Here is a 1,148,217-nt window from a genome sequence, read left to right as displayed (position 1 = left end):
TAATGAGGAAGCTAACTACATACAATGTTCTTGATAAAGGAGCACCTGCTGTTCTTTAGCCTATGGAAAGCTGTTCATGTCAAAATTACAGCGCTTAAAAATATGACTCCTATCAAAAAAATGGCAAAAAGACTAAAACACATATCAGAAGGACTATAACATGTCTCAAATAAATATACCACGTAGTAAAACAAACATGATACGCTACGAATTGAATACATTTCTTAATGAACGATATGAACACATTTTCTACATAGAATAAGAAATACACCAAAATATGTTAACCCTATGGAAATGAATGTGGCCCTCAATGAAAAATATATAGACAGCACAGCAGTGAATTGATGTATGTGCATTAGAAATAATATAACGGTCACTGCAGTGAATAACACTTTTAAAGAGGAATGTGACATATGATGGAATGAACATGATACACTGACATGGATGGGTAAGCATAACGATGAGATTGAGAACATGAACACACACTAAGAAGAGCTTGGGGTGTTTAGGGTTGAGGCATTTGTGACACTCGGACATGCAATTGAGGAGCTTAAGACTCATGGACTTACAAAGGGAAAATTGTGGGGCTTTTTTATACAGATTGGTGAGCCTAAGCTCTTGGACATGAAGGGGGAGGTTTACCAAATTTCCACACAACGCAGCACAGCCTCCCGCGAGGCTGCGCTGCATTGCCAAACAGGAAAGGAGCTGATATTTTAAAAGTTATAGCTCTCTCCTCCCCTTTTCCTTGCACCAGCGCTGATTACAGCTGCCGTGTGCAACGCACCACCATAGCGCTAGGGTGTGTGTGTGTGTGTGTGTGAGTCTAGCATAGGTTTTGTACAGGAAAGATACCCTTCCTGTACAAAATACTATGCTTAGATATGAGAGAAAGCTGTTCTCACTTTGTGTGCATGGTGTGCAGTGCAGCACGCATGCATAGTAGGCAAAGGAAGGAGACATGAAAGCATTTCTTCTTCCTTGCGCCTAGTTTAAAAAGGCAGAGTTTTCTCACGCTACTCCCAATCTACTGTATTTAGTAAATTGGGTTTAGCATGAGAAACCTTAGGTGGTTGCATTCACCACCCTTTGCACGCCCCCATGGCTCGAAGTGATGTGAAGCAGCACTATGCGCTGCTTAGCATTACTTTTAAGTTATTTCTAGAGCTACACAAGTTTAGCGCCGGAAAGTACATTAGGAAAAAAAGATTTTGTGCCATTTTGCGTCACTTTTGTGATGCAAACATGGTGCAAAACCTTAGTAAACTTCCCCCAGAGTGTAAATGACTGAGGGGCATATTCACAAGGAGTTATCGCCGAATTAACGGCAGTTTATGGCAGCCAAAGTCATGATAAATGTACCTCCCCATTCCCAGGCTAGTGCTAACAGCCCAGAGCACCAGTTTTCCCACGATAGCAGCTGCAAAAAACATCGCCACAGAGGACCCCCGCAACTATGACTAATGAGATGCAGAGTAGGTGTTTCAGTGCCAAAAGCTGCGACACTACACCACAACATTCACAACGACCAGCCAGATCAGCGATAAGAACACAAACCACGCAATAAGGCACGTAAGCAGCAGGAATATAACGCCTATTCTGACCTGGTGTAAAGTCAGAACACAGCCTGCACCACAAGAGGGAGCACAGCCTACAGCCATACCTGAAGACAAACAGATACCATAGAGCAACTGAACATGCAGCACAGACACCCAAGAGTGCCACAACACCCACCAACACCACCCCTAGGACCACCCCTCCCTGGCACCCCCTGACCAAAGACTTGCCACATCAGCTACACCTAAACATGTACAAAATATTCCGCCTTATGTCGCACAATCACAACTGGTGACATGCATGTGCAGTCACAGAAATGAGCATTACACATTCACTTTCGAAGCAAACAATGAAACCTAATTAAAATTAAAACTGAAATGAAATGAAGACAAATGGCAGCTCCCCTCTGGACAATCCTTAGGTCACAGCCTGCAAGACAAAAAACATAATGAGAAGGTGTGTCCTGTGCACATCAACGGACAGCGAGAGAGAGAGTGAAGGAGAGAGAGAGAGAGAAGAACAGAGGGGAGGGAGAGACAGAAGAAGAGAGGGGTAGAGAGAGAGAAGAAGAGAGGGGTGGAGAGAGAGAGAGAGAAGAAGAGAGCAGTGGAGAGAGAGAGACAAGAAGAGAGGGGGAGAAAGAGAGAAGAAGAGAGGGGTGGAGAGAGAGAGAGAAGAAGAAAGGGGTAGAGAGAGAGAGAGAAGAAGAGAGGGGTGGAGAAAGAGAGAGAAGAAGAGAGGGGGAGAGAGAGAAGAAGAGAGGGGTGGAGAGAGAGAGAGAAGAAGAAAGGGGGAGTGAGAGAAAGAAGAAGAGAGGGGGAGAGAGAGAGAGACGCCCCTGCGCATCCAGGCCACACTGCTCACCTGCTGCCACCGGTGTGTCTCGAACCACTTGCCGGTATGTATAGCAGTACACCCGGTCACACATCAGGAGTCAGAGCAGTCATCTGAAACAGAGTCCAGATTCATGACTGGCCCGGTACACACACTTGCATAAGACAACATCGCCCCCCCATGCACACCCAGGCAGAGGCATCCCAGCCCCTCCCGCCACCCATCGGAGCATGCCTGCCAATGCACAACCGGGCCTCACTGCTCACCTTCTGCCACAGGCATGTAGACAGCAGCTCCCACCACGTGCAATTGCAAACCACAAGCCCGACGCCTATAGAAATGGCACCCTCCATACCATGCAGCCACGCTGCACAGGCCACCATGTCTCACGCCTAGTGCTGGGTCTTGATTACATCATGGGATAGGAATTACCAGGGCACCCGGCAAAATCTCAGCCTGCACAGCCGCTCAGCTCAATGGGTGCCACTAACTCTGTGATTCCGGAATTAACGCCATGTGGTGGGAGGCCAGTACTGACTGCTGGCTCAGGCCTACACTGTGGTCCTGCAAGGCACACAAATCCTGAGCATTCCGGACCATCGGGACGGGGAATCATCGCAGGCTGCACACCCGCTCAGCAGCTTAAGGTGCCAGCATGTGCCACAAACCCTGTTCAACCCCAGCAAGCACCCCATGGCGGGGTGCCTGTGCTGGCCGCAACGCAGCATGTGCCACAAACCCTGTTCAACCCCAGCCAGTGCTATGTGGTGGTAGGCCCTTGCCGGCCTCAATACCCAGGGTCTGTCATCCAGTCATCACTGGCAGAGGGATCTGTGACGTCGTCGGCCCCTATATTAGTGGGGTCACATGGCCTGTGACGCCTGTGCCGGATGGGTGTGGTGTGCGTTCAAACCTGCCCTCAAGGAGTGGCTGTGACATGCTCCCAACTAGACCAGTGACCTGCACACCAACGGCGAGTATGCCTGTGACGGGTAGCAATGAGGCCCCCCGGAGCGTTAGCGGAGTGGTCTGGCCTGCCGTATGCCAGAACAGCACAAGGCTTGCAAAAATGACTTGTGGGCACTGGCCATGGTTCAGTCCATATCTGGACAAGAGAGTGGCTGATGCATGTGTCCCAGTTGTGGTGTCCACGGGACCAGTGACACAAATTGCTATGTAGCACCCTCTGACTTGCATCCCACAGGATGGGCATCATTGACTTAAAGGAAATCACTATCCCTACATTCATCCACACATACATACATGAATGATGAAAGACATGACATAGCAGTGCGTAACTGGATGTTTATTGCACAGCCAGTCCAGTTATGCAGCTTGAGCTGTTCAGGGCACTGCCATCCACGCAACACAATATGCGCCCATGGAGGGCCAGCCAGAGTCCATCCGGGGATGAGAAGTACTGCATAAGAGGAGGGGTGCAGTCCGCAGTCTGGTGGCCGCGTCTTTGGTCATTACACAGGATGTGGCAGTCCATGTCGTTGTCCAAGAGGAGTGCATCTGAGTGAATTGGGGATTAGTGGAAGGTCATAAGGCCATGTGCGGGACCAAGCAGCAACAGGCCAGGTGGCAGAAATGAATGCTACTAAGTCCTTCTGATCACAGGCCCATCCACCTCCTCGTCCCCAGATGTGTGCTCTGCCCCATCTGTGAGTGTTGCTGTACCGGCTGTGGCACTGTATGCAATTGGCACTTAAGGGGCCAGAGGCGGATTGTCGGCCGCATTGTGTGCCACTGACACTTCGGGGGCCAGAGTGGTTAGGCCTGCTGCACAGAGATGTGGATGGTGTGGGGGGAGCAGCATTCATCATCGCCATGCCTTGTGGCAGCAATGCCATGATGAGGATCTGCACGGCATGGTAGATCCCAGCTACATTCCGCTGATGTGCAGATGTGGCTACCATCCTTTCTGTCTGCATCCGCACATGTCCTCCATGAGCCTCTGCATGTGTGCCAGCTCACGGCTGTTTTCGATGGAGCCACTCTGAGCGGACAGGTGTTCTTCTCTCCACATCATGAGTCTAGCGATGTCAGTCAGGGCTCATTGGAGACCAGGGAGTGGGCCTACACACCCAAGGATGTCGTCACGTTTGGTTGCCATGATGCCAGAGCCCAACCGCACCTGCTCTGTAGTCTCCCTCTGGCACTCCTGCACACGGCGTTGGAAGGCCATGTGTTGTTTCTGGGGGTCATGGGGGAGTGCTCGGGCTGTGGGTGCCTCCTGCTGGGTGCTTTGGGTAGTGGGTGGAGTCTCTTTGATGTCGCTGGGCTGCCCTGGTCATGGAGGTGAGTGGCGGATTAGGTCACTGATGTCTTGGATGGTTTGGGTGTCGATTCTGGTGTTGTCCTCCTCGTCATCAGGTAAGAGTGGCTGGGACTGCTCTTCAGGAGGTGTTGATGGTGCCCCTGTGATGTGAAGGGAAGATGGTGAATCGCAATGTGTCCACATGTATGTAGCCGCATGGTACATGTTCACATTCAGACAGCATGGCATTGTACATTGTGACAGTCTGTTGATCTGGGTGAGGACCCAGAGTCATTGTGGGTGTGCACTATACTCTGCTTGATTGTGCATGTATGCCATTTTGCCCAACCCCACCCGTGTTCCCAGTACCTGGTGGTCACTCACTCTGTTGTGGTTGTATTGTGTCCTGTCGAGCAGTTTCCGATCCCCCGACTCCGGCCACAGTCTCCACACTGATGACTGTCAACACCAGTTCCTCCATGTCATCCAACTCGAGCAGTGGTGCTGGGCCCCCACCACCAGTCTGCGTTGCTGCCTTCTGGTTGGCAGGGAGTTTCTCCTTGGTCCTCCACTTGATGTCATTCCATCGCCTCTTGACCTTCTCCATTGTCCTCTTGTGCTCCCCGACGGCATTCATCTTGTCCACGATGGTCCACCAGATTCTATTTTTGGTGCCCAATAACACGCTAGAGGTGACAAACAGTTGTTGATGGTGTTCCATCACCTCCGTGACTATGATCCTGGTTGCCTGCGGACTGAACTTCATCTTCCTCCTCTTCTTGTCTTGCCCTTCCCTGTCCCCAACCTCCCGGGCAGGTAGTCCGGGGTGCTTGTGGGGTTATGCTTGTCCACTGTGCCTACTCCGTCTGCCTCCATGGTGCTTGGGCGATGGTCAGTTTGTGTTTATGGGTGTTTTTTCTACTTTTAGGGTGATTTTTCCCGCCTGCCAGGTGTGTGTTGCAGGCCTGGTGCTGCTTATCGCTGATTTCCTCATCACACTTTGGCCCATCGCAAATTTTTGGTGTTGTTGTTTGTGTTTTCGTCTCCATCGAGGTGGTTGTATCACGGACATTGGCCGAGGTTTCGGCAGACTATCGCATGCTACCGCAATGTTTTGAATTCCACGTTGTTACAGAGTTGTTTTCCCGCGATAGGCTGCGATGTTGAAATTTGCGTTACGCTACTCTTGTGCTAGTTATCACACGTTCTTGTGAATATCCCCCCAAGATCTTGGAGCATAGGGGCAATCAATAAAGAAATATAGCACAATTCAACAGTGTCATTTATTGATAATATTGTATATTTCACAAAATTATTAACGTCTTAAATATCAATACAACATTAAAAAAAGTATACAAACAACAACATATATTAAGCAAATTTGGCAAATAGAATAAAACAATTACATTAGACTACTTTAGATTCCCCGATTTAAACAATATAGGGATAATATTTGCTGACGTGCTCGTGCCCAACCAGAACATGTAAAAGCACATTCTTCAAATCCTGTGTTGGAAAGGAACAAATATACAATTTCTTCCAGAAGTCGAGGAATATTTAGACTATAAGATATCTGCAATTTGTAAACTTCCAGTTTTGTAAAATGAATGCAAATAACAAACATGCATATCTAAATTATCCTTAAGATGAAACTGAATGTTGAGAGTTGACAAAAGCATACATAAGAACCGTGGATGTTTGATTCACATATAATGATTACAATTATGAATGCAGCTCTGAACATTAATACATCTGTTGACCAATTGTTTAAAACGAACTTTAGGCAAGTCATAATTTAATAGATCATGATTAAGAGCTAAATTATTGCCTACATTCCTTTATAGAGAGGTAGAGAGCTGCTATTTTGATATTGCTGGATAGAAAATGCACTTTAACCCCTTGGGTGCTCATGACGAGCGTGCACGTAGCGCTGAAGTCATTTCAGTGAAACCGAAACTGAAATGAGCCAAGAGGCTCATTTCAGTTTCAGTTTTTACGTGCTCAGGGGGCTATCTCAGTCCCCGGGCACGTAGAAAGACGGGAGCGGTATCATTGGAAAGGGGAGAATCTCCCCTTTCCAATGGTATACCTCCCCAGTGGATCCCTGCATTGGGATCAACCCAGGAGGCCGATCCCCAAGCAGGGATCCACCCACTAGACACCAGGGAGGGGGGAGCAGCCCCTTGGGCAAGGGCTTTTGCTCCCCCAAACAGTTTTGATGTTATTTAGTCTTTTTTCCCCACCTCTGATGGGCAGATGGGGGCAGTAGCCCCCAATCTGCCCCCCTGGGGTGGGGGCAAAAAGCCCACTAAACCCCAGGGATTTTTTTTATGCCGCATAATTTATTAGGGTGGGGGCTGCCCATAAAGGGCATGTCCATGCCCCCACCCTGCAAAATTTACAGCCTTTCTGCCCCCCCCTAGGGGGCTGTTGGGTACAATACCCCCAATCTGCCCACCCTGGGGGGGGGGCAAAAAGGCCACTATATGCTATGGATTTTTTTTCATTATAATTTGTGGTGGGGGCTGCCCAATATGGGCATGCTCATGCTCCCACCTACCCCGCAAAAAAAGACAGCTTTTCTGCCGCCCCTGGGATGCAGATGGGGCATTAACACCAAATCTGCCCCCCCGGGGGGGCAAAAAGTCTAGTTGACGCCAGGGATTTTATGGACAAATTTTAATTAGGGTGGGAGCATTGGCATGCCTGTTTTGGGCAGCCGCCCTAATTAAAATTTGCCCATAAAAACTCCCTGGTGTCTAGTGGACTTTTTGCCCCCCCTGGGGGGGCAGATGGGTGCATTAGTCTCCAATCTGCCCCGCCGGGAGGGCAAAAAGCCCACTAGACGCCAGGGATTTTTTGGGGCAAATTCGATTTAGGGTGGGGGCTCCCAAAATGGGCATGCCCAGGCTCCCATCCCCTCCCCCACAAAAACAAAAGGCTTCCTGCCCCCCTGGGGGGCAGATGGGGCAGTAGCCCCCAATCTGTTCCCCCGGGCTCGCAAAAAGGCCACTAGAAGCAAGGGATTTTTTTGGGCAAATTTCTATTAGGGTGGGGGCATTGGTAGGCCGGTTTTGGGAAGCCCCACCCTAATTAAAATTTGCCCAAAAAACTCCCTGGCATCTAGTGGACTTTCTGCCCCCCCCTGGGGGGCATATGTTGGCATTAGCCCACAATCTGCCCCGCCGGGTGGGGCAAAAAGCCTACTAGACGCCAGGGATTTTTTGTGGGCAACTTTAAATTATTGTGGGGGCTCAAAAACGGGCATGCCCATGCCCCCATCCCCTCCCCTGCAAAAATAAAAGCTTTCCTGCCCCCCTGGGGGGCAGAAGGGGCAGCAGCCCCCAAATGCCCCCCCGGGGGGGGCTAAAAGGCCACTAGACACCAGGGATTTTTTGGGGAAAATTTTTCTTTGGGTGGAGGCTGCCCAAAACCCCCCACCCGCAACAATGACAGCCATTCTGCCCCCCCTGGGATGAAGATGGGGGCAGTAGCCCCCAATGTGCCCACTAGGTGCCAACGATTACGCTGGCTTTTTTATGTGTAGGGGTGGGACCTGTCCAGAATGGGCATACCAATGCTCCCACCCCACAAAAAAACTAGCTACAGTGTTTTTTGGCAAATTTTAATTATGGGGGGACATTGGCATGCCCATTTTGGGCAGCCCCACCATAATTAAAATTTGCCCAAAAAACTCCCTGGCCTCTAGTGGACTTTCTGCCAGATGGGGGCATTAGCCCACAATCTGCCCCGCCGGTGGGGGCAAAAAGCCCACAAGACGCCAGGGATTTTTGGGGGGCAAATTTGGTTTATGGTGGGGGCTCCAAAAATGGGCATGCCCATGCCCCACCCCCACCCCCACAAAAATAACAGCCTTCCTGCCCCACTGGAGGGCAGATGGGGCAGTAGCCGCCAATCTGCCCCCCGGGGGGGCTAAAAGCCCACTAGACGCCAGGGATTTTTTGGGGCAAATTTTTATTTGGGTGGAGGCTGCCCAAAACCCTGCACCCGCAACAATTACAGCCTTTCTGCCCCCCCTGGGGTGAAGATGGGGGCAGTAGCCCCCAATGTGCCCACTAGGCGCCAACGATTACGCTGGCTTTTTTATGTGTAGGGGTAGGACCTGTCCAGAATGCGCATACCAATGCCCCCACCCCCCAAAAAAACTAGCCACAGTGTTTCTGCCCCCCTTTGGGGCATATCCGGCAATCCCACCCCCGATATCCCCCCCCAGGGCAGCAGAAAGCCGACTAGGCACGGATTTGTTTTTAGTAATATGCTTACCTGTCGATTTTGGGCCCTAGCGCAGCAGGCACATTGGAAAACCTAACAAACCTGGACATTTTTCCAAAGTAGACATCCAGGGGAATTCAGGATGGGGTAACTTGACTGGCTCTCACCAGGTTCTGTTACCCAGAATCCCTTCCACACCTAAAGATTTGTCCCAAAAAACACATTTTCTTCACATTTCTGTGGGGGAAAGTTCTGGGATCTGCGTGGATCCACAAAATTCCACCCACCCCGTGTTCTCCAAAGTCTTCCAAGAAAAATGGTACCTCCCTTGCGTGGGTAGGCCTAGTGCCCACGACAGGAAATGGCCCAAAATGGCAACGTGGACACACCACATTTTTCACAGTGAAAACTGACCCTATTTTGCAAAGTGCCTAGCTGTAGATTTTGAACCCTAGCTCTGCCAGCACCTAGGGAAACCTAGCAAAGCTATACATTTTTTAAAACTAGACAGCCCGGGGGAATTTAGGATGGGTTGACTTGACTGGCTCTCACCAGGTTCTATTACCCAGAATCCCTCGCAAACCTAAAAATGTGTCCAAAAAACACATTTTCCTCACATATCTGTGGTGGAAAGTTCTGGAATCTGTGTGGATCCACAAATTTCCACCCATCCCACATTCCCGAAATCCTCACGAGAGAAATGGTACCTCACTTGTGTGGGTAGATCTAGTGTCCGCGACAGGCAAAGGCCCAAAACCTATTGAGGCGACCTCAAAATTACCTATCAAAAAACAACCTGGTTTTGCAGGGGGGGTCTAATAAGTTTTTGTCCCCGGGCTTGGCAGCCATCTAGGGAAACCTACCAAACCCACATATTTCTGAAAACTAGATACCAGGGAGAGTCCAGCGAGGTATGGCTAGCGTCGGTCCCCCAACGTTTTCCTACCCAGAATCCCTTACAAACCTCAAATTTAGCTGAAAAATCACTTTCTTCTCAAATTTCTGTGTGGGAAAGTTTTGGGATCTGCGTGGATCAAAAATGTCCTCCCACCCAGCGTTCCCCCAAGTCTCCCGATAAAAATTGTACCTCACTTGTCTGGGTAGGCATTGTGGATGCAACAGGAAATGGCCCAAATTGTACAGTGGAGACTTCAAAATTACCTATAGCAAAACTACCTGGTTATTTGGGGGGGCACCTGAGATTTTGGCCCCGGGCTCGGTGGCCATCTTGGGAAAATACCAACCCCAAACATTACTGAAAACTAGACACCGGGGGAGTCCAATGAGGTATGGCTTGCGTGGATCCCCCAACGTTTCCCTACCCAGAATGCCATGCAAACCTCAAATTTAGCTGAAAAATCTACATTTTCTACATTTTCTGGGACCCCTCCAAGGGAATCCACAAAACCTGGGTACCTTTAGAATCCCCATGATGTTGGAGGAAAAGGACGCAAAATTGGCTGGATACCTTATGTGGTTAAAAAGTTACAGGGGCGTAAGCGTACACTACCGCAAATAGCCAAAAAAAGGCTTAGCACAGGAGGGGAAAAAGCCTAGCAGCGGAGGGGTTAAAGAAGTAGAATAACTTATACTTAAGTAATAAAATAACCCTATGAGATGCCTGTATCTGCCTGTATCGCGCTATAAAATGCCCACCATGTCTAGTGCTTCAGGAGTGTACTTTTGACCAGTGACAACATTTGATAATCATATATTTTAAAACAATAAAAACCGTAAAATAATATCCCAGGAATAATAGCAATGTAACCTTTTAAAATTGCATCAACCTCCTGTCTACCCAAGTAGCTAAAAAGCTAACAATCAGATAACACAATTTTCTACATCAGCTTCTTTAGCTGTCTGGATCTTAGCAAAATCCTTGGTGGGTTAGTTAATAAAAATTAACACCTCCAGATAGATACATTCTGGAATATTGTCCAGGAGGTGATTAATGCCAAACCACTTAAATCAATTTAGACAAGTTTGTCACCCGAACACCATAATCTCGGATTTTACTACATTCATTAGCAAATGTAATCTTTCCAAATACCTCTGAAATATTTGCAGTTTTATTTACAAATCAGTGGAAGTAAGACCTAATAATATCAAATTGTTTTAATGTATTGAACTTTCTCCGAGTCAAACTTGATGATTAAGACTAAGTAGAATCTAGATACTGGCGAAGAACTGATATGTATTAGAAACATAGCAGTGGAGCTAAAACAAACCCCTTTTCAGGCCATTATCCAATGTAATCTTGTTGGATTATTCATTGGAAGAGCTCAAAAGAACCTTTACCCAAGTCTGAGTGCATTTGGATCAACATGGATACCATAACAGGAGGAATATCTGAATTAAATATCTTAGAAAAGACTATAGCATGTTCGACAGAGAGGAAACATTAATGAATGTGACATAAAAATTAATTTTCTACACACATGATATTTTTCTTTCATAGTGGTAAATTCCAGCAGGGCTATTCACAAATCTAACATACACATGAGAGTAATTTACATGTTTAAGATTACACTTAGACTTTTGAATAACATTACTACTTTAGGCCACTCACTATTCACGAGTTTAACATTTCTCAAACGTATTGACTTAAATCTCTCCACCTCCCTGTTGAGGCGATGCAACAGTTTTGCTGCACACAGGAGCAGTGATGCGTCGAAACCGGACTGTAGGGGGAAGTGATGCGTTGACTCCAAGGGAGTTCAGGTCCATGGGTGATGCATTGGGAAAACTTGCAACAGAGATGCAATGCATTGAAATCTAGGATGCGTCAGCGATTGATGTGGCGTTGGCATGCGGCATTGCGGCACTTTGTTCAGGTGCAATCCCTAGATTCGTCGGATCTTGCAGACGTGACAGGCGCTGGGCTGGCTCAGCAGCAGCATGCACCAATGCATGGAGATTCTTCTTGCACGGCGGTGTTGTGTCGGGAAAAACAGCTGCAACAAGAGAGATGCATCAATTTCTTCAGTTCTTTAGGTTCAGGGGAGCTGGGGTTATAGCCTTTGTGTCCACGAGCCTTCAGAACAGGAGACCAGAACACAGGCCCTTGCAGATCTTCTTAAAGCAGGTTCAAAGAAAAGTTCCAGTCTTTGTACTTTCCTTGGCAGTAACAGAAACTGTGGGCCAACACTACACAGCACACAGCAAAGGGCCATTACTTATCATCACAGCTCTTTTAGTGCTTCTCCATTACAAGGTTGCTCTTGAGCCCAGAAGTCATCTAAAGTTCCGGGCTTTTCAAGTGTTATACTTATACCCCAAAATGTCTTTGTTTTCTTTGTGCATGGGTATCTGAGCCCAGTGCAAACCAGTTCTGTCCTCACTGTTGCTGTATGACCAAAGGAGGAGGAAACAGCATCGTGGAAGGAAGACAGGCCCTATTCAGGTGTAAGGAAATCTCTTCCCACTACTCTAAATGTAGCAAAGCCCCATTCAGCTCAGGTCTGAGTCGTCCAGGAAGGGCCAAGCACACCTCACCCCCCCCCCGAGGCTGTCTACAGTGAATGCACATCCCCAGCCTCTGTCACTCCAAAACCAGACAGTCAATTCGCAAACAGGCAGAGGCAGACAGAATGGTTAAACAAGGAAATGCCTACTTTCTAAAATTGAATATAACAAAGAATAGTGGACAACCCAATCTACCCTTGTGGGCATGCGTAATAAAGTAAGAAAGGTGAAAGTGCCTACACAGGATTTATTTGAGAAATTCTGTTGAAATCAAATTGAGTCATCCCGAAAAGTGTCATTGGATGTCACTATTTATATACGATAAAGCTATTGAAAACTATATGTCTCAAATGATACCTTGTAGGCACTTTGACCTTTCTTACTTTCTAAAAGTGGCATTTTCAAACATACAATTTAAAAACCATCTTTACTAAAACATTTGGGGCCATATGTAGGTAATCTCGATTTACCTACTCTTAAATACCGAATCATACTGATTCGGTATTTAAGAGTAGGTAAATGGGATGTAGGTAATTTCACTTTTGAAATTACCGAATCGGAATGATTCGGTAATTACCGAATCGGTATTTACCGATTCGGTAATTGCCATTGATTCCTGTGGGCCTTGAGGCCCATAGGAATTAATGCCAATTACCGAATCGGTAAATACCGATTCGGTAAAACTACCGAATTTGCAAGGGGGACAGGGTGTCACTTTGACACCCTGTTGCACCCCTCAATTGTGCATGGGTGAACATGTTGCTGACATACATGCCCTTAGGCATGTATGTCTGCAACATGGCACATTTTTTAAAGCAAAAAAAATGCTTTTTGAAGGGTTTTCATTATTTACCACCAACTTCTAATTGGTGGTAAATAACGAATTATTAAACCCTTGTAGCACTCATTACAGTGCTACCTACATGTTAAATTACAGAATCGGTAATTTTACCGATTCGGTATTTTACCGAATCGGAATAATTACAGATTCGGCAAAATTACAGATTCTGTAATTTAACATGCCCCTACATCTCACTATCCAAATACCAGTCGGAAATGGCCGAAAATCGGTATTTTCGGCCGTTTCCGACCGGTATTTGCCTACCTACATCGGGCCCTTGCTGCTAAATTCTGAGTTCTGAGAGCCTAAACTTTATTTATTTATCTTGTCCCAATGGGAGGTTATACTTGTAAGATTTTACAAAGTATTTCCCATTCTATCCTATGGGATAGATAGCCTTTCAATAGTGTCACACACACCAGTACACATCCTACCTTTCACATACACTGCACCCTGCTCATGCTACCTTGGGCCTACCACGGGGTGTCTTACATTTCAGAAGAGAGAAAGGTAGGGCCTGGCAAGTTGGTGCACTTGCCAAGTGGCCATGGCAGTTAACAAACTGCAGTGGCAGGTCTGAGATACATTTTCAAGGCTACTTTTGTGAGTGAGAAAAATCAGTGTTGTAGGCCCACTAGCATCATTTGTTTTACAGGCCCTAGCACACTCAATGTGCTTTCCTGGGGACTTACCAGTACATCAAATTTGCCAATCAGCTAGAACCAATGGTAATCACAATTTACACAGGGAGTACTTGCACTATGACACTGATCAGCAGTGGCAAATAGCCCAAAGCATCTAAGACAGAAAAATCGAAATCCAGCACAGCATCAAAAATACAGGAGGTAGAAGCACAAATTCAGGGGAAAACACACCAAAAATACCAAGACTAACAGGAATTTATGACACATACATAATCTGTATCAGTGAACCCCATTGGTTGTGTGCTACCCAAACATATATAGATATACAGATTGCATGATATATTCATGATATAAGGTTAAACTACACATATTATAGAAAAGTATTGCCCACTGGGGCAGGGTAACTGGAATCCGTCCATATGGGGAACTTAACATTCTTTACTGTAAAAGTTGAGTTGGTGAACAGCCATGCAATGACTTGTATAGCTGACGGTAAGCAAACATATGCTGCATTAAGTGAATGCATTATTATTTTTCTCCAGGCTGTGATACCTAGTTGCTTTTCACTTTTATTTATAATGACAAACATGTCCACGAAATAACTGCATACTAAATCTGTTTTCTATGTTTTTTTGATATTGAATAAAAGTCATCTGTGAGAAGTAATTTCTTCTTGTATACTTTTCCTTTTGTATAAGTATCAGAAACCGTGAAAATATATTTTTGGAGGATGTTATAATATTCAAAGAAAAATTGTTTGCCCAAGATTTGACTATGATTACACGGTTGTGACACTGTGTACTGACGCCCTGCCTCCAGAGCTTGCCCGTAACAGAATCTGCAGAAGACATTGGACGTACGAGAGTGGTTTGTCGAGTCCTTTTTTATTTTATTTTATTAATTTTATTAATAAAGTTTTCTATAGCGCGAACTTGACCCAAGAGGGTATCAGCGCGCTTTACATTTAGGATCGTTGCGTTACACGTTACATCAGATACAAGAGCATAGTAAGGTACAGCGCACATAAACAATGTTTCAATAAGTCGTAGGAGGGAGGGGAGGAAGGTGTAAAAGCGGGGAGACGAGGAGGAACTATGCCAAATGTCCGACTGGGTAGGTGACGGTCAAGGGGGAAACCAGGGCCAATCTCCTCATTAGCTGTCAAGCCGCTCCACCGGTCATCAGCCATGTTGCTCAGGTCTCAGCGATCAGGAAAAACCATTTTTTAGTTTATTTGATTAGCGACGGTTATATAGCGCTATCTAGACCCGGAGGTATCAGAGCACTTAACCAGGGGAACGTTGCATTAGAAGGTATATCAAAATGATTATAAAGCGCTGGCTAGACCCGTAGGTATCAGAGCGCTATAACAGAGGAACATTGCATTACAAATTGCATCAGTTGCAATAGCGTAATAATGTACAGTAAACAAACAATGAGGTTGAGAGGATTTATAGGAAAGGAAGGGAGGAAAGAGCCGTAGCAGGAAGACAAGGAAGAAGCGTGTACAATGTCCGGCTGGGTAGGTGACGGTCGAGGGGAAAACCAGGGCCAATCACCTCATTAGTTGTCTAGAAACTCAATCGGGCATCAGCCATGTTGCTCAGGTCTCAACATTCGGGAAGAACAGTTTAGAATAGATGTATAGGCTATGAGGATAGGAGTAAAAGAAGGAGGTGGGGGAGGGCATAGAAACAAACCAGAGATGGAGTTGAGACACAACAGGGAGACAAGGTGAACTATGCCCATGTCCGGCTGGGTAGGGGATGGTCAAGGGGGTGAACCAGGGCCAATCTCCTCTACAGCTATCTAACAGCTCGACCGGGCATCAGCCATGTTGCTCAGGTCTCCGTGGTCAGGAAGACAGGAATACTCAGTTTTGAGTAGGTATATTAGCTACAGTTACATTGAGAAACATAGAATATCAAGTCCCCACGTCAGTGCATACTTCAGCTATCCTGCCCTCCAATGCTAGTATTGCTCGCAAGAGAATTGCATTGACCTATTGACCCATTGAGTCCTACTGGGAAGAGACTCTGGGACCTGGTGGCGATCTGCAGTATCTACCAAGAGGGATGCTGGGACTTGCAGTTTTTTGCCTTCCTCCACAGGAGAGATGCATTTTGCATATAAGTGAGCTTGAGGTGGCACCAGCATATTGTGTTTGGCATCTGAAGAAGGTATTATACGAAACGCATCATGTCAAAAATACGCAACAAACTTACCTGAGTACGAGCCGCAGTGTTCCCTGTTGTTTCTTTAAGGAGGCGACCCTGGTGCATATGTGGCGCACACCACAGCGCGTGAAAGGAACCCATCCTGACGAGTCCAGCACTCAGTGGCACCACATGTGAGAGAATGTTGAGGGATCAAAAAGTGTATGGACTGCTGTGGACATGGGAGGGCAATTATTTGACCAAGATTGGACTGTGACTACATGGTGTGGCACTGTGTACTGACAAGCTGCCTCCTGAGCTTGCCGGTAACGAGTCTGGAGAAGACTCTTGATTTACGAGGGTCGTTTGTCGAGTCCTACTGGGAAGAGACTCTGGCAGCTGGTAGCGATCTGCAGTATTCACCAAGAGGGATGCTGGGACTTGCAGTTTTTTGCCTTCCTCCAATGGGAGGGATGCATTTTGCATATAAGTGAGGACTGTAATTAGCACCAGCGTATTGTGTTTGGCATCTGAAGAAGGTATTATCCGAAACGCCCCATACTAAAAAGGCTCAAATAACTTACCTGAGTACGAGCCGCTGTGTTCCCTGTTGTTTCTTCAAGGAGGCGACTTTGGTATATATATATATATATATATATATATATATATATATATATATATATATATATATCTATAAATATATATATATATATATATATATTACCTACTGGCGGTCGCCAGTAGGTATATATAGTTAGGATTTTTTCTCTATGGGTTTTTTGAAAATTCTATGTCTAATAACTTTGGCGTTTGTGGACGGAATTGGCTGAAATTTTCAGGAAAATGGCACATTTTGTTTCTGAGCAGCCCTTGAAAATTTGGGGGGGGTTCGTCCAGTGGGGGCCGAGAAAAAAGGGGGGTCCCAAAACGTGTTTTTAACATTGAGTTTTCCATAGGGCGGTTGGCCTCACTTTTAGCCCGAACGGCTGAATGGATTTGCACGAAACTTGGCAAAATTGTAGGGACTGGTAGCCCGATGTGCCTTTTGTAGGTCTCAATATATGTGCTCCAGTGGATTTTGAGAAATTAACGTTTAAAAAAAGATATATATCTGTAACAGCGGACCGGTTAGCGCTCTGGTTCGCGGACTTTTCGCGCAACGGAGCTTTGTGAAGCGAAGCTGATTGGTTCTCCGGCGTCTGTCAACATTCCAAACAGTCCGTAGCGGCCGCCATCTTGTCTCTCGGTAGGATCGAGAGACAAGAGGAGGCGAAAGCGAAGGGGCAAATGACCATAAGGGGGAATAGTAGATCCTCGCTGACCCCCTAGGTTTGATGTGGAGGTTTTAAAAGGGCCCCGCGGGGCAAAAAAAAATAATAATAATAATAATCGAACGGCTGAATGGATTTGCACGAAACTTGGTAAAATATTAGGGACTGGTAGCCCGATGTGCCTTTGCTAGGTCTCAATATATGTGCTCCAGTGGATTTTGAGAAATTAACGTTCAAAAAAAGATATATATCTGTAACAGCGCTCCGCTTCGCGTACTTTTCGCGTTACGGAGCTTTGCGAAGCTGATTGGTTCTCCGGCGTCTGTCAACATTCCAAACAGTCCGTAGCGGCCGCCATCTTGTCTCTCGGTAGGATTGAGAGACAAGAGGAGGCCAAAGTGAAGGGGGAAATGACCATAAGGGGGCATAGTAGATCCTTCCTGACCTCTTAGGTTTGATGTACCATTTTGCCAAGTTTGGTGTAATTCCGTTCAGCCATTCAGGCTGTAGACGTATGTAAATGTCCTATGGAAAATTGCATGGGGAAAACACATTTGAAAGTGTTGAAATTTAGAACCAATTAAAATGTTACTTTGGTTTTGTATTTGTGTGTGATGAAAGTTAATTGGTTATGTATATATGTCAAATGAGAGGAAACCACAGCCATTTTGCGATACTACTGTCTGAGGTACATTTGTGAGGAATTTTTGGTGGTGAATTTCTGGTGTTTGATTTACACAGTACTAACACTTCTGCTACTTTTAAAAAGGTGAGTTGTTAATTTGTAAGGGGAACTATGTTGTACACTTGAAGATAATTTGAAAAATGTTTTCTGTTATTTATTTGCAGTCCTTCTGTTATACTAAATACTTGATGAAGTTAGTTTTATATTATGTATTACTAAAAACGATAAATGAAAGTGATTATTTTTTTCTGCAATTTACAGCAAGCAATTTCAAAATAAAATGGCTCACAATGAAGAGACCGTGGCAATTTCTTTTGAATTGTCCACTACATTGATTGAAATTGAGAGCACCAATAATGAAATATTGTCACAAGGAGGACATGACTTGTATGATTCCATTAGATTGATTGAAATGGACAGCACCAAGAATGAAATATTGTCACAAGGAGATGACTTGAATGATTCCACTACATTGATTGAAATTGAGAGCACCAATAATGAAATATTGTCACAAGGAGGAGATGGCTTGTATGATTCCATTAGATTGATTGAAATGGACAGCACCAATAATGAAATATTGTCACAAGGAGGAGATGACTTGAATGATTCCACTACATTGATTGAAATTGAGAGCACCAATAATGAAATATTGTCACGAGGAGATGACTTGAATGATTCCACTACATTGATTGAAATGGACAGCACCAATAATGAAATATTGTCAGAAGGAGGAGATGACTTGAATGATTTTTTTGATCAATCTCTTGATGGCGAATTTATCGAGTGTTTGGAGACCATAGAGTTACAAGAATCATCATTGCAGACTTTTAATGAGGAGATTCCAGATGAGATGATTGAAGAGGAAATTACTGATGAGGACATGTTACTAGTTGTTTCAAATTTAGAAAATTCTGAAGAATAAATTTATATTTAGAAATCAAAAATTGTTTGAGACATTATTTATTTTTATTTTTAATTTATGAGGTTGTAGCGAAGTGATTGTAGTATAAAATGAGACTTATAGTATAGAGTGCAACATTTTTATGTTACATGGTAAGTTTACTCATATTTACTTCCCTTCTGCCACTATATTATCTCCAATGTGTATTTGACATGTCTTCTTCATCTCCGGCCTCCTTTCTCTCACTGTGTGTCTCCGATGCATCTTATCGCTGGTATTTTGTGTAATTACAGAAGAGAGTAAAATAAAATAGTTCGGAACGTGAAAAGGGGGCAAAGTAGAGTACTCCTCACCCCCTAGGCCTTTTTAGGCGGTCCCAAAAGGATCAGTTTCTGCTTTCCTGAGAGATTATGGTATGAGTTCCATATACCACAATAACTTGCATTACAACATGCAAGATATCTATCTCCTATTACCAACTTTTGGAGATATTCGCGCTAAGCGCGAATATCTCCAAAAAGTAACACCTGCCCTGAGCAGTTCTTAGCCATGTTATCCAATGGGAGGTGGATAACATGGCTAAGAGTATTAGCTCGGTAATGCATGAATATCGCTGAGTTTTTAGCGATATTCATGCATTGCGGCCGTTTATTATCGCATTTGCGATAAACCTTGATAATAGTAAGGTTTATCTTCGATAATTTCTGACGATGCTTAGTGGTAAAAAATTGGTTGGTAAGCATCGTTAGCGATAAATATCGCTTAACTTTGGTAATATGCCCCAACGTCTGTTAACGTTCGATTCGAAGGAAATGAGGAAGTGTTGAAAAACATTGTCTGCGCCATCTTGCCTTTTTTGAAATGCCACACTTTTGTCGTGCACGGCAGCCATTTTAGATGTCTTGACCAGACCCACTCTCTGCACGCTGTCGATTCGTAGCATGGCTCCTCACCCTCGCAAGCATCTTCCCCAGGCACTGGTCACCCCCGCTCTCTGTCTTATGCATGGGCAATAAACCTCCCCCCATCTGCGCTGCTCTTCCCTGAGAATCACACTGTGCCCGCCCGACACCTCCCTTTCGCCCTATTCACTACCGCACCCTGTGACACTCCTCTTCCTCTGTGTCCGATTGTCCAGGCTATCAGCTAGCCCTGCAGATGTAGTTTATGGCCCCAGCTGTAAAGAATCACCCCTCTTCAAAGGAGTTATAGTAGATCAAGGCCCACACCCGATGAGATCCGTCACACCACACGTGTTCCTACTATCTGAAAACTATCCTGTATTGTGATTGGGGAGGGGACCGAGCCTGAAGCGGAAGATTCCAGGAATGACTCTTTGTACATCAAAGTTTTTACAATTATGTGTCACATAAAAAATATATAGCACTCCAACAAAGTAGTAGGAATATAAAACTTTAATAACATATAAATATATACAACAAAACAAAAACAGTAATAGATTTATTGAAATTGACAGCACCAATAATGAAATATTCTTGTCAGTAGCGGTCTGTTGTGCGAATAGTTCCAAGGCAGCAGAACGCGCTGAAATCTGGATGTCACGAAGGTGATGTCTAGCAAGTTGCCGCCCAGCAAATAACGGCGTGGGGCGCCGCGGGGGTGAGTGAGTCCAGTAGGCACCACAGCTATTCTTACCGGCATTGCAGAATTACTGCTGGGGACAATGCCTGTGCTGGAGCAGGGTCACAGCAGAAACAAAAAGGATTCTGTTGAAGATGTTGTTGGTTTTCAATTTGAAAACAGTTCTGGTGTCAACTGCTATGCTAATGTAGTGGTTAATGTTTTGTTTTCTCTAGAAAATGTAAAAGAGGGGGAGGCAGTCCAAAGTTCCGTTAAAAGGGCAAAGGAAAGGATCGGTGGTTTGAACTATCAGTCAAAAAGGGGAGGGGGTGCAACAATTTTTCCTACCGGGTCACACTGTGCTTTCACCGGAAGTGAGGTCTGCAGGATTCTAGTAATTCAAAGTGAGGCTGGCGCCGACGTCCCGCGGATACAGTTTCGTCACTCCACGGGTGATCATGGCAGTCATTCCCCATCGGGGGTCGGAGACTCCCGCGGCTCCTCTAGAATCTTCAAGGTCGTGGAGGACTACGGTGGTGGAGTCAACCAGTGACCGGGCCATTTCTTTATGCTGGGCCCGCTCTTGCCAGGTCGACCGCCATTTTGAGAGTTCGGTAGCTACTGGCGATCGCGGGGTCAAATGAGCGGACGGGCTCCACCCTGCCGGGCGAGACGTTGCAGCATGGCCACAGTGGAAGAACTCTTTTCCGGGCGCCTGGACCGCTGAGGGTGCAGCTGGGAAGCCTCCACTGGGGAGGCGGGAGAGGCCTGTTCGCACCGTCTCTCCCTCCCAGTGCACCCCACGGCGTCTCGCTTGAGATTTGTTATGGCCGGACCAGGCGATGAGGACGAGGGGGGGGGGGTCGGAGGCATGTGCAAGACATCCCCCCCCAGGGTTGTTGCAGCAATTATACAAGAAAGAAGAAGTGTCCCGTCCGTCTTCGGGCCGGGCTTCCGGTAGATGTCGGCCGGACGCCCCTGGCTCTGGCCCCATGAACGGGTTTCTTGGTTTATCGGCTGCAGCCGGATTCCGTCGGTCTCGGCCCCCCGACCGTTGGTGGCCGGACCGGAAGAGCATGTGGCGGGACTACCTGCAACTCTCAAGGGCCACCGCGGCCAGACTGGGAGAGAGAGGGGAGGGTCGAGGAGACATTCCCCCCCCCTGCAACTGTTCAGCGTTGTAAAGGCAATTCCCTGGCCGGGTCCCGTTGGTCTCGGCCTCTCCTCCGGCTACACCCTACGTTAGGATCTCCGAGGCGTGGCAGCAGGACCTGCCTTATATGGGCTGCTCCCGGCTGGGCGTAGCCGGAACCCTGCCCCACCTTGGAAGTTTCCAGAGTGGGGGCGGATGTTCTACTGACTTGCATTTTCCCTAGTCTATCGATTTTTTTGGCGTGGCAGGCGGTGGGACAGCGAGGGGTGATTTGGTTTCTCTTACTGTTTTTCTGGTCTCTCACCACTGGCATATTTTAACGTTTTCTTGTTTCTAGGACATTAATAGGTTTTATCATTACGTTATGTTATCGTTTCTTTGTTCGTTGTTTAATAAAAGTTCATGTTCATCAGTGGCCTACTGATTTTCGTTTTCCTATTCTTTTCTTTCCAGGTTGTTTCATGCTAAAGTTTCTGTTAACAGGATACAGTGATCACTTCGTTATTATTGCATATGTCCTTTTCACTAGGGGTGCTCTCTGGTCGGGCCAGATGACGTATGTCTAGTAAATGGTCCGGGTGAAACAGGTGCATCAATCAGTGGGGAGTAGATAGGCATGACAGATTACAACGGGGGAGAAAGGTCCGCATTACGTACCCTTTCACTACTTGCAAAGATTTTCCTACGTTTATTTGCAAACAGGGAATACCTCCAAAAAGAACTAATTCCCAAACAGTCAATGTTCGGACAATCAATCAATCAATGAGGAATGAAATAGGTACGACGTGTTAAAGGCTTGCGTTACCTACCCTTCACTATCTGCAAAGGGAGAGAGAATATTCCTATTCTTCCTCGTTTGCAGGTAGAGAAGATCCTTAAGAGAATTAACATCGAACAATTCAATGCTCGATTGAAACAATCAACAAGGGGTACTGTGAACACAAATGAACGCCGCTTATGTACATACGCATTGCTATTTTCAACAGGTTGTTCCTAATGTTTCTATTTTAGCGAGGTCAAAAAGAGATCCCATTAGTGGCCTACTGATTTTGCTCGATTCCTTTTGTTTTTTTACACGATTTTTCGCTATCTGCAAAGACTAAACAGAGTATTGCGACTCTGTGCTTGTTTGTAAATAGAGAATGAACCAAAGAGAACAATCAATCAAATGGAGAGAGAAGCAGGCACGACGGATTACAAAGGGGGCAAAGGGCTGCGTTAACTACCCTTCACTATCTGCAAAGAGAGAGTACTCCTAATAGAAATGAGGGGTGGGGGGCAGCATTCAAAGCAGATCAGTGTGCATAAACACGAAAATGTTTTTACTTACCACGTACTTGACATTCGACAGCTTATGATATTTGCTATTAAAAAACCATTGAAATTCACTGAAAAAACCATAGGTTATAGACCATATATAGTTAGGAATTAGCATTTACAAAACCTTGAAAATTCACTGAAAAAACCATAGGTTATAGACCATATATAGTTAGGAATTAGCATTTAAAAAACCTTATTTTACTCACACAAAACCATTGAAATTCCATATATAGTTAGTTGCACTAACTATATATGGCGCACCCGCAATCCACTGCTGATCATGTCACATATTACATCATTCATGACATGGTCAGTGACATCACTGATGACATCACTGATGACATCTCAAATGACATCACTGATGACATCTCATTTGACATCATTCTTGTGCTAATACGATAAACCTCTTCAGACTCTAATATAACCTTAGATACACTCAGTGTATACAGACACTCACACACTGCCACTCATCCATGGAGTTACTCACACACCCAGTCAGTCATGCAAAGAAACAATCTCACCTCCATTTCTTCAAGTATACAGTTAAACACACCTTACTTATTGAAACATATACTAACACATATTTACTCTCTTATACAATCCCTGATACAAGTTCACAATGATCGATACAACCACTCACTCATTCAGTGGCTCTCATGCACAGTTATTTATATATGCCAACTCTCACATGTACTGTGTTTTACATATGTACTTACTATGACATGTAGCATTGAGATATCCATTCACTCATCAATACACTCATGCACACAGTCAACTGCCCATGTAGCTGTTTCCACATGCACTCTTGAACTCATACACCTAGTGAATAAACTGCTCACACATCTATGCATAGAGTCTCACACCTTCCAGCCACCCCCACACAAACTCAATCTCCCATAGAAATACTTGGGCAACCAATTAATAACACATATAGCCTCTCGTATAGCTAATGATCAACACATGCAGCAGTTTACAGAACAACAGACATAATGATGCACAAATTAAGACAGTTTAGTCACTAACCCATGCATTCAGTGAGACACATTTAATCACTCACTCATACAGTCAGTCATGCACCTACTAAATCCTTCATCCAGACACTTATACATCCACTCAAGACATATTTTAACTTTACAGAAAAATACAGTCACTGGATGTTGTCATCAGTGATGTCATTTGAGATGTCATCAGTGATGTCATCAGTGATGTCACTGACCATGTCATGAATGATGTAATATGTGACATGATCAGCAGTGGATTGCGGGTGCGCCATATATAGTTAGTGCAACTAACTATATATGGAATTTCAATGGTTTTGTGTGAGTAAAATAAGGTTTTTTAAATGCTAATTCCTAACTATATATGGTCTATAACCTATGGTTTTTTCAGTGAATTTTCAAGGTTTTGTAAATGCTAATTCCTAACTATATATGGTCTATAACCTATGGTTTTTTCAGTGAATATATATATATATAAAACCTACTGGCGGTCGCCAGTAGGTATATATAGTTAGGATCGATTTCCATAGGGAAATCGCAACATTCTATTTGGAATAACTTTGGCGCCGGTTGAGCAATCAGGCTGAATGTTTCAGCAACTTTGCCTCGCGGCTCTCCGCTCCTTCCCTGAAAGTTTGGGGGGGATTCGTCAAGCGGGGGCTGAGATAAAAGGGGGGTCCCAAAACGTGTTTTCCCAATGTTAATTTCATAGGGCGGTCTGTCGCAGTTTTAGCTCGAACGGCTGAATGGATTTGCACCAAACTTGGCAAAATTGTAGGGACTGGTAGCCCGATGTGCTTTTGCTATGTCTCAAGATATGTGCTCCAGTGGATTTTGAGTAATTTAGGTTTAAAAAAATGTATATATCTGTAAGCGCGCCCCGGGCGCGCCACGCGACTTGCGCACGGCAAGCTGATTGGTTCTCGGGTGTCTGTAAACATTCGAAACAGTCAGCAGCGGCCGCCATCTTGTGTCTCGGTAGGATTGAGATACAAGAGGTGGCAAAAATCAAAGGGGGAAATGAGCAAAAGGGGGCAGGGTACACCCCCCTGACCCTCTAGGTTTGATGTGGGGGCCATAAAAGGGTCCCGTGGGACAAATTTTTTTTAAACGTTTTTTTTCGATTTTCGCGGGGGGAGCGCCCGGTACGCGCACCGGGGAGCGTACCAGGGAGCGTACTTAGGTGAAAAATAGTGAAAATAATAGTGTAAAATAATCATTTTGAGTGATTACAGGTAGGGTAGCTCTGAAAAGAGCTTTTGGGTTCTGAGGCTGTTTTAGGTACCTACAAGTGTGTCCCACACACACCCACATGCACACAACCCCACACCCACACACCCACACACTCCCCACACACACTTCACACATGCACATTCCACCCACAGTCGAACACCCCACACCCCCACATCGACACCTTACACATCCACAGCCACACCCACATCCCACACACCCACACTCAAACACACACCTCACCCCCCTTCCACCACACACACACACACATGCACATACACACAAATATATCACAGACACACCCCACACATCCCACACACTCATCTCCCCCCCACACAAACACAGAGACAACTCACAGACACATCCACACATCTCATACATACATACACATCCTAAACACATACCATCCACACCCACACACACCCCACTCACACCTCACACACCCACACTCCCACCTACACTCAAACACCCCACACACTCACAACCACACACACACCTTACATACCAATATCCCCACCCACATCCATATACCCCACACACCTATACACCTCATCCCCCCTAGACACACACACACACATACACATCTCACAGACACCCCCCACACATCCCCCACACACACCTCCCCCACATCTACACATGGGGAAAACTAAGTGAAACACTAAAATAATAATTTAAAGTGCTTAGAGGTAGGGTATCTCTGAATAGAGTTGTTGTGTTGTTTGGGTGTTTCAAGTACCAACATGTAGGTACCAATGCTGAGTCTTAAAGTCAATGTACACCGTCTCCTCTGTAGATAATTTGCATGTTGTTACAGAAGTTATTGTGGTATATGGAATCTATACCATAGTCTGTCAGGGAAGTAGAAACAACATCTTGCACTTGTCTCACAACAGGAATAAGACTGAGGCAAACGCTTTCTCATGGAGCTTCACAATTTTACAAAATACAATTCCTCTATGTAAACAAACTCAATATGCTTCCTACACTGATTTAAAACACAGGTAACATCATCGTAAAGAGTCAAATTTACACCTGTCTCTAAGAATGCAGACAGGGATATGCTTCATGAAGCCTAGTCCACTGCACACTTAGATACAATCGTCACCATCTAGGCTCCCCAGGAAAGCCCAAACATGTACCTTTTTTCCCCATATTTAAAAAGTGACGCATGTATGCGTCAATTTTTAAACCTTTGTGCCACATTATACTCAAAAATGTAAAATACATTTATTTTCCCCAAAATCGTTTTTGATATCAAATTTAGGAAACACAGCACAGATCATATTTACAATCATCTGCCTCACAACAGGGATAAGACTGAGGCAAAATCTTGCACCTGCCTCACAACAGGAATAAGACTGAGGCAAACGCTTTCACATGGAGCTTCACAATTTTACAAAATACAATTCCTCTATGCAAACAAACTCAATATGGTTCCTACACTGATTTAAAACACAGCTAACATCACTGTAAAGAGTCAAATTGACACTTGCGTCTAAGAATGCAGACAGGTATATGCTTCATGAAGCCTAGTCCACTGCACTCTTAGACACAAGCTTCACCAACTACGCTCCCCAGGAAAACCCAAACAAGTACCTTTTTGCTCCATATTTAAAAATTGATGCATGTAGGTAGATGCATCACTTTTTAAACCTCTGCGCCACATTATAATCAAAAATGTAAAAACCAATCATTTTCTCCAAAATCGTTTTTGACATCACATTTAGGAAACACAGCACAGATCCTATTTACAATCATCTGCCTCACAGCAGGGATAAGACTGAGGCAAAATCTTGCACGTGCCTCACAACAGGAATAAGACTGAGGCAAACGCTTTCTCATGGAGCTTCACAATTTTATAAAATACAATTTTATATAACTATATAACTCAATATTTTCTTGGGAAGCATAGGTGGTGAAGCCTGTGTATAAGAGTGCAGTGGAGTTAGACATAGGTCTGATCTTCATTGTAGTTGTGGACAGAGCTGTCTTCCACTATATTTTTCAATACAGTCCTCACCTTTTGTGCACCACTGGAGAATCCTCACCTGATCTGAAACCCTGTATTGATCGTTTGCTTTTTGTCATTGCTTTGTTGTTTGGTAATAGTGGTCTATAATGTGCTACTGTTTTTCTTTAACACAGATTGAAATCGTTATTTGAAGAAAAAGCAAAGATGCCCACAAAGGAAAGGACAAGGAAACAACGTAACCGGGAAAAATCAAAAACAGCAACGGAATTACAGCATTCTTCCACAACAGATACTTCAAAAAACAGGAACAAAGCTCCTGGTAAGACAACTAAGTATTTTTTACGCAACATATGTACATCCAGAAAAAATAATGGACACCATGTAGAAAAAGAAAATGAGAGAGTAAAATTGAAAAGGAAGGAGAGAACTTCAAAGAATCCTAAAACTGGAGCAGGAGAGAATAATATGTATAGGAATAGAAGGCAGAATCAGTTTAGAGACATTCGTGGACGAATGGTTCGCAATAGGGTGGTTTTAAATTTGTTCAAAAACATTAGGAAAGGTAAACAGAGAGCTGCTTTTTATAAGAAAAAGAAAAGTGTAGAGAAGATTGTTGATCAGGCTTTTGAAGTTAGGAAAAAATTATTTATTTTAATAATCAATAGAATTAGGACACTTAACAAGACAATTGATGTTTTCAAATCAAACAGTAGATGGAAAAGAGTAATTAATCGGACTAATTTTTGTAAAGTTTTTTCTGGAGAATGGATGCACAGTGCAAGTTGTGAGCCATTTTTTAATGAGGAGAGTTACTTCCAGGAGAATGATTTAGTGCATGCAGTTGACACCAGTGGTCGAGCGTATGAAGTGAAAGACGGTTGTCCGATTGAAAAAGAGAAACTTGTGCCTAGAGAATCAGAAGAGGTGTTATCTGATGGAGTTTTAGGGAGACGTACTAAGGGTCCAGTGTACACTTGGAAGTGTAGTAGTATTTGTAGTGTGCGACAGGAATCAATCGATTTGTTTTGTAATTTCTTACGTACATATAGTAAGAAAAGTCTAAAACAGAAAATGAAGATGTTGCAAGACTTAGATCCTTGCAGAGTGAGAGAAAACACAGGTTTGCTAGGGCATTCACTGGCTTGTCTTTCTAGAAAAGTCTGTCAGAGTGTTTTTCATCATTTTAGGATGTTAGCAGTGCATCATAACAAAATGAGGAAATTAGTGAGAAGGTTGTATTATGCAAAAAGTCCAGCACTTAAGCTTAAACAATTAAACAGTGCTCTTTTGCATGGAACTGAATTAGATGTGAAGAAGATTTGTGAAAAATTTGAGATTTGTTATTTTGGTGAAAAAGAGGACAGTGTAGAAATTGACACAGAAATTCAAGGTAATGTGGAAGACAATGTACAGATTTCAAGTATAGAAAGGTTTGAGCAGGAAATTACCAGGTTTAAGGTGGAATCAAGTGAAAGGCCTAATTTTACTTGTGTGTGTTGTCGACGAACTCATTATAAGCTTCAAACTAGATTAGTTGATTTATACATAAAAAGTGAAAAGATAAATAATTATGAGTGGAAGGATTTTGCAACTTATTTGTGGGTGGAGAATTCTTTTGATTTGAGTTCTGATCAGCGTATTTGTAAATATTGTTATGACAAATTAAATCAAAACAGAATGCCTGCTAGAGCTGTTCATAATAATCTGGAGTTGATAGACATTCCCCGTGAATTGATAGATTTAAATACATATGAGTCTATTTTGATTCAATGTGTCCATCCTTTTCAGGCAATTGTTCGCATGGAGCCTAAGATAGGGAAATTGCCTCCTACAGATTTGCAGAGAGGATTAAAGGGAAGAGTTGTTTATTTGCCCCTAGATTTGAAAAAAAATATTGATACAATTGGTATAGAAAAAGTAGAAGAGGAACCTTTAGTTATTCTAGTTAATGGGGTTCCAACAAAGAGTAAAAAAATCTGGCAAGATTTAGTGGATGTTAGGAAAGTCAAAAAGGCAACGTTGTATTTAGTCAAAAACAATGAGTACTACAAAGATGTATGTGTAGCAGCAGAGAAAACAGCTACAGATGAAGACAGTGATTGTTCAGGCGGCCAAATTGAAAAAGTTGATGTGTCTAGAAGTGAAGAAATATATGAACATTATACTGTTCATCCTTTACATTCCAAAGAAGTAATGGGGAATGCAATTGACTTGTTTCAAATGAAAACAGCAAAAGGAAGTCCCATTAGTGTATGGGAAGAAAGTTTGGAAGCTCGTTGTTTTCCACAGCTATTTCCTACAGGTCGAGGTGGACGATATGACGATCGACCACTTCAAATTCCTGCATCTGAATATCGAACTGTAAGATTATATGCTGAAGATGCAAGGTTTCGTCAATGCATTCCCCATTTGTTTCATCTACTGTATGAAAGTGACTTGTCTGGGCTTTCTTATGCAGTAAACCATATTCTGAAAAGTGGAGCACATCTACAAAATGTTTCGGCGAGGGACTTTATGGAGAAAGTGAATCTGCAAGATGATATTTTAGAATCTCATCTAATCAATCTCATGGCATGTCAGCGTGGTACAAATGAGTATTGGTACCGTCGCCATGGGGAATTGAAATGTATGCTAAGAAACTTAGGAACTCCTACATGGTTCCTCACTCTTAGCTGTGCCGAGTATGCATGGGAGGACTTACTTCAATTTCTACGAGAGGCCAATGCTAATATACAAAATATAGAATTCAAAACACCTGGAGAACTGTGCTCTTTGGATCCACTGAATGTATGCAGATATTTTAATCATAGATTTGAAGCTATGATGTCTTTTATTACCAACAAAAAAATCCTCCCCTTGGAGAGGTTTTGGATTTCTTTTGGAGAAAGGAGTATCAAGTGAGAGGTGCTCCTCACATACATATGTTGTTGTGGATTAAAGATGCACCCAAATTTGGAAGAGATTCGGATGAGACAGTGATGAGTTTCATTGAAGAGTATTCAACATGTGCTGTTCCGAAAACTACGGAAGAAAACAGTTTAAGGCAACAAGTTTTACGCTTTCAATCCCAACGTTGTGGAAAGTACTGTCGTCGAAAATTCAGAAGCAAGGACAAGTTCTACACAAAATGTCGTTTCAGCTTTCCACGACCAGTGACTTCTAAAGGAAGAGTAAATAATTTGATGTCTTCTCTGCGTCATACTGTGACGAGGAAATCACAAAAAAATACATACAATTTAAAAAGAGACGAAGAGTCCAAGTACATCAACGACTACAACCCAGTGATTTTGTCCAAGTGGAATGCTAACATGGATATTCAATTCGTTGCTGACAACTCTATTGCTGTGGCTCGATATGTGACGTCTTACATCACAAAAAAAGAAAAGACAGAACTAAAGGAAATGTGGGAGGACATTTCACATGAAAAGAGTCTAAGCAAGAAATTATACAGTTACAGTCTGAAGAGGTTGTCGCATCGAGAAATTGGAGCGTATGAATGTTCTGATCGATTGTCGTCAGCAAGTCTCTATGCCAAATCTAGAACCATCATTTGGGTGAGTCTAGGTCTTGCTGCAACACGAAATCGAGTTTTGAAATCTGTACAAGAGATAGAGTATTTGGCGGAGAAAGAACAAGAAAGTACAGATATTTTGAAGACAAACATGTTGGATACATACTATCCAAATAGAAGTCATCACCTTGAGAACGCTTGTCTCTATGAAGTTCTGCAGAGATATATTTATAAGAGGAACATCAGAGAAGATATCAATAATGGAATATATGGAGTCATTGGATGTGAAGGATGTCTAGTGAAACAGAAAAAAGGTCATTTGATTAATCATCGCAAATTGAGTTGTGATAATCCAGATAAAATAGAATTTTCTTATTTGGCTCTTTTGCAACTGTTTAAACCATGGCGTGAAGAAGAGGAACTTCTTGGAGATTTTCTCTGTTATGAAGACTCCTTTAATGCAACGAAGGATACCATAGAATGTCCTGTTTTTCCAAATTATCTGCAAATGTTGAATGAAGAAATAGAGCAAGAAGCCATAATTGCTGCAGAGATTGCGAGAGACAGTTCTCAAGGCAGTCAGAGTTCTGCTTCATTGAGTCAGGATCCACTAGGAGGACCAATTATCCAAAATGAAGCTGCTTATGCCATGGATGAGGTGGAAAGAGCTATGGAACAAGGTCAAGATGATGAAGTTAACTTAGAAGATTTGGTGAAACAACTAAACCTTGAGCAGAAACAGATATATGACGAAGTCACAGAACAGATTGAACATGGATTCAGTCATGAGAAAAAAGAGTGCTCATGTACATCATTTAAGCCTGTCCAACTGTACCTGAGTGGAGAAGCGGGAACTGGAAAAAGTTTTCTGATTACAGCCATTGCAAATTATCTGCAGAAAAGGACTGAATCACCGCTGTCTTGTGTTGTTACTGCTCCAACTAGGCTGGCAGCACATAACATTAAAGGGATTACTTTACATCGTTTACTGATGCTGCCAGTGGAGCATGATAACAAATTGGAGTATCACAAGCTATCAGGAGATGCGTGCTCCGAAGTTTCGAGAGTCCTGAAGAAAATGAAACTTCTTATCATTGATGAAGTAAGCATGGTGTCAAATATCATGCTTGCTTTTGTGCATTTGAGAATGCAAGAAATTCTTAGAACAGACTATGATGTCTTATTTGGTGGAAAACATATTATTGTTTTTGGAGATCTTCTGCAGTTGACTCCAGTGAAAGGACAACCTGTGTTCAAAATGCTCACACATGAAGATACCAGGAAGTGCTTAGCATCGGAAACGTTAATATATGGTTAAACTTTAAATATGCAGAACTGCTTCAAAATATGCGGCAGGCAAATAATGAAGAGTATAAAAATATTCTACAAGATGTAAGGATCGGAAAAGTAAGTCAGCAAGGGAAAGAAGCTTTACATGTACGATTAATTTCAAATTTGTACCCAAATGAAAACATTCTTCCAGAGAACATATTTAAGAAAATTAACGAGAAGTAATCTGGCATATTTTTGTTGCCAACTCTGAAAGAATGTTCCATGTTCAACAACAAAACGTTACAGTTAGAAAATGAAGAGATAGTGAAACTGGAAGCTATTGATTAAATAGAGTATATGGGAGCAACAATTATTGTGTCTGAAAATTTGAAATCAAAATTGGATTCATTAGAGAAGACTATATCTAAAACTGCTGGTTTTGAAAAGACTCTGAATGTGTGTTTGAATTGTCGTGTCATTTTAAGAAGGAATTTAAATGTTGAAAGAGGTCTAGTAAATGGAGTAATGGGTTATGTTGTTGGTTTTCTGAATTACAAAAATAGAGATGGAATTGAAATTTTAAAAATTAAATTTGATGACATTGATGAAATAGAACAAATTTGTCGTTGTTCAGCTAGATTTTTGCTCGTGAAAGACTTATATGTTCGCCTAAAACAGTTTCCTATTTGTTTGGCATATGCGGTGACAATTCATAAGTCTCAAGGTTTAAGTGTAGATAGCGCTTTGGTGAACATTGGAAGTTCTGTGTTTAAAGAGGGTATGGCATATGTGGCATTATCACGAGTCAGAACTTTAGCAGGATTGTACTTGATTGAGTGTGATGAAACAAAGATTTGTGCAGATTTAGATTGTGTAAAAGAATACAATAGGTTAAGAAGAGAGTATGCTCCACATTTGCCTCAATATCCTCTGATTGAAAAACGTGTGGTAGGCCGAAAAAGAAGAAATGAGAGTAATTGCAGTGAGGTATCAGCAAAAAGGCATAAAGTAGATAAAAGTGTAATTGTAAAGAGAAACAAAAAGGATTCTGTTGAAGATGTTGTTGGATTTCAGTTTGAAAACAGTTCTGGTGTCAACTGCTATGCTAATGTAGTAGTTAATGTTGTTTTTTTTCTTCAAAATTTACAAAGACAGATTGTTGAAAATCGGGAACAAACATTGTGCTGTTTATTGAATTCTGTGTTAGAGAAATGTAGTAGTGATAGAGCTAAAATAGAAAGTGTTTCAGAAATTAGAAATCTTCTAGATATATGTTCAGGTCAAAATCACTTTTCACAGAATATTCAGCAGGATTGTCAGGAATTTTTAATGTATATGTTTGATGTATTACAAGATGAAGGAGTAGATATAAAAAAATCTATTTGGCCTTTCTTATCAATGGCAACATGACTGTGATAACTGTGCTTCATCAAGTACTACTAGAATAGACTCTATATTTAACTTTACCAGACTGCAAATCAGTGTCTTTCAATAATCTAGTTAAAGCAGCGGATCACAATATGGTGTGTACCCAATGTAAGTCTGCAATGCTGTCCACATTATTTCTACAAAATTATGCTCACTATGTTATTTTAATGTTCCAACGATGTAGACCTGATGGAACTAAATTGACAACTTCTATTAAAAATTTCGTAGCTTCTCAGTTATCGATATCAGGAAGAACCTTTGCAACTGTAGCTATTATTTTTCATGACGGTCCTTCTACAACATCAGGGCATAACACATGCTATTTAAAAACTTCTAAAGGTTGGACCCAATGTAACGACAATCATTTGACTTTCAAACAACGTTTGCCTTTTGGCTTTATAAATTCATATCCAGTGTTTTTACAGCCAAAATTTAGGTAAAGGTAATTGGCCTATGAAGACGGGAGGAGTACTCATATATACTCATACATCTGACACTATTTGGCCAACCGGAAAGGTGCAAGAATGAGTAAAGAGTCATGACTAAAAAAAGGAGTATATTAAAATTTTGAAAATATTTCAGATGTTCTTGGAGCTTTTCTTGTAGAAAGTCGATGAAATGGATTTCTAAGTGAACAGCAAAATACTATGTAACGAGAAAAGGACCTCCATGATATACTATTTGGCCTCAAGGAAAAGTAAGTCAATCAAAGATTAGCGTACATTTGTCGTTTGTCAGTATGTAAGGTTTTTTTTAAAACACAATCTTTTAGATTGTGTTTTTTTTTCCCGCTGTCATATGATGAGTAATTTGAACTCACTGCTTTAAGTGAAATTCAATATATTCTGAGAACAGCAAAAATAAACTATGTAACATGTTGTAGAAATTATTCTATACTTTGGATTGTGTAAATTAAATTGTATTCCCATTCTCTGACATCCACTCTCCCTCGCTTATCGTTGTTTGCTTCTTACTTTTGACCTCTTCTCTCTATTTTTCGTTCACTACTTCTCTGTGCTCAGTGCCTCACTCTACTTGTGTTAGTTTCACTTGTGTTTATCTACCTTCTATCACTTCTTTTACAACAACTTCACTGCTCCTCTCTTGTCGTTCTTCATCCCATTTCTTTTACTCTGGTTCCGTTACTATCCATCATTTCCTTTCTTTCAATGTCCTTCTCTTTACTTTCATCACCAAATTATTTTTTCTCAGTAGCACTGTTTTAGTCGTGTTCTCCTCTCTTTCCTTTTTTTTGCTCACTTACTTTTTTTCTTTTCTCACTCATTGTACTCCACCTCACTCTGTTTTTCTCTTAGTGTGTCTACCTTATAACTTCCTCAGTCCATTTCCTTCAATTGTTGTATATTATTCTGTCTCCCTTCATCCTTTCACTCTATGACTGTTTTTCACTTACTCTCAGTTATCTTCTATTCCTCATTCTTCTAAATGCATCATTAATTAGACTGTTTTCTGTCTCAGTCATTATCTTTTTACTTACTTGTGTTTCCTGATTTAGTTTTGCTAACTCACATTGTATTAGTATCTTTCTTACCTTCAGTTCATTTCTCTGTACTTCTCTCTCTTTTTCTTAGTGAATCTATATGCCTTACTCATTGTAATTTGCTCTCCTTCTATTTCTTTTTCCCTTTTTTTGTCCTTCTACCTTACTTACTTTATTTCCCTTTCTGTGTTCTTCACTCTCACTTTATTTCTAAATAGAGTGTTATGATGTTTTTAGCTCTTCATTTGTATCTTTTAATTTAAAATACATATTTTACTAATTATAACTTATATTTTTTTTCTCTCTTTCACAGATACCAACTGTAGTAAAAAAAATATAGTTACATTTATTATATGGTAAGTATGCCTAAAAAATGTAGTTTGTTATCACCCTTTGCTTTAAGGTCACTAACATGTTCTCAATCTACCTCACTCCTGTGTTTTTACTCTGCTTCTCTCACTTATTTTTATTCTCCATGTTTACTCCCCTTTCATTATTTACCCTCTCATATTCAACTTCTTTTGATCCCTATTCTTTACTTCACTTACCCTCTGTTCCCTTCCTTTGCTTATTTACTCATTCTCTTTTTCTTAATTATTTACCTTACTCCTACACATACACCTCATCCCCCTCCCAACACATACACACACCTGTAACATACACCACACACACACACCACACCTACACATCATACACACAAAAAAACCTCCCACACACACTCCTCAAAAACACACACACATTCCATACACACACATACATCGAACACATATACACCCCACACTCATTCACTTCTCACACATATTTCACACACCCTCATCTCTACCCACACCAAAACACTCCACACAACCACACCCACAGACACACCTTAAACACCCACACTTTGACCTACACCCACTAACTCCCTGTAAGTCACACACACTGCATTACTTATCCTTTTTTGCTGTTGTACTCAAGCCCATTCAGGTACTGTTCCCTTTACTCTCTTTGTCCTCTCTCTTTGTCACTCACCATGTGTTATCCTAATTCAATATTTCTCCCTCTATCATCCCTCTTTACTTTTACTATGGGTAGCACACCCGGGAGCGTAACAAGGGGAAAACAAAGAGAAACAGTAAAATAATATTTTAGAGTGCTTTGAGGTAGGGTAGCTGTTGTGTTGTGTGGGTGATTTACTTACTGCACTCCTTCCACTCCTTTTCTCAGTACCTCTGTTCTCACAGTTCTTCATTCCCGGTTACTCAGTCCGTCTATCTTACTGTAATTGTCTCTGTCTATTCACTCTTTTACTTGTTCATTATGCTTTCTCCCTGAAGTTCAAGCACACTACGTTATTTACATTTCTTTGCTGCTTCAATTATTCCCTTTCTGTTACTTCTTCTTTTCTTCCTTTAGTTTTTTCTCTCTGTCAATCCACATGTTTTAACTTTATTCGATGTTATCCATCTTATTTCATCCCTCTTTAGTTATGCACACTACTTTTTTCTCTCTCTCCCTTACCAGTGTTATTCAAATCTGGTTCCGTTATTACCTTTTATTTGTACATCATTTTTTCTCTTTCCTTTTACTCTTTACAGCCACTCACATTCTTCATGTGCCTCTGCTTTAGTATTCTTCTTCTCTCTTTCTTTGTTTCACAGCCTTATATTTTTTCATTTTCTCTCTTACACTTTGTTATATCTTTTACACTGTTTTACTATGTATTACACAGTACATCTGTGTTGCTCTCTCTTGCTGTCTGTCTCTTAACATTACTCTCTCTTTCTCTTTCTCTTATGCTCTCCTTCTCTTGTTTTTTTTTTCTTTTTATTTGTTGCGCTAACGGGGCGCTCACCGGTGCGCGCACCGGGAAGCGCACCCATGAGAAAAATGAAGTCAAGAGTGCTAAAAATTTTAGTAATTTTTAAAAAATGGGAGGTAGTTCTGAAAAGAACTTTTTTTTAATGTTTTTGTTGTTTTATATATTTTTTTATTTTACTGAACATTTTTTTTTGTTGTATTTTTTTAATAATTTTATGTTTTTTTGGGGTTTTTTTGGGGGGAACAACGAAAAACAGGCATTAGAAAGGGCTCAACAGGAGCAAAAAAAAAAAATATTTCTTGGGGCTGTTTTGAGCACTTGTGGTTTTCAAATGCTCTATTAATCAAATTGATACTCATATTCGCACATGAAAGTAGGTCACCACAATAAAGGCACACTATCTTCATGTGCACAAAATTCTGTTGGATATTTGGGACCGTCTCCCTCGCCTCTGGTCCCGATAGAGTTACCTGTGCCGATGTACTGGCCACAGGAGTTGGTGGGTTATCTTGGAGGTGACGCATCTCTGCAACGCTGTAATTAAGTGGATGCCACCTCTGCATATGACGGTGCATAGTATAGTTACCATAACTATACTTTTTATCTGTAACTCTAGACAAAACATCTTTACAAATGAGGCATGTCACATGTCGGGCATTGACCTTTTTTTGGCCTTGAGGGTATGAATAAAATTCCCAAATAAAACTGTCTTTGTGGTGGGATTTCCGGGGCTCTTCAGGCAAGAACTGCCTCCGCTCTACTTCCTCTTCCTCTTCTTCTTCCTCTTCCTCTGGGTTTGGAAGGAACTGCGCAGGTGGTCCTTCCTTCCTAGGTGGTTGTGGTGGGGGTGGGGGTCCACCAGCTGCAGCTACTACAGATGCCATTATTTCAACAAGGAGAAACAGGTCTTTCTCTCACAAAGATGAAAGTCAGAGTGAGGAAAGAAGGAGGGGTTTTCATCATTTGGGAAAAAAAAAGTACTAAACCAATGAAAAGTGTTATTTACAGGTCACATGACCTGTTACGCTTACGTTACGCGTCCCGCTCCGCGCCCGGAGCGCTTCGGGTGTGCTGCCCTTCGCGCCTCGTTCGCGCACCGGAGCACTTCGAGTGCGCAAACGCGGCGCGTCATAAGACGCATTACGCGGCAACGCGATACGTTGCGCTTACGCGACGCGTCACGATGTTGTTCTCGAACGCGGCAGTTGTGCAAACGGTACGTTTCCCGGTACGCGGACCGGGTCGCGGCATACAAATTAGCTAACGGGAAGCTACCCGGTGCGCGGACCGGTAGCGAAACTAAAAAAAATATATATATATATATACATAAAAAAATTATATTAAATACATATAAAATATATTTTTCTTTTAAAAGAAGAATACATTTAACAGCTTTTAATATTTGCTATTAAAAAACCATTGAAATTCACTGAAAAAACCATAGTTTATAGACCATATATAGTTAGGAATTAGCATTTATAAAACCTTATTTTACTCACACAAAACCATTGAAATTCGCATATATAGTTAGTTGCACTAACTATATATTTCGCGCACCCGCAATCCACTGCTGATGACGTCACATATTACATCATTCATGACATGGTCAGTGACATCACTGATGACATCACTGATGACATCTCAAATGACATCACTGATGACATCTCATTTGACATGACTGATCACATCACTGATGACATCATTCATGTGATAATACGATGAACTTCTTCAGACTCTAATATAACCTTATATACACTCAGTGTAAACAGACACTCACAGACTGTCACTCATCCATGGAGTTACTCACACACCTAGTCAGTCATGCAAAGAATCAATCACACCTCCATTTCCTCAACTATACAGTTATACACACCTTACTTATTCAAACAGATACTAACACATATTTACTCTCTTATACAATCCCTGATACAATTTCATAATGATCCATACAGCCACTCACACATTCACTGGCTCTTATGCACAGTTATTTATATATGTCAACTCTCACATATACTGTGTTTTACATATGTCTTTACTTTGACATGTAGCACTGAGATATCCATTCACTCACCAATACACTCATGCACACAGTCAACCGCTCATACAGCTGTTTCCACATGCACTTTTGAACCCATACATCTAGGCGTCGATTCCGATCCGGTAAAAAGCGCTCCGAATTGCTGTTCGGAGCGTTTTTCCCCGTACGAATCGCACCTGTAGGCGTCCCCGTACGAATCAGCAAGTACGATCACAAATTAAAGCGTCACTCCGTACGACTCGTAAAAAAGACCGTACAAATCGGAAATCCATACGAATTGCAGTCGGCTGACGCACCACGCAGCGTCCGTACGTAAATAGACCGCGCCTTCCGAACCAGGAAGTACGATCCGTGTTGAACACACTCCGTACGGCTCTTTTGCTACGAGAGCTCTAAACTACCGTAAACCCACACTCCGGCAAAACCGGCACCCGGTACACAACAAGCAGGACATGAACGCCATCGTCCGTCTCATCCCTATCCTGTACGGCCACCACCTCGTACTTAGAAACCGACGACGGCGCAGAAGGTGAGCACAACGAAGTCCAACATACCTGTACGTGTAGCCAGACGGCCACATCGCCATTGCACGATTGTAATGTCTGGGTATGTTGTGCCACATACTCCCGCACATCACTAGTGTAATACGGAGGGAGGCCGTATGTTCGTCATCGATCACGGGGTACGGTACGTCACCGCACAACAGTAGAGTAATACGTGGGCGGGGCCACCAACGTCATCGACCACGGGGTACGGAACGTCACCGCACATCAGTAGAGCAATACGGTGACATGGCGAACCTACGTCATCGACCACGGGGTACGGAACGTCACCGCACATCACTAGTGTAATACGGTGACAGGCCGCACCTACGTCATCGACCACGGGGTACGGAACGTCATCGCACATCAGTAGAGCAATACGGTGACATGGCGAACCTACGTCATCGACCACGGGGTACGGAACGTCACCGCACATCAGTAGAGCAATACGGTGACATGGCGAACCTACGTCATCGACCACGGGGTACGGAACGTCACCGCACATCACTAGTGTAATACGGTGACAGGCCACACCTACGTCATCGACCACGGGGTACGGAACGTCATCGCACATCAGTAGAGCAATACGGTGACATGGCGAACCTACGTCATCGACCACGGGGTACGGAACGTCAACGCACATCAGTAGAGCAAGAGGGTGACATGGCGAACCTACGTCATCGACCACGGGGTACGGAACGTCACCGCACATCACTAGTGTAATACGGTGACAGGCCGCACCTATGTCATCGACCACGGGGTACGGAACGTCATCGCACATCAGTAGAGCAATACGGTGACATGGCGAACCTACGTCATCGACCACGGGGTACGGAACGTCACGCACATCAGTAGAGCAATAGGGTGACATGGCGAACCTACGTCATCGACCACGGGGTACGGAACGTCACCGCACATCACTAGTGTAATACGGTGACAGGCCGCACCCACGTCATCGACCACGGGGTACGGAACGTCATCGCACATCAGTAGAGCAATACGGTGACATGGCGAACCAACGTAATCGACCACGGGGTACGGAACATCACCGCACATCAGTAGAGCAATACGGTGACATGGCGAACCAACGTCATCGACCAAGGGGTACGGAACGTCACCGCACATCAGTAGAGCAATACGGTGACAGGCCGCACCTACGTCATCGACCACGGGGTACGGAACGTCACCGCACATCAGTAGAGCAATACGGTGACATGGCGAACCTACGTCATCGACCACGGGGTACGGAACGTCACCGCACATCACTAGTGTAATACGGTGACAGGCCGCACCTACGTCATCGACCACATCATTCATGTGATAATACGATGAACTTCTTCAGACTCTAATATAACCTTATATACACTCAGTGTGAACAGACACTCACAGACTGTCACTCATCCATGGAGTTACTCACACACCTAGTCAGTCATGCAAAGAATCAATCACACCTCAATTTCCTCAACTATACAGTTATACACACCTTACTTATTCAAACAGATACTAACACATATTTACTCTCTTATACAATCCCTGATACAATTTCATAATGATCCATACAGCCACTCACACATTCACTGGCTCTTATGCACAGTTATTTATATATGTCAACTCTCACATATACTGTGTTTTACATATGTCTTTACTTTGACATGTAGCACTGAGATATCCATTCACTCACCAATACACTCATGCACACAGTCAACCGCCCATACAGCTGTTTCCACATGCACTTTTGAACCCATACATCTAGGCGTCGATTCCGATCTGGTAAAAAGCGCTCCGAATTGCTGTTTGGAGCGTTTTTCCCCATACGAATCGCACCTGTAGGCGTCCCCGTACGAATCAGCAAGTACGATCACAAATTAAAACGTCACTCTGTACGACTCGTAAAAAAGACCGTACAAATCGAAAATCCATACGAATTGCAGTCGGCTGACGCACCACGCAGCGTCCGTACGTAAATAGACCGCGCCTTCCGAACCAGGAAGTACGATCCGTGTTGAACACACTCTGTACGGCTCTTTTGCTACGAGAGCTCTTAACTACCGTAAACCCACACTCCGGCAAAACCGGCACCCGGTACACGACAAGCAGGACATGAACGCCATCGTCCGTCTCATCCCTACCCTGTACGGCCACCACCTCGTACTTAGAAACCGACGACGACGCAGAAGGTGAGCACAACGAAGTCCAACATACCTGTATGTGTAGCCAGACGGCCACATCGCCATTGCACGATTGTAATGTCTGGGTATGTTGTGCCACACACTCCCGCACATCACTAGTGTAATACGGAGGGAGGCCGTATGTTCGTCATCGATCACGGGGTACGGTACGTCACCGCACAACAGTAGAGTAATACGTGGGCGGGGCCACCAACGTCATCGACCACGGGGTACGGAACGTCACCGCACATCAGTAGAGCAATACGGTGACATGGCGAACCTACGTCATCAACCACGGGGTACGGAACGTCACCGCACATCACTAGTGTAATACGGTGACAGGCCACACCTACGTCATCGACCACGGGGTACGGAACGTCATCGCACATCAGTAGAGCAATACGGTGACATGGCGAACCTACGTCATCGACCACGGGGTACGGAATGTCACCGCACATCAGTAGAGCAATACGGTGACATGGCGAACCTACGTCATCGACCACGGGGTACGGAACGTCACCGCACATCACTAGTGTAATACGGTGACAGGCCGCACCTACGTCATCGACCACAGGGTACGGAACGTCATCGCACATCAGTAGAGCAATACGGTGACATGGCGAACCTACGTCATCGACCACGGAGTACGGAACGTCAACGCACATCAGTAGAGCAATAGGGTGACATGGCGAACCTACGTCATCGACCACGGGGTACGGAACGTCACCGCACATCACTAGTGTAATACGGTGACAGGCCGCACCTACGTCATCGACCACGGCGTACGGAACGTCATCGCACATCAGTAGAGCAATACGGTGACATGGCGAACCAACGTCATCGACCACGGGGTACGGAACGTCACCGCACATCAGTAGAGCAATACGGTGACATGGCGAACCAACGTCATCGACTACGGGGTACGGAACGTCACCGCACATCAGTAGAGCAATACAGTGACAGGCCGCACCTACGTCATCGACCACGGGGTACGGAACGTCACCGCACATCAGTAGAGCAATACGGTGACATGGCGAACCTACGTCATCGACCACGGGGTACGGAACGTCACCGCACATCAGTAGAGCAATACGGTGACATGGCGAACCAACGTCATCGACCACGGGGTACGGAACGTCACCGCACATCAGTAGAGCAATACGGTGACAGGCCGCACCTACGTCATCGACCACGGGGTACGGAACGTCACCACACATCAGTAGAGCAATACAGTGACATGGCGAACCTACGTCATCGACCACGGGGTAGGGAACGTCACCGCACATCACTAGTGTAATACGGTGACAGGCCGCACCTACGTCATCGACCACGGGGTATGGTAAGTCACCGCACATCACCAGTGCAATAGACGTATGGGACATACGACTGCTATATCAACGTTAGTCTAACTGGTGTATAGTAAACACATCCACCACTTCCCACCACTGCCCAGCATCAGAGTGCCCACCACTGCCCAGCATCAGAGTGCCCACCACTTCCCACTACTGCCCAGCATCAGAGTGCCCACCACTTCCCAGCATCAGAGTGCCCACCACTGCCCAGCATCAGAGTGCCCACCACTGCCCAGCATCAGAGTGCCCACCACTTCCCAGCATTAGAGTGCCCACCACTGCCCAGCATCAGAGTGCCCACCACTTCCCAGCATCAGAGTGCCCACCACTGCCCAGCATCAGAGTGCCCACCACTTCCCACCACTGCCCAGCATCAGAGTGCCCACCACTTCCCAGCATCAGAGTGCCCACCACTGCCCAGCATCAGAGTGCCCACCACTTCCCAGCATCAGAGTGCCCACCACTGCCCAGCATCAGAGTGCCCACCACTTCCCAGCATCAGAGTGCCCACCACTGCCCAGCATCAGAGTGCCCACCACTTCCCAGCATCAGAGTGCCCACCACTGCCCAGCATCAGAGTGCCCACCACTTTCCAGCATCAGAGTTCCCACCACTTCCCAGCATCAGAGTGCCCACCACTGCCCAGCATCAAAGTGCCCACCACTTCCCAGCATCAGAGTGCCCACCACTGCCCAGCATCAGAGTGCCCACCACTTCCCAGCATCAGAGTGCCCACCACTTCCCAGCATCAGAGTGCCCACCACTTCCCACCACTGCCCAGCATCAGAGTGCCCACCACTGCCCAGCATCAGAGTGCCCACCACTTCCCAGCATCAGAGTGCCAACCACTGCCCAGCATCAGAGTGCCCACCACTTCCCAGCATCAGAGTGCCCACCACTGCCCAGCATCAGAGTGCCCACCACTTCCCACCACTGCCCAGCATCAGAGTGCCCACCACTTCCCACCACTGCCCAGCATCAGAGTGCCCACCACTTCCCAGCATCAGAGTGCCCACCACTGCCCAGCATCAGAGTGCCCACCACTTCCCAGCATCAGAGTGCCCACCACTGCCCAGCATCAGAGTGCCCACCACTTCCCACCACTGCCCAGCCTCAGAGTGCCCACCACTTCCCACCACTGCCGAGCATCAGAGTGCCCACCACTTCCCAGCATTAGAGTGCCCACCACTGCCCAGCATCAGAGTGCCCACCACTTCCCAGCATCAGAGTGCCCACCACTGCCCAGCATCAGAGTGCCCACCACTTCCCACCACTGCCCAGCATCAGAGTGCCCACCACTTCCCACCACTGCCCAGCATCAGAGTGCCCACCACTTCCCAGCATCAGAGTGCCCACCACTGCCCAGCATCAGAGTGCCCACCACTTCCCAGCATCAGAGTGCCCACCACTTCCCAGCATCAGAGTGCCCACCACTTCCCAGCATCAGAGTGCCCACCACTTCCCAGCATCAGAGTCCCCACCACTGCCCAGCATCAGAGTGCCCACCAGTTCCCAGCATCAGAGTGCCCACCACTTCCCAGCATCAGAGTGCCCACCACTGCCCAGCATCAGAGTGCCCACCACGTCCCAGCATCAGAGTGCCCACCACTGCCCAGCATCAGAATGCCCACCACTTCCCAGCATCAGAGTGCCCACCACTGCCCAGCATCAGAGTGCCCACCACTGCCCAGCATCAGAGTGCCCACCACTTCCCAGCATCAGAGTGCCCACCACTTCCTAGCATCAGAGTGCCCACCACTGCCCAGCATCAGAGTGCCCACCACTTCCCAGCATCAGAGTGCCCACCACTGCCCAGCATCAGAGTGCCCACCACTTCCCAGCATCAGAGTGGCCACCAATTCCCAGCATCAGAGTGCCCACCACTGCCCAGCATCAGAGTGCCCACCACTTCCCAGCATCAGAGTGCCCACCACTGCCCAGCATCAGAGTGCCCACCACTTCCCAGCATCAGAGTGCCCACCACTTCCCAGCATCAGAGTGCCCACCACTGCCCAGCATCAGAGTGCCCACCACTTCCCAGCATCAGAGTGCCCACCACTGCCCAGCATCAGAGTGCCCACCACTGCCCAGCATCAGAGTGCCCACCACTTCCCAGCATCAGAGTGCCCACCACTTCCCAGCATCAGAGTGCCCACCACTGCCCAGCATCAGAGTGCCCACCACTTCCCAGCATCAGAGTGCCCACCACTGCCCAGCATCAGAGTGCCCACCACTTCCCACCACTGCCCAGTATCAGAGTGCCCACCACTTCCCAGCATCAGAGTGCCCACCACTGCCCAGCATCAGAGTGCCCACCACTTCCCAGCATCAGAGTGCCCACCACTGCCCAGCATCAGAATGCCCACCACTTCCCAGCATCAGAGTGCCCACCACTTCCCAGCATCAGAGTGCCCACCACTGCCCAGCATCAGAGTGCCCACCACTTCCCAGCATCAGAGTGCCCACTACTGCCCAGCATCAGAGTGCCCACCACTTCCCACCACTGCCCAGCATCAGAGTGCCCACCACTGCCCAGCTCGTACATCAAAAACATACCATTGTCAACCTCATTACCCTCAGGAGATAGACACATTTTAGCAGACCTAAATGTGAACATCACACCAGCTCCCAGGCACCCAGCAGTCACAGACTTCATCACACAAACTACAAATCTGAAAAGGAAAAAATTAGCTTTATTCAGCGGAATCACAAAAGAAAAGCAAATGAGAGTCCTCGCTCATTAAAGGCCAATGGCCAGTCCAATAGAGTCTCTGCAACAGTTTGTGCCTCCATGGGTGTCATCTCACCCAAACCTGCCTGCACATGGCGTTTAATCAGCTGTGCTGACTATGGGGGCACCATCTGTGTAATCCTCCGACACCGCATGGACAGGAGAGGGAAGGACAGGTGGAGTGGGTGCAGGTGAAGTGGATTCATCCACACTGGTTGGGGCATCGCCGAAAGTAGATTCAAAAACCTGGCTGCACACCTCAGCCAGGGCGGAAAAACTACCACCTGAACCCGGGGACACATTGGGGGTGGAGGTACAGGGCTGTGAGTCTGTCCTACTGGGTGTGTGGATGCGTGTGTGAGGTGTCTCCCCTCTCCCTGTGGGTGTGCCTACTTGCCCTTGAGACTGTGTGCGTGGAGCTTTGAGCTTCTTATGCTGTGTGTGTGCGCTGGGTGTGTCTGACCTGTGGCGTGTGCGTGTATGCTGTGTAGGTATGTGAGAGGCAGAGGTGGATGGCTCTGAAGGAGGGGGGGGCAGATGCTGCTGGGTGTAGAGAGGTGCCGTCAGTGTTGATTCAATGGCAGCCACACTCCGACGCTGATCAGACATGGCTGATGACATGCCCTCCATGAACGACACCACCTGTGTCATCAGTTGTGTATGTCCATGGAGGACAGACAGCATGGATGTCTGACCTACTGCAATCTGCCGGAGTAGGTCCACAGTCTCAGCACTAGGGCAGCAGGGGACACAGGGGCAGGGGCTGCGGTGCCGGGAACAAAGGAGACACGGGGGCTAGCACGGACCCTAGGCACACCAAGGACTGGGAGGTTGGGGATGGGACTGGAGGAGGGGAGGGCAGCCAAAGATAAATGAGTGACCATTGCTGCATATTCCACCCCCTCCTGAGAGTCTGACTCGGAGTCGTCGGCATGGTAAGATGTGTCAGTCACATGTCGTCCGGCCTGCAGACTCTCCTCACACTCTGTGCCACTGCCTCCCTCTGACACCTCAAAGCAGGTGGCACTGTCGGTGTGTCCCTCTGCCTGATCCGCGCCTGTGTCTCCTCCAGATTCAGATGATGATGCTGTGAGCAAGGAGAAGAATGAAAACATATCAGTCACCTGTACACATCAGACATATCAGCTGCAAATCATTTGGCCTCATTCCTCAACATGGCATGCATCATGAGTCACATGACACAGAACTCTCCATAATGACAAGTCTACTTGGGGACAAATGTCAGAGACACAACGCTCAATGTAAGGTAGGAGACAAGGTATAGGCAAGGAAAATACTTGTATGAGAGACGCAATCATGATCCACTGCCTGACAACAGGATAGCTGATGATGCATCACAGTTCATTAGCCAACCCTGCCACCCAAATCAAGACCTGGTCATGTTTGATTCGCTTTGACTCTGTGCCACATTAGAAAAGTCCTGGGCGAACTGCCATGTGATGCCATCCTGGGACCTGAAACAAGTGTTCCATCACCTCACACTGCCATCACAGCTTTGTACATCCAAAGTCACATTGTGTGGCAGACCAACAATACTATGTACAAAGAACATGCAACAGATGTTGAGAATATGCACACACGCACTGCCCAGTGTGAGTATGCAGAAGCCCAAAATATAGCACATGTACATTGTGCACCTGTAGCTAACACAAGATAATTAGAAAGTGTACCATGGACAAAGGCCACTGAGGCTGCTTTGTGCATAAAACACTTGTTGAGACTCAAGAACAGTGCCACAATATGAAGAAGGGCAGACACAGTGCACATGTGGTGCTACATTTAAGGTACCAACAGGTGTCACATACCCCCCTACAACATGATGATGTGCAAAGGAAGATGCATACTGAGACACTGCACCATAGGAGTACATGTCAAAAACAAGCATTAGCCAAAGCAAACCTCTAATGTGGAGTAGGGCAAGGCATGTAAAGAAGCAGCTGCTGACAGAGGGACAATCAAATGCCAATGCATGAACTGCCTGTCTGACCACACCACTCAAACTATGGGAGTGTGACCATGCCTTGGAGCTCTTCAGGTACCATTTCACACACACATGACTACAAACAGACATGTACCTACCCCCTTCGTGCTGCTGTCCCTCCTGCAACTGCCTATGGAGGTCTGGGAACACCACTTCCAGGACCCGGAGCATGTTGGGGGTGAAGTGGCGGCTGCCGCCATGCCGGCGTGGAGCTTCCAGCTTCAGCTGGACTCGGGCAATGCGGCGGCTCCAGCACCGGTTGTCCTGCCACCTCTTCTTTATGTTTCAAAGCCTCCTGCGAGGCCCCCCTCTCTCCGGACATCCCTGGCGATGTCCACCCAGATTTCACCCTTCTCATAGGCAGATACCTGTCACAAATGTAAAGTTACAGAACATCAGTATACCTGGTCCATATTCCCAAGACACCCATATGTGCACAAAATACATGAGGACAACAGGGCATCGTATGCCACACACATTTGCATCATTGTCCAGGAGTATGTGGCCTGTGTGCAAACACAACTGCTTTGCATGACATAGAAATTCTACAGATGACATGAGGGCAGCAAAACACTCTTTGAGCATGGCACTCACTGAACAATATATGCTATATCTGGGTGCAATGCAGCACGTGACATGCTGTCACACACCACACTACAACAAATAACTCTCTTGTAACAACACTGTGCACCCTGGCACTCACTCACAACAACATTGCATCTATCCACTATTACTACACAGTGGCTATGATGTCACACACACAACAGGTGCACACTCCAAGGTATTGCACACATCACTCACCTGATCCTCTGGTCTCCCATACAGCTTGCTGAAGTTTGGCAGGAGGGCATCCAGCAGGGCCTTGTTCTCACCATCAGTGAATGCAGGTGCTCTCTCCATGTTCAGCTAATCAGGGTCCAGAGGATTCAGAGACAGCAGCTGTGGTTACCACACCAATGTTGTGCAGGCAAGTGCCCTCCCACAGCCACATGCTGCCTTATATCTGTGCTGCAGAGGGTCTGTGAGTCCAAGGAGTAGTGTGTGATAGGCCACCATAATTTGCATCCTATGTTCCATCCAATCACATCACACCTAAGCCCATGACACACATATGCATGGTTTGAAAATAGAGCCAGAGCTGAACAACAACTTTCGCAACATTGTATACTTTTCCCAAACTGATTCTTCCATGACACCTGTAGGAGTTTAAAAAAACTCCATATCCATGACAACCTGGTTGCATTTTGAACAGTACACTGTTCCCCTAGTTGTTCCCTATGCATTTTTTAAAATTCACACCCAAGTACGGTGACATTGCCATTGCCAATGCTACACATTGAATGGTGTAACGATGCGTACACACGCACGTACCATTGGGGTACGCTTAGCTCGCGTTGAGCCGAAATGCGATAGGGAAACGATGCGTACACACGCACGTACCATTGGGGTACGCTTAGGTCGAGTAGAGCCGAAATGCGATAGGGAAATGAGGCCGACACACGCACGTACCATTGGGGTACGCTTAGCTCGCGTAGAGCCGAAATGCGATAGGGAAACGATGCGTACACACGCAGGTACCATTGGGGTACGCTTATGTCGCGTAGAGCCGAAATGCGATAGGGAAACGAGGCCGACACACGCACGTACCATTGGGGTACGCTTAGCTCGCGTAGAGCCGAAATGCGATAGGGAAACGATGCGTAAACACGCACGTACCATTGGGGTACGCTTAGGTCGCGTAGAGCCGAAATGCGATAGGGAAACGAGGCCGACACACGCACGTACCATTGGGGTACGCTTAGCTCCCGTAGAGCCGAAATGCGATAGGGAAACGATGCGTACACACGCACGTACTATTGGGGTACGCTTAGCTCGCGTAGAGCCGAAATGCGATAGGGAAACGATGCGTACACACGCACGTACCATTGGGGTACGCTTAGGTCGCGTAGAGCCGAAATGCGATAGGGAAACGAGGCCGACACACGCACGTACCATTGGGGTACGCTTAGGTCGCGTAGAGCCGAAATGTGATAGGGAAACGAGGCCGACACACGCACGTACCATTGGGGTACGCTTAGCTCGCGTAGAGCCGAAATGCGATAGGGAAACGATGCGTACACACTCACGTACCATTGGGGTACATTGCGTCAGACATGGTCAAGTGAACGATTGTGTAGGCTGTGTCCCTGTCCACCTTCATGTCACCATTGGGAGAGTTACACCAGGAAATCACACAGCAGGGATGTAGTCTACACTCATGTCAACGATGTGGATGCATACATCAGCATGGCACACATACATCAGGATGTGCCAGGTGTGGCAGACATTGAAGAAGCACAGGGATTGTGACCCTGTGCCTCAGTTGATGTGTGAATAGCTTGCACAACATGTCATCAATCATGATGCACATGTGCATCACATGCATTCAACAATTTCCACCCGATTAACGTCAGCAACATGTTGCGAGGCACATGAACACTCGAATGGCCCACAATTCAGTACAGGGAACTGGCACATGATGACAGGAACATGCCCACTGTCACAGAGGTGTCATAGCCGCACAGCATGACCCTGTGTGACCACGTCATGTGTGTGCCATGTGCGACATTGTGCATGCTGTTAGCATATGCGATGAACAGGTCAGTAACTTATTACTCACCTCAGAATATCCCCACATGTCATCCTGGACATGGCAATTTCCGTAATACCGTACACTTGTGTGTTGGTGTGTAAATCCTCTGGCTCTGCAAGTGTCCTTGGCATTGTGTGTGCCCTGATGACGTTATCTGAGTAGTCATATGTCACCTCTGCGTGCACACGTCAGGTCCTCTGTTTGTTTCTCAACACCAGCGCCGGTCCGGTCTAAGTTAAAGCTTACACATTTTGTACCCTAAATCATTGTACAAACACTTCTGAGCATTTACCTTTTATTGTCATACTCAAGACCGTGCCAATAGGGATGTCACTTACAAAGCCTGTGAGGAATGAAAACGCCTCATGTTGGTGAGTGACCCTCACCGTCTGTGTCTCCACGGTTTTCACGTCAGGCACAACAACAAGAGCTGCTCCAATTGCGGGGACCAGACATATGAATCCAGGTGTGATTTGTCCCACAAGCCACTCAGACTTCAGCAGTTGGCACAGCACCACAATAGCTCATGGTTGGGATGTAGGACGAGTGCATGTGTGTGGGTGTGGAGACATGTGAGCCCCTTATTAGTACATCATTCCCCAGGCCAAACTCGTCAGGTAAACAAAAGAAGTCAGAGATGTGTAATTGCATTAACAAATAACCACGATGCAAGTGCAATGCTGGATGGGATTAGGGTGACAGCGACCACACAGCTCCATCAGAATTGCAGCCGTCGTAGCCAGCACCACGACCTACGGTCCCAGCCCTGCATGTGACACAGGAGGAGTAAGTGCACTTCCTCATGTCCATGATGTCCCTCACCCCACCCACTGACTCAGCGTCAGCTTCTGGCCCACCATACCCGTCTGGGGGCAGTAGCGCCTCTGTTGATATGCCCCTGACGCCATCACTTGCTGAGTGACGGACGCAGGCGGTGTATACGTCCCAGAACCGCTGTGACAGACATGATCGGAATGTTCATCCTGGTCCCCGCTGGTTCAACTCACAACCTCACTGCCAGATCTCCCCCAGGTGTCAGCCGTGGCGCCATTCTGGGGTGGTGCTGGCCCCGATACCACACACTGTACGGCTCCGCTGTGGTAACTGTGTGGCAGAACACCGCTCTTAATGCTGCATGGGAATGTAAACATCAATGAGCTGGCCACACCTCATTACAATTGGCGCTAATGAGTATTGGAAGGGTCATGAAGACCCACTGGCACGTGAGTGTCAGTCCCAAGACCACAGGACAGGTGGACTGGGGGATGCGAGTGTTGTGGACACCTAGCCAGACACTGGTGATGTCTCAACTCAAAAGATGTATTTGGATGAGTGGGCAACGTACAGTGTTGTGTTTATGTGGGCGGTTGGAACCATGGCCCTTCATCTCCCTGTTGCTGCGGTGAGGACCAACTTGTCACTGAGGTCCTTCAACTACACTAACGATACGCTGAGCCTCTGCAGGCCTATCTTGATGAAAGTACTGTATGTATATTGGCAAGCATGTACAGCCACGCAGCATGTTTGTCTGTAGATAGGCACGTTGTCAGACCCCCACGCCCTACCCGGACTGACCATGTTCCCTGTCCTACCACCCCATCCCAGGAAGCATCTGCATCCAGGCCTCAAAACCACAGAACACATTCCCGTTAGCTACGCTGTAGAGGGTATCCAAGAGGTACAGGCACTACGCAAAGATGTCATCATCCTCCCTGACTGATGTTTAGCTACTTGACATCCATCTTTGCCTGCTACCCACACTCTCTGTGGGATATGTTTGTGTAACAGCTGCCAGTGTATGCGTTGTAGGTACGGGCAAAACGTGGCCACGCCCTTGTCGGATGCCAATCTACAACACTGGTTTTGTTCCGGTGTGGCCTGGATAGCCACCACTTACTGGTCAGATCGATGGCACCCAGGGAGGCTAATTAGTCCTAAGCTATGTATGTATTGAAATGTGACACTTTGCTACTGCCTACTGTTCCTTACAGATATTAGTTTACAAAAGGTAAGTAATTAGTCCTTGAAAGTTCTGTGCATCTGCTGTAGGAGCATCTATGTTGTGTCCTTGCTGTGATGGCAGGGTGACTAATGTACACACACCATGCCACGTGTGTTAATGACCCGTTCACATGTGTGATGGCATCACAGACCATCAGTGACAAATGTAATTATCATGCTGTATGATGATGGTCATGTAATTGTAACTGAAAGTACACACCGCAACATGACTAAGGCTGAACAGTGCAAATGATGGCACATGTGGTGTGTGTGTGTATTGCAGTCAGCCGTCTGGATGTGCAGACAACCTCCTACTGACATTGACATGACGTGTCTCACTGACATGATACATTGTCATGCTCACTAAGACCTTTCCATCTGATAGTTTGTATGCCACATCCATTCCACACACTACAGGTATTTTCCTTCTCCACGGAGGAGTGTGTGGGAGCTGGCATCAGTGTGTATCCCACGCCACACTTCAAATTGTCTACATTATTTGAAGCAGTGTTGCTTGTGCCATGTACATTGTTATAGTCTTAGTCAGACAGTTGAAGACATTTCCTTACAATTGTGTCTTGCAGGGCACCCCCTCTGGAAAGGCCGTTGCCTGACTTGGAAGCCATGAGGGAGCGCAATTGCATTCGTTGATATCGGTTCGGCAGACAGTTGATCAAGGACCTGACGGACAAGCTTGAGGCTCACCTACAACCACGCCACAGGTATCCAACTGCACTGACACCCAAGGTAAAGGTGATGGCAGCCCTCCATTTCTTTGCCACAGGTACATTCCAATTTACCATAGCTGATGTGGGAGGGATGTCTCAGACCATGTTTAGCCGGGTATTGGGTGATGTTTTGGGAGCAATGTTGCTCCACCTTGATGAATTCATTACATTCCCTACTCCAGAAGAGTTGACAGATGTCAAGGGGGAATTCTATGCCCTGGGCCGCATGCCACATGTAATTGGTGCAATTGATGGTACACATGTTACTCTTGTCCCACCACAGGCTCAGGAGCAAGCTTATCGCAACAGGAAACACTACCACTCGATAAATGCCCTGGTGGTGTGTCTTGCCAACATGATTATCTCACATGTTTGTGCACGTTATCCAGGATCGTGCCACGATGCTTTCATCATGAGGCGTAGCAGGGTACCACAGATGATGCTGCAGCTGCACAACCACCGGGCATGTCTAGTTGGTGAGTATACACTGTGAGCTCTGTATGTCAGTATGTCACAACTTCATGATCTGCATCATATGATTCACTCTTGTACATGATGTCAATTTCCAGGAGACGCTGGATATCCAAACATGCCGTGGCTAATGACTCCGCTACGCAACCCCAGGACAGCTGCAGACCAGCGTTACAACAATGCTCATGTGAAGACCAGGCAGGTGATCAAACGGACCTTTGGACTCCTGAAGAGCCGGTTCAGGTGCCTGGACAAGACAGGCGGAGCCCTCCAATACAGCCCATGCAAGGTGTGTGACATCTTCACCGTGTGCTGCATGCTACACAACATGGCAGTGGAGAAGGCTGTGCCACTCTACCTGGATCCTGATGAGCTGGAACATCCGCCCGTTGAGGATGAAGGCCTTGGCCAGGATGCCAGTGACGAGGAGGGTGAAGATGATATCCGCGGTCACCTCAGTCGCAACTTCTTTTCATGATGGTGAGTCATTTCATCTTTTATGTAAAAGATGGACTATAGAGTTGTATGGGTAGCATGCTGTGTATGCAACAGACTGTAAGCAAGATCACTTGGATGTGTGTTGTGCTGTGTCACACGTTCAGTTGTAATGCTACACACATACGTGCTATGTGTGCACTTGGAATGTACAGGTGTCATACTACATCTGGCTATTCAACAGACATTGACAAAATGACATTATACAGAACTTGACCCCTTGTGTGCCACTCTCATCCACAGCTCGCCCTGCCTGTTGTCCGTTGGGGTACATCGTGGTCATCCTGCTACTGCTCATTATGATTGCAACGTCAGCCACATCAACGGAGCATGCTTGGACATGTGGAGAAGTCAATTTGGGTAAGGACTCATATGAGGGTGTTTAGCGTTGGTATGTGTAGAAACGTGTGGTACATGTTCATGTGCATGTAGTGTCACCTTGCATACATGCTACTCCATTATGTACCTTATGACATGTATGGCCACTCCCATGACAGGATAGTCACCCCTTCTGTCATCTGTTGTATTTTGATACTCTGGTGAATGCATCAATGTGTGTAGACATTGCCACAGCAACATTGCACATACCATGGCATGACATTGTGTCAGAGGTCACAACCACGGACTCTGTGGGGGATTGCAGCCTCACTGTGTGCATTAGAATGTGACTGGATCCTCACCTCCAGCTTGTGGGCCAGTCCAGTGTGATTACCATGAAACCATGTGGTGTCGGTGTTGCCCAGTGTATGTTCCACATCTTAAGACAACTGTCCTGTGAATCAGTTAACATGGATGCATTGCCCCTTGCAGCAGTATATCATGTCACTGTCATGTTGTTACCTCAGTGCAGGTTGAGAATACTGCTACGCCAGCCTTCACAGTGAGTAGCAGTGATGTTTTGATGCACATGATGCCATGTATGTTTAGCATGACTAAGTAAAAAGTGTGAAAGATGCATATGTGAATTTTTGTGTTGCACCAGTGGAGTGCGGTCATTCACATGAATCTCTGGTCGCCGGCACAATTACTGTGCTATGGTAGAGTCTGATTATGTAGCTTGGATGGACATCACTTGCACTTAATATTTATTGTACCTGCATATCATGTTTAGTATTGTGATGCATACTTGACACACCAAAAGACTGGCTACAGAGTGCCTTCATTGCATGTCGATCATTAGCTTCCTCATCATATGTGATACTAACAGCTGTTGTGGATTTGCTCAAGTTAGCCTACATGGCCCTTATGGCTAACCAATATCAGATACAGACTTTAGAGTTAGCGGTAGTTGGATTTCCATATGTTTCCATGTGTTACTGAGGTCCACCTCATCTGTGCCTGGGAATGTGTTTATACTACATTGATCTTTTTGCATGGGTGCTCACTTGTGAGCGTTATACATAACTCTAATGGATGACAGACTGTCCCAGTTTTTATGTGTCTGTGTCACAGCATCGTATCTCATGTGATGGCATGATTAATCATCATTATTTTTCACCAGTCAGTACACTTCACAGGTGTGACTGGTACAGTGTAGCTAATGAGGTTTTTGAAGTGTCTGTGACATGAGAATGGTGTCCTAATGCTTATTTGCCTCTGTTTCAGGTCTCCCTCCCAGCAGTTCCCATCCTCTCCTTCCCTCGCCTGATCACCCTTTTGTGTCTGTAGTTTGTACTCAGACCAATGGGCTATTTGGAGGTGGAACCCTTAGAGCATCACACCACTCTGATGAAGAAAGGTACGGCCAGTCGTTGACAGCCTTGTAGGTATTCGTAATGCGGCATTACAGGTGACATCATGATTAGTGTAAATTGGACTTATTGACAATGCACATGTATGTTTGTGAAAGCTCCATGGGCTCACAATGTAAATTATCATGTTGTGCATGACGTCTGACTCCTACAGAATATTGTGCCTGCTTGGGGCTCAACACACATGTCCTTCTAATGTGCACATATACTATTTTGAACGTAGTTACCTCATGCTTGTTATGTGTGTAACTGTATATTGACCACACGCATGGGGTGGGTGAAGGCTAGAATACTATGTTGTGTGTGAGGTAGATGTCTTTGTTGGTGCAGTTTGGATTTGAACACACTAGCTCTTGTATATACCTGCTGACGCTGTGTGTCTTGTGCCCCACTTGACCGTAAGGGCCCTGATCCAGTGACTGTGATCTGTGGTGATTACTGTGCCATTTTGTTGTCAGTGATCCTGAGTGAGGCAGACACTCCTGCCTTCACATCCACATGTCACTTTGTGCATTGCGGGTGCCCTTGTGTTATGTGTTTGTTTAGCAATTAGTCACACCCCTCCTGCCGTCATGTCTTCACTCATTGCTGCAGCTGCATACACAGCCACCATGCAGCGCACACTATCCAGGAACACAGACACCTACAGGATGACCCTCCTTCCATCCATTAATAGAGCATGCTCCTGCCACCCTACACACAGACAACACCAGACATTCACCCTCGTGCTATAAAAATGCTTTGTACTCAGCCATAGCTGCTGCTATGCGTGTGTGTGCAACACATACTGGCACGACTATGCAGATTCACATGACATTGGGTCTACGTACCACCAGGTCATGTGCCATGTCCAACACACACACACACCTTACATAGGCACAATATTGTACAGTGTTAGCTTGTCAACACCACTAGATCAGAAAACTGTTAGCTTACAGTCACGTGCCAGAACACAACATGCTCACACCACTTCAACATTGCTGTCACAGTCAGTCAAGTTGGCACATGGGACACACACCATGACCCTGTCTCTTGGGTGTGGTGTGATTTGGCCGTTCTGGGGTAGGTATTTGTCTGATGTGTGTCGTTGTTCTGTATGCGTTGCTCCCATTACAGTAGTATAGTACTTGTAGCTCCATAGGGGTAGGTCACCTAATCAGGTGTGCTTGTCTAGAGTGCTCCAGCCCATTGCCCACAGTCTGTCCTGCCACCGTTATCCTGTGCGGCATTAATCACATACACAGTAATGCATCATGCTGATGGTAGCTCACATACCTGAGGACACAGTTGTAGGTACTCCCTACATGGACTACTACTTTTGTGACACTGACATGTACTCCTCAAAGTGACTCTCCTGGGCCTGCCTGTGCTAGCAGTATTGGGATTCAATCCCCCTCCAGCATTGACTGTCCCACACAGGTGTGTCTTACCATCCATGTATGTAGTTTGTGGAAATTTCTGACCAATGTGTGTCCTCACTCAGATTCTGATCCAAGTGTGTGGATGACTGCTGTTTGTTGTATACCTTGCATTTTTGACATTTGCAGACACATATACATGTATGCTGTTTCAAAGATTACTCACCAAATGCGTATGATGTTTAGATTATTTATTGGGTGATCTTGTGCATGAAACGTGAATCGGTGCTGTACAGAAAGGGGTGGAATCCAAAATTCACAGCTGGAGATGAGATGCCTTACAGTTTCAGTCAACAGAGTCCAGGCCACAGTGCCTGACATCATTGGGCAGACTGTGACCAGCAAGTCCATGTGGGAGAGTCTCATAGGGGATGCTGTTGCACCCAGGGGCAATATGCCAGGTCCAGTGTCCTGGGAGAAGTCCATGGGCCACAGGCCCTCAACGTCTTCGCCGTGGACGACCCACCTTCCTTGGGGGACCCTCATGTGCAGGCATGGACGGTGCATGGGACGCTACGTCAGAGGGTTCCTCCTCCTCCTCCCTCTCCTCCCTTCCTGTGGCTGGTGTTGCACTTTGCCGTGATGTTGCTGGCCTTGTGACACAGGGAGGGGGCTGCATGTTGGCAGCCATCTGACGTAGCACATGGAAAATGTCCCTATGCACCATCAAGAGCTGAGCCTGGTGTGCCTCCACCCGTCCATAATGCAGGTCTTGCCTGGCTATTTGCTCTGCCTGCTGTTCTCTGACCTGGTTGAGGGCCTCCGCAAGCTGACTTACCTCCCTGGTGTCCCGCTGGTATGCCTCAAGGATGTTTGTGGGTTCAGGCATACAGGGCCCTGCAGCTGGCTGGCCAGATTCTCGCCTCCGCCTTGCGCCACTCCCACCACCCTGACCCACATGAGCACGGCCTGCGCTTGTGGGCACATCCGATCGACGGGCCCCCCGAGTGCTGGGAGGGTGGAGGTTGTCACCAACTTCAGGGGCGCCCGACAAAGGGTGTCCCTCATTTTCAGACTGGCTCTCTTGTGAATCATGGGCAGGGCTCTGACCTGTCTGCTGGGATGTGGTGGGAATAGGTCCGGTGGTTGGCAGAGATGTAGCTGGTACAGTTGCTGCAGGGGTTTGGGATCCAGAGGAGCCAGGTTGGTTGGGGTCATCCACAGTGCGTTGAGGGACGGCGCTGCCAGTGGGGTCTGGGTCCTGCTGAGCCTGGGACTGGGATCCTTGGCCCCCCTGGCTGGGGGGGAGATCCGCACGTTGCCCTGTGTGTGGGAGAGACAGACACTGTTAAGGCAATATCAAGTGACATGTGGTTTGGTTATCCATTATCAGCATCACTGTTCCACAAGCTATACATTGTTGACATTGTACAGTTGTGTATTTAGTGGTAGAAAAAACAATTGTACGATGGGGTATTTACATTCTTCCAATCTCTTGACAATGACTGACACAGCAGGTGGGAAAAGCTACCCAACTGCCCCTGTAACAACAAGGTTTCTCAAAATACTCTCCATCTTTTGTTTTTTTGTACTTTGTATAAAGTTCCAAGAAATGTTTTCCTTAAACCTTTATTGGCATCATTTCATACACGTTATTATAAAGAAGCGTATGATTGTTTGTTGTCCCTTTCAACTGTACATATTTGTAATGCCGTCTTAAATTCTATCAGATCAGCTCTGGTGATTCGAAATAGATATTGATGACATTCGGTTTTTCAGAAAAGTATGTAAATATGTATAATGTTTGATTAATTTTATTTGATTTTACAAATTTTGTTATGTTTACTTTTATGGTTTCTATACGAAATCGAAATAAAGTTTTGAAATTGAATTGAATTGACTGACACAGCCATTGCTGTGTCTTGTGTTGCCGGCACCACACGTGTAAAGCATTGGTAAGTTTCACGCAACATCCTGGATACGGTGAAAATTCTTATGTGTGCGTCAAGCATGCACAGAGTTTAGATGCAGCATGTTGATGTAAGAGACAGAGCATCATTATTTAGCATGTCAGCTACTACTTTGGATGTCTTTTGCTGTTCCATGCTGGCCAAACAATGCCAACACCCCTGGACCTGTACACCCACTTCTAGATCATGGCTTTAGAACTTGGCACTTCTCTAAGACGCATCACCTTGTCAATACCCATGTCCATGTTGGTACTTATGTGCATCCACAAAGGTAATGAGATGGGGCACGTGCTTTTTTAGAGAGGCACAATGGACTGGAGCTTCTGTTATGTGCATGTATGAGTTGTATGCATATTCATATGAGTACGTGTTTTGTTGTGGTACATGGCAATTGGGACAGTGTTGCAATCCAACGCCTGTCCCCAGGGGATGAGTTTCTGTAAGGGGTGTGTACAACAGGCCATGCTATTACTTTGTTTGTGAATTGCAAGCGTCCATTGTTCATGATTTGGCTGTCCCCTCATGTGGCATGCTGCCATAATCGTGGATTTGTGTTGGTGCACCGGATGTGTGACCTTGTCCTGGTGTTTGTGTTTGCAATGAGCACAGGAGGGACTTGTGCTGCCTACACCTGTGCCCATTGTGTACTACAGAGCTTTCTGAGATGTGTGTCCTGACACAGTACAGTGTTGACAGCAAATGGTGGGTGTCTTCCAGGCACATAGCAGATGTTTGCTGGTACTTGTGAGACATCCCTTAACATTCTGCTCTATGGAGTTTGTGAGGCCTGTGCAGTGCTTGTGTGCAACTGTGTGTGTGCCCCAGGGAGGTGCGTTGAGGTGACAGAGGGACGAACACTGACTGATGGAGACAAAGGGAGAGGGAGAGGGAGACAGAGGGAGACAGAGACAGAGGGCGACAGAGGGAGAGGGCGACTGAGGGAGAGGGAGACAGAGACAGAGGCCGACAGAGGGAGAGGGCGATTGAGGGAGAGGGAGACAGAGACAGAGGCCGACAGAGAGAGAGGGCGACCGAGGGAGAGGGAGACAGAGACAGAGGAAGACAGAGGGAGAGGGCAACCGAGGGAGAGGGAGACAGAGACAGAGGGAGACAGAGGGAGAGGGCAACCGAGGGAGAGGGAGACAGAGACAGAGGGAGACAGAGGGAGAGGGCAACCGAGGGAGACAGAGGGAGAGGGAGACAGAGGGAGAGGGAGACAGAGGGAGAGGGCGACTGAGGGAGAGGGCGACTGAGGGAGAGGGAGACAGAGAGAGAGGGAGACAGTGGGAGAGGGAGACAGAGACAGAGGGAGACAGAGGGAGAGGGCAACCGAGGGAGAGGGAGACAGAGACAGAGGGAGACAGAGGGAGAGGGCAACCGAGGGAGAGGGAGACAGAGACAGAGGGAGACAGAGGGAGAGGGCAACCGAGGGAGAGGGAGACAGAGGGAGAGGGAGACAGTGGGAGACAGAGGGAGAGGGAGACAGAGGGAGAGGGAAACAGAGGGAGAGGGCGACTGAGGGAGAGGGAGACAGAGGGAGAGGGAGACAAGGGGAGAGGGCGACCGAGGGAGAGGGAGACAGAGACAGAGGGAGACAGAGGGAGAGGGCAACCGAGGGAGAGGGAGACAGAGACAGAGGGAGACAGAGGGAGAGGGCAACCGAGGGAGAGGGAGACAGAGGGAGACAGAGGGAGACAGAGGGAGAGGGAGACAGAGGGAGAGGGAGACAGAGGGAGAGGGAGACAGAGGGAGAGGGCGAGACAGGGATGGAGACAGGTAGATTGTGCTTGCTCTCTTGCTACACTGCCTTACTTTGTCACAAAATGATGCATCTCTGTAAGGTGTGTCAGCAAATAGTAAATATTTAGAAGCTGTGGTCTAGTATCTTGTGTGATCTTTACCTATCCCTGTGCATTGGTCATTATGCTTGTGTGTGTCCCTGGGACATATGGCATGAGAGCAGCCTCTTACCCTACACATTGCACCCTATGTCCCTATGTGCCTCCCCCTTGCAACTACCACCATTTGGTAGTGTACTGCTTGGACTCATGGCCACCCACCCCATGCTGCTGGGCACTGTTGTTAGTCTACCCATGTAACTTGTGTTTTTTGTACACTCACCAGACTCTATTCCATGTACACCCACCGCTGGCAGTAGGACCTTGACCTTCTCCTCCCAGGGCTGGTATACAGGAGGTCTGCGGGGACCACTGCCTCCAGTGTGGTGTGCATTGGCGTAATCCTGTGCCATCTTCTTCTTGACCATCCTCCGCAGATCGTACCACCAGGCCTGGCATTCATCCCTGGTGCGCCTGATGGGTGCAACAGCATTGACCCGGTCTACGATCCTCTCCCACAGGCGTGTTCTTTCTGCCAGGCTGGTCTGTCTGACCAATGCGCCAAACAGCTGCGGCTCGACTCTGATGACTTCATCTGTAAGTATCTCCATCTCCGGTTTAGTGAATTTTGGATTCTTGTGTGTGGTCATGGTGTGTAGTGTATGTGATTGAGGGGTTGATGGTGTGTATGAATGAGGGTGTTTGGGTCAGAATGTGAAGGGGGTGGTGTGGGTGTAGATGAGATAGGGTGTATGTGTGAAGGTATGTGTCTGCAATAGTTTGTGTGCTCTCAGTTTCCTCGCAAGAATGGGTATGTTGCAAAGGATGATGGGTTGTATGTGTGGTCCCTTTTATTGGTCAAATGGTGGGTGTGGCTTAATTTGAATTGTTGGGGTGGGTGTTATATGGGGTGGGTGTTGGTGTTGCCCTCTGTTTGGCTGTTTGGCTGTAACCAGGACATTGATTGTCAAAGGTGTGTACACAGGAGACATGTTCAGTGTGGTAGTGCGACTCGTTAGCAAGGTCCTTGTGGTCGTTTTGGTGTTGGCGTTATGTGTGCTGTGGAAAAGTAAATTTTGCCATGTTCTGTGTCCCTACGTGTTCCCCATCTTATGTTATATGTGCATGATTAATATGCATATGTATTCCCCATGATCGATTAAAGACGCAATTACAGTTGTGTCCATCTCTAGTATGCCAGTTTCCAGTTCTCGTGAAAGCTACGAGTATTAGGCCTATGTAAAGCTACATTGCCATGTTTCTCAGTGTGCACGTTATTTCATTGAAAATCCCCGTTTCTAGGCCTCAAAAGGGCCCGGACTCAGATTCAGCTCCAGTCTCCTGAACCCTCTCCGAGGAGCGATACAGCCCCCACCTGTATCCCTGACCCTTCACTTACTTCCTGCCTCACAGTGCCCGGCTCGGCCTGGCTCTGCCTGCCAGTCTGCCAAGAGTATGTTATGATTCTAGTTATCAGTCCAGCTCTCCTTCTCTGCATTCCTAAGCTACTGAATCGCATCAATAGTTTCAGTCATCGTCTAGCCTTTACGTCTCCATGTAAGAGAAATACTGTATTTATGGTCATTTAATATTCCTCAACACACACTACATGTAGAATAATGCATGCACCAGTCTTAGTGTCTGTTAGCCTTTGCCCTGATAACTTTTGGATTCTATCAACATGTTCTCTAAACATCAGATACTAGATAGTGTTTAGGTACATGTCGCTCTGACTCTCCAGACTTTCGTCTCTCCTTCTAGCTCAGAAGTCATAGCCCCCAGCTTCTCCCTAGTAACACGTCATTGCCAGCTTGCGCGCACCACTAGGTTAGAGGTCCCGGCTCCTTAGGTAGCCCCCTCCATGTTTCCGCCCATTTGTGACATATTCCGTTACGTTTACATCACATGTCTATGTATACGCCCTGTTCACGCCTCTTGTTACACCTACTTTCTGCCTTATCTCTCGCGACTGCTATAGGCCCTGCCTACTGTTACGCCTATTGTATTGAATACCATGTATTTTGTTTAAGTATATATACTTGTGCACTGTTATTAAAAGTTGCCATTCCATTCCTTTGTCCCTGCCCCGTGCAGCGCTGCCATCCTATTCCCGTGCAGGTTGTCCTGTTCCTGTCCTTTATGCTGTATTAAACCTGCAAACTCCTACTACCTCGAATCTTGACTCTTATTTATTGAGCTATCTGTTATTGTATATCTAGTCAAAAATAGAGGTATTATTTATTTATTTACCACATAATGGCGCCCGAACAGGGACTTGCCCTTTCCCCACGCGCCGGTGAAGCCACGCAAGCCCCCTGATCCTCTGCAGCCGTGACGGAACCATACCGGCCACGTGCAGATATTTCTGCTTCAAGTATCCCTCAGGCCCACGGAGGAGACGGAGGTTGCGGTCCAGCATCCAGACGAGGCGGTGGAGGAACGCGGCGAGTCCCGACCAGAGCCCAAGCCGAGAGTCCAAGGTCCGAGGTATCCGGAGGCCCACCCGTAACAGAAGTCCGAAGTTCGTCCGTCCGGCGTCGTAGTAGTCCAGTCCAGTCCGAGGCCTTCCGTTCTTGCTGCCCGGTGAGTACCGTTGCTGGGGTAGTATCTAGACAGGGTCAATTGCATTGTCTCTGGTCCGTGGGTTTGGGTACACAGATCCAACACGAAGTGTCCACTTAGGTGGATGCGGGTCCTGACGTGTCTCTTTATGAGACCGGTAAGTTTCGTACTGTTTTAGCAGTGCATCTAGTTTCTGTTCTAGTCCGTTCTGTTCTCGAGAAATTCATGTATTCTGTTTCCAGTATTCCAGGTAGTATTTTGTCCGAACTGTTATTTTAAATGTCATTCATGTATTTCAATGTCGTGGTATGAAAGTGGTGTACCTTCAGTAATTATCGTGTTCATTGTGTATTGTAATTGTGTCTAGACTCCAGCCCAGTCATGCCATTGTTTTCAAAGTTACGTCAGTTAAGAACTAGAAAAGGTCTGTTAGAAGAAGCAGTTCCTGTCCCGCCTAGGGACAGACCAGGTCATTTTATGTATCATAAGCATGGCATAAGTGCCATATTATACCTAGATTTATGGGTGGAGTACACCAAACAGTTAGAAGAAAAGTATAGATGGCCCGTATCGGGTACATGGGATGCCGAGTGCATCATGCGAGTAGAAGAAGCATTATGGAAAAAGAAAGCCAGACAGTCACAGAAAGATGCCATCGAGTTATGGCGCAAAGAATCTCATAAAAGAACCGAAAAAGAAATCAGAAAAACCGAATTAAGTAGAGAATCCTCAGAAAGAGCCCAAGAAACGGAATTAATCAAAATAGGTGAACGAGTTAAAACCGAACAGTCAGACAGACAGAGGAATGCCCTTATTAAGGGTATGTATCCTCTTCTTGCCGAGGGCTTGCCAAAAGCAACCCCGGAAGCATCCAGTAATTTTCCGCCACCCTTAGTTCCGACCAAGCTACGTCACAAACCGACCGCAGCTGATATTTTTCTCTCGTGCTATTTGGACGACACAGTCCCAGAATATGCAAATCCTGTTCCGCCAGCTCCTGTAAATAATGTAAATCCTGCTCCTCCAGTCACCGGGGCACCTGTTACAGCACCTGTTACAGCACCTGTTACAGCACCTGTTACGGTACCCCCGGTCCAGCCTACATTACAAGTACCCGCTACACTGGTCACTCTGCCAGCACGAAGAGTATCAGTCGACGATTCCAGTTTAGGGGCCGCGGGAGGAGGTCCTCCGGGAACCCCGCCGCCACACAAACGTGTAATGTCAGTCGAGTTACATGAACGTGTGTTACAGCGCACGCCCAAACATCAGTCTGTTGCAGATATCAGACGAGCTCTTACTGAATGCCGTTATGATCCGGTCCCAGGTGATGATAGTATGGTTATATATTCATTACGTGTAAGACGGGTGACCGAGTATTTGGACACCCTACCGAATATGAAAGAAGATCTAGACAGAATGTATCGTTTCATTCGTACAGGACAAGATCCAGAAAGTATTGGTGAAGTCATGTCTCACAGAAAATCTGAGATCCAGTTCATGCTGTTAAAGTTTCTGATCAATTGTTTAATTAGGGAACAAGATTCCCCGACTAAAGATCCGACCGAAATGAAAATTCTGACAAAGTGGAGTGATAATATAGCCGAGGGTAAGCACAAGACACTCAATAGTATAGAGAGTATGTACAAGAAAATACGTAAAGAAATAATAAGGTTACACGAACAACGCAAAGAAGCTCTAGGAAGCGAGAAAGAAAATGACTCTCCTACTGAAGAGGTAGACGACGAGAACACCGCCAGAATAGCGTATGTAGGTAAATCTAGATTTCCAGACCAACATTTACGCCTATAACACAAGAAAACTGTTCCTCTTCCAGCACCAGAACAAGGTTCTCTAGAACAAGTATTTCAAGCTACCGATCACATTCTGAAATCACGAATCGGTTATAGTGAGTTAAGTACCATGCATGAACAAGAACTAGCCCGATCAGCAGTCCGATGGATTACTGATTCTACCACTTTTCCAGACGAAATAGTGGCACAAATGTTTCTGAAACTGCCCCCAGCCGAGCAGCGACTGGTGGGTACGTATATGATCCAACACCTCATTACTCTGTATGAGGGTCAACATTCTGATCCAGGTCCGTTACATGATGTCCTGAACGAGTTACTCCAGTATAGATGGAAAGGTTTAGGCACCGATTTAATTAGTGTCATTCTAGAACAGCGCCACAAATATAGAACGTTCCTAAATCCGCATTTTGTTCATGTCTCACCTCCAGAAAGTAAACCGTTTTATATAGATAGACAGCATCCGTTACGAGAAGTACACCCAGTTAGGACAGCGGGTGGTGAAATGCAACGAGTATTTGTTTACACCCCAGTTACCAAGATGGAACTCTTAGAGATGAAGAAATTAATTCCCTGTCACGACAAAGATCCAGCAGGGTTCCACCGAGAATTAAAAGACATGCTCCGTATGGGAGAATACACATATCCGGATATAATTAAAATGTTAAAAGTCCTGTTGCCTGCGGGCATATATGAAAAACTCAAGGAAAAGGATTGGGAGGTGGGAGAGAAAAAGATCGATTGGACAGCTCTAGAAGCTGAAGATAAGATACGTGTACCAGGTACCGGTCTTGGAGACAAATGTAAAGAATTACCAGAATTATTGATACAAGTTTTGCCTAGGTTATTAGCCACTAAAAAGGAAGACTGGGATGCAATCTCAGCCTGTAAACAGAAACAAGACGAAGACACTAGTGATTTTTATTCCAGATTTGAGAAATGTTTTATAATAAACAGTGGTTTGAAGACGAGTAGCGAGTCATACCCTCATCTTTTTGTTACTAAATTAGTCGAGAATTCAAGTCCACAAGTTAAAAATCGAGTTTTGAAAGTCGAAAGTACTTGGCAAGCTAGTACCCCGTCCCAGATGTTACAGATGCTCCAGTATCACCAGAATAGAATCAGAGAAGAGCAAGAACACGAGAGAAGACGTATGAAAGACACAAAAATGAAAGTACTAGTTGCACAATCTGTTCCTCCAGACAGTCAGAAGAGGGGTCCGAATCAAGCCAGTCATCCTGCAGCTCCCGTTAAAGGGACATGCAATTATTGTAAACAGCCAGGTCATTTCATAAACGAGTGTGCAGTTCTGAAACACAATATAGCCACTGGTAAAACTAAAGAAAGACCACGTCCGCCTAGACAAGAACAAGTTTCACAGACTTCTCAGCCACAGAATGCACAACAGACAGTTACAGCACCGCAGCCTATCGCTGCAACACAGCATGTTACACAGCAGATGTACCAGTATGCACAGACAGAGTATCCAGAGTATCAAGCGTATTCATGAAACAGCCTAGAGAGGGAGGTAGGCTTGCCTCTCATCGAGATTCCTGTAGATCAAGAAGGTCCCTATGTTCACAGTCAAGTATTAGGGAAAGACAGAAAGTTTCTGATTGATACAGGGGCAAGTAGGACTACCATTAGTCACGACGAGGTTCCAGGGGCTCCGCTCTCAGGCTCTAGAAATGTTTCCCTTGGATTTTCAGGAAAGCCTATTGTAAACGAGATATCAAAGCCAGTTACTCTAGAAGTAGGTCCATTGTCCCGAACTACTGATCTATTGCTTACGAAGTCATGTCCAGAAAATTTGTTAGGTATTAAGACACTGAAAGAATTAGGTGCAGTTATTTGCTGTTCCCCAGAGGGGATACGTTTGTTTTTACGTGACTTCAAGGGTCACTATGTATTACGAGATTTTGATCCGAGATTGTCAAATGTCCCGCAACATCTATGGGCGCAAGGTCCAACTGATGTTGGTTTCATGCAAATCACACCCCATCGTGTGACTCTCAAGCAAGGTGTAGTGTTACCACGAATCAGACAGTACAGATTGCCACCTGAGGCTGTAGCAGCCTTATCCAAAATTATTGACGAGCTCATTGCTCAAGGAGTAATTGTAGAAACTGACTCCAATGTATGTAATTCTCCTATCATTCCAGTCATGAAACGTACTGATCCAAATGCACCCCCAGTATATCGATTAGTGATTGACCTTCGAGAACTCAATAAATGTATCATTCCTCAGTACCCAGTTGTTCCAGATATCTCATCTCTATTGACAGCCATTGATTCTGAGGCAATATTTTTTACAGTAATCGACCTCAAGAATGCATTTTTCAGTGTCCCCATTCATTCAGACAGCCAGTACCTTTTCGGATTCTGTTTAAATGGAAGGAGCTATAAATTCACACGAGCTCCTCAAGGTTTCACAGAGAGTCCTAGTATTTACAGTCAAGCACTTAAGAGACAACTAGACAATATTCACATGCCAACTGACACTGCCCTGCTCCAATATGTCGATGATCTACTGATCACTGCCCGTTCTGAACGTGCTTGCGAGCGAGCGTCACTCACAGTTCTGCACTTCCTAGCCGAGATGGGGCACAAGGTGTCCCCTTCAAAGCTTCAATTCTGTGTCCAGCAAGTGATCTACTTAGGCCACTTACTGTCCAAGTGGGGTAGGCAGTTGACACCTGACCGTATCCAGTTAATAGCGAGTCTCCCTCAGCCCAAGACACAGAAGGAGGTACGTGCTTTTATCGGCCTCACTTCTTACTGCAGACAATGGATTCCTCAGTATGCATTTCTAGCCAAGCCACTGATACAGTTAACGACACAGGAGGCAGCCGTATCGACTGTTCTCCCTTGGACATCTGAACATACACTTAGTTTTAATGAATTAAAGAAAGCCTTATGCCAAGCTCCTGTTCTAGCAACACCGAACTACAGTAAGCCTTTTACACTTTTTGTCACAGAACGCGATGGTACAGCATTATCTGTTCTCACACAAGATCAAGCCGGACAATACAAGCCCTGTGCTTATTTTTCGAGCACATTAGATCCAGTAGCCCAGGCGCTGCCTGCGTGCCTCAAGTCAGTTGCAGCCACAGCACTAGCTATTAGACAAAGTGATTCCATAGTATTAGGACATTCCCTGACAGTACAAGTTCCACACTCCGTGGAAGTTCTTTTAAACCGAACACAGACTCAGCACTTGACAATTGCACGTTTGACAGGTTATGAATTGACACTATTCCAGCCACACATAGAAATCAGACGCTGCAACGTTCTAAATACTGCTACACTGTTACCGTCAGTTACTTCAAATCCTGCCACACATGACTGTGTGGAAGTAGTTAACACTATGACTAAGCCGAGACAAGACCTGACAGATATTCCGTTACCAGATCCTGACCTGACACTTTATGTGGATGGTTCATGTATGAGAACGAGTACAGGAGAACTAGTAGCCGCGTATGCAGTGACTACTGACACTGAAGTTATTGAAACACACCGTATTGACACCCTGTCTGCTCAAGCAGCAGAGCTAGTTGCTCTGACTCAAGCCTGCATACACGCCAAGAACCTGAAAGTTAATATTTACACAGATTCACGCTACGCATTCGGAGTTGTACACGACTTCGGAGTGCTCTGGCAGGAGAGAGGTTTCATGACTTCTCATGGAACCAAGATTCAGCATGGTTTCCTTATTCAAGCTCTGTTAGATGCAATACATTTACCGACATCTATCGCTATCATGAAGTGCAAGGCACATACGAAAGTTACTGACATTATTTCCCAAGGTAATGATCTAGCAGATCGAACAGCCAAGCTTACAGCACAGACTCCAGACATACCAGTTAACAAGACACCGACATCCACTCTCGAACAGACTACTTGTATGACAGTTAAGGACCCTACTCAAGATGTCATAGATATCCAGTTACATGCTACTCCCGAGGAAATCAAGAAATAGTCCGAACAAGGAGGGGTCCAGACAGATCAGGGATGGGTGACGAAGGGAAAAGCCACATGGTTTCTCCCCGACTCAATGGTTCAAGTCATTATCAATACCGCACATAGTCCAGCACACTTAGGAGAAAAAGCCATGTTAGACAGTATCCAGAACATTTGGTTTAACAAACATTTACGAGCTGCAGCCAAGCAGAAAGTCCGTACCTGTATGATATGTTGCCAGTTTAATCCAGGTAAAAGTGTCCCGGTGGAACAAGGTGGATTCCAACCTCCTGACCACCCTTTTGAAGTCCTCCAGATGGATTATATTCAGATGGAGCGATGTCGAGGTTTCAAGTATGTCCTTGTAGTTGTATGCGCTTTGTCCAGGTGGACAGAAGCATATCCAGTCCCAGATTACACAGCCGCAACCACTGCCAAGCAGTTGGTTCGTGAATTCTTCCCCCGTTATGGACTCCCTAGGGTCGTGTATTCTGATAACGGCCAGCCATTCTCATCTGAACTAATGAAGCACGTTTCCCTTTTGTTAGGGTACCAGTGGAAGTTCCATTGTGTACGCCATCCAGAAGCAGCCGGTCTCGTAGAGAGACATAATCAAACCTTGAAAATCCGCATTGCCAAAATCTGTCAAGAAAAAGGTGTAGACTGGTTAGTTGCTCTGCCAGTCGCTTTGTTTTATATGCGCATGGTCGCACACTCCAGATCAGGTCTGTCCCCTTATGAGGTCGTATTCGGTCGCCCCCCGAATATGTGGGGTACACCTAGACCCCGAAGTATTACCGATGTTTCCAGTAATATGCTGACAGATTACCTAGCTTCCTTGATGTCTGCCCTACACTCTTGTCGTTCACAGGTTGCCGCTGCATTTCCCGACAATACTGAAGTCAAGCCACACGAGATCCTTCCCGGCACCCTGGTCCTCGTCCGCAATTTTGATTGTTCAAGTCCGCTGGAGCCTCGCTGGAAGGAGCCGAAGTTAGTCCTTCTAACCACCCGTACTGCCGTCAAGTTGGAAGGCAGGAAGGGGTGGGTGCACCTGTCACACGTCAAGAAATTTCACGGACTAAAAACTGTTTCCAAGAACATTTCCAAGGATTGTCAAGATTTTAAAGACTGCCAAGATACTATTCTTAAGGACTGTCCCGCAAATGACATTGATATCAAGCCCTCCCTGTTAGAGAAAACTCCGCAGCAGGAGTATAAAAGTAAGCTACGGTCTAGTAAAATAAGTCAGCCAGTTTAATTGTCTAAGTCCTCCCCTAGGTGAAACGGTTAGACCGGTATCTGACATGTATGAGATAGACCCCCATAGTGAGAGAGTTAGTCAAAACTCTATCCGATGTATCGTTTTTCTAAGTTTTATATTGTTTTTAAGCTTAATGGTTACCTGCACGAGTTATGCATTTCATTTATGTTTTCCAATTTCTCATGTAAATATGTTTTCTAATGCTACAGTAGAGCACACATTTAGTGATCTGCCTCCTCACGAACTATCCTATCGTCTTGCTATGTGCAATAACACATTTATCCGTATGTTGCATTATTCACACCAGACCAGCAATGCCACTAATTGTTGGGTGTGTGGTCGACTCCCCCCTTTCCAGACACCGAAGGGAGTTCTGCCACTGTTTCCTTATCCGTTTTCACATAATGGTTCATGTGGAGCATGGTCCACGTTAACGTCATCCTCAGCTGATATGTCCCTTCTGAACAGTACATGTTTTCCAGACAAGCAAGGTCTTCCCCACAGAACAGGGTTAGATCTAGAAAATGAAGTTTATAATTTGGGTAATTATTCTTCGAATTTCATGGTTCTGAATGTTCAGTCTGATCCTACTCCAGACTTACCTGCTATTTCAGTATTACCAGTCAAAGGCGAATTATGTGTCCGAAATAATGGTTCCGTACATGTAGGACATAGTGATTGTACTACTATTGTCGAGTATAGTGACAGTGGGAAATCTATTTTCAAAGCTTCACGTCATTCTTATTTTGTTTGTGGTCAGACCGCACATGTTCGTCTGCCCCTCGATTGGGATGGAACCTGTTACATTGCCTTCCTACTGCCACCAGTTTTCCTAGCCCCATCTGATTATCATAGAAACACACATCTAGTACACATTAGACATAGAAGGGAGATCGAGTCCCCGATTGTCGATCAAACTGAAACTGCTCTAGAACAGTATACAGATTTCAATAGAGGATTCTTTTTCTTTATAGGACCTATCCAGAATAGTAAGTTAATCCGTAGGTTAACAAGAACTCTTGAAGCAGTAGTGAATGAGACTGCCTCTGCCCTAGGTAACTTAACCGAAGAGCAATCTGCTATGAGATTTGTCGTGCTCCAAAATCGTCTCGTTCTTGACGTCATACTGGCCGATAGAGGAGGAGCATGTAGAGTCATCGGATCTAGTTGCTGCATTTTCATTCCTAATAACGCGCCGTCTGTTTATTCAGCTATAACCAGACTTCATAAAATTGCCCATCAGTTACACCAGAATCCAGGCACCTGGACATGGTCCGGTTGGTTTTGGAGTATAATTTCTGCCTGGGGATGGAAAGTATTGTCCTTTCTAGGTATTGCAGTAGCGATCATATTCAGTTGCTGCCTCTGTATACAATGTGGCCCTGCGATTTGCGGCATTTGTGCTACCTCTTGTATTCCTAGTCCCAAGTCCCGTCCTAGATCCCGTTCCAAGAAATTTCGAGACGAGCAAATGATACTGTATGAAATGATAGATGGTATCATGAATATTGATGTTTCCTGATGGAAACGTAGTGACAAGGAGGGAATGTGGAAAAGTAAATTTTGCCATGTTCTGTGTCCCTACGTGTTCCCCATCTTATGTTATATGTGCATGATTAATATGCATATGTATTCCCCATGATCGATTAAAGACGCAATTACAGTTGTGTCCATCTCTAGTATGCCAGTTTCCAGTTCTCGTGAAAGCTACGAGTATTAGGCCTATGTAAAGCTACATTGCCACGTTTCTCAGTGTGCACGTTATTTCATTGAAAATCCCCGTTTCTAGGCCTCAAAAGGGCCCGGACTCAGATTCAGCTCCAGTCTCCTGAACCCTTTCCGAGGTGCGATACAGCCCCCACCTGTATCCCTGACCCTTCACTTACTTCCTGCCTCACAGTGCCCGGCTCGGCCTGGCTCTGCCTGCCAGTCTGCCAAGAGTATGTTATGATTCTAGTTATCAGTCCAGCTCTCCTTCTCTGCATTCCTAAGCTACTGAATCGCATCAATAGTTTCAGTCATCGTCTAGCCTTTACGTCTCCATGTAAGAGAAATACTGTATTTATGGTCATTTAATATTCCTCAACACACACTACATGTAGAATAATGCATGCACCAGTCTTAGTGTCTGTTAGCCTTTGCCCTGATAACTTTTGGATTCTATCAACATGTTCTCTAAACATCAGATACTAGATAGTGTTTAGGTACATGTCGCTCTGACTCTCCAGACTTTCGTCTCTCCTTCTAGCTCAGAAGTCATAGCCCCCAGCTTCTCCCTAGTAACACGTCATTGCCAGCTTGCGCGCACCACTAGGTTAGAGGTCCCGGCTCCTTAGGTAGCCCCCTCCATGTTTCCGCCCATTTGTGACATATTCCGTTACGTTTCCATCACATGTCTATGTATACGCCCTGTTCACGCCTCTTGTTACACCTACTTTCTGCCTTATCTCTCGCGACTGCTATAGGCCCTGCCTACTGTTACGCCTATTGTATTGAATACCATGTATTTTGTTTAAGTATATATACTTGTGCACTGTTATTAAAAGTTGCCATTCCATTCCTTTGTCCCTGCCCCGTGCAGCGCTGCCATCCTATTCCCGTGCAGGTTGTCCTGTTCCTGTCCTTTATGCTGTATTAAACCTGCAAACTCCTACTACCTCGAATCTTGACTCTTATTTATTGAGCTATCTGTTATTGTATATCTAGTCAAGAATAGAGGTATTATTTATTTATTTACCACAGTGCGTGCGGTACTTGTGCGTGCGTTTGAGTAGAACGGGCCGTTGGCGGGTGGGGGGGTTCGCGTAGGCTTGGCCGAGGGGTGTGTGTGTGGTACTTGTGCGTGCGTTTGAGTAGTACGGGCCGTTGGCGGGTGGGGGGGTTCGCGTAGGCTTGGCCGAGGGGTGTGCGTGTGGTACTTGTGCGTGCGTTTGAGTAGTACGGGCCATTGGCGGGTGGGGGTGTTCGCGTAGGCTTGTTGGGGGGTGTGCGTGTCGTACTTGTGCGTGCGAGTGAGTAGTACGGGCCGTTGGCGGGTGGGGGTGTTCGCATAGACTTGTTGGGGGGGTGTGCATGTCGTACTTGTGCGTGCGAGTGAGTGGTACGGGCCGTTGGCGGGTGGGGGGGTTCGCGTAGGCTTGTTGGGGGGTGTGCGTGTCGTACTTGTGCATGCGAGTGAGTAGTACGGGCCGTTGGCGGGTGGGGGTGTTCGCGTAGGCTTGGCCGAGGGGTGTGCGTGTGGTACTTGTGCGTGCGAGTGAGTAGTACGGGCCGTTGGCGGGTGGGGGGGTTCGCGTAGGCTTGGCCGAGGGGTGTGCGTGTGGTACTTGTGCGTGCGTTTGAGTAGTATGGGCCGTTGGCGGGTGGGGGGGTTCGCGTAGGCCTGTTGGGGGGGGTGCGTGTCGTACTTGTGCGTGCGAGTGAGTAGTACAGGCCGTTGGCGGGTGGGGGGTTCGCGTAGGCTTGGCCGAGGGGTGTGCGTGTGGTACTTGTGCGTGCGAGTGAGTAGTTCGGGCCGTTGGCAGGTGGGGGGGTTCGCATAGGCTTGGCCGAGGGGTGTGCGTGTGGTACTTGTGCGTGCGAGTGAGTAGTACGGGCCGTTGGCGGGTGGGGGGGTTTGCGTAGGCTTGGCCGAGGGGTGTGCGTGTGGTACTTGTGCGTGCGTTTGAGTAGTACGGGCCGTTGGCGGGTGGGGGGTTTCTCGTAGGCTTGTTGGGGGGGGTGCGTGTCGTACTTGTGCGTGCGAGCGAGTGGTACGGGCCGTCGGCGGGTGGGGGTGTTCGCGTAGGCTTGTTGGGGGGTGTGCGTGTCGTACTTGTGCGTGCGAGTGAGTAGTACGGGCCGTTGGCGGGTGGGGGTGTTCGCGTAGGCTTGTTGGGGGGTGTGCGTGTCGTACTTGTGCATGCGAGTGAGTAGTACGGGCCGTTGGCGGGTGGGGGTGTTCGCGTAGGCTTGTTGGGGGGTGTGCGTGTCGTACTTGTGCGTGCGAGTGAGTAGTACGGGCCGTTGGCGGGTGGGGGGTTCGCGTAGGCTTGGCCGAGGGGTGTGCATGTGGTACTTGTGCGTGCGTTTGAGTAGTACGGGCCGTTGGCGGGTGGGGGTGTTCGCGTAGGCTTGTTTGGGGGGTGTGCGTGTCGTACTTGTGCATGCGAGTGAGTGGTACGGGCCGTTGGCAGGTGGGGGTGTTCGCGTAGGCTTGTTGGGGGGGGTGCGTGTCGTACTTGTGCGTGCGAGTGAGTGGTACGGGCCGTTGGCGGGTGGGGGTGTTCGCATAGGCTTGTTGGGGGGGGTGCGTGTCGTACTTGTGCGTGCGTGTGAGTGGTACAGGCCGTTGGCGGGTGGAGGGGTTTGCGTAGGCTTGGCCGAGGGGTGTGCGTGTAGTGGTACGGGCCGTTGGCGGGTGAGGGTGTTCGCTTAGGCTTGTTGGGGGGTGTGCGTGTCATACTTGTGTGTGCGAGTGAGTAGTACGGGCCGTTGGCGGGTGGGGGGGTTCGCGTAGGCTTGGCCGAGGGGTGTGCATGTGGTACTTGTGCGTGCATTTGAGTAGTACGGGCCGTTGGCGGGTGGGGGTGTTCGCGTAGGCTTGTTGGGGGGTGTGCGTGTCGTACTTGTGCATGCGAGTGAGTGGTACGGGCCGTTGGCGGGTGGGGGTGTTCGCGTAGGCTTGTTGGGGGGGGTGCGTGTCGTACTTGTGCGTGCGTGTGAGTGGTACAGGCCGTTGGCGGGTGGAGGGGTTTGCGTAGGCTTGGCCAAGGGGTGTGCGTGTAGTATGTATTGGTGGAGCTTGCAGTGAGGCGAATGTTCCGTACGAATCAATGTTGAAGCGTGAATACTTTGGCCCGTACGTATCTCGCTCAGGCCTTTCGTTCCGAATCGGAATAGTGAGTTTGTACGGCCTGATTACGAATCGTACGGTGGTCTGCACGAGGCTTATTCATACGGGTAAACGAATGTCATTCGTACGGGTCGTAGAAAATCGTACGGAAATCAACGGAAACGGATCGGAATTCGGAGGTCGGACGGTAGTTTCCCAATCGTACGGATTTGGCTACGAATACGATTCGTATGGTGTATTATTTTACCGGATCGGAATCGGCCCCCTAGTGAATCAACTGCTCACACATCTATGCACAGAGTCATACACCTCTCAACCACCCACACACACACTCAGTCTCCCATACAAATACTAGGGCAACTAATCAATAACCCATATAGTTACTCATATAGCTACTGATCAACACATGCAGCAGTTTACAGAACAACAGACATAATGATGTAAGAATTAAGACAGTTTAATCAGTAACCCATGCACTCAGTGAGACATATTTAATCACTCACTCATACAGTCAGTCATGCACCTACTAAATCCTTCATCCAGACACTTCTACATCCACTCATTCTTCAATATGTAAGACATATTTAAACTTTACAGAAACATAAAATCACTGGATGTTGTTTTCAGTGATGTCATCAGTGATGTCATTTGAGATGTCATCAGTGATGTCATCAGTGATGTCACTGACCATGTCATGAATGATGTAATATGTGACGTCATCAGCAGTGGATTGGGGGTGCGCAAAATATATAGTTAGTGCAACTAACTATATATGCGAATTTCAATGGTTTTGTGTGATTAAAATAAGGTTTTATAAATGCTAGTTCCTAACTATATATGGTCTATAACCTATGGTTTTTTCAGTGAATATATATATATTTATATATATATATACATATATATATATATATATATATATATATATATATATATATATTCACTGAAAAAACCATAGGTTATAGACCATATATAGTTAGGAATTAGCATTTACAAAACCTTGAAAATTCACTGAAAAAACCATAGGTTATAGACCATATATAGTTAGGAATTAGCATTTAAAAAACCTTATTTTACTCACACAAAACCATTGAAATTCCATATATAGTTAGTTGCACTAACTATATATTGCGCACCCGCAATCCACTGCTGATGATGTCACATATTACATCATTCATGACATGGTCAGTGACATCACTGATGACATCACTGATGACATCTCAAATGACATCACTGATGACATCACTGATGACAACATCCAGTGACTATGTTTCTGTAAAGTTAAAATATGTCTTACATATTGAAGAATGAGTGGATGTATAAGTGTCTGGACGAAGGATTTAGTAGGTGCATGACTGAATGTATGAGTGAGTGATTAAATGTGTCTCACTGAGTGCATGGGTTAGTGACTAAACTGTCTTAATTTGTGCATCATTATGTCTGTTGTTCTGTAAACTGCTGCATGTGTTGATCAGTAGCTATATGAGTAACTATATGGGTTATTGATTGATTGCCCAAGTATTTGCATGGGAGACTGAGTGTGTGTGTGGCTGGATGGGAGGTGTGTGACTCTGTACAGATCAATGTGTACTTGTATCAATGATTGTATAAGAGAGTAAGTATGTGTTAGTATATGGTTGAAAACGTAAGGTGCTCTATGTTTAACTGTATAGAGTAGAAAATGGAAGTGTGATTGATTCTTTACAGGACTGACTAGGTGTGTGAGTAACTCCATGGATGAGTGGCAGAGTGTGAGTGTCTGTATAGGTGTATGAGTGCATATGATTGTGTTGTAAACATGAGTGATTGTATGTATGAATGATTGTATGGGTGAATGAGTGAATGTGTGTGTAGACGTAGGAATCAGTGAGTACGTATGTAGTAACTAGTATTGGTGTGTCAATGGTTTCAAAAATTATACTCTGTTTTTAACACTGGGTGAAACAGAGGTTATATTAAAATGTGAGGAGATGCATTGTATTGTCACATGAATGATATCATCAGTGATGTGATCATTGATGTCAAGTGAGATGTCATCAGTGATGTCATTTGAGATGTCATCAGTGATGTCATCAGTGATGTCACTGACCATGTCATGAATGATGTAATATGTGACATCATCAGCAGTGGATTGCGGGTGCGCAATATATAGTTAGTGCAACTAACTATATATGGAATTTCAATGGTTTTGTGTGAGTAAAATAAGGTTTTTTAAATGCTAATTCCTAACTATATATGGTCTATAACCTATGGTTTTTTCAGTGAATTTTCAAGGTTTTGTAAATGCTAATTCCTAACTATATATGGTCTATAACCTATGGTTTTTTCAGTGAATTTCAATGGTTTTTTAATAGCAAATATCATAAGCTGTCGAATGTCAAGTACGTGGTAAGAATTTTTTTTTTCGTGTTTATGCACACTGATCTGCTTTGATTGCTGCCCCCCACCCCTCATTTCTATTAGGAGTACTCTCTCTTTGCAGATAGTGAAGGGTAGTTAACGCAGCCCTTTCCCCCTTTGTAATCCGTCGTGCCTGCTTCTCTCTCCATTTGATTGATTGTTCTCTTTGGTTCATTCTCTATTTACAAACAAGCACAGAGTCGCAATACTCTGTTTAGTCTTTGCAGATAGCGAAAAATCGTGTAAAAAAACAAAAGGAATCGAGCAAAATCAGTAGGCCACTAATGGGATCTCTTTTGACCTCGCTAAAATAGAAACATTAGGAACAACCTGTTGAAAATAGCAATGCGTATGTATATAAGCGGCGTTCATTTGTGTTCACAGTACCCCTTGTTGATTGTTTCAATCGAGCATTGAATTGTTCGAAGTTAATTCTCTTAACGATCTTCTCTACCTGCAAACGAGGAAGAATAGGAATATTCTATCTCCCTTTGCAGATAGTGAAGGGTAGGTAACGCAAGCCTTTAACACGTCGTACCTATTTCATTCCTCATTGATTGATTGATTGTCCGAACATTGACTGTTTGGGAATTAGTTCTTTTTGGAGGTATTCCCTGTTTGCAAATAAACGTAGGAAAATCTTTGCAAGTAGTGAAAGGGTACGTAATGCGGACCGTTCTCCCCCGTTGTAATCTGTCATGCCTATCTACTCCCCACTGATTGATGCACCTTTTTCACCCGGACCATTTACTAGAGATACGTCATCTGGCCCGACCAGAGAGCACCCCTAGTGAAAAGGACATATGCAATAATAACGAAGTGATCACTGTATCCTGTTAACAGAAACTTTACCATGAAACAACCTGGAAAGAAAAAAATAGGAAAACGAAAATCAGTAGGCCACTGATGAACATGAACTTTTATTAAACAACGAACAAAGAAACGATAACATAACGTAATGATAAAACCTATTAATGTCCTAGAAACAAGAAAACGTTAAAATATGCCAGTGGTGAGAGACCAGAAAAACAGTAAGAGAAACCAAATCACCCCTCGCTGTCCCACCGCCTGCCACGCCCAAAAAATCGATAGACTAGGGAAAATGCAAGTCAGTAGAACATCCACCCCCACTCTGGAAACTTCCAAGGTGGGGCAGGGTTCCGGCTACGCCCAGCCGGGAGCAGCCCATATAAGGCAGGTCCTGCTGCCACGCCTCGGCCAGGAGATCCTAACGTAGGGTGTAGCCGGAGGAGAGGCCGAGACCAGCGGGACCCGGCCAGGGGATTGCCTTTACAACGCTGAACAGTTGCAGGGGGGGGGAATGTCTCCTCGACCCTCCCCTCTCTCTCCCAGTCCGGCCGCGGTGGCCCTTGAGAGTTGCAGGTAGTCCCGCCACATGCTCTTCCGGTCCGACCACCAACGGTCGGGGGGCCGAGGCCGACGGGATCCGGCTGCAGCCGATAAACCAAGAAACCCGTTCATGGGGCCAGAGCCAGGGGCGTCCGGCCGACATCCACCGGAAGCCCGGCCCGAAGACGGACGGGACACTTCTTTCTTTTATAATGGCTGCGACAACACTGGAGGGGGATGTCTTGCACATGCCTCCGACCCCCCCCTCGTCCTCATCGCCTGGTCCGGCCATAACAAATCTCAAGCGAGACGCCGTGGGGTGCACTGGGAGGGAGAGACGGTGCGAACAGGCCTCTCCCGCCTCCCCAGGTGGAGGCTTCCCAGCTGCACCCTCAGCGCTCCAGGCGGTGGCATCCTAACAACTACAGTGCTGCACAGTTTCGGAACGACCTAGATAACGGTTCTTCCACTGTGGCCATGCTGCAACGTCTCGCCCGGCAGGGTGGAGCCCGTCCGCTCATGTGACCCCGCGATCGCCGGTAGCTGCCGAACTCTCAAAATGGCGGTCGACCTGGCAAGAGCGGGCCCAACATAAAGAAATGGCCCGGTCACTGGTTGACTCCACCACCGTAGTCCTCCACGACCTTGAAGATTCTAGAGGAGCCGCGGGAGTCTCCGACCCCCGATGGGGAATGACTGCCATGATCGCCCGTGGAGTGACGAAACTGTATCCGCGGGACGTCGGCGCTCCCATGCTGGCGCCAGCCTCACTTTGAATTACTACAATCCTGCAGACCTTACTTCCGGTGAAAGCACAGTGTGACCCGGTAGGAAAAATTATTGCACCCCCTCCCCTTTTTGACTGATAGTTCAAACCACCGATCCTTTCCTTTGCCCTTTTAACGGAACTTTGGACTGCCTCCCCCTCTTTTACATTTTCTAGAGAAAACAAAACATTAACCACTACATTAGCATAGCAGTTGACACCAGAACTGTTTTCAAATTGAAAACCAACAACATCTTCAACAGAATCCTTTTTGTTTCTGCTGTGACCCTGCTACAGCACAGGCATTGTCCCCAGCAGTAATTCTGCAATGCCGGTAAGAATAGCTGTGGTGCCTACTGGACTCACTCACCCCCGCGGCGCCCCACGCCGTTTTTTGCTGGGCGGCAACTTACTAGACATCACTTTCGTGCCATCTAGATTTCAGCGCGTTCTGCTGCCTTGGAACTATTCGCACAACAGACCGCTACTGACAAGAATATTTCATTATTGGTGCTGTCAATTTCAATAAATCTATTGGATAATTAAAAAGAAATTGCCACGGTCTCTTCGTTGTTTAAATGTTTTTACTGTTTTTGTTTTGTTGTATATATTTATATGTTATTAAAGTTTTATATTCCTACTACTTTGTTGGAGTGCTATATATTTTTAATGTGACACATAATTGTAAAAACTTTGATGTACAAAGAGTCATTCCTGGAATCTTCCGCTTCAGGCTCGGTCCCCTCCCCAATCACAATACAGGATGGTTTTCAGATAGTAGGAACGCGTGTGCTGTGACGGATCACATCGGGTGTGGGCCTTGATCTACTATAACTCCTTTGAAGAGGGGTGATTCTTTACAGCTGGGGCCATAAACTACATCTGCAGGGCTAGCTGATAGCCTAGGACCGGCCTGGACATTCGGACACAGAGGAAGAGGAGTGTCAGAGGGTGCGGTAGTGAATAGGGCGAAAGGGAGGTGTCGGGCGGGCACAGAGTGTGATTCTCAGGGAAGAGCAGCGCAGATGGGGGAAGGTTTATTGCCCATGCATAAGACAGAGAGCGGTGGTGACCAGTGCCTGGGGGAGATGCTTACGAGGGTGAGGAGCCATGCTACGAATCGACAGCGTGCAGAGAGTGGGTCTGGTCAAGACATCTAAAATGGCTGCCGTGCACGACAAAAGTGTGGCATTTCAAAAAAGGCAAGATGGCGCAGACAATGTTTTTCAACACTTCCTCATTTCCTTCGAATCGAACGTTAACAGACGTTGGGGCATATTACCAAAGTTAAGCGATATTTATCGCTAACGATGCTTACCAACCAATTTTTTACCACTAAGCATCGTCAGAAATTATCGAAGATAAACCTTACTATTATCAAGGTTTATCGCAAATGCGATAATAAACGGCCGCAATGCATGAATATCGCTAAAAACTCAGCGATATTCATGCATTACCGAGCTAATACTCTTAGCCATGTTATCCACCTCCCATTGGATAACATGGCTAAGAACTGCTCAGGGCAGGTGTTACTTTTTGGAGATATTCGCGCTTACCGCGAATATCTCCAAAAGTTGGTAATAGGAGATAGATATCTTGCATGTTGTAATGCAAGTTATTGTGGTATATGGAACTCATACCATAATCTCTCAGGAAAGCAGAAACTGATCCTTTTGGGACCGCCTAAAAAGGCCTAGGGGGTGAGGAGTACTCTACTTTGCCCCCTTTTCACGTTCCAAACTATTTTATTTTACTCTCTTCTGTAATTACACAAAATACCAGCGATAAGATGCATCGGAGACACACAGTGAGAGAAAGGAGGCCGGAGATGAAGAAGACATGTCAAATACACATTGGAGATAATATAGTGGCAGAAGGGAAGTAAATATGAGTAAACTTACCATGTAACATAAAAATGTTGCACTCTATACTATAAGTCTCATTTTATACTACAATCACTTCGCTACAACCTCATAAATTAAAAATAAAAATGAATAATGTCTCAAACAATTTTTGATTTCTAAATATAAATTTATTCTTCAGAATTTTCTAAATTTGAAAGAACTAGTAACATGTCCTCATCAGTAATTTCCTCTTCAATCATCTCATCTGGAATCTCCTCATTAAAAGTCTGCAATGATGATTCTTGTAACTCTATGGTCTCCAAACACTCGATAAATTCGCCATCAAGAGATTGATCAAAAAAATCATTCAAGTCATCTCCTCCTTCTGACAATATTTCATTATTGGTGCTGTCAATTTCAATCAATGTAGTGGAATCATTCAAGTCATCTCCTCGTGACAATATTTCATTATTGGTGCTCTCAATTTCAATCAATGTAGTGGAATCATTCAAGTCATCTCCTCCTTGTGACAATATTTCATTATTGGTGCTGTCCATTTCAATCAATCTAATGGAATCATACAAGCCATCTCCTCCTTGTGACAATATTTCATTATTGGTGCTCTCAATTTCAATCAATGTAGTGGAATCATTCAAGTCATCTCCTTGTGACAATATTTCATTCTTGGTGCTGTCCATTTCAATCAATCTAATGGAATCATACAAGTCATGTCCTCCTTGTGACAATATTTCATTATTGGTGCTCTCAATTTCAATCAATGTGTTGGACAATTCAAAAGAAATTGCCACGGTCTCTTCATTGTGAGCCATTTTATTTTGAAATTGCTTGCTGTAAATTGCAGAAAAAAATAATCACTTTCATTTATCGTCTTTAGTAATACATAATATAAAACTAACTTTATCAAGTATTTAGTATAACAGAAGGACTGCAAATAAATAACAGAAAACATTTTTCAAATTATCTTCAAGTGTACAACATAGTTCCCCATACAAATTAACAACTCACCTTTTTAAAAGTAGCAGAAGTGTTAGTACTGTGTAAATCAAACACCAGAAATTCACCACCAAAAATTCCTCACAAATGTACCTCAGACAGTAGTATCACAAAATGGCTGTGGTTTCCTCTCATTTGACATATATACATAACCAATTAACTTTCATCACACACAAATACAAAACCAAAGTAACATTTTAATTGGTTCTAAATTTCAACACTTTCAAATGTGTTTTCCCCATGCAATTTTCCATAGGACATTTACATACGTCTACAGCCTGAATGGCTGAACGGAATTACACCAAACTTGGCAAAATGGTACATCAAACCTAAGAGGTCAGGAAGGATCTACTATGCCCCCTTATGGTAATTTCCCCCTTCGCTTTGGCCTCCTCTTGTCTCTCAATCCTACCGAGGGACAAGATGGCGGCCGCTACGGACTGTTTGGAATGTTGACAGACGCCGGAGAACCAATCAGCTTCGCAAAGCTCCGTAACGCGAAAAGTACGCGAAGCGGAGCGCTGTTACAGATATATATCTTTTTTTCAACGTTAATTTCTCAAAATCCACTGGAGCACATATATTGAGACCTAGCAAAGGCACATCGGGCTACCAGTCCCTAATATTTTGCCAAGTTTCGTGCAAATCCATTCAGCCGTTCGATTATTATTATTTTGTTTTTTTTTTGCCCCGCGGGGCCCTTTTAAAACCTCCACATCAAACCTAGGGGGTCAGCGAGGATCTACTATGCCCCCTTATAGTTATTTCCCCCTTTGTTTTGACCTCCTCTTGTCTCTCGATCCTACCGAGAGACAAGATGGCGGCCGCTACGGACTGTTTGGAATGTTGACAGACGCCGGAGAACCAATCAGCTTCGCTTCACAAAGCTCCGTTGCGCGAAAAGTCCGCGAACCAGAGCTCTAACCGGTCCGCTGTTACAGATATATATCTTTTTTTAAACGTTAATTTCTCAAAATCCACTGGAGCACATATATTGAGACCTACAAAAGGCACATCGGGCTACCAGTCCCTACAATTTTGCCAAGTTTCGTGCAAATCCATTCAGCCGTTCGGGCTAAAAGTGAGGCCAACCACCCTATGGAAATTAACATGGGAAAAACGCGTTTTGGGACCCCCCTTTTTTCTCGGCCCCCCCTTGACGAACCCCCCCCAAATTTTCAAAGGCTGCTCAGAAACAAAATGTGCCATTTTCCTGAAAATTTCAGCCAATTCCGTCCACAAACGGCAAAGTTATTAGACATAGAATTTTCAAAAAACCCATAGAGAAAAAATCCTAACTATATATACCTACTGGCGACCGCCAGTAGGTAATATATATATATATATATATATATATATATTACCTACTGGCGGTCGCCAGTAGGTATATATAGTTAGGATTTTTTCTCTATGGAATTTTTGAAAATTCTATGTCTAATAACTTTGGTGTTTGTGGACGGAATTGGCTGAAATTTTCAGGAAAATGGCACATTTTGTTTCTGAGCAGCCCTTGAAAATTTGGGGGGGGGTTCGTCAAGGGGGGGCCGAGAAAAAAGGGGGGTCCCAAAACATGTTTTTAACATTGAGTTTTCCATAGGGCGGTTGGCCTCACTTTTAGCCCGAACGGCTGAATGGATTTGCACGAAACTTGGCAAAATTGTAGGGACTGGTAGCCCGATGTGCCTTTTGTAGGTCTCAATATATGTGCTCCAGTGGATTTAATTTTTGGTGGTGAATTTCTGGTGTTTGATTTACACAGTACTAACACTTCTGCTACTTTTAAAAAGGTGAGTTGTTAATTTGTAAGGGGAACTATGTTGTACACTTGAAGATAATTTGAAAAATGTTTTCTGTTATTTATTTGCAGTCCTTCTGTTATACTAAATACTTGATAAAGTTAGTTTTATATTATGTATTACTAAAAACGATAAATGAAAGTGATTATTTTTTTCTGCAATTTACAGCAAGCAATTTCAAAATAAAATGGCTCACAATGAAGAGACCGTGGCAATTTCTTTTGAATTGTCCACTACATTGATTGAAATTGAGAGCACCAATAATGAAATATTGTCACAAGGAGGACATGACTTGTATGATTCCATTAGATTGATTGAAATGGACAGCACCAAGAATGAAATATTGTCACAAGGAGATGACTTGAATGATTCCACTACATTGATTGAAATTGAGAGCACCAATAATGAAATATTGTCACAAGGAGGAGATGACTTGTATGATTCCATTAGATTGATTGAAATGGACAGCACCAATAATGAAATATTGTCACAAGGAGGAGATGACTTGAATGATTCCACTACATTGATTGAAATTGAGAGCACCAATAATGAAATATTGTCACGAGGAGATGACTTGAATGATTCCACTACATTGATTGAAATTGACAGCACCAATAATGAAATATTGTCACAAGGAGGAGATGACTTGAATGATTTTTTTGATCAATCTCTTGATGGCGAATTTATCGAGTGTTTGGAGACCATAGAGTTACAAGAATCATCATTGGAGACTTTTAATGAGGACATTGCTGATGAGGACATGTTACTAGTTCTTTCAAATTTAGAAAATTCTTATGAGGTTGTAGCGAAGTGATTGTAGTATAAAATGAGACTTATAGTATAGAGTGCAACATTTTTATGTTACATGGTAAGTTTACTCATATTTACTTCCCTTCTGCCACTATATTATCTCCAATGTGTATTTGACATCTCTTCTTCATCTCCGGCCTCCTTTCTCTCACTGTGTGTCTCCGATGCATCTTATCGCTGCTATTTTGTGTAATTACAGAAGAGAGTAAAATAAAATAGTTCGGAACGTGAAAAGGGGGCAAAGTAGAGTACTCCTCACCCCCTAGGCCTTTTTAGGCGGTCCCAAAAGGATCAGTTTCTGCTTTCCTGAGAGATTATGGTATGAGTTCCATATACCACAATAACTTGCATTACAACATGCAAGATATCTATCTCCTATTACCAACTTTTGGAGATATTCGCGCTAAGCGCGAATATCTCCAAAAAGTAACACCTGCCCTGAGCAGTTCTTAGCCATGTTATCCAATGGGAGGTGGATAACATGGCTAAGAGCATTAGCTCGGTAATGCATGAATATCGCTGAGTTTTTAGCGATATTCATGCATTGCGGCCGTTTATTATCTCATTTGCGATAAACCTTGATAATAGCAAGGTTTATCTTCGATAATTTCTGACGATGCTTAGTGGTAAAAAATTGGTTGGTAAGCATCGTTAGCGATAAATATCGCTTAACTTTGGTAATATGCCCCAACGTCTGTTAACGTTCGATTCGAAGGAAATGAGGAAGTGTTGAAAAACATTGTCTGCGCCATCTTGCCTTTTTTGAAATGCCACACTTTTGTCGTGCACGGCAGCCATTTTAGATGTCTTGACCAGACCCACTCTCTGCACGCTGTCGATTCGTAGCATGGCTCCTCACCCACGCAAGCATCTTCCCTAGGCACTGGTCACCACCGCTCTCTGTCTTATGCATGGGCAATGAACCTCCCCCCATCTGCGCTGCTCTTCCCTGAGAATCACACTCTGTGCCCGCCCGACACCTCCCTTTCGCCCTATTCACTACCGCACCCTCTGACACTCCTCTTTCTCTGTGTCCGATTGTCCAGGCTATCAGCTAGCCCTGCAGATGTAGTTTATGGCCCCAGCTGTAAAGAATCACCCCTCTTCAAAGGAGTTATAGTAGATCAAGGCCCACACCCGATGAGATCCGTCACACCACACGTGTTCCTACTATCTGAAAACCATCCTGTATTGTGATTGGGGAGGGGACCGAGCCTGAAGCGGAAGATTCCAGGAATGACTCTTTGTACATCAAAGTTTTTACAATTATGTGTCACATTAAAAATATATAGCACTCCAACAAAGTAGTAGGAATATAAAACTTTAATAACATATAAATATATACAAGAAAACAAAAACAGTAAAAACATTTAAACAACGAAGAGACCGTGGCAATTTCTTTAGAATTATCCAATAGATTTATTGAAATTGACAGCACCAATAATGAAATATTCTTGTCAGTAGCGGTCTGTTGTGCGAATAGTTCCAAGGCAGCAGAACACGCTGAAATCTAGATGGCACGAAAGTGATGTCTAGTAAGTTGCCGCCCAGCAAAAAACGGCGTGGGGCGCCGCGGGGGTGAGTGAGTCCAGTAGGCACCACAGCTATTCTTACCGGCATTGCAGAATTACTGCTGGGGACAATGCCTGTGCTGTAGCAGGGTCACAGCAGAAACAAAAAGGATTCTGTTGAAGATGTTGTTGGTTTTCAATTTGAAAACAGTTCTGGTGTCAACTGCTATGCTAATGTAGTGGTTAATGTTTTGTTTTCTCTAGAAAATGTAAAAGAGGGGGAGGCAGTCCAAAGTTCCGTTAAAAGGGCAAAGGAAAGGATCGGTGGTTTGAACTATCAGTCAAAAAGGGGAGGGGGTGCAATAATTTTTCCTACCGGGTCACACTGTGCTTTCACCGGAAGTGAGGTCTGCAGGATTCTAGTAATTCAAAGTGAGGCTGGCGCCAGCATGGGAGCGCCGACGTCCCGCGGATACAGTTTCGTCACTCCACGGGCGATCATGGCAGTCATTCCCCATCGGGGGTCGGAGACTCCCGCGGCTCCTCTAGAATCTTCAAGGTCGTGGAGGACTACGGTGGTGGAGTCAACCAGTGACCGGGCCATTTCTTTATGCTGGGCCCGCTCTTGCCAGGTCGACCGCCATTTTGAGAGTTCGGCAGCTACCGGCGATCGCGGGGTCACATGAGCGGACGGGCTCCACCCTGCCGGGCGAGACGTTGCAGCATGGCCACAGTGGAAGAACCCTTTTCCGGGCGCCTGGAGCGCTGAGGGTGCAGCTGGGAAGCCTCCACCTGGGGAGGCGGGAGAGGCCTGTTCGCACCGTCTCTCCCTCCCAGTGCACCCCACGGCGTCTCGCTTGAGATTTGTTATGGCCGGACCAGGCGATGAGGACGAGGGGGGGGGGTCGGAGGCATGTGCAAGACATCCCCCCCCAGTGTTGTCGCAGCCATTATAAAAGAAAGAAGTGTCCCGTCCGTCTTCGGGCCGGGCTTCCGGTGGATGTCGGCCGGACGCCCCTGGCTCTGGCCCCATGAATGGGTTTCTTGGTTTATCGGCTGCAGCCGGATCCCGTCGGCCTCGGCCCCCCGACCGTTGGTGGTCGGACCGGAAGAGCATGTGGCGGGACTACCTGCAACTCTCAAGGGCCACCGCGGCCGGACTGGGAGAGAGAGGGGAGGGTCGAGGAGACATTCCCCCCCCCTGCAACTGTTCAGCGTTGTAAAGGCAATCCCCTGGCCGGGTCCCGCTGGCCTCGGCCTCTCCTCCGGCTACACCCTACGTTAGGATCTCCTGGCCGAGGCGTGGCAGCAGGACCTGCCTTATATGGGCTGCTCCCGGCTGGGCGTAGCCGGAACCCTGCCCCACCTTGGAAGTTTCCAGAGTGGGGGTGGATGTTCTACTGACTTGCATTTTCCCTAGTCTATCGATTTTTTTGGCGTGGCAGGCGGTGGGACAGCGAGGGGTGATTTGGTTTCTCTTACTGTTTTTCTGGTCTCTCACCACTGGCATATTTTAACGTTTTCTTGTTTCTAGGACATTAATAGGTTTTATCATTACGTTATGTTATCGTTTCTTTGTTCGTTGTTTAATAAAAGTTCATGTTCATCAGTGGCCTACTGATTTTCGTTTTCCTATTTTTTTCTTTCCAGGTTGTTTCATGGTAAAGTTTCTGTTAACAGGATACAGTGATCACTTCGTTATTATTGCATATGTCCTTTTCACTAGGGGTGCTCTCTGGTCGGGCCAGATGACGTATCTCTAGTAAATGGTCCAGGTGAAAAAGGTGCATCAATCAGTGGGGAGTAGATAGGCATGACAGATTACAACGGGGGAGAACGGTCCGCATTACGTACCCTTTCACTACTTGCAAAGATTTTCCTACGTTTATTTGCAAACAGGGAATACCTCCAAAAAGAACTAATTCCCAAACAGTCAATGTTCGGACAATCAATCAATCAATGAGGAATGAAATAGGTACGACGTGTTAAAGGCTTGCGTTACCTACCCTTCACTATCTGCAAAGGGAGAGAGAATATTCCTATTCTTCCTCGTTTACAGGTAGAGAAGATCCTTAAGAGAATTAACTTCGCACAATTCAATGCTCGATTGAAACAATCAACAAGGGGTACTGTGAACACAAATGAACGCCGCTTATATACATACGCATTGCTATTTTCAACAGGTTGTTCCTAATGTTTCTATTTTAGCAAGGTCAAAAAGAGATCCCATTAGTGGCCTACTGATTTTGCTCGATTCCTTTTGTTTTTTTACACGATTTTTCGCTATCTGCAAAGACTAAACAGAGTATTGCGACTCTGTGCTTGTTTGTAAATAGAGAATGAACCAAAGAGAACAATCAATCAAATGGAGAGAGAAGCAGGCACGACGGATTACAAAGGGGGCAAAGGGCTGCGTTAACTACCCTTCACTATCTGCAAAGAGAGAGTACTCCTAATAGAAATGTGGGGTGTGGGGCAGCATTCAAAGCAGATCAGTGTGCATAAACACGAAAATGTTTTTACTTACCACGTACTTGACATTCGACAGCTTATGATATTTGCTATTAAAAAACCATTGAAATTCACTGAAAAAACCATAGGTTATAGACCATATATAGTTAGGAATTAGCATTTACAAAACCTTGAAAATTCACTGAAAAAACCATAGGTTATACACCATATATAGTTAGGAATTAGCATTTAAAAAACCTTATTTTACTCACACAAAACCATTGAAATTCCATATATAGTTAGTTGCACTAACTATATATCGCGCACCCGCAATCCACTGCTGATCATGTCACATATTACATCATTCATGACATGGTCAGTGACATCACTGATGACATCACTGATGACATCTCAAATGACATCACTGATGAGATCACTGATGACATCATCCAGTGACTGTGTGTTTCTGTAAAGTTTAAATATGTTTTACATATTGAAGAATGAGTAGATGTATAAGTGTCTGGACGAAGGATTTAGTAGGTGCATGACTGAATGTATGAGTGAGTGATTAAATGTGTCTCACTGAGTGCATGGGTTAGTGACTAAACTGTCTTAATTTGTGCATCATTATGTCTGTTATTCTGTAAACTGCTGCATGTGTTGATCAGTAGCTATATGATTAACTATATGGGTTATTGATTGATTGTCCAAGTATTTGTATAGGAGACTGAGTGTGTGTGTGGCTGGCTGGGAGGTGTGTGACTCTGTGCAGATCAATGTGTACTTGTATCAATGATTGTATAAGAAAGTAAGTATGTGTTAGTATATGTTTGAAAATGTAAGGTGCTCTATGTTTAACTGTATAGACAAGAAAATGGAAGTGTGATTGATTCTTTACAGGACTGACTAGGTGTGTGAGTAACTCCATGGATGAGTGGCAGAGTGTAAGTGTCTGTATAGGTGTATGAGTGCATATGATAGTGTTGTAAAGATGAGTGATTGTATGTATGAATGATTGTATGGGTGAATGAGTGAATGTGTGTGTAGACGTAGGAATCAGTGAGTACGTATGTAGTAACTAGTATTGGTGTGTCAATGGTTTCAAAAATTATACTCTGTATTTAACACTGGGTGAAACAGAGGTTATATTAAAACGTGAGGAGATGCATTGTATTGTCACATGAATGATATCATCAGTGATGTGGTCATTGATGTCAAATGAGATGTCATCAGTGATCTCATCAGTGATGTCATTTGAGATGTCATCAGTGATGTCATCAGTGATGTCACTGACCATGTCATGAATGATGTAATATGTGACATGATCAGCAGTGGATTGCGGGTGCGCGATATATAGTTAGTGCAACTAACTATATATGGAATTTCAATGGTTTTGTGTGAGTAAAATAAGGTTTTTTAAATGCTAATTCCTAACTATATATGGTGTATAACCTATGGTTTTTTCAGTGAATATATATATATATATATTCACTGAAAAAACCATAGGTTTCACACCAGTTATAGTTAGCTGGAAATTTTACTCGCATAAAACCATCGAAATTCCCACGTTATAGTTAGTTGGCCTCACTATAACTTGCGCGTGCAATGCACTGCTGATGATGTCACATATTACATAACTCATGACATGGTCAGTGACATCACTCATGACATCACTGATGACACCATCCAGTGAATGTGAGTCTTTCTAAAAAATACATATGTTTTATATATGTATATGTAAAAGTTGATGGAAGAATAAATCTTTAAATAAGTGTCTAAAGGGATGTTTTTAAAAAAAAAAATGATTGGTTAACTGGCTTATTAAGTGTATCTTAGTGAATACATATATTAGTGACTAATGTTTAAATATTTAAATATATGTATTAGTGTTTCACTTTGTGTATACATGGCTGCATGGGTTGGTGAGTAGCTACATGTGTATGTATATGGGGTAGAATTTTTTTGTTTTAGTATCTGTATGAGTATCTGTATGGTTTGGTGGGGTATTACTTAGCACATAGATGCATGAATGACTGACTCTCTGTTTGTATGTGTTTTGAAAACAGCATATGTGCAGGACTGTATGGGTGGATGAGTGTGTATATGTGCGTGTTAGTGAGTAAATGACTGTCTCACTAGTGTGATTATCAGTAACTACATATGTTTTAATCTAGTATATGTGAATATTAATGTACATATGTGAGAGTAATAGATTGTAAGAGTTCCTGTTTAAATAAATATGTTTTTCTATAAGTGATTGTTTAAGAGAGTAAGTATGTGTAAGTTTGCTTAGAAGTAAGGTGGTAGTGTGTGTATAGCTGTATATGCAAATAAATGGATGTTCAATAGTTTATTTGCATGTGTGAGTATGTGTGTGAGTAACTTTTGGATGACTGTCGGTGTGTAACAGGATGTATAGGTGTATCACTACATATGATGATTGAGTATATGTATGAGTGACTATATAGACCTGTTGTTGAATGAGTGGATGTGTATATAGATGGTGGAATTACTGAATTGGTTGTTGTAACTAGTATGGGTATCTCAATTTTTTTGAAAATGTTTGTTTCTTTTTTTGAATATGTGTTTCATGGGTTACATTATAGTGAAAGGAGGTCTGTAACTCTGTCACAAGGATGGTGTCATCAGTGATGTCATGAGTGATGTCACTGACCATGTCATGAGTGATGTAATATGTGACGCCATCAGCAGTGTATTGCACGCGCAGGTTATAGTGAGTCCAACTAACTATAACATGGGAATTTCAATGGTTTTAAGCGAGTAAAATTTCCAGCTAACTATAACTGGTTTGAAACCTATGGTTTATTCAGTGAATTTAATACGTTTTTTAAATGCTAATTCCTAACTATAACTGGTGTGAAACCTATGGTTTTTTCAGTGAATTTCATCGGTTTTTTAAATGCTAATTCCTAACTATAACTGGTGTGAAACCTATGGTTTTTTCAGTGAATTTCATAGGTTTTTTAATAGCTAATTTCTATAGCTATGAAATATAATATTTTTTATAATAAATCCAATATTGTATATTTATGTAATACTATTTTTTTAATGTATATTTTTCTTTTTTTTGCCTTGGTGCACTCCTGGTGCGCGTACCGGTGCACGCACGGGTAAGCGCAGTGTTATGGCGCATACCAGTGAGCGTCCCGTTAGCGCCATTGCCGCGAACGAAAACATCATCGTGACGTATCGCGTAGCCGCATGATGCGTCTTATGACGCACGGCGTCAGCGCACCCGGAAGCGCCCGAGCGCATACGATCGCGCAACGTAAGCGCCACCGGGTGCGCACCGGGGCCCGTAGCGTAAGCGCGTCGGGTCATGTGACCTGAAAATAACACTTTTCATTGGTTCAGAACACTTTTGGTTTCCAAATGATGAAAGCCCGGGCCATGTGACCTGAAAATAACACTTTTCATTGGTTCAGAACAGTTTTGTTTTCCAAATGATGAAAGCCCCCACCTTTTTTCTTCATTCTCACTTTGTTCTTTGAGTGAGGAAGACCTGCTTCTATTGATAGAGAAATGGCTACAGTAGCAGCAGCAGCTGGAGCATCTGCACCACCACCACCACCACCACCACCACAAGGGCCACCACAACATCACATTGGTGGTGAACAAGAAGAGGAGGACAAGGAGGAGGAGGATGAGAGAAGGCAGTTCCTGCCTGAAGACAATCCCCCATATAAACCTAAGGAGCACTTTATATGGGAGTTTTTTTAAAATCCCAAGGGATGCAAAGAAGGTAAACGCTGCAAAGGTGACCTGTCTCATCTGTGGCGCTGTACTATCCAGGGGGAACCCTGCCAAAAATTATTCATTTGGGAATCACATAATGATTCGCCACATGCAACGATTGCACCCCAATAACTATTCTGCAGCAGAGGTGAGAGAACTGGCCAGAAACCTTCCCCAAACATCTTCCAGAGCCTCAACAAGCAAAGAACCCACTCCATCGGGTCCAGAGGCAAGGGAGATGATCCCGAGCATCCAAACCAAGTTTGGTAGATACAAAATTGTTTGTATATATTGTGGTAAAACAATTACCTATGGTGAGCAAAGTATTACACTCATCAACGTTGCTGGTGATAACCACAAGTGCCCAAAGAACCCTTAATTTTTTCCTGTTTTTTTTTTGCTCCAGTTGAGCCGTTTACAATTCCCTGTTTTTTGTTTCTCCCCGTAAAAAATATAAAAAAGATATAAAACTGTTCAGAAAAGCCAAAAAAAGTAAAAAATGTTCAAAAATATAAAACAACAAAAATAATTTAAAAAACAGTTCTTTTTAGAACTACCTCCAATTTATAACAAAAAACTACATTTTTTTAAAACTCTGTCATTCTTTTTTTTCCAGGGTACGCGCACCGGTACGCGTACCGGGGCGCCACCCAAAAAAAAATAAAGGAGTGAGCATGAGTGAAAGACACAGAGAGAGTGATGTTAAGAGAAAGAGAGCTAGAGGGAGCCACACAGAAGGACTGTTTATTACATAGTAAGACAGAGAGAATGTGTAATAGGGTGTACGTGAGAAAAGGAAAATCAATAAGGACGCGAAAGAAGGGAAGAGAGAGGAAGAAGACTAAAGCAGAGGTACTGGGAGAATGTGAGTGGGTGTTGAAAGTAAAAGGAAGGACAGTAAAGGATGGGGAATGAGGGGTAGTGACGGAACCGGAGTAAAGGAACAACGGTGAGGGAGGGTGAGAAAAGAGCAGTGAGTGTAAGTAAAGAGGGGTGAAAGAGGGTGGATAAAAGTGAATAGGGGTAAGACATGGGGAGTGACAGAGAGAAAAGACAGAGAGAGTAAAGGAAGGAGTGACTGAAAGGGTCTGAGTGAAGCAGCAAAGGAAGGTAAGTAAGGGAGTGTGGGTGAGTTGTAGGGAGCGAGCATGACGAAAGAGTAGTGACAGAGTGAGGGAAAAGAGACAGCGCCGGTAAGAGAGACAGAGTGAGGGAACGGAAGTGAGGAACTGTGAGGACAGACGGACTGAGAGAAGGAGTGAGAGGAGTGAAGTAAATGAGTAAGGGAACGAGTGAGGGAGCGAGGGAAGGGAACAGAGGGTAAGGGAAGTAAAGCAGGGGGACTGAAAGAAGTTGAATGCGGTAGGAGAGTAAGGGAAAGAGGAGTAAACATGGAGGATAAGAATAAGTGAGGGAAGCAGAGTAAGGAAACAGGCGTGAGGTAGGGTGAGAGAATAGTAGTGAGGTTAAAGCAAAGGTTGATGACAAACTACATTTTATTAGTCACACTTACCATATAATTAATGTAAATTTAATTACTTGTTTTTACTGCACTTTGTATCTGTGAAAGAGAGAAAAAAAATAAGATATAATTAGTAAAATATATATTTTAAAATAGAAGAGACAAGTTAAGAGGTTAAAAATCATAAAAGTATACTAAGAAATAAAGTAAGAGTGAAGGACACAGAAAGGGAAATAAAGTAATGTAGAAGGACAAAAAGAGGGAAAAAGAAATAGAAGGAGAGCAAACTACTAATAGTAAGGCAGATACATTCAGTGACAGAGAGGAAGAGAAGAAGAGAGAAATGAACTGAAGGTAAGAAAGATACTAAAAGAATGTGAGTTAGCAAAACTAAATCAGGAAACAGGAGTAAGTAAAAAGGGAATGACTGAGAGGGAAAGCATTTTGATTGAGGATGCATTTACAAGAATGAGGAATGGAAGATGACTGAGAGTGAGTGAAGGGGAGTCAAAGAGTGAAGGGATGAAGGGAGAGAGGATAATATAGAAGGATTGAGGGAAAAGGAGTGAGGAAGTTAGTAGACAGAGGGACTAAGGGAAGGACTGAGTGAAGTGGAATACAATGAGTGAGGAAAGGAAAATGACTAAGGGAGCAAAAGAAGGAAAGAGAGGGGAAGAGGACTAAAGCAGTGGAACAGAGAGAATGTGATTCGGTGATGAAACTAAAGAGAAGGACACTGAAAAATAGGAAATGAGAGGTAGTAATGGAACCGGAGTAAAAGAAAAGGGGATGAAGAACGATGAGAGAGGAGCAGTGAAGTTGTTGTAAGAGAAATGATAGAAGGTAGATAAACACAAGTGAGCATAACACAAGGAGAGTGAGGGACTGTGGACATAGAGGTAGTGAACGAAAAACAGAGAGAAGAGGACAAATGAAAGGAGCAAAGAAAGATAAGTCAGGGAGATTGGGTGAGTTATAGTGACAGACTGCGACAAAAGAGGTGAGTGAGTAAAGAGGAATTACTAAAAGAGCAAAAGAGGAAAAGACGGAAAAGGGAAGTAAAACAGAGAGACTGAACGCTGAAAAGTGGAGCAAGGGAGAGAAGGGATGCAGACAGTTGAAATGGGAATGAGGGGTTGTGAAAGAAGTGGAGTAAAGGAATGGGGTGAAACAGAGTGAGAGAAAGACAGTGTGAGTGAGTAAAGAGAGCTGAAAGAGGGTGGAAATAAGAAAGTGAGTGTGAGACAATGGGAATACAATTTAAATTACACAATACAAACTATAGAATAACTTGTACAACATGTTACATAGTTTATTTTTGCTGTTGTCAGAATATATTGAATTTCACTAAAAATAGTGAGTTCAAACTACTCATCATATGACAGCGGGAAAAAAACCACAATCTAAAAGATTGTGTTTGAAAAAACCCATATAAACTTACAAATCACATATGTACACTAATCTTTGATTCACTTACTTTTCTTTTAAGCCAAATAGTACATCATGAAGGTCCTTTTTGTTGGAAAATACTCTGCTGTTCTCTAAAACTTCCATTTCATCGACTTTCTATAAGAAAAGCTCCAAGAACATGTGAAATATTTCTCAATGTTTTCATTTCCTTCTTGTGTTCAGTCATGACTCTTTCCTTATTCCTTCACTTTTCCATAAGGCCAAATAGTGTCAGATGTATTAGTATGTTTTAAATTACTAAAAACAAACTCTGAAATTACCGTTTTCCCAACGTTCTGAAAGAAAAGCTCCTACAACATTTTCACAATATTTTAAAATTCATATTTCCATCTCTGCCTCACTGATATTCAACATTTCCTATAATACTGATATCACTTACTATGAGATCCATTTACAGTACCTATATGACAACTAGAATTTTTATATTATCTTGAACACTTTTACTCACAATATAATTTAAAACAGCAGACTAACTTTTATTAACTGCTCCTGTCTTCATAAGCCAATTACCTTTACTTAAATTTTGGTTGTAAAAACACTAGGTATGAATTTTTTAAGTCAAAAGGCAAACGTTGTTTGAAAGTCAAATGAGTATCATTACAGTTAGTCCAACCTCTTCGACATTTTAAATAAATTGTATAATGCCCTGATGTTGCTGAAGGACCGTCATGATAAATAATAGCTACAGTTGCAAAAGTTCTTCCTGAAATTGATAACTGAGAAGCCACGAAATTTTTAATAGAAGTTGTCAATTTAGTTCCATCAGGTCTACATCGTTGGAACATTAAAATGACATACTGACCATAATTTTGTATAAATAATGTGGACAGCATTGCAGACTTACATTGGGTACACACCATATTGTGATCAGCTGCTTTAACTAGATTATTAAAAGGCACTGATTTGCAGTCTGGTAAAGTCAAATATATAAATCTTTGGGTGTCTATTGTAGTAGTACTTGATAAACTACAGTTGTCGCAGTCATGCTGCCATTGATAAGAAAGGCTAAAAAGATTTTTTATATCTACACCTTCACCTTCCAATACATCAAACATATACATTAAAAATTCCTGACAATCTTGCTGAATATTCTGTGAAAATAGTTTTTGACCAGAACATATGTCTAAAAGATTTCGAATTTCTGAAACACTTTCTATTTTTGATCTATCACTGCTACATTTCTCAAACACAGAATTCAATAAACAACAGAATCTTTGATCCCAATTTTCAACAATCTATTCTTGTAAAGTTTTAAGAAAAAAAACAACATTAACCACTACATTAGCATAGCAGTTGACACCAGAACAGTTTTCAAACTGAAATCCAACAACATCTTCAACAGAATCCTTTTAATTTCTGCTTACAATTACAGTTTCATCTTCTTTTTGTCTTTTTGCTACTACCTCACTGCAATTATTCTCATTTCTTCTTTTTCGGCCTACCACACGTTTTTCAAACAGAGGATATTGAGGCAAATGTGGAGCATACTCTCTTCTTAACCTATTGTATTCTTTAACAAAATCTAGATTTGCACAAATCTTTGTTTCATCACACTCAATCAAGTACAATCCTGATAAAGTTCTGACTCGTGATAATGCCACATATGCTATACCCTCTTTAAACACCGAACTTCCAATGTTCACCAAAGCACTATCTACACTTAAACCTTGAGATTTATGAATTGTCACCGCATATGCCAAACAAGCAGGAAACTGTCTTTCACAAGCACAAATCTAGCTGAACAACGAAAAATTTGTTCTATTTCGTCAATGCAATCAAATTTAATTTTTAAAATTTAAATTCCATCTCTATTTTTGTAATTCACAAAATCAACAACATGACCCATTGCTCTATTTTCCAGACCTCTTTCAACATTTAAATTCCTTCTCAAAATGATACGACAATTTAAACACACATTTAGAGTCTTTTCAAAACCAGCAGTTTTAGATATACTCTTCTCTAATGAATCCAATTTTGAATTCAAATTTTCAGACAAAATAATTGTTGCTCCCATATGCTCTATTTTATCTATAGCTTCCAGTTTCACTATCTCTTCATTTTCTAACTTTAAAATTTTTTTGTTGAACATGGAACATTCTTGCAGAGTTGGCATCAAACATATCCCAGATTTGTTCTCATTAATTTTCCTAAAAATATTCTCTGGAAGAATGTTTTCATTTGGATACAAATTTGAAATTAATCGTGCATGTAAAGCTTCTTTCCCATGCTCACTTACTTTTCCGATTCTTACATCTTGTAGAATATTTTTATAATCTTCATCCTTTGCCTGTCGCATATTTTGAAGTAGTTCTGCATATTTGAAATGTAACCATATATTAACGTTTCCAATGCTTCCTAGGCACTTCCTGGTATCTTCATGCGTGACCATTTTAAACACTGGTTGTCCTTTCACTGGAGTCAACTGCAGTAGATCTCCAAAATCAAAAATGTGTTTCCCTCCAAATAACAGATCATACTCTGTTCTAAGAATTTCTTGCATTCTCAAACGCACAAAAGCAAGCATTAGATTTGAGACCATTCTTACTTCATCAATGATAAGAAGCTTCATTTTCTTCAGGACTCTGGAAACTTCAGAACACGCATCTCCAGATAGCTTGTGGTATTGAAATTTGTTATCATGCTCAACTGGTAGCATCAGTAAACGATGTAAAGTAATCCCTTTAATGTTATGTGCTGCCAGCCCAGTTGGAGCGGTAACAACACAAGACAGCGGTAATTCAGTCCTTTTCTGCAGATAAGTTGCAATTGCTTTAATCGGAAAACTTTTTCCAGTTCCCGCTTCTCCACTCACGTACAGTCGGACAGGCTTAAATGATGTACATGAGCACTCTTTTTTCTCATGACTGAATCCATGTTCAATCTGTTCTGTGACTTCGTCATATATCTGTTTCTGCTCAAGGTTTAGTTGTTTCACCAAATCTTCTAAGTTAACTACATCATCTTGAGCTTGTTCCATAGCTCTTTCCACCTCATACATGGCAGTGGCAGCTTCATTTTGGATAATTGGTCCTCCTAGTGGATCCTGACTCAATGAAGTAGAACTCTGACTGTCTTGAGAACTGTCTCTAGCAATCTCTACAGCAATTGTGGCTTCTTGCTCTATTTCTTCGTTCAACATTTGCAGATAATTTGGAAAAACAGGACATTCTATGGTATCCTTGGTTGCATTAAAAGAATCTTCGTAACAGAGAAAATCTCCAAGTAGTTCCTCTTCTGTACGCCATGGCTTAAAGAGTTGCAAAAGAGCTAAATAGTAAAATTCTCTTTTCTCTGGATTTTCGCAACTCAATTTTCGATGATTAATCAAATGGCCTTTTTTCTGCTTCACTAGACATCCTTCACACCCAATGACAGCATATATTCCATTATTGATATCTTCTCTGATGTTCCTCTTATAAATATAGTTTTGCAGAACTTCATACAAACAACTGTTCTCAAGATGACTACTTCTATTTGGATACTATGTATCCAACATGTTTGTCTTCAAAATATCTGTACTGTTTGGTTCTTTCTCCGCCAAATACTCAATTTCTTGTGCAGATTTCAAAACTCGGTTTCGTGTTGTAGCAAGACCTAGACTCGCCCAAATAATTGTTCTAGACTTGGCGTAGAGACTTGCTGATGATAACCGATCAGAACATTCATATGCTCTAATTTCTCGATGCGACATCTTCAGACTGAAACTGTATAATTTTTTACTTATACTCTTTTCATGCGAAATGTCCTCCAACATTTCCTTCAGTTCTGTCATTTCTTTTTTTGTGATGTTAGACGTCACATATCGAGCCACAGCAGTAGAGTTGTCAGCAACGAACTGAATATCCATGTTAGCATTCCACATGGACAAAATCACTGGGTTGTAGTCGTTGATGTACTTGGACTCTTCGTTTCTTTTTAAATTGTATGTATTTTTTGGTGATTTCCTCGTCACAGTATGTCGCAGAGAAGACATCAAATTATTTACTCTTCCTTAAGAAATCACTGGTCGTGGAAACCCGAAACGACATTTTGTGTAGAACTTGTCCTTATTTCTGAATTTTCGACGACAGTACTTTCCACAACGATGGGATTGAAAGCGTGAAATGTGCTGCCTTAAACTGTTTTCTTCGGTAGTTTTCGGAACAACACATGTTGAATACTCTTCAATTAAGCTCATCACTGTCTCATCCGAATCTGTTCCAAATTTGGGTGCATCTTTAATCCACAACAACATATGTATGTGAGGAGCACCTCTCGCTTGATACTCCTTTCTCCAAAAGAAATCCAAACCCTCTCCAAGGGGAGGATTTTTTTGTTCGTAATAAAAGACATCATAGCTTCAAATCTATGATTGAAATATCTGCATACATTCACTGGATCCAAAGAACACAGGGGCATATTATCAAGGGGGTTTATCTCTGCTTTTTTGGCTTTAAAAGCCAAGAAAGGGGAGATAAAATGATCTCCCTATTACCTAGCTGTCGCTAACACCAGTTAGTGACAGCTAGTAGAAGAGAGCGACCATCTTGGGCCCCACTTTGCATGTCAGTGATATTTATCACTAATGACATGCACAGTGGGCGTGCCAAGATGTTAGCGACTGGAAACAGTCGCTAACATCGCTATCTCCTATTACCAACTTTTGGAGATATTCGCGCTAAGCGCGAATATCTCCAAAAGCTAACACCTGCCCTGAGCAGTTCTTAGCCATGGTATCCAATGGGAGGTGGATAACATGGCTAAGAGCATTAGCTCGGTAATGCATGAATATCGCTGACTTTTCAGCGATATTCATGCATTGCGGCCGTTTTTTATCGCATTAGCGATAAACCTTGGTAATACCAAGGTTTATCTGCGAAAAAAATCGCCGCAGCTCAGCGGTAACATTTTGTCTCTAACCAAGCAATAGCGATAATTATCGCTAGTGCTTGGTAATACGCCCCACAGTTCTCCAGGTGTTTTGAATTCTATATTTTGTATGTTTGCGTTTGCCTCTTGTAGAAATTGAAGTAAGTCGTCCCATGCATACTCAGCACAGCTAAGAGTGAGGAACCATGTAGGAGTTCCTAAGTGTCTTAGCATATATTTCAATTCCCCATGACGACGGAACCAATACTCGTTTGTTCCACGTTGACATGCCATGAGATTGATTAGCTGAGATTCCAAAATACTGTCTTGCAGATTGACTTTCTCCATGAAGTCCCTCGCCGAAACATTTTGCAGATGTGGTTCACTTTTCAGTATATGGTTCACTGCATAAGAAAGCCCAGACAAGTATGCATTGACGAAACCTTGGATCTTCAGCATATAATCTTAAAGTCCGGTATTCAGATGCAGGAATTTGAAGTGGTCGATCGTCATATCGTCCACCTTGACCTGTTGGAAATAACTGTGGAAAACAACGAGCTTCCAAACTTTCTTCCCATACACTAATGGGACTTCCTTTTGCTGCTTTCATTTGAAACAAGTCAATTGCATTCCCCATTACTTCTTTGGAATGCAAAGGATGAACAGTATAAGGTTCATATATTTCTTCACTTCTAGACACATCAACTTTTGCAATTTGGCCGGCTGAACAATCACTGTCTTCTTCTGCAAATGTTTCCTCTGCTCCAACACATACATGTTTGTAGTACTCATTGTTTTTGACCAAATACAACGTTGCCTTTTTGACTTTCCTAACATCCTCTAAATCTTGCCAGATTTTCTTACTCTTTGTCGGGACCCCATTAACTAGAATAACCAGAGGTTCCTCTTCCACTTTCTCTACACCAATTGTATCAATAGTTTTCTTGAAATCTAGAGGCAAATAAACAACTCTTCCCTTAATCCTCTCTGTAAATCTGAAGGAGGCAATTTCCCTATCTTAGGCTCCATGCGAACAATAGCCTGAAAAGGATTCACACATTGAATTAAAATAGATTCATATGTATTTAAATCCATCAATTCAGGAGGAATGTCTACCAACTCAAGATTATTATGAACAGCTCTAGCAGGCATTCTGTTTTCATTTAATTTATTATAACAATATTTACAAATACGCTGATCAGAACTCAAATCAAAAGAATTCTCCACCAACAAATAAGTTGCAAAATCCTTCCACTCATTATTATTTACCTTTTCGCTTTTTACATATAAATCAACTAATCTAGTCTGGTGCTTATAATGAGTTCGTCGACAACACACACAACTAAAATTTGGCCTTTCACTTGATTTCACCTTAAACTTGGAAATTTCCTGGTCAAACTTTTCTGTACTTGAAATCTGTATATTGTCTACCACATTACCTTGAATTTCTGTGTCAATTTGTACACTGTCCTCTTTTTCACCAAAGTAATTTAACTCAATGTCTTCACAAATGGTCTTCACATCTAATTCAGTTCCATGCAAAAGAGCACTGTTTAACTGTTTTAGCTTAAGTGCTAGACTTTTTGCATAATACAACCTTCTCACTAATTTCCTCACTTTAGTATGATGTACTGCTAACATCCTAAAATGATGAAAAACACTCTGACATACTTTTCTAGAAAGACAAGCCAGTGAATGCCCCTGCAAACCTGTGTTTTCTCTCACTCTGCAAGGATCTAACTCTTGCAACATCTTCATTTTCTGTTTTAGACTTTTCTTACTATATGTCCGTAAGAAATTACGAAGCAAATTGATTGAATCCTGTCGCACACTACAAATACTACTACACTTCCAAGTGTACACAGGACCCTTAGTACGTCTCCCTAAAACTTCATCAGCTAACACCTCTTCTGCATCTCTAGACACAACTTTCTCTTTTTCAATCGGACAACCGTCTTTCACCTCATATGCTCGACCACTGGTGTCAACTGCATGCACCAAATCATTCTCCTGGAAGTAACTCTCCTCATTAAAAAATGGATCACAACTTGAACTATGCATCCATTATCCTGAAAAAACTTTACAAAAATTAGTCCGATTAATTACTCTCTTGCATCTACTGTTTGATCTGAAAACATCAATTGTCTTGTTAAGTGTCCTAATTCTATTGATTATTAAAATAAATATTTTTTTCTTAACTTCAAAAGCCTGATCAACAATCTTCTCTACACTTTTCTTTTTCTTATAAAAAGCAGCTCTCTGTTTACCTTTCTTAATATTTTTTAACAAATTTAAAACCACCCTATTGCGAAACATTCGTTTACGAATGTCCCTAAATTGGTTTTGCCTTCTATTCCTATACATATTATTCTCTCCTGCTCCAGTAGTAACATTTTTGGGGGGCCTCTCCTTCCTTTTCAAATTTGCTCTCTCCTTCTGTATATTCACATTCTCATCAACATTTTTTTTTATCTACATATGTTCCGTAAGAAAGACTTAGTTGTCTTACCAGGAGCTTGTTTCCTGTTTTTTGAAGTATTTGTTGTAGAGGAGTGCTTTAATTCCGTTGCTGTTTTTGTTTTTTTCCACTTGGCATCTTTTCTTCTCCTCTGCCTTGAGGGCATATTTCCTTACTATTGAAATCTTGATTTCAATCTGTGTTAAAGAAAAAAATAACACATTATAGACCACTATTACCAAACAACAAAGCAATGACAATAAGCAAACGATATAAACACTAGTTTACAACATATCTAAGTTTATATCGCAGCAACTATGTAACTAGGAGTAAGACAGAGTAAAAGAGCTAGAGGAACTAACACAAAAAGACAGAGAGAGTCAGACAAAGAAACAGGTTGAGGGAGTAAAACATAGAGAAGGAGTAAGACAGAGAGAGTGTATAATATGTTGTAAGACAGAGAAAGGATGTAATAGGGAGAGGGAGTAAGTCAAAGAAAGGGAGAAAGGGAGTAAGTCAGAAAAAGGGTGTAACAGGGTGGAAGACAGAGAGAGGGTGTAAGAGGATGTAAGACAGAGAGAGGGTGTTAGAAGGTGAGATGATGTAAAGGAGACTAAAACAGAGAGAGGCTGTAAAGGGGGAGAGAGAGAGAGTAAGTTTGAGAGAGGGTGTAAGAGGAAGTAAATCAGAGAGAGGATGTAACAAGGAGTAAGTCAGACAGAGGGTGTAACACAAAGAGAGGAAGAGAATAAAAAAGTAAGAAAGAGGGAGAGAGGGTGTAAAACAGACAAAAGGTGTAATAGGGAGTAACTCTGGGAGAGAATGTTACAAAGAGAAAGGTTGTAAGACGGAGTAAATCAGGAAGAGGATGTAAGAGAAAGTATGACTTACAAATTGCTGTAAAAAAGAGAGCGAGGAAATAAATTAGAGACAGGGTGTAAGAGAAAGTAAGTCAAAGAGAGAGTGTAACAGAGTGTAACACAGAGTCAGGATGTAAAAAGGAATAAGTCAGAGAGAGGGTGTTAGAAGGGGACAGGTGGAAAAATAGAGTAAGTCAGGAAGAGAATATAATAGAGACTAATACATTGTTGATAATCCTTGGCAAAGAAATGTTGGTGCATAAAGGAATTGTATTGTCTAAATGAGTGAGGTTTCAGTAGTGTAATGAAATGTTTATACATATGACCTGTGCTCTGTTTTGTAAATGTTATTTAAAAAAAGATTTCGGGCACATGAATTGGTTTTACACTATTGACAAGGATTAGATAGTATCTGCATGATTAAAAAAATATATTAGCACATTTTACAATCATGTCACCTGTGTTTCCTCAGATTAGTAAGCAGATTGTGCAGATGAGGTGAGGCCTGTCCAGGGGTGCAGAGGACGTAAGTCCTGTGTACAACAGTCCTGTGGACAGGACTCACCTCCTCTGACCCTTAGACAAGCCTCACCTCCTCCATGCCCCCTGAGCAGGCCTCAATCTATTGGGTATAATAGATGGTAACAGGATGCAAATGAGGTGAGACCTGACCAGGAGTACAGATGAGGTCAGGCCTGTCCTGGGGAGCAGAGGTGTTGAGGCCTGTGTCCAAGAGGGCAGTGGAAAGGACTTCATGAAGCCTCTACCCCACTGCACTCTTAGGCACAGGCCTCACCTCCTTTGCACCCCTGGACAGGCCTCTCTCCCACTACACTCTTGAACACAGGCCTCATCTCCTCTGCACCCGTGGACAAGCCTCAACTCATCTGCAACCCTGAACAGGCCTCACCTCATCTGCAGCCCTGGGCAGGCCTCACCTCATCTACACCCCTGGACAGGCCTCACCTCATCTGCACCCTGTTACCATCTATTATACCCAATAGATTGAGGCCTGTCCAGGGGGCACGGAGGAGGTGAGGCTTGTCCAAGTGTCAGAGGAGGTGAGTCCTCTCCACTGCACTCTTGGATACAGGCCTCACCTCCTCTGCACCCCTGGACATGCCTCACCTCATCCGCACAATCTACTTCCTAATCTGAGGAAACACAGGTGAAATGACTGTGAAAGGTTCAAATATATCTATTTAATCTTGCAGACACTATTTAGTCTTTCTCAAAAATGTAAAAGCCATTCATTTGCCCCAAAATCGTTTTTTAAATAAGATTTAAGAAACAGAGCGCAGGTCCTATGTACAAGCATTCCATTTCACTACTGAAACCTCACTATTTTACAAAATACAATTCCTCTCTCTTGCAAAGATTGATACCAAACATTATCAAAAACCATGACACAAACCAACAAGCAAAAAGCACAATCTGCTTCCTAATCTGAGGTAACACAGGTGACATGATTGTGAAAGGTTCAAATATATCTATTTAATCTTGCAGACACTATTTATTCCTTCTCAAAAATGTAAAAGCTATTCATTTGCCCCCAAATCGTTTTTCCAATAACATTCAAGAAACAGAGCGCTCGTCCTATGTACAAGCATTCAATTAGTAAGCAGATTGTGCAGATGAGGTGAGGCCTGTCCAGGGGTGCAGAGGAGGTAAGTCCTGTGTCCAAGAGTGTTGTGGACAGGACTCACCTCCTCTGACCCCTATACAAGCCTCACCTCCTCCGTGCCCCCAGGACAGGCCTCAATCTATTGGGTAAAATAGATAGTAACAGGATGCAGATGAGGTGAGACCTGACCGGAAGTACAGATGAGGTCAGGCCTGTCCTGGGGAGCAGAGGTGTTGAGGCCTGTGTCTAAGAGGGCAATTGAATGGACTTCATGAAGCCTCTACCCCACTGCACTCTTAGACACAGGCCTCACCTCCTTTGCGCCCCTGGACAGGTCTCTCTCCCACTACACTCTTGAACACAGGCCTCATATCCTCTGCACCCGTGGACAAGCCTCAACTCATCTGCAACCCTGAACAGGCCTCACCTCATCTGCACCCCTGGACAGGCCTCACCTCATCTACACCCCTGGACAGGCCTCACCTTATCTGCACCCTGTTACCATTTATTATACCCAATAGATTGAGGCCTGTCCAGGGGGCACGGATGAGGTGAGGCTTGTCCAAGTGTCAGAGTAGATGAGTCCTCTCCACTGCACTCTTGGATACAGGCCTCACCTCCTCTGCACCCCTGGACATGCCTCACCTCATCTGCACAATCTACTTCCTAATCTGAGGAAACACAGGTGACATGATTGTGAAAGGTTCAAATATATCTATTTAATCTTGCAGACACTATTTATTCCTTCTCAAAAATGTAAAAGCTATTCATTTGCCCCAAAATCGTTTTTCCAATAACATTCAAGAAACAGAGCGCTTGTCCTATGTACACGCATTCGATTAGTAAGCAGATTGTGCAGATGAGGTGAGGCCTGTCCAGGGGTGTGGAGGAGGTAAATCCTGTGTCCAAGAGTGCTGTGGACAGGACTCACCGCCTCTGACCCCTATACAAGCCTCACCTCCTACGTGCCCCCTGGACAGGCCTCAATCTATTGGGTAAAATAGATAGTAACAGGATGCAGATGAGGTAAGACCTGACCAGGAGTACAGATGAGGTCAGGCCTGTCCTGGGGAGCAGAGGTGTTGAGGCCTGTGTCTAACAGGGCAGTGGAATGGACTTCATGAAACCTCTCCCCCACTGCACTCTTAGACACAGGCCCCACCTCCTTTCCTCTATCTTACGAATGTTGATACCAAGCATTATCAAAAAACATGACACAAACCAACAAGAAAGAATCTCAATCTGCTTCCTAATCTGAGGAAACACAGGTGACATCATTGTGAAAAGTTCAAATATATTTATTTAATCATGCAGACACTATTTATTCCTTCTCAAAAATGTAAAAGCCATTCATTTGCCCCAAAATCGTTTTTTAAATAACATTTAAGAAACAGTGTGCAGGTCCTATGTACAAGCATTCAATTTCACTACTGAAACATCACTATTTTACAAAATACAATTCCTCTCTCTTGCAAACATTGATACCAAACATTATCAAAAACCATGACACAAACCAACAAGAAAAAAGCACAATCTGCTTCCTAATCTGAGGTAACACAGGTGACATGATTGTGAAAGGTTCAAATATATTTATTTAATCATGCAAACACTATTTATTCCTTCTCAAAAATGTAAAAGCCATTCATTTGCCCCAAAATCGTTGTTTAAATAACATTTACGAAACAGTGCGCAGGTCCTATGTACAAGCTTTCAATTTCACTACTGAAACATCACTATTTTACAAAATAAAATTCCTCTATCTTGCAAATGTTGATACCAAGCATTATCAAAAAACATGACACAAACCAACAAGAAAGAATCTCAATCTGCTTCCTAATCTGAGGTAACACAGGTGACATCATTGTGAAAAGTTCAAATATATTTATTTAATCATGCAGACACTATTTAATACTTCTCAAAAATGTAAAATTCATTCATTTGTCTCAAACTCGTTTTTTAAATAATATTTAAGAAACAGAGCGCAGGTCCTATGTACAAGCATTCAATTTCACTACTGAAACGTGACTATTTCACAAAATATTATTCCTCTATCTTGTAAACGTTAATACCAAGCATGATCAAAAAACATGACACAAACCAACAAGAAAGAAGCTCAATCTGCTTCCTAATCTGAGTTAACACAGGTGACATCATTGTGAAAGGTTCAAATGTATTTCTTTAAGCATGCAGACACCATTTATTCCTTCTCAAAAATGTAAAAGTCATTCATTTTCCCCAAAATCGTTTTTCACATCACATTTAAGAAACACAGCACAGGTCCTATGTACAAGCATTCCATGTCACTACTGAAACTTCACAATTTTACAAAATACAATTCCTCTATGCAGTAAAAACTTTTTACCAAGCATTATCTAAAAACATGACACAAAGCAACATTAAAAAACCACAATTTGCTTCCAAATCTTCTCCATACAGTATACAAGTTTCTATCTATATTAAATGAATCATTACTCACCTTTACAAATGCTTTGGGAGATTGAGAACCGTGTCAGACACACACACCAATATTTCTTTAGCAGAGCAAAAGGTATGTACTCCAGGCACTGCAGCCATGAATGGCACAGAAAACCTCTAATTCTACACACATATCCCTCATGTTAACCAATTATAACTCTTCCCTCTCTATTTTCAAACCAACACCCTTCCCCCCCTCAGCCCTTTCTACCTGTTACCATAGCAACTCCCTCCTCACTGAGCTCTCAGGTTTAAAAGTTTATTCTACAATGTTGCAAATGAACTCAGCAAGGATGTTTGACCTCTCAATACACCAGCTTATCCGGTGCAATGTTTCTTTAAATGACTTTTTCTTAACCATTCAAATTACTTCTTTCACAGAACAGAACCATACACCCTAACTTTCAGTTTTCAACTATCTGAATCCACCAATCATTGATTGTGATTCAAGAGCACTGAAACTCCACAGTTTTGTTTTTTACAAACTCCTACTGTTCCAATTGCCATTTCATTCCCACACTTCATCTGACTGCACCAGAACCACCTCTCACCATGTATTCTGTCTGGATTATTGGACATAGCTACATCCACTGGGCTTAAAGGTATGCAGCTACCAGAAATTTTCACAACCTTGATTTACCAAATGTAGACATCAAGTGGATTGGCCAAAGAGGATTGAGATGTCTTTAATTAATACCATTGGTGAAAACCTTTTTGCATCTGCCACACCCTCACCTCATAATTCTGCACTGTGGTGGAAATGACTTAGGCACTTTGACTGGGGTAGGTCTGGAAATGCTTTTAATGGACACCTTTGAGCAATTGATGGCACTTTTTCCTCAAACTGCCTTGGTATATTCCAATATATGCCAAAGACAGAAATGGAAGTGGTCCAACCAATTTTGTCCACAATTTGATAAAGCACGGAAACATGTGAATAAATCTGTTTCTGCTTACATGAGAGACTATGGAATGGGTTCAATATACAACAATAACTTGCGTTACAACATGCAAGATATCTACAGAGGAGATGGTGTGCACTTCTCAGATGAGGGGAATAGAATATTCCTCCTGAATTTAAGACTGTGCATTGGAACCTACTTGTAGGTACCTAAATCAGCCACAGAACCCAAAAGCTCTCTTCAGGGCTACCCTACCTCTGATCACTCAAAATGATTATTTTACTCTAACTTTTTTCACTGTTTTTCACCAAAGTACGCTCCCCGGTACGCTCCCCGGTACGCGTACCGGGCGCTCCCCCCGTGAAAAATAAAAACATTTTTTGTTTTTTTTGTTCTATATGGGCCTCCTAAGCCCCCCTAAGAAAACCTAGGGGGTCAGGGGCTATCTACGGTGCCCCCTTTTACCCATTCCCAATGTTGTTTGTCCTCCATCTTGTGTCTCAAATCTACCGAATCACAAGATGGAGGACTCCCGTAGCGCTGCCTGTACGCGTACCGGGGCGCACACCGGTAAGCGCTCCCAAAAAATTAAAAAAGTTACTTTACATAAAAACCACTGGAGAGACTTTCACCAAATATAGAATAGGCCCTACTACATACCAGTCCCTACCATTTCCCCACATTTGGTGGAATTCCATTGAGCCATTTGGGCTGTAGCCCTGTCTAAATATCCTGAGGTAAATTACATGACAAAAACACATATGAAGTGTTAGAATTTACAACCAATTAAAATGTTACTTTCATTTTCTACTTTTATTTCCTGACATTTTATTGGTTATGTACATGAATATAAATGAAAAATAAGAGGGAAACACGGCCATTTTGACTACAACTACCTGAGGTACATCTTTAAAGGATTTTCTCATTTATCTTCATCACCTTTCTATAAGGTAAGTTGTTAATTTGTACGGGGCACTTTAAGTTAATTTGTAAAAACGTTTTCTGATAGTTATTTACTGTCCCTCTGTTATAGTTATAGATTGAGATAGGCTTCTCTGTTATAGTTATAGATTGAGTTAGGCTTCTCTGGTATAATTATGAATTTACTTAGGCTTCTTCACATACACTTTTTTTATATTTCTACTTCCTGCCTGATACCACACACTGCCCAAAGATAACTTCACTGTTAAAAACTCAGAAGTACCTGTCTGAACTTAAATCCAACAGTGCCCTAACTCTGCTGATATATTTTTTTTTTTTGCAATTTACAGCAAGAAAATGGAAGGAGAACAAAACAAAATTAATATTTCTTTCGAAATTGTTATGGAGAACAATCCTGAGGAAAATATTAATGACTTTGACTTTATGGATCAGTCTCTGGACCAAGAGTAACTTAATTGTGTTTAAGAAATAGAATCATGGAATCAAAATGAGGAGATTCCAGATGATGTAATCTTGGAAGTTTTTTTAAATTTTGAAAAATCACAACAATAAATTTACATCTAATAATTAAAAATTGTTCGAGACATTATTCATTTTTATATGTAATTCATGAAATAGTACCAAAATGATTTAATATAAAGTAAGACTTATAGTATACTGTACAACTTTTTTGTGTTACATAGTAATTTTGCTCATAGTTACTTCCTTTCTCCCACTATATTATCTCCAATGAGTATTTCACATCTCTTTTTCATCTCCTGCCTCCATGTTGTTTCTGCTTTCCTGACAGACTATGGTATAGATTCCATATACCACAATAAATTATCTACAGAGGAAACGGTGTACATTGAATTTAAGACTCTGTATTGGTACCTACATGCTGGTACTTAAATCACCCACACAACACAACAACTCTATTCAAAGCTACCCTACCTCTAAGCACTTTAAATGATTAATTTACTGTTTCACTGGGTTTTCCCCTTGGTACGCTCCCCGGTACGCTCCCCGGTGCGCGTACCGGACGCTCCCCCCGCGAAAATCGAAAAAAAATTGTTTTGTTTTTTTGCCCCGCGGGGCCCTTTTATGGCCCCCACATCAAACCTAGTGGGTCAGGGGGGGTCTACCCTGCCCCCTTATGGTCATTTCCCCCTTTCTTTTTGCCACCTCTTGTGTCTCGATCCTACCGAGACACAAGATGGCGGCTGCTCCGGACTGTTTGGAATGTTGACAGACACCCGAGAGCCAATCAGCTTTCCGCTCGCGAACTCGCGGTGCGCTCCCCGGTGCGCGTACCGGGGCGCGCTTATAGATATATATATATTTTTCTGAACCTAAATTACTCAAAATCCTCTGGAGCACATATCTTGAGACAGAGCAAAGGCACATCGGGCTACCAGTCCCTACAATTTTGCCAAGTTTGGTGGAAATCCAATCAGCCGTTCGGGCTAAAAGTGATTCCAACCGCCCTATGGAAATTACCACGGGGAAAACACGTTTTGGGACCCCCCTTTTATATCGGCCCCCGCTTGACGAATCCCCCCCAAACTTTAAGGGAAGGAGCAGAGCACAGCGGGCCATCTAATTTGAGAAATTCGCGACAATTTGTCCACCGGCGCCAAAGTTATTCCCAATAGAATAATGCAGATTTCCTATGGAAACTAGGTCCTAACTATAACTACCTACTGGCGACCGCCAGTAGGTAATATATATATATATATATATTCACTGAAAAAAACCATAGGTTTCAGGCCTTATATAGTTAGGAATTAGCTTTTAAAAAACCTTTGAAATTCACTCAAAAAAATATAAGTTTTAGGGGTGTTATAGTTAGCTGGACATTTCACTCATACAAAACCATTGAAATTGCTGCTATATAGTTAGTTGTACTAACTATATTTAACGCACCCGCAATCCACTGCTGATGATGTCACATATTAGATCATTCATGACATGGTCAGTGACATCACTGATAACATCTCAAATGACATCACTGATGACATCATCCAGTAAATGTGGTTTGCTTCGTTATTTAAATATGCATTATATATATAGCAATTTGCATTGAAGAATGAGTGGATATATATAAATAAATATTTGGATGGAGGATTTAGTAGCAGTGTAATTGACTGTTTACTTGACCAATTTATAATGTCTCACTAAATATAGTGGATATTGACTAAACTGTGTGAATATCTGTATCACTTTGTCAGTTGTTGTGTAAACTGATTCTACAGTTGGTTATTAGCTATGTGAAAGTCTATATTAGTTATTGATTAGTTAACTGAGTATTTGTATGGGAGTGTGAAAGTGTGTGTGGTTCGGTGGGGGGTGTGTGACTGTCCAAAGATGTGTGAATAGTTGATTCAGTAGATATATGAAGTTAAAACTACATGTTCTAATAGTTTGGGTGAGTGAATCTCTTTATGGGTGTGGTGATGAGCAAATATATTTCTCAATGATACATCTCCAACAAACTAGAAAAATAAAAGGCAGTGTATGTGTCAGTTGTTGTATATAAATAAGTATACATAAGACTCAATGATTGTGTGAGTGACTGTATGGATAACTGTATACTTGTAATAATGATTTTATAATTCACTAAGTATGACTTACTATCCAAACGAATAGATGAAGTGGTCTTTGTATAAGTGCTTTGCTAAGTAAATATGTAAGTATGATCCATTGTTTGCATAAGTGAGTAGGATGACTTCATATGTGAATAGGATGTGTGCTGTTGTTTAATGTCGATATAGGTGTATAGGTATTTTTGATAGTGTTCTATTGTTCATTGCCAGCATGTATGAGTGAATCTACAGGTAAGTGATTAGATGTGTGTATACATCTATGAATCACTGAGTGGATTTTTAGATACTTGTATTGCTGTGACAATGGATTCAAATATGATACTCTGTATTTTACAAAGAGTGATGAAAATTTTTAATAGTGTATGAAAAGGTGTATGTGATTGTCACGTGGATGATGTCATCAGTGATGTCATCAGTGATGTCATTTGAGATGTCATCAGTGATGTCACTGACCATGTCATGAATGATCTAATATGTGACATCATCAGCAGTGGATTGCGGGTGCGCGAAATATAGTTAGTACAACTAACTATATAGGAGCAATTTCAATGGTTTTGTATGAGTGAAATGACCAGCTAACTATAACACCCCTAAAACTTATAGTTTTTTCAGTGAATTTCAAATGTTTTTTATAAGCTAATTCCTAACTATATAAGGCCTGAAACCTATGTTTTTTTCAGTGAATTTCAAAGGTTTTTTAAATGCTAATTCCTAACTATATAAGGCCTGAAACCTATGTTTTTTTCAGTGAATTTGTAAGGTTTTTTAAATGCTAATTCCTAACTATATAAGGCCTGAAACCTATGGTTTTTTCAGTGAATTTGCAAGGTTTTTTAAATGCTAATTCCTAACTATATAAGGCCTGAAACCTATGGTTTTTTCATTGAATTTCGAAGGTTTTTTAAATGACAATTTTTAAATGTATTAATTGTTATTTTTTTATACTGATTTACTACATTTTTGCAGGAAGGTGTTCAGAGGGCACGCCCCCTTTTTACAACGTTCTGCAGCGCAACCCCTGGCGCGTTTGCAGAGGAGGAACTAATTCCCCTTGCATACTGGGGGTCCCTGGGGGGCAACTAGCCCACCAGGAGCCTCCAGTATAAGCCAGGGAGCTGCATTACAGAGAGGTGTAATGAGGCCACATCCTTTTTTACACCTCTCTGCAACGCATTCCCCGGGCGTGTTTGCAGAGGGGGAACTAATTCCCCTTGCATACTGCGGGTCCCTGGGGGCCAACTAGCCCACCTGGAACCTGCAGTATGCGCCAGGGGGCTGCATTGCAGAGAGGTGTAATGAGGCCACACCCTTTTTTACACCTCTCTGCAGCAAAACCCCTGGCGTATTTGCAGAATAGGAACTAATTCCCCTCGCATACTGGGGTCCCCGGGGGCCAAGTAGCCCACCAGGAGCCTCCAGTATGCGCCAAGGGGCTGCGTTGCTTTGCCCCGGGGGCGGCAGTCCCCAGGGCAGTGTGGGGGGGATTGTGGACCCCCCACACTTCTTTATCACTATGCCGCCGCGATTTGGTCCCCCCGGTGGGTAATTTTTAAAAAATAGACCAGGTTTAAAAAAAAAAAAAATGTGGGCCTTTTTTGTCCTTGTGGGACCACCTGGGCAGGCCTAGGGGGTCAGGGTGTATCTACCCTGCCCCCTTTTTGTGTTCTTCACGTTTGTTTTTCTGCTTTCTTGTGCCTCAGTCTATCTACACGCACACATATACACATATATATGCATATATATGCATTTATATATATGTATGTGTATATATATATATATATACATACATATATAAACATATATAATCTGCATATCTATATAAATACAAATATAAATGCCTGCATACATATACATATATGCATACATATGCATGTTGTTTACATGAAAGTTTGAAAAATACTATTAAAAGCAAAGCTAAAAAGCCACCTCATTACAAACAGAATGGCTTTAACTTAAACGAGGGCGAGATCTATTGCATTTTCACTGCGTGTTTACTTTGGTTCCATCAAGAAGGCATTCAGATGTGTCACACATTTGCCATAAATTCTGAATGTTAGCACTCTAGTTGCTCATTATATCACTGTAGTAAAGCTACTGCTCACCAGGGAAGTCTGCTGCTGGTATTCAAAGTGCATGTTTCATTCTGCATGTCAGAATTTGTTTTATGAAATAGAAGAGGATTTGAGAAGTCACTCAAAATGTGCCCTAATATTTCTTTCTGAAGCACTAATCATACTTTCTATGGCAAAATGAACCCCCTTATGTTGTTCCTTTTTAAATTAAATGTTTTCAGACTTACCACTTCATTCCAATCAAGAAGGCTTCTGGTGTGCCATACTTTTGTCATAAGTAAGACTGTTAGCGCTCTAGTTGTTCTTTAGAACACTCAGGGACATTCTGTCATTGGGCTATACTTGGGCTACATATGGCTGATATTTGGGCTACATTCGGGCTCTTTTGTCTCTGGTGGCCATCTTGGGAGACTGCATGTCAGAATTTTTTAATGAAATAGAAGAGGATTTGAGAAATCACTCAAAATATTCCCTAATTTTTCTTTCTGAAGCACTAATCATACTTTCTATGGCAAAATGAACCCTCTCATTCTGTTCCTTTTTAAATTAAATGTTTTCAGACTTACCACTTCATTCCAATCAAGATGGCTTCTGTTGTGCCATACTTTTGTCATAAGTAAGACTGTTAGCGCTCTAGTTGTTCTTTAGAACACTCTGGGACATTCTGTCATTGGGCTATACTTGGGCTACATCTGGGTGATATTTGGGCTACATTTGGCCTCTTTTGTCTCTGGTGGCCATCTTGGGAGACTGCATGTCAGAATTTTTTAATGAAATAGAAGAGGATTTGAGAAGTCACTCAAAATGTGCCCTAATTTTTCTTTCTGCAGCACTAATCATACTTTCTATGGCAAAATGAACCCCTTCATTGTGTTCCTTTTTAAATTAAATGTTTTCAGACTTACCACTTCATTCCAATCAAGATGGCTTCTGGTGTGCCATACTTTTGTCATAAGTAAGACCGTTAGCGCTCTAGTTGTTCTTTAGAACACTCTGGGACATTCTGTCATTGGGCTATACTTGGGCTACATCTGAGAGATATTTGGTCTACATTTGGGCTCTTTTGTCTCTGGTGGCCATCTTGGGAGACTGCATGTCAGAATTTTTTAATGCAATAGAAGAGGATTTGAAAAGTCACTCAAAATGTGCCCTACTTTTTCTTTCTGCAGCACTAATCATACTTTCTATGGCAAAATATACCCCCTCATTTTGTTCTTTTTAAATTAAATGTTTTAAGAGTTACCACTTTATTCCAATCAAGATGGCTTCAGGTGTGCCATACCTTTGTAATAAGTAGGACTGTTAGCGCTCTAGATGTTCTTTAGAACACTCTGGGAGGCTGCAGTAGAACACAAAGGAATCAACTGACAGTCTCTGTCCTTGTTGAATGTACATGTTTTACTGAGAATGTCAGACTTCATTCTCACATGAGTGAGAAAGATAATGTGAATTTACAGAAAATATGCTTTCAGTTTAGCTTATAGATCCCCTTCCAAACCACTGTGGGAGAAGCATGAGATAATAGTTTTCTTTCAAACATGATTCATGATATCCCAGCAGAAAGCTTTTTCACATGGTAAAATGACCTTAGAACACACCACAATTCCTAAAATGAGTATGGTACCATCAACAAATGATTTATAATGTAACTATTAACTACAATGCTTTTTAAAGAGGTGCTATCATGTATATTGGTCCCAAGATGGCTGCCAACACTTCTTGGATGAAGTGCTGACAAGCCAATCAGATCTCACGATGAGATGTGTGGTTAGGCTCCGCCCAGATATATGTGTTTTTGAAGTTAATTTTCATAAAAACCACTGGAGCAATTTTCACCAAATATAGAAAAGGCACTTCTGCGTACCAGTCTCTCTAATTTTGCAAAGTTTGGTGTAATTCCATTCAGCGGTTCGGGCTGTAGCCTTGTCTCTTCGTCCTATGGAAATTAACATGGGGAAAACACGTTTTGGAGCCCCCCTTTTATCTCGGCTCCCGCATGACGAATCCCCCCGAAACTTGCAGGGAAGAAGCGGAGCGGAGCTGGCCTAAATTTTGGAAAATTACATGCAAATTCCTCAACCGGCGCCAAAGTTATTCCCAATAGAATGTTGCAGATTTCCTATGGTAGCTAGGTCCTAACTATATATACCTACTGGCTATCGCCAGTAGGTTATAAATATATATATATATATATATATATATTACCTACTGGCGGTCGCCAGTAGGTATATATAGTTAGGATTTTTTCTCTATGGGATTTTTGAAAATTCTATGTCTAATAACTTTGGCGTTTGTGGACGGAATTGGCTGAAATTTTCTGGAAAATGGAACATTTTGTTTCTGAGCAGCCCCTGGAAATTTGGGGGGGGTTCGTCCAGGGGGGGTCGAGAAAAAAGGGGGGTCCCAAAACGTGTTTTTAACATTGAGTTTTCCATAGGGCGGTTGGCCTCACTTTTAGCCCGAACGGCTGAATGGATTTGCACGAAACTTGGCAACATTGTAGGGACTGGTAGCCCGATGTGCCTTTTGTAGGTCTCAATATATGTGCTCCAGTGGATTTTGAGAAATTAACGTTTAAAAAAAGATATATATCTGTAACAGCGGACCGGGCAGCGCTCCGGTTCGCGGACCTTACGCGTAACAGAACTTCGCGTAGCGAAGCTGATTGGCTCTCCGGTGTCTGTCAACATTCTAAACAGTCCGGAGCGGCCGCCATCTTGTCTCTCGGTAGGATTGAGAGACAAGAGGAGGCCAAAACAAAGGGGGAAATAACCATAAGGGGGCATACTAGATCCTCCCTGACCCCCTAGGTTTAATGTGGAGGCTTTAAAAGGGCCCCGCGGGGCAAAAAAACAAAAAAAAATTTTTGGTTTTTTTGCGTGGGTAGCGCCCGGTACGCGTACCGGGAAGCGGTCGGAGGAGCGTACTATGAGGAGAAAAGAAAGACAGGGTATAAACATTTTGGCAATTTTGTTATAAATGGAAGGTAGTTCTGAAAAGAACTGTTTTTTTATTCTTTTTCTTTTTTTTCTTTTTTTAATGAATTTTCTGAACAATTTTTTGATTTTTTTTTGGATTTTTGAAAACTATTTTGTGTTTTTTTTGTGTTTTGTAAGGGGGAAATAACAAAAAAGCAGGGTTAGAACATGTCTCAACAGGAGCAAAAAAAAATAAAAAGGATTCATTGTTTTCTCATCTTGTAGCATTTATGATTTTCTCCAGCTCGGTTAATCAAAGTAATACTCTTCTCTCCATAAGCAATAGTTCCTCCACAATATATACAAACTATTTTGTAGTGTGCAAAAGGAGCTTGAATATTGGGGATTATTTCTCGGCCTTCTGGTCCGGCGAATGAGCTTTGACCCCTGTTGGTGCTGGGGATGACATCTGGGGGGTTGGCAGCAAGATCCCTTACTTGTGCTTGGGAAAGATTATTAGGATGCCATCGCTCCATGTGGCGAATCATTGTATGATTGCCAAAGCTGTATTTCTTGTTGGGGTTGCCACGAGAAAGTATATTTTTGCAAATCAAACAAGACACCTGGGGTGCATTGACCTTCTTTTGTCCAGGTGGAATTTTAAAGAATTGCCATATGTAGTGCTCTTTAATATGGCTCTGCCTTGGTGTTTCTGGCAGGAACTGCCTTACTTGCTCTTCCTCCTCCTCCTCCTCTTCGTCCTCATTATCTTCCTCTCTACCAAAGTCCAGTGTTGGTGGTGGTCCTTTTGGTGGTGGTGGTGGTGGTGGTTGCTGAGAAGCACCAGCTGCAGCTATTACAGAAGCCATTGTGAAAAATAGGTCTTGCTCTCTGGAAATAGAAAGTAAGAATGAGGTAAAAAGAAGGAGGGGTTTTCATCATTTGAGAAAAAAAAATAGTTCTAAACCAATGAAAAGTGTTATTTTTAGGTCACATGACCAAGCCTAACAACATTATGAAACCAAAAGTGAAATGAACCAATGAAAAGTGTTATTAACAAGTCACATGACCTCTCACGCTTATGTTACGCGCTGCGGAACGCGCCCCGGATAGCTTCCGGGTCGCTGCGCTTCGCGCCTTGGTCCACGCCCCGGAGCACTTCCGGGTGCGCTAACGCGGTACGTCATAAGACGCATTACGCGGTAACGCGATACGTCGCGCTTACGCGACGCGCCGCGGATCGCTTCCGGGGAGCTGCGTTTCGCGCCTCGGTCCGCGCCCAGGAGCACTTCCGGGTGCGCTAACGCGGCGCGTCATAAGACGCATTACACGACAACGTGATACGTCACGCTTCCGCGACGCGTCACGATAATGATTTCTAACGTGGCAGTTGCGCTAACGGAACGTTTACCGGTTCGCGGACCGGGTCGCGGCATCAAATTGAGCAAACGGGAAGCTTCCCTGTTCGCGGACCGGGAGCGAAACAAAAAAAATATTTTAAAAAAATTATTAATAAACATATAAAATATATTTTTGGATTTAAAGAAGAATACATTTTACAGGTATAGATATTAGCTTTTAAAAAACCAATGAAATTCACTGAAAAAACCATAGGTTATAGACCATATATAGTTAGGAATTAGCATTTAAAAAACCTTATTTTACTCACACAAACCATTGAAATTCCATATATAGTTAGTTGCACTAACTATATATCGCGCACCCGCAATCCACTGCTGATGATGTCACATATTACATCATTCATGACATGGTCAGTGACATCACTGATGACATCACTGATGACATCTCAAATGACATCACTGATGACATCACTGATGACATCTCATTTGACATCAATGACCACATCACTGATGATATCATTCATGTGACAATACAATGCATCTCCTCACATTTTAATATAACCTCTGTTTCACCCAGTGTTAAAAAGAGTATAATTTTTGAAACCATTGACACACCAATACTAGTTACTACATACGCACTCACTGATTGCTACGTCTACACACACCTTCACTCATTCACCCATACAATCATTCATACATACAATCACTCATCTTTACAACACTATCATATGCACTCATACACCTATACAGACACTCACAGTCTGCCACTCATCCATGGAGTTACTCACACACCTAGTCAGTCCTGTAAAGAATCAATCACACTTCCATTTTCTTGTCTATACAGTTAAACATAGAGCACCTTACATTTTCAAACATATACTAACACATACTTACTTTCTTATACAATCATTGATACAAGTACACATTGATTTGCACAGAGTCACACACCTCCCAGCCAGCCACACACACACTCAGTCTCCCATACAAATACTTGGACAATCAATCAATAACCCATATAGTTAATCATATAGCTACTGATCAACACATGCAGCAGTTTACAGAACAACAGACATAATGATGCACAAATTAAGACAGTTTAGTCACTAACCCATGCACTCAGTGAGACACATTTAATCACTCACTCATACATTCAGTCATGCACCTACTAAATCCTTCGTCCAGACACTTATACATCTACTCATTCTTCAATATGTAAAACATATTTAAACTTTACAAAAACACACAGTCACTGGATGATGTCATCAGTGATCTCATCAGTGATGTCATTTGAGATGTCATCAGTGATGTCATCAGTGATGTCACTGACCATGTCATGAATGATGTAATATGTGACATCATCAGCAGTGGATTGCGGGTGCGCGATATATAGTTAGTGAAACTAACTATATATGGAATTTCAATGGTTTTGTGTGAGTAAAATAAGGTTTTTTAAATGCTAATTCCTAACTATATATGGTGTATAACCTATGGTTTTTTCAGTGAATACATATATATATATATATATATATATATATATATATATATATATATATATATATATATATATATATATATATCTCCAAAACGTAGTTTGCCCAACATGGAGAGGCCAACACAGGTAGGTCAATTGCCAAATTCTTTAATGAAGGTTTACAGCACGGATCAGGGATATGCAAGCTGTGCAGAAAGTATGAAGTCCAGCTCGACGCGTTTCGTGCTCCCTGCACTTAGTCATGAGCTTCTGGCTTCTGGACTGCAGGCAAACAACAGCAGTTCTACCGGCACCTGTAAAATATCACAGTCTCCGCCCATGTGGGCGTGGCCAGCACTCTGGCCTGATGGTAGCTGTAGTGCCTGTCTTACTCAAGTGAGTTGCCGTTGTGCCGCTAAGTAGTTCCTTGATGAATCCCCCGTGGGTTGCACAGTTGCAGTCCCGACCCACACTGCCTCTTATACCTCCATTATCGGCTCCTGTCCTGATACTGTCACACCTGTCAGCGTAACACAGGTACTGCTTGCACAGCGTGGCGCTCTCCGCGACCCAGGCATGGCCGCTCAAATCTCCAAAACGTAGTTTGCCCAACATGGAGAGGCCAACACAGGTAGGTCAATTGCCAAATTCTTTAATGAAGGTTTACAGCACGGATCAGGGATATGCAAGCTGTGCAGAAAGTATGAAGTCCAGCTCGACGCGTTTCCTGCTCCCTGCACTTAGTCATGAGCTTCTGGCTTCTGGACTGCAGGCAAACAACAGCAGTTCTACCGGCACCTGTAAAATATCACAGTCTCCGCCCATGTGGGCGTGGCCAGCACTCTGGCCTGATGGTAGCTGTAGTGCCTGTCTTACTCAAGTGAGTTGCCGTTGTGCCGCTAAGTAGTTCCTTGATGAATCCCCCGTGGGTTGCACAGTTGCAGTCCCGACCCACACTGCCTCTTATACCTCCATTATCGGCTCCTGTCCTGATACTGTCACGCCTGTCAGCGTAACACAGGTACTGCTTGCACAGCGTGGCACTCTCCGCGACCCAGGCATGGCCGCTCAAATCTCCAAAACGTAGTTTGCCCAACATGGAGAGGCCAACACAGGTAGGTCAATTGCCAAATTCTTTAATGAAGGTTTACAGCACGGATCAGGGATATGCAAGCTGTGCAGAAAGTATGAAGTCCAGCCCGACGCGTTTCGTGCTCCCTGCACTTAGTCATGAGCTTCTGGCTTCTGGACTGCAGGCAAACAACAGCAGTTCTACCGGCACCTGTAAAATATCACAGTCTCCGCCCATGTGGGCGTGGCCAGCACTCTGGCCTGATGGTAGCTGTAGTGCCTGTCTTACTCAAGTGAGTTGCCGTTGTGCCGCTAAGTAGTTGCTTGATGAATCCCCCGTGGGTTGCACAGTTGCAGTCCCGACCCACACTGCCTCTTATACCTCCATTATCGGCTCCTGTCCTGATACTGTCACGCCTGTCAGCGTAACACAGGTACTGCTTGCACAGCGTGGCGCTCTCCGCGACCCAGGCATGGCCGCTCAAATCTCCAAAACGTAGTTTGCCCAACATGGAGAGGCCAACACAGGTAGGTCAATTGCCAAATTCTTTAATGAAGGTTTACAGCACGGATCAGGGATATGCAAGCTGTGCAGAAAGTATGAAGTCCAGCTCGACGCGTTTCGTGCTCCCTGCACTTAGTCATGAGCTTCTGGCTTCTGGACTGCAGGCAAACAACAGCAGTTCTACCGGCACCTGTAAAATATCACAGTCTCCGCCCATGTGGGCGTGGCCAGCACTCTGGCCTGATGGCAACCCACGGGGGATTCATCAAGGAACTACTTAGCGGCACAACGGCAACTCACTTGAGTAAGACAGGCACTACAGCTACCATCAGGCCAGAGTGCTGGCCACGCCCACATGGGCGGAGACTGTGATATTTTACAGGTGCCGGTAGAACTGCTGTTGTTTGCCTGCAGTCCAGAAGCCAGAAGCTCATGACTAAGTGCAGGGAGCACGAAACGCGTCGAGCTGGACTTCATACTTTCTGCACAGCTTGCATATCCCTGATCCATGCTGTAAACCTTCATTAAAGAATTTGGCAATTGACCTACCTGTGTTGGCCTCTCCATGTTGGGCAAACTACGTTTTGGAGATTTGAGCGGCCATGCCTGGGTCGCGGAGAGCGCCACGCTGTGCAAGCAGTACCTGTGTTACGCTGACAGGCGTGACAGTATCAGGACAGGAGCCGATAATGGAGGTATAAGAGGCAGTGTGGGTCGGGACTGCAACTGTGCAACCCACGGGGGATTCATCAAGGAACTACTTAGCGGCACAACGGCAACTCACTTGAGTAAGACAGGCACTACAGCTACCATCAGGCCAGAGTGCTGGCCACGCCCACATGGGCGGAGACTGTGATATTTTACAGGTGCCGGTAGAACTGCTGTTGTTTGCCTGCAGTCCAGAAGCCAGAAGCTCATGACTAAGTGCAGGGAGCACGAAACGCGTCGAGCTGGACTTCATACTTTCTGCACAGCTTGCATATCCCTGATCCGTGCTGTAAACCTTCATTAAAGAATTTGGCAATTGACCTACCTGTGTTGGCCTCTCCATGTTGGGCAAACTACGTTTTGGAGATTTGAGCGGCCATGCCTGGGTTGCGGAGAGCACCACGCTGTGCAAGCAGTACCTGTGTTACGCTGACAGGCGTGACAGTATCAGGACAGGAGCCGATAATGGAGGTATAAGAGGCAGTGTGGGTCGGGACTGCAACTGTGCAACCCACGGGGGATTCATCAAGGAACTACTTAGCGGCACAACGGCAACTCACTTGAGTAAGACAGGCACTACAGCTACCATCAGGCCAGAGTTCTGGCCACGCCCACATGGGCGGAGACTGTGATATTTTACAGGTGCCGGTAGAACTGCTGTTGTTTGCCTGCAGTCCAGAAGCCAGAAGCTCATGACTAAGTGCAGGGAGCACGAAACGCGTCGAGCTGGACTTCATACTTTCTGCACAGCTTGCATATCCCTGATCCGTGCTGTAAACCTTCATTAAAGAATTTGGCAATTGACCTACCTGTGTTGGCCTCTCCATGTTGGGCAAACTACGTTTTGGAGATTTGAGCGGCCATGCCTGGGTCGCGGAGAGCGCCACGCTGTGCAAGCAGTACCTGTGTTACGCTGACAGGCGTGACAGTATCAGGACAGGAGCCGATAATAGAGGTATAAGAGGCAGTGTGGGTCGGGACTGCAACTGTGCAACCCACGGGGGATTCATCAAGGAACTACTTAGCGGCACAACGGCAACTCACTTGAGTAAGACAGGCACTACAGCTACCATCAGGCCAGAGTGCTGGCCACGCCCACATGGGTGGAGACTGTGATATTTTACAGGTGCCGGTAGAACTGCTGTTGTTTGCCTGCAGTCCAGAAGCCAGAAGCTCATGACTAAGTGCAGGGAGCACGAAACGCGTCGAGCTGGACTTCATACTTTCTGCACAGCTTGCATATCCCTGATCCGTGCTGTAAACCTTCATTAAAGAATTTGGCAATTGACCTACCTGTGTTGGCCTCTCCATGTTGGGCAAACTACGTTTTGGAGATTTGAGCGGCCATGCCTGGGTCGCGGAGAGCGCCACGCTGTGCAAGCAGTACCTGTGTTACGCTGACAGGTGTGACAGTATCAGGACAGGAGCCGATAATGGAGGTATAAGAGGCAGTGTGGGTCGGGACTGCAACTGTGCAACCCACGGGGGATTCATCAAGGAACTACTTAGCGGCACAACGGCAACTCACTTGAGTAAGACAGGCACTACAGCTACCATCAGGCCAGAGTGCTGGCCACGCCCACATGGGCGGAGACTGTGATATTTTACAGGTGCCGGTAGAACTGCTGTTGTTTGCCTGCAGTCCAGAAGCCAGAAGCTCATGACTAAGTGCAGGGAGCACGAAACGCGTCGAGCTGGACTTCATACTTTCTGCACAGCTTGCATATCCCTGATCCGTGCTGTAAACCTTCATTAAAGAATTTGGCAATTGACCTACCTGTGTTGGCCTCTCCATGTTGGGCAAACTACGTTTTGGATATATATATATATATATATATATATATATATATATATATATATATATATATATTCTTTGAAAAAAACATAGGTTTCAGGGGTGTGATAGTATGCTGAACATTTCACTCATACAAAGCCATTGAAATTCCTCCGTTATAATTAGTTGTACTAACTGTAACTCTTGCGCCCGCAATCCACTGGTGATGATGTCACATATTACATAATTCATGACATGGTCAGTGACATCACTGATGACATCACTGATGAAATCTCAAATGACATCACTGATGACATCACTGATGACACCATCCAGTGAATTGGATTTGGTTCCATATTTAAATATGTATTATATTTATAGCAATCTGCATTGAAGAATGAGTGGATGTATAAGTGTCTGGATGGAGGATTTAGTAGCAGTGTGATTTACTGTTTACTTGACTAATTTATAGTGTCTCACGAAATATATTGGATAGTGACTAAACTGTGTGAATTCTGTATTACTTTGTCAGGTGTTGTGTAAACTGCTGCACCATTTGCTTACTAGCTATGTGAAAGTCTATATTAGTTATTGATTAGTTAATAGATATTTGTATGGGAGAGTGAATGTGTGTGTGGTTCGGTGGAGGTTGTGTGACTGCCCAAAGATGTGTCAATAGTTGATTCACTAGGTATATGATGTTAAGACTACATGTTATAATAGTTGTTTGGGTGAGTAAATATCTTTATGGGTGTGGGGATGAGCAAATATATCTTTCAATGGTGCATATCCAACAAATAAAAATAATAAAAGGCAGTGCATGTGATATTTGTTATATATAAATAAGTATACAAAATACTCATTGAATGCATGAGTGACTGTATGGATAACTGTATACTTGTAATAGTGATTTCATAACACACTAAGTATGAGTTACTATCTATATGAATACATGAAGTGCTATTTGTATACGTGTGCAGCTGAGTAAATGTAAATATGATACATTATTTGCAAAAGTGAGTAGGATGACTGCATAAGTGAATAGGATGTGTGCTGGTGTGTAATGTCAATATAGGTGTATAAGTATATTTGATAGTGTTCTATTGATCATTCACAGCATGTATGAGTGAATACATAGGTAATTGATTAGACGTGTGTGTAGATCTAGAAATCACTAAGTGGGTTTTTAGATACTTGTATTGCTGTGTCAATGGATTCAAATATGATACTCTGTATTTTACAGTGAGTGATGAAAGGTTATACTAGTGTATGATGAGGTGTATCTGATGGTCGCGTAGATGACGTCATCAGTGATGTCATCACTTACGTCATTTGGGATGTCATCAGTGATGTCATCAGTGATGTCACTGACCATGTAATGAATGATGTAATATGTAATATGTGACATCATCACCAGTGGATTGCAGGCGCAAGAGTTACAGTTAGTAAACTTTCCTAGTTAACTAATTAGTGCAGCTCACATCTGTATCACGGATATATGTTTATGTCGATTTTTTCTTTCTTTTAGTATGCCACTGGTAGATTCACCATGAGGAAGGTCCATGACTGAAACGCGTTGGTGACATCTATGTCTTTCAACCGGTGTTTTCTCTATATGAATTTTGGATATCAACATCTATATCCAATTTCACATCCCAGGATCTGCTGATACTATGTTGTCATTGTCATCATATTATTGTTCTTTTTTCTGTTTTGTGGTCATACCTCATTATACAAACTGTCACATCAAATCATAGGGAGATTTAAGCAATGTTTTGTCTCTGATTAACTTTATCAATGATTTATTTTGTGTAATGTAGTTTAAAAATATTGTTTTGAAAGTAATGACAAACCAGTGAAACATAAAAGTAAACAAAAAATCTTCTATACAAATAATAAACAAGATATATTTTTTTGTACACCATGTGTGTCTAGATTAATTTTTCCCTTGTTCGCATATCTGTGTTATAGCTGACTGTACACATTTATCAGTATCAGTAGCACTTCATCCCAGTGCCATTCTTTTGCCATAGTAGTACAACTAACTATAACAGAGGAATTTCAATGGTTTTGTATGAGTAAAATGTCCAGCTAACTATAACACCCCTGAAACCAATGGTTTTTTAAATGAATTTCTAAGGTTTTTTAAAGGATAATTCCTAACTATAACCTGCCTGATACCTATGGTTTTTTCATTGAATTTCAAAGGTTTTTTAAATGATAATTCCTTATTATAATGTCCACCACTTCCCCTATATTTTCAACAAGAAGCCAAATCTGTAATTCTACCTAAAAAAACAGGCAATAGTTCCACTTACCACTAACAAATTGACATCAACGTTTAACTAGTGTAAGGAAGTCGACTATGTACTGCGTGATTTACATCCAACTCACACCCATATTTAAAGAGGAATATGTGATAGAGGTACTAATTATACACTTCCGACACCCAACAAAATCACAGTACCCAGCGCCACCACCACTACAACCACCCATCCTGACCCCTCCCCACTACTACCTCAGAGGCAGCACAAAACAGGACAATGGACCTTCCCAAAATAATATAGCCCCTCAACAGCAAACATCCTCAATGTTCAGAGATGTGGCAACCAACTATGTATAGGGGAAGGAACTTGCATATCAACAATAATGTTCACAATGCTAACACTACCAGTGATATACTATACAAAACTCACTATACAAACCGAAAACTTTTCCGTGTGTAGATATACTATTAATACGTGTTGTGTACTACACAGTGGGTGCAACCATATTATCTCAGACACTGGGGAATATTGCGGTCATGTAACTGTGTGGTCTCTTCACCCCTTGAAGCAGAAGCGGAGTGGGCGGGTCTAATGTACGCAACGTCAGCGTAAGACCATAAATAATTAGCCTACGCCTTGGGCGTGGTTCACTTCTGCAAAGAGAAGAGACTACACCACAGTGAAGGTCCTCACCCTGCCACGTAGCTGCCCCCATGACTACGAGCTTCCTCGATACAGGCCCATTGCGAACTCAGCGCCACAGTACCACAGACTTATTTCTGTATCGACTACTGCCTTTGATCTACACTGCGGACAGCAGAGTTCACAACTTGAATTCAGATTTGGATCTACACTACAGACAGCATTGAAGTTAGCCTTGATTTATTTAAGGCAAATACAATTGTACTCTATGTCCTCAGACTTTGTTAAAATAAGTGACAAAAATTCTTCGTCGATATCTGTGCTGACTACTGCCTCCGATCTACAGTGTGGTCAGTAGAGTTTACAACTTGATACCAGTTGCGGTTAAGACAACATTGAATTCAGCCTCCATTTATTTAAGGAAGAGACAATTATACTATGTCCTCAGATTTTGTTAAAGTATGTGACAAAAAAGCATCCCTCGATGTCTGTGTCAACTACTGCTTTCGATCTACACTGCGGACAGCAGGGTTCACAACTTGAATTCAGCTTTCCATCTACACTGCGGACAGCATTCAAGGTAGCCTTGATTTATGTAAGGCAGAGACAATTTTGTTAAAGGATGCCACAAAAAACATTCCTCAATAGTTATACTGACTACTGCCTTCAAATGTACACTACGATCAACAGAACTTACCACTTGATACTAGTTGTGCTTAAGCACTACAAAGAACCTTGAGTTCAGTCTCGATATATTTAGGGCAGAGACAATTGTACTGTGTCCTCAGATTTTGTTAAAGTATGTGACAAAAAAGCATTCCTCAATATCTGTGTCAACTACTGCCTTCGATCCATACTGCCGGCAGCAGGGTTCACAACTTGAATTCAGCTTTGCATGTACACTACGGACAGTAGGAAATTCAGCTTTGATTTATTTAAGGCAAGGGCAATTGTACTGGATATATTTAGATTATCTTAAAATTAGAGACAAAAATCATTCGTCGATACTTGTGCTGACTATACTAACTCAGTACACCATAAATAATCGCCATGTTACCTTATTAAGGCAAAATTCAATACTCAAAACACATTTTTACCAGTGCGGTCTGCCTGAACTTGCATCATCGCAGGCTCCACACAAACCACCCCTACCTCAGTGCACCACAACTCATAAACCCTTTACGATAGAATCTTCTGTGTATTATTTCACATACAGTGCTCCTACCTTTGTACAGCAGAAGTCGTAAACTGTTTACGATTGAATATCTGTGTATGATATCATAATTACTATTCTACTTGTTACCAACAGCAACGTAATAAAATGGAGTCGTGCCCGTACCTACTTCAACTATCTATCTGTCTGTGTATTTATTATGTTTGTAAAATGCTATTCCTGCGCCCTACCACATTATATTGTGCTATAAATTGCGTATACCACCATCTTACCTCTGACAGTGAGAGTGGGCTATTCCTCCTTTTTTTAGCATATTTATATAGCGCTAAGTCAACCCAAAACTATATCAGCAATTTACATGAGCACCGTATTTACAGTACATATTCAGGCACGCGTAGATTACGTCATTTCTCTACAATAACAGGATGTGGACGCAACTCCGGGCCTCCAACACTGATTTTCAGCACCAAGTTCGACAGTATACCCGAATAACCACAAACGTAAATATATTATCTGCCTTTTATGTTGCAAAAACTGCATCGTAAAGCTTTCATAGCCCTAAACTACTACAGCTACAACACTCTACTGAATGTACAACAAACATTCATATTCGCTGAAATTCGTCATGTCCACCATCTTTTATGTGTGCAACTATGAATGAATATAGAGTCAGTGATACCCCGTACCTTTCATGTTGGCCATGTTGTGGTACTTTACAGATATAATGACACATTTGCGTTTAAGACCCGGGTGACGTCAGCACTACAACACGGACACCCGAATCACTTGATTTCTCATATAGCTCACAACGGAACTATGGTTCAGAGCCTCGCGCAGCATTGCTATACGTTAGTCCAGCCCACTCCGCTTACACTTCCAGAAAAACACAACAACGCTACATGGCCCAGATTTCCATTGTAGTGATTTCTTACTTCCAGGTTTACTTGTCAGAACGGCACAGACACATACACTCGCTCATGCCTCGTATACACTCACACCACACCCATCCCGCAAATGCGTCACTACACATGTGACCCTACCAATAAAAAGACGGGGTGTACATGCACTACGCCATTTTAGAGTTGCTCCCATTGCAAGCGCTGTGATGGCCCGTCCTAGTGGTTCAAACCCCTCATGTAGGCCAAAGCTGCCGAACAAGAGCCCCACCACCACGTGTTTGGCCTCTTAAGTCACTGAGTTATTGGAACCACAAGGACTGACCGAGTTAGGAACCTGTGATGAAGATTGGTGGACAACTATGTCCTTTGCCATAGCGATATCAAAATTCAGCACCAAATATGAGACTTCTTGGTGGCAGAGCAGGACTGCATGATGTAGAACGACCCTGTCCGCAAAAAAGGTGAGCAGTGAGGCCTGGGTGCGCAGCGGGGGGAGTAGATGGGGTGCAGCAGACTGGATAGAAAAAGGCAACGCAGCGATTTATGCGTACACAGTCTTATATACCGTATCTTATTGCATTTGTATTTTTCTTCCTGTAGCAGGAAAGTTTTTATATTCGGTCAACAGTCTGTCGCTCGTGATGATTGAAACCACGTGCATCACTGCGCACCACTTCTTTTCACAACCGGATAGAAAACATTACTACTGTAATAATTTTTCCTAAATCGAAGCCCATTAAACAAGTTGGAACTGTACAAATAGTTGTATTTTTAATGAGGAAAGGTGTGTGAAGGGGCGATGTTATTCTACTGCACATTAAGATAGTGGCAATTACCAATGATAACATCTTTCTTTTACTATCTTTTAGATGTAGAGCTTCGACGTGCACTATGTCCCGGCACATGGTAGAAGACACACCGGTGACAGAAAGGTGAGCTGCGAATATACTTTTCAGTCACTCGCTCACTTCCTCTCTCCTTTGATAAACAAATGATGCACAATCTTATCTTCCTTTTCATCTAACAGGCTGTGTTTCACAAATTGGCTCCTCCCACAACACCTCCAAAGCTCAACGTTTGAGGATTCTGCGATGATGCGTGGCCATCGTAACAATGCATAAGAAGGCTGCTTTGAAACTTGGTTTCACCCTCATTCAAATCACGCCACTGCACAAGGTGAGCAAAGAAGCTTGTTTTAGAAGCAACGAGAAGTCACCTTGGGTGGGGAGAGTGGATACTGTGCAACAACTTGAGTGTGTAGGAATATACAATAACCTCCAGGCAGTGGGAGTGGATAGGTTACAACAGTCTGGGTCCGTAGGAAAGGGCACTCACCTCCGGACACTGTGTCAATGGGTTGCAACACTCTGGGTACGCAGTAATGAGAACTCACCGCTATTCAGTGAGAGTGCATGAGTATAGAAACTGTGGTAGAAAAAGAGTGCACAGAAACCTCCTTGCAGTGGAATTTGATGTAATATAGTATCCTGAGTGTCGAAAAGCATAACACAGAAATGTACGTGTGCGGCTCTATGTATTCTGCTATTAATAACTCTATACTATCTTTCAGATTACTAAACTTGAGGGTGCACTATGAACCAGCACGTTCTTGGACACACACTGAAGGCAAAAAGGTGAGCTACGAAGATTTTCACCAGTCTCAACACTACCTCTCCTGCTCCATCTATTACTTTCTCTCTCTAACACTTTCAATGTTGTTTTTTCTCTCTTTTCTCTTTCCCTCTCTCTCACATGGTGTCTCTTTCTCTTTCCAAGTTATGGACGCTGCTGTCCACTCTGCGGATAAATAAATGAAGGCTGAATTTAATACAGACTACTGTGTAGAAACAAATCAGAACTCAAGTTGTGATCTCTGTTGAACACAGTGTTTACAAAAGGTAAGCACAGCGACCTCGATACACAAAGCCTCCAATTAAATGTGTTCTAAATAAATTATATTGTCCTGCATAATGACGTGATCTCTCACCTAATTCTGACTCATCTCTGATTCATTTTAAAGACCTACTGAAGCATACCGTACATCTGCCGCAGTATGCACTTCCCTACAGATATCTCTTCAACGCGGGCCTATGAGAGGGGTGGGATATATCAGGCACACTGCAGACGTGCAAATATTGCCAAGTATTACCTTAATTTGTGATCGTTGACCTCATTCAGTCACATTGCTCTAATTTCAAACACTTATTGTCATTTTTTTTGCTTTGCAGGTTACCTACCCTCCTTCCATTGGAGTCCATCTCACATTTTGTTTATTATATTCTTATGTTAAAGTTATGTTTTTAGTTATATATTATATTATTATATTAAAGTTACGTTTCTAGTTATTTATTGTTGTTTTAATAAAAGTTAATTTAAAAAAAACATATACGTCTTCTTTTTCTGACAACATTTCACTATTATTTAGTATGACAATCGTATGCTTAGAAAACATTAAACAATTAAAAATAGAAGTGATATTTATAACTAGAATTATAATACTGAGGCTAACTCTTTACCAGAGTCTCTACCTGCGATTAACGGTTCCTATGGAACATTTTAAAAACTCCGGCACAGTAACTGTTTGGATTAGCAACTTTGTGTGGTGAACTTGTAAACTCTGTGCTCACTTAATTGTTCCATGAACTGTTACTATGGTAACAGGGACTAAGCAGTTTGAGGGTAGGGTTGAAAGGTATTGGCTGTACAGAAACCGTTATATTTACCCAGGATCCTCTACATGACAGAGAGGAAAGCAAACTAAGACAAACACTGTGTAGCAGATTTACAGGCCCCTTGCACCACTTTCGCGTCACTTTTCCCATGTTAAAAGTGATGCAATTGTGGCGCAAGGGACTTGTAAATCTGCCCCTACATACATTGCGAGCAAAAGAAGTATACAACTCTTTGAATTCTTTATCGATCACAATTAGACAGTTGCTTCACGATTCACAATGCACTGCAGTAAATACTTCGTGCCTATTTAAATGGGAGACGGGATTGTCGATATTACAAAACTTAGGGGCATATTTACAAGGATGGCGTTAAAATTGTCACCGCTTTAACGGCAGCAAACTACAACTAAAACAGCGATAATAGACTTCAAAATCCTTTGTTATCTTACCAAAAGATTTTTTCAACATTGCTGTTTGCTATGCAAGAATGAAAGCCGAGGCTCTCGCCCTGCTATAGCAAACTTAGGGGCATATTATCAAGGACAGAGTTAAAATGTTCTGCTGTAAACCTGGGCTTCTATTATAATTCTCACAAATTCTCAAAAACCTGTTATTATTGCAGTATGGCCACTTTAACGACACTTTCTTAACGCTAAAGCGACAATAATTTTAACGCTGTCCTTGTAAATATGCCCCCAACATCGCGAGAAATACAGCAATATTTTATGTTCGCAAGTGAAAAGCTTGGTAATATAGGACTGTGGACTTAACATATCAATCCACCTTGCATATTAAACATGCTTAAGTCTACATCTGAACAGATGTTAGGATCCGACATAAATCGCAATTAGCGAGAGTTTTGCTATCGGTCCTCAAATCGGAGGCCGCCTCGTAAATACAATGCTGTTGTCATACCTCCCTCTTCCTTTTTATATTCTCATAGAAACACCCACTTTGCCACTAAGAACACCTACATTGCAACTCATTAGATATACGAGGCGAGCCCTTAGCAAACCGGCTGCTAACAACATGCATTGATGCATCTTAGCGTTATCTTTTAACTAGGGCGATATAATTTTCACCGCATTTTTGGCTTCTTTTTAAAAAATTGCGGCAAAATGGCACTTGTTCATATGCCCTCAAGTTTGCTATGACACAGCGGGAACCTCGACTCCTGCCCTGCCATAACAAACAGCAGTGTCCCAGGGGTAGAGACACCGAGACGCAGTAGGAGCCAATCTTGGGAGGTGGTGTTCCCCAAGGCTTTCGACGGTTCCAGAATGCAGACCACGTGGCACCCCTCCCAAAATATAAAAAGACCCGGAGGGTAGTAATTCCCGGTGCTTAGACGGACCTTTGATCTCCCTCACCCATTTATGTTGTAGCACCGAGGAATGGCGGTCCCTGGGCTACAGGGCTCCTCTGGACCCCCATCAAATGTAATATTTTAGACCCTGGGATTTGGCCCTCCCAGGTAGCTAATTTTTAAACAAGCACAGGAGCCCCTGCTTCATTTTTAATTTTATTACGATGGATCCATGCACCCAACGCACCTTTCTCGGTTTGGGGGGACCCCCTGAACAGGTTTAGAGTGTCAAAATATTTCTTACCTGCCCCCTTTATACATTTTGAACACTTGTTCCACTAATTTCTAGATCCTCGCTTCTACCGATGCACAAAATGGCTGCCAACACTTCCTGGTTTCGAATGTTGACAACCACTTGACAGCCAATCAGCATTCAGCAGGTGATCGGGACGGTGCGCTTATAGTCCGCGCAAGATGCACACATCCACCGAGGCCATAGATATATATGTACTTTCAATTGTCATTTTCTCAGGAACTACTGAAAAAATGTACACCATATAAGCAAAAGGCATGAGTCTGAACCAAGGACTACAACTTTACCAAATTTGGTGTAATTCCGTTCAGCCGTTCAAGCTGTGGCCGCGATGAACGGTACCTATGGAAAATTTCATGGTGAAAACACGTTTTGGGACCACCCTTTTTCCTCAGCCCCCGCTTCACGAATCACCCCAAGACTATTAGGATAGGAGCAGACCAGAGCGCTCCACCAGTTTTTAAATTTCACGAAGATTCGACTACCGGCGCCAAAGTTATTCCAAATAGAATGTCATCAGTGATGTCATTGACCATGTCATGAGTGATGTAAAATGTGACGTCATCACCAGTGCATTGCAGGCGCACGAGTTATAGTTAGTTCAACTAACTATAACAGGTGAATTTCTCTGGTTTTATATGAGCAAAATGTTCAACTAACTATAACGTCCCTGAAACCTATGTTTTTTTCAGTGAATCTCTAAGGTTTTTTTAAATGCTAATTCCTAACTATAACGTCGGTAAAACCTATGGTTTTTCCAGTGAATTTCAAAGGTTTTTTAAATGTTAATTTAATATTTTAATGTTTATGAAACCTATATTTTTCTATTATATTTTTTAATATTTTGGAACTCTATTATACTTATTTTTTTAACTTTGAAAATTATGTAATGTTTTATATCTTCCCTAAAATATATCTATCTCTTTTTTTTTTTTTAGAAAACTGCACTCCCATACCGGTAGAGTACCAAGCTCCATCACCTCGCGAATCTGATCGACCATATTGCTAAACTCGTAAATGATGCACATTTCTTATCCGAATGGGGTTCGTGGCACCGCGTCACGCAGAACATCATATATACATGAAGTCGCCCCAGCTGCTACTTTAGTATCTGACGGGTACGCAGTACCAAGCCACGCGTTACGTCATGTACGTATGGGGTCGAACCTGCTGCGCGTTGCGTATGCGATGAGTGCACACCGCCAGGTCCTGTGTTACATCACAGACGTATAGTGTCGCGCCGGGTACTCCATTCCCTCTTTTTTTCGTCTCAAAAGTATATCTAAATAACTTTAAACAGTATATGAGAGCAAGCGATAATCTAAAATATTTTAAACATTTATATATTTCTAACTGTGCATTCCTAGGACGCGCAGCGGACGCGACTATGGCGCGCCGAAGGCGCGCCTAAGGCAAGCCCATCTGCGCCCGTCCGCGCCAGTCCAAGCCAGGAGCCAGGCACGAGGGCTGAGATAAGGACACCATACTCAAGGGACGTCTTATTCCATCTTAACCGGCCTGTTCCACCGCCATGTTCCCAGGTATTGAGAGGGGACTCCTGTCCCACCCACTGCCCACACTGTTCCTTCAAATGCACTCCCTCTATTAACAAGGATCCTACGCAGACAATTATTAATATGGCCCCGATCAACTGCAGGTCTCTGCCCAAACATGCTCTGGAAATACACCTACTTATTGAAGAACACCACTTAGAAATCTTATTTCTTACAGAAACATGGCTTGCGCCCGACTCAGACGCCGACATAGATCAGGCTCTTCCCCATGGATTCCTTATTCAACATCTAAACCGTCCCAAGGGCAGGGGAGGAGGAATTGCCGTCATTTTTAAAGATTCGTTCTCGTGTAGATTCCTTGATAGCCCCCTGCTAGACTGTGAAAACACTCATTTCACTATTCAAATGTCCCCTTGCATTTCCCTTTCAGGGGTCCTTATCTATCGCCCACATGGAGCCATGGGGCAATTCCATAACTCTCTTCTGGAATGCTCCCTGGCCATGGCTAGTACACGGCCTAATCTCCTTATTCTAGGGGACCTCAATGTCCATATGGAAAATAGTAAAGACAAACTAGCCACAGAATTGATTCTTGACCTGGCAGCCCATCAACTGCACCTACAGAACACCCTCCCCACTCACAATCGTGGACAACTGATCGATCCCATCTTTTGCAACTTTCCTGACCTTGTGGTGGGAACACCAATCCCTGTGCCATGGTCTGACCATCTGCTTATCCCCTTTAGTTGGCGTATTCAGTCCACTTCTCCCCCCTCCCAAGCATCTGGTACACCGTTCCATCCCTGGGCGAAACTAGATTATGACAAATGGAAACAAGCTCTTGAGGACACCAGACCACATCCCAGTTCGAATCCCCATCTGGCAGACGTGGAGTTCTCATCTTGGGTCACTAAATCCTTAGACACAGTCCTCCCCAAAAAACCCCATCGGAAACCGAGGAAAAAAGCTCAATCTCCATGGTTTACCCATGAGGTACGCCTCTTAAAAAAAATCTGTAAGAGAGCGGAAAGAGCATGGAGGAAAGACTTCGATCTTAATAGTAAAAATGATTACCGGCGGACGATCCTCAATTATAAAAAGGCTTTAAAAAACGCTCAAATGTCCTATTTCAATGAAAAAATTAGCGAAGCAGCCTGTTCGTCCAGAGAAACGTTTCTGATTGCGAAAAAACTTTTAAAGACTCCATTACCTTCAGTTACGCACAATCTTTCGGACGATCATTTTTAACCAACTAGCCACATTCTTCGACTTGAAAATACAAAACATTCTGTTGTTGAATATCTTTATTCGGTAAAATTGTTCACCATAAAAGAGTAAATTTTACACATTAAAAGAGTACATTTCACCCAATAAGAAAATATTAACTATCATCAATAGAAACCATGGTTAAAAAACACAAAATATAAAACAATACAGTTAGTATGGACCGTAGTCAGACATTCTCAACAGTTCATTATGTTATAATGGGTGAACCTTCAGTTACATCCAATCTAATCGATTGGTAACCTAGAGTGCAGCTTCAATATCCTTGAGCATGTCAGCCATGCACTGCTCAAGTATTTTGCCACCCCGCATAACATGGCAGTAGAAGATGAGTCCGTAGAGAGTACTCGTAAGGCCAGTCTGTGGCACCTCAGTAAGCATGGGCGTAAAATCCGTTCTGCTCGCGGATTTTGCGGATTTTCGGTAAATTCGCAATCCGCGAACTCTGGCAAACTTGCCGAAAATTCGTAAAATCCGTGCGAAGCGGATTTTTTGCTTGCCAACTAGAATACTATACAATTTCGCGGGAGTAAATACTTGCGAACACGTAGATGCGGCGGGCAGCGACAATCTCGCAATTGCGAGATTGCAAAATTTGCAATTTCGCACAAGAAATCCACCAGCAGGCAGCATAAACCTTGAAAATTATGATTTTTATCAGAATAACTCCTCAGGTTGACATTTGCCTGCACTTTTTCTTTGCAAGGAGTCCATTTTGGGGGGTGGGGGTGGGAGGGAGGAAGTGCCCCACAGTCTCCAACTTCCTGTTCCTGTCCACCTGGCTCCTCCCAGTGCTTTCTTCATGTGCTGGTCACTTTGATTTGGATCTTGACCTGGAAGGATTACTTTTGTGGATGCTGCTGGATATTTGGATTTTTGCAATACTGAAAGCACTCAGCAGGTGCAAAAGTTCAATCTTATCATTAGTAACCATTCCCTGTAGTGCTTCCTGAGGGGCCGCTTCAGAGTTCATTTGCCTACTTGCAACTATTCTATGACCCTGCTCTGACCCTCACAGCAGGCTCAGAGAATAGCTACAAGTATACAACAAAGGTCCTGTTAAAAAAATTACACTGCAACAGAAAGCAATTACAGACAATACTGAAAGCACTCAGCAGGTGCAAAAGTTCAATCTTATCATTAGTAACCATTCCCTGTAGTGCTTCCTGAGGGGCCCCTTCAGAGTTCAGCAAATTACAGATAAGGAAGCAGGTGCCAGCCAGACTGGAAGTTTAAATTCAGTGACACATTAATCAACCCCAAATTAATTCATGTCAGTTGAAGCAGGGCAGGTGTGCTTGCTTATTTTCACCCCCATAATCTACAGTGATAAACCAACCAGAGGGTGGCAGGGATGTACCTGAGGGTGGCATGGGTGTACCAGAGGGTGGCAGTGGTGAAACAGAGGGTGCTGGGAACCTGTGATGATGAACCAGATGTAGAAACAACATAGTCGCGGTCGTTGCGAGCCGACAAGTAAGTTCGCAATTGCGAACTGGTACAGAATCCTCGCGAACCGGCAGAAATCCTTGCGAACACAAAAAAAAAAAAATCCGCAAATTCGCGAGAGTTCGCGGATTTTGCGGATTGCGAATCCGTAAATACGCAAGTTCGCGGATTGCCAATTCGCAAAATCCGCCCATGCTTACACCTCAGCCCCAACCCCCTGCATACTGGTTTCAGCCAGATCTTCCGTGCCACTTTGTAAGCGGGGCAGGCAAAAAGTAGGTGGGCCACAGACTCCTTAGGAGCCGCACAACCAGGGCACGGTCGCGATGGACCACCAGAGTTAAACCACCTCGCGGTGAATTCATACACCGGGAGGGTCCCGTACCTTAGTTTTAAATATAGGGCTCTTTCTAGTGGCTTGGTTATAAGATCAAAAAAGGGTTCCAACTTTCTAGCCCACTTGAACTCTAAGAACCGTTCAGTGAGTGAACCCCCAGCCCCGCTGCGTATTGCCTCGACCTGCACCCAATCCCAATATAACTTCTTGATCACTAATTTGGGCGGTGGCATTTGGGTCTCCCACACATCTCTCAATCCCATTTGGAAAACTAGGTGCCTCACATTATTCAGCCATCCAATCTTGTTGCCAGTATCAAGCAGTATTAGGTCATCCAACCCTTCAGCATATCTGGCAAGCTCCTTGGTCCTTCTTAGACGAACCCAAAAGAGCAGTGGGCGCAACCTCACTAGGTCCTTTAAGGCTCGTCTACCCAAATCTAGCCGCAAGGGGATCAACGGGGTAGAAACAGGGAGAGCCACCACATCCCTCAGAAACTTATTTTCCGCTGAAGTTAGCTCCGAAACGTTTTCAAACCCCCAAAGTTCGGAGCCATATAATGCAGCCGCGAGTATCTGACCCTCATAAATGGCCATGACCGGTGACACAGGTTTACTGGTTGACTCCCGATACTCCCTCAGGGTCACCCCCGATACTCTTTTGTGACCAAGTAACATTTTAGCCAAGTGGTCCTTCCAATTCATTCGACTATTTATCCGCACCCCTAAATAGTCGAAAGAATCGACCAACTCCAGGGGGGCCCCATTGAGCGTGAAATTGTTTTTAAATCTTTTGGAGGGTGAGAGAGCCATCAGCTTGGTTTTCGAGGTATTGATGGTTAGGCCTCTGTCTATACAAAAGGAGCTAAATCGGTGCAAGAGCTTTTGTAGTCCTACCGGGGATTTGGATATCAGTATAGTATCATCGGCGAAGAGTAGAGTGGGGATTCTTTCCCCCGCCAGGGATGGAGCATCCATCTCTTCCCCTCTCAGATGGTCCACCACTCCATTCACAAACAAGGAGAAGAGGGTCGGAGCCATAACACATCCCTGGCGGACTCCACTCCTCACGGGGACCCTATCTGTCAGCTGTCCCTGGGCACCCCATCTGATCCTCACATAATTCCCCTCATGGAGACTTGCAATTAAACTCAAGAGTGGACCGGCGAAGCCCATCCTTTCTAAAGTCTCCCACAATTTAGCTCGAGGGACCAGGTCAAAAGCTGTCTTGAGATCTATGACAGGAAACCATCTTTTTATGTGTATTATATATGTACCTGATGTATGTCTAGTTTCATGCATATGCTATAATGCTGGAATATTTTATCATGTATCGATATAAATGTACTTAAATCCTTTTTATCATTTAAATCATGTTTTACAATAGAAATTAAAATACACTTAATGTGCAAAACGTTTTTTCAGTTCTTTCTTAATTAGTACTTCCAAACTATGTTTGGGTAATGTTATTGTCCATGTGCTAGTGTTCCATTAAGATTTTGCCTGGGTATTTTACTCACATAAATTGAGATCTATGAAGGCCATATAAAGGCTGCCCTTTTTGATGGTAACTGTCTTCCAATAGATAACAAAAAAGCGAAAGACCTGGTCCATCGTACCCACCTTCCGGCGGAATCCAGCCTGGAGGTGGGAGAGGATACTTTCCTCCTCCATCCATTCGCCCACCCTTGAGATGATAACCCTGCCAACCACTTTCTGGATTACATCTATCAGACTGCTAGGTCTGTAATTGTCAGGGTCATCTCTTGCCGCCTTCTTATACACAGTGACCACCTCTGCCCCCTTCCAAGAATCTGGCACGGGATGGCCCCTTGCAATCATGTTCATTATAGTGGCAATTAAGTTGGCCCAGGCCATAGGTTCCGCAATCAAAAGGTCCCCTGGGATCCCATCCGGACCGGCCGCCTTCTTTGGGGTCAAGTGTCTAATAGCCACTGCTACTTCTGAGGCCGTGAATGGATTCTCATCCTCCCCTGAAGGTTCCCCTCCCCCACCGCTAGCTACCCTGGGGCTGGTTGTATCTTCAACTCCGCCATATAAAGCTGAGAAGTGGTTAAACCATTGCTGGCTAGTTATGTGGGCTGCTAGTGGTTGGGATCTCCCCTGCCTAGCTCTATTGATTAAGTCCCAAAATAACATCGGGTTCCTCATGCTCACAGCCTCTGTTAAGTCCTGCCAATGCTGTTCCTCCCATTCACGTTTAGCCAGCGCTAATACTCTCAAATAATCCCTCCTAGCCACTCTAACTAGTAATGGATCCTTTGCGAGTAGGGCAGCTGTCAGATTTTTCCTTTTTCCCTTACACTGGGCCGAATACCAAGGATTGCTTGAAATGGGGGGTGTGTTGTTCAGTCTACGACTTTTCCCTTTTGAGAGAAAATAGTGACTCACGTGGTCTATTGTGGCTTTGTAAACTGAATCAAGGGTAATGGAAGGATTCGGGACACTACTATTCTCCCTGTCCCATACCTCCAGATCCGAATACAGATCCACAACAAGGGATTTCATAGTCCCTAGTTGGTCCTCCTTCAGTTGGGCCTTATCCCATTTCGGTCTACGATTATTGTTATATGGGATAATCTCTTTAGTTAATTTCTTGGGGACACTCGCCCCCCTATCTTTAAGGTTACCCCACTTAAACTTGCTGCACAGAGGATTGTGGTCACTATCCTGAGTAGATACCGCCTCCATATCAATTAGGTCAGTCCACAAACTAACGTCCATTAGGATGTAATCGATTCTGGACGGACCTGTAAGCCTATTAAAGGTCATTGCACCTGCCCTGTCAGACAAGGTCCTACCATTAAGTGCTCTTAGTTTGTGTTCCCTTGTAAGGGCATTAATTTGGATTGCCCTTGCAGACCATTTACGAATGGGGGGCAATGACAAAACTGGGATGGACCATTTAGAGTCTTCTTCCTCAGTACCTAGGGGGTCATCTCCAAGGAGAGGTTCAAACATACAATTAAAATGCCCTCCCACAATAATTTTGGCTGCAGGAGGACAGTTGGCTAATGCTGAATCTAAACTTAGTATAGTTGCTGAAATAGTATCCCCCGGGGCCCCTCTGGCATACACATTGAATAGTTCAAGCCTGTTCCCTTCAATGTGACCCCTAGAGGAGAGATGTAGTATGTCACTACATTCAGAGTCATGGATAACCACATCCCAGTCCAGATCGATTTTTAACCAGACCGTAAGACCTCCCGCTGGTCTGCCCTTCCCTCTACTTACTGCTGGAGAAGAAAAGGTAGTATAACCCGATTTATTTATGGGTAGCAGACTCCAGGTTTCCTGGAACAGACAAACATCGAACTTCTCGATGAATGTGTGCCATTCTGGTATAGCCATCTTCCTTTTTAGCCCTGCTACATTCCAAGATAACAGGTTTATTACCCGGCGGCCCTTAGGAATTGTGACAGGGACCCCCTTGCTCCCCCCCCACCACCCGCCTTGATCGTACAAGTATCCACCACACAGATAGATGGTTTGGAAACATTCTTCAAAACCTTCCCCCTCTCCCCCCTGTGGACCCCTCCCCTTCCAACTCTCTGCAGTGCCAGAACAAGGACATTGAATTAATCAGGTTTTCCTCAATTAGTGAGGAAACTCTAGGGCCCATTCTTCAATCCCTTAAAAGCGAATCTCCTCATGACCCGGCACCAGTCAGACATCTAAAAAAGGTCGCCCCTACTATCTTAACATCAATGGTGAACCTAATAAACGCCTCCATTGAAAATGGAACGGTTCACACCAGCTGGAAGAAAGCGGTAGTGAAAGCCCTAATCAAAAACCCAACCTTGACCCTGGCAATCTGGCTAACTTCAGGCCGATCTCCCTCCTCCCTGGCATCAGCAAGCTGGCTGAAAAATACATCAATTCGCAGCTATCAAATTATTTGGAATCCAATGAGCTGCTTAAAACATCACAGACCGGTTTCCGCCCGGGCCAGGGCACAGAAACAGCGATGGTGGCGGTTGTCGAAGAGGCCAGGAAGATCATTGATGCAGGAGGATCAGTGGCAGTGATCCTCCTGGATCTCAGCGCGGCATTCGACACCTTCAACCATGGCATCCTAGCGCAGCGGCTGGAAAATCTTGGTATTTCAGGATCCGCGTTCTCTTGGCTCAAATCCTATCTCCACAACCGCTCGTTCCAGGTGGCAGAGGGTGATTTCATCTCCAGGGAGACCCCTATACGTTGCGGAGTGCCTCAGGGCTCGTCATTGAGCCCAACGCTCTTCAACGTGTATATGTCGCCCCTGGAAAAAATTGTCGTCCCGTATGGTATTAAACTTCTGACCTACGCGGACGACACTCAACTGGTTGTTTCCCTCAGCCAGCCAGATATCCCCACCATTGACCTGCACTCCTGCCTGGGAGACATAGTCAGTTGGATGAACGCCTCCCATTTAAAACTCAATGGGGAGAAAACTGAGATAATGATAATGGGTAATCAGTCCCATTATCGGCCGGAGTCTCTATGGCCTCCGAGTATGGGCCCTCCCCCAATCCCCAAAACTGATATCAAAAGCTTGGGGATCTGGTTGGATCATAACCTATCCCTTATCACCCAGGCCAGAAAAACAGCTGGAATATGCTTTGGCCTACTACGTACCACCCGCAAGATTCTCCCCCTGCTTCCTTTCCAGTCAAAAAAACTACTCCTACAGGGCCTCATCCTGTCTAGACTGGATTACGGCAATGCCCTATATCTCGGTTCACCTAAAAAAGCTATAGCCAAGCTGCAGGTGGTACAAAATGCGGCCGCCCGGATTCTCACGGGCACAAAAAAACGTTGCTCTGCCAAACCGGCGATCAGAGCACTCCACTGGCTTCCTGTGGAGCAAAGGGTGCAGTTTAAGGCCATGTGCCTAACCCATAAAATCCTCCATGGAAACGCCCCACCTATCCTTAAAGATCTTGTTACTCCTTACACCACGACCAGAACCCTCCGATTCTCCTTTGTTCACCTCACTCAAATACCTAGGATTAAGAAAGCACGCTCCGGAGGCCGGCGGTTTTCCTATCAGGCGTCCAAGATGTGGAATGTTCTTCCACTGGACCTCCGTGCCCAACCTAATCTCCTGTCCTTCCGTAAATCCTTGAAGACGTGGCTGTTCCCCTGACCTTCTTCTTGCTTCCGCCTGACCTGATTCTTGGATTTTCTGTCAGCGCTGGGACGCTCTTGGGCAGCCATGCGCTTTAAAAATCTCATTCCATTCCATTCCATTCCACTGTAATAAACTACTATTATGATAAATATATTTTCTCAAAATCGCGTGGGGTGCGGCCTCCTTGCATGCTCGGTGCGCAATTGCCATGTGACCTTAAAAAAAAGCATTTGATTGCTTCATACCTTTTCCCATTGTAACAGTTGGACGACCCCACCAATTTTAGTCATTCTCTCTACAGAGTTTGATGAGAGACAACATATCTTATACTACACACAACATGCAACAATCATCTTGATCAATATTCATGGTCTGTACATTAGCCTTCCACGTGTGATGGCCATGCATCTCAAACGTTACATCAAAAAACAAATGTGTGTTACACGATGCCCCTGGTTTGTGTGTGTGCACATTATTGTGCTGCCTTTCGGCCTGGGTATTGGTGGCACGATGAAGTATCATCAGAGTGCACATCTTAGATCACATGTTGCAAACAGTAAACAGTAATGTGTAGATTTGTATTGCTGTATGCTCTGTTGTCAGGCTTTACCAATATAGTAGTGTGTTATATGTAAGACTTTCAGATTCACGTTTCACATATATTGCTTGACTGTAATAAGCGTTATCACTGTGTATGACGTAGCCTTACTACTAATCCTCCCTCCATCCAATCCAGCCGCGGCGGCAGTAGGAGTTCCTGCAGGGCGGTGATGTGGGGAGGGGGAGGGGCAGGGTGGGGGTAGTAATGTATGGATTACGGAGTTTAACAGGTAAGTAAACATCAATAAATAAAACAAATTTCGTTACGCGCACTGCATCGCATTTGGTGATGCAGTGCGCGCAACGAAATTCGTTTTTTTTAGCCGACTGATGAGAAGCAGCGCCGCATATCAGTGACGCGATCCACCAGTTGATTCGGATTTGAGGCCTCTGTGCCCTCCCATTTCAGGCAATTCACACCGACCTGGAATCTTGGACTGTCGTGCATCGCACTCCCAACATCCGTCTTGAGAAAGACCCGCCGCGACCTTAGACATAGGTGCCAAAGGGTCGAAACGACGACATTCTTCAAAGGCCTAGTACCTAGGATTCTATCAAACTGAAATAAATAAATAGGAATCTCTAGAAACATACCAAAATATGGTCTTCAGAAAATAAAACACTTGTATATATTTGTACATATCGACTGTATTAGATTGTATCTTCACTGTATATATTTCTTCACCACAAGATCACTATTCACCATTGTCACGCTTTTGCACTTTTAATTTATCTTGACAGTCATTGTACGTACTGTATGAAACATCAATTTGAATGAATTTAATTCAGATAAAGACACAGTACAACGTATTGCTCACAGGTCTCTTTTTCATTCAGTGGAAGGGCCTGGTCTTGTGATTTCAGAGGGGATTCTTTGATTGCATTAAGCAGCAGTTGTAAATTATTTGTGTTTCTACCCGACAGAACCACTATCTAATTAACCATTAATTACCCAGGTTCTGAGGGACACAGGGTCACCCCTTTTTCTTAATATTAGCCCTACAGACATGTGGCATTGGATTTTAGGGCACTGTACATTTGATTTGATTTGATTTTAGGATTTATATGGCGCACAGTTGCCCGGGGGTGTCTAGGCACTCAGCAGATAGTCAACCTACATCTGGATTATGAAAGTGGAATTTAGCTAGCAAATAGCCAGGTTTTCAGTAATTTCCTGAAAGTGATCAATGTCGGGCTGTTCTTGATCTCTGTTGGGAGTAAATTCCACTGTTTCACTGTACCCAGAATGAAGTTTCTTCCTCCCCAGCGTGCTTTCTTATATTTGGGTGTATGAAGAAGTTTACTCTGGGATGAACAAAGGTTTCTAACAGGCTGGTACCAAGAAAAATGTTGTCTCAGAAACCTTGGTCCAGTACCCTGCAAAGTCTTGTAAACTAAACAAAGGGATTTGAATTCTGTCCTTTTTTTCATGGGAAGCCAGTGAAGTTTCTTTAAGCCATGGGCAATAGGCTGGAATTTGGCAATGTCCAGCAGCAATATGGCAGTTGCATTTTGAGCCCATTGTAATTTAATCATATATAGCTTCTGAAGGCCAATGTACCAAGCATTGCAATAATCAAGTTTGATTAAGGCTAATGCTATTACCAGGGTTTTTACTGCTTCGCAGGGAATGAAATTACGCACTTTTCTAAATCGCATTTAGTATCAAAAAGACCGAGGAGGAACCTTTGCTGACCTGATGTTGAAACATAAGTCTTTCATCAAGAATGGAGCCCAGGTTCCGCAACTTACAGACTGGGGCCGGGAGTGATCCCATATTTGAAGGCCACCAGTTCTGTGTCCAGAAGGAGGTGTCAGATCCTAACAAGAGCACTTCAGTTTTGCTCCCATTGAGCTTTAGGCAGTTTGCTTTCATCCTCTGGTCAATATGGGACATACATTGACTAAAAAGTTCTGCGGTTTCCTCTGAGTTGTTTGTGATGGACACCACTATTTGGGTGTCGTCCGGGTACGAGACTAAAGAAAAACCAAACTTCTTAATGATGTCCGCTAGGGGGGCGACATATTAATTAAACAATTTAGGGAGCAATGCTGAGCCCTGCGGCACTTCACAAGGAAGTGAAAACCGCTCAGAGCAGGAGTCACCAATCTGAACATACTGACACCTGTTGTTCAGATAGGATTTGATCAAGTTAAGAGCAGTGTTTTTGACACCTGCTTCTTGGAAACTCCCGATTAGGATGTCATGGCTCACGGTGTCAAACGCCGCAGATAAATCTAAAAGGATCAAGGCGGCCCTGGCACCCACATCCAGTATTGCCCGGAGCTCCTCTACTGCTGTTAGCAAGGCAGTCTCTGTGCTTTGTCCCTGACAGAAACCATGTTGCGAGGAGTCCAGCAGGTCTGCTGAGGAAACAAGTGCAGACAATTGTGAGTTAAGAATCTTTTCAAATACCTTGGCTAGAAAAGGAATCCTGGCGATGGGTCTATAAATAATAGTATTGCTGGGATCTAGATTGGATTTTTTCAATGAAGGCAAAATTGAAACCGTTTTCCAGGTGTCGGGGAAAATGCCTGTGTTGATGATTTTTTTAAGCAGTAAGTGGAGATGTTTGCTAACACTATCTGAAGCCATGTGATATATTTTTGGCTGGCAGGGGTCCTTGGGAGCTCCGGATTTTGTGGAGCTTACTAACAGTGAAATCTGTTCTAGGCTCGGAAGTACGAAGGTATCTAAGACTCTGTTAGGACTTGTGAGTGTTGTGGTGGAGGAAGCTCTTAAACCATTTATTCCCTTATCTGAGAGAGTATCAAAAATACTTTGCACCTTATCCTTGAAAAACTCTGCCAGAGGGTTGCAGAATTCAACACTACTGACTGTTTTTATTGGTTCTGGTAATGTGACTGCCTTTTTGAGGGTTGAAAAAAGTATTTTACTAGAATTACCTGCCTGGTGATTTTGTTGCCCTGCCTGACCTTAGCAGGAATGTCTGAACCAAGCTTCCAACTAATCATGTGTACCATATATGGTCTTTCCGTGGGGTCTCAAGGGTTACTGGTACTTTTCTATCTACAGTGATATCATGCATTGGTCTGACGGTATATCTGTCTCGTTTTGAATATAAGTGGCAGTCTTCTCCGCGCACCTCGAGGGGTGAGGATGAGAGAGGCTCCTCTATAGAGTATCTTTGTCTATTAAACATTTGAACTTTCTCCTCTGCCAACTGACTGATTATTTGGTATTTGGGCTATTGGTAAGTATAGCTCTATATGTTATTTTCTGTGGTACGTCAGTTGGCGACTCTGGTGGGACTCCGCGTTGGTGTCGTCCTCCCGTAATAGGGTAGAAAAGGACAAAGAAAAGGGAAGCTTTGGTCGAGGGGGTGGACTGACCAGAGATTCTGACTTACTCCGCTCTCGCGATCAGAGAGCCTCAGCTGCTAGTGGCCCCTCGCCGGAGTCCTGCGGGCGTAACCCAGGTGTGGACCGTGTTGGTCTCCAGGAGTTAGCAGTGGAAAATCCACAATTGTACCTGCGTGCACCAGGTGAGTGAATAGTTTAGATGTTTGTTGGGATATCCAGTGTTTAAAGCAGTTGACTGTTTTTGATTTGGTGATCGGTGTACCACGGAGAACTTCAGGGGCCTGACGGGGCAGCAGTGTGGCTGCACGGGCTAGGCCCTCCACGGACGTGTTTGGTGAACAATAGGGATATCGACCGGGCCCCTTGGTGTGGCTTGAGTGGGGCAAACCCGGCCGGGCTGTTCTTGGAAAAGCCTGTGGTTATACCTGGGTAGCTTTTGGTACACATCTGAAGCGACGCTAAGGAAGCGGGCTTAGTCAGAATAGTCCTAGGGGTGAACAAAGAGGACTGCGGGATGGTCCGTAGACCGGTCTGTGGTTAATTCCTGCTTGACGGTATCTTGGTAGTCTTTGGACTGCCTGATTTTTGGTATCTATTGGTCTGGAATCTGAAGTGATTAAGTTCTCCACAAACGGGAGTCGAAGGGCTCAGTTCTTTTGGATTTGGGAAAAGGCATGTCATTTTGTTGTTTGATGTATTAGTGTATGTATCATCTGGTTCGCCTCCTTGATTCTGAATAATGGACACAATGGTCAGAATGAATGAACATGGCCAGGTTTGAAAGTCTTTTTTCTGAGTGAAATTGAGTCAACAGGGAATAAGAATGTCGTGTTTCAGTAAATTGTGTTTTAGGTGCGGGTGTCGCCAGAAGGGAACACAATTGGATCAGAGTCAACCTGCCCCACCGGAGGGCAGTCCTAGTCACGATATTTATTGTAAACACAGTATTGCTCCTATTCTGTTTAATACATTGTGGCACAAGTACACTAAGGATAATGTGGAACTGCAGTGGCCCCTAACCGGGTCTTTTGATGAAAAGAAAATACAGTATTTACAGGATCGGTTATTTTCAAGACGCAGTCGACAAGCTATGTTTGACTCTTTGAATATGTGGCAGAAGGAAGCAAAGCACAGACGCATCTGAGAGGAAAAATTATGTAAAATAAAAGCAGGTCAGACGATCACGCAGAAGGCCATAGCATACGATAAAGAGCAAACTGAGTAGAATATTGATTGTGTGAATAGACAGTTTCGTTTGCAAGTAGACAAAAGTTATGCAGCTAGAACGAGCCTGAGAATAAAATAGAAGATTTATTGGACACTCGCCCCCCTCCCCCGTATGCCCCTCAGCGCATATATCCTGCTATTTCCCTAGCTCCAGGCGCGGACCAAGTAGATTTGGCGCCTGTAGTTTTGGCCTTCTCCGCCCCTATGGGTACTCCTTCTGTCTCATCACGTTCAGTTTTAGGGTCGGCTACTTTAATGCTTGATACACTGTCCTCTCCCGCTAGGTCTACAGTTGTTCTATCCCCTCTGACCCCGGCGTGGGCTTCCCAGTCTTCAAGCTTGATCCCTACTTTAGCTGACTCAACCCCCTCTCGTGATCTGAAAGGTCTGAAAGCACGGCATTTGTATACTCGGTCATCGGTAGGGTTAGAAGAGAAACAGATGATTGCAAACCAAGCATCCCAGTGGATGCGAAATGCCGTGTACACAATTGCGGGCCGCCATGTGTTCCAGGGCAACAACAACATGCCCTGGAACACATGGCGGCCCGCCTTATTTCCCCATGGGAACAAAGTTTCCTGGACGGGAGAGCTCCTCAAGTAATATACAACATTTTGGATAGGGCCCATACATTTGAACTAGGAGAGAAAACGTGTATAGGAATGTCGAAACTTTAGTAAAATATAGAGAATGCCTGTTTTTGAAACGTCCAAACTGGGATTCCCAGCATCCTATGCGGGAAGTACATCCAATTCATCATCCTGAAATACCTGAGATACGAGATAACCAGAATCAAGTAATCAAGTGGAGGCACGATTTCAGGAACAATTGGTTTATACCCCTTGGAAAAGGAGCGAGGTCCTATCCCTGAAAACGTAGCTTCCAGACCCTGGAAAGAACCCTACCGCCTATTACAAAGAATTGACTGAGGCAGCCTCATCGGCTGTCATGACTCTGGCTGATATTGAATTGTTTTTCAGATTGCTGGTCCCGGTAGATGTGTGGTGCCAGGCACACGATCAGAATCATGCTACCGAGTTTGGGGGAACTTGGGAGCAGATCAAAGATTGGGATAGGGATCGGAAGCCTGGCGATAAGCCACGACCCGAGATATTGGCCTTACCAGGTCGATTTATCACCTATAGGCATTCTTTAATCCCACCTCGAAAGGTTGATTGGGACAAGTTAACAGCGTGCAAACAAAAGACAGACCAGAGTGTCTCAGACTTCTTCACTAGTTTCGAGGGTGTGTTTATTGATTTTAGTGGGCAGGATTTGGCAGTAGAAGGCAGTATAAGGTTGTTTGTTAACCGTTTTGTCACAAATCTGTTGCCCGAGATCTCTGCGCGGCTCCAGGCCGCGGAGAGTACTTGGACTACTTCCACACCATCGGTCTTCTTGAGTATGGCTCAGTATTACTAACATCGGGAAAATGAAAGTAAGGATAAGACGGAAAAGAAAGCCAAAGATCTTAAAACACGAGTACTGTTACAGCAAATTATTAGAGGACGAGGCAGGGACGGAGGCGGTAGAGGGTCCCTCCCGAGGGTGGCGGGAACTGTACGAGGAAGAGGTCCGGCTGTTGCCCTTGGACCAAACCAATTTGCTATTGTGAACAGGAAGGACACTGGCGAGTTCAGTGTCCGTTGTTGTTGGCCCAGAATGGTGCAGTGAGGGGAAGAGGGAGAGGTCGAGGTGGTATGGATCGAAGTGATATGCGTAGGGAGGTGGCGGTGCATGGTGAGTTAGAACAAAATTACTTTGATAATCAACGGGGAAGACAATATTACAACGAAGACTGTGTGCCTGGGGGAACCGATGGGTATGCATATGCATAGGACAGCCACGGACAGAAAGGGGGCCTGGTGTCAGTACCCGTTGATCAGCAAGGGCCTTATGTGAGAGGGCAATTGATGGGAACTTCTGAGAAATTTCTGGTTGATACGGGTGCGTTGAATAGTTCCATTGCTCGTTCGCTGTTCCCAGGGGCTGCTCTGTCAGGGCAAAATAATGTTTCAGTGGGATTCTCTGGAGTCCAGGTGGTAAACCCCATCTCTAAACCTATCCCGTTCACAATTGGGCCAGTCACAGTGGACTCTCGGTTCTTGTTGACTTCACAGTGCGGGGAAAATTTGTTGGGGCTGGATTTATTAAAAAAGTTACATGTCAAGATTCATTGTTCCCCTGATGGTGTCTATTTGACCATACAATCACCCAGTGAGCATACCTTGCAGTGTTTTGCTAAAAATGAACCCCTCCCACCTGAATTTGCAGCCGTTCCTGCGACATTATGGGCCTCTGGAGATACCGATGTGTGTTTGTTAAAGATACCACCCATTTCCATTACATTAAAGCCCAATGCTCGCTTACCTCACATACCACAATATAAGATTTCACTTGCAGGTGAATAGGCTTTGTTTTCTATTATACAGGAATTGATTGCGAAAGGGGTGGTGGAAGAGACAGCAGCTAATGTATGCATTAGCCCAATCTTCCCAATCTTGAAAAAGGCTCCCCGTCAGGAACACTCATGATCATGTCAGCACTTACCGTTTTGTAATTGATCTAAGAGAGGTTAACAAGATTGTAGTGCCTCAATATCCTATGGTCTCTGATATAACTACTATTCTTACTATGATTCCCCCCACAGCTAAATATTTCTCCGTTATAGACTTGAAGAATGCTTTCTTTAGCATTCCAGTGCATCCTGACAGCCGTCATATTTTCGGCTGTTCCTTATCTGGCCGCAGCTTCAGGTTTTGCCGTGTTCCTCAAGGGTATACTGAGAGTCCTAGTATTTATAGCCAAGCCCTCAAAGCAATACTGGATGAATTGACATTGCCCTCCGGTAGCGTACTTTTGCAATATGTGGACGATCTATTGGTGGCTTCCGACACCGAAGAAGGGTGTAAAGAGGCTACTGTCAAACTGTTATCTCATCTAGCAGTTAATGGTAACAAGGTAACTCTTTCCAAATTTCAATATTGTCGACAGGAGGTGACCTATCTTGGTCATGTACTGTCGAAAGAGGGGAGGAGACTAATCCCTGAACGTGTGACTGCTATTTCTAACATGTCTGTCCCTCGTACCCAGCGTGATGTTCGTGCATTTCTTGGCATAACCTCTTATTGTCGCCAATGGATTCCTAATTTTTCCCTCCTAACTAAGCCTCTCCTATATCTAACCACTAAAGATGTGCATGAACCTCTCCCTTGGACTTAAGAATGTCAGAAAGCTTTTGACTCTGAAACATGCGCTTTGCTCTGCACCCGTCTTGGGTACTCCTGACTACCGAAAACATTTTGTACTTTATGTGCATGAGGTGGACGGTTGTTCGCTTTCTGTATTAACACAAGGATTTGGTGGTAAGCAAAGACCTTGTGCCTATTTCTTGGCGGTGTTGGATAACGTTGCCAGAGCCCTTCCCAGCTGTTTAAGGGCCACTGTTGCAGTCGCGGTGGCTATTCGATAGTCGGAGGGGCTCGTTCTGAATACTGACCTCACAGTGATGGTACCACATGCTGTGGACATCTTACTGAATAAAACAAAGACTCAGCACCTTATGAGTGTGCGTCCTACTGGATATGAATTGTCTCTATTTGCCCCTCACACTACAATTAAACGTTGTGCCACTCTGAACCCTGCCACGTTACTACCCCTCCCTTCAGACGAACCAAATAATGACATACATGATTGTATATTTCGGACTGAAGAAGAAATGAAGGAACGGGTAGATCCCACAGACATTCCTCTATCTGACCCCCAAGGGGAATTGTATGTGAATGGCTCATGTTTCAAACTACCAGATGGCACAACCACAGCTGCCTACGCAATCACGACCCTCCACACTGTGGTCGAAGCTCCTCGAGTACCCTACCAGTCGGCACAGGCAGCTGAGCTGGTGGCTTTACTTAGGGCTTGTGAGTTGAGTGAAGGATTCAAAGTACACCTCTACACCGATAGCCAATACGCCTTTGGCATGGCTCACAGTTTTGGTAGATTATGGGCGGAGAGGGGCTTTCTTACGTCTCATGGCCAAAGAATACAGCATGGACCTTTTATTTTACGATTGTTAACAGCATTGACATTACCAGAAAAGGTGGCTGTAGTTAAATGCAGCGCACATAAAGCGGTGGTAGATGCAGTTGGGGAGAGGAATGCCTTTGCTGACCAAGTTGCTAAGGAAACTGCCAAATCCATATTATCTTCCATGTTTGTGACTACCTCTGCTAGGTGGGTTACAGAAACAGAAATGTTTGACAATACTATGGAAAGTGTAAGGGAGATACAGAAAGAAGCTACGCCTGATGAGTTGGCTCAGTGGGAAAAGAATTTAGAGAGATTAGATGAGAACAATTGTTGGGTTGATCTGACAGAAAAACAGAGATGGTTGCTGCCCAATGCATTGATTAATGCAGTAGTGACCATGGCTCATGGCCCAGCACATATCGGGGCAAAAAGCATTTGCGCACTTTTGGATCCAGTATGGAATAATCCCAATATTGGTAAGACTGCTGTCCATCTAGTTCAATATTGCATGGTCTGTTTACGACATAATCTGGGGGGGCAGGGAACCTGTTCTCAGTGGGAATTTTGCACCACCCTCCTTGCCTTTTGAAGTACTCCAAATGGATTATATCCAACTAGAACATGTGAACAACCTAAAGTATGTCTTGGTCGTGGTGTGTGCCTTTAGAAAATGGGTGGAGGCCTATCCGACCAAAGAAAACACTGCCTTTGGCCACAGCCAAAGTTTTGATAAAATAATTCTTGCCCCGATACGGATTACCTCAGGTGATCTGGACGAATAACGGGGGACATTTTAATGCAGAACTTGTCAAGCATGTTTGTATTGGGCTACAAATTAAGCAGAAATTCCACGCAGCACGACACCCAATGTCCGCAGGGCTAGTCGAGAAATACAATGGAATACTAAAATTAAAAATGGTTAAAATTCAGGAGAGTACAGGGCTAAAATGGCTCGATGCCCTGCCATTGGCCTTAATGTCCCTACGAGTGACTCCACATTACCGATCCAGCCTATCACCTTACGAGGTTGTTTTTGAGCGACCAGCTAATGTTTAGGGTGTTCCAAGACCTAGATCATTCCGCGACATTGAATATCCTATGATGACAGATTACTTGTATGCATTGACTAAAGACCTTCGTTCCATTCATCAACAGGTGTCAGCAGTGTTGAAGCCCCTTGTCGGAGGGTCCCAGACATCTTTTGGAACCAGGCCAGTGGGTACTGGTCAAGAACTACCAACGGAACTCCAGCTTGGACCCTCGGTGGTCCAAGCCCCATCAAATCCTTCTGGCCACACGGACAGCGGTAAAGGTGGACCGAAAGCGACACTGGATACACGTATCCCACCTGAAAAGGCTGCCCCTCCCGCTTCCCTATGATCAACAGAACCAGGATGGAATTTTAACCCAGGAGAGTGAACGAGCCCCTCACTATGTTCCTTTTTCTGATACCCTAGAAGCTGAAGAAGGGCAAGTAGAAGGAGTACCGGGCCCAGGAAGGGGTTTTGCCATCTGCTTCTGCAATTACCCCGGATCCCGTTGCCCCTGTTGGTGAACAAAAGGCTCATGATATCCCTGCTGCCACGGATACGTCCCCTTCTGTTTTGTTCTCTGATCAGGAAACGTCTGGCCATGCTCGATACAACCTGCGGCCCAGAAGACAACACAGTACCCTAGATAAAGATGGTAGGAGATAGAGAAAGACTTGAGAAGTAGGGTCTTGATAGAACCATATCTGGGGCACTGAGCAAGACACTGGACTGAACACTTTGGGAGCTTGGAACTTTTCAGTATTGCTCCGTTCAGAAAGAAAGACTAACACTTGAAAGAGAGGCCCAAGTTGTATGTTTCAGCAAGAAGAGTCTGTGAAAGAGCATAACTCCAACATGGGGATTTGTTTTAGTTGTTTCTAGAGATGAATGACAGGAGCCTGCCTGTGAGGCTCTAGACGGACAAAGGAAAGAAGAACCCTCTGGCAGGTTGGACTGCATTGACCGAATTTAGCTTTGGACTTTTAGCTAGCATGTATCCCTTTTCTCGCATTGTCCCTGAAGAGGAACATCCTTTGGCACCCCTCTATTATCCTGTAAATATGCCTGTCTTTTCTAGTTGGTCCAGAAATGTGAAAATTGCCTTTGTAGTGACTGTAATGATATTGTTTGTGATATTAATGGGAGCGTTTATCTATCTAGAGTTTCATCACCCAATGCATACTGTTCTAGGAACCACTGCCCCGCCCCAGAGCATGTATTCTTTACCTTGGCCCCGCATAAGGAGAGACATCGTCAAACCTATGCTAAAAATGTACTTGTTGAAATGCTCCATCAAACTCATAGTGCTACCAATGCTACCAATTGTTGGGTATGTGGCCTTTTGCCCTCCGTCATGCACAAACACGATCTATTTATATCTTTGCCTCTATCTTACCTAGGTAGTTGCGAAGCCTGGTTTAAACTATTGATGATGATGTACCACCACTATACTGTGGATGCCAAGAGGTACTCGGAAAAAGACTATCAGATGGCCTTAGCCTACATATAGATACATCAGGGTTTTGACCCGGAAGGAATTGATGGGGAAGGATCCTAAGACCCAAATGCTTGCATGAACATGTACATCACTCATGAAAATGTCACTTAGTTGCAAAATGAGATACTGGATTTTGCGGAGTTCAATTTTACTAACCATTTCCAACAATTTAAGAAACGAAAGGTTACCAACAATAGGGCTATTCCCATTTTAAATAGTACTTCTGCTTTTTGAATTCAGGGATGAGGAGTTGTCCCAGTAGGAGAAAGCTGTTGCAATTATACTTATCGATTACGCACATTCAGTAGCCCACCCTTGTAAACACCCCCTAATGTATATTTTGTCTGTGGAGAAATTGCTTACACCTGGCTTCCCCGTGGTTGGGCTGGCCGTTGTTATTTGTCTTTTCTTTACCCCCAGTCTACATAGCTCCATCCAATTATCATAAGGATCACCGCTTTAAAGAACCAGGTCTGTCCCTTGTAAGGCATCGGAGGGAAATAGATACCACAAACATAGATCAAACAGACACTCCTGAACAACACTTTATAGATATAGAGGAGGAGCTTGCCGCGTGATTGGCAGTTCCTGCTGTGTGTATATTCCTTATTCCGCCCCCACAGTTCACTTGGCTATTCAGAGATTACATCGATTAGCATCTGAAGTACATGCTGACACTGGCACCTGGGCCCTGTCCGGGTTGGTTTCGGGGTTTACTGACTGCATGGGGCTGGAAAATTCTGATGATATTAGCAGGAATTGCTGGTATCCTGTTCACTTGTTGTCTCTGTATTCTTTGCGGGCCTGCCTGTTGTTCTTATTGTGCCAATAAACTTGCCTCCGCTGTACCCAAACCTTCCCCTGCAGTAACAAAAACTCAGTTGGTTCAGCAAGAGATAAAAGACCTCAGGCAGATAGATGAAGGAATTTTCGAAGACTAATTCCCCTTATAGTTAGCGACATCATGCTAAAAGGGTGGTTCTGAGAGATAAAACGCGTTTTCTCCATATGTACGTCGTATTGGACATATACAGATTATGTAAGCATGATGTATCTATGTATATTCATCCTGGTAGAGCACAACATAACCTTCTCCTTTAGACTTAGCTAGTAAACGAGAGCATATATTAGTTGTACATGCAATGTATTCCAAGCAGGACGAGCACCATGTAAACGCCATTTTGTCTGGTTCACATTAGGCTCAAACAAGAGATCACGTGTTACCCTCTAAATGGTTGTCAGCTCCTCTCTGCTGAGTTACAGAGAGCAGCTAAATGAATGCTATTCTTTCCTCGCCCTGAGACCCAAGGTCGGCATCTGGCTCCTTGTTGCGATAAGCACATTCCGGGAGGCGCGGTGCCTACCCTCCCCAGCACCAAGACGAAAGGGATTTGTCCTGCCCGACCTTCCCAGGGATGTCTGAACCAAGCTTCCAACTAATCATGTGTACCATATATGGTCTTTCCATGAGGTCTCAAAGGTTACTGGTACTTTTCCATCTACGGTGATTTTATGCATTGGTCTGAAGGTATATCTGTCTCGTTTTGAATGTAAGTGGCCGTCTTCTCCGCGCATCTCGAGGGGTAAGGATGAGAGAGGCACCTCTATAGAGTATCTTTGTGTAATAAACGATTGAACTTTCTCCTCTGCCAACTGACTTATTATTTGGTATTTGGGCTATTGGTAAGTATAGCTCTATATGTTATTTTCTGTGGTACGTCACCTACAGCCGACCCTAATATATTTAGAGTGTCTTTAAGTATGATTGCTAGGCCACCTCCCCGTTTCTCTTGCCTATCATTTCGAATTATAGAGAATCCGGGGGGAATGGCTGAGACTAAGGGCCCCATTAGGATGACCTGCGGATTGACCCGCCAGGCCGGCGGTAGCCACCGCCGGCCTGGCGGGGGCGATCCGCCCACCATCCGTGACGGAATGACCCCCCCACCATATTAGAATGGCTGGGGGGTCAGCGGCAGACGGAAAGACCGTCCGCCGCTTTTCCGGCCCGGTCGCAAAATTTGGATGGGCATTTTCCAATAGCTTTACGTGGCGGAATTGCATGCAGAGCTGCTTTGGAGGCCTGTTGCGGGCCCCGTGGACTCCGGAGGGTAGGGGGTGCACATGGGGGTTACCTATGGTACCCCCCTGCCTTTCAAGGAACAACGTGGCAGGCACTGCATGGCGCCTGTCACGTTGTGCTTTGAAATGCACAAGATGTATTCTTAGCATTGTGGCAGGTGGTGCTTTCAGCACCGCCCACCACAATGTTAAGAATACGGGTGCGCCCGCCACTGTGGCGAGTGCATCCTAATAGCCCCCCCACGTGACCCCTGCCCTTATGGCGGGCGGTCCCTTGTACCGTGAGGATGGCAGGCAGGCAAAGTCCGCCCGCCGTTACTAATGGGGGCCTAGGTCGGGATCCGAGGAGCATCGAAGCATGCAGACACAAGCGCGACATTCCTCTCACAGCTCGAGGCTGCCTCGCGTCGCTTTGGGAATGTTATGCTTTGAATGTGAGAAGGTTGGGAGGTAGAAGTTAACGGGAGTTCAGTCATTCTTGTTTTATACTTGCTGCTTACAAAACATGTTCTGAGGATTAAATAACATCAAGATAATTACTGTCTCTGTCTTTTCATTCCTTCATACTGGTCTTTCCTACAATTACTAATTCTGTAATATCCTTTAGATGTGGGAGCTTGAGGGTGCACTATGTCCCGGTATGTGGTTGGAGACACACTGGTGACACAAAGGTGTGCTGCGAAGATTTTCTCCTGTGTCACTCTCTCACTCTTTCTTTCTCTCTCTCTCTTCCTCTCTCCTTTGATGGACGCATGACGCACAATCTTATCTTTTATCTAACAGGCTCTGATTCACAAATTGACTTCCCCGCCCCCAACACCACCAGAGCTGAAAATGTGTAGAACCTGCGATGATGTGTGGCCATCCTGGCAATCAGCACCCAGTTTGAATTGTGAGCTCCGTTGACTGAGTGTACTGAGGCTGAGGTGGTTCCTTCGGCACGTGGTCAACTCTCTTCGACACACACCGGCGGTGGAAGGTGAGCAGAGAGGCTTGTTTACGCAGCAGCGGGCACTCACCTCCGGCCAGTGGGAGTGGATGGGGTGCAGCAGCCTGGAGGCACAGTGGCAGGCAGTCAGCTCCTGATAGTGTGAGTGCATTGGGTGCAGCAGCCTGGGTGCACAGCAACTGTTATACAACTCTAGGCAGTGCAAGTGTATGGGCTACAGAAGACTGGGGACCATAATATCAAGAACAGTGATAACATTATCTCCGCTTTAGCTACAGGAAACTGCCAATAACGCGGCGATAAGTGGCTTGATAATATGCCCTTGAGAATTCCCATAGACGCCCAGGTTCTGGTGAATGACATCAAACCTAGCCTTCTATGGGAATTCACGAGGGCAGATTATCAAGCCCCTTATAGCCGCTTTTGTGGCAGTTTCCTGCCGCTAAAGCAACGATAATGTCATCGCCTTTCTTGATAATATGGCCCTGGGTGCGCAGCGGCTGTTAGACACCTCTGGGCAGTGGAAGTGGATGGGATGCAGCAGCCTGGGTGCACAGAGCCGAAACACAGAATTACGCGTGTGCAGTTATTTATTTTTTTATATATATATATATATATATATATACTATCTTTCAGATAACGAAACTTGAGAGGAATCACTGACACAATATCGAAATTCAAAAAATCGATATACAAATATAACAAGTTAAAAATATCGATAACTAAAATATCGATGCTGCATACTTATTTCTAAAAATACAATAATATTGATACTACATTATCGAAATTCAAATATATTTTGACAACACAAAAATCTGCAACACAACTATCGTAATACAACATATCAAAGGTTATAAATAAATATAGGACATGTCTAAAATATCGAAAACTAAAATATAGACATCAATATTATCATCATTAACAAAATATCGACAACTGTAAAACACATTAAAACTACTATTTTCAACACTATAATTGTAATAAATAACATAAATACACATGTCACATTAAAGTTATATACAAACATACCTAACAAAAATAATACAACATAAATAAAAAATAAAATTAACTACAAAAACAAAAATATTTACAAACAAATATGATCAACATCTTCAAGAGTTTAAATATATATCATGCAGTTCTTTTTACGAAATACATTCTAAATCTCCTTCCTCAAATGATAAAAATTCATTTTCTCTACTTTTCCAATTTACACACAAGTAAAAGAATTACCAAACTAAAACAAATTCAAATAAACCAATAAAAACACTGAAATAGAAAATTGACCAATGACATACAACAACTAATTAAATACTCACTATATAAAGAACTAAACTGAAAACTATTACACCTTCAACTAAAAAATCAGGAAGGAGAAACTCTGCCGGATTTTCAACACTCTCAAAGACTCCTCTAAAATTAAGCCTACTACAAATAACAAAAAGTAAGTATAACATTTTTTTATAAATAAACTGTTAAGTTAAAATGTAACCTAGATTTAAACTACCTAATCAAATACTTACTTATATATTTTATATCTTTATATTTCCACAACAGATATAACTACAAAAACAAGAAGAACATTATCAACTTGCAAATACAGCTAGCTGCAAAAGTAAGTATACTTCAAAAATTATTTGTTTAATCTAACCTAAAGAGAACTGAACACCTAAAATATCCTGACCCTCATAATAACTCCATTTAGATTTTTTACTTTTGTAAAAAAACATTTATAAAATAAAAGTAAAACATTAATAAAAGTTTATCGTGTCCTACAAAATGCCACCACCACATATAAATGATAAACATAAAATAAAATATACTTTACTTTCTTTTCACAGACCAATTAAAACAGAACAGAATTCACTGAACAAGGAAACATCTACATTCAACTTCAACTAATTAACAGTTGGTAAGTATATAATAAAACTACATTTGTTATTATTCATGCATAATGTATAACATTGTTATACAAATACTTTTATATACATTTCTTCTAGATTTTTAACTCTAGTAAAAAATGTTGATAAAATAAAAGTAAAACATTAATGAAAGTATACTGTGTCCTAAAAAACGCCACCACCACATATAAATGATAAACATAGAATAAAATATACTTGACTTTATTTTCACAGACCACTTAAAAAAGAACAGCATTCACACAACAAGGAAACATCTACATTCAACCTCAATTAAATTATAGTTAGTAAGTATATAATAAAACTGCATTTGTTATTAGTCATGAATAATGTATAACGTTATTTTACATATACTTTTATATACATTTTTTATTGATTTTGCTACTCCACAATGACTGAAGATGCAAAATGTATTACATCTCAAAGAGGGACATTTTGTATTGTGCTATATGGGGTACATTTACACTCAAGAAAAGCAAACAGGGCTTAAAGTAAACTGGAAATGTTCAAAGTATTACTCAAACAAATGTTATGGGCGTGCTACCAACAGGGAAAAAAGCATAATACATAAATCAATCAATCAATCAATCAATGACATTTATATAGCGCGCTACATACCCGTAGGGTCTCAAGGCGCTGGGGGAGGGGGGGGGTGCCGCTACTGCTCGAACAGCCAGGTCTTCAGCTTCTTCCTGAAGGAGAGGTGGTCTCGGGTCAGGCGCAGGTCGGTCGGGAGGGAGTTCCAGGTCTTGGCGGCCAGGTAGGAGAAGGACCTACCTCCTGTAGTCGCTCTTCGGATGCGGGACACGGCGGCGAGGGCGTGGTTGGCTGATCGGAGGTGGCGTTTGGGAGCGTAGAAGTTGATCCGGTTGTTGAGGTAGCTCGGGCCTTGGTCGTGTAGGGCTTTGTGTGCGTGGGTGAGGAGGCGGAAGGTGAGCACAAGTGAGCACAACCATCCACCAACTATCTCTGAAACAGAAGAAAGATCAATTCTTGAAAACATTAAAGAATTAAGTAGCACCTCAGAACTTCCTACAAGAACTATTACCTAAAGTACCTAGAGAAGCAAGAGGCCAATTACCAACAATAGCTTCTATTAAAAGAACAATAGCTAGAACAAAAAAATCTACAAAACCAGCAATACCTGCACCTAAAATTTTTTAAGATGTTATAATTCCCCCAGAACTTAGTATAACACATAATGATGAACCGTTTATCTTCTTTGACAACCAAAATAAAGATAAAAGGATTATTATGTTTGCTACAGCGAACAATATAAATAAACTTAAAGAAAGCCAAACATGGATGATGGATGGCACTTTTAGCATATGCCCTAAACCATTCTATCAACTGTACACTATTCATGGGCAATACCATAACACTTGCATTCCATTTATATATTCTTTGTTACCAAACAAACAGACTACAACATACACGGAAATATTAGCTAAAATAAAGCAAGAGACAAATGACTTCTTCCCCCCAAAAATAGTGATAGCCCTTGAACAAGCCATGATAAACTCCATCCCCAAATTATACCCTCACTCATTTATTCAAGGATCTTACTTCCACTTCAACCAATCTTTGTGGAGACATTTACAGAAATCTACACTTAGGGCCCCATTAGGATGGTGGGGGCACTCCGCCAGACAATCCCAGCAGAAAAGACCCCCTCGCCATATCACAATGGCTGGGGGTTCTGCGGCAGACGGAAAGACCGTCCACCACTTTTCCGCCCGGTCGACATGTCGACCGGACAGAAAAGGCTTCAATATGGTGGAGGTGTCTGACAGACACCGCCGGCCATATTACTATGTGGCCTAGTACATAGCTTTCTGTGGCGGCATTGCCGCCACGGAAAGACATGCAGAGTCTGCTTGGGGGGCCCGTTGCGGGCCCCCAGCGGCACCAGGGAGGTGGGGGTGCACATGGGGGGTACCTATGGTACCTCCCTGCCTTTCAATGAACAACTGGCAGGCACCATGCGGTGCCTGTCACGTTGTGCATTGAAACGCACAACCTGGCTCTGTGGCATTGCAGCAGCGGTGCTCTCTGCAGTGCCCGCCACAATGTTGCAGATGCCCAATGCGCCTGCCAGTGTGGCGGGCGCATGCAAATCGGGAGTGCGGGACTCCCGCAACCTCACCGGGCAGTCCCGGCCGCCCGCCATACTAATGGGGCCCTTAGTGTGGAATATGCAACAAATATTACTTTTGCATATCAAATAAACACCTAATAGCCCTGGCCTGTGTGCCAGTCACAGATGTGGCTGAGCACTATAACATTTTACTAGAAAGTCCATTCTACCACCAAAATAAACAAAAATTAGCTCCCCTTCTAGAATATTTTGAGGTTACCTGGGTGGGGAGATTACACAGATCAAGTCATAGATGTCAACCTAAATTCCAAAGTCGTTGGTGTAATGTGCATCTAACAACACTAAACCAAGAAGCCAAAACAAACAACGCAGTTGAGGGTTGGCATAATGCCGTCCTATCTTCTACAGGACGAACAACTACCCTACACAAACTCTTAATGGGCAAACAAAAAGAACAAAGTTTCCAAGAATTGAGAATGGAACAATTTGTCATTCAATTGAATCCTAAACTATCTAGACAAACTGTTCAAATGTATCAATATCTACAACAACAAGTACAAGTGTATCCTTCAAAAAGAGGCCTAGAGTACCTAAAATGATAGCAAAAACTCAAATATAAACAATGAAAGCATTTTAATTAAAGAACGCCACAAAAAAATATTTCAATAAAAACAAAGCATTTTTCTTTAATAAACAAAATATTTATTTTGTCTAATATATAATTTTTTTAAATATATGTGTAGACAAAATAATTACACAATAAAACAACAAGACAACTACAATAAAAAAATAACCTAATTTCCCTCCCACAATAAAATATAATTAAAAAGACTTACCTTCTCCACTGCTGTAATCCGAAATTCAACCTCCTCCAAAATATTCCTTTTAGTTATAAATCCATAATGTCTAAAAATAGACCCCAACAAAATGCAAAAATACAACTGTGCCAAAAACTCAAACATCCAGGAAAAATCGATAATCCAATAACCATAAAAAAAACTAAAAAGTCGAAAAAAGATTAAAAACCGCTCCAGGAAACTCGAATAATAAAGGATAAGTAAAATAAATATTAGTTGATATAACTAAAATACATTTCCTTTAAAAAAAAAAAATGCAGAACTCCGTAAAACTAAAACGCTTCCTCAAAAAACCTAAAATAGAAAAATAAACATTCCCACCCACACAAAGGTACAAGTAATACACTTTAAAACACCATTTACATACATAATTAACACAATATTAAAGTAAATAAATACAAACACAAATATTCTAACTAGGCCGTATATCCAAAATACAATGATAAAAATGAATACCGAAATAAAAACTACAAACACCATAACTTCCAAAACCTAACTCCACACACCCTAAACACAACACTACTACCTTCAAAACACATTTAAAATAGATAAATTTGAAAGAATATAACTCTTACCTTCTCAGACACGAAACAGCACCCAACCGGGAGCTTCCTTCTTCCCAAATAACCGAAAAAGACAACGAGCGGATAATAAATTAAAGGCCCAAATAAAATATCAACAATAAAAATGTTAAATAAATGACTAAACAATGTATTTAATATTAAATAAACATTAAAAAATTAAAATAGCATTATAATAAAATATTTAAATTTGTACCTTATATTTTAAAAAATATTGTATTTTTTCATGTATTGTAAAATTATAATAATAAATATTATAACATAATAGTATTTAATATTATAATTAAAAAAAATATGTATGGTCAAAACAATTACTAAATGATTGTATTAATTTTATTTATTGTTACAAAACAAATGTTATGACATGTAATGAATATTAATATTAATAATGTGTTACTAATATTAATAATATAAATACATTTACTTTATGTATTAATTTTTTGATGAACTTTATCACAGTATATTATGTTAATAAATTATTTTTGTGAACATTTATAACATCAAAATGTAAAAACAATATATTAAACATAACAAAATATGTACTAATTAAAAAGGTGTCAATTGAAAAAATAAAAATGCATCATAGTATATGTACAAAATATATGCAAATGTAAAATATATTTTGATTCACTATATTATTTAATTTGTCCTATAATGTACTTGTTGCAACATTCATACTGAGAAAAATATAATTGTATTAAATAAATACATTCTCCAGCAAATACTTATATTTTGTGATTATATTTCTACTGTTTAATAAAAAATACTATTTTAATTTACATATGACCTCTATATTATATACAATAAAATATTTGAAAATAAAATGTCTCAATTTTTTTTACTACCTTTACATTGCTATGACTTTAAATTTACTTAAAAATTGCAGTACTTATAATTAATATATATATATATAAAAACGAATATATGTCTGTTTGTCCTTTATGCATTACTACACCATTCATCCGATCGCCATGAAACTTTGAGAAGTTGTTGAGTACACTCCAGGAAAGGTTTCTGGCATAATTTTTATTTAAATATCGGCCCCCATGGGCCCTCATAATCTTTGGAATATTGATGTACGCACCAGACGGAAAAACAACAAATCGTGTATCCACAAGCAGTCGAATAAATAAATAGAATTTAAACACCATTCATCCGATCGCCATGAAACTTTGGGAAGTTGTTGAATACACTCCCGCAAAGGTTCATGGCATAACATTTTTTTAAATATCGGCCCCCCAGGGCCCTCATATTCTTTCGAATACTGATGTACGCACAAGACGGAAAAACAAACAATTGTGTATCCACAAGCACTCGGATAAATAAATAGAATTAAAACAGTATTCATCCGATCGCCAAGAAACTTTGGGAAGTTGTTGAGTACACTCCCGAGAAGGTTTCTGGCATAAAAATGTTTTAAATATCGGCCCCCCCAGGGCCCTCATAATCTTTCGAATACTGATGTACGCACCAGACGGAAAAACACAAAATCGTGTATCCACAAGCACTCAAATAAATAAATAGGATTAAAACGGCACTTTGAAATGCTTTCCATATTTTGTGTTTATATTTCTACTGTTTAATAAAAAATACTTTTTTAATTTACATATGACCTCTATATTATATACAATAAAATATTTGAAAATAAAATGTCTCCATTTTTTTTACTACCTTTACATTGCTATGACTTTAAATATACTTAAAAATTGCAGTACTTATAATTAATATATATCTATATATATAAAAACGAATGTATGTCTGTCTGTCTGTCTGTTTGTCCTTTATGCATTACTACACCATTCATCCGATCACCATGAAACTTTGGGAAGTTGTTGAGTACACTCCAGGAAAGGTTTCTGTCATAATTTTTTTTAAAATTTCGGCCCCCATGGGCCCTCATAATCTTTGGAATACTGATGTACGCACCAGACGGAAAAACAACAAATTGTGTATCCACAAGCACTCGAATAAATAAATAGAATTAAAACAGTATTCATCCGATCACCAGGAAACTTTGGGAAGTTGTTGAATGCACTCCCGCGAAGGTTTCTGGCATAAAATATTTTTAAATATCGGCCCCCCCAGGGCCCTCATAATCTTTCAAATACTGATGTACGCACCAGACGGAAAAAACACAAAATCGCGTATCCACAAGCACTCGAATAAATAAATAGGATTAAAACGGCACTTTGAAATGCTTTCCATATTAAAATGAATAGGTTTCAATAAAAATGACACATTGTAAATTGAATGGTATCATATGGAGTTTCCTTGAATTTCCTTTCTTGGGAGATCGCAGCAACGCGCGATGAGTAAGCTAGTAATATATATAATCTAAATGTAATAGAATATATAATAAATATATTTATTGAGCACAAATTAAAATATTTTTCAATAATAATTATCATAAAAAGTATTATTACATTATATTTAAAAAGTAATCACATACATTTTACTTATAACTTAATTCAACTTAAACATAAAATACTTTATATATTTTTCAATTGTATATTTAAAGATAATAGATGCTGAACACTGACCCTCATAAATGTACTATTCCCACTCCAGTCTAAATTAATTGCGGTAGGTGCTGGACACTGAACCTAATTAATTTACTATTCACACTCCAGTCTAAATTAAATTGCGGTAGGTGCTGGACACTGAGCGTAATTAATTTACTACTCCCACTCAGTCTAAATTAAATTTGGGTAGGTGCTGCACACTGACTTAAATTAAATTACTATTCCCACTCCAGTCTAAATTAAATTGGGATAGTTGCTGCACACTTAACCTAATTAATTTACTATTCCCACTCCATACTAAATTAAATTGGGGTAGGTGCTGGACACTGCACCTACTTAATTCAATATCCCCACTCTAGTATAAATTAAATTGAGATAGGTGCTGGACACTGAGCCTAATTAATTTACTATTCCTACTCCCGTCTAAATTAAATTGGGGTAGGTGCTGGACACTGAGCCTAATTATTTTACTATTGCCACTCCAGTCTAAATTAAATTGGTGTAGGTGCTGGACACTTAACCTAATTAATTTACTATTCCCACTCCAGTCTAAAATAAATTGGGGTAGGTGCTGGACACTCACTTAAAATAATTTACTATTCCCACTCCAGTCTAAATTAAATTGGGGTAGGTGCTGGACACTTAACCTAATTGATGTACTATTCCCAATGCAGTCTAAATTAAATTGGGGTAGGAGCTGGACACTTTACCTAAATAATTTACTATTCCCACTTCAGTCTAAATTAAATTGGGGTAGGTACTGGACACTTAACCTAATTAATTTACTATTCCCACTCCACTCTAAATTAAATTGGGTAAGGTGCTGGACACTGACTTAAATGAATTTACTATTCCCACTCAAGTCTAACTTAAATTGGGGTAGGTGCTGGACACTGAACCTAATTAATGTACTATTCCCACTCCAGTCTAAATTAAATTGAGGTAGGTGCCGAACACTGAGCCTAATTAATTTACAATTCCCACTCCAGTCTAAATTAAATTGGTTTAGGTGCTGGACACTGAGCCTAATTAATTTACTATATTATTTTTACTATTCCCACTCCAGTCTAAATGAAATTGGCGTAGGTGCTGGACACTTAACCTAATTAATGTACTATTCTCACTCCAGTCCAAATTAAGGGGCTCATTAGGATGGCGGACGGAAGGACGACCGCCTTCCTGGAGTAGGCGGAAAAAGCCTTTTTTCTGTCCGCATGCAGCGAACACTCCGTCCGCCATATTAGAATGGGAAAACAAGTCAAATTTCCGTACGCGGCGGAAGAGCACGCTCCGCCGCGTACACCCGACCCAGCGGCGGACGCATCCAATCCAGACACACCGCCGTACGGAATGACGTCTCTGACCGTCCTCAAAATCACGATGGTGGTAAACACACATAAAATCGCTGCGGAAAAACAACCTGCCTGAACACGGCGGAATCACCACAGCGGAGATACACACCACAAGCAGATCACCGTCATGGACCCAGCACTTCACGCATTTCCGGTACTCTTCGTGCTCCACCACCAGCAAGTCATGGACCATCATCGCCGACGACGCAGGTACGCCAACCCACCAATTGCAGTCGGAAGGGGAGTAACTGCCATGGCTGTGACGTTGGAAGGGGGAGTGTCATGTGTGAGAAACTACATTAACGATCACACAAATATATCCACAATTCAAGTACACAACCAGGAATGACAACGACAAATCAGAAATTATGATTTACTAGCTTTATTTAATATAATAGGTGCATAATCTCAGAGTATTCAAGAGCATGGGCACTGGGTACAATAGAGCAGGTACATCACTGGCAGCACAAGAGAGGGGCTAAGTGCATCAACAGTCCATTGCACTGAACAGGTACATCAGAGGCATCACATGAGAGGGCAGAATGCAGTATCAGAACAGCAACAGGGCATTGTGGCCAACAGAGCAGGTACATCAGAGGCAGCACGTGAGAGGGGATAAGTGCATCAACAGTCCATTGCACTGAACAGGTACATCAGAGGCAGCACATGAGAGGGCAGAATGCAGTATCTGAACAGCAACAGGACATTGTGGCCAACAGAGCAGGTACATCAGAGGCAGTAAATGAGAGGGGCTAAGTGCATCAACAGTCCATTGCACTGAACAGGTACATCAGAGGCAGCACATGAGAGGGGCTAAGTGCATCAACAGTCCATTGCACTGAACAGGTACATCAGAGGCAGCACCTGAGAGGGCACAATGCAGTATCAGAACAGCAACAGGGCATTGTGGCCAACAGAGCAGGTACATCAGAGGCAGTAAATGAGAGCGGCTAAGTGCATCAACAGTCCATTGCACTGAACAGGTACATCAGAGGCAGCACATGAGAGGGGCTAAGTGCATCAACAGTCCATTGCACTGAACAGGTACATCAGAGGCAGCACATGAGAGGGCACAATGCAGTATCAGAACAGCAACAGGACATTGTGGCCAACAGAGCAGGTACTTCAGAGGCAGTAAATGAGAGGGGCTAAGTGCATCAACAGTCCATTGCACTGAACAGGTACATCAGAGGCAGCACATGAGAGGGGCTATTTGCATCAACAGTCCATTGCACTGAACAGGTACATCAGAGGCAGCACATGAGAGGGCAGAATGCAGTATCTGAACAGCAACAGGACATTGTGGCCAACAGAGCAGGTACATCAGAGGCAGTAAATGAGAGCGGCTAAGTGCATCAACAGTCCATTGCACTGAACAGGTACATCAGAGGCAGCACATGAGAGGGGCTAAGTGCATCAACAGTCCATTGCACTGAACAGGTACATCAGAGGCAGCACATGAGAGGGCACAATGCAGTATCAGAACAGCAACAGGACATTGTGGCCAACAGAGCAGGTACTTCAGAGGCAGTAAATGAGAGGGGCTAAGTGCATCAACAGTCCATTGCACTGAACAGGTACATCAGAGGCAGCACATGAGAGGGGCTATTTGCATCAACAGTCCATTGCACTGAACAGGTACATCAGAGGCAGCACATGAGAGGGCAGAATGCAGTATCTGAACAGCAACAGGACATTGTGGCCAACAGAGCAGGTACATCAGAGGCAGTAAATGAGAGGGGCTAAGTGCATCAACAGTCCATTGCACTGAACAGGTACATCAGAGGCAGCACATGAGAGGGGCTAAGTGCATCAACAGTCCATTGCACTGAACAGGTACATCAGAGGCAGCACCTGAGAGGGCACAATGCAGTATCAGAACAGCAACAGGGCATTGTGGCCAACAGAGCAGGTACATCAGAGGCAGTAAATGAGAGCGGCTAAGTGCATCAACAGTCCATTGCACTGAACAGGTACATCAGAGGCAGCACATGAGAGGGGCTAAGTGCATCAACAGTCCATTGCACTGAACAGGTACATCAGAGGCAGCACATGAGAGGGCACAATGCAGTATCAGAACAGCAACAGGACATTGTGGCCAACAGAGCAGGTACTTCAGAGGCAGTAAATGAGAGGGGCTAAGTGCATCAACAGTCCATTGCACTGAACAGGTACATCAGAGGCAGCACATGAGAGGGGCTATTTGCATCAACAGTCCATTGCACTGAACAGGTACATCAGAGGCAGCACATGAGCGGGCACAATGCAGTATCAGAACAGCAACAGGGCATTGTGGCCAACAGAGCAGGTACATCAGAGGCAGTAAATGAGAGCAAAATAACGCCGCCACCGCCGAGAGTCACTTACCTGCAGAGAAGGCTCCCGTTGCTTCAGCCGCCACCGCCAAGAGTCACGAGGGCATTTGACTCCGCGCCGCCGCTCCGGGGGACTACAGCACCCGGCAGGCCTCGCGGCGGCGCGTGCAGGGTGACGTAGACGCGCCAGAGAGCGCCAACGGGGCCAATAAAGGAGTGAGAAGCCCGGCAGAGCGGGGGAGACAGCAAAATAACGCCGCCACCGCCGAGAGTCACTTACCTGCAGAGAAGGCTCCCGTTGCTCCAGCCGCCACCGCCAAGAGTCACGAGGGCATTTGACTCCGCGCCGCCGCTCCGGGGGACTACAGCACCCGGCAGCCCTCGCGGCGGCACGTGCAGGGTGACGTAGACACGCCAGAGAGCACCAACGGGGCCAATAAAGGAGTGAGAAGCCCGGCAGAGCGGGGGAGACAGCAAAATAACGCCGCCACCGCCGAGAGTCACTTACCTGCAGAGAAGGCTCCCGTTGCTTCAGCCGCCACCGCCAAGAGTCACGAGGGCATTTGACTCCGCGCCGCCGCTCCGGGGGACTACAGCACCCGGCAGGCCTCGCGGCGGCGCGTGCAGGGTGACGTAGACGCGCCAGAGAGCGCCAACGGGGCCAATAAAGGAGTGAGAAGCCACGCGTCGCGGGACGCCCGGGGCTAAGCCCGGGCAAAGTGCGGGCCCTCTACGGCCCTCATCGGCACGATGAGGCCGGGGCGGGGCCAGATACGCTGCTGGACTCATATGCAAGTAAGACACATAGTCAAAATACTTATTATCATTTATTATTTTAAATCAGGAAAGTAAGGCTGTGAGTTTAACGTCATCATGTCTACAAAATCAAAGGAACCCTCACAGAATACCCTTGATAATTACCTTGTTCAGACCATGAGGAAAATAAATACGCACAGGAGAAGCTCTCTTGGGTTAAGCCAATCCCCAGACCTTCGTTGTTTGTCCCCGACTGCATCTATCCTGATTGACGATACCATCCTGCAGGAAGCTAATCAGGAGAATATAATTAGTAGCCCTATTTTTGTAGGATCAAGTAGCGTTCCTGATAATGTAGTCCCGGCCATTGAGACTTCCAATATTCAGGCCGAAAGTGCAACTGACATTGACTCTGAGCAGGAGAGACATGCACGAGCTTCACCTGATGAGATGACACCTAAAGTGTCACAAGGCCGAGACGTTTATGTACTAAGAATCCTCCTAAGTTGGGTGGCCCACGCACGGGGACAAGAAGGAAAAGGGTTACTACCCCAAAGACAAAGCAAGTAAATGTATCGGAGGATAATCAAAACCATGCTTTTGAGGATGCTTTTTTCGAAAGGATTGCTGACTTTCTCGATCTAAAAATTAATGCTATTGTAAAACCTTTAATATCTAAACTTGACAAGTTGCAAGCAGAGATTAAGAGGTTGGGTGGTCTCCATACTACGGTTGCAGGTGGCGTAGAAAACATTACCACAATAGTTACAAACCTGACCAATAATATAGGGGGAAATGTGGTTAGTGAAGCTGTCTATGATAATGAAGGGATTCAGTTGCCTGTTGAAAATGTATTGCCCCAACCATTAACATCATTGGCCACCACTATTGAGGGCTCTCTTTTAGTTAACATCCCAACAGATGATATCCCCTCTGTCAGCCTACCCCCAGTAACTACTCATACTACAGACCCCCTACAATTTTTAGTCAAGGCCACACCAGTGGTTCTTGTGTTAGCAAATGTACCCCCCTTAGAAGGGGGAACAGTGGAAAGCACTACCTCCCTTACAAGTAAGGCTCTGCACTGGCTAACCAGTAACATGCGGTTAGCCCCAGGGGGAAAACACCACTTGGCAAATGTTATCAAGTCCACAACCAGGGTCCCCTGGCTGGGAAACCGGCCGAAAAAGTTTAAAGGGGACTGTGTGACAGTGAGCCTCTCGAATCATGATGTCCTCCCTAACATATTGGCCAACTTATTTCCTCCTCAACGCAGACAGGGTACTGTTGTCCCTTTAACCCTGAAGTTTTTTTATGGGGAGCAACAGAATGTTACTTATCCAAGGACTCCCGCGCCAGGGTGGGACAGATTTTGGGACTCTAGCACTATACGGGGGCAAGACACAAGGCATAATGCAGTGGCCCACTATCCCCTTTTACCACAGCAAAATTCCTTTGTAGAACCTCTTCAGTTATTTAATCGCTACGCCCCATTGTCCTTCATGGATCAGAATGATTGACTCCCTCTTACAAAAGACATTAGCAATGAGGGTTTTTTGCCTGCTTTGGGACCTTTAGATCCAAAACCCATAGGCTATAGGGTCTGCAGAATTATGAGCTGGAATGTTGCTGGCATCAGATCCAAATTCAACAATAAGAACTGGTTGGAGATGGTCAGATCCAACGACATTCTTGTCTGCCAAGAAACATGGGAAACGTCAGACAGACTTGTCCTAGACGGCTTTTCTCATTTTTCTGTACCTGCAGTACTTAGTAATTCCGGAAGGGCAAAGGGAGGTCTGGCTATATATATTTCCCTAGATGTTCTAGGAAAGCCAAGACAGATCAAAACTAATTCAACAAACATTTTAGCGGTTGAATTAACTATACAAAACTCACAGCCTATTTTATTAGTTAATTTTTATAATTCTCCTGTCAGTCAAATTTTGAACGAGCATTTGGTAACTCTAGATGATTTCCTGTCCTCCCACAGTGAGAATAGTGTTCACGGTTATGATGTGATTCTCATGGGAGATTATAATATTCACCCATGTAACATGGATTGCCGTTTGGAATATGAGGATTTTCCCCCCCACCTCTCCACTCCGCACTTTGAACACTCATCACGAGGAGAGGCTCTGGAATCACTCTTAGCAACTTTTAATCTTCATGAATCTTTTAGTAGTGACATACGCGTGAGATTACCAACATACGTGGGTAACAACACCGGCACAATAGTAGATTATATTTTTTTATCGACCAGTATTTTGTCTGAAGTTTCAAACTATAAGGTAGAAACTTCAGTCTTCAGTGACCATAACCCAGTAATTTTAGAGATTGTATCTCAGGGAGTCCTGGGAAAGAGAGAAACTGAAGTATTATGTGTGACCAATTTAGTCCTGACAGATCAAAATCGCAGGCTGAAATGGGACCAAATCACCCCAATAACCTTTATACAGGATATCCTGTCTAAAGTTGAAGGAGAGGTTGCAATCTGCCTGGATAATAATAACTCCGTTAATACTCTGTTAGAAGCGTTTAACGCTATTTGCCGCCAGGTCAATTTAGACCTGACTACAAGGAAAAAGCCCCATATATGTAGGGGCCCAAAATGGTTTAACTCAAATTGCTCCAAGGCTCACTCAACTCTCTTGAAGGCTTTAAAAAATATACCAAGAGATAAAGTACAGATAGCATTACTAAGAAAAAAATATAATCATGCTATCAGTAAGAGGAAATTAGAGATTGAAAAGGAGGCCTGGAACGATTTGTTGTCGCCCGACATACAGAGAGATAGCTCAAGATTTTGGCCGATAATAAACCATCCTTTTTTTGAGGGATTAGACAAGCAGAGAGCAGATTGCACCATTCCCGATGAACAGTGGGTTACACATTTCAGTAATATTTACAGTTGCCCTGATAATATCCCAGGCCGTGGAATAGAATCTATACAAGTACCAGCTCTTATTTCCCCTTTTAGTATAGAGGAGGTAAAAAAAGCGATCAGCGACACACACTCTAAAAAGGCACCGGGCCCCGATGGGGTTCCTGCTGACTTTTTTAAGAGTGCCCCTGAACTAAGTGCCAAAATCCTTACCAACATCTTTAATGCCACAAGAGATTTTGTTTTTCCTACTAGCTGGTCAAAGTCTACCATAATACCGATTTTTAAAAAGGGACAAAGAACAGATCCGGCCTGTTATAGGCCAATTTCCCTTATTGATCTAGTGTTAAGATCTTGGGAAGAGTCCTTTTAGGAAGACTGACTCAGTTTCTAGAAGGGAAGGGCATTTTATCAAATGCACAATATGGCTTTAGAGCCAAAAGAGGAACTTTAGATCAGTGTTTAAATTTAGAACTGATCATAAGTAAATACGTAATTGCCAAGGGGGGCTCTCTGTACATGGCCTTTATGGACCTCTCCTCAGCTTTTGACCTGGTTAACAGGGCTAAGCTGTGGGGAGTCCTTCTGTCCATGGGCATTCATGCTCCCCTGGTAGGATATCTGGCCGTGCTACATAGAGACCTCAAGACCTCGGTCAAAGTGACAAGGGAAGGAAGATGCACGTGTCACTTTGACTCAGAGAGGGGGGTTAGGCAAGGATGTATCCTTGCCCCCCTCCTCTTTACTCTTTATATAAATGGCCTTGAGGCAGCTCTGACAGAGTCCCATATTGATATCCCACGTGCAGGAGAGACAAAGATACCTGTCCTCCTGTACGCGGATGACGCTGTCCTCTTAGCACGTTCTGGAGTGGCATTGAATAAACTGCTTCTATCTTTTGGGGATTTCATGGCCTCGCTGGACATGAAAACAAACGTAGAAAAATCCCACGTAATGATAGCAGGAGCCGCAGGCAGGAAAAGAAAGATTAAAACATTCTTCTGCGCTGGGAAAGAGGTTAGGAGAGTTCCATCCTTCCCTTATCTAGGCGTGACCTTTGACGAAAAGGGTAAGTGGGGCCCCCAGCTTTTGGCTGCTGGGTTGCTTGGTTTCGCCAAAAACCTTGGAGCCCGTCCCATGGAAAGCATTATAAAGGTCTATAAAGCCAAATGTTTGTCGGTTGCTCAATACGGCTCTGTCATTTGGGGGTACACTAATCATGAATATGACAAGATTCAGAAAGTAGAAAATAAGTTTTTGCGAACTCTGCTTTCCGTCCCCCAATCGACTTCGACATATATAATACACACGGAGCTCGGACTGGGCTATATTACCGACATTTTAAAGTTAGCCCCAGTTATTGGATGGTTGAAAGTGTGGCTCAACCAGGAGCTCACTCTAAATCATAGCATCCTCAAAGATTGTTTAGCCCTGGATAGAGCACACAGTATTCCATGGTTAAAATATGTTCAGATGCAGTTAACTCTAGTTGGCCGACCTGAACTTTTTTCTTCCCCACACACGATAAATCAGGAAGACATAAAGATAGTCAAAAATTTATTGACTGACCGCTATGTCTTGGAGAGGGAAGCCGCAGAGTTAAACAAATCTACGGTTAGGAAACACTGTATGCTAACATCTGTTTCAGGTATGGAACTGTATCTTTTTTTGGTAAATAAAGCATACCATCGTTTCCTTCTAACAAGATTTCGTCTTGATCTGATTCCATTCATTCTGGGTAATTTTAAACAGTGGACTAGACCTGAAAATGCTGAACCATGTGACTGCGATTATTTGTCTATCCAAGACACGACTCATTTTATCCTGTTCTGCGGTCATTACAAAGAGAGTAGGAAAAAATACTTGCTGCCTATACTGTGCAATATGGGTTTTACACAGGTAAAACCAGCTATGTTGTTCTTGCAACTTCTACCGAACCTAAAAGTGACATTTCATGTTGCTAGTTTCTTGGTTGCTGGTGCACGTATAAACAAGCATCGTTTTAAAATTAGGCACCTTGTCCCTGATTAATGTGTACCTTCTATATTTTATTGATTTTATTCTTTTTAAATATCAATGTATATCTTATTTTGTATAACGTGTTTTTAGGGTTTTTTAAACAAAATTATGATCTATACATTATGTGTCTTGATGAAATGTTCTCATGTATTGCTCGCTCTTTTATGATTTTTAATAATCGAATAAAGATATTTGACTGACTGACTGACTGACTGAGAGCGGCTAAGTGCATCAACAGTCCATTGCACTGAACAGGTACATCAGAGGCAGCACATGAGAGGGGCTAAGTGCATCAACAGTCCATTGCACTGAACAGGTACATCAGAGGCAGCACATGGGAGGGCAGAATGCAGTATCAGAACAGCAACAGGGCATTGTGGCCAACAGAGCAGGTACATCAGAGGCAGTAAATGAGAGGGGCTAAGTGCATCAACAGTCCATTGCACTGAACAGGTACACCAGAGGCAGCACATGAGAGGGGGTTAGTGCATCAACAGTCCATTGCACTGAACAGGTACATCAGAGGCAGCACATGAGAGGGCACAATGCAGTATCAGAACAGCAACAGGGCATTGTGGCCAACAGAGCAGGTACATCAGAGGCAGTAAATGAGAGGGGCTAAGTGCATCAACAGTCAATTGCACTGAACAGGTACATCAGAGGCATAGACCGAGACACACCACCAGCACCAGAAACAGGAGTGTGAGACACAGCCACCGATCTACTGGCTGACACATGAGCCATAGACCCAGACACACCGCCAGCACCAGCAACAGGAGTGTGAGACAGAGCCACAGCTGTTGTGACTGACACATGAGCCCTAGACCCAGACACACCGCCAGCACCAGAAACGGGAGTGTGAGACACAGCCACAGATCTACTGACTGACACATGAGCCATAGACCCAGACACACTGCCAGGACATGTCCCTGTACACTGACCGACAAATACCATGCCTGCATCTGACACATGAGAGTGGCGGACACACACAGTGCCAGTACCTGCAATAGGAGAGGGCACAACTGACACAGTGCTACTACATGATGCATGACAGCGTACAATAAACACAGTGCCACTATCTGACACATGAGAGTGTACTGCAGCTGACCCACTAAGACCACTGAAATGATGAGCCACAGGGCTGTATGGGCCAGGAGGCAGGGTGGCTCTGGGAGCTGGGGACAGATGTACTGGAGCGACATTGGGGTGGTCAGGTCTCACTGTTGTGTGTCTCTGTTTCTTTGTGAAATGTATTGCCACCCCGGACATGACTGGACTGGTAAGTGTAGTGGCATCATCAGACATCAAAGGTGGATAATGTGCTTGTGGTGGTCTGCTCTCTGGGGACGTGCTGGACCCTGCCTGCCGTTTGCTGTGGGCCTGCCTTCTGCCCTCTGCATCATGTGTAATGGGGGATGCAACAACAGTGTACTCCTTCCTCTGCTTCTGCGGGGCCTGGATGGGAGTAGAGGTATGGGGGGACTCCACCGCTGACACATGTGTTGTACGTTCCTTAAACATCAGCCTCAGTGCAGCCAGGGGTGATATATGTCTGTCCTTGATGGTGCTCGTGTCCAAGGGAGAACCCTTGGCCATGGGATGTGCCTTGGACGTAGGAGGTGTCCTGTCTCTGGATTGTCCCTGATCCCTGGGCGGTGCCCTGTCCCTGGCTGCAGACCTGTCCATTGTAGTGTCCCTCTCCTTTGAAGCTACCTTGCCCTTGGGAGTGTCCCTGCTCTTGGGAGGTGCCCTTTTCTTGGTAGTGTCCTTGTCCTTGGGAGTGTCCCTGCTCTTGGGAGGTGCCCTTTCCTTGGAAGTGTCCTTGTCCTTGGGAGTGTCCCTGCTCTTGGGAGGTGCCCTTTCCTTGGTAGTGTCCTTGTCCTTGGGAGTGTCCCTGCTCTTGGGAGGTGCCCTTTCCTTGGTAGTGTCCTTGTCCTTGGGAGTGTCCCTGCTCTTGGGAGGTGCCTTTCCTTGGTAGTGTCCTTGTCCTTAGGAGTGTCCCTGGACTTGGGTTGTGGCCTTGCCTTGGGAGTTACTTTTGGTGTGGATGGTGGTACTGAAGTAGCACCCTATCTATGCGACTGTACAATGGCTGTAGACACAGTGTTTTCCAATGACTGAACTGTTCTGTGGAGACCAGCAACATCGCCATGCATCCCCTCCATGAATGCCACCACCTGCCCCAACTTCCTATCGTGGTCTTGGAATGCATTGATCATGTTGGTCTGCCCTACACACAGCTGTCGCAGCAGATCTACTGCCTCTGCACAAAGTGCACTTTGTGTCACAGGGGCAGACTCCGCGGTGCCTGCACCGAAGGCAACTCTGCTCCCCCTCCTCTGGCGAGCAAATACAGTACATGTTGCAGTGGGTGGCAGTGTGGGCCCTGTGGGCTGTGTCCCGACTGAAGGTGTCAATTGCCCAATCCCTGTCTGTGACAACAGTGCTGACTCACCAACACTTTCTGAGGATGAGGACAATGGTGTCTCCACATGTGAGTCCTCAGGGACGGTTCTTTCCCCCTCTCCGTGGCTGCCCTCTTCAGTGTCAGTCTGCGTGTGTGTCATCTCGGATCCGGATGCATTGCCACCACTATTCTCCGTCGTCTGTGTGTCAGTGCCCTCGGCCAAAGCTGGAAGAGAGAGGGAAGAGATGTTAACCTAAGTGCCACACTCACGTTCTGAAGGTTACAAAGTCACACCGTTCCTTACAGTCGATTGACATGTAGCACCCATCCTGTACACGAACCACCCCTACCACACATCCTCACATCATAGATCCGTGGGTGTCTGTGAAACATGTACATGATACAAACAGGGCAAGTGCATGCAGACCACCACACATGTCATGCCATGGGACACCACACCTCAACGGCATGTCCTGGAACCCTCAAATACGTAGCAAGTGGTATGTCCACCTGGCGGACATGGGTGCTACCGCTCACTCGGCGAATGACACCAACATGCAATATATGCAAAAGATACGCACCACGGATGTCACTACTGTGTCTGAGCACGAATACATGCATGCACTCACAAGTTACAGACACATACAGTCTGCTTACCGCTAGTTTGCAGTTGATCCCCTCTCAGCCGGTCGGACAGGTCAGGATGCGTCACAGCAATTATGAGGTGCATTAGAGGTGTCATGGTGCGTCTGGCAAGGCGGACTGTTCTTGGAATGATCCCCAGTGTCATCTCTGCAACATTCTTGCTGAGCCTGGATATGTCGTCCCAGCGCTTGTGGCAGTGTGTGTGTTGTCTATTGCACACCCCCACTGCCCGTACATCACGTGCTATGGTCCTCCACACGGCCTTGCGAAGGTGCAGCTTCACCTACCAGGATGGGAGACAAGAGGGGAACGTCAGTGGACTGTTTGACATTCATAAACATTGCAGAAACATGTATCTACATGCAGCCATGCGCAGTACAACACATGTGAAGGTCCCACAGCACACCGCCAAGCTTGCAGAGGCAAGGAGTCAGTTACCACCTCATGCCCACCAACATGTTACCCACTTCACTTACCACCTGTCCGGGGGCACCGTAGAGCCGTTCATAGTGGCTGAGCACACCGTCCACAAGGACATCCAGCTCCGCTGCGGTGAAGGGACGAGACCGGATCTCTCACACTCTCGACATGGCAAGGTCCAGGACTTTGGCACTACAGCAGCAGTTGTTGGATGGCTCTGGAGCAGCAGGTGGAGGTGACGGTCGCAGGCAGCAGTTGTTGAATAGCTCTGGAGCAGCAGGTGGAGGTAACGGTCACAGGCAGCAGTTGTTGGATAGCTCTGGAGCAGCAGGTGGAGGTGACGGTCGCAGGCAGCAATTGTTGGATAGCTCTGGAGCAGCAGGTGCAGGTGACGGTCGCAGGCAGCAGTGGCTGGAAGCAGTGAATGTGTTCTGAAAATCTTGACACATATATAGGGCCCTGAGCTCATATCAGTGGCACACGTCTGCAGCAATTGGTTTTCCCTGGAAGCATCATTCAAAAAGAGCCAATGACTCGCATTGGTGTGGCGGAGCACGTCTTCCGCAATTTTTGAATGCGCTTACGCGCAACCTGTTCCCATTGGCTATATGTGCACGGACCGTCACGTACACACACCTGCAAGTGCATGTGTACGCTACCGCGACGGTGCATCATTTGAAAATAATCACTCACTGGCGCCGCTATGGCAATGCATGCATTCCGCGGGGGCTGTGCAGGCCAACACATACATTTGATGATGCAATCTGGAATGTCAGTTGAGAAAACCCCTTACAGTGTTATTGCGTCACCCACCGCCAGTCCAGGCTGGTCACCCACCGCCATTCCAGGCCGGGCACCCATCGCCATTCCAGGCCGGGCACCCACCGCCAGGCCGGCCACCCACCACCAGGACTGGATGGTGCCAGGACTGGCGGTGGGTGGCCGGCCTGGACTGGTGGTGGGTGACCAGACAGGACTGGCGGTGGGTGACCGGACAGGACTGGCAGTGGGTGACCAGACAGGACTGGCGGTGGGTGACCGGACGGGACTGGCGGTGGGTGACCGGCCTGGACTGACGGTGGGTGCCCGGCCTGGAATGGCGGTGGGTGCCCGGCCTGGAAAGGCGGTGGGTGCCCGGCCTGGAATGGTGGTGGGTGCCCGGCCTGGAATGGCGGTGGGTGACAGGCCTGGACTGGTGGTGGCTGACCGGCCTGAACTGGCGGTAGGTGCCCGGACGGGACTGGCGGTGGGTGCCCGGCCTGGACTGGCATGGGTGACTGGGCTGGACTGGCGGTGGGTGCCCGGATGGGACTGGCGGTGGGTGCCCGAACTGGAATGGCGGTGGGTGACCGGCCTGGACTGGCGGTGGGTGACCGGACGGGACTGGCGGTGGGTGACCGGCCTGGAATGGCGGTGGGTGACCGACATGGACTGGCGGTGGGTGACCGGATGGGACTGGCAGTGGGTGACTGGCCTGGAATGGCGGTGGGTGACCGACATGGACTGGCGGTGTGTGAGGCAATGACACTGTAAGGGGTTTTCTCAACTGCCATTTCAGATTGCATCATCAAATGTATGTGTTGGCCTGCACCGCCACCGCGGAATGCGTGCACCGCCATAGCGGCGCCAGTGAGTGATTGATTTCAAATGATGCACCGTCGCGGTAGTGCGCACATGCATTTTGCGGGGTGTAACCATGATGGTCATTGACCATACAGCATATGTCATGCTTAATTGCTGTGTAATCGGTCATCTTCTGTGTTGGTGGAAGGCGTCCCCAGATGGCGTATGTACACACACTGCATGTCTCCGCACACATGTAATCTTCTTAGTTGTACGTGTGTGTCAGGACATGTCCGGAATGCTGGAAGAATATTGATGTGAAGTTTATGGACCGTGTCCACGTGTGACATTCATGTCCATTTGTTGCATGTGTGCTCATACTGTTGACCTTGCCAGTGGTTAACAAAGGCTAGTGATATGGGCCCAAGTTGCGTCAGATGTGCATGGCGACGTGTTGACATCTTGGTCTTGGGGACACACGTTTTCATTTCTACACATCTACACAGTACCGCAAGGGTGTGTACACACATTCATTAGCTGTTGTGAGTGTGAGGTTTGTGTGTGCAAGTAACAATGATGTGTGTGTACATGCATTCTGTGTATGCGTGTCTGTTGTTGTGTGCCCGTGCATGTCAGCTGAGGGGGCATTGTAGGTGTGTTCAGGGGTGCATGAAGACAAGGAGGGTGTGTTCTAATTTCATGTTGCTTGTGCACGTACATGTGTGTCTGTGGGGACGCCTGTCCACATATGGGCCCTCAGTCATGTGTTGTTGCAAGATGTTTGAACATGTGTGCACGTTACATTGTACATGTCAGCCCACAGGATGTTCTTTGTGGTTGTACATTGTGTGTGTAGTCAGCTCTATTGCCTCATATATTGGTCCGGTCACACATATCATCACTGTCTGCAACATGTATTTTTAGCATTGTGTTGGTCAAGATGTGATAGTGTTGCACAGCTATGCGTTGTTGGTCATTTGACATCTGCTGCCATCAACTCCCACACAGGAGGGCTCCAAATGTGCATCGACCATACACTGTGCTGTAGGACATGGTTGATGAGGAGGTGATCCGCTAATACCGCCTTGACTGACTGAGATTTCAGGAGCTTGTCACACAATTGTCACCTCATCTGCAGCCACGCAGGTCATATCCTGGAGCTTTCACACCCACAGCAAAGGTGATGGCGGCACTTCATTTCTTTGCGACTGGCACTTTCCAGTACACAGTTGGTCATGCCGGAGGGATGTCACAATCCATGTTCAGCATGGTACTGCGGGATGTTTTGAATGCCATGATGCTTTACAAGGATGATTACATCCATTTTCCACGTCCGGCACAGTTGGCAGCAGTCAAAGGGGACTTCTATGCCCTGGCCCAGTTACCACACGTAGTGGGTTCCATTGATGGAACACATATTGGTCTCATACCACCCCAGGCACGTGAAGCTGTATATAGGAATCAGAAGCACTACCATTCGATCAACGTGCAAGTGGTGTGCCTGGCTGACAACATCATCTCGCATGTGTGTGCCAGATTTCCCGGTTCCGCCTATGACTCCCACATCATGCGGAGCAGCAATGTCCCCCAACTGATGGCTAATCTGCGTCCAGAACGTGCGTGGTTGTAGGTGAGTGTGCTGGAAGGACAATTGTGTTGTCAGTGTGTTGTGAGGACAATTGTGTTGTATGTGTGGCATGGTGTTCCCACAAATCCTGGTAATGAAACTTGTGTCTGTCATCACCCGACCTAGGCGACTCTGCGTACCCAAACAGGCCGTGGCTGCTGAGCCCCATCAGGAATCCTACTACCCCAGGTGAATTGCCTTATAATGATGCCCATGGGAGGACACGTCGAGTGATAGAACGTACTTTTGGACTGCTGAAGTCTAGGTTTCGCTGCCTTGACAAAACCGGAGGGGCCCTGCCATACTCACCAGGCAAAGTATGCAAAATCGTGATTGCCTGCTGCATGCTCCACAACCTGGCCTTGCGCAATAACATTGAACTGATCATGGGCCCTGAAGACCAACAGGTTGCTCGGCCTCCCATCCCACCCATGTCGACTGATGAGGATAGTGGTGAGGAAGAAGGTGTGGACCAGAGGCGTCATCTCATTGAACGCTATTTCCCTTGAATGTGAGTAACTACCGCTTGTGCAGCCAGACAATGCGTGACGTATGTTTGGTGGTGGAGTGTAGATGTGATGTGTCTATGATGCCTGTTCTGGTATGTTATGTATGGAAATGTGTGTGTTAGATGGTGTACATGCAATGTACACCAAACACAGCCAAATCCAACCTTCACGAAGGCATGAAAGAAGTAGCCGAATGGATGAAACAGAGCCGCCTAAAACTCAACTCAGACAAAACCGAGGTGCTCATCCTAGGATCCTCCCCCTCAGCTTGGGACGACTCTTGGTGGCCTTCCGCTCTGGGCACAGCACCCACACCCACAGACCACGCACGCAACTTGGGCTTCATCTTGGACTCCTCTCTCTCGATGTCCAGACAAGTCAAAGCCGTCTCGTCCTCCTGCTTCAACGTCCTTCGCATTCTCAAAAAGATCTTCCGCTGGATCCCAGTCGAGACAAGAAAGACTGTCACCCATGCTCTGGTCATGAGCCGACTGGACTATGGTAACACACTTTACGCCGGAATCACAACAAAATTACAGAATAAACTCCAGCGTATTCAAAATGCGTCAGCGAGACTCATATTAGACATCCCGCGCCAAGATCATATCTCCGGACATCTAAAAGACCTTCATTGGCTCCCCGTCAACAAAAGAATTACTTTCCGCCTTCTCACCCATGCACACAAAGCCCTCCACAATATAGGACCCGAATGCCTCAACACTCGACTATCCTTCTACAAACCCAACCGCCAACTAAGATCGTCCAATCAAGCCCTCGCCACAGTCCCACGCATCCGGAAATCCACCATGGGTGGCAGGTCCTTCTCCTTCCTGGCTGCCAAGACCTGGAACTCACTCCCAACACACCTCCGCCTTACTCAAAACCACATCTCCTTCAGAAAAGAACTGAAAACCTGGCTATTCGACAAATAATGAACCCCTTCCCCAAGCGCCTTGAGACCCTCTGGGTGAGTAGCGCGCTATACAAATGCCCGAACTTGAACTTGAATGCTCCCTGATGTGTGTCCTGTGATCCACTTAATTGGTGATGAGTGTGGATTGTGGGATGTTGCAGTACAGTGTGTTGTGATGGGTGTGAATCACTTTCCTGACCTGTGTTTGTTGTTCTCTCATTATCCCTAGGTCGCTTCCACAGAGGCATGATTCTCAATAACATTGATCCCTGCACCTGGTAACGTTACATTCTAAGACAATCATGTGATTAAAACATGGAGCCCACACATCATTTAGTGTTTACGTGATGTTTATTTACAGGTTGAGGATTGAGTTTGGTGCATATTTACAAAGAAGTGTTGGTGGGGGAGTGAGAGTTGAAGGTCATGGCAGATGAAAACACCGTGGGGACACCACAATGTGTGATGTCCAGCTAGTCCAACAGACGTGTGGCAATGGTTGGCATTGTGGGACAGGATAGTTTGCAGGGTGAATGGCAGGCTCAGACAAGGGTGAAGTCATTGGCGCCCCTTCTTAGAGCGGGTAGATGGAGCAACACCACTGCTCTCACTGGGATCCAGCCTCGGACGGCCCCTCGGTTTTGGAGCCAGAGCGGAGGCAGCTCTTGGGGAAGGTTGGTCAGGGGCCACCTCCCTGTCCGTGGGCTCAGGTGTGGGTGGTGGTGGTGTTGGTGACCGGTCCCGCTGGGCACTAGGGTGAGGGGGTGGTGGTGTGGCGCGGGATAGCCAGTCCCTCCACAGAGCAGTTTGCTGGCCCATGAGGTCCACAATTTGGCCTATGCGGGTATCAATTGACCGCAACAGATGACTGCTCTCTTGCGACCGCTCATAGGAGGCATTGACTCTGGCGATGGCTTCCAGGGTTTCGGTGCCAGGATGGGGTGGGTGTCCGTCCCCACCTCGCCGGAAAACTGCACTCCTGGTTGTGAGCTGTGCCCTCACCTGTGTCCTCTCACGTCCAATCTCCCTGCTTGCATGGGATATTGATGGTCCATCATCGGCTGATGGGTCAGGCAGGGTGGCACAGGCAGGAGTGGTGGTGGTGGTGGTGGTGGCTGCACAGCTCACAATGGCAGGTGTTGGTGTGGTGACACAGGCCGAGGTGGTGGAGGCAGTGATGTCCTGGGAGCCTGATGGCCCTGGAAGTCTGCTTGGCCCTGCATCGTCCTCTGCGCCTGAGCTGGCAATGGGCTCGTCCCCAGAGAGTCCGTGCTGTGAGGGAGCGACTGGTGCTGGCGGTTGCTGGTTTCGCCAGTCAAATTGCGATCACCTGAGGGACACGATTGTCATGATCAATGCTGTGGACATTACATGTTTTGGTAACAACATTACAAATCAATTACCTCTCTCACACACCCCACACACCTCTCGCACACACCCCCCACCCACCGCCACCCTCCCTGTGGACATGGGGGCCTGTTGGGAGTTGTAGTGCTGGTCTCTCACCCCCCCACCCACCGCCACCCTGCCTGTGGACATGGGGGCCTGTTGGGAGTTGTAAGGCTGGTCTATCTCACCCCCACCTACCGCCACCCTCCCTGTGGACATGGGGGCCTGTTGGGAGTTGTAGTGCTGGTCTCCCACACACCCCACCCACCACCACCCTCCCTGTGGACATGGGGGCCTGTTGGGAGTTGTAGTGCTGGTCTCTCACACCCCCCACCCACCGCCACCCTCCCTGTGGACATGGGGGCCTGTTGGGAGTTGTAGTGCTGGTCTATCACACCCCCCACACACCTCTCGCACATACCCCCCACCCACCGCCACCCTCCCTGTGGACATGGGTGCCTGTTGGGAGTTGTAGTGCTGGTCTCTCACACCCCCCACCCACCGCCACCCTCCCTGTGGACATGGGGGCCTGTTGGGAGTTGTGGTGCTTGTCTCCCACACACCCCACCCACCACCACCCTCCCTGTGGACATGGGGGCCTGTTGGGAGTTGTAGTGCTGGTCTCTCATACCCCCCACCCACCGCCACCCTCCCTGTGGACATGGGGGCCTGTTAGGAGTTGTAGTGCTGGTCTATCACACCCCCCACCCACCGCCACCCTCCCTGTGGACATGGGGGCCTGTTGGGAGTTGTAGTGCTAGTCTCCCACACACCCCACCCACCACCACCCTCCCTGTGGACATGGGGGCCTGTTGGGAGTTGTGATGCTGGTCTCTCACACCCCCCACCCACTGCCACCCTCCCTGTGGACATGGGGGCCTGTTGGGAGTTGTAGTGCTAGTCTCCTACATACCCCACCCACCACCACCCTCCCTGTGGACATGGGGGCCTGTTGGGAGTTGTAGTGCTGGTCTCTCATACCCCCCACCCACCGCCACCCTCTCTGTGGACATGGGGGCCTGTTGGGAGTTGTAGTGCTGGTCTAACACCCCCCCCACCCACCGCCACCCTCACTGTGGACATGGGGGCCTGTTGGGAGTTGTAGTGCTAGTCTCCCACACACCCCACCCACCACCACCCTCCCTGTGGACATGGGGGCCCGTTGGGAGTTGTAATGCTGGTCTCTCACACCCCCCACTCACCGCCACCCTCCCTGTGGACATGGGGGCCTGTTGGGAGTTGTAGTGCTGGTCTATCACACCCCCCTACCCACCTCTCGCAAACACACCCCACCCACCGCCACCCTCCCTGTGGACATGGGGGCATGTTTGGAGTTGTAGTGCTAGTCTCCCACCCACCACCACCCTCCCTGTGGACATGAGGGCCTGTTGGGAGTTGTAGTGCTGGTCTCTCACACCCCCCACCCACCACCACCCTCCCTGTGGACATGGGGGCCTGTTGGCAGTTGTATTGCTTGTCTATCACACCCCCCACCCACCGCCACCCTCCCTGTGGACATGGGGGCCTATTGGGAGTTGTAGTGCTGGCTGCTTTGACAACATGCAAGGCTGGGAAGGTAGGAGGCAACATTTGTGTTTGGTCATGGTGTATGCATTTGAGGCCAGGACTTCACATTTGGGTGACTGTGTGGTCCACATGCATGGGTTGGGGGAGATGTGTGTTGGCAGTTGTGCATGGCAGACCATGGCAGTGTGCTTGTGGTCATTGGTTTGTACTTACCAGCCTCTTGTCCCTCCTCGATTCCTTCCAGGCTCTCAGGGTGCAGTATGCCCAGCACCTTCTCCTCCCATTCAGCAAATGGTATGGGCTCCGGGGGAGACCCGCCGCCAGTGTGGTGTGCCCGCAGGTGGTTCTTCACCCTGATGCCTTTCACCCTTGCCTTGAGGTCGTGCCACCGCTTCTGGACCTCGTGTTTGGTGCATGGCACGGTCCCTGACGCATTCACTCTGGTCACTATCCTGTCCCACATGTGGTTTTTGGTTGCCAAGGTGGTCTGCTGGACTAGGTTGCTGAAGAGATGTGGTTTGACACGGATGATTTCATCCACCATGACCTTTAACTCACTGTCTGTGAATTTGGGATTTTTCTTTGGTGCCATGGTGTGTGATGTGCAAGGTGTTGGTGTGGTGGGGTGGGATGTGCAGGTGTGTGGTGTGTAGGGATTGTGTTGGTTTGCGTGGTGTGTGTGTTTGTGTGCAGGTTGTATGTGTGTTTGTGTGTGTCTGATGTTTGTGGTAATGTGGCTCTTGCTTGCAGCTATGCTGTGATGCAAAGGACTGTGGTAGTGGGAGGGATTCATTTTATACTCTGTGTGGTGGTGGTGGTGTCCCAATGGTTTTTGGAAATCAGGTGTTCTGTGGGTGTGGTGATTTAGGTGCATTTTACGGTGCTGGGGGGTGTCATTGGGGCGTGTAGTTGCTGGGGGTAGGTGTTTCAGGTGGTTGGGTGTTCTGTTTAGTGTGTTTTCTATTTACTTCTGTCTGCCATTTTGCAATCGGTTTGATGGCAGGGATGGTGTTTTGTGGTCCTTCCGCAGTCATGGTCCGTTTTCCGAAGTATTGTTTCCGCGGCGGTGGAGGACGGCGGTGAGTTCCGTTGGAATGGTGGCATTATCCTAATCGCGCGGCCGGACCCTCCGCAGGTATAGCGGCGGTTGGGCCTGTTCCCGCGGTCAAGTTCGTCCGTGGCGGTGGGTGTTCTCTTGGTTCCGTCCGCCGCGGACGGTGTTTGATGTGTTCCGTCTGCCGCGGATGGTGTTTGATGTGATCCGTCCGCCGCGGGGGCTTCTTGACATGGTTATCCTAATCGCAACTGCGGATTCTCCACGGTGCGGGCGGGAGTGATTTTGCCGCGACCATGGCGGACGGTACCCGTTTCGTCCGCCATACTAATCGACCCCTAAATTGGGGTAGGCACTGGACACTGACTTAAATTAATTTACTATTCCCACTCCAGTCTAAATTAAATTGGGGTAGGTGCTGGACGCTGAGCCTAATTAATGTACTATTCCCAATCCAGTCTATGTTAAATTGGGGTAGGTGCTGGACACTGAGCCTAATTAACTTACTATTCTCACTCCAGTCTAAATTAAATTGGTGTAGGTGTTGGACACTGAGCCTAATTAATTTACTATTCCCCCTCCAGTCTAAATTAAATTGGGGTAGGTGCTGTACACTGAACCTAAATAATTTACTATTCCCACTCCAAACCAAAATAAATTGAGTATGAGCTGAAATGTAAACCTAAATGATTTCAAAATATAGTAAATGCACATTTTAAAAATGAATACCATTGTTAAAAATGTTTGTATATTAAATACATTTTCTACATATTTTTAAATACACTCCCCACCCTTATCCCCTATAAACTCAACATGCCACTCCTAAATTTTAATTTACATTTCGAAATAAAATTAGTAATTTTGTATTTTAATTATATTTTTTAAATAAATTTGATATGAATATTTTAAAACATTCCCCACCCTTATCCCCTATAAACTTAACATCCTTCTCCTAAAATGTAATTTAAATTTTGAAATGTAAAAAATTATTTTATATTTTAATTTGAATTTTATATTAATTTAATATAAATATTTTAAAACAATCCCCACCCTTATCCACTATAAAATCAACATCCCACTCCTAAAATGTAATTAAAATTTCTAAATTTAAAAAATATATTTCATATTTTAATTTTTATTTCAATTAGTTTAAATTAACTATTTTAAAACACTACCCACCCATATCCCCTATAAACTCAACATCCCGCTCCTAAAATTTGATTTAAATTTCAAAATTAAAAAATGGATTTCATATTTTAATTTGATTTTTTTTATTAATTTAATATAAATATTTTTAAACACTCCTCACCCTTAGCCCCCATAAACCCAACATCCTGCTCCTAAAATTTAATTTGAAATTCAAAATTTAATAAATTAATTTCCTAATTAATTTTGAAATTTTTATGAATTTAATATACATAGTTTAAAACACTCCCCACCCTAATCCCCTATAAACCCAACCGCCCGCTCCTAAAATGTAATTTGAAATTCGATATTTAATAAAACATTTTCCTAATTAAATTTGAAAATGTTATTACTTTAATATACATATTTTAAAACACTACCCACCAGTATCCCCCATAAACCCAACATCCAGTCCTAAAAATTAATTTGAAATTCGAAATTTAATAAATTAACTTCCTAATTAAATTTGAAATTTGTATGAATTAAATATAAATATTTTAAAACACTCCCCACTCTTTTCCCCTATAAATCCAACATCCCGCTCCTAAAATAATATGAAAAATAAAACATTATTATATATTTCAAAAACAATGTACTAATTAACACTAACTATAAAATATTTTAAAAAAACACTAAAACAATATTTTTACATTTCGATATTTTTCATTTCAACATTACTTACCTCGATATTTCACAAAGTACATAAAATCGATATTTTTTTCTTCGATATACAGAACATTGATATTTGCCACTATCGATATTTTCAACTCGATATTTCTGTATATCGAAATAAATTACTCTATATTTTGACTGTGCACCACTTGAGGGTGCAGGATGTCCGGCATGTGGTTGGAGACACACCGGTGACACAAAGGTGAGCTGCAAAGATTTTCTCCAGTGTCAACACTCCCTCTCCATCTCTTCCTTTCTCTCTCTCTCACACTTTTTCTCTGTCTCTGTCAATTCCTTGCTGTCATTCTTTCTTTCTCTTGTGGTAAATAAATAATTAAATACCGGATCTATTTTTCAGGATATACAATAACAGATAGCTCAATAAATAAGAGTCAAGATTCGAGGTAGCTGGAGTTTGCAGGTTTTAATACAGCATAAAGGACAGCAACAGGACAACCTGCACGGGAATAGGATGGCAGGGCCCGGCAGCTGCCGGGGCAGGATCTGGGATGAGCATAAGGGGTAACTTTTAATAACAGTGCACAATATTTATAGTTAAACAATTGCATTACATTCAGTATAGTAGGCGTAGCAGTGGGTGGAGTTCATAGCAGTCGCGAAAGATAAGGCATAAAGTGGGTGTAACAAGAGGCGTATACATAGACATGTGATGTAAACGTAACAGAATATGTCATAAATGGGGCGGAAACATGGAGGGGGCTACCTAAGGAGCCGGGACCTCTGACCTAGTGGTGCGCGCAAGCTGGCAATGACGTGTTACTAGGATGAACTGGGGGCTATGACTTCTGCGCTAGAAGAGGAGACGAAAGTCTGGAGAGTCAGAGCGACATCTACCTAAACACTATCTAGTATCTGATGTTTAGAGAACATGTTGATAGAATCCAAAAGTTATCAGGGCAAAGGCTAACAGACTCTAAGACTGGTGCATGCATTATTCTACATGTAGTGTGTGTCGAGGAATATTAAATGACCATTAATACAGTATTTCTCTTACATGGAGACGTAAAGGCTAGACGATGACTGAAACTATTGATGCGATTCAGTAGCTTAGGAATGCAGAGAAGGAGGGCTGGACTGATAACTAGAATCATAACATACTCTTGGCAGACTGGCAGGCAGAGCCAGGCCGAGCCGGGCACTGTGAGGCAGGAAGTAAGTGAAGGGTCAGGGATACAGGTGGGGGCTGTATCGCTCCTCAGCGAGGGTTCAGGAGACAGGAGCTGAATCTGAGTCCGGGCCCTTTTGAGGCCTAGGAACGGGAACTTTTACTGAATTAACGTGCACACTGTGAAACGTGGCAACATAACTTTACATAGGCCTAATACTCGTAGCTTTTACGAGAACTGGAAACTGGCATACTAGTGATGGACACAACTGTAATTGTGTCTTCAATCGATCAAAAGGGAATACATATGCATATTAATCATGCACATATAACATAAGATGGGGAATACGTAGGGACACAGAACATGGCAAAATTTACTTTTCCACATTCCCTCCTTGTCACTACGTTTCCATCAGGAAACATCAATATTCATGATACCATTTATCATTTCATACAGTATCATTTGCTCGTCTCGAACTGGCTTGGAACGGGACTTAGGACTAGGACTTGGAATACAGGATGTAGCACAAATGCCGCTAATCGCAGGGCCACATTGTAAACAGAGGCAGCAACTGAAAATGATCATTACTGCTATACCTAGGAATGACAATACTTTCCATCCCCAGGCGGAAATTATACTCCAGAGCCAGCCGGACCATGTCCAGGTGCCTGGATTCTGGTGTAACTGATGGGCAATTTTGTGAAGTCTGGTTATAGCTGAATAAACAGACGGCGCGTTATTAGGAATGAAAATGCAGCAACTAGATCCGATGACTCTACATGCTCCTCCTCTATCGGCCAGTATGACGTCAAGAACGAGACGATTTTGGAGCACGACAAATCGCATAGCAGATTGCTCTTCGGTTAAGTTACCTAGAGCAGAAGTAGTCTCATTCACTACTGCTTCAAGGGTTCTCGTTAACCTACGGATTAGCTTACTATTCTGGACAGGGCCTATAAAGAAGAAGAATCCTTTATTGAAATCTTGATACTGTTCTAGAGCAGTTTCAGTTTGATCGACAATCGGGGACTCAATCTCCCTTCTATGTCTAATGTGTACTAGATGTGTGTTTCTATGATAATCGGATGGGGCTAGGAAAACTGGTGGCAGTAGGAAGGCAATGTAACAGGTTCCATCCCAATCGAGGGGCAGACGAACATATGCAGTCTGACCACAAACAAAATATGAATGACGTGAGGCTTTGAAAATAGATTTCCTACTGTCACTATACTTGACAATAGTAGTACAATCACTATGTCCTACATGTGCAGAACCATTCTTTCGGACACATAATTCGCCTTTGACTGGTAGTACTGAAATAGCAGGTAAATCTGGAGTAGTATCAGACTGAACATTCAGGACCATAAAATTCGAAGAATAGTTACCTAAATTATAAACTTCATTTTCTAGATCTAACCCTGTTCTATGGGTGAGACCTTGCTTGTCTGGAAAACATGTTCTATTCAGAAGGGACACATCAGTTGACGATGACGTTAACGTGTACCATGCTCCACACGAACCATTATGTGAAAACGGATAAGGAAAGAGTGGCAGAACTCCCTTCGGTGTCTGGAAAGGGGGGAGTCGACCACACACCCAACAATTAGTGGCATTGCTGGTCTGGTGTGAATAGTGTAGCATTCTGATGAACGTATTATTTCTCATAGCAAGACGATAGGATAGCTCGTGAGGAGGCAGATCACTAAATGTGTGCTCTACTGTAGCATTAGAAAACTTATTTACATGAGAAATTGGAAAACATAAATGCAATGCATAACTTGTGCAGGTAACCATCAAACTCAGAAATAGAAGAAAACATAAAATAACGATACATCTGATAGAGTTTTGACTAACTCTCTCACTATGGGGGTCTATCTCATACATGTCAGAAACCTGTCTAACCGTTTCACCCGAGGGGGACTTAGACAATTAAACTGGCTGACTTATTTTACTAGACCGGAGCTTCTTTTTATACTCCTGCTGCGGAGTTTCCTCTAACAGGGGAGGCTTGGAATCAAAGTCTCTAGCGGGACAGTCCTTAAGAATAGGGCAGTTTTTAGAATTCTGGCAGTCCTTAAAAATGGAACAGTCCAATGTTTTTATGCGACATCCATGGAATTTCTTGACGTGGGACAGGTGCACCCAGCCTTTGCGGCCTTCCAACTTCACGGCCGTGCGGGTGGTCAGAAGGACAAGTTGAGGTTGTTTCCAGCGGGGCTCCAGCGGACTTGAACGATCAAAATTCCGGACAAGCACTAGACTTCCTGGAACGATTTCATGCGGTTTCACCTCGGTATTGTCTGGAAATGCGGCGGCAACCTGTGAACGACAAGAGTGTAGGGCAGACATCAAGGAAGCTAGGTAATCTGTCAGCATATTACTGGAAACATCGGTAATACTTCGGGGTCTAGGTGTACCCCACATGTTCGGGGGCGGCCGAATACGACCTCATAAGGGGACAGACCTGATCTGGAATGTGCGACCATGCGCATATAAAATAGGGCGACTGGCAGAGCTACTAGCCAGTCTACACCTTTCTCTTTACAAACTTTGGCGATGCGGATTTTCAGGGTCTGATTATGTCTCTCTACGAGACCTGCTGCTTCAGGATGGCGTACACAATGAAACTTCCACTGGTACCCTAACAAAAGGGAAACATGCTTCATCAACTCTGATAAGAATGGTTGGCCGTTGTCTGAATACACGACCCTAGGGAGTCCATACGGGGGAAAAATTCACGAACCAGCTGCTTGGCAGTGGTCGCGGCTGTGTAATCTGGAACTGGATATGCTTCTGTCCACCTGGACAAAGCGCATACAACTACAAGAACATACTTGAAACCTCGACATCGCTCCATCTGAATATAATCCATTTGGAGGACCTCAAAAGGGTGGTCAGGAGGCTGGAATCCCCCTTGTTCCACCGGGACACTTTTACCTGGATTGAACCCACAACATATCATACAGGTACGGACTTTCTGCTTGGCTGCAGCTCGTAAATGCTTGTTGAACCAAATGTTCTGGATACTGTCTAACATGGCTTTTTCTCCTAAATGTGCAGGACTATGTGCGGTATTAATAATGACTTGAACCATTGAGTCGGGGAGAAACCATGTGGCTTTTCCCTTCGTCAACCATCCCTGATCTGTCTGGACCCCTCCTTGTTCGGACCATTTCTTGATTTCTTCGGGGGTAGCATGTAACTGTATGTCTATGACATCTTGTGTAGGGTCCTTAACTGTCATACAAGTAGTCGGATCTGGAGTGGATGTCTGTGTCATGTTAACTGGAATGTCTGGAGTCTGGGCTGTGAGCTTGGCTGTTCGATCTGCTAGATCGTTACCTTGGGAAATAATGTCAGTAACTTTCGTATGTGCTTTGCACTTCATGATAGCGATAGCTGTCGGTAAATGTATTGCATCTAACAGAGCTTGAATAAGGAGACCATGCTGAATCTTGGTTCCATGAGAAGTCATGAAACCTCTTTCTTGCCAGAGCACTCCAAAGTCGTGTACGACTCCGAATGCATAACGTGAATCTGTGTATATGTTCACTTTCAGGTTCTTGGCACGTATGCAGGCTTGGGTCAGAGCAACTAGCTCTGCTGCTTGAGCGGACAGAGTGTCAATACGGTGTGTCTCTATAACTTCAGTGTCAGTAGTCACTGCATACGCGGCTACTAGTTCTCCCGTACTTGTTCTCATACATGAACCATCCACATAAAGTGTCAGGTCGGGATCTGGTAATGGAATATCTGTCAGGTCTTGTCTTGGCTTTGTCATAGTGTTAACAACTTCCACACAATCATGTGTGGCAGGATTTGAAGTAACTGACGGTAACAGTGTAGCAGGATTCAGAATGTTGCAGCGTCTGATTTCTATGTGTGGCTGGAACAGTGTCAGTTCATAACCTGTTAAACGTGCAATTGTCAAGTGCTGGGTCTGTGTTCGGTTTAAAAGAACTTCCACGGAGTGTGGAACTTGTACTGTCAGGGAATGTCCTAACACTATGGAATCACTTTGTCTGATAGCTAGTGCTGTGGCTGCAACTGACTTGAGGCACGCAGGCAGAGGCTGGGCTACTGGATCTAATGTGCTCGAAAAATAAGCACAAGGCTTGTATTGTCCTGCTTGATCTTGTGTGAGAACAGATAATGCTGTACCTTCACGTTCTGTGACAAAAAGTGTAAAAGGCTTACTGTAGTTCGGTGTAGCTAGAACAGGTGCTTGGCATAAGGCTTTCTTTAATTCATTAAAAGCAAGTGTATGTTCAGATGTCCAAGGGAGGACAGTCGATACGGCTGCCTCCTGTGTCGTTAACTGTATCAGTGGCTTGGCTAGAAATGCATACTGAGGAATCCATTGTCTGCAATAAGAAGTGAGGCCAATAAAAGCTCGTACCTCCTTCTGGGTCCTGGGCTGAGGAAGACTCGCTATTAACTGGATACGGTCAGGTGTCAACTGCCTACCCCTCTTGGACAGTAAGTGGCCTAAATAGATCACTTGCTGGACACAGAATTGAAGCTTCGAAGGGGACACCTTGTGCCCCATCTCGGCCAGGAAATACAGGACTGTAAGTGACGCACGTTCGCAGTCACGTTCAGAACGGGCTGTGATCAGTAGATCATCGACATACTGGAGCAGGGCAGTGTCAGTTGGCATGTGAATATTGTCTAGTTTTCTCTTGAGTGCTTGACTGTAAATACCAGACCTTTCTGTGAAACCTTGAGGAGCTTGTGTGAATTTATAGCTCCTTCCATTTAAACAGAATCCGAAAAGAAACTGGCTGTCTGGATGAATGGGGACACTGAAAAATGCGTTCTTGAGGTCTATGACTGTAAAAAATGTAGCTTCAGAATCAATGGCTGTCAATAGGGATGAAATATCTGGAACAACTGGGTACTGGGGAAAGATACATTTATTAAGTTCTCGAAGGTCAATCACTAATCGATATACTGGAGGTGCATTTGGATCAGTACGTTTCATGACTGGAATGATAGGAGAATTACATACATTGGAGTCAGTTTCTACAACCACTCCTTGAGCAATGAGCTCGTCAATAATTTTGGATAAGGCTGCTACAGCCTCAGGTGGCAATCTGTACTGTCGGATTCGTGGTAACACTACACCTGGTTTGAGAGTCACACGATGGGGTGTGATTTGCATAAAACCAACATCAGTTGGACCTTGTGCCCATAGATGCTGCGGGACATTCAGTAATCTTGGATCAAAATCTCGTAATACATAGTGACCCTTAAAGTCACGTAAAAACAAACGTATTCCTTCTGGGGAGCAGCAAATAACTGCACCTAATTCTTTTAATGTCTTAATGCCTAACAAATTTTCTGGACATGACTTCGTAAGTAGTAAATCAGTAGTTCGGGACAATGGACCTACTTCTAGAGTAACTGGTTTGGAAATCTCGTTAACTATTGGCTTTCCCGAAAATCCAAGGGAAACATTTCTAGAGCCTGAGAGCGGAGCCCCTGGAACCTCGTCATGACTGATAGTAGTCCTACTTGCCCCTGTATCAATCAGAAACTTTCTGTCTTTCCCTAATACTTGACTGTGAACATAGGGACCCTCTTGATCTACAGGTATCTCGATGAGAGGCAAGCCTACCTCCCTCTCTAGGCTGTTTCATGAGTACGCCTGGTACTCTGGATACTCGGACTGTGCATACTGGTACATCTGCTGTGTAACATGCTGTGTTGCAGCTATAGGCTGCGGTGCTGTAACTGTCTGTGGTGCATTCTGTGGTAACTGGGAAGTCTGTGAAACTTGTTCTTGTCTAGGCGGACGTGGTCTTTCTTTAGTCTTACCGGTAGCTATGTTGTGTTTCAGAACTGCACACTCGTTTATAAAATGACCTGGCTGTTTACAATAATTGCAGGTCCCTTTAACAGGAACTGCAGGATGACTGGCTTGATTCGGACCCCTCTTCTGACTGTCTTGTGGAACAGATTGTGCAACTAATACTTTCATTTTCGTGTCTTTCATACGTTTCCTTTCGTGATCTTGCTCTTCTCTGATTCTATTCTGGTGATATTGAAGCATCTGAAGCATTTGGGACGGAGTATTAGCTTGCCAGGTACTCTCGACTTTCAAAACTCTATTTTTAACTTGTGGACTTGAATTCTCGACTAGTTTAGTAACAAAAAGATGAGGGTATGACTCACTACTCGTCTTCAAACCACTGTTGATGCTAAAACATTTCTCAAATCTAGAATAAAAATCACTAGTGTCCTCGTCTGGTTTCTGTTTACAAGCTGAGATTGCATCCCAGTCTTCCTTTTTCGTGGCTAATAACCTTGGCAAAACTTGTATTAACAGTTCGGGTAATTCTTTACATTTATCTCCTTGACCGGTACCTGGTACACGTGTATTTTCTTCGGCTTCTAGAGCTGCCCAATCTATCTTTTTCTCTCCCACCTCCCATTCTTTTTCTTTGAGTTTTTCATATATGCCTGCAGGCAACAGGACCTTTAACATTTTAATTATATCTGGATACGTGTATTCTCCCATACTTATTTATTTATTTATTTATTTTTGATATTTATAGAGCGCATGCAAAGGCCCGTGGGCGTCTCGGCGCTGAGTATCTGAGTATTTACCCTGAAGAAACTAAGATGGTCTATTGATTAAAAAGCCAGGTCTTGAGTTGTTTACGAAAAGACCATAAGGATGGACTGGCTTTGATCGCAGATGGCAGAGAGTTCCACAACTTGGGGGCTGATACCAGGAATCTTCTATCACCCCATAGGACCGTTTTTGTTCGGGGTATAACAAGATCGCCTGAGCAGGATGAACGTAGTGTTCTAGATGGACGATAAGGAGTCAGATTGCGGATGAGATGAGCTGATCCTTGGTTATGCAACGCTTTAAACACAATGCACAGGGTCTTGAATTTTATCCTGTTTTTAATGGATAACCAGTGCAACTCTTTGATGGTTTTGGAGGCAGAGTGATGTTTAGGGATATTTCCCAAAAGCCTCGCGGCAGAGTTTTGTATTGTTTGTAGTTTATTTAAGACACCCTCCTGTGCATTGAGGAACAGGGCATTGCAGTAATCCAAGGTGGACAGCACAAGAGAAGTGACAAGGGTTTTGCCCGCTTTATCAGGTAAAAAAGGGAGAACTTTTTTGATAAGTTTCAGTTTATAAAAAGCTGAAGAGGTGATCTGGTTAGCGTGTGGATGGAACGTGAGACGCTCATCAAAGATGACTCCCAGATTCCTCACTTTGCTAACAGGCTCGGGAGGAGAGCCCATCGAGGAGGGCCACCAATTGGATGACCACTCAGGTGTTAATTGTCCAAAGACAACTACCTCAGTTTTCTCTGAGTTTAATTTTAAGCAATTGGAGGCCATCCAACTCCCTATTGCCATCATACCGGCCCTGAGATCATCTGCCACTTTATAGCCATTGTTCTTGATGGCTAAGACCAGCTGGGTGTCATCTGCGTAGGATGTAAGGCTCATCCCAAAGGCCCGAATGACATTGGCTAAGCCCGACACATAGATGTTAAAAAGTGTCGGGCTTAGGGATGAGCCCTGAGGTACACCACATGGCAGTGACATGGTGGACGATTGGAATGGTCCAGTTGTAACTACCTGGGTTCTATCAGCCAAAAAGGAGGCCAGGAGTCTGCTGGCAGTCCCCTGTACCCCCAGACCCTCGACACGGTCAATCAGGATGGTATGATTGACCGTGTCGAAGGCTGCAGATAGATCCAGTAGTATCAAAATTGCTGTACCCCCAGTGTCACGGATGAGTCTGATGTCGTCAGCTGCTTTAATCAAAGCTGTCTCCGTCCCATGACACTGGCGGAACCCAAACTGAGTTTCGTCAAGTAGCTGGTGTTCTTCCAAAAAAGCGGAAAGTTGTTTGTTCATAGCCTTTTCGGCTATCTTGGCCAGGACTGGTAAGTTGGCTATTGGCCGATAGCTTTTGGGTTCATCCTTGTCCAAATGTGACTTTTTTAACAGAGGTTTTATAATAGTTTGTTTTAGACTTTTTGGGTAAATACCTGTTTTAAACATGGCGTTACATATGAAGGATATAGCCGGGGTAATCTCTTCCAAAACTGGCTGTAAAACTTTAAAAGGGCAGGGATCAAGTGCTGAGCCTGATCTAATGGTGGCAGTTATGTCCATAACCTGGGCTTCTGTAATTTCAGCAAACTGAGTGAGCGTGGGGCCAATAAGTGTGTTAGGTGTGCTTTCGGAAGAATTTTTAATGTTGGTGGTAAATGCAGAGTATATGTCATTAACTTTACTAAAGAAAAAGTTGGCCAATGTGTCACACAGGAGTTGGGATGGAGGAGGGGTCAAGTTGGGAGAATGACCAGCTAACTGTTTTGCGGTGTCATACAAAAGTTTATACGAGTTTTTTGCAGTTTCTATTTTGTGACTAAAAAATGATTTCTTGGCTTCATCAATCATTTGTTTATATTTGGTTACCATTTCCTTATATTTGGTTTTGGCCTCTTCGGCGTAATCATGTCACGAAGCATGTCTTTTAATTCTCGATGGAACCCTGCTGGATCTTTGTCGTGACAGGGAATTAATTTCTTCATCTCTAAGAGTTCCATCTTTGTGATAGGGGTGTAAACAAATACTCGTTGCATTTCACCACCCTGTGTCCTAACTGGGTGTACTTCTCGTAACGGATTCTGTCTATCTATGTAAAACGGTTTACTTTCTGGGGGTGAGACGTGAACAAAGTGCGGGTTCAGAAACGTTCGGTATTTGTGGCGCTGTTCTAGAATGATACTAATTAAATCGGTACCTAGACCTTTCCATCTGTACTGGAGTAACTCGTTCAGAACATCATGTAACGGACCTGGATCAGAATGTTGACCCTCATACAGTGTAATGAGGTGCTGGATCATATACATACCCACCAGTCGCTGCTTGGCTGGGGGCAGTTTCAGAAACATTTGTGCCACTATTTCGTCTGGAAAAGTGGTAGAATCAGTAGCCCATCGGACCGCTGATCGGGCTAGTTCTTGTTCATGCATGGTACTAAGTTCACTATAACCGATACGTGATTTCAGAATGTGATCGGTAGCTTGCTCTAGAGAACCTTGTTCTGGCGCTGGAAGATGAAAGACTTTCTTGTGTTCTAGACGTGAATGTCGGTCGGGAAGTCTAGCTTTACCTACATACGCTATTCTGGCGGTATTCTCGGCGTCTACCTCTTCAGTAGAAGAGTCGTTTTCCTTCTCGCTTACTTGTGCTGCTTTGCGTTTCTCGTGTAACCTTATTATTTCCTTACGAATTTTCTTGTACATACTCTCTATACAACTGAGCGTCCTGTGTCTTCCCTCGGCTATATTATCACTCCACCTTGTCAGGACTTTCATTTCGGTCGGATCTTTAGTCGGATAATCTTGTTCTCTTATTAAACAATTTATTAGAAACTTTAATAGCATGAGCTGAATCTCAGCTTTTCTTAGAAACATGACTTCGCCAATACTTTCTGGGTCTGTTCCTGTACGAATGAAACAATATATTCTGTCTAGATCTTCTTTCATATTTGGTAGGGTGTCCAAATACTCGGTCACCCGTCTTACACGCAATGAATATATAACCATACTATCATCACCTGGGACTGGATCATAACGGCATTCGGTGAGAGCTCGTCTGATATCTGCAACGGACTGATGTTTGGGCGTACGCTGTAACGCACGTTCATGTAACTCGACTGACGTTACACGTTTGTGTGGCGGCGGGGTTCCCGGAGGACCTCCCCCCGCGGCCCCTAAACTGGAATCGTCGACTGATACTCTTCGTGCTGGCAGAGTGATCAGTGTAGCGGGTACTTGTAATGTAGGCTGGACCGGGGGTACCGTAACAGATGCTGTAACAGGTGCCCCGGTGACTGGAGGAGCAGGATTTACATTACTTACAGGAGCTGGCGGAACAGGATTTGCATATTCTGGGACTGTGTCGTCCAAATAGGACGAGAGAAAAATATCGGCTGCGGTCGGTTTGTGACGTAGCTTGGTCGGAACTAATGGTGGCGGAAAATTACTGGATGCCTCCGGGGTTGCTTTTGGCAAGCCCTCGGCAAGAAGAGGGTACATACCCTTAATAAGGGCATTCCTCTGTCTGTCTGACTGTTCGGCTTTAACTCGTTCACCTATTTCGATTAATTCCCTTTCTTGGGTTCTTTCTGTGGATTCTCTACTTAATTCTGCTTTTCTGAATTCTTTTTCTGTTCTTTTATGAGATTCTTTGCGCCATAACTCGATGGCGTCTTTCTGTGACTGTCTGGCTTTCTTTTTCCACAATACTTCTTCTACTCGCATGATGCACTCGGCATCCCACGTACCTGATACGGGCCATCTATACTTTTCTTCTAATTCCTTGGTGTACTCCACCCATAAATCTAGATATAATATAGCACTTATGCCATGCTTATGATACATAAAATGACCTGGACTGTCCCTAGGCGGGACAGGAACTGCTTCTTCGAGCAGACCTTTTCTAGTTCTTAACTGACGTAACTTGGAGAACAGAGGCATGACGTAAACTGGGATCTAGACACAATACAATACACGATAAACACAATAATGACTTGAGACTGATCACTCATACCACGACATTGAAAACACATTGAAATAACAGTTATAATAACAGTTCGGACAGAAACATTACCTGGAATACTTGAAAACAGAAACACATGAATTTCTCGAGAACAGAACTTACTAGAATTACTAGATGCACTGCTGAAACAGTACGAAACATACCGGTCTCATAAAGAGACACGTCAGGACCCGCATCCACCTAGGTGGACACTTCGTGTTGGATTTGCGTACCCAAACCCACGGACCAGAGACAAATTAATTGACCCTGTCTAGATACTACCCCAGCAACGGTACTCACCGGGCAGCAAGAACGGAAGGCCTCGGACTGGACTGGACTGCTACGACGACGGACCACGAACTTCGGACTTCAGTTACGGGTGGGCCTCCGGATACCTCGGACCTTGGACTCTCGGCTTGGGCTCTGGTCGGGACTCGCCGCGTTACCTGTTCGGGCGCCATTATGTGGTAAATAAATAATTAAATACCGGATCTATTTTTCAGGATATACAATAACAGATAGCTCAATAAATAAGAGTCAAGATTCGAGGTAGCTGGAGTTTGCAGGTTTTAACTTCGGACTTCAGTTACAGGTGGGCCTCCGGATACCTCGGACCTTGGACTCTCGGCTTGGGCTCTGGTCGGGACTCGCCGCGTTCCTCCACCGCCTCGTCTGGATGCTGGACCGCAACCTCCGTCTCCTCCGTGGGCCTGAGGGATACTTGAAGCAGAAATATCTGCACGTGCACGGTATGGTTCCGTCACGGCTGCAGAGGATCAGGGGGCCTGCGTGGCTTCTCCGGCGCGTGGGGAAAGGGCAAGTCCCTATTCGGGCGCCATTATGTGGTAAATAAATAATTAAATACCGGATCTATTTTTCAGGATATACAATAACAGATAGCTCAATAAATAAGAGTCAAGATTCGAGGTAGCTGGAGTTTGCAGGTTTTAATACAGCATAAAGGACAGCAACAGGACAACCTGCACGGGAATAGGATGGCAGGGCCCGGCAGCTGCCGGGGCAGGATCTGGGATGAGCATAAGGGGTAACTTTTAATAACAGTGCACAATATTTATAGTTAAACAATTGCATTACATTCAGTATAGTAGGCGTAGCAGTGGGTGGAGTTCATAGCAGTCGCGAAAGATAAGGCATAAAGTGGGTGTAACAAGAGGCGTATACATAGACATGTGATGTAAACGTAACAGAATATGTCATAAATGGGGCGGAAACATGGAGGGGGCTACCTAAGGAGCCGGGACCTCTGACCTAGTGGTGCGCGCAAGCTGGCAATGACGTGTTACTAGGATGAACTGGGGGCTATGACTTCTGCGCTAGAAGAGGAGACGAAAGTCTGGAGAGTCAGAGCGACATCTACCTAAACACTATCTAGTATCTGATGTTTAGAGAACATGTTGATAGAATCCAAAAGTTATCAGGGCAAAGGCTAACAGACTCTAAGACTGGTGCATGCATTATTCTACATGTAGTGTGTGTCGAGGAATATTAAATGACCATTAATACAGTATTTCTCTTACATGGAGACGTAAAGGCTAGACGATGACTGAAACTATTGATGCGATTCAGTAGCTTAGGAATGCAGAGAAGGAGGGCTGGACTGATAACTAGAATCATAACATACTCTTGGCAGACTGGCAGGCAGAGCCAGGCCGAGCCGGGCACTGTGAGGCAGGAAGTAAGTGAAGGGTCAGGGATACAGGTGGGGGCTGTATCGCTCCTCAGCGAGGGTTCAGGAGACAGGAGCTGAATCTGAGTCCGGGCCCTTTTGAGGCCTAGGAACGGGAACTTTTACTGAATTAACGTGCACACTGTGAAACGTGGCAACATAACTTTACATAGGCCTAATACTCGTAGCTTTTACGAGAACTGGAAACTGGCATACTAGAGATGGACACAACTGTAATTGTGTCTTCAATCGATCAAAAGGGAATACATATGCATATTAATCATGCACATATAACATAAGATGGGGAATACGTAGGGACACAGAACATGGCAAAATTTACTTTTCCACACTCTCACTTTCTCTCTCTCTCTTCCTCTCTCTCGCACCGTTTGTCTCTCTTTTCCTCTCTCTCTCACTGTTTCTTTCTCTCTTCCCTGTATCTCACACTTTCTTTCTTTCTTAATATTTCTCTCTGCCCCGCTCTCACTCTTTGTCTCTCTCTCTTCCTCTTTCTCATTCTTTCTCCCTCTCTCTTCTTCTCTCTTTCTTCCTCTCTCTCACACTGTTTCACTCTTTCTCTCTTCCTCTCTCTCACTCTTTCTCTCTCTCTCTCTCCTCTCTTTATCTCTCTGTCTTCTTCTCTTTCTCTCTCTCTCACACTGTTTCTCGTTTTCTCTCTTCCTTGTATCTCTCTCTCACTCTTTCTCTCTTTCTCTGTCTTCCTCTCTGATTTCCTCTCTCTCTTTCTCTTGTGCTCTCTCTCTTCCTCTCTCCCTCACTCATTCTCTCTCTCACACTGTTTATCTCTTTGTATCTTCCTCGTATCTCACTCTTCCTCTCTTTCTCTCTCCTTTGGTGGATGCATAACGCACCATCTTATTTCTCTTTTTGACTTGCAGGTTGTGATTCACATATTGTCGAGGGATGACACGTCATGGCTGCACATGGTGTTATATGTTGTTGTTTTCTTTTAAGAAAATGTTTTATATGTAAATCCATACTAATATTCATATTTGTCCAACCTCACAAGCATCTTTTTTATTAAAACTGCAACACCAGCCGATTTGTTAGGCTCCACATTTAAAAACATTCCTGTCACATTTGTTTGTGGGGGGTGAGCAGGGATGGCGGACAAGCAGCTGATGCTGGGGGATGTTGGAGTATTGTTGAGTTTCCGACCTGCATCATCGTTGCCTCCATTGCATCTCTTCTCAGAGACCTGCAAACCGGCGGACTGGCTCGTAAAAGTGTGGACCCGAGAAGGCGCACCGGAAGAGCTGTGAGCCCACCAGTGGTTCACAGAGGGAGACTTACGGGCCTAAGAAGGTTGTTGACGGTATGCTAGTGAGGTGGGAAGAAGTTGCGTTACCTGCTGATGTAGGTAGAGGCAGCATGAAAGGGGTATCTCTCACAAACAGAGCTCCAGTATGTTTTTAGAAATGCCTCGGACAGATGTCAGCTGACGGACTGAATCACAAAATGGCTTTTCAATGCTCATATAGTAAGACTTATGAACAGTTTGAACCCAGGCTCGCAGAGGGACAACTGTGGCCCGTCTGCTCGACTCACAGAGGCAGAACTACAAGCCGTCCGTCCGTGGTGATGTTGGGAACAGGGAGCGTGAAAGGGTTATCTTCCTGTTAGTGTCTTGGAGGGGAAGTCGTGCTGCCTGAAGCTCACCTGTTTCTCCTTTATTGTCAATAAATCCTAAACCTTCACTGTGTCCAAATCATCATTACACAGAGCTCCGCTATATTAAATTGCCCCCGGTACCTTTCTTTTTATATTTTTACTCCATGCGAGGCACAAGATGGCTGCTAACACATCCTGGTTTCAAGTGTTAGTAGCCAATCAGAGGACACTTCCTTCTTTGAAGAGTTAGCAGCCAATCAGATGCAAGCCCGTGCTCGGGAGTAAGGCACCGACGAGATATATATATATATATTTTTCCCTTTAATATCTCAAAAACTACTGAACAGATTTACACCATTTTAACAAAACTGCGCTTTCTGGACCAAGACCTTTCTCCCTGCCAAATTTGGTGTAATTCCGTTCAGCAGTTTGACCTGTAGCTTTGTCTAAATTTTCTATTGGAAAATACATTGAGAAAACATGTTTTCAGTCCCCCCTTTTTTCTCAGCCCCCTCTTGACCAAACACCCCTAAAGCAGGCGGAGAGCCCTAGGAGGGGGCCGTGCAACTCCCCTCCAAACATGAGTAAAGCCCTGAGACTACGGGGACCCCAGAGGGCACCCACAGCCCTAGCAAGCCCCCGCTAATATTTTTTAAGAAATGTCCCCAGGACCTACCCACCCCGGGGTCTCATTGAAATAAAACATGGGAACCCACGACCCCAGCGTGAATTATGCTGATTTAAAAAAAAAATATATATGTATATATATATATGTTTTTGGGGCCCAGGGGGTCCTTCAGGGACCCGCTTACCATGCCTAGGGGGTCAGGGTGTTTCTACTCTGCCCGCTTCTCTTGTTTTCTACCTTTGTTTCTTTGTTTTGTAGCGACTCGCTTCTACAGAGCCACAAGATGGCTGCCAACACTTCCTGGTTTGAAGTGTTGGCAGCCAATCACAGTGAAGCTCGTGCACTGGACTTAGGCTCTGCCCAGTTTTCGAAAATGTTAGTTTTCTAATTTTTCTGCAACTACTGAACGGATTTACACCATTTAAAAAAAAGGTCGCTTTCTGACCCACGCACCACCTTTGTGCCAAATTTGAGGTAATTCTGTTCAGTAGTTTCGGCTGTAGCCTTGCACAAAGTTTCCTATGGGAAATTGATTTTTTACTCTTATTTTTTGAATTTCTCAAAAACTACTGAACGGATTTACACCATTTAAAAAAAGGATGCTTTCTGAACCAAGCTCTACATTTCTGCCAAATTTGGGGTAATTCCGTTCAGAAATTCGCGCTGTAGCTCGTCAAAAAATTTCCTAAGGAAATTAACATGGGAAAAATGCGTTTTGGGACCCCCCTTTTCTCTCAGCCTCTGCTTGACGAATCGCCCCCAAACTTATGAAATAGGAGCTGACCTAAAAAGTGCAACTTTTTGGAAAGTTTCATAAAGATTTGTAACATGATGTCAAAGTTATAGGCAAATCAAAAAAACCTTTCCCTTTGGAAACTAGGGGGCCGATTAGGATTGTGGTGAATCTGCATCCTCCGGGCCGGCGGAAGCTTCGATTGGAATTCATAGAGCATATTATCAAGGCCATTATCGTCGCTTTATCGGCAGTTTCCTGCCGATAAAAGTGGTGATAATGTATCGCCTGTCCTTGATAATATGCCCCAATGTGCCTCCTACAAGACTTCAGCTCGAGAAGGGCAGTCCAGGTTTGCGTCAGAAGTATGACAGAGCAAGTGGGTTTTTCATTGTGTTGTGCAGTAATAACACAATCTGGCATTAGGGGAAGGAGAGGGCTACACATTCAGCAGTGTACATTTATGATATCCTATCAATGTGCTCCCACCTCCCTGTACTAGAGAAACAAGACAATTAGCGACAAAATCCAATACGTTTTGCATAGAATATCGACGTGGAAAGCAGGAGAACGTAGTACACGTTCAACACATTTACAAGAAGAAAGAGAAATATTGAAAGATGTTCTAATATAATATATTATACATGAAGATGACATAGATACAAAGCGCTACATTCTGACGGGAACATATTAGATTGGTCTCTGATTTGTTGATCTCCAATATATAAAATTGACTAAAAACTAACTAAAATCGGAAAATCCAGCAGACACAGTCTACACTGCTTGTCTTACCGATTGCATGTGCGAATGCATCTTCTGTCTGTGAAAGAGGTAGTAGCTGGGTAACTCCTCATATGGTCTCATGGATGTATGGCATCCTCTGACAGAGCAAGATGGTACCGTTGTTGAAGGAAAAAAGCAGTGAAACTGAAATAAAGATCTCAGCTGTTGATAAGAGAGTCTTGAAGAGCAGAGGGCTGGCGGTCAAAATAAAAGGAAGTAAAAATCTTGTACTTCAAAACAATGACTACTGAACATTTTCCGAGTTCAAGATGGCTTGGTCATTGATAGGTCACAGCTAACTGGCACAGAAATTGGAACTTTCAATGAAATTGATAAAAAATGCTCAAAAACGAATATCCAGATAGACTGGAGAGACTTTGTAAACAGATGGGTCAATAAATGCTCAGCATTTCAGATGGTATATTTTAACAATATCATCATTTATAGCTAATCTATATATTTTTACATAACTGTCTACATATCTGTCATAACTGGGCCCCTGATTGGCATGGTGGGGGCTTCTTAGGGCTGTGCCTCGCTGCCTTGGTTCATGTCTGCTCTTAGGAGTCCAGCAGGCGTAAGGGCTCACACTGCAGCTCCTGCATTGGGTGCCTATGGGCATAAGAGCAGGGAGGGCTACGCTAGTAGGCTGACACGCATCACTAGGTACCGATGGTGAGTGACCACTCCTGCCACCATCAGTACTGCACAGCAGCCCCTCAACCCCTCTTTCTACCAGGATTCCCCTTTTTTCTTTGCACCCCCTTAACTAATCCTGAGCCAATGTATAACAAATTTTGCCAAAATTATTGCCAAGCAAAAATCTGTGTAGTTCCCATCTCAGGGAAGGATCACTGACATAATATTGATTGTAAAATATCAACACACAAAAATATCAGAAATGTAGGGGAATTATTATGGGTACAGGGGTCCCAGGAGTACTGTATTTGCAGTGTTGTTCTGACCACCAGGCTCAACCCAATGTATTAGGACCATCAGCAGCCTGTACAACATTGCCGACTCAACCAGGATCCTGCGGTGCCAGCAGTGTCGAAAGTGGGGAGGAATGGAAAAATGCTGCACAGCAGTCTACCAATTAATCAATCAGTCAGGGAACTGTAGAACACGCCTACCAAGATGTAAGGATCTGAAGGTGCTGGGAGGGCAGCTGCTTGTCGGTCTGTGTGGGGGATCATTTGAAGAACCAGGTCTTGAGGTCCTTCCTGATTTGGGTCAGCCACACAGATTACCTGAGGTGAAGGGCCTGGATCTTCCAGGCCTTGGTGGCAAGGTGGGAGAATGACCTTCCTCCGGGTCTAGTCTTGTGAATCCTGGATGCGGAGGCAAGTTTGAATTGGGAGGATCAGAGTTATCTGGCCAGTATGTAGAATGTGAGGTGGTGGTTGAGGGATTCTGGTCCTTAATAATGTAAGAGCTTGTAGGCGTGGGTGAGTGAGCCAGTAAAGTTGTCGGAGGTGTTGTGGCTGAGGTGGGGGACTTCAAGTACCAGTCTGGCAGCAGCCTTTTGGATGTTCTGAAGTTTCTTGAGCTGTTTTGTCGTGACTCCGGCATAGAGTTCTTTGTCTTTCTCGAGTTTTCTGGTGATGAGTGTGTGGTTGACCATCTCTCTGGATTCTTTGGGGATCCATCTGAACATCTTTCAAAGCAGGCGGAGTGTGTGGAAGCATGCAGAGGAAACTGCATTGATTTGGCAGTTCATAATAAGCAATGAGCCCAGTATGATGCTGAGGTTGCATGCATGGTCTGTCAAGGTGAGGGGAGATCCCAGAGGGGCAGGCCACCAGGAGTCATCCCAAGTTCCATTGTGGAAGTTGGTTCTGGCAGGTTTGGGTTAGTTGTTGAGGGAGAGGATCAGCTGGGTCTCATCGGCGTATGAGATGAGCTACATATAAATTGGTAGTACTGGTTCCCAAAATAGGTAAAAAAACGCACAATCAATGGATCAAAAAGTGTCAAAATATATAGTAACATAGGGTGAATCAATATTAGCTAAACATTGTAATTTATTCTGAGGTGCTTACTTCGCTCAAATGCACCTACTACCAAAAGATATTACTCACACAGAAGTGCCCTAATGTGTGTACAAACTTGAGAATATAGAGCACTCATGAGCACACCCTCTAGTAATCAAAATCACCCAGAGTACCGGATAGGTAAAATTTCTCCAAATATCAGAGACCGGAAATGCGTCACTTAAGAAGTGGTAATAGTCTATGAAGTCACACACTGTTCTTATTTGCATGACTGTACATTTCATGCAAATAAGAACAGTGTGTGACTTCATCGACTATTACCACTTGTTAAGTGACGCATTCCCGGTATCGGATATTTGGAGCAATTTTACCTATCCGGTACTCTGGGTGATTTTGATTACTATAGGGAGTGCCCATGAGTGCTCTATATTCTCAGGCATATGAGATTATGTTGAGTCTGTGGCTTCTGATGATGGCTGCAAGGGGCCTTGTAGATGTTGAAGAGGGTGGGGCTCAGGGATGAATCCTTGGGCACATGACAGCTGTTCTTTGTGGGTTCTGAGAAGAACGGTGGTAGTCTGATGTCTGGGTCCGGCCAGTGAGGAAGGAGTGGTTCTAGTCAAGAGCCATGTCAGCGTCCTGGAGTCTCGAGATTAGGGTGCATTGGGAGACAGTGCCGAAGGCGGCAAGAGATCCAGTAGGATGAGGTCTGCGGTCTCGAGGAGAGAAAGGATGCCATTGTGGCAGCGAGGAGTGCGGTCTCCATGCATTTTTTGGGGGGGAAGCCAGATTGGGAGATCTCCAGGACATGGTTCACTTAGATATATTAGGATAGTTGAGCGATGATGGCCTTCTCAATGACCTTGGATGGGAGGGGAGGAGGGAGAGGGGTCTGTCGGTCCAAGGAAGCTGGGTTGCAATGGCGGTGAATGCTCTGTGGAAGATGTGGGATGGGCATGGATTGGTCAGGACTCCTGAGTAGAAGCTCTTCTTGGTCTTGAGTGGGTCATCTGTAGTGAATGGGGTCCAGCAGAGCAAAGTCTGTTGGGTTGCGGCTTGGTTGTGTACAAAGGTGGCAGGCGCAGGGCCTGGTCTAGGGTGTTGAAGTCCATATTAAGACTTGAATCCTGGCATGAAAATGCTGGCAGAAAGGCAAGGAAGGGGCCCCCAACAGGGCCTCCAGGCATATCTACCCACGGTGGTGGGCGCAGAATATCAATTGCACTTTTGTGCATGCACTGTGTGGCATGCACAACATGATGCATGCCGCATAGTGCATGCCACATAGTGCATGCACATGCATCAGGCTATCTCACGGTAGTGGTATTGAGAATAGCCTCTCCTATGAACCTAACATACCAGTTTGTCATTTGAGATGTCATCAGTAATGTCATCAGTTATGTCACTGACCATGTCATAAATGATGTAATATTTGACGGTATCAGCAGGGCATTGCGGGGCGCAAGTTATAGTTAGCTCAACTAACTATAACAGCCGAATTTCCCTGGTTTTATACGAGTGAAATGTCCAACTAACTGTAACATCCCAGAAACCTATGTTTTTTTCAGTGAATTTCTAAGGTTTTTCAAATGCTAATTTCTAACTATAATGTCCCTGAAACCTATGATTTTTTTAGTGAATTTTGAAAGTTTTTAAAATGCTAATGTTTAACTATAACGTCCCTGAAGCCTATGGTTTTTTCCGTGAATTTCAAATATTTTTTAAATGATAATTTCTAGCTAAGCCTACAGAGGTAGGACACATGCAGGAAGAGGAAGAAAAGCATAGAAAAAAGCAAGAGGAATACAGAAAGAGGCAAAAGAAGTCCAGAAAGACAAAAAAAGTGTAAAAAGAAGCAAGAGATATGCAGAAAGGACCAACAGAGGTACAGAAAGAGGCCTTCTTGCAAAGTCATCCTGTGCCCCCAACTTTTTGATGACTGGTACTGGTGGTAATGGACTCTGACTAATCAGGCCCGGAGCCAGTGCTATGCTGAAAGACACTTAGGGCCCCATTAGGATGGCGGGCGGACTTTGCCCGCCCGCCATCCTCACGGTACTAGGGACCGGCCGCCATGAGGGCGGGGGTCCCGTTGGCAGCATTAGGATGCGCCCGCCACAGTGGCGGGCGCATCCTGTATTCCCATCATTGTGGCGGGCGGTGCACTCTGCACCGCCCGCCACAATCTGAAAAATGCTTTTTTGCATTTGCATATGCAAAGCGGCAGGCACCGCGCGGTGCCTGTCGCTTTGCATATGCAAATGTGGTGGGGTACCATAGGTACCCCCCATGTGCCCCCCGACACTGGTGGCAACCTGGGGGCCCTGCAGGGGGGCCCCGCACCAATCTCCGCCTAACTTTCCGTTCGCTTATACGACAAAAAGAAGACATACCCGTACCTCCAAGAGGACTACTACCGCCAAGACCCCCAAGGACGTTTCGCCAATCGTGGTCGTGGTGGCTATAGGGGTAGACGAAATTATTCGACTTTTTCGGATTCCTCCTATAGCTCAGGTGAGGACTCCGCTCAGTCTGACCCAAGTGGCACCTACGGTTACCAGGATACATACGGCCCTACTTACCCCCAACCTTTTTTAGGACGGGGAGGATGGAGACCCCCACGAGGACGGGGCAACAACTGGGCATGGGGTACCGGCAGAGGCCAACAAATGGTGGACCCCACTTGGAACAACGACAGAGGGCGCGGCACCAAACAGGTCCACTTCCAACAGGAGGATCATGGAGAGAGATCCACCCGCCGGAAGACCTACAGGTGGTAAGGCAGCCTAGCAACCCTGTTATAAATATTTCGTCACAGAATCTCAACAATGAAGAGGTCAAAGTACTGAGCCGGGGTTTGTCTTTCGTGCCAACCTCTCTACCCAATGAGTTCAATACCATCAGGGAACTCCATAATTTCTTCAGAAAAATCCGACTGAGATATTTCTTTAAGGACAAACCGCATATGATCACAGGAACAACAACTGGCCTTCGAATACCATCCACTTTTGTGCCTCCTACCTATGCAATGACCAGCACTATCTTGGCATATGAGAGCCTGGTCCTCCGGGATGTTAATCGAATCCTGAAAGAGCCCAGGTATATCAAATTTAACATCAGCAAAGCTGAACGCATGGCTTTATCATCCATCAGGGACAATACGGACATCATAGTTAAACCAGCAGACAAGGGCGGGGCCATCATTGTCCAGAATGTAAGTAACTACAGAGATGAAATTATGAGACAACTATCAGACGGGGTCAGCTACAGGAAACTACCGGGTGATCCTTCAAAGGATTTGGCTGCTGAAATACAAAGAGTTACCAAGGAAGGGAGAGATGAGGGTTTCCTGTCAGAACAAGAGTACCAGTATCTCAATCAAAGCAACCCTAGGATACCAACTATCTACACTTTGCCCAAAGTCCACAAAGACCTACAAAATCCGCCAGGCCGACCTATAGTGTCGGGGTGTGGATCAATATTGGAACCACTGTGCCGGTACATAGACTTCTTTTTAAAACCACTGGCTGAACAGACAGAAACTTACCTGCGGGACACCACACACACTATTAACATTGTCGACGGACGCCCTTTTGATCACAGTAAGGAACTATTGGCCACGTGTGATATCGTGTCCTTGTACACGAGTATCCCGCAGGATGAAGCACTTGTTGTGGCTGCTCTAGCATTGGATAAACGGGCAGCTCCTGTACAGGTTCCCACTAGATTCATTGTCCTATTACTCAAGATAGCGATGATGCGCAACTTCTTTATTTTCCAAAATTCGTTCTACTTACAGACCAAGGGTGTGGCGATGGGGGCGGCCTATGCTCCGGACCTTGCGATTATCTTCATGTCCGCATTTGAAACTGCTTTCGTCTTGAATGATATCAATCCCTTCCGGTCAGGAATTAAATTATGGATGAGATATATAGACGACATCCTCCTGATTTGGTCTGGTAATGATGACGACTTAAACCATTTCTTCAGCTGGCTCAACAACAGATCATGTGACATACAATTCACGATCGAATTCGACAAATACAAGGTCAATTTTCTTGACCTGGTAATAATTGCAGAAGATGGGGCACTACATACCAATCTGTTTCGAAAACCAACAGAACGAAACTCTTTGCTGCAATACACTAGCCACCACCCGAGGAGCCTGAGGGACAACTTACCCTTTGGGCAATTTCTCAGAATTCGACGCAACTGTAGCAGGAAGGAAAATTATATGGAGGAGTCACAGAAATTGATGGATCGTTTAATCGAACGAGGCTACCCTAAAAGACTTACTAAAAAGGCTCGTAAGAGAGCATGGTTTAACCCACGAGAGATGCTACTCCAATCCAATGAACGTACGAATAACAATGATCAAAAACTCATTTGCGTTACAACTTTTTCCACGAAGAGCAATGAGATTAAAAAAGTGGTCAACAGTCATTGGCCAATGATATCGAATGACCTGGGGTGCCAAGATCTACCCCTACACTCCTTCAGGAAAGGCAAGAATATACGTGACCATGTGGTATGTTCACTTTTGGGTACCACCCCCAATCCGACCATCACGTCCCTCTGGAACCTTCCTCCAATCTTGGGACATTTCAAGTGTGGCAATTGCAAGGCCTGCCCATCAACTATCCAAACCAAGGAGTTCACCTTCAAACACCATCGTGTGAAACTCAAATCACACACGAATTGCAACACGGAGGATGTAATATACTGCATCATTTGTCCATGTAATTTAATATATGTGGGCCAAACACAACAGCGCATGAAATCGCGCTTCTTGCAACATTGCAGTAGAATACGATGTGCGGTGGAAGCGGCTCCCCTTGTGGAACACTGTCTCAAAAACAATCACGTACCGGAAAGCCTGAGATGGGTTATTTTGGAACAGGTGAAATTGGGACCTAGGGGTGGTAATATTGCTCCAATACTAAACCTGAGAGAACTAAAATGGATGCACATTTTTGATTCAGTACGGAATGGCCTGAACGAATCTGATAGCAGTTTCGCGCAACTAGCGATCCTATGAGTAGCCTGTTAATACCCCTTGAACAATGCCCCTCATATGTATTTTAGTACAGTCTTATTATCTAAACGCTAGTACAGTCTTATTATCTAAACGCAATTGCATTTTACCACCCTGCGTGGTAGGTACATGCACGCATCTTGCATGTTTTCATTCATCTTTCCCTGAATTGTACCATATCCATGCATAATTGTGGACTGTGCCTTCAGCATACATAGCGGGTAGACATAGGCACTCAATTGTAATTGTAATAAGATGAAATCATATGGTATCAGCTCCCGTATGCATACACTCTGAGAGCGACCAAGTGATTCTCACCCTGCTAATTTCTCTTGAATAGTATCATATGCTTTTTCCTAAATGGTATCATATGTACACATGAATGGAGTGTCTTTTACCGCCGTGGGGCAGGTACAGACACACCAATGTAATAATGTGCAATTATATGTGAGAAGCCCCGTGTCTGGGATAAGTTCATGTATACTATCTGATGAGCGCCCCCCATTTTAGAAGCTTCCTGCTAGCCCGGGCTTTTTTAACTTTTTTCATCAATTTTTTCATTAATTTGTTCATTCTTTTTCAAGTCTGTTTTGCTCTTAATCAGTACTGGGTTAAATACTCTGCGACCGAGTCATCGCGGAACTTTTTCCTAAGCGTCCTTCATTGCCTAGCAACTACACAGTCCGTTCACTGTGTCTGCACTCGACGTTATAAACGTAACCACGCCCCCTCGCAGCCACTTCCTGGTTACGCGAGTCGTTTGCATTGAGTGCCTCGAGACCACGCCAGTATTTTGTCCGACCAGGTAAACGAACCCCTCTAACCTGGGCCCTTCGTTATTAAATGTAATTTGGAATTTTTCCAATCTGTGTGAATGCCCATTGAGGCCACGCTCTCATTTATTTTTTCCAGCGACGCAGAATAAGTTTGGTTACACGAGTCCTTCGCAATTGACTGCCTAGAGACCACGCCTGTAATTTATATTGACAAGGTAAACGATCGCCTCCACCTTGGGTATTTCAAAACTCAATGCCATTTGCACTAATCTTTGTGAATGCCTACTGAGGCCACCGGTCTCTTACTTAGTTTTTGTACTTATTTTCTCTAGTGATGCAGATTAATTCTATTTGACATCGCACGTGACGATTTACAAGGGACTGAAGGTACGATCTCCCTCCCGCTCTTTGTAGCACAACATGCCTTGATTGATTTTTCTTGTAATGCCTGGTATTAAATCCTGGGGTTCGCCCTTTTTTTCGTTTAGAATATCTGGCTGTGGTAACGACCTATGGTGAAGGCCACTGCTTCGCACCTCCCCTTCCTAAGGTAATAGCTCTTGTACATATGATAGTCCTCCTAAGATCACTGTATTTTTTAATGTATTGCCCTGCGGACCACACACGCAGAGGTATTCGGGGAATCACTACCCTATTAAGTAGTATTTTTATTTTATTTTCACCCTAGGAGGTCTGCCCACCTCTCCAATGTCCTGATGAAGACCCGCCTGTAAGGGCTATTCAACCTACCGCTCAGGGTCGAAACGTAGACGTTTTTTCTTGATATGTACTCCTTTGGTTATATATGATTCATACAGCCCTATATAGGAGATACTGTCTTTTTTGACTTTGGATTGTGATACGCTCCTTTGTACGTGGCTCCGAATTTAGGAGACCGGTGTATATATATATGTTAAAGAATCTTTATTCAATGATGTATAATTGAGTATTGATGTATTTTGTCACTATTTTCACTTTCATCCCTCACCTCACTTCCTACCCCCCTTTTTCTATGTGGGCACGCAAATGCTTATGAATTGCAAATGAATTTTTCACTATTTGCTTGAACCATTTATTGATTCTTTGGGTTACATTGTGAAATAAATTCAACGTAACCACTGACTTATATGTTGAAATTTTCCTTCTTGAATATTATAATCAACGTATGAATAAGTGTCTGGCTGTCTGGGACCCCTCTTCCTTCACTCTAACTTTCCGTGGCGGCATTGCCGCCGCGGAAAGGCCTCTACATATTGCCATTGTAATATGGCTGGCGGTGTCCATTGGACACCGCCACCATATTAATCTATTACCGCCGCGGTCGCAGGGCGACCGCGGCGGTAAAGCGCCGGACGGTCTTTCCGTCCGCCATTGTCCCCTCCGCCATCCTAATCAGGCGGAGGGGAAAACTAGAGTGGTTGTCGGGCGGATTGCCTCCGCCAGGGTGGCGGTGGCCACCGCCACCCTGGCGGAGGCAATCCGCCCGATATCGTAATGGAGCCCTTAGAATACAGTGAAAATACCTACACACACAGTAGGGTATACCATAGGTTGGGGTACCCCTATGATTGGCATGACATACTGTGTAAGGCCCTAGTACATATTAGGGCTGGGGTATTAAAACTACCTCTAACTCAGAGGTGCAGAAAGAGGCAAGAAAAGTATAGAAATAAGCAAGTGAAGTGCAGAAGTCCAGAACGAGGAAGAAAAGTGAAGAAAGAAGCAAGAGATATGAAGAAAGAACCAACAGAGGTGCAGAAATAGGGCTTGTTGCAAAGTCATCCTGTGCCCCCAACTTTTTGCTGACTGGTTCTGGTGGAAACTGACTCTGACTAACCAGTCTCGGAGCCAGTGCTATGCTGAAAGACAGAATACAGTGAAAACTCCTACATACAGTTGGATACCCCTGTGATTGGCATGACCTCACCTGTAAGGCCCTAGTACATAATAAGGCATTGGGATTGAAACTACCTCTCTCTATCTAGGAGGTACAGAAAGAGGCAAGGGAAGTACAGAAAGAAGCAACAGAGTTGCTAGAAGAGGCAAGAGAGGTGCAGAAATAAGCAAGTGAAGTGCAGAAAGAGAAAATAGAGGTAGAGAAAGAGGCAAGAGAAGTACAGAAAGAGGCAGGAGGGATGCAGAAAGATTGAAGAGAAGTGCAGAGAGAGGCAAAACAAATTGCTGAAAGAAGCAACAGACCTGTGTAAAGAAGCAAGAGAAGTACAGAAGGAGGCAAGGTGCAGAAAGAAGCTAGAGCAGCACAGACAAAACCAACAGAGGTGCAAAAAGAGGCAAGATGGGATGTAGAAAAAGGAAGGAGAGGTGCATAAAGAGGCAAGAGAGGTACAGAAAGAGGTATGAGGGTACAGAAAGAGCAAGAGAAGTGAAGAAAAAACAACAGAGGTACAGAACGTGGCAAGAGAGGTATAGAAATAGGCAGGAAAGGTATAGAAAGAGGGAACATGGGTTCAGGAAGAGGCAAGGGGGAGTAGAAAGAGAAAATAGGGATATGGAAAGAGGCAAGAGATCTGCAGAAAAAAGCAACAGAGGTGCTGAAACAGGCAACTGTGGTGCAAGAAGAGGCACGAGATCTGCCGAAAAAAGCAACAGTGGTGCTGAAAGAGGCAAGTCAGCTGAAGAAAGAAGCAAGAGAAGGTATAGAAAGTGGCTATAGAAGTGCAGAAAGAAGCATGAGAGGTACACAAAGAGACAAGAGGGGTGCAGAAAGAAGGGAGAGAAGTGAAGAAAGAAGCAAATGAGGTACTCAAAGAGGCAAGAGGGATGCAGAAAGAGGCAAGAGCAGTGCAGAAAGAACTAAGAGAAGTGCAGAAGGAAGCTACAGATGTGCAGAACTAGGCACGAGGAGTGCAGAAAGAATGAAAAGAAGTGCAGAAAGAAGCAACAGAGGTGCTGAAAGAAGCGCAAAGGGTGTAGAAAGAGGCAAGAGAAGTGCAGAAAGAAGCAACAGAGGTACAAAAAGAGGCAAACGTGGTGCAGAAAGAGGGAAGACAGGTGTAGAAGGAGGCTAAAGAGTTGCACAAAGAGAGAGGATGGGTGCAGAAAGAGGTAAGAGGTGTGCAGAAACAGGCAAGAAAACTGAAGAAAGAGGCAGGAGAATTACTGAAAAAAGCAACAGAGGTGTAGAAAGAGGCAAGAACAGTGTAAAAAGAAGCAAGTAAGGTGCAGAAAGAAGCAAGAGCAAAGCAGACAGAACCAGCAGAGGTGCAAAAAGAGGCAAGAGGGTGCAGAAAGAGATAGGAGAGGTGCAGAAATAGGCAAGAGAGATATAGAAAGAGGTAGGAGGGGTGCAGAATGAAGGAAGAGAAGTGCAAAAAGAGGCAAGAGAATTGCTGAAAGAAGCAACAGAGGTTTAAAAAGAAGCAAGAGAAGTGCAGAGAAAGGCAAGTACGGTGCAGAGAGAAGCAAGAGCAGTGCATAAGGAACCAACAGAGATACAAAAAGAGGCAAGAGGGGTACAGAAAGAGGGAGGAGGGGTGCACAAAGAAGGAAGAGATGTGCAGAAAGAAGTACCAGAGGTGTAGAAAGTGATGTGAAGGGTGCAGAAAGAGGCAACAGAGGCACAGAAAAAGGCAAGAAAGGTGCAGAAACAGGCAGGGAAGGAGCAGACAGAGGGAAGAGGGGTGCAGATAGAGGCAAGAGAGGAGCAGAAAGAGAAAATTTGGATGCAGAAAGGGGCAAGAAATCTACAGAAAAAATCCAGTGGAGCTGAAAGAGGCAAGTGAGGTGCATAAAGAAGCAACAGAGGTAGAGAAAGAGGGAATAGAAGTACAGAAAGAAGCAACAGAGGTATAGAATGAGGCAAGAGAGGTACAGACTCAGGCAGGACAGGTCCAGAAGGAGGGGACAAGGGTGCAGAAAGTGGCAAGAGATGTGCAGAAAGAGAAACAAGGTGTGCAGAAAGAGACAAGAGATCTGCATAAAAAAGCAACAAAGGTGCTGAAAGAAGCAAGTGAGGTGCAAAAAGAGGCAAGGGATCTGCAGAAAAAACAACAGAGGTGCTGAAAGAGACAAGTGGGGTGCAGAAAGAAGCAAGAGAGGTGCAGAAAGAAGGAAGAGAAGTGCAGAAAGAAGTAACAGCTGCTGAAAGAGGCAAGAGAGGTGCAGAAAGAGAGAAGAGAGGAGCAGAAAGAAGCAAGAGAGCTGCAGAAAAAAGCAACAGAGGTGCTGAAACAGGCAAGTGAGGTGCAGAAAGAAGCAAGAGATCTGCTGAAAAAAGCATCAGAGGTGCACAAAGAGGCAAGAAGGGTGCAGAAAGAGGAGAGAGAGAAGTGCAAAAAGAAGCAAAAGAGGTGCTCAAAGAGGCAAAAGGGGTGCAGAAAGAGGCAAGAGTAGTGCAGAAATAACCAAGTGAAAGGCAGAAAGAAGCAATTAGAGGTGTAGAAGGAGGCATGAGGAGTGCAGAAAGAAGGAAAAGAATTGCAGAAAGAAGCAACCGAGTTGTTGAAGAGGGCACAAAGGGTGCGGAACCAGGCAAGAGAAGTGCAGAAAGAAGCAACAGAGGTACAAAAAGAGGCAATGGTGGTGCAGAAAGAGAGAAGAGAGGTATAGAAAAAGTCTAGAGAGTTGCACAAAGAGGGAAGATGGGTCAGCAAGAGGGTGCAGAAACAGGCAAGAGAACTGCAGAAAGAGCAAGAGAATTGCTGAAAGAGGCAACAAAGGTGTAGAAAGAAGTAAGAAAGCAGGAAGACAAGTGCAGAAAGAGACAACAGGGGTGCAGCAAGAAGCAAGACAGATGCAGAAAGAAGAATGGAAAGTGCAGAATGACGTGCCAGGGGTGCATAAAGAGGCAAGAGAAATGCATAAAGAGGCAAGAAATGTGCAAACAGAGGTACATAAAGACACAACAGGGGTTCAGAAAGAAGCAAAGCAGGTGCAGAAGGAGGCAAGAGATCTGCAGAATGATGCAAGTAAGGTACAGAAAGAGGTAAGAGAGGTGCAGAAAGAGGTAAGAGAGATGCAGAAAGAGGTAGGAGAAGTGCAGAAAGAGGCAAGAGAATTGCTGAAGGAAGCAACAGAGGTGTAGAAAGAAGCAAAAATAGGCAAGTGAGATGCAGAAACAGGCAAACAGGTACAGATATAGGGAAGACAAGCACAGAAAGAGACAACAGGTGTTCAGAAAGAAGCAAGACAGGTGCAGAAAGAAGCACAGAAAGTGCAGAATGGAGCAACAAGGAAGCAGAATGAAGCAACAGAGATGCAGCAGGAGGCAAGAGGGCTACAGAAAGAGGCAAGAGAGTTGATGAAACAGGCAAAAGAGGTACAGAAAGAGGGAACAGAGGTGCAGACAGAGGCAAGAGAGGTACGGAAAAAAGCAAGAGCAGTGCAAAACAACCAACAGTGGTGCAAAAAGAGGCAAGTGGGGTGCAGAAGGAGGCAATAGAACTACAGAAATAGGCAAGAGAGTTGCTGTAATAGGCAGAAGGGGTGCAGAAAGAGGGAACAAGTTGGCAGACTGAGGAAATAGAGGTGCAGAAAGAGGGAAGAGGGGTACAGAAAAGGCTAGAGGGATTCAGAAATTTGGAACAGAGGTTCAGGAAGAAGCCGGAGCAGTGCAGAAAGAACCAACAGAGGTGCAGAAAGAGGCAAGAGGGGTACAGAAAGAGGAAAGTGAAGTGCAGAACATAAGCAAAGGTGGTGCAGAAAGAACCAACAAATAGAAAAAGAGACTAAAGGGGTACAGAAAGGGGTAGGAGAGGTGCACAAAGAGGCAAGAGGGGTACAGAAAGAGGCAGAAGAGTTGCAGAAAGAGGAAGAGAACTGCAGAAAGAAGCAACAGAGGCGCTGAAAGAGGCACAGAGGATGCAGAAAGAGACAATACAGGTGAAGAAAGAGGGAGCAGAGGTACAGAAAGAGTGGTGCAGAAAGAGGGAATAGAGGTGTAGAACGAGGCAAGAGAGTTACACAAAGAGGGAAGAGGGGTACAGAAACAGGCAAAAGGGGTACATAAAGAAGCAAGTGAGGTGTAGAAAGATGCATGAGTGGTACAGAAAGAGGCAAGAGAGTTACAGAAAGAGGCAAGTGAAGTACAGAAGGAGGTACGTGAACTGCAGAAGGAGGCAATTGAGGTGCAGAAAGAGGCAATTAAGGTGCAGAAAGAAGCAATATAAGTGTAGAAAGAAGCAACCAAAGTGCAGAAAGAGGGAAGAAGAGGGTTGGTGAGAGAGGCAAGTGGGTGCTGAAAATATCAAGACAGGTGCGGAAAGAAACAAAATAAGTGCAGAAAGAAGGACAAGAGGTGCAGAAAGAGGCAGAAAGGGTGCAGAAAGATATAAGAGGGGTACAGAAAAAGGCAGGAGAGGTGTAGAAAGAGGGAAGAAGGGTGCAAAAAGAGGCAAGAGAGGTACAGAAAGAAGCAAATGAAGTACAGAAAGAGGCAACAGATGTGCAACAAGAGGGAAGAGAGATGCAGAAAGTACAAGAGATTTGCAGAAAGAGGCAAGAAAAGTGCAGAAAAAGAAAGAAATGTACCAAAAGAAGCAACAGAAATGCAGAAAGATGCAACAGAGGCACAGAAGGAAGCAAGAATGGCTTGCACGCCATTAGTACCAATTTAACACCCACATTTAGAAATAAGTAACAGGTGACCATTCTAAGTTTGCAAAGGGCCTTTCACCATTCTGTAACACTTGTTGCTGTATTATTGTTAAAATGTGAGCCCTTTGACCTAGAAACAAGGCTTTCTTTGTTCAAATCTGCAGATTAGGGAGCAGATGATGAAATATGTGGCTAATGCACAAAATGTATAATTGTGCGAAAGTTGATGCAGCCAAACAGTAACATAATTCTAGTGGCCCACCTCATACCTCTGACTAGGTCCACAAGTGCTCCTCAGGGCTGCCTTCTCTTTTTTGTCTCACTGAGTTCATATTTGAGCTTCAATGAAAGTGAGGAAGACTAAACCTGAGGTTACCACTCAACAAAACAGACTACCATACCACATAATTACTCTCCATAACACATAATCCCACTTCACATAATTCCTATTCACTAAATACCACATACTTTCTATCCACATATTTTCACTGTACAACATACCACATAATTCCACTACACACAACGTACATCCACTCCACTCCAAAAAACATTAGTAAGAAACGTTTGCATTTACAATGTCAATAGCTCTAATTCTCGCAAATGCAAATCCTATTACATTGCAAAACCTTCTTTAACAAGTAGTCGCATTTGCAGAGTGGTGGAGAAAGGGAGCTGGGCCTCTGACCAGCGCTGAGAAATTCTGCTGTCTAGGACTTAGTACCAGGAGGGCTTCTCGGCCCCCAAAGTCCTTCTGGAGTAAATGGGACTACATCCCTCAGGCGCGTTTGCAGAGTGGTGGAGAAAGGGTGGGTGGCCTCTGAAGATGTTTTAGCAATCCCACTGTGTGGGACTTACTGGAGCGAACAAAAAGGGTAGTTGGCCCCCAAGGACATCCTTGGGGGGCAACTACCCCTCCTATTACCTCCAGTAAGCCTCACATAGCAGGATTACTAAGTTCTCATAGCAGGCAATGCCCTCTTTGCCCACCACTCTGGAAACGTGCTCCCTGATGCGCTCTTGGATGAGGATTGAGGTCCCCTTTGCTGCTGGCGTTCCTTAGGGGCCAATTAGCCTATCTCTTGCCTCCAGTAAGCCCCACACAGTGTTATTGCTGAGAAGTGGACACAGGCCACGCCCCCTTTCACCACCACTCTGCAAATGAGCCTCCTAGTGTGCTCTTGGGCAGGGGATGAAGTCCGTTTTCCTCCTGAGGGTCTCTGGGGCCCTACTAGCCCTCCTGTTACCTCCAGTAAGCCCGGTATATAGCTGGATTGCTGAGAGTGCTCAAAGGCCACGCCCCCTTTTTACACCACTCTGTAAACTGAACTCCTGGCGCACTGCTGCTCAGGGGATAAAGTCCACTTTAGTCCTAAGGTCCCCAGGACAGAAGAGGACCTCATCACTCCACCAGCAGTGCACCAAGAGGGAAGTTTGCAGAGTGGTGTAAAAAGTGTTGTGGCATCGGACCACCTCTCAGCAATCCCACAGTGCGAGGCTTACTGGTGGTACCGGGTAGGCTAGTTGGCCCCCGGGGTCCCTCAGGAATGAAGAGGACTTCATCCCCCAACTTAGAACGCACCAGGGGGTGTGTTTGCAAAGTGGTGCAGGGAGGGGGCGGGCCTCCTGCGACATGCCAGCTTTTGATTTTTTTAAAAACATTTTTAGAAGTGTGGCCCCCTTTCTTTTTGTATTTTTTGGGGTCTGGGGACCCCATCCCCCAGGTTCTGACCTATTTTAATTTTTTATTTTTTGTACAAAAATGGGAAGGTAGGCTGCGTGGCCCCCTCCCATGGCCGATTTCTGCCCCAGGGACCCCATCCTCCGGGACATAGCCACAAATGTATTTAATTAAAAAAAAAACATTTTTAAGGAGGGAGCTGTGTGACACTCCTCCTGAGGCCATTCTTGGCCAAGGGACCCCATCCCCTTGGCTTTACCTTGTTCTGTTCTTTTTTGGGGGGGGATGGGAGCCTTCTGGCCCCCCTTCCTAGGGCCACTTTTGGCCCAGTGACCCCATCCCCCAGGGCCTAGACTCCATCGTTTGTTTTTAAAGTTTCGCTGGAGGGGGGCTGCGTGGCCCCTCTCCCCTGGGCCACTTCAGGCCCAGGGACCCCATCTCCCAGGGCCAATCCTTAGTATTGGGGACCATGGGGGAGCACTAATGTCCCCACGGTTCCAGGCAGCCCTTGCCTCCTTCAGGAGCTGCCATTGCTTTGGGTGAAGGGAACTGCTAACATGTAGCTCCCCTTGCCCAAAAGCAATTCTGCTTTGCTTGTTGAAAGCGAGAGCAAGTTTGACAGGGCGGGAGCCACATGGCTTCCACCGTGTCATTGCAAACAGCAATGTCCCAGGGGTGGGAACCAATCCTGGGGGGTAGTGGCCCCCAGGGCCATTTAGGGCTCCAGAAGAGGGGCCGCGTGGCCCCCCTCCCAACTAATTTAAGCCCCGGAGAGGTGGTGGTCCCTGGGGCAGTGTGGCAGGGCTCGAGACACCCCACACTTTTATTTTTAAGACAGCCCCGGGGAGGTGGTGGTCCCCAGGGCTTGGGGGGCCCGTGAGGCCCCTCCACCCAAAATAATAAAAAGCCCCGGGGAGGTGGCAGTGCCCAGGGCTTGGGGGGCAAGAGTCTACCCCACACATTTTTTGAAAAAAACACGGGAAGGAGGCGTTGCACGGGGCTGCAGGGGGCCAAATGCCCCCACATATAATTATCTAAACCCCAGGGAGGTGGCGGTCCTCAGGGCACAGAGTCACAAGATGGCTGCCAACACATTCTGCTTTGGAGTGTTGGCGTACAATACAATACAATACAATTCCAGACTAAGGACTCCAAATGTGTCATGTTAAACAACAAGAAGCACATGCAAAATTGCTTTTCAAATTGCAACACTCAAAATGTTGTGTACTCTCTCACACGCCTGTGTGGCAAGTCCTTCATTGGGCAGACTTGTCAGACCGTCCTATGGAAATTAACATGGGGAAAACACGTTTTGGGACCCCCTTTTTTCTCAGCCCCCACTTCACGTATCCCCCCGAAACTTTCAGGGAAGGAGCAGAGCGGAGCTGGCCAAAATTTTGGAAAATTACACGGAGATTCCTCAACCGGCGCCAGAGTTATTCCCAATAGAATGTTGCGGATTTCCTATGGTAGCTAGGTCCTAACCATAACTACCTACTGGCGACCGCCAGTAGGTAATATGTAAATAAATATATATACATATATATATATATATATATATATATATATATATATATATATATATATATATATATATATAATCTATTGGCGGTAGCCAGTAGATAGTTATAGTTAGGACCTAGTCTCCATAGGAAACTCATTATTTGTTTTCCCAATAACGTTAGTGCCGGTTGATGAATCTTCAAGAAATTTTCAAAACGTATGGCCCGCTCTGGTCAGCTCCTATCTTGAAAGTTTCGGGGTGATTCAGAAAGCGGGGGCTGAGAAAAAAGGGGGGTCCCAAAACATGTTTTTTCCATGTTAATTCCCATAGGAAACTTTAGACACGGCTACAGCCTGAACTCTTTTCATTAAATGGTGTAAATCCGTTCAGTAGTTGCCGAGAAAATACAAAAAAAAAATGTCGATATTTAGAGGCGCGGTGGATCCGCTCACCCTGCCGATCACAAGCTGCATTCTAATTGGCCGTCAACACTCCAAACCAGGAATTGTTGGCAGCCAGCTTGTGCCTCGGTAGAACCGAGGCACAAGAAAGCAGTAAAACAAACACGCAAAACAAGAAAAGGGGGCAGGGTATAAACACCCTGATCCCCTAGGCCTGCTTAGCGGACCCAACAAGGACTCCCAAGGCCAAAAATGATTTTTTTTTAAATCAGCAAGATGCGCAGAGAATCCGTGGATTTGGCACGTAGGGGCTAATGAGTCGGCAGGGGCACTGTGGTGGTGGTCTTCCGACAGACCTATTAGTAAGTATGGGCAAAATCGCGGTCCGCGAAATCGTGCGAAAGCGAATTTGCGATCCGCATAATTCACGAATTCGTGGGTGTTAGAACTGGCTATTTCTGGTAGGCTAAGACTGACGCCAAAGCCAGGCAGAAACCACCATTCTAGTCAGGGCAAGGGAGTCACACGCCATGATAACCCCTGCTCACCCCCTTGGTAGCTTGGCACGAGCAGTGAGGCTAAACTCGGAGGCAATGTGTAAAGCATTTGCGCCAGCGCACAACAGCAACAACATCCTAGGCACACCACAAAAGGAACTCCACACAAGGTTATATGAAAATAACTTTTGTATTGTCAAAACACATCAGATAGAAATCACACATGTACATTGTGCCAACTGGCACGGGCAATATTCATAAGGGATTATTTACAAGACAGGGCCACATAGGCCACTGTCAGAATCAGCACTTAGTAGAAATAGAAATACTGTCAGAAATTAGAATAAAAGATATAAAATCACTGTAGCACAAAATAACAATTATAGATCACATCCAGTAACTACTGGGAACAGGTAAGGACACACTACGCAATACTAATAACCATAGGCCTAGATCATGCATGGACACATAACCTCTCTAGTATAACTATACTAGGCAAAACACAACCACCTAAGAATAAAACACATTTAGGGGTAGAAGCAAGAACACATTACACATGATGCATCAAAAACACATTCAGCGGTGTAGAGAAAAAGGTAAACACATGATGCATCAAAAACATTCAGAGGTGTAAGACAAGGGAAACACATGATGCATACACCTACACATTCAGCGGTGTTCAGAACAAAGCACATGATGCAATAAAACACATTCAGGGGTGCAGCGCAAGAAGACACATGATGCCTAAAACATTCAGAGGTGCAGCGCAGGGAAAAGGAAGACACATGATGCCTAAAAACATTCAGAGGTGCCAGAACAATACAATAGCGCAAAAATCACATGATGCCTAAAACCATTCAGAGGTGCAGGAATAATCACACAATTGCGCAAAACCTACATAAGCCACCACCTGTGGCAGTCCCTAGGCCAACTGGCCTTGTTGGGGCTAGGACGCCCTGTAGTCCAAAAGTCAGGGGCCTAAACGGTGCAGGTGCCCACTACTTGCTGGGCACCTGGGAACCACACAAGACCTAAACGGTGCAGCTGCCCACTAATTGCTGGGCAACTGTGAATCAACAAAAACTGTGCCAGGGGCTGTCACTAGCCCCTAGAATAAATCTGCGCCAACTGCTGAGCCACACAGGCTCTGAAAACACTCGTGTCCACAAACGTTGAAGCCACACAGGCTCTTAAAGAAATATGGCCCATGGGGCCCTCGAGGCTCTCAACAGATCCCTTGCAGGCAGGAGGGGGCGGGCAACAGCAATATGTCCCGACGCCCCCTCTAACTAATATGGCTGTCGGGCCTCGCTGGGCTCGTAAATCAAATATGCCCCCTAAAGCCTCCGTGGCTCTAAACACAAAGTGGCCCTCGAGCCTCGCTGGGCTCGTAAATGAAATATGCTCCCTAGAGTCTCCGTGGCTCTAAACACAAAATGGCCCTCGAGCCTCGCTGGGCTCTTTACCACCAAGAATGCCCGGCACGTTGGCGTCCCCGCTTGGGACTCGGAAACAGCCTCCACAGGCTCTGCACACCGGAGGGGAGGGGCGGGCACCGGCAATGTACCCCACAGCCCCCCCCCCTTCGGCTTACACTCACCGGCTCTCTGGGCAGCGCGGGGCTCTTCTTCGGTCCCAGAGCCCCGCAGGTACCTCCAGCCGCCTCTTCTCTGGGTGCGGGGCTCTCCCAGCCTCACGGGAGCCCTGTGCCATCTCTGCCGCACTTCTCCTTCTCTCCTCGCCTCGCGGCTGCCATCCCTCGGCACCCGGGCTGCGGGGGCAGGACTTCCGGCCGGTCGCGCTAGGATTGGCCGGCCGGCCAACCACTTCCGGGTCGCTGCGGGCAGCGCAGCGGCCCCGCTTAGGCAGGCAGGCGGGGAATCACTTCACCGAGGGGTGGGCTCCCTCGATAATAAATATAAAAATAAAAGCGCTGGGGGCAAAGTACAGCGCTCCTAGCGCTGTAAGCACAAATAAAGCGCTCTCAAGCGCTTGGGGGCAATAAAGCGCTCCAAAGCACTAGACAAATAGGCAGAGCGCTCCCAGGCGCTCAGGGGGAAGCACAGCGCTTCCAGGTGCTATAAATACAAATCCAGCGCTCTCTGCAGGAAAATGCAGCTTCTCCATGCTGCAAAGGTCCCAGAGATTCCCAGGGGGCAAAGCAAAGTCCCCATCAGCCCAGGCAAGGCAGAGGGGTCCCCCAGGAGTCCTCCAGGCATCCAGGGGCTGGGCAGGACCCAGGGATTCCCCTGGGCCCAAGCAGCAGCACGCCCCTGTCAGATTCAAGTCCAAAAACAAGACCATTTTGGAAGGTGACATAGCCCCTTCTTATACACAGAAAAGTCTTTGAAGTCTTTGTGCAGGCAGTGTGAGAACCAGCTAGAACTGGTTATAGGGAAGTCCTTTCAGTATCAGGGACAGAGGTGACAGTCGCCCAGCGGGGTGGTGGAGCCAGCATTGTGGCAGGCAGGCACAGCCTCATTCACTCCCAGGTGCTATCTCCACCCACTTCCTTGGCAGCAGATGCTGCCTTTCATCCACGGGCTGACTCAGACAACCTCCTGGGGGCTCTGCAGCCCCTGTCATCCTCAAACCAGACAGTCAATCCACGAGCAGGCCCAGGCACTCTGGGCCAGGCTCACCAGCCAATCACACACCAGGCACAAATTACACAAATATGCCAACTTCTCAAAGTGGCACTTCTAGACTAGACACAGCCATGCCGCATACACCATTACACAGCATTCAATCTCACGAGTTCGCACATACCAAACTCGACCCTGCACTCCCCACACATCAGGAACTACCATGGGCATACATATTCCCCATTCATTCCTATGTGAGGGCAGGTCACTCACCACACATACACAGTGAGCACACGCACTTTACACTGTACCACATTGAAAAAGTGCACAGAGGCCTAAAATCATCAACACTAGGTACCAGAAACAGACTAGGAAAAAGCAAAAAGTTTAGGGGTGAACCTGCCAAAAGGGCCAGGTCCAACAGTGAAAAATTGCGAATATTTGGGTTTTTGCGAGTTCGCGGGGCTTTTTGCGTGTTCGCGGGACTTTTTGCGTGTTTGCGGGCTGCTTGCATGGCGAAGTTACCCATGCGGTCGTGTATGGGCACACAGCACCCTCTGGTTCATCACTGCTACCCTCTGGTTCATCACAGCCACCCTCTGGTTCATCACAGCACCCTCTGGTTCACCACTGCCACCCTCTGGTTCACCACTGACACCCTTTGGTTCACCACTACCACCCTCTGGGTCACCACTACCACCCTCTTGTTCACCACTGCCAACCTCTGGCTCATCACTGCCACCCTCTGGTTCATTACTGCCACCCTCTTGTTCACCACTGCTACCCTCTGGTTCATCACAGCACCCTCTGGTTCACAACTGTCACCCTCTGGTTCACCACTACCACCCTCTTGTTCACCACTCCCACCCTCTGGTTCATCACTGCCACCCTCCGGTTCATTACTGCCACCCTCTCGTTCACCTCTACCCCCCTCTGGTTCATCACAGCACCCTCTGGTTCAACCCTGCTGCCACCCTCTGGTTCAGCACTCACCACTGCTACCCTCCGGTTCATCACAGCACCCTCTGGTTCCCCACTGCCACCCTCTGGTTCATCAATGCCACCCTGTAGTTCATCACGGCCACCCTCTGGTTCACCACAGCCACCCTCTGGATCATCACTGCCACCCTCTGGTTCATCACTGCCACCCTCTGGTTCACCACTGCCACCCTCTGGCTCATCACAGCACCCTCTGGTTCACCACTGCCACCCTCTGGTTCATCACTGCCACCCTCTGGTTCATCACAGCACCCTCTGATTCACCACTGACACCCTCTGGATCATCACTGTCCCCCTCTGGTTCATCACTGCCACCCTCTGGTTCATCACATCACCCTCTGGTTCACCAGTGCCACCCTCTGGTTCACCACTACCACCCTCTTGTTCACCACTGTAGATAATGGGGGGAAGCACACCTGCCCAGCCTCAACTGAGATGAATTAATTTGGGGCTGGTTAATGTGTCACTGAATTTGTGCTTCAAGTCTGGCACCAGCTTCCTTAGCTGTAAGTGCTTCCTGTTGCACTTATTTGTTTTACGAGAGCATTGTGCCATACTTGTAACTATTCTCTGACCCTGCTTTGAGGGTCAGAGCAGGGTCAGAGAATAGTTGCAAGTAGGCAACTGCACTCTGGAGGGGCCCCTGAGGAAGCACTGCAGGGAATGGTTACAAATTAGCTTGAACGTTTGCACCTGCTAAGTGCTTTCAGTTTTCCAAAATTCGTTTTTCTGCCATTTCGCGAGATTCGCGGGGCGCGAATTCGTGCAAAATCGAACTTGCAATCTGTCAATTCATGCGAATTTGCTGATTTCTTTTTTTTTGCGTGTTCGCGTGTTTTTTTGCTTATTCGCGGACTGCTTGCAGCGCACCGACCCCGAGGTTGCCCATGCGGTCATGTATGGGCGCGGCCATCTTGTTTGCGTGACATGTTTCCGTTTCCGGGCGCTCGTTGCATGCTCGCGTCATATGCGGCGCGCGATTACGTGTTCGTGGGCGTTTTTGCGTTCTCGCGAGGGAAATATCGCGCAAACTTACCCACGCGGTCCTCTATGGGCCCGGCCATCTTGTTTTTCATTCACTCCTATGGTTTTGGGCATGCTACCTCTCTATCCATCTTACATCTTTGTAATCCTATGTTTTTCTGAACTTTAAAAAAAATTTTTTTGCTTATTATCTCTTTCTTCAATTTCCTACATCTATATTTTGTGTTTTTTTAAAACTTTTTGTTACTTTATTACCTACGTTTTTCTTTCGCTCTCTCTCTTATTTTTTCACACCTATTCTTCTTTCCTTCTTCTTGTGCCCAGGACCATGGCTAAGGGAGGTGACAAGGGCAAGGGGAAGGGCCCAGCACCCCGTACCCGGCTCCCTTGCGGGCATTTGAGGGGGGAGAAAGTCCAGGCCAGGGAGAACTTCTCTGCGGGGGAGGTGGCCGCCTTGATGGTTTTTGTCCAAGTCCACCTCCCTAAGACCATGGCAGCAGGTGGGTGGATTGCTTCCAGTTACGGCCTCTGGGAGCGTCACCAGCTGTGGGAGAAAGTGTGCCGTGCATGGATAAGGGGTCTGGGGTCCCGCGCACCTACCAGCAAGTGACGCACCGGTGGAGTGACATCTTGGACCGGGAGCATGACATGCTCGACCTGCTCCGTGTGGAGATCCCTGGCCTTGGTAAGTAGCTATTTAATAACTACTTTTTTTCCTTCTGCTCTGTTATATTGCTAATCTATTTTTTTCCTGAAGAGTACAAATGCTGCTGATTCGATTACATTGCAGGTAAATTAATGTTTAAATAGCTTTTGTCATTGCAGGTGATCGCCTGGTTATTGGCGTCGCTACTATGCTTACGTGTTTGCAACTTTTTAGTCATTTGAGAGCATTACTGCGTAATGCTAGAGACAGTAGACTCAAGTCTAGTCCTTCTTTGTACTCCTGCTGCTGCCACTTTGAAGAGATAGTGGTGGATTGATACGTTGAATATATTATTTATTACTTGTTATAGTAAATTTGTTAATGGTCTGCAATCATGATGACGGACTGTGTCTGTCACGCGACGTCTTGTGCTGCTGAGTGATGGCAGTCGTAGTAGAAACTTTTTGTTGTTGATGTAGTAAGTGAATTACATAACTTTCCTATTAGACGGTCTGCGAATCCTGCAATACTGTACTACTATCCTCCTAGTTGACCACATCAGATGCAATTGATGTTAATTTGTTTCCCCGACATAATTTTAGATTGAGTACAAAGAAATCAAATATTTCCAAAAAAACAATCATCCATGTTGTGTTTCTTTATTTCATGATCACCTTGACCTCCCAGGGGCAAGGCGCCAGCGGCGACAGAAACTCCGGTGGCAGAAGGTGGACAGGAGGGATGTATGACGTTACAACGCAGGCTATTACAACGCCTGCCTTTACAACGCAGTTTTTACATCGCATACCATTACAACGCATAGCGCTTTTGGGTGCTGGATAGTGAATAGTTTAATTTACTATTCCAACTCCAGTCCCCGTGGACACTAGGGAAGGTTATTGGATAGTAAATTAACCTATTCCCTATCCTAGAGCGCCCCCCAGCGCAATGCGTTGTAATGGTTTGCGTTGTAATGACCGCGTTGTAATGGTAGTGCGTTGTAAAAGTTTCGTTGTAAGTGATGTTTACCGGACAGGAGCAGTCCCTTGCAGGCTCTTCTGCTGGCCCCAGTAAGTTGTTCTATTGTTATATTAATACTTATACTTCCCTAACTTTTACAGTTCCTATTCATTACAAACTGGTTCCTAATAATTCTATGGTTTACAAAATAGACTTTGATCTTCTTCTAATGTAGACTACTTTCTACATTCTTATCCTGCCTCTACCATCACTCTCTGTGCTACTACTATTTACAATTATGAGTCGGTCTGTGTAGGTAGCCAAGCTTGCCAATTCGGCAAACGGTGTGAAACAAAACTCTGATACAGCAATAGCTCTAGGCACTGAATGCAGTCCTCTGGGTTGCCCTTGCTGTCTATTCCAGTCTTCTTAATGTAAGTGCTTTGACAATTTCCAACAACAAAATGTCATTGTTTACACCAAGTAAAAGGAAGCAGTTGCCTTTTTGATTTGAGAGGAGCACATCCCATACCGCTAGTGTTTCAGGGACTATTCTGCACACAAAGAAGTATGGACAAGATAAATAGGACATTGTTGATGATAGGTGCAGCTCGACTTTCGACATACCTCAGTTCGAACAGAAGTTGAACCCCCATTCCCCTGACCGACTATCTAGAATGTCTGACCAATGATTTTACGACCCAGAAGAACAGAAGAATACTATCTCCAAGTCCCGGCCTATCTGAGTCACTGAAACATGACTGCCAAGTGCTGTAGTTCAAACCTTTCCGCTCACTCAATCGTGAGCAAAAAACACAGAGTGTTTGTTAGTTTTAAAGTTTTATTTTCAATTGAGAAATGAATACATTATTTCTTTATTTTTAATAGCGTAGTATTCTTATGGATGAAGATGACGTTAAAGTTTAAACAACATTCCCATGAATGAAATTAGTATGACTCAAACTTAATAATAGTTAACACTAACAGACACAGGAAATTAGTAGAATAACTGTGCGTGAGCCCCCACCTTCTTTAAAGTACTTAAAGTACTGCTGGTGGTGACTCAGTAGTAGTTGGTGAACCGTCTGGCAGAAGGGCAATGGAATCTTCTTTCTGTAATGAGAAAAATGGTGCACGTTAAGCAAGCATTCATAAGTTGTCATAAGAAGTATAGCATTTAATGGAATAAGCATATAAAAGGTTAATACCCTCCCCAAAACAGTTACTTTTTTTCAATCCCAGTAATAAAAAATGTGTTATGTAACATTTTCTTCCAATACGAGACAAAATAGGGGGTTGCGTATGGTATCTGAAAATATGACATGTTTTTCCTAGACGTCACAACATCTGATGCGGCACAGATGACCACCAGTGCCGGGGCCAGCAGTGCGGAGGGGTCCACTCTGGATGCGGCGGCGCCAACAGTAGGAGCTTGGGGGGAAGACTCAGCGGCGGCGGACGGTGGTAAGTTATTATACTCCTTACTTATTGACATTTTTTTGAGTAGGCTCGCAAAGGAGTGTATGATGTACTGTACAGTAGTACACAGTACACTAGTATAAGTACACTGTACTGTCAAGAACATTTACTAATTTAGAACTACTTTTTGGGCTATCACCTAGAAGACAGTCAACCTTGACTTTTAATAGCATTAGCGGCGGTACTTCTAGTAACCAATGGCCCCCTCTATTTCACTTCAACTCAGCTGGCAAATTTTTATTGTGAAGCCAAGTCATATCAGATGTAGTTTAGGGATGTGAAGAACGAAAAGTTAAAGAAGGGTGAAACGAAGGACGACCGAGTCTTTATATTTATGACTGTAAAGAATGGTTTTGTTGAATGCAATTCAACATCAGAAAGAAGACGGCGGTTTCCAAAATATAATGAAAAGGGTGTTAGTTGGTTGTTGGCAAAAAGAAATTTTGGTACATTTGAGACATTAAGAAGAATCATAGACGTACTTTGGAAGCCTGGATGTTATCTTCTTTATCCTCCTTGTCGTTAGCAGAGGTGTATGATGTAGTAGAGCAGACGCTGAGTGGATGAAGTATGGCCAGTGGCAGTGCCACCCCTATAGAAAAGTAAGCCATTCCTATCCCCACCTGCATGTACTGCTGAAAGCACTGTGAGTCTGCATCATTATGGCCTGTGTCTGTATTTCTTGGGTGAAAGCTGAGTGAGCTGCCATTATGGCGGCTACCACAAGTTCACGTACTAGTAATTTCTTTTGCAAAACAAGAGAAAAAAAGTAAAAAAGGCCTTTTTTTAGTACTCTCTGACTATGTACGTAGTAGTGAGTCCACCTATAGAGCTGCTGGTGGAATTCCTGAAACTCACAGTGTCACAGGCTTACAAAGACGGTGGAAAGATACATGCCAAAATGTTATACTGTGTTTGCTACTTGCTGGTGTTACTGAGTGTCAACCTTCCATTGAATTATTTTGACTTTATGTTAAAGACTATTGGCTACAGTATTTTTCTTTCTTTCTTCATAGATGCTCATCCCAAAAAGCTCACCCGTAAGGAGATGGCTGTCTGGGCCAGGGCCCGTAAGCTGGAGGCTATTTGTGCCGAGTATCGGCGGTTGTGGGCTCGGGAGCATGAGGAGACATCAACATCTACATCCTCCTCCACTGCCCCCGGCTCCACCAGCCAGAAGCCTCCAGCGAAACGGAGCTGTGGCCCGACAGCCTCCCGCCGCCGCCGCACAGCAGCAACAACATCAGCGCCCCCCCAGATCCTGGATGGTTCGCGTGCGCCAGCTACGCAGACGAGTGGACTACATGGAGCGGTTGGCCGAAAAACATCAGCACCAGCTCCGGGACCTCCGCAAAGAGCAGCGGAACATGCAGCAACAGTTTGCCAAACTACGCCACCGGAGGAAGTGACTGTCCCTTGCCCCTTTTTTAAAGACTGTTGGGGGAGTGGGAATTGGGTGTTTGGGAAAGGGGACTTTTGGAATTTTTGACATTGGTTGGGTTCGGGAGGGGGGGTGAGTTCGGGTAATTTATTTTATTATCGTTGTGCTGAAAACAACACGAATATATATTTTTAATAATTATTTTTCTTACAAAAACACAATATACGCGTTCATATTTTATTTTGTGTGGGGGTTGGCGGTGGTTACTGGACGTTTGTTTTCTTCAAACTTACCAGCATGAATGAAACATCTAGTCCTGAAATGTACCAAAATGCAAGTAACCGAGTTAGTAAATGTAGTAGCCCTACTACTGTACTTTACTAGTAGTACGGTCAGTCTCTGCTCTCCTCCCAACTTAGTCCTCCTAGCCCATTATTCTACTACCTCTCCAATATGCTTATCTTACCTGTGATTTGTGTTTGAGAATCGGGGTAGCCCCAAGTCTGGCTGCATTGCAAATGGTGATTAAGGTTGGTTGTTGACTTGAATCCTCGACGGATGCTATATCATTGTTGTGCTGGTAGCAGTAGTGGTACACACTGGCAGTATCACCATATGAAAAAAAAAGAAATTAAACATTGAGTGGCCTGAGCGTAGCATTAGAAACAGTACAATAGATAGTATGGTACAGAACAGTGCCCTAAATAGTAGCCTAAGCAGTGCCAACGTAAGGTAAGCATTAAGCATTTGATTGTTCACGTTGTGTAGGAGGAGGATGTTCTTATCAATCCACGATGGCGCACATGAACTTCTGGTTGCTTTGACCTTATCCTCCCCAGCAAGTGTGTTGAATTTATTGTTGTTGTCAGTCACACCTCAAAGAAATACAACACAGCCCGGGGGAAGAGGGTTAGGGTTTGAAAATTGGATGGGAATGGTTTTTTTTGGGAACGTTTGGTAGAGAGGAAAAAAAACACAGCATGGACAGTCAAACAACAAATGAAGAGAAACAAATCTTTGGATTTGAAGATATTGATAAATCTTTAAAGGGACATAAAGGAAGTGCACTACTGCATGCCAGAAGTTGTTTACTAAATGGATGGTTATTAGCTTACTGAAAAGTAGTACTACTACTTACTGCAACTTACTAGTAACTACGAAGAAACAAGTTGACAGTACAGGGCTGCAGTCATTACGCAATTTCACTTGCCTCTCTGCCCTCAGAGAGAATAAACATTTAGAACATTAAATTAGTGTTAAACATAGCAAAGACGTATCAAATAGCTGGAGGGATGAATTTGAAGCAGAGATCAAACAAATGCACAGAGTCACACTCGTAGAAGTAAGTTCAAGTTCACAAGAATATCATTTGAAAGATAAGGAGAATTTTGGATACTGTTACGTTTTTTTGTAGTTGTCCCGTTGAATTTGTGAAGTTGATGCATCCAGCCATTCCTCTTATTCGCGGTAGTCCTTCTTTCCATCGGATGCTCCGTCGATCAATCTTGGTGACCAGACACACTGTCCACTGCCTGCCTGATGCGGATTTGCGGATCGCTAATTGTAAGCCTTAGTAGTACATCGATGCCACAGGGTAAAAGCCTGCCTGTAATTGATGATGAAAAAACACAACAGTAAGTGTTAAAGGCAGCTCGGAGAAAAAAATATATAAGGCACGCTGTGTAGTGCTAAAATTATAGTGTCACTTTCAGAGATGACAATCCCCAAAATCTAGAACAACCCACATTACCCTCCCAAAAACGTGCAGAATACTGCTGCTACCTCGCAGAGGCCTAATATAAAATTGTGCCAAAACGCACTCAGAAAGTATGCCCAAAACCCCCCTTTACCACATGGATTTTCTTCAAACCACTTGAAATCAAAATTAGACATTCCAACAAGTGTTCCAAGACCCCACCCAGTCGTAAAAATCTAGAACTCCCGCCCAAACACATGCAATACAATACTGCTAACCCTAACGAGCCCTAAGTTAAGAATAGTGGCAAACGCTTTCTTTAACTAGGCCAAATCCTTTCCCACCATGGATTTTCTTCAAACCACTTGCAACCAAAATTACACATTAGCACGAGTGCTCTAAGACCCGAGAACCCAGTTGCAAAAATCTAGAACACCCCGAAACACATGCAATACTGCTGCTAACCCTAACGAGCCCTAAGTTAAAAAAAGTGCCAACACGCTTTTCAGCGTGGATTTTCTCCAAACCACTTTTATCCGGTATTAGACCTTCCCAGCAATGCCCCAAGACCCGCCAACCCGCCCGCAAAAAAGCAGAACACCCTCAAACAGGCAAAAAGCAAAAATGGAAAATCTCATACTTAGAATATTTTCGGCCTTCTTTCAATTCTGTCCAAACGAGCTGTGCAGCTAGGCCATAACTCCACTTTTCCACCATGGATTTCCTGAAAAACAAATGCAATCAACATTAGACTGTGCCAGCAGTGCTCCCAGACCCCAAAACCCACCCCCAAACACCAGGAACCCCCCCAAACAGCACCCCTAAGACAAGCAAGTGAGCAAAAACGCAAAATCTTTTTCACCTCAGATTTTCTTCAAACCACTTTTATCTGGTATTAGAACTTCCCAGCAATGCCCCCAGACCCGTGAACCCAGGCGGAAACAAGTAGAAGACCCCCAAACAGCCAAAATGCAAAAGTACAAAAATGGGGACTTGGAAATTTTTAGGCAAATTTCTAAAATCACTCCGTGCGCGCTCTGCAGCTAGGCCCTAACTCCCCTTTGCCACCATGAATTTGCTTCAAACCTCTTGCAATCAAAAGTATCCATACCAAGAGTTGCTCCAAGACCCCAAAACCCACCCCCAAACACCAGGAACACCCCCAAGCAGGCCCCCGAAAACACAAAAGTGAGCGAAAACGCTAAAAAGTGAAAAACTTTTTGACCATGTATTTTATCCAAAACACTTTTATCCGGTATTAGACCTTCCCAGCAATGCCCCCAGACCCGTCAACCCAGGCGGAAACAAATAGAAGACCCCCAAACTGCCAAAAAGCAAAACCGGAAAAGCTCCCACTTATATTTACGCCTCATTCCAAAATCACTCCAAGCGCGCTGTGCAGCTAGGCCATAACTCCCGTTTTCCACCATGGATTTCCTGAAAAACAAATGCAATCAACATTAGACTGTGCCAGCAGTGCTCCCAGACCCCAAAACCCACCCCAAACACCAGGAACTCCCCCAAACAACACCCCAAAGACAAGCAAGTGATCAAAAACGCAAAAACGTTTTCACTTCCGATTTTCTCCAAAACACTTTTATCCGGTATTAGACCTTCCCAGCAATGCCCCCAGACCCATTAACCCAGGCGGAAACAAGTAGAAGATCCCCAAACAGCCAAAAAGCAAAACTTTAAAAAGTGAGACTTAGCAAATTCCGGGCCAACCTGGAATTCAGTCTCAATGCGCTGTGCAGCTAGGCCCTAACTCCCCTTTTCCACTATGGATTTCCTGAAAATCAAATGCAATCAACATTAGACTGTGCCAGCAGTGCTCCCAGACCCCCCGACCCAGCACCGCAAATCTAGAACACCCCCAAAGAAACCCCCAAAAACCTGCAATACTGGTATATTCAAAACATGGCAAATAGCGCTCTTCACAAAAAACAAACAGCAATTGGTTTCAACAGAGACCGACAGCCATTTCTGTCCACTGCATGCCATCTTCTCATTATTCATTACCTGTTCTACTTTTTGTCCGCATCTTCTTCGGAAAGTGAGGGTCCCCAGGGCAGCCTCTCCTGTAAATTGTAAAAGTCGGTCTGTCAACAATCAGCAAGCATGTAGTCAGTCAGTTATTTCAGTTCCACTTGAGTGGACTCATCTACGAAGACAAAGTCTGTATTTTTTTTCATAATCCATCCATCTGCCTTGAGGGAAATGGATAGGGGGAGTCTGGAGGAGGAGGATAGAGGAGCATGATTGAGTTGTGAACTTGTGAACATCTGAATGCAGACTGCGGCACCTTCAAATCAATAAGGAAAATAAGATGAAGACAGTGCTGATGATGGACTTATTGTGATTAGGTGATTAGAGTTTTGTTGTGGTAAAAGTAGCAAAACAAAGATAGACACAGAGGAATAAAAGTGAATCAGTACGGAAAAAAAGGAAGTAATTTTCAGGCCTCGGTGTCAAGGAAGCAGAGCTCGTCCTCCAAGTCTATGAATTGAGACGGGAGTAGGTCTGGTGACCAAGAAGAACTTCCGTCAGCGTCACCTAAGTCGGTGTCCTCTTCTTCCTGCGTGCATTCACGTATTTTGTAATCGGGTGGTATGAAGTGCTGATTCATCTTGATTATTGTTAACCTCTCCACATTTTTGGGCAAAAGGCGGGTCCTTTTTGAAGTAACAATGGCACCAGCAGCACTGAAAACACGTTCAGAAGACACGCTTGCGAGTGGGCAAGACAAATAATTTAGAGCCAGGTTGGTGATCAGTCGCCATAGAGAGCTTTTCGTATACCAATATCCCAATGGGTTCTCATTATGACAGACCTCTGTTGGGTCATCCAGATAGGCCTGCACCACCGACTCAAGGTTCTCCAGGGTTGATCCACTTTGCGTACCATCTGCGACCTTTTCATCAGTGGACAGAGCTAACCCTTGCTGAGTTAGCCAATCCCCTTCCGACAATATTTGTTTGCGGCCTGGTGCAGGTGAGGATGATGAAATAGTTGCTGGTGTCATTAACGGCTGTGAGGGAAAGTGACTCCCTTCGGCCACGGATTGAGAAGTGGAACTTGACGCCGGACGGCCTGCTGATTCAGTTGTACTTGTGCTGCCTCCTTGAAGGTTCTGCCGGTCTATTTCGAACCGAGTGGCTGACACAGCTAGCCAATGTTTGTACTTTGAAACATCTGCTTCATAAAAAGGAATGAAAGTATTGGTGGGCAGTGCTTTTTTTGTACCGTGGATCAAGAATAGTGGCACAAATGTAATGTTGTTCTGTATGTATCTTTTTAAGCCTTTCATTGTCAAGTAGGCGCCATAATAACTTCTCCACCAAACCATATGCTTCTCGCTTTTCACCATCATCTCGGAACGTTGAAGACACCTCCTTCAGTTGGTGCTCTAGCATGCGCAACAATGGGATAGCTTTGCTCAAAAAACAGTCCTCCCTGCTGACTTCACGCAAGAAGAGCTCAAAAGGACGAAGCATGTCTGTCAGGCTTGCAATTAGCTTCCATTCCTCCAACTCTAGCATCATGTCTTTGTGAGTAGAACCCAGTTTAAAAACAAACTCATGTATTACCTCTCACTGCTCAGACAGACGCTCAAGCATGTTAAAGGTTGAGTTCCAACGTGTTGCCACCTCCTGGATTAGTCCTTTGACTGGCAGTTTACATTCATATTGAAGGCTCCTCCGCTGTTCCATGCCTTAAAAGAATGGCTGAAAAGTGTGCAGATTCTTCGGCAGATGGTCAGTACTTTGACGACTGGCGCTTCTGTTTTCAAGAAGGCTTGCACCACGATGTTAATACTGTGCGCCAAACACAGCACTCTGAAATAGCCACTGTTATCCATGGCCTTAACTATATTACTGCCATTATCCGTGGAAACATAACCAACTGTGCGGTTTCTTGGATGCAGCCATTCATTGACCTTCCTGTTAAACTCCTCCAAAAGGTTAGGTGCAGTGTGAGATTTCTCCATGGCAAACATGCCTACTGTTGCATGTTTGCGAGTAGCTTGAAAAACTTCCTCCGTGTCAACATCTTTGTGTTTTAACTGTTTTTTGACTAATACACAAAAGGGGCCCCCTGTAGGAGATACGGGCAGATGTCAGGGGAAAAGTACACTACTGTAGGGGAAAAAGGTCCACCCTAATGAATCCGAAGGTGGCCCATAAAGAGTCCAACATTAATAAACATACAACAAGGAACTCACCGAGGGGTAACAGGGAGATCACACGGTACACCACAGGTTATATAAGAAAGTATAACATCTTTATTTTCTTTTTTTCATATTTATTCTGTGCAAACATAATCCATAATATGTCAGATCCTAATACATAGATTGATTAATTCATAAAGCATACTACAATAAATACTTAACACTATCACCCCACAACACCTCTCAACAGACACATCCTTTCTAATCTTTCAATCACAATCAAACATTCACCAATCTACTAAACAAAGATAACACATTCCTCAACGTAATCCCCAGAGTGACTCAAATAATAATTGGATCCTGCAAGATCTTCGTAGCAAATTGCCAAGTTGTTGAAAACAGGATCCAGGACACACGTAAAGCCTTTACGTATGTCCTTGATCTGACATATTATGGATTACGTTTGCACAGACTAAATATGAAAAAAAGAAAATAAAGATTTTATACTTTCTTATATAACCTGTGGTGTACCGTGTGATCTCCCTGTTACCCCTCGGTGAGTTCCTTGTTGTATGTTTATTAATGTTGGACTCTTTATGGGCCACCTTCGGATTCATTAGGGTGAACCTTTTTCCCCTTCAGTAGTTAACTGTTTTTCGACCCCTGCAAAAGAGACCCAGTGTGTAGTGATGCACATGTAATCAAGGGCTTGGCAACTGGTCCACATGTCTGTTGTCATGTGGATCGTGTGAACAGCACTCTTCAGAATAGCTGCGCCAATCACCTCCAGCACATCTTGATGCAGTGCTGGAACAGCAACCCTTGCAAAATAGGACCGGCTAGGAACCTTCCATTTAGGGCAGACAGTTGCCACCAATTCACAAAAACCCACCCCGTCCACGAAAGAGAAAGGGAGAAGGTCCAGCGCTAGCATTTTAGCCAGCTTTGCGTTATACAGACGCACCGTTGGGTGGTTGCGTTCAAATGGCGCATCCGACCGAAACATGTTGCTAATGTTGCGCTGGACCGTTTTACATGATGATGATGATGATGATGCAGACTTTAAACCAGTTAGGCTCATTGATTTAGTTTTTTGCATTGGTGTCTGTCCCAGACTCTTAGTGTGCCTCATACATGTTGCAGGGGTAGAGGGTGTGGGCGCTACCACTGCAGTGCTGCTGCCAGGGGTACTGGGTGTTCCAGAAAAAATGTCTGTCGCTTCTTCACTTCCCCCTGCACGATCAGCCTCTCAACATCATCAGATGAAATATCAAGGGATACATTTGGATTTGTTTTTGTTTTGGCTTCCTTGATTTTCCTCATGTGAGATTCCCAAATGATAGTGTGGTGTTGCTTGAGATGACCTCTCTGGCCTCTGGTACCATAGTTGGTACCAAGCTTACCCCGACTAACGCATGCTTTACAAATCGAACAAACGACCATGTTTTCCGCCTTTTTGATAACAGTAAAGAAGTCCCAAACTGGGGACTGGAGATGTCTGCTGGTGGTGGAGGTGCTACTTTGACTTTCAATGCCAGATGAAGTGGAGGATGGGCGTGGCTGAATTAGTTTCTGTTGTTCACTTACAGCACCACTACTTGAGGTAATGGAGGTCGAGCTAGATGGAGGTCCCTGCCGGCCCTTCTGACGAGAAAATATGGAAGCTGTAGGTCGTGTTGGTGTTGTAGTTAACTGCGTTGTTGGTGGTACCAGTGCCACGCCACCCACATCCCTCTCAGCAGCCATTCGGGCTAGGGTTAAAATGTTTGTCTGCTGCATGCCCGCTGTGGCTGGAGTGACGTCTGTGATGACTGGTTATTCGTCAAACTCTTCATCAGCAGCAGAAGGCACCACTTCTTGTTCATCGTCACCAACCATAAGTCGAAGCCTTGTGGGAACCTTCCTTTTAGGCTTAGCTACCTTTGTCGGCTCATGGCGTGCCTCACTGTCAGACTGCATTGGTGGGTTCCAATCAAGATCAAGGTCATCAGAATGAAGGGGGCTTGAAGAAGAACTTGTAGTAGTAGCAGTCCTCATTAACCTTTTTCTTGCTGGGGATCTGGAAGACAATGGATCATCCTCAGGAGGAGTGGCTTCCTTGGATGATTCTTCCACTTGAATATCAATTTCCTGATGTGCCCCTACTTCTGGAGGAACAAGCGTTGTAGGCAGTTGTGCCGCTCCATGAACCTCTAGTGGCACCTCTCCATGCACCTCTACTTGCGCCTCTCCGTGTGCATGTACTTGCGCCTCTCCTTGCCCATGTACTTGCGCCTCTCCTTGCCCATGTACTTTCGCCTCTCCCTGCCCATGTACTTGCGCCTCTCCTTGCCCATGTAATTGCGCCTCTCCTTGCCCATGTACTTGCGCTTGTTGCACTTGTGGTTGTCGTTGCGGCTGTGATTGTTGAACACTCGCCAGCTGAGTTACACCCGGCGTTGATTGGACGGTACTTTCTTGTGATGAGTCAACATCACTGGTCGATGGTGATTGAGAAAGTAAAGTGGCTGCCTCAGCAGCACTCATGGTCTTGGACCTGACTTGGTGTGGTGGCACTGACCCAAATGAGGCCGAGGTGCTGCTTCCAGCTTGGTCCCCGGCGGATACCGCTGCTGCTGCAGGCGTAGTTTCTTTTTTCCCAAAAAAGGTGTCAGTGGGCACCCCCATCTCCTTGGTAGGTGGTGCCACTTGCTTCTTCTGCTCCTTCTTACTGGCAGTGACACTGTCAACTTTCTTCGCTGAGGCGCTAGGGCCACCTTTCTTTGGGCCCATCTTCTTCAGATGTCAGAACAGCAGGCCGCAGTTGTACGAGTTGCAGAGTTGTCTTGTCTGTGGCCACACGTGACGTTGCATGACGTTGTGCTGCACACACCGCTGCAGGACTTCTTCCTGGCACTGGTGGTTCTCTTGTGCACCTAAAAGCAATGGAAGACAGAGGAACATCAGTTATACACCCCAAAAAGTCAAAAAACACATATAAATCACTACAATCCCATGCCATCCATGCCCTCAATGATGTTTAAATTCAAGACACCCCACAGAAAGACTAGGCCCATGCCCCACTGAGTACCCCTGGGCATAATGGATGAAAGCTAGGCAAAATGGGTGCAGGCCTGAGCACACTGCCTGCCTTCAAAGGGCCCCTTGCCCCCCAGCACATGGCCAGGCCCTGCCTGTACCAGCACTCAAAATGGCCCCCACCCACATGGCCAGTCCCAACAACACCCAAAAAATCGAAAAACACCTAAAAATCACCACAATCCCATGCCATCCATGCCCTCAATGATGTTTAAATTCAAGACACCCCACAGAAAGACTAGGCCCATGCACCACTGAGTACCCCTGGGCATAATGGATGAAATCTAGGCAAAATGGGTGCAGGCGTGAGCACACTGCCTGCCTTCAAAATGGCCCCTTGCACCCCAGTACATGGCCAGGCCCTGCCTGTACCAGCACTCAGAATGGAACCCACCCACATGGCCAGTCCCCAACAACACCCCAAAAAATCGAAAAACACATAAAAATTACCACAATCCCATGCCATCCATGCCCTCAATTATGTTTAAATTCAAGACACCCCATAGAAAGACTAGGCCCATGCACCACTGAGTACCCCTGGGCATAATGGATGAAAGCTAGGCAAAATGGGTGCAGGCCTGAGAACACTGCCTGCCTTCAAAATGGTCCCTTGCCCCCCAGCACATGGCCAGGCCCTGCCTGTACCAGCACTCAAAATGGCCCCCACCCACATGGCCAGTCCCCAACAACACCCCAAAAAAATCGAAAAACACATAAAAATCACCACAATCCCATGCCATTCATTCCCTCAATGATGTTTAAATTCAAGACACCCCACAGAAAGACTAGGCCCATGCACCACTGAGTATCCCTGGGCATAATGGATGAAAGCTAGGCAAAATGGGTGCAGGCCTGAGCACACTGCCTGCCTTCAAAATGGCCCCTTGCCCCCCAGCACATTGCTAAGCCCTGCCTTAACCAGCACTCACAATGGCACCCACCCACATGGCCAGTCCCCAACAACACCCCAAAAAATCGAAAAACACATAAAAATCACCACAATACCATGCCATCCATGCCCTCAAAGATGTTTAAATTCAAGACACCCCACAGAAAGACTTGGTCCATGCACCACTCACTACCCCTGGGCCTACTGGCTAGTGAGGCTTTACAGGCACCCCAAAACTAAAAAAAAACAACATATAACAGTGAGCTAAAATTCCATGACATAAATGAGAATTAAGTTAAAAAAAATCAGAGCAACAGTTGTATCATGCACCCATGACTAACCCTGGGCCTACTGGATACTATGGCTAGCTACCCACCACAATATATATTTTGTTAAAGTTGTGAAAAAAGTTTTAGAACTGGAGTTGCCTCAACTGCAATGCCCCAAACAAACAACACCAACTTACTTGTAAAATCTCAAGTCCAAAAGTGATCCAAACTCCAAAGTCCAAAAAGTCCTCAAATACAAAAATCCACCAGCAACAAGAAAAAGTAATCCTTCCAGCTCCACAGCCAAATGAAAAGTGACCAGGACATGCACAAAGCACTGGGAGGAGCCTGCTGGACAGGAACAGGAAGTTGGAGACTCTGGGGCACTTCCTTCCTCCCACCCCACCCCAAAAAATGGACTCCTGCACCAAAAAGTGCGGCCAAATGTCAACCCGAGGAGTTTTTTCTAATCAAAATCATCATTTTCACAAGGTTTAAGTTTCCTGCGGTGGATTTCTTGTGCAGAATTGCAATTTTTGCAATTTCGGGAACGCGAGCTGTTCAAACCTCCCGCCGGAAGTCAGCTGTGCGCCGTCCCGGGCATTAATGACGTACTCGCGTTGTCAAACTCTCGCCGTGCAAGATGGCAAGCCGCGATTACGTAATTGTGTTCTCTCGCACGATCACGCAGCAAGATCGAAAATGGCGCAGCACACGCAAAACCGGGAGAAAAACAACTCGGCAGGCTCAGAGTCAACGCCGCGGGCGCGATATTGTATTTTTCAAGCGCGACCAAGCAAAATAATTCGTAGCTTGCGAAATTGCGAATTATTGGGTAAATTTGCGCGATTCGCGGATTACGAAATCGTCAAAAATTCGTAAATTTGCCCGTGAAACGGATTTTACGCCCACGCTTACCTATTAGAATAATAGCAGTCAGACTGACATAGTCCTAATGCAGCCACCAGGGAACCACTGTTCTCTGGTGGTGTTACTGCAGTCATGAGGGCGCAATGTCCTTGGCGGGATTGCCACTGTCCTGCCAAGCATGTTGCAAGAATTTTACTCTCTGCCGAAGTTTTAATAGTGGTGGTGGAGGAGGCCACAATGTAAAGTGAATGATTTGAAGTGAAGTTTGGTTTATGGGATACACAGTGACAAATGTGCAAAATACAATCTATATAGCTAGTTCCTTTCATTGTAGTGCAGTCCATCAGATTAATTTTCCCCAGTGTCTACTTAGGAGAGACAGGATAATATTAATATCTGCATTTCATACTTGAGGTGTGTGACATGGGGCCAAATGTGTGACTAATCTGGGATTGCAAAATCGGTCACAAACAGATTTGTGCATGAAAAAATGATTGCCCGCAATGTACTAAATGCACTCACAAACCTCAAAATTGCGATGCGAACAAATACCGACTCGTAAAATTTATGACTGGTGTTTCCTCAACAGCCAAGTTGTCTGTGATGCCAACAACATCATCACAGGTATTGTTGCCAAATATCCAGGAAGCACACATGACTCATACATCTTCAGACACAGTGTCTATACCAGAAAATAGAGAGAGGTGATTTGATGAAAAATACCTACTAGGTAGTGGATTCTCATATCCACTGTGAAATGTAATTGTATTGGTGTCTGCATACTTGTTGTCTACCATAATATTTCCCCCCAGGTGATAGTGCGTATGCCCTACATCCATGGATCCTCACACCGTACCTGTCTCCCACCAACGCACTGAAGAGAGGTAAAACAGGGCAGATAGATGCACCAGGTAAGTCATTGAGTGCACATTTGGCATCCTGAAATCACGTTTCCAGTGTCTTCACAAGAGTGGGAGAGCCTTGAAGAATGACCTGAGACAGTCTGCAAAATAGTGGCTACCTGTGCCATACTCCACAACATTGCCTGAATGTGTGGCTTGCCCATGGAGCTGTCTGATTCAGACTCAGGAGTTGAAGACCCTGACCCACCAGCCCAACAGCCATGCGATGGAAGCTCAGCAGCAGAGGTGAGAAGGCGCACGGAACACATAGCCAGAAATTATTTTTCAAGGTACGTCATTAACTTTGGCAGTCTACACACAACAAATGACACCACGAAATGTGAATTTCACAAAAAGAATATCCATTTATTTGAAAGGCATGTCAATGGAAAATGCTGGACAACATATCCATCGCAATCCATATTCTCTCGCAGCTCTCTCTGTGGTTCCCATTGTAGCAACCATGTGTGTCTGGATTGCCTCAACTGCAGCTGTAATCTGTTGCAGTCCTCATGCTATGTCACCACTGTAGTGGCCCATTTCAATTTGCAGAGCCAGGGTGCACTTGCTGTGTTGCATTGTTGCTGTTGCCAGCCTACCAATTGCCCTGCTCATGGCGTGCATTCCATGTGCTCTGCTGCATTCCATTCTTCTGTGCTGCACTCTCCCCTCCAACAACTCAGGCCTTGTTTTCAGCCATTTGTTGGGTGAAGTTGTTAAACCCCTGGCTCAGCTTTGCATTAATCAGACTTATCTGCTTTTGTAGCAGGCACTGAACCTTTAACATGGCCTGCTCCAAGCCACCAAATACCAGATGAGTGCCTGCTCCACTGTGTGTGGGAGTGTGTCTCCAAGATTGAAGCTGCCATCCTGACTGCTGTGTTGGACACAGAAACCAGACCCTTGTACCCATAGTGCGATATGATGATGATTGCTGCTGTGTTGCTGGTGCGTCATGTGCTGGAGCCTATGACGAACTCTGCGCAGCACTTCCCAGAAAAGAAGAACAAGATGGCTCATCCTGCCCTTCCTCCGTCTGGATCTGCCCCTTTTGTGCATCACTTGCAGCTACCCTTGGCATTCCTCCCAGAGCTGTATCTCTGTTACAAAAGAGTAAACAAAGGGTATATTCTGAGTCACTGTCTCAGTGGTGGTACTTTGTTCACAAGTCATATCAGCCCTTACTGGACTGGTCATGTCACATACTACATTTCCCATAATGCACCTAGTGTGACTTTTGGGGCATGTAGATGCAGTTGGGTCTGGGTGTGGGTCATACATGCTGGGAGCTGGCTTTTAGTTGACATACTAATAGTGCACACATCTCACACTTACCAGGGGGTGGTGAAGCTTGAGATGTGTCAAGGGTCCCATATCACACTACTGCCTCTCTCTCAAGGCTACCTTCCACCATTGCCTCTGCTGCTGAAGCTTCAGGAACATTGGATGGGCCTCCTCCTGTTTCTCATGCTTCAAGATGCCCTGCTGCCACCATCGCCGGTCATACTGCATTTTCTTAATGTCGTCCAGGGACCAGTCAGCCACACCCAGGGCATTTATGCAAAGCTGGATGTTTCTCCAGATTCGCCTTTTCTCTGATTCAGGTACAGTGTGTGATGACCTCCTAAAAAGCTGATTATGGTTGTTGTAACATTCTTCAGTCAATATGTCCAGTTCCTTCTCAGCGAATTTGAGCCTGCACAGCCACTCCTTCCCTGCCTTCTCACTGGAATTCCTGGACATCGTTCTTGTTTTTGCCTGTTTCACTTGCAGTGTTGGACAGTGCTGCTGCACCTTGCCATGTTCTGCCAATTTTGTTCAGGATTCTCCTGGGACACAACTTCCTGGTTTGAGGTCCCTCTCCACTCCCAGAAAGTATATTTTAAAATTTATTTTAATTGACTCTCACTATTTGGCCATGCAATATGGCCTTTCCAACTTTGCTCGCTATTTGTGTATGCAAAAATGCACTTTTCAGCTGTGTATGCTATTTGCGTGTGCTTAGAGAGACGCTAATTGCATCATCACTAAATTGTGATGTGAGACATTAGCGAGTCACAAATTGGGGTACACTTGGGTACGTACGTTTTTTTTTGCGACTCGCAAATTGCGAGTCGCTATTTACCACAAATTGTGAGTCGCAAAATCAGGCGTTCATACATCTGGCCCATGGTATTTTTTTTATTATTCATCTGCCTCTTTGGAATCAGGATGGAAGGAGAAATGCATGTGGAGAAGAGCGGGGCCACAAGAATTAAATATAGATCATTGTCAACTGCAGCTGCCCCGCAACAGACAGTAGCAAACTACCTGACGCACTGGCTAGCAATGAGCATGGCTTCATAATTTTTAGCATAACACACAACTTGCACTCCATAGTACATAATGCCATACTCATTAATGAGAGGTAATTTATTTTTCAACTCAAAGTATCTGTTTATAATTAGTTACCTGAAAAACCTATAGAAGAAAATAACAAAAATTCAAATCACAGTTTTTTTAATCCAGTGTTATTCTGCCTTTTAATACTTTTCTCCCATGCACTCAGTGCTATTTCTGCAAGGCATGTGTGGGTAAAACATAAAATCATAGTCACATCAAATTCCAATGGCCCTAGGGGACCAGCAATGTATTGCTACTTTGCCACCCAGTAATTTAAAACAATAGGTTTGGGCAGAGCATTATTTACAATTAATCTTGTTTGTTTTTCTCAATTTAGCTGTTCATGCTGGTCCAGTGGACCAGCAACGGGCAGGAAATAGCAGCCTGTCTGTGGCAGCAAAGGCTGGAGCATATCCAGCAAAAGTACTGGCAGATGGTGGTCTTAGAAGAGGAGGAGGGGGAAACAAACTCCTCAGCCTCCAACCACTTGGCCATCCCATCGCCGGCGCCGCTGCCAGCTTCCATCAACTTCTGCCACACCCTCCCACACTGGCAATGCCATCAGGCAAGTGCCGTGCCACAACCTGCAGGGATGGACTGCATCAAGAGCTGGCTCATCACAAAGGAGCAGACCATGGACCAGCTCTGGACCGAAATTCAAAATGTACTCTTCTCGCACTTTTTAAAAATTGTTGTTTTGGTGGGAAGCAACTGTTTGTTAGTACTGAGTGGAGAGGGTAGTAAGGGAGTTGGGAGTGACTTTCTTTGGACATTTTGACTTTTAGTATTTTGGGGCTTGGGTCTCTGTTGTTTGTCGAAAGGGGTGGGCATGTTTTGTGGGTAAAGAGGGTGGGTTTCTTTGTAAAACAAAATAGTGGGGGAAACAATTTAATTTCATTTAAATTTATTACTGAAGTGTTTTTTTACTTTTACTTTGCACTGTTGCCTTCAGCTTTTATACAGTCTTTTTATGTGCTTGTAGGAGAGAGTGTAGTGCTTAGTTATAAAGTCACACTTATTTAACTATCTTGACCATTAGGGGAATGCTGCCCTGATTACCTAAATTGTTTACAACAGCCTAGATAAAAACAGTAGCAGTTAGTTACTTACGAAGGGGTCGATTAGGATGGTGGACGGATTGCCCCCTCCGGGCTGGCGGTAGCCACCGCCGGTCCGGCGGGGGCAATCCGTCCGCCATCCTCACAGAAATTACCCCCCGCCACATTAGGATGGCTGGGGGGTCCGCGTCGGACAGGAAGACCGTCCAACGCTTTTCCGCCACGGTCGCCTTGCGACCGTGGCGGAAAAGGTCTAATATGGTGGCGGCGTCTATCAGACACCGCCAGCCATATAAGGATATAAGGATGTGCCTTGGGGAATGCCTTTCTGTGGCGGCAGGGCAAGGCATACGGTCTTTGCTTTGGGGGCCCGTTGCGGGCAGACGTGTAGTGCATTGCTGTTAAAGAGCAAGTTGAGAAACAGAATTGCAGTATTTTGCATAGTTTATTGTTTGTTAACTAAAGTGACTGTCCTGGTCTCTAAAGAACCAGAAAAAAGGAAAGCATCATGCAATTATATCTGGCTAAGTGTGAAAGGGCAAAAAAATGACCGCCCATCACTTAAGCCCCAAACATTGCATTAAATAATCATCTCAAGAAATGTCCCGTAGTACAGTTCAACACACCCTCTCTTACTGTCAGACTCCACATCAATCATCACTCACATTCACTTGATATTCTGATCATTTATTAGTGCATTGGTTACCTGTTTCAATCCAAGCACAGTGGTAGGTGCACTATTTCCCCATTAATGCCAGCAACAGATTGGAATTTTACAGTCAGATTGTCTCGGGCACCTTCTTCACTTGCTTGGTTCTGTAGGAACTGCAACAACAGGATAGCTTGGCCCATCGTACTGTCCTCCTTGCTAACTTACTGATTGAAATGATATGGGATGCACTCGCATTTCAGCATATTTAAACCAAGAGTTTTTCTTTCGAAGCGTGCTAGCTTGGTGAGGGTGTCTTGCCCAAGTAACACCCTGGTAAACACGAAGAGAGGGAATGAGGCGCATGTCGCCCCAACCAAACGCACTGCCAAATGTGCCGCGTTGGCAATTATTGTCGTATAATTAATCCGATTTTTTGTAATTATATTTTCATACAGTATCCATAATTTTAATCATTTTCTTTCAAGTGTAAATCCCCATCAGGAAGTGAACGCCAATTTTCAAACTCTTCTATTGTTCAAACTGTGCCGCAATGGCCTCTTGTAGGAACAGGACAAAAGCGTAGTTCATTAGTGGCAGTGTTTATTCCAATAAAACCCAATGCATTTCAGGCATCACAGTGCCCTTCGTCAGGGGTCACTACAAATAATCAAATAAAAATAATTTTAAAATTCATACACTGTATACAACCCTGGTTCATAATAGTCCATTAGTCAATAGTATGCTGACATATCGTTCATTTACTAACCCTCCTTATTATTACTTTAAGCATTATCCAGTTAACCAAACAGTTAAAACCCACTATGATGTCCCAATTCAACCCACTGTGTAAACACTCGTATTTAGGTAGTATTCCGTTCCTCACTTTTATCAAATTCGTCAAATTTAGGCTGTTTGGTTAACTGGATAATGCTTAAAGTAATAATAAGGAGGGTTAGTAAATGAACGATATGTCAGCATACTATTGACTAATGGACTATTATGAACCAGGGTTGTATACAGTGTATGAATTTTAAAATTATTTTTATTTGATTATTTGTAGTGACCCCTGACGAAGGGCACTGTGATGCCTGAAATGCATTGGGTTTTATTGGAATAAACACTGCCACTGATGAACTACGCTTTTGTCCTGTTCCTACAAGAGGCCATTGCGGCACAGTTTGAACAATAGAAGAGTTTGAAAATTGGCGTTCACTTCCTGATGGGGATTTACACTTGAAAGAAAATGATTAAAATTATGGATACTGTATCAAAATATAATTACAAAAAATCGGATTAATTATACGACAATAATTGCCAACGCGGCACATTTGGCAGTTCGTTTGGTTGGGGCGACATGCGCCTCATTCCCTCTCTTCGTGTTTACCAGGGTGTTACTTGGGCAAGACACCCTCACCAAGCTAGCACGCTTCGAAAGAAAAACTCTTGGTTTAAATATGCTGAAATGCGAGTGCATCCCATATCATTTCAATCAGTATATTTTCCGTTGCCCAGCCCATGGGATAGCACCCTCCTATAACATGCATTTACCTTGTTGAAGACTATATTGATTTTCCCATCAGGTTGTAACAAACATTCATGTTCATTCGAAAAGTCTGTGTTTATTTTATTTGTTTTAGGAGATAACATTGGAGAAATACTGCTGTATATGCTTGTTACACGTTTAAGGGTTCGCAAATGATATTACTTTTGTCGACTGCTGATACTGAGCATTATGTGAATTGTAGTGCGCTGACTCTGACGTATAGTATTTGAAAGTTTACGTAAGGGTGGGCGAGGTTAATTAATGCACCAGCTGTGAAAGATTTAAAAGCCTAAACAAATGTGCAACGCACTTTCATTTCCTGTAACGGTGAGACGAAGGAAAGGTTGCTAAAGACTTGTGGCAGGTACGAGCACCGGAACGAAAGATTTAATAATTTAGAACGCTTCAGATAAAGCCTAAATTTGACGACTTTGATAAAAGTGAGGAACGGAATACTACCTAAATACGAGTGTTTACACAGTGGGTTGAATTGGGACATCATAGGGGGTTTTAACTGTTTGGTTAACTGGATAATGCTTAAAGTAATAATAAGGAGGGTTAGTAAATGAACGATATGTCAGCATACTATTGACTAATGGACTATTATGAACCAGGGTTGTATACAGTGTATGAATTTTAAAATTATTTTTATTTGATTATTTGTAGTGACCCCTGACGAAGGGCACTGTGATGCCTGAAATGCATTGGGTTTTATTGGAATAAACACTGCCACTGATGAACTACGCTTTTGTCCTGTTCCTACAAGAGGCCATTGCGGCACAGTTTGAACAATAGAAGAGTTTGAAAATTGGCGTTCACTTCCTGATGGGGATTTACACTTGAAAGAAAATGATTAAAATTATGGATACTGTATGAAAATATAATTACAAAAAATCGGATTAATTATACGACAATAATTGCCAACGCGGCACATTTGGCAGTGCGTTTTGGTTGGGGCGACATGCGCCTCATTCCCTCTCCTTGCTAACTTCCCATATGAAAACTTCAAAAGGGAGTACCATCAGTGTCAAACATTTGACTAGGCCCCTTCTTTCCACATCCAATGGCCTAGCTTTCCCAACTGCATCCCCTCCTCTTTGAGTGGCATAGTTATTGATCTGTTTGTACTTCTCAAACAGACATTGCAACATGTAAAAGGATGAGTTCCAACATGTTGGCACATTCTGTATCAGGGCTTTAACTGGTGCTCTATTATTATGCTGAATATTACACAACTGCTTCCATGCTTTAAAAGAATGGCTGAAATTAGTGCAGATTCTTCTGCACATGGTCAGTATGTTGCTGACTAGGTCTTCTTTTTTATGGATATCTTGATCCACCACTTTGATGCAATGGGCCAAGCACAGGACCCTGAAATAACCTTGGTCTGACTTGGCCTTGACTATGTTCCTGCCATTGTACAAGGCATCAAATCCAAATCCAAGATATCTGGGATACAGCCATTCATACACCTTGCTGTTAAATTGCTCCAAGATGTTTACAGCTGTATGTGATTTCTCCATGGCGAACATTGCCACTGTTGCATTCCTCTGAACGCTCTTAAAACTTTCTTCAGGGCCAAGACCTGAAGACATCCTTTGCTTTACCCCAGCAAAAGAGATCCAGTGATCAGTGATGCGCATGTAATTAGTCGACTGACAACTGGTCCAGATGTATATTGTTAGGTTGATGGTTTGAACAACACTTTGCTGCACCATTTCTCCAACAAACTGCAGCACATTGTGATGTAGTGTTGGAACAGCAACTCTGGCAAAATAGGTTCTACTTGGTACCTTCCATTTCAGGCTGATGGTTGCCACAATTTCTAAGAATCCAACTTCTTCCACAAAAGGAAAGGGGAGGAGATCCAGTGCTAACATTTTTGCCACCTACCAATTTTTCAAAAATGCGGTTGGGTGGTTCAGCTCGTAGGAGCCCTAGGGCCTAAGCATGCCCGTAATAGTAGCCTGGATTTTCTTCTTTTCTGGGGCTACTGACACAGGCATCTTTTGAAAAGTAGATGGAAGTGGTAGACTCAATGTGCGTCGTGGTGGGGCAGACCCTGTATGCTGTGCTGTCTCAATCTCACTCCAAATCTTGTGCCTTTGTGACGTCTCAGAGGTGGGTGAATCTGCATGCACATTGCTGGGGATAGGGCTGCTTTGCATGAAGATGTCACCATCTTCTTTCTCTACATCATCACTTTCCACCGTGATTGGGCTTGTAGCTAACGCTCCTCATATCTGGAAGACAATGATTTTAGGATCAAATCTTTTTATTGACAAATAATTGGGTGGGTCACATACACAGCAAGTCACCAACAACCCCTTTCAGGCCAGCCGCTAGATTAAAATGCATGTTAAATGGCAGAGCATGTTACATCAAAGTGGTGATCACAGACTAAGTAGAGAATACACAGTATGTTACCTACAACCAAGATTGGACTGGCTGCGTATGGGAGGCAGAGGGAAAAGGTCCTCCAAGTGCAGTAGGGATGCATGAATTATCATAAGCTGCTGAGAGTTACAACACCCATGGCATTGATTTGCTAAGTACTTTTGTAGGCTATACATCTCAAAATGGGAGAACCAATTAGAAGAAGTGTAGAGAAACAGTTAGAATTGAACAAGAAACTGCCCCCGCCCTCCTCCCTCTCCCCTTCCGACTAGCTATTTCAAAGTGTTTAGGATTGCTGGGAAGATCGCGACAGGTCAAAGCCCATATGATTACGATGCCTTAAATTCTTCCTGTTCAGGCAATAGGAGCCTAAGTATACACAAATAGGATCTTTGATCTGTGTAGTTGCACCAACAGCCTGTGATCAAAGAGTGAGGCAGCTACACAACGCGTCAGGCTTTTGAATAATCTAGATGCAAGTGCTGATTTGCCTAAATAAAGAATTCAGCAGAATGATCTGATGCTGAGTGCATCTTCGTGCATGGATAAATCTTGAAGAATATTTTTCGGCTGGTCCAAGCCGGGAAGACCGCACCACTTTGAAATTAAGTGTGGGGCCGCAGAGGTTAAGTACTGTCTAAACCTGCCAAGCACAATAGATTTAAGAAAATAAACTGGTACATTTCATCTGGAGGACCACCAGAGGTTTTTAACAAACATAGAAATTGTGTGCCATGGCGCAGAACCCACTGAAGGGTAAGTATTATATAAAGGACACTACAAGTTCCAGCCTACACCAACAATTTAACTTACTTGAGAGGTCCACTGGAGGGCAATTAATTCAATCACCACACGAGTGTCCTTTGATCTGCAAAGTTGCACAAATAGGGTTTGATCAAGGAGCGAGGCAGCTCTGAAACGCGTTAGGTATTTGAATAATCAGGAAGTTGGGGTCTCTGGGGTATTTTCTTCCTATTTTAAAAAAAAAGTTTAAAATGCTTCTCAAACAAAAATATAAGTCCAGCAGCTGTTTCAGAAGAAAATCCACTCCAAATGCCTCTTAGCTGCATCTCCAGCATAAAAGCTGCTTGTGCCGTCATGCGTGCAAGCCGTGGGAGGGAGTGCCAAGTCTCGTGGGAACTTGCTAGTGGTGTGAGAAGTCTAACGCATTCTCTCAAGATGCACGAGACTCTTGGCACTTGCGGTCAAGTGCCAAAACAAAATAAAATAGCCCTAATTTGGCAGGGCATGCGCAGACGTGGGTCCCTTGCTCACCTTTCCACTGGATTCAAGCTAGCCTGGCTGATGAAGGGTGTTACCCAGCAACCGGTCCCAGGATGCTTGTTTCGGTCCAGGGAAGACATGGCTTGGCAGATCGGGCTGGACTGTTCCCATGAGGCACAGGGTCAGAATTGATTTGCACACAGCTGTTTCTGAACTGGGGTGGCAAAGTGAGGTAAAGAACGATGATGGATTCAACTCAAATCTGTGACTAGGGGTGAATGTCTGAAAAGTTTCAGCGCTCCGTCCATCATCTCCTTGTGTTTACTTTGTTCGCCCTAAGCTGGCATGGTATGCCCAGACGTGGGTCCCTTGCTCACTTAGCCACTGGATTCAAGCTAGCCTGGCTGATGAAGGGTGTTGCCCAGCAACTGGTTCCAGGATGCTTGTTTCCGGTCCAGCGAAGACATGGCTTGGCAGATCGGGCTGGACTGTTTCCATGAGGCACAGGGCAAAACTGATTTGCACATAGCTATATCTGAACTGGGGTGGCCAAGTAAGCTAAAGAATGATGATGGATTTAACCCAGATCTGTGACTGGGGTGAGTGTCTGAAATATTTCAGCACTCCGTCCATCATCTCCTTGTGATAACTATGCACTCTACAAATGTTATTAACATAACGTAACATAACATTAACATTCCACAGAAGCCCCATTACAATGTCTCACTCAATTTACCTCCTGCAAGTGTCCCAAAGCACTGTGCCCTGAAACACTAATTTCCTAATGTATGTGGCCCTTCCTCTGTTTACTGCTGCTTGTTGACAGCTGCTGATGTGTTACTAGATTTGAAATACTAAGTAAATACAATCTCCCTTACACAGAAGCCCATAGCTAGCAGAAGGCCTCTATAAGTAGCCCAAAAAGAGCCTAGCCCTAAAAGAAAATCAAAAAGAACACCATGAACATTAAAAAAACCAATGAATTCACATGAGTAAATACCATGCTTTAAAATCATACTACCTATTCTATGCTGCCAGCCATATACTCCCTGACTAATGAGCAAAATATCTGTGTGCCATATCCTGAAAAGATTTCTACATTTCATATTTGAATATTGAAATAACATAAATGTTTTTGTTCAGGATTTATTTTACTTTTTTAAAATCAGTAAACAGCTTTGCATAATTCATGCACTTAACTTTTCTGTACAATTGTTTATGCTCTTACTTTCAGATGCTTCACACATTTTGCTTCCCCCTTGCAAGATGGGCACCATACTACCATTGCCTGGAGTCATTTTAGGTCTAGTTTAGGCAGTGCTTGCTCTGTCTCTTCAAGACATGCAGCATTCAGTATAAGGGCATTAAGCTCCGCCCATGTTCTACCCATCTTTACAGTTGGCTCATCTTCCTGTCCTTTGTAAATGATGGCTTTTGATTAGTCAATAGGCTTCGTTGTCCCTCCTTAGTACCTCCTTGTCTCCCTTTGTAACCTCCTGTGAAGACTCGCCCTCTTACTGTGCGGTTACTCAGTATGTTTTATTAACTGTCTGTGGGCACTATGTTATTAATTGACTTTCTTCTATCTCATGCAGCACATGCTTTCCTGCCATCTGCAACCACTTGTTTTCAATTTTCCACTGACAGACTCTCCTTCCCTCTCCTCAGCTGCCTCCTGTTCCCTCCTGCTTCTTTAATCAACGCTTTCTGCCTTCTGCTGCTAGTTTTACAATGCCACACCACCCAGCTTTAATTAGCATCAACATCCCTCCCTCCTGTTGCTTGTTATAAATTGCCGCTGCCGAAAGGCGATTTGTAAATGGAACGGTTTAGTAATACATGAGGGCAAAGAAAGACTACACTTGGGTAAAGCACATTTTTAGGCAAACCACATTAAATGTAGTTTTACCGACAGTCACCTTTTCTTTCTCTAAAAACAATAGCTTTGCAGCCTTTCAGATGTTAAAAACAATTTCCACAAAGGTGCAGTGAGGTGCTTTTCAAAGAACAAGACAATTTATAAAGTTCTGCCCTTCTTGTATGTCTGCAGAGACCGGTTCTGCAGACATAGGAGAAGGGCGAACATTTATAAATAAATAATCTTCGAATGCTTATATGTGCAGTAACATCTCCTACATCTTTTAATAACACGCAGCACCGCAACAGAAATCACGTAATCTTCCTTCCTCTGTGAAAGTTTCATTATTTGTACAGCATTTTCTTCCAGATCCTATACAGGAGCCCACTGCTAACCTGTGCCAAGAAACATTACCAGCTCCTTGCGTCTTTTAATAACACACAGCACCGTAGTGTTGGAGCCCTTTTATTTCCAATTAACTTTACTTTACTGTCACTTAATGCAGTTTTCTGGCTTTAATGCAAAGGGAGTGTTTTTCTTTAGCACACAGTTCAGTTACATTCCCTTTGTTCCTGCCCTCCTACCCACTTGCGGTGACCCGTGAGATAACCCCCCCCCCTGTATTGGCCATGTTCACCAGGCTCGAACCCCCTCCCGCTGTACACATACCCTTTGCTCCCGCCCCCTCCGTTGTCCATGTTAAACCTGCTCCTGCCCTCCTCCTTTTGTCTGCATTTTTTTTGTTTCGGTCCCCCTCCCCACTTGCTCCCCGAACTAAGTCACAGTTATTACCATGTAAATCATTTTCAACACATTAATTTTTTTGTTTATCGCGGTCCACATGCAATGCAATGCTCTGATGACAGAGGAAGGGTGCTGCAGAAGCAAACAGCAACAATTGAGACACATGTTATTTGTGCTCAACACAAAAATGGGTAATTTTTCTTGTAAAACGAGATACCACGCAGATTTTGGCAGTAAATGTCGATCAAAATAAAACTACGTCCATTCTTTGGCGCATAATAACAAGTTATACTAGCCCCCAGCCCCTTTCTACCCGCTTATGTACTGCAGACCCATGTTCACTCTTCGCTGCTTGATGTGCAGTGCTTTTTTGTGACGATGGCACCAAAATCAATTTGCTATAATTACACCCGGAGACAAATAAAAGACTCACAGGTGCCCTTCAGCAAATCCTTTTCACAGAAAAGAAACCCCAAGCAGTAGAGGGGTAAGCAGCAACGTGGACACCTCACACCCCTGACTGTACTCTTAGAGAGCACATTTGGGGTGTTCTGCGGTCTTTGTTCAAGTTGATTCCTCGCTAACTATGGTTACAATTCCCACTCCAGACATTGCCGCATCCCTGGCATTCTGTTTCAGAGCAGCTAAAGAGCTACATGATTGTGTCTGAGAGCCCTGATCCCACAGGAACATGAACCAGGCTGGCAAAGAAGGTAGATGCCAAGGATTCCGCAAGCTCCACTGGGCCTCATATGCACAGACGCACACAGATATCCTGGACAGATCCAGGCTGTTTTTAAATCAACTCTCTAATTCAGATCAGTGACCACATGCACACTGTTACCAACATATTAACATAAACAATATGGCGTGGGCAGAAAGGCCGCTTCTTTTAGCCAGACGGCGAGAGGGTGAAGCCAACAGTCATTCCTTCGGCACAGAAGAGTAATGTGTCATGCCCAGAGTATTTGCAGAGACAGAGGATTTGTGAGTGAGTTCAACTAATATTGACTGCTAGAAGTGGGCCCACGGAACACTCGTGGAGTGTAGGCCCACAATCTTTGGTGCAGATGGTGCTCAGAGCTTGGACTATGAATAGCCAATTGCACAACTTCGGGAAAGCTCAGGAAGTATGTGCACTTGCAAATATGCATGGTGTCCAGGAGTTCCGGTCCCACACCTCTCGTTATGGCTACAGGTGTCAGCTTTGCTGTGATCTCGTATCGGCCTTGGAGATGTCTGGAAGGCCATGTCCTGTGTCGCAAATCCTTCAGGATCCAGCGGGAGTCTTGGAAATGTAGACCGGCAAGATGCTTCTTTGGTGCCGTTTTTAACAGGGGAGTCACTCCTTGACCCCAAGGGAGATCCTTCCATCTTTTAGTCGAAATAGTATGTTGAAGTTCCAGGATATATGCTGCAGAGTTTCGTCCAGGGGAATCTAAAGTCCTAGGGACTGGGTTCCTATACCTATACTAAGGTTAGGGGTTGGACCAACTCTAAGGTCCCACCTATGGGAGGACCTGGGGAGGGGGTGATTACACCCCTTCCCCTTTGTCCAGTTTCGCACCAGAGCTGGGGCTGAGTGCTCCAGCAACCAGTTTGAACTGGAGTATGCACAAGGACACCATGTGTGCCCCCAGCACTGTCTAAAAAGCATTCACTGAATGCACCCACCCTGCCCCAATTCCCAAAAAGCCTGTCTTGGGAGGTGGTTACACCTCCCTGTGACAGGAAACCTATTGTTTAGGCCTCCCCTGCTGGAGTTTTGTCCAGCAGCAAGAGGTCAGTCTCGTGTCTCTGGCAGCAGCATCCATTTTGTGATGCTGGGGCTCTTTTAAACTATTACCGGTCAGGTAAGTGTGTACATGTCTTCTCCCTCTAGAAGGTGGAATTCTACCCCCGCCACCAGTACTGGCATGGGTGTAGTATTCCAAAGTGTTTTACACCAAACACGACACATTTTTTTGCAGCCATTCCAAAGTTAGCATTCACCACGAAGTGATAATTCACTTAAAAGTATATGGTATGGCTGTATCACAGAACAGCTACTGAGAAGAGATTCCAAAAGTTCATGCTTGGGTACCATCTCACACAAAACCAAGAACTCTACCTTCAGGATTGCAAAGGCCTGCCATAGGAGTGGCTTATAGGTTTATATGTGTCTGTATTTAATGGGAGATATAGGTAACCAATATCTTAGTAAGGTGTGAATGCACCACCATACCCAGGCTGCAGTGGCAGACTTGTGGTGCCCTTTTGGAAGGCTTCCCAGGGGTAGCATAATACATGCTTCAGCCCCTGGTAGGCCTCTTGGGTACCTATGCCCTTGAAACCTAAGGTACCATATACTAGGGACTCACAAGGGTAACCCAGTAACCAATCTGGAGTGTACCTAATGTACATGGAATCAATTTAGAGAGGAGGCAGCTAGGCTGGGGTTCTGGTTAGCAGGGCCCTAGCCATACTAAAGTCGACAAATCAGTGAAACACCAGCAAAAAGTGGGGGTAACCATATTAAGCTGATCCTACTCTCCTACACTCAATACAACATAAATAAACCCCACATAAGTCCACTCTATACCACATAACAATTCACAAAAATGCACTCCATGCCACAGAATTCCTTTCAACATGTTTTAACTCTACATCACATTGTTCCATGCCACACTATTCAACTCAACACAAATCCATTCCACACCACATAATTCAACACCAAATCCCATTACTCCACTCCACAACACAATTCCACTAACCACCACATATATTAAATTTAGAACACAGAATTCAACATCATACCACAAAATTCAACAGCCCACCACATAATTAAACTCCACTACAAAACAATCTACAACACAAAAATGCCATTCCACACTATTCACTCCACATAATAGCAAAACAGACAAAAGCAACAAATTACTATCCACATAATACATCTACACACCATGCCACCATGCCACATAATTCCACTACACAAATCCATGCCACATAATGCCACAACTAACAATTTCAATCAAACTCACAAAATTCCAATACACACCACATCCATCTGCTCCAGTCCATAAAACATAGGTAAGATATTTATATTTACAACACCAATACCTCTAACTCTTTCTTTTTTTAACACACAAATACACAGATCTGGAGCTTAGCTCCTACCTATTTGTTCTTTTTTGTCACCGAAAACAGAACCCTGTCCACAAAATCCCACTCCACACAATTCAACTCCACACATTTCCAATCCACACCCCATATTTCAACACCAAATATATTATACAACTCAACACAATTACACAACAAACCACATATATACAATCCACACCATACAATTCAATCCACACCACACAATTCCACATCATGCCAAAAATTGAACAGCGCACCACATACATTCGACTACATACCACTCCACAACACAAAATACCATTCTACATAATTACACTCCATAACACAGAATCCCACTCCACATGATTCCAGTGCACTAAATGCCACATAATTACTACCCGCATAATTCCACAGTACCACAGGTCACATAATTCCACGTGACACAATTGCACAACTAACAAATTCAATACAATCCACAAAATTCTACTACACGCCACAAACATACACTCCATAACACATAGGCAAAAGACATTGCCATTTCCAGTGCCAATAGGTGTAACTCAAGCAAATGCGAGACTGAAAGCATTTTTTGTTAAAAAATATCCTAGCAGTAACATAATTAAGGGTGCAGTACCTTATATGGCTAATACAGGTATGTTTACAACTACACAAAGACACCTAGTAACAGCCTGTGGCAATGCACCCTTTTCTTGCTTCAAGGATTTTATTTTATTACTTATGCTACTGCTGAGATATTTTTTAACAACATAAAATCAAAAAAAAAAAATCATTTGCAATGCCAATAGATTAAACTCTCAGTAATGGGAGACCTACTGCATTGCAAATGCTGGTTTGATTTATGGCTGGCTAACTAACGACGTCCTTCACACTATTTATCAGGCCACTGGCCTAATTGCACATCATCTCTACTATTTAGTCTATGGCCAGGTAAATAGCAGAGAGTATGCTAGTTTAGTGGCTGCTTTGTAAATAGCAGAGATGTTGTATTGGTGGCTGGCTGCAGGTTCAATAGACCCATAATTTAAACACCAGAAGATAGACAAACAGGGTTCAGAAATGAATAATTCTGTCTTGGATTACAGAGCATTTACTTGCTCGAACATGGTGTACTCTATGTCAGGTCCATTTCCCTGGCCAAACCACATATAAGTCGTGTTTTCACTGTGTGAGCTTTGCACATTATATGATTCGGTGCCAGTTATTCATGCAGTAGGAACAAATAGTTCAGCAAATTGTGAATACTTCTGCTCAAAATGAAATGTAGCCAGCTGGCAAAACATGCCGATGTTTCATAACTTAATTCAATATTTGAAAACAAGATTTAACAACAACATCTGCAGAAGTTGAAGCAGGCTGAAAGAGTTGAACTGAGGACAAAAACGTTAGAACTGATAAGCTCCACATCAAAAGTTGAAGCGAGGTATTTCCCTCACTGACTCTGCAAAGAAGCACCTCAACGTTTCACCGACATGGATCTCGGGGCGGCTGCTTCGCTTTTGCTGGTTACATGCGTCTCGTACCTGATGTTCATTAATGTCTGGAGGAGGATGTTCCCAGCACACAAATTGCCCCCTGGGCCCACCCCGCTTCCTATAGTCGGCAACATTCTTCAAGTGAAGAGCGGGCAAATGGTGTCATCTCTGCTGAAGGTAAGGCTCTTGGGATGTTTTATGGAAACGTTGCACTGATAGAAGAAACAGAGAAAATCTGTTTTCACTATTTTTGCTGCTTGCGTAATTGGGAATAGAGCAAACTGCTTGCACATTGTCATACATGCACGACCTGACCTGATTTCGCGCTGTTTTTGCTATTTTGTCGTAAAAAATGGGAATTAAGGGGCATATTACCAACGATTAGCGATATTTATCGCTAACGAGGCTTAGCAACGATTTTTTTATCGCTAAGCATCGCCGAAAATTATCGCAGAGATAACTTGCTATTAGCAAGGATTATCTCAGAAGTGATAAAAATCCTCGCGCTAACTGCCAAATGAGAGATTATTGCTGGAAAACCAACGATAATCTCTCGAAGTTTGGCGTTAGCTTGATGATAGAGGCTCACAAACTTAGCCATGATATCCTTCTTCCATAGGATATCATGGCTAAGTCAGGAAAATATCAGGTGTAACCGCGGTTAGCGCTGCTTTTTTTATCACTAACAGGGTTAGTGAAATCCTTGATAATAGGAGAAATGTCGCTTAACAACATTTCTCCTATTATTTTTCTCTGGAACGCCCCCTTTGCATCTCATTAGAGATGCAAGGGGAAGCGTAGAGAAAAAGGGTGCTAACATGCGAATTTGCGTGTTAGCACCCTGTTGCTGATAGGGAGATAATTTTATCTCCGCTTTCTTGGCTTTTAAAGCCAAAAAAGCGGAGATAAATCCCTTGATAATATGCCCCTCTATTTTCTCTGCTTTTCAAATGTGAAAAAAGATCTTGCTCCAAATAGGAAGCAAACATTTTGTATCATAGTTTCATCTGTGAGAAGGGAATTATTTAGCGAATAAATGTTCATATTAAAACCTATGCTAATCTCTTTTAAGTGCTCTGAAAACTATAGATGGACATAGATTACGGGTATGTGTGTTGAGCAAAGTAGCGCAGAACATACATAATATGTCAATATCGTTTTGTCGCATGGCACAGGCACATCACGCATTCTGTGGTGAGCAGACTCATATGAAGAATGGATTGCCACTGAGGAGATTTGCCCCATTTCTGATTTAAGAGTGAGGACGGAATCATATCAGACAAGAAAGCACTTACATTGAACATGAAAAGTATCACAGTAGTGCCATAAATAGTCGTGTCTGTTAAAAGCATATTTTTTATTGTGTTTTGTATCTTCTTGAACATATAAGAAGTTAATCATGAATTTGTCACCACCGTTTATTAGTTAGAAGGGCTAGAATATATGTGACTGTTCACTTAAATATATGTAAAAGTCCAGCAACTCTTCATAGTAAATATCTGTTATAAAGGAAAAGTCCCCTGCATGGGGACGGACGTAAAGAAGTGTACCACAGGTCCCTGCACCCTCTGTGGGGTAGGTGGGCCCCCAACGTTTCAGGGACCCACAACCATTCAAAGAGGCCCCATTCAGCCCAAGGCTGAATATATGTGATACACGCGAGACTCAGGGCCCCGCTACCCATTCTGCAGGGGGGCTCCATCATTTTAGGTTATGTATTACACTGCAGATGTCCACCTTTATTCTGAGTGCATCAGCTTCATGGATATCTGGAACTGACCTAGGCGTGTCTCATACATTTGTGGTCTGATTAAGCGCATCAAATGCAACTCTCTCAGTAGTAAAGAGCTACTGCCCTTACCAAGCGTTAAATAGTACGGGCACAGTGTTGGCAGTGTAAATATTTTGTGTATTATAGTTATCAGTAGTGTGAAAAGTCTTTTTACCTGTGAAAGTGAATGGTGTCTACAGACAAACTTGTGTAAAGTTCAGCTGTTGTGCATTTACCTTGCCTTGGCCCTCATGGTAAATGTGTGTAGTGCCTTACAGTCTGTTACTGCTTGTGAGTGCCGTTGCATGTGTTGAGGATCTTGGAAAACTAAGATGGAGGTGTGGACTCCAAAAATCCACAAAACTCCTACCAACTAGGGTTACCCCATTTATGCAGATAAAAATGATGCATGTGTGGCTGGGCCTAGTGCCTGTGAAAGGAACAAATCAAACTGAGGTCAATGGGAGTCTCATTGGCTCCCATTACCTTGGTTTGATCTGTTCCTGCAGCGGGCACTAGTCACAGCCACACAAGTGACCCAGTGTTTTTATCAGCACGACTGGGGTAATGCTGTGTGGTAGGACCTTTGTGGATTCCTGGCGTTCTGGAAGTCTCCCTCACAGTCGTGTAGGGAAAATGTTTGATGTCAGGGAAAGTTTGAGGTTTGCAGGGCATTGTGGGTAAGAAAACTTCATGGGATCCACGCAAGTCTCCCCACCCTGGAATACCCTGCTTGCCTAGTTTACAAAAATCTCACTGCGAACCTGCCACTATTTAGCAGAAAAATGCCAGACAAGATGTTTAATAAATACATGGTCAAACAGATTTTGGTGTAGAAATCGCGAACTTTTTTTATTATGCCTTATATTTGTGGCGAAACACTGAATAGGTGATAATTATTGCATCCCTTAAGTTTCTCTGTGTCACCTTTTATCAAAATGATATTCAGCACTAAGGTACTTGTATTCGAGGCCTAGGCAGGCTAGAGTCTACAGGAAAACCCTTGAAGATTGGTTGATCTTTCTCAACCAATGAAGCTTCACATTGAAAGCATGATTTCAGACTATTGGATTACCATCCCAATGTCTTAAACTGTATCCAGCTAACAGTATCTGCACCTTGATTATGGCAGAAAGCAACTCCAGCTGCACTTTCTCCTCTGAGACATCTGGACTGACTACCTGAAAGACAGCTTCCTAGTTTGAGTGTATCCTAGACCCAGACTGAAATCTAGTGGTCTGTAACGTTTCCTTTGCTTGTAAACAACCTGTCCTGATGACCACTGACAGCCAAACATCAGATACCTGATCACAATTGTTCAGGTTCCTACCTGATCATGATCTGTCCAATGAGAGTTCCTCAGCTCAGGCATGGTTTGGACTCAACCTAGCCATGATTCACCCATTTATGACACATGGCGCACATGGAGAGAAAGTTTTTTGTCATCCTGATGCCACCATATTTGCTAGAGACACATAATATAGGCTAGAGATTCTGTAGTAGATCATTCAGAAGATGCTGAAACCCAATCACCAAACACTTGATCACAAGGCGTTATTCAAATCTCTGGTTCCTCTTAATTGGTTGTTGTTTAAGAAAATTGTGCATGCATGTTATATATGCATGTATTTAAAAGGTATATTTACTTACCCTTCTTTCAGGAAATGCTGGCCCTGCTCCCCCTAACAGAAAAACAAACACTATGACATTCCCAGTGCTGTCCACGTCATGGCCCTTTTTTTCGAACTTTTAGCTATTCTGCACAACAGCCACCCTGCTGTGCAACACAGCTTAAAACTTTTGACAAAGGCAATAGCTGTCAAAGGCGAGATCTAATGGCTTTGCCAATGATTTTTTTAGGCTAGACCCCTCACAGAGCAAGGTCACTTGAGAGAAGTGCAACGTTGTAATGAAAGTTCTGCATGAATATCCTGGAAGCTCACATAGGCAAACTGATCACCTGAGGGCAAAGCACAGAGAGTATTATGTGGATCAGACCCTGCAACAGCGGGCACACACGTTTTGACACTGTGGTGAAAAGACATTCAACCAGAACAAGACAGTTGTCAGTCTTTTTTGCAGTCTGGTGAGCCAAACTCAATATATTTCTGCCACCATAAGGGTGTTGCTTGTTGCAATGAATAGTGCAGCATAGTGTTTGGAAAACTGTGTATGGCAATAATTGTGCATCATGCTGTGTCAGCACTGTGCCTCATTACTGTGTCTGGCAGCCTTACAGTGCAAGCAGTCACCGTAACCTCCTCCTGCTAACTGGTCAGCTCCTGTTATCTTTGTGTTTGTATTGTCTACCCCTCCCTATTGCTCCGCCTCTAGCGTTGGTTTGCGCAGAGGCGGTTAGTAGCAGCCCTATGATGAAGCATGCCACAACATTTTGTGGGTGTTTTAACAAAGTGTTTGTGCTCCTTTCATGACTGTATATATTCGTAAAAATTCTTCGCAACTGATATTAACCTTACATCCTTTTGTGTATACCCACAGTAATAATGTGCATGCAACTGATGCGAGTGGCTGCACGTTATTTACAACAGGTCCCAGTGCATAGTATATCGCAATCGAAAAATATTCATGTGCTCATTCATTCTTCCTTTTCCTACAGCAAGTCTACTCCATGTGAGTGTAACACACTACTTGTAAACACAAGCAGCAATGCATTGTAATTTGAGTCCATCACGTGGTACTTGGCATTACAAAACTCTTTTGTTTGTTCATGAATTCAATCATCTAGCTATGCGCATGTAGGCAATTTGAAGAGCAAGTCAAAAAAGGGCTAGGACTTTAACAAGAAGTCATTTCATGTAACTGATCCATCTGTATGTGTGAGGCATTATATAAAATCCTTCAGTTATTCATTTTTCCTTTGTCTTGTTGCTAACTAGCTATAGGTGAACTGTAACAAATCTCATGAAAACAAGCTAAGTACTCCATGTCAATAACTCCCTTGCATGGTATGTTGCTCAAAAGTGTCAAAAGTGAGACCGTTTCATTCACTCAATCATATCTTATAGCTAGCCAGGTCTGTCTGGAGTAAAACAAAAACAGATTGAACCAAAACACTGAAACATTCACTGTAAGTGGTCCAGCTCTGCATGATGCAAGGGCAACTCATTCCTTTGATATACATCTGGGCCTGAGTATATACACATTTGTTGTAATCATCTCTTGAAGTTTGCAGCTTTGTCTGGGATATGATTAGAGCAGACGTAAAGTTTGTTTATAGTGTGCATGATCCCCTCTCCGCTTGGAATAAGCCTACTTTAGACATTCCAGTTAAAGTGGTTTCGTCATGCAGAGTACACTTAGCCATTTCTCATTCTGCCTGTCCTCTGTCTGTTCCATTTCGATGTTTTGCTTGGTGCCCGATTTTGTCAAGCCGTTACTACCTAACAGGGGCAGTGGGCTCAATTCCTAGCTTGCGTTGTGGTCCATGGCATCTTTCTACGGCACTGGGGAAGATAAAAGGGGAACCGATTCCCGAAGAAAACTGCTGTAAAATTCACATTTTAACAATAGTGTGATAAATGTTTCAGATTCCCCACTATTATTTACTTTAATGATTTACATATTTTCTTAGACATAAACGAAACAAACGTTATCAAATCTGTGGTAAGACATCAATGAGTGCCATCTCATAAAAGTTATTATGCCTCTTTAAGTGTATGTAAAACTATGAATATCCATTATACAGGTTTCAAAATGGTAAACTATGTAAAATGGTCACATTTTTGCTATTGAGGGGTTCAGTTTTCAATTTAAATTTTTATTGGTTTGGACCTACTCAGAGAACAACAATTTGGGATAGCTACATGAAGATTATAGGGGCATATTATCAAGGGGGTTTATCTCCGCTTTTTTGGCTTTAAAAGCCAAGAAAGCGGAGATAAAATTATCTCCCTATTACCTAGCTGTCGCTAACACCAGTTAGCGACAGCTAGTAGGAGATAGCGACCATCTTGGGCCCCACTTTGCATGTCAGAGAAATTTATCACTAATGACATGCAAAGTGGGCGTGCCAAGATGTTAGCGACTGGAAACAGTCGCTAACATCGCTATCTCCTATTACCAACTTTTGGAGATATTCGCGCTAAGCGCGAATATCTCCAAAAGCTAACACCTGCCCTGAGCAGTTCTTAGCCATGTTATCCAATGGGGGGTGGATAACATGGCTAAGAGCATTAGCTCGGTAATGCCTGAATATCGCGGACTTTTCAGCGATATTCATGCATTGCGGCCGATTTTTATCGCATTTGCGATTAACCTTGGTAATACCAAGGTTTATCTGCGATGAAAATCGCCGCAGGTCGGCGATACATTTTTGTCTCTAACCAAGCAATAGCGATAACTATCGCTATTACTTGGTAATATGCCCCATAGTTTTTTGTAACATTTCTCCTATAAACATGTTCATAAAAATGTCCTTTTAAAATACAGGTAAAAAAGATTTAATACATGTATACATAGTACAGCAAATAAATTCATTCAGAAGAGATTTCAAGAAGGCAATCAAATCATTAGGGGTCGATAGATTATACCTAAAAGATATAGATTTTAAGAAATGATTCCTGGCCTCTACCACTGCTTAATTAGAACAAGAACAAAAACGTGGATTAAGTCTTGGACTCCTCTATTACATTTATCACAGACTCCTGTGTTTTCAGCTGAATCCCTCGAGCTCTTTGTATAGGCCTTTAAAAGTATTATTCCTAGTCCAAACATGATGATACATCTCCATATACTGTGTTCCAAGGTGTATCTAAAAAACATTTGATGGATCTTAAACTCAATAGTGGATACAAGAGATTTATAATGGGTTAATTGGGAGCAATGTGCCTTATCAAGATCAAAGCCTAATTGAGGTGCATATTTTTTAAAAATAGCTTCAAGTGTGCTGGAGACCATGATTGTAGGATACCTTCGGTGCATTGAAAGTATTCTAAGGCTGTCTACCAATTTCAAATAAAAGTGTATACTTTTTGAGAGGTTATTGAGAGGTTGAAATCACACAATAAACCATGAGGCAAAATGCCAAATGGTTTGTAAATGTCATCTTAGAGCCAGAGGTGGCATTTTTTTTACCATATTACAGAGATAACTGATTTTAAATCTTGTCTGAGACTATGCATGTTCTGTCTTTTGTAATAAATGTGTTTACTTAAAGGCTTTGAGTCCATTCATTACTTGGAATTGGTTGGCCTAATTGAGTCATTTCCTTGCTTGTTGTTAGTCAGTGTGTGCCGGCTTCACTTCCTCTTGTGTGTTTGTCCCTCCCATGGAGCATGGCTTAAGTACTACTTACTTGTCCAGTGTCCTTCCACTATTCACACTTTCAGAGCTACTATTTTCTCTTAGATGCAGAACTCCATAAGAGTGCATGTGTTTGTAGGCTGTATCACCCCCTTCTGTACTGTTGCTTCCCCCACCCCTGATGCATTGTTCTTTGCTCCATCATTGCTAAGCCCATCTCTTCTCTCCCCGCATGTCCCGTGGCTTTGCCCTTCCCTACCTCCTCTCTTTTCTTTTCTTGTACCATTATTTTTACTTGCCCTGTCACTCAAGACCTCTCCCACCTTGCTTCTTACCCTATCATTGTTGATTTGCCTGAGATGCCTTTGTTGTTTGGCCCATCCCCTGCCCTCTCTCGTGTTGTTGCTTGTCCCACCTCTCTGCCTCCCTCATGCTATGTTAGCTTGTCCCCTCTCACACTGTTGCATACCCCCTTCTATCCTGCCAGATAAAAAATGATATGACATGGAAAGTGCTGGCTACCTCATAGCCTTTTTATTTTCTAACTTTCCGGTATGCTGAACAGCAGCTGTGTTGCTGTTCAACATGGCTAAAATATATTTTAAAAACAATTCTTTCAGTTTTATATTGCCCTGGCTAGACCCAAGGGTATCAGATCACTTTACATATTTTGAGAGGAAGAAGTCATACAGATAAGCAAGTAACAAAATCACAGTAAGGATACACTTGTATATAGCAATCAAGCATTTGGGTAAAGGTAAAGGGGACCAGATTGAGTCTGCATAGTGAGTAAGATTTGGAGGTCTCTCTGGTGCAAAAAAAAGGGCTTGGGTTTTTGAGAGACATAAATCATCTAGTTATGTTTTTGAAGTAGTTGTTGATTAGTAGAGATTTGAGGTCCTGTTTGAAGTATGAAAAGGAGGGGTTGCAGCGTCAGTCCTTAGGGAGTGAGTTCCAAACCTTGGGGGCATTTCCAGGAAAGAAGTGTTTCTGTGATGATTTATTTTTATGTTTAGGAGGTATGAGAAAAAATGAATTGTAGCTTCTCAGAGCCCAGACTTTTTCTGGTCTCGATAGTTTAGTTTCTCAATATTTGGGTTTTTTAATATGTAGGGCTTTGTTAGTGATACAAGCTCAAGCTTCCTTCCACGAGGAGCCAAGCGAGACTTTTGAGGGCGGGTGTGATTCAACTGTTCGATTCCTCTATGATGAGCCTGAATGCTTTACTGAGAATTATTCTTTGGGATGCAAGGTAGCATTCAGGGGTTCCTGTCAGGATGGCATTGCCGTAGCAAGTTTTGGGAGGATTAGGGATTGTACTACCATTGTAAGATCGTATGGTAGACTAAACGGTTTGATTATCTTGAGATGCTTTCGTGTGAAGAGCGCTCCTTTGGCTGTGTTTTTGATGTGTTCCTTCATTGATGGATGTATGTCTATATGTGATACTCAAGGACTTAATGGAGTTGGATACTGCGGGAGGGTAGTTTAGTGCGTCCACATTTTTGAGACATTTTTGGTTGGGTAGTAGATTGGTTTTTTGGGGTAAGGTGTAGAAGTTCAGTCTCTTTGGGGTTCAGCTTAAGGGGCGTTGGTCTTTAGCCAAGTGTGTATCTCAAATCGTGTGGCATTAACGTGTTGCTGAGTGATCTTATTCTGTAGTAGAGTTGAGTGATGTTGGCATATAGATTAAGCATCATCCCAGCTTGGTTCAGGATAATATGAGGGGTTCTATGAAAAGATTGAATATGGCTGGAGAGAATATGGATCATTAAGCTTGTGTCTTGTGCCTTGTGGTTCTTGTGTGGGGTACAAGAGACAGATGTTGATTTTTATTTGTAGTCAGGGATGTTGAAGATAGGACATGAACCATCTCAAGACTGTGCCATTGATACCCGTGCAGTACTTGAGTGTCTCAAGTAGCACTGGGTGATGAACAGTATCAAATGATGCAGATAGGCCAAGTAGGATTAGGAGGCAGGAGTCGCCTTCATCTAGGTAACTGTCAATGTCACTGATATATTGAGTATAGCAGTTTCTGTGCTACAACCTTTCCTTAATACTGATTAGAATGTGTTGTTGAAGTTAAATTCTTCTGTGTGTTGGTCGAGTTGTAGTAGGACACATTTTTACAAAGTTTTAGCTAGGGAAGAAAGAATGATAATGGTCTGAGGTTATTGAAGTCATTGGGGTCTGCCCCGGGATTTTTTAGAATGAGGGTGATTTGGCAGAGTTGGCGGGAGTCTGCTATGCGCCTGATGAAAGAGACACGTTGATGATTTTTCATTTAAAACAGGGAGATGTTATGGCTGAGATTTTGTACTAGGGTGGAGGGGAAGGGATCATGATGTGGTATGTGGGTTTCAATTTAGCAATTTTTTTTTAATTTCTCCTTTTGTCACAGGTTTAAAGTCTGTTCATTTAGCATTGTTTTTCAGTTGAAGGAGTTTGTTTCTTGCTATATTTAGCTTTTTTGGATAACTTTGGTCTTTAGTTAAGTCTTGGGAGGAAATTTCCATATTGGCTTGTGTGTCAGTGGAGCTGGTGGATTTGGATATCAGACTATTGTCAAAGGTCAGGGATCATTTTATTTTTACAACTTTGTCAGCAAGTAAGTTAGCTACTTCCTCCAGCGTTCATTTGAGAATTTTGCTTCGTGTTGGGAGGTAAGCATAGATTGTTTTTAATTGAATTTAGAGCTCCCTTGGTTGTTTCTTTGCAGGGTTGAGTTTATTTAGAAACAAAATAGCCTTTCCCCTGAAAACGTGTTTCTTGGAGGAGAACTGCTCATATCTTAGGAGTGAGAGGTGCGTCAGTGAAGGGTTCTGTCTCCATAACCTTTCGGTTTGTCTAATTTGTCTTCTTTTGTTGTTTAGTTCTGAGTTAAACCATGATCTGGATGGTCTTCTTCTCAATCGTTTTAGTTTGAGTGGTGCAACCAAGTCAAGAACATCTGTTATTGGTGAGCTATAGTTAGCATTGAGCTCATGAACGGTGTGAAGAAGGGGTAGAGACTCTAGTTGAGTGCTGATGCCAGGAGTCTTCACACTGCTGTGATAGCGCCGCCGCCCCGGGACTGCAACTCCCGGCTGCCTCAGCGGCGGCGCTGCATTTCCACGCCCCATAAGCGCCAGGAGGCGCCTACAAAAAGCGCTCTGCTCGGCAGAGCGGGGGGGAGGCACACTTACCCGTGCTGGGGGACGAGGGAGTCCTCTTCTGCTGACGCCGCCACCGCCAGGAGTCTTCACACTGCTGTGATAGCGCCGCCGCCCCGGGACTGCAACTCCCGGCTGCCTCTGCGGCGGCGCTGCATTTCCACGCCCCATAAGCGCCAGGAGGCGCCTACAAACAGCGCTCTGCTCCGCCTCGCGGGACGCGAGCGGGATGCCAAGCTAAGCCCGGGCAAAGGGCGGGCCCTCTACGGCCCTCAGAGGAGGATGGGACGGGCCACCCCACTTGACTCATTCCAAGGAGGAGGTATAGAGACGCTTTAACTCTTTATTCATCTCGCATTGTACTGCCTATCGTCGTTTTTGAACTTCTTTCTTCCATTAACCATGTCCAAGAAATGTTAGAAACCTGCGAATCTCATTACTTATTAGGAACTACATGTTACTTATGTTGATCAATTGGAATTTTGATTGGAATATTAATATTGAGACTGATATATGCTGTTGCATGTTATACTGTTTAGAAGGCGTTGGTATGTTTGAGGATAACCTTAAATGGGGAGATTAAAACTGCGTTGTTGGAATGTTGCCGGCCTTAATGATAGGAAAAAAAGGGCCCAACTTTTTCAGTCACTACGTCAGGACCCTGTCGATATCCTATGTATCCAGGAGACTCATATAGCTGAGAGTGATAAAGATTTATTAAAGATTCCTGGGTATAAAGTGATTGCATCAACATCCCAAACATCTAAAACACGGGGGGTTGCTATTTTGGTAGAACCTGGCTTGGGGGACCCCAGACGCCGACTGGTTGATAAACACGGCAGATGGGTTGTAGTCCAACTGGAGTTAGGCATCACCATCTGCTCACTCTATGGCTCCAATTTGGACGATCCACAAATGTTTGGTGACCTTGAATTAGAATTGGCCTCCTGGTCCGGCCCCCTTATCCTTTGTGGGGATTTTAATCTGAATCTAGGGAATTCAGTAAATAACCAACTGCCCCAGAATTATAACGGTGGTAAACCCAAGGTTTATAGGGCAGTACGCCATCTGATGGACAGTCATGATCTACTTGACGTCTGGGATATGCTGAGGCAGAACGATAATGGTTTTACTTATTTTTCCTATCCCCATAACAAGTATGTCCGATTAGATTATATCATGACATCGTTGCAGAATTCGGCCCTATTAGATATATTTAAATCCCCCACAACTATTTCTGACCACAACGCGCTCACTCTTGTCTTTGATATGGATAGTTTTAAAAGACCTAATATCCAATGGTCATTTGATCGCAAGCTGCTTGCTAACCCAGAATATATAAATCACATAACATCGTGGGCCCAAGCCTTTTTTGACTGAAATCAATTTAATGCACCTAGGTTCATTGTCTGGGACTGTTTTAAGGCAGCGATGAGGGGGGAGACTATTTCGTTTGTAGCTAAACGTAAAAAGACTCAGGACAGTATTAATACCCAACTTAATTTGGAACTCTCTAATCTTGAAACGCTGCATGCTAGTCAGATTCAGCAAGGAATTTTAACTTCTGATACACTGCAAAAGTTATTGATTTTAAAAACAGAAATTAATAGCTCGTTAATTCAAAAAGCTGCTGAAACATATCAAGCTAATAAAAATAAAATCTATGAATCAGGAGAAAATGTAGGGAGACAGTTAGCCCTTAGAACTCGACAAAAGCAAACATACAATAAAATAAAGTGTATTGAATATGAGGGACGACAATACTCTTCCACCCAGGACATCGTTGGTGTGTTTCAAAAATACTATCAAAAGCTTTATCAAAGAGAAGATGATCATCAGCCTACCAGAGATACAAAAACCTTTCTCAATGGCTGGCTGCATGAACCTGAATTAACTAGGAAAGTCGATCAAGCAGTTAAGGAAGACCTCGAAAGGGAAATTACAATTACGGAGCTAGAGATGGCACTTTCGGACCTCGCTAATGGTAAGGCCGCTGGTCCTGACAAAATTCCGTTAGACCTATATAAGGCACTAGGCAAGCAGATATTACCCTATTTATTAGATCTGTTTTTGGGGGTACAATATCACTCAACATCACCAGATTCTTGGAAAAATACCAACATAGCGATATTCTCTAAAAAGGGGAAACCCCCTCAGCTTCCATCTTCATATAGGCCTATTTCTCTTATAAACTCCGACTCAAAGCTATATGCTAAGATTCTTGCAAATCGGCTGAGTGGGGTCATCCAACATCTTGTATCCCCGTGGCAGCACGGCTTTATACCCGGGAGGGGTACGACTGATCATACCCGCCGGGCCATTTCCCTATTTGACATCATGGGTGCCACGGGGGGGGGGAGATGTCGATGATCCTACTCGATGCCGAGAAGGCGTTTGACCGTGTATCTTGGCAGTTCTTATGGGACATCATGGAATTTAATAACTTTGGACTTGGCTTTATCAAAGCCATAAAAGCTTTATACATTGATCCAAGGGCTAAACTTTCCATCGGCGGCTTTGAGTCGGAGTTTATAGAGATACAAAGAGGCACTAGGCAGGGGTGCCCATGCTCCCCGATAATATTTGCTTTGGTTATTAATCCTTTAATTTTAAAGCTACTTACCTCCCCTGTAATCCAGCCAGTTAATGTGGGCCCCTACTCAACTAAAATTCTGGCATATGCCGACGATGTCGCCGTGCTTACAACCAATCCTGCCGACACAGTTGTTGAAATAGAACAAATTACTCAGCTGTTTGGATCCTACTCCGGCTATTCCCTAAACAGGGATAAAACTATGGTTTTGTGTACAAACAACACTTCATATGATAGCCCTTATAAAGTTAAAAATGCAATCTATCTCGGTGTAAATATATCTCCTGAGGTGAAGGATATCAATCGGCTTAACTTTGATCCCTTGATCAAAAAAGTACAAACCGACCTCAGGAGGGTAGATAACCTACACCTCTCTATAATAGGGACGGCGAATTATATTAAAATGAACATATTCCCGAGAATACTTTATCTGTTTCGGGCCATTCCTCTGATGGTTGATGGTGGTACTATTAAAATACTAGGGCCTCATTTATGAAAGCCTTGCGCCACCGGTGCGTCACTTTTTCCCATGTTAAAAGTGACGCACCGGCGGCGCAAGGCCTTCATAAATAAGGCCCCTAGATTCCACTATATCCAAATTCCTATGGAATTTTGGGAAAATTAGGAGAGCTTTACCATTACTGACTCTTCCTCAACATAGAGGAGGCCTTGGTATTCCAAATTTGACACTCTATCTTTGTTCAACATTGCTTCAGCAAATGGGCCCGCTTTTTAATATTAAACCTACCACTCCGACCAATATAGATTCACATATCCCTTCTATTTTTGAACTTGGATTAGGTGATAGATGCCAAGGGTTATTCTTGAGACAAGTTGAGGCATCATATTACAAAAAGATTAAATTCAAGGTGATTAGTGATTCATGGAAAATATGGAAACTTGCCTCTAAACATCTAGGTATTCCTAAAGTCACTAAATACACGTCTCTATGGCATAGCACGATTCTACCGGCTTGTTTAAAGGATAACATTTCTCGGAAATGGGAGAATCTTGGCATTTACACACTAGGTGATTTTTTTGGACAAGATATCTCCCCATCCTTTGAAGGGCTTCAGCGGAGATTCGCTATTCCATCTACAGATTATTTAAAATACTTTCAAGTCTTTACTAGTATTCGTAACTCTACACTTAACATTAATCTAGATAGTTTTAATTTTTTTTCTATTATTGGGAAACGGTCCACTAGGATAGGAACTCTATATGACACACTTTCTGAATTTTCTGTTGACGACGTAGATCGTGTCGAGCGAGCTTGGGCACTAAAACTCGGAAATCCAGATGTGGATATTGATTCTTCCCTAGCACTCTCAGCAACATTATTTTTAGCCCCAAATCTTAAAGCTCAATATTATAAAACTATCTATAATCTTTATTATACCCCGTTCAAGCTCTTCACGTGGGGTTTGCGGACAGATGATTGCTGTCCAAGATGTGGACAGGCTCAAGCAAATTTAATTCACATGTTTGCTGATTGCCCCAAACTTGATATTTTACAAACTATGATTGGAGGATTTTGGGCTCAGGTTTTTGGTCGGAGTCTTAGAACTTCAGCTACTTTATATCTTTTGGGTCATGATGAATCTTTAGGTTATAATACGGAGGAATGGAGGATTGTATTTTTAGGCACCGCCGTCCTTCGTATTATACTTGCTGCCCGATGGAAAGATCCTGAGCCACCCACTTTTCAGATGTGGCTTAGTCGATTCCTTGCCACAGACAAGCAGGAGGTAGCTATATATAGTACGAGAGGAAGAAAATCCAGAGCTCTTGGTGCCCAGATCTGGGCTCCAATTTCAGATTGGTACTCTAATGTAAGATGTCCCGCCTGATTTGATTTGAATTGATTTGACTTAATTTTTTTATGTAGTTTTTCTTTTTTGAAACCTTTTTTCTTGGTTTGTATTCCTATTGGCTAACAATGCTTTCTTTCTTGCCTTTTTTATATTTTCTGTATTGAATTATCTGATGCATTATCGTTATCCTATGCAGCCACTCTTTTGTAATGAAAGTTTTTGATTTCTACTGATTTTGCTCAATTGAAAAAAAAACAAAAAAAAAAACAGCGCTCTGCTCGGCGGAGCGGGGGGGAGGCACACTCACCCGTGCTGGGGGACGAGGGAGTCCTCTTCTGCCGACGCCGCCACCGCCAGGAGTCTTCACACTGCTGTGATAGCGCCGCCGCCCCGGGACTGCAACTCCCGGCTGCCTCAGCGGCGGCGCTGCATTTCCACGCCCCATAAGCGCCAGGAGGCGCCTACAAACAGCGCTCTGCTCCGCCTCGCGGGACGCGAGCGGGACGCCGAGCTAAGCCCGGGCAAAGGGCGGGCCCTCTACGGCCCTCAGAGGAGGACGGGACGGGCCACCCCACTTGACTCATTCCAAGGAGGAGGTATAGAGACGCTTTAACTCTTTATTCATCTCGCATTGTACTGCCTATTGTCGTTTTTGGACTTCTTTCTTCCATTAACCATGTCCATCTGGGAGGAGCTGAATGCCCTGTGTGGCACTAAGTACGTCCCGGACGTATCAACCCCCCCTATAATGGGTAGAGACGTTCACCAACTAAACGGCACTCCACGGGATGTACCTCTTTCTCCCAATAAAGTCCAATCTCAAGTCAACACACTGTCCCGGGGTTTAAACTGTAAAAGGAAGCATGATGAGGAAAAAGATAATGATAATGAGATTCAATCTAACGCTCAGAAATCGTGCACCAGCCCTTCATCAACCCCCTCTAACCCAACTACATTTATGTCGAATAAGGCTGTGAATAGAACATACAACCCTGTATCGCCCCAACAATTGTCCTTACTGGCCCAGTTTGAGCAATTGTTAATATCTGCAATATCACCTCTGGTCACAAAAATTAATGATTTGGGGGACAGGCTGACCAGCATTGAAAAAACACTTAAAAAGAACTCTCTACCAACTGGGAAAAAAATGCTATACCTATTTGCCCTAATCCTCCCATCAACCATGAAAAGCCTAAGTCCTCTGCATGCAGGAAAGTCCAAACTCTTGAATCCCCTCTTACCACACCTATTCCAACTGGCCCTAACGTTACTTTTAATCCCGCAGTCGTACCTCATAGAGCTCCCAGGGTCGCTCTAGAAAGAAGGCATCGCATTAATCTACCTCCCGAAGCCGCCCCATACGTGACTGTCCTCTCTGGGGTCCCTGCACTTAGCCGGGGCAAACTCAAAACACACCAGGACCTGCTAAATAAAGTCATTATTTGGCTAAAACACAACAGACCGTTGCCACCTGACCTAGATGGTGGAATCCTGAGTGTCAGGAGGGTGGGGTGGCTAGGTATGCTGCCCAAAGACATCTCGGGGGACTTGATTTTAATCAAATTTAAGAATAGGAACATTGTCCCCTACCTACGATTTTGCCAGCCCAAAGAAGGTGATGGCCCCATTTGCATTTGGGACTTGTATGATTTTTATCCCGGCTCCCAACATATTCCAATACCAAGACAAATGACAACGACAATTAATTATAATTCTTGGAGAAGGGGATCCCGTGTACCCTGTGCTATTAACCCTCTAGCCTGTAATTAGTAGTGAATATACACGAACATTGATTAGTTGACTCGTCACATTTATTTAATTCTGTTTTAATAGTTGATCTTAACTTTGTAATGAATTGTTGAGATATCTATGCATGTATGTATTGTTGTTGCTTTTATGGTTTTTAACTAAAAATCGAATAAAGCTAATCTGAATCTGAATCTGAGTGCTGATGCTGGACTCAAGCTCTGTTAGTGGGATATGCTTGAGGTACCTAGCCCACTGCCCTATTTTGTTGGGTGGTGCAGGGAGGGATATGTGGTATAATTTGAGATTGATCAGTATTTGATGGTGATCTAACTAGTCAATTGGTAAGATGGAACAAAGGGAGACAAGTTCACTTCTAGTAAATATTGCATTAGGATTTGAGCCTTTATTCTGGGTCTTTTCATTGCAGAGTTGCTTGAGGTCATTGATTTCCAGGAGGTTATTTAAGTTACAGATTTTGGGGTCTTCAGTGTCATTCCAGTGCAGGTTTAAATCACCTAGGAGCTCATTATTGGAATCAGTTAGTGAGAACTGAGTTATTTGGTCGGTTAGTTCCTGTTAGACCCAGGATCCCAGGTTGTCTGAGGTAGGTACCTTAGGCCAAAGAGGGACCCTCAACTCCACGTCAGGGAAAAGGAAGGACACCTTCTCAGATAGACCCCGCTCCCCCCCCTTGGTAGCTTGGCACGAGCAGCCAGGCTTATCCTCAAGGCAAACGTGTAAAGTATTTGCAACCACGCTCACAGCCACTTAATCATGACACCACAAATGGACTCCACATGAGTTTCATGAAAACAAGTATAAATGTATATAAAACGATATGTGATAAGACCACACGATATAACTCCAACATATGCATATTTGTGATATTCCTCATGGCGGGTTCTTAGGTCAGCCAGTCCTTGTAAGTTCTGGCGATATTAAGGGGAACTTCTAAATGTTCCACTGTAGTCCTAATACAATGCTATGCATTTTGTAATGCTAGACTCAGACACTTTGCAATGTAAACATGATGCAATGCATAACGCAACAATCAGGCACTTTGCAATGTAAAAATAATGCAAAGCGTAACATAACAATCACGTACTTCGTTATACAGAAATAATGCAATGCGTAATACACTCCTTAGGTAGTTCGTTTTTCAGGAAAAATGCAATGCATAATACGCTAATCAGGTAGTTTGTTATGCAGAAACAATGCAATGCATAATACACTCTAGCACGGATCACTGTGCCTTAGACGGTCTAATACTACTCCTGCTGACTCGCGGTTAGCCTCTATCAACAGTTGCCCCCAACACGAGTATGGTTTAACAAAAAGTGCAGCTCCGCACTGTGGCCGCGGTCCTGCCACTACCTTGGCGAGTACGGGCTGCGATATGAGCTGAAGCGAAGGCTCACTCTTCCGGAATGAGAGAGGCCGAGAGTGTCTAACTCCAAGCCCACACCCCTCCCCAGGCGTCGACCCACGTTACCTGGGGGGTGCGACCTCACTCTCCTCTCTTTTTCTAGCGACTTGGGCCTCCAATGCAATCTTTGTGAATTCCGGGCAGTGGGACTCGGGCCCTCCCTCGACGGGGTTGGCTTGAATTCCCGCTCTGGCAACAGCTCCTCCGGGGCTGCCAGTCCGGGCCGCTACTGCTATAAAGACCTTAGGCTGCCACAGGGCACACACACAGCGTCGCTGTGACTCACTTGAGCTGCAGGTGCACAATCACAGGGTACTCCTCATGAAGGTCTCAGGCTGCACGAAGCACACGCACACAGCGTCTCTGAGACTCACTTGAACTCCGGGTGCATGATAACAAGGCAATCCTCACAAAGTTCTCAGGCTGCATAAAGCATATGCACACAGCATTGCTGAGGCTCACTTGGACTCCAGTGCACGATAACAAGGCAATTCTCAAGAAGGTCTCAGGCTGCACAAAGTACATGCACACAGCGTCGCTGAGGCTCACTTGGATTGCGGTGCCCACGATCACAGGGCACTCCTTACAAGGGTCTCAGCCTGCACAAAGCACACACACACCACATCGATGAGACTCTCCTGGAAATATTTGTGTTCCTGAATTTCCGCAACAGGGAGCCAGCTCACCTCGGGCCCTGGGAGATAAGTTACTTCAGGACACAGCACAGCAACGTCCTTTCAATCAGGGGGATACAGCACACAGCAAAGTCTCTATAGCCACTCCTTGGTTAAAACAGCAAACTGCAGGCCAGCCCCAGAACACACAGCAAGGGTCAGTCCTTTCCTTCAGTCTCTTCTGTTGTTCCTTCCTTGGCAAAAGTTCCTCTTGACCACAAAGTACCTTCAGTCTGTTGATTAATCCATTTCTCCAAAAGTTCAGGGACTTCAGCTCTCAGAGTTATACCCCTATATTTCTTTCAAGTTTATGTGTTCAGGGGGAACTGACCACTGTTCAAACCAGTTCTGGGTGCCTCCCTGCCAGTGACACCTCATTCCTTTGATTAGTGGGGGTCTGATTTCTCAATCACTCAGCAGGAGATGGACAATTGTTTTGTGGCAGCAAACCCAGGCCTCTTCACCTCCAAGGGCTTTTCCTCCCCTACACTCCAGATATATGTTAGCCTGTGGCTTTCTCACCTCCTCCCCTGGGTCAAGACATTCCCCAGATCCTATCACTTTCAAATCCAGACAGTCAATCCACAACCAGGCAGAGACGCACAGAAATGTTAGAGCACAAGAACCCAGCCACTTCTAAAAGGGTGGCTTCTAAACACACAATGCAAAAATCCACCTTCATAAAAAGATGTTTTATTACACTGTGTGTTTTAATACACTGTGTGTTTCCCAAGAAGGCCGTCGAGCCCAAGGCCAATAACCCAGGTGACTCCACGTGCAACACCAGGTTGGTTTGTGATAGGTCATTTTGATGTCTCCTCAATAAGTTTTGGGCTTTTGCCTGACGCGGGTACTTTGGCCACCCACAAGAGTGATGTACCATTTTTATCAGGAGACCTGGGGTGAATGCTGGATGGTAGGAAAATTGTGGTTTTTCTGACACCAGAATATTATGACACAGTAATGCAAGAAAAATATATTTTGAGGTTGTCATGGCATAGTGAGTAAAAAAACTTGTTGGGATCCATGAGAGGCACACCACCCAGCACTCCCCATTTTTTGTGCTTTATATAAATATCTAAAGTTGGAACATTTTCCCTAGAGAAAGACTACACCTTAGCACAGAAAGACAGATGAGACAAATATGACTGCCTATCCATCTGTTCCTCAAGTACACACTCATACTGGTTGGATTTGGCACGAGGGTGAGAGAAAGGTTTAAAATCTATATTTAATTAACAGGAAATTTCATGAAAAGGCAATGCACTGTTAATAATTAAAAGGTTAAAAACCTGAACCAATGACTCACAGCTCATGAGCTGTAAAACCATGACAAGGCACCAACCTCTTTAAAGGACATTTCATACTTGACACACACTTTCACACCACCAGCTGCGGCCCCATCACATTACAACACTCCCATCCACAGATAATGTGGAGACAATGTACACCCTGGCAGAGAGGGACAGAAAAGACAAATATTACTTCAAAATGAACAATTCCTTAAGTGCTCACACATACTGGTTGGATTTGGCACAAGGGTGAGTTAAGGTTCAGAGAGTAAAATTCTATTAACAAGATATTTCACAAAAAGGAAATAAACTGTTAATATTTAGAAGGTTAAAAACCTGAACCAATGACTCACAGCTTGTGAGCAGTAAAACCACAGCAAGGCACCAAACTCTTTATAGGCTATTCACACACCTTTGATACATGACACACAAGACCATTCACACGGCGAATGGGCAACAAACCGCAACCTAATTCCATCTAGCCAAACGGGATTCTCCAGAGACACGGGGACAACAACAAATCTGCTGGCAATTTCGCTACTTATCTACAAGGCAGGGGTGACTAAACAGGCTCTCCACCTTTGCTTTGTGGACTTCAAGGCGGTATTTGACAACGTCAACCGGGGCAACCTTTGGAGAAAACTGGCCTCTTGGGGGATCCCTCTACTAAACCTTTTGATTGAACTGCACACCAACACGTGGGTTCAGGTAAAGCTTGGGAATGGCACACACCTCTCTAGGCGTTTTCCAACCACAAAAGGCCTAACGCAAGGCTGCGTTTTAGCGCCTACCCTTTTTAATTTATTTACAGCCGACCTGCCACCTGCACTAGAAGCCTGCAATACCCACGCACCACGTTTGGGGGGAAAAGCGCTGCCCAGCATATCCGATGCCAACAAGGTGGTCCTGGTTAGCCACACAAAGTAGGTCTCCAAAATCTTATCAACACGCTGCACGGATACGCCGAAGCAAACCTACTAGAAGTAAACATCGACAAGACCAAAGTTCTGTCTATAACTGGGGATAAAAAGCCGCACACTTGGTTCCTTGGAGCAAAGGTTGTTGCAAATTGCTCAGAATACAAATATCTTGGAATCTTGGTCGACAAAGGAGGTCGCTTCTCAAACCAACAGGAGGCCGTCAAGAGGAAAGGTATGCTGATAGCTACGACACTTAAACAGCTAAAGTCAAACCTGAACGGTCCCACTCTTCTGCCACTGCTCCGCGTGGCGCAAGTCAAAATAGAGTCTTCTATCACGTATGGCAGGGAGGCTCTAAGAGGTATAGACGCAAAACTGCTGGACACAACCATTGCAAAGGCCTACAGACTTCTCTTTAACCTGCCAACCTACACCTCACAAGCCCAGATCCGGTTAGAATTTGGTCTGACCTGCCAAATGCTTGCAAGAAGAGGGTCATATATAAAGTGCTGGCATAAAATAAAGAATTCACCAGAAAACACATTGAACCATTAGTTCTGGGAAGACCTAAGCAGCTCCTTCAAATCGCCGGCGAAAACATACTTAGAGGAGTCCCTGACTGTTACAAGTCTGAAAGAATTAAGGGAAACCCCGCTACTGCATGCGCAATTCAAGCATGTAGTAAATAAGTGCATTAAAAGACTCTCGCATGTGGAAGACAAAGCAACATTTTCCCACAGGCGTAATGCCTGGATGACTCTGTCCACATACAAATCACCGGGGCTACAAGCATACTTTGGTTTGGGGTACGGCAGGAAAACTAAAGAACCCTTTTTAAAACACAGGCTAGGAATCCTACCATCTATACCACATCTACAACCCTGGCTGAGAAGGAACTGTGGGACAAAATATAGGATGTGCGGTGCAGAGAACGAGGACTTCGAACATCTGCTATGCACCTGCTTAGGCTGAAAGAGGAAAGAGCAGCCCTGCTAAAAACTGCCTTTAATGAACAAAGAATCCGCACACGCAGACAAGCAGTTCTTTCTTGTTTCGACCGAGGTCTTCCGCCATTAAATGGGAAGTTGGTGAAATTCTTGAAACTAGTGGAGCTGAAACTAACAAGCCATGACTTCGGTCCAGACTAGTCCAAAGGAACTATGGCCAAGACTAGACGCAATGAACAACGCTCACCTCCCATATAACACTGTTTTTAGCATTAATACTTTTATAACTAAACTTTCCTGTTTTTAAACTTTTTCTTAAAACTTTTACCTGTGGACACGTGCTTTTAATGTATTTTTGTAATGGTTTTAATTAACCTAAAACAATAAAAGTTTACTTACTTACATTCACACCGCCAGCCGCGGGCCTAGCACATTACAACATTCAAATCAACAGACAGCCCCATTCAAGGGTCCATCACTTTCATATGCCCACATGTCTGACACAGCAATCACATCGTCTGGTGGTTGACATAGTGTGTGTAGTGGCGTTTGACTAGCAGAGTGTGTAATGACCAGCAGCAAGTCACTACTCACACACTGCCAGCCAAATGCCAGCCCATGCACACTGCCAGCCAAACACCAGCCCACCCACACCACCAGCCCATACATACCCCCAGCCAATTGCCAGCCAACAAACACTGCTAGCCAAGCACTAGCCAACGCACACCACCAGCCAATCCCCAACCCATGCACACTACCAGCCCATGCAAACTGCATCCAAGCGCCAGTCCACGCATGCCGCCAGTCAAGCACCAGTCAACGCACAAGTTCAAGTTCGGGCATTTGTATAGCGCACTACTCACCCAGTGGGTCTCAAGGCGCTTGGGGAAGGGGATCATTATATGTCGAATAGCCAGGTTTTAAGTTCTTTTCTGAAGGAGATGTGGTTTTGAGTAAGGCGGAGGTGAGTGAGGAGTGAGTTCCAGGTCTTGGCAGCAAGGAAGGAGAATGATCTGCCACCCATGGTGAATTTTCGGATGCGCGGGACTGTGGCGAGGGCTTGATTGGACGATCTAAGTTGGCGGGTGGGTTTGTAGAATGACAGTCGAGTGTTGAGGAATTCGGGTCCCAGATTGTAGAGGGCTTTGTGTGCGTGGGTGAGAAGGCGGAATGTAATTCTTTTGTTGACGGGAAGCCAGTGGAGGTCTTTTAAATGTCCGGTGATGTGATCTTGGCGAGGGATGTCTAATATGAGTCTCGCTGATGCGTTTTGGATGCGTTGGATTTTTTTTTGTAATTTTGTTGTGATTCCGGCGTAGAGGGTGTTTCCATAATCCAGTCGACTCGTGACTAGTGCGTGGGTGACAGTCTTTCTTGACTCGAGGGGGATCCAGCGGAAGATCTTTTTGAGAATGTGAAGTACGTTGAAGCAGGAGGAAGAGACTGCGTTGACTTGTCTGGACATCGAGAGAGAGGAGTCTAGGATGAAGCCAAGGTTACGTGCATGGTTTGTGGGAGTGGGTGCTGTGCCCAGAGCGGAGGGCCACCAGGAGTCGTCCCAGGCAGAGGGGGAAGATCCTAGGATGAGGACCTCGGTTTTGTCTGAGTTGAGTTTTAGGCGGCTATGTTTCATCCATTCGGCTACTTCCTTCATGCCTCCGTGAAGATTGGTTTTGGTGGTGTTGGGGTCTTTGGTGAGGGAAAGGATTAACTGGGTGTCGTCAGCGTAGGAGATGATGTTGAGGTTGTGTTGACGCGCGATGGGGCGAGAGGACTCATGTAAACGTTGAAGAGGGTGGGACTGAGAGAAGATCCTTGTGGTACGCCACAGATGACTTCAGTGGCCTCTGAGTTGAATGGGGGAAGTCGAACTCTTTGAGTTCTCTCAGCGAGGAATGAGATGATCCAGTCCAAGGCTTTTCCTTGTATGCCGATGTTGCTGAGGCGTTGTATAAGGGTGCTGTGGCAGACTGTGTCAAAAGCGGCGGAGAGGTCGAGTAGAATGAGGGCCACAGTTTCTCCGTTTTCTATTAGTGTTCGGATGGCTTCGGTCGCTGCGATGAGGGCTGTTTCGGTGCTGTGTTTGGCTCGAAACCCGGATTGAGATGGATCGAGGGAGTTGTTGGATTCAAGGAAGGTGGCGAGTTGGTTATTGACGGCTTTCTCAATTACTTTGGCCGGGAATGGGAGGAGGGATATGGGTCGGTAGTTTTTGAGTTCCGAGGGGTCTGCTGTGGGTTTCTTCAGAAGGGCGCTGAGTTCGGCGTGTTTCCAGCTATCTGGAAAGGTGGCAGATTTGAACGAGCAGTTGATGACGTCACGGAGATGGGGTGCGATGATGTAGTCAGCTTTGTTGAAGATGTAGTGGGGGCAGGGGTCGGTTGGCGAGCCCGAGTGGATTGAGTTCATTAAGCGGGTGGTGTCTTCAGTGGTGATTGGGTTCCAGTTGCTAAGGATGTTAGTTGGCGGAGTGGGATCAGAGGGGGGTCGGGAGGGCTGATCGCTGGGGGTATTTTCGAAGCTGTTGTGGATGTCGGCAATTTTGTTGTAGAAGAAGGAGGATAGCGCATCGCAGAGGTCTTGGGACGGAGTGATGTCGTTAGATGCTGCAGTGGGGTTGGTGAATTCTTTGACGATGTTGAAGAGTTCCTTGCTGTTGTGAGAGTTGTTGTCGAGGCGATCCTTGAATGCTGATTTCTTGGCGGATCGAATCAGTTGGTGGTGTTTGCGGGTGGCTGCCTTGAGGGTGGCCATGTTGTCGGTGGTTGGGTTTTTTCTCCATGTTTTCTCCAGGGAGCGGCATAGCTTCTTGGATTTTTTAAGGTCATCGTTGAACAAGGGAGCCTTTTTGCTGCCTGAGTTAATCTGGTGCTTTTTCAGGGGTGCTAATTCGTCGGCACTGTGGGTGATCCATTGCTTGAGATTGGTGGCCGCTTGGTTTGGGTCCAGTGAGAGGGAGGGAGGGTTTTGGTTTAGTGATGTGCGGAGTTGGTCGGAGGTGATTTTGTTCCAGTTTCTTCGAGGAATAGGTTGTGGGCGGTTGTGGTTCAGGGTGGTTTTGTAGCTGAAGTGAACACAGCTGTGGTCCGTCCAATGGAGAGCTGTGGTGCGATCGAAGGAGATATGCTTGCTGGACGTGAAGATAGGGTCGAGTGTGTGTCCGGCTGCATGGGTGGGGGTGTCAACAAGTTGTTTGAGTTTGAGGTTGGCCAGGTTGTCAAGAAGGGTGGTGGTGTTGTTGTCGTGTTTGTTTTCACGGTGGAAGTTGAGGTCTCCTAAAAGAATGTAGTTCTCGGAGGCAAGGGCATGTGGGCTGACGAAGTCCGTGTTGTCATCGCTGATTTGGGTGCGGGTACCTGGAGGCCTGTAGATGAGGGTGCCTCTAAGTGTGGTCCTGGGGTCGGTGTGGATCTGGAAGTGGAGATGTTCGGCGGTTGAAAGATTATCGTCGGAGCTGGTCGTGATTTTGATGGTGTTCCTGTGGATAATGGCGATGCCTCCTCCTGTTTGATTGATGCGGTCTTTTCGGATGATCTTGTAAGCTTCCGGGATGGCTATGGCGATGTCGGGTGCTGATGATGTGTTCATCCATGTTTCTGTGAGGAAGGCGATGTCCGGTGACGCAGTGTCGAGTAGGTCCCAGAGTTCAGTTGCGTGTCTGTGGACCGAGCGGGTGTTAAGCAGGATGCACTTCAGGTGGTTAGAGTCGGAGCTGTGTGTGAAGGAAGTGGGTTTGGTGAGGGTCCTGAAGCAGTTGAATTTGCATGAGATGCAGGCGAATGTGCCGTGGGTACGTCCTGGAGTGGCTTCGCAGCAGTGTAGAGTGCGTCCGGGGTTGAGAGCGAGGAGGGTTGCGGCATCATATGTGATTTTGGTCGGTTGAGAACGGCGGGGACCAGGGGGACAGGCGCTGGGCGCGGTCCTGGCGCGGACGGGCGCAGACGGGCTTACCTTTGGCGCACCTTCGGCACGCATGGGGCGCAACCGCTGCGCGTGAACGCTTCGCGCAAAGTCATCTGTCATATATGGATGGTGGGAGGGGAGGGGCGAGGGAGGATCAGCTGGGAGGCGGGATCGGGTCGTAGGGGACGGGCAGCAGTTTTGCGAGAGGCACAGAGAAGCAGTTAACGATACCAAACAGCAGGAAGCTTGGGGAGCGACTGTCTCTGAGCGCGTCAGGCCGGTCACAGCGCTGCTAGGGGTGGGGGTTAGGCTGTACGGTCAGTGGGAGGGAGGATCAGCTGGGAGGCGGGATCGGGTCATAGGGAACGGGCTTCGAGGCACAACAGCAACAACAAGAAGATGGCGGCTAAAGTTAAACAGGCAACAGGATGGGGTACAGTGAGTAAGTGATGTAAATAATGTAAATAAACATCCTGAGAAGCGAGCGCCACAAAAATCGATGTTCCAACTCAGTCAAATGGGGTCAAAGCCACAACAGCGCGTGTTCTACTTGCCCTGCGCACAACAGTGAACAATGTAAATAGTGATTGCTAATAATAGTGAGATTTGTGAAATCGTCAGCAGCGGCTCCAAATACTCGGCAAAGCTTCTAAATAGTAAAGCGCTATTACACGTGGCGACTGGCAGGCAGGCACTATTAGTTATGAGCACTCGATGATGCAAGAGAGTGGTGAGGCGTTGAGACAAGCGGCAGCTAGAGGATTACAAAAGCGCTATAATTAATTAATTAAATACGCTCTAGCGTAATGTCAGGCAGCAGTTTTGCGAGAGGCACAGAGAAGCAGTTAATGATACCAAACAGCAGGAAGCTTGGGGAGCGACCGTCTCTGAGCGCGTTAGGCCGATCACCATCATCACATTTATTTACAACAATAAAGAAAACACAAACCAACTGGAACTAGATACAAAACTATAACTACAAAAACAACAGCAGTAACTAAAGACATCATTCTAATGCCAACGGTGAAACTGAACAACAACTATATAAAACCATACAGACCAGGCAGTACACTATTAGACTCATGGTTGCTCCCAAAACTCTTTTGAGTGTGATGCAATCTGAAACATGTGGGCACACACAGCCTAGGGTTAGAAGGACAATCAGCACAGTGCATACGACTCTCTTTCCGCATACCTCTCTGGAAGTATACTCTACATCTCTTACAGGGATTGTTTTTTTGGGCGTGGGAGGAATTAAATCAGGAAAATGATGATCTTTCAATCTAACCACATCCTCCACCACTCCAACTCTAGGAACCCTTGCCTGTTCCACTACAACAAGGCTGCCTATCACAGACTCCTGAAGCTGAACAAAAGTCATCTTTGACGCAGGAGTACACTCCTTGAACACAACAAAAGCATTAAAATATGCTAAATTGAAGAGATGGATTGCCAACTTCTTATACCAAATGTAAGCCTTACGAACAGCAATGTAAGGTTTCAACCTTTGATCTACACTTCTGACACCACCCATGTGCTTATTGAAGTCTACAATGCACACAGGCTTGCACACTTCAGCAATCTGATCCCAAACAGTCACAGGTGAAGTACTTTCATCATGGATGGTAGTCAGCATGTACACATCCCACCTGTCCAGAAATGTCATAGCTAACAGTTCCTTACTATGCAAGGCACTGCACTGTCCCCTCTGAAGCTTTTTGCAAATAAGCACTTTTGGGTAACCTTTACTGTTAGAGCGGATTGTGCCACAAGAAAAAGTGTCCACTTTGAACAATTTCTTAAACAATTGTACAGTAGTGTACAAGTTATCAAGGTACACATGGTGACCTCTGTTAAACAGTCCTCTAGCAAGTTCCCACCAAATTTTCTCTGAAACTCCAAAACTAGACGGACAACCAGGGGGTCAATAGTGAAATCCCTACCAGTGTACACCCAGAAATTATAGACATATTCTGTCCTACTCTCAGACAACATATACATCTTAATTACATAACGTGCCTTCTTGCTTGGCATGTACTGCCTAAAAAAGCAAACAGCCCTTGCACAGGACCAAAGACTCATCAACAGCAATTTCTTTCCCTGGAGTATAGATCTCTGAAAATTGATCTACAAAGTGATCAAGAACAGGCCAAATCTTAAAAAGACGGTCACAGTGAGGGTGATCTCCTGGCTATATCAAAGCATTATCAACAAAATGCAGCATCCGAAGCAAAGGTAAATATTGATCACGACTCATAATTGCAGGAAATATGGCAGTTGCCATCAAGAGACTGGTGTAGACCAATATGAAGCCAGGGATGGCCTCCTTATCAAGCCCATCAAAAAAGGTAAACTCAAAAACGTCTTCATCTCATACAGATTCGTGGGAGTCCACCGGGTAGCTCTAGAGCGGGCCTAAGTCCGGCACTGTTATCCCTCAAAAACTGTACAGCATAAAAATGTGTGTGCTTAACAATCTCAGCCAAAAATACATCATCCCTAAACAACTGAAAAAATTTTATAGGCAAAATAAATTCACTATCTACTCTACACCCTGCATCACTACTAAAGGCAGGCAACACGGCTGGACCATGTTTGGATCAACCCAGAGTTCAGCACTTGCAGTAGGAAGCCTTCCAGCCTCAGGCTGCAATCCCGATGTCTCTTGCTGCCCCATCGACACATTAGTGTCCTCCTCTAAAACAGGCACTTCCTCCGCACTGAGTAGCTTCATCTGTACTGAAAGTAGCTTCATCATCAGATGATACCTCGTGGACAGAGACAGAAAACTCTCTGCCAGAATTTTGCTCTCCCTTCTCTCACTCAGATGCACTGTCAGTCTCATGATCCTGCGCAGAGGAAGATTCAAAGAGCATACCAACCACTGGCTGAGCAGTAATTCTACGGATAGCCATAATCCTTACTAATAAAGGTAACTTGTCAAACAAGTCAACAACAACAAACACTTTGTAAAATAAGTAATAAACTAAATGTGGCTTTATCACAGACCTATATACTCCAAAGCTATACCACTCACTTGCCAGAAACAGCTAGACTCACCAACACCTACTCTGCAAGACACAGTAAGGACCAACAATATTCCCCTAAAAAAAGAAAAACCAAAAAAAAACATAAGACAATACAAAATACATTGCAAAGAATGTCATCCTAAAAACACTAACGAAATATGCTGCTATTATGACACAACTTAAAAAAACATTCATGCATGACTTCAATACTAATTCCTTACCAAAAAAAATGCAACTACGGATAACTGCAGATCAACCACTGCTGAAACCGCAAACAAGAATCAAAAGCTTTGCACTACAATAAAAAGGAGAAATAAAAATTATAATCAAATATGCAAAGAATGCACTAGTCCACAAACTATCCACCAGCCAAGCAAAGGTGGTAGGTAGGCCTAAAGCATAAGGCTGATCTGCCCCCACGTGGAGCCGAAACAGCCAAAAAATTCACCCTCATAAAGAGGAAGCAACCCTTGCCCAAGGGGTCACTCCCCATCCCTAACATTTAAAAAACCCTGGTGTCTAGTGGCTTCTGCCCCCTTGGGGACAGATGGGCCTGAAAACATATGGCCGATCTGCCCCCAACGGGGGCAGAAATGGCTACAATAATCACCCCATAAAGGGGAGCAACCCTTGCCCAAGGGGCCGCTCCCAACAACACTAAAACAATCCTTGCTGGCCTAGTGGGCATACAATACAATTAATTGTTTATTTCCGTCGATCTGCCCTTCCAGGGGTTCAGAGACGGCCCAAATAAATGCTCCCCCAAGGGAAGCAAACCTTGCCCAAGGGGCCACTCCCCAACAACACTAAAACAGTCCCTGGTGTCTAATGGCTTCTGCCCCCCCCTTGGGGACAGATGAGCCTAGACTCACAAATCTGACCTGTCCCCAATCCCTGGTGGCCTAATGGGCATAATAATATTTTACTTGAGTCGACCTGCCCTCCCATGGGTGCAGAAAGGGCCCAAATAAATGCTCCCCAAAGGGGAGCTGCCCTTGCCTAAGTGGCCACTCACCAAAAACATATATTAAAAAATAATTGCTGGTAGCCAAGTGGGCACACAGCTACTTATTAATTCTGTGTTTAAATCTCTGATCTGCCCCCCCAAGGGGGACAGACACAACTAAACAAATTGCTCCCCCAAGGGGAGCGACCCTTGCCCAAGGGGCCACTACCCAACACTAAAGGTCATTAAAAAAAAGGGCATTCCGGCCGCACGATCGCACCCCAGGTGCTTTTTTAAACATCCCCCACCCTCCCTGAGGAGAAACTCACCTCCTCTCCTCCAGACGCACTGGAAGCAAATGGTTTCAAGTGCATCCATATCCTTTAAAGCGCCTCAGGAGCTGAAGTCATTAGATGACATGGTGGGGGGAATGCAGGGGGCATCCCTGCCTTCCCCGGTGGGGGCAGCTTAAAGGGATGCCCACGGGGAGAGTGCCAGAGCTGCCCCTGTGGGTGGGTGCTATGACAGCCAGGAGCCGTCTGACGTACCCGCCCACTGTGACATCGGACGGCTTCTGGCCGTCCGACGCACGCAAGGGGTTAAGAGCCACACACGGGGAGAACCCTGTTGCGGAATGGGGAGTGGTTCTATAAAACCATAACAGGGATTGAACAGCATCACACTTATTGGCCAATGCCCACCTCACACACTCACCAAGAACTCTATTGACATTTTCCACAAGGCCATTTCTTTGTGGATTGTAGAGAGAACTTTTGAGAAAAGGAATGGAACTATCACTCAAAAGTGTCTCCACTTCAACAGAGACAAATTGCAACCCATTGTCTGAAAATATATTTTCGGGTAGGTCTTCATTCACAAAATGTCTTTGAGGAAGAGAATTTCAGCCTTGGAGACCGGCTCACCAATACATTTCCAAATGGCCATTTTGAATAGTAGTCCATCAGTACTAAAGCAAAATGAGAATTATGTGAAAGAGTATTGAATGATTCCACCAGATAAATGGAAAGTTGTTCCACGGACTGGAAGAACACTCAATGAGCTTCATCGGTGAAGTGGACGTTTTGAAAGATTTATAGAAAGTGGAACATACACAACAACTTTTGACAAACTCATATATATCTCCATCCATTTGTGGCCACCAGAATGACTCACCTACCCTCTGTTTGGTCAAAGTGGAACCCATGTGGCCCTCATGCGCTTCAGATAAAATACTGTGCCTCAACTCAACTGGGGGAACAAGTTTGTCACATCTCAAAAGTAGACCATCTTCAATAGTTAACTCGTCAGTCACTTTGAAAAAAGCTTGCATATTCAGATCTTAAGATTTTTCTGTAGGCCACCCAGAGACGACCTTATCCATAACTTATTTTAATGCCTCATTGTGACTCAATCCTTCTTTCCACACCTCTTCAGTAAACTGACAGCAATTCTGGACCTCTAAGGCAGCAATGAAACAACACTCATCTTCGCTCCCAACAACCATCTCATCCTTCATGACAATGGGATTCCTGGTCAAATAATCTGCCAGACGAGCCTCCCTTCAGAAATATGAACTACTTTGATATTGAACTGGAGAAGTCTGGCAGCAAATCTTGCAATCCTGGGAGTGCTGCTCTGGTAATTGGTACCATTAAGAATTGAAACTCAGGGTTTATGATCCATTTGCAAGGCACAACACCTTCCTCAGACATAAAACTGAATTTTTCTATGGCCCATCAACATGCCAGAAGTTCTTTCTCTATCACAGAATAGTGGACTTCACCATCTCTTAAGACTCTTGAAGCAAAGCCAATGGTGTATTCAGAATGAACATCCTTCTGTGTCAGCACAGCACCAACACCAAACTTACTAGCCTCGACAGTCAAAACACATTTATGATTGTAATCAATAGGCTTAAGAGCATTCACCCTGGTAAGTTGTTTTTTATATATCGGAAAAGGCAGCAGAACACTCTTCACTCCACACAAGCTCGAATTTGTCTTTCAACAACAAAGAAATGACCCTGACTCTGAAAACGAAGTCAAGTATTAAGCGTGAGTAAAATTCACACAAACCTAGAAAAGATTTCACCCCAACTTTATCAACCGGGGAGGAGCATCCGGAATTGCTTCAACTAAACGTGGGTCAGGATGAACACCCTCCTTATAAACAACATGACCTAGATATTCAACAGAAGATCTAACAAATTGGCATTTTTCCCTTTTAAGAACAACACCAGCATTGTCAAAAGGGGTAAGCACGCTCTTCAAAATGAGATCATGCTCCGAGCGGGAACTCACATGAATTAAAAAGTCATCCTGAAAAACAGATACACTGGAAATTAATTTCAGCAACGTGGACATTAGTCTTTGAGAAACTGAGGCTGCTGACAGCAACCCGAAGGGCATGCATCAGTACTGGAATGTTCCTAACGGTAAAATGAAAGCCGTGAGGTGACGTGATTCTTCTGTCAAAACAACCTGATGATATGCAGATGCTAAGCCTAGCTTAGTGAAAAAGTTGGCACCAGAGATGGTCGACAACATTTCACCAATTTTTGGAAGAGGGTGAGAGTCAACCCATGTCTCTTTGTTAAGGGCCCTGAGATCAACACAAACGCTCAACTCACAATTTTTCTTCCTGGCCACGACCAGGGGAGAAAGCCGCAAGGAGGACTCTACAGGTTCAACTATACCTTTAGACTGCAAACCCTCCAATTACTTCTCTAACTCACTGCACACACTGAAAGGAGTACCTCTCAGTTTGTTGTTTACTGGTACAGCATTGGCCTTAATCTTGATTTTGTGTTGGAAACCTACAATGTTCCCAAGCTCTCCTAAACATACCTTGGGAAACTCATTCAGCAAAAGTTCAATATCATTAGGGTCTCTAATCACCAAGACTTGTTCTTTTGTGCCAGGATGCATGATCATTTTAAACAACCCTTGTTGAAACCATCCAAAATTGTTTAACCTCTTAACAGCAACATACATTTTTCCACAGATGCATCTCCCTTTAAACATCATGGTATCTTTAAAGAAACCTTGAAGATCTACTTTTCTGCCCACATAAGAAAAGGGAGATGTATCAGGTGGAAACAATGTCCGCCCTGGCCAATTTTGTTAAAAAAAGATCTTGAGTAATCATATTGATTTGTGCACCTGAATCCATAAAAGGATACAGTTTTTTATCACCTACTTGCACATATATGTAGGGGGTCAACACATATTTCATCCTGCATGTAGCCCACCTTATCTTTGCCCACAACCATATCACATACTTCACTGAGTAGGTTCTCTATATCAACCTCACAGACCACACTGACTGTCGATTTCCTGGTACTTTTGAATCTTATTGTTTAACAAACCTTTGCAAAATGTCCAGATTTCCCACAAAGCCTGCATTGTGCATTTCTAGCTGGGCACACCAATTCCCCTTTGGATGCTGAGCATAACCACATTTGTTACTTTGTTTAAGGAACATGACGAAGTAGACTATCTAGACATTTTTTCCTAGTCGTATTTGTTGGAGACGGTACTGACTCGATCATCAGTTTTGTCTTCTAGCTCCCTTGCCGATCTAATAGAAGTATCTATACTCCTAGCAATCATGATTTTTTCTGTCAAAGAAGGATTGCCTAAGAAAGCAATTTTTGCTTGATGGATTTGTCAGTACAGTGGCAGATGAACTGATCATGAATCAACTGTACTGTAAAATCTTCGAACTGGCACTCCACAGACAACCTGCGCAGAGTAGATATGTAAGTGTTAACATCTTCACTTTGTTTTTGCCATTTTTAAAAACTTGTGCCTTGACACCACCAAACTGGGAGCTACATCAAACCTATTGACAAGTTTCTTTACAGCTTCTTCATAGACATCTAGTTCAACTTCCCCTTCAATTTGAAGATCAGGTAGATTCTTAAAAGTAGATCTACCCTCAAACCCCAAAGAGTTTAAAAGTAGAAATGTTTTTCTCTCAGGTCTGATCCTAATGCACCAAATGCTACCAAATACGTTTCAAATGCATCATGCCACTGCCTCCATTTAATAGGTGGATCACCTGGTATCTCAAAACACGTGATGGTGCATTCACTGATTGCATGGTAATGTTTTGTGTGCCACACAATGTACCAAAAATGAAAAAGAATGCTGAGATTTACTATCTTTAAAAACTTCAAAAATAACCAAGCAAAAACAAACTTGCTAAGAAATATATGTTTTGAAATTGGCATGAATAGCCAACTATTTGTGTATAACTCAAGTAGTCTTAAAACCTTTGCATCCACTTCTTGAAAAGGCCTACAAAAAGAACCAAGAGAATGCCTGAAGCATAGACATAAAGTTGAACTCTAGTAATAGCTTAAGATGGCCGCCAGTTTGGTTCAAAGCTTATGCAGTAAATAGGCACTTTCCATTAATGCATACTCCGTATACAACATCTAAGATGGCCACCGTCTATTTCCTCTTGTTTCCACCAAGGATCCTGTGAGTTCAACACACATGTGTGTAACCAAATGCATGCATAAATTCAACCCTCCGGGCCTGGGCGAGTGCTCTGCCTTGATCAGCCACCTGCCGATCATAACCCAGGCAACGCAGCGGACCACCAAAACTCCCCAATAGTCGACTGACTGTGTTTGCTGCTTCCTAGCTCTTCACTGCAGCCACAATTAGAGCTCCTACCACATGTATGGCTCCAGCAATCGCAGATCCAAACCCTCGTACAGCCCCCACCAGCACTTCGTCTATCTACGGAAGATCAGGATGGGCCATGACTAACAGTGGAGACATCTCACAGATTAGACCAGGTGAGTGCCACAGGTCCAGCTAACTCTTCATGCAGGTGGAGAATGGGTTCGCCACTTGGGGTACTTAGTCCATCTTGTTGCCACGTGAAATAAGTGGCAAACAACATCGTGGGGAAGTCACATATATTTATTTAGTCAAAGTACAGTACCCCCTACCGCTTCAGGACGAAGACTCAAGCCAACTGCCCTTCTCTGGAACCACAAGAGATCCTGGATTCCATGAGAGAATGTACAGGCACACAACCGTAGGTGGTACGGATAGGAGCAAGACATTACTACAGAATACAATGTTCATTTCTTCCTGAAGTATGGTCGCACCAATTTCTGCGTCATGTTTCATTGCACATCTGCAGTTTAGGAGCATACAGGTTAGGAAGCAAGGGTTATTTTTGGTAGAGTGCATGGTGAGGGTGGTGGTGTATTGAGCGGGTGGTGTGGGTGTTGTGATAGGTCTCGGAATTTTAATTGTGTTTATGATAACCGGGATTGTGGTAGTAGGTTCACTTGCTGGGATTTTATAGTATATGATTCGCTGAGTGGTTCGACATTTATTGAGTGTAGGGGGATGAGTGCTCTGTAAGGTCTTTCGGACAGGCTCCTCATGGGTATGGAGGACTGAACGGTGAGATCGCTGACGTTTGGAGATCTTTTTTAGGAAATGAATTCTCTGTTCTCACGGAAGGATTGAGTGTTGACTTGACTTGGATCACAAGGTCATTTTTTACGATGGAGAGGTCTTTAGCTAGAGAATCAAGTTCTTGCTCAGTTCAGCTCAGGAACAATATAAGAATGTTGAGGAGGTTGCTTACTCCATGAGTGGGTTGGCATGCAGCGGGACGCAAGTCTAAAGCAGGTGAGTGATCATTTATGGGGGGATGAAGGTGACATCATGGTAGGAAATGTGGAGATTTTTTATGGGCTGTTTGGGTTCAGTGATGGGAGTATGGGGTGTGTATGAGGGTGGCTTAGTGCTGAGTGTTCTTGAAATAGGACTGGTGTTCTTGTGTCCGCTGTGTGCAACATGGGACTGTGTTATGATGAAGTCATTGGTTGCGGTGTGTGTAATAGGAACTGCATTGGAGATTATTTGACTCAGATGTGTGTTTGGGGGAGCGCTATTGGGGCAAAGAAGGGGGAGGCATCCAGTAAGTGAATTGGTTCTGGGCAAATGCACCAAGGTGAAGACAATGGGGGTTATTGGGGGATCATATCTGGTTGTTATAGAGAGGATAGGAGTGACAAGAAGTGTTGGTCAAAAATAGTGAGGTGATGATTGGGTTTGTATGTTCCCCATTCTGAAGATAGAAATACAAATCTCACCTCTAAAGTTAAGAGAAGGGGTAGTGGTGAATTTAGTTGCATAGGGAATTTTGATTGGTTTTGTTTTCTTGCATTACTTAAGAGAATTGTGGGGAATTTTATACTCCATGAGTTAGGGTAGAATCTTTCAAATGCTGTGTCATAGAGTTGAAGTAGGGGTGAGTAATCTTGGCTGTCCCTTGTCCTTGTCGTAGAAGTCCCGGTTTGAGATGAGGCGTGTTAGAGTGTAAATTATTTGTAGATGACCGTGTTTAGGGTCCGAGTTCTGGACGGCCAGGGTAGGTGGTTTAGGGCAAAATGTGTGGGTGATGTTCCAGTAGTAGAGTAAAACTGGTGGGATTAAAAAATGTTCTGGGGTGAGTGAATAGCTGTCTGTTGTAGAGCCTCGCAGACCTATATTAATTGCAGTCTTATGGAAGCAAGGACAGCATATTTACACTAAAAGACTAAACAGTAGGGTGGTAGCCAATCCGCTTGTGATAAAGTATTAGAGGACCCAGAGACATTTCAGGATGACTGAACCCTTAGTGGTAACATTTGTGTTGACATGTAGAGCAGTCCTTTTTTTCATTTCTGTTTTTTTTTAGAGTGTGATGGTCCTATCTCCATTTCTTATGTGGATTCCATTTTTGGGTAGAGGCATCAAGTGGGGAGAGGAAGAGTGAGGCCACAAAATGGAAGAAAGACAATGGCCAATTGTGACCCCTGACTGTGATCAAGGGGCCTTAAAACAACCCCAGAGGAAATGGAACTGGCATCAGCCATGGAGACATTCAGAAAAGAGGACCAGTAGGCCAAATCAAAGAGAGAATGCATAGATCTGAAAATGGTGTCAACCTCAGAAAAAAACAGATTTGAGGCAATCTAGCAAGGCATTGTAGTGGTTTAGCAAGACGCAGCCCCATGAAACAGCTTCCATATATCCGATGTGAAATAACATGTGGTGTCATGTACAAAGTCAGAATTCAGTAATAGAACCGCTCCACAGAAGAGGCAGTGGTGCGTCGTGTATGAAGGCCAGAGCAGTAGTGGTCAGACAGGGACTACCAAACAGTCAAATTAAAGCCCCATCCAGAGGTGTCTACATTTCTCAGAGGTGGCTGCCCTCTTCGAGGGCATGACCAGGCACAGCAAATAGTAGTCACACACCGGAACATATTCCCAGTGTACTGCAGTAGTTGGTTTTCGTCCATGGGTGCCCTGTGGGTCAGGAGGCAGGACGCAAAACCGGAGTGTCAGAAGCAGGGTCAAGACTACACCGAAACACTACGGTCTCAGTCACCCCATAGTTAGCTTAAGGAGAAAAGTCCTGTAGTCTGCACAGCTGTGCAGTGCCCCATAGATCCACACAGGGATGAGGGAGGTAATCAGCGCAGCTACCAGGAATCCCATGGCAGCGGCGAGAAAAGCACAGCCCATCCGCTGAGAGCAGATGCAGGCCAAGTAACTGGGGCAGCGAGAACGAACAGAAAAAGAAAAATGCAGAAAAGTGGCATCAGCTATATTCCCATGTACTTCTTGTAGCAATGGTGCAGGTCAGTGGGCTGGATGGCAGGGTATATCCAGGGATATTCACTGATCAGTGATTCCAGTCCCAGGAGCTTCTCTGTGGAGCTCCAACTCTGTGGCCCATTGACAAAGCCAGTAACTCTCATATAGGTGAGAACGATTGGCATTGCCATAGATTGTTTAAAATAAGCTACAATTTCAGATTATTCATTGTTCCACAATCCCCAATAACTCAAAATCTTCAGCGAAATGTAAACAAAATGTAATTTTAACCACTGATTTTTTTAGTGAATTTCTAAGGTGTTATTATCTTAAAGTAAGATATTATTGCCAGGTGTAACTATAACACTACTTAAAACGTAGTTTTCAGTGAATTTCTAGTTTGTTTAATGTAATGTAATATCTTCTTTCCATTCTGTTACACCTGTAAGCCATAGGGAGGTCTTCCCTCAAACGTTTTGATTGTTTTTGCATAATTTTTTGCTGATCTGTTTTTGTTGGTGTGAGGTCTCTGGGCACTTTACTACAACTAATCAGTGCAAAAGTGTAGGTGCTGACCCCCCCAAATATGGTAACATTGGTGTATGCACAACTGGCACATTTAGTTTACTTATACGTCCTTAGTAAAGTGCACTATATGTGCCTAGGGCCTGTAAATTAAATGCTACTATTGGGTCTGCAGCACTCATTGTGCCACCCACTTAAGTACCTCTTTAAATACATCTCAGGCCTGCAACTGCAGAGCCTATTTGCACAGTTATACTTCTATGTCTACGCGGCATTTAAAACCCCTTGCCAAGCCCTTAACTCTCCTTTTGTTACTCCTAAGTCACCCCTAAGTTAGGCCCTTGGTATCCCATAGGGCAGGGTTGTGTGTAAGGAACAGGCATGACATATACTCTTTAGTTTGATATGTCCTGGTAGTGAAATACTTTTTTCACTACCTCTCTCATAGGTGAACATTTGGGATAACCTATTACATTTAAAAAGTATAATTCCTGATTCAGAAAGAATGGAACTGTCCTGTTTGGGACCCATTTATTTATTTATTAATGCATTTTTATAAAGCGTGGACTTTACCCGAAGATGTAAGAGCGCTGTACAATTGAACCAGTTATGTTACATGAGAGAAATGTTACAAAATAGAACAGACAAAAATATCAAGAAGAACACAATATCAAACACAGCAAGCAAGGAATGTACAAAAATAGTTAAATATTACAAATTTACAATGACTAACGGACTTCCTGGTGGGGTCTGAGAATGAGGGAATTAGTTCTGAAAGTGCCTTTTGAATAGAAGAGATTTTGGGAGAGGATGTGGTCCGTCAACTAGACTGCTGACTTTGGTGCTGGAGACCAGAGTTCGAGCCTCTGGGTCGCGTCCACATCCTGTGATTCTGGGCAAATCACTTAATCTCCCCGTGCCTGAATGTGTAATGTAAATACAGTACTCATGTAAAGCCCTCTGTTAGACCTGGCACCATTGGCGTGCGTCTCCCTTCCATTTTTGCTGTAGCCTCATGTATTTTTGCTGGTGTTAGATGCTTTGGGCACTGTGCCACTGCTGTCCAGTGCCACAGTGCGAGTGCTCCCTGCTGTAAATTGATGTAATAATCAGTGGTTCCATGTTTGGCTATCTGGTTTACTTGTCAGACCCTAGTCTAGTGCACTGAGTGTGCCCAGGGCGTGTAAATCCAAATGCTGCTGGTGGGCCTGCAGCACTGGTTGTGCCACCCACAGAAGCAACCTTGTAAAATGTTCCTAAGGTCTGCCATTGCAGAGCCTGCATGCAGTCTGGTACTGTCATGCTGACTGGGCAAGTGCACCCACTTGCCAGTCCCTAAACCTTCCCTTTTCTTCATAGCAGTCAGCCCTATGGTAGGCCCAAGGGCAGGGTGCATTGTAAGTATAAGGTAGGACAAGCCCTGATCTGTGTGGCATGTCCTAATAGTGAATTACAGCCATTTTCGTTTTTTTCACTATTGCAAGGCTACCTGTTCTTCGTAGGCCAGAATGGGCTGTTAGATTATTACATGTTTATAATCCCAACAGACTCAGGTAACATGGTGGAAATTCGAGTTTAGTATGCCTGGACACAGAATAATAACATACATCTTTTAGTGAAGTTTATTTCAATATTCTCTGTTTGCAAATACCTCTTTTAGCAAGTAGGTATTTGCTTGTCTAACCATTGAAACCTGCCTCTGCTAGGTGTGTATTCCTTTGTCTGGTTGTTTGAGTGACAGGGCTGGGGGGTTCCAAGAGACAGGCTGAGTCACCCAGTGGTAAATAGAGAGATCTGCATCTAGATGGGAGGTAGGAGTTGCACATGAACCTTGAACCGGACTGTGCCTGCCTTCCACAATGCTGGCTCTACCTCCTGGGGAGCGGCTGATGTCTCTGCCTTGCACACTGAAAGAAGAGAAGGAGTCCTGTAAACAAAGTGCTCCAGGACTGCACTTGCCTTTCACAATGCTGGCTCCACCTCCTGTGGGGCGTCTGATGTGCCTGCCCTGCACTGTGAAAGGAAAGGAGAAGTCTGGTAAACAGAGTGCTTCAGAACTGGTATAGACTGAGTAAAGGCCCCTCTCCCCTCAGAGAACAAACGATTTTGGGGTATAAATATTGGGACCCTGATCCCATGAAATTAGATCACTTTTGGACTACAAAAAGAAACCTTTACTGAGGAGAGGAACCTGAAGAAACTGAGGAGAGACTATTCTCAAGCAGAAGTGCTGCTTGGGGGATTGGGCTGCAGTCGTGGCCTTACTGCCAAAGGAAGGAGAAAGGAACTTTGTGTACTTTGCTTTCAACTCGTGAAGGATCTCCAAGGGCTTGGAAAAGAGCTTGCCTCCTGCTTAAGTCCCAGGGACAACAAACTTCAAACCCCAGCTCCCCAGAGTTCTTTTGGAAGTGCCTGCTTCTGTTTTGGGCCTTCTGAGGAACTGTGTGTCACAAGGAGCTGGAAGCACGACTCAACAAGAAGAAGTGTGTCGCCATCGCTGGGCCTGCCGTCGTAACTCCGAAGGAAGGTGTCGCCGCTGGAACTGTTGCACTGCACCGCATCGGAGGGAAGCGTGCCACAACGAAGAGGAAGCGTGTCGCCATCACTGCTGCTTTGCAACTATACTAAAACAATATAATAGACATATGGACAAGACCCTAACTTGCCACTTTTAGTCTCTTAATTTGTTCAGTATATGTTTACAATAATTGTTACGAATGTATGATTTTTCTAATTGATTTTATGTGATAAATATTTTTATACATGTTCATTGTTTTCTTTTTAATCATGTTACATGTTGTGTCCCTGTGGAACGTATAATAAAACAGATATTTTCTTAATAATTTGTAGCCATTTGTCCATATGTCTATTATATTGTTTTAGTATAGTTGCCTAGGTTGTTTTTTGTCATAAACCTTTATTCCCTGGCCTTGGAACTATGGTATCCGTATCTTCAGGGGGTCCTTGTTAAATACACGCGGCCATCACTGCTGCTGCCATCGCAACTCCGAAGGAGGGTGTCGCCGCTGTAGTCGTCGCACTGCACTGCACCAGGAAAGGAATTGTGCAACAAGGCTGGAGCATGTAGCCGTCGCTGTGCCTGACGTTGCAACTCCAAAGGAGGGTGTCGCCGCTGGAACTGTCACACTGTACCGCATCGAAGAAGAGCTCCTCGCATCCCCGAGAAGCGCTCCACCATCGGAGCTGCTGCCGTCGCATCTTGGATGTCGCCGCTGTAGTTGTCGCATCATGCGGAAGCTTCACGCATCGTGGGAGAAGAGTGTTGCCGCTGGAGCTGCTGCCATCGCATCGCGGAACAAGGGTGTCGCCGCTGCAGTCCACGCATCGAACCGAGAACTTCTTGCATCCCCGAGAAGCGGGCCGCATCTGGAAGATCTTCACATTTTTATTTCTTTGTATCTGAACTTTGCCGCATTCCCATCGCTGCGACATTGCTTGTCGTGGAAGCGCAACGCAACCTAAGGTACATTGACGCAAAATGTCGCAACTAAGAACTGAAATGAACTAAGCTTAATCTACCATCTTAAAGTGACAATATTGTGTATTTTTGTTGTTTATGGTCTTGTGGTAACTCTATATAAAGTCTACTTATTTTTTATATTAAACCTGTGTCGTGTCCATTTGTAGTGTTGTCACTGGGTTACTGTATGTGGTCACAAATGCTTAACACACAATGCCTCTGGGATAAAGCCTGTCTGCTTGTGCCAAGCTACCAAAGGGGTGAGCAGGGGTTAATTTAGGAGTGTAATCCCCTTATCCTGACTAGAGGCGAGGGTCCCTATTTGTCACAAGTACCTACCTGTGCCAACTAGAGAACCCCAAATCTAACACACTCCAATACCTTTGGGTCGAGTTTGCGCTAGTAAATATGCAACAAAAAAACAATTACTTTATCCCTCTTTTTGTGAATTTCTGGGGGGGTTTGATCACATTAACCTAACTTCTTCACTAAGCATAGCTTATGGCTGTGCATAGTATGGGGTTGGACAAAGGGCCTGGCCTGCACCCAGGCCCTGCATTTAACCCAGGAGAGACCAACCCCTTCTGAATACAACCTTTGGCCGTGCACTGTGGGGTTTGGCTGCTGGGCCTGGCCAACTTCTAACAGTCATGCAACCCACCATGAATATCCACCCCACCTTTTCAATGGTTTTTGTTTTTGCACTATTGCAGTACCACTGCACAACCAGCACAACCAGCTTTCCAAAGTACCATAAGACAGTAAAAGCTTTACTTTTTATGCTTGTGTGATCTTGTAGTAATCTGTGGGTCTCCCGCAGTACCACATGAGAGGACTCACTGGGTCCTGTAGTAGTGCCCCAGTACTCTGGCATAAAAGTCTAAATATTTTAGTTTTAGGGCTAGTCGATCAGGGCAACGCTAACCCCGCCCCTTGTATACATTGTTTTGGGGCCCGGGTGTTGGAAGGATAGGACATCGCTGACTTGATAGTGGGGCAGAGCTGTCACCTACCACACTTGCACTTTAAAAGCACTGGTTCAGCTCACACACTAAGAAATTAATACTAGACTGAGGTTAGGGCAGGGAGGCAGGAAAGTCTTGACAGGTCTGTAGGGGGGAACTACAGAATTTTCTCCTACTTCAAGGTAGGCACCAGGTATAAATATTAGACCCTAGGACCCACTTTTCAATTAACCTCTGAACCTGTGGAAGATGCAGAAGAAGTGGTTCTCTGCCGCAAGAAGGTATGCCCAGCTTCTCTGCTGCTCTAATGCCCTGCTGCTGTGCTGCAAGATGAACTGCTTTGCTGTCATGCTACTTGAGTAAGAAGGACTGGACCAGCACCATGAACCCAGAACCACAAGAGTGACTACAAGGGCTAGTTGGCTGGCCTCTTGATCAGAGCGCCAGGGACAGAAAAGGCTTCAACCATCTTGAACGCCATAAATGTCTTCTGTGAGTCCTGACCTTCCAAGTGGTACCTTCCCAGTACGCGATCCTTGGAAGTAGGGTTAGGGTACTTTGTCAGCCCAGCTGTGTTCCCCACCAGAACCAGCACAGCATGATGCAACCCGCTATAGGACCTTGCATCTCTTCCTCGTAGCTCCACTTCGGAATGGGCGCAGCGCGATGCAACCATCGACCTCACCTTGCAGCTCCTCATCCAATCCATTGCAGGGCACACAACCTGGGAAGGACCCTGCAAGACACCTCAGAACTGCTGCTATGCAGTGCAACGCTCAGCATCAAGGATATATGGTACAATTCTCAGTGGACCTATGCCGGTCCCTGTAGCTCGCCAATGGTCCATCACGGTCTCCTTGAAGTTGTGACTTTGACCCGGTCTGATGTGACCAGATAACCACTGTTGGCGCTCTGTGCTTTTAAGCATTATCTTTACCAAGATATTTTAAATTGCATATCTCTGATTCTACTACTTAGAGTTTTGTTGTTTTGGTATCAAATAATTTAGTAACATGTAGTTAATTTCTCAAAATTGGGTTTGGATTTTGGGATTTCCCTCGTGTTTTCTTTTCATGTTATTACTGTTTGTTTCCTGCATTCATACTTTACACTTTGCCAGTAGGATAAACCTGACTGCTTTTGTGCCAAGCTACCAGAGGATTAAGTACAAGTTAATCATTAATCTAGTGACTTTTTGTGATTCACCCTGGAATTGTGGCTGTGCTAACACATCCCTCAACTAACAACCCAATTTCTCATACGTTGAAAGATAGATAGATAGATAGATAGTTAGAAAGCCAAAGATATTAATAGATTAAGCTGCAGACTGAGATAGATAGATAGATAGATAGATAGATAGATAGATAGATAGATAGATAGATAGATAGATAGATAGATAGATAGATAGATAGATAGATAGATAGATAGATAGATAGATAGATAGATAGATAGATAGATAGATAGATAGATAGATAGATAGATAGATAGATAGATAGATAGATAGATAGATGGATAGATGGATAGATGGATAGCTGGATAGATGGATAGATAGATAGATGGATAGATGGATAGATGGATAGATAGATAGATAGATAGATAGATAGATAGATAGATAGATAGATAGATAGATAGATAGATAGATAGATAGATAGATAGATAGATAGATAGATAGATAGATGGATAGATGGATAGATGGATAGATGGATAGATGGATAGATGGATAGATGGATAGATGGATAGATGGATAGATGGATAGATAGATAGATAGATAGATAGATAGATAGATAGATAGATAGATAGATAGATAGATAGATAGATAGATAGATAGATAGATAGATAGATAGATAGATAGATAGATAGATAGATAGATCAGGAAATTGGAATAAACAGCAGAGTGTCATTTAGTATTTAGTAATATAAATGTAAAATATTTATATAAGCATGACACACAAGAACACTGAAAGCTATCCAGAATGCCATAGAAGCAGGATAAACAAACTGAATTGGTTTATACATAGCTGTAGTCCTCAATCAAAATACATTCCTGCATGACATACAGGAGTACATTTATAAAATTGTCATTGAGTTCATGCTAAAAAAGTGGATAAATGTTTAAAGAACAGTTTCAAATGGACATCCTCTGGTATGCTGTGATATAGTAACCCTCAGATAAACAAAGGCAAGTCCAAAAGTAGTTACAACTCCGTTAGCAGGAGACGAGCACTGAAGAAGCTCAAAGTGTGCCCACTATTCAGATCAAAAGCATCATGCTATCACATCAGAATCTAAAACCAAAGGCAACACTAAAGTAGTAAAAAAGTCAAAGCAAAGCACTGGCACTGAAGGGTACTACCTCGTGTGTGGATGTGCGATTTATGAAAGAGGAAAATGCCGTCACTCACTATGAAGTAGGACAGTGGCTGAAGTAGGCTGACACATTGCCTCATGCTATATGTTGTAGTGGGTGAAAGCAAAATGAGAATGAAAAAAACAACAGACCAATGGATGAAGAGTGCTGCCTGAAAGCCACACTATGTAAGTATATTATACATATAAATAAGTAAAATCAAAAGGTGGTAGCCATGTCAGACCTAAAAAGCTCGCTTTCTGAGTAAAGACCTAGGTTTCTGCCAAATGTGTTGCAATTCTATTGAGTCTTTTTTATTATTGCTTCAGAAAATTCCAATGGAAACTGCACTGGAAAATTTATTTTGGAACGCCCCACCCTGTCTCAACCCCAATTGATAGATCGCCCCTAAACTTTCCCAGAAGGAACTGAGGTGAATTACATTTTAATAATGTTTCATGAAAATTGGTCAAATAAGGTTGGGTGAAATTGTCGGCATTTCATTTTGTGGAATTCGAAAGTAAAATTAAAATTCTGCAGAATTCTGTGGAATTCTGTTAGGGGGAAAGTCAGTGGGCATCGCAAACTTTTATTCATGAATGAACACTTTTCCCACATGTGAGTGTCCTTCAAATGTAAAGTGTGCGCACACTTTCACTGTGCAAGCTGTAGCAAACATGTGCAGCCCCATTAATATTGCACAAAAATAAAGAAAGGAAAGACAACAAAACTGTTTATGCAGCAAATAAACATTTTTATGCAACCTGTCTCTACTCTTTTTGATTGAGTGTTTAGGTTTTTAATTGAACACATAGTAAGTTACTTTTTTATAGAACCTAAATCTTAGTTCACATGTTCGCTTTCCTTTCACATCATCTTCCTTATTTTTGTTAAATGTGTTTTTTTAATTGTTTTAAGGTTCTTGTTTTGGATATCATCACAGACTCATACCATATGTCTTGAACTGCATCTCCTTCTGTCACCTGGTGGTATCTGTATTCGGTCACAACTCTGAAGCCTCACTCCATCACCACTGCCATGTTGCCAAGTTCAGACACGGCACAACAAAATGGTGGATCCGTGCTAAACTCAGAATCACAGAGGCACTGACTGAGCTGAATCTTCATGGGTGGATTGGGTATACGCGCTGGAGATGAAATGATAGATTGATTGGCTCAGTTTCCTGGGGGTGGTGATGAAGCAACATTTTGAATAATGCACCTAGCAACAGAAGCTACTCGTTGCGCTCACCTCTGTTATCAATCATTCTGTGTGTAAGCATTATATACAGTAGACCAAATGTATTGTGAATTGCAGCCTAAAGGTTCAAATTAATTGAAGAATGATGCCATACTTTTTCCTTTTCGGGTCGAGCCTGAAGGCATTGCGCATGCGCTGTTGCAATGGTGATGATCTATTGTGTTTAATAAAAAACCTGACAAGGGGCTTTTAGCCCGCCCATACTCACCATTGGTTAACAACATATTCACTCTCCTTTGCTGCCTTCTAATTTGGCAGGTCACATTACCTCACTTTCTGTAGCTTGGGTTGGTGCACCGCTGAACTACCGATTGATTAAACTTAATTACTGTCCCTCCACTGCAAGCTCTGTGACTGAGGTACTATTTATCCACCAGCTCCCGCCTCTTGCTGTCCGTTGTTTTCAGTGCTTCGGTGCCGTAACTTAATATCATCATACCATCTCCTCCCAAACTCTGCAAACACAGAAAACCACTCTTGTCAAAAGATATGGGTCACAGACAAGCTCTATGGCCATTTAGTCCACTGTGAAATATAAGCATTGGTTCTTTTGAAGTATTTTTGTTTCAATGGAAATTAATGGCACTTTACATTTGTACGTAGCCATTCACTGGGTAATGCTGAGAAGAGGGTCCTGGATTAGGTGGCTTTCAGAAGTGACGGCACAGTTGGTATTGCAGGGAAAGAAACACCGAAGGGACGTTCGTGACTTGGGTAATGGTTGGCATGAGTGATTGGTATACATCCACAGGGGGAGGTTATCATGGGGGAGGCAGGGTGATGCCTAAGATTAGATTGCATGTGTAGTTGAATTCTCCCGCCCTCTGCTTGTTGTTGGTCATTCTCTAGGATGTGCCACATATCCTTGCTGTATCTTTCATGGGGTGTGAGCTAGATAGGCTCCTCTGATTGTGGCTCCGGTGTGCAGGCTCTGCTATTGCCAGGTCACATGACTTTGCCAGGCAGACCCTTGTTAAAAAGCAAACTCTTCACCGTGATCAGTTTTTAAGCAAGATCCTTTAGTCCAGCAGGAGGAGGGGTAACATTGTGTTGCACGGACATGAACAATCCATGTAATAAACCAGAATAATAGATATTTGTTAATTGCCAGGAAATGTCAAATAAGTGCCTTCTTTGGTATGTGTTTTCTCTCTCTCCCCCTTTAATACTGCCTTTTGGTTTTCATTTGCATTGCTTTTTGCTTGTTTACTCCTTGCTTGAGTAATTTTGTACTCCGATGATTTTGATGCACTCGGAGGTGGCCGCCATGGTGCTTTCTTTGATCCCTGGGAACCTTAAATGCTTTGTCTGTTTTTGACTTCTAGTGATCTGTGCCTTCCAATGAAATTAAATATGTATATGTATATTTATATGCAATACAGCACCGGCAAAACCCACATTGACAAAAACCGGTACTGAAACACCCCTGTCAGAGTTTTGTCTGTGTGGCAAATTACTTTGCAATATTTTATCCCCCGTAAGTGTATGACTTTGTTTCTGGCTTTGAGATCAGTGGAAACAAATAAATATATATATATTACCTACTGAGTAGGTAGTTATAGTTGGGACCTTGTTTCTATTTAAAAAGCATTTTTTCTTTTGCCAATTTGATGAATCTTTGCAAAATTTCAAAACTAATAGCCCGCTCAGGTCAGCTCCTGTTTCTAAAGTTTTGGAGTGAATCGTCAAGCAGGGGCCGAGAAAGAGAGGGATCCCAAAACGCATTTTCTCCATATTAATTTCCATAGGAAACTTTTGTTGCAGCTACAGCCCGAACTGCTGAATGGAATTACACCAAAATTGGCAGAAACGTAGCTCTTGGTCCAGAGTGCACTCTTTGTTTTAAATGGTGTAAATCCGTTCAGTAGTTTGTGAGCAATGTAAACATTAACAGATATCTATATTTTAGGATTGTGAGATATGTTTGGCAGAATCCTCCTGATCTCGAACCTGACTCTGATTGGCTGCCAACACTTCAAACCAGGAAGTGTTGGCAGTCATCGAGTCAAAAAGAAAAAGGTGAACAAATTATTAAAAAAAGAAAAGGGGACAGGGTGGAAACACCCTGACCCCCTAGGCCTGCTCAGGGGGCCCACAGGGACCACCAGGACACCAAAAAGCATTTAAAAAAAAGCAATTGTCAGGAATCGCGCTGGGTGCATGATTACCGTTTATAAAAAAAACAAAGCACGGTCTCCATGCTTCATTTAATTAAGCCCCCGGGAGGCTCAAGTCCCAGGGCGACTGACAAAATATGTTGTGGCCCTCGTAGCCCAGGGGACCGCCACCTATCCAAGGCTTTATTTTTGTTAAAATGAGTGGGGGGCTACTACCCCCCATGCATCCCTGTGGACCGCAACCCCCCAGGGCTTTAAGTATTACATGCGCTGCCACGCGGCCAGCACACAGCCCTGGGGACCGCCACCTCCCCTGGGCTCTCCTCTAAATATATTGTAGTGTGGGTGCTCAAGCCTCCCCACACAGCCCTGGGGACCACCGCTTCCAAGGGGCATAAATACATTATTATGTTTGATGCTCCATTGCAGACCCCCGGCCCCGGGGACCACCACTTCCCCAGGGCTTTAAACATGGGGACCGCCACCCCCTAGGCCCGGCTCCAGCAATATCCTGGGGTGCCCACCCCGGGACATTGCAGTTTGCTATGGGATGGCAGGAGCAATGCCATCCCATAGCAAACAGTCCACTCGCTTTGAAAAAGTGAGAGCACTTTGCCCTCCCTTGTTCAAAGTGAGTATACTTTGCTTTTTACCCCCTGGCAGCTGCATGTTAACATCTCCATGGGGTAAAAAGCAATGGCGGCGTCCGCAGGATGCGGGAGCCGACCAGGACCACGGGGGCCTTTAGGCTACCCGTGAGGTCCCTTTAAACATGGCCAAGTCACAGGGGGATACGGTCCCTAGGTCCAAAAATGTCCCTGGAGGGGAGCCACGTGGCTCCACTCCCTGAAAATGAAATATATTTTTATATAAAAAATGGGCAAGTCCCAGCGGGTGAGGTCCACTTGGCCAGAATCGGCCTTGAGAGGGGGGTCTGTTACCCCCTCCCTTTGTATTTTTTTTTAATGGGTCTGTCCCATGGGGATGGGTCCCTGAGGCCCAAAAGGTTCAGGGGAAAGGGGGTCACACGCCCCCCTTCTTAAAATAAAAAATAAAAATGGAAGCCCCACAATGGGCCAGAAGCCCGTCCCTTTCACCACTACTCTGCAAACATGCCTCTTGGCACGCTCTAGGTTGGGGGATGAAGTCCCCTTCCCTACTGAGGGTCCTTAGGGCCAACTATCCCTCCTGTTACCTCCAGTAAGCCCCTCACAGTGAGATTGCTAGGAGGTGGTCACAGACGACGCCCTTTTTCTCCACCACTCTTATGTGGATAGAAAGTATGTGGTATTTAGTGTATAAGAATTATGTAGAGTGCGATTATGTGTTATGGAGAGTAACTATGTGTTATGGTAGTCTGTGTTGAGGAGTAGTAATCTCAGGTTTAGTCTTCGTTATTTCAATAGAAGCTAAACAATAAATTCAATGAGCCACAAAAGAAGCCGCCACAGATGAGCAATTGTGGACACACTCACAGGTATGAGCAGAGCCACTGGAATTATGCAACTTTTCGGTCGTAGAGATTTTCCTATAATTATACATTTTACGCATTTGCCACATAATCCATCATCTGCCGCATAATCTGCAGATTTGAACAAAAAAACGAATTTCCAGCTCAAATGTTACCAAAAATGCAGCAACAAGTGTTACAGCGTGATTAAAGGCCCTTTGCAAAGCTGGAATGGGCACCAATTATTGCTAAATGTGGGTGTTAAATTGGTACTAATGGTGCGCAAACCACTCTTGCTTCTTTCTGTGCCTCTCTTGCCTCTTTCTGCATTTCTCTTGCTTCTTTCAACATTTTTCAACCTCTGTCTGCACTTCTCTTGCCTCTTTCTGTTCCTCCCTTCTTTTTGCCCCTCTCTTGCTTCTTTTTGTACCTCTTGCTTCTTACTTCTGCACCTCTCGTGTCTCTTTCTGCACTTCTCTTGCCTCTTTCTGTATCTCGCGTGCTTCTTTCTGCACTGCTTTTGCTTCTTTCTGCACCTCTCTTGCTTCTTTCTGCACCCTTTTGCCTCTTTATGTACCGCTGTTGCTTCTTTCTGCACTTATCTTGCTTCTTTCTGCACTTCTCTTACTTCTTTCTGCACCTCTCTAGTTTCTTTCTGCGCACCTCTTCCCTCTTTCGCACTTCTCTTGCCTCTTGCCTCTTTCTGCATTTCTGTTGCTTCTTTCGGCACTTCTCTGGCCTCTTTCTGCAACCCTCTTGCTTCTTTCTGCACCTCTGTTGCTTCTTTCTGCCTTTTTCTTGCTTCTCTGTGTACCTCTCTTGCTTCATTCTGCACCTCTATTGATTCTTTCTGCAACCTCCTTGCCTCTTTCTGCACCTCTCTTGCCTCTTTCTGCACATTTCTTGCCTCTTTGTGCCATTCTCTTGCCACTTTCTGTACCTCTGTTGCTTCTTTCTTTACTTCTCTTGCCTCTTTTTGCACCACTCTTGCTTCTCTCTGCACCTCTGTTGCCTCTTTCTGCACTTATATTGCTTCTTTCTGCACCTCTCTTGCTTCTTTCTTCACACCTCCCCCCTCTTTCCTCACCCATCTTCCCTCTTTCTGCACCTCTCTTGCTTGTTTCTGCACTTCCCTTGCCTCTTTCTACACTTCTATTGCCTCTTTCTGCATTTCTGTTGCTTCTTTCTGTACTTCTCTTGCCTCTTTCTACACTTCTCTTGCATCGTATTTTTTTATTTTTGAACAATATTATTTCAGAACAATAGACATACAGAAATGCACCAGTACTAATGACTGTCGTACAACATGTGGGATAGTAGCCAGATTTTGGAGTAACTGTTAGGTCCTTATAATGCCAGCCCACCAGGGTAATATTCTGCTCTTTCATGTACAAGTTATCACAATACATGGTCTAATCACACCCCGGATACCCCTTTCCTCGTGGCTTCCTGTAATACAAACAAGGGCCAGGATACCCCATACCAAACTCACCCTGTACCTCTATGAAGTAGGCTGGCTGAGTATACGTATAATTGACAAAGGACAATGGGTAGCAGTCCCTAAACTTGTAACAGATTTAGCAGGATAACAAGCTGTACCTGCCCCAAAAAATATTTTATGTGTGTCTAAAAATACATTACTCTGGCTGTCCTTTTTTTGTGGATTTGGGGAACAACCTTATTCTCGACAACTGCCAGTGTATTCTGATCACGTTCAAAAACCCAGGACACCCCACCCAAAACCAACAGCAGTAAACTCACAAAAATAGTACATAATATCTTTCTCTTAGTTGACCAAAATATACATTGATGAACAGGTGGCATCACTGTCTGCTCTTCATCAACAACCATTCTGCTAAATGTATGCATAGCAAATGACAAAACGAGGGGGCAAAAGACCAGCAAGAGGAAAATACAAGTTCCCAGTGCCCGTCAGAGCCTCACTGGTACAGGCTCCTATTGTCCATATAAACGTTGGCGCTCTTGAGCGGAGCTTGTTCTGTCCTAAGCTCAGGTTCCCACGTCGACCGGGATAACATACCTCCAAGGGAATAATTACGATATATCCTGTACAATGTTCAAACAGTACACAAGTCTCACATCACCCTAAACTAACTTCGTTGGAACTATAGACTTCTCCTTTGGTGCACTGTTTCTTGGCGGAGGGCGCAGATTGTTTCTAGTGACTCAAGGCACAGAGGGATCCCTAAAAAGGGCCTCCTGGATAGCCCGTATTCCTGGGGGTACTGCTGCATTCAGCACTTCATCATTTTCCTCATCTGTTTTGGTCCAGGTCAGCCTAGCATCACTGAAAGGGATAAATCGAGACACCGTCTCACACTCGGAATCCCCTATTCCATCTTTTGCCCACTGGTCATAGAGCAGAGGCAGGGGCACCGTTTTACAATGGGTGGCATGCACCAAGTTCTTTAGGCCAGTTACCTTGACAGCTGTGCATGTATCCAAGAGGACCAGCTCCACTCCCTTCCAGTACGACTCCAAACTCTTCTTCCGGTGAAAATGACTGATGAGACCAAAATTACCAGGCTTAATGTTGTGTCCAGGCTCCTCTGGTGTAGCTGGCAGGGTATTCCATACCTGTTGGTGAATAGAACGCAAATGTTCAGTTAATTGAGTAAGATAGTCAATCAGTAATGGATATTCAATATCTGAGAACCTCCGGGTTCGCGTAATGCCTCAGACATTCGCCTGGCGTCCAAACATGCCCTCGTACAGTGACAATCTTGTCCTAGGATGTGCTGTTGTTCTTGTCTACAAAAGAGCTAACGGTAATGCATCTGGCCACTGAAACCCTGTTGTCCCCTGAATATTTCCCAATTTCAGTTTTAGAGTACCATTGTACTTCTCAACCAAACCTGCTGACTGCGGATGGTTAGCGGCATGAAACTTCTTCTTTATGTGCAAACCATCACAAATTAACTAAATCACCTTGCCATTAAAGTGACTTCCGTTATCACTCCAAATCAAATTAGGCAAGCTGGACGTATAAATAACTCCTTCAGGAGCAACTTTGCAGTCGCAACAGCTGCATTGTCTTTAGTGGGATAAGCCTCAACCCATTTACTAAAAGCAAAGACCACCACCAAAACATATTCAAATTATTTCACAGGTCTAATTCAATATAGTCCATCTGAAGGACCTCAAAAGGGAAAGGGGGTGGCACAAAATTACCAGGTGGTGCAGGGGTACCATTTCCAGGATTGTGCATCATGCATACCATGCAGTACTTCACTAAGTGTGCAGCGGTTTTTGAAATATTATCATTCTGCCACACAGGGTCTACCAACTTGCAAATACCCCTGGCACTAATATGGGCTGGTTCATTGGCCTTTGTTACTACAGGAAGAACATATCTGGGCACTTCCATCTCTGCTTCCCTGACTTATCAATCCAACATCCCTCATCATTTAATTGTGTTGTACTTTCTTGGCACATTGCTAATTCCTCTATTTTGGCCTCACTTTTTATTTCTTTCACATTCTCAAGTGTGTCCTCAAACATGGTAACTTCAGGCATCCACCTAGTGGGACCTGCTTTGATTTTTTTTTTTATTTTAATCCAGGCTGTTTCCTTAGCTATCTGATCAGCAAAAGCATTTCCCCTACCTACTTTATCAGTGACTTTCTGGTGTGCACTACACTTTACTATGGACAATTTCGCAGGGAGTGTCAAAGCAGACAAAAGCCTCAAAATGAGGTGCCCATGCTGAATCTTTGTGCCATGCCAAGTAAGGAACCCTCTCTCTGCCCAGAGTCGCCCCAAGTTATGTGCGACTCCAAAGGTGTACTGGCTGTCAGTATAAATATTAACAACCAGTCCCTCGCTCAATTCACAAGCCCGTATTAAGGCAACAAGCTCAGTGGTGTGGGCCGATTGATAAGCAACTTGTGATGTCTCAACTACTGTATGCAGCGTGGTGATAACATACGCAGCAGTTGTAGTGCCATCTGGTAATTCAAAACAAGAGCCATCAACATATAGTTCCCCTTCTGGGTAAGATGAGGGAATATCAGTCAAGTTGACCCGTCCTTTCGCCTCTTCTGCCGTCCGGAAGATGCAGTTTGCATGTTTATCAATCTCATCACTCTCAGAAGGGAGGGGGCAGTAACGTGGCTGGATTCACAGTGGCACATCTTTTGATTGTGATATGTTTGTATACAATGTTAATTCATAGCCAGTCAGACTTGCACTGGTGGGGTGCTGTCTCTTTGTCTTGTCTTGTTCAAAAGTCTATCCACAGCATGGGGTACCATAACTGTGAGGTCAGCATGAAGTATGAGTCCAGCCAATTGTCTTATTGAGACAACCACATGCACGACCGCTCTTGGACAACTCGGGAGGGCTTGGGTGGCAGGGTCGAGAACGGCAAAGCAATAAGCACACAGTTGTTGCTTATCTCCAAATTTATGTGTTAAAACAGAAAGCCTGCAACCAGACATCTTGGGGACAAACAATACAAACAACTTGTCATAATCAGGTGTGCCGAGTGCGGGAGCTGAACAAAGCACAGTTTCCAATTGCTCAAAAGACTGCTGACATTCAGACATCCAAGGCAGTGGCTCATGCACATCTTTAGTGGTTAGTGCAAGCAATTGTTTGATTAGTAAGGAGTAGCTAGGTATCCACTGCCAACAGTAGGAAGTGATACTTATGAAAGCGCGCACATCTTTCTGAGTCCGTGGGATGGGTATTTTAACAATGGCACTGATGCGCTCAGGGGTCAATCTCCTACCCTTCTTTGACAGTAGGTGACCTCCTATCGACAACACTGAAATTTAGAAAGAGAAACATTATGTCCATGGTGAGCTAAATGAAGCAATAACTTTACTGTTCTGTCTGTACACCTGTGTTCAGTATCTGTAGTGATAAGGAGGTCGTCAACATACTGCAGCACCAATACATTACCTGAGGGAAGTGACAAAGAATCCAACTGACCCTTTTGTGCCTGGCTATATATACTCAGACTCTCTATATAGCCCCGAGGACCTCGACAGAACCTAAAGCTCCTACCAGCTAGGGTGAACCTAAACAGATATCTGCTATCTGGATGAATTGAAATACTGAAGAACGCATATTTAAAATTGATGACAGAAAAGAATTCAGCAGAAGAAGGAATCATTGTCAAAAGAGTAGTAATGTCAGGGACCACTGGAAACTGGTGAACCACTATTTCATTAACTTCACACAAATCAATCACAAAACGATAAACATCTTCATGCTCATCAAGAGAACCCGAGGGCATCCGTTTAAGAATTGGAAGAATACGACTATTACAAATATTAGCAGTTGTGTCCTCAACCACACCTTTCTTTATCAAATCCTGTACAATTTATAATAAGGCTCGCTCTCCTGCCTGTGGTATGTTTTACTAAGGGATACGAGGCAAAATAGCACCACCCTTAACCTGTATTGAAACCGGTCGTATCTGTAGCAGTCCCACATCTGTGTCCCCTGTTGCCCAAAGATGGTTGGTACATCTGCAAGTTCAGCAGGAAGAGGTACATCCTTGGACAAATACTGTTTAGCGCATACTATATCCAGATCAATTGCCATATAGAACCTGCAGGAGAACAGTAAATCATAGCATGCAGTTTCTTAAATAAATCCAAACCCATCAAATGTTCACCACATTTAGATGTCAGCAAGAATGGTGAATCCACAGTGAAAGAACCAATGGTCAACGCAAGTGGTCTTGAAATGGGGCTTACAACCAGTATACCAGAAAAACCTACAGAAACCTTATCATGGCCAGACAGCTGCCCCAGGGATCATGTTTCAAGAAACAGAACTTTTTTTCGCACCTGTGTCCACCAAAAAATCCTTAGTCAAACCTTGCAGTTCTGCTGTCACATAAGGACCACACTGGTCTACAAGTACCAGAACTGGTCCTCCACTCTGCCACTGGCCTCCGAGCTATAAGACATCCCCGTCACTTCCTCCATATCATAATCATCACGATAGTACTGTCCATCCTGAGGGTCATCTAAATAATTTTTCTCAGAATGACCCTTTGAGTCTGCAGTGTTCTGAGCCCTATCAGCCCCACCATCTCCACTACCTCGTCCACAAGAACCTCATCCTCTGGGGACTGCCACCTTCTGCAAATGCACAGGGCACTTGCTATGTCAATGTCCCTCCTCCTTACAGTACGCACACTGACTTGGCCCCAAAGGCGTGGCATTCGGCTACCTAATAGTGCGTGGAAGCTGTTGGGCAGGACCACCACGTCCTCTACCATTCCCCCTAAAAGCCTGCTGCAACAACACCTTCATCTTTAATTCCTTATGCCTTTTCTCTGTCCTCTCCTTTTCCTCATTATCCCTATGTTCATAATACTGAGCCATATTCAAAATAACAGAGGGGGAAGAGGTGGACCAAGTACTTTCAGTGGCCTGCAATCGTGTCACAATTTCAGGAAGCAAATTAGAAACAAGTCTATTAACAAACAACCAAACACCTCCCTCAATAGACAAATCCTGTCCACTGTAATCCAAAAACATACCTTCAAAATGAGTGAAAAAATCAGACATACTCTTATCTTTCTTTTGTCTACAACTTGACAATTTATCCAATTCTACCTTTCTTGGCAGAATGACGAAATACATGTAGGTAATAATGCGGTCTGGCAATGCCAGAATTTCCGCTTGGGGCTTATCACCTGGCTTTCTTTTCCGGTCCCATGTTTTAATTTGATCCCATGTACCTCTTAATTCCACAACATGAGCTTGTGTAACTGCACCTGCCTACAAATATCAACTGGAACCAGTAAACCAAAAACCATTTCAATATCAGCTAGAGTCATTACAGTGGAAGAGACAGCTTCAGTCAATTCTTTTTAATATGCAGTAAGATTTTTCCTAGGGTCAGGTATATGAGTCTTAAGAGACAAAACTTCACTTTTTTCCACGGAGTATAAACCCATTGCTACGGAAACCTGGCCACCACTGCTGCCGAGTAACATTACCACGGCCATCTATTTATTACAGCAATTCTGGATGATATATGAGATGAACCTCTCTCATCGGAAAGTGAGACACCGACCTGGGACTTTTTTCATGTAGTCTCCCCCTACACTATTATTGTTGTAACATTAGCAAAGACTTGTTCTAACCCCAATTCACAAATATACACTCGATCTCTTATGTCATATAAAATTTGAGTTGCTTCAGCTTCAAAGCACTGTTGCCGAAGACCGGTTAAGGTTGTACACATATGTTTAAGGTCATGCTGTTGTATGAAGGGCTCAAAATCTCTCATAGTCGGCAAAGACATTCTCTACACTATAAATAGGATTACGTGCCCACTGGGCAGCCTGATTGGCTATTACCTTTTTCTCTTCATCTTCAGCATCAGATTGCACTAACTGCCCCATGCATTCCTTAAATTTCGTCCAATCCCTATCCATAAATCCACAGACCGTCGTCCTAATACTTATTAATGTTGGAGGATGAAAAAACATAGTGGGAGAAGCAACAGAAGTAACAGGCATGATTGTTGCTAATTGTTGTGTTGCAGGAGAAAGAGCTGGCGAAAGGGATGATGTGACAATCGATGTGTTAGGGGCACTAACAGTTGCAGTTGCCACAGATGGCAAAGAAACAGAAAAAAGAGGAGGAGGAGGAGCCGAAGCAATAGCCATTGAAATATCAACAGTAGATACAGGAACAGAGACAGTGGAAGCAACTGTTACAGGCGACTGCGATGGCACCGGAACAGTGGGATATATTCTTTGGGGAGCATATGAAGGCGGAGGCCGAGTATCTAACAATTCTTCAACAAAAGTGTCATCTTCTTGAACCACATGTGATTTATCAAAGTGTAATCGAAACCTCCTATCTTCACATTCAACACCCTTTTTCTGCTTTTCCCTGTCGTATGCTACAGCCTTCTGAGTCAATGTCAGCATTTTTCCTTTCCGAGCCTCTTTTTCTGCCTTCATTCGCCTCTGTCTAGCTACTTTCTGCCATGTTCTAAGGGAATCAAACATAGACTGCCTACTTCATCTCTTAAACAGCTGTTCTTGTAAATATTCAATATTTTGTGTTCATCCAAAGTGGCCGTCAACGGCCACTGCAAATTGGCATTGTCCCTCGTATATTTGGCTGAAGAAGGGTGATGCCCTGAAACTGGTCCCACAATGCTTGTTCCATGTCCAGGGAGGACCTGGCTTAGCAGTCCGGGCTGGACTGTTCCCACAAGGAACAGGGTCAAGACTGATTTGCATATGGCTGGGTTCAAACTGGGGTGGTGTGGTGAGCAAAAGAATGATGGATTAAACCCATATCCTTGTGACTGGTGGTGAATGATTGCATTGTCCAGCATTCTGTCCATCAATTGTTATTTTGCATACTTCGTACATTTGTGCCATAATGTACTATACATAATAGGGTCAAGACCATGCTTCACATACATATCAAAATTCGGAGTGCCTTCTGGAGGTGCCGTCTGAGCTTCTTCCAATTGAGCATCAGCAGAACAACAGTAACAGCACAAGGAAAACAACTTACTGAAACAAGCCATTTTTCAAAAGAAAACAAGTGCACTATTTATAACTAGCAAAACAATTGCAAATGCTCTTATCCAAAAGACGGCCCTTAGACCATACTAACTACAAACCAAAATGACACTATATCCAAAAAGAACCACAACAAACTCACCTGATATATGCAGGTCAAACGAATTTAGACCAAATGGTCAGATCCAAGGGTTTCTCCATTCATGACTCCAGTCGGGATGACCACTGGATGAGGCACCGTCCGGTGGGACAGAAGGGGCAGCAATGAGTACCAGAAACTCATTGTGCAGGGATCCCTGATCCGTCCGTCCGACCCGATGATGGCCTTGACCTCCCCCCGTCCACGGAAGGGGATGGATCACTCACACGCAGGAGTCCCTTTTCGGTCACCAACTGAAGGAGGTGATGATTAGGGTCATTTGGGTCACTCATGACCACCTCTCAGCCATCCTTGCCAAATGAAGAGTCAGTCAGACAGTAGAGAACACAAACCAATATTAGTTCATTCAAAGTACACTCAGAGCGGAGCCCTATCTGCCCAGTCACTAGGAGTGCTGCAGAGGGACTGACATAGCAAGCATAAAAATACATAATATACACTTCGAAACCAATGTAAGCACACCCACCATGGAATTTTCCAGAGAGATGCAGCTGGACAGTAAATTACAAAGGAGTACGTTTTGATTCTGAGACCAGGCATATATTATCTACTATTCAAGGTCACTCTGCCTGTGCCCGTCACTAGACAAGTGGGAGAAGGCTTATAGCTAAAGGAAAGGTATGTACTGATAAGAACATTGCATTCATTAGTGTAACAAAACTTATTTATACTTACTCTCTTCTAAAAATCATTGATGGGGCTACCCGGGTCACTCTCAACCTCCTTTAGCCGTCCAATAATGATGAGTCGTGGACGCAGTAGAGAATGCGAGCAAACTAGTTTATTCACAAAGCACACTGCAGTGGAGTCCAATCTGGCCAGCCTCCTATGATGGCTGATGAGGGACTGACTCTTACAAGCATAAGGTTACATTATGTATGTTGCGAGCCCACAAAGGCCCACCTACTATGGAAAAACACTGGTAGCTGTTATAATACAATGGGGGTGCAGAACAGAAGTTTCTATTACGCAGTGTGGCACAGACTAGCTACTGCTCAAGGTGGTCTGGCTTATTCTCCCCACTATAAACAAAAAGGACCTCACCTTTATCACACCTACAACTAACAGGAATGACAATCTAAGGATTCTTAATAATTTCCGAATTCCCTTGAGTGTGTCAACTTGCACTACTCTGATATGTCACGGTGTCTTATTCTCTACTTTAAAAAAAACATCAAACAGGCTGAATTCCATTTTCATCAAAAAATTGTGAAGGGAGAGAGAAGGTACCTCACTGTAGCAACACCCAAGAGAGTTGCTGGCTAGTAATTGCCAGTATACCCACTTATCATCAACGGCTACTCTCTCTCTTTGTGTGTGGGGAAGAAGATAGTAAAATGTTTGTTCTCCCTTTTAGACAAAAATGTAGTGAAAAAGGAAATAGTGAGTGCAGCAACCGTGCTTTCTATTAATCTATATGCTCATTAAACCCCTGTGAGAACCAGTGAACCTAATTCTCACCTTTAGAAACCCGGTAGAGCTTGCTGGCCAACCAATTTTATTCCAAGCTGCAAGCCCTCCCGAATAAAAATGGTTACCAATACACCATCATCTCTTCAATATTACCAACATGTTTCGTTGCTAACATTTATCGCAACTTCATCAGGGCTAGTCGGGGTTCAATATTTTCAATCTTCACTCTAAAATTCTCCCAAACCTGTGGTGATATTAAAAACAGCAGTGAGTCCACATCTGCCTTCCAGAAAGGCATATTCAAAATCACAGTTTTTTGCCACACACAGTTTTACTCAGATTCCTGCACACATGCATTACCTAACGGTCACGGAGTCACCGCATACCTGCAACCGTCAGTACAATGGACACCGTGTCTTTTGATCACGTGTCCGCGGAAAGGCTGTTTAATACCTAGCCCCCTGCAGGTGTAAAACAAGCCAAAAAAGACATTGTGAACTGTCTGCTTCGATTACTGTGATCGCTCATCCCAAACATAACACCCTTAGCACATGAACTGTCCTCATATGAACAATTTGATAAAAAATGTCACTTATATCACTAAATGTAATTATTCAATATTTCTCTCGGTTCTTCAAACCGCAAAATAAATAAAATAAAAAAGAGCTTTTTTTATAATTGCCCCCGGGGGTAAATACCTGGGTCAACATTATTAAATTTTATGGGGGTCCAGAGGGGCCCCACAACCTCGGGGATCGTCACCCCAGGTCTAAAAAGAAAAAATGGTGGGATGAGGGGTCCAAGGTCCCCAAAGCCGTGGGGACCACCACTCCCCGGGGCTTTATGTATTGTGGGAGGGCCGGCTCCTGCAGTGTCCCGGGGTGTCCATCCAGTCCTCCCATAGCAAGGAAATGTGTTCTCTCTTTCAAAATCTAAATGAGATTGCTTTTCCACATGGGGAGCTGCATGTTAGTAGCTCCCCATGTGGAAAAGCAATGCCGGCTCCAAAGCGTGTAGAAGTTGTGCACCAAAGGCGCTGGAGTTGCGCACCCTACAGATTATGAGTCGTGCATCCAGCACGTGCACACCAGGGGGCCACTTTTAATGTTACCATACAAAAATAGCCTCTATCAGTAATTTCTAATATTCCAGGGGACCCTATCCCCTGGGTCTTATAAAAAATATTGGGGACCGTGGAGGGAGCCACAATGTCCCCACGGTCCCGCCGGCTCCTCGCATCCCTCGGGAGCCGTCATTGCTTTTCCACATGGGGAGATGCTAACTTGCGTGTGGAAAAGCAATCTGGTTTGGATTTTGAAAGTGAGAATAGATTTCACTGCTCTGTCTTTCAAAATCGAAAGTTGGTTTAAAATCGGAGGGGGGAGCCACGAGACTCCCACCCTCTCATAGCAAACAGCAGTGTTCCGGGGGTAGGCACCTCGGGACACTGCAGGAGCCGGCCCTTCAGCGTGGCGGTCCCCAGGGCCATCGAGGGCTCCAGGCGGAGTGCCACGTAGTCTGCCTCCCACAATACACAAAATCTCGGGGGTGGTGGTTCCTGGGGCTTGAGGAGGGTCGTTGAAATCCCCACACTTCTAATTTTGCAGGGGCGGGCCTTGGAGTCCCCCACAACCATTTATTTTATAGCCCCGGGGATGGATCTCAGTCTTGTATAGGAAACAGCAATGTTGAGAAAATCTTCCAGTAAGATAACAAAGGATGTTGAAGTCCATTTTCAGTGTTTTTGTTGTACTTTGCAGGCTTTAAAGTGACGACAGTTTTAATTCTGTCTTTGTAAATATGCCACTAAGTTTTGTAATGTCGACAATCTCGTCTTCCATTTAAATAGGCACAAAGTATTTATTGAAGTTCATTGTGAATCATAAAACAACACTGTCTAATTGTGATCGATAAAGAAGTGAATGAGTTGTGTACTCGTTTTGCTCATAATGTGGATAGGGGCAGGTTTACAAGTTCATTGCGTTACTATTGCATTACTTTTAAGATGGAAAAAGTGACGCGAAAGTGGTTAAAGGGTGTTTTAAATCTGGTTGGATTTTGAAAGAGAAAGCAGGGTGCATCTGTAGGGTAAGAGCAGGTTAGTGTAGGGGTAACAATTACTATTCTAAGTCCAGGGGGGTGTATCTGTAGGGTTAGTGCATGTTAGTGTAGGGGTAACATTTACTAGTCTAAATCCAGGGGGGTGCATCTGTATGGAATGTGCTGGATAGTGTATCAGTAAAAAAAAATAGTCCTACCCCAAGGTGGTGCATCTGTAGGGCAGGGGTGGCTGGTGACATTTCAAAGTGGTGAGGCGGAAAAGATGGGGATTATTTTTTGCATAGCGAGCGAGTCTGGACGATGTAAGGGCATTTATCCCATTCATCAGTCGCTGAATCATCTCCCCAAAAATTAGTCCAAGTTTCCATCTTCCACTACATACATCTGTTCAAACATACATAAATACATCTTTCTAAAGTCTCTCCCATTCACTCATCCACCTTCTCATCCATCCATATATCCATTCACTAAAAAATCATCAATTCATTTGTCCATCATATGGAGCACTCATCCATTCATGTACATCCACTCATCCTTTCAGACATATTCTCCCCCCATAACTCTTCACCCACTCATCCATCTATGTATTCTTTCACCGCTGGTGAATCACCAGAGCATCCAACCATCCATCCATCTAGATGAAAGTGCCTTTGCTTGCCTGTATTTGAACCACGTTCTCAATCACTCTGTTAGCGTAATGTTTTGAAGGCATGAGTCATGAACAGGAATTGTCTCAGTCTACATCAAAGCAGGATGAACGTGCCTTCCTTAAGATAAAGTAATTCAGGTTAACAAGGGGCATATTGAATTTTTTTCTCTTATACCCAGAATAGGTTAAACTTTGTCTGCAATAGAACAATCGACTCCAATTGAATGCAGATGGTACCTGCTGAACCTAACGCGGTCCTGTGATTAATTTCGATTTGCAATCAATCCACAGTTTACACTGATCAGATGACACGTGTTTCCTAATCTGCTCAAAAATAAGTTTGGCCATCTAACTGCTCAGAAACAAGCTAACTCAAGCATGCTTGATATTTAACATGTGTATACAAGCCCAAGTGGATGATGAGAAGTAAGGGCCTGGTGGAAGTACATCTCAAGTTTGTATTTATTCAGGTGCTTAGCACCTGAAACATGCTGCCCATTAAAAACCTTCTCCCTCTAGGCAGAGACATTTTAAGACATAGGCAAAGTCGGCCCGGCCACGGGGGGCATGCTTTTAGGGGCTCCTGATAGAGGCAACTGGTTCTGCAAATACTCAAGTCTTCCCCTGATGACCTTCAATATTTTTGACATTGTTTTAAATATTGTTTTTATTTAATATATTCTTTGTGTGGGTGATGTATGGAATGGGAGGTTGCTGCAGACAGTTTGCAGAGAAATGTTGTGTTTATGTTTTATGCAAAATGGATAAAGCACGATTCTTTGAGATCAAAACTGGACCTCACATAAGAGAAATGTGAGGAAGTGACAGATTCCATCTCATTTTCACAGTAATTATTTGCACTAATATTAGTAAGCTGCTTCTGTATTCCTGAATAGTAGATATAAATGCATTAACAATTTGGATGAGCGCGACTTGCACAGTCTGTGACCTGGCCAGAAAGAGTACTAAAGAGCTTGAAATAGTTCATAAATTCAAATGTAATCAAAACTGGTGATATCTTTTTTTTTACCCAGCAAGTGCATTCTTTTAAATTATCGTGCTTCTAGGCCCCCTCCCTCCCTAATTCTGAATGACTCCACTCTCCGCCTGGGATATTTGCTGGTAGTCATCCTTCAATCCAATCACACCTGCTGTCTTGTCTTGGCACTGAGGAGCGGTTAGGTGAATTTTCTCAATGTGCGTGGCTTGGTCTGGAGCCTCCGTTTCACCTTCACACTGCTGTTCCACTCATGGAAACTAGTTGCTTTTGTCACGCAGTGCAGCCTTCGACAACAAACCTCGTGTGTACTGAAAACCTCTCAGCTCCTCCCTGGGTAGGGTCAGGTGGGGTCATGGAGGCTTGTTCCCATTCTATCCTATGACAAGTTAGGAAGTAGGTGGGCTACAGCAGTACACAGCCTCCTTGATTGACAAACAGCCTTGAAAACTCAGGGCTTTTGCTTAAAGCACCCGGGTTGTTTTCAATCAGCGAGGCTGCACTGCGTCATCAGAGGGAAGTGCCTTCAAGTGTTTTACGCTGCCGGAGGCCAGGGCTGAGTTCGGGAAAGCCCTATAAATCCTGCGACGGCAGACGCCAGCCCATGTCCCTTTAGAAAGTGCCTGGTTATGTCTGGCCCTCGCACACAGCGAGGGTCACACTCTATGAATTATATGGAAATTAAAATGTACAACTTGACAGAAATTGATGCAAAATGTAAGGAGGGGCGGAGCCCTGCCGCCCTAATGAAGAAACCGCCCCTGCTGTAGGGTATGTGCTGGATAGTGTATGAGTAACAATTACTATTGCAAATCCAGGGAGTTGCGTTTGTGGGGTATTTGCTGGATAGTGTATGAGTAACAATTACTATGAAAAAGAAAGGAGTTAAAGGAGAAGGAGACACACACTTTCACGGTGAACCCGGAAGAAAAGAAAGTGACGAGAGATGATTTCAGACCGGTTTAAGCTTGAGAGTGTGGTTAATCATTAAATGGGGTCTGGCAGATCAGTGCGTACTTATTCTGCAAGAAGCCTTTCGGGGTCTTGCGAAAGCAAGTCATCTTTAATAATTGCCTCTCGCTGCGTGTACTTGCAAGGTCATCTGATTTGCTCGTAAGCATTGTAAGAAGACGTATTACCGGCCAATCCCTTTCCTTGCACAGATTTTGAAAAACATTTGATTGGCTCTTGTGTGGTTAACTCTACCTTCCTGATCATAATGTTGATTGGCTTGTTTTTTCTATGTGATATTACGATGCCCTCACCATGTACGTAGCCCATTTTGTGACACACTTTATTTTACAAAGCGTTTCAAAAACTAGTTGTGGTAGGGTGTTTTTAACTTAATCTGTGTACTCCGTTTATGAGTTTGTTGATTGTAAAGGTATTTAAAAATATTATTCTATTTTCTATTGTATCATAATTCTGCTGACTTTTCTCTTTTAGCGTGGAGTACTTAGGGCCAGATGTAGGTGGCCATTTACCGACCGGTAAAGGCCGATTTCGGCCGTTACCGACCGGTAAATGGGTTTTCGGTATGTAGGGGGCCTTTATTTTACAGAATCGGTAAATTTACCGATTCGGTAAATTTACCGATTCTGTAAAATACCGAATCCGTAATTTTACCGATTCGGAAAATCCAAATGTAGGTGGGACTCTTCTGAGTCCCAAAGGCCTTACAGATTCGGTATTTTACCACCCAATCCAATTGGGTGGTAAAATACCGAATCCAGGTGTATATGCACATGTGTGCATGCACACCTATGCCATGTGACACACAGACATGCCCCTAGGGTATGTCTGTGTGCCACATGTCACACGTGCCTGAATTCGGGGTGCTAGAGGGTGTCAAAGTGACACCCCCTGCACCCTTGCAACATTCGGTATTTACCGATTCGGTAAATACCGATTCGGTATTTCCAATTGATTCCTATGGGCTTCACAGCCCATAGGAATCAATAGGGAATACCGATTCGGTATTTACCGAACCGGTAAATACCGAATGTTTCCGATTCGGTATTTCAAATTCTGAAATTACCTACATCTCACCCCTTCATATTTACCGATTCATAAATACCGAATCGGTAAAATTCGGTATTTAAGAATCGGTAAATACAAATTACCTACACCTGGCCCTTTGTCCTTTCATTAAATGTATAATTCTTCAAAGAATCCTTGAAAGAAAAATATACAAGTTTTCAAAATATTTTTATTGAGTCTTTTATATTCCTCAAATGGGTGAAAAGCAAAATCTTTTTTTCATTCATTGGTATCATGCGTTGGACCACATTTTTTTATTTTATCATAAGCACTCATTCCTTAAGTTTACATTATATAAGTGTTGCCCCATCATCTTTATTTTAATTTTAGGGCTTTTTTTACTTTCAGATAAAGTAGAATAGAAGTGCTACGACAAACACTCCCTCACTACTTCATCTTTCTTTTTTTATGTACATTTCATGTCATTATTACATTTTACAATCATTTTTAAAAATGGAAAGAATTATCAACATTTGAAGACACAATTATATTATTTTTTTCAAAAAAAGTGCTTGCAAAGATAATCCTCCTGTTCTTCACAAGTGAAAATTGGTAAAGGCACTACTCAATATAAATACTTTTAGCCCATTTTCACTCAACAAGATAAAGAGTATTCTCCTTTATTCCGAAGTATTTCGTTTTTTCATCGATAGTTTATTTATACTACATTTTTCAATCATTAAGAAATACTTGCATACTAAAAAACCTATTATTTATTGTTTGAAATCCTCTGTTGAAAGTCATCCAACTCCAGTTGAAGGATCATAAAGTTATATATAAATTAAAATATACATTAACAATATGATCCCTCTGTGGAAATGAAAGATAAATTCAAGACAATGGCATCTCTCCTAATCATTACTTTGCACGTAGTAATTCCTTAATTAACTTATATTTCTTGTAATGGTTCTTTCGTCAACTCGTTATTATATTCCATTTAAACGTAATCATACCACATTCGATAATCATTTAAATATTTTTGCTTTCTTTTTTTAAAATATCACCAAATATCCATTCAGATAATTTACCTCTCTTCGATATTCTTTCCTTTCTCCGTCGAAATTCATCCAACTCCTCTGGAAGGAAGATAATGTTTAATGTATTTTTAAATATACATTAACAATATGTTCCCTCTGAGGAAATGAAAGATATTCTCATGATGCTTCCGCAGCCCGGAATCATTATCTTGCTTATAGTTTCCTCGCCCATATTGATTCTCTGAAACAAAACTAATTATCCCACGGGTGTGGTTTATATACTTTTTGGTTACTTAACACTCTATGGGATCAATTTATTGCTCCTCCCACTTTTAAGTTACGTTTTTCAGTTGACAGGTGTTCTCATTTCCACTGTTTTAGTGCGTCACATGTTTATGTAAACATGCCTCTTTCCATACATTTTAACTTTTGCACTATTTCTAAAATGCTTTATTTAAACTTGTTTTTATTATTAAAGCATTTCTATAGGTTACTTTTTTTTATACGAGTATTAACATTCATTCCACTTATTTTTTCGACTTATTATTCTATTAACTTCCCTTTTTTTCAAAACTTTGTTTATTATTCCTCATTACCCTAAACCCCTATTTTCCCTGCATCCCGTGCCAGAGATACACCCTATTAAACTTTGAGTATTCTAATTTACATCCGAGTGTTAATTTATTTAATTCCAGTACTCGGAGTTTTAATTCAGTTATTTATCTAATATTTTTAAACTTTCTTTATACACTGCAAGGGATATTCTTATTTGTCTAGAATCACACTATGAATCAGTGTCCATTTGGCAAAATTGAGAGAGAATGATTTGGTTGGTGGATGTGTTTGCAGTTACATAAGTACATATACTCTTGCAGTAAGCCAGGCTTTAGGGTATACAGTGTTTCAAACTCCTATGCATTATGCATGTAGTGGCATAACCACCTTCACATTTATGCTTCAGGCCTACAATTCCCCAGTCACTATCCATATACTCCAGCAAACATAGTGTGACTGCTGTTCTAATTTCATAATGACTAAGCATGAGCGCAAAATCCGCTACGCTCGCGGATTTTGCGAATTTTCGGTAAATCCGCAATCCGCGAACTCTCGCGAATTTACCGTAAATTCGCAATCCGCGAGCGGCGGATTCCGAGGCCAAAAGTTCAAGCCTTCCTGGCCTGTTGTTGTAAGTAATTTACGATGGCGCCGGCAAGCTGCCAGCGCCATCGTAAAATAGTTACTAAATTAGCTTCAACAGGAAGCACTAATAGATAAAATCAAGCAGGCGCTCGTGCATCTGCTTTATTTTATCTATTCGAGCTTCCTGTTGAAGCTAATTTAGTAACTATTTTAGGATGGCGCTGGCAGCTTGCCGGCGCCATCGTAAAATAGTTAACAGGCCAGGCAGCTGTGCCCTCTTCCCAAATATACCATCGAAAATCGGCTGCGATGCTGGACAGAGGCCTTTGCATCCTTGACTGTCACGAGCGCAATCCTCGTGCTGTTCCTGGGGACAGGAGCTTTTATAGCTCACTCAAGGGACCCCTGCGCCCTTCGGCGCTATTGTATAGTAACACACACCTGGTCGCTGTAGACAACTCTCTGGCACTTTAGACAGCTGTAGTGTAGTGTAGTGAAAGCACTATACATTTAGCCAACGAGGTATGGCACAAAACGGTGGCGTCTTCTTGAATAAATATGAAGGGCAGGGTACTTTCTGGCACTGATCGGTCTCTGACCTTTTCTACACACAAGGGGCATGTGCACTCCCATGGAAGCCCCGCCCCAAATCCGCCGATCCGCAAAATCCGAAAAATCGGCGGATTTTGCGGATCCACGATCCGTGAATACGCAAATCCGCGAATCGTGGATCCACAAAATCCGCCCATGCTTAATAATGACTCTTTCAGTACCATGTAGTAATTCATTCACGAAAGTAAAAGTCACCCAATTAAGAATTCACGCAGTGTTTTTACTTATAATAATGTAATCATTCAGTCAGTAAGCATGTACTCATGCAGTGAGCCAGGCTTTAGGGAATGGAGTGATTCAAAGTGCTATGTATTATGCGTGTAGTGGTGTAATAACCTTCACATTTGTGCTTCAGGACTACAATTTCCCACTCACTATACATACCAGGGTTCTCCAACAAGTAGCTCAGGAGCTACTGGTAGGTCACCAGCACCCTGAAAGTAGCTCTCAGAGGTGAAGCCAAACCAAGCCAATCTCATAGATTTTGTGACTATTAAAGAAGGTAGCACTGCTCATTTCACTACGCTTAAGAGTTACAGACAGCCAAACAACTGGCAGGGCCTGTTGTTAACACTAAAAAAACACACCCTGTGGTGGCATATCAATTAATCAATTAGGGATGTATAGAGCTCACTACTCACCTGTAAGGGTTTCCAGGCGCTGGGGGAGTATGTGGGGGGGGGGATTTGTGCAGTTTTGGTCATTCGAAAAGCCAGGTCTTATGGCTCTTCCTGAATACTTTCAGTGTGGGGCTTCGTCTGATGCTGAGGGTTCATTCCAGGTCTTGGCCATGATGTAGGATAAGGGTGTGCCTCCTGCCTGGTTCTGTGGATACAGAGGATTTCGGCCAAGGCCTGGTCAGCGGAGTGGAGGTTTCTTTTGGGGGTGTAGAAGGAGATTGAGGTATTGCAGTCCGGTGTTGTGGAGGGCTTTATAGGTGTGTGTGAGCAGCTTGAAGGTCACTCTTTTTTTGACAAGAAGCAAGTGGAGTGCTTGTTTATGCTGGGTAATGTGGTCTTGTTGTGGGATGCTGAGGATGAGTCTGGCTGCGGTGTTCTGGACAGTCTGAAGTTTGTGGAGTAGAGATTTGTTGATTGCGGCATAGAGGGCGTTCCCGTAGTCCAGCCTGTTGGTGATGAGTGCTTGGGTGATGGTCTTCCTTGATTCGGGGGTGGGTCTATTTGAAGGTCTTGCTGAGTATGTGGAGGGTGTTGAAGCATGTGGGAGCTGCAGCACTGGCCTATAGGTCTGTCACATGAAACATGTGTATCCACTTTAAATCTAAGTTGGGGAGACTTACTGCTGTGGTAATACAATTTGTGGCACACTGCATGTGATGATTGAATTTTACTTCATTAGAAGCATTTAATATTGATAAATGTTTTCCTAGCATTCTACTGATAACTTCACCTGGCTTTTGTTGGTGGTTACTACTGATAATTGTGCTTAGGTTGGTCATAGTGTAATTTTAATACATACCCCCAGCACAACCCCAACACTTCACAAACACCACTAAACTACCCTAAACCCTAAAACACTACCCCGAGCATGAACCTGTACACTACATAAACACCACTGCAGTACCCTAAACCCTAAAATACTACCCCATACAGTAGACGAACACCACTGCACTATCCTAAACCCTAAAACACTACCCCCAGCATGACCCTCTAAACTACACAAACACCACTGTACTATCCTAAACCCTAAATCTACCATCAACATGACCCCTTACTCTACGCAAAGACCAATGCACTACCTTAAAACCTAAATCTATCCCCAGCACAACCCCTTCACTACACAAACACCACTGCACTACCCTAAACTCTAAAACACTACCCCCAACACTTATACAAACAACACTTCATTTACTCATATAGATAGTAACTCACAATTTTATTTACTCACTTAAAAAGACAGTCAGACAGCTACTAAATCCTCCATCCAGACAGTTATATATCCACTCATTCTTCAATGCAGATTGCTATATATATATATAATATATATTTAAATGATAAACCAAACCACATTCACTGGATGCTGTCATCAGTGATGTCATAAGTGATGTCATATGAGATGTCATTAGTGATGTGATCAGTGATGTCACTAACCATGTCATGAATGATGTAATATATATATACGTAAAGAACTGCGTATGAAGGGGCCGTATTTAGAAGGAAAGGAAAAGTCACGCAGGGTAACTTTTTCTCTCTTAGTAAATATGGAGGAGCCACCTGCGCGATCAGTACGTCACAAAAAGTGACTTATTGGTAGCACAGAGAGCTTGTAAATCTGCCGCAAAATTGTTTTAATTTCTGCTCATTTTTTTCTTCCAATACATGCTACAATGCACAGCGTACATTGTAGGAGAAAAATGCCTTCACTGATTGTTTTTGTACAGGAAGGTGTGTCTTACTGCACAAAAACAAACAACACAGATATTCTTGCACCAGGGTGCAAGGGTGCCTGTATCACCAAGGGCCTGCAGTTTAAGCAGCAGTGAAGAGGGAAGGACAGACTCCCAACATATTTATGTACATATGTTGCATCTCTGTGTTTCGGAAGTAGCTCAGCACGCTGTAGCTAAAGAGCTTACAGCATCATGCTACAGCACTTCCTTATAGTTCTGCAGTTATACATTCACCATATACCACAAATGCATTCTCCAGTCAATTATGCAGTACGTATACATTTATGTGAACTTTCACACACTAGCATATACATTTAGCTCTTTCTTTAACCAGGGTAGTTAGTTCTGATAAGAACTTTTTTCGTACTTTTATATATTTATTTATTTTTTGAATGTTTTTTTCTTTTTTTTAAAAAGAAAAAAAAGTCAACAGGACGAACAAAACCATGAAGTTTGAGGGAATAAAAAAAAACTAGCATCATTGGTTATCAATTGCTCTGCAAACTAGTCCACTGATTGCTCCCCATAACAAATTAAACGATTGCACTTCACGGAGTGCATTCTAACTTTCACGAATTGGGGACGTATGTCTGGTGGTGATGTTGAAGGTGATGCCACAGAGGTACTTGGTATTGCCGGTGATGGAGGTGCATTGTGGCGCAGTCTTCTACATTCTTCGTGAGCATAGTTCTCGGGATGCATAGATTGGAGGTGCTTGCGCATACTGGTTGCCCTGGGTGGGACTGGAGAACCCAAAAGAAGTGTTCACACATCCCATTTACATCCTAGGATGCATGCAAACTGGGTAGCCAGAGGGACCTTGGATCCAGAATAACAGTTTGCGGGTGTCCCGGAAGAGAACAGGGACATCCCAAGAAAATGTAAAAGAAATAATCAATGAGTGGCCGGAGCCTCAAATTATTATTCACTGCTCTTTTGGTAAGGTGTGCCCCTTAATGCCCTTTGGTAGGCGGGGGCACTGCCAGCATGTTACTAGGGCTGCAGGAAGTGCAGCAGCATTTAAAAAATCATGTATTAAATCACAGATGACATCTATCTCAATGGAAATTGAGCCAGTGCCTATTCAACCAGATTTAAATTCTAAGACCTCAACCCCCACGCTATACTTAACTTTGGAAGCCTTGTCATATGTGCTAATCGTAACAAACTTCCTTGTACTAGGGAATGATACAATTGAAATCTAATTAAATTTAACAAACAAGGTGATACACAGATTCTCCTGTAAAACCGATATTACTGTATCTGTTTACAAATTCATTTTATTTGTTAGGAGTACCGCCTGGTTTGGCCCTTCAGCTAAGAATATAACAGATGAGTCGGGTCTGATAGCGCAGTGGACTAATGGATCAACTGTAGGGGCCTGCGTTCGACCTAATGGTCACAGTTTCTAATCCCGGCGGGTCCACTCAGACTTCCATCCATCTGAGGTCGATAAAATGTACCATTGAGTTGGTTAACAATATACATCTGTTATTCAGTGCCTTGAGACCCTAGGGTGATACGTGCGCTTTACAAATACACATGTTATGTTATGTTATTGTGATAATCCTTAGGAGTCCTGCATTATTAGGGGAATTACTGTTCAAACTATAATGACCCACACACCTCAGGTTCCATAAAGGCGGTGATGTTAGGATACTTTTACAGACCTTCTGTTCTACAGCCATACTCTTTAGCATGTAGTCCTGATTTTTCAATAACACTGCCCTCACTGTGGAACACGATTTAGCAGAGGCAAATGACTCAGTCAAAACAACTCATCTTATTAGAAGTGGTGACCACCTTCCCCGTACTATTTGTGTTCTTCACACTGAGACTTTCAGTTCCATCTCTGATAGTTCTTCACGAAATTTGAGTTTTAGCCTCAAAACACTAAGTCAAAAACCAGAACACCTTCATCAAGGATAATGATGTTATATTATTTCAAGAAACATGGACAATCGCTGCTGTCTTTACCAATCATAACACCACTATTTAAAAAAATCAACAGACTTCTGCCTATTGACTCAATTGTAAAAGTAGCTGCTAATGTACACAGAGTAGACGGAACCTTAATATGGGTCAGTGAAAATAATATATTAGCAGATGTGTAATACGGTTTTAGAGAAGGTTTAAGTATAATTGAACAATGTTTAAACGTATATGTGCTAATTAATACAGGGGGAGCCTGCACTGACATGGCAGCTCCGAGCTGAGGCTCTGTGGCGAACCCTTTTTCCAACCTCTTGAACAGAGTTCCTCCGCACTATTATCCCACCTTAAAAAAATATTCCGCTACCGGAATACAGACGGATCACCTGAAGCCTCTTATCGCCCTTCTCAGACTTGGATCCGCAGAGTTATCGAACCGCAAAGTCCCTGCCTTTGATCCCGAGAAGATGGTGCCCAGGGAGCTATGGGAATTCGCCCAGTGCCGTAAGAAGTACGCCGCCACTGACCTCCATTTTTCTTCAAGAGATCAGTACCCCCTCCTCTTGGTCTGCCTCTTGAAATGACGACCTGCCTGCTGCCAATGCGCTACTTAAGGGGTGTGCGAGTTCACTTCTGAAGACCCTGGGACCCCTGATGACTGGTATGGGTGGTGGGGGGGCTCTGGTGTCCTCTGCCCCTTCCTTTTGACGTAATTCAGTAGTGCTTGTGCAAATTGGCAATGCTCTCGGTGAGCACTGGGATAGACGCCTGACTCCAAAATGGCACCCGCAGTCAGGTGGCCACTGGAGGCTCAGCGGTGCACCCTGGGGGGGTCCCCCATGCACAATACAGCTCTGATTTCTCTACTCTTGGCAAGAGTTACTCGGTGGAGAGCACAGGTGAGTTGCTATTCACCTTTCTGCAGCACTCCGTGATTTCGTCCTTGTCCTCCAGAGAAAGATTGAGTTCCGCTACTTCTACCCCACGCTTAACGACACCAGCTTGGCATCTAGGTCGTCAGTGGTCTCTCACAAGCAGGGCTTCATCATGGTGGAGACCAATCCACCTCATCTACGCCTACACAGGGATCTACATAGACCCGGTCCAGACGTGCCTAACTTTAAAATGGCGGCCTCTACTGCCTTTGCTGCTCTGGGGTCAGCCACTATGGCTGACCCCAGCTCCTTCTCCGATACCTAGCTGGACTACACCAAGCATCACCATCTCCGCCTACACTTGGATTTCAGCAGCAACATCGTCCAGGGGGGATATTTCCCTGAGCGTGGACTCCCAGCACGGTGGCCTCTCCTCTATCCTCTATTGGGGACTTGTTATTCTATGTTTGACTATGCAACTGTAGCTAATATACCTACTCAAAATTGTTTATTCTTGTTTTCCCAGACTGCTGAGCCTGAGCAACATGGCTGATGCCCGGTAGAGCTGCTAGACAGCTGTAGAGTAGATTGGCCCCGTTTCACCTCCTTGACCGTCACCTACCCACCCAGACATTGGGCATTGTTCACCTTGTCTCCCCGCCATGTCTCCTTCCTCCCCCACCGGCCGTTGAGACCTAGCATTTTGGCTGATGCCAGGTGGAGCTACCTTGACAGCTATTGAGGAGATGGGCTGTGGGCTTCCCCCGCCGGCTGTCACCTACCCTGCCAGACTTTGAGCAGACTTCTCTGAATATCTCCGCCTTAGCTCCCTCCTTCCCTTTTACCTTACCCTTCTACACACCTTTTCCTTGACTTCTATACTCTTTAAATGCTCTCCAGCAACAGATGTAATGTGTAACTGATGTAACTTCGTAACAATGTGGAACCTCATGTAAAGCGCTCTGATACCTCCAGGTCTAGCCAGCGCTATATAATACTCAAATAAATAAATAAATTAGTAAATACACTATTGCCTGAAGAGGAACAATTTTTCTGGCCATTTTATGAATATTAGCAGCACCTCTGATAGAGTAATCCGATTTCAATAACCACAGGTGTTGGCCATGCCATTATAGATTTATTACAACATTTTCATACGTAGTTTTATGCTAAAGTTAGATATGACTGCAATGGCAAGTGCACAGAGCACTTCAGAATAGATAGGGGTTACACCAGGGCAGTGTGCTAGCACACAATTTGTTGACATTATGCATAAATGACCTGAATACTTACCTTACAGTGCTAGGCCAGGATTGGATATCCATCTTGCTAATCTCTGCTCTGGTATATGCATATGATGTCTTGCTGTTATATTAAGAAATGCAACGGCCTAAAAGTAACACCCTTGTTGGTGCATTTGTTAATTTTATGAATGGGTTTCATCTGGATACAAATATTTTGAATATGTTTTTGAGATATGTGGGCCAAAACCAACAAGTCCAAATCCCTGTCAATAAGAAACATGACAATTGACAGGATTAGTGAATTTCCTTACTTAAGTGTTATGTCTGATTCTTCCAGTGATTGGTCTCCCCTATTGAGGAATAGACAAAGACTATTCTCAAAGTCATTGGGTATAGTTTTTTACTTTCCTTGTTATGGGTGAAAAAGAACTTCCTTAAAAAACGGCAGATGAACAGGGAAGCAGAGGAATTGAAGAATCCCAGTGTGCATGGGCATTTCCCTTTGAAAACCGAGCCATCAACCGAGCCCTATCTTTTAGGGCACAAAGGGGCATATTACCAAGGGCATTATCGCCGCATTAGCGGGACTTTTTCCCGCTAATGTGGTGATAATTTTATCGCCCTATTACCAAGCTGTCGCTAACACCAGTTAGCGACAGCTTGTAGGCGATAGCGGGCATTTAGGGGCCCACTTTGCATGTCAGCGATAATTATCGCTAATGACATGCAAAGTGGGCGTGCCAAGATGTTAGCGACTGAAAACAGTCGCTAACATCTCTAACTCCTATTAACAACTTTTGTAAATATTCGTGCTAAGCGCGAATATCTCCAAAAGCTAACGCCTGCTAAAAGCAGTTCTTAGCCATGTTATCCAATGGAAGGTGGATAACATGGCTAAGAGCATTGTCATGATAATGCATGAATAGCGCTGATTTTTCAGCGATATTCATGCATTTCGCAGGATTTTTACCGCTTTTGAGATAAACCTTGATAATATCAAGGTATCTCAGCGGTAAAAATCCTCGGTGCTCGGCGATATTTTTTTCCCGCTAACCGAGCAATAGCGATAATTATCGCTATTGCTTGGTAATATGCCCCAAAGTTCCCACGATCGATTCTTACTGACCAGGTTCTGTCTGGAACTTTTTCATTACCTCCCCTGGCCCACCCTGGTGGGGCACATAGGGGTCAGAGACTCCCTCCTTGTCACTGCGATGGAAAGACTCCCCAGGATATGATGCATTTTTTAATACTGTGCAGTTTTTAAGAGGTTCCCAGAAAATCTTATCTCATTCCCATGAAGTGCAACTTTAGACAGGTTAGACCAGCATTTATTTTTTTACAAATGCTTACTATAAATTATGTGTAAAATGTTTTTAGTTTCTAGTGGTCCGAAATCAGGTTCAGATCTAGCTTCGACTAATCTACATGCTAGTATCTTTAAAAAACTACAATAATATTTGCAACCGTTTTTTAAGATTACCTCGGTACATACTATAGTCTGCTTTTTATTTTAATACCCTAGCAGGCCGGTGCCTAGGAACTGAACTGTTCAAAGTATATTATGTGGTTTTAACTAATCATACTGCTAACGCGGGATTACAGGTTACTAGTTACCTTACCAAATCCCAAACTAAGTCGACTGAATCGTTGGTACCTGTCATTGAGTAAAAGGTAATCTTACAATAAGTCAATCAATTTAAGAACTTACACCACTCTAAAGGACCACTGACCAAATTTTAAGTTTCAAAGATTTAATATAAAGTCAAAGATAACTGAAGATACAAACTTCTCAAAATGAGATTCAGAAGATAAATCGGTATCACTATGAACATGAACTTTTTGAATAGTCTGAGTCTGAAAAACAAAATAATAAGTACAAGCTCGAAAACCATAAGGGTTGCCAAAATGGATACAAGTTGCAACCTCAAAGTCATTACAGAAAAGAAAATTAAGGTTAGTCTGTCCCTACACTATACTAAGTGACATCCCTACTTAGCAAGATCTTTACCCCTCTAGGTGTCAGCCGTGGTGACTTCCTAAGAAGATCACGCACTTCTCTTTGTCTCTTCTCTGATAATGGGTCTCTCCTGATCAGCCTATCTGCCTACCCATCCGCTTCCTTAGGCTCCCAAAATCATCTGCTCTGCTCTCCTCCCGGGTCTCTTTCCCTAATACCAAATCACATTTCCAACAGAAACGCCCCTTGGGACGCCCCTCACGTGGTATATCTTTGCGCGGCAAACTCCATGATGGTACTCTTGAAGACCCTCGTTAAAGTTGACCTTGGTTCCCAGGCTTCTTCTCCAATGCGCCGATACCCCCTAAATTCCTGGAAACTCCTACAGGCCTGCGCAAGGCGCCACTGAACAAAGTCCCTTTCATTCGAGCTGATTAGGACCCTCGCACCTGCATACAGTTCGTCCTGCAGTGGGCCTCAAATTCCAGACTCCACCATATCTTTAGGTCGTAAAACACACTCCAAGCTCTGTGCTGGACACCTCTCGACTTCTTCCCTAACAAGCACATGGCAGTTCAAACGATATGACATTATTTGTTCAGGCCTACTTGATTTACATGAAGCAGGTCCCTGCACTCTTAAAACATTAACTTGATTTAAACAGCAACATTCTTAACTAACATACGTTTCTAAAATAACACATCTATAAAGCATATACTTCAACCCTAAGTTCAATAATACATTTGGAAGAACCATTTCAACCTCGTCTCACATTATTTTAGCAGCACGTTCAGGTTTGCTGTGAATTGCCCTGAGGCCTACACATTTAACTGGATTTCAGAGTTACATTTAATTCGGACATGATTCTTTTAACATGAGAACGTGAGGTTTTCATATTCATTCAACATTTCTACATTAATCTCACACAGTTATACTTATTATTACTCTACTTAACATTTTATACATTTCGCTACTGAATATAGAACACTCTGTATATTTCACTCCTAGATATAAAAACACTTGTGTGCAAAACATGTTTAAACTAACTACGTGCTTGTAAATATGGTGTACTTATACATTTTTTTCCCAAACTTGTGCTCTCTCAGTCCCCCCTTTGATGACCTTCAGGGGTCATCACCATCAAGACACTATAAAAAATGTAGAACCCTTCAAAGTGAAGTCATGGCAGTGCCACCTCTTTTCATAGTCTCCAATGCTTTCAGACTCTTGTATTGAGTGTCCTGCATCGCTGTCAACTCTTCCTCCTGTTTCCTCATAGTTCTCTGCAACCTATTTGCTCTATAACATTGATACAAACGCACCAATCCCCACAAAGTGATTACGCAAATCACAATTATGATGATGGGTTTCAGTATGTACCAAACGATACCCTTTCCTAAGTTGGCAAACCAACCTCCAACTTTACCCATTCCATGACCTACTTTTTCCCACACATTAACTTTTGCCAGATCCTCAATTTCGTAGTGTATGGCAGTGATGTTTCGTATATACTTCTCTAGAGGTTTTGAATTGTCTGGAATGTAAGTGCAGCATTCCTGGACCTTCAAAGCCTTACAGACTCCTCCCTCTTTAGCTAACAGAACGTCTAAAGCAAGTCGGTTCTGAAGAACCATTGCCCTAATCGATTGCATATCCCCTTCTATCAGCATCAATGATCTTGCAGTACTGGCAGATAGCCTATCTACAACTGTAGCTAACCTCCTGATCTTAATGTCATTCAATATCAGTCCTAAGATAGGGAATGCAGCACCGAGTACATCTCCAACTACTTCTGCTGCTCCCAGTCCTCGCTTCCACCTAGTTGGTATTTCTTTCTTTGTCGTTTCTAAATTCTCAACATGATATATTTTAGGGAAGACAACAGCCAGATAGCATGATCCGTACCAATTATCTGGTAGCTTCACATAGGCATTTCTTCCACATACAAAATATACATTTGGTATTGCTTGCATCCCTTTCAAAAAATCCTTAGAGTAATACTCCAATTGAAAGGCATGTTCACAATTGACTTGACCTACATAAAAATTCTCATAATAGGAGTAACTCCTGTGAATGCACAGTTTCCCCCGTTTCTCCTTATCTAAAGCAATTGGACCAATACTACCTTTTCTTTGATGTGCCCTTTCCTCCTTGGTCCAATCTGTCTCCCATTGTCCTGAGGCCTTCAGAATCTTCTGCCTCCTGTATCTAGTATCTACCTGTCCTATAAACTTTTTCTCTATTTCTGACACTTGACAAGTCAGATTGTTTCTTCGAGCATGTGAAGTATCTAACGTTTTCCATGGAATAAACCATTTGTGCAATCTGTCTTCGCTTTTGTAATAGTCCCATTTGTTCAAATGCTTGAAATTCGGGACCTCTGGCAATGTCGAGTCGAAATTCGAGAAATAATACTCAAATCCTTCTCGTCCATAAAATATGCTCAACAACAAAACTGCACGTGATTCCATATGTCAACGGAAGATGATGGTATCTGATACCCTCCTCTACTGAAGCTGGTAATTGCATACAAACGTAACAATTCTTCACTTCCATGGCATCAACGTATTCATAAAGCAATTTAGCATAAGCATTTGACCTAAAATTTCCCTGTGACTCATCTGTGTGTAACCTTTTTATTTCTGCATCTAACAACGCTTTGTCTTTATCATTGATGTTTCCCTTATCATTAATAATGGTAGTTTTCGGTGTTGACACTCCCTTGACCTCCTGGACTGTAGTTGCATCTCTCTCGTGTCCCACTATGTATGAGACAGTAACCACTAAAACTATCAAGGAAATCACTACTCCCAACAATGTGCCAACTATACATTTTGCCCTGCGGTTCGGGTTGCCAGCCTCCATGTTCTCAAACAGTGTGGTTCTGGACGCTCTTCCTGCATCAACTTCTTCCTCTTTTCGAACAAAGTCTTTTTCTCTTGCAAAGTCTCTCCCTTTTGAACACTTGGAAGCTTGACAATCTATTTCCGCAAAACAGTTCAAAATCCAGTAGAAAATAGACAACCCTAGCCCTTCTCCATCCGCTAAAAGGAAACCCCTACCATTTTTTCTTCTTCCACTCGGCGCTAGGCTATCTTGCAGCAATTTTACAATTTCTTTTCAAGAGTCTTATTTTCGTCTGAAGTTATGTATGGCTCAAGGAGGGACACTACGTCTTCATAAATATCCATCCGAAGAAACATTCCCTCAAGTTCTGGGCAGTTCGTACAACAACATGGAAAGTCAACTGTTTCTAGGATTATTCTCCTTATTTCGCTCTGGACGAGTGGACGGACGAAATTGAGAGTTAACGTTTTTTCAATTTCTACTCCTGGTACTATCAGTTCTACATCCACAATTACAAAGGGGTCCGTTCTAATCAAGATCACTTTCTTCACCTTTCCAGTTCTGCGCCCCCTTGAAGACATTCGCAATATGGTATTAATCCACAACAATGAGCGCTCCAAGAATTTCTACTACTCGCTCAAGCATTTCCAAACGAAGAAGAGTTCCCTCCAATATTGGATATCGTGAACAGCAAACTGGAAACTCAACTGTCTCTAAAATCAATTTTCTTATTCCGCTCAGGAGAGGAGGATGAACGATGTTGAGTGTCAGCAACCTTTCGGTCTCCGCTCCTGGCAGTAGAAACCTTATTTGCACTGTGATGATCGGGTTAGTTCTGACCAGGTCCACTTCCCGGATCCTCCCGGTTCTGTGCCCCCCCGACATCTGCAACGAGGTAGGTCCAATCAGGAGTAGAGTATCTTCTACTAGGCACTCGCACCCTCCTTGATCTTCTAAGGCCTTCCTCGGTTCCCTCCTGAGTATCTTCTTCCTGATCCGAGTCTTCAGATATAGGGACAAGGGTTTCTTCCTGGGCCGACCTCAAACTTAGCCTTCTGTCTCTTCCCGGCCAAGTGGCAGCCTCACCTCTTGTTCTCCTATGTCTCGTCCTCACACTCGGTTCTTGATCACTCTGGTACTGATCTGTGTCTGTTTCGTATTCACTGCTGCTTTCTCCTTCAGTTGCGTCTTCAGTCTCACTGCCGTCCTGCCTTCGCTCTTCTTCTGAATCCGATGCGTTCCCAACTTCTTCCGACACCCCCTCAGCTGCCTCAATCCCTTCTTGCGACTCTTCTTCCACTTCCGGGCTTTCGTCTGGGATAGGAGCTGTTCCTTCTAGAGGTGCTGGAACTCTTCGAGTATGGGATGCATGGATCCAATTTGGCAGCCCCCCGCACTTCACCGCGGTGTTCGTTATCAGGATTACCTGAAAGGGCCCACGCCAGCGAACATCTAGGCAGTTCTTCCGGACGTGTTTTTTAACCAACACCCAGTCCCCTGGGTTCAGGTCATGACACAGGTTCCTCGATGCTGGAACTTCAACCGCATGCACCTGAAGGGACACAGAATGGATGGCGTCAGACAGTCCTTTACAATAATCCAAGATCAGATCATCTGTAATATTCAATAGGGCAGCAGTTGGAACTGTGGGAAGTCTCATGGCCCTCCCCATCAGGATCTCGTGGGGAGAGAGACCTGTCCTCCTGTCAGGGGTGCTGCGCATGCTCATGAGCACTAAAGGAAGAGCATCTGGCCAACTCAAAGATGTAGATGCCACTACTTTAGCCAATCTATTCTTCAAAGTGCCGTTCACTTGTTCCACAATTCCTGAAGCTTCTGGTCGATAACTACAATGCAGCTTTTGATCGATATTCAGTGTGGAGCACAACATCTTCACTATTTCGCTGTTAAAATGTTTTCCTCTGTCCGATTCCAAAGAGGCAGGCACCCCGAAGCGCGGTATCAACTCCCTGAGCAACAATTTAGCCACTGTGAGTGTATCGCACCTACGTGTAGGGTACGCTTCAACCCATCTGGAAAATACGCATACAATCACCAACACATACCGAAGGCGATTGACTCTTGGCATTTCGATGAAATCTAGTTGCATTCTATTGAAAGGCCCCCCCGACCTCCCAATGTGACTCAGTGTGACTGGTGTTCGTTTGCCTACGTTCAGTTGTTGGCAGGTAACACATCGCTTACATACTGATTCTGCTGCTATTCTAAATTTAGGGCAATACCAAGTTTGCCTAAACACTCTCATCATAGCATCCCTTCCTAGATGTACTGGACCATGTATTTCTCTTGCCATGGGATTAGCTAATTCTTCAGGTAACACAGCTCTCCCATCTGCTGAAACCCAAAAATCCATTTCACTTCGCACACAACCTGCTGTTTCCCATGCCCTTTTCTCAGTTTCTGGTGCATTCTCCTGCATTACCCTCAAATCTTCCCAGGAATCCACGGTCTCTAACATCATGCTTAATTCTGTCCTTTCTTCTGCACCTTCTATTTCCACTTTTGAGAAAGAATAATTTTGTTCCGCACAATAACGTGCGACTTCATCAGCATATCGATTGCCTTGTGACACAAAATCTGTATTCTTAGTATGAGCTACACACTTTACTATTGCGATGTCAACTGGACCTTGTAATGCTTCTAACAACAGCCGCACAAATTCTCCATTTCGAATGGGCGAACCAGAGGAGGTCATGTAACCCCTCTGAGACCACAACTGCCCGAAATCATGAACCACACCGAAACCATATTGGCTGTCCGTGTAGATGGTGACTCTCTTTCCGTTTCCTGCTATGCAGGCACGAGTTAGAGCAATAATTTCTGCTACCTGTGCGGAATGTACTCCTTCCAGGCAAGCGGCTTCCACAACTCCAGTAATGGTACAAACAGCATAAGCTGCTCTCAACCGACCAGTATCGTCTCTTAAACATGAGCCATCAACAAAATAAATTTAATCGGGGTCAGACAATGGCTCATCCACAATATCTGGTCTGGGTTTCGTGCATAGTTCAGTCACATCAAGGCAATCGTGGTCTTCACATCCTTCGCCTTCTATTACAGTGGGTAATGGCATCAAAGTAGCAGGATTCAAGACAGAGCATCTCCTGAGGGTCACGTTCTCTGCGGCAAGAATAACTTGCTCGTAGCGCGTGAGCCTACTATTGGTCAGATGCTGCGTCTTCGTGCTGGTCATTAACAATTCAACTGAATGTGGTACATACACCACCACTGGATGTCCCATCACAATACTTTCGCTCCTTTCAATGCTGACACCCGTTGCAGCAACGGATTTGAGACATCCGGGCAATGCTGCGGCTACTGGATCTAATGTAGCCGAAAAATATGCAACTGGTCTACGGGCATTTCCGTGGGTCTGTGCCAAGACTGACAAAGCACATCCCTCTCTCTCACAGCAATAGAGTGAAAATGATTTCTCGTAATCGGGCATTCCCAGAGCCGGAGCACGACATAAATCGTCCCTCAGCTGTAAAAACGCCACCAGACATTCTTCATCCCATGGTACCGGATCACTCACCTCCTTGTGCGTCAGTTTCTGTAAGGGCTTTGCTTTCAGTGAAAAGTTAACTATCCACTGTCGGCAGTAACCCACCATTCCTAGGAACATTCTAACTTCTCTCTGTGTTGTAGGCGCATTCATTTTCATTATCGCCTCAATCCTCTCTGGGGACACCTTACGTTTCCCTTTTTCTAACCGGTGCCCTAGATACTGTACTTCTGTCAGACAATACTGCAACTTGCTCGGAGATACCTTATGTCCATTTTCAGCTAAATGGTTCAATAAGGCAATTGAGTCTGCTTTACAGGCTTCCTCTGTTTCTGACGCAACAAGTAGGTCATCTATGTACTGTACCAGAACCGAATTCTGTGGCAGTACTAGATTCTCAAGATTCTTCTTCAACAACTGATTAAAGATGGATGGGCTATCTGTGAATCCTTGTGGGATTCGACACCATGTTAAAACGCGATCTTCCATTTTAAAAGCAAAAAGATACCTGCTCTCTTCATCCAATGGGATTGAAAAGAAAGCCTGGCAAAGATCTATCACTGTGAACCATTCTGCTTGACATGGTATTTGAAACAGTATCACTGAAGCATTCGGTACCACGGGACAACATGAAACAACTATGTTGTTAATCTTTCGTAAATCCTGTACTATCCTGAATTTCCCACTAGGTTTCTGCAAACCCATAATCGGGGAGTTACAAGGACTACCCACGATTTCTTTCAGTATTCCCTGTTGTATCATTGACTCAATCACAGGCTTTATTCCTGCAATCGTTTCCTGTGACAATTTGTATTGAGGCGTTCTTGGAAACTCAGCATTTGGTTTTACCAGAATTTTTACCGGTTCTACCCCTTTAATCAATCCTATTTCCTCTCCGGTGAAATCCCATACCTCTGATGCCACTGCATCTCGTAGGTCTTGGGGAAGATCTTCTACAGTCAGAGTAGGATATAGTTCTACACAAGATTTTGAATTGGCCACCTTAAAAGTAGCATCTTCGTCGGTAGTCTGTACCTCCACTCCTTGCGGGGTGCAGTATATGGTGCAATTCAATTTGCACAACAAATCCCTTCCTAACAGACATACCGGACTCGAGTCACAAACCACAAACTGATGTTCGTTCATGTGGTTTCCAATTTTCACAGACACTGGTTCTGTCAAAGGACTAGTCATTCTTTTATTTGCGACTCCTACCACCTGAATTGTTTCCCCTGACATCGGCAAGTCTGGAACCACCGCTGATCTCAGAGTCGATCGAGTAGCCCCAGTATCCACCAAGAACGTAGTGGGACATCCTGCCACTTCTGCCTCAACAAATGGCCCTCTCTGATCCACTTCTAGGACTGCCCCGAGGGTACAGTCCTCTTCACTGCTCACACGTTGTCCTTTCAATGGATCAATGTAATAACACTTTTCTTCCTCGATAAACAGAGGCATTTGTTTAAAGACCTTTCCCCCTGTCGCTATCTTTGGTGGCTGTGGGAATTGGGCCCGTGGAGCCGAAGTCCCCCCTTTGGCCACCTTACTACTTGGAACTGTCACCTTTTGCGTTGGGACTTCTTGGACCTGCTCTTCTACTTCTAGCTCTCCATTTTCAGGGTTAAAGGGACACTCGCGTCGCCAATGCCCCACCTGGTGACACTGATGACAATTTGTCGTTTTCTTTAAAGTGGCAAAGTCTACCCTAGGTCTCTGCCCTTCCTCATTGTCCTTATTCTGACCGTTTGGCTTTCGTCCCATCCCCTGCTTCTGCTGGCCACCCTTCCCGGCGGACTGCATTTGCACCACCATCAATTTCTCTTTTAGATTCTTGGCTTTAGAATCTATTTCATCACTACAGTATCTTGCATAACGTAGAATTTCATCGAGTGGTTTGTTTTGCCAACAAATTAAATGTTGCTGAATCATCAAGCAAATATCAGGTCTCAACCCCAAAACAAACTTTGACACAAATTGGCCTATATCTTTGGGATCCATTACATCGAGTCCACTGTATTGCTTGAATGTTTTCAACAACCTCTCATAAAACTCATGCACGGTCTCCTTCGGTTCTTGCCTCGTTCAAACTATCTTTACCCAATCTATATCCTGTGGTGGTACCTTCTCTTTCAACCAAGCTATTACCCTTTCATACTTTCGCATGACAATCTCGGATGGTCCATTAGTTCGAACATCCCTCACTGGTTCAGCATTTGGCCATTCGACACTAGTCTTACACGGGGTCCACAGGTCAGATGGGACCACGATGTCAAACAACGTGTTCAAATCAATCCACAATACTTTCGAGATTTTGACAAACCTCTCTACCTGCTTATACCACTCTACTAGATTGTACCTCAACTTCGGAAATGAGTTGGTAAATGCAGCTAAGTCTCCTCTACTCCAGGGCACATGTACATAATTTCCATTTGATATTTCTCGCAAAGGGAATGCCTCCATCTGCATTACCCTTCCCTCAGGGGTCATCACATTTGTACTTCGCCTAACCGTGCCCTTTTTTGACCACCTTTCTTCCCATTTATCCAGTTCTCTCCACACTCTTATTCCAGATATCAACTCCCTTATGTGAGTTTTCAATCCAGTAGTCCTCTTCTCATCTAGGTCTTGGTCTGAGTATTGTAACCTATGGTTACTCTGTAGTGCCCTTGTCCTAGATAAATGTACAGCATACCTGTCGGCCAAATTAGACAGTTTCTCGTGGAATGCTCTAGCTCTCCTAGTAGTATCCTTCGCTATGAACAGCAATTCGTCTTGTTCGTACAAATCGATCCTTTCTAAAGGCACCGTTCCTTCTATAATCTCGTCAAGATCGGATTTTAGACTGGAGACATCAAGCCTTTTAACCTTTATCGCAGCTTTCAGCACCTCTGATCCAGATGTACCTTCCACATCCTTCCCGTCCCAGCTCCTAGCCCTGCGCCTAGGCACTGGTGAGTTAAAGGGAGTCCTCCCCTCTTCCCATCTCTCTAGGTCCCATGCCTTTCCATCCTCTCGGGGTGGATGATGAAATACTTCCTTGTTTCTCATTTTTCCGCCTTCCCCGATCTGCCTGTTTTCTCTGGGTGCATAGTAAGGCATCCCATTGCTCCCCCTTTCCTCACTATTTCCCTGTGATTCTTGATTACTCGAAGCATGGCGGGACCTGTCACTGTTCTCCTTCCTCCAATGTTGAACGTCTTCCCCGAGTGTATGATGAAGGCACCTAAACCTATTCTGAAAAGCCCGTACCATTTCATCTCCCCCTTTCCCCCAGAGACGAGACATTTCCTCACACTCTACAATCCTAGTATTTTGTTCCGGCTGTTCTCCCTGATTTGTAGGATGTGCATCCCCTCTATTCTCTGGACTTTGGCTTTCTCGGCCCTGACTGCTTTCGCTGGCCCCACAATGAGATACAGTCCCATTACCCCTGGTTTCCCATTCTGGTTCTGTTCTTGTCCTGTTACTCGGAGATACTATGGACCCGTCCCATTCCCTCAAATCAGCTCTTAATTCTGAATAGGGTCTTGGTCGTGGTCCCCTTAGATCCATTGGTCCTCTCGGACCCCCCTGTTCTGAGTTGGGACCGACAGTTGTGTCTAATGGGGTATTCCATGTTACCGATCCTGGCAATTGTTTCCATGCATTTGTCACATTATTCCTTCTTTCTATCTCAATCCTTTCTCTATCCAATTGCCTTTGTTGTTCCTCTCTATCTCTCTCAGGGTTATAGATCGAAACTATGGGTCCTATGGTAACAGGCACCTGAAGAGCATCTGGCAATCCCACAGACTCAACCCTTTCGGTGGTTGGCGTTTTCTGCACCACAAACCTTCCCACCACACTCTGTACAGTGTTGTTTTGAGGTATTTCTCCACCTTTGATAGGTGTCCATTCCGATATAGGGAGTGGTGTATACCCCTCTATGGCATTCCCATCTTCCCTTGCGAGCCCTCTATCTTCTATCACCCCCACTCTCGGAGGCGGTCTATCCATTAACAATCTGTTTATCAGATTGTCCTCCGACTCGCTTTCCTCGTCTTCTTCCATGAGGTTTCCTCCTCCTCCTGCCACCTCCCTCATCGGATACATTTTTTCCACCTCAATAGCCTGTACCCTCCAACGCTTTTCCTCCTCATCCCATTTGGAATCTCGCACTGCCCTTACCGATCGCGTCAGCCTTTGTTGACGCCTGTTCAAATTTCGGTCGTGTGCAGCCTTAATCCATGCATTAAGGGCCTCAAACTGTGTTGGTCTAGGTGAGGGTTTCAATGAGGACATGGTTGCTTTTAGCCGATGTAACACCTCTAACTTAAACGTCCCGTATTTCGGGAACTGCATTTCCTCATTCCCTTCCGTAAGCTTATTCCAAGCCCCAATCCATAATATGGTATGCAGTCCCACATTCGTTGCCATATAATGAGCTGGCGTACCCTCCAGCGGAGCCTCTTCCCCATAATAATGTTCACTTCGTTTACGTTTAAAAATCCCTTTCAAACACTTAAAACACTTCATGATTTCTCTTTTCTCCACGTTTGTTTACTTCCTGATGACACTCCACCAATCTCAGCGCCGTTCTCACTAACTGGCCTATCCGTACGCGACTTTCCTCCGACGTCACTCTAGCCGCCCAACCAGAGCGCGGCTCTAGCTAACGTCACACCAACCGCTCAATCACAGCGCGGCTCTAGCCGACGTCACCCGTCCCCCTTCGCAGCAGTTCCCCTCCTTACTCAGCTCGTCTCCTCGGTCATGCACGCGTCCCATTCATACTCTGAAAAATGATTACTTCCGTCCAAGCGATCACCTTTCTTGACTGTACGCCCACAGTCCTTCTGTAGTTGTCACCTTAACTTGGCGAAATGTCTTTCCGTTTACTTCCAGACAATCGCCTTCTCCGATAGGTTACTCACACACAGTAACTTTTGACCAGCGTCCGTTACTCATACACTCACTCTTACACTCCCCCTATCTTGGATCCACGGCGGTCAATGGTACCTCGTGACCTCCGTACTATGGTCGACAACTACCCTGGATGTTCGATACACCCAAAACCACTTAAGCTCTGGCCTGAACTTAAGATTTCACCAGTTCACCCGTTTACCAGGTTACCAGTTTACCAGGTTGCGCGCGCTCACAACCTTCTCTCATTCACACTACAGGCATTCAACTCCGCAAGACATTACAATACAAATACAACACCGCAATCTGTTCACGCATGACCCTTTGTATACTCACTCTTCTCCGATACTGCTGCTTTTCTCGCACCGTCTGCACCTTTCGGCACACGATTCTTCCGCTGCTCGTCTCTCGACGTCTCGGGCCTTGGGGTAAACTAACCTCTCTAGATTACCTTCCTCAAGAAGATAACCATCCTCACTCTGCTACCAACTGCTAACGCGGGATTACTGGTTACTAGTTACCTTACCAAATCCCAAACTAAGTCGACTGAATCGTTGGTACCTGTCATTGAGTAAAAGGTAATCTTACAATAAGTCAATCAATTTAAGAACTTACACCACTCTAAAGGACCACTGACCAAATTTTAAGTTTCAAAGATTTAATATAAAGTCAAAGATAACTGAAGATACAAACTTCTCAAAATGAGATTCAGAAGATAAATCGGTATCACTATGAACATGAACTTTTTGAATAGTCTGAGTCTGAAAAACAAAATAATAAGTACAAGCTCGAAAACCATAAGGGTTGCCAAAATGGATACAAGTTGCAACCTCAAAGTCATTACAGAAAAGAAAATTAAGGTTAGTCTGTCCCTACACTATACTAAGTGACATCCCTACTTAGCAAGATCTTTACCCCTCTAGGTGTCAGCCGTGGTGACTTCCTAAGAAGATCACGCACTTCTCTTTGTCTCTTCTCTGATAATGGGTCTCTCCTGATCAGCCTATCTGCCTACCCATCCGCTTCCTTAGGCTCCCAAAATCATCTGCTCTGCTCTCCTCCCGGGTCTCTTTCCCTAATACCAAATCACATTTCCAACAGAAACGCCCCTTGGGACGCCCCTCACGTGGTATATCTTTGCGCGGCAAACTCCATGATGGTACTCTTGAAGACCCTCGTTAAAGTTGACCTTGGTTCCCAGGCTTCTTCTCCAATGCGCCGATACCCCCTAAATTCCTGGAAACTCCTACAGGCCTGCGCAAGGCGCCACTGAACAAAGTCCCTTTCATTCGAGCTGATTAGGACCCTCGCACCTGCATACAGTTCGTCCTGCAGTGGGCCTCAAATTCCAGACTCCACCATATCTTTAGGTCGTAAAACACACTCCAAGCTCTGTGCTGGACACCTCTCGACTTCTTCCCTAACGAGCACATGGCAGTTCAAACGATATGACATTATCTGTTCAGGCCTACTTGATTTACATGAAGCAGGTCCCTGCACTCTTAAAACATTAACTTGATTTAAACAGCAACATTCTTAACTAACATACGTTTCTAAAATAACACATCTATAAAGCATATACTTCAACCCTAAGTTCAATAATACATTTGGAAGAACCATTTCAACCTCGTCTCACATTATTTTAGCAGCACGTTCAGGTTTGCTGTGAATTGCCCTGAGGCCTACACATTTAACTGGATTTCAGAGTTACATTTAATTCGGACATGATTCTTTTAACATGAGAACGTGAGGTTTTCATATTCATTCCAACATTTCTACATTAATCTCACACAGTTATACTTATTATTACTCTACTTAACATTTTATACATTTCGCTACTGAATATAGAACACTCTGTATATTTCACTCCTAGATATAAAAACACTCGTGTGCAAAACATGTTTAAACTAACTACGTGCTTGTAAATATGGTGTACTTATACATTTTTTTCCCAAACTTGTGCTCTCTCAATATCTTTGTCTATTTATTGCTGTACACATTGAACTTCGTATTAAATGACGACTGGCGATTCTCAGGGAAATTTGGGTAGACTGAAATGCATAGCGGGCTGCTTTCTACGGTTTTCAAAATTTTTTTTTTCTCATCAATTCAGATTTTAAATGTAAATGTATTCCTTTTAACCATTTCTTTGGATATATTTAATCACATGTATTGTATGGTAATCTTTTTAACTATCCTCTACTTTTATGGTCTATCTCGATGGATCAAATAAAGTCTATTGAATTGAATTGAATTGGACTTTCCTGCAAAGGAGGCGGGCCAGGTACATCATGCTCCTGGGGCGTATAGAGGAACCTCAGAAGTCCATGGCATGGGATGCCTTGGCCTGCTAGCAGGGGGAGGGGTCACATAAATGACATGCCTGGGGCACATAAAAGAAGTGGCAGAGGCTCCCAGGATACACATGGGACACGCACAGGTGCATGCCTGGGGAAATACAGGGCCCAGAGTGGACCCATTTCCTACCGTCGTCACCCGTAGGAGATTGGCCAGGCAACCCTATTCCATTTGCTTATTTGCCATGAAATCTCATCCGTTATCCTTCTTACGCAAGGCACTGTTTAGACTTCTTTCTGTATGACGACAATGTGGAAGCGTAATCTGGGAGCCAGTAAAGTTAAACCTGCCAATGCTTTGGGAAGTACGTCTGCTGACGTTTTTTTTTCATGAGCCGTTTGTGTTCTTGATAAAGAGATACAAATAGCAGACCAGCAGTTGTCTTTCTCTGCTCCAGTAGAAACCAGCGTATGTTTGGGGAGTGAAGAGTGCTATTGTAGAACATGTATCAGATTCTGCTGGGGGATGGTCTTGTGCTCCAGGAGACTTAGCAGCTGTTTCTAATGATTCTATTACTTGCTCACCTGATGCAAGAAGTATGGCTCCTACCCTTGAAAGGAATACAAGGGACCCTGGATACATGGACGGTAGGATGATAGATCCCTTGTCTGCACTTTGGACTGATCAGGAATCCATCAAATTAGACTTTGTTAATCGTATCAGTGAGAACCTTTGGATGACCTTAGACCAGTGTCTTCACCCACTCTTATTTCGCCTAGAGGGAATAGAAAACTATATTAAGGAAAATGGGCATAATTGTGGTCTGGGCGGTGCAAAGGGGGCTACTCTGACCGCAAGCCAGCATGATCCGCCCTCACCCACCTAAGCCCCCTATTTTTTTTAATTAATTCTGTCTTCATTAAACAATGTGTTGTAACCTATCCCTGGTATTTCCCTTGCCCCATTTGCACCCCTCCTGCTATGCAGTACTTGGTACTGCCCATGTTACAGCCGGCGCTCGCTATGGAATGTTGACATAGCAGCGCGGCTCAAGTGATGACAGCTGACGGCATTCTTCATGAAGAATTATATTTAATAAACAAACTACCTTCTAACTGCAGAGTCCGGCTTTATTTCAACATTTCTTGGCGACGAGGAGAAGGAGAACTGTGCCAGGGACAGTGGATGCCGTCTCCCTGGGATGAATTTATTGCTGTCGAGGGAGAAAGAGAAGAAAAATAAACAAGTGAAAACGGAGCCTGTGAAGTGAAGCGTGTACAGAATACTGAAGGTTTTGGACAGGCGGAGATAAAAGCGGCACAAGTAAGAGCGCTACCGTTGCATTACACGGGAATTGTCCAGCGCTGTGGTGCTAGGGAAAAGTTCCCAGGGTGGTTTCAAATTTAATTCGGGTGTCGTGTCGGGCACCTCATCCACAGGAAACCCTTTGGCAGTAACCTTTAGAGGGGGAGCAGCGTCCTGGCCCTGGGGATCGGAGAAGGTCGGGTATTAGTCGTGTGTCAGACCGGGCACAGGGGGGCGCTGAGGTGAAGAGCGCTGAAGTTTTGACAGCAGTGTGAGGAAACCCGTCATCCGTTTTGAGGCAGGCGGCGGAATCATCAAAATGTTTTAGCGCGCCGCGCATGGAGCAGCAGTTTCTTCAGAGTTTGCTGTGTGGGGATTTTCGAGGAAAATCCGAATTGTACCTTGGCGTGCTGCGGCGCGTCCCCCGTCTACTTTCCTCACGCCAGGAGCTTCTGTTTTTCTTCGGTCTTGTCTTTGAAATAGACAGTTGACCAACAGAGCGGAAGTGTCTCGGCCAACGTTTGTCCACCGCGCATTTCCCTCTATTCTTTCCGACATCGTGAGGAGAAGTTGATCCTACAGGAAGGTCCCGCCCGGGGGTTGAGGTTAACGAGCTCATTGGTTGGGCATATTTCATCTGAGGAAGAAAAAAGGGGACTGACTAAACCCTGTGCCATGCTGATTTCACCTGACATTCTAAACGTTAGTAAGAGTGTGCTGATATGATAGTTTGTCTACTGTGAATAATTTCATCATTTTAAAACAAGCATATTTCCCCGCAGTTTCGCCATCTAGGTGTGCTACTGAAGTGTTGCAAGAACAATAAACATTTATTATAGTAAAAATACTGTATGGCAATGGCGGGAGCAGGTATGAGCCAGCCTCCACCCTTCCTAAATGAGTTAGGAGAACCTGTCATTCCCTGGAGGAGGTGGGAAGGCATTTTCAAATCCTATTTAATTGCCATAGGTGGTAGTAATTACACCAATATTCGCAAGCAGCACATACTTCTCCACAATTTAGGCACACATGGGAGGAAAATATATGAAGATATAACAGGGAGGTTAGTGGAGGATGACCAAGAAGAAGTGGAGGAAGGAGTTAATGTATATGAAAGCACACTGAGAGAACTAGGGGCTCACTTCAAGGAGAAAATAAATGTGGTGATGGAGAGGCATACGTTTTTTAAGAGGGGGCAGAAGAGGGAGGAGAAAGTGAGTAATTACATAGCAGTACTGAGAGGTCTGTCTGCCACTTGTGAATTTGGGCAACTCACCGATTCATTAATCAGGGACCAACTGGTGAGGTGCACCAATGACACAAAAACGCAAGAGGAATTGCTTACCAAGAACCCCAATTTAGAGGAGGCCATTAACATAGCTAAAGGCCTAGAACATACCGCAAGGTGCATTAGGGAAATGAAGTCACCTGAGGGGACAAACAAGGAGAGAGCAGAAAACAAGTCAAGCACAGAGGGAGAAACTGTCTGTAAAGTAGGGGACAAGAACAAAGAAGTGGTTCGCAGTAGAGCAGGTCCCATGGTGTGTTTCAAATGTGGCAGTCCCAACCACTTGGCAAGTAATTGGAAGTGCCCCGCTAGGAACGTGCAGTGTAGAAAGTGCAACAGGTGGGGACACTATTCGAAAGTATGTAAAACTCCAGGTAAAGCGGTGCACGTTGTTGAGGAATCCACACAAAGGGAAGAAGGGGAAAGATCCTATATCTTCCAAGTAGGTGAAGAGGAAGAGGATGAAGGGGACATGTATCCTAAATGTGATGTTTTTCTGGATGGTGTGATGTTTAGTATGTACGCTGACTCATGCTCTCCTTACACCCTTGTGGATAAAAGTGTATTTGAGGAAAAATTTGCCAATCATCCTGTTAAGTTGATGCAACCTGACATCAGTCCCAAGGGGTATAACAAGGGAATAATCCCACTAGAGGGCATGTTGACCATGAGGATAGCCTTTAAGGATAGACATACGGTAGGAAAGGTGTATGTATCCTCTAGTGGCTCTACTCTACTGGGCTGGAAACACCAAAAGCAGCTAGGTATCACACTAGACCCTAACAACAAAGAACAGGTGTTGTTAATTGACCCCTTAGGCGTAGCAGGTAGTCTCACTGAAGAGTTCAAGGAGGTGTTCAGTGACAATTTGGGGGTCTTCAAAAACTATATGCACAAGATCATTCTCAAGGAGGGAGCGGATCCTGTAGTGCACAAAACCAGATCCATACCTTTGCGCATGAGAGAACCCCTCCAGCAGGAACTTCAGAGACTGGTCAGTCAGGGGGTCATCAGGGAGATTGAAAGTTCAGCCTGGTTGGCCCCGATTGTGATCACGACTAAAGATGGAGGGAATAGTATAAGACTCTGTGTGGACCTGAGAGCCCTCAACGCGAACATTCTGGTGGACAGATTTCCTCTTCCCAGGATAGGTGAAATGCTGAGCACAATCAAGGGAGCAAAGTACTTCAGTGTGCTGGATTTGTCCTCCGCCTACTACCAAATAAAACTTCACCCGGATTCTCAGATACTCACGGCATTCACAACCCCGTTTGGAAATTTCAAGTTCCTGCGCATGCCATTTGGGTTGGCGTCTGCGGCTGCGGCCTTCCAAAGAGTCATGCAACACGTATTAAAGGACTGTAAGAACACTCTCTGTTTCCAAGATGACATACTGATCTATGGAGGTTGTGAAGTGGAACACAATGAGATGGCAAAGGAGGTATTGAAGAAATTGAAAGAGGTAGGATTCACCACCAAACCTTCAAAATGCAAGCTAGGAGTATGCTCTGTAGACTACCTAGGACATACTCTATCCGAAGAGGGTATTAAGCCTAAGCACGACCTAGTCAGAGCTGTGAGAGATGCCCCTACTCCCATGTGCAAAGAGGACATACTATCGTTTCTGGGGCTTGCGGAATATATGGCCAAGTTCATTAAGGATTTTGCAATGGTGTCACAGCCATTAAGAGACGTGATCAAGAAGGACAGTGTCTTCAATTGGGGCAAGGAGCAAGCGGAGGCTATGATGAGCATAAAGAAGGCCATCATGGAGGCCCCATTCATAGGAAAGTTTGACCCGAATGGCGTGACCATCATCTCGACGGATGCCAGCAATAGAGGTATCGGTGCCACCCTGGCGCAAAGAGAGGGGAGCAAAACCAACGTAGTGGCCTTTGCATCAAGGACCCTCACCTCTTCTGAAAAAAATTACTCTACCATAGAGAAAGAAGCCCTAGCTGTCTATTGGGCAGTCTGCCACTATAAATTTTTCATCTGGGGAATTCCTTTCGAGGTGCAGACAGATCATAAACCTTTAGTCTCACTGTTCACAAAAAAAGACATGGAAAGCATGACACCCCGTATAGCCAAATGGGCAGTGGGACTTCAAGCCTACAACTTCAAAGTGTCCTACATTCCCGGACAACAAAACAGGGTGGCGGATTTCCTGTCGAGAGCACCGACAGGGGAAGAAGCAGAAGGTGAATTGAGAGGCGATTCTATTCTGGAGTTACGCTTGGCAGCAGTAGAGAAAAACACTTGTGAAACCCAGATGGAGCGAGATGAAACGCTGAAAAAAGTGAAAAAACATATACTCACGGGGTGGCCCAAGAAGTGCAAGGACATGGAGACGGAGATCCAGCCGTACTGGAATGTGAGGGAGGATTTATCGATAGAAGGAGACTTTCTACTGAAATCCGGAAAATTGGTTCCTCCAGAAGCTTTAAGGAACCAAATAGTGGATCTAGCACACGAAGGACACTTAGGTAGAAGTCTGAGCAAGGCTAGACTTCGTACAGATTACTGGTTTCCAACGATGGATAGTGAAATGGAGGACAAAGTGCGTGATTGCTATGCGTGCAGTTTGAGTGACAAGTCTAAGACCACAAGAAGGGCACCATTGTCACCAGTGGAAGTACCTGATGCTCCGTGGAACAAGTTGGGCTTTGACATAGCTGGACCGATCCATGGCAAAGGGCCCCAAGACTGGTATCTACTAGTCATGGTGGACTACTTCTCAAGCTGGGTAACATGCAAGATGGTCCACAACGTGAACACCAGAGCGATCATTGAGTTCATGAGAGAGGTGTTCTCCAGAGAAGGGGTGCCTGCGACACTGGTGACAGATAATGGCGTACAGCTAATCTCAGAAGAAATGAAGGAATTTCTCAAGGACTGTTCCATTGTACATGTTCGCACGCCCCTGTACTGCCCCAAAGCAAACGGCAAGGTGGAAAGAGTGAACCGCATGGTGAAAGAGTGCATACAGTTAGCCAAGCAAGCGGGACAGAACGTCGAAGAAGCGATAAGAGACATGTTGTGCGCATACCATACCACGCCAAAGTCTACCACCGGTTGCACGCCTTTTGAGTTACTGAGGGGGAGAAAAGCAGGCACCAAACTCACACCGAGTTGGATGGGAAGAAGACTAGAAGAGGAAGCCAACCCCCAGGAGATCAAGAGAAGGATTGAAGCAAATCAACTCAAATACAAGGAATGGTACGACAAGAAGTGGGGGGTTAAGGAGAGAGGATTCCAGCAAGGACAAAGAGTCCAGGTAAAGAAACCTGAGAGACTGAGAATAGGGGGTGACAAGTTTTATGCTCCCGGTACAATCAAGATACGAAACAGGAATTCAGTAGTCATGGAGGATGGTAGATTGTGGAGTAATGACAGGGTAGTACCAGTTGGAGGGGAAGAATCCAGGTCTCACACGACCAGATCGGAGAGTGTAGACATCAGTAGGGATACCGGACCTGGCAGGAGAAGTGACAGACCTAGGAACACCCCCCAGTGACACAAACATTACCAAATGAGATAGCTTCCTGCATTAGAGCCTTCTCAGTAGCAGGTTCCCCGAGGTAATCCCACAGTAGGGACCTGGAGGTTACCGCCCCTTCTTTCCTCCCCTTAGAGGGCAGTTTTCCTTCCCAGTTGCTTCTCCTCCACATTGCTGTTAATTCTCATAGGGAGGATGATGTGTTGTAACCTATCCCTGGTATTTCCCTTGCCCCATTTGCACCCCTCCTGCTATGCAGTACTTGGTACTGCCCATGTTACAGCCGGCGCTCGCTATGGAATGTTGACATAGCAGCGTGGCTCAAGTGATGACAGCTGACGGCATTCTTCATGAAGAATTATATTTAATAAACAAACTACCTTCTAACTGCAGAGTCCGGCTTTATTTCAACACAATGGTTGTTAGTGGGGGGGTGGGGGGATGTCTCCTTAGGCCTCAATGTTTTTAACATTATGAAGAGGTGTGGTCACCCACTAGTGCTTATTGAATCCAGGATAGCATAGGAAATTTCTTCTTTACATTTTTCTGGCAACTGCCTCTATTTAACTCTCTTGATAGAAAATGACCAGCAAAGGTCAGTAAAATACCAGAATCACTTTAGCATTCTCTAGATTCCAGTCCATAGAAATTGTCTTCCACGAGCACCCGTAGACAATAATATATTTTTCAAATCTTGTATTTTCAATGATATGATCACCGAAGTTCCTGATTTTATATTAAAAACAGAGCTTTGGACTATACCATTTCCCACTGAAAGGCAATATTTCTCTCCATGAGTGCCCATACTTGGCGTGTCACACAGTTTGATGCTAACTTTCCCTCAATGTTAAAAAACAGTAGATGTTTCAGCACCCAGGCTAATGTGCTGCATAGCTAAATACATATTAGGTCCCAAAGGCGAGACCAATGGCATTGGAAATGCTTGTTTTCTTAGATTCCACAGTAAAGATATTACGGAGGATAGTCCTTAATAGGCTGGTTACTTCGGTTGAGCGAAAGGGAGACTTCTTGAAACTACAGTACAAGTATTGTGCTGGATTCGGGATTCTGTTAAAATGCATCTGTCTTTATAGACGTTATGGATATTTCCTGTTCATTTGTCTGTGTGGTGTGGTCTCCCCTGTGGGACAAGCTGGATGCTTTTTGGGATTGAAAAGGGGCTCCTTTGTTTTTTGCAAGTTCTCCATTACTATCTCCTGGCTGTTGTCAGATTTGGTAAAAATGGGGGGCCTCATTTATGAAAAGTGACGCATCGCTGCATGAAAACAGCGATGCGTCACTTTTCACTGCGCTCTCCCTGCGACATGATTGATGCGTCATATTTATAATATGACGCATCATGTCGCAAGGAGTTACAGATACGTCAGTATTTCTGACGTATCTGTAGGCGCAAAAGTGACGCATTGCTGGAGTGTGTCACAAAAGGGACGCAACTCCAGCAATGCTTCCTTTCACATGGGGAAAGCCCCATGTGAAAGGGCTTGCGTCAGTCTTACGCCTGCTGTGAGGCAGGCGCAAGATTTTGACGCAACAGCATCCTAAAAGTAACGCAGTGAAATCTCATAGATTTCACGGCGTCACTATTACGAGGCTTTTTGCAGGTGAACGCCCCCTTTGCATACATTATACATGACGCAGGTATAATGTAGCGCAGGGGTTTACAAAGTGACGCATCTGCTTAGATGCGTCACTTTGTAAATAGTGCGCATCAGGAGGCATGTTTTACGCTGCCGATGCGTCACAAAAAGTGACGCATCGGAAGCGCAAAACTCACGCAAGGCCTCATAAATGAGGCCCCCGGAGTTTACCAACCCCTTCAGTTTAGGGCGGGTGTGCGACAATAATGCATGCTCACCCCCAATCTTTTTTCACTGCATGTTACGGGGATGGATGAGGTCCTTATGACCAAAGGTGTGGATGCCCCTATGATTAAAAAGACTCCTATTCCAGCATTATCTTATGCTGATGATGCAGTTCTGCATTCAAGTACGACATAGGTGCACAAGATCCTAACAGAGCATTATAAAGAATTATTGCTAAATTGAAGTTAGAAGTTATGACAAACAAAACTTTGTGATTTCGTGTGATCAGTATGCGTTAAAATGAGGCACATATTTGTTGGACACCACCCCATCACTAAAGTCTGTGATGTCTCTTATCTAGGGGTCCCTTTTGATTCATCAGGATTCTGGTTCCCTAGTAATTTTTCTCATCAATTCGGATTTTAAATGTAAATGTATACCTTTTAACCATCTCTTTGGATATATTTAATCACAAATATTGTATGGTAATCTTTTTAATTATCCTCTACTTTTATATTCTATCTCGATGGATCAAATAAAGTCTATTGAATTGAATTGGACTTTCCTGCAAAGGAGGCGGGCCACGTACATCATGCTCCTGGGGCGTATAGAGGAACCTCAGAAGTCCATGGCATGGGATGCCTTGGCCTGCTAGCAGGGGGAGGGGTCACATAAATGACATGCCTGGGGCACATAAAAGAAGTGGCAGAGGCTCCCAGGATACACATGGGACACGCACAGGCGCATGCCTGGGGAAATACAGGGCCCAGAGTGGGCCCATTTCCTACCGTCGTCACCCGTAGGAGATTGGCCAGGCAACCCTATTCCATTTGCTTATTTGCCATGAAATCTCATCCGTTATCCTTCTTACGCAAGCCACTGTTTAGACTGCTTTCTGTATGACGACAATGTGGAAGCGTAATCTGGGAGCCAGTAAAGTTAAACCTGCCAATGCTTTGGGAAGTACGTCTGCTGTGTTTTTTTTTTCATGAGCCGTTTGTGTTCTTGATAAAGAGATACAAATAGCAGACCAGCAGTTATCTTTCTCTGCTCCAGTAGAAACCAGCGTACATTTGGGGAGTGAAGAGTGCTATTGTAGAACATGTATCAGATTCTGCTGGGGGATGGTCGTGTGCTCCAGGTGACTTAGCAGCTGTTTCTAATGATTCTATTACTTGCTCACTTGATGCAAGTGATATGGCTCCTACCCTTGAAAGGAATACAAGGGACCCTGGATACATGGACGGTAGGATGATAGATCCCGTGTCTGCACTTTGGACTGATCAGGAAACCATCAAATTAGACTTTGTTAATCGTATCAGTGAGAACCTTTGGATGACCTTAGACCAGTGTCTTCACCCACTCCTATTTCGCCTAGAGGGAATAGAAAACTATATTAAGGAAAATGGGCATAATTGTGGTCTGGGCGGTGCAAAGGGGGCTACTCTGACCGCAAGACAGCATGATCCTCCCTCACCTATGCCCCCTATTTTTTTATGAATCCTGTCTTCATTAATCAATGGTTGTTAGTGGGGGAAGGGATGTCCCCTTAGGCCTCAATGTTTTTAACATTATGAAGAGGTGTGGTCAACCACTACTGCTGATTGAATCCCAGCATAGCATAGGAAATTTCTTCTTTACATTTTTCTGGCAACTGACGCTATTTAACTCTCTTGATAGAAAATGACCAGCAAAGGTCAGTAAAATACCAGAATCACTTTAGCATTCTCTAGATTCCAGTTCATAGAAATTGTCTTCCATGAGCATCCATAGACAATAATATATTTTTCAAATCTTGTATTTTCAATGATATGATCACCGAAGGTCCTGATTTTATATTAAAAACAGAGCTTTGGACTATACCGTTTCCCACTGAAAGGCAATTTTTCTCTCCATGTGTGCCCATACTTGGTGTGTCACACAGTTTGATGCTAACTTTCCCTCAATGTTAAAGAACAGTAGATGTTTCAGCACCCAGGCTAATGTGCTGCATAGCTAAATACGTATTAGGTCCCAAAGGCGAGACCAATGGCATTGGAAATGCTTGTTTTCTTAGATTCCACAGTAAAGATATTAGGGAGGATAGTCCTTAATAGGCTGGTTACTTGGGCTGAGGGAAAGGGAAACTTCTTGAAACTACATTACAAGTATTGTGCTGGATTCGGGATTCTGGTAAAATGCATCTGTCTTTCTAGACGTTATGGATATTTCCTGTTCATTTGTCTGTGTGGTATGGTCTCCCCTGTGGGACAAGCTGGATGCTTTTTGGGATTGAAAAGGGGCTCCTTTTTTTTGCAGGTTCTCCATTACTATCTCCTGGCTGTTGTTAGATTTGGTAAAAATGGGGAGTTTACCAACTCCTTCAGTTTAGGGTGGGTGTGCGACAATAATGCATGCTCACTCCCAATCTTTTTTCACTGCATGTTACGGGGATGTAGGAGGCCCTTATGACCAAAGGTTTGGATGCCCCTATGATTAAAAAGACTCCTATTCCAGCATTATCTTATGCTGATGATGCAGTTCTGCATTCAAGTACGACATAGGTGCTCAAGATCCTAATAGAGCATTATAAAGAATTATTGGTAAATTGAAGATAGAAGTTATGACAAACCAAACTTTGTGATGGCGTGTGATCAGTATGCGTTAAAATCAGGCACATATTTGTTGGACACCACCCCATCACTAAAGTCTGTGATGTCTCTTATCTAGGGGTCCCTTTTGATTCATCAGGATTCTGGTTCCCTAGTAATTAAGCGGTTAGGAAATGTGTTGTACATAGTGTTTTTTTTAAAATAAATGTAACATACTGAATAGGCAAAAGCCAATTGTACCTTTCCTAGAAGTGTACCGGATGAAGTGAATCTCAGTTTTAACTTACGGGTCGGGCACATGGGGACATGCACAGATTCAAACCCTACAGGTAGAAGAGATTTGCGTGTGTAGACAATTATTTGATCTCCCACTCGGCTCCCATTGTTATACAGTGCAAATGGAATTGGGGCTGAAGTATGTCAATGACCTTATAAATCTTGCTCCATTATTGTTGTGGTGTTCTGTTTGATTCAATCCGTCGGCTGTTCTCAGTAGAGAAGTTATAGAGGATTGCGTGTTTTGTGATAGGGAGCATTGTACCCCCTGGCTACAATACATCAGGATGATGTGTATCATCTTGGGAAGAACATCTATTTTTTTTAAGTCTGACAGGTGTATCAAGGAGCGAATGGTCATGGGTGAAGAAATCGTTTTTGGCTTTAAAGCAACAGGAGCAGGAGCCATTAGAGTTTACTAAAACCCAGGAGCATATGTACAAGGAGTTATCTCTGCAGTAGCATCAACTTTTTGATGTTACGGCTGCTATTATGTTATCGCCATATGTACAAGTTCTCACTAACCTCAGTTAGTGGCATTTTTCCCACGTTATGGTGTGATTTTCGGAACGCCAAATTAGTTAGCGGTCCTAAGGAAAATGAAATGCAAGGTAGGCGTTCCCGTGCAAAAACGGCCGCTAACTCAACTTCATGATATTTACAATGATTCCTGGTCCGGCAATACTTCCAAAAAACAGTCGCTTAGTCCCGTTAGCAGCTGAATTTTAAGACCAAAAAATCAGGTCTAAATAATGGAGCAAAAACATGTGCATATAAGGGAGACCAAGCCAGACCCTCATTTGCTCACTGAATGATGCCATGGAGGTACTACTCTTGCAGCTTGGAGCTCCAAGAAGACCACCACCACCACCACTGCCATCAGCACCACCACAGAGGCAGCACCAAAGAAGAGGCGGGTCTACCGCCAAGGCATCATCCTCATAGACCTCATGCCAGAGAATGTGATAACCCACTACAGGCTTAGAAGGACATACATCCTACGCATACTGACCCAGATAGCCCCCAGACTGCAGGCACCATCACAGCGCTGCACCAACATCCCTCTGCAGCCAAAGCTACTAGCAGTGCTGCACATGTTGGCTTCTGGTACTTTCCAACCAACAACTGCCAGAGTGGCTGGAGTCTCGCTGTAATCCTTCTCAAGGTTCCTCCCGAATGTCTTAGATGCAATCATCAGCCTGACGCCGCAGCACCTATACGTCCTCAACACTGCGCAAGAGAAACTTGACAACAAGCAAGGCTTTCTAGAGATTGCTGGCTTTCTGCACGTGTTGGGGCAATTGACTGCACCCATGTCCTACTTGTGCCCCCTGCGGACACTGCCCACATTTACAGGAACAGGAAAAATACGGACTCAATGAATGTGCAGGCAATTGTGGACCACCTGCACGCAAATTAGCTTCTGCAGTAATATTCAGAGTTGTTACATGTATTTTGCGATAATTTTCTATGGCGGTTATGAAAAATTATCGCTTTTGCGTTAAAGCGGCAATTTTTTAGACGCTAAGAGCAAGTTGTTCATCACATGAACAGGATTTCATGGAACTACATTACTGCTGACACCATTTCTTTGTGTGATGTTATCTATGTTGGTTATGTGACTTCACTCAATCTGAAATGTGTATGAGAGTTATATATAGATGTCTACATGCACTTAGATCACACATTACAGACTATCCATATTGATTCACGTGTGATAATATTGCATGCATCAGTGGTTTTCATTGTGTCAGACATACTTAGTATGTGTGACAACTTAAGGGACTGTCAATTTACAAATTACTGCGATGTCTGCTACTGTTTTGCAAGCTTGTGACACACATGTAAATGTACATCAGGCCTCCAGTACTTTAAAAAAATATTTAGGATGCTTAAAACAATGTGTATGCTTGACCACAGGTTCATACTTGGTATTATTTAGCCTAAATTTGCAGGTGTGCACAATTTATATGCAAAGCTGCAAAGTCTTACTCAACCAGACCACAACCATGTGCTGAAACCCTGCTAGGTGTCCACGCCAAACATCACCCATGGACAGTTCTCCTGCAGTCACTGCTGCCAGGCCTTCACCACTGTCTGTACCCCCATTCCGAACTCCAACACCTCCATAGCCCTGAGATGCATCCTCCTCAATCTGCGCTCCCAGCACAGTCACGCAATGGAGATCTGGGACCTCCTCCACACACTCTTGCCAGACGTCGCCTTCTTCACAGAAATTTGGACCAACTCCACCTCCAACATCGCCACCCCATCCCATACGGATACAAGATCCAGAGGAGTGACAGCCCCAACCGCCCTGGAGGAGGACTTGCCATCGGACACATGAACTCCCTCCGACTCACCAATGGAACAGCAAGCCCACCATCGAACAGCTCTATTTTCTGATCCTGACCAGCCCCAGAATAACCCTAAGAGGCACCCTCACCTACAGTCCTCCCGGACCTTGACCTGTATTCACCACCTCCATTGTGACCTCATTGCACCCCACACCATCGGCTCCATGGACTACATACTAATCAGAGACCTCAACTTCCACCTCAACAACCTGAGTGACCCCAACTCCGCCAACCTCCTAGACAAGCTTGTCAACCTCAAACTGATACAACTCACTGTCACCCTCACACACAAGGCAGGACACACCTTTGACCCCATCTTCACAGGAGGTAACAACATTCACTTCAGCCACACCACACAGCACCCATTACTGCACCCTACCCTCCAGAAAGAAAGGAAGTAATCCCAGGCGGGTAACTATGCTCCACCAGCGGAATTTGCGTAGTTTTGCCGATTCCGCGCTTGCTGCAAATGCGAAGTTCAGGCCAAATTGCGACTCTGTGGCGGAGCACAGTTAGCCTGTCCCTCCACCCTCCCAAAGTTATTAAAAATAATTAACAAGGCACTTACCTGCCGTGTCTGCCTCGGCTGCCTCCTCCTTGCAATGCCTGCTCTCTCCTGCCTCCTCCTCGCACTAAATTACCCCTATGTTGTCCGTCTTGCGAATCCGCATGCGCACCCACTAGACGTACAATGTAGGGGTTATTCAGTGTGAGGAGGAGGCAGGAGAGAGCAGCCATTGCGATGAGGAGGCAGCCGATGCAGACACGACAGGTATGTGCCTTTTTAAAATATTTAAAATTACTTTGGGAGGGGGGAGTGCGTGGAGCGGAGGATAGTTCCACCACTTAGCATACTTTGCCCAGGGTTAAACTGGAGCAGGATCACCAAGGAACACCAAGGATCACCAAGGAACAACTCAACTCCACCCTCAGCCGCAATGCCCTGCCACTTTGACCGATGCCAACCTCACAGCCAAAGTACTCACATATAGATCTCCAACTACGCAGATGAGCTCGCACCCCTAAATAACCCTGACAGACATCACTCCCTCCCAGGAGCTCTGCAACAAGCTCTGCTCCTACTTCCATCTGAAGACCAAGAGCCTCTATGTCAACCTCAATGACCAGACACCTGACACCGAAACCACTCCACCTTCCAGCAATGCAAGCCAGCACACCATCCCCTCCTGGTCCCCAGTCAACGCCGAAGACACCGCAACAACCATGATAGGCATCCACTCAGGAGCCCCCATGAACCCATGCCCCCATCTTCCACAGAGCTGCCGCTGCCATAGCTCTGGAACTACGACCAACCATCGATTTGAGCTTTGAGACCTGACGGTGATATTGCGCTATATAAAAAAAAAAAAACTATCCTTCCATAAACCTATCGATGCCACCTTTGAAACCGGCATCTTTCCAGATGACTGGAAACGCACAGAAGTCAGACCCCTACTAAGAAAGCCATCAACAGATCCCAGGGACCTCAAGAATTAACTACCCATTACCCTCCTCCCATTGCAGCCAAAATCACTGCAGCCAAATTCACTGAGAAGACCGTCAATGTCCAGCTAACGGAATTCATCAGAGGAAACTCCATCTTCAACCAGTACCAATATGGATTTCGCAGCAACCACAGCACGGATAATACTCTATTCGCTGCCACAGATGACATCCACACCCTCCTCGACCAAGGTCACACCACAGCCCTGATCCTACTCGACCTCTCTGCAGCCTTCAACACCATCTCCCAACGCACAGTCACCGCAAGACTTCAAGAAGACGGCATTCAGGGACCCACCCTCGACTGGCCCGCCCATTCCTCGCTGGCAGAAACCAAAGAATCAGACTCCCACCCTTCCTCTCTGAACCCACAGTAATAAACTGTGGAGTAGTCCAAGGATTGTGGCTCAGCTCCACGTTCTTCAACATCTACATGGCCCCCCACCCGCCATCGTCGGACAGCACAGACTCAGGATACTATCCTACATCGACAACACCAAGCTCATCCTCTCCCTCACCAACGACCCCATCACCACCAGACTCAACTTCTAGGAAGGAATTAAAGACGTTGTCACCCTGGATGAGCAGAAGCTGTCTGAAGCTCAAATCAGAGGAGTCAGAGGTCCTTGTCCTGGGACCCTCCCCCCTCTGCATGGGACTACTCCTGACGGCCCAATGCCCTTGTCAAACCCCCCCACCCCCATGGACCATGCCCATAACCTCGACATCATACTGAACTCCTCCCTCTGTATGAGCCAACAGCTCAACGCCATCACATTCACCTGCTTCAACACCCTCTGCATCCTCCTAATGACCTTCAAATGGATCCCTACTGACTCAAGGATGACAGTCAGCACTCATAACCAGCAGACTGGACTACGGAAACACCCTCTATGCAGGGATCAACGAGTATTTGCTCTGTAAAAACCACCCCTTACAGAACACCGCAGCTAGACTCATCCTCTGCATCCGTCAACACTAACACATCGCCCAGCACCTGTGTAATCTTCACTTGCTCCCTGTTGTGAAATGAGTAACCTTCAAGATACTCATCCACACATACAAATCCATCTACAACACCAGAACCCAATATCTCAACAAAAGAATCTCGTTCCACGAACCCAAGAGGAACCTCTGATCCGCCGGACTCACCCTGGATAGGTGACATGCAAAGTATCTTATGTGTGTCTACAGTTCGTCATGTTTCAGACTGTTCACTTAATGATCTTGAGCTTGTGTAGCAACACTGATGTTGTTGGCTGAGATCTATGCACCATGATGCAGAATGTGTCAGCTATATGCAAATCATGTAGAGGACAGCAAAGTATACAAAGCCATCTGTTCGAATGTTGTGGAGCCCTTGTCCAATGTGAACAGGAGATTGTTGGATGGGCACAACAAAGCAGCACTATAGATTGTGCACTACTTACAACAGCATGACGTACAATGCCAGTAATCACATACGGTCCACATGGAATAGTATCAACACTGTATCATTTCCATTTGAGCCATTGTGTCAGACATAGATACTGCAGTGTTAATGCATAATGTCTTTGACAGCTAGACTTGCGTCTTCGAAAGGCCTGTGTGAACTAACAGTGGACATTAATGCAGCATCAACAACACTTAGCTGTTGGCAAACTCTGGCATGCCAGATCTGGATCCATTGCAGACCGGAGATTCTGGAATGGTGCACTGTGTAAGGTTGAACAATCCATGTGCACATGATCATATACATAGGGTACTCTGTGCTGCATAGCACACACCAACGAACAATGGGTTGGCAGTGCAGACATCCTATTTTGTCCTGGCCTTTTTCACCTCATCATGCATGATGTTTTTGTGACAAGAATTAGCTGGTGAAGGTGGGGCACCTGACCTCGGGGCAGATTTTATGTCAGGGTACCTGTGTCTGTGCAACTTTGAAGGCAATTTGGCATATCCAGCACATGTGTTTTCCAATGGCATAGTCAGAGTGCCCAGCTGTACCCATGCTTGCGTACTCCCGGTTAAGCAAGTATCGCATTTGTTGATGCACTGATTATGGAAGTGCATTGTGTATGGAGGCCTTGTGTCGTTGTCCATGGTTTTGAGATGGTTTTGTGTGGAGGAGATGAGGCACACCAATGGCATGATCACCAGAAACATGTTTAGACTGCTTGTACAAATATGACTTACATGGGATATGTCTCACATGTGATTTGTTTTCTTAAGTTGTCATCCAGGAGACAACCATATGTGTCTATTTTTCATTATCACATGTTATGATTCTCTTGTGTGTATGGTAGATTTCCCTTGGTTCTGTCCTGGGATAGGTTAATGGGGTAGCATACACATGCCTGGAGTTGCGGTACAGGTTGCCCACACAGGACTGAAACACATTGCAGTGATGTTTTCTGTTCATCTTGACCAACATTGTATTCTAGAGAGTCTCTTGTACATTCCTGGAGTGATACAACAAAATGTTACAATGCCACATTTTGTTATATGCATGTTTGTCTATGTGTTCATCTGTTACTGCTGGTGTATGTTTGTCTATTTGTGTAGTTCTGTTAAATTGGTTAATAGCACAGTTCATTCAATTGCCATTGGTAAAGTTGTATGGACCATATACAGACATTTTGGACTATGTCATAGTGCTGCTGTTTGTTGTCATGTCCATCTCACCTAAACATTGTCCAATCTTGATATGATTGTTGGTAAGTTTCTGGGAATCTTTCTCTCTGATCATTAGTTTTCCTTTAGCACTTTCTCATGTGTATGGCTGTTCACTGTTCGCTCAGTGACCATATACATTACTTAGGTCAAAGGCCCAATCTGTTGTTCCATCACCAATCTCTGTTTGATTGATGTTCTGTCCACTATGTGTGAGACCTGTGTGTCTCCCAGTATTTTTTTACCTTTGAATTGACAGATATATGAACTTCTGAGGAGATAGGCCAAACATTCAATACTTTTTTGTTTAGATATTTAATTGGACATAGTGACAATATGTGAATTTTCGGGTTGAAAAATCACTGTGATGGGATGATTGATAATTTTGAATAAGTGAAAAAATTCCTGATTATATTGTCCCTTCTTGCTGTTCCTACAGCAGATGCTGTGGTGTGTATGGCATCTGCCTCTTCATCCTGGCCATCATCTGAATTGTTCAACTCCTCATGCTCTTCAACCAATGGAGTGTTTGTGCGCATACAATTATTGTGCAGAATGCAACATGCCATAAATATCTCGCATATAAGTTCTGGTCTGTACAGGAGTCTGCCACCCGTTACGTCCTGGAACCGGAACCTGGATTTCAGGACTAAAAATGTTCATTCGGCAATGGCCCTTGTGCGTCCCAGTGCACCATTATACTCTCTGTGCCGGTGCGTGTGTGTCACTTTGATGCCATGGGGATAGTGCATATCCTTGATCACCCAAAACAGATAATGGGGAGATCTGTAAATTAATATTTATATCTGCTGTGTTTGCAGAGTGTCTATTTTGGTGTGTGTGCATTGTGCAACTTTGGTCTTTTGGGTTTGTCATGTGTTGCTTCAGACAATTGACCAGCAGCACTGAAAATTATATCGCTTATATTTGACAGCCAACATATCACTATGCTGTCAGCATCTGGATCCTGTATATTACCTCCATTGTGTGACTGTGAGGTTGTATGATTCACTACAAGAGATTGCCGTTTCTTTACAGGCCAGTTGCCACATACTGATCCTCTCCTGTGCACATATTTTATGGGGGCACCATTGTCACATGTGCCTGCTGACACATCTAACTTAAGTTTATGATGTTTACTGGGTTTGGACATCATCTAGATACCTCATAGGGAGCGATTGTGCTGAGGGTAGCTGTGAGACAGATTCCTTATCAGCTAAACATGGAACTCATAGTGGGCTAATTACATCCACCTTATCCCCAAGGTGTGTCAGTGTTTCAGTGACGGGGCACTGTTGGGTACCTGGTGCAATCAACTTACTGGGACATGTGATGACAACGTACATATGCATTGATGTCCTTGTGTATGAGTTGCCTTTGACTCTGCATATATGCATGTTTGAGTGATACACATACATATTTCTGTGTGTGTCAGTTTGGATTCAACACAGATTTAGAGCACCATATTGCTACACCTCACCAGGATTGTCATATGCATGCACAATATGTTTGGGATTTCTATTGTTTACATGCTCTTTCGATTCATGCTCCATTCTTCAACGACACAAAGTGATATTTAATATCTTTGAGTGAATATTTGTGTGCCGTTGTTGCTATCCTCATGCAGCACAACTTGTAATCCCATGATGCAGGGACACATGCTGCATGGTGCATGGCTGACTATGTTTTGGCATGGTAGCTAATTGTGCCTCATCACATGCGTGTGCAGGGGATCTGTTATCTTCTTGTACATAGGACACATATGTTTATTTCCACATGTATGTAGCACAGCAGAAGCATATGTTCTGTGTCATGTGCAGTATTTTTCATCAATTATCTGATTTGTTCAGCAAAATCTATATTCCATGTGCTTCATAGTGGTTTGTGTGTGATTTTGTAGGCTACTTCCTTGTTGTGCTGTCTGACATACGGCTTGGTACTTTTGTATTGTATGTTTGGGTATATTGTTGGGACCAGTTCCAAGGTATTTCTTGTTACATTGCCTACATCTGCATTCTCACATATTTTGGTTTCAGGTTTCAGGCTTCTGTTCTTAGGTATGTGGTGTGTTCATTTTGTACTTACCAACAAGCAGTCCATTTCCATATGTGCCATTTTCAAAACATTGGTTGATTATGGATTGTCTGAAGATGTAGGAGTCATGCAGTTGTCATTCCTTCAGGGTTTCAGTACGTGGTTGTGGTCTGGTTGGCTCAGACTTTGCAGCTGTGCATATACATTGTGTACATCTGCAAATCTAGGCTGAATAATACCAAGTATAATTCTGTGGTCAAGCTTACACATTGTTTTAAGCATCCTAAATATTTTTTACAAGTACTGGATGCCTGATGTACATTTACGTGTGTGTTTCAAGCTTGTCAAACAGTAGCAGACATCACAGGAATTAGTAATTTGACAGTCCATTATGTTGTCACACATATTAAGTATGTCAGACACAATGACAACCACTGATGCGTGCATATATTATCACACACGACTCAATACGGATAGTCTGCAATGTGTGATCTAAGTGCATGTAGACATCTATATATAACTCACATCTACACATTTCAGATTGAGTGAAGTCACACACCCAACACAGATCACACAAACAAATGGTGTCTGCAGTCATGCAATTCCATGAGATCCTGTTCATGTGATGAACAACCTGCACTTAGCGTCCCAAAAATTGCTGCTTTCACGCAAAAGTGATAATTTTTTCATAACTGCAATAGCAGATTATCGCTCAATATATGTAACAACACTGAATATTACTGCAGAAGCTATTTTGCGTGCATAATCATACCGCATAGTCATAAAACAGGCTACAAACCCACAGGAAGTGATGTCAGCATGCATCCTGTGTACTGGATGATTACTGGACACTTTCTGTTTTGAGCACACAGTTAGTGACTGTGGAGAGTGTTGGAGGTGTTTGGAGTTATGTGCTGGTTGTATGTGTCCTGTGAACTGTCCCTAGTGTCTCAGTGAAATGTGGTGTACTTGTCATTATGTGGTTTTTTTTGCGTCTTTAAACTAATCTTGTTGGGTGTCTCTGTCTAAGGGGTAAATTAACATCATTAATAGTTTATGGGGCATGTATTTAGGATTTACTTTATCACTAGTGGTTTTTACTTTATTACTAGTGGGTTTAGGTGTGTTTTGTAAAATGTTGGGTACGGGTAGGGAGGGCAGGATGTCAGAGGGGGCATTGGGGGGCTTCCCCTGGCTGGTAAAGTTTTACCTGCCCTTGATGGTTGAGAGGGGAGAAAGATCCTGCAGGGAGTTTCCATACGTGTATGGAAGGTGAGGTAGGAGCATGTATGCAGCCAAATGCTGAGGACCTTCGGGGTGGACAGGAGTGTCAGACAATGGAAGCACCGATGGCAGGATTGCGTGGGCCGTGAACATGACCTGTTGGACCACCTGGGAGTCATCATTGGTGTATAAGGTGGTAAGTACGACCTCAGAAATCATAAATGAAAAATTTAACAAAGTAGAAAATGTAGACTGGCACACAATGTGAGAAGTGCTATAGGATGATGTCAGTCAGTCATGTAGAATGAAGATGCCAGCTATCACAAATCACTCGTGTTACATTGTGCAAGTGAGACAGGGTTCATTAATAGGTATGGCCATGTTCAGGAATCTGTGCGCCTCTGGCCTGGTCGCCCCCCTGCTCCTCTCCGCGCCTGCCACAGAGCCCCTGCTTACCTGCTGACAGAGTTCCTTCGCCGACGCCGCCAGCAGCGCCCCAGCCTCCGCTGGGCCGCCCGCTCTGCCGGTCCCGTTCCCGCGCCTCCTGCCTGCGGCCCCGCCCCCTCGCCAGACGATTGGGTAACCCCTTCCCGCCTACCAGCTGACCCGCCCTCCCTGCTCCCCTCTTATAACGCCCCCTCAGCGACCGCGCAGCGGACGCGCGCAGCGGACGCGCGCAGCGGGAGCACCGATTGAGCGCTGAAGGTGCGCCAAAGGTAAGCCCGTCTGCGCCCGTCCGCGCCTGGCCCGCGCCCAGTGCCAGGACCCCTGGCCCCCACCGCCGGAAGCCGATCAGACGGACCTACGACGCCACCGACCTCTACGCACTCAACACCGGCCGAACCCCGGGCTGCTACCGAGCCACCCCGAGACGCACCCACGGACCCTTCAGCTGCCACTCCTGCAAGTTCACCTGCAACCGGACCCACGCCACACCAGCACCCACCAAGCCGAACTCCAGCAGCACCCACCTGAAGTGCATCCTACTCAACACCCGCTCCGTCCACAGACACGCCATCGAGCTCTGGAACCTGCTCGACACCACAGACCCAGACGTCGCCTTCCTCACGGAAACCTGGATGAACGCCTCCTCTGCACCCGACATCGCCATCTCCATCCCGGACGGCTACAAGATCATCCGGAGGGACCGCGTCAACCAGACAGGAGGAGGCATCGCCATCATCCACAGGAACTCCATCCGCATCACGACCAACACCGACGACACCATCGCACCCGCCGAACACCTGCACTTCCAGATCCACGTCAACCCCAAGACCACCCTCAGAGGCACCCTCATCTACAGACCCCCGGGACCACGCACACAATTCAGCGAGGACATCGCCGACTTCGTCAGCCCGCACACCCTCCCCTCCGCCGACTACATCCTCCTCGGGGACCTCAACTTCCACTTGGAGAACAACAACGACCGCAACACCACCACCCTGCTGGACAACCTCGCCAACCTCGGACTCAAGCAACTGATGACCACCCCCACCCACTACGCCGGACACACACTCGACCCGGTCTTCTCATCCAGCAAGGACATTGCCTTCAGCCACGCCACCGGACTCCACTGGACGGACCACAGCTGCGTCCACTTCAGGTTCAGAAGGACCACGATCCACCACCACCAGCAACAGGCTCCCCGCAGAAGCTGGAACAAGATCACTGCAGACCAGCTCGCTACTTCCCTGAGCAAGAACCCTCCCGCCAGCACGACAAACCCCAGCCAAGCAGCCACCAACCTCACGAAATGGATCAGCGACTGCGCAGACGACCTCGCCCCGCTGAAGACCCCGCTGAGCAGACCCGGCAGCAAGAAAGCCCCATGGTTTAACGACGAACTCAAGAGCTCCAAGAAGAACTGCAGAGCACTCGAGAAAACCTGGCGCAGAGACCCAATACCGGAAAACATGACTGCCCTCAAGCTCGCCACCCGAAAACACCACCAGCTGATCCACGCCACCAAGAAAACCGCATTCAAGGAACGACTGGACAACAACGCACACAACAGCAAGGAACTCTTCAACATCGTGAAAGAGCTCTCCAACCCCAACGCCGGAAACAACAACATCACCCCTTTGCAAGACCTCTGCAACTCCCTCGCCGCCTACTTCCACAACAAGATCGCAGACATACACAACAGCTTCAGCACTCAACCGACGCACGCCACGTCCAAACCACCGCCCTCCACCACCACCCTCCGCGCCTGGACCCCGATCAGCACCGAAGACACCATCCGCACGATGAACTCCATCCACTCTGGATCTCCGACAGACCCCTGCCCTCACCACGTCTTCAACAAGGCCGACGCTGTCATCGCACCTCACCTGCGGGACATCATCAACACCTCCTTCGACATCGCCACCTTCCCGGAGAGCTGGAAGCACGCCGAACTCTGCGCTCTACTCAAGAAACCTTCAGCAGACCCTACCGACCTCAAGAACTACCGCCCCATCTCGCTGCTCCCGTTTCCGGCCAAAGTCATCGAGAAGACCGTCAACAAACAACTGGCCGCCTTCCTCGAGACGAACGGCTCCCTCGACCTCTCGCAGTCTGGCTTCCGGGCCAACCACAGCACCGAGACCGCCCTGATCGCAGCTACCGATGACATCCGAGCCCTGCTCGACAACGGAGAAACAGCGGCCCTCATCCTCCTGGACCTCTCCGCGGCCTTCGACACTGTCTGCCACCGTACCCTAGTACAGCGCCTCAGCAACGTCGGAATCCAGGAGAAGGCACTGGAGTGGATCACCTCCTTCCTCGCCGGAAGGACACAGAGAGTCCGCCTCCCCCCGTTCAAATCAGAGGCCACCGAAGTCATCTGCGGCGTTCCTCAAGGCTCCTCGCTCAGCCCAACACTCTTCAACGTCTACATGAGCCCCCTCACAGCCATCGCACGCCAGCACAACCTGAACATCATCTCCTACACCGACGACACCCAGCTGATCCTCTCCCTCACCAACGACCCCACCACCGCCAGAGCCAACCTGCACGAAGGGATGACAGACGTAGCCAAATGGATGTCGAACAGCCGACTGAAACTGAACTCGGACAAGACGGAATTCCTCATCCTGGGATCCTCACCCTCCACCTGGGACGACTCCTGGTGGCCCCCCGCCCTGGGCAGCGCACCCAAACCAACTGACCACGCACGCAACCTGGGCTTCATCCTGGACTCCTCCCTCTCCATGACCAGACAAGTCAACGCCGTCTCCTCGTCGTGCTTCAACATCCTGCGCATGCTACGCAAGATCTTCCGATGGATCCCCACCGAGACCAGGAAGACGGTCACCCAGGCCCTCGTCACCAGCCGTCTGGACTACGGCAACTCCCTCTACGCCGGAACCACCGCCAAACTCCAGAAAAGACTCCAGCGGATCCAGAACACCTCAGCACGACTCATCCTGGACATCCCCCGCCGCAGCCACATCTCCGGACACCTGAGAGACCTGCACTGGCTCCCGGTCAACAAGAGAATCACCTTCCGGCTCCTTACCCACGCACACAAGGCCCTACACAACCAAGGACCAGGATACCTCAACAGCCGCCTCAACTTCTACGCTCCCAAACGCCAGCTTCGATCGACCTGCCACGCCCTCGCCGCTGTCCCCCGCATCCGAAGAGCCACCACAGGAGGAAGGTCCTTCTCCTATCAGGCCGCCAAGACTTGGAACTCCCTTCCGACCCACCTCCGCCTGACCCAGGACCACCTCGCCTTCAGGAAGCAGCTCAAGACCTGGCTGTTCGAGCAGTAGCGGACCCCCTGCCCCCAGCGCCTTGAGACCCTCCTGGTGAGTAGTGCGCTATATAAATGCTCTGATTGATTGATTGATTGATTGTACACTCCTGCACACATTAAATGAAGTGCTGTGTCAAGATATGTGTGTGTACTCTCAATGTAAATACAATGGCCATGCGAGCTGCACAATGCAGGATACATGACATAACACACTGCCTCGTGTACAAACATGTCTGGCAGCACTGTGCAAGGGTCTAATCACATGCTGACACTTCACAATGTATGTGAAGTATCCCATCAGTGCAGCAATGTTTCACTGTCAATTGCAATGTGACATGGCTGATTTTGTTTAACGTATGATGAGATTAGTAACATCTAATTTGACAAGATAGACCATCTCCGTAGTGTCGGTCTGCCACATACAAAAAGTGTGATCAGACAACATCAATTGTCGTAACACGCCCTTGTGATAACTGCAGCAATAAAATTGTCTACAGAAACTTGGCCTTGATAATGTCTCACACAAGTACTGTGTGCAAAATGTCCAAATCTGCTAGCAGAATTGTCTTGTGTTTGCCAATTCAGTATTTGTCATGTCTTGTGGGAACAACAGACAAAGTAGACCAAATCATATATGCAACATGAACTGTGACAGCACAGGGCAATATCATTGATTTTGATTAATCTGAGGATGATTATGACACATGTGGTAATTCACGTCTGATACCAACACACGTTTCTTTTCATGCCTCACAGCTGGCCGACCACTGATCACTCAGGGGGATTTTGATGCCTTCATGGACCCACATGCCACTGGTGAGTTCATTCATTTAATTTTGTCGTTGTGAGATGTGAGGAATGTTTGGGTAAATTCAAGTATGTAGTAGTATACAGTCTGGGTGTGTATCACATCTACCTTGCCTCCAGTGTGAAGAATGTTTCAAACAAGTGTGGAGTATGAAGAAATCAGTAAGTTAAGATTGAGCAATGCATATGTCTCCCGGATGTAACTTTGCACATACCCAGTCAGTGATACCCATGCAAGAAATATCAATGGGTCATGTCACTCCAGCACATGCATGTGGATTACACATCGTACCGACAGGAGCTGAGACGTGTGAGTGATGTTGGTGATGACTATGACCAGACATGGAATGCGTTTACATCCTTGACTGAGATAACTATCAATGATGTTCAAATCTTAGTTGCACCAGGTGTCATTCATAGAAACCAGTACTAAGAGTCAGTCACATCCACAGTATGTAAGCTTGTATCCATGATTCCCAATTTATTGCTGCAGAATACAGAGTCACACCTCCTTTGTATGTGTCGACATTAGTGTAATGTAAAGTTAGATCATAACTGTGGCTCCCTGCCATTAATGATTGTCATTCATCTGATGTGCCATATCATTGACATGTTGGTGCATATCACTACCACACCATTTACTCAGTGAAGTTACTTTGTACAGCATTGTGGAATGAAGTACCATAAAAATAACATAAAGAGCTATACCTACCAATAGCCCCAATCCCATTACCAAATAATCAGTCAGTTGGCAGTGAAGAAAGTTCAATCCTTTATTAAGCAAAAATACTCTATAGAGGAGCCTCTCCAACCCTCACCATCAAGTGTGCGGAGAAGACTGTTGGCTCGTATTCAAACATGAGGTTATATAGTTTTCAATTCAACACATATAATCACTGTAGAAGGAAAAACACCAGTTGGCCCTCGAGCTCCAGGGAAGGACCATATATGGCACACATGATTAGTTCAAAGCTTAACTATTTATTACTAAGAAGGTCAGGAGGGATGACTCCCTTTCGTCTTGGTGCCTGGGATTGTAGGCACGGCGCCTCCAAGAATGCGCTTATCGCACCCAAAGCCAGATGCGACCGTGAGTCTCAGGACAGTTGAGTAAACAGTCTACGCTCGGTTGCTCCCAGTAAATCAGATGAACTGGGGCTTGACAACTGCCGGAGACTAACACGTGATCACAGCCCGTGTTCGAGCATAGGTTCGGAAAATGGCGTCTGTATGGTTCTCGGCCTACACTATATAGCAAGAAAAGAGGGTACATATAGATGCATCATGCTAATATAATATGGGCAAACGGCGTACTTCTTTGCTGGTGATTATAGGCCCCCAGATGGGAAACACTCCTTTTACAATGTCAGTAAAATGCTGTTCAGGAGTATCTGTCTGATCTATATCAGTAGTATCTATCATTCTTTTATTTCCCTTAACAAGCATACTTCGTTTATCTAAGCGGTAATCCTTATGATAACTAGAAGGGGCAATATAGACTCGAGGGCACAGGAAGGACAGGTAGTCATGTCCAGCCCAACCTCGTGGAAGCCAAGTATAGGCATTTTCTCCAGAGACAAAATATAAATTAGGAGGGGTTAACAATGGAGGGCTGCTAAAAGTACGTAACTGATGACTGTAATTACATCGGCTTTCTCCTACTGATATGTACCCTAATCCCTGAACACAGAAAGCAGAGGTACTATTTAGTATAGGCACTGGAATAGCCCTGTCTTCAGTAACATTACGGTCTTGAAAATGTTTAAAAATACTGAGTGAAATTAAACTCAACAAAATCCAAAATCTCATTTTCCAACCAAGTGGTATTTTCATGCATTGTATACATATTCATACATGCATTCGGGGTCGAATCCTTGATGAGCCTCGAAGTATGCTAAAATCATTTCATAATCCTTTTCTGAAAACCTTTGAGTGTACACAGTTTAATGCATGGACATCATTGAAAGTAATTTAAACCAAGCCTCACAACTCCCCAAATGAGACAAGATTAGGGATATGAATAAGTCGTGCTTGTGCATAACAGATGGTAAAAGACCACAAACCCAACAATTTGTAGCATTGTTGGCGCTGTGTGTTTGATGAAGCATTTCAACAAGTACATTTTTTACATAAGTCTGACGATGCCTTTCCTTATGTGGGGTTAAAGTATCAAACACATGTTCCGGAAGCGGGGCAGTTGTTCCTAAAAGACTATGCATAGGGTGGCAAAATTCTAAATAGATGAATACTCCCGTCAATGTGATTAATAATATTGCTATAATAACTATAAATGCAATTTTAACACGTTGAGTCCAACTAGAAAAGACAGGCATATATGCAGGGAAATAACGCAGTAAAAAAGGACGTTCCTCTTCAGGAACGAAACGAGCAAAGTGATACATACTAAGTAAAAGTCCAAAAATAAACTCGGGCGATGCAGTCCAACCTGCCAGAGGGTGCTGTGTCCGTTTAGAGCCTCACAGGCAGGCTCCTATCGTTCATCACAAATAATACCTAAGCAAGCCTCTCACGTTAGAGTTATGTTCTCACACAACCCTTGAAGAAAACACAACCTGGGCCTCTTTAAACAAGAAATTCAGTCTTTCCTTCTGAACAGAGCAAGCAAATTATCAAGGCTCACAGCGCGTTCAGTCCAGTGTCTCACTCAGTACCCCAGAAGTGCATCTAACAGACATTTGTGGACCAGGTCTGTACCATGTGCCATTGTTACCACCGCATTCACTAATGCATTGGGCAACAACCACCGTTGTTGTTTTCTGTCAAATCAATCCAACAATCATCTGCATCTAATATTCCCACTTTCTCTTTCCAGTGAGCCAGCTCAATAGGGGTAGCTTCTTCCTGTATTTCTCGGACACTCTCCATGGTGTTATTAAACATCTCTGTTTCAGCCACCCACCTAGCAGAGCTAGTCACAAACATTGAGGCCCAAAGTCGGGCACAACTTTGAGCCACGCCAAAGGCGTACTGGCTATAGGTGTAAATATTTACTCTCAATCCTTCACTTAGCTCACAGGCCCAAAGCAATGCCACTAACTCTGCTGCCTGAGCTGATTGATAGGGTACTCGAGAAGCCTCAACTACAGTGTGAAGAGTAGTTATCACATATGCAGCAGTTGTTGTGCCATCTGGTAATTTGAAACAAAAGCCATCGACATATAACTCCCCTTGAGGGTCAGATAGAAGATTGTCTGTCAGGTCTACCCGTCCCTTCGTCTCTTCCTCTGTCCGAAATATACAATCATAAACATCATTGTTCTTTTCGTTCGAAGGGAGGGGTAGTAAAGTGGCAGGGTTCAGAGTGGCACATCGTTTAATCGTAATGTGGGGAGCAAACAAAGTCAACCTAACCTGTAAGACGGGCACTCGTAAGGTGCTGGGTCTTTGTTTTGTTCAATAATGTATCCACAGCATGCGGTACCATCACTGTGAGATCAGTGTTCAGAACAAGCCCTTCCGATGTCGAATAGCCACTGCGACTGCAGCAGTAGCCCTTAAACAGCTGGGGAGTGCTTTGGCGATGTTATCCAACACCGCCGAGAAATAGGCACAAGATCTCTGCTTACCACCAAATTCTTTTGTTAACACAGAAAGCGAACAACCGTCCACCTCGTGTACATAAAGCACAAAAGGTTTTTGGTAGTCAGGGGTACCAAGGATAGGTGCAGAGCAAAGGGCAGATTTCAAAGAGTCAAAAGCATTTTGGTAATCATCCATCCAGGGTAAAGATTCCTGCACATCTTTAGTGGTTAAATACAGAAGAGGATTAGTGAGAAGGGAAAAATTAGGGATCCACTGGCGACAGTAAGAAGGTATGCCGAGAAATGTACAGACATCACGCTGAGTACGAGGTACAGACATATTAAAAATGGTAGTCACACGCTCAGGGTTAGTCCCCTACCCTCTTTCGACAGTAGATGACCCAGATAGGTCACCTCCTGTCGACAATATTGGAATTTAGAAAGAGATACTTTATTGCCATTAGCCGCCAAATGAGACAATAATTGTACAGTGTCTTCCTTACAACCTTTCTCAGTGTCAGAGGCCACTAACAGATCATCGACATATTGAAAAAGCACATTGCCAGGGGGGCAGGTCCAAATCATCCAACAATGTCTTTAAAGCTTGACTATAAATACTAGGACTCTCTGTGTACCCCTGGGGAGCGCTACAAAACCGGAAGCTGCGACCAGATAATGAGAAGCCGAAAATATGACGGCTATCAGGATGTATCGGAAAGCTAAGGAAAGCATTCTTCAAACAATCACAGAGAAATATTTGGCAGTGGGAGGAATAATAGTGAGAATAGTAGTGATGTCAGAAAGCACAGGGTATTGGGGTACAACTATTTTATTAATTTCACGCAAATCAGTCACAAAACGATAAGTATCAACATAGTCAGGATCACTTCCAACAGGGGCCTTTTTTAAGATCGGTAAAATGGGGCTGTTGCATACATTAGCAGCAGTCTCCTCCACCACACCCCTTTTGGTCAGATCTTGTATGATGGAGAGCAAAGCTTTCTTGCCCGCCGGAGAAACTTTCTACTGAGGTATACGTGGAAGCCGAGCATTTTGTTTCAGAGTAATAGAAACAGGAGGAATCCTTAATAATCCTACATCTGTGTCCCCAGTGGCCCACATAGTCTCTGGGATAGCAGAAATTTCAGGAGGGAGGGGTTCATTTTTGGTGAAACACTGCAAAGTATGCCTGCCCAGGGGATTGATAGTCAAATAAACACCATCAGGTGAACAATGAATTTTTGCATGTAATTTCTTCAACAAATCCAAGCCCAATACATTTTCACCACAATGAGAAGTCAAGAGAAACAGGGAGTCTACCGTAACTGGACCAATTGTGAACGGAATAGGTTTGGAAATGGGGCTTACCACCGGAATTCCAGAGAATCCCACCAAAACATTATTGTGCCCAGACAGAGCAACTCCTGGGACCAGAGAACGAGAAATAAAACTATCCATCGCACCCGTATCAACTAAAAAACTTTTCGGATGTCCCCATCAAATGCGCCTTTACATAAGGCCCTTGCTAATTAACGGGTACTGACACCTGGCCCCTACTCTGTCCTTGGCTGTCCTATGTATACGCAAACCCTTCGGTTGCATCCATCGCACAGTCCTCATTATAGTACTGCCTACCTCTCGGATTATCAAAATAATTATTTTCTGGTCCGACGTGCATCGCCTCCTCTCGTCGCATATTATTGTGATCCACACCACCTTGACCTCTTCCTCTCATAGCCCCATTCTGAACCAGCACCAATGGACACTATAATTGCCAATGCCCTTCATCCTTACAGTAAGCGCACTGGTTTAGTCCCAAAACAACAGCTGGGCCCTCTGCCTCGTCCGGTTCCCGCCCCCCTCAGGACAAACCCTCTACTGCCTTTCTCTCTGCCTTGTCCTCGAACGACTTGCTGCAACAACACCCGCGTCTTAAGATCTTTCGTTTTCTTTTCTGTCTTATCCTTACTCTCATTTTCTCTATGTTCGTAATATTCGGCCATACTCAATATTACCGAGGGTGTGGACGTAGTCCAGGTACTTTCAGCGGCTTTTAGCCACGCAGAAACTTCTGATAACAAATTGGTCACAAAACAATTAATAAATAATCGCATACCGCCTTCCAATGATAAATCCTGTCCACTAAAGTCAATGAATACACCTTCAAATCTAGGGAAGAAATCAGAAACACTTTCGTCTTTCTTCTGCTTACATGCTGTCAATTTATCCCAATCCACCTTACGAGGCGGAATTAAGGAATGCATGTAAGTAATAATAAGGCCAGGTATCGCCAATAGTTCGGGTTTTGGTTTATCAGCAGGCTTATGTCCCTTATCCCAATCTTTTATCTGTTCCCATGTTCCGCCTAACTCCTGAACATGGTCCTGATCATGCACCTGATGCCATACATCAACAGGGACTAACAATGCAAAAAATAGCTCTATGTCAGCTAGGGTCATAACGGCTGAGGAAGCCGCTTCTGTGAGTTCTTTATAATAAGCTGAGGGATTCTTACGGGGGTCAGGTAGTTGTGATTTTAGCGAGAGGACTTCACTCCTCTTCCAGGGGGTGTAAACCTACTGTTCCTGCACTCGTGCCTCTACAGGAGGTCTAGTTACTACATCCTGATCATTTTTTAGTTCCTGTATTTCAGGGTGAAAGATAGGAGGGACTTCTCGCATAGGGTGCTGAGAGTCCCATGAGGAACATTTTTGGTGCATCCGCCCTCGATAAGTTAATAAAACCTCAGCCTTTCTGTACACTTCCTCTGATCTAAGTTCATACTTATGAGCCCTGGCCCAAATATCATACATCACTTGGGGGGAGCATTCCTCCTGCAAAACACTGTTCCCATAATTTAATAAGACATGTGACCATGTGTTTCAGGGCATATTGCTGCATAACAGGCTCTAAGTCTCCGAGCGTGCTCCATATATAAGTTATAGTATAAATAGGATGTCGCATCCACTGAGATGACTGATTTTCAACAATCTGTTCCTCATTTAGTCATACAGTCGAACGAGTAAACAACTTTTGTGTGTCCAAATCCCCCGGAGCACGAGCAGGAGTTGAAACAGCTAGGGATGGGGTCGTGCTCGCGAACTGGAAAGCCCACGCAAGGGTAGGGGAAGACAAAACAGCTGTGGACATAACAGAAGACGGCAACATAACAGGCCATAAAGTAGCCGTCTCAGACACAGAGGGAGATAAAACAGAGGAAGTTCCTGGAAAGACAGGGGAGGAGGAAACAACAGGGGCAGAGGCTGAAGGGACCTGTACTGGAGTTGGGGGAACAATGGGATATATAGGTTGTGGAGCATAAGGGCGAGGTGGACGAGTATCCAATACATCCTCCATCTCATCCTCCGCTTCAGTTCTAGCCACATAGGTCTTATCCACTTGCAATCTAAATTGCCTATCTGCACAATCAATTCCCTGTTCGGTTTGAAGTTTTATCATAAGCAATGGCTTTCTGCGTAACGACTGACCTCCCTTAATTCTGCATAATTTCTCCTCTCGTATACGTCTACGCTTTGCTTCCTTCTGCCATAGGTTTGGGGAATCAAACGTTGACTGTCGACTATGTTTAGAAAACAATCGTTCCTGCAGAAAATGTATCTTTTTCTCATCAAAAAACCCGGTTAAAGGCCATTGCAACTCTACATTACCCTTAGTATATTTATGCCATAGTGTGTTAAACAAGATAGGTGTAATACCATGCTTTACATACATATCATAACTCGGGCTGCCCTCAGGCGGGGCAGGTTGACTTTCAGCCAATGGTGTATCATTAGGGCGGCGACAACATCCAAAACAACTTAATTTACTAAAACACGGCATTGTGATTGTTGTCACGTATTCCTCATTCAATCATAAAAACGTACTTTCAAACATGGCCATGTTCAAACATTTACAACATATTCAACCTCACTCTTATTCAAACATACACAAAGCAAAAATACATATACATACACATATATTCAAAATGACATGTCTCTTTTTTTTTTTTCCAATCAAAGAACAGAGCCCGTCGACTCCTGTTTGTGGAGAATCAATCAATTCAGATTCCAGACCAACAGATACCAAAATCAAGCAGTCCAAAGACTACCAAGAGACCGCCGGACAGGTATAACCACAGACTGTCCTACAGACCATCCTGCAGTCTTCCTGGTTTACCCTTGGGACTATTCTGACTAAGCCCGCTTCCTTAGCACCGCTTCAGATATATCCTGATGGCTACCCAGGTTCAACCGCAGGCCTTTCCGAAACCAGTCCGGCCGGGTGTGCACCACACGAGCCTCACCAGGGCGTTCGATCGGCATCTCTATTGTTCACAAAACAAGTCCGTGGAGCATCTACCCGTGCGGAGACAATGCTGCCCCGTCAGACCCCCAAGATTCTCTGTGGTACACCGACCACCAAATCCTACACAGTTAACTGCTTCAAAAGCACTGCTCAACAGGGCGTTCCAAAAGACACCAAAAACAATCCACTCACCTGGTGCACGCAGGTACAGTTGCGTATTCTCCACTTCCAACTCCTGAAGACTAACACGGTCAGCTCCTGGGTTACGCCCGTAGGACTCCGGCGAAGGGTCACTAGCAGCTGGGGGACTCTGATCGCGAGAGCGGGGTAAGACAAGAATTTTAGTTCCGTCCACCCGCTCAACCAGAGCTCCCCTTTCTTTGTCCTTTCTACCCGGTTATGGGAGGACGACCCTATCACAGAGTTCCACCAGAGTCGCCAACTGAAGTACCATAAAAATACCATAAAGAGCTATACCTACCAATAGCCCCAATCCCATTACCAAATAATCAGTCAGTTGGCAGTGAAGAAAGTTCAATCCTTTATTAAGCAAAAATGCTCTATAGAGGAGCCTCTCCAACCCTCACCATCAAGTGTGCGGAGAAGACTGTTGGCTCGTATTCAAACATGAGGTTATATAGTTTTCAGTTCAACACATATAATCACTGTAGAAGGAAAACACCAGTTGGCCCTCGAGCTCCAGGGAAGGACCATATATGGCACACATGATTAGTTCAAAGCTTAACTATTTATTACTAAGAAGGTCAGGAGGGATGACTCCCTTTCGTCTTGGTGCCTGGGAGTGTAGGCACGGTGCCTCCAAGAATGCGCTTATCGCACCCAAAGCCAGATGCGACCTTGAGTCTCAGGACAGTCGAGTAAACAGCCTACGTTCAGCTGCTCCCAGTAATTCAGATGAACTGGGGCTTGACAACTGCCGGAGACTAACACGTGATCACAGCCCGTGTTTGGGCATAGGTTCGGAAAATGGCGTCTGTATGGTTCTCGGCCTACTCTATATAGCCAGAAAAGAGGATACATATAGATGCATCATGCTAATATAATATGGTCCGCTACTCCTTACGTATCGGAAATCTATTTTTTATCACTTAGGAAGCATGATTGTCTTAGCCTGAGTCACAATGCTGCATTTATCTGGCTGCCTGAGAATAAAGCACAATAGGGATCAAAAATACCTTTTCAAATCATATCTTGTGTGCCAAGGGTGGGAGCTGAATAAATGCACAAAGCAATCTTTCGAGGTCTAGACACTCTCTCGAAGGCCAGCTAGAATGTGTTGGTGTACGCAATCTGTGATGCCCTTTGCATTTTGTATGTGAATATGCACAGTGGTGAGATTTTTTTAATGGGTTCACAAATATGCTGTTCCAATCTGTGCAGCGTTGTGTGCTACACATGGAAACAACAAGACACTTCCGATCGTTCAAATGCATGAATGTGCACCTTACATCACATGAACAATCAGTGCTGAAGATTTTACCATGTGAGTTCAAGATGTGCTACATGAAGCAGCACATATTGATTTGTCTGGAAAGATTGTAAGTTATGGTCATGTGCAGGAAGAGGTAATTTGTGGTCCATCCTCATCTTCCACAGCAACACAGAGATACTTGCAGCATTGTGCTAGTGTGCCAGAATATGCCTAAGGGGATGTATTTCTTCAGGCAGTGTGGGCTCAGACACAGGTCTGCACAGTACTATTGTTTGTATGCTGCATAACCGGTTTCATGAAGTAGCATGGCCTAGCGTTAACCCAAGGATGCCAATGGCTTGCTCCACAAACACCTTGCAAAGATGACCCTCTTTATGTAATTGGCATGTTTAGGCTCTGCAAGGGTGTTGTCAAGCTGTCTCCTTGGGCTCATTACTGGTAGACTCAGGGGCAAATGTGCAAGCCACTCTTACCACCACAACATCACCTATTGTGCAGCACACATTAAAAAAGCCTAATTGCATTGTTAGTTACCTTACATGAAGTTGTCCCTTTCTGTGCATGTAGAAATAAAGTAACATGAATGCCATTATGTCCCTTCCATGTGTGCTGCATGAAGCAGCATGCATGAAAGTGACAGAAGGGCATCTCTAGGATTGTTCAAAAGCAAGAAGAAACACCTTCCTACATGTTGGACAGGCCTCGTAGCCGGGCCGTCCCCCTCCGCACAACAGGGCCCGGACCCCGGCTCTCCCTGAATCCCCAGCAAGAGCCACCCCGACAAACCCCCGAGGTAACCCACAACCCGTTCACAACGGGACTCCAGCTCCTGAACCCTCCCGTACCGGCTGGCCCTGGTCCCCGTCAGCACCATGGCCCCGGCCCGGCAGCCATCTTTGGACACTACAGCACGAGGCCACGTGGCCTCGAATCGACCCCAACCCTGGGCTTGGCCAGGCCCCGACATCGAGGCACCAACCTCCACACAAGAGGTAAAGAGACCACTTGGCAGGTCAATGAAAGAAGGAGGCGTCAACGGCTCTCCTCCGCCAGGTGTCGATCACCCCCGGCCTCCCTGGGCGCTGGCTCCACCCCCCTGCTGGGTGTCGGGACTCCCTCATTCCAGACCTCCCGACCTCCAGGCGCGAGGGTCCGGACATCAAAGGGAAGAAGACCTATAACTGGGGCAGCTCCAGACGAGGAAGGCAGTTGTATCCTGGAGTCGAGAGCCCCCGAGAAGAACTCATCCTTGACGGACTGCTGGCGCTGCCGCAGCCCTGCCCTGTGAACCCATCATCTTGGCCTGCTGGCGCTGCCGCGGCCCTCTGCCTCGTGAAACCATCATCTTGGCCTGCTGGCGCTGCCGCGGCCCTCTGCCTCGTGAAACCATCATCTTGGCCTGCTTGCTCTGCCGCGGCCCTCTGCCTCGTGAAACCATCATCTTGGCGGTGCTGGCGCTGCCGCGGCCCTCGGCAACGTGAACCATCATCTCGGCCGGCTGGCGCTGCCGCGGCCCTCTGCCATTGGAACCATCGCCTCGGCCTGCTGGCGCTGCCGCGGCCCCCTTGTTGTAGACCTTCCTCCTAGCCGGCTGGCGCTGCCGCGGCCCGACCTTGCAGACTCCTAAGCTCGAGAATTGTGAGCTTCCCTCCTGCCACCCCCTGTACTGATCCGGTACCAAGACTGTCCCGCTACCCCCTTTCCCTACAGAGACTAGAATTGAGAGGACCCTCGAGTCCTGGATCTCCTGTACCGCTGATAACCTTGCCACAAGAACCCTATTTAAAGCGTGTTGATCTCATCCTTGTGTGGTGTCTATCTGTGGGGAGGGAAGTGACTTGTCTGTACGATCGCCGGAGACGGCCCTCATCGGAGGCCTCTCCCACAGTATTCGGCCGACCCTCCGGGTCCCCGTCTAACATTGGTGGCCAGCGGCGCGATCCGAACCTACGCATAATCGTACAGAGGGTCACTCGCCCCACGACACACAACCACCATGACAACAAAAGAGAGCGGAACAACGGAAAAATTCCAGATGGAAAAGCTAGAAGAATACAACCACAGAGAACTGAAACAATTTTGCATAGAATTAGGCATTTCAACCACAGGACTGAGCACGAAAGAGGACTTCAAACGAGCCCTGGAATCTTGGGCGGAGACGGGTACGACCGTACCCCAAACACGAAGCCACGAGACACCCGAAACAAGCCCTACGCCGACGGAAGAAAGAAGATCGGGTCTCTCCCCAGAAGAGGTCCGGGAACGGGAAAAAAGCAGGCTCCATGAATTAGAACTGGCACGACTTCGCTTAGATGGAGAGCTCAAATTGGCGGAACAAAAAATAACGTTGGAACACTTACGGCTCCGGGAGGAGCGAGAAGAGAAACAAAGGCAGAGAGAGCTAGAAGAGAAGAAGCTAGCCTACGAACATGAGCGCAACCTCAAAGAACTAGAGATTCGGAAGCAGAACAAGGAGCTCGGGGTCCCCGAGCGCACGAACACTCCTGCCCCTACAGACCCCAAGGTCCACATACCCAAAGATGTCGTCAGAGAGTACTACAAGAACGATGATATCCAGCAATGGTTCAAAGCGTACGAGGTAGCCATGACCTCCCACCGGATTCCCCGGAGCGACTGGGGAGCCGGGTTATGGGGGAGGTTTGTCAACGAAGGGCGAGACGCCCTGCTGCAACTCCCGGACCATCTGATGACATCCTACGACCACATGAAAGCCGCCCTCCTCACTCGATACGGACTCACACCCGAGATGTACCGCCAGCGGTTTCGCGACTGCAAACGGATCCCGGGTACAACTTGGGTGGAGTACGTGAACTTCTTTAGCCGGGCCTTCGAGGGGTGGATCAAGGGCAGCAACGTGACCACCTACGAGCAGCTCTTTGACCTTATTGTGTGGGAGCACCTTTCTAACAACTGCTTCATCGAACTCAGGCAGCACCTCCTGGACAGTAAACTAACGGAACCTCGACAACTCGCCGCCGAAGCTGACCGATGGGAAAGCACCCGAGTTGGCCGAAACGGACCCAGCGAACCGAACAGGACTGCCCAAGGGCCCCATCGCCCCCGTGGAGGAGGAGGCCAGGGTCGGGGTAGGGACACCGGCCCGGTGACTCCCACAAGCAACCCCCCGCCCCCGGCCGGCAGGGGAAACCCCCCGATGCGACCAGGCTTCCGAGCCAACATTACTTGCCACCGATGCCAGCGACCCGGCCACTACGCCAATGATCCCAACTGCCCAAAGAACCCGAACACTATACCCCGCCAGGTCGCTGCTGCAGCCCTTGGGGAAGAGCAAACCCCAGAAGACCAAGAAGAGTACGAAACCGACCAGCCTGAGTGGGAACCGGCCGCCATGTCCCTGTTTTGCTTAGGGGAACGAGACCTGATCCCTCGGGCCCCCCTTCCCGCCAACACGCAGAAGTACAGCCAGTGGGTCAACATTAATGGCCGCCGGGCTGAAGCCCTCCGCGATACCGGGGCCAGTGTGACCGCGGTGCGCTGTCATCTGGTGGCCCCGGACCAGATCTTGCCGAACATTCTTTGCCCTGTCCGGTCGGCCGACAACTCAGAAAGTCTATGTCAAATGGCCTACGTCCCCTTCGAATGGGGAGGAGTATCAGGGATGCTGAAAGTGACGGTCCGCGATGATGCCCCCGTGGATTGCCTCCTGGGGAACGATCTCGAAAGTTCTCCCTGGGCAGCAGTCGAATGGAGAGAGCACCTGGGGATGCTGGGCCTCCCCGAATGGGTCTGTGCCACGACCCGGTCCATGACCGCCCGTGCCGTCCCCAGTCCAGAGGAACCCGAGTGGCCGGAGCCTCCTCCCGCGATTGTCCCAGAGGAGGCCACCCCAGAAGCAAGTCCCCCGGCCCAAACCGAAGAAGGACCCGGTCGGCTCCAGGACCTCCCCGACCTGGCCCAGTGGCGTCAAGAGGGGGGTCCCACCCAGGAACAATTCCGACAAGAACAAAGAACCTGTCCCGCCCTCGAAGGACTCCGGCAGCAAGCCCTTGCCCAGAGCGCAGGGGACACCTCGGGGGCCCACTGGATCTACTGGGACAATGACCTGCTCTACAGTGAGCAAAGGATTGCAGAACTGGGGGCCAGTCGGGTGCTGGTGGTGCCCCTCCGCTTCAGAGATTTCCTCTTGAACTTAGCCCACGATGTACCCCGTGCCGGACACCTGGGACAGGACAAAACGTACGACCGCCTGGTGACCCACTTTTACTGGCCCTGAATGCGAAAGGATGTCACCAACCACTGCAAGGCCTGCCCCACCTGCCAGGCCAGCGGAAAAAGTGGCCGAAAAACCAAAGCACCCTTGCAGCCTTTTCCCGTCGTCACCACCCCGTTCGAACGGGTGGGAATAGACATTGTGGGGCCCCTGGACCCCCGAACAGCCCAAGGACACCGGTTCATCCTGGTCCTGGTGGACCACGCCACCCGCTATCCCGAGGCCATCCCTCTTCGAACCGTGACGGCACCTGTGGTAGGCCGAGCCCTGATGGGGATCTTCTCCCGGGTGGGCTTTCCCCGGGAGGTCGTCAGCGACAGGGGCACGAACTTCATCTCGAAATACATGAAGTCTCTCTGGCAACAGTGCGGGGTCACCTACAAATTCACGACCCCCTATCACCCGCAAGGAAATGGATTGGTCGAGCGGTTTAACCGCACTCTCAAAGGAATGATCATGGGCCTAGAAGAGCCCCTCCGTCGCCAGTGGGACGTGCTACTCCCGTGCCTCCTGTTCGCCTACCGAGAGGTCCCTCAAAAATCCCTAGGCTTCAGCCCATTTGAACTCCTGTACGGGCACCCCGTCCGGGGTCCCCTCAGCCTAGTCAAAGAAGGTTGGGAGAGGCCCCCCCAGAAAACTCCCCCGGATGTATACAAATATCTCCTGGCCCTTCGCAACCAGACCAGGCGATTCAGGGAGATCGCCAAAGTCAACCTTGAAGCCAGTCAGGAAGACATGAAGAAATGGTATGATCAGCACGCCTCCTCCCTCGAGTTCGAGCCGGGACAGCAGGTCTGGGTGATGTCCCCGGTCGAACCCTGTGCCCTACAGGACAAATGGTCCGGACCCTTCAAGGTGATCGGACGCAAGGGGCCCGTCACCTACTTAATCGACATGGAAACTTCCCGGAACCCCCTACGGGTCCTCCACGCCAACAGACTCAAGCCCCATTTTGTGCGCTCAGAACTCAGCCTCCTGATGGATACCGATAATGGGACGGAAGAGGACTCCGAGCCCCTTCCGGACCTGCTGAGGACCCTTGAGCAGGATGGCTCCGTGGAAGGGGTCAGACTCTCCGAGGCCTTGTCCCCGGAGCAACGCCAAGACTGTCAAGCTCTCCTGACACGGTTCGCATCCTTGTTCTCTCTCACCCCTGGGGTCACCCCCTGGTGCCTTCACGATGTGGAACCCGGGGACAGCCCCCCTATTCACCACAGGGCGTACCGCGTACCAGATCGGGTGCGCGCCTGCATCCAGACCAAGGTGTCCAAGATGCTAGCACTGGGAGTGATCGAGCCCTCTGACAGCCCCTGGGCCAGCCCAGTCATCCTGGTCCCCAAGGCCGCAGCCCCGGGCGTTGCCCCTGAGCTCCGGTTCTGTGTGGACTACCGGGGACTGAATGCCGTTAACAGGACCGACGCTCACCCTATCCCCCGGGCAGATGAGCTAATTGACCGTATGGGGGCCGCCCGCTACCTGAGCATCTTCGATTTAACAGCGGGCTACTGGCAAATCGGCCTCACCCCCAGGGCCCAAGAACGATCCGCCTTCTCTACCCCGGACGGTCACTACCACTTCAGGGTGATGCCATTCGGCATGAAAAACGCTCCGGCAACATTTCAACAACTCGTGAACCAGGTACTGGCGGGCCTCGAAGAATTCAGCGCCGCCTACCTGGACGACATCGCTGTGTACAGTCACCACTGGACCGACCACCTCCGCCACCTGCGGGAAGTTTTACACGCCCTCCAGCAGGCCGGGCTCACCATCAAGGCCAGCAAATGTCAGGTTGGCCAAGGGTCCGTGACCTACCTAGGACACCAAGTGGGAAGCGGTCTGCTGGCCCCCCTCCAGCTCAAGATCGCTGCCATCCAGGCCTGGCAACCCCCTACGACCCAAACCGAGGTCCGGGCCTTCCTGGGACTCACCGGGTACTACCGGCGGTTTGTGAAGGACTATGGCAGCATCGTGGGGCCCCTCACGGAGCTCACATCCAAGAAGATCCCCAAAACAGTCAACTGGACTCCGGACTGCCAATCGGCCTTCGAGAAGCTGAAGGCCGCCATGTGCACTGCCCCCGTGCTCCAGGCTCCCGACTACGGCCGGGAATTCATCGTACAGACCGACGCCTCCGATCATGGCGTGGGGGCCATCCTCTCCCAACTCAACACCAAGGGAGTCGATCAGCCAGTGGCATTCATCAGCCGACGCCTGCTGGCCCGGGAACAGCGCTGGAGCACCATCGAGAGGGAGGCCTTCGCCGTAGTATGGGCCCTCAAGAAGCTCCGGTCCTACCTCTTCGGCACCCACTTTCGGGTGCAGACAGACCACCGACCCCTGCAATGGCTGATGCAGATGCGGGGGGAAAACCCGAAACTGTTGCGCTGGTCCATCTCCCTACAGGGGATGGACTTCACTGTGGAGCATCGTCCAGGCCAGGACCACGCCAACGCAGACGGCCTGTCACGCTTTTTCCGCCTCGGCGAGGAGAGTCCCCAAGAGGATGGCTGACTCTCCCTGCCTTCAGCTTGGGGGGACGCATGTTGAACAGGCCTCGTATCCGGGCCGTCCCCCCTCCGCACAACAGGGCCCGGACCCCGGCTCTCCCTGAATCCCCAGCAAGAGCCACCCCGGCAAACCCCCGAGGTAACCCACAACCCGTCCACAACGGGACTCCAGCTCCTGAACCCTCCCGTACCAGCTGGCCCTGGTCCCCGTCAGCACCATGGCCCCGGCCCGGCAGCCATCTTTGGACACTACAGCACGAGGCCACGTGGCCTCGAATCGACCCCAACCCTGGGCTTGGCCAGGCCCCGACATCGAGGCACCAACCTCCACACAGGAGGTAAAGAGACCACTTGGCAGGTCAATGAAAGAAGGAGGCGTCAACGGCTCTCCTCCGCCAGGTGTCGATCACCCCCGGCCTCCCTGGGCGCTGGCTCCACCCCCCTGCTGGGTGTCGGGACTCCCTCATTCCAGACCTCCCGACCTCCAGGCGCGAGGGTCCGGACATCAAAGGGAACAAGACCTATAACTGGGGCAGCTCCAGACGAGGAAGGCAGTTGTATCCTGGAGTCGAGAGACCCCGAGAAGAACTCATCCTTGACGGACTGCTGGCGCTGCCACAGCCCTGCCCTGTGAACCCATCATCTTGGCCTGCTGGCGCTGCCGCGGCCCTCTGCCTCGTGAAACCATCATCTTGGCCTGCTGGCGCTGCCGCGGCCCTCTGCCTCGTGAAACCATCATCTTGGCCTGCTGGCGCTGCCGCGGCCCTCTGCCTCGTGAAACCATCATCTTGGCCTGCTGGCGCTGCCGCGGCCCTCGGCAACGTGAACCATCATCTCGGCCGGCTGGCGCTTCCGCGGCCCTCTGCCATTGGAACCATCGCCTCGGCCTGCTGGCGCTGCCGCGGCCCCCTTGTTGTAGACCTTCCTCCTAGCCGGCTGGCGCTGCCGCGGCCCGACCTTGCAGACTCCTAAGCTCGAGGATTGTGAGCTTCCCTCCTGCCACCCCCTGTACCGATCCGGTACCAAGACTGTCCCGCTACCCCCTTTCCCTACAGAGACTAGAATTGAGAGGGCCCTCGAGTCCTGGATCTCCTGTACCACTGATAACCTTGCCACAAGAACCCTATATAAAGCGTGTTGATCTCATCCTTGTGTGGTGTCTATCTGTGGGGAGGGAAGTGACTTGTCTGTACGATCGCCGGAGACGGCCCTCATCGGAGGCCTCTCCCCCAGTATTCGGCCGACCCTCCGGGTCCCCGTCTAACACTACACATAAAAATCCTCCCCTACACTGTTAGACCCTTGTGCATGGGTGCCTGCGTTTGCGCAGAGTTGATGTACCAAGCACCATGGCAGGGAGAAACACAGGGCTGCATCACATTATCATACATTTGGTGTAGCCTTGTGTTTCAGAAGTGGATGAGCAAGGAGTTACCTCTGGAAGGATGATGCCTATCGCCTCAAATTTCTTGTGCATATCCCCCTCAGTCAGGGTATGTGACAGCACCATCATTTGACACTGACAATCTCATTGTGTTGTGACAGTACATGTCACATGCCATGCAATGTCATGTCAGTGTCACCATCATGTTGTGACTAATCCTTAATTCAACGTTGCCTTGTCCATTTCACTTTTGCAATTCACAATCTTCTGTTAGAGTGTAGGGTCCCATGTAGTCCCCCATGTATTCCAGCCCTTGTGTATCTGAGTTAAATGGAGAACATTGACATAGTTATCTGGACTGAAATATTGTTCTTGTTCTTATTTTACAGACCACATATCGCCACAGGAGGCACGCACATTCAAGGTCTGTAAAGACTGCTATCAGCACATACGGTGCTGGGAGATGGAAGTCTCTGCCTGAAGTAGGATTGCAAATATTGGTGAGGAAAACACTGGCCATATCTGGCCTTTCTAACGTCAGGCATGGGTCCAGATATTACCAAAGATCTGCCCCACAAAGTCAGCCACCACACAGCCAACTTGCTGCCCCAGGACCAGGCACACAAGCAGGTGCCCCGTCAAGGCAACGCATTCAAGGGACTGCCACACTGCCATCTGCAGCATGGACACATGCTGTGGGGTTCACTAACAGGGACCGCTGCTGCATCATGGATATTAATGTACGACTGGCCCAAGGAGAAAGGGATATGTCGGACCACAGCACCCACCTCCAGGACATCAAGGCTGCCTTGGGTCTCCCATATTGAGCTGGACAATTTGTGACCCTTTCCCCTTTTTGCCAGTCCCCAATCTTTACTGTTCTTAGAATGTTGAATTACTGTAGTGTCTTAAGTGTTAGGTAGTGTAGTTGAAGTGTAGGAATAGTTGGTGTAGATTTTTGCAGATGTTTTAGATTTTGCATTCTCTTAATGTAGTATTCTGTGCTACGTTTCCTTTTCCTTTGGATGAAGGGTTGATGTATTTTTTGTTAAATTAAAAAGAAATATATGTATATGTATATATATATATATATATATATATATATATATATATATATATATATATATATATATATATATATATATGATCAGTGAGCAAGGACGTTAAGTCCGAAACGCGTCTGATGGCTTGTACCACGATAAAATAAAAACTTTGGAATTTGAAGACTGACTCTGGCGTATTTTTGCAGTCTGCATACCTGTCAGTGCAGCGAAGCACATCGAAGACAAGTTGGATGGATATATATATATATATATATATATATATATATATATATATATATATATATATATATATAGGGTTAGGGTAGTTGTATTCATTAGTGTTAGTTTAGGGTTGGTAATTTTGTAATAAATGGTTACTGTTTTGGAATTGTGGTTGCACTTATGTCAGAAGTGAATTGATGGAGTGGTGCTTTTTACCTTGTATACAACTTTTTCAATCACACAACAATCATTATAATGTGGACGTAAGATCATGACATGTAAGTTAGCTGTACGGATAGTGTCAAGATCCAGTTGTTTTGTGCACAGGAAACTTGCATGGATTTCAGGATGGCAATTAAGAGTTATGCCCTAGACTAGGGACACTCTTTAGTTAAATGTGAAATCTTATGTGTGACTCACTAAGTTGTACACCACATTTTTAACCATTTACAACACAATGTAGAAACATGGGCTTCAGCAAACATTGACATTGCAACGTGTATCGATCATGAAAATCGATGTATGCACTGTGTTCCCAAAATGCAGCCCCCACCCTGCATTTCACATGTGCCTGGCACAGAATCCAGCTGCCATGCACAGACACAGGCACCCTTGCTTAGTAGTGCAAGTGTGTGAGCATCTGTGAATTTGGATGTTTATGTGCAGGGAGGCCCACCTTACAGCACAAACAGAATGTTGTCATTTTGCTGTTCAAATGTGCGCTGCACAAGGCAGGTCACAATATAAACAGCGAACAGGAAGGTGCAATGAAGCATTGCACCCTGTAGTGCCAGTGTTGTACCCACTTTCCCCAGATGTTACTTTTGGCATTGCCTCATAGTAATGCCACCCTTGAAATAGTGGTACACCTTCTGACTCAATGGTAATTGCAGTGCACTACACACCACTAGACACATTGCTGTCCACTTTTACAGTGAGTAAAACATGAGAGGGTTCCTTATATTCAAGGTATTGTAAGCCACAGTAAGTGGCTGACTGAGGACTTTCACTTTAGGAGCTGTCCATATTGCCAACACTACTTCACTGGAACAGACATTGTGGTTCCAATTGCGGCGTGTATAAATGTGCCATTACATTTCATCATCTATGTGAATATGGTTTGTGCTCTATTTTGATTTGTGACATGCCGCGGCACCCATCACAAAAAGCTGTTTCCACCCCATTGATTGTGAGTAGATCTGACAAGAAAGACTTGCAATGCTAGTTGAAGACACATCTTGTGGCATGAGATTGACTTGGATATATTTCAGCCAATGCCTATTGCCATAATGTACGTAGCGCAATGTTGGATTCTTGTAAGAATATATATATATATGTATGTATTTATATATATATATATATATATATATATATATATATATATATATATATATATATATATATATATATATATATATATATATTCACTGAAAAAACCATAGGTTATAGACCATATATAGTTGTGAATTAGCATTTAAAAAAACCTTATTTTACTCACACAAAACCATTGAAATTCCATATATAGTTAGTTGCACTAACTATATATCGCGCACCCACAATCCACTGCTGATGATGTCACATATTACATCATTCATGACATGGTCAGTGACATCACTGATGACATCACTGATGACATCTCAAATGACATCACTGATGACATCACTGATGATATCTCATTTGACATCAATGGTCACATCAATGATGATATCATTAATGTGACAATACAATGCATCTCCTCACACTTTAATATAACCTCTGTTACACCGAGTGTTAAATACAGAATATAATTTTTGAAACCATTGACACACCAATACTAGTTACTACATACGCTCTCACTGATTCTTACGTCTACACACACATTCACTCATTCACCCATACAATCATTCATACATACAATCACTCATCTTTACAACACTATCATATGCACTCATACACCTATACAGACACTCACACTCTGCCACTCATCCATGGAGTTACTCACACACCTAGTCAGTCCTGTAAAGAATCAATCACACTTCCATTTTCTAATCTATACAGTTAAACATAGAGCACCTTACATTTTCAAACATATACTAACACATACTTACTCTCTTATACAATCATTGATACAAGTACACATTGATCTGCACAGAGTCACACACCTCCCAGCCAGCCACACACACACTCAGTCTCCCATACAAATACTTGGACAATCAATCAATAACCCATATAGTTACTCATATAGCTACTGATCAACACATGCAGCAGTTTACAGAACAACAGACATAATGATGCACAAATTAAGACAGTTTAGTCACTAACCCATGCACTCAGTGAGACACATTTAATCACTCACTCATACAGTCAGTCATGCACCTACTAAATCCTTCGTCCAGACACTTATACATCCACTCATTCTTCAATATGTAAGACATATTTAAACTTTACAGAAACATAAAATCACTGGATGTTGTTATCAGTGATGTCATCAGTGATGTCATTTGAGATGTCATCAGTGATGTCATCAGTGATGTCACTGACAATGTCATGAATGATGTAATATGTGACATCATCAGCAGTGGATTGCGGGTGCGCGATATATAGTTAGTGCAACTAACTATATATGGAATTTCAATGGTTTTGTGTGAGTAAAATAAGGTTTTTTAAATGCTAATTCCTAACTATATATGGTCTATAACCTATGGTTTTTTCAGTGAATTTTCAAGGTTTTGTAAATGCTAATTCCTAACTATATATGGTCTATAACCTATGGTTTTTTCAGTGAATTTCAATGGTTTTTTAATAGCAAATATCATAAGCTGTTGAATGTCAAGTACGTGGTAAGTAAAAACATTTTCGTGTTTATGCACACTGATCTGCTTTGAATGCTGCCCCCCCTCCCCCTCATTTCTATTAGGAGTACTCTCTCTTTGCAGATAGTGAAGGGTAGTTAACGCAGGCCTTTGCCCCCGTTGTAATCCGTCGTGCCTGCTTCTCTCTCCATTTGATTGATTGTTATCCAAGCATTTACTGTTTTAGAATTGGTTCTCTTTGGTTCATTCTCTATTTACAAACAAGCACAGAGTCGCAATACTCTGTTTAGTCTTTGCAGATACTGAACAATCGTGTAAAAAAACAAAAGGAATCGAGCAAAATCAGTAGGCCACTAATGGGATCTCTTTTTGACCTCGCTAAAATAGAAACATTAGGAACAACCCCTCATGAGAAATACGAAACTAGTGAGATGAACTGAGCTCCACACCATGATGGCTGCAAGACAGCTCGGCTCCGCCACCCACCCCGCCCAAAATAACGATAAACTCTATGCAAATATTACAAATATATACAACACACCAGCAAAGTAACAGGGTAAAACATTTTATTAAATAACTATTTACATAACTATTTTATACTTTTTGTTGCCCGATCCGGCTAGCTCAATCGATCGAGCATGAAACTCATGCACTCTGATACTTCAAAGTTTTGAGGAGTGCTTGTAACACTGTCTGAAGCCTATTTGCACTTGCTACAGCTTCACTATTCTCAATGTAAGTGGGGGCTGTTTGAGGACGTGACTGCATTTGAAAACAATGTGATGCGGTGCCACCCTGAACCGCTTGACGGAGGCCCCCGAGGGACGGTGTGATGGCGCGGACTCGGAGGGGGCGCTTGGCTCCGGCCCCCTCCCCAAGTCGTGTTGCCCTGGTGTGGCCTGAGATCGCCCCCGACATAGGTGGCCGGCTCCCGGGGTCAAGCGGAACTTTTTGCCTTTTGGTGACTCTTCCATTCTTGACCTTGTCCCACAATCCGTTTCACCTAAAGACACGCTGTAGTGGGGTGCCCCTTTACCGTTTCAGTTGCCATTCCGCCCGCTTTTGCTACACTGTGCCTCTTCCGCTATTCAGCTGTTTACCGCCCGCTCTTTCGACTACAGTGTCTCGCTCACCATGTACTTGAGTTGCTCCCGCTCTTGCGGTGCAGCGATAGGCGGCTGCCACAGGACTCTCAAAATGGCGGCCGGCTCTTCAGATTTGGGCGTGGTCCACTAAAATGGCCCTGCGACACCTTGGAACTCGGACGCTTGTCTGCTAGAGCTTGGGCTCCATTCTCGAAAGCGTCCCCTCAGCCTTGAAGATTCTACAAAAGTCTTGGGGGCCCCCGACTCCCGCAGGCTTCTGGTGGGGAGCGGCTGCCATGATTGCTCGTGGAATGGCCACGACGGAGCTACGAGATGGTGGTGCTCTCATGCTGACGCCAGCTTCAGTCTGAAACATCCAGAAACACTGTAGACTACCAATTCGATCAGTTCCGGTAGCGCCCCAACGTGACCCGGTAGAGAAGAACTTGCCCTCCCCTCTTTGACTGATGGTTCTTGTTGCCTGTCCCTTCTGTTGTCATTTAACAGAACTATTTAGCCTGCTGAAAGGGGTCGTGTTCCAACCGCTGGTTGGTGGAGACATTTTGACTATATTCTGGACCTGCGTTGTCACGTAATGCGTCATATGACGCGCCGCGTTAGCGCATCCAGAAGTGCTCCGGTGCGCGAAGCGCAGCTTCCCGGAAGCGATCCGGGGCGCGGCGCGCAGCGCGTAACGTAAGCATAACAGGTCATGTGACTTGTTAATAAAACTTTTCACTGGTTCATTTTACTTTTCTTATTCTAATGATGAAAGGCTTGGTCATATGACCTAAAAATTACGCTTTTTATTACTTTCGAACATTATTTTTTCTTAAACATATGTTATAATGTTCCAGGCTAATGTACTTTCCCGGAAAATTTACAACTGTCCTGCAAGTAAAATATATTCCTTTTTCGAGAAAAAGGGCGTTTCTTCGTCCCATGACGGAGCCGTTGAGCAAAAGAGGCTCGGCCTGCTGTCTTAGTCGCCGATACGCCTGAATATCAGATTCTTATCAATCACTTTATGTTGCAGGAGTAGAAAACACAACAGCCCTTGACCATTTATCTTTACTGCGTTCCTGCGTATTATACCTTTTACCCTTCATGTAATTGGACTGCTTTATTTCACTTGCCTTTTACTGATTCTAAAACAGTGACTATTATTAAAAACTTTACCAATGTAAATACTACTATCATGTTTTCTTTTAAAAACCTTTATTGTGAAAATGTCAGTATACAAATACGGGCCTATAACCACATGGGCCGGCCACGGAGCAAACTGTAATCGTATATGATGAGTAGACATTTACACTGTAGAGGAACGTAACGGGCGGGCCATTAGGTTGCAAGAACTAAGGTGTCTAACAGTTGCGGAATCGGTGGACGTACATTTTATAATTAAAATACGACAGGGCCAGTTACAATAAAATTATCTAGATATACATTACATTTGCGGGCAAGTACCATGGGTGACGTTAATTCGAACTTTCAATAGTACAGTAATCAATAACACATCAGAACTTAATATCAATAGGGATGTCGAAATATTCAATCAATTCTCGTCCCCGCCCGCCATGTGCTTCAAAACTGCATACGTATCTCGTGATATCAAGGTTCTGCAACCAGTACACAACAAGGAGTTACGAGTCCCATTTATTCCGGCGCCATTTTGGGCGAGGACGGGCAGGTCCAGGATATAGTCAAAATGTCTCCACCAACCATCGACTATGATGATGTTCATATGCTGTATTTATTAGAGTAACACTCATCTGTCCACATGAAATTAATTTGCCACAATCTAAACATGTCATTTTAATCTTTCCAAAGTTCTTCTAAATATTTGGGACCGTTTCCCTTGCCTCTGATGCTGTCAGTGCCACTTCTTTGGTGAATGTACTGGCAGGTCGGGGGTTCTCCTCCAAATCTCTCTTTTGTGCAGCACTATAATTAATCGGCGCCACCTCTCCATATGACGATTCATGGTATAGTTACCATAACTATATTTTTTTTCGGTTCCTCTGGAGAGTACATCGTGGCAGATGAGGCAGGTAACGTACCAGGCATTTACCTTTTTTGCATGTAGAGGAAAGGAAAAAAAATTCGAGCGTCCGAGTTCTAAGGTGTCCCAGGGCCATTTTAGTGGACCAGGCCCAAATCCAAAGAACAGGCCGCCATTTTGAGAGTCCTGTTGCAGGCGCCTGTCGCTGTAGCATCAAGAGCGGCCGAAACTCAGCTGAATGGCAACTTAAACGGTAAAGGGGCGCCCCACTACAGCAGACGAGCCTCCACCTGGGGAGGCCCGTTCACGCCGCCTCCCCCCCCCCTTCGGGCACCCCACGCCGTTATTCGGAGCAGCATTGTAGGATGGCCACACCAGTGCGGCAACTTGCTAGACACCACCTCGGTGCCAACCGAATCTCAGCGCCTTGTGGTGTCTTCCATTCCGAAAATATTGTTGTGCTGCCTTCGGCCTATTCACCTCAAGTGCGCACGCAACTCAGCTGCATAGCGAGTGAAACACCAAGGGGCGCCCCACTGCAGCCGAGGAACCTTCATCTTGGGGGCGACGCACACCATCACATTGCTTTCCAATGCAGTCAGATCCTCAAACAACCCCCACTGACTGATGCGAACTCACAGGCCAACGGAGCGCCCCACGCCGACTTTCGGCGCAGCATTGTAGGATGGCCACACCAGTGCGGCAACTTGCTGGACCCCACCTCGGTGCCATCCGGATCTTGGCGCGTTGCGCTGCCTTTGGCCCTATTCGCACATCGGTCCGCTACTGACGCCACCTCACAGGCCAACGGGGCGCCCCACGCTGACTTTCGGCGCAGCATTGTAGGATGGCAACACCAGTGCGGCAACTTGCTGGACACCACCTCGGTGCCATCCGGATCTTGGCGCGTTCTGCTGCCTTCGGCCTATTCGCACATCGGTCCGCTACTGACGCCGCCTCACAGGCCAACGGGGCACCCCACGCCGACTTTCGGCGCAGAATTGTAGGATGGCCACATCAGTGCGGCAACTTGCTGGACCCCACCTCGGTGCCATCCGGATCTTGGCGCGTTGTGCTGCCTTCGGCCTATTCGCACATCGGTCCGCTACTGACGCGAACTCATAGGCCAACGGGGCGCCCCACGCCGACTTTCGGCGCAGCATTGTAGGATGGCCACACCAGTGCGGCAACTTGCTGGACACCACCTCGGTGCCATCCGGATCTTGGCGCGTTCTGCTGCCTTCGGCCTATTCGCACATCGGTCCGCTACTGACGCCGCCTCACAGGCCAACGGGGCACCCCACGCCGACTTTCGGCGCAGCATTGTAGGATGGCCACACCAGTGCGGCAAGTTGGTGGACACCACCTCGGTGCCATCCGGATCTTGGCGCGTTGTGCTGCCTTCGGCCTATTCGCACATCGGTCCGCTACTGACGCCGCCTCACGTGCCAACGGATTTTCTACGCTTTTTATACCCTATGCCGCATAACAGGTCATGTGACTTGTTTATAAAACTTTTCATTGGTTCATTTTACTTTTGGTTTCCTAATGATGGAAGGCTTGATCATATGACCTAAAAATAACACTTTTCATTGGATGAAAACTTTTTTTTTTCCCAAACGATGAAAGCCCCACCTTGTTTCTGGATGTTTCAGACTGAAGCTGGCGTCAGCATGAAAGCACCACCATCTCGTGGCTCCGTCGTGGTCATTCCGCGAGCAATCATGGCAGCCGCTCCCCACCGGAAGCCTGCAGGAGTCGGGGGCCCCCAAGACTTTTGTAGAATCCTCAAGGCTGAGGGGACGCTTTCGAGAATGGGGTCCAAGACCTAGCAGACAAGCGTCCGATTTCCAAGGTGTCCCAGGGCCATTTCAGTGGACCAGGCCCAAAAAGGAAAGAGCCTGCCGCCATTTTGAGAGTCCTGTGGCAGCCGCCTATCGCTGCACCGCAAGAGTGGGCGCAACTCAGCTGAATGGCGGATTTTGGCACAGTGTACCAAAAGCGGGCGGAATGGCAACTGAAACGGTAAAGGGGTGCCCCACTACAGCAGACGAGCCTCCACCTGGGGAGGCCCGTTCACGCCGCCTCACCCCCCCCCCCCCTGGGGCGCCCCACGCCGTTATTCGGAGCAGCATTGTAGGATACCAAAACCAGTGCGGCAACTTACTTGACATCACCTGGGTGCCATCCACATCTCAGCGCGTTCTGCTGCCTTGGGACTATTCGCACAACAGACCGCTACTGACGAGCCACCCCCCGGGACGCCCCACGCCGTTATTCGGAGCAGCATTGTAGGATACCCAAAACCAGTGCGGCACCCAGGCAACATCACCTGGGTGCCATCCAGAACTCAGCACGTTGTGCTGCCTTGGAACTATTCGCACAAAACACAGCTACTGACCATTGTTGCTTCTTTTTTCCTAAAAATGTTTAAATGTTTTTACTGTTTTTGTTGCGTTGTATATATTTATAAGTTATTAAAGTTTTATAATCCTACTACTTTGTTGGAGTGCTATATATTTTTAATGTGACACATAATTGTAAAAACTTTGATGTACAAAGAGGCATCCCTGGAATCTTCCGCTTCAGGCTCGGTCCCCTCCCCAATCACAATACAGGATGGTTTTCAGATAGTAGGAACGCGTGTGGTGTGACGGATCTCATCGGGTGGGGGCCTTGATCTACTGTAACTCCTTTGAAGAGGGGTGATTCTTTACAGCTGGGGCCATAAACTACATCTGCAGGGCTACCTGATAGCCTGGGACCGGCCTGGACAATCGGACACAGAGGAAGAGGAGTGTCAGAGGGTGCGGTAGTGAATAGGGCGAAAGGGAGGTGTCGGGCGGGCACAGGGTGTGATTCTCAGGGAAGAGCAGCGCAGATGGGGGGAGGTTTATTGCCCATGCATAAGACAGAGAGCGGGGGTGACCAGTGCCTGGGGGAGATGCTTGCGAGGGTGGGGAGCCATGCTAAGGATCGACAGCGTGCAGAGAGTGGGTCTGGTCAAGGCATCTAAATTGGCTGCCGTGCACGACAAAAGTGTGGCATTTGAAAAAAGGCAAGATGGCGCAGACAATGTTTATCAACACTTCCTGATTTCCTTCGAATCGAACGTTAACAGACGTTATCTCTCCCACACTACCGGTCCCCCTGGGCTTAAACGCCGAGATGGTAGGGACTGCATCCCGTGGACATAGGCCGAGACGTCACTCAGCAGAAAAAAAAAGAAAAAAAAAAGTCTATAAACATACAATAAGTTAAAAGTCATTCATTCTTGTTTCCTTGTAGTACGCTCCCCAGTCCGCTTCCCGTTACGCGAACCGGGCGCACCCCACCAAAAAAAAACGATTTTTTTTTTTTTGCCCTGCGGAGCCCTTTTAAAGCCTCCACATCAAACCTAGGGGGTCAGGGAGGATCTACTATGCCCCCTTATGGTCATTTGCCCCTTCGCTTTGGCCTCCTCTTGTCTCTCGATCCTACCGAGAGACAAGATGGCGGCCGCTCCGTACTGTTTGGAATGTTTACAGACACCGGAGAGCCAATCAGCTTCGCTTCGCAAAGCTCCGTAACGCGAAAAGTACGCGAAACGGAGCGCTACCCGGGACGCTGTCACAGATATATATCTTTTTTTGAACGTTAATTTCTCAAAATCCACTGCAGCACATATATTGAGACCCAGCAAAGGCACATCGGGCTACCGGTCCCTACAATTTTGCCAAGTTTCATGCAAATCCATTCAGCCGTTCGATTTATTTATTTTTTGCCCCGCGGGGCCCTTTTAAAACCTCCACATCAAACCTACGGGGTCAGGGAGGATCTACTATGCCCCCTTATGGTCATTTGCCCCTTCGCTTTGGCCTCCTCTTGTCTCTCGATCCTACCGAGAGACAAGATGGCGGCCGCTACGGACTGTTTGGAATGTTTACAGACGCCGGAGAACCAATCAGCTTCGCTTCGCAAAGCTCCGTAACGCGAAAAGTACGCGAAGCGGAGCGCTGCCCGGAGCGCTGTTACAGATATATATCTTTTTTTGAACGTTAATTTCTCAAAATCCACTGGAGCACATATATTGAGACCTAGCAAAGGCACATCGGGCTACCAGTCCCTACAATTTTGCCAAGTTTCGTGCAAATCCATTCAGCCGTTCGGGCTAAAAGTGAGGCCAACCGCCCTATGGAAATTAACATGGGAAAAATGCGTTTTGGGACCCCCCCTTTTTTCTCGGCCCCCCCTTGACAAACCCCCCCCAAAATTTTCAGGGGCTGCTCAGAAACAAAATGTTCCATTTTCCTGAAAATTTCAGCCAATTCAGTCCACAAACGCCAAAGTTATTAGACATAGAATTTTCAAAAATCCCGTAGAGAAAAAATCCTAACTATATATACCTACTGGCGACCGCCAGTAGGTAATATATATATATATATATATATATATATATATATATATATATATATATATATATATATATATATATATATATATATATATATATATATATATACAAATGTATATTTGTGTAGGATATATGTGTACTTACTTAATGTTTAGCTAAGATGTATTTGTCCTGTCTGCTGATGTGCTTTAAGAGGGTGGGGGGGGGGGTTGATGGCTCAGATATGTTATTGTGTGTTTATTATTAGTTAAGATAGATACTTTAGAGTAGCATTGAGTTAGTACCAGTTAGTTAGGGTTAGGGTAGTTGTATTCATTAGTGTTAGTTTAGGGTAGGTAATTTTGTAATAAATGGTTACTGTTTTGGAATTGTGATTGCACTTATGTCAGAAGTGAATTGATGGAGTGGTGCTTTTTACCTTGTATACAACTTTTTCAATCACACAACAATCATTATAATGTGGACGTAAGATCATGACATGTAAGTTAGCTGTACGGATAGTGTCAAGATCCAGTTGTTTTGTGCACAGGAAACTTGCATGGATTTCAGGATGGCAAGTAAGAGTTATGCCCTAGACTAGGGACACTCTTTAGTTAAATGTGAAATCTTATGTGTGACTCACTAAGTTGTACACCACATTTTTAACCATTTACAACACAATGTAGAAACATGGGCTTCAGCAAACATTGACATTGCAACGTGTATCGATCATGAAAATCGATGTATGCACTGTGTTCCCAAAATGCAGCCCCCACCCTGCATTTCACATGTGCCTGGCACAGAATCCAGCTGCCATGCACAGACACAGGCACCCTTGCTTAGTAGTGCAAGTGTGTGAGCATCTGTGAATTTGGATGTTTATGTGCAGGGAGGCCCACCTTACAGCACAAACAGAATGTTGTCATTTTGCTGTTCAAATGTGCGCTGCACAAGGCAGGTCACAATATAAACAGCGAACAGGAAGGTGAAATGAAGCATTGCACCCTGTAGTGCCAGTGTTGTACCCACTTTCCCCAGATGTTACTTTTGGCATTGCCTCATAGTAATGCCACCCTTGAAATAGTGGTACACCTTCTGACTCAATGGTAATTGCAGTGCACTACACACCACTAGACACATTGCCGTCCACTTTTACAGTGAGTAAAACATGAGAGGGTTCCTTATATTCAAGGTATTGTAAGCCACAGTAAGTGGCTGACTGAGGACTTTCACTTTAGGAGCTGTCCATATTGCCAAAACTACTTCACTGGAACAGACATTGTGGTTCCAATTGCGGCGTGTATAAATGTGCCATTACATTTCATCATCTATGTGAATATGGTTTGTGCTCTATTTTGATTTGTGACATGCCGTGGCACCCATCACAAAAAGCTGTTTCCACCCCATTGAGTGTGAGTAGAGCTGACAAGAAAGACTTGCAATGCTAGTTGAAGACACATCTTGTGGCATGAGATTGACTTGGATATATTTCAGCCAATGCCTATTCCCATAATGTACGTAGCGCAATGTTGGATTCTTGTAAGAATATAGTATTTGTGCTATGAGGGCATGGCTGGTTCACACATACCAGGTCATCGCTTTGCCTATCGGGGACATAGTCCAATTGACAAATGTCCCTGTGTCTGAGTTTAGATGGATTCACCAACCATACATTTTTTGACACTTCTATACTTGACAGGTCATAGGCAACAGTGTGACTTTACATTTTTTATTTGCATGTGCATTTTTTTTTTCTATGTCGGTTTATATAGCGCCAAATCACCGACAGGTCTCAGGGCGCTTTTGACCGCAATGACATAACAGCCCGGGCAGCAACACATTGGTAGAAGACTGGCCCAGTAATTGGTCAAACAACACCCATCGATGCCCAGTGGAGGGCCTGACAGAGTCCTTTGGAGGTAACATGTCCAGAGACATATTGAAGAAGAGGTAGGGTTCAGTCAGCAGGCTGGTTGCAGTGTCATTGGAAACAATTCCAACATTGACAGGCCTTATTGAAGACCAAGGTGAGTGTAGCAGAGTCATGTATTGGACAGTAGAAGATGTTGTTCTGAGGCATGATGGTAAGCATGGATCCAAGCAGAAAATGTCCATTTGGCACAGATGAATGCTACCGCTTACTTCTCTGCAGAAATCTAGAATCATACGCATCTTTCTCCTCTGATGTGTCATGTGCCTCCCATGTGCATGATGGTGTATTGGCTGGAGCACTGTGAGGCTGTGACACATCAGGGGGTGAGAGGTGGTTGTGGAAGTAGTAGAGGCATTCATCTGTTCCACATGATGAGGCATCACTCCAGTGATGATGAGCTGCAGGGTTTGCAAGACTCCAAGAATGTCTCTGTGGTATGCAGCCATGGCTGTCAAGTGTGAGGCCTGCATCCGCTCCATGTTCTCCATGATCTTTCTCATTTCATGCCACTCCTTGGTGACATCGCCTGAGCCACTTTCAGTGGATAGTTGTTCTTGTCTCTGAGTTAGTATTTCAGCAATGTCAGCCATAATATGCTGGAGAGCATGGCAAAGACTGTGGGTGCCTGTAATGAATTCTAGATGGTCCCTAATGGGACTGAGACACCCGCAAACCCCATCTAGTTTGGCTGCCAGGCTGTCAAACCCCAGCCACACCTGACCAGCTATCTCCTGTTGGACCACTACCGCTTGATGTTGAAATGTTAGAAGTGGGTCCAGGGAGGCAGCTGTGGTGGTAGGAGTTTGCTGCTGGGTGTTTTGGGCAGGTGATGGAGCTTCCACGATGCTGCTGGATGTCCCCACTTCCGGAGATGGGCTGCCAATGGAGTTGAGCAGTTCTTGGAGGGTGTCCTGGTCTATGGTTGAGATGTCTTCATCATTGAAGAGTAGAACAGGCTGCTGCACAGGAGGTGATATTTCTCACTCTGCAATGTAAAGGGGAAATGCTGTTGTATGTGTGTCTCAGGTATTGTAATGCACAATGCAGTACACATGGAAAGATCAACAGTGTTAGGAAAAGCTGATTTCCTATATTATTGCATGTTAGGGATCAGGTTTTTCCTTGCATACTTTTCTCACTATGAATATAGGGCAGCGTGGTTTTCAATGGGTGTTGCCGTGTGGACACACAACACCCATAACTCTCACCTCTCCAACCACGTAAAGTGTGTATGTGTGCCTTGATTACATGGCAGTGATTTACAGTGGCTTTTAAGTTAAGGTGAGCCAGTATCACCACCTCAACATCACAGCAAGTGATATTGGAATAGTGATGGGTGCTTAGAAATATGCACCGCTGATGAACACATGTATGATACATGCAATTCTGCTCAGGCTGATTGGATGCCTTTGTTCGTGCAAGGATATTTACACACATGACTGTGTAGACATTTGTTCACTGCTGCTGTTGACTTTCCCCAAGGACTGTGTTTCTGTACAATACTGGTTACTACATGACACCTGTAGATAGTTAGATGTGGAGGACTGCATTTTGACGTATCAGGTAGATGTGATATGTACCAAGTTGATATGCATATGAGCAACATTGTGGATCTTGCTCTGGTAACTACCGTCCTATCAGTTTGATAGACGCCATCCAAAAAATTACATCTAGGATGGTGTTGGCTAAAATCCAGGCCTGGATGGACAGCGAGGACATCCTATCCCCGATGCAGGCCGGTTTTAGAACCTGTGTCAGCACTATCGACCAGGTGCTAAGATGTAGCCTCATCTATTGGAAGGTGGTTACCCTGGGTGGGGGAACCATCTACGCGGCGTTTGTAGACCTAAAGTCTGCATTCGATCTTGTCCCACGTCCCAAACTATGGGAGGCTTTGGCCAACGTGGGTATGCCAAGTGATCTTCTAAATCTGGTCAAAAGGTTGCTGGAGAGAACTTTGCACAAATCAGATGGGGTAGACAGGGACAGGTTATCCAGAGATTTCCAGTGACCCGCGGAGTCCGCCAGGGGTGTGTCCTGGCACCTACTCTCTTTCTATTATTCATCAATAGAGTTGTGCAGTTTTTTGAGGACACCCCGACGGACGCCCCGGTGTTAGGAGGTACAAAGTTCCCTCTTCTAATTTTTGCCGATGATACCCTCATTCTGTCCAAAACCCAAAAGGGCTTACAATTAGCATTTAATAAGTTTGAGTTATTTTGCAAGAATAATGATCTCGAGATTAATGTATGCAATACCAAATTCATGGTGCTTACTAAAAATAGACCCAAGGGGGGCTGTGTTAGCCTGAATGGGACAGGGCTCGAGCAGGTGGAATCAATGACCTATTTGGGGGTTGTACTTGAAAACAGAGCTAGCTGGAAAGCCCAGATTGAGGTACTCTCCCTGAGATTTGCCCACTTGACTGGCTGTCTTATTAACCCCTTTAGAGCTTGTAAATAAACCTCCCCAGTGCTGCGCTGTCCATTGGAACTAGTGCTGAATGGACGTCCAACGGTCGTGCGCAGCACTGGGGAGGTAGTGGCCGTGACGACCGTTGGCCGACGGCAGCAATTAAGGGGTTAAGGAACAGAGAGCCTCTTTAACAAAACGAATTGGCCCAGCACTTAAAATATATAATGCGAAAATAAAGTCGGCAATTTTGTATGGTGCGGACCTCTGGGGTCACTCTGACTTGTCCCATCTAGTCAGAGTGCAAAACAAATTTTTACGTTGTCTGGTTGGCTTGCCCCAATCTACCCCATTGAGACCTCTGTAATTAGACCTTGGTTGCGAATCAATTGAGGATGTGTCACGTTTTAGGATTGTTGCTCTTTGGAGGAGGATTTGGACAACCCCAGAACTTGCCTCCTTCGCAAAGGAAATTCAGGATGTGAGATCAATAGTGGGTTCTGGAAATATACCGTGGTTCAAATGTCTTAAATCCATTTTGGAGTCTATGGGTCTAAGTGAGCTGTGGATGAACCCCAGAACAAATGGTTTTCTTCCTAAAAAGGCATTTAAGGACCTCTACTGGGCGGTTCTAAAAAACCAGCTAGTAGTCCAGTCAGATACAGCCTCTCTGACTGGTCGGTTTTTATTACACAAGCTCGACCCCCCGTTTGAAATGTATTGGGATACTATTACTAAGAGTTTGGATAGGAAATTGTATCACCAATTTAGAGTCGGGGCTCTACCTTTGAGATCATTTACACATAAATGGGGGGGTGACTCCTTAGCCACTTGTCTGTGGTGTTGTGATCAGAAAGAATCTACGGGTCATGTCTTTTTTGTTTGCCCAGCATACCTGGCCCCCAGGAGGAAATGGTTAAAACCAATTTGTAAGAATTTGAACACACGGGTGGGCCAGGAAGCGTTGTGGAAGCTGAGGTCTACAACATCTATTCCGGTGGCTATAGCGGTTGCCAAATTTTTGGGTTGGGTTTGGGTTATTAGAGCTAGGCACCATATTATTACTTGAGAGCTAATTAGCATTGTGATGTTATTAATTGTACTGTATTTTTTTAGAACGTCTGAATAGGTCAATTTAATACTGTTTTATGTATTTATATTATTGTGTGTTTTAAACCTGTATTATTGGGATGACAAACTATTTTAAGTGGTAAAGAAGGATGCCGCATGTAGTCTTTTATGATGAATTTTATCGAAATAAAGACGTATGAAACCTGATATGCATATGAGCAAAATTGTGGATCTTGCTCTGTGTCATAATTCAAATGACACGCACCTTAAGAGGGACTGTATGGGTCAGTGAGCATCAAAAATAACAAATTTCCTTTTCCAGCATTTGCACCAAAGGAAATGGTCCTGATGGGCCTCTGTCTCAAAACAGAATATGGGTCAAAAATGTTGGGTCTGGTCTATGCGTGAGTTACCAAATTTACAGGCTGATATAAAACAACACTAATCAACATAAGTGTATTCAAAGGACATAAGTGTTAAAATTTCATCAATTTATTAGAATTATTGTTTAAAAAAACAGCAAAGCTTGCTGATTATACAATGTATACCATAGTTCAAAACAAATCAAAACATAATATTCATAAAAAAATTCATTAAAAACATGCACCATTACACAGTATTATAAAAATTTATACATTTTCATCAATTTAAAAAAAGAAAAAATACACATGTCGACGCGGCGTTTCGGTGCCAAACACAATCTTGCACCTTCTTCAGGACTTTGTTCATACCATTGATTTCTCATTACTCATGATGACATCTCCAAATGACTGTCTCCTAGATGGACTTGGTGGGTCCCATCTGAATTAAGCTAGGAGTTATTTCCTTCCTGGCAGTATCTTTTCAATCTCTGGAGCTGTTTGTCTCCAAATTAAAATTGTATTTCCTTCCCTGTGTATTCTCACACTTGGGTATACGGTGAGGTCTCCTCGAGGTTAAAAATAGGGACCATCTCATTCCCAATATGTCTTTATTAATCCTTATTGTAGTTGGGGGATGCCTTAGGATGTTGGAGGTTCCCAATGTTCTAAGTTCTTATCTTAGTTCAATCAGAAAGACTCCTTGATAGTTAAAAAATCCTCCTTCCCTCTTCATTGGGGTCAGGGGCCACTGCTTAGGAAATGTTTTTAAATTATTTCCAATTGATCAGTAGTATCAGCTTGGCATGACGTCCTCCCTCTCCGTTCCTTTTCCTGCAGGATTTTTTAACTATCAAGGAGTCTTTCTGATTGAACTAAGATAAGAACTTAGAACATTGGGAACCTCCAACATCCTAAGGCGTCCCCCAACTACAATAAGGATTAATAAAGACATATTGGGAATGAGATGGTCCCTATTTTTAACCTCGAGGAGACCTCGCCGTATACCCAAGTGTGAGAATACACAGGGAAGGAAATACTATTTTAAAAATACAGAGTTTAGGTAACAGGTAATACTATTTTAATTTGGAGACAAACAGCTCCAGAGATTGAAAAGATACTGCCAGGAAGGAAATAACTCCTAGCTTAATTCAGATGGGACCCACCAAGTCCATCTAGGAGACAGTTATTTGGAGATGTCATCATGATTAATGAGAAATCAATGTTATGAACAAAGTCCTGAAGAAGGTGCAAGATTGTGTTTGTCACCGAAACGCCGCGTCAACAGTGTATTTTTTCTTTTTTTAAATTGATGAAAATTTATGAATTTTTATAATACTGTGTAATGGTGCATGTTTTTAATGAATTTTTTTATGAATATTATGTTTTGATTTGTTTTGAACTATGGTATACATTGTATAATCAGCAAGCTTTGCTGTTTTTTTAAACAATAATTCTAATAAAATGATGAAATTTTAACACTTATGTCCTTTGAATACACCTATGTTGATTATTGTTGTTTTATATCAGCCTGTAAATGTGGTTACTCACGCATAGACCAGACCCAACATTTTTGACCCATATTCTGTTTTGAGATAGAGGCCCATCAGGACCATTTCCTTTGGTGCAAATGCTGGAAAAGGAAATGTGTTGTTTTTGATTATAGACCCATTCTTTTTCCAGGTGAAAGGTTAACTCCCTCCTTATTGTGGGTCAGTGAGCATGGCACACACACAAAACATGTTTCAGTTGTAATGAGACATGCACATGGACAATCTTTATCTCTACTTAGACACCAGCGCACAATACTGCATGTGTGCCGGCATCAGTGTGGGCCTGTGTAGTTAGGCCACAGAAATGGAAATTTCACAAGGCTGCATCTCATTGTTGTCAATGATATGCAGCCCTGTGCTGACAATTTGGCTGTGTAGTGGTGTGCCAAGGAGGATAATGCCACACTTGGCTAACTCTCCAGGCAATTTTCCCCTTTGCTTGTTCATGTTGCCCTTATTTTTTTTAATGAAGCATATGAATTTTATTCTATATTAGAATATTGTCAGTCAGTCAGTCAGTCAATCAACTTTATTCGGATACAATCGTAACCATAAAAGCACATGATATAGAACATTACAATGATTAAAAAGATAAAATTCCATATACATATATTCTAAATAGCTAGAAAAAGGTAATATTTGAGCAATAAAATACCAATATACATATATCAAAAGTGACTGGTGCATGGGCGGTCAACATATCAGTAAATACAATTAACAAAATAAAACAATTGTCAGAAAGCATGGGGCTCAAAGACCCGACATTGACCTACGTGCCCTTATAGCAGTCTTGAAAAAAGTACCTGTGTGAAAAATCAAGTTGGCGTTGTCTAAATCTAACATGTGGCGATATGCGGACTCTAGGCTAATTGGTCTTTGCCTATTTAAATATGGATAAAGCAGCTGAATTAGAATATTATTTTATGCAGAATTCCATATTTAGTGACACCACAATTATGTGTATTTATATGTATTCAATGACTACGGTGACGTGCCTCTATCCCCCCAGGGAGTGATGTGTGTGGAAATTTATCTGCAGACAGTCTTGGTGCACACTGAGGGATATTTAGTTGGACATGAGTGACATTAGTGCCCACGCCCCAATCCCCCCAGTCCTGGTTTTTACTCACTCTGTTGCTCATGTAGCTGGTCATGTTCAGCACTATCCTGTCCCTGGACTCCAACCACCGACTCATCCCAGATGACCGTGGACACCTGTTCCTCCAAGGCATCGAGCTCCTCCTGTGGCGCTGGACTCCAAACTTCGGTCTTCAGTGCTACCTGGCGATTGTTGACCAATTTCTGCTTGGTCTTGCACTTAGCATCATGCCATCGCTTCTTGCAGTCACCCACTGTACTCTTGACATCTTCTACAGCATTCACCTTGGCTGCAATAGACTGCCATATTGCATTTTTTGTCCCCAGTGACACTGTGGAACTGACACACAGCTGGGGATGTTTGTGTGTCACCTCCGAAACTCAGGATCTAATTTTGCTGCTGTTTGAACCTGGTTTTCCCCTTACTCTTTCCCTGGGTCTCTGGCTGGTCCTCCTGGCTGTTTGAGGTGTTTGGGGGGTTGTTCTCTCCTGTATTACTGGGTCCAGCTTCCTCCATGATTTTTTTTGTGTTTTGTGAACTTTGCGGATGTTTTGTAGTTACATTTCCAGTGAAACATGAAAAAAGTAGCGTCACGCTGATTAGCGTGCGTTTTCCGAACTCCGACTGGCTGGCCATCACTTTTTTCACATTGGCGGCAAGATTTTTATCGCTATGACTCTGGTATTAACATAGACATTTACCGCCGTGTTGAGAAACTGTCGCCATGTAGCGACGTATTGTACATACATCGGTAACATGGCGATATTTTTCGGCGGTACGTGGCGGTAAGAAAATTGTGGCTAACTAACATTAGCAAAACCTCCTCTGGAGTAGTGCCCTATTTGAACCTACCCTTACATACCAGGGATAGTTATCTTCTTATTAGATCTGGTTCAGAATCATTCGATAGCTGGTCTGTTTCCCCCTCAGACAGTTTGATCAAGCCTCTCTTCTCCTATGCCATGCAGTGAAAAGTCTGCCTCATTTTGCTTTTGTCTGTGGATTTTATTCCTGTATTACAAAATGGCTCTTAGTTCCTATTTTAATGGGTTCGGGTTGGAAAAAGTGTAAATTGGCTCTATTATATTTCCACATTTGGTCACCCTGGAGATCTGTATAAATGTCTGCTTGTTTCTTAAAAATGCTTAGTGAGTAAGGAATGGAATGTTTTTATAAACAGCTTAGACACATTAATTTAATTCTGTTTTATGAGGTTGGAATCTTGTATGATATTGTGATGTTATTATTGGCTTTGACCGTTATATTTAAGTTTGTACAGGGATCTGTGTATGATGCTGATGTTTTGAAGAGTATGATGTTTTATCTTGTGATGTCTATTTTGTATGCTTTTATGATCATTGAATGATGTTTGAATAAAGCTTTATCTATCTATCTATCTACTAGCATTTTCAACTGTTTGGAAAGGTGAGATTTAATAATAGATAAATTAAGCGTGTGGAAAAAAGCGATAGTAACTCCCCCTTCTGTCCTATCTTCTCAATCCAGTGTAATGAACTTATAGTGATCTGGGACAGCAATATCAATATCTGGAAGGGCTGCCAGATGTAACCAAGTCTCAGTGAAAAAACAAATATCTGGGTCACAGGATGTCAAAAGATGTGAGATTTCAGTTGCATACTTCTTAATAGATCTAACATTGCAAGGTATACAACTAAGGACTGACTCTTCATCATTTATGTGTTGTAAAAAGCATCCTTGATCCGGGATCAAACTTGACTCACTATATTTAAAACCCTGTAGCAATAGTGAACAGGGGCTATGTTATTTGGAGACAGTTGGGTGTGGACGAGAGCAGACAAACTTGCCTTTGGCACAGCAACAGCGTGTCTGCTGCACACCTTCATGTCATGTTCACACATCTGGCTTCCTCCAGTTAACCTAGCAACCAGTAGCGCGCTAATCAGTAGAAGACAATAGATGAAAAGATTGCTGCTAGCCTTGAGGCTCGCTCCAGCAATGGTACAGACCGGAGATCAAGCCAGAATGCTCAGCAGTATCAAACTAGTCCAAAAATTAACACACAAGACTTCTCAATTTAAGAGTTAGTCCACTTCCATTAAAAATGCATGAACAGTCTAAAGAACGCCAATAACTATCAGCTCTGCATCAAAGAAAATCCAATTCTATCTAATGGGCAAACTGTGCTAAAACAGCGGCATCCAAAGATATAAACAAGCCTACAAATTAAGCATGGGCGCAAAATGAGTTACGCTCGCTGATTTTGCGGATTTTCGGCAAATTCGCAATCCGCGAATTCCCGCAAACTTGCAGAAAATCCGCAAATCCGCGAGCGAAACGGATCCGGGGGGCAAAAGTTAAAGCTTCAAGCTTGTAACTATTTTAGAATGGCGCCGGCAAGCTTCAACAGGAAGCACTAATAGAAGCAGGTGCCCGAGTTTAACTGAATTCGAGCACCTGCTTTATTTTTATCTATTAGTGCTTCCTGATGAAGTTAACTTAGTAACTAGTTTAGAATGGCGCTGACAGCTTGCCGGCGCCATTCTAAAATAAAACAGGAGAGGGGCAGAGGGCAGAAGGGCACAACAACGAGTGTGGCAGAGGGCAGAAGGGCAGAATGGCACAACAATGAGTGGGGCAGAGGGTAGAAGGGAACAACAACGAGTGGGGCAGAGGGCAGAAGGGTACAACAACAAGTGGGGCAGAGGGCAGAATGGCACAACAACGAGTGGGGCAGAGGGCAGAAGGGCACAACAACGAGTGGGGCAGAGGGCAGAATGGCACAAAAACGAGTGGGGCAGAGGGCAGAAGGGCACAATAACGAGTGGGGCAGAGGGCAGAATGGCAAAAACGAGTGGGGCAGAGGGCAGAAGGGTACAACAACGAGCGGTCTCACAAAAAAAACCCGTGAACACGCAAAGCGCCCCGCGAACACGCAAATCGCCCCGCGAACACGCAAAGCGCCCCGCGAACACGCAAAAATAAAAAAATCCGCAAATTCGCACAAATTTGCGAATTTTGCGGATCGCGAATTTGCAAATACGCAAATTCGCGGATCGCGAATTCGCAAAATTCACCCATACTTACTACGAATCAGCTTAATAGTCACATACTGTTGGCTCACCCCATGCTACTATGACAAAAAACATTGGCGTTAATATCGTTGCTGATATTACTTTCTGCCATCACCATAAGATCACTGGTGCGTGTTATTACCTTTGGAGAGCTTTAGGAAAATTATTCCTTGCCTTTAAATTGAAGAAAGAAGGTTGGTGACCCAGTCCGTCATCACATCCTACCTGGATGACAGAAATACAGTCTTGCTTTACTTATCTTAAAATCTTATCTATTGAATTCAGACTAACCCTGGGCATAGGTCACGTAGTAGCTCTTCGCGTAGCTACGCAAAGTGCACTTCGCACTATACGAGATACCTGTAGCGCTAGGCGAACTGTGTAGTACGCTGTTCGGGGATGATTGCACAGTGGCGGATGCTTGTCCGTACTGTGCAATCATTGAAAACGGCATCTCGCACAGAGCGAGCTGTTGTTTTCTGCCGCTTGAGTAGATTTTTATTTGAGCTGCAGCTTTCTCAATGCGGACAGGTAGTTTCTCATCGCGAGCGGTCGCGAGCATACGCGACCACTCGCACTGAGTAACCTGACCTCCCCGCGCTGAGAATCTCGCCGGGAGGTTTATTTTCCTCGTTCACGGTTGCAAAATTCACGTTGAGGACCGCGAGCAAGCAAAAAAATGACAACTACGGTACGCTACGCGATTTTGCACTGTGCTACATGCAATTTGCATTGCGCGAAGTAGCACAAACTTCGCGAGCGTAGCATAGTTGTCCGCCCAGGCCTAATTCAGACTGTGCAAAATGTATCTACTGCATTCATTACTTTATTCATTTCAACATGCTTCTGTTAAATCCCAGTTGGACTTCCTTTGGACTTCCTTGGACTTTGTTAGTAGTGAATAGACTGATGACTTTTTCAAGACATTTTGTAATGTGAAATGCATCTCATCTCTCAGCGTCAGCCATACCCTCACACATGCTTCATTCCTCTTTCCATGCACTGTTACTTGCATCCATGATTCATCGCACAAGACTGCTAAACAGCATACCAGCAAACTCCTACATGGCCACTCTGTTCTCTTTGTATTCCCAGGCAATATTTCTGTGATGTAAGTCACAATACTTGTTCAAATTACCAAAATATAATAAAGTCAGACAGGGAGGTCGAAAAATGTTGTTTCTGATGTTAAAAGCGTAGTATGCCATGCCCCTCTCTCTTCAGCCTCAAGCGAACGATGCAACCTTCAGAAAGGGGCTTAAATGTCATCTTTTTTAATAAAGAATGAAACTGCCGGTTGCCTGCTGCTGCCTTCTGTAGTGGAGAGTCAGTAATGCCTCTACTCCTATTTCTTAGGTTTATGAGCACTCTGTGCGCTACATTATTTTGCCATAGCAAAAAAGAGTGTACATGATACTAGGCAGCCTATTTATGTACCTGCACAATGGATCAGAGCATCAGCAGTTACATTTTCGGTCTAGGGTCTAGATGGCATGCATACGCTGCCTCTCAAGAGACATGCTCTATCGACTTTTGTGTGCTTCAGCCAACCCATAGCCTTCCCATTGGCTGACACCATTGTCGCTTAATTTGTCATTCTCCCCATTTGTTAAAGCATGCATACATCATGCCTCCTCCGATGTTTAGCCCTTCCCAAGAGCACTGCCTAACTTCTTTTAACCATTGGCAGTAACCTTTGTAGGGTAGTTTCGGGACTACTTTTTTGGCTCTTTAGGAGCACGCTTAAAGAGATCTCACCGCGAAAGAAATCTCATGCCCACTGGATACTTCCCTGTAATTTCCTCTAGGGTCTATATGGCGTGCATTGCTTATTGCAGCCTGACTTCCATTGCACGTTGCAGTCCAACATTGTGACCCACAAAGACCTGCAAAAACTCGCAACACTGCGACGCTGCACCGAGCCTGCTTATTTGGTCCGGCATTGAGCGTGGCATTGACCGGCCCATGTTCCCCTGGCTAAGGCATCCAATGATGGTGCTGTATCCCATCTCATACGGTGCTGGATTGACTGAGCCATGCACCACCCTTCGTTGGACACTTCGATCCTGCACTATCGTGTCTGGTTGAGATGTTCAGACTTGCTATAATTTAAAGATGCCGCTGCCATCTTGTCCAGGACTGCTCCATCTCCACAAAGGTACGAGGCACTATACAAGCACTCCTATTCTCCTTGTGTTCTTTTCTCAGTCACTAGACCCCACTATCTTTCGCCAGTGCCTATCCTTTCAGGGCTGCCTTACTAAACACACACATTTTGTAAGATTGAGCGGGTTACCACTTCTATTCGTGGCATTCATTTTTATTTGCGATACGAGCATCCAGTCTATTAACCTCACCCGTTTATAACCTGCTTTCTTCATATAGCCATCCAAGTACTTCTAATTGCTCTCACCATTAAATTAGTGTGAATAGAAGCTTAGTTGTTACCCTGTGCTCAATGTTTTATGAAATACTAGCAGCCCGTCCCGACCTTGTCCGGGAGCAATCAGGCTTCCCCGACCTCCACCCGCCCCAACATTGCGCAGCAACTTGGCCCCCCGCCCGCCCCGACATTGTCAAGCAGCCCAGGCCCCCGCCCGCCCTGTCCCCTGCCTGCCCCGACCCCCACCTGCCCGGAGCCTTACCTCAGCCGCCGCTCCTCCCCCGCGCTCATTTCACCGCACAGTGTGCAGCAGCTCGGCCCCCGCCCGCCCCGACATTGTCAAGCAGCCCGGGCCCCTGCCCGCCCCGTCCCCCGCCTGCCCCAACCCCCGCCTGCCCGGAGCATTAGCTCAGCCGCCGCTCCTCCCCCGCGCTCCTCATTTCACCGCTCCGCCACTCCTCACCGCTTACCGCTCCTCCCGCCTGTCTGCCGGTCCTCACCACCATTCCGCCGTTTTTCACCACTCCTCCCCCGCGCCATGTCCGCCGCTCCTCCTCGCGTTCCTGGACGCCGCTCCTCCCCACGCTCCTGACGTCAGCACGCAGGTCGCGGCCGGCGCTACTTCGAAGGGACTACTTTTTTTTTTATGTTAATTTTTTAAATAACGCATATTTTTATACTTTATATTGCCTATGTCCATCTGTACACCCTGACCATTACAATGATGTATCGGGTGTGTGGATTGGCGCTGTGGTTCCCGAGTTTACCCGCCTCAAAGGTGCAAAGTTCTTCATTTATAATAGTAGTATAGATATTGTCTTATGTCCAACTTGATTGGTTCATGCAACTGTATTCCTCTTAACACATTGACATGTTCTGGAAGACAGCTACATTTAGCTGTTGATAACAGAAGCACATTCAAGATTATTGTGAACTGATTAATTTGGTTCCATGATCATATTGTATCAGAAAAAACAAGGAATAACATTCGGAGTGGCATCATTTTTCTCCATCCTTTTTCTTGATAAGGCCATATATATGTGTGTACTTTTGGCCTCATGTATGTACATAATACAATTATAATCAATATATGCGGTGCACTAGTAAGACAGTGCAGTAATAGAGTATTCTAATATGAAAGTGTGTGTGCAATAACCAATTGTTTCTTTTAGGGACAACTAGACTGTTGACAATATACAGCTATAGGCTAAGATTTTACTGGGGGAGCGTTAAAATGCATTTAATTGCAGTCCATTCTCCAAAGGTTAGAGGAAAATGAAACATGAGTCCCTTGGTGTCATGCTTATAATGTTGTCAGTTGCTTTGATAAATAAAAAGGGTATCCAGGTGTGAAAGTACAATATAAATGAATAACTTTATGTTATTGATGTATATACAGGATTATATGTGTGTTGTGCAATTTATATTCTTTTTTTTTTAAAACAAATTTTATTGTCAGATTTGAAGATGCAGCACAGGGCCCTGGCACCCAGGGGAAATTTATATTCTTTTGAAAGCAACTTGCTAAGTTACAGTGACTGTGGGCCTTAAGCTTACTTTTATTATTATTATTTTTGTGTTTTATAGAGTGCAAACTTGACCCGTGAGGGTATCAGAGTGCTTTACAAGGTTTACAGAAATTAAGTTTACAGATGTGAACAAAAAGGCATAGACATACAGAAGTGTACAATACTATAGGAAGGGGCAGGGGAGTTGGGTACATAGGGAAAAAAGGGACACGTATGTGTGGCTACAGATGTAGTTAAACAGTATGGAACCCCACAGTTTCTTGGTGGGGTGTGTAGGTGATCTGAGGACCAGGCGATGGTCTTAGCATAGTCAGGCTCTCAGTGGTGGTTCAAGGTAGAGATTAGGAGAGGAATTTTCCCATGAGGAAAGTTTTAGCCTCCTTTTTGAAGCGTGCCAGAGAAGGTATTTTTCTGATGGCGGGTGGGAGAGAGTTCCAAATTCTTGGTGCGGCCCCTGAGAAAGCTCAATTGTAGGTTTTTTTTTCTTTTAAAATCGGGCAGGTTGGAGCAAGAGGTCACTGGCAGAACGGGAGTTTCGGCTTCCTCCAGATGACACTAGTTTCTGAGCAAGATAAGCAGAGGAGTTCACGTATAGAGCTTTGTGTGTAATGCAAGCCAGTTTCAGCTGTATTCTGGCCTCTAAGGGGAGCCAGTTCAATGCTTTCAGATGTGGAGAGATGTGGTCGAATTTCCTAGTGCCGGTAAGTAGTCTGGCGGCCGCGTTGAGGCAGGCTTTTAAAGGTGCGAGGGAGATCTTGGGAAAACCGGAGAGGGTAGAACAGCCATATTCTAGCCTAGAGATGACTAGTACTTGGACTGCCATTTTTAGGTCAGGGACATCAATGAAGGGTTTCAGCTTCCATAGGTAGCTCAAGTGGATGTGGTCCCGCATGTTAAGGTTGCAGTCGAGGATTATTCCCAGAGATTTGGCCGAGTTCACGATAGTCGGTGGGCAGTTTAAGTCTGTAATAGCCTTGATCCACATCTGAATCTCTGGGTTGGCTTTTGTAGGGGAGATTAGGAGAAATTCGGTTTTCTTTGCGTTGAGTTTGAGTTGGTTAGAGGCGAGCCATTGGACGATCAGTTTCAGGGCCTCATTCAGTGAGAGGATCTCCTCGAGTGATGAAATTTGGATGTACATTTGGGTGTCATCCGCGTACATATGGTAGGAGATGTTAGCGGTGCATAGTACTTTGGTTAGCGGCTCTAAATAGAGATTAAAGAGGGTGGGGGACAGGGTTGATCCTTGAGGGACTCCAACTGTGACCGGGGAGGGAGCTGATAGGTTGCCGTTAATTAGGAATCTCTGTGACCGGTTGTGGAGGAAGGACCTGAACCATTCTAGAACAAAGTCATCCAAGCCCATTCTGAGTTTGAGGCGTTTGAGAGGTTTTTCATGGTTGACCATGTCAAAGGCCAAGGATAGGTCAAAGAGGATTAGGAGGCAGGTTTTGCCTTGGTCTAGTGCTTGGAGGGCGTCGTCCACGATGTGGAGCATGGTCGTTTCAGTGCTGTGTCACAGTCTGAATCCAGATTGGAAGTCAACGAGTGGGTGGAAATTGTTGATGTGTTGGCTTAGTTGCTGTTGAACACACTTCTCTAAGACTTTGGCTATCAGAGGGATATTGGAGATAGGTCTAAAAATGTCAGGGAGGCAGGATCCAGCGATGTTTTCTTTAAAATGGGTAGGACTTGGCCAGCTTTCAAATAGTCGGGAATCGATCCGTGTTGGAGAGAGGCGTTGATTATTGCCGTCCAGCTGGGAACAATGGATTGAGTGGAAGCAGCGAGGCAGTTGGAAGGTAGGGGGTCATTAAAGTGAATATTCGGGTTTAAGGTGGAGAGTCTTCATCATAGTACTTGAAGTCGGTCCAGTGTGCTTGATTTTTGGATGAGTCCAGTATGGGTGGCCAGACAGAGGAGGCAGGTCAGGAAAGGGTTGTGAATATGTAGCGGCACTGAGTTCATTTCCTAAGGCTGTGATTTTATCAGCAAAGAAAGAGGAGAACTCCTCAGACGATATTAAAGACTTAGGACTTTATTTTGTTGTTTTGGCTAGCTTATTTGATTGATGTTTGCCCATTTCAAAGAGCTTGCAGGGTCTATTTTTGGCATTCCCCGGTTCCGATCTGAAGTATTCTTTATTTGAGTTGAGGATGTTCTTGTTGTTGGCGCTTCTCGGCTGGCGGAGTCATTTTAAATTCCCCGCAGAGGGGTGCTGTCTCCAAATTTGTTCAGATTGCCGAAGGGTTCTCCTCTCCATGTTAAGGGATCCGGTGAACCAGGGATTTCGGTCTTTGATTTGTGTTCTTTTTAGTTTTAGTGGGGCAAGGTCTTCCAGGATGTTCGATATAGTTGCTGAGTAGTGATCATTGAGGTCACTGATCGAAGAAATATGCAAGGGGGTGAGGTCAGATTTACAACGAGCCTCCAGTTTCCTGTGGTCAAGGTTCTTAGTGTCTCTGATCTAGCGTTTGGGGATCACTGGTTGCGGTGCCTTTGTCTTATGGGTCCATGGTAAAAGGAAGGCAATGGCGTGGTGGTCAGACCAGTCACATGGGTCTATGGAGATAAGCTTGATGGAAGATTCCTTAGAGATAATCCAGTCCAGGGTGGCCCCTTTAGAGTGAGTAGGCAGTGAGCAGGCTTGGGTCAGGGCTTGATCAGCCAAGAGGTCTTTGATGGTGTTGACATGTGCATCCTTGGGGTCGTTCCAGTGCAAGTTGAAATCACTTAGAAAAATCTCTATAACATTGGAGGAAATTTTAGAAGTGATGATTTCCATGAGCTGATCGGTGAAAAAGTCCTTCAGGCCTGGGGGTGATAAAAAATATGCAAATTTCACAGTTGAATTGAGTTGCTGCAAATGAAGATGGCAAGGTATTCGCAGGAGTCCGTGGAGTCCGCCGAGAGTTCCGTGAAAAGGAGGTTAGATCCTCCCTTCCTGCTGGATTGTCTGTCTAGTCTGGCAATGTTGTAGTTGGGAGGGACTATTAGGTCCAGGCAAGGAGATGAGTAGTCGTTGAGCAATGATTCCATTCAAATTGCTAGGTCTACGTTTTTGTTCAGGATGAGATCCCCGATATCGGCGGCGTGCTTTACTGCTGATCGGCAGGTGATTAAGAGACCACATGGGGGGGTCGGGAGGGTGTCAGGGATCTGTGTGGACAGGAGTGCAGGCACAAGGTTGTTTTTAACCACACTTCTGTTACGCTAGGTAGCTGCTCTATTGGGGTTGATGGTGACAGTGCTGATGGTGTGTTCAGGACTCGCAACTAGTGGACACAGGGTGAGTTGGTCAGGATTGTGGTCTTGGAGGATGGCTAGGATTTCGTTTTTTCATTGTGGTCTAGTGGGGAAGGGGTGGCAGTGGTAGGATTGTAAGAGAAGGCGAGTGCTCGGTATTCCTCCTCTGATAAGTGGTAGGATTGCTTGCAAGGGTGGAGGTGTCTTAAGGTTAGCAGTAGTGGGAGCTTGGGAGGCTCTGTGACATCAGCGTGGGTGGATATCAGTGGGGGTTTCAGGTTGGCAAGGGAGAGTTCGCCCAGGAAAAGGAGGTTCATTAGGTCCAAAATGGAAATATGAATGCTCTGTGTTAGCTTGGCCGCTCTGGAGTGCAGGGTTTCAAGATCAAAATAAGAGGGAGGTGCTAGAGGGCAGGGCGGCAGAGGTTCAGGAGCAGTACCTTCGTCATGCATAGGTGGAAGGGGAGAAGGGTTGGCTCGAGTTGAGTCGGGTGTTTGGAGGCATACTAATTTTGCGGTTCAGGTGCATGACTGGCGTGGCGGTGGTCAGAAGTCTCGGGCAGCACTGTTGGAGGTGCTGGAGGACGAGCTATGATGATGGGGTGATCATTGTTGATAACCCTTATAGGGCTAGCTCGATCTGAATTAGGGGACTTTGGTAAGGTACCAGTCTCACGGTCAGTGTGAGGCGCTGGTGGGAAGAGATCAAGGGTGTAATAGAGATTCTATGGTCAGGGTCAGGAGACATGCTGGGGAGAATAGGAAGTGCAGTGTTGGAAGCCCTTCGGAGGGGGGTAGTTGGGTAGATAGGCACGCTAGGCTGGTCATACAGCTGGTCATAGGTGCAGGTGTAAGTTACCCTGTCGGTGTCATGCGCATGGTTTCTGAGGAGGGGGAATAAGTTGGCGAATGTATTGAGGTTATGGAAGAGGCTTGGACCAGAATGATGCAGTTTTTGTAGAGGGTGATGGTGAGGTCAGCTCGCAGGGCCGAAGAGGGCGCTATTGTGAGCTTGGTGCCGTATGGAATGTTCCTGGTTGAGCGGACATTAAGGAGGTGAGCAAAGGTTTTGCGCCAAGAGGCAGTTCTTCTGGAGTAGAAGATAAGGTAATTATTGGTTATGCCGATGTCCGTACTATGGACTGAAAAAGGGGGTTAGGCCCAATCGACGGGACCCAGGAAGGGCCTTTTAACATTAAGTTTAACAAGAAAACCTTAGTATTAATGTGGTATACCGTCTGAATATAATAATGAAGTATTAATGTTGCATACCGTCTTAATATAATAATGAAGTAATAATGTTGTATACCGTCTGAATATAATAATGAGTATTAATGTTGTTTACCGTCTGAATATAATAATGAGTATTAATGTTGTATACCGTCTTAATATAATAATGAAGTATTAATGTTGTATACCGTCTGAATATAATAATGAGTATTAATGTTGTATACCGTCTGAATATAATAATGAGTATTAATGTTGTATACCGTCTGAATATAATAATGACGTATTAATGTTGTATACCGTCTTAATATAATAACAAAGTAATAATGTTGTATACCGTCTGAATATAATAATGAGTATTAATGTTGTATACCGTCTGAATACAATAATGAGTATTAATGTTGTATACCGTCTGAATATAATAATGAGTATTAATGTTGTATACCCTCTGAATATAATAATGTAGTATTATTGTTTTATACCGTCTGAATATAATAATGTCATAAAATGTCATCTTTTTTAATAAAGAATGAAACTGCCGGTTGCCTGCTGCTGCCTTCTGTAGTGGAGAGTCAGTAATGCCTCTACTCCTATTTCTTAGGTTTATGAGCACTCTGTGCGCTACATTATTTTGCCATAGCAAAAAAGAGTGTACATGATACTAGGCAGCCTATTTATGTACCTGCACAATGGATCAGAGCATCAGCAGTTACATTTTCGGTCTAGGGTCTAGATGGCATGCATACGCTGCCTCTCAAGAGACATGCTCTATCGACTTTTGTGTGCTTCAGCCAACCCATAGCCTTCCCATTGGCTGACACCATTGTCGCTTAATTTGTCATTCTCCCCATTTGTTAAAGCATGCATACATCATGCCTCCTCCGATGTTTAGCCCTTCCCAAGAGCACTGCCTAACTTCTTTTAACCATTGGCAGTAACCTTTGTAGGGTAGTTTCGGGACTACTTTTTTGGCTCTTTAGGAGCACGCTTAAAGAGATCTCACCGCGAAAGAAATCTCATGCCCACTGGATACTTCCCTGTAATTTCCTCTAGGGTCTATATGGCGTGCATTGCTTATTGCAGCCTGACTTCCATTGCACGTTGCAGTCCAACATTGTGACCCACAAAGACCTGCAAAAACTCGCAACACTGCGACGCTGCACCGAGCCTGCTTATTTGGTCCGGCATTGAGCGTGGCATTGACCGGCCCATGTTCCCCTGGCTAAGGCATCCAATGATGGTGCTGTATCCCATCTCATACGGTGCTGGATTGACTGAGCCATGCACCACCCTTCGTTGGACACTTCGATCCTGCACTATCGTGTCTGGTTGAGATGTTCAGACTTGCTATAATTTAAAGATGCCGCTGCCATCTTGTCCAGGACTGCTCCATCTCCACAAAGGTACGAGGCACTATACAAGCACTCCTATTCTCCTTGTGTTCTTTTCTCAGTCACTAGACCCCACTATCTTTCGCCAGTGCCTATCCTTTCAGGGCTGCCTTACTAAACACACACATTTTGTAAGATTGAGCGGGTTACCACTTCTATTCGTGGCATTCATTTTTATTTGCGATACGAGCATCCAGTCTATTAACCTCACCCGTTTATAACCTGCTTTCTTCATATAGCCATCCAAGTACTTCTAATTGCTCTCACCATTAAATTAGTGTGAATAGAAGCTTAGTTGTTACCCTGTGCTCAATGTTTTATGAAATACTAGCAGCCCGTCCCGACCTTGTCCGGGAGCAATCAGGCTTCCCCGACCTCCACCCGCCCCAACATTGCGCAGCAACTTGGCCCCCCGCCCGCCCCGACATTGTCAAGCAGCCCAGGCCCCCGCCCGCCCTGTCCCCTGCCTGCCCCGACCCCCACCTGCCCGGAGCCTTACCTCAGCCGCCGCTCCTCCCCCGCGCTCATTTCACCGCACAGTGTGCAGCAGCTCGGCCCCCGCCCGCCCCGACATTGTCAAGCAGCCCGGGCCCCTGCCCGCCCCGTCCCCCGCCTGCCCCAACCCCCGCCTGCCCGGAGCATTAGCTCAGCCGCCGCTCCTCCCCCGCGCTCCTCATTTCACCGCTCCGCCACTCCTCACCGCTTACCGCTCCTCCCGCCTGTCTGCCGGTCCTCACCACCATTCCGCCGTTTTTCACCACTCCTCCCCCGCGCCATGTCCGCCGATCCTCCTCGCGTTCCTGGACGCCGCTCCTCCCCACGCTCCTGACGTCAGCACGCAGGTCGCGGCCGGCGCTACTTCGAAGGGACTACTTTTTTTTTTATGTTAATTTTTTAAATAACGCATATTTTTATACTTTATATTGCCTATGTCCATCTGTACACCCTGACCATTACAATGATGTATCGGGTGTGTGGATTGGCGCTGTGGTTCCCGAGTTTACCCGCCTCAAAGGTGCAAAGTTCTTCATTTATAATAGTAGTATAGATATTGTCTTATGTCCAACTTGATTGGTTCATGCAACTGTATTCCTCTTAACACATTGACATGTTCTGGAAGACAGCTACATTTAGCTGTTGATAACAGAAGCACATTCAAGATTATTGTGAACTGATTAATTTGGTTCCATGATCATATTGTATCAGAAAAAACAAGGAATAACATTCGGAGTGGCATCATTTTTCTCCATCCTTTTTCTTGATAAGGCCATATATATGTGTGTACTTTTGGCCTCATGTATGTACATAATACAATTATAATCAATATATGCGGTGCACTAGTAAGACAGTGCAGTAATAGAGTATTCTAATATGAAAGTGTGTGTGCAATAACCAATTGTTTCTTTTAGGGACAACTAGACTGTTGACAATATACAGCTATAGGCTAAGATTTTACTGGGGGAGCGTTAAAATGCATTTAATTGCAGTCCATTCTCCAAAGGTTAGAGGAAAATGAAACATGAGTCCCTTGGTGTCATGCTTATAATGTTGTCAGTTGCTTTGATAAATAAAAAGGGTATCCAGGTGTGAAAGTACAATATAAATGAATAACTTTATGTTATTGATGTATATACAGGATTATATGTGTGTTGTGCAATTTATATTCTTTTTTTTTTAAAACAAATTTTATTGTCAGATTTGAAGATGCAGCACAGGGCCCTGGCACCCAGGGGAAATTTATATTCTTTTGAAAGCAACTTGCTAAGTTACAGTGACTGTGGGCCTTAAGCTTACTTTTATTATTATTATTTTTGTGTTTTATAGAGTGCAAACTTGACCCGTGAGGGTATCAGAGTGCTTTACAAGGTTTACAGAAATTAAGTTTACAGATGTGAACAAAAAGGCATAGACATACAGAAGTGTACAATACTATAGGAAGGGGCAGGGGAGTTGGGTACATAGGGAAAAAAGGGACACGTATGTGTGGCTACAGATGTAGTTAAACAGTATGGAACCCCACAGTTTCTTGGTGGGGTGTGTAGGTGATCTGAGGACCAGGCGATGGTCTTAGCATAGTCAGGCTCTCAGTGGTGGTTCAAGGTAGAGATTAGGAGAGGAATTTTCCCATGAGGAAAGTTTTAGCCTCCTTTTTGAAGCGTGCCAGAGAAGGTATTTTTCTGATGGCGGGTGGGAGAGAGTTCCAAATTCTTGGTGCGGCCCCTGAGAAAGCTCAATTGTAGGTTTTTTTTTCTTTTAAAATCGGGCAGGTTGGAGCAAGAGGTCACTGGCAGAACGGGAGTTTCGGCTTCCTCCAGATGACACTAGTTTCTGAGCAAGATAAGCAGAGGAGTTCACGTATAGAGCTTTGTGTGTAATGCAAGCCAGTTTCAGCTGTATTCTGGCCTCTAAGGGGAGCCAGTTCAATGCTTTCAGATGTGGAGAGATGTGGTCGAATTTCCTAGTGCCGGTAAGTAGTCTGGCGGCCGCGTTGAGGCAGGCTTTTAAAGGTGCGAGGGAGATCTTGGGAAAACCGGAGAGGGTAGAACAGCCATATTCTAGCCTAGAGATGACTAGTACTTGGACTGCCATTTTTAGGTCAGGGACATCAATGAAGGGTTTCAGCTTCCATAGGTAGCTCAAGTGGATGTGGTCCCGCATGTTAAGGTTGCAGTCGAGGATTATTCCCAGAGATTTGGCCGAGTTCACGATAGTCGGTGGGCAGTTTAAGTCTGTAATAGCCTTGATCCACATCTGAATCTCTGGGTTGGCTTTTGTAGGGGAGATTAGGAGAAATTCGGTTTTCTTTGCGTTGAGTTTGAGTTGGTTAGAGGCGAGCCATTGGACGATCAGTTTCAGGGCCTCATTCAGTGAGAGGATCTCCTCGAGTGATGAAATTTGGATGTACATTTGGGTGTCATCCGCGTACATATGGTAGGAGATGTTAGCGGTGCATAGTACTTTGGTTAGCGGCTCTAAATAGAGATTAAAGAGGGTGGGGGACAGGGTTGATCCTTGAGGGACTCCAACTGTGACCGGGGAGGGAGCTGATAGGTTGCCGTTAATTAGGAATCTCTGTGACCGGTTGTGGAGGAAGGACCTGAACCATTCTAGAACAAAGTCATCCAAGCCCATTCTGAGTTTGAGGCGTTTGAGAGGTTTTTCATGGTTGACCATGTCAAAGGCCAAGGATAGGTCAAAGAGGATTAGGAGGCAGGTTTTGCCTTGGTCTAGTGCTTGGAGGGCGTCGTCCACGATGTGGAGCATGGTCGTTTCAGTGCTGTGTCACAGTCTGAATCCAGATTGGAAGTCAACGAGTGGGTGGAAATTGTTGATGTGTTGGCTTAGTTGCTGTTGAACACACTTCTCTAAGACTTTGGCTATCAGAGGGATATTGGAGATAGGTCTAAAAATGTCAGGGAGGCAGGATCCAGCGATGTTTTCTTTAAAATGGGTAGGACTTGGCCAGCTTTCAAATAGTCGGGAATCGATCCGTGTTGGAGAGAGGCGTTGATTATTGCTGTCCAGCTGGGAACAATGGATTGAGTGGAAGCAGCGAGGCAGTTGGAAGGTAGGGGGTCATTAAAGTGAATATTCGGGTTTAAGGTGGAGAGTCTTCATCATAGTACTTGAAGTCGGTCCAGTGTGCTTGATTTTTGGATGAGTCCAGTATGGGTGGCCAGACAGAGGAGGCAGGTCAGGAAAGGGTTGTGAATATGTAGCGGCACTGAGTTCATTTCCTAAGGCTGTGATTTTATCAGCAAAGAAAGAGGAGAACTCCTCAGACGATATTAAAGACTTAGGACTTTATTTTGTTGTTTTGGCTAGCTTATTTGATTGATGTTTGCCCATTTCAAAGAGCTTGCAGGGTCTATTTTTGGCATTCCCCGGTTCCGATCTGAAGTATTCTTTATTTGAGTTGAGGATGTTCTTGTTGTTGGCGCTTCTCGGCTGGCGGAGTCATTTTAAATTCCCCGCAGAGGGGTGCTGTCTCCAAATTTGTTCAGATTGCCGAAGGGTTCTCCTCTCCATGTTAAGGGATCCGGTGAACCAGGGATTTCGGTCTTTGATTTGTGTTCTTTTTAGTTTTAGTGGGGCAAGGTCTTCCAGGATGTTCGATATAGTTGCTGAGTAGTGATCATTGAGGTCACTGATCGGAGAAATATGCAAGGGGGTGAGGTCAGATTTACAACGAGCCTCCAGTTTCCTGTGGTCAAGGTTCTTAGTGTCTCTGATCTAGCGTTTGGGGATCACTGGTTGCGGTGCCTTTGTCTTATGGGTCCATGGTAAAAGGAAGGCAATGGCGTGGTGGTCAGACCAGTCACATGGGTCTATGGAGATAAGCTTGATGGAAGATTCCTTAGAGATAATCCAGTCCAGGGTGGCCCCTTTAGAGTGAGTAGGCAGTGAGCAGGCTTGGGTCAGGGCTTGATCAGCCAAGAGGTCTTTGATGGTGTTGACATGTGCATCCTTGGGGTCGTTCCAGTGCAAGTTGAAATCACTTAGAAAAATCTCTATAACATTGGAGGAAATTTTAGAAGTGATGATTTCCATGAGCTGATCGGTGAAAAAGTCCTTCAGGCCTGGGGGTGATAAAAAATATGCAAATTTCACAGTTGAATTGAGTTGCTGCAAATGAAGATGGCAAGGTATTCGCAGGAGTCCGTGGAGTCCGCCGAGAGTTCCGTGAAAAGGAGGTTAGATCCTCCCTTCCTGCTGGATTGTCTGTCTAGTCTGGCAATGTTGTAGTTGGGAGGGACTATTAGGTCCAGGCAAGGAGATGAGTAGTCGTTGAGCAATGATTCCATTCAAATTGCTAGGTCTACGTTTTTGTTCAGGATGAGATCCCCGATATCGGCGGCGTGCTTTACTGCTGATCGGCAGGTGATTAAGAGACCACATGGGGGGGTCGGGAGGGTGTCAGGGATCTGTGTGGACAGGAGTGCAGGCACAAGGTTGTTTTTAACCACACTTCTGTTACGCTAGGTAGCTGCTCTATTGGGGTTGATGGTGACAGTGCTGATGGTGTGTTCAGGACTCGCAACTAGTGGACACAGGGTGAGTTGGTCAGGATTGTGGTCTTGGAGGATGGCTAGGATTTCGTTTTTTCATTGTGGTCTAGTGGGGAAGGGGTGGCAGTGGTAGGATTGTAAGAGAAGGCGAGTGCTCGGTATTCCTCCTCTGATAAGTGGTAGGATTGCTTGCAAGGGTGGAGGTGTCTTAAGGTTAGCAGTAGTGGGAGCTTGGGAGGCTCTGTGACATCAGCGTGGGTGGATATCAGTGGGGGTTTCAGGTTGGCAAGGGAGAGTTCGCCCAGGAAAAGGAGGTTCATTAGGTCCAAAATGGAAATATGAATGCTCTGTGTTAGCTTGGCCGCTCTGGAGTGCAGGGTTTCAAGATCAAAATAAGAGGGAGGTGCTAGAGGGCAGGGCGGCAGAGGTTCAGGAGCAGTACCTTCGTCATGCATAGGTGGAAGGGGAGAAGGGTTGGCTCGAGTTGAGTCGGGTGTTTGGAGGCATACTAATTTTGCGGTTCAGGTGCATGACTGGCGTGGCGGTGGTCAGAAGTCTCGGGCAGCACTGTTGGAGGTGCTGGAGGACGAGCTATGATGATGGGGTGATCATTGTTGATAACCCTTATAGGGCTAGCTCGATCTGAATTAGGGGACTTTGGTAAGGTACCAGTCTCACGGTCAGTGTGAGGCGCTGGTGGGAAGAGATCAAGGGTGTAATAGAGATTCTATGGTCAGGGTCAGGAGACATGCTGGGGAGAATAGGAAGTGCAGTGTTGGAAGCCCTTCGGAGGGGGGTAGTTGGGTAGATAGGCACGCTAGGCTGGTCATACAGCTGGTCATAGGTGCAGGTGTAAGTTACCCTGTCGGTGTCATGCGCATGGTTTCTGAGGAGGGGGAATAAGTTGGCGAATGTATTGAGGTTATGGAAGAGGCTTGGACCAGAATGATGCAGTTTTTGTAGAGGGTGATGGTGAGGTCAGCTCGCAGGGCCGAAGAGGGCGCTATTGTGAGCTTGGTGCCGTATGGAATGTTCCTGGTTGAGCGGACATTAAGGAGGTGAGCAAAGGTTTTGCGCCAAGAGGCAGTTCTTCTGGAGTAGAAGATAAGGTAATTATTGGTTATGCCGATGTCCGTACTATGGACTGAAAAAGGGGGTTAGGCCCAATCGACGGGACCCAGGAAGGGCCTTTTAACATTAAGTTTAACAAGAAAACCTTAGTATTAATGTGGTATACCGTCTGAATATAATAATGAAGTATTAATGTTGCATACCGTCTTAATATAATAATGAAGTAATAATGTTGTATACCGTCTGAATATAATAATGAGTATTAATGTTGTTTACCGTCTGAATATAATAATGAGTATTAATGTTGTATACCGTCTTAATATAATAATGAAGTATTAATGTTGTATACCGTCTGAATATAATAATGAGTATTAATGTTGTATACCGTCTGAATATAATAATGAGTATTAATGTTGTATACCGTCTGAATATAATAATGACGTATTAATGTTGTATACCGTCTTAATATAATAACAAAGTAATAATGTTGTATACCGTCTGAATATAATAATGAGTATTAATGTTGTATACCGTCTGAATACAATAATGAGTATTAATGTTGTATACCGTCTGAATATAATAATGAGTATTAATGTTGTATACCCTCTGAATATAATAATGTAGTATTATTGTTTTATACCGTCTGAATATAATAATGTCATAAAATGTTGAATGTTGAATTTTTTTTTTGTTGAATATATGTTTCTGTGAAAAAAGAGAATTTCCACAAAATAAATTCTTAAAATAGTGAATGAAGGGTAAAATAAATAACCCAAACCACTAAAAGCATATAGTGTGGTTTCTTTCAAATAAATGAATAGGATGTCCGTACTATAGCGCAGGTCGGATACAAGCGTTTCGGGGTGTCTTTTTTGGGTAGAGTGCTTGAATGATTTCGCAGCAGTTTTGGAGAGGTTGGGGGGTAGGCCAGGGTGTAGGAGTTTTCCCAAGTCACGGTCAGGCCCGAGCCTGAGATATTGGGCACTATGAGATTAAAAGGAAAGAATAGGTAGCAGAGTGATGGGTCACCAGGTACCTAGGCGTGAAGGAGCTAAAGTGACTGTAACTGGACAATCCAGAGTATTCTTTATAAGTCATCAAGGCAGGGCGGCAACTGGAGCACGCTTGACTATCCAAATGTACATGAGATGAGGAGCCATCAAGGATCTGATATTAGGTGGGGTACCAACTCGGGCACGCATGACGATTCAAATGTACAGGAAATGAAGAAGCCATCAATGATCTGATATTGGATAAAGTCACAAAAATGGGCACTAAAGAGTTACAGTTACAGTAATGCTATATGTCCCAACTTACAGTTGGGACATATAACATTGAACGTGAAAGCTGTTTTCAATATGTTTGTTTCTTTTGCATGTGCAGACCACAGCATTCCTAGCTAGTGCAGGAACATTGTATTATTAATAGAGTGAAGCGAGGAAGAACAGGCAAGGTCAATTAAATTTAATGAGAGAACAAGGGAGTGCTACCAGTTGGCGATAGCTGTCAAAGGGAGGCATTCAAGGACGCCTCAGAAGCAGAGACTGGAAAATGAGAGTATCATACCAAGAGCAAGGAATCTTCATGGGAAATGACAATAACAAGGTTGAATGATGTGAGGTAATGTGTCTTGGCATTTCTGTGTGTTTCTTATTAGTGAACTTTGAAGCCAGAAAGATACCTTTTGACTTTGAGAGGTGCAGCTCTCTCCTGACTTCTGATTGGGTGGCTTTATGCTATACTTGATCTTTTGTTTACAGAACTTCTAGTGAGGTTCTAATGCTGACACCTCTTCTTGCTCCTGGATTAATAGGGTTTCCTTTACTGTTAGTTTGGTGGAGGGACATGTAGATGCTGCAAATCTTTCCCATGTATGGCAAGAAGGATCGAAACCATTCGTCCATTCATCTAATTCTATTATTGATCTTTTGAATTGCAATTTCAGAGATTTTGATCTGTTCTTTGTTGCAAAGGACCAATATTGTACATCAATTTGGTCTTGCCTTATTAATCTTGTATACCTACAGCATGTTTTTGTGATTGATTTGTATTATTTTGGCTTTGAGCTAATAATAAATGCTTTTTCAGCATTTGTCACACTATTCATGGCATTTAATTTTGTCAATACCCCTTTCCTTCTCAGGCTACAACAAAGATCCATTGACTTGTTGAAGAAGAAACGGTTTGGCTCAGAGCGTTTTCACATGTTTAGGTCGAGCCTTGGTGGAGTCTAACATCATATATTGTGCCAAAATGGTGCCTGGTTTAGCACTGCTGGCATTGTAACATAGCTGGTCCTGTCTTGGTGGGCTCCATACCCGTTATACTTGAATGCTGCTTGCATGGAGTGGAATTGTTATTGATGGGCAGATTGCACTCACTTGTGGCCTTGATGTGGCCTCATCCTGTTGAGATCCAGTTGAAGGACGTCGCCCTCTAAGGTCCCCGAGGGTTATTTCCACAACCACCTATTATGCCTTCCCAAATGAAGAGTCGATCAGACAGTAGAGAATATACACTTAATTTATGAGTAGTTCTCTGCAGAGCGAGCCCCGGTCACACCTGAACCCTAAGATGGACTGGGAGGGGACTGCCTCCCCAAGGTGCACTAATACATGATGAACCTTTCTGGAGACCTCGGCCAATGCCTCTTATGGAAAAGTACTGGCTTGAGCAGGGCAAAAGCAAAGGAGGTTCAGAGAGATGAGCTAACACCTGCCAGATGGGCGCCCTATCAGGCCTCCAAGGCCACTGTGCCGGGTCTGATCGTCTCCTAATGGGAGAGCTGAGATATATACACAGAAAGGAATGTAAGGAAAAAGCATCTATTCATTAGAGAGTCATGTTCCAACCTTGAACAAGAGAAGAAATAATAACAATGTACAATTTAGCTGAAGCAAGCAAGAAAGAAAAAAATGAGGCCTTATGCACGTTCAATCCAGACTGTTTGCTAGTGATTGTGAAGCACAAAATAGAAGCACATAGGCCAACGGAACATACATGTTGTTAGGATAACTCAGCGGGTTGCACAATGCAAATACAAATGGCGTATATTTAGCCACTTATGCTAACCTACATAACATGTATAATTGCACAATGGGGAGGGGAATTTTCAAACCCTACAGACCCTCCTTTTAGCATAAGTAGCTAAAAGAAGCTTTATTGCTATCCGGCAGGGTCTTTACAATTCTAAAGGAAGGACACCGATTGCTGAATAATTCATATTGCAAAATACATATAAAGCATCTACATGGAGCATTCAGAAGCTATAATTCGTTAATAATCAAATATTCCTTCATCAATCAACATAATTGACTGAATTTCTTGAACCATCATAGGGGAATATTTATTATCAGGTGTGGGTAGCAAAGCAAGTGCAGCAAGCTGGAAGACAATTAATGTTTAAACAGCAAGTGAGAACAGCCCCTGCAATAGCTAATAGGGTGAGAAATGTCTTCCAACCCCAGGATGTCAGGAGGCTCCAAAGCCACCCTGTGAGGGACCATGAACCATTGTCTTTGTGTAACTTTGTTATAGCAGAATATACAGTTGGAGCGCTAACAGGTATGTACATGCAGCAGCTGCTACCAATGACACAACATGCTCCACCCTAGTCAGTTAGTATGATGTCTAAAACCATCCGATTATGAAGTGAAACAAGTCTCGTAGCTTGGAGCTCGACTGTGATATTAGTGAGTATACCAGTAGTAGTGTTAATGACTTCCTCAACTACCCTGGCAAGGTGGCGTATGTTGCGGCTATTAAACATGGGACCCCACAATGGTACAATACCGTTCATTATATCTATGAATTGCTGCAGAGAAGTATCTGTTTGATCAATATAATCTACATTACCACCCTTATAGCTCGGTGTGTGAATAGATCCCTACGATACAACCTATGAGCCCTATGGTATGCGGACGGGACAATATAAACAGGAGGCAGGAGGAAGGAGAGATAACATTGGCCGGACCAGCCCCTAGGGAGCCACGTATAAGCGTGCGCTCCACAAATAAAATACACATTTAGAGGTGTCAGTAAGGGTGGACTACTAGTTGTATGCAGTTGATAGGTATACTTACAATGGCTCTGTCCCACAGAAACATTTCCTGACCCTTGAACACAGAAGCTCGCTGTTGCATTTATCACAGGAACGGGCATAGCTTTATCTTCAGTAATATTGCGTTCTCATAAGCATCTAAAATATTCAGTGACATTGACTCCTTGAAAGTCTAGTACTTCGTTTTTCAGCCAAGTGACATTCTCATGGACTGTGAACACATTCATACGAGCATCAGGGTGCAGGGTACACTCCTTTCCATCTACCCGGGTGTATAGCCCTGGTGCACCACTATATAGAATAGAACTGCTTCATAATGTACTTGAGTCATTTTCATTGCATCGGCATTGTAGTGCTTGTAAACCATAGATATTAATTAAAACTAGGCCTCACAACTACCTAAATAGGATAAATGTCATCAAGATAAGTAAATCATTCTTGTGCATTATGGAAGGGAGTAGTCCGCATACCAAGCACTTCGTAACATTACTAGTACTGTGCACCTTATGAAGCATTTGGATAAAAGCATTCTGAGTGTACATTTGTCTGTGCCTTTCTTTATGTGGGAAATGCAAAAACAACAGTTGATGGACAGAATGCAGAACAATGTCATACATACACCCCAGTACAGAGATCTGGGCCCAAATCCATCGTTTTTTTTCTCACCACACCACCCCAGTTCAGACATGGCCATATGCAAATAAGCCTCGACCCTGTGCCTCATAGGAACAGTCCAGCCCGAGCTCCCAAGCCATGTCTTCCCTGGACCGGAATCAAGCATCCTAGGACTGGTTTCTGGCTATCAGCCATCTTCAGCCAGGATAGCTTGACTCCAGTAGTGTGGAGAGCACGGGATTCACGTCTGAGCATACCCGTCCCACTCGGGGTGACAAATGCAAAAACAACAGTTGATGGACAGAATGCAGAAAAATGTCATACATTCACCCCAGTACAGAGATCTGGGCCTAAATCCATCGTTTTTTTGCTCACCACACCACCCCTGTTCAGACATGGTCATGAGCAAATCAGCCTTGACCCTGTGCCTCATGGGAATAGTCCAGCCCAAACTGCAAAGCCATGTCTTCCGTGGACCGGAATCAAGCATCCTAGGACCGGTTTCTGGCTATCAGCCGTCTTCGGCCAGGATAGCTTGACTCCAGTAGTGTGGAGAGCACGGAACTCATGTCTGAACATACCCGTTCCACTCGAGGTGACAAATGCAAAAACAACAGTTGATGGACAGAATGCAGAACAATGTCATACATTCACCCCAGTACAGAAATCTGGGCCTAAATCCATTGTTTTTTTGCACACCACACCACCCCAGTTCAGACATGGTCATATGCAAATCAACTTTGACCCTGTGCCTCATGGGAACAGTTCGGGTTTGACTGTTCCCATGAGGCATAGGGTCAAGACTGATTTGCATATGGCCATGTCTGAACTGGGGTGGCTTGGTGAGCAAAATAACAATGGCTTAAACCCAGATCTGTGACTGGGGGTGAATGTTTTGCCATTGTGCAACATTCCGTCCATCATCTTGTGTGTTTTGCTGTTCACCCTATGTCAGAAGGGTATGCCCCGACGTGGGTCCCTTGCTCACTACGCCACTGGATATGTTACAAAATGAGGGGTCAATCCAGAGGGTCAGAGGGACCTGGGTAGTTAAGCAATATAGATAGAGTGGCTATGGTCATGTCCCTGGGTTCAATACATGCTTAAGTATGGGGTTCTGAATAGGGACAAAGTGTCAGAGACCAGATACCGTGAATGTGGCAACATTATTACAAAAATGACAAAACATCGCCGGTCTTGTGATGGATTGTCAAGATTTACCTTATTTAGGAACAAGGAACTGCCTCCAAATTTCGTTTCCTGTAAAGCAATATATGGACACTAGTTGTAGAGTCATTAACATGGGTTCTTTATCAGGCATCGTATCTACCTTACTGGTGATCCAGTAGGATCACAATTTATGTGGTGCACCTAAAGGGAAGAAAGGGGACCATGAGTATTATTATCATATTCCCACAGATCACTGGGCAGTGATTCGGTTAGTAACACAGGGAAAATTACCTGTTTCATAACTTGAGTATGTGAGCCAGGGTCCGTATTATTTCATGACTCTGCCCCTGGGGAACGAAATCGGAGCAAAAAATTAGGTCTCACGACTTCCTACTCGTAATATCTACTACAAAACGGAGTCGGAACGGTAGGGTGGCCATTAGTACCTGAAAAATCGGGTCGTAGAATCGTGTCCCCGGCAGTCTCCTGCTGATCGCGAGCTCGTCTGGCGTTCTGCACCGCATATGTGAAAGTGGGCAAACTTCCGCGTCACATGATCGCGGTAGACAAGGTAGACAGACTAAACCTGTCACTATGGTAACCTGCAGATGCCTCGGAGGGGAGAGAAAAGGTATTTCTATGCATCTCATGTATGCAATAGGGATTCCAGAGTTTTGCCATTAAGTGGACTAAATCCCGATATATGTGGTGCGGCGTGATCTGACAGCTATTGAGTGAATTTTATCATGTAATAAAAAGGGGGTGCCGAATGCGACCATCCTCCTTAAAGAACATTCGGTAACCACATAAAACAATCAATAGGCATGTCTTTCACAGGGTATTATGGTAGTTTTGGATAATTGGCAACCTGTTGTGCTCTCGATGTATTAGTGGACCGCATAGCTGTTTGTTATTTAAGTTCACTTAGTTATGAGGAAACATTCACTAGACATTACCACAATATTGTTGAAAGCTAGACCACGTAACTGCCTCGCAGGGTATTATGGTAGTCTCGAAGGTAGACACCCAGATGTGCTCATTAATTGTTTATTGACCGCCTAACTACCTTGCAGGGCGTTATAGCAGTCTGTATACAGTATGGTGTACGATTGTATTGTTACATGTACATGATTTCATTCTACCTTACAGTGAGGTATGGAACAAATAGTTAGTTAAAATAGGGTAAGGTATAGGATATAGGAAATTCCCTATTTTGTATGTATGGGGGTATGTTACAGATAGAATGACCTTACATAGTTGCCATGTGTATAAAGCTACTGTCCAATTCGTTCAGTCCCTCATTGATAGAGTTAAAACGGGTGATCCACTTCATCTCCCGCAGGTTCAACAATGAGCTGATGTTGCCTCCCCTAGGGCCAAGGTTCACTTTCTCCAAGACGATCCACTTGAGACAGTCCGGTCCGTGTCCCTGTATTTTGCAATGGTCCACCAACGGGGCACCTACAGTTTCACATCTGATTCGACTGTTATGTTGAAGAATCCTAGACCACACTTTCTGTTGTGTTTGCCCTACATATATCATCTCGCAGGGACATAGAATGCAGTAAATAACATCCATGGTTTTGCAGTTTGTGTAGTCCTTAAGGATAATTCTGTGGTGTTTAAAGACAAACTCTTTCGTTTGAATCGTATTGGCACAAGCTTTACAAATACCACACCTGTGGTGTCCGACAATGGGTTGTAGATTCCACGATGATGTTAGTGACGGCGGTGCTGGTGTCTCTAGGTATGAGCAGACCATGTGTTCACGAATATTTTTTGCTTTTCTGAACGAATGCATTGGTGGATCATTCCCGACATCATCGCTGATCAAGTTCCAGTGTTTGTTAACGATTTTCTTAATCTCATTACTTTTAATAGAGAAAGTCGTAACACATATTAGACGGTCCGCCTCAGGTTCCTCTCTTCTGCTACCTTGTAGGAGGGATTCGCGGGGACTGAACCAAGCTCTTTTTCTCGCTCGTTTGACCATCCTTTTTGGATATCCTCGGTCCACCAGACGTTGAATTAAGTCTTCGGACTCTGCCATATAGTTCTCTTTCATGGAGCAATTCCTTCTTATGCGGAGAAATTGCCCAAAGGGCAAGTTATCTCTTAATGCTCTGGGGTGGTGGCTAGAATATTGTAATAAAGAGTTCCTCTCCGCGGGCTTTCTTTATAGTGTGGTACATAACTTCTCTTCGTCCACATAAATAGACAGATCCAAACAGTTAATGGTAGTGGGACTGGATTCAACAGTGAACTGTATGTCGGGGGACCTTTCATTCAGCCACGTATGAAATTCTGTTAGCTCTGTCTGTCCTCCTTCCCAAATCATGATGATGTCGTCTATATAACGCATCCATGTTTTTATCTTAGATCTGTATGGGTTCAAGGTGTTGAGTACAAAATGTCGTTCATATGTCGCCATGAAGATAATAGCTAAATCAGGGGCAAAGGCCGCCCCCATAGCTACTCCTTTTGTCTGTATATAGTATTCATTCTGGAACACAAAAACATTTCGCATCATGCCGATTTTTAGCAATAAGACAATGAATTTTGTAGGTACAAAAACTGGAACTGTTCTTTGGTCAAGAGCCATAGTGATCACTTCAATGGCTTCCTCTTGGGGAATGCTTGTGTAGAGGGAAACGATGTCACTAGTCACCAGAAGTTGCCTTGTTGGGTCAAACGGTAAACCGTCCACAATGGTAATCGTGTGGGTGGTGTCTTGTAGGTAGGTTTCAGTAGCTTCCGCAATGGGTTTTAAAAAGAAATCAATGTATCGACACAAAGGTTCCAGTAGAGAGCCACAACCAGAGACTATCGGGCGCCCTGGTGGGCTGGTCATGTCTTTGTGTATTTTGGGTAATGTATATATAGTTGGTATCAGGGTATTTTTCTGGTTAAGATATTGGAATTCTTGCTCAGATAAGAAACCTTGATCTAGGGTCAGACTGATTTGCAAATAGCCATGTCTGAACTGGGGTGGCGGAGTGAGCTAAAGAATGATGATAGATTAAACCAAGATCAGTTGACTGGGGGTGAGTGCTTTCAATGTTCAACACTCCGTCCATCATACCCTTTGGATTTACTTAGTGCGCCCTAAGTTGGCAGGGTATGCCCAGACGTGGGTCCCTTGCTCACTTTGCCACTGGAATAAAGCTAGCCTGGCTGATGATCGCTGATTATCCAGAAAACGGTCCCAGGATGCTTGTTTCCGGTCCAGGGAAGACATGGCTTGGCAGTTTGGGCTGGACTGTTCCCATGAGGTACAGGGTCAGACTGGTTTGCAAATGGCCATGTCTGAACTGGGGTGGCGGAGTGAGCTAAAGAATGATGATGGATTAAACCCAGATCAGTTGACTGGGGTGAGTGCTTGCAATGTTCAACACTCCGTCCATCATCCCCTTTGGTTTAGACAGGAAACAAGCATCCTGGGACCGGTTTCTGGATAATCAGCCGTCATCAGCCAGGCTAGCTTGAATCCAGTGGGCATACCCTGTCAACTTAGGGCGAACAAAGCAAAACCAAAGTGCTCTCGGTAGAGCTAGTAGAATGGTTCTACTAGGTATAGTGATGAAAGCTCAAAAATGGATCTTAAAAATTAAAAAGAAGCCGCAAGGGCCACGGTGGGTACTGCGTGGCAAAGCGACAAGGCTCAATCTAAGATCATAACAAGGGCACATGCAAGAGCCTAGGAGCGCTAACAAGGGGAGAGAGAGGGGTCAAAACCACAGGGTTGTACATTGTATTATCGTGATACCTCTGCCCATAGTATGTCGATTTTTAGACCGGTGTAGGGGGTACCAAAACGGTTCTCTCAGCATTGTTCTTTATGAAAAATGGCTCTTGTGGTTATGTTGGTGTGGGTCTCTATTATTGACCGGTACATGTAGTTTGGAGTGTGGTCCATTTCACTGTAATGGTTGAACATTTTAGTCGTAGTCCTACCGCACCTCACATTACTGAGGTGTTTGGTAATTCTGGTCTTGACTGCTCTTGTAGTCATCCCTAAATGGCGTTTTTGCACAGACATGTGATGACATATATGCAGTTCTTCGTGTTGAAGTTGGTATGGGGTTTTTGAATCTATGTGTCGGTAGGGCTCAGCTTGATCTGTTTAGTGGGACTTGTTAGAGGACATACACTGCATGATCCACAAGGGTGATGGCCAGTGATGGGGGGCAGACCCCACAGTGATTGTTGCGGTCTTGGAATAGAAGTGGTTGGTCTTGTGTGCACGATAATTTCCTTAATGTTTAGAGCTAATTTGTAAGCAAATCGGGGTTGGCGGGAGACATGGACCCCGTCTTTAATATTGCCCAGTGTTACCTAATGATTTTTTGTATGTGAGTAGACTGTGGTGTAAAGGATGTGACACAGGTCATGATGTCAGTGGATTGCCGCCTGCAGGGTTCTAGTAGACCCTCTCTTTTGTTATTCTTAGGTCTCCTGTATTCTCTTTGTGCCATGTGTTGAGAGTGTTGCCTTGCCATTAAATCCGTTATCAAGTATTGGGCTTGTTGTCTATAGTTGTTGATGGTGCGGCAAATATGACTCAAGCATAGGAATTGCCCCTAAAGAAGGTTGTCTCGCAGGTGTTTGGGATAGTGGCTGTCATATCTGAGTAGACTATTGCTGTCTGTTGGTTTCTTGTACATCGTCATTTGTAGATGTCCTCCTGTGAGTAAAATACGAGGTCAAGGAATAGGAGTTCTATTGTGGAGACAATCTTGCTGAACCTCAAATATGGGTTCAGTGTGTAATTCCATACACTGAAATCGCCGCATATAGTGTGGTACCCTGCCATAGAATCAGTATGTCATCAATATAACTACACCACACCAGGATGCTGGTCTGTCAGGGGTTACTATCCACAAAGATGTGTTTTGCCTCGTAGTTGGGCATGTAGAGGCAGACCAGACTTGTGGCAAAGGTACTACACATAGAGGTGCCCTGAGTCTAATGGTACAGTTGGTCCTCAAATTGAAAAAAGTTCACCTTCAACACTGGTTGTGCACTCCATAATAAATCTCACTGGGGTGGGAGAGGTCCACTCCTCTGCCACGAGGATAGTTTCTATCACTTCTAAGATGGCATCCTGGGGTATGTTTTATAAAGAGCCTCTACGTCTAGAGTGACTACTTGATCAATACAACACAAGGAGATAATGGAAGGAGCACTGAAACTTTTCAGACAATCAGAACCAGTCACAGATATGAGTTCAACCATCATCATTCTTTAGCTCACTTCGCCTCCCCAGCTATATGCAAATAAGTCTTGACCCTTTGACTCTTGGGTACAGTTCAGCCCAAACAGCCAAGCCAGGTCTTCCCTGGACTGGAAACAAGAATCCTGGAACTGGTTTTGGGTAACACCCCACATCTGCCAGGCTAGCTTGAATCCAGTGGCAACGTGAGCAAACGACTCACATCCAGGCATACCCTGCCAAATTAGGCCAAACAAAGAAAACACAAGGAGATGATGGAGGGAGCACTGAAACATTTCAGACAATTAATTGATCAATAGGGGCATAATTTTCAGGTCCTCTAGGAGATTCAGCACATTGGTTCTGTCCCAGAGGAAGGACAGGGTTTTCATCACCAGGGGCTTCAAATAGATATAACAATATTGTGAGAGTGGTTTGAGAATAGACCAGATACCTGATACTATTGGTCTGCCTGTTTGGGGTCTGGTATTCTTGTGGATTTGGACAGGGTGTATAGATACGGTGTCCTGTGGTGGTTATTGATAAGGAAGGCTGATTCATTCTTGCTGATCCAACCCTGTGATTCTGCTGAGAAAACCATTGAGCTTATGAGTGCTCAGATGTTCAGTGCGGTCCTCCCTAATGAAGGCGTAGTAGTCACAGTTGGACAGTTGGCAATTACATTCTAAGGTATACTCATCCATTTTCAGAATGACTCTAGCCCCTCCTTTGTCCACTGGTTTTATGGTAAGGCTCGGGCAGTCTCGCCGATCTCGAGGCATCTGCACGGTAAGGGCCATAGTAGTACTCGGTCAGGCCCACCGTGGCAGAGGGATGTCATTCCATGCCGTCGAGAGGTCGGGTGAAGAGTTCTTGGCTCTCAGGCGGGTGGTCCTCCCGCAAGGGGTCATCCGGCCTAGATCGGTTCCGTGGAGAACCCCCGACTCTGCTACAGCCCTCCAACCAGTCCCACACCTCCTCCGGCGAGAGAAAGAACCATGTTTTTCCATCGCTTTCAACACGTTGTTTCGCCGGGAAGAGCATGGAGTATTTGACGCCCTTGTCTCGCAACGCTCTCTTGACCTCCAAAAAGCTGTGCCGCCTCGCCTGCACCTTAACTGTGAAGTCCGAGAACATGGAGATGCGAGTGTTTTCTAGAAGAAGAGGCAGTCCGGACCGGGCAGCCTGCAGGATAGCATCACGGTCTCTAAAGTTGAAGACCCTCGCGATGATGGGGCGAGGGGGGGGCCCCGGTTTAGGTCTGCCCCCGGGACCCTGTGTGCTCTTTCAATAGAGAAATAACTCGAAAGGTGTTTTGGTTTAAGGTGAGTCGTGACCAAGGACTCCACAAATAGGTCGGCTGAGGGCTCCTCCATTCTCTCCTGGACTCCCAGGATACGGATGTTGTTCCGTCTCACCCTCCCTTCATAGTTGTCCAGCTGTTCGCTCATCTGCTTCTGCTGCTTCTGAAGCTGAGTGACCTGCTGTTGAAGAGTAGAAGTGTCATCAATAAAGGCTGCCGTCTTAACTTCCACGTCCTTAACTTTAGTGTCCATTTTACGCAAGTCGGCACGCAAGAGGGTCACCTCAATGTTCACGGAGTCAATCCGAGTTTCAAGAGAGGAGCGAACTCCGGCGATGGCCTCCATCACGTCTTCTAGGGTAAGTGTCTTTGCCCCTTGCGAGGGGGATGCGAGCTTCGGGTCACTCGAGGGGGCCGTATCTCTGTTATCACACCTGGCGCCCCAGGAGTTTTTGGTAATCTGTCTCTGGGTCGGGGGCCGTGACCCCTTGCCGGACGCCATCCCGCCCGGCTGGTGAGACCTCAAAACCAACAGGGCAAGACGAAGCAAAAGGATAGGATGAAGGCTGGCACCTCTCTACGGTGATGGAGCGGATCAGGAGCACACCATACAGCACCCTCGGAACCAATCGTCATGTCACCGGCAAGGTCCGCCTCGCGTGGGCCACAGTGGCAGGACACCCCCGCGTCAAATGATCCGGACGTTGCACGTGAGGCAACGCAAGAAGCTCAACGGGGTCAGCGGGGTGGTTCTAGGAGAGTTCAGGCCCCATCCGTGGTACAGTGCTACTGTGCATACCTGGCATCCACGTGGTGGTGGGTCCCAGAGGGAAGGGTCCCCCCACAAGCGTTGATCAGAGGCACCAGGCGCCGGGGCGTAGATGGACAAGACGGCCAGGAGCTCCACCGCCACTGCAGACCTGGGCCCGGGGGGCAGGATAGGTGCAGCGGGTATGGCAGATAGATGTCCAGTGCCCCCCTAGGACAGGGATCCACCAGCTCGGCCTCCGAAGGACTCCACAGAGCCAGAAACGGTCCAGCCGAGCAGGCCCAGAGCAGGGCCAGCAAGTGCAGGAAGCCGCCAGGGCCCCGGGGCACACCCCCCGCAGCAGCAGGAAAGCGCTGTCTGTGAGTCGCAGGCGGGGTGGCTACATATCCATTAAGGCACTGCAAGAGCGCCCCAGAGACTCAGAGCACAGCAAGGCCGGGGCGTCTCCTGCAATGCGTCCCTGCAGGGAGACAACCCCGGCGGCCACCCCCAAGGTGGTCGAAGGCGAATGCCAGGTATCCGTCGGAGGTCCGCCCCGCCAGAGGACACGAGGAAAGCAGAGCTCCGCTGACGACAGGCCTCAAAGCCGGGGAGTCGCGTAGTCAGCTCCCCGGCTGGAAAGGGACCCTCCCCGCGTCGCTCCTCGCGGGCCAGAGGCAGCTCCAAAATTCGCGTAGAAGGACTGCCGCGTCTCAGCAGGCAGCGGGTAGGTCCAATGGGCGGCACAGAAGTAGGGCGGGAGCCGATTATAGTCCGGGTCCAGCCGCTCCCGGCGGGTGCAGCTTACGAGGCCGGCCGAGTCTCAGAGATGGCCATTTTGCGGGCCCAGGGGGACCTCCTCATTTCAGGCACAGCCGCCACCAGGGGGCCCCGATCGGGCCAGCACGTCGCCAAAGCAGGCGCAATCGGTTCCTTGTGGGACTCCCCTCGGTGAAAGAGGAAATCCCAATCCGTAGACGGAGCAATGCAGCGGATCGTCGGACAAGGGCCGGGAGTCGCTCTAGCTAGCGACCATCCCCGCCGGCTGTCGGCCACACCCCCTCACCAGAGGGATTTCTTGATCCCCCAACAACCTCAGGAGCTGGGCAAGAGCTTTCCCAGCTTCAGAGGCTGTTTGTTTTGTTTTCCTGAAATGACGAGCAGCGTGCACATCATGCTGAATTAATTTCAGTGAAACCGAAACAAAAATGAACCGAGAGGCTCATTTCACTTCACTTTCTACATGCTCAGGAGGCTATCTCAGCCCCCTGAGCACACAGAACGTCAGGAGCTGTATTGTTGGAAAGGGGAGAAACTCCCCTTTCCAATAGCAGCTCTCCCTAATGGATCCCTGCCTGAGGATCGCCCCAGGAGGGCGAATCCCAAAGCAGTGATCTACCCACTAGGTACCAGGGAGGGGGGAGTGGCCCCGTGGGCAGGGGCCTTTGCTCCCTCCAAATTACATTGGGTAAATTCAGTCTTTCTGCCCTCCTAGGAGGGCAAATGGGGGCAGGAGACCCCAATCTGCCCCGGGGGGGGGGGCAGAAATCCTGCTAGATAGCAGGGACATTTGTTTCCAATTGAATTAGGAGTGGTGGCTGCACAATATGGGCATGCCAATGCCCCCACCCCCGCTAAATTACAGTCTTTCTGCCCGGAAAGCCCACTGGATGCCAGGGATTTGTTTTATTTGAATTTAGGGGTGGGGGCTGCCCAAGATGGGCATGCCAATGCCCCCACCCCTTAAAAAAATAAAATAAAAAAATTATCCCTAGCATCTAGTGGGCTTTCCGGCCCGATATCATTTTGCTCAGGAGGCGTAGGGGAACACTGTTTGGTATGAGATTTGTGCCAGCATGGTGATCCCATGCAAACATGTGTGGAAAATGTGATATTTTTTCAGCTAGGCACTTTTCAAAAAAAGGGTCTGTTTTCACTGTAAAAATGTGGTGTGTCCATCTTGTGTTTTGGGCCATATCCCACCCACCCAGGTGAGGTAACATTTTTATTGGAAGACTTTGGAAAATGAGGGGTGTATGGAATTTGGTGGATCCATGCCAATTCTAGAACTTTCCATCACAGAAATGTGAGGAAAATGTGTTTTTTACAAAGTTTGAGGTTTGCAAGGGATTATGGGTAAAAAACCTGGAGAGAGCCACACACATCACCGTTTCCTGGATTCCCCTTTGTATCTAGTTTCAAAAATGTAAAGGTTTGCTAGGTTTCGCTGTGTGCCAGCAGAGCTAGGGTTCAAAGTCCACAGCTAGACCCAGTGCAAAAAAGGATCAGTTTCACTGTAAAAATGTGGTGTGTGCTTGTTGCATTTTATGCCGTTTCCTGCAGCGGGCAGCAGGCCTACCCAAACAAGTGAGGTACTGTTTTTATCAGGAGACTTCGGTAAAAGCGGGGTGGGTGGTATTTTGTGGATCCAAAAGATTCCAGAATTTTTTATCACAGAAATGTGAGAAAACTGTTTTTTTACAAAGATTGAGGTTTGCAAGGGATTCTGGGAAACAGAACCTGGTAAGAGCCACACAAGTCTTCCTCCCCCCTGGATTCCCCTGGGTGTCTAGTTTTAAAAAATGTATACGTTTGGAAGGTTTCCCTAGGTGCCGGCTGAGCTAGAGTTCAAATTCCACAGCTAGGCACTGTGCAAAGAAAGGGTCAGTTTTCACTGTAAAAATGTGGTGTGTCCAGGTTGCATTGTGGGCCGTTTCCTGTTGTGAGGACTAGGCCTACCCAACCAAGTGAGGTACAATTTTTATTAGAAGGCTTTAGGGAATGCGAGGTGGGTGGAACTTTGTGGACCAACACAGATTCCAGAATTGTCCATCACAGAAATGTTTTTTTTACACAGTTTGAGGTTTGCAGGGGATTCTGGGTAACAGAACCTGGTGAGAGCCACACGAGTACCCCCAACCAGGATTCAATTGGGGCTCTAGTTTTAAAAAACTGTATAGGTTTGCTAGGTTTCCCTAGGTCCCGGCAGAGCTAGGGTTCAAAATATACAGCTAGGCACTTTGCAAAAAAATATTCAGTTTTCACAGTAAAAATGTGGTGTGTCCACATTGTGTTTTGGGCTGTTTCCTGTCTCGGGCAATAGGCCTAACCACACAAGTAAGGTACTATTTTCAAAAGATGCGCATGGTGCAAGCAGTGAAAATGCACCCTATTACCATGAACGTGCTGCCCCCAGAGAAGCTGTGAACTCGTTCTGCCATGGGGGCAGCTTATTCCTGTGGAAACTGGAGCAGCTTCTTTACAGCTGCTCCATTTTTTAGCGGTGGAGACGGCAACACGCCTGCACTTTTGAAGGTGATTAGAGATCCCCTTGCGGGTTGGTGTAGTCAGTGACTGCACCGGCCTACAAGGGGGTGTCCAGGGAGTCCATGGGACCCCCTTTTCCCCCTTCAGAGGGCTGCCAACAGGGGGCGCTCTGACAGCGTACCTCCTTTTAGATGGTGTACTCTCAGTGCGCAGCCTGAGGGCATCTTTGCCTCTGCGCCTGTGTCTGTAATACGGCGTGGATAAATCGGCAAAGAGATTCCCTCATTTGAATGAAGCACGCCCCCTGCAGATAGTGCTTGTGCTTTATGTGTAGCACACACAGCCCTATGATTGTCAGCTTTTTTAAAACAAGATATACGCTAAACCCAGATGTGTACCCTTCTAATGCAGTGCATTTTTAGTCCCCAGGTTATAAAAGTCCTGATGAGACCCTCACATTACAGGCAGGGTAGAAATATCATTGACACCAACTAAAGGACAGTCTCTAGGTGGAAGCACCAGAAAAATAGTCTAGTGACTCCTTTGTTCGTTGCAAAGTGATCAATTAGATGTCCTTCCATATACCAATAACCCTTGTTTTTAAATACAAAGTCCTGTTATTGTCACTTCCTTGTTTATGGTTACTTTACTTGGGGTTCTCTATCACTTAATTCTTATCACTATTCACTTAAACAGTATGGGCTTATATGTTTTGAATTATAATGAAAATAAATAACTCAGCTCAGCAGAACTAAGTTCTCTGACAGCAATAAATTGAGCTTTCGAAGTCTTTTTTCAATTTTTTAAAGTAATTTATTGTATAACAGATGTGTTTTGGTCTATTCACTAAATGTTTCTTCTTTGATTAAATATACACAGTATTATTCTGTGAGAATAAGAAATTGTTTTCGGAAATTAGTTTAATGCAAATATTTTTTATAATTGTTGCTTTTGTGGGTTTCACAATCAGTGCTCCAGGCCCACTAGTATCATTTGACTTACAGGGCCTGGGCACCCATGGTACACTGTACTAGGGACATACTAGTAAATCAAACATGCCAGTCATGGAGAAACCAATTACTGTCATACTTTAGACACTAAGCACTGACACTTTTGCACTGATAAAGTGCCCATAGTCCTAAAGCCAGTAAAAACAAAATTCAGCACATAGTCAAAAAAGGAGGTCAGGAGCAAAAAGACAGGAGAAATGATGCCAAAAGATGCCAGGTCTGACACGTGTCCTCCATTCTGAGAATGCAAAAAGCTACCCAACCTCATGGAAGTTCATCAATAAGGTAGAGGAACCTAGAAAGCCCATCAGCATTTATGTTTTCTGTTCCCTGTAGGAGAATGGACCACCTCAACAGTTTAGGAGTATCACCCCTCATCTGCATTCACCATCTGAGAGGCCTGTGGTCTGTCTTAACCCGAAGGTGAATCCCAGAGTATGGGCTTAGCTTCTTTATCGCCCAGACCACTGTAAATGCTACCCTTTCTATTGCGCTCCATCTCTGTTCCCTGGGAAGTAATCTTATACTAATGAAGACTACAGCTTGATCTAGGCCTTCTTCATTTAGCTTTCAAAGCAAAGCTTCCACACCATGCCCTAAGACATCTTTCTGCACCGCAAATTCCTGAAAAAGTCAGGAGCTTTGAGCATGGATGCCTTCCACATGGCTTACTTTAGGGTTTCAAAAGCAGTCTGGCACGCCTCTGTCCAGATCACCTGATGGGGTTGCTTTTTGGAAGTCAGATCTGTGAAGAGGGCAACAATGGTGCCCTATCCCTTGATGAATCTCCTGTAGTATCCACTGAGTCCTAAAAAGGCCTTCACCTCTCTCTGGGTCATGGGGGTTGCCCAAGCCAGAATGGTATCAAGATTTGGCTGTCGGAGCTGCACCTTGTTGCTCCCTACCTGGTGTCTCAAGTACATCACAGATCCCTGCCCTATCTGGCACTCATTGGCCTTCATAGTGAGGCCTGTGCTCAGCAAGGCCTTCAACACCTCCTAGTGATACAAATGGTCATCCCAACTGGAGCTGAAAACTGTAATGTCGTCAAGGAAGGCAGCACTGAAGTTCTCCAACCCAGCTACGACCTGGTTTACCAACCACTAGAATGAAGCAGGGACGTTCTTGAATGAAAAAGGCATGACCGGGAACTGGTAGTGTCCTTATGGTGTTTTGAATGCTGACTTCTCTTGTGCCCACTTGGTCAAGGCAATGTGCCAGTACCCAGACGTTAAGTTAAACATGCTAAGATACTTGAAAGCTCTAAGCGTACTAATGAGCATATCAGCTCGGGGGATGGGGTGCGTGGCAGTCTTGGTGATGTCATTGAGCCTACAATAGTCAACAGAGAACAGCAGTTCAGGTGTGACACCAGGTAGAGCAGCCTTGAGGACCAGAGCCAATGGACTGGACCAAGGGCTGTTGAAGAACTCAATCGCCCCTAACTCCAGCATCTTAGTGACCTCCTCCTTGATGCTGTTCCTCACTCTATCAGACAACCTGAAAGACTTGTGCTTAACAGGTGGACTATTACTCAGCAACAATAGCATGACTACACCATTGGGTGACTGCTGGAATGATTGAGAACAGAGATTCAAACTGTCCCAACACCTGATGACAGTCTTTTTGCTGCTCCAGGGTCAGTGTAGGGGAGGGGATCACGCGTCTACTAATCCATCTTGATCATTGGAAGACAGGTCGGAGAGAGGTTAACTCTCCTCTTCCACCCTCTATCAGTGACAAAGTACATGGTCAACTCTGACCCCTCAAAATGTGGTTGGAGGCAGATCACATGTAGGAACCTCAAATGGTTCCTAGGAGTCTGCAAGTCTACCTGGTAGGTGACGTCACACTTGTGCTCCTCCACCTACAAAGACCCAGACCAGTGGTCTTTTAGAGCATAGGGCACCACCTACTGGCACCATCATTCATACTTTCTGGCCAGACTGAAACTCACACAGAGTGTTTTTCAGGTATACCCAGTAAATCATGTCTTCCTGGCTAGTTTCCAGATTATCCTGGGGAAGTTTCTGGAAGCAGACTGTCTGGTCACGAAGGCCAGCGCATAAACAAATACATCCTGAGGTTGCTTAGTAGGAGCTTGCTTCCAGCCATCCTTTACCATCTGCGAGGTCTTCTCACATGTTGCCCATACAGACGTTCAAACGAGCTGAAGCCAACCCCCTTCTCTGGTACCTCCCTGTAGGTGAACACCATGCATGCTAAGAGGATTTCCTACTTATGGCTCATGGGTTCTGAGAGACCCATAATCATGCCCTTCAGGGAATGGTTGAACCTTTCAACCAATCCATTCCTTTGGGGGAGATAATGGGTGGTGAATTTGTAGGTAACACCACAAGGATTAGACATGGTCTTGATGTACAGGGACATGAAGTTGGTATCCTGGTCAGATACCACCTCCTTGGGGAAACCCATGTGGGTAAAAATCCCCATCAGTTCACTGGCCATAGTGGGCGTAGTCACTGTTCTCAGAGGGATAGCATCCAGATAGCCAGTGGCAAGGTCCATCAAGACCAGGACGATCCTTTTAACCATGGCTGACTTGAGATCCGGAGGCCCCACAATGTCAATGCCCACCCGCTCAAAAGGGGTGCTCATGACAGGAAATGGTTGCAGGGGAGCCATGATTCTCCCCCCAGATGTGCCACTCTCTTGGCAGGTAACACAGGATCTTCAGAATGCATTAGAGAGCTTCTGCATTTGGTGACAGTAAATATGGATGTAAAGCCTGTCAAAGGTCCTGTCCTGCCCCAAATTACCTGCCAGAGGCATATTATAAGCCAAACCCAGTAGGATGGTTCAGAAGCACTGGGGTATCACCAGCACATGGGCTACCCCAGGTTCACCAACCTTAGGCTTGTGTTACACAAATATGAATTTACCTTGAAAAAACAAAAGACAAGAGGTGTTTGGCAAAATGGGAACTGTTGCTTTAATTAAACATATCAGCTGGTAGCACAGTTACAGAATTGGGGTCGGAGGAATGTCTCAAAGTACATTTGTTTTGAGGGCCATTCTATACATTTCTTGGAGCATCATAAAACAATTTAGAGATCTTATTTTAGGGAAAGGAATGTGCCCATAGGCTTGAGACATAAATCTAGCCACCTGGTAAAGAATGCAGGTGTGTCTTGACCTTCCCTGGACACAATGAGGGCTAGTGAGTAACATGTCCACATGCCTGACATGGAGTGTGGGATCGCCGATTGTATTGTGTAGGATGTGGTCTGATTGGCTGAGTGTTCCCAACTACATGTGGTATCTAACTTTATGGTGTTTCAGGAATCTGCGCACCCCTCCAGCCATATATCTTTTATTTGGGCAGATCCCCGGTGCCATTGTTCTGTTGCTGCCTATCTGTGGGATACATCTGGGGTTTTCCTGTTTGTGTGTTTGTCTACTGGCTATGTGTCAACCCAGGGCCATAACGCAGGCCCCTGCAGCTTCCGTGGTGCGAGGGCCCCCAAGCTGCCCCTTCAGCACAGCACTCAGGCTGGAGAGCCCCTGATTGAGCCAGGAGGGGGCCCCTCCACGTAACTTGCAGGGAGGCCCCCGCGAGGTTTGTTACACCAGTGTGTCAAACCACGTGTGATCCTATCGATCAGTTACCTCAGGCCTAGGTCACAGGTCACACCTGTGACCTAGGCCTGACCACTTATTTCTGACTTGGGGTTGATGGAGAGGTCATGTCAAGTGAACTTGACAACAGGGACATGATTTTACTTTTATAGACGCATGTATCATTGGATACATCACATTTTTTAATATTTATGCTTGCTATACAGGAGATCATTCTCCCAATAGATCAAGTGAGATCAAGAGGCTTCACCAGCTGCCTGGCCCTTCGCCTGCTTCTGAAGACCCTCAAGAGTGCGGCACTCTTTCTGGAGGCACAGAATTCCTCCCTGTGGGGCCTTCTTCCTACTGGCAATGGTCAGCTCAGCCAGGTCCCCCAGTTCGGCCACATCTTCCCCTGTAGGTTTCAGGGTGTCCCCCTTAGGTTCAGCCTCATCCCAGACCGAGAGAATTCCAGGACCATGTTTCCCCTGCCCCTTTCCCCTCTTCTTACTGGCAGGCACCTAGCCACTCTTTCAGACTCCAGATCCTTCTGATCACCCTCTCAGGCTGCCATGGACTTTGAACTAAGCGAGTGACCGACGGACGCCTTTTTCTGCTAGATCACGTAAATCACTTGAATGGCATTTAAAAAGACTCCAACCGACGGGTGAAAGTTGTTTAAAGGAAACCATTGAGGCTCCAACTGCTGGTGGAGAATTGAGAGGTTTTAATCATAAGCCACTCCCTGAATGAGAATCCCTTCATACTTGCAGACATACTAAAGAATCTGCACTTTGGCTGCCTATCCCCTCTCCTGTCCTGAAGAAGACCCACCCTAACCCTAACACACTTTACATTTTGCGCAACTTACGTTGTCGAACCGTCGATGTACCACATATGTCTGCACAACGCTCATGATCACAGTTTAACTTATCAATGGATCCTGTAGCGTATGTGCAAAAATCATAAGGACAAACAGAAACTCTTTTCCCCTCCTTGATTGCACGTTTATTTGTCTTGTTTATAGTGTACTGTCAACATCACCAATCAGCACTTGTCACCTCTTCACCACAGTCACCTATTTCTTTTTGCGAAAGAATTTGTAAATTGCGACAGCCATGAATATTTGATATTTATTTCTAAATACATTATTGAATTCTAACCTTGGTGTGTGTTATGTTATTTTACTCTTTTTTCTCAAATCATTGGTATGTGTTACAGGTACGCTTGATGCTCCTTGAGTATTCAAAAGCAATTGAAACCCCGACAGAACCAATTGATTTGTTTAATAATTAATGGACATTGTGGTCAGGCACACCCATTCTGGCAATCCCAACATTTCCAAGTGTGACCTGAGCTCCACTACCTTCCAGGCTGTATGCTCCAGGTCATTGCCCAGTGAACAATCCACAGGCATGGATGAACTCACAGCTACCCTCAAGGACCCTGAGACCCCCCCCCCATTCATAGGGAACCTGAGCCATTTAACATTGGTGCTCAGTGTCGTCTACTGGAACTTCTTGGTAGACTACAATAGGGAGTACCTGCTCTTGAGACACCAGATGAAAGTGGACAGTTGTCATACTGGCTCCTGTGTCTCTCAGAGCCTCTACCCTCCTCCCATTGAAGGTCACCCACTGCCTGTACTTCCTAGTATTGTAGGGATGAGAGTTCTCTGGATTGTCTCACTGTCACCCAGGGAGACTAGGGTCATCTGAGCTGGCTCCCCACCATTATGTTATATCCTGCTATTCTCAATGCAATGCTTTTCCACCACCAATGGAATGTTCATGTGATGTAGCTATGAGAATGTTGGTGATCTGCTGAGAAGTTACAGTTGGCTGGGCTGAGCACCTTGCGGGATGCTCCTGGTGGGGTTTCTCTATGGTCTTGTTCCTATCAACTTGTAACTAACTTGGAATAAACCATCTTTAAACTACATGATCACTTGTGGACATTGATCATTACAATTTAAACCATCTTTAAACTACATGATCACTTGTGTACTCTGTCTTTTCAACCCTTTTTACAGGGATTTTATGCATAGGTTAAAGTCCTTTTGCATTTGCATGTGTCCTTACTCAATCATTCTGTTTAATGTTTGGAACATGTCATGAGTTTTTACTCACATGTGCTGGTTACCCAGTTACTTTTCTAGTGTGCACAGTGTGTTTTGTTTTCACACAATTTATGTCTCAACACTTAGATTTACTGTAGTTGCTGTTCCCAGTTTAGTACACAACGCATCTCTTTCTCAAGAGATTAGGTCTTACATTCACATATTTAGCTTACGCTTTTTCTCTATTTTAGTGCTTTTATGCCTTCTTTGCTAAATATGTTCAGTTTTATTGTATTTTTATTGCTACTTTTGCACTGTTACCTTTGCATTATGTATTTGTACTTTGCTTAGAGATAATGGTGTTTAGATGAGGTTTCACCTTATTTGTTCCTCATCTTCCCTCTTTTTCCTCATCTTCTTTTCTGTTTTCTTTTTGGCTCCTTTCTCGTGTCTCGTGTGGACTCTGGGTTTTCCTCTGCTTTTCTATTGTGTTTTTCTTTCTCTCCGTTCGTCGCAACCTGCAGCTCTGTGTTCTGTAGTTTCCATTTTCTGTCTTCATTCATTCCTGTTCTGGCCAGTAGGTGTGCTTTGGAGCTGCTTTTTTGTGCTTTCTTCTATTCTTTTCTCTTACGTTGTTGATCTTTTTCTTTTTCGCTGTTGTGGAAGAAGGGAGGATGGTTTATATGTTTGGTTCCATTCTTCTCTTTTTCTTGATTTCTCTTGCTGATGGGTGTTACTTTATTTCTCTTGCTCCTTTGCTTTTTATGGGTGTTCTCTCTTTGCTGTTCCTTTTTCCGCTCTTGCTCAATTTACTTGCTTTCATTTTCTCTGGTTCTCCTTCTCTGTTTCTATCTTTTTGTTTTCTGTATAAGAAAGGAGGATATGTTATATCCTGCTATTCTCAATGCAATGCTTTTCCACCACCAATGGAATGTTCATGTGATGTAGCTATGAGAATGTTGGTGATCTGCTGAGAAGTTACAGTTGGCTGGGCTGAGCACCTTGCTGGATGCTCCTGGTGGGGTTTCTCTATGGTCTTGTTCTTATCTACTAATCAACTTGTAACTAACTTGGAATAAACCATCTTTAAACTGCATGATCACTTGTGGACATTGATCATTACACACTAACTGGGACCAACTCCTCCTCAAGCGCTATGCTCGCCATCCCCAGTGACTGCCCACCAGTGGGGGGCTGTGCCCACTTGGGATCCCCTCTGAAATGTCCTTCCTGACTACAGTTAAAACACTTCTGGGGTCCTTCCCTCCAGGCTTTACTGGCGGGAACCATTTCTTGTTTTCTATAGGGGTTGGGAATTCTTACCCTGAGATCTCCTTACTCTAATTATTTTTGTTCCCTCTCCTTCTTAAGTTGGGGACCCTACCCACCCTTGACTGAGTTTCCCACATACAGCTTAGTAGGAGGCTGGCTCTCAATATAGTGTACTAAAACAAAGTACACTGTGCAGAGAGTCAAGGGAAACCCAGACTAGTATACAGATTCGAAAGTAGGTAATACTAACACTCTAATTGTGGTAGTGTGGGCGAGAAGTTAGGCTTATCACAGGGTAGTGGTAAGCATATGTTATACTCACAGAAGCTATAATTGAGACACATATTCAAGAATGAATCTGAGACCAATTTGCAAAATTAACACTGATTTTGATATAACTGTTAGGACAAAGAACTTCCTTTGTTTTTGACAGGTAGGCTGTCACCAGTGTCCACAACATGTGTACACCAGTTAGTCTGACAACGGGTCAAGGAGAAGAGCTCAGAAAACTGATTTAGGACTTGCCTTCAATCGGCCTGCTGTTGGGCAGTGAAGGTATCTATCTGAAAAGATAGCTCCATCAACTGAACAATTTTTAGGGTTGTTTGAGAGGAGGTCTCTCTGCTTTCTGATCCTCATCTGTGACCATCAGCATGGTCACTTCAGCCTTGTCATGATAGGGTTTAAGTGGGTTTGCATGTATGACCCTCTTGGGGTTCCTGCATGTGCCAAGGTCTACCAGATAGGTGATGTCCTCTTTTCTCTCAAGGATAAGGTAGTGCCCACTCCATATGTCGTGATGTGCTCTAAGAGCCAATGGCTCCAAATCCCACATCTTCTGCCCTGGTTGGAACTTCACCATGGAAACCCTTTGATCCTCCGAGAGCTTCTGGAGCTCTTGGCGTGCCACAAGGTTTTTGTTTGCTTTTTATATGTACTCAGCCATTCTGGAATGGAGGCCGAGCACATAGTCCACAATATCTTATTTAGGCTCTTTGCGAGGCCTCTTCCATGCTTCCTTCACAAGATACAATGCTTCCCTTAGAGGATGACCAAACAGAAGCACAAAGGAGGAAAACCCCACTCCCTTATGTGGCACTTTTCTGTAGGCAAAAAAACAAGCATGACAGTAAGACATCCTATCTCCTGAGTTTTTCAGGGCGTCCATCAATCATACATTTCAATGACCTTTCAACAAGCCCATTGGACTGTAGATGATATGGTATAGCCCACATGTATTTTAGGTAAGCAGACATAGCGTTTGTAACTCTGACTGATACCACCTCCGTAGGAAAATCAATCCTGGTACAGATTCCAAGGAGAGCCCTAGCCAATGCAGGGGCAGTGGTAGGTCTAATGGGAATAGCCTCAGGATACCTGGTAGGATGATCCATTACTACCATTATGAAGTTTCCTGATGCTGTTTGATGCTCAGGGGGGCGAACAATGTCAAAACATTCCCTTTCAAAGGGAAACCCAGCCACTGGAAATACAATAAACAGGGCCTTCAGGTGGCTACCTGTTTTGCCACCAACTTGACAGGAGGCATAGGAGTTACAAAACTCCTTTGCCTTCTGGGACATTCCTGGCCAGTAGAAGTGGTTCACCAACCTACTCAATGTTTTGGTCTGGCCAAGATGGCCAGCTTGGGGGATGTCATGGCCCATTGTGAGGAGAAACTCTCTAAACTACTGAGGGACTACCAATCTCCTAGTAGCATCAGGTTTGGGATCTCCGGCCTCAGTGTAAACAAGTCTCTCCTCCCAGCAGGTCTTGTCGGAGCCACTGACATCTCCGATTTCCTGATTAGCAGCTTGCTGCCTCAGGCTTTCAAGAGTGGGATAGGTTCTCTACCCCTGGCAGAGATCTTCCCTAGCGGGTTCCCATGGGCCCAAATGCTCTGCCGGGTAAGGTTCAAGCTCCTAGGACTTCGTTCCCACTGGGGCTTCCAAGCCTTTTCCTTGAGGAGAGGGGACTTGATCTAGTGTTTGTTTGGAAGTTGTTTCCCAGACTTCTTGCTCTTGGAAAGTTGGTTTATAATTTCAGGCTTCAACACTTCTTGTTCACCCTGGGTTCTACACTGTGCCCTTGTTTTTACACCTACTCATTCAGGTATACCCAGAATGGCTGCATTTTTTTTCTTTCTACCTCAGTCCATGTTGAGAACTCCAAATCATTACCGAGCAGACACTTAACCAGTGGACAGTAACCCCACCCCTTTCTAAGGACACAAACACCATTGGATGTACCTTAAAATGATTGTCAGTATTGAGGACTATAGAAGTCTCTACTGGCAAGTACTGATCTGAGGACACCAGTTCCTCAGTCACGATGGTGACACTGGCACCAGTATTTCGCCGAGCTTCATCTTTAACACCCATTAATATGTATCTCTTGTCTGTATTTGTCCAGATTACGGGGCAGATAGCCAGGGTAGCTACATCCACTCTACCCTCTGTGACTAGAGTTGCCTCGGCAGGCTCTCTGACTTAGTCAGGACCCACTTGTTATCCCATCTGGAGACTTACCAATGTCTTTACTGCATGTGTACTAGGGGCAAATATTTTAGTTTTTACAGCTAAGGTCTCCAGTTCGGTGTCCAAGACCCTGCCAGTCATATCACCAAGCCTTTTTGGGATCTCAGTTTTTTCCCTTGAACCCACTCTTAAACAGTGAAGAGTTTCTGGGCCCACCCTTCTGAACAGGTGTTTGGGGGCCTTTAGAACTCTCCCTTTTGTTTTCATCTTTTTGGTAACCACTTTTCCCTTGTGGGCTTTTTTTTACTTCTTTCTTTTGGTCATGTTTTGGTCACCCATGTTTTGACCCAGTGGTCTCCCTTTTTTTCCATCTCTTGAGGAGAAAGTGGGCCGGGGTCTACCAGAAAAATATGTAGTTTCTCTTGATAACAATACTCACCAGATGTTCTTTCGTGATTACATTGTAAAGCCCATCAGATTCATGCAAATTGTTACCTTTCAACCAGCCATCTAGTGTTTTCACTGAAAAGTCTACAAAATCAACCCAGGACTGGCTCTGGGTTTTTCAACTCTCCCTGAATGTGATTCTAAATTCTTCAGTGGTGAGTCCAAAGCCCTCCATCAGGGTCCCGTTCATGAGGTTATAAGACTGAGCATCTGCCTCATTCAATGGCAGGGGTTTATACCTTTGTTTACCTAAGTACAGTTCCCACAAGACAGATCCCCAGTGCTTCTTGGCTATCTCTCTGCTTATGCAAGTTCTCTCAAAAGCAGTAAACCACTCGGTGATATCATCACACTCTGTATATTGGGGGACCACTCCTTTGGGGAGTTTTGCATCAACAGATTCCTCTCTCTTCCTAGTTAATATATTGCTGCCACCAGAGATGGGTCCTAGGCCCATTTCTCTTCTCCATGTCCAGGAGTTAGGCTCCTAAAGCCAACTTCCTGGCCAATCTTTCTTTCTAGGACAAGCTCCTCCTTTGAGGGAGCTTTTTCTTCTGAGGCAGGGCCTCCATTGCCTGCTAAGCATCTTCCTCTCCTTTTGGCAATCCTCCTGCGATTCATCTACATCCACTTGAAGATCTCCCTAATAACACCATAACCTTTACAGAATTCCCATAACTGCTAGTATGACAACTTCAGGTAACGGGTCAGGTCAAGCTCCTAAAGTTGCTCTTCTGGGTTATTTATTTTTGTAATAGAGTTGGGACCTTTTTCAAAGTTAAAAAACCTTACCGCTTTTCTATTGTCCTAACTAAAGTAAATTTTTTAATTCTAAGACTATGTTTCACAGACTTAACCAAGGCCCTAACAGTCAATTTTGAAAGTTACGAAAAATAGACCAATTGAAAAATACAACTAGCTACACACAATTTCTGGATGTATTCATTTTGTCAATTATTGACAAAGTGGTATCAGCAAACACAAACTCGTAAACCCCACCGCTGATCCACTAATGTAAGAATCCGGCTCATCATATAGTGTACTAAACAAAGTACACTGTGCAGAGAGTCCAGGAAGACCCATATTGGTTTATAGCGGCAAATGTAGATAACACTTACTCTCTATTTGTGGTGGTGTGGGCGATCAGTTAGGCTTATCAGAGGGTAGTGCTAATCATTTGTTGTTCTGATACCGGTTATAAAGGAGACACACACTCGAGAATGAATCCAAGAACAATTTGTAAAAATAACACCGATTTTTATATAGTTCAGAAATAGCTCACTGCGTATACAATCGTATAGTCGGTTCTCAGGGTTCACATTTTGGATTTAGGGTAGTAGCAGACCAAGGTCCAATGTCCTATCAGCAGATCATCAGGAGCATCCCGGATTCGGTTGGGAGTAGGGTGCTGGGGCCGTTGGTAGCTGGTGTTGTACAAAGAAGGTGGCAACTTCAAAACAGGCTGCACAAGGGGACTTACAGGTAAGTCCGGGGGACCCAAATGAAAGATCAGGTCACAAGGGTCTCAGGACCACGGGTGCACAGCTGGTTCATTGGTACTCAGGCCCAGCAGGCTGGATGCAGAGGAGGTAGTTCTCAAAAGACAGAGAGGTCTCCTTTTAAATCCAATCTAGGACAAGGAGTAGTGAACAGACGAAATATAGGGGAGTCCCTATCTTGCCATAGAGTTGGAAAAAAAACATCTACTGAATAGTAGGGAAGGTACTCACAGTCCTTATGTACAAACCATAACCACATGTATAATAAATCACAGAAATGGATAAAACAAGATAAAAAAACAATTCCAAATAGTATATAGAAAAATTGTACAATGTATTCAAAGAATAATGCAATCATAAAACAATTTAAAAAAAATCATTTTTACAAAACAATCTTTAGTGCCATTGAGAACAGTTAAAAATGTGTCAATCCACATAAAGAACGTTAAAAATAATTGTTACAAAGTTGTCGACGCAGCGTTTCGGTTTATGATAGGATCTTCATCAGGACAAGGTTCTTGTAATATCTGTATCGTGTGAATGGTTGCAAATCACCACCACATGGATCAGTCATAAAGTCAACATCTTTCTCTGAATTGGAGCACTATTTCCTTCATGTATAGTATACGCATCTCCTTAATTAGGAATGTTCTTTATGAGTCAAGGGAGCCACCGATTTTGTCTGAATTAATTAGCGTGACCTTCATCAAGTTCCTGCTCCACTTGCGTCTCTTCGTATTTGAGACATCTCAAATACAAAGAGATGCAAGTGGAGCAGGGAGGCCGACCAAACGTGATAAGAGCACGATAAATCATAAACTCAGCTCGTGGAGAACTTGATGAAGGTCACGCTAATTAATTAAAGCGATTGATGAACGGCACAAGTATCATTGCACCCAGCCATGCGCTGTATCTTTTAGACTGTTTCCCATATTAGGGGGATTATTTTTAATCATTCACACAAAATCGGTGGCTCCCTTGACTCATAAAGAACATTCCTAATTAAGAAGATGCGTATACTATACATGTTGGTTCTGCAACTGTCCTGCAACTGTCCTGTTTGTGAGAACAACAAATATCCATGCTCAGGAGAGTACAAGAGAAGTTGGCACAACATGCTCATTCAAATATTGGTCTATTTGACGAGACTGATAAAACCTATAACTACTACACTATTAAATATATAACAATCTTGCTCAGATATTGTCCAAATTAAATTATGATAGCCATGCTATAAGGTCGAACTAGTGGTCTTTAAAACTTTAGTTAGCTCTGCAGAGGGCTGCTAGATTTCTCCACTTCAAGTATTGCAGCCTGGCTATAATTTGCCCATACTGTTGCATTGCATTTGGATCATTTCTACTTAGGATTAATGACATTGTTTGAGGTTTAGATTTAGTAACTATTCTAAGCAGTTATGGCTCTGTTTCACTTATAGTATTGCAGCCTTGCTGAGCAGTGTTATAATGGTCCCATTAAATGTATAATACATGTGATTAAGTACGCTGTGCCAAACTTTATAAGGATATTGCAAGTTAGCAAGGGGTACCAGGACCATATAGAGGAACGAGGCTGAAAGCTGACCTCCTTTATAAGGTTATGGAGTTCCAGGTGACTTGCAACATCCTTATCATGGACGACAGAGGTTACTTTAGTCCGTATATTACATGGTCACGCCATCACCTTTCACTAAACTCACTTAAATCCGTGGTGCATAGCTCTTTCAAGTAAGTGAGAGAGTATGTTTGCAAACATGAAGAATAAATATAGAATTTCTAGTGCAAAAATTAAAACATAAAAAAGCTGTTAGATAATTGTAACAAAAAGATATTACAAGCGGTTCAATACAATTTAGTTTTTTTGTTAATCAAAGGCACAGTAGAAACTTGCTGCAAGATTCTGAATTTTCTATAATTACACATGGAGTGGAAAAAAATAAATGTGCTGCCATAAATATTTCCTTTCTTCAATATAAAGCTAGAAAAACAGAGCAAAAAGCAATAATTTGTTTTTCATTCTTTAAACAGCTGCTTTAATTATGTTCATGACCTGACCGGCCTTATCCTGACTGCTGGCTCTGGTAGCAGGCATTATGACATCAGAACTTAACTGTAAGAAGTTATTACAGTTGAGTTCTGACACCATTTCTTTATAATTGGCAACTGGGCGCATCACAAGTCATTGATTTTATACTGGAGAATGTACCCCCTGCCATACATTGTAAGTATATTGCAACTCACCAAGGAGTTTAATGACCATATACAGAACAAGGCCAAAGGCCAAAGTTCATTTAAAAGGTTATAGAACTCAAAGGTGACCGCAATATCCTTATTATGTACAGCAGGGGGTACTTTATCCCATATAAATAATAATAATAATAATAAAACCACTTATAGAGCGCCTGGTTACACTCAGGACAGTGTGTCCCCGCGCTTAGAAATACTACTGCTCCCTGAAGAGGCCGAGGTCCGGGACTGGTCTGGATCCTAGGCTATAAAGAAGCAATTATTTGCATGGGAAAAGGTGGGTTTTTTATTTTAGTCTGAATCTCATTTCGGAGGGCTCCATGCGTAAGTCAAGAGGGAGATTGTTCCAGTGTTTACTCACTAGAAAGCGAAAGGAGCTACGTCCCATCCTAGTCTTGCGAACGCGAGGAAGTTGAGACAACATCGCTCCGGCAGATCTGAGGTTCCGGGTGGAGCGATGAATAGTGAGAAGGTTTTGTAAATAACCTGGGCCTTTTCCCTGGGCAATGCGGTGGGCAAAACAGAGTGCTTTAAACTTGATGCGCTCCTCAATAGGGAGCCAGTGCAGTTTTCGTAGTGCCGTTTTTCCAGATGCCCGCGCGGAAGGTTGAGTACCAGGCGGGCGGCAGCATTTTGGACGCACTGCAGTTGGTGTATGCCTTTTTTGCTTAGGCCTAGGAGTAGAGCGTTGCCGTAGTCCAAGTGTGGTGTGACTAGGGCATGAATAAGTGTTTTCCTGGCACTGATGGGGAGCAGGTCGAGGACTTTTCGGAGTGTTTTTAGTATTCCGAAACATTTTCCCGTAATTTTGCTGATCTGTTGCTTGAAGGAAAGCTCCACGTCCAGCATGATTCCTAAATTTCTAACAGACTCCGCCGGGCGGGGGATCGCCCCTAATTCTGTTGGCCACCAGGCCTGCGACCAGGCAGAGGAGGACTTTCCAACTACCAACAGTTCGGTTTTGTCGCCGTTAAGGCGTAGACAGTTGTTGTTCATCCACCCTGCCACAGACCGCATGCAGTTGGAAAAGTTAGTGGCATCCTCTGCCTGATTATGGGTAAGTCTAATTATTAGTTGGGTATCGTCAGCATATATGACGATATCCACACCAAAGGCTTCCACAATATGAGCTAGGGGCTCCATGTAAAGATTAAACAATGTAGGGCTCAGACTTGAGCCCTGCGGAACCCCATGTCTCAGCTTGCGAAGAGACGATTTGTGAGGAGGGCAGTGCACCTGGAAACTCCTGTTTTCTAGAAAGGATTTTATCCATTCCAGGGCTGATCCTTCTACTCCCAGGTCAGAGAGGCGAGACAGCAGCGTCGAGTGCAGCTCGGTGTCAAAAGCTGCACTGAGATCTAATAAAACCAACGCTGCCATCTGCCCCTCGTCTACAAGTTGTCTTAGACATTCTGTGGAGAAGAGAACCGCCGACTCTGTTGAGTGGCCTGCTCTTATCCCTGACTGTGTGGAATGGAGAAGAGAGTTCTCCTCAACAAATTTCATGAGTTGATTGTCCACTACCTTCTCCACAACTTTCCCGCAGAAGGGGAGGAGGGAGATAGGGCGGAGATTTTGTAGCTGGGAGATATGAATATTGGCTTTTTTTTTCAGGGGTATAACTTGTGCCGTTTTCCAGACGTCTGGCACGTGGCACTCCTGAAAAGATAGGGTGATCAGGTGTTCAATCTGCTCAATCATGCAATCAAGGGCTCCCTTACAGCGATTGGGAGAGATCACATCAAGGGGAGAGCCGGACTGGATGCCGTTTACGATGGTAAGCAGGTCTAGCCTCTCAGGAACTATAAAGCATGTCAGATGGGACTTGGTAGCAGAATCACTTCTCACTACCGAGTGTTTAGTCGGCATGCTACCTGTAAAGGTGGCGTGTATTAAATCCACTTTTTTTACGAAAAAATGTGCGATGTCCTCACATAACTCATTAGAGTAGGTATCCTGGGCCTCAAGTCTGGTTGGGACCGTAAGCTCTTTATAAATCGAGAAGAGTTCCTTGGTAGGATTTTTAGCAGATTCAATGCGTTCCTTAAAATGAGCGCCTTTGGCTGCTCTTACGAGTTTGTAATATGTTTTTAATTCTCTTTTATAGTTCAGCTTGTCCTCTGGATTGTAATTTTTCCTCCAGCCACGTTCAATATTTGTACATTTGGCTTTAGCTTCTTTAAGTTCTTTGGAGAACCATGGAGCAGTTTTAGTTTTCCTGGCGGGGGGCTTGAGTGTCCATGGTGCTACTGTGTCCAGAGCCCTGGACATCCATTTTTCGTAATCATCCCATGCCTTGAGCAGGGTGTCGCTAGGAAGAAAGGATTCTTTAAGTAGAGCGGATCTAAAGTTTTCCTGCGAGAACTTCTTCCAGTCTCTACGTTTCTGAGGCCTGAGTATAATACATGATCACACCATTACCTTTCTCACAAGCCTTTTAAACAAAAGAGATATGTTTGCAGACCAGAAGAATACAAATAGAACCTCTAGTGCAAAATAAACGCATTACAAAAGTTGTTTGTTATTAGTTGCAAAAAGATATTGGAATCACTTTGCTACAAGACAGTTTATTTCCCCAAATATATGCACTAACTCATAATGTGTAGAAACATGCAGAAAGGTTCTAACTTATTTATAATTACCTCAGAACTGGAAAATATAAATATGTTGCCATAAATATCTCCTTTCTGCTTGTCACTATTGAGCAGAAAAAAAGAAAAGACAGGTTTCTGTTTTGGAGTTAAATATGCTTTGTGTCCTGAGCTGCTGTCCTCACTTGGCTGCAGGCACTGATAGCAGGCTTTGTGACATCAGAACTCAACTGTAATAAATTATTACGATTTAGTTCTGCTGTGTTTTCTTCTATAATCTGTGACATGGTGCATCATAAGTCACTGATTATATATGGAATAAAGTATCACCTTGCTGTACCTTATAAGGATATATGACCATATAGAGGCCCGAGGCCAAAAGGCATGTTCCTTTATAGGATTATGGAACTTCGAAATGACATGATGTATCCTTATCATATATGACATGGGTGATTTTTTCCTTATAATATATGGTCACAACATCAGTTTTCCTTCAAACCACTTAATTCCTTGGTCCGTAGGTCTTTTGTATGAAGGAGACATCATGTTTGCAAAATATGAAGAATAAAAATAGAATCTCTAGTGAAAAATTAAACACATCAAAAAAGCTGTTAGATATTTATTGCACAAATGTATTAGAAGCAGTAAAAAGGTCAATGGAAACTTGCAGAAAGAATTTAACTCTTCTATAATTGAGCAAGAAGTACAAACAATAAACATGTTGCCATCAATATCTCCGTTCTTCATTGCAAATGTACAGCTAAATAAACAGAGCTGTAGAAAGAAAAGCAAGGTTTAATTCGTCTTTCTATGAACAGCTGCCTTAATTATCCGTGACCTGACTAGGCATTTCCCCATAGCTGCTGGCTCCGGCAGTTGGCATTGTGATTTCAGGGCTTTCACTGTTGAGTTCTTATGGGATTTCTTTAAAAGTGGCGACTGGGTGTGTCACAAGTCACTGATTAGAAGGAAAATAGAAACATTTTTTATTGAGCGATTGCATAATACTATGTAATATAAAGAAATTATAGATGCGTTTTTACACAAAGATTGCAGAATCCCATGTATAACCATTCAACAAACGGAAGGTAGTTTCTCACATTCCCTACCAGCGTGCATCTCACTTGCTTAGGCAGCTGAATTGCTGTTCCAGCACGGGAGGTCAAACCATAGCCCTCCCTGTCGAGACTGCCAACTAGTTAAAGTATCTTCCTTAGATACACAAATTTAAAAAGACACAAAACATAACGGTGTACTCATCCCATAAACTGCTTGTCATAGTTAATTAAGGAATGAACCAGCACAGTCAAAATTTTAATCTATGGATTGGTTCAAAACGAACCAGTGCATTATTTATAAAAATATAGGAATAATACCCTATGGAAAGAGTGAAAGAACATGATTGTTAAAAATATATTTTACGTCAATGTAGATCTTATAGCAAATAGCTAAGGGCCAGATGTATGACCCTTCCAATTTGCAAGTCGCAAATTGCATTGTTTTGTGACTCGCAATTTGCAACTCCAATTTACAACTGTGTCTCAGACAGTTTGTGATTCCCAATGGTGTTGCAAATTGCCTGCCTCATAAATATTCATGAAGCAGGTGCAATTTGCGACCCCATTGGGAATGGCTAGCACTCCAGGGGATGGTGGCCTGCTGGAGTCAGCAGACCACCATGTCTGTGACTGCTTCTTAAATAAAGGAGTTTTTTTTAAGTTTTTAAATGCAGCCTGTTTTCCTTAAAGGAAAACAGGATGCATTTAAAATAGAAATATGAAGTGTTACTTTTTTATTTTTAAGAATAGGCAGTGGTCCTTGGGACCACTGCCTGCTCTTAAAAAATATTTTCAATGCCAGTCAGAAGGGGGAAAGGTTCCCCTGGGGACCCCTTCCCATTTGTGGGTGGCCTACCACCCATTTGTAATGGGTGGTAAACTGTGAGTGTTTTGCAGCCGCAATTGGGGCAGCGAAACAATCTTACATTAAAGTGTGACTCGCTATTAGGAAGGGACGCCCTTGACATGCCCCTTCCTAATAGCAGGTCGCAAACCCTATTTTATGAGTAAGTAATAGGTTACTTACTCGCAAAATAGGGTTTGTAAATAGGGCAGACCTATTTTGAGGTTGGAAATGGGCCAATTTCCTGTTTGCGACCTCAAAAATAGGTTTTACAACTGACCCTAAATCCTAAAAGGTCTTGTTTGTCTTAAAGAGCTATCTGCCAAAAACAGCCTTGGAAGACTGGAGATTATGAGGGATGAGGATTGATTTGAAATACATATTATTTTTGTTCTTCCATACACTCTATTGAGCTTAAGGGCATAATTACAAGCCCCTAACGCCACCACAACATCTCTTTTTCTGACATTTTGGTGGTGACAGGGGCTAAGCCTTATTTACAGGGCAGTGTTAAGCCGCTTAACGTGGCTTAAGGCGCTTTGTAAAAAAGGCCCCCTTTCACGCTATGGTTAGCGTGAAAGGGGTGGGCAGTGGGTGTTGCGGTGGGCGTTCCACTGCAACACCCATTGATTTTGACAATACCCCCTATTTATATGTGCAGCCTTCATAGGAGGCAGTGCCAAAATTGAGACCAGGGAAAACCTGATCTTAGATGGCGAAATGAGGAGAAATGCATTGTTTATCCTCATTTATGATTTTTCAATGTGTGATGCCTTATGTAGTGCACATGGAAAAAGCAAACTGCCATGGACTGTTTATGTACAGGAAGGTCTCCCTTCCGGTACATATACAATGTAGAAAAAAATGTCATTATGTGACTTTCATGTATGCTTCATGAAGTAGCACACATAAAAGTGACAAAATTGCATTTTAGGATTGTTTATGTGCAGTAAGGAACATATTCCTACTCATAAACAATGCTCCCCTGCACGCAGACACCCTTGCACTATGGTGCAAGGGTGCCTGCATTGGCACTACACTGCTTAGTGTAGCGGCAGCACAGGGGAAAATACAAGGCTGCACCATATCCTTGTAAATATGGTGCAGCGTTGCGTTTCTGAAGTGGCGGAGTGAGGCATTAACACATGACGGCTAATGCCTCACTTCTCCACTTCCTCATACATATGCCCCTTAGATTTAAGTTTAAATGCTGATTCTGTTGTGTTATCTGAATTTAATAGCTTTTTCTATGTAAGGACAAATAGTGGAATTATATTAGGGTATATATTCTCTTTTGCAGCTGCGTGATATCTATGGCCCTGTGTTCACAGTATACTTAGGTCCACGACCTGTGGTGGTGCTGTGCAGCTACGATGTTATTAAAGAAGCTTTTATTGGCCAGGCAGATGACTTTATGGCAAGAGGACCATTTCCTGCATTCGAAAAGATATTGCATGGATCTGGTAAGTCCTTGAAAGAAAGGGTAAACAGGAATCAATATAAAACCAATATGAATATGTTGATTCTTAATGTGTCTTATGGTAGGTTTGAACAACAGCCATAAAAAAACTCCTGGAGCCGGATTGCATACTTTGAATACACTGATTTATTAATGTTGACACCTGCATTGAAGTGACTAACGATGGAGAATTTCTTTTTTTATGCATATGCCATTCTTTGGTAATTTGCCAATCAAGAATAATGCCATACTGCATTTGTCACAGAGGCATATTTATGTGACTAGTGGTGAAGGGCAGCACAGCAAGTCACATTGCTGCACCACCCTGCGTCACTGGGAAAGGACAGGAATGTGCCATATTCAGGAGATACAGAGCATTCCTGTCCTTTCCTCCTGCACTGGCAGACCAGTGCCAATGCATGTTCCCTTGCAACATGGTGCAAGGACTCCTGTGTTGTAGGCAGGATTGTTTTTGTGCAGGAAGGGGCACCTTCTTCCACAAGAATGATCCATGCAGCACACATAGAAAGACGAAAAACACAAGGAGAATTAGAGAAATATCTCCTTGTTACGCTTCACCTTGGGAGGCACATCTTTTGGATGCATCCCCAGGTTTACCAGGTTTGTTAAATCAGGGAATGCATCAAAAACCATGGGTGCTGCATAGGGACACCAACCACAAAGCCCATGGAACACCTCCCATGCGCAGAGAAAGGCATTGTAGCGATTTGCACTGCATTGCCTTACTCCAGATTTATGAACCCACTTTGTGTGAAGCAAACACGATGCAAGCCTCATGCAAATATGCCTTTGAGTGTATATAGGCTGGTATAAAATTGCCTGCTCAGCCTTCAGCAAACAACTATTAGTCGCTGGTGGTACTCATGAGCCTAAAATGTGGTTTTGAGGCAAAAGTTGTGGAACCAAATCAACAAATGTTATTATTTGCTGCAGGACTTGCGAACACCAACGGTGAGGAGTGGAAACAGCTACAGCGTTTCTCAATCTCGGCCTTGAAGAATTTTGGCATGGGCATGAGGAGCATTGAGGGGATCATCCAAGAAGAGGCCAGCTTCTTAGTGAACGAGATTGGAGAATCCAAAGGTTTTCTGCTTTTTTGTTGTTTACATAACGATGTGGCTGTCAGCTGTTTAGTGTTTTTGTCATGAGGATTGCATGTATTTCACTCTACTTGTTCAGTGTGTGGTTTTAATACGTGAGAGTCTTTTTACAGATGAACGTTGGATATAGGGCCAGATGTAGGAGCCCAAATACCGGTCGGTAACGGCCGATTTCGGCCCTTACCGACCGGTATTTGGGTTTTCAGATGTAGGGGCATGTAATTTTAAGAATCTGTAATTTTACCGATTCGGTAAATATACCGATTCTGTAAAATACCGAATCGGTATATTTACCGAATCGGTAAATCCATATGTAGCTGACACTCCTGAGAGTGCCACAGGCCCTTAAGAGTCGGTATTTTACCACACAATCCTATTGTGTGGTAAAATACCGAATTCAGGTGTGCATGCACATCTGTGCATGCACGCCTGTGCAATGTGACACACAAACATGCCCTTAGGGCATGTATGTGTGCCACATGTCACAGAAGCCTGTACTTGGGGTGCTAGAGGGTGTCAAAGTGACACCCCCTGCACCCTCGCAGGATTCGGTATTTACCGATTCGGTAAATACCGAATCGGTATTGCTCATTGATTCCTATGGGCTTCAAGGCCCATAGGAATTAATGGGCAATACCGATTCGGTATTTACCGAATCGGTAAATACCGAATCTTACAGATTCGGTATTCCTGAATTCAGAATTACCTAAATCTGCCCCCTTCCCATTTACAGACTCTTAAATACCGAATCGGTAAAATTCGGCATTTAAGAGTCTGTAAATGGGAATTACCTACATCTAGCCCTAATGATTTATCTGAAGTGAACAATATTAGGATACAACAAATCTCGTCCCCATTGAATATCCAGACGAACTTCTGTGATCACATACCCGGTAGCAGACTTGTGTAACACTAGACTTATAGAATCTTTCAAGTGAACAATATATGATGTTTTCTTCCCTGTAAAACCCCCTGCCACATAGAATAGTCAGACCAACTTCCTCCTATATGGAACTTGACCACATACACTGTAGCAAACTCTAGGAGCTTCCCAAAACACACTGTGTGCAACAGAACCTCTGCCACCCAGATCTTTCCATTCCATTTCACTGGTTTGCCCAATTCACTGTTGAATCACATCACTTGTACAATTATATCCATCAACCACTAGGTGATCTCCAATAAATATTTACTAACATTATTCTCTAGATATTTACCCTCCCTCCACAGTCTTTTTTTATTGTGTCGTTTTCATTGCTGTATCAGACCAACTGCTCTATGTGCAGCCATATATTTGACAAACATGGTGTCATTAATTGCTTCTTTTAGTGTGTTCATACATCTCTCTTTTATGTCCTTTCCATTCATAATGATGTCCCTGCTCCTTTATGCAAACTGTTCCAGCATATACTTTCCTTCATCATAAAAAACAACTAGAAAAGACATTAAAACATTTGTGACTTTTTTAATCCTGTGAAGACCTGCTGCCAGGCATGGCCGCTAGTCTGATATCTTATCTGCCCAGGTGTGCTTTTCCTCTACCTCGCGAGGCAGAGAAAATGGGTATTAAGCTTTCAATTAAAGCATTCTACTTAAATCATGTCGAGACTTTGTACATGCAGAGAAGATGACTGTTTAATTTCCGCTTTCTTAGTGCTTAATTTGAGGTGGTGGTTTTCAGTGGGACCCACCAGCACTCATTTTTGAAGAAGTACAGAACTTACTTTTCCTCAACAGACATTTACCAAGAGAGGGAAAGACACAAAGGGGGAAAAAGGAAGAGAAAGATAGAAAAACTGTCAGGTGAAAAAACAATCCACAATCAGAATTTGTAATTACTTTCACAGAACTGGAAAAATTGGGTAACTCCGCATTACTCTTTAACACAGAGCTCGGCCAAAGTCCACCTATCGCCGCATGGCAGAATAGTTTTTTCGAGTTCGAGCAATGTGATGATAACAGGAACAACAGAAGGCTCCAGTAAGCAAGCGCAAGTGACATTTGATGTCCCCTAGAATGATTTGCCGTCGATTGGAAGCCTTGTAGCACGATTTTCAAATGGGAGTAGTTGCGGTAGCGGTCAGATGGCTACTTCTCAAGTAGATTTTCTACTTGAGCAACAGAAAAATCAACTTAAATTGCCGCGTGCCCTTGCATATCCCGTGTTGCCATTTGTGCTGATTTCAGCCCAGAATGCGCTACCATTGTTAAATCGCAGTGCAAGCAGCTCACCATGTGTTTGTCTGCCTGTAGAACTCCACCGATTACTGCTTACTATTTATCTAACTCTGTGGAATTCAGTGCAGGTTCGACTCACCCCTGTAGAAAATAGGAACCTGTATGAGTGAGGTAAAGGGGAAGTGTCTGCTGGTGGAATAGTGAGGCATGAGTTGGATTTAAGTCTATGCAGCCTTGGTATTCAGTTCACTGACATTTAATAGCACTGGCTGCAGACTTCTGAGCAGAGCTTTGGGCACTGACACTCATTCTTCTACAACCGAGCACTGCCCTTTCCAAAAACCTAATTACTTCCAAAGGGCACACAACATTTTAACGGCATAACTTTGGCAAATTTATATTTGCTGGACCCACTATTTTTGTTCAATAATCTTTATTCAATCTTTATATATCATAAAAGAAAGGTACACACAAATAGCAATATTATAGGACTCTATATGACAGCGACAACACCATAAAACACATAATTAATACATCCCAGTACTAAAAACAAGATCAAGCATTACACTAAACATAACTCATGACTAAGGTAATGAAAACATCCATGGTTTTTCACTTAAAATTGTGACTGTGGCTATCCCGGCAAGATGGAGGACGCACACCAAAAATGTTCTCGGACCAGCTGTGTCATCCTCAAGCATCCGACTTGCTGCATGTTGCTTCACTCCAGAACTGTTGTCGAGGGGTCCCTGTAGAGCAGCTGGGCAGAATTGGGGCCCAATCCACTCCAGATCCTTATGCTGAGCCCACACCTGGGATGATCTGGCACCCCGCATGAACTTTGCCTGCTAGGGCTTCATAACAGTGGGAGACAAAGACACTTGCAGCATGGGTTCCAGTGGGTGGGGGCCCCATCACGGTGATGAACATTGCATGCATCCCTTATACAGGGGTAAATTCACCACAGCTGCCACAGGAGGAGCCCTGCACCCTGCATCTGAGCTCAAAGGAACCTATGGACTTGAATACCATATTGCAGGTCAACCAAGCATCTCATGATGCGGTTGGACCTAAAATTGAGGAAGTGATGGTTAAAATATCATCACTCCGCAACACTGCTCACAGAGTCTCCAAAACGGAGGAAAGACTCTCATCAATGGGGATGACATCACCTCAGTTAAGAAAAAAGTGACAAAGTTGCTATGCCTCAGCACCACCCTTGAAAGATGAGGAGAAGATGCAGAAAATAGGTCAACATATAACAACCTTTACTTTGTTCGATTCCAAGAGGGCACTGAGTTCCCAGACCCTGTGTACTTCTTGCACACTTGACTGCTGTCATGCTACCGGGGATCCCCCTTTCGCAGTGGTTAATGAGCGCATAGATCGCTGGCCCAATGTCCTCCGCCTGGAGCACCCTGCGCCAACTGATTGCTGGCATTCTCAATTAACGCGACAGGCACGTTATCTAATGAGAGACCCGCAAGGCTGGATCTCTAACATTTCAGTCATCCCAAATAATGATGTTCTCAGACTATACATGTGAGACACAAATGCAGCGGAGATTCTTCGATGGAGTAAAGCAGAAACTCAAGGCTGTTAACCTCCAATGTATGCTCATCTTTGCTGCAGATATGTGGGCATGGGCATAGAGGACCTCTTGAAGGTTGTAAATACAACATTCTAAGTGTGTCCTTCCCAGCCCATCTGTCATCCCAAACCTATGAGGCCCTCAAAGAGAGGCTCACAAACTTCCTCACCGGCATGGCCATTATAGGGGGAGACTTTGATTTCACAATAAACTCTGACAGCACAGGAGCCCCCACAACATAACTCCTGATGAGCGCTAAACAGCTCAATGGATAGCTGAATGCCTTGGGACTATGTGACATATGGTGGACCTGGCACCCCCGAGACAAAGTATACACTCACAGCTGCACAGTATACATTGTCATGTATAGATTTCCTCCTAGCTCCTGCAACTGATGTCCTTCATGTCTGTCATGTAGACATCCTCCTCTAAGGTATTTCAGACCATTCACTCATTGAAGTTCGCATTGGGAGCCACGGTGCCACTGATCAACCCCTCTGGTGGCTTATTGCCTAGTTCTTCCAGGATGATTGTTGCACAGATCACCTGGCAATTGAACTGCAGTCCTAGTTAAACATTAAGACAGGGACAGTGGACTCTGAAGGTACACTCTGGGCCTCCCGCCAAGCTTCTGCTTGTGGTGTGGCCAAGGGCTACAAATGACTGACTGAAAAGGATCAACTGTGGGGGGTGATGGACCCAGAGGCCTGCGTCCTCATGTTGTACCAGCAACATGCTTATAACTCTACTGAGGCTATGCAGAGCCATGTGCACTGGCCAAGTTGCCTTCTGACAGATAGTCTTGTAGGAGGCATGCCAGTGCTGGTGGAACTCCCTACAGCGAATGTGGTGTGGCCAAGGGCTACAAATGACTGACTGAAAAGGATCAATTGTGGGGGGTGATGGACCTAGAGGCCTGCTTCCTCCTGTTGTACCAGCAACATGCTTATAACTCTACTGAGGCTATGCAGAGCCATGTGCACTGGCCAAGTTGCCTTCAGACAGATAGTCTTGCAGGAGGCATGCCAGTGCTGGTGGAACTCCGTACAGCGAATGTAAGAGATTAGGGACAAATCCAGTAAATTCCTCTACTGGCTAGCTACTAGAGACTTGTGTTTTAGAATAATCCCTCAAATCCTGGACTTTACCAGTTCCCTTAAATATAACTAAGCTGAGATAGCAGCAGTTTCTATTGAGTAGTACTATAACCTGTATGCAAACTGACCTTGGCCACCTTGGGTGCAACACTGGCCCATTTTGGCAAAAATACCACTCAGTGACTATCCCAACGGAGTGGGCTGACCTCATCATACCCATCTGCATGGAAGAAATCCATCAAGCTATATATGAGCTGAACTCTGAGAAGATACAGGGCCAAATAGATACCCCTAGAATACTATTGCAAATTCTGTGATATCCTCTCCCTCCATCTTCTCAACGTATATGCAGAGGCGGCCCAGAAAGGCCACTACCCACTGGCTCTAGATGTGGCCTTGATAGAGGTCCTCCCCAAGGCCAATAACCACACTTCAGCTCAGATAGGCCCATATCCCTCACCAACGCTAAAGCCAAGAGTTTCTCAAGAATCATCTCCACTTGACTCAAACATATTATACCAAGCCTGGTCCATCCGGACCAGTGCAGATATGTACCCAATAAGTCGATTATATATTGCAAAACGGGAACCCTGTGCACTTTTACTCCTTGACTTCGAGAAAGCATTTGATTCTGTGGACTGCAGCTACCTGAGGGAAGTTCTGGTGAAAAAGGGTCTTGGCCCTCGCAAATAGAAGATATATCGGCCTGCGGTATTAATGACTACAGGCTCAATTGTTGATTTAACAGAATTCTTTTGGATCCCCTCTCTGCTCCTTTTCGCTCTTGCTATAGAACTCCTGGCCCGATTGGTGAGATGTGATGTTCAATTGCAGGGGTGGAAATGAGAGATCACAGTGGGAGAAAGAATAGCTTTTTATACCAGCAATGTCCTCCTCTTTTTTGTGAATCCAAGTCTTATGGGACTGCAAAGCCTTCAACTCCTCAAGCTCTATGAGGAGGCCTTAGTGCTTCAAGTAAACATGTCAAATCCTTCCTTTGTTCAAATTAAGTGCAACACTGTGGTTAAGCACTGGCAATTATCCATACCTATAAAATGACTAAGCTTTAAATATCTGGGACTCTATTTCTCACACCTCCCAGAGCTGGCCTGGAGCTTTAACATGACACCCCTGATATCCACAATAAAATCATACAATCACCGCTGCGCGATTCTACCATTCACTGTACTGGTCCGTATTGCCTTTTTTAGGTTTCGGCTAGAAAGCGCATGAGCTATCTCTTCCAGACTGTTGTTAGCTTATAGTGGGCATAGATCCCACCTATTACTTACCATTGGTTGGTGCCATTCTCACTCTCATTTCTTCACTTCTTAGTGGTTAGCTGCTGTAAGTGTTCCTCCTGTTCGTGTGTTCATCCCTGCCCCAAGAACATGGATCCATTACTTGTGTGTGTTCTGTGTCTAATTGTCTGCTCTTTTCTTGGCGTGGAAGAACTGACCCGAGAGCGCCTTATTCAGCAGGCTCCCTTGTATAGTTCCCCACCTACCACCTGCCCTAATTCCATTGTAATTGATTTTATATAGCACGTACTGCCACTGACAAGCACTTTCTCTGGTGTTGCCATCTTCCACTCACCGTACCTCTGTCCCTTTGGTTGTCTATGATGTTGCTCTCGATCACCCAACCCCTCCCTTCCATTGTCTGTGGTGTTACCCCTTCTACATTTTCACTCTCCTTTCCTTCAGGGATGTAGCCATGGGAGCTGATCATACCCGTCCAGTCTATATTTTGGTCTGCCCTGACCCCTTCATCACATGCTTTATTTTCTTTTTTGTTTTCTTTTTTTCAGTTTTATATAGCGCAAACTCGAATCGAAGGTATTGGAGAGCTTTACATGAGCACCAGTTCTGTTACACAAAGACACATTTATTTTTCGTAGCCACGGGGAGAGTAAACATTTTCCCCAGAATCACACTCATCACAGTTTAGTGTAATGCATGCATAACACACACACAAACTAAAAGCTGATGGCATGCTTTTTACAAAAAAAATTCTTTTGTTTTTTTGCTTTAAATTCTGTTGCCAATCAGTAAAAAGTTAAAGGCTATTTTGCATGATGGCCAGACCCCTGCACGTGCCTGATAGCCAGATTGATTGTGCCCTTACTACATCCTTCCAGGCTTTCTCTGGCATTCTAGTTCTGTTTACTTGGTGAGGTCTCATGTGAAACTGTCTCACACGTACCCTGCGGAGCCTATAAGTCTAGTGAACTTAAATTGGAACGGTTGGACATCTGGGGAACTCATACCAGGTACATTCTCGGGAGATTGCTAGAGTCTATTCCTGTGTGCAGTCTAGTGTTGAGAAAGCAAACAGCAGATTTACTGGAGAGAAGAAAGGAAGGCAAGCTTAGAGAAAAGTCACGTCGAAGGCATGGGGCAATGAAGTAACCTTATTGGCCATTTTGTTAGCCCATCATTGTTGTGGGAATTGGGGTCAAAAGCTTTTGTTTCGTGATTGCGACCACAGGTCTTCGCAGGACACCCTACATTTTACCATGTTTTGCAATTTTTATGATGTCCCCAGGATACTATACCTTCTCGCTATACTGGAATGGGCTACTTTTACCCAGTAATTGCCCTAATTTATTTGCAAAAGCTTACATGTGATAAAATTCTTAGCATCCTTGGTTTTTTAAAAGTAGCTGTATTGTTGAGAAATAGCTATGATAGCTTTTTTGGCTGAATAGGGCTTATTTAAATAGTTTGTGGTTCTTTATATATATATTTTTATATTGTATGTCTTTTTATTCTTTTTTAATCTGAGCAGAATGTGGTTGGATTTTATTGGATGTGGTATTTTATGGTTTGTACTGCTTTTATGGTTTTTATTCTTAAACCCGAATAAAGTTTATATTGATTGATTGAAATAGGCATGGAGAGTGAGGCACTGGTGGCTGAGTATCATGAGAATGAGCAACCACAGCAGGTGAGAAGTAATCTATGCAGAGTACAACAGGTGCACTAGCACTGGAGTAAATTGTTGTGAGGAGCCCATAGCCGAGTAGGTTTGACTGTTTTCTACCCAGAGGCATGTATACAAAATTGCTGGGTTTGCATTAGGGACCATACCATCCTACCTATACCAATCCACCACCCCAACATTGTGTGTGTCCACTCCTTCAAAATCACAGCTTCCTAAATGGGAAAACGACCCAAGTACGCATAAACACCCACAAACAAATACTGCAATATTAGAATTGTCCATCAAAGAATGGAACTGCAATTCACAAAGGTCAATTTTTCATTACTATATGGATCTCCAAACAACACAAAACCATAATCACAATATCCCTTATCTGGAACACACAAACAGCCAGCCTCCATTAGAAGAAATTGACAGAAGAGCATGCATTCTGAAGAACACCTGGCAATAATGATACCTTCTGCTGTACAGCTTTGAACATATTGACTCTGATCTCCTCTTCTCCTCAACAGTTCAGAAACCCTCCTTCTACCTCATCCATATAAACATAGCTATCTCCCTAGCACCCTAACAATCGAAGGGCCCTTATTCCTTCTCTTAGGGCCTGATTCTGATGCGGTTGGGAAAGCTTTCCCACCTAGGGCCTGACTCCGATGTGGTTAGGAAGGACTCCTAATGGCATTTGCTCCTTCCAAATCGGATCAGGAACGTGTCTTCCCAACCCAGGGGCCAATTATGATGCAGGTAGGAATATAAGCTCCCATTGAAGTCAATGGGAGTCCAACCAAATCTTATCTGGAAGCATCCGGATGCATCGTACTCGGTCGGTCGGACTCTCCCGATCCGAGTGGTTTAGAAGCCATTTCCAAACTGATTCAGAAGGGAAGCTTTCCAACCCGCATCAGAATCTGGCCCTTAGTGTAGGAAGAGTCACATTGGAGTGGGAGCAGACTCCATCTGCCCTGGCTCATGGTCCAAGCGTACTTCTCCAGCAATAACACTCTGTTGCTCTAAATACCTGTGCCTAGCGGTGGAGTTTACAATAGAGCTTGGGGCAAACTGCTTCTGCCCACTCCGTCACTCAACTCATGAGTGTTAAAGTGCCAAGTCCTTGAGGGGCATGATGTATGAGGCATAGCACACTGGGCCTGTCCATTGACTCCATTGTCTTCCTGTGCCTAAGTGAAATACCTTAGGTGTGACAAGCATACTGAGACATGAGTGGTACAGTTTACTGTGACTGGTACTAAACATCCATTACTGATTAGGACAAAGGTGCAGAAACAGAATATCGAGTAAAAAATAATAATTAGCACAAATATCGAGTCATTAATATCGTGGTTCAGAAATATTGACAGCAAGGATATTGTGGTCAAGAACATCGACTTCAGGTAAGTAATATCGATTTTAAAAATATTGAAGTGTTTAATTTCGTTTGCAAAAATATAGCTGTTAAAAATATCATTTTTTAAATTAATGTTATGTATTTTAGTATATAATTTATATGTATGTGAGGTATGTGTTTTTGTATAAAAAATATTTGTATTTGTAATATATGTGTTACATTTTTTGTTGTTATTTATTTTTTTATTTGTTTATTTTCTGTTTTAGTTCTGTAGCGGGTTGTGGGTTTATAGGGGAATAGAGTGGGAAGTAATTTAATTATATTGCATGTATTGATTAATTTTATTTATTAATATTTGTTTAATTGAGATGTTATAGTGTTAAATGTGTAAAGTAATTTTTTATTCATTAATAATTCTGCCCCAGAGACTTGCTCACCTTTCTCTAGAAGCATTTAGAGACCTGAAGGTGATTTGAGCTATACAAAAGGCATATAACATAACATAACAATTAGTTGGTAATTGATTTTAATAAATTAATTGGTGAGTAATTATGGGAATGAGGTAAATAATTGTAGGTATGTGTAGTGGTGTTCATAGCTGTAAAGGGTGGGAAGTAATTTATTTTTAACTTAAGAATTAATAATTGGTTGTTAATTAATTTTAATTAATTAATTGGTAATTAATTATGGTAATTGTGTTTTAAGGTTTGTGTTGTGGTATATATAGGTTTAATTTATTGGAAGATATTTATTTTTAATTCATGAATTAATAATATGATGTTGATTTAAAGTAATTAATTTGTAATTAGTTATTGTAATTGTGTAATTCATTTAGGTGTATGTTGTCATGTTTATAGTAGTAAATAATTAATATATAGTTGTTAATTAATGTTAAATATTTGATGTTTATTTTGAGTTATTGTTTTTTTTTTGTGTTGTTTTTACTTTTAAAGGGGTAAAGGGCTGGTATTAAATACATTTTAATTACTTCATTATTAGTTGTTAATAGTTTTTGATTTAAACATAAGTTGTAATTGTGCTTTATTCTTTTATAGTTTAATTTAGGTGTGTTTGTGCATATTATAATGTTAAAGTGTGTGAAGTCAATTAATGTTAATTTTTTAATTAATAATAATGTATTTATTGATTATTAATTATGTTAACTATGGAAGTAAATTTAATTAAAAATGTTGAAGTGATTTGGTATTGGTGTGGTGTTATAGGGTAGGACATAAAATAAATACATTTATGTATTAATACCTTTTTTTAATATTTCCTAGTTTCAAAGAATAATTTGTTATAAATCTATTTATTATGTTATTGCATACATTATTTGTAGTTTTTTATATGTAATTATTATTATATGTTTTATTTTTTACATATTTAATATATTAGATTTTTCATTTTATAACTATTATTTATTTATTTTTATAATTTTCTAAATTGTCAATATTTAAAAAAAAGTGTAACTGTTTGAGTGTGAATAGTAATTTTTGTCTCTCCGCTATCCAACACTTTCCCTACTATTGCACTCTTTGATGTGAGAATAGTAATTTTTACCCCTCCTCTAACCAGAACTTTCCCTACTGTTGCACTCTTGGGAGTGGGAATAGTATTTTTTTCCCCGCTATACCAACACTTTCCCAACTTTTGCTCTCACTGCAGTGGCAATAGTAATGTTTACCCCTACGCTATCCAACAGTTTACCTACTGTTCTACTCACTGGAGTTGGAATAGTAAATTTAATTCCTCCGCTATCCAACACTTACCCTACTTTTATATTCACTTGAGTGGGAATAGTTATTTTTACCCCTTTTGCGATCCAACAGTTTCTCTAATGTTGCACTGATTGTATTGTGAAATTTAAATTGAAAAATATATTAATAGTTTAATGTTTTAATTTATTAGGAATTTTTGTTTTCTTATATTTTAAATCATTAATATATATTATTATTTTTTATATTATTTTAAACGTTTAACATAAATTAAAAATAATAGTTTATTACTTGTTTTAAAGTAAATATCTATGTATAAATTATTAGGTGTGTGTGTTTATTAGGTTTATTTGTAATATTTTATTAAAATGTATATTACATTTATTTAATTTTGTTACAGTGATATTTAATATTTGATATATTTAATATATATATATATATATTATTTTATATTTATATGAAAGTCAATATTTTATACATTTATATTTTTTACATCGATATTTTTTAGTCAATATTTTTGTACTTACCTGTTTAAGTATTGGAGTCAATATTTTTATTATCTATATTTTTAGTCGATATTTTTTACATGTATATTTTCTACATCGATGGTGTGTCAGTGAACAGAGGCTAAATACAGCTGAAACTTGTCTGGGGTTGTGTTGTAATCTCACTTGGTTTGCCCCGTCCCCCTTCCTGTCTCCCCTTGATATAGCCCTGGCAAGAATATGCGAAGATTCCACAGCTGACTCCAGCTGACTGGAACCTGTGATGGTGTGAAGACGCATGAAAGAAGACTCCTTAAGAATTACCTGTGCGCGTCATCTTTACAACACTGGCGAAGGAAAACTGTGTGGGGACGGTTCACCATCACCCCAAATGCTTACTCCAGCTACAGCCTGTAATTGTTGTGAAAACGTATGACTTACCTTAGCGGAGTTTGTCAAGAAATCATGTCCTCCTGTGACCCTGACTGTGCCGATTTCGAGCTGACTTTCAAAGTGTTGGTGAAGGTATAACTCTCTTCACTTGTCAAGGATTATCAAGGTGAGGAGTACCACGGCACTCTGTCATGAGGGGGAGGGGTAACGTCCAGCCAGCCCCTTGTAGTGTGCACCAAAGTGTGGTAGCCCAGCCGGAACGAAACACAGGAACATTTGAATTTGTTAAGGATTTCCTGGTTCGAGGCAGTGCAACGTGTGACTTTGAGTTTATTGTGGTGCGCTATCCCCTCAAGTTGTCTGCTAGTGGGAGCGCCTGACCTCGGCAACCACGCTGAAGAGGAAAAGGAAGAGTGTCGTCACACTCAAGTATTCAACCGGCGCCCACCGGGGGTTCCTGCACTGGGGAGCTGGGTGACCGTGTTTCCCAGCGCTGAAGAGGCGCATGACCTGAGGTGTCGTGTGTGGGCAGCGGCTGACTTCGGCAGTTGCGCTATAGAGGAGGGCGGCCTGCGGGGTTATCCGGTGGCCGTGGGAGCGGCTAATTGAGGGCAGCTGAGCCCTGCTGGTTTCGGGCCTGCGTTACCTCAGAAGGCGGCTCTGTTAGATGGCGCCTCTCCCTCGGCGCTCTTGGAATTCCTGTCAGCTTGCTGTGGGAATTCTGGGCAGCTTGCTTTCCCGATAAAGCTGCGCTAACTTCCCATCGCAGCGTCTACACTGTTCTCAAGAAGCGCGTCATCTCTGGAGGCGGCACGAACGGGCGGCGCCTCCCCCAGAGCAGCGCTTCACCAGTTAACCCTTACCTCACTAGTTGTTGTTTCCTCAGCCTGTCATCCTTCGCTGACAGCCACAGCTAACATCAAATATCGCTTTGTGGCTGCAGCAGTTTGGTTTGCCTGTCATTTCCTAACGCTGATAGGCACAGCACAGTACTTTTCTTTATGTTCCATGTTATGGGCTAAGTGACTGTAAAATATTAATACAGAGGGGCATAACTGGCAATTACAGTGTTCAAAGTTAAACAAGGATTTCACCAGGCCCCCCCTGTTTTTGCCATCGCCAAGAGCTGTCATTACTTTCCAGACAAGGCCTCCTCATCCTGTCTGTCATTGACACGCGCTGACAGGCACAGCTGGACTTTGGACATTTTATTCTGGCACTTTCCTTTGGTCTCTCTTAGAGGGAAGGGTACGATCTCCTCCTCTGAGAACACCCAGCGGCATATAGATCCTACAAGGAATATTTTTACCTTTCTTCCATAAAATGGCAATTACAAATATGTCGCAGCCGCCGCCTTTGCTTAATGAAGTGGGAGAGCCACAGCTACCCTGGAAACAATGGTTTGGTCTTTTAGAGTCCTACATCATCTCTTTTGGGGGTGAGAAGTTTTCAGCATTAAGAAAGTTACATACTTTACTGCATAACTTAGGTATTGAAGGGCATAAAACATATGACAACATATCAGTGGAGGCAGAAGAAGACAGTGATGATGACGAATCTGTATATCTAGCAGCTGTAAATAGGCTGGAAAAATACTTTGGTAAAACTATCAACGTTGTGTTAGAAAGGCACAAATTCTTTTCAAGGGAACCGGGGAAGAATGAAAAGGTAAAAACATACATTGCAGCCCTTAAAGGTCTAGCCAACACGTGTGAATTTGAGACCCTACAAGACTCCCTAATTAGGGACCAGCTAGTGAGATGTACTAACAACGAAAAAATTCAGGAAAGGCTCCTGGTTGCCAATCCTGACATAAAACAAGCTATAGACATCGCTGTTGTTATTGAACACACTGCAGATTGTATGGTAGCCATGAAGGGAGAAGGGGAGAAAAACACAGAAGTAAATGCCATAAACAAGCAAGAGACCCATAAAGAAAGTAAGAGTAAGAGTAAGGGTCCCAGTATCGTTCCTCCAGGTACCAGACTAAAGTGTTTCAGACGTGGCAGCCCCAATCACCTTGCCAATCACGTTGGAGGCCAAACAAGACCAGTCACATGCCACAGATGTGGGAGGAGGGGCCACTTAGCCAGACTTTGTAAAGATCACCAATCTAAAACAGTTCACTCCATTGAACATGAGCCTCCCCAAGAGGTTAAGTTGGTGTTTAAAGTAGAGGAAGAGGACAAGGCAGGTGGCTTCCCGTCTTGTACCATTACATTAGACCAAAAGGAGGTTACTGTTTTTGCCGACTCATGCTCGCCCTACACTTTAGTAGAAGCAGACACTTTCTCAAGAATGTTTCCCATGTGGCAACAGAAAATACAACCTGCTGACATACACCCAGGGGGGTACAATGGGGACCCCATACCAGTAGTAGGCATGACAACCATGAACATAGGGTTCAAAGGAAGGAACACAGTAGGTAAAATCTATGTCACACAGAAAGGGTCTAGTCGGTTGGGGTGGAAGCACCAAAGGGAACTAGGCATCAAGCTAGACCCCAATAACCCTGACCAGGTACTCCTAGTGGATCAGTTGGTGGGAGGCAAGGAAGTTTGTGATGAGTTCCCCAAGGTGTTCACAGAGAAGCTGTGTTTACTTAAGAATTACCAGCATTCTATCAAACTCAAAAGCAAGGCTAAGCCTGTGGCCCATAGAGTGAGACCCATACTACATTTGATGCAGGCGCCCCTTCAAGCTGAATTGGACAGACTTTTGGCTCAAGGGGTGATTGAACCCATAGACAGCTCACAATGGTTGGCCCCAATCGTTCTCACAACCAAATCCTCTAGCAAGGATATTAGATTGTGTGTGGACCTTAGAGGTCCTCACATTAATCAAGGATGCTAGTTGTTTCAGCATCCTAGACCCCTCGTCTGCATACCACCAGGTGGATTTGCACCCAGATTTGCGTCACTTAACCTCCCTCATTACCCCCTTGGGTGCCTTCCAGTATATTCGCATGCCCTTTGGATTGGCATCGGCAGCCGCTGCCTTCCAGAGGATCATGCAACATGTACTGGAGGGTCTCCCCAATACCTTGTGCTTCCAGGATGACATTCTCATTTATGAGAAAGACTTGGAGGAGCATAATTCCAAATTTGAGGAAGGCATTGACTAAATTGGAAGTAGCAGGGTTGACACTAAAGAAGGAGAAGTGTCGTATAGGGGTGGGGTCAGTCGAATACCTGGGCCACACACTTTCGGAGGATGATATAAAGCCCAAAGTAGACTTGGTTGAAGCCATTCAAGGAACTAAGCCACCAACGAACGTAGATGATCTAAAATCATTCTTAGTATTATCAGAGTATTATGCTAAGTTTGTGAAAAATTGTGCTAGCATTGTAGAACCTCTGAGATTGTTACTTAAGACCAGAACCCCCTTTACATGGAGTGAAAGCTGTCAAGTGGCGTTCACCACAGTGAAGGAAAGCATTGCCTCATCCCCATCGTTGGGTAGATTTGACCCGACCAAACCCACCATTCTTTACACCGACGCAAGCAATAAAGGTTTTGGGGCTAGCCTCACCCAGATGGATGAAAACACGGAACAAGTGGTGGCATTTGCTTCTCGCGCCCTTAAAAAAGCAGAAGTAAACTACTCTGTGGTGGAGAAGGAGGTGTTGGCATGCAGATGGGCCATCAAACATTTCCGTTTCTTTCTCTTCACTGTGAGGACCGACCACAAACCCCTCATGTACGCCTTTACAACCAAAGGGTCTGAAAAAACACAAAACGTATTTCAAGGTGGATTTTGGGTTTGGAGGGGTACAATTTCTCGGTGAAATACATGCCAGGCTCACAAAACGTGGTGGCAGACTTCTTGTCCTGCTCACCAAATGATACCAACGGTGGTGATGTAGTAGTTGAAGACGAGGAGAGGATTTTGAAGTTGAAATGCCTAAGCAAAGAGGAGTGGGAGCAGGGTTTGAATGATGATAAGGATTTGCAAGCACTAAAAGACTATATAATAAAAGGATGGCCCAGTGAGAAAAATAAGGTGACACCCGTGTTGAGTGGGTTCTGGGAGGTGAAGCTCGAACTTAACATTCACGATGGTATGGTGTTCAGAGGGGAAAAAATTGTTCCACCTATATCACTCAGGCAAAAAATTGTTGACTTAGCGCATGTTGGTCACTTGGGGCGTAGCCTATCAAAAAACAAAATTAGACTGGACTACTGGTGGCCTGGGATGGATGCCATGACAGAACGCACAGTGAGGGACTGCTTGGAATATAGCAAGGCTGATAAGACCTAGCAGACAAGGAAACCACATCTATCCCCAGTTTTGATACCAGATAGTCCTTGGTCCAAACTAGCTCTTGACATAATTTGCCCCCTAAATCTCAAGAGTTTGAAGGAAAGATTTACACTAGTCCTGGTGGATTACCACACTAAGAGGGTGGCTTAAAGGTGCGTCCATTAAATTGATACCAAGGGGCTCATAAGCTTCCTTAAAGATACCTTCTTTGAGGAAGGCATCCCAGATATCTTAATAACCGACAATGGGGTACAGTTTGCCTCAGAAACTATGAGGGATTTCCTTTTAGACATGGGCAACGTCCACCAGAAAACTGCCCTTTCTTGTCCCCGTGCCAATGGGTTGGTGGAGCGCATGAACTGCCTGATAAAAGAGTATCTACAACGCGCTGAGATTTTAAGCACATCAGCGTCTCAGACTCTGCAGGAAACTCTCTGGGCCTATCGCACTACCCCAAACCTAGTGAGAGAGGTGTCTCCTTTCACCTCATTGAAAGGGAGAATTCCTAAAACCGGGCTTTCGTCCCCAGTAAAAAGGCAGACCAATTGTCACATTAACCGTGATGAAATTGGAAAGCGTTTAAAGTATCACCAAGATAAGTATGTAGCAAGGTATAACGCTGACAAATATGTGAAAGCTAGCCGGGTGAGGGAAGGGGATTGGGTCCACATAGACCTTCCCAAGCCAAGGAGGAGGGAAGCCACCAGGTTCTCTGAACCTATGTGTGTAACCAGAGTAGGTAGGAATGTGGTTCAGCTGGCCAATGGACAAACTTGGAGTATGGACAGGATTGTTCCTCACAGAGAACTACATGTCCCCCAGGCATAGACACAAATGCAGAGTAGGAATTATGTGGCCCTTAGGAGGTCATCAAGGCCCACAGCTGTGCCCAGGTGGACTAAGGATTACTGTGTCAAATGAAAACCTTTTATGTATTGTTACAACATGATTTTTATCTCAGAATGGTTTTTACAATTGTAACTCTTATGGTCATCGGAGCATGTTCTGTGTTAATGCTCCTTCCCAAGCAGTATAACTGTTGTGTACCCACTCTCCCTGATTTTCCCTTCCCTTCCCTTGGTAAGGAGATGTGTTGTAATCTCAGTTGGTTTGCCCAGCCCCCCTCCCTCCTGTCCCCCCTTGGTATAGCCCTGGCAAGAATGTGCGAAGATTCCACAGCTGACTCTAGCAGACTGGAACCTGTGATGGTGTAAAGACGCATTAAAGAAGACTTCTTAAGAATTACCTGTGTGCGTCATCTTTACAAAAGGTTGCTTCTATTCCTCTTCTGAGGTCATGGCTTGGCAGTTTGGACTGAGCGATTCCTACTGGAGGCTGATTTGCACATGCCTCATCACTTGCCTGTAGTGGCACAGTGAGCAAAAAATATATATTTTCCATTGTGACTTAGAGTAAGTATAATTGGCTTTGATTAATTCAGGTATTGCACCCGTCTCTGTTTTGTTTTTTGAAGTGCTTCATCTTAGTTTGCTCAGCAGCATCTGTAGAGTCATGCATCCTTCCAAATAATGGTAAAAGCAGAAACCCAAAGGTTTTCATTAGTAATGCACCCCTGATGTTGCTAAGTGCCTGGGCTGCCTAATAGTAAGGCTGTCTGGTGTTGATACCACCTCATTCCTCTTTCATCCACCTCCCTGCACTTCCTTTCTTTTGTCGCTGTTTTCTTCAATGTATTTTCCTTCCTTGTCCTTTTTCTATCTTTCTCTTTCTTTAGGTGAAATTTTGATGATGAAAAATAAGTGCAGCTACCCCTAAAGTTGTGCTCGTGACCAACACCTGCATGCACCGACATTTATTAGGCACTTTTGGAAGAATGTCCAGTGGTCACCATCTGCTTGCAGGGTAGTGTATCTGCAGTATGAGGAGAATTTTGATGTTTACTCAATAGATTTTTCATAATCTTTGGGTGCCCCCCATGCAATGGATTGAATGAAGAAATATCTAAAATCATCTGTTTGCATCCATGTTTTATTCCATGAAGAAATGTGAAGGGGGTTTTGTGCAGCCTATGAATGTGGTGCAGGATGACACTGGGAGCCAAGGTCACACAGTTGGTGAGGCCAAATGTGCAGATTTTGGAATGTCAACATTTGGGCCAAGGATGTTTTTTCTCCAGCGATGATCCCATGAACCACTTTCTCAAAATCACTGCCTAGCAAGAGGGTCATCCTTGCTACATAATGTGGTTTCTACTGGACCTCAGATCAATGGATACACCTGATCTTTTTCAACTTGTAGGGCAGGGCCCTGCTGTATTATCAGACATTTTGCCACAGTGGCCCCAGTGCTGTGTCCTAGACATGGTTGATTGTTGACGGACTGCTACTTGAGTGTGGTATTTATGCCTAAAGTTCTCTACATCAATGGAGCCTTATGGTGAGACTCCCTCCTCCAGGGCCAATGTCCATCAGTGGCGGTACCGGTCAGTTTACAGTGTCATGTGTGATTTACATCACTATGAAATGAAGCATCCTTGTGCCTAGGAAGCCATGGGTGGTTCCCGAAAACCTCTCAGTCTATTGGATTTGTTGTGTCTTGCCTTTGACCTGGATTTATCCTTGGATTACAGGCATACATCTTAGCACTCCTTTTTCAACTGTTTTGGTAGTGGAGGGAAGGCTTCTGTTTTGTCACCTTGCGGAAAAACTGAAGACTAACATCATCCATCCATCTTGTGCCAGTCAGTCCATAGGCACCTACATGGATCCCAATGTGCTATATAATTAATACTGTGAGCCATTCTTGAGGATGAACATCAGTAGACAGTTGCTCCAGCATTTGCAGCAACACATTTCAATGTTTGCATACAGCAATTACTTTATTTGTCAGCTTTCTTGCTGAATTGGTGGTTTATTAGTAGCTTAGAGCGAGCACAAAGAGTTCATCTGAGTGTAGTGCTATCAAACCTCTCTAATATAGTACTATCTTCAAAAGTAAATAATGTTTTTTCCACTGTCTTGCAGCCTCAACCTGCATGCTGACTAAAAAAACTCCCTCTACATTCCTAAAATGCAGCACCAGAAGCTGATCTTTACAGGGGTCGATACTGACGACTTGGGCAAGATGGCGGCTGAATGAAACGCCGCAGAAGTCACCTTTTTTACCACTGCTACCTCTTTTTTATTGAATTGAATTGGAGAAGAAAAGCATGATAATGGACTGAAAAAAGAGTTTGAAAACTTACCGTATAAGGCCCGATATTTCGGAGGGAAAGCTGATGAGGCTCTTAGTGGAGATCGCTGTCCGGACTGTGTGGGCTCTAATACTTTTTCAGCTGACGGTGTCCGATTTCAGACTCGTGGTGCTCCTGAGGGTTCAAGGGACACGCCGATACATTGTGTCGGCAAAAGGATCGTCTGCCTGTCTTGCTGGGAACATTGTTGCTGCTATAGCTGACATGACGCTAAAACCAAAACTGCCTAGGAAGGATCTCAGCATGACATAGGTGGGCTCCAAATACTAAGCTAGCCTCTTACGGGTGTTTAATGCATTTGTTGTAAATATTTAAAGTGGATGATGCGCAGATTACAATTTGCCGTTAACATCCCTGTCAGTGTACAGCAAAATCCCCATTCCTCCAGCGATAATTGTGGGTCTAATGAGGTGTTCAGAAGTTCAAGCGCTTGGTATGGTGTCTGCGGCCTATCCCCCTTAGCTGCATTATAGAGCCGAGTGACCAGGTGGCGGCGAGTAGGGCTATTAAGCAGTGTTTGTAGACCGCATAGTGTGGGGGATTTGTTTGGGAAAAAAGGGTATAGTACTTTCATGGTTAATTGGTGGCGATAGTATATGAATGTGAAGAGTGGTGTTATTTTTTAGATGTAGATCAAATCCTCTTGATTAAAATGTTTTACTTCAGGACAAGTTGCTCATTGTCTCCAGCCATACTTGTTTGAACATGTGAGTGCCCAAAGCTCTTGTGTTACTGAAAGGGCTGCATGATGCCCAATGGGGAGTGTCAGAGCATATAATAGAAGCTTGTGGGCTCTTGGTACGAGAGCCAGCCAGGCAGACATTGTACAGTGTATCGTGTTTTTCTCACAGCGTTGTACATCTGTGCGCTTGTGTGTTAAAATATAGCGGAGTGGGGTAGGGTGTGCATCTCCCTCCTCCACTGTCAGGTGGGGATTTTGTGCGTGAGGATGGTAACAATAGTGCACACATTGCTCTTGGGCACAGAGATAATACAGATGCATATCACGAGCTCCAAAGTCACTCTGGTCATATGGCATGGTCATAATGTCCGACCTAATGCGAGGTTGCTTGCCTGCCCATGCCAAACTCATGAGGTGTATGTATAGCATTCTGAAGAAGGATTTAGGTAGCACTATGGGTATATTATTGAATAGATAGAGGAAACACAACAATATGATCATTTTCATGATTTCTACTGTCAGGGAGAGTGGCATCCTGATCAATCTTGACACAAGATCCTCTAGCATTGCTATATGTATCAACACCTTCAGGTATTTCCCCGGATCTCTGACCCATTCCAGCCGGTATTCTAACATGTGCAGTGCGTGCATGGTGTCAGCAGGATTATCATCGACTTTGCCCATTTAATACTGAGTCCCGAGTGCCTTCCAAAATGGATGTATTCCTGATGGAGTGGTGTATAGTGTTCTCCAGGGTCACGTACATAAAGGGCCATGTTGTCTGCATTAGTGATATGCAAATTGGTCCTTGCTGAAAGTGCAGTGCCGAAATCGCGTGCATCTGTCTTATTATGCAGGCCAGTGGTCCCAGGGCTTAATATGAATAAGATCGGGGACAGAGAGCAACTCTGACTGGTGCCCCTGTGGATAGACAGTGGTGCCAATGCGTGTCTATTAATACGCACTCACGCTACTAGGGTTGTGTACAGCAGGCTTACCCATCTCAGAAAGGATTTGGGGATCCCTATTTGTTTTGGAATAGTGAAAATATTGGTCCATTCTATACAATCAAATACTTTGGCGGCATCTAATAATACCGCCACAGCCTGTGAGTCTGAGTTCAGCTGGTGCTATAATGCAAAAATATTGTTTAAATTGTGAGTGGTGGAGAGAGTCAGTAACAATTCCAACTGGTCCGTGAGACCCATGTTTGTCACTAGGGGTTGGAGATTAATGGCTAGAATTTTCACCAAAATTGTTGCATCTATGATGATGAGTGATAAGGGACGGTATGACTCACACTGTCTCAGCTGTTTGTCAGGTTTTCATAGGGCGATAATAAGAGCCTCTTGGAGGGTGGGATGGAGATTCGGCTTGGTGTATACTTCTGTATACATCCCCTTGAAATGGGGCACAAGCAGGTCTACAAATTCTTTGTAGAATTCGCTAGTTGGCCCATATTGCCTTGGCGCTTTGCCATTCTGCAGTGTGAATAGTCTCTCGAACCTCTTCTTCTATTGATCGTATCAAATAATCCTGCTGCCCCTGAAACAGTCACACCAATGATATGTTGTCCATGCAGGGAGCTATCTCTGCTGCTGTGGATATTCCACAAGATGCGTATAGTTCCTCGTAAAATTTGTAGCATGCTGACAGGACCCAGAGGGGGTCGTAATGATCTTTTCCTATTACATCTGAAATTTTTTATCACATGAGATTGCCCTCTAGCTGGTTTTAACCTAGTGATAAGAGTGTAGCCTGGTGGCCCCCCTCTACTGTGCTCTAGCGATATCTCGGCAGGAGATTTAACACAGTTCTTGCATGCCTCGTTGTTATATTCTGTGACGTGTTCTCTTAAATCTGCCAGAGTGGTGGTGCATGACATGTGCTCATAGTCCCTTTCTATTGTAATGTGTGTTCAAGGTTGGTTAGTTGTGTGCATAGGTCTTTGGGTATCCCTGCACTCATGCTGATGCATATTCCTCATAATATAGCTTTGAAGGCTCTTCAGAGGCTATCTGCCCTGCTGATAAAGTTCTTATTTATATCAAATTATTCTTCAATGGCCTGGTGGATGATGTCCTTGTACACTGGAACTAGCAGTGCCACAGCATTCAATTTCTACGTAAATTGTGTTGGTATATGCAATGGCACTACAACATCAGGTATAACTTGTTCTGGCTAGGTGCCTCACATCTGTCAACCAGGTGCTCACCCCTCATGTCACCAGCCAGTAATCTAATTCAGGCCAGGAGGCATGTATAGATGTAATGAAAGTGATCTTGCACCTATTAGGGTTTCTCACCCTCCAGAGGTCCACAATGCCAAATTTCTCCATACCCCCCTTGTGATGATCTATCTCTCAGCGGGTAAAGAGGTGTGCTCAGACACCCCTATATTATTTCGGGCATTGGCATGGAACGCAGCTTATTCTAGATGCTAGTGTAAAATTCAGGGTCATCTGTGTTTGGGCCATATACGTTTACCACTGTAACCAAGGAACTGTATAGGGCACCCTGTAGTATTGCATATGTATACTGATCATCCGCAGCTGTTAGAGTGAAGATAAATGATACACCTTTTTTAATCAGAATCAGAAAACTGCTAGAATATGTAGAATATGATGATGTCAGCCTAATTGCTGCCTATCTTGCCCCCACAATGGCCACCGTTGGTTTCATTAAGTGTGTCTCCTCGTGGAGAGCAATTTGGATATGGTGATGGTCCAGGTAGGTCATCACATGGCTTAACTTGCGGGGTCATTGAGTCCTCTTACATACCATGTTAAGAGAGATATCATGGAAATCCACTGGGGCCTATCCCTTCCCATCATGGGAAGCCAGGGTCATTAGCTCCACCGGCTACAAGCACCTAGTGCAAATTGAAAAGCAGGGGCATGGTCCACCCAGCGTTCAAGGTGACCCGTGACCCTCTGCTATTCTGTTGTAAGGTGTCCAAGTGTTCCGTGATGTGTACTTGCTCTTTGCATCTCTTCTCTATGCAGCTTTCCATATCCAGCTCCATCGGGGGACTTTCCCTGCAGTTTGCTCCCCACAGAGGCCCACTCTGAAGTGTTGTTCTTTGGGTGGCTGTCTCTCTCTGCCTTGAGGCTGCACCTATCTCCTGTATGCCTCTTGCCAGCCTCCACAATAGTCTTAAAGAGAGAAGGATTGCACTCACCGGCCCAGCAAAAGGAGTATTCTGATGTTTCTCAGGCCCTTAGGATCTTTTCAGTCCCGTAGTAGATGTTCATGCTCTGGAGTTTTCCAGATCATGCAGCTGGGCCCCAGGGTGATCCAGTCCTTACGCAGGACTCCCCACACTCTGGTGGTTTTGAATTTGGATCACTCAGGATGTAGGCCGGTGGCCTAGCACACTTTATTTCCCTGACCCCAGCCTGGTGCGACAGGAGACCTGTTGCGTAGCGTCTCCCTCAGCGGCCTCACCTCCAGTCTTATTGGCACCTTCTCAATCAAGATGGTGGTGCTCTTTGTTCAGTCCATATTCCAGGGCCCTTCTCTTTGCCCTTCTCTGTGCCGTACCCCCTAGCAGGTGCCCAGCGCAGGTAAAATGCTTTGCACTCCCCAGCTGCAGCGCATTACTTTCCATGCTCTGGACTCTCCATGTGGTCTTCGCTGCTAGCATCGGGAGTCATCAGGCTGTCTTGTCATGGAACGAGCTCACCAGAATTCAGCCACCCACAACCTGGCTGTGCCACCGTGTCTCCTCCTCCACCAGGCCGCAGCAATAGACAAACTAATACTGCAATCCGCCCAGGGCCACAAGCCAGGGTGTGAGTTGCCCTAAGGTTTGCTTGTCGACTCAGCCAGCCGGTGGCACTATACTGTTCGGCAGCCTGCTCGGTCACTCCCTGGCCTCCAGCAGTTGCATCGAGAAGTCAGCTCCCGCCATATTCTGTGTTGCGGCCTGGTGCGCTATTTCACCATTGGCTCGATTTTATTTCCTTTTCACTGCTATCGATCTCCAATTTCTCTACCGGAGCTTGAAGCCACACCTCACCACCTTGTATTAATGTTTTCAGTCACCAGAAACCGCCAGATTGCAGGATTTTGAAGGCATTACAGCTCACGGCTGGCAGAGCTGCACTACAGTGCGGCCATCTTGCTGTGGGTTCTCTAGCGCCCCCCATGATTACATACATCTTCAAAGAAAATGATGGAATTCATTTGTGTAATAAACGTCTGCAAAGCCAGACTTCTAGTGGCAAAGCAGACTAGAAGGACTAAGTGTACAATAGAAACAACACTGCTTCTCAGGACATTACTACCTTCCATTGCCTGGCTTGTCCCCACCCACATGCCCTTTCTTGTGTTGCCTCCTACCCTGCCCTCACTCCCGCAATAAAAAAACAAGCATTGTCAAAGCACATAGGTCTCAGCAATACGAGAGATATTGGCCTTGTTAGTGTCCTTTAGCCATGATGTATAGCAGCATATATTAAAAAGAAACACTGCCTTCTCCATTTTTTACAGAAGGTATAACTCAAACAATATTCACTCTCATGAGACAGAAATCTTCATAACATCGTTTTATTTTTAGTTTATAAATACTTAAATTTACTTTCAAGCTCCCTATCTTCAAAATCCATATCAAAGTTGAGACTAGAATCATACAATAAAGCATCAGTCCACACATTAAAAACATTATTCATACTCCAAGATAATATCATTATATATATTTACTTACATTTGAGATGTATCACAAAGATGATCTGTTTTGATGTTATTCAGTACATATTAGGTATAAATGTCAATTTCATCTACAATGGATTTTTTCACAAATATATAACAAAAGTCAGAAAAATGCGCCTTCATCAGTATCGGATTTATAACAAAAAGAATTTCGGGGAAATTATGTGTAGCAGCATCATAATGCTTTTTCCCCAGACTTTAAGGCGTGTTGAACAGCAGCCACGCTGCTACACAACATGCCTAAACGACATTGACACTGAAAAAAACAATAGCTCTCGCACTGCAGAGACCTATTGGCTTTGCCAATGCTTGTTTAAAATGATGGTCCTGCCATGGCACTTATATGTGCTCCAGAACTTCTGGCTGATAATTCCAGTCCTGTGGTTTAGGGACCTCACGTCCCTGATGTAAGCCTTTCTGTGGGCGAACCGCCCACCATGCATAGCCTGGACTAAATTTTCACCATCGCATTACGAGGGTGGTATGGACGTACCTTCATATGAACTACAGAGCTACAAAGTTACTGGTGCTCAATGACTGGTTGACTGGGGGTTGGGGAGATCATGCGTACGGGGTCGTACACTCTCTTCTCTGACTTGATAAAGTAATGGGACTATTGTATGGGACTCTCACCCCGCCTTCTCAAATTGACCCGCATTATCTTCCTAACTTGGTGGGTGGCACTGCCCTCCATTGGTTGGTATACCACACCCACACAGCTGATTCCAATGTAAAATGGACGTCGCCCCCACCACACTGCTGGTCACCAAGGCTTCCATGCATGGGACAAAATTTGCATTACAAACCATGGAGACATTCGGCAGGGGAACCATATTAGCCCATTCCAAGTCCTTCAGACCCAATATGGTCTATCAACGATCCAGTTTCATAAATATCTGCAACTCAGACACGCTATAGGCATGTGCAATCACTGTCTTTAAGGGCTTCCTGAATATAACCAACTAGAAGCCAGGTTGCTGATGGGCAAGTTGGACAGAGGTGTAGTCTCTTACATTTACCACACTCTGATCGATAATGCCCTTGATGTCTTCATCCACCCAAGGCCAAAATGGGGGAGCTCGATTGGTCCACTGGATGATGTGAACTGGCAGCTTGCTTGCAGGGCCCCTCCAAAATCACCATATCCTCTCGACTGAGACTAATCCAATTGAATTACATTCATGCCACTTACATTACTCCACTGAAGTATGGTATGCAGGGAAACTATCCAGTCCATCCTGCTTCTCCTACTCTAACATGGATGCAGACTTTTTCAACATGACATGGCTACCCCCCCACCAATTGCCAACTACTGGACATCGTTAGCAAATTTCCTGACTCAGGTCCTGTGATAGCCAATCAAACTGACACCCAAACATACTTTCCTGGGGATATTGGACCATTTAGGAAGCACCGGATGGGAGAGATACTTTATAAGTATGTCAAAATCCAAAAGAGACATAGTCCAGAGATTGAAGATGGTGGATTCACCCAAGCTGACCAAATGGCAAACAGGAATGCACTTGTGGTCAAAGTTGGAGGAAGTCATTTACATGGCATGGGATGCCCCTACAAACATGAACTGATTTGTGGTAAATGGAGAAACTATTAAAGTCTGGGGTCTCTTTGATAAAATGTTTGCTTGTGATAACACTTGCAGCAATGGGGAGGTGATTACAGATGCCCTGGTGAGAACTATTGTTTGTAATGTAAAAAACTAATACAATTGTTTATTAGACATCTGGGGCCAGATGTAGGACACCAAATACCGGTCGCTAACGGCCGATTTCGGCCGTTACCGACCGGTATTTGGTTTGTGAGATGTAGGGGGCCCAAATGTGAACGATTCGGTAAATTTACCGATTCGGTAAAATACCGAATCGGTACATTTACCGAATCGGTAAATCTAGATGTAGGTGGCACTTAAAATAGTGCCACAGGCCCTTCAGAATTCGTTATTTACCATGACATACTATGTCATGGTAAATAACGAATTCCTGTGTACATGCACATCTGTGCATGTACACCCTGCCATGTGGCACACATGCATGTGTGTCACATGGCACACAAACCAGAATCAGGGGTGCAACAGGGTGTCAAAGTGACACCCTGTCCCCCTTGCAAAATCAGTAATTTTACCTAATCGGTATTTACCGATTTCGTAATTGACATTGATTCCTATGGGCCTCAAGGCCCATAGGAATCAATGGCAATTACCGAATCGGTAAATACCGATTCCGTAATTACCGAATCATACAGATTCGGTATAAATTACCTAACTTTTTCCTACATCTGATTTACCGAATCTTGAATACCGATTCGGTAAAATTCGGTATTCTAGAGTCGGTAAATCAGATTTACCTACATCGGGCCCACGGTCTCTAGTTGGCAGAAGTATGCACCCTGTCAAAGAAGGGACCACAATTCTAGTCAGGGAAAGTCACAGCACATTCCCAAATTATCCTGTGCTCTCCTCCTTCCAGTAGCTTGGTGCAGAGCAGGCAACCTTAACTTAGAAGGCAATGTGTAATGTATTTGTGCAATAACTCCTACAACAACACAGTAAATATTCCACAAAATTACTCTACAACAGTTTAGAAAGTAGTTAATGTTTATCTGAGTAAAACAAGACCCAAAACGATCCAAGTCCATCAAGTAGAAGTAAAGATATTGAATTATGAAGAGATATTCCAATAAAGCTCTTAGATGCAGGTAGTGCTAACAAAGTTACTTCAGGTTACTAGGTATCGGTGCAAATCCTAAATTCAGGGCTACAGTGAATCTCTTAGATCTGCCTGACACAGTATCTTGGGGCACAACCTGGGTGGCGAAGCTTTGCGTCATCCAGCATCGGTCACGAAAGGCTGTGTAGCAAGGCTTTGCTACGCCTCGCAGAGCTCCATGTCACATTTGGCAGAAACCCAGCTGCAGAACTGACTTCTGGGGTTGAGAACCTGAAGGGTGTAACTCAGGCACGGTAGGACTCACCGAAGACAAAGTCCTGCAGCGCCAGCAAAACTGCAAGAAGTCTTTTCTGTCACTGAGACTTCAGAAACAGGAGGTAAGCTATCAAGTCCTTGGAGATCACTTTGGAGGGAAGACAGCATTCAGTTCTACTTCCTGCAGAGTCAGAGAGTGGCAAGCAGAAAGGCAACACACAAGAGAGTAGTGCTTCCAGGAAAACAGTCCGGTAGAGTCCTTTGAGCAGCACCACAGTTCTTCTGACAGAGATGTGGAGTAGGACCAGAAGAGTCTAATTTGATGGGGCCAGAGACCCAGTTCTTATACCAAAATGGGCATTTGATGTGAGGGAAACTTCAAAGAGCTGTTTTGAAGTGCTTCATTATCCCTTTCAATCCCAGCCCTCACTCCAGACTACCAGTGGGGGGTTTCCAGTCCTTTGTATGGGGTCAGGCCACCACCCTTTGAAGGGTAAGGGTGAGCCCATTCCTCCCATCCGCCCAGGAAGACCCATCGAAATGCACATAACTGCAAATGGGTGCTAAATCACACCCAACTCTTTCTTTTCTCTGTGGCTGTCTAGAAGAAATGATCAAAGGGATGTGTCACCCACACCAGATGTGTATTCGAGAAAGGCTGTAAGGCACAGAGTGCAGTACAAGCAGAGAATAGTCCACTTTCTAAAGGTGGCATTTTCAAATTAAGGTTAAATCCTTTCTTACCATTAAAGAGGATTTAGCATTCCCATTTTAAAGATAGAGAACATGAAAAAGCTACAACTTTCTGATCAGGAATGAAAACTTTCCTAGCTTTCGTAACGGAAAGTTTCAATTCTATTAAGGAAATGGAGGCGAGGATTAGGCATTACTTTCTTCTTTATTCCAACTGCATCCTGGTTAACAAACAACAATCAACATTGAAATTACCTTCCCATGATCCCATGTAAACCAGGAAGTTCTAAAGCAAACAAGTCCATCCAATCAGATGCCTCCAGCCACTGTAACTGTCATTGTCCCTTGTCGAACCTCCTCTTTCTTCCTGCGACAATGTCGACCATGGAAGATTTTTAATCCTGTTTAAAAGACTCCAATCCTGTAAGTCAGAGACCATCAATGAACACTCAGAAACAATTCAGCAACCATCAGTAGAGAACAACCAAGACTAAGCAACTTGCCATTATAGAGACCAGGGAAAATCAGTTACTTACGTGAAGACCTAGGTCTGATATCCCGGGCGGGTCATAATTCATCAATGGGCGGGCTAATCCTCTCCTCTGTGTCTTCAATAGAATTGAAACTTACCGTTATGAAAGCTAGGAAATTTTCCTTTCTATTTCAGGTCACCGAGGTGAGGATTAGGCTAGTTTGAAGCTTGTACCCCACAAGAGCCGCAATGGAGGAGACTGGCTTAAAGTAGAACCTCTTAAAGGTTGAATCTAATAACCAGTCATCAGCGTTCAAGATATCCTTCTAACACAAAGGCTTTTGAGGCCTTTGGTGTTAATACCAGCCTCCTGCACGATCCACTGAACCCATCTTTCTATGGTCAGGGATGAGACTGCCTTAAAGGGCTTCCTTGATGCAATCAAAAACTGCTTCTTCCTGTGAGGCCGCACCTTCGCGTCATGCCTTAATGCGTATCACCATGCACAATTTAGGTGCCTCAGGCAAAGCCAGGTCAGAAATCACCTGAGGCTGACACTTAGACTGGCGAGTCAAATGGAAGGTGACCCCATCCAGAGTGAAGGACCGTACATATGTCCAGGGCTCTGAAATCCGACACTCTCCTGCAAGAGATCAGACACAGGAGCATGGCCAACTTCATTGATAGTTGCTTATGAGACAGATACTTATTTCTTGGCCATCCCGACAATAAATTCAAAACCTAATTCACATCCCAAAGGACAGAGTACCTAGGTTCCGGAGGGAGGATTAGCCAGATCCTGCGAAGCAATTTCTTGACCAACAGGTGTTCCCAACTGGGAGACCAGCAACAGCCGCCAAGTGGTATCTCTTAACCATACCGTCTTCCCATGCTCAGGAGAGGAGGTCCACGGCTCCTCTTGAAAGGCCTGGGACTTGCTATCTAGACTGGTAATCCCCCGCGCCATAAGTCGGAGACTGTCGTTGATTACCAGAGGGTGAGGATTGCCTGCTGGACCACTTAGTAGAATAGGCAATGGGTGTAGACAGATTGGAGAATCCCAGGAAAGTTCCGTCAGAACTGGAAATCACACTTGCAACTTTCAAACCGGGGTAATCACCACCAAATGAGCCATCTGTTGGCGGACTTGAGTTGTCAGCCTCATGATCATGGTGAAAATGCATAACCTTTTCCATTGATCAATCCTGGAAAAAGGCATTGATTGCCATTGCCCCTGGATCCAGCCTCCAGCTGAATTACTGGGGAATTTGGTGATCGAGTTGTGACATGAACAGGTCGATCCTGAAGGTGCCCCAAAGTGAGAGAAGCGATTGAAACATTGGTGGATACAATCTCCAAAGGCTCAAGTCCCGAAGGTGATGGGATTGCTAATCCGCCACCTAGTTGGATGAACCTGGGAGGTGCACTGCAGTCACCAAGATTTGATGTTCCAGGCCCTACTAGCAGTTTTTGGCAAAATTCATCAGGACTTTGGACTGTGTGCCCCCAGATGGTTGACTGCGGCCACGTTGTCCATCTTGAGCAGTACACAAGATTGTACCCGGTCCTTCGTCCAACACAGGACCACAAATGACCCCCCAGACAAACCACTGGCAACTGACTCAGGTTCAGGTTTCAAGTCTTTATTTCGATTTTTGGCAAATCATAAAAGACACATTTTAATACATTTAAAAAAAAACGATAAATTAGAGGGCTTTAAACAGAAAAAGGAATACGATACATTCATATACAAGGGATAAATATATGTAAATCGGACAAATAAACCAAACAAAACAAACAAGACAACCAAAGCCTACGTAAAATTAATTTTAAAAACAGTTAAGAAAAAGTATTAAATATCTAGAATAAGGAACCTGGATAAACATAAAAATTGGTGATGCACATTAAGTCATAATAGATGGGAAACCATTACAAAGTTGAGGTACCAATCATACTAATGTAGGAGAACGATTGTATAGGCATATAGGCAGGATACAGCACTTTATGAAACACTGTTGATGCGCTCCTGCAACTTTAACATATTTTTTGCCTTATAAGCCAGGCCCATCCCAGATATTTAGCCAGGCTCACTACAAAAACCTCAGAGGTATTGATTTTTAACACCCAAATTGCATCAGCAGATTTTCTAATTGGTAAGCGCTGGAACAATGGTCTGAGCCATTTTTTCCGCGGCACCGAATAACTGGGGCAGGCAAAGAGAAAGTGGCCCTCTGATTCTTTCTGGCCTGAACAGCCTTTACAAAAGATTGAGGCCCCCATAGACCATTTACAAACAAAAGTATTCAGAGGCAGAGCACCCACTCTGAACTGGTGGTACAGTTTCTTGTCCAGCTGCTTAGTGATAAGATCCCAGTAGGGCTCACGGGACATATCTAACTTAAATGTGAGGAACCTGCCCGTAAGACTAATATTGCCGGACAGTGAAACTCGGATTTGGTGGACTGAAGCCCAATACAAGGCTTTAAACTCCTGTTTGGAGGGGAACACATTAGATGAAGGGGCTAACCAGAGCTGTTCTAAGCCCATGTCTATAAGAATCTTTTTTACTGCTTGGAGCCATGGGATTTTTCCAGATCCACTAATTGACCTGACTTCTGCTAGTTCTTTCGCAAATAGGTACAGGTCAGGGGAGGTCCATATTCTCCTCCACAGAGCCACCAGCCTGAATCTAGCCATCTCATTGATTGGTAGGCATCCCGAGTCCAGGCAAAGAGGAATTGAAGGGGTCGACTGTGGTAAGCCCACCAAGTTCCGTAAGAACTTGCATTGGGTTTTAAAGAGATTAAGGAGGTCCATGTAGCCCCAAAGATCTGCGCCATATAGAATGGCGGTGGTAATTTTGGCGTCATAGATCCTGAGGGCTGGAAGGACCCGCTTGGTGGTGGATCTTTTTTGCTCTTTTATAAGGCAACCCGTTAACCGTACAAGTTTGAAATGTTGTATATTAATTTGATCTTTCCATCTCAAGCGGCTGTCAAGGGTAACCCCCAAATAGGTCATTGTCTCAACTTGCTCGAGTTTAACTCCATTCAAGCTCACAGTGCTCCGGACAGGTTGGTTTCTTGTGAAAACCATAAACTTTGTTTTCCCCACATTCACTGCCAGATTATTAAAGGCACAGAACTCCTCAAAGCGGTTCAGAGCCCGCTGTAGACCACTGCGTGTTCTAGAGAGGAGTAGGGTGTCATCGGCGAAGATGAGCAATGGGAATCTTCTCCCAGCCAGCATTGGGGCATCGGTGGGGGTGGTCATAAAAAATTTCACCACTTGATCGATGAATAAGAGGAAGAGTGTTGGCGCCAGGACACACCCCTGACGGACTCCTCTGGTCACAGGAAAAGTTTCCGTCACCTGTCCTTGGCCACCCCACCTTACCCTCGCAAAATTATCCTCATGAAATTTAATTATGAGGTCAAGTAAGTCTGGTGGACAACCCAATTTTTCCATCACTCCCCACAGTTTGTCCCTTGGCACTAGGTCGAAGGCGGACTTTAGGTCAATGAATGCGGCAAAGATGGTACCGCCGCCAATCAAGACCACTTTCCAATAGATCAGGCATAATCTAAACACCTGATCAATGGTGCTTATGCCCGATCTAAAGCCCGCCTGCATAGGAGATAATATGTCCTCAGATTCGATCCAGCCCTGAATCCGTCCCAAGATCATGCGAGCAATGATTTTTTGGATGGAGTCAATGAGACTAATAGGGCGGTAATTCCCTGGCTTGGACCTGTCTCCCTTTTTGAATATTGGTATGATCTCGGCTCCCCGCCATGAATGGGGAATCATAGCTCCTTTAGCTAGTGAGTTGGCTATCATGGTTATGTAGGGGAGCCACAAGGCTGGGTTTGATTTAAACAGATCCGCCGGTATGAGATCCATGCCCGGAGCTTTCCCTCGCAGGGTCAAGCCCAAGGCCAGCTCAGCCTCTGATACTGAAAAAAGGAGTTTCTTCCCGTGGGTATGTGACAGAGATGTCGTACCCGCTGTTGTTATGCATTTAGAGTTGTCATCTCAATTATGAGGTCTCTTTGAAAGCCAAAAATGGCCTGCCTGTTCCATGCCTCCATGTGGGAAAGCCACCTGTTGAGCTTCTCCCTGGCCTCCTTGGTCAAAGGAACCGGCTGGGAGCAGTCAGCCTGTGATGCAGGTGGGAAGCCATGAACCTCTGCAGGGCCAGAAAATTAAGGGGACCTGGGCAAATGGCTTGGATCAAATACAATAACAGTCCCCTCACCCTAAAGATGTTGTGCAGGGAGGTTTGCTGCTTCGCTAGGGTCCGCAATCTTCATGGATGGCAGACTCAGTGTGGCCTTCACTGAATTGATCATGAAGCCCAAAAAGGGGATCGACTGGGAGGGCACTAGATTGGACTTCACCTGATTGATAACGAACCCAAGTGACTGAAGCAGTTCCACTGCGGTCAGCAGCTGGTGGGAAAGGGCCAGAGGACACCGGTCCATGAAAACATGTTATCCTGGTGCACAATCTGTCGCAGGCCCCCCGTCCGCAGGTGCTATACCATTGGCTGCAGAACCTTGGTGAATTACCAAGGAGCTGATGACTGGCCGAAAGGAAGTGCAATGAACTCAAAAGTTTGGTTCCGCCATTGAGGCTAAAGAAACCGTCGATGTGGCGGGAAAATTGGGACCGTGAGATATGCGTCCTTGGGTTCCAGACTGACAATCCAATCGTTGGGACAAAGGACGTCGCGGAGCAGTTGATCCCCTCCATCTTGAAATGGCGGTATACTAACCATTCATTGAGCTCCTGAAGGTTTATCACTGGTCGCTGACCCCGTCCTGTTTCTGTACCGAGAACAGATTGCTTAAAAACCCCACTGGACGTGGGGTTGAATGGAAAATCACCCCGTTGTACTACAGCTCCTGAACTTCCCTGCTGGATGAGAATGGCCTCCCGACTTGAGGTGAGAAGTGGACGGGAAAGGGACAGTTGAATGGGAGAACCCTGGAACTCCAAGTGAAACCCTTGCACAGTCTGTAGCACCCAGGCGTTGGACGTAAGTGCCTGCCAGTTGTCTATGAACTGAGAAAGCTGACCCCCCCAAGCAGAAGCATGAGGAACTCACTGTGGGAATTGGCTGCCCCTCTGCCACGGGGCCCATTGTGCGGCCCTTAGTAGGGTCTAATCCACCAAAACATGAAGAGTCCTGCCATTGACCTCTCTAGGAAGGTTAGCAGAGGCGGACTGAGAGGAACGGCCAGCTGAGTCCCCTTACCATGGCTAGCCCCAAAGAAAACATCTGCACTAAAGATCTGCTTTATGGTTGACTGGGCCTTATCCAGGGAATCAAATGTAAACACTAATTTGCTAAGCTCCTTGATGAATGGATCGTCAAAGAGCCGTCCTCGTGCCACCTGCCCAGATTCTGACGTGGCTAGTTTCCCCAAATTTGTGGCCAGCTTGATTAACCTTTCAATGGAAAAAACACAGTTGGTGTTGCTAAGGAATATGATTGTTCTGTGCCCAACTAGAGCGGACATCGGGCAGAATCAAGGCCACGGATGCCTTAGCGTCCTCTGCCAAATCAAAGATTTGAACTAAAGGGCACGTTATATCCAAGAGTTTATTTTGACATGAATGGAAAGAGCGGTTGATGCCCTTCTTTGGGTCTTTGATATATTTGGTCAACAAGGTCGCTAGACGGGCATCAATTTTGGGCATGACCGCCACCTTGCCCTTCACAGTAGGCCAAAGGCACTCTGCTCTAAGACGGGAATGGATCTCGTGGTCCAGTGATTCACGCATCCTACCGGCCACATAATTTGCTACTTCCTCACAGGGGACTCACTTAGACGATCAGTGTGTAAGAGGTCTGTTTGGACATTTTGTGGGAAATTCTCCGTCAGAGAGTCCCATGCTCACTGTCTCACTGGAACCAAGCTGTACCCAGCTGATAACCCCATAACTAGGGCCAAAACGGTACTGGGTTGCTTGGGTTATGGTTCAGGGAGGATATGACTTGGCAGTTTGGGTTGGACTGTTCCCAAGAGGAACAGGTCAAGAATAATTTGCAAATGGCTGGGTCCAAACTGAGGTGGTATGGTGAGCAAAAGAACAATGGGTTGGAGTGCTATCCTGAGTTATTGCCAATGGTTAGACTAATTGCTAGTAGCCTCACAAAAACAAAAACATTTATAGACTCAAGAAGGTTTCCTTAGGCTCCAAACACGATCCCCCAGGTGGACTGGAACAACAAATAGATAACAAGCACAGAGAGAAGCCCTGAATCTCCTTTTGAAGGGGAGAGTCAAGTCAGAAACACTTTATTCGATTGTTTTAAAATCATAAAAGTATGCTACAGAACCATAATCAATCATACAGACAAGTTTTTAAAACAAGTTAAAAAGTTAAAAAGTTACTATACACATAAAAATTCATATAAAAATCATCTTTGCAAAACATATTTACAATGATCACAATCTTATAATCCTTTAGCAGTAATTGGGTTATAAATACAGTACAAAACTAGAAAAAATCTTTACAATTTTAAATACAGGAGATGCTAGCCACCAGGGGTAAAGTGCAAAACGTGCAGTTTTTGAATTCAAATTTGATACGACTAAGGGTTACATAACCATAGGTCATTTATTCAATACAAGCAATTCAAAATACGCTAATTATTTGATTTTAATTTGAATGGGAGAGTTCCTGGACATGTGACCTGGGTGCATGAACATAGAAACAAGACTGCGAAGGTAAGAGTAAAAAGCCAAGCTAATTCCTAACAGAAACAGATACTGCACTATAAAATCCGTGTCCTGAAAATTAGCTCCAATCTCAAATTCTGTTTTGTATGTCGGCTAGATGTGTGGCCCACAAGGTCCTGTATTATCAGGGGTATGTTGCTTTCAAAACATTTGTTGTTTTTAGATTGTATTTTCAACAGAGTGCATGACAAAGGTAGCAATTATGTCCTTTGGGTCGGTGTACAATGAATCAAAAATTAGCTAGCATTCGCGCCACGAATTTTCAATTCTATTAAGGACACGGAGGCGAGGATTATGCTTCTCTTTCTTTACTGTAATTTCACAGCAGCCAATAAACATACAGTTTAATAAAAATAAACTACAGAGGCCATGATGCTTAGCCTTAGCCACGCCTCTATGAACCCTATAAGATTCCTGGTAACATTCCCAGCGTCCTCTTTCTTTGCACGAACTTGCAGAATAAGTCCAACAACCAAAAGTCTATAATATTCTCCAACAGGGAATAACAGGGAACACCGTTCCAACTTCATTCTTCAACGGAAGACTCTTCATTCGGATTTCTTGTCTTTGCCTAGAAAAAAGGAAATATAACAACACGTAATTCCTGTATAAAAAAGCCTTAAGCATATCAGAACGGGTGGGTAAGCATGATCATACATTTGAACATAGCCGGGTGGGATAATCCTCGCCTCCGTGTCCTTAATAGAATTGAAAATTCTTGGCGCGAATGCTAGCTAATTTTTGATTCTATTACAGGACCGGAGGCTACAGATTATGCTAGTTTAACGCTGTATCAAAAACAACAGATGTAATGTCTCCCACCGGCTTATAGTAAAACTGTGTGAATGTCGATTCAGACGACCAATCAGCACAATGCATGATATCCTGAATGTTAGCTCCTAATAAATATGACTTCGAAGCCATGGCACCACGCACAGAGTGCGCCCCAAACAGTTGAACATCAACACCAGCTTCCTTCATGATAAACTTAAGCCATCTTGCAATAGTAGCGGAGGACACAGATTTAAATGGCTTTTGAACAGCAATCAAAAGTTGCGTGACACCAGCTCCTCGTAAGCTTTCAACCATTGGACCATACATAATTTGGAATTAGTAGGGAAAGCATTATAATCAACCTGTCTAGAAAGGGTCTTTGTATGACCTGTAAGGGTTAAAGAAACTCCCTCCGGAGTAAATACTCTACCTGTAACGTCCAAGGCGCGTACATCCAACGACCTTCTGCAAGCTGACAAACATAATAGCATGGCTAGTTTCGCAGATAACTGTTTTCTGGAAAGCGAATCATTAGCGGGCCAACTATCAAGGAGTTTGATGACCAAATAAATGTCCCATAGCCCAGAATACTTGGGCTTGGGAGGATTCGCGACACGAATGCCCTTGAGAAGTTTGCATACCAGAGGGTGCATACCCACCATTTTTCCGTCAATGTGGGTATGTCCCGCGGAAATGGCCGACCGGAAGTTGTTCAAGGATCTATAGGCCAAGGCCGACCGAAAGTTGTTCACGGATCTATAGGCCAAACCACCGGCCGCTTTGTCTGACAAAAAATTTGCGATGTGAAAGTCCTGCCCCCACGGGATCCAAACACCCTTCCACGCACCAACATAACGAACCCTTCCAGGCTGAAGAATACCTTTTTCTCGTGGAAGGGGCCAAGGCCTGCTTGATAAATTCGCTAGCAGTTCCTGAAACTCCAGGGAAACTCCATTGTTGCCTGAAAGCCTCCATGCCATCAGCGATATTCGTTGAGACAGGATCAACGGATGCTGTTACCGCAGAGGTCCTAGGAGGAGATTCTCCAACCACATGAGCATCCTGGGTAGGTCGCAGCACATTCCCAATAACATCGGGAACCAGGGCTGCGATCTCCACCGAGGCGTCACCAGGACCACCTCCGCCTTCTGTTTGGTAATGTGAGAGGCCACTCGTGGAATCAGACGAAATGGAGGGAATGCATAGTTCACCGTCCCCGACCAGTCCTGTAGAAATGCATCCGTTGCTTCTGCGGCTGGATCTGGCCTCCAGCTGAAGAACCTGGGAAGCTGACGGTTCAGTCTGGATGCGAATAAGTCGATCTGACACAGACCCCATAGATCCTGAAGCCAGCTGAACACTCTGGGAAGCAGCTGCCAATCGCTGTAATCCCGAAGATGTCTCGAGTTCCAGTCCGCTATCACGTTGGACTGACCCGGAATATACTCTGCTATAATCGTGATCTGATGATTGAGACAATAATGCCAAAAATCCTTGGCTATCTCCACCAACATGGACGATCTCGTCCCTCCTAGCTTGTTTATGTAACGCACCGCCGAGACATTGTCCATCCGAAGGAGGATGCAACAAGAGGTCCGATGCGGTGAGAGAGTCCTGATGGCGAAGGAGCCCGCGAGGAGCTCCAGGCAATTTATATGGAGTTCTAGCTCTTGTGCCGACCACCTTCCGCCTGTAGAAACATCTCCACAGCGTGCCCCCCAGCCCCAACGGCTGGCGTCGGACTCGATGACTATCTCGGGCAGAGAGACAAAAATGGCTCTGCCGTTCCACGCTTCCACGTGGCTCAACCACCAACGTATCTCGTCTCTCACCTCCTGAGACAGAGGAACCAGGTCTGAGTAAGCCAGACCTCTCAGGAGATGCTGAACTTTGAGTCTCTGCAACGCCCTGTAGTGTAGAGGGCCCGGAAATATCGCCTGAACGGAGGATGCCAATAAACCCACTACTCTGGCAATCGTCCTGAGTGAGATCATCTGTTTGCTGAGAAGGGATACAATCTCCTTCTTCAGGTCCTTCAATTTGGACTGTGGCAGACTGAGTTGCGCCGACTGCGAGTCGATCACAAACCCCAGAAAATCCATCGACTGAGATGGGATCAGGGCCGACTTGGCCTGATTGATCACAAACCCCAGAGCTTGGAGCAGAGTAATGGTCATCTGAAGATGTCTCGATACTAGATCTGGGCTTTGGGCCATGATCCGGATATCATCGAGATATATTATCATGCGCACCCCCTGCTCCCGCAGGTGCGCGACCACCGGCTTCATTACCTTGGTGAAGCACCAAGGAGCCAAGGAAAGCCCGAAAGGAAGGGCCGAGTATTCGAACCACCGTCCGTTCCACTGAAACTGGAGGAAACGGCGATGAGGGGGGTAGATGAGAATCGAAAGATAGGCGTCTTTGAGATCCAAGCGCACCATCCAATCGCCCGGTTGTAAAAGATCCGTCAACAGATGGATCCCCTCCATCTTGAAATGATTGTAGACCAGAAAATAATTGAAGTCCCTTAAATTCAACACTAGCCTGTGACCACCACCCCTTTTCTGCACTAGGAAGATATTGCTGCAAAACCCGTGTGGGCTGTGCACTCGGCACTCGGCTCGGCTATGGCCTGTTTGCAAAGCAATTCTTCTATCTCTTTGTCTATAGAAATCCTCTCAGGTTGGGAAAAATGGAGAACCCTCGGGTGATGTGCCTGTCTTGGTGTCTCGTAAAACTCCAGTCGAAACCCCTGAATAGTTTGTAGGACCCAAGCGTCCTGAGTCAGGAGACTCCAAGTATGAAGGAAGTGAATGGTGCGACCCCCAACGGCATATGGAAACAATCTAATGCGCTCACCTGATCAATTCTGGGCATGGAATCCTGCTCTGTTGCCTCCTCCTTGGTATCTGCCTTTGGAGTATGGACGTCGTGTGGGTAGAATGTGCCACCACTGGTCGAGTCCCAGTCTCCTCGACCTCGACCGAAATCACCTCTGGGGGGACCTTGATTGGCGAATCGGCCTGGCGAGCGTCCCGACCTCGTCCGGCCCTGTTAAAAAGGTGCTGTTGAAGCACATGCCTAATGCCGGATTGAGCCTTATCCAGCGAAGTGAAGGTGCCAACGTACTTGGAGACATCCTTCACGAAACGGTTGCCAAAAAGGTTGCCTTCCGCAAGGGGACCAGGTTCCGCTGTCGCAAGTTCCGTCAGATTAGAGTCCATTCTCATCAAAAGAGACTTGCGCCGCTCTGTGGACACTGCGCAATTAGCATTGCCTAATAGGCAAATGGCTCGTTGAGTCCAACCAGCCAAGATATCAGGGTCAATCGGTATATTGGATTCCTTTGCTTGCAGGGCCATCTCCAGGATTTTGGCCAGAGGGCCAACGAGGTCAAGCATTTTGTCCTGGCAACCTCGCCAGGCTCGGTCTAACCCCTTTTTAGGGTTCTTAGCGAACTTCTTCAGGAATGTGAGAAGGCTAGGGTCTATCTCAGGAGTCTCCGCCACCTTATGGGCAAGGTCGGGACGAGGGCATTCTGATCTAAGGCGGTTCCGAACCTCCTTATCAAACCCCTTCCTAATATTTTGGTGAAGGTACTCTGCCACCGCCGGGGCTGGAACCCAATCTGACGATCGAGGGTGAATAATGTCAGAGGGGTTGAAGGTAAAGGAAGTATTAGGAGGGGGGGTCTGACGCCGAAGCGACGTCTTTCTTAGTCTTCTTCTTCGGTGGCTGTTCCTCATCCGTATCCGTGCTGTCAGTGCCAGTGGTAGTAGTGGTGTCTGTGTCCACATAATGTTGTTTACTGGTAGCCTTACCACCGGCCGGATAGGCATGGTCCTGCCCAGACGCAGACGGGAGGGAACTTAGAGCGCCAGAGTGTGGCCACTGATCAGTAATAGCTGTCTTGGGAGCTGTCTTAGGAGCTGGTGGAGTCTTTTTAGTGGACTTATCCTTTGTAAAGCCATGGCGCTTTGCAAAGCTCTCCAGCTGCTTGGTTATCGGTTTAAGCGCAGCCGCCAATGCTTGGTGCACAGTCGCAGGAACTGTGCTTTCCACTACCTTGCTGACCGAGGCCTGAACGGAAGCGTCCAAAGCCTCAACAATTTTGTCCTCCACAGCAGCAGCAGGCTGCTCCTCATAAGTTTCTTCCCCCGCCTCCTCATCAAAATACACCCACTCCTCCATGACCACAACAGTGGGGTAAGAATAAAGGTAAGAACAAAGTTCACAAGAGGTAGGCACTAGTAGAGTCAGGGGGGGGGGGCAGCCCCAATGCACACTGTTCAAAAACCAAGTAACCAGTACCAGACCCCCTCAGCAGGTGCTGTAGTCAAATTATTGCAGCCCAAAAGGACGTTGGAGCCAAGAAAACTGTACAAGGAGCGTGTGCTCACTCCAAAAAAGGCAGAAACTATTCTTGCAACCAGTTCAGGTGTCACACTCCACCAGCTCACAGAAAACGCGGTGAAAAACGGTGGAAATGGCAAAAATGGCGTGTGCAGTCCAACAAGCGCCCAAATCCTACCAAAATATAGCCCAATTGGCGCGCGTCACGCTGCAGGCGTCTGCCGTGAGGTTCACGGCTCCACTGCGCGTTCGGGCAATAAGGGAGAGCCCTTGCGCTGCCTGCCGGTGAACGAAGCAACCGGAGGTAAGGAAACTGACCGCGACGCGGTCTAGTACTGGTGCGTGTTAGAAGCGCTTTGCCTAAACAAACCAGAAACTAAATCGGAGCAGAGCTCCGTCCATGCGCGCTGAAGCGCCGCCAGCAAGCCGCGTAGTCGGCTCCTTCAGACGCGGGCAGCACCCGCGAGCCCCAATTAACACAACCAATAAAAGCTAGCAAAAAGCATACATTCCAGAAATTCACAGCGAGCAAGCTGATAAAACAGGTCATAGACGCTGCATAAACAGTATATCAACAAGTAATAACCATTGAAGAAAAAGGTAGTATAAGGAGCATAGCACTTATCTCTTGCTGTGTGAGCAGCAACGAAAGAGGGCCCTGGGAATGTTACCAGGACTCTTATAGGGTTCATAGAGGCGTGGCTAAGGCTAAGCATCATGGCCTCTGTAGTTTATTTTTATTACACTGTATGTTTATTGGCTGCTGTGAAATTACAGTAAAGAAAGAGAAGCATAATCTGAAGCCTCCGGTCCTGTAATAGAATCCATGACTGGCATACGATCTTAGGGCAAATTTACCAATAAAGCCTTCCCCATTAGGACAGAATGGAAAAAAAAACAATGCTAGAGACTAAAGAAATCTTGGAGATGCGCAATTTAGGATGTCCAAGCAGTGGGATCACCAAGGCAGTTTCCCTAAGGCACTCCTGTACTTCCAGAAAAATGCTTGATCAGTTCACACTGTCAAAGCTAAAGCAGGTAGTTGTCAATGAGCTCTAATCAGTAACCATGTAGATAGTTTATAGTTTAAGTCAGTGGCCTTAAAATGATTGATATATTTACTATGTCACCGAAATGTTGATGGCTTCTGAGGATAAAAATGACTGAATTTGGCTAGATGCTACTTGAGTTAACATTTGGCAGGTAGTCCAATAATTGATGCAGTATACAACCCTTTACTTTGAGCCCACAACTGGTTTAAATGAGCCTGTCATCAGTAACTATTGTTTGGATCCAGACTAACTAATATATATTGTGAAAGGGTCTATCAGAGAGTTCTGTCACATTATTCAGTCTTTTCTGGAGTCAATTCATTTCAATCCATACATTTGGAAAGCAATCCTCAAAGGGATAAAATGCTTAGGCCCACCTAGAATCCAAGCAAGCACACTGTCCTTTCTCATGTGATCCCTCAGTGTGCCCACCCCTAGACCTAGAATGCTAAGCTCACCACTCACTCCTAACATCCAAACCACCAGAGGTTTTCCTACCCAAATTATTTATCCCTAAGGAAAGGAAACCCAGTACCTCTTTGCAACGTTCACTAAATACAAATATGGCATGTAAGATAGCGATGTCCTATAACTCACCAAACAGATAATAATAAGTCTCTCTAATTCAGCAATTTATTTATCCAATATTGATACTTTAGCAAAAAAATGGGCACTTGAGCATTTGTAATAGTATCTACCAAACATTGATGTGGTTGTACCATTTTCTGTGAAATCACATGTCCTAAATAGTCAATGCTCGACTTAGCATACTCACACTTCTTGAAGTTGGCAACAATTCCTGTGTGTTTTAATCTTTCCAATACTAAGTCCCCACCAGTACATCCTCCTGGAAAGCGATGACCCCACAGATACCTTTCAACAAAGACTTCAGGATTCATTTATTTAGACTTCCCTGTAGCAGAACCATGAAACAACTGTCTCCAACCCTTAAACTCAAAAGTCTACACAGCACGTACAACTCTAGAACATGTGCCACTATACAGCTTTCTGAAAGCACATGTAATAAATCACTCCCGCTGCAACGTCTCAACATTTTGTGGGTGTAGAGCCCACAGGGGAGGAAAGAGCATAGAACATGGCCAATAATGGTGCAGATTTGTTTATCAGGGCACAATGAATGGTCACGATTTTTAATTATCATCTACCAGGATCCCTTCCTCCAGGCAGGGTGCAAACATACCGGAAGTCTGTGCTGGTAGCTTAGCTGTGTGCCGTTGACCCCAGTCATACAAGTAAGGCACCTGCATCCCAAGCACTTATAAAAATAGATATAACTTACATGGGTCAGTGGGCTTCTGTAAATTACAAGCTTAATCAAAATACACTGTGTGAAATGGGCAGCTTGATAAACGCCTTTGAAATCTACATGCACAATATCGATAACTGAGGCTGTAAAGCTATCCTAGATTCAATATTCTTTTTGTTTCTGAGCTCACTTACTCAACCAGTGTGCACAGTTTACAAACGTGTGTTTACAGGTTTACAGCTTGCACATGGTTACCATTTTCTTTATGTCCTCAACAATGTCTCAAGACCATAGGAAGAGCACTTCTGTGACCTCCTGTGCGTGACGCATTGCGCACACCAGGCCTATCCCAGTCTGAGACTTAAGAGCCCTGCAGCATTTTACATCCACGCAGACCATGTCCAGGTGAAGTGTTTGATTACCCAGTGGCACACAAGGCAGCAAACAAGAAGTGAACAGTGAGGGGAACACATACTGAAAAGGGCCTTTGTGAGAAGAGTTCAAAGCGCATGCACCATCCACTAAACTCACTTCGTGCCATGGACCAGAAGAAAATGTGCACAGTGTTAAATGAAACCTGTTTATAGCAGAATACTACAGCAGAGGTGTGATACATAGCTCATTTCAAAACAAAGGTAAAGGCAAGCTTTCTAAATTCCAATTTGGGCTCCTGAACATTTTAAATGAAATGAAATGAAATGGATGAAATGAAAATGAAAATGGGTTTTGTAAAGCGCATTACTACCCAGAGGCCTCGTGGCGCTAAAATTGCAAACTTCTGGGAGATCTGCTGGTTTATTTGGAGAAAAGGAAAGTTTTAAGGATTTTACGGAATTTTAAAAGATTGGACTCGTTCCGGGTCGTGGAAGGTAAAGAGTTCCAAGTCACAGTCGCATTCAGGGAGAAGGAGCGTTCGCCCCACCTGGCCCGTTTGATTCTGCGTGTAGTTGCCAAAAAGGCCGTGCTTGAACGCAGTGATCTTTGAGGATAGTAGGGTGTGGCTAAGGAACAGATCATTGCGGGGGGGTTTTCCACATGGCCTTATGCATTATGCACATCGCCTTGAATTTTACTCTGGCTTGAATGGGCAGCCAGTGTAAATTTCTCAAGGCGGCGGTGCCTGAGTGACTGCGGGACAGGCCTAGCAGTAGGCGTGCTGCTGCGTTCTGGGTGACTTGCAGCTTTTTGAGTGTGCTGGTCGGAGCACCCAGATATAGAGCATTCCCATAATCGAGACGGGACAGGATGATGGCCTGGACCATCATCCTGCGGGCCTGAAAAGGGAGAAGTGGTAAAATATTCCACAACATACGCATCAGCCCAAAGCAAGTGGCGGAGAGTATTGTGGCTTGCTGGTTAAAGGTGAGAGTATTATCCAGCCACATGCCCAAGCTTTTAATTTGTTTTTTAGGTTCTGGGGGGGGGCCCATACAGAGAGGCCATTGTAGAGTTGGTGTGGGGTCAGCTGTGTTCCCCAGGAACATCAGTTCAGTTTTGTCCCCGTTAAGTTTTAAATGGGAGGAGGCCATCCATTCTGAGACTGCTACTAGGCAACTGTTCAAGTTCGAAGGGGTGTGACCTGGCTGATTCAGAGCCAGCACAAGCTGTGTGTCGTCAGCGTAGGTCACAATTTCAAACCCATAAGGGTGAACAACCTCTGCCAAAGGTTGCATGTAAACATTAAAAAGCATGGGGCTCAGGGAGGAGCCCTGAGGCACACCTTGATTAAGAGGCCAGATTTTGGAATGAATGTCACCCTCCACCACCTGGAAAGTTCGATTTTCCAAGAAAGACTGTAGCCATGAAATGGCGGTTCCTGTCACTCCAAGCAGTTTTAGTCGGGAAATGAGGATGTTACTATTTACGGTATCAAAGGCGTCACTTAAGTCCAACAATATAATTGCTGTGGTGCCGCCTTGATCCATGTATCTGCGGGCTAATTTAGTGACAGTCAATAATGCCGCCTCTGTCCCCAATTTTGGGCGAAAGCCAGCTTGAGAGTCATGGAGCAGTTGGTTAGCTTCCAGGTAAGACATCAGACTGGTGGTAATATGTTTCTCAAGCAGCTTACCTACCCAAGGAAGGAGTGAGATGGGCCGGTAATTCGACATTTTTCCAGGGTCAAGGTTGTTTTTTTTTTAGTAGAGACCTAACTTGTGCACATTTCCAAATTTCTGGAACTCTCCCTGTGGTGATTGACAGATTAACGATGTTTAAAATTACCGATCTGATGGTATCTGCAATTTTCAAAAGATGGCGTAGAGGAGCAGGGTCTGAAGGAGAGCCCGCTGTGACTTTCAGCATGAGAGTTTTCAGCGAGTCTTCTTCAAGTAATGGAAATTCAGCAAGTTGGCATAACGTGGTTGAAGGAGGGGTATCTATTCCCGCTGGATGTTGGCTAACCAGGTCAAATGATGAGGAGATGGCTTGAATTTTTTGATAAAAGTACTCTGCCTGGTTGTCACCGCGAGTCTGGGCTTCACGGGGGTCCTGCAGAGTAGAGGGGGTATTAATCAAAGATTTCGCTATCCGAAATATTTCCCTCGGGGAGTTGGCGGATGCTGTAATTTTTCCCTCGTAAAATAGAGCTTGAGCCAATATAATCTCAGCTTTATATTTTTTAATTGCCTCTCGATGGCCACTTCTATCCTGTTCTCATTAACATATGGTGATATTTTTCAGGTACACCTGGCAGTAATCCATGTGCATATGATTTGAAACATACAGCTTCTTTCAATATTAAACCAGTGTTTAGTGTATTACCCTATGGGAAAGCACCTCTCATGAGGCTTGTAACACTATGTCTTCATGGTAGCACACACACAATCATTTAATTGCACATTCACAGACACTAATCACCATGATCTGGAATCAACATCATTTTCAAAAAGGTCATTATTTATTTGACTAACAAAAAAATAGAATCTGAAATAATATTGGTAGTGCTGAAGAAATACTGTAAAATGATAGGAAACAATAAAATATTGCATTTTTACTGGCATGGAAAGCCACTACTCTCCAGTGGTAGATGGCATGGTTCGCATGTGGTGGGGCGGGTGCATGCACATGGGGTGGGGGGCGAGGGGGAGTGAAAACGGTGCGAAATGAAAACAAATGTATTATAAAAAAACTCTTACCTTGCTGCGCTGGGTCCTGTGTCTCTGCTCTCCTCGTCAGATAGGCACAGAAAGTACAGCCAGGCTCCCCTGACCAATCACAACGCTGCAATGCAGCATTGTGATAGGTAAGCACCCAGGATCCCCTGGCCAATCCCAACGCTGCAATGCAGCATTGTGATTGGTTTTGAGCATTCAGGTTCAACGCTCAACCAGGGAATAGGGGCCTGGGGTTTTCCCAACGCAGGCTGTAATGCAACCTGCAGGTGTTATATTCCATATTGGTACCATAATATAGGCCTCTGTAATTTGATTACCCTTCACCTATATTCTTCCCTACATTACACTTGTCACTGTATACAGGGACTGACCTTTCACCTAGATATTACACTGCATTCAGAACGTGGGTTTTCTCTAGTTCGAAATCTCAAACATTATGAATGAGGATTCTTGGAAGCACAGCAGGACCACCATCTCCTGTATAAAATCTATATATGAAGTTCATGCCAATGTCATCCTTAGGCCGACACAGTAACACAGCAAAGTAGGACCCCTGGGGAGACCTATGTGTATATATACAGCACACCTTGCTAAGGGAAGGAAGAGGAGACCAAGACTTCCCGGCCGACACACTGACCAGAGAGGCTGAGGTTCCTTCATGCAAACACTCCAGCTCGAGGTGGTCTAACATCCCTCACAGGGTGTCCAGCTCAAGACCAGGACGGGTTCCCATCGTCTCTCACTTCAGGTAATGGGGTGGACTAAATCCTCGAGGGATTTTTGGCTTAACACCTACACACATGCTAGGTACATTTAGGTACATCTAGTTGGGGAAGCATCGTAGGACTATGCATTTTTTTATCATGTGTTTTATACGCTTGAATGAATTCATGATTATAGTACGATGATACAACTATACCATCCATTTTAGATCAGGGAAAAGCGGTTAGCTTATAAGTCCACCCTTCGTAGCGCCAAAATAGAATGGGATGAGGGAAACTGGTCCGAAATGACAGCTGCCCTTATACTGCGAGATGCCCGAAAATGTTGGCAAATCGTTAAGCGTGGCTCAGCTGAACCCCTAGCAGCAGTAGAAGCAAACATAGCACCCCCCGTATGGGAGGAACACTTTAAAACCCTGTATAAACCACACATTCGGGACCAATTGGTGACCCCATCAGAAGTTATAATGTACCAACCCAATGAAAGTGTAGCTCCCATGAATGGATTCACTTTGGCAGAAGTTATCATGGCAATCATGGCCCTGGCTGCTGAAAAGGCGCCGGGTCTAGATAGGGTGCCAGGGGACCTATATAAACATGAAGTTAAAATTTGGGCCCCGTACCTTAGGGTGCTGTTCAATGCGATTTTGAATGGCATGACAATCCCCCCAACTTGGCTGGGGGCAGAGATAGTCCCAATTTTCAAGAAAGGATCACCTCTGCTCCCAGTCAACTATAGGCCAATAAGCCTGATAGACGTTTCACAAAAGCTGTTCGCCAGGCTGCTGTTGGACCGCCTGTTGGAATGGATGAGGGAATATGATATCCTGAGTCCCTTCCAAGCGGGCTTTAGGGAGAAGGTCTCAACTATAGATCAGGTCTTTCGGCTTGTCCTCATCTTTTGGAAAACGGTGCAGTTGGAGGGTGGCAGCCTCTACACTGTATTCGTGGACCTGAGGGCGGCCTTCGACCTGGTCCCCCGCAAAAAGCTCTGGGAGGTGTTGGCAAAACTGGGGGTTCCTGAGGGTTTGCTGGAGATGATTGTTCGTCTCCATACTGCCAATTTTGCGCAGGTGAGGTGTGGCAAGGAGGGAGCCCTGTCAAATAGGTTCCCCGTTGGCAGGGGGGTAAGACAGGGTTGCGTGCTCGCACCACCCCTGTTTTGCCTCTATGTCAACGGGGTTATCTCCCACCTAAACGGGGTTGCTAACTCCGATGCTCCCAAGCTGGCGGACGTCAGGGTGCCGGCGATCATGTTCGCCGATGACACCCTGTTGCTTTCAAAGTCTGCAACGGGCATCCAGCGCGTTCTTGATGGCTTCGCGGACTTCTGTGGGGAACATGGTCTAGAAATTTACACCTCAAAGACCAAATTTATAGTGCTTAACCCCCAACCGAAATTCCGCTTTAGCCCTAAAATCGGACAGAGCAGACTCGAAAGGGTGAAAACTTTCGAGTACCTTGGAGTCATGTTAAATGATAGACTGACCTGGAGTACGCACCAGGAGAAAGCACTCCTTAAATTGATTCAATATTTGGGGGGTACCATGAATCTCTTGGGTAATAACAAATCATGCATTTGGCCCGTTGGTCCTCCTAAACAGATCTATAAGGCACAGGCAAGGGGGGCTGCCATGTATGGGTGTGAGCTTTGGGGGCATGCAGTAACATTAGATCTGGTAAAGGAGGAGAACAAATTTATTCGGAGGGTTGTAGGACTCCCCTCCAGTACGCCTCTTGTTCCTTTAAGGTTAGACCTAGGGATGCGACCATTAGATGAAGAACTGGCTCTTCGCCCCCTGGCTTACTGGCGCAGGCTGTGGGCAATTCCCTAATTGGCCAGCTATAGACAGGGATTACAGGAGGTGCTCGCTATGCCTAACGCTGGGAAAATTAAATGGCTGAAATTCATCAAATCAGAGTTGGAGGGTCTGGGACTCTCAAAGATGTGGTCTGATCCTCTAACCATTTGCCCACTTTTTCCCAAAAAGAAACTAGCAAAGGTATACCATGATAGTAAACTAATGGAACTCTTACAGCACCAAAAACCTGGCTCACTAACCGAGTCTTTTCTATGCATTAAGGATACGTACAGCCTTGAACCAGTTCTAGATAAACTGCATCCTCCCTTACTTAGGAAACTATATTTGCAATGGAGGCATGGGTCCCTCCCACTTCGAGCACTCACAAGTAAGTGGAGTGAACAATCAGTCAGCATGTGTCCAGCTTGTAGAATGTCCGATGAGTCTGAACTCCATATACTCTTTTTTTGCCCTGTCTACCGTGGGATTCGCAAGAGATGGATAGTTCCCCTATGCAGAAACTTGGGATTTGGAGAGTGTTTGACTGCCTTTAGAGTTCTGAAATCAAATCTGTCGGATTACATTGTTTTTGCAGTGGCCAAATATTTGGGTGCCATTTCGTTTCTGAGAAGAAAATGCCTTAAGGCTGCCCATTGACTCTAATGTACCAAGGACATGCCATTGTACCATGAAACTCTGCTTTTAATGACCATGGATGATCTTATAAAGTATAAATTTTATCTTTTAATAATTTTATGGATGTTATAAATGTCTTTTATGGTGAAGAATTTTACCGAAATAAAGATTTATGAAATGAAATGAAAATACCATCCATTTACCTTTATAGTACTGCTAATCATTTATATCTTATACTGTCTAACAGTTGTTGCAGCTCATCTATTCTACTTAAGAATATCAACTTTTCATAAATACTTATTGAAAACGCCCAGCCTGTTTATTATGTGTATCTCTCTGAGACAATCTAAGTAAGCACAAGTGACTGAGCGAAAGGGAGATCTTTGATCAACTTGAATACCAAGGTGTGATTCAAACTTGCACCTCTCAAATGAATAACCATTTGTTTCCTGTATCAAAACTCGACAATTCATATCATTTAGTTTTAGATTAAGGATATTTAAACACTTGTACTAAGACATTTGCAGTTAAAAACGCACACAATGCCGCATTAAAATGAATGACATTGTGCCGAAAAAATACAAAACCACCCTGGATATCTCAAATGGATTTTTCTCCCAAAATGTAGCGCCTGAGAGCAGATATTTGACTGCATTCTCAGTGGTAGGTTCTCAGGGTCAATTTTGTCACCTTCCCCAGGGTTGTTGTCGGCTAGGGTAACTGAGTTACTTCAGAATCTGGATGAGGAGCCATTGACCTATGTAGACGATATTTATCTGACGGATGATGACTTGGAGTAACACTTGACCAGAGTGAATATCATAATTTTGGGATTTGCATCTGAGGGTTACAAATTCAACTTTAAAAAATTGAAGATTGCCCACCATAACATCCTTTTTCTGGGATATGAGCTTTCAAGTGAAGGGGAAAGCCTAGCAGCTAACTTTTTAGGAAAGTGAGCATTGCTTCAACCGCCAATATTATTAAAAAATCCTGGGATTCCTGAATTTTGGCAGAACATACAGTTTGGATTCTGCAGAAAGAATAAAACCTTTCTACTATTTGATAAAACTTCACTTTTCAGTTAGACAGTGGACATAGGAACACACAGACACTCTTCGATCCTTATAAGCTGACATGATAGCTTCCAAACAATTACAGACACACGTAAATGTAAGCAACCTGGTGATCCGTGTAGTTGTGCGTCACTCAGGGTTCACCTACCTAACATATAATGAAGGTTAGACAGTACCAATAGCGTACAAATCACACTTGTACACAAATGCTGAGATGCGTTGGGCATGAACTGAAACAATTCTAACAGCAGTACAGACGGCTGTACTAAGAAAAAGAGCCCTGGCTCAAGGGAACTGTATAATAGTCGTTACCCCAGTTCTAGCCTTATAGGCTGCAATAAAGGCAAGCATTCCCAACGCTAAAGCCTTACATCCAAGACGGATACAATGGGCTAATTCTCTCACTGTAACAGGTGTAGATTACAGATACGATCCAAAATCTAAAAACACAAGCATTTCTGCAATACGAAAAAGAATATCCTCTCCCTAATGAAGTAATGCCTCTAGATCAGTATGAATATATCATTTACACTGATTGTTCTTCTCAACAGGCCATAGGGAGTGAACAGCAATACAGCGCTGCTTGTGCTATCATTAAAGAACGCATGCAGGAAGGAAAGTTTCATTATTCGAAAACACAGTCTCTAGGATACTGCACGGTGCAGCTGGCAGAATTGAAAGCACTAATACTAGCACCGGTAACTACGGATCGAGAATTCCCCACACTAAGGGGCCTATTACGATTGCGGATTTCCCGCATCCACCGGGCCGGCGGAAGCCACCGCCGGCACCGGAGGATGCGGGAAATCCGCCGGGGAGCCTTGAAAGACCCACCGCCATATTAGGATGGCTGGTGGGTCTTACTATCTGTCCGCCGGAAAAGCATTAACATGGCTGGCGGTGTCTATTAGACACCGCCAGCCATATTAGGAGGTCTGCGGAAAGATGCCTTTACATGGCGGCATTTCCGCCGTGTAAAGGCATACGGATTTGTGTTTGGGGGCCTGTTGCGGGCCCCCAGGGGTGAAGGGGGGGTGGGGGGTGCACATGGGGGGTACCTATGGTACCCCCTGCATTTGCCTGCACAAAGCAGCAGGCACCGCGAGGTGCCTGCCGCTTTGTGCATGCAAATGCACAACTTTACTTTTTTATCATTGCGGCGGGTGCTGCTTCAAGCAGCACCCGCCGCAATGATAAAAATACAGGATGTGACCGCCAGGGTGGCGGTCACATCCTAATTTGCACGGAGGGACCGCCGCTGCCCCTGCGGACGGTCCCTCCTTCTCTATGGTGGCGGACGGACTCAGGTCCATCCGCCATCATAATCGGCCCTAATTGTGTGTGATTCCTTTTACTGTGTACAGTTCAATAATGAATATTTACATCACTGGGGACAGAATGGGTTTAAAGATTCAAAACAGTGGCACAGATAAGCACAAAATGCTATGGGAACAGGTAGTGGAGTTCAGAAACGAACTACCAAGGGCTCATGTGCCGCTCGAGGAGGTGGTGCAAGCTACTGGGGCAGAGTGATTGTTGCGGGACTGCGAGGACCAGCAGCCCTTCATCCCTGACGCTGGTGCCTCTTCCCGCCCCTCCCACACCAAAATGAAAAGCAGCGCCTCGCGGCCCCCGCTTCGCGGGAGCCGCTCGAGGAGGTGGTGCAAGTTACTGGGGCAGAGTGATTGTTGCGGCACTGCAAGGACCAGCAGCCCTTCATCCCTGACGCTGGTGCCTCTTCCCGCCCCTCCCACGCTGGACAAAAAAGCAGCGCCTCGAGGCCCCCGCTTCGCGGGTGCAGCTTGAGGAGGTGGTGCAAGTTACTGGGGCAGAGTGATTGTTGCGGGACTACAAGGACCAGCAGCCCTTCATCCCTGACGCTGGTGCCTCTTCCTGCCCCTCCCACACGTTCTATATCTCGGGCCACGCCCCCAACGTCGCGGGACAGGCGCGGGTGCATGCCGGGAGAAGCCCGGGCCAAGGGCGGGCCCGTTTAAGCCCGTTGTAGCCCGGAGGAGACCGGACCGGGCCACCCCTCTTTTGTCCGCCACAGAACAGGTCTACGTCCTGGACACACTGTAAGTACTCTTTGTGGCGAAGATTGTACCAGTACTATGGCTGTACGTGAGAGTAGGAGTAAGGCTTCAAGTGGTCACTTAATGGGAACATTGGATAATTTTATACTAAGAGCTAACTCTGTTATTGACCAGGGCATTATACTTATGGAACGCTGGGTTTCGCAGGACTTAGCTATGGCCAAAAGACCCTCTATGGGCCATTTTGCTAATGCTCGCACCCCTGAGCTTGTTAGGGGACCAAATACGAACACCGTCTCAGCGACTGTGCACAACCCACCCATTCCCCAGGACCAGGTCGTTACTTCCCCTGCTGTGCAATTTCAACCACAGGATTCTATTGAGATTTCCTCTGTCTCTCCTCCGGTCAAGTCCCCAGAAAGACCCAATACCCGTCAGTTGCGGGAAAGACGGGAGGGTGTAAAACCTAAGAGGAAGCGGGTCACTGCCAATACTGATGGAGGCAGGAAGGCCAAACTCGCTAAAGGCTCTGGCAACAATGTCACAACATCTAGACTCAAGGGGGCAGAGGAGCCGAGGCCTACTGATATAGTTGATTCACCATTGTTAACTGTAAAAAACTTTGGAGAGATTTCACTAGGTGTAGATACATCCATCGATGGACCAGCGGCAGTGGAGGACCCCCTATAGGTGAAATTGAGCGTCTTATTGAGATTCTCACCCCGACCGCTTGAAGAGAGACTCACCCGTATTGAGCAACAGCTCACAAAGTTTGAGCATACCACACTGGGAACTTTAGTCAATATTATATCAAATGTGTTAGATCAGGGCAATTCTCTTTTGAATACTGCATCAGGTGGGACTGTAACGTTTAAATCTTCCACTGTTGTGGCACAACCATTAGTTGATAATTCTTTTGTACCATCTGTGGGAGATACTGCAGTCTTAAATACATTGTCTAATAATGCTGGAGCGGGAGCGACTGCAGTTTTGAATACAGTGTCTAATAATGCTGGAGTGGGAGCTTCATTTACTTTAAAATAGGGTGAGCGGGTTCCTTCTGTTGTGGGCTCCAAGGAGGAGCCTAGAATTGAGCCTAGAATTGATCTGCCCCCGGAAACAAGCCCATACCTGGTTGTTTTGACAGGGGTTCCTGAAATAACTACTCCTAATTTGGAATCATACACCACTCTGAAAAACAAAGTCACCTATTGGCTTAATAAGAACAGACCACTCCCCCTTCATATCACCAGTGAAATACTAATGGTACGTAGTGTGGCTTGGGTGGGTCATAGCCCCAAAACTGTAACTGATGACTGTGTGCTGGTGAATTTTAGGGACCCACGCACTGTAGAATATATCTGCAACTGGAGGCACTATAGTCCTGGGTCAACCATCGAATCCCACCCACTCTCGTATTTTTATCCCTCCAATGATTTGTTTGACATAGAAGGCGGATGGTCCCTGGCAATACATCGTGGTGTGGGAAGGGCTAAGAAGGGTAGGCATGGCCGATTACCATTTGTACAGAGCCAAATTTTATGCCATAATAGGTACAGTGGCCTGGACCAGGTCGATTGACTAAACTTTAGTGGGGTGGAAGCATTAGGTACTATACCCAGCAGGAACGGCAATATTGGGGGTGTTGTGGAGTTAACTAGAAGTCAATTGTCGGGCGATCAACCAGAATCCCAGGTCTGTATCCAGGGGAGCAGCCTGAGAACTGGTAAGGATGGCCTGGGGAATGTAGAGCTGGTCCACCCACTAGAGTCACCACAAGAATCTTCAAGTGAAGGTGTTCAATTGGGGAGTGATATTATTTGCTCGAATGCTAGTAATTCAAGGTGTATGCTAATAATGTCATGGAATGTGGCAGGTCTACCATACAAATTTAATTGTTCAGAGTGGGGCTTCTTCGTGGATAGAAACAACATTTGTCTATTCCAGGAGACTTGGGCCAGGGAGGAACAACACAGAGTGGGATTTGCAGCTTTCCATGTTCCTGCTCGCTGGGGAGGAAAGGGACACCCATCTGGGGGCCTTACCACCTGGGATGGCTTACACCTGGGTTGCACGGGTGAGTCTATCTCCACCTATTCTGATGACATTCAGTGTGTGCTCTTGAAGTGGCCCAACTCTTTTAAACTTGCCATTGTGAATGTTTATTTACATCCGGTAAGTTCAGCTAAAGAGTCTAATACTATTGAGGAGTTATCACACTTCTTGAACACCCTTAGTAGTGACCTTTATTTTGTGGTGGCTGGTGACCTAAATTGTCATTTTGAGCCCCTGCGGGGGTTGAACGAGGGAGCCCTCTCGGGTGAGGACGAACATTGGGTAATTCCGCCATCCCAGTCACCCTGTTCTAAGTCTTGGTCCCCTCTGGCAATTCAGATTACGGCCCTAACCCTAAACAATTCGATTAGGACCTGTAATGGTCGGACGCCTTCCGACATTCCGTAAAAGTTCACCTTTAACAAGAAGGGCCAAGAATCATGCCTCAACTACATTATGGTAGAGACACGGCTGTGGTCCAAGGTTATCGATTTTGAGGTAATCACTAGGGCCGACAGCGACCATAATTCATTAAGTTTGAAGATGGTTTTTCCTGGGCCCAAGGACAATGAAACTGAAGATGTGGCAGATCTAGGAGATGGGATGATTTTAACTAACAACAGACGTAGGGTTAAGTGGGGGAAAATGGTGGCATCCTTAGATGGATTACCTAAACTATACAACACAATCTTACCTCTGCTAATGAAGGTCGACGCTCTAACTACTCAACCCCTGGCCCCAGACTTTAATGACAAATTGCAGTCTATGCACCAGCGATTGGTAGTCTGCTTAGCTGAAGTTTTTAATCCCCAGGTCCTTAGCAGGAGGAAAAGGGAGCCTGTATCTTCTTGGTATAATGCCTCCTGCAGGAAGGCAAAAACTGAGTTGCTTAAGGCTCTCAAGGATGGGAGTGAGAAACATAAAACCCGCACTCTGAGACTCCATTATAAGGAAATAATGAACCATGTGAAGAAAGAGTGGGATATGGAAAGGTGGAGCAACCTAACCCCCGCCCTAGACTCCAGGGATGCACACAGATTTTGGGCAATAGTTAGTACTGGGTCTGTAGAACCAAAATCTGCTATAGAACCTAACATTGAGGCCGGGGTTTGGGAAGATCAATTTAAAGCCCTATACTCAGCTGAACTGGGTCTGGAAATTATGCCGGCACCCGCAACTCCAACTGCCCAGCTAGACGAGTTGGAATTTACTGTTGAGGAGGTTTGACATGCCATAGGGAAACTTTCCTCGGGAAAATCTCCTGGCCTCGATAAACTCCCTGGTGACCTTTTTATGCACCAACCCAGGATCTGGGGACCCTATCTGCACATTCTTTTTAATGCAGTTCTAAGAGGCATGGAGGTACCCGGTACTTGGCTGGGAGCAGAGATAGTTCCAATATTCAAGAAGGGTTCTCCCCTGCTCCCAGCCAACTACAGTCCCATTAGCCTCATTGACGTTCCCCCCAAAAATTTCTCACGGCTCATCTTGGATCGGGTGCAGGAGTGGATGGAGGAACATGATGTCCTCAGCCCATATCAAGCTGGGTTCAGGAGGAACACATCCACTATGGATCAGATCTTTCGCCTTATTCTACTTTATTGGAAAACGGGACAAATAGAGGGTTTCAGCCTCTATATGGTGTTTGTGGACCTTCGGTCCGCTTTCGATTTAGTGCCTAGGGGAAAACTTTGGGCAGTGCTTTTGGAGTTGGGCGTTCTGTACGAAATACTGAGGGTTCTGATAAGGCTGCACGCAGGGAATTTCGCACAGGTCAGATGTGGGAGGAACGGGGAGCTGTCATCCAGATTCCCAGTTGGCAGGGTGGTGAGGCAGGGGTGCGTTTTGGCACCGACCCTGTTTTGCCTCTATGTGAATGGCGTAATATTGCATCTGGATGCGGTACCCAATAATGATGCACCCAGGCTGGCTGGCAGGAGGGTGCCAGCGATTATGTTCGCTGATGATACCCTCCTGCTTTCCAAGTCACCCGTGGGGATCCAACGTGTATTGGACGGCTTTGCGGATTTCTGTCATTGCCGCGTATTGGAGATTAACGCGGATAAAACGAAATTTATGATTTTCAATCCGCCCGTATCCACCCGCCCGACGCCTATTTTGGGATCTGTCAGACTGGAGAGGGTACAGACCTTCCAGTATCTTGGGGTCACGATCAATTAAAACTTGTCTTGGGGCCCCCAACAGGTAAAATCTCAAATGAAATTGTCCCAATTGGCGGGGGGTTTCTCAAGCTGTCCAATACATCGTCATTTAAACCAGTGAGCCCTGCGCTGGAAATTTACAAAACCCAGGCAAGGGCAGCGGTTCTCTATGGTGGGGAGCTCTGGGGGCACTCCTGCAGGTCTGAAATTCCCAATACGGAAAATAAATTCATGCGGCAGCTACTGGCGCTTCCCCAAAGTACACCGCTTCTTCCGCTAAGGTTAGATTTGGGAGTTTTATCCAGGATGAGCTAGTACTAAAACACCTCAGGTTCTGGCACAGGCTCTGGATAAAGCCAGAACTATTGAACTACAGGCTAGAACTGAAGGAAATACTAAACTGTAATAGTGCAGCAAAAATTCCCTTGCTTGTTTTCATTAAACAGGAATTTGGTAAAATGGGTCTGCCCGCCTTGTAGCATGATCCTGAGAGGGCGTGCCGTGAGGTTTCAGGCAAGTCCTTTACGAGCTCTTTCATGGGTAACAAACTTAATACTATGCTGTATGATTCTCAAGCTGGTACCCTGACTAAATTGTTTTTAACATTTAAAATATCATACTGCTTTGAGGATTTCATGAACGTTATCTATCCCATTGGATTAAGCAAACTCTATATACAATGGAGATATGGTACATTACCCTTAAGGGCTTTTACAAGTAAATGGTCCGCCTCTATGAACAAATCTTGTCCTGGGTGTAGCTGTAGCTTAGAGGATGAACTCCACATACTTATTTTTTGCCCAACCTACAGTAAAGCCAGGAAGTATTGGCTAGTACCGTTATGTAAAAACATGGGTTTCGTCCAATGTTTGCACGCTCTGAGAATCCTTAAGACAGATACGTCTGGACACATTGTATTTGCACTTTCTAAGTACTCGTCAGCTATGTGGTCCAAGCGACGATTTTTAATTGCTAATGAATATCAGGGGTGATTTAATTATCTTTTATGACTGTATGAACTGTACTATATTATATGTGTTGTGGAAATATATGTTTTATCTGTACTCTTTTATGGCAAAAAAATGCCGAAATAAAGATTTCATGAATGAATGATACATACACTGAGTCATCAACGTGATGACATTCACGTTGAAGGGAATTCATTGGTTGACAAAGCCACAGAGCAAGCGCTACTGGTGACCAGGACTAAGAAAACAGACTAAAGACTACGTCTTGAAATGCGACATCTGTCAGCAAATGAAAAGCTCCACAGTAACACGTCCGGTGTAGACACCATTACTAATATCAGACAAACCACTTGTGTGTGTTTATTTGGACCACTGCGGCCCCTTACAATCTGATGAGGCTTAAAAGTATATCATGGTTGCAGTGGATTCCTGCTCTAGGTTCCTATGGGTGTTGCCCCATCACTCGGCTGACTCTCTAACTGTTATAAAAGATTTGCAAGTCTCTATAGGGACATACGCAATTGGCACAATACAGTCTGACCGTGGCCCCGCATTTAGCTCTAGGACTTACAAGGAAGCCATGGGAAGCCTGGGTGAAGCATTGCAGTACTCCTCTCTCTATCATCCCTAGGGAAAAACCGGGACTTAAAGCAGTCTTTAACAGCTAGAGTATTAGGCTCTGGTGGAAATTGGGTAAAACATCTGTATGGAATGTAAAGAGCATTAAATAATCAGCCAGGAAGGTCTCCAGGGGGTGTCAGTCCTTATGAGGTCCTATTTGGGACAAGAATATGGGTACCTGATCTTGATTGTGAAGGCATAGTGGCGGATAAAAAACCTTTTGACATCCATAAACGTTTGGCTGTTTTACAGGACCTGAATCAATCCAGGGCACTAGAGATTAATGTCCAGGTGAAAAGTACCACCACTGGGGAAGCAAAATGTGTCACAGCAAGACTTGTCTGGATCCCTAAAGATGGGGATCTGGTCAGAGAAAAAATAGCAGACACAAATGAACTTGGGACATCATACAGAAAGCCTGTACCTGTCCTGGCAGTTGAAGGAACAAGAACAGGACTTCGGCCACCTCTTGCCGGAAAAAGGAGAACATATTTGTCTCAATAGACCTGACCAAACCACACTATGTGGCCCATACTGAGCAGTAGGCCGCGTGGACTCCAGAGTAACATACACCCTCATCTCACAACTATACAAGAAGTTCAAACAGAAAGACTCATCCCGTTTGAAGGGTCACCTGCACGGAATGATGGTCTATGCAACAGTGCGATGAAACTTGTTCCTCTTGAAACTGAAGTTCAAAATGAGAACTCAACTGAAAGACAAATTTCAATTCGACCAAAGATAGATCTATACGTCGACATGCCCCAACAAGAGCAAGCCACAGTTTCCACTAGACCTGCAGAATTACCAAAAATTGACCGACCTGCATCTGGCTATTTCATTGGCTTTGATAAGTTTTCATTGGATCCGAGTGAACCTGAAACGATGCCAGCCCACAAGTCTCATCTACAGCGATTCAAACATTTCCCGAACTTTCTAAAAAGACTTACCTGGTATCACCTTGGGTGGAACTCTGGATATCTACCAGAGTACTTTTCTTTCTTTTCTGGATAGGCCTAGTAACTGTCTTTAGTATGCTTATAAATAGAACTTATCTTCGAGAAAGCTCTGCAGCACAAATGTGAATGTGATTCTGAAACCGCATCTATCAACACATGGTGAAAAGAGAGACCTATCATAAGTGAACATTACAGCAGTTCCTATACCTAATGGTTTAGTATGGTATCAAATTGATTACAATATATTTGCCCCAACAGAACTTTTAAAAACACTACATCTATTTAAAATTTCATTGAGTGATTTTATTACCTCCAGTACATTTCCTAAGGATTGGGTTGATGAAACTGTAAATAATATGTTGTCTGATTTAGAAAAATGGCTGCTTTTTCTAATAATGAAATATTAGAAGACACAGCAGACTGTGAAACAATGTTTTGCTATCAACATTATGGTCATCACTTTCTGCATAAATCTGATAATTCCCAACATTTTCTCACATACCACCAATGGGAACATTGCCCAACACCGCCGAAAAGCAGTTCAAAAACATTTGCTCAGAAATTTCCGTATTTGTCAGGCTTTAACAGTCAGACCCAGCCTCATATTATTATACGGTTGCACCAACACCAGCACAGAAAAATATGTTGACAAACACCAAACAGATTTATTCTGCTTCCTTTATTGCCCAATTGTCTGAACAGGGTTTCGACTTATGGAAAAACATCATAGACTTATAAATTGGTCTGGGGTACTAGAGACTGGCAGGTACAGGGAACAGAGGCACTATTTAGAGCATGCCTTATTCCACAGCAAATAATGTTTTTGAACAAACGACCTGTCTTGGATTAGCCAGGAAAAAAGATTTGAATACACCTCGGATGCTCACACCATCACACACTGAGGGTAACAGAACATCACAAGAAGAGGTTACACTAGATGACATCATGCAATACAATAGATCAGACCCCGATTGGAAGGGATGGTTGATTTGGCCCGTAGACACCAATAACTGTCAGGAAAGATTCTTGGGTAAAACTAAAGGATTTATTATCAATAGGCCAGATCCACGCTATGTACAGAGACAACACCCAAGGGTAATGACTTCATACAGTGTTGGGAAGTTATGCCTCGATTGGCTATAGACCTCAACACTCACATATGTGAAACAAAACTTATTCTTACTTTCAGAGGATGTGGACCTACATGATTTTTTATTAGGTCCTAGGAAGCCATTTCACAAACGTTTCTATTTTGCTGTCTACAATGAGATTTGGAAAAATATCACAAGAGGCCGCGGAAATGTTGCGAAAAATAGATTCTGTAGATCTAGAGAAAGCTCCAGCAGTGGTCGATAATGGGTTAACAACACTAACCTACAGGATATAATCACTGGGCAACATTGTATCTGCTGCTATTGCTGTACTAGAACAGGATTTGTCCGTATTACAACATGGGTAATCACAATTGCGTTCCATTATGTTATTAAGCTGGATGCTGCAATCTTTGTGCGCAGGCTATGTGCCGCGGCATTTTATAAATAGCTTCGTCTCTGTTTTATTCGTACAATCTGACAGAAAAACAGATGGAAATGGCACAGAGGAGGGAAAAGTATATAATGCTGCGCATTGAAAAACTGGACAGGCTCGCCTTTACAGTGGCAGAGTCACCGTCCATGGAATGGTTAATCCATGGCCACATTACTCTTCTGGTCTCAACTTTTCAATTCCAATATTGCCTTGAACAAATGCAGGCAGGCCGATATGAAGAAAAAGTTAGGGAATTCATCAAGGAATCTTGGGAATTGCTGTACAGATTTCGATGCCGGAGTGGGGAAAAAGAAGTGTTTATAAGCGGTACAAACTGTGAGAATGCTTTAAGTGGATCACTCATATGCCTGGATATAATGCTTCATGGGGTCTGTAACGGTTCAGAGGCAAAATTATCCTGTCATTTAAAGGGTGCTTGGCTGCCATTGTAGTGTAGTTCCTATATTCCCAATAGGCTCTGCGCATTGGAATAATATATCCTGTAGTTTAGACGTAGGGCTGAGGTCGACTAGGTCTCTACCAAATATATTAAACTTAATTGTGAGTGCCAGCTACCTCAGAGGTCACTAGAAACTTTCTCGAATTCACAAGAAGGGATTAGTTTCTGACAACCGCATAAACATGACAACTTTGTTTCCCAAGAATAAGAAATCAATCTCTAGAGTCGCGGAAACAATAGATAGCTATTTTACTCAGTCAATCGTGCATGCTTCGTTTCACCAGAGGTGCTGCGAAATAGAGAGACGGGCGTTTTCAATAAAAAGTATTTATTGAACAGTCTTCTTTCTCAAGCATAAGAAATTTACTGCTACAATCGTAATACTGGTTATAAAGTACAAGGCATATAATACGAAGAGTATTATAAAGTAGTACTGTAAAAGCATGGTATGGTTTCTAAGCCACATAAAATAACATATAATACATAATATACATACAGTGATAAAGAATGACTAAACGTACTCAACTGGTGCTTCTAAAATACGCTTACCCCGGTGTACCTAACCTAAGTCTAGCTCAAGGGAATAAGTAAGTGAGGTGTAGGTTAAGTTTTAGTATTCTTTGCCAAGAATCTATTCCAAGAATTCTCTAATGGTCTAATCAGCTCCGTACCTTGGATTTAGGATGAAGGAGGTATTGTATCTCTCTCTCAGGACTCGATTTCCCAGCAACCCGCAATGGTAGCCTGGAAACACTGGAGCTGGATTTCTCGGCAGGAGAAAGGACAGCGTCTCTCAGTGCGTCAGCTGGAGGGTCGGCTTCCTTCTGCACTTGCTGCTGCAGGGTGCGTCTGGCAAGTAGATAGTCAAACTGCTCCAAACCACTGTGTGTTTGTCTGGGCAAATGTAAGCATATTTATACCTTGAAGTTGCCGAGTTTGAGGTATGATTGGACATAATAATGTAATCAAAGACTCATTTCTTTGAAAACTCCATGATTTCCTTGATACATTAGTATTCAGGCAAGGGGAAGTCCCTAGCTGCTGAAGGCGGGTTTTTCTAAGAAATCAATGTTGATTCTTGGAACTTAGTGGAAGTAGCCATGCCGTATTGGGCTGCATAGGCTCAGTCTAAATATGGTAATGATTTCTATGCCTATATAAGGATCGGGTCATTTATATCTATATATGGGCATAAATTGGGAAAATTACACTAGGGTCCTAGATTCCTACACAACACCATGATCATTCCAGTATTCAGACTATTCTCAAATGGAAGTTACTTAATGCTGAATGTTCAAGGTGTTCCCGGTAATCCCATATCTGGTAACCGTGGACTCCAGGGTTACTTGCTGCACACAAGTATTGTTTCCACCAACAAATACAGCCAGGGAGACGCCGTTATGGCCGTCGCTAATTATTTCATTAATACGGTTTGATGCTTCGTGCGGAATAAAGGCATTGCTTTTACAGAAATCTGTGCCCTTAAACTCCGCTCGAGAGACTTTTGATCTTCAAGTCGCAAGGTCTTCGCCAGAGATACTGGCACTTCTACCTGCAAATTTCCCCTTCCATTTCACAGAAATGGTAAATCGTATCTTTAACATGTCCGATATGACATACATTATCTACCTTTTTAAGACCATAGGTTCTGGACCATTAAGTACCTTTCAGACGGTTATACCAAACTTTATACCCTGTATTTGGAAGCATATTTGGAGGGCTGCCGCTGATCCTGTTTCTAATAGCAGGAATCATGATTGTCATTTTTGTGCTATGCAATGGATGACCCATTCACCAAGGAGATGTAAAAAGTACTCCTGGAGCGAAAGTACAGTGATCACATGATACAACTTCTATGCACACCTCGCCTAAGGGAACTAAGGCCCCGATGTAGGTAATTCTATTTTACCGATTCATAAATACCGAATTTTACCGATTCGGTATTTATGAATCAGTAAAATAGAAGGAGGGAGATTTAGGTAAAATCGGTAATTGAATTACAGATTCTGTAAAAATCGGTATTTACCGAATCGGTAAATTCCGATTCGGTAATGCCCATTGATTCTTATGGGCATTGAACCCCATAGGAATCAAGGGGCATTACAGAATCGGTATTTACCGATTCGGTCATTAACGATTCCAGCAAGGGTGCAGGGGGTGTCACTTTGACACCCTCTAGCACCCCAAATACAGGCATGTGTGCCATGTGGCACACAGACATGCCCCAAGGGCATGTCTGTCTGTCACATGGCATAGGTGTGCATGCACACCTGGATTCGGTATTTTAACACCCAATTGGATTGTGTGGTAAAATACCGAATCTGAAATGCCTTTGGGACTCAGAAGAGTCCCACCTACATCTGGAAGTTACCGAATCGGTAAAATTACCGATTCGGCATTTTACAGAATCGGTAAATTTACCGAATCGGTAAATTTACCGATTCTGTAAAATCAAGGCCCCTACATGTCAATTCCTAAATACCGGTCGGTAACGGCCGAAATCGGCCGTTACCGACCGGTATTTTGTCTCCTACATCTTGCCCTAAGTGCTTCTTGGTTCCTGTCATTTAGACCAGTCTGAAAAGTCTGCATCTTACCTGTACTCGAAGTCTGTTTTGTGGAGAAGAATGCATGTTGGATCTCTGTCTGACACTCCCATCATGTGCGCAACCGAACGTTGATGCTTTACTGTACCTGATAACAGCCCATGTTCTTCAGTGTCCCCAGCGTATTCACATGTTGATGGCGGCATTCCTAGAGCCAATACAGGTAGTATCAGCTCCTGTCGGTATGGACCCCGGCTCGTCCTATGACAACCAGGCACACAGGCAGCCCCAGCACTGGCAGTGGACAGTACTGAAGATCATCTGTGCTCAATTAACATAATCTGGAAGGTGTTACAGGGAACGTAGACTGCAAAGGCAAGCGACAAAAATGTTGCGTCTACCAGCCAGGACACATAAACATTTGACTCATTTGGCCCGTTGTGTGCTGGGAAGAAATTTGACTTTTGGAAAACAAACGGAAAATTAAAACTCCATATCAAAATGTACATTCTTTTTGAGGATATATGGCTTTCAAATGCTTGTAGTAGTTCGGACTGTACCTACGGACATAGTAGAGTTGTAGCTTAAGTGTCAATTTCTAATATTTTCTCCTTTTTAACACTTTTTAGAACCCTTTTTAACCTTTTAAAACAATGTTTTTAACACAATGAGAAACTAATGTTTTAACTATTTCACACAAGTATCTAGTCCACCTAGTAGTACGTTAAGAATTTAACTTTGTCATCCATTCGAAAGAGGAATGAGTGTTATATTCCATATAGGTACCATAATATAGGCCTCTGTAATTTCATTGCCCTTCACCTATAATCTTCCCTATATTACACTTGTCACGGTTTACAGGGACCGACCTTTTACCTAGATACCACACTGCATTCAGAACGCGGGTTTTCCCTAGTTCAAAATCTCATACATTATTCATGAAGATTCTTGGAAGCACAGCAGGACTACCATCTCCTGTATAAAATCTATATATAAAGTTCATGCCCAACATCATCCTTAGGCTGACACAGTAACACAGCAAGGTAGGACCCCTGGGGAGACCTATGGGTGGTAAACAGACAAAATATCGAATTCAAAATATAGAATAGCCATAATATCGAAGTCAAAATAGAGAATGGACAAAATATCGAATGGACAGAATATAGTGGTGAAAAATATTGAATTGAAGGTAAGTAATATAATGTTTTAACATATAGAAAGTCAAAATATCGAAGTATATAATATAGGTATTAAAATATATCGAATTTTTAATCATATCACATTTTTTAAAGTGTTTTGTATGATAGTATATTTGTGAAAAGTGTATTTGTTTGTAATTTATTTAAAGTAATGAATTTTATGTTATTTAATTTTTGCATAATTTAATTCTGTAGCAGGTTGTGGGTTTATAGGGGAATAGGGTGGGAAGTAATTTAATTATATTAAAATAAATATAATTTTTTTAGAAATTACTAATTATTTTTTATTAAATTTTGCATTTTAGTTCTGTAGTGGGTTGTGCGTTTATAGAGGAATAGGGTGGGAAGTAATTTATTTTAATTAATTACATATGTTAACGTATTAATTGGTATTCATGTTGAATTAATTGTTAATTAATTTTTTATTGGAAATTAAATAATTTTTAATTGGTAATACATTTTTATTATTTTATTAATTGATAATTATGTCAATTGTATTAATTTATTTTCCGTAGCGGGTTGTGGGTTTATAGGGGAATAGGGTGGGAAGTAATTTAATTGTAATTAAGTAAATTATTTTTGTTTATTTATTGTTATTGATTTCTTAATTTATTATTAATTAATTGTTAATTGGTGATTAATTTGTATTCATAGGTAATTATTTTAATAACTAATATTTATTTGTATTTTTAATTGATTAATTATTATATAATATTAAATTGGTAATTAATTGTAATAATTTTTTTATTGGTATTGATATTTAATGTAATTTTATTAATATATTAAATCTTTACTTTCCCTACTGTTAAACTCACTAGAGTGGGAATAGTAATTTTTACCCCTAGGCTATCCAACGCTTTCCTTAATGTTGCACTCTCTGGAGTGGGAATAGTAATTTTTACCCCTACGCTATCCAACACTTTCCCTACTGTTGCTCTCTCTGGAGTGGGAATAGTAATTTTACCCCCCAGCTATCCAACGCTTTCCCTACTGTTGCACTCTCTGGAGTGGGAATAGTAATTTTTACCCCTACGCTATCCAGCGCTTTCCCTACTGTTGCACTCTCTTGAGTGGGAATAGTAATTTTTAACCTCCCGCTATCCAATGCTTTCCCTTCTGTTGCACTCTCTGGAGTGGGAATAGTAATTTTTACCCCTACGCTATCCAACTCTTTCCCTACTGTTGCACTCACTGGAGTGGGAATAGTAACTTTTTACCCCTACGCTATCCAACGTTTTTCCTACTGTTGCACTCAATGGACTGCTAATAGTAAATTTTACCCTCCCGCTATCCTACGGTAAAAGTATTGTATATTTTTTATTAATGTTATGTTAATATATATATATGTTTAAACAAAATAAAATTGTATGTTTTTTTATACCTTAAATTAATTATTTAAAATTTTTAAGGTTATTTAAGTATTTTTAAGTATGTTTTAGTTAATTATATTTATTATTTCATTAATATAAGTTACTTTTAAGACATTTAAATAAAATCTATATTTTGACTAACTATATTTTTTAAAACAATATTTTTGATTCAATATTTTTGTACTTACCTGTTTGTAGATGGGGATTGGATATTTTTGTATTCTATATTTTTTCCTCGATATTTTGGTAATTCTATATTATTGTAATCAATAATATGTCAGTGATCCCTATTCCCTATGGGTATATATACATCACATCTTGCTAAGAGAAGGGAGTGAAGACTGAGACTTCCTGGCCGACACACTGGCCAGAGACGCTGTGGTTCCTGCATGCAGACACTCAAGCTCGCAGTGGTCTAACAACCATCGTGGGTGTCCCGCTCAAGACCAGGACTGGGTCCCCTAGTCTCTCACTTCAGGTAATGGGGTTGACTAAATCCTAGAGGCATTCTTGGCTTAACACCTACATACATGCTAGGTACATTTAGGTGCATCTAGTTTGGGAGGCATCGTAGGAGTAATCATCTTTTTATCATATTGTTTTATATACTGGAATGTGTTCATGATTATAGTAAGATTTTGCAGCTATACCATCCATTTACCTTTATAGTACTGCTAATCATGTGTATCTTATACTGCCTAACAGTTGTTGCAGCTCATCTATTCTACAACAGAATAACAACTGTTAAAAAAATCCTTATTGAAAATGCCCAGCCTGTTTATCCTGTGTATCTCTCTGAGACAGACTAAGTAAGCACGAGTGACTGAGTGAAAGGTAGTATATTGTTTCTACTGTCCTGAGGAGTCAGGTTTGCCATGTTCGATGGTTGCCAGAAACTATTCTCTCCTTGGTAAGAGGAGATTCTAGTGACACTGTGAGCTAGTTAGTACATCAGATTCAGAAAAGGGGTCCCCGGTAGCTTGTCTCCTTTCTGGTGAAGAATTGGCTTGGTAGTTTGGTCTGCCCTGTTCCCATGATGCACTGGGCCAGGGACAGACTAATTTGCATATAGCCAGGTTCTGAGCTGGGATGGGGCAGTGAGATAAATAACGGTGATGGATCAAGCCCTGATCTTTGGACTGGGTAAGAGTGGTCTGCTTAATTCAGACACTCTGTTCATCACCACCCCCTTTTCTGAATCGTTTTTGGCCACTATAGGTGTGGCAGGGTATACTCAGACATGAGTCCCTTTCTCACTGCTCCATCAGGATTCATGCAAGCCGGGCCGAAGAGGCTGAAATGCCAGAAACCGGTCCCCGGTAGCTTGTTTCCTTTCTGGTGAAGAATTGGCTTGGTAGTTTGGTCTGCCCTGTTCCCATGATGCACTGGGCCAGGGACAGACTAATTTATATATAGCCAGGTTCTGAGCTGGGATGGGGCAGTGAGATAAATAACGGTGATGGATCAAGCCCTGATCTTTGGACTGGGTAAGAGTGGTCTGCTTAATTCAGACACTCTGTTCATCACCACCCCCTTTTCTGAATCGTTTTTGGCCACTATAGGTGTGGCAGGGTATACTCAGACATGAGTCCCTTTCTCACTGCTCCATCAGGATTCAAGCAAGCCGGGCCGAAGAGGCTGAAATGCCAGAAACCGGTCCCCGGTAGCTTGTCTCCTTTCTGGTGAAGAATTGGCTTGGTAGTTTGGTCTGCCCTGTTCCCATGATGCACTGGGCCAGGGACAGACTAATTTGCATATAGCCAGGTTCTGAGCTGGGATGGGGCAGTGAGATAAATAACGGTGATGGATCAAGCCCTGATCTTTGGACTGGGTAAGAGTGGTCTGCTTAATTCAGACACTCTGTTCATCACCACCCCCTTTTCTGAATCGTTTTTGGCCACTATAGGTGTGGCAGGGTATACTCAGACATGAGTCCCTTTCTCACTGCTCCATCAGGATTCAAGCAAGCCGGGCCGAAGAGGCTGAAATGCCAGAAACCGGTCCCCGGTAGCTTGTCTCCTTTCTGGTGAAGAATTGGCTTGGTAGTTTGGTCTGCCCTGTTCCCATGATGCACTGGGCCAGGGACAGACTAATTTGCATATAGCCAGGTTCTGAGCTGGGATGGGGCAGTGAGATAAATAACGGTGATGGATCAAGCCCTGATCTTTGGACTGGGTAAGAGTGGTCTGCTTAATTCAGACACTCTGTTCATCACCACCCCCTTTTCTGAATCGTTTTTGGCCACTATAGGTGTGGCAGGGTATACTCAGACATGAGTCCCTTTCTCACTGCTCCATCAGGATTCAAGCAAGCCGGGCCGAAGAGGCTGAAATGCCAGAAACCGGTCCCCGGTAGCTTGTCTCCTTTCTGGTGAAGAATTGGCTTGGTAGTTTGGTCTGCCCTGTTCCCATGATGCACTGGGCCAGGGACAGACTAATTTGCATATAGCCAGGTTCTGAGCTGGGATGGGGCAGTGAGATAAATAACGGTGATGGATCAAGCCCTGATCTTTGGACTGGGTAAGAGTGGTCTGCTTAATTCAGACACTCTGTTCATCACCACCCTATTTCTGAATCGTTTTTGGCCACTATAGGTGTGGCAGGGTATACTCAGACATGAGTCCCTTTCTCACTGCTCCATCAGGATTCAAGCAAGCCGGGCCGAAGAGGCTGAAATGCCAGAAACCGGTCCCCGGTAGCTTGTCTCCTTTCTGGTGAAGAATTGGCTTGGTAGTTTGGTCTGCCCTGTTCCCATGATGCACTGGGCCAGGGACAGACTAATTTGCATATAGCCAGGTTCTGAGCTGGGATGGGGCAGTGAGATAAATAACGGTGATGGATCAAGCCCTGATCTTTGGACTGGGTAAGAGTGGTCTGCTTAATTCAGACACTCTGTTCATCACCACCCCCTTTTCTGAATCGTTTTTGGCCACTATAGGTGTGGCAGGGTATACTCAGACATGAGTCCCTTTCTCACTGCTCCATCAGGATTCAAGCAAGCCGGGCCGAAGAGGCTGAAATGCCAGAAACCGGTCCCCGGTAGCTTGTCTCCTTTCTGGTGAAGAATTGGCTTGGTAGTTTGGTCTGCCCTGTTCCCATGATGCACTGGGCCAGGGACAGACTAATTTGCATATAGCCAGGTTCTGAGCTGGGATGGGGCAGTGAGATAAATAACGGTGATGGATCAAGCCCTGATCTTTGGACTGGGTAAGAGTGGTCTGCTTAATTCAGACACTCTGTTCATCACCACCCCCTTTTCTGAATCGTTTTTGGCCACTATAGGTGTGGCAGGGTATACTCAGACATGAGTCCCTTTCTCACTGCTCCATCAGGATTCAAGCAAGCCGGGCCGAAGAGGCTGAAATGCCAGAAACCGGTCCCCGGTAGCTTTTCTCCTTTCTGGTGAAGAATTGGCTTGGTAGTTTGGTCTGTCCTGTTCCCATGATGCACTGGGCCAGGGACAGACTAATTTGCATATAGCCAGGTTCTGAGCTGGGATGGGGCAGTGAGATAAATAACGGTGATGGATCAAGCCCTGATCTTTCGACTGGGTAAGAGTGGTCTGCTTAATTCAGACACTCTGTTCATCACCACCCCCTTTTCTGAATCGTTTTTGGCCACTATAGGTGTGGCAGGGTATACTCAGACATGCGTCCCTTTCTCACTGCTCCATCAGGATTCAAGCAAGCCGGGCCGAAGAGGCTGAAATGCCAGAAACCGGTCCCCGGTAGCTTGTCTCCTTTCTGGTGAAGAATTGGCTTGGTAGTTTGGTCTGCCCTGTTCCCATGATGCACTGGGCCAGGGACAGACTAATTTGCATATAGCCAGGTTCTGAGCTGGGATGGGGCAGTGAGATAAATAACGGTGATGGATCAAGCCCTGATCTTTGGACTGGGTAAGAGTGGTCTGCTTAATTCAGACACTCTGTTCATCACCACCCCCTTTTCTGAATCGTTTTTGGCCACTATAGGTGTGGCAGGGTATACTCAGACATGAGTCCCTTTCTCACTGCTCCATCAGGATTCAAGCAAGCCGGGCCGAAGAGGCTGAAATGCCAGAAACCGGTCCCCGGTAGCTTGTCTCCTTTCTGGTGAAGAATTGGCTTGGTAGTTTGGTCTGCCCTGTTCCCATGATGCACTGGGCCAGGGACAGACTAATTTGCATATAGCCAGGTTCTGAGCTGGGATGGGGCAGTGAGATAAATAACGGTGATGGATCAAGCCCTGATCTTTGGACTGGGTAAGAGTGGTCTGCTTAATTCAGACACTCTGTTCATCACCACCCCCTTTTCTGAATCGTTTTTGGCCACTATAGGTGTGGCAGGGTATACTCAGACATGAGTCCCTTTCTCACTGCTCCATCAGGATTCAAGCAAGCCGGGCCGAAGAGGCTGAAATGCCAGAAACCGGTCCCCGGTAGCTTGTCTCCTTTCTGGTGAAGAATTGGCTTGGTAGTTTGGTCTGCCCTGTTCCCATGATGCACTGGGCCAGGGACAGACTAATTTGCATATAGCCAGGTTCTGAGCTGGGATGGGGCAGTGAGATAAATAACGGTGATGGATCAAGCCCTGATCTTTGGACTGGGTAAGAGTGGTCTGCTTAATTCAGACACTCTGTTCATCACCACCCCCTTTTCTGAATCGTTTTTGGCCACTATAGGTGTGGCAGAGTATACTCAGACATGAGTCCCTTTCTCACTGCTCCATCAGGATTCAAGCAAGCCGGGCCGAAGAGGCTGAAATGCCAGAAACTGGTCCCCGGTAGCTTGTCTCCTTTCTGGTGAAGAATTGGCTTGGTAGTTTGGTCTGCCCTGTTCCCATGATGCACTGGGCCAGGGACAGACTAATTTGCATATAGCCAGGTTCTGAGCTGGGATGGGGCAGTGAGATAAATAACGGTGATGGATCAAGCCCTGATCTTTGGACTGGGTAAGAGTGGTCTGCTTAATTCAGACACTCTGTTCATCACCACCCCCTTTTCTGAATCAGTTAGTACAACAGGCCAACAAACCCAGTGGAGGTGTTCAGAGTCAGTCTGACACCAATCCTACAGAGTATATTGTCTAAGCGTGCAGATCCAGTATACTTTTCATAGGAACTACACGCCACAGGGAGAATAGGGAAAGGGTGCATGACTGGTTTGGGCGGCCCGAGAGAGCCGACCAAACAGTCATTGTGCACTTAGGAGTGGGAAAACCACTCCTCCCCTGCTCCGAGAGCAGAACAGCCCCACCCTCCCACCTGCTGCAAAGAGGCAGTAAACATAAAGTGATAATAACTAAGTTATTATAATTTTATGTTTCTTCTTCCTTGTACTGCCTAAAAGCCGTGGGTGAATACTTCTCCACCATAGCAGAGGAGCCACCCCTGCTGCTCTCTGTATACATTTGCATGACTCATTAATGCCAATACAATGGCCTTTTCTATTTTAGTTGTCTGAAGCACTGCGCCTAGAAGCCATGAACGAGTCAGTTGTCGGTTGTCTAAAAAAGCCTTTTTCCACAGTTGTCAGTTACCCACTCACAAGCTTCTATCCCCAGATTTGAAAGCAGTGTTGTACAATGTATCAAATATGAATAGCATGATTTTAGTAGTCAAATAGGCATGCAACATTTGTGTATGTGAATGGACATTTTTTAGGCATGAAGTAACTGGATTCATTATGACAAAAGGCTAAATTGTATCCATCATTTAATTGTTCAATATAGCACTTACAATATGCCTGACCACCACTTCAGAGTTATGTTGTGAGTTTACGATAATGTAAATCCCATCTACATATATTAGTAAAAAATCTTGGAAATGACACTCTGAAAATTCTGATTTGAAATATAGCTGGATTATATTCTGAATTGTCATGCCCCGAGTGGATCTCATTTCCCAATATGACATCTTAATGTTACAGGAAACCTGTTCTACGAAAGAATCATATATTAATGGCTTTGTTGGTTTCCATAACCTTGCATCCCCGTCAAGTTCTGGTCGTGCTATCGGGGGCCTGGTGATTTGGGTCAACATTAAAGCAGGAGGAAGTGCAAAGATTGTTAAAACAAATAATGTCAACATCCTAACGATAAGATATAAAAGAGGAGGCAAGTTATATTTAAGTAACTACTATAATAAACAATTTCATTAAGGTACCAAACACTAATTTATCATCATTATCTGATCATATATCCTTACTTCAGCATAATATCTGAGACAGTGGGCAGCCAGCTGGAATATGCATAGGAGGTGATTTTAACATAAGACTTCACTTGATTTCCAGGCATTTTTTTCACACAAGAAAGCCGCACTCCGATCTAACAAAGGCTGGTGCAATTGATAGCAACCTTGATGGTCGGGGACGCGAGTTGATGTCCCTGTTTGCCACATATGATCTAATTAATATTATGGACCTCGCAGGCGTGATATAGATACTCCCCCTACATTTACAAGACGAGGTTCTGATTCCACCATTGACTACATCTTTATATATTCATTTTTTATAGACCACATATCATACTGCAATGGGCTTTCCTCCAGTTTCAGTGATCATAATCCCATTGAAGTCCATCTTAAGATGGCTTCTAGGCCAAAGTACAATAAGGCTATTGGGTCGCACCAACTCAATCCCTCAACAGTTGGCCTAAGATTAAGATGGAGATCTGTAGCATCAGAACACCTTTTTCATAATGTTATAGGTGGAAATAATGCCCTGGTACAGGTGCATGCCTCACAGAGACTGACACTAGTAATGCTGCAGTAGTCCCCTTTATAGATCTCTGTGGCGCAATAAAATAAGAGCTTACGGTCCCAAACTCAGAGTGCATTAGTAGTCCAAGGGGGTTTAACCAGGATTGCTTGCATGCTAATAATCATTTGAGATGCACCTTAAAGCTATACCCAAGTACCCAATAGCTGTAGCCAAAGAACGAAAGCTATACAAGTAGGTACTACAAAAAAGAAAAACTGAACTGTTGACTCAACTATGGGATTCACTTATTTTAGCTGCAACCGGGAAAAATGGACGCTCCTTGGACTTGTGAGGAACAAAGGGGTCGAGTGATGGGGTGGAGACTCCATTTCCTACCCTCCCCTGCAACGCTGCTGCTGTCACAATCTCTCGCGCCTGGAAGGCACATAAATTAATCTCGGATCTCCCGCAGCGCGGGACGCGCGCAGGCCGCGGCTGAGCGAAGCCTGGGCCAAGGGCGGGCCCATTTTTTCCCATCATTGCCAGGAAGAGGCAGAGCAGGGCCGCCCCTCTTTTGTTTGCTGTTCAGCGCAGGCTTACCCGGAAGGTTGCAATCTGAACAAGGTACTGTTTTGGTGACATTCCCCATTCCCCTCCTTACATTGTGGAAACACCTGATAACTATTCACTGCCTATCATAGTTGAACTGTGCAGATCTCTTCACGAACCAATATTATCCTGCAGTGATGGGGAAAAGAAAGACCATGAAAGGGGGAAGGGTGGTACGGGCGGTAAAACTCATAAAGGGAAAAAGGCTAGGAAGGCATCAAAACATTCAGCAAGTATTTGGGTTTTAGACCGCATTGACACTCTTATAGAGGAATGTGAGGATCTATTAGTAAGTGAGCCAAACTTGCATACAACGGATAAGTTCCCGATTAGCATAGCACACCTCACCTGGTATAGCTCACACAATTGCCCCGTGATCCCCCACATGTTTGTCAAGCTCAAAAAGGGTCTTAAGGAGAGCAAGGGTGAGAGTCAAACATATTCTGGCAGGAAGTCAGCTCCCACTGTTATTGTCCCAAATTCCCTTGAAACTGGTGGTGCTCAATCACTATTAATTGATCCTGTAGTCACCTGTACTAATAGATACGCCATACTGTCTAACACCCAGGGGGAGGGAAGCATACAGTGTTTGGAACCGCCATTGGCTTAAAGTGCAGAGTAGGTTGAAAATCAGGCTAGGAATCATACTCTAGGTACACAAATCGTTTTCTGTGAAGTTCACTCACTCCAGACCGAATTAGGGTCTTTGAAGGCCAGGATGGAGGACTTAACAACTAGGATTAAGCTTTTGACACAAGGAAGATCTTCCAGCACTTATTGTCCAACCTGCAGCGCCAACACTTCATGCAACCAGCCACTAGCCCAGGCAAAATCATCCACCCCGAGCCAAGGAGACATTGAGTAAAGTGACCCCCTTATGTAGTGAGGTGGTCAAGCAGAACATTCCATCTACATCGATCCCCACTGGAAGTAATGCACTGCTTAACATCAGAACCACTACTGGCTCTCTGCTTATGATACATCGAGTAAGCAGCTACAGCAGGGTAGGAGTACAAACACTTGCACACCCTCCACAAGGCAGCGTGTTAGTCATGAAGGGAAGGGGGATCGTGCAATCATCAAGTCACACAAAATCCAGAGAATCTTTATCGTGAATGTGTTGAAATTGAGGGAAAACAAAATAGAAAGCGTAGATTCACTGACCAACAAGGTCATACATTGGATAAGGCATGTAAGGGGCTGTCGCTCTGTAATAAGGGATGACATCGCGAAAGTGTGAAGGCTCACCTCTCCCACTAACCCCCTGGATTGTATCGAATTAACTTTCCAGAGTGAAGAACTAGTTGAAAGCGTACTGGTACTTGAATCCAGAACCTGTTACCCTGACCACTCGTCTATTCAATTTAGGCAGTCTCTGCCTGCTAGCAAGATTAATAACTACCAAGAGCGATTGGCAACTAGAATAGGTAGTTCCACTCTTGAATGTAATGACTGACTGACTGGTGTGCCCAAATGTCGTACTGGTAGTGGTGAAGACTTGCCAACAATTAGGGAAAGAGATCCAATGATGATTCCGTCCTGTGGAGTTTATAACAGGCCAACAAAGCCTTGTCCAAAATTTAACCTCACAGCCACCTGGGTCCAAAAGGGTCCACTAATTCTCCCATAGGGAATCATACAGAATTAACACTCAGTAGCCAAGACTCTAAAAGGGATACTCTGTTATCGTGGAACATTGCAGGAATCGGCTCCAAACTATTATCTCCAGACTGGCTTGCTTTCATTGACCTTTTTGATATTTGTTATTTCCAATAAATGTGGCTATTAACTCCACAACATCGGGTAGGTTTTTACAATTATTATGTGCCAGCAGTACAAGGGTCAACAGGTCGTCCCTCGGGTGGATTGACCATATGGGTCCGGCAATCATTAGGTATTAGTATTAAGGAACTTCCTTCCAACAGCAATGACATCCAAGCACTAAGGTTAAACTTGGGATCACTAGGTAAAGTTGATATTTATAACATCTATGTGAGGGGTACAAGAGGGAGTAGGTCTCAGGTTTTAGCAGCTTTAGATGATCTCCTCGACTCACACCCTCAAGAAAGTAACATAGTTATAGCCGGTAATTTTAACTCAACATTAAGGAATATAGAAGAGGAAGATGCCCAGTGGGGAATCCCAAAGCTGGAGCGTGTTCCCATAAAGAAATGGACAGAGCCTGTAATACAGATACATTCTGTCTGCCTAGAGAAGGGGCTCAGGGCACTAAATGGTAGGACTCCCCAAGATAGGCTAGGTCCAACACATTTAATAACAGATTCAGGAAAAGTAGGATTGACTATATACCTGTGAGTTTGAAACTCTGGCATACCATTGATGACATGGAAGTAAGGGATCGACTTGAAAGCAACCACAATCCCTTGTGTGTAGCTTTAAGTTGGTGGCTGCCTGAACAATCGTCCTGTAGAGAGGCTGAATTACATTCCCACGATGTAGTCCCCATAAATGATATGAGACGGCTCAAGTGGTCAAGTATATTTGAAAACCCAGGGTCCCTGGAAAAAATTGCAAACGAAGTTGACCATGCCCTAATGAAGCTAAATAGCGTATGTTCAAATAGCATAGGTTTGGAGATCGTCACTCAGTTCCACAACAGTCTTTTTTCACACATGAGAACTTACGTTACCAAGCCTCACAAGCCAAAGAAAGTAACATACCAGAAAACCTGCTGCTGGTACAATAAAGATTGCCGGCGGACAAGAGCTCTTTTCGGGAAGGCCTTTAAAGGTGGCGAAACAGCCGCAGTATGTGCAGCCAGGCAGGCATATAAAAAACTCCATGGCCATAGCAAAACGCTCCTGGGACAAAAAAAGGTGGCAGAATCTTAAAGAGGCTAGTAACAAGAAAGACTGTAAACAATTTTGGAACATTATAAAGTGGGACAGAGGGTACCGCTGAATCTCCACATAATCATGTTTCGCAGGAAGAGTGGGTTAGACATTTTGAACCAAAATATGCATGGAGCCCACTAGAGTCAACTGTGGGAGGGGCAAGCTATGTATTTTATGTAGATGAGGCGTTTAATAGCAAACATGTCGAGTCAGCTCTTGGTGCTGTTGTTGGAGGGAGAGCACCCGGCCCCGACGGCATCCCTGCCGATGTGTTCCTCTATGATAAAACCAGATGGGGAAAGTATGTTATGCTACTGGTTAATGCAATTGCATGAGGAACCCCAATACTGGACTCCTAGAAAGGAGTGAAATAATCCCAGTGTTAAAAAAAGGTGATAAATCATTGCCGGGGAAGTATCGACCCATTAGCCTAATCGACTCATTACAAAAAATACTGGGGAGATTCATCCTTAATAAAATCCAGGATTGGGCTGAGGAGTATAGCATTCTGTCACCTTTGCTAGCCGGCTTCCGTGCATACACAAGCACCATTGATCAGGTGTTTCGTTTTGTTTCACTACACTGGAAGGTGGTGGTCCTGGGCAAAGGCAGCATGTACACTGCCTTTGTGGACCTAAAATCGGCTTTTGATCTTTTTCCCCGCTCTAGGCTATGGGCTACCCTTCAAGAACTAGGGCTGCCCATTGAACTCCTGACACTTTTGAAGATATCACACAAGGGTAATTACGCAAAAATACATCGGACTCCCAGGGTCAGGCGACTGATTCTTTTCCTGTTGAGCTAGGGGTGTGCCAGGGTTGCATTATGGCCCAGATCTTGTTCGCTGTGTTTATTGATGGGATATTTGATTGTATGACATGTGAGAACACAGATGCCCCGATTTTAGCAGGGATTAAAATCTCGATTTTAGGGTTTGCGGATGACACATTGATAATTTTGAAGACTCAGAGTGGGCTTCAACGAGCTCTGACAGTATTTGAGGAATTTTGCTCTGCTCGTGGTCTTGAAGTCAATGTGTCGAAAACAAAACTCATGACTTTTAACCAACACAGAGTTTTTAAAGGTGACATTTTAATGAACAATTGTCCCTTGGAGCAAGTTAGGGAGTTCACATACTTAGGGGTGAACATACAGAGCGACCTAAAGTGGAACCATCAGATTGATATGGCCACACTGAAACATTGCAATAATGTAATAGTGGGTAATAAAATCACCCATCCCACAACAGGAAGGATTATAGACTTGAGACACAATAGTGATTGCAACTCAGCTAATGTAGTGTATGGAATCAAGTGCCCATGTGGCAAGCTCTACGTAGGCAAGACTGAACGCAAGATAAAAATACGAATCACAGAGCACAAGAGCAAAATTCGCAAATTAAATTTAACATCGCCCTTGGCAGTACATTGGAGGGACACAGTTCACACAATTTCCCAACTACGATTTTTGGTCATTGAGCAAGTACAAATAAAAGCAGGGATTAATAACAGCCAAAGATTGTTGCAAAGGGAACTATTCTGGATCAAAAATTTGCAAACAATGACCCCGATTGGACTCAACGATAAATATGACTTATCGTGTTATTTATGAGAATCTGACACTGCAAGTAAGGAAAATAACTATATCCTCTTGATACACTGCCGCATGAATCCATGGCCAACATAGAGAAGGGGTATGTTCAATAACATAGGTACTACCATTAAGAGTAGTATAAATTCAAATCGCAATTAAGCGTAGGTATGAGTTAAATTATTCAAAATAACAACATTTCTAGGGTTGAATATCGGCAGATGAATTAGTATACAATAGATATCACTCGTAACACAGAAGCAGTATCAGTAATTATAAATCTCAATTGCAATTGGGAATTTATTCTGTGGTAGTATTGTATTGTTTGAATATGTTTTTTTGTGAAATTTGAAACAATGTTGAATATATAAACTGACACACCCCAATAATATACACTAACACACAAAATTGCACACATCAGAGCACACAACAGCACAGACGTAATATAGAATTCAAGCAAAGTAGTCCCGACATAAGATGGCGCTTGCACAACGTTGATCTGAAGCCCGGTAGTGCATCATTAGTGTCGATGAACCTAGCAGCGTTGTAGGATAGTTGCCTGATAGTGTATCGTTTGTGTCTATGCATTCAGCAGTGCAGGAAGTAAATAAATGAGGAGCGCGGGACTCGGCGGTTGAAATACTTTTTTCGCACAGAACAGGAGGTGACTCGTTACGGAGAGGAAGGTTTTGATATTAGGTAAGGGTCATAGTTGGAAATATTGCTAGAGGATTGGGAATGACCACGTTGGTCACAGGAATTGACAGAGGTTTTTGTTTTTACTTCTTGCAGAGAACGTTGAACAGTCCAATTAATCAGGTACGCAAGAATGGATATTTGTAAGCTGCCAAGATATTATGAGTTAGCTAACGATTCTTTAGAACTAACTTGGGACATGTGGTTTGTGATTATATCTTTTAGATAACTACAACGCTGGAAATACAGTATGATGACTATCACATCTAAACAGACTCATACACGAGGCATTGTTTAGTAGCTATAAGGAGTACATTAAATATGTTGTTTCTTTTTGTTGTTTAGGGAGCATTAGAACTGTACATCATTGGTGGTAAGCTAATCCTGGAAACTATGATTTGATTTGAGTATTGTAGATGTGGCATGTTAGTTTGGCAATGACTTGGTAATAGGATTAAATAGAGATATATATTCTCACACACAGGTTCGAACATTGAACGCGACGCACACAGGTATGAGAACACCTAAGACATACAACAAAAACCCATGAGCATTCTAAAAACAATAATTACAAGGTTATTTTGTTCGTTTTTTACAGATCCGCCCCTGATGAAGGCACACTGACAGTGCCGAAATGCATTGGGCACTTTTGCAAAGCATGTATAATGTATAGCATTGTAAAGTATAACATGAATTGAAATGTTATTATTGTTTGTAACTGTGAACATAATATCAGTGATGGAAAAGGAATACTAAGTAAATTTTTTCATGAGTAAAAGAGATAAGCTAATACAAAATAAACATAAATAATTGAGAATACATAAGGATTATTATTTGTTGAAAAATGAAATAAGTACAGGTGCTTGGCAACAAGTGGACAGTGCACGGTACGTTGGGCCAGCATACCCAACATAAACAAGCTTTTCTCAACAAGGGACTGACAAACCCGGGTAACCGTAGCACCATTTTGAGAAGAAGTACAATTGAGAATAACGGAGTGCTCCCTAACCCCTGATTAAACACACTGAAAAATTGGCAACTGCCGAGGGCCTTACGTCTTGAGCATAAAAGGTCCTTCACGAAACCTATTAGACCGGTGCTCCAAGTATATGACGCAAAAGTGGTAAGCTCTGCACTATATGGTGTAGAACTATGGGGGCTAGGGAACTTGTCTAATTGTAGCATGTCCAAAAATAAGTTCCTGTGGGGCATTACTAATCTCCCACAAAGTACGCCACTGTGTCCGTTGATTTATGACCTTGGGAGAAAACCCCTTATTGACACCGCAAAGCTATGCATTGTGTTGTATTGGGACAGATTGTGGACAACACCAGAACTGGCACCATATGCCGAGGGTTTTATGAACATTATAAAAGCTAACACTTTCCACAAAATCAGTTGGCTACATGGCGTCAAAGATATCCTAGCCAAAATTGGTATGTCAACGCTTTGGGAGGACCCTACTACTGCTCGTTTTCCAACAAAGAAGGTTTTAAAAGAAAAGTGGTGGGAGATGGTCACATTCAATGCCCTAGAGTCAGTGATTCATCCTCATTTTTGGAATTCAAACTCACTACGAGTTTTGAACCGCACTGGGACACTGTCACCAAACCACTAGACAGGAAACTTTATTTTCAGCTGAGAGCGGGCACACTGCTCTTAAGGTCTTTCACATTAAGGTGGAACAAAGCATGCAATAGCAAGGGTCCTAGTTACTTGGCCTGCACTGAATAATTTGCACACATGTTATCTGTCTGCCCAGCTTATGAAAACCCTCGAAGGGTGTGGTTGAGCCCCATATGTAAACTCTTAGGGCAAAGAAGTAGCCTAGCAGCTGAAAGAATCTTGCGTACTAACACCTCATCCCGAATTTTTGTAGCAGTGGCCAAATATCTTGGGTGGATGTGGATAATCAGGTCGAAATTTAACTCTATTTAAAATGTGTATGTAAAATCAAGTTAAAATATTTCTCTGTTTTAATGATTCTAGACATCTATATTCATCTTTATAACACAGTGTTCCCAAATAGTATGATTTTCTATTTATAGTGTTTTTTATGAATTCTTAGATACAGTGTTTTAGGAAATGAGATGTCCGTGTTAGGTTTGATTAACTGTTAAAGTATAGATTGCTTCAGGAAACCATGAATTATTGTTGGCCTATACAATATGTGTAATTACTCACTGGCTGAATAGGCTTATTTTAGAAATCTGTGTATGACATTTTGATTGTAAATATTATACATATTTGTATGTGCTTTTATCACTATTTTTCGAATAAAGCTTGTTTGGAATTGGAATTGGGAATCTTTTTTGAGCCTTAGTCAAACAGATGAAGCAACCTAAATGTATAGATCCTAAGATCGGGTGTCATATCTCCAGTCAAGACTGGGAGAATCATTATTCTAACATTTACGACCAGGCTAACTTACAGATTCCCTACTGGACACTGATTTTAGTTTAATTCAATTGACCCTGGAGGAGGTCGAGGAGGCACTACAACAGAGTGCCTGGGGCAAAGCACCAGGCCTTGATGGAGTGCCTATAGGCCTCTTTAAATATAACCTGACAATTTGGGTTCCATTATTAGTTAATGTTTTCAATAGCCTTGCTACTGCTCCCATTCCAGAATCCTGGTCGACATCGATCATAGTCCCAATCTTTAAAAAAGGGGACTGTTCTCCGCCCAGTTGTTACAGACCTCTCTCTTTAATAGATACCAACTTAAAAATAGTGAGCAGGGTTTTATATAAGAGAATAAATGACTGGACAAAAGAAAAAGCAATCTTGTGCCCCAGCCAGTATGGCTTCAGACCAAAAGTGGGTATTATAGAGCAGTGCCTAAATCTCAAGTTAATTATAGGAAAGTATACAGTGGCAAAAAGCGTCCCTTTGAACCTAGATTTTATTGACCAATCAACAGCATTTAATAGTGTTAACCGGTCTAAGCTATGGTCTATTTTAATTCTCTTGGTCTTAATGAAGCACTAGTTCGTTTTCTAGCGTATTTGCACAGAGGAATGAAAGCCAGAGTAAGGATCAACATTAATGGTGAGGTCTCAAATGATGTCAGTATTATGAGAGGTGTGAGACAAGACTACGTTTTAGCCCCAATTTTATTTATTTTATACATTAATGATCTCCACCCCTTTTTAACTACTGTTACCACAGATGTTCCTTCGATTAGAGGCTCACTGCTACCTGCTCTGTTGCATGTGGAAGATGCTATTTTGATGGCCCGTACACCAAAGGCTCTTTCTCATTATTGAACAGCTTTGTTAAATCTATAGCATTATTAGATTTGCAGACAAATTTTACTAAATCTTTTATTATGTCCTGCGGCCCCAAGAAATATAAAACATACTCACTGAAGGCATGTGACCAAATATTAATAAGCACAGACACTTTCACTTATCTTTTTATGACTTTTAATGACAGTGGTACTTGGAAAACACACATAGTCAATAGCTGGAATAAATTGTCTAGTGCCGTAGGGTCGCATCTCAGCATGCCAAGCCCTAAAAAAGGTAATGTTGTAACTCCCTTATTGCAGATTTACAGATTACAGTGCCTGTCGTCTGCAACTTATGGGGCAGAGGTTTGGGGTGCTGAGAGTAGCCACTCAGTACAAACAGAGGAAAATAGATTCTGTAGAAAGATGCTGAGAGTACCGATCTCTAAATCTAGTTTTATTTGTCATAATGAGCTAGGCCTCCCCTTTGTTGAGGACTATATTAGTGCCCGCTGCCTGCTTCTTTGGTATGCCATTTGACGAAACACAGAGGGAGCAATTACAAAAGTCATCATAAAAGATTGCCTTGCATGTGACAATGGTAGAAAAATTCCTTGGATAAAGTAAATTGAATCTTGTCTGCACATGATTGGCCTTTACCAACTATTTGAAAACCTGGGAGCCCTTGTTCCATTACTAAGAAACAGCTGCTGGCATGTTGGTACCAGCATGCGCAGGAGGAGAGAATAAAGAGGGAGATAATAATACCAAGAGTCTCAGGCTATCCCACTAGGAATCAGGGACAAATTGGCTCACCCCAAAGTTACTTGACCGGCAATATGAGTGACTGGGACCACAGTTTACTCTTTTGTTTTAGAGAAGGGACTATAAAATATCTATTGAACTTCCCATTAGGCTTCCAAGCTAACTTAGACACCCGTCCCTGCCCCTGTGATGGGAAATCCAGGCATTCGATTCTGCACTTTTAATTTTTGTATCTCTTATATACTAAATCTATCCTTCTTCCCTTGATCAAGAAGCAACACTTTAGTGATTTTAGTGAATCTACTGATGCACTACTTCGACTGGATGATGGGGCATTAGTAATTGTGTCATGTTTCAGAAAATTGCAGTGCTGGCACGCAAATCAATGTATGCATTAGAATGTTAGTTTGTTTATTAGTTTATATTTGTATCTTAAAATCTGTTTGATATAAATTGTGTTGTTTTTATTATATGTTTTTATCATATATTTGATTCTATCTTCATCATGTGCTTTTCTGGTTTAAAATGTTTGGACTGAATAAAGAATCTTTTGATATTGATATTATCATTTTATGTTTCTTCTTCCTTGCACTGCTTAAAAGCAGTGGGGCAATGCTCTTCCAGTATAGCGGAGGAGCCACCCCTGCTGCTCTCTGCATACATTTGCATGACTCATTAATGCCAATACACTTGCCTTTTCTATATTTAGTTGTCTGAAGCACTGTGCCTAGAAGCCATGAACAAGTCAGTTTTTGGTTGTCTAAGCCTTTTTCTCAGGTGCCAGTTACCCACTCACCGGCTTCCGTCCCCACTTTTAAAACAGTGTTATACATTGTATCTAATAATGAATAGCATGATTTCAGTAGTCAAAAAGGCATGCAGCATTTGTGTATGTGAAAGGACATTTTTAGGCATGAAGGTACTGGATTAGTTATGACAAAAGGCTAAATTGTATCCATCATTTACTGAGTTAACTAGTTCAATATAGCGCCTACAATTTGCCTGACCATCACTTCAGAGTTATGTTGTGGGTTTACAATAATGTAAAGCCCAACTACATACATTAGTGTGCTTAGCAAATGTAGACACCATGTCCTTCACCAGGATAATCCATTGGGTCAGTTGATGTCACTCCCTTTCCTCAGTTAATGAAAGTTGAAAATGAAATTTTTTCCCCACCAGTTACAAATATCACCAGCCATCACTGGTTCCAAACTCAAACGGGTCTGGGCTGATTTTTTGGGGGAGTTATTCTCCACAGGGATTTTCTTGGAATGTTTCTTTCCTGCCCGCATTGGTTTTTGCTTTAGGGCCTTGTTTTGATGTGGATTGGAGATTTGTTTGAGATTTGAATTGAACAGGTTGCACATTCATAAGCCTACCCAAAACGTACATGCTTTTCTTGCGGGGGGTGGGGGGGGCTGCCAACCTCTTTTTCCGTGTGTTGTCAGGACTTGTGAGTCCTGTACAGTACATACATTAATAGGGAGAAGGATAGGAATAAGAGTGGAGATAGTGGCCTTGGGTCAAGGGGAAGAATCCATAGTCGCTAGTTGTTCGTGGGCAGTGTGTCTAATAGACTGATCCTGCGCAGGTTCCATGTGGACCATGATCTTTGGATCCGGGTGAACAGAATTTATAACTGCAGATTCCTTCCTTGCCTCCTCCTGTCTCCTCTGGGGCACAGACGGGCCCGCTCTTGGCACGTGTCCCGCACTGCGGGGCAACCATGGAGATTTTTAAAAGTGCCTCCAAATGTGGGCTGGTCCCGTCAGCGGCTCCCTGCTGCAAGTTGAGCTGGGGCTTGGAGTCTGCCCCTAAGCCCTTCAGTCTCTGCTGGATCCCGTGCTGCGGGACTCCCATGGATTTTTATAAGCACCTCTGCGCGTGGGCTGGTCACATCAGTGGCTCCCTGCTGAAAGTTATGCTGGAGCTTGAATTCTGGCCCTCAGCCCCTCAGTCTCTGCTGGTTACCACGCAGCAGGACTCCTGAGGAGATATTTAAAGCACCTCCAGGCGGGGGTAGGTCATTTTGGCAGCTCCCTGCTGCAAGTTTCGGCCCCTCGGTCTCTGCTGGTTCTTGTGCTGTGGACTCCCATGGAGATTTTTTAAAGCACCTCTGGGCATGGGAGGTCATGTCAGCGGCTCCCTGCCGCAAGTTGTGCTGGGTCTTGGAGTCAGCCCCTCAGTTTCTGCTGGTTCCCATATTGCAAGACTCCTGTGGAGATTTGTAAAATCACCTCCAGGGGCAAGTTGGTCATGTCGGCGGCTCCATGCTGCAAGTTGCGCTGAGGCTTAGAGTCTGCCCCTCACCCCATCGGTCTCTGCTGCTATCCCGTAACCCTAAGTTTTGTTTTACTCAATTTAACTTTGTCCACCAGGCCTACCTTGCCCCTCAGCATATCAAGCACATGTCTCCAACGCTCTCCTCCGCTTGCCCCCAATGCATATTACAGGAAGCAGTGTTTTAACCATATGGTTTGGAATTGCCTGGTGTTACAACCTGCCTAGTATAGATTGACTGAGGTGGTGGCTAAGATGGCAGCATATGTTCTTACTCCTATGCCATTTCGTGCTTGTTGGGGTAGTGATCTTGTGTGATGGGTGACAAACACCCACATAGATTTAATGATCTGGCTTTTGTTCTGTTCAAATGCTGGATGGCCATAGCACGAACGGTTTCTGTCCATCTGATCTCCAGTGCTGGCTCTGCCACTTGTTGACATGGACTCAGGCTGAGGCTCACACCCTCCACTTGCTCCACATGAACAGGCTTCCCACACTGGTAACGAATATTGTGAGACCTACCTGCTTAAAGTTAAATCAAAAAATGACTTCCGTCCTCCTTGAGCCCGCATCCACGTGCATAACCCCAGAGTCAATGAATGCATACCTATGGCATGGTGAATGCCCTCAAACTCTGCGTAACTACCGATGGTATCCAGAGTTGCCCAATCAGCGATCCCTACACCTTTTTGTGCAATTGGTTGTTTTTCTGACCCCATTGGGATATAGTTGCCTTTTTCTTGCAAAGGCTGTATGCACCACTCACCCTGCATACATGAGGCTTGTTTTTATATACTGTTTAATCTACACTTCGGGTGGGAGTTCCTCCAGGATGCATCCCTCCTCACATGCACCAAATCCCCCCATGTCTACAGAAATATTCATGAACTTGTTTGCTTTGTTATTTCATTCTGACTTGTTGTACTTGTGTTTATTATTGCCAATAACGACATGGGCACGTTTGTACCACCACATATATTAGTTGGCAAAAACATATTGCACCCACTGAACCTGTGAAGAAGTGCCACCTAGTAGGCCTGGTCAGCTTGGAAGACGGTGAGGGGAGTACACTGAGATAGGTTTATGGATCCAGACACTGCACCCATCCCAGGATACAGATGCAGGCATCTCTGATGCTACCAGAAGCGGAGACTATGCCTGACACGTCATGGGAGCTAAACTTTTATCCTGAAAATGGAGAAACAGGTGATGAGATTTATGGGCATTTCACTCCCTCTTGTATTGTAAAAGAATGCTATTCAGTTTCTTAGGAGGGAGATGAAATAACATCCTACAGGCTGAGTTGTCTGTGTGTGTGAGACATGCTTCACCATATAAACAACATAAATGTAAACTAAAATCAATTATTTGAACAAACTGCTTTCCTCTTGTTTGCCACAATTTCCAGACACCTTATTGACCCGTGTTCCCTTCACATCCTTCCAGTGTGCTAGTGATATGGTCTCACTCTGTCGCTATGTGCATTGGAATGTATTTGGAACTGCTTTAAAAAGTACACTGAATCAGCACAAATTCATTTTCTTTGTTTTATTCAGTTCTCAAAATACAAGCTAGGCCTATTAGATTTGTCAGTGATTGTTTAAATGGGCAGGTGATGTCAAGTGAGTACCTATGCTTACTTCACTTGATAGGAACAGTACCTTCACTTCTCTGCAACGATGCATCACTAACAATGAGAGAGTCCCAGCTCTTCTGATTAGGAAGCATGTACTACTCCGCAATCATTCTGGCAATCTCAACAAAGGTGTTCTTTTTGATCAGAGGAATCCTTTGGCGTTTTGATCAGACACCCAATGAAGAATTTTTTGACCATTTAATGCTCTAATTTAGCGGTAAATCATAGGTGCAAAGGGTATTTGTGGCTGACAGGTTGTGAGTAGAAGGGAAATTAAGCATAGAACTGTGATATTTCCCTGCTCAAATCTCTGTGGGATTTACCGGCAGAGATTCACAAGTGAAAATTAAGTCACAAATGGTAAATATGTAGGGGCATATTAGCAAGAAATAGCGACATTTAATGCTAATTAGAAAAACATTTTGTATCGCTGCCTATCGCTGGATATGTTAGCGGAGAAAACCTGCTATTAGCAACGTTTATTTCCATCGTGCTAAAATATCCAGCGATAGTGGCGAAATGCCTGAATATTGCTGGAAATCCAGCGATATTCACGCATTAACGCCAATGGAGACTTAACCTTAAGATCCACCTCCCATTGGATAAACAGGTAAGTCATGTTTTTAGCAAGCGTTAGATTATAGCGATAATCATGCTTAGCGCGATTTTTTTTTACCGCTATGCCTGCCTTGCTAATAGGCGATAGCTGTGTTAGCGACTGCTTTCGGTCGGTAACAGTTTGGGTACAACCACTTTGCATGTCATTAGCGATAAATATCGCTGACATGCAAAGTGTGCCCCAAACCGGTTGCTATCGCCTAAAAGCTGTCACTAACTGCTGTTAGTGACAGCTTGCGAATAGGCGATAAAAATATTGCCGCTTTAGCGGCAGAAAGTGCAGCTAAAGCGGCGATATGGCCCTTGCTAATATGCCCCCTAGTTTTTATGGGGGGACAGAACCATGTAGGGGGTGGAGCTTGCCTAGGACAAGGCTCAAGATGGCTGTACTCTGAGCGAGCTCCGCGATCCATCTCATCAATCCGACATTATCCTGACATCCGTGCATTAATTGCACTCCAAAATCAGTGGATTGCATAGCGCTGGGGTTGCACTTTCGCTGGATGTGCACATTGCTGAAAACGGGCAACGTAGAAGATTGGAGGCGGGTGCGGCTGGCTCTTGTGGCCTTTGCATCATAATTGCGGGCTTACAGCTGCTGCCGAGACCCTTGCCATGGAAACTGGGGGCCTCTCAGTGCCTGCTCCGCTTAGGCACACCCACTGCTGGGAGCCTGCTCCCTGAAGAAATTCTGCCCGGACAAAGGGTGCAGAGCATCAGGGTCGTGGCCCCGTCCTGGCCAGATGCGGGAGGTCCTTTAAACAAGAGGAACCAGGAGCTCTTTAAACAGGTCCTGCACACATACTCGTAAGTCATATATTTGGAAAAATGGTATACAGTTATGCAGTTCCTAAGTGTGGGGAAGATTTCAGATCTTTAAAGAAGTACCTTTACACGCCCTGGAGGATATCATGCTTCATCATTGGGCCTGCTCCTCGTTGGGCCAGCACTGCAATGCCTGACGGGCACCCACAAACGGACTCTTTAGCAAAAATCTTTTGTAGATGAAGCCATATGGTGCATGCAGCTGAGTGGGCTGGTTAGTGTGGTGAGTATGCAGTAAGGTTTTTAAAATAGGTCTAGGGCAACCTTTTCTAATAATGTTATTCCCAGGGGGGCACTAGCCTAACTAAAAGAAGGTTGCCCTGACTGTATGTAATGATCCTACAGGGCCTGTGTGGTGCATGAGGTTGACATGTTTCATGCCAAATGTAGCTCCTAGCGGGGCTAGTGGCAATTCATCAGGACCGTATTTGATTCAGAGAAATTAGTCTTTACAATAGCACTGCCGAAATACTGGTTCTTTGATTGGCATGATGTAGTAGTAACCTGCTTTGCAGTTGAATACCAGGTCCAATTTGGCCTACTGGTCTGAGACCCCCAAATAGGTGGCTCTGAGTTGACAGGGGCTTTACGGCAGAGCACCTCATTGCTTCGACGTAGGGAGGTGCTGCAACAAACTGTGTTCCTACCCTGGCTCTGTTCTCACTGGGAACATAACCAGGGTAGGAACACAGCTAGTCTGGCTCCATAGCAAACAGATTTAGTAATTATTATGCAGATCTATATTGAACTAGAATGGTAGGAGAAGAGGCTGTAGCCCTGGATAATTTGGAACATGTTAAACTCCCATGTCTAGCTGACCAGCACAGGGAATACCTTATGAGGCCTTTGGAGGCCTGGGAGATCCAGGACGCTTTAAAATGAGAATGGAGTGATGCCCCAGTCTATGCGAGGGTCCTGCTTTTTACCCTTTTAAAGCCGGGAAAGCCTCCTGACGAATGCTCATCATATAGATCGTTGTCACTATTGAATGTGGATACTAAACTATTTGTCAAAGTTTTGGCAAATCTCCAGGCCCCACTGGTACCGGTGCTAGTTAGTCCTGAGCAAGGGGGTTTGTCCCTGGATGCACTCTTTCGCACAATATTTGGCACCATTCAGCACACAAAGCCGGAGATCAAGGCGGCTGCAATATTCCTAGATGCCAAAGAGACCTTTGATCAGTTGAATGGAACTTCATGTTGGCGGTTTTGAGGTGAATGGGAGTAGGAGATCCCTTTTCCCAGCTCATGAAGGTTCTGTATAATTCCCCTATGGCTAGGGTAAGGGTGGGGAACCTGGTGTTCTCTCCTATAAAAACGTATAGGGGTACTCAAATCAAATATACTTTATTCGGTTTTTGTGATACAAAACCATAAAAGTTCACAATACATACAAATTACAATCCAGATTATAGTAAAAACACTTTAAGAGACCAAGATACAGTAAGGCAGGGTCCCAGTCATAAAAATTATTTTTCCACTCCAAGTATCAGAGGAGTTTGTGGTTAGTCTTTGGAGTTCGTGTTTAGTCATTGTTACATGTCCAGATGTTTCCCAAAAATTCATGATGCCACATGGGGTATGATTTCGGAAGAGGCGGAAAACACGGAATTTTGGGATAGAAGTCATGTAAGTCCCATATGGATATTGGGCCGTCTCTTTCTTGAGGCGGCCAAGTTTTCAAGTAAGGGACAATATTTCTGTCTCTAAATCTCACAAGTACCAAGTCCCCAGGAACATCTTTAGGAAGGAAGCCCAACCAGCCCACCCTTCTGACACTCCTTATTGCTCCGTATAAATTACGAGGCAGTGGCCTATTTTTTGACAGCCAGAATTTGGTTTTATTAACTAAGTCATATTGTCTCTCAGTTTTTCCAAGTGGAAGAACAGGTACACCCGCAAGGATGCACACGTATGGGGCCGCTTCCGGTGGTAAATGAATAGAATTAGCTTTGTTGTAAACTACTCTAGGTGCATTCAACTGGGGAAGTGAAACTTTAGCGGGGTATTTAGCTATTTTTTCCCCTGATGCATTAGGGCCATTTGGTTGTATTTGACGCCTTTTATCCTGCACAAATGGTTTAGAGCCTAGGTGAGTAGGAGGTGACTTAGGGCAATTGGATGTGTCACTACATTTGTCAGCCAGCAGGTTTGACTTGATGGCTTTCTCTAATCCAGAGAGCCTATCCCCTAACAAGTTTATTTTTCCTAGCAACGGAGCTATCAAGGAGCTGACCAATTGTTCAATAAGGGGTAGTATGTGCAAGTGGTGAGGAGGTGTTATGGCATCTGGGTGCTCAACAATCGCTGGGGTCATTAAGGAATTAGCAGTGGATGAGTTTAGGCACAATTTTTGGATTTTGGGGTCATTACCACCTTGATTGACACCGTTATATTTCCTTTTCGCAGATGGGACCTGAGGGGGTTCGATACATTGAGTGTTCAGGCTACAGGGTTTGTTCAATGATGTGGGGGGATCTAGGAGTGCAGCCTTGTTAGGTAGTGTACCAATACTTTTGGGCGGAGGGGGAGTTTCCAATGTAACATAGTTGGTTTTACATAGGACGTTTAACTCGTCTAACAGGGAGAACATTTGCCCAGTGCCTGCTACGCTAGTTGAAAGGTCCCCCTTGGAGGTCATGATGATAAAGGAATATAGAGCTGCGATATATGAGCAAGTCCACAGATATGGAGACAAATCGGTTAAAAGGGGTCTTTACCTTCCTGATAGTAGACCTTCAGTGTGGGAGAAAATGGGGGTGGCCCGTCTCGTCCTTATCCGGCCTTCTGAGGGCCGTAGAGGGCCCGCCCTTTGCCCGGGCTTAGCCCGGCGCGGACTCGCGCGCGATCCCGCGACGCGGAGGGCAGTCCTTCGCTTTAAGCGCCTCCGGGCGCTCCCTGATTGCTGGAGGCGGCGGCCAGCCGCCGAGGATCTTGGGGGATGTAGTCCCTTGCCCCGGCGGCCGCGCTGCGGTGTCCTGGCAGCAGCGGCGATGGTGGGGACAGAGGGGCGCAGGATTGGGGATGTGCGAGGCAGCAGGTAAGGGAACAGCACTTTGGCCCCTCGGCACGGACAGAAGAAAGCGATACAAAAGGGGATGATGGACGGAGCATTTGAGCAAATCAAACACTCACCCCCAGTCAACTGATCTGGGTTTAATCCATCACCATTCTTTAGCCCACTCAGCCACCCCATTTCAGACATGGCTATATGCAAATCAGTCTGACCCTGTGCCTCATGGGAACAGTCCAGCCCGAACTGCCAAGCCCTGTCTTCCATGGACCGGAAACAAGCATCCTGGGACCGGTTTCAGATTCATAATCCTCATCAGCCAGGCTATCTTGAATCCAGTGGCCAAGTGAGCAAGGGACTCACGTCTGAGCATACCCTGCCACACTTAGGGCGAACAAAGCGATACAAAAGGGGATGATGGACGGAGCGTTTGAGCAAATCAAACACTCACCCCCAGTCAACTGATCTGGGTTTAATCCATCACCATTCTTTAGCCCACTCAGCCACCCCATTTCAGACATGGCTATATGCAAATCAGTCTGACCCTGTGCCTCATGGGAACAGTCCAGCCCGAACTGCCAAGCCATGTCTTCCATGGACCGGAAACAAGCATCCTGGGACCGGTTTCGGATTGATAATCCTCATCAGCCAGGCTATCTTGAATCCAGTGGCCAAGTGAGCAAGGGACTCACGTATGAGCATACCCTGCCACACTTAGGGCGAACAAAGCGATACAAAAGGGGATGATAGACGGAGCGTTTGAGCAAATCAAACACTCACCCCCAGTCAACTGATCTGGGTTTAATCCATCACCATTCTTTAGCCCACTCAGCCACCCCATTTCAGACATGGCTATATGCAAATAAGTCTGACCCTGTGCCTTATGGGAACAGTCCAGCCCGAACTGCCAAGCCATGTCTTCCATGGACCGGAAACAAGCATCCTGGGACCGGTTTCGGATTCATAATCCTCATCAGCCAGGCTATCTTGAATCCAGTGGCCAAGTGAGCAAGGGACTCACGTCTGAGCATACCCTGCCACACTTAGGGCGAACAAAGCAATACAAAAGAGCCTCCCGCTCCCCGAGGGCAGTCCTTCGCTTTAAGCGCCTCCGGGCGCTCCCTGATTGCTGGAGGCGGCGTCCAGCCGCTGAGGATCTTGGGGGATGTAGTCCCTTGTCCCGGCGGCCGCGCTGCGGTGTCCTGGCAGCAGCGGCGATGGCGGGGACAGAGGGGCGCAGGATTGGGGGTGTGCGAGGCAGCAGGTAAGGGAACAGCACTTTGGCCCCTCGGCACGGACAGAAGAGCCTCCCGCTCCCCCGAGGGCAGTCCTTCGCTTTAATCGCCTCCGGGCGCTCCCTGATTGCTGGAGGCGGCGTCCAGCCGCTGAGGATCTTGGGGGATGTAGTCCCTTGTCCCGGCAGCCGCGCTGCGGTGTCCTGGCAGCAGCGGCGATGGCAGGGACAGAGGGGCGCAGGATTGGGGGTGTGCGAGGCAGCAGGTAAGGGAACAGCACTTTGGCCCCTCGGCACGGACAGAAGAGCCTCCCCAGGGGTACTCATTAGGGGTGTACGTTATTGCCCTTTCTTTATGCTATTGTGCTGAGCCCCTGGCCTTTTATGTTATGTTATGTCATGTTAATATTTATTTGTTAAGCGCACGTACGCCCATAGGCTTCATGGCGCTATTGAAGGAAACATAACACAAAAATAATACTCTAAATGTAAGCCTGTTTAAAAAGCCACGTCTTGAGAGAATGTCTAAAGGTAAGGAGGTCTGGACTCTGCCTTACAGGCAGTAGTGAGTTCCAGAAGATGGTGAAAGCAGCTACCACCCAAGGGTTTTTTCTTAAAAGTCGGAACAACTAAAAAAGCTTTATGAGCAGAGCGGAGGTTTAGTGAGGGATTGTACCTGGAGACAAGTTTCTTAATACATTTTGAGCCTGTATTCTGTAGGGCTTTGAAAATAATACATCCAGTTTTAAACGCGACCCTTTGCGTCACAAGTAGCCGGTGTAATCTCTCCAGGCCAGGTCTGATAGGCTGCCATTTCGGTTGTTTTCAGATGAGCCTGGCCGCTTGGTTTTGAACAAGTTGAAGTCTTTTTAATAGACCTGCTGGAAGACCCAAATACAGACTGTTGGAGAAATCCAGTCGGGAGAGAACAAGGGCAATAATAACATGGATAAGTGCAGATTGCGTTAGAAACTGAGCTTTTTGTTTTATTTTTCTAAGTTGAAAGAAACTGGCAGAAACTACTGTTCCAACATGTCCCTTCAGTGAGAGATCTGCACTGAGCGTGACCCCCAGACTTTTAACCGAGAGGGATTTGGTGGTAGGGTCCCCCATACTAGGTGGCCAGAAGTGTGGGCCCCAACTCAATTCGCTTTTCCCAGGCAAGACCAGTTCTGTCTTGCCTGGGTTAAGTTTGAGATGGTTGAAGTTCATCCACCTCTGTATGTGTATCATAGTGTTCTGGAATTCTGTCACAGCGTCTGCAGTATTAAGGGGGAAAACAAGTTGGAGATCGTCTGCATAATCATAAATAGTAACTTTAAAGTTCCTCAAGGAGTATAGTAGTGGGCGAAGATAAAGATTAAATAGTAAAGGTGACAATGAAGATCCTTGAGGGACCCCACATGTAGTAGAAATTCTGGGAGCTGTGAAGGTACCAAGTCTCACTGATTGCGTGCGTCCTGTAATAAAGGAAGTGATCCAGCTTAAAGCGGGGCCCCTGAGGCCGGCCTGTTTACACGGTTGATAAGGATGTATAATCAACCGTGTCGAACGCGGCCGACAGATCAAGGAGCACGAGGGCCTGATGTATGCCTCTGTCAGCATTGGATCTTAGAGTATTTTGGACAGCAAGGATCACGGCTTCCGTCGAATGACAGGGACGGAAACCAGCCTGGTTTGATTCCAGGTATTCCGATTTTTCAATAAACTTGGACAAGCAAGTGGAGACATGGGCTTCCGAAATTTTGGATATATAAGGTAAAAGGGAAATTGGCCTATAATTAATCAGGTCATGTGGGTCTGCTCCTGGTTTTTTAATCAAAGGAATAAGCAAGGCATTGTTAAAGCTGGCGGGTACCTTGCCCTGTAAAAGTGATTCATTTAACAGCGAAAGAAGGCCCCGTGGAATGGCTAATCCCACCTCTCTGAAGATGTGTGGGGGAAAGGTGTTGTCAGGAGATCCAGACTTGACACGTGCAAGAAAGTCAGACAAGGTTTTTATGTCGATGGGAGGGAGGGTATCTAATATAACAGGGTTATGATAGATGTCATCCAAAGGAACAGGGGCAGGGAGGCTAAGTATACTCTGTTTTATGGTAGTAATTTTATCAATAAAAAATGCATTTAAATAATCGCAGAGCTCTTGTGAAGGGGTAACAGAAGGAGTTGTTCTGTCACTGTTGCAGAGATCATCCACTATATTGAACACATCTTTTGATTTGTTCTGTGAATTTAAGATTTTCTCTGAGAAGTAGTTGTTTTTTTGTTTTAGAATAGACTTTTGATAGTTCTTCCGAGCCAAGCAATAGGTCACTTTGTCATGTGGTAGATACCCATTTCTCCACTTCCTTTCTTTTTGACGAACTTCAAGTTTTTGGATCTTCAGTTGTGGAGTAAACCATTTATGTGCGTCGTTAGGACGTGAGCGGGGGAAATTCACACAAGGTGCATGGGTGTTAACGGGCAGTTGCATCCAGTGTGAGAAAGTCTCCTCCATGATGTCAATATCTTTGGTCATTGAGGGCAGGGTAGTGGCCAAGGTATCCAAAAAAGCAGGTGTGTTAATGCCCTTCCATTTCCTAAGTTTCCCACCCGCCCGAAATGGCTGTTTCGTACTCCCATAAATAGTGAGTATAAAATGTATAGTGAAATGGTCAGACCAAATACAAGGGGCTATGAAGGGTGTGGATAGTGAAAGATTATAAGATCACATTTGATCTAAGCTATGGCCTTTCTCATTGGTGGGGGAGTGAATGTGTTGAGTTAAATTCAAATCCAAGAGTAGGTCCTTAAGTTCTGCTGCCTGAGGGTCCGCCTCAGTGTCATCGAACCAGAAGTTAAAGTCCCCGATTAAAACAATTTTTGAGTAGTTTGTTACAAGGAAGGCCATTTGTTCGGCCAGTGATGTGGAAAAGGTGGGCATGGATTGGGGGGGCGATAGACCAGGACTAATAGTAATGCTAAGCTATCAGTGTCAGTCTTAAAAACAATATTCTCCGTGCTGGTCAATACGAGAGAGGGAAGCCTGCGCTCTTAGGGAGTACCACAGCCACAGAGGGATACGCTTACCTGGATTTAACTTATTAATCTCCACTTATGCTGATGATACTCTCCTGTACATCAGAGACCCAGAGGTTAACCTATCCCCAGTGTTAAGAGAAGTAGTACGGTATGGTGCATTCTCGGCTCTTAAAATCAACTGGGTTAAAGCCACTATTTTCACCCTCGCCACAGCCATCGAATCGATAGAACTGGATTTTCCTTTGAACTTGTCTCTGACTCTGTGCGTTATCTAGGCATCCAAGTACATACTAATTTGGAGATAGTATTCAGAGAGAACTATGGCAGGACAAAATGCCAAACTGGAAGATGATGTTAACAGATGGGTGCGGCTGCCATTGTCGCTCCTAGGCCGTATCTCTTTAATGAAGATGGTAGTGCTGCTCCAATTTCTGTTTCTGTTTTTAAACATACCTGTGGTCCTTCTAACTCACTTTTTTTAAATGCATCAGATTTTTACTGGTACGATTGGCTTGGGCTGGTAAGCAGGCCCGGGTCACATGGGAGATCTTGATGGGTGGACTTGGTGCACCAGATTTGGAATTCTATTACCGAGTAGTGCAATGTTCCCACATGTTTTACTGGCTGCACCAACAATCCCCTCCCCGCACTTGCATATAGAAAAGGTCACAGCTGTGCCCTCCCCCCTAGCTGCTTGTCTGTACCGGACACAATCCCGGCGTGTGGGTCTTGTGGACTCCATAAATGCCACCTCCCACGCATGACAACATTTAATTAAAAGACTAGCCGCCTCAACTCTCTACTCTCCAATGAGCCGGAAGCTTTTCTTGCCCTAGCGTTTTTGGGCATTTTCAAAATAGGTGACCTATTCAAAGGTGGAATGAGACGAAGATGGGAAGACATAGTCTTAGAGAAGCAAGATATTACTTCACTCATGATGTCCCATTTCTACAGAGTTAGACATGCACTCTGTGATATGCTCAGGGAGGATATGATGGAACCTCCAGAAGTTGCCCCCTTTTCCTTGATGTTACGTGCGGGAGTATCCAGGATTTATCTCATGGCGCAAGATTATCTTAACTTTTTTATTAAGGCTAGATTGGCGTGGCAGACTGATTTGGAGGTCATACTCGACATCAACAAATGGCCCTGTTGCTACAAAGTCACACAGCACGTCTCTCTAAATGGACAACACCGACTCATTCATTTTAAATGTCTTAATAGGGTGCACTATACCCCTACTCGATTGTATAGATATGGTCTCCGGGTCACAGCGAGATGTGAGAGATGTGATGCGGAACAAGCAGGATTCATACATTTAGCCTGGCTGTGTCCCGATATTGCTAAGTACTGGGTACTAGTATTCCGAAAGTTGAATGATACCACAGGAGAACTTTTGTCGCCCGACCCCTTGCTAGCCCTGCTTGGCTATTTTAAACATGTGCGGAAAGAAATACGCCAATTGGTGGATATGGGACTGCTGATAGCTAAGCTGGAGTTGCTATGCGCTGAGGCCGAAGGCCCCCCCCCCCCCACTGAGCAGAATGGTCTACCGATATGTTGTACTGCAACACGCAAACTGAACTATATAGTGAGTAGCTTCCTCCTCAGAGACGCCTGAAATCTTTTGGAGTCTGTATCAGAGTTACCTTGCTGTTAAGGACTGAATACTCCCTGAAATTTCAGCTTTCTTTTGTTAGCAAGAGGCGCGCTGTGAGGGAACCCTGGGTGCTACTCGCATCCCATGTCTGCTTTTACTTTGGTCTCTGGCTAGATAAGAGGGGTTTGCATTCTGACTGGAGCGTACTGTTCCTATGCTGTTTCCACTAGATAACTTAGCGTTTGGAAGTAATGGTAGCTCCGATTGGGCTCAGCGGCCAAGTCATCTATCTCACCCACTCTCACTGGTATTGCAATATGGAAGACCCAGGGAGCATCAGCATGTCAGTGCTGAGGTAAGCTGAAGCAAGTGCAGGTGAAGTCTCATTTCTGTCATTCTTCTCATCCCAGCAGAAGATCATAGGCAGTTACTTGGTTGCTGATGCTTGAGTTGGTACTCTGGGTGCATGGGTCAGATCATGCGGCTCTTCACATTTGCATGTTGCACCTGGGTGACTTCCCTCTCCCTCTGCAGTCATACACCAGCATGATGTCTCTTGCTCTTCATGGTAGACTCCTCTGGCATACAAGTTTGCCAACCTGGGCAGCATATGGGTGGGCATCCCCATTGGTGTGGCAGTTATTTACAGGAGCGTGAACCTCACACTTCACTTCAGCGGTCTACTCAACAGGATCCCCCACTGGGCTTTGCTCCTAGACACTACCCTACTCCTCACAGGTTTTCATGCAGGCAGATGATGGTGCTCCAGACTCAGGGAAGGAGTATTGATTCTACTCGGTGATATCCCCTCTCCCATCAAGGAGACTAGCAGACCTCACTCCTCCATACTGGGAGCAATAACCAGAAGTCTTGTTGAGCTTCTCATGGTTAATTTACAGCACAAGTGACGGGTTGACAATTTGGGAGACTCAAGTTCCCCATTTTATAATTAATTTCCAGACAGATGTAATTTAGTGTCTTTCTTTTTTAAATGTGTGTGGTGGGTGTTGCTGTCTTTTGAAATGCCCACTCCTCTGTTATGTTATCTATTTAGGAAGCAGTCTGTCACAGCTGGAGTGACTCCCACCTTAATAGCTCCACAACACAGGCCATGGGAGTGCCTTGGCGATCACACCTGAATGTCAGCCTCAATAATATATGCCTACCAAAAAGATAACAAGACTACAGGCCTTCTGCGCTTATGAAACCCTGTCTCTGTAGTATTTCACCTATCAGCCCCAGTCTCCACTGACCAGTATCAACTAGTCTTTTGAAGTGCACAGGAGAGCCTGGCACTCCATTCCTCCAGTGTGTGGCCGACCATGTTCTCAGGATTGTGACAATCCATAAATCTGTCTGTGAGGCCTCCTCCACTTCCTCATAATTTTCCCAGGTATCTGACAGAATCACTGCATACCAACCATCTAGAGCACTCCATTCATCTAGCTCATTGATGGTGGTGATTCCACAATTTAATAGGAAGAGGAAGAAGTGGTGTGGTAGCTCCTACTCTTACCTGGCTGCCAGGGACTGGAATGCTCTTTCTCAGCATCTTTGTACCTCAAAAGGCATACTGATTTTCAAGCAACTTCTTAAGACATGGCTCTCTGGGCTAGCTTATTAATAACATATTCAGTGGATTTGATTAGCTTTCTATCCAGTGCTGGGACACTCACTAGTGCGTTCAATAAATCCCTTTAATTGATTAAAAGTTGGGATGGGAAACTCACAGAGTTTCACTCCACAGAATTCAATAGAGTTACCTCAATACTCTGTGAGATTCCAGTGAGTTGTGCCAAAAAGCAGAAAAGATGCAAGTTGTGCTGCTTGCACTGCAATTTAGCTCCAGAAGAGTGAGCAGCATTGACAAATCAGCATGAACTGCACCATGCAGTGTGGAAGAGCTTGCAGCCATTTGAGTTAATTTTGCTGCCACTCGAGTAGGAAATGTACTCGAGTGGCAGCAAATCTACTGGAGGAGCATCCCTCTGGCCAGGATAGCCTGCTTTAGAATATTGTGCAAGCAGACACCAAATCTTGCTCGCATTTCTGGGCCCACAATGGAAAAAAGTTTGCTATGTGCCAATTGGTGGCATTTGGCCGGAACTCAACATTACAAGAGTAACGTGGAGCCACCAAGTCACATCAATTCCATGGGCGGAATTAAACATTCTGCCCACCCCTAGTAAAAAGGCCTACTCAAGCTATTGCCTTCATTATAAATACATGATATGTTGCAGCTGCTGAACTGTTAGTAAAGGCAGTAACCATTTACCACCATGAGGGTCTAAAAGTACTGCAATCTGTGACACAGGCCTGGGTATTAGCACATGTTTACCCATGAGCAAATATCAATAACAAGGATGCAACTATCGTTCCAGCAGAGGCAATCAGGGCAGGGGTGTACGTGAGTAATCATATAGGGATGAGGCCTTTACTCTGCTGCACTGATGACAAACAGCCTGCACTACTCGGAGATCTTTGCCTTTCTGGAAGAGACCTGTGTGCCTTCTGAAGATCTGCCACATTGCTGGCTTGACTAAAGGCTATGAAAGTTTGCTGATTGGCTGCCTTGTTTTATGCGGCTGGTCAGCAAACCTTTGTATTTTATGAAACACAAACACCCAAAGTGTATTTTTGTAAAACAAAAAATGCGATCACCCATAGGGGTAAATTATTTTTGTTCTATGTAGAAAACAATTAATTGAACTATCCGCTCTGAAAAGGGTGGATTGTATGAGGTACTTGCTGTGATGGTCCCTCTCTAGTGGGACCATCAGTGTAAGGTGTTTGCCCCTAGAACCAGCAGGAGCATCACTTCCAGAAACATAACAGTCTGTACGACTTGAATTAAATTGAATTGAAGTAGGCAGACCATTGCTTTGCCAGACAGGGTAGTCTACTATGTTTGTGCAGTTTACCCTGTCTGCTAAACTCTAAATAAATCCCAAAGTCCCCCTATAATCTGAAATGCAAATACTGTCAAACAACTACATATACCATAATCTCATGACTTTCCACTTATTTTGGGATTTTTCCAGTATAGTGTCTCAGACGTCTAGTCCTAATGTAATATCAAAGGTTCTTTTCTTGCACAAATAATAACCTTTGTTTCTTTTTTTATCAGGAACTTCTATCGATCCATCCCTTCTCCTCATCCATGCAGCTAGTAATGTCATCCTCCACATCACTGTAGGGGAGCGATTAAACTATGAGGATAAGGTATTCAACAAAATTCTCAATAACATGAGAGAAGGCTTCCACATCATGAGCTCCTTTTGGGGACAGGTAAATGTATTTTGTTTTGTTACATTACATAAAGTGATTTAACACCAAAAAGGCCACTGACAAAAAATATAGCAAGCATAACAGTAACAGGTGAGGAACGTTAATAGATATTTTGATAGAGTATAAGTCTGAAGTTGTCTGTAAAATCATTGGGAGTACCGTTGAATCCTAGCAACTGCACAAACATTCTAGGCATGGTTAACAGTTTCCAGAGGTTCTGGAAGCTGGGACACAGAGCACAGTTGTGGAGACAGTTGCTTCCGAGAGGACCTGTTCAAGGGTTGCCCTTATTATGTTAATGAAGTTCTTCTATCCAACAACGCTGTCTGCACCTCTTAAAAGTGGCGACAAGCATGGGATCTGTTTTCCAGAGGGCAGGCTGGATAGGAAGAACCTGATTCGGATTTTATGCTGATTGTGTGTCCCCTGTAGGGTTTGGGTGAGGGGCGCTAGGCCCTCATAATGCTAATGTGGATAATCAGACACGGACACCAGATTGTGGGTCGGGTAATGGGCCCTGAGCACGTGCGCTCATCCCCTTTTATTAGCCAGGGTCATCTGACCTATGACGCCTGGTGGTGGGTGGGTATTAGGTGTGCTGTTACAAAGGAACTGTGACATTAGACCGTGTCTTACGTTACTACATCCCCTAGACTACCAAGTGTCTAAATTGCCGATTGCTCGGAAGAGTACTGTGGTATGTTTATATTTTTTTTATTATATTATTATATCAGGTAAACAAGGCTCGTGGAGCCGAAACGTCTTTGACATACCCGCACTGAAATAAATTGAAGAAAAGGCTTCTGTGGTCCGTGTCCGTGAGTTTTTCTGGTGTGCCTTGGCTAGCTATCCTGGAGCGGGGCGAAACTGCGGAGTACCGAATATATATATATATATATTCACTGAAAAAACCATAGGTTATAGACCATATATAGTTAGGAATTAGCATTTACAAAACCTTGAAAATTCACTGAAAAAACCATAGGTTATAGACCATATATAGTTAGGAATTAGCATTTAAAAAACCTTATTTTACTCACACAAAACCATTGAAATTCCATATATAGTTAGTTGCACTAACTATATATCGCGCACCTGCAATCCACTGCTGATCATGTCACATATTACATCATTCATGACATGGTCAGTGACATCACTGATGACATCACTGATGACATCTCAAATGACATCACTGATGACATCACTGATGACATCTCATTTGACATCATTCTTGTGCTAATACGATAAACCTCTTTAGACTCTAATATAACCTTAGATACACTCAGTGTATACAGACACTCACACACTTCCACTCATCCATGGAGTTACTCACACACCCAGTCAGTCATGCAAAGAAACAATCTCATCTCCATTTCTTCAACTATACAGTTAAACACACCTTACTTATTGAAACATATACTAACACATATTTACTCTCTTATACAATCCCTGATACAAGTTCACAATGATCGATACAACCACTCACTCATTCGGTGGCTCTCATGCACAGTTATTTATATATGCCAACTCTCACATGTACTGTGTTTTACATATGTACTTACTATGACATGTAGCATTGAGATATCCATTCACTCATCAATACACTCATGCACACAGTCAACTGCCCATGTAGCTGTTTCCACATGCACTCTTGAACTCATACACCTAGTGAATAAACTGTTCACACATCTATGCATAGAGTCACACACCTTCCAGCCACCCCCACACAAACTCAATCTCCCATAGAAATACTTGGGCAAGCAATTAATAACACATATAGCCTCTCGTATAGCTAATGATCAACACATGCAGCAGTTTACAGAACAACAGACATAATGATGCACAAATTAAGACAGTTTAGTCACTAACCCATGCATTCAGTGAGACACATTTAATCACTCACTCATACAGTCAGTCACGCACCTACTAAATCCTTCATCCAGACACTTATACATCCACTCATTCTTCAATATGTAAGATATATTTTAACTTTACAGAAACATACAGTCACTGGATGTTGTCATCAGTGATGTCATCAGTGATGTCATTTGAGATGTCATCAGTGATGTCATCAGTGATGTCACTGACCATGTCATGAATGATGTAATATGTGACATGATCAGCAGTGGATTGCAGGTGCGCGATATATAGTTAGTGCAACTAACTATATATGGAATTTCAATGGTTTTGTGTGAGTAAAATAAGGTTTTTTAAATGCTAATTCCTAACTATATATGGTCTATAACCTATGGTTTTTTCAGTGAATTTTCAAGGTTTTGTAAATGCTAATTCCTAACTATATATGGTCTATAACCTATGGTTTTTTCAGTGAATTTCAATGGTTTTTTAATAGCAAATATCATAAGCTGTCGAATGTCAAGTACGTGGTAAGTGAAAACATTTTCGTGTTTATGCACACTGATCTGCTTTGAATGGTGCCCCCCCCCCTCATTTCTATTAGGAGTACTCTCTCTTTGCAGATAGTGAAAGGTAGTTAACGCAGGTCTTTGCCCCCATTGTAATCCGTCGTGCCTGCTTCTCTCTCCATTTGATTGATTGTTATCCAAGTATTTACTGTTTTAGAATTAGTTCTCTTTGGTTCATTCTCTATTTACAAACAAACACAGAGTCGCAATACTCTGTTCAGTCTTTGCAGATAACGAAAAATCGTGTAAAAAAAAAAGAAAAGGAATCGAGCAAAATCAGTAGGCCACTAATGGGATCTCTTTTTGACCTCGCTAAAATAGAAACATTAGGAACAACCCCTCATGACAAATACAAAACTAGTGAGATGAACTGAACTCCACACAATGATGGCTGCAAAACAACTCGGCTCCGCCACCCACCCCGCCCAAAATAACGATAAAGAACGGCTGCCATGATTGGTTGCAGAATGACCACGACGGAGCTACGAAATGGTGCTGCTCTCATGCTAACCCCAGCTTTAGTCTGAAACATCCAGAAACACTGTAGACTACCAATTCGATCAGTTCCGGTAGCGCCCCAATGTAACCCGGTAGAGAAGAACTAGCTCTCCCCTCTTTGACTGATGGTTCTTGTTGCCTGTCCCTTCTGTTGTCATTTAACAGAACTATTTAGCCTGCTGAAAGGGGTTGTGTTCCGACCGCTGGTTGGTGGAGACATTTTGACTATATTCTGTACCTGCGTTGTCGCGTAATGCGTCATATGACGCGCCGCGTTAGCGCATCCGGAAGTCATCCGGGGCGCGCAGCGCGTAACGTAAGCATAACAAGTCATGTGACTTGTTAATAAAACTTTTCATTGGTTCATTTTACTTTTCTTATTGTAATGATGAAAGGCTTGGTCATATGACCTAAAAATTACGCTTTTCATTACTTCCGAACATAATTTTTTCTTAAATATATGTTATAATGTTCCAGGCTAATGTACTTTCCCGGAAATTTTACAACTGTCCTGCAAGTAAAATATATTCTTTTTTCGAGAAAAAGAGCGTTTCTTCGTCCCATGACGGAGCCGTTGAGCAAAAGAGGGTCGACCTGCTGTCTTAGTCGCCGATACGCCTGAATATGAGATTCTTATCGATCACTTTATGTTGCAGGAATAGAAAACACAACAGCCCTTGACCATTTATCTTTACTGCGTTCCTTCGTATTATACCTTTTACCCTTCATGTAATTGGTCTGCTTTATTTCACTTGCCTTTTAATGATTCTAAAACAGTCACTATTATTAAAAACTTTACCAATGTATATACTACTACCATGTTTTCTTTTAAAAACCTTTATTGAGAAAATTTCATTATACAAATACGAGCCTATAACCACGTGGGCCTGCCACAGAGCAAACTGTAATCGTATATGATGAATAGACATTTACACTGTAGAGGAACGTAACGGGCGGGCCATTAGGTTGCAAGAACTAAGGTGTCTAACAGTTACGGAATCGGTGGACGTACATTTTATAATTAAAATACGACAGGGCCAGTTACAATAAAATTATCTAGATATACATTTGCGGGCAAGTACCATGGGTGACGTTAATTCGAACTTTCAACAGTACAGTAATCAATAACACATCAGAACTTAATATCAATAGGGATGTCGAAATATTCAATCAATTCTCGTCCCCGCCCGCCATGTGCTTCAAAACTGCATACGTATCTCGTGATTTCAAGGTTCTGCAACCAGTACACAACAAGGAGTTACGAGTCCCATTTATTCTGGCGCCATTTTGGGCGAGGACGGGCAGGTCCAGGATATAGTCAAAATGTCTCTACCAACCATCGACTATGATGATCTTCATATGCTGTATTTATTAGAGTAACACTCATCTGTCCACATGAAATTAATTTGCCACAATCTAAACATGTCATTTTAATCTTTCCAAAGTTCTTCTAAATATTTGGGACCGTTTCCCTTGCCTCTGAAGCTCTCAGTGCCACTTCTTTGATGAATGTACTAGCAGGTCAGGGGTTCTCCTCCAAATCTCTCTTTTATGCAGCACTATAATTAATTGGTGCCACCTCTCCATATGACGATGCATGGTATAGTTACCACAACTATATTTTTTTTCGGTTCCTCTGGAGAGTTCATCGTGGCAGATGAAGCGTGTAACGTACCGGGCATTTACCTTTTTTTGCATGTACAGGAAAGGAAAAAAAAATCGAGCGTCCGAGTTCTAAGGTGTCCCAGGGCCATTTTGGTGGACCAGGCCCAAATCCAAAGAACAGCCATCTCACAGGCTAATGGGGCGACCCACGCCGAGTTTCAGCATTGTAGGATGACCACACAAGTACAGCAACTTGCTAGACATCACCTCGGTGCCATCCGGATCTCGGCGCCCCACTGCAGATGAAGTGCCTCTCAACTATGAAACCACCACGGTGACATCCGGATCTTGGCGCGTTGTGCTGCCTTCGGCCTATTCGCACATCGGTCCGCTACTGACGCCATCTCACAGGCTAATGGGGCGACCCACGCCGAGTTTCAGCATTGTAGGATGACCACACCAGTACAGCAACTTGCTAGACATCACCTCGGTGCCATCCGGATCTCGGCGCCCCACTGCAGATGAAGTGCCTCTCAACTATGAAACCACCACGGTGACATCCGGATCTTGGCGCGTTGTGCTGCCTTCGGCCTATTCGCACATCGGTCCGCTACTGACGCCATCTCACAGGCTAATGGGGCGACCCACGCCGAGTTTCAGCATTGTAGGATGACCACACCAGTACAGCAACTTGCTAGACATCACCTCAGTGCCATCCGAATCTTGGCATCTCAACGCCTAGTGGTATCTTCCATACAAAAAATATTGTTACGCTGCCTTTGGCCCCATTCGCACATCAGTCCGCAACTTAGACACCACCTCGGTGCCATCCGGATCTTGGAATGTCAGCACCTTTTGGTGTCTTCTCGTCAGAAAATATTGTTGCGCTGCCTTTGGCCCCATTCGCACATCAGTCCGCTACTGACGCCATCTCACAGGCTAATGGGGCGCCCCACGCCGACTTTCAGCATTGTAGAATAACCACACCAGTACAGCAACTTGCTAGACATCACCTCGGTGCCATCCGGATCTCGGCGCCCCACTGCAGATGAAGTGCCTCTCAACTATGAAACCACCACGGTGACATCCGGATCTTGGCGCGTTGTGCTGCCTTCGGCCTATTCGCACATCGGTCCGCTACTGACGCCATCTCACAGGCTAATGGGGCGACCCACGCCGAGTTTCAGCATTGTAGGATGACCACACCAACTTGCTAGACATCACCTCAGTGCCATCCGAATCTTGGCATCTCAACGCCTAGTGGTATCTTCCATACAAAAAATATTGTTACGCTGCCTTTGGCCCCATTCGCACATCAGTCCGCAACTTAGACATCACCTCGGTGCCATCCGGATCTTGGCATCTCAGCGCCTTGTGGTGTCAGTCAGAAAATATTGTTGTGCTGCCTTCGGCCTATTCGCACATCGGTCCGCTACTGACGCCATCTCACAGGCCAACGGGGCGCCCCACGCCGACTTTCAGCATTGTAGGATGGCCACACCAGTGCGGCAACTTGCTACACACCACCTCGGTGCCATCCGGATCTTGGCATCTCAGCGCCTTGTGGTGTCTTCTACTCCGGAAATATAGTAGAAAATATTGTTGCGCTGCCTTTGGCCCCATTCACACATCAGTCCGCTACTGACACCATCTCACAGGCCAACGGGGCGCCCCACGCCGACTTTCAACATTGTAGGATGGCCACAGAAGTGCGACAACTTACTAGACACCACCTCGGTGCCATCCGGATCTTGGCGCGTTGTGCTGCCTTCGGCCTATTCGCACATCGGTCCGCTACTGACGCAAACTCACAGGCCAACGGGGCGCCCCACGCCGACTTTCAGCATTGTAGGATGGCCACACCAGTGCGGCAACTTGCTACACACCACCTCGGTGCCATCCGGATCTTGGCGCGTAGTGAAGCTGCAGCAGCTGCAAATAAGCTTCAGACAGTGTTAAAACCGCTGCTCAGAACTCTCAACTATGACACCACCTCGGTGCCATCCGGATCTTGGCGCGTTGTATTGCCTTCGGCCTATTCGCACATCGGTCCGCTACTGACGCCGCCTCACGTGCCAACGTATTTTCTCCGCATTTTATACCCTATGCCGCATAACAGGTCATGTGACTTGTTTATAAAACTTTTCATTGGTTCATTTTACTTTTGGTTTCCTAATGATGGAAGGCTTGATCATATGACCTAAAAACAACACTTTTCATTGGATGAAAACTTTTTTTTTCCCCCAAACGATGAAAGCCCCACCTTGTTTCTGGATGTTTCAGACTAAACTGGCGTCACCATGAGAGCACCACCATCTCGTAGCTCCGTCGTGGTCATTCCGCGAGCAATCATGGCAGCCGCTCCCCACCAGAAGCCTGCAGGAGTCGGGGCCCCCAAAACTTTTGATGAATTCTCAAGGCGGAGGGGACGCTTTCGAGAATGGGGTCCAAGACCTAGCAGACAAGCGTCCGATTTCCAAGGTGTCCCAGGGCCATTTCAGTGGACCACGCCCAAAAAGGAAAGAGCCTGCCGCCATTTTGAGAGTCCTGTGGCAGCCGCCTATCGCTGCACCGCAAGAGTGGGCGCAACTCAGCTGAATGGCGGATTTTGACACAGTGGACCAAAAGCGGACGGAATGGCAACTGAAACGGTAAAGGGGCGCCCCACTAAAACAGATGAGACTCCACCTGGAGAGGCCCGTTCACGCCGCCTCCCCCGGGGCGCTCCACGCCGTTATTCGGAGCAGCATTGTAGGATACCAAAACCAGTGCGGCAACTTACTGGACATCACCTTGGTGCCATCGTTCTGCTGCCTTGGAACTATTCGCACAACAGTTTGCTACTGATGACCCACCCCCCGCGACGCCCCACGCCGTTATTTGCTGGGTGGCAACTTACTAGACATCACTTTCGTGTCATCTAGATTTCGGCGCGTTCTGCTGCCTTGGAACTATTCGCACAACAGTTTGCTACTGATGACCCACCCCCCGCGACGCCCCACGCCGGAAATCTGGACGTTGTGCTGCGTTGGGACTATTCGCACAGCCGACCGCTACTTCGTTGTTTTTCTCTAAAAATGTTTATATGTTATTACTATTTTTGTTTTCTTGTATATATTTATAAATTATTAAAGTTTTATAATCTTACTACTTTGTCGGAGTGCTATATATTTTTAATGTGACACATAATTGTAAAAACTTTGATGTACAAAGAGTCATCCCTGGAATCTTCCGCTTCACGCTCGGTCCCCTCCCCAATCACAATACAGGATGGTTTTCAGATAATAGCAACGCTTCTGCTGTGACGGATCTCATCGAGTGTGGGCCTTGATCTACTATAACTCCTTTGAAGAGGGGTGATTCTTTACAGCTGTGGCCATAAACTACATCTGCAGGGCTAGCTGATAGCCTAGGACCGGCCTGGACAATCGGACACAGAGGAAAAGGAGTGTCAGAGGGTGCGGTAGTGAATAGGGCGAAAGGGAGGTGTCGGGCGGGCACAGGGTGTGATTCTCAGGGAAGAGCAGCGCAGATGGGGGGAGGTTTATTACCCATGCATAAGACAGAGAGCAGGGGTGACCACTGCCTGGGTGAGATGCTTGCGAGGGTGGGGAGCCATGCTAAGGATCGACAGCGTGCACAGAGTGGGTCTGGTCAAGGCATCTAAAATGGCTGCCGTGCACGACAAAAGTGTGGCATTTGAAAAAAGACAAGATGGCGCACACAATGTTTTTCAACAATTCCTGATTTCCTTCGAATCGAACGTTAACAGACGTTGGGGCATATTACCAAAGTTAAGCGATATTTATCCCTAACGATGCATTGCAAAGATTTTTTTACCGTCAGAAATTATCGCAGATAAACCTTGCTATTATCAAGGTTTATCGCAAATACGATAAAAAACGAGCGCAATGCATTAATATCGCTGAAAACTCCGCGATATTCATGCATTACCGAGCTAATGCTCTTAGCCATGTTATCCACCTCCCATTGGATAACATGGCTAAGAACTGCTCAGGGCAGCTGTTACTTTTTGGAGATATTCGCGCTTATCTCGAATATTTCCAAAAGTTGATAATAGGAGATAGCGATGTTAGCGACTGTTTCCAGTCGCTAACATCTTGGCATGCCCACTTTGCATGTCATTAGTGATAAATATCACTCACATGCAAAGTGGGACGCAAGATGGTCGCTATCTCCTACTAGCCGTCGCTAACTGGTGTTAGCAACACCTAGGTAATACAGATATAATTTTATCTCCGCGAAGCGGAGCGCTGTTACAGATATATATCTTGTTTTTGAACGTTAATTTCTCAAAATGCACTGAAGCACATATATTGAGACATAGCAAAGGCACATCGGGCTACCAGTCCCTAATATTTTACCAAGTTTCGTGCAAATCCATTCAGCCGTTCGATTATTATTATTATTTTTTTTTTTTGCCCCGCGGGGCCCTTTTAAAACCTCCACATCAAACCTAGGGGGTCAGCGAGGATCTACTATGCCCCCTTATGGTCATTTGCCCCTTCGCTTTGGCCTCCTCTTGTCTCTCGATCCTACCGAGAGACAAGATGGCGGCCGCTACGTACTGTTTGGAATGTTTACAGACACCGGAGAGCCAATCAGCTTCGCTTCGCAAAGCTCCGTAACGCGAAAAGTACGCGAAGCGGTGCGCTGTTACAGATATATATCTTTTTTTGAACGTTAATTTCTCAAAATCCACTGAAGCACATATATTGAGACCTAGCAAAGGCACATCGGGCTACCAGTCCCTACAATTTTGCCAAGTTTCGTGCAAATCCATTCAGCCGTTCGATTATTATTATTATTATTTTTTTTTGCCCCGCGGGGCCCTTTTAAAACCTCCACATCAAACCTAGGGGGTCAGCGAGGATCTACTATGCCCCCTTATAGTTATTTCCCCCTTTGTTTTGACCTCCTCTTGTCTCTCGATCCTACCGAGAGACAAGATGGCGGCCGCTACGGACTGTTTGGAATGTTGACAGACGCCGGAGAACCAATCAGCTTCGCTTCACAAAGCTCCGTTGCGCGAAAAGTCCGCGAACCAGTGCGCTGCCTGGTCCGCGCTTACAGATATATATCTTTTTTTAAACGTTAATTTCTCAAAATCCACTGGAGCACATATATTGAGACCTACAAAAGGCACATCGGGCTACCAGTCCCTACAATTTTGCCAAGTTTCGTGCAAATCCATTCAGCCGTTCGGGCTAAAAGTGAGGCCAACCGCCCTATGGAAAACTCAATGTTAAAAACACGTTTTGGGACCCCCCTTTTTTCTCGGCCCCCACTGGACGAACCCCCCCCAAATTTTCAAGGGCTGCTCAGAAACAAAATGTGCCATTTTCCTGAAAATTTCAGCCAATTCCGTCCACAAACGCCAAAGTTATTAGACATAGAATTTTCAAAAAACCCATAGAGAAAAAATCCTAACTATATATACCTACTGGCGACCGCCAGTAGGTAATATATAATATAAATATATACATATATTATATATATGGTATCTCCCATAAACCCATGCAGAGTGTAACACCACCACCCTTTTTCTTAACTAACCCTGGGGAACCAGCAATCCAATGGAAAAAGTGGAAAAAAGTTTTTCTGAATTATGCTACTGTGTGTGGCCCAAATCTTGGGCTAGAAAGGAAGGTAGCATTATTGGCGTATTAAATAGGAGCAGAGGGGGAAGAAGTCTTAGATCACCTCCCAGAACTAGGGGCACAGGAAGCAAGAGGTCTTAATGAACTGGAAGTAAGCTTCAAGAAATTAGACTTGCACTATCTCCCTAAGACTAGCACCATAATGAAGAGGTACCATTTCGGAAAAAGAGTACAGAAGGAAGGGGAATCTATTGAGGATTTTGTGTCTGATCTAAGAAAACTAGCTGCAACATGCAAGTTTGGTGGCGCAAGTGAGGAGAGGATCAGGGACCAGTTTGTGTTAGCTTGTAGGATGGAGCGGGTACGTGAGGAGTTGTGGCTGAAGGATGACCCACCCCTGAGGGAGGTCTTAATAGTGGCCAAACAAGTAGAACACATGTTGCAGTGTGTCAGTGAAATCAAACAGGACAGTGGCTAGAAAAGAAGCGAAGACAAACCCAAAGTAAGCGAGGTAGTGGCTGAAAGCGAGGCTGTGTCTGTGATCAAGGGGCAGAAAATAGTAGGTAAAGAACAGAAAGAGAACAAAGTGGGATGGTCATTCAGGGGTACCTGTTGTAGATGTGGTAGGCAAGGGCACATGGCCAATGACAAAGAGTGCCCTGCCCTTAAGTTCACGTGCAACAAGTGCGGAAAGAAAGGTCACTTCAGGAAGTACTGCAAAAGTGGACAGGGGTTCAGTAGACAGAGCAAAGACAGGACAAACACAGTATGCGATGAAATTGTTGTGCGTGTAAGTGAAGGTCAGATCTGCAGTCCCAAAGACACTATATGTGATGAAATAGTTGTGCAGTTTGGTGAGGGTCAGGTCTGTGCGTGTTTCGCTGCAAGGAACTGAATTTATTGGGACACAAGGTGACAGCTGAAGGAATCCGTCCGAAAGCGGAGCTCCAGAACACCATTGTAGATTTGGTGCCCCCGAAGAGCAAGGATGAAATCAAGTCCTTTCTGGGAATGCTAGAGTTCTACAGCAAATTTATACGGAACCTTGCAGGAAGGACGTATGCCATCAGGCTATTGTTGAAAAAGGACACGGTGTTCAACTGGAGTCAGGAGTGTCAGAGAGAGTTTGAGGACGTGAAGAATGCACTTGCAGAAGCACCCAGCCTAAAGTCGTACATACCCAATCGTGCGACAGTAGTCACCACCGACGCAAGCGCAAAAGGGCTAGGGGCGGTCCTCACTCAAGTAAGCAAAGACGGAGAAGAAACGATAGCCTTTGCCTCAAGATCCCTACTGAAGTCAGAGAGCAATTACTCTGTGATTGAAAAAGAAGCCTTGGCAGTGTTCTGGGCATTGGGCAAATTCAGGGATTTCTTGTGGGGCACAAAGTTCATTCTTCTTACTGACCACAAGCCATTGGTCGAAGTCTTCAGCAAGAAGGGCCTGGACGCAATCTCCAGCAGGATTAGGCGTTGGGTTGTTGGCCTCCAGGAATACACATTCTGTGTTGAGTACGTCCCTGGAACACGTAATTTTGCAGCAGACTGTTTGTCGAGGTTAGTGAAAGAAGATGAGGTGGACAGAGCACATGAAAATGTGGATGATGAAATAGAAGACCATCAAATGGAAAATGTGTGCGCTATCCAGAGAGCAATAGGTGAAGAAACATGGAAAGGTGCACTAAAGAAAGATGAAGTCTTGGATGAGGTGTGCAAAAGAGTAAAAGGCAGATGGAAACATGAAGATAAACGAGATGATGCGCTGCGGCCATTCTGGATTGTCAAAGATGAGCTGTCCGTAGTCAACGAATGTCTGTTCAGGGGAACGAGGATGGTACCTCTTGTGACTGTGAGAGAAAATCTGGTAGAGATGGCTCACGATGGCCACATGGGCATCACCAAGACCAAACAAAGATTGAGAGAAGACTATTGGTGGCCGAGCATGGACCTTGCCATCGAAAGGAAAGTAAGAGACTGTATTCCGTGTAGCATCAGCGATAAAGTACTGAGACAACTGACGCCCCCAATGGTGTGCAGGCCACCACCATCAGGACCCTGGGAAGAGTTGGCGTTGGACATTGTTGGCCCATTGGCGGGAGAAGTACGCACTCCGTACATTCTGGTGCTCATGGATCTGTACTCCAGGTGGCCGGAAGTTAAGTTGGTGAATGAAAACACAACAAAGGTTGTCATTGAGTTCCTTCAAGGTTTGTTCATGAGGGAAGGATTACCCAGCAGTCTACTCACGGACAATGGGGTGCAACTGTGTTCGAAAGAGATGGAAGACTTCCTCGAAGAGAGGGGAATCACACACAAGCGGTGTGCCTTGTATCACCCTGAGACCAATGGCATGGTTGAGCGCTTTAACAAGACCCTCAAGGAGAGCATTCAGTTAGCCAAGACCAGCGGCATGAATTGGAAGGAAGAAGTATGGAGGCGGTTAGAAGCGTACTGGTTCACCCCACACCAAACGACGGGAGTCACCCCTTTCGAGTTGCTCCGAGCAAGAATATCCAACACCAAACTATCGCCAGGTTGGATGGGGTGGCACAACGGATGGTCGGATCACTCCAAAGAAGCGAAGGGGTTAGTGAGACAGGAAAAGGCCATGGTTGAGAGGAAAGAAAGGTTCAACAGACTCCACTCTACATAGGAGGCTGGGCTCAAAGTAGGGGACGACATTAAGATCAGGACACCTACTGGCAGGGCAAGTTGGTCAGGATACAGTAGGCCCACCAAGATCACAAAATTGTTCAGGAATGCTGTCAAGACCCAGGAAGGAAAGATCTGGAACCTAGGAAGAGTAGTGAGATATCACCCCCCCGGGCAGGACTCCTGTAGAGAAAGTGAGGGTGAAGGCAATTCCGAGGGGAGCATGGGTCCCTCTCCCAGAGAACGGTGGCCGGTCCCTGACCCGGGTGAAAGGACTAGTCGGAGAATGACCAGACCACCCAGACATTTGGAACAGTATGTGATGATGTAATTTTTCTGTTGTACCATTGGTTCTGATGTTTAACCCTATTCTTCATTCCGCAGGGAAGGGGGATGTGTTGTATCTCCCACCCTTATTCCCCCCCCCGCAGCTCCGCATGTAATGGAGCTGCTCGCGGTGACATCACTTAGAATGTCACCGCGACCAGCGTTCCAAGGCGAGCGCCAGGGGACAGAGTGAAGCTGCCACCTGTTGTGGCCAGTGCTGTGGCTGGGGTCGCTGTTATTCCCCTCAGATTTGAACCACAATAAACACCCACTTGACCTCCAGACTTCCTGTGTCTGCCTTTATGATTGACACTACAAGTACACAACAAAGAAAAGTGACAGAGGTTAGTCCAGCTGTTTTGTGCAGCGAGGAGAAGCAATGATTAAATTAAGCGACTGATTATATGGCTGATCCTGGAAGTCATGGAAAGTCATTGCAGTTACTGAGCAACAACCGGTGATTTGAGTGAGCATCCCTGGTGAGTTAAACTGAGGGTGTGAGTATACCAGACATCAGTCGTTGAAGGGCTTAACTGATTAAGCAGCCTTGTGTTGTTGTGTACCAGCCTGAATGCGTAACAGGCGCTGAGGGTCAATGGCCTGCGAGTTGTTAGCATCAAAGGTCTGCAAGTTGTTGGCAGTAACGGTCGGCAAATTGTTAACATTTAAAAAAAAGCTTACTGGCAAGCCGTGGCATGTTGTGTCTATGCCGGCAGGCTCTGGCATGTTCCTGATTCCTCCATTCTGGTTCTGTACGTGACATGCCAGCAGGCTCTGATGTGTTTCTGATTCCTCCATTCTGGTTCTGTGCGCGACGCGCACTACGAGGACAACGTCAGGATTAAGCTTGTTGAGTGGCCAGAGGGGTGATGTCACAGTGAGATGACGAATCATCACGCTTTCACTATTCCCTGGTGAGTCAGTAGAACTATATATTTCTGTATCAAGAACTTTTGCATCAACATGTAGATTTAGAGGCTTACAGGAGGAGATTATTAGGGATCAATTTATAAACAGGACAAATAATATTGAAATTCAAGAGAGGTTGTTGGACATGAAGGATCAGTCTCTACAGAAAACTATAGAAATAGCTAGATGCATAGAAAACACTTCTAGATATGACCAAGCGAAGAAGAAATCTGATGCTGCCAAGGTTTGTTTTGTAGAAACAAAATCCTTCTAAAAAAAGAGAAAATAGCATGAAAACGAACTTGCCTAAACACAACCGAGTTTGTTACAGGTGTGGCAGCATAAGACACACTGCAGAGCAGAGTCTGATAAATGTGTTGCCATCATGGAAAAAATGCTATACATACAAAAAGATAGGCCATTTTGCATGCATGTGTAAAGCTGGTTCTTCATTTTCTGATAAATGGAAGCATTCTGTACATGTAATAAGAGAATGTTATGAGGATGAGAATTCTGCTGATGAAGGAAAAATCGAAGTAATGGTTATTTTCGATTAATTGAATTCCCCTGACATTGAGCCAGTGGGGTACTGTGGTGTCAATTATTATTATGTTTCTTCAAGTGTATTTTATCACACAAGGGTAAATAAACAATCAGCAAGGTGTATGTAGTAGTGAAAGGTAGAGCATTCCTAGGCTGGTGTGAACAGAAAATGCTAGGCATCACGCTAGACCCTAACCATCCTCAGCAAGTTTTAGTCATTGAAGATGCAGAAAAGACCAGATGGAGTGGTACATTTCTGAAATTATTTGGAGTGGAATTAGGGTGTTTAGAAAAATTTGAACATTGAATAGTGCTTAAACCAACAATGCCCCATGCGTACACAAGCCCACGAATGTACCAATTACCCTGAGAGAAAAATTGAAGAAGGAGTTACAAAGGTTGTGTGAAGCACAGGTTATTGAACTGATAGAATCACCGGAATGGCGCATTGGCGCAATGGTTGGAAAAATTGGCTGGTGACCAGGAAAAAATGGAATAAGTTAAATACAATAAGGAGGAGATACCTGACCGTCACAATATGTCTATTGCAGCTAGTAGCACCAAATTACCTAATCCTCATGACATGTCTGTTGCAGCTAGTAGCACCAAACGTGTCAGGCAAGTCCAAAATGGCACAAGGATTATTTATGTCATTAACATTTTACAATCATATTGGCTTTGGAGATATGTGATGTGTCAGGACAGTTCCATGGCATATTTATTAACGTTTGCATTCGATGTATATAGTATAATTTTTTTGCTTTATGTAGCATATAATGTCAATTTCATTCAATGTTTAATTTTGTTTTTTTTTGTTATTTTAAGGAAGATGGGTTGTATCCTAGCAACTGCACATACATTCTAGGCATGGTTATCAGTTTCCAGAGGTTTTGGAAGCTGGGACACAGAGCACAGATGTGGGGACAGTTGCTGCTGAGAGGACCTGTCCAGGGGTTATCCTTATTATCTTAATAAACTTCTTCTTTCCAACATTACTGTCTGCTCCTCTTAAAAAGTACTATTTCATTATGGCTCTAACACTGTTTCTTCATCACCCAACGGAATGACAAGAAGATTAAGTACAAGTGACAATATTTGGTACAGAGGAGGAAAAGAGGCAAGTCTTTTAGAACAGAATGGTAGAGCTTTCCTTAGAAATGGAATAGTTGATATGGCACATGATCTTAAAAATCATTTGGGGTGCACATACAAAAATAAAAAAAACTGTAGTGGGAGTGGGAAATCAGGAGCAAACCTGCAAGGTACAAAAATAATTCTGACCACAATGATACGAATTGTCGCATTGGTTGTTGATTGATTTCTTTCACAGGCCTAGGTAACGATAGTATCTATAGTAAATTTGCAAGGAATTGAGAGCAGGGCTATATCTGTAGTTCTTCCAAAATGTGACAGAAAAGGAAGAATTTCACTCAGTACTCTAGGGTAGTAAAAGAAAATAAAGGACAGAATCTGAAACTTGCAAGAAAGTGGATCTTCAAAACAAAAACCAAGAATTTCAGCCAAATAGACCTTGGGGAGCAACCACGCTCCTTAGTTCACAAAGTGTTTTTTTCAGAACGGCATGCCCCCTCAGACAATTCAAACTTGTGTCTTGTCAGAAGCAGGTTTAAGTCACTTGCTTTTAATCTATTCATAGACTGCCAATAACAAATTGGGAGGTTGAGAAAAAAGGTTCTCGCACACTCAGTTGTAGTGCCTTTTGTTGGCTTGCAAATAAAATTGTCAGCTCAGGGGCAAGATAAGATGAGCAAGCAAATGAAAACACCTAAGAAATGTGAAGGTCCAGGACTCATTAGAGGACAGAGGGTATAGTTTGCTTACTATTGGTCAAAAATTATTGAGACTGTGGCCAAACCTTCTATGTGAGATCACAGTGTTTGGGCTGATTAAGCGGGAAAGTATTGGTGGTAGTATCAAATTTGACTCATAAGTCACTGAGTTACTTTTTTGAACCTACACTATTCATTAATCCGGACCAGTTAGCCAAGAACAAATAAAAAACTGTTATTTATCACTTTCTGAAATATTGGAATCAACCAATAGTATCCATGGATCTAACTGGATGCAAGCATTCATGAAACACCACAATTACTGCTCAGAGAATAACGATGAGCCAAAGACATTAAACATTCTTCGAACTTAGCATTCCGATCAATTACATTTATATTTGACTCCTATCTCAAAGGTGCTAGCTGGTTGTGCTATGCCCGATTTGCCAAACTTTTAATTATTTTCCATGTAAAACCAGTGACCAGATGTCTGTCTCCTGAGGTGAAAATAGACTGCCTGTTCAAAACAGACTTAGGGAGCAAGTAAATAAATAATATTTTTCAATAGCTAATTCAGCACAGGGATCTTCGGCTGTGTGATTTTGGAGAGAAAGGTAGTAGCATGGATATTGGCTGGTGCTCCTCAGCTGCATCAGGATCAACCTGACATTAGTCTTATGTGTGTAGGCACATATCTGGCCCTGCACCAACTAATTCTCCATCCAAAATCCACATTTGGCTGTGACCCCAGTGCACTGAGTAGAGTCACAGACTGTACCTGTTTTTGGGAGATACTCTTTGAAGCCCAACTCAAGGTGTCAGAAGGTGCAGAAGTAATTTCTAAGGACAGAAAGCCCTCACCCACCTGTGGTTGTGGGCTTCATTATACGGTCCCCTTCTACACACATGACAAGTTTATGTACCTGAGTAGGATCCAATGTATATAGAACACTGCTCATGGAGGTTAAAAGTTTATAAGCAGATGTGGGTTACCGCAGATTAGACTGCATAAAATGACCTAATGGTACATATAAATGAAATAAGCAAGCGAATATTACAGCTGACTTAAATAACGGTGATCTGCATCAGCTAGGAAAAACACTGAGACGTTTACAAGGGAAGTGACGAAGCGCAGTGTAAACCATCGTGGCTTAACACAGCGCTCCGCTACTTTGGAAATGCCAGGCTGGAGCAAATTTACAACAATACGGTGCAGCCCTGTGTTTCCCCCTGCTCTGGCTATAATTACAGCTGCCTAGTGCTAATGCAGGCACCCTTGCACCATAGTGTCAAGTTGCCAGCATTGTGGGAATGTTTGTTTATATGCAGGAAAGTGTTCAATCTTGCACATGAACAATCTTATCTGGTGATTTGAAACTTCTATTTGTGCTGCTTCGGCCTACACTGCGGTCAAGTTGGGCACACATTTGGGACTGAGTCTTGATTTCTCAATGGCAGAGTACATATCATTGTACGCAAGGAGAGGAGTAAGAGGAAAATGTGGTTCAGACCGGAGGAAAAAAGGATAACACATTTGAATCTTAGTTTTGATGTATTTATGGCAGAGTTCATATCCCTGTACAGGCCTTATCGCAGACTGCATCCCCTTTCAGCTCTGGTGCCACTAACTCTGTGCCCCAAAATTCATGGGCACTCTCTGGTTGAACTTTGGTGGCATCTGAGTCTATCACCTGGGGATTGTCTTCATCATAATGTAGCTAACACTGACTTGGTGGTAAAAATGAGTCTGTAGCATTCATCTCCTCCATATTGCATGTTTCTGCTTGGTTCTGCCCTCTGCATCATGCCCTGGGAGAACACCTTCCACTGTCCCCCGACACACTCTGCGACATTCTCCTTGAACATCGACGAGGACCCGCTCAGCTCTCGTGACCCTACCTCAGTGCACCGCAAGTCACCGTCCCATGGCTGTGTGCCTGTGCCCACCACAGTGCATCTGGGGCAACTAACTCTGTGCAGCTCTAGTCATGGACCCTTGGTGTTTGAACTTTGAACTTCTGATTTTCTCATCACTGTTGTAGTTGTTGACAGCACCACCACCACCTGAGGAGGGGATTACACTCACCCCATACCCATCCAGCACAGGTGTCACTGGACATGTGAGCCAGGAAATAAAAGGGGCCGGGCGCACATACCCATAGCCAATCCCACCAATTATCTAAGTGAGTCTGTGTGGTCATTCTGTGTGCATAGGGCCCCAGGCCCTACCACATTACATTGTGCTGTGTACAGCGGACGCAACCATCTCAACTCTGGTAGTGGGGTAGACCTGGGACATGTAGCTGTGTTGTTCATCACCCGGGGCTCTGGGAGTGGTTAGGTTTTGGCCTTGCCAAGGAAGTAACTAATCTGTGTGTCTCTGTTGCAGTGTCAGCGCCACCCATCCCGCAATGGACAATGTTGCAATGTAGCATGTCCCCGGATTGCGGGCTCAGCCAAAGGGGCAAATGAGGGAGCGCAAGCCTGCTCGGGTCTGGAAACATTCATGCCATTTGTTGTGTGTGTCGCTATTACTGCAGGATAAGCCAAAGGTCTACCCTCAACCGCATCGCGAGTTCAGCCAGCCATGAACTCTACAACTGTGTCCGCTCTATCCTTACCATTGGCCTACACACATGGGGCCACCCACCTTCCACGCTGATAGAGTGTGGGGGTTTAACCTGCTCATAATTTTACCTTACTCATCTGGGCTCATAACATTCACACGTTGAACAGATAAAACCCCACACTACAACAATTACTACTCTACCAAGTTTATATATTTACTCAGGTCCTATACCATTGACTTACCAATCCTTGTCACTGGTACCTAGGGACCTATTGGATCAAGGGAGTTAGTAAGAGATTAAGTAACAAAATAACATTTCCTGATTAAATGACCACAGACTCGGAAAAGTTGTAACCTTTTATCTATATCAATTCTTAAATGCAGTAGTCCATATACAATTTATCAATGACCTATCAATTAGAGAAATGATTAAGAAAATGAGAATATGCAAAGCAGTTGTGAAACTTAATTTTGGCATTAAAACAGAGGAAGGGAAGAGAGAAGGGAAACATACAATAACATACCCACATTTAATATTTACCTAGAATGAAGTGGAGATCAACCCTGGCCATGGGCTGGGACAAAGGACAGAACCCAGGAATGCAGGTAGCCAGCAGGAAGGAACAGGTTCAGATCAGAATCAGGACAGGTGTGGGCCAAATTGGATCAGGACAGGACAGGACCCACAGCTAAAGGGACGAACGCCTGCATTGGTCCCTCTCTGCAGCTAACAGTCGAACCCCGATTCAATCAATCAATCAATCATGCCATTTGTATAGCGCACTACTCACCGGGAGGGTCTCAAGGCACTTGGGGGGAGGGGTATGCTACTGCTCGAACAGCCAGGTCTTGAGTTGTTTCCTGAAGGCGAGATGGTCCTGGGTCAGCCGAAGGTGGATGGGGAGGGAGTTCCAAGTCTTGGCAGCCAGGTAAGAGAAGGATCTTCCTCCGGCGGTGGCTCTTCGGATGCATGGTACGGCTGCGAGGGCGAGGCTGGTGGACCGTAGCTGGCGGGTGGGCGTGTAGAAGGTCAGGCGGTCGTTGAGGTACTTGGGGCCCAGGTCGTGGAGAGACTTGTGTGCGTGGGTGAGGAGCCAGAACGTGATCCTCTTGTCTACGGGGAGCCAGTGCAGGTTCCTCAGGTGGCTGGAGATGTGGCTGCGTCGGGGGACATCCAGGATGAGTCGGGCGAAGGCGTTCTGGATGCGCTAGAGTCTTTTCTGTAGCTTGGCTGTGGTTCCGGCGTAGAGGGCGTTTCCGTAGTCCAGTCGGCTGGTGACGAGTGCCTGGGTGACAGTCTTCCTGGTCTCGGTCGGGATCCAGCGGAAGATCTTGCGAAGCATACGCAGGGTGTTGAAGCACGATGAGGAGACGGCGTTGACTTGTCTGGTCATCGAGAGGGAGGGGTCCAGGATGAAGCCCAGGTTGCGTGCGAGGTCGGTTGGCTTGGGTGCGGTGCCCAGGGCTGGGGCCCACCAGGAGTCGTCCCAGGCGGAGGGCGAAGATCCCAGGATGAGGACTTCCGTCTTGTCCGAGTTCAGTTTCAGGCGGCTGTCCTTCATCCACTCGGCGACGTCTTTCATCCCTTCGTGTAGGCAGGTTCTGGTGGTGTCGGGGTCTCTGGTGAGGGAGAGGATCAGCTGGGTGTCGTCGGCGTAAGAGATGATGTTGAGGTTGTGCTGGCGTGCGATGGCTGCGAGAGGTTTCATGTAGATGTTGAAGAGGGTGGGGCTGAGTGAAGATCCTTGCGGGACGCCGCAGATGACTTTGGTGGCCTCGGAGCGAAACGGGGGGAGGCGGACTCTTTGTGTTCTTCCGGCGAGGAACGAGATGATCCACTCCAGTGCCTTCTCTTGGATACCGATGTTGCTGATGCGCTGGACTATGGTGCGGTGGCAGACCGTGTCGAACGCAGCAGAGAGGTCCAGTAGGATGAGGGCCACTGTTTCCCCCTTGTCGAGCAGGGTCCGGTTGTCGTCGGTGGCTGCGATGAGGGCGGTCTCGGTGCTGTGGTTGGCTCTGAAGCCGGACTGCGAGGGGTCGAGGGATCCGTTCGTCTCGAGGAAGGCGGTCAGCTATCTGTTGACGATCTTCTCGATGACTTTAGCAGGAAAAGGGAGGAGCGAGATGGGGCGGAAGTTTTTGAGATCGGTGGGGTCCGCTGTAGGTTTCTTCAGGAGGGCGCTGATCTCGGCGTGCTTCCAGCTCTCCGGGAAGGTGGCGGTGTTGAAGGAGGCGTTGATGATGTTCCGGAGTTGGGGTGCGATGGTGGAGTCGGCCTTGTTGAAGACGTGGTGTGGGCAGGGGTCGGTCGGTGATCCGGAGTGGATGGTGTTCATCGTGCGGGCTGTGTCTTCGGTGGTCACCATGGTCCAGGTGCGAAGGGTGGTGGTGGGGGACGTTGGTTCGACGGTTGGGTGCGTGGGTGGGGCGCCGAAGCCTTTGTGGATGTCAGCGATCTTGCGGTGGAAGAACGAGGCGAGGGAGTCGCAGAGGTCTTGTGACGGAGTGATGTCGTTGGTGCCGGTGCTGGGGTTGGAGAACTCCTTGACGATAGTGAAGAGCTCTTTGCTGTCGTGGGCGTTGTTGTCTAGTCGTTCCTTCAGGGATTTCTTCTTGGTGGTGCGGATGAGCTGGTGGTGCTTGCGGGTAGCGTGTTTGAGGGCGGTCATGTTGTCGGTGGTCCGGTCGAGGAGCCAAGCTTTCTCGAGGGTGCGGCAGGTCTTCTTGGAGTCCTTGAGGTCGTCGGTGAACCAGGATGCCTTCTTGCTTCTGGGTCTGCTGGGAGGGTTCTTTAGTGGCGCGAGGTCGTCGGCGCAGGCGGTCAGCCACTGTGTGAAGTTGCGGGCTGCTTCGTTGGGGTCCGTTGTGTTGGCGGGTGGGCTCTGGCTGAGGGAGGTGGTGAGCTGGTCTGCGGTGATCTTGCTCCAATTCCTGTGAGGTACCTGTTGCAGGTGGTGGTGGGTCGTGGATCTTTTGAAGCTGAAGTGGACAGCAAATCCTCTGACAGAGTGCTTTGCCAGCACCCAGCTTCCCGAACCCCGATTGGGTTATCGAATCTTCTGACTGAGTGCTTCGCCAGCAGCTCTGCTCCCTAATTCCTATTGAGTGCGTTGGGTCAGTGACAGGTCAGCTATTCGGACAAGTCGGACAATTTCTCTAGCTAAGCCTACTCTAGTTATACTGTTTTCCAGGGCAGTGTACCACCCCCCAATGTTGCAAGTCTAAGGATCCCCAATTTTGATTGGACAAGATGATGGGACTATGTCATCAACCCACACTAAAATTAAACTTTTCATATTTAATATTCAATTCTCGTTCCCGCCCATCAATTTTATTTTCCCAAGCATGTTTATTCCACCCAAAAATGAATGTTCCAACATAAAATACATTGTTAACAATTGATCTTCCGTTTGGGGTCATCGGGTTATACTCCCAAGCTCATCTTCTGGCAAAACTGTCATTGGCACTGGTTCAATGCCATGGCTTTGGAGTCTTCAGAATTTCAGTTCATGCGCAGTGTGGGTTTTCAAAATGGAGTCTATAGAGCTTTCCCCGTATCATACTCGATACATGTAATAAATAGAAGAGAAACAGTTTGAGAACACAGAATAAATTAATACACTGTATACCTTTTATCTCTACTCTATTCCCATTACTTTATATTTAACTATTGCGTTAGGGTTAAGCAAAACGGACAGCTAGGCAAAAGCAGCAGTGCAAGCTTCATGCATGCTGTAACACAAAGCAGCTCTCTTAGTTATAGTGCGCAGAAGCGAAAGTTTCCCTCCAAGTCGAGAAAGAAGTCAGGTCACGTGAGTATGACAGACGCATGCGCAGTAGGAAATCCCGCATAGCAGCAGCCATCTTAGTGCGAGCGGATTATAGTTAGTAAAGCACATAGACAAGCATCCCCTAGAAACAAATCATGTCATGTAATGCAAATATTAATACACAAAACATGTTAATTAGTACATTACCATTATGTCGAGAGGACTGAATACAAGCAAGTCGCGTTACGTGCAAATCCTTGCCCCATCAACGCAAAACATCACAGTGTTGTTGTCAAGCTTGTGGACATGTGCAGACAGGCATGACAATGGTGTGCCAGCCAGCTATGCCTCTACATCTGTGTCCGCCCTATCCTTACCATAGACCTACACATACGTGGCCGCCCACCTTCAACACACAACATCACAGTGCCGTTGTCAGGCTTGTGGACATCCGCAGACAGGCATGACAATGGTGTGCCGTAGGAGTGCAAGTGATGCAACGGCGCTGCACATACTAGTAAATAGGCTCGGGGGAGGAGCAGTAGTGAGGCTACGTAATACACATTGATGCCGCTCCTTTGCTACAAGCTGTACATGTCAAACAGGAATCACTAAGTCACACATATCACACACCAATGAACCATTGAGCCTGCCAAAGCATCAAGCGGAACCAACTATTGACTCATGTCTCTCTGCACTATCACAGGTGATCAAGGATATGCAATCTGCCCTTGGATGATGACACCCCTCCAAGCCCTGAACACGCAGACCCAGAGGCAGTACAATGCGGCCCACAAACTCACCAGGGGCATCGTGGAATGCACATTTGGTGTGTTGAAGTCACATTTCAGGTGCCTGGACATCACAGGTGGAAGGCTCCTGTACAGCCCAGACATCGTGTGAAAGATGATCGGTGCATGTTGTGTGTTGCACAACATATGTGTACGCACCAATGCCCCATGGATACAAGTGCCAGATGTACACCACTGTATGGTCAGTTACTTCTGTTAGCACAGCAGAAACTACTTCCCACAATGTTGTGGCCTTCGGGCTGCTCCAAAACATATGCACCATGTCAACTCCTGTTTGCTGACATCTAGGATAAGAAGAGGTGGACCCAAACATTTGATGAAGAGTTGCTGGGGTGAGATGGGCCCTATTGATGATATTATGTTGAAAACATGGAACTTTTCATTTCATGACAACCGTATGGGATATACAAGAGGTTTCTCATTCTTTTGGAGTTACTTCTCTTCCTAGATACCTCTCCCAGCATCTATTGGCTGCAGCTGGTATGCCATGTGTGGTGTATGCTAAAGCACGGACCAGCCATGTTATGAGTCTATGACCACTACCTATTATGTACAGCTTAGATACCAGAGGGTGTTGGGCAGGCTCAGTGTCTGTGATGTCCCAAATCCTCTGTAATGTAGCCAACTTACTGATATAAGCTAGAAAATTAACTGCTGGATGTTCACGCTCTTCTTGCAGTTGATCAAGGGGTAGAAGCGCCCCATCATGGAAACAATGTTCCCAGTGCATCTACTCACGCTGCCATCCAGGCCTCATGAATTCCTCATTTTTACTAGCGCCCATGACTCCCTTGCTATGCCACTGAGCAGCTCACTACGAGATAAATATTTCCTTACTGTCTTAAGATGGCATAGTCTGCACACTTTTGTATATCTATTCAGTTGGTTGTTTCAAAGTATGCAGCCAAACATTCTTGAAGAAATAACGTCTTGGCTTAACCCAACTCTTTAATGTCCCAGCACACTGACAGAGACATTACCTCCTCCTGTTTGCCATGGTTCTTGAACTTTTCCTTCTCTGCTCTCAGGAGGAGAACAAGCAGCGGCTTCTACTATAGATAAATGCGGGACTACGGACACCAGAAGGCAATGGGCCGCAAAGGGGCGGGACTATTTTGCCTCATTAGCCTTCAGCCTGCTACCTCTCCCTGAAAGCCCACACGTGAGCAAGGGCGCGTGAGCGCCAGAAACCTGTTGGGATTGTCGTGGCTGAAAACTAGCAACATCCACTAGTTTGTTTAAGCTGTACTGCCTGACGGATTGAAAATAAAGACACGCTTTGTGAGGTACTCCAACGGTGTGCTCATTTCATTTGGAATATATATATAAATATATATATATATGCCGGGACCTTATGGTTGGTGCGGTCTGGGGAGATGAGGGGGTGCCTGCCATGTGTATTCCAAGGTGAAATTGGCCAGTTAAAACTTTTCTCACCCCCGTGATTGTGCCAGTTCAGCCCACAGCATTCTGGGACTTGTAGTATCGACGCACTGGGCGTCCTATACTATCCAATTAACTTTCAGCCATTAAGATCTAGTGCTGTCCGGGGGGCGGAGCCTACTTTCACCCAGCAGGAGGAGAAGCGGTATTTATACCGGTGAACATTTGCCCGTGACCTGCTGTAACCATCTGGCGCTGACGAGGCTAAACATCATGCCGAAATGCATCCGCCTTGATTTTGGTTTGGCATTAAATGTACCTCCCATGTCTCCCCGCCTGTGGCCTCTTCTTCCTGTCCTTGGAGGAGTTCTTTTGATATATATATATATATATATATATATATTAAGCTCTGCTGTCCGCCATTAATCCCTTTCACTCGTGGCTGGGTGCTCCGAGCGCGGTGGCGGACACAGCGCGGATTTTCAATCCAAAGCTCACTCGCATCCACAACAGAGGCAAAGCACTCACAGGAACGGTAAACCTAGATTTTATTCGGTTTACAAATGCATATAAAGGCTTGCTGCCTTTTTCAATAGTGATGGGCGCCGAGTTAATGCTGGTTTTTAAAGAGTGTAACATGTAGTCAACATAGACATAGGACACCCAGATAACTTCGCCAGAATGTCAGCCATTGTTAAACGTAAGAAATAACATGTAAATACCATGCTACATCTATGTGGTCAGACACTGCACATAATATTGCACTGTTAAAAATTCACAAAACATAAAGCCCTGGATGGGCTTTTAAATGGGTTACACAATACCAGAGAAAATAAAATACAAAATCATATCCTGCTTCAGCCCATGTACTGTAAAGACAAACATAAACAATGGCAAATACAACGCATTCATGAAGGGCATGATGGAGAGCAATCTAGGGGAACATTACAGATGTACGGACATCTCCTCACCACTATTCAGACCCCCTGGTCTTTTGGTCTGATTCTCATTGATGTGCCGTGACTCTAATCTGCGTAATTGTTGCAGTCTGTTCCCTCCCCTAACATCCTGTGATACCTGGTCCATACAGAAAAAGCGCAAAAGATCTCTATTGCTGTTATGGAAAATCTCAAAGTGCGGAGCCACAGAATATGTGGGGTCTTTGTTTTGTATGGTTCTGAGATGTTCCAAAATTCTAATTTTTGTGGGGTGGGTTGTACTTCCTATGTAGCGTAGATCACACGGGCACACCAAACAATATACAGTGTGGCTCGTGTTGCAATTCATCAGACTCTTAATTTTGGTTGGTTTCTCCACGCCAGGTATCTAATAGTGTAACACCTTATGGCTGTTCTTACAAGCCTTGCATTTGAGGCATGGATAGAACCCTGCAAGCTTCCCAAATGGGGACTCCCTACTCTTTTTCTCGCAGTGGCTCTGTACCAAACTGCTTCATAGGGATCTTGCTCTTCTATATGTTATAAGTGGTGCCCTGGGTAACTCCTTAACTATCACTGGATCTCATTTCAAAATATGCCAATTACATGCAAAGATCCTCCTGATATTCGTGGCATCACTTGAGTAGTCGGTTATCATCCTCAAAGTGTCATTTTTACATTCAGTTGTTTTTTTTCAATGCTACTCTGCTTTCCTGATATAAAGAGATCTTTCCTTTCTATCTTCTCCACTTTGCATTTTGCTTCCTCCAGAGTGGACTTGGGATATCCTCTCACCTCAAATCTTTTCATACACTCATTAGCTGCGGCCTGAAAATCACATGCCATAGTGCAATTTATTTTTATCCTCAGGAGCTCACCGTTTGGTATACTCTCAATAGTTTTTTCTGGGTGGCAACTTTTGGCATGTAGAATAGAATTCCCTGCGGTTGGTTTCCTGTGCAGAGAGGTGCACAGTCTGCCAACCGCAGGGAAGACTTTCAGGTCCAGGAAGTTCACTACTGTCTGGCTAATTTCCCCTGTCAGTTTGAGGTTCAGGTTATTGTTGTTAGGGACGGTAATGTATTCCCTGGCTGATTCCTTCGTACCCCTATAGACAATGAATAAATCGTCTATATATCTGCTCCAACTCACCACCTTATTAGTCCAGTCTGTGTTCACATTCGCCCAGGCCACCTGCTCTTCCCACCAGCCCACGAAAATGTTTGCGTAACTGGGGGCGAATCAGGTGCCCATCGTGGTCCCACGGATCTGCCTAAAGAGTTGTTCCTGAAAGAGGAAAATGTTATTGCCCAAACAGAATTTAACGAATTCCAATAGCATTGCATTATGTTCCATCCGATTGATGGGATTAGAGTCAAGAAAGCATTTCACCGCCTCCATGCCCTGCATATGATCAATACTCGTATATAGGCTGGAGATATCGAGTGTTATCATTATCATGTCCGCCTCCCACTTTAATGTCTCAATTTTCAGCAAAAAGTATTTTGTGTCCTTAATGTATGATTTCAACTTAATTACAGATGGCTTATGAGACAAAGTAGTCCCGCCCCTTTGTGGCGCATTGCCTTCTGGTGTCCGTAGTCCCTCGTTTATCTATAGTAGAAGGCGCTGCTTGTTCTCCTCCTTATGTTTATAAACCACAGTGGGTTGCATCATCCAGCAAAGTTTTGCCACTGTACTCTTTTCATCCCGACAAATTCACACGCTTCTCGTTGTTGCGTTGATGGAGTATCAGCGCAAGTTATGATTGGTATTACTAACTTAATGTGGAGTTGAATAACATCGCCCTTTCACGCGCCTTTCGTCTCGCATTTAAAAACAACTATTTGTATAGTTTATATTCCGGACGTTTGACCGATTATAAAAATGTTTCTTCTATTGGAAAAAAAATATATACATGCAATAAGATACGCTATATAGAACTGCGTACGCCTAAATCACTGCGTCGCTTTTTTGTATCCAGTCTGCTGCAGCCCATTGACTCCCTCTGATGCGCACCCAGGCCTCACTGCTCACCTTTTCATGGACAGGACAGCTTCTACATCATGCAGTCCAGCTCTGCCACCAAGAAGACTCACATATGGTGCAGAGTCTTAATATCGCTATGGCTAACGACATACCCGTGCTCCGATCATCATTGCAGGTTCTTCACCCGCTCAGTCCTTCTGTTACCACTAACTCAGAGGCAACGTACGTGGTGGTGGGCCCCCTGTTCAGTGGTACTGGCCTACATGTGGCGTTCGAACCACCAGGACGGGCCATCACAGCGCTTGCGATGGGAGAAACTCTATAATGGCATACAGCACGTGCGCACCGTCTTTTTTATAGGTATGGTCACGTGTATAGTGACGGATGCGCTGGATGGGTGTGGTGTGTTTTTATACCAGCTATGAGGGAGTGTGTGTGTGCCATTCTGACAACTAGACCTGGAACTAAAAAATTACTACAATGGAAATCTGGGCAATGTTGCGTTTTTGTTTTTTCCTGGAAGCGTAAGTGGAGTGGGCTGGTCTGACGTATGCCATTGCTGCACGAGGCTCTGAACCATGATTCCGGAGCTATGGGCGTGGTCCTGTTGTGAGGTATATGAGAAATCAAGTGATTCGGGTGTCCATTTTGTAGTGCTGACGTCACCCGGGTCTTAAACGCTAATGTGTCATTATATCTGTAAAGTTCCCGAACTTGGCCAACATGGAAGGTACGGGGTATCACAGACTCTATATTCGTTCATAGTTGCATACATAAAAGATGGTGGACATGATGTATTTCTGCGATTATAAATGTTGATTGTACATTCAGTGGAGCAATGTAGCTGCAGTAATAGAGGGCTGTGAAAGGTTTAAGTTTTAGTTTTTGGCACATGAAGGGCAGCTAATATATATATATATATGTGGTCATTCAGGTAGACTGTAGAACTTGATGCTGGAAATCAGTGTTCGAGTCTCAGAGTTGCGTCCACATCCTGTTATTGTAGAGTAATGACGTAATGTACGCATGCCTAAAAATGTATTGTAAATACGGTGCTCATGTAAATAGCTGATATAGTTTTGGGTTGATTTTGCGCTATATAAATATGCTTTTAAAAAAACATAAGGAGGAATAGCCCACACTGACTGTCACAGGTAAGATGGTTGCATACGCTATTTATAGCACAATATAATGTGGTAGGGCGCAGGAGCAGCCTTTTACAAACACAATAAATACACAGACACAGATAGATAGTTGAACAGGGTACGGGCACGTGTGCTCGACTCCATTTTATTACGTTTTTGTTGGTAACAAGTAAAATATTAATCATGATATCATATGAAGAAAGTCAATCATAAACAGTTTATGACTTCTGCTGTACAAAGGTAGGAGCACTATATGCGAAATAATACACAGAAGATTCTATCGTAGAGTGTTCATGAGTTGTGGTTCACTGAGGTAGGGGCGGTTTGTGTGGAGCCTGCGATGATGCGTGGTTCAGGCAGACCGCACTGGTAAGAATGTCTTTTGGCAACTGAATTTTAACTTAATAAGGCCATGTGCCGATTATTTATGGTGCACTGAATTAGTGGTATGTCTGGTGCTCAGCGTGTGCTCACCCTGCAATGATGCATGGTTCTAGCGGTCTGTACTCACAGCATTGACTGTTGCATACTAGACTGCATGAACTTTGAGGGAAAAAATACCATTGATGGTTATCAATTGCTCTGCAAACTAGATCTACTGATTTCTCACCATAACAAATTAAACAACTGCATTTCACGCAGTGCGTTCTAACTTTCTCAAAATGGGGATGTATGTCTGGTGGCGATGTTAAAGGTGATGCCCCAGAGGTACTTTGTTTTGTCAGTGGTGCAGGTACATTTTGGCGCAGTGTTCTACATTCTTTCTGAGCATAGTTCATAGTCCTGCGACACCTTGAACTCTTTTTTCTCAGAAAAAATTTCCACTATTAAAAAATCCATTCCCCCCACTCCCCCTACTGTCACCACCGGATAATCCCTTCAACAACCCCTTGTCTTTCACTTCCTTTCCTTTCCTAGACTCCTCCTCTCTGGCGGAACTGGCCACTCGTGTGAAATCGGGCTCCCCGAACGACTGCTGCCCACCGTCCGTCTTGCGGAGCATATGTCTTAACCTACCTGACAGTATTTTACATCTACTTAATAGCTCCCTCAGCAGCGGCACCTGCCCCTCTTCCTTTAAGGAAGCCATCCTGGTACCCCTTCTAAAAAAACCTGGGGCTGACATGGCGGAGCCATCGAACTACCGTCCCATCTCCCTCCTCCCTTATTTTTCTAAACTTATGGAGGCTCACGTCACTCGCTGCCTGTCCAGCTTTATAGAATCTTCTGGCTATCTCGTACCAACCCAGGCCGGCTTCAGACCCGCCCATTCCACAGAAGCCGTCATTCTGGCGGTCCTTGACACACTCAGAAGCAACGCGGACGCAGGAAACCCCCAAGCCCTCGTCTTACTGGACTTGTCGGCCGCGTTCGACATGGTGGATCATAACATCCTTCTCCACCGTGTCGGGCAGGCGGGCATCCAGGGCGTCGCTTTTGAGTGGGTCAGGTCCTTCCTTACTGGGAGAACACAGGCGGTCCGCCTCGGCCCCTACACTGCCAAAAAAACTCTCACATCCTGTGGTGTCCCTCAAGGCTCTTCCCTCTCCCCGCTTCTCTTTAATCTTTACCTCCGGCCACTCATCCAGTCACTTCTGAAATGGGACATCGTCACTTACAACTACGCTGACGATCTCCAAATCATCTTTCCCCTCAACTCACAACATGCTGTTAAAACCTTTCATGGAGCCATGTCCCATATTCAACTCTGGATGAACCAGAACCAACTGAAACTGAACCCCGGTAAAACCGAGCTCCTACTTCATGGACTCAGTCCCACCTACTGGGGTCCTCAGTTCTGGCCTCCAGAGTTTGGCGCCCCCCCCGTTCCAGCAAAAACAGTAAAAAGTTTGGGTGTCATCATAGATACCGAGCTCTCCCTCAGGGCTCAAGTTGGAGCGGTGGTCTCCTCCTGTATGCACCAACTTCGGAGGATCCGCAAAATCCGCCACTTTCTTCCCCCAGCTGCACTCACCCAAACTGTCATTTCGCTGGTACTTTCTCGTCTGGATTTTTTCAATGCCATCTACCACGGATTCAACGCCTCCAAATCGTCCAGAACCAGGCTGCTCACCTGATTCATGGAACACCTAGATGGCAATCAGCTAAACCTTTGCTTAAAAACTTGCACTGGCTTCCGGTCGATCGAAGGGCTGCCTTCAAGGTAGCTTGCCTCACCTTTAAGGCACCTCACTGCCTTTCCCCTGTTTTCCTAAAATCTATCATCCGTCCTCACTGTCCCACACGCAATCTCCGATCCGCTCACTGCGACTTGCTGATCACCCCCAAGAGCAAAACTAAGAGGTTCGGCGGACGCCAGTTCTCTCACTTAGCCCCTGTGCTCTGGAACCTCCTCCCTCTTCCGATCAAATCCTGCTCTTCCCTTCTGAATTTCAGAAAAATGCTAAAAACTCATCTCTTCCCCACCCCCACTTAGACTCTGCCACTTAGGCCTACCCCTCACTCTGTTCTGTTTACCAGCGCCAGGAAGCTTCGGTGTCAGTGCGCTTTATAAGCTACATTTAACATTACAGTTCACAAGATGCAGGGATTAAAGGTGCTTGCACATACTAGCAGTGCAACAGCACTATTTTATTATCTGCTTTAAATAAATTGAGGCTGAATTTAATGCTGTCTGTAGTGTGGATGAAAAGGTAAATTCAAGTTGTGAACCCTACTGTGCACAGTGTACATGGAAGCTAGTAGTCAGTATAGTTATAGAACAATGCTTTTCTCACTTTTTTTAACACAATCAGAATACATACAATATAATTGTATCTGCATTAAATAAATCAAGGTTGAATTTCCTACTGTCTATAGTGTAGATGCAAAGGTGAATTTAAGTTGTAAACCCTGCTGTCCGCAGTGTACATCTTAGGGTGAAGTGCATCATCTGCAATTATAGTGGAACTGGAAGATCGAACATGTATGCAGCGTGTATTTTATTATTCAACTAAATCTATAAGCGATATAAAAAATATTTTGAAGGAAGCATACGAAAGGGATATTGTGTAGGGTGTGATAGGTGTTATACTTAGTTTGGTTTCCACTGAGTTAGTGGTAGCTGAAACAACAAGGTTCTGTGGAGCCTGCGATGATGTGTGAACTGGGCAGGCCGTACTGATAGTAATGTTTTTTGTCTTGTGATTTCTGGCTTAGTAAGGCCAAGTGGCAATTTTGTGTAGCTTTGAGGAACGTTACTTTATTTGGTAGTTTACTCTATACATAATGAATGAAGAATCAGTTAAATTCTGCCTGAATACGGCAATGTGGTGATGAATTATGGTGCACTGAGTTAGTAGTACCTTTGGAACTAAGCGTATACGTAACCTGCGATGACGCGTGGTCCGGATAGGCCGCACTGGGATAATGTTTTTTGACTACAGAATTTTGCCTTAATAAAGGCTTGTGGTGATTATTTATGGTGTACTGAATTAGTGGTATGTCTGGTGTTTAGCGTGTGCTCACCCTGCAATGATGCACGGTCTGAACTGGCTGCACTCAAAGAATTTAATGTTGTATACTGAGCTGTATGTACTTTGAGCGGGGAAAAAAAGTTCTATTGAGGGTTATGAATTCTTCAGCAACAAAATTATCAGAATCAGATGATTCTTCCAGTGGCGAAGCCATTTTTGTCTCCAAAAAATAAATTCAGGTTTCCAATGAAGAAAAAGTGAGGTTCAAATTGTGACCTATGATATCCACAGTGTAGACTATCATTAAGTGTACCTTTGCACTTGCAGCGTGAAATTTATTATTCAAGTAAATCTATATGTCATATAAAAAAGTTGTGAAAGGAAGCATAATAAAGGGATATTGTATAGGTTTTGATAAATGTTATACTTAGTTTGGTATTGTAGTCTGCAAATAATAAATCAACAGTGTAATTTATTGTGAGCTCTGATGACCGCAGTGTAGGCAGGTGGAAGCGGTTAGCAAGAGTCCACGGCTATGTGGCATTGATTAGAGCTGCACTGTATTGGTAATTTAGTGTGTGTGCAGGCAGCAATGATAAGTGGTGCAAAGAGCTAGTGGCATCAGAAACAACAAAGTTCTGTGGAGCCTGCAATGATGCATGCTCCGAGCAGAACGCACTGGTAGCAAAGGGCTAGATGTAGGTAATTTCTATTTACTGATTCCTAAATACCGAATTTTACCGATTCGGTATTTAAGAATCGGTAAATAGAATGTAGGTAACAAATTGGTAAATTTTACCAATTCGGAAATATTCGCTATTACTGATTCGGTATTTACCGAATTGGTAATAAGGAATACCTCCCCCTTCATTCCTATGAGTCTGGAAGCCCATAGGAATGAATGGGAAGACATTCACTATTACTGATTCAGTAAATACCGAATCGGTAATAGGGGGAGCATATTCAAGGGTGGCAGGGTGTCACATTGACACCCTGTTGCACCCCTGAATAGTGCATGTGTGCACATGTGGCGCACATACATGCCCTAACGGCATGTATGTCTGTCACATGGCACTTTTAAAAAAGCACAAAATTGCTTTTTTAAAGGTATTCAGTATTTACCACACCCTTGTAGTTGGTGGTAAATAACGAATCCTGTAAGCAAAAATGCACTCACTTGAGGATTCGGTATTTTACCGATTCCTTAAAACCTGCCTCCTACATTAGAAAAGGTTAAATACCGATTGGTAACGGGATATTTACCGATTTTCGGCCGTTACTGACCAGTATTCAGCTACCGACATCTGGCCCTAAGTCTTTAAAATCAAGTTTTCTGATAAATATTGGTTGTCCATTCACAGGAGTAAGTTGAAGTAGATCTCCAAAAACTATGATATATTTTCTACTAAATAAGACATCTGACTCAATATGGTCACTTCGCGATGATTTTTGGTGCACTCAGTTAGTAGTACATTTGACGCTGAGCTTCTACGTACCCTGTGATAATGAGTGGTAAAGGGGGGCCGCATTCTGACCAATGTCTTTTCTCTTTTGAATTCTGCTTGAATACGGCCACGTGACGATGAATTAGGGTGCAGTGAGTTACTGGTACCTTTGGCACTGAGTGTGTACGCAACCTGCGATGATGCACAGGCCACATTGGGAGTAATGTTTTTTTCCTAGTGAATTCTGTCTAAATAAGGGCACTGGGAGATGACTTGTGGTGCACAGAATTAGTGGTGTCTGAAGAACTCAGCGTGTGTGCACCCTGCGATGATTCGTGGTTCGGGTGGGTCGCACTGGTACAATGTCTGTTGGCTATTGGAATGCGTCATGTGCAATTGCCATTCCAACTAAATCGTGAGGCCTCACAATGTAGATCTAAGGCAGTTGTCAGCACAGATATCAACAAATGATTTTTGTGATTTATGTGAAAAAAATCTGAACACTTACAGTAGAATTGTCTCTGCATTACATAAATCAAGGCTGAATTCCCTACTGTCCGTAGTGTAGATGGAAAGCTGAATTCAAGTTGTGAATCCTGCTGTCCGCAAAGTAAATTTTGGCAGTAGTCCACGGAAACATCGACAAATGCTTTTTTGTCACATACGTTAACAAAATCTGACTACACAGTAGAATTGTCTCTGTCTTCAATAAATCGAGAAATAATTCAATGTTGTCTGCAGTCCTTCATCGCTTCTGGTATCAAGTGGTAAACTCTGTTGATCGCAGTGTACACTTCAAGGTAGTACTTAGTACAGACATAGATGAACGTTGTTTGTGGCATCCATTAATAAAATTTACTCTGCGTTTTATAAATCAAGGCTAACTTGCATACTGTCCATTATTGTCTCCGTATTAAATGAATGAAGGCTGAATTTCCTACTGTTCAAACTTTAACAAAATCTGAGGACATAGTACAATTGTCTCTGCTTTAAATAAATCAAGACTGAATTCAATATTTTCTGTAGTGCTGATGCCCAACTGGTATCAAGTTGTCAATTCTATTGACCGCAGAGTAGATTGAAGGCAGTTCACAGCACAGATACCGCTGACAAATTTAGATCCAAAATTGAATTCAAGTTGTGTATCCTTCTGTCCGCAGTGTCGATTGAAAGCACTAGTCTATACAGACATAAGTGTGCGGTGGTGTGGTGCTGAGTTCGCAATGGGCCTGTATCGAGGAGGAACGCGGTCATGGCGGCAGCCACGTGGCAGGGTGCAGACCTTGTCAGGGTGTAGTGTAGTTCCTATTATCCCAATAGGCTCTGCGCATTGGAATAATACCTTCAATAGTATAGGCCTGGACCAGACGTTAACTAGGTCTTCTATTGTCGATATTAGACTTAAAGTTTTGGGTTTGCCAGCTAGCTCAGAGTTCACTAGAAACTTTCTCGAATAGGCAAGGAGGAGTTGAACCTCCCTGGATAGACAAGAAGGGATTTAGTTTCTGACAACCATAGAACATGACAACTTTGCTCTCCCCTAATCAAGAGTGTATCTCTAGAGTCGTGTGAAAACAAAAGACAACTTATTTTACTCAGTCAGTACGTGCATTCTTAGTCTCACCAGATTGTAGAGAAAAGGAAGAGACGGGCGTGTTCAATAAAAGATGGTATTTATTGATCAGTCTCTTTTCTCGTACAAGAGAAATGGATCGATATTATCGCAATACTTATGGTTAAGTAAAGTGCATACAATAAAAGCAGAAGTATAAAATAATACTGTAAAAACATTTATATGGTTTCTAAGCCATATGCAGGTTTAAAATGGATAAAATATATATATATACATATACATTTGACTAATCGTACTCAACTGGTGTTTCTAACTACGCCTACCCCGGTGTACCTGACCTAAGCCTAATACGTGGGCGGGAATAGAAAGTAACAGTTTAAGTTAAGTTTGTTTTGCCAAGTGACTGACTCAAGAATTGTCTGCGAGGGGTTTTTCAGTTCTGTACCTGGAATTTAGGATGAATGAGGGATGGTATCTCTCGTCTCTGGTCTCGATATTCCAGGCTGCCTGCGAGGGCTACCCGGAAGCGCCGGAGCTGGATTTCTCGGCAGGAGAAAGCAGCGTCTCGTTCTCAGCGTGTCAGGAAGGCGGGGCTGCGCCAGCGGGGTCTGCTCTGCTCTGGGCTTCGGCAAGTCTGGCTGCTCCGATCTCGTCACCACCGCGTGTGTTTGCTTAAGGCAATACCGGTAATATTTATACCTGTAAGGTGCCGAGATTGACGTAAGGATGGACATAGATACGTCAATAAGGATGTCATACGACTTGGTCGTTAGCACATTCTTTTGCTGAAGTTCTTGATGAAATCAAAACAATGGCCGCAGGGTTTTTCCCAGGTTGTCATAGGTTTGATTTGTTTTGAGAACTGCGTATGCCTTATCAGGGGCTGGAGGAATATCGCTTGTCTAATTAGATGGCAAGCGTTATGACATAATCAGATAACACGTTCCTGCGCCGTGGTGTGGCTTAATCAGATAACGGTTTCTGCATCATGGGATGGCTGCTAGTTAACTTGTTAACCAGAACAGGGTCAGGAATAGGGGGATCGATACAGAACCTATAGGAATACATCACACCCACTCCACGCTAACTATGGCCATGTTTACGAATCTAGGCATAGTAAAACATACTGTAGAGTATTGTGTATACCTTACCACCCCAAAATACATATAATGCATTTCGAATTTATCTAATATACGAAAAAATAGTCACATGTATTATATGCACTCAAGCTGTAGAATAATGCCAAAGTAATCAAGCATATGTATACATTATTACTAATCGAATATGAGAATTACACATGAAATGGCTCTTAATACAGAAGAAAAAGTTCGAGACCATTCCATCACAGAATAAAATAATTATGAACATACCAGCGGGCAGCTAATGTCTATAAAGTATCTAAAAATAGAAATTTCAGTTCTCTAAGAATAGTTCTTACTTTAAGCAGAAGATAAGTGTCCCGAAAAATCGTAAAAATATTTTGGGGCTGCTGAAAAAATTGCTGTCCGTGAACTGGAGGGAAAATTGTTCATGGTATTTTGTTATTAAATTTGAAGGCCAAATTCAGGGAACGCCGTGTGCTAGCTTGCTCAAAAGTCTCTATTTCTGCTCTGGAGAGAACATCATATCATTTAGACTGTCGAAAAAGCTGTCAACAGCTTCCTGTGAGAGTTCCACTAACTCGGAAAAGGATGTAACCATGCATTCATGTGCATGATTGTCTCCATTGACGTTTTGATTAGTATTGCTGACAGAAGGTCGTACCTGATCGATGCTGCTTTCATCTTGAACTTCACTACCCCTTAATCGTAGCGGTGAAGTCTCCACGAATGCCGTCATCAGGATTGGCAGCCGTTGAGGGCAGCACAAAGCATGAGCCTTTATTGGGCTCAACAATGTTTCTGCATCCATTGGCGCATCCGATTGTAGCGTCAGACAGGTGTCCAACACGCATTCTTCTCCGCACAGCATGCACCTTAATACAGGTAAAACACATCGATGCCACATTGGTCGAAATGAAAGAAACCAAGTCATGTTCAGGTCTCTAAGCCGGGTTAGTCCCACGATTTTTGATATCCGGTCCCGGTATCCAATGGCTCGGATTGTTTCTTCCCTTGTCGCAGGTGTTTTGTCTGTGACACGGTTTGCCATAACGAAATATTAGGACCAAGAATAGGATTCCTGCAATTAGTCCCAAAATGAGGGGAAGTCCGCCAAAAATCGAATGGACGAAGTCTGGAAAAATACCCAGTATGGCTTTGAATGGTGTTAATGCCATTGAGAATACTGTCTTAAATACTTTTGAGACTCCACTGGTATCAGAAATATTTAAGATTTCATTCAGGACTTCTGCGAAATGTATGGGGGAATTAGTTGATAACAATGAGTGAATCTCTGCAGTCGTCCTTGCGACTAGGAGATCATACGTTTCTTTTGATGACGTGAGCCTGGTTGGCGTCTGAAGAAGCACTGTTTTCATTCTGCTTAAAGTGTCTATTCGAATAGAAGTAATTTTCAAGTTGGGCCATGCCCTTGCCTCCCTGTCTGGAAAGGAGCTGGGGAACAATAAGCGTCCACAGCACTTGACCTTCGCAGTCGTAGTTATGAGATAAGGAGTCCCGGGCATAAGACTACAGCATCTGCGGTCCACAATTAGAATGTAACTCCCATTATAGAGTCTTTGAAAAAATGGTTCTATCTCTGTTGCAGGTGTGCCTAGCTGGTGACATGAAAGGTTATTTGAGTTCCCTTCACAGGCTCCATGCAAACTAATTCCATTACACAGAAGTGTACCGCTTAGTGACATCGCACAATTATTGCCACTAAGAAACACTTTCTGTCCTTTATTACTGACACATGCATGTGAATAGGGCAAGTTCCATGTTGTCTTAATGTACCCTTTTCCCAAATTTTCGTACATGCCAGCCTGTATATATTTTTGGCAGTATTGAAACCTGAAGGTTGATATTGGAATATTAATTATCCCATGTATTATCCATTCACTGACAGGTCGTTCTGACATTGTCACTGGTAATCTCTCGAGTTTCTCAATGCTCAGGATTGTATAATCAGCACCCTTTTGTGCTATACTGATTTGTTTATCAGTAAGGTTAAAGATATTGAATAGTGACGTTGTGTTGATTAAACGCCAAGGCACATAGCCTGAACGCAGATTTTGTAACGTCCAGCCAAGCTGTACAATAGAACGCAATTGAGACTGACCGTGTTGTAACAACAGTAAGTCTTGCGATAAAATGTCGATTGCTGAAGACACAATGCTGTCCAAAGAAAAAATTCTGGAGGACAGAGTCATTAACCCATTGTCCACTACAGAAAGTGATTTTTCCAAATTAATACGGTCAATTTCCCGTATACTTTCTGCTGTCTCAATTTGAGTCACCTTCCAGGCCTCGTTATAAGCTGCATATACAGAGGCTGCTATGAAACGTTTCTGACGCTGTTTGCGCGGTCCCATAATGAAATCACGCAAGTCAGCACCATCAGTAAGTAAAGTTAGGTGTTGCTTAATTTCTGTCAGTGTGGAAGTTTGTAGCCATTGAAGGCATAATTTGCCCACACTGTAGGTTGTTATTATCCCTGGGTGTTGTCTTTGGGAATATCTAGGGTCTGGCCTGGTCAATGTGAACCCCTGTGTTTTGTTCAGGAATCTATCTTGACAGTTATTAGTATCTGTGGGCCAGATTAACCATTGTTTCCAATCAGGATTTGTTCTGTTTTGGTTTAATACATAGTTTACGTCTATCTCTTCATCTGTAGAGCTATTGCTGTTCATTGTTGGCTTTGGAATAGACGGTTTATTTAAATCTTTGTTTTTGGCTAGGCCAAAACAGGTAGTTTGTTGAACAGTGTCATTCAAAAATATAATTTGTTCTGGGATCATGCAGGCTCTAAACAATGATTCTATACCTTGTACTTGCCATTCTTTTGTACCCCAAACACTTTTTACTTCAACATTTTTGTCCCAATATTCAAAACCAAAAGTATTCATTTGTTCAAAAAACGAGTCTGAATATATCAATTTCGTGTTTGTTAGCATGGTCTTTGTCCCTGTCTTATTTGACAATTTGAAATAAAATGTTTCAGCATTACTTGTGTTGAACCCTGAAAAGTATGAATATTTGGTAAATTTAGCAGACATCACTAAGTCAGACATCATATCATTTATGTTTTCAAAGTCCCAATCATCAGCAAATGAGCTTGGTTTTACAAAGTCACTTAACGAGATCTTGATTTGGTGTGGATATTTCAGGATTTCAACCGGACCATAAATTTCGTAGTCAGTATTGTCCCATGCTACCCCACCTGGTATAGGATTGGCTGTGAAGTTGACTGAAGAAAGTTCTCTTTTCTCGACGTGTGAAGATGTGTGTGGCTTGAGGATCAAGTTGATTTTCTGACTTGCTGTGTCCATTTTAGCATATTTTCCCTCAATGAAGCGTCCCAAAGTTAGTACCATGATGAGCCAAAGTATGAGGATAAATGCACCAAAGCCCACCCAAAATTCAATCCATGGAGAAACCAGATATGTTTCTTTCAGTTGTTTCAAAAGTTCTTTAGCTTTATCTTTAAAGGTTTTTGATGATGGCTGTGTTTTTGATTCACTTAGGTCTTCAGAGGAATCATCGAAGTTTATGAAGTAGCCGGATGCAGTTCTGTCAATTGTTCCAATTGCTTCAGGATTACTGTTTCTTGCATATTCGTTTGTTACTTCATTGTAGGTTGGTGTGTCTCTACTAAATGTTTTTATTTGGGTTGTTAGAGGTCTGAGTTCCAATGCATTGTTGCATAGTCCTTGTTGTTGTTCTGTAGGCGTTTCGAATGTGATTAGCCTCTTAGTTTGGACCTCTGTATTTGTAGCAAACCTTGGTGTTCTGCTACTTATCGGGAGTCCACTTGGCCTACTGTTTGTTATCGGCCACATGATTGTGGTTTTACCAGGTCGATGGATACAACTCGGTTCTCCTTTTTACCAGCAAGCGGCGGTAGTACAACTGATCTTGTCCCGTTGATAGACAAGACAGGAACTGCTTTTCTGTAAGAAGGCCCAAATTCCTTCTTTACCGCGATCTTTTCTCTGACTAGATCCCCGACTTTTGGAATCCAGACAGGTCTTGCTGGGACAGGTGGTGGTTCTTCAGTGGTTGTTGGCTGCTGTTTCAACTTTATGTTGCTCAGGTCTTTTCTTGTTTTGTTTAAGTCCTGTAAAATAGCCAAACGATCTTTGATATCAAAGCTTTTTTCCTTCACCACTGAAGACTGACTGTCAAGATCTAAGACTAACATCCTAGTTCCAAACAATAATTCGTACGGACTGAATCCCTTCAGAGAATTTCTTGGCAAGTTATTTAGACTACGTTGGACACTTATTAGATGTTTGACCCACCCTGCTCCCGAACCTAATACCTTTGCTGTTATAGATTGCTTTATGTCACGGTTTTTTCTTTCTACAATTCCGTTCCCCTCAGGGTGAAATGGACAAGAGTACCGCAATATAACGCCCATGCTGACCATGGCCTCCTTATAAGCTCTAGAGCTAAAAGCAGGACCATGGTCCGAATGCAGCATGCCAATTGCGTATGTGCCGATAAAGACTCGCAAATCTTTTATAACAGTTCTGGCGTCAGCCGTTCGCTGGGGCCACATCCATATGAATCTCGTGCATGAATCCACTGCGACCAAGATATATTTATAGTTACCATCCCTTTGTAAGGGACCACAGTGGTCCAGGTAAACACAGGCTAATGGTTTCTCCGAGATTAGAAGGGGCGTCTGTGCTGGTCGTCTCACTGTTGATACTTTCATTTTTTGACATATGTCACATTCTAGAACATAGTTCCTTGTTTGTCTTCTCATTTGTGGCCACCAGTATCTCTGTTTTAATAACGATACTGTGGCTGAGACGCCAGCATGTACAGAAGCAAGTCCTTCGTGTGCCGCTATGATGAGTCCTGACCTATGTTCCATGTTTGGAATTGCCCTATCCCCCACTCCAGGGATTCGAGCAAAAGGAACATTGTTTGCATCAGTTATGTATGAGTATTTTACTGGAAAGCCTTTCGGGAGTGTTTCTATCGAATCCTTTTCTGTAGCGCTGACAGCCTGTAATATTTCGCTGTCTATTTTTGTTTTTGACCGTGTGATGGCAGCTACGGAAGCCGTTTGCACAGCTGCCTTCGCGGCCTCGTCAGCCAATGAATTCCCTGCAACGTGAACGCCATCACGTTGATGACTCAGTGTATGTATCACGTGAGTCTTTGGTAGTTCTTTTTGTAAAAGAACTACTTGTTCCCAGAGCATTTTATGCTTGATTGTGCCTCCTTTTGCATCCTTAAAACCATTCTGAAGCCAGATCTGCAAGTATTCATTGTAAGACTGAACGCAATAATACGAATCGCACACTATGAGTGTGGGGAATTCTCGATCGGTATTTTCAAGCGCCATCTTGAATGCCAGTAGTTCAGCTCGCTGAGTTGTACAATCTCCCAGAGATTGTGTTTTGGTGATAGCTGGTTTAAATTTCCCTTCGTGCCAGCGACCTTTAACAATCGCGCACGCAGCACTGTAAGCTTGTTTACCCCCCACTGCGGGTTGTGCTGATCCGTCTGTATATATTATACAGCCGTAATGATCTAGAGGCAGAATTTCGGTCGGCGGAGGACATTCGAATTCATATTGGAGAAATTCTTGTGTTTTTAAATTGGGATCAAATTCATATACCACGTCTGTTGCAGCAAGAGAATTAGCCCACTGTATCCACCTTGGATGTAGTGCTTTAGTATTCGGAATGCTTGTCTTTGTTACTGCCTCCAGGGCTGGTATCGGTGTCACGATTATTATTCGTTTACCTTGTGCCAGGGCTCGTTCTTTTGGTATAGCTGTCTGTGTTGCAGTAAGAATTTTTTCCGTTGGGCTAAATTTCATTTCAGCTTTAGTGTATAAGTGTGATTTGAATGCAATTGGTACCTTTTCTCCCTCGTTAGAGGTCAGGTATGTGAATCCGCATCTTCCTGGGATGACTCGAATCACAAGATTGCGTGTGTTATCACGTGTTTCTAATTTTGTTTTAATTAACATATCTGTTTGTAAGGATCTCAGAATTTCTGTGTGTATTTGAGTCCAATTGGTTCTTTTAAAATCTGGTTTTATTAGATCATAAAGGGGTTTGACCCTTTCTGCGTAATTTGCAATGTATGTTCTTCCAAAATTTAGGAAGCCTAGAATTGACTGTAGGTTTTTTAGTGTTCTAGGTGCTTGGAGTACGGCACATTTGTCTAGGAAATTGTCAGCCAGGCATTTGCCTTCACTTGATAATTCATATCCTAAGAACAGGACTGTTAGATGGGCAATTCTGGATTTTTTAAAGTTGAATTTGTAACCCTCTTCTGCGACCCAAGTATTATGGTGTTCACTCTCTTCAAGTGAGTATCCAAGTCATCATCTGTTAGGTATATGTCGTCGACATAAGATAATGCCTCTTCGTCATATGTTTGTAATAATTCTGTTACTCTCGCTGAGAATAATCCTGGGCTGTTCTTGAACCCTTGGGGTAACCGACAGAATTGTTTTTGAGCGCCATTTATTGAGAACGCAGACAAGTATCTGCTCTCTGGTGCTATATTTTGACAGAAGAATCCATTAGAGATGTCTAATGTTGTTTTGTATTTTTTGCGCACTATGTTATTCATTAGTGCTGCACTATGCGAGTTTTGTACTGCAAAAGTTTTGCAACATGAGTTAAGGTGTCTGTAATCCAAAACTAGACGATATGAATTGTCTGGTTTGGAGACAGGAAACAAAGGGTTGTTCATTTGTGAGGTGCAAGTTTCAATCACCCCCTGGTATTCTAATTGGTCTAGGATTTCTTTTACCTGTTTTTTAGCTTCTTGCTTAATTGGGTACTGTCTTTGTGCAGTAGGTTGTGATTTTAACTGGATTTTGTGAGGAGGAGAGTCCTCATCCCATCCTACATGATTTTATATAAAGCAGGAGCTTGAGCTACTGCCCACTTTCTTGCAAGTGTATATTTTTTATGAATTGGGATATGATTTGAGAAGGCAGGAATAATTATTTCTTCGCCATGAGGGCACTCCCTGACAAACTCGGGTGGCCAGTATTTTTCAGCTAAAAGGATGTCATAGCCCTTGGAGAGATTATCCCAAAATAGTCCCCTTATTTTTCTAGTCTTATCCCCCTCTATACGTAATGTTATTTCATATATTTTGTGAGGTTTGCTAACTCTGGTGTCTGCAGTTTCCACTTGAAGGTATTCATTCATGTCCACTGTCTCCAGATGATTCATAAGGACTTTGCGAGCTATGCTCACTTCTGCTGCGCTGTCTAGCATTGTCTGAGCCCACTCTCCGTTTTTCAGCTGTGTCCTCAGTATTCTCGGCATTGTTGAATACTTTAATACTGGCTACCTTCTTTTTTGGAAATTGTAATTTCTTATTTAGAGGAGCAGGTTCCTTGTCTTTGGACTTGACGTGCCCTTCCCTGGGTTACGATCGTCCTCTTCTTTCCGATTTCTGCGAGGAAGTCTGAAAAGATTGAGAGGGACGTGTATCAAAATCTTGATATCTATCCGTTTTTTTTATATTATCCCTATTTCTAAGGTTGTATTTTTTCCCAGAGGGCTCACTATGGGGAGACCTGTGTCCTTGGTTTGGAGATTTTTCTCTCCGCCGAGGAGACCTTCCTCTGGACTGGAATCTCTTTTCTTTCGGATTGGATTGTTTGTTTCCATCCCAGTTCTTCTTTTGTGATGTTAAATTATTTTTAATAAATATTTTTTCAGTACTTTCAATCAGTTGGGGTTTTACTGGTATTTCACCTAAACTATCTCTACCTAGTTCCTCATAGGATTTTTCTATGATTCTGGCAATTTCAGCTGGTTGGTCTGCTATATCTGTTTCTTTTAACCTCTGGTGGATCGCCACGTTTGCTGCTTCTCCCTTTATATTGGCTAGTAATATAGCCGAGACCTGCTTGAAGTCTTTCAGTAATTTCATACCAAGAGTTAAAGCGGGTTCTGGACCGTATTCGTCTTGAATTTGTTTTAGCACATCTGGTATTACCGAGATGGATGGAACACCATGCGTTTTTGTGTAGATGGAAGCAAAGACTGTACCCCAAGTGTCACAGTCCTCCACGTGTGGTGCGATTCCCATTGGAAGACAGATAGTCAGAATCCTGTGTTTATCCACAGGAGTGGTGTCTGGAAACACCGCCTCTATTTGGGTGATTTTTTGTGCTAACCAGAATGGTATTTGTTCCCTTTTAGCTGGTACCTTACCTAGGCAGGACTGTATGTTCTGTGGTGTAATTTTATTTGTGTTCCCCTGATGAGGGGTCAGCTGTGGAATTTTAATTGCTGGTTGGATTGTTGAAGTCCGCATTACATATTGGACTAATTGTCTATGTATTTTTATTAATTGTTTTAGTTGTACTAAAACATCTGCTGCAGACATTCTTTCGATGTCTGGATGTGGTGTGTATCCGGCTAGGACCGGCCACGTTGCTCCTGGTCTACCTAATGGACCGAGCCTGGTGATGTGATTGTTGTGTTTTAGGGCGCCATTAAACAAGAGCAGGTGCACTTGAAATTTAAGTGGTACTTCCACCTCCTCGAAAGGAGTGTATTCTTCAGGAGGTTCCTCTGTTTTGTAATGGTGGAAGACCTTTGTTACAGCGTTTGCTGCAGGAAAGTGTATCCATGAATAGAACACCTCTCTCTGCCGATATTCGTGTGCCTCTATTACGAATATGACTGTGCCACCTCTAGGTGTCAGTCCATTTTCTATAAGTTTTAAAGTTATAGATTTCCTTATGTTGACCGCGATGAGTATTAAATTCGGGTCTGCTTCTTGCATAGTATTATCAGCTGCTACGAGTTCAGCTGCTACTCTAGCTATCTCTCTTTCTTCTTCAGTACCTGACATTCTACTGTCAGGAAGGTTATTTTGTTTGTTTGCAGATCAGGTTTCTTATGGAAGCAAAGATTAGATGCACAATATTTTGGAACAGTGTATCCTTCAACGTTGACTAAACCAAGAACCATACATAGGAGTTTCCTCCTGCGAGGTTTGGCGGATATAACCTTTCACCCACTCCAGACGTCTTTGGAGTATTATGGGAAAAAAGGGGTCTGAGTGAAAAAGCACGACTGAGTTACTCTAATGTCTTGCGTTAGTTTTATCGCCTTTCCAAACGTTGGGCGCCATGTAGTGTAGTTCCTATTATCCCAATAGGCTCTGCGCATTGGAATAATACCTTCAATAGTATAGGCCTAGACCAGACGTTAACTAGGTCTTCTATTGTCGATATTAGACTTAAAGTTTTGGGTTTGCCAGCTAGCTCAGAGTTCACTAGAAACTTTCTCGAATAGGCAAGGAGGAGTTGAACCTCCCTGGATAGACAAGAAGGGATTTAGTTTCTGACAACCATAGAACATGACAACTTTGCTCTCCCCTAATCAAGAGTGTATCTCTAGAGTCGTGTGAAAACAAAAGACAACTTATTTTACTCAGTCAGTACGTGCATTCTTAGTCTCACCAGATTGTAGAGAAAAGGAAGAGACGGGCGTGTTCAATAAAAGATGGTATTTATTGATCAGTCTCTTTTCTCGTACAAGAGAAATGGATCGATATTATCGCAATACTTATGGTTAAGTAAAGTGCATACAATAAAAGCAGAAGTATAAAATAATACTGTAAAAACATTTATATGGTTTCTAAGCCATATGCAGGTTTAAAATGGATAAAATATATATATATACATATACATTTGACTAATCGTACTCAACTGGTGTTTCTAACTACGCCTACCCCGGTGTACCTGACCTAAGCCTAATACGTGGGCGGGAATAGAAAGTAACAGTTTAAGTTAAGTTTGTTTTGCCAAGTGACTGACTCAAGAATTCTCTGCGAGGGGTTATTCAGTTCTGTACCTGGAATTTAGGATGAATGAGGGATGGTATCTCTCGTCTCTGGTCTCGATATTCCAGGCTGCCTGCGAGGGCTACCCGGAAGCGCCGGAGCTGGATTTCTTGGCAGGAGAAAGCAGCGTCTCATTCTCAGCGCGTCAGAAAGGCGGGGCTGCGCCAGCGGGGTCTGCTCTGCTCTGGGCTTCGGCAAGTCTGGCTGCTCCGATCTCGTCACCACCGCGTGTGTTTGCTTAAGGCAATACCGGTAATATTTATACCTGTAAGGTGCCGAGATTGACGTAAGGATGGACATAGATACGTCAATAAGGATGTCATACGACTTGGTCGTTAGCACATTCTTTTGCTGAAGTTCTCGATGAAATCAAAACAATGGCCGCAGGGTTTTTCCCAGGTTGTCATAGGTTTGATTTGTTTTGAGAACTCCGTATGCCTTATCAGGGGCTGGAGGAATATCGCTTGTCTAATTAGATGGCAAGCGTTATGACATAATCAGATAACACGTTCCTGCGCCGTGGTGTGGCTTAATCAGATAACGGTTTCTGCATCATGGGATGGCTGCTAGTTAACTTGTTAACCAGAACAGAGTCAGGAATAGGGGGATCGATACAGAACCTATAGGAATACATCACAAGGGTGCAGACCTTCGCTGCGGCGCAGTCTGTTGTCTTTGCAGAAGTGAACCATGCCCAAGGCGTAGACTAATTATTTATATTCTTACGTTGATGTTGTTTACGTTGGACTAGCCCACTCCGCTTCTGTTTCAAAGGGCGGGTGAATACAGCTACATGACTGAAATATTCCCCAGTGTCTGAGATAATATGGTTGCGTCCACTATTCAGTTTCAAAGGGAGGGTGAACACAGCTACATGACTGAAATATTCCCCAGTGTCTGAGATAATATGGTTGCGTCCACTATTCAGTACACTACACGTATCAATGGTATATCTACACACTAAAAAGTTTTCGATTTCTATAATGAATTGTGTATATTATTTCACCGGTAGTCTTAGCGTAGTGTCCATTATTGTTGATGTTCGAGTTCTTTCCCTTATACATACTTGGTTGCCACATCTCTGTAGATTGAGGTAGTGTACTGTTGAGGGGATTTATTATTTGGAAAGGTCCGTTGTCCTTGTTTTGCGCTGCTTCTAAGGTAATAGGGAGGAGGGGTCCAGGGGGGTGGTTGTGGTGGTGGTGGCGCTGGGTATTGTGATTTTGTTGGGTGTCTGAAGTGTATAATTTGAACCTCTATCACATATTGCTCTTTAAACATGGGTGTGATTTGAATGTAATTCACGCAGTACATATTCGACGTTCTAACAGTACTTAAATGTTGATGTTAATTTGTTAGTGGTAAGTGGAACTATTGCCTGATTTTTTAGGTAGCATTGCAGATTTAGTTCCTTGTTGAGAATATGGTGAAGTGTAGGAATTGTCATTTAAAAAACCTTTAAAATTCACTGAAAAAACCATAGGTTTCAGGCAGGTTATTGTTAGGAATTAGCATTTGAAAAATATTTCAAATTCACTGAAAAAAAACATAGGCTTCAGGCAGGTTATAGTTAGGAATTAGCATTTAAAAAGCCTTAGAAATTCACTGAATAGGTTTTAGGGGTTTTATAGTTAGCTGGACATTTCACTCATACAAAACCATTGAAATTCCTTTGTTATAGTTAGTTGTACTAACTGTAACTCTCGTGCCCGCAATTCACTGGTGATGATGTCACATATTACATCATTCATGGCATGGTCAGTGACCAATTGGATATATTTTCACTCCTCCTCGACGATAAGCCTGATATTTTTTTCATCACTGAAACATGGCTTAATAGCGACTCCCCCCCGGACATCCTAGCAGCTCTTCCAGAGCCATACTACATCTTGCATGCTAACCGGGCTCAAGCAAAGACAGGAGGAGGAGTAGCGGCAATCATCAAAAAAGAGCATACACTCACTTCTATGTCCGCTTTCACCCTTCCTTGAGTAGACAACTTAATTGTCAAACTAGATTCCAAGACTGGTCCATTAATATGCGTCCTTATCTATAGACCTCCTCAACATACGGCGTCCTTTCCCCTTTCCCTGTGCGAACAGTTAGCTACTGTAGTCACAGATTATTCCAAAGTTCTTTTTCTCGGCGATTTTAACTACTGGTGCAATGATGAGTTGGGTGGCCCGCAGGCCTCTGAACTCATGGAACTGCTCTCGGGCCTTAACTTTTGCCATCACATCACCTCTGCCACGCATGTTAAAGGTCATACCCTCGATCAAGTGTGGAGTAATATTCTTACCATCTCCGCCCCCATCATCTGCCCTTGTATTTGGTCAGACGACTTCTTGATAAAATTTACAATCTCTATGGCAAGCGACGGTAAATCTCCGGCAATTGCTGGAGGGTTTGTTAGGAAATGGAGCACCTTTAACAAACAAGCTTTTCTAGATAATTTAGCTAGTACCATCCCGGCCGAGAATCTGGATCTTGAGCAGGCCGAAATGAACATCTCTTGTTGGCTGCTCGCCGCAAGCAATTTACATGCTCCCCTGAAGAAGTTTAGAATAGCCCGCCGTCCGGACTCTCAGAAGTGGTTCACTGAGGATTGAAGGCGAAAAAATTAGACACCCTTCAAAAGGAACGAAAGTGGAGGAGAAACTACGGCCCCCCAGGCCAAATTCATTTATATAGCTGCCCGTACCGTTTATAAGCAAGCTATTGTCCTGGCCAAGTCACTCTATTTTTCAAATATAATCACCAATTCGAAAATAAATCTAAGGAAATTTGCGTCAATGTCAATAAATTGACTAATATGGAGAGAGTTACCCTTCAACCAATGGCAACACAGGATTTGTGCAAATCACTCAATCTATATTTTTGGGATAACATTTCTACAATCAAAGCCAGCATTCCAGTCACTGCCCTCACTTTGAACACTGACCCTTGGACCCTCACTGATTGTTCCTTTGAGCACTTTCCTCCTCTTAATGAAGATTCCTTACGTACCCTCACCACAAGGGTGAAATCTGGTTCTCCTAGGGATTGTTGTCCGCCGTACATCCTGAAGGAAATCATATCGGCCCACTCTGCCCCTATCTTGACACTCCTTAACGCCTCCCTCTCTCAGGGTGTGGTCTCTAAAGCCTTTAAAGATGCGGTAATCGTACCCTTGCTAAAAAAATCGGGTGCAGATTACTCAGTTCCCTCCAACTACAGGCCGATTTCCCTGCTCCCCTACATGGCCAAAATCCTCGAAGCTTATTTTACCACCCACCTTTCTACCTTTATTGAAGATTCCAACTACCTCGATCCCTATCAGGCCGGGTTTCGGCCGGCCCACTCGACCGAGACCGTCATTACCGCTGTCATGGACTCCCTCCATGACAACGCGGATAAGGGAATTCCTCAGGCCCTGGTCCTATTAGATCTTTCTGCCGCGTTCGACACGGTCGGCCACGCCATCCTCTTGGACCGTGTCGAACAGGCAGGCATTAGGAGCTCTGCCTATAATTGGGTTAGGTTTTTCCTCAGTGACCGTACTCAAGCAGTCCGCCTGGCTCCTTTTATTGCCCTTACAATTCAGACAACCTGCGGTGTGCCGCAGGGGTCATCTCTGTCCCCCCTTTTGTTTAATTTGTACCTTGCCCCCTTGATCCAGTCCTTAGGAAAATTTCCAGTCACTACATTCAATTATGCAGATGATTTACAGCTTATTTTTTCTATCGACGGTTCCTCTAACTCAATCAGGGATTTTCAGGATACCATGTTACACATCCGCCATTGGATGGATACTAATCATTTAAAACTGAACCCCGGAAAAACGGAAATAATCCTCAATGGCAAAAGCCAATCACTCTGGGGCCCTCAATATTGGCCCCCGGAATTGGGTCCTGCAACTCTCCGTGCGGCATCGGTCAAAAGTCTGGGAGTAGTTATTGACAGAAATCTCTCACTGAAAACTCAGGTGGGCATGGTGGTATCCTCCTGCTTCTACCCGTTGCGCAGGATAAAGAAAATCAGTCGGATGTTGACCCAGTCGGCCTTGATCCAGGTGTTGATAGCGCTTGTGCTGTCCCGCCTGGACTACGCCAATTCCTCCCTTGTACCTCGGAAGACATCTCCAACTGGTGCAAAACCAAGCTGTCAGACTGATCTACCACCAGCCCCGTTGGCAGTCTGCTAGACCCATTCTTAGACAACTTCATTGGCTTCCCTTCTCCCAGCGAGTGCAATTCAAAACTGCCTGCATGGTTTTTAAGTCGCTTTACACCTGCAGCCCTCAATTTATTAATACCCTTTTGTCTAGGTACACCCCCTCCCGCAACCTCCGTTCTGCCAGTCTTCACCTCCTGTCCAAACCAGTTTTTAAGTTACATCGCCAGGGCAGACGCAGGTTCGCTGTGCTTGCCTCCAAGCTTTGGAATGCCCTCCCTTTGGGGTTTCGCTCTTGCACGGTTCTATCAGTATTTAGAAAAAAGCTTAGGACCTGGCTTTTCCCCTCAGCCTAGGCTCAACCCTCCGTTATCTGGGTCTTTCTGCTCAGTCAGCACCATGAAGCCCCTGGGTGTACGTGCGCTTTATAAAAGTTTATTAACATAACATAACAGAGTCCAATTTGGAGTGAGGGTGTGAAACAAGTACGCACCAAACCAACCTCCATGCCCACATTGCAGAGGCATATACTTTAACCAAATAAGCTTTTCATGATTATATAAAGAGATGCTAACCCATAGTATAATGGCAAGCGTCCTCCTCCCTCTACCCCTTTGACAGATTACCTTCACTCAACCCTACATACTAGCTCTACACCTATTCATGAGTTCTTGCAAGTTACTGGTGATGGTGTCAGAAAATCCTGATATTTTTCAAAACATTCTGCCTGCACCTTATCCTAATGATCACTCTATTCATTCTTTTGTTATACATGTGATCAAAACCTCATCACAGAGGGTGTCATCACCCCTTTTACAAAGAAATCTTTGGGAGGTCCAGGAAATCATCTAAACTACTGAGATACCTTAGGCTATCTTGCTTTACAAAAGAACTTGAAAGAGTAATCTGTCATCCACTTTCCTCAAAAATAGAGTCAAATGGCCTTCTCTTTACGGGTATGTGAAACTCGTGTAATCTTCTGCAGTGTAATTACGCCAAAGTGCCTCAAAATTATGTGTAACTTTGTGAAATACATCTTGTACTCGAAAAATTGCTTGAAAAGTCCGTTCTTGTAAATCCTCAAATTAAAAATGGATTTTCAAATTGATTTCCGGTTCTTCATGTTTCAAAAAATGCCTCTCATGTTTGGATTTGTAGTAGTTTTCACAATTTTTTAGAATTACCCAAAATCTAACTAAAATGCTGCTCGTTTTCAAAAAAAGACCAGAAAGGTAATTCACACATTAAAATTTCTCCCCACATTTTGTGATGTAACATAATGGCGTAATCTCTGTAATTTTGCATAAATTTCCTTAAATAAATTTACCAAAACTATGCAAATCACACAGTCATAATTAAAATGTCACCCAGATCTTCTTCTCAGTGACTTTCAGGGTTCAGACCCCTCAGAGGCACAGTCAATTCCGCTAAATTTCAGAGAACAGCTACTCAATACCCAGTACCAAGGCATACCAAGTCAAGGACAAGCTGTTCCTTGACAGCCTTTCTAATCTGGTGGGCATCTGCATTATTAAGTAGCCTTTGAACACAATGCACATTTAGCATTCTCTTTAATTTGAGAAAGTCAATTTTCATGTGTAGACTAAAGGATATAATGCAGTCTTTGAGATTGGAACTTAATTTTTGGCAGTCCAAAGTAGAGTTAATTTCAATAGTAAAATGGAAAATGGTTGGTCAAAAGCTCAGATATGCTTCATTCCCCCAAACAGTACAGAACAGTTTTCTAAAACATAAAGACTTTGGTCATGAAAGAAAGAAAATGTACATTAAACACAGTCAAGTCAAGTCATACTTTATTCGATTAGTTAAAATCATAAAAGCAAAATCCATCACATTGTTAAAAGAGAGAAACATTTCATATCTTAAAAACATTATTTGTTAAAAACAATCATTATCATATATTTACATAAGGTGCAGATAAACACGTCCCCGCATATAAAAAACTACATTAGGATCACATTTTGGAGACATTTAGCAGGGATTTTTTGGCCTTGATACGCATAGCAGCGACCAAAAAACTTGCAACCCCAAATATTACCCTGGTACTACTAAAAAGCTGTAGATAAAGGAGTGCAGGCCGGACTTGTATAAAGCCTGCATCTCTCAGAATAGGAACCAGGAACTGTTTCCTACTATCCTCAAAAGACCACAGAACATGATAAAGTGCACCAGTGACTGTTCCGAAAAATTATCACAACTACAGGGGATAGATGGATCTGATTTCCCCATACCGGGTAGTTCCCCAAGGAATACTGGATGATGTTACATCTGAATCCTACAAGAAGATTTCGATGGAACGGACGGGTCACAATTTTCAGGTAGTGTTCGATTAGGGGAGTAGTCAGAAGCATGTAATTAGCGATGACTCCTGGTTTCAGAACCTCCACTACCTCACGTTTCTGCTCTGCTTGACCTAGAAAATTTTCCTTGATCCATAGAACATCACCCTTCTGTATCAAGTTGGGGAAAGAGTATAGATCAGGCCTACCCAATTTGCAAAAAGTATCCTTGATATAAGCTAACCAAGGGATTTTATTTACTTTGTCCAATACCATGCAGTCCCTGAGGATAGAATGATTTAAAGTGATTTCAGTGTTAAGCCAGGTCTTGACCCAGCAAATGAGTGGCGCCAATTGTAACTGATTGCTGATAAAACCTAGGCCTAGTTCAGAATGCACTGAGAGAACTGGCGTCGATTGAGGGACCGCTAACAAGGATCTCAGGAATTTATTTTCTACTACCTGAAGTTTACCCTGGGGTAGGAATCCCCACAGGGAAGCGCCATACATTGCTATTGAGAGGCATTTTGACTTATAAACTTTCAATAGGGCTTCTATTGGGCGTGAGCCCAAACGTTTTGCAAAGCTCAATAAAGCTGAAGTTGATCTAGTGACAGCAATGCCTTTCGAATTTAATTGGGGGCTCCAAGTGCCCCTTTCATCAAAAATGACGCCCAGGTAGGTGAAGACCGGGACCCTAGAGATCTCCTCTCCACTGCACACAAACCTTTTTATTTTAGCAGTTTTTGGCCGTTTCCCTGCCACCATCACAGTCATATGTATCTACCTATATTGCTGATTTTGCACATTTAAAAAAAGCTTTCTGTTTGTGGTGGGCACCTGCACGTAGGAACCAACCACCCGGTACGAGCTCTGTTCAATGCTTGGTGGGCAGGAAGTTCTCGTGCACCGCTTAAGATGCACGGGGCATTGGTGCAGTTGCTGCACCCCCCGTCGGAAGAAGTCACATAAATTGAGCCCCTGACGCAACCGCCTTAGGCTGACTGTATTCTTGATGGCAACATTGAGGGAAAACGGTCTGAGTTGCTCTCCAGACCTTTATTAAAATTAATATTTTTCTTTTGCTAATTTTGCAATTTTTTTAAAAAACTTACTGTTTGTGGTGGGCACCTGCAGGAAGGAACCAACCCCCCGGTACAAGCTGTGTTCAATGCTCGGCGGGCAGGAAGGTCTTGTCCACCACTTCCGTTTGTAGCGCTTCAGACACACGGGGCAGCGGTCTAGTTGCTGCACCCGGTGTCGGAAGAAGTAGCATAAATTGAGCCCATGACACAACTGCGCAGTGTACGTGCGCAGCGGGCGGCCGCTGGTGCGCCGAAGGCAAGCCTGTCTGTACCGGTCCACGCCCGTCAGGGGCCAGGGGCCAGAACCCCTGCACCGGTTCCCCCAGGACGCCTCAGGTATTCTAGTGTGCAACTTCTCCAGCTAAATAACTACCCTAGGGCCAACTGTCTTCATCTTCTATGAGCAGATAATTCCAGATCAAAATGCCCTCCCTTTCCTGCCCTTTGACATTCCTCTCCCATATGCATTCGCCCCCCCTAGGTCTGCTTATAGTATTTTTCTTTTAAACTGCAGATCCTTTCCCAAACACTCCACGGAAATATCGTTCCTTTTACAAGATTCCTCCCCTGAGGTGCTTTTCTTAACTGAAACCTTGCTCAGTGTTAGCTCTGATCCTGACATAGTACAAACTTTACCCCAGGGCAATGCGATTGAATGAGTGGATAGAACCACAGGCAAAGGGGGGGGAATCGCGATCATTTATAAGGACCACCTTACCTGTCGCCTGCTCAGCATTCCTCTCCGGGACTGCGAGAATATTTGCTCCTCCTTAGAATTCTCCCCTCTCCTTTCACTCTCAGGCATTCTAATCTACCTCCCCCCGGGTGCGGTAGGCTCTTTTTGTAACTCCCTTTTAGAAATTGCCATCAATCTAGCTAGCACCTCCGCAAATGTTATGCTTCTCAGCGATCTTAATCTGCATTTTGATGACCCTAGATCCACAGTAGCAGTAGAACTAACAAATGACCTTGCGTCACTCCAGTTGGTGCAAAAAGTTCTTCTCCCTACACACTTGCAGGGACACTGCCTTGACCCAGTGTTCTCTAATCTGAAGAATCTTCAGGGAAATGATCCTATCTAAATTCCCTGGTCCGACCACCATTTGGTGCCCCTTTCCTGGCGCCCCCAAATTCCTATCCCCCCAGTCCATACTTCTTCGACCCTTATCCGTCCCTGGTCCAAGCCCCCCCAGGAGAACTGGATCCATGAACTGGAAAATAATAGATCTCAGTCAGTTCTCTGCCCAGTCACAACGTATAACAACTTCTGCAGTTGGATTGATGACTCGTTGAACCAGATCCTCCCTAAAGTCCGGATTATTAAAAAAAACGGCTCACTTAGATCACCTTGGTACTCCCTGAAACAGAACTGTAAAATATTAGAAAGAAGTTGGAGTCAAGACTTTGCAGCCAATAGTAAGCTCACCTATAGAAGGGCCATACGCAAATACAGAGCGGAAATGAGGAAAGCTCAGGCAGCCTACTACGAGGAAAAAATGTGGCTAGCCGCCAATTCCCCCAGAGAGACATTTTCCATCATAAAAAGACTCCTTAAAATCCCAGTCCCTCCCGTCCCTACTGACCTCCATGGAACTTACTGCAAAAACTAGGCGAGTTTTTTGATAACAAAATTCAGAACATTATAAAAACGCTCTCTCAAATTGATACCGTATTGATGAACTCCCCACCCGACTGCCCCTCCACCAATCATCACCTGGAACGTTCCCCCCTCCTCCTGGAAACGCTCCTGACCCTTATGCCCACCGTAAAGAGCATATCACCAAGAGACCCAGCCCCCATGAACATCCTAACTAAAGTTGCATCTATTATCGGCCCCACATTCACCCATACTATCACCGCCTCACTTTGCACAGTAGTCCCCCCACTTTGGAAGGAAGCAATGGTTAAGACCCTTCTCAAGAAGCCGCACCTCGATCCTGCAGATTTGGGCATCTATCACCCTATCTCTCTTCTACCTGGGATCTCTAAAATCACCGAAAAATATTTGAACCACATCCTCTCCAATTTCCTGGAAACCTCCAACCTGCTACACCCGTCATAAACAGGCTTCTGGCCTCGGCAGAGTACGGAAACTGCCCTGTTAGCGGTTGTGGAGGAAAGCAGGAAAATCTTAGATGCGGGAGGCGTGGCAGCCATCATCCTACTGGATTTGAGTCCAGCCTTCGTCACAGTGAATCACCAGGTCTTCATGCACCGTCTCGGCAATCTGGTAGTAGTTGGTACTGTCCTGAGTTGGCTGGGCTCCTTCCTGAAAGGACGTTTATTCCAGGTTTTTGAAGAGGGCATGAGCTGCAAACCTTGGCCTCTCCAGTGTGGTGTAACACAAGACTCATCACAGAGCCCTACACTTTTCAACGCGTATATGGTGCCTTTGGCTTCAATCGTGGCCCCGTTTGGGATCCATATGGTTACCTATGCCGACGACACCCAACTGGTCGTAGCCTTAAAACAATCCACACAATGCTCCACGACCCTTAAAGCATGTCTTACAGAAGTCGTAAAATGGATGGGGTCTTCCCACCTGAAATTACATGGAGAAAAAACCGAGATCATGACTCTGGGCAATTTTGACAATACGTCACCTGGAACCATCTGGCCAGCATGCGTGGGCCCAGTTCCTACCCCTAAGCCTGAAATAAATAGCCTCGGCATCTGGCTAGACCATAATCTGACATTTCAAGTGCAAGACAGTAGCAATATACTTTGTCCTGATCAGAATGGCGAGGAAAGTGCTTCCCATGCTCTCTCTCCAAGCCAAGAAAATCATTGTCCAGTCTATTCCACTCTCTAGATTGGATTATGGCAAAACGCATTATTTGGGAGCCCCTACCTCTGTGATCAATAACTTACAGATCATCCAGAACTGTGCAGCCAGATTGTTGACGGGAACATCCAAATTTCTTTCTGCTAAACCCGCCCTCCGTCTCCTACATTGGCTCCCAGTGAAAGAGCGAATTAGCTTCAAATCGCTATGCATTGTCCATAAATCCCTACAGGGGAAGGCCCCACCCTGATCTCAGCCATAATTCATCCATATAAAGCAAGGAGAAAGCTTCGCTAGGATGATCTCCACCTAATCTTGACACCCAGAATCAAACAATCCAGAAGTGGCTTTAGACTCTTCTCTTTGAATACAAGCAGACTTTAGAACGCCCTGCCTCTCCACCTCCGAAAAGATACTAGTCATTGCACCTTCAGGAAACAACTCAAAACCTTTCTATTCCCTTAAAGTTATGATTCTGTCTCTTCCACCCGTTCACTAGTCATGCCTAGCGCTGGGAGGCCTTCTAGGAGCCATACACTTTACAAGTGCCCTTTTCATTTCATTTCATTTCATTTCACCTTCTTCAGTTTGTCAGGAACCCCCCATAAAGTTCATGAGGAAGCCTAGTGAGTGGAGAAAATTGATCGTGTGATGCAGAGACATTGAGTTTACAGGAACACGGCCATTAGAAGAATGTCTTCCAGAAAGATGATTGATCAGATGTCTTAGACCCTTAGGAAGGAGAATACAGTCCAGAGAAAAATGGCAAATCACCAAGGGACAGAGTATAGGCCAAAGGAAAGGCACCAGACCTGCCAGAAGCAATGTCTCCATCTCAACTTCAGGTATTACTAATGTAAGGATGCATCAGGATGTAAAAGTAAATGTCTATGAGATCTAAATTGACAATCCAATTACCAGGCAGGAGAGTTTCTTGAAAGAGGAGATTGTCATCCTGAACTGATAATATGCCATGAAAGGGTTTAAATATTTTAAGTTTATTATTGTCCACAAAGAAAATTCAGGCGGCAAAACATTCCTGGGCTTTTCGGCTATGTGACAATGAGACCAACCCACTACAGGAAGCAGGGAAGGTGTGGAAGGAAGGGTAGAAACCTCACCTTCTAATGCCGGTTTGCAAGTGATGAAGTGGAGACTTTGGCTGGCATACCCATGAGCAAAACAGTGTTCAGAGGCCTTCCCCCGGTGGCCGGCAAGGCATTCCTGTCTATTACCAGCCTGGCCAATAAAACATCTTTTGAATAAAACAATTTTACAAGGAGGAAGGGATGCTCGCCAATGTAGAAGGTTGGAAATGTTTCGAAAAATTTGCCAATGAGGAGAACTCCTAAATTATAGGCCTTGTCACCACTCATATCAGTGATTTTAGGATTAAAGTGCATGAGGATTGAATTCCTCCGCTCAGCCATAATTGTTGCTTTAGCATCACTGGGGAGATAAATGGCTAATTGAACCAAGCCTCTGAGGCATGGGTGGTTGATAAGGTTAGGATAGAAGGTGCCTTTTTCTAGCATGTTGTGTAGGCTGATAAATGGGCCTGCAATATTCAGACTGTGATCCTGGAAAGTCAAAACCCTTTCTCAGATTGTGACAGGAGAATAGAAGGAAAGAAACCATATTAGGGTCCACATGTGGAGTGGAGCTTGTCTTATTTACTGAGGGCAGGCCTGGGGCATCCTAACTCAGCATTGAATGTGGAGGTTTGTTCTGTGGTTTGCAAAGCCAGTGTCTAAGGAATTGGGACATGTGGTCAACCAGGGATCAGTCATGAGATTTAGGGAAGTGACATTCACCAGGATCAAAAATAGGCTCATCATTCAGATTCAGAGAGAATGTGCTTTTTTAGAGGAGAAATCTTTGATGGCAGTTGATGCTCAATGTGGAGGGAGATGGTATTAAGGTATCAGAAATATCACCCTCAAAAGTGAGGACCATGTTTAAGTCTGCATCCTCCCTTGTGACTAGTGGGGAGGAAACTAAATACAAAAAACAATGGGAGAGGTAGGGAAATACAGGAACACTCTCTTGATCCCCAATAATATGACAGTAAACAAAAGAAGAGAGGTTTATGTCTCTTGTAAGCCACTTAGATGGAGCCAAAAGACTCGAGGAGTTCACACCCTATTTGGGTTTGAAAAGAAAGCCCTCACACACCGACCTAGTCAGTGTCATGCTTCATCATCGGGCCCCACCGAGGAGACCTAATGCCTCTTCGGTGTGCTGCGACGCCAGGAGACTGCGGAGCTGGTATTTGTGTGATGGGTGTGTTGAGGGGTTAAATTAAACTTAAAAGTGTCTAAAGGGTATCTAAAAAAGTTTATTAATGATCCCTAGGACACAATAAAAAGAGTTCTATGTGTCTGAATTGTAAAGCCAAAGGTAATGGATGGTTTAATTCAGAAATAACTTAGTCAACATGTTTCAGCCTTAGTGTGGGTTTAATTTTACCTAGGCATTCATCAGGACAATGTTAAACCCCAGCGGTATGGACTCTCTAATCGTCCACCCTAACCTGGGGGCGTGAAAGTGAAAATGAAAAAAATGTTTAAAGTGCATAAAAATTGGAAGAGCAAATGCTCATTCCGAAAAATCACTCCTAGTTATGGAGTGTCTTGGCACCTGTGGAACAAGAAGACGGACAGACATATAAGACAAACAAACAATTATTTGTAAAGCTATGCCATAGCGCCTTTCTGTTCAGGGTGCTCCGAGTAAGTGGCAGCAAATGTGTTCCCAGACTAACTACTAGAATTAAGCACCATCCGCATACCCTCTAGGGATGATAAATCTAGTTCTGGGAAGTGTAGTGACGATAGTGATTTAAAAAAGCCGTGAATGGCTTGCAGGGGATTAAAATCACGTGGTATAGGTGTTTCAGAGGATCAATGGACAAAGAGTCAGTGACCCACACACATAAGTTTGATATAAAGGAACATATCTCACTTTAAAGTTAGGCGCTATCTGCACCATGGGTCTCAGGAGGGGGGTTGGAGTGTCCCTGGCACATCCTAAGGATAAAGAAAATAGGCTAGAAACATTCGGAATCGCGTTCAACTTAGCTTCATTGCGTGGTTTTTGTCCGATCGTCATTGCAGCATTACTCACGCCCTCAGCACTCGCAGCCCGCTTGTACACCTCGTACTTCCTCAACCGGACCCCGACGATGGAGAACGGGGCCGGTGGGGACGTTTAAAAAGGCTGTGTAACGTTGTTGGCGCTCTTCCGGGTGGGCGTGGCTGCACCCGAGCGAGGCCGGGGTGTGCTTCCCCGCGGGCGGGGTTTGACGAAAACGAGGCTTGGTTGCGCTCGTTTCCGTGTGGGATATTACATTGTGTCTCCAAAGGGAGGCTTGAATCAATGGGCCAATCAGTGATTTCGAGGATGTAAACACAAGACGGCATGAAACAATCAAATGCCTCTTGGCTGTTCGAAATACATTCGATTTTATCATGAATGGAAGTGATTTTGTCTGGGCTTCATTAATTTTGGTTCAGATCTGCAAATATCAGTGTAAGTGGGAGCGCAGAGTAAACATAATATTCACTGATCGGTGGTGTATATTCATAAGGATCCAAAGGTCCATTTGTAATATTCAACAGCAGAATGTTAATTTATAGTAACAGAGATTTATGTTGTGCGCTACTGATCAGACGGGTCTTTTGGGTACTCATTTCTCATAAATTTCTCTTTTTTTGAAAAAAATATTTTATTGAAAGATTTTTTTCAGGAATTGTTCATGACCTAGTGTTCATTAATATGCGGGGGTCTATCAGTTTAGTACTGTATTCCACGGAATATCATCATTGAGCCCAATGATGTTGGTACCTAGACGGTACACCCACCGCTGTTCTTTCTCAAAGAGCCTGCTAGTGATGTTTGTGGTACCAGTGATTTTTTCAATTATTGTCCATTTCATATCATTTGGAGTATGGTCATGTTCCAAATAGTGTCGGCTCAGTTTAGTTGTTGCTTTTTTGCATCGGATATTACTCCGATGCTCACCAATGCGCTGTTTCACTTTTCTTGTTGTCATTCCGATGTAACGTAAGGAACAGGGACACGTTATTAAGTATATCACATTGTTTGAGTTGCAGTTGGTGTGTGCAACTTGTGTCCAGATTTTTCCTGTTTCCAATGAAAGTGATTTTGAGGTTTCTGTTAGGTGACATATGCTACAGTCTGAGCAGGGATAATGCCCTGTAATGGGGGGAAGGCCCCATGCTGTAGTGACTGAGGGTGTCTGAGGGTCATTCTTCTGTTTCGGGCGGGTGTGAACCAGGGCATCTCTTAAGCTCCGGCCTTTTTTGAAAGAAAACATGGGTTTTTCCCAGTCTTTTTTTGCTGATTTTATGATACTCCAATGCTTGTTTATGGTTTTTTTCATATAGTTTGACAGCCCATTGAATGTTGTCACACAAGTGAGTGGTACCAGGTCTTGGCTGTTGGTTTTTTCTTCTAGCAAGACTTCTCTCGGCTGATTTCTAGCTCTCTTAAAGCCCTTGTTAAGGATTGCAGGAGGATATCCTCTGTCTTTTAGTTTTTCAGTTAGACTAGAGGCTTGTTCCTTGAAGTCAGTAACGCTACTACAATTACGCCTTAACCTAAGGTATTGCCCATAAGGCAGGTTCTCTTTTAGGGGGCGCGGATGAAAGCTGCTAAATTCTAATAGATTGTTCTTTGCTGTTGGTTTATGATGAGTTTTGGTGGTTAGACAAGTGCCAGATATCGTAATTAGTACATCCAGGAAGACAATGTCAGTTTTACTTGTGGTGTTGGTAAATCTTAAATTGTTATCTAGGGTATTGATCCACATCAGAAAGGCTTCCAGATTACTCTCACTGCCTATCCATAACAGCAAGATGTCGTCAATGTAACGTTTCCACAAAAGCATTGACGAGCCAAATTTCGCAGTTGGGGGAAGGATGTGTTGGGCTTCAAACTCCGCCACATATAGCCCAGCCACACTTGGGGCAAAGGTACTACCCATCGAAGTCCCTGAGCATTGAAGGAACAACTTGTCCTTGAAAGAGAAAAAATTCTCTTTGAGTGCTATTGTTGCACAATCAATAATGAATTTTTTCGGTGTTTGATATTTCCATTCAATTGAGTCCAGTGCCTTACCCAGGACTTTGATGGTATCGTCCTGGGGGATGCTAGTATATAAGCTTTCCACATCCAGGGTCACTAACGTGACTGAATTGACCTCGAATGTGATGTCTGCCAGGAGACGTAGTAGACTTTTAGTATCTCTCAGATAGGAAGGGGTTGTCTGTACCAAAGGCTTTAAGAATTGGTCACAGAACCTTGAAAGAGGTTCCAGAAGTGATCCAATGCCGGATACTATTGGGCGACCTGGTGGTGGTAGACGGTTCTTATGTAATTTGGGTAGTGTGTAAAAATATGGGATGATATTTTCATTGGTATTCAGAAATTCTGCTTCATTTTTAGAGATATGTCCATTATCTTCAGCTTGTTTGACTAAAGCGGTAATCCTTTTAGTCAGGTCAGTAGAGGGATCAGTCATCAATGGGGTATAATTCCTGTTGTCATTTAGAAGATCTTCACAGGTTTTTTCATAGTCACTTGTGTTCTGTATGACAATACCACCGCCTTTATCGGCCGGTTTTATGGTTATTGAATTGTCATTTTGTAGAGCTTCTAGTGCCTTATATTCCGCAGTCGTGAAATTCCCGAATACTTTGGGGTTCTGGCTGGCCTCCAAATCCTTAAACACTGCCTGTTCAAAGGCAGTGATGGCTGCTGGTACCGTATAAGGAGGAGGAGTGAATGTTGAATTGGGTCTCAGCCCAGTATCTCCTTTCCTGATCGCTTCGTTAGGGTCTGTTTTTCCTTCAAAAAATGCCTTTAATTTCAGTTTCCGAAAAAATCCGGCAAGTTCGCAATGGAGTCTAAATTTGTCGGGTCTGGCTGTAGGGACGAAACCTAGGCCTTTTTCTAGAACCTGGTTCTCAATTGGTGATAGGATTCGTTTGGACAAGTTGGTTACTAAACTTACAGTCCGCTCGTTCCTGGTTGTTGGGCGCTGCTGCGCGTGTGGTTCGACACCGAGTCGTCCTCGGTCCAGGAGACTCTGTTGTTGTTGCCTCTCCTCCTGCCCCTTCCTCTCCGGCCGCTCTCTAAAAAAGGCGGTCTGTATTGGTTTTGGAATTGGATTGGGGGCATAAAAGCTGGGTTCCAACCCATGAAAGGGTATTGGGGTTGTTGGTAAGGGTAGGGGGCTGGGCCCATCTCCATTTGTGGTGGTTGCCAATGTTGATGGTAATTCGGGTTGCCAGGTCTCCCTCTGTTATTCCTATTCCCACGGTTCCCTCTTCTTCTTGTTTTCTGGGAGGAATCATTGCTCGATCCGCTGGTGTCGGAGGAGTTGTCATCTGATTGATCTGATTTGTTTGTGTTTCTGACTGGGGGGACGAAAGTGGCTGCAGAGTAAGGATATACTGTTTCAAAAGAAATTTTTTTTAGATCCTTTTGGAATTTTGTGGCTTTTGATTGCATTAGATTGTCCTTATACTCGTTCATTTCTTTATTTATTTCGTCCAACCTTTTCTTATAGCCAGTTATTGTGGCTTTGAAGGTGGATTCAGTCTCTCTGATTTCAATCAATAATGCCTCAGATAATCTGAAAGGTGTTTTTATAATTAAGACCAGCCAGTCACGCGTGCAATGCCATGCGATCATGGCCCAATCTTTTCTGAAAGTTGCATCATTGAGGAAGATGCGAGGGGCATTGGTGACTAGTAGGCCCCTCGGTGCTGTATTTGCAATGAGATATTGTTTCATGATAGTACCATGTAAGATCGTCCGAATATGTTCGCGCTTTTTTTCTGTGAGATTTTCCCATTCTGTGGTATTAGCTATGGCTTGGGAAATATGTGGGTCTGCAAATAGAGTAGGGTCGGACATTAGTTCCTCTATTTCAGATTCCGAGTATGTTAAGCCTAGGTTCGCCATGGTGAGATCAGGGCAAAGAGGTAAAACAGGCAATGATACGAAATGAGTTATCTTGCCTGAAATAAAAACAGACTCTCACAGCTGTGCGCTGCTAAGGTACAAAAACAATGGGAGAGGTAGGGAAATACAGGAACACTCTCTTGATCCCCAATAATCATATTATGCAATGATTCCTCCCAGAAAACAAGAAGAAGAGGGAACCGTGGGAATAGGAATAACAGAGGGAGACCTGGCAACCCGAATTACCATCAACATTGGCAACCACCACAAATGGAGATGGGCCCAGCCCCCTACCCTTACCAACAACCCCAATACCCTTTCATGGGTTGGAACCCAGCTCCAATTCCAAAACCAATACAGACCGCCTTTTTTAGAGAGCGGCCGGAGAGGAAGGGGCAGGAGGAGAGGCAACAACAACAGAGTCTCCTGGACTGAGGACGACTCGGTGTCGAACCACACGCGCAGCAGCGCCCAACAACCAGGAACGAGCGGACTGTAAGTTTAGTAACCAACTTGTCCAAACGAATCCTATCACCAATTGAGAACCAGGTTCTAGAAAAAGGCCTAGGTTTCGTCCCTACAGCCAGACCCGACAAATTTAGACTCCATTGCGAACTTGCCGGATTTTTTCGGAAACTGAAATTAAAGGCATTTTTTGAAGGAAAAACAGACCCTAACGAAGCGATCAGGAAAGGAGATACTGGGCTGAGACCCAATTCAACATTCACTCCTCCTCCTTATACGGTACCAGCAGCCATCACTGCCTTTGAACAGGCAGTGTTTAAGGATTTGGAGGCCAGCCAGAACCCCAAAGTATTCGGGAATTTCACGACTGCGGAATATAAGGCACTAGAAGCTCTACAAAATGACAATTCAATAACCATAAAACCGGCCGATAAAGGCGGTGGTATTGTCATACAGAACACAAGTGACTATGAAAAAACCTGTGAAGATCTTCTAAATGACAACAGGAATTATACCCCATTGATGACTGATCCCTCTACTGACCTGACTAAAAGGATTACCGCTTTAGTCAAACAAGCTGAAGATAATGGACATATCTCTAAAAATGAAGCAGAATTTCTGAATACCAATGAAAATATCATCCCATATTTTTACACACTACCCAAATTACATAAGAACCGTCTACCACCACCAGGTCGCCCAATAGTATCCGGCATTGGATCACTTCTGGAACCTCTTTCAAGGTTCTGTGACCAATTCTTAAAGCCTTTGGTACAGACAACCCCTTCCTATCTGAGAGATACTAAAAGTCTACTACGTCTCCTGGCAGACATCACATTCGAGGTCAATTCAGTCACGTTAGTGACCCTGGATGTGGAAAGCTTATATACTAGCATCCCCCAGGACGATACCATCAACGTCCTGGGTAAGGCACTGGACTCAATTGAATGGAAATATCAAACACCGAAAAAATTCATTATTGATTGTGCAACAATAGCACTCAAAGAGAATTTTTTCTCTTTCAAGGACAAGTTGTTCCTTCAATGCTCAGGGACTTCGATGGGTAGTACCTTTGCCCCAAGTGTGGCTGGGCTATATGTGGCGGAGTTTGAAGCCCAACACATCCTTCCCCCAACTGCGAAATTTGGCTCGTCAATGCTTTTGTGGAAACGTTACATTGACGACATCTTGCTGTTATGGATAGGCAGTGAGAGTAATCTGGAAGCCTTTCTGATGTGGATCAATACCCTAGATAACAATTTAAGATTTACCAACACCACAAGTAAAACTGACATTGTCTTCCTGGATGTACTAATTACGATATCTGGCACTTGTCTAACCACCAAAACTCATCATAAACCAACAGCAAAGAACAATCTATTAGAATTTAGCAGCTTTCATCCGCGCCCCCTAAAAGAGAACCTGCCTTATGGGCAATACCTTAGGTTAAGGCGTAATTGTAGTAGCGTTACTGACTTCAAGGAACAAGCCTCTAGTCTAACTGAAAAACTAAAAGACAGAGGATATCCTCCTGCAATCCTTAACAAGGGCTTTAAGAGAGCTAGAAATCAGCCGAGAGAAGTCTTGCTAGAAGAAAAAACCAACAGCCAAGACCTGGTACCACTCACTTGTGTGACAACATTCAATGGGCTGTCAAACTATATGAAAAAAACCATAAACAAGCATTGGAGTATCATAAAATCAGCAAAAAAAGACTGGGAAAAACCCATGTTTTCTTTCAAAAAAGGCCGGAGCTTAAGAGATGCCCTGGTTCACACCCGCCCGAAACAGAAGAATGACCCTCAGACACCCTCAGTCACTACAGCATGGGGCCTTCCCCCCATTACAGGGCATTATCCCTGCTCAGACTGTAGCATATGTCACCTAACAGAAACCTCAAAATCACTTTCATTGGAAACAGGAAAAATCTGGACACAAGTTGCACACACCAACTGCAACTCAAACAATGTGATATACTTAATAACGTGTCCCTGTTCCTTACGTTACATCGGAATGACAACAAGAAAAGTGAAACAGCGCATTGGTGAGCATCGGAGTAATATCCGATGCAAAAAAGCAACAACTAAACTGAGCCGACACTATTTGGAACATAACCATACTCCAAATGATATGAAATGGACAATAATTGAAAAAATCACTGGTACCACAAACATCACTAGCAGGCTCTTTGAGAAAGAACAGCGGTGGGTGTACCGTCTAGGTACCAACATCATTGGGCTCAATGATGATATTCCGTGGAATACAGTACTAAACTGATAGACCCCCGCATATTAATGAACACTAGGTCATGAACAATTCCTGAAAAAAATCTTTCAATAAAATATTTTTTTCAAAAAAAGAGAAATTTATGAGAAATGAGTACCCAAAAGACCCGTCTGATCAGTAGCGCACAACATAAATCTCTGTTACTATAAATTAACATTCTGCTGTTGAATATTACAAATGGACCTTTGGATCCTTATGAATATACACCACCGATCAGTGAATATTATGTTTACTCTGCGCTCCCACTTACACTGATATTTGCAGATCTGAACCAAAATTAATGAAGCCCAGACAAAATCACTTCCATTCATGATAAAATCGAATGTATTTCGAACAGCCAAGAGGCATTTGATTGTTTCATGCCGTCTTGTGTTTACATCCTCGAAATCACTGATTGGCCCATTGATTCAAGCCTCCCTTTGGAGACACAATGTAATATCCCACACGGAAACGAGCGCAACCAAGCCTCGTTTTCGTCAAACCCCGCCCGCGGGGAAGCACACCCCGGCCTCGCTCGGGTGCAGCCACGCCCACCCGGAAGAGCGCCAACAACGTTACACAGCCTTTTTAAACGTCCCCACCGGCCCCGTTCTCCATCGTCGGGGTCCGGTTGAGGAAGTACGAGGTGTACAAGCGGGCTGCGAGTGCTGAGGGCGTGAGTAATGCTGCAATGACGATCGGACAAAAACCACGCAATGAAGCTAAGTTGAACGCGATTCCGAATGTTTCTAGCCTATTTTCTTTATCCTTAGGATGTGCCAGGGACACTCCAACCCCCCTCCTGAGACCCATGGTGCAGATAGCGCCTAACTTTAAAGTGAGATATGTTCCTTTATATCAAACTTATGTGTGTGGGTCACTGACTCTTTGTCCATTGATCCTCTGAAACACCTATACCACGTGATTTTAATCCCCTGCAAGCCATTCACGGCTTTTTTAAATCACTATCGTCACTACACTTCCCAGAACTAGATTTATCATCCCTAGAGGGTATGCGGATGGTGCTTAATTCTAGTAGTTAGTCTGGGAACACATTTGCTGCCACTTACTCGGAGCACCCTGAACAGAAAGGCGCTATGGCATAGCTTTACAAATAATTGTTTGTTTGTCTTATATGTCTGTCCGTCTTCTTGTTCCACAGGTGCCAAGACACTCCATAACTAGGAGTGATTTTTCGGAATGAGCATTTGCTCTTCCAATTTTTATGCACTTTAAACATTTTTTTCATTTTCACTTTCACGCCCCCAGGTTAGGGTGGACGATTAGAGAGTCCATACCGCCGGGGTTTAACATTGTCCTGATGAATGCCTAGGTAAAATTAAACCAACACTAAGGCTGAAACATGTTGACTAAGTTATTTCTGAATTAAACCATCCATTACCTTTGGCTTTACAATTCAGACACATAGAACTCTTTTTATTGTGTCCTAGGGATCATTAATAAACTTTTTTAGATACCCTTTAGACACTTTTAAGTTTAATTTAACCCCTCAACACACCCATCACACAAATACCAGCTCCGCAGTCTCCTGGCGTCGCAGCACACCGAAGAGGCATTAGGTCTCTTCGGTGGGGCCCGATGATGAAGCATGACACTGACTAGGTCGGTGTGTGAGGGCTTTCTTTTCAAACCCAAATAGGGTGTGAACTCCTCGAGTCTTTTGGCTCCATCTAAGTGGCTTACAAGAGACATAAACCTCTCTTCTTTTGTTTACTGAGGAAACTAAATATTCATCATTGCAGCACAGAGTGTAAATACAAACAAAAGTTCTAACAAATGTTTCTGCCCATTTAGTCTACCAGAATTTTTTGTTTTTGAGTACCGCTTTTTGGACTTTTTAAGTGAGCAAGTCTCACTACCTGAGTCTCACTCTGAAAATCCACAGTAACTGGAATGGAATGAGGGTGTTTACAGGCAGTGTCAGCATTTTAAGTAAAGCTGCTGTTTATCATCTAGGATGAGATGCACTAGGCTGGTTACATGTGAATATGCGTGTGCACCTGTGCAGGCTACAGGTGTGAGACTACAATCATCATCAGCTTGGTATTGGTGAACAGGTCAAAACAGCAGGTCTGGGAACACACCGCTCACCTATCAAGCAAGGATCGCCCCTGGCATTCTGGTAATGCAGTCTTTGGTAATTTACCTCGTAGACGTGTTGTCTAGTGTTGACTAGTTTTAGAGGTTTGCTGAATAGGCTGCCGAAATCATCTCAGGTCTGGTACCACTCACTGGCGCGCAGGGCATCAACCACGAGCTCGTCAGCTCCATGACTCACGGGAGTCCATTAGAAAAAACACCGGTGTCTAGAGATCAGCGTCATCTGCGCCAACCTTGGCGAAACACTCGACAACACATCTACGAGGTAAATTACCAAAGACTGCATTACCCAGAATGCCAGGGGCGATCCTTGCTTGATAGGTGAGCGGTGTGCTCCCAGACCTGCTGTTTTTTCTAATGGACTCCCGTGAGTCATGGAGCTGACGAGCTCGTGGTTGATGCCCTGCGCGCCAGTGAGTGGTACCAGACCTGAGATGATTTCGGCAGCCTATTCAGCAAACCCCTAAAACTAGTCTGTAATCTCTACTGACGAAGGTTAATTAACCTGAAACACCGGTGTCTAGAGATCAGCGTCATCTGCGCCAACCTTGGCGAAACACTCGACAACACGTCTACGAGGTAAATTACCAAAGACTGCATTACCCAGAATGCCAGGGGCGATCCTTGCTTGATAGGTGAGCGGTGTGCTCCCAGACCTGCTGTTTTTTCTAATGGACTCCCGTGAGTCATGGAGCTGACGAGCTCGTGGTTGATGCCCTGCGCGCCAGTGAGTGGTACCAGACCTGAGATGATTTCGGCAGCCTATTCAGCAAACCCCTAAAACTAGTCTGTAATCTCTACTGACGAAGGTTAAAGAACCTGAAACACCGGTGTCTAGAGATCAGCGTCATCTGCGCCAACCTTGGCGAAACACTCGACAACACGTCTACGAGGTAAATTACCAAAGACTGCATTACCCAGAATGCCAGGGGCGATCCTTGCTTGATAGGTGAGCGGTGTGCTCCCAGACCTGCTGTTTTTTCTAATGGACTCCCGTGAGTCATGGAGCTGACGAGCTCGTGGTTGATGCCCTGCGCGCCAGTGAGTGGTACCAGACCTGAGATGATTTTGGCAGCCTATTCAGCAAACCCCTAAAACTAGTCTGTAATCTCTACTGACGAAGGGTAATGAACCTGAAACACCGGTGTCTAGAGATCAGCGTCATCTGCGCCAACCTTGGCGAAACACTCGACAACACGTCTACGAGGTAAATTACCAAAGACTGCATTACCCAGAATGCCAGGGGCGATCCTTGCTTGATAGGTGAGCGGTGTGCTCCCAGACCTGCTGTTTTTTTGGTGAACAGGTCGTCTGTCACAGAAGGGACTCTGCATGGATCGATGCTGACCTGTGGTAGTCCTTATAATATTAGTGGACATTCAATGATAGGTCAGTAGTGGTTGCTGAAAAATCTGTGAATGTTTTGACTGTATTATACCTACAGATGAGATCTGTCCTAAAATGCCGTTTTGCTCCACTTAGGTCTGCACAGTCCACAAGGTGTCAAATTGAGTTAAAGCATGCATGTTAATTTTTAATGTGCGGGACACAAGGCACTGCACACACATCTTACGGTACTTCATAAATTGTCATTTTTCTCTGCCTCAGCACATAATCATATTACAGTCCATTGTACCCCCTACAAGGTCTAGTTAATTACTCTGATTCCCAGCAGAAAGAACAAAGTCCTCCACACACAGAAGGAGGATTTACCAGTGATTGATCCAGTTCCTGAGAGTAGCAGGGTGTGGGGAAAATCTGCATCTGATAATTAGCTTGCCACAAGGCATCCGGCTACTCTGGGATTCTCCCACAGGTCACAAAATCCTAGAGCAGTCAACCAGTTTTTAACATACATAAGCCATGGAAACTTACTCTTCCCCGAAATTCTAAGTATCTCCTCAAGCTCACTTCTATATACAGCAAGTTCAGGGGTAGCCCATATCCTTCACTAAAAAAGAAGTGGCCTACATCCTACAACCTGGGTGATTGGTCTTACTCCTAGGTCCATGCGAAGGGGGAACAGAGGGGTACTTATTGGAAGTCCCACTATCTGTCCGAGAAATTTATTTTCGGTGATCAGCATTGGATTTATATTTGATTGGCCCCACATATCAGCACCATACAGTATTGCACTTCTCACCTGTGTTTTGTACATTTCTGAGACAGGGCTCATAGGCTTGTGATGGGTGTCCCTGAAGACTTTGGCCAGACCCCCCAAGATGTGGGTTAGTTTAAGATTTGCCTTAGTGACCCTGGGCCCCCCAGGACATTTTTTCATTTAGGGTGACCCCCAGGCAATCAAATCCGCTAACCCTCTCTAGGGGTGAGCCATTCAGGTGGGGGCCGGCATATAACGTCTTCTTGGAGTTGAAAACCATATATTTGGTTTTCTGTATGTTTATTTCCAACCCCCTTTTCTTACAAAAGTGTGAAAATCCATCCATTATTCTCTGTAGCCCCATAGGGGACTTAGACAGGAGTAGCGTGTCATCAGCAAACATCATGCTGGCACACAGCCCCGAGCAAGCTTCGGGGCATCGATGTTCTTACATTGGCTCAGGGCGTGTACCAGACCATTGATGTAGATGCAAAAAAAAGTGGGGGCCAAAACGCACCCCTGTCTAACTCCCCTATTTACCGAGATTGGAGCGGTAAGATCCCCCCTTCCCATACCTACTTTTGGCATAATTCCCTGTATGGAGCCGACTGATGATCTCTAGGAGATATGGGGGTATCCCCAATTCCCTCAACACTCTCCACAAAGTCTCCCTGGGAACCAGGTCAAAGGCACTTTGCGGATTGTCAAAGACCAGATAAAGGATCCCGATACTACTGATTTCCAATAAAGGAGTTGGAGCCTAAATATCTGGTCCATAGTAGAAGTTTTAGTTTTAAACCCAGCCTGTAGATGGGACATTATATTATTATCATCCAGCCAGGTCTGGACTCGATCAAGAAAGATCTTTGCAAAGGCCTTTTGAGATATATCTATTAGACTGATGGGTCTGTAGTTAGAGGGTTGAAGAGGGCAACCCTTCTTCAATACTGGGATTACCTCAGCCCCCAGCCATGATTCAGGTATGTTCATCCCTTTTAGAATGGCATTAAATAACAGCCACAGGTAAGGTGCCCACATTTTAGGCTCTTTGCTGTATAACTCCCCGGGGGCATTGTCAAGCCCTGCAGCTTTTCCTGTAGGAATGTTTTTGATTACAATTTCTATTTCAGCCAGGAATATATGTAGGGAATCACAATCTGCAGTGAGCACTATGGGAGGAGATCTAGATTCCGTGGCATCGTCGTCTGCTATTGGAGAATACAAGGCTTTGTAGTGGGTAACCCAACTCTCTGCCGCTATGTTCACATCCAAGGAATCCGACCCCCACTACTACCGGTCGCAACAATGTTCCAAAATGTTCTTGGTTCCTTGGATTCTAGGGCTGTTTTTAGCCTATCCCATTTATCTATTCCCCAGACCTGTGAGTAAGTGCAATATAGAATTTATCCCCATGGGAAGGATGTGTGCAAGGGGCCCCCACCCGTGAAATGTTGAATGCAATCAGAAGAGAGACGCACGAGTCCCCACCTGCCTTGTGCTTTGACATAATGCATGGTGTGGCGTTCTGATTGCTGCTGAGAGTAACAGTTAATAGGGTTAGGCCATATAATGAGGTTTCATTTTCCTTGTCATAAAATTGAAAACCAGGCAAACTTATTCGGCACTTTAATCACATGACAGCAATAGTAAAGGCATCCAAAGCTTCCCGGGAGAGGTGATGTGGATTGGAGATCCAGAACTTAGTACCATACATTAATACCTAATAAAAATCAACAAATCCTTGTCGAGCCAGTGCAGTACTTTATGAACACAAAGCTAAATGCTATGCAAAAAAGTACAACTAGGTAAACACAATATACAATTGACGAAAAAATCACATCTAATAGTACTCAAATTCTTATTGCAAATAGCACGTTAAAACCTGTCCTGAGGTGGCTCTGAGATAATCAGTGTGTAAATCATCTACACTAGAGAATCTTTACAGGTTATTACTAGCCCCATGAAACTACTCAAGCTGTTATTATCTACAAGGTGCCTAGTGATCGATTGTACCAGCAGGCCCTAACATGGAAATTCACAATATCCTAAATTAGGCCGATTGCAACAACATTCTTAGAAATTTGGTTTCTGGTTCACAGATGTATACACCCTGTCCAAGCAGAAACCACAATCCTAGTCAAGGTAAATAAGAAACTCACTAAAAGCTAATGGGGCTTCACCCTTTTGCAGCTTGTCACAGAGCAGTCAGACTAAACTTAAGAGTCAATGTGTAAAGTATGTGTGCAACACTTCAAACAGTAACAGAGTGAAAACACCACAAAAAGACTCCACTCCAGTTTCGAAAAAAAGATTATGGTTTCATTAATAAAATTGGACCAAAATGACAAAACCTAATAAGTAGAAGCCTAGATATGATTTTTTAAATCATGAAAGTGTCAATAGTGCTTGGAAGTCATAAGCACTTATGGAAGTTATCTAGTCGCAAAAGACCAGGGAAAAGTCCAAGGTTTAGGCCAACTCTGATGGAGTGCAGGCCGGATACGGGACCCATTAAATGCCCGCTGACAAAGTACCTTGGTCCTGATCACAGCAGCGAGACACGCGGTGTAGCCAAGTGATACGTTGATGTAAATCCCTACAGTTGAGGTTATGCGTCGATATTCTTCATGCATCAGTTTTGAGGATGAAGCACCAAAGGCCAGATGTATTGGTTCTGAGTGTGATGAGCTGGATTTTTCCTCATAGTCGAGGGGATGCGTCTATCTCTCCACAGCGGTGATGAGTGGTTTTGATGAGTAGGTTTCTGAAGGCGATGCACTGGTTCCGAGTGAGAAGTGCTGGCTGTGTTCCAGCAACAGGGGTGATGTGTTGCTTCTGCTTCACTCAAGCAGGGGAGGCGTCAGTTCCACTGGAGCAAACCCCTGGGGCCACTTCCAAAGGACCAGCCACAAAAGCAGATGGTGAGATTTTCATATCCCTGAGTCCCAGGAAACAGGAGGCAAACAAAACCCTTAGAGGCCTTAGAGATCACTCTGGGGTCATGGCAGATCCAGCTCTCCCTCAGCAGATTCAGATAGCAGAAGGCAGTAGGGCAGCAACAGCAGCTTGCAGTTCTTCCAGAGCAGAAGTACAACAGAGTGACAGTCCTTGTAGCAGCACAACCATCCTTCTGGCAGAGGTTCTTTACAGGTAAAGAAGTGATAGAATTGGTAGGGTCAGAGACCCAGTACTTATACCCAGTTGTGCCTTTAAAGTGGGGTTGACTTCAAAGAAGGGTCTTTGAAGCACACAGAAGTCCTTTCATCATAGCCCCGGACTTACGCTATCTGTAGTGGGTAATCAACCCTTTATGAGGGGAGAGGTCACTGCCTATTCCAGTGTATGTGCCAGTTCCTCCGTCCCATCTTGCCCAAGATGAGTCATCAGGATGCAGATGGGCACACACACACACCTAACCTTTCTTTATGTGTGGTTGTCAAGAGGGAACGAACAATGTCAGGCTATCATCCACCCCAGACATGTATTAGAGGCAGGCACACAGAGCTCTAAGAGCAGAGAAATACCAACTTTCTATACGTGGCACTTCGAAAATACTAATCTTTAGTTTAACTTTACCAGTAAAGAGTTTTTAACATTACCATTCCAAAGATATAAAACATGACAGAGCCAGTGCTTCTCAAGTATGAATTACCACATTAAAACTGTCATAAAGAATTTCCTATTTTAATCCAGGAGAGGGAAAAATAAATGTAGGTGTTTTTCACTACCAGGACATGCAAAACTTAAACGTACACGTAATACCTTTTACTTACACAGCACCCTGCCCCATGGGAAGCCTAGGCCCTACCTTAAAGGCAGCCTGTGTGCAATAAAAGGGATGTTTAAGCCTTGGACAGGGTTTTTTTACATTGTCAAGCCCACATGGCAGTATAATTGCACATACATGCTCTGCAGTGGCTGGCCTGAGACATCTTTAACGGTCTACTTGTGTAGGTGTCACAATCAGTGGTACAGGCCCACCAGTAGCATTTAATTTACAGGCCCTAGGCACAGCAGGCAGTGCACTCTACTTGGGACTTACAAATACATTAAATATCCCAACGGTAGATATGCCAATGCAACCATGTTTAGGGGAGAAGCACATGCACTTTAGCACTGTTCAGCAGTAGTAAAGTGCTCAGAGTCCTAAGGCCAACTAAAAGAATTAGCAAAAAGAGGAGGTAAGCATGCAAAAAGTCTGTTGGGAGACCACCGGAAGGCTGTGAGGTCTAACATGTGTCCCCTAGCTGAAAATGGGAAGAGCTACCCAAGCTCTAGGGAATTCTCATCACTAAGGCAGAAAAACCTGGCTAGACCATCAGCAATGGTGTGATCTACCCCTAGTCTGTGTTTCACCCTAAAGTCCATACCCTGTAGAGAAATGGGCTATCTCAACAATTTCATATTCTCACCCCTTATTTGCATTTGCCACCAGAGCGGCTTGTGGTCTGTCTGAATCAGGAAGCAAATCACAAAAAGGTATAGTCTCAAATTATTCAGTGCCCAAACCACAGCAAAGACTTGCCTCTCAATAGCACTCCATCTTTGGTCCCTTGGAATTAATCTCCTGGAGATGAAGGTTACAGGTTTCTCTAGGCCCTCTTCATTAAGCTTTGAAACTACTGCCCAATATAATGCTCTGAGGTATTTTATGCAAATTACATTCCCTGTAAAAGTCAGGGACCTTGAGTACAGGGACTGTGTACATTGTCTACTTTAGGCAGTCAGGTGATTTTTGGCATCCCTCTGTCCACATCACATTCCAGGGCTGATTCTTCAAAGTCAGCTCTGTCAAGGGGGTAACAATGATGCCATATCCCTTGACAAAATTCCTACAGTACCCAGTGAGGCCTAAGAGATCTTTTACCTTAGTCTGGGTTTTGTGGGTGTCCCAGGTCATGATAATCTCTATATAGGCCTGGAGGTGCTGCATCTTATCCCTAACCACCAGATGTCCCAAGTATACCACAGACCATATCTGGCACTTACTAGCCTTGATAGTCAGGCCAGCATGTTGGTGAGCATGAAGCACTTCTTGGAGCTAAAAAGGGTGGTGCATCCATCAGCTAAAGAATACAGCAATGCCATCAAAGTAGGCAGCACTGAAAACCTCCATTCCAGCCAGAACCTGGTGCACCAATCTCTGAAAGGTGGCTGGGGCAATTTTGAGCCCAAAGGGCATCCCACTAAACTGTTAAAGGCCATCTCGTGTTGAGAAGGATTACCTCTCCTTTGCTCATTCTTATAGGGCTATCTGCCAGTTGCCTGATATAAGAGCAAAGGTACCTGAATACCTTACAGCCCCTAACCGGTCTAGCAGCTCAATAGCCTTGGGGATGGTATGAGCATCAGTCTTGATGACTGAATTCATCCCCCTGCAATCCACACAGAACCTGAGTAAATGTTTGCACTCATCCTGTCAGACACCCCCTAAGATTTTTTTATTGGTAGGGACTCTGTCTCCTGGGTCCTCATCATGGGTACACAGATGGGTAGTCCGAGGGATGAGGGAAACAGAGAGGAGAATTACCCCAGCAACTGATGAAAGTCCCTTTGCTGTTCATGAGTCCGAAAGGGGGACAGGGTCACACCTTCCACTGATCTCTCTATCTTCTTGGAGGCTAAGAGGTCAGGGAGAGGTTCATTCTCCTTTTCCTCCTCGCCATCTGTCACCAACAGCATGGTGAGTTCAGACTTCTCAAACTGTGGTTTGAGATGGTTGATATGAAGCCCCTGTTGGGGTGGCTGGGGGTCTTGCGGTCCACCAGGTAGGTGACCTCACCCTTCCTCTCAATAATTTCCTTGGGCTCTGACAAATGGTCTTGAAGGGACCTGGACTCCATGGGTTACAACACCCACATTTTCTCAATTCAATTTATAAAGCTTTATTCGACATTTGTCATAAAAGCATTCACCTAACCCTATACAATAAATACTACATATAAAAATACTTCTAAAAATACAGATTAAACATTAGATGTCGAATAATACATAGTAAAAAGTACATCGAAATTACAACACATTATTACATTTTTAAAAAAGGGTAACATTCCTCTAAGTTAAAAAAACAAAGGACAATAGTCCATGTCGCAAAAGCAAGATTAAGGATATTCATAATTTCATTGTAATGCAATAGCCGTTAATGATCGGGTACGGATTAGCCATGACCAAGCCAAAAATTTTGCTACACCAATCACAAACAATGTTGAGCAATCTGTTTCGAGTATCCTAAGGGCTTCGGAATGGCTTCGGGTACCCAACTTTGAGCACATCGGGTTTAACCACTTACGTCTAGGGGACAAGTACAGTGGACAACAAAACAAGAAATGGGAGATGTGTTCAGTTTCTTCGTTACAATGGTGACAATTCTCATCCCATGCCGGGGACCAATGCTTCTTGAACGCATTCAAAGGTAGTGTACCAATGCGAAATTGAAAATAAAGTTTTCTATCGTATGGTTTTTCAATTAGGTCCCAAAAAGGTTCATAAGAGGGGTACATTTTTGTATTTAAAAAGCGAGATGTTAGATTTACGCTTGTGCTGTCACTAAACATTGTAAAATATACCATTTCCCAATATAGATCTTTTAGCTTTTCCTTAGTAGGGAAGCAAGCTAAGTCTTTGTTGTCCCATAAATAGTCCAGTTTCAATTTTGTAAGGAGCCCCCGCAACTCCCTTAACCATGGGATAGTATGGAAACGATCAAATTTGATGACATCCATCAATGCTGCTGCATAGTGGCTTAATTCTGGGGTCACCATAACTCGTCTCCAATATAGGAGGGGCCAGAGCCTCGCTATATCCTCAACAGATTTTCTTCCCAGGTCTAATTTTAACGGGATTGTTGGTGTGCTTTGGGGGACCATTGCGATCCCTCTTAAAAACCTATTTTCTGCTCGGCCCAGTTCACTCAAGTTTGAAAAACCCCATCGTTCCGAACCATATAAACAAGCCCCCAGGACTTTCATGGAATAAATTTCCATCACACAGTTTACAGGCTTTGTCAGTGAGATACGGTGTTTTAACGAAATAGCGCCTGCTAGCTGTCTAAACTTTAGTAGGGTTGTGGTTATGTGTTGCTTCCAGCTCATGTTTTCTTGCAGAGTGATACCTAGGTATGAAAAAGAGTCCACTCTTTCTAATGGTGTTCCTTTGTATTTTATTACACCCTTAAAAGAGGACTGCAGATTGAGGCACATGAATTTCGTTTTATTGGTGTTTAAATCTAGGCCCCTTTCATCACAATATACACCAAAGGCATCAACTACTTTTTGTAACCCACTAGGGGTGCGGGAAAGTAAAAGTGTATCGTCCGCAAACATGAGGACTGGCACACGGGAGCCGGCTATTACAGGGGCGTCACTAGCAATCTTCTCTAAGTGTTCAACGATACCATTTATATAAATAGAGAAGAGGGTTGGCGCTAGGACACACCCTTGTCTCACCCCACGTTCAACCGGAAAGGGATCAGTTACATCTCCTTGTTTGCCCCATCGTATCCTTGCACAATTATTTTCGTGTAGGCGAACAAGGAGTGTGAGCAATTCCTGGTTTAGGCCTGCGTCCGCCAAGGTCTGCCAGAGTTTTTCCCTGGGGACCAGGTCGAAAGCGGCTTTTAGATCTACAAAAACTGCGTACAACGTCCCCTTCTTCAAGATGACATTTCTCCAATAGATTGTTAGGAAATGGAGGACTTGGTCGACGCTACTAGTTAGGGGCCTGAACCCAGCTTGATAAGATGACAGAATGTTGTTTTCGTCGATCCATTGTTGCAGTTTATTTTGCAGTAATCGGCCCATTATCTTTTGTGCTGTATCAATCAGGCTAATGGGTCTATAGTTTTTAGCCAGGGATCGGTCACCTTTCTTATATATGGGAATTATTTCGGCTCCCTTCCATGAGGCAGGCACTTTCCCTCCCATAGCCACTGCATTAGCCAGCATTGTAAAGTAGCTGCACCAGGACTTCCGATCAGATAGAAAAATATCAGCCGGAATTCCATCCATGCCTGGTGCTTTCCCCCCTGCTACACAATCCAGTACAATACTCACGTCCCTCTCAACAAATAAAGGTGCTTTGTAGTAAACTTGTGGAGGAAGACTAACATTATTAAACATGGGGTTACAGGCATACTGTGGTTGAAAGTATTCTATCCAACTGTTTTTTGCGACATTATTAGCAGGCTGGGGTGCTATGCCACCCTTTGCCCATTTTACTGAAGCCCAGAAGCGCTTAGAATCCTTGGAAGCACATACCTCCTTGAGTTCTCGCCAGCAATCCTCATCCCAACGCTTCTTTGCTAGTTTTTGAACCTGTCTATACTGGTTTCTTGCCAGCCTTACTACTTCTGGCCTTCCTGATCTTAGTTCCCTGCTAAGATTATCTCGTGCTGCCCTACAGCTCTTGTCATACCACCCTCTAGATTCTTGGGCTTTCTTTATTTTATTTGTGGATATTTTTTTAAGAAAAAGACTTTGGATTCTAGAAAAAAGTATCTCATGGGCAGCCATCATATAGTCAATAAAATCAGTCTGTCCATAATGAGACTTAATCTTAGCAACTTCGCCCACCACTACTTTCTTTAGAGTTTCTATTTTAGCAATATCTTCTAGGAGCATACTCCACTTCAAATATCGGGTGTTATTTGAGCTTACAAGGTCCCGCGTAACCATGTGATCCTCTATAGGATGTTCGGGTTTGTCGTGGTAGGTATGTAGCGTCAGGCACAATGGATTGTGATCACTTTCAATCTTATCCTTCACTTCCATATCTACCAATTTATCCCAGGCCCTTACATCCAGGAGTATATAATCTATCCTACTGGCCGACCGACCATTATCGAAGGTATTTTTCCCCATAGAATCTGACAATGCCCGACCATTGGCTGCTCTAAGTCCTCTAGAAAGACAAAAACTTTTCAGTTGGATTGCTACCGTGCTCCATTTCCTAATTGCTGGGATATCTAGTTGGGGGATTCCCCACTTGGTATCCTCATCTTCGGCCAGGATCTTATCCTCCTCACCCAAGGGTTCAAAGGTAGTGTTAAAATCCCCGCCTATTATTATATGGGTAGGGTCTGGTAGCAATTCAATATGATTCTCGAGGCACTTTAGGGTCTCTGATGGTTTACCCCTGGCAACTCCCCTCGAATAAAGATTGAACAGGGCTAATTGTTGACCATTTTGCCAGGTAATATCGAGTGCTAAAATGTCGTTTGAGGGTATAGACCTTTGTTTAACCGAACAATTCAGAGTTTGGCGTACCCAAATTAACAGGCCCCCCGAGGGACGTCCCACTCGATTTCTTAATGCCGGGACGTAAAAGTTCAAATACCCTTGCCTGAAAATTGGTGTAAGCGACCAAGTTTCTTGGAACATGACAATGTCGTAATAGTTAGTAAAGTCGACCCAGTCTGGGATGTTTAGTTTATTAATAATTCCAGCTATGTTCCATGAAATAATTGATAATTTCGGTTTAGCCTTTTGGGGGTATGTCTGATCAATATCAGGGGTTTTTAATGTTTCTGTAGGATCTATTCCTAGTATTACATTATTACTCAATGTTGGTGACATCTCAATTTCCTCCAATATCCCTTTCTGTTCCACCTGGACCCTATTTACTTCTTCTAGGACGGAGGTACGAAATGCATCTGGGGCTAGTGTAGATTCGTCTAGCATGGAAGTCTTGACATGTCCTTGGCCCAACTGCGTATCTAGGATGACGGGGGAGGCACATGCGAGTCAGTCACACTCATTTAGATCAGTTAACACAGAATATTGGTTGTCCAAGTTTAGCCCCCACTCGCATACTGGATTAGACCTGGCCTTTCTATTTCCCACAACTGTCCATTTTGTTCTTAATATGCTCGGTTTGGCTACTAGACCTCTTCTGCTATAGAAGAAATCCAGTGTCAGTGGAACTATTTCAGCTGTCCTACGTTGTGGGGGGAGGATGTTCCGTAGGACATCAGGCAGGACTTCAGGGCCCTTAAAGTTCAAGACCACACAGTCCCCTTGAAATTTCTTCGCCTTAGTACCTATCCACCTAACCCTTCTTGCTGTAAGCAGATCGTCAGATAGTTTTTCCTTGCCCCAGGGAGTTATGTGCATATTACTACTGAGCCACTGGAGAGCCTTGTTTCTTAAGAAATCTGGTGACTCGATCTGTCCAGTTTTCAGCAAGGGTGTGTTTGCTAGTACTAAAATAAGGGGCGAGGCTTCAACAATTAGTTCAACTGGGGCAGTTTCTGGGTTTAGAATCTCAGGGATGGTATTGCCCACTAGTTGGGCTGCATCTGAAACTAGGGCCATGTCAGGAGTATTATCGAGCATGGAGCTGGCTTGTTGGACTTGCTCAGAAGGAGCTTGTAGGCCAGTATTCATATTCACCCCGAGTGATTTTCCCGCAGTCTCCAGTTGTTCAAATTTAGTTACTACTAGATTTGATATTTCTCCCACCCCCTCGTTAGTTTTCCTTAACAGGGACTCCAGCTTGTTGACCTTATTAGCTAATTGGTCAACTTTTGATATGAGAGGTTTCATTAATCCTAATAGTTTGGACTCTAATGTACCCATAAGCTTATTTAAGAGGGTGTCCTCCCCTTCTTCATTTTCATACTCTTCTTCCCTTATCCCATCCTCTGTCCCTTTCTTTGTTCGTCTAGGTGGGGTTGCGGGTTTGTTTTTACAAGAACGTAGGCCACCTCTTCTAGGAGGTGCCTTTGTAATCCCTTTTTTGACTCTTGGAGCGGGGACCGGTGTGGGAGGGGTGTTGCTCTCTATAACTAACTCCTCAATTGTTACAGATTTATCTTGATCTTCTAAATTGATTAGATCTGTAAAGGGGTCAAGTTGTTGGCCAGTAGAGGCCATGGATACATCAATTGCTGGGTGCTCATTTGGGACCTCAATAGGATCGGAGAAAATGAGATCATCAGCGGTAGACTGAGTTACCCCTGATTGATTGATTTGAGCACAAGGTGGCGAATCCCCGATGCCCAGGGAGGACCTCCGATTATTATTAATTTTTGACACAACCTGGACCAGGTAATTGTGCATTGTATTCGCCGGGGTGACAGGCGTTTTTTGCTTGGACATAGTGAGCAAACAATAATTAGCAGCGAGACCCTGTAGATTTATATAACAATAATAGACTGGTTACACTGTGGATATAGGTGTGTTTTACCTTGCCAAAGTTCGGTTTAGAAGATGGGAGTAAGAAGGATGGCCCAGTCCAGTCTCTCACTGTCTAGAACGGGCTAAAACGGGCCCGCCCTTGGCCCGGGCTTCGCCCGGCGTCCCGCGAGACGGGGGTGTTGCGCAATTTGTACGCCTCCTGGCGCGTGGATGGCGTGGCGTGCGCCGCTTTGGCTGATGGGAGTTGTGGTTCAGGCAATCCCCCTCGGACCGCGCTCCGCTCGCCTACAGGGCTCAGATGGCACCAGAGCCGGGCAGCGGGAGGCGGGAAGAGGACTGGCAAGGTTTGTTGAGATCCAAAGATGCTCTCCAGCGAACAGGCGATAAGGCAGGTAGGCAGCAGAGATTTCCGCTTCAAAGGGCTTCCCACCCCTCGACCGGGGTGTCGCGCAATTTGTACGCCTCCTGGCGCGTGGATGGCGCGGCGTGCGCCGCTTTGGCTGATGGGAGTTGTGGTTCAGGCAATCCCCCTCGGACCGCGCTCCGCTCGCCTACAGGGCTCAGATGGCACCAGAGCCGGGCAGCGGGAGGCGGGAAGAGGACTGGCAAGGTTTGTTGAGATCCAAAGATGCTCTCCAGCGAACAGGCGATAAGGCAGGTAGGCGGCAGAGATTTCCGCTTCAAAGGGCTTCCCACCCCTCGACCGGGGTGTCGCGCAATTTGTACGCCTCCTGGCGCGTGGATGGCGCGGCGTGCGCCGCTTTGGCTGATGGGAGTTGTGGTTCAGGCAATCCCCCTCGGACCGCGCTCCGCTCGCCTACAGGGCTCAGATGGCACCAGAGCCGGGCAGCGGGAGGCGGGAAGAGGACTGGCAAGGTTTGTTGAGATCCAAAGATGCTCTCCAGCGAACAGGCGATAAGGCAGGTAGGCGGCAGAGATTTCCGCTTCAAAGGGCTTCCCACCCCTCGACCGGGGTGTCGCGCAATTTGTACGCCTCCTGGCGCGTGGATGGCGTGGCGTGCGCCGCTTTGGCTGATGGGAGTTGTGGTTCAGGCAATCCCCCTCGGACCGCGCTCCGCTCGCCTACAGGGCTCAGATGGCACCAGAGCTGGGCAGCGGGAGGCGGGAAGAGGACTGGCAAGGTTTGTTGAGATCCAAAGATGCTCTCCAGCGAACAGGCGATAAGGCAGGTAGGCGGCAGAGATTTCCGCTTCAAAGGGCCACCCACATTTTCTCCCTGGGTTGAAATTCCACAGGGGTAGAACTTTGGTCATACCACTGCTTCATCACTGCCTGACTGGCTTCTAAGTTGTTAGAAGCTTGATTCCACAACTTAGACATTTGGCTTCTGAAGATCAGCATGTAGCTAACTGCATTCTGGGGAACCTTCCTGGGAGCTTTCTCCCTCCCTTTTTTCACCAAACTCGGAGGTCTTTTTACAGGGTGTCCATACAGAATCTCAAAGGGGCTGAACTCCACTTCCTTCTGTGGTACGTCTTAGTAAGCAAAGAGAAGGCACGGCATGAGGAGGTCCCACTTACACCTTAAGGCCACAGGAAGGCCTTTGATCATGCCCTTCAGGGTCTTGTTGAACCTTTCAGTCAGCCAATTAGTCTGTGGATGGTAGGGGGTAGAGAACGTGTAAGTCACGGTACACTCGTTCCACATTGACTGCATGTATGCAGACATGGAGTTGGTGCCCCTGTCAGGCACTACTTCCTTGGGGAAACCCACTCTGGTAAAAACAAAATCCCATAAGGGCCTTAGCCACTGCAGATGCAGTTGTGATTCTCAGAGGGATGGCCTGTGGCCACCTTGTGGCATGATCTACTAGTCCCAGGATAAACCTGTTGCCTGATGCTGTCTGGGGATCCATATGCCCAACAATGTTTGTGCCCACTCTGTCAAAGGGTGTGGCAATAACAGTAAAGGGATGAAGGGGAGGGGGTTCTCAACCGCTGCCCTGTTTTCCTACTGGCCTGGTAGGTCACAGAAGTCCTACAGCAAGCATTTAAGAATTCTTGGTCCTTAGCCAATAACAGTGGGAGATAAGCTGTGCAAAGATTTTGGCTTGGCCCGAGTGTTCTGCCAGGGGTATGTCATGAGCCATCTCTAGTAAAAAGGCCCAGTAACATATGGGGACCACCAGGGCCCTTGCTGTACTATGCACAGGAGCCTTAGGCTCACTGTAAAGTAGGTTGTCCTCCTAGTAACTGTAATGACTTCAGAGGCATCACCTGCTGCTTTAACATCAGCCTGTTGCCTCATGCCCTCCAGGGTTGGACATTCTCTCTGTGTCCTTCCTTGGAGGGTCTCTCCCTCCACTTGTCATCCGGCAAGCTCTGGCAGGTCACTAAAGGGAGCAATGTCCTCCTCAGTGTGCTCCGGGGCAGCCTCCACAGATGCTCCATCCACCTCAACTGGGTGAAATTCAGGGGTGGGTTTCCCATGCCCTCACCCTTCCTTTTCTTAGCCGCTGGCCGGGCAATTCTTCCAGGCTCCAGCCCTTTTTAGCTCCCAACCTGGGCAGCTATGAACCCAGTGGTAGCACAGACCCACTCAGGCAAACCTAACAATTCCAGGTGTGCGTTGAGCCTCACTTCCTTCCAGGTAGTGTGCGCAAGGTCATTACCTAACAAACAGTCTAAATGTATGGCAGGGCTCACTGCAACTTTAAAAAGACCTGAGGCCCCTCCCAACTCAAATGGAATCATGGCCACTGGATAGTGACCCTCCCTGTTGTCAACCACCACAACCTGGTCGAATGCATTGGTTGTCGCCTGCTCTGGGGACACTGGCTGATTCCCTAACAAAGTCATACAGGCTATCGTGTCTGTCAGAGCCTCAACACCTTGCCCATTTATTTAACCCTATGAATACTTTGCAACTTTTGATGGGACATGGATTTTAGGAACCATCTTACTGTCACCCAACAACAACAGGGTAACCTCACTGAACTCCCCCCTACTTACTTTGGAAAATGCATCCCCAGCACTATACTCACCACCCCTCAGACCTTTCCTCCAGTGGGATGTTTTGCTCTTTTTGGGCACTGGGATACCCCTTGTAGTGCCCATACTCAAAACACTCATAGCACTTGCCGAAGCTGAGACACGCAGAAACAAAACCGGCTCATTAAGGAGGAGAGCCGTGTGAGTCTCAGTGGCTGCACTGCACTCTTGATGCGTGATTTTGCCTATCCAGTCCCGGGTTTGCGAGTGTGGTAGGAGCGAGTACGAGGAAAGAAGGAAAGAAGGAAGCAAGCAGGCGGCCGCTGCAGCAGTGTCCCCCGAGTTTTTGAGAGGGTGAGAAACCACAGAAAGACCGATGCCCGCAATCCCGCTCAATTGGGGCAATTGGGGCAGAGCCGGCTGAAAACGGCAGAAAAGGCTGTAAGTTGCAGAGAGAGAGCGGCTGAGCTGCAGAGACAGTGGAGAGAGAATTAGTGGGCCTGCGCACCTGAGGGCTGTTTCGGAGGATACTGGTGAGCAGCTGCAGTCGTTCCACCCAGGCTGTAGGCAACCAGGAGCGTGAAGCAGGTGAGCAGGGTACTGCGTGGTGTTGCTGTGGGGCTGCTGAGACTGGGGGTACAGATACCTGTTACAGCCATCCACAGCTAATCTTAGCATACCGTAGCATAACCACAGCCCACCTATAGCCTACATACTGCACCAGTACCAGCAGAGTGTGCTAGAGACCAGAGAGAGCACCGACAACGATCAACACCAGTCTGCCTGGAATTTGATTTCAAACCATTACAGAGGCTGCACCCCCGGAGGGATTACCTGCAGCCTGCGCCAAAAAAACACTAAAGACATTTAGTTGTGACAGTGACCGTGAGGGGCTGTGTCTACAAGGTTGTGGTTTGTGGCTGCGGTTGTGGATGCAGTACTGAGCAGGTTACTGAGCACAGGCTCTGCCCAAGGGTCTCAAACTATCTGCTTTGTGTGTGGTCATACTGCACCATCGCTCCACCCTCTGCAAGAGTAGAGGCACAGGGAGGATAAGAATCAAGAACAGAAGTGGTACTATCGAGTGTGAGCTGGAAGGGAAGGCTACGAGGTGCCGCTCGTAGCCGCTGTGAGGAGAAACACTTTTGTGCATTTGAAACTCGCTTGTGAGAGACTTGCCTGAGACCTGCCTGTGACTTGGGAGCCCGTGTGCTCAGTCACTCTCGACATCAGGAGGCCACCTGCAGAGACCGGGAGCGGGACTGCGAGGACCAGGAGCGCTTGCGCTACACCACTCCGCGCACCTGGTGCCTCTTCCCGCCCACCTCCTCCTTCTTCTTAGTCCAGCCTCCTGACGCGTACGCGGGACGCGCGCGAAGACCGGGCAAAGAGCGGGCCCTCTATGGCCCTCAGTGGCTGAGGTAGGCTGGGCTGGGCCGCGTTATTTTCATTTTTCTCGTGAGTTTCGTACAGTGCTATTTCGGAACGCTATATAAGAGATTCTTGTGAACATCTTTGAACAATCATATTTATTTGCATACCTAAGGAATCTGAGAATCATTCTGTGATTATTATATATACTATCTGCGTTATATTTTCTGCGTGGTTGTCTTTTAGTTAAGGATGACTGCAAAGAAATTACGTTCCGGAAGAGTCCTAGGGGGAAGGTCATGTACAAAAACTAGATCTAACCCCCTGAGGAATAAATTTGACAACGGGGTGTTAATGAAGGGACAGATGCAGCTTCTGAAATTATGGGTACAACCCGTTGAAATCCCGGAGATATGCGGTTCTCAGATGGAGCCTCTGGTGGGGGCACCGTCTGCCGTGGAAAAAGCCTCATCGTTACCCAAACCAACATCCTCTGTGGCTAATCTTCCTGAATATACTCCAGGGGGAGAAATGCCTGATATTAAGATAAAAGATACGATTGTACCTCGATCTAATAATTCTTTCGGTACAAAATGTCCCGATATTATAAAAAAAGGAGAATCCCTTTTGTCTAGTATTGATCTTGAATTATGTGGACGGTATATGGAGGATGGAAATTTGAATCACGTAAATCACAGTAAGACGCCATCGGGAGCAACGCCGTCAGGATTATTGCTATATAGTAGTACTCCCTCTTTAACATCTGATGATATTCCTTCTCTACATAATGATTCTAGGAGTTTATTACTTAACCTATCCGGCATTTGCCCCATTGCCGCTTCTGGATTGCCAAAAGAGGATAGACCTATTTCTGATTGTTTAATAGTATTAGAACACTTGCTGTCCTCCATACTTTCATTACTGAGTAAATTTGTTGGGAATTCTGACTGCACCTTGGATTCAGTTACCCAGATTCTGAAGGTATTGTTGGCAAAAAGTGCAGAAAATGGCGCTACTGTTGCCCCGGAGATTGTTTTCCCTTGTGTCATCAACAATTCATCGGAAAAAAATGCTCCTACAGAAATACCTGAAATAGTTAACAAAAATGAGTCCTTAGAGATATCTATTCTGTCTGTTTCTAATGATATGAAGGTATTAGAACCAATCCTAAAAGAGGACAGTTTGGTGGAGATTGACCCTTTGGTGGGAAAAGAGTTATTCCCAATTTTCACCACTGAACGAAAGGAGCTTGAAGTGAATTCCGATGAAAATGGAAAAGTCATTAAAAGTAGAAAGAATAAAGGGAAAAACAGGAAACCTGTTCGCAAGTACAAGAAGAAAAAACAGAGGCAAATAATTTTCCAAAGACATATGAACAATGATGAATATAATGAACCAGAGATTGGAGATAAATCTTTATTGGACATTTTTTCTAACAAGGTGACCGACCGTACTAATGGTTCTGTAGTTAAATGTTCTCGTCATAACAGCACTAACACTACGCAAGTCCCTATTCTAGAGAACACTTCACCATCGTCCAGTGTTCCAATCGAAGAAGTGATGAGAATTATGCCTACTGTACCAGGGGCACTTAATCCATCCGCGCCTAATTTTCAATTACCGGTTGAGGTTGCCACAAACTCTTCTTCTTCACAACAAGAATTGTCTAATTCATATGTGGATACCTTGACTTTGGACTTCTTGCCACTATTTGACTCTGATTTATACCTAAACAGGTCTTGGTTGCTTAACTGTTTTAAGGATATTGATTGTTTAAAACTCATTCAGTCAAATGACATTGATTTGGTTTCCTTAGTAAGGTATGAAAATGGTTTATGTGTACGGGCGAAATTTTACTCTAAAATAATAGTTAATCTTGTGTTTCAACAGGCTGAATCATTTCAATGTAGAGGGATAGATGTGTTACCCTTTTTACATAACGAAAAGGTTATCCTCCCTAGAGGAGGGGCCACAAAGCCGGGTGTTAGGCAGGAGAATAGGTCTAAATCTATTGAAGACCTACAAATCAAGGTTTTGAGAGGTAAACGTATGGTTTCCCAGATTATACCTCCTCTGATCACGACTGCCCCTTTAATAGAAGATAATCATCTGTGGAATTGGCTCCCAGGAGTTTTGTCTAGTAATAACTCGGATAATCCAAGACTGTTTCAACATCTTTAGCAGTCAGTTAAAAGTTATATCCTGGAATGCAGCAGGGTTGTCTAATAGTCCGGAGAAATTTGATTTTTTATTTTCTTTAAATGCGGATGTGATATGCATCCAAGAAACCTGGTGTAAGAATGGTCTATATGGTGGAAAGGATTATTTTGTGCTAGAGGCAGCAGCCGCGCCAGCAAAAAAAGGTCATGCAAAAGGGGGAATTGCCTGCCTCTTGTCTAATGCATTGCAATGGCAATTCTCTCATTATGTTGATAAAAGCAACCTTTTTCAAGCCATAACTATTAATAATTTAACCAGTGTAGGCAGCCAGCGTTCTCTAGTAATCATCAATGCATACATTCCGCCTGAAGATGGTTTTAATATTGTTCTGAAGCAAATGTTTTCATATGTCAAACAGCTATTAGAATGTGACCAGCCCCCTTACATTCTAATTGTGGGCGATTTAAATAGTAAAGTGTCCCACTCAAGCATAAATTTGTTTAGAAATAAGTCTAAAGAAGAGGCTTACAATATACCACAATCTACTTTTCCAAGTAAAATAAAAACTAGCAAAAGAGGGAAGATATTGTTGCAAGAACTTAGCCATTCAGAGGGGTTGATTGTAAATGGTAGGATGGCATCTGATAATCCAGCCAAATTCACTCATAGGTCCCCTAAGGGAGAATCTATCCTCGATTACGTAGTTATGGACTATGTCTCCTTTTTCCTTATTCAGGACTTAATGGTCTCTCAAACAATCATGAGCGATCATAACGTGATCAGTATAACGCTTTTATTACAACCTCAGGTCACGGATACATGGTCTTTATATACTGAAGGAGTCTCTTTGCTTTGTAAGTCGGGTAGATGTTTGTGGAACCCGACGACTATGAAGGGTTTGCAAAATATTCTTGCAGAAACCATACTCGAATTAAAAGAATGGCAGGGTATGGAATTTTTCCATTTTGAAAAGTTTATGGAAAAACTCACTGCGATCGCAAAGAAGCCTAGATACTTCAGGAAAACGACTTTTGTCCCTAGCTTATTGTTGCCTTTAAATAAAGAAATAAATAAGTTAGTGAGGCAACAGTTTCTCTCTGGATCTATGGAAACTAAAAATAAGCTATCCCTATTAAAAAGAAGGAGGACCAGAGTGAGAGCAAAATTAAAGAAAGAAAAAGAAGACTCCCTCTGGATCAGTTTAAGGGAGGCTTCCATTTACGGTAAATCGAGAGAATTCTGGTCCATAATTGGCAAGGGATGTGGTGTAAGAACTTGCCCTACCCCTGTTTCTATTCCTGAGGATGTGTGGCGTTCATTTATACTGAACCTGTATGCATCAAATGACATAGAGGGTAAGGATAGTGATATTCTATGGGACTGTAGGTCTGCTATGGAATCTCCATCTGAGGATTCCATTGCTCTGGCGATTAAGAGTATGCGCTCCTCCGGAGCATTGGGACCAGATGAGTTGCCTATTTCAGTATTGAAACAGGATGTTACTACCTGGAGCAGGATTCTCTTCCCTCTGTTTAAAGCATGTTTCCTATTAAGATCAGTCCCTATTTCTTGGAAGGGAAGTATATTAATACCCTTATTTAAGAAGGGCGAGCGGGACAAACCTATGAACTATCGTTTGATCGCTCTACTGGATGCGGTTGGAAAAGTTTTTGCTAAATGCCTTCTACTACTAATTGAAGATTGGGTGGAGGCAAATAATATTTTACCTTTGGAACAGACTGGATTTCGTAAAAAACATGGTACACTTGATAATTTGACTGCCCTCCAAGTGATTACGGACAAATATGTACGAATCCGGGGAGGCGGGGTATACGCGGCATTTATAGACTTCTCCACAGCGTTTGACAAGGTGGACCGTCCAACGCTGTGGAGAAAGCTTGCTGTAATGGGTATGCCGCCCCATCTACTGGAACTTGTAAGATCCCTTCATTCGAATACCTGGTGTAAGGTGCTGCAAGGTGGAGAAAGGGGTCTTACTCAGTCCATTCCATCTTTAAATGGGTTAAAACAGGGATGCCTATTGGCCCCCATGTTGTTTTCTCTATATACTGCGGACCTTCCTGCTTCTATTGCTGCAGGTGTTGGTTTAGCCCCGGTGGTTGGAGGATCATCCATCTCTGTTCTTATGTATGCGGATGATATCCTCATTTTAGATCTAACTCCCAATGGCTTATCTAATCGCCTACAAGCTTTACACTTATTTGCAGAGGAACATTTCATGAAGATTAATGTTTCCAAAAGCAAAATCATGTGTATTACTGGAAGGAAAAAATGTAGATCTGCAGATTTTCGATGGGCTATTGGTGGTCAGAGACTAGAGGTGGTTAAAACTTACCCCTTTTTAGGTAAAATAATCTCGGCAAACCTAAGTGAAAGACCTCATATTGAACATAACTCTCGTAAGGCACTGTCACATGGTATGGGGTTATGTTCGCTATATTCTGCTACAGGAAAAAGACACTTTGCTCGTTTTCTAGAAGTGTATAATGCAAAAATCCCTGCCACTCTGCTTTATGGATTAGAATTGGTGGAATTAAGACATTGGGGTTTTTTGCAGTTAATGGAGGGAAAGGTTTTGAGAAGAATTTCTTCTTTCAATACAGCTTGCTCCGTGTCTGCATGTAGGCTGGAATTTGGCCTCCGGAGCTGTTGGGTACAGGGGTTGATTGCCCTAGTAAGATGGGTGGCCTGTTTGGCCAGAGGTGATTTGGGTACCTTACGGGCATATATAAAAAAGGAACTACTGGGCAATTTAAATGAGTTCTCATTATTAGTAAAAAATTTCAGAACAGCTGTAAAATTGCTAGAGTTGGAGGAAAATACTCTGTTTTTACTTTCTCCTTCTCAACTAAAATCCAAGCTGAAATATGCATCGTGGGAACTCTGCTTTAAATTGGATATGATTGCCCAAAATGGAAAGAAAGGTGGTGAACTTCTTCTAAATTCGTATTCAATAAAGCAGGCACAGCAGTATGTCTCCTGGAATATCCCACATCGAGTATGGAGGTTATGGTTCCTCCTGCGACATGATTTACTTCCTTTAAATTCTCTTTTAGCAAAGTGGTATGGAACATCCCCCATATGCAATTTTTGTAATAAGGCAGTTCAAGACCGAAATCATGTTTTGTTTATTTGCCCTATATTACGCCCATTTCGTTCTAAATGGTTGAGATCTATTTGCCTACAATTAGGAATTCTTAATGTAAATACTTTTTTTCATGCCCTCTATTGTCCACCCAATGAAATGTTTTGCTTCAAAATTTTTAACTTTTTTAGGAGTTTTTTAGATATTTATTAATGAAATTTGTAGTGATAATTTCTGGATTCCCCGGTCTGTGTTCATGTGGTGTTCTCTTGAATGATTCTTTTCCTTTTCTTTTTGTTCATCATTGTATATTAATATCGTAGATGTTGGTGTTTTATTATATGATTGTTATATGTGGCCCTCGTTTGAGAGCCGAAAACATACTAATAAAAACTTGAAAAACTCATAGCACTTGTGAGTTTTAGCGGCTGCCATTTGTCAGGGAAGCTCTTCTTCTGGTGGCTGGTAAAACTGCAGACATGGGGTCTGCAGTGGCAGGCCTGAGACATGTTTAAGGGGCTACTTGTGTGGGTGACACAATCAGTGATTCAAGACCACTAGTAGCATTTAATTTACAGGCCCATGTCACAGATAGAGCACTCTACTAGGGACATTCAAATATATTAAATAACCCAATTGTGAATATACCAAATTAATCATATCTAGTGGAGAGGGATATGCACTTTAGCACTGGTCAGCAGTGGTAAAGTGCTCAGAGTCCTAAGCCCAACAAAAAGAACCAGAAAAAAGAGGAGATAAGCAGGCAAAAAGTCTTGGGGAAGAACCCTAATGCTGTCAGTCTAACAAACATGTATTCTTCACAATCAACACGTTTAGGCCTATGGATTTTGTCAATGTAATCATACTCAGTATGGAAGGCCTTCTGCCGTTGACAATGCTTTAGCATTTGTTAAACTATATATACAGGCTTTAACACCATTGAAACCTTAATCCAAGGACATTGATTGCAAAGACCTGAGAAAATCTGCAAGAAAATCAAACATTTACACATTAACAACTAGTATTTCACATGAATGGCAAAAAATACATTTGGCTAGGTCTGGGTAAAGGCATGTCACCATTAACAATACACCCTTAGTTGAGAACTAAGCAAAATATCAGCCAGACTCAATTTTTTCACCAGGGAGTAAGGTGAAACCAGCCTTTTGAGCCTTGGTTGCTTAGCAACTCTTAGGCGATAGCCTCTGCAATGGACTGTCACTCTCATGTCTTTATCAATGTTAGACCCAGCAGGCACTCTGAACAGCTGATCTTATCTTCCTGGGAACCTGTGTTTTCTTGCTGTCGGTTGGCTCAGCCGGCGACACAATTTTTCAGGGTCCTGCTGAAATCCAGAATGCATTGGTCAAATCTTCATTGTCCTTCCTGTGCAACAGTAGTCTCATGTTATAAACACTTTTCATCCTGCAGTGCACACTTCAAACATCTTTTTCCGCAGTGAGTTCTTTGCTCAAAGCTGTCACAGCTTTTTCATGAGGATTAGCACTCAAGTTATTGGTCAGCTCCTACTCACTAGGTAGTAGTGCTCATGACTGCACAAGCCAGGTTTCTACTCTGGGGATGCACACCAGCAATCAACTTCATCCAGCAGGCAAAACGTTCGTAATCCAGGCAACCTGTTCTTGCCCAGGCTCTCCCCAATTGTAAGAAAGACAATATCTGAAATCTGGTTCTGGGGCTTAAATACCTTCATCTACCTTGATTGGTGGTTATGTCACTGATCTACTTGTCAACCTTCAGAATTGGTTTTAGGCCATACCTGACAGGCAGGTCAAGCCACATTCTTTGTCCTCTGGTGTCAGTATAGGGGAAGTTGGTGCTGGAAGGGGACATTTTAGATCACATGGATCTACAGTCTTTTTAACAATTGTGCTTTTAAGCACATGTAGAAAAAAATACATCTTTTAGGCCAAAGATACTTTCATTAGTTCAGAAAACTTAGCAAAAAAAATCATCTTAGAAAAATGTTTGATACCATGACAAAAGTATGTAATCCAATGGCTGTCCAGATAGTTGTAACGCCCAAGAGAAGAGTGGCAATATCTTCCACGTTTTAATAGAATTATAAGTTTTGTTTTTTCACTCTCTACTATAACCACTGATTAGCCCAGTGAAATTATAACTTGAAAATCTTCAGCAAACTATAAACTAACTAAAAGTGACCTGTTGAACACTATTGCTGGCTTCAAGCCTTCAAAGCATTTGTGTGACCCTATCTTGGCAAATATAGTGAAAAACATAAGTTTAACCTTCTCTTCTTACCTGACAAATATGATTAACTCTTCCATAATTTGAGGTTTGCTCCCTGACAGTAGTAACATTAAACAGGTTACTTCCTCTCTCAAGCTATCTGACTCTAGCCCTGAAGATTTTAACAAATTCCGACCCATCTCAAACCTCCTCTAATGGTAAATGTCTTGGAAAACTGTGTCGCCAAAACCTAAAAGTCTTCAAAGTACAAAAACGTTTTTTAGAAGAACCCCATTTGGGCGTTAGTTCTGACTGTAGCCAAGAAACAGCAATGTTACAAATATTTGACATGCTGGGCATCTTAAATGAAGGCAAATCAAGCCCTCTTGTACTTTTAATAGGTGGACTTGTCCCGGAATGTTTTCAATCATATTTTGTCAACCACTTGCTGCAAAAAAACTGCCGAATTTCTTTTGATCCGTGCACCATTTTAAAATAATGATTAATCTTGTTACCAAAAGTCTTCAACCCACATATGAAATCAATGAACTCTCTCCTGATTAAAGTAAGCATCTCTTTTCACCTTGCTGCTGATGACAAGGAGATTAACAATAAATTATGGGGCATATTACCAACGTTAAGCGATATTTATCGCTAACGATGCTTAGCAACGAATTTTTTAACGCTAAGCATCGTCAGAAATTATCGCAGATAAACCTTGCTATTAACAAGGTTTATCGCAAATGCGATAAAAAACGGCCGCAATGCATGAATATCGCTGAAAAGTCAGCGATAATCATGCATTACCGAGCTAATGCTCTTAGCCATGTTATCCACCTTCCATTGGATAACATGGCTAAGAACTGCTCAGGGCAGGTGTTAGTTTTTGGAGATATTCGCACTTAGCGCGAATATCTCCAAAAGTTGGTAATAGGAGATAGCGATGTTAGCGACTGTTTCCAGTCGCTAACATCTTGGCACGCCCACTTTGCATGTCATTAGTGATAAATATCACTGACATGCAAAGTGGGGCCCAAGATGGTCGCTATCTCCTACTAGCTGTCGCTAACTGGTGTTAGAGACAGCTAGGTAATAGGGAGATAATTTTATCTCCGCTTTCTTGGCTTTTAAAGCCAAAAAAGCGGAGATAAACCCCCTTGATAATATGCCCCTATGTTTCCTGGACGATATAGCCACACTTACAAAAAAATATGAGAGCTTCAGTGGTGGATGATAATCCACCTTCTCACACTAAATCTCCATAAAACTGAATTACGTTTGGAGACTGAGCAACCTGTTCAAGCCCAGTGACGAGGGACCGCAATGACCAGCAACCCTTGCTGCAACCCCCGCCAGGAGGCGGCCAGGCAGGGCTACCATTTCATGCAGACCTCTGAATGGCAGACTTAATCCTGCGGTATGCAGTAACCTGTTCAAGCCCAGTGAGGGGGACCACAAAGACCAGTAATCCTTGCTGCAATTGTTGACAGGAGGCACCCAGGCAGAGCGCCCGATCCCTGCAGCCTTCTTAAGGGCGGACTTAATCTCGAGGCGCCGGACACAGCCGGGCATGGCTGGGCTGCCGAGCCTGAGCGAAGCCTGGACCAAGGGCGAGCCTGTCTGCACCTGTCAGAGCCCGGAAAGGACTGGGCTGGGCCACCGCTCTAACGGGTTGTTTTTAGACTTATAAAGGTACTGTTTTACTCATAATCTAAGATTGCTTTGATGTGATTAGCTTCATTAATGTACCCTTAGGAGGGCGTTGTGCCATGTTTGCCCTCATCCAGTTGCAGTTGGATTTTAGAAAACTCATTATCCAGTATTGGGGTATCTTTCATAGATTCACATGCCTGAATCATTCCCCGTCGTCGAGGCGGGAGTCCCACGGTAAATAAAAAAGCAGTGCCAAAAGCACTTTGCAGTAGTAGGCCCTAGAAAAAAGGCCTGAGGCCTATATTATAGTAGCCTATCTACCTCCTTATGCTAAAAGACCCAAAGTCTTTGCTCCAACCAATCAGCTCACAGCACCCTCTAGAACCTTCCCTGCAGAGCCAGCTCTCCTCAGATTTTCACCGCACGTCGTGTGGAAGGGAGTCTCCCTGAGTCTTGACTCAGTTTTTTCTTCAGAGCTTCAAGATGTCTGACAAGAAGGCCTTGTTCAGACCCTGTAGAACATGTGAGAAGAAGAGGGTCCATGTGGATGACTTACACAAGGACTGCATTTATTGCCTATATCCCAAGCATGAGGCAAAGACTTGTAAGATCTGTGTTACCTTCCCTGCCAAGACCTTAAGGGATAGGGAAGCCAGAGTCCTTTTGTGGCTTAAATCCTCTTCCAAGGATGATGATGACAGAGCCTCTACCTCTAGCAAGAGGGCGAGGTCTCAAGAGGATAAGATAAGTGAGGGGAGAAAGCATGTTAAGGCCTCCCACTCTACTTCAGGCTCTTCACAGAGATCCAAACATTCTGTCTCTGGAGCCTCAGCCACCAACGATCCGGCAAAGAAAACAGTGAGTAAGACTTCTACTGTCTCCTCTCCAGTTACCACTGTCTCCACTTCAACCTCTTCTTCTATGGATATGATATCCACTACGTCTATCACTACACCTATTGTGTCTACTAAAATCAGTATCGTGACAAAAAGAACTCTCGTAGACGACTCGTCGACGAAGACGCCGTCATCATCAAATAACTCGTCATCTAGGAAGAGCCCGTCGACGAAGTCGGCGACGCCGCCGTCGACGACTGCCTCGTCGACGAAGAAAGCATCAACGTCTATCCCGTCGACGACGAGCCCGTCATTGGTTGCCTCGTCGACGACCGTCCCGTCGATGGTGGCTCCATCGACGACGAGTCCATCGACGATTGTCCCGTCGACGTCCAGCCCGTCGACGACAGTCCCGTCGACGGCAAGCCTATCGTCGACGATGCCCTCGTCGTCGATCTCGTCGACGATAAATCCGTCGACGACGACATCTTTTCAACAAATGGATGCGCCTTGGTCTCCGGGGTCATCAAGGTCGATGGAACCAGCTTTATTAAGACCTGCCACTGGGAATCAGGCCTTTTGTACGCCAATGGCGACAAAAAACTTTCAACTGGTGTCTTTTAAGAGGCAACAAGGTTCATACATATCTCCACTTCTGCCTTCTCATCTTCTGGAAACATATGTGGACGATGAAGAAGATGACTATGAGGATGATGATGATGAGGGTGCTTTTGGTGTGGCACGTCATCCATCCGAGCTTGTCATCAAGTGCCAAGATGATGATGAGGAGGATTCATACGCTGAGCACTATTACCAAGAGGATATCATAGTGCCTCACTCATTGGATCATCAGAGAAGGCCTAGAGTCCCGGAAGTCACTCAGTTGCCGCCTAATTTGATACAGGATTTACAGGCTATGCTGGCGGATTACAAACAGCGTTTTCCTCCGCAAGTACCTCAATCTGACACGGTAGCTCCTCCTCGGCAACAGCCACCGGCTTCTCCAATTGTGGACACTCCACAACCGGTCTTGCCTCCACAAACTCCGGATTCATCATCAGAGGAGGAGGTAGAAGATGGAGAGTTGCCTAACATTCCTTCATCGGACCCATGGGATGAATATGTTATTCCCATGCCGTCCCCTCCGACTCCACAACCTTCAGATTCACCGCCTGATGATGTAGGTGGTTTTCACAACCTGATGCAAAGGGCATCAACCAGGTTTAAGCTCCCTGTTACAGTGGAGCAAACGGAGTGTTTTCTCCATGACTTTAAAGAGGAAACAAGGAAGATATCTAGAGCCATTCCCATAGTTGAGTTTATTTGGAAGGAAGGCATAAAGATAATGGAAAACCCCGCATCTGTGCCTGCTGTGTTACCCAGAATAGAAAAGAAATATCGTGCCCCGCTTTCTAGTCCGGCGTGTCTTATTGGTCATCCACGCCCGGATTCAGTGATCTCTCAAGCGGCGCAGCAAAGGTCAAAGAACCCAGCTACCCCTATTTCTACTCCACCAGATAAAGAGGGACGAAGATTAGACCTTATTGGGAAAAAGTTCTCCACTATGGCGGCAGCATCCATCAGGATAGCAAATTCAATGGCGATTATTGGACGCTACGATCGCCAAATGTGGTCGGAGATGGCTAGGTTCATAGAGCTATTGCCAGAGGACTCAAGGCAAGAAGCCAGAAAAGTTTTAATGGAAGGAGAGCGGGCAGCGGAAGAATCCATCGACTGCGCTCTAGATATGGCGAATACGAACTTCAGGCAGTTGGCTGGAGCAGCCGTCCTGAGACGTCAAGGGTGGTTAAAAGCCACTACGTTTCGTCCGGAGGTTCAGTTGAAAATTCTGGACATGGCTTATGACGGAAAGTCTCTCTTTGGTAAACATGTCGATGAGGCTCTCCAGACGATTAAAACTGACACGGATACCGCAAAGTCGCTAGGATCCTTACAATATAAAAGAGGTTCGTTCAGAGGAGCTAGAGGACGAGGTTATTCTTCCAGGGGAAGTTATTACCAACAAGGCAGACAGTATCAACCACAATACCGTCAAAACTACCAGTCTTCTTACAGACAATCTGGATCGGCTGGTTTCTCTCGCCAAGGAGGAAGAAGGCGCGCAAACAACCAAGGACGAGACAGTCACAAGAAACAGTGAGAGCAATTGGGCGCCGCCTCCAACCCCTTACCTTCCCGTGGGCGCGAAAATATCTGCTTTTCAACAACAATGGCAGAATATAACATCGGATCGGTGGGTGTTAGACTTGATCCAACATGGTCACACCCTAGAGTTCATCACCAAACCTCCACCAACTCCGCCCAGGGGCCCCCCTCCCCCTCGTCTTCACTTATTGTTCAAGGAGGTTCAAGCTATGCTACTCAAGAACGCAGTAGAAAAGGTTCCAATCCATCAGAGAGGGACGGGTTTCTATTCCCGGTTTTTCCTTATAAAAAAGAAAACCGGGGAATGGCGACCGATCCTAGACCTGCGAAATCTGAACAAATATCTCAAGAAGCAGGGATTTCGAATGGTCACCCTCTCGGACATTCTCAGTTGCCTCAACGAGGGAGATTACATGGCCTCCTTGGACATGGAAGACGCATACTTCCACATCCCAATCCACCCAAACCATCGGAAGTACCTCCGTTTCACTGTGGCAGGCGCCCATTATCAATTCAAAGTTCTCCCATTCGGCCTCAAGTCGGACCCAAGGATTTTCACGAAGTGCCTGGCCCCGGTGGCAGCAGCTCTTCGGGCAGCAAAAGTGCAGGTCTTCCCATATTTGGACGACTGGCTAGTCAAAGGTCCATCAGAAGCCAAAGTGAGAGCCGACATTACGGCATGCTGCAATCTCTTCGCATCGCTAGGCCTCACAATCAACAAAACCAAGTCTCAGATGCATCCGGAACAAAGCCTGTTGTTCCTAGGAGCTTGCCTAGACACGGTGGAATGCAAGGCATCCTTGTCTCGAGAGAGACAACTCCGTCTGCAGGTGTTAGCCAGAAAGCTGGCAAGAAGAAAGTCACTTTCAGTTCGCCTATATGCATCACTTCTGGGGATGTGTTCTTCAGCCATCAACCTCATTCCATTGGTGCGTCTAAAGATGCGACCGCTGCAAGAGGAGCTAAACTGTCAATGGCATCAAGCGACAGGTTCATTCGAGGACACCATCACAGTCACCAACAGGATGGTACACGCACTCCAATGGTGGTCTCAGATCAGCAATCTGGAGCAGGGGCTTCCATTCTTGCAGAATCCTCCGGATTTTATTCTTACAACGGATGCGTCCATGGAGGGGTGGGGGTGGTCACCTCCAGGAACTGCAAGTGCAGGGACGATGGTCTCAGCAAGACAAGAGATGCCACATCAACAGCCTAGAGCTGAAAGCCATTTGTCTGTCTCTTCAAGCGTTCCTCCCCAGGATAGTGGGATCCTCGGTCTTAGTCAGAACGGACAACACCACAAGCATGTTTTATATCAACAAGCAGGGAGGAACGAGATCGGCAACACTATCCAAACAAGCCCAAGAGCTTTGGAGGTGGTTAACAGTTCACAACATAACCCTCAAAGTGGAGCATGTCAGAGGCCTCTACAACACCTTGGCAGACAAACTGAGCAGAACTTTGTCAGAGTGCCACGAGTGGGAACTGGACAACGGCCAGTTGAACTATGTGTTTCAGAGATGGGGCAAACCCAGGTTGGACCTATTTGCGACCCAACAGAACAAGAAATGCCGGTTCTACGCCAGCAGGTATCCTCAACAGGGGTCAAGGGGGAATGCCCTTTCGATGCGATGGTCAGGGACATATGCATACGCTTTCCCTCCGATCCCTCTGATTCCACGAGTGGTGCGCAAAATGAAAGTGGAGAGTTGTCGCCTTCTCCTCATTGCTCCCAAGTGGCCTCGCCAGTATTGGTTTCAGGAACTCATGCTACTTTCTCAGGAGCCACCGATCAAGCTGCGGGTAGTTCCGAAGCTACTATCACGCAACGAGGGTCAGGTACTTCACCCAGATCCTCAATCACTGAAATTGCACGCATGGCTCCTAACTTCTTAGAATTTGAGCATCTTCAAATTCCTCAGGAATGCCGGGACATTCTAGAGAAGGCAAGAGCCCAGAGTACATTAAAGACTTATCGTCTCAAGTGGAAGCGTTTTTGCGCATGGTGCATCTCTAGTGCTTTGCACCCTATAGAGGCATCGGCAGAAAAGATATTGCCCTATTTGTTACACTTAGCGCAATCTGGCCTTTCTTTTTCATCAATAAAGGTCCACTTAGCGGCTTTATCCAGGTACAGAAAGAGGACCAATGCTCAGTCACTCTGCTCTTCATCGCTAATCAAGCAATTTATGAGAGGTCTGTTCCGGGCTTATCCACCAGTCAAGCCCTCACCACCGGAATGGGAGCTCAACACGGTTCTATCACAACTGATGAAACATCCGTTCGAGCCTATCCATAGAGCCGACCTAAAGTTCTTAACATGGAAGGTTTCTTTATTATTGGCGCTAACTTCCGCAAGAAGAGTGGGAGAAATTCAAGCTTTCACTATAAAGGAGCCCTTTTTGCATTTCTCCCAGGACTATGTCACTTTACGAACAAATCCAACATTCATACCGAAAGTGCCTTCCCAGTTTCATTTAAATGAACCTGTCAAGCTGAAAGTTTTCTTTCCAAACCCGTCAACCCAGGCTGAAAAGACATTGCATTCTTTAGACATCAAGAGATGCTTAAAATTCTATCTTCAGAGAACCAAAACTTTGAGAAGATCAGATCAATTGTTTGTGGCTTATGGTCAAAATACTTTGGGGAATGCGGTCACTAAAGCCACAATTTCAAGATGGATCGCATCCGCGATTCAATTCTGCCACGTCAAGGCTAATCGACCATTGACAAGGTCTGTTCGATCTCACTCCACAAGAGCTGTAGCAGCGTCTGCGGCTTTATTTGCAGGAGTGACGCTTGAGAACATTTGCCGTGCTGCGACATGGAAGAATGTCCACACGTTTACAAGACACTACTGCCTACAATCAGCAAGTCAGGATGATGCGGCAGTAGGTCAAGCTGTTTTACGTCACCTGTTTCCATAAGGAGAATGTTCAGGTACTGATGTTCACTTATTTCATTTAAAGTATATGCTTTTATTAGATTGTATTGATATATATATGAAAGCATTTAACATGTTGTGTTTTTGTTGTATGATGCCTAAGATTTCTTTCCAGAAAGAAAATGCGTAATGTCAATGTTGAACTTGAACGTGATGTAGTAATGGTTCAATCTCTAAGCGTTTGTTGGTTGTTGACGATACACTCATGGGGGTGCACTGCAATAAGTCTCCCACCATCCGCAACCGACTTTGCCTGGCTTACTGCTTGCTATTCTGATTCAGGCATGTGAATCTATGAAAGATACCCCAATACTGGATAAGAAAACAAGTTACTTACCTGTAACTTCAGTTATCCAGTATTGGTATCTTTCATAGATTCACATGCAACCCACCCTCCTCCCCGGAGAGTCAGTTCTCTAAGTTTGGGATACTTGTTCCCACTTGTGCTACGAAAATCTGAGGAGAGCTGGCTCTGCAGGGAAGGTTCTAGAGGGTGCTGTGAGCTGATTGGTTGGAGCAAAGACTTTGGGTCTTTTAGCATAAGGAGGTAGATAGGCTACTATAATATAGGCCTCAGGCCTTTTTTCTAGGGCCTACTACTGCAAAGTGCTTTTGGCACTGCTTTTTTATTTACCGTGGGACTCCCGCCTCGACGATGGGGAATGATTCAGGCATGTGAATCTATGAAAGATACCAATACTGGATAACTGAAGTTACAGGTAAGTAACTTGTTTTCTTAATAGTGCAATCGTGTTTAAATGGGGAAAAGGAAGGCTTGGGAAGGGGGACAGGTTTGGGCAAATAGAAAATAAAAAAAAACACTAATCACGCAGATAAGAACTGCATGCTAGACGGCATTGATGAGTTACTTGGTGAGTGTGCCTCCGTCCTTGCTGTCTCTTCCCCCTCTCTCTTCAGCACCATAGCCCCCATCATATCTCCCATAACGACAGAGCATTATTTGAAGCACAAAGGTATACATGGCTTATTTATTAATTATAGTAGGAGAGCTCAGGTGCAACTTGCTAATGTCACAGTCCATTTCTTCACCAGCTATTAGTGTGGCACCTTCTGATTCTGCTAATGATTTACAGTCTTTACTAGAGAAGGTTTTATTGTGTAGTAATCGTTATGCTCTCTTGGCAAACATGAGTGTGGATCAGCACAACACCGCTGATGAATTGTGCATACTCCCACTGAACAGGTTGTTTCCCTTAGTACACAAACAGATACGCACCAGCAAGCTACTTTCATTTTTGACATAAGGGCTCAAGGTGGGGCACTTAAATCATTGCTCCTATCTCTGATGGACACTGTTAGTCAGCTTTTAGCCCATAATAAACAGCAAGCCCTACACAAACAGATCACCTCCTCATCGTGGAACTCAAGTCCCAGGGCACTAGGACCAGTGACCAAGGCCCCCTTTCAACCTTTCAGCAGATCTGTGACTACTAACTACTAGCAGTGCCTCTCCAAGCATGCGGCCACTAAACCTTATCGATCAGACCCTGTAACATCCTCTTTTCAAGGTGGCCAGGATAAATGCATCACTTTGACCAGTCCATGTCTTCTCCATCCCAGTAAGGGTAATTTTTGCTTCACATCTATCACCAACTTACACAATATGGAAGGTGGGACTTTAGGGCCAATTTCTTTTTGATGCCAAATTTTCCTTAGTTGACTATGACAGGGAGGTAAAAAGGGGAAGAATCATTGAAGCCCAAAGTGACTCATTGGATACGCCACATCAGATGCTGGAGCTCTTTCATTCGTGATGACACTCATAGCGTCAAAAGACCCATCTCTTTTACTTCTAATTATGAAACGCTAGAACTAATTCTGACTTCAAAGGCCCTAGTTGACAACCTGGTGGTCCTGAATACTAGGACTAGCCCCCCGCTCACTCTAGTATTCAATTTAAATGTCCCTGGCCATTTCACCGCACGACTAAGGCTATTAGTATGACAGCTGACAAATCTAACACAAGGCTAAATTACATAAACTGACTTGGAGTAGTGACAGTTAATCCTTGCTGTCCACCATCGTAGCAGCCAAAAATGTCTATTACAACAGTCCTTTCAGTAGATACTGGGAGGTCCAACCATTCAAACGATTCTAGGTCCCATGTGCGCTAGCACTTGAATGTTTTTTTGTTCTACTCCTTTGCTCGAAAATGAGTCTACCTCTAATGCTGGCAATACTTAGTCTTTTGTGGCACCCATCAGAACATTGCCTCTTTCGCTGGAGTCTACAACTTCTCTACAGGGTCATGTATCCCTTGACCCTAATGAAATGCATCGTCTCTTGTGGAATACAGCTGGTTTTAGATCCAAAATATTCCTCCCAGATTGGAATATCCTAATGTACAAATATGACATCTGCCTCATTCAAGAAGCCTGGTCCTTGGATCCTATCTACAATCCGGGATATCTTAATTGTTTGGTTCCCGCTATTCCCATCCAAAGGTGCAGGGCTGCTGGGTGTTTAGTTATTTGAACTCATGCCTCATTAAACTGCAAAATCCACCAGCTCAAAATGGACTCCACTGACATATTAGGTATCCATTTGAATATTGGTTGTACTTATTAAGTAACTATTCTTAATATTTAAGTAAAGGGGCAAGGAATGGGTTGGTCTCACGCACTGTACAAGTACTTGAGAATTTTCTTGAACAACATCCTCATCAATATTTACTTATTCTAGAGGGCGGTTTTAATCTCACATTTGAGCTATCAGATGATGACAATGTTCACTTAACGGAGGATGAGGTTGCTTCTTGGGCAGTTCACCTCTTAGATATCCCACCTATTTGTAATTGGACTCATTCAGCAGTAAATTTAAAAGCACTCGCAGTCGAGTATGGTCTGAGGGCTCTCAATGGACATACCAAATCTGACCCTAATGGCGCCCACCACAAAAGCTGCATAGATTATATTCTTGTTGATTTGAGACTATGACCAGCAGTAATTGACATGACTGTGTTAGATTGAACTGAAAGTGGCCATAATCCTTTATCTGCACTCTTCAGGCCTTTTGTGAAACTATTCCTTCGGAATTTTACCCCCCCTTCCTATGCTAGGGATGTTGCCGACAAATGCCATCTGAATGGCATCAGATTGTCGCTCGTCCTGAAAGTTTGGTTGCTATTCATGAGGACCTTAATGCATTTCTCACCTACATTGTGGAGGTCCAAGACAGTTCTCCTTGCCAATTGGTGCTCAGGCATAGGGCATTCTTTGATTGTATTCTATCCTTTTATACCATTTAAAATGTATGCAATCGGAATAATATTGTTAAACATCAATATTGGTACAACAAAGAATGTTGTCCAAAAAAACGCTCTTTAGTTAATGCTAAGAAAAACACATCTATGGCACATATTCAGTTGCTAAGAAATGAATACAAAAAGGGCATTTTTCAACCTAAAAGATAGTTTGGATGAACAGATGTGTGTGGCCCTTTTGGATGCATACTCAGCCAGTAACTTTTTAAAATTGCAGTCATTGGTCTCACAGGGCTGTTCTACAGCTACATTGGATCCTACTAATAATGTTACTGTTACTGACTGGGGCAACTACTTTCATAATCTTTATTCTGAGGATTTTATTCGTTCAACAGAGACAATAGTTACTACTGTCTCCCAGACAAATACTAATGTTGTGCCTCTGTTTGCAATTTCTGATTTTGAACAGTCCTTCAATGCTGCCTGGTCACACTATATTTTAGTTCTGGCCATTGCAATAGCAGTAGGGGCAACCATCCCTGATTCTTGGAAAGGTGTCATAGTATTACTTATAAACGAAATAGGCGACCATTGTATATCTTCCAGTTACAGACCAATAAGTCTCATAGACTGCAGTAAAAAAAGTTTGGGCCGCTGTCTTCTCAGTAAAATACAAAACTTGGTGGTGGAAAGTTATGATCTCAGTCCATTTCAAGCAAGCTTCCGTCGTAGGTTCTCAACTGTTGATCAGGTTTTCCGCTTTGTGTTAATTTATTGGAGAACAATTTTGATTGGCAGGGGGCATCCTTAAGGTCTGCTTCATCAACTTAAAATCGGCTTTTGATTTGATTGCTTGATTTGGCTTCTGGAGTGCATTGTCTGACTTGGCAATGCCCTCTCATATTATTTGCTTGCATAAGGACAATTATGCATGTATCTGTTGACAGTATCAGGCCCAGTTGAAGGAAAAAATAAGAGTTTGTAATGGCATTCGCCACGGCTGTGTTCTGGGTCCCACTTTGTTCTCACTTTTTATTAATGACGTTGTTTATTTTCTGTCTGAAGTGGAAGCAGATGCCAAATCTCTGGCCGGAACCAAAACTCTGATTAATCTTTTCACAGACGACACCTTGAAAATGTCGAAATCATAATTTTGATATATATATAAATATATATATATATATATATATATATATATATATATATATATCAAAATTACAATTTATATATATATATATATATATCACTGAAAAAACCATAGGTTTCAGGGGCGTTATAGTTAGCTGGACATTTCAATCATACAAAACCATAGAAATTCCCCTGTTATAGTTAGTTCAGCTAACTATAACTTGCGCGCCCGCAATGCATTGCTGATGACGTCACATATTACATCACTCATGACATGGTCAGTGACATCACTCATGACATCACTCATGACATCTCAAATGAAACCATTGATGACATCACCGAAGACATCATCCAGTGAATGTGTGTTTTCCTGAAAATTAAATATGTTTTATATATGTATATCTCAACGTCGATGGAAGAATAAATGGGTATATAAGTATCTAAAAGGATGATTTTTTTGGTAAAATTGATTGTATAACTGACTTATCAAGTGTATCTTAGTGAATACATGGGCTAGTGAGTAATGTTTAAATATTTAAATATCTGTATCAGTCTCTCACTTTGTGTATGTGTGGCTGCATGGGTTGGTGAGTAGCTACATGAGTGTCTATGTTTGTTATTAGTTGGTTTTTTGAGTATCTGAGTATCTGTATGGTTCGGTGGGGGTATTACGTAGTGCATAGATGCATGAATGAGTGACTCATTGTTTGTATGTCTAGAAGACAGCATGTGTGCAGGACTGTATGGGTGGATGAGTGTGTGTATGGGTGTGTTAATAAGTGATTGACTGTCTCAATAATGGCTTTATGAGTAACTACATATGTTTTAAACGAGTATATGTGAGTATTGCTGTATATAAGTGAGTATATGTGAGAGTGAGAGATTGGAAGAGTTCCTGTATACATAAGTATGTGTTTCTATAAGTGATTGTTTAAGAGAGTAAGTATGTGTACGTTTCTGTAGAAGTAAGTGTAGTGGTGTGTGTATTACTGTATATGCAAGTACATGGATGTTTGATTCTTTATTAACATGTGTGACTATGTGTGTGAGTAACTCTATGAATGAGTGGCGGTGTGTAACAGGATGTATAGGCGTATGAGTACATATGATGAGTGAGTACATGTATGACTGACTACATGGGACTGTTGTTGAATGAGTGGATGTGTGTGTAGATCTTGGAATTACTGAATAGTTTGTTGTAACTGGTATTGGTATGTCCATTTTTGTGACTACGAAGACCATGAGGCTAGAGTAGTAGCTACGCCCACTGGGGTGTTGAAATGAATATAATTAGCTGCACCTTTACCGGTCCGATGTTCACAGTCACGCCGTTGCCATTGAAAAAGGGTCAGAGGACTTGAAACGCGTCTGGCAACAACACGGCCTCTATATTCTGATGGGATTCTTTTCCGCTGGTGTGCAGCCTTCGTGTAACAAATAAAGGAGAAATCAACCTACCTTAAAGTGGCTCTTCCTAGAGGAGTAACTCTGTTTGGTTTGGATTTAGCGTCGACCCTGGTCGCGGAAGTAACCCCGCTGAGAATACAGCGTTGCCGAGATGAGGCCATGATGACATCATCGTAAAGGGAGGTGGGCTTCAACGTGGAGGAATAATGCTGCAGCCTGATGGTTTTAAGAAATCACATCATCCCACGGAGGTGGTATTAATGTATAATGTGTGCAACATAGGACCAACTCACTGGAGGACACGCAGTGCAGCAAGTCTGTTTATTGTGACTACGAAGACCATGAGGCTAGAGTAATAGCCACACCCACTGGGGTGTTGAAATAAATATAATTAGCTGCATCTTTACTGGTCCGATGTTCACAGTCACGCCGTTGCCATTGAGTAAGGGTCAGAGGACTTGAAACGCGTCTGACAACAACACGGCATTTATATTCTGATGGGATTCTTTTCCGCTGGTGTGCAGCCTTCGTGTAAGAAATAAAGGAGAAATCAACCTACCTTAAAGTGGCTCTTCCATGAGGGGTAACTCTGTTTGGTTTGGAGATATATATATATATATATATTCCATACAAAATTAAATTGCGGCACACTTCTTGGTTATAAGCAGGTATTTATTCCAAACGTGACAAAAGCTACTACGCGTTTCAAACCGTAGTTCCTGTTCACAGCAGTGTTTGTCAATTGTCCCTTTTTAGTTTCTATATTTGTACCCTTGCAACCAATGATATAACCTGGTGCATGCTGGACCCTGTAGTATTCAAGTTGTTACAACTTTATTAAGTGTGCATTTTAGTGCTTAAACATTAAAGGTGGTGTTATGCAGTGGGGTGTGACATGTGTTACTACACTAAAAGCGTTTTCCTGTCTTTAAGGAGGTCGCTTTCATTCATCCGTGATTCACACGAATATCCTAGGTCAGAAATCAGTGTAACTGATAAATGATCGTGTATGTAACTTCAGACATAGTGTCATTTCAATTGTAGGGCTAAGTGCCCTGGGTCCCCGCTGTGTATTATCACCCACCTGTAGGTTTGCTACTTAATTATCTTGTGGTCCATGTGTCTAGCAGTATCAGTCTATCATTTGGTGATGCTAACCAAAAACAGCCAACATGAATGATTATTTTCGATGTTCAACTTTCAAGGCTTCTTTACGCAATCTTTGTTTCAGTGTGTCATATTTTATAGATGAACATACAGTTCCTCGTCTCCATTCAGGCCAGACGGCTGTTTGGGCCTGAACCTCATAATTAGTTTGGATTCAAGTCGTCTCAGTTTCTGTGTCTGATTCCCCCCTCTTTCATGCTGTTGGATAATTGCCAATCCAAAGTATTTCACATCCAGCCATGTTTTTCCTTGGTGAGTGGCCATGTGTTTAGCTATTGCATAAGTAAGGCCACCATTCTAAATAGCACGGATATGCTGTAATATCCGTATTTTGAGGGGGCATGTTGTGCTGCCAATGTAAGCTTTTCCACAAACACATTGCAGCATGTAGACGACAAAAGATGATTCGCATGTGATGCTCATCTTAATTTCAATTTTTTTTCCAGCCGGATCTTGGAGACTCTTGATGTTCCGGCCTATTTTACAAGCTTTGCATGTCATGCATTTACTGAAGCCTCTCTTTCTCATGTCGAGCCAAGATTCAGGTTTTTTCATTTCAAAGTGGCTTCGGACTAGATGGTCTGATAAATTGGGCGCTCTCCGGTACGAGATCAACGGACGGTCTCCAATGTTCATCCCTATATCCGGGTCCTTCTGAAGTATGTGCCAATACTTTGTTAGAGTCTTTTGTATTCTGTAGCTCTCTTTGCTGAATGTCATTATCATCCGTGGTTGTTCATCCTTAGTAGTTCTTTGATTCAGTTCGGCGGTCACTGCTGGTTGCTGTTGTTGGATTTTAGCACGTTCAATTTTTTCCTCTCTACTCAGGAGAGTGTCCGCCCTAGTTTGTGTTCTTGCTTTTATTTCGCTTCTATTGAGATCTGTTGTTTTATAGCCACGTTGTTTGAAGCGTTCCTTTGTTTCTGCGAATTTCCTCTCCATTTCGGCGTCCTCAGAGCAATTTCTTCTCATACGTAGTAGCTCTCCGTACGGTATGCTTTTCTTTAATTTTTGTGGGTGAAAACTTAATCCGTGTAGGAGACTGTTGGTAGCCGTCTTCTTCCTATGGACAGTGGTTTGTATCTTATTTTCAGCAATGTAAACTTTTGTGTCCAGGAATTCTATCTCCTTCGTACTGACAGTACAGGTAAATTTCAATCCTACTTGATTTTCATTGAGGACAGCAAAGAACGTGTAAAACTCTGACTCTTCCATAAGAGGAACAGGTCGTCAATAAATAGCAACCATAAGGCCACCTTTGCCATGTGATGTTCGTTTTCTTCTCTCCAAGCTACGCTTCTCTCCCACCATCCCATCATGAGACTAGCGTAGCTTGGAGAGAAGGAAACTCCCATCGCTGTTCCGCAGCACTGTTCATAGATCTTCTTATTAAAGAGAAAAACATTATTGTGTAGGCACATGGATATCATTTCAATTAACATCTTCGAATGTTCCCTTTCACTAATAGGTCGTTGGTGGAGATAGTACCGAATTGCCTGTATCCCTATTTCATGGCTTATAGAGGTATACAACGATACTACGTCGATTGTCACTAGCAAGTTATTGGATTGTCATTCTGTATTCATCAATATGCGTAAGAAGTCACCCGTATCTTTTATATATGAGCTAAGTGTGGGAACGATCGGGGCTATGAAGTAGTCCACATAGCTGGAGACATTCACATAAAGACTTCCGCAGCTGGAAATAATTGGCCTTCCTGGCGGTTTGTTCAACGTTTTGTGGACTTTTGGTGGAAAGTAAATGGTCGGGGTACAAAGTCTTAAGAACAACACTAACATCGAAATTAAACCCGCCGACAAAGGTGGAAACATTATTGTGATGGAGAAAGAACACTATGTAGAGGAAGCACAGCCCGCACAGCTCTCAGCCCACACAGCCCACACAGCTCTCACAGCCCACACAGCTTTCACAGCTCTCACAGCCCACACAGCTCTCACAGCCCACACAGCTCTCACAGCTCACACAGCCCTCACAGCCTGCACAGCTCACATCCAACACAGCTCTCACAGCCCATACAGCCCTCACAGCCCATACAGCTCTCACAGCCCACACAGCTCTCACAGCTCACACAACCCTCACAGCCCACACAGCCCTCACAGCCCACACAGCTCTCACAGCCCACACAGCTCTCACAGCCCACACCGCCCTCACAGCTTACACAGCCCTCACAGCCCACACAGCACACATCCTACAGAGCTCGCACAGCTCTCACAGCCCACACAGCTCTCTCAGCACACACAGCTCTCACAGCCCACACAGCTCTCACAGGCCTCACAGCCCTCACAGCCCACACAGCCCTCACAGCCCTCACAGCCCACACAGCTCTCACAGCCCACACAGCTCTCACAGCCCACACAGCCCACACAGCTCTCACAGCCCACACAGCTCTCACAGCCCACACAGCTCTCACAGGCCTCACAGCCCTCACAGCCCACACAGCTCTCACAGCCCACACTGCTCTCACAGCCCACACAGCCCACACAGCTCTCACAGCCCTCATAGTCTCACAGCCTACAAAGCTCTCACAGCTCTCACAGCCCACACAGCTCTCACAGCCCACACAGCTCTCACAGCCCACGCAGCTCTCACAGCTCACACAGTTCTCACGGCCCACACAGCTCTCACAGCCCACACAGCTCTCACAGGCCTCACAGTTCTCACAGCCCACACAGCCCTCACAGCCCACACAGCCCACACAGCTCTCACAGCCCACACAGCTCTCACAGCCCACACAGCCCACACAGCTCTCACAGCCCACACAGCTCTCACAGCTCTCACAGCCCACACACCTCTCAAAGCCCACACATCTCTCACAGCTCACACAGGCTGCCCTCACAGCCCACACAGCTCACATCCCACACAGCTCTCACAGCTCTCACAGCCCACACAGCTCACAGCCCACAGAGCTCACACAGCTCTCACAGCCCACACAGCTCTCACAGCCCACACAGCCCACACTCTCACAGCCCACACAGCTCTCACAGCCCGCACAGCTCTCACAGCCCACACAGCTCTCACAGCCCACACAGCCCACACAGCTCTCACAGCCCACACAGCTCCAACAGCCCACACAGCCCACACAGCTCTCACAGCCCACACAGCTCTCACAGCTCACACATTCCTCACAGCCCACACAGCTCACATCCCACACAGCTCTCACAGCTCTCGAAGCCCATACAGCTCTCACAGCCCACACAGCTCTCACAGCCCACACAGCTCTCACAGCCCACACAGCTCTCACAGGCCTCACAGCCCTCACAGCCCACACAGCTCTCACAGCCCACACAGCTCTCACAGCCCACACAGCCCACACAGCTCTCACAGCCCACACAGCTCTCACAGCCCACACAGCTCTCACAGCCCACACAGCTCTCACAGCCCTCACCGCCCACACAGCTCTCACAGCCCACACAGCTCTCACAGCTCTCACAGCCCACACAGCTCTCACAGCCCACACAGCTCTCACAGGCCTCACAGCCCTCACAGCCCTCACAGCCCACACAGCCCACACAGCTCTCACAGCCCAAACAGCTCTCACAGCCCATACAGCCCACACAGCTCTCACAGCCCACACAGCCCAAACAGCTCTCACAGCCCACACAGCTCTCACAGCCCACACAGCTCTCACAGCTCACACAGCCCTCACAGCCCACACAGCTCTCACAGCCCACACAGCTCTCACAGCTCTCACAGCCCACACAGCTCACACTCTCACAGCCCACACAGCTCTCACAGCCCACACAACTCTCACAGCTCACACAGCTCTCACAGCCCACACAGGCCACACAGCTCTGGCAAAGATAATACCAGCAGCGAACAAGCACTGGCAAAGACAATAACGGCAGCAAACAAACACTGGCAAAGACAATAATGGCAGCAAAGAAACACTGGAAAAGACAATACCGGCAGCAAAGAAACACAGGCAAAGGCAATACCAGCAGCGAACAAACACTGGCACACAGCTCTCACAGCCCACACAGCCAACACAGCTCTCACAGCCCACACAGCTCTCACAGCTCTCACAGCCGACACAGCTCTCACAGCCCACACAGCTCTCACAGCTCACACAGCCCTCACAGCCCACACAGCTCACATCCCACACAGCTCTCACAGCTCTCACAGCCCATACAGCTCTCACAGCCCACACAGCTCTCACAGCCCACACAGCTCTCATAGCTCTCACAGCCCACACAGCCCACACAGCTCTCACAGCCCACACAGCTCTCACAGCTCGCACAGCCCTCACAGCCCACACAGCTCACATCCCACACAGCTGTCACAGCTCTCACAGCCCATACAGCTCTCACAGCCCACACAGCTCTCACAGCCCACACAGCTCTTACAGGCCTCACAGCCCTCACAGCCCTCACAGCCCTCACAGCCCTCACAGCCCACACAGCTCTCACAGCCCACACAGCTCTCACAGCCCACACAGCCCACACAGCTCTCACAGCCCACACAGCTCTCACAGCCCACACAGCTCTCACAGCTCTCACAGCCCACACAGCTCACACTCTCAAAGCCCACACAGCTCTCACTGCCCACACAGCTCTCACAGCCCACACAACTCTCACAGCTCACACAGCTCTCACAGCCCACACAGCCCACACAGCTCTGGCAAAGATAATACCAGCAGCGAACAAGCACTGGCAAAGACAATAACGGAAGCAAACAAACACTGGCAAAGACAATACCGGCAGCAAAGAAACACTGGCAAAGACAATAACGACAGCAAAGAAACACAGGCAAAGGCAATACCAGCAGCGAACAAACACTGGCAAAGATAATACAATCAGGGGGGCAGGGGCACGAAAAACGGCACAATCAGGGGACAGAAGGCCCGACAAATGGCACAATCAGGGGGCAGAAGACAAGAAAAAACGGGCACAATTAGTGGGCAGAAGGCAACAAATATGGCACAATCAGGGAGCAGAAGGCAAGAAATACGGCACAATCAGGGTGCAGAAGGCAAGAAATATGGCACAATCAAGGTACAGAACGCAAGAAATATGGCACAATTAGGGGGGCAGAAGCCAAGAAATATGGCACAATCAGGGGGGTAGAAGCAAGACATACGGCACAATCAGAGGGGCAGAAGGCAAGAAATACGGCACAATCAGAGAGCATCTTGCTTCGTTCCAAAAATCGGATCCCTAGGGCTGCTCAGGTGGTCCCACAAGGATATTAACATATTTAAACGTTATCCTCTAATATAATTAGCATTTTAAAAACATTGCAAATTCACTGAAAAAAACATAGGTTTCAGGCCTTATTTAGTTAGGAATTAGCATTTAAAAAACCTTGCAAATTCACTGAAAAAACCATAGGTTTCAGGCCTTATATAGTTAGGAATTAGCATTTAAAAAACCTTTGAAATTCAGTGAAAAAACATAGGTTTCAGGCCTTTTATAGTTAGGTTTTAGCATTTAAAAAACCTTGCAAATTCACTGAAAAAACCATAGGTTTCAGGCCTTATATAGTTAGGAATTAGCATTTAAAAAACCTTTGAAATTCACTGAAAAACCATAGGTTTCAGTCCTTATGTAGTTAGGAATTAGCATTTAAAAAACCTTGCAAATTCACTGAAAAAACCATAGGTTTCAGGTCATATATAGTAAGGAATTAGCATTTAAAAAACCATTGAAATTGCTCCTATCAACTACAGGAACTTGTATTATTTCTGAGCTGCAACCTCTTACTGAAAACATTGAAACTGTAAGTACTATTAATGACTCTATCCAGACCCCTGTCCTACGTATTTCAGAGGCTCCGACTAGCGCAAGCCATGTTTCAGAGCCTGCATGACAAACTATGTCTTTTTCTGGAATAGGGGGAACATTTTGGGGGTGCAACTAGACTCAACCTCACCTTTACCAGGCACGGCTCAATCTAGTCAGCTGACCCCTAGTAGACTCTCAACTACTCTAACTGAGCTCTCAAATATAGCTACACCTACAGCTACAGCTACACCCCCTACACAACAAACAGTTGCCTCCGAGGATTCATATTTGTTAGAGGAGGGCAGCACATTGACTCTAACAACGGCAGGGGAAGGCATATTAAAGAGTCGGACTTGTGTGGAGAAGGAGAAGGAATCCAGTGAGTTTTTTTCATTCTCTGATGAAAATGGTTTAAATGTACCGGCGGGGTGGTCAGACGATACTGACTCACTGGAGGGTCTTGAAGATTCTGAATTACAATTTAGCTCGTATGATGAAAGTACAGATGAGCAAGATTCTAATATTAACACGATTAGAGCTAAATCTAAAACTACTACCAGAATACAGGAAAAGGGTGCCAAGGATATACAGACTGCCCCTGATTCATCTCCGCAGCTAGCAACAACATCTAATATCCCAGCAAGTTCAGAGATTTCTCATTCAGCTGTAGAGACTATTTTACAGGCTATAGCGGCTCACAGAGAAGAGACTGCACAAGACAGTAAAAAATCAAGGGCTGCACTCCGAAAAATGCAAGGAGTAATCAGAAAACTTTCCAAATCCTGCAATCTAATAGGTGAAAGAGTCACCGAGATGGAAGCTAGGGTTATGTCCAATGAAAAAGAAACCACGTTGACTGCTGAACGTGTTAAGCTTCAAGATGCTGAATTAGTGGATATCAAATGGAAGTTAGAGGAATTTGAAAACCGACAACGTCGGAACAACCTTCGCATTTTAGGTGTCCCAGAGAAACTTGAAGGGGGTGATACTAGAGCATTTGTGGTTAAACTACTAGAAGATTCTATACCTGCACTCAAAGACTGGAATTTGAATGTAGAGGTTCAACGGGCTCACCGGATGCCATTTAATATTCCAACAAAACCTGGCATATACCCTAGAGCCATTTTGGTTTATTTCGGTAATTTTTTTAGTGAGACAGGTTGTAGCTGAGAAGGCTAGGCCAGATCACAAGGTACAATATAACGATTTTGCTTACTTTTCAAGACCAGATTTTTGCCATGTAACGGTGGAAAGACGCTGGCAATTGAGATCCCTGATCAAACCGTTTCAAGACAAAGGTGCACAAGCATATCTTAATAACCCCGCAAAGTAAAAAATTGTACATGGCGGTCTTACTAAATTCTTCGTTTCGGAGATCAAAGCAAAAGCGTACTTAGACCAAATTTCGTAATATGCTTAGTAGATTTTGAACGAAACTGAACAATTGTTTTGTTTAATTAATGGCTTTACGCTCCTATACATGTTTAAGCGATATGTCATATTTGTTATTATGTGTACTATAATTATCACAGGAATATTTTAAGCTATATACACTATATATACACTATATTTGCACTGATACTGACTAAAGCTATTCTCTAATCTTGACTTTCTTTTTCCTCTTTTTTTACCCTTTGGATTCTTACTTTTACTTTTACCTTTATTCTTTATTATCTAATGTTTTTCTTGAAGCGGTTGCTAAGACACATTGCTGTATTCACATCACTCAGACTCTGGTTGAGTCTGTTTGCCCATTGAATTGGGAGGGGCGTTCGAGGGGGAGGGGGGTTGGGTTGCTAAGGGGAGGCTTGGGTGGGTCACCTAGGGAGGTGAAAACAAAAAAAGAAAAAAATGAACCAGCTTCTATTGCAGAGGAAACTAGGAAAAAGAGATCAAATAGTATAGTAACAGAGCTAGAATATTATTTGCGTGAGGCACTGCGACAATCATTCTCTATTAATAATGGGTAGGTTAAATGTTCAGACTTGGAATGTTGGAGGTTTATTAACAGGAGATAAACGAAGACGAATGGCTGAATTGCTTAAGCTAACTCCAGTAGACATACTTTGTCTTCAAGAAACGCATCTGCCATGGGATAAAAAATCATGGTTAAATATTAATGGGTACAATTTATTGGCTGTTTCCACACAGACCTCAAATATAAGGGGGGTCGCAATACTTGGAAAAAAAAATCTGGGTCTAAGTGTACGACACTTATCAGATCCCCATGGCAGATGGGCTATTTCAAAACTTGCCTGTTGTATAAACATCTGTACAGTTTACGGTTCAAATCTAGACGACCCCACAATTTTTGAAGAACTAGAGATCGAATTGCCTACATGGCAAGGCCCATTAATTTTATGCGGAGATTTTAACATCTCATTAATACCACTGATCTTTAATGTCCCCTCAAAAACAAAATACCAAGGATGCAAACCCAGAGTTTATAAAACCCTTAGCAGACTTATCAGTAATCTCGTATTAATTGATATCTGGCTACATAACAATCCATATGATCAAGGCTTTACCTACTTCTCTCATCCCCATCAAAAGCAGGTTCGAATTGATTACATATTTGCTACTCTAGACCTTCTTCCATTCTGAACTATAAAAAAAATTCCAAGAATAATTTCAGACCATAATGCTATAATTTGTGCAATTACATTTAATCCTCTTATTACTCAATCTAGGTCCTGGTCATTTGATCGGAAACTACTTTCCAATACTGAATTTGTTTCACATATTAAAAAATGGACTGAGGAGTTTTTTAATATAAATCGCTTTAGTGCCTCCAGAAATATAGTCTGGGATTCATATAAATCTGCTTTAAGAGGTGAGATCTCTAGTTTTCAATTTGCAGCACAAATTAAAGATAGAAACCTTTATGAAATAAAGCTACAGGATTTAATGTAAGCCGAAATAGAGCACACCTGTTTAATAGAACAGAACAAAGAATCCAATAATCAATGGCTTCGGGTGGCGGTCCTGAAAGCTGAGCTTAATACTGAATTGAGTCAAAAAGCTGCTCAAACTTACAGAGCTTTTAGAAAGAAGGTCTATGAGACGGGTGAAAAAGTAGGTAAACAACTCGCTTTGCGCACACGTCAAAAAAAATTCTATAATAATATCACTTCTATTGTAGAGGGTGGACGCACTTATGTTCAGTCTACAGATATTATTACTCAATTCCAACAGTATTATCAAAATCTATACTCTGAGGAAGGGAATAACTCTGAAAAAGATATCGACATGTTTTTGGCTGGTTTTCTTAACAATACGGCAGCTACTAACCTGCTGGATGATGGGATGAGAGAAGTACTTGAAGCGGAGATTACTATTGATGAAGTCGTAGAAGCTTTATCGCTTTTATCTTCGGGCAAAGCAGCGGGCCCGGATAAATTGCCAATCGAGATTTATAAGATTCTTAGTTCTTTATTAAGCCCTTTATTATTGGATTTATTTCTCGGCGTACAGTATAATGGCATTCCCCCACCTTCTTGGGATGAGGCTAGCATTATAGTATTTCCTAAGAAGGGAAAATCACCCGAACAGTTGACCTCTTATCGACCTATTTCATTGATAAATTCGGACTCCAAATTATATGCCAAAGTGATGGCTCTCAGACTCAGCAGGGTCATTGGACAACTGGTTTCTCCGTGGCAGCATGGCTTCGTTCCGGGTAAGGGGACAACTGATCATATTCGCCGTACTATCGCTTTATTCGATGCCATGTCTGTCACGGGGGATCAGATGTCTATGATCCTGCTTGACGCTGAGAAAGCCTTTGACCGTGTTTCATGGAGCTTTCTGTGGGTTGCCATGGCACGTCTTAATTTCGGCCCCAAATTTCTTAAATCTATAAAATCTATGTATCATCAACCCAAAGCAAAAGTCTCAATTTTAGGATTGGAATCAAGTTTCATCAATATAACAAGAGGCACAAGACAAGGTTGTCCTTGCTCTCCTTTACTTTTCGCCCTTTATATTAATCCCCTTATCTTAAAACTAATAGAAAATAATAATATAAAGCCAATTTTATACAATCATTATGAAACCAAAGTTCTAGCCTATGCTGATGACATCGCGGTATTAACATCTCACCCGATCGAAGCGCTACATGAAATCGAACTGCACTCTCTCCAATATGGTAAATATTCGGGTTATTCTCTGAATAGGGGAAAGACCATTGTACTGTGCACAGACAATACTATATGCTCAGACACGAGAAGAGCAAAAACTGCAACATATCTTGGTGTGATCCTTTCCACTGATATAAAGATGTTAGTAAAAAACAATTTTGATCCACTAATAGATAAAATTAAGAATGACTTGGATAGGGTAAATGGTTTACATCTTTCCATTATAGGCAGAGTAAATTATTTGAAGATGAATATACTACCGAAATGTCTCAACCTCTTTCGCTCTATCCCTTTAAGTATAGATTCTAAGATAATTAACTCAATTAATAAACTCACCTCTAAATTTGTGTGGCAACATGGAAAGATCAGACGATCTTTACATTACTTATCCACTCCGCTTAACAGAGGTGGGCTTACTGCGCCGAATATTATTCTGTATCATTGGGCAGCTTTTTTAAAACACCTTAAACCAATGATTCTCGAAACACCCCCTGCCATGGATACTATTAACATCACTATTCCCACCATTTATGAACTAATGCTTGGGCATGAAGCCAATGGAATGTTATTAAGAAAAACTGAAAATGCTCATTATAAGCAAATCAAGGGTGAGATCATTAAAAGTGCCTGGCTGATCTGGAATCAGATAAGTAAACATATACATATTGGCAAACTCAACCGATATACGCCCCTATTTCATTCGACCATTACCTCTGATCTTGATTTTGAACATACAGCGAAGAAATTGTATAGCCTGGGCATAAGAACAATTAACGAGGTTTGGATGAATGGCCCACAGACTACATTTCAAGATGTTAAAATAAAATTTGGTCTCCCAGAAGGGGACTTTCTCAAATTTGCTCAACTGCATGCAAAATGAAAAGCTAAAAAAGATCTAATTAATCTTCAGAAGAACAACATAATAGAAGCATGCTATCTCGTAAAAATTAGGATAGGAACACTATATAATATCCTAATAACAAATGTCAATGATGATATCGAGAAAATAGAAACTAAATGGGCGGTAAAATTAAATAATCCCGATATCGATATAGACAAAACACTAGAAATGAGCAATAAATTATTTATGGCTAGCAATTTAAGGGCACAATTGTACAAAACCATTTATGATTTATATTTTACCCCTGCCAAACTTTTTGCATGGGGTAAAAGGGAAAACGACCTATGCCCACGTTGCTCACAAGGTCCAGCGACGCTAATCCACCTGTTCAGCAGCTGCCCCGAGCTACGTTTATTAAAAAATATGATTGCCTTATTTTGGGAGAAGGTCTTTCATCACAAACTTCCAGAGTCCGATACTTTGTATGTGTTGGGATTTGACAGTTCGTTAAAATTAAGTAAATCGGAACAAAGATTGTTATTTATAGGTAAAGCTGTACTGAGATTAATCTTGTCTGCACGGTGGAAGGATAGTCTTCCCCCTAGCTTCCAAATTTGGCTAGCTCGCTTTCTCGCAGCCTTTAATTTTGAATCTGCAATATATGCGACCAGGGGAATCAAAACAAAACTTCGTGGCAAAGAGCTATGGCACCCTATAACAATTTGGAAAGAAGGTTTTTGTCCAAGTGGAATTGGTTAAATTAAATTGGAAGCTTTATTTGTATGCTCTTTAAATGGTTTTTTATTTTTTCTGAATTTTTCTGAATTTTTTTAATTTAAATGTAAATAATGAATGTTTTGTATCTCACTGAATGTGTATTATCCTCTGCTTAACGCTAGTTCTAATAAAAAAAAAAAGAAATTGCTCCTATATAGTTAGTTGTACTAACTATATTTCGCGCACCCGCAATCCACTGCTGATGATGTCACATATTACATCATTCATGACATGGTCAGTGACATCACTGATGACATCTCAAATGACATCACTGATGACATCACTGATGACATCATCCAGTGACTGTGTGTTTCTGTAAACTTTAAATATGTTTTACATATTGAAGAATGAGTGGATGTATAAGTGTCTGGATGAAAGATTTAGTAGGTACATGACTGAATGTATGAGTGAGTGATTAAATGTGTCTTACTGAGTGCATGGGTTAGTGACTAAACTGTCTAAATGTGTGCATCAGTATGTCTGTTGTTGTACTGCATGTGTTGATCAGTAGCTATATGAGTGGCTATATGTGTTATTGATTGTTTGCCCGAGTATTTGTATGGGAGACTGAGTGTGTGTGTGGGTAGCTGGCATATATAAATGACTATACATAAGAGCCACTGATTGTGCGAGTGGCTGTATGGATCATTGTGTACTTGTATCAGTAATTGTATAACAAAGTAAGTATGTGTTAGTATATGTTTGAATAAGTAAGGTGTTGTGTGTATAACTGTATAGTTAAGGAAATGAAAGTGTGATTGATTCTTTGCATGACTGACTAGATGTGTGAGTAACTCCATGGATGAGTGGCAGAGTGTGAGTGTCTGTATAGGTGCTTGAGTGCAGATGATAGTGTTGTATTGATGAGTGACTGTATGTATGAGTGATTCTATGGGTAAATGATTGGATGTGTGTATAGACCTAGCAATCAGTGTGTGCGTATGTAGTAACTGGTATTGGTGTGTCAATGGTTTCAAGAATGGTAGTCTGTGTTTAACACTGGGTGTATCAAAGGTAATATTAGAGTGTGAAGAAGTGCATCATATTATCACATGAATGATATCATCAGTGATGTGATTAGTGATGTCAATTGAGATGTCATCAGTGATGTCATCAGTGATGTCATTTGAGATGTCATCAGTGATGTCATCAGTGATGTCACTGACCATGTCATGAATGATGTAATATGTGACATCATCAGCAGTGGATTGCGGGTGCGCGAAATATAGTTAGTACAACTAACTATATAGGAGCAATTTCAATGGTTTTTTAAATGCTAATTCCTAACTATATATGACCTGAAATCTATGGTTTTTTCAGTGAATTTCAAAGGTTTTTTAAATGCTAATTCCTAACTATATAAGGCTTGAAACCTATGGTTTTTTCAGTGAATATATATATATAGAAAGGAACATTTTGTGACAGGACATGCTGCTTTGTTGGGCGCTGAAGAAGGCTACAAATGCCGAAATGCATTCGCCGCCATTGCTGAAATGAGGAATAAACTAGCTGTCTGACCTGAAATCCCCTTGGCCTCCGCGTTCTTCTTCGAGGGATGTATTGTTCTATATTTTCTGTCTCTGCCAGAGACACAGTACGGATGGCCCCGCTGCGCTAAGAGTCTCGGAGAACTAACTGGCACCCAGCTGCTTGCAGCTTCAAGACTGTATCGAGGGATCGATATTCTCCGACGACCGCCAGAGGACACAGAATGTTGTTGGGACAAGCGAGGTATTTTACTTCGGAGGGGCGATATAGTCCGCATTGACTGCCCCGACCCAGCAGCTTGTCTCTGTGTTGTACTGGCTGCGGCGGTTCTAAGGGGACCAAGGACTACGGCTGGTGACCTTCTCTCACTTCGGGGCATTGAACCTATCACCACCTACCTGTCAGCCAGCCGGGACCTACTGTCTGCCTCACTCCCCCACACCATCGACCCAATCGTGCCGGTACAGTGCCTTCTGGGAGTTGGAGTCCGACATTGAAACGGACTCTAACAGGATGTGTCGACTACATTAGGGGGAGGAGCGCCAGGGCTGGAACTTTGATTTGAACAGAAAGGAACATTTTGTGACAGGACATGCTGCTTTGTTGGGCGCTGAAGAAGGCTACAAATGCCGAAATGCATTCGCCGCCATTGCTGAAATGAGGAATAAACTAGCTGTCTGACCTGAAATCCCCTTGGACTCCGCGTTCTTCTTCGAGGGATGTATTGTTCTATATATATATATATATATATATATATATATATATATTACCTACTGGTGGTCGCCAGTAGGAAGTTATAGTTAGGATTGTTTTCCATAGGGAAATCGCAACATTCTATTGGGAATAACTTTGGCGCCGGTTGAGGAATCTGCCTGAAATTTCCCTCAAATTTGCCTCGCGGCGCACCGGTCCTTCCCTGAAAGTTTGGGGGGGATTTGTAAAGCGGGGGCCGAGATAAAAGGGGGGTCCCAAAACGTGTTTTCCCCATGCTAATTTCCATAGGGCGGTCTGTCGCACTTTTAGCTCGAATGGCTGAATGGATTTTCACCAAACTTGGCAAAATTGTAGGGACTGGTAGCCCAATGTGCCTTTGCTATGTCTCAAGATATGTGCTCCAGAGGATTTTGAGTAATTTAGGTTCAAAAGAATTTATATATCTAGAGCCGCGCCCCGGTACGCGTACCGGGGAGCGCTCCGGGCACGCCACGTGACTTGCAAGCTGATTGGTTCTCGGGTGTCTGTCAACATTCGAAACAGTCCGCAGCGGACGCCATCTTGTGTCTCGGTAGGATTGAGACACAAGAGGTGGCAAAAATCAAAGGGGGAAATAAGCAAAAGGGGGCAGGGTACACCCCCCCTGAGCCCCTAGGTTTGATGTGGGGGCCATGAAAGGGTCCCGTAGGACAAAAAAAAAATTTTTTTTTTTAGATTTTCGCGGGGGAGCGCCGGGTACGCGTACCGGGGAGCGTACCATGGAGATAAAAGAATGACAGACTTTTAAAAAAAAAATAGCATTTTTTTATAAATTGGAGGTAGTTCTGAAAAGAACTTTTTTTTTGTTTTTGTTGTTTTATTTTTTTTATACTTTTTAAAACGATTTTATATTTTTGGGGGATTTTTTTTCAGGGGAAAAACAAAAACAGGGATTCCAAAACTGCTCAACATGAGCAAAAAAATGTGAAAATTTAGGGACAGGGAGGGCAGCGGTGTTCCTGTCTCTTTATAGCAATGAGTTCAAAGCTCTGCTCCCCATAACAGAGCAGTTCCTCACACTCCACGCACAGAAATTTAATGCCTGCAAACACCGGCTGTATGTTAGGGACCATTCTTCCACGTGGTGGTCCCTAAGGTGTTGCTCCACCAGTGGAGGTGCTGCCGCCATCTGTTGGTAAATTCCGTGCCAGGTTCCTGACACTCTCCCTGGCAAAGTTGTTTGGGTGTCTTCTCTTGACATGCCTAATTAAATTGGCATTTCCAAAGCTATATTTTTTTAGAGGATTGCCTCTCGATAAAATACTGCCACATATTTTGCAGGTTACTTTTGCAGCATTAACTTTTTTTTGTCCTTCAGGGATGTCATAAAATTTTCAGATGAAGTGGTTCTTTTTTTTCTGGTGAGGAGGGTCCTCAGGCAAAAAACCTTCTGAATCACTGCTGGATGACTCCCTTGCAGCCATTGCTGTAGATCAGGAAAATTAGGAAAAGAAGACAATACACAGAACAGCTCTTTCTCTCTCCAAGTACAAAGCAATAGTGAGAGAAATGGGTGGGTTTCTCAAAATTTTGAAAAAAAAAAGTTCTGAACCAATGAAAAGTGTTATTTTAAAGTCACATGGCTTGACGCGCTTACGCTACGCGCCCTGGGGCGCGTCCCGGGGTGCGTAGCGTATGCGCGTCGGGGCGCCTACGTTGCGCGATCATTTGCGCTTCCGGGTGTGCTTCCGCGGTGCGTCATAAGACGCATCTCGCGGCTACGCGATAAGTGTCTTATGACGCAAGGCGTGGCGGCTACGCGATACGTCACAATGTTGTTTTCGTTCGCGGCAATAGCGCTGTCGGGACGCTCACCGGTACGCGCCCCGGGGCGCGCCGTAACATTGCGCTTACCCGTGCGTTCACCGGTACGTGCCCCGGGGTGAATTTTTTTTTTTTTTAAATTAACATATTTATACAATATAAAATTCGTTTTAAATTTTTTCACTTTTTATACCTATAAAGATTTGCTATTAAAAAAACATTGAAATTCACTGGAAAAAACCATAGGTTTCACACCAGTTATAGTTAGGAATTAGCATTAAAAAAAACTATTAAATTCACTGAAAAAACCATAGGTTTTACACCAGTTATAGTTAGCTGAAAGTTTTACTCACATAAAACCATTGAAATTCCCACGTTATAGTTAGTTGGACTCACTATAACTTGCGCGTGCAATGCACTGCTGATGACGTCACATATTACATCACTCATGACATGGTCAGTGACATCACTCATGACATCACTGATGACACCATCCTTGTGACAGAGTGACAGAGCTCCTTTCACTGTAATGTAACCCTTGAAACAAATATTCAAAAGTAGAAACTAAAATATTGAAAAAAATGGAGATACCCATACCACTTACAACAACCAATTCAATAATTCCACCATCTATATACACATGCACTAATTCACCAACAGTTCTATATAGTCACTCCTACATATACTCACTCATCATATGTAGTGATACACCTATACATCCTGTTACACACCGACGGTCATCCAAAAGTTACTCACACACATACTCACACATGCGAATAAACTATTGAACATCCATTTATTTGCATATACAGGTATACACACACTACCACTTTACTTCTAAGGAAACTTACACATACTTACTCTCTTAAACAATCACTTATAGAAACACATACTAATTTAAATAGGAACTCTTACAATCTCTCACTCTCACATATACTCACTTATATACAACAATATTCACATATACTAGATTTAAACTTATGTAGTTACTGATAAGGAAACTAGTGAGACACTCATTCACTCAGTAACACACACATATACACAGTCATCCACCCATACAGTCCTGCACATATGCTGTCTTCAAAACACATACAAGCAGAGAGTCAGTCACTCATGCATCTATGTGCTAAGTAATACCCCCACCAAACCATATAGACACTCATAATGATATTAAAACAAACATCTAATAACCCATATACACACACATGTAGCTAATCACCAACCCATGCAGCCACTTATACACAAAGTGAAACACTAATACATATATTTGAATATTTAAACATTACTTGTTAATAGATGTATTCACTAAGATACACTTAATAAGCCAGTTAAACAATCAATTAAAAAAAAAACATCAATGTAAACTCTTATTTAAACATGTATTCTTCCAGCAACTTTTACATATACATATATAGCAAATATTTATTTTTTAAAAATACACACATTCACTGGATGGTCTCATCAGTGATGTCATGAGTGATGTCACTGACCATGTCATGAGTGATGTAATATGTGACGTCATCAGCAGTGCATTGCACGCGCAAGTTATAGTGAGTCCAACTAACTATAACGTGGGAATTTCAATGGTTTTATGCGAGTAAAATTTCCACCTAACTATAACTGGTGTGAAACCTATGTTTTTTTCAGTGAATATATATATATATATATATATATATATTACCTACTGGCGATAGCCAGTAGGTAGTTATAGTTAGGACCTAGCTACCATAGGAAATCCACAACATTCTATTTGGAATAACTTTGGCGCCGGTGGATGAATCTTTGCGAATTTCTGAAAGAAGATGCTCCGCTCCGCTCCGCTCCTTCCCTGAAAGTTTTGGGGGGATTTGTCAAGTGGGGGCTGAGAAAAAAGGGGGGTTCCAAAACGTGTTTTTTTCCCCATGTTATTTTCCATAGGACGATTAGACACGGCTACAGCCCGAACTGTTGAACGGAATTACAAGAAATTTGGCAAAATGGTAGAGTCTGATTCGCAGATCACGCTTTTGCTTAAATGGTGTAAATCTCTCCAGTAGTTTCTGAGAAAATCAAAAGAAAAAAAATATATATATATCTAGCATTTGGAGCACGAGCTGCATGCTGATTGGCTGTCAACTGTCTGTCAACACTCCAAACCAGAAATTGTTGGCAGCCATCTTGGGACCAATATACATGATAGCACCTCATTAAAAAGCATTGCAGTTAATAGAAGGTTTTAAGACTTTAGTTAGAGTATAAATCATTTGTTGATAGTACCATACTAATTTTAGGAGTTGTGGTGTGTTTTAAGGTCATTTTACCATGTGAAGAAGCCTTCTGCTGGGATATCATGAATCATGTTTTAGAGAAAACTATTTTCTCATGCTTTTCCCACAGAGGTTTGGAAGGTGATCTATAAGCTAAAGGGAGAGCATATTTTCTGTAAATTCACATTATCTTTCTCAGTCATGTGAGAATGAAGTCTGACATTCTCAGTAAAACATGTACATCCAACAAGAGCAGAGACTGTCAGTTGATTCCTTTGTGTTCTACTGCAGCTTCCCAGAGTGTTCTAAAGAACAACTAGAGCGCTAACAGTCCTACTTATGACAAAAGTATGGCACACCTGAAGCCATCTTGATTGGAAAAAAGTGGTAACTCTTAAAACATTTAATTTAAAAAGGAACAACACGAGGGGGTTCATTTTGCCATAGAAAGTATGATTAGTGCTGCAGAAAGAAAAATTAGGGCACATTTTGAGTGACTTCTCAAATCCTCTTCTATTTCATTAAGAAATTCTGACATGCAGACTGAAACATGCACTTTCAATACCAGCAGCAGACTTCCCTGGTGAGCAGTAGCTTTACTACAGTGATCTAATGAGCAACTAGAGTGCTAACATACTGAATTTATGGAAAATGTGTGACACATCTGAATGCCTCCTTGATGGAATCAAAGTAAAAAACTGAAAGTATTTCCTACTGAGGAGACTGTAGTAAATAAGAAAATTAGGTAACTTCATAACAAATACGTCTCCCAAGGTGGCCACCAGAGACAAAAGAGCACAATGTAGCACAAATATCACCCAGATGTAGCCCAAATATAGCCCAATGACAGAATGTCCCACAGTGTTCTCAAGAACAACTAGAACGCTAACAGTCTTACTTATGACAAAAGTATGGCACACCTGAAGCCATCTTGATTGGAATAAAGTGGTAACAGTTAAAACATTTAATTTGCAAAGGAACGAAATGAGGGGGTTCATTTTGCCACATAAATTATGATTAGTGCTGCAGAAAGAAAAATTAGGGTACATTTTGACTTCTCAAATCCTCTTCTATTTCATTAAAAAATTCTGACATGCAGACTGAAACATGCACTTTGAATACCAGCAGCTGACTTCCCTGGTGAGCAGTATCTTTATTACAGTGATCTAATGAGCAACTAGAGTGCTAACATTCCGAATTTATGGCAAATGTGTGACACATCTGAATGCCCTCTTGATGGTACCAAAGTAAGCAAGCATTGAAAATGCAATAGGTTTCGCCCCCGTTTAAGTTAAAGCAATTCTGTTTGTAATTAGGTGGCTTTTTAGCTTTGCTTGTATTAGTGTTTTTCAAACTTTCATGTACATAACATGCATTTGTATGCGTATATGTATATGTAGGCATGCATTTATATTTGTATTTATATAGATATGCATTTTATATATGTTCAAAAGACTTTTGTTTACAAACGATATGTTTATATATGTATGTATATATATACACACATACATATATATAAATGCATGTTTCTCTGCCTCAGAAAGTCATCATAAAAATGTATGTCCTAAATGGCCACTGAATAAGAGCAGACTAGTAGGGTTATCAGTCTAGTCTATTTTTAAAGGAAATGAAGAAGGTACTTATGCACTTATCACTTTAAATGGACTGTTTGGACTGCGGAACTCTATGGTCCAGTTGAAGGCAATCGCCGAAACGCGTCGACCGTCCTCCTTGTTTGCACGAAATGGTGTTGTAAAATAAAAATTACTCTTACCTGAAGAAATTGCGGTTTGGATCCTGTTTGTGCTGTGGTGTATCTGGACTGCTTGGCTGCATACTGGAGCCCGGCTGGGTCCTTTCTTTGCCTAAGGAATATTGGTGCAGAGGTGCATCTGCACTCCACGAGCACTCCGCACCTGAGGCGATACAGCTACACACCCTCATTTCAGCCCCGGATCGAGAGAGGGAAGTTTGAAGCTGACGCCTCTGCCACAGTAGAAGTTGCACGGTCCCCGGTGAACTTTTGCAGGAAAAGGACAACTGTGAGAACCGGAGACCCGACGAAATAGTGATCGGAACGACGAGCGGCGAAAACCGGGCGGTGAGTACGGGGCAGCGGTGGGAGGCGTGGTGTAACCGCCTATCGCGCTGTTCGCGCAGCCAAGGTGGGTGTGTTGCCCGGGTTGAACCCGTTAGCCCTTGAAAGCCGCCTGTGCGAGTAGCCGCTCGGGAGGTACACGAAGCCGAACTACCCCCGTGGATTTCGTGACTGATTACTGAACATTGAGAAATTAATGAGTGGCATTACGTCGGACCGGCTTGCTCATAGTTATAAGACGAGTAAACCAAGGGAACGGAACCAATACTGAAAAAAGGAAAATAACGAAAAAAAAATGAAAAAAGATACAACAACACGCAGTGCAAACACCTAAGAACATTTTTAACCCTAAAATAACAGAACCAGATTGAAATATTGGCTGAAAGGATAACTAATCGTGCTCAGAGAGCTAATGAATTGTTGGATGATAATATGGTGGCCCAAGCTCTGCAAAGCTCAACAAGTACATCAACAGTTTCAGACACAAAAAAGAAATCAATTCAGAGCATCATTAAAGAGCTACAACAGGCCAAAATCGTGGAGGTCAATAAGTGGTGGGAGAAAACAACCCTAGAAAAATATATTGAATTTAAAAGAGTCCCGAGGGGTTTGAGAATTTTAATCATGCCCACACTCAATGACCTAGACATGGACTTAATTAAACAATGGCAAATGGATACCAACGAAAGCTCATTAAAGCTCATGAAATCATTGATTATACATGCTGAACGTAAGCTAGAGGGAGTATTGGAGAAAATTCAAGAACTTGAAAAAGAGCTGGATAAATATCCCAACAATGAGGAGAAAAAAGGAATTGTTGGAAACCATGGAGAAAAAGATTCTCAAACATGAAATTGATGTTGAAAAAAGGAAAGCGAGTAAGTTCAATCGAGACCGCATAGATTACGCAAATGGCAGAATATACACCTTCGCCAGGAAATACGACTCAATAAGAAATAGAGCAGCTATGGATAGATGTATCAGTCATGATAATCATGGTGTCCATGATAGCTCTGACCCAAGCTCAACAGATGAAGACTCAGATATCGCAAAGTTGGATTTTTGCGGGGAAATGAGGCTAGCCCAAATGGAGATGCGACAACGAGGAAGAGCCCGAGGAACGACATGGGGAAGGGGGAGGGGATCAAATCCCTCGCAACCAGACGCAGCAAAAGAAGGAACAAGGCCCAAAAGAGGAGAAGAAAAGAAAAAACAAAAATTAAAAAAATGACACTCAATAAGGATTTGGTGATAAACCTCTTGAGTATGATTTTGAACAAGGATCATATTAGTCTCCTGAATAAAGGACTTTCCTTCTGCCCCAATACAAAAATGGACATCCCGAACTTCCGCATTGATCTGTACAAAGTTTGTCGCAAAGCCAAACTAAAGAAACATTTTGAGGAGAGACCCCCCAAACCCAACTCATGTATGACACCAACTGAAACATCCATGCTGACTCGAAAGGAATTACCAGCCTTAAGGGCAATGTCAAATCTACAGACTGACACTACAGGAAATAATTCTCTTGAGTCCACTGAAAATGAAACCGATATCGACATCTGCCAGAGGGAAGGCATCAAGACCAATAAAGATGGAGATAGTGGGCTTAAATCACAATCAAAATTCTGCCCACAACTACCGCCCGGCAACAAAATAGATCTATTCCACGAAATTGTTGTAGAGGAAATGAACCAGCTAACAAAGAAGAAAAAAAGACATGATAAAACATCATGGAACCTCACGATCGGAGAGCAAAAGGCCATGAAAGAACTGAGAGAAAATCAAACCGTCATCATAAAGGCCGCAGACAAAGGTGGAAATACTGTTATGCAAAATCGAGAGCAATATATCTCTGAGGCCTATCGACAATTGAACAATCAAGAACATTATACAAAGTTAGAGGTTAACCCCACAGAACGCTGGACTAAAGAATATCATACGCTACTTCTAAACTGGAAAGACAGAGGACTCATAAACTTTGAGGAATATATGTATCTGAAGGTGGAGAACCCTATAACAGCAACAATTTACTTTCTACCGAAGGTACATAAGTCCCTCATTGATCCACCAGGCAGACCCATAGTTAGTTCTATGGGTTCACTACTTGAGAAAACCTCACATTTTGTAGACGTGTTCTTAATGGAATATGTGAAACGTCTTCCATCCTATCCTAAGGACACAACAGCCTTCCTTAACAGAGTGAAAAATATGACCTGGAATGAGAATCTAATCATGGTAACAATAGACGTGAACTCACTGTACACGTCTATCCTACATCAAAATGGACTGTCAGCCGTGAGGAAATTTTTGGACATGCGATCACTAAGTTTTCTTGAACACTCTGAAATGCTAATGGAAATGTTGAACTACTGCCTTACTCATAATGTTTTTCTTTTTAATGGGGAGATTTATCTCCAAAAGCAGGGCACTGCTATGGGGACATCTGTTGCCCCTACATACGCCAATCTTTTTATGGCAGTATGGGAGGAAAACATACTACAGAGTAGGTACAAGTCCAGTATAAAAACCTGGATAAGGTATATTGACGATTTATTTGTCTTGTGGGAAGGAGACCCACATTGCTTGGCAGAATTTATAAACGATCTAAACCACAATGACCAAAATCTAACATTTACATCGTCAAGCAGCAAAACCAGAGTGACTTATTTGGATGTGGAGGTCTTTGTCAAAAATCAATGGCTCTGTACAAAAATACATAGGAAACCCACTGCCACCAACAGTGTTCTTCATGCCAGCAGATAACACCCGGAACATCTAAAGTGGAGCATCCCATATGGAGAGATGCTCCGCGTAAAAAGAAACTGCTCGGAAGATAAGGACATTGAACAGATCATTGAAGACACGAGCTTAAGATTCTTGGCTAGAGGATATCCTATGGAGGTTGTTGAAGAGGCAAAAATGAAAATCAAAGAAAGACCACGATCCACATTACTGGAAACATCGGAGAGGGTGAACAATGATGAAACAACTCGTATCATCATGGACTTCAATTCAGAAAATAGAAGTCTGAAAAAAACCATAAAGAAAAATTGGAAAATCTTAATGTTGGACAACTCATTGAAAAAAAAAACTTCCACCCACCCCCCAAATAACATACAGGAAGACAGCTTCGTTGGGTGACATCCTCAGACAAAGTCATCTACCCACCTATAATCCAAAAAATGAGAAAGGTAAAAAATCATGGCTAACAACACCTGCCTTTTGGAAATGCTCGAAATGCAAAGCCTGCGAGCACGGCCATAATACTCTCTCATATCAATTACAAAACGTAAAATAGGAAAATATCACTGACCACATAACATGTGAATCCAAATTTGTAGTATACGTTCTGCAATGCCCATGTCACAAATTATACGTTGGAAGCACAGTAAATAAACTTAAACTACGTATATTACAACATCTAAGGGCAATCAAGAATCAGGATCTCTCTTATCCAATGGCCAAACACTTTCTGGAGAAACATTCAAGTAACAACCAGGAACTTAAATTCTTTGGTACAAAATTGGTAAAACCAAATGAAAGAGGTGGAGATAGAACCTTAGACTTAAGAAGAGCAGAATCAAGGTTCATTCTGGCGTTGGGTACAGAGAGTCCTTTTGGACATAATTTGGATGCTGAGTTACATGTGCACTTGCAGAAGAAAAACTTTTTTGAACTTTTTTGGACTTCACATGAAGAACATGTTTAATTGATGGGAATTGAAAAAATTGATGTACCTTGTGATAATACCCTTATGATAAATCTAATAATAATTCAAAACTAAGAAAGCAATTAGGAAGATGAAAACAGGAATATAAGACGTGTAGATAGAGTCAAAATACTGTGTTGGGGTTATGTATATGGAAGGATTGAAGAAAGTTTATTTACTTATTACTCTTTTGTTTCAAAACCATCAAATCTGTTAATCTCTGTGTTTATTTCTTGAAAGTCTACTTCCGCATGATTGAACACAGGGAGATGGCAAACTCTTTTATACATATAGAAAGGATGGGTTTTGTAAAGAAAAGGTTGTTGGATGGTTCAAAAGAATCAAAAAAATGAATGAGTTTTTGCACATAAAAGATATATGCACATTAAATGTTTACACATGATATTTTGCACAATGCACATGGCACTTTATTAACAAAATTGTTCTTTGATCCATCTGATAGATTATTGCTATTCTGTCCTTCCCCCATTCCCCTTTCCTTCGCTATCCTTCCTTTTTGCTATGAATTTCATTATTCCATCCTATGATAATTGAAGATTACACATTTGACATCTTTCCGATATTTCCGTTTATATGACATTTTATGATATGATTTATAACATGCAATTTTAAAACATGTTTTATATTGATTGTGAGAAAGTTAAAATAAATTTTAAATTGCCTTTCTTGACATAAGGTACTTTACCATTACATTTCTCGGCCTCAGAAAGTCATCATAAAAATGTATGTCCTAAATGGCCACTGAATAAGAGCAGACTAGTAGGGTTATCAGTCTAGTCTATTTTTAAAGGAAATGAAGAAGGGACTTATGCACTTATCACTTTAAATCGACTGTTTGGACTGCGGGACTCTATGGTCCAGTTGAAGGCAATCGCCGAAACGCGTCGACCGTCCTCCTTGTTTGCACGAAATGGTTTCGTAAAATAAAAATCACTCTTACCTGAAGAAATTGCGTTTTGGATCCCGTTTGTGCAGTGGTGTATCTGGACTGCTTGGCTGCGTACTGGAGCCCGGCTGGGTCCGTTCTTTGCCTAAGGTATATATAAATGCATATGCATATATATATGTGCATATGTGTGCATGTAGAGAGAGGTAGAGAGAGGTAGAGAGGTAGAGGTGTAGAGGTAGAGGTGTAGAGGTAGAGAGGTAGAGGTAGAGAGTAGTAGAGAGAGAGGTAGAGAGTAGAGAGTGAGTATTAGAGAGTGGAGAGTGAGTAGTAGAGAGTAGTAGAGGGTAGTAGAGAGAGTAGTAGAGAGTGAGTAGTACAGAGTAGTAGAGTGAGTAGTAGAGAGTAAGTAGTAGAGACTGAGTATTAGAGTGAGTAGTAGAGAGTAGTAGAAGAGAGTAGTAGAGAGTGAGTAGTAGAGAGTGAGTAGTAGAATGAGTAGTAGAGTGAGTAATAGAGAGTGAGTAGTAGAGAGTAGTAGAGAGTGAGTAGTAGAGAGTAGTAGAGTAGTAGAGTAGTAGAGAATGAGTAGTAGAGAGTAGTGGAGTAGTAGAGAGTGAGTAGTAGAGTGAGTAGTAGGGAGTAGTAGAGAGTGAGTAGTAGAGTGAGTAGTAGAGAGTAGTACAGTGCAAGTAGTAGAGTGTGTAGTAGAGAGTGAGTAGTAGTAGAGTGAGTAGTAGAGCGTGAGAAGTAGAGAGAGTAGTAGAGAGTGAGTAGTAGAGAGTAGTAGAGAGCGAGTAGTAGAGAGTGAGTAGTGGAGAGTGAGTAGTAGAGAGTAGTAGAGGGCGAGTAGTAGAGAGCGAGTAGTAGAGAGTGAGTAGTAGAGAGTAATAGAAGGAGTAGTAGAGAGAGAGTAGTAGAGAGTGAGTAGTAGAGTAGTAGAGAGTGAGTGGCGGAGAGTAGTAGAGAGTAGTAGAGAGTGAGTAGTAGAGAGCTAGTAGTAGAGAGCGAGTAGTAGAGAGAGTAGTAGAGAGCAGTAGAGTAGTAGAGAGTGAGTAGTAAAGAGCGAGTAGTAGAGATTGAGTAGTGGAGAGTGAGTAGTAGAGAGTGAGTAGTAGAGAGTAGTAGTAGAGAGTAGTAGAGAGTGAGTAGTAGAGAGTAGTAGCAAGTGAGTAGTAGAGCATAGTAAAGAGTGAGTAATAGAGAGTGAATAGTAGAGAGTGAGTAGTAGAGAGTGATTACTAGTGAGAGAGTAGTAGAGAGTAGTAGAGAGTGAGTAGTAGAGTAGTAGAGAGTGAGTAGTAGAGTAGTAGAGAGTGAGTAGTAGAGAGAGAGTACCAGAGAGTAGTAGAGAGTGAGTAGTAGAGAGTGAATAGTAGAGAGTAATAGAGAGAGAGTAGTAGAGAGTGAGTAGTAGAGAGTGAATAGTAGAGAGTGAGCAGTAGAGAGTGAGTAGTAGAAAGTAGTAAAGAGTGAGTAGTAGAGAGTGAGTAGTATAGATTAGTAGAGTAGTAGAGAGTGTGTAGTAGAGAGTGAGTAGTAGAGAGTGAGTAGTGGAGAGAGTAGTAGAGAGTAGTAGAGAGTGAGTAGTAGAGTAGTGGAAAGTAGTCAGTCAGTGTCAGTCAGTGTCAGTCAGTCAGTGTCAGTGTCAGTCAGTCAGTGTCAGTCAATCAGTGTCAGTCAGTGCCAGTCAATCAGTGTCAGTCAGTGTCATTCAGTCAGTGACAGTCAATCAGTGTCAGTCAGTCAGTGTCAGTAAGTCAGTGTCAGCAAGAGCAGCTCTGCTGACCTGGTTCTCTGGCTCTAAAGCAGCTCTGCTGACCTGGTTCTCTGGCTCTAAAGCAGCTCTGCTGACCTGGTTCTCTCCCTCTAAAGCAGCTCTGCTGACCCAGTTCTTAGGCTACAGAGCAGCTCTGCTGATCTGGTTCTCTGGCTCTAAAGCAGCTCTGCTGACCCGGTTCTATGGCTCTAAAGCAGTTCTGCTGAAATGGTTCTCTGGCTCTAGAGCAGCTCTGCTGACCTGGTTCTCTCCCTCTAGAGCAGCTCTGCTGACCTGGTTCTATCCCTCTAAAGCAGCTCTACGGACCTGGTTCTCTGGCTCCAGAGCAGCTCTGCTGGATTGGTTCTTAGGCTCTAGAGCAGCATTGCTGACCTGGTTCTCTGGCTCTAAAGCAGCTCTGCTGACCTAGATCTCTGGCTCTAAAGCAGCTCTGCTGACCTGGTTCTCTGGCTCTAAAGCAGCTCTGCTGACTTGGTTCTCTGGCTCTAGAGCAGCTCTGCTGACCTGGTACTCTGGCTCTAAAGCAGCTCTGCTGACCTGGTTCTCTGGCTCTAAAGCAGCTTTGCTGGCCAGGTTCTCTGGCTCTAAAGCAGCTCTGCTGACCTGGTTCACTCCTTCTAAATCAGCTCTGTTGACCTGGTTTCTCTGGCTCTACAGGAGTTCTGCTGACCTGGCTCTCTGGCTCTAGAGCAGCTCCGCTGACCTAGTTCTTAGTCTCTAGAGCAGCTCTGCTGACCTGGTTCTCTGGCTCTAAAGCAGCTCTGCTGACCTAGTTCTCTGGCTCTAAAGCAGTTCTGCTGAACTTGTTCTCTGGCTCTAGAGCAGCTCTGCTGACTTGGTCCCTTGGCTCTAAAGCAGCTCTGTTGACCTGGTTCTCTCCCTCTAAAGCAGCTCTGCTGACCTGGTTCTCTCACTCTAAAGCAGCTCTACTGACCTGGTTTCTCTGGCTCTACAGCAGCTCTGCTGACCTGGTTCTCTGGCTCTAGTGCAGCTCTGCTGACCTGGTTCTAAGGCTCTAGAGCAGCTCTGCTGACCTGGTTCTCTGGCTCAAAAGCAGCACTGCTGACCTGGTTCTATGGCTCTAGAGCAGCTCTGCTGACCTGATTCTCTGGCTCTAGAGCAGCTCTGCTGACCTGGTTCTCTCCCTCTACATCAGCTCTACTGACCCGATTCTCTGCCTCTAGAGCAGCTCTGCTCACCTTGGTCTATGGCTCTAAATCAGCTCTGCTGACCTGGTTTTCTGGCTCTAAAGCAGCTCTGCTGACCTGGTTCTCTCCCTCTAAAGCAGCTCTGCTGACCTGGTTTCTCTGGCTCTATAGCAGGTCTGCTGACCTGGTTCTCTGGCTCTATAGCAGCTCAGCAGACCCAGTTCTTAGGCTACAGAGCAGCTCTGCTGATCTGGTTCTCTGGCTCTAAAGCAGCTCTGCTGACCCGGTTCTATGGCTCTAAAGCAGTTCTGCTGAAATGGTTCTCTGGCTCTAGAGCAGCTCTGCTGACCTGGTTCTCTCCCTCTAGAGCAGCTCTGCTGACCTGGTTCTCTCCATCTAAAGCAGCTCTACGGACCTGGTTCTCTGGCTCGAGAGCAGCTCTGCTGGATTGGTTCTTAGGCTCTAGAGCAGCATTGCTGACCTGGTTCTCTGGCTCTAAAGCAGCTCTGCTGACCTAGTTCTCTGGCTCTAAAGCAGCTCTGCTGACCTGGTTCTCTGGCTCTAAAGCAGCTCTGCTGACTTGGTTCTCTGGCTCTAGAGCAGCTCTGCTGACCTGGTACTCTGGCTCTAAAGCAGCTCTGCTGACCTGGTTCTCTGGCTCTAAAGCAGCTTTGCTGGCCAGGTTCTCTGGCTCGAAAGCAGCTCTGCTGACCTGGTTCACTCCTTCTAAATCAGCTCTGTTGACCTGGGTTCTCTGGCTCTACAGGAGTTCTGCTGACCTGGCTCTCTGGCTCTAGAGCAGCTCTGCTGACCTAGTTCTTGGTCTCTAGAGCAGCTCTGCTCACCTGGTTCTCTGGCTCTAAATCAGCTCTGCTGACCTAGTTCTCTGGCTCTAAAGCAGTTCTGCTGAACTTGTTCTCTGGCTCTAGAGCAGCTCTGCTGACTTGGTCCCATGGCTCTAAAGCAGCTCTGCTGACCTGGTTCTCTCCCTCTAAAGCAGCTCGGCTGACCTGGTTCTCTCACTCTAAAGCAGCTCTACTGACATGGTTTCTCTGGCTCTACAGCAGCTCTGCTGACCTGGTTCTCTGGCTCTAGAGCAGCTCTGCTGACCTGGTTCTAAGGCTCTAGAGCAGCTCTGCTGACCTGGTTCTCTGGCTCAAAAGCAGCGCTGCTGACCTGGTTCTATGGCTCTAGAGCAGCTCTGCTGACCTGATTCTCTGGCTCTAGAGCAGCTCTGCTGACCTGGTTCTCTCCCTCTACATCAGCTCTACTGACCTGATTCTCTGCCTCTACAGCAGCTCTGCTCACCTTGGTCTATGGCTCTAAAGCAGCTCTGCTGACCTGGTTTTCTGGCTCTAAAGCAGCTTGTAGTGTAGTTCCTATTATCCCAATAGGCTCTGCGCATTGGAATAATACCTTCAATAGTAAAGGCCTAGACCAGACGTTAACTAGGTCTACTACTTTCGATATTAGACTTAAAGTTTTGGGTTTGCCAGCTAGCTCAGAGTTCACTAGAAACTTTCTCGAATGTTCAGGAAGGAATTAACTTCCCTGATTAGACAAGAAGGGATTTAGTTTCTGACAACCATAGAACATGACAACTTTGCTCTCCCCTAATCAAGAGTGTATCTCGAGAGTCGTGTGAACAAAAGGCAATTTATTTTACTCAGTCAGTACGTGCATTCTTAGTCTCATCAGAATGTAGAGAAAAGGAAGAGACAGGCGTGTTCAATAAAAGATGTTATTTATTGATCAGTCTCTTTTCTCGTACAAGAGAAATGGATCGATATTATTGCAATACTTATAGTTAAGTAAAGTGCATACATTAGAAGCAGAAGTATAAAATAATACTGTAAAAACATTGATATGGTTTCTAAGCCATATGAAGGTTTAAAATGAATAAAATATATTACATACACATATACATTTGACTAAACGTACTCAACTGGTGTTTCTAGATATGCCTACCCGGTGTACCTGACCTAAGCCTAATACGTGGGCGGGAATAGAAAGTTACAGTTTAAGTTAAGTTTGTTTTTGCCAAGTGACTGACTAAAGAATTCTCTGCGAGGGGTTATTCAGTTCTGTACCTGGAATTTAGGATGAATGAGGGATGGTATCTCTCTTCTCTGGTCTCGATATTCTAGGCTGCCTGCGAGGGCTACCCAGAAGCGCCGGTGCTGGATTTCTCGGCAGGAGAAAGCAGCGCGTCTCGTTCTCAGCGCGTCAGGAAGGCGGGGCTGCGCCAGCGGGGTCTGCTCTGCTCTGGGCTTCGGCAAGTATGGCTGCTCCGTCTCGTCACCACCGCGTGTGTTTGCATAGGGCAATATCGGTAATATTTATACCTTTAAGGTGCCGAGATTGACGTAAGGATGGACATAGATACGTCAATAAGGATGTCATACGACCAGGTCGTTAGCACATTCTTTTGCTGAAGTTCTCGGTGAAATCAAAACAATGGCCGCAGGGTTTTTCCCAGGTTGTCATAGGTTTGATTTGTTATGAGAACTCCGTATGCCTTATCAGGGGCTGGAGGAATATCGCTTGTCTAATTAGATCGCAAGCGTTATGACCTAATCAGGTAACACGTTCCTGTGCCGTAGTGTGGCTTCGTCAGATAACGGTATCTGCATCATGGGGGTTTGCTGCCTCATGGGCTGACTGCTAGTTAACTTGTTAGTTTGTTAACCAGAATAGGGTCAGGAATAGGGGGATCGATTCAGAACCTATAGGAATACATCACACCCACTCCACGCTAACTATGGTCATATTTACTAATCTATGCATAGTAAAACATAGTATAACATACTATAGAGTAGTGTGTATACCTTACCACCCCAAAATACATAAATGCATTTTGAAATTTACAAATATACGGAAAAATTGCAGTCATATGTATTGTATGCACTCAAGCCGTAGAATAATGATAAAGTAATTACGCATTTGTATACATTATTGCTATTCGGTATATGAGAATTTACACATGAAATGGCTCTTAATACAGAAAAAAAAGTTCGAGACCATTTCATCACAGAATAAAATATTTATGAACATGCCAGCGGGCAGCTAAAGTCTATAAGCTATCTAAGTTTAGAAATCTTAGTTCTCTAAGAATAGTTCTTACTTTAAGCAGAAGATAGTGTCCCGAAAAATATGCAAAAATATTTTGGGGCTGCTGAAAAAATTGCTGTCCGTGAACTGGAGCGAAGTTTGTTCATGTGACTCTATTATTAAAGTTGAAGGCCAAATTCAAGGAACGCCGTGTACGAGTTTGTTCAAAAGTCTCTATTTCTGCTCTGGTGAGAACATCATATCATTTAGGCTTTCGAAAAAGTTGTCAACAGCTTCCTGGGAGAGTTCCACTAACTCGGAAATAGGTGTAACCATGCATTCGTGCGCATGATTGTCTCCATTGACATTCTGATTTGGATTGCTGACAGAAGGTCGTACCTGATCGATGCTGCTTTCATCTTGTACTTCACTACCCCTTAATCGTAGTGGTGAAGCTTCCACGAATGCCGTCATCAGGATTGGTAGCCTTTGAGGGCAGCACAAAGCATGAGCCTTGATCGGACTCAACAATGTTTCTGCATCCATTGGCGCATCCGATTGTAGCGTCAGACAGGTGTCTAACACGCATTCTTCTCCGCATAGCAGGCACCTTAATACAGGTAAAACACATCGTTGCCACATAGGTCGAAATGATAGAAACCAAGTCATGTTCAGGTCTCTAAGCCGGGATAGTCCCAGGATTCTTGATATCCGGTCCCGGTATCCAATGGCTAGGATTGTTTCTTCCCTTGTCGCAGGTGTTTTGTCTGTGACATGGTTTGCCATAACGAAAAATGAGGACTAGGAATAGGATTCCTGCAATCAGTCCTAAAATGAGGGGAAGTCCGCCAAAAATCGAGTGGACGAAATCTGGAAAAATACCCAGTATGGCTTTGAATGGTGTTAATGCCATCGAAAATACTGTCTTAAAAACTTGTGAGACCCCACTGGTATCAGAAATATTTAAGATTTCATTCAGGATTTCTGCGAAATGTATGGGGGAATTAGTTGATAACAATGAATGTATCTCTGCAGTCGTCCTTGCGACTTGGAGATCATACGTTTCTTTTGATGACGTGAGCCTGGTCGGCGTCTGAAGAAGCACTGTTTTCATTCTGCTTAAAGTATCTATTTGAATAGAAGTAATTTTCAAGTTGGGCCATGCCCTTGCCTCCCTGTCTGGAAAGGAGCTGGGGAACAATGAGTGTCCACAGCACTTGACCTTCGCAGTCGTAGTTACGAGATAAGGAGTCCCGGGCATAAGACTACAACATCTGTGATCTACAATTAGGATGTAACTCCCATTATAGAGTCTTTGAAAGAATGGTTCTATCTCTGTTGCAGGTGCGCCTTGCTGGTGACATGAAAGGTTATTTGAGTTCCCTTCACAGGCTCCGTGCAAACTAATTCCGTTACACAGAAGTGTACCGCTTAGTGACATTGCACAATTATTGCCACTAAGAAACACTTTCTGTCCTTTATTACTGACACATGCATGTGAATAGGGCAGGTTCCATGTTGTTTTTATGTACCCTTTTCCCAATTTCTCGTACATGCCAGCCTGTATATATTTTTGGCAGTATTGAAACCTGAAGGTTGAAATTGGAATATTTATTATTCCATGTATTATCCATTCACTGACAGGTCGTTCTGACATTGTCACTGGTAATCTCTCAAGTTTCTCAATGCTCAGGATTGTATAATCAGCTCCCTTTTGGGCCATACTGATTTGTTTATCAGTAAGGTTAAAGATATAGAATAGTGACGTTGTGTTGATTAAACGCCAAGGCACATAGCCTGAACGCAGATTTTGTAACGTCCAGCCAAGCTGTACAATAGAACGCAATTGAGACTGACCGTGTTGTAACAACAGCAAGTCTTGCGATAATATGTCGATTGCTGAAGACACAATGCTGTCCAAAGAAAAAATTCTGGAGGACAGAGTCATTAACCCATTGTCCACTAAGGAAAGTGATTTTTCCAAATTAATACGGTCAATTTCCCGTATTCTCTCTGCTGTTTCAATTTGAGTAACCTTCCAGGCCTCATTGTATGCTGCATATACAGAGGCTGCTATGAAACGTTTTTGACGCTGTTTGCACGGTCCCATAGTGAAATCACGCAAGTCAGCACCATCAGTAAGTAAAGTTAGGTGTTGCTTAATTTCTGCCAGTGTGGAAGTTTGTAGCCATTGAAGGCATAATTTGCCCGCACTGTAGGTGGTTATTATCCCTGGGTGATGTCTTTGAGGATATCTAGGGTCTGGCCTGGTCATTTTGAACCCCTGTGTTTTGTTCAGGAATCTGTCTTGACAGTTATTAGTATCTGTGGGCCAGATCAACCACTGTTTCCAATCTGGATGTGTTCTGTTTTGGTTTAATACATAATTTACGTCTATCTCTTCATCTGTAGAACTATTGCTGTTCATTGTTGGTTTTGGAATAGACGGTTTATTTAAGTCTTTGATTTTGGCTAGGCCAAGACAGGTGGTTTGTTGAACAGTGTCATTTAAAAATATAATTTGTTCTGGGATCATGCAGGCTCTAAACAAAGATTCTATACCCTGTACTTGCCATTCTTTTGTGCCCCAAACACTTTTCAATTCAACATTTTTGTCCCAATAATCAAAACCAAAAGTATTCATTTGTTCAAAGAATGAGTCTGAATATATCAATTTTGTGTTTGTTATCATGGTCTTCATCCCTGTCTTATTTGACAATTTGAAATAAAATGTTTCAGCATTACTTATGTTAAAACCTGAAAAGTATGAATATTTGTCGTAAACGGTTCTTGAGCTTCCTTTTGGAGGTGTTGCACAATGTTCCCATTGATTATAATTTAAAACATTTCTAGGTTGTGCAGATCTATGTAAAAAATGGTTACCATAGTGGTTATAACAGTACATACTATCATAATTTGTAGAACCCTGTAAATAATCATGTTTGGTAAATTTAGCAGACATTACTAAGTCAGACAACATGTTATTAATGCTTTCGAAATCCTAATCATCAGCAAATGAGCTTGGTTTTACAAAGTCACTCAATGAGATCTTAATTTGGTGTGGATATTTCAGGATTTCGACCGGACCATAAATTTCATAGTCAGTGTTATCCCATGCTACCCCACCCGGTATAGGATTGGCTGTGAAGTTGGCTGAAGAAAGTTCTCTTTTCTCGACGTGTGAAGATGTGTGTGGTTTGAGGATCAAGTTGATTTTCTGACTTGCTGTGTCCATTTTAGCATATTTTCCCTCAATGAAGCGTCCCAAAGTTAGTACCATGATGAGCCAAAGTATGAGGATAAATGCACCAAAACCCACCCAAAATTCGATCCATGGAGAAATCAGATATGTTTCTTTCAGTTGTTTCAAAAGTTCTTTAGCTTTATCTTTAAAGGTATTTGATGATGGCTGTGTCTTTGATTCATTGAAGCCTTCAGAGGAATCATCGAAGTTTATGAAGTAGCCGGATGCAGTTCTGTCAATTGTTCCAATTGGTTCAGGATCATTGTTTCTTGCATTTGCACTTGGTACTTCATTATAGATTGGTGTGTCTCTGCTAAATGTTTTTATTTGGGTTTTCAGAGGTCTAAGTTCCATTGCATTGTCGCATAGTCCTCGTTGTTCTTTTGTAGGCGTTTCGAATGTGATGAGCCTCTTAGTTAGGACCTCTGTACTGGTTGCAAACCTTGGTGTTCTGCTACTTATTGGGAGTCCACTTGGCCTACTATTTGTTATCGGCCACATGATTGTGGTTTTACCAGGTCGATGGATACAACTCGGTTCTCCTTTTTACCAGCAAGTGGCGGTAGTACAACTGATCTTGTCCCATTGACAGACAAGACAGGAACTGCTTTTCTGTAAGAAGGCCCAAATTCCTTCTTTACCGCGATCTTCTCCCTGACTAGATCCCCGACTTTTGGAATCCAGACAGGTCTTGCTGGGACAGGTGGTGGTTCTTCAGTGGTTGTTGGCTGTTGTTTCAATTTTATGTTGCTCAGGTCTTTTCTTGTTTTGTTTAAGTCCTGCAAAATAGCCAAACGGTCTTTGATATCAAAGCTTTTTTCTTTCACCACTGAAGTCTGACTATCAAGGTCAGAGATCAACATCCTAGTTCCAAATAATAATTCGTACGGACTGAATCCCTTCAGAGAATTTCTTGGCAAGTTATTTAGACTATGTTGGACACTTATTAGATGTTTGACCCACCCAGCTCCCGAACCTAATATCCTTTCCGCTATAGATTGCTTTATGCCTTGGTTTTTTCTTTACACCATCCCGTATCCCTCAGGAAGGAAGTGAGAAGATTCCCGCTGTGCTATGTTCATTTGGTCATGTTTCCCATCAGGCTGGAAGGCTAGAGTGAAAACAATGATCAAACGTAGCATGCTCTTAGCGTATATGCCATTTAGACTCGCAAATCTTTGTATAACAGTCCAGACGTCAGCCGAGTGCTGGTGATCTACATTATAAGTGGAAACTAGCCTGTATATGTTAATCGCAAGCCTTGCTTTTTACTCTTGATTTTTTCTGGAGTGAAACGACGAGGTATTACACTGTTTCACTCCCCACTGCGATTTCTGTTGCAGTTTGGGCAGTTTTTCACAAACATGGTGTCCACCAGTACCTTGATTGTAATTCTTCCAGAGAATCTTTTAGTTTGAGGTGTCTGAGACCCTCGCCCATATGTGCGTCTGCGATTAACAAGTTTCTCCTGTCCATGTTTGGAATCACTCTATCCCCCACTCCAGGGATTCGAGCAAAAGGGACGGAGTTTGCAACGATTATGTATGTATAATTGAGTGGATAGTTGATCGGTAGCGCTGAGCAGTCGCCTTTTGATGACGTTTTCACCGCCAGCACTGTTTCACCGTCAATGTATTTTAATGTACGCTTTTTTCGAACTACGGGAGCCGATTTAGTGGCTGCCGCTGTGGCTGTTTCAGCCAATGAATTCCCTGCAACGTGAACGCCATCACGTTGATGACTCAGTGAGTGTGTCACGTGAGTCTTTGGTAGTTCTTTTTGTAAAAGAGCTATTTGTTCCCAGAGCAGTTTCTGCTTTATTGGTGCATCTGTGTCATCTTTGTAACCGTTTTGAATCCATGTCTGCAAATCCTTGTTATATGATTTGATGCAGTAATATGAATCTGACACTATAAGTGTCGGGAATTCGCGATCCGCATTATCTAGCGCCATTTTCAATGCTATTATTTCAGTCTGTTGTTCTGAATTAGTTTCTACTGAGTGTGTTTTTGTTAAAAGAGGTTTTAGTTTACCTCCGCGCCACACTTCTTTTGTAATCCCACATGTGGGGTTGTATGCTTGTTCTCCCCAAACGGGGGTTTGAGCATGTCCGTCTGTATAAATTACACAGGCGTAATGTCGTAAAGGCAGAATGTCGATTGGCAGAGGGAATGTTCTTTCATAATCTAGATTTTTTAATTCCTCTAGTTCTGGATCAAAGTAGTAGTATACGTTGTCCGTTGTAATGGAATTCACCCATTGTTTCCATTCCGGATTCAATGTTGTTGTTGGTAAATTACACGGTGTTGTTAATGCCTCAAAGGCTGATTCAGCTGTTCTGACTGTGATGTGTCTACCGTCCGCTTGATCTTTTTCTCTAGCTATTGCGGTTTGAACTGCATGAACAATTTTTTCTTCAATGCTGAATTTCTGTTCAGCTTCTGTGTACAAGTGTGATTTGAATGCAATTGGTACCTTTTCTCCCTCATTAGAGGTCAGGTATGTGAATCCGCATCTCCCTGGGATGACTCGAATCACAAGATTGCGTGTGTTATCACGTGTTTCTAATTTTGTTTTAATTAACATGTCTGTTTGTAAGGATCTCAGAATTTCTGTGTGTATTTGAGTCCAATTGGATCTTTTAAAATCTGGTTTTATTAGATCATAAAGGGGTTTGACCCTTTCTGCGTAATTTGCAATGTATGTTCTTCCGAAATTTAGGAAGCCTAGAATTGACTGTAGGTTTTTTAGTGTTCTAGGTGCTTGGAGTACGGCACATTGTTCTAGAAAATTGTCAGCCAGGCTTTTGCCTTCACTTGATAATTCATATCCTAAGAACAGGACTGTTAGATGGGCAATTCTGGATTTTTTAAAGTTGAATTTGTAACCCTCTGCTGCGAACCCAAGTATTATTGTGTTCACTCTCTTCAAGTGAGTCTCCAAGTCATCATCTGTTAAGTATATGTCGTCGACATACGATAATGCTTCATCGTCATATATTTGTAGTAATTCTGTTACTCTCGCTGAGAATACTCCCGGGCTGTTCTTGTACCCCTGGGCTAACCGACAGAATTGTTTTTGAGTGCCATTTATTGAGAACGCAGACAAATATCTGCTCTCTGGTGCTATGTTTTGACAAAAGAATCCATTAGAGATGTCTAATGTTGTTTTGTATTTTTTGCGCACTATGTTATTCATTAGTGCAGCACTATGCGAGTTTTGCACTGCAAAAGTTTTGCAACATGAGTTAAGGTGTCGGTAATCCAAAACTAGACGATATGAATTGTCTGGTTTGGAGACCGGAAACAAAGGGTTGTTCATTTGTGAGGTGCAAGTTTCAATCACCCCCTGGTATTCTAGCTGATCTAGAATTTCTTTTACCTGTTTTTTAGCTTCTTGCTTAATTGGGTACTGCCTTTGTGCAGTAGGTTGTGATTTTAACTGGATTTTGTGAGGAGGAGAGTCCTCATCCCATCCTACGTGATTTTTATATAAAGCAGGAGCTAGAGCTACTGCCCACTTTCTAGCAAGTGTGTATTTTTTATGAATTGGGATGTGATTTGAGAAGGCAGGCATAATTATTTCTTCGCCATGAGGGCAGTCCCTGACAAACTCTGGTGGCCAGTCCTTTTCAGCTAGAAGGATGTCATAGCCCTTGGAGAGATTATCCCAAAATAGTCCCCTTATTTTCCTAGTCTTATCTCCCTCTATACGTAGTGTTATTTCGTATATTTTGTGAGGTTTGCTAACTCTGGTGTCTGCAGTTTCCACTTGAAGATATTCATTCGTGTCCACTGTCTCCAGATGATTCATAAGGACTTTGCGAGCTATGCTCACTTCTGCTGCGCTGTCTAGCATTGTCTGAGCCCATTCTCCGTTTTTCAGTTGTGTCCTCAGTATTCTCGGCATTGTTAACTACCTTGATACTGGCTACCTTCTTTTTTGGAAATTGTAATTTCTTTTTTAGCTGAGCAGGTTCCTTGTCTGTGGACTTGGCGTGCTCTTCTCTTTGTTCTGATCGTCCTCTTCTTTCCGATTTCTGCGAGGAAGTCTGAAAAGATTGAGAGGGACGTGTATCAATGTCTTGATATCTATCAGGCTTCTTTATATTATCCCTATTTCTAAGGTTATATCTTTTCCCAGAGGGGTCACTCTGGGGTGACCTGTGTCTTTGGTTCGGAGATTTTTCTCTTCGCCTAGGAGACCTTCCTCTGGACTGGAATTTCTTTTCTTTAGGATTGGATTGTTTGTTTCCATCCCAGCTCTTTTTCTGTGATGTTGAATTATTATTAAAAAATATTTTTTCAGGACTTTCAATCAGTTGTGGTTTTACTGGTATTCCACCTAAACTATCTCTACCTAGTTCCTCATAGGATTTTTCTATGATTCTGGCAATTTCAGCTGGTTGGTCTGCTATATCTGTCTCCTTTAACCTCTGGCGGATCGCCACGTTTGCTGCTTCTCCTTTTATGTTGGCTAATAATATAGCTGAGACCTGCTTGAAGTCTTTTAGTAATTTCATACCAAGAGTTAAAGCGGGTTCGGACCATATTCGTCTTGAATTTGTTTTAGCACATCTGGTATTACCGAAATGGATGGAACACCGTGCGTTTTTGTGTAGATGGAAGCAAAGACTGTACCCCAAGTGTCACAGTCCTCCACGTGTGGTGCGATTCCCATTGGAAGACAGATAGTCAGAATCCTGTGTTTTTCTAACGGGGTGGTGTCTGGAAACACAGCCTCTATTTGGGTGATTTTTTGTGCTAACCAGAATGGTATTTGTTCCCGTTTAGCTGGTACTTTACCTAGGCAGGATTGTATGTTCTGTGGTGTAATTTTATTTGTGTTCCCCTGGTGAGGGGTCAGCTGTGGAATTTTAATTGCTAGTTGAATTGTATAAGTCCGCATCACATATTGGACTAATTGTCTGTGTATTTTAATTAATTGTTTTAGCTGTGTTAACAGCTCTGCTGCAGACATCCCATTGATGTCTGGATGTGGTGTGTATCCGGCTAGGACCGGCCACGTTGCTCCTGGTCTACCTAAAGGACCGAGCCTGGTGATGTGATTATTATGTTTTAGGGCGCCATCAAATAAGAGCAGGTGCTCTTGAAATTTGAGTGGTACTTCCACCTCCTCGAAAGGAGTGTACGTTTCAGGAGGTTCCTCTATTTTGTAATAGTGGAAGTACTTTGTTACAGCATTTGCTGCTGGAAAATGTATCCATGAATAGTATACCTCTGTCTGCCGATATTCGTGTGCCTCAATTACGAATATGACTGTGCCACCTCTAGGTGTCAGTCCATTTTCTATAAGTTTGAAGGTTATAGATTTCCTTTTGATGACCGGGATGAGTATTATATCCGGGTCTGCGTCTTGCAGTGCAGTATCAGCTGCTGCTATGTCAGCTGCTAATCTAACTGCCTCTCTTTCTTCATCACTGTCTACCATTTTACCGACAGGATGGTTATTTTGTTTGTTTGCAGATCATGTTTCTTATGGAAACGAAAGATTAGATGCACAATATTTTGGAACGGTTTATCCTTCAACGTTGACTAAACCAAGAACCATACATAGGAGTTTCCTCCTGCGAGGTTTTGGAGGATATTACCTTTCACCCACTCCAGACGTCTTTGGAGTATTATGGGGAAAAGGGGTCTGAGTGAGAAAGCACGACTGAGTTACTCTAAATGTCTTACGTTAGTTTTATCGCCCTTTCCAAACACGTTGGGCGCCATGTAGTGTAGTTCCTATTATCCCAATAGGCTCTGCGCATTGGAATAATACCTTCAATAGTAAAGGCCTAGACCAGACGTTAACTAGGTCTACTACTGTCGATATTAGACTTAAAGTTTTGGGTTTGCCAGCTAACTCAGAGTTCACTAGAAACTTTCTCGAATGTTCAGGAAGGAATTAACTTCCCTGATTAGACAAGAAGGGATTTAGTTTCTGACAACCATAGAACATGACAACTTTGCTCTCCCCTAATCAAGAGTGTATCTCGAGAGTCGTGTGAACAAAAGGCAATTTATTTTACTCAGTCAGTACGTGCATTCTTAGTCTCATCAGAATGTAGAGAAAAGGAAGAGACAGGCGTGTTCAATAAAAGATGTTATTTATTGATCAGTCTCTTTTCTCGTACAAGAGAAATGGATCGATATTATTGCAATACTTATAGTTAAGTAAAGTGCATACATTAGAAGCAGAAGTATAAAATAATACTGTAAAAACATTGATATGGTTTCTAAGCCATATGAAGGTTTAAAATGAATAAAATATATTACATACACATATACATTTGACTAAACGTACTCAACTGGTGTTTCTAGATACGCCTACCCCGTGTACCTGACCTAAGCCTAATACGTGGGCGGGAATAGAAAGTTACAGTTTAAGTTAAGTTTGTTTTTGCCAAGTGACTGACTAAAGAATTCTCTGCGAGGGGTTATTCAGTTCTGTACCTGGAATTTAGGATGAATGAGGGATGGTATCTCTCTTCTCTGGTCTCGATATTCTAGGCTGCCTGCGAGGGCTACCCAGAAGCGCCGGTGCTGGATTTCTCGGCAGGAGAAAGCAGCGTGTCTCGTTCTCAGCGCGTCAGGAAGGCGGGGCTGCGCCAGCGGGGTCTGCTCTGCTCTGGGCTTCGGCAAGTATGGCTGCTCCGTCTCGTAACCACCGCGTGTGTTTGCATAGGGCAATATCGGTAATATTTATACCTTTAAGGTGCCGAGATTGACGTAAGGATGGACATAGATACGTCAATAAGGATGTCATACGACCAGGTCGTTAGCACATTCTTTTGCTGAAGTTCTCGGTGAAATCAAAACAATGGCCGCAGGGTTTTTCCCAGGTTGTCATAGGTTTGATTTGTTATGAGAACTCCGTATGCCTTATCAGGGGCTGGAGGAATATCGCTTGTCTAATTAGATCGCAAGCGTTGTGACCTAATCAGATAACACGTTCCTGTGCCGTAGTGTGGCTTTGTCAGATAACGGTATCTGCATCATGGGGGTTTGCTGCCTCATGGGCTGACTGCTAGTTAACTTGTTAGTTTGTTAACCAGAATATGGTCAGGAATAGGGGGATCGATTCAGAACCTATAGGAATACATCACAAGCTCTGCTGACCTGGTTCTCTCCCTCTAAAGCAGCTCTGCTGACCTGGTTTCTCTGGCTCTAGAGCAGCTCTGCTGACCTGCTTCTCTGGCTCTAAAGCAGCTCTACTGAGCTGGTTCTCTCCCCCTAAAGCAGCTCTGTTGACCTGGTTCTCTGCCTCTAGAGCAGCTCTGATGACCTGGTTCTCTGGCTCTAAAGCAGCTCTGCTGACCTGGTTCTCTCCCTCTAAAGAGCTCTGCTGACCTGCATCTCTGGCTCTAAAGCATCCTGCTGACCTGGTTCTCTGCCTCTAGAGCAGCTCTGCTGGCCTGGTTCTATGGCTCTAAAGCAGCTCTGCTGACCTGGTTCTCTGGCTCTAGAGCAGCTGTGCTGACCTGGTTCTCTTCCTCTTAAGCAGTTCTGCTGACCTGGTTTCTCTGGCTCTACAGCAGCTCTGCTGACCTGGTTCTCGGCCTCTAGAGCAGCTCTGCTGACCTGGGTCTCTGGCTCTAGAGCAGCTCTTCTGACCTGGGTCTCTGATTCTAGAGCAGCTTTGCTGACCTGCTTCTTAGGCTCTAGAGCAGCTCTGCTGACCTGGTTCTAGGCTCTACAGCGGCTCTGCTGACCTGGTTTCTCTGGCTCTACAGCAGCTCTGCTGACCTAGTTCTCTGCGCTCATGATGCACGCACCCGACTTCCCGAAAAAATATTTATAAATAACATTTTATTTTAAGTACAAATATAATATTTTTATGAATATCTTAGATAATCTCTTGCCCTAATATGTATATTAAAGACACATACATATATTTTGGAACATAATTTTTTTTGCGGGAGTAATGCACCCAGCGTGCCCCAGCACGTATATGACGTCACGCCGGACCCGCCATCGTGCAAGCGTCTCGTACCGTAATGCGCATGTGTCGCGAATGCGCGGGAGCAGGAGTCGCGGCTGGTCGCATATCAATCGCGCACATCACGTAATAATAAATGTATATGATGTAACGGAAAAACACGCAGCCTTCGCACACCGTACGCGGATCCTTCACGACTTTTCTAAAATGGCGTCTAGAATCCACGCACCCACCGTGATGTGTACGCTTTGAGTGCGCGACTCCGAAAAAAAAATTGGGAACTTTTTTTTTTAAAGAAAATATTATAAATATATTCAAATAAAAAATAAAAACAAAAAAATTAATCAATATTTCAGTTTGAAGTTTTTTAAAATATTTTTATGCAATCTTCAGAAAAATATATAAGGTTACTTAATGAATAAAATATTCATAAATAAACAGCTACAAAACTGAAGAAAATCAGTACAAAAAAAAGGTATAACTACTATCACACTTAAAAATGAGCCTTTAACAAACCTTTGAAATTCACTGAAAAAACCATAGGTTTCAGAGACGTTATAGTTAGAAATTAGCATTTAAAAAACCTTAGAAAGTCACAGAAAAAACATAGGTTTCACGGGTGTTATAGTTAGTTGGCCATTTCACTCGTACAAAACCATAGAAATTCCTCAGTTATAGTTAGTTCTGCTAACTATAACTTGTGCGCCCGCAATGCACTGCTGATGGTGTCACATATTTCATCATTCATGACATGGTCAGTGACATCACTGATGACATCTCAAATGACATCACTGATGACATCATCCACGTGACAATCCGATACACTTCATCATACACAAGTATAACCTTTCATCACTCACTGTAAAATACAGAGTACCATATTTGAAGCCATTGACACACCAATACCAGTTTCTAAAAACCCACTAAGTGATTCCTACATCTACAGACACATCTAAACACTTACCTATAGATTCACTCATACATGCTGTCAATGATCAACAGAACACTATTAAATATACTTATACACTTGCATCACCATTACACACCAGCATACATCCTATTCACTTATGCAGTCATTCTACTCACTTATGCAAACAATTGATCACACTTACATTTACTAAGCTACACACTTATACAAACACCACTTTATTTATTCGTATAGATAGTAACTCATACTTAGTGTGTTATAAAATTACTATTACAAGTATACAGTTTTCGATAGTCACACATACAATCACTGAGTGTTATGTATACTTATTTATATACAACTGTCACATACACTGCCTTTTATATTTCTAGTTTGTTAGACATGTATCATTGAGAAATATATTTACTCATCACCATACCCATAAAGAGATTCACTCACCCAAACAACTTTTTCCACATACAGTCTTAACCTTATATACCTAGTAAATCAACTATTTACACATCTTTGGACAGTCACACACCTCCCACTCAACCACACACACATTTACTATCCGATACAAATACTCACTTAACTAATTAATAACTAATATAGACTTTCACATAGCTAGTAACCAACTTAGGTAGTAGTTTACACAACAAGAGATAGATAGAGTGATACAGGTATTCACACAGTTTAATCACTATTCCATATATTTAGTGAGACACTTTAAATTAGTCACTTAAACAGGCAATCACATTGCTACTAAATCCTCCATTCAGGCCATTATACATCCACTCAGTCTTCAAGGCAGATTGATATATATATATATATATATATTCACTAAAAAAAACATAGGTTTCACACACGTTATAGTTAGCAATTAGCATTTTAAAAACCTTGCAAATTCACTGAAAAAACCATAGGTTTCACACACAATATAGTTAGGAATTATCATTTAAAAAACCTTGCAAATTCATTAAAAAAACCATAGGTTTCACACATGTTATAGTTAGCTGGACATTTCACTCATACAAAACCATTGAAATTCCCCCGTTATAGTTAGTTCAGCCAACTATAACTCGCGCGCCCTCAATGCACTGCTGATGGCGTCACATATTACATGGTCCTTGACATCACTCATGACATCACTGATGACATCTCAAATGACATCACTGATGACACCATCCAGTGAATGTGTGTCTTTTTGAAAAATAAATATGTTTTATATATGTATATCTAAAGGTCGATGGAAGAATAAATGGGTAAATAAGTGTCTAAATGGATGTTTTTTTTTAAAAACTTGATTGGTTAACTGACTTATTAAGTGTATCTTAGTGAATACTTATATTAGCGAGTAATGTTTAAATATTTAAATATATGCATCAGTGTCTCACTTTGTGTATAAGTGGCTGCATGGGTTGGTGAGTAGCTACATGAGTGTTTATATGGGTTATTAGTTGTTTTTTTGAGTATCAGTGTGAGTGTCTGTATGGTTTGGTGGGGGTATTACTTAGCGCATAGATGCATGAATGACTGACTCACTGTTTGTATGTGTTTTGAAGACAGCATGTGTGCAGGACTCTATGGGTGGATGAGTGTGTGTATGGGTGTGTTACTGAGTGAATGACTGTCTCAATAGTATCTTTATGAGTAACTACATGTTTTAATCTAGTATATGTGAGTATATGTGAGTATTGATGTATATAAGTGGGTATATGTGAGAGTGAGAGATTGGAAGAGTTCCTGTTTAAATATGTATGTGTTTCTATAAGTGATTGTTTAAGAGAGTTATGTTATGTTAACTGGTGTTTTGTTGAGCGCTCAGCTACTCAAGCAGAGTGTCCCGGCGCTATCAGACCCAGCACAGCATAACCCCGGCGGAGAGGGGAGATTAATATTGCTTGTCTCTCCCCCTGTTCTATCTTCATTTTTTATTTTTATTTTTATTCTTTCGCTTTTTCCCCTTAAATAACTGGTGGTTTAAACTGTGAAATGCCAGGCAAATATTATTATTCTCAGTCCTGATGATGATCTCATGTATTTTAGAGCTAAGAGATCGAAACGTCGACAACCTTGTACTGTTACCACAATTTAATATTATGTATTTTAGTTTTGTGTGTAAACAGGTTGGCAACACTTGGGTAGAACTTACTGATTCACAAAGTGGCCAACTATGCTCAGTCTTTGCCTGTTGCCCCCACACCCCTATCCCCTTTCTAGACACGTTCGTGCTAGGTACGGTACAGGATTGTGCCCTACTGTAACTATTCTTAAATATTTTGTGATTCACTACAAAATAAATAGCTGTGTCCGGCTGGATACAGACGAATACAGTCTCCTACCATGGCCTATATTTTATTTTTCATTTGATCTTATTTATGCTAAGGACTACTGTTCTCAACAAAAAAAATAAAACAAAAAAAAAAGTCTAAATTTATAGTCCCGCCCATGAGGCAGCAAGCCTAGTCCGCCGACTAGCAAGCCTGCCTCACCCAAGATGGCCGCCGGACTAGTGCGCAGCCTCCCCGTCCCGCAATACCCCTCAGCTCCTAATCGGCTGAGAGGGAGACACCCAGATAGAACACGGCGAAAGGGTGACAGGGAAGAGCGGCGCGTCAGTCAAGGGAGACAGGTAGGTGCTCGACTGCCCCCCAAAAAGTGTAAAATAGAATCCCCATAACAGTGATTAAAACAGTACAGAGAGATATCTCCCGGCTTTTCGCCTCAGGAGAGAAAAGAAAGGCAGAGAGAAATACAATTGAAAAGAATGGCACGGGCCAGAGAAGCCGTGCAGTGCAATTTAAAAATAGAGAGCAAGGGAAATACAATCTCAGTTTTTTAAAAAACTCAGTTCTGAAGCTCGCTCCGCCAGGCATCCGCCACGAGAGTCGCGCTGTAACAGTGCGCGAGTAAGTATGTGCAAGTTTCCGTAGAAGTAAGTGTGGTAGTGTGTGTATAGCTGTATATGCAAATAAATGGATGTTTATTTGCATGTGTGAGAATGTGTGTGAGTAACTCTATGGATGACTGTCGGTGTGTAACAGGATGTATAGGTGTATCAGTACATATGATGAGTGAGTACATGTATGAGTGACTATATAGAACTGTTGGTGAATGAGTGGATGTGTATATAGATGGTGGAATTACTGAATAGGTTGTTGTAACTGGTATTGGGATCTCAATTTTTTTGAAAATGTTAGTTTCTATTTTTGAATGTGTGTATCAAAGGTTATATTACGCTGAGAGGAGGTCTGCCACTCTTTCACAAGGATGGTGTCATCAGTGATGTCATTTGAGATGTCATCAGTGATGTCATGAGTGATGTCACTTACCATGTCATGAGTGATGTAATATGTGACGTCATCAGCAGTGCATTGCGGGCGCGCGAGTTATAGTTAGCTGAACTAACTATAACGGGGGAATTTCAATGGTTTTGTATGAGTGAAATGTCCAGCTAACTATAACATGTGTGAAACCTATGGTTTTTTCAATATATATATATATATATATATATATATATATATATATATATATATATATATATATATATATACATATATCACATTTGCTGTAATACATAGATTATTTATTGGGCAAGCAAGACATCTTCTTCTAGCATTATTATTCCACTTGTAATTTATAATTATAGATGACTAGGAACACTTGATAGCTGAAACGCCTGTTTAAATCATGTGGTTTCTGATGTCTCTCAAAAGTGGACTAGCTCATGCCCCATAATGCTTAGTCATATGTAGCTCTGCTGACTGCTTTAGAGTGTTGTGTAGAGTGCAGGAACCAAGGCTCATCCACATACTTTCTATTAAAGCTTAAACATCCATGACCATGCTGACACAGCGCTACAGATGTTTTTAAAAAATATTCTGGCCAAGTGTGAAAAACCTGCCTTTCCTTCATGCTCGCCCAGTATTCCAGGGCCTATAAATTAAATGCTGTTGGCGGTCTGCAGTCTCTATCATGCTATCCTTTAGAGGAAAAGGTAAAAACAGCTTTAGGCCTACCAGTGTATGACTATTGCTGATCAAACACTGCAATTCAATGTGTCAAAATAAACCCTTTTGCCAGGTCTCCCTTACAAATATTAAAAATGCATCCCTATGTGGAGCTTGTGGTCCACAAGGCAGGCGGCATGGTTTTTAAAAGTAGACCGTATATAAGATTAATGTTAATATGTCCTTATAGTGATGAGCACCCAAAAGCTATTTTTCACTGGCTTGGGCCTAGCTGTCCGATGTAGAAAACCAGACTACAGATTTAAAAATCCTAATTATTAAACAACTATTTGTGTAATGATTATTAAAATCCAATTTTATTTTAAAAAGAAAATATTAAGCAAAAATAACTTTTGTAACATTACCTTTTGCTTGCCTTGATGTCCTGGAGGATCACTTTACATTTGCCCTACCAATTCTTCTTAACAGTATTTGGCAGTTAAATACATGTGAAAAAGGTGCAAACTGCCTCACATGAGCAAACAATAGGATGACCTTTTTGGGCAGAGATGACTCATCTGAATCTGACAGATTTAGCAGGGTTGGACTGTGAGCAAATTTCTGATATGACAGTGGTGAATCTTGTGTTTGAATGTCAAATCCTGCTTGAAAGGTCTGCTGGGTTTACATAGAACACTTTGGGATGAACTAGAAAGGAATGGAAACACGACTCCAAAAAATTCTTATTCGTCCACTGTCTGGCTGCTGAAAAACCCTACTTCTGTTCTACTAGTCTTCCGTCTGTGGATTTTGCATAAGCCACAGGAGGAACAATTGAAAAGATGCAAAATAATTTCTTAGATATTCATGGTTTTGGTGTTTTGAGTTAGATGAAGAGGACACTATAGTATGCTCCCACACAAATGCATAGCCTTCACAGATCAAGTTAAGTTTGGTTGAAGAATTTCACCATTTTAAAAATGCCCAAAGTAGGATGGCTTGGCCCAGGAACTTTTACATCATTGGTTAGCATGTGCCCAGGAGTCATTCCCAACCACTGATTTATGCCAGCCTTAAGTGTGGCCTCTCCATGCACACACCTTAGAACAACCCTGGACCTGAGGAAGATCAGAAGAGAAATTAAACCACTATCTGCAACCTGGGAAGAACCATCAATGACTTGGCCTGCTCTGTCACATACCAAGCACAGAGAAGTGAACTCCAATGGTCATAAGGCTGACCTCCCATCCAAGAGATAGGGACACCAACACGCTACAAGAAGCCTTTTCAACAAGGGTTGTGATAATTCCTTGAGGTGTATATTCATCTACCTCGAATAATATTCAAATGTATTGCCCCTTGTAAATGAACACATAATGGCATACCGTTCATAAATGGCATTTTGACCATCCTTGAAAAATTAGTACCCTATTCATGTCATATTGTTACCATTTGTGATCAAATTGTCGTTACCCCTGCCATACCAAATGTTATATGTTATTGCTCGGAGAAAATCACAAACTGAAGCTAGGGGTCAAGATATATATTTGCTTAAATTAAAATGTGGAAGTTGCATACACATACAGTTTTATTATGAAAATGAAACAAAGCTTTTTTTACGGTAACAACTTATTTACCAGAATGAAAATTGTGAATTTCGAGCTGAAATGTCTTCGTTTTGCATATGGCCATGTCGGAACTGGGGTGGCTTGGTGCGCAAAATAACGATGGATTAAACCCAGATCTGTGACTGGGGGTGAATGTTTTGCCATTGTGCAACATTCCGTCCATCATCTTGTGTGTTTTGCTGTTCACCCTATGTGGGAAGAGTATGCCCAGGCGTGGGTCCCATGCTCACTAAGCCACTGGAGTCAAGCTATCCTGGCTGAAGACGACTGATAGCCAGAACCCGGTCCTAGGATGCTTGATTTCGGTCCAGGGAAGACATGGCTTGGCATTTCGGGCTGGACTGTTCCCATGAGGCACAGGGTCAAGACTGATTTGCATATGGCCTTGTCTGAACTGGGATGGCTTGGTGCGCAAAATAACGATGGATTAAACCCAGATCTGTGACTGGGGGTGAATGTTTTGCCATTGTGCAACATTCCATCCATCATCTTGTATGTTTTGCTGTTCAACCTATGTGGGAAGGGTATGGCCAGACGTGGTTCCCGTGCTCACTAAGCCACTGGAGTCAAGCTATCCTGGATGAAGACAGCTGATAGCCAGAACCCGGTCCTAGGTTGCTTGATTCCGGTCCAGGGAAGCCATGGCTTGGCAGTACGGGCTGGACTGTCCCATGAGGCACAGGGTCAAGACTGATTTGTATATGGCCATGTCTGAACTGGGGTGGCTTGGTGCGCAAAATAACGATGGATTAAACCCAGATCTGTGACTGGGGATGAATGTTTTGCCATTGTGCAACATTCCGTCCATGATCTTGTGTGTTTTGCTGTTCAACCTATGTGGGAAGGGTATGCCCAGACGTGGGTCCCGTGCTCACTAAGCCACTGGAGTCAAGCTATCTTGGCTAAAGACGGCTGATAGCCAGAACCCGGTCCTAGGATGCTTGATTCCGGTCCAGGGAAGACATGGCTTGGCAGTTCGGGCTGGACTGTTCCCATGAGGCACAGGGTCAAGACTGATTTGCATATGGCCTTGTCTGAAATGGGATGGCTTGGTGCGCAAAATAACGATGGATTAAACCCAGATCTGTGACTGGGGGTGAATGTTTTGCCATTGTGCAACATTCCGTCCATCATCTTGTATGTTTTGCTGTTCAACCTATGTGGGAAGGGTATGCCCAGACGTGGGTCCCGTGCTCACTAAGCCACTGGAGTGGCGCTATCCTGGCTGAAGACGGCTGATAGCCAGAACCCGGTCCAAGGTTGCTTTATTCCGGTCCAGGGAAGCCATGGCTTGGCAGTTCGGGCTGGACTGTCCCATGAGGCACAAGGTCAAGACTGATTTGCATATGGCCATGTCTGAACAGGGATGGCTTGGTGCGCAAAATAACGATGGATTAAACCCAGATCTGTGACTGGGGGTGAATGTTTTGCCATTGTGCAACATTCCGTCTATCATCTTGTCTGTTTTGTTCTTCGTTTTAATATAGACATGGTATTATTGAAGACAAAATTACTGCATGTCCATAATATACTTAAGGTTGATAGTTGATGCCTAATTCATTAGTGGCACCTATTGTTCATTTTGGTTCCTTGGTTCAAAAGTGCACTCACTGCTTTGGTAGCCTATTTGTTATTTCATGGCATATGTAATGGGATTTTCATTCTCATAAAGCGTTGCAATGTCATTGATATTGCTGTAATTCGCATGCCATCTCATCCTGTGACTTCTATGTAATTTTCAGTAGAATTGTTGAACAATCTATAGGATTTGTGTATCACTGGTGTCAGCTTGACATTGTTTGGGTGGAACAATAAGATACAACATTATGGCATATATAATTTCAATGAAGTATTTGCTCCACACCAATTTTACAGCTCCCTAACTACAATTGAAGGTCCCTTTAGTGTCACTCAGGGATGCAGAATATCTCTTAGGCCTAGATTCACTAAAGTTTCATGCAATGGAGCACTTCAACTCAGGCTGCGGCGCTGCATTGGGTGAATAATAGAGAACAGAACTGTGCCATCTTTAAAGAGTTGGCACAGTTCTATTTTTACCTAGTGCTGTCACACTTGAGACTGCCTAGGGCCAATACAGGCACTCTTACGGGATACATTCCAGTACAAAAATCCATTAAGGCTTATTCCACTTTCCATGTGTGCTGCTTAATGTAGCACACATACAAAGAAGAAGTGATTAGGAGATACCCATTTCGGTAGGCACACCATATTGAAGCAAACCCAAATTCAGAAGTCTTAAGTAAATATGAGTTTGCATCAAAATGCATGGTTGGATGAATGAGAACTTCACCCATGTAATGCCTATCTGACACAAGGTATTGCAAGGCAGCACTATGAGCAGTGATGCCTTACTTTTTGTGTTTTTCACAAATCACTTTGCATGGCTCAGTATTAAACCAAAAGACCTTGTGATTCCGGGCTGTTTCAAAAAAGTAATAACAGCTGAATCCACATCACACTTTAAGAAATTGAAATTCCAAGCACAAACCATTGTTTTTTTTTTCCAGTCCTGATCTAACTTTTTTTTTTAAGCAAGTGGTCTATAGATACTGATGTTTCCATTTGGCAACAAGCAATTGCTCTCATTTTTTTAAAAAAGAGGTCTTTATTGGCATATACAAGTTTGTACAACAATGAACACTGAAACTGTGTATAAGAATCTCAATTGCAACATAGATATCAATGAACAGTCATCAATGTTAGTGACGTGATGCAGGTGCTTGAGGCAGTGGTGGAAGTGTTAGTGGGCATGTGCAGTTTGTTTCTCCCTGTGCTAACTGTAAGCGCTCTTCAGATGATGGGGTGGCTGTCAGGCCAAGCCAAACCACGCCCTGTGTCAACAATATATGGGTGTTCTGTAAGCGCATAAAGCTCAGACAGTGTTTTGAACTGGTGCCTCAAGTACGAAACTAAACCTGCACTGAACTGCTTGGGACCCCATGGACTGTTAAGTAGGACTTCAACAGTGCAAGATACAATCAAGCTGATTAGGTATGAGCAGGGAGGGGCAGAATTGGCCCACCAATGGGGGGGAGCAGGAAGGAACAGGCCAGTGGCAGTTGAGCACTAGCTTTGTTATAAGTCAGCACCCGTTCACCCCCGGTGTCTCCGTAAGAAGTAGAGTTTACGCAAGGGTGTCAAATTTGTGTTGCAGTCTGCCACACCCTCACCCTACAGTTTTGCGTCAAGGCATCAGTTTCAGCAGTCGCTCAATGGAACACAACCTGGAGCCAACAGTCAATCATAGACAGCTGCCCCACCTTTCAGGACATGGCTATTAGGTGCTTGAAAAAAGCCATTGCTACATCAGCAAACGTAATCTGAGATTAGGAACATTTTAAGCGCGTAGTGATCCCTAGCAAACAATACATTGGATCTGTCAGAAAAGGCCTTTCCAGTATCTCCGATATGTGCTCCATGACTTGCACTCAACACCATGCTAGTGGGGGGGGGGCATTCTCACACCATAAGTAGGAAGGTTGCATCTTGGTAATCACACCAGATGCATGTCAATGCTATGTCCGGGAACATCCTTTGTAACCAGTGGGGTGTAAGGTAAGTACAATGTAAGTCACTGAATTGAATAAACTTCAGTCTGATATTACAGGAAACTCATTTGACCTGCTCCAGTGCCATCCTCCATTGCTTGTCAGTCAACATGATACCCAGACTTTCCTGCCACCAAAGGTTGCCTGATAGGGAAAGATCAGCATCCCTAGACTGCAGTGCCATGTAAAAAACGTAACTGCTTTACAATCCAATCCATGAGTCAACACGCATTGCAGCCCCTGATGCAGGGCCAGTACTGCCTGGCATACGCCCCATATACATCTGAGTTTCAGCATTATACGTTAAAAACTGGCCAGCATGCAGGCAATTGACATCGTGTGAATCCTGGAAAGAGCATAGAGTGCCATCGTAATAGAGGTCCCCTGGAGTCAACTATTCCACATTCCACCTTTGACCGAATCATGGGCCTCCATCAGGGCCCTCAGGCTGGGCATAAACTGGGTTACCATCTGCCTGGTGTTCCATGTCAGTGTATTGTATGTGACCACCATGACAAACATTTAGCGCCCCCGTCTCAGGGCCTATGGGCAGACACGCACCCCCAATAGGCCTCCAGCCCCACCAGGTCCCCCGCATCCAGTTCAGGCACAGTATTAAACAATAAAAAACAGAACCGATCACTAACCATAACACCCACTCCCTTGTCTCAGATACCGACAGGCATCCCGCCACAATGCTCCCAACAGTGGATATGGTGGCCTAAGCTACCACTGTTGGACTGAGTCAGTCCGTACATAAGTCTTTGGGGGTCAGACGGAATAGTGAGGCTGATGTAGTTCACAACAGGCCAAAGCAACCTATGCCCATCGGATGAGCACCTCAAGTCCCACAGTAAGAGTATATCTGCTTATGCCAACCATGCTCCTATGCAGTATCTCTGGACATTGAATTGCCGCCCACCCATTTTCTCCCACTTATCTTACTCACCAATCCAGTATACAATCACAGGTCCAGCATCTCTCGTTGGGGTGACATCGCTGATACAATGGTGAAGTTCCCATCTGTGGACCCTGGTCCAAGTGCCCCAAAGACTCAGTTGTGACAAATTGTGCTGCTGCCTGGGACACCCATCAGACCAGCGGCCGCTTCGTCATCCTGTTCCTTGATGCCCTTGGTGTGCAGCCACGCCCAGGCCTCTTTAGGGAGGATAAAAAATGTGTTATATTCGAGTCAATCAACCGGAGCAGTGCTGGTAAGAGCAGGGCACACTTCAATCCTAATGACTGAAGTTGCAACTTCACTGCTCCAAATGTGTTGCACCTCTTCTGGATAATCAGGATAAGCTGTGATGTGCTACCATTGTATGATCAGGGGTCCTTCACTAAAAACAATTGTAGGATTAAATCCATGTCCCTATAGTTGAGCAATCAAGCGATCAAAGACCTGAGGGTTGCCAGGAATACGGTGTGCACACTCTGCAGGAAAGAACTTCGGCGGTCAGTCATAAAGCACCATCACTAGCAACCAATCTTCAAGAAAGAGCTCCATGTTGGGGCCCTCCACTCTCTCAGGAAAGCCAAGAAAGTGGACATTATTGCGTATCGATCGTCCTTCGGCATCTTCTTCCATGACCTTGAGGGCACGTATCTCAGCCTGTACCACCATCATTTGCTGCTGGTAGTGACTAATGAGGGCCGCATGGATGTCAGAGGATTCTGCTTCATCTACTCCCTCCACTAATTTAGTTTGGTCTTCCCCCAGGAGTCCTGTTTCCATCTGAATGACCCAAAGTTGAGGTCCCCAGAGCTATCTTTGAGTCCTGGATTGCCTGCAGCACTTTGTCAAACATCCCAGTATGGTGTTCAAGTGTGTTTCTACAGCTGCTTGATCGGGTCCGCCACTGCAGGGGAGATTGCCAACATAGCCATGAAGGACCTCTGGAGAGGCTGGAGCCTGGAAGTCTTTGGTTTAACCATGCCTACCCAGGGACCTTCTCAGGACCACCTAGAAGGAGGCAAGATGGGGGGTCTGAACGCTCCCACACCCATCAAGGTCAGCATACCAGAAGCAGGCTCGGAAAAGTAACGGGGGTCTGCCAAACTCACCTCACCCTTCAGTATCACTCAGTGCAGGGACACCACCAGCATCCATTCGCCAAAGCACAGGAGGAGTATCCTCAACTCTATCCCCAGTCACACCAAGAACACACAGGGCACAGGGAGTCACTACACTCTGGGGTGTGCAACAGGCCCCAAGCAGCCCTTCTTTGTAGCAGGTGGGAATGCAGCAATGCCTGGCGCTCAGTTCACCATTTACCAGAGATCCACCTAACAAGAACAGAACTTGAGGGGAGGTGGCAGCACGCAGGTCTCAAAGTCGGAGGGTTCCAGTCGACAGGCCTCCTCTATTCCTGGAGGACTCAGTGCTAGAGGGGACAGTGCCTTCATTTGTGGACCTAAGGGGGTAATTGGAGGGATAAGTCACCTTAAAGTACCATCTCAAGCTGGGTCAGGGAAAAACACCACGGGCTCACCAGTTCCTCCAAAAGCCAGACGGCTCTTCTCCACTTTCACCGACTGCTGAACGGGTGCCTGAGCCCCTGCAGCACTCCTTCAGGCACAACTAGTCAATCTCGGGTGGTAGGCCACCTCGTTTCACACTCACAGCTTCGCCCTCTCCTCACCTTGCCGTCTACACTGCTGCCGGCTCCCAGCCCAGCTTCAGGTCTGGTCGTACTTCCCATCAATGGCCAGGAGGAGCATCAGCAGCTACCAACAAAATGCGGGCTGCGCAACTGCACCATTCAGACCGCAGCAGTGAGGAGCTCCGTGCAAAAGCCTGCCTCTGGTCTACCGGCATCAGCTGGAAACACCTGCATATGCCGTCTGCCAGGTATGTGACTGTAGGGAAGACCCCCTAACTTTCAGTAGGGCAGTCTTAGTGTAGACATGCAGGATAATGCCAATATGGGTCCGGATTGCAGCAGAGCCCTGGTGTTTCTTAACCATGCATCCCCAGCAATTACACTCATAAAAATTTCTTAAAGTAAACTTTTATGCAAAGTGAGTTGAACATTTGGAGGTTTCCATGAAGGGCAGGAATTCAGTTGCATCACTATATATTAAAATATGTTTTTGGCATTGAAGCTAATTACTGCAGAATTTTCTGATGTTGCTTATTTTGCTTTGGTTTTCTCTTTTCAGCTCTATGAGATGTATCCGAGGATAATGGATCACTTACCTGGACCTCACAAGAGAATGTTTGAACTATTCAAATATCTGGAAGATTTCATAGTAGAAAGAGTAGAACAGAACCAAAAAACCATTGATCCCAACAATCCAAGGGATTTCATTGACTGCTATCTCATTCAAAGAGAGAAGGTACTCTATCTTTATCCTTTACAAGTAGTAGATGAGCCGTATACTTGCATAATTAACTTTTAAAGCAATGTTTATTTATAGAGCAAATGTCCATATTAATTCACGATCAACCAGTAATAAATTTGCCTTGAATATTAACCAAACACATTTTTAAGCTGGATGCTTTTTTTCTAAAGGTTTGGGATTAGCATTCAGACCTAAAAAACACAAGTTAAATAAATGATCTTTCATTTATAGGCTTCGAGAATTTTGCTTAGTTCTATTACATAATTCCATTAATTATCCAGAATGAGAGGGGATTTGGTGATTTTTTTCCCAGGTATTTTTATTCTCTGTGGATATTGCACTTATTATTCTATGAAGAGCGAATAATGGAATCAAACCTACATGGAAGAATACTTGTACTGCGGTCATTTTAATTCATGCATGCACTTTATTAGAATTAGTCATAAAATTATTTATTTATTTTTTTTAAATCTTTTTATTCACAGAATTTTTTTAAATTTTTCCCACCCTCTGGAGCACAGAGGGGACATGGAGCAAATAAAGAAAATACAGTTTTTCCTACACTTGTCAATTTTTACACCATACATTTCATTTAAAATAAATCCAAACAAAAAAAAAAAAAAAAATATAGGAAAGAACCGTTATCTAAATACCAAAATGATACATTACCCCTTATTTGGGTGAAATCGCTCTCCTTATACATACATATTGACATCGATTATACTTTCTATATGTGTTCTATGGAGTTATACCTTGTTATACCTCATTTACTATTTACATGCAGATTTATACAAATTAGATACAAAATTATGTACATATATATTTCCTGTACAAATCAACCTTCTTCCTTCCATTTCGTTATTGTTTCCCATATGTCCAGACCTAATTTCCTCAATCTTTTCCCACTTCTGGAGTAGATCGCTTTTTCTAAATTGTATATGCTCAGCAACCTAGCTAACCATAGTTGAAATGATGGCGCCGCTTGATCTAACCATGCGGTGGTAACACACAATCTGTACACTGCCATGGCCACGAAGATAAAATAATTCCCTGTCTCAACATCATTGTTTCCATCTACCCCTAGCAAAATAATCGCAGGTGATAGATTAACAGGTAGTTTTAGTGCCCTTTGTAGAAACGTTTCTATTTCTTTAAGTACTGTGACTAAACTGGGACATCTTACAAACATGTGAATGGCATCTGCATCTACACTCGTGCACCTGGGGCAATTTATACCAGTTGTCGCTCCCCATTGTGCCAGTTTAGCCGGGGTATAATAAAGCCAGTACATCGTCTTATAATGCTGAGCTTGTAGTGACGCAGAGCATAGAATGTTCGTCCCTAGTTCTAATGATATTTTAAAACATTCTTGTTCTATGCCCAGCTTTGTTGACCAGATTTCCCCCCATTTCGCCATATCATCCGGTCTTTGTTCATTTAGTTCAAGATAAAATCTTTTAATTGTGCAATCTACTCCAGTTTCTATTATCTCTAATATGTTATTTTTTTCAAATCCTCTTATTCCCCCTCTTTTGCTTTGTAGGAAACTTCTGACTTGTAGATATTTGAAGAAGTGATTTGTCGACAGATTGAATTTTCTCTGTATTAGTCATAAAATTATTTAGTTTTAAAAATATATTGATGTTCAATTATCTAGAATCATTACATCTCAGCAGAAAGAGACACATGCAAAACTGAACAGTTAAAAGCAGAATAAATGCATACAGTAGCAAAGTATAAGAACCTCAAAGGGGTTTGAGGACTGTCCATGCAAGTAAAGTGTGGCCGCCAAATGAATGCAGTCCCTAAGAGTCAAAAAAGTGCTTCACGCTTTCTATAATAAAGATATCAATATTTCGGCTCAAGTGAACCTTTGCTTGATAGAGTAGCGGTGACCTGCTTTAAAGTGCCTGCTGTGTCGTATTTCTTTACTGGTAGGGTACAGCTCTGAGGGATGTCTACCATAGAAGTCAGGCATTGGTGCCCAGGACATCAGGGGTGTCTTAAATTGTCTGTTGCCTCTTTCCTTTCTTTATATGAACCAGGGCAGTTTGAGGAGATCCGTGCCTACAGAGGCCATGGTGACTATTTTTGTTTTTCTGTTACTGATTTCTCAAACTTTACGAAGCGCCCAGATAGCTGGCATGATTCTCTTTTTTGACAGGTTAGGACTGCAGCTTTAGATGTCCTCACATTTAGATTTCGAATAATATTGCCTGGAGCCAGTAGTGCCTCAAGGCTTTCATGGCTTCATATATGCAGGTTACTTATATTAAGGATTCTTCTGTTGTACCACGCCATTTGCATTGTGTGTAAACTTCCCCCTTCCTTTCGACCATATCAAATGTATTTCGTCATGATTTTAAATAGGAGTGCAAATCCACTTGATTCACCTTTTTGTAAACTGTGATACACTAGCACATACTGATTTAAATAGTATTTCATTACATTCATCATCTGTTATGATGACTAATTCTGGATTTCCATGAAACCATGGAAAGCAAACTCAAAACAATTAGAAGTCTTTTGTCCAAATTATCATCCCCTGGTGTTGGACCAGGTTGATCTAAACCCATAGCAGAAGCGAGACTAAACCCCCAAAATATTCAGTATTTTGTGTCAGTGCCTAATTTGTAAAAAGAATGCAGGGACTTCATCAGGAGGTCACTGCAGCTTGCACCACCTGCTGTCCTGTGAGCGCAGCCAATGATAGTACCAACACAAGTACTAAAATCCCACTTTTAAACAAGTGACAATTCTATCTATTTTAGTCCCTCAAAACTGTAAGAATGGCTTGGGTGGCAGGTATTAGTAAGTTTTAATGTATATTGAATTTATTAACAACTGTTGTAGAGCTCATCTCTAAATTAGATAGACAGCTCGTCCATGTGGCAGACTGTTAGAAGTGCCAGTGCTGACAAATGAGAGCGGTGCCAAATACTGGAACCCCCTGGCTCAAATTAAGCACTGATTTGTGTGTTCTTTTTCAAGCTCTCCTCTGTTCTTTCCAAAACTATAGAATTTAGTTTTGAATCATTGCATACATTTAAACCATGCATTACTTCTAAAATCATGATAACTAGGTTGATTCTATTCTTGGATTTAATTCCATTATGGTATTTAAGTTATGAGCTATCAGAAAGGCCTAATATTTTCAGGTAAAAGAGGGCATTTGTTATGTTTATGGAAAAAGAGAAGCACATTTCTCTAGTCTCTGGGTTATGCTTTGTGGAACCAAGATATACAAGCCAGTTTATCTAGGTCATTCTACTCAGGAATACCTTACATTGCACAAGGGTGGTCTTTTTAGAAAATTAACAGCTTGAAAGTCTGAAAATGTGTTCATTTAATTATTTATTTTAAAAAAGATCAAAATGATTTCGTAAACATTAAAATATTAAATCCACACACATTTTTTAGTAGATAAATTCTGTTTAGTAAATTTAGGATTATTTGTGATGCAAACAAGACACAGGTTTAAAAGGCTTCATGTAAATCGTTTCATTTGTTTATGATAATTGTGTTTGTTTAAAAAGATAAACAATAAAAAAGAGTGAAGCAGCCAGAGAGAGTGTCACCATAGAAATATTTTTTCTGTGGCAAACATGGGTGGCAGTTACTACAAAAATATGCATGAAGCCTGAAGCACTTCTAAAAACGTCAATTAAAATAAATTAATTATATAATTGGAGTCCCATGGGTGTTATGTCAGGACACCTTATTAAAACAGATCCCCAGGAAAAAAAGTATATTTGCAAGACGAACAGATTCTGCTACACAAACAAAACTGAAAAAGGGAAATTATATAAACCCACATTTTCCTCAGCATATATTAAAAAATGGTAGAAGAAATGTGCCGTCAGTTGTAATTCTATTGAATCAGGAGTGAACAAAATCATGAAAAGGACATGAGGATTTTGAGAAGATGAGGGCCTTCCCACTGACCAAAAGGGCCAGGGTCCATAATCCGCTGCCTATGTCAAACTATCCCCGCTAGGAGGTTACATAAAATATAGGGCTGCCTACACCCCTCTAGCGATCGGAAGCAGAGTTCAAATTCTTAGTTCCTCTTCCAAGGACTGGTAGCACTTCTGTAGCCCGTTGATCCACAATTCTTTTGTTGCTAACTACAGTTGTGATAACCTTTGCTATAGAGAGTCTGAAGAAGGTTGAAGTAACACTGTTTATTAAATGTGCACCGGTGAAGTCAGCAACCTTGTTACAATTCCTTTCACCAAATACAGATCAGCTGACTAACATGACACATCAAATCAATAAATACTTGTGTTTGATGAAAATGCAAAGCAAGTCTCTTTTGCCTGACGCATGGAAACGTTTATCCATCAAGAGTGCAAAACGCTCTGTGACATCTCACTTCATAGCAAAACATCTTAGAAGCAGAACTTGATAGAAAGAATGGGCATTTACAATGCAATAGGTCATGCATTTGTAAGACTTAGAGCTATGGGCAGTGTAAACATGAAAGCCGGCGCTGTGCTGAAACCAGTGCAGCGCCTGTGGACAAAAAGTGTATGCTTGTGGCGGTCCGTGAAGCAGGTGCAATGATAAATAAATAAAACGAATAAAATCAGGCGCCGTGCTAAATGTAGATTGCGGTGCTTGTGTGCATAAAAATCATGCACGTGGAAAGAAACATGATAGCGTGTGCCATGCTAAAACATTAAGCCGGCCAGCGTGTACATACAAGGTATGAGTGCGGCGGCCCTAAAGTGGTGGACATGATGATAAAACAAACAGTGGAAGTTACTAGGAACAGGCACTCACACTACACAGTAACACTGGCAAGAAATAAAAGAAGTAGTCCCCAAAGGAAAACATAAACAATTTCAAGCTTAACCCCTTCGCTGCTAGGCCTTTTCCCCTCCTGTGCTAAGCCTTTTTTTGGCGTTTTGGAGTAGTGCGCGCTTAGGCCCTTGTAACTTTTTGACCACATAAGGGATCCGCGCCAAATTTGCGTCCTTTTCTTCCAACATCATGTGGATTCTAAAGGTGCCCAGGGTTTGTGGATCCCCTTGGAGGGGTCCCATAAATAAACCAAAATATAGTGATTTTTTTGTTTTTTTCAGAAAAATGGGAATAAGGCGCTGCAAATGAAAGCCTCTGGGTTTTTCCCTGAAAATGGTATCACAAAAGGGTTTGTGGGGCTGAAATCTCCATTTTCTCAGCTTTCAGGGAATGACAGACTTTTGTCAGAGAACCGAAATTTTTCACTCAGATTTGGCATTTTTCTGGGACATAGCCTATTTTTGCTATTTTTAGAGCTTTCCACCTCCTTCCAGTTAATGGTAGAAATGAGTTTGAAAGCAATAATGGATCCTGGAAAGCTTTACATTTTCAAAAAGTAGACAAAATTCTGAATTCAGAAAGGGGTCGTTTGTCTAAATCCATGAAGGTTTCGTAATAGAAACTAACAGTTAGATATTGGAATATTTGAAATTTTGTTGAAAAAAACAGCCTTTTGTCTCAACGTTTTCACCTATAACTTTTTCTAATTTTGACAGCTCTTGGAAAGCAATATACCGTTACATTTGTTAGACCTTCCTGGTTGTGGGGATATATAGGACTTGTAGTTTCACCAAGAACCCGACAAACCCAGATCCAAAAACTGAGCAGCAACTTGCAATGGTATTTTTTCATTTACTGGGTATAGTGCACTTTGTCTTGGAAAATGTATACATGGAATAATCTGTATGAAAGACACCTATGTATTTCTGAATTGGGTATAAATTATAGAGTTTAGAAACAGTATATAATTGCACATTTTCAAAGTTGGGAATACTCATACTAGCATGAGAATTATTGGTCATTTTTCATAAAGATTTTTTTTTACACAATGTCTTTCATTGAAAGGGAGAAATGCATGAAAGCTCAATTGGTAATAACAGTTGATTTACAAATCTGAATTACCCCAAGTGTCCCGATAAAAACGGTACCTCACTTGTGTGGGTCGGCCTTGTGCCTGCGACAGGAAACGGCGCAAAATGCAACGTGGTCACACCTAAATTTAGCAGTTACAAATTGACCCTTTTTTGGCAAAGTGCCTACCTGTAGTTTTTGCACCCTAGCTCTGCCGGCACCTAGGGAAACTAAAAAAATGGTACCTCACCTGCGTGGGTAGGCATAGTGGCTGCGACATGAAACAGCGCAAAACGCAGCATGGTCGCACCTCAATTTCCCAGTGAAATTTAGCACGATTCGGACAAAAAGACTACCTTTTGTTTTTGCGCCATAGCTCTGCCAGCACCCAGGGAAACCTAGCAAACCTATACATTTTTGAAAACTAGACACCCCGGGCAAATTAGGATGGGGTGACTCGTCTGCCTACCCTCAGGTTTTGTTACCCAGAATCCCTTGCAAACATAAAAATTTGACCAAAAAAACACATTTTCCTCACATTTCTGTGGTGGAAAGTTCTGGAATCTGCGTGGATCAACAAATTTCACCCCACCCAGCGTGCCCCCAGGTCTTCTGAAAAAAATGGTACCTCACCTGCGTGGGTAGGCATAGTGGCTGCGACATGAAACAGCGCAAAACGCAGCATGGTCGCACCTCAATTTCCCAGTGAAATTTAGCACGATTCGGACAAAAAGACTACCTTTTGTTTTTGCGCCGTAGCTCTGCCAGCACCTAGGGAAACCTAGCAAACCTATACATTTTTGAAAACTAGACACCCAGGGCAATTCAGGATGGGGTGTCTCGTCTGCCTACCCCCAGGTTTTGTTACCCAGAATCCCTTGCAAACATAAATATTTGACCAAAAAAACACATTTTCCTCACATTTCTGTGGTGGAAAGTTCTGGAATCTGCGTGGATCAACAAATTTCACCCCACCCAGCGTGCCCCCAGGTCTCCCGAAAAAAATGGTACCTCACCTGCGTGGGTAGGCATAGTGGCTGCGACATGAAACAGCGCAAAACGCAGCATGGTCGCACCTCAATTTCCCAGTGAAATTTAGCACGATTCGGACAAAAAGACTACCTTTTGTTTTTGCGCCGTAGCTCTGCCAGCACCTAGGGAAACCTAGCAAACCTATACATTTTTTAAAACCAGACACCCAGGGCAATTCAGGATGGGGTGACTCGTCTGCCTACCCCCAGGATTTGTTACCCAGAATCCCTTGCAAACATAAACATTTGACCCAAAAAACACATTTTCCTCACATTTCTGTGGTAGAAAGTTCTGGAATCTGCGTGGATCAACAAATTTCCACCCACCCAGCGTGCCCCCAGGTCTCCCGAAAAAAATGGTACCTCACTTGCGTGGGTAGGCATAGTGGCTGCGACATGAAACAGCGCAAAACGCAGCATGGTCGCACCTCAATTTCCCAGTGAAATTTAGCACGATTCGGACAAAAAGACTACCTTTTGTTTTTGCGCCGTAGCTTTGCCAGCACCTAGGGAAACCTAGCAAACCTATACATTTTTGAAAACTAGACACCCAGGGCAATTCAGGATGGGGTGACTCGTCTGCCTACCCCCAGGTTTTGTTACCCAGAATCCCTTGCAAACATAAAAATGTGACCAAAAAAACACATTTTCCTCACATTTCTGTGGTGGAAAGTTCTGGAATCTGCGTGGATCAACAAATTTCCACCCACCCAGCGTGCCCCCAGGTCTCCCGAAAAAAATGGTACCTCACTTGCGTGGGTAGGCATAGTGGCTGGGACATGAAACAGCACAAAACGCAGCATGGTCGCACCTAAATTTCCCAGTGAAATTTAGCACGATTCGGACAAAAAGACTACCTTTTGTTTTTGCGCCGTAGCTCTGCCAGCACCTAGGGAAACCTAGCAAACCTATACATTTTTGAAAACTAGACACCCAGGGCAATTCAGGATGGGGTGACTCATCTGCCTACCCCCAGGTTTTGTTACCCAGAATCCCTTGCAAACATAGATATGTGACCAAAAAAACACATTTTCCTCACATTTCTGTGGTAGAAAGTTCTGGAATCTGCGTGGATCAACAAATTTCCACCCACCCAGCGTGCCCCCAGGTCTCCCAAAAAAAATGGTACCTCACCTGCGTGGGTAGGCATAGTGGCTGCGACATGAAACAGCGCAAAACGCAGCATGGTCGCACCTCAATTTCCCAGTGAAATTTAGCACGATTCGGACAAAAAGACTACCTTTTGTTTTTGCGCCGTAGCTCTGCCAGCACCTAGGGAAACCTAGCAAACCTATACATTTTTGAAAACTAGACACCCAGGGCAATTCAGGATGGGGTGACTCGTCTGCCTACCCCCAGGTTTTGTTACCCAGAATCCCTTGCAAACATAAAAATTTGACCAAAAAAACACATTTTCCTCACATTTCTGTGGTGGAAAGTTCTGGAATCTGCGTGGATCAACAGATTTCCACCCACCCAGCGTTCCCCCAGGTCTCCCGATAAAAACGGTACCTCACTTGCGTGGGTAGCCATAGTGGCTGCAACAGGAAAAGGTCCAAATCTAACGGTGGTGAATATAAAATACCCTGAAGCAATATAACTTTGATTTGGGGGGGGGGGCACCTGAGTTTTTGGCCCGGGGATGGGTGGTATTCTTTGGAAAGTAGCAAACCCAAACAGTTCTGAAAACTAGACACCCGGGAGAGTCCAGGGAGGTATGGCATGTGTGGGTCCCCCAATGTTTTCCTACCCAGAACTCTTTGCAAACCTTAAAAATAGGTAAAAATAGCACTTTTCCAAACATTTTGGCGTGGGATCGCCGTGCCGGCAAAAAAGTCCTACCACCCTGCGTTCCCCTTGTTCTCCCGAGTAAAAGGATACCACACCTTAACAGAGTTACTCAAAAGTCAAACATTCAAGCACGGCTATCTATTCCTCAAAGACACACACATACAGGTTGGATTTGGCACGAGGGCGAGTGATGGTTCAGTACATAAAATTTTATTAACAAGATATTTCAAAAAAATGAAAGAGAAAAAAAACAATTATTACTGCACACCCATCTAATCCGCAAGCACACACACATACTGGTTGGATTTGGCACGAGGGTGAGTGATGATTCAGTACATACAATTGTATACGCAAGTAATTTCACAAAAATGAAATACACTGTGTATAATTGAAAGTATGATAAACTGAACCACGGACTCACAGCTCGTGAGCTGTAAAGCCACGTCAAGGCACCAACCTCTTTACAGGCCATTCATACACCTTTCGTACGCGTGACACATACAAAACATTCACACCACCAGCCGCGGACCCATCACATTCCAACACTCACACCAGCAAACAGCGCCATTCAAGGGCCTATCACTTTCACACGCCCACATTTCGGACACTGCAACTACACAAAATGATGGACTGTGTGGAGTGTCACTCAACTAGCAGTGTGTGTAGTGACCAACAGAAAGTAACTACTCACACACCGCCTGCCGAGTGCCAGTCCACCCACACCACCATCCAAGCACCAGACCATGCACACCGCCAGCCAAACACCACTCAGCGCACACCGACAGCCAAGTACCACTCCACACACAACACCAGCCAAGCATCACTCCACGCACACCACCAGCCAAGCGCCACTCCACACACACCGCCAGCCAAGCACCACTCCGTGCACAGACAGCCAAGTACCACTCCATGCACACCACCAGCCAAGCGCCCCTCCACACACACCACCAGCCAAGCGCCACTCCACAAACACAACACCAGCCAAGCACCACTCTGTGCACAAACAGCCAAGTACCACTCCACGCACACCGTCCAGCCAAGCGCCACTCCACACACACCGCCAGCCAAGCACCACTCCACACACACCGCCAGCCAAGCACCACTCCGTGCACAGACAGCCAAGTACCACTCCATGCACACCACCAGCCAAGCGCCCCTCCACACACACCACCAGCCAAGCACCACTCCACAAACACAACACCAGCCAAGCACCACTCCGTGCACAGACAGCCAAGTACCACTCCACGCACACCGTCCAGCCAAGCGCCACTCCACACACACCGCCAGCCAAGCACCACTCCACACACACCGCCAGCCAAGCACCACTCCGTGCACAGACAGCCAAGTACCACTCCATGCACACCACCAGCCAAGCGCCCCTCCACACACACCACCAGTCAAGCACCACTCCACGAACACCACCAGCCAACGACAAATCCAAACACAACACCAGGCAAGCACCAAACCATGCACACAGTCAGACAATGCACAAACAGCCAAGTACCACTCCATGCACACCACCAGCCAAGCGCCCCTCCACACACACCACCAGCCAAGCGCCACTCCACAAACACAACACCAGCCAAGCACCACTCCGTGCACAGACAGCCAAGTACCACTCCACGCACACCGTCCAGCCAAGCGCCACTCCACACACACCGCCAGCCAAGCACCACTCCACACACACCGCCAGCCAAGCACCACTCCGTGCACAGACAGCCAAGTACCACTCCATGCACACCACCAGCCAAGCGCCCCTCCACACACACCACCAGTCAAGCACCACTCCACGAACACCACCAGCCAACGACAAATCCAAACACAACACCAGGCAAGCACCAAACCATGCACACAGTCAGACAATGGACACTACACGCAAACCAACATCATACTTTAGTTTTTTTTTTTAAATAAAAGAGAAACAAAAACAAATTGCAAATTGATACAAATCTACTAATTCAACAACTAAATCTAAAAAGACTACACAAATACAAACTTTGAAACTGAACAATAACTATTACAGAATAAAGACCAACCAGTTCACTTTACCACTCATTGATATTCCCAAAAATTATTTTGCGTGTGGTACAATCTAAAACAAGCAGGTACACACAGCCCGGGGTTTGAAGGGCAGTCGGGGCAGTACATGCGAACCTCCTTCCGCAAACCTCTTTGCCAACAGACTCTACATCTCCGACTGGGAAAGTCTTTTGAGGGTGTAGGAGGAATATGATCAGAAAAGTGGCGATCTTTCAATCTGGCAACATCCTCCACCACTCCAAATCTAGGAACACTTGCCTGTTCCACTAAAACAAGGCTGCCTATTACAGACTCCTGAAACTTTACAAAAGTCAACTTTGACTGGGGACAAGATTTCTGGAACACAATAAAAGCATTAAAGGTTGCCAAGTGGAAAAGATGGATAGCCAACTTCTTGTACCAAATGTAAGCCTTACGAAGAGCAGCATACGGTTCCAACCTCTGATCAACTCTGTCAACACCACCCATGTACTTATTGTAGTCCAGTATGCACACAGGTTTGCGCACTTCTGCAACCTGACCCCAAACATTCCGCGGTTCAGTGCTTTCATCATGTATTGTAGTCAACATGTAGACATCTCTCTTGTCTGTAAACTTCACAGCTAGAAGCTCCTCACAACGCAAAGCACTGCACTGTCCCCGAGCAAGCTTTCGACAAACAAGTTCTTTTGGGAAACCTTTACGGTTTGAGCGGATTGTGCCACAAGCAACAGTGTCCACTTTGGCCAATTCCCTGAACAACCGCACACCAGTGTAGAAGTTATCGACATACAAATGATGGCCTTTGTTAAAAAATCCACGACCAAGTTCCCACACAATTTTCTCAGTCACTCCAAAAGTCGACGGACAACCAGGGGGGTTAATCCTGGATTCCTTACCAGTGTACACCCTGAAATTAGAGACATATCCAGTCTCACTGTCACACAGCATATACAGTTTGATTCCATAGCGTGCCCTCTTACTAGGAATGTATTGCCGAAATACCAAGCGGCCCTTGAACAACAGCAAAGACTCATCCACTGCAATTTCTTTCCCAGGATAAAAGATCTCAGAAAATCGATCAACCAAATGATCAATGACAGGCCGAATCTTGAAAAGACGGTCACAATCAGGGTGATCTCGTGGCAAAGCAAGACTATTGTCAACAAAATGCATCATCCGCAGCAGAAGCAAATACCTATCATGAGTCATGACTGCCGGAAATATAGCTGTTGCCATCAAGGGACTAGTAGACCAATATGAAGCCATTGATGGTTTCCTAAGCAAGCCCATCAAAAGAGTTAAACCCAAAAACTTTTTCATCTCCTCCAAATGGGTGGGAGTCCACCGGGTAGCTCTAGCGTGGGGCTTAAGGCTGGCACTGTTCACCCTCAAAAAAATTTCAGCATACAAATTAGTCTGCTCTACAATCTCTGCCAAAAACACATCATCCATAAACAACTTGAAAAAATCAATAGGCAAAAAGTTTTTAGTGTTCACACTACACCCTGGAACACCAGTAAATTCAGGCAATGCCGGCTGCACCATGCCTGGTGCAACCCAGAGGTCAGAACTTTCATCGTCAAGTCTTGCAGCCGCAGGCCGCCGCCCAGCTAACTCTTGTCTCACAACACCAACTGGAAGTCTAGCAGCCCCAGGCTGCAGCCCAGATGTCTCTTGCCGCACAATTGGCACATCACTGTCCTCCGCAACCACAGGCACAACCATGTCCTCCAAAACTGTAAACACAGCAATGTCCTCCCCAACCACAGGCACATCATCCACACCAAAAGTAGCTTCATCAGCACTCAAAGTGTCTTCATCATCAGATGAAGCCATGTGTAGAGAAAACTCACTACCTGAATCTTCACCTCCCACCTCTGGCTCAGAATCAGAGTCAGACTCTGGACCATGGTCAGAGGAAGAATCAAAAAGCATTCCAACAACTTGCTGAGCAGTAATCCGGCGGCTAGCCATTATCCTTACAAATAAAGGAGTCTGCACAAACAACTCAACAACCCCAACACTGTGCAAAGTAAGATAAAAATGTAAGACTTTTTCACCAAAAAATATATTTAGAAAAAATATACAATTCACTTACAAGACACAACTACACTCACCAGCACCTACTCTGCAAAGACACAGCAAATAGGCAACGATATCCCACTAGAAAGAAGAAAAAAAAAACTTACATCTACAGAAGGACACATCAAAAACAAATGCAAAACATGTTTTACAATCACAACAAACAGCAACAACACATACTCGTATTACTACACACTTTGCAAAATAAACAATTACATTACAATTGAACAAAAAAAAGGTCTCTTACCAAACACATGCAACTACAGAAACAGCAGAACCACAGAACCACCAGTAACAGAACCGCACACTGCAAAAATCTAAAGCGAAAAAAAACAATACACATTAGAAGAAACAAAAACAACACACATTACAACATGCTATGTCACAGGGTATGTCACAAATGGGGTGTCTGTCCCCAAGGGGGGAAGATTATAAATCATTATAAACGTGGGCCCCCTGGAAGCAACCGTACGGAGGTCAGAGAGGCCAAATAAAGACACGGCAGAACATACTGAAAACAAATGGGCCCAAGGAAGCAACCCTTGGCCAAGGGGTCGCTCCCTATAAAAAACAAAAACCTGGAGTACAGTGGGCTTTTCTATCCCCCCCCCCCTGGGACCAGAAACTGTAAAAAAAACAGCCACTCCGCCCCCAGGGGGAGGGGGCGAATAGTCTACAATATTTATAATGCCCCCTGGAAGCGACCCTTGCCCAAGGGGTCGCTTCCTTTATAAATATACTAAAATCCCTGGTGTCTAGTGGGCTTTTCTACCCCCCCCTGGGTCCAGATGTGGCCCAAAAAATGGGTGATCTGCCCCCAGGGGGGGCAGACAAGTCTAAAAAAAATGATGGGCCACTAGGAAGCGACCCTTCCCCAAGGGGTCGCTTCCTTTACAATTAGAAATAAATCCCTGGTATCTAGTGGGCTTTTCTGCCCCCCCTGGGTCCAGATCACGCGCTAACATGGGCGATCTGCCCCCAGGGGGGGCAGAAAAGTCTGGATTGAAAAATGATGGCCCTAGGAAGCGACCCTTCCCCAAGGGGTCGCTTCCTTTACAATTATAAATAAATCCCTGGTGTCTAGTGGGCTTTTCTGCCCCCCCTGGGTCCAGATCATGCGCTAACATGGGCGATCTGCCCCCAGGGGGGGCAGAAAAGTCTAGATTGAAACATGATGGCCCTAGGAAGCGACCCTTCCCCAAGGGGTCGCTTCCTTTACAATTATAAATAAATCCCTGGTGTCTAATGGGCTTTTCTGCCCCCCCTGGGTCGAGATCGCTCGCTAAAACGAGCGATGTCGACCCAGGGGGGGCAGAAAAGTCTGATTTATAAAAAATGTGCCCCTGGAAGCGACCCTTGCCCAAGGGGTCGCTTCCTTTTCAAACAAAAACAATCCCTGGTGTCTAGTGGGCTTTTCTGCCCCCCCTGGGTCGAGATCGCTCGCTAAAGCGACCGATGTCGACCCAGGGGGGGCAGAAAAGTCTGAAAACATAACATTAGCCCCTGGAAGCGACCCTTCCCCAAGGGGTCGCTTCCTTTACAATTATAAATAAATCCCTGGTGTCTAGTGGGCTTTTCTGCCCCCCCCCTGGGTCGAGATCGCTCGCTAAAACGAGCGATGTCGACCCAGGGGGGGCAGAAAAGTCTGAATTATAAACAATGTGCCCCTGGAAGCGACCCTTGCCCAAGGGGTCACTTCCTTTTCAAACAAAAACAATCCCTGGTGTCTAGTGGGCTTTTCTGCCCCCCCTGGGTCGAGATCGCTCGCTAAAGCGACCGATGTCGACCCAGGGGGGGCAAAAAAGTCTGAAAACATAACATTAGCCCCTGGAAGCGACCCTTCCCCAAGGGGTCGCTTCCTTTAAAATTATAAATAAATCCCTGGTGTCTAGTGGGCTTTTCTGCCCCCCCTGGGTCGAGATCGCTCGCTAAAACGAGCGATGTCGACCCAGGGGCGGCAGAAAAGTCTGAATTATAAACAATGTGCCCCTGGAAGCGACCCTTGCCCAAGGGGTCGCTTCCTTTCCAAACAAAAACATCCCTGGTGTCTAGTGGGGGCATTACTGGTGCAGGATCGCGACGCTGTGCGCGATCCTGAACCAGTAATGCCCTGCATTGGGACATCAGGGGAGAGGAAACAGTGTTTCCTCCCCCCCGATGCCTCAAGGCACCGAGAAATGGCCCCCCCGCCCCACCGGAGACCAAAAAACCTACCTTACAGCTGGACGCGCTGGAAAGAAATGGCTTCCAGCGCGTCCAGCACTTCCTGATGACGTCGGCGTGCGCGACAGCGCGCTGACCTCACCAGGAAGTGCGGGGGGGCCGGGGGGAGCAGCGCGAAGTCTTCCGCTGCCACCCCCACTACTGCCATCACGATCGATGCCCCAGGGGGGGAGCGCCAGCGCTCCCCCCCAGGGCTGTACTGATGACGGAGCGGTTCCGTCATCAGCACAGCCCAACCGATGCTGATGACGGAACCGCTCCGTCATCAGCATCGAAGGGGTTAAGGAATCTGTAGGTGGCCAGTGCTCCAGAGCTAGAAACAGAAGTCATGTTTCAGGAGCACCAACCAATAAGGAAACAGGAAATAAAAACGATGCAGGAATGAACCATTTGCAAGAAGCATGCAGGATTACACTCCATATAGCGAATACAGCAGATCTTGCATATGACGCATGCACACTGCCCAGGCTCGACCTAAGAAAAGGATCTCAAAGAAAACAAGGTCCTGTGAAACCTGGCTTCTACACTGTAAGGCAAATAAAAAAACACATTAGAGGGTGTACAAGAGCATGATAAGATGCGAAAGGCTGCCCACCTGGCAGAACAGTATCAAAAAAGATGAAAATGTGTGATGCAAAGAAGTGGTACAGGAGAACACAGATCCGGCTGTCTCTATGGAGCAGCACAGGAAACTGCTTTTCTGCTGCCTGCTTTATTAGAGGCCAATAATAACAATCCAGCAGAAGTCATGCTAAAACTGCAGTAGCACAAGCTGCTAAAAGATGACTGTGTGGAGTCCGCAGCCTTCTGCTGACTGCATATCGTAGTCGATTTAAGGGTTGAATTACTGCTTCCAATACGCTTTTAAACATAGTTGCACTTGTTGAACCCGAACATTCACAGCATTCATTCACAAGTTTTAGGTCAAGTCCTGCAAGGGGCAAACTATGACCTACCTCCTAGCTGACATTGATAGAAAACATTGTATAATAAATATTGTAAAAAAGACACAAAAAGGTGTCTTACAAGGCTCGGCATTATTTGAGGGCATCATAAATATATGAATGGACAGTCCTGTGGTGGGCTGTGGAAAGGAGATTTTTTTGAGGTATTTCATCCTTCCAGAGCAAAAAAGAGAGAAGTAGAATGAAGCAGTACACAACATTAAGAACTCTCCCTGTGGAGAAAAAAAAATGGTCTCTCATAATAGTAACAGAAATACAGAGTACTTTATGTTCTTTCAACTGTGATCTCCAGTTACATCTTCTTTTACTGCACCCGTTTTCTATTAACTGCAGCAAAACAAACACCTGGTGCCAGGAAATGTCTGCAGTAACACAGGATTAAAATCTGTCTCTGTGATATCCACATTTTATTTGCTGATTCAACATAAACATCCAGAGGCATATTTATGACTCTGTTTGCATCACGTGTGTACCATGCAATGTGATACATGTGTGATGGAAACCTAAAGTGATACTTATGAAGCCAAACAAGGCCATTTGGCATGGCCCTGAGTGGCTCCATAATTATGGAGTAAAGCAACGCAGCACAAATGACTATGCTGCCTTATTTTGCCTTCGGAAGGTGTTCCGTGGGAGTTGCATGGGGTTTACCATACAACTCAAATGGATTTTGATGCATTCCCAGATTTACCAAAATTTGCAAACCTGGGGATGTGCCAAAAAAATACCCCACCAATGGGAGGAGTAATTAGGAGAAAAATCTTTATTTGTCCCTGTTACTTCTTCTATTTACTTCCACTTTCTATGTGTACTGCATTCTGCCATTTTCCTTTAGGAAAAATGGGATGCATTTAAAAAAAGATTGCTTTATATAAAAGCATTCACAGACATGTTAGTCTGCTGAGCTCAGCAGGCCACCATCTCTGTGGTTTTTGAGATTCCCAATGGGCCGCAAACCAAGACCCACCTCATGAAAATGAATGAGGTAGGTCAATCAATCAATCAAGCAGGATTTATAAAGCGGGGCTCGTCACCCACGAGGATATCCAGATGTTTTCTGTAGGTTTCAGCCAAATAGCCAGGTCTTGAGCCCATTCCTGAAGTTGATAATTGAGGGCGTGGTGTGGAGGTGAAGGGGGAAGGGGAAGGGGAGGGTGTTCCAAGCTTTGGCAGCAAGATGGAACAAGGAACATCCTCTTAGTGCCGCATTGGTGTATGCGCGGGATCTGTGCAAGGGTGAGGTGTGCGGAGCGGACGTTCCTTGGGATTCAATGGATTTGCAGATGCTGGTTCATGTAGGCGGGTCCTTGTTTGTGGAGGGCTTTGTAGGCGTGTGTCTGGAGCTTAAACTGGATTCTCTTGTGGACCGGGAGTCAGTGGAGGTCCTTCAGATGCTGGGTGATGTGGGTTCTCTTGGGAAGGTTGAGAATTAGTCTGGCAGCTGCATACTGGCTCGTCTGGAGCCTTTGCATGAGTTCAGAAGTGGTGCCTACTGCCATAGTCCAGTCTGCTGGTGATGAGGGCCTGCATAACAGTCTTCCTGGTGCTGATGGGGAGCCACTTGAAGATTTTGCGGAGCCTGTGGAAACAACGTTGACTTGACATTTTATGGAGAGTTTGCTGTTGAGGATGATGCAGCGGGTAATTTAGGCCTATTTACGACCCACTGGGACTCACTAAATGTGTAAAGCACATATTTTTACATTGGTGTCTTCTATATCAAATAGCGAATCGCAAACATGTGCTATTTGGTAATCTCAAACGATTACCTACTTACATCTGGCCCCTAATTTTGATTCACTTTGGTATGTGTGGATGTATCATGACTGAAATGTGGTTGCAAAACATTCTCATTTTACCTTCTACTCCAAGTAGGTTGTAACCCAATCACAAGTGTGGAAGTGTCCTCAAGGGACCTGTTTCCTTTTGTGAATGTTTGTAAAAACATTTTTAGAGCAGATAGTGGTCTCACGGACCGCTACCTACTCTTAACGAATTTTCATTTATCTTTTTGAAATACATCCTGTTTGTCTACAAGGAAACCAGGCTGCATTTTAAAAAATATTGTCATTGCTTTATTGAAAAGCTATCACAAACATGGTCATCTGCTGACCCCCAGCAGGCCACCATCCCTGTGAGTTTCATGATTCTTAATGGGGCGCAAACGGAGACCTACCTCATGAATAATAATAAGGTAGTTCTATTTGCGACTCACTGGGAACAGCTAAATGTTTCAATGACAAATGTGTACAATGGTGTTTGTGATTACCAAAGAGTGAATCATATAAAATCGGTATTTGGTAATTGCAAACCCTAAGCTAAATACATCTGGCCCTAAATCTTGAAATGGGGATGAAAAGATAATTTCAAGACAATGTGGAACTGAGCCACTTCCTCCAAAATTAACAGTCAGTATTCCATCCCTAAAGATCCATAGAATTGTCTTTCTAGTAACAGGAAACATGCCTCCTCTCACTGGAAGAGGACACCATAACATTCCTTCTGACCTTTGGTCATTCCCTCAGCCACAAAAATGAAGTCTTCACTGTGCTGCTTAAGGGGCTTGAACAGTGAATGACAATTTTTGGTTCTATTTGGCTATATGTGCATTCGTTTCTCATCAAATTTCTTTAAAAATTCATAACTGGGTCATTAGAGTAGTCCTCATGCGTTCTTCTTAACCACCTACATTTGTTCCCTGGCTCAGCTCCTTGAGTTGCACCAGGTAACGTTTCAAATTAACTCTGGTGACACAAATCTACTTCTAACTGGATGTGGGGCCAGAGAATCAAACCAATATCTAATTATAAATGATATTAGGTCAAGGATTTACTTATAGGAACTGACTTTTACTAATCCTAGCCGAGACTTTAATTCAGTGTTTACCAATCAGATAATACAATACTTATTGAAGAGTATAAAACACAGAGGAGAATCACTTGGCATAAAAGGACCTAGACTTTTGAATGCTCGTAGACTGAGACTAAGGGCTAGATGTAGGTAAATGTCATTTACCGATTCGTAAATAGGAATTTTACCGATTCGGTATTTACAAATCGGTAAATGTTATGTAGGTATTTTTACCGAATACTTTAACGAATCGGTAATATTCGGTAATTACCGAATCGGTGTTTACCGATTCGGTAATTGCCATTGATTCCTATGGGCCTTGAGGCCCATAGGAACCAATGGCAATTACCGAATCGGTAAATACCGATTCGGTAAAATTACTGAACTGACAAGGGGGACAGGGTGTCACTTTGACACCCTGTTGCACCCCTGATTCAGGCTTGTGTGCCATGTGACACACATACATGACCTTAGGGCATGTATGTGTGCCACATGGCACAGGTGTACATGCACAGATGTGCATGTACACAGGAATTCGTTATTTACCATCAAATAGTATTTGATGGTAAATAACGAATTTTGATGGGTCTGTGGCACTGTTTTCAGTGGCACCTACATCACAAATTACCGATTCGGTAAATTTACTGATTCGGTAATTTACAGAATCGGTAAATTTACCGAATCTGTAAATTTACTGAATCGGTAATTTTAAGGCCCCCTACATACCTGATACTCCAAATACCGGTCGGTAACGGCCGAAATGGGCCGTTACCGACCGGTATTTGGCCACCTACATCTGGCCCTAAGTTCCAAATCAAACTACATGTGGGTCGTGAAACATTTAATCACCAACATATTCAGACTTGATTTTAACTAAACTCAACAATCTTAGGAGCTGTAGTTAAAGACATTCTCTCACAATTAACCACCCATAAAACTGGGTTCTACCTCACAGCGTCAATGCTAAATTCCTCCAAACCTCTATCATGTGCTCTGTAGTATTCAAAATAGCCCTGGCCCCTTGATATAGCGCCGTAAAAGAATTGTTGTCCAGAGATTTTCATTTTTTATTTGTGTTTTTGTATCATCAGAGAAGTAATTTAGCTTGGGTAGAAGTTGCTAATCCGGGCTGACTTTCTGGACAACATTTTTTAAAATGGGTGATGCGTTGCAGTGATGACATATTATTTCAGGAAACATGAGGCCTATATACTTCATTATGGTGTGAAAACATAGGTTTTGGGGTCAAGTAGTCTTTTAGAGACAGAAAATAACTCCTCCACACATCCCTTCCGCCGTTTTACAAATCACAGCCATCATAATTGTAATTTATTTTAGTATTGTTTTTGTTTCATTTTTTCCATTGATTTAAATTTGTAAGCATAAGTGAAGCAGGTGGTAGCAGAGGATCTTTACTTCCAGACAGAGTGTTGCAAACAAATAAATCTGAGGTCTTCTTCAACAAAAGAAAATGTTTCAAATGCCAAACTAATCCTAAAGAAAAGCTAACATACACTATGGCTAGACAGAAGAGAGTTCGAGATATTGTAGAACTATAGCAAGACGAAATTCCCTTAAAATGTAAACTGACTCGTTAAGAGAATCATATATTTTATCATTTTAACAAGTGCTCCAATTCATATACAATGGAAAAATATTGGGAAAAAATTGACAAAAAATAGCAGAAACCAATGAATCACAGCAAGAATCCGAGTCTTCTGAGAAAGCGATGACAACCAAACCTAATGCCCATCCACTTATAAGATCGCTGGCTACCCCTCATCCACCTCAACCAACCAATTAGGAAGCAGAGGCTCTTCGATGTGTTATCTGTGGTTTAGCGAGAACAAGGGTCAAAATGATTGAGAAAGAGTAAAGTACAGAGTATGTGAGTCTCAAATGGCAAACATGTTTTTATCTGCAGCTACTTTCTTGCACGATTAAGTTTTCAGCTGAGTAGCTCATCTAAACTTTGAGTTGAATGTATGTGCAGAGGATTTGTGCGCCCAGCCAAACTGCACGGGTACATACATTCGAAAATATGAATGTACAATGAGCTCCCAGCAGCAACGTAACCACCAGCCTTCAGTTAAGTTTGCACTCTTTGAAAAAGCAAAGAAAGTTTAAAAGCCACTCTTGAGAGCTGGCTACGAATTCATATCAAGATCAGAGAAATAATGGTCAACATTGATCAAACTGCATTTATCCCTAATAATGAAACTAAGGTTTTTTTGGGTGGAAATATACAATGACAGAATTAGTTTTTGTCAGCCCAGCAAAAGGTAAGAGCCACTTATGGTGTTTGTTAAAAAGTACTGTCACACCAGAAAAGTCCATTAAAAGGCTTTAATGTAAAACATCACCAACAGCTGTTTCCAGACTCTCCAACTCCCTCAGGCTCCAAGACTCTACTGAAGCATGGAATCATGAGGAGTAGAAGGAATGTACAAGTAGAATAGAACTACAGTATGTCACAACACAAACCAAAAGAGATCAGCAAAGTACATTACAACACATCCCCTATACTAAAGAAAATGGAAAATAAAAGTAGAGAATTAAAAACATATGCATACTAACACTGTATGCGCAAATGATGGTACAGTAAATAGTAAAGCAAGATAAGGAGAATAAACTTAAACGAAGTCTCTGTAACGTGCAGGAGCTTGATGGGTTCTCTGTGGAAACCTCTTAGAAGACACTCCACTTTGACCTGCAGAAGAAGGAGGAGAAGAGGTAGAATGGTCCAAGCTGGAGGAACCACATGAGAAAACTTAACAAGCCTGGACATACTCCATTTACAACCATTTTGCATAGTAACAACATTCTTGGAAATATTAGTAATCATGAAAGGACCCATGAACTCAGAAACATCTTTTTCAGAAAACCTTGGTTTTTTAACCAAAACCCATTCACCTACATTCCACAACACAGGTTTAGTTGAATTTTTAACATCATATCGTTCTTTGTATTTTTGCTGATAACAGAGAACTCTATCCTCCACATTTCCCCTATCCAAAGGGAGAAGGGACTGAGCAGGAAGCCATGAAGGATTTAACTTAGAACAAGCTTGCCTGCCACGTAGCAAAAAAAACGGAGAGGATTTCGAAATGTAATTGACAGTGGTGCGATGGGCCCACCAAGTATCACGCAATTCATCCTTTAGAGAACTTTTCATGTCAATAGTTCTCTGTACACACCCCTTGACAACACGATTCATTCGCTCCGCAAGACCATTGGCCTGAGGTGCATAAAGCGCAGTTTTGAAATGAGTTATGCCATGATCTTTCAAAAAGACGTCCATATCTGTTGAAACAAATTGCACACCATTATTAGTAATAATGCATTTGGGAAACCCTTCAGACACAAATTCATCACGTAAAAAATCAATGACCACTTTGGAAGTGACTGAGGCAACGCACTTAGTGGACACCCACTTGGATGTATAATCAACAAGGAGAATCACACATTTTTCAGATGGCAACAACAAATCAAAAGGACCCATGATATCCAAACCCAGTTTGGACCAAGGTTGGTCAGGAATGGTTACTGGCGACAATGGAGACTTACTTATAACTTTAGATTTATCATTAATGGCACATTGATAACAATCTTTAACCACAAGTTCAACCTCACTATCCATATTGGGCCACCAATATCTTTCCCTCAAACGTGCCTTGGTAAGACTCCTACCCATATGTCCATCATGGGCGAGATTGATTAACTTCGATCTCACTGAAGAGGGGGGGAATCAACCTATCACCTCTCATGACGACATCATCAACAATAGTAAGTTCATTTCGGACTGACCAAAAAGGAAAAAGCTCTTTGCAAATATCTCTACTGTTAATAGGCCAATCTTTAACCACAAAATCTTTTACCAAAGGAAAAATTTGATCATTAGACTGAGCACCAACCCAATCCTCTAAGGTTATGGCACTTTCACTCACCCAGGATACTTTGACACTGTCTAAGTCAAGAAGTTCAGTCTCATCTTGTAATGGTAATCGTGAGAGACAATCCGCAGCCTTATTCAAAGAACCAGGAAAATACTACACAATGAAATTAAATTCTTTTAATCCCTCACTCCATCGTTTAAGTCTGGGAGTTAACCTCTCACTTTCCATGCATGAACATACTTGAATCAAAGGTTTATGGTCCAATTTAACATCAAAAGGAATACCCCACAAATAAAACTTGAAGTGTTTGATAGCCCAGACAATAGCAAGAGCTTCCCTTTCAATGCAAGAGTATTGTCTTTCAGCTTTCTTTAAGGCTCTGGAAGCAAATGCCACAACTCTTCCTTCACCATTATCCAACTGAGAAAGAACTGCACCCAGCCCAGACAGACTAGTATCAGTGGTGAGAAAGGTTTTCTTCTTAGTATCAAAATGACCCAAACTAGGCAATTGACTGATAGATTTTTTTACAATCTGAAACGCTTCAATGCAACCAGCATTCCACTCAAAATGAACACCTTTCTTGAGAAGATTCCTAATAGGCTCAACAACAAAAGCAACATTTTTTTTATAAATTTTGCATAAAATTCGGCTAGACCAAGAAAGGACCTGACCTGATCTTTATCACAAGGAGTAGGAGCTTCTGCAATACTTTTACCCAATTCCAACTTAGGCTGTATACCTTCCCCAGAAATTACATGGCCAAGGTAGGTCACTGAAGTTACACCAATCTTACATTTTGCTTTGTTTACAGTTAAACCTTTGTCTGCTAATCTTGATAAAACTGTCCTCAACACACTATCATGTTCAATATTGTCCCTGCCAAAAACTAAAATGTCATCTTGAAAAAAAATGACATTAGAAAGATCGCCCACTACCAATTTCATAATTCTTTGGAAACAGGCTGCTGCAGATGCTAACCCAAAAGGCATCCTGACAAAACGAAACACTCCTAGAGGTGTAACAAAGGAAGTGAGGTGTTTAGAATCATGGTGAAGCGGAACCTGGTGGTAAGCTGAAGACAAATCCAATACAGAAATGTTTTTAGCCCCAGTCAGCATAGTGATTGATTCAGGAATGTTGGGAAGAGGTTGTCTATCCACCCATATGCATTTGTTTAACCCTCTAAGGTCCACACACATGCGAATGCTCTTTCCACCATCCTTGGGGGACAAAACTACTGGGGCCAACCATTCTGAGGACTCAATCTCTTCAATAACATTTAACTCCATAAGTCTAGAAAGTTCTTGCTTAAGTGGGGCAATCATCATATTGGGAACTTTCCTAACTTTATACACACATGGAATTGCATTTCTTTTTAAAATAATGCGATGCTCAAAACCTTTCAGTAAACCTAGTTTGTCAGAGAAAACATTGGGGAATTCATCGAAAAACATGTTGGAAGAAAAAATTTGATCAATAAGCATTACATGATCAGAGGGTTTAAGGGCATTAGGATTGAGGATAATGCCCAAGTCCCTCTGATGTCTCCAACCTAAAAGATTGTCACCTCTGTAAGCAACATAGATTTTACCAACAGTTTCACGACCTTTGAAATTAATTCTCATAACAGTATAACCTGACACTTCTATACGGGAACCATTGTAACGAACAGCATTAATATCAGGTTTAAATAAATCAACTTTGGAAAAGGTTTTGTTCCAATTTTTATTTCCAATTAGAGTGAATGGTGAGCCAGAGTCTGCGAGAACTATGACATTTTCGCCACCAATTATTACATTACATTCAGGCCTGAAAATAGGATCAGCATCAATGCTGCCATCACTTGTGACACTCGAAATGACCATTCTGGGAGCATCTTGGGAAGAAACTGGACATTCAATAGAATGTACTTTAGTTGTGGATTTGCAAACTCTGGCATAGTGTCCTTTTATACCACATTTCAGACATGTGGAAGACTTGGCATAACAGTTGGGAACAGAAGAGGAATGGTTAGAACTATCACATCTGTAGCACTTGATCTTACTACTATCAAAAGGAACTTTCATTTTAGGGTTTTGCATAACCTTGCAAATATTGTCATCAGAAGAAGAAATTTGAGTAGGGGACATAGCTTGAGTAACTTCATGAATACTGCTGGAGGCGGAAGAACCATCAGGAGAAATTTTGTGTTCTTTCATCTCTTTAGCCCACCCTGAAGTATTTTCTATGCCTTCAACAATGGCTAAAGCTTCCCTCAGAGAAGGATTTTTAGATAGGAGTTTCTCTTGTACTCTAGGGCTATTAGTACATCTGACTAGTTGATCACGAATCAAGGAATCTGTAAGTTCCCCAAACTCACAAGTACGTGCCAGGGTTTTCAAAGAAGCCACATAATTCCCAACTTTTTCTTTAGGTTCTTGTACTCTCATAAAGAACTTATGTCGTTCTAAAACAACATTAATCCTGGGACCAAAATAGTCTTCTAACATTTTTAGAGACATGTGAAAAACATCAGAGGGAGAGTCACCAGAACCATCATTTAAAGGTATCTCATCAATACTATCATATATATTGCGACCTTCAACACCTAAGTTGTGGAGTAAAATTGCTTGTTTCCTTACAGCAGAAAATTTCTCTCCACCTATAGCTAGTAAATAAGAGTCAAAAAGATTTCTCTATCTTTTCCATGGGAGAATAGGTTCACCTTTCTCACATAGAAAAGCAGGGGGTTGAGTCATGGAAGAAGAGGAACTCATAGTCAATTAAATTGAAACAAACAATAAATGACTGAAGAATAAAAATATATAGTAAAAATGATACACTGTCTGATGTAATACAGGGCAAAAAAACGATGGCCAAAAAGTGAGGTCAGTAATCCAATTCAATTTAAATCTCACCAATCGTGGAAACGTTAGAAATCCAATAAGTATTGCAAAACGTTCAAGTCTAGTGGAAAACGAAGTGAAAGCGAAGTGAAAACAATCAAGTGTTTTCCCAAGTCCGTGTAGCAGGTTGTAGCTAGGCAACTGAAGAAACAAAGATGGCGGCACGCATGCGTGTGACGTTACCAGATCCAAGAGTCACACGCAAAGCCGGTCGGGAAGCAGGAAGAGGAGTGCGAGGACGGCGCAATGTCAGGACACGCAGACAAGCAGCGCGATACTAGCGCGTTCGAAACTGAAATGGAGCGAGGAGGAAGAGTAAGGCCGTTGAGACTCGAAAGTAAACAAGTTGGTTTCTGCCCCCAGCGTCGTGGGAAAATTCACGGAAACGGGGTAGAAACGGTAGAGACTAGCAAATACACGCGTTACCTGGCGCAGTCTGTGGCAGTCTGTTTGCAATCAGAGGCAAAGTTGTAACAGATAGGGTAAAGTCCAATACGTCGAATACATTGAGGTTTTGATCAGTTAGGTTTAGATCAAATCAGTCTAAAACTTAGTCCAAAGAAATCCAGAAGATTTTTTTACAATTTTTGATGTTGAAGAAAGTTAAGTAATAAATCCACAAATCCAAAGTAATTCCAAATCCAGTTAATCCAATAGAAAGATGGGTTCAGGGTTAGGTGGTGATGTAGCTTGTCCCTTCCAAGCTGCCCAACGTCGCCAATGTTAAAAAGTACTGTCACACCAGAAAAGTCCATTAAAAGGCTTTAATGTAAAACATCACCAACACTTGTTTCCAGACTCTCCAACTCCCTCAGGCTCCAAGACTCTACTGAAGCATGGAATCATGAGGAGTAGAAGGAATGGACAAGTAGAATAGAACTACAGTATGTCACAACACAAACCAAAAGAGATCAGCAAAGTACATTACAACAGTGTTCTAAGCTGATTAGACTCCTGAAGTTCTTGCTGCGAAAATAAGAATATAAGATGAAGTAAAATCAGCTGGAAACATTTTACTAAATGTCTTGAAGGATTTCGATTTTGGACATAGTGACACATTTTGTAATGCCCCATTACTTTGCAAATCATGGGAGTCCACAAGAATGCCTGATGTTGTCTTAATATTTTTTACATCATTGTTTAATATCAGCAAAGCCAAACTGTTCCAAACTTGACTTCAGAACAAAAGCCAACAACATTGATGATGACTTTCGACAGATAAGCGAAGAAGTGGAAGACAATCCCATGAACCAACAGTGCAAATGTGCTGTCTTTTCCAAATCATGTTTTATGAATTACATCACTGCAAAAAGGAAACTCTGTTAACAATGATAAGTGCACACACACTCTATGACAAGTGCAAAAGTAGAGGGCCCATAATCACTTAATTATTAGAATTGGTCTATCAACAATTTATAATGACATAATATGGAGCAGGAACTTGCCAGCAGATCATGATGCGCAATCTTATGAATCCGACAGCACACCACTTCCAAGTCACTTTAACAGGACAGGATTTACAATGGTTGCTCTTGAAAATATGGCTTTTGAAGGCAGCTTTTATTTGTCTGGAACACCTGCTCACATGATACTGCCATGTTGCTTTTTGAAAACTGTACCAATGAATTAGCTGCTCGAAAACATGTTGTGTCAGCTGCAGGCTGAAACAAATTAAGCTGCAAACTTATAACCAAAATGCCCTGTCAACATGTGCAAAATCACTGCAAGCCATCAATAAGTCCCAGTCTACGAGAAAGTTTCAAAGTGGCTTAGGACGTGGATCTTTTTCTAACTAATGCTGTGGTTTGCATAGCTGATATAACTGAATTTATCATATCACTTATTTGTTGCAGACTGATGGATGAAGAAAAGCCTATGGGTTGGAATTCATGCTCTGATCTCCAAGAATACCATCCCACTGAAGAAGGTTGGTTTTCTACCAGTAATACCATCTTCAGTCACAAACTAGGCAACAGTATACAAAGCTCTGAAAAAAAATCCAAAATGTGCCTGCTTATCGTGAAGACCAGCCTATCCTGCCAATTTTCTGCAATGAAGGTGTTTTCGGTATTGTAGCTGAAATGTTTACGAGTAATCCAATTGTATTTAATAATCTTTATCCAATGATGGGCGTTTCCCACATGGCAAAAGCATTGTTGTGGTGTGCAGGAAATTATCTCAGTGGATGTGGCAAAGACAAAGCACTTATTGATACTAAAATCTTTAGAAGCAAAACAGTACAGTCAGTATCTAGAGGAAATCATTATTTTTGTTTGTTACAAGGTATGTTCATCGTATTTGAGGCTATGGAAACATTGTGTTGGAATGCTTTCTGGAACAAGAATGACAAATTAGGTTTTGCATAGCTTATCTCCGAAGTGAACAAGGCACAGGGTGCATTTCATTCAAAAGACATCATGCAAAGCCAGGCAAAGTTCACTATACTCAGCTCAAATTCGGAAAACCTGAAAACAAAGTTTGTAGAGTTTTTCAAAGAATGTGAAGGAAAACCAATACTTTGCAAGTCTTGAGGAAATGTTTTACACATGATAGCTCTAGTGAAAAACGTGGTGCATGCTGACCAAGAAGGTGATTGTGGGCTGCACGTGAAGACTGTGGAGTCACTGATTACTGTTTTTCACAAATTTGATTGCCTAAACCTGAGATATGGGTCCTGGTATTTGGATTTAATGAAGAAGCTAGAGGTGGAAAAACCATACCTCTACAGAAAATTAATCCAAAGACATTTTGTGGTGAAAGACAGAGAAGGAAGGTTAAATGCTGTGGCTCCAGATATGAAAAGCACAGAAAAGCTCCAAGGGAATTGCTGGTCAGATATGCAAAAGTGAATATGTTGATCAATGGCAGCTAGTTTATAATTAAGTCCTTGACAAATTCAAAATGAATGGCCAATCGTGAAACTATTCCTCACCCTGAACTTGTGGGAAAGAGAAGGGAATGTTTTAAAAGCATGTTGACAGCCTTCTTCATTTCATGCAGCTGCAAGGAAACCCCTTTGAAATGATGGAGCCTGTGAGACTACTCAAATTCGTGACCAAAAATGATGTGGGCAACGATATATAGACACGTCTGCTAGGTGTCCTCAAACATGGCTCGAAACGATATACAGAACTGAAGCATGAGAGACTTGCATTGAAAGTGAAAAAGCTGTTTGACATAATCACTCAAGCTAAAATTCCACCTTTAATTGACATAGTAAGAGTTGGCCAGACCAGCCACTAAAAATCAGGTTACAAAAAAGCAACTTTTGCAAGCACATAGAGAGATGGATTTAGCAAAAGAAAGGGGTGAATTTATCAAGGGCATTCTGTGACAAGATCTTTTTCCAGCAAATCCCTTATTTGATGGAGATTCTGCAACCAAGCCAGTGAAGCACAAACATGAACGAGAGCTCGAAAATAAACTTTCACCTGAAGAATTTCAATTCCAAAAGATGTCCTCATTGGAAACTGCTGTTGTTGTGTCGGCTGTATGTCACAATTACGAATGGTTAAGATTTCATCCATGCAAAATTCTGCATAGGTCATTGTAAGATCCTTGAAGGTGGCTGAAAGGATCATGCAAAAAGACAGGTTTTGCAGAGGAACTTCTCATTTATTTCTTAGTGAGAAGAAGCCCATAAGCGTCCTAGCCAGTACCACCAACAGCTCATCTGTATATCTTCAAATGACCATTCCCTTACCTTGGATACCGACACCCAGTGTTGGTTCCTAGGTTCTCATGACAGCATGACATCAGAAACAGGACAAGCTCAGAATGCCACAGTCATTCAGACTGCTCTACAGATATCAACGTGTTTGCAAGATCTTCCCATTGTCTTTGAAAGTAATCTTGAACTATCTGCAAAAGAATGGGAGAGACTCAGAAAATTTCTACAAGTGGAAAATTGATCTTGCCTGCATCAAAAATGTGATATCTATACCTTTGCAACTTGATAAATTCTGGTCATCAACATTGAGAAAGATGAACTTAGAGAAGTTAACTCACCAAAACTTTGCTGATGCTTCTTGAACTCTGCATCCCCAACTATTTTATGTGCAACAATTCTCAATGAGGAGTTGGGGTCTGCAGACATATATTCAAAAGGTAGCTGCCATATTGTTCAAGAACGTAACAGCAATTCGGAGAAAGCTGACCTTCGTGTTGTGCCACATGTTGAGTGGGCTGTTTTAAATGGTTCCAATCAAGTCATTGTACTGTCAAATGACAAAGATGTTATTATTGTACTACTTAAATTTGTTGCAATGTTCATAAGTCAAGGATTGTCAGAGTTATCTATATGTCATGAAACAGGCGTGAAAAGACACTTTGTCTTGCTTCATGTTCTGTACAAGAAACATGACCCGGAGATGTCCAGTATTCTTGTCAAGGCGCATATTCTTATGGGTGATGATGTTAAGAGCAAAATTGGAAAAAAGATTGGAGCTTTAACTTCTACGGCTGTGAAGTTTCTAAGAGGATTTGCTGAGACAGAAGGAGAATTCAATTTTAAAGACACATAAAAAAACCTGTGGCCCGCTTCACAAAGGAAACCTGAGACAAAAGTCCAACTTTACGACTTTTGATATTCACAGAGATCATTTACGAGCCGCATCTTTGCGTCCACAGTGGGGCTGGAATCCCTGCACTCGAGCAGTAATCTCCGCACCCAGCCTGTACTCTCCGGCTCAGGCCGGATGACGTATGATCAATGCACTACATTCAACAATGAGGGGAGAGTAAATTGTGGACTGCATGTACCATGTTGTAAAGGAGCAAACTTTACTGGGATATGATGAAGTGTCTGGTCACACCCTTTTCCCTGCCCAGACTGTTTTTCATGACCTCCTCTACCATTCATCACATGTTCCTAATGTTCCTTTTTGTAAAAACTGCATTCCGGCGCATTGATTACACTTCATCCAGCTAGAGCTAGAGAGTACGGCCCGAGCCAGAGAGTATGACCCAGGTGTCGAGAGTACGGCCTAGGTGCAGAGATTGCGGCCCAACTGCGGACGTAAAGATATGTTTTGTAAATTATCTCTGCGATTACAAAAAGTAGTAAAGTTAGACTTTTGTCTCAGATTGCATTTGTGTATCAGGCCCTTTGTTTGAGTGTGGAAAAAGAACCCAAGAGATCAGTCCCGCTTAGTGACCTTCCACCAACATCATATTGTGTGCATGAACACATTAATAGAGAGTTCTACTTAGTCAGAAGATGTGGAAATCAACAGTGGTCACCAAATGTGTTCCGTTCGCGGAATTTGCGGATTTTTGGCAATTTCGCGGTCCGCGAATCCTGCGAAATTCGCAAGCTGGCGGATTTTTTTGCTTGGTCGCGCTTGAAAAATACAATATCGCGCGCGCGGCGTTGACTTACCGTGATTCTGTGTTTGCCGAGTTGTTTTTCTCCCGGTTTGCATGTGCTGCGCCATTTTGGATCTTGCTGCGTGATCGTGCGAGAGTTTTTCGACTGCGATTACGTCATCGCGGCCCGCCATCTTGCAAAGCGAGAGTTTGACAACGCGAGTACGTCATAAGGGCCCGCGATCACGCATCGCGGGAGTAAACAATTGCGAACACGTAGATGCGAAGCGCAGCTGCCTTCCGGCGGGAGATTTGAACAGCTCGCTTTCCCGAACTTGCAAAAATTGCAATTCTGCACGAGAAATCAACTGCAGGCAGCATAAACCTTCTGAAAATGATGATTTTGATCAGAATAACTCCTCAGATTGACATTTGGCTGCACTTTTTTGTGCAAGGAATCCATTTTTTGGGGGGGGTGAGAGGATGGAAGTGCCCCAGAGTCTCCAACTTCCTGTTCCTGTCCAGCAGGCTCCTCCCAGTGCTTTGTCCATGTCCTGGTCACTTTTGATTTGGATCTGGAGCTGGAAGGATTACTTTTTGTGGCTGCTGCTGGATATTTGTATTTGAGTACTTTTTGGACTTTGGAGTTTGGATCACTTTTGGATTTGAGATTTTACAAGTAAGTTGGTGTTGTTTGTTGGGGGCATTGCAGTTGCTGCAACTACAATTTTAAAACTTTTTCACAACTTTAAAAAATATATACTGTGGGTAGCCACAGTATCCAGTAGGCCCAGGGTTAGTCATGGGTGCATGATAAAACTGTTTCTGTGAGTATTTTTTAACTTAAATCTCATTTATCTCATGGAATTTTAGCTCACTGTTATATGTGGAATTTTTGTTTTTTAATTTTGGGGTGCCTGTAAAGCCTCACTAGCCATTAGGCCCAGGGGTAGTTAGTGGTGCATGTACCAAGTCTTTCTGTGGGGTGTCTTGAATTTAAACATCATTGAGGGCATGGATGGATTGTGGTGATTTTTGTGTGTTTTTCAACTTTTTGGGTGCTGTTGGGGCATGGCCATGTGAGTGGGGGCCATTTTGACGCCTGGTCCAGGCGGGGCATGGCCATGTGTTGTGGGTCAAGGGGCCATTTCGAAGCCAGGCAGTGTGCTTTGTGCCATAGGCCTGCACCCAGTCTGCCCTGCTTTCATCCATTATGCCCAGGGGTAGGGAGTGGTGCATGGACCAAGTCTTTCTGTGGGGTGTCTTGAATTTAAACATCATTGAGGGCATGGATGGCATTGGATTGTGGTGATTTTTGTGTGTTTTTCGGCTTTTTGGGGTGGTGTTGGGGCCTGGCCATGTGGGTGGGGGTCAAGGGGCTATTTTTAAGCCAGGCAGTGTGCTCAGGCCTGCACCCAGTTTGCCCTGCTTTCATCCATTATGCCCAGGGGTAGTGAGTGGTACATGGACCAAGTCTTTCTGTGGGGTGTCTTGAATTTAAACATCATTGAGGGCATGGATGGCATTGGATCGTGGTGATGTTTGTGTGTTTTTCGACTTTTTGGGGTGTTGTTGGGGCCTGGCCATGTGGGTGGGGGCCATTTTGAGGCCTGGTCCAGGCAGGGCCTGGCCATATGGGTGGGGGTCAAGGGGCCATTTTGAAGCCAGGCAGTGTGCTCAGGCCTGCACCCAGTTTGCCTTGCTTTCATCCATTATATGCCCAGTGGTAGTGAGTGGTGCATGTACCAAGTCTTTCTGTGGGGTGTCTTGAATTTAAACATCATTGAGGGCATGGATGGCATTGGATTGTGGTGATTTTTGTGTGTTTTTTGACTTTTTGGGGTGGTGTTGGGGCCTGGCCATGTGGGTGGGGGCCATTTTGAGGCCTGGTCCAGGCAGGGCCTGGCCATGTGGGTGGGGGTCAAGGGGCCATTTTGAAGCCAGGCAGTGTACTCAGGCCTGCACCCAGTTTGCCTTGCTTTCATCCATATGCCCAGTGGTAGTGAGTGGTGCATGGACCAAGTCTTTCTGTGGGTTGTCTTGAATTTAAACATCATTGAGGGCATGAATGGCATTGGACTGTGGTGATTTTTGTGTTTTTTTCAACTTTTTGGGGTGTTTAACGGATGTTCCTCTGGCTTCCTTTGCTTTTAGGTGCACAAGAGAACCACCAGTGCCAGGAAGAATTCCTGCAGCGGTGTGTGCAGCAAAATGTCACGTAACGTTACGTGTGGCCACAGACAACTCCGCAACTCGTGCAACTGCGGCCTGCTCTTCTGACATCTGAAGAAGATGGGCCCAAAGAAAGGTGGCCGTAGCGCCTCTATGAAACAATTTGCCAGTGCCACTGCCAGTAAGAAGGAGCAGAAGAAGCAAGGGGCACCACCTACCAAGGAGACTGGTGTGCCCACAGACACCTTTTTGGGGGGAAAAAAAACTACGCCTGCAGCAGCGGTGTCCGCTGGGGACCAAGCTGGGAGCAGCACCTCCACTTCATTGGGCTAAGTGCCACCACGCCGAGTTAGGTCCAAGCCCATGAGTGTTGCAGAGGCAGCCACTTTAATTGTTCAATCACCATTGACCTGTGATGTTGGCTCATCGCAAGAAAGTAGCATCCAATCAACGCCGGGTGTAACTCAGCTGACGAGTGTTCAACAACCACAGCCACAATAACAACCACAGGTGCAAGTACTATAAGTGCAAGTACATGGGCAAGGGGAGGCGCAAGTACATGCGCAAGGAGAGGCGCAAGTACATGTGCAAGGAGAGGCGCAAGTAGAGGCGCAAGTAGAGGTGCATGGAGAGGCGCATGGAGAGGCGCAACTAGAGGCGCATGGAGCGGCACAACTGCCCACAATGCTTGCTCCTCCAGAAGTAGAGGCACATCAGGAAATCGAGATTGAAGCGGAGGTATCAGCAGAGGAAGCCACTCCTCCTGATGGTGATTCATTGTCTTCCAGATCCCCCGCAAGAAAAAGGTCAAGGAGGGCTTCTAAAAGTACTTCTTCAAGTCCCTTTCCTTCTGATTATCTTGATGTTTATTGGAACCCACCAGAAAAAACTTAGGGGTCTACGCTAGAAATCCTCTCGTGATTCCTTAGAGTTATCCTAATGTCTCATAGAGTACACAGGAAAAAACGGGTTATGCTAACAGACCATATCACCAGAATGTGAAACACCTGTGATTGTCAGTCAACCGCAGTGAGGATTCCCATCAATGTCTTGTGTTGATCAATATTCTCATCTGGTAATCCTACCAGGGTATAGTGTCTCTTGATCAATGAGACAACCAGAATACCCCTTTGGTCTGCTTGGCGTAACAACCCGCAATCACTCAGTTCTACCACATGGTGTTGATATGATGGGAAAGTGCAGTGCAAAAAACATATAAGTGGTGATTAAAAAGGATAGGGAACTTAACAAGAACTATTTATTGGACATAAGCCCCTTCCTGTTTAAAAACAAGAACAGTGCATCACAATTATCGCAGTGTAAACAAATAGCTGCGAGATGGCCAACATGTTTCAGCCTATAATGGAAAATGACCAATGCTTTCTTCAGGGCCTCTGTTCTACATTCATGCTACTGCCTATAAGTGACTTAATGTGTGAAAAATAAATTCAGGGTGGCCTCCCCCTGACTCAGTCACTGACTGAGACAACGACGGACAGAGCGGGGTCTCACGTATCCTGAGCCAGGTCCAGGAAGAGGTGAGGTCCATTCCCCGGACACTCTGGATGTTATTAAGACACCAGGTGCCGAAGAGGACTTCAGACAGTGGAAGGAACAATATATCCTTTACTGCTGTTGTTTCACTAGTGTGTTTTTTTTAATTTATTTTTCACACATTAAGTCACTTATAGGCCATCTCGCAGCATTTTCTTTACACTGCGATAATTGTGATGCACTGTTCTTGTTTTTAAACAGGAAGGGGCTTATGTCCAATAAATTGTTCTTGTTAAGTTCCCTATCCTTTTTAATCACCACTTATATGTTTCCCATCATATCAACACCATGTGGTAGAACTGAGTGATTGCGAGTTGTTACCCCAAGCCGACCAAAGGGGTATTCTGGTTGTCTCATTGATCAAGAGACACTATACCCTGGTAGGATTACCAGATGAGAATATTGATCAACACAAGACATTGATGGGAATCCTCACTGCGGTTGACTGACAATCACAGGTGTTTCACATTCTGGTGATATGGTCTGTTAGCATAACCCGTTTTTTCCTGTGTACTCTATGAGACATTAGGATAACTCTAAGGAATCACAAGAGGATTTCTAGCGTAGTTTTTTCTGGTGTATTCATAGTTCCTTTGGGGGATAATACTTAGGCAAGGTCTTTAAACGTCCCTCTAGTCCTCAACCACCGTATTGTTATTAGTTTATTGGAACCCTCCAATGCAGTCTGAGAGGGAGGCACGCCATGAGCCGACAAAGTTATCTAAGCCTAAAAGGAAGGTTCCCGCAAGGCCTTCAATTATGGGTGATGATGACGACGAACAAGAAGTGGTGTATTCTGCTGCTGATGAACAGTCTGACGACGACCCAGTCATCACAGTCATCACTCCAGCCCCAGCGGGCATGCAGCAAGACATTTTGACCGTATCCTGAAATGCTGCTGAGCGGGATGTGGGTGGCGTGGCACTGGTACCACCACCAACGCAGTTAACTACTACACCAACACGACCTACAGCTTCCATATTTTCTTGTCAGAAGGGCCGGCAGGGACCTCCATCCAGCTCGACCTCCGTTACCTCTAGTAGTGGTGCACAACAGAGTCAAACTCGTCCATGCCCATCCTCCACTTTATCTGGCATTGAAAGTAGTACCTCCACCACCACCACCAGAAATCTCAACTCCCCAGTTTGGAACTTCTTTAGTGTTAGCAAAAAGGCGGAAAACATGGTCGTTTGTTCGAGTTGGAAAATAGTAGTTAGTCGGGGTAAGCTTGGTACCAACTATAATATCGGAGGCCAGAGAGGTCATCTCCAAAAACACCACACTGTTCAGTGGGAGGCGCACCTAAGGGAGATCCGGGCAGCCAAAAGTAGAACTGATCCAAATGTATCCATTCACATTGCATCTGATGATGACAAGGGGCTGTTCATGCAGGGGGGAAGTCAAGATCTGACCGACATTTTTTCTAGTACGCCCAGTACCCCTGGCAGCAGCACTGCAGTGGTAGTGCCCACACCCTCTACCCCTGCAACATGTATGAGGCACACTAAGAGTCTGGGAGAGACACCAATGCAAAAAAGTACATCAATGAGCCTAACTGGTTTGAAGAAGTCTTCATCATCATAATCATCACATAAAACGGTCCAGATCACTATTAGAAGCATGTTTTGGTCGGAGGCGCTATTTAAACGCAACCACCCAATGGCACATCTGTATAACGCAAAGCTGGCTAAAATGCTAGCGCTGGACCTTCTCCCTTTTTCTTTCGTGGAAGGGGTGGGTTTTTTAGAATTTGTTGCAACAGTCTGCCCTAATTGGAAGGTTCCTAGCCGGTCCTATTTTGCCAGAGTTGCTGTTCCAGCACTACATCAAGATGTGCTGGAGGTGATTGGCGCAGCTATTCTGAAGAGTGCTGTTCACACTATCCACATGACAACAGACATGTGGACCAGTTGCCAAGCCCTTGATTACATGTGCATCACTGCACACTGGGTCCCTTTTACAGAGGTTAAAGACAAGTTAAAAACAGGTGTTGACTCAGACACAGTTTTTCAAGCTACTCGGAAACATGCAACAGTAGCCATGTTTGCCATGGAGAAATCTCATACTGCACCTAACCTTTTGGAGGAGTTTGACAGGAAGGTCCATGAATGGCTGCATCCAAGAAATTGCATGATTGGTTATGTTTCCACGGATAATGGCAGTAATATAGTTAAGGACATGCAGCAAGGTGGCTATTTCAGAGTGCCGTGTTTGGCGCACAGTATTAACATTGTTGTGCGAGATTTCTTGAAAAAAGAAATCACAGTCAGCAAGTTACTGACCACCTGCCGAAGAATCTGCACACATTTCAGCCTTTCTTTTAAGGCCCAGAAGAAGCTGAAGAGCATGTAACATGAACGTAGACTGCCAGTCAAAGGACTCATCCAGGAGGTGGCAACACGATAGAACTCAACCTTCTACATGCCATGGTTGATCACTGCCATCCTCTGGTTCATCACAGCACCCTCTGGTTCACCACTGCCACCCTCTGGTTCATCACTGCCACCTTCTGGTTCATCACAGCTCCCTCTGGTTCACCATTGCAACCCTCTTGTTCATCACTGCCACCCTCTGGTTCATCACAGCACCCTCTGGTTCACCACTGCAACCCTCTGGTTCATCACTGCCACCCTCTAGTTCATCACTGCCACCCTCTGGTTCACCACTAACACCCTCTGGTTCACCACTGCCACCCTCTGGTTCACCACTGCCACCCTCTGGTTTATCACAGCACCCTCTGGTTCGCCACTGCCACCCTCTGGTTCACCACTGCCACCCTCTGGTTTACCCCTGCCACCATCTGGTTCATCACAGCACCCTTTGGTTCACCACTGTCACCTCTGGTTCACCACTGTCACCCTCTGGTTCATCACTGCCACCCTCTGGTTCACCCCTGCGACCCTCTGGTTCATCACTGCCACCCTCTGGTTCACCACTGCCGCCCTCTGGTTCACCACTGCCACCCTCTGGTTCATCACAGCACCCTCTGGCTCACCACTGCCACCCTATGGTTCACCCCTGCCACCATCTGGTTTATCACTGCCACCCTCTGGTTAATCACTGCCACCCTCTGGTTCACCACTGCCACCCTCTGGTTCATCACTGCCACCCTCTAGTTCACCACTGTCACTCTCTGGTTCATCACTGTCACCCTCTGGTTCACCACTGCCACCCTTTGATTCATCACTGCCACCCTCTGGTTCACCACAGCCACCCTCTGGCTCACCACTGCCACCCTATGGTTCACCCCTGCCACCATCTGGTTTATCACTGCCACCCTCTGGTTAATCACTGCCACCCTCTGGTTCACCACTGCCACCCTCTGGTTCATCACTGCCACCCTCTAGTTCACCACTGCCACTCTCTGGTTCATCACTGTCACCCTCTGGTTCACCACTGCCACCCTTTGATTCATCACTGCCACCCTCTGGTTCACCACAGCCACCCTCTTGTTCATCATTTTCACCCTCTGGTTCATCACTGCCACCCTCTAGTTCATCACAGCACCCTCTGGTTCACCACTGCCACCCTCTGGTTCACCACTGCCACCTTCTGATTCACCACAGCCATCCTCTGGTTCACCACTGCCACCCTCTGGTTCACCACTGCCACCCTCTGGTTCAACACAGCACCCTCTGGTTCACAACTGCACCTACTGGTTCATCACAGCACCCTCAGGTTCACCACTGTAGATTATGGGGAGAAAGCACACCTGCCCAGCCTCAACCGGGGGCTGGTTAATGTGTTACTGAATTTTGAGCTTCAAGTCCGGCACCTGTTTCCTTATCTGTAAGTGCTTCCTGTTGTAGTTTAATTTTTGTGACAACCTGGAGCATTGTGCCATACTTGTAACTATTCTCTGACCCTGCTTCAGAGTAGGGTCAGAGAATAGTTGCAAGTAGGCAACAACTCTGGAGGCGCCTCTCAGGAAGCACTTACAGGGTTACAGCAGGTGCCCAAGTTGAAGTTAATTTCTTTGTAACCATTTTGTAAATGGTTACAAAGAAATTAGCTTCAACTTGGGCACCTGCTGTAACCCTGTAAGTGCTTCATGTACTTCAGTTTTTGAAAATCCATCACGCACTCGATTTCGTGGATTTTTCCGCAATTTCGCGACATTCGCGGACCGCGAAATTGCAAAAAATCCACAAATTCCGCGAACGGAACGGATTTTACGCCCATGCTTAAACTAAACCAGTAGACTTGTCTTCATATAATGATGTAGTGCCTTACCTTGTACATTGTTGTTGTCACCCTTTGACAAAGCCAAAAAACTTGTCATGCCAGTTAATGTGGTCACCTCTAGACAATGTCAGAAGGCTTCTCTTCATATAACAATGTGGTCACTCCCTGACAAATGTAAACTACGAAAATTGGAGAAGCACTCCTATTTTTATTCTCCTACTCAATTTAATTTACTTGGTTTTTAAACCAGGCGTGCTACAGAGGTAGCACGTTTGTCCCTACCGTGCCTGCGTTATAACTTCCTATCTTAAGTGCATAAAACACTTAACCTCCGTGCACTGTTGCCGGTGTGGTTCTAAAATTAGAACTTCACATGCATTTTTTACAACATCAAAAAATCATAATAATAATGAATAAACACAATTTTCTTCTGTCTTTCACATATATTTTTCAAATGTAATAAAGCTTGTATTAACATATTTTTGATTGAGGCACAAGGCTGCCTTTTCAAAATGTGGTTTCAAACAACGTCTGAAGAATTTACAGATTTACAAAATTATAAAAACACTCAAAATCGTCAATGCTTCAAAGATGAATTCACTTCTTGCCCATATTCGCTCTGTGCCCAATGCATTTCAAGCTGTAAAAGCTCTTCCTCAGGGGCCTGTAAACTAAACATGTAAATGAGTTTATTTAAACCTTGTCAAACAAATAATTTAGAAAATTTAGAAAATTTACAATGTGCAAGATATTTTTCAGTGCCACCTTATGTCGTGTATACGCTGGAATGTCGTGTGCTTTTATATAAAGAGCCCCTCACCACACCACAGTTGTGCTCAGCATGGTTTTTAAGCGCTCCTACAATACTCACTCTCTGAGTGAAAGAGTCCTCCTCACACCTCCTTGTTTCCAAAACAACCTTTTACAACAGCAATCTGTTCCAACACAAAGACAAGCACAATTGATGTACCTTGTCGATTTTCCTACAATGATGCTTTATTGATACTATGAACTCGGACTTCATGAACAGCATTACGTGTTCTTCTCTTTTTCAAGACTTCCAATTCCTACTTCATGTTGTCAGTCCCTCATACTGGTCCTGTCTTCCTACAAAACGGTGAAATCACGAGTAAGCTCAAAAAGCTATAAAACTACCATAGAGAGCACCCAACGCTCCCCTTTGTTGCTCAAAATGCCCTTGTCCATACCTGCTGTTTGACTCTCTTCTAATCAGACTCTCAACCTCCTCCTTTCCTTTAGCGTCCACACTATTGCGTTGTAACTCCTCAGTTTCACTCGCGCTAAACAGCGGATAACAACACTAAAAACGGACTCACCGACTACCGCCGAGACGGGCGCCATCTTAGAGAGGGGTTATTCTGAACAACTTCTCAAAACACCATCTAAACTCAGGAACAAAGGTTAATCAAACCTTATAGAAAGACGTGTCTTTAGTAAGGTGTGCTGTTGAAATGTATGTGTTGGAAAACTAGTATGTTTTTCGGGTGGGGTGCTCCAAGATCACTTACTTGTTGACAATTGACAATACTCATCATCACAGTTAACATGATCATAGCACTGAAATTCATATTGTTCATGGAAAATGCATTATTTCTAAAATACTCCCTGACAAAGCCAAGAGGCTTGTTCTGTATATTGATGTGATCACCCTTTGGCAACGCCAACACGCTTCCCTTAATATATGATTTGGTGACCTCTTGAGTAAGCCAATAAACTTGCCTTGCACATTGATGTGGTCCCCCTTTGATAAAGTCAATATGTGTGCCTTGAGTAATGATGTGATCATCCCTTGACAAAGCCAGTAGGCTCATCTAAACATAACGATTTGGTGACCTCTTGACAAAGCCAATAGGCTTTCCTTGTATACTGATTTGATGACCCCTTGACAGTCAATAGGCTTGTCTTCATTGGCTCGCCATGAACAGTGTTTTGTGGCGGACCAACCCTTGTGGGATTGGGTGCTGGGCTTATCTGCCACAGGCCAATGATGTTATAGTTAGATATGGTTGTATGGTCATACTTTGAATGAAATTAAAGAAAACAGGAAATACAGTGAAACAAGCAAAAGTTGAAATTAAGTTATAGTTGGTAGGGTACAAAGTTCTAACTATAAGTAAAAAACACATACGAAATTCACTGAGATTATAGAGATGTTATAGTTAGGTATGGTAATAATGTCTTACTTCCTATTTATGTATTATAGTTAGGTGAAAATGTAAGTAAAAAGAATCACTGCAATTTACCAGTTATAGTTTACTGTGCTAAATATAACTTTCACCCCGCTATGCACTGATTATGACATTACATCACTCATAACATGTTCAATATAATCACTGATAACATCTGATGACACCTTAAACATCACCCTAGAAAGAACATTTTTGTTTGCGAATAACATTGGCCCCGTTTGAAGAATCTGCAGGAAATATATATTTTTTAAAAGGTGATCCACCTCAGTTTCTTCGTAAAATTTTTGGGGTAATCAGTCAAGAAGAGGCTGAGAAAAATGGCTCATCCCAAAACATAAAACCTCCATACATTTGCCATAAACTTCTTTAAGCAGGGCTAAAGGAAAAACTGCTGAAAAAGAATTACACCAAATTCGTCTGGCAGCAGGATCTTGGACCACAGATTGTGTTTTTTGTGGTTTGGTGTAAATCCGTTGAGTAGTTTTTGAGAAATTAAGGTTAAAAATAACTATATATTCTGGTGGTTGGGCTCACAGAGGTCTCTGTGGCTCTCACAAGAGCTCTAATTTAAAAATAGAGCATTCTGATTGGGAGTTTTATTTCCCTTGGGCCATCTTGCTCTCATGGTAGTCAGACTCCTGCGAAAGCAAGCGCTATGATTGGCTGCCAGCAACATTAGAAAAATGGTACTGGCAGCCATTACAGGGCTTGGTGACTAAGTCCCCTGTCCTAAAGTTGTGTAAGAAAAAAAGATATATGGGGCAGGGTAGGGATACCCCGACCCCCTTGGCCTGTTGGGGGACCCAGAGGGAATGCCCCTTGGTCCAAAAATGAAAAAACAATTACTGCAATTCAGCAAATGGCAACTAAGCCATGTTTTTAACATAAGTCCCAGGAAACCTAGCTCTGGGGCTTTAATGTAAGTTTATGGGGATGCCCAGCCCCCTCACCAAGCCATTAGAGGTGCCAGGGAGCCCACCCCTAAGGCCAAATGAATAATTTATAGGAAAGAAGACCCACACGTCTACCAGCCCATGCTCAAGGGGCTCCGGGAGCCTACTCCCATGCCCAGAAATGCAGCCATCCAAGCTTTACTTACCCACATATTGCTGAATACATTACCATGGCTTTACACATAACACAGTTCACATTGACAATCAACTACAGATATATAAGGTTATGTTGTTCTGTTATGTTATGTTATTAAACATTTATATCGCGCACGGATACTCAAGAGTGTCCCGGCGCGGTTGGTGAACCATAACAGCAGAGCAGCGAAATTAGATGAGTTGGTTAAAAAGGAAGGTCTTCAACTGTTTCTTAAATAGCATGGTGTCCTGAATGTTACGCATCTCCAGAGGAAGAGAATTCCAGGCCTCCGCAGGCTTAACAGAAAGAAAACTACCCCCTAGCCGAACCCTGCGAAAACGGGGAACGGCGGTGAAGCGAAGGTGGCAGAGCGGAGATTTCTGCGAGGAGCGTTGAAGGAAAATCGCTTCTGGAGATAGACCGGGCCTAGACCGTGCAGGGCTCTATGAGCCAGTGTAAGGGCCTTAAACTGGATTTGGTGGACCACAGGCAGCCAATGCAAGTCTCGTAAGTGCTGTTTCATACTTGTGCGCCCAGGGATTTTCAACAGAACCCTGGCAGCCGCATTCTGTATTACTTGTAGTTTCTTTGACTGATACCCTGGGAGTCCAATATATAGACCATTGGCATAGTCGATACGGGACAGGATGAGTGCCTGAGTCACCTTTTCCCTAGCAGATCTAGGTAGCAGAGTGAAGAACTTCCTAAGAGATTTTAGGATACCGAAGCACGTCCCAGCCAGTCGCTTTATCTGAGCAGTAAATGTGAGATCTTCCCCAAACCAGATCCCCAAAGTTTTTGCAGGGTTGCCAGATGACAGAGGCTCTGGAGGCCACAAAGTCTCCCTAAAGAACGGAGGGAAGGAAGCAAAGAGAAGAACCTCCGACTTACCCTCATTACACTTCAGCTGTGCCCGGGCCAGCCATCCGAAGACAGCGGCAAGGCAACGCTGGGCCGCTGTAGGGGACACCTCACTTTCCTTCCAAGTGAAGAGGAGCTGGGTGTCATCCGCATAGGCTATGACTTTTGCACCCAGCTCCTCTGCAAGAAAGATCAGAGGTGTAATATAGATGTTAAAGAGCAGGGGGCTCAAAGTCGAGCCCTGTGGAACACCAGTATCCACTTTGCGGGGGGTAGAGGAAAAAGGTGGCATCCAGACCTGCTGTGTACGATCTTCTAAGAAGGATTCAAGCCACTTCTAAACCCGGCCGGGCACGCCAATGTGAGAGAGCCTAGAGAGAAGTTGTTGATGGGGGACCGTGTCGAAGGCGGCAGAGAGGTCAAATAGAATCAGGGCCGCTCTGCCGCCCCAATCCAAACACTCCCTTATAGCTTCTGATATTTCCACAAGAGCGGTTTCAGTGGTAAATGATGCCCTAAATCCGGATTGAGCCGGATGGAGAGCACCCGACGACTCAACAAAAGTGGATATCAGCCTAAAGACTGCTTACTCACATATCTTGGCCACCGCCAGAAGAAGAGAAATAGGGAAATAGCTGGTAAGCGTGTCTGGATCTAGGGAAGGCTTCTTCAGGAGAGATATAAGTTTAGCCTCCTTCCATACCTGGGGTACAATGCCGGTCTGAAGTGATAGATTTATAATATCATTCACCTCCGGGTTAACTACCTCTGCGACCTCAGCAAGCAGCCTATCAGGACACGGATCAGAAGGAGACCCAGATTTGAGGGATAGAAGGATGGATAAAGAATCCTGCAGGGTAATCGGCAGAAAAACCATCAGTGGGGGAGCGAGCAGAGAGGGAACAGGCAGGCTCGAGACGTGGAATTCGGCCTGCCCTGTGCAATCAGATCCTAAAGAATCCTGTATTGCCTGGATTTTATCAATAAAAAAGTCTGACAATTTCTCACACCACTCTGCCGAGACAGGCAAGTCCATCCGCTCTGCACTGGGATTGAGGAAACTCTGTACAATGGCAAATATGTCCTTTGAATTATTTCTAGAGCCAGCAATGCGCTCTGCAAAGAAAAGGCTTTTTGCCTCCTTAATAGCTTCGTAGTACACCCTCTGGGACTTTCTTGGTGCTACTTTCGCCAATGGGCAGTAATTTGACCTCCTACAGCGTTCAAGTTTTTTACAAGAGTGTTTTAGTTGTCTAAGATTGTTGGAATACCAAGGTTTGGACGGCACATTTCTAGCGCGCCTACTAGGGAGGGGAGGGGTAACAGACTCTACCGCCTGGGAGATCAAGTTGGTGATATTCACTAAGGCTCCATCCAGGGTACCATTGGCAGTAGGCTAAGAATTAGACAGGACCCTGCCAAAAATGGAAGCATTTATCCTCTGAGAGGGTCTGCTTTGAGAAGGCTTTTTTAGAGAACAAAGGTTTGGCAATGGACCAAGGTAACTGAATCAAGAAATGATCTGACCAGGGTACTTAAAGAGGATGGATGATAGATATCGTATAGTGTTCAATCCGTATATACTGATGAAATCATTTAATGAGTGTACAAGTTTATTTTACCCTTTATATACTGGTGAGTAACTACCATATTAATTCTACATGATTTTCTGCAGCTTGAGTGCAGCTAATGGGTGTTAAGTGAATACAAAATATGTGTGCTTCTAATGCACCATAGCTGTGTAGAGGTATTGAACACGATATAGATATTTTCATTTAAACGTTACTCTGTGTGCAAGAGACAGTTGATTTGTATTCATTAGGTTCCATACAAGTTTTTCTTCAGCATGGAAAGTTTCCAACAGTAGAAAGATTCTACGCAGTAGGTACGATCTTTTGCAAGCGGCCTTGATTTATTAGAGAGAACTGTGTCAGCATGAAAACTTATATTTAACATGGAAGAATGTGGGCACCAGGTATTAGCCTATGTATGCATGCTTGTTTTGTTTCAGACAAAGGGCTATCTGTAAAGGTTTCACTCAATTATGAAGCATGCAGGTAGTACGATCTTTAGCACCATCATATGTTAGCTACTTTAGCAAATAGTGTCTTTTTCACAACTGATGCATCAAATGTGCACTGTTCTTCGTAGTCTCTTTTGAATATTCAATGGTATGTTTTTCACAAGAGTTTCACTGTTTGCAGCAAACAGTGTGACATAGAATTTAATCCCTCTATAGATTAAATAAACACTGTCTACAGTACTCAGTTGTCTACTGATATCAAGTTCATTTCTTAATATAGGTTCAGTGGGTGTCAGGGGTTTGATACAGAAAAAACTGTCTGTAGTAGAGCTTTCGTTTTGGAATTGGCACTCAATATTTTGACTTTCTCTCAACAGTTGAATTCACCTTGAACACTACACTTAATGAGGGTTTACCATACATCCGTGGTTGGTTGTTAATGTGAACTATGCTACTTGTAAAACTATATCAGTTTATTCAGCAATATTCAGGCAAATGAAGCTTGGAAAATGTCATCAATAATGTTATTTGAGATGTCATAAGTGATGTAATAAATGGCATAGCACATGTCATGAGTGATGTCATAAGCAGTGCATGGCAGGGGCACACGCTTTTGTTAGCTCTTCTAACTATAAATGGTAAATGTCCGTTTTTTTAAAAGATCAAAACATTAATGTTGAAGCTAGCAAATTCACCTAGCTATAATGTTACTTTAACCTTTGTTTTTTTAGTTGAATGCATACAATTATATTTTCATTGAAAATAATGGTTGAGTTAGAGGTAGGAACATTTTATTATTTATTTGTATACAAAACCAACTGAACCCTACACAAACTTGAGAAGTTATAGTGATGACATAAAGTTATAATGAGTGCACTACCCCTAAACGTCATATAACTCCTGCACCTTTGTATGCAGTGTTGTGAACTTGCTAGGCCTGCTAAATCACCTATAACGCAGCTCTTTTCCATACACAATGTTCTTATAAATATTGTCACTTGAGATATCATGAGTGTTGTTATGAATTCAATTATTTAACATGCTAAATGTGTTGTAATATGATAGGGTATACCCAGTGCATGGGTAAGGTGCAAGTTATAGTTTATTTAGTCTGCCTAGGAAACAGGAAGTGTATACCCCTTAGCCCCATTCATTTTCATTTCTTCCAAGAACAGGGTAGTCGTGCTTTGAAGAATGAATATATTGTCTTCGGAAGCCACTTTGCAATGTTTCAACATGTGCAACGGCTGTCGAACAAGATCCCAGTGTTTTGCAGAAGGAGGGAGAAGAGGTTCAAGGGAGGAAGAATCTGTAGGAGTGTGATTTTTTCCACTGCCTCCTGGAGGGCAAAAGGTGAACAATAAACTGGTAACCTGCAACCTCTACAACAAAGTAATTTCCAGAGGAAATGTAAAACAGTACTCACTTGGCATCACAGGAATGTTTAAGCACATGCTGGCAATTAATTCAACCAGGCTCGTGCATGCCAGAAGGAATCCAGAAGTTTGAAGCGTCTGAAGCAGAAAGGTCAACTGCGGCCAATTCTTTGGTTAATAAGACACCATCAACTTCTTCTGTATCTGTAACACCTCCACCACCACCCTCTGCATCTGTTCCTCTTTTGCAGCACCTTCGACTTCTTCTGCTACATATGCCTTTCCAGCACCAGCCCGAACATCTCGGTCTAAATTAGTACCTGTTCCTGTGCTGCCAATCCATTTGTTGAGGAAAAATAGAGAAAATATCAAGCAGCATGACAGTACTGCAAAATACAGTCTACTCTGCCATTCTGCATTACTTCTGGAGAGAGAGAAATGACAATAAATCAAGAGCTGTTCATGGATCACCAGTGTCCACCCACAGATTATTTGGTTTTCTTTTGTTGTCCTACTAGTTGCTGTTAAGAGGATTTTTTGAGGTTGATCATGTTGACCTTTGTAAAAAATAAACAAATCCAGAAAAAAACAAAAAAAGTAAAATAAGTTATTTTCAGAACTAACCAAATATCACAAAAGATAAAGAGCTTGTGCCAACACTATTCATTTTTTCAGGTATTAGTAGTACAAAATTGTAATTAATATATATATATATAGTATTGGTAAGTGTAAGGCAAGTTAAACAAGTGCCTTATGGCGGCTTCATAGTAGATGGTACGTTAATAATAGACTATTATAACGATAATATTTTATTTAAAAAGGAGTGTAGTGTCATAGAGTGGGATGCATTGAGTGGAGTGTCATTTAGTGGAATGTCATACAGTGGAGGGTCATCGAGTGGAGCATCATGGAGTGGAGTATCCTTGAGTGGAGTATATTGAATACATTGCTGTAGAGTGGCATAGAGTGCAGTAGAATGCTGTGGAGTGGAATGTTTTAGAGTGGAGTAGAGTGCCATGGAGTGGAGGGACATTGAATGGAGTCTCATAGAGTAGGGTCGAGGAAAGTGTCGTAGAGTGGAGTGTCTGAGAGTGCAGTGTTGTGGAGTGGAGTGTTGTCCAGTGTAGTAGAGTGGCATAGAGGGGAGTAGAGTGTGGTAGAATGTAGTGGCATAGACTGGAGTGGTGTGGAGTGGAATAATTGAATAGAGTAGTTTAGTGGGTCATAGTGTAGAGTGGAGTCAAGTGGTGTGGAGTAGAATAACAAATAATGGGAGTGGCATAGAGTGTCATTGAGCAGAGTAGAGTGTCATGGAGTGTAATAGAGTGGAGCAGAGTGTCTGCCAGTGGCAAAGAGCAGGCCCGGACGGAGTTCACATAGCAGAGTTATGCAGAGCTCTCCAAAGTAGAAAAAAGCTCCCCCAGCTATGCAGAGTTCCACGAGTGGGTAGAGTTGCTTGCCGCTCCCGTTTGTGTGACATTTTCCATCATGCATAATGCAACGTGCATTTTCGCACTGTAAATCGCACACAAATGGTACACGTAGATCGCATGGCCACAGCTGCCTTGGCTTTTGTTCTGTTTATGGTGCTGGGCCTATTTTTTTTATCTCCACCTAAATCTTCCTAATCCTAACCCTCGAAAACATATCTACTCCTAATGTTTTATTATATCTTTACCCTGTGTCTTTGTGTTTTTGTCTTTTATGTTTAATTTCTAATTGATGTGTGTTTTTTGTATGTTTTTTTTCCATCTTAAAACTCTTCTCTATCCTGGCCCCCACCCTGTGCCATTGCAGAGCAGGGGAGCAGCAGTGCCAGGCCCCCCCAAAACCACCAGCCGCAGCCTCCTACCTTCTAATAGGCTGCGCCAAAAAGGAGTTCAGCCATGTGCACTATTCATGGACGTGGAGGTGGCAGCACTAGTTTTTTATGTGCAGCACCACCTTTCACCACCCTGGCAGCAGTCAGCAGACCTGGTGGTTGCTACACCCTCCGGGAGTGGAAGCACTGTTGGGAGAGGGTGCACTGGGCTGTTTGTGCTGTTTGAGGACAAGCACACCCACCACCAACTGACGCACTGATGGGCGGACATCCTGGACCGAGACCAGGACCTCTTAGACTTGCTGGGAGTGACCCTTGACCCTGTCCCTGGCAGGCAGGTTGCTCCCCACGCCGCGCAGCTCCACCTGTCTGCGCCCACTCCCTACTGCCTCTGCTGAAGCGTGTTCTAGCCCTCTGAGCAGCTGTTCCCCGATCGCCGCGTTGGTTCTGCTTACTTTGGTTTTCTTTCAGTGTGCTTTGTGCGTTCTGCTTCACTGTATTTTTCTTGTCTTGTGCCGTGCTCTTGCCCATTTTGCCTGCTGTTTCCCTTGTGCCTCCCCAGCAGCCCGCCCCCTTTTTTCCGTCTGTGTCCTCGCCCTCTGCTCCCATTTGCCGTCCGCCACCCGCCTCCCAGCTGCCCCTCCCTCCCACCTCCCCTACTTATGGCGGCCGCGACGCTGGAGGCACGCCAGAGGCAAGCCCGTCTGCGTCCATCCACGCCTGGAACGCACCCAGCGCCAGAACCCCTGGACCTCGCGAACGCCACGACACCAGACTCCACTACGAGGCCAGTACCCTCCATGCACTCAACGTAGACCGAGATCACCGCTGCTTCCTGGCCGCCCGAAGCGCACCCAGGGACCTTTCTCCTGCAGCACCTGCAGCCACCAAACCTCCAAAGACCGGACCCACCAACCTCCGCTGCATACTCCTCAACACCAGCTCCGCACGCAAACACGCCATCGAGCTCTGGGACCTGCTCGACACCTCCTCCCCGGACGCTGCCTTCCTGACCGAGACCTGGTGGAACGACTCTTCGACGCCCGACATTGCCATAGCCATCCCGGATGGCTACAAGAACACCCGCAGGGATCGCTCCAACGGTATCGGAGGAGGAATAGCCATAGTCCACAAATCCACCCTCCAGGTCTCCTCCCACTCAGATGACACTATCAACCCCGCCGAACACCAGCGCTTCTAGATCCACACGGACCACAACACCACCCTTAGAGGAACACTCATCTACAGATCCCCTGGTCCCCGGGCACAGTACAGCGACCACATCTCCGACCACGCCAGCACACATGCACTCGCCTCCACAGACTACATCCTCCTAGGGGACCTGAACTTCCACCTCGAGAACAACAACGACACAAACTCTACCACCCTTATCGACAATCTCGCCAACCTCGGGCTCAGACAACTCGTCACCGCAGCCACTCACGCCACAGCACCCACGTCACCTTCACCACACCACCGAACTCCACTGGACGGACCACCGCTGCATCCATTTCACCTTCGAGAAACTTACCGCGCACCCGACAGCTACCACGCCACTGCTGGAGGAAAGTCACTGCAGACCAGCTGCCGACCACCCTCGCCCAGAACCCACCCACTGACCCCACCGACCCAGACGCCGCCGCCCGCAACCTCAGGCAGTGGATCGATGACTGCGCCAACACCCTCGCCCCACTCAAGAACCCCTCCAACAGCCGCACCAGCACCTGGTTTACTGAAGAGCTCCAGACCTCCAAACGTGCATGCGGAATCTGGAGAAGAAATGGCTCCACGACCGCACACCGGACAGCCAAACAGCGCACAAAGACGCCACCCACAGACATCACCACCTCATCAGACTAGCCAAGAGATATTCCTTCAAAACATGCCTAGACAATATAGCACACAACAGCAAAGAGCTCTTCAGCATCGTGAAGGAACTCTCCAACCCCAGCACCAACGACATCCCACCATCACAAGAACTGTGCGACTCACTGGCCACCTTTTTCCACCGCAAGATCACTGACATCCATGACAGCTTCAACACCAAGTCTACCCCGACCACGCCAGACTCTACCCTCCCTGCGAACACCATCCGCACCAACCGCCTGACCTCCTGGACCAACGTCAACTATGACAAGACACGCAAGGTCATGAACTCCATCCACTCAGGTTCACCATCAGACCCCTGCCCACACCACATATTCAACAAAGCAGACGCAAACATCGCACCCCAACTACGGAAGGTCATCAACATCTCCTTCGAGTCAGCTACATTCTCAGAAAGCTGGAAGCACGCCAACATCAGCACCCTCCTCAAGAAGCCCAAGGCGGACCCCAAGAAACTCAAGAACTTCCGGCCCATCTCCCTGCTCCCATTCCCGGCGAAGGCCATCGAGAAAATCGCCAACACACAACTGGCCCGCCACCTCGAGGACAACAACATCTTAGACCCATCCCAGTCGGGATTCAGATGAAACCACAGCACCGAGACAGCCCTCATCGCCGCCACAGACGCCACAGACGAGATCAGTTGCCAACTAGACAACGGCAAAACATCAGCCCTTATCCTCCTGGACCTGTCAGCCACCTTCGACACGGTCTGCCACCGCACACTAAAGACTCACCTCCCTGAAGCCGGAATTCAAGAGAAGGCCCTCTACTGGACCATGTCCTTTCTCTCTGACAGAACCCAGAGTGTCCGCCTCCCACCCTTCCGTTCTGAAGCCACTGGCATCATCGGCGGAGTACCCCAGGGCTCGTCCCTCAGCCCGACACTGTACAACATCTACATGGCCCCCTTCGCACAAGTGGCCCGCCAACACAACCTCAACATCATCTCCTACACCGACGACACCCAGCTCATCCTCTCCCTCACCAAGGACCCACTCACTGCCAAAACCAACCTTCATGAGGGAATGAAGGCCTCGCAGATTGGATGAGGAGCAGCCGCCTAAAGCTGAACTCGGACAAGACGGAGGTCCTCATCCTCGGACCCACCCCCTCCGGACTGGGATGACTCATGGTGGCCGACCATGCTGGGTCCGGCACCCACATCCACCGACCACGCACGCAACCTAGGATTCATCCTTGACTCCTCCCTCTCCATGTCAAAACAGGTCAACAACGTCTCCTCCTAATGCTACAACACCCTCCGCATGCTACGCACGATCTACAAGTGGATCCCCACCGAAACCAGAAGAACTGTGACCCAGGCCCTCGTCAGAAGCAGGCTGGACCACGGCAGCACACTCTATGCAGGAATCCCGGCCATACACCTGGGATGACTACAACGCATCCAAAACACCTCCGCCCGGCTGATCCTCAACGTCCCCCACCGCAGCCACATCACCCACCCCTTGGGAGAGCTACACTGGCTCCTGGTCGAAAAGAGTATCACCTTCAAGCTCCTCACCCACGCTCACAAAGCACTCCACAACACCGGCCCAGCCTACCTTAACAGCAGACTCAGCTTCTACAACCCTACCCGCCAGCTAAGCTACGCCAGCCTCGCCTTCGCCGCTGTCCCCCGCATCCAACGAGCAACCTCCAGCGGCAGAGCCTTCTCCTTTCTCGCTGCCAAGACCTGGAACACCCTCCCCACCCAGCTGTGGCAGACCCAAGACCTGCTCATCTTCAGAAGACTCCTCAAGACCTTGCTCTTCGAGCAGTAGCAGCACCCCCTCCCTCAGCGCCTTGAGACCCACACAGGTAAGTAGTGCGCTCTATAAGTAGATTGATTGATTGGGTGTTGAGGGTGCAGTTCTTGGTGAGTATTAATTATTTATTTATTGTGTTCTATCTATCCTGATATTCCATTTTCCCAAATAGCAAGCATGCTGCTCACATTCAGGTAAGTTAAGTGTATGCTACAAATATTATGTGATCATCCAAGAGTAGAGGGGTGCTCGTCGGATTTACCTAATCCTACTCATTAGTGCTCGCTTGCGCTGTTTATTTAAAAAGTAATCCAGAGACTCCTGTGTCCAGTTACTGTGATAGTAATAGTTATTGCCATTAGTGAGCATGCAGTTAATGCAGTAAAGGTATTCTACGCATGTTTGTTGAGAAGGCTTTGTTTTTCTTGCTCATGATCAAACTGTACTATAAAACGAGAGAGTGGTCATGGTATACCCCCCAGTGTAGTGCAAGTATTATTTTCCTAGTATACTAGCAGTCTATGACTGTGTAGCATGGCTCGAAGTAGGATGAGGAGGACTGCTGCATTGCATTTGCCAACTAAGACCATATGTCCTTCATTGACCAGTTATTGAAACACTTCCTTGCACTTCAATTACTCAGGTTTATTATAGCTCTGCTCCTCCATAATTACAAAACGTTTTAGTTTGGCGTTACCACCTGGCTTTTCAATGATTGCCAACCAACAAAATGCTCAGCGTGATGTTTTGAATTTTTGATAAAAGATTAAGATACTGCAACCGAACTGTAGTGATATTTGTTTTGTGGTTGTATTTTGCGTTAAAAAAAAACAGGGGGAGGCATATCTGGCATGTAAAATTATAAATGTGTAATGTTTTTTCTAGCCAAACAGACCACCATTGCTGAGTATGGCTCCAGCGGAGGGGACAAGGCTGTACCAGTCACTGGTGAGGGGGGAGAACCAGCGGCAGCAGGGGCAGGCAGTGATAAGTTGCATTGTTTGCTTCTTGAGAAATAGGAATATACTCACTGTAATTGCATTGACTGACTTGTAAACAACACCTTGCTTTAGCACATACAGTGGGAGTTGAGTAGTTATGTCCTCTAATATCTAATAACTCAGCAGACAACGGTTCATAAATGAACTTTAAGAAATATGGGTTAGTGGGAAAGACAAAATAGGATGGAAGGAGAAAGGATGGGTGACATGTAGATAATATGTGAGTGAAAGGATACAGGTGTGAAAGGTATCATTTTGTACCAAGCTTACCCCGACCAACACTCGCTCTACAAATGAAGCATATGCAATATTCACCTCCTTCTTGCTAACTGTAGAGAAGTCTCAAACTGGGGAGGTCCACTTTCTGATGCTTGTGCCAATGTCAGATAAACTGGTGGTAGGAATGTGTTTCGACATTTGACTCTCTGCAATACATATTTCTACTAAAGTGGTTGTGGATGTAGGTCGCTACCAGGACTTTGCAAATATGGCAGCTAGCGGTGGTGGCGGTGGTAACAGTGGTGCCACATCCCTCACAGCAGGTTGGGATGGGGTAATATCGGTCTACCACTGGGGCTGGGCTAACATCTATGATAACTGGCTTGTCGTCATCCTCCTTGTCTATGTACGGCTTAGGCTTACAGTCTAAGGCTTACAGGAAACATCCTTTTCCTTAGCCTCTCATGCCATGTCTCACTCTAAAACCGAGGCAGGATCCAAGTGGAGTCTTGCTCATCAGAAGAAGGGCTTGGGGAAGAAGATGGTGGACTAATCCTCCTTTTTCTTGCTGGAGATCTGTAAGACTATGGATCTTCTGAAAGAGCAGCATCCTATACTTCCTCATCATGAAGCTCAATCTTGTAAACTGCACCTACTTTGGGAGGAACTACTATTGCTGGCTGCAGCTGTTGTTGTCCAGTTTCGTGGTGTACACTCAGGAAGGATAAGAAAGAGCAACAACAGCAACATGCAGATGTAACTGTTTGCTTTATGTGCACCACGTGGGATGTCGGACTCAGGGAGGTGCAGCTGAAAAATGAAAATGGAATAATCCTTAGAAAATGAATGCTGTGTGCAATGCATGGGGTTGATTCATTGATGTCAGATGTTATGAAAAAGGTTCAATTGTTTTAAACTTAAATAAAAAACAAATTAAAAACATCAAAAACATTAACATTTAAAAAAAATTGAAATGAAAAACATCAAAATAAAATAAATTTGCTGAAACCTTTTAAATAAAAAACTTACATTTTGAAAAATAAAAAATAAAATTAACTATAAATAGGTGAAATTATCCTCAAGCCTATCGTTTATTAAACTGCTATCCCATTACTCAACCATCCATGCAATCCTACGGCAAAGGGCCACACTGGCTGGATGCAAAAAATTGCAACACTGAGCATGTAGGCATTGGGAACAAAGAGAAGACATGCAGGACTATAGAAAAAAGTATTAGTTCAATCAGAGGTGCACTCCTCTTTTTACCCCTTTTTTTTTCAAATGAGAATACATTTCACCTGATAGACCAGTGGTGCTACACTGCTACGTGTGCTGTCAACACCCGTAAGTCATTACATAAATAATATAACAAGCCAATCAGCTTGAATGCAGTGTGCACCATTCACAAACAATTCATTTATCATTCTTCTAAACCACAGTATTAAAAAAAACTGTGTAATACTTCACTTTCTTAATTTCTATTTTTAATCCTTGTCTTTCTGCATTATTTTTACTTTCAATACATCATATACCATATAAAGAATTCATTCACAAACATGAATTGACATTAGACATTTTTTACATTGAAATTATACAATTTGTCTTCCATAATTCGTCAAATGCACATCCCGGTGCCTTCATGCCCAATGCATTTCGGGACAATTAAGTCCCTTCTTCAGGGGCAGTCCTAAAGCTCAAACAAAATATTTATTTTCAACTGTTTTCTTGCAGTACTCTGAATTGATCAAACAACCAATAACCCATGTTTGTGCATACTGTTGATACTTATATATGATATCATATTTCATAACCTTTCTCTACCCGTTAAATGCCAAAATAATCCAAATATTACCACCATTCATGAAGATATACCCACAGCTCTGCACATGCCATTAATCCTTGATTTATGTGAATGTTTTGATGACACCCTGTGTAAATGCGAATACATCAGGTTATTATGTAGTGCTCTCATGTGACCAAATGTAAACATGCATTGTCCCCTAGTACCTAGAATTCAAAGCGTCACCATCACCATTTCCGTGTCACAAGGTAACAATATGCCCACCTTCTATTTATTGGAAGACTTTCTCGACTATTCGTTCGTTCGGGTTCATAAATGTTTTCACTCTGAGCTGCAAACAACCAAGTCACTTGTGAGTTTCCCTACTCCTCTTGGAGCTGTACTATACCACGTGCAAATATACAATATACAACATCTCACCATGAAGAATGTCTCATAACTTTCTCTCCGTGGTATACACTCCGTATACTCTCAATGTAACCTTCTAGAAAAGCAACAACAGTCCACACATTACCCCCGACTCTAACCTGTGACCGCTTCTTAACAAATGCATTCTGCTGTCATAATCGTAGCTTACGTCAAATTCTCAAACTTGTGCTGACACTCTCTCCAACCAAGATGCCCGAGTTCCCCCTTGTAACAAATGCGTGCATTTTAAAACATGTTGAAGATAGTAAACGACGGACTCAAAAATACGCCTCCATAGATGTATGCATACACGCGAACGTAACCACGATCACCATCTTGAACCGCCCGACCTCGCAAGCTTTATAAAGAATTACTAATTTATCTGTCAGTAGACAAACATGACTAGTGTCAACCTTCACCATAGATTAAATCTTTCCTTGTCAGTATCCTGATGATCTGTGCAAATCGTATCAGTAGTCCACGATGTCGAACTACAATGCCATTAATAGTATACTCTCTAACATGGCCGCCATCTTGGCCTGCCAGGTCTAATGATCTTTAAAGCATGCAACTCCGACATAATGCCGTGTGGCTTAAACCTAACTATGGTCCCGAATTATGAATTCAACTACCCTCCCCACGGTTATTATTATCTCAATTGATTATGTCTATGAGGTGTACTATAAACAAAGAGAGAGGTAGGGAGAGTAGACTGACACTCTTATTCACCGGTTATGATCAATAAACAAGCAAAGAGTGTCTTATGGTTGCACTAAACCACATTATGGAGCAAAAGGGGGGGGAAATGGCCTCACTTAGGACATTGAAGAAAGCCCTCACTCACCACCTAGTGATGACATGCTTCATCATAGGGCCCCACCAAAGAGACCGAGTGTCTCTTTGGTGTGCTACAACGCCAGGACCTCTGCGGAGCAGGTTAGTGAGATTTAGGACGTGTTTGTGCAAACTAAACTAATGGGTGGTGAGGGTATTAAAAAATGTCTGTAGTGTATCAAAAAGGTACTTTATTCTATGATCACTAAGGACATTATATTAAGATCTATGTGTATGGAAGCAGTCCACATTTAGTTGAGTGGTAGATTCCTAGATATCAGTCGACATGTTTCTTGCCACGAAACGGTGTAATTTTACCAGGCAATTCTTCAGGACTAAAAATGTGTTTTAAACCCTGGCGGTATGGATGCACTAAGGCCCACCCTTACCTAGGGACGTTTAAGTGAAAATAAGGAAAACAGTGAAAAAGTGCAAAAAATATTAGGATGAAAGGATTGTCTCCCTAATCACTCCTGGTTTAGGAGGCTTCAACTTTACGGTTTCTGGGGTCCAGTAGAGGGTGATGCAGGTACACTGAGGGTGCCGAGCGTAGAGGGCGGTGTGCCAATTACGTTCCCACCCCCTCCTGTGACCCATGGTGTTCTTCCTTAACACCAACTAAGTGCAGAAACCGTAAAGTTGAATCACCAGGAGTGATTAGGGAGACAATCCTTTCTTCCTAATATTTTTTGCACTTTTTCACTGTTTTCCTTATTTTCACTTACACGTCCCTAGGTAAGGGTGGGCCTTAGGGCGTCCATACCGCCAGGGTTTAAAACACATTTTTAGTCCTGAAGAATTGCCTGGTAAAATTACACCGTTTCGTGGCAAGAAACATTTCGACTGATATCTAGGAATCTACCACTCAACTAAATATGGACTGCTTCCATACACATAGATCTTAATATAATGTCCTTAGTGATCATAGAATAAAGTTCCTTTTTGATACACTACAGACATTTTTTAATACCCTCATCACCCATTAGTTTAGTTTGCACAAACACGTTCTAAATCTCACTAACCTGCTCCGCAGTAGTCCTTGCGTTGTAGCACACCAAAGAGACACTCGGTCTCTTTGGTGGGGCCCTATGATGAAGCATGTCATCACTAAGTGGTGAGTGAGGGCTTTCTTCAATGTCCTAAGTGAGGCCATTTCCCCCCCCCTTTTGCTACTATGAGGTGTACTAATCACGTTTGAGGTAACCCAATCGGTATTTTCAAGTTAACCCAATGAGGAAACTGTTCTTCCTATTGCACCATTCTGAACAAGCCCATCACTGCAAGCAATCATGTAAACCATATAAATTGCACTGCATATACCTGTGAGCCCATCACTAAATAGCCACCCCCTCTCCATCATTTGTTATACTTGTATAGTGTGTATCACCAGGTATTCATCAATATTGTGTACTGGAGGCAAGATTTGGCATTTGCACTCATACATGTATGGTGTGTGGATTCCTAGACCTGATTCATGCTTTTTGTGTAAAATGTTGGAATGCTCTACTTTTACATATAACAGCTCATGTCTAGTCTGACATTCGGTCCCTTCGGTAATAACAAATCCAATCGTTTAATCCAATAATTTTCGCGGTGAAGCAGTCTTTTGGTGTAATCGCCATTCGCCTCAATGATTTGAAACCTCAACTGAGAAATTGAATTTCTCTCTTCTTGTCAATGTGTGGCTACATTAGATGTTTTGTTTTTGGTCCTTATTGTACTTTTATGTTATGTGAGTCTTATTTTGATATTTCTCTCTGTTTTTCCTACATACACTTTGCCGCACGGGCATTTAATGCTGTATGTTACATTCCGGGTGTTGCAATCAGACTAAGTTTTATGATTTCACCTGTGTTTAGATGGGTTAAACATCTTCCAGTAATGACATTATTGCAATATGTGCAATTCAGGCATTTGTTAGTACCTGTATGTTCCTCTGTATCTTGCTTCTTCTCTGGTATTGCCAACAATTCTCTCAAATTCTTGCCTATCATATAGGCATGTAGTGGTTTCTCCTTAAATATGTTGTTGGATTCAGGTTCATTTTGCAACAATTCCCACATGGTGTTAATAACTCTTTTGATGGCTTTTGAACTGATGGAAATTTCGGAAAAAAAACAGAGCTCCATCTTTAGGTTTAATTTTCTAGGTGAACAAATATATCCTCCTCATTTGGTTCACCCTTGTAATACATTCCATTAGTGTGTATTCTGGATATCCTCTTTCAACATATTTGTGTTTGTATCCTATAATCTTCTGTTCACTTGTGGTCTGGTCTGAAGAAATCCTCTTAATCCTTAAGAACTGTAAGAGTGATAAGTTGTGGATTAAATCTTAGGATGGAAACCAGAAAATATTAATGCATTGTTCCTGTCAGTTGGTTTGAAGAAAATTGGGGTCTGTAATCCTGAATCGGTTTTAGTTACTTATACATCCTTTCATTCATTCATTGCTTTATTTCGATCACAAAGGGTCATAAAAGAACACAGCACAGTGTAGAAAGAGAGGCAGACAATTAAACATAAATAATTAAAAACATCATATAAAAAAGTTAAGATAGTTACATGACTTAAAAAAAACAAAATACATCATAAAGTGTTTTTCGTGGGCCAAGATCACGGTGCATGTCCCAATGAACATTTTTTAACAGGTCACATAGACTCTCAATAAAACTGTATGTAAGATCACATAGATTTAAGAAAGTGCAGTGCATCACAAGGTGCATTTAAAACGCGTTATCCATAATGCCTGCCAAAATCTAGATGGACCAAAAACCACAACTCTAGGTGTAGCAGTACACAGAATTCTTAGGACTTCTAGATAGTGGCCCCTGCCAACTATTTGCAAAGTGGTAATATCCATTTTTTCCTGAAAAGTTTATAGTTAGGATAGAAAAATAAAAGATGAATGATAGATTCAGAGCTAGTATTACATGCCAGACAGAGAACATCCTTAGGGATATCATTTTGCAACTTTTTGCGAAAAACTTTTGTGGGTATAGTCTTATATCAAAACTGAAAGTATAATTTTCGAGCCAAGGGGGGACAATTTCATTTAGTGTTTCCTCAAAACAGGGAACCGATTTAAAGTTAAAGAATTCAGAAGTCAATCGGCCTTCTGCTTTAGTCAAGATTTGCAATGATGTTACTTCCAAAAACTTTTCTTTCAGGCTCTTTCGAGACATATCTACCAGACTGTTTGGGTCAATCCAAAAGCCCTCCATCCCAAGTCTCAGCAGTAACTCTCTTAGTGATCTAAACCAGGGGATCAAGGTGCCTTCAAAAGCTCAAGAAGTGGTTCTTTATATGGCAAGAGTTCGTCCACAGCATGTGCCAGTACATGAGAAGTTTATAGCTTAGCTTATGTGCTAGCTGCTTTTGTGCGAGATCCAAGTATAGTGGCAGCAGCGGGGTACTTGCAGGTAAAACTACCAAAGATCTAATGAAGCGATTCTCAATTGTGGACAAACAATTTGTCACCCCAATGCCCCACAGTTCGGCTCCATAAAGTGATTTACAGAGCTGGTGCGAGCTGTTTTGACAAAGTTTTCCTGTGTATTTTAGTGATGTTGGCAGTCTGGTGTATAAATTGCATGTTAACTTTCTCAATATGTGTTTCCCAATAAATTGTTGGTGTCAGGCGAATACCTAGATAATCAAAGGCAAGAACTCGCTCCAGGTTAGTACTGCCAACTAGCACAGGTCTTTTAGTGAGGTTTGCTGCTCCTAAAAATCATATATTTAGTTTTAGATTCATTTAGCACCAGCCCTCGCCCATCGCAGAACTTGATAAAATCATTTCAAAGCTGCTGCAATCCCTGTGGAGATTATGAGATTAAAAGTATATCATCAGAAAAGAGAAGGGCGGGCACTCTCTTAATGCAAAATTTGGGGCATCCTATCCAACTCTGTCTAAAAAAATTAACGACATCATTAATAAAAAGAATACAAAGTGTAGGGGCTACAACACAGCCCTGTCTTACTCCACACTGGACAGGGAACAGATCTGTAACTTGGTTATTTGGGCCCCATCTCACCTGTGCTGTGTTCGATGAATGTAATTTAATTAAAATGCCTAAAGGAATGCTTGGTATGCCCTGCGCCTTTAGAAACCTCCAAAGACTTGCACGCTGGACAAGGTCAAAGGCAGAACACAAGTCAATGAAAGGCCACATAAAGCTTTCCTCCAAAGACTTGCACTTTTTTCCAATAGATACACAATAGGCGAAAAGTTTGATCCAGGGTACTTATTTTCACTCGAAAACCTGCTTGAAGATCACTCGGGGTACTGGACTCTAGAATCCAGTCCTGTGACCAACCCAATATTTGCTTACAAAAGATCTTCTGCAGGAAGTCTATAAAACCAATAGGCCTATAGCTAGATGACCTTGTTCTGTCCCCCTTTTTGTAAATGGGAACAACGTCTGCATTCTTCCATGATGGAGGAATAGGGGTACCATTGAGAATTGAGTTGGTCAGGAAATTTATATAAAGACCCCAGAGTGTTGTACCCTCCTTATAAAGATCATTTGGGATCCTGTCTGGACCGGGGCACCGGCCGATATACATGAGCAAATTGCAACTTGGGTTTCTTCAATAGAGAAAGAAAGACCTCCACTCTCATTTACAGACCCCAGGGCTAGACCCTGAGATGTCTTCTCCATTACAGCATCCCTAGACTCATAGAGAGAGCCAAAATATACTACCCAGTCTTCTGGCTGGACTATATATTCTAGGGCTCTCTCTTTTCCTTTTAGTCAGTATGCTTCTATGCACCAAAAGCTCTTTGTGTCTGTGGATGACAAGGCATTTCGTAGAGATGACCACAGAGAGCCTTCCCACTCCTTCTTTTCAGATTCAATTGATTGCTTATATTTGGCTCTACTGGCCACTATTTCAGTACATACTTTTTGCTTAACTGCCTTCAAGAGCGCCATCTTATGGAGCCTACAATCGTTCCTATACCAGACGCCCTGCTGGACTTACATCCGGTGTGTACTAATGCTTTCCTTCTTTTGAGGATTTGATGATTTTCCGAGTAGTTCCCTTAATTCATTATATAGGGATTCATGTCTATGGCGCATTATCTCCATAACATTGTCAAAAGTAGAGCTAGCTATTCCTTCCAATAGCAGATGAACCTTGCTCTTGGCCATATCTAAGACCCCTGGATGAGCCTCTACCACCAATACATCCAAAGAATGTATGTGTGACTCATCAATGGCATGTGTGAACCCTATTCTGAGGTTCTGTATGTTTAAAGTCTGAATCATATTTTATAACTCACTCCTCGTGTCATTCTATATTATAAATATATCATCAATGAATCTGCAGTATAGTACAATCTTTGTATGCCATCTTCGTATATGTAAAATATGTTCTTCCTCAAATTGTGCCATAAATATATTAGCATACGTAGGTGCTCCCAAAAAACCCATTCATGTTCTTGTCAATTGGGCGAAGAATTTGTCATACGATTGGAAATGGCTGTGGTGCAAAAAAAAATATAATAATTCCAATAGAAACACCTTCTCTACCTTGATGTTGGACAATTGTAGCGATGCCTATTCAACTGCTTCCATCCTTTCAGCATGAGGAATGGAAGTATAGAGTGCCATTACGTCTATGGTGCTCAGTAGCCAAGTTTTTTACGTCAATGCCTCTAGTGCTTGAAGTTTTTGCAAAAAATCTTTGGTATCCCTGATGTAGGAGTGCCAGGTTTGTACAGACTTTGAAGAATATGATCCAGATACTTCCCCAAAGGTTTGAATAATGATCCGCAACCTGAAACTATTGATCAAAATGGTGGATCCTTCAAATCGTTGTGTAATTCTGGCATCATGTTTAGTGTAGGTCTGCATGGGTTTGTTGTTGTTAAGTATAATCTGGTCTTCTCATCTATCCAGCCCATGTCCTCAGCTTTTTTCAAAATCTCATTTAAGATTCCAATCAGTTGTATGGCTGGATCACATTTACTTTGGATTAGTAATAAGCTGTATCCATAACAACCAGCGCTCCCCCTTTATCAGCTGGCTGAAACATGATTTGATCACTTTCTTGTCATATAGCGTTAAGTTCTGCCCACTTCTTTTTTCAAAATTCAACTTCCTGATGTCATTCCTCACCATGATCTCAAATGTATCTAACAATTAAAGAGATACTGGAGCTTGGTATGTGTTCTTCGGTTTGAATTGTGTCACTTCTAGTGCTTCTTGGTTTGGACTATCTGTCACAATGTGAGTGAAATAGTGTCTTAATCATAAGATGCGCATAAACCTAAAAAATGCTGTCTCAGTTTCCAATTCATTTGTGGAGGTCATAGGTACAAAGCACATGCCTTTGTTTAAGACATTTGTTTGTTGGTGTGTTAGTTTGGTGGATGATATATTAACTATTAAGTCTTGTTTTAGCTGCGCAAATTCTTTCATCCCTTTTCATTGTCATCTCTTTGTTTGACGATTGCCCCCTGTGTTCTTCATCCTGCTTGAGCTGAAGGTTGCCTTTCATCAGGAATTTGAGAAAAAAAGTCACCAATTTGTTTGGGTGAACGGTTTCTCCAGATTCTGTGGTTGGTCCAGTTTGAGCTGATTCTATGGATGTCAATTTGATATGCTCCTTATTTGCTTCCGTGTCCTTGTCGGATGCTCTACTCCCTGCAGATGACTTTGTTGTCTTCTTTGTGTTAAATCTCCTTCATGCATTGATTTCCACCCACATATACACTTCGTTTAGCTTATAATCTACTGTGTCTCTTTTGTATTTCCTTAATTTTCCCACTTGGAGTTCTCTACTGTATTTGTCCAATTTCTGGTTGATACCTTCTAGGGTAATCTTCCATGTGTCATTTTCCATCCTTAACTCCAATTCACTTTTTAGACTGAAAATGTCCTCTTCCAATTCTCGAATGGTTTTTGATAGTTCCTCATTAAGTAATAAAATAAGGTCCAATAAACATTTAATTAACATTGCATACCATTTTCCATTAAATTAGTGTTTAAATGAAACCTAAATAGCATTGGATTAATGGATAGTCGTAGGCCTCCAGGAATCCGTTTGGCTTTGTGGTATTGGACCAATGTCGAAGCATGTAATCTTTGTTTGAGTTCAGGTCTAGTTAGATATTCTTATTGTTTGAGTTTTTGGAAGATTGATCCTCCATGTGTCTCCGTTAGTTTCACCTCATGTATGAGTGCATACATTTCTGATACTTGATCTGTCATGTTAGCCAGAGTTGTTGCTCTGTTTTCCGTAAAGCAAAAAGTCCATTGGCTGCCTATGAAATATGGTCACCGACCACATGGTCAAACAACAAGCAAGGCAGCATGACCACAACACAATAATAGAAGAAGAACACATGCAGCCCTATGGCAAAAGCACCCTGGATGCCTCCGCAAAATGGCCACAAGCCACATGGTCATAAGATGCAGGAGGTCTGGAAAAAAAGAAGACACGCAGGCCTATGGCAAAAGCACACTGTCCGGCTACAAAGTGGCCACCAGCCAGATGGTTACAACACCAAAGACAAGCAAGATGTCATGGCCACAACAAGAAGACGTATAGGTCTATGGAAAACCACACTGGCTGGCTACACAAATAGGCCACCAACTACATGGTGAAACAGCAAGCAAGGAGATATGGTTACAACAAAGACCACATGCAGCCCTACGGCAAAAGCACAGTATCTGCCTAACCAAAATGGCTGCAAGGCACATGGTCACAACAACAAGCAAGAAGGCAAGATCCCAACAAAGAAGACATGCAGACCTAGGGTAAAATCACACTGGATGCCTACAAAAAATAACCCCAGGACACATGGTAACTCATCACAACAACAAGTAGGATGCCTGGAAGACAAAGAACACATGCAGGTCTATGGACACAGACTAATCAGTCTAAACAAAATGGCCTCTGGCCACATGGCTTGGGGAACAAAGGCAAATTGTGGCTTATGGCAAACAGACACAGACACACTGGGCAGACAAAATAGGCATGGTAACATAGAGGACACATCATTGATTCAGCAATTTCAAAAACGTAAATTAACAGTGCTAAAAATGTTTACAACAACAAACGCCCTCCAAAGGTATTACCCATCTATACACTGTCTCCTGGAAAACAAACATTAAATAACCTAAAAAAAACTTTTTGTATTTTAATCCAATGCCATCCTTGGCCAAAATGTTTCAATGCAACAGACAACACAGAAACAGTTGTTGTATGCACCCATGACTAGTACTGGGCCTACTGCCTGCCAGGCCTTTTGGCAGACTAGGCCACATAGTGAAAGTAAAGAATATTGCAAATTTACTTAAAAAACATGGGGAAAATGTAATAATCTGTAGTACATTTTTCTTTTACAAAATAAGAACAATGACATGCAAAAAAATAACTAGGCCCCAACTGAAATCGCAGGCCACCTCCACCAAAATCAATTAAAAAAATGTCAAACTAACAAAACTCTTATACAGCAGTTTTTTAACTTGTGAAATCTCAAATACAAAATCCTTTAATCCAATGGAATATGCAGCAGATACAAAGAAGGATCCTTGCAGCTCCAAATCAAAATAACAAGTGACCAGGAGATGGACAAAGTACTGGGATGCACCTGCTGGACAGTAACAGTAAGTTGGAGACTCTGGGGCACTTTCTTCCTCTTGCAAAAAAAAATTTGAACATACCTTCAAAAGTCATCACAGTGCAATTTTCAGGAGCTGCATGTTATCATATGGAGGAAAAACAAGGACTGCATACAGGTATAGTACAGTGCCTTACAAGATCAATCATTCTGGACTTAAGGTGAGTATGGGGCAAAGTCCAAGGCAGCACCAAGAGGTCACACCGCGGGCGGCACTGGGATTCGCCTGGTGCAAAGGTGCAATACAGCAATGGGTGCCCAATGTTTGTCTATGGAGATCAGTCTGGTTGAAAAGAAGCTGCAGATTTGGACTGGGAATTTTTTCAGGCTGAACCAATAAGTGAGCTCAGCTCTCATGATGCTCAGGGACATGGGGACACCTTTAGTTCTCTTCTCCACAGGCCAGGCTCAACGGATGCAGAGGTGTCCTTAGACATCGAGTTTTCGTTACTGGGAGTGGTTGCGATGGAGGGGGCCTACAAACAGACCTTGCAGGTGGTGGCGGGAAGTCTACAGTGGGCAAGTGCCAGGTAGGCTTGGTCTCTGGAGGGCTGGAGAACCTTGCTAGCACCATTGGTCCACTTCAACCCAGGCTCAGAATGATGGGTGAAGTAGTGCTTTCCGGTGTCGGGTTTTTGGTGATCTGGACTTCTCTCTGATGTCTTGGATTGCTGCAAGGTGCAGAGGAAAAGCTCAGCTTTGCCGCAGGAGTTCCTGAGTCCACGCAGAAGTGGTGGCAGTTCTCCTAGACTTTTGGAGGCACAGTAGCTTGCAGAGTGAGTCGACTTTGCCTAATCGTCTAGTGCACAGCAGACAGGCTGGCAGGGTTAGTGCCAAGTCAGTTGCTTCTTCCATAGTTCTTTCTTTCAATTGGCTCTTCAGTCCTTCTTCTTCTTTTGGTTAGCAGAATCTGATTATCTGGCGCCAGGGGCTTCTTAAAGTACTGGATTTAGGGGTGTTAGGGTAGTGTATCCTAGTAGCCAATGGGCTGCTCACTATGGAGATCACAATGCCCCTATATGACTACTTCCTGTGGGTTTAAGCCTTTCCCAGAGTTTCTTAGTTTGCCATCACAAAATGAGGCAGTCTCTGAAAAGTCATATCTATTTCAGGTAATGCACCTTAGGGGTGATACTAGTCTGGTTACCTAATTTCCACGCCAATCCTGATGCCAAATGGGCTCTGGTCAAGAAGGGTTGGCATCCTCCTTTGTGAGGGAATCCAGAATCAAATACCAAAGATGGCAGGCTCTTGGGATGCTAATTCACAGGTCATCCTGTAGGAAGGAGGTGTAAACACCCTTTGCCCAAGCAGGTTTTGTTCCTGACCTCCTGAGAGCAAAGGTCCTTACCCTTGGGTGTCAGAAACTAATGTGTGGTGGCAGGCTGGCTAGGACCAGTCAGTCAGCAAACCATTAGTTGGTAGATTTTCAGGGGGCACTTCTGGGTATATGTATTAATAAATCCACTACTAGAATCAGTGTGGGTTTCTTGATACGTGATATTTGATACCAAACATGCATAGTTCAATTGACGCGTTCATGATTACCAGTGTTCGGCACGTGTACTAGCATTATTTGAACTGACCAGCATAGGGGCATATCTGCTCATGCAGTTATGCCCACACATGTAATATAATGCACCCAGCCTTAGGGCTATAGGGCCTGTTGTAGGGATTATGTACAGATATTACATGCAGTGTTAGGGGACATGGCAGAGGGTGTGTGACTTGTCGCGTTTTCACTTTTGTCTTCACCAATACACGCAGCCTGCAATGGCAGTCTGCATGATTTTGGTGAGGGGTCCCTTAGGGTGGCATAATAGGTGCTGCAGCCCTTAAGAGCCCTCTTTGGTACATCAGGTCCTAGGTACCTTTGGTAAAATTTACTGGGACATTACAGAGGTTGCTCTAGGTATTGTAAATGGGGGTACAATTGCATAGTTTTGGGAAAGAGATCTGGCACTGAGACCTGGTTAGCAGGATCCCAATGCACTTCCAGTCAACATCACATCAAATACCATGCAAACGGTGGAGGTGACCATGTCTATAAGAAACTCTTTTCTACACCCCCACCCCAAATAAAACAGAACATGACTAACCTTTCCCAAGAGAGTCTCCATCTTCTAAGTAGAAAAACCTGGAAAGTCCATCTGCATTGGCATGGTCAGTCCCAGGCTTGTGCTCCTCTGTAAAGTCCATACCCTGCAGGGAGAGGAACCACCTCAACAGTTTGGTGTTTTCAACTTTCATTTGTATTAGTCATCTGAGAGGCCTGTGGTCATTTTGAACAAGGAAGTGAGAGCCAAGCAAATGCACAGTTTTTGGGAAAGAGATCTGGCACTGGAGAACAGTCAAAATCAGACCAAATACCAGGCAAAAAGTGGGGGTGAGCATTTAAAAAAAGATGCACTTTCCTACAAATAGAGCTTTGTAGAGTGGAGTGGCATAAAGTGGAGTGTCGTACCCCGGAGGAAATTGGAGTGTCGTAGAGTGAATTAGAGTGGTGTGGCATAAATTGGAGTGGCAGAGTGGAGTGTCATAGAGTATCTCGTTGTAGAGTGCAATGAGATTCAGTATCATGATGCATGGTGTTGTGGTGTAGAGTGTCATGACATAGAGAGCAGTAGCGTAGAGCAGACTGGCATAGAGAGAAGTTGCTTGGAGTGGAATGGAGTATAGTGGAGTGGCATACAGTGGAGTTGTGTGTCCTAGAGTACTGTGAAATGGTGCGACATAGAGTGGGGTGTCAAAATGCCTTAGAGTAGAGAGGCTTAGAGTGGGGTAGTGTAGAGTTTAGTGGCATGTCATAGAGTGGAGAGGCATGTCATAGAGCAGAGTGGCATGTCGTAGTGTAGTTGCGATGACTGGAGTGTTGTCAAGCAGATTGTTGTAGAGTGGAATGGGATAGAGTGTAGTAGAGTGGAGTGTCATTGACTTAAGTGTTGTAAAGTAGAGTCAATGAGAGTGTTGCAGAGTGGAGTTTTGTAGAGTGTAGTTTCATACAATAGAGTGTTGTGGAGTGGAGTCTGGTAGAGTGGAATGAAGTGAAGTGGAGTCGCATGAAGTGGAGTAAAGTAAAGTCCACATTTGTAAAGCGCACAATCACCCGTAAGGGTCTCTAGGCGCTGGGGGCCGTCGGGAAGATTAAGCGAGCTATTGCCCAGAGTCACATGGTGCTGGGCTAACCTGCCGCCGGAGCCGGGGATCGAACCGTGGTCCCCAGATTCCAGCGTCAGTCGCCCTGGCCGCGGCGCCAGTACAGTGTCGTAGAATGTGTTAGAATGAAGTGGCATATAGTGTGGGAGAGTGGAGGGGCACACAGTGGTGTAGAGTGGAATGGTACACAGTGGAGTAGTGGTGAAGAGTGGAGTAACATAATAGAATAGAGTGTATTAAGTGGTATGGAGTGGCAGAGTAGGAATTGTATGGAGTGCCATAAAGTGGTGAATAGTGGACTAAAGTGTCCTAGATTGGAGTGTCATAGAGTGTTATGGCGTAGAGTGGAATAAAGTGCGATGGAGTGCAGTAGAGTGGAGAGGCATAGAGTGTGATAGAGTGGAGTGGTACAGATTGAAATAGAGTAGAGTGGTGTACAGTGGAGTAGTGGAGTATCTTGGAGTAGCATGTCATAGAGTAGAGTGGATGACGTGTCATGAGGTGGCATAGAAGGAGGTATTTAGAGTGCCAAAAAGTGCTGAATAGTGGAATACAGTGTTGTACAGTGGGGTGGCATAGAGTAGAGTGCCATGGAATGGTGCAAGTGTTGTGAGGTTGAATGGAGTGACATGTAGTGGAGTGGCATTGAGTGGAGTGGAGTGGCATACAATTGAGTGGCTGACAGTGGGGTACCATACAGTGTCATAGAGTACAGAGGAGTCGTATGTTGCACATTGTCATGAGAGTGAAGTAGAGTGGTGTAGTGTGTAGTGGTGTGTGGTAGAGTGGAGTGGAGTGGGGTGTCATAGATTGGTGCGTTGTACCGTGCCTTACAGTGGAGAGGAGTTGAGTGGAGTGGCATATCATAGAGTGGAGTCGTGTGATGTAGAGTGGAGTGGTGTCAAGTATTGTAGAGTGAATTGGAGTGTTGTGGAGTGGAGTGGAGTGTCTTAGAGTGGTGTGGCATAAACTGTAGGGTCATTCAGTGGAGTAGAGTGTTGTAGAGTGAAGTGGTGTTGAGTAAATTGACATGATAGAGTGGCATGTTGTACAGTGTTGTACAGTGTCTAAGAGTGGAAGGGCATAGAGTGGAGTGGTGAAGAGTGAAGTGCATGTGATAGAGTGGTGTGGCGTGCCATAGACTGGAGTGGTGTGTTATACCATGGGGTGTCATATAGTGGAGCAGAGTGTCACACAGTGTATACTTGCAGTGTTGTCCCTCGATGGATTCTTTGTATCCTAAGGACACGGTTCTCAGGGGGTCAGGTGCTGGTACCCAAATAGACATGCTCATACAATTGGCACTCATCTAGTAGTCTGGCCAGAGAGGTCTAGGATACAATGGACCTAGAAAAGGAGCTCTCTGTGTCTCGCCTTCACCTTACCCCATGCACATCCCATCACCCTGTTTACACAGCAACAAACCAAGCCAAGGCAGTAGTACATCGGTAAAGTTTCCAAACACAAAATCTGAAACTTTTTTTCCCTTGAGGTGTTCGCTCCCCTTGTAAAATTGGAGCTACATGGACAACGACAGGCCAAAAGAACATGCAAAAAAAAATGCAATTCCTTATTTTGCTAAGTGCCACCTACATACCAAAAGGCCGTTTGCGATTCGCAAATGCCGGAATTCTGCGAATTCCGGGGTATGCTAATCGCAAAAATTGTGATTCCTTATTTTGCTCAAGCATTTAAGGAATCGCAATTTTGCGATTCCTTAAACTCTTGAGCAAAATAAGGAATCGCAATTTTTGCGATTCCTTATTTTGCTAAGTGCCACCTACATACCAAAAGGCCGTTTTCGATTCGCAAACGCTGGAATTCTGCGAATTCCAGCGTTTGCGAATTGCAAACGCCTACTGACATATGCCCCTGTGTAGGGGTGTAATAACAAGGGAAAATGCCAGTACTGATACACTGATCAATGACTAAGTCCAACCAAGATACATAGACCACCGTACAATGTATCTAATGCTATTAAATAGCTTTTTTATTTGAAAAAATCGTATTTTTGTTTTCTTAAGAATTCCAAAACATTAAAACACACAAAATATTGTACATAAGTATATTAATCAAAAATGGACACAGAAAAAGGTGCACAGAATTCACAGGTATACTTTCATACACACTACTTCAATCATGTCACAAACACACCTCACACATTCATCCTGTACAATGCTAAAACAAACGGGGAATTAATACACCGGATGACAGAGCACTTGGTCTGCCGTAATATAGAAATTAACTCTTGTTGGTTGTACATACACTTTCTAAACTAATAAACAAAGTACTTAAATTCTTTATATCAACAATTAGGTGTATAATTGCCACAAGTATTGCAGATATTAAATGAGCAACTTGGCAACCAAGCAGACCAAATGGTCTACGCGTTTCGAATCCCACAAATCCTAGGCACTCTCTTCAGGACCAACCAAACTCTGTAGAAAAAAGAAAAAAGAAACTATGTCTCAGACCTAAATGTGAAATTTTCCACATTAACATGAGAGTCTTTGCCGCCAGGACTTGACTTCAGCTTACCAGAAAGCGTGTAATCACACTGCTGTATGACCAAGGGGAGAGAAAAATCCATCGATCCACCTTATCATTCAAGGGCCCCAAAAGGAAAGATGAAACAGAAAAGGAGAACCATAAGTGCCTCTGTTAGTAATAATGTGGTAATTCAATGTGGTGTTTGGCGGTAAGTATGTTTACCTTGTATTAAACTCCAGTGTCCATGGGAGATCAATTGCTAAAGCTTGAGCTGTTCTGGTGTTACTACCACGGCCGAGCGTACCTAGGGAGCATAAATATGGCTATTGTAAGAATGGATGTTCCAAATACGATGATTAAGCCAATCTAACTAACGAACAATAGTAGGTTACGCTATGCTTACCTTCGGGCGCCTGAAGACGCGGAAGGGACTGGCTCGTCAAAAGTCTTATAGTCAATGATGCAGGGCGCAAGTTCGCAAAGCTACCAGGCAAGAATGGAAGTTAATGGAAATCCATTTAGCGTCACGGTAATCTTGAAGAACTTGGTAATTTGCGTTCTCAGGGAATACTTACTAATATAACAAGAACTTGGCACAGACTCTGAAAATATGAAAAGACATCTTTATTAAACTTAACATAGTGAGGCCACGTCACCCAGAAGCCGTAGCAAGTGGATGAGGTAGTCTGAGGAATGAAGAGGACAGAGGCCTTTTATATGTTTTTAGCGTTACATGACTCAGTACAAAAAGGAAAGGGGCAGTTCTAGCTTTTGCAAACATGCAAAAAAAAAAACATTCCTTCTTACACAAGCTGCAGAAACCCATAATAAAAACCCGGCACATCCCCATCGTAAACAGGCCATAAAGAAGGGAGCAGAGACAGGTGTGAGTAAGATAAGACAGGGTGTGTGTGCGATGAAAAGGTTTATGGCATGTTGTGCATTGATGCTATCTCGCTCGGCCACTGGGAAAGGAACTGGCCGGGCAGGTTCGGCCTGGGGCAATGGTTTCAGCTTGCCCAGGTCACAGAGAAGTCAATTAAGGGGTACGTGTCCTTTGGAATCGAATTTGGCTGTAGTTATAAGCCTATGTAGGGGCAACTCACAAAATGGATGCCGTACACAAAATGGAAGCCAAGGGTTTCAGGACGAAAATGACGATTTCGAGGTGAAATCGTTACTGGAATATGACGAAAATGCTTGTACATAGTGTACTAGCCATTCTCGGTCTTTTGATATAAAAATCGTCATGCTACGACAACGTTTTATTCACGAGTTCAGAATTTTCAGTACCACAGACGCTTCTTTTGCCCTTACATAGGCAATAACCTATACTCACGCTAGTCTGAGTCCAGGTCTATCAAGATGTTGCTTAAGCATAATCCTATTACTTAGCGACTCTCTCAGGACAGGTCTCCTTACACACGCAGTAGCACAAAGGCCATATATGGCAGGACCAAATAGGGAATGCCTCTATCTGTAGTATGTGGTATAAGACCACACACCCAACAATTAGTGATGTTCACTACTAACTGGTGTCGATGCAGAAACTGTACAAAAGGAATTATCAGTAAACTCTGACCTCCTAACTAGTCCATGTGCACGTAAAATCTGGAAAGTATGCAAAGAAGTAGAAGTAGGAAGAGACATAGGTTGGGAGGTGGGAACAGATGTGAATTGGGCAGCAAAAACAATCCCACCCATAAAAGACAATGCCATGTTTATAAAACACTAGAAAACACGTCATTAAGAACATATAGACAAAGTAGTGACCGCTATTACAAATGAAATCATACTTTTTCACAACCCTAAGCAAAAAGTAAATCTTAAAATTATCTAGTAACATTTTAGGTCTTCCTATGCATTTCTGTAATTCATTATATGTTCAAGTGAAACAGTGGTGACCCTCATTAATGCTCTGAGGTGAAAAGGAGATACTCTTTCACAGAAAATGGACTTTATTCTGCTTTTACTAAACAGAATACTACTTAAAAATAATGCCAGTTGAACAATAAAATAATTCTCCTAACACTTAGTCTATACAATCACACGGAAACCTCTTGTGAAACCAACTATGCCCAGAGTCTGTTCAAAAAGCCTCTCTGGCAGACTTCTATTGTCCAATCAAGTCTGCTCCCATTGTTGCATGGGCCTTTGGATTCAGGCCTCCCATGCTCTGATGCTCAGTATCTGTTGGAGTGCCCTCCTGGCAAACACTCATAGCTCATTCAAAAAGTCTCAATGTCTCAAGGCAGTGTACCGTATGTCTCCTCTGCGGCAGACACTACAGATATTGTGCTCTTCTCGACCATTCTCAGACTCCAACACTCATCATTCAGTGTCAGAGGACGCTCAGGCCACTCTTTCATGGGCACCAGAATGGAGTGCCTTTTGCCACTCTTGGATCCTCCCGTGCACTGCACTTCCGTTGAAGCAAGGGAAAAAGGGGTGCGTGGCCAAAACTCAGGCCAAGGGGCTCAAGGGACTGCACACTGTCAGAGGTTAACCAGCACATAACAGGCGCTCTTTTGCACTGAAATCTCAAGGGACTGCACACTGTCAGAGGTTAACCAGCACATAACAGGCGCTCTTTTGCACTGAAATCTCAAGGGGCTGTGGCAAAACCAGCTCCTTCTTCTTTTCTGATGTTGAACGCCTTCTGATGAAGCAAGTGCGATGCTTTAAACAGTTCACTGTACAACAAGGGGACTGCAAACAGGTGGCCTGCGATCTTCAAAAGGGGTGGCCACAGCCATGGGACAAATCTGCGTTGAAATACACTGTCATTCAAAGGCAATACAAAAACAAAGGCAATAGGCAAAACAGTGCCTCTAGTCTCTTCCATTGGGTTTCCGTGTGGGAGCATATCTTTCACCATCATAGCGACATGGGAATTCTATCTGAATGGATGTCCTCACACATAGTGGCATGTCTAATGGGGCAAACACATTTTATCTCAATGATACACATAGGTGTTCCTAAATTCCTCATCTAGAACATCTCAAAAGCGGGATCACATACATTTATCATAATAATTGTGCATCAGGTGGGACTATGCAATGCAAAAGCTAATGATCAAGATGTGGGAACAAAAGACAAGAACTAGAGAGTCCTGGTATTTCCATTATTTAAAATACATCTGGTCCATTAAAATTAAAGCAGCAGAAAAAGGAACTAAAATCCAAATTAGAATAGGCATTGAATTTGTCATATTAAAAAAACGTAATGTGTCTCCTATTGAGGTGGAAGGCTTATCTTACTATAGTATTGAGTCAGTTAATCAGTCCTAACAGTCCTAACAGTTAGACTGGAAAAACATCAGAATAGGCCTAAAGAAAATTCTTAGAAACCAGTCTAGTTATGCAACAGGGAATTATACATAAAATGGGGGTCCATGGTACATTACTGCAATCTAAAAGTGCGAACCTGAACAATACACTAATAATAAATAAAAGTTGACTGGTGAAAGGAATACGGAAAAGAGAATAGGACACAGCTAAAATCCCCAATAACTAGGCCTGATGTGCTTGGGTGATAGTCAGGCATGTGACGCAATACCAAGAGTATGGGTGATACACAAAAAAAGAAAAAATCACAATAGTCTACAAATTTAACTCTACCGTTGGCTACTACACCATATACGGTAATCTCAGCTAATGTTCCAGTTCCTTCTTCAGGAAAAAATGAAACCCGGTTTCTTTTCCGGTCCAGAGCGATAGGAAAGCCACTTAGGAAGCAGAATAAAACTGACTAATGTGAAATAGAAATTAGGTCACCATGTACAAGAGTCACAAATCTATAATTTATCCTTACGTCCAATCAGGATATATAATTTTAGGGCTGCCTGTTCCTTACAGGAAAGGGCAGTATCGTGACTACAAATGACACAATTTGCTTATTATTTTTCTTCAATACTTATAGCCAAATTTGACATACACTGGTGAAGTGTTGTCTGTCTGGTTCACAATATGTAAAAAAAAAATCATATCTGTGAATTTTAGTATCAGCGAAAATTTTACCCAACTGTTGACAGCGACACGTATCGTCATACATGTCCCTCACAACAACACGGGTGAATTTGTAATAATTTCTTAAGCGGCAACATACAACATAAAACATGCAAAAACGCACAAAACGGACGTCAAGCCATCAGATATACTCGTGAGCGGTGACGCACAATACCGTGTAAGGATACCCTCCTGTTTGACAGTAGATCACCAATAGTTGGTATCTGCTATCAAATACAACTTTCGGACACACAGAACCAGCAAGAACAATTCATGATAGAACAAAATACACAAACATGAAAAACGCATGGACATTTCTTTTCAAGGGAGTTGCGCAAAAAAAAAAAACCCCATCTCATTTCAACCAACCAAAATCACGTGTCTTGAGCCCCCAGAGCAATCCATGAATGATCTGTGAGCAGAAGCGAAAAGGAAAAAAAAAATACACAGCACACAAAAGAGAGACATATACAATATGTATAGATAATACAGATAACAAACAGACATCAATTGTAACTTTTAAGCAGAAGACAAAACATGATACACATTAACAAACACTAAAATAAATTTCCATTACTTAACTGTTACCATCTTGTCAGTCACCTTGCAACATGAAGCCTTTTTAACTTTTAGAGGTAAAATCCTTTCCCTCAGCAAATCAAAAGGGAGAGAGAGGACTGGGTAAGCCAGTCCGGGTCCCCTGGTTATATGTAGAGATATCAAAATAGGACTAGCTATGTTGTGTTAGAGGAAACTCAGAAGGTATATCTGTAGGCAAACCCTTAGGTTTGGACATGAAGCCCTCACACACCAACCTAGTTGGTGTCATGCTTCATCATCGGGCCCACCACAGTGACACCGAATGTGTCCCGGGTGTGCTGCGACTCCAGATTACTGAGGAGCAGGTATTCTTACTGAGTGTGCAGTGCTGGTGAGAATGAAGGTGAAAGGTTTAAAAGCTATCCAGGTGGTCCCAGTTCCCGAGGGTAAGAGGTAAATTTAATACCTGGGCCCCTGTTAGCAAGATAAAAAGGCTGTGGACGTTGTGGAGTATATTAGGGGCTCCTACGTCCTTGTGGTCTACATGTTTCAGCCAGGCCTTTTGATTAAAACTGGCTTTCCTCAGGACCAAATGAGTATGTGTGAGTGAAAAATAAACTATATTAAGTGAAAGTGTATGGTAAAAAAGTGTTGCACTCGCTAAGGTGCCGTACGTGTAAGAGGGGGATTCCCTCTGCTTTAACTTGCTACTTGCTGTTAAAGCCTCATGGGTCACTTGGCAGGGAGGGAAAGGAGACCGGTATTTCCGATCAGCGGTTCCTGCGACCTATCGTCCTGCTCCAGTGTCCCGACACATTCGGTGTCACTGTGGTGGGCCCGATGATGAAGCATGACACCAACTAGGTTGGTGTGTGAGGGCTTCATGTCCAAACCTAAGGGTTTGCCTACAGATATACCTTCTGAGTTTCCTCTAACACAACATAGCTAGTCCTATTTTGATATCTCTAAAATCCTTTCCCTGACACCTAAAATTAGCCTTGTGCCACAATCTCCATGATAAAAAAAAAACTTCTTAATTGGCAAATCGTTCTTACTTATTCATGTAGGCTTCAAAATTTTAGTAAAAGGCTGCATCTTATTTTTTTGTCTAAGACGTAATGCAACACTTCGTTTTCTGTACTAGCAGACATTATTTTTTAGAGCAGAAATACAAATGTCATGATGTTGGGACTTTTAAAGATACCTTTCAAGAAACCTTTTTTATATTTCCCTTTGGAATTAAGTCTTTAACTTTAAACCAGAAATTCCACCTTTCAGAGGCCTGTTTAGCAAGGTTATTCTGCATTTCACAGAGACAAGGCTCGAATTTAAAAGGTCACAATGTCAACATGACAAAGACAGAAGGCCTACTACATTTACTGTGAAGGGTTCACACATACCAGTTTTTAGAACAAATGTTTGCTACCACCCTATACAATGGTACTCATTTTAGCAACCTAACATTGATGAACGTCTGAAATGGGCCCCGCTAAATTTAGAACCTTCAACCCTGATATTAAACACAAACCTCTGCACCAGGCACATTGGCTCACTGAGCTATGAAAAACAACCTTAATGACAACTCGCAAGTTTGTATTATACACAAATGTATGCATTTACTAAAGCCAGAGACACTTTCAAGCTGTGGTAACTAACAAGAATCTGTGTTAAAAAAACATTTAACTTAATCTCGACTTTTATCTTTGGGGCACTTAAAAATAAAAATCCTACAATTATATTACTCATTAATCATCCTCAGAATGTGCTTTACAGACTGCAAAGATTGGACATTAAGCATATCACATCTAATTCCCTTGAAAAATGAGTTTTTACGCCTGCGCCAAGTGAAAACCAACATGCAAATTACCTGATTATACAGTAACACATAACTTAAATCAAATTTTAATGCTAGGAGGTCATAGTATGAGTATTAAGCTTTATAAATATCAAAAAAAGATTTTAAAAAGCACTTATTTTTTTCTCAAATAATTTTTCCATAATTAATAATTTTTCGTTCAATGAAACCAATTATCTGTTTTTATGATAACTCCACATATTAGTGCATATAAGCTGCATCCCATGCCTATCATTTTTAGATGCATTCATTTATGCGCCTACGCACAAAAAGCCTAACTTTAAACATGACATTTTCGCGCCATGTTTAAAGGGCAATCAGTATTTTCAACAGAACCAAAAATATACTTTAAAAAAAATTGCTTAAAGAGAAGAAAATCGCAATTGGAATGTCTTTCAGTGATACAAAGTGATGAACCTTATCTTTGTAACCCTCTAAAACACTATTCTGAAATGAAAAAGTCCAACTGTGATTAACTAACGGCTAAGTCCTGGGCTAAATAAACATTCCAATATTATTCATGGCCTTTGAAAAACAACATTTGCTGCCTTAACGGCAGGAAAGGCCCTGCACAGGGCTGAAACTGAAACCTGGGCACGCTTTCAGTCTTACTGAAAACAGACATTTAAAGTTTTTTTTTAAAATGCGCCTGCAAAAAGATGCATTTAAATCTAGCAAGAAAAAATTCACTTTTTTTAAAAGTGTTTGCCTTTTACATGTACACAATGCATGTAAGTAAAAAAAACTACAAATTCGTTTTGCTACAAAAGACACAATTATTTTTGAGGCCTTCATATTCCTAGTGAATGTGAATTTTAACTTATCTCTTTTAAGCATTTAACAGTTTGCACATATGCGTTTTTGCTTAGTCTGTAAATTAAATACCAACACATAGCGATTTTTAGCATGTGACATAGTAAATTGCTGGAGTGTTATTTAATTTCTACTTAATATTAATTAATCTGACATTTTACTTAACAGACTGAAAACATCAAGAAACCCACAAGCACACATTGAGAGCTCATTGCAGACATAAAGAGAAAGTATTCAAACACTCAGGACACACAATACAGCGCTGTAGCTATTACTGAAGTTACACTAATTCGGAAATCCATATAGACATTGAAACACACATTGAACCCACAAATCAACACTCAGGACGAAAACAAAGCCATTTGTAAATACTAGCTGTAAGTCATATTTACAAGAAGCACGTCGCAATAAGTTTCCAAAAGACTGCAAAAAACATAGCCCAACAGACTGCTGTATGTGCACGAAGCCACAATACACTTAATTCACCAGCTTTGGCTGGCAGAACACCAAAAATCGTTCTGCATATCTCCCCAAAACAATTGCACAGAACAAAGGATCCTTGATTTGTATTATGTCATATTTAAATTCCCTGGGGATACAAAATCACCAAGCAAGAAATATGTTTTTTAAATCTAAACCTATTTAGATATCCCCTTTAGGAGACAGCCGGCTAATCCAAACGTATACAAAGTTGGCCAACACAAATCTCCAAATTCGCTAAGATCAGGCATCTTATAGCTCACTAATCTAGCTTCAAACTTCAAGGGGCTATCTCTATCGATACACTCGTAAATATACAAGACCCTCGGTTTTTGAAAATTGCAATATTCAAATAAAACTAAGGACAAATCAAACTAAGAACCAGACTAAGCAAGCAAAGAACAAAGGACTGGGAGCGACCCACTTATACTTAACTCTTACTTACTTTTACTAATCAAAATGTTATCCAGATTTTCCCTGTCAAGTTCTACATGACCTAATGGTCTTTTTAAGAATACTCACGCCAAAAAGGTTATCAGTCAGGAGTGACATCATGTGGAGGATCAAAAATCAGGAAGGTCAGAAATATACTGGGCTGCAGAATCAAAGAATCTCCAGAATCCCCGTGCACAGAGTACCTTCTTAGTAGAATCTTGTTCTGTCCTCCTCAGTTTATTTCAGTCTCCTGGCACGATCACTCCCACAGAAAGTCACTTCTCTGATAATTCCCGCGTTAGGGCGCCAACTGAAGAACTTGGTAATTTTCGTTCTCAGGGAATACTTACTAATATAACAAGAACTTGGCACAGACTCTGAAAATATGAAAAGACATCTTCATTAAACTTAACATAGTGAGGCCACGTCACCCAGAAGCCGTAGCAAGTGGATGAGGTAGTCTGAGGAATGAAGAGGACAGAGGCCTTTTATATGTTTTTAGCGTTACATGACTCAGTACAAAAAGGAAAGGGGCAGTTCTAGCTTTTGCAAACATGCAAAAAAAACAACATTCCTTCTTACACAAGCTGCAGAAACCCATAATAAAAACCCAGCACATCCCCATAGTAAACAGGCCATAAAGAAGGGAGCAGAGACAGGTGTGAGTAAGATAAGACAGGGTGTGTGTGCGATGAAAAGGTTTATGGCATGTTGTGCCTTGATGCTATCTCGCTCGGCCACTGGGAAAGGAACTGGCCGGGCAGGTTCGGCCTGGGGCAATGGTTTCAGCTTGCCCAGGTCACAGAGAAGTCAATTAAGGTGTACGTGTCCTTTGGAATCGAATTTGGCTGTAGTTATAAGCCTATGTAGGGGCAACTCAAAAAATGGCTGCCGTACACAAAATGGAAGCCAAGGGTTTCAGGACGAAAATGATGATTTCGAGGTGAAATCGTTACTGGAATATGACGAAAATGCTTGTACATAGTGTACTAGCCATTCTCGGTCTTTTGATATAAAAATCGTCATGCTACGACAAAGTTTTATTCACGAGTTCAGAATTTTCAGTACCACAGTCAAAAGTCTTATAGTCAATGATGCAGGGCGCAAGTTCGCCAAGCTACCAGGCAAGAATGGAAGTTAATGGAAATCCATTTAGCGTCACGGTAATCTAGCCCCCTGGGCACAAGTTTATATAGGAAACAGTGGTTCCAGTGGTATAATATACTTGATATGCCAATACTTAACGCATAATAGCAGTTGGTTACAAGGGTTATGTAGGATGTCAACGAGAGAAAACGAGACTTACACCTTAGGAATCTGGTAGTGCAATACTATTTATGTAAATAAATCAAGATATATACATTTTTACAAACAGTTTTGAGTGCAAGAAGTGTGTATATGAAGAACCTAAGAATAATTGGGTGAAGACAAGTGACTGTATTTACAAGGTTTCTGTGCAGTTAATATTTTACAGGAAAGCGACCATTATGAATATGTACAAGAGATATATTCAGACACTATATTCAATCATAAGTGCTGTGGCAAGGTTTGTTTTCCTTATTGCGTCGATGGCGTTTCGACCCTGGAGAGGATGGAGGGTCTCATCAGGACCAACGGTGGGGGGACATCTAAGGGACAGGATAAGATTGGTCCGAAGGGGATATTGAATGGTACCCAGTAACTTTACAGACAGCGTGGAAGGGTAGTGTGTACCTGTAGGATGAGGTGAGGGTCACGTGCCAAATGATGGGTGAACCATGTGTACTGTCCATGAGGCCGCATCGTGGCTCCTCCCTCAATCATATTCCGTCATACACACAGGTATGACCAGCCACGATCACAGCATCGTCAATCACACACTGCCCCGCGCACTCATCGATCTACCCTAGTTTCCCTGCGCACGTTTCACTGTATATACGGTTCCTCCACAAGAACGCCAACCACACGCGGCAATCTCTGCCGGAGCAGAAAATTCGCTCGGACTGTTCCCAGGCCATCGATGCGAGTTCCTGAGGTAAGCCATGCTCGCTGTGCCCTCTCTATTTCCTTCTAGTCAACCAGTAACCGGTAGACTCTAACCTCCTATCCCTCACCATAGGTACTATCCTCATCTACGCAAGCCCAATCCCTGGGCTTCCACCCACCCTCTGAATTAATTCCAACTTGGACTACTTCGCGCTGCAACCTCCAGCGCCCCCCAGATAACACGTCGGGTGCCGATTGTACTCGCATCAGTGGTAAGTCATCCTATCTGTGATGATCTATTTCACGTTTTTACAATATGGAGCCATTCTTAACACTCACCTTTTGTTTCCCTCCCTTGACTCATTGTCCAGAACCCGGCTGGGTTCACTGTGAGTGATTTTAATTCACCTACTGCACATGGTTCACCCATCACTTGGCACATGACCCTTACCTCATCCTACAGGTACACACTACCCTTCCACGCTGTCCGTAAAGTTACTGGGTACCATTTAATATCCCCTTCTGACCAATCTTATCCTGTCCCTTAGAAGTCCCCCCACCGTTGGTCCTGATGAGACCCTCCATCCTCTCCAGGGTCGAAACGCCGTCGACGCAATAAGGAAAACGAACCTTGCCACAGCACTTATGATTGAATATAGTGTCTGTCAAAGTCAATTTTTATTGTATAAAATTATTAAAAATTATTACAAGATGCATTTAGATCATCATAGAACATAAAACGCATGATAAAATATTAGCTAATAGAAACTGTTCGCCTAATGAAAAATAAATATCATATATTTCAATTTGGTGGTATGATTTCATGTTCAGCTTGCTGTAAGAGAGATTGGGCTTTCATTATATATTTGACCCCCTGCAGGCCAACATAGGACATGATCCATCTAGCCATCGAATTACAGCTTGCCTACATGTCCGAATGTTCAATTTGTTAAAAATGTTCTTTAAAAGCCGTCTCCTCAAATCCTTAAGCGCCGGGCAAACACATAGTAAGTGAGTTAATGTTTCATTTTGATATCCACATAAACGACAATGGGGGTCAGTGTGACAATTTTTCCAGGATGGTAACAAATCCTTTGAAAACTGTAGGCCTAGTCGATGTTTTATATATCTTTGTTTTAGAGAACTATTAAAGTGGCTTTCCAGATAGGTCTGTGGTTTTATCCCGGAATATGAATTTATCACAGTCCACCCGTGTCGTCGTTTTGTGGAATTTATTTTATCTTCCAGATAGGATTCCCATTTGACCGCGTTGTTTGCAATTTTGTCAAAAGTATGTCTATCTGGCCTCGTGTCCCAAATCTCTTCAATTCCTATACAGTTCAGAGATTGGGACAGGTAGCCTCCCCAACTGTTTGGGACGTGCAGTTTCTGCTGGGTGTTGATTTCTTTCCAGCACAGGTTGTCCATTGAGCCGTCTTTTGACATGCGTATTTTATGACAGAGTTTCAAAAAGGTTCCCATACTGCGAAACTTCTGATTCAGAAGGCCAAATTCTAGATGAACCTGCGCCAGTGCCGACGATTTTGGGAGGTTTAGAACTGCCTTGTATACTTTTGTTTGTAAGCTGTTTAACAGCCCTGCTTCTTTGCCACACCAGGTGGCCAGTGCGTATGACAAGGAGGGTAGGGTTTGTGCTTTTATTACTATTTTCACTATTTTTTTTATTTTTTTTTTTACTCTCTGCTGCACTCTGCTGGCCACAGGTAGCAATACTCATCAAGTCCGAAAGATCTACAAGTTGGTGGATTTAATGAAATGAAATGGCCAGAAGTCCAAGCTCCAAGCGCCAAGCGGAGGATTGTTTTGAACAAGTGGGATGAGAATCAACTCGCACCCCAGTCAGCTTGCGGATATCCGTGAGATCCGTGATACATCAGATGCTCCCTCACCCCCCTTCCTCATTTGTTTGCAGGCGGGGAGATTATGTCCAAATATAGCCGTACACAGAGGCAGAGCTGGGGGCAGAGCTGGGGGCTTCCTGAAAACGCAGGTGCTATGAGCCTCACCTCGTCACGCTGCCTCGCCGCCTCACCGCCGCCTCACCGCCGTGTCCCGCAGCTTGTCCAATGATCCTCCCGCAGACCCTGGCTTTGCGCCACTCGCACCAGAGGAGGCCGTTCCTTTACCGACGGCGAGCAGCTTGGGACCGGCAGGCACTGATGAAATGGCGACGGTGATCCGAAATGCGATGCGTCTTGTTTGCAGCTCTAGCCTCAGCCTCAGCTGCTACTACTCTGCCACTGATACTGCTCCGCTCTCTCTGCTCACTAGCGCCCTCTCAGCTTCCGCAATCCCCGTCTCCAACATTAACATCTGATTGTCGTGACGTAGACGCAACGCAACGAGAACAAACTACATTACCCAGGAATTCAGCGCATAGTCGCGCGCGACATTCAGTCTGTTCGAAGTGCGAAGGCAGAGCGTTTGAGCGGACACTGCGGGTGCTGCGAATTCAATATAACTAAGGTGAGCAAGAGATCTCTATATGCCCTTGTGCCCAGGGGGCTAGATTACCGTGACGCTAAATGTATTTCCATTAACTTCCATTCTTGCCTTGTAGCTTGGCGAACTTGCGCCCTGCATCATTGACTATAAGACTTTTGACGAGCCAGCCCCTTCCGCGTCTTCGGGCGCCCGAAGGTAAGCATAGCGTAACCTACTATTGTCCGTTAGTTAGATTGGCTAAATCATCGTATTTGGAACATCCATTCTTACAATAGCCATATTTATGCTCCCTAGGTATGCTCGGCCGCGGTAGTATCACCAGAACAGCTCAAGCTTTAGCATTTGATCTCCCATGGACACTGGAGTTTAATATAAGGTAAACATACTTACCGCCAAACACCGCATTGAATTACCACATTATTACTAACAGAGGCACTTATGGTTCTCCTTTTCTGTTTCATCTTTCCTTTTGGGGCCCTTGAATGATAAGGTGGATCGATGGATTTTTCTCCCCCTTGGTCATACAGCAGTGTGATTACACGCTTTCTGGTAAGCTGAAGTCAAGGCATGGCGGCAAAGACTCTCATGTTATTGTAGATAATTTCACATTTAGGTCTGAGACATAGTTTCTTTTTTCTTTTTTCTACAGAGTTTGGTTGGTCCTGGAGAGAGTCCCTAGGATTTGTGGGATTCGAAATGCGAAGACCATTTGGTCTGCCTGGTTGCCAAGTTGCTCATTTAATATCTGCAATACTTGTGGCAATTATACACCTAATTTTTGATATAAAGAATTTAAGTACTTTGTTTATTAGTTTAGAAGGTGTATGTACAACCAACAAGAGTTCATTTCTATATTACGGCAGACCAAGTGCTCTGTCATCCGGTGTATTAATTCCCCGTTTGTTTGAGCATTGTACAGGATGAATGTGTGAGGTGTGTTTGTGACATGATTGAAGTAGTGTGTATGAAAGTATTCCTGTGAATTCTGTGCACCTTTTTCTGTGTCCATTTTTGATTAATATATTTATGTACAATATTTTGTGTGTTTTAATGTTTTGGAATTCTTAAGAAATCAAAAATAAGATTTTTTCAAATAAAAAAGCTATTTAATAGCATTAGATACATTGTTCGGTGGTCTATGTATCTTGGTTGGACTTAGTCATTGATCAGTGTATCAGTACTGGCATTCTCCCTTGTTATTACATTGTAGTAGGCTCAGCCTTACTGATTAGAGCCACACCCTGTAGTGTTTTCTACCTTTGTAGGGGTGCCTTTAAAATTGCGATTTTGGCTTAAGGAATCGCAAGATACCACCTACTACAAATAGATAGTATTTAGCAATTTCCTGTCAAAATGAATAAAAAAAAGAAATTCAAAGTGCCATGTGGCGCTCAGACAAGCCCTTAGGGCATGTATGTGTGCCACATGTACTTACAGGCACATTCCAGGGCTGCAACAAGTGACCTTTGGACACCCTGCCACCCTTGGAATTGCGATTCCCAAATTGCGATTTTCTCATAGAAAAACGCAATTTGAGAATGTATTCCCATTCATTCCTATGGGCCTTGAATGGGACACTCATTCCTTAATTGCGATTCGCAATTTGCTAATCGCAATTAAGGAATGTTAGAGATTCACAAAAAAAATGTAAATTATTACCTACATTCCATTTTGCAATTCTCAAATAGCGATTCCTTAAAAATTGCTATTTGAGATTCGCAAAATGGAAATTACCTACATATGCCCCCTAAAGTTTAGTTGGGCTATAACGTTTGATTTCCATGTATGTTGACATTTCGACCCCTTAAAGGAGTGTGAAAGTGGTAACCATTGCTATGGGATCTTCATCAGGACTAAGGACCAATTTGTGTGATGCCTGCATAAAAAAGAATAAAGTCTACTTTAGGAAGTGATGTTGGAGAATTATGTATGTTGAATTAATCATACTCAAACTGGAAAGCGAGTCCAGCTTATTCCTCATCGTATTCGTCAAATTGAGCTGCCTTGCCTTTAATGAGAGGTGCACTTGGTCTTCTCTTTAAACAATCTGAAGTGGAGGGGCACAGCGTGCTCCCTAGGAGTTCTGCAAATTTTATGAGAAAGAACCCCTGTGATTAATGTGGTACATAATAGTTACCCTACTTAGTGAATAGGAGGCGGTACAATGACTCACCTACAGCGTCAGGCATTGAGGAGTCAATAACATGAAATACGTGTACTCCTGTGTCAACAAACGGGGCCGTCACCTCCGTTGCCAAAGAAATGAACTTTCCAAACGCCTACCTAGTGGGGGACAAACATGAATGCATATCATTAATGAAGTATCACTTGAAAGGTGATTGATTCAAAACAAGAATACATCGAAACGATGACCACACTTACCTTCGGCTGAATATGTTCAGAGAATAAAGAGAAAAAAGCCTGAATGGTTTAAGGAAGGAAAATATTTGAGTCTAACCGGAGCCGACCACTCCTGTGCGCCCAAATCTGTCAGGAGCAGAATTGCTACCTTGACTGCTGTAAAGGATACAACATGGAAGTATTCGTCACTGCGTCGAGTCTACAGGGTACGCACAAAAAATTAATACTAAGAATGACCCTGCCTGTGTCTTACCTCTGGCATCTCGCACTCGGAGTCAAATGTAGAAACATCCTCTAACCATGGAGGGGCGTTCATACTGAAATAAAGAAAACCAACGTTACGGTGCTGACGGTATTCGCGTGCACGTCAGGCACGCTACGAATGTAAATCTTACATGTAGCAATGGTAACGAGTGCATGAAGTGGCAGCGCTTCAGGACCCCTCATCATGGTAACCGAACGGCTGACGAAACATGCTTACTAGCTGGATTGGCATATCCCTGTACATGTGTCATCAATGGTAATAGGTACACCCTCTGGAAGAGTAGACAGCCTCATCTGAACACAAAAACATTAGGCGTGGGTTCTCCATTTGAAAAAGGAGCACATAAGGGAACCTTACGTCCAATGAATTAAAATAATGCAAATGCATTCAGGCGTAAGCATACTTGCAATAAACCTGATATATATCTTAAAATCAATCGTGTTATTAAATATGTGGCTTAAAATGCATTGGGTCACTATATGGAATCATATGATGATATTACATGGTCATTGATGGATAGTACACTGCGTATCTATGGTTCGGTATTGTACAATCAAACATGCATAATCTCATCAATCTTTCAAGAACAATAGGTAGCATGTCATAATCACGGGTAAACACAATTGTTTACACAACCGAGCTTACGCTTGAATGCTTTTACTTTATTTGAATTCATTGGACGTAACGTTCCCTAACATGCCCCCTTTTCAAATGGAGAACGCACATCTAATGTTTATGTGTTCAGAATGAGGCTGTCTACTTTTCCAGAGGGTGTACCTATTACCATCTATGACACATGTTCAGAGATACGACAAACTAACTAGTGAGCGTGTTTATCGCCCCTTTCGGTTACCATGGTGAGGGCTCCTAATTCGCTTCCGCTTTGCACATAAGATACCATGGCTACAAGTAAGATTTACATTCCTAGTAGGCCTGAGGTGTACGCAATTGTGACGTGATTTATGTGTATAATTGTGTTATAACTTACTTGTCTCTTCCCTACTGCTCAGCCAGAGTGAGTGCTTGTGTACTTGATGATGTTTTGAATGTTGGATGTGTGTGATGTCATGGGATGCCTGGGGGTCTGGAGTTGTGTGGAGTGGCAGTTGGTGGATCCAGGCTGAGCAGCAGGGAGGCTGCTCCTGGTGGGGCTTTTGTCATCTTAACTTCCTTTAATTACAACATTTTTGGCGATGTTTGGCGAACCTACAATCTACAAGAGAGAGTCTATTTACAAAAGAACATACAGCGTGCAGGAAAGGAAAATAATTAATGGAACCTACAAACGGAAAGGTTGTTTTTAAAAGGACCTAGGCGTGAAGAAAAGAGTTTGAGTTTGTGAGAATTAAGGAACCTACAAAAAACTTTGTATTTTAAAACCGACTGAATAATATTGAAACTACAGCAACTAAACAGAAGAAAAGAAAGCACCCTGGTTAGCCCCACCAGTGTATTTTGCCATCTGGACAGCCTACAAGCCCAGGGTGTTTGAGTTCTTGCTGCAAAATTGCGACAGCTTTGGTCTGCGTTTTCAGGATTTTTCCTCTTTGCTTGGCTGTGCTGAGAGGAAATGTATATATTTTTTTCCGCGCTTTGTGCTTGGGAGCACTCTGTTGTGCTCTGTTTTTGACCCTGCATGTCAAATCTAGGTAGCAGATTTATGGTGACAGCTGTGGTTTTTCTCTTATGGGCAGAGAACTCTGGATGTGCACAACGAGAGAAAAGAGCATGCCCTCACGCTGTTTGTCGTGTCCTTGTGAAAAGTTGTGTGGAAATCGGATGCTGAACAAGCAACTGCTGCGAAGCCTTTTGTTTAACTTCTGTGGAAATCAAAGTTAGGAAGTACGGCACGCAGCATATGCCATATGCCATTTGTCCACTCACTGAGCCTATTACAGTCTATTAGGAGCAGCGCACAAACTTTCAGCATGAAAGTAAAGTACAATCTATTAGGAGCAGCGCACAGACTTTCTGCATGAAAGTGAAGTACAATTTATTAGGAGCAGCGCACAAACTTTCTGCATGAAAGTGAAAGTATGCGGAGAGCCTGTTACAGTTTATTAGGAGCAGCGCACAGATTTTTCTGCCGTGAAAGTTGAAGATATGCTTATTTTCATTTTATTGTGACTGCGCAGGGGTTGGCAGTTTAACTGTCATGCTATGCAAGGAGTGCACGAGAAATGTAACGCGCACAGAACCTATTTGGTGAGTACGCCGCGAGGAGGATTCTATTGCAGGACCGGAGGCTTCAGATTATGCTTCTCAATCTTTACTGAAGCTCACAGCACCCAATGAAAATGCTTGCTTTTCATTACATAAACGTTAAACAACTACACATCCCATCATGACTAGCACATAGGCACGCCCCCCTAGTCCATAAGAGGCCTCTGCCTGCCTCCATCTTCCTCTTTCTTTGCTGCTCACAGCAAGAGTTAAGTGCACGTTGTTTACCCCCTCTGCTGCTTAGCAAATGTCATTTGATAACTGATTATGTAAATCGCAATTGATAACTGATTATGTTACTCGATATTTACTTAAGTGGTGAGAAGTATTAATTACCTGTCTTCAGGGTTGGTCAGGGTTGATCAGCGTATTGGAGGTGTTGTGCACGGGCGCTAGCGTCTCAGCGGCCCTTAGCGGCTGAAATTTCTTTCCTCGGTGGCTTTTCATAGCGCCTAGCGGCGCGAGGTAGCAGCGGTCGTTGACCGGGGGCAGACGGACACCACGTTGGTCACAGTGAGCCTTTTGGTTATTGTCCCGGCTTTCCCAGTTCAGCGCGTCTCGCGCATGCGCATACGGCACCCCTTGTCGGCCGATGACGCTTGTAAGGTCCGGGTGGCTCTGAATTTGGGCTACTTTCTAGTAGGATTTCAGTCGCGTTTGGGCTGCACGTCACGGCGCGAATCCTTAACTGATTTCATTGCGGTTTTTAGCGAGCTTGCATACCGGTGGTCCCTCTGCTCTATGATATCGCCTGAGAAGGTTGTAAAATATATTGGCCAGTGGTTGAGTGTGCACACGCTCTGTATATCCAGTGTTTGGCCTGGGTCTCTGACCCCTATGACTACAGCTTTGCTGAGGGGGTTGAAATTATTTGTATTGAGTGTGCTATCAGGGCTGACCTCCCCCTTTTTGACCCTCCTTGTGGCTGGACAGTGTTCAGATAGACCTTGAGTGCTAAACTTCACTGAAGTGCATATTGATAAGCCACCCCTGCAATGTCGGAGTGGGAGCATTACAATGAGGAATATGCTGAGGAGGAGGTATATGATGGACGGCAGTAGGCGGTCCTGGAAGACAATTTGGTCAACGCTTTGGACGCCTCTGTCCAGTCTTCGGTCAATAGGGCCATGGAAACTACAGTCCCACAAACGGTGCAGCAAGCCCTAGCTACTGCCCTTCGCCCTATCAGAAAACAATTGGAGGGCTTCTCCAAGAGGCATGGCTATGACAGGCCACAAAAGAAAAAAGCTGAAGCATCCACTTCTGGTCAACCTTCGGTTGATACTGCCACATGGCCTCATGCACAGGCCCTAGCTACCTTACCAGACACGGCGGAACACTCTTATTCCGGCAGCAAGGCCAAAGCAAAGCGTAAAGTCCATGCAGACACGGACACTGACACTAACACAGACACTACCACAGGCACATACACGGATACTTCGGAGGAGCATCCTCCTCCAAAGAAGGCGAAGAAGGCGCAGGCAGAGATTGCCCCGGTTAATACACCTTTTACCTTCGACCCGTCTGAAATCATGCACCCCAGGTCACAGGACTGGGTGCCACCTCCGGCGGTGGCAGCATATATCCTTGACAACATTAGACGGAGCTTCCCCAGGGAAGTGAGGAACCAATTTAAGTCCGAATGCCCTCGCCCTGACATCCCGGACAAGGTAGCGGAAACCCCAGAGATTGACGCAAGTCTCTTGACCTTCTTGAGGAAATTTGCGAAGGACCCCAAACGAGGTTTGGATAGGGCATGGTCAGGATGCCAAGACAAAATGTTGGACGCAATCGGACCTTTGGCCAAAATTCTGGAGCTGGCTCTGGCGGCCAAGGAGGCTTCCTCTCCTGTGGACCCGGACGTGCTGGCCGGATGGACCGACCGTGCCATCTGCTTGCTGGGCAACGCGAATTGTGCCATTTCAGCGGAAAGGAGAAAATCACTACTCATGAAGATGAATAGTAATTTGACCGAGCTAGCGGATGCTGAGCCAGGACCCCTAGCAGCGGGTCAATTGTTTGGAGACAAATTTGTGAAGGATGTCTCCAAGTATGTGGGGACTTTTACGGCTCTGGACAAAGCGCAGTCAGGCATCAAGAGAGCTTTCAGCCAGGGAATTTTTACCGGGGCCGGACGAGGCGGGGGTTGCTCGTCGGGCCGTGGAGGTCCACAAGGCTCCCACAGAGGCGACTTCGGCAGGGGCAGGAACGAGTACGATTCCACCCGTGGTGTGACCTTCTACCCCTCCCGTAGGAGGTTCAACAGGAACCGTTATCAATCGAATATCAACAGGGGGAACTTCAAACACCAGCAGAACTCAGGTGAGAGTAGCAGATGTTTATCTTCTTCCATTGGGGGGACGGACACGACACTGCCTTGCGCAGTGGCGGGAGCTTACACAGGACGCCTGGGTGTTACAAACAGTTCAAGGTTTTCACTTGGAGTTTTATTCTCGTCCTGTTCAACCAGGACTCCCTGCAGGTCTCCATTTTTCCCAACAAGATCCCAGTTTTATAGACAAAGAGATCGCCGGGTTGCTGCAGAAACATGCGATAGCACCGGTTCATCAGGGTCCTCACGGTTTCTGCAGCAATATCTTTGTTATACAGAAGAAGGGAGGCGGAAACAGACTGGTTCTGAACCTCAGGGATTTCAACCAGTTTTCACATACAATCACTTCAAAATGGAGGGCATCCATCTTTTGACAGATCTACTCCAGGTAGGAGACTGGATGGTCCGGCTGGACCTGAAGGACGCTTATCTCTCCGTTCCAATATTTCCCCCGCATCGCAGATACCTCCAATTCCGGTGGAGTGACCAATGGTACGAATATTTGGTTCTGCCTTTCGGGCTATCCTCGGCTCCTTGGTGCTTCACCAAGGTGATGAAACCAGTGGTGGCATACCTCCGAGAACGGGGTATACGCCTTATAATCTATCTGGACGACATCCTAATAGTGGATCAGTGCCAGCGGACCCTCTTGCGACACCTCACTCTGACGACAACGTTGCTTCAGAATCTGGGCTTCGTAATCAACACCAGGAAATCGGTCATGGTACCCACTCAGGTGACAGACTTCCTAGGTTTCACGATCGACTCCGTGATAGCGCAGCTATGCCTCCCGAAAGACAAGCTGAAGGACCTGAAGAAGGAAATCAGGAGACTGCTGAACAGTCAGACAGTATCACTCAGGGCGATTGCCAGAGTGGTAGGAATATTGGCGTCATCGGTACAAGCGATATTCCCGGGCCCTCTGCATTACAGGGCCCTGCAACAGTTGAAGATCAGACACCTGCAGAAGGGACTGTCGTATTCGGACAGTATCCCTCTCACACAAGAGGTGAGAACCGAACTGCAATGGTGGCTGGGTCACGTAGATGCCTGGAACGGCCGGGCTATCTTCGGCTCCCTCCCAGAAATAACAATAGAGTCCGACGCCAGCCGTTGGGGCTGGGGAGCTCGTTGCGGAGACATCTCCACAGGTGGCAGATGGTCTCCGGAGGAGCTTTCGATTCACATAAATTGTCTGGAACTGCTCGCGGGGTCGTTCGCGGTGCGGACGTTGTCCCCAAGGCAGACATCTTGTTGTATCCTCCTGCGCTTGGACAATGTGTCAGCAGTGAGATACATCAACAAGTTGGGTGGCACGAGGTCGTCGATGCTTGTGCAAATAGCCAAAGACTTTTGGCACTACTGTCTAGAAAACCAGATATCGATAATTGCGGAGTATCTACCGGGTCAGTCCAATCAGGTGGCGGACTGGAACTCGAGATACCTCAGGGACTACAGCGACTGGAAGTTGCTCCCGAAGGTGTTCCAATGGCTGCAGAGAATTTGGGGTCCGTTCAGGACGGACTTATTTGCCTCCAGACTGACGTTTCAAGTACCCCGGTTCTTCAGCTGGAGACCGGATCCGGTGGCGCAAGCGACGGATGCATTTCTCCAGGATTGGTCAGAGGGGATGCAGTATGCCTTCCCCCCTTCATGCTGATCCCCAGAGCGATGTCTCAAGTGATCAGGCAACGGGCGGAAGTAGTCATGGTGACCCCATGGTGGACGTCACAATCATGGTTCCCCAAACTAATGCAGTGGAGATGCGATTGTCCCAGACTCCTGCCGGAATCGGAGACGCTATTGCTGGGCCCTCATCAGGAACAGCATCCCTTGATAATGGAAGGCAGACTTCAGCTGATGGCTTGGAGGCTTTCAGGGAACAGTGGCAGTTGCCAGGTGTTTCGAACAGGACTTGCGCTTTCATCAAGCAGGCCTGGGCACCATCCACGCGGAAAAGATACTCCTCGGCCTGGAAGAATTGGGTGGATTGGTGCATGGAACGACATCTGGATCCCGTGGGGGCAGACTTACCCCACATGCTGAATTTCCCTTTGGATAAGGCTTCCGAGGGTTTGGCGTATAGATCGGTCAATAATTTTAGGTCAGCCATATCAGCAGGCCATGCTCAGCTGGATGGAAAACCCATAGGCATGCACCCAGTGGTGTGCAAGTTGCTTAAAGGAATTAGAGTGGCTAACCCACCAAAGCCCAAATGCACCGGGTTGTGGGATGTGTCTTTGGTTTTAGAGTTATTTAACAGATGGCCAGTAAACTCTCTTTTATCCAGGAAGCAGTTGTCAGCTAAGTTAGCCATGTTACTCTGCCTCTCGGCATGCAGGAGGTCATCGGACGTGCGGGCGCTGGAGGTTACAGGTAGAGTATTTACTCCGGAAGGAGTTTCTTTTACCATTTCAGGACGCACCAAGACATTATCTCGTCATATTTCGTATAATGCTTTTCAGGAGAATGACAAGTTATGTGTGGTTAAATGTTTAAAAACGTATGAGGAATGTAAAGCGGCTAATAGGCCGCAGGGCTGTTCTCAATTATTGATTGCCATACAAAAGCCTTTCAAAGCAGTGGCAGCTGCCACCATTGCCAGATGGCTTCGTTATGTCATGAAGGAAGCTGGTGTTGATGTCACCATTTTTGGTGCTCATTCAGTCAGAGGAGCCATGGCTTCAAAGTCATTTATGTTGGGTTTCAGGATACAAGATATCATGCGTAGCGCAGATTGGTCATCTGAATCGACCTTCAAAACGTATTATTATAAGCCGGTGGGGGATATTACCTCTGTTGTTTTTAATAAGCGTTAAACAAGCATAATCTGAAGCCTCCGGTCCTGCAATAGAATCACAAATTTGCTAGCATTCGCGCCAAGAATTTGCAATTCTATTAAGGACACGGAGGCGAGGATTATCCCACCCGGCATGTTATGTATAAATGCTTGCCCACCCAGTGGTTATGGTGGTTACGGTCTCATATCCCTTATTGCGGGTTCAGATAAGAAAAACGACTGAACAACGACGTCTGCCAGGATATTACGCCTGAGAAGTTTATGTTCTTCCACGTTGGAGGAGTTACAAGGTTCTCCAAGTTGTTGTTGGAGCTGTTCGCCTTAAAGAAAGAGGAAGATGGCGGCAGGCAGAGGCCTCTTATGGACTAGGGGGGCGTGCCTATGTGCTAGTCATGATGGGATGTGTGGTTGTTTAACGTTTATGTAATGAAAAGCAAGCATTTTCATTGGCTGCTGTGAGCTTCAGTAAAGATTGAGAAGCATAATCCTCGCCTCCGTGTCCTTAATAGAATTGCAAATTCTTGGCGCGAATGCTAGCAAATTTGTGATTCTCTGTTCCTTCTGACGTCGTGGGAAGCTGGCTGTCTCAATGCTGCTCTCTCACGTCTTTTGAGCTTCGGCGTGCCGAGAGCCACCCGGTGCGGCGTGTGATTTGTGCCGCCTTTTTGAGAATTACATTGGTTTCATGTTACTTTGCCAGTCACCATGGAAATGTTTTTTGCGCAATGGCTACAAGTCTTTTGGAGATAATCGGACCGTCGTGGGAGTGAGTAATGTACTTTTGGCAGTTGTCTGGCAGTAATTCTATTAACTACATGCAAGTCTATTTGGTGAGGATGTCGTGACCAATGGAGGGTGTTTGGTATCGGCAGGCATGCGTTTTTTTTAATGGAATAGACATTTTAACTCTGGCTTAATTTCTAGTGATTCTCCGGTCAGCAACTCAGCCAAACCATCCTTCATATTAACTGTTCCCTGGTGTTTTACATCTGGTTCCAAATACTACAGCTATTGGCAAGTTTAGGACAGCGTTTTCTACTGAATTGGAGACCTCGGGTGAGAGACCGCTCACCGGAGCACGGGACTTTTCATTTCATTATATTGCTGGTCATTATAATGCATGTTTTGTGTTGTGTGTGGGTTTTTTTTGGTTCTAGTTTGTGCTTTGGTGAGGTCATGGTGGTGGTGTATACTGTCCTGTGGTGATTTTTTAGTTCCTGGGTGGTTTGTGGCCAATGCGCTTTATTTTAGGGTGGTGAGTGCCCTACAGTAGTGAGTTGCTGGGGTGGAAAGTTTTCCAGTGCTGTGTATTTAGGTGTTGTTGGTTAGGGTGGTTAGTGCCCTATGGTGGTGAGTTTGTGGGGTGGTTGGTATTCTAGTCCTTGTTATTTTTGGCGTGGTTAGTGCCCTACGGTGGTGAGTTTCTGGGGTGGTCAGTGCCCTGGCGCTGTTATTTTAGGGAGGTAAGTGCCCCATGGAGGTGAGTTTGTGGGGTGGTGAGTACCCTAGTGTATGTTTTTAGGGTGGATAGTGCCCTACGGTGGTGAGTTTGTGGGTTTGTATTATGTGTCACAGTGTTGTTTATTTTAGGGGGGTGAGTGCCCTATGAAGTCAGTTTGTGGGGTGGTGAGTACCCCAGTGCTTGTTGTTAGGGTGGATAGTGCCCTACGGTGGTGGGTTTGTGGGGTGGTCAGTGCCCCAGTGTTGTTTTTAGGGTGGATAGTGCCCTACGGTGGAGAGTTTGTGGGGTTGTCAGTGTCCCAGTGCTGTTTATTTTAGGGTGGTGTGTGTCCTATGGAGGTCAGTTTGTGGGGTGGTGAGTACCCCAGTGCTCGTTTTTAGGGTGGATAGTGCCCTACAATGGTGAGTTTGTGGGGTGGTCAGTGCTCCAGTTAGTTTGGTTAGTTTGTGGGTTGGTAGTATGTGTTGCAGTTATGGGGTGGTTTGTGCCCCAGTTTTGTTTCACTGCCCTGTATGTTTGGTGAGGTGTGTCTTTGTTTCCCTAAGGGCGGGGGATGGGGTTAATCTCCCGTAATGTATTTTGTGGGGATGGGGGTTAATCTCTATTAGTGTTTTATTTTTCGTATTTGGTCAATTCCATAATTTTCATGCATGTATTGGTGAAATAATCTCATTCTTTCTGATGTTTTATATTTAATGATGTTTTTCATTTATCTACATCATTTCAATTTCATGCATGCATGTTGTGAGTTGTTTCCATCACTTCTTATGTAATGTATTTAATGATGTTCATACTCTTGCGCATCATTTCTGTTTTTACTTTCCCCAAGGAAGGGGGATATGTTATAACTTACTTGTCTCTTCCCTACTGCTCAGCCAGAGTGAGTGCTTGTGTACTTGATGATGTTTGGATTGTTGGATGTGTGTGATGTCATGGGATGCCTGAGGGTCTGGAGTTGTGTGGAGTGGCAGTTGGTGGATGCAGGCTGAGCAGCAGGGAGGCTGCTCCTGGTGGTGCTTTTGTCATCTTAACTTATTTACTTGAAACTGAACTTGAAACTAAGCTTAATTAAAACCAGCGTGTTCTATTTACCTGACTCAAGGACTTCCTTTAATTACAACAAATTGTTTGTATTCACGTACTGTAATTTCATTGTGTTTTCTTGTGTAATAACCTCTGATAAGTCTTTTGTGTGTTTATATGTCTTGGGTTACTTTATTTAACGTAACCACAATATGCCTTTATAATCTAATATATATGGTTTCATTATTTGGTAGTGGTTTGTTTCATAGCTACTTGAGTAGTTTGGAGAATTATTTTAGTGACTTTTTTCCAATAAATGGTAATTCTATGCCGGTGGGTATAAAATAAGAAAGCCCTTATATGACCTGCTAAAACTTTTTGGCGATATCACAGGCCTCGGAATTAATTGGGGAAAGTCCTGTATCTTCACCCTAATATAGTGTGGACTGCAATGTTACTGGTGGGGCTGGAGCCCATGTGATTGCCTTGGAGGTTTGAGACCTTCCAATACCTTGGTGTCAGAGTGAATCAGGCAGCCAAAATGTTTCTGGTTGACAACCATGGTAGGGCCCAGACATCAGTCCCTGGGTTTTTTCTTTACACATTTCTCCTTGTCAACCAAGATTACAGTTCTTCCATGGCTTGTGTACTGTTTTGCTGCAATACCAGTAGTACTTGGTTGGTTGCTTTATTTCGATATGCAGGTATCATAAAAGCATTACAAAATATATAAAAACAGCACATCGTCAAAGACTGTACATTTAAAAGCAAAACAGATAAAAGATAACAATAAAATCAGTGGTAAATTATTTAAAGGTATATTACATAGATAAGGACAGTCTTTTTAAACGGATCAACCAAGCCCATTTTAAAAATTTAGATACAGCACAAACTACCCGAGAGGATTTATCAGATAGTAAAATCCGTAGAGCCACCAAGTGCAGGCGAGTGCCCAATTGTCTACAGAGTGGTTTCAACCAGTGGGATCTTGGACGGGCGTAATCTGGACATTCAAAAAGGAAGTGGATCACAGTTTCGGGCCTATTAGTACATAGGGCGCAGTAGCGTGATGCCTGCGCAGGCATGTTCCATCTAGAGAGGAGGTCAGCTAGAGGTAATGTACCTAGTCTAAATTTAATAAAAAGTCCCCGGTCCATAGGTGCCGTGATTATGTCCAGATAAGGCTCAAGGGCAGCAACGTCTTTTATTTGCAGATAAGCTGCGGTGTAATTGCAGTGACGCTGATTGCTAATGAGCTTAGCAGAGACCCATTCCCAGTATAGTTTTTTTAGGGTCGCCTTCGGGGGGGCACAGTGGGTGGACCAACACGACCCCAAGCCAAGGTCCCCTAAAAGATTTTTAGTGTCCCTGAGCCATTTGATCTTGCTCCCGCCGTCCAGGGCCATCACCTCTGACAGCCCGCCTGCGTATGATTTTAATTCCGGAACCCTCCACAGACGGGCCCAAAGGAGGAGAGGCTGTAAACGGGCCTGGTCCTTGATTGCTTTACAACCCGTATCCAGAAGCACAGGAACAGTCGGGGTGCTCATCGGGATGGCCAAGAGGTCCTTTAGAAATTTATTCTCTGCCTTAGTCAAAGTTTCCACGTTACCTAAGCCCCAAAGCTCAGCCCCATAAAGTGATGCGGTTACTGCTCGGGCTTTGTAGATGTCTATTATTGGAGCTACACATTGTTTAGATGAATTATTGTACTCCTTCAGCAGTGCTCCCCCCACCCTTTTGTGACTGATGGTCATTTTGTTTATATGGGGAGACGAGCTCATGACATCACTCATTCGAATTCCCAAGTAGTCAAATTCAGACACTCTTTCAAGAGGGATGGAGTTCAGAATGGGAGGGCGGCCAAGCTTACGGGGTGGGTGCAAAATTAGATATTTGGTCTTGTCCACGTTGATGACAAGTCCTCTTTGTGTACAAAAGTCCTGGAAGCGGTTCAAGAGCTTCTGGAGGCCCTGGGGGGTTTTGGAAATAAGGAGGGTGTCGTTGGCAAACAACAGGGTTGGAATCCTAACGCCCCCCAAAGAGGGAGCGTCTGCTGGTTCGCCAAGCAGGTGCTCTACCACCCCATTCACATATAGGGAAAATAGGGTGGGAGCTAGTACACAGCCCTGCCTGACGCCCCTAACAACCGGGATACTATCGGTCTTTTCCCCATTCAGTCCCCATCGTACCTGAGCATAGTTGTCATTATGCAGTTTGATGAGGAGCATTAAGATGTAAGGGGGCATCCCAAGACCATACAACACCCTCCAGAGTTCCTCCCTAGGAACCAGGTCAAAGGCAGTCTTCAGGTCTATAAAGGCCAGATAAAGACTGCCTTTGCCCAGCTCCACCACCTTCCAATAAAGTAACAGGAGTCTAAAGACTTGCTCGATAGTTCCTGTACCTGAACGAAAACCAGCTTGCATATCAGACAATATATGGTTGTCATCCACCCACTGAAGAATCCTCCCTAAAATAGCTTTACCCGCCAATTTCTGGGTTGAATCAATGAGGCTTATTGGCCTGTAATTCCCCGGTGAATCTCGACAACCCTTCTTAAAAATTGGGACTACCTCTGCCCCTTTCCAAGACTCAGGCACAGAACCTCCCTCGAGAATGGCATTAAGGAGGCCAGAGATCAACACCCCCCATTCGCCCGGGTAGGCTCGGAGAAGGTCCCCTGGCAGCCCAGCTGGACCAGCTGATTTTAGTGGTGTTAAAAATGTAATCAAATTCGTGACCTCCCGTGCGGAAAAGAGGTCAGTGCCTCTGTCCACGGGTGGAGGGGGGAGGAAAAAAGGATCAATAAGTGTGCCTTCTACGGCAGAGTAAAGGGCCTTAAAATGGTTAAACCACTCTTGGGCAGTGATAGTGCAGGTCCTCAAGGTGTCATCTGGCCGGTTTCTGCTACCCACCAGGTCCCAAAACCCTTTGGCGTCTCTCCTTCGACTGGCGACCAGGAGGTCCTGCCAAAAGCTATCCTCCCATTCCTTTTTGGCACTTTTTAAACAGTGAGAGTAAAGCCTTCTGGCCTCCCTAGTCCTGGATTGTGATTTGGATTTAACCGCTTCGACAAGCAGTGTCTTTGCTTCCCTGCAATTATGATTAAACCAGCCCTGTCTGGCCCGGGGACGTAATTTCTTCCTGTTGGCGCTTTCTGGGACAATAAACAGGTTGGTTAGCGCCTGGGTTATAAACAGGTTGGTAAGCGCCAGTAGTACTGACTAGATCCTTCTTTGGAGAACTGAGGGGGTTGATTCCTGATCTGATATGTGGTGGTGCTCCGAAAAGGGCACCTATTCAAACGCTTAATCAGCCACTGCCGGAGGGAGGTCTGGGTGCACCTGATCTCCAGGTATATTTTGCAGCAGAACAATTACAGTGGCTGGTTGGGGATATATGTGGAGGAAATTAGGGCAGTTTGGATGGCGATGGGTGACATTGGTGTTTTGGACTGATTGCTGACATCAGCAGGCCTGACCAGGGAAATGGGCAGGCTATAGCCTATAGCTAAACTTTGCTGAAATAGATATACCCAGCACAGGCACAGGTGAATGCCTTACGTCCCATGGTTAACGGTGTGAAGCTTACCTGGGATGAACGCCTTGCTAGTGGCACATGGCTCGACTCCGTGGCTAGAGACAGGGGTGACCCAAGTAGGTAATGTATAAGAGGATGGTGCCCTGTACTGCTTTCTGGACTTGCAAGACACATTTGGGCTAGGAGCTGGTCTTTTCTTGCCTTATAATGCATTGGTCCTAGAAACCCAGAGCATCTGGGTGGTGGCACAGCAGGAAGCATGGCTCCATAAAAATGACCTACAATGCATTATAATGCATGGGGTGGGTATAAGGGTGGTCACTATGCTCTACTCTTCTGTGGAAGCTACTGATAGGGACCATACACAGCACAGTAAATCTTGGTGGGAGGAGTGTTTCGGGGCGGCACAGACAGTGAAACAGTGTGGGATAGCCCTAGAGCAAGTAGTGGGTCTCTCAAAATGCCCGCCTGAAGTTTATGCTGTTCAGTTACCTGCATCAACCCTACCTTACATCACACCAGTTCCATAACAAGTTTCCAGATGTGGCCCGGCTGTGCCCATGTTGTAGACACCCATATGCCACCTTTTCGCATATGGTGTGGGATTGTCTTACGCTAGCACAAGTGTGGGTGCAGGTAATGGAAACCATCTCAACAGTGAATGTTGTGTGGTTGTCTCCTGATTCTCTATTGTGACTGCTAGGGATTGCTACATGTATGAAATGCAACAACTTCTACATTAAACTGGCAGACCTGGCCATGGCCTAATTTAGGCGCCTGGTAGCAATGTCTTGGAAAGGCAGTACAGCGCCTCTCAGTGGATTGTTGCCTCTGCTTTGTATATGAATGGCCATTGACAGAGGCGAACACCATGTCTCATAATCTGCTTATTAGAGGAGGTGCTGTAGCTGCTCCACTAGGGGATACATATGTGCTCAAGCTCCTTTACAAATGACATACCCTTGCACCATAGTTCCCTTTATTTGTTGCCCTGGCTGTAGCTCCCCTGGGAATCATGGGAGGTCTGTCTTGTCCCCCCCTGATTTACTGGGGACCTCTGAGCCAGTTGTTCTATGTCCCATGGTCTTCCGGTAATCTCACACATTGGTGTCCCTGTAATAAACGTTTCTTGTACTGCGATTATGTTATTGTGCTTCAGCTGCTGCCTGCAAGGACCTACTCTGGCGTTTAATAGTTTTAGTTATCATAACTCTGCTGTTTAATAGTTTTAGTTATCATAATTGTAACTTTATACTTTTGGTAACACCCTAAATAAGTGGAACAACACTGGTCAATAAATTCACTGTATCATTTAGAACAAAGCATTTCCATGAACAAGAACTCAGTTTATGCATAGCCCACTAATTTCTTTTCACGTTGATGTCTTCGATGTGAACTTCAATGCTGATCTATCTATTGACATATATGTGACCAGATGCTGTGATATGTAAAATGCTGATAAAGAAATATGTTTTTAAACATACTTTTTCCCTGATACCCCTTCCCCTTGAATGGGATGTGGCTCTGTGCTCCCCAATTTGGGCACAGAGTGGCAACTTTCTAAAAGTTGCAGGAGTTTAATTATGATAGAAAATTCGAACTGGGCATCAGGTCCTGTTCACTTTATTAATTAATTTGATACTTTAGAGTACCCAGTTAGGTATTCCCATTCAGAAGTTAGCCAGGCAGGGGTGCCAGCTGGTAACCCTGTATTAGCCAACAGGACTACTAACTTTTTCCTCCAAAACAACAGTTTCAAAGTGTTGCTGTTAGGACATATGAAAAATATCTTTCCTGTTTAATATATAGCTCTCTGCCATAGGGCCTTCTTTAGGGGAGACTTAATTATAGGGTCAAGGGAGTAGTGGCTTGCCATTGTTTGTAATAACAAAGTCGAACTAGCAGTGTACACACTGCTCCTCCAGTCTGTAGTGGCAGGCTGGGAGCCATTTTGTCCTTTGTCACACTCACTGTGGCACAAACAGTGCTTCGGCCCTGGGTGGATACTGTCATACGTGCCCTGTTCATGTTCAGCTATTGCAAGTAGTACATCCTTGATGCTATTTTTGAAAAGGAATGCTGATATTTCTCCCCGTAATGTGCGTTACATTGTATTTGGTTTGACCACTAATAGATTAACTTTCAACTGCTGATACCCTATACAAACTCTGTTTAAATACTGTACCCTTTCCCAGTTGAAAACACTGGTCAAATATCTTCATAAAGGCTGAATGAGCAAATTACTCTGGTAAAGATTCTACTTGCTAATTTTAAGGAATCATTTGAGGATGACTTAGAAATGCTGTTAGTGTGATGAACTGCATCCTCTTCAATTACCCTAAAAAATCCAGGGTCTTATCTCCTTCTTTCCCCTGGTTTGACCTCCAACTTAATAAAACAGGATGGTGGGTCAAGATGAAAGGATAAAGCAGCTTTCAGAGGTTGGTAACTGATAACAATCTGGCTCTAAATTAAGCCAAAACGTATATTGAAACACATTTTCTTTATGGGAATTGTGGTAAAGCTTGAGGCCTCTTTAAAGTGATCTGGAAGGCACTTTCTCTAGATAAGCAACTTTCACTTGTGTGAGTATTACATAGCCCGATATATACCTCTTACTCAGAAAAGGGGCATGGCAAGCAGAAATATGTGACTACCACACCGAATGATGCATATCAAAGTAATTAGGCAGTTTTCCTCCAGTAAATATCAGCAGATGTGACCTGCTATCATTGCCTTGAATAAAATGAAAGGGTGCAGAGTTTATCATACAGATAATTAACGGGTCTTGTAGGATCTCATATCCCTGTAAAAAAAACAGATGCAAAATAACATGCCTAGACATAATTTAAAACTTTTCCTAACTTGTATGTGTGCTGTACAATGCAGCACAGGTGCAGGGTCAGATAGGGAAGGGTAAACAAAGTATTTCAACTTTTAATTGCTGCAATCTGGGAGAACATGTGTAGTGTGCTCGGGCCCCACTATGCTCTACTAAGTGCCTCTTACTAGGGGTGTGTGGCAGCGCTAGAGCAAGACACAGGGCACCGGCCTTTAGCTTTAAGGTTACTTATTCTTAAATACTGAATATAAATAATATAATTAACTTGCAGTTACCTGACATCAAGCATTGTCTGCCAGATCTCGTCTCTTGCACGGGAACATTACAAATAGTCTGTATCAACCTATTCCACCATGAGGTCATTGAGAACACAGGGGCAGGCCAGCAGACAACCAACTAGAAGGGGGTGAGAATAAAGCCCCCAAACAGCCTACCAAGAGCGATGTGTCTACTATAACTGAGGGCAGAGAAACCACAAGCTCGCAAATGTCATCCTCACCAGATTGTACATAACATAAGTATTTGTAAAGCGCACGTTCACCCAGAGGCATCTTGGCACTTAATAACAGAGGTTTATTGTTACCCAACGGTCCTCATTTTATCAACCTCAGTTGGATGAAAAGCTGAGTGGACCCGCCGGGATTTGAACCTGTGACCATGAGGTCAAACACAGGACCTTGCAGGTGATGGCATTAGTCCACTGAGCCACCAGACCCAGCAACACGTGTATATCTCTCTTGAAATCACCATTACCTAAGCCCCAAGGATCACAGATTATTACTTGCCTTCTAATAACTATTCCTCTGGTAGGGGGGACAGGAATTCAGAGAACTTTGTGTCCTGCCCGTTAGTAGGTGACTCTCAGGGGCCTCATAGTGCTGCACAAGGAAACGTCCATGCCAACCATGGCCCCCTGTATATGTACCGCTCAACACTGATTACCACAGCTCAAGTACCCGAAAAGTTGCTCGCTCGACTTAACCGGATTTCCTCACCGCCCCCTTCTTCGGCTTGTTTATCTGGGGTGCCATGAAACATTACAGGCCCCAGTATGGTTCTTGTATGTCTCACAGCATCTAATCCACAGATTGCAAGCAGAGCCGTGTCAGTGCTGGTGGCACGCGGTGCAACAATAATTTTTGGCGCCCCCACCCCATGACCTCCTCCTCTGGATTCTCTCAATACCACCGGGCAAAAGTGCCCCTCATCTCTCCAATCATAAGTTATTGCTAAACACAACACACCCTCTGAGGTCTGGACCCCCATCCACAGGTCAGCGCCCAGTGCGGCCGCACCAGTCTCACTGCCCTAAAGCTGGCCCTTTTTGTAGTGACCCAATTACCGTCTTTAACTCTGATTCTGAGTGTGTGTACCTGGTACTGACCCACTAGACACCACAACTACAAGAGAGCGCACCCTCTGTGTTGCCTCTCCCAACTCACGATTAATTAATAGTGTCTCTCTGCCTGAATCAACAGCTTCTACAATATTGCCCCAAATGAAGAAGGAACGCAAAAGGCTTAGAAAGGCAAGGGGTAAGTGTGACTTTGACTGCCCCATACCTCTTCCTTGTCTAAATCCTGCCTCAGAGGTTGTTCCCAGCAATAACCATCTAGCCGGTTTGGTGGTCACTCTCCCGTCTTCAGTCAAATAGCCTTCTAGAGATATTAAAATGTACCCCCTGTTAATTCGCAACTCGGCAAACATGCTAGTCCACATAGAGGGTAGTGCCGAGGTGGGGGAATCTCACCTTTCACCACCCACATCAGGATGCTTTTTCCATTACCATTCCAAGCTTTATTTCGATCTGTAGACCATAAAAGCAAAAACATAAAATACATACAAGGCTAGGTTGAACAATACAAACAACAATGGCCGTTACAGGTTAAAGCCATATACAATGAGTTAAAACAATTCATAACAGTTAAAAAGATTTTAAAAGTTTTAAAAAACAAATTAAACATTGATTTCATTTGTTGGTAAAATCAAGATAATAGGAAATGGCAGAGGAACAATTATCATGTGCAGGATGGAGTTAAAAACTTACGGCGCCTGTGCCACATGGAGTTTAGAAAACGGGACACAGCAAAAACAATCGGGGTGAATGTCGGTTCTCAAGACTCTAAAGGTCTCCCGTGACTGTCTGTATCCCAGGTTCAGGCATATTGGTAAAAGCCAGTAACTCCTAGGTACATCATATTCTGGGCAAAAGAAGAAAACATGAATGGGAGTCTCTTGTTGGCTATTGCAGGCAGGACAGCTAACAGGGGAAGCTTTTGACCAGTTCTTTGTAAATGCGTGGACCGGTAAGCAACCCAATCTAAATTGTACATAGAGTTTCCTTGCTATGAACGGATGTACCTCATCAAGGACGGGTTCAAATGAATACTGGTCTTTAAAATTAAGGAAGACAGGGGTTAAGCGGCCTCGTTTTGTACTCCCTTGAATTTCGGCCAATCTGAACTGTATATAAGTTTTGACTAGTTCAAGCTGTGATATTGTCAGTGACACTTCCTCAGGGTGGGTCCATAGGTTCGGCCACCTAGTCTATGGCACAGATCTTTTATGTGTGTGAACCAGGGTGGTTAGCCCAAACTTGGGAGCCCCATAATCGCTTTCAGTTCCGATTGGTAGGCTATTAGCTCGGGGGTGCCCATAGCCTACGCCAAAAAGTTAGAGGTCGCAGTCCAATCTCCTAATCTATGGGTCTTCTCCCAAGGTCCATACGTAGGTTTATGAGAGGGATGCTTTGCGGCAGGCCCAAGAGCTGCCTCATAAACTTGTTATCGGTTTTGGCCAATCCACTTACAGGGAGGTGTCCCCAAAGTTCTGCCCCGTACATTACAGCACTCCTGATTTGGACTTTGTATATCTCAGTCACTGGGCCTGGTTGTCTAGATGTGGAGTTTCTATACAGTTTTGCTAATCCCCCTGCCATCTGTGCTAATCTTAGGCCTGCCTTTTCTTGCTGTGGGCCCCAGCCAAAGGTTTCCGTCAGTGTGACACCCAGGTAATGGAAGACAGCTACCCTCTCTAGCTGGATACCATTTAGGGTAGGATTAGGGCAAGATGTTTTACTAGGATTAAATACCATGTACTTGGTTTTTAGTGTATTAATCTCTAGGCCCCTGTTTTTGCAGAATAGAGAGAAGCTGTCAATGGACCTTTGTATGCCCATGAGCAATTTAGATAGTAACAAGGTGTTGTCCGCAAACATCCTTGCTGGCACCTTGCCACGGGCGAGCTTTGGGGCATCGTGTTGGCTACCTCATATAGTTGGTCCACCAGGGCATTAATAAAAAAACAGAACAGAGTGGAGGCCAAAACACACCCTTGCCTTACACCCCTGTTCACTGAGAACCGTGGGGTCAGTTCTCCATGTTTCCCAAATCTCACCTGGGCAAAGTTTCCAGTATGCAATCACTTGATCAAAGAGAGCAAGTAGGGCGGAATACCCAGTTGCTCTAGAACTGCTCAAAGTTTGTCACGGGGCACCATATCAAAGGCTGATTTAAGGTCAACGAAGATCAAATAGAGGCTCCGACCCTCTAAAGTCAACATCTTCCAATATAATAATTGGAGCCTAAAAATGTGGTTGATGGTAGGATTTTTTTTGTGGATGCCTGCCTGGTTCGGACTCAGAATCTCACACTCATCCACCCACGAGTGGAGGCGCTCCAGAACAGACTGATTTGCATATAGCCATGTCTGAACTGGGGTGGCAGAGTGCGCTAAAGAACGGTGATGGATTAAACCCAGATCTCTTGACTGGGTGTGAGTGTTTGATTGATTCAGATGCTCCGTCCATCACCACCCCCTTTTGTACCGCTTTTGGCCACCATAAGTGTGGCAGGGTATGCTCAGACGTGAGTCCCTTGATCACTTTGCCACTGGATTGAAGCAAGCCGGGCTGAAGACGGCTGGAATGCCAGAAACCGGTCCTCGGAAGCTTGTTTCCGGTCCAGGGAAGACATGGCTTGGCAGTTCGGGCTGGACTGTTCCCATGAGGCACAGGGTCAGACTGATTTGCATATAGCCATGTCTGAACTGGGGTGGCAGAGTGGGCTAAAGAACAGTGATGGATTAAACCCAGATCTCTTGACTAGGTGTGAGTGTTTGATTGATTCAGATGCTCCGTCCATCACCACCCCCTTTTGTACCCCAGAACAATCCTGGCAAACAGCTTCTGGGATATATCAATCAGGCAAATTGGCCTGCAGTTGATGGGCTGGAGGGGAGATCCCTTCTTATATACTGGGAACATTTCTGCCCCATAACAGGTATCCGGGATTTTCATGCCATTTAGAATGGCATTAAATATTACACTTAAATATGGGCCCCAGATATTGGGCTGCTCCCGAAATAGGTCCCTGGGAATCTTGTCTAGACCAGGGGCCTTTCCCAGAGGAAGCTTCCCAATTTATTTATTTATTTTGAAAGTTTTATATAGCGCGAACAAGATCTTTGCAGATATCAGAGCGCTTTACAGACGAAAAGAACAACGTGTGAGCATATAGTATTGGGGTGGGGAAGGTACATGTGGGAGCATAGACCACCAGCTACATCAATACTGATACAAGTACAAATACAAGTACAAATAATTGATAGCGTAAACACTCAGGCAGGTCATCAACACGAGTCATGCAAAAATGCAAAAAAGGTCAGTAAAACTGAATGAAACAGCGTCTGTAAATAACATCCCCAGTAATAATTCAAGTGTATTTCGCCATGAGGATAGCTTTTACTTCTTTCCTAAAAAGTATGGTAGAGGAGATGAGCCTGATTTCAGGGGGGAGTGAGTTCCAGATCCTGGGTGCCATTCCAGAGAAGGAGCGTTTATACGTTTTTTCCTTACGGAATCTTTGGGGCTTTAGCAGGAGATTGTTTGTGCCTCTAGTGATTCTAGAGCCTCCGGAAATTGACAGCTTTTGGGCGAGGTATCCGGGTGAGCTCATGTGGACAGCCTTGTGCGTGATGCAGGCGATTTTCAAATGAATTCTGGCTTCAAAAGGTAGCCAGTTCAGGGCTCTCAGGTCAGGGGAAATGTGTGAGTGTTTTCTTGATCCGGTGATGAGTCTCGCTGCAGCGTTTAGAGAAGCTCTTATGGGTGCCGTGGTAGTTAGGGGGAGACCGCAGAGGGCGATGCTGCCGTAATCTATTCGAGGGATGACTAGAGCTTGTACCGCAGTTTGGAAATCTTTGGCTGGAAGGAAGGGTTTAAGTTTCCTTAAGGTATTGATCTGGTAGTTCGCCCCTTTAGTTGCTTTGTTGATGTGTTCCTGCATGTTGAGGTTGGTGTCAAGTGTTATGCCTAGAGATTTTGCTGAGTCTACAATGGTGGGATGAACATTGAGTGTGGTTAAGTGTTTAAGCCAGATTTGAGTGGTAGTGATCTTCGCAGGAGGTGAGATCAAGAGGAACTCTGTTTTAAGAGCATTGAGCTTGAGATGATTAGCGGCCAACCATGCTTGGGTGCTTCTGATCGTTGAATTCAGGAGCATAATGTCTTTGGGTGATTGTACTTTGAGATAAAGTTGGGTGTCATCGGCATACATGTGGAATTGAACATTGGATGCTTGTAGCAAGGTGGTGAGAGGTTCCATGACTAGGTTAAACAAAGGTGGGGATAGGGAGGATACTTGTGGGACGTCTAGCGATACCGGTATTGGAGAAGACATCAAGTTGTTACTCTTGAATTTCTGCGTTCTGTTGTGTAGAAAGGACGTGAACCACTTGAGCACAGTTCCAGATATACCCATTCTTGTAGTTAATAGATCAAGTAGGTTCTCATGTTTGACGGTGTCGAATGCAGAGGAGAGATCCAGAAGGATAAGGAGGCAGGTATCGTTTTGATCTAGGATTTGGAGGGCGTCGTCAATTATGTGTATCATAGCAGTTTCTGTGCTGTGATCCACTCTGAAGCCTGATTGATGAGTGTTGAGTAGATCAAACTGATTAATGTGATTAGTCAATTGGGTTTGTGCGCATTTTTCCAGTAGTTTGGCAAGAGTCGGAATATTGGTAATGGGACGGTAGTTATTTAGATCAGAGGGGTCGGCTGTAGGTTTCTTTAGTAGAGGTGTGACTTGTCCAACTTTGAGGGAGTCGGGAATGGTCCCTTGTTGAAGAGAGCTGTTGATTATTTTAGTCCAAAGTGGGAGGAGCGACAGGGTAAGATCTTTGACAGCGTTGGCAGGAAGGGGGTCCGAGAGGTGATTGGCTGGTTTCACAGTACTGAGCAGTCTACCAATTTCTTCTTCCGAGTAGGTGGCAAAGGATGACCATGTAGCATTGTTTTTTGGTTCAGCGGGTGCTGTGCAGAGCGGTTTGGGATAGAGACTTACGTCAATGAGGAGATCGATCTTTATGTTGTCTGTTTTTTGGATAAAGAAAGAGGCGAAGTCTTCACAGGAGGGTGCTTCGCCCAGAGTACTGAGTGGTTGGGGTTGATCCTTGGATTGCGTTCTGATTAGCTCAAACAGCTTTCTCGGGCGATTTTTGGCTTGGTCAAGCTGACGGCTGAAGAAATCCGATTTTGTGCGTTTTATTTTCCTGAAGTAGGCATTTCTCTTTTTCTTCAGCGTTTTTAGGTGCAGTGCGGAGGGAGCTGATCTCCAGGTGCGCTCTGCCATTCGCATGGCCCGTCTATTGTCGTTGAGACTCCCGTTGTACCAAGGATTGGACATTTTTGCGGATGCTCTTTTTAGCTGCATAGGTGCAGCTTCATTAACTAAAGAAGTCATAGCGTTGAGATAGTGATCCGTCAAGGCTTGGACATCCACAACGCCAGTGGGAGGGAGTAATATATTGCAATATATTGCAATTGCCCTAAAGACTTCGGTCAGGGTGAACCCTAGATCGTCTTCAAAGGCGTTCCCCACATCAGTTGGCGAGATTTCCCTTGTGGGCTCTATAGTGTCCTTGTACCGCTTTTGGCCGCCATAAGTGTGGCAGGGTATGCTCAGACATGAGTCCCTTGCTCACTTTGCCACTGGATTCAAGCAAGCCGGGCTGAAGACGGCTGGAATGCCAGAAACCGGTCCTCGGAAGCTTGTTTCCGGTCCAGGAAAGACATGGCTTGGCAGTTGGGGCTGGACTGTTCCCATGAGGCACAGGGTCAGACTGATTTGCATATAGCCATGTCTGAACTGGGGTGGCAGAGTGGGCTAAAGAACGGTGATGGATTAAACCCAGATCTCTTGACTGGGTGTGAGTGTTTGATTGATTCAGATGCTCCGTCCATCACCACCCCCTTTTGTACCCCAGAACAATCCTGGCAAACAGCTTCTGGGATATATCAATCAGGCAAATTGGCCTGCAGTTGATGGGCTGGAGGGGAGATCCCTTCTTATATACTGGGAACTTTTCTGCCCCTGAACAGGTATCGGGGATTTTCATGCCATTTAGAATGGCATTAAATATTACACTTAAATATGGGCCCCAAATATTGGGCTGCTCCCAAAATAGGTCCCTGGGAATCTTGTCTAGACCAGGGGCCTTTCCCAGAGGAAGCTTCCCAATTGCCCTAAAGACTTCGGTCAGGGTGAACCCTAGATCGTCTTCAAAGGCGTTCCCCACATCAGTTGGCGAGATTTCCCTTGTGGGCTCTATAGTGTCCTGGGTGGAATAATATGATTGGAAATGGAGTTTCTAAGCAACTGCTGCAATATTCAGCTCAATGGGTGAGTTCTCTAAGGAACTGACTGTTTGAACCAGGATGCTTTTTCAGTATCGGCACCCGCTGCAGATGACCCGATTTATCAACAGGCATCGCTCATACCACCAATAGCAAGCCTCCGGAAGTAGTGACGCAGCAAGCAGCTTGCACAGGCAATTTACCTACAAACAAACTCGAGTTTACCCCACACTACGTCTCCTGGGGCAAATATGTTGTACTAAATAGAAACATTATTCTGAAACAGCTTGGGGTAGTTGCTGGCATAAGCTATTTTAATTCTACTCACCTGGAGTCAATCGAATTTAGAGAAAATCATGCCCAAAGGGGGGGGGGGGACATTACCATCGCTCCGTGAAGTACCTCAGATCTGACTGACTCCATGTGTGTCAGCTCAGGGACAATTTTTCTACATGTTAATTTGAAGTTTCACTGTATTACCACCTCGTTTTCTTGGCCTGTTGGTTCCATCCCGAAGTAAATCCAGTGCATAGGAGCGTGCAATTTTAAGGGTGCAATTAGCTCTGACTTGTAATACTTTTTGCCGATGCCACTGTCAACCATACATATGGAGGCACTGGGTCACTTGTGAGATGCTATCTTGGAATTCCAGCAGTCTGTAAATAATTCCACAAGAATACATTGTCTCCTTACTTTTACCACAGGCCATGAACTTTTGATTATCCTCTCAGCAGTTATTCACAACTTTTCCATATTTTTTGTGCAGATTTTATATAGCGCAAACTCGACTTGAAGGTATTGGAGCGCTTTACATGAGCACCGGTTACGTTACACATTCAGGCACTGGGAGATTAAGGGCCAGATGTAGGTAATCCCAGATTACCGATTCTTAAATACCGAATCATACCGAATCATACCGATTCGGTATTTAAGAACTGGCAATCGGGATATAGGTATTTTTACCGAATCAATTACCGAATCGGGAATATTCGGTAAAAAGAGGCCCATAGGAACCTATGGCAATTACCGAATCGGTAAATACCGATTCGGTAAAATTACCAAATTGACAAGGGGGACAGGGTGTCCCTTTGACACCCTATTGCACCCCTGATTCAGTCTTGTGTGCCATGTGACACACATACATGCCCTAAGGGCATGTATGTGTGCCAAATGGCACAGGTGTACATGCACAGATGTGCATGTACACAGGAATTCGTTATTTACCATGCAATTGTATTACATGGTAAATAACGACTTCTTAGGGGCCCGTGGCACTGTTTCCAGTGCCACCTACATATAGATTTACTGATTCGGTATATTTACCGAATTGGTATTTTACAGAATCGGTAAATTTACAGAATCTGTAAATTTACCGATTCAGTAAAATATAGGCCCCCTACATCTCAATCACCAAATACCGGTCGGTAACGGCCGAAATTGGCCGTTACCGACCGATGTTTGGTGACCTACATCTGGCCCTCAGTGATTTGCCCAGAATCATTACTGTCTGAGGCACTTATAACATCACATATGGGCCAAGCGTATCCCTCTACGCCCTTTCTCAAAGAGCCACCGGATCTTCATGTGATTTATTCACACCTTCTCTTTTGCACCAGGATCTCTTAAGTTCATAGACAGTGGTCAGATTCTGGAACTTTTCACCATGCCTGATCGACACTCGGCCTCGGATACTACACGAGTTGGAGATGCGCGACGATCCGGCAGTTCTCCTGGAAGTGCCCATTCCCCCAAACTCTGGGGCACATTATCAAGGACCGGTGTTCAAATTATCGCCGTTTTATCGGCAAGAAACTGACGATAAAACGGTGATAATGGGCTTGATAATATGCCCTTGTTAATTCCCATAGAAGCACATGTTAACATCAGAACAAGGACTTCTATGGGAATTAACAAAGGTGTATTATCAAGCCCAATATCGCCGTTTTATCGGCAGGAAACTGCCAATAAAACGGCGATAATTTTAACACCGGTCCTTGATAATATGCCCCTGAGTTTGGAATTCGCCAAAGGCTCACGACTGGGCATCATGAACTTTTACAGTAACACCCCAGAAGCAGAGAGATGCAGTATCTTGATGAAATTAGACTGTAATCTAGACTTCCTCAGTGACAGTGCAGGCAAGGAGTTGGGCATGATCTGGGGAGGCGATTTTAATGCTCATCTTTGATCCCTGGATCTCGAAGATGCTTAAGGCATAGCTGACTGTGAAGGGAATCCTTCCTCCCACTTTTCTCATGATGTATTTTGTAGTTGTTTTTCTAAAAATCTTTTTTTATTAGTATCAAGCACATCAGGATCAAGGTTCAGACAGTATTGTAGAAACAAGGATGAAATATACTGTTACCCTGCCAAGGGGCCCCTTTGTACAATTCTCATAACACAGTACGGCGTCCTGGAGGAGCTGATCTCCCAGTTTAAACTAGCCCTCATTACAAGTACACCATTTCAAAGCCACTTCTGTACCACCCTAGAGGGAATCCCTCTGTAATTGCTACCCTCCAGTCACATTACTCCTTTTAATTTTACTTATTTTTTAATAAACAAAGCAATTAAACATATTTAATGCTATTGACAGCATCTGGCGGTAGAGGCATCCACCCCACATGGTATATATGTGTCTATGTTCAATGTTCTGGCAATGTTTCACATGATGCACTGTCCCTCACCTCTTGTCCCTGTCCCAGCACGGGAACTTCTGGGTGGAGAGAGAATGATATGGAAGGAGCATGCGTGGTGGGTGGACTAGCAGTGGGGGCACAGCGTCTCCACAAGGTCTCCGAGGGTTTTGAATGTGGACCAGCGTATGGGCCATGGGGTACTACCTCAATGTCAATTTGGGGGAACCAGACTTTGTACTCATTGTGTAACTAAGGGGGGAGCCAGCTGGGGGGGCTAAGCTGTGTAGGTGTCCTGGTAGCGTCCCCAGAGCGATCAGAGTTACTCCCTCCAAAGTGATCTGTCCCCTGCATGATACCCAACATAATGCCCCAGGTCTCTAGAGCCCGATCCACGTTCTCATCTGTGCCGGCAGCGCATAGCTGACGTGTTTCCACTACCCCCCCATTCGCAGAGGTCCGACCTTCCTGCACAAAAATAATCATCCCTACAATGCAGTTTTTCCTTCCTGCACAAAAATAATCATCCCTACAATGCAGTGCAAAGGTGCATGCGTTGGCGCACGGCAGCCTATTGTTGCCGGCCGTGGCGAAATAGACAGGAATGCTCTGTATCTGATTGATATTGCCCATTCCAGCCCTTTTCTTTTGCCGTAGGGCAGTGCAGCAGCAAGGCCTGCGGCGCTGCCCTACAGGCAATACCTCATAAATGAAGCCTGTAATATTTCAGCAGCGAAATGCCTTACTCACTAGGCTACACAACCCAGCCACTCTTAAATCAGTCCTCCATGTGTCAGTTTGTCAGGACAGAAGTCATAATACAATTTGACCATATATTTAAGTGCTGGGAGATTTACACTGGATTGCTTTTAAAATGTCTGCTTCTTTACTTTCAAGTCCATTCTTCTAAAGAACTACGTTGTCAATAAACTCGTTATCCAAGGCTATTTATTGCACAACAACCTAGAGCTTATCCATTGATCTGCCGTAGTCTAGCCTAAAAATGAGAATTCTGCAACGAAAAGACATGTAAAGTATCTTTCTCTATATGCTCTGAGGCATTGGAATAAGTTGTTCTTTCTCGGCTTATTGGTTGCCATTCTGCCTAATTCACGCAGGGGTTGACAACCTACCTATCCAACCAACCATTTCTTCAGGCAATCTCAATCTATCCGGCTCACAATTATGTCTTATGGATCAACCTCTTTCTTGCCCACAGTGCTGATCTATAGGTTTGCAGAATAAAATAATTATAAATGCATTAATTTTATTTTATTTGTAGGAAAAAGACAATCCATCATCTGCATTTTCCATCATGAATTTAGTCATGACAGTTATGAACATCATTCTTGGTGGCATTGAGAGTTTAACCAACACTACCTCATATGGATTACTTGCTCTCATGAAGCATCCCGAAGTTCAAGGTAGAAAATATAACTGTAAATTGAAATTTGATTGAAGACTGTGAATTCATTCCTTTGTCTGTCAGTGTGCTTTTTTCACAGTATCTCTATAACGTATATCACTGTAAATATTAGTGATCCAGTGGACTGTTGAGATCATCCGAACTTCCAACAACTGATTCACATAAAACCAGTACATTGGCGTCAGGTTGGAAGATTCACAGTTCAAGATAAGACTAAGGGCTTTATTTAGCTTTTGATGGCTAGGGTGCAAAACGTCTGGCATATCGTAGGCCAAAGGGCAAACTGACCACAGATGAAAGGCTTGCATGCAGAGAATGCAGCACTAATTACCATGGAGGGCAGTAGATAGGGCCAGGGACAGACAGGCAGACATTGCAAATGTGCAGGTTGGAGTGGGAAGGAGCAGAGGCAGCAAACTGACCACTTAGAGCAGGCCAGCAAGGACATTGCCAATAGGTTAAGAATGGGGCAGGGGCACAAGGGTGGTGAATAGAGGGCAGGGTGTAGGGGACAAGGGCTGTAATCTGACCCCAGAGAGCAGGTCGGCATGGGCAGGGTCAGCACAATGGATCATGAAGGCAGGAGGGATGGATATGGGTATGCAACGAGAATAGAGGGCATAGGATGGGGGCAGGGGTAGCAAGCTGCACAGAGAGGGCAAGCCGACAGTGACAGGGGCATCATGATGGACCACTGTCGGCAAACAAGAGGAAGCAGAGGCTTGCACACAGAAAATAGAGGTCAGGGAAGAGGAGGGGATGGGCCACAAAGGGTGGTCAGGAGGGGACTTATGCATGCAGCACGAGAATAGAGACCAGGCATGAGGCGGCAGGAATCTGACCACTGAGTGCAGTAGGTGGGGACCGGGACATGCATATGTAGAATAGAGGGGAGAGGAGAAGAAGCAGAAGCAGCAACCTGAGCATGGAGGGCATGCTGCGATGCGTTGGCCACCTACAGGTGATGGGCTTGTTCCAACTCCCTGCTGTGATTGGCCAAAGGCTGTGTGCAGTGGAGGAGTTAACTGAATATGTTAAAAATAGTAGAATCTGACTGACAAAAACAAAGATCCCCGTCGACAAAAGGATCACGTTCAGGCTGCTCACCCACGCACACAAGGTGCTCCACAACACGGTCCCCGAATACCTCAACAGCCGCCTCTCGTTCTACACCCCCACCCGCCAGCTCCGCTCCACCAGCCTCGCCCTCGCCACCGTCCCACGGATTCGCAGAACCACCACCGGAGGAAGATCATTCTCCTACCAGGCAGTGAAGACTTGGAACTCCCTCCCCAAACACCTACGACTGACCCAGGTCCATCTCACCTTCAGGAAACACCTCAAAACCTAGCTCTTCAAGCAGTAGCGGCACCCCCCCTTCTCAGCGCCTTGAGACCCTCACGGGTGAGTAGCGCGCTTTATAAATGTCTTGATTGATTGATTGAAAGATTAAATAGATGTTCTATCTTGGTATGGTAAAAAGATATTAACTTACATTAACCCCTTCGCTGCCAGGCCTTTTCCTCCCTGTGCTAAGCCTTTAGTTTTGTTATTTGGGGTATTTTTGTACTTAGCCCCCTGTAGTTTTTTTGTCCACATAAGGTACCCACACCAAATTTACATCCTTTTCTTTCAACATCATGGTGATTTTAAAGGTACCCAGGGTTTGTTGATTCCCTTGGAGGGGACCCAGAAATTAGCCAAAATACAGCTACAATTTGTTTTTGGGGAAAAATGGGAAAAAAGTGCTGCAGAAGAAAGCGTCAGTTTTTTTCCCTGCAAATGGTACCAATAAATGTTCTGAAATCATTATCATCCCTGCTTTCAGGGTCAGACAGACGTTTGTCACAAAACCAAAACAATTTACACAGTTTTGGCATTTTAATGGGACATAGCCTATTTTTGCTATTATTTGTGCTTTCATCGTCCTTCCAGATAGTGGTAGAAATGGGTATGAAAGCAATAATGGATCCTGGAAAGCTATACATTTCAGAAAAGTAGACAACATTCTAAATTCAGCAATGGGTCATTTGTGTAGGTGCTTCAGTTTTTTTTTTAATAGAAACTAACAGTTAAAAACAAGAAAAATTGAAAATGAGTTTAACCCCTTCCCTGCGGGGCTAATTCCCCTGCTGTGCTGGGGGCGCGCACAGCGCCCCGGTGCTCGTGACGAGCTCAGTTTGTCACGCAGCATGGTGGCGCTGAGCTCATGACGAGCTGAGCTTGTCACGGCCGCACCCGTTTCTTTAAAACGCTCAGCACAGCGGGGGAATTAGCCCCGCGTGTGAGCGTTGCGGCCGTTATGACGAGCTCAGCTCGTCAAGAGCACATGGCCACCGTGGATCATGACGAGCTGAGCTCGTCATGAGCATGGGAGGGGTTAAACGTTTTCACCTGTAACTTCTTCTAAGTATGATACATTTTTTAAAGCAATATATCATTACATCCGCTGGACACTTTTGGCTGTGGTGATATATAGGACATTTAGGTTCACCAAGAACCTGAGGAACCCAAAGCCAATAACTGAGCTGTATCTTGCAATGGTTTTTCTTTGTAAAATGGTTATATAGCAATTCATTTGGAGAAATATAAAGAGTGAAAAATAAGTTTTAAGGACACCTATGTATTTCTGAAATGGAAACAAAATAGAGTTTAGAAGCAGAAGCTATTTGCTCATCTCCCAAATTGTGCGTACCGATACTAGCATGTGAATTATAGGACATTTTACAAAGTGACTTATTTTTAACACATTGTCTTACATTTAGAAGTCATAAATGCATAGAAAGATAATAGATAATAACAGTTGTTCTACAATTCTGTCTTTCCCTAAGGCTCCTAATAACAATGGTACCTCACTCGTGTGAGTAGGCCTAGTGCCCGCAACAGGAAAAGGCCCAAAATGCAACGTGGACACAGCACATTTTTACAGTGTAAACAGACCCTTTTTTTGCAAAGTGCCTAGCTGTGGATTCTGAACTCTAGCTCAGCCGGCACCTAGGGAAACTTAGCAAACATATATATTTTTTAAAACTATTTGCCTAGAGGAATCTAGGAAGGGGTGACTTGAGTGGCTCCCAACAGGTTCTGTTAACCAGAATCTCTTGCAAACCTCGGACTTTGTAAAAAATAAAAGCATTTTCCTCATATTTCTGTGATGGAAAGTTCTGGAATCTGCAAGGATCCAAAAACTTCCACCCACCCCTCATAACCCAAAGTCTTCCAATAAAAATGGTGCCACACTTGTTTGAGTAGGCCTTGTTTCCGTGACCAGGAAGCAGGCCAAAACGCGACGTGGACACACCACATTTTTACAGTGAAAACTGACCCTTTTTTAGAAAGTACCTAGCTGTGGATTTTGAACCCTAGCACTGCGGGCAGTAGGGAAACTGTAATGATGAGAAGTCCACAAGTAATGTAGTATTTAAGTGATGCTTTAATCCAAGATGTACAGAGAGACCCCACCAGGAGCATCCATCATGGTGCTCAGCCCAGCCAACTGTAAACTCCTAGGCAGATCACCAACATTCTGATAGATGCATCATATGAACATTCTATTGGAGGTAGAGAAGGACAGCATAGAGAAATACCAAGATACTATATTATCCTCTCTTCTTAACGGAAAACAAAAAGCTAAAAACAATAACGGAGAACAGGAGGAATTGAAAGTAAGAGAATTGAGCAAAAGCGGAAAAAGAAACAGCAAAGAGAAAATTCTCATAAAAAGAGGACAAAGAAAGAAGAATGGAAAAAACGTATAAACCATCCTCTCTTCTTACACAATATAAACTATTTTCTCTTCTTACAAAACTTTAAAAAGAAGAAAACAAAAGAATACAATAGAAAAGAGAAGGAACAAAAGAAACCTTAGTTTCAAGAAAAAGGAAGATGAGTAAAAGTAGAGATGAAACCTCATCAAAACACTATTACCTCTAAGCAAAATACAAAACGTAATGCAAGAGATAACAGTGTAAACAGTTGCAATAAAATTAGATCGAATCTGAACATATTTAGCATAGAAAGTATAAATGCACATAAATAGAGAAAACATAAACTAAATATGTGGATGTAAAACTTTAAAAACTTAGACTCTTAAAATGACTGATAAACTAGTATAAGTGAATAAAAACACAATAATGCTATAGGACTATAACCCAAGCATAGCTCCTCTGAAGGAGACAAAATATGCACACCCATCAAGGCATAAGACAAAAATAGACAAGGTCCGTGTGGACAACTGACAAAGTGCCAGGTGGGACTAAAACCCACTACAGTAATTTAAATCAAGTAGACGGTACTATAACCCACTACAAACAAATGGGACTGAAACCCATAGTAAATACAAAGAAACTGCGCACGTAGGACTAACACCTATTGCAAGCAAATGGGACTTGAAACCCATAGCAAAAACATTTAAATAAATTAGATGGGACTAAAACCCACTACAAGCAAATGGGACTATGACCCAATGCAAATAAATAGAAATTACGTAAGTAGGACTAAAACCCACAGCAAGTAAATGGGACTTGAACCCATAACAAAACATTAAATAAAGTAGATGGGACTAAAACCCACTACAAGCAAATGGAACTATGACCCATCGCAAACATTTAAATTACACAGGTGGGACTAATACCCACAGTAATTGTAAGCAAATGGGACTGGGACCCATAGCAAAACAAACAGGTGGGACTGAAACCCACAGTAAATGTAGTGAACACATTATGCCAACTGGCATACTGGGGTGACGGGACTTAAAACCGAACCCCCACACAAAAAAACATATTACTAATGAAAAATGGGACTATAGACCCATCCTTATGCTAACAACACCCACACTAAAATACACATTAAGGAAAATACTATGCTGTAAAGATATACTAAAAGCATAAACTCTTCATAAATCCGTGAAAAAAAATTAACATTACTTCTTTGTTAAAGTTAACATTAACAAATCGACAAGTGTGTGTCTGTCATCACTATAAAACATTATACATTTTGAAAAGTCATAAGGTGTACTTGTCACCATGTTGTAGTGCAGGCAAACCAGAATGAGCATGCAGGACATGACAGGGCTACAAAAGAAAGTTAACGGGTTGAGTGCTTTAAACTCCGGAGCTCGATTCTTGCCCCCGAGACATATCCAAACAGAAAAGAATAACAGTCTGTGGGTACACCTCCAATTTTCCAGCAAAAACACCAAGAAAAAAAACCACAGTACCTTCGATTTCACAGAGCGCTCCGTCTGCAGCTTCGGAAAAACGGAGAATCGAGAACTGTTGAAGAAACTTTAGCGCTGGTATTTAAGAAGCGGAAGATTAATTGTAAAACAAACAGATGCCGAGAAGATTGAGGACATCACGTCGTAGTTTAGCTCATGCTGACAAAAGAAAAAAAAACTTTATTGATCATGGCAGAAACATCGTGGTTGGCAGAACGATGCAGACACCCACAATCATAGCATGTTTAAACACTAAAACGCTGTGGTTGGCAGAACATTTCAAAATGGAGGCACGTTTTCTCGCGTCCTCCCGAGTGGTTCACGCCGTGTTTCAACAACGGGAGATCAGGCAGAAGACGACGCGTCACAGAAGCTCCACTTCGGCGTCATAGAAACTCTTAAGAAGGCTCCGATGAAAACAACAGGTAAGAGTTTGGCACACGCGCTGCATATTTAAATGGAGTGAAGCAGTTAAACTGTCAAAAGTCTCAGTGGCTCGATTTTTGCTCGATTTTCACTCGATTTTCGCTCAAAAACAATTGAAATAATATACATAAGAAATCTCCACAAAAACTATGCTATGGCAAGCATGGCGGTAAACGTGTACAGCAAGCAGAGAACACCTAACCACATCCATTGCTCAGTCAAAATCATGGAACTCGCTTTGTAAAAAAAATCTCTTCTTGGCTAAGACTTTAAATAAAAAGTAACCAATAAGGTCAACACTGCTTAATGTATTCATAGTTAAATAGTCACACATCTTCTCAGAGAGATTAAAGTTTACATTCATGTGAAGGCACAACATAGGATGAGCCAAAAGTTGAAAAGATTTGGGTTTACTCTTGAGGGCACAGCTCCAACACAGTATAAAGAAGACTTTCCTTGTAAATAGGACAATAGGCAGAGTTGGCAAGAGGAATGTTTATCCTCATGTAAGGATAAAGCGTGAGTTTCAAAGTCAAAACAAACTGGCTTACCCAGCGTCAGGGCACAGCTCTAAGTTAAAATTTGTAGACTCACTGTTACACAGGACGACTGCCAGACTGCTGTGGGCGACCGGTTGTAGGTCACTGGTGGGGTCATGCTGGCAGTTGGGGTAGTTCTTCTTGTTGCAGGAGGTCTTTTCATAAATTGTTGTTTTCTTTCTTAATATCTTTTAGTTTGAAGTACTTCTTGACTTGACAGGTGTAGGTTCTTCCTTAAGATCGTCGCCATAAATGTAATGATGAGAAGTCCATAAGTAATGTAGTATTTAAGTGATGATTTAATCCAAGATGCACAGAGAGACCCCACCAGGAGCATCCATCATGGTGCTCAGCCCAGCCAACTGTAAACTCCTAGGCAGATCACCAACATTCTGATAGATGCATCATATGAACATTCTATTAGAGGTAGAGAAGGACAGCATAGAGAAATACCAAGATACTACAGAAATCTAGCAAATCTATACATTTTAGAAAACTAGACACCCAGGGAGATACAGGAGGGGTGACTTGTGTGGCTCTTACCAGGTTCTTTTACCCAGAATCCCTTACAAACCTCAAACTTTGTAAAACAAAAATACACATTGTCCCAACATTTCCTGTGATGGAAAGTACTGGAATGTGTGTGGGTCCACAAACTTCCACCCATCCCGCATTCTCCAAAGTCTCCCTATAAATATGGTCCCTCACATGTGTGGGTGGGCCAATTGCCCGCTGCAGGGTAGGGCCCAAACGTGTTGTGGAGACATCAAAATTACCTATCAATAAACCACCTTGGTTTTTGGCCCCGATCTTGGCGGCCATCTACGGAAATCTACCAAAACCAGATATCTTTGAAAATTATACACAATGGGGAGTTTAGAGAGGTATGGCTTGTGTGGATCCCCCAAAGTTTTCCTACCCAAAATCCCCTTTTCCACCAATTTTTGTGTGGCATCACTGTGCCAGCACAAATGTCCTACCACCCAGCGTTTCCCTTGGTCTCTCGAGTAAAATGTGGATTCACGCAGATTCCAGAACTTTCCATTACAGAAATGTGAGGATTTTTTTTCTACAAAGTTTGAGGTTTGCAAGGGATTCTGGGTAACAGAATCTGATGAGAGGCACTCAAGTCATGGCATTCTGGTTTCCCTGTTGCGTCTAAATTTCAAAAATGTACAGGTTTGCTAGACTTCCCTAGGTGCCGGCTGCTCTCGGGCCCAAAATTCACAGCTAGGCACATTGTGAAAAAAAGGCTAGTGCCTAGTGGCCTTCTGCTGTCCTAGGGGTGGCAGATCGGGGGCTATTGCCCCAATATGCCCCCAAGAGGGGAAGAAAGGCAGTGACTATTTTTGTCAGGTGGGGGCATTGGTATGCCCATTCTGGCCAGCCTCCACCCCTATGTACAAAAATGCTGATCAGGAGCTATTGCCCCCAACTGCCTCCTGTGGGGCAGAAAGTCTGTGGCATTTTTTGAGGGGATGGGGGCATTGGCATGCCCACTCTGGGCGATAAAGGCCTTGCAGGAGGGATACAGAGTCTATCATTTGCTCTATGGGTCCTGCAATTGTACTGCAGTTCCAACGGGACAACAGCAACAACAACAAAAATGAAAGCAGCCATTTGTCAATTCTCCACAGTAAATAAAAATGAAAGCAGCCATCTGACACTACTCATCAATAAATCCACAGCTTATAGAAAAAACACATGATAATTCAGAACACTATTTGCATATTGATATTTTGCAGAGCCCCGTTGCTGTTTAGACAATCCGAGTGCATCATAGCACCTGACAAAACTCCATAACAGAAGCCACAAACACACCACCCACCCTTCCCCAGGTGGATCATCGGAGGATGATGATGTTATTGCCCTGCCTTTGATACCTGCAGAAGCACCACCATCTAGTCTAGAAACAGTATCAATGATGTGTCAGTTCTTTACATTAAAAAAGTTGCACAAGAAGTTACAGCCATTTCTGCGCGCAACTGCTCAATTTGGGTTAAAGCCGGCCAGGACTCCGTGGGCAAAAGATGTGCTGTGGAAGCATCTCCGTGCTTTGCCTCCAAACAGAAAATCTTTGATGAGATGCAGCAAGCACAAGGTACAGAAGAGACTGCACAAGTTGAAGAGTTGCATCAACATCAGGAGGGTGATAGTATGCAGAATATTAATACATATTACAAAGACTGTCTGCAGAGGATGTCAGGATGGATGTGTGTACTGAGTTTGGCACAAGGTCTAGCCAGAGGCCATTCCATCTGCCCTAATCCCTACACCAACAAATGATGAATTGAATGCTGAATAAATCATACATTCACCCCCAGGCAAGAGATCTGGGTTAAATCCATTGTTCTTTTGCTCACCATGCCACCCCAGTTTAGATCCAGCCATATGCAAATCAGTCTTGACCCTGTGCCTCATGGGAACAGTCCAGACCAAATTGCCAAGCCAGTTTCACCCTGGACCAGAAACAAGCATCCTGGGACCGGTTTCTGGGTTTTACCCTTCCTCAGCCAGGCTTGCTTGAATCCACTGGCACAGTGAGCAAGAGACCCACGTCTGGGCATACCAATCTCACTTAGGATGAAAAGTGCTACGCAAACAAATGATGGATGGAATGCTGAATAAATCATACATTCACCCCCAGTCATGCCCACTCTGGGCGATAAAGACCTTGCAGGAGGGATACAGAGTCAATCATTTGCTCTATGGGTCCTGCAATTGTACTGCAGTTCCAACGGGACAACAGCAACAACAACAAAAATGAAAGCAGCCATTTGTCAATTCTCCACAGTAAATAAAAATGAAAGCAGCCATCTGACACTACTCATCAATAAATCCACAGCTTATAGAAAAAACACATGATAATTCAGAACACTATTTGCATATTGATATTTTGCAGAGCCCCGTTGCTGTTTAGACAATCCGAGTGCATCATAGCATCTGACAAAACTCCATAACAGAAGCCACAAACACACCACCCACCCTTCCCCAGGTGGATCATCGGAGGATGATGATGTTATTGCCCTGCCTTTGATACCTGCAGAAGCACCACCATCTAGTCTAGAAACAGTATCAATGATGTGTCAGTTCTTTACATTAAAAAAGTTGCACAAGAAGTTACAGCCATTTCTGCGGGCAACTGCTCAATTTGGGTTAAAGCCGGCCAGGACTCCGTGGGCAAAAGATGTGCTGTGGAAACATCTCCGTGCTTTGCCTCCAAACAGAAAATCTTTGATGAGATGCAGCAAGCACAAGGTACAGAAGAGACTGCACAAGTTGAAGAGTTGCATCAACATCAGGAGGGTGATAATAGTATGCAGAATATTAATACATATTACAAAGACTGTCTGCAAAGGATGTCAGGATGGATATGTGTACTGAATTTGGCACAAGGTCTAGCCAGAGGCCATTCCATCTGCCCTAATCCCTGCGCCAACACATGATGAATTGAATGCTGAATAAATCATACATTCACCCCAGGCAAGAGATCTGGGTTAAATCCATTGTTCTGAGACTGGTTTCTGGGTATTACAATTCATCAGCCCGGCTAGCTTCAATCCAGTGGCACCGTGAGCTAGGGACCCAGGTCTGGGCATACCCATCCCACTTAGGATGAAAAGTGTTATGCAAACAAATGTTGGATGGAATGCTGAATAAATCATATATTCACTGCCAGTCAAGAGATTTGGGTTAAATTCATCATTCTTTTGCTCACCATGCCACCCCAGTTTAGACCTAGCCATGTGCCAATCAGTCTTGACCCACTGCCTCAGGGTATCAGTCCAGACCGAACTGCTGAGCCAGGTCCTCCCTGGACCAGAAACGAGCATCCTGGGACCGATTTCAGGGTATTAACCTTCATCAGCCATACTAGGTTGAATCCACTGGCACAGTGAGCAAGGGACCCACGTCTGGGCATACCCATCCAACTTAGGTTGAAAAGTGCCACGCAAACAAATGATGAATGGAATGCTGAATAAATCATACGTTCACCCCCAGTCAAGAGATCTTTGTTAAATTCATCAATCTTTTGCTCACCATGTCACCCCAGTTTGGACCCAGCCATATGCAAAACAGTCTCGACCCTGTGCCTCATTGGAACAGTCCAGACCAAACTGGTCCAGGGAAGACATGGCTTGGCAGTTCGGTCTGGACTGTTCCCATGAGGCACAGGGTCAAGACTGATTTGCATATGGCCATGTCTGAACTGGGGTGGCTTGGTGAGCAAAATACTGATGGATTAAACCCAGATCTGTGACTGGGGGTGAATGCTTTGCCATTGTGCAACATTCCGTCCATCAACTTGTGTGTTTTGCTGTTCACCCTATGTGGGAAGGGTATGCCCAGACGTGGGTCCTGTGCTCACTACGCCACTGGAGTCAAGCTATCCTGGCTGATGTAGGCTGATAGCCAGAAACCGGTCCTAGGATTCTTGATTCCGGTCCAGGGAAGACATGGCTGGGCAGTTCGGTCTGGACTGTTCCCATGAGGCACAGGGTCAAGACTGATTTGCATATAGCAATGTCTGAACTGGGGTGGCTTGGTGAGCAAAATAACTATGGATTAAACCCAGATCTGTGACTGGGAGTGAATGCTTTGCCATTGTGCAACATTCCGTCTATCAACTTGTGTGTTTTGCTGTTCACCCTATGTGGGAAGGGTATGCCCAGACGTGGGTCCCGTTCTCACTACGCCACTGGAGACAAGCTATGCTGGTTGATGAAGGCTGATAGCCAGAAACCGGTCCTAGGATGCTTGATTCCGGTGCAGGGAAGACATGGCTTAGTAGTTCGGTCTGGACTGTTCCCATGAGGCACAGGGTCAAGACTGATTTGCTTATGGCCATGTCCGAGTGCATAGATGAGTATATGGGTAGAGCCTGGGTAATTGCATGAGTGCACAGGTAGTGCCTGAGTACATAGATAAGTACATGGATAGTGTGTGAGTGATTGCATGAGCACATGGGTAGTGCCTGGGTGATTGTACCAGTATATGGGGAGTACCTCAGTAAATTGAATGAGTGTGGGAATATTGCCTGAGTGCATAGATGAGTGCAAGGGTAGTGTTTGAGGGAATAGATGAGTGCAGTAAAACTGGCTCTAAACATTATTTCACATTAGCATGCATATTACATTATTTCTTCTTACCTTTTTTACTAATTTAGGTACAAAACTCAATGGAACTATTTTGCCGTAGTTTTGTTGTAACCTAAATTTAAAATCTTTTCAAACTTCCACATTACTTTTTGGAAAAAAGAAGAAGAAAAACTGTTATCAAATATAATATTATACTTTTAAGAACACTACATAATTTTAGAATTACATAACATTTTCAGGTTCTCTTTTTTGCTGTTCTCATATTCTATTGAATTTCACCATACACGGTGATTTCAATGAATTATCATCATGCAACAGTAAACAAAAACCCAAATCAGCTTTGAGCATTATTTAGAACATGTATAACTATGTGTTTATCTATCAACAGTTTCTTAATGACATTCTTCAACTACATTAAGTATTTCTATTTCTCTCAAGTATATTTTGTAAAATGTACACTCTCATTTATATCTCCTATAATATAGACAACAAATATATAAACTACTTGTTTTTCAATACAATTTTCCAAATGCAATATGATTTATCACAAACAATAATCCATATATTAATTGTTCAGATCTTCCCAATAGGCCGAATAATGTTTCCGAAACGTTTGCATTCAAAATATCCAAAATAAGCATGTTATTTCATGTTCACATCTTTCCAATAGGCCAAATGATGTTTTCAAAACTTGGTTACAAAAAATATCAGATATGACTTTGGTAATTTGTAACCTACATTTGAATTCTTAACGGACATCATTGCAAGGTGTCCATCCTTTGTTGTACTTTAAATACACAGTAAAGTGTCCAGATGTTGTAGTAGGTCCATCATGGAAAATAATAGCCACTGCTTTAACAGTTCTTCCTGAAATTGGTACTTGTCTTGCCACAAAGCAGTTTATTTTGGTTTCCAACTTTCTCACATTTGCTCTACAATGTTGTAGAATTGAAATTACATATTTTCCAAATCTTTCTATATATAATGTTGACAACATTTCTGATTTACAATGAGAGCATTTCATATCTTGATTTGCTGTCTTTACTAATTTTTTAAAAGATACTGATTTGCAATCTGGTATTGTCAAGTATATGAATCGTTCAGTATCTATTTCAGTGGTAGAAGAAAATTGACACTCTTCACATTTATGATACCATCTGTAACTTAGTCCAAACACATTTTCAATTTATATTCCTTCATCTTCCAATACTCCAAGCATAAACATAGGAAATTATTGTGCATCTTTCTGTATATTGAGTGTAAATTTCAATGAACCAGTACATATAACCAAAAGATGCCATATCCCAGAAGCAGTGTGGATGTTACTTCCGTCAGTTACCAACTTCTGAAAAATATAATGTAGTAAAGAACAGAATCTTTTTTCTCATTTTTTCATATTTTCATGATGAAGATCTTCTAGATAAAACACAACCTTCGCAATTACATTAGCATAGCAGTTGATACCTGAACTATTTTCTCACATGTATCCTACAATATCATCAACAGTTTCCATTATCATTTTCTTTGCACCCTCAGGATTCTCTTGTATGGTTTGCTTTTTTTGAATCTAAGAAGAATGTTTGTCATATTTCCATTTTGGACACACTATACGTTTCTGATATACAGAATATTCACCTAAATCAGGAGCATAAACTCTTCTTAAACGATTGTACCCTCTTACACAATTTGGATCAGCACTAATCTTTTTCTCATAAACATCATTCAAATACAAACCAGATATTGTTCTTACTTAAAAAAATGCAACATATACCATGACCTCTTTAACCCCTTCGCTGCGGGGGTAATTCCCCCGCTGTGCTGGGGGAGGGGGGGGGCGCACACACCGCCCGCATGCTCGTGACGAGCTCAGCTCATCATGAGGCACGGCGCTCCTGTGCGTATGACGAGCTGAGCTCGTCACAGGTGCACCGACTCCCGTGGAACGCTCAGCACAGCAGTGGAATTCTCCCCACACCTGAGCGTTCCATGGGCCATGACGAGCTGAGCTCGTCATGAGCACCGGAGCACCGTGGCTCATGACGAGCTCAGCTCGTCATGTGCATGGGAGGGGTTAAACCCTGTACTTCCAATACCAAAGCACTGTCTACACTCAAACCTTGAGATTTAGGAATGGTTACTGCATATGCTGAAGAATGAGGAAACTGTTTTCTACGAACATACAAGTCTTTTACAAGCAAAAAACAACAGCACAACTTCCAATACGTTTAACCTCTTTAATCTGATCACATTTATTCTTCAAAAATTCAATACCATCTCTGTTCTGAACATTTACAAAATCGACAACTTTTCCCATTGCTCCATTTACTAAACCTCCTTCTACATTCAAACTACGCCGCAAATTTACCCGATAGATTACACATACAAACAGTCTTTTCTGAACCTGCAGTCTTAGATACACGCTTTTCCAAAGAATCCAATTTTGACTGTAATTTCTCTGCGAGAAGAATAGTAACTCCTTTGTGTTTCATTTTATCAATAGCTTCCATTTTCACTATTGTTTTTTTTTCCAATTTCAAAAGTTCTTGATTGAATGTAGAACACTCTTGAAGTATAGGCATTAGGCAATCTATAGGCTTCTTTTGTACATTATTTCAGTTGCTATGTTTTTGTTTGTAAACAAGTTCCTTAGTAAGCGACTTTGTAAAGCTTGTTTTTCATGTTTTGACTAAACGCTAATTCTTATATCTTGAAGAATGTTCTCATAATATTCCTCACTTGCTTGTTGCATATTCTTAATAAGATCCTTAATTCAAAAAGAGAAGAAATGTTCACATTTCCATTACTTCCCAAAGATTTCCTAGTGACTTCAAGGACAAGTGTTTTAAAAACTTGTTGCCCTTTCACAGGATTAAGTTGTAGTAGATCTCCGAATACAATTGTTTTCCTCAAAACAGAACATCATAATCTGTTATTAAAATCTGTTACATTCTTAAATGTACAAAGGCAAGCATTTAGTTTGAGACCATGCTCACCTCATCAATGATTGAAAGTTTCATTTTCTTCAGTACTCCTGAAACTTCATAACAAGCTTCTCCAGATAACTTCTGATATTCCAATTTATTTTCATGTTCAACTGGTAGCATGAGTGATGGATGTATATTAAGCCATTTAATGCTGTGTGCTGCTAATCTGGTTGGAGCTGCTACAACACAAGATAAATGTAATTCAGTAGTTTTGTGTAGATAACTGGTGAAAATTTTAATTAAGAAACCTTTTCCTGTTCCAGCATGACCACTGATGTACATTCGAATAGGGTTAAATGATGTGCATTGGCATTCTTTTTTTTTCATTCAGCAAACCATGCTGTATATGTCCTACACTTGCTGATATATTTCTTTTCATTCAATATTTAGTACTTCTTCCAAGTTTCCCAACTCTATAATATCCTGTGGTGCTTTTTGCATTGCCGTTTCTACTTCATTCATGGCTATTGCTGCTTCATTTTCAATAATTGGTTGTCCTAGTGGATCTTGACTTAGTGGAGCAGAACTTTGACTATCTTGAGAACTGTCTCTACCTTTTAGCTGCAATCGTAGTTCTTGCTCAATCTCTTCATTTAACATTTGTAGATAAGTAGGGAAAATTGTGCATTGAATGTTATCTTTATATGCATTGAAAGAATTTTCATAGTGGACAAAATCTCCAAGTAAATCCATTTCACTACACCAAGGATTGAAGAGTTGCAGAAGTGCTAAATAGAACAATTCCCTTTGATATGAAGTTTTGCAACTGAGTTTTCTGTGGTCAATAAGATTTCCTTTGGCATGTTCTACCAAACACATATCACATCCAATTACTGCATATTTTTCTTCATTTATATTTTCTGTAACATTTCTCTTAAAGCTGCAATGTTGCAGTACTTCATAGAGAAAAAGGTTTTTGGGATAGTACGTATTCAACATTTTCAATGCTAAGTGTTCAATTTCTTTTAGAGATTTCAATACTCTATTTCGTGTGGCGGCAAGACCTAGACTTACCCAAATGATTTCTCTTGACTTTGAATATAAACTGGCAGAGCTCAACCGATCCGAACATTCATAGGATCCAATCTCTAGATGGGAAAGCATTTTCAAGCTAAAGCTGTAAAATGTGTTACTAAGACTCTACTCTTGTGAAATTTCTTCCCACATTTCTTTGAACTCTGTCTTTTCAAATTTGATATATTTGACGTAACATAGCGAGCAACAGCAATTTAATTATCTGCAACATACTGGATATCTATGCTTGCATTCCACAATGTCAAAATCACTGGATTGTAGTCATTATTATGATATGAATCTTCAGTTATTTTTATGTTGTATGTATTCTTGGGTGATTTTCTAGTTATAGTATATCTTACTACTGACATAAAAATATTGACTCTTCCTTTTGAAATTATTGGACGTGGGCAACCAAAACAACATTTTGTATGAAACTTTGCCTTTGGCTTGCATTTTCGTCAACAATATTTTCCAGATAAATGACTTAAAAAATGTAAAACTTGTTGTCCTAACCTCTTTTCTCATCCTTTTTTTGGAATGGCACAGGTAACATATTCTTCGATGAAAGTCAAACACTTTCATCGGTATCAGTTCCAAATTTCGGTGCATTCGTGATCCATAATAGCATGTTTATATGAGGAGCACCTCTGGCTTGGTACTCCTTTCTAAAAAAAGAAAGCAGTAACTTCTCTAAGAGGTGGATTATTTTTATTGTGGTTAAAAGACACAATAGCTTGAAACCTATGATTAAAATATCTGGACACATTCAGAGGATCCAAGGAACACAGTTCTTAAGCTGTCTTCAATTCAATGTTTTTTACACTTGAATTTGCTTGTCATAGAAATTTAAGAAAATCGTCCCATGCATATTCATCACAGCTAAGTGTTAAAATCCACGTAGGGGTACCTAAGTTTCTTAACATACATTTAAGTTCGCCCCGCCGTGACGACAATACCAATATTCATTAGTACCATGTTGACATGCCATCAAATGAATTAGGTGAAATTCTAAATGATCGTCTCTTTGTTGAACTTTGTCCATAAATTCCTTTGCAGAAACATGCGTAAGATGAATCCCTGTTTTTAATATGTGGTTCACTGCATATGAAAGTCCAAAAAAGTCATTTTCAAATAGAAGATGAAATATATAAGGAATGTACTGTTAAAATCTTGAATCTTCTGAGTACAATCCCGTGGAGCGGTATTCTGAAGCTTGAATCTGGACTGCTCTTTCATCATATCATCCACCTTCTCCAGTGGGGAACAGCTGTGGAAAACAACGAGCTTCTAAACTTTTTTCCCATACAATCATGTGAGTTCCCTTTGCTTTCTTCATTTGAAATAATTCAATAGTGTTTCCAAAAACTTGTTTTGAATGAAGAGGATTTATACTGTAATGTTTGTAAATCTCTTCACTCCTGGACTTGTCCACTTCTTCTATTTGGCCAGTTGAAATTTCTGTATCGTCTTCCAAACATATTTCCTGTTTTTCCACATTAACAGTTTTATACTAAATATTGTTCTGTACAAGATATAATGTAGCCTTTTGTAGATTGGTGATATCTACTAACTCTTGCCTGATTTTCGCACTCGTTGTTGGTACACCATTAACTAGAATAACTACAGGCTCACTTTCCTCTCTCTCTGTACCAACAGTTTCAATAATGTTCTTAAAATCTACAGGTAAGTATACAACTCTTCCATTCAGAGATCTTTGTAAATCTGTTGGCAGCAGCTTACCTGATTTAGCCTCCGTATGAATCATAGCCTGAAACAGGTGCACAGATTGAATAAGAATAGACTCATATGTATTTAATTCAGGACTTTTTACGTAGTACAATCTCCTTACTAACTTCCACATTTCTGAGTGCTGTACTGCTAACATTCTTAAATTATGAAAAGTACTTTGACATTCTTTTCTAGAAAGACAAGCTAGAGATTGACCCTGCAACTTAGTATATTTTCTCACTTTACAAGGATCTAGTCCTTGCAACATCCTAATCTTCCGTTTAACACTTCTTTTTAGCATATTCTTGTAAGAAAATGTGTAATATATCAATAGATTCCTGTTGAATACTACACATACTACTACAATAACACTTATAGACTGGAGCTTGTGTATGTCTAAGATACAGAAACAAATAAAAGAGGTGCAGAATGAGGCAAAAAGTGTTGTAAAAGAAGTAAGAGACGTGCAGAAGCAACGGAGGTGCAGAAAAAGGCAAGAGAAGTGCAAAAAGAAAAGATACAAAAAAAGATACAAAAAAGACAACAGAGGTGCACATAGAGACAAGAGAGGTGCAGAAACAGGGAAGATGAGTGCAGAAAGAGGCAAACGGGGTATAGAAATAAGTAAGTGAAGAGCAGAAAGAAGCAAGAGAATTGCAGAAAGAAGCAACAGAGATGCAGAAAGAGGCAACATGCTAGCAGAAAGAGGCTGGAGAAGTCCAGAAAGAAGCAGTATAAAAGAAGAAACAGGCAAGAGAAGTGCAGAAAAAGCCAAGAGAAGTGCGCAAAGAAACAAGAGAAGTACAGAAAAAGGCTAGGCAGTTGCAGAAAGAGGCAAGAGAGGTACAGAAAGAGGAGACATGGGTGTAAGAAAAGTATTGAAAGATACAAGAGAGTTGCAGAAAAAGGCAAAAGAGGTACAGGAAGAGGGAATAGGGATGCAGAAAGATGCAAGAGTGGTGCAGGATCAGAGAAACAGACTGCAGAACGATGGAAACGGAACACAGAAAGAAGCAAGAGTAGTGCAGAAAGAAGCAACAGAGGTACCCAAGAGGTAAGAAGGGTACCTAAAGAAGCAACAAAGGTGCAGAAAGCGGTAAGAGAACTGCAGAAAGGTCCATGAGAGGTACAGAAATAGCCAGGAGAGGTGCAGAAAGAGGGAACAATGGTGCTAGCACTATCCCCCCACCACTAGAAGCAATAATGCTATCAGGGGGCACAACTTCAAACCTGTTTTCACTAGCTGCTTTAGGTAGCTTATTCTTTTTGGATTTACAAAACATATCTGGGATAGCTAGCTGCACACAATCCACCTGTAACTTTCGTTGGGGTGGGGCTTTTACTATGAGCAGGGATAAGAGGGGCTATTTAAGGATTTCGTTACCCTCACTAATCAGTGTATCGATCCGATTAATGACACTGTTGTTGGTGATGGCCTTACATGACTTTTTTGCTTTTTTCCTGCTATTCCTCTTTAGCACTCCCTCGGTTCCCTCCCCACTCTCGTCCTGGGCTTTCCTCTTCCCCATGCACATAATACTCGGGTAATCACAAAAGCACAAATAGCAAGCAAGGTAATCGCAGTAATATAATAGTCCATAGGTCCTCCGGGAGCAAGATTATTGAACACAACAGTACCTTTAAAAGCACCAACAAAAATCCAGTCACGTTCACCAAAGCTAAGAGGGGTGGCCCTGCCCTGGCTCCTCCTGGCTTTGACGGGCGCGGACGGGCCCGCCCTTGGCCCAGGCTTTGCCCGGGCATGCTCGCGCACGTCCCGCACCGCGGGAGGTCCTGGCCGGCTTTGTAGCCCTCCGGCGCCCTCCTGTGACGCCCGGCCGATGCACCTCGCCTCGCGCAGCCCCCTGGGGGATGTAGTAATGGGGGCTGCGGGCGCTGCCAGATGCTTCTAATGAATGGCCGTTCCCCTCACGGCAGTGGCACCCCTTGCGAGGGGCAGAACTCCTCACAGTTGTGTCTCGTCGCGTTTGTAGTCAGATACATAGACTGCTGCATACACTTTTGGGCAGATTTACAAGCCCTTTGGGCCTCATTCTTGTTCTATTGTGTCTCATTTTTGGATGTGATGTTGGCAAAAAAATAATGCAGCAAATTGGAAATGTATTTGCAAAATGAGTCAGGATCGTCCACTGAAATGTAGTGGTTATATACATGGAATGTGTTGAATCACTTAAACGTTTTAGTGTGGTAAATGGGTTTTGGTAAAATGTATGGTTTTAGATTTTTTGTCTAGAATCACACTGAGCGTCTGTGTAAATTAAGGAATTATACTTGCATCTTTTTCCATAATCTCCGCTGTCTCTCCTCACAGTCTACCTATCTCTGCTTATACTGTCCCCTCTCTTCTGATATGGCCCCTCTTTCCTTATTTTCACTTGTCTTTCCTCATAGTGCTGCTTGTTCTCATAGTCCCTTCTGTCCTCTTAGTCCCCCTCTGTCCTCATTGTCTCCTCTGTCTCCTATAGTCCCCCTTCTTTTTATACTCCCTCCTCTGACCTCTTAATCCTCCCTCTCTCATCATACCTCCCTCTTAACAATTCTCCAGTCAGTATACATAGACTGCTGCATACACTCTTGGGCAGATTTACAAAACCCTTGTGCCTCTTTCTTGTTCTATCGTGTCTCATGTTTGAATGTAATGTTGGCAAAAAAATAATGCAGCACATTGGAAATGTATTTGCAAAATGAGTCAGGATTTTCCACTGAAATGTAGTAGTTATATACATGTAATGTGTTCAGTCACTTAAACGTTTTAGTGTGGTAAATGTGTTTTGGTAAAATGTATGGTTGAAATTTTTTTGTCTAGAATCACACTGAGCGTCTGTGTAAATTAAGGAATTATACTTGCACCTTTTTCCATAATCTCCCCTGTCGCTCCTCTCTTCTGATATTTCCCCATTTTCCTTATTTTCACTTGTCTTTCCTCATAGTGCTGCTTGTTCTTATAGTCCCTCCTGTCCTCTTAGTCCCCCTCTGTCCTCATTGTCTCCTCTGTCTCCTAATCGCTCCCCTTCTTTTTATACTCCCTTCTCTGACCTCGTAATCCTCCCTGTCTCATCATACCTCTATCTTAACAATTCCCCAGTCAGTATATATAGACTGCTGTATACACTCTTGGCCAGATTTACAAGCCCCTTGGGCCTCTTTCTTGTTCTATTGTGTCACATTTTTGGATGTAATGTTGGCACAAAATAATGCAGCACATTGGAAATGTATTTGCAAAATGAGTCAGGATTGTCCATTGAAATGTGGTGGTTATATACATGGAATTTGTTCAGTCACTTAAACTTTTAAGTGTGGTAAATGTGTTTGGGTAAAATGTATGGTTTTCATTTTCTTGTCTAGAATCACACTGATCGTCTGTGTAAATTAAGGAATTATACTTGCACCTTTTTCCATAATCTCCCCTGTCTCTCCTCACAGTCTACCTCTCTCTGGTTATACTGTCCCCTCTCTTCTGATATTTCCCCTCTTTCCTTATTTTCACTTGTCTTTCCTCATAGTGCTGCTTGTTCTCATAGTCTCTCCTGTCCTCTTAGTCCACCTCTGTCCTCATTTTCTACTCTGTCTCCTAATAGTCCCCCTTCTTTTTATTCTCCCTCCTCTGTCTACTTAATCCTCCCTAGGATATAGTAGTAAATAGTAATATGCATGGTGTCATATTTTTTGTCTAATATCACACTGTGTCTCTGTGTATATTAAGGAATTATATTTGCCCCTTTTTTCATATTTTCTACACTCTCTTATCATACTCCCTCTTCTATCGTCTTACTCCTTTCTCTCTGATTATACAACCTCCTTTTTCTTATATTTCCCTCTCTCCTTATACTTCTCTTTTCTCTTCATATTTGCCTTTATTTTTGCATAGTTCCCCTACTCTTCATAATTTCTCCTGTCTTAATATTCATCCCTGTCATCATAGTTTTTACTGTCTCCTCATAGTACTCTCTCTCCTTATACACTCAGTCTTCTCTTATATTTCTTTTTTCTCCACATTTTTGTCTCTCTCTCTCTTTATATTCCTTCTTCTTTTCTCATATATACTCTTTTTTCCTTATATTCTCCCTTTCTTCTTATTCTCGCTCTTCTTTGCACATACTTCACATTTTTTTTCTCTTATTTTTGTTTCTTTTCTCATCCTCTCCTCTCTCTGCTCACACTTCTCATCTCTTTTCTTATACTCCCGACTCTGTCCTGATATTCTTCTCTTTTCTTATTGTCATATTCCTCATATCATTCTCACCCCTGTCCTTACACTCCCTCCTGTTTTCATATTTTCTTCTCTTTTCTCTTACTTCTCCCTGTCTCCTCACACTATTCTCTTTTACTTATATTCCCTTTTGTCCTATACTCCTTTTCTTTGTGTTTATCTTCTCCTGTCTTTCTTCATATTCTTTTTCTGTTTTAATTTTGTCTTGTCTCTCTTTATACTTCCAGTTTCTGTTCATTTTCCTGTTCTCTTTTCTTACTCCTCCTTGACTCCCTGTGTATACTTTGCAGCACTTTCCTCATACTCCCCGTCTTTTCATACTGACCTCTCTCTTTATATTTGTTTGTCTTGTCATACTCTTCCTTCTTTCGTCATACTCTTTTCACTCTTCATAATCTACCATCTGTTTATTCTCCTTCCTTGCTCCTTGTAGTGTATCCCCTGTTTTTGTACACCCTTTTTCTTCTTATTATCACATTATCCCTGCTCTCTTCAGGTACTCTACTGTCTCTTGTTATATTCACCCCTCTTTCCTTATATATTTTTTTGCCCTTATACTAGTGCCTGTTTCCACATATTCTTTGTTTTCTGTATATTGTCCTTGTCTCTCTTATTATACTGCTCCCCTGTCTCCTCACAGTCTGTCTCTTTCTTCTTATACTTTCCCTTCTCTCGTCATACTACCAAGTTTCTCCTCATACTCCTTCTTAACTTTTCATACTTTCCAGTCTTTTCATAGTCTCTTAATCCCCTTATACTGCAGTGTTTGCTAACATTCTTTTTTCTATTTAAATTTCTCGTTGTCTCCTAGTCCTCTTTCTCTTGTTGTAACTCCTTCTATTTTCATACTATATTTATTTTTCTAAAGTGATCTATATTTTTTATAATAGATTCTTTTGATCACCACTGAAAAAAGTCATCATGCCTACAAAAACTGAAAAGAGGAAAGAACAAAAGAAAGCAGTTTAGAGAAGTCATCTACAAGATTTAACTGAACAACAATGTGTTAATAAAAAACCAAAAAGTCCTGGTAAGAAAACTAAGACGTTTCTGCGAAAATTGTTAAACACTAAGAGTAGTGTGTACAAAGACAAAAATAGTATTACTGTATCTGCAACTAAGAGGAAAGAGAAGAACCATGGAAAATCATCTTCTGAAAAAAATGTGTATAGCAAAAGGAAGAAAAACGAATATAAGGAAATAGGGAAGAAGATGTTCTATAATAGCGTATTGTCTAATTTGACTAAGGTAGTAAAGAATTGTAAAAAAAAACTGTATTTTCTAAGAAAAAGAAATGTATTGAAAAAGTAGTTGAGAAAACTTTTGAATAAAAAAAAACTGTTGTCGCTCGAAGGCTTGGAGTGACAGCGGACCATTTGCTCGATCCAGGAGGCTACAGTGGGGAGTTCGTGTGACCAGAGGAAGGACTTGGACGCTTCCCATCGGCGCAGCGGGACTGCGAGTCCCAGGTAGCCCAGCGGCAGCTCAGACGCCGCACCTGGGACTCTTCCCGGCTGGCCGCGCCTCTCCTCAGAGCCCTTAAAACCGCGCCTCGCGGCCCCCGCTTGGCGGGAGCCGCTCGAAGGCTTGGAGTGACAGCGGACCATTTGCTCGATCCAGGAGGCTACAGTGGGGAGTTTGTGTGACCAGAGGAAGGACTTGGACGCTTCCCATCGGCGCAGCGGGACTGCGAGTCCCAGGTAGCCCAGCGGCAGCTCAGACGCCGCACCTGGGACTCTTCCCGGCTGGCCGCGCCTCTCCTCAGAGCCCTTAAAACCGCGCCTCGCGGCCCCCGCTTCGCGGGAGCCGCTCGAAGGCTTGGAGTGACAGCGGACCATTTGCTCGATCCAGGAGGCTACAGTGGGGAGTTCGTGTGACCAGAGGAAGGACTTGGACGCTTCCCATCGGCGCAGCGGGACTGCGAGTCCCAGGTAGCCCAGCGGCAGCTCAGATGCCGCACCTGGGACTCTTCCCGGCTGGCCGCGCCTCTCCTCAGAGCCCTTAAAACCGCGCCTCGTGGCCCCCGCTTCGCGGGAGCCGCTCGAAGGCTTGGAGTGACAGCGGACCATTTGCTCGATCCAGGAGGCTACAGTGGGGAGTTCGTGTGACCAGAGGAAGGACTTGGACGCTTCCCATCGGCGCAGCGGGACTGCGAGTCCTAGGTAGCCCAGCGGCAGCTCAGATGCCGCACCTGGGACTCTTCCCGGCTGGCCACGCCTCGTAACCCCAAACACCTATATCTTCATTTCCCACACGCGCATTGCGGGACGCGCGCGGGCGGTCGCCGGGCGAAGCCCGGGCAAAGGGCGGGCCGTTTTAGGCCGTTAGAGGCCGGTAGTTACCGGACCGGGCCACCCCTCTGACGCCTGCTTTCTACGGCCCCTTTGTGTCCAACTGCAATATGGCAACCAGGGTTTCCAGGAGTAAAGCTGCACAACAGTGTACTAGTACATTGGATAAATTCTTCCCCAAGGCCAGTGCTCTAGCTAATAAATGTAATTCAGTGCTGGACACTCACCCCGAGATGGGAGTAGAAAATGTGTCATTGGACTCCACGGACTCTTCTATTGATGATAGTACCCCATTACTATTGGACGCCACTCATCTGTCACTCTTGGACAGCATTGACCAGACTATTGAGTCAGTCCTGCAGCAACTAAGAACTCCGTCAAACCACCAGAGGGACAGAGATTCACCACGGCCATCTGGGATCGCTGCTCCCTCTCCTAATGCGGATTCCATGGAATTTGAGTCGCAGGAAGTGGGCCAGGCTGTTGCTCACACAGTTCCAGCAAGCAGTGGAGTGGAACAACCACCGAAAAGGAAATGGTAGAGGAAATTAAAAAGGGCAAAGAGGGCCAAAGTTGACACAATCAGGCAAAATTTGGATGTTAGCACAGACACCTCGGCTTTGCCTGAGGTCACTTCCCCAGGGCCTAGGCCGGACCATTCAGGCCCCTCCTCAGCTACGGCCTTACCAGTGTGTTCAGGCCCATTTATATTTGGTGGGGCGCCCCCTAATAACACAGTCATGTTCATTAGTTCACTTACAGACATCATTAAGAACTTGTTGAACCCTCTGTCTGTAAAACTGGACGCCATAGAGGCTAGACTGTTGGCCATAGAAAACACTCATAAAAAGAACAGTCATGGTCCGGGCCCAAATGCTCTAAGAGCCCCCCGGGAGTCCATTGGGAATAGACCTCCGACTCCTGCAACGACCTCCCAGGCTTCACACGTGGTACCAGTTCAGTCAGGGGCCCTGCATAGCAATAACGGGGCTCCTGCCCCACAAACGCACCTACTATCTTCCCAAACGTCAAGGCCCCCTGTTCCTGCTCCTAGGAGATCTAAGCAACCTGCATCCTCCCAACCGATGAGAAATGAGAACTTGGCCAATGGCCCTACCGGCCATACTTCTAGCCCCAATGCTAGGCGTAGGGTGGTCAATTTGCCCCCCAAAGCAGTACCTTACACGGCGATCTTGGTGGGAGTGCCTGAGCTCACCGGTGACACAAGGGAGCCGCAAGATTCCCTACGCAATAAGGTAATAAGCTGGCTCAATATTAACAGGCCCCTCCCTCCGAACTTGAAAGGTGAGGTTTTGATGGTTAGGAGAATTCCATGGATTGGTTTCACCCCAAAGAATAGGGCGGAGGATTGTATTATTGTCAGTTTTAAAAGCCCACAGGTCGCCACCTATATTTGTAACTGGCTTGTAAGGCCTGATAAGTCCACCATTGAATTAGTGTCCCTCTCACACTTCTACCCAAATGTTTGTAATACTGAGGTGGGGAGGGAGCAGGAGTGGACTAGAGTGGGCTTTGCTGTAGATGGCTCACGTTACAGGCCCAAGCATTATGTACCTCCCGTTCCTGGTAACTTTATCCACCACAATAGATTTTCCGGACTTGATCAGGTGGACTGACCACAAAAGGGGGATACTCATCCGAGTCCTGGAAATTCAGCTTGTGGGGCCTTAGGTAGCGGGGAAGGGAGTGTTGTTCATGGTACTGATCTCAGGCCACAGGACATCGCCAAAGATCGAAGGGTTACCCTGGAAGGCATCCCGGGTCAAGAAGGGTCACTATTAAGTGTCCGGACTGGTCACAGTTCGCAGTTAACGGAGGTGGATGTATCATCTATCACTCCGGCTACTACTAATGGCCCGCAAGTCCCTGACCCCCCTATAGCCACCGCATCATTTCCCCCTGGAGGGCCAGGATCACTACCACAAGGTCCAGGGTTGAGAATTCTCTCCTGGAATGTGGCAGGGATCACAAATAAGGAAGGCACACCGGATTGGGATCTCCTACTAAGTGGTGGCGATATCTTCCTTTTTCAGGAGACATGGGCGAGGGAACCACAGACCAGAAGGGGGTTCGAAATTTTTGAAATCCCAGCAAAATGGAGCGTGAGGGGGAGGCCGTCGGGAGGCCTGGCAATCTGGATAGCGAGTCACATTGGGTGTCAGGCGGAAAAGATGCATACGTCGTCGCAGGACATCCAGTGCGTGTTGCTCACATGGCCTGGCAAAACAACATGGGCCATTGTTAATGTTTACTCGCGACCAGTTGCCGCGCCAAACGAATCCCCCACCCTAAATGAATTGTCCTCCTTCCTAGGCCAATTGCCAGGTGATCAAAAGATAGTCCTGGGAGGGGACTTTAACTGCCACTTCGAACCCCTAGAAGGACTAAAGGAGGGCGCCCTCACCGCTGAGGATGATTACTGGGGGGTCCCACCCTCGTCTTCGCCTCACCCTAAAGCCTGGTCCCCACTAGCAGTGCAACTCATGTCCCTTACCTTGAACTTTGCTCTGAGGGCATGTAATGGCCGTACCCCTTCCGATACCCCCTCATTGTGCACTTTTAACAGAAAGGGCCATGAGTCAAGGCTGGATTATATAATGTTAGATATTACATTGTGGCCAAAAGTCCTTGACTTTAGGGTGCTACCAAGGTCGGATAGCGATCACAATGCTCTCCGTCTGGAGATCCAGCATCCCCTGCCCCTAGCGGGAACGCCTACTAATGTCTGCAGAGAGGATCAGGGGGATATGCTCCTCACCACAAACAGGCGTCGGGTTAAATGGGGAAAGTTCCTCAGTACAGAAGATGCCATAAATAAGTTATACGGTCTGGCACTCCCCAGGTTCAAGGAGGTGGATGCGCTCATAAATGAACCAAGACCCTCGGATTATAATGAGAAATTAGCCAGCATTCACCAGGGACTAGTAAGGGACCTTGCAGAGGTGTTCCATCCGGTGGCACAAATTCGAAGGAAAAAGACTCGTGCCCCCACTTGGTACACCTCCTCCTGTAGGGCAATTAAATCCGAGCTAATTGCTACAATCAAGGAGGGTTCTAATAAGGGTAAGGTTCGAGATCTCAGGAGGGAGTACAAAGCAGCAATGGCCAATGCTAGGGCAGAGTGGGACTGGAATCACTGGCATGACCTGTCTGAAGCACTAAAAGCTAGAGACTCCAGGAAATTCTGGGCCCTGGTAAACAATGGGACGGGGGAACTCAAAACAGCAGTTGAACCTAACATCGCCCCCTCGCTTTGGGAGGCCCATTTTGGGGCACTCTACCAAGACACTACCTCATGGCCAGACGGAGTAGTGGCAGTGCCCATAAGTACGTCGGATATGGCCTTGGAATTCTCTTTAGGGGAGGTGGTGTCTGCTCTGGAGCGCTTAGCGCTGGGAAAGGCGCCGGGGCTGGATAAACTACCGGGGGATCTCTTTAGGCATCACCCAGACATCTGGGGTCCGTACCTCCTTATTCTTTTTAATGCCATCTTAGGAGGTATGGCGGTCCCCGGCTCTTGGCTGGGGGCAGAGATTGTGCCGATCTATAAGAAAGGGTCTCCTCTGCTCCCGGCCAATTACAGGCCGATTAGCCTGATAGATGTACCCCAAAAGCTCTTTGCGCACCTTATTCTCAACCATCTGTTGGATTGGGCGGAGGACAACGATATTATGAGCCCCCTGCAGGCTGGCTTTAGGAAGAACACGTCGACCATGGACCAGATTTTCCGCCTCGTCCTCCTCTATTGGAAGACGGTGAGGTTAGAGGGGGGAAGGCTGTACATGGTCTTCGTGGATCTGAGGTCAGCCTTTGACCTAGTCCCGCGCAGGAAATTGTGGGAGGTCTTGGAAAAGTTAGGAGTACCCCCCCAGCTACTCAGCATTATAACCAGGCTGCATGAGAACAACTATGCGCAGGTGAGGTGTGGGAGGGATGGTAAGCTTTCGTCCAGGTTTCCAGTCCATCGAGGGGTCAGGCAGGGCTGTGTCCTGGCACCGACCCTGTTTTGTCTTTTCATTAATAGCGTTATACTACACCTAGATAACGTTAAGGACAATGACGCCCCACTTTTGGCAGGCAGGAGGGTCCCGGCAATCATGTTTGCTGATGATACCCTCCTGCTTTCCAAATCTCCCATGGGGATTCAGAGGATCCTGAACGGATTTGGTCTTTTCTGTCGCCAACACGGGTTGGAGGTGAACACAGAGAAGACCAAGTTTATGATTTTTAATCCTCCTAACAAAGCCAGACCCAATCCCACCCTGGGTACCGTTAGCCTTGAGAGGGTTTCTACTTTCATATATCTGGGGGTAACACTTCAGGAAAATCTATCATGGGACCGCCAGATAGCTAGATCAAGGGTTAAACTGTCCCAGCTATCGGGTGCAATCTTGAGGGTGGCAAATACTTCCACCTTTAAGCCTCTAAGCCCGGCCCTTGAAACATATAGGACCCAAGCCAAGGCAGCGGCCATGTACGGCAGTGAGCTATGGGGGCATAAAGCAGGCAAAGACTTGGCAGGGGTGGAAAACAGCTTTTTAAGGCGCCTACTAGCTCTCCCGCAAGGCACGCCACTCCTGCCACTAAGATTAGATATGGGTCTGCCTTCTATTGCTGAAGAGCTTGTGGCAAAGCCAGTGAAGTTCTGGCACCGGCTATGGTCCACTGATGAACTACACCATTACAGACAGGACCTCATCCATGTCATGAGTTTGAACCGCAATAGCAAAATCCCCTGGCTCGCTTTCGTAAAGAATGAACTGACCAGTATGAACTTGTCAGAGCTATGGGACGATCCTGTTCGAGGCTGCCAAGGGATCTCACGCAAAGCGTTGACCCAAATTTATAAGGACAAGAGCCTTTCACTTATGGCAAATGCTTACAACAGCGGCACCCTCACTGCACGATTCATGGAATCCAAAAAATGTTATGCTTTTGAACCTTTTATGGACTTTATTTTTCCAGTACTGGCGAGGAAATTGTTTGTGCAATGGAGGCTTGGCACACTCCCTACCAAAACTTTTACCTGTAAATGGACTAAAGGGGGTGACAAACTGTGTCCATGCTGCAACACTCATGAGGAAGATGACCTCCATATCATGTTTGTATGCCCTGCCTATCATAGACCCAGGAAATATTGGATAGCGCCGCTCTGTAGAAACCTGGGGTTCAGGAAGTATACACAGGCATACAGAGTTATGAAAACCAGTACTCTGGGCCACATTGTGTTTGCTGTATCCAAATTCCTAATGGCAGTATGGATAATTAGAAAGAAAATAGTCCCCTGAATCATGGTACTGTGCTGCACCCTCTATCCCTCGCTGGTCGAGAGAGACTTTTCTATAATGTATTTTATACCGTATTTTATATGTATGTATTGTATTTTATTGCATCTTTTATGGTCTATACGGCCGAAATAAAGATTTTTGGATTGGATTGGATTGGTTTGTTTTAGTCATCAATAGAATTCGGTCACTAGATAAGCCAATCCATTTAATGAAGGCCAAAAGTAAGCGGAGAAGAGTAATTAACAGAAGTAATTTTTCTGAGTTTTTTTGGGGTGAATGGAAACATAGTTCAAGTTCTGAGCCTTTTTTTAATGAAGAGAGTTATCTTCAGAGTAATGATTTGTTGCATGCAGTTGACACTACTGGTCGTGCTTATGAGGTTAAAAATGGTTGTCCTATTGAGAAAGAGAAAATTGTTCCTAGAAATGTAGAAGAGGTGTTAGCTGATGAAGTTTTAGGGAGACGTCCTAAAGGTCCAGTGTACACTTGGAATTGCAGTAGTATTTGTAGTGTGCGGTAGGAATCTATTGATTTTTTACGCAATTTCTTACGTAACAATACTAAGAAAAATGTTAAACTAAAGATTAAGATGTTGCAACGACTAGACCCTTGCAGAGTGAGAGAAAATACTGGTTTGCAAGGTCATTCTCTGGCTTGTCTTTCTAAAAAAGTATGTTGAAGTATTTTTCACCATTTCAGGATGTTAGCAGTACATCATACTGAAATGAGGAAATTAGTCAGAAGGTTGTATTATGCAAAAAGTCCAGCACTAATGTTAAAAAAGTTGACCAGTGCTCTTTTGCTTGGATCTGTATCAGATGTAACGAACGTGTGTGATGAAATTCAGGTTAGTTACTTTGGTCCTGAAAAAGACAGTGCAGAAATAGATACGTTAATAGAAGGAAATGTAGAAGAGAATGTACAACATTGTAGTACAGAAAAATATGAGCAAGAAATTTCAAAGTTCAAGGTGATTTCAGGTGAAACACCAAATTATTCTTGTATTTGTTGTCGACATACTCATTATAAAAATCAGACCAGGACTGTTGATCTGTATTTAAAATGTGAAAAGGAAAAAATTAATGAGTGGAAGGAATTTGCAACGTATTTGTTGGTAGAGAATTGTTTTGATATTGGTTCTGATCAGCGTATTTGTAAATATTGTTATAACAAATTAGACGAGAACAAAATGCCTGCTAGAGCTGTGCATAATAATCTTGAGTTGGTAAATATTCCTTCTGAACTTATAGATTTAAATACTTATGAGTCTATTCTTATTCAATGTGTGCATCCTTTTCAGGCTATTGTTCGTATGGAGCCTAAGACAGGGAAATTGCCTCCTTCAGATTTACAGAGAGGATTAAAGGGGAGAGTTGTATATTTGCCTCTAGATTTAAAGACAAATATTGAAACAATTTGTGTAGAAAATGTAGAAGATGAACCTTTAGTTATTCTTGTTAATGGCGTTCCTACTAAGAGTAAGAAAATCTGGCAGAAATTAGTGGATGTTAGGAAAGTGAAAAAGGCAACGTTGTCTCTGGTAAAAAAATAATCAATATTATAAAACTATGTTTGTGAGAGAAGAAGAAATAACTGTAGAAGAAGATAATGCTTTGCCATCTGGACAAATTGAAAAAGTGGATGTGTCCAGAACTGAAGAAATCTACAAACATTACAGTGTTCATCCACTGCATTCTAAAGAAGTGATGGGGAATACTATACAGTTATTCCAAATGAAAGAAGCAAAGGGAAGTCCAATTAGTGTATGGGAAAAAAGCTTGGAAGCTCGTTGTTTCCCTCAGTTGTTTCCCACAGGTAAAGGAGGACGATATTATGACCGACCTGTGCAGAATTCTGCATCTGAATGCCGGACATCAAGAATGTATGCAGAAGATCCAAGATTTCGACAATGTATTCCATATTTGTTTCATCTTTTGTTTGAGAGTGATTTGTCTGGACTTTCATATGCAGTAAATCATATATTGAAAACAGGTGTAAATCTGCAAAATGTTTCGGATAAAGTACACCAGAAAGATAATGTTTTGGAATATCAGCTTATTAATCTCATGGCATGTCAGCGTGGTACTAATGAGTACTGGTACCGTCGTCATGGAGAACGTAAATGTATGCTAAGGAACTTAGGAACTCCTACATGGTTCCTTACTCTAAGCTGTGCTGAATATGCTTGGGATGATTTACTTCAATTTCTTCGAGAGGCAAATACAAATATACTAAATATTGAATACAATATACCTGGAGAATTGTGCTCTTTGGATCCAGTTAATGTATGCAGATATTTCAATCATAGATTTGAAGCTATGATGTCTTTTATCACCAATAAAACAAAACCTGCTCTTGAAGAGGTCCTGGACTTCTTTTGGAGAAAGGAGTATCACGCAAGAGGTGCTCCTCACATACATATGCTGATATGGATCAAAGATGCTCCCAAATTTGAAACAGACTCAGATAATACTGTCTTTTCTTTTATTGAAGAATATGCTACATGTGATATACCCAAAAGTACACAAGATAAGGACTTAGAACAACAAGTCGTACGATTCCAAAGCCATCGTTGTGGGAAATACTGTCGTCGAAAGTACAAACCTAAGGACAAATTCTATACCAAATGCCGTTTTGCATTTCCACGACCTGTAATATCGAAAGGAAGAGTGAACAGTTTTATGTCATCTTTGCGACATACTATCACAAGAACGTTTCTAAAAAATACCTACAACTTAAGAAGAAATGAAGAATCAAAATATATAAATGACTATAACCCAGTCATATTGTCCATGTGGAATGCTAATATGGACATTCAATATGTTGCGGACAATTCCATTGCTGTTGCTCGATATGTAACATCGTACATAGCAAAATCAGAAAAGACGGAATTGAATGAAATGTGGGAAGGGATTTCTCACGAGAAGAGTCTAAGTAAGAAATTATATACTTACAGTTTGAAGATGTTATCTCATCGAGAAATTAGAGCATATGAATGCTCTTTTTCGCTTATCATCTGCAAGTCTATCCTCCAAATCTAGAAGAATCATTTGGGTGAGTCTAGGTCTTGCTGCAACTCGAAACTGAGTACTTAAATCTGTACAATAAATTGAATATTTAGCTGAAAAAGAGCCAGAGAGTACAGATATTGTGAAAACAAATATGTTGGATACATATTATTCAAATAGAAATCATCATCTTGAGACGTTTGTCTCTATGAAGTCCTGCAAAACGATATTTTTTAAACGGAATATTACCAAAAACATCAATAATGGTATATATGCCTTGATTGATTCTGAAGGATGTTTGGTGAAACAAAGAAAAGGACATTTGATTAATCACCGTAAACTGAGTTACGAAACACCTGACAAAAGGGAATTTTACTATTTAGCTCTTTTGCATTTTTTCAAGCCATGGCGTTCAGAATTGGAATTACTTGGAGATTTCAAAAGCTATGAAGATTCCTTCAATGCAAGTAAAGATACTATAGAATGTCCTGTTTTTGCTAACTATGTGAAAATGTTACACGACGAAATTGAGCAAGAAGCTACAATTGCAGCTGAGATTGCTACAGACAGTTCTCAAGACAGTCAAACTTCTGCTCCGTTGAGTCAGGACCCACTAGGAGAATCAATTGTTCAAAATGAAGCAGCAACTGCTATGGAAGATGTGGAAACAGCAATGTATCTAGCTCAAGGAGATGTAACAAACGTAGGAAATTTGGAAGAACAACTAAATGTTGAGCAGAAACAAATATATGAGCAAGTGAGAGAACAGATGCACCATGGATTACTTCATGAGAAGAAAGAGTGCTCTTGCTCATCATTTGAACCTATCCGAATGTACGTGAGTAGACAAGCTGGAACAGGGAAAAGTTTTTTAATTAAAGTAATAAAAACTTTTCTACAGAAAACAACTGAGTCGCATTTGTCTTGTGTTGTCACTGCTCCAACTGGATTAGCTGCCCACAATATTAAAGGAATTACTTTACATCGTTTATTAATGCTACCAGTAGAGCATGAAAACACATTGGAGTACCACAAGCTATCTGGAGAAGCTTGTTGTGAAGTTTCAAGAGTCTTGAGGAAAATTAAACTTCTCATTATTGATGAGGTAAGCATGGTATCAAACTTAAAGCTTGCCTTTGTGCATTTAAGAATGCAGCACATTCTTAAAACAGAGTATGACGTATTATTTAGAAGAAAACAAGTCATAATTTTTGGAGATCTACTACAAATTTCTCCTCTAAAAGGATATGAAGATACCTTATAGTCTTTGGGGAGTATTGGAAATGTTAACATTTGGTCATTTTTTCAATATAAGGAATTTATCACAATTATGCGTCAGGTAAATTATGCAGATTATGGAAATATTCTTCAAGATATAAGAATTGGAAAAGTGACAGAACATGGCCAACAAGCTTTACAGAGACGATTACTTCCCAATTTGTTTCCAAATGGAAATATTGTTCCTGAGGAAATATATAGGAGAATTGCAGAAAACAAATCTGTAATCTGCTTAATGCCAACATTGCGTGAATGTTCTATATTCAATGAAGAAATGTTAAAGTTGGAAAAACAAGAAATTATAAAATTGGAAGCTATTGATAAAATAGTAGATGAAGGAATCACCATTATTTTGACTGAAAAGTTGAAGATGAAATTGGATTCTTTAGAGAAATCAATAAGTAAAACTGCTGGTTTAGAAAAGAATTTGCATGTATGTGTAAACTGTAGAGTAATTTTACATTGTGATTTGCATATGGAAAAAGGTTTTTGTAAATTTTGTCAGCATATATTTGTAAGTAACATTATGTATAATGGAAGAAAATTAATGATAGTGTTTTGTTATTTTAAGATTGTTTGACATACCTCATAGTTATGTAAGAAATTGGTCCAAGAAAAAAACATTTAACATATGTTTTATTTCTATTTTTTAGATTGTTATTGAGATTGTTGGTTTTTTTCTTTTTAAATAATCTTCTTGATTGTCTTTTTTTTTGCCCGCTGTTATGTGATGAGTACTATTGAACTCACTGTTTCTAGTGAAATTCAATATATTCTAAGAACAGCAAAAAAGGCAAATAAAATGCTTTACAAATTATTTTGTGTTTTAAAAGATAAATTGTAAATATTTTTTTTGTCTTCTACAGATGCTAATTTTATAATAATTATTATTTATTTTAATTTATTATTTTGAAGGTAAGTATAAGTAACTGTTAAAAATGATCGATGGGATGTACTTCTAGAGAGCTGAAGTAACAGAACGTGGATGGAGTACATAAGTATGTGTAAGGATGGTTTGTATCTTTTAAACACATTTAAAGAAATTAAAAAAAAATATATACTGAGTATACCTGTATTCTTTGCATTTTACTACAACATATCTACTACTTTGGAACTGGTAAGGTGAATAGATATATTGTATTTTCACGGAGAACAAATTTATCAGGCTGATGGTGGCTTTACCACCAAGTATTCCACTCCTGCCGCTGAGATTAGACCTGGGCTTAAGAACCATCGAGGAAGAACTGGGGCTAAAACGCTTAACTTTCTGGCGCAGAATTTGGAGCACCCCCGAACTCTCGTGCTAGAGGACGGAGTTGCAAGAGATTTTATCTCTAGTAAAATCAAAGAACATTCCCTGGCTGAAATACATCAAACATACATGTGAGAGCCTAGGAAGGCCGGAACTGTGGCTGGATCCAGCCAACGCTTGTAACAGGGTATCCTGTAAATCTTTATCGAAAGACTACTATGAATTAAAAAAAACATCACTATTACAGAATTCTAGTATGGGGTCTCTAACACATTCATTCATTAAAACTAAAGACTCCTACCAACGAGAACTTGTCCTCGACAACGTTAGCCCTGTTTTGACAAGAAAACTATTTTTTCAGTGGAGGTATGACACACTTCCCCTCAACGCATTTAGCTGTACCTGGTCCCATCCCCCCACCTCAGACTTATGCCCAGCATGCTTGCATCAACAAGAAACTGATTTGCATTTAATCTTTTTCTGTAAGGCCTACCACAAACCAAGAAAGTACTGGCTTGTTCCCCTACTTAAAAATCTGGGGTTCAGACACTACCTGTCGGCCTACAGAATTCTAAAAATAGATGTATCACCTCCAATTGTGTTTGCGGTATCAACATTTGTATCTGCGATGTGGCATATTCGCACCAGCTGTATGCATTGATACAGACTGGTACAGTTTTAAAATTTTAAAATGCATTTCTGATTTTTAAATTGACACTTAATGTACGATGTACGAAAGGTAAACCCTTGCTATTGTCTGTTTCGTCCGCCGGGATGGGAATTGCAAACTTTTAAAAAAATATTGTTGATAGAATTGTAATAACCTTTTGTACTATTGTGCCGCTACCTTTTATGATCTAATTGATCGAAATTAAGGAATAATGAATGAATATTGTACTTTTTTTAGTACTGCATTTTATTATAATAGCCTTAGTTTTTTCCTATAGTGATAAGGAGTGACTGGTATGAAAATGTAAGAAATTGTTATAACAAAAAATTAATATAAGCAATTTTATTGATATAATCTTATAAAGTACTTGAGAATGGTATTTTCGTAATATTTTTTAAAGGGCAAAATAGTTGATAAAGCTAGTTTTGTATTATGTATTAGGAAAAATGATAAAATTAAGTGTTTATCTTTTTCTACAAGAAACAACAACAAAAAAAATCACTATTGAAGAAGAACAGAACAATATAGAAGATAGTTTTGAAATTAGTAACACTCTCATAGAGGAGCTAAATATACCTTTCATGGGGAGCGAGAATGAAGATGAAAATATTGGTGCTGCGGATATTACCTGCGATTTTTTAGATGAAACATTGGATGCTGATTTTGTGCAAGCATTAGAGGACATTGAGTTTCACCATATGACTTTTGAAATTGATAATAAAGAAAATGAAATATCAGATGGACTCATGTTAGAAGCTGTATTAAATTATGAAATGATACAAGAATACATGTATGATTAGAAAATAATAATGGTTTGAGAGACTCTTCTTGCAGAATTGTAATCATTCAGCTAGTATCCAAGGACTCATGGTGCAAAGTGGGCCTTAGGGCATGGACTGCTTCAAACCCCTATAGATTATGTATGCACTCTTCTATGCACCAGCAAACTTGTCTTTTATTCCTTTTATTTCCAGGTCTATATCCTTTCATTTCCAGCAAAGTCTTTGTGATTCCTGATTCCGTATTGTACTGAGCTATTAAGCAGAATGTACTTATCTATGCACTGTGCTAAAAATGGACCTATTTTAAATTCAGTCAGGCACTCTCCTTGCAGAACTGTAATTATCCAGTCAGTACCCAAATAATCATGGAGGAAAGTAGGCCTTAGGCCATGGACTGCTTTAAACCTGTATAGACTATGCATGCAGTCTTCTATGTACATACAAACTAGCCCTTTATACATTGAATTCCCCTGTCTGTATCATTAGACTTTCAGCAATCACTCTCACTCTACTGTTTCAGAATTGAAGTGAGCCTTTCAGCAGTATTTAATTATGTATGTACTGTGATAAAACTGAAACTGTTATAAATTGAGGGAGGGATTTTCTTTGCAGAACTGTAATTATCCCCTCAGTATCTAAGTACTCATACATTTAAATAGGGCTTAGGTCATAGACTGCTTCAAACTCCTATAGACTTTACATGCAGTCTTTTATGCACTGGTAATCTTGTCTTTTATACCTTCAATTTTGGGGAGGAAAACATGGCCGCAGCATGCTAAGCTGCGGCAGTGCTCCGTAACGAGCTCCTGCTAGAGCTCACCCTGTCCTCACCGTCGGAGCTTCTCATCTCATTTTTTCCTTTTTTTTGACAAGGAACATTTGTGTGCCGATGGACCGTTTAGACTTTCAGCAGGTTGGCAATTCATGCTGAAAGTTTTTTTTCTTTGTGGAATTCGGCGTTCTCTCTTGGGGGAGTCCGCTCTCTTGCTCTATGCCAGGAGGTTTGTGTTGTGATTGTGCGGCCCCTTCTCGGCCCCTCTCTGCTGTTTCCACTGCGGCGGCGTTAACCAGTCTTCAGAATTCCTCGCTGGGACTGTGGCTGTGGTAGGCTGCCGCGCTGGAGCTGAGAAGGGAGAGGAAGGCACAACATTTCGTGCTTACCTCCTTTGGCTTAACAGCAGTTGTGGAAGGAATTGTGATTCGAAACCAAGACTCGACCGGGAGAGACGCCCAGACGACTGCTGCATTGGGGGAAGGGTCAGAGGTAAACGATACACTTGACTGTGGTAGGAGTTTTAATTCTATATTTACCGCAACAACATCTGCATTGGCACCTGTATCAGTGCCTCCCATTCCACCTTTTTGTCAAAATCAGAGTAAACGTGGGTGCAAAAAGAAAGTGGTGCCTGTAGAACCTTTGAAGCCTGTCCTCCCTCTGCTGACCCCTGAGTTACTTTCAGTAAGGAAGAAAACTTCCTCTTTTTTATCAACGGAGGCAAAATCAAAATGGGCAAGATCCCCTAGAGTTTCAAAGAATTTTAAAGCGATACTCAGCTCGCGGTCAAAAATTACACCCTCACTTCGTTCCTATTTCAAAGCAGTCCCCCAGGTTCTTGATCTCGCAGAGGATCGTGCCATGTCCTCGGATGCGGATACTTTGTCTGCCTCAGCTTCAATGTCGGCCCCCCTGTCACCTATACCAGAAGGAGATCTTGAAGCGGTAATAACATTGCCTCTTAGCCCTCCCTTGGGGAATGTATTGGCATTTCCTAATCCTTTTGACCCCAGGGAATCGGGTGTCCCCGATTTGATGACAGAAGTGATTGCCTCACCTAATGTTAATCTATTGGCAATTCTTCCACTATCATTTCAAAATCCTTTGAATGAAGAGGGAATCGCACTTGATATAGGAGCACCAGCAGGGGATGGCGTAGACAAATCCACTGATCAGCACGGCACCGCTATTATCTCTTCCAGTGCTACGGCAGCGGACGTGGCCCTTAGCTCTGATTCCGGTATTACTGACGCTTCCCTCTTAGCTATGTTTTATTCTTTGTCCTTGGATATAAAGAAAGGCTTTAAAGAGTCATCAGCAAACCAAGCAGAGATTAGAAACTACTGTGAATCTCTGGACAGCAAGATTGATGGGCTTACGTCAAGAACAGGGGTATTGGAAGAGACAGTAGCTGCACTATCGATTCACTTGGACCAGGCAAAGGAGGATATTGTTAAACTCAGATGTGAAGATGTGGCTCTAAGTGATAGGATGGAGACCTTGGAGGACAACGCTAGACGGTGTAACATATACATCCTTAATGTCCCTGAAGGGTCTGAGGGCTCGGACATTAAGCAGTTTATCACCATACTACTGAAGGAGTCTTTATGCCTAGACCATTCAATTGAGGAGTTTGCTATTGATATTCAGAGGGTCCACAGGGATCCCTTTAGGCGTAACCCTCAAAGAACCAAACCTTGCAAGATCCTTGCAAACTTTCACACCTATCTATTAAAGGAACAGATCCTTAATCTGGCCTTGAAACAGAAGTCATTGGCTGGGAAGGGATTTACTTTCCTTATTAGGTCTGACCTCTCCAGAGTTACTTTGGAAAAGCAGTGGGAGTTTGGGAGGCGCGTAGACGCATTTAGAAAACTCGGTGCAACCGCCCAACTTATGTTTCGAGCTGCTATAAAACGTATGCAGAAAACCAAGATGCATAATATTAGATCTGTGCAGGCAGCGGATGAGTTATTATTAGAATTGGGTAATAAGAGTTTTTCTGCATAGGGTGGTACCCTCTATTACGCCAATTTTTTCTTAGGTATATCATAGACCTATTTAGTATGGTTTGAAAATTTTGTCACTATTTAAAAAAAAAAAAACAATAAGGGGATAATTTGGGAAAGAGAAGGGAAAAAAAGGGAAAAAAGGGGGGAGGGGAAGGGGAAAAAAAGTAAGATAATAGGAAAGAGAAGGTATAAAAAAAAGGGGGGTGTTTATATAATTATATAATTGAGGGTGTCAGAAATAGAAATAGATTAGATACAAAAGTTCTTCCCTCTAAATGTTACCCCTTAATATTATCCTTGCCTAATCGTCTTGTTCTAAAGTTAATTCTCTCGGGAATTCTTCTAACATTCTCAATTGTTTTTTGTAAATGGTGAAATATAATGCACCTCCCCCTAGTATACTTGGTATAAAAATACAGCTATCTGGGTGATAGACTGGGTGACTCAGCGGGAGCTCAGGGAGGGGCACTATCTACTGGACTTGTTCCGGTTAGATATTGCAAGGGTTTTCCATGGGGAGGGGGGGCACAGGGATAAGTTGGGTATTGGGTGGTGGAAGAAATGTAAAATTGTCCTCATTGTCCATTTGATTTTCGTTGAGGTTGACATTAAGCAACTATTGTCTGGATCTTTTGTGTTGCAGTTAAGCTCTCCTCTGTTTTTTTTCTTTGAGCCTCTTTATCGAGTTAGGGTTAGTAAGAATGGATAGCTTAAAATATATCTCCTGGAATGTTAATGGCCTACGCACCAAACCAAGAGCTGATAAAATCATCCAGCATTTACGAGACTCGGATGCGCAGGTCATTATACTCCAGGAGACTCATCTAACCCAGACTGAAATGTCTGCTCTTGTTAAGAAGAATAGGTGGATTGACTTTGCGGTATCCACATCTCAAACAATGAATATTAGAGGTGTGTCAGTTATCTTTAAAAAACAGTTAAGAGCTACGCTAGTATCGCATTTGGTGGACCCAGGTGGCAGATGGGCCATTGCATCTGCAGTCATAGCCGATGCACAATCTACAATTGTGGTTTATTATGGACCCAATCAAGATGACCCTACAACTTTAGAGTCTATTTTCTCACATTTACTGTCCTTTCCCGAGCCAATTATCTTGGCGGGAGATTTCAACGTAGTGTTGGACCCTGTCTTAGATAAATCTATCAATAGTCGCCCCCTCGCTCTATCTAAAACTAGGACCTTCCTCCTTAGCTCAATGAAACATTATGGTTATGTTGACATCTGGAGAGTAAGGTCAGGACAGCAACAGGGTATCTCCTTTTGAAACTATAAATACCATCACCAGTCTAGGATAGACTATATATTAATCAGCCAGAGATTGGTAGATATTGTTAAGGGTATTAACTATCTTCCTTTACACCTATCCGACCATTCAGCGGTCTTTATGGAACTTGAGGGGCCTATTAAGATCTCCCCCAGGACTTGGTCATTTGACCGCTCTTTACTCTCACATCCAGATGATTTGTCATATCTTAAAACAGAAGCCCATAATTTTATTAGCCTTAATGTTGCCTCGGCGACCCTCGCGGTTGTTTGGGACTCCTTTAAGGCTTTTCTGAGGGGCCATATTACTGGTAAAGTAATATATCGCAGGAAACGATATAGGGAAGAGATTGTTTCTCTAGAAACAAATATAGCAAAATTACAATTTGATATAGATGCTATTTCTTCCTCTCCGGATTCCATGTTAAAGCCACTTCATAATCAACTATTGGCTTTGAAAGGTCAATTAAGCTCCGTTTTAAATCAAACGATTCAGCAAAAATGGGAGGCTAGCAAAATAGCACATTTTGAATATGGCAAGGGGGCAGGGAAATTAATGGCTTGGAAGACTAAAACAGACCAGGTACGCAATAATATAGCCTCAATTACTCTTAACAATACTACATGTTTTCAGATCAAGACATTAGATTGGCATTTAGAGACTTCTTCCAATCAATTTATCACGAAGATAAAAAAATCGACCCAGAATTGATTAAGAGTTGGTTGAGTGGGATCTCTCTCCCGACACTTTCCACCGAGCAGCGTCTATTTCTGGACAGTGCTATCTGTGAAGAAGAGGTCAGGTTGGCTATCCAGAATACCAAGAAAGGGAAGGCCGGAGGTCCTGATGGGCTCCCAGCCGAAATGTACGGAGTTTTACAGGAAGAAATAGTGTCCTTTCTTGCCATTCTGTTTAATAAAATCTTACTTGGTGGCCAGTGTCCCCCAAAATCTTGGGACAGTGCCTCAATTACTCTAATTTTGAAACCAGGGAAGCCAGCTGATGATTGCGGGTCTTATAGGCCAATTTCAATCTTGAAGGTAGATTACAAAAACTTCGCTACAGTTCTCGCAAAAAGGTTGGTTGTGGTGGCCCCTGATGTTTTACATCATGACCAGAAAGGATTTGTAAAGGGCCACCAACTATATGAGCTAACATATGATCTAATAGGGGCCATTGATATGGCTTCGACCAAGAATATACCTTTCGCGGCTCTCACGTTGGACGCAACGAAGGCCTTCCACAGGGTCAACTGGTTGTACCTGTCGGAGGCCTTGGCCAGGTTTAACTTAGGTGAGGGCTTTCGTCGAGCTGTCGGTCTTTTATATCAGAGTCCCACTGCCCGTCTTCGGGTTAATGGTGAATTATCGGACCCCTTTGTCATCTCAAGAGGGACGCGGCAGGGCTGCCCTCTCTCCCCTCTCCTATTTGATTTATATATCCAACTCTTCGCTCAGCTATTGAGGGAGGATGTTAACATTAAACCTTTTATCTATAGGGGATGGGAGACAAAAGTGACCCTGTATGCGGATGATGTGCTCATCTTCACATCTGAGGCACAGACAGCGCTTCCCGCAGTCCTAAAAACTGCTTTGGATTTCGGGCGAGTGTCTGGTTATGAGATTAACGCTGCTAAAACCGAGATGCTAATATGGAATGATGATGTCAAGTCAAGTCAAGTTTAAAATTTGTATAGCGCACTACTCACCCAGAGGGTCTCAAGGCGCTTGAGGGAGGGGGGGTACTTTACTTGTCGAATATCCAAGTTTTTAGTTGTTTTCTGAAGGAGAGGTGGTTCTGTGTAAGGCGGAGGTAGGTGGGGAGAGATTTCCAGGTCTTGGCCGCTAAGTAGGAGAAGGAGCTTCCCCCTATAGTGGATCTTTGGATGCGTAGAATTGCGGCGAGGGCTTGATTGGTCGATCGTAGTTGGCGGGTGGGGGTGTAAAAGGACAGGTGCGTGTTGAGGTATTCGGGTCCTAGTTCGTAGAGGGCTTTGTGTGCGTGGGTGAGGAGACGGAACATTATTCTCTTGTTGACGGGGAGCCAGTGGAGGTCTTTCAGGTGCCCGGAGATGTGAGCTTGGCGGGGGATGTCTAGGATGAGTCTGGCTGAGGCGTTTTGGATGCGTTGGAGTTTTTTCTGTAGTTTGGCTGTGGTTCCGGCGTAAAGGGTGTTTCCGTAGTCCAGTCGGCTTGTGACCAGTGCATGGGTGACCGACTTTCTTGTTTCGGTGGGGATCCAACGGACGATTTTTTTGAGCATGCGTAGGATGTTGAAGCATGATGATGAGACGGCGTTGATTTGTCTGGTCATCGAGAGGGAGGAGTCCAGGATGAAGCCCAGGTTGCGTGCGTGGTCCGTTGGTATGGGTGCGATTCCCAGGGCCGGTGGCCACCATGAGTCGTCCCAGGCGGAGGGGGATGATCCTAAGATGAGGACTTCCGTTTTGTCCGAGTTCAGTTTTAAATGGCTGTTCTTCATCCACTCGGCTACTTCTTTCATCCCTTCGTGTAGGTTGGTTTTGGCGGTGTTTCGGTCTTTGGTGAGGGAAAGGATCAGCTGGGTGTCGTCTGCGTAGGAGATGATGTTGAGGTTATGTTGGCGCGCGATGGATGCGAGGGGACTCATGTATACGTTGAAGAGAGTGGGACTGAGTGATGATCCTTGTGGTACGCCGCAGATGACTTCGGTGGCCTCTGATCTAAAAGGGGGAGGCGGACTCTCTGGGTTCTTCTGGCAAGGAAAGAGATGATCCAGTCCAATGCTTTTCCTTGTATTCCGACGTTGCTGAGGCGTTGTATAAGGGTGCTATGACAGACTGTGTCGAAGGCTGCGGAGAGGTCAAGTAGGATGAGGGCAGCTGTTTCTCCGTTGTCCAGTAGAGTTCGAATGTCGTCTGTTGCTGCGATGAGGGCGGTCTTGGTGCTGTGTTTGGCTCGGAAGCCTGACTGTGAAGGGTCGAGGGATTTGTTGGATTCAAGGATGGCGGCGAGCTGACTGTTGACGGCTTTCTCGATGACTTTGGCACGGAATGGGAGGAGCAAAATGGGACGGTAGTTCTTAAGTTCAGTGGGGTCTGCTGTGGGTTTCTTCAGGAGGGCGCTGAGTTCGGCATGTTTCCAGCTTTCCGGGAAGGTAGCGGAGTTGAGGGAGAAGTTGATGACGTCTCGGAGATGGGGTGCGATAATGGAGTCTGCTTTGTTGAAGATGTGGTGGGGACATGGGTCGTTTGGCGATCCTGAGTGGATGGAGTTCATCAGGCGGATGGTGTCTTCAGTGGTGATTGGTTTCCAGGCGCAAAGGTTGTTGGAGGGGGGTTTTAGTCGGAGGTGGGTGGGGTGGACTGGTCTCCAAAGCTGTTATGTATGTCAGCAAATTTGTTGTGGAAGAACGAGGCTAGAGAGTCGCAGAGGTCTTGGGAGGGAGTGATGTCGTTGGTGCCGGCAGTGGGGTTGGTGAACTCTTTGACGATGCTGAATAGTTCTTTGCTGTTGTGGGCGTTGTTGTCGAGTCGATCCTTGAATGCTGATTTCTTGGTGGATCGGATCAGTTGGTGGTGTTTGCGGGTGGCGTTCTTGAAGGTGGCCAGGTTGTCAGTGGTTGGGTATTTTCGCCAGGCTTTCTCGAGGGTGCGACATATCTTCTTGGATTTTTTAACGTCATAATTGAACCAGGGGGCTTTTTTGCTACCTTGCTTGATTTGATGGTTTTTCAAGGGTGCTAATTCGTCAGCGCTGTGGGTGATCCATTGTGTGAGGTTGGTGGCTGCTTGGTTTGGGTCCGATGATTCGGCGGGGGGGTTTTGGTGAAGCGATGTGATGAGCTGGTCGGTGGTAATTTTGTTCCAGTTTCTGCGGGGAATTGGTTGTGGGTGGTTGTGGGTCGTAGTCTTTTTGTAGTTGAAGTGAACGCAGCTGTGGTCAGTCCAATGGAGAGCTGTGGTGTGATTGAAGGAGATGTGCTTGCTGGAGGTGAAGATTGGGTCGAGCGTGTGCCCGGCATAGTGGGTGGGGGTGTCAACAAGTTGTTTGAGTCCGAGATTGGCGAGGTTGTCAAGAAGGGTGGTGGTGTTGCTGTTGTTGTTCTTTTCCAGGTGGAAGTTGAGGTCTCCCAGTAGAATGTAGTCCTCGGAGGGGAGGGTGTGTGGGCTGATGAAGTCAGTGATGTCTTCGCTGAATTGTGTGCGGGGTCCTGGTTGTCTGTAGATGAGGGTGCCTCTGAGTGTGGTCTTGGGGTCGGTGTGGATCTGGAAGTGAAGGTGTTCGGCGGCTGCGAGGGTATCGTCAGAGCTGGTCATGATGCATATGGTGTTCTTATGGACGATGGCGATGCCTCCTCCTGTTTGGTTGATGCGGTCCTTTCGGACGATCTTGTAGCCGTCCGGGATGGCTATGGCGATGTCGGGCGTTGATGGGCGTTCATCCAGGTTTCTGGAAGAAAGGCGACGTCTGGCGATGTGGTGTCTAGTAGGTTCCAAAGTTCAATGACGTGTCTGTGGACCGAGCGGGTGTTGAGCAGGATGCACTTCAGGTGGTTAGTGTCGGAGCTCTGTTTGGAGTTTATGGATTTTGTGTGGGTTCTGGTGTAGTCGAACTTGCAGGAGTGGCAGGTGAAGGGTCCATGGGTGTGTCCTGGGGCGGCTTGGTAGCAGTTTGGGAGTCGGCCAGGGTTAAGTGCTGAGAGGGTAGCGGCGTCGTACGTTATGTGGGAGGAGTGGATTTTGCGGGGGCCAGGGGCTTTGGCGCTGGGCGAGGTCCAGGCGCGGACGGGCGTAGACGGGCTTACCTTTGGCGCACCTTCGGCGTGCATGGGGCGCGTCCGCTGCGCGTGAAAGCTGCGCGAAAGTGCATCTGTCATAAGAGGATAGTGAAGGGGGTGGAGCGAGAGAGGAGTAGCTGGGAGGCGGGAGCGGGGTGGAGAGACGGGCTAGGAGGCACAACAACAACAAAATGGCAGCAGAAAACAAAAGAGAAACAGGACGAGATTGGGGCACAATGAGGAGTATAGCTATGGGCAGTGGCACTGGCACAATCAGTCACTAATTAATTTACCAATTAATGTGAGCAATGCAATGGTAGTAATGGGCAATAGAGTGCTACGATGATAGTCAGGCACAACAATATATAAAGGCAGTGCGAGCACAGCGCTATGATATTAGTCAAGCACAACAACTTTTAAGGCAATGCGAGCACCGCGCTATGATAATAGTCAAGCACAACAGTTTTTAAAGGTAATGCGAGCACAGCGTTACGATGATAATCAGGCACAAAGTCAAGCACAACAGCTTTTAAGGCAATGCGAGTACAGCGCTACTATGATAATCAGGCACAAAAGCTATGGAAAGCAATGCCTAAAAAAACAACACAAATGCCAATACTGGAGCTATTTTGACTAATTTTTTTAATAACCCCTATGGATAAGACATAAGGATCCGATTTTTTATTTGCGTCACTAGTTTAATTATTTATTTAGCACTAGTGGATCAACAATAATTTTCATAAGTAAATTATTTTCATGTGTATATACAAAGAATGAGAAAACACATTACAAATGACAGCATATAATACAATGCAATTTATACAATATTTACAACATATCCGCACATTCACTTTGGCCAAACACATTCATCCATCTCCATTCATACCAAAAAGCAAAAAAATGCTGTTGGGGGCCTAGTGTCAAAGAAATATTTTTTCGTGTAAACTTGTAAACAATGAATACACCTAGTAATCAATGTGCGAAACACCTATATATCAGTAAAATCCTATTTAATAGACCCTATTTATATACTGATTTCAATTTTGACAACAGGACCCAATCAAACAGGTCGAAGCGTTTCGGAATCCCCAATGCGGATTTCTCCTCAGGACCAACAATCTTGTCATTAGACAGAAACCAATCTTGCTAGTAGATGGCGTGCAGCCAAACAGCCACTCTTTTGAGGCTCATATGTTATTTTGTCGGTGTTTTGGGTTTTCTATGGCTGAAAATAGTTTGTCAGGCGCTTGTTTAGCAATGGCGTGTTGCTGAAAATCAGCAGCGGCGTCTGTACTCGTCCAGAGTTTCTTAATCGGAAGTCGCGTAGAATGGTGATGGATTAAACCCAGATCATCCCCTTTTGTATCGCTTTGTTCGCCCTAAGTGTGGCAGGGTATGCTCAGACGTGAGTCCCTTGCTCACTTGGCCACTGGATTCAAGATAGCCTGGCTGATGAGGATTATGAATCCGAAACCAGTCCCAGGATGCTTGTTTCCGGTCCATGGAAGACATGGCTTGGCAGTTCGGGCTGGACTGTTCCCATGAGGGACAGGGTCAGACTGATTTGCATATAGCCATGTCTGAAATGGGGTGGCTGAGTGGGCTAAAGAATGGTGATGGATTAAACCCAGATCAGTTGACTGGGGGTGAGTGTTTGATTTGCTCGAACGCTCCGTCCATCATCCCCTTTTGTATCGCTTTGTTCGCCCTAAGTGTGGCAGGGTATGCTCAGACGTGAGTCCCTTGCTCACTTGGCCACTGGATTCAAGATAGCCTGGCTGATGAGGATTATGAATCCGAAACCGGTGCCGGGATGCTTGTTTCCGGTCCATGGAAGACATGGCTTGGCAGTTCGGGCTGGACTATTCCCATGAGGCACAGGGTCAGACTGATTTGCATATAGCCATGACTGAAATGGGGTGGCTGAGTGGGCTAAAGAATGGTGATGGATTAAACCCATATCAGTTGACTGGGGGTGAGTGTTTGATTTGCTCGAACGCTCCGTCCATCATCCCCTTTTGTATCCTTTGTTCGCCCTAAGTGTGGCAGGGTATGCTCAGACGTGAGTCCCTTGCTCACTTGGCCACTGGATTCAAAATAGCCTGGCTGATGAGGATTATGAATCCGAAACCGGTCCCAGGATGCTTGTTTCCGGTCCATGGAAGACATGGCTTGGCAGTTCGGACTGGACTGTTCCCATGAGGCACAGGGTCAGACTGATTTGCATATAGCCATGTCTGAAATGGGGTGGCTGAGTGGGCTAAAGAATGGTGATGGATTAAACCCAGATCAGTTGACTGGGGGTGAGTGTTTGATTTGCTCGAACGCTCCGTCCGTCATCCCCTTTTGTATTGCTTTGTTCGCCCTTAGTGTGGCAGGGTATGCTCAGACGTGAGTCCCTTGCTCACTTGGCCACTGGATTCAAGATAGCCTGGCTGATGAGGATTATGAATACGAAACCGGTCCCAGGATGCTTGTTTCCGGTCCATGGAAGACATGGCTTGGCAGTTCGGGCTGGACTGTTCCCATGAGGCACAGGGTCAGACTGATTTGCATATAGCCATGTCTGAAATGGGGTGGCTGAGTGGGCTAAAGAATGGTGGCGGATTAAACCCAGATCAGTTGACTGGGGGTGAGTGTTTGATTGGCTCGAACGCTCCGTCCATCATCCCCTTTTGTATCGCTTTGTTCACCCTAAGGTTGGCAGGGTATGCTCAGACATGAGTCCCTTGCTCACTTGGCCACTGGATTCAAGATAGCCTGGCTGATGAGGATTATGAATCCGAAACCGGTCCCAGGATGCTTGTTTCCGGTCCATGGAAGACCTGGCTTGGCAGTTCGGGCTGGACTGTTCCCATGAGGCACAGGGTCAGACTGATTTGCATATAGCCATGTCTGAAATGGGGTGGCTGAGTGGGCTAAAGAATGGTGATGGATTAAACCCAGATCAGTTGACTGGGGGTGAGTGTTTGATTTGCTCGAACGCTCCGTCCATCATCCCCTTTTGTATCGCTTTGTTCGCCCTAAGGTTGGCAGGGTATGCTCAGACGTGAGTCCCTTGCTCACTTGGCCACTGGATTCAAGATAGCCTGGCTGATGAGGATTATGAATCCGAAACCGGTCCCAGGATGCTTGTTTCCGGTCCATGGAAGACATGGCTTGGCAGTTCGGGCTGGACTGTTCCCATGAGGCACAGGGTCAGACTGATTTGCATATAGCCATGTCTGAAATGGGGTGGCTGAGTGGGCTAAAGAATGGTGATGGATTTAACCCAGATCAGTTGACTGGGGGTGAGTGTTTGATTTGCTCGAACGCTCCGTCCATCATCCCCTTTTGTATCTTATAGATATGGCGCCTTCTTGCCTATTTCTTTTGCCGTAGGGAAGTGCAGCAGGAAGGCCTGCTGCACTTCCCTTCGGCAAAATCTCATCAATGAGGCCCTATGTTATTAGCCAAGTACTCATGGTGCAAAGTGGGCCTTAGGGCATGGAGTGCTTCAAACCCCTATAGACTATGCATACACTGGTCTATGCACCTGCAAATTTGCCTTTTAAATGTTGAATTCCGCAGTCTCTATCCTTCCACATCCACCAAACACTCTGTTACTCTTGGAATAGTTTTGTAGCAACTCATTGATCAGTGTGTAGTAAGGCATTCACTACATTAAAACAGTAATCAGTAGATGTACAATAAGTGGTACATCCCCAGAGATATGCCAGTTATTGTGCACTGTGACATCACCACCATGGATGCACCGTATTTACAATGTGGTGCACTATGGGGCAAAAACGGCACAGATATGTGATGTATCTGTGCTCTGAAGATGGCGCATTGCTTGACTTGCGTTGGAAGCGCAATGCATCTCCAGCAATGCTCTTTGGGCCCTATGCTCATAATGCTGTGTCAATCCTTACAACTGTTTCAAGCAGGTGCAGGGTTTTGATGCAGTAGAAGCCCAAAAGTGACTGAATGAAATCTTATAGATTTCACTTAGTCACTTTTAGGAGAACATCCCCCCTCTGTGCAGGAAAGCCTCCTTCTGGCGCAGGGATTTACAATGTGATGCACCTTCCAAATGCATCACATTGTAAATAGCACACACCATGGCACATCTTTTGCACCACTGCTGCGTCACAAAAGTGACGCAACAGCTGTGTAAAAGAGGCACAAGGGGGTTGTAAATCCGCCATTAACACATATAAATGTATCCAGGCAGTTTCACCAGCTGTGCAAATTGAAGCATAGACTTGTAACATATTTATGTGCAAATGTTATATTCAAGTGCTTTGGAGGTACTGCAGTATACTATAGGTAAACACCTTATAGATTTATGCTGTAGCACTTCCTTATAGTTCTGTACTTTCACATTCACCATACACTAATAATGTATTCATTCATTAATTTATGAACTACACATTCATTCTGACAAACCTTTACACACTAACATAGAAATATAGTTCTTTCTTTGACCATTGAAGGTAGTTCTGAAAAGAGCTGTTTTTTTTTTGTCTTTTTAGTTTTCTATTTTTTTTGTATTTTTTCAACAAGTTTTTTTATATATATATATATTTTTTTTAAAACCAAAAAATGGAAATGTAAACAAAAACACTGTGGAACAGGAACAAAAACGTTTTTTTAAAAATTCATGTTTTGGGCAATGGTGCTCTTCTTGCCTCTTTACATTGAGGTCAACAGACTGCTCACCATAACAAAGTAATTATTATTATTACATACACATCCACTCATTCACCAACAGTTCTATATAGTCGCTCATATATGTACTAACTCATCATATGTACTCCTACACCTATACATCCTGTTACACACCGACACTCATCCATAGAGTTACTCACACACATACTCACACATGCAAACATCCATTTATTTGCATATACAGCTATACTCACACCACTACACTTTCTTTTACAGAAACGTGCACATACCTACTCTCTTAAACAATCACTTATAGAAACACATACTTATTTATACAGAAACTCGTCCAATCTCTCACTCTCACATATAATCACTTATATACATCAGTACTCACATATACTAAGGGAGAGGTGTGGCGCCGCGGCCAGGGCGACTGACGCTGGAATCTGGGGACCACGGTTCGATCCCAGGCTCCGGCGGCAGGTTAGCCCAGCACCATGTGACTCTGGGCAATAGCTCGCTTAATCTTCCCGACGGCCCCCAGCGCCTAGAGACCCTTACGGGTGATTGTGCGCTTTACAAATGTGGACTTTACTTTAGATTAAAACATATGCAGTTACTCATAAAGATACTATTGAGACAGTCATTCACTCACTAACAGACCCATACACACACTCATCCACCCATACAGTCCTGCACAGATGCTGTCTTCAAACAGTGAGTGAGTCATTCATGCATCTGTGCACTAAGTAATATCCCCCACCGACTCATTCAGACACTAATTTGGATTCTCAAAAAACCAACTAATAACCCATATCGACACTCATGTAGCTACTCACCAACCCATGCAGCCACTTATACGCAAAGTGAGACACTGATACAGATATTTAAATATTTAAACAATACTCGCTAATACATGTATTCACTAAGATACAATTAATAAGTCAGTTATAAAATCAATTTCACAAACAACCATCCATTTAGACACTTATTTAACCATTTATTCTTCCATCGACCTTTAGATATACATATATAAAAATAATTTATTTTTTCAGAAAGACACACAATCACTGGATGATGTCATCAGTAATGTCATCAGCGATGTCATTTGAGATGTCATCAGTGATGTCATGAGTAATGTCACTGACCATGTCATAAGTGATGTAATATGTGACGTCATCAGCAGTGCATTGCGGGCGCGCGAGTTATAGTTAGCTGAACTAACTATAATGGGGGAATTTAAAATGTTTTGTATGAGTGAAATGTCCAGCTAACTATAACATGTGTGAAACCTATGTTTTTTAAAAAAAATTTGCAAGGTTTTTAAAATGCTAATTCCTACCTATAACGTGTGTGAAACCTATGTATGTATGTATGTATATATATATATATATATATATATATATATATATATATATACACATATATATTACCTACTGGCTGTCGCCAGTAGGTAGTTATAGTTAGGATCGTTTTCCATAGGAAATCTGCAACATTCTATTGGAAATAACTTTGGCGCCGAATGAGGGATCTGCCTTTAATTTTCCTTAACTTTGCCTCGCTGCGCTCCGCTCCTTCCCTGAAAGTTTCGGGGGGATCCGTCAAGCGGGGGCCGAGATAAAAGGGGGGTCCCAAAACGTGTTTTGTTAACTTCCATAGGGCGGTTGGACTCACTTTTAGCCCGAACAGCTGAATGGATTTCCACCAAACTTGGCAAAATTGTAGGGACTGGTACCCCGATGTGCCTTTGCTATGTCTCAAGATATATGCTCCAGTGGTTTTTACGAAAATTAACTTTGAAAAAATATATATTGGGCTATATATATGTTAGAGCCCAAATGTAGCCCAATGTAGCCCAATGTAGCCCAAAGATGGCCACCAGAGACAAAAAAAAACAAATGTAGCCCAAATATCAGCCATATGTAGCCCAACTATAGCCCAATGACAGAATGTCCCAGAGTGTTCTAAAGAACAACTAGAGCGCTAACAGTCTTACTTATGACAAAAGTATGGCACACCTGAAGTCATCTTGATTGGAATAAAGTGTTAACACTAAAAAAACATTTAATTTGCAAAGGAACAAAATGAGGGGGTTCATTTTGCCATAGAAATTATGATTAGTGCTGAAGAAAGAAAAATTAGGGCACATTTTGAGTGACTTCTCAAATCCTCTTATATTTCATTAAAAAAATTCTGATATGCAGTCTCCCAAGATGGCCACCAGAGACAAAAGAGCCCAAATGTAGCCCAAATATCAGCCAGATGTAGCCCAACTATAGCCCAATGACAGAATGTCCTAGAGTGATCTAAAGAACAACTAGAACGCTAACGGTCTTACTTATGACAAAAGTATGGCACACCTGAAGTCATCTTGATTGGAATAAAGTGGTAACACTTAATACATTTAATTTGAAAAGGAACAAAATGAGGGGTTTCATTTTGCCATAGAAATTTTATATATATATATATATATTTATATATATATATATATATATATTACCTACTGGCGGTCGCCAGTAGGTAGTTATAGTTAGGATCGTTTTCCATAGGAAATCCGCAACATTCTATTGGGAATAACTTTGGCGCCGAATGAGGGATCTGCCTGTAATTTTCCCTAACGTTGCCTCGCTGCGCTCCGCTCCTTCCCTGAAAGTTTCGGGGGGATCCGTCAAGCGGGGGCCTAGATAAAAGGGGGTCCCAAAACGTGTTTTCCCCATGTTAATTTCCATAAGGCGGTTGGACTCTCTTTTAGCCCGAACGGCTGAATGGATTTCCACCAAACTTGGCAAAATTGTAGGGACTGGTACCCCGATGTGCCTTTGCTATGTCTCAAGATATATACTCCAGTGGTTTTTACGAAAATTAACTTTGAAAAAATCTATATTGGGCTACATTGGGCTATATATATGTTAGAGCCCAAAAGTAGCCCAATGTAGCCCAATGTAGCCCCATGTAGCCCAATGTAGCCCAAAGATGGCCACCAGAGACAAAAAAAAACAAATGTAGCCCAAATATCAGCCAGATGTAGCCCAACTATAGCCCAATGACAGAATGTCCCAGAGTGTTCTAAAGAACAACTAGAGCGCTAACAGTCTTACTTATGACAAAAGTATGGCACACCTGAAGTCATCTTGATTGGAATAAAGTGTTAACACTTAAAACATTTAATTTGCAAAGGAACAAAATGAGGGGTTCATTTTGCCATAGAAATTATGATTAGTGCTGAAGAAAGAAAAATTAGGGCACATTTTGAGTGACTTCTCAAATCCTCTTATATTTCATTAAAAAAATTCTGATATGCAGTCTCCCAAGATGGCCACCAGAGACAAAAGAGCCCAAATGTAGCCCAAATATCAGCCAGATGTAGCCCAACTATAGCCCAATGACAGAATGTCCCAGAGTGTTCTAAAGAACAACTAGAACGCTAACAGACTTACTTATGACAAAAGTATGGCACACCTGAAGTCATCTTGATTGGAATAAAGTGGTAACACTTAATACATTTAATTTGAAAAGGAACAAAATGAGGGGTTTCATTTTGCCATAGAAATGTTATATATATATATATATATATATATATATATATATATATATATATATATATATATATATATATATATATATATATATATATATTCACTGAAAAAACCATAGGTTTCACACCAGTTATAGTTAGGAATTAGCATTTAAAAAACCTATTAAATTCACTGAAAAAAACATAGGTTTCACACCAGTTATAGTTAGGTGGAAATTGTACTCGCATAAAACTATTGAAATTCCCACGTTATAGTTAGTTGGACTCACTATAACATGCGCGTGCAATGCACTGCTGATGACGTCACATATTACATCACTCATGACATGGTCAGTGACATCACTCATGACATCACTGATGACATCTCAAATGGGTGGGTTCCGGCGGGACCGTGGGGCCATTGGGGCTACCCTCACGGTCCCCAACAGAGAGGCCAGGCCCCAGGGGATGAGGTCCCTGGGGCCAGTAGTGGCCTGGGAGGGGGGGGAGGCACACAGCCCCCTTCCCGTAAAAAAAAGAAAATGTAGATGTGGGCATGCCTCAGGGGATGTGGTCCCAGAGGGGAATGTAAATTAAAGAAAGTGAATGCTTTTTTTCCAAAAAAGTATGGAGTTGTGACCCTAGCGCGGCTTTCAGCACCGCCCCCTAGTGTGAACACGAAGGGTGCGCGGCTCTCAGTGTGGCCTCCTAGAGTGAACACGAAGGGTGCGTGGCTCTCAGCGCAGCCCCCTAGTGTGAAGGCGCTGGGTGCGCAGCTCTCAGTGCGGTACTTGAGTACTTCTCAGGTCTTTAAAACACCGAGGGGCATATTCTCAAGGACACGTCGATGAGTGAACAGCACTTTATCCAGCCAAAATGGTGATAAATTAAACGCACTATTCACAAGCTGGTGCAAACAGCCTATATCACTAGTTTACCAGCGATAGCAGCCTCAAACAACTCGTCACATATAACCCCGGAAAATATTGCTAATGAGATGCAGAGTAGGCATTACCGTGCAAAAAGCAGTGAACACACCACTTCGCAACATTCTCAACGACCAGCAAGGTCGGTGAAGAGAACACAAAACAATCGATAAGGTGCATTAGCACCAGGAAGTTAACACCTGCTCTGACCTGGTGTAAAGTCGTTCAACAACCTGCAACATGAAAGGGAGCCCAGCCCACAGCCACACCTGAATGACAACAGATGCCATGGAGCCAATGATCATGCAGCTCGGACACACAAGAGTGACCCTCTGACCCCCGACAAATATATGTGATAGCAAGAGAGAGAGAAAGAGAGAGAGAATGAGAGAGAAAGGAAGAGAGAAAGAGAGAGAGTGAGAGAGAGAGAGGAAGAGAGAGTTAGAGTGAGAGAGAGATGAAGAGAGAGAGAAGGGGTGAGAGAGAGAGAGGAAGAGAGAGAGAAAGAGTGTGAGAGAGAGGAAGAGAGAGAAAGAGAGGAAGAGTGAGAGAGAGAGGAAGAAGAAGAAAAAGAGTGTGAGAGAGAGAAAGGAAGAGACACCGGTGTGTCTCCAACCACGCGCCTGGGTATAGTGCAGCCCTCAAGCTTACTCATCTGAAACATAGTATAGAATCAGTAATGGCAGAATACATACAACTGCACATGCCTTCATCGCTGTCCTGCCCCTGCGCACCTAGGCTCCTGCACCCCATCCACTCCCACCACCCAGAGGTGACTGCCGGCCCTGCGCACCCAAGCTGCTGCACCCCATTCATTCCCACAACTCAGAGGTGTCTGCTCACACCTGCGTACCCAGGCTGCTGCACACCATCCACTCGCACCCACAGCCCAAAGGTGGCTGTCCACACCTACGCACCCAGGCCTCACTGATCACCTTTCCACCACCGGTGTGTCTCCAACCATGTGCCGGGACATACTGTGGCCTTCAAGCTCACTCATCTGAAACAAAGTATAGACTCAGCAATGGCAAAGTACATACAACTACACATACCTACATTGAGGTCCCGCCCCTGCACACCCAGGCTGCTGCACCCCATCCCCTCCCATTGCCCAGAGGTGTCTGCCCACCCGTGCGTATCCAGGTCTCACTGTTCACCTTCCGCCACCTGCGTGTAGAAAAGAGGGCCCACTACGTGCCACTGTGAGCCCCAAGCCCGGGAGCAGGGCACCCTCCTCATCATGCAGCCCGATTCCGCAGACCACCAGCTCTCACATTTGGTGCTGGGTCTTGATTTCGCCATGGCAGAGGACATACCAGTGCGCCAGGCATCATCGCAGGCTGCACTCCCGCTCAGCCCTTGCGGTGCCACTAACTCTGTGAGCAACAAGGCCACACCACATGGCGGTAGGCCCCCGCTGTCCTATGGGTCAGGCCTACACTGATGTCCAACAGGGCACACATAACCTGAGCTATCCGGACTGCCAGGACAGGGCATTATCGCAGGCTGCACACCCGCTCAGCACTTATGGTGCCCCTACCTCAGTGCACTGAAAGTCACCAACCCGTGGCAGTGTGCCAGTGCCGGCCGCAGTACATCAGGTTCCACCAAGTCTGTGCGCCAAAAGTCATAGATCCTCTATGATTGGGTAATGTGGTGCGGACGCCATCATGTCACCTCCGGGCCGGCGGAACGTGATGTCGCAGGCCCCTGGGCCCTCATGCCCACATGAACACCAAACGGATACACCTCGAGAGAGGTCGGAAATGGTGTCAAGCACGTACGCCCAGCCCTTTTTATTGGCAGGGTCACATGCCATGTGATGCCTGTGCTTGATAGGTGTGGTGTGGGTGTAAACCAGCCATGAGGGAGTGGCTTTGGCATACTGACAACCATACCTGCGACCAGCAGATCACTTGAATGAAAACCTGGGCCATGTAGTGTTGTCGTCCCTCCCTGTAAGCGTAAGCAGAGTGGGCTGGCCTGTCGTAACCAGTCCTGCTTGAGGCTGTGAACAATGACTCCGGAACTCTGGGCGTGGTTCCGTCGTGTGCTGTATAAGGAATCAACTGATGCGGGTGTCCCTGTTGTAGTGCTGCCGCCACCCTGGCCGCAAGCACCAATGTGTCACCCTGTGAACCAAGCTCCACAGCATTGCCAACATTGAAGATAGGGGGAATCACTGACCCTACATTCATGCATAATTCCACACATGAAAGATCGTGGACATGACACATCTGTGTGGATATGAATGTTTATTGTACATTCAGTGGAATGTTGCAGGGGTAGCAATACACAGCCATGCAAAGCCAAAATGTCAGTTTTTGGCACATGGAGGGCAGCCAATTAGAGCCACGCTCATGCTCGGGGTTAGACTCTGCCAACATATGTACTTATCCAATCACTCCATCAATCCCAAGCACTTATAAATTCACTATAAACTCTCCTTGCAGTACTCTAATGATCCAGTCTCTACCCATGTACTTATATATTGACCCAGATAGTTGAATGGTGTGCGCAGGATGAAAAAAGTCCAGCAAGTAACTGTAACATTTTCAAAAAGTTCTTTATTGTCAGGTTTGTACATTAATTCAAAAACAAAGATTAAGCCAACGCGTTTCGTTCTCATTGAGAACTTCGTCAGGGCTTCTCAGGGTAATCTCCCTTCTGAAGGGAGGAAAGCATGTAGATTTGTGAGCGTCGTGAGAACATTTGCATTAAAAATTGCACTAAGTGAAAAAGGGAATTAACCCCTTAATTCCCTTTTTCACTCCAGAATCACTGTCTGGAGTTTCTACTATGGTGTGTGTCAGCACGATTATCACACAGATTCAACACACACCTATTTCGCTAAAGAGCCTTATTGGATGCTCTATTTTGAGAATTTTTCTTCACCTGACTTTGATACAGGCTGATTGCAGTTCTACCTTTTGGATGAACCTTATTGGACTTCTTTTTCTGAGAATGGGACCTTGTCCATGTTTTGAATTCTGTTGCACACAGAATACCTTAAATACTTTGGTTCCTGCTCAGTGCAATTTTTTATGCAAATTTTCTCACGACGCACACAAATCTACATGTTTTTGTTCCTTCAGAAGGGAGATTACCCTGAGAAGCCTTGATGAAGTTCTCAATGAGAACGAAACGCTTTGGCTGAATCTTTGTTTTTGAATTAATCTACAAACCTGACAATAAAGAACTTTTGAAAATTCGACAGTTAATTGTTGGACGTTTTTCATCCAGCGCGTACCATTTAACTATCTGAGAAGGATCTGGAGCACAGTTACACAATAGGATGGTTGGTGTCTGGGTTTGTTGCACGGGATCAACACAAGATAAAACTGGTATAGAGGTGCAGGAACGACAGTCCACTGTCAGCTCTGCTTTCTTTCTTATATAATGACCCAGACAAGTTTTACATAATCAAAGTCTTCCCCACTGCCAGAGGTAACATGGTTGTGTGTGCGCTGTGCACAGCACAATGTAATGTGGTAGAGCCTAGGAGCATCATGCATACACAATAAACACTGGACACAGTTAGATAGATAACGTTCTGCCCCTTTTTATTACCAGGGTTACATTTCCAGTGACGTCTGTGCTGGATGCGTGTGGAGTGAATGTAAGCCAGCCCTCAGGGAATGGTTGGTGCTGGCAACAAGTACAACAGTAATCCTCTGATCCCACACAGAGATTCAATCATAAAAGGTCTATAACTTGTGCTGCACTAAGGTGGGGGCACCAGATGTGAAATGACGCACAAAAGATTCTATCGTAAAGAGTCCATGACTTGTGGTGCATTGAGGTAGGGGCAGCAGATCTGAAATCTTACACAAAAGATTCTATCATAAAGGGTCCATCACTTGTAGTGCACTGAGGTAGGGGCATCAGAAGCATTCAGCATGTGCGCAGCCAGCGTTGATGCGTGTCTTGCCTACTGGACTGTGTCATCTGCAATCGTGACTCGATCTACATTGTGAGCCCTGCTGTCCGCAGTGTAAATCAAAGGCAGTAGTCAGCACAGACATCGAGGAATGCTTTTTGTCACTTCCTCTTGACAAAATCAGAAGACATAGTGTACAGTTCACTTTGCAAATAATAAATCAAAACTGATTTTGAATTGTGAGCTCTGCTGTCAGCAGTGTAGACTGCCATTCAGTGTTCCTTTGGACTTGCAAGATTAATTTGGTCATCGTACTAAAGCTATAACTGATATAAACCAGTTTTTGAAGCAAGGATACTAAAAGGATATCGTTTGGATACACTTGGAGGACATTGATTTAGATTTTGGTGCACCTTCCTTTTTGTACATGGATTACATTATAGTTAGTTGCTTACTGGACTGTGAAATTAATGAATCATGATTGAATCTGAATTGTGAGCCCTGCTGTCCGCAGTGTAGGCCGGAGGAAGCAGTCAGCAAGGGCCCACAACCGAGTGGCGTAGAGTTGAGCTGCGCAGTTAGTGTCAATTTAGCTTGTGCGCAGCCAGCGATGATACGTGGTCCGGGCGGGTCGCACTGGTAGCAATGTCTGCTGCCTACTGGACTACGTCATCTGCAATTGCGACTCGATCTGAATTATGAGCCCTGCTGTTCGCAGTGTAGATCGAAGGCAACAGTCAGCACAGACATCGAGGAATGCTTTTTGTCACTTCCTCTTGACAAAATCTGAGGACATAGAGCACAGTTCACTCTGCAATTAATAAAGCAAGACTGAATTTGAATTGTGAGCCCTGCTGACCACAGTGTAGGCGTATAGAACAAAAGATGAAATATCTATGGAATGCATTGTCGAAATATGTAGGTTTCAGGGACGTTATATTTAGGTGGCTACAGAACTTTGAAATTAATGAATCAAGATGGAATTTGAATTGTGAGCCCTGCTGACCGCAATGTAGGCCGGAGACAGCAGTCAGTAAGGGCCCACAGGCACGTGGAATTGAGTTGAGCTGCACAGTTATTGGCACCTGAGGCCGCACTGGGAGCAATGTCTGTTGCCTACTGGACTCGGCAATTAATGAATCAAGACTAAATTTGAATTGTAAGCCCTGATGATGACAGTGTAGGTCGGAGGCAGTGGTCAGCAAAAGCCCACAGCATGTGGCGCTGACGAGCTGCACAGTTTGGGTGCTTTTGGTCTTTTTAACCAATTATAGTCTCTTACACAATTTGTATTGGTACTAATCTTCAATTGTGAGCCCTGCTGACTGTAGTGTAGGCCGGAGTCAGCAGTCAGCAAGGGCCCACAGCCATGTGACATTGAGTCCAGCTGCACAGTTAGTGGCACCAGAAGCATTCAACATGTGTGCAGCCTGCGATGATGCGTGGTCCGGGCGGGCCACACTGCTAGTAATGTGTTTTGCTTACTGAATCCTGCCTTTATAAGGCTAAGTGGCGATGACTTGTGCTACACTGAGTTAGTGGCACTTGAATCACTCAGCGTGCGCACAGCCAGCGATGATGCGTGGTCCGGGAGCTCCGCACTGTTAGCAATGTCTGTTGCCTACTGGACTGTGTCATCTGCAATCGCAACTCAATCTGAATTGTGAACCCTGCTGTCCGAAGTGTACATCGAAGTCAGTAGTCTGTATAGACATAACTCTGCAGTGCTGTGCCGCTGGGATCCAGGGGGCCTGTGTCTAAGAGGCCGGCAGTCACAGCGGTGGCCTTGTGGTATGGTGAGGGCCGCTACTCTGGCAGACGTGTTGGCCTTCCCAGAAGTGAACGACACCCAGATCCCGGCCTATTGATTCACACTCCTACTCTGGAGTGGCATACGCTGGACCAGCCCACTCTGCTTCTTCTTCCGCTTACAGGGGTGAACAACACAGCTAAATGACCGAGATCTTCCCCACTGCCTAAGGTAACATGGTTGCATGCACTGTCCACAACACTACAAGCACCAGCAGTATATGTACAAATGAAGAGGTCTGTGCTCTGCATAGTGAGGTCTGTCCAGCACATCATCGCTACACTTGGCATTGTGTGCATTCCTATTCAAGGGTGACTTGCCTCCTTCACACATACTTGGTTCCCACCTCTCCTAACATTCAGCTATTGTGTGGCTGAGGGGCCATGCCATTTTCGGAAGGTCTGCTGTCTTGTTCTACGCTGCATTGGTGGTAGTGGGGTGGGTGGTCCAGGGGGGAGGTCCTGGGGGCGGTGGCGGTGGGTGTTGTGGCCTTCTTGGGTTTCGGAGCTGCATGATCAGTAGCTCTATGACATGTGTTGGTCTTCAGATTTGGCTCTGGGCTGGGCTCCCTTTCATATTGCAGGTAGTCATCCTGCTTTACACCAGTAAAGGCAGATGCAAAATTCCTACTACTAATGCAGCTTGTGGCCTGTTATTGGATTGCATTGCAGATTTGGCTGGTCGTTGAAAATATCGGGAAGTGGTGTTTTCGTGTTTTTTTGCATGGGATCACCAAATTATCAGCACTTTAGCGCAGCAAAAGTGGTGAAAGAATTATCACCCCATTCTCAAGTTGGTGCACTTTGCCACATTGCCCACAGGCTGACGGTACTAACACAGCGGACAATCAACATACTTCCGCAGACAAAGCTGCTGGCTGTACTGCACCTGTTGCCCTCTGGTATGTTCTACCTAACAACTGCCAGAGTCGAAGGAGTCTCACAGCAAGCCCCATTAAACTTATTCACACGTCTTAGATGCATATCCACAAAAGCTACGTAGGGCCCCTGTATCCGCACCACCCACTCGTCCCAATTCGTAGAATTCCTGCACCACTGACCTCAACCCCAGCCATTGATTGACGCCTCTGTGATCCAGATCCAAGATTGTAGTCACTGAAATGGGGGTGCGCCAGTTCATGAAGTCCAGTAGTTAATAGTAGTGGAAAAACTGAACTTTATTAGAAAAACATAAATTAACAAAACAAAAACTTCAAACAACGAGTGACATTCCCAATGGGGAAGATCATAAGGGCAACTTGTTGACCCAAATAACTGCAGATCATCCAGGGAATCCCCATACTGCACATTCAGAAACCTGTTGGAAAAAAGGTGAGTATGTTGAAGCATTAGTATGGTCACAAACATAATATGGTAAAATGTATTGCACTTCGACAAACCGGAATGCCTACAGGTATGATCAATCCAGCACAAAATGACCGCAACAGAAGTTGGTGTGGTCATAACCTTCGTCGGGAAAAAAAGGAACATTACAACCACGCTAACTTCTGTTATGGTCTTATTATGCAGGATTTATGATACCTGTAAGTATCACGGTTTGTTTCAGCTTGACACACCTGCATCTTAATTTCACGCACACTGCGCATACATGTACTACTTGTGCCCGCTATCGACACTGTACACAATAACCGCAACAGAAACCAGATGCATTCAAACTATGTACACACAAAACTGGACCACCGGGGCGTGTACACTAATGTTGTCGCAAACTTCTCGGGCAGTGTGCATGATTCCTACATCTTTCGCAAGCATCCTAGCCCTAGTCCCCAGAACAGTCTGCCGCCCAGCAATGACTGCCTGCCCCTCTGCACCCAGACCTCAAAGCTCACGTGCCGCCACCGGGATGTCTCCAAGAGGACCCACCACGTACCGGAGCAACCTCCTCAGCCGTCGCTGGATTCCGCGGCACAAGCCCCCAGCTCATCCTGCTGCACCGCGCAGAGGACTAAGCATGGGCTGAAAATTCGTTCCGCTTGTGGAATTTGCGGATTTTCCGCGATTTCGTGATCCGCGATTCTCATGAAATCGCGGTAAAATCCGCGAATCAGCGGGGACGAATTTTCAGCCAAGCACTTAAAGGGTTACAGAAGCAGGTGCAAAAGTTGAAGCTAATTTTTTGTAACCTTTTAAAAAAGGTTACAAAGAAATTAACTTCAACTTGGGCACCTGCTGCTGTAAGCCTGTAAGTGCTTCCTGGCGCCTCGTTGCCTACTTGCAACTATTCTCTGACCCTGCTCTGACCCTTGAAGCAGGGTCAGAGAAGAGTTACAAGTAGGCAATGAGGTGCCTATCACGAAAATTAAACCTCAACAGGAAGCACTGACAGATATAAAAACAAGCATTTGCAATGCAATAGGTCTCGCATTAGGAAAGTTTGAGCTATTGGTCTTGTAAATGACAATTTTTTGTATTCATGTGTTGGTTTTGAAAATAGCTAAATTAATAACTTTGTCATTTACAATGCCAATAGTTATAACTTTTGCAAATGCGACACCTATAGCATTTGTAATGCAACATGTTTTGTATTTACGTGACTTAGCTGTATTGATATTACAAATTACAATGGCTTTTAATTTTTTTAAATAATTAATTCTTAAATAAAAGTGATTTTAATTTATAATGGCAATAGCTTAAACTTATGTAAATAACTTTTGTGAAGATTATGTTCAGTGTATTTTATTGTGACGAAAATCCAAGAACAGAAGTGAAATATTAACATCTTTTTGTGACATTTGTAATAAAGTTTGAAACATTGAGAGAACATATTTGAACCAGTTGTTGAATGGTTGCGCAGATTGATGCTGGGGTGGCGCTGAGTGGTGCTGTGGTGGTGCTGAGTGGTGCTGTGGTGGTGCTGAGTGATGCTGTGGTGGTGCTGAGTGATGCTGTGGTGGTGCTGAGTGGTGCTGTGGTGGTGCTGAGTGATAATGTGGTGGTGCTGAGTGATGCTGTGGTGGTGGTGAGTGATGCTGTGGTGGTGCTGAGTGGTGCTGTGGTGCTGCTGATTGGTGCTGTGGTGGTGCTGTGTGATGCTGTGGTGGTGCTGAGTGGTGCTGTGGTGGTGCTGAGTGATAATGTGGGCGCGCTGGGTGATGCTGTGGTGGCGCTGAGTGATGCTGTGGTGGCGCTGAGTAGTGCTGTGGTGGTGCTGAGTGATAATGTGGTGGTGCTGAGTGATAATGTGGTGGTGCTGAGTGATGCTGGGGTAGCGCTGAATGATGATGTGGTGATGCAGAGGGCAGAAAGGCACAAAAAGCAGTCTAACAAAGAGCAGAAAAACAAGGCAAAAACGAGTCTAACAGAGGGCAGAAGGGCACAAAAAACCAGTCTAACAGAGGACAGAAGGGCAGAAAAACAAAGGGAAAACGAGTCTAACAGAGGGCAGAAGGGCACAAAAAAACGAGTCTAACAGAGGGCAGAAGGGCACAAAAACAAGGGAATAACAGAGGGCAGAAGGGCACAAAAAACGAGTCAAACAGAGGGCAGAAGGGCAGAAAAACAAGGGAAAAATGAGTCTAACAGAGGGCATAAGGGCACAAAAAACGAGTCTAACAGGGGGCAGAAGGGCAGAAAAACAAGGGGAAAATGAGTCTAACAGAGGGCAGAAGGGCACAAAAAAGGAGTCTAACAGGGGGCAGAATGAATCCCGCCCTGCGTGTTTGTCCACGAAGATGCCACCTTTTTGTGCAATACCTCTACTCAACTGAAGTACTTTCTACTGTCTAATCAGTAAGTGCTCCCTCGTTGGCTAAATGTATAGGGGCAGATTTACAATAACTGGCGCATCCCCAGGGATGCGCCAGTTATTGTGGGCCGCAGCTCCGCCACCCATGGTGCGCCGCATTGTAAATGCCGCGCACCATGTGGCAAAAACGGCACAGATGCGTCACGCATCTGTGCCGTAAAAGGAGAGCATTGCTGGAGCTGCGTCGCAGCTCCAGCAATGCTCTGGGGGGCCCTATCTCCCCAATGCTGCATCAAGCCTTGCGCCTGCTTCAAGCAGACGCAGGGTTTTGACGCAGCATTGGCCTAAAAGTGACTTAGTGAATTCTTGTAGATTTCACTCAGCCACTTTTAGGAGGCGTTCCTGCGCAGGAACCCCCTCCCCTGCGCCGGAACGCCTCCTGATGGCGCAGGGCTTTACAACGTGACGCATCTCTCAGATGCGTCACGTTGTTAATACCCAGCACCATGGCGCATCTTTTGTGCTGCCGCTGTGTCACAAAAGGTCTCGGTAGAGGGTGGCAGTGGTGAACCAGAGGGTGGCAGTGATGAACCAGAGGGTGGCAGTGGTGAACCAGAGGGTGACAGTGCTGTACCAGAGGATGGCAGGGCTGAACCAGAGAGTGCTGTGATGAACCAGAGGGTGGCAGTGGTGAACCAGAGGGTGGCAGGGGTGAACCAGAGGGTGGCAGTGGTGAACCAGAGGGTGGCAGTGCTGAACCAGAGGGTGACAGTGGTTAACCAGAAGGTGGCAGTGGTGAACCAGAGGTGCTGTGATGAACCAGATGGTGGCAGTCGTGAACCAGAGGGTGGCAGTGATGAACCAGAGGGTGGCAGTGGTGAACCAGAGGGTGCCAGTGCTGAACCAGAGGGTGGCAGGGGTGAACCAGAGAGTGGTAGTGCTGAACCGGAGGGTGGCAGTGGTGAACCAGAGGGTGGCAGGGGTGAACCAGAGGGTGGCAGCGATGAACCAGAGGGTGGCAGTGGTGAACCAGAGGGTGCTGTGCCCATACACGACCGCATGGGTAACTTCGCCATGCAAGCGGCCCGCGAACACGCAAAAAGCCCCGCGAACACGCAAAAAACCAAAAAGCCCCACGAACACGCAAAAAAAAACACGAACTCGCAAAAAAAACACGAACACGCAAAAAACCAAAAATCCACAAATTCGCACGAATTCGCGGATTTTGTGGATTGCGAATTCGATTTCACGCGAATTCGCAGAACGCGAATTTGCAAATTTTGCCCATACTTGCCGAGGACTCATGTCTGTGTGACGTACACTCAGTCGAGCTGAGCTCACAATTCAAATTGGGTCTTGATTGCCAGGATGGTGTATCACTGCAGCTACCTCCTCAGCCGTCACTGGATTCCACGGCACAGGCCCCTGGGCATCCTGCAGCACCACACCGAGGAGTCATGTCTGTGTGGCGTACATGCCGTTGAGCTGAGCTCACAATTCAAATTGGGTCTTGATTGCCAGGATGGTGTATCGAGGCCTATGCATCATCGCAGGCTGCACACCCACTCCGCTCTGGTGGCACTAACTCAGTCAAACTCAAGTCACGGGAGAAAATTTAAATGGCCTCCAGCACGTGCTCCCAGCCCTTTTTATTGGCAGGGTGACATGTCCTGTGACGCCTGTGCTGCATGGGTGTGGTGTGGGTGTAAACCAGCCATGAGGGCGTGGCTGTGGCACATTGACAACTAAACCTGTGATCAGCAGATCACTATAGGGAAAACCTTGGGCTTGTAGCATTGTCATTCCTTCCCTGTAAGCGTAAGCAGAGTGGGTTGGCTGAAACACGCATCCTCACGACTTAACCCATATGGAGATTTGAATCCGCGCACCCACCATGATATGTGTACATGAAATATTTTTGTATTTATTAAAAAAGAAGACATGATATACTATTAATAGCAAACAAAAAAAATTACAGATACTATTTTTAGCATATTAAAGTCACACACCTCACACCCAATCACACACACATTCACTATCCAATACAATTACTCACTTAAGTAATTAATAACTAATATAGACTTTCACATAGCTAGTAACCAACTTATGTAGTAGTTTACACAAGAAGAGATAGAGTGATACAGATATGCACACAGTTTAATCACTATCCCATATATTTAGTGAGCAACTTTAAATTAGTCGCTTAGACAGTCAATCACACTGCTACTAAATCCTTGATCCAGACACTTATACATCCACTCAGTCTTCAATGCAGATTGCTATATATATAATACTTATTTACATTTCGAAGCAAACCACATTCAGTGGATGATGTCATCAGTGATGCCATTTGAGATGGCATCAGTGATGACATCAGTGATGTTGTCACTGACCATGTCATGAATGATGTAATATGTGACATCATCACCAATGGATTGCTGGTGCAAGAGTTACAGTTAGTACAACTAACTATAACGGAGGTAGTACAACTAACTATAACAGAGGAATTTGAATGGTTTTGTATGAGTGAACTATAACACCCCTGAAACCTATGGTTTTTTCAGTGAATTTCTAAGGTTTTTTAAATGCTAATTCCTAACTATAACTTGTCTGAAACCTATGTTTTTTTTAGTGAATTTCAAAGGTTTTTTAAATGCTAATTCCTAACTATAACTTGTCTGAAACCTATGGTTTTTTCAGTGAATTTCAAAGGTTTTTTTAAATGCTAATTCCTAACTATAACATGTCTGAGACCTATGGTGTTGTCAGTGACTTTCAAAGGTTTTGTAAATGACAATTTTTAAATGTATTAATTGTTATTTTTTTATACTGATTTTCTACATTTGTTTAAACAATTTATTTTTAGATATTTTATTTTTTAAATTACATTCTAATTACATTATACATTATATTACAAAATATACTTTCTCAGAATGAATTACTTTAGTTTAAATACTTTGCAAATAGACAATAGTCTTCTAAGTACAGTAGTTACAGTTGTTGCAACGGGCAACACAATTTCAGACACAATGCAACTTTGAGGTCAATGTGAATTTCTAATTAAATGCAATTATTTACCTTTTGGATTACTTTTCTAACCACAGGACTGGATCCTAGATTAAGTCCTGGGACATCTCCTGTAAACAGTTAAGTAAAAGCATTTTAGTTGCAGTAGTGATTTTTAAGTGATATTATTGTATTTTAAAAATTGACAGAAACGTTTTCACATAGATTCACCAATGTTATCCCATGGCAGAAAATTCACTTAGCAGGTAAGTAGTGTGAACGTTACTTTTTCTTACTCAGTGGTGGCTCCTGGATCCAGCAGGGGTGCATCTCCTGTAAACAGTTGATAGAATGCGTTTAAGTCATACAGGCAATTTTTAAGGAAAATTTTTAGTTTGTGAAAATAGACACTTAGAAACATTTCTGGTGAAAACCAGACAATGGATACCTATGGAAGGAAATACAAGATACTGGTAACTACGATTAGAATTACTTTTCAGGATCAGTACTGGGCTCAAAGAAGCAGCACTGATGTCACTCCTGATAACAGGTGAGTAAATCGTAATTCGTAGTTCTACAGATTTTATAGGAATTTTATAAAGTTCAAAAACTCCACACTTAGAAGAATTTCCTAGTGAAACCAGTCAATGATAGCCTATGGAAGGAAATTTAAGTTACTGGTAAGTATGGTTAAAATTACTTTTCAGGATCAGTACTGGGCTAAAAGATGCAGCACTGAGGTCTCTCCGGATAACAGATGAGTACATCGGAATTCGTTGTTCGGCTGATTTTAGGTGAATTTTATAAAGTTCAAAACCTCCACACTTAGAAGAATGTCCAAGTGAAACCAGTCAATGTTATCCAAGGGAAGGAAATTCAAGTTACTGGTAAGTATTGTCGGAATTACTTTTCACGATCAGTACTGGGCTCAAAGATGCAGCACTGAGGTCTCTCCTGATAACAGGTGAGTAAATCGGAATTCGTAGTTCAGCTGATTTTAGAGGAATATTTGTATGTTTCAAAAATCAACACTTAGAAACTTTTCTGCTGAAAACCTCACAATGGATTCCTATGGAAGAAAATACACGTTACTGTAAGTATGCCTAGAATTACTTTTCAGGGTCAGTGCTGGGCTAAAAGATGCCGCACTGGGTTCTCTCCTGGTAACAGGTGAGTTAATCGGAATTCGTAGTTCAGCTGATTTTAGAGTAATATTTGTACAATGGTGAAGGAAGGGGACGGGGCCTGAGGTGACGTGTGCAAACACGCCCTGTGGCGCATTTTTAAGTTGTGGGATTAAGTGCCCTTGAATCCTGAGTTCCCCTAGGGGCCAACTAGCCCACCAGGTATGCTCCAGGAGGCTGCATTGCAGAGAGGTGTTCAGAGGCCACGCCCCTCTTTACAACACTGCAACGCAGCTCCGTGGCGCTTACTGGAGGTAGCTGGTGGGCTAGTTGGCCCCCAGGGGCCGGCATTGCTTTTCCATATGGGGAGCAGCTAACATGCTGCTCCCCATATGGAAAAGCAATCTGCTTTGCTTCATTGAAGTGAGAGCAGGTTTCCCTGCTCTCGATTCAATGAAGCAAAGCAGTTTGCAATGGCAGGGTGGGAGCCGCGAGGCTCCCGATCTGCAATTGCAAACAGCAGTGTCCTGGGGGTGTGCACCCCCGGACACTGCAGGAGCCGGCCCTGGGGGTTGCGGTACCCAGGGCATTTTAATTCTTGCTCCGGGGGGTGGTGGTCTCTAGGGATGGGGGGGCCTGAGAGCCCCCCTCCCATTTCAAAATCACCCCGGGGTGGCGATCCCTGGGGCTGCAGGGGGGCCCCGTGAGCCCCCCGCATACATTAAAATCGAGCCCCTCGGGTGGCAGTCCCCGGGGCTGGAGGGGCTTCCCTGCCCCCCCAGTTAACATTTGAAAGCCCCGGGGGGTGGCAGTCCCCGGGGCTGGGGGGGGCCCTGTGAGTCCCCCACATATATTAAATTAGAGCCCCGCGGGGTGGCGGTTCCCGGGGCACACTTTTTTATCAATAATGCCCCCGGGATTTGGCCCCCCGGGGGCAAATTTACATATTTACCGTGGGAGACCGCGTTTCATTTTTTTTTAATATCACTAGGACTTGCAGATCCTACGCGCATCGTGCGATCTAAAAAAATATATATATATATTTGTTTGGGCCCTGGGGTTCCTTGTGGGACCCCCTGAGCAGGCCTAGGAGGTCAGGGTGTGTCTACCCTGCTCCCTTTTTGCATTTTGTGGCGTTTGTTTTGGTTTTCTTGTGCCTCGGTTCTACCGAGGCACAAGATGGCTGCCAACACTTCCTGATTTTGACGGTTGTCTTGTAGGCTGCGCGTAGGGTACGCGGATAGTACTCTGGATCCACCATGCCAATAGATTTATAAATGACTTTAACTGTCATTTTTTCAAGAACTACTGAACGGATTTACACCAAATAAGCAAAAGGCACAAGTCTGAATGGAGGACTACCTCTTTGCCAAATTTGGTGTAATTCCGTTCAGCCGTTCGGGCTGCTGCCGTGCCTAAAGGTCCTATGGGAAATTGCATGGGGAAAAGACATTTTGGGACCCCCTTTTTTCTCGGCCCCCGCTTGACCAATCACCCCCCAATTTTTATGGAAGCAGGGGAACTGGACTGGCCAAAACTTTGGACAATTTCGCACAGATTCATCAATCGGCGCAAAAGTTATTGTCAATAGAATGTTGCGGATTTCCCATGGATAATAGGTCCTAACTATTACTATCTACTGGCGACTGCCAGTAGATAATATAAAAATATATAACGCGTCGGGACTATTTAAGTGTGTTGAAATGCTGCAGTGCTCGTGACAAATGAAGTCAGCTTTCTGCATTAAGATGAAGCTGGACTCTGGTGAAGTCTGTGAGTTATTGCAAAGCAGCAGGATCTCCATTCCTGCTTGAAGAGCCCGCCCTGCGGGGTCGGAGCTCCCGGTAAATGGTACTGCTTTAATCATAGAATTCAACGCTGCTAGCCGCAAAAGGATTTCCATTGGCTATGTGGTAGATCATTTGAAGAAAGGGAGAGGAGAGAGGTTCCTTCCTCTCTCCTACAACTTCGCTGCCAAAGCACTTACTGGGAACAATGCAGCATGGTGCAGGCACTTGGCAATAAATATAAAATGTGCACTTTGAGGATGGTAAATGGAAATGTGACACTGGAAGGAAAATACGATACTATAGCAGAAAAGTACGAGATCCAGTGTTCAACTGAGTATCCCTACCTGGTGCATTCTGGGTCCCATATTCAACAGGCTGCGGGCACATGTCCACTTGGAGTTAATTAACAACACACCCACCTGTGAACAAGGTGGAGTAACGCTGAAACGCGTCGGGACTATTTAAGTGTGTTGAAATGCTGCAGTGCTCGTGACAAATAAAGTCAGCTTTCTGCATTAGGACGAAGTTGGGCTCTGCTGAAGTCTGTGAGTTATTGCAAAGCGGCAGGATCTTCATTCCTGATTGAAGAGCCCGCCCTGCAGGGTCGGAGCCCCCGGTAAATGGAACTGCTTTAATCATATATATATATATATATATTCACTGAAAAAACCATAGGTTTCACACCAGTTATAGTTAGGAATTAGCATTTAAAAAACCTATTAAATTCACTGAAAAAACCATAGGTTTTACACCAGTTATAGTTAGCTGGAAATTTTACTCGCATAAAACCATTGAAATTCCCACGTTATAGTTAGTTGGACTCACTTTAACTTGCGCGTGCAATGCACTGCTGATGACGTCACATATTACATCACTCATGACATGGTCAGTGACATCACTCATGACATCACTGATGACACCATCCAGTGAATGTGTGTCTTTTTGAAAAATAAATATTAGTGAGTAATGTTTAAATATTTGAATATATTAATTAGTGTTTCACTTTGTGTATAAGTGGCTGCATGGGTTGGTGAGTAGGTACATGTGTATGTATATAGGTTATTAGATGTTTTTCTTATTATCAGTATGAGTGTTTGTATAGTTTGGTGGAGGTATTACTTAGCACATAGATGCATGAATGACTGACTCTCTCTTTGTATGTGTTTTGAAGACAGCATATGTGCAGGACTCTATGGGTGGATGACTGTGTATATGTGTGTGTTACTGACTGAATGAGTGTCTCACTAGTTTCTTTATCAGTAACTACATATGTTTTCATCTAGTGTATGTGAATATTGATGTATATAAGTGAGTATATCTAAGAGTAAGAGATTGTAAGAGTTCCTATTTAAATTAGTATGTGTTTCTATAAGTGATTGTTTAAGAGAGTAAGTATGTGTAAGTTTCCTTAGAAGTAAAGTGGTAGTGTGTGTATAGCTGTATATGCAAATAAATGGATGTTCAATAGTTTATTTGCATGTGTGAGTATGTGTGTGAGTAACGTTTGGATGACTGTCAGTGTGTAACAGGATGTAAAGGTGTATCACTACATATGATGAGTGAGTATATGTATGAGTGACTATATAGAACTGTTGGTGAATCAGTGCATGTGTATATAGATGGTGGAATTATTCAATTGGTTGTAGTAACTGGTATAGGTATCTCAATTTTTTTGAAAATGTTACTTTTTATTTTTGAATATGTGTTTCAAGGGTTACATTTCAGTAAAAGGAGGTCTATTACTCTGTCACAAGGATGGTGTCATCAGAGATGTCACGAGTGATGTCACTGACCATGTCATGAGTGATGTAATATGTGACGTCTTCAGCAGTGCATTGCACGGGCAAGTTATAGTGAGTCCAACTAACTATAACGTGGGAATTTCAATGGTTTTATGCGAGTAAAATTTCCAGCTAACTATAACTGGTGTAAAACCTATGGTTTTTTCAGTGAATTTAATAGGTTTTTTAAATGCTAATTACTAACTATAACTGGTGTGAAACCTATGGTTTTTTCAATGAATTTCAATGGTTTTTAATAGCAAATCTCTATAGGTCTGAAAAGTAAGATTTTTTATAACGAATTTTATATTGTATAATTATGTAATTTTTTTTTTTTGCCCTGGGGCGCTCCCGGGGCACGTACCGGTGAACGCACGGGTAAGCGCAATGTTACGGCGCGCCCTGGGGCGCGTACCGGGGAGAGTCCCGTTAGCGCTATTGCCGCGAGCGGAAAAACCACATCGTGACGCGTCGCGTAAGCGTGACATATCGCGTTGCCGCGCAATGTGTCTTATGACGCGCTTCGTAAACGCACCCGGAAGCGCTCCGCGGCGCGGCCCGGTGCGCGTAGCGTAAGCGCGCCGGAGCGCGTAACGTAAGCGCACCAGGTCTTGTGTCGGGTCATGTGACCTGAAAATAACACTTTTCCTTGGTTCTAATCATTTTTTTTCTCCAAATGATGAAAGCCCCCTCCTTTTTTCCTCATTCTAACTTTCTTCATTGAGAGAGCAAGAGCTATTTTTGATCAGTGCAATGGCATCACTTGTAGCTGCAACTGGTGCACCCCCCCCACCACCACCACCACCAAGAAAAGAAGGTCCACCACCACAGTTCCTTGGAGGAGAAGAAGAAGAAGAGGAAGAAGAGGAGGAGGAGCAACAATCAAGGCGCTTCCTGCGTGAAGAACCAAGACAAAGGCACGTTAAAGTGCACTATGTTTGGCAATTCTTTTCCATCCATGAAGGCCAAAAAAAGGTGAACGCCCCCAAAGTCACCTGTCTAATTTGTGGCTCAGTCCTCTCCAGGGGCAATCCCCTAAAGAAATATTCATTTGGTAATTTTACCATGATCCGCCACATGGAGAGGTTTCATCCTAATAACTTAGCCCACGCTGAACTACAGGAACTTCAGAACAACCCACCCCCTGTGGCCAGCACCTCCTCTACTGAAAACTCATTTTCTGGTCCTGAAGCACGCCAAATTGTGCCAAATATACAACCAAAATTTGGCACCATAAAACATGTTTGCATTTTCTGTGGCAAAACATTATGTTATGGTGAACTAAGTGTCACCTTAATAAATTATGCTGTGGACAACCACCAATGCAACAAGAAAAGGAAGCACTAATTCTTTTCTTTTTTTTGCTCCTGTTGAGCCATTTCCACTTACCTGTTTTTGGTTTGTTCCCTTAAAGAACACAAAAAAATATAAAATTGTTCAAAAAGAAAAAAAAAATGTTCAGTAAAATAATAAAAAAAATATAAAACAACAAAAACAATAAAAAAAAGTTCTTTTCAGAACTACCTCACATTTATAAAATTAAACCTATATTTTTTAAAAATAGAAACAAAATGTAATGAAGCAGTTAGCACGAGGGAAGGACACAAAGAGAGTTATGTTAAGAGAAAAAGAGCTACAAGATGACCACAAAGGGATTGTTTATTACATAGTAAAAAATAGAGAAGGTGTAATTGGATGAAAGTGAGAAAAGTAAAATGACTAAAGGAGCGAAAGAAAGGAAGAGAGAGGAAGAACACTAAAGTAGAGATAGTGTGAGACTGTGATTGGCTGTTAAAAGAAAAAGAAAGGACAGTAAAAAATGGAGAATGAAGGGTAGTGGCGGAACCACGATAAATGAAGAACGATGAGGGAAAGTGAGAAAAGACCAGGTAGTATAAGTAAAGAGGGGTGAAAGAGGGAGAAAAATTGAATTAGGATAACACATGGGGAGTGACAAAGAGAGAGGACAAAGAGAGTAAAGGAAACAGTACCTGAATGGGCTTGAGTAAAACAGCAAAAAAAGATAAGTAATGCAGTGTGTGTGACTTATAGGGAGTCAGTGGGTGTAGGTCGGAGTGTGGGTGTGTAAGGCGTGTCTGTGGGTGTGGTTGTGTGGAGTGTTTCGGTGTGGGTGGAGGTGAGGGTGTGTGAAATATGTGTGAGAAGTGTATGAGTGTGGGGTGTATATGTGTTTGATGTATGTGTGTGTATGGAATGTGTGTGTGTTTTTGAGGAGTGTGTGTGGGAGGTTTTTTGTGTGTATGAGGTGTGTGGTGTGTGTGGGGTGTATGTTACAGGTGTGTGTATGTGTTGGAAGGGGGATGAGGTGTATGTGTAGGAGTAAGGTAAATAATTAAGAAAAAGAGAATGAGTGAAGAAGCAAAGGAAGGGAACAGAGGGTAAGTGAAGTAAAGAAAAGGGATTGAAAGAAGTTGAATATGAGATGGGAAATCGGAAAAGGGGAGTAAACATGTAGAATAAGAATAAGTGAGGGAAGCAGAGTAAAGACACAGGAGTGTGGTAGATTGAGAAAATGTTAGTGAGCTTAAAGCAAAGGGTGATGACAAACTACATTTGTTTAGTCATACTTACCATATAATAAATATAACTTTAATTACTTTTTTAACTACAGTTTGTATCTGTGAAAGAGAGAAGAAAAAATAAGTTATAATGAGTAAAATATGTATTTTAAATTAAAAGATACAAATGAAGAGGTTAAAAATCATAACGCTCTATTTAGAAATAAAGTTAGAGTGAAGGACACAGAAAGGGAAATAAACTAAGGTAGAAGGACAAAAAGAGAGAAAAAGAAATAGAAGGAGAGCAAATTACAAAGAGTAAGGCATATAGATTCACTGACAAAAAGAGAGAGAAGAACAGAGAAATTAACTGAAGGTAAGAAAGATACTAAAACAATGTGAGTTAGCAAAACTAAATCAGGAAACAGAAGTAAGTAAAAAGATAATGACTGAGACAGAAAACAGTCTAATTAAGGATGCATTTAGAAGAATGAGGAATAGAAGATAACTGAGAGTAAGTGAAGAACAGTCATAGAGTGAAAGGATGAAGGGAGACTGGATAATATACAGCGATTGAGGGAAATGGACTGAAGAAGTTATAAGGTAGACACACTAAGAGAAAAACTGAGTGAGGTGGAGTACAATGAGTGTGAAAAGGAAATGAGTAAGTGAGCAAAAAGAAGGAAAGAGAGGAGAAGACGACTAAAACAGTGGTACTGAGAGAAAATAATTTGGTGATCAAAGTAAAGAGAAGGACATTAAAAGAAAGGAAATGAGAGATAGTAATGGAACCAGAGTAAAAGAAAAGGGATGAAGAACGATGAGAGAGGAGCAGTGTAGTTGTTGTAAAAGAAGTGATAGAAGGTAGATAAGCACAAGTGAAAATGACACAAGTAGAGTGAGGCACTGAGCACATAGAAGTAGTGAACAAAAAATAGAGAGAAGAGGTCAAAAGTAAGTAGCAAACAAAGATAAGCTAGAGAAAGTGGGTGATTTATAGTGATAGAGTGCAATAATACTGCTGAGTGAGTAAACAGGAATTAATAAAAGAGCAAAGGAGGAAAATACGGAAAAAAGAAGTAAAGCAGAGAGACTGAAAGCTGAAAATTTATGCAAGGGAGAGACGGGATACACACAGTTGAAATGAGAATAAAGGGTTGTCAAAGAAGTGGAGTAAGGGAACGCGGGTTACAGAGAGTGAGAGAAAGACATTATAAATGAGTAAAAAGAGCTGAAAGAGGATGGAAAAAGGAAAGTAAGTGTCACAGAATGGGAATACAATTTAATTAACACAATCCAAAGTATAAAATAACTTGTACAACATGTTACATAGTTTATTTTTGCTGTTCTCAGAATATATTGAATTTCACTTAAAACAGTGAGTTCAAATTACTCATCATATGACAGCGGGAAAAAAAAAACACAATCTAAAAGATTGTGTTTTAAAAAAAAACTTAAACACTGACAAATGACAAATGTACGCTAAAGTTAGATTGACTTACTTTTCCTTGAGGCCAAATACTGTATCATGGTGGTCCTTTTCTCGTTGGAAAGTACTTTGCTGTTCTCTTAAAAATCCATTTCATCGACTTTCTATAAGAAACACTCCAAGAACATCTAAAATATTTTCAATATTTTCATATACTGCTTTTTTTCAGTCATGACTCTTTACTCATTCCTGCACCTTTCCATTTGGCCAAATAGTGTCAGATGTATGAGTATATGTTCAAATTAATTCTAAGATTCAGAAAAGGGGGTGGTGATGAACAGAGTGTCTGAATTAAGCAGACCACTCTTACCCAGTCCAAAGATCAGGGCTTGATCCATCACCGTTATTTAGCTCACTGCCCCATCCCAGCTCAGAACCTGGCTATATGCAAATTAGTCTGTCCCTGGCCCAGTGCATCATGGGAACAGGGCAGACCAAACTACCAAGCCGATTCTTCACCAGAAAGGAGTGAGCTAAAAAACGGTGATGGATCAAGCCCTGATCTATTGACTGGGTAGGAGTGTTCTGATTAACTCAGATACTCTGTCCATCACCACCCCCTTTTTGAAAATATTTTGGCCACCATAAGTGTGGAAGGGTATACTCAGATGTGAGTCCCTTGCTCACTGCACCATCAGGATTCAAGCAAGCCGGGCCGAAGACGGCTGTAATGCCAGAAACCGGTCCCTGGAAGCTTGTTTCCTTTCCAGTGAAGAATTGGCTTGGTAGTTTGGTCTGCCCTGTTCCCATGATGCACTGGGCCAGGGACAGACTAATTTGCATATAGCCAGGTTCTGAACTGGGATGGTGCAGTGAGCTAAAAAACGGTGATGGATCAAGCCCTGATCTATTGACTGGGTAGGAGTGTTCTGATTAACTCAGATACTCTGTCCATCACCACCCCCTTTTTGAAAATATTTTGGCCACCATAAGTGTGGAAGGGTATACTCAGATGTGAGTCCCTTGCTCACTGCACCATCAGGATTCAAGCAAGCCGGGCCGAAGACGGCTGTAATGCCAGAAACCGGTCCCCGGAAGCTTGTTTCCTTTCCAGTGAAGAATTGGCTTGGTAGTTTGGTCTGCCCTTTTCCCATGATGCACTGGGCCAGGGACAGACTAATTTGCATATAGCCAGGTTCTGAACTGGGATGGTGCAGTGAGCTAAAAAACGGTGATGGATCAAGCCCTGATCTATTGACTGGGTAGGAGTGTTCTGATTAACTCAGATACTCTGTCCATCAACACCCCCTTTTTGAAAACAAATTAATTCTAAGGCACTCTGAAATGACCTTTTTCCCGACGTTCTCAAAGAAAGGCGCTACAACATTTTCACAATATTCAAGTATTTGTAAAACCATCTCTGACTCACTCATGTTCATCATTTTGTATAATACTAATATCACTAACTATGAGATCCACTTACAGTACCTATATGAAAAGTCATTTTTTTATATTGCCTGTATCACTTTTACTCAGAAGATATTTTTTAACAGCAAAATAACCTTTAGTAACTGCTCCCGTCTTCATTGGCCAATTACTTTTACCTAAATTTGGGCTGTAAAAACACTAGGTATGAATTTATAAAGCCAAAAGGCAAACGTTGTTTGAAAGTCAAATGAGTGTCGTTACATTGGGTCCAACCTTTAGAAATTTTTAAATAGCATGTGTAATGCCCTGATGTTGTAGAAGGACCATCATGAAAAATAATAGCTGCAGTTTCAAAGGTTCTTCCTGATATCAATAACTGAGAAGCCACAAATTTTTTAATAGAAGTTGTCAATTTAGTTCCATCAGGTCTACATCGTTGGAACATTAAAATGACATAGTGACCCTAATTTTGTAGAAATAATGTGGACAGCATTGTAGACTTACATTGGGTACACACCATATTGTGATCCGCTGCTTTAACTAGATTATTAAAAGGCACTGATTTGCAGTCTGGTAAAGTCAAATATATAAATCTTTCAGAGTCTATTCTAGTAGTACTTGATGAAGCACAGTTATCACAGTCATGTTGCCATTGATAAGAAAGGTTAAAAAGATTTCTTATATCTACTCCTTCATCTTCCAATACATCAAACATATACATTAAAAATTCCTGACAATCCTGCTGAATTATCTGTGAAAATTGATTTTGACTTGAACATATGTCTACAAGATTTCTGATTTCTGTAACACTTTCTATTTTTCCTCTATCACTACTACATTTCTCTAACACAGAATTCAATAAACAGCACAGTTTGTTCCCGATTTTCGACAATCTGTTTTTGTAAATTTTGAAGAAAAAAAAACAACATTAACTACTACATTAGCATAGCAGTTGACACCAGAACTGTTTTCAAACTGAAATCCAACAACATCCTCAACAGAATCCTTTTTCCTTCTCCTTACAATTACAGTTTCATCTACTTTTTGTCTTTTTGCTACTACCTCACTGCAATTACTCTCATTTCTTCTTTTTCGGCCTACCACACGTTTTTCAATCAGAGGATATTGAGGCAAATGTGGAGCATACTCTCTTCTTAACCTATTGTATTCTTTAACACAATCTAGATCAGCACAAATCTTTGTTTCATCACACTCAATCAAGTACAATCCTGATAAAGTTCTGACTCGTGATAAAGCCACATATGCCATACCCTCTTTAAACACAGAACTTCCAATGTTCACCAAAGCACTATCTACACTTAAACCTTGAGATTTATGAATTGTCACTGCATATGCCAAACAAATAGGAAACTGTTTTCGGCGAACATATAAGTCTTTCACAAGCAAAAATCTAGCTGAACAACGACAAATTTGTTCTATTTCATCAATGCCATCAAATTTAATTTTTATAATTTCAATTCCATCTCTATTTTTGTAATTCACAAAACCAACAACATGACCCATTGCTCCATTTACCAGACCTCTTTCAACATATAAATTCCTTCTCAAAATGACACGACAATTCAAACACACATTCAGAGTCTTTTCAAAACCAGCAGTTTTAGATATACTCTTCTCTAATGAATCCAATTTTGATTTCAAATTTTCAGACAAAACAATTGTTGCTCCCATATGCTCTATTTTATCTGTAGCTTCCAGTTTCACTATCTCTTCATTTTCTAAATTTAACATTTTGTTGTTGAACATGGAACATTCTTTCAGAGTTGGCATCAAACATATGGCAGATTTCCTCTCGTTAATTTTCTTAAAAATATTCTCTGGAAGAATGTTTTCATTTGGGTACATTTTTGAAATTAACCGTCCATGTAAAGCTTTTTTCCCTTGCTGACTTATTTTTCCTAGTCTTACGTCTTGTAAAATATTTTTATAATCTTCATCCTTTGCCTGCCGCATATTTTGAAGCAGTTCTGCATATTTGAAGTTTAACCATATATTAACGTTTCCAATGCTTCCTAGGCACTTCCTGGTATCTTCATGCATGAGCATTTTGAACACAGGTTGTCCTTTCACTGGAGTCAACTGCAGAAGATCTCCAAAAACAATAATATGTTTTCCTCCAAATAAAACATCATAGTCTGTTCTAAGAATTTCTTGCATTCTCAAATGCACAAAAGCAAGCACTATATTTGACACCATGCTTACTTCATCAATGATAAGAAGTTTAATTTTCTTCAGGACTCTCGAAACTTCGGAACACGCATCTCCAGATAGCTTGTGATATTGCAATTTGTTATCATGCACCACTGGCAGCATCAGTAAACTATGTAAAGTAATCCCTTTAATATTATGTGCTGCCACCCCAGTTGGAGCGGTAACAACACAAGACAGCGGTGATTCAGTCCTTTTCTGCAGATAAGATGCAATTGCTTTAATCAGGAAACTTTTTCCAGTTCCCGCTTCTCCACTCACGTACAGTCAGACAGGCTTAAATGATGTACATGAGCACTCTTTCTACTCATGACTCAATCCATGTTCAACCTGTTCTGTGACTTCATCATATATCAGTTTCTGCTCAACATTTAATTGTTTCACCAAATCTTCTAAATTAATGACATCCTCTTGAGCTTGCTCCATAGCTCTTTCCACCTCATCCATGGCAGTGGCAGCTTAATTTTGGATAATTGGTCCTCCTAGTGGATCCTGACTCAATGAAGCAGAACTCTGACTGCCTTGAGAACTGTCTCTCGCAATCTCTGCAGCAATGTTTGCTTCTTGCTCTATTTCTTCGTTCAACATTTGCAGATAATTTTGAAAAACAGGACATTCTATGGTATCCTTCGTAGCATTAAAAGAGTCTTCATAACAGAGAAAATCTCCAAGTAGTTCCTCTTCTTCTCGCCATTGTTTAAAGAGTTGCAAAAGAGCCAAATAGTAAAATTCTCTTTTGTCTGGATTTTCACAACTCAATTTTCGATGATTAATCAAATGACCTTTTCTCTGTTTCACTAGACATCCTTCACATCCAATGACAGCATATATTCCATTATTGATATCTTCTCTGATGTTCCTCTTATAAATATAGCTTTGAAGAACTTCATAGAGACAAACGTTCTCAAGATGAGGACTTCTATTTGGATAGTATGTATCCAACATGTTTGTCTTAAAAATATCTGTACTTTCTGGTTCTTTCTACGCCAAATACTCTATCTCTTGTACAGATTTCAAAACTCGATTTCGTGTTGCAGCAAGACCTAGACTCACCCAAATGATGGTTCTAGATTTGGAATAGAGTCTTGCTGACGACAATCGATCAGAACATTCATATGCTCCAATTCCTCGATGCGACAACATCTTCAGACTGTAACTGTATAATTTCTTGCTTAGGCTCTTTTCATGTGAAATGTCCTCCCACATTTCCTTCAGTTCTGTCTTTTCTTTTTTTGTGATGTAAGACGTCACATATCGAGCCACAGCAATAGAGTTGTCAGCAACGAACTGAATATCCATGTTAGCATTCCACATGGACAAAATCACTGGGTTGTAGTGGTTGATGTACTTGGACTCTTCGTTTCTTTTTAAATTGTATGTATTTTTTGGTGATTTCCTCGTCACAGTATGTCGCAGAGAAGACATCAAATTATTTACTCTTCCTTTGGAAATCACTTGTCGTGGAAAGCCGAAACGACATTTTGTGTAGAACTTGTCCTTGTTTCTGAATTTTCGACAACAGTACTTTCCACAACGATGGGATTGAAAGCATAAAATTTGTTGCCTTAAACAGTTTTCTTCGGTAGTTTTCGGAACAGCACATGTTGAATACTCTTCAATGAAGCTCATCACTGTCTCATCCGAATCTGTTCCAAATTTGGGTGCATCTTTAATCCATAACAACATATGTATGTGAGGAGCACCTCTCGCTTGGTACTCCTTTCTCCAAAAGAAATCCAAAACCTCTCCAAGGGGAGGATTTTTTTTGTTGGTAATGAAAGACATCATAGCTTCAAATCTATGATTGAAATATCTGCATACATTCACTGGATCCAAAGAACACAGTTCTCCAGGTGTTTTGAATTCTATATTTTGTATATTTGCATTTGCCTCTCGTAGAAATTGAAGTAAGTCCTCCCATGCATACTCGGTACAGCTAAGAGTGAGGAACCATATAGGAGTTCCTAAGTTTCTTAGCATACATTTGAATTCCCAATGGCGACGGTACCAATACTCGTTTGTACTACGCTGACATGCCATGAGATTGATTAGATGAGATTCTAAAATATTATCTTGCAGATTCACTTTCTCCATAAAGTCCCTCGCCGAAACATTTTGCAGATGTGCTCCACTTTTCAGTATATGGTTTACTGCATAAGAAAGCCCAGACAAGTCACTTTCATACAGTAGATGAAATAAATAGGGAATGCATTGACGAAACCTTGGATCTTCAGCATATAATATTACAGTTCGATATTCAGATGCAGGAATTTGAAGTGGTCGATCGTCATATCGTCCACCTCGACCTGTTGGAAATAGCTGTGGAAAACAACGAGCTTCCAAACTTTGTTCCCATACACTAATGGGACTTCCTTTTGCTGCTTTCATTTGAAACAATTCAATTGCATTCCCCTTTACTTCTTTGGAATGCAAAGGATGAACAGTATAATGTTCATATATTTCTTCACTTCTAGACACATCAACTTTTTCAATTTGGCCGCCTGAACAATCACTGTCTTCATCTGCAGCTGTTTCCTCTGCTGCAACACATACATCTTTGTAATACTCATTGTTTTTGACTAAATACAACGTTGCCTTTTTGACTTTCCCAACATCCACTAAATCTTGCCAGATTTTTTTACTCTTTGTCGGAACCCCATTAACTAGAATAACTAAAGGTTCCTCTTCTACTTTTTCTATACCAATTGTATCAATATTTGTTTTGAAATCTAGAGGCAAATAAACAACTCTTCCCTTTAATCCTCTCTGCAAATCTGTAGGAGGCAATTTCCCTATCTTAGGCTCCATGCGAACAATTGCCTGAAAAGGATGGACACATTGAATCAAAATAGACTCATATGTATTTAAATCCATCAATTCAAGGGGAATGTCTACCAACTCCACATTATTATGAACAGCTCTAGCATTCATTCTGTTTTGATTTAATTTATCATAACAATATTTACAAATACGCTGATCAGAACTCAAATCAAAACAATTCTCCACCCACAAATAAGTTGCAAAATCTTTCCACTCATAATTATTCATCTTTTCACTTTTTACATATAAATCAACTAATCTAGTTTGATGCTTATAATGACTTCGTCGACAACACACACAAGTAAAATTAGGCCTTTCACTTGATTTCACCTTAAACCTGGTAATTTCCTGCTCAAACTTTTCTGTATTTGAAATCTGTACATTGTCTTCCACATTACCTTGAATTGCTGTGTCAATTTCTACACTGTCCTCTTTTTCACGAAAATAACAAATCTCAATTTCTTCACAAATCTTCTTCACATCTAATTCAGTTCCATGCAAAAGAGCACTGTTTAATTGTTTAAGCTTAAGTGCTGGACTTTTTGCATAATACAACATTCTCACTAATTTCCTCATTTTGGTATGATGCACTGCTAACATCCTAAAATGATGAAAAACACTCTAACAGACTTTTCTAAAAAGACAAGCCAGTGAATGCCCTTGCAAACCTGTGTTTTCTCTCACTCTGCAAGGATCTAAGTCTTGCAACAACTTCACTTTCTGCTTTAGACTTTTCTTACTATATGTACGTAAGAAATTACAAAACAAATCAATTGATTCCTGTTGCACACTACAAATACTACTACACTTCCAAGTGTACACTGGACCCTTAGTACGTCTCCCTAAAACTTCATCAGTTAACACCTCTTCTGGTTCTCTGGGCACAAGTTTCTCTTTTTCAATCGGACAACCGTCTTTCACTTCATACGCTCGACCACAGGTGTCAACTGCATGCACTAAATCATTATCCTGGAAGTAACTCTCCTCATTAAAAAATGGCTCACAACTTGAACTGTGCATCCATTCTCCCGAAAAAACTTTACAAAAATTAGTCCGATTAATTACTCTTTTCCATCTACTGTTTGATTTGAAAACATCAATTGTCTTGTTAAGTGTCCTAATTCTATTGATTATTAAAATAAATAATTTTTTCTTAACTTCAAAAGCCTGATCAACAATCTTCTCTACACTTTTCTTTTTCTTATAAAAAGCAGCTCTCTGTTTACCTTTCCTAATGTTTTTAAACAAATTTAAAACCACCCTATTGCGAAACATTCGTTTACGAATGTCTCTAAACTGATTCTGCCTTCTATTCCTATACATATTATTCTCTCCTGCTCCAGTTGTAGGATTCTTTGAGGTTCTCTCCTTCCTTTTCAAATTTACTCTCTCATTCTCTTTTTCTACATGCTTTACATCATTTTTTTTTTTTAAAGTACATATGTTTCGTATAAAAGACTTAGTTGTCTTACCAGGAGCTTGGTTCCTGTTTTTTGAAGTATTTGTTGTGGAAGAGTGCTGTAATTCCATTGCTGTTTACATTCTTTTCTTTTCCTTTCCCTTGTGGGCATGTTTGCTTACTCTTCAAATCTTGATTTCAATCTGTGTTAAAGAAAGAAATAGCACAATATAGACCACTATTACCAAACAACAAAGCAATGACAAAAAGCAAACGATCTATTCAGGGTTACAGATCAGGTGAGGATTTTCCAGGGGTGCACAAAAGGTGAGGCCTGTATTGAAGAGTATAGTGGAAGACAGCTCTGTCCACAAGTACAAAGAAGATGAGACCTGTGTATAAGTCCACTGCACTCTTATACACAGGCTTCACCACCTATGCTTCCCGAGAAAGGCCTCTCTCCCACTACAGTCTTGATCATAAACCTCACCTCCTCTGTCCCTCTGGACATGTCTCACCTCATCTGCACAATCTACTTCCTAATAGAACCAGTGCAAAGGCTACCTTGTGGGGTCAAAGCAGCGTCCACCAGCGGAACCTCCTGCCAGCCATCCACCGCTTCTCGCCTGCATCCCGCCTCCTCGCTCCCCTTCCACCTTGGAGCACGGCAGCTGAGCGGAGAGCGGGCCAGGGGACTCCAACTCCCAGAAGCTCCAGCGCCACGCACGACCGGCAAAGGACGGCGCCAGGAGGCGCATAAGTGCAGCGTCAGCTCGCTGAGCGGGGGAACCAGTGCAAAGGCTACCTTGTGGGGTCAAAGCAGCATCCACCAGCGGAACCTCCTGCCAGCCATCCACCGCTTCTCGCCTGCATCCCGCCGCCTCGCTCCCCTTCCACCTTGGAGCACGGCAGCCGAGCAGAGAGGGGGCCAGGGGACTCCAACCCCCAGAAGCTCCAGCGCCACGCACGACCGGCAAAGGACGGCGCCAGGAGGCGCATAAGTGCAGCGTCAGCCCCGCCTCGCGGGACGCCGAGCGAAGCCCGGGCAAAGGGCGGGCCCTCTGAGGCCCTCAGAGGTCAACAGTGGTCGGGCGGGCCATCCATCTAACCTCCACTGAAATGTGAGCAAGTTGTCTCTATCATGGGGAAACGTAATAATATCACTACCATTACAACCAACATAAACACTCAGGCTACTGAAGTCCCTGCATCTCTACAACACTCCTTTGAGAGTCTTCTGGATAATGCCTTCAATGAGATTGCAGAGACTGAAAGGAGGCTGTCATTGGTTTCCCAAAATATTAGTCAACCGACTATTACTATTAGCCCTAAACATACTACAGCTCTACTTCCAGAGGTAATTGTAGTAAAATCTATCCCTGCGGTGAGCTCATCCGAAATACTACAAGAAGGAAATATCCCCGACATAGCTACTGATGCTGCTTGTGTTCCTGTGTCGCTATCACCGCTTCCCTCCACAAACACCAAGATCACAGGAGCAAAACGTAAAAGGGGCCCAGCAAAGACCGAAATAAATAAGAGGAAGCAGCCTCCTAGGAGTAACACCCAGCCAACCCCACAGAGTATGTGGACTAGGGGGAAGAAGCGTCAAACAGAGGTCCCAACAGCTTGTTATGATACTGGAGATCATTGTGACACTGTTATAATAAACGAAGGCACAAATTCAATCTGCACACAGACGGATTTCCCCAATGAAAATGCTCATCAATTCAAACCACAGGGAAATCTCATAGAGACCATTGCAGATACAATTTTTAAACAACTTGAATGTCAAATGATCAAACAATTTAATATCATTTTTAAGAGGTTTGATAGACTGGAAACTCTCGTGAAAAACGATGAAGCTAAGAGGAAAGGTATGGTTTGCCTAGACCAAATTAGAGGTGATCGCCTGTTAAAAGACTTAGAGTCTATCACTAGTACCCTATCTAGTGGAGAGTCTAACAAAAATTGTAATTCAGTTACAGCTAAAGGGGTTATAGAGGTATCGAATGCTAATACCGCCTCTATATTGACACAATCATCGGTGGAAGCAAATACAAGGCAAAACCACTCTCCCACAATTCCGCCTCTCATTCCTTCACCATCTTCCGGTCTATCTAATACCATAAACAATATTAAAAAGAGTAACACCCCCAGTGGTATAGCCAAGCAGAAAGTTCTTACCAGGCCAGGCCAGCATAGAGGACAACCGGAGGATAACAGACAGATAAAACATCATGGTCCTGCCTTACACCTTCCTCCAGAGTCGTGCCCTCATGTTCTGGTTTTGGCCGGTATACCACCACTTAGGGAGGGTCAAGGTGAATCTTGGGTCCAGTTACACAACAAATGCATTGACTGGTTAACTAAACATAAGGGGGTCGGCTACGATATATCAAATGAAATTCTCTCTGCACGCCGGGTGACCTGGGTTGGACCCCTGTTTAAAAATATTAACGGGGATTGTATTACAATCAACTTTAGGAACCCGGGCATAGTAAATTTTTTACTAAATAGGAAGAATATTCAGCATGGCCCAACCACCGTGGTGACCCCCTTACCTTTGAGTTATTTTTACAGACCCCCTAGTAGATTGTTGCAACCACCTCCTATGTTTCCGTTACATAATAGATTTTCAGCACTATCAGACCAGGGCACTTTAGACTGACTGCCAGTAATTCAGGAAGATCTAGCCGCAGCGGTGCCCAATGCTGAATCTTTACAGATTGTAGAGCCCGAGGTGACTTTGATACCATCCGACCTTTCTTTGCCGTCAAACCTACAATGTGATCAACCGGCTCACCCAACAGCTATTGCCAGGGTGTCCGTTCATGATGTTTGCCCACGGCTTAATGAGAACATATCCATTATAAGCTGGAACATTGCAGGGCTGAAGGCAAAATTGGAAATTAAAGCTTGGAAGGACTGGGTAAATTGTTATGATGTTCTAATGTTTCAGGAAACTTGGTGCACAACCCATCTGTTATTTGAAGGGTATAGCTGCCACAACAGGATTGTACCGTGTCCACCTTTAGGCCGTCCTAGTGGGGGTTTATCAATTTGGGTAAAGATAACTGCTGAGGCAAAAACAGAAGTAATAGAAACCAATAACCTAAGTTTTATGGCACTGATATATGCAAGAGAGGTAAAATTATGTCTGATTAATTTTTACAACAATGATTTTTTATCTCATCCCAATTGTAATTTTTTAGATTTGTTTAATCTTTTTGATGATATAGCGGAGGGACGTAAATACGGGAAGTTTGATGGCATTTGCTTAGGAGGGGATTTCAATGCACATATTCATTTAAGGAATCCCCCCTGCAGGAGAGGTGCAGAATTATCTAATCTCCTTGCAACTAGAGAACTTGTAAACTCTATGGAGTTTGCCGGTAATGATATAAGCACTGCCCCGGTTCCCACTTACATCGGTCACGGATGTGCAACAACTATTGATTATATATTTGTTTCACCTTCCCTTGCCGATGTTTTATTAAAAGCAGAGGTAGTGTGCAACGTATATAGTGATCACTACCCAATTGTGATTCACCTAAAATTGTTAGGGGGAAAAAAATCACATAGAGAAATCGGGGCAGCAAATTTGGAAGCCTCGACGGATGGATTAAGGGTTGTTTGGAGGGGGGTGGATAATAGGGATGTTTTGGCCACCGTGATTAATAAATATCCTGTATTGATCTCGAATTTTCTTGCCATTGACAGCTGCGGGGGCAACATGATTAAATCATTCAGTGAACTTTGCTCCGCAATAAAGAGCGAGATCTCCAAGCCAGTATCCAGGAAAGTTCAGGAAGCCCCAAAATGGTTTGATGCCTCTTGCTCGAAGGCAAACCGGGATCTAAGGGCTGCTCTCATGGCCAAACCACGGGATATTTCCCGGGTAAGGCTCTTGAGAGCAAGGTATAAATCCACCTTACGTATTAGATCCAATGAATTAGTCAAAGATCATTGGGAATCCCTTGTACGTACAGCCGCCCTAAAAGACACCCCAGGGTTTTGGAGGGAGGTAAAGAACCTAAGATCTCTTGGTTCAAATATAACATTCATTAACTGCAATATCGTTGGACCTGTGTGGGTGGACCACTTTTCAAAGATCTATGCTGTTTCTGGTTACCCTGCAGTAACCCTTCCTCCTCCAACTCCTCTGAATATTACATTGCCTGAGGTAGAGGATGCCATAGCAGAATCCGCCGGTAATAAAGCTCCCGGCCCAGATGGTCTTTCCATCGACCAATTAAAATGTGAAATTAATTTTTGGGCACCGCTGTTGTGCAATGTATTTAACAACCTAACATACGAATCCATCCCTGAAACATGGTCTAACAGTACTATCGTCCCCATTTTTAAAAAAGGCGACAGGCTGGATCCCGGGTGCTACCGCCCAATATCACTAATTGATAACACCCTGAAGGTCCTGGGTAGGGTAATCTTTAAAAGAATTAGAACCTGGGCGGAGGAAAGTTCCATCTTACACCCAAGCCAGCTAGGTTTCCGTAGTAAAGTGGGCACGGTAGAACAATGTTTAAACCTAAATTTGGTAATGGCTAAATATACCATCGCCAAAAAATCCCCCTTATATTTTGGTTTTATGGATTTGAGTTCTGCTTTTGATTTTGTAAACCGCTCACGTTTATGGTCCGTCCTACTTAATTATGGTTTAGATGATTATTTGGTTCATTTTTTATCTTATCTTCATAGCAACTTAAGAGCTCGTGTGCGTATTAATTGCACTGGCGAAGTCTCCAGTGACATTTTAATTGGCAGGGGGGTCAGACAGGGTTGTGTTCTGGCCCCTCTGCTTTTTATTCTATATATTAATGAACTGAGTAGCTCATTGAGTACCCTAACAAAAGATGTACCGCATGTAAATGGCACCCCCATGCCCACCCTCCTTTACGCTGATGATGCGGTCCTAATGGGCCGCACCCCAAAGGCACTGCGTATTTTAATCTCAGGTTTTGTTAGTTTTATGGCTGACTTAGGCTTAACTACAAACTTTAAAAAATCCCTCATTATGACCTGTGGCTAAAAAAAGTATAAAATTATTGAGATTAACTCAGGGGAGAATGTTCTAAAAAGCACCTGCACTTTCCCATATTTGGGGCTGTTGTTTTCAAACAGCGGTTCCTGGCAACCACATGTTTCCTACGCGAGGAATAAATTGGGTAAAGCGATCAACTCAATAATTTCTCTACGCCAACCTAACCATGCGGATGTGATTACGCCTTTAATAAAGATTTATCAAACACAATGCATCCCTACCGGTACATATGGCGCAGAGGTTTGGGGACATACAAATTGTCTCCACATCCAGACAGAAGAAAACAGATTTTGCCGGAAGGTGTTGGGTGGAGTTATCTGTGCATCAAACTATATATGTCACAGTGAATTAAATATTCCCTATGTTGAGGATTTTGTTAGATCAAGGCCTCCCCTTTTTTGGTTAAAGATATGGACGAACCCGGCAGCCATATTGACTCGAGATATAATCTCAGACTGCTTAAAATGTGACAGGGCACATTACATACCATGGCTGAAAGCAGTAAATGAATGTTTAATAAGTGTAGGGCAAGGTCATCTGTTCACATCTCCCAATCTTATAGATCGTTCACATAAGAAGTGTATCCAAAGGGCTTTGTACAACCTCTATAGAGAAAAACGGGAAAGGATAAATCTTCCAAAGCGTACAGTTGCAAAGTATATGAGCCTTTTAGAGCCCTCTTCTAGTTACTCTGCCCCACCCCAGAAATATCTACGTCTAAATCTTGGTAGATGGAATAGAAGTTTACTGTTCCGTTTCCGGGACGGGAGCATTGTAAATTTATTAAATTTCCCTTTGGGTTACAATAAACATTTGGAAACCATAGGTTGTCCATGTAATCCGACCATGAAACAAAGCCTTATGCACTTCATGTTCTTTTGTGATTTTTATAAATTGTTTACCGTGCAATTTCTAATGCCATATTGTCGGAAACACGATCTGCTAGATTTTAAGATAGCATTGAGGAATTTACTAATGTTAGGTACAGATGAAATAATATTTAGAGTGAGCTGTTTTCTTAAAGCTGCTGTCCGCTCACGAGCTACTTTGCATATTGATCGATAAGAATTTGCATATTGCACATTGCACTTTATATCTTTCATCATTTTGCACATTTGTAATTTTCACATATACCTGTTCAGATTTCATTTTTCCTTTGTCTTATATAGTTGTCGCTATTTTTACGACATTTTTAAAAATTGTATATATTGTCTTTTTAACATGTTTTTGTATTGTTGTAGACTAAACATACTATATATATGGTTGCTCATTCTTGTATTGTATTATTTGCCATCGCATTTGTTGTGTACTTTTATGGATGTATTTTATTCCGAATAAAGTTCTTTGACTGACTGACTGACTGACTTCCTAATCTCAGGTAACACAGATGACATAATTGATCCTCATTTATAAAGCCATGCGTCAGTTTTGCGCTACTGATGCGTCACTTTTTGTGACGCATTGGCAGCATAAAACATGTGCCTTGTTGCACCATATTTAAAAAGTGACGCATGTAGTTAGATGCGTCATTTTTTAAACCACTGCACCACATTATACCTCTGTCAAGTGTAATGTACACAGAGGGGTCATTTCTCCCCAAAAAGCCTCGTAATAATGACGCAATAAAATCTATGAGATTTCACTGCATCACTTTTAGGACACTGTTACATCAAAATCTTGCACCTACCTCACAGCAGGGATAAGACTGAGGCAAACGCTTTCACATGGAGCTTCACAGTTTTACTAAATACAATTCCTCTATGCAAACACACTCAATATGCTTCCTACACTGAGTTAACACAGCTAACATCATTGTAAAGAGTCAAATTGACACCAGTGTCTAAGAGTGCAGTCGGGGATAGGCTTCATGAAGCCTAATCCACTGCACTCTTAGACACAAGCCTCACCACCTACACCAAATACGCCATATTTAAAAAGTGACGCATGTAGGTAGATGCATCACTTTTTAAACCTCTGCGCTACATTATAGTCAAAAATGTAAAAGCCATTCATTTTGCCCAAAATCGTTTTTGACATCACATTTAGGAAATACAGCACATTTCCTATGTACAAGCATTCCATGTCATTATTGAAACCTCACAATTTTACAAAATACAATTCCTCTATGCAAACAAACTCAATATGCTTCCTACACTGAGTTAACACAGGTAACATCATTGTAAAGAGTCAAATTGACACCTGTGTCTAAGAATGCAGACGGGGATAGGCTTCATGAAGCCTAGTCCACTGCACTCTTAGATACAAGCCTCACCACCTACGCTCCCCAAGAAAGCCCAAACATGTACCTTTTTGCACCATATTTAAAAAGTGACGCATGTAGTTAGATGCGTCACTTTTTAAACCTCTGCGCCACATTATACTCAAAAATGTAAAAACCATTCATATTATATCATATCACAGCAGGGATAAGACTGAGGCAAAAGCTTTCACATGGAGCTTCACAACTTTACAAAATACAATTCCTCTATGCAAACAAACTCAATATGCTTCCTACACTGAGTTAACACAGGTAACATCATTGTAAAAGTCAAATTGACATCTGTGTCTAAAAATGCCGACGTGGATAGGCTTCATGAAGCCTAGTCCACTGCACTCTTAGATACAAGCCTCACCACCTACGCTCCCCAGGAAAGCCCAAACATGTACCTTTTTGCACCATATTTAAAAAGTGACGCATGTAGTTAGATGCGTCACTTTTTAAACCTCTGCGCCACATTATACTCAAAAATGTAAAAACCATTCATTTTCCCCAAAATAGCACAGATCCTACGTACAAGCATCTGCCTCACAACAGGGATAATACTGAGGCAAACGCTTTCACATGGAGCTTCACAATTTTACAAAATACAATTCCTCTATGCAAACAAACTCAATATGCTTCCTACACTGAGTTAACACAGGTAACATCATTGTAAAGAGTCAAATTGTTACCTGTGTCTAAGAATGCAGACGGGGATAGGCTTCATGAAGCCTAGTCCACTGCACTCTTAGATACGAGCCTCATCACCTACGCTCCCCAGGAAAGTCCAAACATGTACCTTTTTGCACCATATTTAAAAAGTGACGCATGTAGTTAGATGCGTCACTTTTTAAACCTCTGCGCCACATTATACTCAAAAATGTAAAAACCATTAATTTTCCCTAAAAATAGCACAGATCCTATGTAGAAACATCTGCCTCACAGCAGGGATAATACTGAGGCAAACGCTTTCACATGGAGCTTCACAATTTTACAAAATACAATTCCTCTATGCAAACAAACTCAATATGCTTCCTACACTGAGTTAACACAGGTAACATCATTGTAAAGAGTCAAATTGACACCTGTGTCTAACAATGCAGACGGGGATAGGCTTCATGAAGCCTAGTGCACTGCACTCTTAGATACAAGCCTCACCACCTACGCTCCCCAAGAAAGCCCAAATATGTACCTTTTTGCACCATATTTAAAAAGTGACGCATGTAGTTAGATGCGTCACTTTTTAAACCTCTGCGCCACATTATACTCAAAAATGTAAAAACCATTCATATTATATCATATCACAGCAGGGATAAGACTGAGGCAAAAGCTTTCACATGGAGCTTCACAATTTTACAAAATACAATTCTTCTATGCAAACAAACTCAATATGCTTCCTACACTGAGTTAACACAGGTAACATCATTGTAAAGAGTCAAATTGACACCTGTGTCTAAGAATGCAGACGGGGATAGGCTTCATGAAGCCTAGTCCACTGCACTCTTAGATACAAGCCTCACCACCTACGCTCCCCAGGAAAGCCCAAACATGTACCTTTTTGCACCATATTTCAAAAGTGACACATGTAGTTAGATGCGTCACTTTTTAAACCTCTGCGCCACATTATATTATATATATAAATATATATATATATATAAAAAGATAAAACACATTTAGGAAACACAGCACAGATCCTATGTACAAGCATCTGCCTCACAGCAGGGATAAGACTGAGGCAAACGCTTTCACATGGAGCTTCACAGTTTTACAAAATACAATTCCTCTATGCAAACAAACTCAATATGCTTCCTACACTGAGTTAACACAGGTAACATCATTGTAGAGTCAAATGTATTTCTTTAAACATGCACACATTCTTTATTCCTTTTAAAAAATGTAAAAGCCATTCATTTTCCCCAAAATCGTTTTTGACATCACATTTAAAAAACACAGCACAGGTCCTATGTAGAAGCATTCCATGTCACTACTCAAACTTCACAATTTTACAAAATACAATTCCTCTATGCAGTAAAAACTTTTTACCAAGCATTATCAAAAAGCCTGACACAAGGCAACATTAAAAAACCACAATTTGCTTCCAAATCTTCTCCATAGAGTATACAAGTCTCTATGTATATTAAATGAATCATAACTCACCTTTACAAATATTTTAGGAGATTCAGAACAGTGTCAGATACACACACAATATTTCTTTAGCAGAGCAAAAGGTATGTTCTCCAGGCACTGAAAACCATAAAGGCACAGAAAACCTCTAATTCTACACACATATTGCTCATGGTAACCAATCAAAACTCTTCCCTCTGTATTTTCAAACCAACACTCTTCCCCCCCCTCAGCCCTTTCTACCTGTTACCATAGCAACTCCCTCCTCACTGAGCTCCCAGGGTTAAAAGTTTATTCTACAATGTTGCAAATCACCTCAGCAAGGATGTTTGACCTGCGAATACACAAGCTTTTCTGGTGCAAGGTTTCTTTAAATGACTTTTTTTTAACCATTCAAATTACTACATACACAGAACACAACCATGCACCCTAACTTTCAGTTTTCAACTATCTCATTCTACCAATCATTGCTTCTGATTCAAGAGCACTGAAAGTCTACATTTTTTTTTGCAAACTCCTATTGTTCCAACTGCCATTTCTTTCCCACACTTCATCTGACTGCACCAGAATCTCCTCTCACCATGTATTCTGTCTGGATTATTGGACATAGCTATATCCACTGGGCTCAAAGGTATGCAGCTAACAGAAATTTTCACAACCTTGATTTACCAAATGTGAAAATTAAATGGATTGGCCAGAGAGGATTAAAATGTCACCAATTGATTCCATTGGTGAAAACCTTTTTGCATTTGCCACACCCTGACCTCTTAATTGTGCCCTGTGGAGGAAATGACTTGGGCACTTTGACTGGGGTAGGTCTGCAAATGCTTTTAAAGGACACCTTTGAACAATTGATGGCATTTTTTCCTCAAACTGCCTTGGTATATTCCAATATATGCCAAAGACAGAAATGGAAGTGGTCCAACCAATTTTGTCCACAATTTGAGAAAGCACGGAAACATGTGAATAAATCTGTTTCTGCTTACATGAGAGACTATGGAATGGGTTCAATATACAACAACAACTTGCGTTACAACATTCAAGATATTTACAGAGAAGATGGTGTGCACTTCTCAGATTAAGGGAATAGAATATTCCTCCTGAATTTAAGACTGTGCATTGGTACCTACTTGTAGGTACCTAAATCTGCCACAGAACCCAAAAGCTCTTTTCAGGGCTACCCTACCTCTGATCACTCCAAATGAATATTTTTTTTCTAACTTTTTTCACTATTTTTCACCATAGTACGCTCCCCGGTACGCTCCCCGGTGCACGTACCGGGCGCTCCCCCGCGAAAATTAAAAAATTCTTTTTTTTTTCGCCTATATGGTCCTCCTAAGCCCCACTCAGAAAACCTAGAGGGTCAGGGAGTGCCTACCATGCCCCCTTATACCCATTCCCAATGTTGTTTGTCCGCCATTTTCTGACTCAAATCTACCTAAACACAAAATGGAGGACTTCCGTTGCGCTTACCGGTACGCGTACCGGGGCGCGCACCGGGAAGCGCTCCCAAACATTTTAAAAGTTAATTTACATAAAAACCACTGGAGAAACTTTCATCAAATATAGAATAGGCCATACTACATACCAGTCCCTACCATTTTCCCAAATTTGGTGGAATTCCATTGAGCCATTTGAGCTGTAGCACTGTCTAAATATCCTGAGGTAAATTACATGTCAAAAACACATCTGAAGTGTTAGGATTTACAACCAATTAAAATGTTACTTTCATTTTCTACTTTTTTTTCCTGTCATTTGATTGGTTATGTACATGAATTTAAATGAAAAATGAGAGGGAAACACGGCCATTTTGACTACAACTACCTGAGGTACATCTTGAAAGGATTTTCGCATTTTTTCTTCTCCACCTCTCTCTAAAGTAAGTTGATAATTTGTAAGGGGCACTTTAAGTTAATTTCTAAAAACGTTTTCTCATAATTATTTACTGTCCCTCTGCTATAGTTATACATAGAGATAGGCTCCTCTGTTATATTTATTGATTGACTTTGGCTTCTCTGCTATAATTATGAATTTACTTACGCTTCTTCAGAGGCACGTTTTTATATTTCTACTTCCTGCCTGTTACCATACACTACCCAAAGTTAACTTAACTGTTAAAAAAACAGAACTACCTGTCTGAACCTAAACACAACACTGCCCTAAATCTACTGATATAGTTATTTTTTATGCAATTTACAGCAAAAAAATGGAAAGGAATATTTCCTTCGAGATTACATCTGAGGAGTTTCTAAATGAAGATTTTTTTGGATGAAGATTTTATGGCTCAGTCTTTGGATGAACAATTTATTGAATGTTTACAAGACATAGAAACATGCATGTTTGAGGAGATTCCAGATGATGTAATGCTGGAAGATTTATTGAACTATGAAAATTCTGACCAATACATTTTTATTTAATAATTAAAAATTGTTTGAGAAATTATTCATTTTTATATCTAATTCTAATTCATGAAGTACTACCAAAATAATTATGTTTATATTATAGTATAAAGTGAAACTTACAATATACTGTGCAATTTTAAAACATCATAATGGAGCAGGGTAGACTACCCATGATCCCGTAGGTCTTCTCAGGGAGTACTTAAAGGATCTGTTTCTGTTTTCCTGACAGACTATGGTATGGATTCCATATACCACAATACCTTCTGTAACAACATGCAAATTATCTACAGAGGAGACGGTGTACATTGAATTTAAAACTCTACATTGGTACCTACATGTTGGTACTTAAATCACCCACACAACACAACAACTCTATTCAGAGCTACCCTACCTCTAAGCACTTTAAATTATCATTTTACTGTTTCACTGAGTTTTTCCCATGTGTGGGAGGGAAGATGTGTGTGGGGGATGGTGGGGTGTGTCTGTGAGGTGTGTGTGTGTGTATGTGTCTGGGGGGTGAGGTGTATAGGGGTGTGTAGGTGTGTGGGGTATGTGGGTGTGGGTGGGGATGTGAGTGTGTAAGGTGTGTGTGTGTGTGTGTGTGGGGAGGTATGTCTGTGGAATGTGTGGGGTGTGTCTGTGAGGTATCTGTGTGTGTGTGTGTGTGTTGGGGGGGTGAGGTGTGTGTGTGGGTGTGTGGGGTGTGTGTGCGTGGGTGTGGATGTGTAAGGTGTCGGTGTGGGGGTGTGGGGTGTTTCGGTGTGGGTGGAGGTGTGCGTGTGTGAGGTGCGTGTGGGGAGTGTGTGGGTGTGGGGGTGTGGGGTTGTGTGCATGTGGGTGTGTGTGGGACGTACTTGTAGGTACCTAAAACAGCCACAGAACCCAAAAGCTCTTTTCACTCAAAATGATTATTTTACACTATTATTTTCACTATTTTTCCCCATGGTACGCTCTCTGGTACGCTCCCCGGTGCGCGTACCGGGCGCTCCCCCCGTGAAAATAAAAAATATATATATTTTTTTTTACCCGAGGGACCCTTTTATGGCCCCTACATCAAACCTAGGGGTTCAGGGGGGTGTACCCTGCCCCCTTTTGGTCATTTCCCCCTTTGTTTTTTGCCACCTCTTGTGTCTCGATCCTACCGAGACACAAGATGGCGGCCGCTGCGGACTGTTTCGAATGTTTACAGACACCCGAGAGCCAATCAGCTTTCCGTGCGCAAGTCGCGTGGCGCGCCCGGAGCGCTCCCCGGTGCGCGTACCGGGGCGCGCTTACAGATATATAAATTTTTTTGAACCTAAATTACTCAAAATCCTCTGGAGCACATATCTTGAGACATAACAAAGGCACATCGGGCTACCAGTCCCTACAATTTTGCCAAGTTTAGTGAAAATCCATTCAGCCGTCGAGCTAAACGAGCGACAGACCGCCCTATGGAAATTAACATGGGGAAAACACGTTTTGGGACCCCCCTTTTATCTCGGCCCCCGCTTGACGAATTCCCCCCAAACTTTCAGAGAAGGAGCGGAGCGCCGCGAGGCAAAGTTGCTGAAAAATTCAGGAAGATTCCTCAACCGGCGCCAAAGTTATTCCCAATAGAATGTTGCAATTTCCCTATGGAAATCAATCCTAACTATAACTACCTACTGGCGACATAGGTTTTACACCAGTTATAGTTAGCTGGAAATTTTACTCGCATAAAACCCTGCTGATGATGTCACATATTACATCACTCATGACATGGTCAGTGACATCACTCATGACATCACTGATGACACCATCCAGTTAATGTCTGTCTTTCTGAAAAATAAATATGTGTTATATATGTATATGTAAAAGTTGATGGAAGAATAAATGTTTAAATAAGTGTTTACATGGATGTTTTTAAAAAAAATTGATTGGTTAACTGGTTTATTAAGTGTATCTTAGTGAATACATATATTAGTGAGTAATGTTTAAATATTTAAATATATGTATTAGTGTTTCACTTTGTGTATAAGTGGCTGCATGGCTTGGTAAGTAGCTACATGTGTATGTATCTGGGTTATTAGATGTTTTTTTTAGTTTCATTATGAGTGTCTGTATGGTTTGGTGGGGGTATTACTTAGCACATACATGCATGAATGACTGACTCTCTGTTTGTATGTGTTTTGAAGACAGCATATGTGCAGGACTGTATGGGTGGATGAGTGTGTATATGTGTGTGTTAGTGAGTGAATGACTGTCTCACTAGTGTCTTTATCAGTAACTACATATGTTTTAATGTAGTATATGTGAATATTGATGTATATAAGTGAGTATATGTGAGAGTAAGAGATTGTAAGAGTTCCTGTTTAAATAAGTATGTGTTTCTCTAATTTATTGTTTAAGAGAGTAAGTATGTGTAAGTTTCCTTAGAAGTAAGGTGGTAGTGTGTGTATAGCTGTATATGCAAATAAATGGATGTCCAATAGTTTATTTGCATGTGTGAGTATGTGTGAGAGTATCTTTTGGATGACTGTCGGTGTGTAACAGAATGTATAGGTGTATCACTACATATGATGAGTAAGTATATGTATGAGTGACTATATATAACTGTTGGTGAATGAGTGGATGTGTACATAGATGGTGGAATTATTGAATTTGTTCTTGTAACTGGTATGGGTATCTTCATTTTTTTTTGAGAACCTTTATTATCACTTCACATAAATACAATCATGGGCCTTCCGGCCGGCCGCTAGTCAATTCGGAAGTTCAGCAAAGCAATATAGAAAGATACAGCAACCCGTAAGTCGGGGTCAGATACGTATCCAGGATATAACTCGTATTCAAGCGTACAGCGTGATAATCAGGATTCAATAGGGTTCATTTTACAGTGAAGAAAAATAAAAAATAAAAAATATCAGAATAATTGCCATACGGTCATACATGGTCCTACAATAGCAACATGAAACAGAAATCTGCAAAGAGTGCTAACACTCTTAAAGATATGGGGGCAAGGCATACGAGTCAGGATAAATGTAAACAACACATACAGGTCATGTCAAACAGCACCCCAGCCCCTAAAACAAAACAGACTGTAGGAAACATGAAAAACGACGACACCAAGAAAAAGAAAAGACAAAGGGCCATAGAGACAAAGAAAGAACAAATAAACAACCCCCTTCCCCCTACCCCCCACCCTGCACCCCTGCAGAAGGCTACGGCCTACCCCCCCCCCCCAGCAGCGTTCCGGTCGCCCTAAAGGAGAAACCCGAAATATAGAATAATAGAAAAAGGGAAAAAGAAGGAAAAAAGGGGAGAAGGGCCCTCGATCAAACCACCCGGCCCCCCCTCACCATTCGCGCACAAAAAGTATAAAAGCAAGGTCAGAATAGCCACAGTAAGCAATAATTATCAATTCAATCAATAACATCCCCGTTGAGTGTCCCCCTAAACACCGTCAGCCAACAATGCGTTCCTCCATGTCCCAGACGGTCTCACCCCTGGCCTTTCCTATCAATACTACCCACATGCAGCCAGTCATCAATCGGCATACAGAGCAGTGTGGAGGGTCCAACCGATCCGGGCGGACCGGGCAGCGCCATTACTCCATGGGACTGTAGCCCCCAAAACACAGCCAAATACGTATGGCGGAAATCCGTCTGTGTCAGTAGCGATACCGGAAACATCCCCCAGCCCGAATACAGTCTCACCAGCCAGGAAGAGAGAGTCACACAATCCAGTAATCGTTAAAACGCCGCCGTGGCAGCCCAAACTATGGATCGATGTTGTTTCTTCAGCCGCCGTACAGATAAGGGCCCCGACGAGTCACTCACACATACAACAGAGCAATCCAAAGCGGTATCACGGACCGGGTCTATCGGCTTCTCCACCAACGTAGGCGCAGCTGGGACATTCATAACTGACGCAGAGGCGGGCACATCTGCGCTTCCTTGAGATTGAACCATGCCCATGTGGAGTGGCGGGACAACAATGGCGGCCATCCTTCTTCCCAGATCCCAGGCGTCCCGGCTCAGGGTCATATACAGGGTTGTTAACGCAGCCAATATATCTCTGGACGTGGGCTCTTTCTCGTGGCGCCAGACCCCAGGACTCTCCCTCACAACGGATTCTCTGCCCGGATGAGGTGTGCGGAAGAGGGTGCTATCCGCCATCTTAGCTGATCCTGCCTCGTCTTTCTCCACCTCACTTCGGGACCGGGCCCCACACCAGGGAGGGACAGGATTCACAACGGGAATCTCAAAAGTCAAGGCAGGTTTCTCAACGGAGAGTCACCAAAAGGCTAAAAACTCAGCCGCTCCCTGGGGGCCGCACGCTGACTCCGGGAAAAGTCGTTAGTGTGCCCGGATACAACACCGGAGTGGGGGCCAAGTATCATGCACTCCCCTTGACCCAGCTGTATCGCACTCCCGACATGGTTCTCCGCAAGTTGGGCTGGGTCGGCACTGTCGCCATCGGCCAGCAGGTCGTCAGTTCCTTCCAGCCGACTCCTCACCATCACCAGAGGCCGCTGTTGTTGCAGTCGTGGCCGGACACTCTTCGCACTCGAGGCCCCGGTCCCAGCTCCGTGAAGGCCGCAAAACATTCGGGGACATTTCAACGGGTCTGCAGCAAGCAGAAGCCTCAGGAGCAAACGGTAAGTGAAGGTTATCCTTCACCTACATAAATATGCCGTTACGGCCCAGGATAGTTGCCAGGATGTATGCGCGGGGTGAGAAGGCTCACGGAGCCGAGCGTTTACGCAGCCATCTCGGTCGCCATCTTGGCTCCTCCCCCGGGTATCTCCATTTTTTTTAACATTTTAGTTTCTATTATTGAATATGTGTTTCAAGGGTTACATTACAGTGAAAGGAGGTCCGTCAGTCTGTCACAAGGATGGTGACATCAGTGATGTCATGAGTGATGTCACTGACCATGTCATGAGTAATGTAATATGTGACATCATCAGCAGTGCATTGCACGCGCAAGTTATAGTGAGTCCAACTAACTATAACGTGGGAATTTCAATGGTTTTATGCGAGTAAAATTTCCAGCTAACTATAACTGGTGTAAAACCTATGGTTTTTTCAGTGAATTTAATAGGTTTTTTAAATGCTAATTCCTAACTATAACTGGTGTGAAACCTATGGTTTTTTCAGTGAATTTCAATGGTTTTTTAATAGCAAATCTTAATAGGTATAGAAAGTGAAACATTTTAAAACGGATTTTATATTGTTTAAATATGTAATATGTTTTTTTTTATTTTATTTGTAACCCGGGGGCGCTACCGGGGCGCGTACCGGTGAACGCACGGGTAAGCGTAATGTTACGGCGCGTCCCGGGGTGCCTACCGGGGAGCGTCCCATTAGCGCTATTCTCGCGAACGAAAACAACATCGTGACGTTTCGCGTAACCGCATGATGCGTCATATGATGCACATCGTAATCGCAACCGAAAGCACGCGATCGCATACGATCGCGAAACATCCTGACGCGCTTACGCTACGCACCCGCGGGCGCGCCCCGGAGCCCGACTACGGGCGCGCCCCGGGGCGCGTAGCGTAAGCGCATCGGGTCATGTGACCTGAAAATAACACTTTCTATTGGTGCAGAACAGTTTTGGTTTCCAAATGAGTATAGCCTGGGTCTTGTGACCAGCCTGCGTCTTGTGACCTGAAAATAACACTTTCTATTGGTGCAGAACAGTTTTGGTTTCCAAATGAGTAAAGCCTGGGTCTTGTGACCTGAAAATAACACTTCTGATTGGTTCAGCACAGTTTTTTTTCCAAATGATAAAAAAACCCACCTTTCTTCCTTACTCTGACTTTGTCCTTTGACTGAGGAAGACCTGTTTCATCTACAGAGACAATTCTTTTGTACTTGGAAATGGCTACTGTAGCAGCAACAGCTGGGGCATCTACACCACCACCACAACCACCAAGAGGACCACCACAACAATACATTGCTGGTGGAGAAGAGGAGGAGGAGGAAGAGGAAGAGGAGGAGGGGAGCAGATGGCTGCCGGAAGAAATTACCCCATACATGCCAAAAGAACACATTGTATGGGAGTTTTTTTCTCTTCCAGAGGGCAAGAAAAAAGTTAATGCGGCCAAGGTAACATGTCAAATCTGTGGTGCAGAACTCTCAAGGGGCAATCCAGATAAAAAATATTCATTTGGGAATCATACCATGATTCGGCATATGACCCGGAAGCATCCTGCTAACTATTCTCGTGCAGAGATCAGGGAACTGGCCAGTCACCTCCCCAGTGTTCAAGAACCAGCTCAAAAAGAAAGCAACCCAGTCAATCGGACCCAGAAACAACAGAGACGATGCCTTGCATTCAGCAACAATTTGGTACTTTTAGAATCACTTGAACTGAATGTGGCAAGCTCATCGCCTATGGTGAAAAGAGCGTAAAGCTGATCGTCCTTGCTGGTCTGAATCACATTTGCCCCAAAAAAAAGAAGTAATTTTTTTCGTTTTTTGTTTTTTGCTCCAGTTGAGCCATTTTCAATTCCCTTTCTCTTTGTTTCTTCCCATAAAAAATACAAAAAAAAATAAAACTGTTTTGAAAAGCCAAAAAAAGTACAAAATGTTCAAAAAACCTTAAAAAAATATAAAACAACAAAAAGAATTTTAAAAAAAGTTCTTTTCAGAACTACCTTTCATTTATAAAATTAAACCTATATTTTTAAAGGATCTCTGTCAATTTTTTGTCCTTAGGGTACGCGTACCGGGGCGCGCCCCCCCACATAAATAGAAAAACAAAATTTAATGAAGCAGTTAGCATGAGGGAAGGACACAAAGAGAGTTATGTTAAGAGAAAAAGAGCTACAAGATGACCACAGAGGGATTGTTTATTACATAGTAAAAAATAGAGAAGGTGTAATTGGATGAAAGTGAGAAAAGTAAAATGACTAAAGGAGCGAAAGAAAGGAAGAGAGAGGAAGAGTAAAAGAAATGAGATGAAGAACGATGAGAGAGGAGCAGTGAAGTTGCTGTAAAAGAAGTGATAGAAGGTAGATAAACACAAGTGAACATAACACAAGTAGAGTGAGGCACTGAGGACATAGAAGTAGTGAACGAAAAATAGAGAGAAGAGGTCAAAAGTAAGGAGCAAACAAAGATAAGCAAGGGAGAGTGGGTGATTTATAGTGATGGAGTGCAATAATACTGCTGAGTGAGTAAACAGGAATTACTAAAAGAGCAAATGAGGAAAATACGGAAAAGAGAAGTAAAGCAGAAAGACTGAAAGCTAAAAAGTTATGCAAGGGAGAGACAAGATGCACACAGTTGAAATGAGAATGAGGGGTTGTCAAAGAAGTGGAGTAAGAGAACGGGGGTTACAGAGAGTGAGAGAAAGACATTATAAGTGAGTAAAAAAAGCTGAAAGAGGATGGAAAAAGGAAAGTAAGTGTCAGATAATGGGAATACAATTTAATTTACACAATCAAAAGTATAAAATAGCTTGTACAACATGTTACATAGTTTATTTTTGCTGTTCTCAGAATATATTGAAATTCACTTAAAACAGTGAGTTCAAATTACTCATCATATGACAGCGGGGAAAAAAAACCACAATCTAAAAGATTGTGTTTTAAAAAAAAACTTAAATACTGACAAATGACAAATGTATGCTAAAGTTAGATTGACTTACTTTTCCTTGAGGCCAAATACTGTATCATGGTGGTCCTTTTCTCGTTGGAAAGTACTTTGCTGTTCACTTAAAAATCCATTTCATCGACTTTCTATAAGAAAAGCTCCAAGAACATCTGAAATATTTTCAATATTTTCATATACTCCTTTTTTTCAGTCATGACTCTTTACTCATTCCTGCACCTTTCCATTTGGCCAAATAGTGTCAGATGTATGAGTATATGTTTAAATTAATTCTAAGGCACTCTGAAATGACCTTTTTTTCCCGACGTTCTGAAAGAAAGGCTCTACAACATTTTCACAATATTTAAGTATTTGTAAAACCATCTCTGACTCACTCATGTTCATCATTTTGTATAATACTAACATCACTTACTATGACATCCACTTACAGTACCTATATGACATGTCAATTTTTTATATTGCCTGGATCACTTTTACTCAGAATATATTTTTAAACAGCAAAATAACCTTTATTAACTGCTCCCGTCTTCATTAGCCAATTACTTTTACCTAAATTTTGGCTGTAAAAACACTAGGTATGAATTTATAAAGCCAAAAGGCAAACGTTGTTTGAAAGTCAAATGAGTGTCGTTACATTGGGTCCAACCTTTAGAAGTTTTTAAATAGCATGTGTAATGCCCTGATGTTGTAGAAGGACCATCATGAAAAATAATAGCTGCAGTTGCAAAGGTTCTTCCTGATATCGATAACTGAGAAGCCACAACATTTTTAATAGAAGTTGTCAATTTAGTTCCATCAGGTCTACATCGTTGGAACATTAAAATGACATAGTGACCATAATTTTGTAGAAATAATGTGGACAGCATTGTAGACTTACATTGGGTACACACCATATTGTGATCCGCTGCTTTAACTAGATTATTAAAAGACACTGATTTGCAGTCTGGTAAAGTCAAATATATAAATCTTTCAGAGTCAATTCTAGTACTACTTGATGAAGCACAGTTATCACAGTCATGTTGCCATTGATAAGAAAGGTTAAAACGATTTTTTATATCTACTCCTTCATCTTCCAATACATCAAACATATACATTAAAAATTCCTGACAATCCTGCTGAATTATCTGTGAAAATTGATTTTGACCTGAACATATGTCTACAAGATTCCTAATTTCTGAAACACTTTCTATTTTTCCTCTATCACTACTACATTTCTCTAATACAGAATTCAATAAACAGCACAGTTTGTTCCCGATTTTCGACAATCTGTTTTTGTAAATTTTGAAGAAAAAAAACAACATTAACTACTACATTAGCATAGCAGTTGACACCAGAATTGTTTTCAAACTGAAATCCAACAACATCCTCAACAGAATCCTTTTTCCTTCTGCTTACAATTACAGTTTCATCTACTTTTTGTCTTTTTGCTACTACCTCACTGCAATTACTCTCATTTCTTCTACTCGGCCTACCACACGTTTTTCAATCAGAGGATATTGAGGCAAATGTGGAGCATACTCTCTTCTTAACCTATTGTATTCTTTAACACAATCTAGATCAGCACAAATCTTTGTTCCATCACTCTCAATCAAGTACAATCCTGATAAAGTTCTGACTCGCGATAAAGCCACATATGCCATACCCTCTTTAAACACAGAACTTCCAATGTTCACCAAAGCACTATCTACACTTAAACCTTGAGATTTATGAATTGTCACTGCATATGCCAAACAAATAGGAAACTGTTTTCGGCGAACATATAAGTCTTTCACGAGCAAAAATCTAGCTGAACAACGACAAATTTGTTCTATTTCATTAATGCCATCAAATTTAATTTTTATAATTTCAATTCCATCTCTATTTTTGTAATTCACAAAACCAACAACATGACCCATTGCTCCATTTACCAGACCTCTTTCAACATTTAAATTCCTTCGCAAAATGACACGACAATTCAAACACACATTCAGAGTCTTTTCAAAACCAGAAGTTTTAGATATACTCTTCTCTAATTAATCCAATTTTGATTTCAAATTTTCAGACAAAACAATTGTTGCTCCCATATGCTCTATTTTATCTGTAGCTTCCAGTTTCACTATCTCTTCATTTTCTAAATTTAACATTTTGTTGTTGAACATGGAACATTCTTTCAGAGTTGGCATCAAACATATGGCAGATTTCCTCTCGTTAATTTTCTTAAAAATATTCTCTGGAAGAATGTTTTCATTTGGGTACAAGTTTGAAATTAACCGTCCATGTAAAGCTTCTTTCCCTTGCTGACTTATTTTTCCTACTCTTACGTCTTGTAAAATATTTTTATAATCTTCATCCTTTGCCTGCCGCATATTTTGAAGCAGTTCTGCATATTTGAAGTTTAACCATATATTAACGTTTCCAATGCTTCCTAGGCACTTCCTGGTATCTTCATGCATGAGCATTTTGAACACAGGTTGTCCTTTCACTGGAGTCAACTGCAGAAGATCTCGAAAAACAATAATATGTTTTCCTCCAAATAAAACATCATAGTCTGTTCTAATAATTTCTTGCATTCTCAAATGCACAAAAGCAAGCATTATATTTGACACCATGCTTACTTCATCAATGATAAGAAGTTTCATTTTCTTCAGGACTCTCGAAACTTCGGAACACGCATCTCCAGATAGCTTGTGATATTGCAATTTGTTATCATGCTCCACTGGCAGCATCAGTAAACGATGTAAAGTAATCCCTTTAATATTATGTGCTGCCAGCCCAGTTGGAGCGGTAACAACACAAGACAGCGGTGATTCAGTCCTTTTCTGCAGATAAGATGCAATTGCTTTAATCAGAAAACTTTTTCCAGTTCCCGCTTCTCCACTCACGTACAGTCGGACAGGCTTAAATGATGTACATGAGCCTTCTTTCTTCTCATGACTCAATCCATGTTCAACCTGTTCTGTGACTTCGTCATATATCAGTTTCTGCTCAACGTTTAATTGTTTCACCAAATCTTCTAAATTAATTACATCCTCTTGAGCTTGCTCCATAGCTCTTTCCACCTCATCCATGGCAGTGGCAGCTTCATTTTGGATAATTGGTCCTCCTAGTGGATCCTGACTCAATGAAGCAGAACTCTGACTGCCTTGAGAACTGTCTCTCGCAATCTCTGCAGCAATTTTTGCTTCTTGCTCTATTTCTTCATTCAACATTTGCAGATAATTTGGAAAAACAGGACATTCTATGGTATCCTTCGTAGCATTAAAAGAGTCTTCATAACAGAGAAAATCTCCAAGTAGTTCCTCTTCTTCTCGCCATGGTTTCAAGAGTTGCAAAAGAGCCAAATAGTAAAATTCTCTTTTGTCTGGATTTTTACAACTCAATTTTCGATGATTAATCAAATGACCTTTTCTCTGTTTCACTAGACATCCTTCACATCCAATGACAGCATATATTCCATTATTGATATCTTCTCTGATGTTCCTCTTATAAATATAGTTTTGAAGAACTTCATAGAGACAAACGTTCTCAAGATGAGGACTTCTATTTGGATAGTATGTATCCAACATGTTTGTCTTCAAAATATCTGTACTTTCTGGTTCTTTCTCCGCCAAATACTCTATCTCTTGTACAGATTTTAAAACTTGATTTCGTGTTGCAGCAAGACCTAGACTCACCCAAATGATGGTTCTAGATTTGGCATAGAGACTTGCTGACGACAATCGATCAGAACATTCATATGCTCCAATTTCTCGATGCGACAACATCTTCAGACTCTAACTGTATAATTTCTTGCTTAGACTCTTTTCATGTGAAATGTCCTCCCACAATTCCTCCAGTTCTGTCTTTTCTTTTTTTGTGATGTAAGATGTCACATATCGAGCCACAGCAATAGAGTTGTCAGCAACGAACTGAATATCCATGTTAGCATTCCACATGGACAAAATCACTGGGTTGTAGTCGTTGATGTACTTGGACTCTTCGTTTATTTATAAACTGTATGTATTTTTTGGTGATTTCCTCGTCACAGTATGTCGCAGAGAAGACATCAAATTATTTACTCTTCCTTTAGAAATCACTTGTTGTGGAAAGCCGAAACTACATTTTGTGTAGAACTTGTCCTTGTTTCTGAATTTTCGACGACAGTACTTTCCACAACGATGGGATTGAAAGCGTAAAACTTGTTGCCTTAAACTGTTTTCCTCTGTAGTTTTCGGAACAGCACATGTCGAATACTCTTCAATGAAGCTCATCACTGTCTCATCCGAATCTGTTCCAAATTTGGGTGCATCTTTAATCCATAACAACATATGTATGTGAGGAGCATCTCTCGCTTGATACTCCTTTCTCCAAAAGAAATCCAAAACCTCTCCAAGGGGAGGATTTTTTTTGTTGGTAATAAAAGACATCATAGCTTCAAATCTATGATTGAAATATCTGCATACATTCACGGGATCCAAAGAACACAGTTCTCCAGGTGTTTTGAATTAATTCTATATTTTGTATATTTGCATTTGCCTCTCGTAGAAATTGAAGTAAGTCGTCCCATGCATACTCGGCACAGCTAAGAGTGAGGAACCATGTAGGAGTTCCTAAGTTTCTTAGCATACATTTCAATTCCCCATGACGACGGTACCAATACTCATTTGTACCACGCTGACATGCCATGAGATTGATTAGATGAGATTCTAAAATATTATCTTGCAGATTCACTTTCTCCATAAAGTCCCTCGCCGAAACATTTTGCAGATGTGCTCCACTTTTCAGTATATGGTTTACTGCATAAGAAAGCCCAGACAAGTCACTTTCATACAGTAGATGAAACAAATAGGGAATGCATTGACGAAACCTTGGATCTTCAGCATATAATCTTACAGTTCGATATTCAGATGCAGGAATTTGAAGTGGTCGATCGTCATATCGTCCACCTCGACCTGTTGGAAATAGCTGTGGAAAACAACGAGCTTCCAAATTTTGTTCCCATACACTAATGGGACTTCCTTTTGCTGCTTTCATTTGAAACAATTCAATTGCATTCCCCATTACTTCTTTGGAATGCAAAGGATGAACAGTATAATGTTCATATATTTCTTCACTTCTAGACACATCAACTTTTTCAATTTGCCGCCTGAACAATCACTGTCTTCATCTGCAGCTGTTTCCTCTGCTGCAACACATACATCTTTGTAATACTCATTGTTTTTGACTAAATACATCGTTGCCTTTTTGACTTTCCTAACATCCACTAAATCTTGCCAGATTTTTTTACTCTTTGTCGGAACCCCATTAACTAGAATAACTAAAGGTTCCTCTTCTACTTTTTCTATACCAATTGTATCAATATTTTTTTTAAATCTAGGGGCAAATAAACAACTCTTCCTTTTAATCCTCTCTGCAAATCTGTAGGAGGCAATTTCCCTATCTTAGGCTCCATGCGAACAATTGCCTGAAAAGGATGGACACATTGAATCAAAATAGACTCATATGTATTTAAATCCATCAATTCACGGGGAATGTCTACCAACTCCAGATTATTATGAACAGCTCTAGCAGGCATTCTGTTTTGATTTAATTTATCATAACAATATTTACAAATACGCTGATCAGAACTCAAATCAAAACAATTCTCCACTCACAAATAAGTTGCAAAATTTTCCACTCATAATTATTCATCTTTTCACTTTTTACATATAAGTCAACTAATCTAGTTTGATGCTTATAATGACTTCGTCGACAACACACACAAGTAAAATTCGGCCTTTCACTTGATTTCACCTTAAACCTGGTAATTTCCTGCTCAAACTTTTCTGTATTTGAAATCTGTACATTGTCTTCCACATTACCTTGAATTGCTGTGTCAATTTCTACACTGTCCTCTTTTTCACGAACATACCAAATCTCAATTTCTTCACAAATCTTCTTCACATCTAATTCAGTTCCATGCAAAAGAGCACTGTTTAATTGTTTAAGCTTAAGTGCTGGACTTTTTTGCATAATACAACATTCTCACTAATTTCCTCATTTTGGTATGATGCGCTGCTAACATCCTAAAATGATGAAAAAACACTCTGACAGACTTTTCTAGAAAGACAAGCCAGTGAATGCCCTTGCAATTCTGTGTTTTCTCTCACTCTGCAAGGATCTAAGTCTTGCAACAACTTCACTTTCTGCTTTAGACTTTTCTTACTATATGTACGTAAGAAATTACAAAACAAATCAATTGATTCCTGTCGCACACTACAAATACTACTACACTTCCAAGTGTACACTGGACCCTTAGTACGTCTCCCTAAAACTTCATCAGTTAACACCTCTTCTGGTTCTCTAGGCACAAGTTTCTCTTTTTCAATCGGACAACCGTCTTTCACTTCATACGCTCGACCACAGGTGTCAACTGTATGCACTAAATCATTATCCTGGAAGTAACTCTCCTCATTAAAAAATGGCTCACAACTTGAACTGTGCATCCATTCTCCCGAAAAAACTTTACAAAAATTAGTCCGATTAATTACTCTTTTCCATCTACTGTTTGATTTGAAAACATCAATTGTCTTGTTAATTGTCCTAATTGTATTGATTATTAAAATAAATAATTTTTTCTTAACTTCAAAAGCCTGATCAACAATCTTCTCTACACTTTTCTTTTTCTTATAAAAAGCAGCTCTCTGTTTACCTTTCCTAATGTTTTTTAACAAATTTAAAACCACCCTATTGCGAAACATTCTTTTACGAATGTCTCTAAACTGATTCTGCCTTCTATTCCTATACATATTATTCTCTCCTGCTCCAGTTGTAGAATTCTTTGAGGGTCTCTCCTTCCTTTTCAAATTTACTCTCTCATTCTCTTTTTCTACATGCTGTCCATCATTTTTTTGCGATGTACATATGTTACGTATGAAAGACTTAGTTCTCTTACCAGGAGCTTTCTTCCTGTTTTTTGAAGTATTTGTTGTGGAAGAGTGCTGTAATTCCGTTGCTCTTTTTGTTTTTTCGGTTAACTTCTTTTCTTCGCCTTTCCCTTGAAGGCATTTTGTCTTACTCTTGAAATCTTGATTTCAATCTGTGTTAAAGAAAAAAATAGCACATTATAGATCACTATTACCAAACAACAAAGCAATGACAAAAACCAAACAGTCTATTCAGGGTTACAGATCAAGTCAGGATTCTCCAGGGGTGCAGAGGAGGTGAGGCCTGTATTGAAGAGTGTAGTGGAACACAGCTCTGTCCACAGGTACAAAGTAGGTGAGACCTGTGTCTAAGAGTCCAGTAGGGGATAGACTTCATGAAATCTAGTCCACTGCACTCTTATACACAGGCTTCACCACCTATGCTTCCCAGGAAAGGCCTCTCTCCCACTACAGTCTTGAACATAGATCTCACCTCCTCTGTCCCTCTGGATATGCCTCACCTCATCTCCACAATCTACTTCCTAATCTCAGGTGAAACAGGTGACATGATTGTGAAAAGATCAATTTTTTTAATGTAATTATGCACACACAATTTATTCTGTCTCAAAAATGTAAAACACATTACTTTGCCCTATAAATGTTTCAGTAGTGTAATGAAAAGCTTATACATATCACCTTATCTCTGTTTTTCAAATTTCATTCTAAAAAAAGATTATGAGGCCTAAGCAGGACTGCTCATGTGATGAATCCTGTCCAGGGGAGCACAAAACGTGAGGCTTCTGTCCAAGAATGCAGTGGACAGGACTAAACTGGAGTAGTGTGCAAGAAAAAGATGAGCCTCATTTATAAAACCATGGTCAGTTTTGCGCTACTGATGCGTCATTTTTTGTGACGCATTGGCGGCATAAAACATATGCCTCGTTGCACCATATTTAAAAAGTGACGCATGTAGGTAGATGCGTCATTTTTTAAACCTCTGCACCACATTATACCTCTGTCAAGTGTGATGTACTTTACAATGATGTTACCTGTGTTAACTCAGTGTAGGAAGCATATTGAGTTTGTTTGCATAGAGGAATTGTATGTTGTAAAATAGTGAGGTTTCATTATTGACATGGAATGCTTGTACATAGGACCTGTGCTGTGTTTCCTAAATGTGATATCAAAAACGATTTTGAGGAAAATAAATGGCTTTTACATTTTTGAGTATAATGTGGCGCAGAGGTTTAAAAAGTGACGCATCTACCTACATGCGTTACTTTTTCAATATGGCGCAAAAAGGTACATGTTTGGGCTTTCCTGGGGACTGTAGGTGGTGAGGCTTGTGTCTAAGAGTGCAGTGGACTAGGCTTCATGAAGCCTATGCTTGTACATAGGACCTGTGCTGTGTTTCCTAAATGTGATGTCAAAAAAGATTTTGAGGAAAATGAATGGCTTTTACATTTTTGAGTATAATGTGGCGCAGATGCTTAAAAAGTGACGCATCTACCTACATGCATTATTTTTTAAATATGGGGTGTTGGGCTGTGGGTGGAGGTGTGCGTGTGTGAGGTGTGTGTGGGGAGTGTGTGGGTGTGGGGGTGTGGGGTTGTGTGCGTGTGGGTGTGTGTGGGACGTACTTGTAGGTACCTAAAACAGCCACAGAACCCAAAAGCTCTTTTCAGAGCTATCCTACCTGTAATCACTCAAAATGATTATTTTACACTATTATTTTCACTATTTTTCACCAAAGTACGCTCCCCGGTGCGCGTACCGGGCGCTCCCCCCCCCCCCCCCCCAGCGAAAATTGAAAAAAAAAAAAAATTTGGGGGCCCGCAGGACCCTTTTATGGCCCCCACATCAAACCTAGGGGGTCAGGGGGGGTGTACCCTGACCCTTTTGGTCATTTCCCCCTTTTGTTTTTAGCCACCTCTTGTGTCTCGGTCCTACCAAGACACAAGATGGCGGCCGCTCCGGACTGTTTCGAATGTTTACAGACACCCGAGAGCCAATCAGCTTCCCGTGCGCAAGTCGCGTGGCGCGTCCGGAGCGCTCCCCGGTGGGCGTACCGGGGCGCTGCCATAGATATATACATTTTTTTTAACCTAAATTACTCAAAATCCTCTGGAGCACATATCTTGAGACATAGCAAAGGCACATCGGGCTACCAGTCCCTACAATTTTGCCAAGTTTGGTGAAAATCCATTCAGCCGTTCGAGCTAAAAGTGCGACCGACCGCCCTATGGAAAATTACATGGGGAAAACACGTTTTGGGACCCCCCTTTTATCTCGGCCCCCACTTCACGAATCCCCCCCAAACTTTCACAGAAGGAGCGGAGCGCCGCGAGGCAAAGTTGCTGAAAAATTCAGGCCGATTCCTCAACCGGTGCCAAAGTTATTCCAAATAGAATGTTGCGATTTCCCTATGGAAATCAATCCTAACTATAACTACCTACTGGCGACCGCCAGTAGGTAATATATATATAAATATATATATATATATATATATGTATAGTAGTTACAGTAGCCTTTGACGCTGTCTTTCACCACACCCTAGCCTGCAGACTTCACAGGACAAGGCCCTAAACTGGATTGTTTTTTTCCTCCCGGGCAGAACCCAAGGATTCAGAGTGCTGACAAATATTCACAGCACTTTCCAAGAAAAAGTTCAGTTTCCGATAAGAATTTTAGACAGTGGTTTAGAAAAAAAAACTCCTCAACAGAATTGCATCAAATTTGGAAGAAAGCTAAAAATGTATTCAGAAATTGTGTTTTTTTGTTGTGTTTTTTTATTTGGAATAAATGCATTCAGTGGTTTTTGAGAAATTAAGGTTTAAATGTGAGTGATATCTTGACAGTTAGGGGGCACATTAGGATGGCGGGCGGACTTTGTCCACCCGCCGTCCCGACTTAAAAAGGGAACGTCCGCCATGAGAGCGGGTGTCCCATGGGGACTATTAGGATGCGCCCCCCACACCGGCGGGCACATCCCGCATTTTCAGCATTGCGGCGGGCGGTGCTGAAAGCACCGCCTGTCGCAATGCTAAAAATGCACGTCATGCATTTCAATGCACAACGTGACAGGCACAGCGCGGTGCCTGCCACGTTGTATATTGAAATTCCCCCCACATGTGCACCCCCACCCCCAGAATCCCTGGGGGCCTGCAACGGGCCCCCACAAGAGATTCCTGCATGCCTTTCCATGGCGGCTGTGCCGCCACGGAAAAGCATGTGTCCGCACCCATCATAATATGGATGGCGGTGTCTAGCAGACATCGCCACCATATTAAACTCTTTTCCCACCGGTCGACTTGTCAACTGGGCGGAAAAGCGGCGGACGGTCTTTCCATCCGCCGTGGCCCCCGTGCCATAGTAATATGATGGGGGGAAAAGGGTGGCGGACGGGGATGGATTTCGGGCGGATCGCCACAGCCATGCGGGAGGTGGCAATCCGCACGACATCCTAATGGGTCCCTTAGTGTCCCGATATGCTGTCATTTGCCACTTTAAAGGGGATTAGTCAATCCTGATTGGTTGGTCAGAACCTGAACAATATATTGTGGCAGCCATTATAGTATTCAGGGACATGGCCCCGGTGTTCTGAAAATGAATGAAAAGAATATATAAGGAGGCAGGGTGAGTACAGCATGGTCCTAAAAGGTATGTTGTAGGGTCCTGTAGGTTCTAGAAGATAAAACAAGAGCATGTTTTCTGTAAATTCCCACCAGCATCCTCATCATGTGAGAATTAAGTCTGACATACTTAGTAAACCATGTACTTCCAATAGCAGGAGAAACTTGACAGTTGATCACCCGATGTTCTACTATATTCTCCCACAGTGTTCTAAAAAACAACTAGAGTGCTAGTATTATTATTTAGAAGAAAAATGTGGCACACCTGAAGCCATCTTCATTGTATCAAACTTGTAAAACCAAAAACATGTCCTCAAGACATTAACAAAATGAGGAGCTTTGTTTTGTCTTAGAAAATATGTTTAGTGCTGTAGAAAGCAAAATTGGACAATTTTTTTATGATTTCTCAAAACTTTTTCCTCATCCATTTCACTAAATGGTTGTGACATGCAGACTGAAATGAGCTTTCAACACCAGCAACATCCTGCCAGTTATCTCCCTCATGATCAAGTATAGCTTTCCCACAGACTCCAGCATAACCAACTAGTATACTAACATTCTGCATTTTTGATAAAAATGTGGCACACCTGAAGGCCGTCTCATTTTAATCAAAGCTTTACCCCATCACTGCCAGGCGTGTTCCACACCTTGCGCCAAATATTTTTTTTTTTGCTATTACATCCTGAGGATTCTAAAAGTATCCTGGGATTGTGGTTTCCCCTGGAGGGGACTGAGAAATTTTGTTTTTTTGGGGGGGGATCAGGCAGCCTTTTGTCAGAAAAACTAATTTTCTACACAGTTTTGGCATTTTAGTGGGATTGCCTATTTTTTCTATGTTTTGTGCTTTTCTCCTCCTTCCAGTTAATGATAGAATTGGGTGTGAAAACCATTAATGGATACCGGAAAGCTATACATTTCTGGAAAGTAGTCAAAATTCTGAATTCAGCAAGGGGTCATTTGTGTAGATACTTCACGGTTTTGCTATAGAAAGTAACAGTTGAATAACAAAATATTGAAATTTAGTTAAAAAACAGCCATCTGTGCCCACATTTTCACCTGTCTCATTTTCTAACTATGCAGATTTTCTAAAGCAATATTTCGTTATGTCCACTGGACCCTTATGGTTGTGGGGATATAACCCAGAGCCAGTAAATGAGCTGCATCTTGCAATGTTTTTTCATTGTGTACCAGGTATACAGCTATTCATTTGGTAAAATATAAAGAGTGGAAAATAGGTATCAAGTAAACCTATGTATTTCTGAAATGGGAACAATTTATGGAGTTTAGAGGCAGTGGTAATTTGCACATCTCTGAATGTATGGGTAACCTTACTAGCACGTGAATTAGAGGGCATTTTCTAAATTACTTCTTTTTACACACTGTCTTACATTTGGAAGACAGTAATGTTTTGAAAGACAATTGGTATTAATGCTTGTTCTACTATTCTGTGTTACCCAAAGCCTCCAGAAGGAAATGGTACCTTACTTGTGTGGGCAAAACGCATCGTGGACACATCACATTTTTCCACTGAAAACTGACGCTTTTTTTAAAATGTCCCTGGCTGTGGATTTTGGGCTCTAGCTGAGCCAGCACCCAGGGTAAGCTTTCAAACCTCTACATGATTTAAAACTAGACACCCAGAGAAATCCACGATGGGGTGACATGTGTGGCTCTCACCAGGTTCTTTTATCCAGAATTCCATGCAAACCTCAAAATTTTTCTAAAATAAATAAATTTTTCTCACATTTCTGTGATGGAAAGTTCTGGAATCTCCTTCCACTCAGCATTCCCCCAAGTCTCCCAATAAAAATGGTACCTCACATTTGTGGGTAGACCCAGTGCCCATGATAATAATTGGCCCAAAACGTACTGTGGAGACATCAAAATTATTGATCACAAAATGACCTGCTTTTGCAAGGGAGTAAACTGTATTTTTGGTCCTAGGCTTGCAGCCATCTGGGAAAATCTACCAAACCACGGGCCTCATTTGTGAGAAGTGATGCATCGCTGCGTGAAAGCAGCTATGCGACACTTCTCAGTACGCCCTCCGTGTGACATAATTGATGCGTCATATTTACTGTATGACGCATCATGTCGCAAGGAGTTACAGATACATCAGTATTTCTGACGTATCTGTATGGCGCAAAAGTGACGCATTGCTGGAGTGTGTCACAAAAGTGACGCAACTCCAGCAATGTGTCCTTTCACATGGGGCTTGAAAGGGCCTGCATCTGTCTTACGCCTGCTGTGAGGCAGGCGTAAGATATTGACTCATTTGTGTCCTAGAAGTGGCGTCACTTCTATGACCCTTTCTTGCGTCAAAACGCCCCCCCATGCATACATTATACCTGGCGCAGGTATAATGTGGCACAAGGGTTTACAAAGTGACACATCTACCTAGATGCGTCACTTTGTAAATATGGTGCAACAAGGCACATTTGTTACCCCGCTAGTGCGTCATAAAAAGTGATGCACTGGTGGCGTGAAAGTGAGGCACGGCCTCATAAATAAGGCCCCAAGACTTTTCTGAAATTTAGACACCAGGGGGAGTCTAGGGAGGTGTGACTTGTGTTGCTATCCCAACGTTTTTCTACCCACAATCCCCTCCAAACCGTAACTTTTGCTAAATAAAATCACATTTTCCTCACATTTCTATGTGAAAAGGTTGTGGGATCACTCGACCGACACAAATTTCCTACCACCCAGTGTTTCCCCAGGTCTCCTAATAAAAATGGTACCTCACTTATAAGGGTGAGCATAGTGCCTGTGACAGGGAAGGGCCCGAAATTTATAGTGGAGATATCAAAATTGTCTATCACCAAATTAATTGGTTTGAAACGGGGTACCCGCATTTTTGGTCCTGAACTCAGGTGCCATCTAGGGAAACCTATCACTTTAATTAGTCTTTATTCGATATATTTCAATCATCAAAGACATTTTACAAGATAAAAATGTGTTGTTTTTTGTCCCACCCCTCCCCCCCACCCCACAGAAATACAGGATCCACATGAGTTAATACAATAAATAAACAAAAAATAATAAAGATCTTCCTATCTCATACTATTTGCACTATTACACAATCTTAAAATATCCTATTTACACCTTTACACAATCTTAAAATATCCTATTTACATCTTTACATAGTCTTAAGATATCCAGCTAAGTTCATTAGATGCCAATCGAAAGAAAATAAAAAGTAACAACTACTTGTTGTGGTTTGCATAGTTTATCACATAAAAATGTATACTAAAAAGAAATTTAAATAAATGCAAACTGTACGACATGAAATAACAATCCTAAGCTTATTCCAAACAGATTTTGCGTGCCCGAATTATCCACATCCAGTGGAGGAATTTTGCCATAGCTATAACAACAGGCTGAGAGGAATCTGTTCTTAAGATCCTGACAGCCTCGTTTGACGTTTTTAAACCTAACTGGATGCAAATTGGTTTAAGCCATGATTGTCTAGGTATTCTATATTCAGGGCAGGCAAATAACACATGTCCGATGTTTTCGTTATGGTCCGGACAGAAGGGGCACCTTGGAGTTTGTACCTTATTCCATTTCACTATTAGGGCATTTAACGGAAGTGTCCCCACCCTCAACTGATGGTACCTCTTCCGGTCCCCTGGGACCGTGATCCAATCCCAGTAGGATTCGAGGGTCGGTGAGTGCTTGAGCTCCAAATAATCATATGTAAAGGAACGGTCAATATGATTCCTAAAGCACTTAATCTCCACCATACTCCAGTAGAGTTCACGAAGTGTCTTTTTCGGTGGAAAAACACTATTTAAGGGATCATCCCACATTTGGGATAGACCCAGTGCCCTATATAGAAGTTTAGCCTCTTTCAACCAGACTATCTTATTAGCAGTATCTAGGGTTCTCACCTCCAGGAAGCCTTGGGCATACTGGAAGAGTTCAGGAGTTACCCATAACCTTCTCCAGTAGGCCACAATTCTATACCTGGCTATGTCCCTAAAGCTATAAAATCCCAAATCATACTTTAAAGGTATCAATGGGGTTGACATTGGTAACCCAGTAATGTTGCGGAGAAATTTGTTCTGTGCTACCGTCAACTTGTTAAAATTACTGGACCCCCAGAGTTCTGCTCCGTAAAGAACAGCTGCTCCGACCTTAGCATTATAGATTTTTAAGACAGGTCTAATTGGTTTGGTATAAGATGAAAAAAGCTCCTTTGTGAGAACTCCTGCAAGTTGAGCATGTTTTGTGTCTAATTCATTTATATGATGTTTCCAATCTAGATTGTATGACAGATTGATACCAAGGTACTTGAAGACCTGGGTCTGCTCGAGCTGGACCCCATCCATAATGACTCTACCTCTAATGTGTTTCCGCTTGTGCATAACCATAAATTTAGTTTTGCTGGTATTAATTACAAGACCATGATCAATGCAAAATCCTTCAAACACCCTAATGGCCTTTTGAAGTCCCTGCTGGGTCTTTGATATCAGCAAGGTATCGTCCGCAAACATCAACAGGGGGATCGGCCTTCCTGCCAACCTTGGGGCATCCGTGGGCTGATGTTCAAAATAACTGATCACCCTGTTGATGTATAACGAGAAGAGTGTTGGTGCGAGCACGCATCCTTGGCGTACACCCCTCGCAATGGGGAACTTCTCAGTGGTACTACCCTGCTGGTTCCATCGTACTTGTGCAAAACTGTTTTCATGCATCCTGATCAATAGAGACAGGATTTCTTTTGGAATACCCTGATCATGTAGGATATTCCACAGTTTATGGCGGGGAACTAAATCAAAAGCTGATTTTAAATCAACAAAAGCTGCAAAAAGCATCCCGCCCCCTAATAAAACTGTACGCCAATACAATAAAACAAATCTAAAAACTTGATCGATAGTGCTGGTATGACTACGAAAACCAGCCTGCAGGGGAGATAATATATCATGATCATCTATCCACCCATGAATTCGCTGTAATAATAACCTTGCCACAACTTTTTGTATACATGCAATCAGGCTAATAGGCCTGTAATTGCCTGGATCCGAGCATGCCCCCTTTTTAAAGATGGGGATAATCTCGGCTCCTTTCCAGGTCTCAGGAATAGGCGAGCCCTTTGCAATAGCGTTGGCTAACAGCTGAATATAGGTGGCCCATAGGTCCTTGTCGTGCATAAACAAATCTGCAGGGATAAAATCTAGGCCCGGAGCTCTGGCTTTAGGTATACAGCTCAGTGTTTTTAGGATATCATCTTTGGAGAAGACTAAGGGGCTCGCAAGAATATCTGCTAAAGCTAGACATTCCTCTTCGCCTTCATCCTCAGCAGCAAAATGGGTAGAAAAATGGGATACCCAGGCTTCTGGTAGCACATGGTTAGAGGGTTCTCCTCTATTAGACCCCCTTCCCCATTTAACAATGTTCCAGAAGGGTGTCATAGATCTTTCCCTACTGGCATCGAGTAGATCCCTCCAGTAGCCTTCCTCCCAATCCCTTTTTGCACTTAATTGCACTTTTTTGTACATAGCTCGGGCCTCCCTTATTTTGGTTTTATCTCGAGTTTTTACCGCATCTGACAGGAACCTGTAGGCAGTCCTGCAGGTCTTGTCATACCACTGATCCTCCTTTCTTATCGGTCTACGTGGCTTTTTCTTAGCTTTCTTTACAAAAAATAATTTTAACTTGTTAAAAAATTTGTCGTGGATCCTGCTAATTTCAGCTATCGGGGTATTTTTATCATATATGTCCTGGACTTCATGGATGGCCAGAGTTGTTAAGTCCCTTATGGCTACCATGCTTTCCTCATTTGCTGCACAAATTGCCCATCTGATGTGTCTTTGATCGTTGGAAAGGTTTATCTGAACAGTTTCCCTCTCTTCCTCATTTGTCATCAGATCGAACAATTTAAAGGTTAAAATCAGTGGGTCGTGGTCACTTTCCACCCTTGTCTCAATCCTCATATCAAGAACATTCCCCCAGTTCTCTTTGTTAGTCAATATATAATCAATACGACTTTGAGTAGTTCCATTAGAGAAAGTAGGGGCACCCTGCTTATCTGATAATGTTCTTCCGTTAGTGGCCCTCAGCCCAGACTCAACACATAATACTTTTAACTGTAATGCAGCCTCAGACCATCTTTTAATAGGTATCAAGGAAAGCTGTGGGATTTCCCAAATGAAGTCCTCTTCAGTAGTGAGGTCAACATCCTGGTTATCAAGTGGTTCAAAACAACAATTAAAATCACCACCAATAATAATATCAGCATTCAAACAGTGTTGGTTTAATAGAATATCCAACAGTTCAACCGCCTTAGTGGGTTTACCACCCGGTAGGCCCCTTGAGTAGATGTTAAAAATAAAGATGTCCCTACTTGGCGGATGCTGTAATTTGACCAATAATATATCAGGACTATTGGTATCTATTTGTAACACTGAGTAATCATTATTCTGCTTAATCCATGTTACCAAGCCACCTTTTGCCCTTCCCCTTGAGCTTGGGGTGGCTGGAATGAAATAATGTAAATATCCCTGAATTGGATCCGGTTCTAACTGCCAAGTCTCCTGAAAGAGGATTATATCCTTTGAATCCAGGAAAGTTAGCAGATCCTGTGATAAAATCTTGTTTTTTAACCCTGCAACATTCCAGGACATCAAAGTACGTTGTATATTAACATTGTCACTGGTAGATTTTGTACTATTGGTTTGACCTTCACACTGTTGCTGAGTAAAATTATATTCACATGCGTTACCATCTATAACAACCAATTCAGGAGAAAAAATCTCATATGACTCAAGTATATCATTATTAGTAGTAAGTTTGGAACGTTCAATACGCTGGTGAGCATTAGTCATATTACCAGACTCGACCTGTGTGTTGCTTACATTAGTCAAAGCATCAGTTAATACAGTATTTAATCCAGTATTTAACCGGGTGCCCATTTCCCTGACCGCATGAGTGACAACAGGAATTAGAAGGTTTTCAAGTCTATTACCCAGTCAATCACAATCATTTAGCCCTGATAAGGCTTCATATCTATTACCTAAAACCATACCCCAATCGTTTAGGGGAACCCCTTGGCCTCTGTTGTTTCTCACAGTGTTCCACATAGGTCCAGGAGTCCTTGGAAAAGTCACATTCTCTTGCTCTCCATAAAAGAATTTTAACGTAAGAGGAACAACAGATCCTGCTCTTCTTTGGGGGGGATTGATATGGTTTAGGAGATTTGGCAGAACACCTGGATGGGAAAAAGTCACTATAACACAATCTCCCTTGAATACTTTCGGTCGATTTCCAATCCACGCCACCCTCTTAGTGGATTTAATCTCGGATGCAAGTTGATATTTTCCTCCTGGTGCCATTTGCGTATTATTTGTTAGCCAATGGAGGGCCTTACTAAACATAGATGCTGGTGTTTCGGATTGTGCATCTGCTGGCGGGGGGACATTGGCCAGAACCAGGACCACAGGAGAGGCTTCCTCAATAAATTGGAGGGGATCTATTTCCTGACAGTTTATTGGCACATTACCTTTGGGTCCTGATACCCCGGCGGTGTTCAGAGGTCGAATAATAGAATGAGTTTCATTCCCGACTGTACTTTCTGGGAGCGTAGGACTGCTCTCTTTTTCTATAGAGCTCTTTGCCTTAGATTCTATTGGTTTCGCCATTTGTGTCACTAAGGTATTAACTATCTCAACCCCTTCCACAGCTTTGACTTGAAGACCACTCATCTTTTTTACCTCCGCATTCAATTTGTCAATCTTAGCGATTAAGGGCTTAATGATGGTTTGAATTTTGGAGTCAATAATGTCTGCTATTTTCTGAAGCAAATCGTCCTCATTATAGCTTTTATCGTGATTGCTTTTATCAAGAACATTAGTGTCACCATCATCTAAAATTTTTGCCTTGTTTTGCCCTGTCGGAGTAGCATTTTTCCTCCTATTACTTGAACGTAACCCCATCCGCTTTTGATGAGTTTTCCTATTTTTTCTCGAAGGTCGAGTTTCCTGCTCAGGAGATGGCAAATCATCAACATTATGCACCAGAATCTCGTGATCATGTTCAATATTTATTCCTTGATCTAGTGGCATAACATTTGCGGCATCATCCAGGATAAGGCTATTCTGATCATCCAAGTTTGGAGTAGGATGGACCGTAATGTCTATTAGGTTAGTGGAGTCATCAAATACTAAAGAGCCTGAATGTTGGGGACTTTGGATTGGGCTTAGTAACTGTAGGTCAGGCGACTGACTTAGTCCTAGTGATTCTCTTCTGTCTTTATTTATTTTGGTTATGACTTGGAGCATGTAGTTTTCTATGGGCTTAGAGTTAACTGTAGGCTTAGAGTTAACAGAGGGCTGTTTTTTAGTATTTTTTTTAGACATATTAAGATTGTATTGTTGTTTGTCCTGAGATTATATGGGCTTTGCCAGTAGACACCAGATACTTGGATGAAGCGCGTGTATCAGTGAGTTTCATTAAGAGCTCCCAAGGAGCCTTACGTGATGACGCTGCACAGTAAATTTAATAGAGAAGGGAAATTTCTTACTTGCTTGGGTTACAGATGTTAGAGGGGTTGCCCAGTCCAGTCCCGGCCAGTCTAGGACTGTCTAAGACTGTCCCGCCCTTGTCCCGGGCTTCTCCCGCGCGCGCGACTCGCGGGGCGAGAGGGGGCGTCTCCCTTTTCAGCGCCGCCTGGCGCTCCTCTCGCGTCACGAGCGCGTCACCCCTGGTGCTACTGGGGGCTGTAGTGCGCTCTCAGCGCGTCCCGCTGGTCCTGCCGTTCACCTCACGGCTTCCCTGCCCGATGGCTGCCTGCTCCGTTTAGCTGTGAAGTTTTGAAACGCTCCACAGTGCTCCAGCGGCGTCTCCCTTTTCAGCGCCGCCTGGCGCTCCTCTCGCGTCACGAGCGCGTCACCCCTGGTGCTGCTGGGGGCTGTAGTGCGCTCTCAGCGCGTCCCGCTGGTCCTGCCGTTCACCTCACGGCTTCCCTGCCCGATGGCTGCCTGCTCCGTTTAGCTGTGAAGTTTTGAAACGCTCCACAGTGCTCCAGCGGCGTCTCCCTTTTCAGCGCCGCCTGGCGCTCCTCTCGCGTCACGAGCGCGTCACCCCTGGTGCTGCTGGGGGCTGTAGTGCGCTCTCAGCGCGTCCCGCTGGTCCTGCCGTTCACCTCACGGCTTCCCTGCCCGATGGCTGCCTGCTCCGTTTAGCTGTGAAGTTTTGAAACCTATCAAACCCAGACATTTCTGAACACTAGACACCCGGAAGAGTACAGGGATCTATGGCTTGCATGGATCCTTCAATGATGTCTTACCCAGAATCCCCTGCAAATCTGAAATTTAGCTTAAAAAAAATCACATTTTTCTCACATTTCTGTGGGGGATCCCCGCGCTGACACACATTTTCTACCGCCCAGCTTTTTCCCCTGGCTCAATCCATGTTCTCTAGGGGATATGATATGGTATTGACTCTTGGAGTGCTTTAAATGGAAATATAAAAGAGGAGGTGCTCACTTTTAAGAGTACATGTCAGCTCTTGAAAAGTGTCAGTACTCTTCCATCAAATATATTTCAGTAGTGCTGAGAAGTACAACTACTCTCCCTTTCAAATTAAATAACTGCAGGTGCTCAGTAACGAAAGGTACCTGTCCATTTAAAGCACTGAACTCTTGTGCACATTGTCTAGCATGCAGTGGACAAACACACATCAACTGAAAGGAAAATATATTGAAAGTATTAGAGGGCTAATCATATAAAGTCAAGTACATTATATTTGTCTTTGGATCATTCATAAATGTTAACAGATATTAATGTTTTAGTGTGTACCTATGGATGATTTCTGAAGGATGCCGGAAAAAAGTGTAAAGCACGCTATTATTTTATTGATTATATATAAATGTCCTTAGTTCTTAAATCTACTTTCCGAAATGTTTGGTATCAGAGTACTTTTTGAATCCTGTGATTTTCATAGCATGAACACAGAAACTGTTGAAATATTTTGCATCTGACCCTGTGACATGTGGCCTTCGGTGCACACCCCTGTGGCAGCTTACCCTATTACCAGGCTTTATTTCAAAACCCCAGTGGCTTCGGGGCCTGGTCCCATAGTGATGTGTTTTCTTTTCTTCTCTTGAATTTTTGAGTATGCAAACCCAATGCTTATTTGCTTACCACAAGGCTGTATGGAGCGGATTGAGGCCTTGGAACAATGCAGGTGACCAAACCTTCAGTTTTCAGCAGCTGGGGTTTACTGGAGGGCCTGTCTTGTGACCTGACCCTGAACTGACCTTGCCATGCGAACCTACTCTGTGTACAAGCAAGTTTGGGCACAGGATCTGACTGCAATCAAGCCTTCTCCTCTGTTAGAATCCGGAAACCCTGTATGGGGTTGTGAACACCACATACATTCTGAGATTGTAAACATTAACTTGTGGGTTGCAAATCCAGCAAAAATCCCTCCAAGGGCCCCTGCCTTAAGGACCCTGGTGTTGGGGATGTACGAACTGAATTTTCTTAGGTAATTTTTTTCAGGACATGATAATCAAAAGCTACATTAGGTAATCCTGAAAACTATACATCGTTTACTGTTGCAGGCAATCAATCACAGTGCTTGGGTCTGTGAAATCTGATTTGTGTTTGTAAGCCCACACTAGACAACAGGAGAAAATGCTCCCTTGACAATGGGAATTTTTCAAAATAGAGAAAAAAGAAAGCTCGGACCTTACCATAACTGGAAAGATGGTCACAACACCAGAGAAAGGGTGCTTATTGGTTTGCTAATAACTTTCGTCCCTTATGACAAATGTGCACACAACATTTATAAAAAAAAGTGTATCCACCTCTGCTCCATCCTGGAAAGTTTCAGGGTGATCTTTCAAGCGTCTACAAACAAAAAAGGGTATGCTGATCGTTATTACAATTGCAATAACTGTGAATCTGAAGTTGTGTTCCAGTACTAATTAAGGCAGTTTTCTTGGCAGCAAAAGTCCAGGAGGAGATCGACAATGTGATTAATGAGAAGAACTGTACTCCAACCTTTGAAGACAGAGGGAAGATGCCGTACACAAAAGCTGTGATTGCCGAGATCCAGCGATGCAGTGACAATTTTCCAATGGGAGGTTCTCACGCTGTGACACGTGATACTCCATTTAGGGAGTTTGTCTTGCCTAAGGTAAATGTCATTTTTATGTTTAAGTAAAACCTCCTCCCACTCTAATTTTTTATTTAGAATTCATCTCTAAATAAGCATGGAACATAAGCTAAATGTATTTGTTTTTGTTCATGCATTTTTTGTTTAAGTGGTTGTTTTTATGAAATAAAAGCATAGCATCAAACAGTAGGTCAGCCAGGAAAACACAATTTTCAACAATCCATCACTGAATGACCAATATAAATGTAAAAACAAATCTTATTTACAACTACACAGTCTCATATCAACAGGGTGACAGCTGCCCTCTTCATTTATTACCACTGGTCTGGCACTAACAGACTACTAAAACAATGTATTGATTCAATTAATTCCCGCATGCAACCATGTACTTCGAATTGCATTGACTCTTCTGTACTGAATCTTTCTTATATGCCATGTGAAGTAGGATTCCTACACCAAGTTTGAAAGACACAATCACAGTGATTTGTAAAGAAGCAACATGTCCAGAACTGCAAAATAACAGATTGCTGGTCTTTTAAAATCCCTATTAATATAGAAAGGAGGAGATTTCCCAATACTTTTCCTTAATTAATTCCTGAATTGAGTTGTAAGCTGCTATATGACGAAGGTCTTTGATATAAATTCACCTGATTGTGTCAAGTGTTCTTTATAGTTTTGAGATATAGTAGCCCAAACACAGTTTCTTTTGAATGTGCTTTCCCTTTCGATTACTATGAGTGTTATCTGTTTTCTTGTTGCTGCTTTGTAAAAGCACTACTTTTTTCTGAAGATTTTTTATCTGTTTGATCTCAGAGTAAGAGTTCTCAAATTTTGATGTCCTATTATTTGTGCAGGGTGAGCTGTGCATTCCTTAATAAACGTTCAAATGACCATTACAAGTTAGGCCGTTTTCAGTCCAATTTTTACCCTCCACCCTCTGGAGTGTCTTTACTCGGTAGACAATGGAAATTCAGGGTTGGATTACAATATTTCTCTTAAAGGCATTTTGGGTAATAATTTGTGGGAAGTGTTGTTTCCTCTCCATTTATCAAATAGGGCCTCATTAGGATGTTGTTCAGAAAGGCTCCGAAAGGCATTCAGATTTTCCTAACCCGAGTCGGAACCCATGTTAGGAAACATTTCCGACCAACAGACTACAATAGTAGGTAGCCATTCGGTCTTTCTTACTCGGTTCCAACTGGCATTCGGAGACTTCGAGTAGGTGGGAGCCAAATATTACATGTCTACGGACTGCGTTTCCGACCAAAGTATTATGATATCGGATTCGGACAGCCATTCTGAGTCATTTTGTCTGACATGGGACGGCTGTTGAAAACTTACTTTGGGGGCCCGTAGAAGGCCCCCCTTCACCTTGAGGCCTCTGATTGGGGCCTGTGGGGGCACCCATGGGACCCCTCTTTACAATCATGCACAGTGTGGCGGGCACCATGTGGTGCCTGCCACAGGGTGCAAGGATTCCACAAACCCCCCTTTCTTCAATGGGAGCCTATGTTGTCTGTCCGAACACAGGGTCCCATTGAAGTAAATGGGAGTCTGACCGAACGGAGTTCGAAAACATTGTAATCGGTCGGTTGGACTCCCCGAACCCGAGTAGGGCAGAAAACATTCTGACAAGGAGACGGTCGGGATCCTTTCTGACTGACATCATAATGAGGCCCATAGGCTTGAACAGAATTTCACCCAGCTACTTTGACAGCTTACAGCAGCTGAAGTCTCCATGTGAAGTGGTGCAGATCTGCATGAACAGCTAGGGTCATATCAGGCACGCAACGTCCACAGTAGTGGAATGAATCTTGAGGGGCGCCCCCTGCAAAGTACATGGATGGGTCCCCCTCCGGACTCACTCCGGAGCTCTCAGGCCAGGGTACTGTGCTAAGGGGGTCCCTGGAGCTTGGGGGCCCGTGCACTGCTGGGGCTGTGTGCCATTTGTTACGCCACTGAACGTCCATTGTTATAAAAGTGCTTTAACCCCCCCCCCTTGCCGCACACATCGTGTGCCGCATACCCAGACTGCAGCTTTGCGGGTGCTTGTCTCAGGGAGTGCCTGGGCAGAGTACTATTTTGGAAACATTTTCTTTTCTAGAAAATTAGGTTCAGCTTTTTAGCTTCTGGATAGAGTCTTCAAAGAAGAGGTGGTGTCCACCGGCGATTCTAAATATGCTAATTCACTGACTCCAAAGTGGGAGCTCGCACTGTACTGTCAGTCAGTCAGAATATCTTTATTCGACTTATTACAAGTCATACAAAGAAACAAAACAGTAAAACCCTAAGAAGGGATGTATACATAAATGACCCTTCAGTGACCTAAAAACATCAAACTAAATACATATTATATTATAAATACTATATACAAGAATAAATAGAAAATGCATTATACAATCCATCAGAATAAAGAAAAACACAACAACTTTAAAAAAGTTTAAGGCGACACCTGACCCCCCCTTTTTACCCTTGCAGCGGCCACTAAAAAGTTGGCAATACAAAAAGTTGTGCAGGGATTTGTCAGGAGTTGTAAATAAAGCAACGCCGGACGCACCTGAGTAAAGCCTGCTTCTTTCAGGATAGGGAGCAAATATTTTCTTCTCTGCTCATGGTATAGGCTACAAAACATAATAAAATGCATTGTATCCTGAACAGAAAAATGGTCACAACTGCATGGGGGGGCTAAGTCTGGCTTCTGCCAAGATGTAAAAGAACCTAAGTAAAAATGTAACAGGTTAAACCTAAATTTAGTTAGTAAAAACCTGTGGTAAGGGACTGTAACAAAAATGAGATAAGATGCAAGGGAAGGTTCGCTCACCAAGAGATTGTGAGCCCTAACTGCTGGCTTCTGCATTTCAGCTTCCTCACGACACATTTCCTTCATAACCCTAAATGACTGTTTAATAAGGTCTACGTCCAGAGCTCTAATCTTTTCTGGGCTTAGAAAGAGTTCTGGGCGGCCCAAATCCGTAAATGATTTAATTAAATAGGCCAACCATGGGATGCTACTATGTTTATCAAGTAATAAGACATCCTTCAATATTATGTGGTTCAAAGGAAGATCTTCGTTCAGCCACATTTTCAGCCACAGAGTTAGAGGTGCTAAACTCAATGAGTCTGACAGGTAGGGTAAACCCACCTCTTTATGTATGGAAAAAGTCGGAGTTGACTGGGGGATAGAGAGAAGCGACCTTATAAATCTATTTTCTGCCCTTTGGATGGGATCAAGATTCACGTACCCCCACAAAGGGGATCCATATAGGGCAATAGCAACAGGCTTGCACTTATAGATCTTTAAGAGGGCTTCCATGGGCCTGGCTCCCAGCTTACCAGCAAAGCCCAAGAGCGCTGAGGAAGATCTTATAACCGCCAGCCTCTTTGCTCTAATCTGTGGCCCCCACGTTCCGTTCTGGTCAAACAAGACACCCAGATATGGAAATGTGGATACCTTGGCAACCAGGGCCCCTCTGCAAAAGAATGATTTATGTTTCTTTTTGAAACGTTCAAAGGTTACTCGAAGTGGCCTGGGGCGCCCAGATGGGGCCGCCACCAATGAAACTAAAACCGGCACATCCCCTGAGGACCACTGATCAAGACCGACGAGTGAAGTGGGCTAAAGTGATTCCGGAAATTTTTTATGGAAAATGTTTTCCTAAAATTAAAGACAATGTGGAGATCTGTAAAAATCCGGGTACGCAAGGTATTCACATAGTCCATAGGTGCATTGCTGTCATTAGAGAATATGGGCTGTTTGATAATCTCCCAAAATTTCCTACTGTCCTTCAGCACTGCTGCCGAGAGAAGATTTTCCCATGTTTCGCTTTTAATGGTGTCTTTGCGTTTCTTGACGGCTGACTTATAGTTTTTCCTTAATCTCAAGATTACATCTTTATCCCTTGGAGTGTTTTTTAAAGCTGCCAACAATTCTCTATGGGCTTTTGTGCATGCAGAATCAAACCATCGCTTATGTCCTTGTACGCCCTGGATTGGTTTTGCTAAAAGATCCTTGGATACCTGATTACAGATTGCCTCATAGGCCACTACTATGTGAATACCTTGCGTACCCGGATTTTTACAGATCTCCACATTGTCTTTAATTTTAGGAAAACATTTTCCATAAAAAATTTCCGGAATCACTTTAGCCCACTTCACTCGTCGGTCTTGATCAGTGGTCCTCAGGGGATGTGCCGGTTTTAGTTTCATTGGTGGCGGCCCCATCTGGAGGTATTGCGACCGCTATATTCAGAGTTCCCTGAATTGTAGAAATTTACATATAAAATCCTACATGTTTTGTTAATCACCCTTTCAATCAATAGGATATTGTCAGAGTCAGTATTAATCTGTCTATAGCTGCCCACTAAATCTAATGCAAACAAAATCACCAAGCCCCCTTTGGCTCTACCCGCCCTGCTAGCCACTGCTGGTTTAGTAAAACAGGTGAACCCATCCCACCAACGATTGCTGGATGTGTCCCATGTTTCTTGCAAGGCGACTATATGGTGCTTAGTGACAAAGCTCGACCAGGAATTATCCTGGCGTTTTGCAGCTAAGCCTGCTACATTCCAACTAATAATCCTGCAGGAATCAGTGGGTAACCTTAGTTCATTTGCAACCTCTAAATCACCCTCAGCTACTGGTTGCAATAGTGGGCCTTGGCTGTCGTCAACTAGACACGGACTCTGTATGCCCTCTCCCCCCGTACTCGAGTTTACCGCAGCCACAGTACAAGATGCAAGCAGTTGCTGTGCAGAGTTCATTAACACTTGACACTCTGATGCTACATTGGGGACACAATTATTCGGGTACTCAAAAGTATTCAGAACACCACATTTTACTATTGGGTTGTTCAGCACCTCCCTATCCGTGTCAAATCCTGGTACGAGTCAATCGCAAGTATTCAGGTCAGATAGAGGGCCAAACCTATTTCCTGTAGCAAAGCCCCACTCAAAAGGAGTAGCCACCTGACCCTGTCCATATAAAGCTGGGTTCCACATAGGTTGTGGGGTATTTGGGCGTGTAAGAAAATGATCATTTCTCAACCAGTGTGAGGGCCTAAATCCCTGCGCGCTATGTTCCTGGCCCGTGAGGCCAGAACCCCAGCCATTAAACCTTGGATCTTGTGCGAGGGCTTGCCTGTTAGTTAACTCTTTCTGGTAGTTAAATCTTCCTGGCTCGCGATATACTGGACGCTTAAACCAGTCATTAAAATGTTGAGATGTGGTACCCCCACCCCAGCTACTGGGGTTAACGTGTCTTTTGTAACTAGGAATAATGGGTATAGTAGCAAACTGAGTCTCATCATAAAAGAACTTTAGAGTAAGAGGGACTATAGAGCCGCTACGACGTTGGGGTGGGAAAACATTATTCAAAATTTCTGGGAGGACCTCGGCATTGACAAAGTTTAGAATGACACAGTCCCCCTTGTACTTTTTTGGCTTACTGCCAATCCAGGGGACTCTCCTAGTCATAACGATATCCCCTACCAGTTTGTCAAGCCCTTGTTGTGCCATATGCATATTGTTAGAGAGCCAATGTAATGCTTTATCTTTTAGGTCTTGATTGGACTCTTTTTTCCCTTGTGATAGAACCGGGACATTCGCCAGCACCAACACTACTGGCGAAGCTTCCACTACAAATTGGGCTGAAACATCCTCTTGTTGTTTAACCGCTGTAGAACCAGTGGTACTGTTTCGGCCATCTCCATTGTCTACGACAATATCCTGACCAGGAATAGGTACAGAGGGCAACGCTGACAAAAGCAGCGGACCCTGTTGCATGGGTTGTAAATTACTTTCGGTTGGGGTAACCTCCACAACTGTGGGTGTTAGATTTGTAACGAGAGAGGATAGATTCTCTACCTCATCTACTAATTTAATATGTACCCCACCCAGTTTTTTAACCTCAGATGTTAATTTATCTAATTTCCCGATGAGGGGCTTAATTATTGTCCTGATCTTGATGTCTATCATCTCTTGAATCCTATTAAAAAGATCCTCATCGATAGTGCGTTTAGACTCTATATCAATGTCGGGCTCTACATATCTCCCCCCCAGCCTAGTGGGTGGTGTGGCGGGCTTTTTCCTTCCTAATTGTTTCCCCCCCCTCTTTGCTGGGAGTCTTCTGCAGGCTCTAACAGCCCGTGTTGAAGGCTGCAGGGATTGTGGGTCTTCCTCCGGGACAACTGGCTGTTGGTTCACATCAATAAAAACACTATCTGATAGATCTATTAAATCAGTTCTATCTATTGGCAAGTCAACCTCAGCAGCTACCTCAATGCTGTTATTTTGAAGATCTTGTTCTGCAGAAACTGACGGCGGTTTTTCAATGAGTGAATCCGATGTCGCTGTACTTAAGATGCTTGTGGAGGGGCTATCTGTATGCAGAATAGGTGATTGGCTTAGCCCGAGAGATTGCCTTCTCTTATTGTTAATATTACTGACTACTTGTACCAAATATGAGTCGATAGTGTTCACTGCCTCAACCGGGGCGGGAATCAACTTTTTCCCCATGATTGAAAAGATAAATTGTGATGATCTTCAAGGCGCAAATCTGCTGAATACAGACAATGTTGACTACGATTTGCCGTGCAGGTCAGTCAAACTTCCAGTAATGGAATAAAAGGCCTCTTAATCAAATATGAAAAAATATAAACGAAACAGGAGACAGTACCTTATAGGATATGTGGGAGGTATCAGGAGGGTGGCCTAGCCTGGCCTCCTCGTGCCGCTGAGGGCCGTAGAGGGCCCGCCCTTTTTGCCCGGGCTTAGCCCCGGGCGTCCCGCTCGCGTCCCGCGACGCTGGTCTCCTCCTCCTTTATGTGCCCCTCTGCGCTCTTACGGCGCGTCCCGCGTCACTCACGCGCCGCCGCGAGGCCTGCCGGGAGTTGAAGTCCTCCCGGAGCGGCGGTGCGGTTACCAGTGCCCTTTGATGACTCTCGGCGGTGGCGGCTTGGGCGTCGTTGCAGGCGACTGCTATGCGTGGCCAGGAATGACTCTCGGCGGTGGCGGCAGGTAAGTGGCTCTCCCCCCGCTCTGCTGGTCTCCTCCTCCTTTATGTGCCCCTCTGCGCTCTTCCGGCGCGTCCCGCGTCACTCACGCGCCGCCGCGAGGCCTGCCGGGAGTTGAAGTCCTCCCGGAGCGGCGGCGCGGTTACCAGTGCCCTTTGATGACTCTCGGCGGTGGCGGCTTGGGCGTCGTTGCAGGCGACTGCTATGCGTGGCCAGGAATGACTCTCGGCGGTGGCGGCAGGTAAGTGGCTCTCCCCCCGCTCTGCTGGTCTCCTCCTCCTTTATGTGCCCCTCTGCGCTCTTCCGGCGCGTCCCGCGTCACTCACGCGCCGCCGCGAGGCCTGCCGGGAGTTGAAGTCCTCCCGGAGCGGCGGCGCGGTTACCAGTGCCCTTTGATGACTCTCGGCGGTGGCGGCTTGGGCGTCGTTGCAGGCGACTGCTATGCGTGGCCAGGAATGACTCTCGGCGGTGGCGGCAGGTAAGTGGCTCTCCCGCACTGTACTGGGTCATGTGCTTTTACATTTCTCATTGCTTTGAAGGTGAGACAATGGCTGCCCATTAACACTGCCATGACCGAGGCAGAATCTGCAATTGAAAGGCGATCTCTACCCTGTTCCCAGCCCATTGTTAGCCTGAGTCCTTCCAAGCAAAAAAGGCTCAAATCACAAATGATACTATATGTAATTGCATTTATATAGCACTTACTACTTTTTAAATGGTGTTGCATTGAAATGATTCAGTGTCCATCAGACAGTCCAGAATGAATTACCAACAACATTTTGCATGGGGGTCGGGCAGAAGGTTTTTGTGGTCTTGCTTCTAAGATAACTTGCTGCTCTGTGTTGCATGAAAGAAAGTGAGAAGAAATATGTAATGTTTGCAAAGATATGGTGTATTTCTGATGTGTCCTAGAGCTAGTGCACTCTTGGCGGCATAGCACCAACACAGGCACCCTTACGCTATGGTGCAGGGGGATTCCTTACAGACAGGATTTTCCTTGTGCAGGAAGAAACACCTTACTGTAAAAAACGATCCTCAGCTTAAAAGCATTTCCTATTTGAACGTGTGCTACGGAAGTAACAGGGAAAAATGAAGATATTTCTCCTTGTTAAGCCTGGGTCAGGGAGGCACCTCATTGTGGCACAATCATACAAGGATTGTGCCACAATGGTGTGCCTCTCTGCAAAGGTATATATACAAGATATACCTTTGCAAATCTGGCATTGTGTCAAACACCATGGGTGGATGCTTGAGAATACCCATAAAGACTTGCATTTCCTGTAATGACTTTTAAAAGATGGTTCTTTTCAGGCAGTCTATGAGCAAAATGATCCTAGCTGCCTGTTGTATCCCTGAAGGAAGGCCAGAGATTCCCTTTCAGGCAATATTTGTGCCAGAGTGATGGCTTGACACTAACATCGTGATACATAGTTACTTTACCAGCAATGCATTTTACTCTTACAGTCCGTACATCAGCAGTGGAGGAGAGCTGACAGTCACTGTGCTCCTCTACCTAGTGATTGCTATGTAGCTCAGTTTTGGCAGGACAGGACATGTGCTCCACAGTAGGGGCACACGTGGTTTGCAATATTCCACTGTGCCGTGTCGCAGGCTGCTGGTTGCTGGCCTCTCAGAGTTCACTTCACAAAGCGCTGTGTGTGCCTTTTGCCTTGAGTATTTGGTAGCTGAACATGTAAAAGACTGACAGATAGGATCAGCCTGGCACTGTGCATGGACAGCAATGGTCCCTGCAGCCAGCAAAGCACGCTGTTGCAGAAGAAGGGAGTGCTACAAACTGCACTGTATTTGTGTGGTGTACCTATTGAGCCTCCTTACCATCTCTGCAAGTAGAATTTGGTGGTTGAAAAACATGGTGAAAAGGCTGCCCAGCTCCAAATCCAACACGCAGACCCATTTTAAATGATCACTTGAAACACATCATCGATGCACAACCACTGGGCCTTGCTGTATCTCAAGCCCACCTACTTTTGCAGAGAGCTGGTGATGCTTCTGCCTTCTACTATCCTATGCCAACTTTAAACCGGCAACTCTAGCATTGTGCATTAATGCACCTTCTTCTGAGACACAGTACAAATGCGTCTCCTCTTTTGAATGTCTGCTTGAAGAGGGGACTTTACAGCTCACGCGTCGTACCAGAGACAGGAGTTCACATTTTGCACAGGCGAGGGAATAACAGAGGTTGAGTGGGGATGACATCTGGGTGAATATGCTAAAGTAACCACATTTCCCACCCAGCATCAAAACAAAGAGGTAGCCTGAGACCACCAAAGTTAGTTTTGAGAATTAAACATTCTCCGGCCACACTTAATTTCCAAAAGACACATAAATATCAGTTTCTGTCTGACATTTCTCAAAATCAAGGTTACCCACTGGCCTGGCCCTTCAAGCAACATGCCCATTAAAATGGGATTTTGCCACCCCAATTTCCAATAGGGTCCCAGCTTAGAACTTGACAAGGTGAACTCAGTCAAAGCATGATGTATCTATAGTGTTGCTGTGCACGTAACAAACAAAATGTCAAGACTGCCTGGGTTCAAGAAGCGCATTTCAGTGCTTGTTTGAATACATTGAGGAACCCAAAGCTGAAGTTGGTTGCACTTCTAGATATGTGGCTGAATAACTAGAAGACATAAATGAGTTCCCTTACAGATACAATTAGTTCGTGCGCATGCAGAGAGAGTGGGGCTCTGTCATAAATGGTCCCCTCTTGTAGAACACATTTCATTCATGGATTGAGTTGATGCTTTTTTGACAGTTTTATATAGCATAAGCTTGACCTGAAGGTAATGGGTCACTTTCTATGTGCACTGATTACATTACACAAGGTAGCAAATGTTTTATAGGCAGGGGAGATTATATGATTTGCACAGGATTACGGGAGGTTGAGCTGATGCCGAGACTTGAACCTAGTTCCCCAGATCCAATGTCAGCACAGCGGTAGATGTGGGCGGGGACGGAAAGGCACGGCGTGCCCCTACTTCTAAAAATTCTTTCAGTCCGTTCCCCTACTTCTTTCTTTCAATAAAGCATCCCGGGACTGCAAGAATAGTACTACTTAAAGCGAGAACTTTTTTTTCAGCTTCCAGGCGCTGCTCGCACTTCTCTGTTGAACTCCAGAGGCTGCAGCAGCCCCTCCCTGAGCTCGCACAGACTGCGGGCAGGCCCATTGTCATTCCGATTGAGGCCGATTAGCCCCTTTGGAATGACAATGCACCCGCCCGCTGCCTGCCGTTAGCATATGCCAGTGAGATCTGCATGAGGTGTCTCTGGTATCTGGGTGCAGGTCATGGCTCATTTTGCAACAAATATACCACCAGATAAGAGCTCTGCGGCTCTGCCAATTGAGGTCAAAGTTCCCAATATGTCAAACTCTAAGGCTCTTATTCTCTTTAAATAATTAATGATTATAAGCACATTACTTTTTCTGGCAAGAGAATGTGGGCTGTTGCATATTTTCTCTAGTTTTTCATTTAAACTATTAGCAATTTTAACGTAAGATTAATTGCATCCCAGGAACCAAGTGGCAACCTTGGGTCACACATATTTTTCATGTTATCCGAAACACATAAAAACACCCCTTCTTTCTTCGATGAATTAACCAAATTAAAAAAAAACAATGGGTCTCCAGATACACTCTATTCCATTTGTATTTTTAACTAGACCTAAAAACAGTAGTGTCTCGTAAAACCTCCTTAGCCATTAACAGAGAATCAATGGATGTTTAATAGTCGATTTTCAGTGATTTCACTCTTTAACTCTTTATAGTGATAAAATATTAGAGTTGTTAAAATGTAAAACAATATAAAAACACGGATGTTAGCAGGATTTACGCCATTTCCCATAGATGTGCCCATAAAATGATTACTACAAAAACTTCACATGACTAAGACATAAGAATATGGGAAGTATAAGGATTAATCAAGAAATTCAAGTTCTGGCAAGAAACAATGAGTTGTATTTTACCGAGTGATTTATGCCAACTGTTTGCATGTTTTTAACTGCTTTAATGGATAGAGACATGCTTATCACCTAATTTCATGACTTCCGCAGAATCACTACAAATTGATGCTGTACAAAGGATCCAGTACCTCTATCTTAATCCGCTGTCAGAAACTCAAGTTTTGTTTCTGGGTGATTCATGAATATCTTGCATTTCCCTGCACTCACTGCTTCTTAAACTACTGTTGGTCCTCCCATATGTGACAGAACACACATTGACACTAAGCATAAAGAAGATCTCTTGGATATTGTAAAAGAAGTATGAACTACTTTATGCATCCTCATGTCCTGCGATGTTATACAAACTTTTCTTTTCCTTTGTCTATGTAAAGCGCTCTGATACCCACATGTCTAGCTAGCGCTATATAAAACTTTATAAATAAATAAATAAAATGTAAACTCAATTGTGATTGGAACCAAAACAAGGGCTGTTTTCCAGTGCCTCTGTAAGCAGGCAAGAGATTGAGAGCGAAAAGGGGAATAAATCAACTCTTAGCCAAGATTAAATAATGGGAATTTCTGCTGTGTGTATATGTGCTGTGGTGTGTATGCTGCTGCTGTGTGTGCTTGGTGTGTCTGTGTGTGTGTGCTGTGTGCCTTTGTATGTGTGTGTGTTTTTATTTTGTGTAACGTGATTGCGTGTGTTGTTTTTATATGTGTGCACATTCTTGTTTTTATTGTGGGTGTATTTGCGTTGTTTATGTTGTGCTTTGTGTGTGTGTGGATTGTGTGCATTTGTGTGTGTGCGTAGCACATTATACAGCGGTACAAAATGATGTGGAGCTCCTTCTGCCCCCACCTTCCTCTTCACCAGCAATAGTTTGCGCTGGACTGTTCCCATGAGGCACAGGGTCAGATTGATTGCATATGGCCATGTCTGAACTGGGGTGGCAGAGTGGGCTAAAGAACGGTGATGGATTAAACCCAGATCTGTTGACTGGGTGTGAGTATTTGATTGGTTCAGATGCTCCGTCCATCACCACCCCCTTTTGTACCGCTTTGTTCGCTCAAAGTACACATATACAGGCAAAAAAAAGATTTGGCTAATACTCATTTATCATTCGCATGAGGAAAACCAGAATATACCTGTGAAAGGAAAAAACGAGAAGCAGACGATAATAATGATGAAAGCAGGCGCAGCGCGAGCCCTAAACTATAAAGGGCAGCGCCCGTGCATTTTTTAGATATGTGCATGGCGGCCCATGAAGGGGGCACCATGTTGATAGATAAAAAAAAAGAAATAACATGAAACTGGGTGCAGCGCTTGGCGCTGTTGTGATAAAATCCTGCAAGCACAAAACAGAATAAATAGTCCCAAACGAAAGACCTAGGGCCCGATGTAGGTCGGTCGGTAACGGCCGAAAATCTGTATTTTCGGCCGTTACCGACCGGTATTTAGTAAATGGTATGTAGGGCCCAGAATTTTACAGATTCGGTAAATTTACCGATCGGTAAATTTACCGAATCTGTAAAATACCGAATCGGTATTTATACCTATTCGGTATTTTTGATATGTAGGTGGGACTCTTCTGAGTCCCACAAGCCTTACAGAATCGGTATTTTACCATGAAATCCAACTTCATGGTAAAAAACCGATTCCGGTGTGCATGCACATGTGTGCATGCACACCTGTGCCATATGACAGGCAGACCTGCCCTTAGGGCAGGTATGCCTGCCACATGGCCCCCGAATCTTTTTTGGGGGTGCTAGAGGGTGTCAAAGTGACACCCCCTGCACCCTTGTCAAAATCGGTATTTACCGATTCGGTAAATACCGACCGGTAATGCCCCATTCATTCCTATGGGCTTTGAAGCCCATAGGAATGAATGGGGCATTACCGGTCGGTATTTACCGAATCGGTAAATACAGATATTTACCGATTCGGTAAAAGGAACATCTGGATGTTCCTACATATCCACCCCTTAGATTTACCGATTTTTAATTACCGAATCGGTAGGATTCGGTAATTAAAAATCGGTAAATCTATTTTACCTACATCTGGGCCCTAGACACTGTACTGCGCAACAAAACCGTAGTTGGTCGGTGCTGCTTCCGATACAACAGAAGTGATGTATCGGAACAGCCAACCTATTCAGAGCCAAGAAAGAAGAGCATCGGAGGAGTTAGCCAACGGCAAGCAGTAGGCGGGATTCCACGCCAGTATACAGCTTACTCCAGGTCTTGCAACAGCACATGCCCTGTCTAGCCTCGACTTAAAAAAGTATGTGTATGTTGCCGAACATAAGTGGCAGCCCTCGCATATGTCTAGCTCGAAGTCATCTGCATGGACCCAGTGCTGCTCCCAAGGCTGTTCCTGCTAGAAGGTTACCTTCGGAAAGTCAAAAATGTAAAGTCCAAATGCAAAAACAATCTACGAAGTAGGACTCAAACCTACCACACCACTGTTCAAAGAGATGGTACATGGGCGCCACAATGTCAAGTCAGTCTACCTTAAGGGCCTTGGTCGTGAAGCCGATTCCCCAGCTGATTCCGATGCGCCCCGAGTTTTCTGGGCTATCGATAATGCCTCAACAAATTGATGCCTTAAAGAAGGCTATGCTGCAGATTTTCGGCACCCTCTGTTTGGCATGCATTCAGACCCCAAGGAACATCAGGAGCCTCCAGTTGGGTTTCTGTCAGCAGATTTGTCTTCATCAACAACTGACATTTTGGGAGCCACGTACTAACTTTTTTAAAAACATCAAATCCTTCTCCAAGACCTGCACTGGGCTATCATGAACGAATCTGGTGCCTTTGTGGCCAGCGTCGGGAGAGAATCTGGTGCTATTTCTGATGTCAAACACTGTACTGATTCCAGTTCGATTCAGCCAATGTCACAATTTAAGATTTCAAAAGATCTCTTCATACAGCTTGACTCTGAACCAGTGTATGTACCAAGGCGGACGCAACAGCAGAGGCTTCATTATCGTTTTTGGCTCTCATTCCGTGCCCCAAGAGGGAGATGATGATGGGGATGTTTTTGATAGGCACTTGGTCAAAGCCCTGTTTCTGCCCGCAGATAGATAGGGAGGTGTCCAGGCATCCCAGACCAGTTCCTGACAATCCTGATTTTTTTTTCACTAAACATACTACTCCAGAGGAGAGGCTTCAGTCAGCAAGAAGAATCGTATTTCATTCCCTACAACTCCTCTGGACTGGGTGAATTGGGAGTCGGAGATGAAAGCAGCTTTTTGAAAACATATGTTATCTTCTGCTAGCCAGTCATTGATATCAGTCAATGTTGTTTGTTTATAAGGTCGCTACACGCATGTTCTCTGGGACATGGCCATTGGAATCTTACTGGGGTCCTGGAAAACCTTAGGACCGGAAACAAGCTTCTGAGGACCGGTTTCTGGCATTTCAGCCATCTTCAGCCCGGCTTGCTTGAATCCAGTGGCAAAGTGAGCAAGGGACTCACGTCTGAGCATACCCTGCCAACTTATGGCGAACAAAGTGGTACAAAAGGGGGTGGTGATGGACGGGCTGAAGACAGCTGAAATGCCAGAAACCGGTCCTCGGAAGCTTGTTTCCGGTCCAAGGAAGGCATGGCTTGGCAGTTCAGGCTGGACTGTTCCCATGAGGCACAGGGTCAGACTGATTTGCATATGGCCATATCTGAACTGGGGTGGCAGAGTGGGCTAAAGAACGATGATGGATTAAACTCAGATCTGTTGACTGGGTGTGACTGTTTGATTGGTTCAGATGCTCCGTCCATCACCACCCCCTTTTGTACCGCTTTGCCCATAGACACTGCATTAAGTCTAGGTAAGTCACCCCTACTGCAGACCTTACAGCCGTAAGGCAGGGTGCACTTTTTCCCCATGTGTGGACATATATGCATGAGCAGGAATGACCCAACAATATCTAAGTTCATTCTTTGATGTTGTAGGTGTCTAGGGATGCGATAGAGAGTACATGGGCTGGATACTTGTCATTACGAGTTTCCTAGATCCATGAAGGCTTCACTGTGCCCCAAGATGTCAGTGTTGGATTTATTAATAAATGCACACAAGGAACAACTTAGAGGGTCCCCATAAAACCTATGAAGCACCGGTGTGGTCTCTGACTAGTCTTAGCCAGGCTGCCAACACCAGACATGTTTCTGATCTCATGACGCCAGTGTTGGATTTATTATTAAATGTACACAAGGGACAACTTAGAGGGTCCCCATAAAACCTACCAAGCACTGGAGTGGTCTCTGACTAGTCTTAGCTAAGTTGCCACCACCAGACATGTTTCTAATCTCATGGGGTGAGAGCCAGGACTCTCAGAGGCCAGGAAAAAAGTCCTTACTGACGGGGTCTTCCTCAGGACAATAGTGAAGGTGAAGGTAGAGGGGCACCTAAGGGTAAAATAAGGAATTTGTCAAGTCCGATATTGGGATTCAAGGATGAGAGCAGAAGTAGGTAATATGTCACTATATTTACCGTATCTGATATAAGAAAGGATCTAGTAGGTACAAAGTTTTGTCAAGGACGATGGGGCACCAATGGCTCTGATAGGCATAGCTGAGAGTGATGGACACCTGTAGAAAAAAGTTGTCTGTCAAAAAAGGGACCTTGAAAGATTCACTGGTTACTAAATTCAAAGTAGAATTAAAGCAAACTTACTCAGCAAAGTAAATGAATTCCCACAAATCCTTCAACGTAGTGTTAATGCCGCTTGGAAAACCGTGGTCATACCATTGGTCACACAGTGAAAATAATCACAAACGATTTACTCCAATTAATCTAGAGGTGAAAAAACGGGCGGAAAGGAGGATAGGAGTGCTAGGATCCAAGTTGTGCATCTACTGTGCATCTACATTGAAATAAGTGGGTAAAAAGCAGTGCCTGAATGGACCCTGGCATGCATTTACCTCCACTATTGTCCTGAGGAAGACCCCGTCAGTAATAACTAGAACCAACCTACATGGTTTCAGGGATTGAAACGTCGACACATCATTGATGCCAGTATTATCAACAGTGCAATTTGCACTGTGATCCTCTATTGTACGTGGATATGTAAATCATTGTAATCTATCTGCTATGAACTTTACTATAAAGAACTTTGTAAATTTCGCTCTCAGGGAATACTTACTAATATAACAAAGAACTTGGCACCGAAGCAGAAATATGAAAAAGACATCTTTATTAAATACAATTAAGTGAGGCTACGTCACCCAACTGCCTTAGCAATTGAATGAGGCAGTCTGCTGAATGGTCTCAGCACAGACCTTTTATACCATTTATTATGCCCTAGGCACACATTTTCTCTTTGAAGTACATTATTGTTGGTCACTCCCAGGACGTGCACACAAAGCACTGTATGATGACAAACCCACTTTTCAGTTTGTCCAGCCCAAAATTAATCATCAAACAAACCCATAATAAACATTCTTCTTCAGACAAGCTGGACAAGACCCATAATGAAAAGGCCCGCAGCCCACATCATAAATAGACCATAAAGAAGGAACAGAAACAGATAGGAGCAAGATAAAGGGGTGTGTGCGTGTACAATAAACATTGCAATGTCCTGCTCTTTGATCTCTATCTGACCAGCTGCCTAACAAGGAACTGGCTCAACGAGGTCAGCCTCGGGCAAGGCAGTCAGCTTTCGCCAGGTCATGCAGGAGTCAGCACAAACCCATGCTAAGGTTATGTCCTTAAATACTTGTTCTGCCACAGTGAGGGCCTACTGTAAGGGCAATCCACAAAATGGCTGCCGTTCACAAAATGGAAGCCAAGGGTACCAGGACGAAAATGACGATTTCGAGGTGAAATCGTTACTGGAATATGACGAAAATGCTTGTACATAGTGTTCTAGTCATTCTGGGTCTTTTGATACCAAAATCGTCATGCTACGACAAAGTTTATTACACGAGTCCAGAATTTTCAGTACCACAGACGCTCCTTTTGCCCTTACATAGGCAATAACCTATACTCACGCTAGTCTGAGTCCAGGTCTATATTTATCAAATCATCAAGATGTTGCTGAAGCATAATCCTATTACTTAGCGACTCTCTCCGGACAGGTCTCCTTACACACGCAGTAGCACAAAGGCCATAAATGGCAGGACCAAATAGGGAATGCCTCTATCTGTAGTACACCCAACAATTAGTGATGTTCACTACTAACTGGTGTCGATGCAGAAACTGTACAACAAGAATTATCAGTAAACTCTGACCTCCTAACTAGTCCATGTTCAGGTAAAAAAAGTATGCAAAGAAGTAGAAGTAGGAAGAGACATAGGTTGGGAGGTGGGTACAGATGTGAATTGGGCAGCAAAAACAATCCCACCCATAAAAGACAATGCCATGTTTAAAAAAACACTAGAAAACACGTCATTAAGAACATATAGACAAAGTATTGACCGCTATTACAAATGAATCATAATTTTCCACAACCCTAAGCAAAAGGTAAATCCTAAAATTATCTAGTAACATTTTAGGTCTTCCTATGCCTTTCTGTAATTCATTATATGTTCAAGTGAAACAGTGGTGACCCTCATTAATGTTTTGAGGTGAAAAGGGGATACTCTTCCACAGGAAATGGACTTTATTCTGCTTTTACTAAACAGAATACTACTTAAAAATAATGCCAGTTGAATAATAAAATCATTCTCCTAACACTTAGTCTATACAATCACACGGAAACCTCTTGTAAAACCAACTATGCCCAGAGTCTGTTCAAAAAGCCTCTCTGGCAGACTTCTATTGTCCAATCAAGTCTGCTCCCGTTGTTGCATAGGCCTTTGGATTCAGGCCTCCCATGCTCTTGATGTTCAGTATCTGTTGGAGTGCCCTCCTGGCAAACACTCATAGCTCATTCACAAAGTCTCAATGTCTCAAGGCAGTGCACCGTATCTCTCCTCTGCGGCAGTAACTACAGATATTGTGCGCTTCATTGGTCAATGGGCACAGATCATCTCGTGCAGACCCGGGACCATTCTCAGACTCCAACACTCATCATTCAGTGTCAGAGGACGCTCAGGCTGCTCTTTCATGGGCACCAGAATGGAGTGCCTTTTGCCGCTCTTGGATCCTCCGGTGCACTGCACTTCCGTTGAAGCAAGGGAAAAAGGGGTGCGTGGCCAAAACTCAGGCCAAGGGCTCAAGGGACTGCACACTGTCAGAGGTTAAACAGCACATAACAGGCGCTTTTTTGCACTGAAATCTCAAGGGACTGCACACTGTCAGAGGTTAACCAGCACATAACAGGTGCTCTTTTGCACTGAAATATCAAGGGACTGTGGCAAAACCAGCTCCTTCTTCTTGATGTTGAACGCCTTCTGATGAAGCAAGTGCGATGCTTTAAACAGTTCATTGTACAGCAAGGGGACTGCAAACAGGTGGCCTACGATCTTCAAAGGAGTGGCCACATGCCATGGGACAATTCTGCGTTGAAATACACTGTCATTCTCCAAGGCAATACAAAAACAAAGGCAATAGGCAAAACAGTGCCTCTAGGTTCTTCAATTGGGTTTCCGTGTGAGAGCATATCTTTCATCATCCTAGCAACATGGGAATTCTATCTGAATGGATGTCCTCACACATAGTGGCATCGTCAAATTGGGTTAACACATTTTATCTCAATTATTACATATAAGTGTTCCTAAAATCCTCATCTAGAACATCTTAAAAGCGACATCACATACATATTATCATAATAATTGTGCATCAGGTGGGACTATGCAATACAAAAGCTAATTATCAAGATGTGGAAACAAAATACAAGAACTAGAGAGTCCTGGTATTTCCATTATTTATAATACATCTGGTCCATCAAAAATTAAAGCAGTAAAAAGGAACTAAAAACCAATTTTAGAATAGGCATTGAATTTAAAAAAACTTAATGTGTCTCCTATTGAGGTGGAAAGTTTATCTTACTATAGTATTGAGTCAGTTAATCAGTCCTAACAGTCCTAACAGTCAGACTGGAAAAACATCAGAATAGGCCTAAAGAAAAATTCTTAGAAATCAGTCTAGTTATGCAACAGGGAATTATACATAAAATGGGGGTCCATGGTACATCACTGCAATCTGAAAGTGCGAACCTTAACACACTAATAATAAGTAAAAGTTGACTGGTGAAAGGAATACGGAAAAGAGAATAGGACACAGCTAAAATCCCCAATAACTAGGCCTGATGTGCTTGGGTGATAGTCCGGCATGTGGCAAAAATGAAACCTGGTTTCTTTTATGGTCCAGCGCCATAGGAAGGCCACTTAGGAAGCAGAATAAAACTGACTAATGTGATACAGAAATTAGGTCACTATGTACAAGAGTCACAAATCTATAATTTATCCTTACGTCCAATCAGGATATATAATTTTAGGGCTGCCTGTTCCTTACAGGAAAGGGCAGTATCGTGACTACAAATGACACAATTTGCTGTTTATTTTTCTTCAATCCTTATAGCCAAATTTGACATACACTGGTGAAGTGTTGTCTGTCTGGTTCACAATATGAAAAAAGGAAAAATCATATCTGTGAATTTTAGTATCAGCGAAAATTTTACCCAACTGTTGACAGCGACACGTATCGGCATACATGTCACAACAACACGGGTGAATTTGTAATAATTTCTTAAGCAGCAACATACAGCATAAAACATGCAAAAACGCACAAAACGGACGTCAAGCCATCAGATATACTCGCTGTAAAACGATAGCATATATAAATGAGCGGTGACGCATAATACCATGTAAGGATACCCTCCTGTTTGTCAGTAGATCACCAATAGTGGGTAGCTGCTGTCAAATACAATTTTCGGACACACAGAACCGGCAAGAACAATTCATCATAGAACAAAATACACGAACATGAAAAACGCATGTATATTTCTTTTCAAAGGAGTTGCGCAAAAAAACAAAAACATCTAATTTCAACCAACCAAACTCACGTGTCTTGAGCCCCCAGAGCAATCCATGAATGATCTGTGAGCAGAAACGAAAAGGAAGAGAAAAAAAAATACACAGCACACAAAAGAGAGACATATACAATATGTATAGATAATACATATAATAAACAGACATCAATTGTAACTTTTAAGCAGAAGACAAAACATGATACACATTAACAAACACAAAAATAAATTTCCATTACTTAACTGTTACCATCTTGTCAGTCACCTTGCAACATGAAGCCCTTTTGACTTTTCCAAAGGTAAAATCGTTTCCCTGACACCTAAAATTAGCCTTGTGCCACAATCTCTATGATAAAAAAACTTCTTAATTTGCAAATCGTTCTTTCTTATTCATGTAGGCTTCAAAATTTTAGTAAAAGGCTGCATCCTATTTTTTTGTCTAAGATGTAATGCAACACTTCGTTTTCTGTCAAAATAAAAACGACTAGCAGACATTATTTTTTAGAGCAGAAATACAAATGTCATGATGTTGGGACTTTTAAATAAACCTTTCAAGAAACCTTTTTTATATTTCCCTTTGGAATTAAGTCTTTAACTTTAAACCAGAAATTCCACCTTTCAGAGGCCTGTTTAGCAATGTTATTCTGCATTTCACAGAGACAAGGCTCGAATTTAAAAGGTCACAATGCCAACATGACAGAGACAGAAGGCCTACTACATTTACTGTGAAGAGTTCACACATACCAGTTTTTAGAACAAATGTTTGCTACCACCCTATACAATGGTACTCATTTTAGCAACCTAACATTGATGAACGTCTGAAATGGGCCCCGCTAAATTTAGATCCTTCAACCCTGATATTAAACACAAACCTCTGCACCGGGCACATTGGCTCACCGAGCTATGAAAAACAACCTAACAACCCACAAGTTTGTATTATGCACAAATGTATGCATTTACTGAAAGCCAGAGACACTTTCAATCTATGGTAAATGACAAGAATCTGTGTTAAAAAACTATTTAACTCAATTTCGACTTTTATCTTTGGGGCACTTAAAAATAAATATCCTATAATTGTTTTACATATTAATCATCCTCAGGATGTTCTTTACACGTTACAGATATTTGACATTAGTCATATCTCATGTAAATCCTTGGAAAAATTAGCTTTTTACGCCTGCGCCAAGTGAAAAGCAACATGCAAATTGCCTAATTACACCGTAACACATAACAAATCAAATTTTAATACTGGGAGGTCATAGTATGAGTATTAAGCTTTATAAATATCAAAAAACGATTTTAAAAAGCACTTATTTTTTTTAAAAATAATTTTTCCATAATTAATATTTTTCGTTCAATGAAACCAATTATCTGTTTTTATGATAACTCCACATATAAAGGTAACCTGCATCCCTTGCCTATCATTTTTAGATGCATTCATTTATGCGCCTACGCACAAAAGGCCTAACTTAAAACATGACATTTTTCGCGCCATTTTTAAAGGACAATCAGTATTTAGCGACAGAACCAAAAATTATACTTTGAAAAAAAATGCTTAAAGAGAAGAAAACCCCATTTGGAATGTCTTCCAGTGATACAAAGTGGTGAACCTTATTTTTGTAACCCTCTAAAACACTACTCTGAAATTAAAAAGGCCACTGTGATTAACTAACGGCTAAGTCCTGGGCTAAATATCTGCTGCCTTAAGGCAGGAAAGGCTGAAACCTGAAAGAGTGCTGAAACCTGAGCACGCTTTCAGTTTTACTGAAAACAGACATTTCAAGTTTTAAAAATGCGTGTGCAAAAAGATGCATTTAAATCTAGCAAGAAAAAATTTACTTTAGCTGAAGTGTTTGCCTTTAAAAAACGCTACAAATTCGTTATGCTACCAAAGGCACCATTATTTTTGAGGCCCTTCATATTCCTAGTGAATGTGAATTTTAATTTATCTATTTTAAGCATTTAACAGTTTGCACATATGCATTTTTGCTTAGTCTGTAAATTAAATAGCAACACATAGCGATTTTTAGTATGTGACATAGAAAATTGCTGGAGTGTTATTTAATTTCTACTTAATATTAATTAATCTGACATTTTACTTAACAGACTGAAAACATCAAGAAACCTACAAACACATTGAGCTTATTGCAGACATAAAGAGAAAAGATAAACACTCAGGACACACAATACAGCGCTGTAAGCTATTACTGAAGTTACAATAATAAGAAAAACCACATAGACATTGAAACACACATTGAACCCACAAATCGACACTCAGGACAAAAATAAAGCCATTTGTAAATAATAGCTAAGTCATATTTACAAGAAACACGTCTCAATAGGGTTCCAAAAGACTGCAAAAAACATAGCCGAACAGACTGCTGTATGTGCACGAAGCCACAATACACTTAATTCACTAGCTTTGGCTGGCAGAACACCAAAAATCGTTCTGCATATCTCCATTCAATAAAACTGCGCAGAACAAAGGATCCTTGTTTTGTATTATGTCATATTTTAATTCCCTGGGGATACAAAATCACCAAGGAAGAAATATGTTGTTTTTTTTAAATCTAAACCTATTTAGATATCCCCTTAGGGGAAAGCCGGCTAATCCAAACGTATACAAAGTTGGCCAACACAAATCTCCAAATTCGCTAAGATCAGACATCTTATAGCTCACTGATCTAGCTACAAACTTCAAGGGGCTATCTCTATCGATACACTCGTAAATATACAAGACCCTCGGTTTTTGAAAATTGCAATATTCAAATAAAACTAAGGACAAATCAAACTAAGAACCAATCAAAATCAAAGAATCAAAGAACAATGGACTGGGAGCGACCCACTTATACTTAACTCTTACTTTTACTAATCAAAATATTATCCAGATTCCAACTGTCAAGTGCTACATGACCTAATGGTCTTTTTAAGAATACTCACGCCAAAAAGGTTATCAGTCAGGAGTGACATCATGTGGAGGATCAAAAATCAGGAAGGTCAGAAATATACTGGGCCGCAGAATCAAAGAATCTCTAGAATCCCCGTGCACAGAGTACCTTCTTAGTAGAATCTTGTTTTGTCCTCCTCAGTTTATTTCAGTCTCCTGGCACGATCACTCCCACAGAAAGTCACTTCTCTGATGAGCCCCACGTAGGGCGCCAACTGAAGAACTTTGTAAATTTCGCTCTCAGGGAATACTTACTAATATAACAAAGAACTTGGCACAAGACTCTGAAAATATGAAAAAGACATCTTTATTAAATACAATTAAGTGAGGCTACGTCACCAAACTGCCTTAGCAATTGAATGAGGCAGTCTGCTGAATGGTCTCAGCACAGACCTTTTATACCATTTATTATGCCCTAGGCACACATTTTCTCTTTGAAGTACATTATTGTTGGTCACTCCCAGGACGTGCACACAAAGCACTGTATGATGACAAACCCACTTTTCAGTTTGTCCAGCCCAAAATTAATCATCAAACAAACCCATAATAAACATTCTTCTTTAGACAAGCTGGACAAGACCCATAATGAAAAGGCCCGCAGCCCACATCATAAATAGACCATAAAGAAGAAACAGAAACAGATAGGAGCAAGATAAAGGGGTGTGTGCGTGTACAATAAACATTGCAATGTCCTGCTCTTTGATCTCTATCTGACCAGCTGCCTAACAAGGAACTGGCTCAACGAGGTCAGCCTCGGGCAAGGGAGTCAGCTTTCGCCAGGTCATGCAGGAGTCAGCACAAACCCATGCTAAGGTTATGTCCTTAAATACTTGTTCTGCCACAGTGAGGGCCTACTGTAAGGGCAATCCACAAAATGGCTGCCGTTCACAAAATGGAAGCCAAGGGTACCAGGACGAAAATGACAATTTCGAGGTTAAATCGTTACTGGAATATGACGAAAATGCTTGTACATAGTGTTCTAGCCATTCTCGGTCTTTTGATACCAAAATCGTCATGCTACGACAAAGTTTATTACACAAGTCCAGAATTTTCAGTACCACAACTATGAATGTGTGGAATTGAGTAACATGCCCAACAATTTTATTGTGATTCTTTTGAATATTGTATGTCACTTGCCTCACTACCTCACTCAAGACACCCTCCTCCCTCCCCCCACCCACTTGTACACACCAACGGTTTTTATTCTAATGTTTTCTGTAAATTGTTTCCTTAATTATTATATATCAGGTGCTTAGTGTGATTAAATAACACTTAAGCACGAATCAATCTTTCTGTGTTATTGATTTTTTTATATCACTTTTAAACGTAATTGTACTGGGACCACCCACTTTCTATACTGCCTGCAGAATATTGGCATGAAACCCTGCCTGCTGTACCTAGGGATCAACCCTCATGGTGTGCTGTCTCGTCCTGAAACTGTGAGGCATCAAAGAACCCGGGAACATCTCCAGCTCTTCCCCAATCACCATAGAACACCCTTTGGGTAGAGGAACTACTCCCATGGAGCCACAGTCACCGAACCTGCAGAATCTGGTTTACGGACTTGCTGCTCCCCGGCAACTCCATAGCAACATACAAGCAAGAAGAGATATATCAGCCATGGATGATATGATCTGTCTCCTCACCAAGTATGAAGGAACCAGGATCTACCAGAGCTGTGCTGTACCAATACCCACGGTACCAGAACCCCTGCAACCTACACCGAGACAAAGAGTTCAATTTGGACTCCAACTGCCCAGTATAGAAGCACACATCAAGGGACATCAAGACCCCAGAAACCCACTTCATGAGTGTTCCAGCTGTCCCAAAATCATCCCTGCACCCTACCTGCACCTGACTGATAAGACATCTTGACATATGCCGACTGGCTCACAGTTCTGCCGTGCAACCATCTTCCCCAACCTGAGTACCGACTAACCAGCTGTGCTCTCATGGTCCCGAGGCCCTTGCGACCTTCTCCCTTGAGTAGGACCCTCAGATTTACCTTTAAATGCCCTTGTGCAGTGTGTTTTCTGGTGTCCCCCTTCTCTGTAGATTACCTGCTAGCAACAATATCAGCACCCTGCTTCCGGCCGAATCCAGAATGCTCCCAACAATCCGCTGGTGTAACAATAGGCTGGACCTTGCTTCTTAGCTAAATCCAGAAGGTGAACCTTGAGTTCCAATTGTATGATTTTATATGCCTATGCGAAATTTCTCCAATAGTCTCCTCTGGTGCATAATTGCGCTCAAGAGTGTGATATTTTGCGACCTTTAAAAATTCATATCTTCAAAAGCGGATTACCTTAGAATGAAGTTCTTGGTATGAAAAATGATATAAAAAATGGTGCTATTTTTGTAAATTGGTCTCTGATTTATTCTTGAGTGTGTGTGTCATTTATTGCTCTGTGAGTACAACAAATGCTTAGCCATACCCTCTGATAAGCCTAACTGCTCGACCAACTACCACAGATAGAGCGTTAGTACTATCTACTTTTGCCTCTGTATGCTGGGTGTCACTGGACTCTACATAGTGGACTTCGTTTTAGTGCACTATATGAGTCAGCTTCCTACATAGGCTAATTCTGTCTCCCAAATGATGACACACAAGGCTAGCACCCCCATCTGCTAATTTAGTACACAGCACACCAGTGTTGCATTTTCAGGGGAGCACCTGTATTAGGTGCTTAATTCATAACTTATTGTCCCGCCCAGGCCAAGAAATTGTGAAGACAACTTGTTGTCAATGCAGAACTGAAAGCAATGACGCTAAACATCTATGCCACAATTTACAAAGAGGATATGTTCCCGAGCCAGTGCCAGGGGGTTCTTATTTAAAAAGAAACAAGGAGAAGGCTAAAGATAGAAATGTCATGATAAAAATATGGGTATTCACAAAATGCCTATACTATAGTCGCAGAATTTTGTAACCAAAGTGTCATCTGTCAAAATAATTGTGTCCTATATCATCAAAAATATTGCTCCAAAATATTACCCACTGGAGTTAATAATAGAAAATCTACAAATCAACATTCATTAGGACAGAATTTTTATAAACTATATGTAGAGCACAATATGTCTGTTACATTTCATTTTTGCCTATAATATTGCAATGAGCCAAATCGTTTCGAGGAGAATGAGAGCTCCATAGCAAAGTCACACAAGAGCCCATATTGTTTGTATTTGGAGTACCTCTCATAATTAATATTTTAGACTCGTTAACCATGATATTAAACACAGGGCTACGTTGCTGCCTGCTATGAGTGATACCTCCGATAAAGGCTCCTTTCTTTTGAAAGTTTTGAATGCTAACAAATGTATCTGGAGTTTGTATTCCTTGGAGGACAACATTCTGGAGCAGGGTGTGGTAATGCCCCTTTGATCAATATTAATCTTGGATAAGTGAAGAAATAACGAAGTACTCACTCTCCTTTCAAAATGTCTCACGATCCTTCAAAGAGGTAAATACATTTCAGCTGGCCTTGTGGACCACACAGGTAAGAAGGTGTGGATGATCTCTCAACCCCAAAGTGCATGTTTGTTCTGTAAAACAAATAACAAATAACCCCAATGTGATCAGAGTTCTCTTTGAGAGCCTGGAAGTTATATCGGTTTCTTCTTTGTAACTAATAGGCTTTTTCTGGCAGCAGCAAGCAGGAAAATGTTTTTAGATGACTGTCTTAAATAAGGGGAATCTTCTGTAGAACATTAACCGGTAGCCATCAGCCAAAGCCTACTGATGGAGGAGAAAGCCGGGAGCTCTGCTAACTGAAGCCTGGCACGTTGCCCACGTGTTAAATGGACTGACAAATAGCCAGTTTGGCAGATGGACCATCTGCTACTATTTTCATGTATTTTGCATCGATCAATGAATAAATTACCTCCTTAATCCATTTTGTGAATCCTCAAATCCTCCAGCAGGGCAAGCCCGAACATAAAAGTTGTACATGGATCCGTGTTGCCTGATGCCTTCAGTGCAAGATCATGCTGAATAAATTTTACTTGAGGTAGAAAGCTTCAAGCTGGAAAGACCTGAAAACCTTTATGCTAAAGATGCACCTTTCATGGGTAACCTTGGTGCCTTATCCGGTCTTCGAGAAAGTGTATTGATGTTTGGAAAGTACTACCTGGATTTACTTTGAAGCCCCAGTTCTTCAGGGCATGCTTTTAGGCATGAGGTCTCCAATAAGCCAAGGGTCACCCAAAGTCTACTGTAGTTCACTCAAATCGCCATCTGGGCCTTTTCACAGGATGGAACTTGTCTGCTATTTGTGCCCCCGTTGAAGAGGACATGTCAATAGCTGGTTTCTTTGGTAGTGCAGGTTGGTTAGGCTTGATTCTAAATTACTGATTGCTGCACTCGGCATAGGGCTTTGCTTCCATAAAATCTAATTGCGTAAATGTGAATTCTGAGATGAAGTAGTTTGATTCTGCTCTCAGCTCCGTTCACTAAGATCAGTCTAGATCACTTGACATAAAAGAGATCACACCAACTCTTATCAACATTTAGAGCCAAGTGTAACAAGAGAAATATTAGGCACAAATTATCTAATTATTCAGTTTTCTATGACCTCTAGAGTTTTATTTATAACACAATAGATCACATTCTAATCTTCCATAATTTCTTGTGTAAAATGCAGTCAAAAGTAAACAAAATCATAATAATTTCATGTTTATAGATTGATAACCTAAATTAATTTTTTTAATGAGATCTATTCTCACAATTATGGTAAATAGCAATTTATTTGTAGTGTTCCGATGTACTGTACTCTTAGCTAACATATTTTCAAACTTTGTCTTTTATCTGTCTTTGAAACTGAGATTAGTTTCTATGGTTGCTATCTTCCTGATTTCCTACATTTCTCTTTCTCTCTCTCTTGCTCTATTTCTCTCTCGCTCTCTGTCTAGGCCAACTCTGTCATTTTTGAGCTACGTAGCTTTCACTTACTTTATTTTGTAATCAGAGTAAAAAGTGAATTCAGAACGTTTACTTTGAATTTAGGCTTGTTGTTTTTATAGTTCCCCATTAAAATTAGGAAATTGTGCATTTAGGGCCCTATTACGGTGGTGTGTGGACAAAGTCCGCCCGCCACCGTAACGGTGAACGGGACCTACGCCCAGAGGTGTGGCGGTCCCGCTCTGCCCATTAGGACGCCACCGCCACTGTGGCGGTGGCATCCCCCATTCACAACATTGTGGCGGACAGTGCTCACAGCACCGCCCGTCACAATGCTGTGAATGCACGTTGTGCATTGGCATGCACAAGGTGACAGGCACCGCGCGGTGCCTGCCACCTTGTCTATGCCAATGTAGGGGGCATTTCCGTCTGCCAGGGTCCCCCTGCAATCGTAATATGGAGGGGTAAATGGTAGGCGGGCAATGGGAAATGGCGGGCGGATCACCACCGCCATGCAGGCCGTGGCGATCCGTCCGCTATACTAATGACCCCCTTAGATATTAATGCAGGATATAAATTATACAAACTGATACACTTCTTGTTCCATATCTTTGTGAAGTAATTGGGCAAGGGGTTAAAAAATCTAACCTAAAAAACTTGGGGATAAAGGATTCCAGTGTCTTTTGCATCTACTAATGGGAATGTAAGTATGTACTACATGGCATTTGAGAATCTTTGCACTGATATGCCGATGTAATGCCTCAACCATGATGAAAAATATATAGGGAAGGACATTTTGATCCTTTAGCCTTCATAGGTAATCCTGGTGAAGCCTACTGAACAACTTCTCTGCCTTCAAACTAATGATTGTGAACATGGAATTCTCACAGGGCAACCACTGATAATGTAAATGTTGTAAGAGTCTTGTGACCTACTCTGAGGTAAGTTCTTTACGAAAATGTCCTCATCAATTTTTATAGTGAGATGTGTCTATATGACCAGCATGGAGTTTTGCCCACTTTCAACAGAAGCAATATATTGGCCTTGCCCAGTTGTCCCTTTGTCCTGACTAATTGTATCCATATTTAATGCAGCCTGGGCCAATATCATCCAAAATCAAAGTATATACTTCTTTCAGAGGTGTCCTTTTAATTTACCATCTATCAATTATGGAATAGCTTTCAAAATTCCCATATGTTCAGAAGGCTTGTGTAACTCCCGCGTAGCAATCATGCCTAACATCATCAAAATGATGTAGTAAAACAAATGATCTGACCATGGTATGATATTTAATTGTTTGATCTAGAAACCTTGTATTTTTCTGCACAAAAGGTCTTTCTGGATTCTATGTTTGTTGGTATTAGGGCTGTATGACACTTTTAAGCTATGCTAAGGTGCATGTGCTCTGGCCATAAAATGGTAGTGGTAAAATTTGTGTCACCCAATTTGTCCATTAATCTGTCCTGTAAGTCAATTATAGATGGCACAGAAAATGCTAATGTGGCATGGATGCTAAATGTCAATGTGATCTACAATGTATTTACACCACCCATATATATATATATATGATATAAATACATGTCTGCCAAGAGCACTACTGTATTATGGCTGGACTGAAGTTTTGATGACCTGCAGTGGAACTTGACAGGTAAAAGTGTAGTTGTCATGCAGGAAAAGCCTATTTTAAACACTCATAAGTCACCACTGAAATGTGTCTTGTAACTTGGGGGCATATTGTCAACAACTAGCGATACTTATCGCTAAATAGGCTTAGCGATATTTTTTTTATCGCCGAGCATTGCCGGATTTTATCGCAGAGATAACGTGCTATTAGCAACGTTTATCTCTGAAGCGATAACATTTCCGGCGATAGCGGCGAAATGCGTGAATATCGCTGTCAATCCAGCGATATTCATGCATTATCGCTAACAGGGACTTAGCCTGAACATCCCCCTCCCATTGGATATACAGGCTAAGAACTGGTCTGAGCAGGCATTAGGTTTTGGAAATTTTCGCGCTTAGCGTGAATATTTCCATCGCTACGTCTGCGCTGATAATAGGCGATAACGATGTTAGCGACTGCTATCAGTCGCTAACAGGTTGGGTACACCCACTTTGCATGTCATTAGCGATAAATATCGCTGACATGCAAAGCGGGCCCCAAACCGCTCACTATTGCCTACAAGCTGTCGCTAACTGCTGTCAGCGACAGCTTTCTAATAGGGCGATAGAATTATCGCTGCTTAGGGTCCGAAAACGGCCGCTAAAGCGGGGATAATCTCTTATTGCCTTCCTTGATAATATGCCCCTGGGTTCATAGGGCACGGTGCTAATATGTACAAATAGAGAACACTACATACTGGTTTTAGACTGCTGTCACAATGAAATAACACTTAAAAGCTATTTCCCTTTGTAGGCATTGCTGTACCTTTTCCTGAACAAACCTATATGTACTCACTTTTACTTTCAAAATACTTTATTCGGTTTTGCAAATCGAAAAACCATAAAAGCAACATTACAACTATTAAAATTTGATAACTCTTTTAAAAACACATACATAATTCATATTCACAGTGCGTAAAGAGTTCATTCCGATAGAGATAAGGGGAAATATGTACAATAAAAACAGTCACCTATAAAATACATGTAAACTCTAGAGGCAAGGCTACTGGAATGACAGCTGCAGTTTAGGGATATATTAGTTCTCCAAGCAATTTCTGATCTTCAGTGAGGATTTCAAATATCCAATCACAAATAAAGTGCATTCTGGCTTCAACATTTGCAAAAAGCAAAGGGCCGGGCGGACCTGAGTAAAATGAAACTTTTTTAAAAGAGGCTTCAAAAAGAACCTCCAGGGAGCATCATAGAAGCGACAAAAGAACATAAAGTGCACCAAGTCCTGGGGAGACACTCCATCGGTAACACCTGGCCTCTGTGGCTTCCCTTCGGAGCAGCAAGTAAAAGATGGAAATAATCCATCCGAAACCTGGTTAATAAAAACCGCTCGTGGGTCGACAAGGACCACAAAAGTTATGACTCCATTGATGGCGTAGTTTAAAGCATCACAAATTTACGGACGCTGGGTTTAGCCAAATCTACCCCATCTCCAATGAGTTTTTTAAGCTGGATAAAATACTTTTTTACAAACTCCACATCCTCAGCGGTAATAGAATCAGGTCTTTAAAAAAGTTCCAGACGCCCCAGGTCCATAAAATAACCTTTTATGTATTTTAGCCATGGGATGTTAAGCATGTCGTCCAGGCACAAAACTTTTTTCAGTAACTGGTGGTTGAGATCTAGATCTTTATTTAGCCAGCACTTAAGCCAGAAAAGCAGGGGACGCATTGCTAAGGTGTCACAAATAAAAGGTAGCCCAGTTTCTTCATGAACTACTATGTTTGAGGTTCCTTTTGGTACTCCCAGGAGCTGTTTTAAAAAGTTATTCTCTGCCACCTGGATACCCTCGGATGCTACATATCCCCATAACTCACTGCCATAGCTACCAATTGCGATACTTTTTGCCTGATATATTTGCAACATTGCTGCAAGTGGGCTCTTACCCATTTTTGCTGCAAAGTTGAAAATAGCTGTATTTGCTCTTGAGATCTCCCCTCTTTTTTTCTGGACTAGAGCACTCCAATTTAAATGGTCATCAAAGAGGATGCCCAGGTAAGAGAAGGTTGTCGCTATGTGCACTTTCTCAGCATTCACCATAAAAGAGTACTGCCTCTTGGGGCGCGACCCAACCTGCATTATATAAGATTTAGTGTTGTTTATGGCTAGGTCACGTTCAGCCATGAAACTACGAAAGGTGTTGAGTAGAGACTGCAGGCCTCTTGCGGTTCTGGCCAGGAGGACCGCATCATCCGCATAAAGCAGGACGGGCAGACCCCTGAGCCCAACATAGGGGAAATCGGCCCCAGTTTCTACCAAGGTCTTTTCCAACTCATTAATATACAGATTAAAAAGAAACGGGGCCAAAATGCATCACTGCCTTACTCCCCTTTCGACAATAAAATTCCTTGATACCCTATGCTCCTTAGAAAATCTTATGTTTGCCTTTGTATCCCTGTGCAGGTCCCTCAGGAAGTAAACCAAGGTGGCCTCCACCCCCATGGCGCTCATGGACTGCCATAGGTTCCCCCGATTGACACAGTTAAAAGCGGAGGAAAGATCCATGAACGCCATGTAGATCGTACCCTGGCGGGCAGCGGTGTACTTCCCGAGAATCATGTACAGGTTAAGGCATTGTGCTAAGGTGGAGTGCCCTGGGCGAAACCCATATTGGATATCAGAAATGATCCTGTTACCTTCTGCCCAGGCTGTCAATCTGTTCAGCACTACTCCGCCTAAGACCTTAACCACGGAATCAAAAAGGGAGATCGGTCTGTGACAAGTAGTACTGTTACGATCTCCCTTCTTGAATACCGAGACAATTGTTGAAGTACCCCATGACTCTGGACAGCCTGACCCTGCCGCCGCGTTAAGCTGCAAGGACCGGGGCCCAAAGAGATGGGTTTGATTTGAACAGGTCTGGAGGCATACCATCCAAGTCTGGTGCCTTATTGCACCTCAATCCTGAGATGCCTTTCGCTACCTCACTCAGCGTGAATGGGATCAGAGTTTCATTTTGACCACCTCCTGCTTTGGGATGTATCTGGGTTGTGGCACTCTTAAATATGGACCCGAAGTGTGACACCCATTCATCTTCAGTAATATTGGTGCCAATATCATCCGCCCCCTCCCTCTCAAACAAAGGTCTATTAATGAATCCCCAGAATCTCGTGCTGTTACCTAGTGTGCTTGGGTCTAGGAGTTCTCTCCATGTTGCATCCTTTAATTCGGCTTTGGGTTTTGCCAAGGCCTTTTCCTAATTAAGACGGAGGAACCGGATCCGTGGTTGGTCTCTTCGACTAGCTTTCAAAGCTGCCTTTAGCTCTTTGGCAGCTTTAGAGCATGCGGGGTCAAACCATTTGGGATCCCTGAACGATGTGCTTGGTGCGGGGACAGTTAATAAGGCCCCCACTTTTGAAACGATCCCCTCAAAAGCTTTAAGAACACCCACGGGAAGGGAATCAGGGAACACACATAATGCTAATTCTGAAGCACATAGTTCATGTACGTTGTCATAAAATAGATCAGGGTTCACCTGGGACCACTTGAGGCGACGCCTCCCATCCGTAAGACTCGTCACACAGGGTAATACCATCTTTGCCTGCATTTTCAACAAACCACCACCCTGGTGTACACATACAGGGTAATGATCACTAAAAATACTTTCTAAGATTATACATTTCTGAAGAATAGACTGGAAGCATGCCGAAATCAGAACATGATCTATAAAGGTCCCACCATTACGTCCTTTAAATGATGGAACGGGCTGTTTGCTAGAATCAGCAACAAAAGACATAGAGGAAATCAGATCGAATTCATTAAGTAAATTATTAAGTGCATCGCCCTGTGCCGAATGCTCAAAATGAAGCCCCCGCATCCTAGCACAGCCCATTTCTCCCATACGAGTTGTCGCAGGGTTGCCACACGAATGGACATTAAAATCCCCTGCTAGCATAAGGCTATGAGTGACATATCTGCAGTGCTGTCTAACAAAGTTACCCAACTGGGCAATCTTACAGACCCCCAAAGTGTTTACTGCATTGCAGAAATTAATCATGCACATGCTTACATTTCCTCGCTTTAAGATGACAGGTTGGAGATCATTATAGATGGGGGGAAGTTCCTTGATCCTGCAGTTCAAGGCTACTGCTATATAAATAACCAAGCCACCCCTAGCTCTGCCACTAACTGATGGGGAGGCCGGGACAAAAAATGCCTTGTAACCCTCTAAAAATAGGTTACAGTCCACCATCCAGGTCTCCTGCAAGAAGATCACAGGGAACTGCCTGATGAACACCACCCACTTTGGGTCCTGAAACTTCCCCGCTAACCCTGCAATATTCCAGGAAAGAACATTATAATCTACTTGCTCTATAGACTCCCCCGCTGGTGATGTAGATAACACCTCTGTTATCTCGGAAGTATGCGCCCAGGGCAATGTCTGCAAAGGGGACCAGCACTTGATGGGAGGGTTGAGGGGACACCTGATGTTCCATAGATGGCACATTAGATTCTAAACTAGCATTTAGTCAGTCGCAGTCCTCCAGCCTCGAGAGTACTGCAAATCTGTTTGTCCCCTGCGGGATAGGTGAAAAGTAGCGATCCCCCAAGATGCTATGCCTCACTACGGGGGGATCAATTGACTGGTCCCATGGTCTTCGACAGGACCATGTGGCTGCCATTTACATAAAGAATTTAAGTAGGTACTCTTTGGAGGCTCAGGGTTATAAAAAAAACCTAAAGGGAGGATCTGGATACCTGGATCCATGTTAGCCAGACCAGCTCGGACCTCTCTAAATATTCTCTCGACGATCATTCGATCATTAAAGTTCACAATTAAACAATGCCCCCCCCTGTTTTTCTAGAATTACCCACCCATCCCACACGACGCACCATTATGATCTTTCATTCCACTACTGAACCTACAGAGGTGTTAATGGAGAGCCAGTGGGTAACCTTGTTCTTGAGTTGGGTGAAAACCTCATTAGTACCCCAAGAGAGTGGCAGGACATTCCCGAGGATAACCAACAACGGGGTGCATTGAGGTGGTAAGTTAATGACTACGGAGTTTGATGAGGCATTAGTGGGACCTCCCTGCAACTTTCCCATGTTATTCCCCAAGTCCTGGGGGGCCTGACCCTGTTGCCTTGCTGGTTGGGTCCCATTCGTTACCATACCCTCATTAGTACCCTCAGACAACTTCTCTATATGGCTGTGGTTTGAATTTCTACCACAGGTCGCAATGATACTAGATGAACAAGCGTCCCCGGGTGCCCCTGTTGATTGTGAGATGCCTGATGAGGTTTTAGATTTAGTTGACACATTATTAATGGTATCTAGCAAACAGGTTGATTGCAAAGTTTTAAGTTGTACTGCTATACTTTGCTCTATATCATTTAACTTGGCCACAATGGGGGACAACTTTTCCTCCAGCATAGAGCTCAACATAGATTTAAGACGTTCCAACGTGGGATAATCAACCATAGGAGACACTACAGCCTGACACCCCCCTATATGTGAAGGAGGTAGTAGCAGCGCGTTAAGTTTCGTCTTTTTGGCTTGGCTGCCAATTACTTTACGCTTTCTTTTCAGGCTGCCAGCAGAGCGACTAGCCTCCCTCAATTGTTGGAGTGGAATAAGGCGATGGGGGACCTCTGATTGAGCGTCACTATTCTTCCCACTAGTCCCACCCTTCCCTAAAGTAACAGCATGTGCAGCACCCTTCCTACTTGCAATTAGCACTACCAGGGACAAGGGCCTAGGGGGTACCTCCCCCCCAACTTCTAGAATGAGGGAAAGCATGTCCTTTGCCTGTATATCACTGCCCAGCCCCGAGGAAAGAGGAGTACTCTCTAGTTCGTCGATTTTTAGAGCCACCCAGAAGGGGGTATAGAACACTTGAGGGGGATCTAGATAGGCGCCTATTAACCAATTCAATTTCTTTGTCAATGACTGAAGCAGCCCTTGACAAAAAGGCGTCCATGGTAGTTACTGTTGCTTTAGATGCAGCTATAGACCCTATGTGGAGATAGAATGGCCCCGCTATTTATAACCTTTAATGAGTTTACCCCAGTACAAATTTACTTTTTTTAACAATCACCCCCTAAAGCGGCCACTTCACCCGCATGCAGGAACTCAAATATTATAATTTAACCGCCTACTGCAAACAGAGGGAGAAACAATCAACATAAGATATAAATGGTTAACCACATGAGTTTGTTCAAGAAATGAAAATAACGTAGCCCAGCCCAGCCTCTTCCGGCCCCTGACAGGCACGGACTGGACCGGCCTTGGCCTGGGCTTTGCCCAGGTGCGTCCTGGGCATGCCCGCGCACGCCCCGTGCCACGGGAGCCCTCGCCCCCTTATGAGCACCTCCTGGTGCTCACGTTGCGGTGCAGGGCGTGCGCGCCGCACGAAATGCTGGGAGCTGTAGTTTCCCGGGCAGTGGCGGGCAACAACGGAGGTTTGCAAGGGCTGAAGCAAGTGTCCCGGCGAGTTAAGCAGCAGATGAAAAATGGCCCCAGCAGCAGCTCCAGTAAGTCTGGGAATGGGCTCCCGCGCTGCGGGAGCCCTCGCCCCCTTATGAGCACCTCCTGGCGCTCATGGTGCCGTGCGTGGCGTGCGCGCCGCACAGAATGCTGGGAGCTGTAGTTTTCCGGGCGGCAGCGGGCAACAATGGCGGTTTGTGAGGGCTGATGCAATTGTCCCGGCGAGTCAAGCAGCAGATAAAAAATGGCCCCAACAGCAGCTCCAGTAAGTCTGAGAATGGGGTCAAAAACTTTGTCTTTCTATCCTCACAGGTGAAATGCTAAAAAAAATACATCAAAATAATATAATATCCTACTTAATATATTCTAAATGTTATTGGATTGTGAAACCAGAATCCTGATAACATGTTGAAGAGTACCTTCGTAAAACAGAATGTTATGCTGTGGGCCACAGCTGGCATAAAACCAATTCTGTCGCTCTTCACATCCCAAGCAGTTGGATACAAATCCTTAAATGGGAGAGTTGATCACTCTGGTTCACAGTATAATTGCCTGTCACCGAGCCCAGGAAGAGCAAATGGTTATTAACGTTTGACCACTTATCAGATGTTTGCTATCTGGGAGTGGAGAGGAACATCTGACAGAACAAAGGACAGCCTTAGCACTGTCTAGTTTGACTTGGGGATGTCAGGACGGCTTCTTTTAATCAATAATTGGACACTTCCTGAAAGGAAGGCTACAGCCACAGAAGGGAAAAGAACATGTTTCAACTATGTCAGGCGAGAGGAGAGTAAATCAAAATAGGAGACTAGTTAATGGGAACAAACCAGGTCTTCTCTTTGGCAGCTGGAATCTGCAGTCTTGAAACATGGGCTCCTGTGTAATTTTACAGTAAGGTAAAGAAGAATCCCAAAAAGAAAATCAACAACTGTGAAAAAAATGGTTAGGAGTTTTGGTGGTAGAACTGCTTCAATCAATCGCTAGAAGCGCAGGATGATACCTGGCACCTCAAATTCCAAATCCTGGGAAGATTCCACCTGAAGAAGAATGCAATGCAGACAGAATCCTGCTGAACCCATGCTGGAAGAAGAGCTCTCACTAAGGACTCAGGGACTTAAAGAACCCGAAACACAATGGTAATTAGAGACCTGGTTTGCTCTCCAAGTGTAAAGTGGCTGCTCTCTTGTTTGCCTACTTCAGAGAAACAGAAGCAGAATGCCTCCTAATTCTCAGAAGGTGCTAACTGACCATAGAGAGGTGGATCCTTCATGAGACCTGCCCAAAGAGATAGCATGTGCCCAGCTGCCTGCCCTGAGGTGCTTGGAGTTGCAGGCCTGGCCTGAAGAAAGTTTTCCAGTACTTTGAAAAAGCACTGGTACAAGGTTCGGAGGCTAGCCCAGGGAGTTGACACTCAAAGTGAACAAGAAAACTGGGCTCATCCCTCTTAGAATGTATTGCTGTGTTGAAAAAGGGGTCAGCAGACCTTTGCAGCAAAAGTATCTAGCCTCTTAGAGCTCTACTCAGCTACAGCTTCCAGTTTGCCCCATTGCAATAATTTGGCGCCCAAAAGTGAATAGGTCCGAAGGTATAATTTTGGACAGGGACTTGGTAGCAAATGTATCTGACACACAGAAGGCATCTGTGGTTACAAAAATGCAGATGTATCCCACTTGGAGCTTTTGCAGCCAAAAGCAATAGTTTCAGGCCGGAGGGTCTTCTTGACACCTACAGTTTGGGACACTCCCCTACAGGAACAGTTTGATTTCCTTTTCAGAGAATAAGTCAAAAGGCAAAAACTTTGACCCTTTAGGCCTATCCAGCCTCAGCTCTATTGCGGTCTGCCTCAAATCTTGTTTAGGAACCAGTTAACCAGGAGCAGTGACTTTTAATTGGCATGTCTCATTATCTTGGAAATGTTTTCTTTAAACATTTAAAGAGTCATATCTGTGTTCCTAGTAGCCTGTTTTAATGTGGCCTTTGTGTCTTTTAGCTCAATATATGGTTCTCTTAATCTTTCCAAATTAGTTTTGGAATTTTATTGTTTTTATTTATTTATTTAAAATTGTTGGTACTGCTTAAACTTAGCACACATTACATTGGAAATTGCCTGCTTTTTATGTCATAGCAATGAGTGGTCGAGCATAAATGTGCTTAGAATTGTTTTTATTCCAAAGTGGATTTCTTTACTTGGTATGGGTACACCCTGACAAATTAATAACCCATTTCCTAACATTTGGTATATCGGTTGGTCTAATAGTTTAGAAAATGTTGTATTCCCAATATAGTTGCTCTTTCTAAGACATAAACTTATCAATATTTTACATATTTTTAACTCTGATTAATCATTGAATGTTCTCTCTTGTCCTGTCATAACACATATTGCCCTTCTACTTCTTAGAAATAAGGACAGCTTGCTTTGACACCTTCAATCTAAGCCCAAATGTCAGTGAGTTTTAGCTACCCCTGCTCAAATGTTGTACTCTTGCTGAAATGCATTGAAATTCTTACATTCCTACTAACTATTGATTGCACACATTGTACTTATTAAATTACTTTTTTACTTTCCAGGGAACAAATGTCTATGGAATGCTGACCACTTCTCTGAATGATCCAAAGTATTTTTCTGACCCAAAGAAATTTAACCCGGGACACTTCCTGGATGAAAATGGAAGCTTCAAAAAAGTGGTTGCCTTGATACCTTTCGCATTTGGTACAAGACATATCTATCTTGAGATACCTAATTCTCCCCCTTCTCTCCCTTTCACTCAACTTCATTTGATGTTCCTTGATATTGTTTCTTCCTCAGTTATAGTGCATGGTCTCTCTTCCTCTTTCTATGTAGTAGGAGGCAATTGTATTCTCATCTATTGTGTTTTACATACCTTTTCAAACTTAAGGTTGGAAATCCTGCAATTCTCAAAGTCACAGGGTATTCAATCGCAAAATGGATTGTAAGAATATGTCTGACCCATTTATCCCATTGGAAAAATGGGCTTTGGTACTCCAAATTGAAGTTACATAAGAGCGGGAATGGGATGTTGTAGGAAGCTGGCTCTGTATATACTATACAAAAATGAGGTGTAGTGTGCACTGACTCCAGTGGAACCCCAAAGGTAGGCAGAGATAATAGTAGATAGCACCGAACTCTCTATTTGTGGTAGTGTGGGCGAGCAGTAAGGCTTTATCAGAGGGTAGTGTTAGGCATTTGTTGTACACACTCATTCAGCAAATGATGTCACACACTCAAAGACTGAACTCAGGCCAATTTTGTTTGTATAACAATATTCTTAACCTCATGGCTGCTTGAGATATCCCTCTGCTGTGCTGGGCCATAATGTTAATGGGTGTGGTCATGACGAGCTCAGCTCGTCATGAGCACCCTAGAGGTATACCTCATGACGAGCTCAGCTCGTCATGAGCATCGAAGGGGCTAAGTTATTTTATTTCTAGTCCCAAGCCAAGCCTGGCACATGTAAGTGAAATAAATGCTTTCTCATATATTATGCAGTGTTTACAAGTGAATGCAAGTTCGAATGCAGTGGTTTGAAATACAGGTAAGTCAAGGTATTGAAATTACTGTACAGATTACTTATTAGTTACTTTTTAGATTACTTTTTCTACTCAGTGTGACATCACTAGATATCACACTGGGACATTTCCTAGAGCAAAGGTAGTTAAAATCAGTTTTGCACAATTGTTATTTTTCAGGCTTCCATACAAATCAATTCCACACTTTGAACATTTTTCAGAAAAAAACAGTCAATAGGTTCCTATGGAGAGAAATTAAGTTAACGGTTACCAGGTAAGTAATCGGTCTTTGGGGTTGAGCTTTTGGGGTTAGAACAAGGGTTCCCCCATGGTCAAGGGTGCACTCTTGTTACACCCTCAGCGGCACTAGGGCGGCCGGGTGCATTGGGCTGAGGCCCAATGTTATCCAATGGGGGATAGGGGGCCTCCGCTTGGTGGCTGCTTACGAGCAGGCCACTAGGTTGTGGGAGCAAAGCTCCTGGTGTTAGGCTCAGGGCAAAAGGGGATCCGGTTTAGCACCCAAAGCACACCCACAGCGGCACAGGGGCAACTGGGTGCAGGGTGCTCTTTTGGCATCAGTGCCCGGTTGTTTTCAATGGGGATTTTTGGTTTAGTTTTTTTGCTGCAGGCTCAATCCAGGAAGACGTCTGGGAGGAATCAACAGCTTGCCAGGTAAGTTTTAGGGCTCAGACATAGGTGCCCCTCGGGTTCTTTTCTCCAAGGCACAGGGCGGCTGGATGCAAGGGTGTCTTTTGAGGTCGGATTTCACTTTACCAGGCCACTCGCCGTTTGGGGATCTCCATGCAGAGGCTGCAGGCAACGTTGGGGAGTCCTGGAGGGGTCAACCCATGGTGGAACTGAACTTTGGAGTGCTGTGGGACCTCGCTGGGACCGGTGGGCCACTCGAAGTCGGGCCGTAGGTGACAGATGCAGTGGTGGTTCCAGGCATAGGGTTTCTTTGTCCTCAGCAGGCTCAGAGTCTGACTTGGGAGTTTTTTTTGTAATAGAGCAGCTGTTTACAGGAGATCCGGTCTTTGGTGAATGAAGTCAGTCCTCGTAGGGTTCTGGAGGTCGCTGGCTGCAAGACAAGGAGACTTTTGGCACAGGATCTCTGGGTACTGCAGACGGGCGAGTAGGGCTGGGGATAAGTCAGTTGTTCTCTGCAAGCTCCTAAGCTCCTAAGCTGGGCGTCTTCTTTCATACTTCTTCTTAGTAGGTTTGAAGAATCTGCCTTCTTGGTACAGGGCTGCCACCTAAATACCGTATTGAGGGGCATTTTAGGGATCTTGGGGTCAGTAGCCAAGGGCTACTGACCTTGGGGTGACTACACCCCTGGTGTGCTTACCCCATGTTGGGGAGTCAGCACAAGCCCTAATCCTGATTGGGGAGTGCCTGCCATATGAAATATGGTGGGCATTGAAGAGTATTATCATATATCAATAGGTTGCTGACCAAAATTGTGTTTGCAAACCATTGATGACTTACTAACCCCTGATTTGCAAACAGGATGATCTCCTGTTGGAATACCTTCCACTTTGTGAACTGCGGCCTTCTATCCCCCACCCCCCACCTCTCTCCCTGGATTTTTTTGCAAATGGGAAACTTGTGTTTTTTGAAGCAGTACATGTTCCTTTAAGGAACATGGGCTGCTTAAGTAAAGATTTTCTATTTAGGAATGCATACACAGATGTGTGAGCCTACTTTTCCAACCATTCCATCATCCCAGTGTCTGCAGCCAATCACAGGAACGTTTAATTAGCGTTCTGCCAAATTATTACTCATTAAGCAAGTTGTTCTGCAACCCCTGCAAAACTGCATTTTATGGTGCAACCTATTAGTACATAGATTGTAGCTCAAAATCAGAGAAGGGCTGCAATAAGTTGATGGGCATTTTGTTACCACTTTTTGTAACCTGCCCCTTAGTATATTTGGCCCTCAGAGCAACTCCAGTGCAAGTAAAACAATATTGAGTGTGCGTCTATTTTGCTCTTTTTTGTAGTAATGACAATTATTAACATACCTAGCTGCTAGTAATAGCTCACACAGAGGTATTGCATACACAGTTTTCTGTAAGTCGTTGCTCATTTCTTGCGCACATATAAATCTGGCAAAGAAACACTGAAAAGACTGGGCTTTGTGTTGTTTCTTTTAGATTAGTGATCCAAACCTCAAGAGCAGTGTGTTCCTGACTGAAATTTTAATTTCCTTTAAAACGGGGCTGCTAAAAAGTGCCATTTTTAACTTCACACTCACGCTATCCAATACATGCGGAGGAACATTCCACATTTAAAAATGTTCATCACAGGATTCCCAGTTACTGGGGTTTAAATTATGTCTTCCCTTGGAAGAAAAAATGCTCTTCCATAGTGAAACTTATTTGGACAAAACTCTCAAGCTTTCATGGGATCTACAAACCATCCATTTGCAAATTTACGTGCCAAATAGCCTGACAAAGCAGCTCGTGTTTTGCATTTTTGGGGGCATATTACCAAGGGCCGGCGATACAATTTTCGCCGATTTAGAGTCCATTTTTCGGGAGCCAAGATGCGATAATTATATTGCATTACTTACAAGGACACGCTAGCGCGTGTTTCCTTGACTTAGCTCTCCTTTTTCACACGCCTCGCCTCGCATCAATAATGAGATGCAAAGTAGGCGTGGCTGTGAAAACAACATGGGAAAATATCGCAAAGGCAGCTTTGCGATATTAAAAACGAGGCGTAGCGATAATTTAAATTGTGCTAACTCTGCCTTAACTCAGGAATTTAACGTCTGTTAAATTCCTGACTAAGGCATACCTAACATGGGAGGTGGATTGTGGGGCTAAGGCCACAGGGCCTATCATCAAGCTTATCGCCGTTTTCCATGGAACATCGCTGGAAAACCAGCGATGTTCCATGGAAAACCCCAGTTTCGCTGGAATCTTTATTGCCATAGCGCTAAGCGTTGATAATACAACGCTAGCTTGGCGATATATTCCAGCGATAGCCGGTGATAATTAAGCTGGGACTTGATAATATGCCCCGAAGTTAACTTAAAATGCTCCATAGTCGAATAATGAGTTTGCATGTACTGTCAAATACATCATACTATACATAGCTTATTATTTTACAGCACTCCTTATCATGCAACGCTACACCATTAAACTGACACAATCAAAAACAAACACACAATTACCTGTCTGCTCACTGATTTACAATCTACCGTTTTTTGCTCCAATGTACTGTCAAGCATAACATCTAACAATGAGTCAAAAAACCTAAAGATAGCCAGGAAAATTACTGAGACACAAACTCATAAATTGGTTTGTCTGGCTCTAAATACCCTTTGTGATGCAGAACACAGGTCATACAACAAGTCTTATGGCAGCATTTCACTAACGTAAATAATGCCAGAAGTATGAAACTCAAAAAAGAATTTTGGAAAGTCTCGAAAAAATGTCTAAATGAAGTGGCGCGTGTGAGGGAAGGGGAAGCTAGGATTTAAGTGGCGCCGACATTTTCTACTGGTGGACCTGCAGTTTATGGTTTATCAAAATTCCTTATGTTTCCCATTATTTATACACAAATATTAGGTTCAATCTATTTCCCTCTTCGTGCACTTCAACAGGACCTATGTAATGAAAGTAATGAAAGCTAACTTGCAAACGAAAACGCAGTGTGGATAATATCGAAGATAATATTCATTAAAATGTAACATGTGTTCATCAAAATTCAACACAGTTCTTTAACTATTCACATGCTTTGGGCATGCATGAATATCTCTTCACATTGTTATGTTAAATGGTAAGTAGCTTACACAAATCAACACTGCCCTTTCCTCTTTTTATGTAAACACCACCAAATTGAGTGGTTGTAGTGGGTCCTAAGAAAAACCACCAGCGCATCTAGAATTTTACAATTTCCTTATAGTGGAAGCTTTGGTCAATATGATTTAAAACAACAAAAGTGTTGTGACGAGTCCCATTAGTTATAAAACAACAAACATAATGGTCACCAAGGCCATATGACATTGTGTTAACTAATAGAAAGGTACAAATAAATATGAGAATGGTGATACTCTCCTAAAAATGTTCTGAAGAGAATGGGACTAGCTGAGCTTCCGACTTATTTAAATAGCACTACAAACCATGAGCAGCTATAAAACATTGAGGGGCATATTCACAAGGCGCTATCGCCAAATTAACTGCACTTTATCGCAGCCAAAGTTGTGATAAATGTACCTCCCGATTACCAAGCTGGTGCTAACATCCCATAGCACCAGTTTTACCGTGATAGCAGCCGCAGAAATATCGCCACAGAGGACACCCACAACTATCACTAATGAGATGCAGAGTAGGCGTTCCCGTGCCAAAAGCCGCGGCAACACCACACCTCAACATTCACACCGAACAGACAGATTGGCGATAAGAATACAAAACACGCAATAAGGCGCGTTAGCAGCAGGAATTTTACACCTGCTCTGACTTGGTGTAAAGTCGCACCACAGCCTGCCCCACAAAAGGGAGCCAAGCCCTGGACGTCATCGGAAGGGCAACAGACGCATGGAGCCTCACATCATGCAGCCCAGACACCCAAGGCGGCCACAACACCCCTTCGGCACACACCCCCGGACACCCACAGAGGCAGCGCAGACAAAGACAGCTGCCCTCCAGGAACCACACCTGCCTCACAGGCACAACATCTGACAATGTCACTATCCCCTTCAGGCTGAAAGGAACAACCATCCTACGCATCCTGGCCGACGTCGCCCAACAGGCCAACGGCACCAACACAGCGGACAACCAACGTCCAACCCCACACCAAGCTGCTTGCAGTGCTGCACCTGTTGGCCCCTGGCACACCCCAACCAACACCAGTCAGAGTTGGCGGAGTCTCACAGCCAGGCACATCAAAGTCCCCCAAACCTGTCCTGGACATCACCATCACCCTGGCACCCCAGGCCTTGTACGGCCAACACAATGCGCAGGAACCGTTGGAGACCAAGCAAGAACCATACGCCATAGCCTGATGCACGCACATGTTGGGGGCAATCCACAGCACGCATGTCCCACCTGTGCCCCCTGGTGACACAGCACACAATCACCGCAAAAGGAAGCATACGTCACACATCAATGTGTAGGCAACTGTGGGACCTTCACCAATGTTGCCTCCAAATATGTAGCTAGTGTGCATAATCCCTTCACCCTCCGACAGTTCATCAGCAACCAGCAGTCCCAGGATGACACCAAGGGAAATGCACAGCCCCTTGGCAAGTTCCCAATTAACACCCCACTCACCTCAACTCCACACCATGCAATCCACAACTCTGGCAATGCACATGTCACAAATTCACAACCCACATGCCCCACCGCATGCCCACCCATCAGACACGATAGAACAACTTACATTGGTAACCTGGGCAAGCCGTGAACATGACCAATCAACGGCATGGCACTTCGGCCACACAATCGACGAATGTGGGGAGAGGTGGCAACCAGGCATGTGTGAAGGATGCAGTACAACCATGATTGGGAAAGTACACAATGCCAAGAGTGGCAGCAGAGTGCTGGACAGACTGCAGTGTTTAGAACACATCCATATCCACAGCAACATACACCTCTGGTGTTTAGTGTAGTGGACGGTGGACGCAACCATGTCTCCCCAGCCAGTGGGGGTCCTTGCGGAAATGTTGCCTGTTACGCCCCCTGTAAGCGTGAGCAGAGTGGGATGGTCCGGCGTACGCCAGGCCAGTGTAGTGGTATGAATAAAAAAAGACGTAGCCCTGGGCATGGAAAGCCCAACGTCTCTGCCAGGGCAACGCCTCCCACCTCGCCACGAGGCCGACGCTGTCCTTGACTGCGGAGTTGCCTGAGATCCTGTAACCCTGCCACACCCCGGCCTGCTGGACCACAAACCCGTCAGTCCCGACCCTGCACAGCCAGGCCACACTGATCAGCATCCAACACCGGCGTGTGTCAAGGAGGGCCCACCACGTGCCAGTGTATGCTCCAAGCCCGAGGCCCGCGACACAGCCAGCCTTTAAGACCACCGCTGTACCCCCGACACTGGCCCACATAACTCCTTTCTCGTTTACATATTCTACTGCGTCCTGTGCGGGCCAGTGGGTCCTATATGGGAAACAGTGTCCTGGCTCCTGAATGGTATGACCCCAAATCCGGGCCAGCAGCCACAGCACCAGACCCCCCTGATCAGTGAGGCATAGTTCCATATGGGCATCTTGAGACCCGTGCTGCAACAAACCCTGTCCAACGCCATCCTTCGAGCCGTGCTGCCAAAAACCCTGTCCAATACCATTCGGCGACACGTGGATGAGGGACCAGGACTACCATGCGGACCAGTGGGTCTCACATCCAGCACCAAGTTGCTAATCATGAATGGCTGAGTCCACACCAGTGGTCGCACAGAGAAGAGTAAGAGGAAGATGCGGCTCAGTCTAGAGGAAAGCTGGGTCACAGTCACAGAGGTGACCGAACACGTGGTGCCACTTAACCTGAACTATGCAGGTCGGTGGGGCCACAAACCAATGCCGGTGACACTTGGTGAATGGCCTGTGCTGAGCGGTGCCTCCGGCCTTCACTGCACTTGGCCTAGGCTGTGCTCGAGTAGGTCACAGATTTGGAACTGAACATCAAGTATGCAAAGACAGATTACACATGAGTGCGCGCAAGGAGAGGCCTAGGAGGATGTCACCTTGCATATTGGCCGAGAGAAAAGGACCATTGTTGCGGAGGTGTTCGTACACTACCGACAACTTCCCTGGTGTCACTAGCGCTGTGCATCGTGAGCCAATGACACATGGCTGTGGGCCACTGCTGACTGCTGCCTCTGGCCTACACTGCGGTCTATTAGGTCACACAGTCATAATTCAGCAGTGGCGGAGTTCATTATGAGTGTACCGGCATCATCGCAGACTGCATCCCCACTCAGCCCCAGGGCCACTCAGTCTGTTCCCCGACATTCATGGACACTCTCTGGTCAAACTGTGGTGGCGTCTGAGCCTATGGACTAGGGGGCAGTTTTCATCCCCATGTAGCTGATACAGAATTGGTGGTGGTGGTAACAAGGCTGGCCCCTGAGGCATAGGCCTTGGGGTCATCAACACCATTACTCTGTGGCCTTGCGCTGTGTGCAGACTCCAGGCCCATATGCATCCCACCAGGGCTCACACACCAAAGCGAGTCCAGACCGGCCTGGATGACGCATCACCGCAGGAGGCACAGGCCACCACCACAAAGACCACCTCCAAAAGCCATCTCCCAGAGTTGAAGCTGTGCTCCTGACAGACTTCGGAGTTGTTAAGGCCTGTCATGGATGCCATCATTGGCCTGATTCCTTGCTCAGCACTCCAGGTGCCAGTGACTCAGTACACCACAGACCATTGTCCATTGCTGATTGTGTTTTGTGCTGGGGAGCGGTTGCGCAGTTATGTCACTTCAAACAGAGTGGGGGCCCTGAGACGTTGAAGGGAAGGATGATGCTGGCACACCCCACTGCATCTGCCACAGGTATATACCGAAGGAACTCAATCCGAGACTTTTTCTTCACGTGAGCATGCTCATCTCCAGTGTCTCAAGCCAAGTGCACTGCAGCTCACGGACACTTCTGTTTGCATGTTCGCTGTCCTCTGGACTTTTTCCGGCTCACTACATGTTGCTCAGCAGTTGACTCTCTTATGCAGGTGTTTACTGTTTCTGTTGCACTGGTGTCAAATGTTCAAGTGGTTGCCAGCAGCAGACATTTGGTGCAGAATGGCTTACACTCACCCACACACATCCAGCACAGGTGTCACTCCACATGTGGCCCTGCCAATAAAGGGGCCAGGTGCATGTGCCCATAGCCATTTCAAAATATATCTGTGTGTGTCCTTGTGGTCTTGGTGTATGATTAAGAGCCCTGGGCCCTACGACATTACCTTGTGCTGTGTACATCGGAGGCAGACATGTCACAGCAGGCAGCAAGTTGGGGCTTGGACATGTAGCTTTGTCGTCACCCACTCGATTCGTCATGGGAGTGGCCAGGGCCGTCATACGCAGAGCCAACATGGGTGTGTGACTGCATTTTGAGCGCCCATGGCCGTGGTTCTGTACTGTGAATATGCATCTACATGTGTCTCTAAGGCAGTATGGGTCTCCTTAGTGGGGTGTTGGAGGGCCCTGGAGGGTGATAGAGCCCTACATATGTGTCCTGGTTCGCATTCCATGGGTTCGGCCCCCACCCACACCTGTTGGGCCACCTCCTTTTGGCGCGCTGACGCCTGGCATTGGGGTGCGATGTGTGGGTGAGTGAAGTGTTGTGAGCCAGCTGTGCTTGCGGGTGCTTTCTGCTGTGTGGTCTATTGCAGGCTCGGTGTTCTCCTCTGAGTAGCTTGGCTGTCCGGGCCCTGGTAGGGGGTTGCGTAGGATATTCATGTGCTGTTGTAGGGCATCGGTGTCAACGGTGTGGTGGCCCTCTCCGGCATCACTGATGTGTTGTATTCTGTACTCTGTTGAAGGTGTTGTGTGCCCCTCTGCGATGTGAAGGGGAGGTGCGTGTTGACTTTGTGTTGACATATATGTTGGCGCATTGTGCTAGTTTAAATGCAGACTGTATGGCATAATATGTTCGTAATATCCTTTTTGAATAAAGTTGAGATTTTTAGGGACTCACTCTGGTCTACTCTCATCCAGAATCTGAGCACCTCTGCGTAAGCCTATTAACTTCATGCTGTTAGTCCAGTCTCTGTCCTGGTGGCTTGGACTAATGAGGAGGGTGACAGGGACAGTAGTCTATTTAAAAATCCACCCTCCTCAAGATCACAATTTATTCTTCACTTCAGCAGAGCACCTGAACTCAGAATTCCAATTATTGCTGAATCATGGCTTGATAGACTAGCAATAAAAGTCTTATGGGTAGCTCTCCGTGAACTTGACTAGTTTTCTTTGGTCTTTCCATAATGGATTCTTCACAAATCACATCCCTAAATATTTATATCTATTAGCAACCTCAATTTCAGTATTGTTGAGGAGCCACTTAAACTTCACGTTCTTTTTCCTAAACGGTGCACTCTGGTTTTCTCCAGGTTTATTGTCGTTTTTTATTTTTACAAAAATATGTGTAGACATCTTATGTTCTTTGCAGTCTAGTTTCTGTCAAATCCATGATGACCAAATCGTTTACAGAAAGGAGGCAACTAATGTGACTGCTATTCATATTAGGGCTAAACCTATTTGATATACCTAATATTGTCTACTAAAAATAAACAGATTAACAGTGGTGCCAAAATGCAACCCTGCCTAAAGCCATTCTTGATGTTTATGCTCCGTGAGAGAGACTCTTTGGTGCCTATTCCTATTTATGCCCAATTTTCTTTATGTATTTCTTGTAAAATCAATCAAGAGTAGGCCATGGAGTATTCATAATCTCTCAGGGCTTCTCATAGTAGGGCAATATCGACCATATTAACAGCCGGGTTGAAGTCTACAAAACATCAATATAAACCTACTCTTTTATCCATTTTTTGGTTATGGCCCAAAGACTAAAGCAGTGATCTGCTGTAGAGTGCCCCTCCTTGAAACAACCTTGAGTCATAGGGATTATCGATTTTGATTCTGCCCATTGTTTTAGTATCCCCAAATGAATTTTCGAAAACATTTTCCCAACTACGTCTCACAAGCTTATTTGCCTATAATTTTGAGGGGGAAGCATCTCCTTTTTGGGTTTCGCCTGCCGAAGGCTGCGCTCTGCGCAGCTCTTCAGCGCAGGTGAAATCCTATGTCGTCAATAAGGACTCCTGGAACGTCCCCCGGCTCTCATTGGTTAGCTCCATAAATGGAGGCTAGCCATTGGGTGCCGGATCTGTCCATCAAGGCTGGACCAGATTCGGGGGCGTTCCGGAGATTTTTTCCCAGGGCGGAGTTACGTTTTTTGCCGTTCCCTCCCCTTTCACTGAAAGTGAATTCAGATGCGCTGTCCATTCCCGCCCCCTCCGTGTGCCTTTCCGCCCCCTTGCTGTCCTGTGCACGTTTCCCGCCGTCCGTGTCCTCTCCCGCCCCCTCCCGCCGTCCGTGTCCACTCCCGCCCCCTCCCGCCCCCTCCCGCCGTCCGTGTCCACTCCCGCCCCCTCCCGCCCCCTCCCGCCGTCCGTGTCCACTCCCGCCCCCTCCCGCCGTCCACTCCCGCAGCCCGTGTCCTCTCCCGCCCCCCTCCCGTCGTCCGTGTCCCCTCCCGTCGTCCGTGTCCTCTCCCGCCCCCCTCCCATCGTCCGTGTCCCCTCCCGTCGTCCGTGTTCTCTCCCGCCCCCCTCCCGTCGTCCGTGTTCTCTCCCGCCCCCCTCCCGTTCGTGCAACTCGAGTCAGCTGTGCCCATCAGCGAAAACAGGCAAGAGAGAGACTCTGAAGTCGGCAGTCAGGTAAGTTTTCTTTTTTTTTTTAAACTTTTCTTTTTAATGCCCCAAGCCTCTCATTCCAGCGCTTCCCCACCAAATCCCCCCCAACCCCTCCGCAGCCATTGTGCTGGATGTTGGGTGCGGACACAAGCAGACGACTGGAACCCATCCACCCACTCCCACGGGACTCGCACAGAGCACGAGGAGAATCCATCCACCCACCCCCAGGGGACTCCCCCACGGCACCAGAACTCATCCTCCCACTCCTAATGGACTCACCCACAAATCCGATAAAACTCCATCACCCACTCAGCGTCAGGACTCACCCACCCACTCCAATGAAACTCACCCACAGCTCCGATAGAACCCATCCACCCACTCCCACGGGACTCACCCACAGCAACAGGAGTCTTCGTCCACCCTCTCCATTGGACTCCCCACGGCACCAGAACGTAGCGTCCCACTCGCAAGGGACTGGGACTTACCCCAAAGTACCAATTTAACCCATCCTCCCACTCCCAAACGCCTCACACACAGCACCGACAGAACTCAACCACCCATTCCCATAGGACGCAGCACAGCACCAGCACATACCCGCACCTCCCACGGGACTCACCCACAACAACTGGAGAACTCACCCATCCATGTCCATGACTCACCAACTGCACCACCGACTCACCTGGAGAACTCACTCGCCCACAGCAAGAGAGGGCTGTGTCGTCGCCCACATACTGACCGATAGGATAATTCACCCACTGCCATTGCGCCCACCTACTGTTCACGCAGGACTGACGCCCCCGAAGGCTCACCCAACACCCCATCTCCACTCAGGGGACGTCTCCCCACTCCCGCGTGCACTCACCTAGCGCCTTGAGTAGCTCATCGAAGTTCTCCGAGTGCTTCATCTTCCATTTCCCGTTGAAGTTTTCAGGATGGGTCCGGGGCTGTGCGAGGCCGAGGGCTGGTGGCAGGTGCGCCCGGGGAGGTGCCTCCTAGGGCTGGCTTCTCGTGCCCTGTGGCGGGGGTCTGTGGGCGCAGCACCCTGATATCCCTCTGTGGGCACCCTTTCAATCACCCGAGCACCAGCCCCTGTCTGCGGCAGGGCGAGGACCTGTGCCTCTGCAGTGCGGGCCGCTCCCCCGTCTGATCTCCGTGCTGCGGTGCTACAGTCACCGGTCTGAACTTGCCCGCAGCCGTGCCCGCTGGCTGCTTCCTGGGAGAAGGCGACTCGGCGTGGACGCTGTACCCTCTACCGCGCTCCAAGCGCCATGTGTCTTTTTATTCCTCGCCGAGCCCCGGCCTCCCAGCTCGAGTCCCTGCCCCCTCGGGGAGGAGCCCGCCAACAAAACCTTTCTCCATCCCACCTGTGGAGTTTGATTCTCCCCACCCCCTTGTTGTCCCCCTCTGCACCCTCTCCCCACCGAAAAGAAAATCTATCTATTTTAAGGTGACACTTAAGACTGCGGGTGGCTGCTGTGTCTGCAGATCGCCCTGCTTCCTGCGGCGCCTGGTCAATGAATGTCTTTTCTTCCTGGTGAATGCCTCGCCTGCCTCCCGGATTCCTTCTCCCCCCCGTCTCCTGATGGGGTTTATTCACTCCTGTCATTTCTGCAGTTAATCTGCCCTCGAGTCTTGGCCAGAGCTTACCCTGGGTGGCCGGTCTGGCTGGGGGCTAATGGCCGGCAGGAGCGCGGCTTGACGACTGACTCTGCCCCAACCCAACAGACTATGAGGTTATGGAGACACTGGCCGGAGAATGGCTCTGATCTAGCCCTGCAAGCACTTTTTATCACCATTAACTCGTAGTCACTACAGTCTTCAACAGCACAGTCAGTTAGCTCAGTACAGGGGGGTAGTAGCTCTGTTAGCGCCTAAAAGCAGCACTATTTAGCATTCGGCGCTAAAGACGTCTGACATCCACACATAGGTAAACACAATTATCTAGGCACGTGGCTTTTTACTCAAATGACTAAAAGATGTAATTCATTTGCACTCGAATAAATGAGTGACTGAAACCTTTATATCGAAGGCAGTGAAGCGATTCGCCTGTAGTCGTCCCTGCTAAAGAAGATAAGCCTTGGTGGTAAGAGGTTTTGCGGGCACACGCGAAGTGCGGAGTCAAGCCTCTGTAGTCTCAGCAAAGAGGCCAAAGACTGTACTTCTGACAATCTGCGCTGCTCCCGATGCTTCCTGGCTTATTTTTTTTGCAGTGAGCTCATGAAGCGGAGGCCAGAGGTGACTCGGATAAAAGCAGGACCCAAAAGTGATCAATTTAACACGCGGCCTGGAGGCGGGAGACTCGACACCTAAACACGGAAGTGAATCGGCAACTCCAAACCCTGTGACTTGTGACACCTCAGTATCCACTAGTGCCCAGAGTAGTGCTTAGATGTCATTCATTTGGCACTACGGTCCAGAAAAGACGGATTTGACCGAATTCGGGTCCCACTGCTGTATGGAAAGGGGCTGCACTAGAGGGATTACATAACACGACGTGTGGCGCTTTTGATCGGGCAGTGTGTGCTGCCCAAACACTGGGCTGTGTATTGTGTAGATAACTTTTATCTTCCCATCTGGTCGGTCTTTTTACTCTTCTGATATCGTTTTTGGGTTTCGCCTGCCGAAGGCTGCGCTCTGCGCAGCTCTTCAGCGCAGGTGAAATCCTATGTCGTCAATAAGGACTCCTGGAACGTCCCCCGGCTCTCATTGGTTAGCTCCATAAATGGAGGCTAGCCATTGGGTGCCGGATCTGTCCATCAAGGCTGGACCAGATTCGGGGGCGTTCCGGAGATTTTTTCCCAGGGCGGAGTTACGTTTTTTGCCGTTCCCTCCCCTTTCACTGAAAGTGAATTCAGATGCGCTGTCCATTCCCGCCCCCTCCGTGTGCCTTTCCGCCCCCTTGCTGTCCTGTGCACGTTCCCCGCCGTCCGTGTCCTCTCCCGCCCCCTCCCGCCGTCCGTGTCAACTCCCGCCCCCTCCCGCCGTCCACTCCCGCCCCCTCCCGCCGTCCGTGTCCACTCCCGCCGAATATGCGAACTGCAGGTTTCACATTGAACTCCACGGAGGCACTCAACAAATGGACCTAGGCTGGAATAGGCAAGGGGTGTTGGTGCCCAAGCCACGGTCTGTATAAGAGGCAGCAGTTAGGACCCAGAAGAAAGCTTTCTGCCCTCTATCGGCTTCTCCCTTGGCATCATATTATCCAGGCAGATTCGCTCTGAAGCAAATGCATTGGTTTCGCGCGGCCAATCAGAATACTTCATGCTAAAAAAAAAAAAAACACTCAGAATTATACGCCCCCTCCCGCCCCCTCCCGCCGTCCGTGTCCACTCCCGCCCCCTCCCGCCGTCCGTGTCCACTCCCGCCCCCTCCCGCCGTCCACTCCCGCCCCCTCCCGCCGTCCGTGTCCACTCCCGCCGAATATGCGAACTGCAGGTTTCACATTGAACTCCACGGAGGCACTCAACAAATGGACCTAGGCTGGAATAGGCAAGGGGTGTTGGTGCCCAAGCCACGGTCTGTATAAGAGGCAGCAGTTAGGACCCAGAAGAAAGCTTTCTGCAACAGGATGTACAAAGAAAAAGATTAGAGCGATCCAGTGGTAAGTTGTTGTTAGTTTAAAGTCGACGAGGCAGCCTGCTCCTAGGGTTCTAACAATACACTTCGAAAATCAACTAGTGAGGCACGGAATGCTGCTATGATTCTATGGTGGACTGGAATTCTCTTAGCTAGGAAGAACGATAGGTTGGTGCTACCCGATCTAGAGAGAAGCAGGTCATATTTGTGAGAAATGTCTGTTGGATAAGCATTGTATGTTGTCTAACGGGAGGTAGCTGTTAAAGCAGACGTGCTATTTCAAAACATTGCATTTACTTAAGACTAGCATTGGGCTATTTTCCTCTGCCTTTTAATGTTCGGCCCTCTGTTTTGCTATCCCTGTGTTTCAATAACAGATGCTGAGCTGCCGTCTCGTGAATTATATACAAGCACTAAGCTGATAATTTGAGTTTTTGTCTCAGCGGCAGGGCAGCTGGCCCAGCGTTAGGAGTTGGGCAGTCGTTGTGCATACGTGAGAAGTGATTGCTCCTATGTTTATCTCTTTGGTGGTGCTGACCCAGTGTATATAGGTGGAGTATTGCACTGTTTCCCTGCTGCAGGCCACATTGTTTTACCGACACATGCTTTCTTGTTATATCAGTGTATATTCAAGGTCAGATTGGGGTAGGAAATAGGCCTGGGCACTAAAATAAAGGTGGCCCATTTGGCGATTAGATGGCTAAAAAAAGTGCCCTAGGTTATCAAATCGGGGCAGTTTTGAACTTATAAAGATAGGTGTATATGTGTATTGCAAGGTATGGAACACTGCATGCATTTGTGCTTGCTGCAGGCTCAATTTTGTCCATGTAGTGATGTCAAACAACGTGATGCTGATCTTTAATTTTAGTGGGAGAAAATGTCTTTATACATTTGTGCCTTAGGCCTAGGTGATGGGTTGTCTGTGAGCTTAGTGTTAGACGATGATGCCATTGGGTACTAGGTGCCGGGCGCTGCTGCCCTTAGGTTTTAGTGTCAGATGTTGTGTTGATATGCCTGAATTTTATTGGCAGACTAGGTTCAGCCTGTTTTACCGGCGTGCATGATGCACTGCCATGCGGCCTCTTTCCGTGACAGTCCTTGTGCCACTGTCCTCGAGCTTTGTGTGACGCAGTGCGTTACTGCTTCTGAGTTTCACTATGAGGCACCTTACTCCCTCAGTCCCTCTGTCTTTTAGTGCGGCTCACTGTACAGATTTCCGTTGGTTACAGTCGCCGCGAACTGCTTTGTGGTGCCTGGGTCACTCACTGTGCAGATATCCGTGGGCTTAGTGTCGTCAGGCTTTAGCTTGTACTCCCTGTATTTTAAATGTCTGTATTTTTGTAATGTGTCGCCTGTGCCTAAAGTCAGGCTGTGCTGCTTCTATTTCAGTGAGCACGCACTGTGCTGCGGTCTTTGCACTTCTATCTCGGGCGGCGTGCTGCTGCCTCAGTTTGGCGTGCTGCTGCTTCTGATTCTCAATGACATGAGTTGTCCTACTCCTGCCTCTATTTTACTGTCATGGCCTGCACTGTAGTCTCTGCCCCCGTGCGGCGGCTGACCTGCTGCTGCCGTCCCCAGCCCTCCTTCCTTCCTTCCTTCCTAATATTCCTTCCTAGTTGTACTTATTAGACCTTGTTCATCCATTCATACTCTCACCCACTAGTCCAGCAGCCCATCTATCCCCTCACTTTTCCATCTTTGCGCTCAGTCACTCACCCAGCACTAACTTGGCACGTGTTTAATCCCGGGGCCCTCAGGATTGCTGTTGGCAATCAAGCGAGTTGTAGTGTTTTCTGTATTTTGTTGCCAGTGGTAGTGTTTCCTCTATTTACGTGCAAGTGGTAGTGTTTTCTGTTCACAGTCAAATGGTAGGGTTTTCTGTTTAGCCGCAATTGGCAGTATTTATTTTGTTTACGTTCTGGTGGTTGTGTGTTTTCTGTTTTACATTCTGGTGGTTGTGTGTTTTCTGTTTTACATTCTGGTGGTTGTGTGTTTTCTGTTCACAATCAAGTGGTGTGTGTTCTGGTTAAATACAAGCTGTAGTGTGTGCTCTGTTTACGTATAAGTGGAAGTGTGCTGTATTAGCGTGTATGTTTTCTATTTGCATGCAAGGGGGGGGGTGTATTTTCTGTTTAAATTGGAGCGTTGGTGTTTTTTTTGTTTACTAGAATTGGTAGTGTCCTCCTCATATATTAGTAGTAGCGAGTTTTCTGTTTAGGTGGTAATGCAACTTTTTTTTTTGTTCATTTTTTTTTATATCGGGAACTTGACCCAAAAGCATTAAAGCCCTTTATATCGTATCAGATTTTTTTTTTTAAACCTGGGGAGCCGGGATGAGCTGGAAACAACCCACACCTTCAGTGTGAGAGACATTGTGTATGAGAGACAGCAGTGTCTGTAAGAAAGACAGCAGTGTGTGTGAGAGAGACAGCAGTGGGTGTGTTCAAGGCAGAGTCAGCAGTGTGAGAGACAGCAGTGTGAGACCTTTTATTTATGTTTTGGTTTTTGAAACATAAATAAAATGAATTATTTGCAATGTCAATAGCATAAACTTGCTTAAATACGTGACCTATTGCATTGAAAATGCAATACAAATCGCATTTGCGAGAGATTAAGCTATTGCCATTGTAAATGACAATGCCATTTATTTATCTGTTTTCAAAACCAACACATAAATAAAAAGTTTGTAATTCACAATGCCGATAGCTCAAACTTTTCCAAAGGCGAAACCGTTGCATTGTAAATGCTTGTTTATATATGGGTTTGATCACTGCTCCCTTTTCAAGAATCTGAAAATATTTCTGTCTTAAAATATTTTTGGAACAATGAATAAAACATACTAGTCTGCCAATCAATGTTTGTTTTCGTCATTACTACTTGTAAATTATCAGAGCCGGCTGCTCTTGCAAGTTTTTGTGAGAATATAGAGTTCCCATTCATTCCTAAGGAGAACTGTTCCCTTATTTCATCATGTATATTAAATGTGGTAGGCCAAGGGCTCTTCGTGGCTCCCTTATTATATTGTCCCTCTAAATATAGAACCCGTGCATTTTCTCCCACCAAACTTCTCAACTTTCTCTCTTCCTTCCCTAAATCACATTGCACCAACTCCCAAAATCTCACAATGGTATTTGCCTTGCTTACTTTGAACATGCTCTTTCCAGAATTTTTCATGATAAATCCATTTTTTGCTACCTATCAATTCATAAAACCCTTCTTCAGGAGAATCTTGGATATTTTTCCATGTTTCCACTTTCCCTATCCACTTTTTAAGGCACCTGCATTTGGCATTGAACCACAAGTCTATATTTCGCTTCTTAAGCAATTTCCCATTTATCTAAATATTTATTACCCTTTTATTAATATTTAAAAATGTTACCACTTATTTAATATCTTCAAAACAACTGATGAATTTTACAGTTATCTCTTCTTCACAGTTTGTCTTATTCTCTTGCTGAAGATTTTTTTAACGTGTTTCGATGTTTCTTTGTTATCCTTGTTCTAAGGCGTCTATGTAACATATTTTTAGAGTGAGCACTTCTCTCTCTTTTGGTGAGTTCACCTATTTATTACTGTATGAAAGTGTTCACTATCTTCAAATTGTAGTACTTCAAACTGCTCAAGATTATTTTAGCCCCAGGCATATGCAAAAGCATAATCAGTGGGGCAATTCTGATTACCATGCAAAAAGGTTTTCCTTGACAGGATATCCGTGAGTATATGTCTCTTTGAATTAATTAGCCCATTTATGAAAAGGAGTTTAACAGTGAAGTATCCCAAATAGTTACAGCACTTTCAGAATCAATACCAGGACATATGTTAAGTACAAGCAACATGTGTCATATAATAAATCAATCTTACAAGAGGCTAGCCTATGGCTAATATCACTTAACAATACAAGCAGGCACTGCAGATACAATGAGATTTTAATTTGATCAACCTTAAAAATTTCCATTTCAACGTCATAAACAGTTGAACCCACTTTTTAAAATAAATATTAATAGTAATGATACACATAGAACCTGTCTCCTCATTATACAGGTGTACACCACATTCTAGTTTCCAATTGCTCCTAGTACTAATTTCCCATACCTTAGAAGCGGCCTTCATTGATATTAAAGTTAGGACACCTTCTGAGGGTCGACCTGGGGTATTATTTGTTGCTCTCCGTGATACTTACAAGAAACCATATATCTGAAGGGGTTCCAGGTATACCCATGTTTCCAGGAAGCACTGGACCACATACAAATCAGTTATCTGTTTAAAGAGCTTTTCCTTCATAGGATTTTTAATTCCGTGGATATTTCAAGAGAGCAAGGTAGTTCTGTTATTTGAATCCAGTCCTTAGTCTACATCATTTAGGTCATGCATATCCTCCCTATCTCCCTGCTCCAACCTCAGGCAAGCCTACCGTTGAGGTAAGGTAATCTTCATTGCATCTTTCCTTGTAAAAAACGATGCAGTGAGTTTCTATACTTTGGAGTTTCACTTCTGATACAAATGTTATTCTCTGAGTTATTATCATTTCTCATTCTGATTTAGCATGGTATCTCGGGCTAGCACAGAGAACAGTAAAATATTTGTCACCTCTGCACCTAATTTGTTTTGCACAATGCCCACTTGCTTTATGCCATTAGATGATATTAAGTGGAGGCATAGACACTTTGAAAATATCTGGAGCAGCATTGACCTATTAAGCGGATTATATTTTCTATACATTTTACTACTTGTGCTTTTTTGGTCATGCTCCACAAATACCCATAAACTATTTAATTCCTTACTTCCTATTTCTGTATTGCTCTTTTGTGCCATACAGTCTTTGTTACCTATTGGGGGTTTGATATTTCTTAAGGAATTTGTCCTTGTGACAATTACTCTTGCTTTCTCTGGTGCCGTATTTTCAGGGATGTATTGGGGGTCTAGAATGGTCTCTCTTTTCCCCCCCACTTCTCCCTTCTCTCAACCGGCCACAATTTTGTTTACCAATTTTTGGCCTATTCCCACATTGCTCATTATCAATCCCTCTTACTCTTTCCCTCACATTGTCGTATCAATCTTTAGTGCTTTTATTTTTTTATTTTCAATTCTTTTCTTTTTCCCTCCTATATTCTCTTTCCCTGTCTTAGTCTTCCCAAGAGTAGTGTTATAGTAAGTGAGATAACAGCCCTGCCTTCTTATTATCATCAGACATTTGGATATATACACAGAGAATAATACTTTTCCATCAGTCTTACCAAACTCTGCATACAACTATTTATTGCAATTTAAAGGCTATAGACTGTAAAAAGGATGTATTGGTGTTTGAAGTATCCGTATTCAAAACTATAGCCTCAAAGATGCCTTGCAAAGTCTTTTGCATTAAAACCAGTATGTCCGGCATGGAGGAGGATGAGCGTAGGTTACATATCCATATCTATAGTGATGGGTAAATCTTGAGATGGTATATTCGCAATGGTCAATGTATTAATCACCTTCCCTTGATTCTCTGAGGGAGAGTTTTGGGCCTTATTTGTCATTTAACAAGCATCTTGGTGAAGAAAGTCTTCGTAATGATCTACATTTTGGTTCTCCCATAAATACCAAAATAATTATCAATATTTCCCTTTATATAACATTGTGGGTTCTCCCGGTTGACTCCTTTAACAGACACAGTATTGATCAGAGTCTTGGTTCTAACCTCTGTACACCTTATATCTTGTATTTCTGACACAAGGAAATTGAATAGGCATACTACGTACTCAGGGGGGAAAGTGATCAATTCAGGACGTTCATCTCTTGCAGCTCTATGCCTAAAATGCTTTCCCACAAAATATTTGATAGATTTTTCCAACGATGAAGCCTTGAGTGATTCTGCCTCAACAAATATTACTTTACGTGGTTCACTAGGCGCCTCTGACTCCCTTCTTTCTGTGCTAACCCCTGGTGCATTTTTAGAGAGGAACTGGCCAGAATAATTATACAGGTCTTTATCTTTACTCATCTTGCGGAACACAACTGTTCTACCGGACCTTCTGGACTTGCTCAATGCCAATTTATTGATTTGGCTTATTTAAACAGAGGATATTGAGGGTGTAGGCCTTCTTCTCCACTCTTCCAAACTAATACATACCCTTCTCTCCAATTGGATGTCAACAGTGCCTTTTAACTGTACAGATTCTAACCTCGGGTACTAGGAATCCAATAGGGCACATACATTTGTTGTTGAAATTCATGAGGAGGTGTTTGTAGATCTGCACCGCTGTTAGGTTATAACCGTACACTTAAGTATTCTTGATCACTTAATCACTTGAAGACTTATCTCTTGAGCCGCGGCCTCCACCAGAGAATCTAATCAAAATGTTGAAAACTGTATTATAATTGCTAAAATTATCAATATCCTAAAAGCGCTAGCATGCAGAGCATGTCTACTTGACCAACAAAACAGGCAGATTGCTGTTTCAAATTTCAAACTCCCAAGCGAAGTCAATCATGGCTGGCCAAATTAAGCATCAAGTAGCACATAGAAGCCATGCCTAATTTTCTGAAAACACTGTCACCTTGAGTTCTTACTGTACAATATTCATCTCTACACCTAGCCGCAGATGCCATACGTACCTTTCCGAAAACATTGTCACCTTGTGTTTTTACTGCACAATGCTCATTGCTGCACCTAGAGGCAGAACCGACCTCACTGCCATACTGCTGCATGTCTAGCCCCACCCCAGCTCCCCAGAGTGGGCAGACGCGGTTACGACAATAACCCCAGCAACGTCTTCGGTAAGGCAACAGCTTACACTCGGTACCACCACAGCTATGTGATCCTCTGTAGCTTGACATGACACTTTGAGTGAGAAAGCAACAGGTCCCGAACTTGTAAATATTCAAGTAGGAAAAAATGGGGCCAGTGATCCTCTTCTGCCATCTGAGGTACCCATTTACTGGCATCCTCGGGTCCATAATAGGCCCTTGTGTGAGGCTTAAGGCATGCAGGTTTGTGACTTTGCATGCTCGAATGCGAGCTTGGACATATTGGCTTCTGGTGCTGGAATTGAATTCGACAGAATTCTAAAGCATGCACAAGCACAGCAGTCCATCGAAAACCAGGGGCATCAATAAATGAAAACATTCTGCAATGAAAAGCACTGGCTCATTTCAAGGAGGATGCCCTCAAAAGCTCTATCAGAGAAACATGGGCTCATCGGAAACTACATGTCATACCATCTATTTAGTGAAATCCAAATAGCCAGTCAGTACATAATGATATGGTTAGGGGACTGGTAATACCTGATCTTCAGCAATATGCTCACTATACTCTCGAGGCTGCAGGCACAGGTAGCAACCAACTCATACAAGTGCCATGCTCTAAAGCACATAGCCTACTTGACTCAGTACTCAATACTATAGTACAGGCCATTCCTAGACAAAACTCGACTCATGAGCTTGGTGCTCTGGTAAGGCAGGACATTCCAGGTGCAATGAGCAGAAAAATGTGAGAGCTAACAGGCATGTCAGTGGAAGAGGTGTGGCTCAGCGGCCAGGGTGCCTGACTCTGGACCATGAGGTTCTCGGTTCGATTCCCGGCGGCAGGTCAGCCCTGCACCAGGTGACTCTGGGCAATAGCTCGCTTAATCTTCCCGAGGGCCCACAGCGCTGGGAAACCACTTTGGAGGTAGCTGTGCGCTTTACAAATTCAAGGTTATTATTGTTATTATTACTCATCAACCTATCCCATAACATCTATAATTAAAAGCACCTCAAAGAGTAATAAAAGGTCTCAAATTGAGAATGTTTCCAAGAAGGAAACACTGGCTAAACAAGTGAATTGGCTGATTTTATAGGAAAACTTCCCAGAAACAGTCTCTAAAGGAAACCAATTGGAGGAACAGGCAACCAAAATTGAACTACAAATTTAAATACTCTAACTTTCAAGTTTGAGGACATCAAGAACAGACATTCTAACCTATGGATAATTGGGTCAATTTAATTTAATTTATTTGTCTTTTTTCTTTTTTTATAATGCGCTCAGCTACCCAAATAGGGTTTCCCGGCGCCAAGGGACAGCCTAGAAGATGGAACAGAGAGAAAAAACAAGTTTACTGCGTGAAAAGCCATGTCTTAAGGTTCTTCCGAAAGCTGGTGTATGTAGAAGCATTTTTCAGGGAGGTAGCTAGCGAATTCCACATCGTAGGACCTAGATGGGAAAAAGACCGACCACCCATTCTCACTAGTTTGAATCGTGGGATCACAAAGTCACCATGGGTGGAGGAACGGAGAGTACGATCTGGGGCATAAGGGTGAACAAGTTCTTGAAGATATAATGGCGCCGTGCCTTGTTTTATTTTAAAAATTTAGCAGAGAGCTTTAAACTTAATTCTACTAGTGATCTTGAACCAGTAAAGGTCGAGGAGAGATTGAGAGATGGAAGCACTTCTCGATACATGGCAAAGGATGCGGGCTGTAGAGTTCTGCACAACCTGGAGCTTTCTTAACACCTCCTGGCATGCACCCAGATAAAGAACATTACCATAGTCCAGGCGAGACGTGATCAGGGCCTGGACCACAGTTCTTTGGGAAGTGACAGGAAGCATCAACATGATCTTACGAAGCCATTTCAGGATGGGAAAACATGTCGCGGCAACTTTCACCACCTGTGGTCGCATGGAGAGGCTTTCATCAATTATGAAGCCCAGGTTGTGAACCTGCGAGACAGGTGGAGAAAAAGGGCCCATTTCCTGAGGCCAATATTTGGGGCCCCATAGGTCCCTTTGTTTCCCTAATATTAAGAACTCTGTCTTGTCCCCATTTAACTTCAAGAGGTTAGCCTGCATCCATTGAGAGAGACCTTACTAAGTCTATGCTGGAGAGCTGACATTTTCCCATCTTTACCTGAATGGAAAGAGCCAGGAGTCTCAGATCTGGACCAGTAATTTTACAAGGAGGATAATTTAGGCAAAAAATTTGAACTAACTAGTACAAAGCCTCAAATATGAGTTGCAAAAATGCCGTGCGCCTAAAAGCCAGCCTAAATCAGGAGGTAATCCCCTGACCATCATCATTTATTTTTAGGACTACCAAATAAAATAATTTTTCTTCAGCATTGCTCGGCTAAAAGGGCAATTGAAATCAAGCCTGAATTAATTTTTCAATATTACCTGACTATGTGTGGCGAACTGCTAACAGATAATATGAATTGTGTACCTCAATCCCAGAATTTCAGGCACTTTCTATTCCACATCCTACTCTTAATATTGAAAGGATTGAATCTAACCATTAATTGTTATGGGTCCTTTTACGATTCTCAGATTATATTCTACAGCGGAAACCCGTATTATCCTTATGTCACCTAACAGGCCTAAAATATTGGCATGATGTCAACCTATTTTTTAATTTATGTACAAACTCTAATGTGTTCTTTCAAGGGGAGGTTTCAGGAAGTGATAGCTATGTTTTCTGGATGCACGTCCAGGCATCCAATAGGATGAGGGAGGGAGAGATGCCTTCTACTGGCTAGATGGGTCCCCTGAGGAAGAGAAGTGGTAGGAATCTTACAGGAAGATAAAGGCAAATAGGGATTGGAAGGACATGAAAATAGGTGCTTGTGGGGCATCAGGCTAGAGGGAAGTAAGAAGTAGAAAATAGTCAGGTGACAATAGAACCTATACATGAAGAGGACGTTCATATTTCTAAATGTTTTAAAACAGAACACCAATTTAAATGTAAATGGCTAAACAATTGAAGGAAAAAAGGTGCAAACAAAAATATTTAAAAAAAGACTTTCATTTAATGCCTGATATAGCAAGCCTCCAGGAAATGTGTGATGCCTAGGGATAGGCTAGTAGTTGAGAGATTAGGAGCTGGAGAATTATAAAACAGATGTTGGGGTGCCACTGTCAAATGAACAGCTACTTTGATTTTTAATGCTTATTATCAAATCATTTACAACAGATCTGTTGCAGTTGAACAGTGGATAATAATCATAATGGAAGGAAGGAACAGAACATGTATGTATGCTTCCTTGTGGGTCCAATGAGGATAATCCAGTCATTTACAATTAAATGCAGGAGATACTTCTTCATTATCTGGGTACCATTGTATTGCAGATTTTAATTGCATTCAGTGTCCATCCAAAGATACAGCTAATAAAAAGGAACACAGCTTAATGCCACAAGTGAGACAGATCATCCCCTCACTAATGTTATATGATATCTTAGTGCCTTATTTAGAGATTTGAGGGCAGGACACTCTATCAAAACAAGGTATTAATACCTTCCTCTATATTACATGTTTTTGTGAATGTAGCATGTTACATTGCATGCTATTACATCGCGTTCTTTTACAACACGGTCGTTACAACAACTGGGTTGTTAGAACACGAAACCTTTACAACGCAAGTCATTAGATCGACTTGCTGTAGGGGGCGCGCTGCACATAGGAATAGTATAATTTACTATTCAAACTCCAGCCTGCGCAACAGTAGGAAAGGGGTTGGAACAGTAAATTATATTATTCCTTAGGTTAGAGCGCCCCCTACAGCAAGTCGATTTAATGACTTGCGTTGTAAAGGCATCGCGTTCTAACAAAGCGGTTGTTGTAACGACCGCATTGTAAAGGAACAGCGATGTAATGACTGCGTTGTAAACGCTGTCTCCCACTTATGTTATCCTAATGCACTTGCACTGTGGAGGATGGGATATCCATCACATTTTAACTGAGCGTCCTGTTCCTCAAGGTTCTAAATAAGGCCCTAGACCAGATTGATTCATGGAGATGGTGCAGCCTGGATTTAAAAACTTTCACCTTCTTTTCTGCAGTACAATGTCAATATTCCGGAACAGAATGTCTTATGGTTAGCAAAACACTGATTAGATGCATCATAGCTAATTTTAGCCCTAATCGGGTGTCCAATCATGTACCTTTATCACTGACATTAAAATTTGTACAGCATAATTTTATATCGACTTTTTTACAAACCATTTTTTAAGAAATGACATATGAAAGACATTATGATATATTTTAAATAATGTCTAACTTTTAATCAGTCAATTGCTCGTAGCAGTATGGTAGGGTTCAAATAAAGGCAAGTATTTGGGGTTTATGCAGGACCACTCAGCATGTAGATGCAGGAAAATGCAAAATGAGGAATAGACTCATTGAAAAAGAGAGTCATGATGCTTAATTAGTTGGGAATTCCAGTTACCAGTATCTGGCAAGAAATACAGGTAATGAAAGCACAGCACTAAGTATTGGAGACACTGCACAATAGATACAGATTTTCAGACATCTTTCACTTAAACATGGAGATAAAATAGGTTCTTTACTTGGTGCTCAAACTCAATCATGCATGGGGATTTAAATGATACTCAACATAAACACCAACAAATGGATTAAACATACCATGACTGCTGTGATAGAGAATGTATTTCATAAATATTAGATAGAACTCCATACTTCATGGATGGGGGACTTAAATTGTTGCGAGTATAGTACCACAAGCAGTCATTTGCATCAGAAGCAATTATTCTGATGGATACTTCTAATTCCAGATTCCTCAAGTTGTGAATTTTGCGCAGGTATCAGAATGTCTCCGTAAACTTTTCAGCACTATTACTGCATGGAGATAGGTGTCATAGTGGGGCTCTCTGCTGATGCTATACTTCTCCAAGAGTGACATGCAGAGACTCATATAAGCACCACCCATGTGCTGTGACATCAGTTCCTTTATTTCTGCACCATTAGATGCAGATCTAGAGTGAACGTCCTGACTTTGATGAGACTTTTCCTCTCTCAAAATGAAACATATACCACTGTGTAAGAGAAATTTCACCCCATTAGACCACTGGGTTCAAGCAATGTAATGACTGTCGGAAACAGATGCTGTTTACAGCTTTCCATCTGGTATGCCTTTGATGTTTGGTGTTGGAAAGCTTATTGTGCCCAGATGACAGCAAATGCCACACGGGAAAATGAGGTGAAGCTTTTCTCTTCCAAAAGGTGGAAAAACTCCACACAATGATTTGTCTAGGTCAAAAGGGAGCTCATGGCCTCACTCCTGAAGTTATGTCCGCTGCAGATCATTGTTGTGGTCAAAGTCATTGTGCAAGTTAAAAAAGAAGCACAAAAGGGCCAAGTGGGACTCATAGCCTTCCTGCCACTCTCAAACTCCGGAAAACCCTTGATTCAACATGCTTGTTGGCCTCACTCCCTAACTTCATCACCTTCAGAGCCTATACCGATTCTCATCCCAAAGCAAATGAAACTGCTGGGCCCATCAGCCACAACTCAGCAGATAGATGAATTCTGTGATTCCCTGCTGTATCTTTTTTGTACCCTATCGGTTCACTATGATGTGCTTCCTGGCCTCACCGAACCTTGGGGACCTCCAACTGGAATCACACTGGAGGTTTACCACTGAACCCGCTATGGGTTTCCCAGTGGTTTTAGTGCCACCTTACATCCCAGCACCATGATTTGCACTGGCCCGTCAAGCATCGACACCAATGTTGAGTGACCCCAAAGGAAGAGGCACAACCAGAGGTATTTTCTGACTCTGAGCTGACTTTGCCTTAATAAAAGCTGCCTCTGCCTTGATCTCACTGGGTTGTAGCCTTCCAGCAACCCATCAGGCTCTGACATATTGCCCATACCTCAATGAAGGGTCTAAGTTATCTACAATCTTTTTGGAACAGGCTCAGATAATGACTAATATGATGAATGAAATACATTTCTACCTCTGTACACTGATGATGATTAGTACGAGGAAATGCAAGATGCCAGTGATCTGAGCACATCCCTGGATAGGGTCTCTTCCAATGGGCTAGCTACTGAGGATAGTGCCTCCTTCATTGAGATAATGCAGAGGGCTGCTGAGGTACCTAACTTCCAACCATGGAGGTAAGGAGAAATGTACTGACTGAGTTCCTCCCATACACAAATTGCCTCTTCTGCATTTTAACAAGGACCTAATAGATATTTTGCTGGGGAAATGAGCAAATCCATCCTCAGGGCTGCCAGTAACCCGGCAAAACAGCCTTTCAGATGCAGCAACTGATCGCATAACGTTTAGTGATGCAGTCATCTACCAGTAGGATTAACCTGAATGTCTTCTCTACTACTATGCCAAACTGGGAATTAAAATGCATTGAGATCTTCAGCAAGCATGTTTCCTCCACCAGCCTTGCCTTACATTTGGTCAATGCCAACTGGGTCCTAGCCTGCTACTCCCATGCACTTTGGGATTCAGTAGCCCAGGTTTTGCCTGCTATACCTGACCATCACTGGCCTTCTCTCTGGCTAGAAACATCCTCTCTCTGACAGGCCATCCACAACAGCACCAATGCGACAAAGTTTGTGATATTGTGAAGGCTGTACACTACTGATTGCCTAGGCCAGGTACCTGGCACTAGTGTAGCACTGAGATGACATGTCTGGATGAAGTCTACCAGCTTCTCTGGTGACATCCATTTCTCACTAATGGACTAGCCTTTCGATTGTTTTCAACTCTTTGACAAGAAAGGAGACTCGGCACTTGAGTGATTTAAGGATAGAAAAGTCACAGCACACTGCTTGGGTCTCTCTTCCCAAAGAGACAATTGCATCAGCAGTTTCGCCCCCTACATTGCTACTGTAGGGGTTAATAATACCATCTACACTAGCCTGCCACCCAGCCCAGGAAAGTTCCCAGCCATTTTGTAGCAGAGTTTGTGCATCCCACAAATTACCTGGACAAAGGGGGGCATCATGTAGCTCAGTAACCCGCCGCTTCAGCTGTTGCACCCACAAAGCAACTTTAGTATGTCCTTCCTAAAACACAGCCATCCTGTCAGAAGCAGGACATAGTATTATTTTAACAACATGGGCAGGAATCACTTTAGCTGACTGGGTCCTGCAAATTGTCCTCCAGGCTTACTTCCTTTCATTCCTTTCTACTTTGACTAATTTTCTACCACCAAGGGCTTAATCATGAGCTTGTCCGTCCATGGACTGCCAGACTCATGTGGGCGCGGTGGTGGCGGTCTCCCGACTGCACTATTACAATAAGGGCAGTTGGACGGCCTTTACCCTACCACAGCCATAAAGGAACTGCTGTTCTCTGCCAATGTTGCGGCAGTGTAGAGGCATCAACATGCTTGGTGGGACCACGCAGTCCCGCCAAGCATATTAAGAGTTTCCACTCCGCCACAGTTTTCATGTCTGTTCCTCCGCCATGGAAACCCTGGTGGGGAGAAAACAAATGGGGCCCTAATGAGCTCCCTGGTGCCTCACACCATGTGGGTGCACAGAAGGGAATGAATGCACACCAGTTCTTGCACGGCATGGACATTTCAGTAACTAAGTGAAAGCGCATTGTTTCTACAAATCTACCAATTAGTAGAAAACAACTTTTTTCTCTCAGAATACTTAACATTATTCCATACATATAAAGATGCAGAACCTGTTCTAATCACTATTTGGCACACACTAAAAAGGTAGATGACATAAATGACATTGTTGCACTATTTTTCCCGAATCTCTCCACAGCTTTTGACACAGTTCACCAACAAACTTTAATTCACAGATTCAAGAACATCATTTTTTTGGGTATAATTCTTGCTTGGATTGCCTCCTGTATTGATGATATATATGCCCCCAATTTTCTCAGTACCTTACACAATAAAGATAGGAGTTCCCCAGCAATCTGTCAAATCTACTGTCCTCTTTAATGAATATGTAAAACCATCACAAAACATCTTTGTTCTTATCTTTCACAAAAACCCCAGAGACAAGCTAAAGTCAAAACTCAAAAGCTGGCTCAAAGACTAGAGTAAAACATGGACCTATTGAAAACTAAATGCAACAAATACTACAGTGGCAACCTGTGGAGAATGGAAAAGCTATGACTGGTTATTAATATACCCAGATTACCTTGTACCACTGCCAAAAATATCAAAAGAAGTGCAAAATGCTAGAATTGTAATAAAATCTGCACACTTAATTAATACTCGAGAAGACAAACTGAACAAGTCAGTTTTTCACACTGTGAAGACATTTCACAACATTTTTCTCCATCTTTGATTTCAACAAAAGTCTCAAGCAACAACACCACTCATTCTTTCAAAAATTGATTATACAAATGGACTGTGTGTCACAGAATTCCACTTTCAACTATGAGTACATTTCAGAGAATTAAGAATTCAGCTGCAAGTTTACCCTAACATCGTAAAAATTACACACATTCTCCCTTGAGCATAAGCCTCTCTACTAATTACTAATTACAAGAAGATTCTCATTTAAACTATATATCAATCTCAAACAAATAAACTATTATCCAGGGTTCCTCCACATGAAAATTAACAAATATTCCTGACCGAGTAATTTATGTTCTAGGATTAATGATTCCACCTTAGAAAAAGAAACAGTCAGCTGCAGTACTTTCTCGCTTCCAGTTGCCTAATCATGAAAATTTCTCCCAGCAGAAATAAAAGCTACCTGGCTATTCCCAACCTGCCCATCATGGACACACTGGAGCGCTATTTTCTAACTGACACAAAAACAACACAAATAAGACCTACTCTGTCCCCAGACCTAAGGCATGGCCAATTTGCCAAGAACTAATGAGTGGAAACAATCAATATTGCCTTTGGACAGATATTCGTTTGGCCCAGTTACACACTAACCAAATGTACAAATAAAAAGTGCTAGTCAACAATCAAATACTGTTGCTTTCGTTCTACTTCTTACCTGCTCTAAATTGTATACAATTCAATAAACTCCCTCCTGAAATATTGCAAAAACTCTATATGAAACAAATTTATCTTGAATTTGGACAATCCAATACCTATCATCCAGCACAAGACCTAGTCCCCCTTTTCAAATCTAGTCAGATCATATGAGTGAAAAAAATTAATATTGCATTTGGACGGATATTCTTTTGGCCTAGTTCCACAATGATCAAATATACAGAACAAAAGTACTATCCTGCCATCAAATGCTATTGCTTTAATTATACTTCTTGCCTCCTCAATATTGTATAGAATTCAACAAACTCTCTCCTGCAGTATGGCAAAAAACCTGTATGAAACCCATTCATCTCGATTTATGACAATCCAATAGCTATCATCCAGCGCATGACCTGATCCCCTTTTCAACCCTATTCAAAATTACAAACTCTTGCTCAACACCTAATCAAAACTACATGTAATATACTTTACTGCTTATTGGTATATCTGTTAATTTTCCGTATTGTTAACAATAGTACATAATACCTTCCTTCTTTAGTAACTGGTAATCACATTCTTGCAATCTATCAATTTTCTAATCTTCTTCTCTCTGACTATTCACTTATTTACCGTTTGTATAAAAAACCACCCATTCCTTCAGAAGCAATCCAATCAAACTCTCATAATTGTAGGAGAATAAACTATGCTAAATGCATAGAATTGCGTTTTTTAAGAACAGAATATTAATCTTAATAAAAATGTCAACAATTTACACAAACCTTGGGTAACATAATAGCATTCTACTCACTACGTAGCAATTTAATGCCTCATCAAGGATAGTAATTTACAGACACATTTTGTTACAATTACAATACAATACACCCTTTCCTGGTTTTCATCTGTTTTTATCGGTGCAAAGTCAGTCCTAGGCTGTTCACTTTTTTCTTTCTAATCTTTCAACTATGACCTATGGAATTCCACTAGGGTACTACTTAATCCTCAATCTGGTTAATGCCTAAATGCAGTCCTTCTCAGCTACTATTAGATTCTTCTGCAGAGAGTCTCATATCAAGAAGCAGGTATGGCTGCTACCGGTTATGTTTTTCCTGTTAGTGTGCTGGCATTATAGCTGCTGCTGATTCTTGTTTTCGTTATCAGCTATGGTAGTCCGATCCCAAGAGACGGAAGCAGAACCAGGAAAGAGGGCGACAGGGTTAGAGATGAAGCAGAGGCAAGGGGGAGTGCCGGAGCGCTGAGTGGGCAAGCTGTGGCAGTGTGGGGGCAGGAAAGCACAACAGGATGACAGTGAAGGGCCGCAGAGAGGCTCTGCACTGCACTGAAGAGGCATAGCACTTCAGAGAATATAGGCACTGGCGTAACAAAAATTGAGGGGGCCTCCGTGCAAGATATGTAGAGGGGCCCCCTCCGGGCTCAATTAGGAGCTCTCCGGGCGGAGTGCAGTGCCGAGGGGGCCCCCTGGAGCTTCGGCCCTGTGTTACGCCCCTGAATATAGGTGGGTCTGCATGCAACTTCCCGTTGGCCAAACCTTGCCTCTAGTGCCTGTTTTCAAGCTCCCTGCTCCTGTTCATTGTCCTCCCCCCACCTTGCCCCCACACAGCTTCCGAGTTTTGAAACCCGGAAGATGTGCGGTGAGGGAGAACCGTCCTGAAGAAGGTGTCACATGTTCGAAAAAGCACTGAAACGCTGAGTCGACTTTTTATGGTTTTTCTATATATGAATTGTACATTTTTGTTTTTTATGGATACTGTATAGGGCAAAGCCCTGTTTTTAATTAATAAAATCTGATATTTTTTAATGAGAACCAGTTTGTGTGTATTGCAACTCAGAGTGCTCCCCTGACGTCTCTATGTGCTTTTCTTGTTACTGTTGACTCATATTGTACTGCTAGTTAATCATGGTTGATATTTTATTTGTACTTGTTCAATTGTAACTTTTCACCTCCTATATGTTTACTATAGCAGGCAAAAGTTGTATGTAAGTGATACACTAAATCTTTAATTGGGACCTTTTATTTTATTAACTTTACACCCTGTCCCCTACTGGATTTGAGGGTACCTCCCTTTTGTGTTTAAGAACCCTCCAGCATGGACTTAGTAAGGTCTCTCAATGGATGCAGGCTAACCTCTTGAAGTTAAATGGGGACAAGACAGAGGTCTTAATATTAGGGAAACCAAGGCACCTATGGGGTCCCAAACATTGGCCTCAGGAAATGGGCCCTTTTTCTCCGCCTGTCTTGCAGGTTCGCAACCTGGGCTTCATAATTGATGAAAACCTCTCCATGCGATCACAGGTGGTGAGAGTGGCCGCTACATGTTTTACCATCAAGAAATGGCTTTGTAAGATCATGTGGATCCAGGCCCTGATCACGTCTCGCCTGGACTATGGTAATGTTCTATATCTTAGTGCATGCCAGGAGGTGTTAAAAAAGCTCCATGTTGTGCAGAACTCTGCAGCCCGCATCCTTGCCATGTATCGAGAAGTGCTTCCATCTCTCAATCTCTCCTCGACCTTCACTGGCTCAAGATCACTAGTAGAATTAAGTTCAAAGCTCTCTGCTACATTTTTTAAATAAAACAAGGCACTGCGCCATTATATCTTCAAGAACTTGTTCACCCTTGTGCCCCAGCTCGTACTCTCCGTTCCTTCACCCATGGTGACTTTGTGATCCCACCATTCAAATTAGTGAGAATGGGTGGTCGTTCTTTTTCACATCCAGGTTCTAAGATGTGTAATTTTCTACCTACCTCCCGGAAAAATGCTTCTACATACACCAGCTTTAGGAAGAACCTTAAGACATGGCTTTTCATGCAGTAAACTTGGTTTTTCTCTCTGTTCCCTCTTCTAGGCTGTCCCTTGGCGCTGGGAAACCCTATTTGGGTAGCTGAGCGCATTATAAAAAAAATGAAAATTAAAAATAAATTAAATTAAATTAACCCAATTATCCATAGGTTAGAATGTCTGTTCTTGATGTCCTCAGACTTGAAAGTTAGAGTATTTAAATGTGTAGTTAAATTTTGGTTGCTTGTTCCTCCAATTGGTTTCCTTTAGATACTGTTTCTGAGAAGTTTTTCCATAAAAGCAGCCAATTCACTTGTTTAGCCAGTGTTTCCTTCTTGGAAACGGTCTCAATTTGAGACCTTTTATTACTCTTTGAGGTGCTTTTAAATATAGATGTATTGGGATAGGTTGATGAGTAATAATAACAATAATAACCTTGAAATTGTAAAGCGCACAGCTACCTCCAAAGTGGTTTCCCAGCGCTGTGGGCCCTCGGGAAGATCGGGAGCTGTCGCCCAGAGTCACCTGGTGCAGGGCTGACCTGCCGCCAGGGATCGAACCGAGAACCTCATGGTCCAGAGTCAGGCACCCTGGCCGCTGCGCCACACCTCTTCCACTGACATGCCTGTTAGCTCTCACATTTTTCTGCTCATTACACCTGGAATGTCCTGCCTTGCCAGAGCACCAAGCTCATGAGTCGAATTTTGTCTAGGAATGGCCTGTACTATAGTATTGAGTACTGAGTCAAGTAGGCTATGTGCTTTAGAGCATGGCACTTGTTTGAGTTGCTTGCTACTTGTGCCTGCAGCCTCCAGATTATAGTGAGCATATTGCTGAAGATCAGGTATTACCAGTCCCCTAACCATATCATTATGTACTGACTGGCTTTTTGGATTTCATTGAATAGATGGTATGCCAGATAGTTTCCGATGAGTCCATGTTTCTCTGATCGAGCTTTTGAGGGCAGCCTCCTTGAAATGAGCCAGTGCTTTTCATTGCAGAATGTTTTCATTTATTGATGCCCCTGGTTTTCGATGGACTGCTGTGCTCGTGCATGCTTTAGAATTCTGTCTAATTCAATTCCAGCACCAGAAGCCAATATGTTCAAGCTCGCATTCGAGCATGCAAAGTCACAAACCTGCATGCTTTAAGCCTCACACAAGTGCCTAGTATGGACCCGAGGATGCCAGTAAATGGGTACCTCAGATGGCAGAAGAGGATCGCTGGCCCCATTTTTTGTATTGTATTGTATTGTATGGCATATTTGTATAGCGCAAAACTGTCACCCAAAAGTTTTCCTACTTGAATATTTACAAGTTCAGGACCTGTTTCTTTCTCACTCAAAGTGCCATGCCAAGCTACAGAGGATCACATAGCTGTGGTGGTACCGAGTGTAAGCTGTTGCCTTACCAAGGACGTTGCTGGGGTTAATGTCGTAACCGCGTCTGCCCACTCTGGGGAGCTGGGGTGGGGCTAGACATGCAGCAGTATGGCAGTGAGGTCTGTCCTGCCTCTAGGTGCAGCAATGAGCATTGTGCAGTAAAAACACAAGGTGACAATGTTTTCGGAAAGGTACGTATGGCCTCTGTGGCTAGGTGTAGAGACGAATATTGTACAGTAAGAACTCAAGGTGACAGTGTTTTCAGAAAATTAGGCATGGCTTCTATGTGCTACTTGATGTTTAATTTGGCCAGCCATGATTGACTTCGCTTGGGAGTTTGAAATTTGAAACCGCAATCTGCCTGTATTGTTGGTCAAGTAGACATGCCCTGCATGCTAGCACTTGTAGGATATTGATAATTTTAGCAATTATAATACCGTTTTCAACATTTTGTTTAGATTCTCTGGTGGAGGCGGCCGCTCAAGAGCTAAGTCTTCAAGTGACTAAGTGATCAAGAATACTTAAGTGTACGGGTATAACCTAACAGTGTTGCAGATCTACAAACACCTCCTCTTGAATTTCAACGACAAATGTATGTGCTCTATTGGATTCCTAGTACCCGAGCTTGGAAGCTGTACAGTTAACCGTCACTGTTGACATTCAATTGGAGAGAAGGGTATGTATTAGTTTGGAGGGGCATCTGTGTAGGACTGTCCTCTGCCCCTCTGGTGGAATATAGCTGACCAGGGGACCAAGTAGGGCAAGTAGGTTCAAGCAGGAGCATGTGCGCCTGTATAGGAATGTCCTCTTCCCCACTAGTGGAGTCCAACTGTGGGAGAGGGCAGGCAGGGCTGGTCAGGCAGGTCAGCCAGGTCAAGCTCGAACAGGGGCAAGGTGGGGGGAGGACAATGAACAGGAGCAGGGAGCTTGAAAACCGGCACTAGAGGCAAGGGGTGGGCCACGGGAAGTTGCATGCAGACCCACCTATATTCTCTGCAGTGCTGTGCCTCTTCAGTGCAGTGCCTTACTGTGGCCCTTCACTCCCATCCTATTGTGCCTTCCTGCCCCGACACTGCCACAGCTTGCCTACTCGGCGCTCCGGCACTCCTCCTTGCCTCTGCTTCACCTCTAACCCCGCCCTCCGTCGCCCTCTTTCCTGGTTCTGCTTCCGTCTCTTGGGATCGGACTACCATAGCTGATAACAAAAACACGAATCAGCAGCATCTATAATGTCAGCACACTAACAGGAAAAACATAACCGGTAGCAGCCATACCTGCTTCTTCATATGAAACCGACTCCCTGCAGAAGAATCTAATAGTAGCTGAGAAGGACTGCATGTAGGCATTAACCAGATTGAGGATCAAGTTGAACCCTAGTGGAATCTCACAGGTCATAGTTGAAAGATTAGAAAGAAAAAAGTGAACAGCCTAGGACTGACTTTGCACCGATAAAAACACATGAAAACCAGGAAAGGGTGTATTGTATTGTATTTGTAACAAAATGTATCTAGAAATTACTATCCTGGATGAGGCATTAAATTGCTACATGGTGAGTAGAATGCTACTATGTTACCCAAGGTGTGTGTAAATTGTTGACATTTTTATTAAGATTAATATTCTGTTCCTAAAAACGCAATTCTATGCATTTAGCATAGTTTATTCTCCTAAAATTACGATAGTTTGATTGGATTGCTTGTGAAGGAATGGGTGGTTTGTTTATACAAATGGTAAATAAGTGAATAGTCAGAGAGAAGAAGATTAGAGAATTGATAGATTGCAAAAATGTGATTACCAGTTACTAAAGAAAGAAGGTATTATTTACTATTGTTAACGATTCGGGAAATTAACAGAAATACCAATAGGCAGTAAAGTATATTACATGTAGTTTTGATTAGGTGTCGCGCAAGAGTTTGTAAATTTGACTAGGGTTGAAAAAGGGATCAGGTCATGCGCTGGATGATAGCTATTGGATTGTCATGAATCGAGATGAATGGGTTTCATACAGGTTTTTTGCCATACTGCAGGAGAGAGTTTGTTGACTTCTATACAATATTGAGGAGGCAAGAAGTATAATTAAAGCAATAGTATTTGATTGCAGGATAGTACTTTTCTTTTGTATATTTGATCATTGTGGAACTAGACCAAAAGAATATCCGTCCAAAGGCAATATTAATTGTTTTCACTCATATGATCTGACTAGATTTGAAAAGGGGGACTAGGTCTAGTGCTGGATGATAGGTATTGGATTGTCCAAAATCAAGATAAATTTGTTTCACATGGAGTTTTTGCAATATTTCAGGAGGGAGTTTGTTGAATTGTATACAATTTAGAGCAGGTAAGAAGTAGAACGAAAGCAACAGTATTTGATTGTTGGATAGCACTTTTTTTTGTACATTTGGTTAGTGTGTACCTGGGCCAAACGAATATCTGTCCAAAGGCAATATTGATTGTTTTCACTCATTAGTTCTTGGCAAATTGGCCATGCCTTAGGTCTGGGGACAGAGTAGGTCTTATTTGTGTTGTTTTTGTGTCAGTTAGAAAATAGCGCTCCAGGGTGTCCATGATCGGCAGGTCGGGAATAGCTAGGTAGCTTTTATTCTTTCTGGGAAAAAATTTCATGAATAGGCAACTGGAAGCGAGAAAGTACTGCAGATGACTGTTTCTTTTTCTAAGGTGGAGTTATTAATCCTAGAACTTAAATTACTCGGTCAGGAATATTTGTTAATTTTCATGTGGAGGAACCCTGGATAATAGTTTATTTGCTTGAGATTGATATATAGTTTAAATGACAATCTTCTTGTAGTAGTTAGTAATTAGTAGAGAGGCTTATGCTCAAGGGAGAATGTGTGTGTGTTTTTTACGATGTTAAGGTAAACTTGCAGCTGAATTCTTAATTCTCTGAAATTTACTCATAGTTGAAAGTGGAATTCTGTGACACACAGTCCATTTGTATAATCAATTTTTGAAAGAATGAGTGCTGCTGTTGCTTGAGACTTTTGTTGAAATCAAAGATGGAGAAAAATGTTGTGAAATGTCTTCACAGTTTGAAAAACTGACTTGTTCAGTTTGTCTACTCGAGTATTAAATAAGTGTGCAGATTTCATTACAATTCTAGCATTTTGCACTTCTTTTGATATTTTTGGCAGTGGTACAAGGTAATCTGGGCAGATTAATAACCAGTCATAGCTTTTCCATTCTCCACAGGTTGCAACAGTAGTATTTGTTGCATTTAGTTTTCAATAGGTCCATGTTTTACTCTAGTCTTTGAGCCAGATTTTGGGTTTTGAGTTTAGCTTGTCTCTAGGGTTTTTGTGAAAGATAAGAACAAAGATGTTTCTAAGAGTCAGAAAGTGGGTTTTTATCTTAGGTGAAGGGCGCACTGCTATGTATTGACGCTATTTCTCAAGAAGGGTAATGATTCTCAGTTGAGTTGAGGTGAAAAAGGGTGAGGGGATGAGCCCTATAACCCCCCAATGGAGTTCTAACCTAGGCTAACACTATAGCTATATAACTAACAGATACCCATGCACACTCCAAAATGTATAAAAAGCAGGAAAGGTAGAGTAGACATGAGGAACGTTGAGGAGACAAAAGCATGGAAAACCATAAGGCATTAGTTGTAATTATAAGACAAATTAGGCGTTTATGTGTGGTGTCTTTTATTGTTCAGACACCGAAAGGACCAGACACCAGTCGGTGTCTGAACATTTCATGGCGGAGGAACTGACATGAAAACTGTGGCAGAGTGGAAACTCTTAATATGCTTGGCGGGACTGCGGTGGTCCGACCAAGCATATTGATGCCTCTACACTGCTGCAACATTGGCAGAAAACAGCAGTTCCTTTACGGCTGTGGTAGGGTAAAGGCCGTCCAACTGCCCTTATTGTAATAGTGCAGTCGGGAGACCGCCACCACCGCGCCCACATGAGTCTGGCAGTCCATGGACTGACAGGCTCATGATTAACCCCTTCGACACTGATGACGAGCTGGGCTCGTCATGAGGTAGCCTCCTGCTACGCTGATGACGAGCCCAGCTCGTCACGTAAAGTGCGCTTTCGCAAATCTCAGCGTACGGGCGGAATTCCGCCCGCACGCATGCGGTAAAAACCCTTGGTGGTAGAAAATGAGTCAAAGTGGAAAGGAATGAAAGGAAGTAAGCCTGGAGGACAATTTGCAGGACCCAGTCGTCTAAAGTGATTCCTCCCCATGTTGTAAAAATAATGCTGTGTCCTTCTTCTGACAGGATGGCTGTGCTTTAGGAAGGACATACTAAAGTTGCATTGTGGGTGCAACAGCTGAAGCAGCGGGTTACTGAGCTACATGATGCCCCCCTTTGTCCAGGTAATTTGTGGGATGGACAAACTCTGCTACAAAATCGCCGGGAACATAGATGGTATTAATAACCACTACCATAGCGACGTAGGGGGTGAAACTGCTGGTGCAACTGTCTCTTTGGGAAGAGAGGCCCAAGCAGTGTGCTGTGAATTTTCTATCCTTAAATCACTCAAGCGCCAAATCTTCTTTCTTGTCAAAGAGTTGAAAACAATCAAAGGCCTAGTCCATTAGTGAGAAATGGATGTCACCAGAGAAGTCATCTCAGTGCTACACTAGTGCCAGTTACCTGGCCTAGGCAATCAGTAGTGTACATCCTTCACAATATCACAAACTTTGTCGCCTTGGTGCTGTCGTGGATGGCCTGTCGAAGAGAGGGTGTTTCTAGCCAGAGAGAGGGCCAGTGATGGTCAGGTATAGCAGGCAAAACCTGGGCTACTGAATCCCAAAGTGCATGGGAGTAGCAGGCTAGGACACAGTTGGCATTGACCAAATGTAAGGCAAGGCTGGTGGAGGAAAACATGCTTGCTGAAGGTCTCAATGCATTTTAATTCCCAGTTTGGCATAGTAGTAGAGAAGACATTCAGGTTAATCCTACTGGTAGATGACTGCATCACTAAACGTTATGGGATCAGTTGCTGCATCTGAAAGGCTGGTTTGCCGGGTTACTGGCAGCCCTCAGGATGGATTTGCTCATTCCCCCAGTAAAATATCTATTAGGTCCTGGTTAAAATGCAGAAGAGGCAATTTGTGTATGGGAGGAACTCAGTCAGTACATTTCTCCTTACCTCCATGGTTGGCAGTTAGATACCTCAGCAGCCCTCTGCATTATCTCAATTAAGGAGGCACTATCCTCAGTAGCTAGCCCATTGGAAGAGACCATATCCAGGGACGTGCTCAGATCACTGGCATCTTGCATTTCCTCATACTAATTATCATCAGTGCACAGAGGTAGAAATGTATCTCATTAATCATATTAGTCATTATTTGAGCCTGTTCCAAAAAGATTGTAGATAACTTGGACCCTTCCTTGAGGTAAGGGCAATATGTCAGTGCCTGATGGGTTGCTGGAAGGCTACAACCCAGTGAGATCAGGGCAGAGGCAGCTTCTATTAAGGTTAAGTCAGCTCAGAGTCAGAGTCAGAAAATACCACTGGTTGTGCCTCTTCCTCTGGGGTCACTCAACATTGATGTCTATGCTTGATGGGCCAGTACAAATAATGGCGCTTGGATGGAACGTGGCCCTAAAACCACTGGGAAACCCTCAGCGGGTTCAGAGGTAAACCTCTGGTGCGATTCCAGTTGGAGGTCCTCAAGGTTCCTTGAGGCCAGGAGGCACACCACAGTGAACCGATAGAGTACAAAGAAGATACAGCAGGGAATCACAGAATTTGTCTATCTGCTGAGTTGTGGCTGATGGGCCCAGCAGTTTTATGTGCTTTGGGATGAGAATCGGTATAGGCTCTGAAGGTGATGAAGTTAGGGAGTGACACCGACAAGCATGTTAAACCCCTCAAGGGTTTTCCGGAGTTTGAGAGTGGCAGGAAGGCTATGAGTCCCACTTGGCCATTTTGTGCTTCTTTTTTAACTTGCACAATGACTTTGATCACAACAATGATCTGCAGCGGATATAACTTCAGGAGTGGTACCATGAGCTCCCCTTTGACCTAGACAAATCATTGTGTGGAGTTTTTCCACATTTTGGAAGAGCAAAGCTTCACCTCATTTTCCCGGGTGGCCTTTGCTTTCATCTGGGCACAATGAGTACAGGCCTTTGAGTTGCGTTCCAACACCAAGCATTAAAGGCATACCAGATGGAGAGCTGTAAACAGCATCTGTATCCGACAGTCATTACATTGCTTGAACCCAGTGGTCTAAGGGGGAGAAATTTCTCTTACTCAGTGGTATATGTTTAATTTTGAGAGAGAAAAATGTCTCATCAAAATCAGGACGTTCACTCTAGATCTGCATCGGTGCTACACAGGCACAGAGGAGGGGGAGGCAGGGATGATAGAGCCTTGGTGGCAGGATAAGCCCCCAGGCGGTTCGTTGTCTGGGTGGGCGTTTGCCCCTCTCTTTTGACTTTACCTCACCGACCATCCAACTACCAACCTCAACCCAACGAGTAAAGATTGCTAAGACCTCCAAACATTTCCAAGGACATCTGAATTCAGGAGTGGCGGGGGTCAGACAACAGTGATCGAGCTCCGTAAACGGGGTGGCATAAACTGTGGATAAGACCCCTTCTAGAGATCCAGGGGCTAAGTAAAAACACATGTAAAAAAATATATTTATATATTGAGATGGCGCCTTCTAAAACTAATAAATCAATCATCCAGAAGAGCCCTCCGAAGCAAGAGAAGCAGGCTCAGGTGTTGCTAGAGGAGCAGGGGTAAAAGGGTGGCAAATCAAGGGAGGGGGCCTAAATCAATGGAGAGACCCACATGCTTTGCAGCAGTTTAAACAGTTGCTCACAGGGTCTTCCTACAAAGGAGGGCAGCACTTATGGCAAATGGTGGAAAGTGGAAGGGGCAAGCAAGAACTAGCAACCTGTCTTAAGCTCAGGAGTAGAAGGAAACAAAACCAGATAGTGCAAGGAATACTCTGTTGGACTATTTTAGGGTTCGATCAGAAGGGTCAGTAGGAGACGCAAATACTATCAAGACTGGGAGGGATCGGCGATCAATCACCCACGCAAAAGGAAACACTGATATAGATGAGCAACATGATAACCAAGGAAGTGAGCATGACAGCCCTCAAGGCAAGGAAGAGCTGACAAGTAATAAAACAACAGCCAGAGACAATGGCAGAAAGAAGCAAATACCTTCAAGTGAAAGGGAGAAGGAACATGCACCTTACGTGATAGAGCTTTCTTCAACATCCCTAATTTCAACATCAAACCCTGTGGCAAAACTAAGCTCAGAGGGAGTGGAAAAGGGGAAAATGCTGTTAAAGACACTGGAACACACAAATTCTCGACAAACTTAATTGGTGTGGACTAGGGCAGAAATCCACTCAGAACAACTAGTTGAGAGTCAAGTAAACAGGCCCCCAATTAGTCCACTGGAGCAGAAGATCCCAGATGGGCTGAATGGGAGTGCATCAGCCAGATGTAACCTCTTTGAGATAGGCTGACTCAATATAGTACTTAGAGGAAAAAGAACAGGCAAATGAACAGGGAGGGAGACCAGAAATTAATTCAAACTCCTACAAAACCCAAGAGATATTGCTGGCTTCAATTAATGCCAATCTAACGGCAGTCACTAATGCCCTCACATGGCAATCACACAAATTGGAGGTACAAACGGGCACCATGCAAACTTTGGCACTTGCCATAGCAAACATGATGGCAAAAATTGGAGAAATGGTAAAAAGAGCAAGGAAAAACATTGCTATGATACAGTGGAAAAACTCCCAACACTACCAGAAGTGCTGATAACAATGATCATGCGTATGAGAAGCCTTAACCTGCCCTGCGGTGCCAAAATAGACATGGACTCAGAGCCAAAGTTGGTAATAAAAAAATCAGAACCATCTACAGGGGTACAGATTAAGGGTGGCAATGGGGACGAGGTCACACCCCAAAGATACAATCTGATAGCGCCAGTCATTTGCAATAAGAACTCAACAAGCCAGTGAACTCCAACTCACACAGTTAATAGACAAACCAACCATAATATAGCCAGCCTAGAGCGGGAAATGAACAAGATGCAAGCGTACAATATCAGCAATGGCAGTGGCAATCACCAACAACCAATAGGCATGGGCTGGGATGCAAAGGATAACACAATCAATAACAGAAATAATAAAAACAGATGCATCAGGAGCCCAAGGACAAGGCGGGGAAAAAAGGTCTGAAAAAAGGCAAAAAACAATATGAGGGATGCTGGTACGGAGGAGCTGGGGACAGCCTTCCACTGCAGTAGAGCAAACAATTAAGATAGAAGAAACAGAAACTGAGAACCTATAGTTGATATTTCAAAGAAAAACTGCACCACAAAGGGATACCAAAGAAGAGGAACCCACAGCAATGATTAAAGAGGCCCAGGGCCCACATCAAATAACAACAAGCAAGGTAGTTCAGCTAGCTCCACCAGTTGAAGGACAGAGTGTACAATGGAGAACAAATGGCAACGTAACTTGCCAGGCCAATGTAGGTCGCGCTGAATGACCCGCAAGAGATGGGTAAACTTTCACTGACACCACACAGCAGCGTGGTGCAGAGAACACAGCAGAGTGAAAGCAGAAACAAGTTTCAAACAGAAAGCATGGCCCAATAAGCCATAAAAGCATAGATTTAGACCCCAGCGCTCAAGTAGAATTAACTCGGAAAATCATATTTCTCCCACAGTTTAGGTCGCGAGATAGACATGACATTCTGAACATGGTCTTATCGATATGGGATGCCCCAGATGAAGTTTAGTATAAAAGCCAGGTGATTTATCTGGGATTAATTGTCTGTTTAACAATCTAAAGGCAAGGTATTCAAGATTACTTTGTAAGAACATCTTGAGAAGGGGTCGTCCAATGACTCTAGGAGATCTTCTGTGACCAAGTTTCTTGTAGGAGCACAATTTGAAAAGAACAGAAGCATTGAACGGTTTCGAGGTCTTCCAACTTATTTACCAATCCAATGATGTTCCAGGAGCATACCTTTAGCAACTGATGTAGTAGACAGTTGAGTTGGTGTTTTGCCATCTTAAAAGTGTGGTTGAGTTTAAAGCTCCAGACAGTCAACCCCAATTAGCTGCCTCTCCAGGTCCAAAAGCAGACTTATCATGGAGCCTGACATTTTGCTGATATGAGGGGGGGGGGGCAGCGAACCTGCTTAGGACATTCCTTAGGACAGAGTAGACTGTTATGGGTTGAGTTGTTAAGGTTACCTCTTCCCTCAGGCTCTACAAAACATGCAGGGATCCAGTATTCCTTTATGGGGTGAATATGATCCCCCACAGCATGAGTGTCTTTTTTTCCTAGGACCTTCTGGCCAGCTCAGTGGAACTCCAGGTTACTTTGGTCATTTCATTACTCTGACTAGGGCCTGTGTCAAGAAATCGATAGCAGCGATGTCTTGAAATGAAACTTCTCTGAGCGAGCCAAGGCCTCTGCCAGTTGAGGGATTCCCTCTCGAATTCAAGGCCTGTAACTGTCACCCCGTTCTTATTGCAGCGCTCGTTGTTAAAAGTGGTCATGGGTCCCCTGGCAAAGAAGTCTAAGCCTGGAGTTTTTCTTGGACTAAGGAAGAACGGGCTGGTCTTTTTCTTGTGTGGAAGATAGGCCAGCAGGTTATGACACTGAATTAGATTTGAGTTTCGGCCCTTCCTTGTTTGAGCTCTCCTATGTGTTGGCTACCTTTCAGTTGTTCATTGTTCCTAGCCAGATACCTGTAGCACTATTGAGGGAGGCTAGTATCTCCCTGGGGTCAGTGCCATTGGTCTCTGCTTTCTGACAACTGCCCACAGTAGGGCTGTCCCTGAAATTCCCAATTATGTGGTTTCACAACCTCAAAAATGGTAGCCACATTTGTATCATCTCTGTGATCAGCCTGGTTTCCTAAAGCCCTTTTGGGATTTTCATTGACCACTTCCTTCAGGTCAGTCAATAGCTTTGCCATCATTTCAGGGAGTATAGATGGCTTGTTGAGGAATGGAGAGCAATTACCCATGTGGCCTGGCTCCTGTGGCCGCCTATGCTTTTTATCAAGTTATTTAGGTTCGAGATTTTTTTTGTCATTTCCTGCTATTTACATTGCTCGTGTGTTCGGAAGGTTGATCTCCATATCTACTTTGTTGGCCTGAAAAATCATTGCCTTGACTGAGCTCTGTAAAGTTCTGAGTATTGTTGCCGGGAGCTTCTCTTGGGGCAAAGGGGATTCCTTGTTGCCAGTTGTAATAGGGCTTAAATTATTCTGTGCTTCCTTGCCGAATGAAGCAAACATGTTCTCCTAGTCCTTAGAGTGGAGATCTGATAGGTCTTTTGGTAGAGCTCCTAAGACAATCTTGGTTTGAGCTGATTTATTTAGACTATTTCCTGATCTTTTTCACTTTGTTTGTGGCTCATTTACTCAAATAGTGGTGATGCTCCATCAGAGCACCTAAGCGCTGTTGGACTGAAGCCACTGGAACCTGCTCTGCAGGCAGAGGAAGCCACAGTCCCAGAAAGTATGAGCATTCTTTCCTCCTCCTTTATTTCAGTAATTTAATTTGATTGGTTTTCCACTCCCAGTGATGAGCTGGTAAGGGGCTGTATCATGTCTCTCGCAACCAAGAGTTTGGACTCGATCTCCATGACTGTTATCACTGACGCTGCTGGTTCCTTTCAGTGTAAGAGGCAGAAAATAATGTTCAAACTGGAATTAAAAGCATGCTTCTCATCCGTGCTCTGAGCAACTAGGATGCACCCTTTAAAAGAGGAGTCCTTAGTAATTTCTGAACGTTTGAGCATCCTGGACTCCCTTCCTGCCTAGAGAGAGGCAAAGTCCTTAAATGAATAATCATGGTGGGGCTTTAAGGGACGGGCAGCCCCTTGACATTGGTGTTACCGTTGTAAATAACAGCCCCAGCATTGTTTAAAACATTAAGGGCCAGATGTATGAAAGCTAGATCAGAGCTGCACCACTTATGAGATAATAAAGGCCATGCAAATAGTTATTGCTCAATGAGGCATCAAGTGAGAACATTTCTTCTTTGTTGCTTCATTCTTAAAGAGCAACAGCCAACGCGTTTTGTCCGAGGTCAAAGGACTTCTTCAGGGCATTCATAAGTCTGAATAAACCCATAAGTAGGGTGAATATGGTAGTAGCCTCAGACGTCGGTATATTCTAAAAGAGCGGGGAAAATGTTTGCATTGTCAGCATTCTGTCCATCATTTGTTTGCTGTAACAAATGCTTTTTAAATAAAGCAGTTTTTTTTTAAAATGCAGCCCGTTTCCTGGTACCACTGCCTGCCCGTAAAAAATATTTCTGAATACACTCACAAAGTGGAAGGGGTCCCCTGGGACCCCTTCCCGTTTGCAAGTGGTTTACCATCTACTTGAAGTAGGTGGTAAACTGCGAGTTTTTTGCGACCGCAAACGCGTTCGCAAAACAGTAGTACTTGGCATTGCGACTCGCTATTAGGAAGGGATGCCCCTTTCTCATAGTGAGAGCCGCAAACGTTATTTTGCGAGTCTCTAAATCCCAAAATAGCGTTTGTCCATGCCTGGACCCTTTTTTCCAGTTGCAAACGGGCCGATCTCCATCTTTCTGACCACAAAACAGGGTTGTACATCTGGCTTCCTAAATTTGGAACTCATTTTTGACTGAAAGCAGTGTGGAATCACCCCTCCGGAATGACTAGTTGTGACAGCATGCTTTAATGCTGCGGACTGGTGTGCAGTTGTAGGTGTTGGGGAAAGTGGGGAAATCTGGTCTGGTGGAGCCAGATATATTGGGAGGTCTGTCGGCTTTCTTCTCCTTGTATGGTTCACCACTGATCCCCGTGACCTGCTGGCTAGCATGACTGAGTTATGTCAAAGTGACTAGCTCCTTGGCTGTAATAATCATCACTATCCAGTCATATAAAAAGCTCACTATGGGTTTGTCTCACTCAACCTCGCACCCAAATCATACTTGGCTAATTGCATTCATCATATCACATGTTTCCCTAGAGACTAGTCAGAGACTACACCAGTGCTTGGTAGGTTTTTAGGGGAACCTCTAAAGGGTCTCCTGTTTGCATGTATTCATAAATCCAATACAGTGAAGCCATCATGGAGCTAGGAAACTCACAATGACAAGTATCCTGTCCATGTACTCGCTATGGCATACCTGTGCACTTACAATATCCATGAATAAGCTTGATATTGAGGGGTCATATCTGCTCATACGATATGTCCACACATGAGATATTCTGCACCATACCTTAGGGCTATAAGGCCTGCAGTGTGGGTGACTTACTTTTCCCTCATGCAGTGTATGGCGGCATGGCACACATAGCTGTGGGTCATCTCAACTCTTTGGTTTTCTCTACACTAAGACATGCAGCCCACAATGACAGTGTGCATGTTCTTAATGAGGGGTTCCGATGGTGGCAAACTTTGTGAAGCAGCCCTAGTGGACCCTCTTCCGTACCAATACCCTAGGTACCAGGGGTACCATTTACTAGGAATGTACAGGGATTTCTGAAGTTGTGCCAATTGTGTTACAGTTTTATGAAAGCCATCTGGCACTCATAACCCAGTTGGCAAGGGCCCCAGGCTCCTTCAATTCGAAATCACATCAGGCATCTTGTAAAAAGATGGGGGGCTAACCTTATCAAAAGCGACCCTTTCCTACATTTGGCAATTCCAATTTCTAATAGGGACTCTCCATTTTATAGTCACATGTATGTGAAAAGAGCTACCTTTCATTACATATAGTAATCTGGTAAATCAGCATGAGCACTCTTTGGGGTAATATTTCTAGAAATGGCTAGTGATACCTTCCTAACTGTGAACTCCTTCAAACGTCCAAATATGTGGTTAATGGGGCACTTTTTTAGCTTTATGCATTTGACTAAGTTAGGACTTACTGGTCAATCTAGGGGTTCTAATGATCTAAATAGTATTCTGCATGCAAAGCACACTATAGATTTCACTAGCAAAGATATTATATACACCACAGAAAGAGACATGCAAGAGGTTTAACAGTAGCCTTTTCAACCTATATTGCAAACAAGTGTCAGGTGTTACAGGTACATAATAGAATATTTACACATCAATGTCCTCCTATAGGAGCTGCGCAAGGAGCAATAAAAGCATTTTGAGGAGTTTGAACAATGAAAAGACTGCGCTAAAAGTGCAGAGAGGACATCCTTCTACCACAAAATACAACTTCTGAGGGATGCAGTCTGTCAGCACATGAAGATAGAAGCCGTGGTTGGCTAGAATACATTTAGAGGATTTTCTTTTGCTAGTACTGGTGGAACAATGGTAGATCATTAAACCTCATCTTAATTAATGAGCATCTTAGGCCCTAATTTCAACTTGAGCGCAAATTCTGTTTCAGAAGGTGTAGAGATCCACCCAGGCCCATACTACAATGTTGCCGTTTTCACGCACCCATACTCCTCTCGGGGCGGGCTCGACCTGAAGGGATTAATAAATGGCTGGAGACCGCTCGGGGTCTTCCGGCCACGAGAGTGAAAGAGGTTGCCTCGTGTCTTTACCCTAGCGCTGCTGCAGCCTACTCAGATCCAGGCCCCGCCGCGCTACATTGGCGACAAGACCAGTCACACCCCACGCGTGCCCGCCAACCTACCTGGTTCCTGCTGGGAGCACGCGGAGCCCACCCACGTTGTCCTGCTTCCTCTGCTGCCGCTCCGTGTCCTGCAGGGAGCTCACAGAGCCCACCCGCACTGCTCTGCACTGACCAGCGCCAGCTGCGCTCTGGAACCCCGGGTGTCTGTGGCCTCTGCAGCCGCACTGCCTGCCCCACTGCCAGCGCCAATCAGCCTGCGCCCGCACATGCGTCTCCCTGCCCAATGGGAGCGCGTTCAGCCGGCGGCGTTCGCTGAGGCTGCATACATCGTGGGGTAAGTGCCCGCTGACCCACCTGCAGGAACCTGATCCTGCGAGCGTGTCTGCTCCCGCCCCCTGCAGTCGTGGTGCCGCGTCTGGGCCTGCAGGCCTGTGCCCCATCCCCTCACCTGTCCTGTCAGCGAGCCCCCCAGACTGGGCTACCCCTTCTGCTGCCTGCTCCAGCCCCAGCATGTATCTCCATAGACTTTTCCCTCACACTGTGTGCACGGCAGGAAGTCAACTGCGTCAGGTGTGAGAAAGGAAGGCTGGGCTACTTGTTCTAGGGGCACCAAAGGCACTACACCCCTGGGATTGGCTGGTTGTGGGGAGGACAGCAGGAGAAGAGGCAGACTGGAGTGCAAAGAAAAGGGAAGAAGGTGAAGAAAACAGGACAGGGCACACAGAAACCTGCTACATCCATGCTTCTTTTTCCCACAGGACAGCGCCAGAGGGCGATTCGCCTCCTGCACACACGTGAAGCACCAGACCAGTCAGTGGCACATGGCCACATGCTGACACGCACGCCCGGCCACCGATCTTCCACACCCAAGCCACCCCCTCGCACCGGTGCATCAACCCACCAACAGCTGCCACTGCCACCCAGCAAGATGGAGGAAACAATCCAGTAGGGGGTGTCAATGCACCTCCCCCTGGGCACTGCCACACTGCGGTTGCACCTCTACCCCCTTTTAGTAAAGCCTCATACCTAGCCATGGCCGCGCCAAGATGGAAAGCATGGGTTGGATGACTCAACCACTACTTCAAGGGAACAAGGGAAACCGATGGCACTGTGAAGCGGTCACTCCTCATCCACTATGGAGGTGCAGAGAACTATGACCTCTTTGAGACGCTCCCCACTATGGGAAACGACGATGACTATGAAGCGGCGGTCGCCGTGCTCAACAGGCACTTTGACCCCCAACTCAACCCTGATTTTGAAAAGTTCAAGTTCAAGAGGGCGTGGCAGATGCACTCGGAGAATGTCAACATGTTCTACGCATGGCTACACCGGCTGGCCAGCACGTGCACGTTTATGGACCACCGGGAAGAAATACGAGACCAAATCATCCTGGGATGCCGATCCAAACTCCTTATAAAGTTGATTCTTCGGAAACCAGGAATCTCGCTGGATGAGATCCTGGTCCTGGCCCGCTCCCACGAGCTGTCGGACGTCCGATAAGAGGAAATGGAAGCCACTTTACACACACCGGTTGCCGCCTCACAGGCATCCAGATACCCGGCGATCAAAGAGGAGAGGGTTGAAGCAATCCAGAGATGCCGCACCGTGGCTCGCCAAGCACCCAGGCCACCACCAGGAGGGCTGTGTGGATACTGTGGAGAAGATCACCCCGCGACAGCCGTCTGCGGGTAGAAGGGGAATACTTGCTCCCGCTGTGGCATAATAAATCACTATGCCAAGGTATGTCACGGCGGGCAGTTCAGACAAACGTTGTTGATGCCCAGAAGTGTGCCACAACGCGTCCGCCAGATCTCTCTCAACGATCCACCATCGACTGCGGAGGACCAGCAGTAGGAATGAAACCCAATGTATGAAGATGAGGACGAGGAAGTGTTTGTGGTTTTGTACGTTAGCAGAACGGACCGGCGCCGAAGACCATGTGCTCCGTCTCAGTCACAGGCACAGAAGTACAAGTCCTCATTGACACCGGCACATCTGTCAACATGATGGACTCACAGCAGTACGACTGCCTTTCACCTTGACCCCCGCTTGCACCTTCCAAAGCCCGGATATATACGTATGGAGGGACTGATCCTCTTCCTCTCCATGCAGACATACAGGCCAAAGTCACGAGTGGAAGCTACTCCATTGAGACCAGATTCCACATCACTGAGGGAAGAAAAGGGACTCTGCTCAGCTGCCACACGGCCGAGGACCTGGGACTTGCCTTCTACACCAACCAGATCCATGACTCCCATGCCGAAGTGATGCTGAAGGAATTCCCGGCTCTCTTCAAAGGACTAGGAAAGCTCAAGAGCAAGAAATTCAAGCTCCACATTGACCCCTCGGTAAGACCAGGGGCTCTCAGGCACCGGCGGGTGCCGTTGAATCTTGGCCCGCAAGTGGAGGAAATGCTGAAAAAGCTCAAAGATCTCGACGTCATTGAAAAGGTCTCTAGCCCAACCCCATGGGTGTCTCCGCTGGTCATGGCTCCCAAACCCAAGCAACCTGGAGCCACCTGGCTCTGTGTCAACATGAGGCTGCCAAATACCGCTGTAAAGAGAGAACGTCACATCACTCCCACAATGGACGACATAGTGCAGACTTAAACGGAGCCAAGTGGTTCTCTAAGCTGGACCTGAACGCCGGCTACCATCAGCTGGAAATGGAGCCCGAGAGCAGGTATATTACCATCTTCTCGATGCAGATCGGCCTCCGAAGATATAAGAGGCTCAGCTTCGGGGTATCATCAGCAGCCAAGGTCTTTCAAAATGTCATTCGAGAAGCACTGTCTAGGCTGCAAGGCGTGATGAACCTTAGTGATGACATACTCGTATTCTCAAACAGGCTAGAGGACCACTGCAATCATCTCCGAGCCACTCTGAAGAGACTAACAGATTGTGGTTTAGCCCTGCTCAAGTCCAGGTGTTAATTTTACCAAGAAACAGTGGACTGCTTCGGGTATACTCTCACCAGAGAGGGACTCCTAATGGATCCTAAGAAGGCTGCGGCCATCCGTGCAGCCAGTACATCAAAGAACCCACTGAAGTAAGGAGTTTCCTCGGCATGGGCACGTACTGTGAGCGCTTTATTCCTAACCTCGCTGCCATGTCGGAGCCGCTCTGGATCCTTACACGCCATGATCACAAGTGGGAGTAGACGATGGCGGCCAACAAGGCGTTCAATGCCATAAAAGCAGGGCTGCTGGACAAGACAGTAATGGCCTACATCCATCCAAGGTGGCGCACAGAACTGGTCGTCGATGCCAGCCCAGTGGGCCTAGGAGTGGTCCTCCTTCAGGAACACGGCCCTGAGATCTGGAAACCAGTTGTCTACGCAAGCAAGGCCATCACTGACACGGAGACCAGGTACGCTCAAATTGAGAGGGAGGCATTGGCTATCAAGTGGGCAGGCCAACATTTCCAACTGTATCTGTGCGGCCAGGAGTTCCATGTCGTGACCGACCACAAGCCGCTACTCCCGCTATTTGCAGGCTCATCTCGACTGGCGCCCTCGAGGATCAAACGGTGGGCAGTGCAATTGCTGTCATACAACTTCAAGGTCATCTACCTTCCAGGGGTCCACAATCCAGCCGATTATCTGTCCCGGGACCCCGAGTCAACCCTGCCATCAGACCCATTGGCAGATGCATGCAACACCGAGGCTTTTGTCAACATGGTGTCACAAGGGGCGTGTCTCACAGCCATGATGCTCGAAGAAATTGGCCGGGCTACCCAGGAAGACCACACTCTGTCCTGAGTGAGAGAGACGCTGGAGAGCAATGGATGGGCATGCTTCATGGATGGAACCCGTGTCCTCCAGACTGAAGTCAGCCATGCCCGACACCAGCTATGGCAAGTTCGCCATGAGCTCAGCGTGGGGGAGCAAGGAGTCATTTTGAGAGGACACCTGATAGTAGTCCCAGAGAGGTTGCAGAAATGGATTCTCACACTGGCGCACGTTGGCCACCAATGACGAAGAGGAAGGCCAGGCTGTGAAACAAGGTCTGTTTCCCCACAATGGACTCCATGGTGGAGGAGATAGTGAGGCAGTGCCATGCCTGTACGATCACCGGAGAAGATCCGGCACCGGCACCTGTGATCACTGAAGAACCAAGCAAGACCCCCTGGACACACAACCTAGACTTTGGGAGCTTCCCAGATGGACGTCACATGCTGGTCATGGTTGACTCATTCTCGAAGTTTCCCATTGTGGAAGTAGTGACGTCAATGGCATTCCCCCAGGTGAAGAGGGTCGTGGACAAAACTTTTGCAATGATGGGTCTGCCTGAAGAGGTGAAGTCCGACAACGGACCTCCGTTCCAGGGCTTTGAGTTCCAGGAGTACCTTGAGAACAAGGCGATTCACCACCGGAAGATCACCCCGTTATGGCCACGAGCTAATGGGGAGGTGGAACGTCTAATGCGGATGCTCAACCGAGCGCTGCGCATCGCTGTGGATGAAGGAGAAGACTCCGAGACAGCTCTAGACCAGGTCCTTGGTGCTTATCGACAGACCCCTCACAGCACAGCCAAGTGTGCTCCGGCTCATTTACTGTTCAAGTGGGCCCAATGGCACAGTTTCCCGTCTGACCCGATGTGGGTGCCCGTGGAGCGGGACGATGAGGCTGTCCAGGCAAGGAGGGAGACAACGAACCGGAAAGCCAGCGAAGTCCATAGGGCACAAGAACCCCAGCTAAAGGTGGGGGACCGGGTAGTGATGAAAGACCAACACCCCGGTTGGAAGTTCCGGACACCCTACGAGCAGGAAGTGTGGTCTGTCGTGGGCATTCAAGGGACCATGGTCACTGCTCAGAAGGGGCAGCACTGTGTAACATGGAATGTGTCCAGCTTCAAGAATGAGGGCAAAAGTGAGCCTGGCCAAGAAGTTGTCTGACTATCCAGAAGCACTTATAAGCTCCTATCCCCCTGTCTCTCCCAGCATGGAGAGTCTGCCACTGGAGACAACAACGGTACAAAAGGGGGTGGTGACAACAAGGCGGGCAAGCCAAAACGTGGTGGATTCTGCCGTGCCGACTCATCCAGTCACAGCACCGAAATTGTCTGAGGGTATTCAGTCCAGTGCTCTGGCCGGTTCCAGCTCCCGGAGCCAGAAGTATGGTCTCCAGCCGAACCTTGTGCCAAGTCAGAGACTAAAGGACTTTGTATATACGTCTCCCTGAACTGGGAGGACTTGGTGGTCTGGAACCAAAAGAAAGGAGTGATGTAGAGAGCCACCCGGGCCCTCTACTCCAATGTTGCCGTTTTCACGCATCCATACACCCCTCGGGGCGGGCTCGACCTGAGGGGATAAATAAACGGCCGGAGACCGCTCGGAGTCTTCCGGCCACGAGAGTGAAAGTGGTTGCCTCGTGTCTTTACTCTAGCGCTGCTGCGGCCTACTCAGATCCAGGCCCCGCCACGCTGCAGAAGGCACATATAAGTTTCCGCCAAAACAGAATTACAATTCAGATGAAAGGTACACTCTCCAAGGGTTTTTGCCTTTTTCGAGTTTCTGTACTTTGGAAATGGCAAAAACACACTCAGATTGCAGATTATTCCTTATTCTGAAGTGCAAAAGTTGGAATCGTGCAATACTTGTGCACACGTTAATTTCCGCACATTATGGTATTGCAAATAGTGGAATCGTTGCAGCACCAAATTAGAACCCGATTCAGAGTGAAAGTTTTAGTATTTTGTTCAGGGATTCTGTGTGAAAACAAAGAGGGGGTAGATTCAAATTGTAACATCACTTTGGCTGTCCTAAATCTGACTATACCCTTTATGTAAATTCAGAATATTTGTGTAGAAAAGAAAACATGATGATATTTCAAATATGCAAGAATAAGAAAGGAATTGTGGAAGTGTAAAACTCAGTTCCCATCACAACGTAAATACATTCAGCTCCACAGCTCAAAATGCTGTAGTTACTTGCTAAACAGTTGCCTAAAAAATTAAATCCAAAAGTTACTCTATGTCGGTCTGCCCTTGCCTGCTACCCGCTCACCTGCTGACGGAACTATTCAACAGTGAGACTAGGCCGGGGAGGACTACTCCTCCCAGACTCCCCGATCTCTCAGGAACACCTGCTTGTGCAAAGAAGGTGCATAAATATGACAACGCGGCCGGCAGCGAGGGCCACACGTGGGCCAAGGGCCGGACTGGGCCACCGGCCTGGCATTTTGCTTCAGGGGTTCATGGTCCATCACTACATCAAAATGTACTGTTAGGCGGATTGGAATCCTTTTGCAAACCCATTCTAGTGCTTCCCACAGGGTATCAGTCGGTTGGTATTTTTCTTACTTTTCCCTGACAATCGAGCTGCCATGGGCAAACAAAAGGTAACTGAAGGAGGGACCTGTGAAGCCTCGAAAAAGAAAGCAACAAGCATTTGCAATGCAATAGGTCTCGCATTTACGCAAGGTTAGTCTATTGGCATTGTAAATGACAATGCGTTTTATTTATGCTTTAAAAACGAAAACAAAAATAAAAGGCTTTGTCATTTGCAATGCCGATTGCTCAAACTCATGTAAATGCGAGACCTATTGCATTGCAAATGCTTGTTGTAAAACGGCTTCCGGCACGAGTTTTATAAAGCAACGGCGTGTCCCTTGTACTTGATTAATATATAGGGTGACAAGATGTCCCAGATTTCCCCGGACAGTCCTGGTTTTTTGACAGCTGTCACGGCAGATTTCAGAAAATTAGGCTCATGTCCCAGTTTTTTGAGAGGGTCGGCTGAAAAGTGTTGGAGGTATTTTCTTATGTTTCGTAAAGGAGGGATAGTTAGCAGCTATTATAGGAAAGCAATTTAATTAACAGGCATGCAACTGGCTTTAAAAATTGCATTTTCTGTAATTTTCTGCTAACGAGCACTGTCATTCTGTGCACTGTGTTGAAGTAACATTGCAGTCCTTCTTGTATTTTAGGGAAATGTCCCGTTTTTTTGCTTTAAAATTCTAGTCACCCTATTAATATAAGTTTATGCTGAAATTAAACCCAGTCTGTCTGTCATGTGATGTGATGAATAAAGATTTACTTTGCCTCTTATTCGATATAGATTTGTTTGCGGTCAGAGCCCAAAAAAACAGAAACGATTTTTAATAAAAAATTAACAACTGCACCAGTTGCACCGGCCTTGCAGCAGTGCTCAGAACGTTCCCAGGCCTCTCATTCAGAGTGATTTATAGAAACATTCCTAAATGAGATACTTTGCTTTATCATGCAAATATGAGGCTGGTGTTTATTAACAGGGCCTAGTGTGAAAAGGAAAGCATAATTATTTATTTATTTTATTTATTTATTTTCTTGTATAGCGCAGGAATCGACCCCCTAAAGGGTATCTCCGCGCTTGTGCCAAAGCTATGCAACCCAATCTTGCCAGGAAGGTGTGCTGTGATTACATGGATGGGAAAAGATGGGTTTTTAGGGATTTCTTAAAACTCTGGAAGTTTTTATCCTGTCTCAAGATAAAGGGGAGCGAGTTCCAAAGCATGGGACCCTTGTAGGACAGAGTTCGACCTGCCTGTCTTACTTTCCTTACACGTGGTACCTGAAGGAGCATTTGGTTACTGGAGCGTAAAACACGTTCAGGCCTATAGGGAATACATTTATCTGTCAGGTATTTTGGTCCAGAACCAGAGAGACATTTAAAAATGGTACAACAAATCTTAAACTTGATACGTTGTCGTACTGGTAACCAGTGGAGTGTATCAAGGAGGGGTCGGGAGGGGGATCTGGCCGGGGCATTAAGGACCAGTCTTGCTGCGGTGTTCTGGACCACTTGTAATCTACTGAGTTGTTCCTCATTGGCAGAGATGTAAAGGCCATTACAGTAGTCTAATCTACTTATTACAAGGGTCTGAACTAGGGTCTTCCTATATTGATCAGGCAGAAATGGAAAGATTTGTCTTAAGAGTCCAATAGTGTGGAAACAATACCCGGTCACCTGATTTACATGTTCTCTTAGCAGCAAGGCCTGGTCTAAACGTACTCCAAGATTCTTTGCTATCTGCTTAGGACAGGGAGCTGGACCCAGGTCTAAAGGCCACCAATCTGGTGACCACAGGAGAGGTGCCTCCCTGAACAACATAACCTCAGTTTTGCCTACATTGCATTGGAGGCAATTAGAGGCCATACAGTCTGCCACTGCTCTCATGCCATCAGTGAAAGATTTCCTGATTGAAGGTGTGACGGTTTGAAACGGGAACATAAGCTGGGTGTCGTCAGCGTATGATACCGGGGTGAACCCATACGCTCTCACAATGTCCGCCAAGGGGGCCACATAGACATTGAACAGTGTAGAGCTTAGGCATGAGCCTTGTGGCATCCCCTTGGTGAGCTCCCCTGAGGTGGAACGAAGGGAGCCTAACATGACACTTTGTGTGCGATTGGAGAGAAAACTCTCCAGCCATGACAGAGCCTGACCTCCTATCCCCACCTTCCGCAGACGACCGAGGAGAATGCCATGTGACACCGTGTCGAAAGCAGCGGAGAGGTCAAACAGCACCAGAATCATAGAGCCCCCACTGTCCAGTGCCATCCTGATGTTATCGGTCACGGAGAGTAGGGCAGATTCGGTGCTGTGATTAGGTCTAAACCCAGATTGGGAATAGTCCAGACCTCCCGCTGCCTCGATGTATTTAGACAGATGGGTGTTTACATGCCTCTCAGTCATCTTGCTGAGATATGGCAAAAGGGAGATGGGCGGAGGTTAGAAAGGTCTGTCCAGGGCAGCGTTGTGTTCTTGCGAATAGGGTTCACCACGGCTTTCTTCCACTCTAAGGGTACTTTTCCCTCCTTAAGAGAGAGGTTCATTACCGATAGCATCTCTGATCTGAGCAGTGAGCTCAGGAAGGCAACTATTTTGGCAGGTATAAAATCATCAGGAGACCCTGTTTTGATGTGGCTAATTAAGGAGGTTAAATCAGAGTCATTGACTTCAGGGAACATCATCAGCGAGCTATCAACATTAATGGATGATTGAGGCAGAGTGTCAGTGATGATATGATTACTAAGTCTGGAGGACGTTATTCTTCCATATATCTTCTCAATTTTGTTCTAAAAAAATACAGAGAGGTTATCGCAGGAGAAGTCATCTGGCCTTTCACAAGCTCCTGGTTTAACAAAAGTTTGTAGTATTTTATATAATTCTTTAGAGGAATTGCCTGCTTCAGCTATTTGCATGGTTAGACAATTCCTTCTGGCTAGTCTAATGTGTTTGTAGTAACTGGATTGAGCCTCTAAATATGCTTTTTTGCCTTCCTCCATCCGGGTTTTCCTCCATGCTTTCTACAGTTTTCTACACCCTTGTTTTTCTATTCTAAGCTGTTCTGCATACCAGACCTCTTGTTTGGAAGTGGAGTGTTGTTTATAAAGTTTAAGAGGGGCCAGGTAGTTAATTGCCTCAACTAGAGAATTATTAAACTTGAGCAATGCAGATTCCACATTGTCTGTTTCTAAAATCACCGGTTTCTTCCATGCTGTCTGTAGATCCTCTGTTGTTACTTTATGCCATTGGCGACGCCAAATGGCCGGGGGAGGTGATCCATGGGGGGGTCTGTTCATGTCTAATTGGAAGAATTCAACTAGAAAGTGATCAGACCAATTCACGCACCTATTAGGACTACATTGAATTTTGGAGCAATTAGCAAAAACCAGATCAAGAGTGTGGCCTCCTGTGTGTGTGGGCCCACTATTTTGTATATGGAGTCCTAATGTGGATAGGTCTGAAAGCAAGGAAGAAGTGTCCGGATGTGTGGGGATATATGCGTGAATATTAAAATCTCCTAAGAGTATAAAGTCGTCCTTTGCCCTAAGATACGGGGCCCGCATTTCCATAAGGGACAATGTAAAACCCTGCGCTGATCCAGGAGGACGGTAGACTAAAGCTCCTTTCCAATGGGTTTTAGCAATGGAGCTGACCTTAAATATTATTATTTCCATCAAAATGCTGCTGCGTTGTTCAAGTATGGAAATTTTTAAGCCCTCTTTATATATGACCGCTATACCCCCACCTGTTTTGTCTGGGCGGTCTAGATGCAAAATCTTATATCCTACTGGGACCCCCAGCATTATGGTTGGAACTGTATGTGGTTTAAGCCATATTTCCGTTAGGAAGCACATGTCCTGGCCGGCCGAGTAAACCAAATCCCATAGCTCACAGTAATGTTTTGGCAAGGAGCAGATGTTCAAAAGGAAGATCTTTGGGCCAGGGAGAGGAATTCTCACCAACAGCGTTACTGCCCGTAAGTGTGTGGTGATAAGATGCCTGACAGTGACAATTCAGGCAGCAAAAGGGGCCTTCCTGGCATGAGCGAGGGTCTCGGGCACATCCTATCAATGGGGTCGGCCGCAGCTCTTTTAATTAGCTGTGAAACACCCAAGATCTATGGCCGGCTAATTAACTGAAGAAATGTGCTTAGCAAAAGCAAGAAACACAATAACCAAACCTTGAAGAGCTGATCCCGGAGCTTGACCTGGGAAGTGGTGCTGCCTTGAGGGGTGAGGCCACTTCGAGGGTGGAAGACGGAGAGGGGCGAGGAAGAAACGTATGATGCGCAAATAAATACGGCAATTCTTTCACTTTTTTTTAAGCCTATAGGATGGGGGTGGATATACGATCCCAGCTGTTGAGAACTACTGTAGTTGCCATTTTTTCAAAATAAATATTAGCAAAAAGTAAGACTGCTACTCTATAGTTTTGTGTTTCCATTTTATGAGGGGTTCCGCTGTGCGTCTTATGGCAGCAAGCCACGGACCGCAAATTTAAAATGCTAACCCCCACGTACTAAGTAAAGAAAACTACTATGGCTCAGTAATTAGCGGCATTATATATGTTAGCGCTAAGTAAGTTCAGATGTTACTGTTGGTGCCCAGTACATTCTTTGCAAGCCAGCAGAAAAAAGAGCCTTTGACCTCGCTACACATTAAAGGTATTTTGGATTTGTGGACGGAGGAAGCCTGCTAAACAGTGAAGTCTGCAGCTGGTTGCTTCTTTCTGAGGCTGTGGTATTGGAATACTTAGCTGCCTCACATACCTCTTTTGCTCTTCAGAGTCTTTGCAAAGACAAGAACTGTCCTCTCCATGATTTATTAATGGGCCTGGGATGCCAAGCGGCCCCTGATGCGTCAAAGTCCTCCAGGGATGCAGAGCTGACGCGACCCAATAAAAATGCTGGGCGGGGCTTCAAGTCCCCTTCTTAATTCTCCTTGATCAGAGGAGGTCTCACAGAGCGTGAAACGTATTGCGCTGCAACGCTACGCGAGACCCAAAAGGAAAGTTTTGAGCCCCAGCCTTGTTGCCAGGGCAGGGGTGCTGGGTCGCATAGACAGTTTATTGTCTGAATGCGAGGGACTCCTCGACCCAACTAGCTTCAATAATTTCCCTAAGCCCAAACCCCAACATGTACCAAGTAGCTCCATAAAATCTAAGTGTATACCAGCTATGTTTAAGAAGGCAGCTAGTAGAAAACAGTCATTGTAAGTTTTACATGCACCACACAAAAGCCCCATCAACAGAGATAACAGTGCAACAGAGATTTCCACTAATTTTCCCAGCAGCAATAGGTTCCCACCTCTCTTAGATCACTTTGGCCCTCACGACGGCCCCACCAGCCTAGTGAACCAAGCACTCAATGATGGTGTTTACTCAACAGAAGTCAGGACCTACGAAAGGGTAAAAAATCTCCCTCCACTGAAATCCATTTTATCTATAAACAAAGACAAGCACCCTGCCATATCTACTGAAGCCCTATCCACCTAGAAACTCCCACAAACACCTCTCATACTTCAGATCATGGACCTGGCTCAGGAAGTTAGAGCTCCTAAGGCAATAGCTAGTAGCCTTTCTGACTCTCTAAATAGAGTACTTTCTGATGTACAATATGTTAAAAAACAGTTGGGAGACTAACCTGTTTGTGCTCCAGGGTCAATAGTGAATCATCGGAGGCAGGCCTATAGGACAATAGAGGGTCCCTCAAGGCACAGATCGAGAGGAGGGAGTATGGATCATCCGACAATGTGTACTAATAATGCATACCCACTACCCATTTATCCCAGTAGGATACTTCAAAATTATGTAGCCCATTGGAAACATGCTAATCATGCTAAGGCCCCAGTTTTTTCATCAGGTCCTACCCACCCTCGTAGGCTAAATTGTCCCAAATATCATGTATAGTAGGGACTGCCTCTGATATTGGAACCCTGGTATACTTAACAAATGTACCAAAGCTCTTGCCCAATTTAACTAAAGAAGATGAGGGATCCCTAATAAATAAGTGCACTCAATGGATTCAATATTTGAGGGGATGTCGGTCGGTAATGAGGAATGGCATCAAAGGGGCCAAACAATGCTCTCCTCGTGGGGCTCCTCTGGACCTGATTGCACTCACTCTCCCACATCATGATCTGGTTGAAAACTTGGTGGCATTCGATGCAAGTACCCATCACCTCACCAAGTCTAACATTCGTCTTAAGTATAACCCTCCTGAAATGATCACACTGATGAATCCTTCCCACTTTTTTCCACCATACACTGGGGTGACTCCCTCACGGAAAATAGATTGACAGTTACACTAACCCCCTTATGCATGCACTCAGGCTTTGACACTAGCACCAACAACTAGGACTAATGTCCACATACCATCTGCAAACCCCTGCCCGGTGACAGCTGGCTTCATCATTACAAAGTGCCAGTGGAGATGCACACAGAGGATCCCAGAGAAAGACGCTTCCTGCATAATGACAGTTATCCCTCTTGTCCTGGAAAGTATCTTGGCTAAGGTCCAAGGGTGACTCTCCGATTTGGAATACTTTCATGGAACAGCACAACATTTGCGTGTTCCAGGAAACATGGTCAGTAGACCCGCTCTTTCATCCAGGGTATTTGAATTATCATGTCCCTGCAACTCATGGTAGTAAGGGTCATCCATTGGGGGGCTTAACAATATGGGTCCACCAGGATATTGGCCTAAAAATACAGGAACTTTAGACGGAGAGCCAGGACACCTTCACCATTCGAGTGATGACCACTTCCTATGGCAACATATATTTACAACGTGTATGTGAGAGGAAAAATAGATGGACGGAGATCAGTAATTATAATGGCCATAGACGAGCTTCTAGAAAAAAAGCCGGGTACCATCACTTACAGTTGTTGGAGACTTTAATTTAACCATTGAACCATTTGGCAGCGAGGATAATGTCCTGGAAGCAGAGAAGATGCATTGTGGGGCATCCCATGTCTAGAATTATCCCCAATAAAAAGATGGACAGAGGTAGCTATCCAACTAAAAGTTATTTGCCTAGAAAGAGGTATAAGGGCAGCAAATGGCAGTACCATCTCTGATAGAAAAGGGGCTTTTACATCTAATAACGGTCATCACTCAAGCCGGATTGATTACCTCCTAGTTGATCTAAAGCTATGGCATGCCCTTAAGAATATGGTTGTCATAGAGCGAGTGGAGAATGATCATTTCCCACTGTGTTCAATATTTGAATTTAAGAAATTAGATGAACTATTATACCCCTTTAACTTAACTACTACTAGAGATTTAGCTACTACTAATGATATGCGGTGGCTTAAATGGTCTAAGATATTGGAAAAACCAGACAAATTGTCTTCTATTAACAGGGAAGCTAAGAAGACAACAGCTGAGATGGAGGTTCACCGCCTCTATTCCGAGGAAATCGACTCCATTACTACCATCTATAACAGTTTATTTGACAAAATATGATCCTACTTGCAAAGACCTTATAGTGGCAAAGATAATCATGGTAAGCCTCAGAACCATTGGTTTAACAAAGATTGTATGCAAGCCCACAGACTCCTAGGGGAAGCTATTAGATTGAAAAATTCAAATAGGATAAAGAGTGCCAGGAAAACCTACAAGAGAGCACTCAGGATAGTGTAAAAATGTACAGGTGGAAAATAGATGGCAAGATCTGAAATTAGCATGTACAAGAAATAATCTCCAACACTTCTGGTAAAATGAAGTAGGGGTGGATACGCCCCCTCGCCCCACAAAACCACGTTTCCCCAGATGCCTGACTAAACCACTTTGCTAATCAGTACAGCAATAATGATGATGAGGAAAGCAAGTCTCTTTTGATCGTACCTTATTTCAATCACCAGGTCTTTGACCTTGCTGACATAAAGGCTGCCCTCAGTGCTATTACAGGGGGGAGAGCCCCAGGCAACAACAGTATTCCAGCTGATGTCTTATTATACGATAAAGAGATTTGGGGCAGGTACATAATGTTTTTAGCTAATGCTATTGCCCAAGGTGCGACCATCCCAGATCCGTGGAGGGGGGCAGAGATAATTTCTGAAGGAAGGTAGGATCTGCTTCTTATGGGTACACCCACTATTTGCATCATGTGATAATGTTTTTGACAAGTCTGGCTGGGATCCTTTTAATAAGGACCACAGTATATCTGCTTGCGCCTTAAACTGTTATGTCATGTACTTAGGTACACTCCAGATTGGATACTGGTGCACCCTTGTCAGTCCCAAGTGTATTGTACCCATGGAACCATGGCATAGGTACCCCAGAGGCCTCCCGTGGGCTGAAGCATGTAAAATGGAACCACAGCCCTGCCATTGTGACCTGTGTAAGATGATGCATGCACCACTTACTTTAGATATAGGTTTACTATATATACTGATCACTTCAAACAAAACCAATAAGTCACCCGTATAGCAGGCCTTGACATCCTGAAGGCAGGGTGCTTGGTTCTAAGTGAGAGGGTGCCACTGCATGAATAGAAAACCCCTGCAGCCTATGGAGTCCATTCTCCTGGGTTGTTAGTACTGCAGCCATTTATGATATATAGAGTAGCATTATGTGACTGCGTGATGACCAACTCTAAAAAGGCTGAAGTAACCCTATTATGTTTGGTGTCAAACATTGTGGGAGGTATGATTCCACTCTTCAGAAACGAGCTTTATCAGGTCCTTGGTGTTCCCTGTACCAGTCTTTTAGTCCCAGGTGGCCCGAAAGGGTTGCTGCCTACCACAGACACATTTCTGCCCTCCTGCTTAGCCAAGCTCGAGCAGGGAAAGGCAGAACAATAGGCATTCTGTCACCGGGAAGTGTGACCACCTCCCAGACAGGATTAAGTGTATTAGGCCTGGGTGGGTGCGCTTGCCAGCGACTGAAAGTCTTCATGAGGGGCGCATTTGGTGTCCCTGTTCATAGGCCAGTTCAATGCGAATACAAAATCCTAGGACATCCACAGAATAAGTGACCATACACGCTGGACCAATAGAGAGAAGAAATTGTCAGGAGATAATGTGTGTATATAAAAAAATATATATATTTAATTAAACATAAAGTAAAAATCATATAGAGACTGGGTAAATAAGTCAAACTATATGATACAATAAGACATTAACATGTTAAAATCTTCAACACAATACATCAAATACATTCATTGAAAAGCAAAAACATCATAATAAAAGCATAAATCTTGGCTAATTAAACAATTATATACAAAAGGGAGATATATACTAAAGCAACAAATGCATCTATTACAGATTAATTCAATAGACTCGACTTGAATTAATCTGTAATAGATGCATTTGTTGCTTTAGTATATATCTCCCTTTTGTATATAATTGTTTAATTAGCCAAGATTTATGCTTTTATTATGATGTTTTTGCTTTTCAATGAATGTATTTGATGTATTGTGTTGAAGATTTTAACATGTTAATGTCTTATTGTATCATATAGTTTGACTTATTTACCCAGTCTCTATATGATTTTTACTTTATGTTTAATTAAATATATATATTTTTTTATATACACACATTATCTCCTGACAATTTCTTCTCTCTATTGGTCCAGCGTGTATGGTCACTTATTCTGTGGATGTCCTAGGATTTTGTATTCGCATTGGTCTTTACCCTGCCCTAGGAATCTGTGTATTTGTGATACCCAGGGGGTCCTTGTTTATCTCTCATAGGCCAGTTCAAATCAGTCCTGGGAGCCGTTGGCTCCTGCTCTAGTTCGAAACTGGACAAAGGACATGGGATTAACCTCCCCACTGTCCAGACCCTTACCTGGAAGGGTCCCCTGAATCTGTCCAACCCTCTCCTGTGGGTACAAAACAGGCTTACTTGGCTGCTGGACCCTAGATTCGATGTGGACAAGATTCTGATCAAGGAAGCACTGACCTTTGACCGTCTGGACACTCAAGACTTTGCTGGACTTCGATTGGGACTGACTTTGTCTCTCTCTCTCTGTCCAAATTATTGTCTGTGCCCATGCCCCATACAGCCTCTGTGTAGCATCACGGACAAAGGAAGGTATCTTCCTTGGAGTGAAGTAGTCACTCCCCTGTAACCGCAGGCACCACATCATGATTGACCGGTCTGCTGCTCCTGAGCTCCTATGAACTCTGAAGGTTCCAGCAACACAGGAGGTGGGTTTACAAGTCCCTTAAGGTCTGAGCTGCCCTCCTACCAAGTTTGAGGGCAGAATCCTTTCTGGGGGCTGCAACAGCTGTTCCCTTGTGGACATGTACTTTTGCAAGTACAGATGCTTGTTGGCATTTTCAAAACAGGTGCACTGGGCTGCTGAAAGTAGCCCCAACGTTTGGCACCATTGCCCAGAAATAACTGCAGTCTCCTCACACCAAGTACTCAGTGGGCTGCTACTTTGTGAAACTGCTCGAGGTCCCCTTGCGACTCCTCTGCCTCCAGCCTGTGGGTCCTCTTGAGGGTCAACACTGCTTTTCTTGGGCTCCCCTGGTTGCTCCAAGATTTCCCTGATTTGCCTGTGTTTAGTGAGTCTCCGGCACCTTGCTCTTCCAAACCGTAACCTTCCTTGACCTTCTGTGTAAGTTGCCGCTGCCAAGGCTTGTTGGTGCTCCCACCGGACACCGGCCCCTCAGCACTCGACATCCTTTGTAGGACAGCTTGTATCAACTCCCGGTCTCCCTCGACATCTCCTGGTCCCTATGACTGCATAGTCAAGAACCCCCTCAACGCATCTGTAGCCCCCAACATCTGTGGGCATTTGTTTACTGAGCCCCTGGTCACTCCTGAGTGACCCAGACTCTGTCCTCTCTGTCTTCAGGTACTCTTCACCAAGAATGCATCTTTGGATTCCGATGGACACTCTTCTTCTTCCCAGCAGTGGCTCTTCTTTGAATTGCTTCATAGAGATCAACTGCAGTTTCCGATGCCACTCCAGACCTATGCACCTGGCTTCCCTGGCATAGGTAACTCTGGTACTATGGTATCCACGGGTGGAGTGACTCTCCAACTTCCCCAGGGTTTCTTCGAAGTCCACATAGAAGTGTCCTTAAACTTTAAAACTGCAACCGCAACTCTCCCATAGAATTGTACAGCGCCCGCAGTTGTGTTCCCACACTGCACCCATCCTCCGTGGGGTCCCTACTTACTCACCTTGGGTGGTTCCTTGGGGTTCCAGTGATTCTACATCCTCTAGACACTGTCTTGGCTCGAGTCGTGGTTCTTATACCACTATTTTAGTAAATGGTTTGGTCTCCCCCTGGAGCCCATTGTGCATTAGAGCACTTTACTATTGTTTCTGCGCTACAGTAGTGTGTGCTTTGTGAGTATCTTTGTGCAGAAGATACTGTGTTGTACTTAGAGTGTGTTATATTAATTAATACTTATTGTTATAACTACTGTGTGGTTCTACTTTCATTTAACCAATACTATGAGGTTGCACTCTTGTAAAACAAGCTGCTTAACATTCCTTCAAGACTAAGCCTGAAGGGTGTCCCCACAGATATTTGACCTCTTAAATCACCATAAGGGTTGTTTCGACTGGTACACAGTGCCCACTTTAATTAGTGGACAGCATATACCAGGTCAACTTCTCACAATACCAGTGTACAAAAAGGGGGACATATCTCTGCCAGGGAATTATAGGTCCATAAGCCTTATCGACTCCATCTAAAAGGTGGTAGCTCATCTTGCTCTGGCAAAGGTACATGAGTGGATTGACGCCATTGATATTTTAACCCCCCACCAGGCTGGCTTCTGTGCACAATTAGTACAATAGTTCAAGCCTTTAGATTTATATTTATATACTGGTGGACTGTAGTGCTCGGCATAGGCAGCAAGTATGCAGTTTTTTCTACCTTAAGTCAGCTTTTGACTTAGTCAGTCGTAACAAGCTATGGGCGGAGCTCCAAGAGGAAGGAATGCCCAAGGATGTACTTTCCCTTATTGCTCGACTCCATGAAAACAACTTTGCACAAATATGCTGGGGAACACAGGGGAATGTAACAGATCCTTTTCCAGTTGAAAAGGGAGTGAGCCAAGGATGTGTAATGGCTCCAACGCTACTTTCCATTTTTATCACAGGATTTTCCACATTTTTACCCATTACTCCTACTGATGCCCTGGTGTTAGCAGGTTCAAAGATCCCAATTTTAATGTTCGCCGATGATATGCTGATCATTTAAAAAAAAAAAACAACGGTGCTTTCCAGCTCTCTCTGGCACATTTTGAAGACTTTTGCAATCTCCAGGGTTTAATAATTAATGCAGAAAAAAATCAAACTAATTATTTTGAATCAGCATGGGTCATGTAGGGGCAGAATCAACTTGGATAGGGTATCCTTAGAGCAAGTAGATGCATTCACCTTTCTAGGCAATTATTCTGGATAAAAAGATTAAATGGAGGCCCCATATTGAGACTATGCATTAAAACATTGCCAATTAGCAGGGACTTTGAACAATGAATTCAGACCATCCCTGACAAAGCCAGTCAGCCCTGTGCTGCAGATTTACAATGCAAAGGTAGTGAGTTCAATCCTTTACGGGTCGTAACTATGGTTTTTGAGAAACTGACCAAGTTAGATATAGCAGAGGACAGGTTCTTGCAAACGATTACTAGCCTACTACAAAGTACCATCAACCGCAATGGATCGCACACCGCTAGCCCCTCCTCCGGATCGCCCCCAAGGATTCTGGTACGTATAGTTCATGAGTGGTTCACCTTAGTAGGTGTAAGTGAGTACTTGCTGTTGTGAAGATCTCTAGACCCGAGACATGGCCCGGCTTTCGGGATATCTTCCCTCATCAGTAGAGAACGTATTTGGGGTGGAAAAGAAGGCCGCCAAGCAACCGTCACAGGCCTTCATGCCTAACCGGCACGCAGGTGCGTCATCCAGAAGCTCATCAGCTTAAAGGCTCAAGGGAGCCCATTTGTAGAATCAACTGCAATGGATCGCACACCGCTAGCCCCTCCTCCGGATCGCCCCTCAGGATTCTGGTACGAGAGGTATCAAGACCTGAGAACACTTTTGGCAGTCTACGCAGAAGCCCCATACATACACGCCTATTTCCTGCTGATGAGAGGTAACGACCTCAAAACACGTGTCCATGGATGGCCAGCACAACGGTGGATACACACAACATTTTTTCAGAAGCGCACACGCTGGAACGAACTGCATTTACCATAATGCACCAGGGGTGAACCCGCTGGTAGGAGGAGCAGTGTGCGACCATATGGATTTTTGTTTATTAAGGCTCCCTTGAGCCTGTTCAAGCTGACGAGCTCATGGTTATGCACCTGCGTGCCGCGAGAGGTTTCAAGACCTGAGAACACTTTTGGCAGCCTACGCAGCAGCCCCATACACACGCCTATTCCCTGCTGATGAGAGGAAACAACCTTGAAACACATGTCCAGGGATGGCCAGCACAACGGTGGATACACACGACATTTTTTCAGAAGCGCACACGCTGGAACGAACTGCATTTACCATAATGCACAGGGGGTGAACCCGCTGGTAGGAGGAGCAGTGCGCGACCATATGGATTTTTGTTTATGAAGGCTCCCTTGAGCCTGTTCGAGCTGACGAGCTCATGGTTACGCACCTGCGCGCCGCGAGAGGTATCAAGACCTGAGAACACTTTTGGCAGCCTACGCAGCAGCCCCATACACACGCCTATTCCCTGCTGATGAGAGGTAACGACCTTGAAACTTGTGTCCAGGGATGGCCAGCACAACGGTGGATACACACAACATTTTTTCAGAAGCGCACACGCTGGAACAAACTGCATTTACCATAATGCACAGAGGCTGAACCCGCTGGTAGGAGGAGTAGTGTGCGACCATATGGATTTTTGTTTATTAAGGCTCCCTTGAGCCTGTTCGAGCTGACGAGCTCATGGTTATGCACCTGCGCACCGTGAGAGGTATCAAGACCTGAGAACGCTTTTGGCAGCCTATGCAGTAGCCCCATACACACGCCTATTCCCTGCTGATGAGAGGTAACGACCTCGAAAGACGTGTCCAGGGATGGCCAGCACAACAGTGGATACACACAACATTTTTTCAGAAGCGCACACGCTGGAACGAACTGCATTTACCATAATGCACAGGGGGTGAACCCGCTGGTAGGAGGAGCAGTGTGCGACCATATGGATTTTTGTTTATTAAGGCTCCCTTGAGCCTGTTCGAGCTGACGAGCTCATGGTTACACACCTGCGCGCCGCGAGAGGTATCAAAACCTGAGAACACTTTTGGCAGCCTACGCAGCAGCCCCATACACATGCCTATTCCCTGCTGATGAGAGGTAACGACCTCAAAACACGCGTCCAGGGATGGCCAGCACAACGGTGGATACACATGACATTTTTTCAGAAGTGCACACGCTGGAACAAACTGCATTTACCATAATGCACAGCGGGTGAACCCGCTGGTAGGAGTAGCAGTGTGCGACCATATGGATTTTTGTCTACTACAAAGTACCCCTGTTCTCCCACTGCTTAATGACCTAGGAAGGAAATCACTGGTAGAAATAGCTAGGCTCCATCCAGTTTTATATTGCCGTACCCAGGAACTGGTAAATTGTGCATATGGTCCCCGGGATGTTATCAAGGCAGATAATTTCCACAAAATTGGCTGGCTACATGACATCAAAGGGGTTCTGGTTGACAAGGGATTGATTAACCGAAAGGAAACTCTATCTACTACCCAGTTCCCCATTAGAAAAAATTAAGGAAAGATAAAAAGGAAGTGGTGGGCTCAAATATCATAGGAGCAACTGATATCACCACACTGAAGGGGAGCTTTTCAACACTTAAACACCCTCCATGCCGTGAGCTCTATTGGGACGCAATCTTAAAACCCCTGGATCGCAAACTCTATTTTCAATTTAGAGGGGGCACCCTGCTTTTAAAATTCTTCACCTCTAACTTGTCCCCATCTGGAGATAACAAATACCCTATTTGTACATAGTACGCAGAAACTTCCCCCATGTGTTATTTGTTTGTCCTGCAGATGCAGCCCCTCGCAAAGCTTGGCTAGTACAGACATGCAAGAACCTGGGCAATAGACAAAGTAGTGTTGCTCTGAGGATCCTCTGTGCAGATCCTGCCCTCCGCTATGCAATTCCTGTAGCCAAGTTCTTAAGGTGGATGTGGTCTATAAGATCTAGGGCCAGATGTAGGTAGCCTAATACCGGTCCGTAACGGTCGAACTTACCGAATTTCGCCCGTTATCGACCAGTATTAGGCTTTTGAGATGTAGGTGGCCAATTTACAGATTCGGTAATTTACCGAATCAGTATTTTAAGGAATCGGTAAATTATCGATTCCTTAAAATACCGAATCAGTAAATTACGGAATCTGCAATGTAGGGAGCACTCAAATGAGTGAATTGCATAGTTAAGGATTCGGTATGTACCACCAACTAAAAGTTGGTGGTAAATATCGAAAACTTTTGGAAAAGCATTTTTGTGCATTTCCAAAAGTGAAATGTGGCAGACATACATGCCCTTAGGGCATGTATGTGTGTCACATGTGCACACATACACGATTCAGGGGTGCAACAGGGTGTCAATGTGACACCCTGCAACACTTGAATGTGTTCGGTAAATCCCATTCATTCCTATGGGCCTCCAGGCCCATTGGAATGAATGGGAATTACAGAATCGGGAAATACCGATTCGGTAAATACCGAATCATACCGATTCGGTAATACTTACCGAATTGTTTCCTACATAGCATTTACTGATTCTAAAATACCGAATCGGTAAAATTTGGTATTTTAGAATCGGTAAATTAGGATTACCTACTTCTGGCCCCTAAACCTTTTGCCCATGTGATTAATCCAGTATGAATCGGTGCCGGTTTTTAAATGAAAAACACTGATCTTGGCATCACCTCTGCCCTTTTTTGTCTTACTAGCATGCTTTACTGGAGCTCTGACCTTGCCTAATTATTGTAATGTCTATATCCACCCTTACTTATTCTCTTGCTGCTGGACTTATGATTTGTATGTGATTTCTTTTATAGCTTAGACTTAATTGATATTTTATGAACACTTGTATATGTATGTTTGATATTTTAATTCATGTTTTATCTTTTATATTGTATTTTATTTAATATGCTTTTATAACATGTATTGTTGAAAAAAAGATATTGATTGATGAAGATGAGCACCCGAGTCAGGCACATATAAGTTTGCACTGAAACAGAATTACAACTCAGATGAAAGGTACACACTCCAAGGGTTTTTGCCTGCATGATCGAGTTTCTGTGCTTTGGAAGTGGCAAAAAACACACTCACATTGCAGCTTATTCCTTATTCTGAAGTGCAAAAGTTGGAATCGTGCAATACTTGTGCACACGTTAATTTCCGCACATTATGGTATTGCAAATAGTGGAATCGTTGCAGCACCAAATTAGAACCCGATTCAGAGTGAAGGTGTTAGTATTTCGTTCAGGGATTTTGTGTGAAAACAAAGAGGGAGTACATTCAAATTGTAACATCACATTGACTGACCTGAACCTGACTATTCCCTTTATGTCTACTCTGTACATTCAGAATATTTGTGTAGAAAAGAAAACATGACGATATTTCAAATATGCAAGAAAAAGATTGGAATTGTGGAAGTGTTAAACTCAGTTCCCATTGCGACTTAAATACATACTGCTCCTCAGCTCGAAATGCTGTGGTGACTTGCTAAACAGTTGCCTAAAAAAATTAATCCAAATGTTAAGTATTAGTCCAATGTTATCCCCTTCATACCTTCTGGGAGTTTGTCTTCATCTGCTGGTTGCTTTTTGGGCAATGCAACAACAGAGAGAAATTTTGGGGCATATTATCAACGGCCAGCCATAATTATCGCTGGCTGTTCTTAGCGTGAGAATTGTTATCGCCAGCTATCGCTGATTATTATCGCCATGCTAGCGCTGTATTAACAATGCATAGCTCAATGGGGATAATTATTCCAGCCATAGCGTTGTTTTCCATGGAACATCGCTGGTTTTCCAGCAATGTTCCATGGAAAATGGCGATAACCTTGCTGATACGACCCTGTGGTCGTATCAGCATAATCCACCTCCAATATAAAGTAAAGGTAAGTCAGCATTTTTTGGCAAAAGCCGCGGTTTTCACCAAAAACGAACGCCTGCAAAAATGCCTGGGCCTCCTTGTAAATATTGTGATGTGCACATCAGCGATATTTACAAGGTTGTTCTGCCCAGTGACGCCCACTTTGCATCTCATTAGAGATACAAAGGGAGGCGTTGGGTAAAAGGATGCTAACATGCGCTAATGCATGTTATCACCCTCTTGTTAATAGGGTGAAAACATTATCTCTGCTTTTTTGTCTTTTAAAGCCAAAAAAGTGGAGATAAGGCCCTTGACAATATGCCCCTTGGTGTCCTCTAATTGTGTAGTGCATTTCAAATGTGCCCGCTATTTCCTGTATATCACTCAAGCCATGCCTTTTCATGATCACTTGAAACTTAATTTTGTTAAAGTGATTTTTTCGAAGGAATAGGACTGGAGTTACTGTTTCACTAACTGTCATGTGATGTTCTGCAGTAACTGCTTGGTCTAAATTGTTAGGTCCATCCCACGTTGATGCAGCGTTTGGGATACAGGGTTCTAGTTAATGCAAGCAGACTTCAAATGAAATTTGAATTCGAAAATCATCCCAGAAAAGTAATTCAACACATAAAACTAATAAAGATACTCTACTCATTTGTATTTTTATTTTTTCCAGGCAAACGGAGTTGTCCGGGAGAAAGCCTATCTCATACAGAGTTGTTTCTTTTTTTCACAAACATCCTGAAGAATTTTAACCTAAGATCACCTATTGACCTGGAAGATGTTGACCTCACCCCGGTTGAGAGTGGTTTTGAAAATCTGCCACCACCATATAAGATATGCTTCATTCCTCGCTAAGGGCACAGCATGAATTGAAGAGATAGGCCTCGATTGCGGTACTACATCCTGTGATTAATTGTGAATGCATGTTTTTTCACTGTATTTGTAAACCGCAGATTGAAATAAAGATAATTCCACAAATTATGAGTTGTTTTTCAGTGCTTCCCAAGAAAATCTTAAACCCCAACATACAGTGATCCATGTTTGCACTCTTTGCTTTATTGTATTCTATGCATTATTATTTATTATACATTGTTCCAGGAATTTCCTTTTTTAGACATGAGTTAAGTTATGGAAGATGTAAGTGTAAGCTCAAGAATTAACTGCTTTTTTGACAAATTAATTCATGGAAAAGCATGCTAAAACCTAATAATTCAGCATATATTCGAGCATTTGAAATAATGGGGAGAAACAAGATCAAGCAGAAAATGAAAACAATGAGGAGGCTAGCTGCATACCATGTTCTTGAAATAGGAGTACTCGCTGTTCATTTGCGTATTGAAAGTCATTCAGGTCAAAATTGCAGCTCTAAAATATGACTTCTATAGAAGAGAGAAGCAAAAAGACTATATTACACATCAGAATATCTATAACGTCTCAATTACACATACCATCTAGTGAAATAAACACGATACACTACAGATTGCATATATTTCTTAGTGAACGATATGGACAAACAATATGCTAAATAGTAGAAGACATTCATCAAAATATGTCAACTATACTGAAATGAATGTGGCCCTCACTGAAAAATTATAGCAAGCACTGAACTGATTTTTAAACATTAAAAAGAATATGACAGTCAGTGAAGTGACTAACATGTTGAAAGAGGAATGTGACACATGATGAAATGAAGGTGAGGCACTAAAATGAATGGACAAGCAGAGTGATGAGATTGACATGTACCTACACTGAGAAGAGCGTGGGGCATTTGGGACTGGAGTTTTTGACACATAGACATAGCGATAGAGGAGCTTGAGGCTCAAGGCCTTGCAAAGAGAGAATTTTTGGGCTTTGGGTTAAGCAGATTAGGGGGCCGGGTAGCAGCAAACACTCTCCAATCCACCGAAAACAACTTTTTAAATTGGCCTCCACTCCTCCTCATCAAATTACACCTTACATCTGGAATTGGGCCTCCCCTATATACAAGACACAATTCAACTGGCTCCAGTCCTTTTGTAGCACTCAATTTGGCGGAGGGAAACAGTGCCACTTACACAACTGATACTAAGAGATTGTTCGAGCATGGAAAACAGTAGAATGTCATTGTGGCTTGGTTATACAACAAACAGTTCTGAAGGAAATTGGCCTTCACAATCTATTTAAGGAACCCTCGACTTTTAGAAGCTTCTCAAAGAAAAAGGTTTCTAGTATGTTCAGTTAAAGCGCGGATTATGAGCGTAGGAGCACTATAAAGAAAAATATCCATTTTAAATAAACAATACGATTCTACCCTAATAAAAATGTTTTAGTTTTAGTGGTTAGAAAAAGTGTGTTAGTGAGCCATGAGATTGTCATGGAAAAGCACTATGTGTTTTTGAAATACCCCTCACACACTGAGAATCACTTAGTGTTATGCTTCATCATAGGGGTCTTACCGTCCCTCTGCTGGGTGGGGCGTGCTTCAACCTACAGAGACGTGGGAGCACTTTTTTCAGTGAAATACGCTATGTGTAGTGTAAAGGTGAGAGTGGTAGGGTGCATAAAAATGGAAAAAAACATGTTTTTTCTCCTTTCGTGGCCCCTGGGAAGTAAAAAAAAATATATATATATATAATATATATATATATTTTTTTAACTGTGAAATTGTCTTGGGGTCAGCCCTCCTGACTTTTAGCACTTTTCTTCTTGGAAATGTGTGTTCTCCCTGGGGGCAGAATGCTACCCCCAGGAGAAAACACACATTTCCCCAAAAAACAAAGAAGGCATATAGAAGGGGGTAGGTCCTGAAGGTAAGGGTTGATCCCTGGTGGTCTACTGGACCTCTGCCTCCTTCTCTCGCTCTGCCTTTTCTCTCCTGCTCCATTTTACTCGTTTTTTCACCCTCATTTTATCTCTCCCTATTACTCTCCTTCTATCTCCGTCCCCCACTTTTCTTGCACTTTACTGTTTTTATTTTACTTTTTCACACTTTTCCCACCTGGTTTTCACTGCTGCTGCTTCCCCCACGGACCCTCCCCCCAGCACGACCAGTGCAACCGGCCCAAGCCAGTTCCCCTCCCCGCTCCTGCCTTCAAGCTGTCCAGCCCTTCCCGACCCCTACTTAATGGCGGCTGCTGCGCGGCCGCGTAGTGGACGCACCACTGGCGAGCCGAAGGTGCATCAAAGGTAAGCCCGTCTACGCCCTTACCCAACCCGACCGTGACCAGCGCAGGGAACCCTGGACCTCCGCACCGCCAACACTATGACCCAGCAGCACTCCACACACTCAACCTAGGCCACAACAACAACTGCAAGCTAGCATCACCAGACGACACCCATGGACCCTTTAGCTGTCACCACTGCCGGCACACCTACAGCACCGCCAGGAACACGGGCCCAGCACAACCCACCCGCAAAAAAACACCCAAACCGAATACCCTACAATGCATCCTCCTCAACATCAGATCACTCCACAAACACGCCACCAAAATCTGGGACATCCTTGACAGCACTACTCTGGATGTAGCATTCTACACAGAAACCTGAACTAACACCACCTCGGAACCGGCCATCGCCTTTCACCAAGGATACAAGATCAGCAGGAAGGACCTCCCCACCTGCCCCGGAGGAGGAGTCGCCATTGACTACAAATCCGCTCTCCACCTGAGCCCACTCCTCGACAAACCCACGGACCTGATGGAACACCTGCACTTCAAGATACTGGCCAGCCCCACCACTACCCTCTGGGAAACCCTCATCTACTGATGCCTGTGACCCCGCAGGCCGTTCGGCAACTCTATCACAGCCATCATCTCCCTGCATGCCATCGCATCCACCAAAGAAACCCTGCTGGGAGACCTCAACTTCCACCTTGACAACCAACTAATCCCCAACACCACATCCCTCCTGGGCAACCTCCACAACACTGGACTTCTCCAGATCGTGACTTAACCCGCGCACTCAGCGGGACACACCTTCGACCCCCACTTCACAACAGGATACTCCATCACTTTCAGCCACACCACCGAACTCCAGTGAACAGGCCATCGATGCATCCACTTCACCTTCAGAACACCCACCATTCACGGACACCAGCACCTGCTCACATGAAAAAACTGTGGACCAAAATCACGGACGACCAACTCACCTCCTCACTCAGCACACCAACCACCGCAGAAGACGACGCCCCCATCACGGTCGCCTGAACTCTACACAGATGGATCACCGACAGCATCAACACCATAGCCCCCCTCAAGAAGAACTACAATGCACACGCCAAGAAGGCCAGATGGTTTACCCCCGAACTGAAAGAGTCCAGGCGCACCGGCCACCACCTCAAAAAGACCTGGAGGAACTCCAAATCCACAGAAACCCACAGCAACTTTAAAGCCACCACCACCCACCACCAGCTCATCAGAAACACTGGGAAAACTGCAATTGAAAACAGAATCTCCACACACGCACACAATAGCAAAGAACACTTCAACATCATCAAGGAGTTCACCCAACCCACCAGCGAGTCGACTGACATTCCCCCCTCACAAGACCTCTGCAACAAACTCAGCACCTTCTTCCACCGCAAAATCAAGAACATCTATGACAACTTTGACGAAGTCAACCAACACACAGAACCCTCACCAGCCACTCCTGGCACCATGAAGCCAGCGATTGACAGCGGTACAGCTCTCACCACTAAAGACACACAGAAGACAATGAAGTGAACCCACTCCAAGGCCCCCTCGGACCCCTGCCCCCACCACATCTTTAACAGAGCCACCGACACCATTGCATCCATGCTTCGATACACCATGAACCGCTCCCTAGCAAACACCTCCTTCCCCGACGACTAGAAACATGCAAAGATCAACCCTCTACGGAAGAAGCCCTCTGCGGACCCCACGGACCTAAAAAACTACAAACCCATGTCCCTGCTCCAGTTCCCAGCGAAAGTCATCAAGAAAGCCATAAACAGCCAACTCGCCGACTTCATCGAAGAGCACAACATCCCAAACCCGTCACAACCTGGCACAGCACAAAAACCACCCTCCTCGCCACAACAGATGACATCTGCACCCTACTGGACAAAGGAGAAACAGTAGCCCTCATCCTCCTCGACCTCTCAGTGGCCTTCGACACGGTATCCCACCACACCCTAATACTCAGACTCGATGATGCAGGTTTCTGGGGCAAGGCCTTCGACTGGATCTACTTTTTCCTCTCTGGCAGAATTATGCAGCTGGTCAGTCTCCCCCGTACCTCTCGGACCCTACACCAACCACCTGCGGAGTCCCCTAGGGGTCTTCCCTCAGCCCCATGCTCTTCAACGTCTGCATGGCTCCTCTCGACTACGGCAATGCACTCTACACTAGAATAAAGAAAAACTCACCCGCAAGCTTTAAAACATCTAGAACACCGCTGCAAGACTGGTCCTCAACCTACCACGACACTGCCACATCTCCCAACACCTGCGCACACTCTACTGGCTCCCCATCGAGGCCAGAATCACCTTCAAGATCCTCACCCATGCACACAAAGCCCTCCACAACACCGGACCAGCATACCTCAACAGCCAAATCAACTTCCAAGCACCCCAAAAAACCCTACGATCAGCCCAATTCTCCTACGCTGTGGTTCCCCACGCCAAAAAGACTAGAACAGGAAGCCGCTCCTTCTCCTTCCTCACGGCCAGAGCATGGAACGCCCTTCCACTCCACCTCAGGCAGACAACATCACTCCCCATCTTCATGAGAAACCTCAAAACCAGGCTCTTCGACAGACCCCCTCCTTGATGAAGTGGAACCTGCACCCCCCTCCTCCCCAGCGCCTAAGGCCCCACTGTTAATATGCCACATTGATTTGTAATACCTATTTTTGTCGGTAAACAACCTTTACAACGAAACTTTTACAACGCACTACCATTACAACGCGGTCATTACAACACAAACTATTACAATGCATTGCGCTGGGGGGCGCTCTAGGATAGGGAATAGGTTAATTTACTATCCAATAACCTTCCCTAGTGTCCACAGGGACTGGAGTTGGAATAGTAAATTAAACTATTCACTATCCAACACCCAAAAGCGCTATGCGTTGTAATGGTATGCGATGTAAAAACCGCGTTGTAAAGGTATGCGTGGTAAAAGCATGCGTTGTAACGTCATACATCCATTTTTGTCTGTTTTAAAAAAAATAGTATGTACAGAAATGTTTAGAAAGATATTATTAAATGTAAATTAATTGTATGTTCCTTGTTACCTAGAAAAACGGTCCTGATGAAAGTGTTTTAAAGCATAAAACCGAAACGCTGCGTCGACACCTGTTCTCTCTTAACCATTGTTTTTTAACATGATTCTGTTTTTATGATTCTGATCTGTGTATTTAACTGTTATGTATGTAATAAATGATGACCTTTTATAATTGATTCTGGATTTTAAATATTTATTTTTTAATTTGTTTTCCTCATTTGTGATATGGTGGCACTGTGTTTTATTTTTGAGCTCTGACAACCATAATGTTACCTAATCGTAAGGTCTTGTGTATGTACTCTGTGCTAGGGACATTGTTACTTTATTGCAACTTGTTAGTCACACACTCTGGGATATCTGGGCCTAATCAGGGGTGACGTATATGCAATCCATAGGCAGCTTAAGGCTTAGCACGTGGGTTTTAGTGCCAAGTTGACATGGCAGTTAAAAACTGCATTCAGGCTGCGAGGGCTGTCCTGTGACATGTTTTAAAGGGGAGACAGCCTTAACAACTCGAACAGAGCCGCGTGTGCTGTTTTTCTGCAAGCTAAACCACACATGCCTTAGCCGCACATATGCCTTAACCATGCATTTGTGTGATTAAGGCATTGTGCGGTATGGATCCTGGGATGGGCGGGCCCAGGCAGAGGAAGAATCAGGATGCAGTGAGGTAAGTGGGGCTAGGGGTGGGTTTTGGAGGTGAGAACAGTTTTTAGGACTAAATGGGTGTTGGGATAGTGTTTAGGGCTCAGGGGGATCGGGGTAGTGTTTAGGGCTCAGAGGGGGTCGGTAGTGTTTAGGGCTAGGGGGTTTGGGTAGTGTTTAGGGCTCAGTGGGGTCAGGGTAGCGTGCATGGCTCAGGGGTATTAGGGTAGTGTTTAGGGAAAAGGGTAGTATTAGGGCTCAGGGGGAGGTTGGGTTAGTGTTTAGGCCTCAGGGGGTAGTGGTTAGGGCTCAGGGGGATTGGGGTAGTGTTTAGGGCTGGGGGGGGGTCAAGGTAGTGTTTAGGGCTCAGTGCAGAGGGAATGGAGTGTGATCTTTACCACACATTCCTTTGCCAGTCATGCATTTACCACATAATTTAAGGCATGCGTGATAGAGGAATGTGTTCTTTGAACACATTAGTTATTGGTGCTTCATGGTAGAAGCATGTGTGATTTAGCCATGTGGGCCTAAGTCATACAGCTATTTTAAAGTGTTGCTTCAGTCGGTGGCACAATAAGTGATACAGGTGCACTGATAGCATTTAATTTACAGGCCTGACTTATAAGGTATACCACTCTACAAGGGACTTATAAGTAAATTAACTATGCCAAATAACTATATGCTAATCAAACTTTGTTCAGTGGAGTCAGTGCAAGGTGCACAGAGTACTAAGGCCAATAAAAATGAATTTCAGCAAAGAATTGTAGATAAGTAGGCAATATGTTTGGGAGAAGACCACCATAAGGCTGACAAGTCGAAAAGTAGTCATTCCTGTCTCAGTAGTGACATAAAGTAAAAATTAGGAATGTTTTCCTTTAATAACAAGCTATTTAAATTATGTCATGCTTGTGCTATTTTCAGTTCTCTTACTTGCCTGTTATTAATAGTTAGAAAATGGCAATATGTTTTTCTTGAGGAAGAGTGGCTCTGGCTAATGTGTTAAAAATGTATCAAGCCTTAGACTGTAGAAATGACATACTGAAATGATGCAATATCAAGACCACATGTTTTAGTTTCCAGATACTAAGATAAATATACTGCTAGATTATTTTGCACATGTTCATCCGATTGTAGAATAGAATTTGTATACTTTACATATTGAACATCACACATTGTGACTTTGGATGTTGGCGTAATCGTCGATGTTTAAAGTATTAGAGGCACAACTTAGCAAGTGCTCACTCTGTTAAGAGATTAATTCATAATCAATTGTGGAATAAGATGTACCTCGGAACAAAGGTGGAGAACCTGGAAAAATCTCCCTCATATGACCATTAATATGCAACATTCAACTTTTTGGCCCATTAAAGCAGACATTGCACTCTAATATCATAGGCAGTGTTATCTGTGTTTGTTACTGGTATCTCCCACATCCCCCACTGCATTTTACTAGTCTAACTATAAATTGTTATATGAGCATTGCAATCACCAACAAAAACAAAGTTAGGTAAACTGAGATAAATGTTGATTATATCTAATATGGCAGCCATGGTCTCCTCAAATATAGTATCCTGTATTTACCATGTGGAATATTTAGAGTAAATAGCAACAGGTAGTTTGCAAACTAACAATAGACATATACATTTTTGGAGCAAGCATTTAAATTATAATAATCCAGACACACACACTTTTCTAATTAGGGTTTTTCCAGCAAGAAATATCACAAGGACCTTAATTGCATGACCGTACCTACACATGGTGGCATGATTCTAATAAATACAAAATGTTTTGGAGCGTAATCATAAGTTACTTGAGTATCCTGAAAACAGATTTTTTTTTAACACTGTGAAAGTCAACCTTTTTGTCATCTGGTGGAGGCCTGCAAAATTCCTGGAAATAAGATTCAGCTCTCTATGAGGCCATTAAATTGGCAGAATGGATTTTAGATGCCATGTGGTCACACTCTAAACTGAAGTTGTTATAATTTCTCTGGTTTTGTCAGAGACAAAGCCAAAATATAAATCCCATTATATCCTATGGGATTTATATTTCAGCGGACAGGATATCTGTCCCCACAGTGACGGAGTAACCCATTCAGCAAGATCTAAATCAAGTCCTATGTCTTCCCAGCGAATCACATCAGAGAGAATGGCCTCAGATAGAATATGGTGGTGGGAAAAAAACTGTTATTGAACTGAAAGAGTCTGTGGAGGGGATATACATATCTATGCCCCATTTGTAATATTCATCAGGATAATCCCAGATCAATGCACAAACAGTAAGAGAAGAAACTGTAACTCAAACAACATTTATGTTCCAAGATGAGAAGTCATAATTAAAGAATTCTACAAGACTAATGTCTGTTGATTCTACTAACTCTAATTTCGGAATAAGATGTAATATTTATGATATATCAGCTCAATTCACTGGTTGAAGAAAATCAGCAACAGAAAATATATTTTTAAATAGCAGGATAGCGCTATAATACGTAAAAGGAGGGACTACTGCTGTTGAGCCCCCCTGATATTAGGGTATGTTGTAGGAGAAGACCTACTTGAGCACCCCAAGGAGGAAGGGTGTTTATACAATGGTTGAAGAACCAATGGCGGAACATGAGATGCTGAAGTTGGGTTGAGTTGTTTATAGAAATATTTGAATTATTACAAACTTATTCTTTTGATGGCAGGAGGCCATTTCACTTTACATGACCTCTTCTTTGGTATTCCTCTTTTTCGTGGCCGTTTAGGTTGCTTAGATGTGAAAAAACATATGGAAAATCATTTTAAATATGATAAGCAGCCACTTTGCCTGCACAGATCAACATTAATTACCCTGAATAAGAATACGTGCATATACAGAGACTGATGCTGCATGAGAACCTTGAGCCACCTGAATAGACAGCATTGGGTGGGTATATACATCAATAGTGGTAAGCTTAGAATTGATTGACTTGCAGCATGAGAAAGTTTAGGCAGTGATGTGTGAGGAATGAGGGGTGAGAGATAAAGAGAGGAATTAGGAATGAGGAGTGCACGAAGAGCAGCCAGGAATGTTAAGTTATACATGAGAGCTAAGGAGTATGTAATAATAAAGGAGTGTTGATGGGTAACAGATGCAGAGTGAGGAATGATGGCTGAGAGCTGGAGGAGTGAGGGTTTAATAATGAGATGAGAAATGAAAGCCGATAAATGAACAATTAGGACACTGCAACGAGGATCAAGGGGCGGAAGTGGGATACAAGGGTTAAGAAGTAAGGATTGGAAAGTGAGAGTTGGATAATAGGAATGTGATGAAAATCTTTTTGAAGCGACTGTAAATCCTTTGCTTTCAATGCATTTTTTTCAATGTGCTGTGGATTGGATCCGAAGGCCCCATTTGTTTTAAGGTTTTCATTTGACCATGTCAAATCACCACCATGGATTGAGCAAGGCTCAGGCAGATAATATTTTCAGACTGTGTGTTTTATGTACTTGCTGAAGATATTTTCAAATGGAACCACACATTATGGGTGTGGGACTTGGCCCTTTTGGCAGGTTCTCTCCGAAACTATTTGCGTTCTCCTAGCCTTTTTCTGTAACCTGGTGTTGGTGATTTTACACCTCTGAGCACTTTAGCACTGTGGTCAGTGTAAAGTGTGTGCGCTCTCTGTGTTGTGTATGTGTGGTGAGACTGACCTGCCCTCCCATAGGAATGCATGGGGGATATGTGTGTCCATGGTAATTCCTGGTATGAGAGGAGTGCAGGGGCGAGTTTGGTATGTATGAACTCTTGAGGATAAATGCTGCACAATGGTGTGTGCAGATTTATGATGACTGGTGGAGAAATGCCACTTTTAGAAGTTGGCATTTCTGTGTACTGTGTGTCTGCCTGTCTGATGTGAATTGCATGTCTGGCTTGTGATTGACAGGAGCTGAGAGGTGTGGGTGGCTCCAGGAGACAGGGGGGAGTCAGCCCAGTGATGAATAGAAAGATCTGCATGCAGATGGGAGGGAGGAGTTGCTCCTGGGACCTGAATAGGACTGTGCCTTCCCTCCACAAAGCTGGCGCCGCCCCCTGTGGTGCATCTCAGCACTGAGCACCCACCTGACAAAGGAGAAAGGAGCTGAACAAAACAAAGTAATCCAAAGCTCCCCTGAACCAGTTGCATCTGGTTCTCCCATGCCCTGCACTTTAACACAAAGGGATTTAGTAGTATAAATAAAGGGGCTGTGACCCCATGTAAATGTTCGGTCTTGGGTGCTGATCCTGCAGGGTGCGCTGCTGCTGGGAGCCCGGGGTGGCTGCCAGGAGGGCTGGCCTCCCTGGACCCTGCATGCCCTTTGCACCCTGTGAGCGCGATGCTTTAATTTGGATAAAAGGAGCACGAAGGCTCCGCAGTGCGGCGCTGCAAACTTTCCCAAGGGAATCCCGGCGTAGGGATTACCCCTGCTGAAGGGGAGAGAGGTGGGAGCCCAACCCGCATTGCCGCCTATTTTTATATTTTAATAGCAGGAGCCCACCCTGCTTTATATTTTAAATTTTCTGAGGGAACCTACCCCTCATTGTGCCTTTTTGATTTTATAACTGAAGCGGGAGCCCACTCCGCGTTTCACCGCTGCGGCCTGAGCCGCTAAAGAATTTCTCCCCTGGCTGCGCTCAGCGCAACCCTGAAGTCAGGAAAGCCTTGCCTGGGACGTTGGCGTGGCATTTTGCCTGCCGGAGAGGAGGAAGTTCGGTGCTGTGACGTGGGGCTCCCGTGTTGAAGGGAGAGCCCCGCATGTAGGAGAAGCCAGGCAGGAGCCAACCCCGCTCAGGCCAACCAGTGGAGAAGTGCAGCAGCTGGTCGGCGGGGCTCCCAAGTCCTGAGGGAAAGCCCCGCATGCTGTGCTAAGTGCTGCACGACGTCAGGAGCCTTGCAGGCTCCATCATGAAGTCCCAGTCTCAGAAGGGGGGCCGGGCGAAGCGAAGGTCAGAGGAGTTCTTACCCCGAGCCGGTGAGTGCGGCATTGAGGGGGGAGGCGAGATGAGAGGCTTCAGTGTCGGTGCGGAGCTGCCGAGCGTTCCCACTTGACAGTGGGCCACTCCACCAGGGGCATGTGTTGTTTTAGAGCCCGTGGCTCCAACGTGGGGCGTATTTTGTTTTAGGAGCCAGCACGCTCCAACGTTTTCCATAATGATTTTCAGAGCCCCGTGTGGCTCCAACAAAGGGGGCATACTTATTTCAAGGGCCAGAGGGGCCCGTGTTTGCTACAGTTATTGCCATGATCGTTTTAGAGCCCCGTGTGGCTCCAACATTGGCACATTGAATTAAAGGGCACAGTGGTGGCAGGCCTCATTGGATATTTACAGCTGCCCAGCAAGTAGTGGGCAGCTGCAATGTTTAGGCCATTTGTTTCTTTGGTGGACATGTCTGAGTCAGGAGTAAGATGCACTCCTTTGCCCCTGACATTCACAGCTGCGCAGCACTTAGTCCAGCTGCTACGTTTAGGCCTGCGCAGATTGCGCACCTTTGACTTTCGCTGCTTTGGCAGCGCGCCCTGACTCTTGGAACATAGGGCATTTGAGCCACTTTTTGAGATGGCCAGTCGGCCAGGAGGACTGTTAGGATTATAGGGTTCCAGGCCATAGTGTGAGTTATAGGGTGCTAGGAAATGTAATGTATATAGTATGATTTACGCACCCTGGTTTATACCTCTAAATGTGGTCTTTTATGATTATGAGGTTGTACCTACTATGGTTAGGTTTGAGATATTCTCTACTGTGTTTAATTTCCTAAACATGAGTTATGTTTAGGAGATCAGGGTCTAATGTGTTTAGACTTATGAGAAGAGTGCATAAGGTGTTTATGCTGGTGAGGCCCATTGCGTAATGTGTTTATGATGATGACGTTTAGGCCTAGTGTGTGTTTATGTCTAATGTGATAATGCTTAGTTCATTAAGGTGCCAGTAGTTGCGTTTGCGCAGTACCACAGTGACAACTGGCTGCACTACAAAACTCTGCATTGAAGATAGTCACATGTTGGGGATTAATGTTTCTGATTTTGTTTTCTTCTCAGGAGTGTTATTTTTAAATGGTGTTTCTGCGCTTTTATGTTTAGTGGCAGACGAGAGAAAATGACAGGGTGGGACCCAGTAGGTGGGGAGGTTCCCATAGATAGGGAGTCCCTTGCTGGGTCTAGTGCCCAATCCCTGTTCCTGTCCCCAGAGGTGTGGGTAGATAGGAGAGAGGGAGTGTGGAGGAGAAATAGCTAGCTCGGGAGGGTGGTGATCCCCTGAGTGTAGTGTGAGTGTCTAGATTGCACATCATGGCCAAGACTGGTGAGAAACTATAAACCAAACTGTGGCAAGCAATCACAAACGATATTAATGTGTTGTCCTTACTAGCAGAACAAGAGGATTGAACTAAATAGTTAAGTGACATGAAGTGCCAGTTCTGCAATTTAATAACAATGCACAACTAAGATCCTCTTGCTGTAGGTGCCACACCTGCATCTAACTTGCACCTGCAGATTTTGGAGCAGAAGGTCAGAGGTATCACCAATTTCAGAAACCTGGAGGAGCTAGCAGATGAAAAAGAAACTAGAGGAGACACTGATCTGGGCAAGTAGCTAATACAATTCACCACTTTTAATACATTGCAAAACTATAATTATTGTTGCCAATGGCATTGAAAAGCTGGTCTAGAACAACCTAAACTCGTTTATTTCATATTTAACTTTGTAGTACATGTTTATGTATTATGAGCATGCAGATTGTGGCATTTGAGACACAACTTTGGTTCAGCAGTGGTACACATCAAGAAAATGCAAGCGACTTGTGCTAATCAAAGAAAACTTTGAGGGGCTCATGAACAAAGCAACACATTTTTGATCTTAACTTACCATCCATAGCCATCAAATAACAATTTGTGGTATTCATTTCACCCAGATGTTCCTGCCAAACCACATGCATGCACGCACGCATGCACACACACACATACACACACAGACACACATGTATGTAACTTTAAATGACTTTGTGGAAAACTAAGGGCCAGATGTATGGCCATTCCATTATGTGTGCCTCAAATTGCGACGTTTTATGACTCCTAATTTCAAACTCGCGAAATTGAATGTACAGCAGTGTCTCAGACACTGTTTGCAATTCCTAATGGGGTCGCAAATGATTTGCCTCATCAATATTCATGAGGTAGGTCGAAGTTTGCCACCCATTAGGAATGTCCAGCACTCGTAGGGATGGTGGCCTGCTGAGTTCAGCAGACAGCCACGTCTACGACAGTTTTTGCAATAAAGCAGATTTTTTTTAAATGCAGCCCATTTTCCTTAAAGGACAATCGGATGCATTTAAAAAAGAAAAATTAAACGTTTCTGTTACATTTATTAGGAGTAGGCTGTGGTCCATGGGATCACTGCCTGCTCTTAAAAAATATTTTCGCATCAATTCACAAAGAGGAAGGGGTCCACTGGGGACCCCTTCCTGTTTGTGAGTTGCTTACCACTTACTTGATGCAGGTGTAAAACTGCGAGTGATTTGCAAATGCTAGTTGCAAAACAATGGTACATGCCGTTCTGGCTCACTATTAGGAAGGGCCGACCTTGGCATACTCCTTCCTAATAGCAGCTAACAAACACTATTTTGCGAGTCACCGACTTCCAACTTATGTTCGTAAATACCACCAACCTATTTTGCGGTCACAAACAGGCCGATTTCCCCTTTGCAACTGCAAAAAATGGTCATACACTTCGCCCTAAGAATCTCAATTAGAAATTTGCAGACAGGTTACTCAATCACAAACATGATGGATAACCTGTCCCTCTTATTACAACTCTATTACATCCTATGGCACTTATAATAAGGAGGAAGGGATACCTATCAAGTTTGTGACAGTGTATCCATCCTCCAAAGTCTAAATCATGGTACTATGAATTGGCAAAATTGAAAGCAAGTTTAAAAATAGATTATACAAGCATAAAGCATAAAGCAATAGCAGTAATGTTTTCGAAAAATCTTCAGTTGTTGCTATATTGAAAGGAGACATAGCATTAGTTGAGTAAGATACTAATTTATTGAATACATTGAAAGCAGACAAGATCAAGAAAACATTACATTGCTCTTTCAAAGTGACATTTACTGGATAAAAAGCCTTTCCAGCTTACAACCTAATGGGTACATTACAGACTGGAAATTGTATTCTTTTTATGAAATTTGCAGTGAACATGATTTTGAAATATTGCCCATTGTTCTATTTCTTCCTTTTATAATCTATCATGTCGCAACCCTGACAGTTTGAAAACCTTCGACTTGCTTCTGTGTCCAACCTCATTCATGTTTGTATTGCATTCCACTTTTGAATATCCACCCACACCCCCTTCACAACCAATTTAGACCTCAATATCCCAGGGGAACTCTATGATCTGTTCAAATCAACGACCCCTCTGGTATTGCATTGTTCATGACTTTGCTGGAGCTGGATTCAGTTTGCAAATCTATATACAGTAGATCATCTTTATTGCAAATCGCAAGTTAAATTCAGAATAATCTCAATAGCCAATGTATGAAAGAAATATAAAATCAATATTGGTTAATCAAATAATGTAAAAAATGTATTAAAGTGTGTTCCATAAAGGAAAGAAATCCTATTCTAAGAATAGGGTAAAAATGGAGTTAGTCAGAATCCATAAAGAGATCTAGGCTGAGAGACTGAGAGAAAAGCATAACAAAGGAGAACTTCCCATAAAAAGACACTCAAGAAACTCGGAATAGTCTCAAAGCAATGCAACATAAAGTCTGGATCTTCAAAGTCTCAATAGCAAGTGGAACCAAAGGAAGTAGCAAAAAATGTCGTAGCCTACTCTAGGAACACAGACTATTTTAGAAATCACATTTCACTAAGCTCTTGCTCTTCTTGTATCCCATCAGTCAAGTCAAGTCAAGTCAAAATATATGTTTATTGTGACCATAGTCTTTAAACAGTACAGTGATCATAACGCCGAATGGAGTATGCGTCATAAAATCATACACTTATTATTTTTTAAAAACGTATCCGTTAAAAAATTTCATACACACCATTATCAAAAATACAAAAATCAGTACAATTACAATTATCTTAAAACTTATTTTATATATTAAAACCTATTCACATTCTTATCACTCTAGGATTTCGTTCCGCTAAAAACCATACAGTACTACATGTTATTCTTTGGCTCTATATATATAAATTTCCCGAGGGCTATTACAATATCGATGTAGGGGATTTCTGTTAAGAGGCTGGCCGCCTGTGACCTTGTTTTTACCTCATATTTTATGAAGACTGGGCGCAGCCAAATTTTCCTATGTTCTAGAAGTGCCGCACAGTCTAACAGGATATGCAGCAGATCACCCTTAGTTCCCAAATTACACCTACAGCAACCTTCCTGATCCAACATTCTTATTTTAAGGTCTCTGTTTATTACCCATGGATTGATCCCAATTCGAAGCCTCAAGATCTCTTGCCTGTAACCACGATTGGGTAATCTATCGAGGTATGGGAACCAGTTATCATGGTTGTAACCACGATTGGGTAATCTATCGAGGTATGGGAACCAGTTATCATGGATCGAGGTATGGGAACCTTTGCGAGTGGTAGGTGATGTAGGTGGTAAACTGCAAGTGTAAGCAGAGTGTACATAGCATGTTGACTCGCTATTAGGAAGGGACGCCACTTCCTAATAGCAAACATCGCAAAGGCTATCTTGCGAGTCAGTGACTCACAAAATAGCATTTGTCATGCTATTACCCTTTTCTGCGGCTGCAAACGGGAGATTCTCCCATTTGCGGCCGCAGAAAAGGGTTGTTCATCTGGCCCAAAATGTCTTCCTCAAATTGGTGTGTTTCCCTTTAAATATTTGCCATTCATATCGTATTTTGCTTTGCTAAATCAGCGCAATATCTCCTGCCTCAGTGTACTGGTGTATTGTTTTGTCAAATTGTCAATATCTTGTTTTAGGTAGTATTGAGTGGATTGTGCTGCCTTTTTTCCTATTGCTTCAGAAAAGGGGGTGGTGATGAACAGAGTGCCTGAATTAAGCAGACCACTCTTACCCAGTCCAAAGATCAGGGCTTGATCCATCACCGTTTTTTAGCTCACTGCACCATCCTAGCTCAGGACTTGGCTATATGCAAATTAGTCTGTTCCTGTCCCAGTGCGTGATGGGAACAGGGCAAACCAAACTACCAAGCCAATTCTTATACTGGGAAGGAAACAAGCTTCCGGGGACCGGTTTCTGCCATTTCAGGCGTCGTCGGCCCGGCTTGCTTGAATCCTGATGGTGCAATGAGCAAGGGACTCACATCTGAGTATACCCTTCCACGCTTATGGTGGACAAAATGATTCAGAAAAGGGGGTGGTGATGAACAGAGTGCCTGAATTAAGCAGACACTCCTACCCAGTGCAAAGATCAGGGCTTCATCCATCACCGTTTTTTAGCTCACTGCACCATCCCAGCTCAGAACTTGGCTATATGCAAATTAGTCTGTTCCTGTCCCAGTGCATGATGGGAACAGGGCAAACTAAACTACCAAGCCAATTCTTATACTGGGAAGGAAACAAGCTTCCGGGGACCGGTTTCTGCCATTTCAGGCGTCGTCGGCCCGGCTTGCTTGAATCCTGATGGTGCAATGAGCAAGGGACTCACATCTGAGTATACCCTCATCACCACCCCCTTTTCTGAATCATTTTTTCCTATTGCAGCATCCCTCATACTCCTTGCACTTAAGTATCCCTAACCAGTCACTTTTAATGTGTCTGAGTTGATGCTAATGTATCATAATGTCTTTTTAAGGAAGTGCCCAACATAAAATGTATGCAGCTCTTATGTTTGGGGGGCTCGCAGTATGTTCCGTTCATTTGGCATTAGCCGCCTGTGATTCTCAATTTCTCCAACATTAACTGGATGGGGGGGCGTGGCAGCATGGCCGGTTAGGACGTGCCGCTGCAGAGCTCCCGATGAGTTGCGTCAAGATCCGGCATTCTTTACATACCTGGTACCCCATCATTGTGGAGGTGGGTCTACAGTGGTGGCCGCCTGGGCAGGACTGGGTCGAGCAAGGTAGTGCCCCGCCTGCAGCGCTCTCAGGGTGAAAATCGTCTGGGGCGAAGCAGAGCGCCCCCGCAACCTCTACTGGCTCGGAGGCAGGCCCCTACAGGATGTTGGGTGCCCGGCGGCGAACACGGACTATACCAATATGGTGGCCGGGATCGCCGAAATGAGCCGAGTACGTCGACGGCCTGCTCCCGGTCCCCGACCTGACGGCGTCTGGAAGGCGGTGCAGATAAGCGGTGCGGCGGGACGCCCCGCGGAGAAGAGAGACCCGGGGCAATACCCTCAGCACAGCTGATGTGCTCCCCGGTGGTGCGGGCTCCAAAGGAAGTATCTGGGATTGCCTGAAGCCCCGAGCAACCTGCACGCTGGGCGGGGGAAGGGCAGAGGACCATCTCCTACCAGGGCCTGAGCGAGATCAGCTCTTGGCAGTCCATGGGGGCCGGAGAGTGCCAGGCGGAGACCGCCCGTCTGCGCCGGATTGCCGTTGCCTGGAGAGAGGTGGGCGAGGCCCCGGGGCCCATGAAGGGGGCGCAGTGACAGACCAGGCCTACGCCCGAAGGTCCAGATTCCGAATTACTGGGATGAATTAATCTCTTTGCGTCACACTGCAACAGCCTGGGAAGAGAGGCCTGGGGGCACCAGACGGCAGCGGAAGCGGGGGGTGTCAGCAGCGGGGGGCAGCTGGCGACCCCTTCCCTCCCCCCCTTTTTGCCACGCGGAGTCTTCCCGGGGGAAACGACAGAGAGTGGAGAGAGCGGCGTACAGGTTATAGAGGGCGTCATCGGTCTCACATGAGGACACCACTCACCGGGCCACCCCAAGAAGATAACAACGGAGGGATGCAGTAGGAATCCGCATAGGGGAGTGGAGTGTCAGCGCCACGAAGTCAAATAGACGGCGGCAGGGGGTCCCGGTGGCACTGGAGACCCAGAGACACAGTGGGGACGTGGGGCACCCTACTGAAAGAGGAGCGCCCGAAGCCCGCAACCTGACAGAGACTAACAGGTCGGCGGACCGGGCCAGAAACGACGGTGAGACTGGGATATTTCAATAGAGACAAGGTAGGGACCCAGAAGGCGGAATCACGACGGGAAAACAGAGGGGCCGGACGCCACCGCCTCACTACACCACCACCGCGACGAGGGTCTGTGAGGGCCAACGTGCACGCTGCACCTCTTCTTTCCAGCTACAGCGGCCGGTCTGGTGAGAAGTACGCGAGAGACCCATCTGGAGGAGAAGGGACATATAGGAGGGTAGGATGGGGAAAAGGGATCCGGTTCTCAAGCCGGTGCGGCAGGAGACCATGTATAACTATGCCACGGCCCGTCTACAGAAAGAGGGGATTCTGGTGACCTCCGGCGCACGTTAGGACACTGCAATGCTGCTGGAGGCGATACAAGCATCTAGAACAGACATACAAGATTTGAGGGCAGCCTTGGAGGTCAAAATAGGTGAATTGGGCTCGGAGGTGCTGCTCCTGCGCCAGGATTTCCGAAACCTAACAGAGAGGGTGACCACAGCGGAGACCCGGATAGGAGAGGCGGAAGACTCCCTCAGCACCCTACGGAAGGACATGGCGGAGATCCAAGCCTCACACCGACAACTGCTCTGGAAAGTGGATGACGCGGAAAACAGAGTACGGCGCAACAACCTCCGCTTCGTGGGCTTTAGAGAAGGTATCGAGGGGACGGACATGGCGACTTATCTACACGCCTGGCTGAATATGACGTTCCCGCAGGCACAATTCTCGAACTGTTTCATCATTGAGCGGGCGCATAGGGCGCTAATGGCGAGGCCACCGGAAGGAGCGAGGCCGCGACCGGTCATCGCACGTGTCCTGAACTTTGCAGACAGAAACTTAATACTCCGCGAGGCCAGGAAGTTGGGAGAGATACGATTGGAAAATACTACCATAATGATTTTTCCAGATTATAGCCAAGAGGTCCAGAAACATAGACGATCATTTGACACAGTAAAAGCAAAGTTGAGAGACCTACACATAACGTACATGTTGCTCTTCCCAGCGAAATTGAAAGTAATACTTGAGGGTAAGACACACTTCTTTAACCGACCGGAAGAGGCCTGGCAGTGGCTCGAGGAACGTCCACTACTCCGAGGAGATACAGACGACGGTCGCCGCACACGGGGTGAGAGGGCAGCCGCTAATCTTCGGCGCAGCCCCCCTAAGGCTCAAGGACCCAAAGGGCCACGGACAAGGAGACGTACGCAGACCACACCATATCCAGGAGCCGACTTCACGGAGCGGAGAAGACGGAACTCGACATCCTCCACGGGGAAAACAGTAGCGTCCGGATCTAGATTTAGCGCTCTGGCCAACCCAGAGGGTTCAGAAGAGGAAGGGGAATCGGAAGGTCGAACATCGGAAGCGGAGGAAACAGAGGGACGCTCCTTACATCCCCTAGAGACTGCCACCTGGGAGCTCGAGAAAGAAATGCCCGGCTAGATGGAAGATCTGGGCAATGAGACACAAGACTCGCATTCCTGATGGGGGACAGGACTGGGACCAGGGAAAGCAGTTCATCGTGGAGAGACACGCAAGTTACAAACACACCCCTTTCACCTATTGTTTGTTGTTAGTTTCTATGATATTTTCTTTCTTCTTTCGGGCTGATCGGGTTGGGGCAGGAAGCTCAACCGCTGCGTAAGGTTCAACTCTAGATTGAGGGGGGGACCCAGGGGAGGGCGACAGACCTACTCCGCCAGCAGTCTTGGCTCTGTGGAAGTTGAGACTGAAGGGGGGGGAGTTGGGGAGGGGTGCTGGGGGGCAGTTATGGGTGTCTCCAGTTAAAGGGGGTTGAGGGACAGGAGTCCAGTTGGGAGATGGGCAGGGTGGGGGGAGGGGAGGAGTTGAGTAGGGGAGGGTCGAGCAGCTATGTTCAAGATGGTCTCATTGCCTAAGTTTTTATACGCCTTGCAAAATGAGTACTATCCGCTCTCTCAAAAAGTGTTCACGAAAATACATGCGGAGCTGAGGTCCTTTCTCTGGCTGGGTAAACAACCCAGAGTGGGGCTGAACACTCTTCAGAGACATCAATACAGTGGAGGCATTTCACTCCCAAATCTGGAAGCATACTACTGGACGGAACACATAGCTCCGATTAACGACTGGCTACACGCGCAGGCAGACCACCCCACTTATGCCCTGGAAAGACACAGGATGTCACCCAGACCGTTGCTGTACTACCTATACGGGGGCGCCAGGCGGGGGCAGCTCCTCCCGGCAACGGGAGTTACTCTGCAACTCTGGAATAAGGCGATGAAACGCACGGGATGGGGGTTGAAACCCACACGACAGACGCCGATATGGCACTGTACGTGGCTGGCCGAACTGAACAAATTAAAAGGCTTCCACAGATGGGATGCTATAGGTATCTCCACCTTGGGGGACATAGTGGCTAAGGGGGAATTAAAATTATTCAAGGCTCTGAGGACGGATTTTGGGTTGCATCATACGCAGTTCCTTAAATACGCGCAGCTGAGACATGCTTGGCGAGCCCAAAAAAATCCAGTCTGGTCAGCTGCCGGAATATGCACCACTAGAGGGACGGCTCCTACAGGACCAAATCCAGGGAAAAGCGGTCTCACTTACATATAAAACTTTAACAAATAACATGCTAGGTGACTTGGCCAAGCTTAGAAGGACATGGGAGACCGAGGTGGGAGACATGGAGGATATCGACTGGGACGTGGTGTTAATGTATCCCAGGGAGGTGGCAATTAAGTCCTGGCTGCGACTCATTCAGTTTAATGTGCTTCACAGAACCTATTACGACAGAGTGCGGCTCCACAAGATAGGGAGAGTGGAGGACGCAAGGTGCCTTAGATGCAGAGACATGGAAGGGGACTTTTATCACATCATATGGGCATGCAGCAAGGTTCAAGATTATTGGAGTAGCGTGTTTGAAGAATTGGGTGAAGTGCTGGAGACCCCACTCCGACCTGAGCCCAGGCTGGCCCTCCTAGCCATGACAAATGACTTGGACTTAACGCGCCCCCTACTGACTTTTCTGATGCTAGCACTAGTGGTGGCGAAAAGAGACATAGCTAAATATTGGGGAGCACCGTAATCGCCAAAGGTGTACGAATGGAGGAGAGGGTTAGACCTATATATGGCTGCAGAGAGGGTCACCTATAAAGCGAGGGGGTGCCCGAAGAAATTCCGCAAGGTTTGGGGCAAATGGAGGCACTACCATGTATTAGACGGGGGACTCTGAGGGAGCTTTGAAGAGTAGTACGATAAGTGCCTATATGAGTACATACCGAAGGCCTCATTGTCTGAAACTAAGAGACTATTGCACCACGGCACTTTGGATTTTGGGTCGGATCAAAATGGAACTTTTTAGAGGTGTATTGTGGGGAGGGTGGAGGGTGGGAGTCAAGGGGGTGCGGACTGCAGATTACATGATTGTATTGTTGTGTTATAGCCAGCACCTGCGAATGGGTATCTCACTGGACAACTGGCACAAGCGCCACAAAACTGGAGGCAAAAGGAAGCCCTACCACAAAAAAGAGGAAGTATGAATTGGGGCGCCCTCCTGCCAACACAACGATGGGCCTCGACGTATTCACACAGTAAGAGTCTGTGGTGGTAACAAGAAGTATCGCGGCCTCAGGTTGGATGCTGGGAACTTTTCCTGGGGCTCAGAGTGCTGCACCCGCAAGACTAGGATCATTGATGTTGTCTACAATGCCTCCAACAATGAACTGGTTCGAACGAAAACCCTGGTGAAAAACTGCATCGTCCTGATCGACAGGCAGTTGTATGAGGCCCACTTTGCCTTTCCGCTTGGACGCAAGAAAGGAGCTAAGCTGACTCCTGAAGAGGAGGAGATCCTCAACAAAAAAATATGTAAGAAGTTCATGAATAAATATGAAGAGCGAAAAAAGACAGCGAAGATCAGCACTCTGCTTGAAGAGCAGTTCCAGCAGGGAAAGCTTCTTGCCTGTATAGCTTCCCGACCGGGTCAGTGTGGTCGGGCAGATGGTTATGTCTTGGAAGGCAAAGAGTTGGAATTCTACCTGTGAAAGATCAAAGGCAAAAAAGGCAAATAAATGTCCAGGTCTACAACATAACATCAATAAACTTGTGTTTGAACATTGTGTCCTGTCTTTTGTGGAGCTCCACTATCAAGGTTTCCGGCATAACTTAGCTTTATGATGTGGCTGATTGCCTCCTCTGCATCCTTTAGGTTAGTATCTCATTTTGCTGGCATTACAGTACTTTGACACTCATTAGGTAGCACCACTTAATCATTGGAATGTTCTGAATACAAATAATGTTGCAGGTCCTTTCGTTTTCTCCATCCAACCCAATGTGAAGAGTTATTAAGCAAATTACAAACACAGCACACCTTTAAAAACCTTTTTTGAACCCCTACATTTTTCTGTTGATTGATGACCAGTGTATGCCACTGCAAGCTGAGCAACAAAGAAACAGGGTGCTGAAAATTGTAAAGGAGATGGTGAATGCTGAGCTGACTTGGCCATGGGCAACAGATCCGGTCCGGGCAGTCTGGTTTGGTGGGTTACTGAGCTATTGCCACAGTCTAAGAGATTGAGGTGTGTGTGTGTAGTGGTGCGTTGCTTCAGTCTGTCGTGTACCTACCAGCTCCCTATCCTACCAGACCCTGTTATACCATGTGACAGACCAGTCCCAATAGCCCTCTCTCTATAAATGTGGAGTGCTTATTCTGAAGGGTCCTGATGTCAGTAGGTCCTGCAGACGGGGCCAACATAAGCTCCTTGGCAATGCCCACAACTAGTAGTTACAAGACTGATTGGCTTAACCTACCCACCTCAGCCCCAACATGCTCATGGCCGGTATCTCACCTATTTCACTTTGACCCTCGCAAACTATCCTGGACCAAAGAAAGTCTAGGAGCTGTTCATGTCATTCATTCTGAGATGTAATCTCTCACCTTGCCTTCTTTTCCCCTTACGTATTTGTGCTTATTATTTTTCTCGACCTTACTAGTAACTATGTTGCCATGCTCTAAGAACTGTGTAACCTTTGTAACGATGTAACTTGTAACTATGATCTGATGCTCATTTAAAGCGCTCTAATAACTCCGGGTCTACCCAGCGCTATATAAAACTTTTAAAATAAAACATAAATCAATAAATGAATAAAATGCAAATAAAAATGTTAAAATCTTTTTTTTTTTTAAAACATCAACTGGTTGTAAACTGCATCGTGATCAGAGACGCTGTTTGGTATTATCAAACTGTCAGTGCTTTTTCTCAGCAGTAAGGCTGTGAAGAATAATCAATGAGGATACATGTTGCATGTGTGCAGGACGTAAGCATTGTGGCTCCTCCACAACGTCGGAGGAGCGTCGCCCCACTGCCTGGCTTGGTGCCAGCAAATTTAAAATAAAATGATGTTGTGGTATCATTTTATTTTGCATTTGTGGCTCTTAGCCAGTGATGTTGGGAGGCACTGGGCCTGGGCGTGGGAGGAGGAGTGCTACGTGCGCTCCACTCCCTAAGTGCGCATATGTGTTTTGGCCGGCCGTCTCAAGCTAACCAAAACACACGAGGACGTAGTTTTTTTCCAGCCCAGCTGCATTGAGCAGCCAGGCTAGAGAAATGCCACAGACTCCCTGGTCTGAGCAGGGCGTCTTTCCTGCCTGCTCAGACCAACCCCCACACTGCTCTGCAGTATGGAGATTGGATGGGAGTCCGGGCCCCAGGGGCTGCTGGGACCCAGGAAGAGAAGCGGCAGTGAATATAAAGCAATGCTGGAGGCGACCGCTGGCAAAAGATGTTTTTTTTTTAAATCGCCCTTTGTTTATGGAGCCGCTACTGGACATAAGTAGTCATTCACAATGGGTTCATTATGATAGTTCATGAGCTTTTCTAATACTTGTTTGTCTTATGTTGACATTACCCGATTTGTTTAGAATTGGGCTGAGCACCAGGTTCCAATCCTTTAGAAATAAATAGGCTTTCACCAGCAGTCTTGTCTCACTTGTTATGCCCCTCCTTTTTACACTTAAAACAAATTATCACCTTAAACTTGGAAGAACCATCCTTTCCTCCCTTTTTAACCTCTAGGAATGATCAAAGCTGTTTCTGTACATTTAGCGTGAACTCCGGAAAGAAGGAGATTTCCCAGTTCTCAAATCTGAGTGGAGGGGCCACTCAAGCATTCTGCAATATGGCATCCCTGTCTCTGAAGTTCAAAATGTTTGCCAACATTGGTCGTGGAGGTGCCCCTGGCTTAAGTTGTCCTCCGGGGACCCTATGCGCTTTCTCCACCACAACATTTTTTGACAACCCCTTTGGTTGAAGGTATTTGAGTATAAAGTCCTCCATGAACAGGTTTGCCGCAGGTTCCTCCGCCTTTTTAGGTACCCCAATGATTTGTACATTATTCGTCTTGTGCAGCCTTTATAGTCGTCTAGCTTGTCTTATTCGAATTTAGGAAAGGCCTGCAAATCTTTATTATCTTGCTGTATTTGTGCAGTGTCTCCTATGAGGCTGGTGGTGACAATCACCATTTGCTTCACCTTCTCCCCAATTTTCATCAGGTCTGCTCTGATGAGTGACACTTCCGAAGGATCTGCATCCATTCTCTGTTCTAGAGATGAGCGGACCCCCGATATGGTTTCCATTACGTCCTTCAGTGTAAATTCAGGGAGCTCCCCCTCCAGGCCGGTCACCATTTTTTCTTTGTTGTGATGTTCAGATTCAACAGGTTTTGGCAGAGTGTATTTGTCCAATTTTGTCTGTTGTGACCATTTCAGCCCCTTTGTACCTGACATAGTCAACGCGGTTGTGCAGGGTCTGTTCCTGCTGTTAGGTCGGTCCACGCAGCCCGCAGAGGCTTGACAGGGCTAGGCGGATGTCCTAGATATGGCTTGAGGGCTGCACTGGCCTGTAAGATATTCCTCAGTATAGAACTTGTGGAGAAAAGTCCGCAGGTTTGAGCAAGGCCATGGCAGTGCTGCTGGAGACTGCCGGAATGGTCTTGAGATCCGCCCACTGCAATGCAGTCAGCATTTCAGATGTCCTTGGTGGGTGCGTCATTTGCCCCTGTCTGCTGTTGTGTGGGTTACCCCTCCACGGCCCCCAGAGCCCCCAGGGCCTCTGATAGACCCGGGAGCACTGTAGGGACTGGTCGATTTTATTTGGTCTATTGATTGTTTGAAGTGCCCCAGGCCATACAGATTGCCGAGGCTCAGGTTCACCATAAATCCAGCGCCGTCACTCAGGCAAGGCACCACAGGCAGAGCACGAGAGAGGGCCCCGACAGGCAACCAGGGCATACACCGCCACCGTTCAGGAACCGGGCACCCCAGCTTGAGGAGATGCGTATTCGCCTCCGCACTGCCTCATTAGTGTCACTCACAGCTCCGTTTCACCACACTGGCCATGGCAGCGCCACAGTTTTTCCTGCGGCTCTTGGTGGTTCCGGTGTCTTTTCGTCATTTAGGGATCTGATGTAAGGCCCCGACCTCGGCCTCATGCAATGGGGGAGCCGGAGCAGCCACGCCACCACACTCAGTCACGCCGTGCGTCAGCTCCCGGCTTCAGCCTTCTGAGGGCTGTCCGGGACAATGCTGATTTCACTCTTGCTTCTGGGTTTACAGATTCAGTTTTGAGCTCTGCTGTGTCCACGGGAGTTCAGATGCCCCCCCTCCCCCCAGCCGTAGGGGTGCAGTTTCAGTGTGCTACATGTCGGGGATGAGCTTGGGCATTCACAGAGCTATGCCATCAAGCTGCCATTGCACTCATGGTCTTCTTCTTGAACAATCTGCTCACCATCTAGAATGAACAAGGATGACTAAGAAGAGGAAATTCTCTGTGCTTAGTTATGCTTGGATTCATTGTAGCTCAAGCTCAAAACTAATCTTCCTCAAGCGCTGCAGCAACTTTTTCATACTCTGATCCTATGGCTCTAAGCACTCAGGCACCCAGATAATAACAATAATAATAATACTACGAATTATAATATTTTACCCACAAAAATTCTATCTCCAAAAACACATTTTAGCAGCATTTTTTAATAGAATAATAAATTGCAAACTATGTGAACTTCCAACAAAGGTTTTCAGAAAGCCTTCAGAATATTGGCAAGTATTAAATCCCGTGAGTTTCTACATCCTACACTAGGGCTGGACTGGAAGCATAAGCCACCCTTGGCAGTTCTCCTGGACTGGCCACGATATGGGGGTGGGGGAGCAGATGGGTGCTAGTGAGAGGCAACACTGCTGTGGCTTTTGTGACAGGGGGCCAATATTGCAGCACTGCAGCAAAACCGGTCCCCAGTAACAAAAATGGCCCCCACCACTGGAATACTGGCCTGTACCCTTCTGGCCCACTAAAGAAAATGCCTGATGCCCACTACATTCAGTCCGGCCCTGTCCTCCACTGGTGTTCCTTAAGTAGGATAACCTGAACAGAGCACAACATTTCTCCATTTAAGAAGTTGAATTTGTTGTGGGCTGGGTTTTATGTGAAGAGGTTCTGTAATGATTGAGAGATTTTTGGATTACCAAAATCAAAATTAGGATTCTTAGACCTGTCTTCAGGTATACTGCTTACCAGTCCAAACTGCAAATATCTGCATTTTGCACAAAGTTGTGAAACATCTCATAAATGGTGCACTACAAGGGCAATTTGAGTACCTCTAGACCTTAAAGCATCTTCCATAAAAAGTGTTAAAAGGATTATTAAAATATATTGTAGTGCACGGTCTCAGATATTCTACCCATCCTTTTTAGTAAATCATGGTGCTAAATTGATATGGTTATGATTAACACATTGTATGTTCTCAAAGAGACAAAAGTCAATTATAAATGGGTAATAATGTGATTCATTTCATTTTCAATATGTGTTTTCTCATCTAGTGTAGCCTATTCCACAGCCTTTAATCGTTAAAGTGGGCATTTGTTGCTACCAGCTGATCTACAGTGGCAGTGAATTCTTCCTGCAACAGTCTGGCCATCAAAACTATGGTAGTTCTGCCTTATGCCCTGCAACACAATAATATTGACACAACACAATATATTTTATTTTTGTGCTGTTTTGTTTCTCACAAATTCTAATAATCTATGATCATGTGTAGATACAAAATCACTTAAAATGATTAGTATGGGTTTTAGATTTAAAATGTATTGCACAACTTCTCCCTTCTTACTAATTAAACTGAGATGCCTAATTTTTTGAATTTGAGAAGTGGAGAAAATCGAAATCGTATTATTATGTATAATACAGAAGAAATAGTGTTTAATTAGTTTGGGTGTGTGTTCCCTTATTGTTAGGCATGTCATCTGTAGGTTGGGCTTCCCCAAAACTTTTTGCCCAATTACCTCCTCTTTTTTGCTGTATTTTTGTTTTGACCTTAGAACTCTGAGCACCCTACCACTGCGGACAACTTTTAAAGTGCATGTGCTTCTACCCTACATGTCATACATTGGCATATACAAAATTGCCATTTTTTATTTACTTGTAAGTCCCTTGTTATGTGGTATACCATATACCCAGGGCCTGTAAATTAAATGCTACTATTGGGCCTGCAGCACTGATTGTGCCACCCACAGAAGTAACCTTTAAAATCTGTCTCAGACCTTACATTGCAGGGTCTGTGTGTGCAGTTTACTGCCACTTGATCATGGCATTTAAGATCTCTTTGCCAAGCCTTAGACTCCCCTTTTATTAAAAATAAGTCACCTCTAAGATAAGCCCTAGGTAGCCCACAGGGCAGGGTGCTTTGTTAGTAAAAGGTATTACATACTTTTAAGTTTCGCATGTCCAGGTAATGACAAACACTGTCATTTCTTTTCCACTACTGTGAGGCCTACCCCTATCCTAGGTTAACATTGGTAATTCCTAATTAAACCTTTAAGCTGTAATTCTTAATTAGACAGGAGTAGCCGGTTCATGTTTCTTATCTTTGGAATGGCAATGTTAAATCCTCCTTACTGATAAAGTTGAATTTGACATTACAATTTTAGAAATACCACTTTTAAAAAGAGGATATTTGTCTGCTCTTCCAGGTCTATGTGCCTGCAGCCTGTGTCCAATACAGATCTGGGGTGGATGCCATCTTCATTCTGTGTATTCCATCTAGACAGTCACAATCACAGGAAGGTTAGGCATGTCTGAATACTCATCTATTTCTAATTGCTCTTACAGGACAGGAAGGGCGGAAGGGGCTGACACTTACACCAAAATAGGAAGTGCCCTGTCTCTACACAAAGGGACGATCACCCACTAATCATAAGCTGGGGGCAGGGCTGGGAAAAAAAAACTTCTGTGCACTTTAATAAACCCTTCTTTGGAGTCTCCTGCACTTCAAAGGCACAACTGGGTGTAAGTACCGGGTTTCTGACCCCAGCAAGACAGTACACTACTGGACTTTTGAAGAACTCTGCCAGGAAGGACTACTGTGCTGCTACAAGTACTGCCACTCAGGAGGACTTGTGCTCTGGAAGGACTGCTTTTCTGCTCTGCTGTACTTCCTGTTGCCTGCTGCTGATGCCCTCCGCCCTACTGACAAAAAGAACTGGTCGCATCTCACTTGAACCCAGAGTGACTTCAAGGGCTTGCTGGCTTGTCCCCTATTCTGAAGTCTCAGCGACATCGAAGACATTCTTTGGCCTTGCAACAGCACCTGGACTCTGCCATCTGTAAGTCATGCCTTGCCAAGTGGAGCCAATCCAGTTCTTGGCCCTTGGAATTGTCTATTTCTGTGCTGATCCAGCAGAACTCAAGCATTAATGACTTTGTGTCGATCGGAACCGACTCATGTCCCTTCGACACCCACGCAGCAGTGTCCCAATGGCATCGATCCGGCAAATTATGTGGTTCGATGATGATGCATCACTTTCATCACCAAGGGGTTTGTCAACAAAGTCTCGCTCACTGCATGAATTGGAACCAATCCTTTTCCTTCATTCACGGGATCGTAGATGACTCGTTGACCCCTCGCATTGAGTCTTCGACCGCAACGCTTCCTACATCCAAAGTACTTTTTCAGCTGGACCTGTGTGAGTTCTGTAGTTGGCCTGCCCTCCCTCACATTTGGCCTGAAAAGATGTCCCCGGTTGGCACTTTATGACTCTCTGCACTATAGTTTTATTTGGTCTTTAAAAATTAATAACTCCGGTTCAAATTATTGGTTTTTAGTTGTTTTGGTCTTGTTTTACTCATACATATATACTCTTTTTTTCTAACCCTGCAAGGAGTATTTTTGTGTTTTTTTATTGTGTTACTGTGGGTGTTGCACAAATACTTTACACTTTGCTTCTTTAGATAAGCTTGACTGCCCTGAACCAAGCTACCAGAGGGTGTGCACATGTTTTCTTTTAGTGTGTATCTAGCTTACCCCAACTAGAGTGGTGATTCTTGCTTGGACAAAGTACACACCTCTGCCAACCAGAAACCCCATTTCTAACAGTCAAGCAAACAGTTTATTATGTTCCATATTACACAATTGTTCTGTGTAGAAAATGATCAGGCCTGATCAACAAAGGGCCTCTGCACTCATGGCATAGGCCCCACAGTCGTAGGGGAGTCTTCACATTCGGGTGGAATCTATGTAATAAGAATTCTTCCCTGGGCACACATTATGCAGAACTGAATGAGCAGAGATGATGCCTGTGAGCTCAATAGAATAAACGGAATGCTAAATCTCAAATATGACACTATGGATTTGTGTGTTAGGAATTGACTGTAAAGTGGTGATGACTAAAAAAGGTTCATTTGAAATTTCATTTACAATTCCATGCAACCAGTGGGTAGGTCTATTGACATACTTGCCACTGAGAAAGCAACACTAGATAATTCCCAGTGTCCTCACTGCCGAGAGTTGTTGACGATCATTGCCAACCCCACTGGGGTCGGTCATCCAATTTCAGGTACAGCATTGTAGGTTTTAGGTTTGGTTAATCAGTGTCACATTACCAGACAACCAACCATGGTGTAGATAGCTTTTTAGAACTTTGGTCCTGACGAATTGTCACTAGATCTGAGGACTATTCAGGCAAAAAACATGTTGACCTCTTGATGTTGCGCCATCCCTGAAACATCATTTCAGCAATGCGCCACCCTGTTTTTAATTGGGTTGCGAGTCTCACTGATTAAAATAGTTCTCTGGAGAACTTCCATACCCCGTTGTAAGGGTGTCATCCTTTTGTAAATTTTAATGTGGTTGTAAGATGCTTCGGACCATCCTGTTTATTTTTGTACCTAATTCTTTTATCAATTGTCTTTTTTAATTTTTGAAAAATGTTGGTAATGTCTATTCTATGGTTATTGTTTATATATATATGTATATTTATGTTTTTTATAACTATTTGCAGCCCTGATGAAATTCCAGTAGCACGGGGGAACGAAACGCGTTGGCTGTGTGCCGTTGTTGTTATCCAAAGAAACTTAATAAAAAGTAGAATCGTCAAAGAATTTACACCTCTTTTGATTGTTTATGTAGTGCACCTTCCTTTTGTCTTTAATTCTTATTGTTAATAGGTATCTCCCAGCAGCAGGTGCCGGAAGTTGTTGCACTCAAAATAGTAATTTAGAAACTAAGTGAGTGAATTGCTTTACCTTGGTCTGCTGCTGTGTTCTTTCGCCGTCTTATTTCTTGATATTATCCAGTCTAACATAGCTCCTTTTGAGTGTGTTGGCTGTGTGCAGGCTTGGGTGAGGTTTAGTTCCGACAGAAAGTCTTTGAGGGCATTGATCTGTTTGTCATTCCAGTGTAAATTAAAGTCACCTAGGAATATGTTATTAGCGTTGGTGTTAGAGTTAGCTGTTATGATCTCCATTAGTTGGTCTATGAAGGTAGCATTATTTCCTGGTGGGTGGTAGAGAGCATGGAGGTTGCACTTTTGATTGTCTGCTGATCTTATATTAAGCCCTAGATATTCACAGGATTCGAGTGGGTCGGATTGTATTTGGCTGACCTCTACGTCCGATCGATGGATGCAGGCTGTACTACTTCCAGTCTTTTTTAGTCTATCTAATCTCACAATGTTGTAAAGAGGGGGGACTAGGAGATCCATAAATGGGAACAAAGATTCCGAAACCTGTGTTTCTGTTAGTATTGTCAGGTCAATTTCCTTGCTAATGATGAGAGCAGCGATGTCTGAAGCATGCTTCGCTGCTGACCGGCAGTTAATCAGTAGGGATTCCAGAGGTTTCACTGAGCTACTAGTGTTCGGCTTTTGCGAGTCGGTGGTTAGCTGGATCTGATGTAAGTTGTTAAGGTTGGGTTTCCTTTCAATATGTCTGGATGTCCTGTTAGAGTCAATTGGTACTGGTCTAATTTCTTCCCCTCTACTACTATCCGTAGGCTCATATGGCCGGAGTAAGGCTAGGGTTTTCTTCCTCTGACAAGTAATTACGATTTCTGTCTGGTCTCTTATGCCTATTGGATAAAGGCATGGACCCGGGCTCACTGTGCTACTGGAGTCAAGCTATCCTCGAGGATGCTTGTTTCCAGTTCTGGGAGGACCTGGCTTGGCAGTTTGGGCTGGACTGTTCCCATGAGGCCCAGGGTCAAGACTGATGTGTATATATCCACAAATCCTACATAGACATGTATATAGATGAATTTACATATGATTATGGCGCCCAAAGGAATTCTATACTTCTATTGACATTAAGAGCTGGGTTTACTGATTTTACTAGTGATATTTTTTATAACTTTTTAAAAGGCTTGTTTTTATATACATGAGATACTACTTATTTTATTTGTTTTTACTGGTTGATTTTAGCATTGGATTATGCTTTTATGACAAATTGTCGAATACAGCTTTCTTGATTGCATATAGCAAGGTCTAAACTGGGCTGGCATAGTGAGCAAAAGTATGATGGATTTAAACCAGATCTCTTGACTGAGGGAGAATGTTTTGATTTGTTCTGCATTCCGTCCATCAATTGTGTGTCTTCTGCTCTCTCCACTAGGGAGCCTAAGCCACCATTGCTGGCAAGTAACTACAGTTTCCAGTAGCTCCTGGGAGGCTGGCGTTGCCCATTTTGCAACCCCAGCACTGATTTAACACCTCAGCGGCTCCCGCCTAGCGGGTTTTGCATGGGCCGTGCCCGGGTGAAGACTGGGCCATGGGCAGGCCCCTCTGCACATGTCTGAGCCCTGATGAGGGTGGGCTGGGCCACCCCTCTTTCGCCATCAGTACTGTTACGGGCCCTGCTGCCTTTTGCCCTTGTCACCGCACCCAGTGCTCCCCCTTACCTTCCCTGCCCCAGGCTCCCAGTAGTTGTTCTGCAAAGCTGCGCCTCTTTCCCCTAGCAGCCTAGTCCCACTGCTCCTGCCCCTGCTTTTGACCTCTTCCTTTTCCGCTCTCCCTGCCTGCTCGTGGAAACTGGATCTCCCTGATCTGTCCTTTGTCCCTCACCTCCACCCAGCCATCCCTTCTGCCATCTATGGGCCTGCCACTCCCCATGCTCCAACTCCACCATTGCTCTCAGCCAAACCTGGTGTCTTCCCCGGTGGAGACCATGGACACTCCGATCCAAGCGACCCTTCCTGCCCTCCTGCATGTAGACCGCAGTGCACCCAAGCAGTGAACATGCACAGAGGGCATGCAATGTGTGCACAAGGACCTCACGCTGCACCAAGACTCCAGCAACCACTGATCGCCTTTGCTACACATTGGAGAAACGTCATGCCCTGGAATGTGGACGCGAGAACCTCAGCTGCGACAAGCCACCCCAGGACAATCGAAGGCCCCTTCTCCTGCCGGATCTGCCGCTTCACCTGAATCACAAGGAAAACAAGTGATACCACGCCCATCAGCCACACTACACCCCTCACACCCAGCAGCAAGGCTGGCCCCAACACCTCCGGAAAGGTCAACTGCCTGCTGATCAATGCACGCTCACTTGCAAAACATGCACCGAAATCTTGGACACCATTACCACCCATGCCTCAGATGCCATCTTTATCACAGATACCTGGCTCTACCCTGAATCAGCAGGCTACATCGCTAAAGCCGACCCTGGCCAGATACAAAATTGAACATTGAGACTGCACCAATAGGAATGGCGGCCGCATCGCTATTATCTACAAAGAGTCTCTCAAATGCGCTACTACCAGAAATGATACAAAAGGGGATGATGAACGGAGCGTTTAAGCAAATCAAACACTCACCCCCTGTCAACTGATCTGGGTTTAATCCATCACCATTCTTTAGCCCACTCAGCCACCCCATTTCAGACATGGCCATATGCAAATCAGTCTGACCCTGTGCCTCATGGGAACAGTACAGCCCGAACTGCCAAGCCATGTCTTCCATGGACCAGAAACAAGCATCCTGGGACCGGTTTCGGATTCATAATCCTCATCAGCCATGCTATCTTGAATCCAGTGGCCAAGTGAGCAAGGGACTCATGTCTGAGCATACCCTGCCACACTTAGGGCGAACAAAGCGATACAAAAGGGGATGATGGACGGAGCGTTTGAGCAAATCAAACACTCACCCCCTTTTGTACTACCAGAAATGAGACCACCCCCTTCATAGAGCACCTCAACTTTCAACTTCAAACGAATGGCCAAACCACAATCCAGGGCACCCTCATCTACAACTCCAGGACCCCACCCTCCCTTCTGCAGCACCATTTCCAACTTCATTGCCCCTATTGCTGTTGACTCAAATCTGTACATCTTCCTAGGAGATCTCAACTTTCATCTTGAGAACATTGATGACAACAACATGGCTGACCTGGTAGCAAGTATGGCCAACCTCGGAGTAAAGCAACTGGACACTGACCCCACCCACATCACAGGTCACACGCTCAACTCTATCTTCGCAGTCAGCAACAGAGTACCATACACCTGAAGTACCCAAAAATAAATTAGACCATATAGAGCTATACTTACTAATAGCTCCCAATACCTATTACCAATAATCAGTCAGTTGGCAGTGTAGAAAGTTCAATCGTTTATTAAACAACAACTCTGCCAGAGGAGCCTCTCGCGACCTAACACCTCGAGGTCCGCCGAGAAGACTGCTGGCACATTATCAAGAGATCACATATATACTGTTACATTTCGAAACCGTTACCTAAGAAGGAAAAATACAAGTTGGTACAGGTTGGTGCAAAGGAAAGACCATATATGGGACACAAAGCCTCCTTAGTTTAGCTCAGCTCGTTAAAGCAAGGTCGAGGAGGGTGACTCCCTTCTGCCAGCTCTAGGAGAGTCCGCACAGCGCCTCCTGGAATGTGCTTATCTGGCCTACGCCCACCTACAACCTTGACAGGCCTAACATGCAGAAGCAGCAGCTTGTTACATGTGTCAGGCTGTTTCTAGAGAAAACGGCTCTCTCTAAGTGCAATGGTAGGTTTCCACTAATGCTACGAGCAAGCTAGGCCAGAAAATGGCGCTGGTCTAGTTAATCTATATTGCTCGTTGAAAGACGAAAACTAAAATAAGGCGTGTATCAATCTCTAAGCTACTACATGTGTGAGTTTATTAATGCTAGGAACACTCTCACTGAACTAATAGGTACATCACGCTAATTTCTAGCTACTACTATGTGTCTTTAGTTTGCTCACAGGGCCTAATTCAGATTTCAGTTCCTCAAACCCTCCTTTTAGAGTGATGTAGCTAACTAATCAAGGACTAATCCTGGAAAACTTCCTCATTAATGGCCATTAACTCACGAATCTCCTGTTGGAGCATCTGAGACTTGAAAGGGGTAGGAGAAGGGACAATCATAGCCGTCATTTTGGTAGCACAATAAGAGCAACAGGCTGGACCACATTGCATACATTGGCAACAGGTGAAGAGGATGCCCGCAGCTCCAGCTACTATCATCAATAGTTTCCATCCCCAGGTAGATAGAAGTTCCCAGAACCAGCTAGAGATTGACCAAGACCCATTGTCAGTATGCATTTCTGCAGCAATACAATGTAGCTTCTGAATAGCTAAATGAACTGTGGGGGCGGAATCTGGAATGTAACACAACAGGAGCTGCCGATCACCCGGCATGCTCCTCCTCGATCTGCTAAGATAACGTCTAAAACCATTCTATTTTGGAGAGAAACGAGTCTCGTGGCCCGAAGCTCTTCGGTTATATTTGTCATGATATCAGTGGTGATATTAATGACATTTTCCACCACCCTGGACAATCACCTAACTTCTCGACCTGTGAATATCGGAACCCAGAATGGGACCAATCCCTTGGTATAATCAGTAAACTGTTGTAAGGAGTTATCAGTCTAATGGACTTCAGTCATTCCGAGCTGCCGCTGTCATCTATTGGAAACCACTTTTGTGTTATAAAGCTGATGAGTTTTGTGATAGTCTGAAGGTGCTATATATACAGAGGGTACAAGAAAGACAAATAACATTGGCCTGCCCATCCTCGCGGTAACCTGGTGTAAGCATTTTCAGTTCCTCACACCCACACTGAAAAACTCACTTGGACTGACCACCACTGCATCCACTTCGTAGTCTTTGAACCTTTCAACACCCCCACCCAAATAAAAGTGCAACTCGTCGCAGCTGGTCCAAGGTATCAGAACAACGTTGGACAGATGCCCTCACCTCCCACCTACCCACCACCACCCAGGACTCAGATCAAGCAGTGGACAGCTTCATAAACTAGATCACAGTAAGCGCTGACAAAGTCACCCCGGCAAAACCTACCAACAACGAGAAACACACAACCAACGACATCCCTACTGTTTCACAGAAGAACTACACACCCAGAAATGCAACTGCAGACAGACTGAACGAAGATGGCACACCTGTGAGCACCTCGAGGACCGAATACACTTCAAACTTGCCTCAACGGCTACCACCACCTCCTGAAAAACTCCAAAAAGAATGCCATAGCCTCCCACATTAATGACAACTGCAAGGAACTTTCAATATAGTCAAGAATTCACTACCCCTTCAGCAGCAGAAAAGAACACCTTGCAAGAGCTCTTTGACATTCTGGCGGACTTTTTCCACAACAAAATTAACACCATCTACCAAGATTTCGCGACCCAACCCCTGCCACAGACAGCTTGATATCCTCATGACGACGGATGCCCACACACACCAGCTCACCTTTTGGAACCCATTCCCTTAGCCGGATACAGCGACCATCATGAGATCCATCCACTTCAGAGTACCTGCAGACCCCTGCCCCCACCATGCTTTCCACCTCAGCAATCAACTCATCAGCTAAGAACGCACCAAGTCCCTCAACTCCTCGATCACTAAATTACCAGACATAGGTAGAACCACAACCTCCTGGACACCTCCCAATCTGCCTTCAGAAAAAACTACAGCACCAAGATAGCTCTAGTCACAGCCACAGATGACATCTGAATGGTGCTAGACCAGGAAGAAACAGTGGCCCACATCCTCCTTGAACTCTCAGCAGCATTCAACACCGTTTCTCACCACCCACTCATCAACAGACTCCACCAGATCGGAATCCAAGCAGCAGCCCTCATGTGGACACATCATATCTCACATGAAAAATGCAGAAAATCATCTTCCCCCCTACTCCTCGCACCCTAAGACTATCACCTGCTGGGTACCTCAAGGCTTATCCCAAGCCTTTTCAACGCATACATGACTCCCCTCACCAACATCATCAACAGCCATGGACACAACATCATCTCCTACACTGATGACACCCAACTCAAGCTCTCTTTGACTAACAATCCAAGAACCATGAAAGGCAAGTTCCAAAGATGCATGAAAGATGTTGCTGACTGGATGAGCAACAGCTGTCGCAAACTCAAAATCAACAAGACAGACATACTCATCTTCAGGATAGGCAGGGACACACACTGAATGAATGGTGGCCCCTGGAGCTAGGCACAACCTTGATATCTACCAAACACGCCCACAATCTCTGCATCATCCTTGACAGCCAGCTATCCATGAAGAAGTCTGGACTGTCTCCTCTGCCTGCTCCTCATGCTCCATATGTGCAAGAAGGATTCCAAATGGGCACCAAGAGACACCAGACAAACCGTCACACATGCTCAAATCACCAGCAGACTCAACTACTGCAACACACTCTACGTAGGAATAACATCCCAATTCAGAAAGAAATGCCAGACATTCTAGAACACAGCAGCCTGGCTCATTCTCAACCTCCCCAGACACACGCACATAACACCCCACCTCAGGAAACTCCACTGGCTACCAGTCATGAAGAGATGCCAGTACAAACTACTCACCCATGCATACACGACATTTTACTATAAAGTACCGGCATACCTCAACCAACGTGTAACCTTTCACCAGCCCACCAGGAAGCTCTGGTTCAGATAACTCGCCCTAGCTGCCACCCGTCGCATCCGCTGGACATACAGCAGAGGCTGCTCTTTCTCCCATCTGCCGGCCAAGACCTGGAACAACCTCCCCTGCACCTCAGAGCCTCACCATCCCTCCAGCAATTCATGAAGGACCTCATCACATGTATGTTCAACCAATAGGAGTGCGCGGAGCACTATTCGACAGCACCTTGAGACCCTCATGAGTGAAGCAGCCACTCTCTACAAATCCTGATTGATTGATTTACCTCCAGCTAGGAAGGGCTTTGAACTCTGCACAGTAGTGTTTGCTGAAGGGCATGGCCTTCACATAGACCCTTTGCTCAAAACCTACATGCTTCAACCCTTCTGTGGAAGGCCTATGGATGTATGCAACATGAATTGGCTGCAGGCCAAGCATCCAAACCCTGTGCTTTCCTAACTCCAACTGCAAAAGGCCTTCAGCCCTGAACAGCAAGGAGCTGGATCCAAGATTTGACCTTCGTTCACTATCGCCCCCAAAACCTTACATGTACCCAGCCTCCACTATGGGTGGTTTTCAGTGTCTGAAGTAAGAGTTTGCTTTAGGCCTTGGCTTATAGACAGACCATCTACACCTGCACAACCCTTGCTTGTTCCCCCATGCACACCCAACTGCCATTGAGAGTTTTTGTTGGCTAGGTGCAGCTGAGAATCAAACTTTAAATTGTAATTATTTTTTCAAGACTTGCGGACGTTCAGCTAGATTTGACATGATCTGTGATCCCCTATGATGTTTTAGGATGCTTCAAATCCAACCCAAGATCCCCAAATCCCATGACGAATTCCATGTTTTGAAAACAACCATTGGAAGGTGACTCATTAGTAGGTGCAGATAGGTACCTTCAGCTAGTAATGACACCCCAATCACAAATAAGGTCCATTCAAATCTCAATAAATTAGTCCTTGATCAATCCTTGGTAGCATGGCTCACGAGCAGTCAGGCTCAACTCAAGAGACAGATGTGTAAAGCATTTAATAACACAAATTTATAACAATAAGGAATATTTGTATATATAAATTGCCACTGAAATTACAAAAATCCAATGTAGGGAATATTTAAACTTTAAATGTAAAAATATGCTTTCTAGTGCCAAAATTGGAAAATCTCCAGCCACTGCTCTCTGGTCGCACTTAGCCGGGCAAAGTAAACGTTTCAGGCCCCCTGCAATGGAGCGCAGGTCGGATGCGATGAGTGACAGGGCCCAGTAAAGTTTTTAACCTTATGACTTAGTCACCCTCATAGCCGAGCTCGTCTCCTCGGCAGCCTGAGGTTGCGGTTCAAAGATGTTGGCTTGCTTCAATGCAAGGCCTCTGTGATTTCCTGAAGTGTTGGTTTTTGTCGTCAACGGCAAAGAGCTTTGGAGATTTCAGGGGGGCAAACCTGAAGGTCTGGCCGAGTTGCGGTTCGACTTCACCGGCTGGGCTCTCCACAACAAGTTGGTCACCTTATGGAGCTTTTTAAGAAAAGTTCTCTAAATTATTCCAAACTTCTGTGTCTTTTTCCAGAATGTCCGTTTAGATTACTGAAGGGTCAACAATGCCAGCCAAGGTTGTGGAAACTCTGAGTTGCTCCTTGGAAAGTTGGGACTACACTTCCCACAATGCATCTGGTCAAATCCATTAAAGTACATGTGAAGCTGGTCAGCTGGGCTTATCATGGGGTTGTTGATGCAGGTGAATTCTTGAAGCTCTTTTGTACCTGTTGCTTCCAGGGAGTACACTCCTTAATCCTTTAAAGCCAATTCAAATTCCTCTCTTGTGAAACACAGAGTGTGCAGCAAGTGCAGTCCTTCAGAGTGCAGTCCTCTCTTAATGAAGACAAGGGGTTCAGAAGGGCAGTGCTTTTTCTCTTTCTGTTTCAAGGCTCTGATCTGAGTTGCTGGGCAGCTCTCCCATATTTATCCAGGTTTCTGGGCTAGAAAGCAGGGGAACCCCTGACCAATTGGGCGCAGCGTGCCACCCTCTGTGATGACAACTTCCATAGAAGTATGGCATATTTTTGTCTCAGAAAGCACTATCCAACAACAATCAAAATGGAGAAAATCTCTCCTTGGAGTTCAGATCCTGCTAACTCAACCCACAGGTTTGGCTAACTTTTCCCTACAATCCCCTCATTCCTACCCAGTCTTCCTCACTTTGAGGACACGTTTGGCTACCCAGCCCCCTTCCTGTCCTGTCATCTGCAGGCAGCAGATCTCCTCCCACCAGATATATACAAAATGTCGCACATACCTATTATCAGAGCATTGTAGTACAGACAACAGTGGTGCTCTAAACACTATTGACACATCTGTCACAATGATGTGTCCCAGCTAGACCCACGAAGATCGTTGATCATAGCCCAAACCACGTGCTAACAATAAAATACTGTAACACTCCTAATGTATATGTATTATTCAATTTCTGCATCAAGCCCCCTAGTTCATGTTGAGTTAACCAGTGTCACATGAAACATTATTCTGACATTTCACTATATTAAGACAGAAAATCATTCAGAACTCCATATAGTATTGTAGGTGGTGTTTTTACTTCTCAGTACAATTCAAAACAAGAACAATAGATGTAACAATGATGATGTTTCTTCATAGATGATTCAAGCTGACACGTGTTTCGTCCCAATTTAGGACTTTTTCAAGATTATATCTGTATATATCAAAAGTAGATTGGTGAAGGGTAGAAAATGTTTTTCCTTTTTAATTAGATGATATATCAATAACACGTGAAAGGGAAACAAGCGGCCATGTGTTCACAGGATCAAGAGTTCAACAAAAAGTACCACTAGGTAAAATTCAAGATATATCCTTATGCAATTTGACACAAGTAAACTTGTTTAAAAAAATGACTGCCAGTTATTGGACCTTTATACATCCCTGCAAAGACTTTGCCTTGGCCGTGGCATGCCACAGAAATTGACGTTCCACTGTTTTGCTGGCTAATCTAAAGATGCAGTTGTAGGGCTGATTTCAGGTCATTTTAGGAAAGCAATTCCAAAACTAATTTCCTGCAATAGTTTCCAATATTATTTTTCTATGAAGCTGATGCATGTTGCGACTATTTCGCCAAATGCCTGTTACCATGTGCTGGACCTCACTCGAGTGGAGACTTGCTGTGGAAAGTGAGGATCCCTAGTCTTGAATGCACCGGTTGTGAATACGAAGGTAAGCGCTTTAACATAGCCTCTGCTTGCTGCGAAGTTCTTCTCTCTTAACTGCAGATCATTGTTTAAACATAAACTGAAGTTTTGAAATTTCTTGGCAGAACTCATGCCTGATGTAACTTTCCTGATAGAAACATGGTTGACTTAAAATTTATCACTGGACATTCTACAAGCCAACCCCCATAGGCAAACACAGGAAGGGGGTGATATTGCCATACTATTCTTTCACAGAATTATCCATTGATGGGTGTGAACCAGCTTTATTTTCTTTAACACTCTCTAGTAACTTCATTCGGCCGCTCGCATTGAGGTTCTTTTGCTCAAGTGTCCTAGCTGTTTTCCGACCAGCGCTACAGGAGTAGCAACCTGAAGTCCATCTTTACCGTCCATAAGAGGGAGGAGGAAGCCAGCGCGAGGCCGCAGAGGAGGTGAGAGGCGCGGCCCCGGGACTGCGAGGAACAGCGTCAAGTCCATCAGCTGTTTCCTCTTCCCGCGTGAGCCGCGCCCCCTCCCAGTGCCCGCCCCCATCAAGGCGCCTATAACCTCTCGCGGCCCCCGCTTCGCGGGAGCCGCTCGCATTGAGGTTCTTTTGCTCAAGTGTCCTAGCTGTTTTCCGACCAGCGCTACAGGAGTAGCAACCTGAAGTCCATCTTTACCGTCCATAAGAGGGAGGAGGAAGCCAGCGCGAGGCCGCAGAGGAGGTGAGAGGCGCGGCCCCGGGACTGCGAGGAACAGCGTCAAGTCCATCAGCTGTTTCCTCTTCCCGCGTGAGCCGCGCCCCCTCCCAGTGCCACGCCCCCTTTCTTACTCTCAGTGACTTAAGCAAGACCCACAACGCGCATCGCGGGACACGCGCGGGGCGAAGCCCGGGCCAAGGGCGGGCCCGTTGTTGCCCGTTAGTGCCCGAAAGAGACCGGACCGGGCCACCTCCCTTTCACCACTGAAACTGCAGCCAGCAGGTAAAATCATGCCAGCAAAAACCAGGAGTACCTCAAAGACCAAATCTAAACATGCACAAGAGGTTGCCCAAATCACGGGTCCCATTGATTTATTTATCACACGGACTCATGAGGCAATCAACCAGAGTATTGCCCTGATGGAAAAGAGAGTGTCATTAGATCTCATGAACGCCAATGCTAAACGATCTTCTCTAGGCGCCATAGCAAACGCTACCTCTCCAATTCACCCTAACTCACAAAACTGTTCCCTTCCCGTGTCTCTGTCAGTTCCTGACTCAAATACAGTTCCATCTACAGTGGATCTGTCCGTAACACAATCCGAGTCAGACCCTTCACTAACCTCGGAGGATTTGGAAGATTTGGAAGTAACCCCTGACCTGGAGATATGTCAAACCCAGGAGGAAATCCACACAAACGTAAACTCACACCGTCAAGGCGAAAGGGAAGGAGCCATCCCAAAACAAAACAATATAACACTCACTGGAAACACTGTAATTGTTGCTTCCTGTTCAGATCATGCCTCAGTCCATTCACACTCTACAACGCAACAAAATACACTACCCCCCCTTCTAACTAATCTACCACTCTTGTCAACCTCAACCGAGGCCTCCGCAAATTTCTGCAGAACATGCAAAGTCACCTCGCAAGTTCTGACAACAATAAAAGACCTCCTATTCCAACATTTGAAACCCATCCAACTCAGTATTAGAAACGTTGAAGCCCAGTTGAATATAATTTCTGCAACACTTCTCGACACTAACACGCGCATAGAAGTAAAGGGCCAGCGAAACCCATCGCAGCCACCTAAAACGCAATTCCAAGTGCAATCACGCAAAGTGGCAATCTGTCCTAATCCAACCACCTTACCTCAAAAAACCCATAAGCAAAACATTGCAAACCAAAACTTGTCATCCGTAACGCCGCAACCGCAACGGAGTAAAACTCCGGCTGTTTCAAACCAACAAGTGCAAAGTACAGACCTAGTCACCGTAGAGACCCCAGGAACAGTGACTAATAATGTCAGTAGAGTTTATTCTGGGAAAAAGCCAGCATCCCTCCCATTGAAACAAGCGGCCTCCCTGCCGTCTCCCAAGAACACCACGAAAAAACCACCAGTAACTAAACGCCCAGCTCATTTGCCTCCAGGAGCTACCCCCTACACAATAGTTCTTACAGGCGTACCAGAGCTAACTGACGATACTCATGAAACTGCATGGTCACTTAAAAACAAGGTCATGCAGTGGCTAAGTATCAACAGACCTCTAGAATCCCATCTTTCTGGAGGGATCTCTACAGCCCGTAGGGTAGCCTGGGTAGGCAAAACAATAAAATCAATTCGCGGAGACTGCATCATAGTAACATGCAGAGATCCCTCAGCAGTGGACTACATTTGCGCCTGGCCCTCGCTGGAAAAAAAGGGGGGGATCGACGCCCGTCATCTTTCATTCTTCTACCCCCCAGCGAGACAGTATCGCAACACCCCGCCTTGGTCCTGGCACCAGACCCCTAAAGATCCATGGACTCAAGAGCCATGGGAACAGATGGAGTACACTTACGAACACGGAAGCAGAAATGGGCCAAGAGACCGGCCAAGGCAATACTGGCAAGAAAAACCCTGTCAAACCTATGAAGGCTGGCAGGGCTTCCCAATGCAAAATCGCTTTGACTGTCTAGAGATGGTTGATTGACCACTCAGGGAGGAACCTAGACATGCAAAACTCACCATCACATCCCAACCAGAAGACTTAGTGCAATATCTAACACCTCTAGAGTCCCCTTCGGATTACAATAACAACCCATTCCAGAAAATGCTAACTCCCAACAAAAATATCCCGACAAAAGCCATCTATACAGCCTTCCCATCAGAAGGTGAAACCACCTCTGGCTTGTTTCATCAGTCAACTGTAGCTTTTAAGGTTCCAGTCGAACCCCTCCAGGCCAAGTCACAACAAATACTAGTAACCCAGTCCGCTAATACCCTGACAACTCCATCACACGTCTCAACGGTCATAGCAAATCTGGGCTTCTCTATTGTATATTGGAACGTCGCAGGCTTGAACTCAAAAATAACAGCGACTTCGTGGCTCGATACAGTAAAGCAACATCAGATTCTCTGTTTACAAGAAACCTGGTGCACAACCCCAGTACATCTTACGGGATATAAAACCATCTTCACTCAAGCAGTATCTGGAAATATGGGCAGACCAAAAGGGGGGCTCACGACCTACATTGCCAATACCCTCCCCCTCAGAGTGAAGCCATTAAAGGAGTCATCCACTTTTCAAATTATGTAAATCACGCAGACAACAGCAGTCGAAGGCAATACATTTATACTCATAAACTACTACAACAACTCAGACGCTCTGGAATGTTGGTCAAACTTAGACGAGATAGCTGCATTTTTAATCTCCATACAACACGACAGCAAAACCTCGCCATCCTACATTATTTGGGGCGGCGATTTTAATTCCTCTCTGTGCATAAAGCACAAAAACGGAAATTGCGGTCTTCAGAACGAACTCGGTAATCCTATTCCCCACTTTGCACATTCATTATGCGGAACCAAACTTAACGAAATCCTCTTCTCCCTAGATTTGGACTTCGTTAACGAATTAGTTGACCCACAGCAGGATTACCTGCCCACTTTTCATGGGCGAGGCTGCTCTACAACCATTGACTATATAATAGCCTCAAACCCACTTAAAGGCCAACTAACGAACTACGAAATTGGGACGAACCCAATAAGTGATCATTATCCGCTTAGCGTGACAATCCACATGAAGCAAGCAGGAGCACATCCCGCAAAGCTCAGTTCTCTCTATCAACACATAGTGTCCATGAACAAGCTGAACGGGTACACAATTAAATGGGCAAAGATCGACCCTGAAGAGATGACACAGAGGATCTGCGGAAAAACACATCATTGGCTATCCGAATGCATGTCTCCAGAGACGCCACCGGAAACAATTGTCAGATGCTTCCAAAATATTCAGGAAATAATAAGGGACGAGCTATTTGTCAACCTAAAAAACAAGATCAAGTCCCCCACAACGAGGTGGTTCGACACTGCCTGTCGAAAGGCACTAACAGCCCTAAAAGAAGCCTTGCGCAAGCCTATGAGAGATTCCTACGAAATCTCTCAATTGAGGAAAAATTACAACTCTGCTCGGCAAGACCGCAAAAAACAGATTAAACGAGACCTTTGGCTACGTCTACACGACAGTGCCCAAAGGAAAGATACTACTACATTTTGGGAAATTATAAGATCACCTTTTTTGGCCAACAGTACTGACCCTGATCACCTCGATGTGGCAATAACGGAGGATGACTGGGTCTCCCATTTCTCAAAAATCTTTGGAACCTCGTCTGACGCAGTACCAAATAAACCAACAATTGATGCCCGTCAGGAGCGAAACGACATTTATCCTATCAATATACGTTTCTCCCTAGACGAAGTCATAAAAGCAATCAAGGCCTCAAAAACTGGCAAGGCCCCTGGTCCAGACGGGGTCCCAATGGACCTGTTCCTCTACGACGTAGACTCTTGGTCAAAAATAATTACAAGGGTCATGTCAGCAGTAGCTTCAGTTGGTCTCTTTCAATCTTGGTCAACCTCAATTTTATTACCCATCTTCAAGAAAGGCGACCGCAACGATCCCGCATGCTACAGACCAATCTCCCTTCTGGACTCCATGGGCAAGATTGCAGGTCGACTACTCCTGGACCGACTACAATCTTGGGCCCAGGAGAATAACATCATAACTGACCTGCAATACGGTTTCCAGAAGGGGCTTGGGACAGTGGAGCAGGCCCTCAACCTTGTTCTCCTGGCTGGAAAATATGCACGCGCCAAAGGAGGTAACATCTTCCTTGTTTATGTCGATCTAAGCGCGGCTTTCGATTGCGTCCAGCACGCGAAGTTATGGCAACTACTATTAGACCTTGGCGTGGACCCTCCGACACTAACCTTCCTAAGAGAGCTCTATACAACCGCCGAAGGTCGAGTACGATTTGGCACAAGTGGCGAACTGTCACGACCCTTTCAAATAACGAAGGGAGTAAGGCAGGGATGCGTACTGGCTCCCTTCCTGTTCAACCTATACACAAATGGGCTTGAACAGGCTATGCTGGAAGGGAGCCAGGATCTACCCCAGATAAATCACCGTCCGATACCCACCCTCTTGTATGCTGATGACTCAGTAATCCTAGCACGGACCTTAAATCAACTTCAGCTACAACTTAATAAATACACAACATTTATGGACTCACTTGGCCTCAAAATAAACATTAAGGAAACGTTCACAATGACAATCGGCCCTAGGACTAAAATCTCCAAACCCATAATGGTCAACAATAACAGGTTAGAAAAAACTCCGGTCTACCCATATCTGGGCATCCTAGTGGACGATGCAATGAACTGGCAAAAGGCAATTGAAGCCAGAAATTTACACTTTCGCCGAGCAACCTCAGCACTAACCTCCTTTTCGAGAAAAATGGGAAAACCGGCACCATCTGAACTTTTAACTATATACTACGCAAAATGCCACAGCGTGGCCACTTATGGAGCCGGAATTTGGGGACACGGACGTATTGACCAGCTCCAGATCACCGAAAACGCTTTTATAAAATATATTTTAGCCCTCCCCCAAAGTTCCCCGATACTAGCCTCACATCGGAAGCTTGGCATGGAATATATCATCGACACCATTCGATGCCAGCCTATTCTATTGTGGCATCGGATATGGTGTAATCCTGAAAGCCATTTAACCCGCTCCCTCATTATTGACTGTTTAGGTCTGTCAAATTGGCGTAAAATCCCGTGGCTAAATTACATACGTAATTTCTTTAAAGACCTGGACTGCGAACACTACTTCGACGAACCCCCATCAGTTGAAAATATCTCCAGGAAAAAACTAAAGCAAATGTGCTTGGGCCACCTGAGAGATCTTCGTAATCAGGCAGAGATTACCAAACCACAAAATGGAAAAATATGTGCACTGCAGCCTGGAAAAGCTATTCAGCCCTATTTGACCTATTTTTTATCCAATTACGAAAAGTACTTACTTACAAGATTACGCTTCGATGTATTTTTCCGGTTGGTTTCTTTTCCGGAAATGCAGAATTGGTCTCATAACCTGATGAAGTGTCCATGCGACGGAATCTCTACACAATCTACGATTCACGTCGTCCTTTTCTGTAAATATTACAAACCATCGAGGAAAACATGGATCATTCCTATTCTTCGATCTAGTGGACTCAGACAATCCTATCCAGCACTTTCCTACTTACAACTCTTAAAATCGCCACATGAAGCTAAACGCATAGCGACTTTCCTTAAAACAGTTATAACAATACGTCGCAACATCTCTAACTAAATCAGTATTGCTATAAATTACAAAAACTTTCCTACTGTTTTAAAATGTTTTTTCTTTTTCTATTCTTAATGACTTAATTTTTCTGTGGTTTTGTTTTTTCTCTAAACATTTGTACCCAGAACTTTTAAATATGTACTTTTTATGATTATTCAAACTGATATTCGAATAAAAGTTGATGAAACTGAAACTGAAACTTCATTCTAACATGGACTTTAATCTATCTCCCTCAAGGCCCTGCCTCTTTTAGCATTTCTTAGTCATCGAATACTTTAATATGCACTTTGATGATGCCTCTTGCCCCATGGCAGCAACCCTGGTCACCGATTTGAAGGGCCTGCAGCTTTTCCAATCTATTTCCTTCCCCACTAACAGTCTTGGGCATATCCTCGATCCTATTGAATGAATGAATGAATTTGGGACTTGTATAGCGCATGGCTGCCCGGAAGCGTCCCAGCGCTGAGATTGCAAACAGACACCCAATGATAAAGGCTGAGGGGGGAGTGGAGAGGTTATTGCGGGAAAAGGTGGGTTTTGAGAAGCTTTCGGAATTTCATATAATTAGGTTCAGACCGGAGTTGGATTGGGAGAGAGTTCCAGAGGGTTGCGGCGACCACCGAGAAACGGCGTCCACCAGTACGAGCTCTTTTAGTTCGGTGAACCTTAGCCAGGTTACCCTGCGCTGAACGTAAAGCTCTATTGGGTGTGTATGGGTAGAGCATAGATTTCAGTATAGGGGGTCCTTGGTTTTGCATGGCTCTGTGAGTGGTACATAGGGACTTGAATTTGACCCTTTCGCGGATCGGCAGCCAGTGTAATGCCTTTAGGGCAGGTTTGGCTGAGACTCTGCGGGGGGTACCAGTGAGTATCCTAGCAGCGGCGTTTTGTGTTCGCTGCAGGACATTGAGCGTAGCTTCAGGGGCGGCCAGAAAAAGGGCATTGCAGTAGTCTAATCTTGATAGTATTAGACCTTGTATGAGCATTTTTTGAGAGGTTGCAGGGAGTAGAGGAAGGATCTTCTTTGTTGAACGGAGAAGACCAACACAGGTGCCGGCTGTTTTGTTTGCCTGTGTTGTCATGGAGAGATTCGGTTCAAGCCAGAAACCTAGACTTTTAATTTCAGTCTTAGGCTGGGGGATGGGTCCTAGGCAAGAAGGCCAAATAGCACTAGGCAGGGTTGGTGGTTTGTGTCCCAGGAGCATAAGCTCGGTCTTTGAGCCATTGAGCTTAAGCCTTGAGTTGGACATCCAGGCATGTATACCTTCTAGGCAATCATGGAGGTTTTTAATTTTTTCTTCCTCAAGTGAAAAAGATACGATCATTTGGGTGTCGTCAGCATAGGTGATGGCTTTTATCCCAAAAGGGGAGACCACATCCTCCAGGGGGGCCATATAGGTATTAAATAGTGTAGGGCTCAATGAAGAGCCCTGGGGAACCCCACACTGGAGGGAAAGGATATCTGATCGAACGTTCCCTTCACAAACTTGGAAGGTACAGTTTTCTAGGAAGGATGAGAGCCAGCAGAGTGCCGTGCTTCTCACTCCTAGTTCAGATAGTCGCTGGATTAAGATCTTGTGGTCCACCGTATCGAATGCAGCGCTTAGATCCAGGAGGAGCAGTAAAACTGATCCCCCTGAATCCAGGATGCATCTAGCCTCCTCTACCACTTTCAGGAGGGCTGTCTCAGTCCCCTGGCCAGGACGAAAGCCTGTCTGTGAAGGTCGGAGAAGATTATTGGATTCGAGGAAGGCTGACAATTGCTGGTTAACTGGCTTCTCTGCGATTTTGCTCAAACCAGGTAAAAGAGAGATCGTCGAAGGTTGGATAGGTCTGATGGGTCCTGTCCTGATTTTTTTCTGTAATGCCTTGACCATGGCATGCTTCCAGCTGGAGGGGACTAGTCCTTGGCCCAACGAGGTATTAATCAAGTTAGTGGCCAGGTGAGATATGGTAGGTCCGACTTGTTTTAGGATTCGTATGGGGGCAGGGTCGTTGGGGGAGCCACTTTTCAGGTCTGAGAGGGCTTTCAAAAAGTCATCGTTGGACAGTTGATTAAAACTGTCAAGGGTTGGTCTCGGGGTGGGTGGGGAGGGGACAATCGGAGGGTTGCTATCTGTTTTGGGCGGAAGGGATTGCAAAATGTTAGTGATCTTTTTTTGGAAAAAGCCAGCTATTTGGTTGCATCTGGCAACTGAGGATTGTTGCAAAGGGGGGGGGGGTGGGTATTTTGCGAAGTTCTTTAACTATTTTGTAGGTCTCTCGGGATGAGCAAGATGCATCTTTGATTTTTTTGTCAAAAAATGAAGCTTGGGCTGCTTTGCGCGCGGCTTTGTAGGTCCTCATTGCAGTTTTATACTCTTCCTTAATGAGGGGGTCCCACTTTTCTCTCCACTTTCTCTCGTGGATTTTACAGATTTTTCGTAGGTTCCTGAGTTCTTGTGAGAACCAAGGCGATTTAAAGGAGTTGTTTTTCTTTTTTAGATCTTGTTTCGGGGCGATTATATCTAAAGTGGAAGTGAGCCAACTGGTAAAATTAGCATCTGCTTTTACCGGGTCAGGGAGTGGCAGAGGAGCGGAGCGAGTAAGCTCCTGTGTCCATCGCTCAAATGATATTTTAGACCAATTTCTGTCGTGTTCTCTGGGAGTTGGTATATGAACCTTTTTTACAGGAGTTTGCCAGGTGAATGGGAGGAGAAAGTGGTCAGTCCAAGGGAGAGGGATCGCCGGTCGAATCTCAATTTTTGGGAGATTGGTGAAGAGAGGGTCCAAAAGGTGGCCTTTGATGTGCGTTGCCTCTGAATTTATTAAATGGAGATCAAGTGATTTTAATTCTGAAATGAAGTCCCTCGCCGTTTTATCGGAGTTGTCCTCAAAATGTAAGTTTAAGTCTCCAAGCACAATGAAGTTAGGGGGCGAAATACAGGAGGAGATAGTGGACTCTAGTAATGAGTTTATAAAATTTCCAGGGCTGCCAGGTGGACGGTATATCAGAGTGCCCGTAAGTGATTTGTGAGGGGTAATCTGGAGAGAAAAATGGGTGCTTTCGCAGTCCTCTATTTCTCCTTCTTGTATCCTGCATACAAAGGAGTTTTTGTAGACAATTGCTAGTCCACCTCCTTTTCCCTCTTTTCTGTTCTGAAATTGTATAAGGTGGTCCTGGGGGAGCATGTTGACAATGTCCGTATCAGAGTGAGATGTTAACCAGGTTTCCGTGAGGAATAGAACATCAAGTTTTAGGTCTAGAATCATCATTTTAATTTCTATGGCGTGTTTAGGGGCTGATCTACAATTCAGCAGAGCTAAGCTGATACCATTAGGGGACTGTTGGGTGGAAGTCCCTGCAGGCTCCTCATGGGGCTTGGGTGAGGGAGAGGGTTGAGCTCCAAGAAATGGAGCTGCCGTGCTGAATTGGAGGAGGTAGTCACGTGAGTGTCTGATCCGGGGACTGCGTGCAACGGGCATAGTGAGTGGCCCTGTGCCCGGCCTGGCCCGGCCTGGCCCAGACGGGCTTGCCTCCGGCGCGCCATCGGCGCGCCCGCTGCGCCCGCCCGCTGCGCGGACGGGGAGGGGGCTCCATTTTATAGTGTATTGGGCCCAAATCGCCCAGCCACTAGAGCGCTGTCCAGGCCCCAATCAAAGATGGCGGCCGTGGATTCCTTGCCTCGAGGGGATTGTTTGTTGGACCAGTAGCCTCGAGTGGTTTTGTGCCTTTTTAATCTTAGGTCCAGTCAAAACGGGTTACAAGCGGTCATTTAAGAGATTTTCAGCAGGTAATTCCTAACGTGACACAGAACACAAAAATACACAGTAAAGCGATAATGCAACAGTTTTAAAAGCGCTAGTGCTGGTATAGAGTGCAGTGCGATTAAAAGTTTTAAAATTACAAGTATTCTGTAATAAGCATTAGAACCTCCCGGCTTTCCGCCTCAGGAGTGTGTAGCAATCGAACTAAACAAGGGACTAAAGTCGGCTCTTTTATAGTGTATTGGGCCAAAATCGCCCAGCCACTAGAGCGCTGTCCAGGCCCCAATCAAAGATGGCGGCCGTGGATTCCTTGCCTCGAGGGGATTGTTTGTTGGACCAGTAGCCCCGAGTGGTTTTGTACCTTTTTAATCTTAGGTCCAGTCAAAACGGGTTACAAGCGGTCATTTAAGAGATTTTCAGCAGGTAATTCCTAACGTGACACAGAACACAAAAATACACAGTAAAAGCGATAATGCAACAGTTTTAAAAGCGCTAGTGCTGGTATAGAGTGCAGTGCGATTAAAAGTTTTAAAATTACAAGTATTCTGTAATAAGCATTAGAACCTCCCGGCTTTCCGCCTCAGGAGTGTGTAGCAATCGAACTAAACAAGGGACTAAAGTCGGCTCTTTTATAGTGTATTGGGCCAAAATCGCCCAGCCACTAGAGCGCTGTCCAGGCCCCAATCAAAGATGGCGGCCGTGGATTCCTTGCCTCGTGGGGATTGTTTGTTGGACCAGTAGCCTCGAGTGGTTTTGTGCCTTTTTAATCTTAGGTCCAGTCAAAACGGGTTACAAGCGGTCATTTAAGAGATTTTCAGCAGGTAATTCCTAACGTGACACAGAACACAAAAATACACAGTAAAAGCGATAATGCAACAGTTTTAAAAGCGCTAGTGCTGGTATAGAGTGCAGTGCGATTAAAAGTTTTAAAATTACAAGTATTCTGTAATAAGTATTAGAACCTCCCGGCTTTCCGCCTCAGGAGTGTGTAGCAATCGAACTAAACAAGGGACTAAAGTCGGCTCTTTTATAGTGTATTGGGCCAAAATCGCCCAGCCACTAGAGCGCTGTCCAGGCCCCAATCAAAGATGGCGGCCGTGGATTCCGTGCCTCGAGGGGATTGTTTGTTGGACCAGTAGCCTCGAGTGGTTTTGTGCCTTTTTAATCTTAGGTCCAGTCAAAACGGGTTACAAGCGGTCATTTAAGAGATTTTCAGCAGGTAATTCCTAACGTGACACAGAACACTAAAATACACAGTAAAAGCGATAATGCAACAGTTTTAAAAGCGCTAGTGCTGGTATAGAGTGCAGTGCGATTAAAAGTTTTAAAATTACAAGTATTCTGTAATAAGCATTAGAACCTCCCGGCTTTCCGCCTCAGGAGTGTGTAGCAATTATTTTTTCTAATATCAACCGACTTGCCTCTTCCACTTGCCTGGTCTGACCATCTCACCATTCATTTTGGTTCCCCATTGCCAAACTTCAACTCTGTCTTTCAAAGGCCCAGGTAGTTTGGTCATGCAACGGGATAAGGTGATTCCTGCCAGCATTACTCAAGCACTAGGCTCAAGTCATCCCACCCTTGTTAGTTATATCAATAAAGCTAACTTACAAAGAAAGCTGGATCTCTGATGCATTAGATCAAATAGCCCCTTTGGCTAATCGGTCTCTCCAAAGACATAAACCATCAGCCGAGTGGTTTATTGATAAACTGTTCACAATCAAAAAGTAATCCTAGTGCTTTGAGCATTCTTGGCATTCGGCTTAGGACTCCATCAGCAAGGCTCATTATTTGAAGGCCCTTAAAGTGCACCATGGCTGCATTAAACAATCTCACTGTGATTTCTACATTAACAAAATTGTTTCTGTCCAGTAATCCCCTTGTGAAATCTTCTCCATCGTCTAGTCCTTCTCTTCACTGTCTCGAGTTGCAGCCTCCACCGCACGGTATGAGGATGGATGTAATGCTGTAGCTCAGTTGTATTGGGACAAAGTGGCAAGTATCTATGTCTCTTTTCCAGTATATTCTAGAGGTGCTCCTTGTTCCAATGCCTGGTTGAATCCTCAGATGATAGCTCTAGGTTGCTCTACATCAAACCTATTGAATCTGAGGAGGTGTCCCCTCTTGACCTGTCGGTCAAGTCTGGCTCCAAGCTGGACCCAGCATCCCCCTCCATATTGGAGTGAGGGATTGAAGCTGTCCCGCCTGTGCTTCATGGACTTCTCAATAGCTCCCTGGCGGTCAGGCCAGGTTCCACTATGATGGAAGCAAGCAATGGTGGTCCCACCACTAAAAGAATCCTTTGTTAGACCCCACCAAGCCAGAAAATTATCAACCCATCTCATTATTACCATTTTCCTCCAAGGTCGCAGAAAAGTATTTCAACCAGCAACTCTTCACTTTTATTGAGGCTAATGACTTACTACACAGGTTACCATTGGGCTTCCACCCCTCCTGCAGCACGGAGTCTGCCCTCTGACTTGCTACAGAATCCATTCATCAAATTCTGGACAGGGGCAAAACTAGAGCACTGCTAATGCTTGGTCTCAGTGCAGTGTTTGATACCATGTCAGAAAATCTCTTGATTAAGCGTTTGTGGAGTTGTAGTGTCCATTAGAAAGCCTTGCAATGGGTTGCCTTCTTCCTGGAGGAGCGCACCTTCCAAATTTTTCAAAACCCATTCCATTCCCAGTATTCCTGCTGCAACAGGGAGTTCCACAAGACTCCTCCCTGAGCCCAACTTTATTTAACTTATACATGCCCCACCTGGCAGAGGTCATTGAACGTCATGGCTTTAACATCATTATGTATGTAGGTGAATCTCTGCTCATCATTACCCTGTCACAGAACTCTGTTAACATGGCTACCTCATTGAGATCTTGCCTTACGGAGGTTGCCAAGTGGATGGACCTCAACTCTCTGAAGTAGAACGGAGGGAAAACAGGGTTCTCATCTCGGGTAAACAACTCTCCATTGCACAATGCCCCCTACCTTAGGGGCCCCTACGACAGACCTGACTTATATCAAACAATAAAGGAGTTTAAGACTTTGGAAGTACCTTTAATTCCAAAGTTGAATTTGGACATAGTTTTGTTTTAAAAGCAGCCTGCAAAGTCTTTAAAATTACAGTAGACACCATGCACACATAAGTACATTAAATCCACCGGACTTCTAAACCTACATGCCCTATCATAAACTAGGGGCTTACAGGTAGGTTGTCAGTACCAATTGAAATTACATCTAATTACTATATACGCCCGTTTCTTTGCTGCCTGATTCTGCCCGGGAGCACAGGGACACCAGAAGCACAGAGAACAACCAGGTCCACAAGTCGCAGCCTTCCGAGCAGCTTATTGCCACCATTGTCAGACCCTGCTCCTGGAGGTGCTTTAAAATATGCGAAAGCTTCCGCAGCGCTGGACACCCGTTTCTTTGCTGCCTGCTGCCTGATTCTGCCCAGGAGCACAGGGGACAACCAGGACCATGCCTCCCAAGCAGCTTGCTGCCGCCGACTTCAGCCACCTGCGCCTGGATGCACTTTAAAATCTGCAAAGGGCTCCCGTCAGAGCCTGGAAGAGGCTGGGCTGCGCCATCCCCCTATCATCTACCTTTTTGCCAATACTATGGGTAGGCGCAAACAACCCTGTAGTCTTGACCTGGGGAAACTAAAAGTAAAAGTGCAGAGGAACTCTGCCTCTATAATATCATATGTAAGTTCCACAGTGGGGGCCATAAATCAAGAAATCCAGAATGCTGAGGACCAGATGGGCCTGAGGTCTGATCAACCTGGGTCGGGTGTCCACCTAGTTACTTGGTTTGTAAACCCTATTGAAACTCTAGTAACATCTAGTGTGCAGGAAGTACTGGGCATGGGCCCAGTAACCACTGGTAGGGGACTTCAGTCTGCAGATGGAGAGTCTATGGGTAAGGGTGCATCCCATCAGAAGGAACCACCTTCACCCTCGGCAAAAAAAGGGGAAAAGGAGAATCAATAAACCAGGTTTGATACCATCGGATCTTACCACGAAGTGGGATGGTGGACCTGACAGAAGCCTTGATTCCCTCTTGAGAAGCCATGGAGGACCTATTTAACTCGGGTCTGGAGTCACTTTTTTCCGTTGCTATTAAAGACATCTCCAATCTTTTTAAATCACTGGTAAATGGGGTAATGGTGAAATTAGAGCACCTTGAGACTCAATTAAGGGACTTGAATAATAGATGTATGCTGAAGGTTAAATGTGTCTTCTCAATTACCCAACTCAGACTGTCACCAATAAGGAAGAGGGGGGCCTCAAGGTTTGTAAATTGGACCCCTCCTCAGACTAGCCTGGGCTCCCTAGTAGGTACCGAGCGAGTATTGGCTCTGGGTTGTGGTGAAACTGGCAAGCATCACGAAGATGCAAAGTCAATCCCTGTCGTCAATCAACAACACGTAGGACAGGGTAAGACCCCCGTAAAAAGGTCAGATAACAGGGTTACAAAATGGTTGCAGGATTAACCTGCCACCAGATGCTACCCCCTTAGTTGCAATACTTATTAGTGTGCCGCCGCTTATCGAGAACTGTATAGAATCTACCCAGGATCTTTGACGTAAAACCAAGTTCTGGTGTAAACAGCACTCTAGCAATGGGGTGCAGTGTTCCTCTCACATTATAATGGCCAGACGAGTTGGCTGGGTTGGCTATAGGTCAAAACAGACAGGTAGATTGCATTGTTAATAGCAGGGAAGCTGTTTCAGGATGGTTCAAGTGAAGGACCGGGGGGTATTAGGGCCCTGCCTCTCGGGTCCTTTTATCCACCAACAGAGGGGCTACAGTTATGCTGTAGGAGGTAGCTGGGAATTTTGTACCAGCAAATATGGAGGCATGCTCAATGCCCACATCAAGTACTAGGTTTGACCAGTGTTGCAACATGATTTCACATAGGGCCCCAACCCCACTCATACTGTCAAACAACCCCTTAGGGGAGGTATGAAGGGAGAATATTTTACCATGCCAAATAGATTCTTCCCTTTAAGCCACCTGGGTGAAAATGATTGACTGGAGCCTCCCCTCTCTAAGTGGCATCACAGCACTGGTAGAACTTGGGGTGTTGGGACCAGTGAGGGTAACAACGCAAATTGTACGATTCCTAGTTTGAACATATCAGGGCAAAGGAGTAAAAGGGATGATCCTAGCTGCTTGATCTTTTAAGAGAACATGACATAGGTCAGCCATGTAGAAGAGACATGGGACAGGGAAAACAATTTTTGGTTGGATGGGTACAAGTCCTATGGTGAACCTGCACGGCCCTCCCCAGCAGTCAGAGCAAAAGAGAGTCTCTCAACATTAATTTCAATCAAATTGTTAGGAAATCATTGTATTGTGGACACTGGATCTTGTAATTGTCTAGCAATAGAATTTACCCCTACAAATACTACAACAAAATGGTTGATTGTCAATTTTTATAATTTATTTGAGAGTAATTTTATAAACAAATATTTAGGTAACTTAAAATTATTTTTAGAGGATTATAGAATGAAGCAAGCCACTTATATTCTATTATAATTTTGGCCAATTTTAATATTAATTTATGCATTCTGAACTGTCATGTTGCAGATTTCTTTAGCCTTTAAATAATGTTTAATTCCCATTTTGAACATACCCAGCAAGGGGAATGTTTGGAGGCCCTTCTGTCTGCAGAAGACCTCATTCAACCCAGTTCAATTGTTAGTGAGGTTGAAGTAGACTTCAGTAACCCCAGCACAATTGTTAGTGAAGCAAGGATCTCCACTTTTAAGGCAAGGGGAGGGGACTCTATAATTGATTATATATTTATCTCCCATGTATTGTCATATCAGGTCGTTTCTTACAATGCACAGAGGTAGCATTATAGTGACTACAATCCCTTCCATCTTGTGTTAGGCGGGGTGTAGTTTTAAATGGCAAACACGGAAAACCATCTATAGATTCCTGTTTAAAACCTTCAGACCAGGGAAGTAAGTTCAAATGGACTAAAGTAATTCTGGCCCTCTTCCATCAGAACCTCTGGCAGAGTGCCGAGGAGAACTTCGGCATCTTTCTCGATCCATCCAAAATGGGGGCTGAAGTACTCACAGGGTTCGAAGGAATTTGCAGCCAGTTAGCATTAGGCCTCACCCTGCCCAGCAGAAGAGACACAGAAACAGGTGAGAGATGGTTTGATAGCAACTGCTCTGAAGCCCATCAGAAGCTTCCCTCTGCCTTAAAACTGTCCCTCGAGATAACATTTACATAGCCAAGCTAAGAAAGTCCTATAAGTGTGCCTTTATTACATGTAAACATGAAATTCAGGAAGAAGCATGGAATGACTTATTAGCAGTAGAGGTCCTTAAGGATATTTCTAGGTTTTGGGCAATAGTAGACAAATCCTTCTTTTCGGTAACCGACAAATCTCCCCTACAATGCAACATCACTGAGGCTCAATGGTACTCCCATTTTAAATCCATTTATGAGGGATCAGCTGTGCTGGAACTCCCTGCCCCTGTAGATCAAGAACTGAGTTCCTCTGTAGTGGTTTTTAATGAAGGAGAAGTGGAGCTAGCATTCACACAAATAACCAGTAATAAGGGTTGTAACCCGGCCGACTTGTATAAAACTAATCCAACCTTGTGGGCAAAAATTTTAACTAGAGTGTTATGGTGGCTAGTCAGCCGGGATTCCGGATGTCTTGGACTCACTCTACCACTATACTGGTTTTTTAAAAAGGCCTGAGAGATGACCCTAGCTGCTAAAGGCCTATATCCCTGATTGACTCAGCTGTAAAATTGCTAGGGGGAGTCATTTTAAGTAAACTTTCAGATTGGTTAAATGCCAGTGGTGTATTAACAAATCTCCAATATGGTTTTAGAAAAGATAGGAGTACATTGGACCAATGTTTAAATGTGCATCTACTAGCTGGAAAATACACAGTGGCGAAGGCCGGGACATTACCGTTTGCTTTAATGGATCTTCCCTTGGCATTCCATCTAGTAAATCAATTGAAGGTATGGGCCATGTTGATCGATATAGGAATGGATCACTGCTTAGTCTATTTCCTGGCATGCCTATATAGGGATCTATTAGCAAGGGTAAGAGTCAACCAAGATGGCAAATGCACAAAGCACTTTAGCATTGGTAGAGGTGACCGATAGGGCTGCATTTTAGCACCTCTGCTTTTTAATTTATACATAAACAATCTAGGCACTTCCCTAAGTTCTGCTAGCCCAGACATCCCACGGGTAGGGGATAGGGTTATCCCTGCCCTCTTATACGCAGATTATACATTACTGTTGGCTTGCACAGCTGTAGGACTCCAGAGGCTTTTGGATTCCGTTGGGGCCTTTATGCAATCTTTGAATCTAATAGTAAACATAGCCAAATCACACATGATGACCATGGGCCAGAAACTAAAGAAGCTTAAAACATCTTATAGTGAAGGCAAAGAGTTGACTAGGGTGTGATCCTTAACATACTTTGGGTTTTTGTTTGATAAGAGGGGTTCATGGGTTCCCCAATGGAAAGCAAAGAAATATGCCATGGCAAGATCTACAGTAGCAGTCCAGGGTTTTGCTCAATGACTTGGGGCCAAACCAATCGAAGCCATGCTCAACATATACAGGTCCAAATGCATTGCCATTGTGAGGAATGGGTCCTGCATATATGGATAGAAATTGGTAGAGTGGCTTCAGATAGTCGAAAATAGGTTCTTAAGGCTTCTGTTGTTGGTCCCCCAATCTACCCCCACTTATGTGATACATCAAGAATTAGGCATTGGCTATCTTTCTGATTTGTTAGGGTTGGCTCCAAAGGTGTGCTAAGGATCTGGACTAATCCAGAACTGGGACTGAACCAGGGGATTGTCAGGGATTGTGCCTCCCTGGAGAGAGCAAGCAGTATCCCGTGGTTATAATATGGTAAGTCATTTTTAAAAAACTAGGTCGTCCCAGTAAAATATGGAAAGAGGACCTGGTGTGGGTTAAAACACATTTGTTAAACTTGTTGTCTTTAGAGAGAGAGGCAACTGATATAATATAGCCTACAGTGAAAGCATATCTTCTGTTAAAAACTTCCCCACTGATAGAACCTTATTTGAGATTTGTTATTAAGCCTTTACAACGTCTCCTTCTAATTCGATTTCGTTTTAATTGTATTCATTGTTTATTAGCAGATCCGCAGGGTTGTAGTAGGGTGATAGACTTATCCCCATGTAACTGTGATAATTTCTCTACCCACGACACAATGCATTTTATAATGTTTTGTGAACATTTTAGTGACATGCGTAGAAAGTTTTTAATCCCCATTTTAAAGGGAAAAGGTTTTATGCAGGTTAGACCTGCTCTATTATATCTACAGATGTTGACTGATCCCTGGGAGATCTTTAATATTGCAAGTGTCTTAGTGGCTGCCGTGAGGCTTAGGAAAAAAACGGAATTCTATCACATGTAACCCGGCCATTCTAAGTGGATCGAATGAATTTTGTTTTAATGCTTTCCCTTTCATTTGAGAATTCTATGCAGAATAAGATGTATCCTGGATTGTCCGCTTTTTTATATGACTTATTAGTTACTTGTTTTATGTTTTATATCTATGAACTCTGGTAATGCAATGTTTTATGTCGCCCAAGATTACTTATGTATTTTATCTCTTTTTTTAATAATGATGTGATATATATTGTATTTTGTGTACTTTGATGTTTTTTATTGACTGAATAAGGTGGTTTTGACTGACTGATATACTTTTTAAACAGAGCACTGACCTTGGTTAGCAGAGCCCAGAGCACAATCAGAGTCAGAAACCCAGGGCCTCACTTATGAGAACGGACGCAGCGATGTGTCACTTCTCAGTGCTCCCTCCTTGCGACATGATTGATGCTTCATATTTACTGTATGACGCAACATGACGCAAGGAGTTACAGATAGGCAATATTTCTGACGTATCTGTATGGCGCAAAAGTGAACCATTGCTGGAGTGTGTCACAAAAGTGACACAACTCCAGCAATGTGTCCTTTCACATGGGGCAAGCCCCATGTGAAAGGGCCTCCGCCAGTCTTACGCCTGCTGTAAGGCAGGCGTAAGATATTGACGCATTTGCACCCTAGAAGTGGCGCAGTGAAATCTGGTAGATTTCACTGCGTCACTTCTACGAGGCTTACTTACGTGGAAACACCCGAACACCCACCCTGCATACAATATACCTGACCCAGGTATAATGTAGCACAGCGGTTTACAAAGTGACGCATCTGCTTAGATGCGTCACTTTGTAAATAAGGCACAACAGGAGGCATGTTTTACCCCGCCGATGCATCACTAAAAGTGATACAGCGGAAGCGCAAAACTGTTGCAAGGCCTCATAAATGAGGCCCCCAGCATCTAGTAGTCTGAATGGGAACAAAAAGTGGGGGACATCTGAAAAATCCTGTTTTCTCACACAACCCCCACCCCAAGTAACACACCCAGGAGAATCCACCTAAGCCTAGGAGAGTTTTCCTGGCTTGCCAGGCAAGGAAGAAAGTAAAGAAAACAAGCTGTACAATTGCCTGGCCTATTCTGCTTTATATTCTCCTGTCAAGCTCACTCCCTCTGAGCAGTTGAGCCATCTCAACAGTACCAGGACCCATTTTATACTGAACTTTCACTGCAGTTGTGCCTTCTTCTTTTTTCCCTTATACTTTGGATATCAAGGATTCCCCATCTCCTATCTCTGTCTTTTCTAGAGCAACACCTAGCTTACACAAGGAGGTCACCCAGCAATGGAGCAACTTCACCATGACCAGCAGGGTCAGATGGCCTAATTTACTTTTGGCTATGTGTTCTACCTCCCATGCCAAGTACAGTGCTGCCATGAAGGCCAGCACTCAGCAGGGGCTACTGACAGCTGTCTGAATCCAAACCCTACCCTAAGCTCTCCACTGACATGCGGGCGAGTTGCTGCTGTGAGCTCTTGAAACATCTTTTGTTGTTGGGAGGCTACCACATCTTGTGGCAGACATCTTTCTTCCACTCCCCCTTCTGCCAGTGCACAGGCAGCATCCTGCTTCTGAACAGTTGCCTGACTGCTCAGGATTTCTTTGGGGTCAGGTGCGGCCTTGTCATTTCCAATCCAGCAGGAGCTAAAGAGGGAATCTAAATCAAGGGCTCCCTCCTCTCAACAAGACTATATTAACAGCAATGCCGCTGATAAACCAATCACACCTTATATCTCAAACACAAGGCACACCTGGCATCAACGTTTTTTTTAGGAGAGGGTCATGCTCTAATGCCCATATAGAGACTACCCTTGTGCCCATGTGTGATGCTTTAGCCAGGCCAGATGACAGAGGACAGTCATATCAATACTGTTCCCTCTGTACCTAAAGATTTGGCCTACAGGCAGGTTATTCCTTAGTGCCCTAGGGTGGAAAGACGAGCAGTGCAAAAGTGAATGTCTGTCAGTGGGTTTTTGATGGACCGCCATGCACAATTTAGACCCCTTGGGAATTATGTCTAGATCTAAATAGACTACTGAATCCCTACTGATGGATCATGTAAAATGGAGGTACGGATCCACATTGTTTATCCATTGTTTATCCCTTCTTGGTGTCCTCAAGAGCTTGATTATCTACTTCAGCCAGAAAAAAGGTAAAACATCTAGGTTTGTTTATAGATGACAAGCTCACTTTCAAAGAACAAGTCAATTCAGTGATCTTGTCCTCTTTTTATATTTTAAAAATAATAACGAAAATCGCTCACCTGCTTCCTCTTGACTCATTAAAGACTGTGGTCATTGCTCTAGTCTTGGCAAGACTAGACTACTGTAATGGTCTTTTCCAAAACCTCCAAAAAAGATAATTGAAAAACTTCAGACAATGCAAAATACAGCAAAAGGGATGCTTTTTAAAATCCCTAGGTCTAAATCCCGCTTCCCTAGCTCTCAGTCAAGTACACTGGCTCCATATCGAACAGCACATCACCTTTAAAGCTCTGAGCCTTTCATGAAAGCTGCTGCATGGAACTGGCCAGATTACCTACAAAAACAATCTTAAAAGGTACACTCCAAGCAAGTATTTTTGCTCTGGCCTCAAAGGGAATCTGGCTGTTCCTCCCCACAAGCGTATGTCCTGGGGAGACAGGAGCTTTCTCAGAAGTACTGCCCTGAAATGGAACAGTCCCCCTGAATCATTGAAATCTGCAACCACTCTTTTAGCCTTCAGAAAGGCCTTTAAAAATCTGGTTCTTCTCTAACTAAAAATCATCATATACAGTGCCAAGATGCCTCTAGGTATACACTGTGCTTTATAAATGTACTCAATACTCAATTGTAAGAATGACATCAGTTCATCCTCTGTGCCAGACTAAATACACAAAATGTCATCATTTTACTGCTTCCAAACACGCAGATTGATGAGGTACGTGTTAATGTCATAAAAGATGACATTTTCCTGAAACATGGCAATATAAATGCAGAACAAGCATGGAGCAAAAGAGGATCCCATTGAAGTCCCTAAGAGCCGCGGCCGGTAGTGGAAGTACTGGCGGGTGGTGACGTGGGGAGGGGGAGGAGCAGGGTGGGGGGTAGTAATGTATGGATTATGGACTTTAAATAGTGAAGAAATGGGGACCCCCTCTCGGAGTTACATTCAGGTCAGGGAGTAGAGGGGAAAGGGGATAACAAGACAACTGGAAAATGCTCCCTCTTGACCTATAAGTACTGTTATCGTAGGAATAGTCTCTCAAACACAGGGCATACACTAACAATATTTACACAAATTGTAAATTTTTTCTCATTTTATTTTATTTTACAATAGAAGAATTCTTTTTTTCTTTTTTATCATCATTTTACACTTATAGCATTTATAAAAATATATACTTTCCACATAAAAGCTTCGGAGGAATATCACACCACAAGAAAACGATGCAAATATATCTTTGGTTGATCAAATTCATATGAACACTAAATCAATTAATTATGCACAAAACAGGTAAAGAGCCACACACACACAACACATACATTCTTCCTAAACATCCATTCCATTACAAAAACACAAATTGTATCCTATAGCATCGGGTCTGATGTCCAATTAATGACCAGAGTCATTAGATTTGAAAGAGGGGAGACGGTCGACGCGTTTCGGTGGAAAGAACAGGAGTACGAACCACCTTCTTCAGGACCAGTCAGATACAGTGCGATATAGGAACTCTAAACCTGGAGTGCAGATCTTTCTGAGAAACAAAACGTGGATATAACGGCACTTCTCAAGATTGTGAGGACCTGTCACGCGATCTGGTATATTGTCAAAGGAGAAGGAACCAGACTTCTATTACTTTATTGATAGAGTGATACGGACAGCTGTTTGCTGTAAGATGCATAAGAAGTCACTATCAGGCAGGAGGCGGCTGATTGCAATCTCTAAATTCGACTTGTCTTAACTAAACATGTGGAGGGGACGCCACTTTTTCAAATGTTTATTAACCCTGGGCGTCCGAATCGGCTACGCCCACGGAGTAGGCGTAGTGTTGCCTTCTACGCATTTTGCGTAGACAGCGTAGCCGGCAACACTACGCCCACTCCGTGGGCGTAGCCAAATCGGCCGCCACCCGCCTCCCTCCCGCCCTCCCCTACATACATTATTTAAGCAACTAACCTTAATAAAACTATTTTAAAGCACTTACCGTGTCCGGTGTACGCCTGGGGCTCCCTTCTTGGAATAGCGTCCCTTCCTGGATACCAATGCGCATGCGCGGCCGCCCGCGCATGCGCATTTCTCGTGAGAAATGCGCATGCGCGGTATCCAGGACGACGCTATTTCAAGAGGGAGCCCCGGACGAGCCCCGGACACAGTAAGTGCTTTAAAATAGTTTTATTAAGGTTAGTTGCTTAAATAACGTATGTAGGGGAGAGCGGGAGGGAGGTGCGTAGTGGGGCTACGCGGAGTGCGGGAGTGGGCGTAGCATCTCGCCCACTCCGCGTAGCTCCGCGGAGCCCCACTACGCCCACTACGCCCAGGGTTAATGTTTATCCGTAGCTGTGCAGAAGTCACAACCATCTAAAAGTACGAGGTATTTTTAAAATGCCCACACGTCTTGAGAACTCGAGATTTCTAATCCCTTTCGCAGGCCGCCACCGCCATCGTCCTCGGATTATTAGATACTGGATTATGGACTTTAACAGGTAAGTAAACATAAAAATAAATAAAACGAATTTTGTTGCTCGCAGTGCATCACAAAATGCAATGCAGTGGGCGCAACGAAATTTGTTTTATTTATTTTAAATCAAATCAGCACAAAGTCCCGTAGTAACTGCAACCAGCAAGGAACACACGGGCACAGACCACCACAGCAGCAGGTCAAATCCAGAGTTTATTTCAAGCCAAGAATGGTCCATATATATATATATATATATATATATATATATATATATATATATATATATATATATATATATATATATATATATATATATTTATTCACTGAAAAAACCATAGGTTTCAGGCCTTATATAGTTAGGAATTAGCTTTTAAAAAACCTTTGAAATTCACCCAAAAAACTATAAGTTTTTGGGGTGTTATAGTTAGCTGGACATTTCACTCATACAAAACCATTGGAATTGCTCCTATATATATAGTTGTACTAACAATATTTCGCGCACCCGCAATCCACTGCTGATGATGTCACATATTAGATCATTCATGACATAGTCAGTGATATCATTGATGACATCTCTAATGACATCACTGATGACATCACTGATGACATCATCCAGTGAATGTGGTTTGCTTCGTTATTTAAATATGCATTATATATATAGCAATTTGCATTGAAGAATGAGTGGATATATATAAATAAATATTTGGATGGAGGATTTAGTAGCAGTGTACTTGACTGTTTACTTGACCAATTTATAATGTCTTTCTAAATATAGTGGATAGTGACTAAACTGTGTGAATATCTGTATCACTTTGTCAGTTGTTGTGTAAACTGATTTTACAGTTGGTTACTAGCTATGTGACAGTCTATATTAGTTTTTGGTTAGTTAACTGAGTATTTGTATGGGAGTGTGAAAGTGTGTGTGGTTCGGTGGGGGGTGTGTGACTGTCCAAAGATGTGTGAATAGTTGATTCAGTAGATATTTGAAGTTAAAACTACATGTTCTAACAGTTTGGGTGAGTGAATCTCTTTATGGGTGTGGTGATGAGCAAATATATTTCTCAATGGTACATGTCCAACAAACTAGAAAAATAAAAGGCAGTGCATGTGTCAGTTGTTGTATATAAATAAGTATACATAAGACTCAATGATTGTGTGAGTGGTTGTATGGATAACTGTATACTTGTAATAATGATTTTATAATTCAGTAAGTATGACTTACTATCTAAATGAATAGATGAAGTGGTGTTTGTATAAGTCTTTTGCTAAGTAAATATGTAAGTATGATCCAGTGTTTGCATAAGTGAGTAGGATGACTTCATATGTGAATAGGATGTGTGCTGTTGTTTAATGTCGATATAGGTGTATAGGTATTTTTGATAGTGTTCTATTGTTCATTGACAGCATGTATGAGTGAATCTACAGGTAAGTGATTAGATGTGTGTATACATCTATGAATCACTGAGTGGATTTTTAGATACTTGTATTGCTGTGACAATGGATTCAAATATGGTACTCTGTATTTTACAAAGAGTGATGAAAAATGTTAATAGTGTATGAAAAGGTGTATGTGATTGTCACGTGGATGATGTCATCAGTGATGTCA

The 1,148,217-nt window shown here is 44.2% G+C and overlaps 1 protein-coding gene and 1 pseudogene across 1 annotated transcript; both read left to right on the top strand.

Moving 5' to 3' along the window:
- Nucleotides 1–262,175: 262,175 nt before the first annotated feature.
- On the top strand, nucleotides 262,176–1,083,012 carry LOC144781952 (cytochrome P450 2A13-like). Its single transcript, XM_078661043.1, has 9 exons — nucleotides 262,176–262,419; nucleotides 470,224–470,386; nucleotides 471,337–471,486; nucleotides 571,461–571,621; nucleotides 734,570–734,746; nucleotides 848,142–848,283; nucleotides 971,839–972,029; nucleotides 1,010,400–1,010,541; nucleotides 1,082,705–1,083,012. Exons 1-9 carry the CDS (start codon nucleotides 262,240–262,242, stop codon nucleotides 1,082,884–1,082,886), a joined length of 1,488 nt encoding a protein of 495 aa, XP_078517169.1. The 5' UTR covers nucleotides 262,176–262,239; the 3' UTR covers nucleotides 1,082,887–1,083,012.
- A 21,406-nt stretch (nucleotides 1,083,013–1,104,418) lies between these two features.
- On the top strand, nucleotides 1,104,419–1,105,033 carry LOC144783030 (small ribosomal subunit protein eS8 pseudogene; annotated as a pseudogene).
- Nucleotides 1,105,034–1,148,217: the final 43,184 nt, after the last annotated feature.

Source organism: Lissotriton helveticus, chromosome 9 (genome assembly GCF_964261635.1).
Source record: "Lissotriton helveticus chromosome 9, aLisHel1.1, whole genome shotgun sequence".
In the NCBI taxonomy this organism is placed as follows: domain Eukaryota; kingdom Metazoa; phylum Chordata; class Amphibia; order Caudata; family Salamandridae; genus Lissotriton; species Lissotriton helveticus.
Note: the sequence above shows the minus strand (reverse complement) of the source record. Positions and strands in the feature narration are given on the sequence as shown.

Bases quoted from the DNA above. Each gene is read 5' to 3' on its own strand.
- LOC144781952 (XM_078661043.1), top strand. From the start codon at position 262,240: ATGGATCTCGGGGCGGCTGCTTCGCTTTTGCTGGTTACATGCGTCTCG. The intron at 734,747-848,141 runs GTACTCTATCTT...TTTTATTTGTAG, and splicing joins ATCTCATTCAAAGAGAGAAG to GAAAAAGACAATCCATCATC. The intron at 1,010,542-1,082,704 runs GTACAAGACATA...TATTTTTTCCAG, and splicing joins CTTGATACCTTTCGCATTTG to GCAAACGGAGTTGTCCGGGA.